The sequence below is a fragment of the Ambystoma mexicanum genome, chromosome 1p (genome assembly GCF_040938575.1).
Source record: "Ambystoma mexicanum isolate Mex_15411 chromosome 1p, UKY_AmexF1_1, whole genome shotgun sequence".
NCBI classification, from domain to species: Eukaryota; Metazoa; Chordata; class Amphibia; order Caudata; family Ambystomatidae; genus Ambystoma; species Ambystoma mexicanum.
Genome location: NC_090921.1, coordinates 173,187,400 through 174,175,899, shown reverse-complemented (window position 1 = coordinate 174,175,899; position 988,500 = coordinate 173,187,400). Strand labels below are relative to the sequence as shown.

General features: G+C 47.5%; 1 protein-coding gene across 2 annotated transcripts; it reads right to left on the bottom strand.

Annotated features, from left to right (window-relative positions):
- Positions 1-140,811: 140,811 nt before the first annotated feature.
- PLOD3 (procollagen-lysine,2-oxoglutarate 5-dioxygenase 3) lies at positions 140,812-937,419 on the bottom strand. 2 transcript variants are annotated; one of them, XM_069646170.1, is made up of 19 exons: positions 937,219-937,419; positions 789,869-789,960; positions 713,613-713,749; positions 610,682-610,845; positions 609,910-610,022; positions 534,375-534,438; positions 499,874-499,971; positions 447,723-447,824; positions 446,062-446,193; positions 413,164-413,285; positions 382,444-382,548; positions 337,767-337,892; positions 325,118-325,259; positions 262,556-262,669; positions 261,000-261,065; positions 258,964-259,068; positions 232,234-232,380; positions 222,788-222,913; positions 140,812-148,561 (listed from the first exon to the last, which is right to left on the bottom strand). In XM_069646170.1, exons 1-19 carry the CDS (start codon positions 937,349-937,351, stop codon positions 148,406-148,408), a joined length of 2,244 nt encoding a protein of 747 aa, XP_069502271.1. In that variant the 5' UTR covers positions 937,352-937,419; the 3' UTR covers positions 140,812-148,405. The 2 variants fall into 2 exon arrangements, with proteins under 2 accessions (XP_069502271.1, XP_069502274.1); XM_069646173.1 differs by lacking the exon at positions 140,812-148,561 and adding an exon at positions 180,699-180,940.
- Positions 937,420-988,500: the final 51,081 nt, after the last annotated feature.

Genomic DNA, 988,500 nt, shown 5'->3' with positions numbered 1-988,500 from the left:
TTTCTAACAGTCGTTGGGTTGGGGCCCTCTGCTGACCCATTGGTTACTATGGGTCACCAATATTCCAGTGCTATAATTAAACCTGGCCTGTAACTCTGTCCCAGTAGGTGTTATGATCCCTGAAGGGAGAGTTAAAGGCCAGAGCACCACAGGGGCTTTTAATTAGGTTACTGGGCTCATAGCGACCAGTACAGCCTGAGGGTGTGGTCTATAAAGCCATTATAACCTGCGTCGCTCTTGCTCTTCTATAGCCTGGTTAATCATTATGTGTGACACTAGATGTTTTGGACGTCCACTCCCATGACCTCTAGCCAGTATATTCAATGGTGAAGTCATGGGATTTGTATTTCAAAACATCTGGAGGGCCACTTAATTAGTAAGTGTTTGTGTATATACAACATGCAAGTGAAGAGAAGTTATTGGCATATAAATCCGCCTGGGCAGCAGAGAAATTTTTAAGGGTAAGGTTTCTTTTTAGATGTATTCTAGCTGCACTAGGGAGTATGGGGGCCGCCTGCAGCACTCTCGAAGATCAGAATGCAGGCTTGTATGAGTGAATACAGCCCGCGTTCTGAGTTTCCTAATTAGCTATTGCCCCCTGGCAAGGGTGCTTATGATCATTAAGTCGGTTATTATGGGTAATACTATGAATTAACCAATTTAAAAAGCACATCTTTTGAGGCCATAGTTTGCAACTTCACGCTAAATTGTCCTAAGGAAGGTATTCTTGTAAGTTAAAACCCCCAGAATTCGGAGTTACTGGCCAATGATCCGCTTAATGTTCTCGGCCTTGAAACGTCTGGGTTATAAAGCCCTAATCAAATCCAGTGCTTCTCCCGAATGGATGCCCACCAGTAAGAATGGTCCTTCCCACAGCCTTGAAGACTATCCTCTCCTTCATTGAGCTGACCTGGAGCTGCTTAGCCCCCCCTCTTCGGTGTGTAAGAGGATCAAGTGAAAGTATTTTTATTTTTTTTATTGCATGCCACCCATATCATATTTCTTAATTGGAATTGTCCTTGGAAGAATTACCACTGTGGTTTCCAGGACCTGGGATAGGCAATGGGTGGAAGGGGGCGGGACCCAGGAGCCTTGAATAGTAGAAAAGTGGCGTGATCCGGCCCAGGGTCTGCAGATGGCTGGTAGGTGGGTGTGCTGAAAGGTTACATATGGCTGGGTGCTTGGTCGGTCAGGGATTGTCTGTGGGTGGGTGGGTGAAGCTTGCGATTGCAGAATACTGGGTTTAAACGCTGCCATTTGGCAGGGCCAGGGATGTGCTGTGGCTACGGTTGAGTCCACTGTGAAACGCATCTCCTCATACACTCTTTACGCCATGGGTTTGTCGTTCAGTGTTCTTTGCTTGAGGTGAGAAGATTTTGGCTAAGTTGCACAGAACCGTGATCTCGACTGATCATGTTCTACTGTGGTCATGCTTTTGATCTGCATTATGTGGTGGGGCACGGGAACGTGGACATGCGGACGCTTCTTTCAGAGCCAAGCCATAGCATGATCCCCTTCCCAAACCTGATTAAATCATGGGTCTGTCTCATGTGATGCTTTCTTTTAAATGCCCGCTTTGTTTCCAGATATGCAACTCCTGCTCTCTGAGGTTGTTGCGTAGGGAATTGTCCAAATCATGTGGGTCGGTTAGAGGGACAGACCAGACATTGCTAACTTTGAGAACCTGTCATCAAAAGCCTAAACAAACATATACAAGTGGCACATATATAATTACTCCATATACAAAGGAAACCAATGTTCCCTACCTTGCTGCCAAAGGCTTGATCTTGTGTTGGATCTCCCACCTCCGTTGTATCCTCTTAGTGCAAGCAGGTTTTACAAGGGGTCAGACAGATGGATCATTATATCCTCCTCAAGGGATGTCCACATAGGTGGCAGGCTGACCGTGCAGCCCTTCAGTTAGGTGAGGGCGGTGGCGGGGAAGGAGATTGCTATTGCTGGAAGGGTTCAGTGCAGTTGAAAGGTCGGTGGTTTAATGGGACAGGTGTAACCCTTTGTTTGGCATAATTGTCACTAGAGGTGTCACCTGATTTTAAATGGGACTAAAGCAGCCTGTAAATGGAATAGCTGGAGTACTGTTCTTGGATCAGGGGCCGGGTTTAGAGGGAGTGGTACCACCAGGTCAAATGTGATTGTCGTGTCTCCTCTAGGAGTGATGTTTGGCGGTATAGTCCCAGATTCCCTAGCTGTAATGGGACAATGAGAAGCCATTCCAATATGTGGACTAATTCATACACTTGAGATCTCTAAAAGACAAGTTCCACACACAGGTATATTTTAAATCCCCTCAGGGTGAACATTGAAGTATGTATATGCATCAATAAATACCCCCACCTGTGTTGCAAAAAATAGGTAATAATAACAATTAAGTTAAATAGGATGCAGTTCTTACATCACCTAGAACAATAAATTGGCACCAAATGCACGTCTGGAAATTAAGTAAAGCAGTGTTGGGATAATGAGAAGTCAATTCCAACTTTTGACAACATCAATCTTTTATGTTAGATCTTTTTCTCGGCACGTAAAGTCCTTTCCTTGTTCACTATTCTATGCCAAACCGTTCCTGCACAATGTCACTTTAAAGTGACAGCCATGTGTGTTGACTTGAAACCTACTTTTCAAGGACTCTGCTGATCTCTATCCTTACAAGGCACTTAATAGCTAGTACCTGCAGACTATCAAAAAAGCCATAGAAAATACAAAAAGAAACCTTAGGGTGCCACAAAAATAAAATGGTAAAAAAGAAACACAAACGGGCTTACATTCCTGGACCTCCATACCTGCTCCTGGATGCTGTAATAACCCACTGTGATTACTGTAGGTAGGCAATGCTGAAAGCCAGTATGGCTGGGCTAGGCCACTTTCCTCTTCTGGTGATGTAATCTGGAAAAGGTCTGAAGGGCTGGGTTGCTGACTTCCTGGAAATGAAATGTCCGCCTGTAGCAACTGCTCTCGTGAGTGGGTGATGCTGGAGCTTGGCTCGTACAAGGTCACACTGGGTCTGCGTCCATGCAGTTGCGATAGTTTAAGAGGAGATCATTCCGAGAGTCAGTTTGCTTCCATGTGCATCTTATTATTTTTTTTATTTTGTTGTTTTGGTCAAGATAATCTTGACCTTTCAACACAAACATTTCTATATATAATGCATACAAACATAATATCAAACAATACAATTTCACTAATAAAAAATATTACATGCTAAGATGTTCAACACAGTATTTACGATTGAGACTAGCAGCCATCATAATATACCAAATCATAACCAGTAAAATACTAATCGTAATGTAATTTTAAAAAACATCAGCATTATAAAATATAAACATTTACTCTACTCTTGGTATGTTATCACTACTAGGTCAATATTGCGATTTTTCCAGTCTTTTACACACAAGTATTTCAAAAAATTAACTGTGGCATATCTTATAGATTTTCTGTTGGTATGAAATATTGATACCCACAATTTTTCAGTAGTCATGTCTACATGGTTCTCAAAACAGCTCTTGAAATTAATGCAACTTTGTGCTAGCAAACGAGGAACATTCTGTGAGTAGGTGTCTCAGGGTTTCATTTTTTCCATTACAGAACCTGCACTTTAACTCTTCCTGTGTTAAAATGATCCTTTTATACGAAATTTCTCACGTTGGCCATATGTTTAACCTAAGGCACAGGAAATCATCACAATGGCGCGGATCTGGAGATTTAACTAGATATTTAGCAGGGGAATTGTAGCTTTGTAGAGCAAAAGGCTCCTGTTTAAAATTATCTCGTAACAGTATTTCAGAAATGCCTGCATCATCCATAATTGTCTGCGCTTTAGTATGCCACAAATGAGGAGATGTGTCTAATAGGTAGCCAGACATTATTCTCAAGAGTCTAATTGCTATTTGACCCATAATGCGTTTCCGATAAAGCGAGCACACTTTCCATTTGTAGAAGGCATACAGCGATATTAAACCCAATTCATGCCTAATGATGGGCATTGCTTCAGACATTGGTAAATTCAAAACGTTCTTCCAAAACTGGCCTTCTATTTTAGACCAATATATGTAGGATTTCCAATTTTTTGCTTCCATTCCATACATAATCACAGACGTTCGCTTCTGTTTGTAATAGATAATTAATGGCATTAATGAAAATTTACAAAATGTGGCCTTTATAATACATGCTTGCGATAGGGCTGTTTGCAGCTTTGTGCTTAGTTGGTCTTCAAATGGGGTATCCCCCGTGTGATTGACAAATATACCCAGATAGTAGTAGGATGTAACTGTTTGCAAGCTTGCCTCTTGTATTCGCCACGCCTGGCAAGCTGTCCCCTGTTTGCAGTTCCCAAATTGGATAACTTTTGTTTTCATTGTATTAATCAATATGCAGTTTTTCTGTGCGTATAAGTCAAGGGCTCCTAACATGATCTTTAGGCCTTTTGGATATTAACACCATATCGTCAGCATAGAAAAGCCACTTTATTTGAAATCCATTAAGTCTCGGTGCATCGGTAACCAGATCATTAAAGCAACAGCCTATATCTGCAATAAAGAAGTTAAATAAGGCAGACGCCAGAAAACAACCTTGTTTCAGACACTGGTCAGTCTCTATGGGATTTGACAAAAGACACTCATTACTTAAATTAATTTGGACACTGGTTTCAGTATGTAGCTCGACTATCCATTTAAGTATGTGCCAAGGACAACCCTTCTCCATTAATATTTTTATAGAGCAGCTCCCTTGGAACGGTGTCGAAAGCAGTCTGGAATTCTATGAATGCAACATAGATTGCCTGTTTCCGTTGGTGTTCCCGCTGTATAATACTATTGAGTGTTATTAGATTTATTTCTGTACCTACACCTAGAATGAAACCCGTCTGAAAAGGGTCTCGGAGGTTCATGCTGTTTAACCAACTGTTAAATTCTGCCAAGACCAAACGGGCAAAAATCATCCCGGGCAGTACAGCAAAGCTATGGGTCTGTAAGAGGAGGGGTCTGCCCTATTGCCTTTCTTATACATTGGAAGAATGATTGATGTCTTTTATGAGGCTGGTATGTTGCCTGTATCAAAGATTTTAAAAATCTGGTATAAGATGCGGGCCCATTCTTGCGGATGCTGCTTGAGCATAATGTTATGAAACCCATCGGGCCCCGCAGCCCGAGACTGGCTTAACTTGGATATGTTATATGCTATGTCATCAATCTCTATTTGAAAGACACAATTAGAATTCACGTTATTGAATCCCATGTCCAAATTGGAAAAGGGTGATCGATATATCTCTCCGTAATAAGCCTGCCAAGCTTCTTGAGATATGGGGTTGATTTGCACTGAGAGTTGCATTTTATGTGAGCCTTCATTCAATAATGCCCATATACCGCCTGAAGATTTTTGTATAATTTGTTCCTTCTTTCACCATCTTTCTGCTATTGGAATGATTTTCTCAACCTTTCCCAAGATTTGTGTGTTTTTTTTATTTGTTTCTCTTTAATACATTTTGTCGAAGGATTCTCAAATTTCGCAAATCTTAGTTGTGCCTTCTTATGCTTCAACTCCAGATCAAATGCATGGCAGTGTCTATGACAATGACTACCATCTGACAATTTTATCTGTTTAAACATTTGCATCGCCTGAACATAACAACCTCCCTCCTAATTGTTCGTAGTCTGGAAGTTGTTCCAAAGTGTATTTTCCAGGTGGTTTAGTTTTGCTTTTGTCCAACGTATTCAATTACCTGCATTGTTTACCATGATGTTGGCTGCATATTTATTTATCTGGGTTGGCTCTATTGCAGTCGCGATACTACAGGTGAGGCATAATTAATTATGATCACTTAAATTTGTTGGTGCAGTAATCATAGACTTAAACTTGTTAAAAAATTGCCTGTTTACAAAGATATAAAATATGATTGCCTATTGCTGGTCTCTATGCCACATGGGTTGTGGTGGTATATCACAGAGCCTTTCACCATAACAAAACTTCATTCAATCATTAGAGTATTCCAATGCCTTTCTGCTGTTGCTATTGCATCATTTCCAGCAGGTAACAGGTGAAGATTCAAATCACCTACAATAAGTGTGTGATTTAAGAATCCGTCTATGGTTAGGTTATCTAATATAGATAAAATAAATTGATCAGGAGACAGGAGTTGCTTGCTCCAGTATATGTAAATGATGGTAATAAGCATATCGCCCCTAGCGAGTTTCACAATCTGGAAACAGGGCGATGGAGATGGACATTTTTGACTTATGAAATTCCCTGATATTTTTATTGCAATCAAAAGACTGCCCATTGGACGCCCAGTGCATCTCTTTGTTGCTGGTACCGACAGTATTGTATGCAATTCCCACAGCGGGGTACTTCACAGCCATGTCTCCTGGAAAGCAATAATATCATGAGTGATGTCACACACTGGAGAATTAATAAAATGTCTATGACCTCTTGTATTCCAGGAGATATGATTTTGAGATATATAGAGCCCAATTGAGGCTCTAATCTCATCTCTCAATTCTTGCATAGATGGAGTTTCTATATTAGATTTCATAGCCAGATCGGTTGTTGGGGCCGATGTTTTGCCTATATTTATGATGGGCTTATCAGTCCGGACAATCGCTGGGCAAGGTTGTTTAGTTTTGGTATTTTTGGGATTCTGAACACCAAATTGATATTGGACTGATGGTGTCGCTATAGCTGAGGTTTTAATCGTCTGGCTTTGAACTGGTTCGGCTGCTGATATAGCAGCAGTCAGTTCTACTAAATCATCTAAAGGTTTATAAATCAGAGTCTTGGTCTTGTTACACTTTTCAAAAGACTTTGTCAAAACATTGCCCACACAATCTGCGTTCACACTGCCACTAATGACGGGTGCAGAGGTTGTTATGCTTGTGATCGGGGACATAATCTTCTTATTAGTTACGTATTGTGGTCCCCTAATTTCCTCCTGCCCAAGGCTTCACTTCCCTTCCTCTTGAGTATAAGGTTGTAAAGGTGTTTCACTCATTAGTTCCTGACTTCTCGCTATACAATTCTCTTCATGCGCAGTTCTTGCAAGATTACCTATTTGTTCTTGTAGTTGAACAAGCATTACCGTTTGTTTATTCATTTTTTCATCTAAAACTTCGTACAGTTTAGCAACCGTTAATGATGCTGTGTTCGTTGCACTCAATGGGACTCATTATGAGTTTGGAGGTAGCCATGGTGCTATCATGGTGTACCGGCACCCTTCGTTACGTGAGCGCCAGGGTCGTAATGAGGCCTAATGTGTTAAGGACAGGTGCTTCTGGAAAGGGGAAGTGCTTCTGTTGTTGGTTATGAATGAAATATTCCAGCTGCTCGTTGAATCGCGAGCACCTCGGTGTCGGGGCTATGAAGGATAGGGACTCAGCCACAGATTGTGTTGGAGATTTATCAAACATTATTGGAGATTTAAATATGTCTAGACTGAGCCCTTGAGATCTAGTCATGTTGTTAATAGATGTACTTTCGGCCTGGTTTTCTTCGCCACCACACTATTTGAGGATGGCCCAGCGGCAACGTGCTTGCCTTGGAAGCAAGACGACACGGAGCAACATGGGTTCGATCCCCGGGTCCGCACTTAGAAACCTCTGGGTATTAAGCATGTTATAAATAACATATCATATCATGAAGTTGAATTAAGTCCCCCATATTTGAAAAAATATACATTATATCTTGAGAGCCCAAAACCGATGTATTTGAAGTATTCATGAATTCTAAGGCATCATCATCAATCTCCCCGGCTATGGTTAGCATATCGTGGGCCTGACATAACCTGTTCTGTGCTATGGCTGAGCAGGTCACCGGTGCCATGTCCCCAAGTGCTACGATATTAGATTGTACATTCGCTGCAATCGTATCACTGGGAGCCGAGCCCATAGGCTGTGAATCCCCTGAGAGGCAAACGTTTTTGAGCTTTTCATCAGTGACTTCGCACAAGGATATTTGGGTAACCTGCATGCTGTAATGGCATTAACAAGTCTATTGCTTTTCCATTATCACAATTAATTGGAGCTGGAGGCTCCATAGGTTCGTCAACAGGCGGATTCGGTACCCCGCCCAGTGGGTGAACCATCTGCTACACAAAAGGACTGTATATCAGAAGTGACGGACACCGAGCGTTCGATTTTTCGCGCGCACCACACTCTTTGCAGGTTCCTATTAATAGACACTTTTTGGAGTGCGGACTTGAAGCGCCTACATTTTCCGGCATTATCTTTGTTGGGCGAGTCGATAAAGACGGAATCTGGGGCCTGCCGGTTTTCAATGAATATTTAAGCCCGGCCGTGTTTGTGATTTAAACTGAAGGTTTAAACTTCTATCCACCCACGCCTGGAAAAAGCTTACCAATAGTAGTTTTTTTTCCCCTCGCCTCTCGCTCGCCTGCTAGACTCGCTCACTTGCTCCAAAGGCGCGCGCAGCAGGTCAGGTTGCTGAGGGCTGAGGCGGGGCTATAACGCTGTGGACACAAGTGAGAATACAGGCACAGGGTGAGTATGGGCGACTATCATTAGTCTAACAATGGCACAAAGTCCATTACCAATACGTGCTGCCTGAATTCACCAATGGGGCTGCAATGAGGAAATGAGGGCTCCAGGCAGCAGTGATGAAGAAATCTGAATTTATTCAATCTGTGCGACAGCGGCCTTATAGAGAGCCAAAAGCCAACACGGCTCTCTCCCTGCAGTCTGAGTCATAACATCCCAGTAACATTCTTAGAACCTCATGAGCTCATAGTGCAGCTCATGCTTAACTAGGATTTGACAATACAACATATATATATATATATATTATTATTATTATTATTATTTATTTATTACATTTGTTATACGCCCAGACCCGGGGGTATCACGGCGTAGTTACAGACAACGGGGGAATGCAATCTTAGAGAGTACACAGAGGAAAACACAGGAATAACAGTCAGTAATATACAATAATATGCGAGGCAGTCAAGAATATACAGCAAAATGCAAAGCAGTCAGATATGTACAGTTAATTGGAGCGGATTAGTGCCCAATTCAGTTAGAACTTATTGAAGAGCCAAGTCTTCAGGAAGCTTTTGAATTTAGGGTAGGAGGTTTCGTTCATAATGTGGGTAGGTAGCGCGTTCCAGTGTCTAGGTGCCAGTGTTTTGAAGCTACTACCCCCTGCTTTCTCTCTTTTGTATCTGGGGGTTTCGAGGTATGAGTTTTTGTTGGACCTGAGAAGTCTGGTCTGGGGCTTCATTGTGACTGTATTGTTGAGGTATTTGGGTGCTTTGTTTGTCCTGCATTTGTAGGTGATGCTCAGGGTTTTAAATAGAATTCTGGCTTGGATGGGGAGCCAGTGGTGGTCTCTTCTGGTGTTGGAAATGTGTTCAGATTTTTTGATGCCTAAGGCTGCTCTAAGGGCTTTGTTCTGCATGAGTTGGAGTTTAGCTAAGTTGGTTTTGGACGTGCCCAGGAAGAGGATGTTACAATAGTCTAGCTTAGACAGTATGAGTGCTCTGGCTAGTGTAACACAGTTTTTGGCTGAGAGGAATTTACGGCTAAGGGAGATGAGTTTGGAGGTGTAGGAGGTGGACGAGGCTAATGTGTTTACTTGTTTAGTCATGGATAGTGTTGCGTCTAAGTAGACGCCCAGGGTCTTGACTTGTTGAAGAACAGGGATTGTGGTTCCATCGATGGTGAATGATTTGAAGGCAGGCTCAAGGGTGTTGATTTTGCTGGAAGAGCCTAGTATGAGGAGCTCTGTTTTATCGTCATTGAGACAGAGGCTGTTATTGGCCATCCAGTTTTGGATAAGTGAGTAGATTTGGTTAACCAAAAGGGAGTCTTGTTTGTGATTGCCTGAGAGAGGAATGAGGATTTGGGTGTCATCGGCGAAGTTAGTATAGATGACACCCATGGCATCCAGGGCTGCAAATAATAGCTTGGTGTAGGCATTATACAGTGTGGGGGATAGGCAGGAGCCTTGCGGCACACCTGCTGGGACAGGCATTGGGTCTGCTGATTCTTTGCCGATGGACACTCTGGAGGTCCTATCAGCCAAGAATGATTTGATCCAGTTGGTAGCGCTCTGAGCTAGGTTGAAGTTGTTTGCTAGAGTGTTGCAGAGTTTGTCGTGGTCGACCAAGTCGAAGGCCGCTGAGAGGTCCAGGAGCATCAGCAGACAGAGTTTGCCTGCTTCTTTAGTGGCATCCATTTGGATCTTCAGATCAAGGAGGGCTGTCTCTGTGCTATGGTTGGGGCGGAATCCTGACTGGCGGTCTCCTAATAGTTGATGTTGTTCCAAATGGTTCTGAATTTGGCAATAGGCTATTTTGTCAATTATTTTTAGGAGAAATGGGACCGTTGTAATAGGTCGGTAATTAGTGGGTATTGAGGGGTCCAGGGTTGGTTTTTTTAGGAGAGGTGTCACCCAGGCTTTTTTAATACTGGTGGGGACTGTGTTTGTGAGGAAAGAGGCATTGATGAATTCGGTAATTATGGGTGTGAGGGTGGGGGCACAGAGTTTTACTAGATGGGAGGGGAATTGGTCTTCTTTGCAGTTGGAAGCTTTGAGTTTCATTATGGTGTCAAGTACTTCTTTGTTAGACACTGGTGTAAATTGGAATGGGGGGCCAGTAGTGGCATTTGGTGTAGTCGTTGATATAGTGGGTGGAGTTTTGTCAGCTAGGAGCGTTTTTTTATTATCAATTTTGTTTTGTAGTAGGAGAATTTTAGATGAGAGTGCGCTTTGTATAGTGGTGCACCAGTCTTTGCTAGCGTTAGAAGGTGCTGAAGTTTGACAGGGGTTTTCAAGCTCTCTAAGGATGGTAAACAGTTCTTTGCTGTCGGAGGACGCATTAGTAATGCGGAGGTTGAAAGCATTGGCTTTTTGAGAGATTATAGCTGATTTATATATTTTGTTAGCTTCAGCGAAGGCTAGTGCCGATTCTGGGGTATTGTTTTTCTTATGGAGATGTTCAAGAGATCTTTTAGTGCGTCTTAAGGCTACAAGTTCCTCATTGAACCAAAAACAGGAACGTTTGTCAGGTCTACGGGTTTTGGTGGTGATGGGAGCAAGTAGGTCAATAGTTTGGGTAAGGCATTGTTGGTATTGTTCAGCTAGATAGGAAGGGTTGTTGGTGCCTGAAACCGTAAGGGCAAGGGCAGCACTCAGGACAGGAGTGAGTTTGTCGGAGGAGAGTTTTTTGATATTTCTAGTTTCGAATGCTTCTGGTTTTTTAGGGGTGATGTGCTCTGTACTGTCATTATCTATGGTGAAGTTAATTACATAGTGGTCTGACCAATTGACTGGGATGATGGAGTCAATGGTGATTGGAGAGTTGAGCGTGAGAAGCCAGTCTAGGGTTCTTCCTTTTGAGTGGGTAGGTTTATCTATCAGTTGTGCGAAGTGCATTTCTGACATGGCTGTATAGAATGTAGACGCTTCTGAGTCCAGGGGGTCGTCGTAGCCTAGATTAAAGTCACCGAGGACTATGCATTTAGTTTTAGGCTTGATGAGGGGCGTTAGGAGTAGCGGTATGTCCAAGTCAGGGTGTGTATTTTTGTTGGGTGATCTGTATACCACTAGCAAATTGGTGGTAGTTTTGGGGTTGGAGGTGTACTTCACTAGAAGGAGTTCATAGCCTTGTATCTGTTCTATTGGGCTAGCTCTGATTTCCAGAGTGGTTTTGGCTATTATTGCAACTCCACCTCCTTGGGTGTTTGACCTGTCTGTTCTAAAGATGCTGAATCCAGGGGGAATAGCAAGGGCTAGAGATGGTCCTGCTGCTGGATGGAGCCAGGTTTCAGTGACCACCAGCATGTCAAGGTGTTGGTCCTCAATAAGGTCATGGATGTCTATGGCATGGGCACCTAATGAGCGGGCATTGATGAGTGCGCTTTTGAGGGTGGAGGAGGGGGCAGGGGGTGGTGTGTTGTCTAAGATGGTGGAAGAATCAGTGGTTTTGTTATTGGATGGGTGTTTGAGTGGTGCGTTGTGGAGGCTTTTGTGTTGGAGATTAATGGGCGTGGTGTTTAGTTTGGTAGGTGTATTGGGTATGGTAGTAAGTGGGGTGGGTAGTAGGGGCATTTTAGTTCTAGACATGAGTCTATTGAGTCTTTCATTACCCAAGATGGGTGTGGTCGTATCATGAGTGCTGATAGGTGTGGTGTGATTGTATATGGCCGGGTTCGGGTTAGGACTAAGACACGGGTGGTCTAGGTTTACTCCATTTTTAGTGGAGGTGGGTGTAATGTGGGTCTGAGGGGATGGTATGGGGAAAGGGGGGTGTGTGGGGAGGAAGGGGGTGGGGCAGGGGATGGGGAAGTGGCGTGGACAGCCTAGTCTAACTAGTCCTTCGCCAACCTTGATGAGATGATCTCTTGTGCATGGTGTGGCATTGGGGACTAAACAATAGGGGAACATGATAATGGTAAGGAGCGCCAGCATTATATTCGTAGGGTCTGAGTAGTCAGTGATATGGTTTGATGGATTATTTAGGCACGTGGGCTGGGTACAATAGTCCAGCGCAGGCAGACAAAGCCTGTGTTGCTAGCGGGGTGCATAGGCAGTGGGGCACCTAAATTCGATTTTAGCAGTTAGGCACAAAACCAAAGGTCACAAGCAGGGTGCATAGGCAGTGGGGCACCTAATTTCGATTTTAGCAGTTAGGCACAAAACCAAAGGTCACAAGCAGGGTGCATAGGCAGTGGGGCACCTAAATTCGATTTTAGCAGTTAGGCACAAAACCAAAGGTCACAAGCAGGGTGCATAGGCAGTGGGGCACCTAAATTCGATTTTAGCAGTTAGGCACAAAACCAAAGGTCACAAGCAGGGTGCATAGGCAGTGGGGCACCTAAATTCGATTTTAGCAGTTAGGCACAACACCATAGGTCACAAGCAGGGTGCATAGGCAGTGGGGCACCTAAATTCGATTTTAGCAGTTAGGCACAAAACCAAAGGTCACAAGCAGGGTGCATAGGCAGTGGGGCACCTAATTTCGATTTTAGCAGTTAGGCACAAAACCAAAGGTCACAAGCAGGGTGCATAGGCAGTGGGGCACCTAAATTCGATTTTAGCAGTTAGGCACAAAACCAAAGGTCACAAGCAGGGTGCATAGGCAGTGGGGCACCTAAATTCGATTTTAGCAGTTAGGCACAAAACCAAAGGTCACAAGCAGGGTGCATAGGCAGTGGGGCACCTAAATTCGATTTTAGCAGTTAGGCACAACACCATAGGTCACAAGCAGGGTGCATAGGCAGTGGGGCACCTAAATTCGATTTTAGCAGTTAGGCACAAAACCAAAGGTCACAAGCAGGGTGCATAGGCAGTGGGGCACCTAATTTCGATTTTAGCAGTTAGGCACAAAACCAAAGGTCACAAGCAGGGTGCATAGGCAGTGGGGCACCTAAATTCGATTTTAGCAGTTAGGCACAAAACCAAAGGTCACAAGCAGGGTGCATAGGCAGTGGGGCACCTAAATTCGATTTTAGCAAATAAGTCTACAGGTGACCGGTAAGCAGTAGAGAGGCACATGCTACTTAGGTGGTTTAAGAACCAGTAGCTGGGAGGTAGCCTAGTGTTTATTTTTACTTGTGGTAACAGCATTGAATAGTCTGTTTAAAAGATCATTTGTGAGAACGTATGTGTGGCAAAGTCATGGCTATAGGTACTTAGGTTACCTTGTATGTTGCAGGTGGGCGGTCTGGCTGACGGCAGACACAGGCACAAACAGGAACCAAACAGGTGCTGGCCTTGGTGCATGTGGGCCGGCTTCGCCTGCCGGTGATCAGGGATTGGCTAAGGCGCTAGGCCAGCCAATCCGGTTGCAGGCAGGTCCTTGGTAGGGAGTCAGGCAGTCAAGACGAGGCAAGGGCAGCCATCTTTGAAGAATCGGCTCCTCGTGGGCTGTAATGGTGGCGAGGGAGCGCTGGCAGGCATGGATGGTGCACTGATGCTGCATTCAGTGCATCATGCAATTTAGGCAGCTTCTTCGAAATTGTGAAGAGCGCTCGCGTTGCAGGCGCGATATTTCGGAAAAGCGGGGGGGGGTGCACAGGGAACCCAGCAAGGATGCCTGGGCTTACCTGGTGCACTCCGAGACTTGCTGGGATGAGGCACTGCTCCAGCAGTGCCTCTCCGGATCTGTCGGCTGGCTTCTAAGGCTGTGCTCGAGAGGGGCTCGTCTTCTATGGTGAGCAGGAGGATGTGGGCCGGCTTCGCCTGCCGGTCATCAGGGATTGGCTAAGGCGCTAGGCCAGCCAATCCGGTTGCAGGCAGGTCCTTGGTAGGGAGTCAGGCAGTCAAGACGAGGCAAGGGCAGCCATCTTTGAAGAATCGGCTCCTCGTGGGCTGTAATGGTGGCGAGGGAGCGCTGGCAGGCATGGATGGTGCACTGATGCTGCATTCAGTGCATCATGCAATTTAGGCAGCTTCTTCGAAATTGTGAAGAGCGCTCGCGTTGCAGGCGCGATATTTCGGAAAAGCGGGGGGGGGTGCACAGGGAACCCAGCAAGGATGCCTGGGCTTACCTGGTGCACTCCGAGACTTGCTGGGATGAGGCACTGCTCCAGCAGTGCCTCTCCGGATCTGTCGGCTGGCTTCTATATATATATACATGACAACGTTTTCACTTACATCATAACACATCTCATCCCTTACATGCATGTGGCTGTTTACTCCACATAATAATCTTTAAACCAGCTGGGTTTGTTCTTGACTCTATTTGAATGTGTCTCTGCTTTAGACCCTACACTGTTGTTATTATTAGAACTTTTCTCTATGACATTAGAGCCTCTGACACTGTTATTAATAAGTACACCATTGTCATGTTCATCATGTACATTGTCCTTCATGCATTCTGGACATTTCACAATTCTGGACATTGACCAGCACTCCCCCCCCCTTCTACAATTACTACATTGTTTCTTCCAGCAGATATCTTTTTGGGACCAATGTATTTGCTTTCTACACATTTAGGAGTGAATCTAGGGTTCTTTATAAGAATGCAATCTCCCACTTTCCAGCTGCTACCTTTGACACTCTTGTCCTCATCAAACCTTTCTTTATACACATCCTGTGCTTCTTTGATGAGTCATAATTCTCTCACGATCAATGTTGGAACTCTTAGCTAAGTCCATCCACCCTGGACATAGTTTTGTTCCAGGCTGTCTCCCTTTCAACGACATGAACGGAGATACATTTGTGACTGAGTGTGGTGTGGTACAGTAGTTCCATATCATTTCTCTTACCACACAAAACCATTTTAGATTTGAGGCCATGGCCAATTGCAAACCACCCTTTATGAACCTATTGGCTCTCTCAACGAGGCCGTTGGCTCTCGGATGATATAAGGCAGTTCTTGTATGTTTGATGCAAAACTTCTTCAAGAAAGTTAACATCCTTTCAGAACAGAATTGTACTCCGTTATCGGTGACTAATTCTGTCGGGAAACCCTCCCTGTAAAACACTTCCTCAAAGAATAACACCATCTCTGCAGTGGTTGCCTCACGCAAAGCTTTCCATTCTATCCATTTAGAATGGTAGTCTACTAACACAACAATGTATTTAAACTCATCCCCAAGGTTGTGTAATGGTCCTATCAAATCAACTGCAAGTTTTTGCCACAGCTCACTCGGTACTTTGGCAGGATTTATTGGCACTTCTCTAACCATCTTGGTTTTGTCACTCTTGTCACACTCTCTACAACCTCTGAGACACTTCTCTGCATCGCTGTCAATCCCAGGCCACCAAAAGTATTGCCGCAAATATCTCTTTGTTCCTCCCATGTCCAGGTGACCTTGATGTGCTATATTTACTAAATGAGATCTGACTCCACTGGGGGGTATTATCCTGTTTCCTTTTCTAAGTTTACATCCGTCTTCAGCCAAACTCAACTCATCCTTCACACCAAAATATCTATCAAACTCCTTTCCTACAACATTCTTGTGAGGCCATCCTTCTCTGCTCCAAATCATAACTTGATTCAATATTAAATCCTCCTCACCAGCTCTTATCCACATCTCTTTATCAATGGCATCATGCTCAATTTCTGCAATGCTCACATCTTGAAATTCAGGTGCTCTCTCCAATTCACCATCACACACAGGTAACCTGGATAAACAATCTGGTACTACATTCTCCCTCCCGGGAATGTAACGCACCTTAAAATTATAGCCCAAGAGTTCTACCATCCACCTTGAGACTCTGGGAGATCCTTTGGCCCACTCAGAACTGTTCATCAATTGAACCAAGGGCTTGTGGTCCGATCTGACCAGAAACAGTCGACCCCATAAAAAAAACTTGAAATGCGTGACCGCCCAAAATACAGCTAGTGCCTCTCTTTCAATGACCGAGTCATTTTTTTCCACTCCTCTAAGTGGCCTGGATGCAAATGCAATAGTGTATTCAGTCTTACCCGAGTCAAACTGAGTCAAAACTGCTCCCAAGCCAAGAGTACTAGCATCAACTGAAAGTAACGTTTTCCTGCCAAACATGAATCCACTTAAAGATGGGGCTTTGACTATACAATCTTTGATTTGCAAGAATGCTTCCTGACACTCTTTAGACCATGTGTACTTCACGTTCTTTTTCAGTAACTCCCGCAGTGGAGAAGAGATGGATGCAAAACCATTTCCAAATTTATGGTAATATTCCGCCAGTCCCATGAAAGAACATAGTTGATCCTTGTCTTGGGGCTGAGGAGTATTACTAATACTTTCTATGAGTGACCCTTTTGGAGAAATACCTTCTTTCGAGATTTTATGCCCTAGATACTCCACTTCTTCAACACTTATCTTACATTTGCTTCTTTGAATCGGTAATCCAGCCTCTCTGTCTGCATAATACTGCCCTGAGCACTCTATCATGCTCATACTCATTGTTTGCAAAAATCAGAATGTCATCTTGGAACACGTTTACATTCTCTAAACCTTTCAACACTTCCATCACCTTTTGAAACACAGATGCGGCCGAGGCCAACCCAAATGGCATGCGATTGTATTTATAAGTGCCTTCAGGTGTAATAAAGGCAGTGAGGTGCTGTGACTCACGGGAAAGGGGAACTTGGTGATAGGTGGCAGAGAGATCAATGACTTAGAACAATTTGGGTTCACCAAGGGTGGAGAGTGTCTCCCAAATGTTGGGTAGGGGATGTCTCTCCACCAGAATATTGTGATTAAGTCTGCGTAAATCTACACACAGTCTTAATTTGCCATTGCTTTTGGCTACTAAAACAATGGGGGACAACCACTCTGTGGCCTCAACAGGTTCAATGACACCCTTATCCACCAAGTTGTCGAGCTCACTGCGCAGTTGCGCTCTCATATTTAACGGCACATTTCTCACTTTATGAACAATAGGTTGAGATTCTTTCTTCAGTTTAATGTGGTGTTCAAAGTTTTTGAGTCTGCCCAGATCTTTGGTGAAGACTTCTGGGAATTCTCTTGACCACATATCATCAATCTCGGCAATGGTGACAGGCTCAGCGGCACTGGCTTGCACCCTGACTCTCAACTTCCTTTGTTCTTCCCAACCTAAAAGGGAAGCTCCCTTCCTTGCAACTAAAATGTCACCTATGCATTCTCCACCTCTGTATTTTATACTTGCAGAAAACTGGCCCAGCATCTCAATGGGGGATTCCCCATAACCACAGGGCTGAATTCTTGGTGGATCCAGCATTGATTCGTCCCTCTTTAACACATCTCTATATGTCTCTTTAGAAATAATGGTCCATGGGGAACATGTGTCGACTTTCATGAGCACTTCTTGGCCATCAATGACAAAGACATCTACTGGACCTTTGCTGTCTCCTCCTCCAATGGTCGAAATCTCGATGACATGTCTGGGGGTGTCTTGTGAGGAATATACCTCCTGTATGTTGTAGTTCGAGTGAGCACCTTCCTCTTGGTTGTTTCTGGTTTCTATTAGATTTATTGATGAGCTCTTACATACGTTAGCGAAATGTCCTCTGGTCCTACACTTGAAACATTCAGCATTCCTTGCTGGACATGAAGGGTAATTCGGACCATGCTTGATGCTGCCACATCTGGTACATTTCGCACCCCATGTTCCTTTCCGGCTTACATTGACATTAAGCCTCTTCCTGTGATCAACTGCACATACATCTTGGGTAATCTGTCTGTCAGACTTCAGTTCTTTGACATATTGTGAGGTTTGTTCTACGCTCCTGGCTAGGTCCACTGCTTCATCCAACTTCATGTCCTTCGCCAACAATTTTTCTTGTATCCTAACGTTATTCGTGCACCTCACTAACTGATCTCTGATTAACGAGTCAGATAGGTGTTCGAATTCACAAGAATGGCTTAATGTACTTAAAGAGGCTATGTACGATTCTACAGATTCTGAGGACTGCTGCACACGTTGAAAGAACTTGTGCCTCTCAAATGTAACATTTTTCCTTGGCTCAAAATGTTTCTTGAGTTGTTTAAGTGCAAGGGCGTATTCATCTATGTCCTCTGTCCCACCAGTTTGTGGAACGCTTAATCCATGGAACACTGCACGCCCTTCTATGCCAAGATTATGGAGCAATAATGCCTTTTTGCGAGTTGAGCTGAATCTCTCTCCTCCCATCGCCACCAGGTAATTTACGAACATGTCCTGCCATCTGTCCCATCTAACTTGGGGGCGCCCAGGTTCATTTAAGAATGGCAATGGAGGTGGTATAGACGCTGCCATATTATAAGTGGCAAAGGGTGGCAACAGTGAACTGACAAGATGAAGCCAAAAAAAACTATTAGTGTTCCTTTATGCCCTGTAGAGTGTACAGACTGAATGGAGTCAGTGCTGTGCCACACAGACAAAGGCACTACTCTTGCATGAGTATGATGTCACAATCTTCCTTTTTTTTTTTCTGCTTGCAGTGAAACGTGTTGACTGTCCATTCCAGACTGGGTACACGTCACATGGCCGGCTCTAGAAACCTGTCATACTTGCATAAACAGGTTGCCTGGCAACGCAATGTCACTGAAGGGGAGGACTCGCTCTGTAGCTCGTGCTCGGGCCGGGGAGTCTTGAAAGTAAATACAAAGTAACGCCTCACAGACGCACGCGGCTCCGCGATGGCTTAATAAAAGTAATGATGAAAGGCAAAATCACACCCCCAGGGGACATGCCTGCTGTTACGCTCCTCAAGACCTTCCTGCAGAGCCCGCCGTCGCACAGGAGACGCAGGCAGCGCTGCAGCGGGGCTTCAAACGAGAGCAGAGTCACTGCTGAGAGCCATCCTCGTTGCCAATGAGGAAATAAGGGCTCCAGGCAGCAGTGATGAAGAAATATGAATTTATTCAATCTGTGCGACAGCGGCCTTATAGAGAGCCAAACGCCAACACGGCTCTCTCCCTGCAGTCTGAATCATAACATCCCAGTAACATTCTTAGAACCTCATGAGCTCATAGTGCAGCTCATGCTTAACTAGGATTTGACAATACAACATATATATATGCATGACAACGTTTTCACTTACATCATAACACTGCACGTTGAAAATTATCAGTTCCAATCGTGTTCCACTCGACCAGCAAGCAGAAAACCAAACGCTAACTGTAGTGAGACAGCTAGAACACTTGTCCAACTGCACTTGCTCCAACTGCGCGCACGCGCCAAGGCGCGATCACGCAACAGATAAGGTTGCTGAGGGCGGAGGCGGGACAATGACGCAATACAGGCTGCCTGAATTCACCAATGGGGCTGCACGTTGAAAATTAGCAGTTCCTATCGTGTTCCACTCGACCAGCAAGCAGAAAACCAACCACTGTAACTGTAGCGAGACCGCACCGAGACAGCAACAACACTTGTCCAACTGCACTTGCTCCAAATGCGCTCCTTATTAAAATCATGGATATGCTAGCTTGTGCAGTAGCTGAAGGAGACGGCGGACAGGATGCATGCAGCTTTCTTGGAGAGTTCAAGGCTCCCTTAGATTGATGCGAGTTTCTAGAGTTGCATGTGTTGGTGTTCAGGTCAGTTGACCGAATTTCACTTTTTGATGCATAGATCTGAACCATGTAGCTGCTTTTAAATGGCAGAGACTGACAACAGCTGTAATGTCAGTCTGTGCCCTGAGTTTAAAGGCGGAGGGATGTTGGAGTATGGGCCAATCCCTGGGCGAAAGGAGCCACATCATGCGGTAAGGCACTCTCGCAGGGCTTCATTTATAAATGGTCACTGCCCTTAGAGTGAGGGGGGATTTAGTTCCAGGGGGATTTTGACTCCCTTGATCTCTTTAATGAGGATGTATTCGCTGCTGGCAGAAGTCCTTTATCTTCTTGATATCAATGAAAGGAGCGAGGTTGGCTTTTTTTCAGCCAGTACCCCACCAGGCTGGACGCACCACACGCGCACTCTTAATAATAACGGAACATAAGTGCTCTTTCGTTTTTTTCTTGTATTTTGGGATCTGCCAAACTGCCATGACTCTTTGGCTTTTTTTCTTTTGACTGCACATGATCACGACTACGGAAGCTGGGGATCATGGCATCTGCCATCAGTCAGGCTCCTATCTACGCAGTGCAACCTCCAGCAGTAGAGGTACGCCGTGTGAAAGTCATACAGGTATTTACATATTTGACTTTTTTTTAAAGGACCATTTAAGGAATGGAACAGACCCCTCTGAAACAAAGCATCCTCTTTATTTCCCACTTCGTGTTTTTTGCCTATGCAGCACATGCGGAAAGACGAGTGGAAAAAAGCAGACTGGTGGAGCGTTCCACTTCACCTGGGCCACAGTTGTGCAGCAGGAGCAGCCTGGCGCTTGGGCGAGGAGGCCAACTGGATTGCCTTCAGCGGGCCAGAGACACCAATGTTTCGTTGGGCCTAGGGAGATTGTGTTTGGTTGCGTTTCTTCCTTTACTTCCCCTCTATAGCTTCTGGGTTTTCGAAAACGACCTTAATCTGCCTCTTCGCTTAGGCCCTCAGAGACTGATGGGCTCATGCCTTGGTCTGACAGGCACCTCTTCACCCAGATCATGGTTGAGTGCAGCAGTCTAGCAGGGCTAAGGCCAAGAGCAGGCCCCCGAAGGCTTGAGAGACTGTTAGTCCATCTTCCTCTCTTGAGAGGTGATGGCTGTATCCACATAATTCACCTCGGGGCATGCAAGGTGTCCACACAGCTAGGCCATACCAAGGCCAAACCATTGGGCTGATGGCCAATCTGGTAAGTAATGTCAAGCTTACAAAACGCTGTCTGTTTGCATGCGTTGATCCCAAGGACACAGTTCACAATGAAGCCGGGAATATAATTCAGATAGAATCATGGCCTACAAGAACACTTTACACAGTAAAACTGGGTTTGAAGCACACAAGAATGTATATATATATATATATATATATGTGTAGAGAGAGACACAACGTAACACAATGTGATTTTACAAAAATAAAGGTGTCCATGTAATTCATCATGTGCAATGCGAGCAACAACATACATGTTGACATAAAGTGCTTATAAATTGACAATTCTTTGCAATTGGTGACCCCTGATTTCATGAAGGGTTACACCCTCCCTCTCCATTGGAAATACCTTGTCCTCAAGGTTGTAATCTTCCCACCAGCTGGAACATGATATTGGCGTGAAGCAGGGGCATCTACCACCATGGCATGATGGTTGAGAAATGTCTGGTTGCGTGGGACCGTACATGTGGCTGAACCCAAGGGCATACCCCCTCTGGTCACTTTGCACCGATTCCCAGAAGTTTTGGAGCTCCACATTCTTACTGGCCTGACCTACTGGGTTGGTCTGGTCCAACTTTGTATCCAGAGGCTGGTCTTTTGCAACATTAAAAGTGATTTTAGGGCTATTTTCACAGAATCGACGACTCCAATGTCTGCCACTGAACTCTCTTTCTTTAGTACAAGGGTTTAATGGGCTGTCAGCCACCACAGGACTTATTTTTCCTTTTTAGTTGTAGTTGAAAGATGTGCACTCTTGGGAGCTGGTAGTCGAGGAAGTAAGACTGGGACTCCCAGTGATCACCCAGTTGTTTCACGCTGTTTTTCCTAATCGTCCTTTTAGGATATGGTCACTGGGTTGCCGGACTGAAACTGTAACCTTCTTTTTCCTGTTGTCCTTTGCAGACACTGCTTGTGCCAACTGATGTGTTTTTGTTCAAAGGGTCTTGGACTTAATGTAGTTCTCAGTTCTAGCCCTATCTGAGGAGAGGCCAAAGCCCAGGACTATTGGTAGCCGGGCGTCCCTCCCGATCATGGGCTGCTATGGAGTGAAACCAGGACTGTCATTTTTTGTGCATTTGTATGCATCAACCAAGGTGGCGACGTGTTGGCTCCCGTGAGATTTCTCTTTAGCTGTCAGGCTGCCCATCATATCCAGGAGTGTATAATTAAATTACTTGGCTTCTGTGGCTCCCTGTGAGCGTTATGAGGACATTCCTGTTTTCTTCACCCCGAACATCAACATGAGATCTTTAATTGAGCGTGATTCATAATCCGACCCCTAGTTTCAATCGAGCCAGGAAGGCCAGCCATAGTTAACATTTAAAGTTCTCCCACAGGACCGTGGCAATGGTTGTGGCATTTTGAGTATATGTAGTGAAGTGATTGGCGATTACCAAGATGCTCTGTATCCCGCTCACCAGTTTTATGAACGTGAATTTGAGACAAAGTCCACAGGGCCAGAGCTCTGAAGGTGTTGCAAAGCAGCTGCATGAAGGATGGGTGATGCAGCGGGCACAGTTCCTGCAGTCATTTTCTCCAAACTGGGCCAGTAGAATCTGTCAAGTCCTGTGTGCATTTGACCCCCAGGTGTCCGTGCTGACTGTGAAGCACATGGTGTGCTGCTTGGAGGGGCTGACGAGGGAGCACTAGGTGATGCAATGGGTGTATTAAGTCTGGCTCTCCTTGTGCAGGATGCCCTGCTTGAACACTAAAGTGTTCTATTGCTTGGAATAAGTGTGTTGGTCTGTGCTGTCCCGATGCTCATTGGTCCTTCTGCACCATTCTCCATCGCTTTCATGACTTGAGCAATGGTGGAGCCAGCCAGATGGTCGTGTCGCTGCTCGGTTCATGTGAAAATGATAGCTCTTGCATAATCAGGTTGGAAACCATGCAGTATCCTGAGGGAACCCTGCTCACAGTCGCCCCCCCAAGGTAGTCGATAATTCCAGCTCATGCTGGGCATCTGTGTTCTTAAGCTGCACAGAGTGCCTACACTGCTGCCACTGAAACATCTCCATAGTATTTGGGGTCTTCTACATCAAGGAAATGCGGCCAGTGGCACAGCGCGTCAAGGTGCATGTTGCTGACCCATGGGCGATACACAAGCTGTCAGAGCAGCTAACCAGTGTTGTCCAATGGCATCCACTTCACAGATTTCAAGATGTAGCTAAGCAGGTTATCCATCTACATGGTAAATCCATCTTGCCCCGTAGATGGTCATGGAGTTTTTCAATCGCTGCCCATGTGAGTGCCAGTAAGGTCATCGTGTGCACCAGGTAGATTCTCTGCTGGCAAAGGCAACTGGTAAAGTGGCACCTTAACTCTCCTGGTACAGTACTGCACATAAACTGTTCTGACTGGTATCTTTGCAGAGGATGTAGGGCAATTGCGGGTTGCAGAGGCCCGTAACGGATGCTCGGTAAGTAGCTTCAAGTGTGCAAAAGCTTGTCTGTACTTGGTGGTCCAGCACTGACCATAGGCCTCTCGTGGGTGGCAGAGTGCATTACTGCAGGTCTTTAGCAAGAGGCCTTTCCTCTACAGCACAGGATAGTCTTTGGTGAGGTCAGTCACTGGCTGGGCTATGCCCGTCACTCTATACTTTATTTGGTATAGAACTATAAAGTTACAAACACTGAAAAAGCTTACAAAACCAATATGGGTACCAGCTAAAAACATTCAATTTACATAACGTTCAATAAATGCTAAACATGAGATAAAACAAAACATTGTCATTTCATACTAAGATAAGAGCTTGCTTGCAGCCACAAGGGGCCCCATAGAACAGTCAACAGCACCGCCTTTCTACAGACTCAAACAGGTTTAGGCTTGCTGCCATCATTCTCAGTCATTTCCAATGTTTTCAGTCTAAGCATCCACACCCTATGGATGTAACTGGCTACTGCAAATACTATATGATGCTCAGTTAAACCTCTGCAAAGCTTCAGCAGTGGATTGTAAGCCAACAGACCTTAAATGTGGTCTTAAGTATCGGCATCCGAAGCCTTTCAATTTTACACAGATAAGCAAGAAGAGGGTAATAGTTTCTGTACCTAACCCACAAAGAGGACAAGTGCTGAACCCACCAAAACCCCACAATTTTGTAGAAGAAGCTAATGGTAACGTTCCTATCCTATCCTATACCGGGTATACAATGATCTCTTGTAGGGTGGATGTATATAGTGTAAAGAAGGCGTGGTATCGACAGTAAGACAGACGCAAGTGACCACAGTTCAAGGGTGTTTATTGAACTTCAACAATGATATAATAAACACTCATCTAATCCTAAATCTACAGAGGTGCGCAAGCTACGACTATCAACTATTAATGCAGTCCTAGTTGTGTCTTGTCAAAAAAAGGGCCTATGCTAAATAAATAAACCTATTGCCAATCCTTACCTCTAAATACAAATAGTGTGGGGGTAGTGTTTATGCAAAAGAAAAGTGTTCACAAAAATGGTATGTTGGGATGGTCAGGCCATTGGCCTCTCTTCCCCCATGTTTTCAGCATGGGACAAGACGGTTCACTCGAGTGTAGCACAATCTCTGGCTTCTTCAACAAAAGGATACAGTTCAATCACTTACATCAGGGCCTTCTGTGCCCAAGTCTCTCTACTTATCAAAGGCTCTTGATTCAGAGGGCCTGATGTACCAAAACAAACAGTTATAATTTCAGTGATTCACTCTTCACCCTGGACCCCCCTCAGCCAGGCTCAGATCCCTTTAATACAATGATCGATACTTTGGATCCCCCTCTTCTGGGCTCAGATCCCCTTTTACAATGTTAATAGAATATTCTTACTCAGGTGACTCATGGTTCACCCTGGATCCCTCTCAGCTGGGCTTGGATCCTTCCTCTTATGCAATTAGTCTCCCTCAGTCGGGTTCAGGCCAATTTCATTTAGTATCAACTATCGAAGACTTTCAAATGTGCACAGGGTTTAGCTTGACCCGTTGCAGGACCACTTCAATTTCACAATTTCTTTTTACATTTGCCACCTTTCAGTTGGATATCTAACAGAGACCCTCGATTGAGCACCCACGTGGCGCTGCACCACTCTGCTTACGGTATCTGTCTTGGCTTCAAACATTCAGGCACTCATCTGCTGTTTAATTATTCACATCGCTCGTCGCATACCCTTCACACACTGTTCTCTTCATATATCTCTACAATGTTGCCACTTGCAACCTTGGCTCTAACAACACAGATAGGTCTGGTATCAGTCTCCCCACTCACCGGCTGTGCTGACTTTACTGCTGCTGCTTTGTGGGAGGAGCCAAGGACAGGACCACAGCGGCAAACGCTTCTCCCCACCTTGGCTATCAATGCAGGAGAGCCCTGGGTACCTTCGACACACAATGCAGGTTTCTTCAGCTTTAATTCCAGGTCTTATGTTTCTTATTCTCGAAGGCTCATGAAATTAACGGTCTTAGTCTGAAAAGGTCAAGGGCACTTCCTTCCAACCCTCTTCGGTCTTGCCGTCTTTCTCCTTGTATTAAAGTGCCATCTTGGAACTGCTGCTTCCTTGTGTGCTTTCGTGCTCCGCCTTTTATCTGTGTGGGTAGGGAAGTGTGACGGAAGTCAGGTGTATGTAATGACCAGTAATTGCCTGACCATTGTGTTGGGACATATCTGGTATATGGCTCGGGTGTTAGTCCATTTTCTCTCAGTGAGCTGTCCATGAGAAAGTGTTTGTGTTGGGAAAGGAGGGAGGTTGAGTTCCTAAGTATCCTACCTGGTAGGATGGAGAAATGGTGAAGAGGGATGGGGGAAGTCTACTCCTCCTCCCCCTCCTACTAAATTCATGACAAGGAAGAAGGCCAGAAAGCACCGCAATCACCAATTCTGTTTCGGACGAATTCCCAAGTATGTCGAGAGGTATGCCCTCAGCCAGCCATACCAACCAAAAAACATACAGATCCATCCATGTGTGGATGAAGAGCCACAGACATGATTAAGTACACCTATAGGCACAGTTTGGACTAATCACGAAGGAGCTGTGTTGCTGACGTCGTTGGAGACACCACGACATAGCAGCGTTAGACATGAAGCATACGTGCCGTCCGCACTTCGGGACACAAGCAAGCACTGAAATACATGAAGAGCATGAGCGTACAGTTAGATACTGTCATTTTTTTATTACTGTCATGATTCCTGCCCCTCATGTCCCCAGCCCTCCAAGATGTCAGGCTGGAGCCAAGCCACGATCACCTACATGGCCCTCAAGGGCCTCTCCATCCCTCCAAAGACCAACTTGGAGTCAGACTTGGCGCTTGTAGCACCAGACTCACTCACTCCCATAGGATAACATTGGGGATTGGACTTGTAGTGCATTGATGGGGACAAGATGGATGCCCCCACATATTTCGGTTCCCAGAACTGCATGTGCGGTCTAATCTTTTGGGTGTGGTTCAGCCCAGAGACACCTGGGATACCCAGAGACTATTTTAAACCACACCCAGGCTGAGAAACATGCTTTGCGTTTTCTGCACCTGCAGCGTGACACTCGCCGTGTTCGGATCAGTCTCCAGTAGGCCTGCATCTTTCTTCTGCGCTCAGCTCCTGCAAAAACACCGTTAGGAACAGCCTTACCTTGCGGCGCTACTGCCCATCATTCATCGCTCCTTCTGTTCTGTGGGCATCTTCCGCGGGGTCATTCCCATCCCAGCACACCGCTTCCTAGGCAAAAGGGGAAAAGAACAGAAAAAAGGCATTAGTAAGCATTCTGCAAATCTTCGCTTATTTTTAAATACTGTACAAGCTTCAAACGCTTACCTGAATCCCAGCCGCAATGGGGGAACTCCTGTCTCCGGAACTTCTCATCCATCTGCAAGAGGGAAAGGACACTCCAGGTTAGCGTGGAAACATCTAGAGGCGCCGCATACCGCGCTTACCCACCGCATTTGTTCTTCATAACTGGCATCCACGCTGAAAACGTTGCAGCACCTAAAAGAGACAGAAAAAGAACTCAGTTCAATGCAAATACGAAAGGGGTGCATCGCGCTCTCATTCACCTTCAGCGCTACTCATCTCAGCAGCATGCCGCCATCCCCAGACGCCAGCCGTCCTCTAAGGAAGGAAAGGAACGAAGTAAGAGAACTGTTCAAAAGACTCAATATACTTACCTGTCGGACTCTTGCCAGTGAAGTAACTAGGCAGCAACGAGCTTGCATCAATCAACGCGCCCCTGCACTAAAAGCAGGACGGAGAGCACACTATCCAAGAAAATAAGGTGAGCTGTGGATCAAAGGGAAGGGTTGGACCCCGGGGAAGAAGGGGTTCAAGCACACAGAGACAATAGGGTGTTAAACTCCACCAATCCTGTGTTTCAGGCCGAGTCTCCAGTCGATTAGCCTCCAGGGAAGGGTTCAAGGTCGTAAGAGGTCAGAACAGGCTGAGTGACGTCCCCGTGGACACCAGGTGAGTGTTACAATTACATTGCCATTAGCCAAACACAGCAAGGCAGAAACCACAAGAGACCAGAGATCCTGAGCAGAGCTTGCAGATGCTTACACGCGAATAACCCTGTGGAACTGCAGGAGCACCCATGGGACCTGACCGAGCCAAGTGTGACTAACCTATGGAAATGTAATCTAGCATGGGCACTGTAGAAACCGCATTATAAGGTCTAGGAAAATGACAGCAGGACTCTGGCCTCTGAGCAAGAGACCAGCTGAGCTGATTCAGGCTGGGCAGAGAGAAAGATGTGTGAGACAGAACCCGTAGCCAAGGTTAAGAGACACAGATAACATTCCAATCCCCAGATGACAAAGAGACCAAATGCAGAAAATACTAAAAAACCCTCATAATTCAGAGCTGCACAACTCAAATTCGTGCTCTCTGAACACGTGATGCGGCCGAAGCAGACACTGGAAAGCGATCAGCGGTGGGAAAGGGGAGATGGTCCCAGGCTACGAGACAGACAGCGACTAGCATGCAACAATATGCAACAAGTGTTAAACCGATCAGGAGAGCACTCTCATGAGCTAAGGTAGTACCCACAAGTTACAATACAGACACATAGTCATTCTTATTACTTTGAAGTGGTACACAGTGAGCTGAGAACCTCTCTGGATCCCAGGCTTGGGAACATCAGCTGTAGCAAATCATAGTTTAGTACCCTAGGGGTGGGTAGCAACGGGCAAGAACCAATGGTAAGTCCACAACAATGTTATAGTTGGTGACTTGGGAATGGAACAGGCCAGCCACCTGACATGAGAGGGCCAGTAGAATAACCTCTATAATGTCCACTATAGGTAGTAGAATACTCCATACCCAATCCCTTGATCTGATCGGATTTCTGGAGAAGAGCCCAGGTTGTGACGTCATGCTGATGCCATGTGGAAGTAAAATTGGCCTGTGAGCTGAATAGGAGCGAGATGTGCATGGATATTCTCTGTTCCTGTGCTGATCCCTGTTGGTTTTGCCTGTAATAAACCGCAGTCTGACCTTGCTGTGGACTGAGTCCTCTGTGTATCCTGGGGGAGGGAGTTGGGCCCTCCAAGTCTGCAGACTTCCAGTGTCCCTCTGACATAACTGGGGATCCTCCCCAACAAAGGTGTTACAGGGAAGGGGCAACTATGTCTCGCCGTCCAGTGGCCCACATCCACTCCCTGAAGACCCCTCATTCAGGTGACCCTCCCGCCCTGGTCCACCCCCAGGAACTGGATCCAAAAGCGATGGCCGTGTCCTGGCCACCTGGATGACAGATCCCCAGGGACTAGCAGGTGGGACACCTTCAGGTTTCTCACAATAGTCAAAGTAGCGATCGAGACCAAAATCTATTTTACCCAGAAGATAGTCTGGACCCAACTTGAGCTTATCAGCTTCATCTATCATCGTCTTTCTTGTCCTTACAATTGCTCATTTCTTAATTCTGGGCTATTCTGGCAGAATTGCACATGCACCTCTGATAATTGCAAAAACCGAGTAGATGTGCATCTTTCTCATGGTATGCGTTCTTAGCCAACCATGGCGTCTTGAATTGTGGCAGGATCCACAAAGACACCCTATGCAGATGCCACATGACCAATATATTTCAAACTCCCTCTGCAGAACTGGACACTTTTCCAGTAACACCTTCAGACCCTGGAGGCAGAGTTGATCCAGCACCTTCAGGAGTGTCTGGTTCTGCCTTTCGAGCCTCCCAAAGACCATGACATCATCCAGATAGACTAACACCTCCAGCAGGTTCATATCTTCGCTGTGACCCCATCAGCCTTTGCAAATTTGGCTCAGGGTTCTGAAATTAAAATGCCTTGATAGAACCCAAGCATGCAATCTTCTAGTTTTCGGGGTTCAAGGGAATCTGGCAAAAGCTGCTTCCCAAATCCAACTATCAGGAACCACATCTGGCGCAGTACGCAGCATCCACTGCACCGTGAAGACTCCTGGGTGCCATGCCGCCTGGGCTTGTCACCAATCGTGAACTACAGCTCCCGTGTGAGTGCGCACAAACAGTCATCCCATGTAACGCAAGGACGTCATGTTACATGGCACTTGGCCAATCGAGTGCAACGCAGTCCAGAAGTCTGTGATCTTCGTTTTAAAGCCCTATTTGGAGAAGTTGCAGTGCTTCTTGCGCTTGCTTGTCCCAACATCAAGGTGAGCGTGTAGCATTCTGGCATCATGGCCTTTTGGCCTATGAACCTACTGAATTCTGCTGGTCCCACATGCATTTGGGTGTGCTTGGACTTTTCAGGTCAGATCTATGCACACATACCCTGCACTGTCTTGCAACCAATTTGGCACGGTGACAACAGGCGGTATATGGTCTATGGACTACCCAATCCTCCTGGTAGGAGGAAAAAATGTAAGGCTCCTCCACTAATAAAGACCTTCCCAAAATTAGCTTTTGGGGTATTGTTATTGGTGGGAGGATTTGTGTATCCAGTAGGTTGCTTTCCTAGTTTTTTTGATGTATAAAATTTCAAATATAGAACATGAAGGTCAACAATATACAAGAAGAAAAAAAGATTCGGCCCATCCCATTCCCACCAGCATCCCCCTTCTTCTCACATACATACCAAAGACCAAGTTTCAATTTAAATAATCTATTAAAAATCTCCCCCATATGTCCTCAGTTTACTTTTCTTTGGATTTCAAACGATCACTCTCTCCATTAATGAAAGCTTGTTCTTTTTCTTGTATCTTGCAAAGCTGGACTTAAGACACGTCTGTTCTGCTAAGGTGAGGTTTTATCTCTGACTTGATGAGAATCTGCTTCTCGGTCTTTTGTTTCTCCTGATTCTGTTTCTCCTGATTTTCGCACCTTGAAACATTTGTATATAGGCACGCTATAAATAAAATATATCTTTGGTTTTTATGTTTTTTGTATTGTATGTTGTTGTTGGTGCCACTATGCCCCTGGGCCTGTCTTTGGCGCCTTATAAATAAATAAATCCATATGTTAGGGAGAATGCTAATTTCTGTGCTAATTCCCTTCAACCTTCAGCCTCTGCACGGCCCTGGCTTTTCATTTCATCTCTAAAACCCAGGATATTCTGTCCACCCTCTCATCCTTTCCTCCTCCTCCCTCTATTCTCTCCTCTACCTCCGGCACCCCGTGACCACCTCTCCTCTTTCTATTCCTTTCCTCAGTTCTCCCCTGACAAGGTTTCTTGACAAGTCGATCTATGAAAGTCTCATCAAAACAGGTTCTTCCAAAACCATCAAGGACCACATTGACACCTTCGCTCCTGCCCTGGCTGACTTCTGCAACGACTCCTTTGTCAATGGAGCCTTCCCCTACCCCCTGAGGCACTCTCATGTGCACCCTCTTCTCAAACCCTCAGCCGACCCCCCCCCTGACCGGCTAACTATCACCCGATCTCCATCACTCCTTTCCTGGGCAAACTCCTGGAAAAGCCTGCCATCTCTCAGCTTAATCTTCACACTGAATCTGTTGGTTGTCTCCATGACCATCAGTCTGGCTTCAGAGCAGCCAGTAGCACGGAAACTGCTCATCTGAACATCCGTGAAGACCCGCTCTCTAACCTTGATTCTAATCTCCCTTCTGTCCTCATCTTGCTCTCTCTTCTGCCTTTGACATGGTCAACCATGACATCTTGTTCTGTAGTCCCCGTGATGACCTGGGTATCACTGATCAGGCACTGGCCTGGCTGACCTTGTGTCACTCTATGGCCGGCCTCCCTTGGCCCTCTTCCTGCTCCCACCTGTGAGGCTAAGAACCTCAGGGTTATCTTCGACTCAGCACTCTCCTTTCCTCCTCACATCTCTGACGTCTCTAAGAAGTCAAACTACCAACTGCACCTCTTCAGAGGTATTCTCCTTCCCCAGAAGCTCACTGTCTCTAGAGCTCTTGTTCTCTCTAGGCTGGACTACTGCAACAACCACGTTCTAAATCTGCCTGCTTCTACTCTCTGTCCTCTGCAACTCATCCAGAACAGGACTGCAAGACTTGTCTTTGGCTTGAAGCCCAGGGATCGTATCTCTCCAGCACTGAAATCTCTGTCATTGGCTCCCTTTGGCTGCAAGGTGCGACAAGGCAAGTTCAAGACCCTCTGTATTGTTCACAAGGCCTTCTCGGGCCTGGGTTCTCAATACCTCCAACTCTCTATTTGTAAATACCTTCCAACTCGAGCTCTTCGTTCCTCCACCTCCACCTCCCTCAGGGTCAGTTGCTTCTCCAAGCAACAATTTGGTGGTAGATCTTTCTTCGGCTGTGGTCTCCCTCAGGAACAGCCTCTCTGCCTCTAATTTCAGGCCCAGGTCCCTACCTACCCAGTTGCACCCCACACTGCAACCCTATCTGTAACCCTACAGTCCCCCTACCTGCACTTTTGGACACCTACTGTCTGCACTTACCCTTGCACCTGCCAACTGCTGGCTGCACTTCTTGTTATTGTTTTGATCCCATGTACAGCACTGCTCCTGCCCCTTTCCCCTGGCACTTAACCCCCCCCACCCCTTCTCTGCACTTGCGCGATCTCAATGACACTTGGCCTAGTAAGATCGTTGTCTCTGTCTTCCCTCTGTTTCTCCCTTCCTTGCCTTGTCGCACCTTGAAACACTTGTGTATAGGGGCGTTACAAATGCCATATAATATCATAGAGACCCCCAACCCTTTTGCTTGATTTTAGGACTTTTAAATTTCAACCCTGGAGTGAGAGACCTTTTTCTCACTCTCGTGTGTTTTCACCTGATTTAGAATGTGTGTTTTCACTGTTTTTGGAGTCTGACAAACTCCATAGGCATCTACTTTTTGTATGTGACACACTGCACCTTCTGAGAAATCCTTTAGATTTCTCATAAGGTTTAAATACCTTTTCTTGTGTGAACTCCTGTTCCCAAGAAGAGTAAAGTGAAATGTACTTTACTTACCTTTTCTCTCAATAGGTCCAACACACACTATCTTATGTGGAGTGCTGGGGGTAAACTAGTAGCCTCTTAACCGACATCCTCATGTAGCATTTTTGTTATCCTCACAACTTTAAATGGCTGGTGGCAGTGGTTTAATTTTCCTAACATTGTGCTTTTCTACCGCAGGCCGAACCCTCAGCTCCAGTACAGCACCCATGGGTGGCCATTTTGTCAAAATGGCCCCGGTCGTCTTTCAGCATTTTCTGCTTGTGAGGTCTTTCTTGGGTTTTACTGTGCTTTGAGCCAGGTTTGAGCCCTTTGTTCGTTTTACCTTTGGCAGCCTTCAGGCCGGCCTCTGGCTCCAGTGTGTCTGGAAAGGCAGGATGTGAGGGAGGTTCCCGAACTCCCTTGTCCTTTGTCTCTAGGAGTGCCTGAATGCAACCAATCCTGATTGGCTGGCTTTCCTTTCAGGACAGCCACCCTACTGTGCATGAATGGGAGAAACCTGCTTAAATGGTGACTGTTTTGGGACTAGAGGCAGAGTCGATCACTGGGAGAAATACCAGACAAAGAAACAGTGAACGAAACTTGCTGCATCTTCCTGGACCTTTGAATTGCCTGGTGAAGCCCTGCTGCTGTGCTGAAACTCCTTTTTCAATTCAACAGAGAAGCTCCAGAAGGAACGACTTCTTCCCTTGGGTTAGTGTGACCAACTCACCCCGAGACGAACTCCACTGGACCATCTTCCATGACTGACTGTACTTCTTTGCTGCTGCAAGAACCGAGTGCCAGGTGTCGAGAAATCCACGCAACGTCTGAAATCCAGTCAGAAGCTCCAGGATTCTCCTACGGACTCTCCAGAAGCAGGACGACCAGAGTTTGAGTCCCCTCACCAGAATGCAGGACCCATGAAGTGAAGGAAGCCCAACCGGTATCGAAGATCCATGACGGTGCTGTTTACTAAGCCCTGAAACCGTGTAGTGCCGCTGAACCGAAAAGAGCCCTAACTGCTGACGACCTCCCAACTACTGCCGCAGGAGCCTTCCAGACGTCCTCCCTCTTGTCCCCGTGACTGAGGCTCAGTAACACAGGGTCTGCAACGCTGTAACAGGACAGAATCCAGCAGGACCACTCTTCGTCCAACCCGAGGTACGGTTTAGACTTGGGGTACTTACCTCATCTCAGTTGGGAATTGCAGTGGTTTACTTTTAGTGTTGATTCCAACTCTGTCTCTCACAGGTCTAACGCTTGTGACCCTGCAAGTGTTTTTCTACAAACTCTCAACATTTGTACAAGACTTGTTTTATCTAAGAGGTGCCTCAGCTCCATAGACTTTGTTCCAATTGGTCGTGGCTGTCCTGGCTCCCTGCAGACTCTTCTAGCCCATTGACTTTGGTATTGTGTGTCCCTCATAGGTGAAAACTTGTTTTAGACTGTTACTGCTGGGAAAGGCGTGTCTAGATTTCATTGTAAGATTCAAGTGTCCTCACATATAATGAGAACCTGTTTAACCCTTTTCCTTCCTGAACCATTTCCTTTCTGCAACCTCAGAATCTGCAAAATATAATTAGTGAATTATAAATGCCATTACTGTCCTTGTGAATGAAGTCCCCTCAGGGTGTAGGTAGTGTGTAAGAAGCATTTCCAAAGAATTTCCACTAACATGTTCCGATTCTGGAAAGTATTTTTAAAGTATATTTTTGTTACATGAATTGCCTTTTTAACAAATGCTTATTTAAAACCTGATGTTAAATAAATCATTATTTATAACTGAAACCTTGAGTGTAAGTGTTACTTGGTTACTTGTATTGACAAATTTAATTGCTACAGCTCTACAGCTCACATTTACCCCTATTGAGATAGACCTGGCTGCTCAGTCACACTACCAACCTGTGCAGTACAGACCTATACCAAAAGGTGGGTTACCTAATACCAAGCAGCTAAATGCTGTGTAGTCTCACACAGTGACTACATCAATTCTTACCTAACACCATACATTCACAGATGGATGATTAGTTGATTTCCAATACCTTAAGATTAGCTTCTTAGCCATGAATAACCATTTCTTCTCCAGCACTGGATCTTTCATAGATGCACATGCTGTGAATATTCTCCGTCGTCAGGCTGGGAATCCTCGGTAGCATGGAGCAGTTTAAACCTAAACTGAAAACATTCAGTAATTTGTGTGCTCTATTAATCATTTTGGGTCATACTACCCACAGCCAATAGGAACACCACCCTTAACTCCTTTCTATCCTCAAAAATCATCTCCAACATTTCTACGAATAATGTTGGTTTTTATTTCCCCGAAATTTCTTTCATTTTCAACGTCAACTCGACCGGCATTGGCGGAGACAGTGCTAGCTCCGTAGACCATCCTACCACCAGTAATCTTTGACAAAGCTTCCTCTGTGCAGTTTGGTCTACCTCATGGCTGAATCCACGAGAAAGAGCCTGTTCAAGGCATGTGCCCGATGTGGACTGAAGAATGTCTATGTAGAAGATCATCATTATGAAGGCAGTCGTCGTGATGATCCTCTGCATAGTCATCCAAGACTGCAGAAACAGCCATTTGTTCTCAAACAAGACGCTGATGGATTGACTTTGTCTCGTCGCGTGGCTCGAGGACGCCGGCGGAGCCTCTGACTGGCTTCGGTACGAAGTCATGCTTTGTTACAGCAGAGCAGGACGGCCCAGCAAACCAAGTCTAGTGAGAGGTCCAGATTGCACGTAGTCCAGACCAACCAGCAAGAAGAGACATAAAGACACTTCTGGTGATGAACCCAGATCCTCGCACAAGGTCTGGTCTTCACCAAAGGTGAGTGCACAAGGGGGTCGGCAGGGAACGAGAGCCATGGTCTTTTCCATCGCCCCAAGGAGACGTCTTCATCAAAGTCCACGTTTAAATCTGGTGGCCACTCTTTGCCTTCAACGTTGAAAAAAATGGTTTGTCGCCCAGATCAGCGACTGGTGTCATCGTCGTGTTGCCGACCAAGCCTTCCTCCAGGTTGTCTACACCAAGGCCGTTGACACCGTCTGCCAGTGCCCCAGCAACGACTGACTGCTGCATCATCGCTGAAACTGTCAACTGCCTCCTAGTGAGCGACAAAACCGTCAATAGCCACAAACATAACTGCTGCATCATCGAGAACCTATTCAACGGCATCTACTTCGACGGCTGTGATACCCTTGTCGACTGGAAAAAGAGCATCTTCCCATAAGATTGTTACCACTGCCATTGTAACTAGTGTCTCAGACCAGCAGTGTTTGCATTCATGGCCCGTCCACGGGCCTCATTCCCTAACTTGGGATGATGCAGCTGCTGGGAGGTATGTATTGTATCTAAGCCAAGTCCTATCAGAAGAGGTAGAGGAAGCACATGAGGAGGCCATCATTTCACTGCTGTCACCTCCAGCACGCAGGACATTGCTTCCCAGAAGGCGATCCAGCTCACCGCTGAGTGAAACAAGCCTAATCATAATATCACCATTACCTCCTCTGTATTCATCTGCGGCACAGGACAGTTTGCCTTTAATGCAGCCAGCTCCATTGCTGCCTCCACCGAGAAACCAGTCACTGGACATTTATCCACATAAAACACGCTGGTTGCAACCTTGCAACAGCGGCTGCCTGCCTCAGCCCCAGTTCCAGAGCCTCTTAGGCGACAGCACGCAGATGTCCCTGGGCTCTCCAGGGAGGTAGATGACATCCCTTGCCCTCCCAGAAGAGGAAAACACCTGTCAGTACCACATAGGCTATCCGATACTGGAACGGACACTGATCCCGATCCAGATGAAGGACAAGGTTTTCACTCCTGCTTCCCACACTGACAGTTGACGATTTCATCACTTGTGATGGGGAACCAGATAACATTTCACTCAGGGACTCGCCCCTTGATGAGGTAGTGGCCTTCTACACGCTCATGTCCAGGGTGCCCAAGATGTCCCGCCTTGTGCCGGAGAGGCAGCGCAAGGAGTGTGCTATACAAACTCTGAGAAGAGCGCAGGAAATCTGTCATGTCCATCCCTCTGTTGGAGAAAGACCTGTTTGATTAAAAAGTACAGAGCCCCAGAAAGCACTACCACCTGCCTCTGCAGCCAACCCACACCAGACTCGTCTCTGCTGCTTCCAGAAAAAAATCCGCTAACCCATCGTCATCCTGCTCCGTCCCTCCGGACAAGGAAGGCAAGTGCCTCGACGCCTTCGGTAAAAAGATCATTACCACCGCGACCATGACAAGTTGGCAAATGCAATGCCCAATCTTGCACACTACGATCGCGAGCTGTGGTACACGAAAGGTCCCCTGATAGAGATTCTGCCAGATGACAAAAAACAGGAGGCCATGGACATCTTTCATGAGGGCAAATTGGCATCAAGCCATGCTGTCCCGGTGTCTGGACATAGCCAATACTGGTATTCTCCAGCTTGGAAATGGAGCAGTTGTATGCAGGGCAGGGTTGGCTCAGGGACCCTCAGACTTTAGACCCGATGTCCGGTACATGGTCGTTGATATGTACATTGACGGATCTGCCCTTTTTCAGAAGAAGGTGGATGAAGCCTTACAGTCCATAAACACAGACACAGAAACCGCTTGCTCCTTGGGCATGCTACAGCAAAGGTGCCAGTCCTTTCATTCGGGAAAAGGGCGTTATGGCAGGACTTCGCGAGATAACCACTCCACGTACCAATCTTCCTCACCTTACAAGACCCTGTACTCATCGGGGGACCAGTACAGGAAAAAGTCCCAGTCCTAGAGGGGATCGCAGCAGTGCTGTCGCTCCTCCTAATATAGGGGCCAGTCTGGCAGTCAGTCATGACCAACCCAGGGCCAGGTCCTCACGCTTCAGCACCCCAGGGGGAGGACAACTGTGAAGCTTCTTTGAAGAATGGGCAACCATTCCAACTGACAAATGGGTGCTATGCCTCCTCCAGCAGGGCCCCTTGCTGGAGTTCATGGAGCATCCACCAGACATTCCTCCCGCACACAAACCAGAAAAGTTGCGGCACCTCTTGCTACAGGAAGTACGTGCTCTGTAGCTAAAAGGAGCAGTGGAGAAGGTTCCAAAGGAGAAGCGGGGCAGAGGACTCTACTCAAACGACTTCCTTGTAAGGAAAAACTCACTGCACAACAAGTCAGAGGGTTGAAGGCCCATATTAGATCTAAGGGTGCTCGACAAGTTCCTAAAGGCCCAAACGTTCTGTATGGCCACATTGCAGCAGATGTTTTCCCAGCTACAACAAGGAGACTTCTTTGCGTCCCTTGACTCGAGGACGCCTACTTCGCCACTCACACCGGTGCTACCTACGCTTCGTGGTGGCAGGAGTACATGATCAGTTCAAGTCCCTTCCATTCAGCCTGTAGTCTACTGCGTGGGTGTTTACCAAATGCCTTGCAACAGTGGTGGAGCACCTGTGACAATGGGAGTTCATGTCTACCCGTATCCAGGGGACTGGTTTGTGAGAGCCCCCTCCTATCAGCTGACCGAAACCAACACCGCTGCCACCATTCAGTGTCTACAGCAGCTGGGTTTCTCCATCAAAGCATGACTCGACACTCAGACTTGCACCTCTAGGCCCTTGAACGAAAGGTTGGCGGCTCACCTGGAAAAGGCACTGTCTCAGCGGTGCCCTAGATATGCCAGTCTGCAACTACAAATCCCTGCATCCCGTTGATCACCAACTGTCGGTTACACATGAGGCTGTTGCAGGAATTCCTGGATGCCCGCTGGATCCAAGCCTCAGCCTCCTAGGATGACCGCATTGCACCAACAACGGTTTTCAGGCAGAGCCTTCGCTGATGGTCCGTGAGGGAACATCTGGTGCAAGGCGCCCCGTTCAGGTTGCTACCGTCACAACTGATGCTTGACTGGAGGGATGGGGTGCCCACTGTTGGGACCAACATACCAGAGGCCTTTGGTCAGAGAAGGAAAAGGGCCAGCACATCAACCTGCTGGTGCTCTGGGTGTTTTTATTGGGCCCTGCAGTGCTTCCCCCCCCACCTCCTGAGGGGAAAGGTGGTGCGGATTTCACCAACAACACAACATTGATGTTTTATGTCCGCAAGCAGAGAGGAACAAAGTCCCCACAGCTTTCCAAGGAGGCCCAAGCCCTGTGGCATTGGGCTCTACAGCATGACCTGTATCTCCTTCCCCTTAATCTACCGGGGATTCAGAACACTGTGGCGGACTCCTTTTTATTTTATTATATGATATGATATGGCATTTATAACGCGCCTATACACAAGGGTTGAAAGGCGTGATGAGGCAAGGGAGAGGGAACAGGGGGAAGACATAGACAACGATCCAACTAGGCCAGGTGACATTGAGATCACGCAAGTGCAGGGGAGGAGTTAAGGGGAGGAGGCAGTGCGGTACATAGGATAACAGTAAAATGAATAAAGACTATAGATAAAAGTACGGCCAGCTGGTGGCAAGTGCAAATGGTAAGTGCAGACATCAGGAGTCTGGTGCTAGTAGGGGCTGTAGGAATACAGAACCAGTCCCCAGGTGCAAGGATTGCCAGGGGGCAGTGCAGATGTGCAACTGGCAGGAAGGGTCCTGGGCCTGAGATCAGAGGGTAGCCAGGTAACCAGTGCAGATTCAGATTCAGCCAGGAGATCAGCAGGGGAGAGGGGCAGAGAAAGCAGAAGCAAATAGGAAGGTCTTGAGGTGCTTCCAGAACCAGAAATGGTTCTCCTCAAGTTTCAGGGAGGCAAGGAGGCTGTTCCAGAGGGAGGCCCCAGCAGAAGAAAGAGATCTACCACCAACTTGCTGCTTGGAGAAGCGGCTGACCCTGAGGGAGTTGGAGGTGGATGAGCGAAGAGCTCGAGAGGGAAGATATTTGGGAAGAGAGAGTCAGACCCTCCAGTTTACAGCGATTTTGCGATCCCGCAAAATGCAGCGAAAACAGCCGTTTTGCGCAAAATGCCGCAAAAACTGCCGGTTTGTGCAAAAACAGCATCTTTTAAAAAAAGCCTTTTTTTTAAAAAGTAATCTGCAAAAATTACTCTTTTAAAAAAATAATACTCAGGGTGCCAGGTTCTCAACTTTTTTTTACACAAGAAATGAAATGCGCTAACACATCTCATCACTTGCGCCCCAAAAAAGTGCAGCCCAATCCACAAGGGACACATGAATGGGCACATTTCATATGCGCGCCCATTCAGATGGCCTTTTTCACCTCCTTGATCAAATAGTGGCGTTTCTGTCAATTTAAAAGCGCATCCTTCATTTCCAAGCAAGATGCACTTTTAAATGTGCAGAAATTGTTTGCAACCCTACGCGCTAGGGATGTGGGGCTGCCACTGCATGACGGGGTCTTTCCTGACCCTGTCATGCATTTCTTTTAAGGTATGAACCGCTGCTGTGTAGCTTGCATTTCTGTTCCTCAAACAGGATAAAAACGCATTTTTTGGGTCTCATTTTACAGTGGCAGGCACCTGGAGGGTGGAGAAAATAACAAAAAAGGGACCCTGCGGTTGCAGGGGAGGCAGGCACCTGGAGGGCCTGTCCCTGTGAAAGGCGCTGGGAGCTTGCAGAACACTATCGGGAGAGCGATTCTATTCAAAGTACTGCCCATTTTGATGACAAAAATCTATCAAATGTTACAATTTTACCTATTTCGTCCAGTACTATTCGATCGATTTTAATACATACTGAACGTGTTGCGGGGGTGTCAACCGCTCCCCATGTTCAGTATTTTTGGCCTAGGGTGGTTGCAGAAGTGTTTTCCCATTTTTCCTCAAAAGTGGAGGCGGGGACAGAAAAAAAAGAAAATAACGAAAAAGGGACCCTGCGGAGTTGGATCCGATCCGCGTCAGAGGGACGGATCTGGCACCGCATGGTTGCAGGGGAAGCGGCAGCGACCAAGCAGTTAGGGGAGGGGGCGGGGTGGTGGTGAAAGGTACATTTTGGGTTGTTTGGCTGAAGTGCAAATCAATTTGCAGCGAAATTGACTACGGTTAATTCCGCCGCAAATAATTACACTTCGGTCAAACAACACAGAACACCATTCATGGCAGCTGGCCAGTGCAGAATTTTACTACAGCTCAAGCCTGTGGAAATGCGCCGGTCACCTTTGAGAATAAGGTGACCTGCTCATTTCCAAAATTGGGTTGTCTAAAAATAGCATATCCTGTTTCTTTTTTAAAATGCCCCATTATTTGAGGAACAGATTCAAAATCTACATTTAAAAAAAAATAAAGAAAAGGTTACACTGTGAGAGAGAGGGAGAGTGATGGGTGAGATGTGAAGTGATAGGCAAGAAAGCAAAGGAAGAGCAGTGGGTCAGAGGAGGAAGCACTGCACAAGAAAGCAGAGGAAGCAGTGATGCGGTGGGCCAGAAATCTGAGATCGAGCCGAGGGACAGAAAGTATAGGGAGCTGTAACGCTCACCTGATTCCCGCAGAGGCGCCGGTCTTGACTGGGTGAATGCTGTATCTTCAAAGGTGATGTGTAACACACGGTTGGCTCTTTGGGCTGGACCTCTGTGCACTGTATGTCTGACTCGAAGAGTAAGATGTCTGCAGATAGAAAATATGGGATTAATGAACTGGGGTTATTGGGTGCCTCTCTCCTCTTCCCTTTCTCTTCTCCTGTAGACCCCCAAAGGTTAACGCCCTCACCTTAGGTGTGTGAACGCCGAGCTCTCCATCTGCCTCTGGGCAGGGTGCCGTAACCAGTTTCTTCACTGGATAAGGGTGCAGGCCTCTTGACCTCAGAGGACTGCTGTCCGTCGTTAACTGCACGAACGGTAAGTTCTGGGCACTTCAAATGTCTTAAAAGTCTTTTGTAATGATATCTCTTGTTTTGCAGGGTTCCGGCGATGGCGGATGGCGGGCTGATGAGAGTCGAGGATCGAACCCGCGTGAGGAATAGAAGCGCCTGGAAGCACGTAAGTAAGCGCTTGTAGTCTGCTTCACGATGCGCACTAACTGTCCCTTTTATCTTGCAGGTACAAGTTCGGAGCTTTAGAGAAGCTGAAGGGTGCTGGAATACCCACTGGATTCGGCGTGGGAAGGAGTAATGACACGTGAGTAATAAAGTTGCCCAATGTCTTTAAACGCACCTTCTTTTGTCTTTCAGATGCGGGATGCAGCGCCGAAGGCCTCCGGAGCGTGCGAAGAGCTGGTAAGCTTTTGTCTTTCAGATGCCGGAATGCAGTGCGAAGACCTCCGGAGCATGCGAAGAGTAGGTAAGCCTTTGTCTTTCAGATACCGGAATGCAGCACGAGGCGTTGGTGACAGCCGATGGACCAGGTAAGAGATGCGCTGCCACTGAAGACCGTAGTGCTAACCTGTTCTTTCTTTGTCTTTCAGGTGCTGCTGAAGACTGGATTCCAGGATGGTAAGCCTTTGTTCCCTTAGGCCCAGGATCAGAAGCAGAAGACACGATGAGCGTTCTGCTGCAGAGAATGCAGAATAACGCAAAGCAAGATGCATCCATCGGGTGTGGTTTAAATAGCCTCCTGTAGTGCTTAGGTGTCTCCTTCCACGGCCTCTCCTAGGTAAGAAAAGAGTTCCTGCTTTCCAGAAGAGTTCCAGTGTTCTGAACCTAGGGAGTGGCTCCTGCCCCACCCAACAGGAAAAGTAGTCCCAAACAGAAGAGGATCAGGGGCTCAACTGGCAGGTAAGTAAACAGCATGGTCTGCTGCAGGTAAGTCCACCCAAGCATTATGAGCCCGGCGCTGCCAGCGCTGGGACTGGGCATCTTTATGAGCCTGGTGCCACTGGCGCCAGGACAGGGTCCAAAAGGTCCCAATTGGGACTGGCTGGCACTTGGAACCGGGGTTATGGGTCTGCTTCCAAGGGAGTCGGGCAAGTCCTGATCTTTTGGAAGCAGAGATCATGACAGCACCCCCCCCCTCAAGGCCCCTCCCAAACCGGGCTTCTCCGGGGGTTTGGGCTTGTTAGGAAATGTTCGATGAAATCTTTTGATTAGAAGAGGGGCGTGGACATATTCTGCAGGTTCCCAGGATCTTTCCTGGGAACCGTAGCCTTTCCAGTCAATCAGGTAAAATAGTTTAGATTTGGAGATCTTGGAATCCAGGATGTTTTTGACTTCAAACTCGAGTTCTCCATCAACTAGAATAGGTTTTGGAGATTTAGTTAGTCGGGTTTGAGGTTGCACGGGTTTTAATAGAGAGACGTGGAAGACCGGATGAATCTTCATGTGAGGGGGCAAGTCCAACTTGACCGCTACTGGATTTACTATGGTAGTGATGGAATAGGGACCAAGGTATCTGGGGTTGAATGTGCGTGGTCCTTTTAGAGGTAGATATTTGGTGGATAACCAGACTTGATCTCCTACTTGATATTGGGGGGCTTCCTTCCGATGTTGGTCTGCTCCTTTCTTGTATTGTTCTTTAGCCCTTTGAAGGTGAGAAACGGGGTCCTTAAAGGCTTGGGTGATTGTAGAATGCAGGTGGTCTACTGCTGGCGTTCCAAGATCTTGGAGTGGATCCAACTCCGAGGTTCGAGGGTGACTACCGTATAAAAGAAAAAACGGGGTCTTCCCAGTTCCCGAGTGGACAGAGTTATTGTAGGCATATTCGGCTATCCAAAGGATATCTTTCCAAGTTTTTTCAGTTTGTTGCAGCATGCAGCGCAAATACTGTTCCAGAGTTTGATTGGTCCTCTCGGTTTGTCCGTCGGTTTGAGGGTGATGGCTGGTCGAAAGTCTCACATCAATTTGAGCCGACCGACAGCAACTTCGCCAAAAATGAGAAATAAATTGACTACCTCGATCCGAAATGAGAACTGAAGGAAAACCGTGCAGTCGGGCGATGTTTTCGAGAAATTCTCGGGCCAGAGTTGCTGCTGTTGGTAAGCCTTTGAGTGGAATGAAATGCGCCATCTTGGAGAATAGGTCCACGATTACTAGGATCGTATTGTATCCGGAGCATGGAGGTAGATCGGTGATGAAGTCCATAGAAAGCATATGCCAAGGGCGAGGTGGGATGTCAATAGGGCGTAAGAGGCCGGCTGGTTTTTCCTTTTGACTCTTGTTTTGGGCGCATACTCCACAGGACATTATAAAGTCTCTGATATCTTTTTTCCAAGACGGCCACCAGAAGTAGCGCTTGATCTTTTCCGAGGTCTTGGTCATACCGGGATGTCCTTCCATTAAAGAATCGTGATAACAAGAGATTACCTTTTTCTGTAAGTCTGTGCTGGGCAGGTATAACCGTTCTTGGAAATATAATAGGTTGTCCTTCACCGTAAAGTCCTTTCCCTGCAGATGCCAATTCTGTATGTCTGCTGGAGTTACCAGTAGCCTGGCTTTATCCTTAACTTCCTCTATGGATTGTGTGGCGATTACACCTAGAATTCTTTGTTCGGGAATGATAGGTACAGGTTTAGGATTTATCAAATGTTCTTCCAATCCCATCCAAGAAAGGGCATCAGCTTTACCGTTTTTTTGTACCAGGTCGATAGGTAATTATGAAGTCAAACTCGGCAAAGAATAGTGCCCAACGGAGTTGCCTAGCGGATTGAGCTTTTGCGGTTTTCAAATATTGCAGGTTTCGGTGATCTGTAATCACAGTAACGGTTTGTCGGGCACCCAGAAGATAATGCCGCCAAGCCTTAAAGGCGGACTTCATAGCTAGGAGTTCCTTATCAGTAATAGTGTAATTGATTTCAGGAGGCGAGAATTTGCGGGACCAAAATGCCACGGGATGCAACTGATTGGTTACTGGGTCCTTTTGTGATAGAACTGCCCCCATGGCAAGGCTCGAAGCATCAGTTTCAACGATGTAGGGGAGTTCTGGGCGAGGATGTTTTAAGATCGGTGCAGAGATAAATCTAGTCTTCAAATCCTGGAAAGCTTGTTCCGCCTCGGTAGACCATTCAAAACGTTTGTTTTTCTTTAACAAGGCGGTGATGGGCTGGACTATTCGAGGGAATTCGGGGATAAACCTGCGGTAAAGGTTAGCGAAGCCTAACATGCTTTGAACACCTTTTACGGAGGATGGCGATGGCCATTTGAGAATTGCATCGACCTTCTTTGAATCCATACGCACTCCGCTAGGTGATAATATGAATCCCAAGAATTCAACTTCAGTCACGTTGAAAACACATTTTTCCAACTTAGCGAAAAGTTTGTGTTGACGCAATCTCTCGAGGACCATTTTCACGTGTTTCTGATGTTCAGTTTCCGATGAAGAATAAACGAGGATGTCGTCAATGTAAACAACAACGCACACATCTATGAGCTCTCTGAGGACATCGTTCATAAAATATTGAAAGGCGGCCGGGGCATTGCAAAGTCCGAAGGGCATGACCTGATATTCAAATAGCCCATACTTGGTGCGGAAGGCCGTCTTCCATTCATCGCCCTCTTTTACTCGTACCAGGTGGTAGGCTCCTCTAAGATCCAGCTTTGTATATATGCATGCTTTTCTGACTTGGTCCAGGAGTTCAGGGATCAAAGGTAACGGATATCTATTCTTAACGGTGATCTGGTTAAGGGCGCAATAATCTATACAAGTTCTAAGGTCCCCCTTCTTTTTTTGGAATGAAGAACAAAGCTGAGGAAGCAGGGGACTTGGAAGGACGAATAAACCCATTCGCTAGGTATTGGTTCAGGTAATGTCGGAGGTGAAGATTCTCAGGCTCGGTGAGGGCATAAATTCTACTACAAGGAGGAGTAGATCCAGGTATCAGGTCTATCTGGCAGTCATAAGACCTATGAGGAGGTAGAGAGTTAGCCTGATCCTTCCGAAAACATCTTGGAATTCTAGGTATTCAGGAGGTAACTGGGGAGCCTCCGAGGAAATTGCTGCCAGTGCAACACCAGGTCGAGGGTGACAAGTAGAGACACATTCTGGAAACTGGACCGTTCTTGCTCGCCAATCGATCTGAGGATTGTGCTTCTCTAACCAAGGAATTCCTAGAATAATCTGGAACTGAGGGGCCTTGATCACGTCGAACACGATCTTCTCATGGTGTCCATCTTGACTTACTAACGTCACTTCTTGGGTGGTATGCGTTACTGGTCCGGAGGCTATCTCCGTACCATCCACCGTAGTAATGACGTCCTTTACAGCCTTTGGACAAAGAGTCAGATTCATCCTCAAAACCATTTCATGATCCACATAATTGCCGATGGCACCGCTGTCGACGTAAGCTTCAATCGCATGTAATCGATCCGGATGTTCAGGGCTAATGAGGACCATAGGTATCACGAAATGCGAGGTCACGGAACTGGTCTTAACGCTCGGCAAGAGGACCTCTACTCTTGTCGGGCGAGGTCGTTTCCCTGCTCAGAGTTTGTGACCCTGGTAACTGCAGCTCCTACTGCCTTCTTGGCTGGTTTCACCGGACAGTCTCGAAGAAAGTGCCCTGAGTTTCCGCAATAGAGGCATAATTGCAGCTGTTTTCTCCTTTCCCGCTCCTTTTGTGTTAGTGGTCCTTTCAGGCCCCCTATTTGCATGGGTTCCCCGGAGTCTACTCCTTTGGTAGGAGTTGGTGGTTTGGGAAATACTCGAGCATCAAACTTGGAACGATCGGCCTTCCTGTTCTGCAGTCTGTGGTCAATTTGAACGACTAAGTCAATATAGTCCGAACAGTCTTGCGGGGGATTCACTACTTGGGCTAACACATCTTTGAGCTCTCCACGTAGACCTCTATAAAACAGTGTAATCCTTTTGTCCTCAGGCCATCGAGTTTCCACTATCAGTCTGTTGAAAGACGCAATATAAGCCAAAAGGTCTTGATTACCCTGTCGCAATGAAAGGAGCTCATTGTCCAAGGCCTGCCCCTGTGAATGTCTTGCAAACAGTTTTTCCATACTGAGCTGAAAAGCTTGAAAATCATGGAGAACCGGATCATCTTGATTCACTAGAGGGATCGACCAGTCTGCCGCATTGCCACTAAGGTACGAAAGCTACCTTAGCTTGATCAGTTGGAAAGGCTGCTGGCCGGCATAAGAAGTGCAACCGGCACTGATTAATAAATACTGCAAACCTCTTTGGGTCACCAGAAAATCGTTCGGGCGGAGCCAGAGGTACATTCCCAGGTAGATTGATCTGTACTGGGTTCGTAGAGGATGTTGAAGGAAGATTTGCCCCTGATGCGGGTAACGGAGTTTGTCCGGCTTGTGACTGTAGCAATTGTCTAGCGAGATCGTCTGTTCGCTCCTTGGAAATAATCAGTTCCCTTCTTAGAGCATTCGTTTCCTGACGGGCTGCATGCACTTCTGCTCTTAGTTCCCCAAGTAACTGGGCTAGCTGGTCGGTATCCGAGGTTTCCATAGCGCCTGGGTGGGAGTTTTGCGGTAGGCTTTGCGTTCTGTAACGCTCACCTGACTCCCGCAGAGGCGCCGGTCTTGACTGGGTGAATGCCGTATCTTCAAAGGTGATGTGTAACACACGGTTGGCTCTTTGGGCTGGACCTCTGTGCACTGTATGTCTGACTCGAAGAGTAAGATGTCTGCAGATAGAAAATATGGGATTAATGAACTGGGGTTATTGGGTGCCTCTCTCCTCTTCCCTTCTCCTGTAGACCCCCAAAGATTAACGCCCTCACCTTAGGTAAGTGAACGCCGAGCTCTCCATCTGCCTCGGGGCAGGGTGCCGTAACCAGTTTCTTCACTGGATAAGGGTGCAGGCCTCTTGACCTCAGAGGACTGCTGTCCGTCGTTAACTGCACGAACGGTAAGTTCTGGGCACTTCAAATGTCTTAAAAGTCTTTTGTAATGATATCTCTTGTTTTGCAGGGTTCCGACGATGGCGGATGGCGGGCTGATGGGAGTTGAGGATCGAACTCGCGTGAGGAATAGAAGCGCCTGGAAGCACGTAAGTAAGCGCTTGTAGCCTGCTTCACGATGCGCACTAACTGTCCCTTTTATCTTGCAGGTACAAGTTCGGAGCTTTAGAGAAGCTGAAGGGTGCTGGAATACCCACTGGATTCGGCGTGGGAAGGAGTAATGACACGTGAGTAATAAAGTTGCCCAATGTCTTTAAACGCACTTTCTTTTGTCTTTCAGATGCGGGATGCAGCGCCGAAGGCCTCCGGAGCGTGCGAAGAGCTGGTAAGCTTTTGTCTTTCAGATGCCGGAATGCAGTGCGAAGACCTCCAGAGCATGCGAAGAGTAGGTAAGCCTTTGTCTTTCAGATACCGGAATGCATCGCGAGGCGTTGGTGACAGCCGATGGACCAGGTACGAGATGCGCTGCCACTGAAGACCGTAGTGCTAACCTGTTCTTTCTTTGTCTTTCAGGTGCTGCTGAAGACTGGATTCTAGGATGGTAAGCCTTTGTTCCCTTAGGCCCAGGATCAGAAGCAGAAGACACGATCAGCGTTCTGCTGCAGAGAATGCAGAATAACGCAAAGCAAGATGCATCCATCGGGTGTGGTTTAAATAGCCTCCTGTAGTGCTTAGGTGTCTCCTTCCACGGCCTTGCCTAGGTAAGAAAAGAGTTCCTGCTTTCCAGAAGAGTTCCAGTGTTCTGAACCTAGGGAGTGGCTCCTGCCCCACCCAACAGGAAAAGTAGTCCCAAACAGAAGAGGATCAGGGGCTCAACTGGCAGGTAAGTAAGCAGCATGGTCTGCTGCAGGTAAGTCCACCCAAGCATTATGAGCCCGGCGCTTCCAGCGCTGGGACTGGGCATCTTTATGAGCCTGGTGCCACTGGCGCCAGGGCAGGGTCCAAAAGGTCCCAATTGGGACTGGCTGGCACTTGGAACCGGGGTTATGGGTCTGCTTCCAAGGGAGTCGGGCAAGTCCTGATCTTTTGGAAGCAGAGATCATGACAGGAGCGTGTGGTCAGTGAGCCAGAATGCAGAGAGGAAGCGGTTGGCCAGAAAGAGGCAGTGAGCTGCAGATTGGGAAAAAGGATGAGGGAAGAGTGCGATAGAATGGGAGAAAGGATGCAAGATGCAGAAGCAGCACAAAAGAATGAAGGACTGCATATTGCGGGAGGAATTGCAGAGTGTATGGTGTGAGTTGGGAGTATGATTTGAAGTGTGGCAGGGGCTGGGCAGTGCAAATTGTGACTTGACAGTGTGACATAGCACGTGAGTATTTGTATGACAAAGTGAGAGGTTAAGGAATGTAAGTTGTGATGGAGAGTTGGTGAGATGTGTGTTGGTGAGAGAGGTGTGTGGGTGTTTGGGGGATTGGTGAACATAGAAGGGGAATATTTTCAGCATTACAATTGATAATAATCAATTTAGTTAATACTATTAAATAGGCATGAACATTAAACCAGAAATGTAGCCAAATCAAACACTGTTCTGCCAAGTCAGAGACATTTGGGACTCTTCCTATTAAATTAATACAAAAGATACATAATAATGATACCCTGGCTCTCTTGTAGCCTTGTACTCTGCCTATTTCCTGCAATGTGGCAATCTTACACCCTCCAGTTAATACAAAATGTCCCGCAAAAATGCTGCAATAAATAAAAGTTTGTGCCGCAAAATTTGCCATTTCATGCCGCAAAATCCTGGAAGGTCTGGAAAGTTGAAGATATTGAGGTCCCAGGCCCCAGAAGGCCTTGTGGACAATGCAGAGGGTTTTGAACTTAATCCTCGTCGCCACTGGGAGCCAGTGCCGAGATTTCAGACCTGGAGAGATTTGATCCCTGTGCTTGAGGCGAAGGACAAGTCTTGCAGTCCTGTTTTGGATGAGTTGCAGAGGGCGGAGAGTAGAGGCAGGCAGATTTAGAAAGAGGCTGTTGCAGTAGTCCAGCCTAGAGAGAACCAGGGCTCTGGAGACAGTGAGCTTCTGGGGAAACGAGAGGAAGGTAAGAATACCTTCCTGCAGCTGGTAGTGTGACTTCTTAGAGACATCAGAGATGTGAGGAGAGAAGGAAATTGTGGAGTCGATGACCCGAGGTTTTTAGCCTCACAGGTGGGAGCAGGAAGAGGGACAAGAGAGACCGGCCAGAGAGTGACAGGAAAGAAGGGAGCAGGTGTGCTGCTGAGGAGAATGTTGGTCTTACTGGCATTAAGGCAGAGATCATTGGCGGCACACCACTCCTGGATGGCACAGTTCAAGATGAGAGAAGGAGAAGAGGTGGCGGATGGGATTCGGAAAAGAGTTCTCATCCGCATAGCACTGAAAGTTAGGGCAGAGAGTGGCAATGCTTTTGGCAAGAAGTGCCAGGTATTGGTTGAAAAGCCAGGGAGAGAGGTTAGACCCCTGGGGAACACCACAGGTAGAGATGGAGATAGAGGAGAGGAAGGACCCAAGTTGGGCCACTATGGTGGTATTTGGTGGTGTTTTATAATCCTTGGTAATATATTGTAACTTTTTGGGGTATTTTCTATAGTAGTGAGACAAATTTCAGAATATTGCCTAATAATTGTGTTTACTGCGGTCACGAACAACAAACAAAATACTGGACTTGATACACTCTGGATAGATGGCTCATGCCTTCCTATGGTACCTTATGTACAATACCACACTACGCCTTTTTGACAGAGTTTCAACAATTGTAAAGCATGCAATTGAAATACTGCACATTCATTCAATCTCTCTAGATAAACCGCTTACTGCAGCTACTTTTGAGGTATTTCTTACTGCACATCTGTCTCTTTATGCATATCAAATTAAAGGGACTGAATGCGGAATAAATGTAATGAAGCTAAAAGCTACTTTGGAATCTGTTTTTTATCGTAAAAAAGAAATATGCAATTTACACAGAATGGCACTTATGCTGCCCACATTGTATTTCACAGTGCAATCATTTTTAGCGCTTTATCAATGCCAAGTCTTGCCAACTGTCCTTGGCATCGTGGAACTTGGCAAGAGAAATATACTTTTTTTTAAAACACAGTGAGACTTTGCAAAACATAAACGCAGTATTACATGTACGTTAAAAATAGACGGCACCTAAAATGAAGTGACCTACTTAATCTCGACTACCTGATCTCATTCATAACAGCAGCCCCTCACTTAACTTCATATTTACCTAGATGTGTTGGCTGTATTTCTGATTCAGTTTGGCATGGAGATCTTCCACAATCTTTCCTCCTTCCTCACCCATGGTCAACCCAGATGAGGCCCGCTTCAGCATCCGACAGCCTGCCAGCACTGAATTCCGTCTCTAGCCAGCCCTCTAATCCTTCATCTCCCAGCGCTCGAGGAGAGGAATGAAAGCTACTCCCTCTCAAAACCCTTTTTATCAAATCCCCTTGTCACTCATGGAGGAAACACCTCCCCTTGAGCAGATAATTCCACTCTAATGGCACATGATTTTATTGTTGGTGAGCAAAAGACACATCTCTCCTTGAGCTTCCTGCCCCCTATACAACGCCCCGTTTTCAGTAGAATGGATCTTCACATTTTCACGCAGCGCAGATTCAGCCTGCGCGTTTAATTTCCCATTTCCAGAGCATCATGCCTTTTCCCAGTCTGCATTCAGCTTGTTTCATCATGGTATAATTTGAACTAAATGCTATTGAGGGATTAAGTTACATGTTAACTGGGGTTGGGTTAGTATGCTAAATGTATATTCGTATTGTATTTAGTGCAGCTTAGTTCATTGAAATATCATCCTGAAGCAAAGTGCAATTTCAAGCAAGTGTTCTGTGCACTGGCATCTTTTTAATTCTGCCTGAGACTCACAATCTTGAGTCCAGAAATGAGTTTCACACTGGGCCCCAGTTGCAGTTCAAACTCATGCGAACATGTGCATGCTACAATGCGGAGTCTAACAGGTAAAATTCCCTACTACTACTGCACTCCCTCCTTTTTTTTACTGCTGGGATATAACCCAAAATCACTGCAGGAAAAACAAACCGATGTTCTAAAACACATATGCTGCTCCCCACTGAATCTTCTTACTAGTCACAAATAAATAACACGCAAATGGCAAAATTCACACATGCAAACACATTATGTATACATTTCTAGTCTTGAGCAAAATAATGTCTTGATCAAAAGAAAGCAACTGTATCTTTAAGAAAGAATAAAAGTGTTTTTTCCCTTGATCACCTTTATCTTTTTATCTTTAATTGATCTGTTTTTGAATTTCTTTTGAATTTTTCTTTTGATCACCTTTATCTTTTTTCAATTGGAGATCCTTTTTTTTATCTTCTTTTTTATAAAAGGAAAGCAGTATCATTTTCAGAAAACACACATCCAACAAAACTGTCTCATTGGCTTCAGTCAAATGAAAGAAAATCTGTTTGTGATGAGAATCAATTTGTGATAGTCTGTAATAAAAAAGTCTTTGTAAATAACAGTCTGTAATAAAATAGTTTGTGATAAAAATAATCTGTGATAAAAAGTAATTCACATAGGAAATCGTTCTTGGTGGAGCTCCTCCATTCTGGGACTCCATGGGACTTCTTTTGGGGTCATCATCTCCACATCTTTTGGAATCATCATCTCCCCCCCCCTTCTTCGGTCCAGGGGGCTTTCCAAGGGACTCAATCAAGTGGTATCCTCCAGGGATCCGGTGCTGATGGGGAAAACAATAATTTTTCTAGAGTCAAAAGAAAAGACAACTTAAGTATCAAGCACATCAAACCTTTTACTTTCCTTTCTCACTGCTGGAGCATCTGAAACAAAATTTAGCTATGCACACAAATGCAAATTTTAGATATAACATGCTATGCAGCCAAGACATTTTCCGAATGACTACTGAAAAAATTACATGAAGTAATGACGCTAATATCACAGGGTATTTTAAATAACATTCTCAAACACAACACTCCTTTCTCTTATTTGTCTATTTGTATTTTCTGTGCACTAACTTGAGATAGATATATCTAGATCTATTATTTTTTTTTACCACTTTCAACCGCCTTTTGATATCTTCGCACTATTTACACCTATCCACCTTCTATGGCAATTAAAGTTGTTTTATTTTCCTTTACTCAGTTTCAACTCGCTCTAGTCGTTTCACTTCATGTTTCGGGTGAAAGGGTTTAATTTGATTAACATGGACAAACTGTTCCACTGTTAATTCTCCCTCCTTTTTAGCAATTTTGTAAACCACAGGTGAAACCTTATCTACAATTCTATATGGCCCTTGCCACGCTGCAAGGAATTTAGAGTTTTTATGTTTCCCCCTAACCAAAATAAAACTTGTAAATCTTTTCTCCTATTTCATATTCTCTACAAATGCCTTTCTATAATAATATATCTTTGCACCGCAGCTGCCTTTTCCAAATTTCACTATGCAAATACAAACGCATATTGCAAATGCTTTCTCAGTTCGTCTACATATTCACTGATGGTGGATGCATTTACAAGCACATGTTCATTTTTCTGAAAAGTAAGTGTTGTGGCAGTACCATTGTCCGTCCTGTCAATATTTCATGGGGCTGAGATTTGTTTATTTAGCGAGTGTCGACCTAATAGCCATCAGTACCAATTGAAGCTGCAAATCCCAACTAGATCCTGCTTCAGCTACAAACCTTTTCAACATGTAAACTATCGATCTGTTACACCGTTCCACTCCCCCTGAAAAGGAGGGCCTATAAGAAATGTGTAGTTTCCTCTTCGCACCCAAGATTTGCCATATTTTTGTCATCAATGCACTAGTGAAATGACTTGCACGGTCTGACTCTATTCTTTGAGGTAAACCAAATCTTGAAAAACTATGATTTACAAGTAACGTGGCTGCCGTTTGCAGTGCAGTCTGGAGCTGGAATGTCAGCATGTACCGGTTTCTCCTTGCTGATCTTGTTACGGGCCTGACATAGTGGACTTGTAAATCAGACCATGAGAGTGTCGAGCCCCTTTTAATCAATGGTGCTCTATGAGCTGGTGACGCAGGTTGAAACTGTGCACACAACAAACGCCCTCTGGTGTAGAGCTCAACATCTTGGGACATGTGTGGCCCATAGGCATAATCTTTTAAAATGTCCAAAGTTTCTTGTGAACCTCTGTGTCCTGCAGTTACGGCATTGTGGGCAATATGTAACATCAATCACAGAAATGACAAAGGCACCACCCATTGGAGTTGGTCCGTCACAGATTCTCTAATCATCAGTCCGTCTTGTAATCTAATTTTCTTTTTGTTTTTTATTAACTCTCAATTCCTATTTCCCTTTGCAGTCCTCTTTAGTCAGAGGATTTTGTTCTGCGTCTAACAAAAAGTTATAAAATAGGCCTAGAATAAGGTCTTCCTTTTACGCTGTGATCAGGTTCTGATCTGGAGTATCAAAACTCCATTGTGCCACACGCTGCTCAACTGCTTTTGGAGTGTGTTATCGCATCTACCTTTATTTCACCAAGCAGGTGTTCAATAGGAAATAACTTCCCCATTACAACTCAAATTTTGCCTAATTTATCTGCCTCATCATTTCCCTCCTTATCTTCACCTGGTGTTTTCAAATGACCACGTATTTTCTTCCAATGGATTATCGGCTCATTTTCTGACACAAGCCTGTCTATAGTTTGAATCATCTTTCCATGTTAAGTGGTTACTTGTTATAGGTAAGCATGCCTTTCACTTTCCAGCTATGTAAATACGCTACAAAACTATTTTGCACATAATTGGAATCTGTTACTAGAACTTTTTTTTTAAGCTTCTTTTCTACTGCTGTAGATATTGCCTTACAAATAGAGTCCAGTTCTGCCACTTGACTGCTTCTGGGACCTATCCTCATGCTTATTTTTGTAATGTTGTCAAATTTAAACCATGTGTTTCCTATTCCTACTTCAAGCTCTTTTTCCGTATCATTCTCTACATGGTATGCACATCCATCTACATATACAGTTGGTAAATCCTTACATGTTTCTTCGTTGAATACTTTGTGTGGGGATTGCTCAAATTCATTCAAACCTTTTTCTAGTTCTTTGTCATCAGATGCACATACAGCTGAACAATCGTGCAACTCTGCTAGTCCTTGAGCAACTGGACTCTTTTTATTTTGTCCATATCTCACTTCCACAGAAAATCCCTGAAGTGCTAATGTCCAGGAAGTAATTCTTGACTGGGCCAAATTCCCTGATCTGATTCTCTTACTTTACAAAAATTGCAGAGACTGATTTGTTTCAATAATCACCCGCTCCCCTTGAATTATGGGGCGGAAATGTTGTAACGCCCAGACAGTGGTCAGAAGCACTTTTTCTCATTCACAAAATTTGGTTTCTACATGGTACAATGCTTTGCTAGCATATGCAATGATTTTGTTATTCACATCATGCTTTTGATAGAACACTGCTGACATGCATTGATCTGTAAATCCAATTTCTACAAAGAAATCCTGCTTTTTCCTTGGATATGCCAAACATTGCTTTCATTAGACACTCTTTTAGCCTGGCTACTGTCTCATTTTGTTCTTTTTCCCAATTCCAGGGTACGCCTTGCTTCAGTTACCTTGTTAAAGGTTGTGTAATCTCTGCATAATTCTCAATACATTTCCTGTAGTAAGTAAAGTTAGCGGGATCTTTTAGTTTATGAATCGCCTACACCTTTTTCTTTTGTGGGTTTAATCTATATTCTGTCACTTCATGACCTAGGAAGGTTCCTTTTTTTTCTACACCACTGTGCTTTCTGTAAAGATACTTTTCCTCCAGCCTTCTGTAGCTGACTAAGCGCATGTCTAATCTCATTGAAATGGATTTTCAGATCTTCATTTTTGATTAGCACATGATCCATATAAACTTGTGTACCTCTTTCAACTGCATCCGAGAGTGCCTTGCTCAGGAATATCCCAAACTCTCTCCCACTACTGACATACCCACAAGGTGTCCGGGACCACGCATATTGTGATTTGTCAAAAGAAAATGCAAACACATTTGAATATCTTCAGCTAGTGGCACACAACAGTATTTTGTGCTCTGAAACACTTGTGTATGAGCGCAATACAAATAAAATATCAATATCCAGCTGTAAGGTCTAATGTGGTAAACCTCTTTGACCCGTGAACTTGTGCAAGACCCTGATCAATAAATGGAGGGGGCCACCTTGAAACAGGTATCTTTTTGTCTATTTCCCATAGATCTGCACACGCGCCATTGGCCATTAGGTTTTAGCACACTTAATAAAGGGATAGTTGATGTGCTATGAATAGGCCTAATGATTGCTCTAGATTCTAAATTTTTGATTTATTTCAGCTAGTGATTCCAAACATGCCAGGGGTAACCTATATTGACGCACAAATACTGTCTCCCTACCATGTCCTTCTGGTAGTGTGGCAACATGCAAATCGGTTAACCCACAATCATAGGCATCTTTGGCAAAAACCTGTTTGAGTTCCATAAATATTTTTCTCAATTGGTCTTTTTCATCTTCACTTGTGCAAGCATCTGCAGCTTGAATTTGCGTTTCCATTTAAGAAAACTCTGGGAAGTCCTCCAAGGGAGGAACCTCTGTACTTTGCGCTAATCATGCAGCAGTATCTCTTTGGAGGGTCGCTACTCTAAAATATTTTGGAATATTGACCTCCTAATATGCTGCTTTTCTCTTTTAGATTCACTTAATTCGAATAGAATACAATCATCTTGATGACAGCACACTATTTCACTTGGCTCATAAGGGTACACAGACTGAACTTTAAAGATTCCTTTAGGCTTAGAATCCAAGGATTCTGGTAACTCACCCTGTGCAGTCACATAACTTTCAGGTATGATTTTGTTGAATTTGTTCAGGGATTTAACCCGGAATTGTTGTCACTGCATACCAACAACATTTTTGAGCAATAAGACACACGGAAAAGGATCTGGATTTGCTGCTGTTTTGAACAAACAAACGAGTTACACTCGTGGAGTACCTTTCACTGTTTCTACACTAATGCAATGTATATGGAATCTAAAACTGGGAATTGGAATACAGATTGACTTGCCTTGAGGACGACCCAGTGGGGGTCGAAATACGTGTCGACTGTACAAACTGTGCCAATGGAACAATTAAAACACTTTTGAAGAATGTTACTTTGCTGCTAACCATATTTAATTGGATGATGAACCATATTGATCTATTCACTATAACTTGTTTCTCGGATAACTAACAGGGCAGAGCACTGACATAAAAGACCCAGCTCCTTTCTTTCTTTCTTTCTAACTTTCAGGTATGTTCCCAATCACTGGGTTACTGAAATTGGCAGTGTACTAAGACTTCTGTATTGCCATTCCTACTGCTGAATTTTCTTCCTAATGAATGTCTTGACACCCTTTATCATCCACCAGTATTTGAATGGGTCCATCCCCAATCTCGGTCCATGGTTTATAGTCGCATTGTAACCCTTGCTGCCTTATGGATTCATTCAGGCATACAAATGCATCACCTTTTATCTGTTGTCCCTTTCTGTATTTTAACGCTACTGTAACTTGTCTGGTGAATACGGGAATGGCAACATCCCTTTTCACCTGCAGTTCAACTGCATATGGTGACATTTGGGCGCAATGGTAAGCTTGTCTTTTGTCTTCAAATTCAGGTGCGGCTCCACCCAACCTGGACCAAACCTTTGATTTAGAAAGTTTAATACCATACACATCCTGTGCATGATGTCATTTTTTAGTGTCGCGCTCACGATCCACACATTGCGATGAATACTCTTAGGACCAATTGGAATCTTTAACATGCATCTTCCTACAATTATTTGTCCCGACTCTGCGTCATCTAGGCTGAAAATGTGTTGATTTTTTTTATTCTGAACTTTGGGATCTCCTCCCTGTCAATTATTTGCTATAGTACCTTTCTCATTAATGAAACTCCTTTCATGTTCAAGCGCTAAAGTGGCTTCAATCATTTCAGGATGCCCATTCACATGGATAGGAATCCATGCTGCCCATCTCCCATGTGGATTTCTGAGATACTTGAAATGCGCTTTTCTTTATTAATTTCTGGAGTGACACTTGGTTCGCGTTTTTCTTAATTTAGATGCAGCATGTTTCAATCTATTTCTGTTTGCCATTTTTTCTTAGGGTCCAAATAAATCTCCAAAGACTGCTTCTCTTTTTCTGCTCGCATTTCATCCTGACACATGAGAATAACCAGGTTACTCACCGTAGTGACCACCTTACTCCTAGTCCATAGTCCCCTTTCCTCCATACGTATGGGACATCTCTCCATCCTGTGGAACGGGACCAGAGCACTTTGTTGTAAAAAGCATCCCAATTTTTTTTTGACCATCAGTCCTTTTCTATCGCCAGGTCAGAGACCTATTCGCAATAACAGAGGAACCTTATTAGATGGGGCGGTGGGCGTATGGAGGAAAAGGGACTATGGACTAGGAGTAAGGTGGTCACTGTCTGCATGGTGTCGTGCAGCTCCTCTGTTTGGTACGTTATTAATTTTGACGGGATCTGGGGACTGACTGGTTAGATTACTATCACATCCACATCCAAGCAGCCAAACAGCACAACAGTGCAGTAATCCACAGTTCCGATGCCCTTCGCACGCTCGGGCTTAACGCCGCAGGGTGTCTGGGTAGCTGTTAAATAGGACTTCCTGGAGGGGGCGGTTGAATCAGGGGCTGGGCAGGGTGTGTGGCCAACCAGCGCAACGGCGCGGCTCTCTTCCCTTCGTCCACACCTTCCTGACCTTCGAATTCTCGCGGCTTTCAACCGCTGAAAAAGACAAAAAGAGAAAGGCCTCAGCAGGTGAAGGGGTCGCAGCCACAGCACAACAGTGCAGTAATCCACAGTTCCCATGCCCTTCACGCGCTCGGGCTTAGCGTCAATAGTAATAGGAGCATAGTACCTATCTTCAACCTCTTCTATTACACATACAAAGTGTGAATTTTTGCTGATTTCAGGACTTAGTTTCCTTAGCTCTTTTTTACTCTTTGCTAGGAAAATGGGCATATGAAATGACATATTTTCCTCCTTTTTGTCCACTTCATTTAGAATTAATTTCTTTGTCTATTCTCCTGGGCTCAGAACCCATTGGGAGTGTAGCCCCCTGACTTGAGACCACTAGTGTTCACACTCCAATTTCCTTTTTGTACGTTTCTCATTGTTTGGATTCTCTACATTACAACCTTTTGACTCTGTATTTTCACAAATGTCACTTGACAGCCCGTCAACTTCTGGCGCATGACACTTATTGTGTTTTGCATGAAGCCTGTCATTGCTGTCCTTTGGAATATCTGTGGTTCAAAATACTCCTCAGGTGACTGACCTGCATCCTCCTTTTGAGCTTCTATCTCCTTCGTATGGGTATCAACAATATTATGACTATTAAGTGTGGATCATCTATCTGTTGATCCTAACTCTTCACCTTGTGTTTTATTTTCACACTGGATGCTCTTTTTAAATCTGTTTCTCAGTTCTTTGGGTTTTTCTTGTTCATGTGGTTAAGGCTCACCTTAAAGGGTTGTCTAAGCTTTTTCCTCTGGTGCATAAGCCACACCCAGTTTGGTATCTCAATGTGGTTCTGGCAGCTTTGCAGCGCAAGCCTTTCGAGCCGATGGTCTCTGTGGACATCCGCTTGGTAACACTAAAGACACTTTTTAATGGTAAATCTCACCTCTGTGCGCAGGATTAGTGAGTTGAAGGCGTTGTCTTTGTGCAAGTCCTTCACCACGTTTCACAACGACAAGGTCATCTTGCATACTCGCCCAAACATCTTGCCAAAGGTAGTCTCTCCATTTCATCTTAAACAAGAGATCTGCCTACCAGTGTTCTTCCCGCACCCACAGTCGGAGGCGGAGAGGGCCCTACATTCCTTGGACAGCAAGAGGGTCCTCAAGTTTAACTCTTGGATGAAATCCTTCAGGAAGTCTGAGATATTGGTTGTGACTTTTGGGGGCTCCTCCTCCGGCTGTCAGGCTTCCATTTGCCATTGAACCAGTCCCAGAGGGGATTCACGCCCATGCGGTCAGAGTGAAGGCCACGTCTGTCGTGTTTCAGAGACGTGCTTCTTGGAATGCTATCAGCAAGGCGGCTACTTGGGCCACTCCGTCGACCTTCTGTAAGCACTATTCCCTGGACACCAGCTCCAGGCGCGATGTTGAGTTCGGTCAGGCAGTTCTGAAGAACCCTTTTGCTTCGTCCTAGATCTGAAGCAGGTTGTCACTGCTCCACCCTATGGTCTTGTTCGGTGGAATCGCCCGCAAGGATGGAGGAAAGGGGACGGGATGTATGAGTAATTAAAGTTACTCACCATAGTGACTAGAGTACTCATAATCCATTGTCCCCTTTCCTCCATACGTCTCACCCACCTTCCCTCACTATTGGCCAAAGGCTGTGATAAGCGTATCCATGTATCTAAGCGTCCGATATGTTCAAAAGGGGACTGAGGTGAGGCACAGAAGGGCGGGGCTTTGGCGCAGGGTCCCCATGCCCAAGGTCACACCCCACGCACTATGCTAAATTTAATGAGAAAGCAGAACTTTTCGCTGCCAAAGGTTTCTGGTATCGTCCACGTATTTGGGTACACCACAAGGATGGAGGAAAGGGGACTACGGACTATGAGTACTCTAGTCACTATGATTAACTTTAATGTGTTCTCTCATATACAATGTATGAGCTTATCAATAGTTCCCATGGGTTCATGATCTGTGGACAAAGGGATCCTACCCAAGATATAGTTAATTTCATCTTCAAAGCATCTGATTTCAGGTTCATCACAATCGTCTTCATGTTCTTTCATTATTTGTTCTATATCGCATGTGAGCCATATGCCCAGGTAGTTCATCAGTCACAGGCACCATTTGAATCCATATGGTCGGTCATCTTACAAAACCTCGAAGCCGGCATGGTTTCCGATTTAGATCAGTTTATTTTATAATCTGAGATAATCCCAAAGCAGTCAATTTCTTCCGTAAGGGCTGGCATAGAACCATCTAGATCTTGGGACCAGCAATAAATCATTAGCATGAGATATCGTTTCTGAAAAACAGACCTTGATATTTAACCCCTACAATTCTCATTGTTTGTCATTGCTATAGCAAGTGGTTCTATCGCTAATACAAATAATGGTGAGAGGGTACACCCATGTCGAGTCCGAGTATACAGCAATCTAATCCACCGCAGGAATTGTTCACCAAAATCCATTGCCTCAAGAGCTTTGAAAAGAAAATCCCAATTAATACGGTTGGAGGCTTTGTCTGCATCTACAGCCTCCTCTTCCAGCTTGTTGGCATCAGTAATTGTCTGAATGTGTCTCCTCATATTGGTTGCAGCGTGTTTGCCCTTTGCAAATCCTGTCTGATTTGGGTTCAGCAGCCTCTGCAAAATATTTTCCTTACGTCTCGCTATCGATTTTACCAGAATCTTATCAGTATTGATCAGACTGATAGGTCTGTAGTTTCCAGGAGATATCTGGGTTTTTGTTATGCTCACCTGGTATCAACAGGGACGCCACCCAGCCGGGCTACTCGCTGGTATGCTTCTCAGCTTTGCCCTGATGTGGTCTGCGGGGAAGGTTCTGCCTGAAAATACAGGAGGACTGTGTTCAAGACTGACCGACTGGGGTAAGTATCCTCCCTCCACCCTCGTATGATTTCAGTCCCTCTGGCGCCCTCTCCTCACCTTGTGGTAGAATTAGGCGTGCTCCGTCCTGTCTTCTTTGCAGGGGTGCATTGTCTTTCATGGGCAAGTGCGATCCAGTTACTTCACTGACGCCGGCCCGTTTCATATTGTTCAGGTAGGTCTTATTGCTGTTCTTTAGTTTTGTTGCTATCCTGCATGCCTTTCTTTGTTTAAAATGTCTCTTTTTTTCTCCCTTAGGTATGCGGAGCTTCAGCGCGGCGAACTGGCTTGGTTGAGCCCCGCTGGTAAATGATGGCGCATTAAGAGCGCTATGATGCGGTAAGTAAGCGCTATGCGCAGCGCAGCAAAGTCTTGCCTTTGCTAACCTGTGTTTTCCTTCCTTGTAGGTCGCGGTGTTCTTCAGCGTGAGTGGAATGTCCAGAGTGGTGCCAGCCGAGAGGCGACCAGCCAGGTAAGCCTTTTGAGCAGTTTGTAATTTGTAAATGTCTCTACTGCTTTCTTTAATGTTGCCTCTATCTTCCTCTTTCAGGTCGTTCTGTCCGGGAGGCGTGCAGATTCGAGGAAGCTGTTCTCATTAGCTGCGAGTGTTTAAAGATGAAGACTGCAGGTATGATGCTGCTGCTAATTCCTTTTGTCTCCTTGCAGGTTCTGCTTCTCCGAGGATCGAGGGAATAGCTGGACACGGTGAGCGTCACGTTGCAAGCTGCAAAGTAACGCGAAGCGTGTTGTCTTGCTTGGGTGTGGTTTAAATAGCCCCAACAAAATAGTCCAGGTAAAGTAGTCCCTAGGCTACCACACCCAAAACACTAGACCGCATAGCTTGGTTCTTGGGAACCAAGCTATGTGGATGCCTTCATGTTGGCTGATAATACAATAAAGTAGTACCCAAGCACATTGTTTTTCATGGTGTATGAGCCTGGCGCAATGAGGGCTTTTGAAGAGGATGCCAGGCTCTAGAGGCCAGAGTCCTGACTCCACCTGGCCAATGGGTTTGCCAGAGGGGGCTTTGGGCGAGGGTCGTGACAGTTTTGTCTTTTTTCAGTAGTACCGATATAATGGCATAGCACGTTCATTGAGAAAGAATTCCTTTGCCCTTGAAGGCATTGTACCATTCCCCCATTAACTTACACACTGTCGAGCATTGTTTTTTAAAACTCAATTGGGAGGCCGTCAAGACCGGGGCATTTCCCAGCATTTAAGATGCACACAGCTTTTTTCAGCTGTTTACTCGAAATGTCTTCCTCCAGACGAATTTTCTCCGATTCAGTCAGCCCCAGCAATGCTAGATTGTGAAGAACACTTGACGGATTGCCCTTTATGTCTCCTTCAGAGGAGTAGAACTGATAGAAAGACTAACATTCTTTGTTAATCGCCTTGCGATCGTAAGTTAGTTCACATGGGACCTTTTCTCTCACAGAAATTATCTTTCTGCATGACACACAGAGGATGAGCAAGTAGTCCATCACATTGCTCTCCCTCCTCATAATAAGGACACCTGGTTCTGATTTTGCCTTTTCATAGAGCTGTTTATTCAACTCGTATTTGTTTTGTCATAGTCATCTTTTCTTGTCTTCAGCCTGTGAGATTATGACCATTCTCTCCAGATCCTTAATCTTCAATTCTAGGGATCTGCTTGTTTCATCCTTGATGTGCGTCTTTTACACAAAAGGCTTATCAACAGAGCCCTAAATTTACATTTAAAGGCCTCCAAACTGTTCCTACCGCGCTGTTCATGTTTGTAACTAGGACGAATTGGGCTTCTTGTACAATCCGGTCCACCATCTCGCTTTTCTCCAGTATAGTAGAATTTATCTTCCAGATTGTATTATTCTTGATATTAAAATTCAGAAAAATGTCTACCTCAATAGGGGCATGATCAGAAATATGAATGCTTCCTATCTTGGTCTCAAGGATATTTTAGGTGGCTTTACCAGCTGCCATTATCTGATCTATTCTTGAGCCTATGTCATGTGCCTCAGAGTAGAAGCTATAGACCCAACTGCGCTGTGCAGTGAAAGGGACGTATCTATGAGGGTGACACATGGAAGACTACATTCAAAACCAGATATGTTTTTTTTTTAAATATCTGGTGTTGCCCTTCAGGCCCTTAAATGCCCCAGAGACATTCCAACATTTTATGAATATCTTCAGTCATATGTTGTATCAATATGGCATAAATTATTTGGAAGATCTAGTGGTATACTCAAAATCATATCCATAGCGCACATGGAGTGCACATGAGTGATGCAAAGATGAAAGGATTGGCAATCGCCCACCTCACTGAATCACTTGCAATAATTATTGGACCAATTTCTATAGGCGTTCATAAACTCCTTTTCTTCTATTACAGCTCCCCCTAGCCAGTTTAATGCATCCTTCTGTACCATTCTGTTGCACGGAAGCAAAAGGCTTTTGAGAAGCAAGCAGTCCTCTACATCAACTTTGGTGTTTCAGCACCCAGACCTGCATAAGATGTTCATAGTGGAAGCAGATGTGTCTGCAGTCGCTAATGGGATAATTGTGTCTGAAAAATATCAAACCACCCAACAATTGATTCGACTATTGTTTTTCTCTAGAACATGTACTACGGCTCATTAGAACAATTCCACCATGGAAAGTTAACTACTGTTATACTGGCCGCTTTCAAGAATGGTGTCCCCAGTTCTACGATTTAAACATGGAGTGGTGGCATATACAGACCACTGACATGTATACATACTCGCCTCCCCCAAAGTGTGCCAACACCCTGCAAGCCATATGGGATCTACTCTTTGCCATGTTTGACTTTGCAGTGGGACCTCAGCATGGTAAGGCAGATGCACTTGCATAGCAGGAGATGGTATTAAATGGGCATTATATGACCACATTTTTTATCCTCAGCGAGTCGCACCTCCACTCCTTCGTTGATAGACTAAAGACAGGAGTAGTCTCACGAACACCAGAGTGGAGTGGACACCCTTAATGTGGTTTTACTAGATGGCCTTTCATGTATTGAAGAACACTCTTTTCATCCCCACAGGGTCGGGATGCAGGAATGCGCTACAAATCCAAGCGAGCCGCACATTCTGGTCATCGCAAGATGTTATATCTCTTGTGTCTTTGGAGTTGGTAGCCAGACATGAAAATGGATGTGGTTGGTTATTTACTGGGTTAACTGGTCTGTATCCAATGCAAGATCACAACCCAAAGGCCTGTTGAGCATCTGCATCTTAAGCCAGTACCTCATGAGCCGTGGGACATGATCTCCATGGATTTTATTGTGGAGCTACCATGCGTTGATAGAATGAATACCATTGGGGTGGTCATGGACTTGTTTCCGAAGATGGCCCGCTTTATCGCTGGTTTTTGGCTGCCCATCTGTTATACAGCAGGTGTTCTGCTTGTTCATGTTAAGCTCTATCATCTCGGATAGAAGGACACAGTTCACATCTCTGTTTTGAGATAGACTACCTGCTTTATTATGTTTTCCTCCACTTATAATCCTCAAACTGATGGGCAGAATGAGAGGTTTAACCACATCCTTGAACAATATCTGAGATGCCCGTTCCTTCACCACCAGGACACATACATTTTTTATTACGGCTTGCTGAGTTTGTGTGTAACAACTCCTCATTCATCAATGGGTTTCTCCAGTTCCTAGACTACATAATGCCCTTGATCATTACCAGTGGAAAGACCCAGATCTACTATAGTATCTGCACTGCAGCAAAAGACTGCACACAGGAAGTACATCAAGCAAGTGCTAGACTAGATTATGAATCGTCTACTGGCAGCACATGAGCCTGCCAAGCAATATGCTGACAAACTTCCCTTACCTGTTCCTGTTTACCACCCAGGCGATAGCTATCCACTAAACATCTGCATTTTTCAGCTACTTGTAAACTTCTAATTTGATGTGTAGGCCACTTTTGAGATAATAGAGGGTATCAATCAAGTTAAAGTAAAATTAGAAGTCCCTCTGTATTGGCAATTACATCCCATATTCCAAATTAGCCTTCATACATTGTCATTTAAGTACCTGACTCTCTCAGAAACTGGCTCCTGTCAAAGTGCAAGGTGCCGAGGAATATGGAGTACAGGCTACATTGGATTCTTGTGTTACAAAATGCACCCATTATTGCCTGGTGAATTGGAAAAGGTATGGACCCAAGGAACGCAAATGGGAACCCACAGCAAGCATCCATTCACCCTGATTGCATCAGCACTATCACAAGATGCACCCTGCTATTAAAGAACATAGCAGGGTGGGGGGGGGGCTCGCAAACAAGATGGATGCTGCTTGCTGAGCTCTGAGGGCGAGTGCTGCGAGGAGGAGACCGTACCACCGTAATGCCCGGTGTACCGCTCTACTGATCATGGTATCCTGTGCGGCGGGACCCCGAGCACCTGCAATCCATTGTTGAAGCCACCCGGGTGCCCGATGCAATACATTGAAAGACGCTGTTGTTCGGAAGAGGCAGGCAGGAAAGAGCTGTGATGAGGCGGCAACAACAATCGGGCTGCAACGGGGCCCTGACAGGTAACGGTGGAGTGTGGGCGCAGGGTCGCTGTCAGCCGTGGCCTGAGTGGAGCGGGCAGAGCGGCCCGAGTGTGGATGCCGGTCTTATGTCCGTAATTGGAAGCCCTGTGATCAGCGGGGAGCAAACTAGCCCGTGGTGTTGGGGCTTGTCTTAGAAGTGGGGCAGCTATCCTGGCAGGGAGAGGGCCATATGCTTACTGCATGAGTGGCACTGGATGCCCCATATGATGGCTGGTGCAGGCCAGCCACCCCCCATTGACTTGGCTGCCGGCAGTGTTTTGAAGTCAGTGCTTTCCGGCTCAGGCCTGGACTGTGGTGTTGCTGCACAGGGGTTTGTGCCTGAGTGTTGCAGACCTTTTGGGGGGTGGGGAGTGGTTGTTGCTGGATTGCTGCACAGGGTTGGTTATCTGCTAGCTGCCTGTTCTTGACTCCTGCTGGTGCAGTAGAGGGTGGCTGGGCTCTCTCTCCACAAACACTACGAGGTGCTACATACCCACCAGTGGTCGAAGTGTACGAAAAGAAGTAGTGGAACTATGTTCCCTGCTGGCCTGCACCCACTCCCCACAAACCCCATCATCATGTCCCCTCCCACACACAATAAACACCACCAAACACTTGCACCTGCTGTTTAAGGGAACGGTCAGAGCAGTGCACTGAAAGGGCTAGTTTCAAGTTCTTCCTACACTTTTATTTTAAAACGAAACCATTCCGGAACGGTTTGTTTTTAATATAAAAGTATAGGAGCTGTAAAAGGTAATTTAAAAAAGTAGAGGAGCACCACTCCCGCTCAATTCGACCACTGGTACCCACCCTTTAAAATGGGTGCTAAGGTTGGATGGTAAAGGGGAACAAGAAACGGGGCCACCTGTATTTGTATTCTGTATTTGCATTTATTTTATTTGTATTGCGCACCTGGCCCGAGGGCATCTGGGCGCATTTCTTGGGGAAGGGTGACAAAGGTGGTACATAAGTGGCGGTGAATTTACAATAATGGCAGAGTGCAACAATGAAAGCAAATTTACAATTTTACAGAGAAGCAATGTAACTGAATTGGGTGAACATATTTACAGAGGCAGTTACTAACATGTAATAACATATTTACAAGCGGTAAAGGAGATGATAGTGGAAGTGCAGAAGATTTAAATAATAGATGTAGTGTGGTCCTGCTCGATGAGCCAGGATTTGACTTTATTCTTAAATGCCAGGTAAGATGGTTCGGCTCTCAATGTAGTGGGTAATGTGTTCCAGAGTTTAGGGGCGAGGACTGGGAAGCTGGATCCCCCTGCTTTCTGGAGCTTGAATCTAGGTATTACCAGTGAGTGGACTTGTGCAGATCTTAAGGGTCTGTTAGGAGTATGAGCAGTGAAGCGGTTAGCAAGATAGATAGGTGTCTGGTTGGTTTTGGATTTGTGAGTAAGCACAAGCGTTTTGAGAGATATTCTAGAGTCAATAGGGATCCAGTATAGACTTTGTCCGAAATGTGAGATTTCCTGGGGATGTTAAGGGCCGCCATAATAGCATTGTTCTGGGTTTACTTGGAGCTTGTTGATGTTTCTTTGGCTGGTACCTAAATAGAAGGCATTACAGTAATCAATTTTGCCATAACAAGGGTTTTAGAGAGGATGATGGAATTGGGGGCAGTTAAAACCGGTCTGCATGCTATTATAAGCTTGCAGGTGTTCGGCCGAAGCAGATACAACAGCATTTGTTAGTCTTGTGAGTGACAGAGTGGAATCAAGGTAAATACCTAATGTTTTTGTATCCTTGGAGACGTTAATTGTATTCCTGTCAATGGTAAAGGATTTGAAGGTGGGGTCCAGATTACTGTGTCTGGTGTGAGAACCTAGGATGAGTAGCTTGGATTTCTCATCATTCAGACACAGTCCATGATGTGCCATCCAGGCCTGAATAACTGAATAAACATCATTGAGTGCTTTGGAGTTAATAGCATGGTTGCCCGTGATGGGCAAGAGTATCTGGTGTCATCAGCATAATTGGTATAGGTAACACCCAGATAGTTGAGAATATCAAAAAGGGGCTTTGTAAATACATTGTAAAGTGTTGGGGAGACACGATCCTTGTGGGACTCCACACAGAACTGGTGATGGTTCGGCAGATGCGGTCGGTGAAAAGAGACGCATAGTTGTGTTTCCTAAGAATGATCTGATCCAGGAGGCGGCTTCATCTGAGAAGCGGGCAGCAGTTTTGAGGTGTTGACACAAAATTTGGTGGTTGACCAAATCAAAAGCTGCCGATAGGTCAAGCAATAGAAGTAGAGCCAATTTGCCTTTATCTTTTAAATCCTCAATTTGTGTTTTAAGGTCAATAAGGGCAGTTTCTGTTCCGTGTCTAGGATGGAAGCCCGATTGCCGGAAGCCAAGAAGTATGTTCGATTCAAGGTAAGCCTGAATTTGTAAATAGGCTGCCTGTTCAAAATATTTAGGAGGAAGGGTACCGTGGTAATGGGTCTATAGTTGGCCGGGTTACTTGAATCGAGGGTGGGTTTTTTAACTAAAGGGATAACCCAGACATCCTTGAGGTTGTCGAGTACAATCCCAGATTTAAAGGACGCGTTTATGAGGGCAATGATAAAGGGGGCAAGCTTGTTGGCTGCATCTTTAATAATAGGTTCTGGGCAAGCGCCACCTTGGCAATTGGCGGGTTTGAGCTTTTTAATGATGTTCTCTACTTCCCATGTGGAGAGTGATGAGAAGCTGAATGGTTTAACAGGATTTGTTGACGATGTGGTATTAAATGCTGAGTTGAGTGCAGGAAAGGGGGTTATACTACATTTTTTTATGTTGATTTCTGTTTGTAGAGATGCGACTTTATCAAGGAGAGCTTTTTAAATGTTAGTGCATCAGGAGGAATCTGTGTTGCACTGGTCTAATGGGGCTATGGGTGACTCAAGTTCTTTAAGAATCTTAAAGCGCTCTTTAATATTAGATTCGGCCAACAAGATACGATTTTTATAAGCATCTTTTTTAGCGAGGAATATAGCTTCTTTTTAGATGATGCAGTGATCAGGGAGCTTTTATTGACGTCAGATGGAATACTTTTCCAATGCGCCTCTGTGTTTCTTTTTGCTTTGCGGAGGTCTCCAAGCTGAGGTGTAAACCACGAATTCAGATGAGGGCGTGGTTTTGGTTTACGCAGTTTTAATGGTGAAATGGTGATTAAAGCTTTTAGGGTAGTAAAGTTGTAAGTGTCGACAAGGACTGTAGGGTCGGAATTGGATGATGCCATTTTGTTAAGAAGGGGGGTGATTAGAGGGAGAAGTTTCACCTTAGTAATATCCTTATTATTGCGAGTCTGGATGGCAGGTGCTATGCTTGTTTTGGTACTGAATGGGGAAGCTTTGATGGTGAAGATTATTTTGTGGTGGTCAGGCCATAGGCATGGTGTTACAGACAATAGGTTAATAGTACAGTTCAGTCGAGGGTTCTACCCTTGGTATGAGTGGGCTCCTGGATGTGGTGAGTGAAGCCTAGATCTGTTAGAGAGGTGACAAGGTCAAGGGCAAAGGTGTCATTTGGGTCTTGGAAGCCGAGGTTGAAATCACCAAGTAATATAATTTATGAATTATGTTTTGTATTGGTAGCAACGATAGTGGATATTTCCTCAGTGAATGTGCATTGATGCCTTATGGTTAGGCGAGATAGCTTGTGTGACTGATAGCAGTTCAGCAGAAGGGATTTGCAAATATGGAATGGGTATAAGCCCAAGGGAACTTTAGAAAATTATGGCAATGCCGCCGCCTTTAGATTGATTAGTATTCCTGTCACCTCTGATAATGGCATAGTTGTCTGGTATGGCCAAGACTAGGGCGGGCCAGATGCAGCATGAAGCCATGTTTCCGTAATGACAAGGAAGTCCAGGTCTTTGGTTGTGATGAAGTCGGCAATGTCAAGAGCGTGAGCTGGGAGTGACCTGGCATTGATTAGGGCACCTTTGATTGGTAGAGTTTTGGAGCTTGTAAAGCTACTGTCATGACTCATTGTGAGGATGTTTTGAGCAGGGGTCGTGGTGTTGGTAGCGAAGGCCGCATTGGTAGGGAGATCCTAGTTAGATATTGGTTTGCTATTAGTGCATAGGTGTGAATGGTGGACTTTATGGCAGAATCTAGAGCCTAGTCTATGATTTCTGAGGGGTGTGGCACAGGATTGGTTAAGCGTTGGTTTGGATGCAAAGCGTTGTAAACAAAGGGCTGGTGAGTTCAGGTAAAGGTTGAAGTCCGGCACAGTGATTGTGGTAGTGAACACGAAGTTGTGCAAATACAGCCTAGGTGTGGGAGATGTTAGTGATAGGTGGTGGAGGGAAGATGTAGGGTTGGTGGACAGACCCGAACTATCAAGGTTCTGTTGAGTGAATTGTAGCTGATCAAAGTTGCTTATGAACAGAATGGCTAGGGTAGTGAAGGGAGTAAGCCAGGTGGCGAGTGGTATGTACAGTAACGGGATAAGCATAAGGTATGACCAGGTAAGTTTACGCATTATAATGTGTAGTATGGTCATGTAGGTGCTCTGAAGGAAAGGCGAGAAGGGAGGTAAGGCAGTAAGACAGGTTGATTTCCCACAGAGGGGGTTTATCGGGTAGCTCAATGTAGTCCAGTTCTGAGGTTAGAGAAGTAAGTTAGGCGCTGCAGTTTACTCAGAAGGATGGGCTGGCGCTGTGTAAGGGCACTATGGTGTTATGTCCTGGGTTGCCAGAAGAGAGACTGGCACATCTGGTACATCTGTGGAGGCCTCTAGCTCAGCCCCTGAGCATGGTGTAGTGGTGGCCGAAATGAAAAGTGGTTTCACTTGTCTTAACACCAAGCTGGATGGTATGGAGTATAAAATGGACCGGATGCAGGAACGCATTGAGAAGGAGAGTGGTAGGATCTGGGAGGCAGAAACCCAGAGTGGGGGTACTCAAGGACACTAACAGCATGGTGAGCCCAGCAATTTTCACTTTGCAGCAAGAGGTAACAGATATTCGGGAGCAGAATGAAGATTTGGAGGCTTGCTCCAGCCGTTATAACTTCAGGGTGGTCGTCATCCCAGAATCCATTTCAATGCAGCACATGGAGACATTTATGGAAACTTTTATTAAAGAGGTCCTGGAGGATACCCTGCTCTCATCCCAGTTCCTGATTGCAAGAGCCCATCTTGTGTCGGTGCAGAGCCACTACTTGGGCAGAACCCGCGGCCAGTAATTGCTCAGCTTCTTCACAGTTACCATTTTGCATAAAGCACGCGATATGGGATATTTGCTGTTTAAAGTGGCCAGAGTATCACTATCCAGATTTTACAATAACAGTTCAAAGGGACAGACTGTCCTTTTTGGCTGTGAAACACTTGCTCAGGGAGCAGAGCGGCTTGCAGTACGCTATGTTGAATACTTCCAAGCTGAAAGTCATGCATGAGAATGACACTCATTTCAAGTCTGACCCTTTTGATGTGCTAGTGTTTTGGGAATCCCTGCCTAAGGGTTGATGTGGGGCGCCGCCATGTGAACTTTGTGTGTTTTGGTGCTCTTTGATTCTTCATGATGGGGACATTATGGCAAGCACCTGGACTGCACTGGGATCTGGGTCCTCAGTTTAAGTTGGTCACTGGTATGATAGTTATTTCATTTTTAATGTAACGATGCATATCAGTTGCTTTAGATCCTGTATGTTTACCGGTCTCCTCCTTGGGGGAGGGAGGGCTATTCTTCTAGGCTGAGCTGACAAAGCCGTTGAGGCTCACTGCAGGTTGGGGACGGGCAGTGTTGGAGGGGGCTGGGGATGGACTGTGCTGCGAGGGGATTGGAGGATGGCGAGGATTCAGAGTTGGGGGTGTTTGTACAAAAGGGAGCACATTGCTCTATGCCCTGTTGGGCAGGCTGGATGCTACTCTTGAGTCATGATATGTGGTTACATACCATGGGGGATTGCTAGATTTGCAAGTAGAGCTCTGATGTCTGAATCATGTACCCTCCTTCGTTGGAATTTGTGCGGCCTCAACAACTTTGCTAAGATGCGCAGGATTGTGGCTTATAGGGAACACCATGGGGCTACAATGATTATGCTTCAGGAAAGATGAACAAGGTTGTTGCTAAAACCTGCAGTGACTCTATGTTGTATTCCTCCTAGTCTACGTATTGCCAGGGGGTCCTCACCATTTTTCATCTTCGGGCTTTTGGCCATTGTGCTCTGAATGTGATCTGGATAGAAGGTATGTGATTGTCTCAGGGACACTAAGGCAGCAATTGGTTACTTTCTTTAATGTGCATGGCCCAAATGTTGATGACCCTGGGTTTTACAGCTGGCTCTGTATCAAATGTCAGGCTTTCTCGTGCACACAACTGGTCGTGGTTGAGGATGTCAATACGACATACAGAATTAGACAGGTCGGCTCCTGGGGGGCACTGTCACTGGCTGCTAGAGCAATATGTGGTGGGATGGAGGATTTTGGTCTGCTCGATCTGTAGCTGACCTTACACCCTGGGGATAGGGAATTGTCTTTTTACTCTTCCATCGACATATTGTCATGATCACTGCTTCCAAGGAGCCAGGACCAGCCCAACGTCCTTGGAAGCAGGCCCCTAATCCTAGGCACCAGCCAGTCCCCACGGGGACCTTTTGGACCATGTCCTGGCGCCGGTGGCACCAGGCTCATCAGAATCATCGGTCCCGGCACTGGAAACGGCGGGCTCATAATATGTGTGCAGATGCTTGGGTGGACTTACCTGCAGCAGACCATGCTGCTTACTTACCAGCCTCTTAGAAGTCCTCTGTGAACAGGGACTACTTTCTTACCTGGGTGGGGCAAGCTCCACTCCCTGGATTCAGCACTGGAAAGCTTCTGGAACTGGAACTCTTTTCTTACCTAGGCGGGGCCGTGGAGGAAGACGCCTCATCACTCCAAGGCTATTTAAACCACACCCGATAGACGAAACGTGCTTCGCGTTATTCTGCATCTGCAGCAGAACGCTCACCGAGTCTGTTCCAGCCTTTCTTCTTACGATCCCGAATCTGCAAGAGTCATACTCACCATTCCTGCATCCTGAAGCTGCAAGAAGCATACTCGCCGTTCCTGCATCCAGTCGACAGCAGCACCTGCAGAGACAAGAAACAGCAGGTTAGCAAGGCAGCCTTATCTCGCAGTGCTACTCACCTGATCCATCGGCTGCGGTCATTTTCGGCACGCTGCACCTCCGCCTGCGAAGACAGAAGCATTGTCACTACTTACCGGCACTCCGTGAATTCTGGATTTCTTCACACTGCATCGCCGCCTGCGGAGATAAAAGCATTGTATCTACTTACGGACATTCCGCGGACTCCGGCGCTGCACACCAACTTCTGAAAGACAAAAGAAGAGACATTAAACAGGTATTTACTTACGCCCATCGCGCTCTTCGCAATAGAACGCCTGCTCTTCAGCACGAACTACGCTGCAAGGAAAAGACAGTTAGAGCGCTTGCATTTACTCACGCATTTCCAGGCGCTTCACTCCATCTTCCTCAAGAGTCCTGCAAGACAAAAGGGAGAAAAGCATTATACGAAGTCCTGTTCAATGTTAACGTACCTTGCACCTAAAAACTATAAAGACTAAAAAGGTGTCTGGAAACTCACCGCTCGTGCAGTTAACGACGGTAACGGTCTTCTGAGTCCAAGAGGCCTATGTTCACCAGTGAAGGAACTGGCAACAGCGCCCTGCACCAGACGCAGATGGAGAGCCCAGCATTCACCTATCTAAGGTGAGCACGTTGACCTGGGGGCTCTACGGAGAGGGAGAGAGAGGAAGAGGGACATTGAACAACCCAGACCATTAACCCCCATATTCTTTCACCTGCAGAAACCTCACCCTACGAGTTCGACACACAGTGCGAAGAGGTTAGACCCCAGAAGCCCATCGGGTTCTGCACATCACCTTTCGAGTCACAGACACCTTCCTGCCAAGATCAGCGCCTCCGTGGGAATCAGGTGAGCGTTACACATATAAGGTTGCGCATTGGTTATATTATGGTGGGAAAGGATTGGGTTCATTGCTTGAGCGCCTGCATGATGCTGCCAATAATGTTGTCAGATCACTCCCCAATTCAGTGGTATTTTCAGTTGTCGGATGTGGTGGTCAGTAGGCCGCATAGGTGTTTCAAGGGTCAAGCCCTGCGAGATATTATGTACCGGTGTGAGGCTTATGATGTTATTACTTCCTTTTTTGCTACCAATGTTGGGTCGGTGGCCTCGGTTGGTTCTCTTTGCGAAACCTTTAAGGTGGTCCTGTGGGGGCGTTGTATCTCTCTAGAGAGTGAAGTCCTGAAATCTATCTGGCGGAGCTTGACTAGACTTGAAGAAGAGATGACAGTTCTACAGTCTGGGGGCCCGGACAGGTCACCTAACGAGGGCTTGGGCACAGCGAGGGAAACGCTTGACTGTTTTCAAGAGGAGGTAGAGAAGGAGGTGCGATTTCTGGTGACTCTGCACTTGGCTCTGCGATACGTAGAGGAAGTTGGCCTGGGAGACACTTGAATAGACTGATGAGAGGTGAAGGGGGCCAGACGGATGTGCTGGTACTTAGGTGGGGGGGGGGGGTTTGCTGGTGTCGGAGGCTCTCCTTGATGAATTCAGGGAATTCTATGACCATCAATATGTAGCCCACAGGCGGGCTGGCCCAGTCATTATGCTCTCTTTCGTTGGGGAAGCTCGGTTGGCAGGTCTTGAAGAGAGGGCCCGGGACCTGTTAGGAGCTCTTACTGTTGATGAGGTCCTGAATGCAATTAAAAGGTTACCAACGAGTAAAGCCCTGGATTCAGACGGTATTACATCTGAGTTCTATGTGACATTTGGTCCCCTGGTAGCAGATTACCAGGTTCAAGTATGGCAGGAATTGCCCCCAACCATGCATGAGGGTGTGTTATCTTGAATTCGGGTTACGACCTGTTGGAGTGTGCTTCTTATAGGCCGCTCTCCCTGATTAAAACGTTTTTCTAAAATGTTGGCGGATAGGCTACTCCCTTTTCATTCTTCTGTGGTGCATTTGGATCAATCTGGGTTTATCCCGGGCTGCTGTACAGCACTCAGTTTGCCCAGACTGCTTGCTGTGTTGGCCCAGGTCGATCCATCCGTGCAGGCGGTTGGAGCTCTTCTTGATATGGATAAAGCATTTGACTCGGTTGCGTGGGATTGCTTATTTGTGGTTCTGGAGAAAGTTGGATCTCTGCCCTATTTTTTGCAATGTGTCAGGGTTTGTATTCCGGGGTGACCCTGTGAATTGCCCTCTTCGGTATGGGCTCTGCATCCTTTGATTTAGGGAGGGGGATGCGACACAGGTGTCCGCTATCCCCCCCCCTCCTGTTTGCAATTGCTATGGTGCCTCTTGCAGTCCAGCTGAGATCCTTACACAGGTATCAGGTGTTGGCTCTGGGTGTGATCAGGGAGCTGATTTCACTTTATGCGGACAATGTTCTTTTATATGTGAAGGACCCTGAGAGTAATTCCGATGTCTGAGGTGATTGAGGTATTTGGTTCTGGGTTGCGAGTGAACTGGTGAAAATTCTCCCCCTTCCCCAGGCACAATGTGAGTGAGTGAGTGTAAAAAGTAGACATCCAGGTATGCATGGAAATAGGGGTAGAGCACTAGAATATACAGATCACTGTGATGGTCGGGAGTGGGTCCTGCAGCCTGTGAGAGGTTCTTGGGAGACGGTGCTCTTCCGTCTGTGTGAGTTAGAACAGGGTTTTACCTGGGTGCTGGAATATTGGTTGTGACTTGACAAGCAATAAATGAGGAGTCTTGTCACTTGATTCTGGGGTATAACAGATTTATTACACACTTAAAGCCGACACGTGTTTCGACCTGACATGGGTCTTTTTCAAGGCGTGTGTGTTGTATGTGGTAATGTTGTTGTAGGTGTGAGCTCTTGAGTAAGGGCTCTTGTTGAGTAACCTGGCAGGCTTGGTTACATAGTTTCACATGCTGCTGAATATTCTACATCATCAGGCTGGGAATTCTCTGTACAAAAAACCGAGGTTACAAAGAAATATAAGAAACTGCATTCACTTTAGTGTTCTCTTAGTGTTGTTTTATGTCATTTACCCTTCAGCCATTAGGTAGTGCCTGCCTGAACTCCACCCCTGGAGGCCATCGTCCGATTCTTTACTGCATGTGGGAGTTCTCCACAAAGTTCTAACTTTAGTCAACATTTTCTCTAAGAATCTTCATTACACATGTTTACTTTTGACAGTCAAACTGTGTTGTAACAGCAGGATCTCAATAGCTCCTTGTGACCTGCAAAGCCCAAGTTGCAGCAGCAAGGGTTTTCAAAATAGATGACCTAAAGTTAGTGGCCATAAACCAGGACAAGAAGGGGGCGGGGGGGTGGATGTCCTCCCAGTGAAAGGTAATGGGGTTGGCGAGGGGAACTCAGTAACTAAAATTATGCAAATCTACTCCCAACAGGAGGAGTTGATTTCCAATGCATTAAGTGGGGATTCAGCCAAGGGGACATGGCCTGGGATGTATCCTGCACCACAAAAACAGCCTATCGGTTGGCAATTGATACAGTCTGTACACTTTACAGCTTAAACCTAAGGGCATGTAATGGTCGGCTTTCAAAAGATTAGCTGGCCAATATTACTCTCAAGGGCTGCAATGGGACCTCCCACACTGACTGTCTGTATTACAGGTAAAGAGTGTGCAAGGGTGAGCGACCCTGAGGTATGGGAGAGACCTGAAAGTGATCACAACCCTTTCACTATCAGTGTCTCTGTGTGTAGGCAACAAGCGAGGCCCAAATTACAAACAATGGCCACTATGGATGATGTTAAATGGGCGAGTATTATTGTGCAAGCAACTATGCCAGCTATATACAGCTCAATCCTGGACAATCTGGGTGTCATTTGCGGAGACGCACGTACACAGCCCAACATAGTGAGTTTGGAAAACTGAACAAAAATGTTATCCCATAAATTTCCTCGCCTGCCGCCACAGTAAAGAAGAAAGCATTTACTAAATGTAAAAGAAAAAAACAGTTTCACTACCACTTACAAACTGTATTTCTCCTCTAAACCAATCATTGTCCTCTGGTCATACTTCCCCCATTCAATAACAGACCTCTCCCTAAGACCCTGCTCTGGCAGCCATCTTCAGATTTGGTAAGCACGTAAAGTGGCAGTATGCCCAAGAAGAGCCGCAGAGAGGGTTCGCATGTGAATCCATTCCAGACCCATGCTGAAGAACAATAGTTACAGGTAAGAAACTTGTTCCTTCTCCAGCATGGGGTCTGGCATGGATTCAAATGCTCATGAATAACAAATACATAGCAGCACAACATTACACAACCATGGTAGGTGTCAAGGCTCAACAGAAGTAATGAACTCTTACCTCTAACGAACATGTTGCGTAGCACTGCTTGGCCGACTCTGGACTCCTCCCTGTCGACAAAGTAGAACATCGTGAAGGAGTGCATGGACCACCACGTAGCAGTTCTGCAGATGTCCAACAGGGGCACACCCGACACGAACGCTGTCGTCATAGCGATCGCTCTAATGGAATGGGCTCTCGGATGGCCGGGCAGCGGTTGATTCGCCAACCAATGATGGTGCGTGATGCAGCCAGAGAGCCACCTTGAGATGGAAGCCTGCCCATGGTTCACAGGACCTAAGTTCACAAACAGTTGAGAGGTCTTCCGAAAACACTTTGTTTATGTCATGTAGAACCTCAGGGCTCGAGCAAAGTCCAGCGAGGGCAAGTGCAAGGCCCCTTCAGCCGGAGACTAACAGCCTCATTACGACCCAGGCGGTAAGTTACCGCCTGGGTCATACCCTTACCACCATGGTGTAAACTATGTTTACACCATGGTGGATGGCGGATTTACCGCCCCATTCCAAGGTGAGTGGGGCGGTACACTTTGTTTATGTCATGTAGAACCTCAGGGCACGAGCAAAGTCCAGCGAGGGCAAGTGCAAGGCCCCTTCAGCCGGAGACTAACAGCCTCATTACGACCCAGGCGGTAAGTTACCGCCTGGGTCGTACCCTTACCACCATGGTGTAAACATAGTTTACACCATGGTGGATGGCGGATTTACCGCCCCATTCCAAGGTGAGTGGGGCGGTAAATCCCCATTTCCCATTTTACCCTTCCCCATTCCCATTTTTGCCCCATAGGGCATAATGGGAGTGGGGAAGGCGCTAATTATGTAATTTACGGTGGCGTTATTAGCACCATGGTCCCTTAGCGCCATGGATTTTAACGCCTGCAAAAAGCAGGCGTTAAACTCACCATGGCGCTAAGGGACCTTTTAATCAGGCGTTAAGGGTCGGCGCCGTAAACGGCACCGTTAACCCCTTAACGCCTGACTCGTAATGAGGCCCTAAGGCTTCGGGAAAAACAAAGGTAACACCAAAGGCTTGTTGAGGTGGAATTTCAACGGAACCTTCGGCATGAAAGATGAATGCGTCTGCAGCACCACCCTAGATTCGTGGAAAGTCTGATATGGCTGCTTGCAGGATAGGGCCTGCATCTAACCCACTCTCCTGGCAGAGGTGATGGCACCACATAGCAAAACACGTCCACTTGTGACCGTAGCACTTCAAAGTCGATGACGCCCTGGCCTTGGCAAGGACCTCCCTACAGTCTGCCGGCAATTCATATCTTCCAAACTCTAGGGCTGCAAGAGCCAAGCCCTCAGGTTCAGCGATCCCGGGTCATGGTGTAGGATTGCACCTCCTCTGGTGAGAAGATCCAGAACTACTGAAAGCTTGATCGGAGGCGACGCTGACAGGTTGAGAAGGTCCGGGTACCAAATCTACCTCGGCCACGCCGGGGTGATGAGTTTCATCCTGCATCGGCACTGTCTGAGTGTGTTGATGACTCGTAGCAGGAGAGGCAATGGAGGAAACGTGAACAGAAACAGGCCTTCCCACGGGAAGGAGAACGCGTCTCCCAGACTCCTCGGTTAGTGGAACCTGCTGGCAAATGTCTGGCCTTTGGAGTTCGCCGCTGTCGCAAACAGATCGATCAGGGGCCTTCCCCACTTGACAAAAATGCGGTCCACCTGGTCCTGCCGAAGTTCCCACTCGTGGCACGAGCGCAGTTCCCTGCTGAAGGAGTCTGCAATGGTGTTCTTGACTCCCGCCAGGTGAAGAGGAACGAGAAAGCTCTCTTGTCCAACGGCCCAGTGCCACAAGTCCTGCGCCTCTTTGGAGAGTGCCGGGGACTGAGTGCACCCTGCTTCCTGATGTAGAACATCATGGTGGTATTGTCTGTGAAGATCCTCACCACTTTGCCCTTCAGAGACGGAAGGAACAACTTGAGGGCCCAGAACACTGCCCGTAGCGCCAGGATATTGATGTAGAGATCCTTCTTCTCTGGCAGCCACAGGCCTCTGGTGTGCAGATGTCCGATGTGGGCTCCCCAGCATTCCAGGGAAGTGTCAGTGGTGACCGTTTCCTGGTATGCAGGGTTTTGAAACCCTGTGCCCTGGGTGATGTTGGAGTGGGCGCGCCACCACCTTATCGCCCGATGGAACTCCTCGTTGAGCTGCATATTGTCTGTGAAGCTTTTCAGACACCTGTATCCAGCAAGCATCCAGGAACTTCTGAAGAGGTCACATCCGCAACCTGCAGAGCTGGGGTAAGGTAGATGCAAGACAACATGCCGAGCAGTGACTTGATGTTTCACACTGTGGTAGTCTTTATTGGCAACAGTTGTTGCACCTTACCCCGCATGGCTGCTTCTCTCTCCTCCAAGGGCGGCGCTAGGCAGGAGACCATATTTAGTCTGGCTATGAGGAACAGAACGTTCTGCAATGGTGTCAAGCAGGACTTCGGATAATTGATAGAGAACCCCAGATCCGTCGGCAGCTGGACAGTCTCTTTGTGTCTGACGGCCAACATCGCGAGCTGGCCCGGATGAGCCTGTCGTCGAATATCCCCTGTGGATGCAGATGGGCTGCCACCGGTGCCAGGCACTTTGTAAACACCCTGGGGGTCGACTTTAAGCCCAAAGGAAGGGCTTTGAACTGAGTGCCGTCCCTGCACTACGAAGCATATAAACTTTCAGTGTTTCTTGTGAATGGGGACGTGGAAGTAGGCAACCTCCAGGTCCAGCGACGTCAAGAAGTCTCATTCTTTCAGTTGGGTGGCTGAGCATGTGCTGCAACGGGACCATCCTGAATTTGCGGGATTTGGTGCTTGTTCAGACGTCTCAGGTGTAGAATGGGCCTCCAGCACCCGGTTTGCTTTTTGACTAAAAAGTATCTGGAATAGACTACAGACCCCCAGAGTCATTGGGGAACCAGCTCTATCGCCCCTTTTTGCAGCATGGCCCGTACCTCCTCCAAGAGCTGAGGGATGTGCTGCTTTTTCTGGGCTACCAGAGGGATCCGCAGACACCTGTGCTGAAACTCCAGGGTATGTGTCCTTGGGCAAGAGTGTCCAGCACCCATCTGTCAGTGATCTTCTCCCACTCGCTGATGAATCCTGTCAGCCGGCCGCTCACTGGGGTGCACGGGTGGGGGCCCGACGACCTGGCCTGTTCAGGCCTGCTTTGGCACTCTGCCCTGCGGGCAATGGCGGTGATGGCCTCCTCCACCATAGGCCTGGGAACGGCCTCTGTAGGCTTCTTGAGTTGTGGATCTTGAAGGTTAGCGGTACAACGAGGAGAAACCTTCTGACGACCTGCTCGACTTTCCTCTGGAGATACGAAAGGAAGAGCGGTGCTACTGGAGCGTGCCCAGGGAACGGACCATTTCTGTATCCGCCTCAATGGCCTGCAGGGACTTGTCAACGACCTTCCCAAAAACTGCATGTCCAGTACCCTCGTCTGGACCTCCAGGTGGAAATTTGTGGCCTTCAACCAGCCTTCACGACAAAGGCAAACAGCGTTCTCCATCTGCCAGAACTCTGTGTCGGCAATGCCCAATGCCACTGTGATGGCGTGATCTGAAGAAACCTCTGCCTCCTGGAAGAGGGCGATCACCTCCATTCTCTTGTCGTCGGGAAGGAACTACAGAATCAAGCCCAGTTTGTACCACAGCTCCCTATCATACCAGGCCAGGATCGCCAGTGCGTTGGCCGCCTTGATGGTGGATGCCGCAGAGTATGACCTTCCTTCCCATGGCGTCCATCTTCTTCCCCTTGCTGTCCAGAGGGACTGAGGATGACAATGACAGGTTAGCCAACCGCTTCCTCGCGGCCGCCAATGTTTGGAACCTCAGGCACTTGGGCATGGATCCCGGCACCCGGGACTTCTTCAGCCTATCCCATTTGGCTGGGGCCGTGCAAGGGTTCTTCAAGAGGGCTATGCGCACCACTTACACGTCGTCCAGAAGGGGCACCGCCATGATGGTCTTCCTCTTGGCCTCACTCCTCTGGCACAGGAAACTGTTGTTTCTTTTACCGAGGATTCCCGGACTGACGGGGAATATTCATGAGCATGTGAATTCATCCGAGACCCATGCTGGAGAACTAAGAATTCTCCAGAATTGGATTTTTCATAGATCCACATGCTTGAAAGGCATACCAAGCAGTGAAGCAGCTATGCACATGACAACACAGTTGAGGCTTTATCTCTACATTAGAGGAGCATTTAGACCTTAAGCATGCAAGGTAACCAGTGGAAGGGAAGGAGGGAAACGGGCTGCTCCTACCATACACAAATGGGTGTTGGAGCACGGCCGGTCTGACTGCCGATCCCCTTCTGGTGTCTTCCGCCAAGCAACAATGTTTGGCAAACGTATGAAGCGTGTGCCCGGTGGCCGCTCTACATGTGTCCTTTAAGGCCACACAGGCCTGGAAAGCCACCAACGCTGCACTTCCTCTGGTGGAGTGTACTGTCCGAGTATGGAGTGGGTCGCCTCTTGATTGGTGGTAGTGGGTGATGCAGTTTATTACCGAGCGTGAGAGGGCTGCTTTGAGATACATTGAACTTTTCTGCGACCTGAGAAAACCACAAAGAGTCTTGTAGATGAGCGAAAGTCCTTTGTTCTCTGTATATAGTATTCTTTGAAATGTCCAAGGAATAAAGTGCACATTCAGCTGCGGAGGAATGATTGCTGAAGAATGTAACAGCACTATATGTTCAGACAGCGGCATCTCAGAGACTACTTTGGGAATGAACTTGGGATGCAGTTTTAGAATAACCTGATACTTCTGGAAGACAGTTAAAGGTGATTCTATAGCGTGCAAGCAGCTCCCCAATTCTAATGTCCCACGTAATGGCCACCAGGAAGGCAACCTTCCAGGAAAAGAATCTCAAGTCGCACTTAGGTATAGGTTTGTAGGGTTCCACCATTAATGCTGATAACACTGTTGAGAGACTCCAAGATGGTACAGGTTTTTGCACCTTGGGGGTAAGAGCGCAACAGTCCCTTGAGGAAGACCTTATCCACTGGGTCGTAGACAAATGATATTTGGTGTGGCTTTGTGGTGTACACCGAAATGTAGGAGAGATGTACCTTGATGAATGATTGGGCGAGACAGCTCTTGGCAACGTGAAGAAGGTAGGGCATTACTTGTTCCACTGAAACATCTAGCGGATCTTAACCCATATAGGAATTTTCCTTTCCAATCTATGGAGAACACATTCCCCAGAGATAGGTTGCTGGATACCTGGAGGCGAAGCAGAAGCACTTCTTGTTGTTGCATGTGGTGAACAGATCTATCTCGGGTTTGCCCCACTTGGGGAATAGCCGAATGAGCTCCTGGTCATCCAGCTCTCACTCGTGGGATGAGGAGTACTCTCTGCTGAGCTTGTCCTGCACATTATTGTCTTTCTCTGGTAAGTGATCTGCCCTCCACTGAATCCTGTGCTCGGGGGCCCACTTTTAGAGCATTTGTGCTTCTAGTGATAGGATAATTGACATTGTGCCTCCCTGCTTGTTGATGTAGTTTGTATTGTCTGTTTGCACCATTTCAACTTGGACTGCAAGGACTTGCTGAAAAGACTAACGCCCAACGGATCGCTCTTCATTCAAGTATGTTGATGTGGAGGAGGGAGTCCCTTGTCGACCAGACACCTCTCGCTTGCAGATCCCGCAGATGTGTGCCCCAGCCTGATAGGGATGCATCTGTCCTGAGCAACAAGATATACATGGGTGTCTGGAAAGGCATGCTCTGATTCAGATTGTCTCCCTTGGCCAAACAGCGCAGTGCTTTGTGGAAGGCTGGCGCGAAGTGAACTATGTCCTCCAATGCCCCTTTGACTTGAGCCCATTGATTGTCCAACTCCTCTTGAATGGTTCTCATCCGCAACTTGCAGTTTGGCATTAGGTAGATATAGGAGGACATCATGCCCAGAAGGAATTTGAATCTCTGTACCGTGGAGGATGCATTTTCGAGAAACCAGGCAACCAGCCCCACCATTGCCGTTATCCTCTCTGATGAAGGTCTCACTCTTGGTATGCGCATGTCTAAATCCGCTCCTAAAAAGATGGTGGTCTGGGATGGTATAGGTGATGATTTCAGCCTGTTGATGGTGAAGCTTAGGTCTTGTAGTCTCAGTCTAGAAAAATGGTTACCTCTCAAAAGTGACCGCAAACGTATTGATGGCCGTGGGCCAACCGTCTCATGCACGATATGACAGAATATAGGTTTCTGTGTTTGCCCATGAACGGCCATTTTGATGTAACAAGAATCGCCATTTTTGTTTTCCAACCATTGCTCATTGCTTTCTGTTCTTATTGCTTTGCAGTACATTTTCTTCTTACACTGCTCAACTGTAAAACATTGTTGTCTGCACGTGAAAGGACAAGGCCGCAGGGCCGTGAGGATAACAAGAGTTTGTTGAAACACAACGTAGGCAGCGCCAGGAAGAATGCCCGGCTCCCTCCCGAATGTAGCCGTGAAGCAGAGCTGCAGGGCATTTAATCATTTCGCAGCTGCCAGCCAGTCTCGTTATATGGTAGAATATGTTAGAATAAAGCAGCTAAAGGCTTGAATTATGCTCTTCTTACGGCCCTACTTTGCTGAGCCCCGTTAGAGCGGGTCGGCACCCAGGACACGAATAGCACCTCATAGATAGCAAGGTCTGGAATGCAACTCTCCCCCCGTATGTTGCTCGCTTCCAAGAACAGAAGTGCTGTGTTCTGTTCAACAACTGAAAGATGCCTCCGCACTCACAAATTGCAAATTGTTACTAGAATTGATATTTGAAGGTGTCATAGCTGTCGAAAGTGTCCATCATCACCCCAAGGTCAAAGAAACCCAATAAAGGGGGGGTGTTAAACATGTCATAGCTGATTGTTTGATATGCATTTTGTATATATGTAATTGATGTACGTAATTCACTCTCTTGCATCCCTCGAGGTCTAGAGATACACGTTGCGGGGCGTGAGACCGAGTTGGCCAAGTGAGACTTTTGCTTTGCAATAAACCCTAGCTTTGGGAAAACAACCTCGTGTCTGGCGTATCTAGCGTGTGTGGTGACTCAACTTGTTTCCATAGACGTAAGGGACCTCTAGGGGCCCCTTTCAAGATGGCGCCCAATTAGGGACCCTCCCCCACTTGTTCCATCGCATACATTGTAATTGAGTAAGGCGGAGAACGGCGAGGACGGGACGATCGAGCCGGGACCAAGAGGTGTTTGGGGCGCCCTGTAGAAGTGATGTCAGACTCCTTTGCAGATCTGCACACATCTGATCCCTGATCGACGTGCCTGGCTAGAGAACAAGGAGGCGAGGGTCCCGAAACGAGGCGGAAGCCAAGAAACGCAGACACAACGTCATTTGGTGCGTCAGTATACAGACGACTTGATTTATCAGGTGAGTCATTCCCCGATTCAAAGTAATCCTGATATTGGTTGAGAGTTGACTTTCCAAAATCAAACGACCTAGGTAAGGTTGATTAACCAGGGGGAAGGTTGAAACATGCCTGGGGTATTGTCCACCCTAGCAGGGTTTTTCCGCTTTGGTAGACAATCTTTGGAAGATGGCCAAATTGTACCACCTGGGGGAATGCCGGCATATGAGATGTATGTGAAGTATGGAATGGGTGCGATAATATTCTGCGAGACTTGGCATAGGCAAACCAGAAAGCAACAAGACCATCAGTGGCCGATCAATGGTAGTTTTGAGATAGCGAGAATAGATGACTTGGAAAGGGTGTTGCTAAGAAAGAAAGCGCGTCCTGCAGCATTTGACATCGTTAAGGACTGGAGAAGGGAAGCAATGCTCCGATTTAGAAGTAGAGCGAAGCATGCGCGCAGGCATAAATCGAAAGGTGAAGTAGCGGAAGAGAAAGAAGAGAAGGAGTGGACTGAGAGTCTAAGAAGGGCAGGTAGGCGTGACCAGTTGAATATAGAAAAAATATACCCACAACGAGAATTACACATAGCAGATGAATTGATAGAAAACCTATTGACCATACAAAACAAGGCCCAAGATCAGAAGTGAGGCCAGACATGTCAGTAACTAGTGCCCAAACCCCGCCCGTAGCCCAAGCTCTCCCTCCGGTAGCTCAAGCCCTCCCACAGCCACAGACCGCGCACGTAACACTTCCTATTAGCCAACCAGGCCCACAACAGACACTCCCTGTTCCCATTGTCCCATCCGCACCTCCCGCCTCAGACACAGACTCGGTACCGTCCGTTCCTCCCGGGGTTGAAATTGAAACCACGGGGGCGAGAGGCGGGACTGAACAAGGGGGATGCACGAGGGTAACTCGCAGTGCGATCAGCAAAGAAAGTAAGATGGAATTGCAGCCGCAGGCAGAGATGTATATAGATGGGAATGATGGGACGGCAGCATTGGCTTCGATCTATGACTTCTGAAGAAGCAACGAAAGACAGGTAGTGCTGGAATGCATGGGTGAATATTTGGTGGAGAAATGGAAACAGTTAATTGGGAAATTACCACTGCAGCGATTGTTAGATTTGAATGCATTAGCACACTGTAGGGAGAGGAATGAAGAAGTGAGAGAACATGTATATGGACTTTTTGAACTTAAAGATGAATTAGATAATGATTATGCTGAAATGTTTACTACACCTGGGTACAGGAGTAGGGATATCGGGAGACATCGGAAGGGAATGCAGGGGTCACATAATGAACGGCAGCAGTTACCATCCCCGGGGCAGAAGGAAATGGTGGACGAATTATCATTGTTAAGACAGATGGGGGCAGACTTGAAAGCATGCCTATTGAAAACGCGGGTACTACTGCAGCAAGTAGTGGGACATAATAGAGGGAGAGGGAATGCACAAGGAAGGAGTATTTCAAATATGCATGGGGGAACGGTGGGACCAAATCAGTGTGCGTATTGTAAGGAGGAAGGACACTGGCGAACGCAATGTCCGCATCTGCAGAACAGAAATAGGTCACGTCAGAGGAGACAGCATAGAGGACACCAAATAGTGAATGGACCAAATAGGAATAGTATGCAGCAGCACCACAATAATGGAGGTAATCAAAACCAAGCCCAAAAGCAAAGTGCCCCTAACCAGAGTCAGGGACAGCAAAACCAACAGTATGGAAATCAGAGTGGGGGAAATAGAGGGAAGAGTGGGAACGTTTTCGATACACAGCCAAACACGTATTACAGTAACAGCAATGATTACACATCGGACGATGTGTTATTTCCCCAATAGGACAGCCCAGGACAGGGTTCGGAACCAGTGTCTATTCCCGTGAATCAGAGAGGACCCTACGTAGAAATGAGAGTCGGGAATGAGGAGCACCGCTTTCTTGTAGATACAGGAGCGCAAAGGTGTTCAATAGACCACCACTTGGTTCCGGATATACCACTGTCGGGGCAAAAGAATGTTTCCGTAGGATTCGCAGGTACACCAGTCATAAACCCAGTGTCCCAACCAGTCCCAGTTACTATAGGACCATTCACTGAACATTGTCCTTTCCTTTTAACAGAAAATTGTGGGGAGAACTTGTTGGGATTAAATTTGTTGAAAAAATTAGGTTCCGTTATACATTGCACGGCAGACGGGGTGTTCCTAACGATTTGGCCACAAGATGCCCCTGTGTCAGAATTCATGTCTGAAACTTTACCAGGAGAACTAAGTAAATTGCCAACGTGTATATGGGCAATGCATGACAACGATGTAGGATGCTTGAAAATAGAGCCAGTAAAGATAATTTTGAAAGAAGGTGTTACCCTACCGCAAATTCCCTAATACAAAATTTCGGCTGAAGGTGAGAAAGGATTGAAGAGTATTGTTACAGATTTGGTGAAATTGGGGGTGATTGAAGAAATTACAGGCAGTACATGCAACAGCCCGATTCTTCCAGTATATAAAAAAAGGAGGCAATGAAGTACCATACCGTTTTATAATTGATTTGCGCGCATTAAACAAAGTAGTAGATCCACAATTTCCTTTAGTGCCAGATGTCACTACAATATTGACAATGATACCTGTTTCAGCAGAATATTTTAATGTAGTTGATCTAAAAAATGCGTTCTTCAGCATTCCATTGGACAAGGACAGCAGATATTTGTTCGCGTTCACATTAGGAGGACGATCATTTACATTCACGCGGATCCACAAGGTTACACGGAAAGTCCGAGTATGTACAGTAGAGCATTAAAAGAGCAGCTAGACATGCTAGTCTTACCAGTGGGTTGCGTACTCTTGCAATACATAGACGATCTATTATTAGCTGCTGACACAGAGAAGATTTGTAAAGAAAGCACTGTATTACTACTGTAACACCTAGCGGCACATGGCCCATAAAGCTAGTTTGAAGAAATTTCAATATAATCGAAAGGAGGTGGCCTATTTGGGCTACCTACTTTCGAAAGAAGGGAGAAGGCTAATGCCAGAACGCATAGAAAGTATTTCTTGTATGCCTATTCCAAAGACACAGAAAGGAGTCAGAGCCATAATAGGCATGGCTTCATATTGCCGACAATGGATTGGTAATTTTGCGTTAATTGTGAAACCGATGGTGAATTTGACTAGAAAGGATGTGGCTATGCCTTTACAGTGGGATGAGGAATGTCAGAAAGCATTTGATCAATTGAAAACTGCATTATGTTCGGCTCCAGTTTTGGGCACGCCGAATTATGAGAAGGTTTTTAGACTATTTGTGTGTGAAAGTGAAGGATGTGCATTGGCGGTTTTGACACAGGAACAAGGTGGAAGAAATAGGCCATGCGGCTATTTTTCTTCTGCGTTGGACCCTGTAGCGCGCGCACTACCACGATGTTTGCGATCTGTCACGGCGGCTGCTGCGTCAGTGAAACAAACGAAAGGGATGGGATTGGGGCATACTTTAATTCTGATGGTGGCACATGCCAAAGACGTTCTATTAAATAGGACACAGATGCAACACCTCACCTCTGCTAGATTGACAAGATATGAGATTATCTTGTTGGCGCCCCATATGCAAATTATGAGGTGTAGCGCTTTGAATCCTGCAGAATTAATGCCACTACCCATAAAAGAAATTGGGGAGAATGAATCACCCCTCTCCCCACGATTGCTTAATGGTCACTGAGGAAGAAACCAAGGGGAGAGTTGATTTAAGTGATACCCCACAGAAAGAGCCAGATGGAGAGTTATTTTGTGACGGCTCATGTTTTAAATTACCTGACGGCACGACAACTGCCGCGTACGCTATCACTACCCTAGAGAGCGTTGTAGAAAGCAAAAGAATCCCCTACAATTCGGCACAAGCCGCAGAGATAATAGGATTAACCAGAGCCTGCGAGATTTCTGAAAATTTTAATGTGAATATATATACTGATAGTCAGTATGCTTTTGGGGTGGTTCATAACTTTGGTCGACTCTGGGCTGAGAGAGGGTTTTTGACATCACATGGTGCCAGAATTCAACATGGCCCTTTGATTGTACGATTGCTGTCTGCACTCACGCTTCCAAAACGCCTAGCAATAGTGAAATGCGAGGCACACAAAAAGGGAACATGCAAAGTAGGAGATGGAAACGCGCTTGCAGACAGAATTGCGAAGCAAACTGCCACTGATTTAAATACCAAAATGATGACGGTTCAGACTGAGGAAGTACCTTGTATGATAGAAAATGGAGTTGCCACTGTCAAAGAAATGCAGGCCGAAGCTACGGCCGGTGAAATACAAGGGTGGGCAGAGGGCTCTGCTGAGTTAGTTCTGGAAGGTTGTTGGGTGGACAAGGGAACTAGAAACTGGATGTTGCCAAACTCGTATGTGACTGCAATGGTCACCATGGCCTACAGCCCTACCCACATCTGTGCGAAAAAGATAATACAGCACCTATCCACAGTATGGCAGAATGTAAACCTAAAGAAGAATGCAGAGAGGTTGGTGCAGAACTGTATCACGTGTTTACAACACAATGTAGGAAAGGGAACAGTGACTCCAATAGGCAGTTTTGGCTGTCCTCTATGCCTTTTGAGGTGATCCATTTTGATTTCATAGAGATGGAGGGATGCCAAAATTTGAAATATGTCCTAGTGGTGATTTGTGCATTCAGTAAGTGGGTGGCTGCATATCCCTTAAAGGACTGCACAGCAATGAGTATGGCAAAAGTAATGCTTAAAGAATATTTTTCCTGTTTTGGCTTGCCCCGTGTCTTATGGTCAGATAATGGCCTGCATTTTATGGGTGCAGTGGTGTTACAGATATGTGCGGGTCTTCAGATCGATAAGATTCCATAGTTCAAGGCATCCGAGTTCGGCCGGTCTTGTGGAGAGGCACAACGGGATTCTCAAGTGAAAGATCAGTAAAATATGTGCGGGAAGCAAGTTGAGTTGGGTGGATGCATTACCAATAGCGCTATTATGCATGTGTACGTCTGTACAGGCTAAAACTGGGCTCTCCCCGTACGAAATCGTAATGGGGAGGCCGGCAAATGTTTGGTGCGCACCTCAGCCAAAACGACTTAGAGAGGTAGAACATACTGTGCTTAGTACTTATTGTGGCCTTTTAATGCAGAAATTGCGTTTGATTCATCAGCAGGTGCAGGAGGCATTACCAGTGAGATACACCGGTCCGGGGCACGCGCTGGAGCCAGGAGACTGCGTTCTGCTTAAAAATTTTGAAAGAAAGTCATTGTTAGCACCCAGGTGGCGCGGCCCCTATCAAGTACTCTTGGCAACGCAGACGGCGATTCGGTTGGATGGACGGAAGTCGTGGATCCATGCCACCCATGCCAAAAAGGTTCCAACGTCACTGAAAGACTTGCCTGACCTAGACGACCGGAAAGAGGCAGCGGCCCCAGAAACAGAAGAAACTGTTGCCAGTAAGCAGCCACCAAATCTGCCCAAACGAGAAGTGAAGCTCGAAATAAGCCTGAGACGACTGCCAAAAAAGGGGAAGGGCAAAGAGTGCCCCAACGTTGCCCAGCAGAATCGACTTCACTGTTGGCCGACACGAAATCTGCCTTGCAAATACCAGCAGAAACGAAACGTGTACCCCTTTGGCGCCCACCAGCACTTGCCAGCACGCCAAAGACCGAATCTGCATCACTGGCGCGGCACACACCAGCACCTGCAGTAGTGCCACAGGCTGACTTTGCGCCTGAATCTAGAAGTGCACCGGCACTGTTCACGGATCACACGATACCAGGAGTAAGGCGATACAATTTGCGGCCTCGAAAGACAAAGTGATCTACGGTTCGTTGGCGTTTATATCAACCTCTGGTTCTGCTCATGGACGGAGAAGGAACTAAAGGTGTAGAGGAAAGAAGCGTGAGAATTGTGCAAGTCGGACAATTCAAGACTCGCGGCTCCTCGGTGCGATCATAAAAGTACATGTGTCTGGAACCAGAGCGGACAAGCTGGGCGCACATGGTACTAAGGCAATAAAATAACTGATCAAACGTCCTCTGAGCAGTATGAGAAAGGACAAGTGATCTTGCCAAAAAAATAAATAAGCAAATTCAGGCTATGAAGGACTGGCAGAACTGAACTGTGACAATTCCGTTGAACTTAATGACATCAGAACAAGCACAACGAAGAGAGATATCCACGACGAACTGTAATAAGGAAGAAGAAGGACAATGAGAAACATGTCGGGACCGGTTCCAGCCTTCTCCTGCACCACTGCTGAGAATGAGTCAATTATAAAGACTGTAAGCTTAAGAAAAACGCATGGTAAAAAGAATTGTATGCTGGCACTGACAATAATTATGTGCTTTATGAGCGCGGTAGCACCGATAACGACAGCCCTAATATTATGGTGTGTGGAATCGATACACCCATTAGAAATGTTTTTACCAATAGTTAATATATCCACTACTGAAAGCCCGGTTCAGGTGATTACTTATACCCTGCCCCCAATGGAAGAAAGACACAGGGAAGGTTTTGGGAATAACACCTTGTTATTAATTATGAATATGACACATGCAATTCTGAAGAGAACAAATTGCTGGGTATGTGCCCATTTACCACAGCATGCTGGGAAAGGAATAGGTTGGTATGTACAGCCATTACCATTAAGTTCTGCATGTAGTGCATCTTTAAGTGCAATGTTCTATGGGAAATGGAATGAGAGTAGCACGGATCAATTAGACAGAACCAACATGAATGAGTTTGAGGAAATAATAATGAAGCCTGTGGGTTGTTCCATATTCCATAAAGCACAAGTAATGGCCCCAGAGCCCACGAGGAAAAGTAAGCAAAAGATAACACGACAAAAGAGACGAGATAGATTGTCCCCACCAGAAAAAACATCTGTAATGACGTTTCGTGTAAGAACAGATGGGGCAAAGATGCAATCACCATTTTACATGGTGAATTATAGCCCAAGAACTGTCCCTTTTTGTCTAAAAAAGAAAGGCTCCTATTCAGTCGGAACATATACTGGATGCATGAATACAGTGGTATTGAAATGGGAAATAGAACCAGTATATGTGGGAGATCCACTTTATTTTATATGTGGAGAGAAAGCATATCCTTGGTTGCCCAGAAACTGGGGAGGTACATGTTACCTAGGTCTACTGTTCCCAGGAGTATTCCTCTTAGAAACAGCAGACATGGCCAGACTATCCAGAGCTAGAGTCAAAAGGACTAGCGAGGGTGTTTTGATAGCGACTGACGTAGCAAAATCATTCATTCCATTCTTAGGGCAGATAGTGAACTCCTATAATATAAGGCAGCTGTCCAGAATACTAAAAAATACCATAAACACAACAACAGATATACTATTTAACATGACGTTGGAAGAAAGAGGAATCAGGTTAATGACGCTGCAAAATAGAATAGCTCTCGATGTGATCCTGGTTGATCGTGGGGGAATTTGCAAAATAGTGGGATCAGCTTGTTGTGCATATGTAGATGACTATTCCCCTACGATCTTTGAAGCAATAATGAAAATGCATGTCCTAAGTTCCGAACTACCTACTGGAGAAAGAAGCTGGGGAATAGGGTCTTGGTTTTGGGGAATACTGCGTTCCTGGGGATGGAAGTTGATTTCAATATTGGTAGTGGTGTTTGGAATATTCATAACGTGCTGTTGCATACACTGCCTACCAATAGTTTGTGCTGAGGTAACTGAGGGATGTACGAAGGGATGTATGCATATGATGACAAGAAAAAAACAAACTCATGGTCGAGCTGAGCAAGACACAAATGAGATGAAAACAGTAAAAGAGTTGATGGCTATAGATATTGATGAAGATGATGATGTTTACGATAGCATTCAAAATTCAGACATAAGTATTTAAGACTTATCATCATTAGAGGAGCTTACAATAAATAGATGAGACGTTTGGCATACGGCCAAAGGAGGGTTTGTCAGTCTAGAAAAATGGATACCTATCATATGTGACCGCAAATGTATTCTGATGGCCGTGGGCCAACCGTCTCATGCACAATATGACAGAATATAGGTTTCCGAGTTTGCCAATGAACGGCCATTTTGATGTAACAAGAATCGCCATTTTTGTTTTCTAATCATTGCTCATTGCTTTCTGTTCTTATTGCTTCACAGTACATTTTCTTCTTACGCTGCTCAACTGTAAAACATTGCTGTCTGCACGTGAAAGGACAAGGCCACAGGGCCGCGAGGATAACAAGAGTTTGTTGAAACACAACGTAGGCAGCTCCAGGAAGAATGCCCGGCTCCCTCCCGAATGTAGCCTTGAAGCAGAGCTGCGGGGCATTTAATAATTTCGCAGCTGCCAGCCAGTCTCGTCATATGATAGAATATGTTAGAATAAAGCAGCTAAAGGCTTGAATTATGCTCTTCTTACGGCCCCCCTTTGCTGAGCCCCGTTAGAGCGCGTCGGCTCCCAGGACACGAATAGCACCTCATAGATAGCAAGGTCTGGAATGCAAGTCTCCCCCCGTATGTTGTTCACTTCCAAGAACAGAAGCGCTGTTTTCTGTTCAGCAACTGAAAGATGCCTCCGCACTCGCAAATTGTTACTAGAATTGATATTTCAAGGTGTCATAGCTGTCGAAAGTGTCCATCATCACACCAAGTTCAAAGAAACCCAATAAAGGGGGGTGTTAAACATGTCATAGCGGATTGTTTGATATGCATTTTGTATATATGTAACTGATGTACGTAATTCACTCTCTTGCGTCCCTCGAGGTCTAGAGATACACGTCGCGGGGCGTGAGACCGAGTTGGCCAACTGAGACTTTTGCTTTGCAATAAACCCTAGCTTTGGGAATACAACCTTGTGTCTGGCGTATCTATCGTGTGTGGTGACTCGCCTTGTTTCCATAGACGTAAGGGACCCCCTAGAGGGCCTAGAGGGCCCCTTTCAGTAGCAAGGTCATGGTTTGCACTACTGACGTGGCTGCTGCTTTTGGGGAGTGTCCCTTTATGAGCCAGTCATCTAAATGCGGGAAAGCATCTTCCACTGACAACCTGAGATGAGCTTCCACTGGCTCCAGACACTTCGTGAAAACTCTTGGAGCGGACTTTAGACCAAAGGGAAGCACTCGGAATTGGAAGTGTGCTGCTCCTACCGAGAATCTGAGGTATCACCTGTGCGCTGGATGAATTGGGATATGAAAATAGGCGTCCTCCAGGTCTAGGGTCGGCAAGAACTCCTCCTTGTTCAACCACGGCAGGACCATCTGTAGCAACGTCATCTTGAGCTTTATGGACCTTATTAACTTGTTCAAAGCTCTTAGATCTCAAATTGGTCACCACTGACCATTTTTGTTTCTGATGAGGAAAAAGTGAGAATAGAACCATTTTCCCTGTGCGGGACCCGTTCTACGGCCGCTTTCTGCAGAAGCTTGTCTACTTCCAACCTTAGCTGTTCTAGAAGGGGATCCCTTCATAGTTGTGGTGGTCGGCATGAAGGATGATGTAGAAATTCGATGGTATGTCCCTTTTGCACCAATTGTTGGATGTGATTAGTTATCAATGCTGTAGATGTTGGTTTATCCTCCCTCCCACTGGAGTGCGATGTGGGATGTGCGGCGCTCTGGTCTCAATTCTTCATTTTGCATTTTTAAAGCACTCACACAGGCCGCAGGCATCGAGGCGCTTTTACAGGAATTATTATTTTTTTTTTAGTTGCATAATTGTTTTTTTTAGTTGCGTATTTATAACGTGTTTAAATACCCAGAGGTTTTCCAAGCGTAGACCTGGGGATCGAACCTGTGTTGCTTCGTGTCGTCTTGCTTCCAAGGTGAACACGTTGTTGCTGAACTATCCTCCGTGGACATGTCCTGGCCTGACCCCCTTCTGCCTCTTTGTGATTGGTATTTGGAGGAGGCTTGCTGATATTTATTGCCCGTCTGGTAAGAGCTAGATGGCGATCCCTGCGTGTGACATGGTCTTCCGTATGCCTTGTACCATGTGTTTGAGCCACAAAAGGAATGATATGGGAGCTGGTGGTTCTCGGCATGCCGGTATCCTAAAAAATGCCTTTCAGGTGGCCGTCAATCTTCTTACTGAACAAATCTTGGCCATCGAATGGCCACTCCAATATTTGGGCCTGAACTTCTGGTCTGAAATTTGTGGCTTTCATCCACGCTTGTCTTTGTAGTACTGTGCCGTGAGCCATCTGTCGGAAGTCATATTGAGCCACGTCATGTCACAATCTATGTACCTTTCTATTCCAAAGGTGTGGTGTTCACAGTCCCTACTGCAGATATCAGATAAACAACAAGACAACACTAACCTGGTCATGTAGAAATTCGTAGAGAAGAATGGAAAGCTCACCTCACCTCCTCTCCCCGCGCCGGAGAAACCCAGGTCGAGGAGGGGAAGTCAGGGAAACCCTCGTGGGGGAAAAAACCCTGTTGTACCAGGAACTGAAAAGAAGCGATGGGCGAGTCTTGATTCCCAGGAGTGACTTCGGGAGTTGGACTTGCGATCGCGAACTATCCTGAAGAGAGAAACCAGATGGTGTTTTAGAAAAGGGAGAGGTTGCTGCAGTAGGACTCTGGTGAGCGATATACCTTTAAATCTGGATGTCTGTTGAGGGGGTGTAAGACGGCTTGCACAAAGGTTGTATTCTGTTCAGCGCGTGGTAGAAAGTAACTCCCTGTCCTTGCAGAAGAGACTGAAGAATGGAGAAAGATTAGTTTTGGAATGAATGAAAGTATGTTGTATGCTGGGGGGGGTACGGAACTATACATACTGCAGAGTGTAGAACCAATGCCTTCGGTGTGAGTGTATGGAGAGCTGGTAGGGAAGAGGACCATGGGTAGAGGAGTCTAATAGTGAGAAAAGGGAGAGACGGTTGAAAGATTACAGACAAGCTGAGTATTCGAAGGGTAAAGAGAGCTAGCCTTGAATTACGAACTCACGGAGCGTGGCCTCTGAAAACAGTAGCAACGCGCTGGACCGAAGACGCCGCCGAAGGAAATCCATTCTGCGAGGTTGGGGGCGGAGTCATCCGACACTCTCGGATTCGGAAGGCTGGAGCGCTGCTTTTCCTTGCTACCGCCATGTTGGAGGGGGTAGAGGCGATGCATGAAATTCGTCTCCACCTGTGCCAGAAAGTCCACGTGAGCCGCCCCCTAGAGGGAGCGGACGTGACACGTCAACTGCGGCATCTATTATATGGTCAGATGTGGCTTCCCCATCTGCCACAATGGCCCTCGCTTCCTCTTAAAATTCTGAAGGTAGATGTTTGGTTAATTTGGACATTCTGAGCCAGAGCACTCTGTCAAACCTGGCTGTCATAAGCAGTGCATTGCCCCCTCTAACTGCAAGTGATGCGGAAGAGGCTCCTTTCCTCCCTATCACTTTGAGCTTCCACCCTTCCTTGCCCAGAGTAGCGGTTAGCAGTGTAGCTGGATTTGGTACCTTCTTTCTCGCCACCACTGCCATGACTGTGCCTGTGAGGGCATCTGAAATCCGACTCAGAAGTGCAGAATCCTGTGCCTTCTACTTTTTCTCTGGTCATGTAACCAAAGCCGGAGTGGATTGTGGTGTTGCCAAAATCTTCTCCCCTTCCTCCCATATTGTATCAAGGATCGGTATGGTAATTACTGTGTGCCTTCGCTTGTCCCTATGCTCATAGAGCACAGATTTATTTCTCTTCACTAGCCACCGGCATCTGAAAGAGTTCTGCTGAATTGGCTATAATTGAATGAAAGGACACTGCCATTCGGCGGTGATGCAACCCCAGGGGAGTCATGCTACCTCTGTTTTTCTATTATGTGATTGACCCACTCATCTGTGCTCTGATCAGGTGTATCGCTGGATTGTTCACCCTCCTACGGTTCATCATCCTGCGTGTCTGGGTCAGAGAAATCCCTAAAGGGGATGTCTCTGATGTTCGGATCATACAGGTCTTCCTGCTATTCAGATATTGAAACTGTGCAAGGTGCTCTATAGTCCTGTGTCCTTGGCGATGGTGGGGACTTTGGTGGTGAGGGAGACTGTCCCCGCTTCTGTGGCCTAGTGGCTGGAGACGTGCGCCATGGCGATGTACTGCAGGTAGATCGCTGTTTGTGGTGACTACTCCCCAAAGGCGATCTATGCCGGCGTATTGAAGGTGATCTGCTCCATGAAGTACAGTGCAGGGAGGTATAACGAGTGCCCCGAGGTGATCTGTCCCGACTTGGTGAGCCTTCCCACTCAGTTGCAGGAGATGTGTTCCTATGAGAAGTGGAAACGTCCAATTGTCTTGAAGGTGTCAGGGCTGCCAACTTAGCCCTCTGCCTCCTTTGAAACGGTATCAGGTAATATTATCCCCATATATATGGTCGCCGTAAATAATATCGCCGGGAAAAGGTCCCAGATATTATATTTTTGACCATATATATGGGGACAGGGGCAAAAAAAAAAAAGTTTGGGGGTCACGGGGGTGTTGCCCGCATGTTCTATGCAATAATGTCGCCACAAAAAACAGCCATTTTCCGGCGATATATTTGCATGCCGAGATTTTTGTGGAGACATTATTAACCTTTGAAACACCTAATGATCCTCTGCATCAATTGCATGAGGGTTGGATCAAAAGGATTCGATGCATCTTCCATAGTAGGCTGCCGGTGTGGGCTTTAATCCCTGGGCAGTGCAGGCTGTAACTCTTCCTCGATATCTGAGAATTCCTCCTGAAGGATGAGGTCTGGCAGCTCAACCATCTGTAATTGGAGACAGCTGTGCAGCTATTCCTATGTTGCCCAGATTTGGTGGTCTCTTTTCTCGCCCATCTGACTTTGGTTGTTCACCTGTTGTGGATTTATTGGGCATCCCGTCAACGACCTCTGTGGGGTTCCGACCACTCTTGGATGCATTATGGGCGTGGCAGTGAAGTTTTCATGGATGAATCGTCCTTATGCGTCTTCGTGGATGAGGCATCACAGAGTAGTATAATTGTTCCAATATTTAAAAAAGGGCTCATTGTATGGTCCCCACTGCTATAGGAGAATTGTATTACTGGACATCTCTTGTAAGAGCTATTCCAAATGTCTCTTAGCCAGACTTGAAGAATGGGGTGCAGGTAGCAATATACTGCAGCCAAACCAGGCGGGTTTTTTGTTCGATCTGGTTTTTGCACGTTGTACCACTGTTATATCCTGAGCACAATTATTGACAAATATTGTAGAGTTAAAGGGGACAGCTTATATGCAGCATTCTTAGACCTTGAAAGAGCATTTGATTCTATAGACAGGAATACCTGGCGGTGCAAATTAGCTGCTGTGGGGATGCTGTTGAGGCCGCTAAATTTATTTCAAATATGTTATGTGAACACCATGAGTTCAGTTAAGTATGCTAGGGCGGGCTCTAACACTCCTTGTTTTTCCACTAATAAGGGGGTTAAGCAGGGTTGTCCGCTCGCCCCACATTTTATTTTTGTTGGCATTTCATCCAAGCAAGTCAGGAAAGAAGGTATTTTCTCCTACTGCGAGGAATATCGATTGTGCACACGATAGTCTTCCTAGCTTTAACCCCGGGCGGGGTCGACCAAGGGCTCACCTATGCCTACGAATATTTGGAAAAGCACAAATGAAAGCTAAATTAAAATAAAACTAAATGAATGGTCTTTGGCAAATAGGGGAAACTTTACAGGTGGGACATAAAAGGGAAAAGAATCGAAGTGGTGAACTCCTCCCTGTATTTGGGACCGATGTTCTCTAGGAATGGTCTAGGGAATCCACATATAAAGTTTCAGGCTTGAAGGACACCTTAGGTTTCACTTTCTGTATGGGGCACTTAGACTTGATAAATGCTTGGAAGCATTAAAGATACAAGTGTCCTTTACGATCTCATATTGTTGTGAAATCCAGGGCCATAGTAACTGCAAACCTCTGGAGTTAGCCCAGAATGCATGTTTACGACAATTGCTGGGTCTTCAACCTGGCACTCCAAGCAGTTCCTTGACAACCAAGTTAGGGCTAAAGAATATAGAATCCTTATCCCGGGCTGGACATGTCATTTATTTTACTAGGATAAAATGGAGCCTTTCAGATAACCTCAATACAACAGCAGGGTTTCTAGAGATGGGGGCTTCCGTGTGCAAGAATAACTTTTATTGGTATAGGGGATTCTCCAGCATTTAGGACGATTTTTCTGGCTCCAGTATTGATTATACTACCTTAGGTGCTCTAAATCAAGTTAAAGCAGCCGTTACAGTTTGGGCCAGTAAAAGGGCAATGGAGTCAGATGTACGAATTACCAAGTCTTTACACTTAATGAGAAAAGAAAATGCAGACTAGAAGGAGTATATGCTGAGACCCGGGGCCATTGTCAAGATAAAATGACCGGCCAGTAGGAGGTCACCACTAATGGTACCAGTGAAGCCAACTCCCTCTCAGCTAGCGCACAAGCTGGCTGACTGGCCCATAAAAATGTTCTTGCAATATGGATTACAATGAACACTTTTTATTGATTTGTCCTCATTATCGAAATAAGGAGAAAGGACTAACACCTGACACTGTATCAGGCCATGGGCTGAAGCTGTCTCTAATTAACTATGATGATTTATTGTTTTTATATAGTCTTGCAGTTCATAAACACGGTTTTGTTTTACACCTGAGATCTTAGAAGGGTTAAGCCATTGGTAACCTGGGTTTTACTATGTTTATTAATAAGGCGGTGTGTCTCATAAAACAGAAATGTAGGATACTATAATATTTATATTCTATGTAGAGATGGATTGTCTATGTATTTAGCTTATTGGTGTTTCTTTTTTTAATGTTCTGTTTGTGTTCTAATATTATGGTTAATGGAGGAATCTGAAAGAAGAGTTGAAGCCATTGTCCAGGTAGGGATCGCCATGTACACCTTTGAGACTGAAGATAGCTGCCACGGCCGTCATCAATGTGGGGACCGTTCGGGGAGCCCCATTTCAACCTAATGGGAGGACCCTGTATTGATATTGGTGTTCCCCCCACTGAAAATCAAAGAAAGTTTGGATGATGAGCCAAAATGGGCACATGAAAGCATGTATCCTTCAAATCAACCACATATATCGCAGCGAGTTACCACCTCCATTACTCCCATGGAAAGCAGGGTCTGGATCTCTCTGCATAGAGTTTCACTCTGCATTTGAAGAAGAGGGGACCAAAAGCATTGGAAGATGAAAATCTGTAGTGGGCTGCTGGAATAATATTAATAATAAATCACTGTTCAAGTGACTCTGGTCCAACTTTCACCTCCTCCAACCAAAGCATAGATTCAGAGGCATCACTTGTCAACCTCTCCCAACCAGGCAATGCTAGTTTCAGGACTGCAGATTTGTTCAATTTTACTTTGATGCCTTTCTCCCTGGCCAGACTCTTTGAAGGCTCTCCACTTGTCCAACACCTCCTTGGGATAATCTGGGTAGATAAACAAAGGTTTGACTTAAAAATGATGTGACCCTTCCCTCTCGCTGCATTTAGCACCCTTTCTCTAGATCTCACACTAGTAAGGGCTAAAAGGATCTTTCGTGGTCTGGCAGGTGAAGGCATCCCCATATGCAAAGTCCACATCGGGCAGGGAGAGAATATCTAGACCAAGTGTTTCCGTGAAGATCTTCACCATAAATTAGTCCATGCTGATGTGTTCATCCTTATTTTCATCCAGACCCACCAGCCTCAGGTTTCTGCCATGGACCATTCTGAGGGTTTTCTCCTTCAAATGTTCTACTTTCAGTTCATTGCAAGCCCAGAAACTATCTGTAATCTCCACACCAAGACCATCAGTATTTGCTTCAAGCTTGCAAATGCTGCCTTCAGATGGGTCACTTTCTGTGTCAGTTCAGACAGGCAACTCAACTTCCCCCACATCCTGAGCCACCCTCAGCAGTTAAACATGGATGTCTTGAATTCCTGGCACCTTACCCATGTCTGGGACCTGCTTGGGCTTCTTGGAGGTGGGGTTTCTCTGCGGTATCAATCCTCTTATTCATAACCAATAGAGAAATCTTTCACAGGAGAGGGGCAGGAGCTGCAGGTCTAGGCTGCTGCTTCAATGGCTGACATTCCAGAATCCAAAATATATAATTTTTTATGTTTTTCACTGTTGACACTGAACTATTGGAAACCAATACACCCTCCTCCGATACTGGAGTTTCCAGGACAGTTTAGTCCATGAACTCCATGAGGCTCCAGCCACTCATAAAAAACCTGAACTGCAGCCGGTAAAACCACACTCCTCATGCAGACATGTGTTGTATTATTTGTGGCTATTTCTGCTTTTATTGGATTAATCAAATGCTGTAGCAACGCTTTTCACCGGACTCTCTCCAGGCATCTGACTGTTTGAACTGAAACCCCGCCCCCTTTTTCAGTGACACGTGAAAAAGGGGACTGCGCGTGCACCAAGTGGAAGCACCGGTGAAGCACCGCTTTGCACCAGACTCTCTCCAGGCATCTACTTGACTCCTGCTTCTTTCCATGTCAATTGGATTGAATCTCGTGACTGTTTGAACCGAAGCCCCGCCCACTTTTTCAGTGACATGTGAAAAAGGGGCCTACACATGCACCAGCGTGCACGCACCAAGTGGAAGTACTGGTGACGCATCGCTTTGCCGCGACACCGGTGCCCCACATTTCTGAGATCTTTATCTCGATCCCTTTTTGGTAAGGCGTTATTATTTGTACCAAATTTACACAGGAACAAAGCTCTGAAGGCATGCTCTGCCAGTATCAGTTCTCGTACTGCATAAGAAACAAAATCTATACAAGCTGTGCACAAACATGCCACCACTCTGCCTCGAGCAGGGCTTCGATTGTGGCTCAAAGAGAAAACAAATGGAACTCTCTCGCTCCTGATCTTAAAGCATGCTCCACGCCGAACTTGCGCCCTGTTTCAAAAAAGTCAGCGGCTCAACAATCAAAGGACATTATTACCTCTGACGTACGTTTTTTCTATTCTGATTTTATTGCAAAGAATCTTTCAGTGATAAACTCTTTGGAACCCCATGACACGGGTTTGTGTGTTGTTAGACCTGCTTCTGACACAGAGAAAAATCTTGCTCAAAATACTGTATTTAATGTTCCCTTTTCGGATAGTGCGGTCCTCAGAGGTGACTCGATGGCAGCTTTTGCCAGCGGTTAATATCGGTAATGAGCTGTCATCGACTTAGGCTCTATGAAGACTGATTAGTCTGTCCAAGCACTATTCGAGAAGCTATCCTTTTCACCGAATGTTTTCTGATGTCAGCCCGGCCAAGTCAAACAGACTCTTTTTTGCTCCTACACCGCGGAAAGGTAAAGCAACTGAAGGTCAGCCCATTACTGAGGGTGTAAGCAAAGTGGAGGGATTGACTTTAGAGGCCATGAACACAACCATGATTACAATAGTAAAACGCTTTGAAACATTGAATGACAAAATGAATAACCAAAGTACCCAAATAGCCTCGATTATAGTATGGCAATCCAAACATGAAAATCAGTTCACCAAAAGAGACGGTCCCTATGTGGAACAAACCATCAAAACTCCACGCCTGCTTCGTGTAGATACAGCCACTTCTCTTTTAAGGTTGACTGACTTGCAAGAGTGCTCAAACACCAATCTAGCTAGCGCTGAAATTATTCCATCTCTGCCTCGCATTACTGGAATTATTACTGAAGAAAGTACAAGTAAAGATAGGGTTGTCGCTCTGCAAAAGGATGTAGTACCTAAAACAGGGTCAAAAGCATATACTATTTTTTTCTAAATCAGGAAAGAAAGACACAATAGTTCTTCCAAAAAGTAAAAAGACTAAGAACATAAAAACCTGCAAAGTTACCACGATGTTTATTAAAGCTCTAAAAGCCCCGGTCAAGAACACACAAATGGCCTCTAAGTTATTGAGTCAAACACGTAAATTGCAATCAGTCATACTGCATAGTACTGAGGCAAACATCATACCATATGCCCCTTTCAACGCTCTTGTAGAAGCCGTCCAAAAGCATCAAAATACGATTCCCACCACTCCCACCACTGCTCGACCTTTAGCATCAGATACTAACATTAATAAAGATGAGCAAGCGGGCAAAGGTGACTAGACGACAAGAAATTAGGAAGGAGGTTGACGTATACATGGCCAGGTTTACAAATTTACCTAAAATAGGAGCACCTTTACTTGACCCAGACATGCAAGCCGGTGCTCTCATACCTTCAGACACTTATAAGCAGTGCCCCACTGACACTAATATTCTAGTTAATACTAAACAACTCACTAGGGAGTCCGATGGACATCACTGCTCTGTAAGAGCAACAGAAGATCAGTCTACAGTAAATGGGGCAGAGATTGCACGAATGCTGCAGTCCCTTCTCCCCAAATATCAAACTAAGAATCGGCCTTCTATAGATGCAACCTCACAAAAAGTCAAACTTTCTTTGAAGCAACAAATGAGCACTGTTACTCATGACAAAAATGCTAGTGCTTTGATTCTTGGATGTCGGCCAGCTCCCTTCCCTCTGTATGTCTTAAATTGACGTAGTATCCTAGAGTTATTCTCTGATATCACCGAACTTGAGGACATAAGTTCATCAGATCTTGAGCAAGTTGAGTTTGTTAATGATACAATGTTGAGCACTGTCTGTCTGTGGTTGAGATCACGAGTCATGTGTAACATCATTTGGGAAGCCAAAGACCAGTTATTTGCCATGGGATTCCTACTTATAGTGGGCCCATCTCAGGTAGCAGATGCTTATCAGGGTGGTGGGTCTCGGGTGGAAATGTCTTCCAGGCTGTCAACAAATGCTGTAATACCCAATGAAAATGTCCAGCTTGCCTCAACATGTGTTTGCAATAGTGGGTCCAGAAGATAACTAGAGCAACAGAGCGTGAGCAAAGTCATCACAATGGTATCTTGGAATACATGTGGTCATCGTCATCTACTTAACAACAAGGAGTCTAAATTAGGGAACTTTGATCTGGTCTTATTACATGAAACATGGCTTATAGAAACACCTATTTGGCATGACCATGCAGTACATCTCACGCCGGCCTTAAAAGGCGATAAGGGTCGGCCCATGTCTGGTCTTCTTACTAGCACCAAAATCGGTTCAGGGTCCTCTATAATCTTCTCATATGCCCCAAATGCCTACTCCCAGATTACCATTGTTTCTGTCTACTCAGTTCTGTATGCTCTAGTTAACTTATATTGGAACCCAAAGGGTATTGATGACCCAAAGTTTCTGTATGATGTTTCCAACATGTTGGCCTATATTGCATTAGTCCCTGAAATCTCCCATACTATCTTGGCAGGAGATCTCAATTTACATTGTTTTGAACGTGACCATGTTCAGGAAAAAGGAAAGCCCACACAATGGGAACAGTTAATGAAATCCTGTGCACTATGTATGCTTAATGGAGCCTTTCCTGAGGACAACCCACCTTGTCACACGTGGAAACAGGGCTTTTCAAAAGCCATAATTGATTATATCTACGTGGATCTTAAACTACTTTACAAAATAACCTCCTTTCGTATACATCCAGTAGTAAACAGTGATCATCAAATGCTCACTACACAATGGGTTGTATCCTCCCATCCTACAGCTCATACAAAGTCACTGATGGGAGGGACTTTAATCGTAAATACTCAATTAAATCCTATCAGGTGGACAGACAAATCCTTAGCTCAGTTTGCACACACTCTGACTTCTCTCTTTGTTAATCCTTCAAATAGAGAGCTTGTTACATCCTATTACCGCCGTTGGTCTTTGTGGCATTGCGGTAGGATTTGTCATTCTTTGTTTCTGGCTCCTCCTAAAATGGCCGCTGTTCATTCCTGCTTCATTTCAGCGAAAGGCGCTGCCATCGCACGCACGGACCAGACGCCTGACGATGGTCACGTGACAACATATAGTTGCATTCGTTCCGCTGTCCGGCGCGTTGCTACTCTACAGCAAGATGCTCCGTAAGTTTCCGTTCCTAGCTCTCTTTCTTCTAATCCTTACTTATTACTAACCTTTTACTTGTATTATAGGTCCGTAAATTACCAGAGTTCTTCACGTTCTACATCTACTACCAGGGACCGAGACACATTTCCCAGAACGTCCTTTCACTCAGGGGCAGCTTCTCTTTCCGTTGTCTCTATTTACCCAAACCTATTTTCCCGAGACGTAGCTAAGAGATTCACCCGCTCCGGTTCATCGATCACTTTAACAAGAACCGTCATTAATATACTTTCCTTACCCATAGAGTATCATCCTTTCCTGAACAACCGGTACCAGATTGGATATAAAAAATCTTCATGGCAACTCTTCTCTTTATCGCCAACTACAATGCAGTCCACGTAGGTTCAGGGCTCAACTTTGTCATAATCTGTTCTATTCTATACTCTCCCGGAACCCAACTCAATGGCTTCTTCTTGCAGAAGGAGGACGGATCCTATTGCAGTAAAGAGACTAACAGCTCTCTCTCATGCTATTCAGGTGGGTGGGGTTTTCAGGGTCTCACTTCTTTCTCTTTCGGGTTTCTTCTCTGTAGTAACGTGTTTTCTCCTTTTATCAGAACACTTCCGAAGAGCCTTTTCAGTGACTGTTTCCACTCTCATCCGTCACTGGAATTAAGACATCAACCTAGAATCCGGATACAAAGCCTTCGGTTCATCTAGATGCTGTACCAGCCTCTCCAACATCCATCACAGGGTTTTCTACCCCAGAGGATTTCCCTGGGAGTATTGCCTCCCTCTGTTCCTGGTGATCTCCGGATGGAGGGCGGTAAGATTTTAAGGGGAATTTTCACTTTCTTCAAGCTGTTGTCATCTGACCAGGTTAGTGGGTTCTGCGGATTTGGTACTAAAGTGAATTCAGTATTATAGATGACAGTGTACAATTACAGTCTTACAGTTAAGCGTTACAGAGCTGTTGTGCGACATACGATACTATGATCTTACGCAAAGATTCACGCTAAATAAGTTAAATACAAGAAGCCAAATATCTAGAAAGCACGTATTTGACGTAAAAGTCAAAAACAAGAAAACAGTTTTGTTTACAAAAACGTAGGGCCCTTAAGCTTCCAGTCAATATGAGAACCATTGCTTTAACTAGAGCAAAAACGGTATATAAAAACTGGGTATGATCACATTGTGCGACACTCTTTTAAAGAGATGGGGAACAAATGGTGACTGTAATGCGTGACAAAAATACTGCACAAATTTAGCGGACACTAAATCGGGCTTTAGCAACTCCACAAATGATGTCACAGGTACACATAGTCCCTGAGCTAGTTTGGATAGATAATTTCAAGAAAATATATGAGAAACCAGCCCCATCAGTGGAGACCCAAGAAAATGAGGTAGAAGTTCCTTTCTACCTTGATATAGAGAGCAAACATACTTCATTATATCAATGTTATAAGTCAGTCTAAAGCGCAGGGCCCTGACGGTCTTTTAAATAAGGTTTTCAAACAACATCCTGAAATCTAGTCTGATATTTTATATTACATTGACCAACACATTAATCACTCTCAATGCATACCCTCCTCTTGGAAACACTCTATAATCGTCCCAATTTACAAAAGAGGCGACTGCCGTATGCCGGAAAGCTATCAACCTATTGCATTGTTAGATGCCCCAGGGAAAATCTACAGCCACATCATACTGCAGAAACTTAATGCATGGTCACTTCAAGAGCATAAAAGAGATCCTTTCCAATCTGGTTTTGTTAGCGGGATAGGCACCTCACCAAACATGTTGACACTCAACTTGCTCAAATCCAAATATTTAGCTCAAAATCAACCATTATACATGGCATTCGTGTATTTTCACATAGCTTTCACATTGGCAGTTGCTCTTTGCGAAATTGCAACAATATGAGTGTCCGTCATCGCTTCTTACCATAATTAAAAAACTCCATACTAACACTACTATCCAAGTTAGACTTACTTTGGATGGAACATTATCTGCCAGTATGTCGACGAAAGAGGGCTAAAACAAGGGTGCATATTGGCATCTACTTTGTTCAACTAATTTCTGCTAGACATAGGAATAACCTTTGAGGCTACCATCTCTGATGCTCCCAAACTAGGTCATCAAAAGATCATCTGGCTCCTTTATGCCAATGATCTTGTTTTATTGTCTCAAATGCCCAAAGGACTTCAAAATCTCTTGAACAAATTGGATGATTATGTCTGTGAAAATAACTGGACTATTAACACTGATAAAACCCAAATTGTAATCTGCCAGAGAAAACAGAACAACAAAATCTCAAATCACGTATGGTCTTTGCAAAATAAGAGACTTTCAGTAGTACCATATTACAAGTATTTGGGAATACCATTTACTGGAACTATTAGTGATTACATGCATACAGCGACATTGGATGCCAAAACCAGATCGCTAACATCTCAAGTCAATACACTGTTATATAAATATAGCAAATTTACACTATCTCATATTTTGACTTTATTTCAACAGAAGGTTGTTCCGATTGTCACATATGGATCGGACACAATTGCTCCTAGAACAAGACAGTACTAGGATCAGTACGAGGGTATGTTCTGCAAATCGGTTTTGGGACTTCCAAGGTGCACGCCCTTACCACTACTACGATACGAAATTAGGTACGACTTCCATCTATAGCCAAGTTATTTGGAAAATGTGCAGCCTGTACAGGAAATGTCTAATAGGATCTACGGCTCCGAACATTTCGGGTACAGGGGCTCAGTATGTTCTATCCGCAACTGAAAGGTTTCCTAAAACTTGGTCTAATTGTGTGCATGATGCTCTGTTCGATGCAGGCATTTCAATTGTATGCTTGTTAATGAATCCAACAAAGGCTAAAGTATCTTTATATCGTTTTGACTGGATAAGTACTCATGCACAGTGTAAAAAATATCTAGATTTCAATATGACTCTATTCCCACATAAAAGTATTTGCACTATGGAGAGCTATCTAGTCAAATGTCCTTCAAAGCTTGTTAGATCACAAATGATGAGAATACGACTGAATCTGTGTACCACAAAGCAGATCTTAGCAAGAAGGGGAATGATGGCCAAAAATCAAATTGCATGTCGTTTCTGTAATGACCAGAATCAAACTGAAACTCTTTCACATTTAGTAATTGTTTGCCCTGCATTGAGTACTCTCCGTCAAAAACATTTTAATAACTTGTGTCAATTCTTGTGTTCTCTTCCTGAAGACGATATATGGGGCTTCCTACTATCTAGTACAAGAACTGCAATAAATATCGCACTTGTTCAGTTTGTTAATGCGGTTATACCAAGAGAAATAAACCTGAGCTAGGTCGCTTCATAGGGTAATGAAGCCCTGTATGTTTAGCAAATTGGGGCACACTGAATGCTCATTTTACATCTGTCAGCCTGAATGGCTCTAGTGACTAAACAAAGCTCTTGATTTTTTTCAGGATTGTCTGTAATATATTTTAATGTTTTTATATGTGTTTATTGGTAATAATGATGATATGAAGAATTAAATTTTATAAGTAAAAAGAATGAAAATGTGAAAGGTTGAATCATTCAGCCAAACAAATAAAACCAAATTTAAAAAAACAAATGCTGTATCAAGTATTGCATAAAGGAAACTGCTGAAAGTTTCTATCCTGAACAAAGTCATGATGATGTTTACGAGGAAATTAATCAGAGGAATGTTGCTTATTTAGGTGGAGCATATAGAGTCTCGAATATGCAAGTGTAATGTGTTGAGGACACAGTGGCTTAACAAACGGTTAATGTTCTTGGAGGAATCCGGGGGGATTTAAATAGAAATGTTCTTTTTGATTGCAGCATGGAGTTTGCATGTGGCCTGAAAGGAGCATACCCTTTGCCTTTCAGCCACGTAAATACTAAACGAAACTGTTTCGGCATAATCAGAATCAGTTACCAAGATCATTTCTTTGAATTTATTTTCAACTGCAGTAACAACTGCCTTATAAATGGCAGCTAACTCCACTATTTGGCTACTCTGGTCTCCAATTCTCATCCCTACACTAGGAATGTCTTCACACTTTATCCAGACATTTCCTATCCTTGCCACCAGTTGCTTTTCAGTGTCATTTCCTATATGATACGCGCATCCATCTACATACAGTGTTGGCAGATCTTTGCACACATTAAAAGCTTTATGCAGTGATAGTTTGAATTCATTCACACTGGGCTTTACCTCTATTTCATCAGAGGTACATTCATCTGCACAATCATGCAGATCTGCAATCCCTTGAGCAATTGGCCTCTTTTTATTCTGTCCATATCCTACTTCCACAGGGAATCCCTGCTCAGCCAATGTCCAGGGTTGAGTGATTTCGGCATAATTCTCAATAAACTTCCTGTATATCCTGTCATCCATAGTAAACATTTCAATCCCTTCAGGTTAGTAGGACTTTCAATTTCTATATTGCTTCCACTTTTTTCTTTTGAGGATTCAACCCATGTCCAGTCACTTCATGGCCTAAGAAATGTACTTTCTTTTTGCACCATTGGGCCTTCTTAAAGGATACTTTGGTTCCCAATTTCTGTAATTGGCCAAGCACATATCTAATCTCATCAAAATGACTCCTCAGGCTTTCATTTTTAATCAGAACATCATACATAGACTATGGATCCCCTTTCTGTCGCATCTGGGAGTGCTTTTCTCAAAGATATGCCAAATTCGCTCCCACTATTGACATACTCCAATGGTGTTCTGGACCAAGCATATTGTGTTTTATCAAATGAAAATGCAAATAAATTTTGAATATCTTCACCCAATGGTACGCACCAGTACCCAGATGTAAGGTCTAACGTGTTAAACACTTTTGATCCATGAACCTGTGCAAGGCCTTGATCAATAAATGGGAGTGGCCATCTAGATACTGGTACTCTTTTGTTTAATTCTCTCAAGTCTGCACATAGGCGCCATTCACCATTTGGTTTTAACACGCCCAAATTGGGAGTGTTTGAGGTACTATGATTGGGTCTGATAATTCCTCTGGATTCTACATTTTTTATTATCTCTGCTAGTGACTCCGAGCATGTCAGTGGTAACCGATATTGACGCACAAATACCGGATTTCTACCATATCCCTCTGGTAATGTGGCAACATGCAAATCAGTTAGGCCGCAATCATTTGCGTCCTTGGCAAAAACCTCCTTAAATATTTTTCTCAATTAATTCCTGTCCTCTTCACTACTATACGCATCTGCTGCCAGAATCTGTTCCTGTACCATTTTTGAAAATTCTGGAAAATCCTCCAATGGTGGAACTTCTGTGTTAATTGCTCCTTATTTTCATCCAGTCCCACCAGCCTCAGGTTTCTGCCATGGACCATTCTGAAGGTTTTCCCCTTCAAATGTTCTACTTTCATTTCATTGCAAGCCCAGAAACTACCTGTAATCTCCACACCAAGACCATCAGTATTTGCTTCAAGCTTGGAAATGCTGCCTTCAGATGGGTCACTTTCTGTGTCAGTTCAGACAGGCAACTCAACTTCCCCCACATACTGAGCCACCTTCAGCAGTTAAACATAGATGTGTTGAATTCCTGGTACCTTACCCATGTCTGGGACCTGCTTGGGCTTCTTGGGGGTGGGGTTTCTCTGCGGTATCCATCTTCTTCTTGGTATTCATAACCAACAGAGAAATCTTTCACAGGAGAGGGGCAGGAGCTCCTGGTCTAGGGCTGCTGCTTCAACGGCCGCCATTCCGGAATCCAAAATACATATTTTTTTATGTTTTTCACTGTCTACACTGATCTATTGGAAACCAATACCGATGATAAACACCTTCCTCCGATACTGGAGTTTCCAGGACAGTTTAGTCCATGAACTCCATGAGACTCCAGCCACTCATAAAAAAACCTGAACCGCAGCCGGTAAAACCACACTCCTCATGCAGACATGTGTTGTACTATTTGTGGCTATTTCTGCTTTTATTGGATTAATCAAATGCTGAATCAAGTATTGCAAAAACTAAACTGCTGAAAGTTTCTATCCTTAACAAAGTCATGATGAGCGTTTATGAGGAAATTAATCAGAGAAATGTTGCTTGTTTAGGTGGAGCATATAGAGTCTTGGATATACAAGTGTAATGTGTTGGGGACACAGTGGCTTAACAAATGGTTAATATTCTTGGGGGATTTAAATAGAAATGTTTTTTTTTATTGCAACATGGAGTTTGCATGTGGCCTAAAAGGAGCATACCCTTCGCCTTCCAGCCAGGTAAATACTACACGAAACTGTTTCGGGCATAATCTGAATCAGTTACGAGGATAATTTCTTTGAATTTAATTTTCAAATGCAGTAACAACTGCCTTATAAATGGCAGGTAACTCTGCTATTTAGCTACTCCTGGCTCCAATTCTCATCCCTACACTAGGAATGTCTTCACAGCTCATCCAGACATTTCCCATCCCTGCCACGAGTTGCTTTTCAGTGTCATTTTCTATACGATACGCATATCCATCTACATACATTGTTGGCAGATCTCTGCACACATTTTCATTAAAGGTTTTATGCTGTGATTGTTCGAATTCATTCAAACTGGGCTCTACCTCCATTTCATCAGAGGTACATTCATCTGCACAATGCAGATCTGCAATCCCTTGAGCAATTGGGCTCTTTTTATTCTGTCCATTTCTTACTTCCACAGGGAATCCCTGCTCAGCCAATGTCCAGGAAGTGATTCTGGACTGTGCCAGATTACCTGTTCTAATCCTCTTACTTTGTAAAAATTGCAAAGGTTGGTGATTTGTTTCAATTATCACTTTTTCTTCCTGAATAATGGTACCGAAATGCTGCAATGCCCATACAGTGGTCAGAAGAGCTTTTTCACATTCACTGAATCTAGTTTCAACTTTAGATAACGCCTAGCTTGCATAGGCGATAGTTTTATGATTTAAATCATGTTTTTGAGATAACACAGCCGACATACACTGCTCAGTGAATTCTATTTCTACAAAGAAATCTTCATTCTTTATGGGATAGGCCAAGCATGGCGACTTCATGAGACATTCTTTCAATTTCTCCACTGCCTCAGACTGCTCTTTTTCCCCATTTACAGGGTACATTCTGCTTCAATATTTTAGTTATGGGTTGAGTGATTTTGGCGTAATTCTGAATAAACTTCCTGTTATATCCTGTCATCCCTAGAAAACTTTTCAATCCGTTCAGGTTAGTATGATTTTTCAATTTCTGTATTGCTTCCACCTTTTTCTTTTGTGGATTCAACCTATGTTCAGTCACTTCATCACCTAAGAAATGTACTTTCTTTTTGCACCATTGGGCCTTCTGCAAGGATACTTTGGCTTCCGCTTTCTGTAATTGGCCAAGCACATGTCTAATCTCATCAAAATGACTCCTCAGGCTTCCATTTTTAATCAGATCATCATCTACATAAACTATGGTTCCCCTTTCTATCGCATCTGGGAGTGCTTTTCTCAAAAATATGCCAAATTCGCTCCCACTATTGACATACCCAAATGGTGTTCTGGACCAAGCATATTGTGTTTTATCAAATGGAAATGCAAATAAGTTTTGAATAGCTTCAGTCAATGGCACCCAAATGTAAGGTCTAACGTGGTAAACACTTCCAGTGGTGTGGCTGTATCTCTCTGCAGAGTTGCCACCTTTAAATATTTTGGAACATCAACCTTCATTTCAATAGGCTGATTTCCTGTTTTATTTTCACTTAAATCAAATAATGTGTAATTCTCCTGGTGACAGCACACTCTCATTGGAATCATATGGATGCACAGACTGAATTTTGAATATCCCTTTAGGTTGAGAATCCAGAGACTCTGGCAAGTCACCCTGTGCATTCACATATTTCTTAGGGATGTTCCCAATCACTGTGTTGTTATAATCTGCAGTGTAATGTGATTTTTGTCATTGCCATTCCTAACGTGGAATTCTCTTCCAAATATCTTCACACCCTTTATTATCTACCATGATTTTGATGGGCCCATCCCCAATCTCCACCAATGGTGTATATTCACATTCTAACCATTGCTGCTTCATAGATTCATTTATGCACACAAATGCATCAGAATCCTTCATCTGCTGTCCATTTCTGTGCTTTAGTGTTATAGTGACTTGTCTGGTGAATGCAGGAATGGTAACATGCTTCGTCAGCTGTAGCTCAATTGCATATGGCACCAACTGCGCACAATGATAAGCCTGTCTCTTGTCTTTACATTCAGGTGCAGGTGCTCCTAGCCGGGACCACACTTTCTGGTTAAGAAAATCCAACACCATACACATTCTGTGCATAATGTAATTTCCCAAATAAAATTAATTTTGTGTCCCACTCACTATCCACACATTGTGACAGACAGTTTTTGGGCCAATGGTAATTTTTAGCATGCATCTACCGACAATTATATTCCCTGAGTCCGGCTCATCTAAACCAAGTACGTGTTGGTTTTTAATTCTGAATTTCGGGATCTCCTCCCTTTCCATCATTCACTGGAATAGTTTCTCATTACTAAAACTCCTTCCCTGTTCAAGTGCTAGCGTGGCCTTTATCATTTCAGAATGACTATTTACACCAATATTGATCCATGTCTGCTCATTTCCCATGTGTATTTCAGAAAGAGTTGTAATATGTTTTTCTGTGGTTATCTCACGGATAACATTCTGCTTGGACTCTCTTCTTTTAAGTAAAAGTGCAATGTATTTTCATCTATTTCAGTTTGCCATTTATTCCTAGGATCCAAATAAATCTCCATGGATTGTTTCTCTTTTTCACTTTGAATTTCACCCTGACACATTAGGATAACAGTGACACTAGGCACACAGCCATTTTGAAGATACACCTTCAGTGCATCAATTTATTTAGCATCGGTATGGCATTCATTTACTCCATTGTTTTTGACTTTACTTTCTTAGGCCTTAATGTATTTTTTGTCAGAGACCACAGAACTCCATTTACCCCATCAATGAGGGGCGACAACCTCTTCAGGCAATCTGTTCCCATCAAGAATGGAATTTCACTGATAGATGTGATCAACACTTCCTGTCTCACCCTGTGTTTTCCTACCTTTATGTCAACCTCAGTGACACCTTCGATGGGTATCACCTCACCATTGAAATTATGTACAGGGCCTGCATTCGGTTTCACCTTGATGTGATTTTGTGGGGTTCTCCATTGATACTCTTTACCAACTCTTCGGACATGATCGTGGCCTGTGCACCTGTGTCAATCATTGCCAACTTATTGCACTTCTCTTCCACAATAATGGGGGAATAATACCTGCCCTCAATGTCTTCCAATACACACAGTGTATTGTGAATTTCTGCTGATTTCAGGACTCACTTTTCTCAGGCCCTCCTCAAGCCAAGCACAGGGTCAAGTGAAAGGATATCTTTCTCTCCTTTTTGCCCACTTCACTTTGAGAATCTTTGTCCATCTCCCCATGTTCAGAAGTAATTTGGAGTGTAGCCACTGTTTGCCCATCTATTCAGGGACCATCAGTGTTCACACTGCTGTTCTTTAACTGAACATGCTCATAAACATCACATGGTAACTTGTCATTTTCAGACCCTGAGCACCTATGTGCAGCTGGCATGGTATCAGTCCTTTTAATCTTTTGAAAGATGTGTGGCTCGAAGTACTCTTCAGGATACTGGCCTGTGCCCTTCTTTTGAGTACTAATTTTTTCTGTCTGTGTCTCATCAGCATTTTTACTCTCAAGGGAAGGTATTTTAACAATTAATCCTACCCCATTATCAGGTGGTTTATCATGGCATGTGATATCTTTTTTGAATCTGTCTCTCTGCTCTTTTGGAATTTCTTGTTAATCTTTTCCTTTCTCTTTTTCATTTGCACACACCAAACCAAACTTCCTTTTATGTGTGTTTGCATCCCCTGGCTCATTCTCATTTGTGGTCATCTTCATGTTTAAATCATTAAGCAATTCAGGGCCATTACACAAAACTGGTGCATGGGATTCTGTACTTTTATCATCGCAGGGGCTAGTGTTGAGTCACTTGTTGTAAGAACGCATAAGAACACTTCTTTGACATTCTGCACCCTCACTTTGTGACTGCTTTTGAACTGCACAGAGTTTTCCTATTTGCTCAGACAATATTTTAACTTGGGCCTCAAGACATTGAAATCTGTCTATTTCTCTGGAATCCTCACTTTGTTGCCTAGGCCAGTACTGGTTACTTTAACCCCGGTTCAATCTGTTCTGGCATCTCTCAGGAGATTGATTTCTATTTGTATTGTTTCTGAACTCTTGATTAATGGGAGGTGGGGAGCGTGGTGTGACCATTCTTTGGTTGTGATCCACTGGTAGTGGTGATTGATTATAGTGGCGCAGGGCAAAGTTCATGTTTTGTCTTTCACTTTGTGGGAACTGTCCCCTACGCTGATTTCCATTTTCAATGAACCGATCCACATATCATGACCTGTCCTGATAGCCATATATCATAGTGTTGGGGTCAAATCTGCGCTGTGCCCCCAATGTCTGGTATGGACCATTGTTTCTTTGATCTTGATTTTGTCTTGGATTGTTATTTATACCTGATAAAATCGGGCCGGTATCCCACCCTAGGTCTGTCTCCCATATACCTAGGACTAATGCAACTCTCTCTATTGCTTAGATCATGTGACTGAAACATCAGTGTTTGGGAAGGCAACCTCTGTGGTGCGCTTCACTGATCAGATGTCATATTGTTTCTGACCGGAGTTTGAGCTGATTCAGGTGGCATTTTTGCAGATCTTATCTCCATTAATGTTGGCGAGGAGTCTTTAGATCTTGATTTAGTCTCTGTAATTCTATTTCCCTCTCCGCTCTGACAGTATATGACTTCATATAGTTTAGTGTCTTGTTCTACTATCCATTCCAGTGACTTCTCGCAATCAAACTCACAAATTAACTGTGATATAATGTCTTTTTGCAAGCCATAAAAGTAGGCAGTCTTAAACTCAGTCGAATTAGGACTAAAAGATACATCAAAGCGAGAGAATGCGCTTTTTAATTCTTGGAGAAACTGGCGAGGTGGCACATTTGACTTTGCTGTCATGGTATATGCTGCCTTTTTCGCATCCTGCAATGACTGATATGGTGAAAAATTTTGTCTAACCTCTTTTTCAAATTCTGCCCATGACATACTTTCTTGTTCATTCAAACCCCTGATTATGCTCGCAGTAGCAGCATCAAGAGTTAAATTAAACTACTGCCTATATTGTTCCCTGGGTATTTTTAGGGCTTTAAATATATCATGCCCTGTTTCCAAGTGGTCCTCTATGCAACACTCACCTCCCTTTTTTGAATGGCTTGATCGATTTCATTATTTTGATAGGGCTACTTGGCGCTATATTTGGAGTTGCATTGTTCTGTTGTTCATTCCTTTTCTCAGGTGTATGGGACTGGTGGCAACCACCAGTGGGTGAGTCAAACTCCCCAAATGTGTTACAACCGGGTCCAGCCACCGGTATAGCTACTGGGACATTATTCCCTCGTGTAGAAATGGGGCTAACCTCAATCCCATTGAATGTGGTACCTTGTTATTTCCCCTGAGATTTAAAATTACATATTTGCTGTTCCAAATCTTTGCACTTTTTATGGAGCTGTTCTGCCTCCTGACACAGACCAGTATTTTCATCACCCATTTTATTAATCACACCCAGCATTTCACTTATTTGCATTTGGCATTGATTAAATTCCCTGTCCCTTTTGTCCTTTTCCTGGAACATTTTAGCTATCTCTTGTTCAATATCTTGGAGCTCAGTTTCTTTCTCTATGTTGTCCCTTTGGAGAGTCTGCATCTAACATCCTCTTTATCTTGCCTAATGTCACTTACCAACCCTTTCAGGGGTTTTAGTTCTTGTTCGCTGTCTTCAAATTGTTTCCTTCTCCGAGACAGTTGGGTCTCTAATTCATTGCATTTAGATTGTATTTCTTTCTGACATAACTAATTCCAATTTTCAATTTTTCTCCTGCTCATCAGCTTCATCTAATTTGATTTGTAATCGGCTAATTATCTCAGCATCATTTTCCTGCATCCGTAAAGATAGATTCAGAATGAACCAGATCTTGGCACAGAGCCTTATCAAGCAGACTTTTTCAGCATTTTTGTCAGTAGCTCTAAATAATCTCAAGACATGCCTGAATTCTACTGCCCTCTTCAAATATATTATTAAGTGGTTCTTTTCCACTTCTCCACAAATGCGGTCACGCCGCAGTGTGGCGTTATCTGATGACCACACCCATGCACATATAACTTTGCCTCTAGATTTATTACCAGTTCAGGAAATTTGGCATCAATTTGAGACATAATGATACAGTGTGCAGCACTACACTAATCTCACAGAATGAGTTCCCTTTAAATGCACGAATGGCTGTGTGGAACACACTTGTCACGCCCAGTAGCTGCTTTACAGTCTGTTCCCACAGGGCCAACACACCAAAATTATGTAAGGGGTTTTGTCTTTGGGCTGTTACCTAACTTGGTGGTATTTTAGTATCGTGGTATTCTGGCAGTAAATTGCCACTATCTTATTATGGTGGCAAATTAGTGGTGAGCATATTCATAAAACTGCCCTACATGATAAGACAAACCTTCCCTGTTTTATAACTATGCCCTATACTAGGGATGACTGTAGGCATACACCCAGGCATAGCACATTTAGAAGGAACCCAGTAATGTCATACATGATGTATAAATTGTGCTAATGACTTATCTACGACATTAGCTTGGGCCCAGTTCAGCCCCAGCATGCATGGCTGAACACACTCATACAACACACCAGCTTTCTAGCTTGCCTATATATATTTTCCCTTTTTCTTTCTTACTTTACCACAGTGGTGGAAGCACTAGAGTGCCTCTTGATTATCTTCCCCACCTAAATAGTGACCATGAGACACATGAGAAGGGAAGAAAAAAAAAACTGGCAACACCATCTTTGCTTTTGTTACTGCAATTATTTGTGACCCAAATACATATAAAAAGAAACAAAAACATTACATTTCATGATAACACAGTTATGTGCTCATACCAAAGCCTCGACACTGCCGGGGGTTATCTAAAAGGCAAAAATACACATGCACTGCAGAATATTTCCCTTTGTTAATTCACAGTGTGCCAAATAAAATAACAATGACTCAGTTGAAAATGATGAACTATTCTTGTCTAAATAGTCACAGAAATAATCTACTTTCATTCTAGGATCTCCTCAATTTCACAATCACTTGCATAGGAGTTCGAAGTGTTTGTGTCTTATCTGCGGGGCTCCTTTTCCACTCCTCCCTTTCTGCGAAGAAATGTTACAAGTTCCTGTAGGGGAGGGCAGGTCAATAGGACCCCCCCATAGCCTACATCTCCTACCCAGGTGAAGAGTCATGACTCGTCGGCAGCCCCCGCGACCCTGGGCCCGGGAGGCGAGGTGGCTGCGGATCGACACGTGAGGCTGCACAACCACATATATGGCACAACACAGACAACATTTTGTACTAGACAACTCCATTTTGTCAAAGGCGCTTAAACCTAACACAGGCAGAACAACTTGCACTCATATAAAGCTACAGCCTGACCCTTGCTTGACCGCGTTCACAGAGGCCTGCACTTTCCCCGGCCTCCACCTCATGGTAGATCCGCTGAGAGCTCGTTCTCACGAGCAACCAGACATGAACAAACAACAAAATAAACACAGTATCGTTTAACCTTCCGCAGTACATCATTGCCCCAGTCGTGGCCGAGCTCATTAGGAAGCAACCGAAACCAGCCCAATCCTGCATGCCCTGACCCTGTACCAAGCCCCCAAAGTTGGACTGAGTGGCGCCCCTTACCCCCCCCCCACCCACCCTCGAGGCACCTTGTATTGTATGGTAACCATTTTTGTGATATTTGCCACGTTGACTGTTTGCTGCTATTGTGTAGACGAGTGGCCATATGATATGTGATAGCTTTTTGACAGCCCCTGTACATAATGTAATAATGGATCACTGAAATGCATATAGGCCCATCATGGGACTGGAGTCAGACTGTATCATGGTATAACATGTATTGCCCTCTGTTGCACACCAACCAATCTAACACTACTTCATGTTCGTATGTCAACTGCTGTTATGAAATATTGTGCTAAATGACAAAGTCACCCAGCTTATATTCTTACTAATGTAAATATATGTGCACATCCCAGATGCCCCCAAGTGTTGTCACCCGCCCCTTGCCAATGGTACAATACGCTGCCCTGTGCAGGGAGACAGGCTCAGAGCTGCAAGGTCGTCTCCCCCCTCCTCCATCCCAGGTTCGCCGGGGATAGCTGGTGTTCGAACAGCACAGCTTCGCCTCCCCTACCCCCCTCCCAATCTTGCTGGACCCGCTTTAAGCATCCACCTCCCCCATGTCAGAGGCCGCCACAGCCTGACTCTACGAATTAAGAGCTACCTGGTCCTAAATCCCACCGTCTCCCAGGCACCAGTTACATGCCCCCCACGGCCCATTGGTATCCCTGTTCACCCCAAGTTAATGGCCCTTGAAGGGGGGCGCCCACCCCTGTACCAACAAATCATAATATCATCCCTCACCGACAGGACGATCAAGTAATCCCTCCCGTGTCCTTGACCCCACACATGGACCCATGGGATTAACGTGTTTGAAACTAAGGTGTCCTTACAACAGATGTATTGGGGTACTTCCTATTATATATCAATGTCCCTGTCTCATTCTCGATCTGAGGTCAATGTATTACAAGAGTTACAAGACAACTGAAACTGTATAGCATGATGAATGAATGTGAATGTTTGGCACGAAGGGCAAAGTATCAGTGTCGCCACTTAACATCACTACAAGTCATGTCCGTCCCCGGACTCCACCCAGATGAGCCCAGCTGACCCATCCACCCCGCGTGATTTATTTTAATAATTGTCCCCTTGGCACGTGACGGCCCCGGTCGCAGTGGAGACGCATGGCGCACCCGCTCAACAGAGCCGCCCACCTACAGCAACTGGTATGCAGAGACGTGCGCACGCAGTTAGGGCGAGAGGGTACGGGTCCCGTTTGAAAAAACCCTTAGTACTGCTCGCCGGAGCCGGGTGGGGCCATTGAGTGTGAGGCCGCGCCACTTGGACGGACCAAGTCCGGAGAGTCTTGGATCAAGACGGGCACGTGAGTATTAAGTGCGAGCAATACTAAAAGGGGAAACAATCGAGAGGATAAGGGGAAATAAGTTGGGGACATAGTGGGGACTTTCAATTTCCAATACTTCTCTCTTTCTTGGCAAATGGCCATTAGGATACAAAAGTGAAAAAGGGAACAGAGGACGAGAACCTAACTCTGCAAGGGGTAAAAGGCTGCGCCGTGTAGTACTATCTCGACTAGTGCTGGGAATAAGTAACACAATGGAAAAATAAATTGAGGGTGTCTGCTGGGAATAAGTAACACAATGGAAAAATAAATTGAGGGTGTCTAAGTTAGGAGACACGGTAAATACGTTAGAACTAGCCTTTCTATCTTCTCTTCTTATTTGGGGTAAAACAAAGTTGCGTATAAGGGAACAAAAAATAATAATAATAATAAAAATAAACAAAAGAAGTTGTGTGAGGGTTAGGGGGTGTCGCCGTAGAGAGAGGCGAAGGGCCAGGCAGGGAGGGTAAATGCTATGGGTGTATGCTGAAGTATGATGAATGTCTGTCGTATGTTGTGCACATTGTGTGTTTATGATTTTTTGCAATCGATTGTTTATATATATTACTACTGATTTAAGTGATTTTCAGGTGATGTGGTCAATGTAAGTGTGACCTGGTGACAAAGAAATGTTCTTGTTTGAGTAAAAGTATAAGTTGATCATTAGGAACTGACAGTGAGCAGAGCCCCACATATACAGTTACACACGTATGGTGATAGAAGAGATTGACTCAAGAGAATAGAGTAACACAGGTCTAAGCATGGGGGCGGAGACACCCTTAGCGCACATTTGTAGAAGTTTACCGGGACATGCGGAAAGAATAACTAAGTACCATGACCAGTGGGTCACGGAGCTGAAGGGGGAGGGTCTCCCCCAGGTTTGGCCACAAGGAGGGTCCTTTGATAAGAGCGTTCTGGATATGGTGGCATCCTGCATATTCCTAAAATACAAGGGAAAACATTTTCATAACAGGAGAGAAATACTAGATCTGTGGCGATTATTCAAGGAAATACCCCCACTGAAGAAAATAGACACTACACTCGATCAACCTGCCCTCACTGCCACCCCATCAGCAAGAGCAGAAGGTGGTAAGGACGGCGGGGGGAAACGGGGATTGGTGGAGGTAACCCGATTGTACCCACTCTTGAATAAGCCTGCACCTGCTGAAGGTTATAGTGACCCCACATATGTGCCCACCAGCACCCCTGCCCCCACAGCACGACCAACAGCACCACCACCATATGATTGTCCATGAACAAGTTGGCAGGTGAGTACGCCGTGAGTGAACATATGTAAACTAACAGAAGACTTAGATACATGACTATCAATAGTCAGAGAAGAGCTATCAAGGATACAAAGCATATGTGAACAAAGTGAGCCAGGCACAACAAGATAAGAGCGATTGTCCTGATCACACACCCTAGATAAATCAAATGAGGAGGGGTGGGAAAAAAGGGGGAGATACTATTCAGGATACAGGAGGAGCCCACAAGGATAGCAGAACTGGGAGCACACACCCTTGGAGGGAGTGCAGAGGGGGGGAAGAAGTGGCGGACAAAGGGAGAGAAGAGCTATGGTGTGATATAGAAGAGGACGAGCAAGAAGCTGGGAGATTAGGAATGGCCACAGGGGGTGATTTAGTGGAGTTTGGGGAGACACCATTGGGAAGAACAATGGAACAAGAATTGACAGGAAGATTAAGGAACAGGATGGGAAGGATGGCCCTGGTGGGAAAGAAAGGGTCAAAGGTGAGTATTGGGAGAGGAAGCAGGGGACGCCTACAACTCCCACTGATACATCGGGGGCGGGAAGACCAAATTACATACCCTGGGCACAAATGGATAAGGCTAATATACTAAAGTCATTAACCCCGCTTTCCGGAGGAGCCAATAAGTGGATATATGCCTTCGAGAAGCATACCGCAAGAGTACCCCTGGCCATAGGAGATGTCAAGAGTTTACTTGTGTCAGCAGTAGGTGACCAATCAGACCGGGTGTGGGCAAAAGCAGGTTTCCCGGGAATAACATTGGACAGTGACAGACATGATGGCGCTGCTTTCAATACAGTCGAGTGCGAGTTTGGGACGCGTTGAGTGAAACATTCCCAGACACGCCAGACTTGCAGTCTGTAATGCAATGCACCAAGAATGATGGGGAAGAGGCTATGGATTACATTTTCAGAGTGCAGGAGATGTGGAGAGCTGAAACGGGTACGCCGTATGACCAATCCACATCCTTATTTTACTTCATAATAAAGATTGGGGCTCCCGAAAGAAGTCCAAAAACACTTGACAAAATAGCAGGGATCGAGGCGAAGGGATGGCCAGAAATACAGAGCATAATAGTTCACCATTGCAAAAGAATCAAAGAGAAGGAGGTGGTACAAAAAAGGCTGGCAGATGAAGCTAAACTAATATAAACAAAACTAGTGAAGGTCGCTGCAGCTCTAGCAGCACTCCCCCATGACAGAGACGCAGAGGAGGAGGAGGGACTGGTAGCGATACAGGGGAGGATGGTTACAAATTGGGCAGACAACAGGCAAAGACAGTGGAATGGATAGGAAGACTACGGAGAGCAGCAGTGCAAAGTGCGGCATCCCAGCAACAGGAGAGGTGGGTACAGGGGGCGCCGAGGAGGTGGACAGGGATATGGAGGTAATGGCGGAAGTGGGGGGCCAGGACCCAGAGGGGGGCAAGGAAACTGTTGGAATTGTGGGACGTGGGGACATTTCTCACGCGAGTGTAGAAGCAGACTGAACCCAGCTTACCAAGATGATCAGTATCGCGGGCACCCCCATCCAGGGAGCCCATACGGATTGCCCCGGGACAGGGGGAGAGAACAGCAAGACTACAGAGGGCAAGAGCAATATAGGGAATGACCATATAATGTTCAACACCCACAAAGTAGTGAACACCTCCCCTACACACAAAACAACCCCTTCACCACGACACCGAATGGCGCACCTGGCCCATATGGAGGAGTAGCGGTAGTGTCAGGTAATGTTTTCAGCCAAGGAGGAACGACAAGACACCCAGCATAGGACAGCCCACAGGGAGCACTTGCGTGTCCAATCCTATCGACGACCTTCAATGCAACTGAGGAACCATTGATAGGGACAGAGATAGGGAATAAGCAATTCATCTTGATGGTAGATTCCGGAGCCAAATAGTCATGTATACGTGAAGGCCGGTTTCCGCTATCTAATTGTAAATTGGAGATGCAGGGGTTCTCTGGGGCAGTGGTCGAAGTTCCTTACACAGAAGATTTGGATGTAACAGTGGGGGAGGGTGGAAAACAGTAAGGGCACCCCTATTGTATTATGAGCAATCCCCTGTCAACCTTCTGGGGAGGGATCTCCTCAGCAAGCTTAACATGACTATTTCGTTTACCAAAAGAGAAGGGATTGTTTGCTCATCCCCAGGGATGTGGTCCATGCGTGTAATGCTAGTGATATATTCATGAGCAACATGCCCAGAAGTGCGCGCAATACCGGTGGACCCAGATATATTCCTCCATGGGTTAAAAACATTGGCCCGGGTGGTCCCAGAGTTAAAAAAGCTAGAGTGGAGGGTGCCAGCAGAATTTGTTTTTCGTCCAATAGCCACCCAGATATAGTGCCAGGGACAGTCATGTCACTGGACATACATGCAGTACAAGTCTCGGCCAAGAGAATAGCTGTAATTGCAATAGACATACACGGGTGCGAGTGGCGTACAGTGTTATGCATAAACGCTGACATTGCACTTCAAGATTTGTCAGACGAGGAGCTTTTCACAGACTCAGAGAGTGATGGAGAAATCATAATGGAGATAACCATCCCTTGTGAAATAATGATACAGCAGAGACAGGTGCCAGTACAGCTAATGGCGGTAGTGAGGGCCCCACCATCATTTTTCAATGATGACATGCAATCAGTGCCCTGCCAGTTATGGACAGCAGGTCCACATGACGTAGGGCTACTACACGGGGTCACTCGAGTGAAAATTAACCTTAAGGCTGGAGCCATACTGCCCTGAGTAAAACAATACCCTGTGTCCCGGGAAGCAGAAGAAGGGATAAATGAAACAAACTGCGCACTATTGGCACAGGGGATAATAGTACCCTCAAACTCCCCATGTAACACATGCATTTACCCCATCAAAAAAGCAAAAGGAGGGGCATAGAGGATGATCCAAGATCCACGCCCACTTAATGACATCATTCAGAAAGAGTTCCCTTTGGTCCCAAATCCTGCATCTATTCTATGCAGTATCCCAAAAGATGCATCTCACTTCACTGTGGTGGATTTGAAGAATGCATTCTTTTCAATACCACTCGCAGAAGAGTGTAGATATCTGACACCATTCACCCTAGGGGGGAGGAGGTACGAACACTGCAGATTGCCCCAGGGTTATTGTGAAAGCCCCAGCATATTCAACAGAATATTGCATAAAGATCTTGGAAACATGACAGCAGATAGCACGATAATTCAGTACATGGATGATTTGCTGATATGCAGTAAAAACGAAGCCGGATGTAGAAAAGACTATTGCCCTCTTGACATTACTAGCCCAAAAGGGGTACAAGGTGGACAGAGAAAAGTTGCAATATTGCCAACGTGAAGTGCTGTACCTGGGGCAATTGATTTCAAAAGATGGCAAGAGAATAATTCCAGACAGAGTAGCAGCCATTTCAGCTGTAGGAAGACCAAAAACAGTGAAGGACATGCAAAAATTCCTAGTGATGTGCAACTACTGCCGTGCATGGATTTTAGACTATGCTGCATACACACACCCCTTGCTTCAAGCACTCAAAGAAGCAGAGGGAAAATACAGAAATCCAGTGGGACTCAGAAGTGTGCGACGCATTCACCTCACTCAAAGAACTCATATCAAGTGCACCAGTACTCGCAAACCTAGACTATGAACGCGAGTTCTACCTGTTCTCACACTGCAAAGGAACGCTCATGACAGCAGTCTTAACACAAAAAACATCATTGGGGCACAAGCCTCTGGCATACTACAGTGGAACACTAGATGCAGTAATGCAGGGACACTTCATGTGCGAACAGGCCCTCGAAGTGCCGCGTTCACTATCGAGAAAAGCGCCACAGTAGTAATGGGGTGTTCAGTGACATTGTACGTGAAACATTCCTTGTTTGCTATACTAGAGAGATCAAAAAGCACACTGACCACACAAAGAGCCACCGCAAATGAAGTAATCCTATCTAGCGCCAACATACATGTAGTGAGATGTAAGGTGATCAACCCTGCTAGATTCATTTCAGAACCTTGCACTGTCGAGGACATCCAAGCACATGACTGTGCGACATTCCAAGCAAAGGAAAGTGGGGCAACAATAGTGAGTGAAAACACACTAGCTGAAGTTGAAATATTTTTCATAGACGGGTCAGCCTCCATAAATTGAGAAACAGGAGAAAAACATGTAGGGGTGGCTGTCGTGCAATTGGAAGAAGGTGAGTACAAAGTGCTAATACAGCAGCGCCTGCCCACCCATTTCTCAGCACAAGCGGCAGAGCTCATAGCATTGATTGAAGCGCTGTGTGCTGCAAAGGGGTGTGCAGTCACAATCTACACAGACTCAGCATACATGACCACAACGGTACATGGTGGACTTGCAAGGTGGGGGATAAGGGGATTTAATAGGGCTGATGAGTCCCTGGTGCAACATGCAGAACTCCTGAAAGAACTTATAGAGGCCTTGAAGGACCCCACTGCAGTAGCAATAGTGAAATGCCAAGCCCATACTACCAACAACGATTTTGTCTCTTTGGGAAACGTGGCAGCGGATGCTGCCACCAAAGAAGCATCCTATTTTGTAAAAGAAAGGACAGGTGAGTACTTAGTGAGGAAGGAAACAGTGGAGGACCTCCCAGACGGTTACAACACTATGCCCATATCACAGATATTAGAGCTGCAAGAAGGAGCAACAGAAGAGGAAAAAAGTGGGAAAAGAGGGGATGCAGCCAGTCAGCAATTGATTTATTGTGGCGACAAAACAACACAGGGAAGGTGGTCATGCCCACTAAACTATTAGAAGTGGCATTCCAGAAATTGCATTTTCCTGCACACAATGCAAAACAACACATTGCTGCAGAAATACAAGAACACTGGTTCGTCCCTGGGTTGCAAGAACAACTTTCAAAATTGTCAATGGAATGTACAACGTGCCAGATATACAATTCAGGCATGACTCTAAGAACACTCAGAGGGACAATACCCAAGCCAATACGCCCATTCAGAGAGCTACATATTGACTATGCAGACATGGGGGAAAGGTGCAATGGGGCTAGGTATATGATAGTGGTAGTGTGCCCCTTCTCAAGGTGGGTCGAGGCAGGACCATGTGCACGTCCTGATGCGAAATGCGCTGCAAAGTTTCTGGTGAGAGAAGTGTTCCCCCGCTGGGGAATTTGCGACATAATTCGCTCAGACAATGGCACGCACTTCGTTAATGATCTATTTAAGGAAGTAACATCAATGTTGGGCATAAAACACAAATTGAGCTCGAGTTATCACCCGCAAAGTAACGGCGTGGTGGAAAGAATAAACGGCCTGCTGAAAGGGAGACTCTCAAAGCTTTGCTTCACTCTTAAAATAAATTGGGTGCACTGTCTCCCCTTGGCCCTATTCGAGCTGAGAAATCAGCCCAGCAAGGACCACCATCTGTTAACTCATGAGATTGTGACAGGAAGACAAATGCACACAGCAAACTAGCCCCTTCGCAGCCATTCTGACGCCCACAGGAGCGCAACTGTACTGGAAGACAAATTTAATGAGTATCTGACAAAATTTACAAAAGCAGCCCGCATGATAGCAAGGCAGCTCGCACCACCTATCACAATCGAGGGAAAATCAGACGCATCAGAAAAAAGAAAAAGAAATGCCAACAGGGCAGCTAGAGCCAGGAGACATGGTTTATGTCAGAAGCTTTGTACGTAGGTGGAATACCCCAAGATTTCATGGTCCATACAAGGTGGTGTATTGCACGCCCACGGCTGTAAAGGTAAAGGGCCTGAGGTATTGGATACATTTGACAGACGTCCGAAGGGCTTATGACAGCATCACAAAGGTGAATAGCACAGAAGGTGAAAATGTACTAGAAGCACAAGAGTAGAACAATGACAAAATAGCCACACTGAATGTTTCCACGTGATGTACAAGAATACCGAATGACAATATATGACAAGTATATTTAACGTGCGTTAAAATTTAAAAGGAAAATGTAAATAAGTGAAATCTCTCTCTCACTCCTTCTCTTTTCACTCTTTTTTCTATCTTCCACTCTTTACCTATATTATCAGAAATTGAGAGATGTGAATTTCAATATATCTGTATGCTCAATATGTTTTTATGTCTTAACATGTCGGAGAAACCATGGCAACGAACAGGCAGCCTGCAACGGATAGGGAAATTAGGAATAGAAATGTAACTTTTGATTTGCAGACTTATTCGTATGAATGTGGTTTGACTGTTTGTGCAATTCTATTTTTTACTATCATGTTTGGGCTCGTAATTTACTGGGCCATTGCATTTATCTCCATTGAGATAAATGAGGTGGGAGGTAATGGAACCATTATGGAGAATGCAACAAAACCGTTTGAGGGTAATTATTTGATATGGGCTGGTTTCCAGCTGGTATGGGGGTATGGCCCTCATCCCGACCGGGCTAAGCAGCATAATGATAGCAGTAACAGCCCAACCACACTCCCAAAGCCCCAACTCAATGCACGAAATTTCAGTGTATATGATTTAAATGATCGCAATCCCTCTGCTATATCATGGCTATATGACACCACTGCTACCCTGCCCACCCCAGCAACCAGTCAACCAATAGAAAATGTTTACATCACAGATAGAATAAAAGAAAATGCAGAAATGACTAATAACTTCATGACCCTGTATGACGAGTGGGAAAAGGGGGTGGGGGAAAGGAATACACTACTATGAGCAGCCAGGAATGCAAAAGAATTCCTTAAAAGCAGTAGAAGGAGGAGGGAAGTGGGTAGGAAAAAATATGACAAATACTCCGGCCTGGGGCTGGACACAATAGAAGATCCCAGACACCCACACCAATCAAATAAATGGTATGCAGACATGAGCTCCACAGCTAAGCAAACAACTAACGAGAGTTGCTTTGTGTGCTCATTGATTCCACATGCTTCAGGCACACCTAAGGTCTTGATGCCACAAGAACTGCCTCTCACAAATGCCCAATGTCTCCTTCATCTCACTCTGTGTAGAATTAAGAACACCTTCCAGGTACACACGGTATTGTTCGAAATGATGCAAAATGAGAAGACATGTTGCTCAAGAGCCAAAGGAGTGGTATGCTTGAAAGAACCATTTTTCATCATACAAGGAACCCTGTTCTCTGAAAACAAGTGGAAGGAGGACGTGATAACGTGTAAGGCTGAAGCACTGCGAGGGTTGCCAACCGAAAAACTACAATGGGTCGAGAAAACCTGCACCGCAATCTGGACAGAACACATAGCCAAACTGACGTGGGTAAGTGCCATAGAAAAACCGTTCAAGCTGCAGAAGGAAATCTCAAATGAACTTTGCTTCCTGGGAGAAGGAAAAAATGATCTGGGAAGAAACACAAACTGCAATAAAACACTCATGATACCAGACATGAAAAAGGGGCCAGCTGCCCTGATGGAAACTTACTGGGTCTGTGGCAAACGGTCATACATGCACCTCCCACCATCATGGGGGGGCACGTGTTCCCTGGCAACGCTGCACTCAGCCCTAATGGTGATCCCAGGAGAGCCACATCGGAGAAGGAAGCAGGACAGTGGTCCGATTGGCAGCCAACGCCCCACCCACTGAGGACCCACCGCTGTATGCCCTGTCGGAGGGCCACATCGAAGGGAGGGAGCGTATCCCGGAAACGAAGGTCATCAAACTATATATCAAAAGCCTCCTCAGAACTGTTGGCACAGATCCCAGACAGGTACAGGTTATTCAGTTCAGCAGAGACCTTTTTCGCCTCCCTTGTCCCGAGCATGCAGGCATGAACGAACGCAAAGTGGCTGCAGATCATGCGCTGGGAGTTGATCCAACTGGCAAACGACACTGAAGAAGGGTTCAACGTGATAAAGGTGGAGATAAGGGCTCTGAGACTAATGACAATGCAAAACAGGTATGTCCTAGACCTGTTGACGGCGATGGGTGCAGGTTTTTGCTGAAAAATCGGGACCGCGTGTTGCACATTCGTGCCTTCTGAAGACGCAAATAATGGGACACTATCGCACATTATCACCGCAGTACACAACTTGGGGGAACGTATGACGAAAGAAGGCGGTGCGGAGTCAAGCACATGGTTCGACAACATTCATGGGTGCCTTCCTGGATGGGACTCGCCATCAAAATGCTGATGCCCCTCATCGTGTTTTTTCTCTTTATTTTTTGTGTGTGCCAGCTGGGTCTTCGCTGCCGCGCAGGCGCAGTCCCCAATGGAGCAATGATGATGGTGACAATGGGCCACGCTAGAGGAGTGGCACGACTGCAACAAGAGGTACACGTACAGACTGGTGAGAACTCTGAGCTAAAGTTCAGAATGGTGCCAATATACTATGATGGGGATATAGTAGATATGTTATATCATACAACAATAAAAGAGCCCCTGGAACTAGAATGGTACACAGAAGTATGGGTAGACCTGGAGGGAGATGGGGGGGGTGTATATATATATGACCTGCACGCCAGACGAGTATGCTAGAAGGGGAGAAAGCCTCCGGGGAGTATGTAGAGCGTGGATGCCAATAAAGGGGACGCCAGCATGGGAAGGGAATAGTTTCTTACCTGTAACTCCATTTCTCCAGCATTGGTATCTTTCATGGATTCACATGCTTAGAATATTCCCCGTCGTCAAACTGGGACCCCTCGGTACACATATATAGCCTTTTCCTATAGGAAACCTTCTGACACTTTTGTGTCCTATCTACGTCCTTTTGGGGGCTGCATAAGCATGCCCCGTAGGACGTCGCAGTATAAAAGCCCCGCCCCTGCGGCTCCCTTCAGATTTCGTCCCCTCCAAAGTAGGAAGGGTTAAACCTATCAAGCATATACATTGCATCCTGGGGAGGCTGGCGGGCACATGTGAATCCATGAAAGATACCAATGCTGGAGAAATGGAGTTACAGGTAAGAAACTATTACCTTCTCCAGCATTGGATCTTTCATGGATTCACATGCTTAGAATAGATTGTATAGCAGTAAACTGGAAGACGGCGGTGAGAATGCATTGCAACATACACCCACCAAAAAATACACAATGCATAGGTACACAAGACATAAGTTTACCCATATATCTGTATCTCAATAAAGCATACGGTCACCAATAGGTAGAACAAAACTCTCCACAGTGTAGAGCTTACCTTATTGAAACAGATGGCGCAGGACTGCTCTTCCCATCTGCACCTCGTCCGCATGCTGCCTCGCAAGGCAGTAGTGGCGGGTAAACGTGTGGGGCACCGACCATGCCGCAGCCTGGCATATGTCCGTTAGCGGAATTCCTGCCCATAATGCTGCTGAAGAGGACGTTGATCTTGTAGAATGGGCTCTAGGATGCCCTTGCAGCGGCCTTCCGGCCTTGGAGTGGCAAAACGCAATCGTCGACGAGACCCACCGAGCCAGTCCTTGCTTAGAAATTGCATTTCCTCTCGTCGACTGGCCATACGCGATTAACAGTTGTCGAGTAGACCCGAGTTATTGTGTACGATGTAGGTAAAATTTTAGGGCCCTCTTAACATCCAAGGTATGAAGAGCTTTTTCCGCTGCCGATGATGTGGTTGCGAAGAAAGTAGGGAGGACAATGGATGAGTGTTTGTGATACACTGTAGGAACTTTCGGAACGAAAGTAGGATTAGTTGCCAGAACCACCTTGTCTTTAAAGAATCTTAGGTATGGAGGGTCTATACGACCAACGCTTGCAGTTCCAAAATTCTCCTAGCTGACATGATAGCAATTAAGAACGCCAACTTCCACGATATGAATTTCATGGCTGAAGTGGCCATAGGCTCAAAGGGTGGTTTCATTAAGCCTGCCAGCACTACGTTGAGACTCCATGTTGGTGGAAAACATTTTACTGGGGGAAAAGTTCGAAATAAACCCCTCATGAAGTGTTTCACTAACCTGTCGCTGAATAAAGGAGACGACTGTCTCTTCCTCGTGAACCTAGAGATGGCCGCCAGGTGCACCTTTCTCGATGTGAAAGATAAACCCCCCCTCGGCTAAGTGAAGCAGATAAGGCAGAACTTGCTCCGGAGTCACGTTTAACGGGTGTAGTCCTTGTTGTCCTCGACACCATTCACAGAACCTTCGCCACTTATTTGTTGGTAGAAGAGGCCCGAGCCGCTTGCAGAATTTTCTGGCAATCCTCCGAAACGTCTAAGGTACCAAATTCCGAAAAGTCAGGAGCCAGGCTGTGAGGTTGAGACTGTCCGGGTCGTGATGCCACACCGTACCTTGGTCCGGGAAACGCTATTGGTTGTTCCAGCGACAAGTGGAGCAGGTCGGAAAACCACGGTTGCCTCGGCCAGTACGGTGCCACTAGAATTACCCGGCAACTGTACCTGCGTATCCACTGCACCGTCCTCCGTATGAGGGGGAACGGAGGAAAAGCGTAAAGGAACTTGTCCGTCCATGGGAAGGAGAACGCCCCCCCCCAGGGAACCCTCCTGAGACCATCTGCTTGCGGATTGCTGGCATTTCTTGTTTTCCTTCGTTGCGAAGACGTCCAGTGGGGGGTGACCCCATTTCTCGAAAACTTTCATCAGCTGAGCTGTGTCCATTTCCCATTCGTGTATCTGGGCCATCCTTCTGCTGAGGGAATCCGCTTGCGAGTTCCTCACTCCCGGGAGATGGTGAGCCACGATGGATATCTCGTGCTTTCATGCCCAATGCCACACTTTCTGGGCCTCCATGGAAAGGGTCCTGGATCGCGTCCCCCCTTGTTTTCTCAAATAAAACATGGCCGTCGTATTGTCTGTCAGCACTCGTACTCTCGATCCCTTGATGTGTGGTAGGAATGCCTTCAAGGCCCATCGCACTGCTCTGAGCTCTAACACGTTGATGTGTAGGAGTGACTCCGTTTGAGACCAACGACCTTGCGTTTGAAGAGTGCCCATGTGAGCTCCCCAGCCGGTTAGAGATGCATCCGTGACTATGATTAGCTGGAACTCCGGCTCCTGTAGGTGTACACCGTTGTTCAGGTTGTGGAAACTCTGCCAAAACTGAAGAGTCAGAAGCAGTTTGTCGTCGTCGATGATTATCTTGTCTGACCACGATCCTTGGGCCTGTGTCCACCGGTCCGCCAGGAACTCCTGAACTGGCCTCATGAATAGGCGACAGTTGGCCACCAGATGGATGCAGGATGCCATTGCCCCTAGCACCGAAACATATTTTCTCACTGAAAGCTTGGTGTTTCGTCGTAGTCGACCCGCCAGTCGATTGAGTTTTGAGATTCTGTCGAAGGAAGGCTTCACTAGCCCCGACTGGGTTTCGAACTGTGCCCCCAGGAACACCAACATTCTCGATGGCATCAGCGAGGATTTTTTGAAGTTTAAGGCAAATCCCAGCTGTTGTAGAAGCTGCATGGTGGCTTGCAAACTTTTGTTTGTCGACGCTGGGGAGGATCCCCTTACCAGCCAGTCGTCGAGATATGGGTATACATGGTGGCCTTGCCTTCTTAGCCAGGCCGCTACTGGGGCCAGGCATTTCGTGAACGTTCTGGGGGAGGTTTTGAGCCCAAAGGGAAGCACCGTGAATTGGTAGTGAGTCCACCCTATTACAAACCTCAGGAACTTCCTGTGTTTCCGACGCATTGGAATATGGAAGTAAGCGTCCTGCAAATCCAGGGACGCCAGAAAATCTCCTTCTTGAACGGTTCGGATCACTTCCAGGAGCGTGAGCATTTTGAATTTTAGGCTCTTTAAGGACTTGTTGAGATTGCGTAAGTCTAGAATGGGACGCCATTTTCCGTTTGGCTTTTTCACGACGAAGAATCTTGAGTAAACCCCTTGACCTTTCTGTGATGCTGGAACTAATTCTATCAAACCTTTTGCTAACATGAGCGTTACCTCCTGTTGCAGTACCCTCAGATGGGAATGAGCAACGAACGCAGGTGGAATGTGTGGAGGGCTGCGCTTGAATTGTAGAGAATGTCTGTTCCTTATTCTGTCCAGCACCCATTGGTCTGTCGTTATTCGTTCCCATTCGTCGACATAGGCTGATACTCTTCCCCCCCAGAACCGTGTGTTGCTCGTCATTGCTGATCTTTGCTTTGCTTCTCTCTCGACGACGACGGATAGGATGATCTCTTCCTAGAGGTCTGGAAGTTCTGGCGTCGGTTTGCTGTTTGAGAAGCATGCCTGTATCCCTGGGAGGGGTACGCCGACCTACAGAAGGATCTGTCTGACGCAGAGAATCTGGAATTGCCTGAAGCCCCTCTAAAGGGACGAAAAGACTTGTACCTAATGAACGTGCCGTGTCAGAGTCCTCTTTCATTCCCTTCAGGGCCTCATCTACCTTCTCTCCGAATAGAAGGTCTCCCTCAAAGGGCATATCTAATACTTTGTATTGTACCTCCGGCCTGAAGTAGGTACACTTAAGCCATGACTGTCGTCGTAACACGACCCCATTATTGACTTGCTTGAAGCCCGATTCAGCGAGGTCCACCGCAATGTTTGTTGCGTGATTGGAGGCTTCCTCACCCTCTCGGACTAGTAACATCGCCGCCTTCCTATGCTCTTCCGGGAGATGATCCAGCAACGGAGCCAGCCTGTGCCACATTTCTCTGTCGTATCTGGCTACAATAACCAGAGAGTTTGCAGCCTTCACTGTAGTTGCTCCCACAGATAGCACTTTTTTGCCAAAGGCATCCTGACGTCTTGCCTCGTTTTCAGGCGGAGTCGTGCACTTGTGCTGGGCCTTCGCTTTCCTCGCCGCTGCCGCCGACACCACCGATTCAGGCGTTGGTTGGGAGGATAAGCACTTGGGGGTAGACTCTGGAGCCTTACATTTTTTCTCAAGGCAACCTTTTACCGCCGGTTCCGAAAAGGGGTGACGCATTGTCTGCAAACCCTCCTTCCACACCTGATCTAGTATGGGTATTGAAAACACTGACCTCCTTCTCTTACCCATGTGGTCGAAAAGAAAACAGTCCTTTTTCTGTTCTTCCTGGGACAAACCGAATTCCTTACACGCCTTCTTCATCATATAATGGAATGATGCAATATCATCTGGGGGGGACGGCTGAGCCGGGCTCCTTGTGGTTTCTAACTCCACCTCTGACTCCCAGGCTGGATCCCTGGAGGGGGATGAGGAGATATCCGACATGGCTCCTCTATCAGACTCCGAATCTGGCAGCTCACCTTCCTCTTGGGGTGACTGTGGTGCTGAGACTGGCGTGCGTAAGTGAGTCGGTGGACGGGACGGGCCCGGCTCGTCGACGGGTGACTGTGGCAGGTTTACCTGAGGTAGTCTCTGGTCCAACGACTGTACTAAAGACTGAAGCGTGGACAGAATCTCCAACAACAAAACAGATTGAGGATTGAGAAGAGGGGCAGCCACCGGAATTCCGGATCCCCTCGTCGACGACTTGTCAACCACTCGTAGCCCGAGGTCTGCCGGGCCAGCTATTCCCCCGCTCTCGTCCTCTCCCGAGGACAGCAACGCTGCCTGTTCCTGCAGTAAAGTATCCGGAGGGACCGGATCGAAAACTTCAGGCCTCCAGGCTTCCTGTAGAACCTCCGTCGACGAGGCCACCATCGCAGTCGTAGTCGGTGGGGCGGTAGATACCACATGCGTCAGTGGTAGGGAGGAGGCCGTTGACTGGACCGCCGTTGACGCCGGTGGCTTAGCAGGTGGTTTTGGCGGTCCCGCCTTTTCTGCACTTGGCCTGCTTTTACCCGACTCTCGACTCGTGGTCGATCTATGGTGATCGCCCGAGGAGGATTTCGGCCTTTCCTTGTCATGCTTTTTTGACGAAGATGACAATTTTCTCATCGAAGATTCTTTAGCTGAATGACTCCAAGATGACTCTTTCTCCGCTGGTCGAGATTTCTTCGTCGGTGGTTCCGACGATACAGCACGGTGTGATGTTTTTGCCGATTGTGTGGAGCCTACCTTCGAAGGGGGGTATGCCCCCGCCCCACGATTCAACCATGCCACCAGCTGTCGATTTCGGTCTTTGAGGGTCTTTTGAGAAAAATCCCTTTGCATATGTCACAGTTATCAGCGGAATGATGAGGGTGGAGACAGTATATACAATCCATATGTCCATCCCCCTCGTAAACATTTTTCAAGCCGCACGTCACGCACGGACGGAACAGCGCCTTTCCCGACATGAAGGAAAAATTCACCTAACTCCAACTTCAAGTACACAACCTTGTACAAAATAGTAAGACGACGCGAGGAAATCCCACTACTTTGGAGACGGTTGAAATCTGAAGGGAGCCGCGGGGGCGGGGCATTTATACCGCAACGTCCTACGGGGCATGCATATGCGGCCCCCAAAAGGACGTAGATTGGACACAAAAGTGTCAGAAGTTTTCCTATAGGAAAAGGCTATATATGTGTACCGAGGGGTCCCAGTCTGACGACGGGGAATAGTCGAAGCATGTGAATCCATGGAAGATCCAATGCTGGAGAAGAAGCAGTAATGGATGAAAAAGAACGCGAGCGGCTAGGGGAATTACGGTATTCGTTACTTAAGTAACAAAAGGGGGGAAATGTAGGGGAGGGCAGGTCAATAGGACCCCCCTCTAGCCTGCATCTCCTATCCAGGTGAAGAGTCATGACTTGTCAGCAGCCCCCGCGCCCCAGGGCCCGGGAGGCGAGGTGGCTGCGGATCGACACGTGAGACTGCACGACCACATATATGGCACAACACAGCACCATTTTGTACTAGACAACTCCATTTTGTCAAAGGCGCTAAAACCTAACACAGGCAGAACAACTTGCGCACATAGAAAGCTCCAGCCTGACCCTTGCTTGACCACGTTCACAGAGGCCTGCACTTCCCCCGGAATCCACCTCAGGGTAGATCCGCCGAGAGCTCGTTCTCAGGAGCAACCAGACACGAACAAACAACAAAATAAACACTATTGTTCAACCTTCCGCAGTACATCATTGCCCCAGTCGTGACCGAGCACATTAGGAAGCAACCGAAACCAGCCCAATCCTGCATGCCCTGACCCTGTACCAAGCCCCATAAGTTGGACTGAGTGGCGCCTCTTACCCCCCGCCCACCACCGAGGCACCTTGTATTGTATGGTAACCATTTTTGTGATATTTGCAGCATTGACTAATGTTTGCTGCTATTGTGTAGAAGAGTGGCCATATGATATGTGATAGCTTTTTGACAGCCCCTGTACATAATGTAATAATGAATCGCTGAAATGCATATAGGCCCATCAAGGGACTGGAGTCAGACTGTATCATGGTATAACATGTAATGCCCTCTGTGTCATGACCCGGCGAAATTGCCCCTTCTGGACCTCATGGTCATTGTCATGAAGGGCTTGTACTCCCTGTTCCTCCCAACATGGCCGTACCAAGCTCCATGCTACGCACTAGCTTTCACGTCGTGGCACGTACTATAATTTGGTCACGCCCCTGCGGGTCCGCGCGTCTCAACGCTATCTTCGGTAGTGACCCGACGTGTATTTACTCTCTACATTGGTTTCCTTAGGTCCTCTTACTTCCTTCCTTGCCTTTTACCCTGTTCCTGGATTTCCCCCCTACTTACTCGTTCAGCGCTATCCTGGATACCTTGGAACCACAAACTTCCCGAAACTCTGAACGCGTCCTGCAACCTGACGAGGCTCAGGCGAGCCTATTCAAGACCCGAACCATCCACAGGAAGAGTCCTGCGGCCGAACAAGGGAAATCCCGATCACAGGTTCAGTTCACTATCTGGGATTTGTCCTTAGTTCAGAAGGAATTAGTATGGACCCTTCAAAGGTGAAGGCCATACTGGCTTGGCTCGCCCCAACATCTGTTAAGCAAATACAATCCTTCCTGGGGCTTGCCAACTTCTACCGGAAATTCATTCCCACCTTTTCCGAGATTGTTCAAGCCATTGTTAATCTCCTGAAGAAAGACGTTCCATTTAACTGGTCTATACCACAAGACAAGGCATTCCAACGCTTGAAAGAAGAATTCACTCAGACCCCCATCCTGGCCCAACCTGACATAAGTCGTCCTTTTCTAGTGGAAACTGATGCCTCCAATTACGCCATAGGAGCAGTTTTAAAACAAGAATCCGATGAGAAGTTGGAACATCCCATTGCTTATCTCTCACGGACCCTGAACACCAGCGAGACTCACTACTCAGTTCTGGAGAAGGAGTTATTGGCTATTCGTCATGCCTTCACTGAATGGAGACATCTACTCCTGAGTGCTAAATATCCAGTTCAAGTCCGTACTGATCATCGAAATCTTCAGGTCCTACAATCCATGGAGTGCAGGAACAGTAGACAAGCTCGATGGGCCTACTTCTTTGCTCAATAGCAATTTCAAATTTCACATGTTCCTTGATCACAAAACTTGATTGCCGATGCCCTTTCTCGGCGTCCCGACTACGTTCCCTTGGAGGATAAGATCTATCCTAAAATGTTTCCACCCACAATCTTTGTAGCTCAAGCGATCAACCTCCTGGAAGAAATCAGAGTACAGACTCAATTATCTGAACTCTGGAAAGACATATCGAAGAAAAATCCCTGGCGTCTAACAATCAAGGAAGGATATTTATTCAAGAACAATTCAGTGGTCATTCCGACAAAAGCACTTCAACAGAAGGTAATGAATATATGCCATGATACTCTTCACTCCGGCCATCGAGGAGTAACCAACACCTTCCGTCTTATACAAAGACAGTTCTGGTGGCCAGGGATGAAGTCCAGTGTAGTTCAATACATCAAGACCTGTGCTATTTGTAGTCAGAACAAATACGATAATCAGAGGCCGGCGGGTCTGCTTCTACAACCTACGTTGCCAACCAGACCCTGGGAAGTTATCGCCACCGACTTCATTGTTGAATTACCACCTTCCGGAGGATATACAACCATCATGGTAACCATTGACTTGTTCACTCATCTAGCTCATTTTACACCATTGTATAAACTACCATCTTCCTCAGAACTTGCTGGAATTTTCCTGGAACATATTTTTCGTCTTCATGGCCTTCCTTCCAAGATTATTTCGGATCGGGCACCTCAGTATATTCCACAATTCTGGAAACATCTCTGTCGTGTTCTAGGAATCCAACGTGCCCTTTCTTAAGGCTATCATCCACAAACCACTGGGGCAACGGAACGAGTAAATCAAACCCTGCAACAATATCTTCGTTGTTTTGCCACCAAGGTTCAAGACGATTGGTCTCTCCTTATACCCTTAGCCGAATTCTCCTACAATAACTCAGATCATTCAGCTCTAAAGATCAGCCCTTTCTATTGCAGTCAAGGTTATCACCCGTCTGTTTTACCATCAGTTCTTCCAGAATCTACTCCGGTACCTACCCTTGACTCTTGGATTCAGACGCTGATCGACTTACAAAGAGAGGCCAAGGGTCAGTTAGAACAGGCCCAGACTCAAACCAAAAGATATGCAGACTCTAAGAGAAGACCATCACCTTCCTATTCAATTGGCGATCAAGTCTGGCTAGCCTCGAAACTGTTACCTCAACATCTACGACCAAACAAATTAGCTCCTCGCTATTATGGTCCATTTTCTATAAAGGAGATCATCAATCCTCTCTCCTTCCGACTTAAGCTCCCGGATTCCTGGAAGAAAATACATCCAGTCTTCCATACTTCCCTGTTGAAACCCTACATTAGTTCTACTCGAAAACCCTTCAAACCCACACCTGTTGTTGTGGACGACCAGTTGGAATATGAGGTGTCCAGGATATGTGATTCCAGGTGTAGGAGGGGTCGACTACAATATCTGGTCGAGTGGAAAGGCTACCCCCCTAGCGAGAGAACATGGGAACCAGTTTCTAATTTAAAGACCCCTCGTTTGCTCAGAAGATTCCATCTTATTCACCCAGGCAAGCCTGGAGGAACCAGTCTTCGGAGGGGGCATGCTGTCATGACCCGGCGAAATTGCCCCTTCTGGACCTCATGGTCATTGTCACAAAGGGCTTGTACTCCCTGCTCCTCCCAACATGGGCGTACTAAGCACTAGCTTTCACGTCGTGGCACATACTATAAATTGGTCATGCCCCTACGGGTCAGCGCGTCTCAACGCTATCTTCGGTAGTGACCCGACGTGTGTTTACTCTCTTCATTGGTTTTCTTTTATCCTCTTACTTCCTTCCTTGGCTTTTATCCTGTTCCTGGATTTCCCCCCTACTTACTCGTTCATCGCTATCCTGGATACCACCCTGGAACCACGAACTTCCCGGAACTCTGAACGCGTCCTGCAACCTGATGAGGCTCGGGCGAGCCTATTCAAGACCCGAACCATCCACAGTAAGAGTCCTGCGGCCGAACAAGGAAAATCCCGATCACAGGTGAGACGGGGGGAGATTTACGACACTCTGTTGCACACCAACCAATCTAACACTACCTCATGTTCGTATCTCAACTGCTGTTATGAAATATTGTGCTAAATGACAGTCACCCAGCTTATATTCTTACTAATGTAAATATATGTGCACATCCCAGAAGCCCCCCCCAAGTGTTGTCACCCGCCCCTTGCCAATGGTATGATACACTGCCCTGTGCAGGGAGACAGGCTCAGAGCTGCAAGTCGTCTCCCCCCCCTCCTCCCTCCCAGGCTCGCCGGGGATAGCTGGTGTTCGAACAGCACAGCTTCGCCTCCCCTTCCAATCTTGCTGGACCCACTTCAAGCATCCACCTCCCCCATGTCAGAGGCCGCCACAGCCTGACTCTATGAATTACGAGCTACCTGATCCTAAATCCCACTGTCTACCGGGCACCGGTTACATGCCCCCCATGGCCCATTGGTATCCCCGTTCACCCCAAGTTAATGGCCCTCGAAGGGGGGCGCCCACCCCTGTACCAACAGATCGTAATATCATCCCTCACCGACAGGACGATCAAGTAACCTCTCCTGTGCCCCTGACCCCACACATGGACCCATGGGATTAACGTGTTTGAAACTAAGGTGTCCTTACAACAGATATATTGGGGTACTTCCTATTCTATATCAATGTCCCGGTCTCATTATCGATCTGAGGTCAATGTATTACAAGAGTTACAAGACAACTGAAACTGTATAGCATGATGAATGAATGTGAATGTTTGGCCACAAGGGCAAAGTATCAGTGTCGCCACTTATCATCACTACAATTCATGTCCGGCCCAGCACTCCACCCCGATGAGCCCAGCTGACCCATCCACCCCGCGTGGCACCGCACGGACGTCCACCAATCCTGGAGCAGCAACTGTATACAATGTATACCACCTACCCATCACCACCCAATCCCTAAGACTATGTGCCCCCTATAGCTTGTGTCATGCGTGACGTAGTTTTGTAATAAGTAGGACTGTCTTTGCTATTGTCAGACAGAGCGCTCTCAGAGTTTGCAGAGTCCTTTGCATGCCCTATATTGGTTTAGATAAAAAACCTTTTTGATCTCAACCGTACTTGGTCTTGGTCTCATTCCCTCCTGGGGTGTGTCCGTTATTGCCGCTCACTAAGGGGGGTGAGTTTTTGGGGACGCTTACATTCACCCCGCATGGTCACTGGCACTCTGAAAAGCTGACCTTGGACCCCAGCAGACTTCAATGCCAGGAATGCAGCCTGTGAATCCTCTCGGCAGCCGGCCGCAAGAAGCATCCAGCAGAAGAGCCCCAACCCTTCAGTTCACCGATTTATTTAACCTGCCTGTCAATCAAGACTGAAACTGCCTTCTTTCTGATGTGTCTCAGCAACTTCTAAGCTCCTGATATCACTGTCCAATCACTCATGAGAGCATGTATGTCTATGAACTTATTTCCTGCGCAGACAAAGAAGCCCCAGAATGCAGAAAGACAGCCCATTTTTTTTTTTTTTACAGCGAGAAAAGAGAAAAATAAGACAGAATTTCCATCCGTGTTCACTGACATTGCATTGCAATGTTAATCAGGAGAATTAATTAGTTATTGGGGTATCATTTAATAAGGGTAGTTAATCTGGGTTATTTTCACCAATGCAAGTTTACACAGATGGGAGGATACCTCTAGGAGGAACTGGTTTATACCATAAAGATTGACAATGAGCCACAATTCTCTAGTCTTTTCGGGTAAGAAGTATCTATAATAAAACTCCAGGGATGTCAGAACCTTGGGTGGTGGAGCAAGCAGATCTCCACTTGAGAAGCGAAAACGAATGCCTAGAAACACAGGTGTTGCAGTGCAGAAGTAAATCCAGACCTGCTTGGAGGTCAGAAAATAGGAACTGGGTTGTACCAGTTTGTTACATAAACGGGTATGGTCATCTGGGCCAGCGCACAGGAGGGACTTGTGTGCCCTGTTTGGCTAAACACACTTTCTTAATCCGGTAGCATGTCCTTTGGAGCTGACTCTCCCTGCAAATGCAGGTAATTTCAACCATTTGGAAAAGAGAGAGAGCAGGATAGAAACATATATGCATCTCTTTGCTAGGTCTGATAATGGAGTCCCAGTCGGAGTCACAAAATTGAATAAAATATCCAGGCACAGAGAGGCAGACACAAGAAAGGTTTTGTAAATTCAATCTTTATGTAAAAATGATCTTAGAAGACATTCAGTCACCCAGCTTCACAAATAACTTAATGCATTTTGTACAAAAGCAGCCAACACACTTCCAAAAGGAAATTTCTTTTTTTTTAAAGGTGTCGGGTGATCATAACAAAAAACAGGATACATTGACTGGCCTAAACATTTCTTTAAGCAGACGAGGTTGTATGCATAGTTGCTGCTTTTAACTTCCATTACACATGATACAAGAATACAGGTTTTCACATTACATCTTCTGTACTGCCAACTGCTAAGGATGCAGATATGGAGCTTTGTGCAAATGTATCCTTAATATCTTTTTGACATTCCTACAATTCAAGTGTAATTTCATACATTAACATCATCCTTCTATCATCTCAAGAAAGACAACTGGCAGAGGATAACCCAGCAAGCAAACAAGGCTATTGTTCAGAAGCTGGCTGAACGGGTACACGCAGTAAGTGCCCTAAAATCAGACAATAACTTCTCAAATACACTACTGATGTCAAGGTGTGTATATTTGATGTGGCTCGTTGGAAGAGAGGCTGAACTTAACCAAGACTTCAGGGAGCAGTATGTTTTTGTGTCACAAGTTGTCTGGTGTCCATAAGCATCAGACAAGGATGTTGGCCTCTGTGTACAATCTGTTTGAACGGTATCTTTCTGGGAAGTCTATATACTGGCTCTGGCAATGTGGCAAGCAACATTACTGTACCATAATTCATTCTATAATCTCATCCACAATTATTTCATGCGTTTACAAAAAAGAAATTGGTGATTGGAAGAACAATTGGTTCACCTTTAACCAAAGGTATTTCTGTAATCTGTTTACTGGATGGGCTTTTTAAAATGCACCAGCCTGGTTCATTCTCAGCAACTGTTCGAGTGATTGCCCAAATGCATAAAAACGATAGGCTAAACAAATAATGGGAACCAGAAAGCTTAAATTCAACCCATAATTAAAGCTAATGTCCAAGCTTCTAGAAGTGTCCCCTATGTCTGCACAGAAACATTCCAAATTCACCAGATATACATTTACTAAACCGGTTAGCGTGACAGAGAAACGAGGCTGCTCTGTATTTAGACGGAAGCAGGAAGGCTGTGTGGTACTCTTATCCATAGGAACATTGGAGACAATGTACTCTTACATTACCAAAAAAAGGTTGTTGGCTAAAACCGAACCCCAGCATTTACATGACACAGCTCAAGTGAGCACTGCAAAAACTGGCACCAGGGCAGACCTCCAAACAAAGTGGTGGTTAGCACATGTGCACACATGTACAAGCCCATGTAGCAGATGTACAGATTTCCACCGGAGGAATGTGTATGGCAGAAGTTGTGAGTATTGCCATTATCTCAGTAGAGCAGGCCCTCGCACGAAAATACATTGCAGATAAGCTGGAAATAGTCACTTGAATGTCAGCCTTGCCTTTATCAACAAACGCTACAGGTACATTGCTGTGCACGCCAGTAAGGTTTCTTCCTTCAATTAGTCATTACACAAACATTTCCAAACGTAACCTGAACTGTTTTTACAACTCTGCAGTAAGAAAGCATGGGCAACAACTGGTTGTAAGAAAATAAAAAAAATACAAAAACAGAGACATTAAATGAAACCGGAAGAAATACATTTCAAGTCCACTCAACAGTCTAACATTTCAGACAAAAGTTAAGGAGACCTTCCTAAATGTCTTCTACCAAGAAATTGCACATAAAGTAACCTTAATGGTTTCATGCCCAAGGCCTGACTTCGCTAGGTGCAACTAATACTGGTGTACAAACAGAATTCCCCACAGTCCCGATTCACTAAGCTAGGGACTCCTACACAAAGGCACTTCATAGGCAACTGGTGAAAATGTTTGCTGCTCAATTGAAAGACACATGCTAGTTTAGGAAACAGGGATTGCAATTTAGATCACCTTGTTCTACCATCAGCATAAAACACTAGGCCACATGTACCATAGCCCTCTTCCCATCCCCCGCTCCTTCACACTCCTCTGGTCTTCGGATTATTGCTGTATCCGTTCGGGGGTATGAAAAACATTTTTTAGGAACGTAAATTGTTGATGGCGTTTTCCTGTTAAGCGCAAGCTTATTGTGAGCATGCATCTTCACCCAAGCCTTAAAGCCGCCAGCATGGAGCGGGGCAGATTCACAGAAAACATCCTACTTCCATCCTACAAGAGGGCTGCTTTTCAGGACCCATTCCAAATAACCTCTCAGCAATGCATGCTGCAGCCCTGCAGACACAACTTTTACCCCATAAAATGCACTTCAAATGAAACAAGCTCGAAGCCAGAAGAACCAGCAATCTTCCCTCAGGTGCTGGGTATAGCGTAGGAGCAACAACCTTCTCTTACTTCCTGGTGCATTCTTAGTCTTTGGTTTTTCACAGGCTCCATGATCAATGGCAGCAACGTCCTGTCCAGATTCTGGTTTTCAGACATCAAAGCGCGCATTCAGTGCTCTGAGCCAGGCCCATGCATACTATCATTTCAAAGCAGCATCCATCTTCCCCAAACATTCCCAAATAGCCCTATATTCAGCAGGACATGCAACCGGAAAATGCAGCCATGGTTTTCCTGCCCCTTCTGGTCCTAATTCAAGGTCAAGAACTGGACATTCCTTGGTGCATCTTTCTGTGCTAACATATTCCTAGCTTTTATTTTATGGAAGCCCTGTTCTTCCTATATCTCACAAACATACACAGCTCTGTAGCTGGAGTGATGCCAAACCAGTCATGGTTATCAAGCAGGATTTATGGTATCTACTCCTTCAGCATTTTCATCCTTGGCCTTCTTCAGTCATCACCTGCCCAATCCCTGGGTGGAAGGCACTCACAGGACCAATTGAAGAGTAGGAGAGAATGTCTAGCTCATCATCTCCCCAAAAAGGGAATATGTTAACCTGCCAAACATTGCTGGTAAACAGACTTGGAGTTGCAGAAGCTTTGGTCGTTTACCAAGGAGTGGCCTGCACTTTCCTGAAACCCAGTGCCCTCTGTTCTATAGGTTTCCATTAAAAACATTCCCTAGCCCGCTAGGACACATCCCAGCCCATACACTTCCTGGAGTTCAAAGTCATTGATTACCTTCCACATAGGTTTTCCTCAAATAAAATCGATAGGTTTCAAGTGATTAATGACAATGCCCTGCAATGTTCTACCTGAAAAACGAAGTAGGCAATCATTCTCACTATCTGAACAAGTTGGAAATCAAGACGTGGCTTTGGGCTCTCCAAAATCATCAGACAATCGTAGCAATTGATCTAGCGGCCAAGAGTAAAGTCACTAACGATGCTCAAAGCAGTCTCCATTGTGGTAATTTTAAGTAGACGTTATGCACTTTAATGGCACAGTTGATTTTCAACCTCTATGGTTTTCCTTACATTTACCAGTTTAGCACACATTAGACAGTTCACGTTTTCATGTAAGCATGATAGGTTTGCCAAAGTGTTGCACACCATCTCAAGGTTTAAATTAGCTTAATTTAAAGATGGAGTGAGAATCAGCCAAGAAAGAATGAAGATTTCCCGGTGAACCAAGTGGTGCCACAGAGATCTTTTGTGAAGACTATCAGAGATGCATTTATGGTGAATATTTGAATGCAGCCTACTGAGTCGCAGAGAAATGCAGCATGCATGAATGTGCAAATATGCACCATGGATAGCCACATAATACCTAAAGACATTTAGCTAGAACACATCTGAAAATCAAGCCAAGGGGTCTGGGGTGAGCAACCCTGTTGATGTTATAGCGCGTGGAGTTGGGACAGCCTGTTAAGGCTGTAAAACACTTGTAGAAGTGAGGCAGAGGATTTCATGTATTTGGAGAAGAAGGCGAAGGCCAGGAAGTAGCAATTTTTAAAGATCTTAAGGCACTATGGATCCAGGGTGACAAACATCCACAAGTGAGTGAAAGGAAGACACTCTACTACTCAGGGAAGACTAATACTCACTGATGTAAAGGGGCGCCAATGTCCTAAGCGATTCAGTCACTGGATTACCAAATAAGTGACCTGGAAACAAAACCTTGATCCTCATAATCCGCAAACAGCCCTTGAAGCTGTGTCAAACCAAATCCTAACCGATTTAGTGAATCAGCTTCCTTTTCTTCTGCAAACCAAAAGAAAGACTAGGTCGCCCCACCATAGGCCTTTCAGAAGAACTATGGCTTGATCATGACACAGCATGAAAAGCAACACAAGTTTGTGTGTTTTGGCATCCCAGTAAGAGGCGGTTAGAGCTCCTGGGTTAAGCTCTCCCATCTCACACACTGGCATGCACTCGGCAAGGTCAAATTCCTGCCATTAGCAACTCAGCCATTGATCCTTCAGATGTCAATACATTGAGAGTCATTAAACAGAGTAATAACAGCTATTGCACAACTTAGAAGCAGGACTAATCAAGCATGAAGCGCCATATACAAACATCATACTGCAAGGAAAAGGTACCTACACATTGGTATGAACGAAGTACTTGTCTTTGGCGGCTAAAACCAAATGAGAAGCCAGTCTATCAATCTTAGGAATTAGCAAAAAAGCTATGCAATTGAGAAAAAACCTGTGTTTGCAAATTTGAGTTTAAATTAACAACATTATATGCTACATCTTTATAGACTTGGTAGCAGCAGAACAAAGGCTGCTGTGATGGAACGGGGTGGCGGGTGGGTGGGTTGGGAGGTGGGCGTATAAGGAGGAGGTAAAAACCAAAGGCTGCTGTGGTTAACGGAGGAGGAGGTGGAAAAAAAACAGGCTACTATGGTGGAGAATGGCAGAGTAGGAGGTAAAAACCACAGGCTGTTATGAGGGAGACGGAGGTGCAGGTAATACCAAAAGACTGCCGTCGAGAAGAATGGGAGAGAAAAAGGGGGGGGGAGGTAAAAACCACAGGCTGCTGTGGTGGTGAATGAGGGAGTAGAAGGGGAGGTAACAACCACAGGCTGCAGTGGTGAATAGGGGAGTAGGAGGAGGTAAACATCACAGGCTGCTGTGGTGAAGAACAGGGGAGAACGAGGGGTGGGAATACCTACAGCCTGACGTGGTGAAGAATGGGGGAGGACGAGGGGGGAGGTAAAAACCACAGACTGCTGTGGTGAAGAATGGGTGAGAAGAAAGGGGAGGTCAAACCTACAGGCTGGTGTGGTGGAAGGGGATGCAGATTTACATAAGAGCCCCTAGATGTAGAACACCACTTAAATTTGACACACAAAACAATGGAGGTGATTACAAGATTCTCTTATTGAAGTACTGAATTACTGTTGCAGGGGGCTAGCAGTACTACGATGAGACAAAACCTTGTTCTAGGGATTCAGATATCGAATCACCTCTTAGTGCCGATAGACGCGCAGCTAAAGGAACTGGAACTTCGCTTGATACCAATGGTACCAGGGCATGTCTAGTACCCCCCCCTGCCGACCCCCAAATCGGCCCAATGTCACTCAAAGGTTGTAACCATCACAGCAGAATGGGTACGGCAACTATGGTATCTTCAGGATTATCAGGCAGGCCTAAATGCGAAGTCGGATACTGCAGAAATACCAGAAATACGACCAGGAGTCTTCCCTGCAAGAGGTACTTACGAGCTGCACCATTCTATATAGTGTAAGAAACTTACCACATGGCTTGCAGATTAGTACGTATCCTAGCAAGGAAAACCCAGGTACTTAGCAGATGAAAATGTGAAGGCAGTTCACCCAGTGCGGTCAACACCAGGCAAGCATCCACCTCAACCAATGCAAACGGCATGCAGAAGAGGCAAGCGTAATTGGAATAATTTTGTAATGCCAAATCAAGTACTGAAACGCAATGGAAAAAAACTCCACTACAGGGATAAATATGGAGCAGCATAATCAAGCTTCCTGGAAAAAGGGAGAGACCACATCAAATGCAAATTTCATAAGCAGGCTACTGAGTATGTGTAGGGGAGGATACCATGTGTGGCATCTGGCATCAAACATTCAGGAGGGGGGCATTGCTTTGTTCAATGCATCCCCTGGAGGTATATGGCCAGTGGATGGCTCCCTTTTTAACTTTTAAGTGACCGCGCTTTTTCACTACTGGCCTTCCCAGCCAGCTTGATAAGCTGGAGAACAGAATGGCCGAGGTGGTTTTCAAATGTGGCACCTTAAAAAAAGTGTGCACTTTTCTCAGCCCAGGATAAGGTTTGAATGTGAAATAATTTTACTCATGTCATTTGGAAGTTGTGAAATATTTAAATCTTAATTTGTAGGGTAAAGCATGTTTTTGTTTCAATTACTAATGCAAAGGGCACAGTATTTTGCCTTAAATTCCCATTTCAGCTCAGGCAGCAACAATCATCCTATGTAGCATGGTGCTGATGCCACAGATCGAACAGATTGTCGAACAGTTCTATGTGCAGACTCTGTAGATAACCACCATGCGTTGTTTGCTGTCTAACTGAGCCGTTAAGAATGTGTGTGATCCTAGGGACTAAAATCAGGCTGAAGTCTTGGTATCATCTGCTGGTTATTGAGATATGCCAGTTGGTAAATGGGTATTCATTGCCAGAGTTCGAGAAGGATGGGGGACGGATGATTTCCTATGATTAAAACTTGATACTTTGGTTTTGTTTCAAAGCTGCCCTTTTGACCATGAGTAAAACTCTAGGAGGTGGTACTTTAAATGCGAGTGACTGGAAAAGGTCCTCAACAAAACTTTGTACTGCCATCATTAAGAATAATAGCTAAGTATCTAACAACATCTTGATCAACAGTCTTCTTGATACTTTCAGAAATTCCTTTCAAACTATATTTCTTTGATATTTTCTGGACTTATTTTTGCTACCATTTTGTAAATACAATGAGATTCTTGACAATGTTCCATTCCAGGTTGGATAAGGGGACTGTAGAGGTTGAAAAGTGAGGCGGCTACTGGGAGGTGCCTGCCTAAACAAGGCACCAAGTACAGCTTTGGGCCCAAAGCTCGTAGACATCTTGGTGGCAAAGTTCAACCTTAACGGAGCAAGACAGGAAGAAAATGTGCTTCCTAGGTCAATCCTTGGCTTCAGTTGATGATGAAAAGGAAGCAACAGTGGCTTGTCCGAAGTCATACCAAGTATATGTTGGGACGCAATATGTTCTCAACCATGTAACATGACAATTATGTGAAGTTATGAACCTCTCGCTCCATTGGACAAACAAGAGCTCCGGATGTCAAAAACCATTCAACACATCACATGACTGAATCAGAGCTGAGCTGATAGGTGAAGGGAAAAGGGAAGTGAGGAAGAAGCTCCAATGCATGACCATAAAGAGAGAACTAGAGTCAAGGAAGTCCATGTAAAGAGGCACAAATCACTCTTTTCAGGAAAGTATCCTCATCCGTAATGGTCACAGCTACTGCACCATAAATGGAGATGGTATGGTGACCTGGAGAACCCATTCCTTTTTCGCAATTTAACATTATGGTGGAAACAGGCTGCTTCAACACTATCCACTTCCTTTGCTCGTTGACGAGCTCTCTGGACAAACAGCCATTGTGTTGTGATATCCATGAATTCCAGAGATGTACTCTTCCCCTCCCCCCTTCTTCCAGCCCCTTTCCTCCATGTCCAGATCTGTTAGGGGTCTACGAATGAGACCATGATGTACCGTGTACCACGTGTGGTAGGTAGGCCCTCGTGATAGTGAGTTAGGCGGCCCGGATGCATCAATGACCACCCTTTACGGGGCGACTCCACCTTGCAATCATAGCGAATAAAACGGCATCCACCACCCTGTAAGAAAAAGAAAAACTGTTAGCAGCAGTATAAAGAAAAGATATTAGAAATTCAGGAACAATGTGGTTTAATTCACAGTGCTCATTACACCACAAAGCACAACAAGGCAATTCCACCCATCTTTACATGAACACCTCCAAATGTACCCTGTGTATTACCCACATGCCTAGGCTTGGGCGGGACGATTTTGCGTCTGTACAATGTAGCTTCACTTTCCCAACCTTTCCCTCAAAAAAACGATCAGTCCTAAAGTAAGGATGAATATTATTTGCACCTGGGAAGGGAGTGCTGGTCAATCAGGATGCTCGGAACGCTGACTGTATTGTCTGATACAAGCCCGCGTTCTGAGCAGCCTGGGTGCTGATAGCCAGTGCCCCTTCCCTTCTATTTCCTTTCCCTGCCCCCCCCCTCTTCTCTGTTTCCTGTGCGAGTGCTAACAGTGCTTAATAAAAGTTAAAGAAATAAAATAAAAAAAATACAAATAAAATAAAAGGGTTCCTTGCTGTGTGGCCCGGGGCCTCACTATGGTTTCCCCGAGTCCGTTTTCAATGTTGATGACGTCACAGCGATTAACACTGAAAAGGGACCTGGGAACCACGGAGCAGCACAGGGCCGTAAGAAAAGTTTCTTTTGTAAAAACGAAATAAAAAATATTATAGGAAACTACACGGATGCTAAGGGCGATCTACGCTTCGGCGGTGGGCCGACCCTGCCAGTAATAGAACTGCTGCCCGCGTTAAAGGACCCTCACTTCGATGGGGCCCTTAAGTTGGGCAGCCGCCTCGGTATATATATCGCTCCATTAGCACCATGCAAGGGGGCGCTGGCCAATCAGTATGCTCAGAACACAGGCTTTATTGTCTGGTACAAGCCTGCGTTCCAAGCAGCCTTGATGCTGCTAAACAGCGGTTCTAGGTCATGTCAGAATTTTCTTTTTGGAATGGCTTTTTAACAAATATTTTTCAATGGAAAAAACTCATCGAATTTTAAATGCCCATCCCCTATTGTTTTTTTCCTCTATTTCCGACCCCCCACCATTTATATCCACTTTCCACCCCCCCCCCCGATATTTTTCAATTTGTTTTTTCCGTTGAAAATTGTTTGTTAAAAAAAACCCATCGAAGACAGCGCCCCCTTCCCCACTCCTACCGAACCCCCCCCCCCACCCCACAGAACTCATGCGGGAGCCAAGAGTACCCTAGCAACATGTGGAACGGGCAGCCAGGCGCAAACGGCCTTCACATCAAGGTAAGCTAGTTAAGCCGGTTATGAGTTGACTGCTCTCAATTCAAGAGAAACCAAGTAGATGTGCTACTTGAAGGTATGGTTGGTGCAAAGGAGAGTTGGGGATGCCTAGGTGACTGTCCCACGTATTCAAGATATGAAATTTCACATGGTCAGGATATCTGCTATAAGAGGTTGCTTCAACTGTCCAAAGGCATTGTGGAAGCACCCTGCTCCTGCCTGCAGTAAACTGCATCATTTTTATTTTTAAACACTGAAGTTGGTCAACGACAATAGAATATGCGTACATATGTAATTTAGCCGCAAAGGTACTCCTCCGGGCAGACATTTTAAAATGATTCCTTGACACTCCCCAGTAACTTTTAGAGTAACAAAAATAGATGGATTACTGGAAGTCTAAAATTGTTCTGCTGGGACTACATCCTACGGTGCCTGAAAGGCAATACAGGGTGCACTGTACCATTGCACTATTCAATACAAAATAGGACTGAAAATGAAATGTTTTTCTAACATGGATGGCAACAATGGCCAATCTGCATGTTCATTTGAGACTTACTTATTATAGTCTGTTGCCATTCATCAAGGTTCAGCTGATAATTAATGTAATGATTCTCAATTTTAAACCTGCACAATACCATTCGGTTGAGGTATATTCTAATCATAAAGCAGACAACCATGCCCTTATGCAGCATTGTATGCGAATTTCCATATCTATGCTTCAAGTAAGTGCCTAGTTGTAGACAGTGGACCCATGCAACACTCACTGACCACTAGGCACCAGATTGGTTAGCCAGTGCTTTAGCAACACTGCATATTCCCAACACGCGTATTTGTACAGCAGCATTGGCTGTGAAACACATGTAAAGAGAAAATAAACCAAGCTTCACCTTGGTGCACAGGTGAGTGTGTGGATCTGCGTCCCGTTTTCCCCCCGTTTCTCTGTGCATTTGTAATTGTATTTTAACAACTTTTCAAACATTCTTGGCCTCTTTCCCGCACCAGTGTGCACTCTCCCCTTGCCTCGGCACCAAATTCCTTGTTCCCGCCTCCCACCAGCCCCCGAGCTCCGTGATTGGGCCTGGTAGGCCTCAGTTCTATCTACAAGGGTCTCTTCCCACTGCACCCAAGCGTCTTTAGCTTCAGCTTGATGCACAGGTGAGTGTGTGGGTCTGCGCGCCGTTCTTCCCGTTTGTCTTTGCATTTTTAATAGTATTTTAACTTTTTGACCATTCTTGGTCTACACCTACACCCAAGCGTCCTTAGCGTCCCGTTTTGCCATTTTCTCAGTGCATTTGTAATTGGACAACTTTTTGACCATTCTAAGGCCTCTTTCCTGCAATCGTTTTTGTATTTTGTATTTTTATTGTATTCATAAAGCGCTTTTATCCAAAGCGCTGCACAGTTAAAATAAACGGTGCAGCAAAACGGTAATTCAATAGGTCAAGCAACAACAATACTGAAAACTAACAATCAGAAGCAATGGGGAGATGATTTTTCAAAGAGGCCTGAAAAAGAGAGTAAACTGAGATCGACCGAAGGGAGAGGGGGAGGGCATTCCAATGAAGGGGAGTGAGAAGCTAAAAAACCGAAAGCGAATGAGAGTACAGGGAGGAGGAGGAACGTTCAGCCTAAAGAGAGAAGAATGGCGAAGGGATCCAGAAGGAGTATAAAAGGACACAAGTGCAGCAAGATAGTCAGGAGCTAAACCATGAAGAGATTTAAAGACTAAGCAGAGGAAATGAAATTTAAATTGGTAATGGAAGGGTAACCAGCCAAGTGAGACAAGTGATGCTGCAATAAGAGTCACGAAAGGAGAGTAAACAGAGCACACGGACTGAAGAATGGTAAAAATATTTTAAAGGAGCAAGACGAGATTATGGGAGACCAAATAGTGTAACAGAACAATAGAAGAGCCGCAAGAAAATAAGAGAAGAGATAAGAAGTTTAGTAGCATGGAAAGTAAGAGAAGGACAAACTTTACGAATATTGTAGAGATGAAAACGACAGGAGCGAGACGTGAGAGAAATGTAGTGTAGAGAGGAGAAAGTGTTAGCAGGGAAGAATAAAACCTCTGTCTTCCCAGCATTTAAAGTAAGAAGGTGAGACGCCATCCAAGATTTGAAGGCCGAAAGACAGTTCGTAAGAGTAAGGTGTATTTCTGGAGTAAAAGACAAAAAGGATAGAAAGAGTTGCATGTCGTCGGAGTAAAAGTGATGAGAGAGTCCAAAAGAGAGAGTCCAAAAGTAGAGATAACAGGAGCAAGAAGTGCAGTGTATAATGAGAAAAGGACTCAAGACGGACTCTTGGGGGACACTGTGCTCAAAATGGAAAGACGAGGAGGTTTTACCACCCCAAGAGAAAGAAAAAGTTCTGTTAGACAGATAAGAAGAGACCAGGAGAGAACAGATCCCCCTAATACCAAATGAGAAGAGAGTTTCCAAAAGCAAAGAGTGATCAATGGTGTCGAAAGCTGCATATAGATCAAGAAGAATAAGAAAGGAGGAGTGTTTAGAGTAACAAGCTGAAAGAAGAAAATTATGCACACAAGTCAAAGCAGTTTCGGTTGAGTGACGGGGACGAAACCCTGATTGAAAATGTGGAAGGAGGGATAGATCATTGACAAAAGAAGTCTGTGAGTAGACTAGGCGCTCTAGAAGCTTAGAAACTTTGGGTAAGAGTGAGATAGGTCGGAAGTTAGAGAAAATTTGAGGATTAGCTGAGGTTTTTTTTTTAGAATGGGAATGGTAGTTGCATGTTTGAAAGCTAGAGGAAAGACTGAGGTAGAAAGACCGATATTAAAGAAAGCATCAAGAAATGGAATAAGAGAAGGATAGATTTTAGGAATAAGAACAGATTGGGATAGGATCCGCAGGAGCAGCAGAGGGATGAACCTTCGCCAACTGAAGTGATACAGAGTCAGAGACAGGAGCAAAGTCAGAAAAGAAGGTCAAGGGAGCAGAAGGAGGAGAGAGAGTATTAGAAGAGGTCGAGTTTATAATGTCCTGACGTAAATAGTGGACTTTGGAAGAAAAGAAGAGCGCAAAGTCAGAGTCGAAGAGTGTAGAATTGATTGAAGGATCCGAAGAAGGAGGGGACAGAAGCCGAGTTAAAGTTTGAAAAAGATTGAGTATGGAGAAGATCAGAAAAATAGGAGGATTTAGCAGAATTCAGACAGTTTTCTTAAAGAGAGTGCACGCTATCCCCAGCACAGAAATCGTGGTTCCCACCCCATCCAGCCCTGAGCTCTGTGATTGGGCCTGGTACGCTGTAGTTCTACCCGCAAGGGTCTCTTTCCCCCTGCACCAAAGTGTCCTTAGCTTTTGCTTGGTTCACAGGTGAGTGTGTGGGTCTGCGTACCATTTTCCGTTTCTCTGTGCAGTTTTGAGCCGCCATCCAAGCAGGCGAGTGTGTGCCTCGACCCCATTTCATGGATTTTTCTTTATAAAAGAATGTTGCGCGTTCAGGCACAAGCACCTTTCCAAGTTCCTTCCCACTTCCTGGTCTCTGAAGCGCCCGTCTTCCAGCACACCCCGTCTCCACCCGATCGGCCAGTTTGCCCCTTTTCACACGTCCCCCTGGGGCAGCGCTTCTACCCGGGCAGTACCTGTGGCAAAGGGCCCAAAGGCAAATGGCAGCTCCTACAGAAGCAGCTCCAGAGCGTGTCTGCCGGGGAAGCAGGAAGCCATCAGCCGTCAACAAGCTGCGACTGACAAGGTAGGCGTGGTGCGGACAGGGGGGCAGCAATCACTGCAACCCACTAAACTGTCCCACCTCTCTTATTTCTCTTATCTGACTTCATCGTCAATAAGCCTATGTTCTGACACATGTTCCCACACTTCTATGCCAACCACATCCCTTATATAGACACACAGTGTTAGCTTCCCACACCCAGGCGAACTGTGTGGCTTAGCATGTCTCACATTTAGGTAAACTGTGTTTCTTAGGAAGGGGCAGAAGAAAGGGCGAAGGAAGGGGGGAAAAGGGAGGAAAAAAAAGGGGGGAAAAAACGTTTTATTTTTCTCGATTTGAGCCCCTGGGAGCCTTAAAAGCTATTGCAGAGGAGAAACAAGAGGGTAAATACACTTTTGAGCCAGCATTGTATTGGAAGGGCCATGAAGCTGTGCAGCAACCCGATCCAGGATGATCTTCGAGCTCCAGAATGGGAGGAGCCCAAAACAGCTAGTAGTCCCCTAGCCCGAGGTTCAGAGGGGCCTCTGGAAGCTATCGGGAAGGACTGGTTACCTGGGGTTGGGAATCAGCAGGTCCATGCACAAGTACATGTGGATTCTTCCCTTTCCTCCCTCTCTACACCGGTAGGATCTAGCGGAGGGCAGGAAGTCAAACTCACCTCTGCAGATAATTGGAAACAAGGCCTAGAATTCACAATTACTACAACAAAAATACAGAAAAAAATAGACGAGCATTTCAGAGAAGAAAAGACTGCCGTGTGAAATTGAGGCTTATAGAGACAAGGACGGCTCAGTAAGCCCCATTAAAAGACTCAAAGGGAACAATGAGCCTGTTAGGTCTTCATTGGATTTGGACACAAGCGACCACATGTTGAGCAAGTTGGATCTTTCTGGCACAGGCAAAAATCAAGAGCTGGCTGGTTTTGTGCAGGAAGAAGTACCAATAGAAGTACTAACAGCCCTGGACTTAAGGGACCCTCAGGTTGAAACAGCTGAAGAGAGGGCCCAGCCAAATGAAAATACATTGAGTGCACTCAACTATGTGCTGAATTCGTTAGTCTCCGTCTTTGAACTCCTGAAGGGCGAAGTGCAACTTCAATCTGGCTCCCTATTGGAACTGACGAAGGAGGTAGCCGCGCTAGATGGGTCAATAGTGGGCTGTTGTAATGTCATCAACACAAATGTGCTGTCAAAACTGCAGGAGTTGAAGCTTGAATCAGTCAAACAAGGTCTTGACATCGCAGCGATTCAAAGATCCTTGGCAACTAAAAACAAATCGGAGGAGACAGATAGGGCGCTAAATCAAGCCTTATTGATTCAATTCCAATCCCTGAATCAAAAACAACTGGTGTTGGATCTTAATGAACCAAAAGAGGTGGATAACTTACAGATGGATGACACCCCTCTTTCAGAGTCGGTATTGGAGGGGTTTCAGAGACTGGAAAACGTGGGAGATGGGCTCCAAGATGAGGACACAGTCGAGAAACTCCCTTTGGCTAATTCCCCAGGCCAGATGGAAACACAAGGAGAGGTGGACAAAGAAGTATGTCTGCAAAGTGTCCGTCTAGGTGAAAAAAAAGAGCAAAAGAGGGAAGCCAGAAGGTTGAAAAGACTAAAAGAAAAGGTAGTCCAAAAAAAAGGGGAAAAAAGTCAAAGAATCAAATGAAAGTGAAACATAAGAACTCAGACACCAATTCCTTCTTGAAGAAATTAGTTAACTCACAACCATCTGTGGCAGAGGAGGATCAAGAGATTGTTGAACTTGACTCATTGAACAGCCCCCAGGAGAAAATGGGGGGAGAAAAGAAGAAAGATGAACATGAAAGGGCCTCCCAGTGTGCTGCAGAAGGTGTAAGGAAAGTTGGCTCTAAAAAAAATGAGCTAAAGTCCAGTATGACATCACGAGGCCCCCAAACAGAAAAAGTGTTGAATAAGCAGGAAACGGCCTCAGCCTCGACAAATTTGAAGAAAGGCCTCAAAATAGCCCCATTTTCCTCAAGGCCAGGCTGAAAATTGGGTCAAAGACACTCCCAGTTAAGGTTGTGAGTACTGAAGAATCAAAAACAAACTTAAAGATTGCCCTCATTTTCTTGGAAAAAAGTTTTAGCTCAAGCCCAGAATAAAACCACACCACAGGTGGTGGAAATAAAACTGGGTGAAGGCAAATTTAGGAGTCTGTGACAATCTGGTTCCGCCACAGAAAAGCCTGAAGAGTCGGAAAAAAATGTGACCCCGGCCCCTGAAACTTCACTGACAGTGGAAAAAATGCCTCTGCAAGGTGGCAAAAATACCAATGCGGGTTCCCATTTTGCGATGCCGATTATTTTGTTATCACTAACTGCAAAAATGGCAGAAGTGGGCTGTGCCTCTAGGGAGGCGTTTATGGCAATTGATGAAGCATAACAGGACGTGAAGAAACTGGACTTATTAGTCTCAAAAAACCGGTTGTTGAGCCCGGAGGACGGAAAGCATGTGCAACGACAGGGTGGGGCTTCTAAACATTAATCCCTGACCCCAAAGTCTGCTGGTACCTGTGAACCATCGAGTGTCTCCAACAAGGACAACACCTTAGCCCTATTACCGAGTATCTTAACTGAAGTTTTTCAGAAACTGGGGCTAGGTTCTCAACCTCTTTGAAAATGAAGGGCTAAAAGCTATCTGTTGGAATACACAGGGGCCAAATAACTGCACATCAAGAGCAATGAAGAACTATCTTTTTGAGGTGGTGGATGTGCTAATGTTGCAGGAGACTTAGCTGGACAATCCAATAGTAGTAGAAGGGTACCTTATTAAAGTTCAAGGGGCGGCACAGAAATCAAGAGGGAGGCCTAGTGGGGGGCTGCTCATTGCCTTTAAAAATTCTAAATTTAAGGATGTTGTCTCTGCAGAAGTGAACATACAAGTTCTACAAATATGCAAAGCAACATTCAGAAATAGGGGCCGTGACTGGGTGATCTTCTGCAATATCTGTTGGAATCCCTCAAGTGTGGTGCTCTGTGTATTTTTGGATGAGTTAGCCAAGTCACTAGGGGACATGAAGCTAGCATTCCCAGGTGCCGATATAATCCTGGGGGGCGATTTGAATGCCCAATGTATTGATCTCTTAAGAGATCAAAGAATATCAATTGGAAAAAGAATCACTAAAAATGGTCAGCTGTGGGTGGATTGGTTAAATGACTGGGACTTGAAAATGTCAAACGGGAGTCTGCCGGGAGACATCCCGGCTAATCCTACCAGGAGTTAGGGTACATCTGCCTCGATATTGGACTATCTTTTTTTATCTGGTGGTCTTTTTGAACATAAAGTAAGTCTAAACATAAAAGATGGGGGAGGGTGTGATCATCTTAGGTTGGAACTCTTTCCCAGAAATAACATCAGAAACCCTGCTACTCAACACTCACAGGATCGTAGCCAGGAAGGGCAAAGTTTGCCTATTTAAATATAAGGCAGGGGGAGCAAACCTGAATGAAAGGCCGTTAGCCTTGTCATAAGATTTTCAAAAGGAGAATTGCTCGCCCTGAGGCTTTATTAAATTTATTTGGCAAACTTGCCCCCCGAATTTTAACGGGGGTGGGCTCAAACAAGTCCACTGGCATGTTTATGATGAGGAAACTATGGCAAAGAAAAAAGATCTTATTAGGAGGGTGAGACTCAAAAAAAAGATTCCTCTCGCTTTAAAATTGAACAAGAGGCGAAAATAAGATTGATAAAAATAACTTGCATAAACATTGGTCATTGCCACGGAATATAAAAATATTCCAGTAGGATGGGGAGCACATCATAGATGTACTGGTTAAGAGGGATGCAAAGGGGTTTTGGGACACAATGCATGAGATGGAGGGGGCGAAAACAACTCAGCTATTTAACTTGATATCGGAGAGTGATTGGATTAAGTACCTAAATACAGTCTTTGGAAAGCCAGAATGAACAGTTTGTTATTACAACACAAAGGCTGATTGGTGTCTTGACTTCAATGCCTCCGATATCGAAGATCTTATCCTGAAGGGCTCCTCCTCGAAAGCGGCAGGTCCTAATGGCTTGACCCATCAGGTATTGAAGGGCAGTCCGTCTCTATGGGCCAAATTGCTTAACTGGCACTTTAGGGAAATCCTGACGAAGAAACAGCTGCCGACATCATGGCGTACCGCTACAGTTATCCCACTATTCAAGGGGGGCGATAGGGAGGCAGCGAAAAACTATCGCCCCATCGCCATGTTGGATACTGATAGCAAGATTTTTATGAAAATCTTGCTGGGGGAATTGGAAGCATGGGAAAAAAGAGTTGGAGTGTTGTCCAAGTGTCAAACAGGGTTCAGGAGGGGGCTCTCAACTGCAGTGAATGGCATGGTGCTAAACCTGAGCGAAAAAAAAAACAGGCAAAGGGGGGAGAACAACTGTATGGTGCCTGGGTTGATTTCTCAAGGGCCTTCGACCAAGTGGACAGGGGAAGGCTCTGGTTGGAGTTAAGAGCAAAATGGTATTCCAGAGGGGCTCTTGGCGATGCTCATTGAATTCCACAAAGAAAACGACATCAGAGTGAAACTAGATGCAGAGGGCCACATGTCAGAAACAGGGAGAGTAAATTGGGGGGTGAGGCAGGGTTGTCTAAGGGCCCCTCTATTCTTTAATCTGTATACAGCTGACATGGGGGATTTCTTAGCGCCATTTGCGTTGGCCAGTCCAGCTCTAAATGGAAAGAAAATACACTGGCTGGCCTACGCGGACGACGTGGTGGTCTTGGACAAAACGGTCATCGGCCTGCAACGACTGCTCAATGGCATTCACAAATATGCAGTGGAAAATGGGCTCTCTTTAAACTCAAACAAATCAAGGGTCCTGGTCTTCAGGCAAAAGTCCCAAAAAATGGTATTCCCCAGGTGGTCAATTGAGGGAGGGGGGGGGCGATTACAACGGTGGAGAACTTGGTATACCTGGGGCATAAAATCTATGCCACTCCAGCAATCTGTCGGATCGTGATGCAAAAATAAAACCACTAGCAGCCCAGATGAAAAGAATTCTTTGGAAATATGGTGAATTTTCGATCATACCAGTTCTTAAATTTTACCAGGCTAAAGTTATCCCTGTTTTGTTATATGGTCTTGAAGCTAAACCTCAGCTATGGAACACGTCTTGGCAAAAATGGGAAGGTCTTTTGTGGAAGCATGTCGTGGGTCTTCCAATGAGCTTATCCATGGACAACCTCAGATTCAAACTGGGCCTCAGATCATTAAAATGTCAAGCAGGGTGGAAACTGATGGTATTGCAACATCGTATCACCACAACCCAAGATCACTCATTATATGCAGACATAAGAAAACATCTGGAGGCGGGTAGCTCTCAATATTTGGGTAGGCTAGACTTGCTGGCGAAGGAGCAGCTTCAGAGTGTGGACATAGATAGAAAATTGATGGAGGAAAACCCAACAAAGGCTAAAAAAAAAATGGGAGGAAATGGATTGGATCCAGACCCTTGAAAAAATAAGATCAGGGTCGAATCCAAATCCTCTCCAAATGTCGGAAAAAAAGCTGGGTTTCCTCAGTAAATATTTAATTAAGTTCCCAGACTGGCGACTGAGGAATACATTCCTGAGATTAAGATTAAATATTTTACATACTGGGGAAATCCTAGCGAGAAGAGGGTCGGGGGCCCTAGCATTGAATCTGTGTCAGACATGTGCTAAGCCAGAAAACCAATCCATCAAACATCTGATGGCGTGCGATGGCACACAAAGCTCCAGACAACTGTTCTTCAGCAGGTTTGTCTCTGAATCAACGTATTGGGTACACAACCACTTTTGGGAAAGTTTGATTGATGGCCAATCCCAACAAAAGACAATTGCGGTAGTTAAGATACTGGAGGACTGTAAGTTAGATCTGTAAAATCTTGGCAAGTGCCCGCTTGGGGGTCTGGTGTTTAACATGTTTCCCTTTAGGAAGGCAAAGCTGTGGACAACTTTTCTTTTTGTGGAAGTTCTCCTCTTTCTCCTTTATTTTGCCCTCTTTCCTCTTTTCTTTCTCTTTTTCTTTTTTTTTTTAAAGAGTTGAAGGTTGGAAAATTGGTTTATCTGTATTGGATTTATTTTTAAGCTTTTGGTTCTTTTCATAGTTTTAAATATTTTGTTTTTGAAAGGTTAATTTTGTAACCATATACAATAAAAAAAAAAGAACAGACTATGCCTCGCCAAAGAACCAGGTGGCGCAAGAGAAAGCAGGGTAAACGGACAACCACAAAGGAACCACTTAGAGCCCCCACAAAAGGGAACTACAGAATACCAACAGAAAACACACCCAAAAATAGCACAGAAATAGGAGCAGCTCCAAAACAACGGACTAAAATCACTTTGACACCCTACCTCGCAACAGACCACCAGAAAGATGCCCATACACGCCAGCAGAATACCAATAGCTCATAGAAAAAAGAATGAAACGACTAGAAGACTGAGGAACCACACCCTCAAACACCAAGGTAACCTCAACCATCCAGAACAGGCCATTAACCCAATAGAAACCTAACCAACCTATTCAACGACGAATCTTAGAATAACGAAACACACTCAACCCACAGACGACAGGAAGAATCAGAAACAAAACCTCACAAAAGTGCAAGCCAGAACAAAAAAAAACACCCTTCAAGAGGAAGCAGCACTGCAAGCTAATCAATGACAGATCAATGTCCAAACACACAACCCAGATCCACGACCTACTCTGCGACATGGGAATCTACTTCCTATTCATCACAGAAACTGGGCTAGGTGAAAACTACAAAGTGATCCTAGACAGCTGCTTACAGGACAATTTCAAGTGCAAACAAGCAGGGAAAAGAGGAGGCGTTGTCGCGGTAGCTTACAAAGAACACCTAAAAATAAAAAACAGCCAACGGTTTCAAAATCCCTAACTGCTAATCCCTTGTCCATCAACTCGCCACAGACCCACAATCAAACCTCACATTCATTCTAATCTATAGGCCACCAACCTATGACGCAACCTTCGCAGACACCTTCATAGAAGCAGTCACAAACCTAGCCATACAGCATGAGCATCTGATCATTCTCAGAGACTAAAACATATGTTCGTAGATGAGAACCCCAATTCGCAGAAAGCATTAACCAAGCAACTCAAGACCAACCAAGCAACTCAAGACCATGAATTTCGGACAGATGGTGAAAGGAGCGACACACCACAGGGCACACCATGGACGCAATCTTTGCCAATATAATTCTGATCACATCATCACTGGCCATCCAAATACTATGGAGCGATGACCTCATCATCCCTTTCTTGATCCAAACACCATCAAACCCACCTAAACAACCTGAAAACTACCCACCTATTAGGAAAAGAAACTGGAGAACCATCAAGAGCAGTAACTTAAAAGAGCGACTAGAAATCTCAAATCCAGCAATCACATCATTGGTTGCAAAAGACAGACAGAAAAACAAACCTATTGCAGAAATGGATTGCTGAAACAACGACATCTGCCCAAAAAAAACCGCTTGGTCCCCTCAATCGCTTGGTCCCCTCAAAATAGAAAGCAGTGGCTAGATGGTACAGATCCAACTTAAAAGCAATAAAAAGAATTAACAGAAAACCAGAACAAGAATGGAGGAAAAACCCTGACCAAGGCAAAAGAGTAAAATACCTACTACAAATCCGAAATTCTCAAAGCAAAAAAGAAATACTACAACGACCGGATCGCAAAAACAACAAACACACAAAAAGAACTATTTAACATCATAAATGAGATGAGAAACCTGCCGGGAAGCAACAACTCACTGACACCCTCAAACAAATTATGCGATGATCTGGCAAACCATTTCAAGAACAAAATCACCAGTACACTGAGTCATACAAAGCAGACCAATCGAGCAAACAATCCGCCGGCTACCACGAACCTCGGGATCAACAAACAAAATGCACTGCTTCCAACAGATGTCGAGAGAAAAACTACTACATTTGGTGAAAACCACCATCAAAGCAGGTTTCACCGATGGACCCCTGCCCTCCAGACATCTACAAATCAATCCTTGCAAAGGACACACCATCGGCATATAACCTAAACCTCTTCAATCAATCCCTCTCAACAGGAAAAGTACCAAGAGCTTTCAAAACAGCCTACATCAAGCCTCTACTTAAGGACACAACGGGCAATGTGGAAGACCGCTCTAACTATAGAGCAATCTTAAACATCCCCTACTGGGAAACAATACTAGAGATCTACGTCTACCAACAATTATTGGAGCACGTTGAAAATAACCAACTACTAAAACAGGCGCAAGTAAGATTCAGAACTATGAGAGGAACCGAAACAGCACTAGTCTCAATCTGGGATGACCTAAAGATGAATGCCGACTCCAACACCAAATCAGCACTGATACTACTAGACCTCTCCACTGCCTCCAACACAGTCAACCACAACATCCTGATGAAGACTGGAAGAAATAGGGCACACTGACACAGCACTGGATCAAGTTCTTCCTCGCAGAAAGGACAGAAGCAATCTGGCTAAAGCCTTTCAAATCCACTCCACGGGATTCCTCCTGTGGACTACCCCCAAAGCTCCTCGCTATCCCCACTGCTCTTCAACATCTGCATGACACAGTTTATCAAAATCACCAAAAGACACAGACTAACATGCTACAACTACGCAGACAATACACAAATCTTCAAATTTGTTGCCATACAATGCAGTCCATTGCAGCCGTTACCTGCCATGAGGTTGGCCTCCTCTCTTTGTACGCAAGAGTTAAATGGAACACGCTACAACTCTTCAACAAAATCAGACCTTCCTGTCCGCCACAATTTTCTATTCTGCCATCTAAACCTGGAAGCCATATAGATTGGCCATTAGAGATCTGGTCTCAAACATGTCTTCAGATTTTGACCAATGTCAGTACATCAAAAGAGACTCTGGGTAATAATCCATGCTATGTAAAGAAAATGGTGTGGACTCAGGACTGGCAAGAGACAAACAAAAAGGGGCCTCTCGAAGATCCACACACATACCAAGTCTCTGAAAAGTGCCTACAATCACACTCCTGCCTGCCTGACAAATTTACCAGTGTCAAACACTGACAATTGTTCATGAGATTCCAGCTGAACATTCTTCACAATAACACCACTCTTCATTAGATATGGCCTAAGTCCACACACAAAATGCAGACTTTGCGATTCACAGGAGTCGTCGTTAAAACACTTGACCCTATTCTGCCCAAAACTGAGAAGCTTATGAACCTTGTATCTAATCAATCATCTAGTTCCATTGTCTGACCTAGATGCTGAAGCTTGGTGGGAGGCCCCTTATGCAGGGGATAGGCCTAGATGGACACATGTGTTAACATTTATGGAAACTGTTTTAGAGAAACTATAGTTGGCTTAAAGGTATCAGGAATGTATCATGTAATGTTGTAATATGGTAAAAGTTTATGAAAACTGTAAACCAATAAAAAAAAAAGAATCAACATACAAGAAGAGAACACACCACTAGGAGGGTGCCCTCAAGGAGCTATACCAATGGATGAACATTAAAATCAAAACCAACCCGGACAAAACTGGAATCGTGATTACCCCGAAAGACAGAGGAAATAACCAACACATGCCATGGCCGACAGAACTGGGAAACCCAGCGACAGCATCCAAAAGCTGTAAAAACCTTGTAATCATCCTGGACAACGTGTTAACACTTGAAACCCAAGTCAATGCAATAATAATTGAAAATGCTTCTACCTCCTACAAACAATAAAAAAGATCTTACCATTCCTCTCCTTCACGCACAAAACACTAGCCATCATATCTCTCATTATGACCAGGATTGATATTGCCAACAGCATATACCTCGGAATGCTAGAACACCTGCTGAGTAAACTACAATGAACACAAAATGTGGCAGCCAGACTTATCCTCAAACTCAGCAGAAGAGACCACATCACACCCACTCTCAGGATGTTACACTGGATCCAGGTCAAAAAGAGAATCGCTTTCAAAACCCTCTGCATAATGCACAGAGCAGATTGCGGCCAGTGCGCAGACTTTATCCAAAAGAAATTCTCTGTCTACAAACCAGCCAGAACACAGCCTTGAACCCAAACAATACACAAAGAAAAAACTGGGCAGTTCAGCATTCTGATGGCAAGCTGTGAATCTATGGAACATACAAACCATTGAGGACCATACAAGATTCAGAAAACTGCTGAAAACCTGGCTGTTCAGCTCCGAGCACAACGAAACCGAATGAATGACGCCTGCACACCACGCAACCTAGCAAGCACAGGAAAAAGGACGAGCAACCAGGAAAAATAAAAGATTGGGTTAAGACCAAAGAGAAGTACCCCGCACCACCCCCACCAGAGGCAACCAGAGACCATCTGGGAAAAAAGAAGGTAATAAGCCAGAATCACCAGGGCCAGGGAAGAAGGCCCAGGGAAATCCACGGAGGGAAATGGGGGAAGGGAGGCTCACCACCAGGCACGCAAGCTGAAATTAGACCAAGCACCAACCCTTCTCCTACCAGAATCCTTGTGAACAGAGGATAGCACAGGTGCAACGTGCTGGTCTTGGAAGCAAGACCACGCAGAACAACCGAGGTTCGAATCCCGGATCTGTGCTTGGAAACCGAACTCGGGTACGGTATTAGGAGCGTTATAAAAAATAAATTAAATAATTATGATTAAGGGCAAACAAGCGGAAACTAGATTTAGCACCAACCCCGCCCGTACTAGAAACCTAAATCTCCCCAAGGGAATCCAGTGAAAATCCCTCCCCCCACCCCCACCCAACCAAGGGCCAGAGTACCAGCACCAGGCCAGGATAAGAGCTGGCGATCTGATTTCAAGGGTGCAAATGGACTGGAAATGCAGCATTGGAACCTATCGCCTCAGAGGCGACCTCACTGACACAACTAGAAAGGGCAAACGGAGGATGGATAGGTACTACTAGTCAATGGGAAAAAGCTTAAGATCTGCTACTAACAAAGAATCGAATACTAACACTCACCATCTGCACACACCTCTCGTATACTGCACTAAAGACAACCAGCAGCACAGCAAACCGCACATACTTCCCAACACTGCAACCACAAAACAAAGCACAGACATCCTTGCACAACACCACATAACCTCCCGAATCTTGCGCCAGTCTCAGTGAACAGTCCATCCAAACTGAAGCTGCCAACAGCACATCACAGCTCCCTTGCTGTTTTTCCCGCTCCTCCCACTAACCCTTACCACCTCCTTATTTTCACAGAGCCACCAGAGCGCTGAGAAACCACACAAGTGACACCTGTTTGCGGTATAAAAACCTTTAACATTAACAAAATGAAACAGTGATGTGGATTATGCATTTTAATCAAACTATCTCTACAACTCATCCAAACAGGACTGCGAGACTTGTCCTTGGCCTCAAGCCCAGGGACCGCATCTCTCCAGGACTGAAGTCTCTGCACTGGCTCCCAGTGGCGGCGAGGATTAAGTTCAAAACCCTCTGCATTGTCCACAAGGCCTTCTGGGGCCTGGGACCGCAATACCTTCAACTCCCTCTCCCTAAATATCTTCCTTCTCGAGCACTTCGTTCATCTGCCTCCAACTCCCTCGGTCAGTTGCTTCTCCAAGCAGCGAGCTGGTGGTAGATCCATTTCCTCTGCTGGGGTCTCCCTCTGGAACAGCCTCCATGCCTTTTTGAAACTTGGGGAGAACCATCTCCGGTTCCGGAAGCACCTCAAGACCTTCCTCTTTGCTTCCACTTTCTCTCCCCCTCTCCCTTGCTGATCCCCTGGACGAATCTGAAATTGCACTGGTTTACCTGGATACCCTCTGATCTCCGGGCCAGATCCCCCAACCCCCGCCAGTCGCACAACTGCACTGCCCCCATGGCATCTCTTGCACTCGGGGACTGTTTCTATATCCCTACAGCCCCTACTAGCACTCTGCACCCTATGTCTGCACTTACTCTTGCACTTGCCACCAGCTGGCTGCACTCCTTATCCTATTTATTCTGTCCTCATTAATTCACTGTTCATCTCATGCACTCCCCCCCCCCCCTCAACCGCACTTGCGCGATCTCAATGTCACCTGGCCTAGTAGGAGCGCTGTCTGTCTTTCCTGTTTCCCCTCCCTTGCCTCGTCGCGCCTTGAAACACTTGTGTATAGGCGCGTTATAAATGCCATATCATATCATAACCCTGTTAGATAGATGAGCTGCTAGAAAAGTAGAATGTCAGCTGTGTGAAACTTGCAGGTAGATTGGCACGAACACCAGCGAATTGGGCTAGTTAATGTGACCTCTGCTCCACCCACCTGCTAATAACTCCTAGTACTTTGGTGCCTCTTTTCTGGCACTCTTTCTTAACCTGCCACATTCTTTTCTTACTCAAGCTGCCTTTCAGCCTCTTTTCTTTTGCAGTTGGTCAGCTAGTTAGTACAAGAGGATCTAGGTCATGTGACTGCCGCCCCACCACACATTTAGCTCTGTTCCTTTCCTAACTCTTAGCTGACAGGCCAGACAAAGCCAATTCCTATTTATTCCTTTTAATGTAAGTTAAAAGCTGGGACCCTTGTTTGTTTTATTACTTGTATTGTGCACCAGACCCGTAGGTATCAGGGCGCATTGCATAAGAGCTCACAGCTTAGTTGTACATAGCATAATAAAAATTTACATAATACAATTAATTTTACATCAAAAAAATATATACAGGTCAAATTTACATAATGCAGTTAATTAGGCATCAAAGATAAACATAAGTCAGGTCTTATATATGACATGCATTACTTACCGTAATTGCATTTCTGATGATTGTATCTGCTTAGATTCACATGCTGTGCATATGGTCCGACATCCAGTAGTAACCGCAGAGTATTGCATCTTGTCTTTCGGGGACCGAAAGGGGACGTCGGCATAGGCGTGTCTGTAACACTATCCCCATCGTGACGTGTGTAGTACCCAAAATCCCTCACGCGCCGAGGTCCCTCCGATTGTATTTTACGGTAATTAATGCATGTCTTCTGATGCTGGTTAATCTGCTTAGAATCGCATGCTGTGCATAGACTAGCGAGCAGTACCCGGAGTTGGAGGTGGGTTGTGAGAAGGAACAGTAGAGAAAATATGTCTTAGTACTGCTTGTCCCACCTGAGAATCAGACCTAGAATGAGTGTCTAGGCAATAGTGTTTTGTAAAGGTGTGTACAGAACTCCAGGTTGCCGCTTTGCAAATAGACTCAAGAGGAACATTTGCAATTAATGCTATGGATGCCCCAGTGCCTCAAGTAGAATGTGCTCCAGGCTTGAAGGGCAGTTCTCTCTTTGCAAGAGTGTAACATAGTGTGATGCATTTGACAATCCACCTTGAGATAGCTGATTTAGAGACAGGATCCCCTTCTCTACCAGCTGCCACCGAGACGAAGAATTGTTTAGTCTTTCTTAGTGGTTTAGTTTCTCCAGGTAAAACATGACGGCCCTGCGCACGTCTAGTGTGTGAAGGCTTCTTTTCGGCCATGTTAGTAGAAAGTGGGTAGTTCGATTGACTGGTTCACATGGAACTTCGAAATAAATATAGGCGCAAACCTGGGATGTGTGCGCAGAACTACCTTATCTTTGTGGACTGTAACAAATGGGTCTAAAACAGAAAGAGCCTGTAGTTCGCTAACCCTTCTGATAGAAGTGATAGCCACTAGGAAGGCTGTTTTATAAGTCAGGTCTTTCAGACTTGCTTTATGCATAGGCTCGAAGGGAGCTCCCATGAGCCTGGTTAAAACCACATTCAGATCCCATCCAAGGTCTAGGTGAGAGATGGGACGATAAATCCTCTTAACTCCTTCCATAAAGGCTTTAATCACTGGTATCGTCCACCACAATACCTTTTGCTGTGATGTGGTGTAGGCTGACAAAGCAGCCAGATGAACCTTTAGGGAATTAAAGACTAAACCAGAGTCCAACAGGTGGGTTAGATACAACACAATGTGTGAGGGTGAGCAATCGATAGGATTGACACCCTTGGAATTGCACCAGATGACGAAACGTTTCCACTTGCTAGCGTAGCAATAACATGTATTAGGTTTCCTCGCTTCCCTGAGTATGTCCATGCACCTCTGAGGGAGTTGCAAGTGTCCAAACTCTATGATCTCAGGAGCCAGGCTGCTAAGTTCAGGGTTTGGGGGCACGGGTGTAGGGTTTCCCCCATGTCCTGAGACAACATGTTGTACGGGCAGGGCAGCTTGACTGGTGGGGAGAGGGACATTTCCATCAGGTGAGCGAACCAGGGTTGTCGGGCCGACATGGGGGCCACTAGTATCATGGTAACTGGTTCCTGGTGCATCTTGTGCACTATCGTGTTGAGAAGGGTAGTCGGGGGGGGGGGGAAGCGTAGACAAATTTCCCCGACCAAGTTATCCAGAGACCGTTCCCCTTGGATCGGTTCTGGGGGTACCTGGAGGCGTAGTCTTGGCATTGGGCGTTCTCCTGAGTAGCGAACAGGTCGATCTCTGGGAACCCCCATTCTGTGAAGACGCTGGATACAGGGTCTTCGTGCATTCGCCATTCGTATTCTTCTGGCAGAGGAAAATCTCTGCTGAGTACATCTGCCAGAAGATTGAGTTCCCCTGGAACATGTTGGGACAACAAAAACATCTTGTGTTTGAGAGCCCATATCCAAATGTTTTGGGACAGCTTGGATAGCGCTGGAGAGTGAGTGCCCCCCTGTTTGTTCAGGTAATACATTGCTGTAGTGCTGTCGGTTAAGATCAGCACCGTCTTCCCTTGTAGTTGTACCTGAAAGGCTTTCAATGCTTTGAACACTGCTAATAGCTCCAGTAAGTTTATATGATTGGACACTACTAGAGAGGACCACACTCCGTGTGCTGTCTGCTGAAGCAGGTGAGCCCCCAACCCCGTGAGAGATGCGTCTGTCGTGAGAGTGGCTTCCACCGCAGGGGTGGTGAAGGTTTTGCCCTTCAGGAGGTTTTCCCTCGACCACCGCTGCAGAGAGAGAGAACGAGGGCTGGCGAGACAAATACCAGATCTTCCCATTGTCCGCTGGCCTGACACCAGTGGCTGTTGAGCCACTCTTGCAACGGACGCATGCGCAGCCGCGCGTGGGGAACCAAGTATATACATGACGCCATCATCCCTAGCAACCGCATGGCTTTGCATACCGTCACCTCTCGACTGGCTACATATTGAGGAATCTGAGAGAGCATGTTCTGAACCCTCTCGCTGGAGGGGAAGACAAGACCGTCTTCCGTCCGAATTAGTGCCCCCAGAAATTGTTTTACTTGGCTGGGGACTAGGCTGGACTTCTTTTCGTTGATTGAAAAGCCCAGGCTGAAGAGGAGATCTACTGTTTTTTGTGTGTTCGAAAAACAAGCATCGAACGAGTCTCCCGTAATGAGCCAGTCGTCGAGGTAAGGGTAAACTGGGACTGATAGACTGCGCAGGTGTGCTGCTGCCACTGCCAGGTCTTTGGTAAACACCCTTGGTGCCAAGGCGATGCCGAAGGGGAGTACTTTGAACTGGTAGTGTTTGCCCTGGATCATGAACCTTAGGTATTTTCTGTGCGCTGGCAACATTGAAATATGAAAGTATGCATCTTTCATATCCAATGTTGCCATGAAGTCCCCGTTTCAGCACTGGGATCACTTCTTGTAGTGTTACCATGCGAAACTTCTGGGGTTTTATGAACTTTTTCGCTGGGCGCAGATCTATAACAGGACGCATGCTGAGATCCTTTTTGGGTACAAGGAAGTACACTGAATAAATACCCTTGTTTAGCTGAAGAATAGGGATGGCTTCTATGGTGTCCTTTCCCAGCAGTGCTTCCACCTCTCGAATCAGGATGTTAAGATGGTCCGGTGAAAGGCGCCGTGAGCGCGGCGGTCTGAACTGGAGGTCGGGAGAATTCCACGCAATAACCGTGGCCGACCGTCTTTAAGACCCACTGGTGGGAAGTTATCCCCTCCCATGCCTTGAGGAAAGATGTTAATCGCCCCAGAGCGGGGAGGCATGGGAGGGGACCTGGACTTGGTGGTCATTTCTGACCTGAGGCTGTGGCACCTCTGGGATTGAGGCCTCTGCCTCTACCCTTGCCGCGTTTCTGATCCCTTAAGGGATAGTAAGCGGGGCTTCCAGATGTTTGGTTATTGTTGAAGCTGCCCGTGCCATAGTTGTTTTGACCGGCACAAGCTTGTCCTCGAAAGGACCGCTGAGAGTTATTACCCCTCTGGGAAGAGGGTTTTTGGGCAATTTTGTCTTGTAGGTTTGTGACTTTATTAGTTACAGCTTGCTGTATATTGGAACACCAAGGTTTATCTTTCACAAAGTTGTCTGGCACTGGGTTGGGGGCTTCTAGTTCTTTCAAGATGACGAAAAGTTCCTTCGTGCTTGAGTTGGCTTGTGCTATTCTGTTATAGATTTTGCGTTTGGCCAGGAGTATTTCACGCTTATAGAGTGCAGTTATAGTGCTGAGGTTAGATTTATTTTCCTCCGAAAGTGATAGTCTCCAGGATTCCTCGCATTGTCTCTTTTTAGTGCGTAGTGTTTTCAAGTATGGTGTGTACCAAGAGTTGAGTTGAGTTGAGCTTTGGGCTTACTTTTTCTTATTTTGGACGGCGCAATTAGGTCAAGGGAGGTGGATATAATTTTATTGTATTCGTTCACTAACGTCTCCGGACCCAGGTTTTCTGGCAGAGAGTTGAGTGTAGGGAAGAATCAGAGGGATTGAGTTGTCAGGAGTAATGTTCTTTTTATTCCTAGTTTGTAAGAGTGGGGCCAGCTGGCAAGACATAGTGGCAGGTTTGTTAGTTGCTAAGGGAAATGCCACAAGGTGGTGGTGGTCTGTCCATAGCTGGGGGTAGACTGACGAGATAGAGATGTTACAATTGCAATCTGCCACCCAGTCAAGTGTTCTCCCTTTGATATGGGTTGGGTGGAACACTCTCTGGGTAAACCCGAGTTTGATTAGAGTATTGGTCATGTTAGAGGCATGCATTAAATCCCATTAAATCCCAGGTTAATGTCCCCTAAAAGGATGACTTGTGAGGAATCTTTTAGATTGTTTGACAGGATGGTAGAGATATCCTCCTCGAAGGTAGTACCCCTGGGGCCTGGAGGTCTGTATAGCAAATGGACTGTAAGCGTCAGAGTTATTGATAGATTGCTTGGCTATGAGACTTTTGCAAGATTTGATATCAAGTGTAGGAGCTAGTCTAATTGAGAGATTGGATTTGACGATGTGTGCTATGACTCCACCACGTGCATCAGTTCTATCAGTTCCTAGGATGGTGTATCCATCTGGAATGGCTAACATTAGGGCAGGGCCTGCAGCGGCATGTAACCAGGTTTCCATGATGGCCAGGAGGTCACAGTTTTCAGTTTGGATGAGGTCAGATATCTCAGTGGCATGTGCAACCAAGGATCTGGCGTTTATTAGAGCGCATTTGAGATTAGAGCCACTGGTTGTTGGTATGTATGAGATTTCTGTAGATTGGGTTTTAGGAGAGGTACGGGTGCGTGGCCTATGTACCAACAATGGGCTGCGTAAGTTATTAACACTAATGTTAGAAGCTGCAGTAGAAAGGCTCACTTTCTTGCGATTTGAAGTCGAGAAAGTTCTAGCTAAAGGTTCGAAAATGTTAGCTAATCTTGAGCGCAATGTTTCGTTTCTGGTGGTGGTGTTACATGGTTGGGTGTCCTGGGTGGGAAGATGCTGTGATCTTACATGGTCGTTTAGGTTGATCCATGCTGGGTCTGAGTCAGGCTAGACTGGATTATTATTGGTTTAGGCAATGAGCAGAATTCAGCAACTAAATGAATTATATAATTGCAGACAAAGGCTAATCGTATTGTGAGGGAGAGCAGTAGTCACCCAGGAACTCTTATCTTGAAGTAAGTATAGAAGCAAGATAGTCAAATTCCAGGGCGCAGTTCATCAGGTACCAGATGCAAAGAGCAATTAATCAGAGTTCACAGTAGGGTACATTTCAGTTACATAGGCATCAGGATGGGTTAGGTTAATTTGCAAGGGTAGCAGTGAGTAGGCTAATTCAATATGCAGAGGCAGCAGTGGCGCAGGTACCAGGTGCAGGGACAGTAGATTGGGCTATTTCGAAATGCAAAAGCAACAGTGAATAGGCTGGTCCAATATGAAAAGGCAACAGTGGGTCAAATACCGAATGCAGGAAACAGATTCGGCTATTTCGAAATGCAAAGGCAACAGTGAATAGGCTGGTTCAATATGAAAAGGCACCAGTGGGTCAAGTACCAAATGCAGGAAACAGTAGATCCGGCAATATTTCGAAATGCAGAAAGGTAACAATGCATAGGCTGGTGCAATAAGCCGGCCGCGTTGGGAAAGGTCCCAAGTGTAAGAAAAAGCAGATTTAGCTATTGATGTAGCTTGCTTCAGAGAGAAGCTGCATTCCATCTTTCTCTGCCTGCCATCCACTGCTGACCAGCCCCATTTTGGGCTTCACTTAAGGGACACAAGTAGAATAAGCCGAATCAGCCTCCAGCAACAAATGCAGTGAGAGCAGGTCACGTGACCTCATTCTTCCTGCCATTTACTGATGCGCGCGCCCACCCCGGGCTTCATTCAGGCGGTCTCCTCAGTGGACCGCATCACCGGGCGTAGTCAGCAAAGGACATATAAGACCAGGACACCTGTATGGGCCTGGGAGGAGCCGTATCCTCTGCACCACTCTACTAATAAGACAAAATGATGCATCTCTGACAAACTCAATTTATCCCACACACTCCTAAACCCTCCAACCAAACGCACTCAGGCACACTGCACATCTAACCTGACCAATATTCTCCAAATCCCCCTCATCAGCGCTCACCTTTTTCTCTAACACTGTACAGGCTCTTAGTGCTGATTAACACCAATTCAGCCATCATACAGGCAGCCGACATTTCAGACTTCATCACCGCTAAAAGACTAGATACTACCTTTTTTACCGAAACCTGGCTCACACCTACCTCATACGACATCTTTGATGGTCTCGTTCCTCCCGGCTACAGTACCCAACATGTTGACCGTCAGGGAAAATGGGAAGCAGTCGCAATCATTCAAAAAATGGACTGGCCTTGCACAATCAATTACCATTAGCTTAAATGGAAACTCTCTCTTGCCAATTCCCTATATCACTTAAAGGATAGTTCCGGGACTTTTTTTTTATTGTCCCTACGGGTCGGCCATGTGTTTGTAAGCATAAATCGGTAGATCGTAGGAAACTTTCCTATGGACCTTACCCGACTTTTCGCCCATTATCGCACTCGAAATCAGCCTCCATTTTGTGATAATCCTATCATTCCGCCGCATCGACCTGGCTCACCTGCCTTTGCGGCACTAAATCAAATCCCCCGCCCCTGAAACAGACTTTATCAAAACATTCATATTCCCCGCCTCTATCCGTGACGTGACTGTGCTGCGTAGGCAAACACGCCCAGGCGTCTTCTACGCGACTCCACACAGAACCCGGAAACCAACACAGATCAGCTCACAACACAGCACGCCACAATTCGGAATATGAAACTGTACTTTGAAATCAAACCGCAAGATTGTAAATGTGGTAAAGTACATTTATTGGACATCAAATGTTTTGAGAATATTCAGCGATTTGCATTTTTATTTGCTCATGTTCCAAAAAGTTCGTATTGAGGAACGCGATGGTCTTTTCCTGTACACAGGGTCTTAGAGCATCTCACAATACAGCACCACAATTCGGAATGTGAAACCGTGGTTTAAAAGCAAACGGCAAGATTGTACATTTGGCAAAGTACGTTTATTGGACATCAAATGTTTAGAGAATATTCAGCGATTTGCATTTTTATTTGCTCTCGATCCAAATTAGTTCGTCTTGAGGGAAGCGATGTTCGTGTGCAGTACACAGGGTGTTGGTTTACGATAAAAATAAGCTCTTCGGTCGCACTGATAATCGCATGGCTGTTCCAACAACGAGGCACTAGGCCACCACAACGGTAGGTATGTTGCATCTAACCGTTAGTACCGCGTAAGGGCATACTTGTACTTGGCGATCGTCCCATAAAATGGTCAGGGTGGTAACGTTGTTCACGCGGAGAAGCAACTGGCGGCTGTAGAAGCCGTCCGCCGGTGTCTGGTACTCGTGACACAGACAGTAGTGAATGATGTACCTAAAAACATAAAAAATGAAATTAGTCTCACCATCAGATCCTTATTAAAATCATAGTGAGGACAGCGCTACTGGGTGTACACAAGTGTTTAAAGGCGTGGCGAGGCATGGAGGGGGGGGAGTGGAGTACAAGGTAAGTAGCATAAAATAATAAATAAATAGGGCCAGCTGGTGGCAAGTGCAAGGTAAGTGCAGAACAAGTGCTGGGAAGGGGGGGCTGTAGGATACTGAGACAGTCCCCCAGTGCAGGGGTTGACAGGGAGGCAGTGCAGGTGGAGAGTGGAAGGGCCCAGGACCGAGGTCGCAGACAGTGGACCAGTTGTAGCAGGGGAGAGGGAGAGAGAAAGCAGAAGCAAAGAGGAAGGTTTTGAGGTGCTTCAGTAAAAGCAGATGTTTCTCCTCAAGATAGTGCGCGGTAGAAAACAATATGCCACATAGAACGAACAAGTACAACTGAACCCGTCTTTAAAGCCACTGTATAGTAATGAAATTGCGGTATAAACTCATCAAAAGTTACTTACATTATATTTGCATTTTCCATTGTGTCTCTGTGTAGGGCAGACCCGAAACACCACTCCTTCTTTGCCGACGTTACTTCTTCTAATGAACGTGGCTCATCGTTTCGTTTCTGAAATTTTATTCATTATCTTTTCTTAGTCTTTCAGGATGGTCCCGGCCTGTCAAGGTCAAATCACAATAGAACCTTATATTGGGTCGTGGGCCGTTCCGCCACCCGAGCAAAACATCAAAGCAGCTGACCTTCACTTTGAGCGAGCACACATTTCTAGTTAGCTGCGGTTAGTTTTAGGGACATCTTGTCTGCGTGCCTTTTTTTTTATTGTCCCTATGGGTCGGCCATGTGTTTGTAATACGGAAACATTCTATAATTTTTGTAAAAATGATTTATATTACTGTTTGGTTTAATTGCAATGGGCCTGCAACATGAGGAGACTCGAGAGAACAGAATCAAATTACAATCATTTAAACCGTGATGTGTATTTCTCAATGAGCTCTGCTTTAGGTGGACATGGAACAGAGGCAATGTTGGGTGGCAATGCAGTTGTCCCCTGCATAGGTTCGTTCACCACTCCATGTATGTGCCTATCTAGGACGTCAACGATAAGTTTCTCAATAAACTCATATTGCATATCCTCAAACACTGGTTTGATCACCCATTGTTTACTTCTTTTAGTGAAGGCCTTATTGTAGCGAAGCGTCCCTAAAGTTCCGGTCGTCCTACTTTGTTGACGGCCAACATTATGGTTATGTGCCAAGACCGCTAAAAGAGTCCGATTTATCATGCCCTCCATGCCAAAATGCAATCGTTTTGGCCTGTACTTGAGGCACATATTGTGGAACACCTCCAAATCTCCTGTGTGGCAGAATTCCGTGAGTCCCCTCAAAGCTTTTGTTATAGTTTTATCAAATACAATCTTTTCAATGGCTTTGTGAGTGGGTGATGAAGGAATCAACCACTTCTTCCGTGCCTCCTCTGTGGACAAATGGCCATGTTCACATTTGTGGAAATGTTCATTTGTCGACCATCGATGTACGTTGCTACAGTGCAAAATTACTGACCGCCATTTTTCCAGTAGAATTTCCAACGACCCTTCACATGTTTTTGAGCTCCACCAAAGATGGTTGCTGATTGACTTGGACCACTGTGAAATACCTTGCAATTCCTTTTTTTTACCTGCAGCCGACAATTTTTTATTGATTGATTTTGCAAGATGCCAAACGTCAAATTGGTGATTTATATTTTTGTACTGTTCTCTCATTGTCTTGGCAATTGAAACGTGTCTGTCCGTGGCTATCAGGTCGATCACCATTCCCCGCGATTGTAGTTCTTGCAATGATGCTACAAAGCCAATTTTCTCCATGGCCACTGAGGATGTACTTTGTGACACCTGCACGACCACCGAACTCACAATTTTCTTACTTTCCATGTCCTGAAAGTGGTAGGTGCAGTACTTGGCTGAAAATCCTGGGCTGTCGCACTGTCCATCACCGGCTAGCCTGAAGCGTTTGCCGCGAATGTACTTTCCATTGACATTTTTTCCATTCTCCAAGCTTCGCTGATGGCTGGAAATAGATAATCGGTTTGGTATTTGTAGAACTGACTTTTCGCAATGAAATGGATTCCCACAAACTGAAAGAAATACTGTAACTTTTTAAAACTTGAACCACTAAAAAGTGCGGCCGCTGCACAAAGTAGATTGCCTGCTGGCAGTTGCCCCAGCATGGGTTGTGCAGACCATGCGAACGGATGATATTGTGTACAGGTGGCATGTATTTTAAGGTTAGTGCCTCGAATTGCACGAGTCACATTAATCAATGGCTCCCCACATACTTCCCCACCAACCCAATGCCCACATTTCATCATCATAATAATATCCATCAAACAGCTATCGAATACAATGAATTTGGCCTCTTTCCTTATACTGTCACTCTGCATCCCAGCTGGTTCGGCCTGTAACGTTGAGGACATGTCACTCGCATGGAAGGTACAATCTCTGATATCGTCTTCCGCTATGCTGAGTGATATTGATGGTGTTTCATTGTCGTCCACTTCATTCTCTTCCATTGCAACATCTGTTCCTTGTCCGGAGATGGGAGAAAAAAACAATGTCTTCAACTTTCGCGCGCTCTTATTTTTTGCGGGTGTGGATTCTGTGAATTGATCTCCGACTGCATCCAAACTACCAGGAGGACATTCACTATCAATGGCTGGTGGTGGTATAGCTCCGTTGTCAATCACTTCATATTCTTCCCATTGGCACGATGCATCTCCAGTCTCAAGTCCCTGCCAAAAGGTTTGACAAGCAACATCTCTCGTTCGCTTCACTGTCTGTGTAGATCTAGTTCTTACACCCACTCGCAACTAGAGGACAGATTAGAAAAGGGATGTTCAGTTTAAACACAACTTACAGTATTGAACTATTGACAGTGAAAGACAACATAAAATAGTGAACAGGACACTAACCTTCTTTTGCTTTCTTTTCTTTGAAACTTTCTTGCCTCGAACTTCAACATCTGGACGCTGTTGCTCCGACTCGTGTGTGCATGTCTCCACTTCCTCTCGCGCTGCAACGACTATATTTTCATGATAAGCACATCCATCACTCACTGAGGCTCCATCGACTCCCTGAAACATAGAACTTTCATTAGTATGTATAATAATATTGAAAACACAAAATGTACTTGGGGACCAATACCCATACGTACATCTCAATAGCAAAACACGAATGAACGCATTGTGTAGAACATTCAAACGACAATAGTTCACGCATTGTTGATCTAGTTAGATTGAACTGTCAAGATCCATACCTCGGGCTCCGCATAGACTTCCATTGATGATATTATTGAAGATGACGCTTCAGCAACTCCCTGAAACACAGTAATTGCATTAGTATGGTTTTCTATTTTGTTTAAAAGAACATAAACTTTCTGCAGGCGTCAACGGCTCATCTAAATAGACCTGCACAAATGATCAGTTGTCTAAAATAAATAATGGATATCTAAATATGATTCGATTTGCTCCATCGTTGGAAGTGTCACCACCCAGAGATCTGCATCAACTACTAGGGGTGATGTTCTTGTTGAAGAAGCTCCGTCAGCTCCCTGAAACATAGTACTTGCGTTAATAAAGAAGGAAGTATAGCGGGTGTAATCACGTCATTTGATCTCGCATGATTGATCTGTCAGTATCCATACCTCGAAATGCATAAGAACATCAAGGGACGCTGTAACTGCGGTGCACACTTCTGCAAGCTGTTGCGCCGACCCGTAACTGCATGCTCCCCCTTCTTCTTGGACTAATGCTCCATCGACTCCCTGAAACATAGGACTTTCATTAGTAATGAACACAATATTGAAAAAAGAAGACACATAGGAGGGCGACGACAGAAGGACATACCAATGGCTAAAAACGAAAGAAACATTGTGTGTAACAATCACGCTACAAGAATGCAAGATCTGATGATCTCCATCGATGGAACTGTCCGGAAACGTACCTCGAGCATCTGAGTGACATCTACGGTTGTCGTCAATGCGTTGGACTCCTCAGCATCTCCCTGAAAGACAGTACTTGCATTATTTTGGATAACAATAATTATAACTGAAAACAAAGACTAGAGGACGAGTACTGTGGTGTACCATTAGGTAAAATAATTACACGATCAATTAAAACTATTGATTTACATGCCTAAAACAAGTCAGTGTCAGAGTAGCTAAGTAAGATTACCCGATAGGCGCTTGAAGTGGCTGATGACTGCAATAACGACACGGATGGAGAATCTTCCGCCTTCATATTGAGTGGATACATAAATGGGGAAATTATTGTTAGCTAATGCTACACACTACCGCAAGGCCGAGAGACAAATACGTAAACTTGACTCACCAGTGGAGGGATGTGGACGAATAGAGTGGGAATAGCGGTTGAGAGCAATTTTCGCCTCGCTCGCGGTGTTTTCTTCTTTATTAGCAATGATGTGGAGTACATGTCTGGGCTAAAGTGCCCGCTGCAGATGCGGTATCGATCACCCCTCTTGTCCGCAAAGACTTCTAGGACTCTACTTTCTAGCTCAGAGGCTGGATATCCGCAATATCGGACCCATTCTCTTATCTGATCTATTGTCTTAGGGAAAACATGCATTATAGTATCTTCAGATTTGTTATGGGTCTTCGAAGGGCAACCGCCAATGGAACAGGCAGGCATTATGGAAAGTTCTGAAAAGTAAAGATCAACAATTCTCTATGAATACCAATGTGTTAAAACATTAAATGACACATAAAAGGTTCAATGCAAGGTCCGTTTTGGTTCTTGGAACTATACACGTTATTCACATGCGGATAAGTATTTCAATAACTTTCAAAAAATAGAAAAAGTAATTTGACTAAACTCAGAACATGTGACTAGTTCCTTGCATGTACTGTCGTGAACGAAAAGAAAACATGGATGCAATTTGATGACTACTAGCAAATAGATATAAATTAAAAAATTGGACGCAAAATGATTATGGTACATGGACTTACCTTGACGAACAAACAGTTAGATGCAGGGATCAGAGTAGTTTCTTGTCGTAGAACAGGGAGCAGTTCACAGGTTGCAAACTGACGAGTTTGCTCAAAGTGGTCACGGAAGTTCACAGAGACGAAGAGCAGATAACCAGCACCTTCACGGGTTGACTAGCAAAGCGCAAAGAAGTTCTCATTAGAAATATGAAGTGGGTTATAAAGAATTCGAAACAGGGGTGTGTTTGTGAATGAATGACGTGTATATGTCGTGGCATTATGCGGATTGCAGGGGGGCGTCCAGCGTGAGGGGGGATGCTTGGCAGGAGACACGGGGTCTGGAGGTAGACATGGGAACAACAACCCATGCTCTATAGACCACTTTGAAGTGTACATGGTCTTTGGCACCTCTTGGCCTTTATCGCTCCCTGACAGCTCCACTTGCCAGCAGCGCAAGTACCCCGGTGCGAACTGCCTTTGATAGGGCGGGGGGTGGATCGGGGCGGTGGTCGTGCAGACAAGACACAGGAAGACTTGTGAATGGAGACACACTTATGTGGATTGCAGGGGGGCGTCCAGCGTGAGGGGGGATGCTTGGCAGGAGACACGGGGTCTGGAGGTAGACATGGGAACAACAACCCATGCTCTATAGACCACTTTGAAGTGTACATGGTCTTTGGCACCTCTTGGCCTTTATCGCTCCCTGACAGCTCCACTTGCCAGCAGCGCAAGTACCCCGGTGCGAACTGCCTTTGATAGGGCGGGGGGTGGATCGGGGCGGTGGTCGTGCAGACAAGACACAGGAAGACTTGTGAATGGAGACACACTTATGTGGATTGCAGGGGGGCGTCCAGCGTGAGGGGGGATGCTTGGCAGGAGACACGGGGTCTGGAGGTAGACATGGGAACAACAACCCATGCTCTATAGACCACTTTGAAGTGTACATGGTCTTTGGCACCTCTTGGCCTTTATCGCTCCCTGACAGCTCCACTTGCCAGCAGCGCAAGTACCCCGGTGCGAACTGCCTTTGATAGGGCGGGGGGTGGATCGGGGCGGTGGTCGTGCAGACAAGACACAGGAAGACTTGTGAATGGAGACACACTTATGTGGATTGCAGGGGGGCGTCCATCGTGAGGGGGATGCTTGGCAGGAGACACGGGGTCTGGAGGTAGACATGGGAACAACAACCCATGCTCTATAGACCACTTTGAAGTGTACATGGTCTTTGGCACCTCTTGGCCTTTATCGCTCCCTGACAGCTCCACTTGCCAGCAGCGCAAGTACCCCGGTGCGAACTGCCTTTGATAGGGCGGGGGGTGGATCGGGGCGGTGGTCGTGCAGACAAGACACAGGAAGACTTGTGAATGGAGACACACTTATGTGGATTGCAGGGGGGCGTCCATCGTGAGGGGGATGCTTGGCAGGAGACACGGGGTCTGGAGGTAGACATGGGAACAACAACCCATGCTCTATAGACCACTTTGAAGTGTACATGGTCTTTGGCACCTCTTGGCCTTTATCGCTCCCTGACAGCTCCACTTGCCAGCAGCGCAAGTACCCCGGTGCGAACTGCCTTTGATAGGGCGGGGGGTGGATCGGGGCGGTGGTCGTGCAGACAAGACCCGTTTGCCGCAGGGCCTCACCAAGGAGAGGCCATCTAACTGAATGTAAGAGGATGGCTGCAGGATCTACTACATGGAAGGCAGGGGGGTGAGTTTATAAATACCTCACCCTCCCAGGAGAATATATGGGGGTCATCTCTGTACCCGGTGCCCAAAAAGAGGATTTATTATGATCAACCATATTTATTATTTACCCATAACCATGTTTTGTATCAATAAAATCCAACAGCTTTTTATTGCCAACGCTTGATGCCAACCCACAAAAGAATATATGTATGACTGCTGCATATATGGGTTCAACGGTTATGTGGATTGAAGGTGTGCGGCCAGCGTGAGGGAGGATGCTGGCCGGAGACATGTGGTGTGACAAGACAAGGCACTGGAAGGCTATTCAACGGAGACACACTAGATTCATTTAAAAAATCAAAACAACCATTGTTAAAATATATGTTGTGCTTTATTTTAGATTTTAATTAAACATAAATAATAAACATTACACATTGTAAAGTTGAGGTTGCAGCACATCGAGGGAAAATCCGCGGTATTGTCCACTGTCACTGGGGAAATGTTGTCTAATGGCAAGTACCGCACAGGCAGGTATTACTCTCCGAACGCGGTGTCCGAGCCTCCCGTGAAGCCACCAAGTGAAGCAACGATAGGCCACCAGCCTGTACCACCTGTGAAAAAAAAGATGCAAACTGTATTAAACTGACCAAACTTTCTTATCAATGTCGATTCAGGTAACACATGTCATTTTTCTTAGAAAAAAATTATATCTAGAAAATGCACTATATGGAACCAATTTACATGCGTTCGAATGATATGTAAATGTAATTTTATATGTGGGAGACGACCATGAAATAGTGGTGGCATCACTGACATCACAAACAGAGTATACTTACTCGTTACTCGGATTACGCGGACGAACAGTGCCACGAAGTTCGTGCATAAGCACCATCATCATCCTCAACACTGTCCGTGAGAGGCAGGCTTCCCTGAACTCTGGCAGCTCGGTGATGCATTGCGGACTTTGCTCGCCTTCCTGCAGACTTTGCTCGCTTTCCGAAATGTAGGCCAAGCACCCGGAATTTTCACGGCAGCAGCAGTTCTCCTCCTCAGTTGGCATTAGCTCGCACCGATTGCACGTGCACCAGGTGGAGACGCCGTCCATGCGACATGGTCCAGGCTCTTCATCCGTTGACTGGTCCTCCCAACTGCCGTCCGAATCCCCATCGTTTTCGCGTGCTTGCCTTTCCAGTAGTTCCTCCTCGGTGTACTCGGGCTCGTACATATACGGCATTATTGTGGCCATTGTGCGGTAAAGATAGTAAAATAATTTACAGAGATGGTACAGGTGTTCACACGGGCTACAAGCGGCGAAGGTAGCTGACCAGAGCACTGAAACGAGTCACAGAATACTCAAAGTAACACAGAGAGAGGAATGGAATCGAAAATCTGCTGCTGTGTGTTGTGAAACGGTGTGTTTATACTTATTGGGGAAAGAGGCGTCCTGCCATTTCCATGGCAACACGTCAATAGCTGAGGCGCAGCGATTGTTGACACGAGACGTGCTTGAAATGGGCAGTACGCGTCTGCTGATGTCAGGCTCAGGGGCGGGGGATTTGATTTAGTGCCGCAAAGGCAGGTGAGCCAGGTCGATGCGGCGGAATGATAGGATTATCACAAAATGGAGGCTGATTTCGAGTGCGATAATGGGCGAAAAGTCGGGTAAGGTCCATAGGAAAGTTTCCTACGATCTACCGATTTATGCTTACAAACACATGGCCGACCCGTAGGGACAATAAAAAAAAAGTCCCGGAACTATCCTTTAAGGAGTCGGTCTCATTCCACCTCATCTGTATACCACCTCACAGGTGTGGTAAAGATTTACTTTCCACAGCTTGCATCACTCACAGGACTAGCCTCCCCGGGAGCCAAACAGCAGAGACGCAGTCTCTTCCATGGCAGAATAGCTGCTCAAAAACCAATGTGTACTATCCACAACACACATTAGGGGTAATTCTCTAGCTCCATCTTATCCTCTTCCCTGCTCCCGTTGCATTCAACTGGACAGACCATGCAGCCATCCCTTTTTCTCCTTATCACACTGCCTGACAGCCCACAAGGGCCATTCCTTCAAATACTTTCACGTAAACGCACTGGATAACCGTTTCTCCAACTTCCCTGCATCTGCAAATGTCATCTTGCGGTTAGAAGCTTTTAGCTAAACCTCAAAAGGAGTTGTCAGATACTGTTGCTCTGGAAAACTGAGGCCACGCCAGAACCAAACCGTCCATCCTTAATAAACTAAAGGACTATTAAAGAATCCATTAGAGCTCTTGAGAAATACTGGTGGCAGCCCCATCAAGCAAGAACCTATCTATCGATCAATCAATCAATCAATGCCTTACATTCCAAACGGCAGACCCGAATATCCTACGTCAATGCTACTTATTACACCACCACCATTACGGCAACCTCAAACAGCAGTAAAGCCCTTTCCACAGCAGTCAAACACTACTCAAACCCCACACCAGGCCCACAGGTACCAGAATCCAGGAAGTGTGCAGCTATTAATAAATTCTTTGTCATCAAGCAAGATACCATCAAGCTCCACATCAAGGACTACAAATCTTCTGACCCAACTCCCTAGCTCACCCCACGGACCTTTAAAGCCTAGACCAACTTCTCTCCCCTTTCACCCAGGACCTCTCATAAATACCCATCCATAAAACCTACTTCTTACATCGACATCCTCTCAGCCACCATCCCTAAAATAATGCACCAGTCATATCCTTGCTGCTCTTCTTGGGATAGTCAATGCATCCCATTTGCATTACATTTTTTACATCTAAAACATTTGCATCGAATGCATGTTTTTTGGGGGTAAAGGGTTAATTTATGTTTAGGTTGATTTTTAAGGGTAGAAAACAGGGAGGGGGGAGAACCCCCCACCACAAAAAAACAAGAAACAAAAATGCATTCGATGCACATTTTTTTGATTGAAAAAAAGCGACGCAAAGGCAGCTCGATACAAGGCATTTGATGCAAAGACCATAAACCGATCAGAAGCCTACCATTTACCGGCAAAGTGATTGAGAAGGTAATTGACAATCAACTACTAACAAAAGAAAATAATATAAAACCATTCAAGGAACTATGCTCCAGTATTACCAATCCAGGTTTTGTTTCAAATGAGGCGCTGAAACAGACACCATAATGTGGCAGATGACACTTCAGATTTTAAATAAAGGGGACGGTTAGTTCTCATGGTCCTCTTGGCTATGTTCGACATATGCGGCCACTACACACTACTCACTCTCCTTGCAAACAGGATGGGCTTCTCTGGCACGGTCCTGAAATGGTTCACATCGTACCTATCTGGCAGACACTAAGCTGGACAGAAGGGCTCCCTCAGATCTGAATGCCGCCCAGTCACCTGTGGAGTACCTCAGGGTTCCATTCTTATCCCAATCATCTTTAAACTCTATAAGGAACTACTGGGCTTACTCCTAGACGACGCCAACATTGCGATACACCCTTATTCAGATGATACACAGTTTGCCCGAAAGGTCAAGGACATACAAGATCTTGCTCGCCTTTGCTCATGCCTACTTAAAGCTCAATTCACCAGGCCCAAATTCCTTATCCTGTGCTACCCCTTCAGGCAGTGAACTACTCAAAAGGTGGCGGGACAAAATCTGCTTAGACAGATTAAACCCTATTTTATTTACATTTGTGGGCATCAAATGCCCAACCAAGATACTCTTGGTGTGTCTTACAAGGTTCAATAGGTGGGAGATGAAACGCAAGTTAAAGAAAAAACATTTTTGGGCCAGGCAAGGAAGAATAGGATAGACAGGTAATGGCAGCATGGTGGTGAGGCTGCGCTAGGTGAAAGGTATGTTTTGAGGATTTTTCAGATAGCGGTCATGGTGAATGTGGGCGGATGAGGAGTGGTAGGACGTTTCAGCCTCTGGGTGCCCACTGGGGAATGGGAGGATAGCTCAGGGGCAACGCGCTCGCCTTGGAATCGAGATGACATGGAGCAACACAGGTTCTATCCCCGGGTCCGCAATTAGAAACCTTTAGGTATTAAGTGCAATATAAATAACCAATTACAATGCTTGTTTCTGTGTGCATGTTACTTTGCAAAGTGGGTTACGTAGAATATTTTGGCTAGCTTGTCTGGTGTTTGTGTGGGTGATGTGTTACAGTTTGTTGTGAAGGCAGGATGGGGTTTTAAGGTAGATCGCTTTGTATACAATGCAGAGTCCTTTAAGGAAATGCTCCGAGGTAGGTGGAGCTGTGAGAGAGCTGGAGTGATGAGTGTTTGGGTAGGTAGGCATGAGTCATGCGGCTACATTCTGTGTGGCTTGCAGGGGAGCCAGGGTGCTGTTGTGTAGTCCAGTGAATAGAGTTTCGGCAGTCCATCTTGGATACAGGTCAGTGCTTGGACTGCTGAACTTAAGCCATCAGGAGGAACGGTGCATCTTCTACTGCAGAGGAGGTGTAGCTGAAAGTGGCATGTTTTGGTGGTATCAGCTATGTGGTGTGTAAAGGAAAGTTGGGGGTTGATGTTGAAGACTAAGTATTTGACAGGTGTGGGGAGGGAAGTGTGTGTATGTTGTAGGGGTGTCACGGTATTAGTTATATGGCGGTACGATAACCTTCTTGCCAAATGACGGCATATCATGGTTATCGCGGTATAGCAGGTGGAGTTAACTAATCTTAACAAATATTTTCTTAAAAAGGTCAAATTGTCAGATTTATCCTCACAAACAAAACCAGGCACCCACGGCCAGAATTTGGCTTTTCAACATACTTTCTACTGAAATGCCACCCCTTGCTACCATCAAAACACACACACATGTGTGGAAAGGAGGAGGAGGAGGAGGAGGGGGGACCCTGCTGCGACTGGCAAAGCAAACTTAATAGCTTTTCTTAAGTGGTCATTTAGGCTTTTAACTGCCCCACTCGCTACTGGTGAAGATGAGCATGTTGCCATCTTGATAATCCGCATGCCACAGATCAATGGAGGCTGATGGTAGTATGCGCTTGTGCGCATACACACACACGCACACACTCTCTCTTTACGTTACAGCCTTTAGTTTACTTGCGGGCCAAAAGGTGTTCAGTAATCACGGATATGTTACTCTTTGGTATGGCAGCAGGGAATACCCGCAGAGATGAGTGAATTTCGCGGTTTGACTTATTATATGTAAATTCATTGATAGAACCAGGGAAATCCCCCATTGTCATATGTTTAGAAAACCACCATTATAAATATATAAACCCCAATGCCGCCAACCCAAAGTTAATCCTTTTCCTTCTTGGCACTATATTTATTCTTCCTATTGCTAACATATTGATTTTGTGTCAGGCACGTGTGGTTTACGGAATGGCATTAAAAACTGCTCCAACTGCAACTACGTGTACCAAAAACCCCCCAAAAAAAGGGTCTTTTTTACTTTGCCTTTTTGCAATTGAAGTTCTTTAACTAACCATTAAGTCAATGCTTTTTAGTTAACTTACGAATAGGCAGGCATGATTTTCCAGCTGTAGCAAGGTAGCATTTTGAAATTTGTCTCTGCACATATTTAGCTGATCCTCCAGGAATCTAAGGCGGCTGCAAGATTGGTCTTTCGTGGCGCTCCCTCGTTGATCGCCTTGAATGAAAGAGTGACTCGTGGAAGTGTTCCAATGAACATTTTGAGCAATGAGCTTTCTGCTCAGTCACAGGTCATCGCTTTGAAAATTGGCCTTCGACTTGCATTTTTTTGGAACCACATGGCATGGGCATCATCAACCCTCACTGCGACAAAATGTTTGTTTTGACAACTCTTTATCCCATTAAAGGGAGAAAAGTCACTCATATGCGGTCTGAAAGCCCATGCCATTGTTTTTCTTTTGTCAAAATGTCATAGCCAACACAGACACACCAAAAGGTTGCATAGTGATCTAATCACTATAGCTTGTTTACCATCTTTCTGGTGTATTATGAAAGTCTGATGTATGAGTCACCACTGACCATGTAATCCTAAAGTGACAGCTACCAGTGGGCGCTGTCGAGTTCTTTCTTGATTCTTGCAATACATGTTCATTTACCTTCTTAAAGATAGTGGCAAAAAAAATACTTTGAAAATGACAAAGTTAAAATACATATCGGCACAAATATGGCCTAGACCACCACCTCACCACAGCCTCATCATTACCGTTTTCCTCGGATCTGAGTGCATTAGGACCCTTGTGATGCGAGTTCAGAGGGAGGAATGTTTTCATGGGTGGTGTAAATTGAGAATAGACCCAATAATTATTTCACCCCCATTGCTCTGGATACTTCAAATTGAATGTAGAATCTGCCCTGCCTGCTTGAGTCCAGTGCCATATGCAGAAGGCAGGTAGGTGAAGGATCAAGTGAAACAACAACTCTAGTGCCAATGTGCAAATCTACACAGAGCACAGAGGGGGTGGGGGCAGTTTATTTAAAAGCAGAAAGCACCGATAGGCCCAGTGTTCACACAGTCTACAGCAGGATCGGACTGGGGCATAAAATTGTCTCGGGCAACAACATAAAAGTGGCCCACAGTTGCAAATGGGAATTCATTCCTTTTGGAACACTGTTTGAAAAGTACCCAAGGGGAAGATTTTTGATAAAATGTGATGCAAATTGTACATTTAAAAGAATATTTATTCAGCAACAGCGGTCAGAACTATTAGCCGCATAGTGAAGTCACTCATCAAACTGGCCCACTTTGGCCAAAAAAGTGCCCCCACTTTGACCCAAAAAAACTGGACCACATAAGCTTTTCACGTTTTTGGTCCAGCCATGGGCCTATTGCCCTAAAGGCCAATGCATGCCTGGTCTACAGAGCTAAAGTTTGTGGACATGCATCAGAAGGGCATCCATTTAATTCCCCCCTTTGAATTCTGGGATGTGTAGTTCCCCATCTTTCAAATTGGTGGGAAAACTACAAATCCCAGAATTCTAAGCTAAAACAGAATTGGATGGCTATCCGATCCATGACCATGAGAAACTTAAGTTCCTTGAATCTAAACTTTGGGGAGAGTAATTCGATATGCATGACTTCACTGGCCTTCTTTTTTTAAATTTTCTTTTACATTTTGCCCAGCCAGAGCAAGAGCTGTTCCAATGTGCGTTTGCTCAGTGCAGTAGGACCTTAACTTACTGAACTAATGGCACATGATGCCGGGCCAGGCTGAATGGATACCTTTCTGCTCCTGCTGGCTGAGTAGTTGCTAAGCAAAGTGCTCCTGGCTCCACTGTTTTGCAAGTCACTAAACGTTTTATTAATTTGTTTACATATGAACAAAATGAAAAATAAAATGCTCCCTTTCAGTTCAGGCCCTCAGCTCACCCTCATGATGTCCCTGTGGTCTTGCTAATTGCAAATTAAAAATCGGGACAATCACCATAGAAGATCAGACCTGTAGCGTTTAAAATCTGTATGCTGCCTTTCAAATAAATAATGCATGAAACAAAATAACTTTGTTCTAGTTTGCCCATGAAATCCAGTTCTGGCAGAGTCTATGAACTGGAGTCTCCGGTATGCTTTTAAAGCCAGTCGGTCAGCTCATCTTTACCAGCTTTGCCTGGGGAACACAAAGGTTCAGGCACTGGGCAGCTTTCAACACAATTTGCACAAAGTCGGCTGATCTTTGATCCGACTCTACTGATCAGAGAGCAAGAGCTGTCACAGCAGCAAAGCTGCATTTACTAATGTGGCCTCACTTTCCCTATGCTCTTGTCTGCCAAACAAGGCCCCCTTGGCAGACGGCACATCCAACAGTGCAAGACCAAGACTGCATAGCACTTGCTTACGGCAGCCTTTCCAATTCAGATTGAAAAGCACACTTAACGGTATAAACGGTATTCCGGTATAAACAACGTGACGGTAATTATTGTTCAATTAAGTTGTTCACAGTATCTTTACCGTTATACCGTTACATTCCTAGTGTGTTGTACATGGTGAGTCTTTGATCCATGGGGTGAGGGCAGGTTTGTGCCTGGTGGGGGAGGGGTCGGCAGATGAGGAGGTATTCAGTTTTGGAAGGGTAGTGTTTGAGGAAGTGGGGTCACATCCAGGTGGGGATGGTGGAGAGACAGTTTTTGAGGATGTAGAGTTGTGAGGGGGAGGAGATTTGGAAGTATATTTGTGTGTCCATGTATTTGTACAAATAGACGTGATTGCTAAGGGTTGATATATGTAATTTATAAAACGCCTGTACGCAGTGTTTCTAGGCGTGACAAGACAAGGGAGGAAAGACAGAGGGAGGACAAGACAAACTATCTTACTAGGCCTTGTGTCATTCAGATCGTGCAAGTGCTACAACGCAAAGTGCAAGGGGAAGGGAGAGCGGGAAGTACCAGGAAGAGGGAGGAAGAGGGAGGGGGAAGTGCAGCCAGGGCAGCATAGCTCTGGGTAAGTGCAAGAAGGCAGGGGGCTGTAGAGGTTACAGTCTTTAAGTGCGCGGTAGGCCCATAGGCAGTGCATGGGAGACTGATCATGGAGGAGCCTGGCAACCTATGATACTCTGGGGGTACCAAGCAAATAGTCGGCGCAGCAGGCAGGTAGGTAGGTAGGTCAGCATGGGAGGGAGAGAGAGAAAGCAGAGGAGAAAAGGAAGGTCTTGAGCAGCTTCCGGAACTTCAGGTGGTCTGGCTTGAGAGAGGCAGGGAGGCCATTCCAGAGGGAGGCCCTTGCAGAGAGAGAGATCTACCCCCACCCTCTGCCTGGAGAAGCGTCTTACAGCAGAGAGTTGGAGGTAGCTGGGCAAAGGGCTCTTAAAGTAAGGTATTGTGGAAGAGAGAGTTGGATGTAGTGCGGGTCCCGGCCCCAGAAAGCCTTGTGGATGATAGAGGGTCTTGAACTTGATCCTTGCAGCTACCGGAAGACAGTGGAGAGATTTCAGGGCTGGAGAGATACGGTCCCTGGGCTTGTGGCCAAGGATGTCTCGCAGTCCTGTTCTGGATAAGTTACAGAGGGCAGAGAGTAGAGGAAGGCAGATTGAGAAAGAGGCTGTTGCAGTAGTCCAGCCTAGAGAGAACCAGGACTCTGGAGACAGTGGGCTTCTGGGGGAAAGTAAGGAAAGGAAGAATACCTCTGAAGAGGTGCAGCTGGAAGTGGGCCTTCTTTGCAAGGTCCGTGATGTGGGGAGAAGGAGAGAGTGGATTCAAAGAAGACACCAAGGTTTTTGCCTCAAAGGAAGGCGATGCAAGAGGCCCCAAGGAGGGCGGCCAAAGTGAGAGTGGGAAAGCGGGAGCAGGAGTCCCAATGAGAAAGATCTCCGTCTTACTGGCATTAAGGCAGCGATTGTTGGAGGCGCACCAATCCTAGATTGCGGATAGACAGTCCGGAATGAGCGAGAGAGGAGAGGCGGCTGAGGAGAGCCTGAACGAGAGCGGAGTGTCATCCTCATAACACTGAAAGTTAGAGGAGAAGGTAGGGATCAGGTGGGCCAAAGGAGTCAAGTAGACATTGAAGAGCCAGGGTGAGAGGATAGATACCTGGGGAACACCACATGTGGGGAGAGAGGTGGTGGATAGAAAGGACTCAAGTTGGACATGGGTGGGTGGGTCCAGGAGGAAGGAGGTCAACCACTCCAGGGCCCGATCCGTGATGCCCAGGTTCTCACCGAGTCGATTGATCAGGATGCCGTGATTGACCAAGTCGAAAGCAGAGGAAAGGTCAAAGAGGATGAGGACAGAAGGAAGGCTGGTGTCATAATTAGAGAGCAGAGAGTAAGCTGCGAGATGGCCAGCTTTTCCAGGAGTTTGCCCAGGAAAGGGGCGATAAGAGTACGGGTGTTAGTTTGCCGAACAGGTAGGATCGGCAGAAGGCTTTTTAAGGAGGGGGTGAACAAGGCAGTGCTTGAGAGGAGGGGGTTAAAGATCCAGTGGCGAAGGAGTGACTGCAGAAATCGGCCAAGGCTGGAGCAAGGGTGTCAATGTGGTCCTTGATGGTTCTAGGGGACAAGGGGAGCACCTGTTTAGACAACACTTTCATAGATCAGACTAGTCTAGAAAGATCGTCAGGTGCGTCAGCGAGAAGAGGAGAAAGAAGGAGAAGAGGGAGAGGCGGCCAGAGGGGGGCCGAAAGGGGGAGAGGAAGAGGAGAGCAAGGACAGGATGCCCTGACTTCTAGTGGTGAAGTGAGAAGCTAGAGTTGTACAGAGGGCCTGGGAGGGAACAGGAGATGTGGACACTGCAGAAGAATTGGCCAGCTCTTTGCAGATCTTAAAGAGTTCTGCCGTGTTATTAGAGGCTGCAGAGATGCATACTTGGATGTGGGCTCTTTTCTTGGACAGGACAGTGAGTCTGTATTGCCTTTGGAGTAGGCGGCAGGCCAGTTTGACAGGGGATGTGCCCGAAGCACTCCACTTCCTCTCAGCCACCCTGCACTTGCGTTTCAGGGCGGTGAGGTCGGAGTCATACCAAGAGTTGCAATTGGAAGTTGGCTTCAGATGGATTCTCATGACAGAGGCAAGGATGTCCACAATGCTGGGGATAGAATGATGCAGGTTACAGAGGGCTGTGCCAGAGTGCAAGTCTGCCACAGGAGTCGGAGGAGCAGAGAAAATAGAGGCAAAGGTATTTACTGACACACGCTGCATGGGGTGAATGACCGAGACGGTAGGTGGCAATGCTGGAGTGGGCTTTGCCTGAGGGACAGAGTTGCAGATGAGAAGAAAGCAAAGTGGTGAGAGGGGGATGTCTGAGGCAATGAGAACATCCAAGGTGTGTCCGGAAAAATGTGTTAGGAGTAGAGGGTAGTATGGAGAGATAGAGAGAGTCGCAGATGTTGCTCAAGAGCCCAGAGGAGGGATTAGAAGCATCCAGGTGGATGTTGAGGTCCCAGAGGAGAGGTTGAGAGGTAGAAGCAACGAGAGCTCAGCCCATTCTGAGAGGAAGAGGGCAACCTGACCAGGTGACCTGTAGATGGTGGCCACAGTCAGAGAGAAGACATGAGAGATAGAGAGCCTGCACACCAGGCATTCAAAGGAGGAGTAGGCCTGCATAGGAATGACAGAAGCAGAGACCCACTCCGTAAAGATCAGAGCGGAGATTGTCAAAATGCGCGACAGAGCTGGCCGTGAACTATGTCTCAGTGAGAGCGAGGACATCCAGGTCAAGTTCTTCGAGGAGGTGGCAGATGTCAGAAGAGTGTTTGACAGCAGAGCAAGAGTTTAGAGTAGCGACGTGGAGCAGGTTGCCACATCGTAAAAGACTTCCAGGGTGGGCTACAGGCTTGAGGTGTACACAGCAGAAGTGGTAGAGGGGCCCGAGAGTGGGCAGAGGTGGTAGCAGAAGGTGGCATAGAACCCAGAGTGGTGGAGGAAGGTGCCAGAGAGGCAGAAGAAGGAGGAGGAGGTGGCAGAAGAGCCAGCGAGGTGCTAGTAAGAGTAGCAGGAGAAGGCAGGAAGTTGATAAGACACAGGAGACGCCTATCGGAAAGGAGGAGATTGGGCTGAGGGCCTTGGACCAAGACGGTGCCATTCAGATTGACATTAATGATGGTCTTGGAGGAGTGGAAGGAGGCCAGGCCTCCCACCGAGTACCACCATTAATGGGCGAGAAAGAGATAGGAGAGCCAAGACCATATGCGGAGTCCATAGATCTGGACAGGGAATGACAAAGGGGATGATGGTTAGGGTCTTTCTGGAGGAAGCAGTGATGTGGGTATCAGCGATAGGGAGGCCAGGGTTGGAGACCAGGATATCTCTTTTGAACCTTTTCCTACCAGACCAAGTGAGAGGGATAGGATAGAGTAGATGTTCAATCATCTGATCAATGATGAGGAATTTGTGGGAATAAGCAATCCTTAGAAGACCAGCATATTTTACTCCTTAACGTGTTGATGGATTGGTCCTTTCTCCCACTATTCAACCTCCCAATCTACCCCTCATGTTGGCTAGCTTGTTCACATCTTCCTGCTCTGCGGTCCCTCAGCTGCTGAGTGCTAGGAGAAAAGCCATAAGGCCTCATTCCGAGGCTGGCGCTATCCATGGAGTAAATAGCACCATGGTAAGCAACCATGGAGCTATTTACTCCATGGAAATCCGGCATGGTGAATTGAGTAATTACCGGTCCATTCCAAGGTTGGAGGGACCGGTAATTCCCCATTCACCATACCGGTTCTCCATCCCCATTCCTGCCCCCATAGGGCTCAATGGGAATGGGGAAGGAGTAAATTACGGCACCGTAAATTACGGTGCCGTAATTTAATCCAAGGTCCCTTTGCGGGTTGGATTTTTAACGCCTGCTAAAAGCAGGCGTTAAATGCCAACCCGCAAAACGGAACTCGGAATATGGTGGTAAGTGTTAACGGTCACCGTTGCCATTAACGGTGACCGTTAACCCTTACCTCCAGCCTCGGAATGAGGCCCATAGCTATCATGGGCCTCCATATATACTGCCCCCGACATCTTGTTGTCATCAAGGGCGTACAATGGAGTCTATGCAGAGCCGTATAGCTCCCCCTGGTAGCTTAAAAACATTCCAAGAGCAGCTGGTGCTGGAAGATAAATATTTAAGATGAGGAATCTGTGGCAGTAAGAACTAATCCATCAGAATAAAATATGACCCGGACAGAAGTATTTTCTTGGTCTGCAGTAAGGAAAGGAAAAGCAGAGCTATGGGAAACAGAAGAGTAGAAGACAATCAAATTAGGTTGAGAAAAGATCCAGACATATGAGATGGAAGAGTGAGCAAGCGAATCAGGTGGTAACAACTGTAAAAAGGACGGTGCAGTGTTAGGGACAGTTTTCTGAAGTCCAACTAAGGGCTTCATAAAACCATATCTGAGGCAGTACAAATCTCCACTCTTAGTATCAGGCAGCCTGTACCAGTTGGGAGCATATGGTAGCATAGACAGAGCAGATAGGCCTATCTACAAGGGAGTGGGGGCTGTAGCTTAGTACAAAGAAACTGTAGCATACATATGGTCCAAAGAAACACTGAAAAACTATGTATTGTAAAAATACATGGGTTATTTAAATACAAGTAAGCCAAGATAAATCTTGGGTAAGTAAGTACTATAACAAAGCATACATGCATTACTCACCGTAATCAGATGATTATATCTAGATTAGATGCACATGCTGTGCATACAGTCTGACATCTAGTGGTAATCGTGGACTATTGCATCTTTTTTTCTAAGATTGAAAAGGGATGTCGACATGGGCGTGACTGTAATACTATCCCCAACAAGATGTGTAGTGTAGCCCAAACCCTTCACCCGTCAAGGTCCCGCTGGTGGTTTTTATTCTGCCTTGAGGGAGCCTTACAAAAGCATGAGTGAGTACAGAAAAGGAAGGTGTAAGATTTCTATTTCCCTTCTACTCAAGAGGGGAGGAAGAGTTGGCGCGTGTGAATATAGGTGATACAATCATCAGAAATACATTTACGTATGTCTTCTGATGCTTCGAATCACATGCTGTGCATAGACTAGCAAGCAGTACCAGGAGATGGTGGTGGGATGTGTGAAGCAACAGAAGCAAAGATGTCTTAGCACCACTTGTCCCACCTGAGAATCAGACTTCGAGTGTGTGTCTAAGCAGCAGTGTTGGGTGAATGTATGAACAGAACTCCAAGTTGGTGCTTTGCAAATAGAATCTAGAGGAACATTTGCAATGAATGTTAGGGTAGCCCCTGTGCCGCGAGTAGAGTGAGCTCTAGGCGTAAAGGGCAAGTCTCTCTTGGCCAGAGAGTAACAGTGTGATGCATTTAACAATCCATTTGGAAATAGAGGTTTTAGAGACAGGGCCTCCTTCTCTACTAGCTGCCACAAGACAAATAATGGTTTTGCTTTACTCAGAGGTTTAAACTTTTCAAGGTAGTACACGACTGCCCTTCTAACATCTAGTGTATGGAGGCTTCTTTCAGCTGAGTTTGTGGGGTTCTGAAAGAAAGTAGTTCGATAGATTGGTTCACATGGAACATTGAGATGAATTTAGGTGGAAAATGAGGGTGTGTGCAAAACCACCTTATCTTTGTGAATAGTCACAAATGGGTCTTGAACTCAGAGTGCCTGCAGTTCGCCAACTCTCTTTATAGGAGGTAATGGCCACCAGGAAGGCAGTCTTATAGGTAAAGGCCTTAAGACTAGCCTTATGCATTGTTTCAAAAGGAAGTCCCATTAATCTTTTGAGAACAATAGTCAAGTCCCATCTGGGAGTTGGGTTGGAAATAGTAAGATGAAGTCTCTTTACCGCTTCCATTAAGGCCTTAATCCAGGAATCTTCCATCATGAAACCTCGCTCTGAGATGTGGTATACGCAGAGAGGGCAGCAAGGTGGACCTTTAGGGAATTGAAAACAAGTCCTCAGTCTAAAAGGTGCGTTAGATTAAGGACTACGGGGGTCATCACAAGTTGGGTGGTATCCCGGCAATAAATCTGCCGGTTCCATGTGTTAATATCCCTGCAAAAATATCACCATACAAAAATATCGTCATATTTCTGCAGCAATATTAAGGCATGGACAGCCATGCAACCCTTGCTCCCAAAAACCCCCAAAATGACCCCACCCCCCCAACAAATATCGCCTATTGCCGTTCCAGACGACCATATATACGCCGATATTTTTGCTGGGGATAATATGTAGTGATACCAATCTGCCGGCCAAACGCAAATAGCGTTACCGCAACTCAGTCCAGCACAATTAATGCCGGATCCAGATTTGCAGCAAGGCTGTAAATACCCATTTTATTGAGAGTCCATTCGACTATATGCAGCACTTTTGGTGCATTTACCACGGCGTATGTAAGGCAAAATAGGCTCAAAGCTGAAGGTGAAGGTGAATCTTCCAACTTTCCGCCCAAACTCCAGATTGCGGCAGTAATTGCGTTACCGCAGCATTTTTACTGCTCCGCCCAACCCGTGATGAGGCCCTACAAGGAACAAGTTACTTACCTGTAACTATTGTTCAGACCCCATGCTGGAGAAGGAACAAGTTACTTGCCTGTAACTATTGTTCTCCAGCATGGGTCTGGCATGGATTCACATGCAAACCATCCGTCCCCTCTGTGGTCCTTCTTGGCCATACTGCCACTTTATGTGCTTACCAAATGTGAATATGGCTGCCAGAGGAGGGGCTTAGGGATAGGGCAGTCATTGGCTGGGGGCAGTAAGACCCCCGAGCTCAGTGATTGGTTTAGAGGAGAAATAAAGTTTGTAAGTGAAAGTGAAACACTTTTTTCTTTTACCGAGGATTCCCAGTCTGACGATGGGGAATATTCATGAGCATGTGAATCCATGCCAGACCCATGCTGGAGAACAATAGTTACAGGCAAGTAACTTTGTTCCTTCTCCAGCATGGGGTCTGGCATGGATTCACATGCTCATGAATAAAGAATAGATAGCAGCATTACACAACCACGGGAGGTGGCAAGGCTCAACAGAAGCAATTATTCTTACCTCCGGAACAGGCTCACCTTCAAGCAAACAGGTTGCGTAGCACTGCTTGACCGACCCTGGACTCCTCTCTGGAATCCCTGGCGATGCAGTAGAATCTTGTGATGGTGTGCGTGGGCCTCCACATATCAGCCCTGCAGATGTCCAGCAGGGGCACACCAGACAGAAATGCCGTCGTAGCAGCGATCGCTCTGGTGGAATGGGCTCTTGGACGGCCAGGCAGTGGTCAGTTTGCCAACCGATGACCGTGTGTGATACAGCCGGAGAGCCACCTGGAGATGGAAGCCTTGGACAAGGCCTTTCCAGGGTTCACAGGACCAAAGTTCACGAATAGTTGAGACGTCTTCCAGAAACTCTTCATACGTGCCACGTAGAACTTCAGAACACGAGCCACATCCAGCGGCAAAGTTTTCGGAAAGAACACATGCAACACAAAAGGCTTGTTGAGGTGGAATTCCAACTGAACCTTTGTTATGAAGGAGGGGTGCGCCGCAGCACAACCCTTGAGTCGTGAAAAGTCAGATACGGCTGTTTGCAGGATTGTGCCTGGATCTCACCCACCCTCCTGGCAGATGTGATGGCCACGAGTAAAGCCCTTTCCCATGAGAAGGACTTGAGAGGGGCCTGATGCAAAGGCTTGAAGGGGGCCCCCCCATGAGCCTTGTCATTACCACGTTGAGTTCCCATGCCAGGGAAGGCGCCTTCACCGGCAAGAACGATTGAAACAGTCCTTTAGGAACTCCCTGATGAGATGGTGGAACCAAAGAGAAGATCATCCTGGAGACCTGGTGTAGCGGGAGATAGCCGCCAGATGCAACTTGATCGAGGCGTGCGCCAGCCCCGCCTTGGCCAAGGACAACAAGTACGGAAGAATCTGCGGGGCCGTGACCCTCAGAGGATTGATCTTCTGCGCCTGGCACTACATAGTGAAATGCTTCCACTTGTGCCCATAGCACTTAAGAGTCGATAACGCTCTGGCCCTTGCAAGGACCTCCTTGCAGTCCGCCAGCAACTCATACCTTCCGAGCTCCAAGGCTGCAGGAGCCAAGCCCTTAGGTTCAGCGACCCTGGGTCGTAATTTAGGATTGTGTCGCCTTCTGGTGAGCAGATCCGTGACCACTGGCAACTTGACTGTAGGTGACGTTGACAGGCTGAGAAGATCCAGGTATCAAATCTGCCTCTGCCACGCCAGGGCGACGAGGATCATCCTGCATCAGCGCGGTTTGATTTGATTGATGACTCGCAGCAGGAGAGGCAACAGAGGAAACGCGTACAGGAACAGGCCTTCCCATCTGGAAGAAAAACGTGTCCCCCCTTGCTCCTCGGCTGGAGGAACCTTCTGGAGAATTTCTGGCATTTGAAATTCATCGCTGTCACAAACAGATCCATCTGGGGTTTGCCCCACTTGCGGAAGAGGAGGTCCACCTGATCCTGCCGAAGTTCCCACTGAGGAAGTCGGCGATGGTGTTCCTGACTCCCGCCAGGTGAAAGGGAATGAGGAACATCCCTTGGGCGACGGCCCAGTGCCACAAGTCCTGCGCCACTCTTGAGAGCGCTGGGGATGATGTAGAACATCATGGTGGTATTGTCCGTGAAGACCATCACCACTTTGCCCTTGAGAGATGGAAGGAAAGACTTGAGGGCCCAGAACAGTGCCCGCAGCTCCAGCATATTGATGTGGAGAAACCTCTCCTCTGGCAGCCACAGGCCTCTGGCATGGAGACGTCCGGTGTGGACTCCCCAGCCCTCCAGGGAAGCGCCCGTGGTGACCGTCTCCTGGCACGGGGAGCTCTGAAATCCTGTGCCCCCAGCGATATTCGAGCGCTGGCCCCACCACCTTATCGCTCGATGGAACTCCTCGTCGAGAGCAAACTTGTATGCAAAGCTTCCGGACACCCGGATTCAGCGAGCATCCAGGAACTCAGGAAGGGTTCGCATCTGCAACCCGCAGAGCAGGATCAGGTAGATGCAAGATAACATCATGCCGAGCAGCGAGTTGATGGTCTGCAACGCGGCTCTCCAGTGCCAACAGCCACTGCAACTTGCCCTTCCGAGGGCACCAATAGGCAGGAGACTGTGTTGAGCCTGGCCCCCATAAACAGCATGTTCTGCGGTTGTATCAAGCAGGACTTTGGATAGTTGACAGAGAATCCCAGATCCGCCAGCAGGTGGATGGTCCTCTCCGTGTGCTCGATGGCTACTTCCCTTGACTTGACCCAGAAGAGACAGTCGTTGAGGTACGGGTACATGTGTATCCCCTGTAGACACAGATGGGCCACCACTGTTGCTGGGCACTTCATAAACACCCTGGGCGCCGATGTCAGTCCAAAGTGAAGGGCCCTAAATTGGTAGTGCTTTCCCTGTACGACAAAGCGCAGGAACTTTCGATGCTTCTCGTGAATGGGAACATGGAATTTTACGTTCTCCAGATCCAGCAACATCACGAAGTCTACTTCCTACAGTTTGCCGAGCATGTGCTGCAACGTGACCATCCTGAATTTTTGGGACATGAGATATTTGTTGAGACGCCGCTGGTCTAGAATGGGCCTCCAGCCCCGTCTTCTTTACCATGAAGTATTTGGGGTAGACTCCGGAGCCCCACAGTCGCTTTGGAACCAGCTCCATCACCCCTTTTCTTATTCTTATCAAGGCCTGTACTTCCTGCAGAAACTGAGGGATGTGCTGCTCCTGCCAGGCCACTGGAGGTATCCGCGGACACTTCTGCTGGAACTCTAGAGTGTGTCCGTGAGCGAGAGCATCCAGTACCAATCTGTTGGTGGAGATCTTCCACTCGTTGACGAAACCCGCCAGCCGGCCTCCCACCAAGGTGCAATGGTGATAGCCCGACATCCTGGCCGGCCAATCTTGCTTCGCGGCCTGCGTGGCACCTTCGGAGCGACGTTAGCTACCTCCACCGAAAGCCTTGGAACGGCCTCTTCAGCCTTCCTAGGTAGTGGACCGGGAGGGTTGACGGTACGAAGAGGAACCTCTGCGGAAATCTTTCCACGATCTGCCAGACTTCCAGCCGGAGTCACGAAAGGAAGGGCGGTGTTTAAGAGTGCCCAGGGCAGAGGCCTTCTCTGTATCAGTCTTAATGGCCTGCAACGACTCGTCGACGGCCTTCCCAAATCTGTTGTCCCTGTTGGATGGCATGTCCAGCACCCTCGCCTGGACCGCCTGACGGAAGTTGGTGGCTTTCAGCCAGTCATGACGAGGCAGGCAGACACTGTTCCCCATCTGTCGGAACCCTGTGTCCGCGATGTCCTGGGTCACTGTGATTGCATGGTCCGATGCCACCCCCTTCCTGGAGGATGGAAAGTGCATCAACACACTTGTCATCGGGTAGGAACCCCAACAGCAGGGCAATTTTATACCACAGCTCCCTGTCGTACCTGGCCAGGATTGCAAGTGCGTTGGCCGTCTTGACTGTCGATGCCGCAGTGTAGATCACCTTTCTTCCCATAGCATCCAACTTCTTCCCCGCGCTATCCGGAGGAACGGATGATGAAGATGAGGGGCTAGATGACTTTTTTCTCGCTGCCACCACAACCACAGAGTACGGGAAAGGCTGTGAACATAGGCAATTGGGTGTGGACTCTGGCACCCAGAACTTTTTCTCCAGCCTATCCGTCTTGGTCAGGGACAGATTTCTCATCAAAGCTAGGCCCTCCTCCCAAACGTCGCCCAGGAGAGGCACCGCCAAGATGGTCTTCCTCTTGGCCTTGCGCTGTTGGTATAGGAAAACTTCCTTCTTGGTCTCTTCTGGCATCAGTTGGAAGAGTTTGAACGCTCTGGCGACCATGACATGGAACAACCCCACCTCGTCCTGTATAGAAGCCCTTGGCTGCGGCGAACCGCCTGCCGTGGCCATGTTGTTGTGCGTAGTCCACGTGTCTGTCACTGTGTCCTGGGGGGGGGGGGAGGGCACGTGTGGACGTTTATGCGGCAGCGTAGGGTGGAATGCGGGCAGAATAATTTTCTGATTTAAATGGAAATCAGACACAACTTTAGGCAAAAATGAGGGTTTAACCCTCAATACCACTGTCCCTGTGGAACACCATATAGGGTGGCCCAGAAGACAGTGCCTGCAATTCGCTCACTCTTCTTGCAGCTGTTAAAGCAATCAGGAAAGCTGTTTTCAATGTTAACAACCTTAATGGACAAGTGTGCAAGGGTTGAAAAGGGGCACACATTAAAAGCTTTAAAACCAGGTTAATGTCACAGACTGGGACTTGGAAAGGGTAAGGAGGGAACACATTAATGAGTCCCTTTAAGAATTGTGTTATCAAAGGAATTTTAAAGTAGGAACATTCTTCTGAAGAGCGCTTGAAAATGGAAAGCGCTGCAAGATAACCTTTAATGGTCCCAACATTTAGGCCTCTATGTGCCAGGGACAAGAGAAAGGACAAGACTTCTGCGATAGAACATAGAAAAGGATCAACATTCTTTTCTCTGCACCAGTTGCAAAACATTTTCCAATGGCAACGGTATAGAGATTTTGTTGCCCGCCTTCTTGCCGAAAGCAACACCTCCATGACGTCATCTGGAAGGTCCCAATCCTTGTATCTCACCCTTTCAGATACCAAGCATGAAGGTTGAGAGTCTTGACCTCTGGATGGAGAACCTGGCCCTTCATTTGTCATTTGTGAGAGAAGGTCCTCTCTCTGAGGAAGACGTAACGGAGGACAGATGGACATGTCTAGAAGGTCCGGGTACCACATTCTCCTGGCCCAATCCGGGGCAATTAGGATCATGCGGTTTCCGAACCATCTCAATCTCCTGATGACCTGAGGAATGACGGGAATTGGAGGGAACGCATATAGTAGTGGGAAGTTCCACTCCACCACAAACGCGTCTCCTAGGGCTCCTCATAGGGGAAATGCCCTTGAGCAATACCTTTCGCACTTCCGGTTGATTCCGGTCGCAAACAGGTCTGCTTCAGGGGTTCCCCAAAGGGCAAAGATCGCTTGGAGGACTTACTGAGCCATTTCCCACTCGTGGGACACTGTGCTCTGCCTGCTCATAGCATCCCCCGTCATATTCTCCTCCCCTCCGTTAAGGAGATTCCTTCTTGAATTGCCCAATACCAGAGCCGCATTGTCTCTCTGCACAGAGGAAGTGACCCTACACCTCCTCATTTGTTTAGATAATGCATGGCCACCGTGTTGTCCGTCATTATCAGGGCATTTTCCCCTCTGACAGATGGCAGAAAAGTCTTCAGCGCTAGTCTGATTGCTCTCAGCTCTAAAAGGTTGATGTGTAGTTTGGACTCCGATGGAGACCAACGACTGTTGATTGTCAGATCGTTGGCATGAGCTTCCCACCCCATGAGTGAGGCATCCGTCACTACTGTAATCTCCGGCCATGGTTGCCAAAAATGTTCTCCTTTTAGGATGTTCTCTGTGCAAGTCCACCACAGAAGATCCTGCCGAACCTTGTTCGGAATCTGAAGAAGGTCTGTCATTTGACCTGAGAACTGGGACCGTTGAGTCTTTAGAGCCCATTGAAGGGATCTCATCCTCAGGCGTACCTCTGGCACTAGAAAGATGCAGGATGCCATGAGGCCAAGCAATCTTAAGAAGTCGTAGGCCTGGAGATTTTGGGCCTTTTGGAATTTGGAAACCATCTGAAGAATGTCTTGAGTCCTCGACTTGGGAGGCAAGCTCTTTCCCAAGGATGTGTCTAATACAGCCCCTATGTACTGGAGCTGTTGGGAAGGTGTCATTTGTGACTTCTTGAAATTGAGGGAGAAGACCAGTCTGTGGAGGAAGTGGCAAGTGACATTCAGATGATCCAAGGCCTGTTCGGCAGAACGTGCCCTGATCAATCAATTGTCTAGGTAGGGGTAGATGTGAATCCCCCCCTCTCCTGAGGTGTGCTGCCACCACTACCATTAATTTGGTGAAGACCCTCGGGCGGAGGTGAACTGATAGTGTGAGTCGCCAACCAAGAACCTCAGGTATTTTCTGTGCTTGAGATGAATTGGCACATGAAAATAAGCATCCTGGAGGTCCAATGACACCAACCAATCCTGATGTTGAAGGGCCTGAAGGATCTGAGAAAGAGTGACCATCTTGAACTTGTCCTTCCTGATGAGCTTGTTCAAACCTCTGAAGTCCAAGATGGGTCTCAGTCCTCCGTCCTTTTTGGGAATCAAAAAATATGGGGAGTACCATCCCTTGTGCCTCTCTGCTACAGGTACTGGTTCTATAGCACCTTTCTCGAGTAGGGTTAAGACTTCCTGCTGTAGGAGCGGGTCTGGAAACTTCAAAGAGCATCTCCCTGGTGGATTGCTCTGAGGCTGCGTTAGAAAAGGAAGGCAGTAACCGCGGCCTATTATTTCTAGAGCCCAAACATCTGAAGTAATGGCTCGCCATTCTTGCAGATTCTGTGACAGCCTGCCTCTCACAGGCGTCTTGTGATGCAAGTCCTCAAAGTGGTTTTGTGGCGGTCGCTGCGGCCGCTGATGGTAAAGAGGCTGCAGCTGGGGCTGGCTTTGCATGTTTTCCTCGTCCACCACGAGTGGCCTTTTTCTGGCCTCTTTGACTGATGCCTGAAAAGGCTGAGGTTGCCTAATAGCAACTCCTAAAGACTTGGCAGCCGCTTTTGAGGTCTACAACCTCTCAAGGCTCTCGTCAGCCTTTTTGCCAAAAAGGTGAGACCCGTCAAAGGGCATGTTCAGAAGACTGTTTTGCAAGTCTGGTGCGAAACCAGACTTCCGTAACGACGCATATCTGCGCATTACTGTGCTAGTGCCCATGGACCTGCTAACACTATCTGCAGTGTCCTATCCAGACTGAAGGGATTCCTGCATGGCCTCCTTTCCATCTTTAACAATGGCTAGGAATCCTTTCCCTTTCATCCCCTTCTGGTATGTGCTCCGCCGCCATTGCAATGCACTCCCACAGAGTGTACGACAATTTTGCCAAGGCACATGTGGAGTTGACTGATTTTAACGCCAATCTTCCAGCTGAAAATACCTTGCGTGCCCAACCATCCACACGCTTGTCGTCCCTATCCGGAGGTATAGAAGGGTACGCCACCTTACTTGAAGCTGTGGCTGCCTGGACCTCTCGGGAGTAGGGTGCTTAGACAGATAGCCGGGGTCGCTACTTGAAGGGCGGTATTTCGAAGTGAGGGACTTATTCACCAGAGGAATCTGGGGTCTCCCAATTTTTGGCCACCCTATTTTGCAAGGCTACATGGAAGGGTAAAATCGGATCTTCGGTGGGACCATGATCCAATATATCGGTCAGATCATCCTGGATGAAATGAGTTGGTGGTCTAGCCCATTCTAAGTATTTGACCACCTTTGTCATTAGTTGTCTGTATGAGGGACTGGCATGTTCCCCTGGTTCTGTCCTGCCAAAATCAGTTTCAGGTGAAGTATCAATTCCACTTGCATTATGCAAGGTTTCCACCAGATCCCTCATCCTGCCTTCCTCAGAAATCAGGCATTCTGGGACATTTGGGGTGCCATATTCCAGTCCAAAAGGAACATTTCCTCATCAGACCTCTCCCGTTCTTCCAAAATTGAAGTTAAGGATTTGAAAAATTCTTTCCTTGGAAGAGGTTTAAAACCTTTTCTGGGGACTTCCAAGATGGCCACCGGCAGTGGAAGTCGCGTCTGAGCCGCGCTCCCCCCGGGCCGCCAACAATAAAGTACCATAAATGGAGAATTCCGAGCGTTTCAGCACCGGACATCCACCCGGAGCCCCCGGGTAGCAGCGGGCACAGAAGCAACGGGAAATCCTCCCTGCAGGACCCCACGGAGGAGACATTGCCGCTGAGAGAAGCGAGTGCCCCTCTCCCACCGAGGGAGAACACGGCAGACAACCAGTAGAGGCCGCGTGGGGGCAGAGCCAGAGGATAGGAGCGTACAGTGGTCCATGGGGCGAGCGTGTGGCCGTCTATTCCCCCTCGCGGGAGAAGTAAAAGTCACTCCGACGCCTGGGGGTTCCACGCGCCAGCCTCGGAAACACATCCCAGGGAGCAGAGCGGATGAGCGCGCACTGCCGAGGCTGGCCGCGAGTGGCACCTCACCCCACGAAAGGGCCGTGGAAACTCAGCACACGGACAAGCGGAGAGGTGCTGGGGGCCAGGCGGGCCCGAGCGGATCCCCATGGGATCTCCGACACAGGGGACACCAGCGCACGCAGGAAGGCTTGAAGATCCCACCTGTGCAGCTACCGGCAGGCTCCAGCGCGGCACACAGGGCTTCGGCGCACTAGGGAGACCGGTGGGAGGAGGAGGCACCATCCACAGACACAACAAGAGGATGCACCAGTCGCGGAAGAAAGGAGACCCGGAGCCTAAGGTGAGCGCGCCACCAAGAGCACTACCCCTGTCCCCACTTCACAAGGGCCCAGACGGGTGCTCACTAGCAAAGCACCGCTCCCTGGACAGAGGCGCGGCACCCCACCTTCCCTCATCTTCATCAATATAACAAAGCACCGAGGGGGGCCGCGGCTCCTTTGGAGGGTGGAATGGGACTCCATCACAATAACGGGTATGCAGCATAGCCAAGGAGGGAACGGGAGAGACACAATACTCACCCCACACTAACGCAGACCCACGCCCAGCGGCCCCTGTCACAAGTACACAGTGGGAGTTGAAAATAAAACCCTATACATCGGAGAGACACCACATCTGCCCCACCACAGGCCCCCTGGAGACATCCAGAGACACTACAGAACTCCCATAACCAGAGAACGATGTCAAGGGCGAAAGGGGGGCGCATCTCAAGCCGCGTTGCAACCTCCCAGACAGGACTCAAATCTGCTCCATATGTGGTCTTCAGATGCCTCGGCAATCTCAAAGGACAGGGCTGGTGAAGAAGCCACAATGAACACCACCCCCCCAAACCAGCGCACCCTTCCCCTGACAAAGAACAACATGCATGCCTGGTTTGTGGAGCTGCAGGACAAGTTCATGTCCACAGTACAGGACCAATTTACCTCAATGAGGAACAAAATGAAGCAGGCAGTCCAAGAGTTGAAAATAGATGTGGCCAAGCTGGAGGAAATGACAGACACCATAGAGAGAATTGTGCAAAATGTAGAAGAGGAAGCAAAACAGAACAGTGAAACGCAGGAACACCTGGTTCGGTTAACCCATAACCTAGAAATTCAGTGTGAAGACTTGGAAAACCGTTCCCGCAGATCCAATATCCGCATCAAGTATATGCCCGAGTCGGTGTCAGACAAAGACCTCAAGAGTGCGGTACAAGAAGTATTCAGAGATATAATCGAGGCGCAAGAAGCAGAGAGCATCGGGATCAACAGAGTCCATAGGGTGGGCCCAAAAAGAACAGGCGCCCAGGGGAAAGACCAAGGGATGTATTAGTGGCCCTCTCATCATATCCACAAAAAGAGCAGATCCTAAGGAGAGCGAGGCAATTAGACCACATAAGGATGAATGGCGTGGAAATACAGTTATAGCAGGATCTGGCTTCGGCGACACTCTTAAAAAGGAGGGAGATGGCCCCACTGTTGAGGGAGCTGGTGGCGAAAGCAATAAAATACAAATGGACGTTCCCATTTGGTCTGCTGTTTGAGTGGGAAGGCAAACAGAGAGGAGTGACCACCAGTGAGGAAGGACTTCATGTAATGGACCTGCAAACTGAGGAGGTAGACACGAGAGGCGTCAAGACCAAGGGGGAACCGCACGAGAGGCCGAGAGGATGGGAAGTAGTGAGGCAAAAAAAGAAACAAAACGGCTGGGGGAACACCGGGGAGCCTGCAGGGGAGTAGAAGAAAAACCCAGACAAAACTCGACTGTTCAATCTTCCGATTGGAGAAGGCGGGAGAAGAAAAACCTGAGGAACCTCGGAACATCAGATATTCTGCGGCCCGGCAGGGGACCAGGAAGGGACACTATCCAGGTCTGAGGATGATACAGGGTTTAGGACCCCCCGCAAAGTTTATCCCGAGTCATGTGAGGGCAAAGAGCGATAGGCGCAATGCCCTAGCAACCTTAGGTGCCTGGGCCCTCCTCAGGATCAAAGTTGAGTTAAGGTTAATAGTTTGGGGGGAGTTGGGGAGGAAATTTGGAGGGGGGACACCGGAAGAGAGAAGGGATCACAACAGGCGGGATCGATAGCAGCTGCAGCAGACTAGACAAGATGGGGAAGTTCAGAATCTTTTCACGTAATGTGAGAGGGTTGAATTCACCGACAAAGAGGAAAAAAGTGGAGGCCCTGCTAAGAAGGGAGAAGCGGGCATTCTGCTCCTCCAGGAGACGCATATAAAAGCCCAGGATAGAAAGAAGGTAAACCTCAGAGGGTACACGGTTTGGGCGCAGGCGAATGCCGGGGAAAAAAGAGCGGGAGATTGGTGGCAACCCTCATAGATACACAGGTAGACAGGCAAGGGAGGTTTTCATTTGCAAATGTCTCAATAGAGGTTCTCCGGCTTACCCTAGCAGCAATATATTCACCAAACTCTGGGCAGGACGGTTCCTCCGAGACACCCTAGGGAAACTAGAGGGATTTGCGAAGAGTGAGGTAATACTGGGAGGAGATCTGAACATGGCCTGGCAACCAAGGTTGGATAGGAGTGCGGGAGGAACTCATGGCCAGGGGGCCAGTCCAAACAGCTCAAGCAAAGGATGGAGCAGTTGGCATTGCGCGATGCCTGGAGGTAATTGAAGGGACAAGCTAGTGGATTTACGTATTACTCGCACGTGCATAACACTATGTCGAGGATAGATTACTTCTGGGTGTCGGTGGGACTGATTGGGAAGATACAAGGAATAGAAATGGGCTCTATAGCTCTATCAGACCATGACCCGCTATGGCTGGACATCCAGACGCCAGAAAGGGGAAGAGCCCTCTGGAGGTGGAGGTTGCCATCTAATATTCTTACAGACCAGGTGTTGGGGGGAGAAGCAGTAGGGGACAAAATCAAAGAATTTTTCAAACTAAATTACAATGGGGAGGTTCCTCTAGGGACCATTTGGGAAGCTTTCAAGGCAGTGATCCGGGGACATACGATAGCACTGAAGGCCACCAAAGACAAGCAGAAGCATGATTGTGAAAGAACATTGGAAAAGAAAATAACAGACATTCAAGGGGAACTAGTAGTTCATTCCACTAGAAGCCTCAAGAAGGCATTGAAACGTGCAAGGACTCGATATGCTCCGCAACAAAAAAGCAGAGAAATCCCTCCTCTATCTAAAACAAAGATACTATATCAAGGCCAACAAGGCGGACAAATACCTTGCAAGACAACTCAGAGAAAAACAGAAACCAATGACTATTTTGAAGGTCAAAGATGCGCATGGAAAGACACGCACCAAGAACATAGGGGAGGCCTTTAAGGCTTTCCATCAAGAGCTCTATGCGACAGAGCACCCGGATGAAGAGAAACAAGATAGGTTCCTACAATCTCTCCCCATTCCAACAATTTCCAAGGAGGACAAGTGGTGCTGGAATCTCGGATTACAGAAGAAGAAGTCCAGAGGGCAATAGCGGACCTCCCAAATTCAAAGGCACCAGGTCCAGATGGCTTTACAGTGGCCTTCTACAAAAAATATGCAGACATTCTCATTTCAGTTCGGACAAGGCTACTGAACATATTCAAGGACAGCGGAAACGTAACTCCTTCCATGAACGAGGCGAAAATCCTAGTGTTTCAGAAAACAGGTAAAGACCCCACCCTCCCCGGCTCGTATTGCCCCATTGCCCTGATAAGATCTATACCAGGGTACTGGCCACTAGACTATCACCCCTCCTTCCGATCCTAATAAACACAGATCAATCTGGCTTAATTCCCGGCAGGCAAACACATGACAATTTAAGAAGAATAATTCACCTGGTAGAAGAACAATTTACTCCTTAACTGGTAATGTTTTTTTCGATGGGATGTTCCTCCAACGTATTGCTTATCTTTGATAATTCGTCTCCAGCTTGCTGGCCTCAGAAATTATTTTCAGCAGAGGGCGCTGCGCATCGACGTCCGTCGAGTTGGTGTCCCTCGACAGCCACCGTATCGGCGCCGACGTCACCATGCCCATAAATAGCCACGCGCAGCGTCCGTTGCTCAGTTCCGTTTTGTAGCATAAGATAAGTCATGCCTGAATTGGTTATTGACCTTGAAGGAGCGTAAGCTGCAACCACAGGGGAAGTATTACTGCAGGGATGGATGGGAGGGGCGATAAGGAATACGTCGGAGGAACATCCCATCGAAAGAACGTTACCACGTAAAAAGTAACTTGTTCTTCGAAGGGATTGTGTCTTCCGACGTATTCCTTATCTTTGATAGACTCCCATAGCAGTGTTGTGTAATTGGAGGTGGGAGTAAAAACGCCATTTTTCCTTTTAGGAATGAACAGAATGTAATACTGCGTTGCCAAACCTAGTCTCTTGACTAGAGGAGGAATCCAGGTTGTAAAATCTTGTGAAGGTATGTGCGGACGACCATGTGGCAGCCGCACATATATCTTGAACCGGAACCCCTCTTTGGAGGGCCGAAGAGGCTGCGATACCCCTGGTTGAATGAGCCCTAAGATTTTGAGGAGGCTCTTTCCCTGCTAGTTTGTAACATTCCAGAATGGCCAAAATAATCCATCTGGAAATGGTCTGTTTTGTTATCGGTAGTCCCAATTTGTGCCCTGAGTAACCTACGAACAGTTGGTCTGCTTGCCTAATCCTAGCAAGTCTGCCGATGTAAAAGCTTAAAGCCCGCCTTGGGTCCAGCCTGTGTAGCCTTTCTTCCTCTTTCCCCAGATGGGGAGGAGGATAGAATGAAGGTAATGTAATTTTCTGAGTGATGTGGAATTCAGAAACCACCTTTGGGAGGAAATTAGGCTTCACCTGTAGGACAACTTTGTCTTTATGAAAAATTGTATGAGGGGGTTTACAAGATAGAGCTTGTAATTCGCTCACCCTTCTAGCAGATGTTAGTGCCACTAATAAGACAGTTTTAAGGGTGAGAAATCTTAGCGAACAAGAGTGGAGTGGTTCGAAAGGAGTACCCATCAGGAAATTTAAGACTAAATTTAAGTCCCATAAGGGAACTTGGAATGGTCTTGGAGGATAGATATTAGTTAATCCCTTTAGAAATTGTATTACTAAGGGTAATTTGAAATACAATGGCTCCTCTGCAGTGCGCTTGAAGATCTCTAGCGCTGCGAGATAGCCCTTGATAGTGCCAACTTGAAGGCCTGAATTTGTCAAATAGAGTAGAAAGGATAACACCGTTGGTGTACCACATGAAAAGGGGTCAATATTCTCTTCTCTACACCAGCTGCAAAATTTGTTCCAACGGCAGCGGTATAAAGACTTTGTTGCTGGCCTTCTGGCCGAAAGCAACACCTTCATAACATCATCAGCAGGAAGGTCCCAATCCTTGTATCTCAACCTTTCAGAAGCCAAGCGTGAAGGTTGAGGGTTCTGATGTCTGGATGGAGAACCTGACCTCCCTTCTGTGAGAGAAGATTCTCCTTGAGTGGAAGGCGAATTGGAGGGCAGATGGACATAGCCTGAAGGTCCGGGTACCACGTTCACCTGGCCCAGTCTGGGGCAATTAGGATCATGGTCCTCCTGAATCTTCTCAACCTCCTGATCATTTGAGAAAAGACAGGGACTGGTGGAAATGCGTACAGGAGTGGAAACTCCCAGTCCACTACGAACGCGTCCCCTAGAGCTCCTCTCGGGGAAAATTCCCTTGAACAAAAAAGATCGCACTTCATGTTGATATTGGTGGCGAACAGATCCACTTGAGGGGTTCCCCAAAGGGCGAACATCTCTTGAAGGACTTCCTGAGCTAGCTCCCACTTGTGGGAGACTGTGCTCTGCCTGCTCAGAGCGTCCGCTGTCAAGTTCTTCTCTCCGGCTAGGTGGACTGCCGATAGAGAGATTCCTTCCTGAATTGCCCAAAACCAGAGCTGCATTGCCTCTCTGCACAGTGGCAATGATCCTACGCCTCCTCTTTTGTTGAGGTAGTGCATGGCCACTGTGTTGTCCGTCATTATCAGAACATTCTTTCCCTGTACTGATGGCAGGAAAGCTTTCAGCGCTAGTCTGATCGCTCTCAGCTCCAATAGGTTGATGTGTAGTCTGGTCTCTGATGGAGACCAACGACCGCTGATGGTCAAGTCGTTGGCATGGGCTCCCCACCCAGTGAATGAGGCGTCCGTGACTACTGTTATCTCCGGCCATGGTTGCCAAAAAAGTTCTCCTTTCAAGATGTTCTCTGGCTAGGCCCACCATTGAAGGTCGCGGGCTACCTTGTCCGGAATCCGGAGGAGATTTGTCATTCTCCCTGAGAATTGCGATCACTGAGTTCTCAGTGCCCACTGAAGGGGTCTCATTCTCAGGTGAGCCTCTGGCACAAGGAAGATGCAGGATGCCATGAGGCCTAGCAACCTCAAAAAGTCGAAGGCTGGGAGACGTTGGGCATTTTGAAACTTGTTGACCATCTGCAGAATATCTTGAGCCCTCACCTCTGGTGGCGAGGCTTTTCCCAGGGAAGTGTCCAGGACCGCTCCGATGAACTGGAGTCTCTGTGATGGTATCATCTGTGACTTCTTTAAATTGAGGGAGAAGCCCAGTTTGTGAAGGAAGTGGCAGACATAATCTAGCTAGATCTGAGCTTGTTCCGAAGATACAGCCCTGATCAGCCAATCGTCCAGGTAGGGGTAGACGTGGATCCCTTCCCTCCTTAGACTCGCAGCCACTACCAACATTAGCTTGGTGAAGACCCTCAGGGCGGAGGTCAGCCCAAATGGCAGAACTCGAAATTGATAATGAGAGTTGCCAATTGCGAACCTCAGGTATTTCCTGTGTTTGAGATGGATAGGCACATGGAAATAAGCATCCTGAAGGTCCAGGGATACCAGCCAGTCCTGGAGCTGGAGGGCCTGAAGGATCTGAGAGAGAGTTACCATCTTGAACTTGTCCTTCCTGAGGAACTTGTTCAATTCTCGTAAGTCCAGGATGGCTCTCAGTCCTCCGTCCTTCTTTGGTATGAGAAAGTAGGGGGGGGTATCAGCCCTTGTTCCTGTCCGCTACAGGTAACGGTTTTATGGCACCTTTCTCTGGTAGGTCTATAATTTCCTGCAAAAGGAGCGGATCTGGAACTTTTAGAGAGCTGTGCCCCGGTGGATGACTCTGAGGGACGTGTAGAAAGGGTAGGCAGTAACCCTGGGCAACTGTCTCCAATGCCCAAGCATCTGACGTTATAGCCTGCCATTCCGTCAGTTAACCTGCCCCCTACAGGTGTCTTGTGTGGAAAGACTCAGAGTGGTTTGGGGGAAGCTGATGCAGATGCCGAGGGTAATGAGGCACCTGCTGATGCTGCGGCCTTAGTGCTTTTGACCCGTCCACCTCGGGTGGATCTCCTTTGGCCTCTTTGAGCCGGCTGTCCTCTTCCTTTCCCGAATGCGGAATAATAGCGAAAGGACTTTCCTCTTCCAGAGGTTCCTGAGGGGCGAAAAGGAGTTTGGCGGATTGCAGCTCCTAACGATTTTGCCGCTGCTTTAGATGTTTGCAACTTTTCCAGACTGTCATCAGCCTTCTTTCCGAATAATGAAGAGGCGTCAAAGGGAATATTGAAAAGTCTGGCCTGTACATCTGGAGCAAAGCCAGACTTTTGCAACCACGCATGCCTGCGTATTGTTGTACTTGCAGCCATGGCCCTGCTGATACTGTCAGCGGAATCGATGCCAGTTTGAAGTGACTGCACATGGCATCTTTGCCATCTTTAATAATGTTAAGAAAGGCTTCCATTTCCTCTCCTTCGGGTATGCAGTCAGCCGCTGATGAAGCACACTCCCACAGTGTGTGACAGAACCTGGCGAGCGTACAGGTGGTGTTGATAGAGTTCAACGCCATACTACAAGCAGAGAAGACTTTCTTCGCCATAGAATCGTACCTCTTGTCATCTCTATCCTGTGGGACAGTAGGGTAAGTGGTCCTACTGCTAGATGAAGTTGACGCTTGGACCACCAGGCTCTCTGGAGTCGGGTGTTTTGATAAGTTTTCAGGGTCAGCAGCAGCTACCCTATACTTGGCTGACAATCTTTTATTGACCGCAGGGATAACTTCAGGAGTTTCCCCAATTAGATGTAATTTTCCTTTGTAAAGCTGCATGGAAGGGGACCACAGGATCCTCCTGTGGACCTTTGTCTAATATGTCTGTAAGGTCATCCTGTTGAAAAACAGGTGAAGGCGCAGACCAACCCATACATTCAATAATTCTTGCCATAAGGGTTCTATAAGGTGTTTCGGCATGTTCCCCTGGGTCTGGCTTAACAAATTCCACTTCTGGGGAAGTGTCCAGCCCACTTGCCTCATGTAGTGACTCCTGTAGGTCCTTCAACCTTCTTTCCTCAGAGGTGAAATCCTCTGAAACAGGCAGTGTGGTCCTCTGCAACCCAAAGGTTTCCTGGTCAAAATCTTCCCCCTCTTCATAAATTGAAGATAGTCCAGGGAACTATGACCTCTGAAATGGTGTAAAACCCATTTCTAAGGCAGAAGGAGCCAAACTCGTCATTATTGGGCGAGAAACCGTCGATGTCGTCGACGCCGATGTGACAGGCTTCGAAGGCGTCGAGAACGGCGTCGAGAAAACTGTAAGAGGTCTCGAAGAACTCGAGAGGATCGGGATCCTACTCAAGGATGTCGATGGTCTTGGCGTCGTGCCGGAGGCCCTTGGAATCACCGTTGGCTGTGGAGTAGCCTTGGTCTTTTCTTTCATCAGCGTCGATGTCGGCATCGACGATGGCGTCGAGTCGATTAACCGATGTGTTGAAGAACCCTTCGACAACGGCGTCAATGACGCCGATCCATGCGCCGAAGGAATCTTCGACGACTGCATCGAAGATGGTGCCTTCTTACCCGATGGCTCATGGCGCTCTCGGGTGGAATGTTTCACCGGGTGCAGCGACTCGCAGCGTTTTGATTTTTTGGGTTTTTCACCCGGGGTATCACCCTCAGCTGTCTTCGAGGGAGTCCAGGCCGCTTTCTCGAAGACGCTTAACATTTTCTTTCTGAATTCCTCCCACTCAGCCTGAGAGTTGTGTTTTGTGGGACAGGAGACCCTTTCTGGGGAAACAGAAGACGAGGAAGGGGATCTTCGTCGTCTCTTCTTTGAGTGTCTTGATCTCGACGAATGGTGGGAGCTACTTCGAGATCTAGAATGGGAATGTTTGACGGCGAGGAGACGAATGCCTCGACTCAGCCGAATAAACCTTCGAGGTGGTTTTGACTGACTTACCTCTCTGGAGCTTCCCCTTGCGCTCCTTCAAGGCTTTCGCCGTCATGGACATGCAGTCCTCACACTCTGAACAATGGTGCTCGGCTCCCAAGCACCACAAGCAGATCCTGTGTGGATCCGTTATCGACATTTTTTTACCGCAGTCTCAACATTTTTTGAAGCCGGATCGCGGCGTCGTCGTTTCCGATGAAGATGCCATCGAGAACGAGATGGTATTTATTCGAGTAGATATAGAGGGTTATTCTGACTGAACTGAGCAAAGGACGCCGCGCGCTGCAATTTATGGGCATGGTGACGTCGGCGCCGATACGGTGGCCGTCGAGGGACATCGACTCGGCGGACGTCGACGCACGGCGCCCTCTACTGGAAAAAATTTCTGAGGCCAGAAAGCTGGAGACGAATTATCAAAGATAAGGAATACGTCAGAGGACACAATCCCTTCGAATGGTCCATTCTATTCAAAACACTGAAACACATGGGATTTGAAGACCAATTCATAAACATGGTAAAAGCCAATTACAATTCCCCATCCATAAGAATAGCAATAAATGGGGAAGTCACGGATAGGGTGGAGATATCAAGAGGTACCAAACAGGGATGCCCCCTCTCCTCTCTCCTATATGCCATATTCCTGGAGCCCATACTAATTAAAATTAGGGAATCGGCAGGGGTAAGGGGGAATCGAGATGGCGGACAGACAAAGTCATAGCTTACGCAGACGATATGTTACTGGCCCTGGAGGACCCTGGGAAATCCCTACCACAAACCTTAAAAGAACTGGAGGAATTCGGGGAGATCTCTGGCTTAAAAATAAACAGGAAAAAAATCAGAGATCCTGTTCCTAGCCGGGTACAAGGGGACACTGGAAAAAGCGGCCGGCTCGCTAGGTCTAAAAACAGCAGAGGAGGGTATCAAGTACCTAGGGGTGACACTCACACATAGGGTGGACAGGATATATAAGAGCAATTACCCACAGCTCTTGGCCAGAGTGAAGAAGGACTTAGATAGACGGTGCCCGCTAAGGGTCTCATGGTGGGGCAGAATTCATTCAGTGAAAATGAACATACTCCCCCGGGTGCTGTACTACTTCCACGCCCTCCCAATAACAGTCCCAAACTCCTTCTTTAAAGCACTGTCAAAAGCCATCTCGTCCTACGTGTGGAACAGGAAACCCCCAAGGGTTGCCAGAGCCATCCTCACGGCACCAACCAGGGCAGGGGGAATGTCACTCCCACATTTTAGAAAATACTATCAAGCAGCACAACTCTGGGTCCTGAAGGAATGACTGGGGGATGACCAACAAACAATTTGGGTTACACAAGATAGGGCGGTCACCAGGACCCCCTTGGAGGACCTACTGTGGAAATACAAACAACATAGACACCCGAATCTTTGCATTAACAATGTCATGAAAACCACCTTAGATGCCTGGGACGACCAAACCAAGAGGGGTATTATGACCACCCCACTGGCCCCCTTCACGCCCATATGCCGAAATCCACAGTTCCCACCAGGACAAGAAACTGGGGCCTTTGAAAAATGGAAAGCCGCAGGGTGCAGAAAAATTGGGGAAATGATCCAAGACAATGATATAAGAACATTTGGAGAATGTAAAAAAAATGTGGAACCTAAAAGAGGCGGATAGGTATAAATATGAGCAAATCAAACATTGACTTACCACACAAGAGGTCTTATAGGGTGCCACAAGGGACCTAACATCATTCGAAAAATTCCTAATAACCAACCCAGGCGATAAGAAACTGGTGTCAACACTATTGCTCTTTATCAATACACAAGAAGAAAAAATTGAATGGACATACATGAGGAGATGGGAAGGCACGCTGGGGGAAGAGATAACCAGACAGCAATGGGAGGAATTATGGGCAGGTATCCCAAAACTCACCCGGGCAGTCCAAACCAGAGAAATGTGGCTTAAAATAATCACTCAATGGCACTACACTCCAGAGAGGCTCAAATCAATGTATCCGGAAATGTCGGATCACTGCTGGAGGGGATGCCCGGAATCAGGCACGTGGAGGCATATTTGGTGGAACTGCCAGGGGGTAAAGGGCTTCTGGAGGGAAGTGCAAACGGAAATAACAAAGATGTTCCCAGAGGCAGACCAAATGGGGGGAGCGGGTGTGGCTGTGCGGATTCAAGGACCCACAGGCCAAGAGACTCCACAAAGCACAATGGAGGAGCTTCATGGGCCTAGTCATTGCGGCATGGGCAACAATTGCCCAAAACTGGAAAAAACAAGACCCGCCACTGGTATTCACCTGGCTGCAGAAGGTGTGGTCGCAAATGACCATGGAAAAGATCATGCACCACCTTCAGGACCAGAAGAACTCTTTCCCGAAGGAATGGGGGCAGTGTTGGAGTATTTGCAGTCGGGCTATATGGAACAATGGTGCCCGCATAACATCAAAGTATCAGACATATACTGCACATAAACTTTCCCGAAGCAAAACTGAATGGGGCCCTAATCTTCCGGGTGCGAGTGGGGGAGGTGGTGAGAGGGCGGGCGGGGGGGTTAGATTTGTGGGATTAATGTGTTGATGGTTTTGTACATGAAAAACTATAAAAATATGGTTTAAAAAAAACCTTTTTTGGGAGTGGTGGGAGAGTTGTATCATGTGGAACCTGAAGGCATTACAGCCTTTGCAGCCTTCTCTTTTGCTGTTACTTGACAGCTTCTGGCTGAGTTGGCCGAGTTGGAGCCTTTGGAATATTTGGCGCCAAGGGCTTTGGGGTCGATGTCGACAAAGGTGTCAATGGCGCTGACAAAATAGTGGTCGTCGATGGAGCTGGCTTCGAGGGCATCGAGGCGCTCTTCGAAGACTTACCTTTCGAGGTGTGTTGGGTTCCGGGCGGCATCGGTGACCTCGAACGGTCGACTCGACTCGAGCGGTCTTTTTCGCTCTGCGTCCTGGAGGGTTTCCGATCCTTTCTCCTTCGATCACCCGGGCTCGAGGGCGCGCGAGTGTCGGAACGGTAACACTCCGGCCGGCTTCCGAAGAAGGCGCGGACCGAGGCTTAGCCTTTTCAAACACCTCAATCATTTTTATTCTAAATTCTTCCCATTCTTCGGAAGTAGAATGTTTTGTGGGGCATTTCATTCTTCTAGGGGATTGGTCAGAGGACGAGGTAAAGGGGACCTTTGGCATCTTTTCTTGGACTTTTTCGTCAAAGACGAAGAACGGTGAGAACCACTTCGGGACCTAGACCGATGCTTTTGCCTTTCGCGTCAAGAAGATCTCCTCACAGGACCTCGACTCAACGCTAGAGGCTTTTCGGTTGGGTTTTCGACCTACCTGCAGTTTTCCCTTCCTCTCTCGCAAGGCCTTCCCCGTCATTGCCTGACACTTCGTACAGGCCTCCATGTCGTAGCCTTCACCGAGGCACCACAGACATTCTCGGTGCCGGTCCGTGATGGACATTTTTCGAACCGCAGGAATTACCCTTTTTGAATCCCGAACGCGGGGTCATAGTTGGGGTCGACGACGAGGACATATCAAATATCTTCAGTAACTGCGTCACAGAACTACTCCAGGCACTCCGAGTCTCTGAAGCAACAGGTACTGCGGAAAAACAGAACTGAGGCCAACGGGCGCGGCGCGTGCTACTTGTATACCCGATGACGTCTCCCTCGACAGAGGCCTCAGAGGTACCTCGATGACATCTACGCACGGCGCCCTCTGCCGAGGGAAAATATTTTTCGAAGCAGCTGAAGCTGGATGGAATACATCTAAGATGAGGAATACGTTGGAGGACACAATCCATTCGAACAATTATAAAAACCAACGCAATACCTATGGTCTACAAACCTAGGTATAACCTTATTTAGATTACAATCAGCAGTCAGGGTGAGTCAAACCTAGAACACATTCCGAATGGCATTAAGCTGTTTTTGGGAGTAAAACCAGGTTAGGTATACTTTCAAAATACAATAAGTAATGCAACGGTAGTAAGCCCTATTGGGCCCACTATACTGTGTTATTCTGGTATAGACACACTTAATTAGACCAACACTGTTACAAGCATCTCTTGCAACATATGTAACGTTCTTCTTTCAAGAATGGATACAGATACATACCAATGTTACCTTTTAGAACACAGATCAGAGGCAGTAACTTAACTTGTATACTACCTAGAGGCCTTAAGCTACTCAAGGATAAGTATGAACATAGTGTAACTATTTCAGAGGTGCCCTAAAGCAATTCAGGGAAAGCGCAACCTAACAGGTGGGTAATGTACCATGTACTCTTCCAATTACACAAAGTGACTTCAGTTAGGAAGGTAAGATCACTTAATTGAATTAACTCAGAAGTATTACAAGTTTAAGAAGAGCAACAGCTATTCAAGGACAGTAAGTCCTCTATTATACTTTTCAGAGGGGCTACAAGCAACTCAAAGACAAGTATCAACTCGAAGACTGTTTTAGAAATGCACTAAAGCAGATCGGGGAAAGCAAAACCCAATAACACACAGCTAATCACGGTGGGTAAGTCCTATTGGAAGGCTTTTACACTCTTTTACTTTAGAAATGTTAAAGGTATTTGTACCGTGCACCATCACCAACGGAATTGGTCCCCAGGCGCTCTGGCGGATCTGTAAACGATAAGGTGGGATGGGTTAGTAAGGTGAAGAGGGAGTAGGATAGTGAGAGGAGTGGTGTTCTGTGGGCAGCTTCAGCTCGGTATACACCAGATACTGAGCTTTGGTGCAGGTCTTGGATCGGTGTCAGTCCACGTGTGCTGTTGCTCCGGCTTATGTGTTGTTGCAGTGTTGTGAAGTGCCTGCGGCTTGTGGTGCGAGAGATGGTTGTGTGAGTTTTTGAGTGAGATAAGTATGCAGAGTTTGAGGTTATATTGTTTAGTGGGTGACCTGACCTTTAGCATGCTAACATTCACAGTTTTCTCTAAGTGTTGCACTTGTTGGCCTTCACAATCCTATCTAGAAGCGGCGCAGGCCAATGTTCAGAGTTCTATCTAGGTGTGGGCATGCTAACATTCAAAATTTTATCTAGGAGCGGCGCAGGCTGGTGTTCACAGTTCTATGTGTGGCACATGTTAACCTTCAAGTTTCATCTGGGCGCGGAGCATGCTATCCATCAATCAAAGGCCTATCTAGATGCGACGCAGGCTAAAGTTCCCATTGTATCCACATGCGACGCAGGCTAATGTTCACAAATCTATCTAAGTGTGGACATGCTAATATTTACAATTCTATCTAAGTGTGGACATGCTAACATTCACAATTCCATCTAGATGCGACGCAGGCTAATGTTCACAATTCTATCTAAGTGTGGACATGCTAACATTCACAATTCCATCTAGATGCTACACAGGCTAATGTTCACAATTCTATCTAAGTGTGGACATGCTAACATTCACAATTCCATCTAGATGCAACGCAGGCTAATATTTACAATTCTATCTAAGTGTGGACATGCTATCATTCACAATTCCATCTAGATGCGACGCTGGCAAATGTTCACAATTCTATCTAAGTGTGGACATGCTAACATTCACAATTCCATCTAGATGCGACGCAGGCTAATGTTCACAATTCTATCTAAGTGTGGACATGCTAATATTTACAATTCTATCTAAGTGTGGACATGCTAACATTCACAATTCCATCTAGATGCGACGCAGGCTAATGTTCACAATTCTATCTAAGTGTGGACATGCTAATATTTACAATTCCATCTAGATGCGACGCAGGCTAATGTTCACAATTCTATCTAAGTGTGGACATGCTAACATTCACAATTCTATCTAAGTGTGGACATGCTATTATGGCACTCTATGTTATTGGGAGGTAAGATAAAGTGGCAGTGGTTTTCTGGAGTAGAGTAATTGTTCTGCTCCCCACCCATGCCTCACTCACACAGTCATTGTTGGTGTCTGTTAGCGGCTGGCTTCCTTGGCGTCCCCTGCATAATACTTTCAAATATATCCACAGAGATTTAAAGTTTTGTCACCAACGAGGTACTGACCAAAGCCGATTCTGTCCCTGTTCCTTTACTGCCATGCCGGGTGAGGCAGAGGGTCCCTGTGCTCTTCTCAACCACTCTCAGCAACCAACATTAATACAGTTCGGGTAGTTGATGGGCCCGGGCTACAACGTCATGTGCAGTTGGGGAGGGTCTGGAGCTTTTACATCTGATCTCATCTATGTACAAACATGCCGGTCTCCATGGTGATAAAAAGATCAAACTCTACCAACTCTATTACTTTTTAGAAGTGTGAACCACATGTCAAATCTAGTAAAGTAACTTCTATACCATATAAATTAGCAGCAAACAACGTAAAGCCAAGTATCAACTTTTAGACACTTTGTAACCTATTGTATTGCAGAGATACAGTTACCACACAATTTACAAGTAGGTACTTTTACACGTGTTATCATTTCAAGACATAAGCTTTATCAAAGTCATTCCCTAGTCATGAGTTTTCTCAGAGGCGGAAGAGAGACCCTCGTAGTCTAGGAGCCAGATGTCAGAAGGTCAGGATAGGTTTCAGGTACAGGAAAGTGATAGTTCCGGAGGATATCTTCTTAAACAAGTAAGCATTAGTTTCAGAGTTAGTTACAAGTGTCAGGGTTCTTCACAGAAGACTCCCGATATGCGTTCCAGCATTAGGCCGGGGCGAATGGTATGGGTAAACTCCCAACCACATAAATCACCCACTCAGCCTCACAGGATTCACACAAGACTTAAGGTAAGTATTGCCCAAGCCAACACAGCGCCTCAGCAGAAAAAAAGAGCTGCTGGGTGTATGCCTTCAGGATGCAGCAGCACAGGATCCGGTCCTTGGGTTCTTGGTCTGGAGACTAAAGAAATGGACACTGAATGAAAACTGGTGTCAGTCATCGACGGGGAGGTGTTCAACAAAGAATTCTTTGCAGCTTCTCGTGGCTCTATGGATTTGGCGCCCTTTTACAGGTACCTGATGAAAAACGAATATCGTCAGTCAGGGGACTTAACAGATTCAAATCGTGTCTCTGGAGGTCCAGCAGGAGTCGGACAAAATCAAACTTCAGAAGACCATGCACTGCACTCAGGCTCGAGGTCTCTTGGTATTGGCGTTTTGCAGCCCGTCAAGGGGACAGCTGTAAGGAACTCATGGTGGCAAGAGTAAAGACAAACACAAGTAATCACAGTTCACTGTATAATGTGTGAGAAACGCCTAATCGAAACCTAAATCTAGGATGGGAGCAAGCTACGACCATCAAATAATAATAAGGCAGTCCTCCCACCTAAATTACAAAGTAGTGTGGGATAATGCTCACAAGAAAAGAAAGAAGTGTTCACCAAATGAGAAGTCAGGATGGTAGGGCTGGGGTCTCCCTTCCCCACGTTTTTAGAACAGGATAAGGCAGGACCTTTGAGCACAGCACACCCCTGGGCTTCGCCAGCACAAGGTTACAGTTCCTTTCAACAATGCCAGGACCAAGTCTATTTTATGCAAAGTCTCTTGCCTTAGAAAGCCGGCTGAACCATAAACAATAAAACAAACAAAAGTTCCTTTTGTAATCCTTCATGTTGGGCGATTGCTCTTCGTCCCTTGGATCTCCTTCAGTCAGGCTCTGATCCTTCTTGTAAAGTTAGCCTCCCTCAATCGGGTTCACTGTGGCCTTTCACTCAAAACGCATCATTCAACAAGTTTCAATGTACTTTTGAACAACTAGTTATTGTGGACATCCCTCAGCCGGGTTCACACTTGTAGTCATGATGTTCATGAGTAAATCCCGGTTTACCCTCAATTCGAAGGCATCCCTCCGTTGGGTTCACATTTGCCCGTTTCAACTATTCATTGTGGGCATCCCTCAGCCGGGTTCAAAATTGTCACCACACTGTTCATAGGTTTGTTACCACTATGCAGAATTCACTTCCCTTGAACTGTGTGACAACTAAAGTGGTAGGTAATCCATTTTGGTTTACCAAACAGTGTATATTTTGCATTGCTTATTTTATAATGTTTTTACTTAAATTCAAGCATATTATTAATAAACAATATATTTTATATGCATCCGCATGGACATTTTACTTAAACGTTTATACAGCGCTGGCCGTGAAACTGAGGATCTCTGAGCACTCTGCAAAGCAATTACATTCTAATATTTGTCAATTACATTATAATATTTGTCAATCTATTGGTTTTAACTAAAAATCTAAACCTTAGGCAACCCATTAATAGTTTAGTTGGACCAAAGTGTGAAAAACCCCTGGAGGTCTATTAGGTTTGATTCCCCCTCATCACCTTTGTTGGTTCTGAAAAACGCTCGTAAGAGCGGGTCACAAAACCCATGAGTGATCTGGCTAAGACATCTGTGGAAAGGAGAATGAGGATCTGTGTATGGGAGAAAAATACAGCTGGCCACACGATTTGCATTAGAAAAATCTGACGGCATCGGCAGGAAATAAGTGCAAGTAAAGTAACAGCATGAAAAAGGAAACAATCTTGACTGAAAAATAATGTAGAAAGCTGTACATCTGTATCTGTCCAAGAGGAGAAACGGCCTGGGAAGTGAGGAGGAATGTAGATGGGTGCAAGTACAGTCCTGATTGTGCGACCTTGCTTCGCATAGGTTTCTGAAAGATTATTGCTTGTCAATTGTCCTGTGCCATTCCCAGGAGTTAACAATCCCCAACGTATTGAGAAAAAAGGAACTACAACGTTAGGGTTTTTTTTCTGAGGTCCTCTGGTGAAGGGTTCAGGAACACCAACTTATAGTATGTGTGCAGGGCTTCCACCAAATTAATGTAATAATCACAATAGTAATCTGACAGGGCAGGCTGGCCTCGCTCTAGGCAGCTGAGCATGTCCCACGACGAGGAGCAGCTGCTCTAGGGAGGAGCGTTGGGATGCCCCATGACTGAGCAATAGTTTTGGTGCAGATCGAAGGGTCTTTTTACCTCTGGTCCAATTAAAACTATGGAGACAAGGAATATATACCAGTGTAAGAATCCTTCGAGTTACCCCACACAGCAAATCTCGGGAATATGCTGGGGACACAGACACACTCACACACTCACTCCTCTCCCCCTGAAAAGAGTCGACCTATGTAGAAAATCCATTTCCTCAAGTCCAAATAAAGACCACAAAAAAAGCCCATGATGTAACATTTTTTAAAATGCCTTGGTTTTATAATATCTATCAGACCATATAAGGGAGCAGTAAAAAAGATACAACGGGTAATGCCAAAAATAAAATATGTAGCCAACAGCATTGCTGGGTGAGAAAGTTCAACCAGAAAAACTGGGGTGCACCTCATACCAGGTACTAATATGTTCTGAGGACAGCACCCCACAAGCGAGTTGCAGCTGCAGAGGGAGTCCAACTGAAGTCCCTCTAACAGCCTAAAAAAAATGTAGAAACTCAAAGAGCTGGTAAAAATGTTTAGGAGACTCCTCACATAAACCAAAGGAAACTAATAGAATTATGACTACCAGAAACCTGGGATAAATACAGACAATGCGCCATAGTGACAGTAGTACTTTCATCTCACAATGAGGTAGCATTTGCTCAGACAAAGCAGGAGAAAGAACTTGGTTGTGTTTACAGAGGCATGTGCCTAAGTAACAGCGCAAAGATGATGATGATTCTGTGGGAGGAATGTATTCATTATATTCATAAGAATTACACTTTTCTCTTCCGTGGCAACATAATACAATATATACAAAGACAATTTTGAGAAGGTACTAAAAAATATATTTTATGATTATGAATCTGTGAAGCGATCTTGTAACATTCTTAAAGGGACCTTTCATTATATAGCCATATGCACTAAAAGATAGTAGCCACCACCTTGGGTCAGACGCATGGTCAATAAGTGCTTTAAAAAAAGGGCGGGTACTCACTTCATAGTCATTATCCTTGCTGTTCAGCGCTATGTTTATTGTAAATGTAGAGGAATCGTGATGCGGCCGCAGAAAGGGCTGTTCATCGGGCCGATAACGGACCACAAAGTTCAGAACCGCTTGAGCCTGGGGAGACATGGTGCGCCAGAAGAACAGAGAGCATAAGATTTATTGATGCGTCATAATACCTTAATTCAAGCATTGACTGTACAACTAATCATATCATGTAAAAGACTTGTAATAAAATCACAGCTCTTTTGATAAGTACAGAAGCACCCTCTACCCTGCTTCATGTTAATGAAAGAAAAAAGCATCAATGCATTTTGTTATATTTTGGTTGGAGTGGGAAAATGGAGAGGGGAATATTATTTTTTTTGGTGGTGTAAACAAATCCCCTTTGTGAAATTTGAAGGTACCGAACCAGTACCACATCGCATTCACCACCTCCTTGTAATGTGGCCCAGCGACAGCTTGCACAATCCGGGCCTACAGTTGCTTTAGAAATAATGCTCTTTGTGGTAAGTGTTAGGAGGTTTTTCTACAGAACCTCTAATGAGAATTTGTGAAGACCAACCTGTAGTGTTAAGCACTGTTTCCACCAAGTTAGTCCTGACTCAGAATGGTTGTGTAATAAAGTACCACTTCCACACAAAAGGGAAGGTGCACACAGTATATGAAAATGACATGCATTACTTACCGTAAAAGCATTTCTGACGATTGTATCTGCTTAGATTCACATGCTGTGCATATGGTCCGACATCCAGTGGTAACCGCGGAGTATTGCATATTGTCTTTCGGGGGACCGAAAGGGGACGTTGGCATAGGCGTGTCTGAAACACTATCCCTATCGTGACGTGTGTAGTACCCAAAATCCCTCACGCGCCGAGGTCCCTCCGATTGTATTTTTTCTGCCATGAGGGAGCCCAAGGCTATAGTGAGTGAGTACATGAAGAGAGAAAGCAGTAAGAAGTCTATGTTCCTTCCACCCCAAGCGGGGAGGCAGGGAGGGCACATGTGAATCTTAGCAGATACAATCATCAGAAATGCTTTTACGGTAAGTAATGCATGTCTTCTGGTGCTTGTTAATCTGCTTAGAATCACATGCTGTGCATAGACTAGCGAGCAGTACCCGGAGTTGGAGGTGGGTTGTGAGAAGGAACAGTAGAAAAAAGATGTCTTAGTACTGCCTGTCCCACCTGAGAATCAGACCTAGAATGAGTGTCTAGGGAATAGTGTTTTGTAAAGGTGTGTACAGAACTCCAGGTTGCCGCTTTGCAAATGGACTCTAGGGGAACATTTGCAATGAATGCTAAGGATGCCCCGGTGCCTTGAGTAGAATGTGCTCTAGGCTTGAAGGGCAGTTCTCTCTTTGCAAGAGTGTAACATAGTGTGATGCATTTGACAATCCACCTTGACATTGCTGATTTAGAGACAGGGCCCCCTTCTCTACCAGCTGCCACTGAAACAAAGAATTGTTTAGTTTTCCTCAGTAGTTTAGTTCTATCCATGTAGAACATGACTGCCCTGCGCACATCTAGTGTGTGAAAGCTTCTTTCGGCCATGTTAGTAGGTCTCTGGAAGAACGTGGGTAGTTCGATTGATTGGTTCACATGGAACTTCGAAGCAAATCTGGGATGTGTGCGCAGAACTATGTTATCTTTATGGACTGTAACAAAGGGGTCCAAAACCGAGAGGGCCTGTAATTCGCTAACTCTTCTGATAGAAGTGATAGCTACTAGAAAGGCTGTCTTGTAAGTCAGGTCTTTCAGACTAGCTTTATGCATAGGCTCAAAAGGGGGTCCCATGAGCCTAGTTAAAACAGCATTTAGATCCCACCGAGGGGCTGGGTGAGTGATGGGGGGATAAATTATTTTAACCCCTTGCATAAAGGCTTTAATCACAGGTATTTTCCACCACAACACCTTCTGGTGTGATGTGGTGTAGGCTGACCACCCCGCTAGGTGAACCTTTAAGGAATTGAAGACTAACCCAGAGTCCAACAGATGGGTTAGATATAACACAATGTGTGAAGGCGAGCAATCAGTGGGATTGACGCCTTTGGAACTGCACCAGATGACAAAATGTTTCCATTTGCTGGCATAGCAATAACGTGTGTTAGGCTTTCTTGCCTCCCTCAGTATGTCCATGTATCTTTGAGGGAGTGGCAGATGTCCAAACTCTATGACCTCAGGAGCCAGGCTGCTAAATTCAGAGTTTGTGGGCATGGGTGCAGAGTCTCCCCCCTGTCCTGAGACAACATGTTGTATGGGCAGGGCAGCTTGACTGGTGGGGAGAGGGACATTTCCATCAGGTGCGCGAACCAGGGTTGGCGGGCCCACATGGGAGCCACCAGAATCATGGTGACTGGTTCCTGGTGCATCTTGTGTACTATCTTGTTCAGAAGGGGAGTCGGGGGGGGGGGGAAGGGGGGGTTGAAGCGTATACAAATTTTCCCGACCACGTTATCCAGAGACCGTTCCCCTTGGATGGGTTCTGGGGGTACCTGGAGGCGTAATCTTGGCATTGGGCGTTCTCCCGAGTAGCGAACAGGTCGATCTCTGGAAACCCCCATTCTGCGAAGACGTTGGATACAATGTCTTCGTACAGTCGCCATTCGTACTCTTCTGGCAGAGGAAAATCTCTGCTGAGTACGTCTGCCAGAAGATTGAGTTTTCCTGGAACATGTTGGGATATCAGGAACATCTTGTGTTTGAGAGCCCATATCCAGATGTTTTGGGACAGTTTGGATAGCCCTGGAGAGTGAGTGCCCCCCCTGTTTGTTCAGGTAATACATTGCTGTTGTGCTGTCGGTTAGGACCAGCACTGTCTTCTCTTGCAGTTGCTCCTGAAAGGCTTTCAATGCTTTGAAAACTGCTAGTAGCTCCAGTAGGTTTATATGGTTGGACGCTACCCGAGGGGACCACACTCCGTGCGCTGTCTGTTGAAGCAGGTGAGCCCCCACCCCGTGAGAGATGCATCTGTCGTGAGAGTGGCTTCCACTGCAGGGGTGGTGAAGGTTTTCCCCTTCAAGAGGTTCTCCCTCTACCACCACTGCATAGAGAGAACGAGGGCTGGCGAGACAACTAACAGATCTTCCCATTGTCCGCTGGCTGTTGAGCCACTCTTGAATGGGACGCATGCGCAGCCGCGCGTGGGGAACCAAGTATAAGCATGATGCCATCATGCCTAGCAAACGCATAGCTTTGCGTACCGTCACCTCTCGACTGGCTACATACTGAGGAACCTGAGAGAGCATGTTCTGAACCCTCTTGTTGGAAGGGAAGACTAGACCGTCTTCCGTACGAATTAGAGCCCCCAGGAACTGTTTTACTTGGCTAGGGACTAAGCTGGATTTCTTTTCGTTGATAGAAAATCCAAGGCTGAACAGTAGGTCCACTGTTTTTTGGGTTTTTGAAAAACAAACGTCGAACGAGTCCCCCGTGATGAGCCAATCGTCGAGGTAAGGGTAAACTGGAACTGAAAGTCTGCGCAGGTGTGCCGCTGCCACTGCCAGGACCTTGGTAAACACCCTTGGCGCCGAGGCTATGCCGAAGGGGAGTACCTTGAACTGGTAGTGTTTGTCCTGAATCACGAACCTTAGGAATTTTCTGTGCGCTGGCAGCAGCAGCATTGAAATATGAAAGTATGCATCTTTCATATCCAATGTTGTCATGAAGTCCCCGTTTTAGCAATGGAATCACCTCTTGCAGTGTTACCATGCGAAACGTCTGGGGCTTTATGAACTTGTTTGCTGGGCGCAGGTCTAGAACAGGACGCATGGCGAGATCCTTTTTGGGTACAAGGAAGTACACTGAATAGATAAGAATCGGGACGGCTTCTATGGCGTCCTTTCCCAGCAGCGCTTCCACCTCTTGGATCACGATCTGCAGATGTTCCACTGAAAGGCATCAATGTTTCGGCAGTCTGAACTGTGGAGGTCAGGCGAATTCCATGCAGTAACCGTGGGCGACCGTCTTTAAGACCCACTAGTCTGAAGTTATCCCCTCCCATGCCTTGAGGAAGGATGTTAATCACCCCCCGACCGGGGAGACATGGGAGGGGACCTGGACTTGGTGGTCATTTCTGACCAGCAGTTGACGCTCCTCTGGAATTGGAGCCTCTGCCTCTATTCTTTCCACGCTTCCGACCCCTCTGGGGGTAGTAAGTGAGATGAAGTTGCCTGTGCCGAAGTTGTTCCTCGAAAGGACCGCCAAGAATGACTGCCCCTCTGTGAAGAGGGTTTCTGGGAAATCTGGTGCAGCGACTTAATAGTCTCATGCTCCTTGTTGGCTGTCTCCAACGCATCGTCTACCGCCTTCCCGAAATGGTTGGCCTCTTCGATGGGTTTGTTGATAATGGATGCCTGGGTCTCAGGCCTGAAGACCGACGTGCGCAGCCACGCGTGCCTCTTAGGAGAGTACCCTGTGCGAGAGACCTGCCTGCTGTCTCTGCGGTGTCCAGGGTATTCTTTACCACATTCTGATTGGCAAGTTTGCCCTCCGAGACAATGGCGACAAGCTTGGCTCTGGTTGGTTCCGGAACCTCTTGAAGGCCTTCCTGGAGTAGGTTCCATTGCGCGTCGACATAGCTTGCTAGTAACATCATGTTATTGGCAATCCGGACGGTATAGGCTGCCGCTGATGTAACCCGTTTACCTAAGGCATACAACTTTTTGGACTCCTTGTCCGGGGGTGACTCTCCCGTGGCAAGGGGAACCCCTGCTCTCTTGCGAGTGTTGGTCACTACCAGCGAGTCTGGGATTGCATGTCCTTTAACATAAAGCGGGTCGGTGGGGGAGGGTCGGAAATGTATTTTCGACCCTTGGGTTCACAGCCCTAGTCTGAGCGGGTGTGAGTAAGGAAGGGGCCAGCCATCTCTTTACAGAGCTCAAGAGAGGGATAGACTGGCTTGCCAGAGGCTTTTCATTAATAATGTCCTCTGCAAAATCTTGTTCGGGCAAGGCTTAAAGCGTGGCAATTTTAAAGAATTCCACTGCTTTTTTCAACAAGTTGTTGAAAGCCATTTGATCATAAACGGGGAAGCTTGTCGAATCGAGGTGAATGGGGGAGAGTCGAGGCAAACGATAGAGTTGTGATCGTCCTGCTGGGTGTCCTCCCAGTTGTCCGTTGCTCCTTGATCTTCCCCATAGTTGTCCAGAAAAGAAGACTCCTCTTCTTCTGTATAGATGTCTCTATATGTGTCCATCTGGACATCTTCTTGATAGTCAACTTGGTGTTGGACATCTAGGTGTTGGACATCTTGTATTTGAGGGTTAAGGTCTACCCGAGCTTTTTTCGGCGGAGGTTGATCAGAAGCCCTGAAAAACTGCTCCAGCCGATCCATAAACCCCTCGAATTGCTCCGTGGTCCACTTGGATGACCCAAATGGACCTAGCTGAGTAGGAACCGTGTTCACCGTCCTAAGGCGTTGAGAGGGTCTCCTCAGGGTGCTTGAGAGGGGTACCTGGCTTTCTTCGTAAGAGTCTACGGGATCGTCTTCCCAATCCGTGGAAAAAGTTTTGGCGGATTGGCCCATAACTGTGGGCGGGACCGGTACTAGGCCCACCGCCGTAGCAATCCTATTGATGCTCTTACGGATAGTCACCGAATCTTCGGGAGACACCACCTCCGATGATGTGTCAGCAGTGAAAATGTCTTCCGCGGCTCCAGAAGGGCCAGCGGATGGCTTCTCGGGTAGAGGCCTACTTGTAGTTTTCAGGCCGGTACAGGCCTTGGAAACCTTGGAATCCGTCAAAGTTTCTTGTTCTGAAACTTCGGCGCGTGTAGTTTGGGGAGTAGCGCCCTTGTTATGTTTTTTATGCCCAGTCGTCATGCGCTGCTGCGGATGCGGGGAAGGCTTCGGATCAGACCGATCCGTGGTTGCCGCCGAAGTTTCCGGCGGACCCGTTGGCGCTTTGGCCTTCTTCGACGAAGTCGTCTAGGAGGGCGCTTGGGTTGTGTGCTTTGTACGGTGCGATTGTACGCCCCTGTCACCGGGTGTGGTCCCTGTAGCAAGACCAGAGTAGAGTGTGGAAGGGTCGGGGACGGGCGTGGCGGCCCTAGAATAGTCCGCCTCAAGCTCTATAACGTCCGCGTTGGACGTTTGGTCATCCGATGTACCCCCGTCACTTTCGGCTGGTGTCGCGGCAGGGGAGGGAGGCTCCACGCGTGACATTCCGTACGCGGCTCACCGCTTCAACCGGCACTCCTTAAGGGTTTTAGGTTTAAGGAGTTTACACGGCAAACACCGCTTTTCGTCATGCTCTAGGGGGAGACAAGCGTTATACAACGTGTGCTCGTCTTTCCACGGATATCTGACCCTACACACAGTGCAGAATCTAAATGGAGTCCTTTCCATAGCAGAAGGGAAGGGTGACCTGACCAAAAAGGAAAGCAGTGGAAAAGAGGAAAGACATAATAACAGCATGGCAAACCCCGAGCCCACTCTCGCTACTGTGTAGGCCGGCCAGAAGGCCCGACCACGTGGAAGTTCGAACGCCGGATCTTAGGCGCGGAACCCACAGCCGTAGATGATTCCCCCTTAGTCTTTGTCGAAGATTTTCTTGAAGGGCGAAGTGACTTAACGGGGAATAAACCGAATATTTGGTAAAATAAACAATGCCTCATGAAGATCTCCGCTATAGGGCGACCAGTTATCTGGGCGGAAAAAAACAATCTGAGGGACCTCGGCGCGTGAGGGTTTTGGGTACTACACACGTCACGATAGGGATAGTGTTTCAGACATGCCTATGCCGACGTCCCCTTTCGGTCCCCCGAAAGACACGATGCAATACTCTGCGGTTACCACTGGATGTCGGACCATATGCACAGCATGTGATTCTAAGCAGATTAACAAGCATCAGAAATATTGTTTATTTAAAGCAGAGCATCAAGAAATACCCACATTTACAAGCAAGTACCTTAAAAATATAAAACCAGCATATAAAATACAACGCATACAAAAATGATAAACTTTCTTCACACAATTAGAAAACAAGCAATTGTTAGCATAGTTTAAAGGGAGCTGCCGAAAGATGCAACCTCATGCTGGAGACTCTGAAGAATATTACAGGAAGAGATCTGGACCCTGGTTGGGCAATCCGAGGCACTTGGAAGGATTGCAAAGTCGGGATGAGCCCTGTTGCAGTGAATGCATCGCTTAGGTGGGGAAGAGGATTGATAAAGGGCTTGGAGAAACACTGCAGTTGAAGCCTCAAGATCCAACTGAAAAGGACCAACATTGGAATGCAAGTCTGAAAACCCCAGGCTACACCACACCCACAAATTGAGGTGTCTAGGAGACCACATCAAACCTAAATTACACTGCATCCAACCGGAGAAGGCTTCGTGAGCTCTGAGACAAGTGATCACTATCTTACAATATGGTGCTGGAAAGGTTACCTAGTATCCCCTTTGTCTAGTTTCTCATGTAACATTTTTATGTTACCCCTTCTATAATTAATGGCAGGTGGCAGTGGTTTACTTTTTCCTACCATTGTGTGTTTTTACTACGGGCTGCGTTTGCAGCTGTAGTAAGGCACCCATTTTGTCATAATGGCCTGTCTTCTTTTTTCGCCATTTCCTGTTAGAAAGGTCCTTTTTGAGATTTACTCTGCGCACCATACCAGGTTTGGTCCCTTTGTTCGTTTTGTCTTTAGCGGGATTCACTGTGAAGCCTGCATCTGGCTCCAACCTGTCTGGCAGGGGCAGGAAGTGAGGGAGGTGCCCGAAACTCCCTGTGCTTACTCAACTTGGTTACAGCAATGCACCCAAAGGTGCGATTGATAGCTAGGCTGCGAATGAATGGGAGAAACCTGCATAAAACCTGCATAAAAGGCGAGGCTTTTTGCTTGGAAGGCAGAGTCGACCACTGGACGAAGAAATCCGCAGAGGAACTTGGAAGAGATGCCTGCTGCAACTCCTGGAACGTTGGTTTGCCCGGTGAAACCCTGCTGCAGTGCTGAAGCTCATTCGAGTGCTATTTACGAGGGTCGCAAGAAGCTGAAACCGTGAAGATTTGCTGATCTGAAGTTTGCCCATTGCTGCCGCCGACCTTCCATTCGTAGTCCAGGAGTCCTCAGATGTCCTCCCTTTTGTCCCCACGACTGAGGTCCAGGAACAACAGGATCTGCAGACCTACAAAAGAACAGAAGCCATCTGGAACCAATTTCTTAAAACCAAAAGGTACAGTAAACGAAGGGGACTTAACTTTTGTTGTGTAGCCTTACTAGCTCTCAGTTGAGACTGGTCTTGGTTGCTTTTGCAGAATTGCTTGCAGCTTTGCGCCTCACAAGCCTCCCAGCTTGTGGCCCTACAGTGATTTCATTTTCTACAAAGAATTCTAAAAACTTTGGGCAAGACTTTTTACTTACCTGAAAGAAGTGCTTCAGCTCACCTAGACTTTTTGTTAATTAACATTATCTGTCCTGGCTCCCTGAAAGACTCTTAACTCTGACTTTATGCTTTACCTTTCTCCCAGGAAAGGGTTAATTTACTTTGCATTGGAGGGTTCAAACGTACTTACCTGCTTAAGAATATTTGTTAACCTTTGTTTTATTCCCTAAAACCTTTTCTTTGACACCAAACTCAGTATTGCTCTAAACGTGCCAGTGACATATTAATGTCCATAGTGTCCTAGTTACTTAAGTCACCTGAGGGTGTAGGAAGTGTGTGTCACCCCGATGGGCATCTACTAATTTACTGAAACTGAGAGTGTGTATTTTGAAGTATATTTTTGTGTTACATATATTTGCTCGCTTCTAAAGAAGGCTTATTCAACTGACTGTTAAATTAATAAATCATTGTTTAATCAAGAAACCTTGAGTGTAAGTGTTTATTTGGATACTTGTCACTATGAATCTCTGTGTAAAAACCCTACAGCTCACAATGACCCCTCTTGAGATAAGCCTGGCTGCTCAGGCACACTACCAACCTGCGTAGCACAGACTTACACCAGACTTTGGGTTACCTATTGTCTGAAAGTGTCTGTGTAGGGAAGGGTAAAGTTCCCAGGTATCCTACCTGGTAGGATGGGGTGAAGATGTTGCAGGGGGAGGTGGAGGAGGAGGATACTGCATCTCGCGATCAGGTCTCCCACTCCCCAAAGACCTCTCACCCAGGTGATCGCCCCGCATTGGTCTACCCCAGGGTCTGGGTCCAAAGGCGATGGTTGTGCCCTGGCAACCTAAGCGAGAAATCCCCGGGGACTAGCGGGTGAGACACCATCTGGTTTCTCACACTACTAAGGGCAGCACATAATAACTTAGTTACAGCTTTCAGGGAGGCTATGTGAAAAGGTGCAGAAATAGGTACAGGACACCAGAGTGCCATCAAAAGGAGTGGGTGCGGTGGGGGGAAAAGAGGGAGGCTTTGTAAATTAGCCAAGGAACCACAAAAGTGGATTTGTGAACAAACACTGAAATCAGTTAACCATACAAAAAGACTTACCTTCGTATAGTATCCAGGGTACAGCTTTTCTGTGACAGGAGCAATGTAGTCCAAGAGGAACTTGAGCCACTCGCTCTGGAACTCTACTTGGTTCATATGGATGTCGACAGTTGGCACATTTTCATACCCGCCAGCAAGACGCTTGTCCTAGAATCAGAACAAATTAACCCAGTTACCAACTCATGGTCGGAAGTGAGAGTGAAAATCAACAGATCAATACAAGCCATCACTACAGTTTCATTGGCATTTCTGGCTAATTGTGTATCATGTGTACAAACAATATATCTGGATCTATGTGGTTAAAACAACCCTCATAATGTGGTTTTACATTTGGTCAACTCGTTTTGTGCAACCCTGGACAACCTTGTATTTATTTGTTACATATTATCTTAAGACCACACGTGAAGGGTTCAGGAAGACCATCCAGTATTAGTTAAGCAAGCATTCCGCCAAGTTAGCCAACGTGGTAGAGTAGTCTGGCTTCATTCTTAGGAAGGATAAGGATTAGTACAAGGTACAGTAACTAGTCTTTTTACTGCACATGTTTCACTGTTGTAATGTTTTACCGCTGACCCTTGACCACATTTCTTGCCACAAAAATATAGGAGGGTTGTTTGGGCAGGGCAATATGGAGTGGAGGGTGGCTGGGGTCGAGGGATGCGGGTATCTCCTGTATTTTGCAGAAAAAAGGGCACACTCAAAAAAGCAAAATATTTGCGGTTAAAAACAAATAGAACCAAAATGTACAGATAATCTCAGAGCAGCATTCAACAAAGATAAAGACACAAAGTATATTTACTGAAAAAAATATACTCTTTATTATAACTTCATTGTCAGGACAGAATTCCATTTTTAGCTAACTTTGATGTACCCCCTCCATTTTATGCTGGATTCCTTGATTTTCTCACTCCCTTTTTCCTCCTAACCAGGCTTAATCTAAAGCTTGAGAGTGTGTGGTTCTATTTTTATGTGTTCTACCTTATGGGTCCAGTGGTATCCCAGATGTACCCCACAGAGTCAAAGAGAGCACCTCTCTCTATTATTCATGTGGCTAGGCCTGGCTGGTTCCTTTCCGATTCCCTCCTCCAAGTCACCAAATGGAGGTTGTGTTTGTTTGCCTCGAATACCGGAGAGGAGGGCCACATGACTATGACTTGCCCCTTTGTGTGTCTGAGAGGTGGTGTCAGCTTTGGCCACTGGATGCCTGCAGCCCAGGACTGGGGGCTGTAGTCAGCCTAAAGCTAGTTTTCACTGGTCTAAGGCTGAAAGCCGCCTTTCCTACCACATTTGCAGCCCCCTACACATTTTTATGGCATTTCTGGGGTTGTGACTTGTTATTCTCTCAAACAAGCTTCATCTCAAGCCCAACAGAGCTTGGCTCAGTGTGTTGTGCCCTGCCTTAAGAGCCCCATGACTCCAAAGGAACGGGTATCCCCTTAGTCCCTCAGGTGAATGTATCCACTCTACGTTGTCATGTGTCTAGGCTGGTGGTGGTTTGTACATCTGCATATAATGGCACCACTGGGTGGACTCCATTTAATCCGGCTGTGCCGTTTTTGACTCTCTGCTCCATTCATCAAAATGGAGGTTGTAATTTGTTTCCTTGAAGATCTGAGGGGTAACGTGACTATCACTTGTTCCTTCTGTCTGTGTGCAAGGAGGTGGACATCTTTGGTGTGCATGTGTGTGCCTGTCTGTCTGTGTGCTTCCCAGGACACAGGGCTGTAGCCAGCCAGAAACAATTTCTGACTGGCATCATCAGGTCTCCGCCTGAGGCAACATGCATTAATTCCTTTGTTTGAGAGACCTTTCCAGAATGAATGGGTGTGCTTGGAGACATGGGGCCTCATTACAAATCAGGCGGTCCGGAAATAACGGTGGCGGTAAACCCGCCGCCACCGTTGTTTCCGGACCACCTGATCCCGACTCCTGCAGGCGGGAGGTGATGTTCCTGCCAGGTTTGACCTGCCGGGTTTAACACGGCCCGCCTGCAGGCGGACGAGGAAACACCGGCAGCATTACGAGATGCTGCCGGTGTTTCCATGATCCGCATTGAGTCCCATAGGACTCAATGGGAATGGGGATTAACACCATTCCGCCTCCGTGATTCCCGGAAAACCGGGGTTGTAATGCCCCGGTGATACCGGGAATCACGGAGGCGGAATGGTAATACGAGTCCGGTGGTAACCAGGCAGTTTTACCGCCTCGGTTACCGCCAGACTCGTAATGAGGCCCATAGTCTGCTGTTGGGGAACCACCCCTCTGTTTGAATTATGCTTGGTTTGTGATTGGGTGCAGTGTTCACACACTGTTTCCCAAGGGGGATAAACGTGGACCCCTTGCCCACTCACCTAGGCTACAGCTGGATTTCTGATCCTGCATTCTGGAAGGACTGCTGCTTAAGAAAGGATGAAGTATTGGACCAGCCCTTGATGTCCTGAACTATTTGACAGTGAGACTCTGCCTTTCCAAAGAAGACTAGAAGGCAAACGATGTTGCCCATCTGGCAGAACCCCACGTCTGCGATGTCCGTGGCCACCGTGATGGTGTGGTCCGACGCCACCTCGCCTTCCTGCAGAATTTCCAACGTCTCCGACATCGGTATCCAGTCAATATGTCGAATTTTTTTTTTAGAAATGCCAAAATGGCGAACAAAAAGTGTAGAATTCTTTTTTTTAAATGTATTGTTTTTTATTTTGTTTAGTTAGCAAAAAAACCATGTTTTTTTAAAAAAAAAAAACGGGCGTTAGGGGGGATCCCCCCAAAAAAATATATATTTTAAAAAAAGCCATTTGAAAAAAAATAATTCCGCCACTTTTGGTTCGACATTTTGGTATTTCGAAATAGTGACTGTCGGAAAAGTCACTATAAACCTCTGACATCTTATCATTGGGGAGGAAGTCCAGGATGGGAACTATCTTGAACCACAGCTCTCGGTCGTAGCACACTACAATGGTGAGGGCGTTGGCGGCCTTGATGGTAGTGGTCGCAGAGTAGATAACCCGTTGCCCCATGGCATCTAATTTAACCTCACTTTCCAGAGGGGTGGACGCTACCGAGGAAGAAGCGCCTGATGACATTCTTGGCCGCTGCCGATACCACAGAGTCCGGCGATGGTTGGGCCCGCAAGCACTTGGGCGCTGAGTCCGGCACCCTGCAATTCTCCTCAAGACGATCCCTCTTCGCCGGGGCCGTAGAAGGGTTCTTCATGAGAGCCAAACATTTGTCCCAAATGTCATCCAGGAGTGGGACTGAGAGGATGGTCTTTCTCTTCGCCTCATAGTGCTGGTACAGGAAGCCCTCCTTCTCCTCTGAAGCGAGCTGGAAGAGCTCCGAAGATCTGGAGATCATCACATGAAACAACCCTATCTCGTTCGGCGGAGAGGGTCTGTGCCCGACGTCATTGTTGTGCCCGTGTCAGGGTCCGTCTCATCCCTCTGGGGTGGGTGGGGGCATCAGGGAGAGGGAGGCGAGGGGTGGCAAGGAGGCGGAGGGTGCCTCTTCCTCTTCTTGGCCAGCTGTTCCTCCGTCGCCAGAGAGTCAGCCGTTCCCGGCGTCGCGGGAGGGACCGCCGGCGCAATAGGCATCCCTGTCTGTATCTCAGAGACCAGAGTATACAGTGCAGAGAGAATATCCATTGAGAGGTCTCTAGGTGGCAGCTGAGGCAGAGGTGGCAGCTGAGGCGGAATAGGAAGATGGGGCTGGCGGCCCAGGCCCTCGTTGCCCTGCGTCCCTCCGTCGCCTTCCTTGCTGGTATCCTTGTTGTCTTCATTGTCGCCTTCGTCAGCACCCTCGTCGTAGGGCTTGCTTCCGATGTTCTCCTCCTCCTGGATGGTTTGAAGGTAGACGAGCCCCTCCTCTGAGGAGATATCCGTGCCCTGGAGGACCTCCGTCCCCCCCACCTCCCTTCTTCGCATCCAGAGGGGATGGTCTCGGGGAGATATCGGCATCTTCTTCTCTGGTGTATTCTCTATGGATCGGAACGCAGCCTCCCTCTTGGGAGGAAGGGCCACTCTGGCCTTTGGTGTTGCGCCCTGTGGATCCGCCTCAGCCGCCTTTGCGAGAGACGCCACCACCATCTCGATGGAAGGCTGAGCCTTTGCTGGGCGTACCTGGTCCTTCACAGTCAGGACCGGTCCCTTGTCCTGTTTGGCTTTGGGCATCCCGGACACCTTGTCCTGCTTGGCCTTCTCCTTAGGGAGAGGGTCATCGCCCGATCCCCCTTGGCCTTCTCCGGCAGGTCAGTCTTGGGCTTCTCCTTTAGGTTGGCTGGAAGGTCCAACGTCCTCTTGGATGAAGATCCTGAGTGCTGACTGAAGTCGCTGGAGACGTTGGATGCACCCTGGTCGCCAAGGAGCCCGCCACAACGGCGCTCCCGGTGGTAATTGACTTGTGGTGCTTATCCTTCTGTTGGACCCCCGCGGGAGGGGCGCCTTAAAGGTCTTAGAAGCCAGCTCAGCTTTCTTGGAACCAGGAGAGGCATGCTCCTGGGACCCACCCAGAGCAGGGGCCTTGGCCTGTAGCCACTCTTTCAGCCGCCATGCCGACCCTTCAGCGTGCGAGCTGTCTTCTCCTGGCAAAAAGCACAATCTTCCTCCTTGTGCGTCAGGTACAGGTAATAAAGGCACTGGGAATGCTTGTCCGAGAAGACATTTGGTAAGCTGCAGTCGGAGCAAAGCTTGAAAAGAGGGGTTGTATCCTTCTCCGACATCCACGAGGCACAGGCCTGAAGAATCTTCTGGGAGCCACCATGAAGAATCTCGACGAAATCTGCCCTTGAGGGGTCGCTGAAGAATCTGAACCTCCCTCCCTCTGAAAAATATAGTAAAACTTCCAAAAAGCGAAAAAAAGCAGTAAAAGTTCAAGAGCTAAACACGAGTACTCCGAACACTTGAACATGCGGTAAAAGTCGGAAGATGGCTGCCAGAGGAGGGGCTTAGTTAGAGGGCAGTCATTGGCTGGGGGCAGTATGACCCAGAGCTCAGTGATTGGTTGTTAGGAGAAAGACAGTTCAGAAATGAAAATGAAACTGATTTTTTCTTTACTGAGGATTCCCAGCCTGACAAGGAATATTCATAAGCATGTGAATCCATGCCAGACCCCATGCTGGAGAACTTAAAAGATTGGAGTATGAGAAGGTGAAGTTAGCTTCGATAGCTAGGTTTGGGGAAACTCCTTCCCAGGATCTTAAGAGGTTTAGGACCCTCAAAAAGACTGATGGTATCCCTTGGGCTACCTGGGTGTGTGAATGTTTGAAAAATCTAGATGGTTGGGTAAAGGGTTACAGAGTGAACACCTTTGAAGGAATGAGACATCTGTTTTTGTTGGAATCTATTTTTGATGCCTGCTCTCTTGCGCTGAGACAGCACTTGGCTGACTCTAAAGAGATTGATCCCAAGATGCTAGCAAAGGCTGCTGACTGGTGGGTTGCAAACAGACCTACTCACAAGGATTCTCTCTCAGCAGGAGGGGGCAGTATTGCACCGGAACCAGAGGGGCAAGACCTGGCAGCCTGGCTCCCTTTCAGTTGAAACTGCAATCTTTCTAAAGACAATCTCAGGGCTATTCAGGCTGTGCGCAAAAGCTCGACCAGGTCCCAGTACCATAGCAAATGCACCAGATTTTGCTTCTGGGAAAAGGACAAACAACTAGATCCGCTAACATGCACTCTAGATGATGTGGTACATTCTGGTGTGCAGGTGGACACCTGCAGCACATACCTAGCGGCCATCAGAGTTTACAAGAATTCATCAGGGTACACCTTAACAGCGGCTAATCCGGTGGTGAAAAGCTTTCTTAAAGGGTTGTCGTGGCTGTTTCCGCCAGTGCACAGGCCAGATCTAGTTCTTGCAGCATTGGCTCATAAGTCGTTCAAATCTACGGCATCGGTGGACATCAAAAGGGTCACTCTTAAAACCATCCTTCTTGGCCTTCCGTCGGCCAGGTAGGTTAGCGAGATCCAGGTGCTCTGGGCGGCTGAACCATTCACCATCTTTCATAGGGATTAGGTTGTCCTCAGCACAGACCTCAAATTCCTTCCAAAGGTGGAGTCATTCCATCTCAAGTGGCCCTCCTACAACGCCCAGAATAGAACTGTTCCCAGTGGAATATGTGAACATGCTGTCAGGGCAACCGCCACTGCGGTTGCTTTTCAAAGACACACCTCATGGGACGTCATCAGCAAAGCAGCTAATTGGGCCACACCATCAGCTTTTTGCAAGTACTACTCACTGGATAGCAGCTCTAGAGATCGGATGCACATTTCGGACAGACAGTGCTAAGGAATCGGTTTGCCTCATCCTATGGTGGTTCATGTCCACCTCCCAATTTGAGGTGTACATTGTAATCGCCCATCCAGGATGGAGAAAAGGGGACGGGACGTAGGAGTAATTGAATGCAACTCACCATAGTGACTCAAAATACTCCTAGTCCCAAGTCCCCTTTTCTCCATACTACCCACCTCCATCCCCCTTGAATAACATTTTTCTGGCCATATACTGTGCTAAACGAGCCCGGCGTGCAAAGGGACTGTGGTGAGGCGGCAGAGGGCAGGCCTAGTAGGCGTGCACACGCCCGCGGCTGCACTCCATCATAAATTTAAAGGGGAAGCTCATTTTTTCACTGATAAAGGTTCTGGTACCGTCCACGCTCCAGGGACGCCCAATCAGGATGGAAGAACGGGGACCTAGGACTATTATAGTCACTATTGTAACATTCAATAAACAGGATTTCAGTTGCCAACACCATCACAGTATTTCTAGACCTGTAGTACATAGTATTTGAAAATGTAAATGTGCATCTCAGACAGTGTAGTGCATAGAGGGTGAGCGGGTAGGGCTAGAAAGAATTCTTACACACACTTAAGATAGCACCAAACATTTCTCCCCAAGAGAAGAATGGATACGCTGACACTAGAAGTGGTATAATTGTAATCGGGTCGTTCACATTAAGTGGGCAACACCAATTTAAACAAATTAAATTGCAGGTTCAAGTTAGAATTCTAGTCTTTGGTCTGAAAGTCTTTGGACTGGTTAGGGAGAATTCTCAGAAATTCCCTCTACCTTAGAGACCCCTAGCAACTTTGCTGGATTTTGAGGACTTGATTTTTTCGGAGAGAGTGAGACCCTTTTTTCCCACTCTCTCATGTATTTTAATGTGACTTTGTACTTGTTTCTTGTGGTTGTGGAGTCTGACAAACGCCACAGGCATAATCTTTTACATTAAGTCACACAGCACCTTGAGTGCAGTGACCCAGGGGAGTCTTTCAGATTTCCCAAAGGTTTAAATACCTTCTCTGGGATAAACTACTGTTTCCCAGAGCAGTAAAGTGAAATTGACTTTACTTACATTTTGTAACTTTCTAGACCCAGCACACACCATCTTACAATGGGGTGCTGGACGGGTTACTTATTATCCCCTTTGTCTAGCTTCTCATGTAACATTTTTATGTGATCCTTTCCTCACTGAATGGCTGGTGGCAGTGGTTTACGTTTTACTATCATTATGGGATTTTACCACATTTGCAGCCAAGGTAAAACACCCATGGGTGCCATTTTTGTCAAAATGGCCCTGGTCTTCTTTTTTCGCCATTTCTTTATGGAAATTTCCTTCTTGAGATTTACTCTGTGCGCCAAACCACGTTTGGTCCCTTTGTTCGTTGTGTCTTTGGCAGGCTTCACGAGTGAAACCCGCCTCTGGATCCATGGTATCTGGCAGGGGCAGGAAGTGAGGGAGGTTGTCAGCCTTAAAGACCTTCCAGAGAGGGGTACAAATCAGAGGTACGCCCTGTGGAGGAGTGGAGGTAGCCTGAAGTGGGGCAGAGGAGGAGGGAGGAGTGGGCAAGGTAACCAAGGAATGAGGAGGGGACAGCCGGAGATCAAAGGAAGTTGATGAGGTGAGGGAACCGCCTATCAAGGAGGAGGAGATTGGCATGAGGACCTTGGACCATGACAGTGCCATTAAGGTAGACATCAAGGATGACCCTGGAGGAGTCAAAGGAATCCATGAGGACTTCCCAGCGAGTGCCACCATTAATGGAAGAGGAGAAGACAGGACAGAGCACAGATATCATATGCGGGGTCCATAGATCTGGCGAAGGAACAATGAAGAGGGTGTCAGTGAGGGTCTGTCTGGAAGAGGCGCTGCAATAGGTATCAGCGATAGGGAGACATGGGTTGGAGGCCAAATTATTCTTTTTAAGCTTCTTCTTTCCAAACCTGGTGAGAAGGGAAGGATAGAGAAGCAGTTGGAATAGATGGGAGAAACAAAGTGCCATGGGGGGGAAAAGAGGAGGCAGAGGGAGGAGTATGGAAATACAGCAGTATGGAACAGTCACTGGGCTAGCAGGTTACAATCAATGGGCAAGGTTAAATGCAAAATACACCCAAGTTTGACCTTCAAGTTAAATGTAAGGCCCTGTTAAGGAAATGAAGTGGGAATCAGATGGTAAAGGTGAGTACAGAAATGACTTATTTTTGTACACAACAGGGAGAGCTGAGAGTACAGGGCAGTCAGGAGGAGGAAACTAACCCATGCATAGTGAGGTAAGAGTCATGGTAGTCCAGTAGTCCAGGGATAGCAACCTCAAGGAGGGTTGGGCTGTGGTAGACGTCTCATGCAGCGGCCTGTCAGCGGACAGGGAAGCAGACAGGGGCCTTAGAAGTGGGCCTTTGGAGTGGGCCGGCTGCGCCTGCCGGTCCCCGGTTGGCCAGATGCAGTCAGGCACCAACCATTGGCAGAGCGGGGCAGGCCAAGGCAGCTAACTCCCACTGCCTCACACACAGCAAACCCCCAAGCGGCTATCTTGAAGGCACAGCATAGTGGGACCTTAAATGCAGGCAAGTCAAAAAGAGCTCAATTTAACCAAGCAGCAGGTAACAAAGTCAAGACAAAAGCACTGCGGGAAAGCGCGGTGAAATGCGCTGCAATTTAGTTTGTTTTGCCCAAAATAAAACGATTTTACTTTTCTTCCGCATTCCTCTCTGAAATGTTTCGGATGTCCCCAAAGAGAACCGTGCAAACGGGCAATGCAATGCAACCTACCTCTAGTAGAGGCTGCAGTTTAGTGCGTGAACGCCCAAGAAGAATTGTAATTGTAGACCAACGACCGCTGACTTTCAGATCTTTGGTGTGGTCTCCCCTCCCAGTGAGTGAGGCGTTGGTCACTACTGTTATCGCTGGCCATGGTTGCCAAAAAGGGTTCTCCCTTCAGAATGTTATCCTCGCAGGCCCACCAGAGAAGATCCAGTGCAATTTAGAGCCCATTGAAGGGATCCCATTCTCCGGCGGGCCTCTGGCACCAGAAAAATGCAGGATGCAATAAGGCTGTGCAATTGCAACCAAAAAAAAAAAAAAAAAAAAGAATAGAAGGCTGAGAGACACTGGGCACCTCGGGTGGCGAGCTCTTTCCCAAGGATGTATCCAGAACAGCTCAGATGAATTGGAGTTTCTGCAAAGGTGTCATATGGGACTTATTGTAATTGAGGGAGAAGCCCAGTCTGTGAAGGGAGTGGCATGTGCGTTGAGATGATCCAGGCCTCATTCGGGAGAACACGCCCTGATCCGTCAATCATCCAGGTAGGGGTAGACGTGAAAACCCCCCTCCCAAGACTCGCTGCCACTACCGCAATCAGTTTGGTGAAAACCCTCAGGCGGAGGTCAGCCCGAATGGCAGAACTCGAAATTGATAATGAGAACCGCCAACTGCGAACCTGAGCTATTTTCTGTGCTTGAGATGGATTCACACATGAAAATAAGCATCCTATTGGTCCAATGACACCATCCAATCCTGGAGTTGGAGGGCCTGAAGGATATGAGAAAGTGTGACCATCTTGAACTTGTCCTTCCTGAAGAACTTGCTCAAGTATCTCAAGTTCAAGATGGGTCTCAGTCCTCCGTTCTTCTTGGGTGTTAGGAAATATGGGTAATACCACCCCTTGTTCCTCTCCGCTACAGGCACTGGTTCTATAGCGCTTCTCTCTAGCAGGGTTAAAATCTCCTGCACAAGGAGCAGCTCTGGAATCCTCAAAGAGTGGTTCCCCGGTGGATTGTCCCGAGGTCTCTGTATAAAAGGAAAGCAGTACCTGTGGGCTACAGTTTCCAAAGCTCAAGCATCCGAAGTAATATCTCGCCATTCTTCTAGATGCTCAGTCTGCCACCCACTGGTGAATTGTGACTCAAGACCTCAGAGAGGTTTTGAGGTGGCTGGTGCAGCGGCAGATGGTAAAGATGCACTTGTTCGAGCTGGCTTTGCATCCCTTCCTCGTCCACCACGAGGAAATCTTCTTTGGCCCCCTTGACTGGCCATTCCTCTCACCCTTCCAACTGAGTAGTAGCGAAAAGATCTACCACTCCAAGGATGTCCACGGGGTCGAAAAGGCTGAGGTTGCCCAATAGCAGTGCCAAAATATTTTTCTGCTGCCTTGAAGGTCTGCAACTTCTCAAGACTTATCAGCTTTGTTGCCAAAAAGGTGAGACCCGCATGTTGAGAAGTCTGGATTGCACATCCGGTGCAAACCACAACGTCCGCAACCACGCAAACCTGTGCATAAATGTGCTAGTGGCCATGGCTCTGCTGATGCTATCAGCAGACCTGACTGAACAGAACTGCACATGGCTTCTTTGCCGTCTCCAACTATGGCTAAGAACCGGTCTCTTTCACCCCCTTCGGGAATGTGCTCTGCTGCCATGGAAATGCAGTCCCATAGAGTGAACGTAAATTTTGCAAGGGCACATGTGGATTTGGCAGAGGAGTGCCATGCTCCCAGCGGAAAATACCTGGCTTGCCCATCGATCTACTCTTTTGTTGTCTCTATCTGGACTCATGGTAGGGTAAGCCGCTTGCTTAGATGTTGCAGCAGCTGTCTGCACCACCCGACTCTCTGGAGTGGGGTGTTTCGGCAGCTAGTCAGGGTCACTACTGGAAGGGCAGTACTTCTTGGTCAAGTTTTTATTTACAGCTGGATTGGTTTCCGGTGTTTCCCAATTCCTAGCCACCCTTTTCTGCAAAGCAATGTGAAACGGTAATATGGGATCTGACTGAGGACACTTATCTAAAATGTCTGTTAGATCCTCCTGTTCGAATGGCAATGGAGGCCTACTCCAACCCATGTAGTCCACTACCTTGGACATGGAGTTGTCTGTAGGACGCATCTGCATGCTCCCCAGCATCTGTCTCCCAAACTCCAACTCAGGTGAGGTCTGTAGGCCGTGGTGGAAACAGTCATCTGTACCGATGGAGGGCCACACAGAGAGCTCTTCTATTCTAACTCAAAGGTGGCAGAACCCCACACCCAGGGTGTTCCGGATGGGTGAGTGAACTTAGTCATTATCACTGGAAATGCTATGTTAAAGCAAGAGATTCATACTCTTTGACGCATAGTAACACGCAGTCACTAGCCTGAATTTAGGAAGGCGCCAAAAAACGGGTAATTTTAACCCCTTTTTTCTGTGTATTGTAGACCCCGTGGCAGTTGGTGGATACAGACAAGGATGACCACGCAACATTAATTTGGAACTTGAGATGTCACCTGGAGTGGCAGAAATCACGATATAGCAGAAGATTGATTTTTTAACAGTGTAATTGTAGTAGACCTGTAATAGCAATGTGGTTATTGTATGCAGTGTTCCCCTGAAGAAACTCCCATAATAACTATTTTGTATGAGAAAGAGAAGGAGCGAAACATGTCGGGATCTATAGGAAATGAATGAGTGAATAAGGTCATTAGAGGATGAAAAATAACTTTTTAATTGTAATTAGAAGATCAAGTGGAGAGCTAATTGGAAACTACCGTTTTTTGTAGCCACTACTACTTTGTCTACTAGCTGTTTATAAACACAAATGTTCTACAAAACTGAACTGCACAAATGAAATGATGGAATAAATTCTTTTTTATTGATAAAAAAAGTAGAATTGGTTTGCTGTCTGTAATAGAAATGTATCGAGTACAGGTGTCAGTACGCTTAATGATAAACGGCTGTACACTACTGGATGTTACAATGACAACACTGGTTATGACACTAAACTACACAGGGTTCTACAATGCATGACCCAAAGGAATATTTTGTTTTTTGTTGAGGTCTGTAGGCTGTCAGAGGTCTCTCACACTTAACTACTCTGTAGTAAAACTCTCTGGTACATTTGGCGTACCAAATTGGAGGCCAAATGGAGCCTCTTCATCTGAGGGTTCATTCTCCTCATATATGGAAGTAAAAGACTTCAAATAGTCTTCGGTAGTGGCACATATTCTCAGGTATGAGAAGTTTTGTAAATAATGGGTTAGATGCTGGAGGAGCCATTAAAACTTTCTTCATTGGCGCCATAGTTTTTACCGGGGCGCTCAGCGTTGATGGCACAACTGGCAATGATGGTGCAGTTGGCGGCGAAGTTGAGGGTTTTGGCTGGCGCCGCGAAGGCGTCGATGACCTCGACTTATGCTTTTGGCTCGACTGATCCTTCGATGTTACTTAATCGGATTGAGGCCTAGAAGGCTCTCAATGTGGATCAGGCCTTCGTCCCGGGCTTGAGGGCGCGCAGGATTTAGGTCGAGCCCTTTCCTTCCCAGCTTCTTTCGAAGACGCGGTAGGAGCCTGGCTTGGAGGCTTCTGTTTTTCAAATATTTTGAGCATCTCTGCTCTGAAGGCCTTCCACTCAGCCGGAGTGCATTTTTTAGTTGGGCAAGAAACCCTCTCAGGGAAAGCGTCTGACGATGAAGTCGACAAAGCTGACCTATGGTGCCTTCTCTTAGGCTTCTCCGAGGACGAAGAAGAGTGGTGGGAACCACTCCTCGATCTCGACCGCTTGGCCTTCTTCCTCCGAGAAGAGTCGCCTCTCGACTCGTCGGTCGAAGGTTTCTTGGGCAGGTAGGGATTCGATCTACCTTCAATTTCCCCTTCCATTCCTTCAAGGCCTTTCCAGTCATCGACTGGTACTTGGAGCAGTCTGAGGTGTTATGGTCTGCCCGAGGCACCACAAACATATACGATGGGGATCGGTCAAAGACATTTTTGACCCACAATCATGACACCTTTTGAACCCGGTCTTTGATTCTCTATCGAAATAACAAAGTCGTCACGAAAGCGAGGACAGCGCTGTATTTCTCGAAGCAAAAGCTGTTGCGGAAAAACAGAACTGTAGCCAACGGGCGCTGTGCGTGCTATATATGCCCTCGATGACATCCTCGAGACAGCGGCCTTCGAGGGACATCGAAACGACACCATAGAAGCACAGCGCCCACTACCAAAATAAAATTCCGAAGCAGCTGAAGCTGAATATCGAATATCAAAGATGAGTAATACGTGGGAGGACACAATCCACTCGAATGTGCGTGTTCTCCTACTTGCAGTTGAGAGGGGTACTTACGGCTACACATTGGAGGGGAATGGTGGACAGCAGGCTAACTCCCCTGGAAAAGGTCCTGGACTCGAACTCGGAAATGAAGGGTCTAATGTCCTCCTTATACAGTGCCCTGGTGGAAGTAGGTAGGGGGATGACTGAAAGGCTTCGGACCAGGTGGGAGAGGCACTTGGGTCAGGAATTAGATGCTCGACTGTGGCAGGACCTTCAGGGTTTCAATAGCATGCCAGTACACACTTCATGCGATTAAACTGCTGCATAGATGGCAGTACTACCCGGTTGGTCTTTCCAGGATGTTTCCAGATGTGACACCCCTTTGCAGGCATGGGTGCGGGGAAGGGCTGACTACTGGCACATGTGGTGGGGATGCAACAGGGCACAAGTTTACTGGGACGAGGTTCTTGGGTGGATCAAGGAGTTAGACGGGATACACCGAGAAGAGACGCCATTATTGGTGCTGTTTGGCGTGGAAGATAGAGAAGGGGAATACAAAAAGTCTCCCACTTTTGCCTCACTCCTTGTTTTTAGTGGGAAGGGCATGCTTAACGATGCACTATAAGAGACGACTGCTCCCATGCAGGAAAGAATGGATAAATGTGGGTAGGAACATTTATGCTATGGAAAAGATTACAGCTGCGATACACAAGAAAGGAGGGAATCTTGAATCGGAGTGGGCTGCGTTTGGAGCCAAGTAATTGCCTGCGGGGTTTGGCCAGGGACCGGGGACAGTGATCTATACGGGGGAGGATGGTAGTATACAGCGTGCAGAGGGGAAGACAATTTACGATGAAGGAGTTTGTGAAGATAATCTGATATTCATGTGCTCTCAACAAGACAGACCTTGACATTTCCCGCTTGGCCGGAACAAAGGGTGCAATTATAACGTTTAGGGGGTGGAGGGTACTGTAGGTGAGGACATTGCTAAGTGGTTCGTCAAGGCTTGCTCTATGTTCAATTATCTGGCCATATTATGTAATGTTTTTGCTCTTGAACATTTCAATAAAGTTGAATTTAAAAAAGCTAAAACGAAGAAAAAAAACTGAGTGGTGAAGCAGAAGGAACAAGTTACTTACCTGTAACTGTTGTTCTCCAGCAAGGGTCTGGCATGGATTCACATGCTCATGAATATTCCCCGTCGTCAGGCTGGGAATCCTCGGTAAAGAAAAAAATCAGTATCAGTTTCGTTTCTGATCCGTCTTTCTTAGTAGTAACCAATCACTGATCTCTGGGTCATACTGCCCCCAGCCAATGACTGCCCTCTCCCTACGCCCCGCCTCTGGCAGCCATCCTCAGATTTGGTAGCATGCCAAGTGGCAGTATGACCAAGTGAAGAGCCGCAGAGGGGTAGGTGGGAGGGTTTGCATGTGAATCCAAGCCAGACCCATGCTGGAGAACAACAGTTACAGGTAAGTAACTTGTTCCTTCTCCAGCATGGGGTCGGGCATGGATTCACATACTCATGAATAAAAGAATACATAGCAGTATACACATGTACAGGCAACAGGCTCAACATTAAGCAATACAACAACTCAACATTAAGCATCTCTTACCTCCTCACCAGGCTCACCTTAAGCGAACTGGTTGCGCAGCACTGTTTGGCCGACCCTGCACTCCTTCCTGGAGTCCCGATCGACGCAGTAGAATCTTGTGAAGGTGTGCGTCGACCTCCATATAGCAGCCCTGCAGATGTCCAGCAGGGGCACACCAGACAGTAACGCCGTGGTAGCAGCGATTGCTCTGGTCGAATGGGCTCTCGGATGGCCAGGCAGCGGTCGGTTTGCCAACCGGTGACAATGCATGATGCAGCCGTAGAGCCATCTGGAAATGGAAGTCTTCGAGAGAGACTTCCCTTGATTCACAGACCCAAAGTTCACAAACAGTTGTGACGTCTTCCGAAAACTCTTCATGCGGTCCACGTAGAACTTCAGCGCTCTAGCTACATCCAGAGAGTGCAAAGACCTCTCGGCCGGCGTCGAAGGTGACAGAAAGAAAACTGGTAACACCAAGGGCTCGTTGAGGTGGAAGTCCGACGGCACCTTGGGCATGTAGGAGGGGTGCGTCCTCAGCACCATCCTCGTATCATGAAAAGTGAAGTATGGAAGCTTGCAAGATAGGGCCTGAATCTCTCCCACTCGTCGTGTAGAGGTGATGGCCACGAGGAACGCTGTCTTCCATGACAGGAACTTCAAAGGCGCCGAATGCATAGGCTCGAATGGGGCCCCCATGAGCCTGGTCAGCACCACATTAAGCTCCCACGCCGGGGCAGGAGCCTTCACCGGCGGGAATGATCGGAATAGCCCCTTCATAAATTCCGTCACCAGGCGATGAGACCACAAGGACGCCCGTCCCGTCATCCTGGTATATCGGGAGATGGCAGCCAGATGTATTTTTATGGAGGCGTGAGCCAGTCCAGCCTTGGCCAGCGACAACAGGTACGGCAGCACTTGAGGGGCCATAATTCGCAGAGGGTTAATCTTCTGTGCACGGCACCAGACAGAGAACCTCTTCCATTTAAGACCGTAACACTTGAGAGTTGAGGACGCCCTGGCCTTTGCAAGAACCTCTCTGCAATCAGCCGGGATATCGTACCTTCCAAACTCTAGTGCTGCAGGAGCCAGGCCTGCAAGTTCAGCGACTGTGGGTCGTGGTGGAGAATGGCGCCTCCTTCTCTGAAGAGAAGATCAGCGTCTGCCGGCAGCCTGACTGGCGGGGACGTTGACAAGTCCAGAAGGTCCGGGAACCAGACCTGCCTCGGCCACGCCGGTGCGACGAGGATCATCCTGCACCTGGACTTCTTGAGCCGATTGATGAGGCGGAGCAGCAACGGCTATGGCGGGAACGCGTATAGAAACAGGTCGTTACAAGGGAACGAGAAAGCATCGCCCATGCTCCTCGGCTGTGGGAACCTGCTGGCGAACCTCTGGCATTTGGAGTTCGTCGCCATCACGAACAGGTCGATCTTGGGTTTGCCCCATCATTGGAAGAGTCGATCCACTTGATCCTGGCGCAGTTCCCACATGTGGCACGAACACAGCTCCCCGCTGAGTGAGTCGGCAAAGGTGTTTTTTATTCCTGCCAGGTGTAAGGGAACCGGAAACATCCCCTGGGCGACGGCCCAGTGCCACAGATCCTGGGCCTCCTTGGATAGGGCTGGGGATCTGGTGCCCTCCTGCTTCCGTATGTAGAACATTGTGGTGGTGTTGTCTGTGAAGATCCTCACCACTTTGTCCTTGAGGGACGGGAGGAACGACTTGAGCGCCCAGAACACTGCTCGGAGCTCCAGGATGTTGATGTGAAGAGACCTCTCCTCCGGGAGCCAAAGGCCTCTTGCGTGGAGATCTCCGGTGTGGGCCCCCCAAACCTCCAGAGAGGCGTCCGTAGTCACCGTCTCTTGAAACGCCGGGGTTGGAAAGTTCGTGCCCGTCGTGAGGTGAGCCCGGGTGCCCCACCATAGGATCGCCCAACGGAACTCCACGTCGAGGGGGATCCTGTCCTCGCAGCAGCCCCTCGCCTGAAACCAGCGGGCGTCGAGGAACTCCTGTAGCGGTCAAATCCGAAATCTGCACAGGGGCACACGGTAGATGCATGAGGACATCATCCCGAGAAGGGACTTGATGGACCTCACCCTGACCACGTCAGTGGCTAACAGGCGCCGCACCTTGCCCAGGATGGTCTTGGTCCTCTCCTCTGAAGGGGTGGCCAATTGCTCCACTGTATCGAGCTTCGCCCCCAAAAACGGTGCTACTTGCGATGGAACCAGGTGGGATTTGGGGTAGGTGATGGCGAACCCCAGCTCCGTGAGCAACCGGACGGTCCTCGGCGTATGATCGACGGCGAGTTCCCTTGACCTTGCCCGGATTAGCCAGTCGTCCAGGTAGGGGTAGACGTGGATCCCCTGCAGGCGCAGCCGCGCCGCCACTGGTGCCAAGCACTTGGTGAAAACCCTGGGTGTCGACTTTAATCCGAACGGTAGGGCTCTGAATTGGTAGTGGCGTCCCTGAACCACGAACCTGAGGAACTTCCTGTGCCTTTTTAGAATGGGGATGTGGAAGTAAGCATCCTCCAGGTCCAACGACGATAGGAAGTTGCCCTCCTCCAGCTGTCCCAGCACGTGCTAGAGGGTGACCATCCTGAATTTCTGCGCCTTGATGTATTTGTTTAACCGACGCAGGTCCAGGATGGGGCGCCAACCGCCTGTCTTCTTTCTGACGAGGAAGTACCTTGAGTACACTTGGGAGCCCCGGAGCCTCCTGGGGTTGAGCTCGATGGCACCTTTCTTGAGCATCGCCTTTACTTCCAACAGCAGTTGAGGGATGTGATTCTCCTTCCTGGCCACGGGAGGAATGCAAGGGCACTTCTTTTGGAATTCCAGCGAGTGCCCGTTGGCCAGGGTGTCCAGCACCCAACGGTCGGTGGAGATGGACTCCCACACGCTGACGAACTTCATCAGCCGGCCTCCCACCGGGGTGCACGGCCGGGTCAGTCTTGTTTGGAGGAGGCCTTGCCGCCTTGGCCTCCTTGACGATGACGGCAGGATCCCCCTTGCTTGCCGCGACCTCTGTAGGCCTCCTGGGAAGAGGAGCAGGCCGCCTGGCGGTAAGCGGAAGAGCCACCGCTGGATCCTTTGGAGGCACCCTGTCTGCCTCCGGGGGTCTCCGAAAGGGCCGTCGCTGCTGAAGCACCCCAAGGGCCCAGGCCGTCTTCGAGTCGGTCTTGATGGCCTGTAGAGACTCATCCACCGCCTTACCAAAGAGGTTGTTGCCATCGAACGCCAAGTCCAACACTCTGGTCTGGACGCCCTGGCGAAAGTCTGTCGCCTTGAGCCATCCCCATCGTCGGAGGCAAACTCTGTTGCCCTGTTGGCGAAATCCGGTATCGGCGATGTCCGTCGCCACCGTTATGGCGTGATCCGACGCCACCTCGCCCTCCTGCAGAATTTCTAGTGCCTCCGCCCTTTTGTCATCAGGCAGGAAATCTAGCAGGGGAGCTATCTTGAACCAGAGCTCCCTGTCGTAGCGGGCCACGATCGCTAAGGCATTGTCTGCCTTAATCGTCGTCGCCGCCGAGATGACTCATCGTCCCATACAGTCCAACTTCTTGCCCTCGCTGTCCGGCGGGGAAGTGGAAGTTGAAGCCGCCGTGCCAGCTGCCTTCTTCTTAGCTGCTGCCGAGACGACCGAGTCCGGCGTGGGCTGGGCCCTGAGGCACAAGGGGGGGGGACATCGGGGACTCGGTACTTCTTCTCGTACCTGTCCCTCTTGGCTGGTGTCGTGGCAGGGTTCTTGAGGACAGCAAGCTCCTCGTCCCAGATGTCGTCGAGTAAAGGCACCGCGAGGACCGTCTTCCTCTTAGCCTCTCGTCGTTGGTGCAGAAACTCCTCCTTTTTGTTCAGGGCAGAGATGGAAGAGCTCGGATGCCCTGGTTATCATGGTGTGGAAAGAGCCAACCTCGTCGGCTGGGGAGGCCCGCGGGGTGGGTGACGACGGGATGTCTGCTGTGTCATCGCCGCCGTCATCGTCCGTCCCCGTCACCGCATCCGTCGCCATATCCTCTCCCGGCGAGGAGGATGAGGAGTCCACCGGTCTCGCAGGCACGAAGGGCGGAGCGGGGTGGACTCTCCTCCGCTTGTTCGGAGGGCTTCCCGACGGGCCTGGTTCTGGCTCCTCCGTCGGGGTGCGTGGTAATCTCGTCCTTATCTCGGTAGATAAGGATTGGATTGCCAACAAAATGGCCGCCGCGCTATCCTGGGGCTCGGGCAATGGCTGCGACGGACGGGATGGCCGCTCCATTGGGCCCTGTTCGTCGTCGCTATCTTCGATCACGTCAGCAGGAACCGCCCCCTGGGATCGAACCTTCTCGAACCTCTCGTTGAGATTTCTGAACCTCTCGTTGAGGCCTATGGACCTTTCGTTGAGGCCCTTCTCGGTCTCCACCAGTTCCACCTCAGAGGCTGATTCCGAGTCTGTAATGGCCACCGGCCGCCCTCCCCCCCTCTTTCAGCCGGGGGCTTCACGAGGGTCTTAGCGATGGGCTGGAAAGAGTATCCGCGGCAGCAGGGATACTCTGGACCCAGAGGCCGTTTCCATTCGCGTAGTCTCAGCCGGCTCCGCCAGGGTCGCAGCGACCACTACGGTAGAGGCCTTAGCCGGGTGGATCAGAGCCCTCACCACCTTAGGTGCGTCCTGGGCCTTCGCCTTGGGGGGAGGGTCAGCGCCTCACTCCCCCTTCGAGATCGACCGGGTCTGCTCCAGCAGCCTACCCGGGTTCTCGGACTTCCTCTTCCCCGAACCAGAGCGCTGGCTCGTGGTCGAACTTGCTGGGGAAGTAGCGCCCTGCTTGGCAACCGAAGAGCCCGACCTTTCGGCGCTCCGGGAGCCCGTGGACTCGCGGTGCTTGGCCTTCTGTTGGGCCCCCGTTGCCGGGGTGCCCTCAAAGGACTTAGAAGCCCGCTCAGACTTATTCTTCGCCTTCTCACTTGCTGTGCCCTTCTCCAGCCAGGTCACGAGGTGGGAACAACGATCTTGTTTGGTCCATTCCGAAAGGTTCTTGCAGAACGCACAGTCCTTCTCCACGTGCGTCTTGTCCCCATGGAGGCAGTAGAGGCATCACGAATGCTCGTCCTCCTTGAAAACGTTATATAATCTGCATCCAGGGCAGTTCCTGAACAGCTTGGATCCGGGCGTCGAGCTCCCCTTGTCCTGGGCCATGTCCGTTGAGGTAGGCCGCAGATCTTCCGGAATCCTCCAAGAAGGAGGATTCCGGAAGAAAACTTCACCCTTGAGGGCGTAGAAGAATTCCAAAACGGGTCCCCGTTATCGGAAGTAGAAACGGTGGAGCTTGAGGCTCGATTAAACCGAAAAAATGAGAAATTCTCCTGAAAAAGCATGAAAACGCAGTAAAAAACTCGAGAGCTAAACACGAGGACTCTCAACACTTGAGCGTGCGGTAAAAATCTGAGGATGGCTGCCAGAGGCGGGGCTTAGGGAGAGGGCAGTCATTGGCTGGGGGCAGTATGACCCAGAGATCAGTGATTGGTTACTACTAAGAAAGACAGATCAGAAACGAAACTGATACTGATTTTTTCTTTACCGAGGATTCCCAGCCTGACGACGGGGAATATTCATGAGCATGTGAATCCATGCCAGACTCCATGCTGGAGAAGTTACATAATGTTTTCAGGATATGATAGACAAGTGGAAACAGGGGAAATGGAGAGCAAGGTTGCGTGGGGACAGTGGTAAGTTTTGAGGCTCTTTCTGAAAGTGGTGATGCAGGATGCACTACGGATGTGAAGAGGATGTTCAATGCCTGGGTAAATACTTGCTTTTTTTCGCATGTTAGTTTGCAGAGTGGAAGGTGTAGGAGATGCTGCCTTGTTTTTCTGGGGTTTGTGTGGGTAATGGATTTTAATTTGTCGTGAAGGTAAGATGGGTTTTGTGTTTGATGGCTTTGGGAACAACAGTTGTTTGAAGGCAGCTCTTTGGAGTACGGGAAGCTGGATGAGAGCAGGGGTGATGTGTTTGTAGAATGTAGCTACAGGGGTCATAGAGAATTTTCCATACTTTGGATGAATTATTTTTGCTTGTCGGGCTAGGGACAAGGTTTTTTCTTTGAGGTGTGCCGCCCATTCTTCTTCTGTTGTTGATTGGGATATCCATAATCCAAGGTATTTTATGGTTTTTACGGTTTCCATTTTTTCCTTGCCTATATAGAAGGGGTGGAGCTGGCGATTGCTGTTTTCTTTTTTTAGAGTCATGATTTTTGTTATTTTCGTATTTATTTTCAGTTTGTTCTTTGTCATGTATGTTTCTAATTTTCCAAGTGCAATCTGTAATCCTCTCAGAGTTTTAGCCAGAAGCACTATGTCGTCAGCGTATATAATGCAAGGTATCGCTGTGTTGTTAATTTTTGGTGGGTTTGTTTGAGGTGTGTAGATGTTTAATTCAAGGTCTGCCATATAGAGATGAAATAGAGTGGCTGCTAATGGGCATCCTTGTTTTAGTCCATTCCATGTTCTGATTTGTTCCGTGAGTGCGCCTTCTTTCGATAGTCTAACTCTAACACTGGTGTCCTCGTATAAGAGTTTTATCGGTTCGATGATGTCAGTTGGGCACTTCCATGCGGTCAGTTTTTCCCAAAGAATGTCTCTGTTGACAGAGTCGAAAGCTAGCCGTAAGTCTACGAATGCGGCATAGATTTGGATTTTGTTTCTTATGGCTTCATGTTTCAGTATGTTTAGTATAAATAGGTTGATGTTGGTACCCAGTGTTTTAATGAAACCAGTTTGTCTTGTTGCATATTTCTTTTCTTTTTTTGCCCATCTGTCTAGTTTTTCTAGTAGGATTTTTGCAAAAATGTTACCCAACGGGTCTAGGAGCGCGAGAGGTTGGTAGTTTCGTGGGTTTTTTTGTCTCCCTGCTTGAATATGGGTATTATGGTAGTTTGTTTCCATGTGTTTGGGATTTGTTTTGTGTTTTGTATCAGCTTGAAGATGCTTTCGCATATCTCTGTCCACACTGCTGCATTCTGCTTGATTATCGTGTTGGAAAGGCCGTTCGGGCCTGGGGCTCTGGAGGTGTTTAGGGTATTGATCGCCTTTTTTATGTCTTCGTGGTCCCATTCCCATATTTATTGTTGTGTATTGTTTGGTTCTTTCGTTGTGTGTTTGCTCCCGTAGATCTCTGGGAAATATTCCGTCCATCTTGCTTCTGGTACGTCAGTGACCATGCTATTTTGTGCATGGGTTTGGTCATGTAGTAGCGCCCATAGTTGTTTCGTATTTCTGTTCTTTAGTGTCAGGAGCATCTTCTCCTCATCCTCTTGTATTATCATGGCTTTGTTGTTCTTATCCAATTTCTTTAGTGTTGTTTTGCTGTTTTGATTTCCTTATATTTGTCCGGTAAGTTTTGTTTCATTAGTAGTTTTGTTTTTGTTCTCAATTCTCTTTCCTTAATTGTTATTTTGTTGTTGTATGCATGAGTGTGTTTCTTTGTTATTAACTTTCCATTTTGTATATTATTGCATCTGTATGGTAAAAGTAGCCATCCATAGTTAATTTTTTCTAATTCGTCTAGTGTTGAGTTATTCATTATTTTTGGCAATTCTTCCATTCTTTTTCCCCCAATTCTTAATCTGTTGTTTCTGCTGTTTATTTCAATTTTTGTTGAGTCAGCTATGTTGTTCACCGTTTTTCCAGTGTTCAACGTTCTTTCCAGTATGTAATGGTCACTTTCTTCTGTTTTGATGTTTCTGGATTCCCTCAAATCTTCGTGTATATTTTCGGTCATGTATATGTAATCGATTATGGCAGTGGACTTGCCTCTTGCCCAAGTTTCCTTTTGCCTTCCAGTAGTTGTGTCAATGCTATCTGATCTCCTAATATTCCTGCATTGTAATTCTTTGATCCAGCATTAGGCTCGGGGTGACAAGTTAGATTTTTCTAGTTCTTCTCCATTATCATTGAATATATGGATGTTTAGATCGCTGCATAATATAAATTCTATCTCGTTGTATTTTCCTTTGGTGTTATCTATTGCTGAGGTTACTGTGTCTATAAATGTCTCATCTGTTATTCCTGCTGGATTCCAATATAGGTTCATTAGAGCCATAAACGTTCTTTCTTGTGATTCTCATATGTAGCTTCTTTCTCTTTTTGTTATCCGTTTGGTGCTTAAGTATTGTAATTTGTGTCCATGGATTTAAGTTTTCGTGTTCTAGTATGTCGATGTTTTGTCCATTTTTGATTAAAGTTAAGAGGCCGGCAGACGGTCTGCCTTTTTGCTTTTGGATTGCGGGATTCATTAGTATGGTGTATCCATCTGCTATCGGTTGTTGCGTTATCCATGATTCTTGGATGCAGATTATATCAGCCATTATGAGATTTGGATTTGTTGTGTTAAATAGATGACTGTGTCCCCGCGTGTTCCATGAGCATAGCCTGGTGGGGTGCAGACTTTCTTCTTTTAGTTGTTATCTTCTTTGGTTATATCTTTCTTCTGTATTTACGGGTGAATTCTCTTGTTGCCTCCATATTCCGTATATCTGCAAAGGTCATGACGGCTTTGATAATCTTTATTGTCATTTGCTCTGTTCTCATACATGTCGCTTTCGCTCTTGTGTTCTGGTGATGTATTCTCATATACGTCATCCAGTTCACATTTGCTTTGGTTCATCTCAGGCTGGCTCCAGCTTGCCGTTTTTTGTTTTTTCCTCCTCTCTGTATTTTGTATTTCTTCTACCAGGGTCACTTCAAAGCCTAGCTGCTTGCAGATTTTTTTGTTGTCTATCATTTTGTTCAGCGTTTTTTCAGAATCAAAGGTAATTTTCACTTGGTCCGTTGTTATTTCATCGCAGAATTCTACTGTTCTTATATATTTTTTTGTTGTGATTTCTTTCATGTTGGGGATGGCTTGTATCAATCTTAAGACATTGGAACGGTTCATGATTAGATTGTCATTTTTTGTTGTTATTCTTGTTAATTTTATTTTCTTGTCTATTATTTCCGTCTGCTGTTTTTGTTGAAGCACGAAAATTGGTAGTTTTATTACTTTTTCTATTTGTCCCTCGGTTGTTTTATCATCATCGTTGTTGCTTTGGAGTTCCCTTGTCGGTGTGAGATGGTTGTTCAAATCCGATGTTGTTTCATTGTCATCTTCCCATTCTATTTTGGATTTTTCGTCAAGTGACATTTCATATCCTAGTTCTTCGTGGATTTGGTCTTCTTCTGGCTTCTCTTCTTCATATTCATCTACCGTAATCAACGATGCCTCTGCAATTTCAATTTGGGCTTCTTCAGATTGATCAATTTCATCTTCCGTGTAAGTTGATAAGTTGATTAGTTCATCTATTTCTGTGTCTACTTCATTGTGGTCTGGGCTTTCCTTTTCTCTTTGGGTTCAAGGTTTTTTTGTTTGTTCTGCTGTGTTACTTTGTTCATTTTGGGATGTATTTCTTTTGGAGGATTTGTTAGATTTCTTACGAATGTTTGTGCGCCTCTTTGCTTTTTTTTTTTGTCTTGCTCTCTGTTAGGTTGTGTCTTGTTTCCTTTGGAGAACATTTCATACGTTTCTTTCCCTTTCGAATGGGGTATAAATCTCTCATCATCAGTTGGTTTGTTAGTCTCTTTTTCTTTGTCTGTATCTGTATGGTTGTTTGTCTTCATTTCCTTGAAGGGTTCTCCGGTAAGGTCGATTAGGTTTATTTCTACGGAAGTGAGTTTTCCTTCATGTCTTTCCGGTAAATATGAGGGTTCACTGTTCTCTGTCCCTTCTTGCTGTGTTTTCATATTACTTGGGCTTTGGTGGTTTGAATAAGGCATCTGCGTTGATTTCGCTTGATTAGCGGCTGTCATCATTTTAATTAGCGCGTGAGTCATGTCTGTTTTTCCAGCTCTGTCGCTGCGTGCGATATCAAATAGCCTGCTTTGCCATAGGTGGCTATTTTGTGCTTCGATGTCTAGTCGCTCCAGTATTTTATTCATGCGTTGCTCTAGATAACTTTGTTTTGAATGTATCAAAACCATGAGTGTTGTTTGATCTTTTATTGAGTCTACTAGTGCCTCTTGTAGCTTCATGTACGGTAATAAAGATTGTGTTGTAGTTATCAACATATTTTGTAGATCTAGCATTGAAGTTGGTATTGATGCTAACTCGTGGTCAGCGCGTTGGTCGCAACTGCATTTATCTGGTATTTCTAGATTTGGATTTCATATTTCTTCACATTCTACTTTCAGATTATTTGTGTCTTGTGATCTTTTATCTCTGCTGTAGAATTCTTGCTCTTTTGGTGTTGGTACTTTTCCTTTTTGTAGCTTTTGTGACCATGGACCTGTGTCTATTTTCTTTGCGAGTGATGGTGGGTTAGCAAAGACCTCTTTTCTTCTTTCATGATTCTTCATTAGGTTTTCGAATTCTGTTATGTCAAGTTATAATCTTGCAGCTTTAGGGTTTGTTTGCTCATTTTTCTTTGGGTCGATTTGTTGTGAGTGTCTGCGACTTTCATACAGGGCCTGCCATTTCTTTTGTGCTTTGGCAGCTTTTTCCTGCTGGGTTATGGGTTTTCTTTCTTTTTCTTTTTTTCCTTCTTGTATTGTCAGTGGATTAGGTGTCTTCTCATTTTCCTTTATCCCTTCCTCCAAGTTTGTTTTTGTCTTGTCTTGTCTTTTGGACTGGGGGTAGTTCTGTTGCATTGTTCCACCTTTATGGCCTCTATTTTTTCAGATATCGAGTCTCCTGTGGCAAGCTTCACCTTTGGTTATGGTGTTTTTAATGACTCTTTGGTTAAGGACTTCTCTTTTATGTCTTCTTTCGTGTTTGGAGATGAGAATTCGCTGGTGTTTCCCGCATTTTCATTTGGTGTAGCATCTGTTTGGTTTCTTTCTGTTTCTCCACTTTTTTTGGTGTCACTTTCCATAGTGGTCGGTAGGTCTTCGATGTTGGATTCCCTTAGAATGGTATTTCTGTTAAGTGCGCCTGATTTGGTTGTTGCGTGTTGTATTTCAGGCGTCTCCATTGACTTTCCTCTAAGGTTCATGTGCGGGGGGTTAATTCGGCGGTTTTCCCGCACTTTGTTGTGCGAGTCAGTCAGGAGTTATTTTCTTGGGTTCCAATCACAGGACCTTTGTCTGGATGTGTCTCTCAGACCGTTGTTTCTTGCAGTGGATCAAAGGCTATATGCCTGCAGTCTCCACTGTCAATTTTACCTAATCCCTCTTTACTTTGTAAGGATTATGTGCGGCGGGATCTGTGTTGATTTCAGCTTCCTTGCACCATCGCCGCCAAACGGCCGCACAACAGCCGACGCCCTTTTTCCTGACGGGCTTAACACTGTAAGGGTGCCTCACGGCTTCTAAAATAGTCGCTCAGAGTCACGTGATCCGTCACGTGACACGGACAAAGTCCCGCCTCCTCCAGGAAGCGGGTGAGGTAACGGCAAGAGCTGCACACGCTCGCAATGCCGTAGGATGGTGCTGGCAAGACAGTCAGCGTTCAGGGTGCAAGTCCAAGCTTTTCCTTGAGGTAAAACAACCGCCGCTCGGGCGCCTCACGGCTTCTAAAATAGTCGCTCAGAGTCACGTGATCCGTCACGTGACACGGACAAAGTCCCGCCTCCTCCAGGAAGCGGGTGAGGTAACGGCAAGAGCTGCAGTAGGATGGTGCTGGCAACACAGTCAGCGTTCAGGGTGCAAGTCCAAGCTTTTCCTTGAGGTAAAAATATATGGCCATTATAGATCAACCACTAGATGGTGGCAAATGAAAAGCTTTCAAGTCAATCACTGACAGAAGTCTGCCACAAAACGTGGATGCAACCTATTTTAGTGAAGCCATAATTGAGAAATGTGCTAAAAAAAAGTAAGTGGTCATTCAGATAGTACTTGCCTCATTCCTGCCCCCAGACCACTGTCCAAAGTGTTCCATTTCTTCCACCATTTCATCACACATCTTCTCAGTGAACACTGGAAACCAGTAAACATCTGGGCATGGCTAATAGAATGGAAACAGAAGGACACAAGGGACACAAGGGTCAGAATACTGCAAAATATAAACCAGCAATGCAGATAAGAAGGACTAGTTAGACAGTACATTCCCTGGCAGTTGGGCGACTACCGGTGGCTGCAAAGCACAGTAACGGTTACATTGTGACTCCTTTATTGCTAGTTCTTCAGCCAGCCTGTCAATTTGTGGATGGCCTCCAATTTGGCAAACCCAGTGCAGATGCCCAAGTAGTGCAGATACCCAAGTAGAACTGTGAGCACAAAACCAACATGAGAAAAAGGCTGTGCCCCATCCTCATCCAACCATCCTTAAACAACTACCATTTGAAAAAGACACTTCTGCCATCCTTAGGAAGTGTTGCTTAAAAGAGACAATTTTGCTATTCTTAGGAATTGGCTGCATGAAAGACATTTTTGCTATCCTAAAGGAGTCATTATTTGAAAGAGACACTTTCGCCATTGTACCCGAGATATCCAGGGGAAGGGAACCACTCTCTGGATCCAAAGATTGTTTTTCTGAATTTATTTACTTGTTTTAATACACTTTTTGCCAAGACTGATTCAGAGACGTTCTCCTTACATACTTATATTTTAGTGTGAGGGTCAGATTCATGTTTTGGACACAATGACAGTTTATCTAATTTTGATGACAAGATACAGACTGATCTTTAGTTTTAGTTACCTATGTAGGGAAACTCTTTCAGATAGGGACAGAAAGGCCTTTATCCAACCCTTTTATTTTAATAAAGATGTCTGATGTTGAAAACACTACCACTTTGTGTCTGCCTCTCCTTTCTGACTCCTCACACAATTCAATACCAGTTTCTTGCCTCAAACATGGATAGTCACCATGTATGTAAGGGTCAGCCTCACATGTACAGGTGCTGCTAACAGTCAAAGGAAGCCACAAATTCTTCAGAAATGCCATCCAGTGCCAGTTAGGTTCTCATTTGCCTGATACAGTCAATTTCTACAACTGACCACAGTCTGGTTTGCCAATTGGCAGAGGCACAATATCTGGACCAGCATCAGCGCTATAAAAGCGATGTGACCATAATGGGTAACGTATAAAGGTTTGTAACATAACAAATACTGTTGTACAGCCTTACATGTGCAAGTGCTGCCATCATAGGACAGGTACACTTTCAAATGCCCCAATAATGCCTTTTAATGGAAATGAAAATGAAAAGTACAGTTTCATGTGTGGGTCCCGCATCTCAGCTTTTGGTGTAAGGTCACAAGTCCACAGCTCTAATAATGCCGGCAACTTTGTCTCCCGGCTCTGGCCCATTACAGATGACGCGCCCTTCTGCAGCATCTTATCACCACATTGACAACATCCTGATGCAGGTACGAGGTGGGAAACCCTTGTCCATCACCTAGTCCCTATGCAGCCATTAGCATCTGTTGAGTAAACTCTGCTTTGAAGAGAATCGTTTCATTTTGTTTTACAGTGTCACCCATGCGATCCCTGTATCAGGCAAAACAAGAGCAGCAAGGGTGTCAATAAGTGTAGCACTTGGTACCTCTGGCGACGACCACATTATGCTAATCACATACATAACTATGGAGAGGGGGATGTGTGCTTAGGCTTTGAAGTTCAATATTGATTTAATAGGACTGAAAGGGCCTGGATGCAATAACATATTTGATTACCGGCAGTGTTTAATATAGATAGAAACAACTGGGAAAATGTTAGTGGCATTGGAGTAGAAAAAGTTACATTAATTTGAATCTTCTAAAAGCCACTGGCGTTTCTTGCAAAATCTGACTAAATTTAAATTTAGCAATAAAATGCGTTATACACAATTTCAAGTGGAAAAGTAGGACAAGCCATAAGCTGGCACCAAAACAGCACTCATCATTTTCACAGCAAATTCACTGGAATACCCCAGAGAAACATACCAGCTTAGTATTTACCTGTTCAAAGTAATCGCTCTCAAATATCTTTGAGTAGTTCTCATGAATATATTTCTCTTTCCAGTCCTGGTGAGATGAAAAAAAATAAACTGAAAAACATTTCATCCCAATCTGTACATTAAACAGATGTCTGAAAGAAAGCAATCTCTGGCCCATCTTATCCCCATCCACTCATACCTACGAAGACCCAACCCCTCTCCAGCTCATCATTTGACATTGCCTCTTCCTGCTTCCAACCACAGTCCTACTAAAACTAATCCATGCCGCTCCCACACTGGCCCTGCCATCACACTTCCACTCAAACCAGACCCATTGAAAACCTAACCAGAAACCACTCACGCCAAGCACACTCTGCTCTTTTTCATCCCACTTTCCAGGGCATGACCAATTATTCCTTCTCTTTCTAAGTAGAGCACTCAGATTCTGTGTGTCCGTTTCTCGCAATATGTGGATTTTTTCGCACCCTGGTTTGCCTCATATGCCCTCTGTCCTTCATCACTGACCCTGCCTCTACTCAGGTAAAAAAATATCCTGGATCTGTTCTTCAACTTTGTCTGCCTCGTACCTTGTACCTTCCAGTGGTCATCTACGATAACTACCACAGTACTGTCTCGCCAACACAATAAAGGGCAGCACTTCATGGATCTCCCATTGTATCTTTAAACCCAACCAATCCCCAAACCCTCCAAGTATATTCTCTCCCCCAACTAATGGAGGACCCATTCCCGATCTCGCCTTGAAACCATCTAATCCTCAACCAAGACTTCTCTTTCTGATCTTTTTGCCCTCGCTGTGCCCGTCTGTATTTGCATTATTACTGCCCTTTCCTCGTAATAATATTATTTTCTCACTATGCCATCCAATTCCAGATCTTTATATATTCTTTCTGATCCAATACCAACAAAACCTAACTTTACTGATCCCTCGTTGAATCTTCTAACTTCCAAACCATCGTCACCATGGATCTTGCTACGTTCAACCAAGACATTTCCTTTTAGTCTTGTCTCTGGATCTATTCCCATATGGCCTTGTGCTCATAATTGTTACTCTGCTATATACAGCTCTTATTTACCTTTTCATCCTCAACTAATGTTCCTCCCCATTTCAGATGTCTGTGCCTACTTTTTATACCTCAAAAGGTGACCTACCATTCTTTATAACTCCTTGCATCTTTCAAACCGAGAACCAGGAATGTCATATACTGGCCCTATATCACTTCCCCCAACCCCTTCTAGGGCGTGCAATAAAAGGCACAACACTTTCTGAATCTTCATGCACTTCCCATTCCTCATCTCCTATTGTACCTTATCTAGGCAGGATATAGATTTTTGATCTTCGTTTACTAATCATTAACCAAGACACAGCCTGCCCAGAACTGCTCCTGTACCTTCACTTCCTCTTCCAAGAGAATGCTCAATCAATGATTTGGCTACCTCCTAGTACTCGCGTAATAGGCCTCATTCCGATCTGTCCTAACTTCTCGTTCACAATCTGGCGCATTGTCCATTCTTGCCTTCTGGAATGTTTAGCACTACTGCTCTGTGTCCAGTACTCACTGTGGGGTTTTCAAATATTTGCCATAAGTCGTTGTGCAGGCGGGAGATATTATACCGTGCAGTTGATACAAGCCTTCCAAATTCCTCTTTGTTGCTGATGTACATAAAGAGTCCCTGGAAATGAGAGAAAGAATACATGTCTTGTGTTGGATTCTAGAGCATTCAACAGGAGGGACTATACAGTCTCTGAATAAAGATCAAAAAGGACATGTACATCTATTACAGTAGATATTCACTTTTGCAGAAAAAATACTGGCTTCCCAAAAACAGTGCACAGAAAATCAATGGCTCAAGAACTAGCCTTTTTGTCTTGCAGCCGCCCTTTGTGGTTAAGAAACCGAACAGAAAGAAACTAGAGATAGGCCTTTTATAGGTATAACAAGAGAGCAGAATTGCAAATTTCATTTGCAAGTGAACAATGGCATCGTCAATGCGTCTGACCTCTGCACCTCCATCCATTCTTTAGGATTCAGGGGAAATTAACGCAAAGGACACATTTACTGCTTTTTTACAATCAGTAAAATGAAAACTAAAGGTTATCGTCAAACCTATGAGGTAAAATTTGAGCCGTATAAGACTTTCAATAACATACAATCAAGAAAAGGTTTTCAGACGATCAACTAAAACTATGCAAACTATTGACTACGAGCTGGTCTTCCTAGTATTGATTAATGCAAGATCAAATGACTAAACTGGCAGAATGAAAAACCTATTCAACAGTTTGTCTTAAAAGCTGTACTTTGAGCATTAACCACCGTAAATGGCCCCAGTGTGCCACATCCTGTGGGGCTGAAACAGTCTAACAGATTATGTGCTTTCCATCCATTTCCTGGTAGGTGAGCGCAGCAGAAGAAAGGAACATGCTCTTCCCTGCATATTCTGCCCTCAATTAACTTGCATCTATCTCCCCAAATTTAGTGGTGTGGGACACTTTGCACAGATACAGTATTTTTCCCCCAAAGTGAAAGTAAAAGCACAAATTTAATGTTGGGTAAGAAGTAGTGTCCTCATCCTCAATCCACATCTTTTAAAGACAGCAGAGGATCTAATGGGCTGCTGTAAAATTAAGCAAGTGCACACAAACATTTAAATCCCACAGTGAATTAACAAGCCACCTGAGGTAAACGATGTCCGAATGGAGGGCTGCACTATGTATACACTCCTTTGCCAAGGTAGAAGGTGCAGGAAAACAAAGTCTAAAATCTATTTGTCCATTAAGATATTTCTATTTTACCACTTTAAAGTTGGGTCAGAAATGTGAACATACAACTCGATTGAGGGCACGCCTGTTGGAAGGAAACATTTACGTAGAATGGTTGGTGAATTCATAATCAGATTCAAACCACAAACTAATTCACTTGGAGCACTGCTGGGCTGTCTGGTTCACATATACTGGCTACAATAACAAGATTGCCAATGCAAATGCGCAGATGGGCCCAATATGACAATAACTTGAGAGTATGGAAAAACAAGCACCCCATGCTTCTGCAGAAGTGCGCAGCCGACTAGGGAACTGGGCCCACATGCTTTACTTAACCCTGTAATCCCTAAAGTCTTAAGATTCTCTCGATCACCACCTTGTAATCCCTAAAGTCTTAAGATTCTCTCGATCACCACCTTGTGGAAGCAGCTACTGCCTCACGGGATCACATTAAAAAGTGCTTCTAAAAATATCAAAAGGGAAAATTAAAAGGAACATGTAGCCATGTAGTCTTCAAATAAGAGTCCTGCTTCATCCCAATTACAGAACCCACGCTTCCTGCTTAGTTTTTGCTTCAGAGCGCCTTTTGGTTACTACAATTGCCAATATTAGTAAAGATGTTTCTTTTTGCAGATTTTCTACTCCTTTCAATGAGAAACTCAGCATATCTGCAGAATATTTCAAGACCCTTTGTAGCCTCACTCCCTTGCTTTATTAATTTCATATTACGGCACTGGAGAGTCTTTGAAGGCGAACAGTGCTGGGTGCCGAGTCACCCATGTAAGTCAAAGGTGCATGCAGGAGTGCAGGACATTTTAATTTCCTCTTTCTCTACCTGTACGGCATTTGCAGCAATACTCCACATGCTTCTGGCAGTGGTATCTTTATTTTACACTTTCTGGGTGCACACCTGTTAACATTCAACGTTTGAATGCATGGCAGCATTGTGTTCTTTGCAGTGCTCACAATGGGTAGGCATGTTGTTTAAGCTCCATCTTTGTACTTCACTGTCCTTTTTTCAACCTTGCTCCTGCCTTGGTGTAGACAATGATGTGTAGAAAAACAGAGTGTAGGTGCACTCATTCAATTCTAGTTACATTAGAAAAAAACACTTCTAATTTATTAAGTGTCATTTGGGTGCAGAGGAGGTAACAGACCATGACACAATGTTGGGAATGCAAGTTATACAAGAAAGAGCATCCAAACGTATTGGATACTCCCATCCCCTGCACACCTTGGAGCTGAAAATTCAGCCAATATAATTATAAACCGTTTAAATTATTTCATATTTTCGCATTACATTAATTGGTTTAATTTTTAAAAAGAAAACAAACGAATGACAATGATTCAGTCCACAATAGTCCAATAGGTTAAACATTCTTTGTTTGATATCATCACAATGCGTTTCGGGATTCGGTTTCCCTTCATCAGGTGCAGTTCAAAAGCTAACAATACAATATGACATAACAATCCGTCAGTATAATATTTAACTATATTAGAAAGTTCGGAATAGATAAGAAAATCTCTTCAATATTTCACTAAAGAAAATGTATGCTCCAATCGACCGTGTTTGATAACCATTAAGTCGAGTATCTGCAAGCACCAGTGATATATGCCCAAGATAAATAAAAGTTACTCATTGTAGTAACTAAAGTACTCATAGTCCATTTCCTCCATCGGTCGTAAATCTCCCCCCGTCTCACCTTCGATCGCTTCTTGCTCTGTTCGCGGGAGGATTCCTCTTGTGGACGGATCAGGTCTTGTGTAGGCTCGCTCGAGTCTCGTCCGGCTCCAGATCTCGGAAAAGGTAGAAATGAACTTCCGGTAGAAGTTGGCAAGCCCCAGGAAGGATTGAACTTGTTTCACAGATGTGGGAGCGGGCCAAGCCAGTATGGCTTTTACCTTTGAAGGGTCCATACCAATTCCTTCTGGGCTAAGGATGAAACCTAGGTAGTGAACAGAAGTAACGTGAAACAAGCATTTTTCGGGTTTGGCTAAAAGTTTGTGTTCACAGAGTCGTCGTAATACTGGCTGTACATGCTCTTCATGCTTTAGAGGATCCTTGGAAAAGATCAATATGTCATCCAGATAGACAATGACGAAGAGGAATAACATGTCAGAAAACACCCTATCCATAAAACGTTGAAAGACTGTGGGAGCATTAGCTAGTCCAAAGGGCATGACTAGATATTCATAGTGACCAAAGGGTGTTCTAAAGGCTGTTTTCCATTCGTCTCCTTCCCGGACACGGATTAAATGGAAGGCCCCCCCGGAGATCCAACTTTGTGAATATTACGGCACCTCTCACAGCTTCCAGGATATCCGAGATCAGGGGCAGTGGGTACCAATCTTTGAGGGTGCATTGATTTATGCCACGATAGTCGAGGCAAGGTCTGAGTTCCTTGGTGTCCTTCTTGGGAACGAAGAACGACGAAGCACCCGCTGGAGATTTTGAGGGTCTTATGGTGCCGTTTTCAAGATTGGTGTCCAGGTATTCTCGAAGGGCCTTTTTCTCAGGTTCGGAAAGAATGAACATTCTGCCGAAGGGAATCACTGCTGAGGGATCTGTATCTATGGCACAGTCTTCAGGTCTGTGAGGGGGTAAGGCCTAGACTATGGCAGTTGAAAATACATCAGCATATCCCGGATAGGCCTCTGGGACTTGTATGATATTGGAAACCATGAGTGGTGTTTTTTGGTCTCTTAGTGATTCTTTAGGAGGTGTCAAGGAGGGATCCAGGGATAGACAGTGGGACATACAAAACTCTGAGCCCAGGAATAGTGATCCTGCTGTCCAATTGATATACGGATTGTGCTTTTGTAACCAGGGCATACCCAATACCATGGCGTAATGGGCTGACTTAATGAAGTCGAATGTAATCTGCTCTTGGTGATGATTTATGGAAAGTTGGATCTCTTTTGTCTGCAGGCTTATGGGTCCTGAAGAGAGAGGTCTTCCGTCGATTGCTTCCACCGGCTGCATGGTGCTTCGTGTTTCGTACGGAATATGATGACTAACAACCCAGTCTTGATCAATGAAAATTCCCATAGCTCCGCAGTCCACCAAGGCCAGAATGGGATAGGTCTCATTCTTGGAGGGCGACAGGAAGGCCTGTAGTATCACCAAATTGTTTTGTCCTGGAGAGTTTAAGGATGGAATTGATGTAGAGCAAACATCTCTCTCCCGACACCTTGCTCCATCTAGGACCGGGAGCTGGCGTTTCCCGAACGCCGTGGAGGGGCTAGAGGACATTCTCTAACAAGGTGTTTATCCGAGGCACAATACATGCACAGGCCTGTGTGGATCCTTCTCATCCTTTCTTGTGGGGAAATAGGTCCACGGATGGCTCCTATTTGCATGGGTTACGGATCTATGTCAGGGGTTGGGGCAGGATCGGTTTTTACAGAAGTCTCAAGGGAGTTCTTTTGAAAGGGTATCTTGGTCTTTCTTCTTTCAGCCTTTCTTTCCTGGATTCGGAAGTCTATTTGCATGGCTAGATCCATAAGAGCCTGGAATGAGCTAGGACGAGCCACTCTGGCTAATTCATCCTTTATATCCTCATTTAGACCCCTGCGAAATAGAGTGAAACTTGCTTCTGAGGACCAATCTGCTTCCTTGGCAAGTTGTTTGAATCTAGTAACATACGTTAGCATATCCTGGGATCCCTGTCGGAAATCAAGTAACCGTTCCTGAGCACTATCAACCTGTTCTGGGCGGTCGAACATAGTATTGAGTGCCTGAATAAATCCATCATAATCATCCAGGAGGGCATCTCCAGAGTTGATTAGGGGAGTGGTCCAGGTCAAGGCGTTCCCTGTGAGGTGCGAGATTATGAAGCCCACCTTCGCCCTGGAAGTTGAAAAATAGTAGGGCTTAAAAGTAAAATGCACCAAGCAGGAATCCACGTAAGGACTTTGCCGTACCATCATATTTGTCTACCACTCCACCCAGTAACACACTCTCCTTGTTAGCGGAGTCGCGAGACAAAACAAGTTGCTTTAACGCAGAATTCTCCGCTTTTAAGTTCTGCACTTCAGTTGTTAGTTCTTGCATGCCACGCATGAGGTCCTGGACTGCTTTCTCCATAGCAGTATCAGTGTCGGTCGTTTGGCGTCTCAAACTGTCGTAAATCTCCCCCCGTCTCACCTGGGATCGCTTCTTGCTCTGTTCCGTGGGAGGATTCCTCTTGTGGACGGATCGGGTCTTGTATAGGCTCGCTCGAGTCTCCTCCGGCTCCAGAGCGCATTCAGAGTTCCAGGAAGGTCGCAGTTCCAGCATGTCCAGGAAGAAAGTAGCGGTTGCTAGGGTTAAGGATTCCGGGAGCAGATGGAAAAGATGGAAGGAAGGAAGAAGGGACCAGGAAACTAGGAATAGTGGATTCTCCGAACAGCACACGCACGTCTAGTCACTACCTAAGGATAGCGTTGAGACGCGCGGGCCGCGGGGGTGTGGCCAATTTATAGAACGTTACGTGTCCGACGTAAAGGCTGGTGCGAGGCAAGTCACTTGGCACGGCCATGTTGGGAGTAACAAGGAATACAAGCCCCGTCGCGATAAGGACCAGGAAGTCCACAAAGGGCAAGTTCTATGGGTCATGACACCATCCTTGTGGGCGTTCCCAAACTTGGGGACGGTACTGGAACCTTTTGCAGGGAAACATTGAGCTTCCCCTTTAAATTTAGTATAGGGTGCAGGGTGCGGTCTCAGACGTGGGAATGCCCCACTGAGGCCCCGCCCTCCGGTGTCTCCCCTCAGTCCCTTAACACATATCGGACGCTTAGATACCTGGCTACACTTATTACCTATAAGCCAGTGGCATACTAGCGGGGGAAGGTGGGTGGGACGTATGGAGAAGAGGGGACTATGGACTATGAGTAATCTAGTCACTACGGTGAGTAACTTTAATTACTCATACATCCTGTCCCCTTTCCTCCATCCTTGTGGGTGATTCCACCGAACAAGAACCTAGGGTGGAGCGGTCACAACCTGCCTCATATCTAGGATGAAGCAAAAAGGTTCTTCGGAACCGCCTGACCAAACTCTGCATAGTGCTTGGAGCTAGTGTCCAGCAAGTAGTGCTTACAGAAGGCCGACGGAGTGGCCCAAGTAGCCGCCTTGCTGGTCTCTGAAACACCATGACTGTGGCCATAACTCTGACCGCATGCACATGAAACCCCTCAGGAACAGGTTTGCCCATGGCCGTGTACGCTGCCAAAATGACCTGAACCATCCATTGGGCAATGGAAGCCTGAGAACCAGGGCCGGTGCCCTCAAAAGTCATAAACAATGCCTCAGACCGCCTGAAGGATTACGTCCGAGAGAGATAAAACTTGAGATCCCTCTTGAGGACCAAGGAATGTAGGGCCTTCTCAGCCTTCGACTGTGGGTTCGGGAAGAACACCGGCAGGCAAATCTCTTGGTTCCGATGGAACAGAGAGACCAACTTGGGCAGAAAAGTTTGGCCGAGTGTGTAAGATGACCTGGTTGTTGTGAAACGCGGTGAAGGTCTTGCGTGAAGACACCCCCTGCAACTCTTTAACCCGGAGGTGAAAGCCACCAATAAAACAGTCTTTAGCGTCACTAAGCGGATGTCCACAGAGGCCATCAGCTCGAAAAGCTTGCATTGCAAGGCTGCAAGAACCACATTAAGGCCCCAGACCGGATGCGGCCAATGCATCAGAGGATAAAGCATGGACAACCCCTTAAGGCGGGCCTTAACCACCTGGTTGGCCACTGGAAACATGTTTAGGGGAATTCTTGTAAGCCTCAATGGCCGCCAAATACGTGCAGCAAATATCCACCTGAACTCCCAAACGAGCTAGGTGGGCTGAAAAGGCCAGTACGTCATCTGGAGGATGGTAGAGGCAAGGGAACAGGAAGACAAACCCGTGGACACTACGGATAGGATCCACGGGTTGCTGAAAAGATGCTTACAGGTGTCCTGAACAGAGCCAAACGGCTCCCCACAGGCGAGCTGTGTTCGAGGACTTTGATGTCACTGCTTCTTGGTGTCAGGGGTGGGGAAGCGGTAAAATCCACGCAACGTGCTCTGCTGCTTCCTTCTGCTGTCACTGGGAGACCTGTAAGGCCTCCGTGTACAGCGGTCCTGGAACCCCTTGAAGCCAGAGAAAGTGTGGGGCTTGAACTCACTCATGCCCTGGGACAGAGGGAAGGTTTTCTGACCTGGTTTTGTCAGGATGGCCAAGGACTTAGCGAATTGAGTGGATGTTTTCTTCTTTATCAAATCATCATCGGTCGACGAATGATGCAGGATCCCTGCACTTCAGATGAAAACTTTGTGGCGTGCATCCACGCTGTCCTTTTCATCTCGACCCCAAGGCACAACCCTCTGCTGGCTGTGTCGATGTGGGAGACCGAAGACTCCATGAGATCCTGAGAAATGGTCTGTGCATCTGCCAGACCGGCCTTGAAGGAGGCCTCCCTGTCCGAAGACAGCTCGGGGAGAAATTCCAGAGCTCCTGCCACAGCTTCTGGTTAGCCGCAGCCAAGAGGGCGTCCGCGTTGGCTTGCCACAGATGCAGCCCTGAGATGGAGTAACAGCGAAGAGGCAACTGGAGGTGGCTCCCGTGGAGGAAGACGACAAAGACAATGGTTTAGAATATGAGGCTGCAGCCACCACAAGGGCATGGGGCTGTGGGTGAGACACAAGGAGGATTGGCTCCCCGTCCATCAGCCTAAACCTGCTATCTAACTTCTTATTCATCTGGGCAGTGGCCCTGTGGAGGGGGCTGCTACATGGAGCACGGCTCCCCAGATGGTTGGTGTGAGGACGGTGGAGAAGGATGGAAGATCTCCCTCCACTGTAACAAACGATTCTTCAATGCCCTGTGACTGAGAGGGCTGCAGGCTGAACATGAGTCCCAGCGGTGGTAGGGCCCCAAACACTCAAGACAGTGAGCATAGAGGTCCGAGGCCGGGAACGAGCAGTCGCATGAGGCGTATGTCGTGAATCCTCCTGCACCGAAGAGAAGTGAAATAATTATTGAAAAAACAAATGGGTGCAAGCAGAAAGCTAAAAAAAAGTCTACGTGCTGGCTGTCAGGTCTCTACACAGTCCGTGCGGAAAAAGGGACTGAGGTGAGGAGCCGGAGGGTGGGGCCTTGGCACAGCGTTACCACGTCTGAGGCCACTTCCCGTGTGCTATACTAAATTTAAAGGGGAAGCTAAATTTTTCGCTGCCAAAGGTTCCAGTACCGTCCCCATGCTGGGGGACGCCCACAAGGATGGAGGAAAGGGGACAGGATGTATGAGTATTTTCATGCAGTGGAGAGCACAAAATGTTTAAAACATTCTTCGCGGAATTGGTGTCCTTTCGGTGCGTGTGGTCAGATGTGCACAACATGCATAAAGAAGGTTACATTAGGTAAATGTTTCAAAAGTAGAGAAGCACAGTGTGTGAAAATAATAGAAAAAATGATTTTAATTACCTATTGCATCCCCTGAGGTTGGAGATCGTGTGTAAATGGAGAGAACTTTTGGCAGCTGGAAAAGAATGGGAAACATAGTGCCCATTCAGGGTTTAGTGTAGCATTAAAGGAAAACAAATTAAGAGAACAAGGAGACATGTTACTATCTGTGCTCAGAGCAAACGCATTCAAAATGAATCCTCGTAGGCAAATGGGAGACTGTGTTGCACCACTTGTATGTATTAGGTTGCCATGGCACTGGGGTGCGACATGGTAGAAGAACTAGTCTATTAAGGGCTTCCATGTTAGTATCACTGCCATGGTAACGGCCGTAAAAATAAAGAATTGACTAATCCGTATATACATTAGGCAATGTGTGGCTTGGAGAAAATAGTGCAATACCATAATTCAGGCATTAAAATGTGTCCTGAATAGGCTGAAACTCTGGAGATATGGGGATTGCAAAAAGGGTAAAAGGAAGTAATATGTGATGATAAAATGGCCGCCATTGGCGATGTATGAATAAGGAACTACCGGTGTGGTAGGGAATTTTAGTCCTAAAGACCTATGGACAGGATCGCTCGGCAGAGTGTAGCTAGTGTCTGAGTACGTAGTGCAGTACCAGGGAGAGCTCCAGATGAATCATATGAGAAGGAAAGATCTGAATGCTTAATATGGCATTGTGTAGCCAATATAACATTAAAGAATAAATGGAGAATATATATATAACACGCATGCGCAATAATGTGCATCTTTTATATAAATTGTACACTTAAGTGTAGATGATGCAATTTTCCTACAAGAACGCTAACATACTAAGAAAACTCACAAAGTCTGTCCTGACTTATGTCAGTTTTTATATGTATATAGTATGTATACGAGATATAAATTGTGCACATATACAAAATGTAAACGCCTATCCGCCTCATATGTATTGAAGACTCACATTAAAGTAAAGCCTCAAGGAGTAAACAAGGTTTCCCTTTTCCTTGGACTGTCTGGGTGGGCACAGATGGCACCTTTATTGTACCCTTTCCAGCGCACTCCTGTGCATCTTTTGTTACTAAATGGCAGCCTTCTGTCCACTACAGTGGTAAAAAAAAAAGACTTGTTACGTTGTATAAGTCCTGCCTTTGTGCTTGACTGTCCTTCTGGCCACCTTCCTCCCGAGTAGGTGAAAGAAATGACAATATACAGTTATTCTTCACTGGCTCTGGCCTGTGTAGAATAACTGGCTCAGTTGCCCTGGAAAGCTGTGGGCCTGTAGTAGGCACACATCAGGACTGACATCAAGCTCAACATATTCAAGCCTCAACTCTCATTAAGTGCAAAATCTCTTTCTGGTTCATCATCGACTGAGATCTCCCATTCAAGACTTATTTCCAGGTAGACCCAAGCAGGATGGTACTAGCTTATGCCTCTTTAAAGAGTCAAACACCTCATCCCTCACCAAGTTTCAGAAAAATTGTCAAAGCCCTGGTCAACTTCTACCGGGACAGTGGCAATGCCACTCTTGCAGGAGTCCCAGATTCCACATTGGCACCTCTGAACACCGTCCACCATGCCTCCCTAAAGGACCATTAACATTGTGTCATATCACTTCCATTCTTAAGGAACTGCACGGACTAGCCTTCCAAGCATGCATCATGTTTGAGACAACCTGCATCAATGACAAAATCAGTCACAACAAAACACCACTCTACTTATAAGAGAAACTGACCAACCTGGAGGCCAGCAGACCAACAGAAACCCCATCATCACCAGAATGCACAAAAAAAAAGAAATTGCATTGGCTAAAAAGAGCAGGAACATAAGCATTTTCCTGCTAATCACTCACCCTCTATCTCACGCTGCAAGGCGGAACATCTCATTGATCAATCAACTTAACCCTAACTTCTCCAATGCTTTGCGGTTAGGTTTGAACTTTGTGCAGCCTGGTACTGTGAAACCTGTACTGCACACTCGATGCTTTACCTAGGCATTATAGATTTGCTGATGGTCTATACCAAGAAGCAGAGGTTTGTTAGAGCCTCAGGTTCGACTGAACTTTTTAGGGTCCCCTAAACATTTTCCTTTTCCCCCTTCATTATATTTGAGATGTTGTCCTCTTTTTGTGGGCAGAGTGACTTCTACTGAAGTCCCCCTGCCGCTTCAACCTTTTTACGCATATGGTCCTCAGCAGCCCATAAGGCTCCTAGCCCAGGAGTGGCCTTTTGTGCACCCCTTTTGCTATAGGGTGGTTTTGCAGAATAGACTGGCGGCAGCTGCAATTTAGGTTTGTCTTCACAGAGGTGGAAGCATATTTACTGCCTTGGTAGCCAAATGTACCTTTTTGGTAGCCATGGTGATGCTAATGTATTTTTCAAGTCCTGCCCTAAGCGATTTTGTTTCCTGGGATTTCTTGGTTCAGGGAAAGTGCGAGTCAAGCTGAAAATAGTCTATCTGCAGACATAGGCTCACTTTGAGCTCAGTCATGCACTCTCCATAGGGGTTGCAACTGGCTGAGACAAGTGCCCTGCCCTGGCTTGTCGTGGGAGTTTGTTTTTTGGGCCAATCTGACTGGCTGGCCTCCAAAAATCTTTGTGTGATTGTGTAAGTGTAGTCTCAGCCAGCTTTCCTGCCTTAGACATCTGTAGGACACCCTTTATTTTTGCTTTGTTTAGTGTGACGATTCACTAGGTGTCGTCACTTCTATGAGGCTAGGGAGGTGAGGTCGCTACCTAATAGTGTCCCCTAGGGGTGGTTTAATGCGAGAGAGCTCATGGGGAGGGACTCCCCTCTCTGGGGACAAGGACAACCACCTGGGGTACAGCCTGTTGAACATCACCTGATCATTCTCTAGCCCCCACCCTCCATTCCAAACCACTTCCTTGAAAGTAGACCAATGTATTCCTGTAGTACATGGGATACAACCAAAATAGCAAGTACTCGGACGGAGAAGAGCACAGACGACATGAAGATTATGGGTATCAGTAGGAAAGATCAAAAATAACATTCTCAATGGTAGATTTGTTTGAATTTCGGCTGTATGAACATTACTTGCAGCTGAAAAATTACGAACACATCTACCATTCAGTGAGATTACAGTGAACAAGGAGCGTGGGTTCCCTGACCCTTGTTCACCTGTGTCGCAAAGGGATGGCAGAGGCACACATTGAAGTGTGCCGCCTGAAGGTGAGGGGGTGGGGACTGGGGGAGAGGGTTGTCGGAAATGTCAGCGGGAGACAAAACCGAAAGTTATTTTCTCCTTCGGACACTTCGGGTTCGAACAATTCATCGATAACCAGATTATGGACTGTGCTTGTAATGGTATCAGGTGGTCCCGGGGAGGTACAAAGATCAAGGTGTCAAAAGAAACCAAGGACTTTCACAATCCACCAGAGAGGGAATGACAACAATGTATAAAAAGAGACGATGGACTAAAGAAGTTGTCAAGCCCAGCCAGGAAAGCCAACAGGTGTGGAAACCATCCAGAGCGGGAGTTTCAAATCCTGTTGGCAGACCGGAAGCATAAAAGAGTGGAGGACGCCGGCGGTTCGCTGAGGGAGTTTTCCATGGGTCCAGCTGGAGTGGATTCGAGCACGAAGCAGCAAAATCGAACCGAGCAGTACAGCAGAGCACAGAGCCGTCGCAGTGCTGCAGGGCCAGATGAGAAAAGCCCGCAGAGTCGGAGAGATGTACCCCAGTCCCAGAAAGCCTCTGTGGCATACGGTAGTCCCAAAGAAAGTAACAGGAGGTACGAGAGACCTGGAGGGTACGCAGGGATGGAAGAGAGGCAGGCTGGATCGGCTCTCCCTTGGCCGTCATAACAACCAAACTATTGGGAAGAGTGGAGTGAGCATCCGAGGAGAACATTCTCATTGCAGTGGCAGCAATAAGCCAACTGACCCCACCAGAGATGGGTCGGGGACCCTAGAAGTATCAAATCAACAGTGGCAGTCATAAGCCCGCTGACCCAACAGAAGCCAAAAAGTACAACAAAGGAAGGTTTCTTCATTACAGTAGCAGGCATAAGACAACTGACCCAAGATGGAAGACAGAGTACCACAGTGAAGGAACAAGTTACTTACCTGTAACTGTTGTTCTCCAGCATGGGTCTGGCATGGATTCACATGCTCATGAATATTCCCCGTCAGGCTGGGAATCCTCTGTAAAGAAAAAATCAGTATCAGTTTCGTTTCTGATCCGTCTTTCTTAGTAGTAACCAATCACTGATCTCTGGGTCATACTGCCCCCAGCCAATGACTGCCCTCTCCCTAAGCCCCGTCTCTGGCAGCCATCCTCAGATTTGGTAGCACGCAAAGTGGCAGTATGACCAAGTGAAGAGCCGCAGAGGGGTAGGCGGGAGGGTTCGCATGTGAATCCATGCCAGACCCATGCTGGAGAACAACATTTACAGGTAAGTAACTTGTTCCTTCTCCAGCATGGTGTCTGGCATGGATTCACATGCTCATGAATAAAAGAATACATAGCAGTACACACATGCACAACCACGGGAGGTGGCAAAGGCTCAACATTAAGCATTACATCCAAAACTCAACATTAAGCAATTCTTACCTCCTCACCAGGCTCACCTTAGGCGAACAGGTTGCGCAGCACTGCTTGACTGACCCTGGACTCCTCCCTGGAGTCCCGATCGACGCAGTAGAATCTTGTGAAGGTGTGCGTCGACCTCCACTTAGCAGCCCTGCAGATGTCCAGCAGGGCCACACCAGACAGGAACGCCGTGGTAGCAGCGATCACTCTGGTCGAAAGGGCTCTCGGACGGCCGGGCATCGGTCGGTTTGCCAACCGGTGACAGTGCATGATGCAGCCGGAGAACCATCTGGAAATGGAAGTCTTCGAGAGAGCCTTCCCTTGATTCACAGACCCAAAGTTCACAAACAGCTGTGACGTCTTCCGAAAACTGTTCGTGCGGTCCACATAGAACTTCAGCGCTCTAGCTACATCCAGCGAGTGCAGAGTCCTCTCGGCCGGTGTCGAAGGCTACGGGAAGAAAACTGGTAACACCAAGGGCTCGTTGAGGTGGAAGTCCGACGGCACCTTGGGCATGAAGGAGGGGTGCGTTCTCAGCACCACCCTTGTCTCATGAAAAGTCAAGTTTGGAGGCTTGCAAGATAGGGCCTGGATCTCTCCTACCCGTCGTGCGGAGATGATGGCCACAAGGAACGCCGTCTTCCATGACAGGAACTTCAAAGGCGCCGAATGCATAGGCTCGATTGTGGCCCCCATGAGCCTGGTCAGCACCACATTAAGCTCCCATGCCGGGGCAGAAGCCTTCACCGGCGGGAACGATCGGAATAGTCCCTTCATAAATTCCTTCTCCAGACGATGAGACCACAAGGACACCCGTCCCGTAGTCCTGGTATATCGGGAGATGGCAGCCAGATGTATTTTGATGGAGGCGTGAGCCAGTCCAGCTTTGGCCAGCGACAGTAGGTACGGCAGTACTTGAGGGGCCGTAATCCGCAGAGGGTTAATCTTCTGTGCATGGCACCAGACAGAGAACCTCTTCCACTTATGACCGTAACACTTGAGAGTTGAGGCCGCCCTGGCTTTTGCAAGAACCTCTCTGCAGTCAGCCAGATATCGTACCCTCCAAACTCTAGCGCTGCAGGAGCCAGGCCTGCAAGTTCAGCGACTCCGGGTCGTGATGAAGAATGGCGCCTCCTTCTCCGGAGAGAAGAGCCGCGTCGGCCGGCAGCTTGACTGGTGGGGACGTTGACAAGTCCAGAAGGTCCAGGAAACAGATCTGCCTCGGCCACGCAAGTGCAACGAGGATCATTCTGCACCTGGACTTCTTGAGCTGGTTGATGAGGCAGAGCAGCAACGGCAACGGAGGGAACGTGTATAGAAACAGGCCATCCCAAGGGAACGAGAAAGCATCGCCCATGCTCCTCGGCTGCGGGAACTGCTGGCGCGCCTCTGGCACTTGGAGTTCGTCGCCGTCGCGAAAAGGTCAATCCGGGGTTTGCCCCATCGTCGAAAGAGCCGATCCACCAGGTCCTGACGTAGGTCCCACTCGTGGCACGAGCGCAGCTCCCTGCTGAGTGAGTCGGCGATGGTGTTTTTTATTCTTGCCAAGTGGAAGGGAACCAGAAACACCCTCTGGACGACGGCCCAGTGCCACAGATCCTGGGCCTCCTTGGATAGGGCTGGGGATCGGGTGCCTCCCTGCTTCCGTATGTAGAACACTGTGGGTGTTGTCGGTAAAGTTCCTCACCACCTTGTCCTTGAGGGATGGAAGGAACGACTTGAGCGCCCAGAACTCTGCTCAGAGCACCAGAATGTTGATGTGGAGAGACCTCTCCTCTGGGAGAAAAAGACCTCTTGCATGGAGATCTCTGGTGTGGGGCCCCCCAACCCTCCAGAGAGGCGTCCGTCGTCACCGTCTCCTGAAACGCTGGGGTCTGAAGGCCGTGCCTGTAGTGAGGTGCGCATAGGTACCCCACCATAGGATCGCCCGACGGAACTCCTCGTCGAGAGGGATCCCGTCTTCGAAGCAGCCCGTTGCCTAAAATCAGCAGGCGTCGAGGAACTCCTGTAGCGGACGCATCTGAAGTCTGCAAAGGGGCACAAGATAGATGCATGAGGACATCATCCCGAGGAAGGACTTGATGGACCTCACCCTGGCCACGTCGGTGGCTAGCAGGCGCTGCACCCTGCCCAGAATGGCCTTCGTCCTCTCTTCTGACGGGGAGGCCAATTGCCCCACTGTATCGAACTTTGCTCCCAGAAACAGTGCTACTTGCGACGGAACCAGGTGGGATTTGGGGTAGTTGATGGCGAATCCCAGTTCCGTGAGCAGCCGGACGGTCCTCGCTGTGTGTCTGTGTGTTCGACGGCGAGTTCTCTTGTCCTTGCCCGGATTAGCCAGTCGTCCAGGTAGGGGTAGACGTGGATCCCCTGCAGGCGCAGCCGCGCCACCACTGGTGCCTGGCACTTGGTAAATACCCTGGGTGCAGACTTCAATCCGAACGGCAGGGCTCTGAATTGGTAGTGGTGTCCCTGAACCACGAAACTGAGGAACATTCTGTGTCCTTTTAGAATGGGGATGTGGAAGTAAGCATCTTCCAGGTCCAACGACGATAGGAAGTCACCCTCCTCCAGCTGTCTCAGCACGTGCTGGAGGGTGACCATCCTGAATTTCTGCGCCTTGATGTATTTGTTTAACCGACGCAGGTCCAGGATGGGGCGCCAACCGCCTGTCTTCTTTCTGACGAAGTACCTTGAGTACACTCCGGAGCCCCGGAGCCTCCTGGGCACGAGCTCGATGGCACCTTTCTTGAGCATCGCCCTTACCTCCAACAGCAGTTGAGGGACGTGATTCTCCTTCCTGGCCACGGGAGGAATGCGAGGGCACTTCTTTTGGAATTCCAGCGAGTGCCCGTTGGTCAGGGTGTCCAGCACCCAACGGTCGGTGGAGATGGACTCCCACACGCTGACGAACTTCCACCGGGGTGCTTTGGTGGTGGTCCGACGACACGGCCGGGGCAGTCTTGTTTGGAGGAGGCATTGCCGCCTTGGCCTCCTTGACGACGACGGCGGGATCCCCCTTGCTTGCCGCAACCTCTGTAGGCCTCCTGGGAAGAGGAGCGGGCCGCCTGGCGGTATGTAGAAGAGCCACCGCTCTTCTACATATCCCTTGGAGGCCCCCTGTCTGCCTCCGGAGCTCTGAAAGGGCCGTCGTTGTTGAAGTACCCCTAGGGCCCGGGCCGTCTCCGAGTCGGTCTTGATGGCTTGGAACGACTCGTCCACCGCCTTACCAAAAAGGTTGTTGCTGTCGAACGGCATATCCAACACTCTGGTCTGGACGTCCTGGCAAAAGTCTGTTGCCTTGAGCCATCCTCGTCGTCGGAGGCAAACTCTGTTGCCCAGTTGGCGAAAACCGGTGTCGCCAATGTCCGTTGCCACCGTTATGGCGTGATCTAACGCCACCTTGCCTTCCTAGAGAATTTGTAGGGCCTCCGCCCTCTTGTCATCCGGTAGGAAGTCTAGCAGGGGAGCTATTTGAACCAAAGCTCCCTGTCGTAGCGGTTAACGATTGTAATGGCATTGGCCGCCTTAATCGTTGTCGCCGCCGACGAGATGACTCGTCCCATGGAGTCCAACCTCTTGCCCTCGCTGTCCGGCGGGGAAGTGGAAGTTGAAGCCGCCGCACCCGCTGCTTTCTTCTTGGCCGCTGCCGAGACGGCAGAGTCCGGCGTGGGCTGGGCCCTGAGGCACAAGGGGGCGGCATCGGGAACTCGGTACTTCTTCTCGTACCTGTCCCTCTTGGCGGGTGTCATGGAAGGGTTCTTGAGGATAGCATGCCCCTCGTCCCAGATGTCGTCGAGCAACGGCACCGCGAGGACCGTCTTCCTCTTGGCCTCTCGTCGCTGGTAAAGAAACCCTTCCTTTTTTTGTTCTTCAGGGCAGAGCTGGAAGAGCTCGGATGCCCTGGTTATGATGGCATGAAAAGAGCCAATTTCGTCGGCTGGAGAAGCCCGAGCGGGGGGGTATGGGGGCGATGACGGGATGTCCATTGTGTCATCGCCGCCATCGTCATCTGTCCCCGTCGCTGTATCCTCTCTAGGGTCCGGCGAGAGGGATGAGGGGTCAACAGGCCTCGCAGGCACGAAGGGAGGCGAGGGGTGGACTGTCCTCCGCTTGTGCGGAGGGCTTCCCGACAGGCCTGGTTCCGGATCCTCCGTCGGGGTCCGTGGTAATCTCGTCCTTATCTCAGTACACAAGGATTGGATCGCCAACAAAATGGCCGCCAAGCTATCCTGGGGCTCAGGTAATGGCTGCGACGGACGGGATGGCTGCTCCACTGGGCCCTCTTCGTCGCCATCGTTGCTATCTTCAAACACATCAGGGGGGACCGTCCCCTGGGATCGAACCTTCTCGAACCTCTCGTTGAGGCCTATGAACCTCTCGTTGAGGCCCTTCTCGGTTTCCACCAGATCCTCCTCAGAGGCTGATTCCGAGTCTGTAATGGCCACCGCCCCCCCCCCCCCTCTTTTTCCACCGGGGACTTCACGGGGGTCTTAACGATGGGCTGGAAAGAGGATTCCCTCCGCGGTGGCAGGGATACTCTGGGCCCAGAGGCCGTTTCCACTGGCGTAGTCTCAGCCAGCTTTGCCAGGGTCCGCAGCGACCACTTCGATAGAGGCCTTTGCCGGCTGGATCAAAGCCCTCACCACCTTAGGTGCATCCTGGGCCTTCGCCTTGGGGGGAGGGTCAATGCCTCGCTCCCCCTTCGAGATCGACTGGGTCCGCTCCAGCAGCTTACCCGGGTTCTTGGACTTCCTCTTCCCAGAACCAGAGCGCTGGCTCGTGGTTGAACGTGCCGGGAAGTAGCGCCCTGCCTGGAAGCCGAAGAGCCTGACCTTTTGGCGCTCCCGGTGCCCGCGGACTCGCGGTGCTTGGCCTTCTGTTGGGCCCCTGTCGCCAGGGCGCCCTCACAGGACTTAGAAGCCCGCTCAGACTTTTTCTTCGCCTTCTCACCTGCTGTGCCCTTCTCCAGGCAGGCGGCGAGGCGGGAAAGACTATTTTGTTTGGTCCGTTCCAAAAGGTTCTTGCAGAACGCACAGTCCTTCTCCACGTGCATCTTGTCCTCATGAAGGCAGTAGAGACATTGCGAATGCTCGTCCTCCTTGAAAACGTTTTGCAATCTGCATCCAGGGCAGCACCTGAACAGCTTGGATCCGGGCGTCGAGCTTCCCTTGTCCTGGGCCATGTCCGTTGAGGTAGGCCGCAGATCTTCCGGAATCCTCCAAGAAGTGTAAACTCGACGAAAACTTCACCCTTGAGGGGCGTAGAAGAATTCCGAAACGGGTCCCCGTTATCGGAAGTAGAAACGGTGGAGCTTGCGGCTCGATTAAACCGAAAAAATGTGAAAATCTCCTGAAAAAGTGCAAAAGCGTAGCAAAAACTCGAGCGCTAAAGCACGAGGACTCCCAACACTTGAGCGTGCGGTAAAAATCTGAGGATGGCTGCCAGAGGCAGGGCTTAGGGAGAGGGCAGTCATTGGCTGGGGGCAGTATGACCCAGAGATCAGTGATTGGTTACTACTAAGAAAGACAGATCAGAAACGAAACTGATACTGATTTTTTCTTTAGCAAGGATTCCCAGCCGGACGACAGGGAATATTCATGAGCATGTGAATCCATGCCAGACCCCATGCTGGAGAAATGTTTCTTCACAACAACGGACGTCCTAAAGCCACTTAACAAAACGCCAAACAGGAGTATACAAAACAGAGGATTATCTCCCCTTCGCAGTGTGTGATGAATCCTACAGATCTCTCCCTAAAATCCTGCCTAAAGTCTCCTCCCAGGTGGCCAGAGAAAGGCAGACGCTTTCTGTTCCTGACCTTGGGGGTGGTGTACTGTGGAAGGATCACTTGGGAGATCAGGCCCAGGGTGGTGAGAAGATCCTGTGCGATGAGACACAGTATTTATGCTTGAAAGGGAAGAACCTATTGAATATACCAAGTTATGTAATGGCTTATTGTTGTTAAGATATTGTCATGCTGCCTACTCCCGGGAAGCCAGTTCAGGCCCAGCGTCCCCGAAAGCAGACATGTCCCCAGGGAGGGACCCAGCAACCCCTTATAGGGGCCCTTTGGACATTGTCCTGGCGCCTTTGGCGCCAGGCTCATAGAAGGCATCAGTCCTGGCACCATAGGCGCCAGGCTCATTATGGGAGTGCTTGGATGGACTTACCTGATGCAGACCATGCTGCCGGATCCAGACCTCCTTGAGGTCTGAAAGGGACTATTTTACCTATGGGACTATTTTACCACTCGGGCGTGGCTGAGGAAGAATACTTACCTGGAACTACTTTGGGGGCTATTTAAACCACACCCAGACAGCAGCTCACGCTTCGCGTTGTTCTGCATCTAGCAGCTGGACGCTCACCGTGTCTGCTCCTGCATCCTGGCTCCAGCCACGCCCACCTGCAACCTGGAGCACCTGAAAAGGAAGGAAAGGAGAGAAAGGTGAATAATTGAACTTTACCTACCTCCATCCGGAGTCCGGAACCATCACTCTGACGATCCTGAGAAAAGACATTATTTTTAGAAGTGCATCGCATCGCTCGCTGCAGCGCCGCGTTCCACTCACCTTCAGCGACCATTGGCACCATCCGTCGCCTTTCAGCGCCTAAGGAGAAAAAGAGACAAAACAAAGGTGAGCGAAGGAACAGATTGAGGAAGGCCTGATTCTTCCACCTTAAGACTTACCTGATTATTGTTGGGACAATCTTTCCTCACCTCGGGTCGGCGCCGCTTCTTTGGCACTTCCGTACCCCGGCCCCTAAGGGGAAAAAGACACACGCATTAGTGGGTGAAAGCAAGATCACTAAGGGAACCATCCATCAAAAAGACTCACCAGAGTTTACCTTCGGCAAATCCATTCCTCTACGCGGATTCTTCATCCTGCATCTGAAATAGAGAAAAGGACAACGGACAATTAAGGCTTGAACTTTTGCAACTGAATACTTACGGCCTCATATCGGAAAAGTCAAGCGGAGTTGAATACTCACCAAACCCGAGATCCAGTGAAGTAACTGGAAATCAACGCGCCCCTGCATCGGAAGCAGGATGGAGAGCTCGTCCTTTCAGACTCTAAGGTGAGACTCTACGGGGAATCGCGGAGGAGGTTCGAGGAGTGTGAGAGGGCGAAGGGGGGGGGAATCCGACACATTATCCAGCAGACAGTTAATCCCCTTTTCCATCTACAGAAGGATTCTTCTACGGGCCAGACAGGCGAGGTTTGGGGGTCCGGTCCAGTCCGTCTTCCGAGTCCTGCGCATCACCTTAGAAGAGGTCATAGCAGTCCAGAACAGGTCGGCGCCTCCGTGGGAATCAGGTGAGCGTTACAGATATATTTAAACCACATATCAAGTGTGTTGACGTGGGTAAAGTTGGTGTAACGTTTTAAAAGATCCCAAGGAAGGAAAGACGATTTAAGACGTCTAAGGTTAAAAATGCCACTCAGTCCCAGAGGTACAGTGAAAGGGAACCTATAAATAATAACATGAACAAACTGCCTAACTCTGTTCAAATAAATGCTTGTGATTCTTTAAATACATTTAAGGAAAATAGATCTGAATAAAAAAATATAAAACCAACCATAAAACCTAATTTTGTTGTCAGGGACTACAAGTCCCATAGTCCCATAAGTACTGGGATGGGGAAGAGGACTAAAGAGCAGTGTTGCAGCAGTGGTAAGGCAATTAAGCCTCATAGCCCACACCTGAAGGGAGCTGAGAGACTAAAAAGACCCCCTCAGGAGCAGGCCATTAGGTGGAGACAAAGCAGTGGCTGGCGTGTAAGCAGTAGCAGAAGCAAGAAGAAGAGAACACAGTGTTGGCAATTCAGGCAGTAGTCGGAGAACCGAAGGGGTGCCAGGACTTTGATCCAGAAGCTTTCAACTGCCTGTCCTGCGAGGGTCCTGTTCCCTCAAACTCTGAAGTGCAGAGGTTGCGCAGCGGAAGGCATGAAGGAAAACTGCTTTTCCTCATGTGAAACTAATTGCAGAGATTGCGCAGCAGGAAGCGTGCCGGAGACCGTGGTCAGAAGGTGCTGGGAAACTGTGGGTCTCGGGAACGAGAGGGGCTCCTTAACTGCATGGCCGGACCGAAGACACCATCAAGTAAGGCGGTGGGTCTAACCGAAGCCAGAAGTCGCAGAAGTCCTGCAACCCACCAACGAAGGAATACAGAAGCCGGTGAGTCTTAACGTGCGTTCTGACCCCTTGCGCGAACACTGCCTGCAACAGTATCCAAATACAATCACTTGCATATGAGTAACGCGATGTGAGATTGACCATTGATTGTCAAACAATGGAGTACTTGAAATGTAGCACTCGCGTAATAAGCGAACACTATTTCTTTCACTTGCGTAAGAAAGAAACGCAGTGGATCTTCTTCATTGAACATTAAGCTTGTTGAAAATAGATAAAGTAGAGGTTGCAGGTGCTTAATAATGGTTCTGAGTTTAAGGGTAATCTCTGAAGCTATACTAAAGCAGTTGAACCACTATAACAATAAAAGCTGTGTCTGAAGACTAGCAAGTTGTTGTAAGGTTGTAAAGCGTAAGCATTGCCCAAGCAAAGAGTGAACAAAGTGTTTATGCAATCAGTAGTGAAACCAGCCTTTGCCAAAGCCAAAGAATGGTATAAGCATTGCCATAAGCTTAGGAGAACACCAGCATTGCCCAAGCCAAGAGTGTGCAAGCATTAGCTGAATCCATGAGAGACTGACAGCAAAGCTCCTGGGTAAACTATACTGGCTGACAGATTGGTATGTGGCATAATTGTTCGCGGCAGAATTAACCATACTCAATTTTGCCTTCAATCCCATTTCATCATACAAATACATCACCCCTCCTTCCCCCAATACATCCCCACCTCCCCCTTACCACAATTACCTTTCACCATCCGCTTTTAGTCTGACCCTGCGGCATCAGTTCCGTCCCTGCCAGTTCCATCCCTGCAACGCGGGTCAGAACTGATGCCCCAGGGTCCCTTTCTCGTTTTTTTTTTTTTTTTTTTTTTTTAAAGTCCCCCGCTTCCAATGTCCCAGAAGCGGGGAACACCCCTGCAACCCCCATTCCCATTATATTGAGCAAGGTGAGCGGGGGACACCCCCGCAACCCCTGTTCCCCGTCTTCGCTATAACGGAACCATATGGCCCTTTGACCACATTTTTGGTTGTACAATAATTTCGTACAGCCTACATTCGGTCAAATTGGCCATATAGTAAAAAATATTAGGTAAATTTGGCCAATACATGGCTGGCAGAATACAGAGGTAAAGGCAAGGTTGGGGAAAGGGAAGCTTGCTGCTTGTAATTATTCTTTAGACGTTGATACAGCCTATATTGCCAAAGCCAATAGGAATAAGAGAGAAGTGTATCCTAAGGGGCAATTTTGGATTATCATTGTTGCAGAGAGAGAATAGTGCCCCGCTGGAAAAAGAATATTCAGAGGATGAGTTCCTTGCTTGCTTCAAGGTGGGAGTGCCCTAAAGTGAATCCCGTCATATCTGAAAAACTGTTTGAAGTCAAAGTACTGAAGCTGTGGAGGTGTTTTGATTTTCAGTAGATTTGATACTTCAGTAGCACAATTGGAGCTGGAATACTATGAGGTAGAGCAACAGATCCTTATGGTGAAATCGTGCAGCGGTTACTCGAAGTTGAGAGTTGCTTAGATGAAACCATAAGTGCTGTGAAGTCATCCTGGCAACAACACACACTGATTTCTAACCTTCTAAATGATGTACCTGTAGTTGTGTCTATTTAAATCTAATAGGGAACTGTGGTGTTTCTTTCCTGGACAATTGGAAGTTGTGGCAAAGCATTTTGGCTGGAAAGAACAATGATGATATTTAACGAAGTGGAAAATCTTTATTCCAGCAAAAAGAGGAATTTTCAGTTAACAAAACATTTTTTTGATTCATTGAAGGAGCCAATTACTGAACTGAGTCTTTATTATAAACCCACATTTTCTTGTTTCTTTGTTAAACATTGGAACAGAAATTATCTTGAAACTGGGGAAGGAGAGTACACCCAGGGTACTATGAGGAACCTGAGGGTTTCCGCACATTATTCTCCCCGATATCCTCTGCTGAGGTGGCCATGGAAGGGCCCTCACTCTTGGATCCCGACCCTTGGGGTTGATATGCGAGAGAAGATCACCTGGGTAGGGGAGACTTGGGGAATGGTAGGGAAATATACTTGGCTGAGACGCAGTACCCTCCATTTCCATTCCATGATTAACCTTCAGTCCCAGTTGCATTTTGTTAGGATATTGTTACCCTTTTCATTCTGGCCAGGATAACACCAGAAGACATCAATCTAGGAACACTAGGAAGAGGGTAACGAACAGGAGGTCCACAGGCAGGACATGGTGTCCCCTTTTCCAATTGAGAAGCAACATCACCCTACCCCTGCCTTTATAGGCTATTGTACATTCTCTCCCCACAATTCCTCTCATGCAATCCACTGTAGTACTAGGACTAAGAAGAGGCAACTAAGAGGAATGCACACTACTAGATCCTTTCACCATTCTAGTACTGAGACGAGGAAGAGGCCAACAGACTGTAAGGTTCAGGCATGTCCAGAATGCTGCACTAATGGTGGTCAGGCAATGGAGCCTAAAGACTCACACCAGTTGCAGGCGTATAAAGGTAGAGTCGGAAAAAACATGGGGAGACTAGCAGGAAAGCGTGCAGACTGAGAAATCCTCCGTAGTACGAGGCATTCGAGGGTGGTCCTGTCGGGAAAGCAGGACGCCAGCTGAACTGGGAAGAAGCTGTGGTGCCAGGAAGGGCAATGCGAAAGCCACAGCACTGGGAGCCTCGCTGTTTGTTGCCGGCCTCAGGGGTTGCTGGCTGAAGAAGAGATCCAATCATCATAAGTCACCGACAGCATCTGTGGGATGCGAGAAGAGCTGCCGGCGACCCACACAGAAAGAGAGCAGCAAACAGAGTGGGGCTCGTGGTCCATGAAGGACGTGTACATGGAGCAGGAGGTGACAGGTGCCCAGAGAGGATGCCAAAGACCATTGAGTGAGGCAAAGGGTTTATGCGAACCGGGGCACTCCTGGGGCTGTAGCGTGGCAAAAAGGGAATGCCGAATGAAAAGAAAAGTTAAAGGTACAGTGAACCAAAGAAATAGTTTGTGATGATTACTGCAAAGTGTGAGCAAACATGAACTGGAAACTATTGAATACTGAATTGATTGAAAGCTTTTGGGGACAATATGTAAGCTTTTAATAAACCAATGTGCAAACAACAAGATGGTGTAAAAAGCGAATACCAGATATTGCAAATTAAAAACGAAGCTAATGAAAAACAGTATAAAGCAAGAATGGAACATTGCTTAAGAGTGTGTGAGCAACGTGGTAAAGGGAAAAGAGCACAACAAAGTGAACTGTACAACTGAGCTCATGGTGGCAGAGCCAAGAGACTGGCAAAGAGCCAAATGATTGTGAATCAAAACACAGGTACTGCTACAAAAGAACCTGTGTGGTCAAGCAAACCTACGGTGACCGGTTGTGTGACCTGTAATGGCTGGACCGTATGGCCCAACAACTGTGCCTAGACCGGCTGTACCCGAACAGAAGAAAGCAATCTGTATGAACTACCCATAACTAGAAGGAGTATAAATTGACCTTGAATTGGTGTTTAATATTGAGAGACTGACTAAGTACAAGCAAGCTGGTGTCTTGGGAGAGTATTTGGAACTGGCCTTTTCTTGGGGAAGGGACCCCCGAGATCTAATCTTGGAACCGTGTTGTCTTCATGTGGAAGGGAACCCAGAGATAACTTTCAAGACTTTGTGGACTTTTGTTTGAACTTGGAGAAGGGTAGCTTGAAAGTAAGCCCAGAACTTTATTTGGAACACCATTTCTTTTATTGCTGACATTCCTACACAGTATTTAGCTTCAGTTGTGAGGGCAAGTATAGAATTTCGTCACAGACAGACTTAAGTTGAACTTCCTGACTCAGACCATCCTTAGTTTCTTTAGGTAGGGAAATCCCACCTTAGCATATGACAAGTTAGGCCTTCAACCATCCTGATATTAATAAACCATTTTCATTTGAACTTTGAATCGGTTGTCTGTGTCTTGCTTCATGATGCCTTCACAGTACCAAGAAAGACTGAATACCATTGTTGATGTTATTGTGAATTGCCATATTTCTTTTTGTATTTGATGTTTAGGTTTGAGTGCCAGATATCCTGTGTTAGAGTGCTTTTCTTTAGTTTTGGTAGGCAGGGTAATCAGAGTAGGGATAGTGAGGTGTTTGAGGACACTCATACTTTAACAAAATGGCAAAGCTTATTAAATCCAAGTTTTCCATCTCACATTTCTGACCCTTCGCAAGTGGTAGTCAAAAGACCACTTGCCAAATCTCAAGAGAACCGTTCATAGGGAATAATATCCCTTACAAATGGGGCATTGGTAGAAGAGGCCAGACCAAGGAAGCCTTTGTGGGCCTAGTGAAGAAAGCTCATTAGGATCTACCAGAGGTACGGAGACAGCTCTTTCATAAGGGGAGAAAACCAGGAGCAGGGAGGCATTATCCCGGCGGGAGGCCTTTTCTTTTGCTTTGAACTTTCGGAGCGTGCCAGGAGAAGATAGGCATTCTTTTGAACTTTTACCTTACTGGATACCAGGAGAATGGAGGCATTCTCCTGGCGGAACACCTTTAAGTTGCTTAGAACTTGTTAGGTTTAAGTGTAAGGGATAGATGCAGGATTTTGGACAAGGACGGATTATCATTTGACAGATATTCTGACATTATCTTATTTTCCTAGGTTGACGCAGGGAAACCCCTCAGAGACAGGAATAATTAGGTTTGGTGGTTTTAAAATCAAAGTCTATAACCCAAACATGACATCTCCTTGTCGGACTCTTCTTCGACAACCTTACATAAGACTTGTCCTGATTTGTTCGAGCTAAGTAAAGCCTTACGCTTTCCTTCCCTTGCCATTGCCCTTTAGCTCATTCTTATGGGGAAACTGATCCGTCGATAAGACTAGGCACAAGCTCCCACACCACCTTAGGGTTGGACTCATTAAGTGCTAAGGGAGCTCTTCTGTGGTTATTCGAAGTATATGTTCAAATTCTAATGCATCAGATTACCTGTGCTACATTGTTCATTGCATCTAATGCTTTTCTATATCTCCCAAGGGTGAATGTAAACATCAGTTTTATAGTTGAGATGTATTTCTAAAGTCAGCCCCTGGGGGGGGGAATTTTAAGAGGCCACCCAATTTATGATCAACAGGGAAGACATTGAGCGGTTAGACAAAACACGAATAAGGAAGGTGGATGAGCAGTCAAGGCTTCATCTCAGGAAGAGTGTGAGAGTGGTAAATGGTTACAAATGACTCGACACAGAACACCAATTATTCAAGTTAGTAAGTATACGAAAATACTATTTATTAGGCCATTCTGAACACATAAAACCATATATCACATGTATATACATTCTCTTTTAGAGATATTTACTAGTAGCCATCAAGTAAGTAATGAAAAGGTAAGAAAAACAGTTAGATAGAATTATCACAATGCAGTTCCCTGTGTTTTATGAAGCCCAGTCCTAATCTCTATGTGGCCTTGTATCCAAAAGCCAAAAAATCCACTAAGGGTTTCTCCAGGGAAGGTATTTCACTCCCGATACAGTGGGCTGTGGTGATAATTGAAAGGTTCCTTAAGAAGAACAAGTTACTTACCAACTGTAACGTTCTTTCGACTGGATGTTCCTCCCACGTATTCCTTATCTTTGATAAATCCACTTTCAGCTTGCTGGCCTCGGAAACATTTTTCCACAGTAGAGGGCGCTCCTTGAAGGAGCGTAGGCTTGAACTACAAGGGAAGTTTTACTGCGGGAATAGATGGGAGGGGCGATAAGGAATACGTGGGAGGAACATCCAGTTGAAAGAACGTTACAGTTGGTAAGTAACTTGTTCTTCGAATGGATTGTGTCCTACCACGTATTCCTTATCTTTGATAGACTCACAATGCAGTAATGTGTATAGGAGGCGGGAGTAAAAACAATTATTTTTTAAAAATGCACAGAGTTCAACAAAGCTTTCCCAAATTTAGTCTCCTGGCTAGTGGAGGAATCTAGACTGTAGAATGTGGTGAACGTATGTGCAGACGACCATTTGGCATCCGCACATATGTCTTTAATTGGAACTCCTCTTTGGAGAGCTGAAGAAGCTGTGATACCCCTGGTTGAATGAGTCCTGAGGTGTTGAGGAGGATCCTTTCCTCCCATTTTATAGCACTCTATGATAGTTAGTATTATCCATCATGAGATGGTTTGTTTCGTGATAGGTAAACCTAGTTTATGTCCTGCATACCCCACAAACAACTGATCTGCTTGTCTAATCCTTGCAAGTCTGTTAATGTAAAAACTCAAGGCATGCCTTGGATCCAGACTGCAATCTCTCTTCCTCTTTCCCTGGATGAGGAGGAGGGTAAAATGAAGGCACAGTTACTTTTTGTGTGATATGGAATTCGGAGACCACCTTTGGAAGGAAATTTGGCTTCACTTGATGAACTACCTTATCTTTGTGAAAGATTGTATGAAGAGGTTTGCAAGATAAAGTGTGTAATCGGCTCACTCTTCTAGCAGAAGTTAAAGCCACTAGAAAGACTATTTTTAGATTGAGAAACCTTAATGGACAGGAATGAAGAGGTTCAATTGATGTACCAATTAGACATTTTAAGACTAGATTTAAATCCCACAGGGGAACTTGAAAAGGAGTTGGGGGAAAGGTATTAATCAATCGTTTCAGAAATTGAATGACTATGGGCAACTTGAAATATGAAGGCTCCTCGACCGTGTGCTTAAAGATTGACAACGCAGGGAGGTAATCCTTGATTGTGCCAACTTGAAGGCCTGAATTTGCCAAATGTAGTAAGAAAGATAACACCATCGGTGTACTACATGAAATAGGGTCAATATTCTTATCTCTACAAAAGCTGTAAAATTTGTTCCAACGGCAGCGGTATAAAGATTTAGTTGCTGGCCTCCTGGCTGAAAGCAACACCTTCATTACGTCATCCGGGAGGTCCCAATCCTTGTATCTCAACCTTTCAGAAACCAAGCGTGAAGGTTGAGTCCTGATATCCAGATGGAGAACCTGACCTCCCTCTTACGAGAGAAGATCCTCTCTCTTTGTGGAAGACGAATCGGAGGACAGATGGACATGTCTAGAAGATGCAGGTACCACGTTCTCCTGGCCCAATCCTGGGAAATTAGGATCATGGGTTTCCGGAATCTCCTCAACCTCCTGATCACTTGAGGAATGACAGGGACTGGAGGAAGCGCGCACAGAAGTGGAAACTCCCAGTCCACCACGAACGCGTCCCCTAGAACGCCTCTTGAGGGAAATTCCCTTGAGCAATACTGATCGCACTTCAGGTTGATACTGGTGGCGAACAGATCCACCTGAGAGGTTCCCCAAAGGGTGAAGATCTCTTAAAGGACTTGCTGAGCTAGTTCCTAATCATGGGAGACTGTTCTGCCTGCTCAGAGCGTCCGCCGTCGTTTTCTTCTCCCCGGCTAGGTGAACTTCTTGAACTCCAATGGAGACCCACGACCGCTGATGGTCAAGGGAATCTGTTCAATTCTCGCAAGTCCAAGATGGGTCTCAATCCTCCGTCCTTCTTTGATATTAGAAAGTAGGGGGAATACCAACCCTTGTTCCTCTCCGCTACAGGTACCGGTTATATGGCACTTTTCTCTAGCAGGTCTGAAATATCCTGCATAAGGAGCAGGTCTGGAAACTTCAAAGAGTTGCTCCCCAGTGGATGACTGAGTAGTGTGTAGGAAAGGCAGGCAGTAACCTTGGGCATCTGTTTCTAATGCCCAAGCATCTGACGTAATAGCCTGCCATTCGGTCAGATGTTGAGTAACCTGCCTCCTACTGGTGGTTTGTGTGGGGAGATCTCAGAGAGGTTTAGAAGCAGCTGACGCAGATGTTGAGGGTAAAGCAGCACTTGCTGATGCGGACTTGGTACCTTTGACCCGTCCACCACGGGTGAATCGTTTCTGGCCCCTTTGAGCTGGCTGCCCTCTGCCTTTTCCAAATGCGGAGTAAAAACAAAAGGGCTTCCCCCTCCAGGACGTACCTGTGGGGCGATTTGGAGTTTGATGAATTGCAGCCCCAAGGGATTTTGTTGCCGCCTTTGAGGTTTGCAATTTCTCCAGACTGTCATCAGCTTTCTTGCCAAATAATGAGGTAACGTCAAAGGGCATATTCAGAAGCCTGGCTTGAACATCAGGAGCAAAACCAGATTTCTGCAACCACGCAAATCTGCGGATAGTGGTACTCGCCGCCATTGCTCTGCTGATGCGGTCAGCAGAGTCGAGACCTGTTTGGAGGGACTCACACATTGCATCCTTCCCATCCTTGACGATTTTCAAGAATGCGTCTCGTTCTGCCCCTTCTGGGAGATGGTCAGCCGCCGATGAAGCGCACTCCCAAAGAGTGTGACTGAATCTCGCTAGCATGCAAGTTGCGTTAGACTTAAGTGCCATGCTGCTTGCTGAAAAGATCTTTTTAGACCTGTCATCAAATCTTTTGTCGTCTCCATCTTGTGGTATAGTGGGGTATGCCGATTTACTACTTGACGACGTCGCAGCCTGCACTACTAAATTCCCTGGGGTTGGGTGTTTACTTAAATATACAGGGTCTGAGGCCGACACTCTGTACTTCGCCAAGTGTTATTTTATTTACTGCAGGGATAACCTCCAGTGTTTCCCAATTTGCAGTTCTTTTTCTGCATGAAAAGGAACTGTAGGGTCTTCTTGAGGCCCTTTACCTAAGATGTCTGTAAAATCATCTTGTTGGAAAGAGGGTGCAGGTGTTGTCCACCCCATAAACTCCATAATTCTTGCTGTAAGGGCTCTGTAAGACATTTCTGCATGCTACCAAGTTCTGGTCTGGCAAATTCTGCCTCTGGAGAAGTATCTATGCCACTGGCATCTTGTAAAGATTCTTGAAGATCTCTTAATTGAACTTCCCCAGATATTAGCTCCTCCGGAATAGGAACTCTTGTAGTCTGTAAACCAAAAAGGTCTCATTATCAGAGTCCTCTCCTTCCTCATAGATAGAGGATAAAGCTCTAAAGTAGTCAGAGCGTGGATAAGGTGTAAAACCCATTTCAAGAGAAGAGGGTGCCAAATTGGTAGACACTGCTTGGGATAAAGTTGTAGTTGTCGATGTAGACGTCATAGGTCTCGACAAACCTACAAACGGCGTCGAAAAACTCGAAAATGGCTTTGATATCTTCGAAAGAATCGGAATTCTAGTCAGTGTCATCGATATTGTCGAGGCCACTTTCAACGCCTTGGACGGGACCTTCGACACATCTAGTGCCGATGGTGCAGTTAGGGCCTGAGGCTTCGAGGACCTCTCTTTCGTCAGGGTCGACAACGGTGTCGACGACGGCATTGATGACACAGACTTGTGCATCGAAGGCACCTTCGGCGATGGCGTCGATGACGCTGTCTTATTCGAAGAATTCTTGTCTTTACTCGAGGGTTCATGGCGCTCTCGAGGGTTTTTGTTTGCCGTATTCGAATGACTCACAGAGTTTGTTTTCCGGATCTTTCACCCGGGGTATCACCACTAGGTATCTCCGAGGGTGACAATGCCATGTTTTCATATACCCTAAGCATTTTTTTGCGAAATTCCTCCCACTGAGCTGGAGAGCTTTGTTTAGTGGGGCAGGTGACCCTTTCTGGGGAATTAGAGGATGAATAGGAAGGAGATCTATGACGCTTCTTCTTAGAATGTCTCGATCTAGATGAGTGGTGAGAACCATCTCGAGACCTCGAGCTGGAATGTTTGATGGTGAGGAGGCGAATGTCTTGACTCAGCCGAGGACAATTTCGAATCCTTTTTCTAGCTTCCTCCTACGCTCCTTCAAGGCTTTCGCCGTCATGAACATACAGTCCTCACATTCCGAACACTGGTGCTCTGATCCCAGGCACCACAAACAGATCCTGTGAGGATCTGTTAATGACATCTTTTTCTTCCACAATCTCGACATTTTTTTAAGCCGGATCGCAGCGTCGATGAAGCGGACAAAGATGCCATCGTAGGATGAAGATTTTAGAAGTTTTTCGAAGAGTTTACTGAAGAACCGAGTGTTGCGAAGCGAGAAAAAACAGAACTGAGCAATGGACGCTGCGCAAGACTTTTTATACTGTTGGGTGTCCTGACCCACGTTTAAGCTATCCTGCTACAACATTTGGTGCTGTGGGCTTAGGAAATTCAAGATGGCGGAAAACCCACATATGCGCTGAAATCCAGGAAAGCTGCGCAGTTTGTGCGCCCACCAAAATGGTTGCCTCACTTGCCACCCACCAGTGCGAGAATGAAAGGCCGGGTTGCCATGAGGGAAATGGGTTGCCAAAGGAAAAACAGTAGCGCCGGTTAGCTTCAAAGCGCTTTAAAACCACCATTGGACTACCCGCACAGTAGTCTGAAACCATTGGGAATGGCAATGCTGATTGCCAAATGCAACCTAGAATTGTGGGGAATTCATTTCTTAAATCCCAAAAATGGGTGCAGTACCAGTACTCACCACTATCCAAAAGCCGGCGTTTTAAAACCACTCTGTGTGTTTTTCTGAAGGCAAGCAAAATGCCTATTTCAAACCTTGCAACATGTGCAAAATATTCACTGAACACCAGCAGACATTTGGCAGAATGGAGTTTTGTGTGCCTACAAAATCTGGGAAATGAAGAGCCCAAAAACAATGCTTATAACAAAAATGCTATGGAGTCAGCAGCTTAAGCCTAACTACAACTGGATTTAAAACCACCAAAATCGAAAATGTTAAATTAAATGAGTGACCTATGTTTGGTGTCACATGCCTTTGTAACTGTTGAAATGTCATAGTTTTGCGCTTAGAATCAGCATTCTAGCTGCATGTGTAAAATTACAAGTTATTTTAAAAGCAACAAAAAGTTAGCTGAAAGTCTGGCTTAAGGAACTTGATTCTGCCTGGCAACTACCCCATCAGCAGTGAAACTTGAGTCACCACTGTGTTCCCAGGCCAACCTTCCTTTTGCTGCCCCCACTAAGGATATGCCATCTATCTGATAATTGAATTTCCTGTGCTCTGCCAGAGAGTGAACAAAGCCCTCTCCACTCAGGCAAAGGTTTTTTATTACAGACGTCGTAAAAAGTGGCTTCCTCCTGGAGAAGCTGGGAGGAGCACTGCCTGTGAGAAGCAAGCTGGCTTGGCAGAAATTGGAAAGACTGGTTTCTGTACCATGTGACCTGAAAAGACACACCCCTGCAGCAAGGATATGGTTTTATAAAAAGGGGGATAATTCATAGAGCGGACATGTGAAAATTTTATAAATGATACCATAATTCTTGTGATTTTTCTGCCCACAGTTTAAGACGTGGTAGGAACCGGTGGTATGTTCAGGGGGGTTTTAGCGGAAAAGTGGATATTACTCTAAATGTGTGCATGTTAAAAATCTGAAACTTCATCAGTTAATGTCCCTACCCCCTGCACACATGTATGTAAAGTTGGGTCCATGTCGGAATTTGGAAAAGCAGTTAAAAAGTCAATTATGTACACTCTTTGAATGCAAGCTCCGAGAATGAGCAGATTTGGACATAGACATGGCTAAATTCAGCCACACCATGTATATGTAATTTTAAACAAATGTGTACCTGTGCAAATATGTTTTTAGGTCAGATATAGATTGTGTGTAAAGTTGACAGGGGTGGGTTCTCTGTATCATAAACAGACCTCATCATGATGACACTTCATTTCATTCCCCCAATCAAGTAAGGGATGAAAGTTTGACCAATTAGAAGCTGAGAGAGAGGTAGGGTCAGTGATGCTAGAACACACCCACATTCTAAACACATAAAAGCAGACAGACAGGACAGATAGAGACCTTCAAAATCCATCTGCCGCTGGAAGCCCTGCCGGAAAAATCCATACTTACCTCCATCAAACTCCAGAAAGCCAAACTAGAGACTTCAATCTATCCAGACCAGAGAGAAAGCAGTGCTGTGCCCAGCTGAGACCAGACTAGAGAGAAAGCAGTGCTGTGCCTAGCAGAGACCAGACCAGGCGCTGTGAGCAGAATCCGGAAAGACCTGACCAGACTGAAGTCCGTGACCAAGTCGCTTTCCTGTTCAAAATCTCTTGTGAGTACTTAGCAAAACTCAGAACACATCTCTTAGTTTAAATTCATCTAATTCAATCTATTTAACCTAAGTAGAACTGCCTCCTAGCTGTCACCTGTCATTCTAGCTGCAAAAATTTGTCACTTGTCATTTTGAAAAAGTGTGCGTTTAAAATTTACAAAACCAAAAACGACCTTTACTAAATCGCTCATATCTCCGCGACCGTTTGAGCTAGAGACTTGCAATAACTTTTATCTGATAGCATCCGCGAATTTTACCGCGATTTGCAATTTCTTCACTTGTAAAAACTGCTGCTGTTTGCCTGATTTCATTTGCCAGAAATTCGTTTAACCTGCTAACTATCCCTGCATCATTGCTAGTGTGAGCCTGGACTAATATTAACTAGATACCACTCACCCTGAACCTCTATAAGGGAATTAAAAGCAAGTTTAGCATATTTCTCATTCATTGCCAGCACATATCCAAGCATTGCCTGTGTTTTCAAACTCCTATCTGTGTTTTCAAAACTCCTATCTGTTTTCTGTTGTCTAAGCTTGCTGGATTGAACTGATTACGTTGATTGCATTTCTGAGAACTGTGTGTTTTCCTTCCATTTCCTTGCATTGCATAAAGAGGGGGGGAGTGAATAGCCAGAGAAAAGTGATTACATTGTTTGGTTGAAATCATATTGCGTATTTTCTGTACTGCATTCATTGAATATTGCATCCACCTGAGCTACATAAAGCATCCTCTACCACATTATACTTTTGTTCCTATTTACCAGTGTGCTACCTTATCCATTTCAGGTCAACTCATTAGTCATTATAAAGAAGTGTGCTAGTGCCAGATTCTCCGTTGTTAATATTTACCATATCAGATTAAGTGTGATATTCAATTATTAATTTATTATAAAGTGTGATATATATATTTTAATTTATCAAATAAACCTTTTAAACTTGCAAAACAGAACTACTTCTTGGCTCAGTGGGGTCAGGGGGATTCCAAGAGAGGGGTGTCATACAAGGGTAGTCATCCAGAACGCATGAACTGGACCTAAAGATATATCAATAAGGGTTTTCATTCAGTATTATAGACTAGGTGTTAATTTGGCTGTAGTGCTGAATTGAATCCTCTTACAAAGTGGGGGCTCGTATCCGGGATTCTGGGTTAGAATACCACTTGTGCAGCTTAATACAGTGTGCTAACTGACGGGATACATACATCCAGTCGGATCACCACGCTGCATTACGCTGTGAAGCATTCCTCAAAAGGGACACTCCAAGAAAAGTTCTGTTCTGCAAAAATAAAATACAAACTTCTGTAAGTCAGGACAGAGACCAATCTCTAGAATGACGACCTTAGTAGACATGAAAATAGCCAGAGAGCACCTCTTGCATAAGCTATTTGTGAGAGGTGAATGGACCGAACAGGGCCAGGATGTGTGGTTGCAGGCCATCACACAACAGGTCACTGAAACAGGGTCAGATATATATAGAGATCAGGGTCCCTTACATGTGGCCCTGAGTGAACTATATATGGCTCCTAAAGCCAAAGAGGAACACAATAAGATCGCCAGGATAGCAGCATACCTGTACCTATATATGGGAGACATGCAGGATAGATGTGCTGAAAGCCAAAATCTGGCAAATAGGCAACAGATGGCATTACAGAAGGTCCAATCTGATCTGGACTCTTCTGAGCAGAGGCTGCAGAGGAGCCAGGAGTCAGAAAATGACAGCAGACTGTACATCACTAAAATGAAGGAGGATATGGATGTGCTGCAAAAGGAAAAGTCAGAACAGGATACCAGATTTCTGGCCCTGCAGAAGGAGCACCAAGACAGTTTGGACTCCTTACTGCAGAGCCAGAAAAAGCTGGAGCAACAATTAGACTTTAACAGGGCATGCACGGAGCAGGTAGCCACCCTGCAAAGTCATCTAGATAGAGTGAAGGTAGAGAGCAACAAGCTGATCTTGAAAGACCTGGATACCCAGGCAGAGTTTGACCAGGAGCGCCAGAAAGCTGGTGCCCTTCAACGGCAGAGGGACGACCTGGCGGCACAAATGCAGGCTCTTAGTCAGGAAAGAGACGCCTTAGGCCAGGAAGTCTGCCATTTAAAAAGGAAAATGGAAGATAATAACCTGGCCCACCAGGGGCTGGGTGACCTCCAAAAAGAAAACCAGAACTTGGTAGAGCACACCAGAAGGGTGGAGGATGCTCTAGCAAGAAAGGAGCAGGCCAATAGGGACACAGCTCAGGAGGTAACCCTCCTGCAGCAAAGACTGGCCCAGTTCTCCAGGACCAACCAGGAAGCACAGAGGGAAAATGAGGCCCTCTGTCAACACAATGATAGGCTCCAGCAACAGGTAGCGATGCAGGAGAAACTGATAGAGTCGAGTAAGGCCTTAACAGAGGAACTGAAAGCACAAATGCAGGCTCTTGCATTGCAACAGGGAGCAGGGGCGGATAGAGATGAGGTCCGCTGGGAAAGAGAGACTCCTGACCATAACCGCAGGAGCCCTAACACCAGGGGCCTTCATCTTCCCCAGTCCCTGGACTCTACCACCCCCGTGTCCCCTGGCGCACATGAGCACAGGGCCACAGGGATGGCAGATTACTATCCAGCTAAGAGTATGGGGCTCATAGGCCAGTACCATCCAGGAATGGAGGGGTGGGCATCCGGGTATGGGCACCCAAGTACAATACAGTTCAGTGGGGAACCCCAGGAGAGTAGGCCCATTAAGGGCATCCTGAAAACCTCTGCCCAGTTAGGTCAGTGGAGGGGGTACCCATCAAATCCTGACAGCAAGGAGGAATCTGAAGACTCCTCTGAACTGCGCAGGACACAGGAGACCAGGTCCCCACATTCTGCCAGCCATTCCCAGGCTCGCAGAATCCGGGAAAACCTGGAAGAACAGACGGGAACCTCTGGGAGCAGTGCCTCTGAGTCCGACGAAGAATGGACAAGGGTTACCCGAACCAAAAAGGCCAATAAGGCAAAAAGGGCCTTGCTCAAGGACCCCTTAAAGCAGATTAAGGCGATCAGGAGCGTCATCACGCCTTACCATAAGAACGCTAAGTATTCTGTTTGGGAGCACTTAGAGTTGTTTGAACAAATGATGGAGACTTTCCATTTGAAGGACAGCCAAAGCTGCATTCAATATGTAAAGTGGACCTTCTCCCCGGAATACTCCAGTTTCTTTGCGGGGCTGGAGGACCAAAATCATTTAAGATGGTCCACCTATAAGGCGGCCATCCTGAAACATTTTTCTGTTCACAGAAATCCTCAAGAGGCTCGCAAGGCAGCCTACAATTTGCAATGTGGGGAGGATCAGGCCCCACAAGAATTTGTGCAGGAGTTAAAGCGGGCTTTTGCACAGACCACAAGAAGGGTGCGCACGGATAGCCGTGAATTTATAAACACGTTTTTCCATGCCTTGCCCAAATATATCATGACCCAGCTCGTGAGGGATTTTCACGAGAAAAGATCTTTAGACTGGGTCATTGAACAGGCTACCCGCATCTATGAGGTGCAGAAGCCCATAGAAAATAAAAGCAATGCCCAGAAAAACCCCAAAGCCAACAGCACCCCTGCTGCTGCCAAGGTGGCAGAGGTAAAGGTCACCCCCGTTTTGGATTTGGAGATGGGGGGGCCTAAAAACCTACCTGCACCTAATAATGCTAGGCCCAGAAGGTCCTCGGGCCAGTCGCAGACAGGGAGCCAGGGAGGCAGCCCCACAAATGGGGTCCCTCGCTCTCCTGACTATGTAAGTCCTCGCTACAAAGGTAATCGACCCATCCTGGGTTATGTGTGGACTCCTCCAGCCCAAGGGGGGGGATCCAGACAAGCACCTAACCCAGGGAACTTCCCTCCAAACTTCCCACAGGAGGGCAGAAATTTACCAAACCCTGGGCAGAACTTTTTCCCCAGATATCCACCCGACTTCCAACCCCAAAATCATCCATCCTTCTTTCCTCAATTCCCTGAGCCCAGACCACTGAATCCGGGAGAGGGGAGGCCAAGGGTGGAGGGGTACCAAAATCTTCCCAACCAGGGGTACTACCAGAGGAGGGACAGCTACCCTTCCCGGGATCAGCCCAGGGGAGAAAACAGGGCCCCGTATCAGCCTGAGCGGGTTTCCCAGTTAGAGCGCCAGGTTCAAAACATGGCGCGGGATATGGGTCATATACTGAGGGCACAGCAGAACCCTCAGATCAGCATGCCGGCGCAGAACGCACCCAACTCTGGACCTGGTGCTCCAGAACAATGACGGGGGCAGCACCCCGATAAATCACCGGTTCCCAGGGAGGAGGCACAAAGCGAAGGGGGGTGTAAAGCCTTGGAGGTAGCTTCCTTCCTCACTTGTAAACAGCCCCTGGAAACCCAGGAACCGGAAACAAAATCTCTTGCCCCTGAAAGTCTGCCTCCTAAGGAGCAGAGGGGGGGTAGGAGAAACAAAAGACCCAAACAGACTCAGTTTGAGGAGGAGGTACAGATCTTCCAATTTGAGGGAGAGGGATCCTCAGAGGATCCTGGGAAAAGGATCTTCTCCTTCAGAGAGGGGGGAACTCCTCCCAAAGAAAAATGGGTCCCTAGGGATGCAAATCCAGACTGGGGAGATGTGGAGACTGAGCTACCGCCGCCCACCATCTCATCCCAGAACCAACAGCAAGAAAATCCCCTGGTTCAAACCCATCCTGGCGACTGCCTCCAAAAAGGGGGGGGCGGCCCAGAAACGGAGCCAGGGGAACCCACAATGGCTCTGATCTCCAGTTGCAAAATTTTTCTTTCAGATTCCCAAGACTCTCCACAGAATTCTGCCCAAATCTCCTCGCTAGCGATGTCCAAAACCAGAAAGTTAGCCCACCAGTTGTCCAAAAATGTACATTATCTGTGCCCCCTTGAGGAGAAGGAGGGAAGATATTATGCACCGGTACAAGTACAGGGGCAGGGTACAATCTCGGCACTGGTGGACACTGGATCTCAAGCTACCCTTCTGTCCAGAAGGGCCTTTGACGAACTGAATGCAGGAAGGGGAGAGAATTACCAAATTCCTCTCACCTCTCTTCCTGGACAACTGCAGAACTTTGACGGGAAGGAAATTCCCGTTGAGGGGACTGCAGACTTGGACATTAAGATCGGGCGACATAAGTTGAAACACCCGGTCATAGTTGTGACCCCAGAGGGCACCCCTTGTTTACTAGGGAATGACCTCCTGAGAAGGTTGTCACCCCTAATAGATTGTGTAAACAAGGTCCTCTGGACCCAGACTAGCCGACCAATAAAATTAAAACAGAGTGTCAACCATGTTAGTTTAAACGGCACATGCCACATGGTTGAACAAAAATCTGACCAAGTAGAATTTCACTTCCAGAATAACCAGATTCCAGACGTGACAGTAATAGCAGTAGGACAACAGACTGGTGATGGGGGGTCCTCTCTATTTCTGAAAATCAACCTTCCTTCCAGTCTAAAGTGGTATTCCACGCTGGAAGGAAACACTCTGAAATTCTATACTAATCCACAATCTGAAACTCCCACTCCGATAGTCCAGAAAGATGTGAAATCAGCTCAAAGCCTGGCTGATATTCAGCAAATTGGAGAGCAGTTGTTCATCCCTGTTCAGTTAAATGATGGGAAGGACTCTGTTCTCGCTCGAGTGTGTGTGAACAACGGGAAGAGCTTCATCAGCGAAGCCATGTTTCGCCAACTCCCAAAAGAACCAGCCATTCCCACCTTCAAACTGATAGACAAATGGGAAATGGACCTGGAAGTACCTAATTCCAAACATCTCCTGCCAAGCAGGTGTATTCTCAAAATCTCCATTGGCAACAAGAGCATAGTCCATAATTGTTGGGTCGTGCGAGACGTCCCTGCCGCCTTTTACTTAGGCAGTGACATTCTCAATCGCTTTGCCATTAGTTTGGACCTAATAAACTTCAAAGCTTGGTCCCGATTAGCGGATAATCCCATGGGCTTTGATGATCCAGAAAAAGCATTTAGGTCAGCTCAATTGCTACCTTATGCAGTTGAAATTCAGGTTAAAGAGGAAGTCACCATCCCAGAAAGGACCCGACAATTCTCCCTGGAAGTGAAAGTTAAAAGGGGACAAGAGTTGAAAAACCCTGATGCTTACATACATCTAAATGCTTCTCTCCAACAGCAAGGGTTGGGGGTAAACCCGACTCCATTAGTCAACATAGAACATGACCCCATTCTAATAGAGGTGGATAACAGCGACTTAAAGAGTATTACTCTAGCCGCAGGCACCATTATTGGAATGGCGGTTGATGACCGACATTTCTCCATTGATCTTGTAAATGAACTGTTAGGACCCATCCCCAAGGACTGTTTTGACAGTGACAGTGATGACAACGCAACACCAGACAGGATTTTTACCCGGCATGGGGGGAACTTCCTGGTGTACACTTCCTGCCCCTATGGTAAGGAAGATGTGACCTGTGACTTCAGGAGGGATGAGGTGATTTTCCAGGTCCATGAGGGCTGCCTTTCCCACCTGAAGCCTCCGGTCCAAATCAGCACTCTGACCAGGGACTTCTCCACCCAGCTGGAGGAGGCCGCGGAGATAGCCAAACCAGAAGTCTTTCCAGGCTTCAGGCAGATGGTGGAAGAGAGAGTCAACCTAGCTGATGCCTGCGTGACTCTGGAACAAAAGCAAAAGTTGAAACAAGTTTTCTTGGATTTCCAAGATCTCTTTGCGGTAGACTCATATGACTGTGGTCGCACCGACATCCACACCACAACAATCCCCACGGACCCTGGCATGACTCCAGTGTTTGTGAAGCAATATCGCTTGCCTCTCGCATCAATGGAGTCCCTTACTGAAATAATTAAGAACCTTGAGTCCCGGGGAATAATCCGTCCCGTCCACAGCACTTTCAATAATCCGGTGCTGGGAATATTGAAGCCAAACGGCCAGTGGAGACTCTGTGCCGACCTCAGGGAGCTCAACAAACGGGTCCACACTTCCCGATGGCCTCTGCCCTACATTGACCAAGGGCTGGCCCAGATCCAGGGGTCACAGGTATTCACTGCAATAGACCTGACCAATGGATACTGGACCGTGCCTGTCAGTAGGGAGGACCAATACAAGCTGGCTTTTACCTTTGGGGGCCAGCAGTACACATGGACCCGGACTCCCTTCGGATACCTTAACTCCGGTAATGAGTTCAATATTTTCCTACATAAGGCCATGCCCGACCTGGGTACGAGGGGTAACCTGGCTTATGTAGATGATGTCCTCATCAAAAGTTCATCTGTGGAGGAACACATAGCGGAGATCCGTTATGTTCTGACACAGTTGAGGGCCGCCGGAGCAAAACTTTCCTTTCAAAAAGCACAGTGGTGTAGAACCCGTGTTAATTTCTTGGGGCATGAGATTACTCCTCAGGGTCTCTGTCCCCAGGAAAAGAAAGTGGAAGCACTTCAGAAACTGAAAGACCCCACAACTCTGCGGGAACTAAGGAGCCTCCTTGGACTGACTAATTACAGCAGAAAGTTCATTGAGGGCTACGCAGAGATCACCAGACCCCTGATTCATCTCCTGAAGGGGGGGGTCAAGTGGGAATGGGGTCCAGAACAAGCCGAGGCGGTAAAACAACTCAAAAGAAGCCTCTCACAAGCGCCTTGCCTAGCTTACCCTGTCAGAAACAAGGAGTTCTTCCTGGAGACGGGGTTCTCTGATACGTGCTTGACGGCAGTATTATACCAAAAGCATGACAAGGTCAATAAAGTAATCTCCTATGCGAGCAAAACTTTATCCTCTGTGGAGGAAAAATTCAACGATTGTGAGAAGGCACTCCTGGCAACGGTGTGGGCATTGAAGAATTACCGCCCGTTTATCCAGGGGGAGCACATCATAGTGGAGACTCCACACCAGCCTCTGCAATATCTCCAAAGTGACAGAATCCGGGCCGGAAATGTGAGTAATTCCCGAATTACTTCCTGGATTCTGTCAATGCAAGGCTTTCCTGTGGAGGTCAGATATGGCCAAAACAAGAAGAGTCCACTCGCGCAAGGTCTGGCTGACTTGCATGATTGTGCCAGAGAAAACTGTCTCGAGGACGAAAGTCTAAAAATAAAGGACAACATGGAGGCATACCTTAATTCCCCCCACAAAGTCTTTGAAGAAGACAAGTGTGAGGGAATGCCCACTGTCTATGTGGATGGATGCTCTTACCATGTCGACAACAACGGGGAGAAAGAACTGGTGGCCGGCGTAGGGAATGCATGGGTGAATGAGTCCCCAGAACCCTCCGCTGGATACAAAATTGGTCCCCGAAGTAGTCAGGTGGCAGAATTGATGGCTGTGCATCAGGCCATCCTCACTGCTGTCCAGCATCAACTCCGCGAACTGGTCATAATCACAGATTCGGATTATGTACGGAACGGGTTCGTGGAGCACCTGGTTAATTGGAAAACCAGAGGCATGTTATGTGCTAACAACAAACCCTTGAAACATGGGAAGTTGATCCAAAACATTGATGATCTGGTCAACTCGAATGAGATGACCATCTATTGGAAAAAGATCAAGGGTCATTCCAAAGTAGAGGGACCAGACAAAACTGGAAATGACTTAGCTGATCAGCTGGCCAAAACCGGGGCCATCCAAGGGGATCTAATTGAGATTGAGTCCCTGTTGGGGGAAATCCAGGTCACTGCCATCACTAGGTCCCAGACAAATGCTCACAACGACCTCTCAATTGCACAATGGAGTAAGGAGACCCCTGATGCTGATTTGATTACTGCTCAGAAGGGGGATCCAATAATTGGTAAATTTTACCAGCACCTTGAGGACCCTGAGAACTTTCCCCTGACGGATACCGATTACATTGGGAAAGAGGACCTAAGAGTGTTGATGAAATGTCCCAAAATGTTCCGGATCCAAGACGGTTTGTTGGTAAGGAAATCCAAAGCTGGCCACGATCAGTGGGTGGTTCCTACCTCATTCCGAAGCCTGATGTTAAGTCACGCCCATGATGCGGCCACTGCCGGTCATAGGGGGTTTCACACAACATTGGAAATCTTAAGAGAGGTTGCATACTGGCCACACATGGGGCAGGACCTCGACCAGTACCTGAAGGGTTGCCTTGTGTGTGCACAATTTCAGCCATCATCCCTCACACACCGGGCGCCTTTACAAAAGAGGGGAATGACACTGCCATGGTCAGATTTACAAATCGACTTTGTAGGCCCTGTGATTCGCTCGGCTAGGGGGAATAAGTACATGTTGACCGTGACATGCTTGTTTACCAAGTGGGTGGAATGTCTCCCAGCCCCAAATTGCAAGGCAGAAACTGCAGCTGCCTTGATGATTAACCACATCTTTTCCCGTTTTGGTCTACCTCAAAGGATTGAGTCAGACAGAGGTAGCCACTTCACCAGTGAAGTAATGACAAAGATGTGGGAGATACTGGGGGTCAAAAGGAAGTTGCATATTGCTTATCGGCCAGCTTCTTCTGGGGCAGTAGAGAGATATAACCGGACAATTGTGAGCATATTAAAGAAGTTTGTGGCAGATTCTGGGCCAAGTTGGGATATCCGATTACCTCTGGTCCTAATGGCCATCAGATCTACCCCTTCATCTGCAACCAAAATGTCACCATTTGAGTTGATGACTGGGCGCAAGATGGTGCTTCCTCAGCATTTGCTCTACAGGACCCAAGAGCAGACACTGATAAATGCCTCCACTACTCATGAGTATGTAGAGAATTTAAGGAAACACCTCCAACATGCTTTTGCTTATGCTCAGCGGAATCTAGAAAGATCGGCTGATAGCATGAAGACCTATTATGACCTGAAAACTTCCAGGAAGGAATATCAGGTGGGAGACCGGGTCTATCTATACAACTTCCAAAGGAACCAGGCCAAGCAGCGCAAATTTTTGCCTACATGGAAGGGACCCTTTGAGATCGTCGATAAGATCTCCCCTGTGGCCTACAAGATCCGCATCCCCAAAGGCGGTTCGGCAGAGGGGGAAGACAAGTGGGTCCACATAAACCAGTTGAAATGTTGCCATCCCAGGCACACTCTGCAACAACTGGAGGAATCCTCTGGAATCCTAGCGGGTATTGTATCAGACTAATTCAGTTCCAATCATAAAACCTACCACATCTAGTCTCTAAAATATTGTGATTTACATGAAACTGTCTCTAGTGATGCTGTTTTTTTTTTTTCAAAATAAGAATGTAATATTTCGTTACGATGAAATGCATATGCTGCCCCACTATCTCAACAGTGGTGGAAAAAAAAAATCGTCTATGAGTAGATATTGCCGCTCTTCCTTTATCATCCTAGGAGAGATGAAACCATGAAGGATGACCAAGAAGGACGATCCGGAGACCGGGAGCAAAGACACAACGGGCTCGGGGTACCGCCCAATCTTCCCATCAGGACCGGCGAGGAGAACTGATCGATCAGTACCGGATGGAGAAGAAGATGCTGAACTGTGCCATCTACAGAAGAGGAAGAAGATTATGCGGACAGACCGGTGCATGGGCCAAAACCCTTGTGCACGCGACTCCCCATCGACTCAAATTCAAAGTGCAGTCGCGTGGGGGGGACTTGTTGGGTGTCCTGACCCACGTTTAAGCTATCCTGCTACAACATTTGGTGCTGTGGGCTTAGGAAATTCAAGATGGCGGAAAACCCACATATGCGCTGAAATCCAGGAAAGCTGCGCAGTTTGTGCGCCCACCAAAATGGTTGCCTCACTTGCCACCCACCAGTGCGAGAATGAAAGGCCGGGTTGCCATGAGGGAAATGGGTTGCCAAAGGAAAAACAGTAGCGCCGGTTAGCTTCAAAGCGCTTTAAAACCACCATTGGACTACCCGCACAGTAGTCTGAAACCATTGGGAATGGCAATGCTGATTGCCAAATGCAACCTAGAATTGTGGGGAATTCATTTCTTAAATCCCAAAAATGGGTGCAGTACCAGTACTCACCACTATCCAAAAGCCGGCGTTTTAAAACCACTCTGTGTGTTTTTCTGAAGGCAAGCAAAATGCCTATTTCAAACCTTGCAACATGTGCAAAATATTCACTGAACACCAGCAGACATTTGGCAGAATGGAGTTTTGTGTGCCTACAAAATCTGGGAAATGAAGAGCCCAAAAACAATGCTTATAACAAAAATGCTATGGAGTCAGCAGCTTAAGCCTAACTACAACTGGATTTAAAACCACCAAAATCGAAAATGTTAAATTAAATGAGTGACCTATGTTTGGTGTCACATGCCTTTGTAACTGTTGAAATGTCATAGTTTTGCGCTTAGAATCAGCATTCTAGCTGCATGTGTAAAATTACAAGTTATTTTAAAAGCAACAAAAAGTTAGCTGAAAGTCTGGCTTAAGGAACTTGATTCTGCCTGGCAACTACCCCATCAGCAGTGAAACTTGAGTCACCACTGTGTTCCCAGGCCAACCTTCCTTTTGCTGCCCCCACTAAGGATATGCCATCTATCTGATAATTGAATTTCCTGTGCTCTGCCAGAGAGTGAACAAAGCCCTCTCCACTCAGGCAAAGGTTTTTTATTACAGACGTCGTAAAAAGTGGCTTCCTCCTGGAGAAGCTGGGAGGAGCACTGCCTGTGAGAAGCAAGCTGGCTTGGCAGAAATTGGAAAGACTGGTTTCTGTACCATGTGACCTGAAAAGACACACCCCTGCAGCAAGGATATGGTTTTATAAAAAGGGGGATAATTCATAGAGCGGACATGTGAAAATTTTATAAATGATACCATAATTCTTGTGATTTTTCTGCCCACAGTTTAAGACGTGGTAGGAACCGGTGGTATGTTCAGGGGGGTTTTAGCGGAAAAGTGGATATTACTCTAAATGTGTGCATGTTAAAAATCTGAAACTTCATCAGTTAATGTCCCTACCCCCTGCACACATGTATGTAAAGTTGGGTCCATGTCGGAATTTGGAAAAGCAGTTAAAAAGTCAATTATGTACACTCTTTGAATGCAAGCTCCGAGAATGAGCAGATTTGGACATAGACATGGCTAAATTCAGCCACACCATGTATATGTAATTTTAAACAAATGTGTACCTGTGCAAATATGTTTTTAGGTCAGATATAGATTGTGTGTAAAGTTGACAGGGGTGGGTTCTCTGTATCATAAACAGACCTCATCCTGATGACACTTCATTTCATTCCCCCAATCAAGTAAGGGATGAAAGTTTGACCAATTAGAAGCTGAGAGAGAGGTAGGGTCAGTGATGCTAGAACACACCCACATTCTAAACACATAAAAGCAGACAGACAGGACAGATAGAGACCTTCAAAATCCATCTGCCGCTGGAAGCCCTGCCGGAAAAATCCATACTTACCTCCATCAATCTCCAGAAAGCCAAACTAGAGACTTCAATCTATCCAGACCAGAGAGAAAGCAGTGCTGTGCCCAGCTGAGACCAGACTAGAGAGAAAGCAGTGCTGTGCCTAGCAGAGACCAGACCAGGCGCTGTGAGCAGAATCCGGAAAGACCTGACCAGACTGAAGTCCGTGACCAAGTCGCTTTCCTGTTCAAAATCTCTTGTGAGTACTTAGCAAAACTCAGAACACATCTCTTAGTTTAAATTCATCTAATTCAATCTATTTAACCTAAGTAGAACTGCCTCCTAGCTGTCACCTGTCATTCTAGCTGCAAAAATTTGTCACTTGTCATTTTGAAAAAGTGTGCGTTTAAAATTTACAAAACCAAAAACGACCTTTACTAAATCGCTCATATCTCCGCGACCGTTTGAGCTAGAGACTTGCAATAACTTTTATCTGATAGCTTAGAATCGTAGCTTTGAATCGCACCAAGAACCGCATTCCTACCCCTTATAGTTTTACCGCAATCGCGGAACACGCATCCGCGAATTTTACCGCGATTTGCAATTTCTTCACTTGTAAAAACTGCTGCTGTTTGCCTGATTTCATTTGCCAGAAATTCGTTTAACCTGCTAATTATCCCTGCATCATTGCTAGTGTGAGCCTGGACTAATATTAACTAGATACCACTCACCCTGAACCTCTATAAGGGAATTAAAAGCAAGTTTAGCATATTTCTCATTCATTGCCAGCACATATCCAAGCATTGCCTGTGTTTTCAAACTCCTATCTGTGTTTTCAAAACTCCTATCTGTTTTCTGTTGTCTAAGCTTGCTGGATTGAACTGATTACGTTGATTGCATTTCTGAGAACTGTGTGTTTTCCTTCCATTTCCTTGCATTGCATAAAGAGGGGGGGAGTGAATAGCCAGAGAAAAGTGATTACATTGTTTGGTTGAAATCATATTGCGTATTTTCTGTACTGCATTCATTGAATATTGCATCCACCTGAGCTACATAAAGCATCCTCTACCACATTATACTTTTGTTCCTATTTACCAGTGTGCTACCTTATCCATTTCAGGTCAACTCATTAGTCATTATAAAGAAGTGTGCTAGTGCCAGATTCTCCGTTGTTAATATTTACCATATCAGATTAAGTGTGATATTCAATTATTAATTTATTATAAAGTGTGATATATATATTTTAATTTATCAAATAAACCTTTTAAACTTGCAAAACAGAACTACTTCTTGGCTCAGTGGGGTCAGGGGGATTCCAAGAGAGGGGTGTCATACAAGGGTAGTCATCCAGAACGCATGAACTGGACCTAAAGATATATCAATAAGGGTTTTCATTCAGTATTATAGACTAGGTGTTAATTTGGCTGTAGTGCTGAATTGAATCCTCTTACAATACCTATGGTGATGTCGGCACCGATACAGAGGCCTTCGAGGGACGTCGACGTGCAGTGCCCCCTACTGTGGAAAATGTTTTCCGAGGCCAGCAAGCTGGAAGTGGATTTATCAAAGATAAGGAATACGTGGGAGGACACAATCCATTTGAAATGTATTTATTCCAAATAAGGTACATACCCCACTATCCCCTTACAAAGGTGACCCAGGATCAATGACCGAAGGCCAAGCCAGAGGGAGTTTAGGGACAAGGGTTCTCCACCCAATGTTACCCTAAGGGAGATGGGGGGGGACAGGTATGTTAACTTACCCCATCCCCTCACCCTCCCCAACTCAGATTCTTCCAGGTGACAGTGCAAGTCTTATGAAATTTGCTAGACCTCCAATCTTCTGTCCTTGGTTCAGGTGAAGGGAGCCCAGGATTTGTCGGTGCAGAGGTAATTTTTCATGTCAGGAGATGGTGGCTGTTCTCACCAGATGATTCCAGGCAACTACATGAGGAAGACCTCCCCCAAACAATGAAAAGATGCAGGCCTTAGCGGTACAGACCCTTCAGGATAACTCACGGGATTGCAGAAGAATGGTTCCAGCAGAGGTCACCACGTTCAAGCATTGACAAGTGATCTTCCATCGGTGAACACAGTTTCCCTTGTCTTGAAGAGTCTAATTGCGAAGACATGAAACTTATGGCATAAGCTGAAGATCCTGCGAGTTCCAAGGCTCAGCTCTGAACGGCAACGGCTGTAGCACGGTAGCCCAAGGGGGGTATGTCAGTCCACCAGGTGGTCCAGGGACATTTCCGAAGGATTCCAAGGCATGCATCTGCAGGCAGGGGTCAAGACTGGTTGTTCCCACCAGTCCAAGGGTGGAAGCACCAACAAGGATCTTTTGAGATCAGAGGAGCAGGTTTTCACCATGCCAATTACCGGAGTGAATGCTGGTCAACTAGAGGCGTCGTTACCGTGTTGCTCTTCGTAGAAGTGTTATTTCCAACGATGATCTGTCCAATAGCTGAAGGAGCCATTCTTTTAGCCAAGATTCAGGCAGGGAGCTAGCCCATTCCCATTAGTGGTAAGGATCTGCTACAATTAAAACAGACCAGGTTTGTCCAATCCTGGAAAACTACTTGTCATCACATCTGTCCACCAGCATACTTTCGGGCACCAGAGGATGTGGACTGGGACCAAACAGTCCCAGCCCCTTCTATGGCTCACACATACACAAAGCAAGCACACTTGCCAATGAAAGCACCATTTTTCACGGGAAAGGGGTTACTATATAGGGCATTTCCTGACATGAGAAGGCTGGAAGAAGGCCAAAGAGCAAGTGGACATCTTGTGGCACAGCCATTTTAGGGTGCTAGGCACCTTTAGTAGATGCATGCAGTAATGCAAAAGAGCACAAGAAAAATATCACCAAAATGGTGAAAATCACACAGCTGCCACCAGCTTGTCTTAGGATACAAATGTATGAGGATACAAATTATCCAAACTGCACTTCACTGGAAGGTGATGTGTACAAATGCAAGCATTCCAAAAGTGAGACAAAGTCTCTGAGACAAAGTCTCTCAGTACTGACTGTCTTAGGCATTAATCAGTTTCCCCCCCAACAATGAGCAAACAGGCAAGTGAAGTAGAGTAGAAGATTTACTGACATCTCAAAAAGTCATGATAGTGTTAAATAAAATGAACACAAATCCTGGGGTCCCATAGGACTCTATGGAGGGAAAGGTGCAAAAGGAAAATCTTTCCTAACACTCGCCCTTCCCTCCCGACAAGGAACAGGGGAATCTAATCCACCACTGGATGTGTTTCCTGTTCCAGTTGGTTATGCATCCAGTATAACAGCCCATCAACATTACTATGAGGAGTACCTGGCCTGTGCTCAATAGATAAGTCAAAATCTGGAAGGCTTATGGACCACCTGAGCAGTTTAGGATTCTCTCCCTTCATGTTTATCAGCCACTTTAAGGGCTTATGGTCGGTCTGTACAGTGAAGTGAGTCCCAAAGAGGTAGGGTCTTAAGCTTCCTAAGGGCCCATGCTATGGAAAAACACTCCTTTTCCACTATGGCCCACCTTAACTCTGTCCTTAAGCTGGCAACCGATGAAACATATAGGATGTTCCCATCCTTTGTCTCCTAGCTGAGAGAGGACAGATCCTATTCCAATGTCAGAGGCATCAGTTTGTACTAGAAGGTTTCTGGTAGTCGGGTGTCCTGAGAACAGGTTCTTGGCAAAGGGAATCCTTCAAGCCATCTCACATTCCACTTACCAAGTAACCATTTTAGGTTTCTTTGGAGTGGTGAGTGCAGTCAAAGGGGTAGCTATGGTTCTATAATCTGCCATGAAATTCCTCTATTACTCAGTGAGGCCTAGAAAAGCTATCACCTCGGTTTGGGTTGTGGGAGCAGCCAAGTCCTGTACAGCTTGTACTTTACTGGTTAGAGGTTGAACCTTTGCCCTCAACATCCTCATGCCCAAGGCAAGTCACTGAGCCTTGACCAATCTGACATTTGGTAGTGCTTATGGTATAGTGGGCCTGCTGAAGAGCCTGCAACACAATCCCAGGTGTTTCACATGTTCTTCCTAAGTAGGGCTGAAGACTGCAATATCATCTAAATGTGCAATGCAGAGTTCATATAACCCATTCAGAACATGGTTAATCAACCTTTGGAAAGTGGCAGGTGCATTCTTTAAGCCAAAGGGCATTACCCTGAACTGGTAAAGTCCCTTAGGTGTTCAGGATGTGGTCTTCTACTTGGCATTTTCTGTCAGGGATATTTCCCAATACCCTACAGTAAGGAAGGTCAAAAGGTACTGAGATACTTTGCAGCACCCAGTTTGTCCACAAATTCTTCACAATTCATGGGAGGGGATGAGCATCTGTCTTGGTGACTGCATTAAGAGTGTTATAGTCCACACAGAACCTCAAATCTGTGGTGCCTGCTTTTGGTACCAATACCACCGAACTGAATTATTGGACTGTTAGAGGGCTCTATCACCCCTAGATGCAACATCTTATTGACCCAAGACTTGATATGTGATCTAATCTTGTCTGGACATAGGTGGAGTAAATGCCTGTGCTCCTCTTGAAGTGGGACTATTCCTATGGCCCTCCTTATGTAGCAAAGCTGCTACTTCAGCTTCTTGCAACGCCCGATATTTGAGTCTTTTCTGATCTTATTGTATACAGGTATTTGAAAATCCTCACAATACCCCTCTCCTACTGTACCTATTATTCACTTGTCTGCTGCCCTAATGTGTGAGGGAAGTTTATCTGTCCAGCTACTGGGGTAGCACAAGAAGAAAGGGTATACTGGCAGTCAGTGTTTTCATGCAGTTCTGCTGTTGGGGGAGGTACCTGGGCAAGGACCGTATCCACTTTGTTGTACCTGTGTTTCGAGTACTACGGGTACTGAACACCTTGATTGAAACTAGTAGAAAAGTCTCACGCGTTGATAGTTCTTAAAATCTAAGTGTTTCCTGACCCTTTAGTGTTTTCCAGGCTTTGGGTTTACTGATCAATGTCAGGTTGGATTTAGACTTAAATCTTGTTAAGCGCAGTCAGGAGTACTGTTTTGAGACTGCTGCTTTGGCTGCCTGTTTGGCTATTTCTGCCATGTCTAGTCTGCTCTTAAGTGCATATGAGGCCTAATCTCCTACAATTATGACATGCACCTTTATATGTATGACCTCTGACACAACTTTAAGACGTTCCTGTATTGCATCCGACTGGGAGCAGCCATAACTATCCATTAGGGTGGTTGCATTTGCTTTGTACATTGTAGGCTGCTGTAGATGCCATCTCCTTCCACGTGAAATAAAGCGTCTTCCTTTCTTTATACGAGTCGCTAGCTTAAATTGGTGTATCAAAGTGTTTCCTGGAAGTTGTCAAAACAATGTCAACCATAAACGGCCCAGAATCATGAGTGGGTCAGAATGGGACAGATCATACTTTACCTCTACATTCACCGCTTAAGTAGTAGTTGCTTTTTCAATGACTGCATCAGTGCAATATATTGGGCCACTGGCGTATTGACTCCTCAAGTGCATCCTCAATGAACTCTTTTCCTAGGCCTCTTGCTGTACATCTATATTGAAATGTGTGGCCACCCTCTTGACTGGTGGATTAATCCTCTTTTAGGGACGTTGATGCCAGAGGCTTTGATAATCTTGATGTGCTTAGTCATATCTGCAATAGGATCATTTATGGGCTAGTTATAGGTAGTCTCCTGTACTCTTTGAATTGTCATGAAGTATCCAGACCCACGTGACTTATCCTTTTTCCTTCTCACCCTTTCTTCTCTTTATAGTATGAATAGGTTAATGTTGGCTAAAACATGGATGAAATCCTGCTCATTCTATGAAAGTGTTTCATCATTAAGGTTAGGACATCTGTGTTAAAATGGATTTAAGGAAACTGGTCTGGTGGACAGATTTTAGGAGGCCACCCTAACTATGTTGAAGGAGCTCTGAATGGTTAGCTAAAACCCATCAAGTTACATGGATAAGAAGTCAAGTCTAAGTCTCAGGGTAGTGTGAGTGAGTCAGGGGCTCTCAATTAGTCCACAAGTTATGACACACAATCGAATTCAGACAGTGAAATTTAAGAATACAGTTATTTATTATAGGCCGTCTGAACACACTGGAAAATGAACCCAACCAGTAGTATTATCACAAAACACTCTTTGGTTCAAATATACATCAAATAACTTAGCAAAGCAAGTAAGTATTTTAGATGCAGTCAATGATGGAACCAGATCACAAGACAATAACCTAACTTAAAAAGTCCAAACCCTAACATGAATGGGGCCTTGTGCCCAAAGGTCACAGAGCCACAATGTTTCTCAACAGGATGATGTCTCTGTAGGTTTTAATAGGCTTGTGTTGGTGATAGTTTTAAAGATCTACAACAATTTTACTAGAGGTAAGTGTTTTCCTTTCTTCCAGACCCAAGGCTAAACCAGGGGCAGGATATCCGACACAGGTGTGATGACCAAAGGGTAGTGGAATGGGATAAGGAAACAAAAGGGACTTGTTCCCAATGTATCCAGATGAGGACAGGTGCAATGCGTTTAGTTACCCTTCCTGACTCACTCTGATTTTCCCAGATGATTTCCTATGATCGTCCGAGAGTCGCCGAGGGCTCGATCTTCTGCTGTTTGTTCCAGTGAGAGGTGCCCAGGGGTTGCAGGTTCCAGGATTCTTCCGGTTAAATGGAAAAGCACGATGCAACCATTTTCAGAGAAGAAATGCAGAATCCACTCATGTAGACTCCTTCAGGACATTTCACAGGTTGGAGGAAAGTGAGTTCCAGCAACACTCATCCCACACAGTGCTTCGAGGCGTGGTCACAGCAGCTGCTCCAGGACAGGTTCACTTGAAGGTGGAAACCTGAAATTCGGGTAGTAGGCTACTAGTGGCACAAGCTGGCGACCACCAAAGTTCCGGATTCGAAAGAAGAACGACAACGCTTCTGGTGAGGTAGCCCAGGAGAGAGTCAGTCCACCAGGCAGTCCAGGCATACGTCCGAAGGCCAGGATCCTCAAGAAGGTGTAGATAGCAGTTGGTCACATTAGACCAATGTCTGAAGCTCCGCACAGGGTCTTTAGAGATCAGGCAGAGGAACAGGCCTGCACCCGACCGGCTACTGAAAAGGATACTGTTCCACTCCAGGAGTCATCGGCTCTTCAGCAGGCTGCTCTTCTTTGAGGGATTCTTGGATCCAATAATGATCTGAATAAATGGCTGTAGAGGTTCTCTTATCCAATATCTGAGCTGGAAACAAGCCCAAGACCACCAATTGCAAGTATCTGCACCATTCAAAGAGCTAAATACTGGTTTCACATTTGTCCCACACCCAGACTTTCAGGCACCAGGGATGTGGATTGGAACTAGACAGTTTCAACCCCCTTACTGGGACGGACGGACGCAGACACACCTTTTTTGGGCAAGTGCATGACCTTATAAGGACTTCTTTCCCCGAGAAGGCAGGAAGAAGGCCAAACTACAATATGGCCAAAGAACAAGCAACAATCTCATGGCACAGCCATTTTAGAGCACTATTCAGTAGCCATACGTTGTAAAGACGAATGTGCATGACAAAAATAATTCAAATACAGTACACATTTAACTGCTGCCACCAGCTTGTCTTTAGGCACATATAAAAGTAACCACAAATCATATGTGTAAAAAGCTATTGCAATGCACTGTAAGTTGCCAGTTGCAATGTTAAAACGTAGAAGAATTAAAACGGGAAAAGAACTGATAGTGTGAAGAACAGATCAGCGTCACCATAACAATTATCAAAAGCTAAGGGAAGTGAAGCTGAAGGCGTTACTTTCCTACAAAAAGTCAGGACAGGATAAAAACAGGGCTCCATAAGAAAATATGGAGGGAAAGTTCGCAAAAGGAAAATCTTTCCCAATACTCTGTGCAGTATTCTCCAACCTTTCCACTACAGTCCTCTGCCCAGCACTGTTTGGTGTAGTGAGAGGAACATCCAGTCGACTGAACGTTACCAGGGGAATTCCTCATCTTATGATAGACTCCCAAAGCAATATTAAGTTCTTTTGGAGAAAAAAGTAAGAATTTGAGAGAGTCAATATTTGTCAAGAAAGGAGCATAGAACCGCCTTCCCAAATCTTCCCTTATTGTTAGAGGTGTCGGGTGTCTAAACAACAATGTTGTTATCGCTACTAACAAAATAGTTTTGTAAGTTTGCAACCTTAATGGGCAGGACTGGAGTGGCCCGAAAGGGGCACACGGCATCTTTAAAACCAAATTAAGGTCCAAGTTGGAAAGTTGTAGGAGGAAACACATTTTTGAGTCCTTTAAGAAATTGAGTTATTGAGGGTATTTTGAAGTAGGGTGCATCCTCGGGGGTGTGCTTTAATATGGAATGCGCTGCTAGATAACTCTTGACTGCTCCAATCTGAAGCCCCATATTTGCCAAATGCTGCAAAAATGATAACAACGTAGGTCTATCGCATTGAAAAGGGTCCACATCTTTCTCCCTATACCAGCTGCAGCGCTTGTTCCAACAGCACCGTTATAAGGATGGCTTCTGGCCGAAAGCAAAATCTCCATTACGTCATCTGGGGGGTCCCAATCCTTGTACCTCAGCCTCTCAGAAACCATGCGCGAAGGCTGAGTGTCTTGACCTTTGGATGGAGAACCTGGTCCTCCTCTCGAAGGAGAAGGTCCTGCCTTTGTGGAAGACATAGTGGAGGGCAGATGGACACGTCGAGAAGTTCTAGGTACCACATCTTCCTGGCCCAATCCTGGGCAATCAGGATCATGGATTTCCCAAACTTTCTCAACCTCCTGATCACATGAGGAATGATAGGGACGGGAGGAAAATGCATACAGGAGTGGAAACTCCCAGTCCAATACGAACGCATCTCCTAGAGCTCCTCGTGGGGAAATTCCCTGGAGCAGAACAGATCCACTTTGGGGGGTTCCCAAAAGGGTGAAGATATCTTGAAGGACTTCCCGATCTAGTTTCCCACTCGTGGCCTTCTTGAATTGCAGAGAACCAGAGCTGCATTGCCTCTCTGCACAGTGGTAGTGACCCTACGACTCCTCTCTTGTTGAGGTAGTACATGGCCACTGTGTTGTCTGTCATTATCAGAACATTCTTTCCCCGTACAGAGGCCAGAAAGGCCTTCAGCGCCAGCCTGATTGCCCCTGGCTCCAAATGGTTGATGGTGTGCTCTCCACCCTGTGAGTGAGGCGTCCGCTACTACTGTTATGTACGGCCATGGTTGCCAAAAATGTTCCCCCCCTTCAGAATGTTGTCTTCGCAGGCCCACCACAGAAGATCCTGTGCGATCCTGCTCGGAACCTGAAGTAGATCCGACATCTTGCCTGAGAACTGAGACCACTGTATCCTGAGAGCCCATTGAAGGGATCTCATTCTCAGGCGAGCCTCTGGCACCAGGAAAATGCAGGATGCCATGAGGCCCAGCAACCTCAAAAAGGCGAAGGCCGGAAGATGCTGGGCATTCTGGAATTCGGTTACCATCTGCAAAATGTGTTGATCCCTCAACTCTGATGGTGAGGCTTTTCCCAGGGATGCATCCAGGACTGCTCCAATGAACTGGAGTCTTTGAGATGGTATCATGTGGAACTTCTTGCAATTGAGGGAAAATCCCAGTCTGTGTAGGGAGGGGCAGTTTACGCTGAGATATTCCAGTGCTGGTTCAGGTGAACGTGCCCTGATCAACCAATTGTCCAGGTAGGGGTAGACGTGAATCCTCCCCAAACTTGAGACTCGCTGCCACCACCGTGATCAGCTTGGTGAAAACTCTCAGGTGGAGGTCAACCCGAATGGCAGAACTCGAAACTGATCATGAGAACTGCCAACGGCAAACCTCAGGTACTTTGTGTGCTTGTGATCAATTGCCACATGAAAGTAAGTATCCTGAAGTCCAATGACACCATCCAATCCTGGAATTGGAGGGCCTGAAGGATCTGAGAAAGTTTGACCGTCTTGAACTTGTCCTTCCTGATAAACTTGTTCAAGTATCTCAAGTCCAAGATAGGTCCAAGTCCATTGTCGTTCTTGGGGATTAGGAAATAGGGAGAATACCACCCTTTGTTCCTCTCCATCACAGGTACTGTTATATAGCACCTTTCTCGAGCAGGAATGGATCTGGATCATTTAGCAAATGGCTTCCCGGTGGATGATCCTGATGTCTCTGTATGAAGTTGAAGCAGTAACCTTGGGCTACTGTTTCCAGTACTCATGCATCCGAAGTAATACCTCGCCATTCTTTCAGATGCTGTGACAGTCTGCCTCCCACCGAGGTATTGCGAGTCAAGACCTCAAAGAGTTTTTGTGGCAGCTGAAGCAGCAGTTGATGGTAAAGGCGCCGCTGCTTGGGCGGGCTTTTTGCCCCGCTCCCTCGTCCACCCCGAGGGAATCTTCTTTGTCTCCTTTGACAAGCCTGTCCTCTCGCTCTTCCAACTGAGTAGTAGCGAAAGGATCTACCCCTCCAAGTTGATTTGCTGGGGTGAAAAGGCTGTGGCTCCCTGATAGCAGCACCTAGGGACTTGGCTGCCGCCTTTGAGGTCTGCAGCTTTTCAAGACGGGTCAGCCTTATTACCAAATAAGTGCGAGCCGTCAAAGGGCATGTTGAGGAGTCTAGATTGTACATCTGGGGTAAACACCACACAAATCGGCGTACAACAGTGCTTGCCGCCGTGGTCCTGCTGATGCAGTCAGCAGTGTCCAGACCGGATTGCAGTGACTCACACATGGCCTCCTTACCATCCTTTATCAGGTTCAAAAAGCAGTCCCTGTCCTCACCTTCAGGGATGTGATCAGCCGCCATCGTTATGCAGACCAACAGGGTGAATGTTAGTTTTTCAAGAGCACATCTAGAGTTACCAGACTTTAAAGCCATGCTGCTAGCAGAAAAGATTTCTTTGCCCATGCGTCAACACGTTTATCATCCCTATCAAAGAGGTATAGTTGGATACGCAGCTTGCTTAGAGGCAGATGTAGCTGCTTGCACTACTAGACTTTCCGGAGTCTGATGTATTGACAGATAGCCAGGGTCACTACTGGAGGACCTGTACTTTTTTGTGAGATTTTTCTTTACTGCAGCGCTGGAGTCTGGAGCCTCTCAGTTTGCCACAACCCTTTTTTTTGAAGTGCCACATGAAATGGCAGTATAGGGTCATATTGAGGACCTTTGTTGAATATGTCTATAAGGTCGTCTTGCTCAAATGAAGGAGCTGGCCTACTCCATCCTAGGAACTCTGCAACTCTGGACATTATGTATCTGTATGATGCACCCGCATGATCAGCCGGGTCCAGTTTCCCAAAATCTAGCTCGGGAGAGGTGTGTACGCCACTGGCTGTCTGTAGGCTTTACATGTAGCTCCCTAACACTGGTCTCTTCTGAAATGAGGCATTCAGGGACATTAGTAACCAATTGAAAACCACATGGAGGGGTTTCATCTGAAGTTTCATAGCCCTCATATACTGAGGTTAAGGATCTGCAAAAATTCTTTTTAGGTAGAGGTTTAAAAACCTTTTATTTTTTCTGACTTTTTTGAGGTAAAGCATTGATGAATGCACAGTCGGCGTCAATGTTTTTTGCATCCGCGTCATCGACTATGTCAACGTCCGTGGCCTCTATGGTATCGACGTTTTGTACTTGGACTTGTTCGTCGAGGGACTCGACCCTCAACTCAAGCTTTCTTGTTGATTTCTCATCTTGTTGAGTACTCAAAGACTTGAGAAGTCTTAGGCTTATGTCCCTGGGCTCGAGGCGTGCAGGGTTTTTGCCTTGGCCTTATGCTCTTCATCGACCATAGTATGGCTACCTTTCTTGTCTTTCGGGGACGGGGACTGTTCCTTGAATCTTTTAAACATATATTTTTCTAAAGAGTTCCCACTCATCTTTGGAGGAGGATTTAGTCGGGCAGACTACGCTCCTTTCCTCTGAGGAAGGAAAAGAAGGAGAGGGTGATGTGTGCCTTCTCTTAGTTTTTTTTTTTTATGACGAAGAGGAGTGTGTGCTCCTCAAGTGGGATGGTTTATTTGACCTTTTTTAATGAGTAGATTAATCCTTCGACTCGTGGGATGACAGTATAGCTTTTCGTTTTTTTAAGCCCTTACCGGTCATTGACTGACAGGACCAACAGTCGGCGGTCTTTCGCTCGACTTCCCAGGCACCAGGTGTATATTCTATGCGGAACCGTGATAGACATTTTGACGCCGCAATCTATGCACTTTTTGAAGCCGTCTTCAGAGTAGTAGGAGTCAAAGATGAGGCCATCTCGAAACGTTTTTGGGGAAACTGAAGCACACTGTAATTCTCGACGAAGCAATCGTATTCGTGGAAAAACGGAACTGAAGCCAAAATGCTGTGTGTGGTATATGTACTCAACGAAGACGTCAACCGAGATGGAAGCCCTCGAGGGACATCGTCTCGACGCACAGCTTCCTCTCCTGAGAAGAAATTTTTTTTCCAAAGCAGCTGAATCTGGAAACAAAGAAATCATAAGATGAGGAATAAGTCAGAGGACACAATTCATTCGAAAGAACCTGAATAAAACCTAAAAAAAAAAAATAAAAAAATAAAAAGTGTTGGGACAATATCCCTGTGTTTGGATGATTAAACCATGGCGGCATGCTGTGGGGTTATACAAAAACATTTGGGAGTCGTGTTTTGTTTTAGTTTTTAGCCATTGAAGCAGACTTTTCAGAAACTGGTTTTTCAGCTCCAGATTTTTCGACTCCTGACCTGTTTAGATGCAATGTTTATGTGCCCATTCAGTGCCAGGTTTAGAAACGTTTTTGCACCATGTTGCCTTTTGGCTGTACCGTCCTTCTAGGCAGCGTGCTTATGTAGGAGCCATATCCCATGATTTTTCAAAGCCATATACCTGTGTGTCCGAGGCAACAGTGCTTTTGACTGCTGACACCAACTGGCCTTTTTTCGCAATTCTTTTGGATGTATTCTTTACGCTATGACTCTCGTCTTGTCACTCTGGATTTTATCCCCATCCAACCACATGGAGACCATGGGATGCGCCCTTTTTAAAAATCTTTGCTTTAAACCTCTTGTTTCAGCCTTATCACTAGTCATTCATTACATACCTTATAGGAATAAAGCCAGGGAAACATCTTCATGCACTGTGGAAAAAACAGAAAGATATTCTCTCCATGGGACCTATTGGTGCCGGGAGAGTGAGGCCCACAAGATAAAATAAACAGGTAAATCGCTGAGTGATATGACCTGGCCACAGCCTACCGTCCTTTGTCCCGGGAATGATTTCGGACTCTGCTACGTTGTTCCCTGAATCATTGCGCCATTTTCTAGTGTTTTGGCGCTCAGCAACTGAGAAAATCCTTTTTTGTCCCGTGCCACACACGGCGACGCTTGATAACTCTTCTGCTTTCCAACTCCTGTGACAGACCCAAGATGTCTACGGGTTTACGCTCTAAGGGCAGTATGGCTACCTGAATAAGTAGGGTAGGGAGAGTTTAACAGGAACACCCCTTTCAAGACTAACTTTTACTTTGGAAGTAGACAACTTGTAGCACTCCAGAACAACCACTAGCTTGGCAGAATCTGCACAGCATATGAATATAAACAGAGCCACAAGTCCCAGCAATATATTTAGTGCAACTCATCTTGTAGTTTAACATAAGGAACAATATGCTTGTTAAATAAGTACCCATATGTATATTACCAATATCTATCGTTGGATTACATTTTGCTTGGTGTACCTTGTGAGTAACATGTACACTCTACCAGTGTTCACCCTTCCTGGAAGTTAGGCCTAGCTACTCATTCACACTACTATTAAGAGTAGGTAGAACCTTTGCTCAGACCCTGCAGGTACACTAGAGGGCTATCTCTCGAAACCTCACACCAGTGGTTACACAGAAAAATCCTTTCGAAGACCATGCCCAAGCTGTTTCTTGAACAAGTAGCTTCCAAGCTTCATAGCAGAAATATATAGGAGGATGTGAAGCAGAAAGAGGAGAAAAAGGCGATGCCCCAAAGTAAAAAGGACAAACACATCAACTAACGATGTAAGTATTACTCCTGGTTCTGTTCTAGCTCTAGTAGCGACATAGAAGCTCAAGAGGCGTGAAGCGGGCATGCCTTACAGATGGGGCCATACACAAGTGCTTAATAACAGGAAAGAGGACATTCTCAGGCTACTTACTAGCCTGTGAGCATTGGACATGTAAAAAGTACGGTCTCCGAAGTATTTCTAATGTGTCAATTCGATGACGAGAAGGCTAGAAGTGGCTGAACGGAATGGTACGATGGTATGCTTGGCAAGGTTTAGAGCGTTAGGATGGTATCCAGGTATATAGGCATTTATGCAACAGCAAACATCTTAAATTGAGGGTATCCCTCCCCTCTGCCCCCAACTCAGCGAAGCCGTTCCAGTATTTTACAGTATTTCCCACAGCATTATGGGGTTAAAAGGTCAGGGGGGTTGGAGTATAGGGCTAGAGGAGCAAGAGAGGGTGTAGAACAGGTGGTCTGAGGGCTGTACTCCCATAAAAATGCCACACTCTTAACAGTCCAATGTGGAAGAGTCAATACGTGAAAAATAAAGTATATATTATACCCCAGACCGACCAGCAGATGGCAGACTATGCAAAGCAATTAAATGTAAAACATTTTCTTCAGCTTCACAAATGGCACATTGCCAATAAAGGATCAGAACGTTTTTTGTGGTCAACACATTTTGAGTGACATAAACAGGAGGTCATGATCAAACAGTATCCTACGTTTTCGAGCCTCCTGTACCAGCTTGGGAGGGGGTCAGAGTGAATCTGGCCAGGAGCATTAAAATACTCGGTAGGTTATGGCAACTGTACTGCCAGCATGTATGTTATGGATTTAGACTCGGACTGTTTTTGTGGGGGAGCGAGATTGTTCTGTACTCATTATGTTGGGCTGTACCAGGCAGTTCTTCTGGTTCTCAGTGCAGGGAGAGCATCAACCATTTCTTTTTACCTTTGTTCTAGTGTAGCGCTGCCGGCCTTACTTGAAGGGTTGCGGGGACACTGTCCCTTTTTTACTTCTAGGTAACACCCGTTAATCTACGGACAGAACAGGCTAGTGCAGTGAACCATTACAACCGTGCACCAGTGATTTTACCACAATTAAAGGCTCTCTGAGTTTCATGTACTGAAAAGTGTTGCCCAAATCCCTGTTCTACATGCCATCTTGTGTTTTGGCCGTCTGCTTGCTCTTTCAAATCAGAAATGGCCATGCTTGGTAATCCATTTTCACAGGGTCCAGCTAAGGACGCTGTGCCATTGCTTTGTGTGTCTAAAATGCTCTGGAACTAGGCTTTGTGACTATGGAGCCCCAAAGCACTCTTACAGCCAGGGTATATGTCTACTGATGGATACGGGTATCGGCTGTACATGTCTGAAAAGCCTCTTACTGTTTGAATGCGGCAATCCTTACAAGAGGAGAGCCGATAGAAGGAGAGGCGCTAGAGCCATTCTGGATGTGTCACATTGGAACCAAGAGTCAAAGACAGTATGCATGAATGCCGGAATACCGCAGCGGACTAGCATTCCCATAACCACCCACCAGGGAGTCGACCCTCACCAGGCGCCTTCTTCCCTTAGACTGGTCCTACACAGCTGCCCTGCGCGCTCTGCAGCATTGCTGTAACTGCCCAGAGCCTTTAGCATCCTGAGAGAAGGCCCACCGCTCTTGCCTGGAGACGTGATGGTGCGCATATCCCTCAGTTCTGCTGCATACAACCATGAAAAGGGGCTTATGTTCTACTGGCCTGCGACTTCGAGCCTGCCTGTCCCTGTGCTGGGTCACTAAATAACTCACCATGCCTGAAGTGTCCTGGGGGATGTGACAATGTCGTAGGAGTTTAAAGAATGGGGGCCTGAGATGTCAGTGCTCTCCAGCTGGTTGGTCACTGGAACAGTCTATCTTGCAAGAGACCAGAACCGCTTATAGTCTTACCCCAAACCAGAAACTGAAAATAAACACTGCACCTTCAACCCCTGGACCTCCAGAAACCAGACCCAAAGAAAGTATTTTAAGGTGTGTTTTATTCAATTCAGAGTTTTGGGACTAAGAATACACACCACTACTGAAACCCTCTGGTCTTCATAGTGATTGAACAGGTGTAGCGTCATATCCCTACACCCTTACCTGGCTCAAATGTGGGAGATGGAGTTCTGGTCTAGGATTCCTATCTGGGAACCCCTGTGTGCAGGGCTTGGGAGTTGCACCATCCCTTTGTGGGAAACACTTTGTTTGAAACTTGAGTGTCATTATCTAAATAACTCACATATTGGCGTTGTGAGTGCCTTTAACCCTTATACAGGTTCCTACCTTTGAAATGGGCTAACTGGAACTAATGTGACTAAACTGGGTCGGTTGTGAAGGACTTAAGTTATCTAGGTGCTACCTTATGATTCCAAGGTACACAGTATTGACAGCGTAACGATTTTGATGCGTGTTCCCTCCCACCTTAGCTTGAATAGTGCCGATTTTGCTTTGGTATGCTCCGCACTTTAGTATATATCCACTGTATGTATAGATTTTGATTCTGTCTTTGTCTATTGAGTAGCAGTGTTGACTTGAAATGTATGCATGCTCCTTAATAAACAGTATGCTTTTATGTCTGTAAGGACATTTGAATACTGGTCAGCTTTATTTGATGTTCATTGTGCCTACCACTAAAGTACAGATCTCCTATGTGTGGGCCTTAGTGCTCATCAACCAAGTGAGAGTTTGGTTAGATCTAATTTTGGGAAGCCCTTGCAGCGCACCTCTAGATTGGGTCCAGTGTTAAGTGTTGGTTCAGAAAAACCCTCCGAAAAGCTATTGGGTCTTGACCCAGGCACAGTTCCTCCATATCCAGAGAGACTTGTTCACTGGGGACTTCAGCAGGACCTATTATATTACTTTATAAACCTCTGTGCAAGCAGAACATGGTTCCTGTTTGACCAGTTACTAAACCTGCCATTTGACACCAACCTTTTCTCGCACATTCTTGCAAAAAGCCATGTCAGGGTCCATCAGGTCAACGGTGAACATTTTCTTCTCCTGCAGCTCATGGCGTAGAGTCTCTCCTCTAATCAAGTACACCTGGGTTATGTAGGGCACATTCCACACACCACTAGGGTCAAAAGAAAGAGTGGATAATGAACAGATCATGTGTTTCACTGGTCCACGCTAGAGACAACTCAAATGCAACAAAATATAGTGACGAGATGAACAAGTTACTTTCTTACCTGGTAACGTTCTTTCGATGGGATGTTCCGACGACGTATTCCACATCTATGACAGGTAATCACCACAGCTGTGCTGCTTTGGAAAATTTTCTGCGTCCTGCGTCGAGGACGTCGATACGCTGTCGTCGAGGGCCTCCGTCGAACCGACGTCACCGGATGTTATAAGTAGGATGCACGATGCCCATAGCCTCAGTTGTAGATTTTTCCCCGAACGTGTGGCACCAATCTTCTGCCAGAATGACTACAGAAAGCCTTGCGGAAACGAAAGCTTCAATCGCATAAGAAATTCTGTAGAGGGGCAGGTAGGGAGGGAGCAATGTGGAATAAGTCGTCGGAAAATCCCATCGAAAGTACGTTACCAGGTAAGAGTAACTTGTTCTTCAAAGGGATTGGTTTCTCCGACGTATTCCACATCTATGACAGACTCCCAAAGCAGAACCAACGTAAGGAGGTGGGAAAGAATTTAGAATTTTAGAATGCCCAATTAAATTGCAGAATAAAGGACCGCCTTGCCAAAGGCCAGATCTTGCGCATGGACAGAATCCAAGGAGTAGTGTTTGACAAAAGTATGGACAGAGGCCCATGTGGCTGCTTCACAAATGTTACGAATGGGAACACCCCTCTGCAGGGCAGTAGAGGCAGCCACACCCATAGTAGAATGGGCCCGTAAGCCTACCGGAGGGTCCTTACCCGCCAAGCGGTAGCATCCAGAAATTGTCAAGATAATCCAGCTAGACAAAGTCTGTTTAGTAACAGCTTGTCCCAAACGCCTTCCAGCGTATCCAATAAAGAGCTGATCGTCCACTCTGACCCGGGACATGCGTGAGATGTAGAAACTTAAAGCTCTCCTAGAATCCAACCTATGGAGCCTCTCCTCTTCCTTACCAGGATGCGGAGAAGGATAGAACGCCGGAAGAACAACCTTCTGGCTTAAATGAAATTCCGACACAACTTTTCAGAAGGACGAACCCTAAGGACAACCCTGTCCTTGTGGTAAACCGTGAAGGGTGGCTTAACGGAAAGTGCCTGCAACTCACTCACTCTGCGAGCAGAAGTGACTGCAACTAAAAATACAGTTTTCAAGGTCAACAGTCTCAAAGGGTAAGAATGTAAAGGCTCAAACGGAGCTCCCATGAGGAATTTTAGAACCAGGTTCAAATCCCAACCGGGCACCTAGAAAGGTGACGGTGGAAACACATTAGTGACTCCTTTGAGAAACTGGGAAATCAAAGGAATCTTAAAATAAGAACACTTCTCAGACAAGCGCTTAAATATGGACAGCGCCGCCAGATAACCCTTAATGGTACCCACTTGCAGGCCCTTGTGGACTAAAGAAAGCAAAAAAGACAGAACCACAGGAATGGCACATGAAAAAGAATCCACATTCTTAACCCTGCACCAGTCGCAGAACTTTCTCCAACAGCAACGGTACAGGGACTTTGTTGCACGCCTTCTGGCCGAAAGCAACACCTCCATCACGTCTTCAGGAAGGTCCCAATCCTTATACCTCAATCTTTCAGAAGACCAGCATGAAGGTTGAGGGACATGACTCTGGATGGAGAACTTGACCCCACCCTCCCTTGAGAGAAGATCGTTTTGGTAGGGTAGATGGCGTGGAGGGCAGATGGACATGTCGAGAAGGTCCGGGTATCACATTCTCCGGGCCCATGCTGGAGCAATGAAGACCATCTGGGAACGGAACCTCCGTAACCTCCGCATCACTTGAGGAATGATGGGGACTGGAGCAAACGCGTACAGCAGTAGGAAGGACCACTCCACTACGAACACGTCCCCCAAGGCTCCTCTTGGAGAAAATTCCCACAAGCAGAATCTTTCGCACTTCCGGTTGGCACTGGTGGCAAAGAGATCCACTTGTGGGGTCTCCCAAAGGGCAAAGATCTCCAGGAGAATCTCCTGAGCCAGCTCCCACTCGTGAGAGTCCGTGCTCTGCCTGCTCAGAGCGTCCGCCGCCACGTTTTCATCTCCGGCCAGATGAACTGCGAGATCGAAATTTCCTGCTGGATGGCCCAGAACCAGAGCTGCATCGCCTCTCTGCACACAGGGAGAGACCCTGCCCCCACCCTTTTTGTTGAGGTAGTGCATGGCCACTGTGCTGTCTGTCAGAATCAGGACATTCTTCCCCCGCACAGACGGCAGAAGAGCCTTCAGGGCTAGCCTGATGGCTCTCAGCTCCAAGAGATTGATATGGAGTCTGGACTCCGACGGAGACGAATGACCGCTGACTGTCAACTCGTTTGCTTGAGCTCCCCATCCCGTGAGGGACGCATCCATCACGATCGTTACCTCCGGCCAGGGTAACCAAAATGGAGACCCCTTCATCAGACTGCCTTCGACGGCCCACCACAGAAGATCTGAGCGACCGAGGGTGGCACCTGAATGGGGTCCGACATCCTGCCGGAGGACTGCGACCACTGGAGCTTGAGAGCCCATTACAGAGATCTCATCCACAACCTGGCCTCTGGCACCAGAAGAATGCAGGATGCCATGAGGCCGAGCAAGGAACAAGTTACTTACCTGTAACTGTTGTTCTCCAGCATGGGTCTGGCATGGATTCACATGCTCATGAATATTCCCCGTCGTCAGGCCGGGAATCCTCGGTATAGAAAAAAAATCAGTATCAGTTTCGTTTCTGATCTGTCTTTCTCAGTAGTAACCAATCACTGGTCTCTGGGTCATACTGCCCCCAGCCAATGACTGCCCTCTCCCTAAGCCCTGCCCCTGGCAGCCATCCTCAGATTTGGTAGCACGTGAAGTGGCAGTATGACCAAGTGAAGAGCCGCAGAGGGGTAGGCGGGAGGGTTCGCATGTGAATCCATGTCAGACCCATGCTGGAGAACAACAGTTACAGGTAAGTAACTTGTTCCTTCTCCAGCATGGGGTCTGGCATGGATTCACATGCTCATGAATATAAGAATACATAGCAGTATACACATGCACAACCACGGGAGGTGGCAAAAGGCTCAATATCAAGCAATGCAACAACTCAACATTAAGCAACTCTTACCTCCTCACCAGGCTCACCTTAGGCAAACAGGTTACGCAGCACTGCCTGGCCGACTCTGGACTCCTCCCTGGAATCCCGGTCGACGCAGTAGAATCTCGTGAAGGTGTGCATCGACTTCCAAGTAGCAGCCCTGCAGATGTCGGGCAGGGCCACACCAGACAGGAACGCCTTAGTAGCAGCGATCGCTCTGGTCGAATGGGCCCTCGGACGGCCTGGCAACGGTCGGTTTGCCAATGCATGATGCAGCCGGAGAGCCATCTGGAAATGGAAGTCTTCGAGAGAGCCTTCCCTTGATTCACAGGTCCAAAGTTCACAAACAGCTGTGATGTCTTCCGAAAACTCTTCGTGCGGTCCACGTAGTCCTCTCAGCGGGCGACGGGAAGAAAACTGGCAACACCAAGGACTTGTTGAGGTGGAAGTCCGACGGCACCTTGGGCATGAAGGAGGGGTGCGTCCTCAGCACCACCCTAGTGTCGTGAAAAGTCAAGTATGGAGGCTTGCAAGACAGGGCCTGGATCCCTCCCACTCGTCGTGCAGAGGTGATTGCCACGAGGAATGCTGTCTTCCACGACAGAAACTTCAACGGCACTGAATGCATAGGCTCGAATGGGGCCCCCATGAGCCTAGTTAGCACCACGTTAAGCTCCCACGACGGCGCAGGGGCCTTCAACGGCGGGAATGATCGGAACAGTCCTTTCATAAATTCCTTCACCAGTCGATGAGACCACAAGGACGCCCGTCCTGTAGTTCTGGTGTTATGTGAGACGGCAGCCAGATGTACCTTGATGGAAGCGTGATATAGGCCAGCCTTGGCCAAAGACAATAGGTAAGGCAATACTTGAGGGGCCATAATCCGCAGAGGGTTAATCTTCTGTGCACGGCACCAGACAGAGAACCTTTTCCATTTGTGTCCCTAGCACTTGAGAGTTGAGATGCCCTGGCCATCCAAATAACCTCTCTGCAGTCGGCCGGGATGTCGTATCCTCCAAACTCTAGTGCTGCAGGAGCCAGGCCTGCAGGTTCACGACTCTGGTTCGTGATGAAGAATGGCGCCTCCTTCTCTGGGGAGAAGATCCGCGTCCGTCGGCAGCTTGACTGGTGTGGACGCTGACAGTCCAGAAGGTCCGGGAACCAGATCTGCCTCGGCCACGCCGGTGCGACGAGGATCATCCTGCACCGGGACCTCTTGAGCTGGTTGACGAGCCGGAGTAGCAACGGCAACGTCCCAGGGGAACGAGAAAGCATCGCCCATGCTCTTCGGTTGGGGAAACCTGCTGGCGAACCTCTGGCACTTGGGAGTTCGCCGCCGCGCGAAGAGATCGATCTGGGGGTCGGAAGAGTCGGTCCACTTGATCCTGGCGCAGCTCTCTGCTGAGTGAGTCGGCGATGGTGTTTTTTTTTTTATTTTTATTTTTTTATCCCTGCCAGATGAAAGGGTACCAGAAACATCCCTTGGGCGACGGCCCAATGCCACAGATCCTGGGCTTCCTTGGATAGGGCAGGGGATCTGGTTCCGCCCTGCTTCCGAATGTAAAATATCGTGGTGGTGTTGTCGGTGAAGATCCTCACCACCTTGCCCTTGAGGGACGGAAGGAAGGACCTGAGGGCCCAGAACACTGCACGGAGCTCCAAGATGTTGATGTGGAGTGTCTTCTCCTCCGGGAGCCAAAGGCCTCTCGCGTGGAGACCCCCGGTGTGCGCTCCCCAAACTTCCAGGGAGGCATCCGTCGTCACCGTCACCTGGTGGGCCGGGGCTAGGAAACCTGTTCCCGCTGTCAGATGTGAGCGGATACCCCACCATCGTATCGCCTGACGGAACGCTTCGTCGAGCGGGATCCTGTCCTCGAAGCTGCCCGTCGGCTGGATCCCGTGGGCGTCGAGGAATTCTTGCAAGGGCCTAATCCGAAGTCTGCAGTGGTGCACCAGATAAATGCAGGAGGACATCATTCCGAGGAGGGACTTGATAGACCTCACTCTGGCCACGTCCGTGGGCAACAGACGTTGCACCTTTCCCAGGATGGTCCTTATCCTTTCCTCCGACGGTGAGGCCCGCTGCGCCACTGTGTTGAGCTGTGCTCCCAAAAACAGGGCGACTTGCGACGGGACCAGGTGGGATTTTGGAAAGTTGATGGAGAACTGCAGGTCCGTGAGCATTTGGACGGTCTTCGCAGTGTGTTCCACCGCGAGCTCCCTTGTCCTTGCCCGTAAGTGCCAGTCGTCCAGGTAGGGGTAGACGTGGATCCCCTGCAGTGCAGCCGCGCCGCCACCGGTGCTAGGCACTTGGTGAACACCCTGGGTGCCGATTTTAATCCAAACGGGAGGGCCTTGAACTGGTAGTGCCGCCCTTTGACCACGAACCTGAGGAACTTTCGGTGTCTCTTTAGAATAGGGATGTGGAAGTATGCATCCTCCAAGTCCAACGACGACAGGAAATCGCCCTACTCCACCTGTCCCAGCACGTGCTGGAGGGTGACCATCCGGAACTTCTGTGCCTTGATGTATTTGTTCAGTCGTCGCAGGTCCAGGATGGGACGCCATCCTCCTGTCTTCTTCTTTACGAGGAAGTATCTTGAGTAAACTCCGGAGCCCCGAAGCCTCTTTGGAACGAGCTCGATGGCACCTTTCCTGAGCATCCCCCTTACTTCCAACAGCAGTTGAGGGACGTGATTTTCCTTCCTGGCCACGGGAGGAATGCGGGGGCACTTCTTCTGGAACTCGAGGGCGTGCCCCAGGGCCAGGGCGTCCAGCACCCAACGGTCGGTGGAGATGGATTCCCACACGCCGACGAACTTCGTCAGCCGGCCTCCCACTGGGGTGCTTTGACGGGGGCCCGACCCGAAGGTCGGTTCAATCTTGCTTGGAGGCTGCTTTGCCTCCTTGACCACCTTGGCGACGACGGCGGGATCCACCTGACTTGCCGCGTCCCCTGTAGGCCTCCTGCGACGAAGATCTTGCCGCTTGACGGTACGTAGAGGAGCTGCTGCCGGCTCCCTTGGAGGCACCCTGTCTGCCTCTGGAGATCCGAAAGGACGGCCGTCGCTGTTGGAGCACACCCAGTGCACGGGCCGTCTCTGTGTCCGTCTTGATCGCTTGAAGGGACTCATCAACCGGCTTGCCAAAAAGGTTGTTCCCATCGAAGGGCTTGTCCAAAACCTTGGTCTGTACGTCCTAGCGGAAATCCGTCGCCTTGAGCCATCCTCATCGTCTCAGGCAAACACTGTTGCCCAACTGACGGAAACCGGTGTCCGCGATGTCCGTAGCCACGGTAATGGCATGGTCCGAGGCAATCTCACCTTCCTGTAAGATTTCCAGGGCCTCAGCCCTCTTGGCGTCCGGAAGGAAGTCCAACAGAGGGGCGATCTTGAACCACAACTCCCTGTCGTAGCGGGCTACGATGGCCAGTGCGTTGGCCGCCTTGATGGTCGTCGCTGCAGATGAGATGACCCGTCGTCCCATCGCATCCAGCTTCCTACCCTCGCCGTCCGGCGGGGAGGTTGAAGTCGAGGCTGATGCCCCCCCCCCCGCTTTCTTCTTGGCCGCCGCCGAAATGACTGAATCCGGGGTAGGTTGCGCCCTAAGGCACAAGGGGGCAGCGTCGGGGACCCGGTACTACTTCTCGTACCAGTCCCTCTGCGCAAGAGCCGTGGCAGGGTTCTTGAGGAGGGCCAGCCCCTCATCCCAGATGTCATCAAGAAGCGATATGGCGAGGACCGTCTTCCTTTTAGCCTCGCGCCGTTGGTAAAGGAACCCTTCCTTCTTTTCTTCGGGGCAGAGCTGGAAGAGCTTGGATGCCTTGGAAATCAAAGCATGGAAGGATCCAATCTCGTCGGGCGGGGACGCCCGGGCAGGGGGTGACGGGGGACACGTCCCGTGGTCGCCTCCGTCGTCATCCATACCCGTCATAGTCGTGTCCATGCCTGTATCATCCCTGTGGGTAGTGGACCGGGCGGAAGGCAGAGAAGGCCGCAGAGGCGGGAGAGGAGGTCTAGGTTGCGTCCACCTCCTCTTAAGTGGTGGGCTCTCCGAAGGTCCTGGCTCCGGTTCCCCCGTCGGGTCTGACTCGGGTAGCTCCATCGGGAAAAGGGGCAACCTAGTCCTTATCTCCGAGCATAAGGACTGGATGGCTGACAAAATGGCTGCCGAGGTGTCCTGCGGCACTGGAAACGACGGGAGCGAGGGCTCTTGAGGAGCCTCGTCTGCGACGTCGTCGCCCTCGACGGGATCCCTCCCGATGGGCTGGGCCTCTTCCACGACTTGGACGAGCTCCTCTTCAGAGGTCGTGTCCGTATCCACGATGGCCACCGGCCCCTCCCCCACCCCCACCCTTTCCAACAAGGACTTTGTGGGGGTCTTCTCGATGGGCCTGAAAGACGACTCCCTCCGCGGTGGCAGGGAGACTTGGTACCTGAGGGGGCCTCCACTGGTGTAGCCTCCACAGGCTGAGCCAGGGCCGCAGCGACATCCTCAATCAAGGTCTTAGCAGGGTGAATTAAGGCCAACGTCACCTTCTGTACGCCTGGGGCCTTGACCTTGGGGGGAGGGTCCGAGCCTTGCTCCCCCTCTGCCGGAATCTTCGAGATCGACCGGGGCCTCTCCAGAAGCTTTGCCGGGTTCTCGGACTTCCTCTTACCCGAGCCAGAGCGTTGGCTCGTGGTTGATGGCGCCGGGGAGGATGCGCCCTGCCTGACAGCCAAGGAGCCCGACCGTTCGGCGCTCCCGGTGCCCGCGGACTCGCGGTGCTTAGCCTTTTGTTGGGCCCCCGTCGCCGGGGCACCCTCACAGGACTTAGAAGACCGCTCTGACTTCTTTTTCTTCTTCTCGCCTGGCGGGCTCTTACCTTCCAGCTAGTTGGCGAGACGGAGGTGGCGATCCTTCATGGTCCGCTCCGACATGTTCCCACAAAACGCGCAGTCCTTTTCCTTGTGCGTCTTGTCCTCATGGAGACAGTAGAGGCGTAACTCGACGAAATCTTCACCCTTGAGGGGTGTAGAAACTCTGAAACGGATCCCTGTTGATCGGATGTAGACACGGTGGAGCTTGAGGCTCTATTTAACCGAAAAAATGAGAAAATCTCCTGAAAAAAGCACGAAAACGCAGCAAAAGCTCGAGAGCTACAGCACGAGGACTCCCAACACTTGAACGTGCGGTAAAAATCTGAGGATGGCTGCCAGGGGCGGGGCTTAGGGAGAGGGCAGTCATTGGCTGGGGGCAGTATGACCCAGAGACCAGTGATTGGTTACTATTGAGAAAGACAGATCAGAAACAAAACTGATACTGATTTTTTTTCTATACCGAGGATTCCCGGCCTGACGACGGGGAATATTCATGAGCATGTGAATCCATGCCAGACCCCATGCTGGAGAACCTCAAGAACTTGAACGTCGGGAGACTCTGGGCATGTTGAAACTTGTGCACCATCTGCAGAATGTGATGAGCCCTCAACTGGGGAGGCGAACACTGCCCCAGGGATGTGTCGAGCACTGCTCCGATGTACTGTAGCCTCTGGGTAGATGCCAAGTGGGACTTCAAGTTGAGGGAAAATACCAGCTTGCGAAGGGAATGGCAGGTGACTGACAGATGATCCAGGACTTGCTCGGGAGAGCGTGCACTGATCAACCAATCGTCCAGGTAGGGGTAGACGCGAATCCCCTCTTTCCTCAGATACGCTGCCACCACCACCATGAGCTTGGTGAAGACCCTCGGGCGGAGGTCAATCCAAACAGCAGGAACCAAAACTGAAAATGCGAGTCGCCAACCACGAACCTCAGGTACAAGTGCTTGGGATGAATCGGCACATGAAAGTAAGCGTCGGTGAGGTGGAGAGACACCAACCAGTCCTGAAGTTGAAGGGCCTGGAGGACTTGAGAAAGAGTAACCATCTTGAACTTGTCCTTCCTGAGGAGCTTGTTCAAACCACGCAAGTCCATGATGGGTCTCAATCACCTGTCTTTTTTCGGGATCAAAAAATATGGGGAATACCAACCCTTGTTCCTCTCTGCTACAGGCACCAGTTCTATGGCGCCTTTCTCCAGCAAGGATTTGATTTCCTGCGCAAGGAGCGGATCCGGACTCTTCAAATAGAGATTCCCTGGTGGATTGTCGTGAGGCCTCTGCCAGAAAGGAAGACAGTAGCCATGGGCTATGATCTCCAGAACCCACACATCTGAAGTAATGGCACGCCATTCTACAAGATGCTGCACCAGCCTTCCCTCAACCGGAGAACCATGGGACATGGCCTCATGATTGAGCTGAAGCGGTTGCGGCAGTGCCGGAGGGCAAAGAGGCAACTGTCCGAGCGGCCTTGGCACCTCGAGTACCTTGTTTTCCACCTCTGCCACTCCTACGGTGGCCCTTTGACTTGCAGCTCTCCTCGATCTACCAAAGGAAGAGTAGTATCGAAAGGAGCCTCTCCTCCATTGCTGTCCCCTAGGACGAAAAGACGGAGGTTGGCGAACTGCAGCGCTCAATGACTTTTCTGCAGTTTTGGAGGTCTGCAACCTCTCAAGGCTCTCGTCAGCCTTGCTGCCAAAACGATGTTCACCATCAAAGGGCATGTTGAGAAGCCGGGCTTGTACGTCAGGAGCAAACCACGACTTCCGCAACCACGCAAATCTGCGCATTACGGTGCTCGCCGCCATGGACCGGCTGGCACAATCTGCCATGTCCAGACCCGACTGAACGGATTCACACATGGCATCCTTGCCATCCTGAACGAGAGCAAGAAAACCATCCCGTTCCTCCCCTTTGGGAATATGTTCAGCCGCCAAAGACACACAATTCCACAGAGTGTGAGTGAAACGTGCAAAGGCACACACAGAGTTGGCTGCCTGTAAAGCCATACCCCCTGAAGAAAACACTTTCTTCGCTCATCCATCAAAACGCTGGTCGTCCCTATCAGGAGGGATGGTAGGGTACGATGCCGGCTTTGCTGGGGCTGTAGCCGGCTGCACCACCAAACTCTCCAGGGTGGGGTGCATAGTCAAGTAGCAGGGGTCGCTACTGGCTGGAAGGTATTTTTTCGGCAAAGACTTGCTCAATACCGGGAGACTCTCCAGAGCAGTCCAAGCCGCCGCCACCCTTCTCTGTAAAGCCATATGAAATGGCAGCACCGGGCCAGTGGGTGGACCTTGGTCAAGGATATCCGTCAGGTCATCCTGCAGAAAATCCACTGGTTGTGTAGACCACCCCAAGTACTCCGTCACCCTCGACATGAGTCGCCTGTACGAAGATTCAGCATACGTACCAGGCTCAGGCCTGCCAAACTCAACCTCCGGGGAGGTATCGAGACCACTGGCGTTGTGCAAAGACGGACGCAGGTCTTCCAACTGGCTATGAACAGATAACGGGTCATCAGCAATCCTCATCAGGAACCTCACCAGGAACCAAACCTTCCTCAGACCCTTCCTCCGCCTCAGAAATATAATCCAGAGGCTGGAACAAATCCCTGGGAGAGGGCACAGAAAAGGCTCAAATACAGGCCTTACCGACTTCTTCAGGGCCTTCCTGAGAGTTTCCACCGACACACGGGGTACCTCTGGTAAAACCTCCACAAAAGGCATTGACGGATTCGGCGTTGATGTTGAGCGTGGCGCTGATGGCTTCGACACAGGCCTCGAGGGCGGAGCCTCAAGCGCGTCCTTTGACGGCCTCGGCGCTGATGACTTCCTCGGAGGCAGAGCCTCGAGAGAGTCCCTCGACGGACATGGCGCTGATGGTGTTGATGTCGTCTTAGAAGACCTCACATGGGCATGGCTAGAGGGATCCACCTTGTCCGATCGGGACCTCGAAGACTCCCGATGATCGCGCCGACCGGCCGAGCCCGAAGGCGTGCGAGTGGAGGCCCTAGCATGTTCCCTACCGGCTTCCTTCGAAGGCACAGACGGAACGGAGCCCTGCGATTGGAAAATCGTCATCATCTCTGTACGAAATGCATCCCATTCCGCAGGAGAAGAATGCTTGTTGGGACAAGCAACCCGCCAACGGGCGGAATCCTTGAACGAGGAAGGCGACCGATGACGGTGCTTCCGCGAGTGCCTAGAAGAGGTAGAGGAATGGGGGGACCCTCTCCGGGACCGTGACTCCCTGGACTTACGCCGATGAAGCAGAGAGTTGCCTCTAGAATCGTCGGTCGAAAGGCCAGCAGATTTCGACTTTCGGCGCTTGGACACCCTACCGACAGAAAGCTTTTTCTTCTGCTCCTGCAAGGCCTTCGATGTTACGACTGGCAATCGTCAATCATCTGTGGCGTGGTCCCCACCGAGGCACCAGAGGCAGGTGTCGTGCAGGTCCGTCAGTGACATCTTGGAACCGCAGTCCCGACACTTCTTGAAACCCGGCCACGGGGTAGACAAAGACATGATATCTTCACAAACAAACAAGTTCGAAGAACCGATAGAAGTACTCAGAAGAACCGAGGCGCGCCGAGATCTTCGAAGCGAAAATGTTCACGGAAAAAACAGAACCGAGGATACGAGCGTTGTGTGTCCTACTTATAACATGTGGTGACGTCGGCTCGATGGAGGCTCTCGACAACAGCGTATTGACGTCATCGAAGCAGGACGCAGACGCCGAAAATTTTCCAAAGCAGCATAGCTGTGGTGATTACCGCTCATAGATGTGGAATACGTCGGAGGAAGCAATCCCTTCGAAATTACTTTCTACATTTTACTCTTCACATTCCAGAACTTGCAATTTAATAATTTTAAGTAAAAGTCTGGGTACAGCAAAATAGTGGAAGAAATCTGTCCATCGCTGGTAGTGATCAATCAATCATCTGAGGACAATAACAGCTATTGAAAAGACACAGGCATCCCCTTCAGAAGTAGCTAGTATGATCGCTCAGCAAGTTAAGTGCTTGCTTTAGAAATCTGAGTATGTACTTTTGTCACAGGACCAAAATACAGAAAAGCAAACTAAGCCCTTTGTCCTACCGAGCTTGATAAATCCAGATCCATTACATTGGCTAATAATGTCAGCTAGAAATAAAACATGCAGCTGCATATAAAACGGTAATACTAGTATCATATGTTAGCAGTTGACACTGTTTCATGCTTAAATCCTCTCAATACTGCAAGCAAGCTGTGCAAAATGGCAGCAAGCTGTGCAAAATGGCCTTTTCTTAAGCACATCTCCGGATTAAATAAAAATGATAAAACTTAGAGAACTGCTCATTATCTTGTCCACAGGGTTGTTTTTTTTCACTTAGGTGACATGTTCTCCTTTTAGCAAGAACCCACACAACTCAATCGGGCTAGTACAGGGAGCACAATTGCCAGCTTCTTTCTCCCTTACTTTATATACCAGAACTAGAATTGTAAGGGCTTTGGAGAAAGAGAAAAAGAGTAACTAGGAAGGCAAACAGACATACCTGCGCTTGCCTTGCACGATTTCCACATAATCTTCAGAGCGAGCATAATATCCCTCAGGACTCAGAGCTCCCCAGAAGTTAGACCATAGCTTTCCATGTCGTGAGATCATTGGAGCAATAACTTTTCTGTAAGGCAGTGAGAAAGTGCAAAAGGAAAACACAAAGGTTTTAGCTGTGTGCTTTAAAAGGTCATCTGTGATGTCACCACACCCTTGATTCACATCACCCACAGGGTGCCCACCCAGCAACCTCTGGCCACTCAGACCTGCATTTAGTCAGGCAGCCAACCTGTAAGCAAGCAGTGGCCGATCTCCAGTTTAGAAACATTGGTGCTCACAAGATCACTAAGAGAGACTTGAGCAGACTAGAACATCCACCAACTACTCAAGAGGAAGAAAAAAACAGCCAAGACAATTAACAGTGACAACTAGATCAGAAAATAGAAGTATGGAGAACAGTGATGACTACAACAATCAAACAGGGTTTGTCAGCCTTTCAGTGGAGATGTTGGACCCTGTTGCGCCGGCAGAATTTGGGGGGCCAAGAGGGATTGAAGACTGCTGGGATTTTTGGGAGGAATATGGCAAATTGCTGTCTCAAAATAGTTGCTTCCTTCTGCCCTGAGCTCTCTCAACACCAACAGAGTGCAGTTAGAATGTACTGTTGCTACAGCCATGAGATCCTGTCGCTGTGGAATAATTCTGTCATTAAAGGAAACAATAACTCATGAATGGATCAGACAGTTACCTAAGACACCACTTGTAAGGACGGAGTCTCTAAACCGTGTGTGTTGAGAGGACGGGGCGGAGGGGGATTTACTGAACCACAGTTAGGCACCAGGTTTCCATTAAGCCTTCCGTGGCTCACCTAGCAGGGCAGTTCAAGATACAGTAAAACAAATACTATTCAATAAGTGAATGTCCATGCAGAGACGTTATGAAAATAATACTTTAGCTTCTATGAATGCAAGTAAAATGTTGCGCGAGATTACAACCAAGTAAACCTTTCAAGACAGTGGGCCTCATTACGAGGCCAGCGGTAACTGAGCCAGAAAAACCAGCAGGTTACCGCCGGACTCGTATTACCATTCCGCCTCCATGATTCCCGGAATCACCGGGGCATTACGACCCCGGTGAGACACAATTCTGCCTCCGGAATTCCTGGAAGTCCCCATTCCCATGGAGCCACATAGGACTCCATGGGGATGGGGGACAATGGAAACACTTGTTCCGTCTATGACAGAGCCGGTGTTTCTATGTCCGCCTGCAGCCGGGTGGTAAACCCGCCAGGTCAGACCTGGCGGAAGTGACACCTCCCGCCTGCAGGAATCTTAATCAGCCGGTCTGGAAAGAACGGTGGCAGCGGTTTTACCACCACCGTTCTTTCCGGACCGGCAGGGTCGTAATGAGGCCCAGTATATTTTCAGTGTTCACAGATTGTGACCCTGCTAGTTCGGGCCACCGGAAAGCTCCAAACTCTTGAGATCATCTGAGCTCAGGGTCTTGGTGACAAATCACCAGGGGCACATCAGGATTTGTAGCTCCTTAGCCATGAGTAGTCTCCCATAGGAATGATAAGGAGAGACTGGCTGGCATCTGACTGGCTGAGGTAGCTATGTGCCCTAATGCTACCCCCAATGTTCATTATATTCCCAATGTTAAAGACGCTGTCCCAAGGAAAAGGTCAACAGTGAAAGCCTCAGTGTCTGGCTGGGAAGCAGCAGTTCTGGTGGCGACAAGAGGTTCTGCAGGCAAGCAGACAGACAGAAAACCCACTGAAGAAGGCGCTAATCTGAAAAGATGACAAACTGCTCCAACAGGGCTAAAGTGCAGATGTGCTGTTTGCTACCCTTTTGGGCCCAATAAAGTCCATGTTCTGCACTCTCAGTTCAGCGGAGTGTTGGGAATGATTTTTGTATTGCTGCTTTCCTCCCATAGACCTCTATGGGACACCCTGTCTGTTTGCTTTGTTAATTTGAACCCTGTTCTGACTGGGGAGGTAAAGTCTTCTGGCTTTAATTCCTTGCCTGTGTTGCTCATTCTTGCAAGGGAAATGGACTAGTCTTTAAGACCATTAGTATTGAGAGACCGTCTTTCTTGCAAATTCTTGTATTGTTACAATTGCACAAATCACCTTACAGTGAAATGCAGTCTTCATAATTTGTGCCCTAATCTTTTTATAGAATGGCCTTTTGGTTACTTTTACAATGTGCCTAAGACAAGCTGGTGGCAGCAGTGATATTTTTACAGTTTGTCATTTGTTACTTGTGCACTTTTGAATTTACCGTGAATGGCTACTGAAGGTGGCTAGCACCCGAAAACTGCCATGCCACGAGACATTTTGCTTTCTTTGGCCATATTGTTCTTTGGCCATCTTCCCGCCTTCTCAGGTCCGAAAATGTCTTGTATGGAAAGATGTTGCTATTCCCAACCCACATCCCTGGTGTCTGAATGTCTGTTGCTGGGCAGATGTTGTGGCCAGCGTCTAACCATGATTAGGTAGCCGCTGCCAACATGAATAGTGCAGATCCTTACAGTTAGGAAAGATTGCCCTTTTTGAAAATTTCCCTCAAAAGTTTATATGGACCCCCATTCTTTTTGCTCTGTTTTTAAACGTGTTCAGACTTTTTGAAGGAATGTAAAGCTTTCAGCTTCACCCCTCTTGCCTTTGGCTCATTGCTATGGGGAAACAGAGCAGTCCTTTAGACTATCAGTATTGAGAAACACTGGGCCTCATTACGAGTCCGGCGGTAACCGTGGCGGTAAAACCGCCTTGTTACCGCCGGACTCGTATTACCATTCCGCCTCTGTGACTCCTGGAATTACCAGGGCATTACAGCCCCGGTGTCCCGGGAGTCACGGAGGCGGAATGGTGTTAATCTCCATTCCCATTGAGTCCTATAGGATTCAAAGGGAATGGGGAAGTGGAAACACCAGCACCATCTCGTGATGGTGCTGATGTTTCCACGTCCGCCTTCAGGCGGGAGGTGTTCAACCCGCCAGGTCGGACCTGGCGGGAAGATCACCTCCCGCTTACAGGACTCAGGATCGGGTGGTCCGGAATTAACAGTGGCGGCGGATTTACCGCCACTGTTAATTCCGGACTGCCCGACCCGTAATGAGGCCCACTGTTTCCCTTTTAAATTCTTGTACTTAACATTGTGCACAGCACCTTAGTGGGCAGTCAAGCGGGGATACTTTTGTATCACACTATCTTTTTCCACATGGGATTTTTTGTTACTTTTATATATGCCTAGAGACAAGATGGTGGCAGCAGATACATTTTTGCCCTTTTTGGATTAGTTTTAGTGTGCACATTTACGTTTACCACGTATATGCCACAAGATGATTTGCTTGTTCTTTGGCCATATTGTTGTTTGCCCTTCTTCCTACCTTGCCAGGTCAGGAAATCCCTTATAATGTTATGCACTTGCCCAGGAAAGCTGCTGCTTTCGCAGGCTAGTGCTGCCTTTGTGGCCCAGGAAGGGGGTGGAACGGTCTAGTACCACTCCACATCCTTGGTGCCAATCTGGGTGTGGGGCAATTGTGAAACCAGTAGTTGCCCCCGACTGGACAACTACTGGCTGTTTGAATGGTGCAGACCAGCCTTACAATTGGTGGGCTTGGACTTTCTTCCAGCCCAGGTTTTTGATAAAACAAGGGCCTCTGCAGCCATTTTGGCAAATCATCACTGGAGCCAAGAATCCCTTGAAGAAGAGCAGCCAAAAACAAAGACTACTCCTGAAGTGGCACAGCATCCCTTCCATTAGCCAACCCAGTGAAGCCCTGCTCCTCTGCCTCATCTCCAAAGACCCTGGGCTTGGCTCTAGTGGGACCAACTAGTCTTGATGCTTTCTTGAGGATCTTGCCATACAAAGCCGTTCGCAGTTGTCCCGTGACTGCCCGGCGTGCTGACTAGCTCTCTCGTGGGCAACCTTGACAGAAGCGTCACCATTCTGTGTTCGAGTTCGGAGCGGTGGTTGTGTCACAAGTTACCTTCTCCAGGAATTTCAGCGTCCCAGCAGCAAGCAATCCCATCCTGGAGCAGTTTGTCATCGCAACTGGAAGGACGTCTGTAGTCGCCTTCGTGAGAGACTGTTGCTAGAACCGGTGAAGTGTCCTGAAGAGGCCTGCATCGGTGGGTCTTGCATTTCTTCCTCGACAGAGGTTGAATCTTGCAGCTACACCAAAACAGAAGAATCCTTGAACCCGCAACTCCTGGGCACTTCTCACCAGAACCAACGTCGGAAGCTCAATTTCCAGACGATCGACAGTCATCTGGGAAAATCAGAGTCAAGGTGGTAAGTAAATGAAGTGTAATTGTCCCACCCTGTCCTCCATAGGATAACCCACTCCACGTCGAACCTGGGTTGAGTATCCGGCCTCTGGGTTAGCCATGGGTCTGAAATAAAAGAAAACGCATACCTACCTCATGAAACATTTTTGTGGAACTTTTAAACGATCACCAACACAAGCTCATTGAACTTAACTACAGAGACTCCATTCTGGTGAGAAACATTACGGCTCCTGTGACTTTGAACTATTAGGGTTTGGCCTTCTTAAGATATGTTACTGTCTGTCTTGTGATCTGGTTCCATCATTGACTGCATCGCAAATACTTACCTACCTTTGCTAACAAGGTTATGTGATGTATGTTTGAACATATGGTGACTGTATATATTAATATCAGAGTTTTGTGCGATAATACTATCTGTTAGATTAATTTGCAGTGTGTTCAGAAGGCGTATGATAAATAATAGTATCTTTATACTTGACTGTCTGAATTGAATTATAGTGTGCCATACCGTGTGCAGTCATTGAAGGCCCATGTCCACAGTCACACGATGAGAATAAGCTTTGACTGCTCTCCATTGCTACCTTGTTTTGGTTTTGCTTATCCACAAGGGTGCCCCCCTTAAATCTGTCCAAAAGGTCATATTCTAGAAATTCATCTTAACACTTACCATTGGTGGACAAGCTTACAGTCCAAATCGTAAATAATAGGACTTCTGCAGCCATCGTTCAGATTATAGTTGGAGCCAAGAACCCAACAAAGTGCAGCCCATTGATGACCCGAGGATGACCACTGCAGCTGACCAGCTTTACCTCCAGCCAAGTCCCAGTGAAGCCCTGCACCTTTGTCTTAATCTCAAGAAGGCCCTTCTCAGTACTCCGAAACCTAAACTAGTGGGAACAACCAGTCTTGACCACTGCTAGAGGATCTGCTGAGCCATCAAAGGTTTACCTGGACCAACCAGTGGACTGACCAGGTCTCTCGTGGGCTACCACGCTGTAGCCATCACTGCTTCGAGTGGATACTTGGAGGATCTTCAGTTTATGGAATAAGACGCCTGTTCCTGCATTTACAGCCTTCCCGCATGAACAGAAGCTGTGCTGGGCCTGCTGCTGTGTTCATCTCGTGAAGATTGCCCGTCGATGCCCAAGTGCGGGGACTCACGTTGCAACACTCCCTTCAATCCGTAGCTGTGTCCTGAGGTGTACTGCCCCACAGAAGTCTTGGTTTTTCCTCATTTGGTTGTTCTACTGGAAGCTGTCTGGAACGACTCCTAAGCACCACAGCTGACAAACAAAATCCTGCCTCCGAAAGTGACCTCAGCACCCACCACCTCTTGGCTTCTCGCGAACAGATCAAGCACAGAAGTACGTCTCCTTTAACTTTCAGTGTTATGCGGATGATACTCAGCTTTCCTTCAGGCTCCCCTCAGCCTTCTGTCCTCTCTCACTCATTCCCGACTGTCTGTCCATGATTCAGGATTGGTGCGTCTCCAACAATCTCTGTCTTAATTCCAGTAAGACAGAGATCCCACACATCGGGAACCCTGTCCCTGCTTACCCTCTCTCACTCTGGCCGCCCGCCTTGGGCCCTCTTCCTTCGCCTTTCTGCGAGACAAAAAACCTTGATGTCAGCTTTGACTCCACTCTCTTTCTCTCCTCACATCACGGACGTCGTGATGTCCCACTACCAGCTGTACCTCCTCAAAGGGACTGTTCCCTTTCTCACTTTCCCCCAGAAGCTCACTGTCTCCAGAGCCCTGGTTCACTCTTGGCTGGACTACTGCAACAGCCTTTTTCTCAATCTGCCTTCCTCTACTCTCCACCCTCTGCAACTAATCCAGAATAGGACTGCAAGACTTATCCTTGGCCTCAAGCACAAGGACCGGATCTCTCCAGCCCTGAAATCTCTCCACTGGCTCCTGGTGGCTGCAAAGGTCAAGTTCCTTGACCTTTTGCATTGTGCACAAGGCTTTCTGGGGCCAGAGCCTGCACTACATCCAATGCTCTCTTCCAAAATACCTTCCTTCTTTAGCCCTTTGCTCAGCTACCTCCAACTTTCTAAGGGTTAGACGCTTCTCCAGGCAGAGGCTGGGTAGATCTCTCTGCTCTGCAGGTGCCTCCCTCTGGAATGGGCTCCCTGCCCCTCTCAGACTTGAGCCGGACCACCTAAAGTTTCAGAAGCAGCTCAAAATGTTCCTCTTCCCCTCTGCTTGGCTACCCTCAGTCTCCCTGTGTAGCAGGCTCTTTCTTGATCAGTCACCCTTGCACTGCCTCTAGGCCTACCATGCACCTAAGGGCTGTAACTGTAACCCTACAGTCCCTTATTCTCCTTGCACTACCAAGAGCTGCACTGCCCTGGCTGCACTTACTCAGCAATTCTGCCCCGTTTACCCCATCCCTCTTCCTTGCACTTCCCCCTCTCCCTTTCCGTTTGTACTTCTCGTTCTCGCACGTGCACAATCTGAATGACACAAGGCCTAGTAAGATAGTTTGTCTTGTCCTCCCTAGTCTTGTCGTGCCTAGACACACTTGTGTACAGGAGTGTTATAAATGACATATCATATATATATGAGTAGTTACTCACCGTAGTGACTAATGTACTCTTAGTCCATAGTCCCCTTTCCTCCATACTGCATGGGCGTCCCTCGCTAGGGACAGGAACCAGAAAAAAACACCTTCCCCTTTAAATTTAGAGGCACGTAGGGGCGCGGCCCTGGGAGCACTTGTTGCCCTGACTCCGCCCACCGGCGCCACGCCTCACTCCCCATTGACGTGTCGACAATATTGAGATTGCCTAATTACACCATTATTATTAGGGGGAGAATGGTGGGATGTATGGAGGAAAGGGAACTATTGACTATGAGTACGTTAGTCAATACAGTGAGTAACTTAATTGCTCTTACGTCGCGTCCCTTTTCCTCCATACTGCATGGGCGATTACAACTGAATGTAGCGACCTGGTGGAGAGGTGACCCTCTTAAAGAAAACAAGTTCCTTAGAACCGCCTGCCAGCAAGTGGCGTCTGACTTAGAGCCGGCGTCCAAACAGTAGTGCTTGCAGAAAGCCAATGGGGTGGCCCAGGTAGCTGCCCTGCTGAAGACCTGCCATGGAACCTGTCTCTGGAATGCAACGCCCATGACCTTGGCTATGACAGTGTGGGCATGCATGTTAGCTGGAAGTGGTTTGTGCTGCCCCTCATAGCCCTCCTTGATGGCCGCAACCATCCACTTTGCTATAGAGGCCTTGGATGCCTGATACCCAGGCCTGGACCGCCCGAAGGTGACAAATAGAGCGTCCAACTTGCGGAAGCTCTTGGTCTTGTCCAGATAAAATTTCAGAGCGTGTCTGACATCAAGACAGTGCAAGACCCTTTGAGCATCGTCCTTAGGATCGGCAGAAAACGTAGGTAACACTATCTCCTCATTTAGATGGAAGGCAGAGACTACTTCCGGTAGGAACGCGGTGTGCATTCTCAGGACCACCTCGTCCTTGGGAAAGGTAGTATAGGGTTCTGATGCCACCAGTGCCTGAATCTCGCTGACTCTACGAGCAGAGGTGAGACTCACCAACAAAGCTGTTTTAATGGTGACCAGTCTGCGGACACCATTGGCTCAAAAGGCACCCAACACTATATTGAGATACCACACAAGTTGTGGATTGTTGATGGGTGGGCAGAGCCTGATGAGGCCCACCAGATGTCGTTTTACCACCAGTTTGGAAGAGAAGACCTCCTCTTCCAAATTCCTGTAGGCGCCTAAGGCTGCCACATAGGTGTGGCATGTGTCCACTTGCACCCCAGAGTGAGTGAGGTGTGCAGAGAAGGAGAGCACATTGTCCAATGTGCACGTAAGGGGGTCAATCTCCTTAGAATCCACCTAGTGACAGAACCTAGTCCATTTACTCTTGTACTGGCTCCTAGTAGCCTTGCTCCTAGCGCCCTGAATGTCTAGGTTAGCCTGCGACAGGCTCAGATGTGTCAGTGTTACCTGCTCAGGAACCACGCTGCTAGGGCTAATTTCTGTGGAGCAAGCTGGAGGTCCCCTACCCCCCTGCTGCGCAAGATGATGAGCTGGGACCAGCAGCAGGTGAATCGGAGGTCTGTTCGAGAGGATGAGGGGCTCAGAGAACCACAGTCTCACCGAACACCATGGCGCTATCAGAATGATGCAGAGGTGACGTAACTCTTATCTTGCAAATCACCCTGTGTACCATGACTGGGCGAGGGAAGGCATATACTGTCATGCCATCCCACTGTATCTGAAATGCGTCGTCAATGGAGCCGGGCCCCTGCTCCTGCCAGGACGCAAACTGCTGGCACTTCTTGTTGGCCGAGGAGGCCCAAAGATCCCCCTGCAGAAACCCCATCTGCTGAAGATCCCGAGCAGGACCTGATTGTTCAATTGCCATTCGTAACTGTCCGCTCTCGGTCTGCTGAGCCTATCTGCTTCCAGGTGGGACTCCCCTGGGAGGTGGACGGCTGTCAGGTAGATGTTCTCCAGGGCCCATGCCCACATGCTGATAGCGAGGCTGCACAGCAGAGGGTACCTGGTACTGCCCTGCTTGTTGACATAGTACATGCTGGTGGAGTTGTCCGTCTGGATAAGGACGACCTTCCGCCAATGAGCAGAAGGAAAGCTTTGAGAGCTAGCCAGATGGCCTTCAGCTCCAGCCAGTTGATACAAGACTCCTGCTCCTAAAGGATCCAGACTCCATGGACGCTGTGGTTGTCCAGAGTGGCCCTCCAGCCTTCCTGGGAGGGATCCGTGGTGATGGTGATCTGTGGTGGCGGCTGCCAGAACGGCTTGCCCGTCCACAGGTTGCAGTTCCTGGACCACAATGGGAGGTCCGGGTGGAGAGAAGGAGGAATTCTGACAAGCTCCACTTGGGAGCCCTGCTCTTGATTCCATGAGGCTGCAAAGTGCAGCTGTAATCTCCTCATCTTGAGTCTCGTGTGGGGTACGGCCAGTAGAACCGCTGCCAGGATACAGAATAGATGTTGTTACCACCTGCGTTGGTACCACCAGGCCGAGGTCATGTCACGGGTGAGGAAGTGAATAGTGGCCCTCTTGATGGTCATGATCTTGTCCTCTCTCGAAGCTTGTGTCCCATATGAGGCCCAAAAAGGTCAGCCTCTGTGTAGGCTGCAGCTGAGACTTATTGAGGTTGATCGAAAATCCCAGCTCGTGGAGTGTGATCAGAAGGGCTGAAGAAGTGTGAAAGTGTGATGAACCACCTCTGGAGATCTCGCCCTGACGAGTCAGTCGTCCAGTTACGGGTAGACGTGGTGACCCTGGGCCCTGAGGAGGGCTGCCACTACATTCATCAGTATGGTAAATACCCTGGGGGCTGTCATGATCTCTGCTTCCAAAAGGTCAGGGTTTTCCCAACTCCCTTGGAAGCAGATCCATAGCCCAGGTTCCGAGTGCCAACCAGTCCCAATTGGGACCTTTTGGACCCAGTCCTGGCGCCAGTGGCACCAGGCTCATAAATATGCCCAGTCCCAGCGCTGGAAGCGCCGGGCTCATAATGCTTGGGTGGACTTACCTGCAGCAGACCATGCTGCTTACTTGCCTGTCAGTTGAGCCTCTGATCCTCTTCTGTTTGGAACTACTTTTCCTGTTGGGTGGGGCAGGAGCCACTCCCTAGATTCAGAACACTGGAACTCTTCTGGAAAGCAGGAACTCTTTTCTTACCTAGGCGTGGCTGTGGAAGGAGACACCTAAGCACTACAGGAGGCTATTTAAACCACACCCGATGGATGAATCTTGCTTTGCGTTATTCTGCATCCTCTGCAGCAGAACGCTCATCGTGTCTTCTGCATCTGATCCTGGGCCTAAGGAAAAAGGCTTACCATCCTGAATCCAGTCTTCAGCAACACCTATAAAGACAAGAAAGAACAGGTTAGCATTACGGTCTTCAGTGACAGCTCTTCACTTACCTGGTCCATCGGCTGTCACCAACGCCTCGCGCTGCATTCCGGCATCTGAAAGACAAAGGCTTACCTACTCTTCGTGCGCTCCGGAGGTCTTCACACTGCATTCCGGCATCTGAAAGACAAAAGCTTACCAACTCTTCGCACGCTCCGGAGACCTTCGGCGCTGCATCCCGCATCTGAAAGACAAAACAAGGTGCGTTTAAAGACATTGGGGAACTTTAATACTCACGTGCCATTACTCCTTTCCACATCTAACCCAGTGGGTATTCCGGCACCCTGCAGCCGCTCCGAACTTGTACCTGCAAAATAAAAAGACAGTTAGAGCGCATCGTGAAGCAGGCAACAAGCGCTTACTTACGTGCTTCCAGGCGCTTCTATTCATCACACGGGCTCCATCTTCAACTCACTTCAGCCCGTCATCCGCCATCGCCGGAACCCTGCAAAACAAGAAACATCATTACTAAAGACTTTAAAGACATTAGAATTACTCGAAACTTACCGTTCGTGCAGTAAACGACGGACAGCAGTCCTCTGAAGTCAAGAGGCCTGCTCCCCTTATCCAGTGAAGAAACTGGTTACAGCACCCTGCCCCGAGGCAGATGGAGAGCACGGCGTTCACTTACCTAAGGTGAGAGCGTTAACCTTTGGGGTTCTACAGGAGAAGAGAAAGGGAAGAAGAGAGAGACATTCAATAACCCAGTTCCTTAATCCCATATTTTCTATCTGCAGACATCTTACCCTTCGAGTCAGACATACAGTGCACAGAGGTCCAGCCCAAAGAGCCAGCCGTGTGTTACACATCACCTTTGAAGATACGGTATACGCCCAGTCAAGACCGGCGCCTCTACGGGAATCAGGTGAGCGTTACAGGGCTGAGTTGAGGCCGAAGAGCCATGATTCTGATCTGAAGAAAGGAGCGATGAGGCTGCCAAATCAGGACGTGTAGATGAGCGTCCTTCAGATCCAGGGAGCACATACAGTCTCCCCTGCACAATGTTTCCGCAATGAGTGCTGGCGTAACCATCTTGAATTTTTGAAGAGGAAGGGAGAGGTTGGGGTGGAGAGGTCCAACACAACTCTCAAGCCAGCCTGGTTCTTTTTTTGTATTGTGAAAATCCTGGAGTAGAAGCCCAAGCCTCATTGGGAGGCTGGAACTTCCACTGCCTGGCTCTCGATGAGTGACAGAATTTCCACCAGCACAGTTGCTGTACCAATCTGTCGTAGAGGAGAGGAGGAGGAAGGACAGGGAGGAATCGGAAGGCGGTACCTGGTGGATACTACGTAAGAGATCCAGGGGTCATCAAACTTCGGACGCCTAAACTGTGCATGAAGGGCAAGCCTGCCCCCCACCTGGAGACACGTGGACCCGAAGGGGGGCGTCATGCCAGCTTTCCCTCTGAGGCGGTTGCAGAGGAGGGAGACTGAAAAAAAGCCATTGCTCCCGCCGTTTTGTTGTTTGTGCTAGTGCTGACTCGGAGAACGGTCAGGGTGTCAAGACCTACCTTCTTGGAAGCCCCGGAACCCGCCGAACACCCACCCCTTGTCAGAGCGTTGATGCGACAGGGTGTACGCTTTGGGCGTGGCATTCGTAAGGATAAAGACTTCGCTGTTAGTGAGACGTTTTTCTTTTTATCTAGCTCCTCATCGGTGGTGGAGTGAAAGAGGTCAACCCCCTCGAATGGAAGGTCCAATATGCGTTCCTGGACGTCAGTGTTGAATGTAGTAGCCCGAAGCTAGGCAGTCCTTCTCATGTCCGTGGCAATGCAAATGGCCCGGCCAGAGGTGTCGATGTGGGCCACAGTGAACTCCATGATGTCCTGCGCCATCAGTTTGGCCTCCCCCAGTCCCGCCTTGAAATGTGCCTGGCTATGCACCAGAGGTTCCAGAAGGAAATCGGCTAGTTCCCTCCAAAGCCTCTGGTTAACGGCTGCCAGCATGGCACCCACGTTGGATTGACGAAGATGGAGTGTTAGGGAGAATTATTAAAATGTGCCAATTCCTCCCACCTTAGAGCCCTCCAGTTCTTTTGCTAAAACTTTGAGACTTTGAGCTTTACAATTCAATGTGTTTTCTGTATTTGTTTTCTTTGATTATTGAGTTTTAGATAACTCCATAGGCATCATCTTTTCATGTGTGTCACACAGCACCCTCAGTGCAGTGACACAGGGAAGCCTTTTAGGCTGTCCCAAGATTTAAATATCTTCTCTGGGATAAACTACTGTTTCCCAGAGAAAGTAAAGTGAAATTGACTTCACTAGTCTTTCCAAATTCCTAGACCCAGCACACCCAATCTTACAATAGAGTGCTGGAGGGGTTACTTAGTATCCCCCAATGTCTAGAAACTCATGTAGCAGTCAAATGCTACCTTTTCCTCTCGAAATGGCTGGTGGCAGTGGTTTTACAACGAACTACCATGATTTTTCCCAACCGCCAACACCGATAGTGTTAAATCGCGGGAGCCATGTTTTTCAAGGTGGCGTCTGAGCCTCCTTTGTTTAAACATGTCCCGGTCTTCTTTTTTCGCCATTTGTTTTTGGAAAGGTCCTTCTAGAGTTTGTCTCTGCGTGCAAACCAGGTTTGGTCCCTTTGTTCCTACGCCTTTGGCGGGCTTCAGGACTGAAGACCGCCTCTGGTGCCCGAGTGTCTGTGGTGGGCAGGGAGGTGCCCAAAACTCCCTGCGCTTAGTCTCCTAGGTGACCCAAATGCACTCTGGCGTGACAGCCACCCTGCTGGGTGAGTGACAGCTAAGCTGGAATTAATTGGAGGAAACTGGATAAAAGGCGAGTCTCTTGGCTTGGAAGGCAGAGTCGACCACTGGAACGAAAGAACCGAAGATGAGCTGGAAGAGGACAGCTGCTGCAACTCCTGGACCGTTGGTTTGCCCAGTGAAGCCTTGCTGCAGGTCTGAATCGCCAAGTTCATCTCGACAGAGAAGCCCTTCAAGGATGACTTCTCCCTTTGAGGTGGTGGGACCAATCAACTCGTAAGCCACCTGAATACCATTCTTGGAGCTGGTTGTATTTTCCTCAGAGTGTTGCAGGAAACCGAATAGCCAGGAAGAAGGACAACAGTTTATGTGCTTGACTACAGCTACCGGAATTGAAGATTTGCCTTTGCCAGCTTTTTGACCAGTCCCAGTGCAGTGCAGGAGTCCCCCGCCGTCCTCCCTTTTGTCCCCACAGCTGAGGCTCAGGAACAACAAGATCTGTAGGAACTGCCAGGAACAGACGTCTTCAGTTGCATCTTTTTCTTCATTGTAAGCTACTGTGAAAATCCGACCGAGAGAACTTACCTCTCACTGCAAAAGTGCTTGAAACTTTGGCAACTTGCAGGCCTAGTCAGCTTGTGACCCAACATATGAATGTTTCTTTTATGAACTACTTCTGAGAGCTGTGGCAAAGACATTTCCGTTTAACTTCCAGAATTACTTTATCCTATGCAAGACTTTAGCCCATTGAATTTGACCGGATATAGATTGCCTCCTTCTAGTGAATGTTTTATAACGGACTGTGAAATATATTAATAAGTGTTTTAGCAAGAAACCTTGAGTATAAGAGTCTATTTGAATACTTGCATTTATAGACCTCTGTGTAACATCCTTACAGCTCACATTCCCCTCTTGAGATAAGCATGGCTGCACAGCAACGCTACCACAAAACTGTGTAGTACAGTTTTGCTTACACCTCTTGTCCTAGTTGTGTGTAGTGATCCCACAAGGGTACTGCATACAAACTTTGCCTAACATGCAGCGAGGCGTTGGAATAAAGCTTCTTCCTATACGCCTCCAAGGTCTTCTAGTCCTTGCCTAGCAGCGACGAGGACGAGGTGGCCGAGGACGACCAAGTCTTTGTGTAGAGTGATGCTGCAGTGATCACCGAAGAGTGCGGTTGAGGGTGTGCCGACAGCAAGAGTGTATCCCTCTCAATTTGCCTATACTTGGCATCAAGATAACAATTGACAGGCTGGGCCGTGTGGGGCTTGAGCCACCCGTTTTTGGCCAAGGCGACAACGTCCTTCTGCATCGGGATCTCTGTTCTAGCCACAGTGCATAGAACGAGGACCTCTGCAAGGACCCCCGCCTCCAGTTGCTCGACCTCGGGTTGAGGAAGGCCCAAGTACTCTGCCAGACCTGCGAACCGTTCTTGGAAGGCCTTGGCTGACGATGGCACGTCAGGTTCTTCATCTTCATCCGTGTCCAGCAGGGCATCCAGCTGGTATGGAGCGGGTGGAGGAGTGCTGGCCGCTGAGGACTGCAGTGTATATACTGGAGCCAGAGACTGCAGCGGAAGCAGGGGAGCCAGAATTGAAGGAGCCGGCAAGGGCAGCAGAGGCTGCGCCGGGGCCTGCAGCGCTGAAGCCACAGGAGGAATGACTATAGGCGCAGGAGGGAGCATGTCCCTGATCACATCCCGGAGGATGGCCCTCATCTGGGGAGATCTCTTGAGAATGAGGAACTTTTCAAAGAACCTGTACTCACAATCCGGTGGGGTGGCAGGTGATGTTGACGGGGTAGTAGGCGGATGCTGGGGCCGGTGCATACTCTGTTTAGCTGACTGTGAGGTAAACATTTCCTGCGATGCAGATGGATAAGCTGTAGGCCACGTACCTGGTTCACACTAGTCCCATCTTGCAGCACGCTCTCCTACCTGCTCCGTTCCCAAGGGCGGCATCGGGCGAGCTGCCATTTTGTCTGCCATGGTGGCCATCTTGTTGTGCCACGTGCCGAAGTCGTGGTGCTTAGCTCTATGGGCATGGCCTCCTTCAGGACTCTTAGCGATGGAGCATGAGACCAACCCTGCACCTCAGGACGGGGCCTGGTAGGCGTGTTGCCCTCGGCAGTATTGCTGGTAGTGCCGTGTGCAGGTGCCCCCTCGGACATCTGGCCGGTATTAAGGCGTAGCCCCTCGGTGTACATCCAGTAAAAAAACTTGCGGTTCCTCAGCACTGTCTCCGTAAGGATCTAATGACCCCCTCGGCCTGGCGGCCGGTAGCCAGGCCGAGGGGTCATTAGCTGAACTAGACTCGGTACCAGTGCTGGGGCGAGAAGCTGAAATGTTCCTCCCGCTCTGGCATTTCCTTGGGAGTCGCCCTTGCGGGGTGCGATGTAAAAGAGCAGCCCTACCTTGGGCCGTGACGTGATGTTTTGACAAAGTCCATTAAGTCCTCTGGAGGAGACTTCTCGAAGAGCTCCCTTCACCAAGCTAGCCTGTTCTTCAGAGCACGCAGTGTAAGCACGTTGCACGTGGAACAACCTTCCCAGCCGTGGTGGGGGCCAAGGCAGAGGAGGCAAAGAGCATGGGGATCAGACGTAGGGAAGAACCCCTCACAGGCGAGACACCTGCTGAAGCCCGCTGAAGTTGACATGCGCCGGGGAGGAGCGTGGCATCAGAGGATCGAGTACCTGATTGATAAAAGAAGACAAAAAGACAGAAGAAAGTATCCCTGGAAGAGCACGTGGTATTCTATGGCTAAAGCCAAACCTAAGAGCGCTGGTGAAATCGGCCCGCACCCGACGCGGAAAAGGTGACTGAGGTGTGGTGCCGGTAGGCGGAATCAGGGGAGCGCATGCTCCCAGGGCCATGCCCTGCACCCCTCTACATTTAAAAGGGGAAGTTTTCTTTCTGGTGAAAAAGGTTACATCTCCCGTCCCTAGTGAGGGACACCCATGCAGTATGGAGGAAAGGGGACAGGACGCAAGAGTAATATTATATATATATATATATATATATATATATATATATATATATATATATATATATATATATATGATACATTACTCACGGTAATCGTATTTCTGATGCTTGTATCTGCTTAGATTCACATGCTGTGCATAGGCCGACATCTAGTGGAAGCTGCGGAGTATTACAGTTTGTTTTTCAAACTCGAAAATGGGCGTCGACACAGGGCGTGCCAGTAATACTATCCCTAGTGTGACGTCCGCTGTACCCAAGATCCCTCACGCGTCTAGGATCCTCAGATTGTATTTTTTCTGACATGAGGTAGCATGAGGAGTAGCGCGAGTACAGATAATCCAAGCAGATAGACAGAAAGGTAAGACTACAAGCAATCATGCGCCTTCTCTCGGAGGGGAGGAAGGGTGGGTTGCATGTGAATCTAAGCAGATACAAGCATCAGAAATACGATTACGGTGAGTAATGTATCCCTTCTGAGGCTTGTGGAATCTGCTTAGATCACATGCTGTGCATAGATTAGCGAGCAGTACCAGAAGAAGGAGGTGGGATGTGAGAAGGGTCATGAGCAAATAAGTGTCTTAGAACCGCTTGTCCCACTTGTGTATCTGCCTTGGAATGGGTGTCAATGCAGTAATGCTGAGTACAAGTGTGAATAGAGCTCCAAGTAGCTGCTTTGCAAATGGTGTCAAGGGGTACATTTGCAATGAAAGCCAGAGTGGCCCCAATGCCTCTAGTAGAGTGGGCCCTTGGCGTAAAAGGCAGAGTCTTTTCAGAGAGTGAGTAACACAGCTGGATACAGTTAATAATCCACTTCGAGATGGCACCTTTAGAGACGCGATCCCCCTCTCTGCCTGTAGCTACGGAGACAAACAGTTGATCTGTTTTCCTTAGCGGTCTGGTCTTGTTTACATAGTAGAGGACCGCCCTACGCACATCTAGGGTGTGTAGTTTCACCTCAGCCGAGCTTTGCGGGTTCTGGAAGAAAGCCGGAAGCTCGATGGACTGGTTTACATGGAATTTTGATATAAATTTAGGCGAGAACCTAGGGTGTGTGCGTAAAACCAGTTTGTCTTTATGGACAGTAAAGAAGGGATCCTGCACTGACAGAGCCTGAATTTCACTGACCCTTCTTATAGAAGTAATAGCTACTAAGAAGGCGGTTTTATAAGTCAGGTGTTTGAGACTGCTTTTATGCATGGGCTCGAAAGGGGGGCCCATGAGCTTGGCTAGCACCACATTAAGGTCCCATCCTGGTGGTGGGTTTGAAATAGGAGGGTGAAGTCTGTCATGATCTCTGCTTCCAAAAGATCAGGACTTGCCCGACTCCCGTGTAAGCAGAGCCATAACCCCGGTTCCGAGTGCCAGCCAGTCCCAATTGGGACCTTTTGGACCCTGTCCTGGCACCAGTGGCACCAGGCTCATAAAGATGCCCAGTCCCAGCGCTGGAAGCGCCGGGCTCATAATGCTTGGGTGGACTTACCTGCAGCAGACCATGCTGCTTACTTACCCGCCAGTTGAACCCCTGATCCTCTTCTGTTTGGGACTACTTTTCCTGTTGGGTGGGGCAGGAGCCACTCCCTAGGTTCAGAACACTGGAACTCTTCTGGAAAGCAGGAACTCTTTTCTTACCTAGGCGTGGCTGTGGAAGGAGACACCTAAGCACTACAGGAGGCTATTTAAACCACACCCGATGGATGAATCTTGCTTTGCGTTATTCTGCATTCTCTGCAGCAGAACGCTCATCGTGTCTTCTGCTTTTGATCCTGGGCCTAAGGGAACAAAGGCTTACCATCCTGGAATCCAGTCTTCAGCAGCACCTGTAAAGACAGTCTTCAGCAGCACCTGTAAAGACAAAGAAAGAACAGGTTAGCACTACGGTCTTCAGTGGCAGCGCATCTCTTACCTGGTCCATCGGCTGTCACCAACGCCTCGCGCTGCATTCCGGCATCTGAAAGACAAAGGCTTACCTTCTCTTCGCATGCTCCAGAGGTCTTCGCACTGCATTCCGGCATCTGAAAGACAAAAGCTTACCAGCTCTTCGCACGCTCCGGAGGCCTTCGGCGCTGCATCCCGCATCTGAAAGACAAAAGAAGGTGCGTTTAAAGACATTGGGCAACTTTATTACTCACGTGCCATTACTCCTTCCGACGCCGAATCCAGTGGGTACTCCAGCACCCTTCAGCTTCTCTAAAGCTCCGAACTTGTACCTGCAAGATAAAAGGGACAGTTAGTGCGCATCGTGAAGCAGGCTACAAGCGCTTACTTACGTGCTTCCAGGCGCTTCTATTCCTCACGCGGGTTCGATCCTCAACTCTCATCAGCCCGCCATCCGCCATCGCCGGAACCCTGCAAAACAAGAGATATCATTACAAAAGACTTTTAAGACATTTGAAGTGCCCAGAACTTACCGTTCGTGCAGTTAACGACGGACAGCAGTCCTCTGAGGTCAAGAGGCCTGCACCCTTATCCAGTGAAGAAACTGGTTACGGCACCCTGCCCCGAGGCAGATGGAGAGCTCGGTGTTCACTTACCTAAGGTGAGGGTGTTAACCTTTGGGGTTCTACAAGAGAAAGGGAAGAGGAGAGAGGCACCCAATAACCCCAGTTCATTAATCCCATATTTTCAATCTGCAGACATCTTACTCTTCGAGTCAGACATACACTGCACAGAGGTCCAGCCCAAAGAGCCAACCGTGTGTTACACATCACCTTTGAAGATACGGCATTCACCCAGTCAAGACCGGCGCCTCTGCGGGAATCAGGTGAGCGTTACAGAACGCAAAGCCTATCGCAAAACTCCCACCCAGGCGCTATGGAAACCTCGGATACCGACCAGCTAGCCCAGTTACTTGGGGAACTAAGAGCAGAAGTGCATGCAGCCCGTCAGGAAACGAATGCTCTAAGAAGGGAACTGATTATTTCCAAGGAGCGAACAGACGATCTCGCTAGACAATTGCTACAGTCACAAGCCGGACAAACTCCGTTACCCGCATCAGGGGCAAATCTTCCTTCAACATCCTCTACGAACCCAGTGCAGATCAACCTACCTGGGAATGTACCTCTGGCTCCACCCGAACGATTTTCTGGTGACCCAAAGAGGTTTGCAGTATTTATTAATCAGTGCCGGTTTCACTTCTTATGCCGGCCAGCAGCCTTTCCAACTGATCAAGCTAAGGTAGCTTTCGTGCTTTCGTAACTTAGCGGCAATGCGGCAGACTGGTCGACCCCTCTAGTTAATCAAGATGATCCGGTTCTCCATGATTTTCAAGCTTTTCAGCTCAGTATGGAAAAACTGTTTGCAAGACATTCACAGGGGCAGGCCTTGGACAATGAGCTCCTTTCATTGCGACAGGGTAATCAAGACCTTTTGGCTTATATTGCGTCTTTCAACAGACTGATAGTGGAAACTCGATGGCCTGAGGACAAAAGTATTACGCTGTTTTATAGAGGTCTACGTGGAGAGCTCAAAGATGTGTTAGCCCAAGTAGTGAATCCCCCGCAAGACTGTTCGGACTATATTGACTTAGTCGTTCAAATTGACCACAGACTGCAGAACAGGAAGGCCGATCGTTCCAAGTTTGATGCTCGAGTATTTTCCAAACCACCAACTCCTACCAAAGGAGTAGACTCCGGGGGAATCCATGCAAATAGGGGGCCTGAAAGGACCACTAACACAAAAGGAGCGGGAAAGGAGAAAACAGCTGCAATTATGCCTCTATTCCGGAAACTCGGGGCACTTTCTTCGAGACTGTCCGGTGAAACCAGCCAAGAAGGCAGTAGGAGCTGCAGTTACCAGGGTCACAAACTCTGAGCAGGGAAACGACCTTGCCCGACAAGAATAGAGGTCCTCTTGCCGAGCGTTAAAACCAGTTCCGTGACCTCGCATTTCGTGATACCTATGGTCCTCATTAGCCCTGAACATCCGGATCGATTACATGCGATTGAAGCTTACGTCGACAGCGGTGCCATCGGTAATTATGTGGATCATGAAATGGTTTTGAGGATGAATGTCCAAAGGCTATAAAGGACGTCATTACTACGGTGGATGGTACAGAGATAGCCTCCGGACCAGTAACGCATACCACCCAAGAAGTGACGCTAGTAAGTCAAGATGGACACCATGAGAAGATCGTGTTCGATGTGATCAAGGCCCCTCAGTTCCAGATTATTCTAGGAATTCCGTGGTTAGAGAAGCACAATCCTCAGATCGATTGGCGAGCAAGAACGGTTCAGTTTCCAGAATGTGTCTCTACTTGTCACCCTCGACCTGGTGTTGCACTGGCAGCAATTTCCTCGGAGGCTCCCCAGTTACCTCCTGAATACCTAGAATTCCAAGATGTTTTCCGGAAGGATCAGGCTAACTCTCTACCTCCTCATAGGTCTTATGACTGCCAGATAGACCTGATACCTGGATCTACTCCTCCTTGTAGTAGAATTTATGCCCTCACCGAGCCTGAGAATCTTCACCTCCGACAATACCTGGATCAATACCTAGCGAATGGGTTTATTCGTCCTTCCAAGTCCCCTGCTTCCTCAGCTTTGTTCTTCGTTCCAAAAAAAGAAGGGGACCTTAGAACTTGTATAGATTATCGCGCCCTGAACCAGATCACCGTTAAGAATAGATATACGTTACCTTTGATCCCTGAACACCTGGACCAAGTCAGAAAAGCATGCATATATACAAAGCTGGATCTTAGAGGAGCATACCACTTGGTACGAGTAAAAGAGGGCGATGAATGGAAGACGGCCTTCCGCACCAAGTATGGGCTATTTGAATATCAGGTCATGCCCTTCGGACTTTACAATGCCCCGGCCGCCTTTCAATATTTTATGAACGATGTCCTCAGAGAGCTCATAGATGTGTGTGTTGTTGTTTACATTGACAACATCCTCGTTTATTCTTCATCGGAAACTGAACATCGGAAACACGTGAAAATGGTCCTCGAGAGATTGCGTCAACACAAACTTTTCGCTAAGTTGGAAAAATGAGTTTTCAACGTGACTGAAGTTGAATTCTTGGGATTCATATTATCACCTAGCGGAGTGCGTATGGATTCAAAGAAGGTCGATGCAATTCTCAAATGGCCATCGCCATCCTCCGTAAAAGGTGTTCAAAGCATGTTAGGCTTCGCTAACTTTTACCGCAGGTTTATCCCCAAATTCTCTCTAATAGTCCAGCCCATCACCGCCTTGGTAAAGAAAAACAAACGTTTTGAATGGTCTACCGAGGCGGAACAAGCTTTCCAGAATTTGAAGACTAGATTTATCTCTGCACCGATCTTAAAACATCCTCGCCCAGAACTCCCCTACATCGTTGAAACTGATGCTTCGAGCCTTGCCAAGGGGGCAGTTCTATCACAAAAGGATCCAGTAACCAATCAGTTGCATCCCGTGGCATTTTGGTCCCGCAAATTCTCGCCTCCTGAAATCAATTACACTATTACTGATAAGGAACTTCTAGCTATCAAGTCCGCCTTTAAGGCTTGGCGGCATTATCTTCTGGGGGCCCGACACACAGTTACTGTGATTACAGATCACCGAAACCTGCAATATTTGAAAACCGCAAAAGCTCAATCCTCTAGGCAACTCCTTTGGGCACTATTCTTTGCCGAGTTTGACTTCATAATTACCTATCGACCTGGTACAAAAAACGGTAAAGCTGATGCCCTTTCTCGGATGGGAGTGGAAGAACATTTGATCAATCCTAAACCTGTACCTATCATTCCCGAACAAAGAATTCTAGGTGTAATCGCCACACAATCCATAGAGGAAGTTAAGGATAAAGCCAGGCTACTGGTAACTCCAGCAGACATACAGAATTGGCATCTGCAGAGAAAGGACTTTACGGTGAAGGACAACCTATTATATTTCCAAGAACGGTTATACCTGCCCCGCACAGATTTACAGAAAAAGGTAATCTCTTGTTATCACGATTCTTTAATGGAAGGACATCCCGGTATGACCAAGACCTCGGAAAAGATCAAGCGCTACTTCTGGTGGCCGTCTTGGAAAAAAGATATCAGAGACTTTATAATGTCATGTGGAGTATGCGCCCAAAACAAGAGTCAAAAGGAAAAACCAGCCGGCCTCTTACGCCCTATTGACATCCCGCCTCGCCCTTGGCATACGCTTTCTATGGACTTCATCACCGATCTACCTCCATGCTCCGGATACAATACGATCCTAGTAATCGTGAACCTATTCTCCAAGATGGCGCATTTCATTCCACTCAAAGGCTTACCAACAGCAGCAACTCTGGCCCGAGAATTTCTCGAAAACATCGTCCGACTGCACGGTTTTCCTTCAGTTCTAATTTCGGATCGAGGTAGTCAATTTATTTCTCATTTTTGGCGAAGTTGCTGTGGGTCGGCTCAAATTGATGTGAGACTTTCGACCAGCCACCACCCTCAAACCAACGGACAAACCGAGAGGACCAATCAAACTCTGGAACAGTATTTGCGCTGCATGCTACAACACACTGAAAAAACTTGGAAAGATATCCTTTGGATAGCCGAATTTGCCTACAATAACTCTGTCCACTCGGGAACTGGGAAGACCCCGTTTTTTCTTTTATACGGTAGTCACCCTCGAACCTCGGAGTTGGATCCACTCCAAGATCTTGGAACACCAGCAGTAGACCACCTGCATTCTACAATCACCCAAGCCTTTAAGGAAGCCGTTTCTCACCTTCAAAGGGCTAAAGAACAATACAAGAAAGGAGCAGACCAACATCGGAAGGAAGCCCCCCAATATCAAGTAGGAGATCAAGTCTGGTTATCCACCAAATATCTACCTCTAAAAGGACCACGCACATTCAACCCAAGATACCTTGGTCCCTATTCCATCACTACCATAGTAAATCCAGTAGCGGTCAAGTTGGACTTGCCCCCTCACATGAAGATACATCCGGTCTTCCACGTCTCTCTATTAAAACCCGTGCAACCTCAAACCTGACTAACTACATCTCCAAAACCTATTCTAGTTGATGGAGAACTCGAGTTTGAAGTCAAAAGCATCCTGGATTCCAAGATCTCCAAATCTAAACTATTTTACCTGATTGACTGGAAAGGCTACGGTCCCCAAGAAAGATCCTGGGACCCTGCAGAATATGTCCACGCGCCTCGTCTAATCAAAAGATTTCATCGAACATTTCCTAACAAGCCCAAACCCTCGGAGAAGCCTGGTTTGGGAGGGGCCTTGAGGGGGGGGTGCTGTCATGATCTCTGCTTCCAAAAGATCAGGACTTGCCCGACTCCCGTGGAAGCAGACCCATAACCCCGGTTCCGAGTGCCAGCCAGTCCCAATTGGGACTTTTTGGACCCTGTCCTGGCGCCAGTGGCACCAGGCTCATAAAGATGCCCAGTCCCAGCGCTGGAAGCGCCGGGCTCATAATGCTTGGGTGGACTTACCTGCAGCAGACCATGCTGCTTACCTACCTGCCAGTTGAACCCCTGATCCTCTTCTGTTTGGGACTACTTTTCCTGTTGGGTGGGGCAGGAGCCACTCCCTAGGTCAGAACACTGGAACTCTTCTGGAAAGCAGGAACTCTTTTCTTACCTAGGCGTGGCTGTGGAAGGAGACACCTAAGCACTACAGGAGGCTATTTAAACCACACCCGATGGATGAATCTTGCTTTGCGTTATTCTGCATTCTCTGCAGCAGAACGCTCATCGTGTCTTCTGCTTCTGATCCTGGGCCTAAGGGAACAAAGGCTTACCATCCTGGAATCCAGTCTTCAGCAGCACCTGTAAAGACAGTCTTCAGCAGCACCTGTAAAGACAAAGAAAGAACAGGTTAGCACTACGGTCTGCAGTGGCAGCGCATCTCTTACCTGGTCCATCGGCTGTCACCAACGCCTCGCGCTGCATTCCGGCATCTGACAGACAAAGGCTTACCTACTCTTCGCATGCTCCGGCGGTCTTCGCACTGCATTCCGGCATCTGAAAGACAAAAGCTTACCAGCTCTTCGCACGCTCCGGAGGCCTTCGGCGCTGCATCCCGCATCTGAAAGACAAAAGAAGGTGCGTTTAAAGACATTGGGCAACTTTATTACTCACGTGCCATTACTCCTTCCCACGCCGAATCCAGTGGGTATTCCAGCACCCTTCAGCTTCTCTAAAGCTCCGAACTTGTACCTGCAAGATAAAAGGGACAGTTAGTGCGCATCGTGAAGCAGGCTATAAGCGCTTACTTACGTGCTTCCAGGCGCTTCTATTCCTCACGCGGGTTCGATCCTCAACTCTCATCAGCCCGCCATCGCCGGAACCCTGCAAAACAAGAGATATCATTACAAAAGACTTTTAAGACATTTGAAGTGCCCAGAACTTACCGTTGGTGCAGTTAACGACGGACAGCAGTCCTCTGAGGTCAAGAGGCCTGCACCCTTATCCAGTGAAGAAACTGGTTACGGCACCCTGCCCCGAGGCAGATGGAGAGCTCGGCGTTCACTTACCTAAGGTGAGGGTGTTAACCTTTGGGGTTCTACAGGAGAAGAGAAAGGGAAGAGGAGAGAGGCACCCAATAACCCCAGTTCATTAATCCCATATTTTCTATCTGCAGACATCTTACTCTTCGAGTCAGACATACAGCGCACAGAGGTCCAGCCCAAAGAGCCAACCGTGTGTTACACATCACCTTTGAAGATACGGCATTCACCCAGTCAAGACCGGCGCCTCTGCGGGAATCAGGTGAGCGTTACAAAGTCTCTTTACTCCTTCCATGAAGGCTTTACTACTGGTACTTTCCACCACGAAACCTTGTTATGGGAAGTGGTGTAAGCCGAGAGGGCTGCCAGGTGTACTTTCAGTGAGTTAAAAACCAATCCTGCATCTAGCAGGTGGAGCATGTATGTAACAATAGTGGAAGGAGTGCAATCAACTGGGTTGATTTGTCTACTCTGGCACCAGATAACGGACCTCTTCCACTTGTCAAAGTAACAGTGCCTTGTGTTTGGTTTCCTAGATTCCTTTAGGATGTCCATACACCTCTGTGGTAAATTGAGGTGTCCAAACTCTATGACCTCAGGAGCCATGCTGCCAGGTTCATTGAGTTGGGTTGCTGGTGCACTGTTTGACCTTGGTGCTGGGACAGAAGGTTGTACCAGGCTGGAAGTTTGATGGGCTCGCAAACCGCCATCCTGCGTAGGTGTGGGAACCACGGTTGTCTTGCCCACATGGGAGCAACTAGGACGAGCGTCATCGACTCCCTGTTCATCTTGTTCACCACTTTCCTGATGCGAGGATTTGATGGAAAAGCGTACGCAAACATCCCTGACCAGTTCATCCACAGGGCGTTCCCCTGGGAGTCTGGTTGGGGGAACCTGGATGCAAATCCTGGACATTGTCTGTTTTCGCTTGTGGCGAATAAGTCTATAGTGGGGAAACCCCACTGAGAGAAGAGATCTTCTACGACCTCTCTGTGAAGAACCCATTCGTGTTCCTCTGGGAGGGAGTCTCTGCTCAGAGCATCCGCTAGGGAATTGAGCTCCCCTGGAACATGTTGTGATGACAGGAAGATGTTCCGTCTGAGTGCCCATATCCAGATTTTCTGGGCAAGCTTGGACAGATTTGGCGAGCGAGTCCCTCCTTGCTTGTTCAGGTAGAACATGGTTGTAGTGCTGTCCGTCCGGATTTGCACTGACAGGTTTAGTAGGTGGGGCTCGAACGCCTGAAGCGCTCTGAATACTGCCAGAAGCTCTAGCAGGTTGATGTGGTTCTTGGCCACTGAGTGAGACCAGAGACCCTGAGCTGTGTGGTGGAGATGGTGAGCTCCCCACCCCGTCAGACATGCATCTGTAGTGACTACTGCCTGTACTTCGGGATCGTAAAAGGGTTTCCCCTGTGCGATATTTTCTCTTGTCCACCAGTGAAGGCTTTGTACCAGTGTTGGCGAAACGACCACTAGATCGTCCCACTGACCCCTTGCCTGAGACCACTGTTTCGCCAACCATTCTTGCATGGGACGCATGTGCAGGTGCGCGTGGGGGACCAGGTAAATGCATGATGCCATCATGCCCAGTAAACGCATTGCTTTGCGTACCGTTATTTGTTGACCGGACTGATAATGCGGAATTTGCAGTAGTATTTTCCGAATTGTTTCTTCTGAGGGAAAGGTCAACCCCTCCTGGGTATCCAGGATTGCTCCTAGGAATTGTTTTGAGGTGCTTGGCACCAGGCTTGACTTCTTCTCGTTGATTGAGAAGCCTAACTCGTGGAGGAGGTCGATAGTCCTTTCAATGTTTGTCCTGCAAATTCCTGGGGTTTCCCCCGTTATGAGCCAGTCGTCCAGATAAGGGTACACTGGGATTGCCTCCCTGTGTAGGTGTGCAGCCGCCACCGCCAGTACCTTGGTGAATACCCTTGGTCCAGAAGCTATCCCGAAGGGCAGTACCTTGAATTGGTAGTGCTGACTGTCCACCTTGAAGCGCAAGTACTCTGTGCGCTGGGAACATGGAAATATGAAAATAAGCATCTTTCATATCCAAGGTTGCCATGTAATCCCCTTTTTTAGGAGGGGGATTACCTCTTGTAGCGTGGTCATACGAAATTTTTGGGGCTTGACATACTTGTTGGCAGGCCGCATGTCCAATACTGGGCGCATTGTCAGGTCTTTCTTTGGCACAAGGAAGTAAGTTGAATAAATACCCTTGTTTATCTGGTTGCCCGGGACGAGTTCTATCGCGTCCTTTTGTAGAAGAATGGCGATCTCCTCGAGGAGAATCTTTTGGTGGTCCAAGGAATGTATTTTTTGTCGTGGAGGGTGGTTTCGGGGGCGCTCGAGCAGTTCGATGCAGTATCCTGCAGACACTGTGGACAGCACCCATCTGTCTGATGTGATCCCTTCCCATGCTTGGGTGAAGTTGGAAATGCGCCCCCTTACTAGGGATGCGTGAGAAGGGACCCTGAGCGGAACGTCACTGCTTTGCGGGAGGCGTACCGATTCTGTTGGGGCTGCTTCTACCTCTCCAACGGCTCCTCTTGTTTCCTCTGCCGTACCTCTGCTGGTTGTTAGCCAATGATGTACCCTGTCCCTGTGTATAAACGAGCCCCTTTGGGAATTTTGGCCGCGTGGGTGACGAAAATTACTATTCCCTCTTTGATTAGGGGGCTTATTTGTCAATTGTCCCAGGGACTTCAGAGTATCATACTCGTCTTCGGCAGTTTTTAATGCGTCCTCTACCGCTTTGCCAAACAGAAGATTAGGTTCCACCGGCATGTCAATTAGGAATGCCTGGGTCTCGGGTTTAAACCCTAACTGTCTTAACCAAGCATGCCTCTTAATGACAGTGCTCTCTGCTATGAGCCGGCCAGCGTTATCTGCGGCGTCAAAGGTTGCCTCAAGGATGCAACCGGACACGACTCTTACCTCCGACGCGATCTGGGCCAACTGACCGTTTAGTGGTTCTGGTGCAGAGTCAATGAGGGCAGCTACCTGCTCCCACTGGTGGCAATTGTAACTTGCCAGCATAGTGGTGGTGTTGGTAATCCTTGCTTGGTACGGAGAAGTGGAGGCTACCTTCCTCCCCAACCCGTAAACTCTCTTGCTCTCCTTGTCTGGGGGGGGGGGCTCAGATGATGATAGAGGAGTCCCCACTCTCTTTCTGGTGTTTGTAATTACCAAGGAGTCGGGCTTCAGTTGACCCCTTATGTAAAGAGGGTCTGACTGGGCATCCCTGAACAATCTCTATTCTGGGGTTTACAGCCCTGGTGAGATTAGGAGTGAGAAGGGAAGGATCAATTCTCTGTTGTATGGACTTGAGAATTGGGAAGGCTTGAGCAATGGGTCTTTTTTCTCCTACTAGTTCTTCTGCAAAGTCCCTCTCTTCCTGCGCCCCCCGAGTGTCTATGTGGAAGTGCTCTGCAGCTCTAGACAAGACCTCATTTAGGAGGGGCTGGTTATCCACTGGAGAGTCGGTAACCTGAGGTTCTTTGCGAACAGGAGAGTGCGGCGTCTTCCTCCTCCCCATCCTGACCATCGTCATCTCCATAATAATCCACCCCCGTTTAGTCGTCCAACATTACTAAATCTGGATCCTCATCATACGGTTGAGGATCTTCACCATGCTGTTGGTAGGGTTGTATGAAGAAAGGGTCTGAAACTAGGCCCCGAGTTAGAGTCTCAAACCGAGGTTTCTTACTAGGGGGCTGAGGGTCCTGCATCCTGAAGGAGTAGCTTTATCTGGGGTATAGTGGAGGAAATGTTCTGAGTCTTTAGAGTAGAAGTCAGCCAGGGAAGATATTCTCCTCATAACCCTGTCTATGTCTTCACTGCTCCATTCTCTGGAGCTGGGAATGACGACTTCCTGAGAAGTTCTCTCTATAATGGTTTTGGATTTAGGGGCAGAAACAGGGGTCTTGGATTTTTGTTTATCTGAAGACTCCTGTTTTTCCCTATGTGTCGGTGGTGCATAAGTAGGTTGAGAAGACTTTTTCTGCTGTTTACCCCAATCCCCTTGAGAAGAAGTGTTTCCCTGATATTTTCACCTTCTCTGAGCTTTTCGATGCCTGGCATCGAGATTCGGGGGTACTCTCTCTCACTACCGATTGTGTACGTCAGGACTCAGAGGCAGACGCCACGCAGGCTGCCGGAGCAGACTCTTGATGTGTGGCCTGGGGGTGGAGGTCCGTGACTTGGGGAAGCGAGGCACTCTTGGCAACTGTGGATGGTTGCCTTGTGTCATACGGCGATCTCTACCTGGAACGCCCAAGACACCGATTCGGTGTACTGCTCTCTTTGTGCCTCTTTCCGAGAACTCGACACGCATGTCGAATCTCGGTTGGACTTAAGGGGTAGCGCTCGTGTCGACGGGTGTGTTCCCCATAACTGCCCTGCCGGACAATCTTCAATTTGGTCGAGCGGTCCTTTAGTGTTTACGCCTTGAACAGGCTACACGTTCTGCAGTTCGCTTTTGGGTGATCCCTCGGTAAGCAGAGGTTACAGGTGGCGTGTTTGTCAACCCAAGGATACTTGCGGTTGCACTTGGGGCAACATTTAAATGTAGTGCTCTCCATATGCACCTATGGCAGCAGGCTGGTGTGTGTAGGAAATAATAATAAGAGTGTAGAGTATGTTTCCACCTCCCACTCTCCCTACTTGCCGAGGCCTTCCAAGGCCCAAAGTCCGTTGTGCAGCTCTTGACGGTTGTTTGTTCTTCGGACCAGCGTCGATCTTCGAACGGGGAAATTAATATTGATTTTTTGCAAAATGGCTGAAAGCCAGGGAACTCGGCGCAATGCTTCCGACCAGTATGGCGGAAAAAAACAATCTGAGGGTCCTACACGCATGAGGGATCATGGGTACAGTGGACGTCACACTAGGGATAGTATTACTGGCACGCCCTGTGTCAACGCCCATTTTCGAGTTTCGAAAAACAAACTGTAATACTCTGCAGTTTCCACTAGATGTCGGCCTATGCACAGCATGTGATCTAAGCAGATTCCACAAGCCTCAGAAATATATATATAAAAAATAAAAAATTGTCAAAAAGCTTAACAGAACCATGTGTGTAGGCGTTGTATAAGCAGGACTATAATAAATCCCCAGCACAAGATCTCATAGCAAAAAGAATCTTCAATTTTTTTCAAACACAATTGCAAAAAACATTAAAACTCATTATACAGATATCACCTTTTTGATTGTATTAATATTTCGAACAACGTTTGCCATTGATGTTGTCTTGATTGCTGAATCTGGGTTATGAATAAACATGCACTTGCACTTTATTCTAATTATTGAGGCTTATAGTTATTATGAGAGCTGATGGAATTTCAGCAGAATAATACGGAGCTGTTTAACCTCATGTGGCACATAGATTTGCACTTTGTTTGCACTAAGTATATTGCAAAGCACATATTTTTAAATGTGTCACATGACCATTTTACTTTGATCTATGTATTAGGGATTCAATATCTGATTGTCATGTATTTTTATTGACATTAACCTAAATTCAGCACACTTGTTATCTTATGTCCCAAAGACAATGCAATATGGCCGCTTAATTTTAATCGGTTTTGGATGCATTTAAATGTATGAAGGATGAGGATGCAAAAAAATCACGTGTAATGTGCAAACATAAAAGAAATCCCTTACAAACAGTATACAAACCTAACAAAGCCCCTGCAGAGGTGCGGAACACATGGTTTGACTTCCTGTTACAAGAGTCACAGGGACTCGTATGTCAACGAGTTAATGTTTTTTGCAATTGTGTTTGAATAAGATTCTTTTTGCTATGAGATCGTGTGCTGGGGTTTTATTATAGTCCTGCTTATACAACACCTACAAACATGGTGTTAAGCTTTTTGACTATTTGTTCTACGATTAGCCCCAAGATAAAACCTGCCTGGTAGGCCGAGTGCTGCGTGAGAAGAACAGTTTGTGACACATCCATGTATATATTTATTACCAATTCTATGGTAGCGACCCGGTAGTTATGGGCAAGTTGCTCAACCCATACGAAGAGCAGTTTTTGGGAGGCTTATATCTTCGGTGCCTGTTTGACAAATCCTCACAAAACTTTGCAAAACAAGTATACACCCAACTCAATTATTTTGCAACATTTTGTGCAATTTCGTCAAGGTGTTTCGTTGAAGAGGGGTGGGTGGCATTGGAATTTCCCAAAACCTTTGAAATCTGGATAGACATGAATGGAGAAAAAGCTTCGCTCGTGGCTAGAGCCCAAACCACTGGATGCATTTGCACCAAACTTGTGCAAGGTGTGGCAGCCTAGTCAAAAGTTGTGCTTTTGCAAATTCGGTGTGAATTCATACAGTAGAAATGTTTTAAATGCCCAAAAAGTTGGTCTAAGAAATTAGTGTTATCTCCATCCGTTCTACAGACGCACTTCCTGATTCAGTGCCCGCAGACACCTCTTGGACAATCAGGGTGCGGACATCATACATATCCAGTGAATCTGGCCGCTGGGGTTGATGTGGGCATGGCCACCAGGGACTGACTATGTGGTAACTTATATGAAATTGGGAAAGGCTTGAATGGAAAAATAAATTCTGCTTGTGGCTACAGCCCGAAGGGCTTGACAGGTTTGAAGTAAACCTGCGTGAGGAGCCACAGCAAGGACCTGAACGTATTATTTTGCAGATCTGTCCTGTGTTTTATTTTTTCCAAAGTGTCAAAAAGTATGTACAATTGTCATAACTTTGGTGCCTGGCCCTCGGCAAGGACAAATGTCTACTCATTTGCTTATTGGGGCCTGCATCATGGCCGAAGCTCAGGCCCCATGGATTGTGGACACTGGCCATGTCTGCAAGTCATGAGCACTGGCCATTGATCCAAGGACTCCTTTGTTCATCATCATCGACCGCTTTCGTCCTGCCGGAGAAAGTCAAGGCCGCCGACGACCAAGGAGAATCCGCCGGTGGGTTCTCTGCCACCTGAAGACTTCAAAGACACCGACAAAGCTACTGAAGCCAGCAGTGGTCACGTCCCGTTCGGCCACGCCAGACGCCGATGACTCGATGCCCTTGCTGGGCCAAAGTTCTTTACTAACTCTTTGCAGCAACTAACCCTCGTCGTCGAGGTGCAACGCATGCCTCCCCTGTTGCAGGACATTTTTTGATCACTCGTCAACGAGCACCGCAAGGACCGAAGCTGCTGCCTCAACGACAACATTCACCCTTTCTTCATCTCAGAAGTTCGATGACCTGTGGTTCCTGCTTGAAAGGGAGTGCACTCAAGAGGGGCCCGTCGATTCCCCGATGAAGAACTCTACAACACAAGGTACAGTGGGGTTGCAGAACTATAGAAGAAGATAAGACTCTAATAGACAATATCTGGACTGGGCTTGTAGTGCATCTTCATTTACAGGTTGACCAGGTGGGGGAATCCTCATAACTACATAACTGTGCCTGATGGTAGGGGCACAGTATTCTGCCAATTGTCTAACCAACTTGTCTTCCTCCTAAATCTATGGTTGATATCGTTTTGCTGTGTTGATTCGTATGCTACTTGAACTAAGTACAGTTGATACATTTTAATGGAATCAGAGTAATCGTGGTACCACCTAGACCTGTATTTATCCATCATTTTAGAATTGTGGAGCACAAAGTGTTTTATCATGATAGTGTATATATAACATTGAACCTTATTTATATAAAGACTGTTTTAACTAATACAGTGTGTGGACATTCCTTTGTGGGTGCTTGGGGACTACACTGTACTAAAGAACCAGCCCGCATCACCTCGTGAAAAGCTAGGTCTTGATTGCTCGCCCATTGCTGCCACAATCGAGAATATTGGCTGGGGTCCTCTGTGCCTCTCCTCTGCCGTACAGAGAGCAGGAGCACAGACACCCCCCACCAGTGCGGGTTGTTTTACAGACGTTATGTTTAAGTTGCATTATAAAAACCTATGAAATTCATTGAACAAACTTTATTAAAGGGACGTTTTGGTTCCAAGGTAAAATCGAAAAACCAGAGAAATTTGCCAGTTTGGGTAAGCTATAACTCGGAACACTGCCATGCACTGCTAAGGCTAACAGCCAGGACATCAAAGATCACATCACACATTTTTGTGTGAAAGTTTTCCTTAGTGGCTTAGTTTTGTTTATGTAGTACAAGACCACCCTCCTTATATCTAGGGTATGGAAGCTTTTTTCTGATGAACTTGAAGGATGTTGGAAAAAAGAAGGAAGTTCGATAGATTAATATGGAACTTTGAAATTAATTTTGGTGAAAATCTAGGATGCGTCTAAGAACCACCCTGTCTTTATGGATGATTTATGAAAGGTCCTTGTACTGAAAGTGCTTGTAGCTCACATACTCGTCTTATGAAAGTGATAGCTACTAGTAAAACAGTCTTGTAAGTTAAATGCTTTAGATTGGCTTTGTGCATAGGTTCACTATGACTAACTTGCTCCTAGTTGATAGTCCCTGATCCTCCATTCTGTATGGGCTTCAACCCACGCGAGGGACAGGAACGGAACCTCTTTTCCACCAGAAAAAGACATTTCCCCCTTTAAATTTGCTGGCACACGTGGGCGTGACCTCAAGATCACAGGCTCCCTAAACCGTGCCCACAAGCCCCACATGTCAGTCCCCTTTTGAAGTGCCGGCTGTATTAGAGTCCAACAACCTCACTGGTCTTATTATAGGGAGATGAATGGTAGGACGAATGGAGGAAAGGGAACTATGGACTATGAGCATTATGTTAGTCACTCTGGTAAGTAACACTTAATTACTCCTACGTCCCGTCCCCTTTCCTCCATCCTGTATGGGCATTTATAACGGACACAATCGCCTGGGGAGGAGAGCCTGACCTTCTAGGCAAATAGATAAGGTAGCACTGCTTGGCTGAACGCTACATCAGCCTTGGCACCGGTATCCAAGCAGTAGTGCTTACAAAAAGCCAAAGGAGTGGGCTGCTGATGACCTGCCAGGGAACGGGGCGCTGGAACGCATTGCCCTGTGGCGGGTCCTTGCGCTGCACCTTGTATGCCTCCTGCTTATCTGCCGCCATCCATCATGCTATGGATGCCTTGGAGCCCTGCCGCCCAGGTCTAGAGCCTCCAAATGTCACAAACACAGTCCGTCTTGCCGATCCCTTTCGTCCTGTCTAGATAGAATTTCAGTGCCCTCCTGACTTCCAGGCAGTGGAGCGTCTTTTCGGCATCCTCCTAGGGGTCCAGGAAGAATGTGGGGAGCACAATCCCTTCGTTGATATGGAAGGATGATAAAACCTTTGAGAGAAACATGGGGTGCGGGCAGAGCAGAACCTTGTCCTTGTGAAATCTAGTGTATGGTTCTGAGGTGACTAGCGCCTGGATCTCTCTCACTCTGTGGGCAGATGTAAGCCCAACCAGAAGGGCTGTCTTTAGAGTGACCAACCTGATGTCTGCCATGGGTTCAAATTATTTGTGCCCAATAGCGCTTAGGACTACATTAAGGTCCCAAACAGGATGATGGCGCCTGACACGCGGTACAGCCTGGTTAGGCCCGCCAGGTGTCTCCTTACAATGGGATTTGTTGAAGACAGGGTAAGAGAGTCGGAGTTCTTGTATGCACCGATAGCGGCCAGGTACGTTCCGAAGGTATACAACTTGACGCCAGACCTGGCGAGATAGGCCGAGAATGATAAAACCTGGTTGAGGGTGCATGTCAACGGGTTCACCCAGTGTTCCTTAGCCCAAAAGCACAATCTTGTCCATTTACTTTTGTACTGCTTGCGCGTAGCCTGGCTCCTAGCATTTTGGACGATCTCCAGATTCAGGACAGCTGAAGGTGCTGGAGCGTCAGTTGCTCCGGAACAAGGCCGCTAGGCTGAAGTGACATCTGCTGTGGGTCCGAGAAACAGGGCTGCGCTGGCCAGCGAGACACCACGACGAGGACTGAGGTTCTTGGAGCTCCTGATTTTGCTCACTACCTTGTGGACGAGAGGTGTGGGCGGGAATGCATGTGCCCACATCCCGTCCCATCCCAGGGTATCTAGAGTGTCCCTCCGAGAGATTTGCATTCTCTTGCTCCCCAGGGCGCTAACTGCTGGCATGTTCGATTGTGAGCTGTCGCAAACAGGTCTGTTGTTGGGTGACCCCATCTGCTGAACACTTCATGGAGAATTCTCCCGTTCAGCTGCCATTCGTAATTGTCGGCGGCAAGGCGGCTGAGCCTGTCCACTTCCAGATTGGACTCCACCGGAAGGTGGACTGATAAGAGCCACACTCCCTGGCTGATCTCCCATTCCCACACAGTTGCGGGGATCTGGTACTTCGTTTGTTGATATAGAACATGCAGGTCGAATTGTCCCTATGGATGCACACCAACCTGCCCTTGATGGACGGTTGAAAGGACCGGAGTGTCAACTATATAGCCATAGGCTCCAGCCAATTGATGTGATTCTGCGGGTTGGTTGGGGTCCAGAGACCGTGCACAGAGTGCGTTTCCAGGGGGGCTCTCCAGCCGCGGAGTCAGGAATCCGTGGAAATGGTGTACTCGATGGGGGTGGACAGAAGGGTCTGCACACCACAATATTCTCTTCCTGTTGCCACCATCTGAGGTTGTGGTCCAGGTGTTGTGGAATGGCCCAATTCCTGATCCCAGTAATCTGCGAAATGTAGCTGGAGCCTCCTCATGCGGAGCCTGGTGTAACGGATTGCCAGGAAACATGCTGCCAGCACTCCCACAAGGTGTTGATACTATCAGGCTGTGGTGATTGATCTGCTGTGGAAATGGGAGACTGCTGATCAGATCGCCATCACCTTGTCCCCTGTGGGAAAAACCCTCTGCTGCTGTGTGTCCCACAACAGGCCCAGAAAGATCAGCGTCTGAGTAGGGATGAGCTGAGATTTCTGGTAGTTGATCGAAAACCCCAGTTCGAATAGGGTAGAGATGAGTCTGTCCGCTGAGTCGAGAACCTGCTCCGGGGAGGTACCCCTGACTAGCCAGTCGTCGAGGTACGGGTAGACGTGCAACCCCATTGATTGGAAGTGCAGACCCATGACCTGGATCCTGAGGAAGGCCCGGTGAGACTGCACAATGGGAACATGGAGATACGCATCCTTAGGGTACAGGGAACACGTCCAGTCTCCCCCACACAGTGTCTTGGCAATAAGCGCTGGCATCACCATCTTGAACTTCTGCAAGGGTAGGTAAAGATACAGGGAAGATAGATACAACACCACTCACAGGCACCTCTTGTTTCTTCTTCTGGATATCAAAGATGCAGAAGTAAAAGCCCTGCCCCCTACTATGAGGGGGGACCTGCTCTACCGCTTCGCTCTCGACAAGGGAGCGAATCTTCGCTAAGAGTGATGGTGTGCCGATCTGTGGAAGGGGAGGGGCACTCTGAGGAGGAGAGGGAAGAGTTAGCTGGAAGACCCGGGACACTACTGTGAGGACCGAGGTGTCTGCAAACCTCGCCCGCCAAGGCTGACTATGCAGGGCCAGCCTGCCCCCAACTGGGGTGCTGTGGACCTCAAGCAGAACATCATTGTTTCTTCTAGTTAGAGGCTGAGGCAGAGGAGAGGGACTGGAAGAACCCCTTATGAGCGGTTCTGTGGTGCTTTCTCTGGTGCTGACTGGGAGACCTGTCTGGCTTTGCGGTCCTGGAACCAACGGCAGTGCGACTGGGACAGAAAGAAAAGTTTAGTCGCCGTTTTGGTAAGTATGGCCAGAGACTTTGCTGTCTGGGAGCTGCTCTTCTTTTTATCAAGTTCCTCATCAGTTGAGGCATGGAAGAGATCCCCCACCCCCCTCAAATGGAAGATCAAGGATTGTGTTCTGCACATCCTGGTTGAACCTAGTGGCTTTCAACCAGGCAGTGCCTCATGTCTGTTGCCAGACAGATAGCTCTATTAGCCATATCGATGTGGCCCACAGAGGCCTCCATAATATCCTGAGCCACGATTTCTGCCTCCGACCGACCCGCCTTGAATGAGGCTTGCTTGTCCTTGGGGATATCAGGCAGATAGTCTGATCTCCCTCCACAGGAGTGGATTAGCTGCAGCGAGGTTAGAATCTGTGTTGGCATGCCTGAGGTGTAGCTCGGCATTTGAATAGATTTTCTTGCCATATGAATCGAGGGTCTTTTCTTCCTTGGTGAGGAGGGCTGTTGTGGCGGTACTAGACGAGGAAGCCTGTGGTTTTGGCATACATGGATGCAGCAGCGATTACTGATGACAGGGGCTGCGGGTGTGTAGAGAGTAGTATGCTATCCCCCTCAGTTCACCTGAACCTAGCATCGAGCTTCTTGTTGACAGGTTGTGTAGAGTGGGGCTTGAGCCAGCCCTTTTTGGCCAACGCTTCCACATCTTTTTGTAGGAGGGTGCCTGATCAAACCTCAGCCTTGAGGATCAGGACCTCCACCAGAACTCCAGCTTCAGGGAGCTCCTTTTGTGGCTGGGGGATACCCAGGTATTCTGACAAGCCGGCAATCCTATCATGAAAAGGCTTTTGCTGAGGAGGGCGTATTCTTCTCCTCCTCGTCTTTGTCCTGCTGTTCCACTGTCCACTGGGCTGGCACCAACGAGCCTCAAGAGTTCCTCCGAGTTGGGGGTCTGGGACCGCACCAGTGTTGCTGGAGCCTCTGTACTGGGCTGCTGCAGCAGTGGAGCCTGAGGAGGCGGCATGAGGTGCATTTGCGGTCGGCTGCGCCGGGGAGTCATCAGTGACGTAAGTTACAAAAGTTAAGAATCCAAATGGCTGGTTGGCGTGACCCTATACATAAGCTACCTGCTCCATAAGGGATGCCAGGCCATCAGTCCCAGCACCTTCTGTCCATCTTCTTTCACATGGGTTCCTTCTTGCACGTCAGCGGCCATGAAGCTAGAGCTAATTGCCAATTAGAAATAAAAACAATACACTATCTCGGACCTAGTGTGCACCTAGTATTGCAGAGAAGGGCTAAGAGGATACTCTCGAGGTAACTAACTCACAAACCCTGGCTCGATTCCAGACACGTTGGCGCCCTTCCAAAGCTCTCCACTGTCGTTTTAGATTTGTTGTTTCACCCGTCCCGTCACCTCACAGCACAAATCATGTGAACTAATGGTAAAGGCAGTCTGCCCCTGCTTTCTTATCTTTTCTGATCAATTGGGGGTCTAACAGTTTTATGGTTGATGGTATGGGACTGGCCGGTACCAGGGAAAACTGGGGTCTTGGGACGACGGCATCGGGGCGCTATTACTTAGAGCTGTGGACTGGGGAAGGCTTGTGCCCTCCTTCTCGTGGGATAGATTTTCGCAGGGAGCTCTCAGTCCCTTCATGGCCTTGCAGGCCACATTCCTCCTGGGATATGAATACTGGCAACATGAGGCAATGAAAGGTCTATGAATCTCTGGCCTTTCTCACTGGTGCCCATGATGCAACTTTTTCCCCACATGCATACACTTATTTCCACCTTCATGGCCCGTGGATGCTGTCCTAGTTGCAGCGCAAAGTCAGGCCTTGATTTCAATATGGCTGCTACTTTCGAAGATGGCGTTTAACTCCCAGTGTACTCTGTATCCAAGGCATGCACCAACCTCCCCAAACTGTGGGCCCTGTGAACACCCCTCCCCCTGTACCTTCCCTGCACCCCTACAGCACACTTCCAGGCCTCTCCCTCATTCGAAACCACGTGGGGGTCTGGGACAATGGCCCCCCCCCTCCCAACACTGGCAACATTGAAATATGAAAGTATGCATCTTTCATATCTAATGTTGCCATGAAATACCCCTTTTTCAACAGACGGATTACCTCCTGCAGCATTGTCATACAAAACTTTTAAGGTTTGACCTATGTGTTTGCTGGACGCAAGTCTAGTACAGGGCTCATAGTTAAGTCTTTCTTTGGAACAAGGAAGTTCATTGAATAGATCCCCTTGCTTACCTGGTTTGCTGCGACTATCTTGATTGAGACTTTTTGTAGCGGGGTCTTTATTTCCTCTTGAAAAATTGACTTCTCTTGTGCCAACATCTTCTGGTGTTTTGGAGGATGGTTTTCAGGTCTTTCTAGGAACTGCAGCATCCCCCACGAGCCCCCCCACCTTGGATAACACCCAATGGTTGGATGCGATTCCCCTCTTGTGAGTGGGTGAATTGGCAAATATGGTCTCCAACTGGAGATGCATGGGAGGGAACCTGTATCGGGTGTCATTGCTTAGAGGGAGGCGAGCCTCTGGTGGTGGAGGCTGTACTTCTAGTTCTTCTATACCCTCCTTAAAAATTGGGCTGGTAACCGGTCGTCTGACCCTGTGTGTTGCCCCAGGATGAGGATCGGCCTTGGTAATAACCCAGAGATCGTGGGTAACCTTGCCCACGAATGGAGCGTTTGTTGTTCAACTGCCCTTGTTGGGCAAAGGGCCTGTTTATCTGGCGTAAAGACTTTAAAGTTTCTATTGCCAAATAGTATGTTAGGTTCTATTGGCAAATTTAAAATTGTGGCCTGCGTCTCTAGCTTGAAACCCGACTGTCGTAGTCAGGTATGCCTTTCGATCAAGGTGCCTTCGGCTATAATGGACCTGCATTAACAGTGACATCTATATTATTTTTTAGGATGCAGCTGGCAACCTGTTTTCCCTCTGAGGTAGTTTTAATGAGCTAAGATTTTAAGGGCCCAGGTACAGTGTCAATTTGCTGTTGTATTGTATGCCAGACATGGCAGTTATAACTGTCAAGAGGGCGGTGTTATTGGCAATCCTGGTTTGGTATACTGCAGAGGAGGCTACCTTCGTGCCCAGAGTCTTGATCTTTTTACTCTCCTGTCTGGAGGCGCATACATGGAAGCCAGTGGTGTGCCTGCACCTCTGTTCTGGTTGTTGTTACTAAATAAAGAGGGGCAGATGGGGGAAATTAAAATATTTATTCAATGCAGGAGTTGGGGGTTCAACTGCTCTTGGTAAGGTGGGTAAGTAGAGATGGCTGAATGAGTCTCTGAATTGACTGGATAATTGGGATAAACTGTTAGGCAAGATCTGGAGCTGTACCCTTGGGGTGCACTACAACAACGTTGACCTGCTGGCAATAGGAACCCAACCTTATGCGAATTAACATTGTGAGTGGTTAAAATTCCCTCTTTCATTTGGACTCTGGCGGATGGAACTTGTTTCATTTTGATGTTTCTGTATTTCAGTGGCACCTCCTAATCTGTCTACTTCTCCACTGAATAGTCTCTTTTTGCTGACTGCAGGATTTCTCATTAGTATTGTTTACATTTTCTCTTCATACTTTTTCTATTTTCCCTTTATTTTTTATCTTTTATCAATTTTATTATTTATTCCACATATACTTTCACTCCTCTTGACACATTGTGGTTCACCTCGGCAGGCTCACCCGATGACTTCTTACTCCATTCTAAGATGGCCGATCCTTTAGGTGACTGCTTTAGTCCCTTCTCTATCTTCACATTCGCCAACCTTTTTCTTCCACATTGCGCGCCGTTCCCATAGCTGCTAGGACACATTGACCGGCGGCAGCTGTCTTTGCGATTGGTCTCCTATTGTGCAGGTAAGCGCACGTTACCAGGCATTGTCTATCCCATTGAGATTTCTAGTTTAAGTACTTTCTTAAACTCGATCCGGGTTAATTCTCCGTTACACTTTTTCACAGATCATCATCTGCGCATTGAGACTCGTAGTGCACAAGTGCACTGTATTTGTTTTGCCTGAGTTCCTATCCTTACAAACTGCCCACTGAAGAAAGCGCATTGCCAGCACGCTGTGCCTGACAGCTCGCGCACCATAACTGCTAAGCGTATACCACAAGGTATTTTTTTCATCAGCTAACACTTTAGTTGTGGATAGTATTGTATCAATATATGTTGTTTTAGTATTCCTCTCAAGCTCACACTTATATCGTATTCTCTAGAGTGCTTTGCTGACTCTTGATGAACATTGAACAGAAGTTACACAGTGTTTAACGTGAATTAACCCTGAATATATCAGGCTTCCACGCCGTTCGAATATTTTCTCCAGCACTTGCCAGTCCTCTTGTACACTCCACAGGTACTACATTTCTTCTAGTGCCTAGAGTTGAATTTACCTTTCATCATAGTTTGATCTCTACTCACTAGCTCCTCATTTTTGTTGCAGCTGTGTCTTCCTCTTGACTACAGCAAACTATATTTCCCGTGGAGGATCTACACATCGCTTGATTCACCACCAAGGATCTCTATCTGCACCCGATGCCCTCGAACACTTTGCTTACTGGTAATTATACTTTCTTATATCTTGTCCTATATGGCTCCTTTACCTACCTACATTCTTTCTAAACACTTTTGAACGACGACTTCTCTTGCACTGGACTAGAAACGTCTCTCTGAACCTCTTCTCCTCCCCTCACCCTGAATTTAACTGGGAATGAATGTGCCCTTGTGGTACTAGATTAATTACAATTTCTCTGACAATGTAGTCTGTTCTGGCTCACAGATGAGACTGAAATGTACAGCATGAGTTTAATGAATTACCTCAAGTTATAAAAAACGTGTACAAACGTTCTCCCTTTTGTTTTTTTCCTTTTGTATGAAGAATTCAATTTTGGCCATATGAAGAAGAGGAAAGTATCCTCGAAACGCGTCGCCACATGAATTGGATTCCACCATTGTTTCAAATTTATTGTGACCTACTATTGCACTGCTTTGCTTCTTGAATTTGTAAATGTTTCTCCTTTTGAAATATTGTGTATTTGACACTTTAGATATAAACTTTTGCTATAAAAACACACAACTGAACTCTTTGGTTTATATGTTTTTTGTATTAATATGAGAAAACAGTAGTGGACTTAGTCCAAACATCCTAAAGTGTGCAGGGGACGGGAGGGTTCCCTTGTTGAATCCTCATTCCAATTGTCTCAGAAGGTTTCTTTTTGTGGTGTGAAGCCTCTGATAATGTGTCCTGAGGGGTGTGTAGACTTTTTTAAATTTGTGTACCATATGTGGTTAAAGCGTCAGAATACTAGAGGTTTGACATTCTGCCCTTAAGCAGCATCTTTGGGACATGTTTTGGGATAAGTTGCTGCATTTTCGATGTGCTTGAAGAGTGTGTCAAAGATTTATCTTCCAACGTAAACTCTTCGGCACGCAAAAGGAGCGCCTTTTTAGGCCCAGTGTCGGAAACAGTTCTATCCAGTGCCTGTTTTGGAGACTTGTGCGTCGAGGATAGCGGGCGTTGAGATTTTTCCTTCTCCTTCGACACTGTGTGGCCGTGTTTGGACGAAGGTGTGGTTGGCGTTTCGGCTCAGAGCTGTGTGTTTGGTGCGTTTCTGAGAGTGTGTGCATTTGTCGCCGGGTGTCTTCTCCATGACAGGACCGCCAGTCTGCTTATTGGAGACGGGGGGCTAGCACTTGGGGTTCCGTCAAAACCGTGATCGTCCCCTGCGCTACTATGATTGCTGTCACTGCCTTCGTCGGATTCACCGTCACTTCGATTGAGGCATTGGTCTGCATGGCATGGTCAGACCAAAGTTTTGTGCATCGATATTTTAGAACCTTGGGCTTGAAAAGCATGCAACATTTGCAATGCTTTTCATCGTGATACTGTGGAAGACAATGGTGGTACACGTGGTATGTGTCCTTCCAGGGATATTTTTGACCGCAAGCAGTGCAACATTTAAAAAGGAATTTTTTCCATGATAGTAGTGAAAGGCAGCACAAAGATGAACATGAAGGGATGTGAGGAAAATAGGCATTCTTTGAATAAAGAGCATATGTCCTCCCCCCACTCTCCCTACTGTAAAGGGCCAAAGCCCGGCGACGGCCTGAGTAGGCTACAGTCACTGTCCATGTCTCATTGTAGCCCTAGACCATCTCTCACACCCCTCCTAAGCTTAACCTTTCAGCTACCTAACTTGATTGGGTTTGGCTAAACTTCAGCGTCTTTCCTTTTCTCCACAATAGTTTGGCCCCCAAAATGCACCCCAGGGTTGATCACATTCACAATTGTGGTGCCGTCAGGATCGCCGTGCCAGGTGAAGTTATACATATCAATCCCTGAATAACTCTTTAAATGGATAGTGTTTAACAGCTATGCCAAAAGACCCCGTCTTTTAAGGGCAGTTCACTAAGAACAGTCTAAAACAATGGATACAAAAATTACATGCATTTTCTCAATGTGAGGATTCCTCTTGTCCTTTTCTCTGTGCATTGATGTATCCACTTATCTTTGCCATAGAAATATTATGGGCCGAACAGGCTGGTATAGACACTGTGCTGAAACTTGGTATCAAAATAAACTGAGTGTTTCACCAGCACCCAGTTGGTTAAAAGGCAAACTAGCAAAAATACACGATGGTTCCTCTACATGATGTAACAAAGGTGTTTGCTTCTTGAAAAGCAGTAAAGTGCTATTATTTAGCTTTTCCTCCAAATTATTGAAGCAAGCATTCAAAATCCGAATTAGCAAAAATTGGAAAAGTTGCCAAATCTAGGCCCATAAACAGAAATAAAGTGAAGACTAATGAATTAAATGCTTGCGTTCTCTTAAACAAATAGTCAAATCTTGTGGAAATTGATTTTCCCCAAATCCTGTACTCATCTGGCTTTTTTAGTTAACTGGACTCTGGATGCTTCTGAAATCATTGTTGCCTGTTGTCTTGTGAGGCTGCTAACAAAGTCATAACCTCCTACCTTCTTCAGGCTCATCTGAACCTCCCTCTTTTCTTTGCCAATCAACCCCCCACCCCCCATTGGGCATCTTTAATTTAATCTGTGGTTTCAATCTGTTGATACTAAATGAAAGGTCCACAGCCCATTGAAAAATTAAAGATCTGAAAAATGTTTACATAAAAATGCGTCCAACATCTTGTAAACTCCTCCCATGAACAGTGAGGCCCATTTACAACTGGTATCGTCTGTCCTTGGGAGTTGGGCCTAAATATAAGGTGCACAGCCCACTGAAACACAGCCGGTGAAAAATGTTTATATTTCAAAATTAAAATTAAAAAGCTTACACCCATGATAATTGCTTCTGCTTAGTAGACACTGAATGATTAAGCATGTTTTCTTTCACTACAAGATTTACAATTAAATGGATATTAAAATGAGAATGATTAAACTGTCCATATTACAATTTAAAAAGACGTTCTGAAGGAGAATGAAAATTCACTTTTCTTACAGTGAATCCTTTTGAAATAACACATTGGGCCGTATTACGGGCCCGGTGGTAACTCTGCCAGTAAAACCAGCGGTAGCCACCGAACCCGGAAAATTAATTACCGCTGCCCGACTTCCCAGTGCCACCGGACTATTCTGAGTCCGGTGGCCGGGAAGTCAGGCGCCAGTAATTTTGTTAGTGCCCATTTCCATGGAGTCCTAGTGGACTCCATGGGAATGGGGACATGGGAGCACCGTTAACAGTGCCCGTGCTTCCGTGAGAACTCTGCCATCGGGTGCCATCCCGCCGCGCATGTCTGACCCTGGCAGGCAAGACGGCACCCGCACGCTGAGTTGTACTGTACCAGTCCAGAAACAATGGTGCCAATAGGCTTACCGGCCCCGTTGTTTCTTGACCGACACAGATGTAATGAGGCCCATTGTTTTTAAATGAACCACTTAACAATGTTTTGAATCATTGCAATCTTTGTTTCATAATAAAATGAGGATAGCTGGTACCATTTGTGACCTGTGCATTCATTTTTGCACTGAGTACTAAGCCATGTTTTCACAGAGTGATGTGATTGCAATAAAAGGTAGCAATGAACCCTTTTGTATTTCAACCTCTGTGTAGCTTGATTAGAAAAAAACTATGTTTTTACCCTACCAGTGCTTTCCCGGCTTTAAGTCTGACCATCCAATATCACTTACAGTGGACACTTGTTTTACTTAACCAGCGTAAAATGTGAATGAAAAGGTTTAAAAACACTTTGTGTGCATTACCTGTGCTTGCAAGGAAGATATATCAAAACCAATAGGTCTGGGTGCACAGCTGTGAATATGCATCTTATGTGTTTGCTGAAACCTGTCAAAGTCAAATCAGCAGTTTTGCTAACGGGTTCCAGGCATATATAGTTTGCCTTGGATTGTAAACAATTCAACGCCCAGGTATGTTTTTGCAATAAGTGACAAAATTAATTAGCCTATTCCCCACACTGCATTAAAGTAAGTCGCTGTTTTCCTCCCTTTTCTAATTACTTTTGGATCTGATTAAACCTTCCCCCTCCTCACAATTCTCTTGAATCCAAAACAGAAATGTTCAAATACAAAATGTTTCAACACCAGATGTAGTTGACCTTGGCTCGGTTGTCTAAAAAAGCAAGCTTCTGCATAGTAGCACTACCAGCACCAAGTTGAGTTTCCTACTGCAATGCAACAGCTTTATGACAGCAACAGTGCCACTTACCGGTTCTCCCCGATCAGAACCTTCAATATATCACGGTTTATGATGACAACCTCTGCATCTACACTGAAGTAGAAATCGCACGTGGTGTCCTGGCGACAGACGTCCCTGCAAAGGAGAGCAAAGCCTTGTTAGAAAACCTGTGGAACCTAGCAAAAACATTCTTATGCAATACAACAGGCTAGGAAATGTGAACAGTGTGTAGGCTTCGTTCAAATCAAAATACCTTACAGCGAATACAAATATATACAGAACTGGATACAAACTAGCAAGGAAAGCACTCTGGCCTTCAAATTGGATCTGATGGCCCTTGATAAAACCAGAGTTGCTGGAGTCTTGAGGAGACAGTGTTTCGACAAACAGCTAAAAAACTAGGAAATTCAATCTGCTGAAGCCAAAGAAAGGGTGGAAGGATTTTGTGAAACTTTCAGAGGAAGACCAGGATGGACTTACATCTTTTATATATTTGGTTTTGGACACAGACGTAATATATAAAATCAACAGCTGGACCTCCTTGTGGTTCTTGGCATGGTGCCAAATACAATGCTTTTGAGAAGCTGTCAGCTATGAATTTAAGGGAGGTGCCCAGCCTTTCCTATGTAAAACCTGACTGTTCAGACACAGGGCCTCATCACGAGTTGGGCGGCTAATAGCCCTACCGCCAAACCCCCCAGCGCTATTAGCGCCGGATCACGGGTTTGGCGGAAGGGTTATTGCCCATTCCCCATTGGGCCCAATGGGGAAAATTTGCGCTATTACCGCCGGCGGATTTCCCGCCGGTGGTAATCGCGCAAAAAAAAAAATCGGCAAATTTGCCGCAGATTTCCCCCCAGCTTAGAGCTGGGGGGAAATCCGCCAAAGCCATGATCTGGCGGACCCTTAAATGCGGTGGTAATAGCACTACCCCCGCATTTAAGGGTTACCGCCAGACTCGTGATGAGGCCCACAGTGTTTTAAAACGGTAACCTTAATTTGCACTTCACTTCAAACTGTAAAATAGAAATACTATCGATTCTTAAAAAAAAACAAAAAATATATATATCAGCTTTTTTTGATTAAGGACAAACCTCCCACTAGCACCTTAATGTCAGGAAGATTTAATTACTTTCACAGGAATTATAAGTTACTCACCGTAGTGACTAACATACTCTTAGTCCATATTCCCCTTTCCTCCATACTGCATGGGCGTCCCTCGCGAGGGACGGGAGACGGAACTTTTTTCACCAGAAAAATCTACTTCCCTCTAAATTTAGAGGCACGCAGAGGCGTGGCCCTGGGAGCATGCGCGCCCTGACTCCACCCTCCGGCGCCACACCTCAGTCCCCAAGACGCTTCCACAATAGAATTACCATTGCCTAATGACACCAGATTATTAGGGGGAGGATGATGGGATGTATGGAGGAAAGGGGACTATGGACTAAGAGTACGTTAGTCACTACAGCGAGTAATTTATAATTACTCTTACGTCCCGTCCCCTTTCCTCCATACTGCATGGGCGAATACAACTGACTGTAGCCCCAGGGTGGAGAGGAGACCCTCCTTAAGCAAACAGGTTCCGGAGAACCGCCTGTCCGAAAGCCGCATCTGATCTGGAGCCGTCATCCAAACAGTAATGCTTGCAGAAAGCCAAGGGAGAGGCCCACGTGGCCGCCCTGCTAATGACCTGCCAGGGGACATGGCGCTGAAAGGGGATGGCTGTTTCCTTGGCCCTGACCGCGTGTGCATGCATGTTCGCCGGAATGGGTCTATGCTGGCCCTCGTATGCTTCCTTGATGGCAGAGACCGTCCAGCGGGAGATGGAGGCTTTGGAGGCCTGATAGCCCGGTATGGTGCCTCCAAAGGTGATAAATAGGGCATCTGACTTGCGAAAGCCCTTGGTCCTGTCCAGGTAGAATTTCAGGGCACGCCCGACAGCCACGCAGTGCAGAATTCTCTGAGGCTCGTCCTTCGGGTCAGCAAAGAATGTAGAAAGGACAATCTCCTCTAAGTGAAAGGCTGATGGCACCTTAGGTAAAAATGCCGGATGGGTCCGCAGGACCACCTTGTCCTTGTGAAAGGTGGTGCACGGCTCTGAGGCGACTAGGGCCTGTATCTCGCTGACCCTGCGCGCCGATGTGAGGCCGACTAACAGGGCCGTCTTGATGGTGACCTGCCTGAGATCTGCCGTAACCATATGCTCAAAAGACTTGTGCGCGAGGGCACCCAAAACCAGATTCAAATCCCACACAGGGTGTGGCTTCCTGATGGGCGGGTAGAGCCTAGCGAGCCCGACCAAATGCCTCCCGACGATCGGGTTGGAGGAGGAGAAGACCCCTTCCTCCAAGTTCCTACAGGCCCCAATGGCTGAGAGGTGTGTGCGGCAGGTGTCCACCTGCACGCCGGTGCTGGGGAGGTGCGCTGAGAATGACAGCACGTCGTCCAATGAGCAAGCCAGCGGGTCGATGTCCGGAGTGAGCCCAGTGGGAGAACCTGGTCCATTTACTCTTATACTGAGCCCTGGCAGCCCTGCTCCAAGTCCCCTGTAAGATTTCCAGGTTGGCTTGGGGTAGGTTGAGGTGGCTGAGCGTCACCTGCTCAGGAACCACGCTGTGAGGGCCAGCTTCTGGGGGGCGGGTTGGACGGCCCTGCCCCCCTGCTGTGTCAGAAGGTGTGCTGGGCCTGTCGGCAGGTGTATTGGCGGGACCGCCGAAAGGCTGAGCAGCTCCGAGAACCATGGCTGTGCTGGCCACCACGGAGCTATCAGAATGAGGTTGAGCTGGCGGGACTCTTTGAACTTGCAAAGTACTCTGTGAATCAGTGGAGTGGGCGGGAAGGCGTATGCTGACATGCCGTTACATTGGATCCATAAGGCGTTGCCCTGCGAGCCTAGGCCCTGCCCCTGCTAGGAGGCGAACTGGGGGCACTTCTTGTTGTGCCTGATGGCAAAGAGATCCACCTGGGGGGAAGCCCCAACAGTGGAAGATCTCCCGTGCAACGAGGTCGTTCAGCTGCCACTTGTAGTGGTCTGCTCCCAACCTGCTGAGCCTGTCCACTTCCAGGTTGAAGGTAGATGTCGTTCTCCAAGGCCCATTCCCACATGCTGATCGCCAGTCTGCACAGTGAAGGGACTTGTTCCCCCCCCCCCCCCCCTGCTTGTTGATGTAGTACATACTGGTCGAGTTGTCTTTCTGGATGAGGACCACGCTTCCCTTGATACGTGGGAGGAAGGCTCTGAGCACTAACCAGACGGCGTTCAGTTCCAGCCAATTGATGTGGTATCCTTGTTCTTGCTAGGTCCACGTGCCATGGAGCGATAGGTCCTCTAGGGTGGACCCCTCAACACTCTAGGGAGGAGTCTGTGGTAATCGTCACCTGAGGGACAGGGGGCGGGAAGGGCTTGCCCGTCCGCAGGTTGCAGTCCCTGAACCACCATGTGAGGTCAGGGTGGAGAGAGAGATGGGGATCCTGATCATTTCTGCCTGAGAGCCCCTCGCCTGGTTCCACGATGCTGCTAAGTGTAGCTGAATCCTCATCATCATGAGTCTTGTGTGGGGGACGGCCAACAGTACCGCTGCAAAGAGGCCCAGCGGATGCTAGTACCACCACGCCGAAGTAGAGCCCTGGCTGAGGAAGTGGGACGTGGCCCTCCTGATGGCCGAGATTTTGTCCTCCGAGGGGAAGACCCTCTCGGAGCATGTGTCCCAGATGAGCCCCAGGAAGGTCAACGACTGTGTGGGTTGCAGTTGTGACTTCTTGAGATTGTGCGAAAAGCCCAAGTCGCGTAGTGTGTTCATCAGTGCATGGGAGGAGTGATGAACTGCTTCCTGAGATGTAGCCCTGACGAGCCAGCCGTCTAGGTAGAGGTATATATGAAGGCCCTGAGCCCAGAGGAGGGCTGCCACCGCATTCAAGAGTCTGGTAAAGATCCTGGGGCCGAGTTGAGGCCAAAAGGAAGGACCTTGTACTGAAAATGGCATCCCATGATCCTGAACCGAAGGAAAGACAGATGGGGTTGCCAGATCGGGAAGTGCAGATAGGCGTCCTTCAGATCCAGGGAGCACATCCAGTCTCCCTTGCATAGTGATTCTGCAATAAAAGCAGGCGTCACCATCTTGAACCTCTGGAGAGGTAAGGAGAGGTTGAGGGTGGAACGGTCCAGTACAACTCTCAGGCCAGCCTGGTTCTTTTTCTGAATGGCAAAGATCCTGGAGTAGAAGCCTGATCGCCACTCTGAGGCTGGGACTTCCTCTATGGCCTGGCTCAGGATGAGCGACCGAATCTCCGCCAAAAGAGTTGCTGTCCCAACTTGCGGAAGAGGGGGAGAGGAGTGAGGAGAGGCAGGAATAGGTAGGTCGTCCCCAGAGGATACTACTGACAGGATCCAGGGGTCCACAAAGTTCTGCTCCCCCCACTGGCAACACGTGGACCCGAGTGGGTCTGCCATGACTTTTTACCCTTGGAGGCAGAGGAGGGGGAGGGGAACTGGAAAAAGCCCTTGCTCCCCACCCCCTTTTTGATGCTTGCGCCGACTAGGGGTCGGCGAGCGTTCCGGCTGCTTAGACATCTGTTCCTGGAAGCCGCGGAAGCCCCCAGATAAGCGTTGCTGAGACTGGGAGTACGCTTTGGGCATGGCCTTTGTCAGAATGGATAAAGACTTAGCCGTCTGAGAGCTATTCTTCTTCTTGTGCAGCTCTTCGTCTGTGCTGGAGTGGAAGAGGTCAGTGCCCTCGAAGGGCAGAGCTAGAATACGTTCTTGGACCTCCGGGTTGAACTTGGTTGCCCGGAGCCAGGCCATCCTTCTCATGTCCGTGGCAATACAGATGGCACATCCAGAGGTAGCGATGTGTGCCAGTGTGGACTCCATGATATCCTGCGCCACGAGCTTGGCCTCGGCTAGCCCCGCCTTGAAACGCGATTGGCTGTGGGTGGGGAGTTCTGGGAGGAAGTCCGCAATTTCCCGCCATAATCTCTGGCTAGCGGCTGCCAGCATGGCGCCTGCATTGGCCTGTCGCAGATGCTAGGAAGCATTGGAATACAGCTTCTTACCGTATGCCTCCAAGGTTTTCTCCTCCTTGCCTAACAGCGCTGTCTAAGACTAGGACGACTGAGGTTTGGAGTACAGTGATGCTGCAGCGATCACCGAGGAGTGTGGCTGAGGATGGGAGGAGAGCAAGAGTGTATCCCCCTCCATCTGCCTGTACTTGGCGTCCAGGCGGCGGTTGACTGGCTGGACAGAGTGTGGTTTGAGCCAACCTTTCTTGGCGAGGGAGACTACATCGGTTTGCAGTGGAATTCCCGTTCTGGCAGAAGGGCGCCTGGTGAGGACTTCAGCGAGGATGCCTTCTGCCGGCTGTTCGACCTGGGGCTGTGGGAGGCCCAGGTATTCCTCCAGGCCCACGATACGTTCGTGGAAGGCCCTGGCCGATGATGGTGTGTCAGGATCCTCCTCCTCATCATCATCAGTATCCTGAGGGTCTGCGGGATCTTGTGGAGGTGGAGTATCCGGAGGTGGAGTATCCGGAGTCGGAGGCTGGGGCACGGGGACGACCGCCAGAGGCTGAGGAAAAGGCAGAGGCTGGTATGGAACCGCCTGTGGAGTAGGCTGAGGAGCCGGCTGCACCAGAGATGTTGGCGGAGGTGTCTGTGGTGCCGCTAGCATAGCGGGAAGGACTTCCCTGACTGCGTCCTTGTTGATAGCCCCCATATCTGGAGACTTCATGAGGCCGAGGAACCTCTCAAAGATCCGGTACTCGCTGGCCAAAGAGGAGGAGGAGGAGGAGGAGGAGGGCACTGAGGGGGTTATTAGAGGCAACTGAGGCCGCTGCCGACCCTGTACATACAGACGCAAAGGAAAACAGTCTTCCGCATAAGAAGGGTAGGCCGTAGGCCACGTACTTGGTTGATGCTAGTCCCACCTTGATACTCGTTCTTCGCAGAAGTCATGCAGAGGCGTCTAACGGGTGTCCTTCTCTGGTACGTCAGCCATTTTATTGAGCTGCCTACCACGTGGCTGTGATGTGTTGCTCGGCTCGCTTGGGCCAGCCTCTGTCAAGTCTCTTATGTGTGAGGTGTGCGACATGCCCCGCTCCTCGGGCACATGCCCGGTAGGTGTACCAACCTCAACCCGGGGGTCGTTAGAGCTGCGTTCAGGCGCCCCCTCGGAAGTACTGCCGATAACAGGGCATAGCTCCTCGGCCATGATGCCGGTACAAGGGCTGAGCCCCTCGGGCGCAAGCCCAGTAATGGAGCCTAGAGGCCCTTCAAGCCTGGCACCGGGAGGATCCGAGGACCCCTCAGCCCAAAGGCCGGTAGCTGTGACAGCCTTGGTGCGCAAGTTGGTAAAAGGACCTGCGTAGGAGGAGAGTCCCTGGGAAGGGGTCTCCTTTGCGAGGTGCGGATGGAAATTTAGGCTCTACCTCTGGCCTCGAACGTCTCACGAAACTCTTGAGGTACTCAGAAGGAGACCGCTGAAAGAGCTCCCTCCACCTGGCTAGTCTGTCCTTTATAGCTTTTGCGGACAGCGAGCCGCACGCCGAACAGGCTTGTCAACCGTGGTCTAGGCCAAGGCAACCTAGGGAGAGGGCGTGGGAGTCTGAAGTTGGAAAAGGCCTGTTGCAGGATGGGCACCTTCTGAACCCTGTCGAAGTCGACATGCGCCAGGGAGGAGCTGTGGCGTCTGAGGACCAAGTACCTATTGAACAAAAAGACAAAAAAAGACAGAGGAAAAATGTACGTGTGGAATTACATGGCAGAAGACCAAACCCAGGAGCGCTGATGAATTCGGCCCGTTCCCGACAGCGTGGAAAACGGGACTGAGGTGTGGTGCCTGAGGGCAGAGTCAGGGCAGCGCATGCTCCCAGGGCCTCGCCTCTTCACGCCTCTAAATTTAGAGGGAAGTAGATTTTTCTGGTGAAAAAGGTTCCGTCTCCCGTCCCTCACGAGGGACACGCATGCAGTATGGAGGAAAGGGGACGGGACCTAAGGGTATGTATATGGGATTGAGAGATACTAGAGTGAAGGGCTTCTCCTATTTACAATGCAGCAGCCAGGTTTATCCACCAAGACCAGACTGCAACAGACCACACAAAACCTTCAATTCCAGGTCACCTTTAACACCTGCCAGTATGTCAAAGCATAACGATTAAGTGCCCCAATGAGATGCCTCAATTGTGGCTAACTCTAGAGTAGAATTAGTCCCACTGCATATCATAGGGAACTTACTTGCTCAGGCACTTGCCCAACACCACTATTTAGGCTTTAACCATGTGAATGACAGTCTGGAGGTAAGATAAATCTCTCACTGTCGTGCTTTAAGACGTCCTATAAATGCAATATCCTTTGGCAACAAAACAAATGAAGTTGGCAACTTGGGCAGGCATTTCCTCATCTATTCTTCTACGTTCTGAACATCAGTGAAGCAGAAGTCAAAAATGTTTGATACAAAGTGCTCAGACTAATTCGGAGACATCTAGTGCAGGGAATGGATTCCTCTTTCAGCAAGTAGATGGGGCAGGTTGGGGTGGAATCCCCTGGTCCCCCTCAGCCCCCAGTATAAAAAACAGGTGTCATTACATGAAGACATTTGAAGATTGACAGGTCCTACACTTAATGTGCTGAAACAAAAAAGAACTTGTGATTCAATGATTCCCCTGTCCCCACGGAGACACTATGGGCCAGATTTTCAAAATGTAATTTAAGGAAAGGAGCGCAGAGAATGCGCTCATTTATTTGCACTATTACTCTTCTGAAAGGTGACCCAAGCACACCAAGAGGCACAGAGTTGAGCTGACCAACCCCCTTGCATGCCTTCGTGTCAGAGCGGCTCCCGACTCTAGTGTACGACAGTCTCCCAGCAACCACGTGGTAACTGGGAGCGCATTCACCCAGACATAAAGGACCCATCTCAGTGAAATGCTTGAGAAAAGAAAATCCAACCCCGTTTAGGAGATGGAAATGCAAGTGTGACAGCCACGTTTCAAACCATGGCTTTCACACATAAAAATAAATCATAACAAGGTCAAAAATTACTGTGTCATGATGTGCATCTCTGCCTGTGCCGGTTTCAAAAGGCACAGGGGGATGGCCCTCCTTGATCTGCATTTAAAAACGCATCCCATTTGTGAATTCAGAATGCGCTTTTAAATGCCCCGAAACACCACTTTATTTTCAAAATGTGCAATGGGTGGGCTATCTGAATGAAAGCATCAAGATGTGCTCATTCAGATGCCCTTTGAATTGGGCTACTACTATTTGGGAGTAAGTCAGGAGATACACTAAAAAATCTTTGAGAATCTGGCCCTATGTATTAAGTAAGCAGATCATTGAGGGGTTGTGCCTTTTAAGGGAATGGAGCTCTCAGGCCCAAGGAAAACTTGTAGCAAAGGAATTAAGGTTCCTTCAATACGGGTAGTAGGCATCACTTGCGCATCAGAAATACCCTGCAAATTCCTACAGCACTCACACTGCAAGTGTACAAAGACATCATAAGCACACCACACTTTCCTATGGCACTCACACAGCAAGGCAGCTTAAGAAACTCTCTTTTGCTCAGTACTGCAGGGAAACTGTCAAATCCAAAAGTGCATATACTTTGCCCACCATCCTTTAAGACCCCTGATGCAAGCATGATCTCTATGGCACATGCAGGCAGAGGGAATGCTGTGGACGGCCTGGGCTGCAGCATCATCATAGCTGATGAGTAGAAAGCAAAAGGGCGGCTAAGCCCATTTAAGGCTTAATCAAGCCTCTTAAGCGGAAAGCCCATTTTCTACCACATGTGGTAGCCCCATATTCTTTTACATGACTTTTGGTTTCCAAGCCAGACTTAATCCAGAGTCCAACAGACTGTTTGTGCTCTGCATTAAGGGCCCTTATGGCTCATAATGCAGTGGTATCCCAAGGCACCCTTTAGTCTCTCAGTAAGAATTCCCTCTCTCCGACAGCCTGTATAAAATGGTTGAACTAGGAGGACTTTGTTTTATCTGACAAGGTCCTTTTTTGGCCCCTGTCCCCACTCCCTTCCATTCATCAAAATGGAGGTTGTACTTGCCGCCTCAAAGATGTGGGGGTGAGGGGCTACATATTACTATCCCTTGTCCCCATTGTATGCAAGGCGGTGGGCATCCTGGGCTACCGGACCTCCAAGATTGGGGGCTGTAGTCAGCCTGAAACTACCCCTATCTGGCATATGCAGATGCCTGTCTGGGAGAGAATGGATCCCTTCCTTTGTGAGAGAGACCCTTACAGAATGCTTGGGTATGAGTGGAGGGATGGTACGCCTTTGGCAGACCACTCACTATTGGAATGATTCTTGGTGTACTGTGTTCACTGGCTTCCTACCGGGGTAATCAAAGCAGTACCCCCACCCTGACCACCCCCCCAATTCACTCACCTGCTGGATCTCTGTATCTGGATTCCTGGATGCCCTGCTGCTCAAAGGCCCAAAGCTCTGCACCAGCATATGTTGACACTCCACCAAATTACACAACTAAGCTCGGTCTCTCCAAAAGACCTGAAGAGCATATGGCACTGCCCAGTCTCCCAATCTGGTGGGGTAACGAACACAGCTCCTGCTCCAAAGGCCTAGTCTCTCTGAAGCTCCCAACTGTCCCTGCATTGACGGACCCAGTGGCAGGTGCCTCTGTTGTCAGAACACTGCAGAATTTCTGCGCTGAACTAACCAGACTCTTCACCCGAGGATGCCAGGTAAGTGCCCTGGTTCAATCTCCCAAGTCTGAGAAATTCTACAGGGCTGTGCTGCTCCATATCCTTCAAGTGCACCACCAAACTTGCCACCTGGTCCTTCTTCAGTGGGTGTCACTTGGCAAGTCTTCCTTGAGCCGACCTCATCCTCGGAAGCCAAATCAACTGCCAGAGGAGGACGTGGGAACCTTGCTTCACCGCCTTCTGTCAACGGTGGGGTCTCAGTCTTACAACTCAGTCTTACCTCTTCTCTGGCTCAGCCCCTCCAACAGTGAAACAACAAATGGGCAATAATCGCCTTTCGCCAAACAACATGCACAGGAACTGTGTGCAGAACTGCTGCTTCAGTCCATTGATATTGCTCATCTGATTCACTAGCTTTGCTGGTGAGCACCGTCATCATTTCTTTCGCATTCCTGGTCCCCTCTTCATCAAGGGTCATCTGTGGATATCACTGCACATACACCACAAACTACTTTTGGGGCCTCTTTGGGAGAAGTATCTCTCTACTGCCAAAGACTTTCCCAAATCAGAACCAATTGTGCCAGTTTGTCTCTTTTTAAGGTGTTGCTTACCTGTTACTGCGTATTTCCTTATAAAAATGCACCTGCAGGTTTAGTGATATTTTCTCCTGCCTTTTCTTATATAAAGATATTGTTATACAATTAAAGTGTGAGGACATTCTCTCAATTGACATTAATAGCACCTGTGAACAACCCCAATCTACCTCCTCTGGCCTGGGCTGCACAGATACACTACCTTTTGGAGAGCCTAATGTGCTTGAGAGTATCAATAACAGTACCTAAGTCAAGGAGATACACCTGAAGACGCAGACTACAGGGCTTTAGGATAATGGCCCTAACATTGCTCACAGATACACACCTAGAGGGGACAACCATGGAAAAAAGATTGTGAGAAGAGTTTGTCAGTGCAGTTGCTGAACAAAGAGAAGCACAGGCTTATAGAGCTTCCCACAAGAGGTGTGATTGGACCAGGTCACTTGCATGATGTCCATGGATGAAGACGTTTGTATCCAAATGGTTCAGTGTACCTTTTCGGTAAGAGTAGGGCATGGGCTCCCACGTGTGGATCCAGCAAATGCAGCCATGGTCCATAGCTTCAGATAGACAAGGATTTTGAGCAGGTGAGGTGATCCACTTGTCTTCACAGGATCAGGGGGGGGGGGGAGGAGTGCTGCAGTCAATTCCTTCCAATCAAACTTTGCTGTACATCAGTGGAGCATCAGGTGGAGCATCAGAGGTGCTAGGGGGTAGCTTCAGCCCTTCTCCGTGGCCGCAGGCCTTCCAGGAGTGCAGGCAGAGGGTTGCAGCAGTAGACAAGATGAGTCGGGCAGATCTGCTTATATCCCCTGTAGAAAACAGCCAGTGTAAACAGCAGCCAATCACACACCATGCAAAATTCAAACAAAGAGGCTGTCAGCCAACAGCTGACCATAGCTCCAAAGACATAGAAAGAGAATCCACATTATCCCAAACTAGCACCTGAAAAGGTCAGTAAGAACTGGATTCAGATCGGTACTGTGCCAAAATAACTACTTCTCTGCATGAGTAGTGGCAAACCCGCAGCAAAGGCCAAAAGGTAGGCTGTATCACGAGGACGGGTATGAGTCAAAAACATCAGCAACCCCCAAGCAGCGTAGGTACAATGGACCCAAAATAAAAAAACATCCCTCCAAGATTTTATAAAAAATAGGAACTTTATTTTAAAAAAAATCAATGCATACAAAGTAATTAAAAACTTTAACAACCCAACCCTGTAAAAGAAACTCGGAGCATGCAGAGCTTTCACGTGAAAGGGTAATCTTTGTTGATAGGCTGGGGTGTTTAGGCAAGATACTTCGCAGCAATATCAATTGTTAAGGAATATGTAGACTGCAGTTATAGAAGGGGGATTTTCAATAGTCAATATGGTCCTTTAAAATGGATCAGTTGACAGGGCTTATTCACAAGTTCTCGTCTTTGGGTGGACAACAGCAGCGAGCCATGCTTCTAGGTGCTTTTACAGCTATTGAGTCGTTGTCGAGATGTTCGCGTGTAGTCCCTGGGTAGTAGATCTCCAGGTGGTTCAATGTGCAGCCTCCCACTGGGTCGAGACAGCATTCAAGGCATGCAAGTCGATGGATTCGAACAGTTCAAGGCCGCAGTCGATTTGGCCGGTGAAACAATGCTTCTACTGGGTCAAGCCGGTGTCCAGAGACAATGAGTCGATGATTTCCAGCAGGCGAAGTCTATGTGCGAATCAGTTGTGCCTACGGAGTCGAGTCAGCAATCATGTGGAGTAATTCAGTCTGCTGCAATGATCCGAGCCGGCATATGAATGGCTTGAAATGCAGGTAAGCAGTTTGAAGACACGTAAAGTGCCAAATAAAAGAGCACAACAGACCCTGAAGCGGCTCGAAGTGCATCTGTCAGGCTGGCCCGCAGATTTCCCCGTCCGATTAAGGGTTTGAGAGGATTCTGGGTTGCTGGAAGGCCAATTCCAGGGTCTACAGGGATAAGGTGAGTCCTCTTGTGGCTCTTACAGGAGTTCCTTTGAATCCATTGAATAGGATCCTGGCTCCAATGCACAGCCAGCAGAGAGGCCTTACTCCAAAAACAGTGTTAAGTCCACTATTCCCTGGGGATGGTTAGGAAGCAGAGCTCTCCTTTCCTGTGGATGCTTCGGTCTTCACCGATATGGCAGAGGACTGCTGGAATAGACTGTATCCCAAGAGAGTTCCAGGTGAATTATTTTCGGTCTTCTATGAGAGCAGAGATGAAACAAATAAGGCTTGCGTTTCTTCTCCTCATAAAAGCAAAATGTTGCATCAAATTGGTGTAAAGCCAGCCAGCAATAAGGGCTCCAATCCAGGCTGTCTGTTGCTTTTACACTTCTCAAGCTTTCATCCACACCTTAAGAATAACTTACCTTACAGTCAATTCCCAAGACTAAGGCGAATAATCTCTGACAATGACACATATAAAAGAATGTGAAATTAGGAGTGACCTTTTCCTTTCAAGAGGCTATCCATATATAGTTAATGACGGTCCCCAAAAGGCATCTTGTGAAATACATGAATTGTTGATTCCCAAACAGAAGACAAGTCCTTTCCATGTTGACGCACCATTAAATATTCCAGCCAAAGCCACAATATATCAAAGGTTATTAAGAAAAACTGGGATAGAATACGATTGGACAGAAGATCCAAATGCAGGACTAGGCTACCTGTAGTTCACGTAATATTGTTTATGCAATTAGTTGTCCTCGTGGCTGGTATTATGTGGGCAGAGCACCTGCAAGGCATGAGAGCATTGGACGGAACATAAATCCAACATCCACAGTAGTAACCTAAAATCTCCAGTAGCGTGCCACGTTAATGACTATAAACATACTGTAGCACAATTAAGATGCATGGTGTTGCAAACCGTACACCAACTGCCCAGGGTTGTCCCAAAAAAACAAAAAAAAACAAGCTTAACAGGAACTTTTTTTAGATTGGAAAACCTGACTCAATGTATCCCATTATTATTAAGTATTTAATGTAGGAGTCAACATCGAATTGCTCCTTCAGCACCATTTACCTTAGAGCATTTTTATTGTACTTGTCTAAAGGACCATGTAAAACGACAATTGAGAGCTATCTAGATGTCAACACCATACATGAAATACTATTAAGACTTTGATATCTCTTTTCAAACTCTTCACAATGTCATTGAAGTTATTATGTTGGCTATTACTGTTAACTATTTACCTGATCTTTTGGATATATTGTCATATGTACGGCTGTACGCCATCATGCCTCATATGATAGATGGCTTTTCCCCCACCTCAAAAGGGATTTTTTCAATTTTACTCATTCATGGAGATTTATAGTATGCATCAGTCATTCCTCGCTGTAAGTAGAAGATATTAACTTTATTGTGACAGTCTCCTGGAATAACTGACTGTTTAGCATTATTTACAATCTACTTGACTATGAAGTTCTCTCCATCACACGTACTGCATTACATGCAAGTTGTGACATCATTACACCAGGTACGTTATGGCACAGTTATAAATGCGGCCATTTTAAGATTGGCTTTACACTTGTGTTCTAAACTAAGACACACACGTAAATAGGAGTATCCTAAGTTATTAATTTATTTCTATAGAATGTAACCCTAGACTATTGTTTCTCTTGTCCTCTAAGGTACTCATTGCATAAATCAATTCAATATCCCCAATAAAGGTGTATTCCTTTACCTTGTAGATACGATTTTTGAAATTTTCTTTATATGTACATGGTCGCACTTCTACTTTTGTAATGTGTGTCTTGCATTTAACAGATTGTTAATGTTATGCCCCTGGTCAAGGGATCTTGCCACGAAACACGTTGATAAAGTCTTGGACATCTGAATTTTGTTGAACGAAATATTGTTTTATTGAAATACAATTGTCCAAAAACTAAAACTTTGACTAAGTATTCCTTTACTCCTGAATCTCAGTATGAAGGTGGATACCTGAAAAATACTAAATACATCAATCATTTTATTACCTATGGACTATTTTCAGCAAATAGGTTTGCAGAGGATGGGAGTATCCTTACATTTAGGATAACTTATTCTTCTCATTGATTTAGCATCATTTTAAATTCCAATCACCCTGAATTTCAGAATCTTGCTACTCCTCGTTACTTTACTTTAGTGTTTAAACTATTGGTATGCTCAGAAGTACCGGTTAGCTCTGCTGCCTGACATCATGCCCTGAGTGCATTGTCCTGAAGGCGATGAGAGAGTCAGGAGGGGGGTGTTGTAGAGGGCCCTAGCAGAAGCCAAGATGGTGAAACCCTCTCTCAGCCTACCTCTCTCCTCTAGCTACTCTAACTGCACTATCTTCCCATGTCTACTGACTTCAAAGGACTCCAGTGACCAGCACCCTAGTGCTAGTGTGGCTTTGGAATGTGAGGGCTGACTATGAAGGTTCCATGGAGACCTCCTGGGGAGAGTTCCTGGCCCATGGGAGGAAGGTGTTTGCCTTCCTGCAAGAGGATCAAAAAGGCATCTTCCTTGTATTTGTCCCACGTGGCAGTTGCAGAGACTTCCAGGCCAGATGTCAAAAACACATCACCCCTGTCATAGCTGAACCCCTGTTCACAGAGGTGTCACAGAGGTAACACTCATATTTATTTATTTTAATTTTGTACCGTGCCACATGCCAGCAGGCCTCAGGGCACACATCATATTGCCGTGTCTGTATAACCAGGTTACTCACCGTAGTGACCACCTTACTCCTAGTCCATAGTCCCCTTTCCTCCATACTTATGGGACATCTCTCCGTCCTGTGGGACGGGACCGGAGCACTTTGTAAAAAGCATCCACATTTTTTTTAAGAAAATGTGTCCTTCCTCTCTTTCTTGCACCATCAGTCCTTTCCTATCGCCAGGTCAGAGACCTATTAGCAAAAACAGAGGAACCTTATTAGAGGGGACGGCGGGCGGGCGTTTGGAGGAAAGGGGACTATGGACGAGGAATAAGGTGGTCACTACGGTGAGTAACCTGGTTATACTCCTACATCCCGTCCCCTTTCCTCCATACTTATGGGAGATTCCCAAGCACTCCTAACAAGAACTACGGGTGGATGGAAATACCCCTTACTGAAAAAGGTTCTTCAGCAGAGCCTGACCAAACTGAGCATCAGATCTTGAGCTCATGTCAAGACAATAATGCTTACAAAAGGCAGATGGGGAGGCCCAAGTAGCTGCCCTAGTGATGGACTCCCAGGGGACATATTTCTGAAAAGCAACCGCAGCTGCCTTGCCCCACACCAGGTGTGCATGAATACCCGTAGGAGGTTTCAGCCCTTGGACGGTGAAAGACTCCATAATGCAGGCGGCGATCCACTGAGAAGTAGTTGCCTTAGAAGCCTGCTTACCCTGAGGGTTACCAAAAGTCACAAACAGTTGAGAAGAACTCCTAAGCTCGGAAGTTCTGTCCAGATAGAACGTAAGAGTCTTTCTGACATTGAGACAATGCAGAACCCTTTCTGCCTCTGAGGTAGGGTTCGGAAAAAAAGACCGGCAGGGAGATCGACTGATTCAGATTGAATTCAGTTACCTCATTTGGCAGGAAAGCAGGATTCGTCCGTAGGACTACCTTATCCTTGTGAAAGACCAAAAAGGGATGCTCCACCAACAAGGCCTGGAGCTCACTCACCCGCCTCGCTGACGTATCGGCGACCAAAAAGGACACTTTCCAGGATAGGTACTTGAGGTCCACCGTGGCCATTGGTTCAAAAGGCTTATGGCACAATGCCTTCAGGACTATATTTAGATCCAAGGGCGGGAACGGACTACGAATTGGAGGGTAGAGGCGTGTCAAGCCTGCAAAATGCCTCTTAACCACTGGATTACACAGAGTAAGAACATTGGTCCGTAGAAAGATAAGCAGAGACTTCTGAAACATAAGTTCTGCATGACAGAACGTGAACACCCGACTCTGCTAGGAAGGATACGAAGGACAGCACCGTGTCAATCGTAGCTCCCCTTGGGTCCAACTGTCAAACACCAATGGCAGAACCTGAGCCATTTACTTCTGTATTGGGATCTAGTCGAGAGTTTCCTGGCTGCCTGGATAATACGCATGTTATCCGCAGACAAGTTAAGATGTTCTAAAGACTTGAACTCAGGCACCATGCCGCCAAGCTGAGTGATTGTGGGGAGGGGTGCCACATCTGCTGTTCCCCCTGATGAAGAAGATCGGGGGTCACTGGTAACCTGATCGGCGGATACAACGACAGGTGTTGAAGTTCTGAGAACCAAAACCTGGCCGGCCACCACGGGGCTATGAGTAGAAGGGAACAGTTCAACGAGTTCTTCAGCTTCCAAATTGCTCGATGGACTAGAGGCAGAGGCCGGAAGGCGTAAAGCTCTCATGTTGTGCCATGGCACCTCAAGAGCATCCCCCAGAAAGGCTCCCAGCCCCCCTCTGGAGGCATACAGAGGAAGCTTCTTGTTTACCTCCGTAGCGAAGAGGTCCACCTCCGGTGTGCCCCAATGCAAGAAAATCCATGAGAGGACCTCTGCCTTCAACTCCCACTCGTAGCTGACCACTGTCCGCCGACTGAGGGCATCCGGTGTGACATTCAGCTGGCCCGGGATGTGCACTGCAAACAGCCAAACACCATGAAGCACAGCCCACTCCTAAATCTGGATGGACAGGTCCACGAGAGGGGGAGACCCTTGCTTGTTGATGTAATACATCGACACCACATTGTTTGTGCATATGTGGACCACCTTGTTGGCTATGATCGGTCTGAACGCCCTGAGCGCTAGGAAGATCGCCAGAAGCTCTAAATGATTTATGTGGAGGAGCTTGTCCTGAGGCGACCAGAGATCCGAGACCTGAAGAGGATCTAACGTCGCACCACACCCCAGTAGGGAGGAGTCCGTCGTGATCATCACCATAGGGGCTGGGTCCTGAAACCCTGCACCCACCGACAAGTTGCTGAGAGATGACCACCCTTCCAGGTCCACTCTCATGGAAGCCGGAATCATTATCAACTTGGAATCCGGGTCCACAGCCTGACGCCAAGAACTCCGAAGAGCCATCTGGGTCCGCCTCATCTTGAGACTAGCAAGAGGAAGGGCCAACACGCACGAGGCCATGAGGCCCAGAAGCCATGCTCTCCGACTGCGCAAACATCTGACACGTGGCTAACAGATCCGCCATCCTGTCCCCGGTCAGGTACACTCCTGCAGTCGATCGTGTTCCAGCGAAAACCCAAGAAAATCAAGTCCTGCTAAATCATCATGGAAGCTATCTGCCAGTTCACCGACAGCTCAAGATGGAACAGGAGCTGAAGGAGAGACTGAAGATTGCCCGCTGTTTTCGACGGACAAGAGCTGCATAAGAGCCAGTCGTCCAAATACGGATACACATAGATACCCTGCAGACGAAGATAGGCCGCAATCACCAACATCATCTTCGTGAAGACACGCAGGGCGAGCTGAGGCCAAAAGGAAGCACTCGAAACTGGAAGTGCTCCTCTCCCAAAGAGAAACGGAGATATTTCTTGTGTGGATTCCAAATCAGAATATGCATGTACGCATCCTGAAGATCCACCACACTGAGCCGATCGCCCATCTGCAAGGAGGACCGTATCTGGCTGGGCGTGATCATCTTGAATTTCTCTTGGGGTAGGAAAAGATTGAACTGGGAAAGGTCTAGGATGGTGCGCAGGCCAGCCTGGTTGGGTTTGGGCACCGTAAACAGCTGGAAGTAGAAGCCCTCCCCTCGTTCCCCGAGGGGAACGGGTTCCACAGCTCCGAGGTCCACAGGTTTCTGAACCTCGGCTTTGAGGGGGGGCAAGCCAGAGAGCTGAAAAGGAGGGCTGAAGGGTAGGGGCAAGCAGAAGCCCGCCCGAGCGACTGACAAGACCCATCTGTCTTCGGTGATGGTCTGCCACGCCTCCCAATAAGACGCAATGCGTCCTCCCACCGGGGTCTCGTGCGAGCGCAGTGAACCCTCATTTTGTAGGTTTTTACGGTGGTGAACACCTGAACCTGAGGAGGAGGCTGAGGAGCGGGAGAAAAACCGAATCCGTTGTTGCCTACGGCGGTTATTCCCCAAAGGGGTATCCACTCTGCAGGATTAAGCCCCTAAAGCCAGAGGAGGGTCGGCTTTGTGACAACGGTCTCTGGGTTTTGAAAGGGGTCTTAACAAGGACCAACAAGGACTTAGCTGTCTGAGTGCTATCCTTCATCTTGGTGAGCTCTACATCTGTTGTAGAATGAAAGCGCTCCTTACCATCGAACGGAAGTTCCAACACCTTGTCTTGCACTTCTTTTGAGAATTCAGTGGCATGCAGCCACGCCTGCCGTGAGGTATCAACCCCCAGCATAAGGCCCCGAGCCGAGGTGTCTACGTGATGAGCCGCAGCCTCCCGGAGATCCTGGGCCAAGACCCTGGCTTTGGATAATCCCGCTTTAAAGTCTTCCAGCTTCTCGACCGGGATGAAGTCCTCAAACTCCGACAGACCTTTCCACATCCGCATATTAGCCCCCGCTAACACCAGTTCGGCATTGGCCTGCCTGAGCTGCAAGGCCGAGTTGGCAAACATTTTTCTCCCAAGGAAGTCAAGGAGCTTATCCTCCTTTCCCAGAACCTGAGTAGCCGTCGTGGAAGAGGATGCTGCAGGCCTGGACTGCAAAGTTGCCACAGCCACCACTGTGGAGGAGGGGGCCGGACAAGACGACAGGGCTACCTCTTCCCTCTTCCGAAGAATGCAGCCTGTATCGCGCGTCAAATTTCTTATTGACGAAAAGTCCAGAGTGTGGCTTTTCCCAGACCCTGCGGACCTCGGCCAGAATGTCCTTTGCAAGAATAGGCCGGTACGCTCCAAAGGAGACTGGGTGAACGCCCCAGAAAGCACGCCCTCCTGCGGGGCGGGTGCCTCGGGCACCAGAACATGTAAGAAGCACATCATGTCCAGTACCCGGTCATGAAAAGCTCTAATAGAGCAGAGCAGGTCCTCGTTGTCCTGATCGCCTTGCGCGTCATCCGACAGGTCAGGATCCTGCTGAGCAGTGTCGGGCGCTGCCTTGTCCACAGGGGACAATGGGGACAAAGGCGGAAGAGTCAGGGAAGGCACCATAGTCAAGGGAGGAGCCAGCGGAACCACCGGAGGAATCGGTGGAGCCGGAGGCGCAGGCGGACATATCTCCCTAAAAAGCCCTTTGAAATATTCCCTCATGGGGTCGGTACGCATGAGCGTTTGAAATTTACCAAAAAAGGTGTCCTCGGAGGACTGCTTTGGAACGTGAGGAGGCCTCTCATGAGGAGGATAATTCCAGGGACGTAACAGGGAAAGGTGCCACACCGGCCCTTCCACATCAATCAAAGGTGCGACCCCACAGGCAACGAAACATTGTGCGACCGGGGCAGCCGGGCGTTCCAATCAAACTGGCCGATAAGGATGCGCACAAGGAACTCTATGTTCACCCAAGGAACCAAGCCCTACACCTGAGGCCGATGGCGTAGTTGTAGGGGTATGTACCGATCACCTGGTATCCACGGGGACGTCACTCAGTCTATTCTGACCTCTTACGACCTCGAACCCTTCCCTGGAGTCCACTCGACTGGATTCTGGGCCTGAAACACTACTGAAACACTGAAACTCCCTATTGTCTGTGTGCTTGAAACCCTTCTTCCCCGGGGTCCAACCCTTCCCTTTGATCCACAGCTCACCTTTTTTTCTTGGAAAGTGTGCTCTCCGTCCTGCTTTCAGCGCAGGGGTGAGTTGATTGATGCGGGCTCGTTGTTGCCTAGTTACTTCACTGGCAAGAGTCTGACAGGTAAGTATAATGAGTCTTTTGAACAGTTCTCCAACTTTGTTCCTATCCTTCCTTCGATGATGGCTGGCGTTTGGGGATGGCGACGTGCTGCTGAGATGAGTAGCACTGAAGGTGAGTGAGAGCGCGGTGCGCGATGCGACCCTTTCGTATTTGTATTGAACAGAGTTCTTTTTCTGTGTCTATTAGGTGCCGCGACGTTTTCAGCGTGGATGCCGGTTATGAAGAAGAAATGCGGTGAGTAAGCGCTGTATGCGGCGCCTATAGATGTTTCCACGCTAACCTGGAGTGTCTTTTCCCTCTTGCAGATGGATGAGAAGTTCCGGAGACAGAGTTCCCCCAGAGCGGCTGGGATTCAGGTAAGCGTTTGAAGCTTGTACGGTCTTTAAAAATAAGCAAAGATTTGCTGAATGCTTACTAATGCCTTTTTTCTGTTCTTTTCCCTTTTCCTTAGGAAGCGGCGTGCCAGGATGGGGATGACACCGCCGAAGATGCCCGCAGAACAGAAGGAGCGATGAATGATGGGCAGAAGCGCCGCAAGGTAAGGCTATTCCTAACAGTGTTCTTGCAGGAGCTGAGCGCAGAAGTAAGATGCAGGCCTACTGGAGACCGATCCGAACACGGCAAGTGTCACGCTGCAGGTGCATAAATCGCAAAGCATGTTTCTCAGCCTGGGCGTGGCTTAAATAGTCTGTGTATCCCAGGTGTCTCTGGGCTGAACCACACCCAAAAGACTAGACTGCACATGCAGTTCTGGGAACCGAAATATGTGGGCGCATCCATCTTGTCCCCTCAATGCACTACAAGTCCAATCCCCAATGTTATCCTATGGGAGTGAGTGAGTCTGGTGCCACAAGCGCCAAGTCTGACTCCAAGTGGGTCTTTGGAGGGATGGAGAGGCCCTTGAGGGCCATGTAGGTGATCGTGGCTTGGCTTCAGCCTGACATCTTGGAGGGCTGGGGACATGGGGCAGGAATCATGACAGGGTAGCACCCAAAATGGCCACCGCGGTCTTGGCGGGAACGGGCGCCATTTTATCATTGCCTGAAGGGAACTACAGCACGTGAGGAAGTGAGGCAGGGGTCCCCGTCGATGGATCAGGGGTCTTAACTTTAGCCTTACCATAAGGAACCTCGGCAGAGCTGGTACTATGAGGCCCGGAATGTTTCTTTGACATACCAACGCCAAATTAGCCTTCCCAGGAAGGACCTCGGCACTGCCGGTAAAAGAAGAATTTTCCTTCTTTGCCCCCTCAACAGGTCTGGTGTTGCCGCAAGAGCGGGAACGGTGAGAAACAGCCTTCGACGATAAGGCCTTGTCAGGCCTCTCAGAAATGTTGGTAGCTTTAGCCTCTGTACGAGGGACCTCAGACCCAGGTCCGGTAAGAGACTTATCCGCGCGGGCCTCGAACATCCGATCAGTGACACCAAGCCCAACCAAGGCCTTGGGGCGCATCCCGGTCTTATTCTTGAGGGAAGCCGATAGAGAGGCCTCAGAGCGAGCTACGGTACCCCACGACTCAGTAGAACTGGGTCTACAAACAGCCCCCACAGGAGGGGCCTCGGAGCGTGCTCCGGTATCCACAGGCCCCTTACGGAGACCCTCGGAGAAAACTCTGGTACAATTATTAGGCCCAACGGGCACCGGAGGGCAATCCCCGGTGACAGAACGATCAAGCTCCTCCCGGCCCGGGAGGAACCAGGTAAGGTATCCTCCGGCCGGGGGGCTCTGAAAAGTAAAGAACTTACCGGGCGTTTCTTCTTTTCGTCGAATGCCTGAAAATGCGAAGCAGGAGTTCGTCGGTACACCTCCTCCCACCGCTCCAGCCAACGTTGAAGTGCCCGGACCGAAAGGGAGTCGCAGTAAAAACAGGAGTCCCAACTGTGATCCGGACCCAAACACTCTAAACAAAGAGGATGGGGATCCGCCCATTGCAAAGCGTCGGTGACAGGATGATCTGGAAAGTCTAGTTTGAACGGCATAGATAGACACACTAGTTTACGATCGCTAGCGAGAGCCAGAGAGGAAAAAAGGGAAGAAAATCTTCCGAGGGTGCAAGTCTGAACGAGCGGAGAAAAGGACTGATGGGCGATGCGCGGGTGGAGCCAAAGTTGGCGGGGTTACGGCCGCGGGCCGGGCCCCGCGCAAGAAAGAGAGGAAGGACACATTTTTGGATGCTTTTTACAAAGTGCTCCGGTCCCGTCCCACAGGACGGAGAGATGTCCCATAAGTATGGAGGAAAGGGGACGGGACGTAGGAGTATAATTGCGACACCTTAGTAGCCACCATGTCACAAACTTGTTTAATTATTAACATGCCACCGGGCTGACTAAGGCACACTAATGTTTTGTATCAGTGTATTAGAGATGTAGAAGCTTGAAAAGCCATCTCTGCTTACAGGAACTGTGTTACAGCAGCTGTCGGGAATGCACAGGACCTTTGAAACTGCCCTGTGCCACTACACTAAGGGTGTTGTGATACTTTATCTGCAAAGGCACATGATTGTCAGTCCTCCCTTTCAGAAATGAAATTACCTGCATTATTTTATTGACTAATAATTAAAAAAACAGACTGTCCCACCATCATCGGATGGCATTTTGTCACAGGAATAGCCACCAGCCCCGGGATATAGGAACCCTCGGTCCAAATATGGGCACTTCCTCTCATACGATAGCACACCTCTGACCAAATAGGGACACAACACAACCACCACCGCCCCCAACCCCCTCAAATTCTCAAGGCAAACAACGACTTCCTCTGTTTTGTGAATGGATGAGTGTGACAAAAAAAAAGCTCAGGCAGGTAAAATGGTTAAATGGGACACTATAGGGTGCTTCAACCATAGGAGTTATAATCAGGCTTTGGCTTAATCCTGGCTGAGAGGAAAAATAATGTCCAAAATCCAAAAATGCTGGCAAAACAGAGAGAGCTAGCACATCAAGTAAAAAACCAGGTGTATTTCTTCGTGCCTTTGTATGGGACTAAATTCCTTCTGAGTTCTCAAGGTTCCCAGTTCCATGTGTGAAAAAAACATGCCATCCCATTTTTTTCTTAGAATCCTGGGACTTGTAGTTTTAACCTTTACATTTTAAATTTTGGACTACAAATGCCAGAATTACAATAAATAAAATGGGACTGGATGGCTCCCTAGCATGGAACTGGGGAACTTGGCAGCTCCATTGTATTTTGTAACTGGCCCACTGCTTCTTGAAGTAAAGAGTAACTGTTCTGCCACTACAAAATTAAAGGATTTGTTCTTGCTTTACAGACACCCTGTTCTCCACATAGGCTAAGCATTTCTACACCCCTCACATGAATTAGGTGGAAAACATTTCCAACACCACCAGGAGGAGGTTGCAGCTAAACATCAGGAGGTGATTGGTTTGAGACAGCAGGAGGTGGAGACAGCAAGAGGAGGGGGTGGAGTGAAGAGTTAGTAGACAGAGGCTACGAGGTGGTAGCTAGCAAGGTCAGGAAGTAACTAGAGGCAATTCTTGGCCAAAGGAAGTGGGTAGGGCTGAAACCAAGATCTGGAGGGACAAAGCCTATGGTGAGAGGAGGAACAGGCACATGGTTTTACGTCAAGGAGAAACAGGACAAGAGCAGAAGCTGAAGGTTGTGGAAAAGGAATCAGGACCCCTTGATAATGAGGCTACAATCCCTTTCAAGCTCACCTGTGGAAACTGAGGAAGGCAAATACAGTTTGTTCTGTCTAAAGAAGGTTGAAGAAACTTGTCTTTGAGATACAGTAATGTCCACAGGAGTGACAAGGAGGACCAGGGGGTGGTCATAGCCCAACATCAACAGGAGAGCAGCAGAAAATAACCCAGAGAGACACTGAATGACAGGGGAGGGGTAACCAAACCTTTGTAAACTGTATACAGAAATTATTGCCCTGTTGAAAAGAGACTGTCCTGACACTGTTTTGAGATTGACCAAGGACAGAACCTTTTAAAATAAAATGACAACTTCAGATTGTGGACCACATTTGGCTATGATACTTTCCAAATTATCCTAGTAATAAACTAGTTTTGCACAAGTTGCAGCAATATATTTACATATAAATGCTTTTGTGTGGTGCTGCACTGTGCCGCATTTCATGTCTGCAATAATGCCACGATAGAACCTGCAATAATAGGGGGAAAATTTGACTACTGTAATAGTCTCTTTGTAGGACTAACAAAGCAGTCTATTAGACTACTATAGATGTTACATAATGCTGCCGCCATTGCGGTTACAAATTGTATTGATCAAATACATGTGTTCCAGTTCTGAGAAGGCTACAGTGGCTTCCCACTGCAGCCCGAATTCAGTTCAAACTTCTGACCCTCATCCATTAAAAAACCTTTTATGGTAAATCCCCCGAATATTTGAAAGAGATTTGTCTGGTGTATTGCTACTAGGCCACTTAGATCTTCAATGCGGTGTTCTTTGTTACTTCCAAGATATAAGAAATTAAGGACATACGGATGCTCCAGTACCATTATTGCTATCAAACCGTGGAAACGTCTCCGCTTTTTTTGTCTTCCGTCTGTTCTATGACAGTTGAGCGATGTGAAACCCCACGGTAGTAGCGTTAGTATAACTCGAACAAACAATACACGTGTTCTTTATAGTATCTAAATACAACGAAAAGCAGTTTGTCAGCAGCTAGGGAGACACAAACACGAGTTGAGATAAGTGCCCATTGTTGTCAAGGTGTCTTAGTTCTTTAGTCTGGAAAACGTTGGCAATATCAGAGGCCTCAGGTTTCCCCTTGGCATGTGTGAAAAAAATCATCCTGTCATGATTTTTGGGGGAATTGTAATTTTCATCAAACTATTTTCGGAAAGACATTCCATAAAAGTAAACAACATCAAAAGTTAATCTGAATGACACAGAAAATTATTACTAGGTTAAAAATCCCAGTTATAAAATGTACAGAAAAAAAAGAATCCTACCATACTAGGTTTTTGCACATTTCTCAACACACTGGGCCTCATTACGAGGTTGGAGGTTGCCTCCAAAACCCTACCGACTCCGCCCCGGTGAATGGAGCTATTACCGGTCCATTCCAAGGTTGGCGGGACTGGTAATTCCCCATTCACCAGGGCCCTTCCCCATTCCAATTTGAGCCCCCATAGGGCTCAATGGGAATGTGGAAGGCGCTAATAACGGTACCGCAAATTGCGATACCGTTATTAGCTCCAGAGTCCCTTTGCGGGTCCCGTCCTTAACGCCTGGAAAAACCAGGTGTTAAGGGAGGACCCGCAAAGGGAACTCGTATTAGGGCGGTAAGGGATTACCGGCACCGGTGCCCTTACCGGTGCTGCTAATCCCTTACCGTCCTCCTCGTAATGAGGCCCACTGTTTTCTTTCAAGCACATACCAAATAGATTGAAACAGCAAATATAACATCAATACATTCTGCATGTTTGCACATATATTCAGCCGCAATCATCATCATCATCATCATGCTCCCCCCACCACCGATTGTTCATACATAGTTTCACATTTCTTTTCCTTATGGCATCATGAATGGGGCAGGTGAAGAGAAAGTGTTGCAAAACTTCTTTTACAGTTGGACGGAAAGGGCACACAGGGGAAGATCCAGAAAACCAACTAGCTTTAACATAAGCAAGTGGTAAATTACCAAGATGCATTTTTTCATACAGGGATTGTTTTGCTGGATCACCTATCCAAAATAAATACTCCTCCATCCTATACGTGTCTTTGCACATCAGATACTGGTAACCCATGGCCATATTTAGACACTTCGAGGCATATTCACCCCGGACTTGCTGGGAGTGAATGTCCATAATGGTCCCCATGTCTGATACTCTTAATAGGCTCTTGTAAGAACCATAGTGCGTCCAGCCCAAGCTTAATGGCATGAGCCTTTATATGTCTGATCCAACCACACAAATATTATTGTATCACAACAAATACTTGACAAAACATTACAGAATGTAATATGGCCATCACCCGATCATATGCAGACCCATACAGCGGTTTGCAGGCAATCAAATCTTGGACCCAAAACAAACCCAGTTCCATGTGAACAGGAACATTAGGGGAGTACCTAGGAGACGAAGCAGCCTTTTCAAAATGTTATTTTCTGTTGTTGCAAGAGTCTTATATTTAATATAGCCCCACAGTTCTGCTTCATATAGGGACCCCGCCAAGACTTGTGCACTGTAAATTACAACAGCGGGAACCACTGAATTGTATTTTGCTTTAGTTGCAAATTGAATAAGGTTAGTGCATTTTCTCACCATATCAACTTTGGCCATCTCCATATGTTTCACCCATTTCTCATCACTGAAGATTCTTATGCCCCAGATAGTCGAAGTGGTCAACTTCTTCGATAATCTCCCCCTTAATATCAAATAATAAATTAAAGTGACAACCCCTTTCTTTATTACATCTCAAACTTCTTATTGGAGACATTCACCTCCAACTCTCTTGCATCACAAAGGTTTACAAAATGGCCGACTTGCTTCCTCAAGCCTATTGGAGAGCTTGAAATAAGTTCTAATATCATCCACAAAGAATAAAATACCAATTTTCTCACCAGCTAATAAGGGAGAAGCTGATACTTCCACGGGGAAATCCTCCAATACCCCATCAAAGAACAAGTTAAAGAGTAAGGGGGCAAGAGTACAACTTTGTTTTACCCCCTTTTTCAAAACATTAGTGGTCTTGCACCCAAAACCCCATCTTGCTCTTGTGGAGGAATCAGAATATAATTCGATGACTGCTCTCAGCACATTAACCGGAAACCCTCTGGCAAAAAGAGGCTCCTACAATGCTGCCCTTGGTATGATGTCAAAGGCAGCCTTCAGATCAACAAATATTAAGTATAGGCTGCCTTTCTTTATCATACTATACTTGTCATAGATTAATCTTAACACTTGGTCAACAGTGCTCAATCTCCTGCTAAAAAGTGGCTGAGAGCTTCCTGATCCCATCTTTCTAATCTAGTTTGGAGAATTTTCCCAAACATTTTACTGCAGATACAAAAGAAAAATTGGCCTATAATTACTGGTGTTCCCACAATCCCCCTTCTTGAATAAGGGCGTCTTCCGCTAAGTTCCAAATAGGAGGTTTTAAACCAGTCTGCAAAATGGTGTTAAAATAGTTTAAGTAGGTAAGGAACCTATACTTCTAAATTACTCTTGTAAAGGTCTGCTGGCATGTGATCAGGGCCAGAGGCTTTCCCAGAGATTTGGCACCTCACTGCCCGTGCTACTTCACTCAAGCTCAATAGAAGTTGAGATGTTCCCATGGGCTGTATCCAACCCAACCAGGAATATCTGATTGAGTTTCAAAAATAGGTCAGGATTCTTGATAACGTTTTGAAAAAACGATCAAGCCATGTCCTTTCTGTGATTGCTACTTCTACTGTATTCAAGTACTCACAATTTCCCCTGGTAACAATCTTCCAAATTTATTTCACATCTTACTTTATTGTCTAAAGACATTTTTAGAGACTCCCATATGCCCATTTAAAATTCTTTCCTAAAGGATCATCTTTCCTAATCATGGGATCTCTATTGTTTGAAACGCCCAATAGTCTTTATTTCGCTGCTCTGCCCTGCTGATCATACAAGCTCTCTTTCTGCAATTGGCGACCTGTTATTCCCCTCGCTGGCTTTGTCAGATATTTACTAAAAATAGGCGAGATCTTAGAGGCAGACTCACGTCATGTCAGGGGTGGTGTCACAAACCTTATAGAGTACTGGCATCACCAATTCGTATGCCTCTGCCAAATTTGCTGCAAGAGCAGACTCATCCCATTTTAGCCTGTGTCTTATTTGATAAGTAAACTTTTTGGGCTGCATTAGATTTAACCCTACAATAATGAGAAGAAGGAAGAATTAGAAAAAGTATATTGTGGTCACTGTTCATTCTTTCCTGGATTTCAAAGGATTTGATCGCACCCAGAAGAGGTGGTCACCCAAAGCACAGTCAATATGACTACGCATATCCCCATAATTCAGCTGCTTGGACAGCATATTTTTGGCCAGATTGCCTAGTCGGAAATACCAAAGCAGGAATTCCCCAAATAGCATCCCCATCCTCTATGAGTTCCACTAGATCCACACATGGTGCTTATTGTAGATTTAGGTCACCCTTCACTATCATTTTCAGGTGTAACCCATACTTTTGTTCTAAATTCACCTTCAATCCCTCCAATCTATTTAAGGTATCCATACCATTGGCAATAAAGATACAAAGTCTCAGATCAGAACTAACCGTGACCATTAAACATTGCAAATCCAGGGATTGGGTTTCCACTACCATAACTTGAATAAACATTGAGGGCGGTATTAACCCAAACCCTCAAACCACCGCTGGGACGCCCTACCCCACTTCTGTATTTAGAAACTGGAACAGTGAATATAGAATATCGATTCACTGTATATTGCTCGTGACTTATGCCTCCTAGAAACAAAGGATGTCGTAGTCCAAGGTAATTTTGCCAGCTCAAGTCAACCATATGTTGTAGAACACCTGCAATATTCCAGGATACCATTTTCACATTATGTAAAGTTGAAATATTTTCGGTTACATCATTACATATATACATATCACATTGTGGGGAAGGTGAAGCATATCAAGTAGAGGCAGAGTGTAGCAGGGGAACCACCGGGGTCACTAAAGATGGATTAAATGTGGCATTTGATACCTCTCCCCTTTGTTGTATTCTAAGGGGGTATCCTCCCTCTCAATTCAATTTTCTAATCAGCTGGCTGCAGTGTCATGTCCTGGAATCTATTGACAGAAGACCTGATGTTAAATGGTTGTTCACCAGGGTTCATTTTGATATGATCCAGGCCCCTATTGGGGTCTGGGAAAAGCGCCATACATCCACTATATCTGATCTTACCACGGATAATCAATGTTTATGTCTTATCCAGCGGATTAATTTATTCACAAGGCCATCCTTGCTCTCCCATGCGATTATGTAATATTTGTTGAATAGCTCCTAGTCACTAATGGAGAGGAAATCAGAGCAATTAAATCCCCACCAGATGCATGAACATTATTGTTCACCTTCCTAACCACCTCCATCAAAGCTACAGGCCCCTGAGGGATTGAGTGGACTTCAATTGGAAACGTGAAGTACCCCCAGCCTACTGGTGGTCTGATCACAGACTGGCCACCCGATCACAATCATAGAACGTTACCTTCGTCCCTCGTCTACCACTAGTTTAGTATTAAGCTTAGAGGTCAAAACGGAAGCTTGCTTGGAGATAATTCCCATTTGGATTTCCCTTAGCTATCAGGGGCCGTCCTCCGTTTCCCTTAGTTCTATCTTTGCCAGTTGTGGATGGGCCATGGCAACAGTCACTTTGATAGATATCGCCCATCAATGCTTCGATCTGTTCGATCAAGAGATTAACTTTATTAATTGGGGTCACTACCCATGCACTTGGGATCTTGGGCCGGAAGTGCTTGGGAGGTTGCTTCCAGCGTGGTCACCTCAGCACGATCAAAGAAAATGTGTACAATTAACAGTACTATGTCAATTAGTGAAAAGAATAGCGGAGTGGGACATTTCAATTAAAGTGCAAGTACAGTTGAACAATTCTATCAAAATACGTATATAAACACAATTAAGAAAACAAAATCAAAAGCAACTAAGACACATCCTAAAACCGTGGTAAAAAGGAAAAAGAAAATTTGTTAACACAATAAAAATGTTAAAATGTTTAAAATACTAAATTGCTAAGTTATAAGACCCCTCAGTCAATAAAAAAACGAACAGCAGCCAAAATCGTAATATAGTGTAAGTTGACTCTTCCACTCTCCACTTCCCCTCTTGGGGCAAGAGGGGAGGCAAAATACAAAGTTTTGCAGTGAGTACTAGAGAGTGTGCAGCGAATACTAGAGAGTGCCAGAGGAATATCCGACCGACTTAAGGAGAAGCAAAATGAGAAAACACATCAAGCACCTTTCTGATGGTCCAGTACTATGCCTGCAGGACATCCCTTTGCCATCCTTCACTGCAGCCTTTCCGTTCACAGCGCTTTGAAGCAAGGAACAGGTGTGGGGAAATCAGCCCCACCTCCAGCGCGCTCGCACCTTAATGTTCTAATTTAAATTTAAAACTACAAATCTCTCTGGCATGGGGAAGTTGGAGAGCACTGGATATGCACAAAAAAGTATCATGTATGACTAACCTGGAAACAAAATTCTACCACACTCAATTTGGCTTAATATCACACTCCTTTCCTCATCAGGCTCTAAATATTCCTGCAGGTTATGGCACTTAGCATATCTTGGCCCTCTTGTGAAACTGCAGTGTCGTATGACACTGCTTGTCTCAGCATCATTCCATAGGGCCCAATGGGCACAACCACTCTCCATATGGCACTCCCAGAAATGTCTTTCTTCAAAACTAAACCACTTCTAGATGTATCCTCTCTTGCAGAGCAAGGCCTCTGGTTGCTTTTTCCACAGTCGCAGAGGCCATTTGAGTGCATGGCCTCCCATCAATTCCGAAAATACATTCAGATCAGCAATTCTATACTCACGACTGTGATATGTGTTTATATGTAGGATTGGTGTGACCTCTCACCCTGAATTTTCTTTTTTTGTTCACTAAAGTATGCCCACCTGGGCTGTTCAGGGTTCTGCCAGGTGCCCTTATACTGAGTCTCTCCCATCAATTCCTCCACCATACATGGTACAAGTTGTCTTCCCACCCGGATTCTAGGCATACTTACATGGCCATGTCCCTGGCCTCTCCCTGAGTCAATGCCTCCTCCGGCCCAACTATTTTAATGCTGGCAAATTTATGCTTGTGATTTTCCCAGAAAGCCTGGATGTGAGGCTCGTGGTATACCTCCTAAAATGAGAAGAACAAATAAACATGACATAAGCACAATACGTACCAGAACACAAGACAAAGCAAACTACTTGAGCAACAAAAGGCAAACAAGTCAAGCAACCATTAAAAGAGAAAGGATAAGAGAGCACTATTGTCAGTCACCAGTGATCCTACCAGTGATGGAAAAAGGTTGTGCCAAAAAGGAATGCATGGAAATTACATTGTTAAGTGGAGAAGGGCAAAACAAGCGCTGAAATCATGATCTGGACTGAGGCCTATATGTCTGCAAAGCTCCCTGCTTGATGCACTGCACATCTGCTCTGGATGCTAGTCAGCTGCAGGTCTCAGACTAGGTCCATTACTCATGGGTCTCAATGTAGACAAAGGAGGAAGATGGTAACCCTGTTAGTAGCGCGCTGGACTCAAAATATCTTCATCAGTTGAGGTAGTGCGTCAGGCGCAAGTGTATGACGAGTCTTACTTCTTTGGTTTGAATGCAGTGTTGATTCATTGGCATAAGGTTGCCACAATCATAGCTGTTGTAATGCCAATCACTTGAAGAGTGTCGACACGTGTTTCGACCAAAGGGTCTTTGTCAAGGAGGGTTGGGTAATGCGGACATATATTTCTGTTTAAGGAGTGCTTGATGGCCACTGTAAGGCCTCTAGAAAGGAGATGTGCGGTCACAGTGATCTTTCGAAAGACAATATAGCTACACTCTTATTCCACTCACTCACACACAGAAATTAACTCTAGCTCAGAACTCTCAAGTGGAGCGCCACAACCCCCTTAGGACAGTACAACTAGACTACCCAAAAATCAAGAAACAATTGACATCAGGACAGGAAAATAATGAAAATAATGAGACGCCACATAATAGCGGCTAGCACTTCAGGTCTCAAAACTGAGAGCATACACTACAAATGCCAAACCTACAAGAGTCTACTATTGTTTAGATCAAACTACAATGTATAAACATTCAGAATCATCCAAGTCCTAGAACATAACGAAGTTAGGGATTATTAAAATATAATCTTACAGAGAAAGAGGAACATTGACATTTCAAAATCTTTAATTCACACCATTTGTTTAAAATATAGAACCCAAGTGCTAATAAGAAAGCATTTGATAGTAAGAAGAGCTTGTTCTAAATTATAAGCATGGACTATGCATCAGTTAGATCTCCTATTTACATGCTAACAAAAAAAAAAAAACAGAAAAAAAGAGGACAATGATTGACCAGCATAGGGGAAAGCAGCATGAGCATCATGCAGACCATCATGCTGAAAAAGTTATAGAGCAAGGCTTGAGCAAACTGATCATACAATTGAAAGCTTATGGCCAAAGTAAAATGCTTGCACTTATAGGTGCAATAGCTCACACGCATGCCTTGCAGATTACTTTTTAATAGATACATACCACTGTCACATTGGTCCTGACAACACACAATGTATACCTTTAGGAAGTGGATTAACGGTTCTATGTAATTCTCCCATTTTCTGAAGGTCTTTTTTGATTTTTTTTCGGTCAATTTTGTCCAACCCCCATAAAACAGGAAAGGGACATCTCCAAAGTTTCTTTTTTTAAATTCCGTCCCTCGTGTGCAGCGCAGGGGTTGACAGTTCGATTTAGGAAGACCGTTCTGTGCATCACTCTCATGTATTTTTAATGTGATTTGAACTCTGTGTTTCTCTGTTGAGTATGGAGTCTGACAAAATCCATAGGCATCACCTTTACATTGTGTCACACAGCACCTTCAGTGGCACAGGGAAGTCTTTTAGATTTCCCAAAGGTTTAAATACCTTCTCTTGGATAAACTACTGTTTGGAGCAGTGAAGTGAAATTGACTTTGCTTACACTTAACTTTTTAGACCCAGCACACACTATCTTACTATAGGGTGGTGGAGGGGTTACTTCACTTTTGTCTAGATTCTCATGTACATTTTTTATGTTACCCTTTCCTCAATGAATAGCTGGTGGCAGTGGTTTACTTTTAACTACTGTAGTTTGTTTTTACCGCAGGCTGCCTTCTCAGCTGCAGTAAAGCACCCAAAGGTGTAATTTTTGTCAAAATGGCCCCAGTCTTCTTTTTTCGCCATTTCTTTGTGGAAAGGTCCTTGAGATTTACTCTGCGCGCCAAACTAGGTTTGGTCCCTTTGTTCGTTTTGCCTTTGGCGGGATTCATGAGTGAAGCCCACCTCTGGCTCCAGGGTGTCTGGCGGGGGAAGGAAGCGACAGAGGTGCCCAAAACTTACTCTGCTTAGTCTCCTAGGAGACCGGAATGCACTCCTAGGTGATTGGCCGTCTGGCTGTCTGGCAAGGACAGCCACCCTGCTGTTCGACTGGCAGCTAGGCTGGAATGAATGGGAGAAACCTGCATAAAAAGGTGAAGCTTTTTGGCTTGGAAGGCAGAGTCGACCACTGGACGAAGGAATCCAAAGAAGAACTTGTAAGAGATGCCTGCTGTAACTACTGGACCGTTGGTTTGCCCGGTGAAGCTCTGCTGCTGTGCTGAAGCTCCGAAATCGCCTCGACTAGAGAAGCCCTGCAAGTACGACTTCTCCCCTTGAGTTGGTGGGACCAATCAACTCCAAAGTAAGCCACCTCGACATCCTCCAGAAGCTGGTTGTATTTCCACAGCAGTTGCCGGCCGTCCCATTGCAGTGCAGGAGTCCTCTAGACGACCTCCCTCTTGTCCCCATGACTGTGGCTCAGGAACACAGGATCTGCAGAGCTTCACAGGAACAGAAGCCAGCTGGAACCGTTTTTCTTCTAACCAAAGGTACTGTAAATTCTAAGAGAGTTTACCACTTGTTGTGTAACCTTACTTGATCTCAGTGGAGACTTGTCTTGGTTGCTTCTGTAGAGTTGTTAACAGCTTCTTTACCTCACAAGTCCAATCAGCTTGTGGCCTACGTTGATTTCTTCCTTTCTACAAAGACCTCTAAAACATTGTGCAAGACTTTTACTTGCCTGCAAGAATTGCATCAGCTCACCTAAACTTTTGCCCAATTGACTTTGGCCTGGCCCGGCTCCCTGAATGACTCTTCTACCCTCTGACATTGTGTTCCCTCTTCCTTCCAGGAAGGGGTTAACTTACTTTGTATTATGGGTTACCAAAAGTACTTACCTGCTTGTGAATATTTGCGACACCTCTTGTTTTATTCTAATAAAATTTTTCTTTGGCATACTCATAAGTATTGCCCTAAATGCAACAGTGATATATTAATGTCCAGTGTCCTAGCTATTTAAGCCACCTGAGGGTGTAGGAAGTGTCTGTGTGCCATCCCAAATGGGTACTTACCGATTTAGTTAAACTAATAGTGTGCATTTTGGAGTGCATTTGTGTGTTACTATTATATTGCCCACTTCTGAAGAAGGCTTACTCGAACTGACTGTTAAATAAATTAATAATTCAAGAGAAAAATCTTGTGTGTAAGAGTTTATTTGAATACTTGTCACTGTGAATCTCTGTGTAACTCCCCTACAGCTCACAACGACACCTCTTGAGATGAGCCTGGCTGCTCAACACAATACCAACCTGTGTAGTACAGACTTATACCAGAGGTTGGGTTCCTATTGCCAGTAGTTCAGGGTTGTTGTAGTGCACCCAAAGGGTACGGCATACAATCTTGGGTAACAGAAGGCCTTGTGAGACGGAGACAAGGAGGAGCCAGAGAATGAGCTAGAGAGAAGCTTGCAAGTCTGCAGAGACAAGACACACAGGACGGCCGATCCCCCTTGGAGGCAGACCGCCATCCCACGCAGACAGCGAGGAGCACCAGTGCGCAAGGAAGCCTATGGAGCGCGCTCCCTACGTCCAGGGCAAGAGCTGGAGGAGCTCAACCCTGCAGAACCGAAAAGACGTGGCTGACCACAGCTTAAGGGAACCAATGCTGTAATCCTCCCTAGAACAGACAGGAAGAACTTAAGTTCACGCACTGATGCGGAAGACCATGGAGAAGCAGAAGCAGCTCACCCCCAAGGAGCCTCCCAGCCGCAAAGCAGGTAAGTGGTACACACAGTGAACCAGGAGGGGAGCTGACGGGCCCAAAGAAACCGCAAGCAGAGGTGAGAGAATGAAAGGCCCAAAAGGTGCCAGCCCACCATACAGCCAGAGACAGGGCGATAATCCATATACCCCAAGAATGGGTAAGCGAACGAAAGGCCTAGGGGGGCCAAGCCACCATACACCCTGAGACAGGCAATAATCTGCATACCAAAGGTGTGATACCTAGGCCCATGAGGGACTAGGGTACCTAACAGCCCAAAACGGCCAAAACCTAAACACCCTATCCTGGGGCAAGAAACTAGAAACAATGAAAGGGGCTGAGAGCCCAAAATGCCCAAGAGAGGCAGAGAAGGCAAACATCCCAAGCAGGGCAGAGAGACTGGAGACCCCACAAAGGTGTATAAAACCTGAGATTATAGGGAGGGGCAGGAACTAAAGAAGTTACAGACCAAGCCGGGAAAGGCCCGGCCACCCAGGGCACTTGAAAGGAGACTTTGCTTGAAACAGAATTTAACCACATGCCCAATGGCCTAGAGACATTTGTTTTCCTTATACCACAGGCAGGAGCCCTTGGGAAAAGAATGGCCTGATTGTGGTTAATTACATTGCAGCCAGTCTTCTTTGCTTACTGGTGCTGTGCTGAAGTGGTCAGCTCTTTGCAAGGATGTTCTGCTGGACTGCCTGAACAAGGTACTGCAACTAACTAAAACTAAATCCCACGTAATACAGTGTCCTCTGCAACTGATACCCTTGGGCCTACTTCTACAGGACAAAGCAAAGAAGAGCGTGTATCCAATGGAATACGGAACCTCGGCAGTGGTATCTGGAGGAATCAGAGTAAGGGGGGTAAATTAAGAAACCAGTTTCTTTCCCCCCCATCTTCCATAGGATTACATGGGCATGAAGGCCTGCCCCCATACCTCTTTCATGTCTTAGACTGGTGGTGATCTAAGTCAAGTATCCGTATCCCCTCCTGGGCCGACCCTAGTGTAGTGGGATTGAGAGAGCTACTTACCTGAACTTTAATTAACTTATTGGAACTCGGATTCACATCCACTGGCATTTTATCACATAATAAATCTACCATAAAAGTATATATTTTGGAACAGAGGACTTTAGGGCACTAGGCCCTAAACCATCTCTAGGCTGGACTTACTAAGTAATAGGGAACTGTTTTAGTGCTGCTGGAAAACATTTCTACTTTGTTTACTGCATCTGATTACTTACTTGTATTGCACTGGTATTGGATGATATGCTTTTCTATATTCTCACAAGAGTGAATGTATATGTGAATTTTATAATAAGTGTATGACAAGACCTGCCTAGAGGTTTCATTGCTTAGGGTGCATTTTAAAAGGCAGAATAAATCATTCATGTTTGTACTTGCCTGTCTAACTGTAAATATCGTGTTTCTCTGTGTGGACTCACTGCACCCCTAGACCGCTCTCTCCCATCCATCCATCCATCCATCCATCCATCCATCCATCCATCCATCCATCCATCCATCCATCCATCCATCCATCCATCCATCCATCCAGGTCTTGCCACTCTGCTACATACCTTGAATGGGTATGACTTTTAATGTCTTTCCTATTCACTATAAAAAGTTGGCATCCCAAAATCCACCCTGTGGTTGATTTTGGATATCCATCTTAACAGTAAGTATGCCAATTTTCGGCATATCTGAAAAGAGGCGAGGACAGAAAAAAAGCATAATTTGGTCATGCGGGTAAACCACAACTGAGTTGCATTAAAATAGCTTTCAGCAGGATGAAGTATGCAAATACTAGGCGTAACAGAGGTGATGGCACTGCACTGTTTGACACACTACTTCCTGTAGGTTATAAGATCCTCACAGAGTGGGGAAGCCAGACTAGTTTGATTATGGACATGTTCCTTGTGGATTTTGGGCACATCTCCCCTTTGGGTACCACCCCTAGACACACTGAATTTGACTACAATGGAGCCGGAACACATTTTGCCCTGGAAGATCCATCAGGGGAGACCAGACTGGTTTGAGCGTTTGGCTGAAATTGAGAGTCTGCCAGGCTTCACCATCTGAGTGAGAATAGTGCATTGAGTGTCTCCCAAGAAGAGTAGTTTCTCGGCAAACTGTAATGGGTCAGCATACAACTATTTAGTCGAGGGCTGAGGTGTGGCGTAGAATACCCCTTTGCGTCATTTAACCAAGATTTATTGCGACAGTTCCCGGAGAAAGGGGAACTGTGGCAATAAAGGTATGTGGAGAGAATGTAATGAATATGCTGCCTCCTATGAGACTACATACCACTGCAAAGGAGTAGGTGGAAGTGGCTGAAAAATGACAGGTAACTTGAAGGAGCAAGAGCAACTGGGCCCTTGGATCGGAGCCCCAGAACAAAGCCTCACCTTTGCATCCTGAAATGGGGCCTTCTGACAATAGAAGAAATACTGAATTGAAAACAACATACCACAACAATGCAGCATGATCATGGAGAAGTATGGCTGCTAGAGGCAAATATGAATTAGGGGTGTGGAATGTGGCACCATCCACCTGGGAATTATTCGACGGAAGAAACTCATCCTTGGCAAGCTGAAGAGAATCCCGCTGGAGGTTTTCAGAGTGACAGGGAGCGAGATAGGTGACGGATCGGTCCCCATGGACTAGGAGGAGCTGGGTGGAGTGCTTTGGGAGGTAGAGATAGTAGAGGTATTAAATGTGGATTCCTCCTGGGTATCTATCGCCCCAGGCTTCACTCAGCTTACACCGATTCCACCCATGAGAAAAATAAGGACATCCGTGATGCGATTTCTTGGAGGGATACGGAAGATGTACCCCAGTTGATGTGCTGGCTGCTCCTGGTTCTCTGAAGCCTGTGAAACATGGGCAGGTAATAAGACACCAAGGCTGGTTATTAGGAGGGGCACATCCGTGGTGGGTATTTTATGGATTGATGCACTTTAAAGACTGCATGCTGTGGGCCTTTAGCATTGGTTTAAGTTATTTACCTTTAACTATTGTTCTCCAGCATGGGTCTGGCATGGATTTACATGCTCATGAATATTCCCCGTCAGGCTGGGAATCCTTGGTAGAAGAAAAAATACTTCACTTTAAAACTGTATTTCTCCTCTAAACCAATCACTGTCCTCTGGGTCCCCATCCAATAACAGTCCTCCCTGTAAGCCCCTCCTCTGGAAGCCATCTTCAGATCAGGTAAGCACGTTAAGTGGCAGTATAACCAAGAAGAGCCGCAGAAGGGACAGAGGGAGGGTTCACATGTGAATGCATGCCAGATTCATGCTGGAGAACAATAGTTACGGGTAAGTTACTTAAACCTTCTCCTGCATGGAGTCCAGTGGTCGAAGTGCACAGAAAGAAGTAGTGGAACTATGCTCCCTACTGGCTTGCACTGCTCCCCACAAACCCCATCACCACGCACAATACAAACCCCAAAAAACAAACATTCTACTGCTGTTTAGGGGAACACTCAGTGCATTGCACTGAAAAACAAGTTACTTACCAACTGTAACGTTCTTTCGATTGGATGTTCCTCCCACGTATTCCTCATCTTAGATATATCCTTACCTTCAGCTTTGCTGCTTCGGATATTTTTTCTCTCTCCACCATAGGGCGCTCCACTCGAAGCGACGGCGTCGATGTCCCTCGGCGGCCTCCAATACAATACTGCTTTGGGAGTCTATCTAAGATGAGGAATACGTGGGAGGACACAATCCATTCGAAGAACAAGTTACTTACCAACTGTAACGTTCTTTCGATTGGATGTTCCTCCCACGTATTCCTCATCGACCCTCCCATCCTACCCCACAGTACAGTTTACATGGTTTACACTCTAAATTCTTTCAAGGCTTGGATCAATAAGAGGCACGCCTTTGTTTATAATACATGGGCTCTGATACGAAAAAACAGAACTGAGGCCAACGGGCGCTCTCGAGGCATTTATACTACGGATGACGCCGACACCGCTGTCGCTTCGAGTGGAGCGCCCTATGGTGGAGAGAGAAAAAATTTCCAAAGCAGCAAAGCTGAAGGTAAGGATATATCTAAGATGAGGAATACGTGGGAGGACACAATCCATTTGAAAGTGAAAGTTTTAACTTCCTACACTTTTGTTTTAAAACGAAACCGTTCCGGAACGGTTTCTTCTTAAAATGAAAGTATAGGAACTGTAAAAAAGAAGTAGAGAAGCACCGCTACCCCCCACTTCGACCACTGATGGGTTCTGGCATGGATTCACATGCTCATGAATAACAAATACATAGCAGTACATTACACAACCACAGGAGGTGGCAAGGCTGAACAGAAGCAATTCATTATTACCTCTGGAACAATCTCACCTCAAGCAGAAAGGTTGTGTAGCACTGCATGGCAGACTCTGGGCTTCTCCCTGGAATCCCTGTCGACACAGAAGAACTTCGTGAAGGTGTGCGTAAACTTCCACGTAGCAGCACTGCAGATGTCCAGAAGGGGTACACCAGACAAGAATGCCGTGGTAGTAGCGATCGCTCTGGTCGAATGGGCTCTCGGACGGCCGGGCCACGGTCGGTTTGCCAACCGGTGATGGTTCATGATGCAGCCGGAGAACCATTTGGAAATGGAAGCCTTCGCGAGGGCCTTCCCTTGCTTCACAGGTCCAAAGTTCACAAACAGTTGTGATGTCTTCTGAAAACTATTTGTGCGGTCCATGTAGAACTTCAGCGCTCTAGCTACATCCAGTAAGTGCAAAGTCCTCTCGGCCCGCGACGGGAAGAAAACTGGTAACACCAAGGGCTCGTTGAGATGGAAGTCCGATGGCACCTTGGGCATGAAGGAAGGGTGCGTCCTCAGCACCACCATCGTCTCGTGAAGAGTCAATTATGGAGGCTTGCAGGGTAGGGCCTGGATCTCTCCCACTCGTCTTGCGGAGGTGATGGCCATAAGAAATGCTGTTTTCCACGACAGGAACTTCAACGGTGCCGAATGCAGAGGCTCGAAATGCGCCCCCATGACCCTGGTCAGCACCACAATGAGCTCCCACGTCGGGGCCGGAGCCTTCACCGGCGGGAATGAACGGAACAGTGCCTTCATAAACTCCTTCACTAGGCAATGAGACCACAGAGATGATCGTCCCGTAGTTCTGGTGTAGCGGGAGATCGCGGCTAGAAGTATTTTTTTATTTTTTCTTGGTTCCATTACAACATAGCATTAGATGTAGCACTAGATGTATTTTGATGGAGGCATGAGCCAGCCCCGCCTTGACAGCAGGTACGGCAGCATTTGAGGGGCCGTAATTCGCAGAGGGTTAATCTTCTGTGCACGGCACCAGACAGAGAACCTCTTCCATTTGTGTCCATAGCACTTGAAAGTAGAGGACGCCCTGGCCTTTGCAAGCATCTCCTTGCAGTCCGCCGGGATATCGTACCCTCCAAACTCTAGGCCTGCAAGTTCAGAGACCCCGGGTCGTGATGGAGGCTGGCGCCTCCTTCTCTCGAGAGAAGATCTGCGTCTGTCGATAGTTTGACTGGGGGGGGGGACGCTGCCAAGTCCAGAAGGTCCGGGAACCAGATCTGTCTCGGCCACGCCGGTGCGACGAGGATCATCCTGCGCCGGTACCTCTTGAGTTGGTTGACGAGTCGCAGTAGTAACGGCAACGGGGGAACGCATACAGGAACAGGCCGTCCCAGGGGAAGGAGAAAGCATTGCCCATGCTCCTCGGCTGGGGAAACCTGTGTCATGATGCCCGCTCCCGGGGAGCCGGTTCAAGCCCGGCACCCCCGAAAGCGGACATCCAGTCCCCAAGGAAAGACCCAGCAACCCCATATAGGGGCCCTTTAGACAGTGCCCTGGCCCCTATGGCGCCAGGCTCATAAAAGACATCAATCCTGGCGCCATAGGCGCCAGGCTCATTATAGGAGTGCTTGGGTGCACTTACCTGATGCAGACCATGCTGCAGCATCCCGGCCTCCTTGAGGCCTGAAAGGAACTACTTGACCTGTGGGACTAATTTACCATCCGGGCGTGGTCGGGGAAGGATACATACCTGGAACTTCTTCCAAGGCTATTTAAACCCCACCCGAACAGCCACACGTGCTTTGCGTTGTTCTGCATCTAGCAGCTGGACGCTTACCATGTCTGCTCCTGCATCCTGACTTCTGCCACGCCTGCCAGCATTCTGGATCACCTGCAAAGGAAGAGAAGAAGAGAACAGAAAAGTCCTTACCTGCTAAATCCGCATCCCGGAGACATCTCGCCGACAATCCTGAAAAGGAAGACTTTAATTTAAAAGCTCATCGCGTCGATCGCTGCAGCGCCGCATTCCACTTGCCTTTACAGGGCGCCTCCATGTTCAGCAGCGATCATCCGGATTTGCAGTCACGCCCCAGCGCCTAGGGAGAAAAAGACCAGAACAAAAGGTGAGAGAGACCCTCTTCATTTCGGGTCCGCGCCGCATCCTGGCAATTCCAGACCCCGGCCCCTAAGGGGAAAAAGAGACATCAGCGTTAATGAGCGAATGAAAAGACATTACCAAAAAACGCTCATTAAAGACTTACCTGATTTCTACAAGGATTTCACCTCTCATCTCGGGTCGGTGCCTGTTCCCCGGCATTCCGTACCCTGGCCCCTATGGGGAAAAAGACACTAGCATTAGTACATTAATGCGTGGACACAAGGGGAACCTCTTATCAAAAAACTTACCTGGAAGCCAAGCAAGTTTGGTTCTCACCAATCCGAAAATCCAGTGAAGTAACTGGATACCAAAGCGCCCCTGCTTCAGAAGCAGGATGGAGAGCTCGTCCTTCCAGACCCTAAGGTGAGACGCTACGAGAAATCACAGAAGGGTTTCGAGGAGGGTGAGAGGGGAAAGTGGGAGGCCGATTGCATTAGCCCGCAGACAGTTAATCCCCTATTTTCGCCTACAGAAGGATACTTCTGCGAGCCAGGCAAGCCAGATTTGGGGGCCCGGTCCAGTCCGTCTTCCGAACCCTGCGCATCACCTTAGAAGAGATCACAGCAGCGCGAACCAGGCCAGCGCCTCCGTGGGAGTCAGGTGAGCGTAATAACCTGCTGGCGAATCTCTGGCACTTGGAGTTCACCGCCGTCGCGAAAATGGTTGATCTAGGATTTGCCCCATCGTCTGAAAAGTCGATCCACTTGGTCCTGACGCAGTTCCCACTCGTGGCACGAGCGCAGCTCCCTGCTGAGTGAGTCAGCGATGGTGTTGTTTATCCCTGCTAGATGGAAGGGCACCAGAAACATCCCCTGGACAACGGCCCAATGCCACAGATCCTGGGCCTCCTAGGATAGGGCCGGGGACCTGGTTCCTCCCTGCTTCCGAATGTAGAACATCGTGGTGGTGTTTGTTAGGGAGAATTCTCATTTATGGCTAATTTCCCTCACCTAGTGAGTCCCCAGCAGCTTTTCCGGACTTCTGGAGTTTATTTTTTTTCCACTTGGTAAGAATGAGAGCTTTTCCCCCACTCTTACCTATGTTTTGTCATGTGTATTTCTCTGTTTTTGTGATTGTGGACTCTGAAGTACACCACTTCAGTAGCCCCCTTCTTTTTGTGTGTCACACAGCACCTTCAGTGCCGTGGCACAGGGTTGACTTTGAGACTTCTCCCGACTCCATTTCTGAGGCGACTACCGTCCCCCAGAAAAGGGTAAAGTTACCATTAACTTTACTTAGTCAATCTACCACAGATCCAGTACACCCCATCTTCCATGGAGTACTGGAAAGGGTTAATTTGTATCCCTTTTTATCTGTACGTCCTAGAGCATGGTTTTGCTCTTTTAACATTTAGACTTGGCTGGTGGCAGTGGTATCGAACCTAACCTTTCTACCGCGATTATACTAGATAAACATGGTATTGTTCTTGGCTATTATATTAGCCTCGAACATAAACCCGCTTGACCAAATCGTCTTTCTTTTGGCTCCGGTTGGGTTTATTCGCCATTTCTTTTTTTTAAAGTCCTTCTTGTGTTTTACTTTGCGCAGCAAACTAAGTTCGCCTTCTTTTTTCACTGTCTTTTGGCGGGCTTCTGCTCAGAAACCCTCCTCAAGGCGCCTGGGTGTCTAGGTGGGCTGAACGTGAGGGAGGGTTGTAGTCACCCCCTGCACAGGGTATCCTAGGAAACCCAAGTCGCACTTTGTCATGATTGGCCAGGGTAGTTGTCCGGGCTGGACAAGCCCACTCCTGGGTGATTGACAGCCAGGCTGTGTGAATGGGGGATTTTCGCATAAAAGGCAGGTCTCTTGGGCTAGAAGTCAGAGTCGCCACTGGAACTACAAGGAACCGAAGAGAAGCGGAGAGAACGACGGCTGCAGCAACTACCCCGTCCCGGTGAAGCCCTGCTGCAGTCCTGAGCTAACTTACCTTCAACGACTAAGAGGAGATCTAGTCCGGAGTCTTCTTCCCCTAGTGGGGATAACCAGCTCATCTTCCACAGCCAGAGGATCCTCATCCTTGGTCGAAATCGCTGCACACTGCTGTAGTGGTCCGGATAGCAACCTGAAGAGCCTCTCCTGTTTTTAAGGAGCGCACCTTTTATTCCTCGCCACTGCTGCCGGCTTCATCCCTGTGTGGTGCAGACCCCCTTCAGACGTTCTCCTTCACAACGAAGCTCCAGGAATCGTCAGTCTGCGGGAAACCAACAGGAACAACTGCCAGGGCACCAGCTGCACCATTTGAACAAGGTACTGTGTTCTGCTTGAGGAAACTGGGTGAATTCTTTTTCTTCATTTCCAAGGCTTGCCCTTGTCTTCCCTCCTTCTTCTAACTTTTGCTTCGGAACATTGACAATATCAAAGTACTTTTGGCTACGTTGAATCGTGAACTGTCTGATCATCGGCCCCAGGCCCCCGGTGTCATTCCACCCTGGCTCCGGCCCTTTGACTTTTGAACTCCTGTCTCTGAGCGTTTCTCGATTCCGTCTACCTAACCAAAATATTGCCTGTGATTTTTGTCTCCAACTCCCTCTGGGTATCTCAGGTGCTAAGTGTGTTTTTGCCCCGGTAGTATTTCATGTCACGGATACGCGTTTATTTAGTAGACCGAACTGTCAAAAAGTGATCGCAATTGTAGTCGCGGTAACGTGTTTTGTTCGTAATACCGGTTCATTCAAACACAGGGTACTTACCTTGAGACATACTGTACAAAGTGAATTGGTTAGTTGTAGTATATTTAACGTGTGGTTTTTGTTTCAATTTAATAGAAGTGTTGTGTTTATAACGAATGGTTTGAAAATAAATGTACTTCTATTTTTCTACCTGAAACCTTGAGTCAGTGTTTGCTTGAGTCACAGCAGTTGTGGTCCCTTTGTGTAATCTCTGCTACTGCGCATATACTCTTGAGATAAGCCTGGCTGCTCCACCACTGCTACCACTCTGGCATAGCGGTACAGGCTTGTACCAAAGGTAAAACTTGTATGGCCACTTGTAGTCTTAATTGTGTGTAGTGGTCCCTAAGGGCACTGCACAGGATTCTGCCTAACACCTGGCGGAAATCTGTTGCCTTGAGCCATCCCCACCGTCGAAGGCAAACACTGTTGCCCAACTGGTGCAACCCGGTGTCCGCGATATCCGTGGCCACCGTTATGGCGTGGTCCGACGCCACCTCACCTTCCTGTAGGATCTCCAGGGCCTCCGCACGCTTGTCTTCCGGTAGGAAGTCCAGCAGGGGAGCGATCTTGTACCACAACTCCCTGTCGTAGCGGGCCACAATCGTTAGGGCGTTGGCCGCCTTAATTGTCACCGCAGACGAGATGACTCGTCGTCCCATGGCGTCCAGTTTCTTTCCCTCGCCGTCAGGTGGGGAGATTGAAGTTGAAGCCGTCGCCCCCGCCGCTTTTTTTTGGCCGCCGCCGAGACAACCAAATCCGGGGTCGGCTGTGACCTAAGGCACAAAGGAGCGGAATCGGGGACCCGGTACTTCTTCTTGTACCGATCCCTCTTGGCAGGCGTCGTGGACGGTTCTTCAAGGAGAGCAAGTCCCTTGTCCCAGATGTCATCAAGCAGCAACACCGCGAGGACCGTCTTCCTCTTGGCCTTGCGCTGTTGATAGAGGAAGCCTTCCTTCTTCTGTTCTTCGGGGCAGAGCTGGAAACGCTCAGATGCTCTGGCAATCATGGCGTGGAAGGAGCCAATTTCGTCAGGCGGAGAGGCCCGAGGGGGTGGTGATGGAAGGCCCATCCCGTCGTCGCCACTGTCGTAATCCGTCCCCGTCGTGGCCGTATCTGTTCCTGTGTCAACCCTAGGATCAGGGGAAGGAGATGAAGGCTGAGCGGGCCGCAAGGGCTGGAAGGGCGGGGTGGTGGGGGGGGTATGAACTCTCCTCTGCTTGTTTGGAGGGCTTTTCAGGCCCGGTTCTGCTGGGTCGTCCGTTGGGGATAGAGGCAACCTCGTCCTTATCTCCATGCATAAGGTTTGGACTGCCATCAAAATGGCCACCGAGTTGTCCTGAGGCTCGGGCACTGCCTGCGACGGGCGTGATGGTTGCTCCTCCTCCACGGGAGCCTCGTCGGCGCCACCGTCGCTCTCTTCGTCCGCATCCCTGGGATTCCTCTCGTGGGACCGGACCTCCTCAAACCTCTTGAGGCCCTTCACGACTTCAACCAGCTCCTCCTCAGAGGCTGTATCCATGTCCGTAACGGTCACCGCCCCGCCCCCTCTTTTTCCACTGGGGTCTTCACGGGGGTTTTATGGGCTGAAAAGAGGATTCCCTCTGCGGTGGCAGGGAAACTTTGGGCCCCGAGGTCGCCTCCACTGGGGTAGCCTCCACAGGCTTCACCAGGGCCGCCACGACTCGCTCGATAGAGGCCTCAGATGGGTGAATCAGGGCCTTCACGACTTTTGGCGCGCTTGAGGCCTTCACCTTGGGGGGAGGGTCACCGCCTTGCTTCCAATCGGCTGCTTCCATCGGGATGGACCGGGGCTTCTCCAGAAACTTAGCCGGGTTCTCCGACTTTCTCTTCCCCGAGCCGGAACGTTGGCTCGTGGTTGATGGCGTCAGTGAAAGTGTGCCCTGCCTGGCAGCCGAGGAGCCCGACCATTCGGCGCTCCCGGTGCCCGCGGACTCGCGGTGCTTAGCCTTCTGTTGGGTCCCCATCGCCGGAGCGCCCTCAAAGGACTTAGAAGACCACTCGGACCTCTTCTTCTCACCTACCACTGGGCTCTTCCCTTCCAGCCAGTTGGTGAGGCGGATCCGCCGATCCCTCATGGTCCGTTCCGACATGTTCTTGCAAAACGCACAGTCCTTCTCCACGTGCATTTTGTCTTCGTGAAGGCAGTAGAGGCATCTAGAATGCTCGTCCTCCTTGAACACATTCTGCAATCTGCATCCAGGGCAGTTCCTGAACAGCTTGGATCCAGGCGTCGAGCTTCCTTTGTCCTGGGCCATGTCCACGGGGTAGGCCTCAAGGTCTTCTGGAATCCTCCAAGAAGCGTACTTGACGAAAACTTCGCCCTTGAGTGGCGTAGAAAATTCCGACACGGGTCCCTGCTGATCGGAAGTAGAAACGGTGGAGCTTGAGGCTCGATTGACCGGAAAAATTAGATTAAACTCTTTGAAAATCGCAACACTTGAACGTGCGGTAAAAATCTGAGGATGGCTGCCAGGGGTGGGGCTTAGGGAGAGGGCAGTCATTGACTGGGGGCAGTATGACCCAGAGTCCAGTGATTGGTTACTACGAAGAAAGACAGATCAGAAACGAAACTGATACTGATTTTTTCTTTACCGAGGATTCCCAGCCGGACGACGGGAAATATTCATGAGCATGTGAATCCATGCCAGACCCAATGCTGGAGAAGATCTGTAACCACTGGCAGCTTGACCGGAGGCGCCGCTGACAGGCTAAGAAGGTCTGGATACCAAATCTGCCTCGGCCACTCCGGGGCGAGGAATATAATCTTGCAAGGACACTGTGTGTGTTGATGACTCATAGCAGGAGGGGGAACGGAGGAAACGTATACAGAAACAGGACTTCCCACAGGAAGGAGAACGGGTCCCCCAGGTGCCTCAGCTGGTGGAATCTGCTGGCAAACTTCTGCCACTTGGAGTTTGCTGCCGTCACAAACAAATCTATCTGGTGCCTGCCCCATTTGACAAATGGGTGGTCCACCTGACCCTGACTAAACTCCCACTTGTTGCAGGAGCGCAGTTCCCTGAAGGGAAATTCCAGAAGGGGGTGGCATTTGCAGCCTGCAGAGCCCGATGAGGTAGATGCAGGACGACATCATGCCTAGTAACGATTTGATGGCCCACACCGTGGCTGTCTTCGCCGAATACAGTCGTTGCACCTTTCCTTGAATGGCTGCTACCCTGTCCTCTGAGGGCGACGTCAGGCAAGACACTGTATTGAGACTGGTGACCAGGAACAATGCGTTCTGTGCTGGTGTTAAGCAGGACTTTGGATAGTTTATAGAATCACAGATCCGTCAGTAGCAGGACGGTCGTCTTTGTGGGTCCGTCAGCCAGCTCCCGCGAGGGGCCGCAATTCAGCCAGTCATCCAGGTACGGGTATACGTTTATGCCCTGTAGACGCAGATAGGCCACCACTGGTGCCAGCCATTTCATCAACACTCTGGAGGACGACTGGAAACTGAGAGGTAGAGCCTTGAATTGGTAGTCCTGCCGCTGCACCACGAAGCGTAGAATGGGGACGTGGAAGTAGGAGTCCTCCAGGTCCAACAACGTCCTTTTTCCTGTTGGCCGAGCACGTGTTGCAACGTGACCATCCTGAACTTTTGTGGCTTTAGGAATTTGTTCATATGCCGTAGGTATAAGATGGGCCTCTTGTCTTCTTTCTGACTAGAACGTATCTGGAATAGACTCCGGAGCCGTTGGGGAACTAGCTCTATAGCACCTTTTTTCAGCATGGCCTCTACCTCTTCCAAGAGCTGAGGGATGTGCTGCTCCTGATGGGTAATGGGAGAGATCCGTGGACACCTGCGTTGAAACTCTAGGGTGTGTCCTTGGGTGACAGCGTCCAGCACCCATCTGTCAGTGGTGATCTTTTTCCACTTGCTGACTAACTTCATCAGCAGACTTCCCACCAGGGTGTACGATGGGAGCCCGACGTCCGGGTCGGTTCAGGCTTGTTTCGGTGCCGGTGACCTGCCCTGCGGGCGACGCTGTCCTCCGCTACTGTAGGCCTGGGGACGGCCTCTGTAGGCTTACTGGGTTGTGGATCTGGATGGCTGAAGGTACGATGTGGAGAAACCTTTTGAAGACCTGCTTGACTTTCCTCTGGATCAGCTAAAAGAAGAGTGGTGCTGTTGTAGAGCGCCCAGGGAACAGGCCATCTCTGTATCCGCTTTAATGGCCTGGAGGAACTCATCGACGACTTTCCCAAATAGATTCTCTCCATCGAAGGGCATGTCCAGCCCCTTCGATTGGATCTCCTGATGAAAATGTGTGGCCTTCATCCAGCCTTGTCGACGAAGGCAGATATCGTTCCCCATTTGCCGGAACCATGTGTCTGCAACGTCTCATGCCACTGTGATGGCGTCAGATGCGCCCTCCACTTCCTGGAAGAGACTCCATCTTCTTATCATCAGAGAGGAACTCCAGAATAGGCCCCAGCTTGTACCACAACTCCCTGTCATACTTGGCTAGGATCGCCAGTACATTGATCGCCTTGATTGTGGACGTCACAGTGTAAATCACTGTCCTTCCCATGGCGTCCATCCTCTTCCCCTAACTGTCCGGAGGGACCAAAGATGAGGACGGGTTGGGTCCCCACTGTCGGCAGGCACATAGAAGCACACAGGCTTCTATGAAACAAAAATAGAACTTTTTTCCAAAACACAAAGAAATGTACAAATATCTCAGAGCGCAAACTTGAGGACTCCCAACACTGAAGTGTGCGATAGAAATCTGAAAATGGCTGCCAGAGTGTCAGGTTCCCATTTAGCATCTCATACAGAAGGAGGTGTGGGGTTACGCAGATGTGCGGGAATAGGCAGAACAGTTTTTGGGGCAAGAGGGTTGAGAGTTTTTAGTTATTGGTTTATAAAGGAATCCAGGGGCAAGAACATTCTTTCCTTAACTTTCTTTTTCAGGAAACTTGAGTGGTCCCAATTCAAGATGGTGAGCATGCTGTAGTACAATTATTGGCTGTGAGTAGTCTCCGAGGTAGTTTGGAATCTTAGCAAGAATCTAAACTGCCTTTCATTCAAGTCATGTCCAAGTAAGGTCACAGTAATTAGAGGCTCCAGAGAGAAACTTAAGAGTTACACCAATTTACAGCCATCAGAAACAAGAAGAAAACCTTTGCCTGAGATATTCAGTGAAAGAAGATTCAGGTAAGTCACGTTTGAATTTGGAGAAACGTAAGGTTTAAAATCCACGCTATTGAAAAAAGAAACTGAATGTGTTCACTTTAAAAGAATAGCCCTTGGAAAAGAAATTGATTTAGAACTGTTTTTAGTAAACTTCTCCAGTGGGAAATATTAAAAGTTTATTTCTGAAATAAATGTGAGGCGAAACGGGCACATGATTGATTACATCCGTGTAAGTCAGAACATAGTGCGCGCGATCATCAGTGCGAAAATTCGTTTTTGTTAATAGAGGCTTTGGGTGCTGGCGGTTTCAGACCTAAAGTAACGCGGATGAGTCTTCAGCATTGTTTTTGGGAGATAGCATAGGTTGTAAACATTTGTTCAGCTCAGCTGTGCAGCACAAAACTATTGAGGCGAGGAGTGGTGTTGGTTTCCTGACGTCGGAGAACTCAGTTGCAAGTTTTTTTCATTCGATTTGTTAGTAAGGCGCGCAGCACAAGGAATGAAATGAAAAGACAATGTACTGCGTTGTAAAAGTATGCCTCAGGAGTTGCAGTAAGCACACAAGAGTTAAATGTTAGTGATATAGAGTTCAACCTGTGTATACTTAGATCAGGAACTAGTTCAGTTAAGTTAGCAAGTTATGAGTTTCCTTAGTAGAACAACAGTATTAATTTATAATTGAGATCCATTTGACATTGAACAATTCAGAGACCTAAAATTAAACTCATCTGTAAAAATTGTTATAAGCACAATAAGTAAAGTCAGAGTTTATTCAACAAGGTTATAAATCTGGTTATCAGTTAAGGAATCAAAACACTCAGAAGCACACAACAAGCCACAGAAGAGCTGTTAGTCATAACTGATTACACTCATTCCCAGAGAATACCTACTAGCTAGGGGCGAAGGTAGTGAAGTAACCATGGAATTTTGGTGATAAAATAAACTGGGAAAGTTAATGGTGAATGTGAAAATGATTAAATCAATAGATGTATCTATTTGCAGGTTTCCGGAAGGCGCAAAGTCCTTTTGTTATCCTACCCATTTCCCCTTTTCCCCCCAACCTGGTCTCTTCAGTAGTTGTACTTAAAAAACTGCTGGTTGGACCAGATTAAGGGGTCTGGAGGACTTATCGTCTGTGCCTGCAGGATTCTGAGCTGGGAGCTTATACAGAGAAGGGTATTAGGAGGGAGGCCTATCATTGGATGAGGACAGTATGACCCAGAAGACAGTGATTGGTTTAAAGGAGGAATACAGTTTTTAAGTGAAAGTGAAAATGTTTTTTCTTTTACCAATTATTCCCAGTCTGACGACAGAGAATTTCCATGAGTATGTGAATCCATGCCAGACCCCATGCTGGAGAAGTTAGGGCTACCACACCATGGGACGGAGGGGGTGGTATATCTCAGAGGATTCAATTATTTATTATTCTGTTACTTTTTAAGAGAGTGGTATTTTATCGATTTGGAATGTTAGAGATTGTTTTCACAGAGCACTGCTGAGGAGAGTAAAAAGAGACGTATCCTGAAGAGTAGGGTGTCGGTCAAGTAAGATAATAACTTGGTCAATTAGTAATTTCCGTCTCAGGAGGGAATTATCTGGATCAAAGGACAATTATTCCCATTCACAAGTACAATAAAATACACCACACAATATATTGTAAAATATACACACACAAACACACATTTAGTTTAAAGATGTGGAAAAATAAGTACTTTAAAAAGATACCAACACAGCAGGTTTATAACAAATAAAAATCAGTAAAGAAGTAGGGCATTGATTCTACTTCACTTGAGGGCATAAAATACAGCAGTCCAACTAAATAGGTGAGCACTAGGCTGACACAAGTTGATATAAATTATGGGGTTGGGGGTGACGGTTTATAGAAAAGAGCCGGGGCTTACCTTATTGGAATAGGTGTCGAAGCACCGCCTGTCCCATCCGGGTATCTTCGGCATGTTGCTGCGACAGGCAGTAATGGCGGGTAAAGGTGTGTGTAGTCGCCCAGGTAGCCGCCATGCAGATGTCCCCCAGAGGGACTCCGGCCCACAATGCCGTCGACGATGCCGCTGCCCTAGTTGAGTGAGCTCTTGGCCGTCGTAGAAGAGGTTTCCCTGCCCTGGAATGGCAGTACGAAATGGTAGATGACACCCATCTTGACAGTCCTTGCTTCGAAATGGCTTTTCCTTTAGCACCCAAACCATAGGCCACGAACAGCTGTCTCGTTTCTCTGAACGGTTGCGTACGATGAAGATAAAACTTGAGAGCCCTTTTTACATCCAATGTGTGTAGCATGCGCTCCGCTCCCGAGCATGGCTCCGGAAAAAACGTAGGCAACACAATAGAGGAGTGTTTATGGAACACCGAAGGAGCTTTTGGTATGAACTGCGGGTTAGTGGCTAGGACTACCTTGTTCTTGAAAAATCGTAAGCATGGTGGGTCTACCATTAGAGCCTGAACTTCTGAAATACGTCGGGCTGAAGTGATGGCCACCAGGAAGGCCAATTTCCACGACAAAAACTTTAGAGACGATGATGACATTGGCTCAAAAGGAGGCTTCATAAGAGACGTTAAGACCAGATTGAGGCTCCACTCCGGCGGAAATTTCTTCTCTGGAGGGAAACTCCGAAAGAGGCCTTTAAGGAAGTGCTTAATCAGGCGGTCGCTGAACAATGGTGCCGAATGCCGTCGACGAGTAAACCTGGAAATGGCTGCTAGGTGTACTTTTATTGACGATACCGACAAGCCCTTTTGAGCTAAGAACAGCAAGTATGGAAGGAGCTGTTCCGGCTTAATCGATTGCGGGGCCAAACCTGGTTGATCCTCACACCATTGACAGAAACTCCTCCATTTGTACGCGTATGAGGCGTTTGTGGAAGGTGCTCTTGCCGCTTGCAGGATACGCCGACAGTCCTCCGGAATCGTTAGCTGACCAAATTCGGCGAAGTCAGGAGCCAGGCCGTCAACTTGAGGCTGTCCGGGTCGTGATGCCAAACGACACCCTCCTGTCGAGACAGAAGGTCGGGGGTTTTCTGGAATCTCATCGGTTCCGCCACCGCTAAGTGTAGTAGGTCTGAAAACCACACTTGTCTGGCCCAGTACGGGGCCACCAGAATTACCCGACATGGGTACCTGAGGATCCATTGCAACGTCCTCTGTACAAGGGGAAATGGAGGGAATGCGTACAGGAATTTGTTCGTCCATGGGAAGGAGAACGCATCCCCCAGTGAGCCCTGCTGAGGCCATCTGCTTGCGTACTGATGGCATTTCCTGTTGTTCTTCGTCGCAAACAAGTCTATGGAAGGGTGTCCCCATTTCTTGAATACTTGTTGTAGATGTTGGTCGTTCAGCACCCATTCGTGAACTTCGTTCATTTCTCTGCTGAGGGCATCAGCTTCCACGTTTCTCACGCCTGGTAGGTGGAACGCTAAGATTTGCATGTTGTGTTGCAGGGCCCAATGCCAGATTTTCTGTGCCTCCTTCGATAGGGACCTGGAACGTGTCCCTCCTTGTTTCCTCAAGTAGAACATCGTAGTGGTGTTGTCCGTCATGACACGCACCACCGAGTCCCTCAGTTGAGGAAGAAAAGATTTCAGAGCCCATCGCACTGCTCTCAGTTCTAGCAGGTTGATATGCAGGGAGGACTCCTGCAACGACCACTGGCCTTGTACCTGTAACGTATCCAGATGAGCTCCCCATCCGCTTAGCGATGCATCCGTCACCACCGTCTTTTGGAACTCTGGTTCCAGTAGAGGCATTCCTTTTGTTAGATGAGTAGACACTCTCCACCAGCAGAGTGCTTGAACTAGTTGTTTGTCGACGACCAGTCTGTCGGACCAGCGACCTCGGCTCTGCGCCCAACGGTCCGCTAGAAATTCCTGGCAAGGTCTCATAAACAGACGGCAGTTGTTTATCAACGGAATGCAGGACGACATGGTCCCTAGCAGGGACATGTACTTGCGCACTGAAACCTTGGTACCGCCTCTCCATTCCGACGCCTTGCTTTGAAGTTTCTGAATTCTTTCGCTGGATGGTCTCACCAGGCTTGTGTGTGTATGAAACTCTGCTCCTAGAAAGACCAAGGTCCTCGAAGGCTCTGCGGAGGACTTGAAGTTTATTGCGAAGCCCAGTTCCTGTAAGAGGGACATTGTGGCCCTTAGACTGTCTCGTGTTTGTTCCTTGGACGAACCTCTGACCAGCCAGTCGTCTAGATATGGATAGACATGGTGACCATCCTTTCTTAAATGGGCCGCTATAGGGGCCAAGCACTTGGTGAACGTCCTGGAGGAGGACTTGAGCCCAAACGGGAGGACCTTGAACTGAAAATGCTTTCTCCCGACGACGAACCTTAAATATCTCCTGTGTCGTGGGCGTATTGGGATGTGAAAATAAGCATCTTGAAGGTCTAGTGATGATAGATAATCCATGGGTTGCACCGACCTGATAACCTCTTGGAGCTTTAGCATTTTGAATTTTAGGCTCTTTAGCCACTTGTTGAGTACCCTCAGGTCGAGAATGGGCCTCCATTTGCCGTTTGGCTTCTTGACAACGAAGAACCTGGAATAAACTCCTTGTCCTTCCTGTGCCACAGGAACTCTCTCTACCACCCCTTTTCGCAACATAAGCGCCGCCTCTTGTCGTAGGATTCGGAGGTGGGGCTGTGTCGAGAATAAAGGAGGAAGACGCGGAGGCTTGTCTTTGAATTGTAGCGCATGACCCATGCGAATCGTGTCTAGAACCCATCGATCTGCGGTGATGCATTTCCATCGGTCGAAGTGATGAGAGACTCGACCCCCCAGGACGTTCCGAAGGCCGTCATTGGTTGCTGGTTTGTTTGTTCTTCGTTGACGACGGACCCGAGCCTCGCCGCCTGGAGGCTTGATAGTCCCTGCTTCTACGTGCCGACTGGGACGCTCGTCTGAAACCTTGTGAAGAGTACGAGGGCCTGTTAAATCCACGGTCCCTCGAGGCTCCAAAGCGGGAGTTTCCAGAAGCACCCCTGAAGGGGCGAAAAGAGCGAAAGTTTCTACCCGTTTGAAGGGCGCTGAGGGACCTAGCAGTATCCGTGTCTTCTTTCATCCCTTTCAACGCTTCATCAACCTTTCGCCAAACAGGTGTTCCCCTTCGCATGGCATGTCAAGGACTTTGTACTGGACTTCAGGACGGAAAGTAGTACATTTGAGCCACGCTTGTCGACGAAGCACTACTCCATGGTTGATTTGTTTGAAACCAGACTCTGCTAGGTCAACTGCGATATTAATAGCGTGGTTTGAGGCCTCTTCGCCATCCCGCACCAGTAACATAGCTGCTTTTCGGTGTTCGTCTGGCAGGTGTTCTAGGATAGGGGCTAGTTTGTGCCACATTTCTCTATCATATCGTGACACGATCGCTAAGGAATTGGCTGCTCTTACTGTCGTCGCTCCGACGGAGAGCACCTTTTTTCCAAAGGCGTCCTGCCTCCTAGCCTCGCTTTCCGGTGGCGTTGAACATTTTTGCTGTACCCTGGCCTTCCTAGCCGCTGCCGCCGACACCACCGAGTCAGACAGAGGCTGTGATGTTAGACATTTCGGAGTGGACTCCGGAGCTTTAAACTTTTTCTCGATCCGTCCCTTTATGGCTGGCTCCGAGAACGGATGGCGCATCGTCTTGAGACCTTCTTGCCACACGTGGTCCAGGATTGGGATGGCAAATACCGATTTTCTCCTTTGACCCATGTGGTCAAAAAGGAAACAGTCTTTCTTCTGCTCCTCAGGAATCAAGCCGAACTCGGAACAAGCTTTTCCCATCATTGCATGGAAAGCTCCCACATCATCCGGGGGAGATGGTTGTGTCTGGCTCCTCGTAGACTCTAACTCTACATCCGAATTCCATGTTGGGTCCCTCGACGGTGACAGGGAGATGTCTGACCCCGAGTCACCCGGTATAGTCAGATTCCGACAACTCACCCTCCTCCTGAGCTCGAGGACGATCTTTTACCACCTGGGGAGCCGATGGGTGTTTAGTCGTCGAGCGAGCCGTACAAATTTGCTCGTCGACGGAAGGTACAGAAAAAAGTGACGATGACGTCCCAGGTTGAGGGAACTGCGTATCCAGCCGTTGCAGGAGCTTCTGAAGAGTATTAAGCACATCCAGAGACAGAACCGTCTGGGGGGTCAGTAGCGTGGATGATATAGGTACCGTACCCCCGCTCGCACTCATCGTCGTCGCCGACGTGGAAGGCCGTAAGCCTAAATCCGCTGGCTGCAGAACCGTGTCGCCTTCTCCTTCCGCCGAGCAGGCCGTGTCTGGCTGCAGTAAGACCTCAGGGGGGGATCGGGTCATAGACCTCTGGCAGCCAAGCCATAGACTGAGTCTCCGTCGACGAAGGAATCCCAACCGCTGCTGCCTGAACGGTAATAGGCATCGTCAATGACACCGAGGTCGACGAGCACGTCGTCGTCGTCGAGCCCTTAGACTTCGTCGTCGATTTCAATGCCGACTTCCCGGCTGAAGCAGCTCGACTCATGGAAGACCTGGAACGGTCCCCTGAGGAGGATTTTGACAGCGCTAGCCTCTCCGTCTTAGATGATGAGGAGGAGGAGGGCTTTTTATGTGATGAGGAAGATCCAGCATGCTTCCCCTTATGCTTGTCCTTAGTGCGAATTTCCGCTGGCCGTACCTTTTTCGATGGAGGCTCCGACTTGCTCCTGGAGGCCGTGGAGCCAACTTCCGAAGCCGGGTAGGCACCCGCTCCGTCATTAAGCCAGTCGACCAGCCTTCTTTTACGGTCCTTAAGGGTTTTTTGAGAGAAACCCTGGCATATCTCACATGTATCCGCCGTGTGGTGCGGGTGGAGACAGTAGATACAGTCCATGTGGCCGTCTCCTTCATAAACTTTTTTGAGGCCACATGTTGCACACGGGCGAAATAACGCTTTTCCAGACATAATTCTCCAGAATTTGAACTTCGCCGAAGCGAAACAGAAAAAACAACCTAGTTTTCACTAGTAGTAAACACGAGGATCCCACTACTTTGAAAGACGGTTGAAATCTGAGGGAGCGCGGGGGCGGGGCCTGTATTTGTATCATGACGTCCTGACGGTGCGGGCACGCATGATACAAAACGAGGTGGATAGGACGCATAAGCGTCGAAAAAGTTTTCCTACGGGAAAGGGTCTATATAATGTACCGGGGATTCCCAGCCTGACGACGGGGAATATTCTAAGCATGTGAATCCATGAAAGATCCAATGCTGGAGAAGTGTCGTTTACTGTGCCCATGGGGCCTACGCGCATTGCGGTTCCTCAGATTGTTTTGTTCCAGAAGTGTAAAAGATAGAAGCATCTATGCACTTCCAAACTCCAGGAGGGTAGGAAGGGAGGGTACATGTAAATGTAAGCAGATGAAAGCATCAGAAATACAATTACAATTGCTTACCCGCATTTTCTCTAATTATATGTACTACAAAATGCATTGGTGCAAAGTCGGCCCGCGCATATTAGGTGCAGTCCCTAACTCTCTCCTACTTACCATGAACTACCTCACCTAAGATTGCAGCCTCCTGTGAGCCACCATGTGACCAGGACCCAACCCGTTGTACCTTCAGTGCAGTGGCACAGGGAAGTCTTTCAGATTTCCCAAAGGTTTAAATACCTTCACTTGGATAAACTACTATTTCCAAGAGCAGTGAAGTGAGATTGACTACTTGGCATTGTAACTTTCTAGACCCAGCACACAATCTTACAGTAGGGTGCTGCAGGGGCTACTAAGTATCCCCTTTGCCTAGTTTCTCATGTAACATTTTTATGTTACCCTTTCCTCAATTAATGGCTAGTGGCAGGGGTTTACTTTTAATTACTGTGGTGTGCTTTTAGCGTGGGCTGCGTTCACATCTGGAGTAAAGCACCGAAAGGTACAATTTTTGTCAAAATTGCCCTGGTCATCTTTTTTCGCCATTTCTTTACAGGAAAGGTCCTTCTTGAGACTTACTCTGCATGCCAAACTGGGTTTGGTCCCTTTGTTTGTTTTGTCTTTGGCAGGATTCAAGAGTATGTCTGGCGGGGGCAGGAAATGATGGAGGTGCCCGAAACTCCCTGTGCTTAATCCCCTTGGTTAAAGGAATGCACCCAAAGATGATTGGCCTGCAGGCTGTCCAGCAAGACAGCCACCCTGCTGTTTGACTGGCAGCTAGGCTGAAAGGAATGGGAGAAACCTGCATTAAAAGCCAAGGCTTTTTGGCTTGGAAGGCAGTGGACCACTGGACGAAGGAATCCGAAGAAGAACTTGGAGGAGACGCCTGCTGCAACTCCTGGACCGTTGGTTTGCCTGGTGAAGCCCTGCTGAAGCTCCTAATTCACCACGACTAGAGAAGCCCTTCAAGGACGACTTCTCCCCTTGAGTTGGTGGGACCAATCAACTCCAAAGTAAGCACCTGGACATCCTCTCGAAGCTGGTTGTATTTCCACTGCAGTTGTTGCAGGAAGCGAAGAGCCTGGGTGAGGCACACCAGTTTGTTTGTTGCTTATAAGTTGGCTGAACTTGCAGGACGCAGGACTGACTGAGCCTGAGCCACCTCAACAGAGTGCTGGACCCCAGATGCAAGGAAAGCCCATCTCAACAGCCAAGAGGCCGCGGGTGGTGCTATTTGCTGAGACATGAGGACCTGAAACCACAAAGTGCCACTGAATCGAAGTTGGTCCTTTTCTATCGGCGACCGTCCCGTTGCAGTGCATGTGTCCTCCAGACGTCCTCCCTCTTGTCCCCAAGACTGAGGCCCAGGAACACAGGATCTGCAAAGCTGCACAGGAACAGAAGCCAACTAGAACAATTTCTTCTAACCAAAGGTACTGTAAAGTCGAAGAGAACTTACCTCTTGTTGTGTAGCCTCACTTTATCTCAGTGGAAACGGTCTTGGTTGCTTCTGTAGAGTTGCTAACAGTTTCTTTACCTCACAGGCCTAATCAGCTTATGGCCCTACTTTGATTTCTTCTTTTCTTCAAAGAATTCTAAAAATTGTACAAGACTTTTAACTACCTGCAAGAATTGCTTCAGCTCACCTAGACTTTTGTCCAATTGGCTTTGGCCTGGCCTGGATCCCTGAATGACTCTTCTCCGCTCTGGCTTTGTGTTTTGTCTTCCTTCCAGGAAGGGGTTAACTTACTTAGCATTGGGGGTTACCAAAAGTACTTGCCTGCTTCAGAATATTTGTGTGATCTCTTGTTGTGTTCTAATAACCCTTTTCTTTGACATATTTCAAGTACTCCTCTAAATGCAACAGTAGTATATTAATGTCCAGTGGCCTAGCTATGCAAGTCACCTAAGGGTGTAGGAAGTGTCTGTTTGCTATCCCAAATGGGTACTTACTGATTTAGAGAAACTAACAGTGTGTATTCTGGTGTGTATTTGTGTGTTACCATTATATTGCCCCTTCTCAAGAAGGCTTACTCAAACTGACTGTTAAATAAATTAATAATTGTTCATAAAGAAACCTTGTGTGTAAGGGTGTATTTGAATACTTGTCACTGTGAATCTCTGTGCAACTTCCCTACTGTTCAGATCGACCCCTCTTGAGATAAGCCGGACTGCTCATCACACTACCAACCTGTGTAGTACAGACATATACCAAAGGTTGGGTTCCTATTGCTTTGCAGTCAGGGTTTTTTTAGGCAAGATTTGTACTGGATACAATCTTGCCTAACAGGTGCGCTGCTACTACTGCTAATACCTTCGTGAACACCCTTGACACTGATGAATTGCCAAAGGGAAGGACTTTGAACTCTTAGTGATTGTTTATAATCTTGAAGCGCAGATATTTTCTGTGCATTGGCAACAATGAAATATGAAAGTATGCATCTTTCATTTCCAATGTTGTCATGAAATCCTCTATTGTAACAGAGGGATCACTTTCTGCTACATTCTTATGCAAATCTTTTCAGGTTTAACATATGTGTTTGCTGGACGCAGGTCTAGTATAGGACGCATAGTTCCGTTTTTCTTGGCACATGGAAGTATATTGAATAGATGCCCTTATTTACCTGGTCTGCTGGGACTAGTTCGATTGTGCCTTTCTGCAGCAGGGACATTATTTTTTTCAGAAGAATTAGCTTCTCTTGTGGCGACATATTCCGGTGTTTTGGAGGAGTTTTTCTAGAAATTCTATGCAGTAGCCCCTTGCTACGGTGGATTACACCTCCTGCTCAGATGTGATCCCCTCCCATGCGTGGGTGAATTGTCAAATGAAGCCTCCGACTGGAGTTGCATGGGAGGTAACCTGTATTGGGCGGCATTGTTTAGACGCAGGGGAGGCTGTGGTGGTGGAGACTACCTCGACTTCTTGTTCTTTTATACCCTCTTTGAAATGTGAGTTGGTAACCGGTGGACTGAGCCTGTGTGTTGCCCCAGGAAGATAATTAGCCTAGATTATATCCACAAATCGTGGTATTTAACACCCCTCCCTGTTGAACAAACGGCTTGTTTGTTATCTGGCCCAATGATTTTAAAGTTTCATGCTCTTCCTTTGCACTTTTTAGTGCATTGTCGACTGCCTTGCCAAATAGGTTCTATTTGCATATTTAAAAGGGTGGCATGGGTTTCCAGTTTGAAACCTGACTGTTGCAGCCAACTGTGCTGTTTAATCATGGTGCTTTCTGTTATAATACGTCCAGCATTGGCTGCTGCATCTAACTTATTTTATAGAATGCAGCTGGCAACCCGTTTGCCTTCTGAGATGGTCTTGATGAGCTGAGATTGTAATGGCTGAGGGACTGTATCAATGTGTTGTACTGTATCCCAGACATGGCAGTTATAACTGGCAAGTAGTGTTATTGGCAAAACAGGTTTGGTATGCAGCAGAAGACGTACCTTACTGCCTAGTGTATATACATGTTAACTCTCCTTGTCTGGAGGTGCTTCCACAAAAGCTACCAGTGTGCCTGCCCTCTTTCTTGTGGTAGTTACCACTAATGAGTCAGGTTTTAGCTGACCTCTGATATAAAGGGTGTCAGTTGGAGGAGAATTAACGACTTATTCAATGCTGGGGTTAACAGCTCTTGGAAGGCTGATGTAACTAGAAATGGCTGAATGAGTCTTTGTATTGACTGGAGAAGATGAATAAACTGGGTAACAGAGTTTGTTTCCCCTAGCATGTCGTCCATAAAGTCTGTCTCGTTGTGTCTCCTGAGTATCTATTTTAAAGTGTTGGGCAGCTTTAATGAGTAGCTCATTGTATTGGAGTTGGTTGTCAATAGGGGAGTCAGCAATGGGCTGATCTTGGTCTTCTGGGGACGGCATTATGTAGATGTCTGGATCGTCATCATAGAACTGATCACAATTAAATTGGTCAACCTGTGAGATTTGATCTCCTTGATGGGAAGGGTCAACAATGTACAGGTCATCTGAAATTTCCTAACAGAGTAGTACAGGGGCGGTGTGTTGAAGTACTTGGCTGTGAGCTGTACAGTTTCTGTACCTTTGCAGATGGTTCCCACTTGTCCCCACACTACCTTATGCAGTACCCTGAGGGTGCGAGAACTCTTCTGGATGCTGGTTCATATAGTCGACAAAGCATGAAATACTTCTCATTACTTTTTCAAATGTTTCAGTGGTCTACTCAGTGGACTTTTGGGAAAGGGTTTGGCCCTGAGGAAGAGGGTTCTGGGTCAGATGTGGGTGTAAAGATATTTTTGACCGCAAGCAGGGCAACATTTAAACGGTGTGTTTTCCATAACGGAAGAGAAAAGCAGCACAACGATAAACAGGAAGTAATATGAGGGAAACTGGCATTCTATAAAGATGGAGAGCAGATGTGCCCCCCCCCCCACTACTCCCACTGTGATGGCCGAAGACGGTGAAGGCCTGTGTAGGCCGAAGTCAATGTTCGTCGAACGAGGAGCTCTCTTCGACCCAGGTAACCAGAGACATCCCGTCGAGCGTCACCAAAGGTTGCTTGAAAGCAGCAGGCAACTAAGGGATGGACCGGCAAATATAATATGAAACTTTGTGATAATAAAAGGCGAGCCAGGAATCTCTGCAACACTTGACCGACTATGATGGCGGAAAAAAACATGTGGAGGACCATGGGTACAGTAGACGTCACACTAGGAATAGTATTACAAACACACGCAGTCGAGGTCCCTCTTCGAGTATCCAAAACAAGTCATGCAATACTCAGCGACTGTGCAGGGCAAATGGATGGGTTTGGTCAGATTTCACCATCGCCAGTACACCCCAGACTAGTATGTCGACCTTGTGTCCTAAATTCCTATTTCAGGAAACATCGCAAAATTGTCAGTCTCCATAAATCGCCTATACTGGTAGCACAGGGCCGGGACCCGCCCTGCGCAGTGCAAATGGGTGGGGTTAGTCAAATTTCACTATCCCCCAGTACACCCCAGACTGGTATGCCGACCTTGGGCCAACATTTCTAGCCCACGGGCCACCTCTCCGGTGGTTGAGTGGGGTGGCTCAAAGAAACAGCAACACCAAACGAAAGAGAGTGCACACACTAAGTTTAGAAAAATATAATAATTATAAGAAAAAAAATCAAAGGAAAAAATACACTTGCAGGTATGGTATTTCTGTAAAACCAAAGAAGCAACAACGCATTAGGTAAATATACAGTTTTAGATAGGAGTTCTAAAAGAAAAAAAAAAGAAAATGAATTTTAAAAAAGTGTACTTCCTTAAAAAGGAATAGCAGTAATAAGTAAGTTAAACGACTTAGGTCCTAGGCAGGCAAGTTCAGGAGAGTCCAAGAAAGCACAGTAATGCGAATGAGGCCGTCTTTGGCGGGAAAGAGTTAGCTTAGTGTGAAAGCAGCACTTCCTGGAGCTCAGTTGGAGGGAAGCCCTCAAATGTCACTAGAAGAAGGGGTTCAGGGATGAAGAAAAGAACAAAGTAATGATGCGCCAAAAGTGCCAGAGGATCAGTAGAGCAATACCATGGGCCTGAAAAGCAGTTCTGCAGCCGGTGGTCTTTGCATTCTAGGTGCGGTTGCAATGAGCTTTGTTCAGTGACCCCCCTAAGGGATCCAGCAATTAATCACTGGTGCAGAAGAAGCACTTGCGTATAGGGATTATTCTCAATCCAGTGATTCCCATGTCGGAGTCAAGGAGCTGAAGTTCGAACAGGTTAAGAGCAAGATGCGGTTGGGGTAGTCCTCAGTGCAAGGTTTCCAGGTCATCCAAGGGCTCAGGATTCAGCTTCTGAGGCTGGAATCATTAATAGTGTACCAAAGGGAAGAACAATTACTCATGTTAGCTTGAAGAGTTGCACTGAGGAGGGCAGAGCCATGGAATAAAGGCTGGGAATGCGAGTGTGGATTCAGTTGTAGGACTCAAGACAAAACAGACGGAGTGCTTCGGAGTCGAGGGGAGTGGAACCAGGGAGCTTGCCAGATGTCCTGGGATGAAGATTCTCTGGTCAAATCAGCATAGAGAGTCTTCAGGGTCCAGGATATCAAGGGAAAGGTGTGCAACTGTGGGTTGCTTCTGGCCGTCCTGGTGAGGGAAAGCTTCCCCTTCCGATTATTCATTGTGTCAAACGATCCTGGTTCAGAGATTCGGTCATTCTTCGAGCAGAGTAAAGGCTCAGAGATTTAGCTGGTGAGAGAGAAAGGGCTCAGCTTTTTTTCTCCTTTGAGAGTCATTGAGTGACCATAGCACACGATCAGATCACATAACAAGTACCTTTTAAACAATGGTAGGTCAATATCTCCTTGCACACAGGAATGGCTCACACAAAGGAGGGTATCCACTCTGTCCCAGACAGGCAGCTGCAAATGCCAGTCAGAAATGGTTTCAGTGTGGCTATATCCTCAGACCTGGGGCACACAAATCCAGGGGCAAAGGATGATCATCTCTTCCATATACCAAGAGACACACAGGTTAGTCGTGTGACCTCTCAGGTCTTCATAGCAAACGACAAACTCAAATTTGATCCATAAACAGAAAATCATAACCTGACTATTACTTGAGTGATATCACTAGAAAGATGCCCGCTAGATTTTTGTGTGAACAATATGGTTATGTATCTGTGGGCACCATAAGCTGTACTGTTTTGCTCAAATATGTTATAAATTGTCGGCATCAAGCATATTCATGCAACAGCTTCCTGCGAACAATTTAAAGGATGCTTACAATGATTATTTGTTGTATGACCTGTGCATTAGATTGCATTCTAAATTGAGCAGCCTGCCACAGCTCTATTATAAAAGATGATTTAGTGGAGATTGTGGAATACATACAACAGTTACCTTTTTGTGTGTGGATTTACTGGTGAGTTATTTGGTGGAAGAGTGGTGCAGATGGACTTTTGAATGACTATAGCTATGTAGTATCACTCCGGCAGCAGGTAGAGACTTTACACAAAGGCTTGGTATTATCTTCCCATTCCCCTCCAACCCCTTCCATTAACCTTCATTCATTCATTTCATGCGAATTGCATAGTGCAGAAAGCCCATCTTTCTTACATGGCTTGAATTCTCACAGTTTCCAAGTGTTCACTACCCTTTGAACCTGAGGTTAAAGGGTTGAATTGATGCTGGATACTTACACTGTTGTGAATGAAGAGCCTCAGCTTGCTTAGTGGGTAGTCCAGTGTAATGAGCCTTTCCAGGAATTCTGGCACAAAGGGAGTAGGCTGCTCGATGAAGACCCCCAAGAGCACCTGTGGGAGCATGTCCTCCTGTAACAAGAGGATGGTTAGAGCCTGCACAAAAGGCTAAAAAAGAAATTCAACCCACCCGCAGCATGCCAGCTACTAACACCACTCTCCTTTCTCATCGCCACCTTCTCCAGCCCATAAGGTCACTGAACACCGAAAACACAGCTGGGACACCTACCATCAATACGATACAGCAGCCCTGTGAGCATCTATGGGGCAGGGAAGTGGCTTTCCTATCATATGGTATGCAGGGGCGGACTTGGACAAAGAAGTAGGCCCGGGAATTAATATAAACATGCCCCACGGTGGTAAATCACTTTTCTGTTTTTTTCGTTGCTAAAAACTGAATTGTACCTAGGGACATACTTTTGAGAAAAGTGGGTGGCAAATGATGCATGGGATAAGAACTTTGGTCAAAGCTATTAGATTCACAATGCATCGAATGAAGCTGGCACACACTGTTCCACTAAAGCAGCCCACAGCAGCCCAAAGGGCTGGCATTGTGCTATTGCCCTATAGGTGTCCATCAACCAGAAAGGTATAGGGCTGTCAATCATCCACTGAGAGCGGTATGGTAATCACTGAAGATGCAGTAGGTTGATGGCAATAACAAACAGTGAGGGGGAGCCCACAAACAGAGAAGGTGCTGGTAATAGTAGACAGGGCATACGTTGGCCACTGGAAAAGGGCTGTGGATTACTTGTGTGGCAGGAGCTGTTGATAATGGACATGGGCTGTGTATTAATTGCAAAGCCTAAGCTGTTAATTGTCAACTGTGAGGTGAAAGGTGAAAGCTAAGAGAACAGATGCATGTTTGGTTTAAGAAAGCACATTTTCATAGCAAATGGTTGGTCATTGCATTTGATTGAAATAGCCACACAGGTAAAAATATGGATGCCAATTGATAACTACAGGTGTTTGCAGTGGTATGCAGTTAGATCAAATGGTTACGATGAAGGAAATAGGCAGATTAGTTGAAAAGGTACAGCATAGAGGTGTGTGTATAGAAGAAACCATTCCCTGAGGTGGATATGTGCATGCTGGTTTAGAGGGGGCACACTTTAGAAGAAGTCACATACAAACGTTTCCAGCTTTAAAAAGGTAGCAGCATTAGAGAGGCTAGCTCATGTGGCAGTCGGTAGGTGGCAATGGTTTCATGTGGCAGCTGGAAAAACAAGACTAATGCGTTTGCCACAGACTACCATCTTGTTCAGGAGAAAGTTTTGTTTACACAAATTGGTGAGACAAATCCATGTGCTTAGTACAAGGAAAAACCATCCTATTGGGGTAGGAGAATGATGTACGAGTACAGCATGGGTTAGGTGGAGGTAAGGCATGAATAAGAGATGAATAACTGTTCATCTGATCAGAGTTTACACCCGTTTGCAGAGTATTGTGTAGAAAAGCATGGTGAAAGCAGGTTCACATCTGGGTAGAAAACGTCACACAGTCTTGCCTTAGGATGCAGAGTGGACATGAAGGGTATCAGTGTAGGGATAAGTGCTCAGTGGTTTCAAGGCTCAGAAAACAGAATTCAGGTCCACGCTTACCTTCAGCTCTGACATATTGAGTAATCCATCATTGCATATCTCACAGCCACCTTCATACGTCCAGGCGTTTGGCACATAGTTGCCCAGGTAGTTCAATTGTAGCTGCGGGAAGACAAGCATACACATTTTTCCAATTTACAGCTACACAATCCAGTTACAGGATAGTCCCTACTGTCAAACTGCTTTAGTGGCCACCTCTCCCTAGCAGAAATATGAGTAATTTAGACTCACAATGGCTTGATCATTTGTTTTCAAATTCGGGAAAAACTGCAAACATTTTACAAAAATACTTCCTTAAATAGGGTCTATGGATTAAACACATGCTTACATTTCTTTTTAAACTATTTATCTTTTGTGTTTTCTTAGGACCCCTTCAAGACTCTAGAGTTGGTGCAGGGAGTAGGGTAATGACATTCAGCAGGGCTCATAACATGAAACAAAAACAAAGATTTTAGGACCACAGTGTAGAAAGATTCAATGTGTATTGGCCACAGAAGCCTGCTCTGGTGTGTGTTAAAGGAAAATGTAACCACTTTATATATTGTGACGAATCGCAGGATTCTGTCAGTACGTACTGCCCAAGGAGGAGCCTTTCCTTTTGAGACTAGGCAGGCGAGCTTGGTATGCAACACCATCTCAAGGGGTAGCGGCAAGGAGGACCTCACCGGGACAGACTCCTCCTTTGGGGACATGGACACCTGTTCCTGTGAGAAACTCCCTAAACCTAATATCACTACAAATTAAAGTTTTACTGTACCATTAATGTCCATGAGAGAAAAGTAAGAAAAACTGGAACGAAGAAGATTATGCCGATCGGATTGAATGAGAGGCTGAAATTTAAGAAGGAATACAAGGGAAGGCCCATGACAACATCATAAATTAGGAAGGTAGGGCCCTGGAAGGAGAGAGAGAGACTGCAAGTTACAAATCAGCTGGTGCTGCCCAGTTTATGAAGCCCTGGACGCATGGTGTCCAATGCAAAAATAAGAGTCGGGTGAAAACCTCAGTGAGATTTTCGAAAAGGGGGAAGGCTCGAAAAGCTGAAACCAGGTGACAGCGTACAGACTGGGAGAAGGTACCACGACCGGTCGCCAACACACAGCATTGGCAAGAAGAGACAGAACTCTAAAGGGTAGACATGATGTGCCGTGAGAAGCCCTGACCGCGAAAGGAAGAAGAGTGGTGGAGTGACCGTAGGCGAGAAGCGGTGGTCCGGTGGGTCCAAAAACGACGCTGACATCACGATTGAAGAGTTGACGGGAAAGGAAGTGAATGGAAGACCAACGAAGCAACCGTCTCATACATTGCTGAAAAGGCCGGACATCATTCAGACACTGAGCGAAGCAGGTCCCAGTCCACATAGTACCCTGGTTAAGTTGCGCCTACAAAACTCAGGTAACGGGGAAAACGGGAGACCCAGGAGAGGGACAGAAGAAAGATGATCATTACTGGAAAGATCATACTCGTCCCAGTCAGAGGAAGGATTGGAAATGGAGAGAGGACTAATCACTACTGGAACACTCATACTCATCCCAGTGAAATGGGAGCATTGAAACGATCAAGTGAGAGTAATAACAATTGCTGGAACATTTATATTCGTCCCTGTATAGGCGAGTTAATAAAAGGAAGTGAGAACGAATATTGGGTATTTACAACCTGTGGTCATCACGATGAAAGATACATAATAAAAGACTGGAAGAACTTTTGTGAAAGTAAAGAGAAAAGTGTTGAGGCAGGGAACACACAGATTAGTGAGAGTTGGGGTTTTTCACCTTTTTGTTAAATAAAACTACACTGAAATGGTACATCAGACTCTGTGTCCTTCTGACCCGCCACAATAGGCACTTCTATAATCTTAGCGCCAAGCTTCCCCAATTCAAACTATGTCAGACCTTTGCCACCTACTGCAATGCTTTGAAACTGTACCACAACTATAGAATAACGAAGACAAAGATACATGCAGCGTCCTTCAATTAGTTCTTTCCCACCCCCAGCAACCTGCTAGGTGTGCCCTATCTTTATGGTGATAGTGATTCCCTAATTTTAAGATCTTTCCAAGTCCCAGATTGTGGGGTCACAAGTCCATCATAATCGGACTTCCAAATAGCTTCCACGTCATCTGTAGCAGTTCCTTGGTTGGGCAGTGGGCGCGGACAAACCCCCAGAGAAAGGGAAAGATCAGACAAAGCAGAGTGGCAGTGGAAAGTTCTTGTTATATGCTTCCACTAGAACCTCACACCTATGACTAAGTCACAAGTGCTTAGAGAAAAGCCACATTGAAAGCGTGGGGAACTTGGAACAGCACAAGGAGCAAAGTGTTGTCCCTTGAAATCCCTCGGTTTCACTTCAAGATGGCCGCCGTGGAGGGAGGACGTGTGTAAGCCGAGCTCCGTCTCCCCTCCCGCGCCTCAGCTTGCTTAACACGAGCCCTTGAAGCACTTGCCGGGACTCCACCGTGACAGGAGTGGAACGACACCCCAAGCACATCACCCCGAAGGCAGTCAAACCGCGCCGCGGGAGGTCTTCCCGCTGATCACAACAGTCGGCGTAACCGCCAAGGAGCAGCGACCAGACCAAAGGAGAGTCCACCCCCTCCAACTTCCCCTCCGCCGGAGAATTTCTTTGGGGCCGCGGCGCTAAGACCACACGTCGGGCCCGAGAGCAGCGACAGTCCCAGTCAAGACCGGGAGTCGAAGGTGAGCTCCGCCCGTCCGGGAGAAGGGAAGCGGGACGGTGACAGCGCCCTCCCAGAACAGAGGAACGGACTCGGGGCTCTGGGAGCGCCTTTAGCTCGGGCCGGACGGCGGATTCGCGCGGGTTCACGAGCCGCATTAGTGGATCTACGGGTGGTCGGGGCCCGCGAGCACGACTGCTCCGGTCAGCCCCCCTCACCCCAGGCAAAAGGAGAGTCCCCTTCCTCGGATCGGCAACCCCGACCGGGGAAGCCTCCCCGGGAAGGAGGAGCGGATTAAGGGCCCTGGGAGCGCCTTCACCTCAGGCGAGTTCACGCGCCGCCCAAAAGGATCAACTGGTATTTGGGGCCCGTGGGCACGACGGCTCTGGTCCACCCCGACACCACCCCCCGCCCCCGCCTGTCCATATCATCAGGAGAGCAGCAGCAAAACCAGAGCAACGACGGGAGAATCCGCATGTAAAGGAGAAGGGGGGAGTGCTCTCCCTAACAGAGTGTTAAGATGCACCCCCAGGGGTGAAACGAGAACTTGTGAGGCCCCTGGCACTATCTCGTCGGCCTCATTCACTAGGGGGCAGGCGGTCAGGGAATCCAATTTGGGCAGGTCATCAAGCGCGTGGGACAGACACGCATGTAGAAGTCCCGGAGAGGTGGGAGTCGAAATAGCACGAGGCAGCCTTCATATGGTATAAACTCGCTCAGGCCCAGATGTCCAGGCCAAGAGGGAAGCAAGGACAGACAAACCCATTGTCCCAAACTCAGAAACAAGACCAGAACTTGGTCCACCACTGGGGGGGTGACAAAGGGAATCCAGATAAAGCAGGAGCGCATAAAGCTTCAAAAGCCAGCCAGGTAGTAGATATTCCCCACGGCGAGATGGCCACGAAGGAAGATCTAAAAACGTGGTTTGGGGTGTTCCAGTTGCATCTAGATGCCATGAAGAACGAATCTAAATCAGCGCTCCAGGAATTAAAAACAGAAGTCGCAGGACTGGGGGAAAGAACAGATACCCTGGAGAAAGTTGTACAGAACTTGGAGGAAGAATCGCAACAAGTGGCAGAAACGCAGGAACAACTGGCCCGACTAACGCATAATCTGGAGATCCAATGCGAAAATTTGGAAAACAGATCGCAAAGGTCAAACATCAGGATCAAAAACATGCCAGAGACGGTCGAAGACAAAGACCTCAAATCGGCTGTGCAACAAGTTTTCCTAGATATCCTCGACCTGCAGGAGGAAGAATAAATACTGATCGATCGAATACACAGGGTGGGCCCGAGGAGAACGAAGACCCAAGGTGACCACCCGAGGGACGTGCTGGTGGCCCTCACGAGGTACGCACAAAAGGAGCAGATCCTAAGGAAGGCCCGGGCAATGGACCATATCCGAATGAATGGAGAGGAGGTACAATTTTATCAGGATATTGCATTATCAACGCTCCAGAAAAGAAGAGACATGGCCCAAATAAAAAAAGGAACTCACTTTGCGTCAAATTAGATACAAGTGGACGTTTCCATTTGGACTATTATTTACTTGGGATGGAGTGCAAAAAAGTATAACCACTAGAGAAGAAGGTCAGACAATATTAAATCTACAGGAACAGGACGACGACTCCCCACAAGCAAGCGGCACGGTCCCCTCCGCGAGGAAGAGCGGGGGGGAATGGAAAACAATAAACAGAAGGGTGAGGCGCCCTAGCAAAAGTAAATAAAGACCAGCAGAGGGCAGCGAATGGAGGAGCAGAAGCACGATAAGGCGGAGCGCAAGGAGACTCGAAAACGACAGCAGAAATAGAGAGTCTGATGTAAAAGGTGCTGGGAGGGGGAGGGGCGTGAGGACCCGGGGGTCTCTGAAGTCATCTGGAAGGGTTTAGGAATCCCTTCAAAGTTATCCCTGAGAGTGTTGGAGGGTATGAAGCACACGGCGACACGCCTGAGCGATAATAGAGAATCATGACATCCTCAGGGCAGTTGGGGGAGGGAAGAGGGAACGCGCCAGTTGGGGGTTGCACACTTTTTTTGGGGGGGTGGGGGAGGGAGTTGGGGACAGGGGAAGACCGAGCATAACTCAATAGCAGAGAATGGGAGAAACGAACATAAGACATGCCTAATAGCCCGTAAAAACCAATGGGGATAAAGATCCTGACACACAATGTCAGAAGCCTCAATTACCCCATCAAACGAAAAAAAGTTGAACACTCCATTAGGCAGGGCACATATGACATCGTAATGCTTCAGGAGACACACAGAGACCAGGATAAGCAGAAGGTGCGTCTCAAGGGTTTCAATCAAATACTCCAGGCAAACGCACAAGATAAAAAAGCAGGAGTTCTTATATACACGCACAGGTAAAGTCTATATGGAGAGACAAACAGGGAGGATGCCTAATAGTAACTCACAATCGAAGGTAGGCCCCTCACACTGGCCACAGTATACGCCCCAACACAGGTCAGGAGGGCTTCTTAAGAGATATCCTGAATAAAATTGAACAGCAAGTCACAGGGGACATTATATTAGGGGGGGACTTCAACATGGCGTGGGACCCATCCCTAGATAGATCCGGACCCAGACAACGAGATCAGGGCACCCTGTCCAAAAACTTAAAGAAGAAGTTCACGCACCTAGGGCTGACAGATGCATGGCGGAACAGCAATCCCAAACAGAAAACCTTCTCTTATTATTCACACGTACATAATACTGCCTCGAGAATAGACTACCTATGGGTCTCAGTGGGGCTTCTTGGTAGGATAAAACAGATTGAGATTGAACCCATTATACTCTCTGACCATGGCCCGCTGTGGGCAGATATTAACTGGTCAAAACACCACAACCGGTTATGGAACTGGCGCCTCCCAGAGGACATCATTAGGGATCCAGTGATGAGCCAGGCGCTAAGAGAACACATCCTAGAATACACTCCAACAATGATCTCCCCGGAATTAACAAAGATACATTATGGGACGCCCATAAGGCGGTCATGAGGGGACATCTCATAGCGCCTAAAGCACAGAAAGAGAAAGCGCATCGCCAATGGGAAAATTAATTAGAAGGGAAAATAAGGGCAATACAAGCAGAACTGATTCAGACGCCACCAGGAAACTCATGCGAACAATGAGACATGTACAGGGGCAGTTGGAAACACTCAGAATGAAAAAAGCAGAAAAGGCACTACTATACAAAAAACATTGGTATTATGTGAAGGCAAACAAAGCCGACAAACTGCTAGCAAGACAGCTAAGAGGGAAACAGCAGGCCCAGACAATACGAGGTCTAAAAGATGAGTCAGGCCAACTGTTACGCTCACCTGGCTCCCACAGAGGCGTCGATCTGGACTGGACTGCGTCTCCACCAATGTGACACGTAGGACCGAGATGACGGACTGGACTGGCCCACCTAGCTTCGTTTGCTTGGCCCGTAGGAATATTCTTCTGCAAATGGAGAAAGGGAATTAACCACCCGTGGAGTTGAGCGTAAACCCCCCCCACCCCGCTGTTCTCCCCACTGATCACCTTGGATGTCCCTTCTTATAGTGTCACCTGATGACTTGAAAAGATGAGCTCTCCATCCTGCATTGAGCGAAGGGGCGCGTAGATAACCAGTTGCTTCACTGGCTCGAAGGAATTGGGGAGTTCCAGGACAATATTGACTCCGATATTCCCGGCAAGACGCCGTAAGTATGTAGTTCGTAAGAGTTCAAATGCCTGACTTTCACTCTTGTCCGATTCCTTGCAGGTTGCAGCTTGACCCTACTGAAGAGTTCCTCGTGGCAACCGGTAATATTCTGGTAAGGATTTGTATTATCCAACACAGTTCGATAAAATAATGTCCATATGTAACCTGTTGCTTTCTCCCTTATTTAGGCGCTGAGAGAAAGTAAGAAGTCTCGGGGAATAATGCCTCTGGCGGTAAGATCAAATAAGTCTTTTGTGGTGAAGAGGGTTCCCCTTGTTAGTCCCTTTGTTTCACCTTGCTGTCCTTTTGTTTCCCCTTAGGGGCCGGGGTTCGGCTAGGATGCAGTGGAATCTGCGCCGACCCGTGAAGAGGAATAGTACCCCCGGTGGTAAAATCAGGTAAGTCTATGGGGGGGGGGGTATTCCTCTGTGTATTCTCTTGGCTCACCTTGCTGTTCTTGTCTTCTGCTTAGGTGCCGGAGTGCGGCGGGAACGCAGGAGGATGTGGTGAAAGGTGAAGATGCTGCGAAGGCCGGTGAGTTCAGCGCGGCGCTGCAGCAGGCGAGGCAACGCGCGTAAAATAACTTCTTTATTCCAGCTCGAAGGTGCGATGGCTCGGGAATTCAGGTAAGGATCAAAGGTATTGCTCTTGTTTTAACCTTTTCTCCTTCTTTCTCCCTTTTTCTAGGAGCTCCAAACTCGAGGCGGACGTGGCAGAAGACTGGATGCAGACTTGCAGGCACGGTGAGCGTTACGCTGCTGGATGCAGAATAACGCGAAGCGTGTGCTTCTCCTCATGCGTGGTTTATATAGCCTCCAAAGTAGTCCCAGGTAAGTATTCCTCCCCAGCCCCACCCGAGTAAAAAAATAGTCCTTAGGTAAAATAGTCCCTTCCAAGCCTCTTTTGGCTTGGAGCTCTTGCAGCATGGTCTGCATCAGGTAAGTTTTAATCTACTCTCCATATGAGCCTGGCGCCATAGGTGCCAGGACTGCACCCAAATAGCCCCTAGCAGGAGTTGTTGGGCTTGCTTGGGGTAACGTGATGCCTGCTTCCGGGGTTGCTGGACCTGGTCTGGGTCCCCGGGGGTAGGCATCATGACAGCACTCCCACCGCCAGGCCCGTCCTGAATTTGTTCTTCCCAGTGGTTTCAGTTTGTCTGGGAAATTTCGGTAGAATTTTTTCACCAATCGGGGTGCATGAACATGGTCACTAGGTTCCCATGACCTTTCCTGTGGTCAGTAACCTTTCCAGTCGATTAAATAAAGTTTTGACTTTATAAGCTTGGAGTCCAGGATGTTCTTAACTTCAAATTCGGGTTCTCCGTCTACAAGGATGGGTTCTGGTGGCTTGGTTAGTCTTGTCCCTGGTTGTACTGGCTTTAAAAGTGATATGAAAGACGGGATGAATTTGCATATTAGCAGGTAAGTCCGACTTGACAGCCACCGGGTTGATAATGGCCTTAATAGAGTAAGGTCCCAAATATCTGGGGTTAAAGGTCCGTGTTCCCTTTAGAGGTATATGTTTTGTGGCTAACCATACTTGATCCCCTATTTGGTATTGTGGGGAATCACTTCTATGCCGATCAGCATCTTTCTTGTATTTTTCTTTCACCTGTTTTAAATGTGTAGTTGCTTCCTTAAAGGCTTGTGTAATCGTAGCGTGCAGATGGTCCACTGCGGGCATTTCTAAGTGTTGGGGTGAGTCAAGGTCTGAGGTTCGAGGATGGTGCCCATATAAGGTATAAAAGGGGCTTAGTCCAGTTCCAGAGTGTACTGAATCATTGTATGCATATTCGGCGATCCAAAGAATGTCTTTCCAATTACTCTCCATCTGATGTAACATACAACGCAGGTATTGTTCGAGAGTCTGGTTGGTCCACTCCGCTTGACCATCGGTCTGGCGGTGGTGACTGGTCGATGACCTCACATCGATTTGCGCCAATTGACAGCATTTTTTCCAAAAATGTGAAATTAATTGACTCCCCGGTCAGAGACCAATACGGACGGAAATCCGTGTATGCGAACAATGTTCGAGGAACTCCTTGGCCAGGATTGAAGCAGAAGGTAATCCCTTTAAAGGAATAAAGGAATAAAGGAATAAAGTACCTGCGAGTACTGTTGGCTGTGGACTGGACTGCTCTCCCCTTTGGATCATCGATACAGCGCTGTCTCTGTTCTGCGCTGCACCACGTTACTTTTTGTGTTGCAGTTGATACGGCTGGGAACATTTCGAAGGCTGGAGGACGTCTTTCTGTGGAACTCACAGTTCGCCTGGCCTTCGTTCGTGGGTTAGAGGAGGTGACTTTTTTTCCACACTCGTACTGTTCCTAGGGAAGGGAACTCCCCTTCTCTCATTCTGTTGCTACTTTAAAAGCTAACATCCGTTTGGAGGTGTGCCTAACTACTTGCTTCGTGTGCTCTCCCTCCCCTTAGGTTTCCTCTGTATAGGAGGCCCCCCCCCCTGCGCTGCGTGATGCTCAGGAAGCCTCTACAAGGACCTGCCTCCTCGAGCACCAGCCAAGTACCTGCAAGTACTGTTGGCTGTTCGCGGTTCGCGTGGAGCACGGAGGTGGCTGCGAGGTTCCTCTCGCCTAGCTTGTGCTTTATAGCTTTTGTCTTTTTGGTGTCCCTGATCGCACCTTAGCCCATTCTTACCCACAAATTCTTGACATCTGCATTGTAAAGGGCGGTGAGTGCGTCCCCAGAGTGGAGCCCTTCCTCTCTACGTGCTTCAGGTTGGTTATAACTTTTTTGTTTTGAAGTGCCACTGGTGATACCAACTAACCAGTTGGGCATTTCTATCGCAAATGCTAGCATATTTTCATTTGTTATAGTGTTGTTTATTCCTATCACATGCCATGCGCATGCGAATGAACATTGGCACTATTCTATTCTGTACATTTTGTTTGCAGATTTCAAGTATAGCCTCTGGTGTAACACTGTTTTTGGGGAAGATAGGGGGGTTGTTTTGGGCTTGCTACATCGGTGGAGCAGGGTTGTGTCCTCCTCGTCCCTTTGCCCCTTTGGTATTGCAACTGTCTATATATAAGAAGCCCGCGGGGAAAGGGCGCGGGGTGTTTGCGTCCCGCAGGGGGACTTTGTCTGGCCCAGGAGGGCCTTCGTTCTTTGGCCACGCCCCCCCCCACCTTAAAGGCACGGACATTCAAGCCCGCCGGGTGAAGCCCGCGGGGAAAGGGCGCGGGGTGTTTGCGTCCCGCAGGGGGACTTTGTCTGGCCCAGGAGGGCCTTCGTTCTTTGGCCACGCCCCCCCCACCTTAAAGGCACGGACATTCAAGCCCGCCGGGTGAAGCCCGCGGGGAAAGGGCGCGGGGTGTTTGCGTCCCGCAGGGGGACTTTGTCTGGCCCAGGAGGGCCTTCGTTCTTTGGCCACGCCCCCCCCACCTTAAAGGCACGGACATTCAAGCCCGCCGGGTGAAGCCCGCGGGGAAAGGGCGCGGGGTGTTTGCGTCCCGCAGGGGGACTTTGTCTGGCCCAGGAGGGCCTTCGTTCTTTGGCCACGCCCCCCCCACCTTAAAGGCACGGACATTCAAGCCCGCCGGGTGAAGCCCGCGGGGAAAGGGCGCGGGGTGTTTGCGTCCCGCAGGGGGACTTTGTCTGGTCCAGGAGGGCCTTCGTTCTTTGGCCACGCCCCCCCCACCTTAAAGGCACGGACATTCAAGCCCGCCGGGTGAAGCCCGCGGGGAAAGGGCGCGGGGTGTTTGCGTCCCGCAGGGGTGTTCGCGGACCGCTGAGGGGGAGCGTTGCACTCCATGTTTGCTTGCTGAGATATTACTCCAACACTGAACAGAGGGAGGTTGGAGTTTGAAGCCGGTGCTCACCGCCGCTCATCGTACGGAAGCTGTTGCCGTCTGCTGTTTGTAAAGGAGGTAACCTAGGTGTCAATTCCTTACTGGCGCCTTTTTTGCCCTATTTTTGAATCAATTGTCTGGGCCCTTATGCCGGATCACCTTGCCCAACCCACTGGGGGGACCCCAACCCTTGCACCCCTTGTGTTTTTTGGACCTGAGCTCGGCCCGGGCCCCCCTACCGGAGCCAAGAGGAAATTCAGACAGCTAAAGAGGTCTCGGATAGCGGGTCCCTTAGCTGCCTCGATGACACATTGCGCACCAGGAACCACCCATGAGGCCACAGCACCCGCAATCCTTGGGGATACCCACTTCCTGCTCAATGAGATCCGTCATCTTCTGGATAGTCCAAGGGTAGAGTCCTCCCTCTTACCTGCACGGAATCGGGTTGTTTTACCCTCTGGGCCCAGGCTGGACTCTCCTATTTCATCTGTTTTGGCTGCGGGGGACAGACTGACACTAACTGCCCAAACTGTCCAAAGGGGCAATTCCTCCTCAAGCTCCCACAATAGCTCCCACAATAGTTCGTGGAGCGATATACTTTCATCTACTAGTTTAGGGGGTTGCTCCGCCCTTGGTGTATCCCCTTCACGGTCGGTCGAGGTCCCCATCCAAAACAACACATTTGCTGAGAGTAACCATGAGCCCAAATTGACCTCTGACCATCCTACCGAGGAAGCGCCCTTGCAAAGGGGGTGTGGGTGTACCCAAGTACTGGTGGAACTGGCCATCATTAAGGACCTGTTATACACTTTGCTAGAGGCTCAAAAGAAGGGAGATGGAACTGTTCAAGTGGAGGAGCCCAGGATCAACACCCCAGCTGACGAAAGGCACACGACCCCACTCCTGGAATGTCCCCCAGTTTGTCTTCCTGTAGAGGTCCCTTTGGTTTTGTCCACCCCCAACGGGACTGCCATTGACCGAATACAGGCACAGGGCTCTGCCCCCATGGTCTCCGAATGTATCGAACCCAAAGTCCAGGGTCCAAGGAAATCGGGGGCTCAATTAAAGTTGCTGGAATCAGGAAGTTCCAATCATACAATAGTCTTTCTTCAGGGGGTGCCCAAACTGGCAGCAGACAAGCCAGAGCCAAGGGACGCTTTACTTAACAAATGCCTGTTCTGGCTAAATACCACTGGAGGCTGCCCGTTTGTACGAAGAGAGGCTTTGGCAGGGTGCAGCAGAATTACCAGCATGGGCAAAAACTCCCTGGACAGCATTAAATTGACTTTTTGGGACCATCGTATAGCATACAGGGTTTGGGGAGGTTGTGGTCGGGCTGGCAAGTTATTGAAGAGTGGGATTTCAATCAGTATGCCCCCTTTCCTCAGCCCTGTCACCCCGGTTAGATCGGCCATAGTAAAGACCGGGGTCTTCCCTAGTAACAGCCTCCTTTCTGGTGCTAATTTGACTGTCTTGGGCCCGAGGCGCCATGGGTGTTGGAGGAGGCATGGGGATGGTGGGACCTGATTTTGGCCCTAAAGATCTGCTTATGGTCTCCATTGGAGGGGGTGGATTGCTCGTACTGCCCTGTTCTTTTCTTTGTGGCTGATTCTATGCAACGCTGTATCAGAACTGCATTTTTTATTTTTTATTTTTATTTTATTTTTATTTATTTTTTTAGTAATGTTTTTGTAGGATGTACTTTGATGGTCATTTTTCTTTGGCCGAATAAAGTTGTTTGACTGACTATATATAAAGGGGGCTGCTTTACCCTTTGTTTCTGTGGTGTGTATAGCTGTTGAGCATGAGTCCAATCCTAAGAAGTGGTTGTAAAACTGGTTCCTCACCGAAGGAATCCGCGCCACAGTTAGTCACTAATACCCAAAGCCCTACCCTCCTTTTGCCTCTTTCCACCAAAAAGTCTTGACTATCTATGCCTAGTTCATCAGAGGAGAGGGTTGTTGAGTCGGTTCAAGATGGGAACCTTGAGTCTGCCATAATGGTAGCTCCATCTTCTGTTAAGCCTCTATCCTCACCTGGTCCTCCGCCTACCTTGGTATTGTCAACTTTCTCAGTCCAGGAAGCTAATGACAACGTTGGGGAGGCGGGTGATGTAGATGTCCACAGACATGTTCTCAATAGTTCCCCTGTGTATGACTATCGTGGCCTTCCCTGCATTTCAGACACCTCAATGCTGGCACCCACTATTGTTAGCGAATTAAGCAGAAGAGTGCGGCTCTCATTGGGCCCCTCGTCTCCAGCGTCGTCTTCTTTCCCCCTTCGTGAACAAGTTCACTTCCACCTCCCCACAGAAAGCAGCTGCAAAAAATCTGGCGGCCATGGGAGCCCCCCGTTGGTCTCCCCCTGCAGGGTTTTGGAAGGGGGCGCTGTCTCTCTCTTTGACAATATCCATGTTGATGAGGGATTGCCATCAGGATCCCTTCTTCCAGGCGGTGTGGACCCCTTTTCTCTGGGGAATGAAGAGGTCGATATATCTGCCCCAAAGGGGGAGGTCAGATCGGCTTCCACCCCCGAAGATTTTTCCTCTACTACTCAGCCCAACGAACCCATCAATTTTCCTGTAATCTCGCGCATTCTTAATTTGCTGGATAAAGGACCTAGCTAACACATTATTCCATAAGGGAGATGCAGGCTTCACTTTCCCTTATGAAAGATAAGATGGCTAGACTGGAAGGCTTTATCTTAGCAGAAGAACAATCTAGACCCTTCTATCTGGCCCAATTTGAAAAAATGCTGGCGAACGCTCCAGCTATTAAAACACAGTCTCCGTGTACCAACTTGACCTGCTCACAAGGCTCTCAAACTGAAACTGGGTTTTGCTCTATAGATCCCTTTCGGAGATCTTACTCCCAGGTACTGCAAGGGGATAAGTGGGTCAAATTGGAGCATGACAATTCGGAGGCTATTAATTTGGTGGAGGTTCACAAAAAAAAGCATGATCGTCTTTTACAGGTGGTACATCTTTTATACAAGATTGCTGCCACCCAGCAACATTTGGAACCGACAGATCGCTTAGGCGAGGGAATTGGAGTTGTTGAGGGGGATTGTCGTCTCTCCAGACAGCCCCTCGTCCTTGACTGACATCATCGATGCCCAGTCTAGTCCACCATCGGTGGTTGCTGTTTTGCCCTCGGATCCTGAGGAAGGTTCTGTAGTGCATGAAGGAAGGCACTTTGTTTCTCGTAAAGCAAGGAAGTCCTTCCTAAGAGCCCAAAAACGTCTAAATCAGACAAAGGCTAGCCAGAAGAAAGTTGCCTGCAAAGCACTAATAGCTAAATGTGCGCAGCTACCGTCTGAGCCTAACTCAAATCCTATTAACGGTACCAGCCATGACGAGCTTGGTTTGGACTTATGTGACCTCGATGAAGAAAGCAGGAAACATTTACAGATTGCAGCTTCGAAAAGCAGTAATATCCAGCCTGCCCCTCATGTCCCTCTAAGGACCCCCACGGTCAAGCTGCAATCTCAGCTTCATTGTTTCTTCCCTAATATTGAATCCAAAAAAGTGTGTACACGGCTTCCAGCTGATGTAACAGTGGCACCTGTTGTGAGCCCACGAAGCGTTGCACCACCTATGGAAGTGTCGTCTGGTGGTATGGTAGCAGATTCTGTTCCCCCAGCACTTGTCGTTGGGGTAGCCGATGACCGGGTGATCCCTGCTTTCCAACCAGAAGTCGCACTGGCTCCTTCGATTCCGGTGCGGCCTCCCTGTGTGGAGGAAGGGCCCTCCCTTCAAACATCACCTGGAGTGTTTACTTCAGATGCCTTGTCCTTTTCGCAAATGCCCAAGGACATGAAATTAATTCTTGGTTGGACGAGTAACCCGGAGATAAATGGTTCAGCTCGAATAAATAGGTCATTCTTGATTAATTCCTTTTTTCAGATCCCTGCCTTAAGGAATCTCTCATCTAAGGACCTTGACTGGGTCAAATTAGCGGCTCACAATAACCACAGAGTGCTTTGTAGAGTACAATCGCAGATTATATCCAAACTTCTATTGGAATTTGCTGATGACTTTCACACTATTGGTCTTATACCTAGCTTGTTTCTGGATATGGAAAGTGCTTGGGCTTTTCTTGACTGGGTTCCTTCCCCCCCGCCCGTATGTTCGGTAGGTCCAGCCATGGATCTCCCCGACTCCCAGGTTAACCAACTATCTATTCAACTGGCCTCGCTTACGCAAGCACTTAGTGGGCTATCCTGGCTGGAACCCCTTTTAAAAGTGGCCACCGCTATCAAAGGGCCTACTCCTGGTTCATAACTGACTAGTTGGACCATTGCCTCTTGGAACTGCTGTGGCTTAGGCAACCTTGCAGTATGGCATAAACGGGTTGAGCCTGACAAGAAACCAGACATTTTATTCCTTCAGGAAATGATGGCTTTAAACGATATTATACTAGGTGGTTATGCCTGTTTTTCTGTGCCGGCTCGTCGTATCCTTGCAGGCCGCCCTTCTGGGGGTATTGCTGTCCTCATTAATATTGGCCTACAAGTAGTGGCCTCAATATTGGACACTTCGGACTCCTGCATTTTGGTGGAGTTGTCGTGCCAACACTCCAAGGTCCTGTCTTTGCTCCTATTGTCCATGTATACGAATCCTAAGGCAGTTTCTCTGAACTTGATCTTAGAGGACTTGGATCGGATTTCGGGCCATACTTCTGTTTCTTGCCCTAATCACGAAATTGTGATTGGAGGCGACCTGAATTCATATCTGCAACTTTGTAATGTTTTATGTCCCTCCTCTCTTTCCTCCTTATATGCACAACAAGCTTATCATAGAGGGCGGCAACTGGTAAGCTTCTTTGAAACATGGGTCATCTACCCAATTCAATTGGCGCCGCATTCCATCCATACCTCTTGGAGTCGTGGCACAGCTTCCTCCCTTATTGACTACTTACTTGCATCTAGAGTGTGTTCTGGTTTGCTTGACCCAATTCTAATTTTAGACTTGGGTCTGAGCGACCACCACATGCTGTTTTCCCGTCTTCATATGGGGTGTGATGCCTATATAGCCTCGGCACCAGCTTGTTTGACTGAATGTGACAGGAATACTATCTCTGTCAAATGGCATCCTGCAGTTTGTAGGAAACTGGTGTTCCTGGTGAATAGGGATCTCCTAGTGTGTCAGGATGATTCTCTCTCGCTGGGTAATGAGGAAAAAATCAACGAAATTAACATCAAAATGATTCACACACATCTGTTATTTTTAGCGAAGGACTCCTTGGGTAAGGGTAACCCCTTGGATGTCCATCTAAATCAGAATCAGATAGCGACCTTAAAAAAGCAAAGAAATTGTGATCTCCACATCTTAAGAAACAAGTCTACCAGTTTGCCTAATTACCATAGAGAAAAAAATTACATTTCTGCCCGTTTTAAGCAGCAATTAAATTATCTTTGCCAGGCTGCCTTTACCTTAGCCAATCAACACATGATCGGCTTGCTGTGTAAAAAAAAAAACTCGGGAGATATGGGCTATTTTAAGAAATCCGTCTGGCAAGGCAGACACTCCTTCGGTGGCTACCATTCTAGGCCCGGAATGGGTGAAGTTTTTTGGTCAAAAATATGCCTTGCCAACCATCCATTCTAAATCAGAAAGCATTAACATGCAGTTGTCCTTTCCAAGGGTTTGTCCATGTGAATTAAAAGACATAATATGGGCAATTTCCCAACTGAAATTTTCAAAAGCAGCAGGTCCAGATGGGTTGCTCCCCTGTGTCTTTAAGGACGACCCCCATTTTTGGGCCAGGTACCTTCTGCCACGTTATCAGTTGATCTATCAAACTGGCACTATTCCGAAATCATGGTTAATGGCTATAATCATCCCTATACACAAAAAGGGTGCCCTAAATAATCCTTTAAACTTTAGGCCTATTGCCCTTATAGATACAGCTGCAAGCATTTTAGCACAACTGATTTTGTCCGAGTTGGAGGCTTATATAAGCCCAAAAAATTCTTGCAAAAGCTCAGGTCGGTTTTCGCAGGAAAATGGGCACCCAGCTAAACGCTTCGATCTTAGCCCATCTACTTCGGACTGCAGACTCCAACTCTAATGTCACCATATATATGGCAGCATTAGACCTTTTAGCTGCATTTGATAATGTACTTCGCACTCGTCTTTGGCAGAAGATGTTGTCTTATGGTATCCCTTCTACCCTGGTAGCTTTAATTGCAGCATTACACCAACAAACTTCTTACTGGGTTCGTATCAACTCTGAAGGGCTTCTATCTAACATCATCCCCACGTGTGTAGGTGTAAAACAGGGCTGCAATTTGGCTGCGGTATTATTCAATCTTTACCTTGCCGATATTGACAAAATCTGGCAGGGCTCAAATTCTTTTCGGGCAACATTGGGTACTATGCGGCTCCACTGGTTGGCATTTGCGGATGACGTCATTTTATTTGATAGAGTGCCATTTGGACTCCAAAACAAATTAAACTTATTTCACGAATATTGTATGTTGAACAACATGACCATTAACCCAGCTAAATCACACATAATGGTCTTTACAGCAAAAAAAAACTACTTAAATTTAATTTTACTATTAATGCCCAACCGATTTTGAGGAAAGAAGAGATTACCTATTTGGGCTATCATCTATCAAATGGGATGTCTATTGGCACATGGCGGCCAGTGTTGAACGCAAAGCTTAACCCACTGATTGCCCAAATGAGAATTATCTTCAAAAAATACTGTAGATATTCTATCCTGCCTCTTATACAATACTACACCATGAAAGTGGAGCCTATCCTCCTTTATGTGGTGGAGATGTGCCTTCTGAAGTTGGGGCCTCTTAAACCTTTTACAAGGCAATCTTTGGAAGAGCATTTTAGGGCTACCGGGATATCTACCCAACGCCATTATTTTACATGAATTAGGCTTATATCCTTTAGCGGATAAATATCTCTGGCGGATGGTAAATGCCTTTTCTAAAATGATCTCTCCGCCTCCAAATTCACTCTATGAGGACTTTCAGGCAATGCTTACCCATAATTGTCCTTTGTCGATCTCTGAAGTGAAAGTTCTCATAAATTCCACCTTAACATCATTGAATATGTCGCAGGAGGATTTGATTAATACTCCAATTAAAGTCAAAAGCCGTTTCTTTAATAACTCCTGGGCACGTAACTCGGATCAGATTGGAGGTTACGCCTCTTTCACGACTTATGCCACTTTCAGGCATGCAGTTACACCTCGGCTGCCTTATTTACTATGCTTCCCTGACAAAGATGCAAGACGGTCCTACATGCGATTCCGTTTGGATCTTATCCACACAGGCGCTCGGATCAGGAATCGGTCCCTCTATAGGGATCTGGCGAAGTGGGAGGGCTGCAGATTTTGCTTAAATATCTCTGAGAGCGAGACACTGGAACATCTGTTTATGTATTGTAACTTCTTTCTCAATCATAGGCGACGTTGCTTGAATGCTTTTTTGACCTCTTACTCTTTGCTTGAATGTCACCTAGTCTGGCTTAGATGCATGCAGGGAAATACCAATTCCATCATCTTAGCAACTGTTAGACTTGTTGTAATGATTGAGGAGCAGTTGCTGCCACTTAACAGGGCCATCTTAAGTGGGCAGTTTTTAGCCGCTTCTGTTTCTAAATAATTTGTTATGGTGTAATAAGTTTACTATTTGTTTGTTTTTGATTGCTTGTCCTTGCATGTTGCTTTTTACAGATTCTCTAGCTATTTGTGATTTTTTTACATGATTCTGTGTTGATTGATTTCATTAGGTATATTTTTTTTGTACATATTTTTGTGGGATTATAGAAAGTTGGTGGAGGGTAGTTCTGATAAATGCTTTCCTCTATGGCTCGGCAATATGTAAGTGTTTTACCATGTCTTATCTGCTCAAGTAATTACCAATTTTGATGAAATTTTATATGAATTCTTATATGATGTATAATTTGTAAAGGTGTAACTTAATTTTTGCTACCAAAACAAATAATAAAAAAAATAAAAAAGTGGGCCATTTTGGAAAAAAGATCCACAATAACTAGAATGGTGTTAAATCCATTGCATGGGGGTAGATCAGTAATAAAGTCTAACGATAAGGTGTGCCATGGTGTAGGCGGAATGTCTGAAGGTTGTAAGAGTCCAGCTGGTTTTTTCTTTTGACTTTAGTTTTGAGTGCAAATGCCACAAAACATCACAAATTATTTAATATCCTTTCGCCAGGTGGGCCACCAGAATTGTCTTTTAATTTTAGCTTCAGTTTTTGCAATACCTGGGTGCCCCTCCATTAGGGTATCATGATAACGGGAAATGACTAGCTCTTGTAGTTCCTTGTGTGGCAGAAATAGCCGCCCTTGGTAATAAGGCAGATCATTGGTGACAGAGTAGTCCGGGCCTTTCTTTACCCAGTCCTCCAAGGCTGTAGGATCAAAGAGTTGCTGGATCTTTACCTGAATGTCCTCTAGAGTCTTTAGCTTAGTCATGCCAAGAATCCTTTGTTCGGGAATTATAGGTACTGGTTCAGGGTTCACTTCTGCCTCTCCCATCCCTATTCGGGCTAAGGCATCTGCTTTACCATTCTTAAAACCTGGTCGATAGGTTATCACGAAATCGAACTCGGCAAAGAACAATGCCCATCGGAGTTGACGTGACGATTGGGCCTTAGCTGTCTTTAAATACTGTAAGTTCCGGTGATCGGTGATCACAGTAATGGTATGCCTGGCACCGAGAAGATAGTGCCGCCAAGCCTTGAAGGTGGATTTAATGGCTAATAACTCCTTATCGGTAACCGCATAGGTTAACTCAGGTGCCGAGAACCTTCTGGACCAAAACGCTACTGGGTGAAGCTGGCCAGTTTCAGGGTCCTTTTGAGACAGGACAGCTCCCATGGCTAGACTGGAGGCATCAGTTTCCACTATGTATGGAAGTTCAGTGCGCGGGTGCTTTAATACAGGTGCAGACGTGAATTTCGGTTTCAGCTCTTGGAAGGCATTTTCAGCTTCTTCAGTCCACATAAAGCGTTAATTTTTTCGCAAGAGTGCTGTGATGGGATGCACAACATGTGAAAAATCCGGGATGAATCTGCGGTAGAAATTGGCAAAGCCGAGCATACTTTGTACTCCTTTAACTGAACTGGGTGATGGCCACTTAAGGATTGCGTCCACCTTTCGTGAGTCCATTCGGACTCCCTTTGGGGTCAGGATAAACCCAATGAATTCAACTTCTGTGGCATGAAAAACGCATTTTTCCAGTTTTGCATATAGTTTGTGCTGGCACAATTTCTCAAGGACTGCTCGGACGTGCTTCACATGGTCAGATTCTGAAGAGGAGTATACTAGAATATCATCGATATATACGACAACACAAACGTCAATGAAAGATATCACCTGGTATTCGAATAACCCATACTTAGTGCGGAAAGCAGTCTTCCATTTGTCGCCCTCATTTACACATACCAGATGGTATGCCCCCCAGAGATCTAATTTAGTGCATATGCAAGTGTCCTTCACTTGGTCTAGTAGTTCAGGGATCAAAGGCAATGGGTATCGGTTCTTAACAGTTATCTGGTTCAATGCGCGGTAGTCTATGCATGTTCTGAGGTCACCTTCCTTTTTGGGCACGAAGAACAAAGCTGAAGATGCAGGGGACTTAGATGGGCGAATAAAGCCATTGGCAAGGTACTGGTCTAAGTATTGTCGTAGGTGAAGGTTTGCAGGTTCCGTAAGGGCATAGATCCTGCTACAAGGGGGTTGTGCACCGGTTATGAGATCGATTTGGCAATCGTACGATCTGTGAGGAGGTAAGGTTTTTGCCTGTTCTTTTTGGAAGACATCCTGGAATTCTTGGTATTCAGGAGGTAGTTGCATGACTGCTGTGGTTACTGTGGCCAGGCCTGCGCTCAGATTTTTCTTTGGGTAACAGGTTTGCGCACAATATGGAAGGTTATTCTCTTCTCTCGCCAATCAATACAAGGATTATGTGTTTCCAACCAAGGTATCCCCAGTATTATTTGGAACTATGGGGCCTTGATTAGATCAAACACAATAGCCTCTCGATGCCCATCCGGACCCAATAATGTCATCTCTGCGGTGGAATGAGTTACAGGCCCAGAGGCAATTTCAGTTCCATCAACTGTGGTGATGACATCTGAGGTGGTTTTTCGGCAGAGAGGCACATTCATCCTGGAAGCCAATTCGTAGTCCACATAGTTTCCTATGGCCCCGCTGTCAATGTATGCCCTTACTGTATGCATACGCAATGGCTGCCCTGGATCTATGAGGACCGTTAGTATGATGAAATGCGAGGTCTGAGTATCCTTCTTCAAGCTCGGCAAGCAGACCTCTACGCTTGTCGGGCGTGGTAGTTTCCCAAATCAGACTCCATATGGCTTTTATCAGCAGCTCCTACCACCTTCTTGGGTGGTTTTACAGGGCAATCCCGTAGAAAATGCCCAGATGTTCCACAATATAGACACAATTGCATTTGCTGTCGCCTTTCTCTTTCCTTCTGGGTTAAAGGTCCTTTAACCCCTCCGATTTGCATGGGTTCTGAAGCATCTGCTCCTTTGGGGTTAGCGTGGGTTTTGACCAACACCCCGTTCTCAATCTTAGCTCGATCAGCCTTTCTGTTCTGAAGTCTGATCTAACTGGACTACTAAGTCTATATATTCAGCACAGTCTTGAGGTGGTTCTCCTCGAAGCCCTCAATGAAATAACGTGATTCGTTTTACCTCAGGCCATCCAGTTTCCACTATCAACCTATTAAAGGTCACGATGTAAGATAGAAGGTCCCGATTACCCTGTCATAGGGACAAAAGTCGTTATCCAGGGCCTGTCCTTGGGAGTGCCGGGCAAATAGTCTTTCCATGCTAGTTTGAAAGCCCTGAAAATCCAGAAGATATGGGTCATCCTGAGTAACTAGTGGAATTGACCAATCAGCTGTACTGCCACTGAGATATGACAATACAAAGGCTACCTTGGCATGATCGTTTGGGAAGGCTCCAGGTCTGCATAAAAAGTGCAAGCGGCCTTGGTTCATAAACACGGCGAACCTTTTGGGATCTCCAGCAAAGCGTTCGGGTGGAGCTAATGGAATATTTCCAGGTAGGTTTATTTGCACAGGGTTACTTGATAACACAGGAGCTGGATTTCCCCCGGAACCAGGTAGGGGTGCTTGTCCAGCCTGGCTTTGCAATAGTTGCCTAGCAAGGTCATCAGTTTGCTCCTTTGACAAAATCAGTTCTCTCCTAAGGGCATTGGTTTCTTGACAGGCGGAATGCACTGTAGCCCTCAGTTCCCCTAGTAATTGGGCCAATTGGTCACTCTCTGAGGTATCCATAACGCCCGGGTGGGAATTTGTAGGTAGGCTTCGCGTTCTGTTACGCTCACCTGGCTCCCACAGAGGTGTCGATCTGGACTGGACTGCTGCGGTCTCCACCAATGTGATGCGTAGGGCCGAGATGACGGACTGGACTGACCCACCTAGCTTCGTTTGCTTGGCCCGTAGGAATATTCTTCTGCAAATGGAGAAAGGGAATTAACCACCCGTGGAGTTGAACGTAAATCCCCCCACCCCGCTGTTCTCCCCACTGATCACCTTGCATGTCCCCTCTTATAGTCTCACCTTATGATTTGAAAAGCTGAGCTCTCCATCCTGCATTGAGCGCAGGGGCGCGTAGATAACCAGTTGCTTCACTGGCTCCAAGGAATTGGCGAGTTCCAGGACAATATTGACTCCGATATTCCAGGCAAGACGCCGTAAGTATGTAGTTCGTAAGAGTTCAAATGCCTGACTTTCACTCTTGTCCGATTCCTTGCAGGTTGCAGCTTGACCCTACTGAAGGTAAGGATTTGTATTATCCAACACAGTTCGATAAAACAATGTCCATATATAACCTGTTGCTTTCTCCCTTATTCAGGCGCTGAGAGAAAGTAAGAAGTCTCGGGGAATAATGCCTCCGGCGGTAAGTCTTTTGTGGTGAGGAGGGTTCCCCTTGTTAGTCCCTTTGTTTCACCTTGCTGTCCTTTTGTTTCGCCTTAGGGGCCGGGGTTCGGCTAGGATGCAGTGGAAGCTGCGCAGACCCGTGAAGAGGAATAGTACCCCCGGTGGTAAAATCAGGTAAGTCTATGGGGGGTTTCCTCTGTGCATTCCCTTGGCTCACCTTGCTGTTCTCGTCTTCTTAGGTGCCAGAGTGCGGCGGGAACGCAGGAGGATGCGGTGAAAGGTGAAGATGCTGTGAAGGCCGGTGAGTTCAGTGCGGCGCTGCAGCAGGCGAGGCGACGCGCGTAAAATAACTTCTTTATTCCAGCTCGAAGGCGCGATGGCTCGGGAATTCAGGTAAGGATCAAAGGTATTGCTCTTGTTCTAACCTTTTCTCCTTCTTTCTCCCTTTTTCTAGGAGCTCCAAACTGGAGGTGGGCGTGGCAGAAGACTGGATGCAGACTTGCAGGCACGGTGAGCGTTATGCTGCAGGATGCAGAATAACGCGAAGAGTGTGCTGCTCTTCAGGCGTGGTTTAAATAGCCTCCAAAGTAGTCCCAGGTAAGTATTCCTCCCCAGCCCGACCCGAGTAAAAATAGTCCCTAAGTAAAATAGTCCCTTCCAAGCCTCTTTTGGCTTGGAGCATGGTCTGCATCAGGTAAGTTTGCAGCAAGGTCTGCATCAGGTGAGTTTTAATCTATGAGCCTGGCGCCTATGGCGCCAGGACTGACTCTCCATATGAGCCTGGCGCCATAGGCACCAGGACTGCACCCAAATAGCCCCTTGCAGGGGTTGTTGGGCTTGCTTGGGGTAACTTGATGCCTGCTTCCGGGGTTGCTGGACTTGGTCTGGGTCCCCGGGGGTAGGCATCATGACACCAACTTAGAACACAGACTATAGCGATAGGAAGGATTCTAGGTAGATTTTTACCAAAAACTGTACTCCACGGACCATCCAGAAGAGGAGCTGCAAGAAGCCTTTTTGGCTGGGGTTCACCTCCCCGGATTGACAGAAGAAGATAAACAGGCCTTTGACGGGGACATCACCATAGAAGAAGTTTATGCAGCAATACAGTCCCTCCCGAATAACAAAACCCCGGGTCCGGATGGGTATACCGCCATTTACTATAAGACATATAAGGATATCCTTGCCCCGATACTTACATCCCTGTATTACACATTTGGGGAGAAGGGAGATGTGACACAGACAATGAACGAGGCAAAAGTGCTGGTTTTTCATAAAAAGGGGGAAGAAGAACAACTCCCCACCGCTAACCGCCCAATAGCCTTAATTAATCTGAATGCTAAAATGTACACAAAGATTCTAGCAACAAGACTGGGCCCAATCCTCCCCAGGTTAATCCACCAAGACCAGTCAGGATTTGTTCCAAACCGCCAGACTCACGATAACATTAGAAGGGTCCTTCACCTGGTCGAAAAGATAGGCATTAAACAAACCCCAGCAGCACTGGTAGCCCTAGACGCTGAGAAAGCGTTTGATCGAGTAGAATGGTCTTACCTTTTTCAGGTTCTTCAGAAAATGGGAATGGGCAAAGGCTTTATAGATAAGGTTAGGGCCAACTACAACTCTCCGTCCATAAGGATACCTGTAAATGGTGGGTTATCGGACAGGGTATACCTAGAAAGAGGGACGAAGCAAGCGTGCCCGCTTTCCCTCCTTTTATATGCCATATACTTGGAACCACTCTTGGCAAGAATAAGGGATCTACCGGAGGTGAAGGGTATAGAGATGGCAGGGCAGACTCAAAGCGGTGGCCTATGCAGATGATATGCTGGTGGCTATAGGGGATCCAGCAGAGAAGTCCCTCCCACACTTAATGGGAATCACAGAAAGATTTGGAGATATATCTGGGCTGAAAATAAATAGGCAGAAATCGGAGATGTTGATTCTGGCGGGGAACAGAGAGGAAATCAGCACAACGGCCACAGATTGCCAACTGAAAATAGCCACCACGGGCATCAGATATCTAGGAATTACTCTCACTGAGCAAATAGACAAATTGTATACCCATAACTACCCTCAAATCCTAGAAAAAGTCAAAAATGACCTGCTAAAATGGACCCCGTTAACGATTTCCTGGTGGGGAGAATCACGGCAGTGAAAATGGCAATTCTCCCCAAGCTAATGTATTTGGTTCAGGTGCTCCCGATTAAGCCAGCCCCCCCCCCAGGTTTTTTTCAAAGCACTCAGGAAGGCAGACTCCAAATACGTCTGGCAGAACAAAACCCCAAGAATTTCAAATGCGGTATTGACAGCACATAGAAGGGAGGGGGGGGTGTGCCATGCCTCACTTCAAGAAATACTATGAAGCGGCCCAGCTTTGGGTCTTGAGGGAATGGATCTCGGAACAGGGGGAGAAAATTTGGGAGAGGCAGGATAGGGCCCTGGCAACAAAATCCACCAGGCACCTCCTATGGATCAATAAACGATTCCGACATGCTGACACCAACATTAGCGAGATAATGAAGACGGCAATGGGGGTGTGGGACGCCGCCATGAAAAATGAAACCCTGACCAAGGATCCCGGCCCGTTCATGCCAATGTTTGGAAATCCTGAATTCCCTCCTGGAATGGAAAAGGGATCTTTTCGCAAGTGGGAAAAAGGGGGGTGCAAGATGGTGGGAGATATGCAACAAGACCAACAGATCAGGTCCTTCGAGAACTGCAAAACACTTTTGAACTTAACAACAAAAGACAGATATAAATATGAACAGATACATCACTGGTTGAGCACTCCACGTATAAAGGAAGCATTAACTAGGGAATGGACCCCCTTTGAGAATTATATCATGACGCATACTGGCTCCCGCAAATTTGTCTCCAACACTTACAAATTTATAAATGCACTAAAGGAACATTCCGCATGGCAATATATGAGGAAATGGGAGAAAAGCCTGGGCTACGTACTTTCCAAAGAAAGGTGGGAATACATATGGGGTCTAATGCCAAAAATGACAAGAGCCAACCAAACGAGAGAGATGTGGGTGAAGATGATGGTGCAATGGCACTATACCCCGGAGAGACTGAACTCGATGTTTGCTAACTCCCCGAACAAATGTTGGAGAGATTGTGGTGGGAAGGGAGACTGGAGACATCTGGTGGGATTGCCCGAAGATAAGCCCATACTGGGGAGAGATCAAAAACCAAATGCTTGGAATGTTCCCGGGGACAGAACACCTGGGAGAGGAAATATGGTTAGGGGGCTTTTGGGACCCAAAGGACAAAACGCTAACTATTCCACAGAAAAGAAATTGTATGGCCCTCCTAATAGGAGCGTGGTTGGAAATCGCTAGCAACTGGAAACACAAATCCCCACCACTGGTAGTGGATTGGACCCAAAGGTTTTGGTCACATTTGGCACTGGAACTAATAACTTATAACATTCAAGGGGATCATGGGAGATTCAGAAATGACTGGGGAGGGGTACTGGAATTTCTTCAAAAGGACTATAAAGAACAATGGTGCCCACACAATATAAGGCTATTGGACTTAATCACGTGAAAGAGGAAAAGAACTTCTTAGAGAAGAACGTACTGAGTTATGCAGGCTCAGGGGGGAGGGGAGAAAGGTTTTTTTTTTCTCTTGTTTTATAAGTGAAGTATTCTTTGTATAGAATGACACCGAGCTAATTGAAACCAAATAAAAATATCTTTAAAAAAAAGAAATCCCTAGACAGTATCCAGCAGAGGCAGTTCAGGAAGGAGATGGAATCCACAGAGTCCTGATATTACTAAAGTGTTCCTTTGGGTTTAGTGGAGTTCTTGTACTTCTGGTCACAAATGCAGGCCTCAGACTATATTGGCTGCTATCGACCTGTGTCCGGTGTATCAGTCTTTACGTTAGGTTCAAGCAGATTTTCTCCTGGGAGAAGGTGACCCTTGAGGGTTTGCAAATCAGCTGTTCCTGTTGAGTCAAAAGAAGGAAATCTCTGGTACCTCAGGTCCCTTTAGTCAGTAAAAGTAAGGGGATCACCATCATGAACAGGTAGAAAAGGGCAGCTTCCTCACAGCTCCTTTTCAGATAGACTTCTCATTTTATACATGCATATTCACCCAGAGGTTCCACAAAGTAAGGATGTAGGCCGTCAGATTTTAGAGCAGATTGAGGGCAGAGCTCAACTCAACTACCTGCCAATAATTAGTGGCTGGTGCATTCCACTTTCATGAGGTTCTTTCAAGACTCTCTCTCAGGTGTGGAGTCCGACATCAAATTGCAGACACTATTTAGAAACTGTTCCTAACTGATTTTGGCAATTATAGCCCTCATTCCTGCAACATCTCTGTCCCTACTGTGTATTTTCATGTTAAGTCCAGAGCCAAGTCCAAGTGCCGGACATTGTTCCCAAGAAATAGGGAACAAGATACAGATGTGGCTAAATATGATCATGGCGTTCACTCACATAGAAAAGCTAGGGCTACAGTTGCCAAGACAAGATATGACCAGATTATGAATGTGATCGAGATTCAAACACGAATCCACACAAGAGAGAAATTACAGAAAGGAACCCAGGACAGCAAACTCTGGTGGTCCCCAGTGATTGGGTTGGGTGGCTCTTATAACGTTTGAATAGAGGCAATCCTGTGATTGGCATCTTGGTTTCTGCCCAGTTCTAACTCCCCATAAAAGTGGAGGGACTTATCTTTTTTCTTGAAGCACTTGAGAACAAGTCTCGAAGCGCTGAAATAGGTACAAAAAAAGATACAAGATGGCCTAGCCAAAACCATTCCCTTTGACAACCTCTTTTCTAGTACAGCCATCCAGCTACAAGAGGCTAGACCTGTTGTTCTCTTACCCCTAAATTAGTCAGGACCATCCACGTTCAATGAACTTTGTTACACCCATGCACAACCAAGGCAATAAAAATTGTATAAGACCTGCAGTTGTTAACGACCCGAGGAACTACAACTTACTGCAGTGAAGAACACCATACTAAACCGTGACATTAGGAAGATGGGGTCTCATATCTGAAGTACCAATGCTGGACTAGATCAGCACCTTCAATTACTGGAGGTGTGCCCCCAATTAACTGGACAGCAGTGCTTCACCTCAGTTTTGACACACACTATTCGTATCTGAGGTCTCTGCATCTTCATTGGCTCTATAGCCATCCTGTCTGGTCGAACAATATCCAGAATTCGATCTTAGCATCACCACTTAAGATAACGAACATAGAACAGATGCCCCCCACCACTCACTTTCACTGACCCAAATATTGGAAAGGGTGGAGTCAGCAAATGCTGTACATATAAGAAAACACATTTCTCACACCACAATTCCCTTCCGAAAGGTGCAGAGCCACCCTGAGGCAAGGTCCTATCTTAATGCTAGCAAAACACGCGGCAGTGGCAGTGATAGTGTATCGTTAGGCACAGTATGCCACTTTGCCAAGCTCAATAACCCGCTCAGCCAAGCAGAATCTACCTTTATTTTCTACGGGAGATAAACAGTCTGATTGCAAAGAATCGATGTATACACAATACACAATATCGGCACGTGAGACCCAACGCATTGCAATCAGCCATGTTAATCTGGTTGATACCAGCTACAACACATAGAACGCTGTGAAACCCCCTCCTTTGGCCACGTCTGAACCACGATCTTACTTGCATAGATGTAAATGACTATGCTCCGTCTCCCGATTAAATCACATGCGGATGCTTGCGATTTACAGATGTCATCAGGCAGCGGCGTCATAGCGGAAAATCGGCCAACAATCTTCATATGATCTCCGTATGTAGTGTCTCATTGCACACCCGCACCCTTGACCCCGGGAGCATGTCAAGACCAAACATAGTGCGGAAAAACGTAGCTGGTGTAGGAACGTCTTCGGATTAAATGGCACTGTGCTGCTTTAGTTTCAAGTGTTTTACCCAGGGAGAAGTCTATCGCCTGTCTGATCCGCGCCCGTGCAGGTTCAAGACCCAGACAACGGGCCTTTTCTTTTAGGAAAGGCGAAGATTCGTTTTACACATGAGCCGTCAGCATGACCAGAACGGCGCCTCAGCTTTGAAAATCAGCCCAGACCGCCGCCGGTTACAGCACCGCGATTAAGCGCCGAGGTTCGCCGCCACCAGCGAGTAGAGAACCCAGCAGAAGAGATTGCGTGCACTAAATTACGATGCACGGAAAATTCCACCAATGATGTCAAAGGATTAACGCGAGTGGTGTGTGAGATTAATTTCCCAGAGCAAACCGCCATGCTAAGGGCATCGACACTCTATGGGGTACCTGATGCACGTTAGAACTGCGCGCAGATATAAAAAGGGGCACCGGGGAAGGCGGTCTCGAGGTGGAGGCTGACAAACTATGGCAAGGAATGCGCAAGGTGTGCCAACGCTCCCGTGAATCTGGCGCCCTAGGGGAGACTGGGAGCTGCTCCTGGTTCTTAATGCAGCAAGCACTAGCCACTGCCCCAGCGCCTCCTTCTTCGAACGCACATCTGGAAAGCATTGGCAGATCGTCCCTCTTGCACTTCCATCTATCATAACAGCTGGAAACGCTCTCTTGGAAACGTCTGTATGCAACTTTTATTTCTGTCACTAGGGTCTGGTTCCTCAGACCTGGATCGGTAGGGGCCGCCTCTTCTCCAGCCCATCCTTAAAAACAGGGCGATAATACCAACACAATAATAAGAAACACAGATGTGTCGCAACAATCGTGCAACGATAGATTAATATTGGCCTTACAAGCCTTGTAAAGCGCATAGACATTCCGAAAAGGTACCTGGTGTTACAAAAAAAGTATTGGCAATGGTAACAGTTTGGGCTTTTGAGTAGGCATGGGAAGGGGTAATTTATAGGGAATGGGAATGTACAGCCACAACATGAGAAAGTGAAAGCCATCCTAGATACACCTACACCCAAAACTAAGATCTCAGAGCCTTCCTATGGTTAATAGGATATTACCGTAGGTTTATCCCAAAATTCTCAGTCAAAGCAGGTAGGCTGACCGATAAACTCAAGAATTCCGAGCTCCAGATACTCCATTGGACTGACGCAGATGATATATGTTATTAACACCTTAAAACAAACCCTGCCAAAACCCGATCCTAAAGGTAGTAGATTTCTCTAAAAATGTCATATTGCAAACGGACGCCTTCCCATTCAGGGTTAGGGGCAGTCCTATCACAAGTTTGCGATGGACTAGAACATCCCATCTCATTTACAAGTCGCAAACCTTTCCCATGAAGAACAAAAAAAAAATGACTCTGTGCTGGAAATGGAGTCCCTGGCCATCAAGTGGGCCATTATCCATCTTAGATACTACCTCCTAGGAAGAAAGTTTACACACTGACCATTCTCCACTAGTTTGGATTAGCCAGACGAAAGGAATCCAACCCTTGTGTCATGCGATGGTTCTTAGACCTGCAACCCGACTGTTTCACTGTGGAACAACGATGAGGTAAAAACCAGAGGAATGTAGATTTCCTTTCCCAGTTCCCCTGTGAAAGGGGTGCGGCTACATCGCATGGTTGGAGGGTATGTGAGAGACCTGACGGTGCCTCACTCGCTAGTCCCCAGGGATCTGTCATCCTAGAGGCCAGGACACAGCTATAATTATTGGATCTAGTTCCTGAGGGTGGACCAGTGCGGGTGGATCACTTGGATGAGGGGTCTTTGGGGAGTGGAAGTGGGACACCGAAGGGTGAGACGCGGTACCCCCGGCCTTATGACAGCTTTTTCCCATACTACCCCATAGGATATCTAGAAACCCATACACCCCTTTCTTGACACAAACACTTTCTCACAGACTGATTACCATGAAACACAACAGACTAACACCAGAGCCGTATACCTAACATGCCCCAACACAAGTGTCAGGCAGAGTCAGGCAATTGCAGATAATTACACACACCTGACTTCCCTTTCCCCATAGGGATAAAAGGTGGAGCACGAAAGCGCACTCTGAGCAGGGCCAAACGCATGAGGAAACTGCTATTCCAGGAAGGAGGTTCAAACGGAGGAGAAAGGCGGCAAGACCTGAAAGGACGAGGAGGGAATTGCCCTTGCGCTTGTCAACCCAGACCCACAGAGACTCTGAGAAGGGAAACCTAAGACCGGGAATTGCAGCTGGTGAATGGTGCAAAGGATATCAGCGGTGCACGGGTGCACGGGATACTCCCGCACTGATAACCAGGGTGGGGAGAAGCGGTTACCATTGTGGTACCGTCCTGGACTCCAGAAGCAAGAGACGCCAACAGAGTCTGAAAGAGCTGATAATAGACTGAACTGTAAGAAGTCTTTTAAGACTAAAATTGGCAGCAGTGTTAGAATGGTCCAGAGTCACGTGGGTACTCATTCGAAGGACTCAAACTGCTGCCACGCGGACTACGTGCTCCTCTACCTAGGTGAGCTGGAACATAACCTTCCATTTGGACCTTGAGGTCCTAGAGAACTTTGCAGGCATTTCTGGCATCAGGTTCGCTAGAGATAAATCCTGTATATTCCCTCTGGGCCACTTACAGAGGCTGGACTGCCGAGACCTAACAGACATGGTAATCCGATGGGAGACCCGGAAGTTTCGATACTTGGGAATACTTATTCGTCACTCGGCTGAAGAGATGCATGTCCGATATACTGTCAGGGCCTTTGATGGAGTGATGTGCTCTATGGGTTTTTGGTCCCGGTTGGCATTGTCTGTGATGGGGTGGTTTGCCATTGTCAAAATGATTGTGCTACCTCATCTGCTCTACCACTTTGGGAATGTGCACTTCTTTATACCTGCAAGTTTTCTTATCAAATGGCTGGAGCAACTATTAAGACATTTTCTCTGGGGGAAGGGCCGTCATCGGATAGCAATGTCCACGCTTTGCCGAGGCTAGGAAGATGGTGGCGTGCGGCTCCCTTGGTTAAAGCTATACTACTTGGCTACACAGTTCATATTTGTGGCAAGGCGGCTGGTGGATGATCCCCCCCCCATTCCCCCGTCCCCGAGTGATGCAGACTTATGGCGGAAGCCATTAAGCCTGCTAACCTGAAGGAAGCAGTGTGGATTAATTACAAGTGTGTTGGTAATATACCATATATGTTGCGGTCAGGTAGACAAATATGGCCCAGGACTGTTTGCTTGTTGAGACTAGGCAGAACATACTCACCCTGTATGCTGATATATGTCGAGATGAGAGAGACCTTTTAGCTGCTAGGAAGCGGGAGAAGGCAGTTGTGTGGGGAGACATGTTTGAGGGTGGGAATTTTAGAAGCATGGAAGGCCCGATAGCTGATACTGGGCTTCATAAGGGTCGATTCCTCCGATACTTGAGGGTAGAGACTATGGCTAAGAAGAAATGGGCGGGATGGGTAGCTGAACCAGAAGTTTGTAAAATATTGTTTCTTTTGTATGATGTTGAAGATGCCTGGAGACCGGTGTTGCATCTATGCAACAGACTTCTGTCCGTTGAAAGCATTGGCGAACTGAAGGTTAGAGCGGATTGGAGAATAGTTTTGGTGATAGAGCAGGGTCATTAGCAGTGGGTACGTGCACTGCTGTTCAACAAATGGGTATCTAGGAATATGCGCTTCCATCTGATACAACTTAATGTGCTACACCAGCGGACATATTGCATATGCTATGGAATTGTGTGAGAGCGTGGACCCTGTGGGGTTCGGTACAACAAATTCTTGAATGCGCTGTGGTGACTAGATTTGAGTGGTTACCGGCTGAATGTTTGCTGGGGATATGCAGTAGACCTCAGAATGAGGCATTTAACCAAACCTATGGATATGGCCTGTGTCCTTGAGAAAAGAATTGCGCTTTCATGGAAACTAGCAAGTGGCCCTAGTCGCGTGCTGTGGTTGAAAGACATGCAGCAGTGGTGTGGAATGAAGCCCTGCGCGTTGGTTTGATAGAGCACACCTCCAATATTGAAGCCTGGAGAGCACTCCTTATATCAATGGTCAGACCTTCTAATGATAAACCCCGTGAATGTGACGCCCCACCCCCTTCTTGGATGCTATATAATGGCTGGATATATTTGAATGCCTCTCTTGTGCCACAAAACCTCCTACCGAATGGAGTCGCCTCCCACTCAACCCTTAGGTCTAATCCACCCCTTGGACACACAATGGAAATGACTGACGTTTTGTCGATTAACTAGATGACCCCACCAGTCCCTCTTATACAGTAATGCGTTGATACTATCTTCTGAGGAGATGCCTGGTTTGTTTAGATTTTGTTGCGGTTTGTATCTGAATTTGGACAATATGCTAATTTGCTATTTTTCTGTATTATATCCTGCAGATATGCCAATAAACAGATTATGAAATAAAAAACAATTTATAACCTTGGAGGGAAGGTGGGGTAAGTCGTTACTATGACAGAGGGGATACCGTGCCTCGCCCAAGCGCCCCCAAACCCCAAGTACTCTCCACTCAGGTGATCCTCCCTCCCTTGTCCACCCCCCAGGGTTGGGATCCAAAAAGCGATGGCCCTTCCCTGGTCACCTGAGAAATGGATCCCCGGCCAGAGGCGAAAACACCCTTAGGTTTTTTCAGAAAAAAAAAATAATAAGTTTGGAGTTCTGTAAAATAGTCTTTCCTAGAAGGGAACATGTATTAGCAGGTAGACAAAATGCTTTTATTATTTAGGCCCGAAAGTTTCAAAGCAACTAAGGGAACCAGTTTTGTGTATTTGTAGCTTGGCGAGAAACTTTCCTACTGCAAAAGTGTCCAAAGTAGCAGTTTCCAGAGTTCTAGTGGACTGAATCCCAAGGAAAACCCTTGATAATGAAGCAGGATCAAGAAATAAATGAAGAGGCTGGCCAGCAACACCGGTGAGTCAAGTGAACAATACCATGGGACCGAAAACAAAGTAGCTTGAAGTAGCAATTTGGCTATTTCCAGATGCGATGTTGTGCATGTTTGGCAACCACCTTAATTTCCAGCAATGACAAACGGGGAAGTAGGACTCCCACTGTCCCCCCACGCCCGTGCGCTCACCCTGCTGCCTCTCTCACCCCCTCAAGACCGTTTGAGGAGGATTACTGAAGTTTCAGTGATTCCCAAGTCGAAAGTCTAAACCAGGGGAGATAAAAAGCAAAGATGATGCAGTAAGGCGGTAGTTGTCGACGTACGGTTCCAATGTTGTCCTCAGCTACAGTATTAAGCTTTTGAAGATGAGTTCAGCTTGAGAAGAGGCCAATGAAGAATGAATATTGAAGAAATGCTAGCAAAGTCACACCAGTGAGGAGCCAGCCATGGGAGAATGACTGGGAGGAGAGTTTGGTGGTGCAGTTGAAGAATCGAAGGCAGCACTGGCCCCTAGCGCTTCCCAGACAGGGAGATAGAATCAGAGGCACTTGCATGATATGATGGGATAGTGTCTCTGGTTGGTTTGTCAAGAAGATTCTCCAGAATCCTGACTACAATAGAGCACCTGCTTCTGGATTCGGAGAGGAGATTGAGAGAGACTAGGCCTTGGAGCAGAAGCTATGATCAAGTTGCTCCCACTGTTAGTAACTCAGCCCTCCAACCCCATTTTTCCCAACACAAACGCTTTCTCCTGGACAGCTCAATATGAGAGAAAACGGACTAATACCGAGCCGTATGCCTGACATGTCCCAATACAATGATCAGGCAGGGTCAGGCAATCCCTGATCATTACACACACCCGACTTCCATCACTCTTCACAACACAGATAAAAGGCAGAGCACAAAAGCAAACTCCGAGGAAGGCGAAGCACATGAGGAATCTGTATTTACAACAAAACAAGATCCTGGTGTATCAAAGGTTGGCCCTGGGGTATAAATGAATTAAAGTTATTCATCCGGTCCACAACCTTTATATCTAGTATAATTCATAGATATTGCATGCGGTCAGAAAGTAAAGTCATTCCTTCAAAATAAGACAAACATTATGGAAATTGCAAAGTAAAAGCTTTATAGCAAGGAAACACAAATTACATACATAAATGAGGTCTAGCATGTAAAATCATATAAAATCAGTGATTTAAATGCTACATACAATTATTAGGTGTAGAATCATTAAGGAAATGAGAACACTTAATGAAGAAAGTTGACATAAATTTGTTCTTAGTCACAGTTGGTTTACAAATGAACTCTTAACAAGTGAAAGTATGGAATTGAAGAAACAATTGTATTAATGCTAAACTGTGACCTTACTAGGAGATCATAAGGAAAACAAGTGCCCCTTGTTGTGGGACAATTGTAAAGAAACAAATAAATTAGTTATTTTTACATATTTTTACACATCCCAAAATCGAGAATTATTATATATTATTATATATTGGGATTATAAGCAGCAGTTCCAAGATGGTAGTTTAATACAAGGAGAAGGACTTGCTAGACCGAAGAGGTTTGCAAGGAAGGAAGTGCCAATGACCTTCTCAGAGGAAGAACATTACTTTCTGGAGCCTTCAAGAATAAGAAACGCAAGACACGGAATCATTGAAGAAACATGCATTGTGTGTCGAAGGTAACCAGGGTTTTCCAAAGTAGATAGCCAAGGCGGGAAGGATCGTTTGCCACCATAGTACTGTCCTTGGCTCCTATAAAAAGGCAGCGTTAGTAAAGTCAGCACAGCCACTCAGTTGGGGAGACTGATATCAGACCGGTCTGTGCTGAAGCCATGGTTGCATGGGGCAAAATTGTATAAAGAAATCTGAAGAGAACAGTGAAGTGAAGCGTATGTGACAAGCGATGCACATATAATTAAAAAAGCAGATGAGAGGGGGTGCTGTTGAACAGCCGAGTTTGAGGGCTGCCTGAATGTGTGGTTCCGACCCCATCAACAATCCTTAGGCAAATAAATCTGTGGCTGAGCATACATAGATGCTTAAAATATAGGCCTCTGAAGATATGTGAGGAACTGTTGCAACTGCAAGGCCACCAGCAGCCTGCGGAAGAGGTGGATCCGATTCCCGCTGAGACCAGCGAGTTAGTAACTGGGAAGCCGTACCTGAAACGACTTTGTACCCCCGTATGCTCAGAGGAATACTACACTGTTGGAGCAGCGTGAGTCCGAGGGGGCTGGTGTCCTGTGTGGACTCAGCGGTCCTGCTGCAGCGAGGTGATCCCTTGTGGAAGAGCCGACCTGCAGAGTGCCCGGAGTGTCCAGCATGGTGCATCACCACCACGAGGTGCATGAGACAAAGTGGTGAGGTGCCTGAAAGCCCACATGTGGAACCTTGAGCCGGTGAGTGGGCTGCTGCGACCCGATCCCCACCCGCTATAACGCAGAAGACCGGGCGAAAAAATGTCCCCCACCGGACGACGAATGCTGTGCATGCGGCAGAGACGTAAACATTATTGTGAGCCCTGCTTAGCTATAAACTGGAACATTGCTCCCGTGTGACACAAAATACCGAATATACACACAAGTCGGCCATAGCTCCTCCAAGCTGGGGAACCAGTACCCGTGAGAGGCCGCAAACTGTCCCCAGGTAGGAAACTGCCATATTGTGGCACAGCCCGGCTCCCCAGGGACACTGCTAATAACTGATCATTTTCTAGCCGCGTTTTATATCAGGAGATGAACAAGTTACTCTCTTACCTGGTAACGTTCTTTTGATGGGATGGTCCGTCGACGTATTCCATATCTATGACAGGTAATCACCACAGCTGTACTGCTTCAGAACATTTTCGGCATCTGCGTCCTGCGTCGATGACGTCGATATGCTGTCCTCGAAGGACTCCGTCGAGCCGACGTCACCGGATGTTATAAGTAGGGCGCACGACGCCCGTAACCTCAGTTGTAGTTTTTTCCCCCCAGAAGTGTCCAGCATGGTGCATCACCACCACGAGGTGCATGAGACAAAGTGGTGAGGTGCCTGAAAGCCCACATGTGGAACCTTGAGCCGGTGAGTGGGCTGCTGCGACCCGATCCCCACCCGCTATAACGCAGAAGACCGGGCGAAAAAATGTCCCCCACCGGACGACGAATGCTGTGCATGCGGCAGAGACGTAAACATTATTGTGAGCCCTGCTTAGCTATAAACTGGAACATTGCTCCCGTGTGACACAAAATACCGAATATACACACAAGTCGGCCATAGCTCCTCCAAGCTGGGGAAACAGTACCCGTGAGAGGCCGCAAACTGTCCCCAGGTAGGAAACTGCCATATTGTGGCACAGCCCGGCTCCCCAGGGACACTGCTAATAACTGATCATTTTCTAGCCGCGTTTTATATCAGGAGATGAACAAGTTACTCTCTTACCTGGTAACGTTCTTTTGATGGGATGGTCCGTCGACGTATTCCAAATCTATGACAGGTAATCACCACAGCTGTACTGCTTCAGAACATTTTCGGCATCTGCGTCCTGCGTCGATGACGTCGATATGCTGTCCTCGAAGGACTCCGTCGAGCCGACGTCACCGGATGTTATAAGTAGGGCGCACGACGCCCGTAACCCCAGTTGTAGTTTTTTCCCCCAGAACGTATGGCACCAATCTTCTGCCAGTATGACCACAGAAAGCCTTGCGGAAACGTAAGCTGCAATCGCATAAGAAATTCTGTAGCGGGGCAGGTAGGAAGGGAGCGATATGGAATAGATCGTCGGACCATCCCATCGAAAGAACGTTACCAGGTAAGAGTAACTTGTTCTTCAACGGGATTGGGTCCTCCGACCTATTCTATATCTATGACAGACTCCCAAAGCAGTACCAACGTATGGAGGAGGGAAAAGAATTTAGAATATAGGCATTTAGAATGCCCAATTAAATTGCAGAGTAAAGGACCACCTTGCCAAAAGCCAGATCCTGCCCATGGATAGAATCTAGGGAGTAGTGTCGTACAAAAGTATGGACCGAATCCCAAGTGGCTGCTTCACAGTTGTTACAAATAGGAACACCCCTCTACAGGGCACTAGAGGCAGCCATAACCCTAGTAGAATGGGCCCGTAAACCTACCGAAGGGTCCTTACCCGCCAAGCGGTAACATTCAGAAATTGTCAAGATAATCCATCTAGACAAAGTCTGCTTAGTAACAGCTTGTCCCTAACACCTTCCAGCTTAACCTATAAAGAGCTGATCGTCCACTCTGACTCGGGACATGCGTGAAATGTAGAAACTTAAAGCTCTCCTAGGATCTAACCTACAGAGCCTCTCCTCTTCCTTACCAGGATGCAGAGGAGGATAAAATGCCGGAAGAATGATCTTATGGCTTAAATGAAATTCCGACACCACTTTCGGAAGAAAGGAAGGATGAACCCCAAGGACAACCCTGTCCTTATGAAACACTGTGAAGGGTGGTTTAACAGAAAGTGCCTGCAACTCACTCTGCGAGCTGAAGTAACCGCAAATAAAAATACAGTTTTAAGGGTTAACAGTCTCAAAGGACAAGAATGTAAAGGCTTAAATGGAGCACCCATTAGGAATTTTAGAGCAAGGTTCAAATCCCAACCGGGTACCTGGAAAGGTGACGGTGAAAACACATTAGTGACCCCTTAAGAAATTGAGAAATTAAAGGAATTTTGAAATAAGAACACTCCTCAGACGAGCGCTTAAATATGGACAGCGCCGCCAGGTATCCTTTAACAGTACCCACTTGCAGGCCCTTGTGGGCTAACGAAAGCAAAAAAGACAGAACCGCAGGAATGTTATATGAAAAAGGATCCACATTCTTAACCCTGCACCAGTCGCAGAACTTTCTCCAACGGCAACGGTACAGGGACTTTGTTGCCGGCCATCTGGCCGAAAGAACACCTCCATCACGTCTTCAGGGAGGTCCCAATCCTTACACCTCAACCTTTCAGAAGCCAAGAGTGAAGGTTGAGGGATCTGACCTCTGGATGGAGAACCTGACCCCCCTCCCGTGAGAGCAGTTCGTGTCGGTAGGGGAAACGGCATGGAGGGCAGATGGTAAAGTCGAGAAGGTCTGGGTACCACGTTCTCCGGGCCCATGCCGGAGCAATGAGGATTATCCGGGAACCGAACCTCCGTAACCTCTGCAGCACTTGCGGGATGACGGGGCCTGGAGGAAACACGTACAGCAGTGGGAAGGACCACTCCACCACGAACGCTTCCCCCAAGGCTCCTCTTGGAGAAAATTCCCGCGAGCAGAACCTTTCGCACTTCCGGTTGACACTGGAGGCAAAGAGATCCACTTGTGGGGTCCCCCAAAGGGCGAAGATCTCCAGGAAAATCTCCTGAGCCAGCTCCCACTCGTGAGAGATCGAGTTCTGCCTGCTCAGAGCGTCCACCGTCTCATTTTCGTCTCCGGCCAGATGAACTGCCGAGAACGAAATTTCCTGCTGGATGGCCCAGAACCAGAGCTACATCGCCTCCCTGCACAGAGGAAGTGACCCTGCCCCCCCCCTTTTTGTTGAGGTAGTGCATGGCCACTGTGTTGTCCGTCAGAATCAGGACATTCTTCCCTCGCACAGTTGGCAGAAAAGCCTTCAGGGCAAGCCTGATGGCCCTCAGCTCCAACAGATTGATATGGAGTCTGGACTCCGACGGAGGCCAACGATCCCTGACTGTCAACTCGTTGGCATGAGCTCCCCATCCCGTGAGGGATGCGTCCGTCACGATCGTCACCTTCGGCCAGGGCAGCCAAAATGGAGCCCCCCCTCATCAGATTGCCTTCAACGGCCCACCACAGAAGGTCCTGGGCGACCGAGGGCGGCACCTGAACGGGGTCCGACATCCTGCCGGAGGACTGTGACCACTGCATCTTGAAAGCTCATTGCAGAGATCTGATCCGAAACCTGGCCTCTGGCACCAGAAGAATGCAGGATGCCATGAGGCCGAGCAACCTCAAGAACTCGAACGCCAGGAGGCTCTGGGCATGTCGAAACTTGTGCACCATCTGCTGAATGTGATGAGCCCTCACCTGGGGTGGGAAACACTGCCCCAGGGACGTGTCGAGCACTGCTCCGATGAACTGGAGCCGCTGAGTTGGCATCAAGTGGGACTTCTTTAAGTTGAGGGAGAAGCCCAGCTTGTGAAGGGAGTGGCAGGTGACTGACAGATGATCCAGGACTTGCTCAGGAGAGCGTGCCCTGATCAACCAATCGTCCAGGTAGGGGTAGGTGTGAATCCCAACTTTCCTGAGATACGCTGCCACCACCACCATGAGCTTGGTGAAAACCCTTGGGGCGGAGTTCAATCCGAATGGCAGGACCCGAAACTGAAAGTGCGAGTCGCCAACCGCGAACCTCAGGTACTTCTTGTGCTTGGGATGGATCGGCACATGAAAGTAAGCGTCCTTGAGGTCAAGAGACACCAACCAGTCCTGAAGTTGAAGGGCCTGGAGGACTTGAGAGAGAGAGTAACCATCTTGAACTTGTCCTTCCCGAGGAGCTTATTCAAACCGCACGAGTCCATGATGGGCCTCAATCCTCCGTCTTTCTTCAAAATCAAAAAATAAGGGGAATACCATCCCTTGTTCCTCTCCACTACAGGCACCAGTTCTATGGCGCCTTTCTCCAGCAGGGATTGGATTTCCTGCGCAAGGAGCGGATCCGGACTCTTCAAAGAGAGATTCCCTGGTGGATTGTTGTGAGGCCTCTGCCAGAAAGGAAGACAGTAGCCGTGGGCTATGATCTCCAGAACCCACACATCTGAAGTAATGGCACACCATTCTAAAAGATGCTGCGCCAGCCTTCCCTCAATCGGCGAACCAAGGCACATGGCCTCATGACTGAGCTGAAGCGGCTGCGGCATTGCCTGAGGGTAAAAAGGCAACTGCCCGAGCATCCTTGGCACCTCGATTACCTTGTTTTCCACATCTGGTACTCCTACGGTGGCCCCTTTGATTTGCAGCTCCTCTCGATCTACCAAAGGATGAGTAATATCAAAAGGAACCTCCCCTCCATTGCTGTCCCCTAGGACGAAAAAGGCAGAGGTTGGCGAACTGCAACACTCAACGACTTCGCTGCAGCTTTGGAGGTCTGCAACCTCTCAAGGCTCTCGTCAGCCTTGTTGCCAAAAAAGATGTTCACCATCAAAGGACATGTTGAGAAGCCAGGCTTGTACATCAGGAGCAAACCCTGACATCCGCAACCACGCAAACCTGCACATTACGGTGCTCGCCGTCATGGACCGGCTGGCGCAATCTGCCATGTCCAGACCCGACTGAACGGATTCCCACATGGCATCCTTGCCATCCTGAACAAGAGCAAGAAAGCCATCCTGTTCCTCCCCTTCGGGAATATGTTCAGCCGCCAAAGAAACACAATTCCACAGAGTGTGAGTGAAACGTGCTAAGGCACACACAGAGTTGGCTGCCTGTAAAGCCATACCCCCTGAAGAAACCACTTTCTTCGCCCAGCCATCAAAACGTTTGTCGTCCCTATCAGGAGGGATGGTAGGGTGTGATACCTGTTTTGCCGGGGCCGTAGCCACCTGCACCACCAAACTCTCCGGAGTGGGGTGCGTAGTCAAGTAGCTGGGGTCGCTACTGGCTGGACGGTATTTTTCTTCCGGCAAAGACTTGCTCACTGCCAGGAGACTCTCCGGAGCAGTCCAAGCCGCTGCCACCCTTCTTTGCAAGGCCATATGGAATGGCAGTACCGGGTCAGTTGGAAGTCCTTGGTCAAGGATATCCGTCAGGTCGTCCTGCATAAAATCCACTGGTGTCGCAGACCACCCCAAGTATTCCGTCACCCTCGACATAAGGCGCCGGTACGAGGACTCGGCAAGCGTGCCAGGCTCAGGCCTACCGAACTCAACCTCCGGAGAGGTGTCCAGACCACTGGCGTCGTGCAAGGACTGACGCAGGTCTTCTAGCTGGCTATGACCAGACATGAGTTTGTCAGGAACCTCCTCAGGAACCATACCTTCATCAGACCCTTCATCCACCTCAGAGATGTAATCCAGAGGCTGGAATAAATCCCTGGATGAGGGCACAGAAAAAGGCTCGAATACCGGCCTTACTGACTTCTGCAGGGCCTTTCTCGGAGTTTCCACCGGTCAACAGGGCACCTCCGATAAAGCCTTCTCAAAGGGCGTCGAGGGCATCGACAGAATCGACATCGAGCGTGGTGCTGATGGCTTCGACACAGGCCTCGAGGGCGGAGCCCCGAGCGTGTCCTTCGACAGCCTCGGTGCTGATGGCTTCCTCGGAGGCAGAGCCTCGAGAGAGTCCTTCAACGGTCTCGGCACCAAAGGCGGCGACGTCTTCTTTGAAGACCTCACAGGCTCTGACGGTCTCGAGGACCGGGACCTCGAGCGGGCATGGCTATAGCGATCCACCTTGTCCGACCGGGACCTCGAAGGTTCCCGGTGATCGCGACGACCGCTCGAGCCTGAAGGCGTGCAAACAGTGTCTCTAGCATGTTCCCTGCCGGCGTCTTTCGACGGCGCGGACGGAACGGAGCCCTGTGACTGAAAAAAATCTCCATCATCAACTTACGAAATGAATCCCATTCCGCAGGAGTGGAATACTTGTTGGGTCAAGCAACCCGACGACGGGCAGAGCCCTCGGACGAGGACGGGGAAGGCGACTGGTGACGGTGCTTCTGGGAGTGCCTCGAAGAGGCAGAGGAATGGCGGAACCCACTCCGGGACCGAGACCCCCTGGACTTACGCCAATGATGTAGAGAGTCACCCCTCGAATCGTCAGTCGAAAGCCCAGTGGATTTCGACTTCCGGGGCTTGGCCACCTTACCGACAGAAAGCTTCTTCTTACGCTCCCGCAAGGCCTTCGATGTTAACGACTGGCACTCGTCACAATCGTCCGTGACATGGTCCTCACCGAGGCACCAGAGGCAGGCGTTGTGCGGGTCCGTCAGCGACATCTTGGAACCGCAGTCCCGACACTTCTTGAAACCCGGTCGCAGTCGCAGGGTAGAAGAAGACGAAGACATCATGGAAATCGTCACAAACGAACAGGTTCGAAGAACCGAAAGAATAGAACTCTGAAGAGATCTCCGAAGCGAACACGTTTGCGGAAAAAACGGAACTGAGGCTACGGGCGTCGTGCGTCCTACTTATAACATCCGGTGACGTTCGACGGAGGCCCTCGAGGACAGCGTATCGACACAGAAAATGTTCCGAAGCAGAAGAGCTATGGTACCTGTCATAGATATGGAATACGTCAGGGACCCAATCCCCTCGAAATTGTATTAGCGGACGGAACACACATGGGATGAATATAACCAAACAGGCTGAAACAAATATACAGCGTGGTCGGGTGAGCCCGTGTGGAAGAGATAAAACTTGTCACCCGACAACACGTTTCTTTGGAGGCTCGCACAGCTACCAGGCACAGAGTGGCACTTCCCAAGCATTAACCCTAAAGCTCTGGGAAAGTGGGAGGCAAGTCCAACCCAACAGAGTGCAAAGCTCACTCAGAATACGCACACCACCCGATTACAGACCTAGAACTAGGCAAAGATAACCTGGGAAGATCTCCAACACATGCAAAGTGCAGATAACTGAACCATATCACCAGTGACGGTGCAACAGTAAAAGGGACAGTAACAACCCTATGCTGGAGATATCCTGTGACTAAGGTGAAAACTAAGCAGTCAGCATTGCAGTTCCACTGGAGCAATAGTGAAACATCTACAAGTAACGGATGAGAGTTAATGATAGCCCATAGCGAAGAAGGAGGCCAGGACATAACCTCAAATTGAAAGTAACCCAGAAAGGATTCCAGTCCATTTAGCCAACACTTGCTCTTTGTGAAAAGCTGCAATAATACAGCTGGGACACCTGCAATATCCACCATGGACACTGCAATAACATATACTGCAAAAGATCCACGACTGTACAGTATAGGGTTCACTTTGCGCACTCCACTTACTCACAAATTATTGCGACTGAAAAGGGAGCTGAAAGAGTGGATTGACATAAAACACCGCCCCAGCTATATCACCGAAGGACAAATCCTGTAAGTGCGGCCCATTGTGACCTCGGAACAGACGTCGGATACTAGCAGCGGCCCTGCACAGCTGACCTAGGTCATAGCTCACTCTGAACCATGATGAAAGGAGCTTATAAGAAAAAGTGCCCCCATGGACTCGTTCACCAGTCCTCGTCCCTCAACCCCAGAAACAACCAGCCTTCCCAATACAAATCCGGTGGAAGTCAGAAGGTAGCTTTCGTGACGATCATCTACTGCAAACAATGCAAAGAGAGTTTATATCAATTAATGTTAAATTAGAGGACATTGTCACCGCCATAGGATCTCTGAAAGCGAAAATTGAGAGAGAGAGCAGTCGCATCAACGAGATGCGAACAAGGGTCAGTACGGCGGAATATACTCTGGACCTTCACGACTGAGATTTAACATCCATCAAACAGAACTCAGTAAGATGAAGTGTAAGTGTGATGACCTAGAATCAAGGTCCAGACCTAACATCTGAGTGATGGGAGTACCCGAAGCGGTGTGTAAGGGCCCAATGGAGCCTTTTGTAGAGAACCTCCTTAAAACACTGTTTGATCCTGCAAAGCTTTCCTCTCGTTTACTGGTGGAAAGAGCTCACTGTACGCTTTACCCCCCCCCCGCGGCGCCCGGGTGCAACTCCACGCACAATAATTGCAAGGTTATTGAACTACAGAGACAGAGATGCAATGCTTCGACTTTCGGGAGAATTAGGGACACTGCGCTTTGAATCAAGCAACATCCACATTTACCCAGACTTCGCTGCCGGGGTGCAAGCACAAAGGAAGACATACTACTCAGTGAAGCACCTCCTTAGAGCATGTAGAGTACCATACTCTCTGACCTTTCCTGCTAAGATGAGGATTCAATATGGAGATAGGGCTCATTTTTTTTTAAAGCCCAGCTGAGGCGCTAACCACCGTAGAGGCCTCTATACCTGCTCCCCCACCTCATCAGAATAGAGAACCGGATGGACCACCGAGAGACAAGGTGGACCACGGCGATGAGAATGACTGAACTGACCAATAAATCAGATGTATATCCAGTGGAACAGCATAGAAACCAGGTATACAGGCAAGGAATAATAGAACTTGATGAGGCATGTTTGGGCCGAGCCAGGAGGCCATGATGATCAATGTAGCGCCACAGGGTATTTCCAAAGTTTCCCAGGACAATGCATCCGCCACCCTCACCATCTCCAGTTGGGGGAGATGGTGAGGGTGGCGGATGGACGGGGGGGGGTACAACTAGACACAATGTTATTGGGTAATGGAGCAAGGGGAGCCCTAGAGGCTCAACAGTTGTGGGTAAAAAGTTGTAATGAAAAGTTGCATGTGGGTAATGGGACTGATCAGACAAATTATGAAATATAGGATGTACAGTCATTATTGAAGGAATGAAATTCACAACAGACAGGCATGGCTGTCTGCTTGAAACTGATCTCATGGAACGTACGCAGTCTAAATAACCCGATAAAAGTCAGAAAGATTTGGGCATATCTGGAACGACATTCGCCCAACATAGTTATGCTGCAAGAGACACATGCACTAGATGCAAGGCACAGACAAATAGCACCAAGATGGGGGGAAAAACAGATTCTATACTGGTTACTCATCATGGGCAAGAGGAGTAATCACATTAATACATAAGTACGTTAACTTCAAAGCTGGGTCCACTCACATAGACCCAGGCGGCAGATATGTCATAGTGACAGGGGACATAAGTAATGAAGCAATAATATTAGTAAACACATACGGCCTGAATATTGTTGACCCCACATTCTATATTAAAGTGGCCACGTTGATTGGGCAAGCCCTCGATGTCCCAGTACTATGGGGAGGTGATTGCAACACAATTCTTGACCACACCAACGATAGATCTAGCACCAGAAACCGCAGCATCACGAAAGCAGCCCAGATGATACGTCAGATTATGGCTCAGTACACCCAGACAATGGAGAATTTACATACTATTCCACCCTGCATGATGCACTATCTAGAATTGACTTCTGGTTGATTACCGACACATAGCTAGATAAAATCTGCAATTCCACCATACTACTGCAAACCTAGTCGGACCACTCGCCAGTGGTACTCCAGGTGAAGCTGGTACCAGAGACCAGGCCCTGAACCCTGTGGAGAATACCCCGTCTGCTCTGCGCTCACGGACACGTCGCTGGCGGAGACACAGAATAGATATTTAAACCTTCTTCGAAAATAACAAAGGATCAGTGGTGAGATACGCCGATGTATGCGAATCATTTAAAGTATTGTTCTGTGGTATGATGATAGCCTCAACGTCAGGCATACTAAAAACCATGCGTAAGGAGTTAGGGCGTAAGTAGTTGGGTAAGACAGAAGAAGTCTTGAAAGGATTAGAGAATGAATATGGTGAAACAGGAGATAGGGCACTCCTGGGAGTGATTAAGGGAATCCTACTCAAGTTTTGTGACATGGCTGAACGTTTTAACTAAAATTTACATGATGCAATTTCAGAGACGAGAATGGAAGTTAATTGTAAAAGGAAGGTTATACCTGTTGCACTAAGGTGTGTAACCAAATCTCTTCAAACTGTGAAAGTTACCCACAATAGTATTTAGTCCTCCCTGCCTCCAAGATCATGGAATGGCCATGCTGTAAAGCGCTTAAGAGCACAGAGGGCAAATCAGTACAGCAGGAGCCCTTCGGGGAGGAAACAGAAGACATGGGGAAAGGCAACAGGATACTGGTTGAGGGATTCAGAAAGGCAGTGGGGTTGCGGGGGAGGTAAGAACTATGGCGTTCTCCCCTGCAAAAATAAAATAAAAAAATAAATAAAAGAAACACTATCAAAACCAGCAGGTTGGCCAACTGGACACCTGTTGACATGGCAGCATGGGAATTTGAGACACAGTAAGCGCAGGGCTGCAAGAAAGGAATGAAGCAGTGCAGATTTGAAAATGAGTACAGAATAGTTACGCTGAGAGGGCAAATGGGGAGCCTGCTGGTTATGGCAGAATTACAAGAGATGCATATTGTGAAAGAGGAGGGGCATGAATCGACTTTATGGGCAGCAGAGTTACAAAAGGGGAGGAGGTGTTTGGATAAGAGCGGTACAGGGTCTCCCCGTAAAGAAACAATCATGAGCTGAGCACACTGGAAGGGATGAAGCAAAGAGGAAAAGTTCCCACAAAAAGGGAACTCCCGTCCCCTGCACACTGTCAACGGCTGAAGACAGACAAATATTCTAGGAACAAGTATGAAATAATTCAATAGTAGTACCAGAGAGTAGGGATAAGTATAAGAAGAGGTAATTTCATTACTTTACAACATAATAGAACATGGTAAATCATATCACAATGTATGTTTAAGAAAAGAGTGTATGTCCACGAGGTGCTGTGGTTTTCACAGTTCCTCTTTTAATCAGATGCCCAACGCGTTTCGAGCAAAAATACTCATCAGGGGTACATATTTATGATGTATAGCTCAAACACAGAAAGGAAACATAGTACAAGTCTCATGATTTGTCTAAAGTCTAAAAAATGTTATATGGTATTCTGAGCTTGATAAATCACATTGGGGCAACAGGGTTCCAGGTTTGTATAATATCAAAAGGTAAGTCTTGTAAAACTCCATGACGTGACTGCAAGAGAAAATGGAAAGGACTGAACACTGTAATGAAGATAAATGGGACTGGCTATGTGAAACTGCTGGTGTGTGAACAGCTGTATGTGCTATCTCACCTCGTAAGGGTTAACAAAGAGTCAACGTATACGGTCTCTGATTCCATGTGTGGAAAGGTGCCAGTGTGTCTCCTGGGATCATTCATCTGTGAAGTAGATGCAAAGATGGGTGTTCGAGTGCAAGGGCCACTCCCATGTGAAAGAGAAAATTCAGCAATGTTAAATTGAGTGAAGTAAAGCTAAAAGTACTTCCATAATGGATGATGTAAAGGATGCGCTGCAAGCCGCTCTGAAATGATCGCGCCGTGAGCGAAATCACTCGCGATCCATTTTCGAAAGTATCTGTCAAATCGAAAGTAGTGTAAGTGCTGCGCATAGCATTAGAGATGTAAGAGAATGCCCAACAGTTAGGACAATTCTAACTCACAAGAAAAAACAATATTGTGCAAGCTTAAAATGGTCTTGCACACTGCAAAGCCATGTGTAAGGGAACAAGACGCGTTGCTAGGGTAGGTAGTTGATAGCAACGGGTGGAGCGCTGGACATGATGATGTCGATGCGTGTTGCTCAAGCTCCCAAGCCTGATTGGCCAGTTATGTCTATGTGGCCGGGTTGTCATGGGGAGTAGTAGTTAGTTGAAGGAAAAGTACATCCAGCGTGGAATTAAATATGTCATGCACACAACTGTCTAGTAAAAAATAAAATGCATGAACTTGTGGCTCTATCAGGAAATGAGTGGCAACTGTTAAACATATGTTAAAAAAATAAAATAAGGGGGAGACAGGAGCAAGCAAACGTCAAAGCGGAAAATATTGACGTCATGATAGTGGTGAGTTAATGAGGAAGATGGATCAAGTTCGGAGTTATGTGCATGTAACATGTAGTCACGTCAGATCGGCCATGAAAACTCATAGGAGTCTATAATAGATAAATTACGAGAGGTGCAGAAATATCCGATGACCTCCGCTGATTAACTTATGGTTAAAGGGACAAAGAAAATAGTGCAAAAAAAGTTAAATGGATACTCTGGAGTCTATAATCAACACAGTTGAAGAAAGATGGTATCTGGTTATGAACCTGCAGGAATTTACACTGAATTTACACTGCCACATGAGAGCGGACCTTCCACTAAACGCCCATCTTTGCATCTACATCACAGATGAATGATCCCAGGAGACACCAGCACCTTGCCACACGTGGAATCAGATACCATTTACATTGACTCTTCGTCAACCCTTATGAGGTGAAATAGCACATACAGCTGTTCACACACCAGCAGTTTCACACAGCCAAGCCCATTCATCTTCATTACAGTGTTCCGCCTTTTCCATTTTCTCTTGCAATCACGTGATTGAGTTTTACGAGACTTACCTTTGATGTTATACAAACCTGGAACCCTGTTGCCCCAAGGTGATTTATCAAGCTCAGAGTACCATTATATACCATTACTTAAACTCTAGACAAACCATGAGACTTATACTATGTTTACTTTCTGTTGCGCTTCAGCTATACATCATAAATAGAGAATTTTTGCTCGCAATGTGTGGGGCATATGATTAAAAGAAGAACTTGTGAAAACCACAGCACCTCGTGGACATAGACTCTTTTCTTAAACATACATTGTGATATGATTTACCATGTTCTATTACGTTGTAGAGTAATGAAATTGCCTCTTATACTCGTCTTTACTCTCTTGTACTACTATTGAATAATTGCACACTTGTTCCTAGAATATTTGGATGTCTTCAACCGTTGACAGTGTGCAAGGGACAGGAGTTCCCCTATTGGGTAAACTTTTCCTCTTTGCACATTTTTGAGGATCTATGTGGCAGGATCTTTTTTTCTCCCCTGCACCTTTTTTTTAACCCTGTTCCTTTTTTTTTCATACCTTCCTCATCACTCTAGTTTACGCACCATTCACAAACGTGTGCGGTGTACGCTACCTATTTATTCACTTTGGAAGGCATGAAATAGCTGGCACTGATGGTTGTTGATTTACTTGATTATTGGAGCCGTTTAATTATACAATAAATGCTGCTGTGCTTTAGCATCTTGAAGCATTCGTTGTGCTAGATGGAATTACCAAGAAAATACTTCGGATTTAATAACCGGACAGACTCATAGGAGATGGTAAAATACTGCTTCAATCTCAAAATATAAAGCAGGGCGAATAAACACTCATCAATTTTACCCATGCAGATCACACTATCTTTTCATTTAGTTCTAGCTTTTATACAACTAGATGCGTCTTCTACAACATCATTCTACATGGCAAACTTCAAAAACCTAGTGAAGGGTGGGATTGGATAAGGGGATCATCGCTACATACAGAAAATGCGTGCGTTAGTCCCTCATTGGTGGGATCTTTTCTGTGAGACAAACCCTGAGCTACTTCTAATCACATGGTATAAGGTAATCGTCACAGCAAAAAATGTGGCAGCGGACTAATATTTTGCAACAGTGTATGAAAAAGTGCATAGCAGGCTATTCCAATTGGTTGTCAACTCAAATCCAAACCTGGACATTCGGCTTGTTAGCAGCACGTACATATAAATGACACCCAGGTGGTTGGTGATACGTCAGCTCTTCCTTTGTTTCGCAATTAGGCCACCCTCTCTCATCGGTAGGCCTCATGCCAGTGTCTTCTGTTTGAAGGTTGACCTTGCAAGTCTGCACAATCTCGGGACATCCGAGGGAGACTAGGTGCACCGCTATCTTAGCTCCAGGCCTAATGAATAGCCCTTGTTTACGCGCGCTTCATCACGTGTTGCAAGACCTTGAATTTATCCATATCGATGGTACTTTTAACCTTATTTAAAATCAGCTTTTGCTGAATGCAGTTCTCCGATTGATCTTTAGAGACTTGCTCACTCCATCACATATGGACTTTATGACTTTTAATCATCCAATATTTGGCATCAGTGAATGTTCGCGTTCCTCCTAATCTTTGGAAAATGTGTCCTTGCGCATGGTCTGCTCGTAGACTCCCATTGTGCTTTTTCTTCATCTCTCTAAAAGGCATCCTAGGTTCAAAGCCAATGTACTTCCCCTATTTCGCAAGGAAAACAGCTTCTTCATCGTCTTTCCATATTAAACTCTGGGATCGCGTTTTGAGGTAACCGGTTTGATTGACATGAGCCATCATCCATCTTGTTCTGATGGTAGTCCTAAACGTTGAATGTATTGCGCAGTGATACCTCCCGGTTCTGGGCGCTATCAACAAAATCGATTAATAAATAAACCTCTCATAAACAAGCTTCTATGTATTCTTTCTACCTTGCGTTTCAGCGTATTTACAGTTATTGACCAGGGGGTATCTTCATTCTTTGCATTCGTAAATACTGCTTCATGTAGTATATGTTTCTCTTACTGTTTTAGTTACATCGTCATTCTTAAGTATTTTCATATCATTTCAGAATAGGGTTATATATCTTCTTTACGAGATTCTTTTGTTGTTATATGACTTTGTTTAACGTACATTGATGTTGTGCACCATTTTATTCATTCCTGCTTTATGACAACTCGGCAAGGGACATCCTTCTTGGTAGGTTTCCTCCACTGTTTCAAAATGAGTATCTTCGGAATGGCTGTCTGAGTGCATATCGTTTTTCATACAATCGACATGGTATGGACATGTCTCATAAACTCGTACATGGGATCTCAATTGTAGCTCCTCGTCCGTTACTCCAATAGGGTGGGGTTTAAGGGGGCATTGACTAGGGAGAATGTGTCCACTTGCTCCTCTACACTGTCAAAGGAGAGTCAGTGTTTTAAGCATGGATGACAAAAAACAGTCCTTTTTCGGAAAGGAATATCTCAGCAAACGTTTTCACATACAAACATGTTGAGAGCGGAAATTACAATACTCAAAAACTTAGCACTGAGGCACTAAGTCAAGGAATAATCAGATGTCAGAAGTTAAGATGCATGTTTCCAGAGCCAGTCAAAAGTAATCTGAAAAAGAACTGTAGACTCACATCTGTGACCCAATCGTTATACAAACACAGAATGTTTATTCTGACAAGTGAAAAAACAACCAGAAACATTTTGTATGTTGAGAGTTGTGATTCACAAACACCTAGACTAAACAATACAGCCGCTGACAGGTAAGAGGAACCTCTTTCTTCAGCTCTCGCCTCAAAAGGAAGTGGCTCTAACGGTTATTTGAAAACGAAATACAAAGGCAATGGCATGGCATTACGGACATGTGAGAGCAAGGACTTAAGCGAATGACTGAAAAGACTATTACAAACCCATGAGAAAGGTTGAGCAAGGGGTCCGACTGATACAGAAACCATAGAGCATCGATACCATTTTAGCATTTTTCTAATTTTCGAAATCAAGTTAGAGGTTCTTATTGGTAAAACATCAAATGTATTATAATACCAGCTGTGCACCCATTTATCAGCCAACCGCACAACAGGACACAATGCAAATGGCCCTACTAATCCCTGCCCAGTAATTAGGAACACACTGGGTACAACCAATCCATGCCCTCAAATCCGTAGGGGAAGTCAGCCTCCATGCTTGGAGAGGAGGTGGGGCTGGTCAACGGACCACAATCAAGAACGTGGGAAGGTACCATGAAGCAGCAACCGCAGAGGCACTGCCAAACTAACCGATGTAATAACCAACTTCCTCCCTCCACCCCCTTCCTGCTCAACGCCACTATACACGACCAGGGGCTAGCGACACTACACATACACACTGTGAATTAAGCTAATACTCGCACTCAACCAACTTTCTGAGACTCAGGAAGTAACCTTAGAGGGAACATACCCTTGCACATAGTTCATAAATCCATCAACAATACACAAATGCACACCAATACAATACAATACAATAAAACACCTAACAGTCATCGGCTACTCTGGATCCCCTTATGGATACAACTAACCAGTGCGCATGACCCCAACCCCACTCTAACCTCATATGACCCACACACCCAACACAACCACTAGCACACATCCGAGGCACTGAGTCCTACCCACACAGTTACAACAAGCAGGGGACTCTCAAACCAACTTGTACATACAAGACAACGCACACAGGTGCCAGTTCCTCCTTGTTATGAACCTACCCTATCCCCACTAATACACCATTCATTCTTCTCTTGCAGAGCCACTTGAGCGCCTGGAGACTACCCTCGGGTGGTAGCGGTGCACAGTATAAATCAACATAACATACTGCTCATCTCCGACGAGTACAAGTCTATACAGGGTTGTAGCATTGTTTATCCCCACCACACATTTACTGAATGCTCTCCCGGTGCCCTTGCACTTTGCGGGCACTGCCAAACTATGCCACATTGGGGTAGAATTTTATCTTGCTTTGGTTCCTGCCATGATTAGTCCCTAAATCACTCATTCTGACAATATCCAATAGTCTTTTGATCTGGATAGCACTTGGTCACCAGTCATACGTCAACGCACAGTGAATCTTTAGATCCAATATCCTGAATCGTTTGTGCATCTTACAATGGATGCATGTTTCCAAATTACAAAATATTACATCCTCAGTATCTTGCTCTAAAAGTCTGTAATGTGACAAACTTACCTTTGTTGGCCCATTGCCGTGGATGATGACAGGGAGTGTGTCGTAGGCCACATTTTTCGCTCTGGCACGTGATTTTTCAAATTTCAAGACCACTTCATCTGAAAGAACGAGCAGGATTCACATGAAAAACAAAAATAATGCACGTACAGAGAACTAAAAGACATAAAACGCACCGTCTAAACAGGGCCTAAGGGATTTGAGAAGGTGAGTGTTGCAACAGCTTTTAGCTGTGGGTGATTGATTCAACTAGAACTCTGGTCACTGTAGGCAGGAACTCAAGGCAGCTGCTGTCCAACCCCAATTGACAACATTTGCAGTTACACACTACTTTTACAGAACAGTTGGCATATTAAGCAGTGGAAAAGGAACAAAGAGTATCAATGATGGGGCAAACATCAGACTTCAAAAATGTTGTCCCTGCACAGGAGGATTCTTCAGGACGACTGGGTATTATATGGAATCTCCGACCTCATCCTGTGCCCGTGAATTCATGAATTTGGGCATACTCTTGTGAACCAAAGCCACACAACAAAACAAGGTGCCACGTCTATGGCAACATATTCACATTCCATACCATCACAGAGTAAAGTGGTGCCCTTGAGTGTTAACAACCACTTGGCCTCTAGAGGTTATAGAATGGTTGTAATATATGCTGACTAACCCACCTTCACTCAATCACAATTGTGAGAAACCTGAAGGTGACTCCATGACTAGTCCCCGGGGATCTGTCATCCAGGTGGGCAGGACATGGCCATTGCTATTGGATCCAGTTCCTGGGGGTGGACCATTGCAGGAGGATCACCTGGATGGGGGTGGAGGGGTCCTCGGGGAGTGGCAGTGGGACACCGACGGGTGAGATGCGGTACCCCCCTTCCTTCTAACACCTTTTCCCCATCCTACCTACCCGCTAGGATATTTGGAAGTTCCCCATTTTCCAACAAGAACACTTTCTTACACTGTAACAGTCAGCGGACTAACACCAGAGCTGTTTACCTGTAATGTTCCAACACAAGGGTCACGCAGAGTCAGGCAATTGACAATCCCACACACCCGACAGCCCTTTACCTTCCCCACAGGGATAAAAGGCGTGACACACGAGAAACAGCTACACCAAACCGGCAGTTCAAACGGAGGAGAGAGGCGATGAGACCTGGAAGGACGGCGACGAGACCTGGAAGGACGACGAAGGGGGATCTGCCCTTGCCGTTTTCAACTCCAACACACGAAGCCTCCAAAAATGGAATTACAAGACCAGGAAGTACAGCTGACGTGTGGAGTGACCGATGTCAACAGTGCACAGGGGCCTCACGCATTGATAACACAGGCAGGGAGGCACACTGACTACCGTGGTACCGTCCTTGACTCCAGAGGCAAGCCAAGCCGGTTGTATACGAATTTACCTTTTTACAATTGACCTTTTCACAATTGACTGAACTGACAATTGACCTAATTTAAAAAGGTCAATTTGGACATCTACGCGGAGGGAAACCCCACCCCGCAACTCCCTACCCAATCCAAACCCCCCGCAATCCCCCACCCAATCCCCTTATATGATTATAAACCAAAACCAACCCTATATATATATATATATATAACTAAACGATCAATTGTACAGAAGATCAATTAGGACCACTGTAATTCAGGTCAAAAGGTCAATTGTGATCGGTGAATTCGGGTAATACCAGCCAAGCCAGGGGCCCCAACACAATTGGTGAGTCAGAGAAAGCTGATAGAGAACCGAATAGTATTGAGCCCAAGGTTGCAAGCGGCAACATTAGATGAACTCTAGAACTTGAGAAAAAAGAACTTGTGTGTGTTTAAAATTTTGGGAGAAGCCCAGAGAAGGGCTAGCTTCAGAGTGGTCAGGCGCCATAGGGGTGCTCATTCGAAGGACTCGCACTGGCTCCTTTTATGTTGAAACTACAAGTACCAGAAGCCCCTAGGAAAGGCAGAGTGGTCCTACAATGGTCACGTCAAATCCCTTATACACTCGAAAGTCTCGGACCCATTGCCAAGAGAAAGCTAAGGGTAGTGAATCCCACATCGTGAAAAAACTAAGTGAACTCTGAAATTGGCAAATGTGAACCCAGTCGAAGGATGCCTGCTATTTGGGCAGAAGAGTAATATACCTGCGAATGTTGTGTAGATACGAGTGAGCCCAGCCGAGGGTTGTCAACAGTGGGAAGTGGTTGAAGAGATTTAAGACTCTTTAATATTACAAGCTGCATTTGAAAGGCTCCTCAATGTTGCATGCTTCCTAGTAAAGAACAAGTTACTACTGTACCTTGTAACGTTCTTTCGACGGGATGTTCCTCCGACGTATTCCTCATCTTAGATATAGCTCCTTCCAACTCTGCTGGCCTCGGAAAAAATTTTCTCTAGAGGGCGCTGCGCGTCGACGTCCTCCGAGTCGATGTCCCTCGACAGCCGCCGTATCGACGTCGACGTCATCCTGCCCATAAAGGCCACGCGCAGCGTCCGTTGCTCAGTTCCATTTTGTAGCCCACAATAATACTTTCTGGACTAGACTAATCACCCTGAAGGAGCGTAAGGTGCAAAAGCAAGGGAAGTAGAACTGCGGGGATGGATGGGAGGGTCGATGAGGAATACGTCAGAGGAACATCCCGTCGAAAGAACGTTACAAGGTAAGAAGTAACTTGTTCTTCGAAGGGATTGTGTCCTCCGACGTATTCCTCATCTTAGATAGGCTCCCATAGCATTATTCTATTATTGGAGGAGGGAGTACTGACTTCACGCTGTCTTCTATTGATGAATAGAATGCAGTACAGCCCTTCCAAACCTAGTCTCTTGACTGGAGGAGGAATCCAAATTGTAAAATCGTGTAAAGGTATGGACAGACGACCATGTAGCGGCCGCACAGATGTCTTTAACCGGCACGCCTCTTTTGAGGGCCGATGAAGCTGCAATACCTCTGGTCGAATGAGCCCTAAGGTTTTGAGGGGGCTCTTTCCCTGCCAGTTTATAACATTCCAGAATGGCTAGAATGATCCATCTGGAAATGGTCTGCTTAGTTATTGGTAACCCCAGCTTGTGACCTGTGTAACCTACAAACAGCTGGTCTGCCTGTCTTATCCTGGCTAGTCTACTGATGTAAAAACTTAAAGCCCTTCTAGGGTCTTGCCTGTGTAACCTCTCTTCCTCTTTCCCCGGATGAGGAGGAGGATAGAAAGATGGTAGGGTAATCTTCTGAGTGATATGGAATTCAGAAACCACCTTTGGGAGGAAATTAGTCTTCACTTGCAGGACAACTTTGTCTTTGTGAAATATTGTGTGAGGGGGGTTTACAAGAAAGAGCTTGTAATTTGCTCACCCTTCTAGCAGACGTAAGTGCTATTAATAAAACAGTTTTAAGGGTAAGGAATCTTAACGAACAAGAATGGAGTGGTTCGAAAGGTGTGCCCATCAGGAAAGTTAGTACTAAGTTTAAATCCCATAGGGGAACTTGGAATGGTCTTGGGGGATAAACATTGGTTAATCCCTTTAGAAACTGTATTACCAAGGGTAACTTGAAATAGGATGGTTCTTCCGCAGGGCGCTTAAAGATGGATAGCGCTGCGAGATAGCCCTTAATGGTGCCAACTTGAAGGCCTGAATTCGCCAAATATAGAAGGAAGGACAAAACCATTGGTGTACCACATGAAAAAGGGTCGATATTCTGTTCTCTACACCAGCTGCAAAATCTGTTCCAACGGCAGCGGTATAAAGACTTTGTTGCTGGCCTCCTTGCCGAAAGCAACACCTCCATAACATCATCAGGAAGGTCCCAATCCTTGTACTTCAACCTTTCAGAAGCCAAGCGTGAAGGTTGAGGGTTTTGATGGCTGGATGGAGAACCTGACCTCCCTTCTGTGAGAGTAGGTTCTCTCTGAGTGGAAGTCGAATTGGAGGGCAGATGGACAAGTCTAGAAGGTCCGGGTACCACGTTCTCCTGGCCCAATCCGGGGCAATTAGGATCATGGTTCTCCGGAATCTTCTCAACCTCCTGATCATTTGAGGAATGACAGGGACCGGTGGGAACGCGTACAGAAGCGGAAACTCCCAGTCCACTATGAATGCATCTCCCAGAGCTCCTCTCGGGGGAAATTCCCTTGAGCAGAACAGATCGCATTTCCTGTTGACGCTGGTGGAGAACAGATCCACCTGAGGGGTTCCGCAAAGGGCGAAGATCTCTTGAAGGACTTCCAGAGCTAGTTCCCACTCGTGGGAGACTGTGCTCTGCCTGCTCAGAGCGTCTGCTGTCAAGTTCTTCTCTCCGGCTAGGTGAACTGCCGATAGAGAGATTCCTTCTTGGATTGCCCAAAACCAGAGCTGCATCGCCTCTCTGCACAAGGGTAGTGATCCTACGCCTCCTCTTTTGTTGAGGTAATGCATGGCCACTGTTGTCCGTCATTATCAGGACGTTTTTCCCCTTGTACAGCTGGCAGGAACGCCTTCAGCGCAAGTCTGATGGCTCTCAGCTCTAACAGGTTGATATGTAGTCTGGACTCCGATGGAGACCAACGACCGCTGATGGTCAAGTCGTTGGCGTGGGCTCCCCACCCCGTGAGTGAGGCATCCGTGACTACTGTTATCTCCGGCCAGGGTTGCCAAAACTGTTCTCCTTTCAGAATGTTCTCCTGACAGGCCCACCACTGAAGGTCTCGAGCCACCCTGTCGGGAACCTGAAGAAGATCTGTCATTCTCCCTGAGAATTGTGACCACTGAGTCCTCAGTGCCCACTGGAGGGATCTCATTCTCAGGCGAGCCTCTGGCACTAGGAAAATGCAGGATGCCATGAGGCCTAGCAACCTCAAAAAGTCGAAGGCTGGGAGACGTTGGGCATCTTGGAACCTGGTAACCATCTGTAGAATATCTTTAGCCCTCACCTCTGGTGGCAAGGCTTTTCCCAGGGAAGTGTCCAGGATCGCTCCTATGAACTGGAGTCTCTGTGATGGTATAATTTGTGACTTCTTTAAATTGAGGGAGAAGCACAGTTTGTGAAGAGAGTGGCACACGTGATTTAGCTGGATCTGAGCTTGTTCCGAAGAGACAGCCCTGATCAACCAATCGTCCAGGTAGGGGTAGACGTGAATCCCTTCCCTCCTTAGACTTGCCGCCACTACCGACATTAACTTGGTGAAGACCCTCGGGGCGGAGGTCAGCCCAAATGGCAGCACTCAAAATTGATAGTGAGAGTTGCCAATTGCGAACCTCAGGTATTTCCTGTGTTTGAGATGGATAGGCACATGGAAATAAGCATCCTGAAGGTCCAGAGATACCAACCAGTCCTGGAACTGAAGGGCCTGTAGGATCTGAGAAAGAGTGACCATCTTGAATTTGTCTTTCCTGAGGAATTTGTTCAATTCTCGCAAGTCCAAGATGGGTCTCAGTCCTCCGTCTTTCTTTGGAATGAGAAAATAAGGGGAGTACCAGCCCTTGTTCCTCTCCGCTACAGGTACCGGTTCTATGGCACCTTTCTCTAGCAGGTCGAACATTTCCTGCAAGAGGAGCGGATCTGGAGCTTTCTGAGAGCTGATCCCCGGTGGATGACTGAGGTATGCGTAGGAGAGGCAGGCAGTAACCTTGGGCAACTGTTTCCAATGCCCAAGCATCTGACGTGATAGCCTGCCATTCCGCCAGATGTTGAGTCAACCTGCCTCCTACAGGTGTCCTGTGAGGGAAGTCCTCAGAGTGGTTTTGGGGCGGCTGATGCGGATGCTGATGGTAAAGAGGCACCTGCTGTTGCTGCGGCTTTTGAATATCTACCCAGTCCACCTCGGGTAGTTCTTCTTTGTCCCCTTTGAGCCGGACGTCCTCTGCCTCTTCCGAATTAGGAGTAGAAGCGAAAGGACTTGCCCCTCGCAGAGGTTCCTGTGGGACGAAAAGGTGTCTGACTGATTGCAGCGCCTAGGGATTTTGCTGCTGCTTTTGAAGTTTGCAGTTTCTCTAAACTGTCATCCGCCTTTTTTCCGAACAAAGAAGAGCCATCGAATGCCATGTTCAAGAGCCTGGCTTGCACATCAGGGGCAAAACCAGACTTTCTCAACCAAGCGAATCTCCTGGTTGTTGTACTTGCTGCCATTGCTCTGCTGATACTGTCAGCCGAATCAATGCCCGTCTGGAGGGATTCGCACATAGCGTCTTTACCGTCCTATATGATATTCAGAAACGCCTCCCTTTCTTCTCCCTCCGCGATGCAGTCAGCCGCTGTAGAAGCACATTCCCAAAGTGTATGGCTGAATCTAGCAAGGGTGCAAGTAGCATTAACAGATTTTAACGCCATGCTACATGCCGAAAAAACTTTCTTTGCCATAGCATCATATTTTTTATCGTCCCTGTCCTGTGGGACGGTAGGATAAGCCGTCTTGACATCGGTAGAAGATGCTGCCTGTACCACCAGACTTTCTGGGGATGGGTGTTTTGACAAAAACTCTGGGTCTGTAGAGGATACCCTATATTTTATAGACAGTTTCTTATTTACTGCCGCGACGACATCTGGGGTTTCCCAGTTCGTCATAATCTTCCTCTGAAGAGCTTTATGAAAAGGCACCACAGGATCCTCCTGTGGGCCTTTGTCAAGAATATCCGTGAGGTCATCTTGTTGGAAAGATTGTGAAGGTGCAGACCATCCCATAAACTCTGTGATCCTGGCCATTAAGACTCTATAGGGGGTTTCAGCATGCTCCCCCGGGTCTGGCCTAGCAAACTCCACCTCAGGGGAAGTGTCTAACCCACTTGCCTCATGTAAGGAATCATGAAGATCCTTTAACCTGCGTTCTTCAGAGGAAAATTCCTCTCTAATTGGGGTTACAGGTCCCTGCAACTCAAATGTGTCTTCCTGTTCAGACAATTCACCCTCTTCCATAATTGAGGACATAGTTCTCAATTGTTCTGAACTCATAAAGGGTGTAAATCCCATTTCCAAGGCAGAGGGTGCCGAACTTGTCATAATCGGCCTCGAAAACGTCGATGTCGTTGACGCCGACGTCGAAGGCTTCGAGCGTGGCGTCGAAAACAAAAGCGGAGGCCTCGATGACCTCGACAGAATTGGGATTCTACTCGACAATCTCGAAGCCATCACTCATCGAGGACCTGGGCATAGTCACTGGGTGTGTCGTGACCGTGACTTTTCTTGGCGTCGACGCCGGTGTCGAAGCTGGCGTCGAGTCGACAGACCTGTGTGTCGAAGGTCCCTTCGACAACGGCATCGAAGACACCGACCTCGGTGTCGACGGAACCTTCGTCGACGGCGTCGACGGAACCTTCGAGGAAGGTTTGGAGGTCATAGTCCTACTCGAGGGTTCGAGACGCGCTCGAGAGGTTTCCTTCGCCGGGTACTGCGACTCGCGGCGTTTTTGACCTTCGGGTCTTTCGGCCAGAGCATCGCTCTCGGCAGTCTTCGAGGGGGTCGAGGCCGCTTTTCCGAAGACGCTCATCATATTTTTGCAGAATTCCTCCCATTCAGCCCGGGAACTATGTTTCGTGGGGCAAGGGATTCTTTTAGGCGAAACAGAGGAAGAGGAAGACGGAGAAGGGGATCTTCGACATCTCCTCTTCGAGTGCTTCGATCTCGAGGAGTGATGGGACCCACTCCGAGACCTGGAGCGCGAATGGTGACGAGGAGACGAATGTCTCGACTTCGTCGACGAAGAAGAAGCTTTAAAAGTCTTACCTTTCTCCAGCTTCCCCCTACGCTCCTTCAGGGCCTTAGCTGTCATGGACATACAGTCCTCGCACTCCGAACAATGGTGTTCAGCTCCCAAACACCACAGACAAACTCCGTGAGTGTCAGTCAGCGACATCTTTTTCCCACAATCTCGGCATTTTTTGAAGCCGGATCGAGGATTTGTTGGTTCCGACTAAGAAGCCATCGAGTACGGATCGAATAACTCGAGGTAAATAGATTTAACCTGACAAAAACTGAGCAACGGTATTCTGAGGCACTGAGTAAGCGCAGAAAAACGGAACTGAGCAACGGACGCTGCGCGCGGCCTTTATAGGCAGGATGACGTCGACGTCGATACGGCGGCTGTCGAGGGACATCGACTCGGAGGACGTCGACGCGCAGCGCCCTCTAGAGAAAAAATTTTCCGAGGCCAGCAGAGCTGGAAGGAGATATATCTAAGATGAGGAATACGTTGGAGGACACAATCCCTTCGAAATGTGTAATTTGAGAAGTTGGTATTGAGAGACATAGCATTATTACGACAAAAGTTAAAATATTGATCTAATAATTTAAGATCTGGTGAAATAAAATCTTTACAAACATTGAGAATGGGCCCCAAACTGATTATAAGAATGCAGATAAACTAGAGTGTACCAACGCCATCAAAACTGGTCAATAAGAAGGTATGGTCTTTGATGTTTTAAAAATGGAAAGTCAATATATAAAAACTGACCATAGATCCCACATACAAGATATAAATGTTAATTGATGAAGTTGTAACTCTCGATTGAGAAAGGAATTGGATCCCAAAATTGGAATATCTAAATCCTATCCAAAATCCACAAAAATATAAAACCAAATTTAGATCACATTAGATCAATTGTACATTTGTGTACAATTTGTGCACGACTCTTAAGTCAGAAGACCAATATATATCTTAAAGACACTACTGAGGTCATAAGAGCTATTAGGAACCTACTTATTGACAACCACACAGAATTTTGTATTTTTTTATTTTTATTATATGGTTGAAACACAAATAAATTCAACTTTCAATAAGTTACATTCCAAATAACACAATCTAAAATTTACATTAAAGTCATTACTGTGGTACATTCCGTAACCATCAGTAGATTTAATATAACCATCAATAGAATTCATAAAACCAACATATCACTAGCAAGCACATACATATGATTAAAACATAAAACATACGGGATATATCATCTGAATTTCCCAAGTGTGCTAATAAGATTAAAAAAACAATACAATCAAACAAAATAAAAACAGATCCAAAATCGCTAAAGAGTCCACCACCCTTTACTCCAATAAAAAAGTCCTCCAATTTCAGGGCTAAAACAGCAGTTGCTATTGAGGTGGTTCTCCCAGCAAGACACAATGACCATATTTGACCAGTTCCTTAAAGTACAACAACCAATGTTTAACTGGCTCCGGAACTAAACTACAAAATAGACAAAGGTCATGGGCCACATTGATCCTATCAAACCGAGCCAATACTTGCTTTGAGGCAAGCAGATTCCAACGGAATCGAAGAAAAGTTAATAGTACAAATCTATCAGGATCTATCTTGCACTCTGTGATTCTCTCTCTCTCTCTTTCTCTCTCTATTCTTCCCTCTGGCCCGACTCACACTGCAGGGCACACCTTGGATTCTCAGACCTGTCCTTCTCTAACCCTCTCACCACTCCTCTCTTGGAGTGATCACTTTCTCCTTTCTTCCCACCTCTCTCTTTCTTCCCTGCAGGTTAAGCCGACTCCAGCACTGCACCTACCTTATCGGCCATCCGACCCATGAAGCGTGTGTCAGTTGAGGCTTTTGCTGCTTCTTTCTCTCCGCCTTCTGCAACTTTGGCTGACTCACACCTTGACACAGCCCTCTCTAACCTTCATCTCTCTATCGCTGACACTCTGGATTTCCTTGCCCTGGTCATGAGGAGCCACTTGAAGCCCAAATCCAAGTGCAACTCTTGGTACGATTCTGACCTCGCCACCCTTAAACGCAAGTGTAGGGAGGAGGAGTGGAAGTGGAGGGCCTTGGGCGCACCCCCTGACAAACTGGCCTGCCGCCTGTTTTAAAGTACAGACTCTCTGTCCTCTCTAAGAAGAGAGCCCACATCCAAGCCCGAATATCTGTGGTATCCAACAACTTGACCAAACTTTTCAAAATCTGCAAGGAGCTGGCCAATCCTGCTGCAGTCTCTACCTCTTGTGATCCCAGGCCCTCTGCACGACCTTGGCCTCTAATTTCACTACTAAAACTCAGACATCCTGTCCACCCTCCCTTCCTCTACCACTCCTGGCCCGTCTGAGGCCATCTCTCCTCCTCCTTTCCCCTGTTCACCCCTAACAATGTTCTAGACAAGTCTGATCTATGAAAGTCTCATCAAAGCAAGTTCTCCCCTGCTCATCCAGAACTATCAAAGACCACATCAACACCCTTGCTCCAGCTTTAGACGATTTCTGCAATCACTCCTTTGCCACTGGAACTTTCCCATCCCCCCTAAGCACTCTTGTGCACACCCTTCTAAAGAAGCCCTCGGCCGATCCTTCCTCTCCAGCTAACTATCGCCCGATCCCATCACTCCTTTCCTAGGCAAACTCTTGGAAAAAATGGCCCTCTGCCAGCTTAATCTACATACTAAATCTGTTGGTTGCCTCCATGGCCACCAGTTTGGCTTCAGAGCTTCCAGAAGCATGGAAACTGCTCTCCAGAACCGCTGTGAAGACTTGCTCTCCAATCTAAACTCTCCCTTCTGTCCTCATTCTCCTTGATCTATCCTCTTCTTATGACACGGACAACCATGCCATCCTGCTCAATCGTCTCCGGGACAACCTTGGTATTATTGATCATGCCCTGGCTTGGTTGACCTCCTTTCTCACAGACTGGCCCTCTCAGGTCCAACTGGGGTCTTTCCTCATGTCTATCTCTCTAATTGTGGTGTTCCCCAGGGGTCTAACCTATCTCCCTGGCTCTTCAACCACTACCTGGCACCTCTTGCCGACAGTCTTGCTACTTTCGGATCCAATTTTCAATGTTATGCGGATGACACTTTGCTCTCTTTCAGGCTCCCCTTAGCCACTGCTGCTTCTTCTCTCACACGAAACTGTCTGGTCGCAATTCAGGAAAGGTGTGCCACCAATGATCTCTGCCTTAATGCCAGTAAGACTGAGATCCTCCTCATTGTGGCACCTGCTCCCTCCTTTCCCATCTCTCTGGCCACCCACTCTGGGCCCTCTTCCTGCTCCATTCCTGTGAGGCTAAGAACCCTGGTGTCATCCTCGGCTCCACCCTCTTTCTCTCCTCACATCTCTGAGGTCTCTAAGAAGTCAAATTATCAACTACACCTTCGCAGAGGCATCTTCCTTTTCTCACTTTCTCCCAGAAGCTCACTGTCTCCAGAGCTCTAGTCCTCTCTAGGATGGACTATTGCAACAGTCTCTTTATAAATCTTCCTGCCTCTACTCTTCGACCTTTACAATTTATCAAGAACAGGACTGCAAGACTTGTCCTTGGCCACAAGCCCAGGGATTGCATCTCTCCAGATCTGAAATCTATTCTATGGCTCTCTGTGGCTGCAAGGATCAAGTTCAAAACCATCTCCATCGTCCACAAGGCTTTCTGGGGCCTGTGACCGCTCTACCTCCAATTTTCTCTTCCAAAACATCTTCCTTCTCGAGCTCTACGCTCATCCACCTCCAACTCTCTTAGGGTCAGACGCTTCTCAAAGCTGAGAGTTGGGGGCATATCTATCTCTTCGGCTGGGGCCTCCCTCTGGAACAGCCTCCCTTCCTCTCTCAAACTTGAGCAGAACCACCTCTGGTTCCGGGAGCAACTCAAGACGTTCCTTTTCGCTTCCGCTTTCTCTCTTCCTCTTCTCTGCTGATGCACCGGACTGCACTGCGCACTAGTCACCTTCTGAACTCGGGCCCAGGCTCATGCATGTCCAGTTGCCCTTGCACTGCATCTGGGCTCCCCAGCACTTAAGAGTCTGTATCTGCAGCCTTACAGTCCCTTCTTTTGAGCCACCCGCTGGCTGCACTTGTGAGTTAACTGCACTTCCCCCTTCGACTCCCCCCTGCCACTTGTCCTCCTTCCTTCTTCCTTGCACTTGCACAATCTGAATGACACATGGCCTAGTAAAATAGTTATTTTGAGAAATGAAATCTTGTTAATCCAATCATACCTATACAGAATCAATTTTACTCCCGGGAGCTTGAATCAATTCAATTATGGAGCTCCCAAAGCTCGACAGCATCAACATACATAAAGCCTAGATATCTTTTATTCTTGGGCATCCCTGGGCCGGATAGATAAGTCTACATATAAAGAATTCTTACCAGGACATAAAATCTTTCTCAATAATGATAGAATCCGCCAGTGTGCTCTTGCTTTAAGTTAAACTTTTCCCAAATCATATCTTATTACGTGTATAGGAAAAGAGGTCAGAATTTTCAGAGTCCGTTTCCATATTTTCCCTTCCAAAAAGGGGGAAAAAATTATGCGCGAATAGGTCTCTATATCATACAGCAATTTCGGAAACATTTTTGTTTCGTAGTATCGAATTGCTGGCTTCAGAGAAAATGTACCAAATGTGGTAACTACCCTTGCTAGTTGGCTAGCCATGTCAACTGAACTGGTTTTAGACCACTGATGAAGGTTCGCCCTACACGGGCATGCGTTAATCAGAAAACCTAAATAACTAATTTATTGCAGCATAGAGATTCTGGCCTTCCCAAAAAACCAACTATACTTTGCTTTTTTCCTAGATTTAGTTAGATGCATAACTTCCATCTTTTCTGGGTTGACCCTCGGCGATAGATCTTCCACAAATTTCACAACTGCATTGATCAGTCGCTGAAGGCCGACCACAGTAGCATCAAACAAGAGATAATCGTCGGCATAGGCGAGCCAACTAAAGTGCACATTTGCTTTCTTAGGTGATAACAAGGCTGTGGGTGACAGGTGTTGAGCAATGCCAGCCAAGTAAAAGTTGAACAGGCAGGGGGCTAAAATGCACCCCAGGATAACGCCCCTCACAACCTTGATTTTTCTTGATAGACCCCCAACATGATTCAAACACACTTGCATATGCGTGTCTGTGTGCAAAGCAATTAGTAGCCTTAGCAGGCCGGGTGAAAATACCCCACGCCTGCAATTTACTCCAAAGCCTCCCCCTATCGACCGCATCAAATGCAGCGGATAGGTCCAATGAGGCTACCTATATTCCTTCATACATACCATGCCACTTGCTGCAGACAATTCATCGGCAACCCATTCAATGATGTACCCATTTTTCGACGGAAGCCCGTTTGCCATTTCTCAATCAGCCCATCAACTCCACCCACGACTCTAGATGAGACAGCAATACAGATGCAAACACCATGCTGTCTGCATCCAGAATCAAGAAAGGTGGATAACTCAACGGGCTTGAGCGGTTTCCTTTTTTTTTTATAGATCGGGACTACATATGCCAATGTCCAAGTGGCAGGATATAATCCTGCTTGGAGGATGGCCCCAAAAAGGGATGATAAAACTTCTGCTAACTCACCAAATTCCCTTTGTATAGGTAGATTTATTGGCCGTTGGGTCCCGGTGCTCTAGAGACACTATTTCTGCGTAGTACCCCGTGAACAATCTCAAAACTAAAATCCTCTCTAGAAAGCTTGTGACCGTTTACCTGGAATGGCTGATAAAACCTTTCCACTGGGAACTCTGCAAAAACGTACCCAAAATGTGTTACCCAATTTGCTTCCCTAACACCATTTATCTGAGCGGCAGGCTTGGAGGAATTAACAGCATTAATTAGTTGCCAAAAGGTTCTTGAATCTTTGTCTTTTAAACAGTGCAACATGGCCTCTGCGTCTTCATGAGCACTTCTGGCTTTTGATTGCTGTAACCATTTGACCAGAGTCTTTCTTCATTGACCATCATTTCTTGAGGCATACCTTTCTTTTGCTTACCTGCTTTCACCTTACAAAAGCTGTTCCAAGTGCAGAGTGTGGTTTGCCATGGTGTGTAAAGTGTCGACCGGAGTCTTTCTTCATTGACCATTATTTCTGGAGGTGAACCTTTCTTTTGCTTACCTGCTTTCACCTTACAAAACGATACTATATGGCCGGAAAAAATAAACCAGCTAACTCGCCTAAATCAATATTCAAACCGCAGCAGTTGGATTGCTACCGTTTCAATCCCCCTGAAAGTAATTTTGCTGTGGATGAGCAGATCCCCACAGGTTCGGGAATGAGGGCAAATGGTATAGCTGTAGCTACAGTCTCAACTCCCAACCATTTGGATCCCACTAAGGCTCCAACAATGAACATAGAATACATTGTTAGAGCTTCTATTCTTAAAAACACAATATCAGAATTTTTTCCAATAAGACGGTCTCGCAGTCTAAACAACATTCCACAAGCTTCCCGGCTCTGGAAGGAGGAAAATAACGCAAACATTGCATATCGACCCGAGTCGCATGCACAGAGCACAGAGGGAATGCAACTTAGACTACCATACTCAATTGGACTCGCCCTTTGAATTAAATGCCATTCCATGTATGAGACAAGCTATACATGGAAATCACAATTTAAACAAATCATGGGAGAAAGAACCGGAAAACTAACTCCACCAAGGACACCCAGGGGGCTAATGCAAACACGAAATCAACCCCAACATTATCCGCCTTGAATTTTGTATTGCACTCTCTGGTAAAAGTCTTTGAAGCGTTCAGAGGCGAAGTCCAACAACATACAGGCATCCAATTGGAAATTACCAAAGACATGGGCGAGAATGAAAGTACGCTGGTGTGCCTAAAGTCAGCAATAAACCTAACACTCTGGGAGTCCCTGTCGCAGATTAAAATTGAGAAGCTGCAATCGGAAAAACTGTGTACTCTGCAGGTGCAACGGGAGGGAGTGAACGCCAATTTGTCCTCAATTAATGAGATACTCAGAACCCAGGGAGACCCATGTCCGTGTCTTAACAGGGGCTTGCGGGACAATATTTGTCCTTCTCAGGAAGCCTCTGTGAATCCTTTGGACGATACACCGCTGTCAGTATCAACAATGGAGTAATTTGTTCGTCTGGCCCAACTTGTAGTAGAAGGTCACAAAGAAAATCCAAAGGTTTGCTGAAAGGTGTCTAAAGAGCAAGATTTGGTAAAAATACCCAAACCAAATGGAAAAACAAGGAAAAAGCAGAAAAGACAGCAGAAGCATTCGTCGGGGGAGATGGTTAATTCACAGCCATGGGGACAAAAAAAATCCAGACACCAAAGCAAAATCAAAACTAAGAAATCTGAAGTAACGCATTTCATCCATAAAATAAAATCAGCTCAGTCCAGCAAAAAAGATTCTACTCTAAAGAAAAAAGGGAAGTGAATGTGCTGGTGTTGTAGAAAACTTAGAAGGGGGGCAAGAAAAGGGTAAAGAAGCAAATGAGATCCAAACAGATGGTGCTAGAACCAGAAACTATGGTAACTACTGTTGGGATTCAAACAGACACACCATGCGAACCAAGAAAAATTGCTCCAATTTTCCTGCAATGGAAAGTGGGGATTAAATTTACAAAGGTAGAACAAATCTCCCCCTCCCCCCTGGTTATCTGGTCCAAGTTCTAAAAGAACCGGTTGTTAATATCTCTATGGGTAATACTTGCCAATTGGAGAATGGACCCTTAACAACAGGCAGTCCGTCCAATCGGCACGATTTCCTTGGACCAAGAGAAGAACAAGGTTCTCATCTCCTCAGGTTTCCGCGTCAGCATCCAAGCAAATTTGTACCAACTGCAATTGTCTCACCAATTGGTTTATGCAGCACATCACTGATTCAGAAAGAAGGCCTTGAGGTCCTCAACACTGATCGGTGCCCAAACTGTTTATGCAATGTGTGGCAGAAGCAAGAACTAGACGGAAGCCATTAAATAGGAGCACGATCCTGTCTATATTTAAAGGAGTACCTGATTGAAGTATATTCGAGTCCCACATGCCTAATGCAGGGACATTGTTAAAATTGGTGTGAAATCAAGGTTGGGTGTCAGTGCAATTTTGGATGCAAGTAAGGAATTGATGGACCTAGACTATAAAGTCTCTTTTGAGATGCTCTTTCAAGTTGAAAGTAAACCCATTTTTAGAGTGAATTCAGAGGATCATACCACTAAAGACACTATTGCCAAAGAATATAACACAAAGGCATCTGTCTTATTGAAACCCGGTGTAAATAAGAATTTACTGGATTTAATGCCAGCAATCTTGACCCAGGGCTTCCCAAAAATTGGGCTTTTTGAGAAATCTCTCTAGCCAGATAGGCTATACAATGATTAGAGTGAATATGAGGGGCTCCTGCTTTTTTAGTAACAAATTGAAGAAAGAATATATTTTCAATCAGTTTGATTTGGTCATCTTTCAGGAAATATGGTTGAAAACTAGCTTTAAGATGGATGGATTCTCTGTTCATCATGAGTTGGCAACTGGAGTGGGGGTAGGGAGACCATCAGGAAGGCTATTGGTAGCTTGTAGAAATTCTATCTTTGGGGACACAGTGATGCTATCTAATTCCACAAAAGGCATCCTTGTGGTCAAATTGGAAATGGGGTCAGGCACCTCCTACAGAATTTGGACAACGGTTAACATCTATTAGAACCCCTTTTGCTCCGTGCAAACTGATTTCTTGCAGTCACTCTCAGATATTTTATTGAATATATCAGTCTGTTTTTCCTCGTATAGTCTCATTGTCATGAATACCAGGCTCAGGGTTTTTTTTTTTTTTTTTTAGCAAGGAACCATCAATGAATGGGATGATTTGGTGTAATTTCATGTCAGAGTGGAATTTACTGATGGCCAATAAGGAACATTGAGGGGGATGTTCCACCGACACCGACATGGAAGAGAGATGATTGCAGTTCTACAATTGACAATCTTTTCCTATTTGAGGACTTGTTTAAAAAATGTATGCACTTCTCTGTGAACGGTCGCTTTCCTAAGAATCACAACATTTTAGAAGGTTCTTTTGACATGCCCCTCAAGATTAAGGAGGATTTCTATCCACATGCTCTTATGTTAATAGTGGGAAGAATGGAGTGGTGATCTTTCCGAGAAGGTGAAGGGTTCTGATTAAGTCACTCAATTATATAATTTCCCCAATGAAGGAGTATGGCCTAAAAAAAAAAAATGTATTCCAGACAAATTTGTAGAGTTTCTCTGGGATGTTAATTCCCTGGTTGGGCCCGGCAAATATGTCATTGTTAAATATACTCATCGATTGATGAAAAAACTGGGGCCAAAAATAGGGAGCTGAGAAAAGCTTTGAGGAAGCTGAAGACCAATGGAATGCATGTGCCCGATTATTTGAGGGAAGTCAAAAATCTAAGAAAGAACTAGGGAAATAATGTTGAGAGCACTGGCTGAGAAGAAGTCCCTCAATTTCTGGTGAATAATGAAACCCACGGATGCTGCACAATGTACTCTTCAGACTGGGGTTATACAGGAAAAGTTTTGGGTGGCCCGCTTTCGCAAACTCTATGGGGCAGTGGACCCTGCGAAAGCTGGTTCTTCTGAAAGAGTAGCATCGGAGCTTAATATCTCGCAAGAAGAGATATGCAACCTAATAAAAAGAATCATTAGTCTCCCGGGGATGCCGACCTAAATGGCTATGCAATCAGATCTTAAAATCTGATCCCTCCTTCTTGTCTCGAGTATTGGCCTCACTCTTTGGGTATATAGTAACCAGCAGGCACCTTTCAGACACATGGAGGAGGGCAATCATTAGTCCTATTTACAAATGGGGGGATCATTTAGATCCCTCAAATTATGCTCCAATTTCACTGCTGGATGAAGATGGTAAAAGTTTTGCCAGTCGCCAGTCTAGACTTGAAGAAGCTGGAGAATTGGGTACCATCAAGGGGCATTTTGTCTAAACATCAAATTGGTTTTTGTAGTGGACTTATGACCACGCTGAATGGCTTGGTGTTAAGTACAGTTTGTAGCAAGAAATTTCGAAAAAGTGGTCCTTTGCTGTTCAGTGCCTGGATAGACTTATCCCAGGCCTTTGACAATGAATAGAGAACGTTTATGGTGTAAATTGAGGCGTTGGGGTCCATCGGAAAATGTGCTGGCAATACTAGTGGAAATGCACAAGGACTCAATATGACTGGATAAAACAGGGAACTTGTCAGGTGAAAACTGGAATAGAGAGGGGGGTACAACAGGGGTGTTTTGTTGCCACTTTCCTCTTTAACTTCTACTTTGCAGATCTCGCAAAGTGGCTGGAAGAGTCGACATTGGCAAGTGCCAAGATTGGCATGGCTAAAATAAACTGGATTGCAAATGCTGATGACAGTTCTACTAGATTATACCCAGATTGGTCCGCAGCGACTTCTGAAGGCCCTTGGAAATTATGCAACATCTAATGACTTGAGAATTACCACTCTCAAGACAAAAATTCTTATTTTTCGAGAGACCGCTCAAGTTCAGCAAACACTTTTCCTGGTGCCTTGCTGAACAAGCAATCCTGATTGCCTGAGAAGTAAAGTATTTAGGCTCTGTGGTTTGTTCCTATCCCACAAAAGTGCATCTGACATCTCTCTTGGAGAGTAAAATTCTTCAATTGGGTGCTCAAATGAAGAAATAGTTTAACACATTATGTAAATTGTCCCTCCTACCGGTTATAAAATATTATATTGGGAAAGCTATTCCTGCATTATTTGGCATAGAAGCTAATCCCCAGTCGCACAATATAGATTGGAATAGACTGGAAGGTCGCCTGTGGAAGAGTGTTACATCTTCCAAACTGTGTACCAATTGCCAGTTTAAGATACAAACTGGGCCGCCAGTCCATTAAAGCATGGTTGGAATGGAAATGGATCTCCCTATATAGATTGATCTTGATCCGACCCCCCACCACCTGCCCTGTGTCAGACCAAGGGCGCACTTGAAATGGAGCGACTTGCCTCGTCGTGTAGATGACAAAGTCTTCCAAATAATGTACCTGTCTGGCTATTAGAAATAACAACCAGAATGGTCTATTACTGGAAAGACAGGAGACCGATGACCCAGGCACCGTAGAAGTGTAGACACGGTATACAGGAGGACACACCACCAGCTGAAAACAAGGCAAGTAGCAGACTTTGCATAGACAATAAGGCCAATACAAAACAGCATACACGGAATACCACTAACCTGCTAACTCGGGTAAGAAAGTTAACCGGCTGGTAATGCTGACACCTGCAGTCTAAGCGAAGAATACGGCAATGAGTCACTTATCAATAAGCATCAACAGAATAACTAGGAGTCCCTAATTACTCTCATAGTCTTACCGTGTTGGACTGTCCAGTGGTAACAAGGGTCCGGAGGGGCAGAGGAAGTTCGTAGCAAACCTCAGTCGCGAGGCAGAAGACAAGCAAACACCCCACAACGTACACCTATGGAAGTCTCTAGTCCGTGTACTTGTGAGGGATGAAAGCAAGGAAGTTCAAAAACCAAAACGAAGCCAAAATCTTTCAAGGTGAGGTAGCAGCGTGGAAGCAATCCAAGGCAAAGTCCAATAACAATCCATCTCGTGCAGGGAGTGAGCAAAGCAGACCAAATCAGAATCCAAGGCAATATCCAATGTCAGGCCAATGTGGAGCAGGGAGCGGGCAGTGCAGACCAATTCAGAATCCAAGGCAAAACCTGGGACAGTCCGTGGTCAAGAGGAGGAAGGCAACCAGATCAAAGGCAAATCCCAAAGAGCAACCAAAGCAGTCCGAAGTCAAAACAGGGAGGACCAGGAAAAACTATGATCAGGAAACAGGAATCAAATCCGAAACGCCACCGAAGAAAGTTCAGAAGCGCCGGTGATTGTACAGGGAGGAGCTTATGAAGACTGTATCACGTGACTTGGTTTGCGTGATACCGTCACAGCAGGACGAGTGCTCCTGTAGTGTAGAGGACGCCAGCGTTGCCAGGCTACCTTCCAGGCACTGCGCTGCATCCGAGGTAAGTGAAGTACTTGACTGCTAGGATACACCTTAGTTTTGCGCTGAAGTCTTTGATCGCGGATGCGCCGGTGAGCAACTGGCGACGCCGTGCTTCTTTTCCCAGCTAGCAGACTAGAAGGGCAGAGATATCCAACACCCTGCCCCAAGTTATCACTGTATGAGGATGTTTTGCTTTCTCTGGAGGGCAACTCAAATTACTTCCTAAATAATTTCAAGTCTTTGGCATCGGGAATTCTTACAGCCTTCGAAAGCACAGAGGCGGTCCTGATTGAGAATCCTCAGAAAGTTAAAGAGCGCATAAAAAAGGGCCGACTGGATTAGAACGACAGCAGCCATGCGCTCTTCCAGTGTTTCTCCTTCCCTTACATGGTTGGATGAACAATGAGCATGGTTTCCTGCTTATTTAAAGAGACCTATGGATCCGGTAAATAGATCACACTTTTTGAGATTTCGTCTTAATCTCCTAACCACTCGTGAAATACTCTTCATCAGAAAGAAAGAGGAGTTGGTGGATAACACCTGCCCCTTATGTATGGACTTGAGACCACAGACTCATAGTCATCCTATTAGTAGCTGCACAGGGACACTTGAGAAGAGGGTGAGTAGGTTGTCACAATTTGTACATAAAGAGTGGTGGTTAGGAACTGTTTGCTTCTGGGAAAGGCTATTCTCGGGTAATGAGACACTACTGACAACTGAGTAGTGAATCTGCTGAAAGATTAAAACTTAGTTGGATCAACTGATTGTCAATGACTGTAGGTTGAGGGAAATGGTAATTTACTATTCTCCTGGGAATTCCTCCTGTTATACTTTAATGCTTTTCTCTTGTTTTTTGTGTTTACTTTATATTTATTTTTTCTCTCATTTCTTTTAACATTATCATTATTTCTTGTGATTGTTTTTTAAGAATGTTTAATTTTTAGAATGCCTTTTAAACAAAGATTTTGTAAATTGCATTGTTATTATTATGTTTGTAAAAAGTATTTTTTTGGACTATTACAAAATAAAAAAATATAATGCAAGTAACCAATTTTTATACTGCTGACGCACATGCTTTATCCCAACCAATCTATCTTCAAATGAGACTGAAGATAACTTCTTCATATAGTAAACCAATAAACTGGTCAAAATACGAAGGGGTGAAGGTCACATATTTCCGTTCATCGATCGATCTTAAATAGGAAGCCAGGCATGCATTGACCCTCGCTCCCTCCCCACCCCTGGATTCCAAGAGATACAGTTTCCCGCGCCACTGGAGACCAAGCCTCTTGAGCAGCCCCATTGCGGTGCACTCACCCCACCGTCATATCAAAGAAGTCTTTCAATATCGCAAGGTTACTGTAGGAGGTGAAATTAGTAGCAAAGTGTATACCTTTCACAAAAGTCCACTCATCTGTAAAAATGTAATAAATGGTAGTTCTTAAGCGCTCATTCATCTATGTAGCTGATGGATTGGGTGGCGCAATACGATGATCATTTAAGCATGAAAGCCCCAATTGAGGTCTCCCGTTAAGATCACGTAGCCTGCAGGAATATGGCTAGCAGGAATATCGACAATCCATGACACCACCGCGTCCTCAATACAATTTAACAGGGAGCCTAAGAACCCCAAACCTCCAGTAGTGGTAGACATCGAAGCCATAGACTTTAAACTATCTCTCTTCTTTAGAATAGCCTTGAAGATGAACCTTGAGTCAAACGAAACTAGAGCGCATTCCGTATGAGCCCGATCAATGCAATCAACTCTCTGTATGTCAGCTGATGAAATTCCTGCTAAGCTAGACAAGAGATTCAGTATCATTTATAGTCTCAAAATTACCGATTTATTCTCTGGGAGAACACTTTCTACAAGCAATATATGCGAGCATGTCTTAATAGCCACAATTGACTTAGTACTCTTTTTTGCATGGATTTAAAAGATACCCTACTTACTCCTGGGTCTTTATTACCGTTCCTTAGCCCCGGTCCAAGTGGTTTATTGTCCGAGTGGGGTTTGCAATTAAGTAAATCCCTTTCGGTCTTGACAATCCTATCAATAGTTCGTCTACATTCGGGACTTAGTATACTCAAGGAGTGAGCCGAGTGATTTTTCTGATTATAGTCCCGTTTATTCACCCTCAGAGAGGCCACCTTTGGCTGAGATCTCTTAATCCAGTCGTGCTCCATGAACCAAATATATTCACACACTTATATAGTGAGGGAATCAAAAAGGCGACCTCACCCACCCTGGTTAAGAGACAAAGTGTTTCTCACCAGCCATTTACTCGGCACCTCGCCACCCGTTGCACTTTTTCCCCTTCCCACCCCCAAGTGCATATCACATGTATCTCTAGGCGGGTTAATCCACTCCCCTACTTGCGACCCACCCAGCATACAAGATGCAACTCCTCCACGTCTGCAGGGCCAGAAATAGCAGTGGGGATAGTGCCTTGCTTATCCAGGGATATTTTTCCATGGGGGGGTCCCCTTTTTCCAACCGAACACCCTTAGCCAAAACCTCCCTCACAATAAGTTGTTTCAACAAAACATCCATAAATTGTTTTGAAGTACCACTCTTAATCTTATAATCAATACAGTTCTTAGATTTCTTAGTATTCAGAGCTCAATTTTGTTTACTGTTTTCTTCCTTTTTCTGGAGGTGTGAGTTACAAATGGAGGTAACAGGCAGTTCTTAAATTCAAAACATGACACCCCCACCTCTGAGTCAATCTCTATGAGACTCATCAACAAAAGAGAATCCAAAGTCATTTGAGTTGGTGCACACCCCTCTTCAACCTGCATTTCCTTCACACCAACTTCATGAGAGTCTCCTAATCCTAGGCCAACCTTCTTAATGGGTCCGTTTTCAAAGTTACAATTTTTTACTGATCTGGATGTAGGTAACTGATCTGGATGTAGGTAATGGTAAATGTGCGGGTATTACCCAAATCGTTTGTTTGCAAACGATTCTATAGTAAATCTGCCCGATTTCGGCCAGTACCATTCGATCATTTGTAAAATATCATTTTGGGCAATCACTACCAAACATGGGGAGCGGGGTTCCGGGCTGTGTCCCCCAGCTGCCCATGTTTGGTACTAACGGCTTTTGGAGGTAGTGAGGGTGTCCCCTTTTTCCAGAGAGTGTGGAGGCGGGGGGCGGGAAGAAAAAAAAAAAGAAAAAGAAAAGTGGAGCCTGCGGCGTCTGATCCGACCCGCGTAGGAGGGACAGATCTGGAAGATGAGCGGACGGAAAACATTTAAGTAGGGGGTTTGTGGGAGTGGGTCTGGGTTTTTAGTTTGGGCAAATTTGGCCTCAGCAAAATTGGCTTTGCGGCCGAATTGACCACGGTCAATTTGGCTGCAAACAATTTTGCCACAGCCAAACCGTATACATCCAAGGAGCGTTTTTACGTTCCTTAACCGTTTCCGTGGTCCTAGTTATGTCAATGGTTGGGGGTACAATAGGCCCAAAGGGTGCCTTACTGTTCACATTATCATACACGGCTTCCTTCATACACCGTCAATACTTTCCATTTTGAAAAGAAGGGATTCTAAGGTAACAGTTATTTTTGAATTCCACTTTTAGACTCTCAGAGTAACCATGATGCAAAGGATCCGGTTGATTTCAACCAGTGTCATCAGTCGGAGCTTTCCAGCAGAAGTTGGTTCCCGGGGTGCGTGATATGAGCCAGTGATTCTAGGGGCCGGGGGGGTATCAAACAACGAGGGCTCCATCCCATTTCCAAATTCCTCCACCTCCCCAACTGAAGAATCCTTGTCGCTGATAACTTCCCGCTTCTCCATATTGGGCAATGTTTTTAAAGTACTTTGCTCCATCTCAGATCCGGCCTCAAGAAAGACTTGCACTGGGTAAGCCATTGCACCCATTAATTCCTTCTCTAAAACACTATCCAAGTTCATGACATTTGTGATGAGACTTTTTAGGAAAGTAAGAAGTGATTTCCCTGTTGTGCGTCAATCTCGGGGGGTGTCACTTGCAAACCTGCCAACTGATGGCACTCCATTATTAAGTCATTCGTAATAGAGAATGGGCACTCATTCCTTCCCTCAGAGGACCTGGGTGGCTTTCCATTGAAGAAAATAATGGTCGATTTATGGCATTAAGCATCTCAGCGTCCGTGATATAGTGTAAACCGTTTTTCAAACCCGGCTTGGGTAATTGGTGAGTAGGGGTGCTGAAAGGCACTTAATGCCCGCAGACACCCCAATACTTAATCTGATCACAATAGAATAAGTCAAAGTGAGAGTATTACCTCACCGTCCAGATTCTTGTCGTCCTCCGCTTTCCACTGTCTTGCTTAACCTTGAAAAGAGGCGGTACAGGAAAATCAGCATGAGCTGTCCCCGACCAGCCGCCCACCGAACACCAAACACTTGTCTCACTCTGCATCTCCTGGAGCTTTTGTAAGCGGGTGGCCGAGTAGTAGAGAGCGAAGACAGACACTGAACTCGAACACCTCCTTCAGTCCGGGAAATCCAACAGAAGCTACAGCAAACACTTGGCTCACTCTCACAGAATATTTAGTAACCATGGATATACAAGATGTAAAACAAAATATCCCTCAAAACGAGGCAATTGTATGTATCAGTAGAATTATGAATAACAGACATTCCTAGTGACACCCACAGTAATTTATATTTTACCTTAGTTCTATAGCATCAGAAACATTTTCTATTTAATAACTCATTCTATCAACAAATTAAGGGAACAGCAATGGACATTCTTTACATATCTGAACATGAGAAGAAACTCTATTAACCTCAACAAATCAATTTGGAAGCTTCATATTGATGCTCTCGTCTTGATTTGGAGGGGAAAACATTACTCACTGGAGTCCTTTTAACAGTGACTTAATACAATTTATGTAAAGACAACAATTCACCAAGAAAGCCACTCTTGCATTGGGCGCATGCGCAGGCGCGCGTGAGGTACCAAGTAAATACACAACGCTATCATTCCTAGCAAGCGCATCGCTTTGCGCACCGTCACCTCTCGACCTGCCACATATTGGGGGATCTGAAACAGCATGTTTTGGACCCTCTCGTTGGAGGGGAAGACAAGGCCGTCCTTTGTTCGAATTAGAGCCCCTAGGAATTGTTTGACTTGGCTGGGGTCTAAGCTGGACTTCTTCTCGTTGATGGAGAAGCCCAGTTGGAACAAAAGGTCTACAGTCTTTTGGGTGTTTGAGAAGCATGTCTCGTAAGAATCCCCTGTTATGAGCCAGTCGTCGAGGTAAGGGTATACTGGGATGGATAACCTGCGCAGGTGGGCCGCTGCCACTGCCAGTACTTTCGTGAAAACCCTTGGTGCAGATGCTATGCCGAAGGGTAGCACTCTGAACTGGTAGTGTTTGCCCTCTATCATGAACCTGAGGTATTTTCTGTGCGCTGGCAACATGAAAATATGAAAGTATGCATCTTTCATGTCCAGTGTTGTCATGTAATCTCCCTGTGATAGCAGTGGGATCACTTCCTGTAAGGTCACCATACAAAACTTTTGGGGTTTGACAAACTTGTTCGCTGGGCGCAGATCTAATACAGGGCGCATGGTTAGATCCTTTTTGGGTACAAGGAAGTACACTGAATAAATACCTTCCATTACCTGAGATAGAGGCACGACCTCTATGGCTCCTTTTTCCAGCAGTTGGTCCACTTCTTGGAGAAGGATGGCGAGGTGTTCTGGAGTCATGCGGCGTCCCCTCGGGGGTCTGTATGTTGGGGAACTGTTGAACTCTATACAGTAGCCGCGGGCTACGGTGGAAAGTTCCCAGCAGTCTGATGATATTCCCTCCCATGCTGGAAGAAAGGATGTTAACCGGCCCCCGACCGGCGTTGCATGGGAGGGGACGCGAATCTTCACGACACTTGGTGGTGTTGGTGGCTTGGGAGCCTCTGGGGGTGGAACCCCGGCCTCTTCCTTTGCCACGGCGTTGACCCCTCTGATTGTACTGGCCGCTATTACCCTGGTAGTTGCTGGCAGAATACTGTTGTTGGTTTTGTTGCTGGCGTTGTCCACGAAAAAAGCGCTTATTACCAAATCCCCGCCTGTTAGTTTGTTTTGAAATTTGGTCTAAGGTCTTTATTGTGTCAAATTCTTTCTTCGCGTTCTCCAGCGCGTCATCCACTGCTCTCCCAAAGAGGTTAGACTCCTCTATGGGTTTATTAATAAGGGACGCGTGTGTTTCCGCCTTAAATCCGGAATTGCGAAGCCAGATGTGACGCTTCAGTAAAATTCCTTGTACCAAAGTGCGGCCAGCCATCTCTGGTGCATCGAGGGTATTCTTGACGATGCTTTGATTGACCAGAGAGCCCTCGTTAACTGTAGCCAGTAAACGAGTCCTTAGGGGTTCGGGAACTTCTTCGATGTCCTGTTTGAGCTTAGCCCATTGAGCATCGGCATAGCTTGCCAATAGGGTATTATTATTGGCAATTCTGGTAGAGAATGCTGCAGAGGTGGTGATTCTCTTGGCCAGGGCATACAGCTTCTTCCCCTCTTTATCTGGGGGTGCCTCGCTGGTAGATAGTGGGACTCCTGCCCTTTTCCTGGTGTTTGTCACGACCAGGGAGTCCGGGATTGAGTGACCCTTAATATATAATGGGTCTGATTGAGAGGGAGAGAACAGTTTCTCAATCCTCGGATTGACCCCTCTCACCAATGCAGGAGTGGAAAGAGAAGGTGTAATACGTCTCTTAACTGAGGCGAGGATGGGTATAATTTGGCTAGTGGGGGGTTTTTCCTTGATAATCCTCTCCACAAAATCGGTGTCTGGGGTGACTTCCCCAGTTTCAATTTCGAAATGTGCTGCTGCCTTCTTCAGCAGTGCATTGAAGGTGGGCTGATCATCGACAGGCGAAGGGTTCCTGACTGGTGTAGTTTCAGTAGACCTGATGACTATACTGCTACTGCCTGTGTCAGACGACCTCGCCGGTGACTGCCAGGGATTTGGGTCGCCCTCGCCTGTGTCTTCCTGGAATCCCTCCTCACATAGGTTAGTTTCCTCGTGAAAACCTTCCTCTTCTTGTTGGTCTTCAACATAGGTGAACTCATCTTCCTCCTGGAAGAAGGTGTCTTCCTCAGTGGGATTGTAAGAGTATATGTCCTCCTGTATGGGGTTATAAAACTTCTGGTATTTAGCCCTTGGACTCTCCAGGGGTGCCTCCCTTGGTCTCTTGGGTGCCCTGTCTTCTGGGATGGACATGAACCTGTCTAGTTTGTCCATACAGGTCTGGAACCTTTCAAAGGTCCACTGAGGTCGGCCAGGACGGTCTGGGAAAGAAAAAGGAGTTTCTTCCTCCTTTAATTGTCTCGTTCTGTCCCATTAAGTCCAAGAAAGAGAGCCTTCGCCTTCTGAGTAGCCTTCTCGCTGTCTAGGACCTTCTGTCGGCATCGGGAACTGGCCTGATCTGTTTTCCGGCGCTTTCGGCATATCTTTGGCCTTGTGCTCGATTTTCGGCGTCTCACTCGCCTTATGTCTCTGGCCGTCCTTAGATACTATGCGCGCCAGGCTTTCAGCGATCATTCTCTCAGTCGAGGGATCGGTCGCCGTCGTGCTATGTAACGTCGAGCCTTTGCTCGTGGAGTCCTTGCCCGTCGAGTCCTTGCCCGTCGAGTCCTTGCCCGCAACGTTAGCGCTTTTGCGATGCGCGTCGCCGGAGGTTTTGGTGTTAGCGCCCTTATTTTTAGAATACCCAGTCACCTGTCGCGGATGCGGTGGTGGGGAGGGCTGACAACCCTTGCGGTCGGCGGAAGACGCCAGTGGGCCCGGCGTCCTCGTTGGCGCTATGGCTGCCTTCGTCTTCGCCGAATGCGTGCCGGGGGGTATGTGCTTTGGTGTTTTTCCGTGTGCGTCCTTATCGCCGGGGTGTTCATCCCCATAAGCTGGGCGAGAGCCGGGCTTGTCGGGGACGGAGACAGACGATGAGGAGCGTGAACGCTCATTTGAGAGGTCTACAGCCTCCGTTACGGGGGCCGTGTAGTCACTGTCCTCGTCACACTCGGCGGCGGCAGCTGGCGAGGAGTCAGGCCTAGACAAGGCATAGGCCGCCCACCTTTTGACCCTGCGGTCTTTTAGAGTTTTGGGCTTTAGTAATTTACAGGCCGCACAGCCGTCCTCCTGGTGATCGAGGGGTAAGCAACGGTTGCACCGTTTGTGCTTATCCTTCCAGGTATATTTACCCTTGCAAAGCGGGCAAAACCTAAATGGCGTCCTCTCCATAGCTGAGGGTAATAAGTGTGACTACGACCTCGAAAGAGAGGGATGGGAAAGAGAAAGGCATTCTTAAAGAGAAGAAAGAAAGACCACAAAACCCCACTCTCCCTACTGTGTATGGCCGGCGAGGCCAGGCCACGTGTTCGGCAGCGCCGAAGGATCCCCTCCGCTCATCCTTCCGTCGAAGATCTTGCTCGGCGGAGAAACAGCTCTGCGTCGAGGGAGGGATCTACGTTATTGATATTAATAACAAACTACCAAAGGTCGAAGAAACTATTTGGCAATGTCTCTCGAGGAGCTCCGCATAAAGGCGACCAGTAGCTGGGCAGAAAAAAACAATCTGAGAGACCTCGACGCGTGAGGGATTGTGGGTACAACGCACGTCACTATAGGGATAGTGTTACAGACACGCCTTGTCGACGTCCCCTTTTCGACTACGAAAAACAAAATGCAATACTCTGCAGTGACCACTGGATGTCGGACCTATGCACAGCATGTGATTCTAATCAGATTAACAAACATCAGAAATATACTTATTAAGCACCACAATAGGCCATTGTGAAGGTAAGACTATCCTACTGTTTATATAGAACTGAGATGGCCAGAAATGCCCTAATACATTAGAACAGTTACCCATCCAAGAGCTCTTCTGGAAACACTGCCCTATGGTCAATACCGGCACATTCTCAGAAATGTGTTCCTCGCTTCTAGACTATATCCAACAAGCAGAAATTTCAGATAAGTGCTTGGAAGAATGAGGACACCCAGAGAAATAGATACAGAATTCAAATTAATGTACACAATATACACTGCACGAAATATTGTCCAACAATTGTCATCAAATGAAACCACCAGTCGGTGACAAAATCGTATGAGTCATCACTGTAAAAAAAAAACAAGGCACAACCTAGTCCCTGGGGATCCCGTACTAATGCGGCCAAGGTTTTGGATTCCAACCCTGGGGGTGGACAAGCAAGAGAGAAATACCTGGATAGGGGTCCTCGGGGAGTGGGGAAGAAGCATCTGATGGTGAGACATGGTATCCCCTTTTCCCACGGCCTATCTAACCCCTGTCCCTACCTATTTTGTGGGCAACTACAGCTCCCATAATTCCTCCCACTTTACACTGACAACACTAATGAGCTGTGGAAGTTGAGGAATGGGGCCAGGAAGATTACCTCTAATGAACTGGAATGGCTCTGTCCCTTTAACGAGAACAGGCAGAGTCAGGAGCGTAATCCTATCTACACACACCTGCCACTTATTAACACTCTTCGTTAGGATAAAAGGTGGCGCGCACAGGCACACTGTATACGAGGCTGGGTATGAGAAGGAGCAGCTCTTCCGGGTCTGATGCGAACCATGCTATCGAAGTTGGAAGGCCAAAGGGCTGATCGGCACTTGCAGAGAACGAGAGAGAGCCAGGCGAGAATTTCATATTTTTGGAAAGCCGCAAGCGTTCCAATACTAAAAGAGATTCAGAAAAAAGGATACACCTTCAAAGTGCTTCAAGGTGGACCGCTCTCCTCCTGGGTGAACAACAAAGTGGGGGAGGAGTAGAGAAGGTATTGGTAATGGCCTTGGCTGCTACACGAAAGGCATTGAAGAAAGAAACCTAATTAACACGACCAGTGAGCTATCGAAAGCAATAAAGGCCCGGTGTTAAAAGCAAATGAAACTAACATGAGTTGAAGATTGCGCGTGTGCCGATAAACGCATAATGGAAAAGAATTGCTAAACTGTGATGAGAGTACACAAAGTAACAGAGTGGTCCTGCAAGCCGGAACCGCGCATTCGAAAGACTCTGAAATGTTAGATGTTGTGATAAAGCGGGAAAGGAAGGCCAGAAAAAAACTGCGATTCTGAATTCAAGTTGATGGAGTTCAAAACCGGACTATACGAACTTTAAATACGCCAAGAATGTAAAGTAAAGAAATTATAATACCAGTCTGGCTTTTAGCACACCAAGAAGACAAAGTAAATAAATGATTATTCTATGGAACTACAAGTACCAAAAAGTATTGGTGTTGAGTTGATGAAGATTGTCAAGTTGTCTAAAGAGGTTGAAGGGGCCATGCGGAGGTCTATGTAAATTCCTTGCAGTTTCGAAAGTCTTTGACAGTCAAAAGTAAAGTACGATACAAGTTGTATGAAACGAAACGTGGGGAAGGGAACCCCATAAAGTGAAAAGAAAGACAGGCTCGAGCCCGGCAGATGGAAGCCTGTGGTGAATTGTGGTAAAGTGTTGAGAATTGAATTGTGCATTGTTGGCAAGGCGGACAAAGCCTAAAGAATTTGTTGAACTGTCAAAAGCTTGAGCCAAAGCCTGAACTGTTGAACTGCACTTGTAAGCCAAAGTGTACCAGATTGATAGACCTATGCCAATCACCTATCCTTCTAAGAAACTCTCGAGACCCTCTGCTTCTGAACCTGGGGAAGGGGAATGTTACCTAAACCATTCTGGCATTTTCTTTTGAGACACTATTTTACCTTTTGATATCCCCTTTACACATTTGTCATTTGAGAAGGAGGGCAAGGTTAGGTTATTTAGGCCTTTTATTTTGACTAGGCTGACTTGGACATGTTTGTTATTTGTTTAATGGTCGAGATTACTCCTATTGTAGAGTAGGCCCAGTTAGGAATTCTCCCAAACTTACCAAATACAAAAAAAGGTTTTTGAAACTTGCAGTTATTGTGTCTGTCTGCTGTTGATACCATGCCTTCCTTGCACCACATAGTCCCAATACAGCAAACATTAGAAAGATTATTATTAAGCATTGGTCTTTGGTCTAATTAAATTTAGCACAGGAGAATGTGCCCACCTTTGCCCATAAAAGCAACACGTTTTTAATTGGGCGCCACCTATTGTCCGTCACGCTTGTTGTGTGTTTGCTTTGTGTAAAAACACAAAGAAAGGGTCTAGTTTCCAAATAGGCGATTACACCTGGAATTCACAATATATGACGCACTGCAAGAGTAAAGGAGTTGTATACTTCATTGAATACCCCTGTGACTTAAGATAAGTCAGACTATAGCTGTGGTCAATTTCAGAACTGCCAAACACAGTTTGTTCCAAACATCTCGAAGCCCCATTGGTCAGACAGTACATTGAAAAAACAAATACAGCAGATGGGTTTTGTTGGTGGATCGTAGATTTAGCTTTCACTAGACCAAAAATAGAAATTAACCTTATATTCAAGCATAAATGGATTTACTGAACATAATCACATATGGAGGGCCTCAATGAGGAATTGGATGGGTTATCCCTTATGTATGATTAACCATATTATATATACATACATTAACAAGTATTAAAACCTTTATATAAAATAATGTAATAATTATAATATTGTCACATTTCCCGATTCATTTTAATTCATTATTATTGCTTAAATGCACTGAAAGTATTTCATTTATTCAGCACATGACTTTTGGAACGCCATATGTTTATGATAGATGACGTCCGCGGCCTTTCAAAAGCGATCTCACGCTGTATAGTGACGTGTGCGCATAAATACTTCAAAATGGCAACCACCAGATGTCGATGCCATACAGGAGAAAGGATTTTGCACTGGGACCAATTAGTGACCTTCGAAGGAAACCCCGTGAGCGTGCACAGGTGGCTGTGGCTTCACCCATCAGGAACCTGGGGCAAAACAGCCAGAGAACTTTTCGCCATCTAGTGCACGTGGGTGTGTAAGCACTGCAGCTTCACAATCACGGGAGAAGGCGCTGAGGAGGGAATGCAGAGCTATTCCTTTATGCGCTGCCCAATCCACGTTCTATACAGCACCCCAGAAGCTGCCACGCACAAGGGGCATGCCTGACCATGGGGGGGAGGGGGTGCACCGTAGTCTGGCAAGAGGTGGAGGATGAGCCAAGCATGTGCAGCCACCTCACAACCCCCACCCGTGATCTTTGTGTCTGGCACCATCACCGCTCATCAAAATGTCAGGGAAAGCATGCTTCTACCGGCAGGGCCGAACAAGACGGTATGGAAGGTGCCAGAGCACTTCACCAGCCTCACCTCAGCAACAGCGCTGCTGGGCCAAGATGAGAGAACTGCACTGCTCAATTTCTATTACATGTGACTAAATATCATTCACTGTGCACGTACAATGCACATTGCACTTCACCCTATAGCACAGAACGGAGTCCCATGAAGAATTCCAGCTGTCAAATAGTCCTTACTGTATACATGTAAATTATAGCAGTGCCTTCAACTGTACACAGTTGCTTTAAGGATTCATGCACGTCATTTCCACTACTTTATGCTTTTATCCCAGCACCCCATAGCTTTACAACCGAGTCCCAAAAAAATTATTTGGTCCAGCTATCAGACTCGATCATCTTCAATACACTCTTTGCATTTCCACTCTTCGTATTCAAATGTCTCCACACTAGACATTTCTGCTTCATGTACAGTACCTAAAGTACCAATTCTATTGCATGCATTGCATTGCTTCTCTCTCTCATCTTTTCAGACCAAAGTCTGCTGAAATGTCATGCTTCCGACACCGCTTCAACGCCATTACACATGGAAGGCGGCTCTATACAAATACAAGATAACACAACAAAACCTATATGAATTGCAACTGAAGTGGAAAGCAGTCAATTTCTCCTTACATTTATCCTCCTAGATAGAAGGATAGTGAGTCCACATTGATCCATATAATCTTTGAATAGAGTCCACATCTATTTCTCTGTAAAGTGGCTTTGATGAATCAATCTTATAAAGTTATTGACTTGGATAAGCGTGCCCCACCCTCTGTTGCCCGAATCACAGTGCATTTGAAGTTTGGTTTTGCATTAGAACAGGGGAATCTGGTTTCTTTAATCAAGTCCTGCCGTAGGATTTGAGTTTGGTTGAATCAATATTACGTTGTTATTACATAAATGGCACGTGTTAATAAAGACAAACAGATCCATCATGAATTTACTTTAATTTCAAATTAAAGTGACCTTTGAAAACCACTTTCCTCTATTATTTATGCAGATTTTTACAATTAAAATGTTCAATATTGAATAGTAAAACCACGTGGTATTTAGCTCATACGTACCACTGTACCCTAATTGAGAAAAATGTAAAAATAAGTAAGATATACCCTAATTGGACCTCAGCCCTTAAGTGATTTGGGTCAGATGTCTTCTTACAAAGTGATGTAGCATAAAAAGTTAATAATTATACCAAGAGTCTAATGAATTATATATTTGTATATTTAGGGTATGTAACTTCTTGAAAACAATATAATTCTTAAATGATCATCATGTTTGGATCACAAAAAAGATTCTGTACTCAATGCGATCCTGAAGGCGTGGCAACTTTCTGACGCCAAAACACTTGCCTATCTACCTGCTCTAAACAGCTAGACAAATGCATGATTGTTTAGCTTCCATTATGGAATATTGACAATTTTTAGCATTCAGACATTGTGCTGTGTTTATTAGTCTAGTTGACATCAATTTGTCAGTTCTTTGCATTGTTATATTTTCTCAATTTTTTGTGGGTTTGATATCCTATATGTGTAATTTGACACACCATTGCAATGCATTTTTCTTGAAAATATTTTTGTATTGTCAAGTGCATCCAAAAGCTTTTTTTTTATTCTGCATATTCTTTCTAATACAGTTGAATATATCAAATCATATGCATGTGTAGGTGTTAATGGTTTATAAAATTAAAATGCTTCCTTCAGTAATTCTTCCTAGATTAAAATCTTTGTTTCCAAACATTGCAAGCAACAATATATTAAAAATGCATACTTCACTATTAAGGAAACACGACAGGATGAGTAAGTTACAAATTATTGAAGTAATTGCAAATATACTCAGATTCATTTGCCATGGCCAAAGGAAGACATCAACATGCCAAAGGTCAATCTCAAAGGTCAACTCTCTAATTATTTCAATTTAAATAGTTAAACGTAGACCCATTTAGTTCAACACACTTTCCTTTTCTTGGGCAAGGGTGGTCCCTCTGTTATTTTCCCCCTTCCACTAGCCAATTAAGCAAAATTATTCTCTTTGACAATACTCTTTGCTAGGCAGCCTTATTGTTCAACGTTACTCTTACCCTTACTCACACCTTCATTTTTTGTGTCAAATCCTGGACCCAACATTATTTGTCAAGTTGGCTTTTGGACTGGTTGACCATTAACAGCCACTCTTTAGTTGCCTAAAGCATGGATGTAGAATTGTGATATTCACTCCAGTCTGTTCCAGGCCAAAATTATGCTCACAAACTGCTATTGTTCTGGAAGGGATAGGAGAGGCCACAGAAGGACAGAAGAGGATAAGGAAGGGGAAAGAGTTGTGAGAAGCACAGGTGGAGATTGACTTGTCATGTGCAGACATGAATTGAAGGTAGAGACAAGCTGTAAAAAAGGAACCTTAATAGATAATAAAGGCAAGCTGCAGCCCTACCCCTTCCTCTGACAGCATTAAATATAAGAGAGGGCCACAAAGAAACCTTAAGTAGCAGAAGCTTAATTTTGGAAACATATTTTAAATACATGGAGATTAAAAGTTTTTTACAATCAGACCCATTGACATTAACATCTACTTTGTTTTTAACAAGTGCTGTGTGACAAGAAAGGTGATTGAATTATTCTTTTTGTGATGCATCTGTATACTAACCAATTGCTCCATTCAAGTTCTGAAAGATTTTTGCTCTGTGATCCAAAGTAATGCTGTATTTTTCCTGAAACGATATACAAAAATAAAGATATCAGAATGCAGGTATTTCAGACAGAAAAACTCATCTTTCACGTTTCAAATTTGACTACTCCCTAAAAGCCTGTTCAATTCAAAACAAATGTAGGGGGTAACACATATACACAATTCTCCTTCTGGCCATTCCTTGCAAGCTAGCCTCACCTTCTATAGATTTACACCAGTTGCTTACCAGGCCAATGCAATATGCAGAGAGAGACGATGCAAAGGTTGGAACTTGTAGCGGGAGGTAGTCCAAGCACCAGAGAACTAGTCATGGTAAAGGAATGTTTCCTTACTCTCCCTGTCTCACTCCTGTGCCTGGCCATGAGAACAAACAATCAAGCAGACAATGCATGTGCTAGGATGACATAAAAAGAGCCAAGATGGGCTTTGCGCAAAGGTTTTGCAAAGAAGAGTGTTGCTTTCTCTGAATCAAGCCTTTAAGATAATGCTTAGTTAAGTGATGCAGAATTGAGCCATGACAATCGCAGAACTGCACTAAAAAGGACAGATACAAATAGCCTTAGTTCTGGGGCAATATGCATGAATACTGTGTTGAAGCATGCCATAGCACAGATCGCTCTCCATTTTGTAGTCCAGTGGGAAGGAATAACTCTGTGCAGATACCTTTTTGGTTTCCGGTTCAAAATCCATCTATACAGAATAAGAACACCCAATACGAGACTAAAAAGTCAACCTGTTCAAATGTTAAATGTCTAAATTTATAAAACCTTAAACTCAATGTTGGCACAATTAAAAGTAGACGTTAGGTTTAGGATCATGGACATGAAAAGTGTTAATAATATGGGTTATAGGTTGGTAAAAGATGAATGTAACATTAACTTAAAAACTGTATGGGATACATTACTCACCGTAATCGTATTTCTGGTGCTGTGCTTGTGCATTATGAAGAAAGGGTCTTGTACGGACAAAGCATGTAGCTCAATGACTCATTTTATAGAGATGGCTACTAGGAATGCTATTTTGTAAGTCAGGTGTTTCAGGCACGCCTTGTGCATAGGCTCAAAGGTTGGACCCTTGAGTTTGGAGAGCACAACATTAAGATCCCAACCCAGAGGAGGGTTGGAAATTGGAGGGTTATCGCCTCTACTCTATGACGAGCAGGGGGCGCCAAGCATCGGAAGCCTGATCCGTCGTCTCCCTCCCTCAGGCTGAATCCTACCTCCCGAGAGCAGTATATTTAACAATTTATACTACTTCCCTGCAATTTATCACCTTCTAAACATCTTGTGCACGACTCGGCTGCATTCGCTCGCTATTACTCAGCTCCTTTCTACCTGTTTTGCCCCTCTGCTTTCATCCCGCCTTGTGGACAACAACATGGCGTCCTGGTCCTTTATCCCAATGGCTACTTCAAAGATCTGCAAGCCCTACTGGCGTTCCTTAGGCGTTCCTCCATCTTACTTGCACGGACCGGTGGCCCCAGTGGTCGGCTCTACTACCTACCGCTCCTGGGACCAGCTCTTTACTGCATACGGCGGCTTCTACACTCTCGGCCTGCAACGGCCCCCGCAGCTCCCGAGTACCTGGTCTCCCACAGCCAGCTCCACACTGCATACTCCTGCCTAAAACAAGACCTTCTGGGGCATGCTCTTCACTGCTTACGGCGGCTGCACACACTCGGCCTGCAACAGCCCCCGCAGCTCTGGAGTACCCGGTCTTCCGCAGCCAGCTCCATACTGCGGCTCTCACGACCTCGGCCTGCAGCAGCTCCCGCTGTTCCTGTGCGCCCTGACCCTGCAACCTCCTCCACACGGCTGCTCTCAGCCTCTGCCTGCAACGGCCCCTTCAGCTCCTGGGCACCCAGGCCTCCGCAGCCAGCTCCACACGGCTGCTCTTTCCGCCACAGCCTGCAACGGCCACTTCTGCTCCTGAGCACCCAGGCCCCCGCAGCCAGCTCCATACATCGGCACCCACAACCTCTGCCTGCCACGGCCCCCGCAGCTCCTAGACACACAGTCCTTTCAGCCAGCTCATCATACCACATAACCCAGCCTGCAAAACCTCGACCTGCAACAGCTCCTGGTCCCTTCTGCCAGCTCATCACACTGCATATGGCGGCTCACTCTAGCTCCCACTGCTCCCACGTGCATTACTGTGTCCTCCACAGCCCGTCCTGACAGCTCCACAGTCGCGCTTGGTCTCCTTCCTGCTTCACGCCTGGGGGCTACTTCATCCACCTTCCTTCTCCTTCCTCAGATGACAACCGCAGTCCGCTTCTGACTCAGCATACTGCCGCCCCCTCTGCACCATTCTGCCACGGCCTCCGCAGCTCCAGTGTCCACTGTGTGACTCCGAAGCCCAGCACTGCCCTAATCTCCCTGGACATATTGTGCTTCTCCCTCCCTCTCCTACTGGGTGCACCTCTTCCTTCACCGCTACAGCCTCCTCCGCCTAATAGACTACTCCATCAACGGCACGTCCACATCTGTCTACCTTCTCCGCCCTCCGCTGCCTTCATCAACAACTTCCCACCACGGCTCCTGGAGACCCCTGGATGCACCTCTTCCCTTACCACTTAAGCCTCCTCTGCTTCCTTGATTGCTCCATCTATGGCATCTGCCACATCTGACTGCCATCACAGCCACAGCAGCCTCTACTGCTCCATCACCCGTACAGCCATCGCAGCCCTGCTGCTCCTTGGCTCGCTTCATCAGCTATCTCCTCCGCAAACACTGTGCTGCAACCCGCGCCTCAACTATCTCCACCTTAGCCACCACTGCCTCTGCTGCTTCTGTTACCTTTACCACCACTGTCTCGTTACTCCATCCACCCTTCCTAAAGCGTCCTCCCCAGCTTTAGGCATCAGCCCCAATCCTCTTGCTCTCCTGAGCATCCTGGACTACACTTTACCCAACAACCCTCCCCACCTATTACCAGCCTTTACTCTGGTACTCCAGTCCTTCCTCACCTGACCTCTGCTTTAATTATTGCTCCTTGTTATGCGCAACTCTCCCTTTCTGTCCCGCCCCCCCTCCTCTGTTCCCCCTCCTCTCTCCCCCCTCAAGGTTCTCTACCTCATCACCATGGCCATTTCCTCTCTCAATCTCCCCTCCTTAAACCCACTCAATCCCACTCCCTAACCACTCACTCAGGCACTGCAACCTTATCTACCCACTAATCTCCCATACCCCCAACACCTTTGAAGTTGCCCTCTGGAATACCCGCTCGATCTGCAATAAAACTAATGCAGTTCTTGACCTATTCTTGCATCTCAACCTCGAATTTCTCTGTCACTGAAACATGGATCCCACCTCATAACACCTGTGTTCCCTCATCACTCACCTCTTCTTCATCCTCTCTCGAGCACGTCCCTCGACCCTCTGGTCGTGGAGGCGGCCTAGGCCTTCTCTTCCATCCTCACTTTACCTCCTCTCCCTCTCCTCCTTCTCTTCCCACTCTCCCTTCCTTCGAATACATGTATAAAATCTTTAATCCCCCCCCCCACGCTATAACTTTCCTTATTATATACCGCCCTCCTGGCCCCCCTGGCTCATTCTACGAAGACATCGACCATCTTCTCAGCCTTCTCTCCCCAGCCCTCCCCTCTAATCGTACTTGGTGACTTCAATCTCAATATTTCCACTAACTCCCCTTCCTCTCCTCTCCTGTCAATCCTCGATTCCTACCTCCTTTCCCCTCTCCCTTCCCTCCTACTCCTCAATCTGGCTCTACCATTGACCTAATCTTCACCTCTTCTTTCTGTCTCTCCCATCTCCTCTCTACCCAACTACCTCTCTGACCACTCTCCTTCTCCCTCACCCCATCCCCTGCAGCCCCCTCCCCCCTTCTTCCACCCTTCTTCCGCCGTGACCTACGTAACTTCAATCCTTCTCTCTTCCTTACTTCCTGCTCCTCCTTCCTCCCCCCTCTCACACTTCTCCACTCCTTCAGCCACTGAAGCGTCCTCCACCCTAACCTCCTCCCTCACCTCTGCTCTAGATCATCTTTACCCTCTCTCCTCGTTTCACCCTTCCCGCCGTACTGCTCAACCTTGGCTTTCTCCCCATCTCTCCTCCATGCGCCTCCTTCCTAGGCGCTTTGAACGTTCTTGGCTCAAACACTCCACCCCCTCCAACAAATCTGCATACTTCGACCATCACTCTCTCTATGACTCCTGTCTCAACTCTGCTAAGCGTACTTACGTCTCCGACCTTCTTCACTCACAGTCCTCCCATCCACGCCGCATCTTTCAAACCTTAACCCGATTCCTTTCTCCTCCCACCCCTGATGATTCCATTGCCTCTCCTCTCTCTGCCTCTGACCTTGCCTCCTTTTCCAACAAAGTCCTCAACCTCCGACAATCTATTCTCTCTTCCCCTTCCTATGCTCTCCCACCACCCCCCTTCTCCCCCTCCCTTCTCCATGTCCTCATTCACCCCTATCACTCAACCTGAAGTCACCCTCCTCCTTTCCAAAACTCATCCAACTGCTTCTCATGCAGACCCCATTCCTACCTCCCTTATCCCTAAAATCTACCCTCTCTTAATACCTTATCTCACCTGCTTCTTCAACACCTGTCTCTCTACATCCACCTTCCCCTCTCCTTTCAAGCATGCTACCATCATCCCAATCCTCAAAAAACCCCCGGCTAACCCCCATCTCGCATCCAATTACCGCCATATCTCCCTTCTTCCCTTCCTCTCCAAACTTCTAGAACGTATTGTCTATTCTCAACTCTCTACCTTCATCTCCACCCACTCCCCCCCCCCACCCAATCTGGATTCCGCCCTCTTCACTCCACTGAAACTGCTGTCACCTCCGTTCTCAACTCTCTCCTATCTGCTCACTACTGTAAGCACTCTTCTATTCTTATCTTACTTGATTTCTCAGCTGCCTTCGATACTGTTGACCACCCTCTTCTCTTCAACTCTCTCTCATCATTTGGCCTCAAAGACTCCATCCTCGACTGGTTCTCCTCCTATCTCTCTAATCCCACATTTTCAGTCTCCTGGGGTGGTCATTCCTCACCTGTCTTTCCTCTCAACCACGTTGTCCCCCAAGGTTCTGTCCTTGGCCCCTTTCTCTTCTCACTCTATACCTCCTTCCTTGCCCCCATTATATCCTCCTTTGGTGTATCACACCATTTCTATGCTGATGACACCCAGCTCTTCCTTTCCTTCTCCTCCTTCACACACGACATCCACCTTAAGCTCTCTTCTTGCCTCTCCGCCATTAAATCCTGGATGTCCTCTCACTTCCTTTCTCTCAACTCTGGAAAAAACTGAGCTCCTCTTTTTCCTGCCAGTACTATTCCTCCTCCCTCTCCTCCTCCCCTCATTTCCTCCCCCCCCGAACTCCCCTTCTCCCCTCATGCCCAAAACCTTGGTCTCCACATCGATCCCCACCTCTCTTTCTCACCACATCTCTCTCACTGCCAGATCTTGCTGCTTCCACCTCTTCAATATCTGTAAAATTCGTCCTCTCATAACCTTTCACGCTACTAAACTCCTAATCTCCTCCCTCATCTTCTCCAGACTCTTCTACTGCTCCACTCTCTTCTTTGGACTCCCCTTCTTCCACCTCTCGCCCCTCAAATCCATCTACCACTCTGCTATCCGCTCCCACTGCCTTCTCTCACCTCACGACTCTATCTCCTCTTCCCTCGACTCACTATGATGGCTCCCTTTTCACTCCCAGCTTAAATGCAACTTCCTCTGTCTTGTCTTCAAAGCCCTCTATTGTCTTGCCCCTCCCTACCTATCCTCCCTCCTCACTTTCTACACCCCTCCTCGCTCTCTCCGTTCTTCAGATCTCTTCCTTCTTTCTCCCCCTCCTCCATCCTGTGCCCCTTCCCGCTTCCGCTCCTTCCAACTTCTTGCTCCTTACCATTGGAACCGCCTTCCCCTCCCAATCCGCTCTACTACCACCTACCCCCCTCATTTCGCACCTCTCTAAAATCCTACCTCTTCCATTCACCCCCCTAGCTCTCTCCGCTTCCTCCTTCACCTTCTAACCCTCCTCTCTCACTTAGTCCCCCCGCATATGCACTTAACCTCAACAATAATGTAAATTGTTCCCTGTATGGTTTTCTGGTTTGATTCAATGTTATGTATTGCTTGTTGTAATTGCTTGTTCCTCATGTAAAGCGCTTTGGCTTAAAGCGCTATATAAATCTAAATAAATACAAATACAAATACTCCTTCCATGAATGCTTTAATGACAGGAACTTTCCACCAGGACACTCTGTTTTGTGAAGTGGTGTAAGCCGACAGAGCCGCCAGATGCCCTATGATGGAGAGGAATACTAGACCGGAGTCTAGTAGGTAAAGCATGTAATGTAGAATGTTAGCTAGGGAACATTCTGTTGGGTCTAGTGTTTCTGACCTGCACCATATCACAAATCTCTTCCACTTATTGAAATAGCAGTGTCTGGTTTTGGGCTTTTGTGTCGCTTTTAGGATATCCACACACCTTTGCAGAGGACTCAAGTGGCCAAATTCTATGACTTCAGGAGCCAAGCTGCCAAGTTCATAGATTGAGGGCGCGGATGGAGAGATGCTCCCGTGTGTTGTGTTAGCATGTTGTACAGGTATGGGAGCATGATTGGGTTGCACATCGCCATTTTGAGCAGATGTGGGAACCAAGGTTGTCTCGACCACAAAGGAGCAACCAGGATTAGAGTTACTTGTTCCTGATGCATCTTGTGCACTATTTTGCTCATGAGTGGTGTTGGGGGAAAGCGTAAGCACATTTCCCTGACCAGTTCATCCACAGGGCATTCGCCTTGGACCCTGGTTAGGGAAACCTGGACGCAAAATCTGGGCATTGTGCATTTGGGGTTGTGGCAAACATGTCTAATGGGGGTGACCCCATTGTGGGAATATTCTGTCTAGGATTGAGTTGCCACTCGTGTTCTTCTGGTAGAGGGTATCTGCTTAGAGTGTCTGCCAGTGAATGGAGTTCCCCTGGAACATGTTGAAAGGTTAGGAAAAAGTTCTGCTTGAGTGCCCACTTTTATTTTTTGGGATATCTTGGACAGACTGAGTGTGTGTACCTATTGCTTGTTCAGGTAGAACATGGCAGTGGTGCTGCCTGCGAGGACTTGCACTGCTTAACCTGTAAGATGTTTCTGAAAGGCCTGAAAAGCCTTGAGGACTGCCAAGAGTTCTAAGAAGTTGATATGTCTTTGGCAGTAGAATGTGTCCATTGGCCGTGGGTTGTGTGGTAAAGGAAGTGAGACCCCATTCAGCGAATCAGGCATCTGTAGTTCAGTTTGCCTATGCTGGTGGAACGCGGAAGGGTTTTCCTCTTAACAGGTTGTCCCTGGACCACCATTGAAGAGCCTGTACCCGGGTTAGCTAAACACCCCCTAGATCATCCAACTGACTGCTTGTCTGAGACCTTGTAGTGAGGTAATTGCAACAGCATGTTTTGTACTCTCTCTTTGAGGGGAAAGCCAGCTCCTCCTTTGTCTTTAGAATAGCCCCTAGAAATTGTTTTATTTGGCTGGGTACTAGGCTTGATTTCTTTTCGTTGATGGAGAAGCGCAGATTGAAAAGAAGGTCTATTGACTTCTGAGTACTTTGTTTGCAAATTTGAGGAGATTCCCTGGTAATTAGCCAGTCGTCCAGATAAGGGTATACTGGGATGGACGTTCTGCGCAGTTGTGCTGCCACTACTCCGATCACCTTTGTGAATACTCTTGATGCTGAGGCGATGCTGAAGGAGAGTACCTTGAACTGGTAATGGACTCCACTATCTTAAAACGCAGATATTTTCTGTGCACAGTGAGCATTGAAATATGAAAGTATGCATCTTTCATATCCAATGTTGCCATGTAGTCCCCCCGTTTTAGGAGTGAGATTACTACTTGGAGCATGGTCATGCTAAACATTTGGGGTTTGACATATTTGTTCGCAGGGCGCAGATCTAGTATTAGCCGCATGAAAAGGTCTTTCTTTGACACAAGGAAGTACGTTGAATAACTACCCTTGTTTACCTGATTTGCTGGGACGATCTCTACAGTGTCCTTTTCCAGCAGTGCCTTTACTTCTTCCAACAATATGCGTTGTTCTTTTGACATTTTCCTCCGTCTTGGCGGGCGGTAGGGTGGTTTTGGTAACAACTCGATACAATAACCGCCTGCCACTATTGACAACACGCACTTGTCCGACGTCATCCCCTCCCATGCGTGGGTGAAGTGTGAAAATCGGCTTCCTACTCGACTGGCATGGGAGTGGACCTGTAGCTGTGCGTCATTGTTTGGGAGGGGTGGAGCCTCTCCCAGGTGAGGTTCTGCCTCTTCCTCTGCCCCTTTTATTTCCTCTTTGAAAACAGGAAGAGGAAGTTTCTCCTTGCAATTGCCCCCAAGATGAGGACTGTCCGCCCGAGTATAGCCCGAGGAACATTGAGCACCCTGACCCCGAAAACTTCTAGAGTTTGAGGAGCCCCGTTATACATAGGGCTTGTTTGTTAACTGGCCAAGGGACTGAGAGTGCCGTATTCCTCCTTAGCACTCTTAAAGGCATCTTCGACAGCCTTCCCAATAAATACATTAGGCTCCAACGGCATGTTTAGGAGGGTGGTCTGAGTTTCTAACTTAAACCCTGATTGTCTGAGCCAGGTGTGGCACTGGGTGAGCATGCCCTCTGCAATGATGCATCCTGCATTATCTGCTGCATCAAGATTATTTATTTCGCCCTCTGCAATAGTATTCAACAATTGAGACTTTAGGGGTTCCGGGACGGCTTCGATTGGCGTTCCAGGTCATCCCAATTGTGGCAGCTGTAACTAGCGAGCTAGCAAGAAGCTTTGTGTTGTTGACGTTTCTGGTTTGGTATGCGGAGGCAACCTTCCTCCGGAAAGTATATATTTTCTTGCTTTCCTTGTCTGGTGGGGCCTCGGCTGACGCCAGGGAAGTGGTAACCACAAATTTCGTTTAAATTCTTTTTTTATTGTGCATTAGCCAAAACTTTGACTTTCAACACATTTTACAAACATAGTATCATAAAATCAGTTACATCCTTTAGCATTATACACTATTAAATCTTTTACAATTCTGACCACTTCTAAAGTCAGAAATCTTTCATTTCCGGATGACAACCTATCCCAAAAATCATCACTATCTAACCAATGAGCAGACCACCTAGATAACAAATATTTACTAGTCTGATGTTATCACAGAGATCATTGATGGCTCCTTCTTTATCCCTGGGAGATAACATTTCCAGGGTATGGAGTACATTTAATCTAAATCTTAAAAAAAAGAGCCCTTGCACGTGGATCTGGGGATTTGTTCAGATAGGTGGGTAAGACCGACCTTCGTTTGCCCAACATAGAAAATGACACTGACAACTTGGCCTTCCTCATTTTTAACATGTTCCTATTCAATCCCAACGTTTCAGCCGTTCTTTTACTTTGGTTGGATTTTGGATAAAGAGATCTAACGTGCAATCAGAGCTCAAGGCATAAAATAAGCAGTGTTGCATAGCAATTTGCTATGCAATTCTGTAGCTTTGCTAATCAAATTGACACTTGTGTGGCAAAACTAGCCATTTAAGTTGCCATGTTCAAGCAAAGCACAGTTAGCCGTGCATTCCTCTTTTGCCCTCTGCGCTCTCTTCACCCTTTCTTCTCTGTTCACTTCAAGTGCTAATGGAGAGAAAGTGCAGCAGTAATGTTCTCCTCCACTCTTAAGGGCCAAAGACCTGTGTGGGAGTGCTAGGCAAGAATTGCATTTGTCTTTAAAATAATTGCAAACTAGAAGTAAATCAGGATGATACTTTTATTGAAACGTATTAACTACATTCTGTCTAGCAAAGACCAATATGTGTTAACTTTATCTATTTTTTTTTAAAGACAGTCATGCAATTCCATTCCTAAAAATGTAAGTTATTTCAAAATGCATAATTACAGTATTGACACTGTAAAACACTGCATTATCTCCATGCTTTACAGTCAAGTATAGGCCTTTGCATCTAAATCTCATAGTGTCAACTATATTTAATTTTGTTGATGAAGATGCATCATAGTGATGAGTCAACACTTCTGAAAATGTCACACAATCAAATGCCTTTGATGCCAAAACTAGTTCTGTAACTTTCTGGTTGCATATATCTGTGCAATTGGTGCTCAACCCATGCACTGATCCCATACTCATTGATATTTAATTTAATCACCCTGTTGCTTTATACCAGCTAACCTGAAAACTACAATATTCTACCTTGTTTGCCCAGTACTCTGCTTGCTATGCCATTCACTCTTCATAGTTTTACTCTTTTCCATTACATAATGAATACACAAAGCTAACTAAAGTAGTGATCAATAGTTAAATCCAGTTAGTACATCTACAGATCTACTGTAATACCATACACTGTAGTTAGCTTCCAGAGCTCGCTTTGCTTTATAATTATGATCGTATTATATATTAGCATCTGCAGGAGACAGCTGGACAAACTGTTTTCAAAGCCTTTTTGGCATATCTATTTGTTTCCATTTATGCAGCTACCCTTTTACATTTTACAGACACTCATCCACAGCTCAAAGTATTTTCGCCCACTTGCATAGTCGAATAGATTTTATGAAGGGCATGTACCATTTGAAAGGGATGTTTGAAACATTTATTTAACATTTACTTTGCAGTAAATATCAAATAAAAGTTTCACTGTGCATGGCTGGCCTCTGGGTGGCAGCAGTGTGCCAATCAAAGCGGGTTTGTAGTGACATGCACCATGTCACAGAAATCACATTTAAATTTGTCGTCATGCATTGCTATGGGTTGAATGCATTTCTCTTAGATCGACTAGCTAAATAAACTGTTACCTGACCTGCAGTTCTAGCTGAATTTCAAGCCCTAGCTTTCTCATTAATGTCTTATTTCTGCAGTATGGAAAAATTCTGTTTTGTTGCCCATTTTATGTCTTCAGTACAAATAACTTCTGGTGACATTAACAATACCAATACAACATTGCTAATCAAATGGGTCTGTTTGCTAATCAGTACAATTTTAATTAACAAACTCTGCTAATCAATTTTTGAAAACTAATTTATGCCTTGGAGCTAATCAGTATCTCAGAGCATTTTGATTTTAACTTTTCAAGGAACAGGTTATCAGAACACTGCATTAGAAGGGACAAATCCTCATACAGGGAGCTCTTCGGGGATCCAAGAGTAGCCTGTATAATGGAATCCACTTCCACTCCATCCATGATCTCAGAGAGGAGAGGCCAAGTTCATACCTAAGACATACAATAGGAACACAATTAGGGAGGATCAGAGTTTTTTTTCCAAAGCTTTGCCTCTGTTATGTCCCAGTTCACATCCATAGAGATTGGATTTATATCCAATCCAAACAGGATAATTGGGACCACCTTTCCCAAATAGAATTTCACCAATGGTAATATGGAAAATTTGCAAAGCCTGGATCTAATCCTTTTCCTCTGAGCCCCCATTTTAATGACTATTAGGTTGATGGTTTCAAGGAGGCAAGTTTTCGTTGTAGTTCCCAAGTTAGTCAGCTCGGATACAATTTCTATTGGGCGGTGATCCAATTCCCAAGAATAATTCTTGGTTCTCCTATTCGTATGTTTAAATATCAAGATCTTGGACTCGTTAGGATTAATCGTTGGATCATTATTTCGGGCATAGGCCTCTAGAGCAGATAAACGCTGAAGTCCAACCTGAGAATGGTCCAATATCACACCATCGTCAGCATATGCTAACCAGCTGATTTTAGTATTACTGATTCGCGTTGATATTAGACCCATCTCGTTTAGATATTGATCCAGGTCAGCCAAGAAGAGAATAAAAAGCAGAGGCGCTATTAAACATCCCTGACGGATTCCTCTATCGATCTTAATAGGTCTAGATAGTGAACCTGCTCTGGACAATCTAACTCTCATCGATATGTTAAGATGCAATTCAATCAAGCTAGACAATAGATTAGGAGGGAGCCCCCCACGCGTGCAATTTCTTCCACAGGAGATCCCTGCTAACAGTATAGAACGCTTGGGAAAGGTCAAACCAAGCCCCAAATAGGGGAGTACCACCCTAAAGAACAGAGTCCGCACTCAACCCTCTAAGAAATAAGCCCTTCAGGGAGGTGGATAGTCCCTTCCTGAAACCTGTTTGCTGCTTTGGTACGATTCCTTTTAATTTGGCCAATTTCTCCATCTCCCCCAGTATTAGTCCGACAAAGATTTTACTATCGGCATCTAACAACGAGATTGGGCGATAGTTTCATGCTAATAATCTTTTTGTAAATCGGATCATGACCGAATGTTTCCACGACTCTGGCAGTTCTTTTGACAGGATTATATTGTCAAATAACCTTTTAATTACTCGCACCCACATGACTGGGTTCATTTTGAAGATCAAGTTACCAAGGCCATTTGGTCCCACCGCCCTAGAGAAGGAGGAATTCTTTATTAGGGATTCTATGTCAGTACTGGTGTAGGTTAAGGACCACTGAGCAGTCACTTCTACCTCTGGAACCAGAGTATCTAAAGACCCATAAACCTGAGCGAGATAGTCAACCCGGTCTGTTCCTGTATGATGATCTCTGGATTGTTAATGTTAGAGTCATGATTGGGTCCAACAATGGACCAGAAATTTCTGGAATTCCTCTAACTTAATGAACAGAGCATTATTTCTCTGTCATGTTGCAGAATGGTATAACTGTGTGATAGTATCCAGTTTCTGTACTTGGTATTGAGGACTCTTAGGGCTGTTTCATAGGTAGGTTTGTATATCAAGTTCAGTTTTTTTTAGAGTGGCTTTTTGTTGTCTTATACTTTTTTCTGTTCGAGAATTTGAGTATTAAATGTGTGTTTATGCAAACTATGGGGTTTCTGAGGACTAGTCTTTAGGGGATTCAAATTGAACAGAAAGAGTTGAGAGTTTGTGGGGGTCACAGCATCCTGAGATTTATTCATCAGATAGTTGGTTAACCATATCATTCAGTCTGTCAGTCTGCGCTCTACCACCTCTATCAAACTTCATAATACAGTTACCTGCGGAATTGGATATTAATTTGTGGGTGTAAAAAGAGACTTGATTCATAATTAGCACTCAATGACAGTTTGATCATTGCATGATCATCAGCATTTATTTCTTCAACCTGAAATTTTATGCAGCTTTCCAATTTTTTTTCTAGATTCAAAGAAATAATCAATTGTTGAAAAGAAAACGCCCCTTCGCCAAGTTGGGGCACTCGGGATGCCCCCCCACATTTCCATTAAACATCTGTAAGTCCCAATCCTTCATGAAATTTAGCCATACTGATCCATTATTTGTTTGATACCGGATCTTTCCTGAACATTGATCTTCTGTCGTGATACATTGTGAGTTCAAGTCTCCAGCTAGAATTATTTCATCTGATGGATACTGAGACGATAGTTCAAATAAATGGTCAGAGAGTTTTTGCAGAAACTCATGCAAAGACAGCACCCAGGGATTCCAATACAAGTTTACAATAGTCCAGCTCAGACCAGATTTGATACCCTTTCTCTCTGCTCTTACTATCAGGATACCTTGGCTTTCATTAGATACCATATTAGAGACACAGGAGGTATCATTTTTGCAAGCAATCAGCAGACCCTCAGACTGTCTACCTCCTTTCGACCCCAAAGTAAGTTGTTGGAATGTGGAGGATTCATCAACCCCCAGTACACAAGTGAGCCAAGTGTCTTGAAACAAAATCAAGTCAAATGTAAGTTTTTCTCGGCTCCTGGGAGAAAGAGGTATAGCCTCTGGTGTTCCACGAAAGTACTCCGACCTGGTTATCTACTAAAGCTTCTGTTGTTGGATGCCCATTTTAAGGAAGACTTGGGAAATTATCTCAGGAACCATTTTCCAGACAGCCGTTGGTGGCTGAGCACCGCCGGTTTTACTGCATGCGGTTTGATTACACTCCTGGTTCAGGGGAAACGATGATTATGTATTTACAGGAGCAGGGCAAAATTTGGAGATCTTAAACCCTCTCTTGTCCCTGGCCTCAATCTCCCACATGATTGACTCCAATCCAAGGCTTGATTTTAATAATGGTGTCTGTGGTGAAGGGAAAGTTGACTACCTCAATATCAGCAGAAGAGAAATATTTTAAAGCCAGGATTAGCTTCATATCAGAGAGAATCTTTGAACGGTTGAGTTGGGAACCAACTTGACTGATGGGGAATTTCCTTGATATAAAGACTTTCAATTCCATTGGCTGTTTAGAAGAGTTACATTTTTGGTGGGAACCTCCAAATTTAAGTTAGGTGGTAATTAAGAGTGGGGTAGGTCATTTAAACAATTCCTATTCACAGCTAAAGCAGGGATCTGTTGCCGTCCTTGTTTTTCCTTGCTTGTTGGACATGGCTTGACCTCCTGACTGACTGAATTCACCTACTATGCATGGTCCCACTCCAGCAACGGTCATTGGTCTTTTTCCCCCTATTTCAACATCTAGACCTTTTTTGGCTTTTAAAAAGATGGGAGCCATTTTTATCGCAGGCTTCAGGGATTTGCCTTTTTGTTTTTCCAACAAGAAAAATGGGGCAATTTTCTTTGGTGGTTCAATTAAATCTGTTTGGCTGCCCACTGTGATTTTCGCTATTTCTGCCATTCCCATAGAATTAGTCTCTTTAGGATCAGGATCCTAATAGGATGCAATAGGATCAGGTGCTCTAGAGTTCTTCTTTCTTTTTGTAAGTTTTCCTTTTTTGAATGCCCTTTCTTTTGACCCTCTTTCCTCTACAGTCTAGCTGATCCAGATTTCATATCCACCAAAACTTTGAGAGGTGCACAGATTGTGTCTGGAGGGCTGGGCTGACCTCTGTTGACTACAGGTTCTGATATAGCTGCAAGAGCATACCACCACATAAAAATCCTTCCTGGAAGCTGCCCGCCTACTCCCGAGCCTCCTGAATGTGAAGCTCTGACCATCTCCAATCAGAGCAAACATGCTACAAGCGATTCCTCCATTTGACCTATAGTACCAATTGGATCATCCATTGCTGAAGCCTCCTGGTGCTTCCCTGAAGATTCTTTGACCAGTGTTCATCACAGGAGCTGAAGTGGTAGTCCCTGCTGGAACCAGAGTGTTGGTGCTGTTGCTGTTCAAAAATACCTGCTCCTTCCTGGTATATCCGGACATGTCCTGCTGCACCGACAATGGACAATCCTAAAGCCAGTTTGTCTACACAGTAGCATCCACTCGCATGCTTTCAATTATCAATATTGTGGTTCAGTGCCGCTGCTCCATCTAGTTAGCAGGTCGCCTGATGGGAGGGTGGAGAAAAGGGGTGTTGAGGGCAGTAGCCATCCAACGTTGCATAGAGTTTTCATGGATCTATGAGGTTTCCCTGCAGGCCGTTTTCAATGAAGCATGGTTGCCTGAGCCAATTTCGGTACTGCAGCAAAATATAAATCCGTTGAGAACTCCCTTCCCTAGCTTTCTCCTAATACAAGGGACAACCTTGCAATCCTTGTTCTCTCCCCACCCCTTGGCCTGGCGTTTGTTCAGCGGGGGCAAAGCCCACCACGCCCGAACTCCTGACCCCGCCATGCCCTCCCTTTTCCAACGTATGTATACACACACACACACGTGCATCCCTCTCTCTCCCTCTACCTCCCTCAAACTTTCCCACTGTTCCCCTCTCCCCCTCCAAACCCCGTTTTACCTCTCTGGCCGCCGCTTCCTCCTCCGGCATGCGCAGTAAGCGTAAGCAGTTCTCCCCGACAGGCCGCCGTTCAGTGAAGGTAGCATATCAGGGAAATCTATGCAACGAAAGGGGTCACCTTAGTTTTCACCATCCAGAAAATTCAAGGGGCTCTGCTTCAATGGCAAAACAACGGAAGTCAGGTCTGACACACGACTCCTGAGCTTCTTGGCAGCATCCATCTGCCTGGGTCACATGGCTTTTCATCTCAAATCCATCACGGTTTCCTTTCCCTAGAGTCTGGTGACACCATGTGCAATCCCTTCCACTAGCCCCACCCCCCACTTGGACATTGTCATACTCTACAATGTCGCTTGGCTGCAACTCATTCTAGGGGCCTTCGGTCATCAAGCCATTGTCTGAAACTCCTCTGGTAGAGTCTGCTAGCCTCAACAGAACAAAGGTTTCCTACTTTGAAGCTCAAACAAATACAAACAACTCCAAATGAGGCAAAACAAATATGTGGGTTTGCAGTTGGTACTCTTGCTCTGAAGAGGTTTGCAGGTATATCAAGCTGTAATGCCATTATGAATGATATGCAAAATATGAGAAAACAGGTATGCTTCCAGCAGATATGACTGACAACTAAAGAGTGACAGAGGATCTCCAGGGCAAAAGACTCATTATTAGTAGGGGATATTTCAATGTTGGCTGCACAACCTTCAACCCAGTATCAAAATGCATATGTCCCAAGAAATGTACACCAATCAAGATGTCCCAAGAAATGGAAACAAATCTAAAGACTGAAGTGTATTTTTTTAATTGGAAGTTGTTTTGTCCAGTTCTGTCCCTACCCCAGTCTCAAAGCACCTTACAAGGTACACCATTTCAGAAGGTGGAAGTGAAACAAAAGTTACTTTTTCCCGTATAGGCACAAAGACTAGACAGGCAATGCCGGGGAAGTTGGTGTGGCTAGATTAGGTGTGGGGTTGGGGGGGGGGGGGGCGGAGGGGGTGTTATTGAGACATTTTCAAAAAGTGCTGATGAAGGGTGTGCATGATAGTTTGCAGAGTGGCAGGAGCATGCAATGTTGGCTAGCTTGTATGGTGTTTGTGCTGGTGATAGGCTTCAGTTTGTTGTGGAGGAAGGATGGTGTTTAAGGTGGATGGCTCTGTAGACAATGCAGAGTCTTTTCAAAGCAATTCTCTGAGGTATGGCGTATGGAGAGACAATGGAGTTGGGAGGCAGCAGGGGTAATATAGGAGTGTTTCAGTATTTGCAGGATGAGTCTTGCTGTTGTATTCTGTATGGGTTTCAGGGCAGCAAAAGTGATTTTTTATTGTATTGTGTTAGTTGAATGTAATCAACCTTTCAATATTAATACAAAACAATATTGAAACAATTAAAAACCAATACAACATAATAAGTTAAAATACCCAACTATAAAGCAAGAAATTAACTCTCAATAAAACCAGTATCATTAAAACAAAGTAAACACCTTGATGATGCAACAACAGAATAAAACAAAAAAGCAACAAAGTGTTATTATACAACTCATTTAGACAATACAATTCACAACCAAATAAGTTTCCAATTGTAAACTTTCCAAGGAAATCACCGTGGCTATTTAAAAGGGTAAATATGAACCCTGCAGAATCACCTCTCAACAATCATGCCATTCTAATTGACCCAAGTATTTACAATGTCTACCGTAATGCATTTGTCTAGGAGCCATCAATTTAGTGCATTGAGTAACCACAAGTTCTAAGGTTTCTTTGACGCCAGCGATGTGACAAAAGCGGCAGATCTTATCTTGAGGCTGCAATAACTTAAAAGTTATTTTGTGGAGTCCAGTGAAGAGTGTCCCACCGTAGTCCTATTTGGGCAGAACTAGTGCATGGACTACAGTGTGGGAGTCGTAAGGAGGAGGTGACGGGGAAGAGGATGCATCTTATCTTGTGATTGTGGTGTATGAGGGGGGAAGGATGCATTTTATCTTGTGTATGTGGTGTAGTTGTAGCTTGCATGATTTAGTGCCTGCAGCTATATGATCTGTAAAAGTGAGGTGGGGTGGGCCGATGGAAAAGCATAGAGATTTGACCGTGTGAATAGGGATATTGGTTGGTTGTCCAAGGCAGGTTCTTTGATCCAGGGTATGAGGTCAGGTTTGTGCCTGTGGGGGCAGATGAGGAGGTATTCCATATTGGAAGGATTAGTTTGGTAAGTGGGAGGGCATTCAGGTGAAGAGAACGCTTTAGAGTGGAGTTGCGAGAGGGAGATTTATAAGTATACTAGTATGTCGTCTGCGTATTGGTGGAAATTAACGTTGTGGTTGCTAAGGGGCTGTCCAAGGGATTCAACACATAGGTTGATGAGGAGGGGAGACCATAAGGGTCCTTCGGGAATCCGGTAGTTGACTGGGGTGGGATCGGATCAATAAGGGGGCATGGAGGCAGAGTGTTCTGTCAGTCAGGTAGGAGGTGAAGCAGTCTAGCACAGTACCTGAGAGTTCCATCCTCTGGTATAGGATCTTTAGGAGAATGGTATGGCAAATGGTGTTGAAGGCTATGTAGAGTGCAAGGAACTCATGGTGGCAACAGTAAAGACATATTGACCACACTAAGTTGACACAATGCACACCAATTTATGATTTAGTGAGGAAATTACCCAAAAAAGGTTTTTAAATAAACTCATGTGCTTTTATAACGAGATACTCAATGTGTTTCAGGTGCGGGGGAGACAAGTCACAACCTAGGCATGTAGGTTGTTTAAGTAACAGTGAAAAAGAAAAAAAAATCCCTATTGAGGAACTCACGTCCCCTGCTCACTATCTGGTAACCTAAGTTAGGCAAGTAGTTAATAGTAAGTGGCAAGTGGTTCCTAATGAGGAACCAAAATTACTACTTATTGATTTGATAAAGTACAGTCAATTAATATGCAACATTTATGAGGTTAAGGAATAAAATGCTTAAACAATCTTCAAATAACCATTCAGTAGTCAATTCATGAATTTAATGAACAAATTGCCCATTATACTCTTCATCAGGGGCTACTAATCATAAGATTTCTACAAAGAAATATAAACAAAGATAAAACAGGTTTTAAAAATCAATTTGTAACAAATATATAACATATTCACAGCGGTAATATATCTCGAATTCAAGAATAAACAAGTTAAACACTTAATCAGCAGCTTGCTTCTTTCGTTCAACACAGTTCGTTTTCTTATCGGCTCTCCCTTCGACTAACCGGCTGTGATGAACCGCTTGGCTTTCCTGGTCTCTGGAATCAAGGCTGGTACCATGGGGCCAAGCGTCTCCCCCCTGCTTGGTTGTCAGCGGAGAAGGACCATATGTACCGTTGACATCTGCTGCAGCACATGCTGGCTATTGTTGGAGTTCTTACGATTCCTACTGCAGAGGTTTCACAGATCTTGGTCGGGAGGGGAAGTTCACTTCTCTCCTTGGCACCCTCTCAATTTCTCCTCCTCTTGAACTGCTGTGCTCGGTTAGCTCTCTCGTCGTGCGGTCTGCCTTGCTCGTTATTGTGCTCTCAAGCTCCACCTTTTATCCCTGTGGGGTAAAAGGAAGGGTCGTCTGGTGTGTGTGGTTTTGATTAATTGCCTGACTCTGCCTGACCCTTGTGTCGGGACATGTCAGGTGAACAGTTTTAGTACTATTTCATTTTTTTTCACAATGTAAAAAAGTGTTTGTGTTGGAAAATTGAGGGGGGTTAGAAAACTGAAAAGGGTGAGATTGGCAGGATTTCTGAAACAAATAACTGATTATTATTGTGAAACGAACCGGGGGGATATGGCAATGTTAGTGTTCTGCCAATTTAGACTGGGTGTTCGGAAAAGAATAATCAAAGTGACATGGAGAAGAATGATTGGGAGTACTCGGGTAGAAAAGAGATTCAGGGAATTTTGGTTTTCGAATGTACCAGGGTTTGGGTACCTAGCGGATTTACCAGATATGGAGGGGTGGTTGGATTAAGATAGGGGAGATACTTTAGGTAGAAGGGAGGTTGAGGTGGTGCAGCCCACAAAAGCCTCAGAGAACTCACCCTCTTCACCTTCGTCCCCGGTATAGTACCGTGTCTCACCTGGCGTATTCCCCCCAGCATAACCCTGGGCCCTCCTACTCAGGTGATCCTCCCTCGCTTGTCCACCCCCAGGGTTGGGATCTGAGAGCGTCAGCACTTCCTTGTCTACCCGAATAAAGGATTCTCGAGGTCTACTTGGGAGAATACCCTCAGGTTTCTCACAAGAGATCGAAGAGTGCAAGAAGGGATGTGTATACTTTGTTGTGGAGCTCCTCCAGGCTGTGATGTGTAGGATTCTCAGTGCTGTGGGGCCTGGTGGACGCCAGATTGGAATTGGTTGAGAAGGTAGTTTATGGTGATGGGTTTGTTTCGGCTTGTGAAGAAGCATTCCATGATTTTGGCAAGGTATGGCATATGTGGCAGAACAGAACAAGGAGTCTGACTCGAAAATTACCTTTCAATTATGTTTTATTGAACTCAAAAGGAAAAATGCCTACCTAGCCATATTGCTAAGAGGGATTTCCCTAACTACTAAACAGAGGGTGCTTATCAGTTGTCCAAATCATAAATAGTTCTCGGTCCAAACCTATATACTACCTCACCCTACCACTATAGAAAAAATACAAAATACGCCAGACAACTAGCATCTCAATTGAGGCTTGCCCAGCCAATCTTCGAAGGGTCTCTCTTGAGGCAGTAGTTCATAGTGCAAAGACAGAAAGCAGCTCAGAAAATAAATGGTCCCAGGTTACCCTTTCAAAACTCTACATAAGAATGTGCATGTTTTTTCTGTAAATTAAATGTACCAAGTTCTGTACTTGCAGAAATGATTTCCTTTTTCTTTGTCCACCACTTTAGCCACTTTCTACTCTTTGGTTTTCCATCCTGAGCACATTGGTGAAACCTTACAGGTTCCCTCCTATGTATGGTTTCCCAAATGTCTATTATTTCTCCAGGGCTCTCTACGCCCCCTCTGGCTTTCTGGTTTCTTTAACCTTAGTACTGGTTTCAAAGTTTAATGAAATATTGAATGCTCTGGTATCTAGGGCTCCCGTAACCACCAGTGCGTCTTTCTCTTTCTTCAATTTTGCTCGCCCACTCTGCCCTGGGAAACCCTGGTACCTTCTCTGCCTACGGGTGTGTTCCAGCAGGTTGGCATTCCAGCAGGGATGTAGTCGCTCGTCCCTCCCCTCGGTGTCGCCGGCTCGTGAGCATCTGCTCTTCTGATTTGGTTTGTCTCTGCCATCTTCACGGTCCTTGTGTTGCAAGCAGAGGATTTGTTCCTCTGCTCGATCCCGGTCTCGTTTCTCGGGTCCCCACTCTACCACGGCTGTAGCGTGGCCACGCCACCAAGTACATGTTTTTTCCTTCTCTTTCTCTGTTAAGGCTGTATCACCTCTCCCAGTGTTGGCCTTCCGACGTCTGTTTCTTCCCGGTCTCTGTCCACGCTACAGCTCGTTCTGTGGGGTAGCATGGCTCTGCCACTCCAGGAAGTCTGGACGTCAGAGGCTCGCCTCTGCGTAGGATTCGTTCTTCTTCTCACAAGGATCCTCATCTCCATTTCCAATGCCATCTTCCCAAGGGGCATGTAGTTTATATTTGGTTGTGGAGTTCAGGCAGAATCCAGCATTAAAGTCAAAGAAGTATAAGCAATGTCACTATTCATTGGCTGTAGAATAGGATTAACACCATTCTTTTCTACTCCCATATTAACAGTGTATTCTTCTTATGGAATTCCTTACAGGTATGGGGGTCCTTGCCCCCCTCTCCCCAACAGGGGAGTCACTCCCAGTGAGGTCTCACTTTCCCACACCCCTTGGCAGGGTCTTGTTTAGTGGGCTCACCTTCCTAGGCTCAAAGTGGGTGGCTCCTGCACGGGTTGAAGGAATGGGTTTTCCAGATCCATCACACGATAGAGAAGTGGCTGTAGTATTCATGGAGTGTAGGGTCGAACAATGGCTTCCTGAGGGGGAGATTTGCCCCATTCTGAGTGTGGATTGGAGTGTGGCATGCGTAAAACCAGAGTTGATGATGCTGAGGCAATTTGGAGCCAGGGTAGTGATGCAGTTAGACGTGACTTGGGATGGGCAGGAAGTGTGTTGGTTTTGTCTTTGTGATGGTGATGAGGGTGTCATGGTCAATGGGGTGGAATGTGTCCCATAAGAGTGGTGTGCTGAGGCAGGGCATGGGTTCTTTTGCCAGGTTATTTTCAAGGCACCTGGTTTCATCTTTGACAGAGAGGACGGAATGGTTGAAACAGGATTTGTGGTGGAGATTTTGATTTTTGAGGCCGAACATTTGAATGCTTGGGTCATGGTGTTGTAATTGTTGAGGAGGTTGGAGGGACATGTATTAAGGGTGGAGGAGGAGGGGCCAAGGCTGTGTCTGTAATGTGTTCAATTTGGCAGATTCACTGTTGGGGAGATGTCTGGGAGGTCGGGGGGATTTGTAGCAGAGTGGGTGTGATGGAGATTGTAGTGGAGACCACGATACACAGATTCCGTTTTGCCCAAAGATGTGATTTTTGCAAGAAATCAGAAGATAAAAGGTGTTGCCAGTTATGTTTCTGATGTAGGTGATGTGCTGGCCGACGTCAGAGGGCAAGTGGAGTGAGGATACTGTTCAGTATCGGGTTTCTGTCTTTATGGGAACTACCTGGGTTAAAACTGCAAATGTAGATGCTAGTGCAGTGGTAGCAGCGATTGTCATTAGTGAATTCAGACCATACAGCGCAGAAGAAAGGTTAGGGAAAGTTTGATAGTGGAGGAGAGGGAGAGCGCAAGAGTGCTTTGCTGTTCTGTTAGCTTAATTTCGGAAAACACAATCACTGTATGGGTTTGCATCTAGGTGGTATGGGTCAGCAGGCGTATGGGAGATCTTGTGCGACTGTGGCCTTGGGTGGATTGGGTGAGTGAGTTATTGGTGGAGGCACCGAAAAGTGACCCATGAACCTGTGACCCCCTCGTCCTTCCTAGACTGGACCAAGCACAGAAGAGAGTGCCCACCCAATGGATTCCAGAACCTCAATAATGGCCTCTGCAGAAATCAGAGTCAGGGGTGGGGGGGCAAGTTAACATACCTGTTTCTTTACCCGCCGGTTCTCCATAGGGTTGCATGGGCGTAAAGTCCTGTTCCTAAACTATTCTTTCCTGACTTTGGACAGTGGAGGCCTGGACAAGGATCCCTTCCTATGCCTATCCTAGTGACTTGGGCTGTGTTAGTCTACTTACCTTTTTAACTTTGTGATCATTACCACTGGCTTCTCCCAAATCTCATATTAAACTTGCCTGTGAAGTATAACTTTGGAACTGGTGGCTTTAGGGCAAAAGGTCCCAAACCATTTTAGGGTTGGACTCATTAAGTATTAGGGGAGCTCTTCTGTGGTTATTATATGTGTCTTCACCACATTTCATGCATACAAGTACTTACTTTGGTTCTCTGGTTATTGAAATGTATGCTTTCTTTCTTCTCCTAATGTTAGGTTATGCTATTGGGAATTTGAAGAGTGCCTTTTTAACATTGGTATGATCTCAAAGCTCTGTGGGTTGAACACCCTCTGGGACCATAGTCCAGGACATTGGAGTGAGTAGGTTAGTAAATAGTGCTTGGGTGCACTGAGTACGTGTGCAGCCAGGCCGAAATATTCGAGGTCCGTAGCTGCATGCTCATGCTAGACATGGTGTAGAGGTTGTGTGAGAACAGTAGAATGTGTGCAGCAAGGCCGATTTGACTTGGGGGTAACTGCATTCCGGCAGAAGTGGTGATTGTATATGAGATTATGTGAGCAGCTAGGCCGATTTTGTGTGGGGGATAGCTGCGTTCTAAAGACTGTTAAGGTGTTCATGGAGATGTATAAGTATGTGTGCACCTAGACCGCATTAATCGAGGGGTATAACTGTATTCTATTGTCTGTTGGTGCAGAAAAGAGAGTTAGCATATATGTATTCCTGAGTATCTGTGCGATCGGAAGAAGTCCCCTGTTCCGGATTACCTTCCAGTGCCTGTCAAGGTGACCTTCACCCCATTTTAAAGGTTCAGTGCTTTAGCTCTCCGGGAGACATTCTCGGTCTAGTGAGGAGTATTTTCTGTTAACCAAGGGTGGCCATATCTTTCCCGGCATGACAGTATCGTCCGTGTTGAGTTGGCCGATTACAAACCTTTACTGGGCTAAACGATTGCAGGTCTATGGTCATCTCTGTCTCATATTTAGTCTGCAATTGCTTATCGGGTAACACCGTCTCAGTGTGCAGTTACATCCATGCAACAACAAGCCGTGTTGTTGGTGCTGTGCCTGTCTGAGATCATTACGTGCAACGTAAATTTGAGTGTTCCTAGTCTAATGTATGGTTTGAATATAGATAACAAATGCCAGAACATTGTTGTTACTTGCAGGACCTTGCCATGCCAAATTCCTCAACCGATTTAAGATGGTTGAACAAAACCAGTCAATTTCTAATGCTATAGCCTAAGTGCTAATGGGCCCATTTTTCACGGCCCCAGGTATTTGATATGATAGTTTATTTATATAGCGCCTTTACACAATGTGTTTCGAAGCGCTTCAAGGCAAGGGAGGGAGCAATGGAAAATACAATGACCTTCTTACAGGCCATGAATATTAAGGGTGTGAAATTAACTATCGTACTCGCCCTGATGACATTTCAGATAGCGCAAGAGCTAAGACATAGATAAGGAAGGGAAGGGGAGAGTGGGAAGCAAATGGAAACAGACAGGCGACTACTGTACTAGGCCTGACGACATTTCTGGTAGAGCCAGAGAAAACAAAATGTGAGGGACAGGGGTGCTGAAAGGGTAGGGAGAAACAAAACAAGTGACTATTGTACTAGGCCTGACAACATTTCAGATAGTGCTGGAGGGGGGCAGCGAGGAGGGAAAAAGCAAGTAAGGGGAGGGGAGGGGGGAGAAGACAGACAAGGTTGCTATCATACTAGGTCCAGGGACAATTCTGATAAGAGTAAGTGCATAGAAGAAAGTAAGGGGAGGAGGGGAGGAGAGATGAAAAGGGAGAAAGGGAGAGGAGGAGAGAACAGAGAGTAAGCAGTCAAAGAGTGGAGAAGCAAGAGGGGAGAGCAAATACAATTGCAGAAGTCAGTAGTAACACATAATGTTACAAGCCTGGATACAAGATGAAGATGGGAACAGCATGATTCCGGGCCACAATGAGAAAAGGTGACGCACTGTAAATCACTAAAGTCCATAATAGTCAAATCCAGCATTGGCCACAAGACAGTGATGGTGAAACCAGAATTTTATCAGGACAGACTCCTGCAGCAGTAGGCTGGAGGGGTGCGAGGGGGAGCAGAATAGACGAATCAAGCAAAACAAGCAACACCTGTGTGCGAGAAGGGGAGGGCACAAGGAAACAGCACAGGGTGGACCAGAGGGGTGGGGATGGCTTGTGGGGACAGAGCGAGTAAACACATGTTGGGGCATGCTTAACTGCTGTCTGAGCAGAGGTTCGGGCCATGGATACTCCTGGTTGAAACAGAAATTGGCCTTTTCTTCGACTGCCCTTCGCTTTGGACGCCCGGGCGAGAGATGCCCTTGATCTAAGAGTTAAGAGCAGGAAAGAAGAGGCAGTGCTAAGAAGGTGGGCGGTGCTTAGGCCAGGTGACCTAGATCCACTTGCACCTGATCCCCATCTGCAGAGGAAAAGAGGCTGGAGGGCTCCTTAAGTAGGGGAAAAGAGCGGCAACCAGGAAGGCACTAGGTGGCCAGGGCATGCTAAGTGGGGGGAAAATAGTGGCAACCAGGAAGGCACCAGGTGGCCGGGGCTTGCTAAGGGCTATTTACAGCGAGTGGTTGGATATTCCCGTCCTAGTTCATGGTTTGAGTTGTGAAATTACACCGCCTCATTGTCCCTTGCGAGAGCTGAATGGGCTAGAGACCTCATCAGTTTGTAGTGCCTATTGGATAGAGATAAAGAGCAGGCCCAATCAGTTTCAGAACATAGATGATACTAGGCCCCGTGTATTAGAGTTAAGGGCATCAATTTTCAGACAAATCAGGGTAAGCATCACCTGATCAGAGAGCACAGTGCATACCTGGTGAACGACAAGATCAGGCCTAAATAATATTGTTTGACCATAAGTACTACTAGACACTGAGTTTGGAGTTCTGCACATTCGTTTCCAGATAAAGAAGGATAAACATCAGCTGGTCTGAAAGAGTAGTGCATACTTGCTGGAAGACAATGATTAAGACCAGTCATAGCGTTATAACATATGTGCTACTAGGCCTTGGGTTTGGAGTCCTGGACAATAATTTCAAGGCAAGTTTAGGGTAAACACAATCAACGTGCTGGTGCACAAGAGCAACTAGGCGTGCATTGCCAAAACATGTAAGGGGCCAGCAGGTTCAAAGCGTTGAACTTAAATGTTAGTGGCAACCAGGTTCCGTGCCCCCGTCATTCTTTCCTGCTCGTAGTTATTGGTTCCAAGCCATTACTTGGAGGAGGGTGGTTGGTTGAGAGGGCTGATTTCGTGAGGGATTAAAGGCCAAAAACGGTCCTTGAATGTATATATCTGCTTTATAGTAATTGTGTGACAATATTTGACTAGAGGTTTTACTTGCTGGGTGTGTATTTTAAAGTCATAATAAATCATAGTATAGGTTTATGCTTACCCATCAAACTGCAATGATGGTGTTGTGTTTGGACTCATTGTATCTCTAGACCACTCGGCTCTCCTGAGACGAAGCTTGCCACTCTGCTATCTTACTTTGATTGGGTTTGGCTAGGCCTCAGTGTCTCCCTAGTCACCATAATAAAGTGGCCTTCCAAAATCCACCACCAGGATCGATTTTTGAAATCCGTCATAACAAATAGTTTTGATATCAGTGATTTGACAAAGTTGGTTTTCTCCTCTTAAAACCAGTTGTTTAAGTCTCCTAGTATGATCAGACAGTCTTCTATAGCAGTGCTGGCATCTACAAATGTCTCTTTGAAGGTCAGGTTGTATGTGGGTGGTCTGTAGATGAAAAGGAAGGAAAGATTGGTTTGATGGTCCAGAGTTAGGTGGAGGAAGAGTATTTCACAATCTGCGATATTCAATAATGGGTGTCCTTGTGGTTTTTAGGGCGATCTTTGTATTCAACAGTTAGGCCACCTCCTTTGCTTGTCCGTTGGCCTGCCAGAGTTTGAAATTCTTCGGGAAGGATTTGTCTGCATTGACCTTCAAGTCCTCCATTAGCAAAGTTTCTGTGAGGAAAAAGATGTCTGTTCCACATTCACAGAGGAGCGTCTGTGTCTCTGTACTGTGCTTTGATATTGATTTTTCGTTCACAGGGTTGCAATGAATATTTTTGTTTTCCGTATTTGTTTGTTGTTCGGGCCGGGTCAATAAGGCAGTTTGGTGTTAGTTCCTACTGTCTTTTGATCCTGTGGTTGGCCTTGGTGTGCGGGTTGTGGTGTGAACCTTTGCTGTTTCAGGTTCTTCATTGATGAGTTTGAGTGGTTGCGTGTTGGGTTGACGTTGTTCGAGGGTGATTGTGAGTTTGTACTGTGGAGTTCAGATGTCATCAGTTCCCGATGACAAACCGTGCATTAAGGTGGGTTGGTTCTTTTCTAGTTTTTCGATTCTGGTTTAGTCCATCTGTGGTGTTTGCACCTCTCTCTGCATGATTGAGGTTTCTTTAAGTTGCTGGTTTAGAGGGTTTGTAGGTGGATAGGTATCGCAAGTTAGAGCAATGTTTATTGAGATGTAGCCGAAGGGCTCTTTTCCTTCAAGCGGTATTGTGCAGATTTCCCAGTGTATTTAGGTTCCACAAAGTATTTGGTTGCTTCGTTTGGTTTTCTCCACTGGTACCTTCACCACTTACTGGTAGTTCTTGTCCAGCAGTCCTTCTGTGATAAAGGCATTTTCGGTAAGATACGGTCACTTGGTTTCTGAGGGTAGTGATCTGATACTGGCTGTTTATCTCTGAATTTCATTTTCGAAAATTTATAAAGGGCTTTTTGCCAAAAGCGCTGTACAGAATATATTAAAAAAAGGCAGTACAATGACATGATAATGCAATACAAATAAAACAGAAGAGAGGAAAAGCCAAGGAAATAAGTAGAACGAGAAGACAAAAGATGAGCTTTCAGATTAGATTGAAAAATACACAGAGCTGTAGCAGAACGAAGAGAAAGGGGAAGAGAATTCCAATGCTTAGGAGCTAGAAGGAACAAAGGAACGAAAACGAGAAGAGGCTTTTATGAACAGTAAGAAGAATCCGATTCTGAGATCTAAGAGAGCAGGAGGAAACATAGAACAAGACTAACAAAGAAAGATAAGGAGGGGCTAGAAAGACAAATGAAAGAAAATGCTATAGAAGTGATTCAAAAGAGAACAACGTAATAGAAAGTAAAGAAGATATAATAGAAGAGCAGGAAGATGGAGAAAAAAAGACAAATCGAAGAATTATAGAGGGAAGGGGAAGCAGAAGAGATGAACAGTAGTCAATACAAGAAAATACCAAAGAAAAAAAAAGTTTTACAGAATGAAAAAAAAGATAGGGGCAAGCACGCTGAATATTAAGAGTGTGCGCAACAGGGTTTATAGTGATAATGTCGAAAAAAAAAGTCAAACTTTTTTTTTGAATGTCTATTTTTGTTTGTTTTTTGTTCGAAATGGGGTGGGTTCCCCCCGGTTGGATGTTCCCCCCCAAACACCCTTTTTTGTAATTTATTTTTAGTTTTACCCCTTTTTTTTACTTGCGGAAGCCAAAAAAAATGTTAATAAAAAAATAAACACATCAGAGAAAAAAAATTGACAATTTTTTTTCTTCGACATTATGACTTTCGACATAACGTTTTCGACTTTTTCACTGCACACTGTGATAAGTAGATATGTGAGGTAGAAAAAGCAAAGGATCAAAAATAACGCCCAAGTTATGAGCAGATGATAAAAAAGGCAAAGAAAAGGTGGGGGGAGACGGAGGAGGAAGAGTAGGAGGAATAGTTTAGGCTGGAAAGAAACTCAGTCTTAGAGCGGTTAAGATGGAGAAAATGAGGACATCACAGCGAAAAGACAGTTTGAGACAATGGACTGCAAAGCAGAGTCAAAAGGAGAAAAAGATTAGAATATCATCCGCATACAGATGAAAGGAAAGGTTGAATGAGAAAATAAGTGCAGAAAGGGGGCAGTATAGAGAGAGAAGAGAAGAGGACCGAGTACAGAGTCTTGAGGAACACCATATAGAAGAGGACAATAAGGAGAGGAGTGACCGGCCCAGGTAACAGAATAGGACCGTTGGGAAAGATAGGAGTGGTACCATTCAAGAAAAGACCCAGAAATGCCCAAAGTAGAACGAGAAGATAGAAGAGAGTGATTCACAGTGTTGAATGCTGCAGAAAGATCAAGAACAATGAGAATAGAAGACATCTTAGAATGACGAGCAGACAGAAGTGAGTTAGAGACATGTAAGAGAGCAGTCTCTTTAGAGTGAGAAGGACGAAAGCCAGATTGAGAGGTGGGAAAAGAGTGATGATCTAGAAAGCGAGTTACCTGAGCATAATCAGGATTTTAGAAAATGGCAGAAGCGAAATAGGCTGAATCTTTCCAGGAATAGATGGGTCGAGAGTTTTTTTATTTTAGAAAGGAAAGAATAAGTGCATGCTTAAAATCAGCCTGAAGGCCAGAATTTGCAAAAGAAGAATGAATAAGAACAGTAAACTAAGGATGGAGATGAGGAGGACCTATGGGACGAGAGAGGAAGGAAGACTAGGAGCGGCAGCAAAATGAGCATGAGCAAGAAGAGCAGAAGTATCAGAGTCAGCAAGAGGAGAGAATGAGGAAAAAGAATGAGGGCGAACAAGGAGAAGATAAGGACGAGGAAACAGGAAATGAAACGTGAATGGAGATTTGCCACTTTAGATATAAAGTCGTTGACAAAATTGGAAGAAGAAAGATGAGAAAGCAGATGGATCAGGAGGGTTGGAAGATAAAATATTGTGAAGAAGTTGATAGATCCGACGAGGGTGACGAGAATGGGACAAGTAAAGCAGAGTCAAAACAGAGTCATTTTGCTCTCTGCTTCCTGCCTCGCGCCCAACACGGGCATTTTGGTAAACATAAATCAGCTGTTTTCCACAAATCCTCCCGCTCCCCGCTGCCGGCGTGCACATTTTAATTGGTTTCAGCTGTTTGTCGTGAGTCTACTGCCTTCTCCCTCGCCGCAGGCATTTGTATCCTGATCAGCTGTTTTTGCAGGTGGTTTCTGGACCTCGCGCTCGCAGCGCGTGTTCACTTTGGATGTGGGTCTGATCCTGAAGATCCTTCTTTGTTCGTGCAGAGAGCCAGGCATTGCAAGGTAAGCCCTGTGGCAATCACTATTACCTCAGGCCCTGTATGTGTGTCAACGTGTGCAATGTTAAACCTGGCGAAATGAAGAAAAAGGAAGAATAACTTGTTTTACTTTGCACATTTTGAAACGCAGCCGCTTGCACATGAAAAGCATGTGTGTTGAAACGCATGTTTTTTTGCCCAATCAATCGCTGCATGTGCCTCTGAATCTGCTGGTCTTCTGATCCTTTGACCATCAATACAGCATTTTCATCAAGCAACTCCAAGATGGCTGCTGGCTTTTATCAGGCTGTGTCTGTAGCCTTACCTCGCCCCCTGACCATTGACTAATCTTCTATTCATCTCCCAATTGATCGGACCGTGGGGCGGGAGCCGGCCCTTTTGTTAAAGGTCCATTTCTAAGGCCCCTGTCTGCTCCCTGTCTGCTATCAGGACGCTACATGATTCTACTACCACACCCTGACCCACCGTGGGGCTGCTAAATTCACTCTGCTATGAAACTGAACTACCAACTACCTACTCTTACTTCCCTCCTTATGGGTTAGTTCCCTCCTTCTGCTTACCCTTTCATTTTTCACTTCTCTGACCTTCACTCTCCCCTCTGCCTGCTCCAATCTTTCTCCCTGTATGCTCCCTAACACTTCTTGTTTCAGCACTCTCCTTTAAATCTTACCTTAGTTCTTTTACCTATGGTGCCTAAGCATTTGCTTCTGATATTCTAATTTGAGTGTGTTTTGTAAAGTCAAATTTGGGTGACCTGCTAGCCCACTGACTGTCCCACACCACTGTACTTGCTTTTTCTCCCACTGCTTCCTCTCTCTACCTGCCCATGGGCTTTCCATTTCTCCTATCTACTCCAACTGCTTCTCGATCAACTATCCTTCCCTTCTCACTAAGGGCCTAATCACGAGTTGGGCGCCAATCCCTGCGGTATTACCGCTGGGGGCTATTAGCCCTACCGACAAACCCCCCGGCGCTAGTAGCGCCGGATCATCGGCTTGGCGGAACGGTAAGACGCCATTCCCCATTGGGCCCATTCGGGAATTCCCCATTCCCATTTGTCCCAATGGGGAATGTTTGGCGGTATTACCGCCAGCGGTGATAGCGCCGAAAATCGGCAAAATCGCGGCAGATTTGGCCCCAGCTCAGAGCTGGGGGGTAAATCTGCCAAGCCCGTCATTTGGCGGACCCTTAAATGTGGCAGTAATAGCATTACTGCCGCCTTTAAGGGTTACCGCCAAACTCGTGATGAGGCTGTAAGTCTGGTAATAAGACATTTTAAAACGATATCTTAGCCTCCAAAGTTCCTTCGTCAGATCTCTGGACCCCTCACATGATCTCTGTGCTCTTTCCTGTCTCCTCCTCTTCCATTAATGGTGGCACAATCTGGGAAGAGCTCATGGATTTCTTTGACTCATTAATGTCTACCTAAATGGCACTGTCATGGTGCAAGGCCCTCAGGCTAATCTCCTCCTCTTTGATATGATAGGCAGATCCCTCACCTTATCAACTTCCTCTCATCTCCAGTTGTCCCCTACTCTCCTCCTCTGGCTACCTTGCCCTCTTCTCCTTCCTCCTCTGCCCCTTTCACACCTCTGCAGGGTGTACCTCTGATATGTACCCCTCCCCGAAAGGTCTTTAAGGCTGGCAACCTTCTTCATCTTGCCACTCTCAACTCTCACTCTGCTGTCAAACACTCCTCTGACAACTGCCACCTCCTGGAAGAACTTGACCTTGATGTCCTTGGTCTTACCGAGACATGGCTCACGGCAAGCTCTGTCACAGGTTTTCACACTCTCCTCCCTGACGGCTACAAAATATTCTCCACCCCCAGATCCACCCGGCCAGGAGGGGGTGTAGCCCTGATCTTCCCTGAGTGGATTCCTGCATCCATCATCCCTACTCAGACTTACTCCTCTTTCAAATGCCTTCTCTGGAGGTGCTCGCTCTCTCTCTCCTAGCCACTCTCTCACTGTTGCTACTCTCTACTGGCCCCCTGGTCCAATCACATCTTTTCTCTCTGAGTGGGCTGACCTCTCCTCCTCCCTCCTGGCCTCAACCACTCAACTCCTCCTCGGTGACCTCAAATATCCATCTTGATTCTCCCTGCTCCTCATCTAGCTCTTTTGCGACCTCTGCGGTTCACTCTCCCTCTCTATCCTCCCCTCCGGCCCGACTCACTCTGCTGGGCACACACTGGATGTCTGGATCTCCTCTAGCATCCCGTCTCTGCTTCCCTTGCCACTACTCTCTCCTGGTGTGATCACTGCCTCCTGTCCTCTCATCTTTCCATCTCCTAACCTCAAGACAAGCTTTCCCCAAGATTTCCACCCACCTTCTCAGACATACGGTCCATGATGCGTGTGTCAGTTGAGGCTTTCGCTGCCACCTTCTCCCCAACTGCTCTACTCCACTATTTCTGCTACTCTTGCCCATGTCATGAGGTTCCGCTTGAAGTCCAAAGCCAAGTTCAATTATTGGTAGGACTCCGACCTAGCTACACTTAAACATTAAGTGTCGGGCGGCCAAGAGGAAATGGAGGGCTTCTTGCTCATCCTCTGACAAACTGGCCTGCCGCCTGCTCCAAAGGCAATACTGACTCTCCGTCCGCACCAAGAAGAGAGTCCACATTCAAGCCTGCGTCTCTGCGGCAACTAACAACTCAGCCAAACTTTTTAAAATCTGCAAGGAGCTGCCCAACCCTGCTGTAGCCTCCATCCTTCCTCTCGCCTAAGATCTGGGGGGTGATGGCTATGGAGAAAATATGTGCCCTGAAAGCGGGACAGTATCTGAAGTTCCTGGCAGTATCAAAGCCCTTCACGTAAAAGACAGAGAAAACTGCTTTCACAAACCAACGGTACTCTAAAATGCTCATGTCTGTTGAGCTACAAGAAAAGTGAGCAAAGGACCATTCTCGAGAGAAAGGGCCGGGTGACTCTAAAACCGGAGGAGAAAGATGTAACCATACAAGTTGGGGTAGGGCGGGATAGGGGTGGGGTGGGGGGGGTGGGGTTTAAAAGGGCATGACTATCTGTTGGGGTGGTATTGTTGAAAACCTCAGGAGCACAATGGTGGCTTGGCTAGATAATTTAGTAAGGGCACACAGTAACTGACATGAAATGTTTTTTTCGATAAGACTGCTATGGTTGTAACCATGTTATGCTCTTCACCTGAATAAATAAAATGTGTTAAAAAAAACATTACAACAATATTCAAGTTATTTTCAGACAATACTAGAAAAACATAGTTAAAGAGACAGCATGGTGTTCAGCGTCTTTCAGCGAGATGTTATCCTCTTTCACGCGCACACAGACCGACGAACCCTCTTGCAGAATTAATACTATGTACGTTTTCGCAATGCGCCCGCGCACACAAGTGTGCACATATCTTGTGAGGACTGCTAGATGGGAGTACTTTGCAGTGAAATGACAGGCACCCTCACTATCTGATCAGGAAAGCCAAATGAGCAGATTATGTTCCGCGCACTATCCTTAACATATTATCTTTATTTTTTCCTAAGATCATGTTCAATATAGAAGCATGGCAAAAGCCGGACAAATAATTTAGTGGCAAAACAAAATTAAGTAATATGCAGGTGAAGCACAAGTGAGACTTGCCTATGTCAACCACTATGGCGAAGGTAACAAATTTGTGAAAAAGGTAGAAACATATGCAAAATATAGATGCTTGTTTGTTTTATTTGCTTATATAGCGCCCTAAACCCAAAGGTATCTGTGCGCTTTCCTTAGGTACATAGTTACAGTAATATACAAGGTCAGAGAAATAACGATAACAGAAAATACAGTAATATACAAAGTCCGGAAATAATATATGCATAAATACAGTGTAGATACAACATGTACAAAAAGAAAAATATACAAAGGAACAGTAAATGTACAGGAATTGCAGGTTCAAAGCATAGTTGAGGTAGTAAGTAGTGCTACGTCTTCGTCCAGTGGACGAAGCATACCTAAACAGTGCACATTTAAATGTGTAGGTGGCTGCCTGGGTGAGTGAATGGTGAACGGGTGCACACAAATTTATGGGTGGTTGTGTTTGCATGTAGGTGAAAGGGTGCACACATAAATGTATGGGTCGGTGGCTGTTTGGGTAGGTGGGGCATGGGTAGGTGGCTGCCTGGGTGAGTATGGTGAAAGGGTGCACACAAATGTATGGGTGGCTGGGTGTACTTTCTAATTAAACACTGTAAAGAGGAACGTTGTTGTCACGTTGACATACAAACTGCTGTAATCTCTGCGCTGGAATATCAGATAGTCCATATTGGAACATAGAATCTTAGAAGGTATTGTGAAGGGTGTGCGGCATAGAAATGCCATTACCGAATTATATATGTTATACGTTTTCACCATTAAGCCCTCCCTGACATTCCACAGGCGAAGCCTCTGCTTTCCCAACAATGACATCCATACATTTATTTAAGTGTTGCTAAAATTGATCAGGCAGCTGCACAAATGAAGCACTGGGAATGATACTGTCCATTCATTATTCTAATAACTGGTGCTAGGGAAATGGTTTAGTAGTCCGTGCCCCTTTGCGTTTGTTTTAGGATTGTAATATGCAACTACAAGTGCTTTTTCAACATGAATTATTTCAGTCGCATTTCCTCTTAGCAATTTGCCAACATGTCATAACTACAAAATAAAATACTGCCAACTCCAGCAAGCTTAGCCACCATCATTTCCACCGAAAACCCATCTGAAAAGTCACTCCGGGATTGTGCACTGGTCAGATGATCGCTGAATCCCAGGAAAATGATTTCATGCTCTCTCCCATTTTAACACCCACTTGTGCTCTATTGTACTCTTTCCTCTCTTCTGCAATGTTTGGTTTGTTCATATCTAGACCCCAATATATCAAGCAATTTAAATACATCTGCTACCAGGGTTGCAAACATTCAACGCAATCTCCTAGTGCAGTTTGGAAATGTGTACGCTTCAATAATACAATCGTGTGAATGGCCACATATGATTTCCAACATTTGCATGAGGGAAGACGCTCATGAAAATGAGGACATTTCTCTTTTTATTAGTTTGGACATTTAAGCCAAAACTATTGTCATTAAAATAAAAGCATTAACATAAGAGCTTCAAATATGGGCTTTGAATGCGGGTCTGTAGTGCTTTTCAATGGAGGTGACATTTGAGGAGGGATAAACAGTTGGTTATTGATCCGTCCCATTCCCTGCCCCTAGCCATGCTAATCCCTATGGCTAATCACACCCATTCCTGCCCATCTCTGAACTCTTTGAGCTCTTCATTAGAGGAAGCTACATTGGATGACTTCTTATACCACACTTCATGCAGGAGTATATCCAGGTCACTCACCGTAGTGAACACCTTACTCCTAGTCCATAGTCCCCTTTCCTCCATACTTATGGGCCATCTCTCCGTCCTGTGGGACGGGACCGGAGCACTTTGTAAATACCATCCAAAAACAGTTTTCAAAAATGTGCCCTTCCTCTTTCTGCGCGGGGCACGGCACGCGGCCGTAACCCCGCCCACCTTGGCTCCGCCCCACGCATCGCCCATCAGTCCTTTTCTATCGCAGGTCAGAGACCTATTAGCAATAACAGAGGAACCTTATTAGAGGTGACGGCGGGCGGGCGTATGGAGGAAAGGGGACTATGGACTAGGAGTAAGGTGGTCACTACGGTGAGTAACCTGGTTATACTCCTACGTCCCGTCCCCTTTCCTCCATACTTATGGGAGATTCCAAAGCAGTCCTAACTGGAACTATGGGTGGATGGAAATACCCCTTACTGAAAAAGGTTCTTCAGCACAGCCTGACCAAACTGAGCATCAGTTCTCGAGCTCATGTCAAGACAATAATGCTTACAAAAAGCAGATGGGGAGGCCCAAGTAGCTGCCCTAGCGATGGACTCCCAGGGGACATACTTCTGAAAAGCAACCGCAGCTGCCTTGCCCCGCACCAGGTGTGCATGAATATGGTGAAAGACTCCATAATGCAGGCGGCGATCCACCGAGAAATAGTCGCCTTAGACGCCTGCTTACCCTGAGGGTTACCGAAAGTCACAAAAAGCTGAGAAGAACTCCTAAGCTCGGAAGTCCTGTCAAGGTAGAACTTAAGAGCCCTTCTGACATCAAGACAGTGCAGAAATCTTTCTGTCTCTGAGGTAGGGTTCGGAAAACAGATCAGCAGGGAGACTGACTGATTCAGATGGAATTCAGTTACCACCGTCGGTAGAAAGGCAGGGTTTGTCCGTAGGACCACCTTGTCCTTGTGAAAAACCAAGAAGGGATGCTCCACTGACAAGGCCTGGAGCTCACTCACTCGCCTTGCTGAGGTAACGCTGACCAGAAAGGACACTTTCCATGATAGGTACTTGAGGTCCACCGTGGCCATGGGTTCAAAAGGCTTATGGCACAGTGCCGTCAGGACTACATTTAGGTCCCACGGCGGGTGCGGACTACAAACCGGAGGGTAGAGGCGTGTCAAGCCTGCAAAATGCCTCTTGACGACTGAGTTACTCAGAGAGTAGGGACATTGGTCTGTAGAAAGATAAGCAGAGACCACTGAAAGGTAGGTTCTGCAGGACAGAATGTGAACACACAACTAGGGAGGACACGAAGGACAGCACAGTGTCAATCGTAGCCACCCTCGGGTCCAACTGTTTTTCCAAACACCAATGACAGAACCTGAGCCATTTACTCCTGTATTGGGATCTGGTCGAGGTTTCCTGGCTGCCTGGATAATACGCATGTTATCCGTAGACAAGTTAAGATGTTATAAGACCTGAACTCAGGCACCATGCCGCCAAGCTGAGCGATTGTGGGGAGGGGTGCCACATCTGCTGCTCCCCCTGATGAAGATCAGGGGTCACTGGTAGCCTGATCGGCGGATACACCGACAGGTGTTGAAGTTCTGAGAACCAGAACCTGGCCTGCCACCAGGGGGCTATGAGTAGAAGGGAGCAGTTCACCGAGTTCTTCAGCTTCCAAATTGCTCGATGGACTAGAGGCAGCGGCGGGAAGGCATAACCTCTAACGTTGTGCCATGGAATCTAAAGCGCATCCCCCAGAGAGGAAGCTCCCCGCCCCCTTCTGGAAGCATACCGAAGAAGCTTCCTGTGCACCGCCGTAGCGAAGAGATCCACCTCCGGTGTGCCCCAACGCGAGCAGATCCATGAGAGGAACTCTGCCTTCAACTCCCACTGGTAGCTGACCACTGTCCGCGGCTGAGGGCATCCTCTGTGACATTCAGCTGGCCCGGAATGTGTACTACAAGCAGCAAGACACCATGAAGCACGGCCCACTCCCAAATCTGGATGGACAGTTCCACGAGGGGGCGGGGGAGGACTTTGTTCCCCCTTGCTTGTTGATGTAATACATTGACACCACATTGTCCGTGCATATGCGGACCACCTTGTTGGCAATGACCGATCTGAAAGACTTGAGCGCAAGAAAAATCGCCAGAAGCTCCAAATGATTTATGTGCAGGAGCTTGTCCTGGGGCGACCAGAGGTCCGATACTTGTAGAAGATCCAACGTCGCACCTCACCCCAGGAGGGAGGAGTCCGTTGTGATCGTCACCATAGGAGCCGGGTCCTGAAAATCCACACCCACCGACAGGTTGCTGAGAGATGAGCACCATTCCAGGTGCACTCTCATGGAATCCGGAATTATTATCAGCTTGGAATCCGGGTGCACCGCCTGACGCCAGGAACTCCGAAGAGCCATGTGGGTCCGTCTCATCTTGAGACGAGCAAGAGGAAGAGCCAGCGCACACACAAGGCCATGAAGCCCAAAGCCTCTGGAACCACCAGGCCGACATGCTCTCCGACTGCGCAAGCATCGGACACGTGGCTAACAGATCCATTCTGTCACTGGTCAGGTAGACTATGCAGTCGATCGTGTTCCAGCGAAAACCCAGGAAAATCAGGTCCTGAGAGACCGTCATGGAAGATTTCCGCCAGTTCACCGACAGCCCAAGATGGAACAGGAGCTGAAGGAGAGACTGGAGATTGCCCGCTGCTACCAGCAGACAAGGGCTGCGTAAGAGCTAGTCGTCCAAATATGGATACACATGAATAACCTGGAGACGAAGATGGGCCGCAATCACCGACGACATCTTTGTGAAGACACGCGGCGCCGAGCTGAGGCCAAAAGGAAGCACTCGAAACTGGAAGTGCTCCTCTCCCAAAGAGGAGCAGAGATATCTCCTGTGTGGGTTCCAAATCAGGATATGCATGTACGCATCCTGAAGATCCACCACGCTGAGCCAATCGCCCATCTGAAAGGAGGAGCATATCTGGCTGAACGTGATCATCTTGAATTTCTCTTGGGGAAGGAAAATATTGAACTGGGAAAGTTCTAGGATGCCAGGCCAGCCTGGTTGGGTTTGGGCACTGTAAACAGCCGGGAGTAGAAGCCCTCCCCTTGCTCCCCAAGGGGAACGGGTTCCACAGCTCTGAGGTGCAGAAGTTTCTGAATCTCTGCCTTGAGGGAGGGCGAGCCCGACAGCTGAAAGGAGGGTTGAGGGGTGCGGTAGGGGTTATAGCTAAGCGGAAGCCCGCCCGAGCGACTGACAAGACCCATCTGTCTTCTGTGATGGTCTGCCACGCCTCCCAATGAGACGCAATGCGTCCTCCCACCGGGGTCTCGTGTGAGCGCGGAAAACCCTCATTTAGTAGGTTTATCAGTGGCGGTGCCACCTGAACCTGCGGTGGAGGCTGAGGAGCGGGAGAAAAACTACGTCCATTGTTGCCTACGGCGGTTGTTCCCCGCAGGGGTATGTACTCTGTGAGATTTTCATTCGAGGAAGCCCCTAAAGCCAGAGGAAGGAAGGTCGAATTTGTGACAACGGTCTCTGGGTTTTGAAAGGAGCCTTAACCAGGACAGACAAGGACTTAGCTGTCCGAGTGCTATCCTTCGTCTTGGTGAGGTCTACATCTGTTGTAGAGTGAAAGAGCTCCTTCCCATCGAACGGAAGGTCCAACACCTTGTCCTGCACTTCCTTTGAGAATTTAGTTGCATGCAGCCACGCCTGCCGTGAGGTATCAACCCCCAGCATAAGGCCCCGAACCGAGGTGTCTACGTGATGAGCCGCAGCTTCCAGGAGATCCTGGGCCAAGACCCTGGCGTCGGATAGGCCTCCTTTAAATTCTTCCATCTTCTCGACCGGGATAAACTCCTCAAACTCCGACAGACCTTTCCACATCCGCATGTTAGCTCGTGCTAATATCAATTCAGCGTTGGCCTGCCTGAGCTGCAAGGCCGAGTTGGCGAAGATTTTCCTCCCGAGGGAGTCGAGGAGTTTGTCCTCCTTTCCCAGAACCTGAGTAGCCGTCGTGGAAGAGGATGCTGCAGGCCTGAACTACAAAGTGGCCGCAGCCACTACTGTGGAGGAAGGGGCGGACAAGACGAAAGGGCCACCTCTTCCGAAGAATGCAGCCTGTATCTCGCGTCAATTTTCTTATTGACAAAAAGTCCAGAGTGTGGCTTTTCCCAAACTCTGCGGACCTCGGCCAGAACGTCCTTCTGCAAGAACAGGCCGGTATGCTCCAAGGGAGACAGGGTGAACGCCCTAGAAAGCATGCCCTCCTGCGGAGCAGGTGCCTCAGGCACTGGAACATCTAAGAAGTTCATCATGTCCAGTACCCGGTCATGAAAAGCTCTGATAGAGTGGGGAAGGTCCTCGCTGTCCTGATCGCCTTGCGCGTCATCTGACAGGTCAGGATCCGGCTGAGCCGTGTCAGGCGCTGCCTTGTCCACAAGGCGGAAGAGTCGAGGAAGGCACCGTAGACAAGGGAGGCTCGAGCGGAACCACCGGAGGAACGGGTGGGGCCAGAGGCGCGGGCGAACATATCTCCCTAAAAGGCCCTTTGAAATACTCCCTCATGGGGTCGGTACGCATGAGCGTCTGAAATTTACTGAAAAAAGTGTCCTACGGGGACTGTTTCGGACAGTGAGGAGGCCTCTCATGAGGTGGACAAATCCAGGGACGTAACGGGGAAGGCTGCCACACTGGCCCCTCCACCGCCGTATCCACATAAATCAAAGGTGCCGACCCTACAGACAGTGAAACATTGTACGAAAGAGGCATCCGAGCGTTCCAGTCGTAAACTGGCCGATAAGGATGCGCACAAGGGACTCTATGTTCACCCAAGGGACCAAGCCCTACACCTGAGGCCGATGGCGTAGTTGTAGGGGTAGCACCCAAAATGGCCGTCGCGTCGTGGCGGGAACGGGCACCATTTTGTCCTCATCTGAGGGGAACTGTGGCACGTGAGGAAGTGAGGCAGGGGTCCCAGTCAATGGATCAGGGGTATTAACTTTAGCCTTAACATAAGGGACCTCGGCAGAGCCGGTACTGTGAGGCCTGGAATGTTTTTGTAACATACCAACCGCGAAATTAGCCTTCGAAAGAAGGACCTCGGCACTGCCGGTAAAAGAAGAACTTTGCTTCTTTGCCCCCTCAACAGGTCTGGTGTCGCTGCAAGAGCGGGAACGGTGAGAAACAACTTTCACCGACAAGGCCTTGCCAGGCCTCTCAGAACTGTTGGTAGCTTTAGACTCTGGACGAGGGACCTCGGACCCGGGTCTGGTAAAAGCCTTATCTGCGCGGGCCTCGAACATCCATTTGGTGACAGCAAGCCCACCCAAGGCCTCGGGCGCACCACGGTCTTATTTTAGAGGGAAGCCGATAGAGAGGCCTCAGAGCTAGCTCTGGTACCCCACGACTCAGTAGAACTGGGTCCACAAACAGCCCCCACAGGAGGGGCCTCGGAGCGTGCTCCGGTATCCACAGGCCCCTTACGGAGACCCTCTGAGAAAACTCTGGTACAATTATTAGGCCCAACGGGCACCTCAGTGCGAACCCCGGTGGCAGGGCGATGAACGCCCCTCCCGGCCCGAGAGGATCCCGGAAAGGTATCCCCTGGCCGGGGTGCTCTGAAAAGTAATGAACTTACTGGGCGTTTTTTTTTCTCGTCGATGAACGCCTGAAAATGTGAAGGAGGAGTTCGTCGGAACACCTCCTCCCACCTCTCCAACCGACGTTGAAGTGCCCGGACCGAAAGGGAGTCGCAGTAAAAACAGGAGTCCCAACGGTGATCCGGACTCAAGCACTCTAAACAAAGAGGATGGGGATCCGCCCTCGCAAAATGACGGTGACACGATGAACAATCTTGAAAGTCTAGTTTGAACGACATAGACAGACTAGTACACGATCGCTAGCGAGAGCCAGAGAGGAAAAAAGGGAAGAAAATATTCTGAGGATGCAAGTGCGTCCAGTCTCGAACGAACGGAGAAAAGGACTGATGGGCGATGCGCGGGGCAGAGCCAAGGTGGGTGGGGTTACGGCCGCATGCCGGGCCCCGGCAGAAATAGAGGAAGGACACATTTTTGAAAAAAAATGTTTGGGATGCTTTTTACAAAGTGCTCCGGTCCCGTCCCACAGGACGAAGAGATGTCCCATAAGTATGGAGGAAAGGGGACGGGACGTAGGAGTACAGCCTCCGAGTGCAAAACCAGGTTTCGAACCTGTGCTGCACAAGCGCGTTGCCCCAGGGCTATTCTCTCATCACAGTGCTTAGCATTTGGTGGAATCCAGCATTAAGTGCTATAAAAATTGCGACACTTATCATTACTGTGCGAGTACCTCTTATCTGAAACAAAATAGGGGAGACGTGGTTCTGCCCTTTGATGATGAAACGCAAATGATCATGGTAGCAGGCGATACAACTAAAGCAAATTACATTCAATATGCATTTTTTAAAAAGGAAGATCAGTGTTAACAACTCCATAGCCATTAGACAAATTACCAACACAAACACACTATTACGTTTTGTTATTGACAGAGGAGAATTCTCAGTTGTGTTATAAATATACCCTGTGACCCTGTAGGTATTGATCTTCATAAAACCCTGTGGTTTTTAAAGCAGTCTTCTGTGAGGTAATGGCTTAATTTAAGTTCTAAACCCACCACTGTTGTAATAAAAATGTCTTACCAGGTCTGCTTTCAGCCACTGGATTTACAAGCATTATGGGTGTCCTTCACTTAAGTCCTGTAAAAACAAACATTGGCAAAGCCAACAGCTATGACTTGTGCAGTGAAGTGAAATATGTTAAGGCATGCATTATTCGAGCGGGTGTGCATGTTTTCCCAAAGCATGCTACAGTGAACTATTGCCACCCACATTGTGTAAATATGTAAATCACTGGAGTTGCTGGGGGGAGGGTGTTTGTGTGTGTGTGTGTGTAATATATATATACATGTATATATATATATATGATACAATACTCACCGTAATCGTATTTCTGATGCTTGTATCTGCTTAGATTCACATGCTGTGCATAGGCCGACATCTAGTGGAAGCTGCGGAGTATTACAGTTTGTTTTTCGAAACTCGAAAATGGGCGTCGACACTGGCCGTGCCAGTAATACTATCCCTAGTGTGACGTCCACTGTACCCAAGATCCCTCACGCGTCTAGGATCCTCAGATTGCATTTTTTCTGACATGAGGTAGCATGAGGAGTAGCGTGAGTACAGATAATCCAAGCAGATAGATAGAAAGGTAAGACTACAAGCAACCATGCGCCTTCTCTCAGAGGGGAGGAAGGGTGGGTCGCATGTGAATCTAAGCAGATACATGCATCAGAAATACGATTACGGTGAGTAATGTATCCCTTCTGAGGCTTGTGGAATCTGCTTAGATCACATGCTGTGCATAGATTAGCGAGCAGTACCTGAAGAAGGAGGTGGGATGTGAGAAGGGTCATGAGCAAATAAGTGTCTTAGAACCGCTTGTCCCACTTGTGTATCTGCCTTGGAATGGGTGTCAATGCAGTAATGCTGAGTAAAAGTGTGAATAGAGCTCCAAGTAGCTGCTTTGCAAATGGTGTCAAGGGGTACATTTGCAATGAAACCCAGAGTGGCCCCAATGCCTCTTGTAGAGTGGGCTCTTGGCGTGAAAGGCAGAGTCTTTTCAGAGAGTGAGTAACACAGCTGGTTACAGTTAATAATCCACTTCGAGATGACACCTTTAGAGACGCGATCCCCCTCTCTGCCTGTAGCTACAGAGACAAATAGCTGATCTGTTTTCCTTAGCGGTCTGGTTTTATTTACATAGTAAAAGACCGCCCTACGCACATCTAGGGTGTGTAGTTTCACCTCAGCCGAGCTTTGCGGGTTCAGGAAGAAAGCCGGAAGCTCGATGGACTGGTTTACGTAGAATTTAGATATAAACTTAGGTGAGAACCTAGGGTGTGTGCGTAAAACCAGTTTGTCTTTATGGACAGTAAAGAAGGGATCCTGCACTGACAGAGCCTGAATTTCACTGATCCTTCTTATAGAAGTAATAGCTACTAAGAAGGCCGTTTTATAAGTCAGGTGTTTGAGACTGCTTTTATGCATGGGCTCGAAAGGGGGGCCCATGAGCTTAGATAGCACCACATTAAGGTCCCACCCTGGTGGTGGGTTTGAATATGAGGGTGAAGTCTCTTTACTCCTTCCATGAAGGCTTTAACTACTGGTACTTTCCACCACGAAACCTTGTTATGGGAAGTGGTGTATGCCGACAGGGCTGCCAGGTGTACTTTCAGTGAGTTAAAAACCAGTCCTGCATCCAGCAGGTGGAGCATGTATGTAACAATAGTGGAAGGAGTGCAATCAACTGGGTTGATTTGTTTATTCTGGCACCAGATAACTAATCTCTTCCACTTGTCAAAGTAGCAGTGCCTTGTGTTTGGTTTCCTAGATTCTTTTAGGATGTCCATACACCTCTGTGGTAAATTGAGATGTCCAAACTCTATGACCTCAGGAGCCATGCTGCCAGGTTCATTGAGTTGGGTTGCTGATGCACTGTTTGACCTTGGTGCTGGGACAGTAGGTTGTACCAGGCTGGAAGTTTGATGGGCTCGCACACCGCCATCCTGCGCAAGTGTGGGAACCACGGTTGTCTTGCCCACATGGGAGCAACCCGGACGAGCGTCATCGACTCTCTGTTCATCTTGTTGACCACCTTCCTGATGAGAGGAGTTGGTGGAAAAGCGTACGCAAACATCCCTGACCAGTTCATCCACAGGGCGTTCCCCTGGGAGTCTGGTTGGGGGAACCTGGATGCAAATCCTGGGCATTGTCTGTTTTCGCTTGTGGCGAATAAGTCTATAGTGGGGAAACCCCACTGAGAGAAGATATCTTCTACGACCTCTCTGTGTAGAACCCATTCGTGTTCCTCTGGGAGGGAGTCTCTGCTCAGAGCATCCGCTAGGGAATTGAGCTCCCCTGGAACATGTTGTGATGACAGGAAGATGTTCCGTCTGAGTGCACATATCCAGATTCTCTGGGCAAGCTTGGACAGATTTGGCGAACGAGTCCCTCCTTGCTTGTTCAGGTAGAACATGGCTGTCGTGCTGTCCGTCCGGATTTGCACTGACAGGTTTAGTAGGTAGGGCTCGAACGCTTGAAGCGCTCTGAATACTGCCAGAAGCTCTAGCAGGTTGATGTGGTTCTAGGCCACTGAGGGAGACCATAGACCCTGAGCTGTGTGGTGGAGATGGTGAGCTCCCCACCTCGTCAGGCATGCATCGGTAGTGACTACTGCCTTTACTTCGGGATCGTAAAAGGGTTTCCCCTGTGCAAGATTCTCTCTTGTCCACCAGTGAAGGCTTTGTACCAGTGTTGGCGAAACGACCACTAGATCGTCCCACTGACCACTTGCCTGAGACCACTGTTTCGCCAACCATTCCTGCATGGGACGCATGCGCAGGCGCGCGTGGGGGACCAGGTAAATACATGACGCCATCATGCCCAGCAAACGCATTGCTTTGCGTACCGTTATTTGGTGACCGGACTGATATTGCGGAATTTGCAGTAGTATATTCCGAATTCTTTCCTCTGAAGGAAATGTCAACCCCTCTTGAGTGTCTAGGATTGCTCCTAGGAACTGTTTGGAGGTGCTTGGCACCAGGCTTGATTTTTTCTCGTTGATTGAGAAGCCTAATTCGTGGAGGAGTCCGATATTCCTTTGAATGTTTGTCCTGCAAATTACTGGGGTTTCCCCCGTTATGACCCAGTCGTCCAAATAAGGGTACACAGGGATTGCCTCCCTGCGTAGGTGTGCAGCCACCACCAGTACCTTGGTGAATACCCTTGGTGCCGAAGCTATCCCGAAGGGCAGTACCTTGAACTGGTAGTGCCGACTGTCCACCTTGAAGTGCAAGTACCTTCTGTGCGCTGGGAACATGGAAATATGAAAATAGGCATCTTTCATATCCAAGGTTGCCATGTAATCCCCCTTTTTTAGGAGGGGGATTATCTCTTGTAGCGTAGTCATTCGAAACTTTTGGGGCTTGACATACTTGTTGGCAGGCCGTAAGTCCAATACTGGGCGCATTGTTAAATCTTTTTGTGGCACAAGGAAGTAAGTTGAATAAATACCCTTGTTTACCTGGTGTCCCGGGACGAGTTGTATCGCGTCCTTTGCTAGCAGATTGGCGATTTCCTCGAGGAGAATCTTCTGATGTTCTAAAGAGTGTACTCTTTGTCGTGGAGGATGGTTCCGGGGACGCTGCAGTAGTTCTATACAGTACCCTGCAGATACTGTTGACAGCACCCATCTGTCTGATGTGATCCCTTCCCAAGCCTGGGTGAAGTTGGAAATGCGTCCCCCTACTGGGGTTGCGTGAGAAGGGACCCTGAACTGAGCGTCACTGCTTTGGTGGAGGCGTGCCGCCTCCTCTATTGGGGCTGCCTCTGCCTTTACCACGTCCTCTCCTATTACCCCTGCCGTAACCCTGGGTAGACTGTTGGCTGGTGTTCCACTGTGTACCCTGCCCCAGGGAATAGTTTGATCCTCTCTGGGAATTTTGGCAGCGTGGGCGATGAAAATTTCCCTTCCCTCTCTGGTTAGGGGGTTTATTGGTTAGTTGGCCAATGGACTTGAGTGTCTCATATTCGTCCTTGGCATTCTTCAGCGCGTCCTCGACCGCCTTACCAACCAACAGATCGGCTTCCACCGGTTTGTCCAACAATGATGCCTGGGTTTCTGCCTTAAAACCAGACTGCCGTAACCACGCATGTCTCTTGATAACAGTACCTTCTGCTATCAATCTGCCTGCGTTGTCCGTGGCGTCAAAAGTTGCTTTTAAAATGCAACCAGACACGGCTCTACCCTCTGTTGAAATTCGTGCTAACTGGCCCTTTAAGGGTTCTGGTGCAGAGGCTATGAGTGCCGCGACTTCTTCCCACTGATAGCAGTTGTAGCTGGCCAACAGGGTGGTGGAGTTTGCAATCCTTGCCTGATAGGTGGACGTTGAGGCTACTTTCCTGCCGAAACCATATAGTTTTTTGCTCTCTTTGTCTGGAGGAGCTTCGGACGATGACAAGGGTGTTCCAGCCCTCTTACGAGTGTTAGTGACAACCAGGGAGTCAGGCTTCAGATGTCCTCTTATATAGAGAGGTTCAGACTGGGCTGCCCTGAAAGGTTTTTCAACTCTGGGATTGACTGCTCTGGTGAGGTTCGGGTTCACCAGGGACGGTCTATTCTTCACTGAATAGACTTAAGGATAGGGATGGTCTGGGCAACAGGCCTCCTTTCTCCCACTAACTCCTCGGCGAAGTCCCTCTCCTCCTGGACACCGTGGGTGTCAATAAGGAAATGTTCTGCTGCTCGTGCGAGAACCTCGTTCAGGAGGGGTTGGTTATCGACAGGGGAGTTGGTAACCGGGACTTCCTTCTCTACCGGGGAATCTACTCTGTAGGTTTCAGGGTCTTCCTCTTCCTCTTCTTGGTCCTCATCATCCCCATAGTAGCCCGTCCCGGTTTGCTCTTCTACCATGCCAAATTATTGGTCCTCACCAAAGGAAGTCTCTACTTGATACTGTGAGTATGGCCGTGAGTATGGTTGTACATCGATGGGGTCCGAAGACCTCATAGGTGTCTCAAACCGGGGCTCCTTACTCGGGGGGAGGGGGAATAGGATCATTAGAGCCTGAGGGTGTAGACCCTTGTGGATTATATGAAAGGAAATGGGCTGAATTTTTATCATAAAAGTCTGCCAAAGAAGACATCCTTGACATGACCCTATCTATGTCATCACTCGACCATTCTTTGGAACTGGGAATGACTCTCTCAGAAAGTCTAGGAGACTTATCCTGAGTAGACTTGCTGGTTTTAGAAATAGCAGCAGACTTGGGCTTTTCTATCTGTTTAAGAGGAGTGGAGTGTTTTACAGGTGTGGAAGAGTGCAGTGGCTGCTTCTTCTGCTGTTTTCCCCCCTTCCCCGTGAGTGGAAGAGTGTTTTCCCTGTCCCTTTGTGGTTCCGGAGGTTTTCGACGCCTGGCGTCGAGGATCGGGGGTAGAGTCCCTGTCCTTCGAACGTGGGGCCGCGCTGATCTTGTCTGCAGGCTCCGACTCCTGGAGAGCGGCCCGGGGGTGGAAGTCGTCTTCGTCCTCCGACGATCGAACTTCCGTTAGCTTAGGGAGCGAGGCACTCTTGGCAAGAGTGGATGATTGCCTGGAGTCATGCGGCGATCTCGATGGAGAACGCCCAGAGGACACCGATTCGGACCGTTCTCTATGTGCCTCTTTCTGAGAACTCAACGTCGTTGAGTCACGGTGGACTTCGTGTGTTTTGTGTGAGTGGTGTGTGAAGCGATTGTGTCGCCGGGGGTCTTCCCCATAGCCGCCCTGTCGAATGACTTTCTGAGGTCGGGGACTTGCGCTCGGCTGTCTTTAGATGCCGTAATGCCCTCGCCGTCCGAAAGCACGGCGTCGCTGCCATCGCTGAAGGCGCCCTCCGCCGCCATGGCCGCCTGCCTGGCGTGGTGGGCCCGACGCTTCGTCGAACGGTCCTTAAGTGTCTTAGGTTTAAACCTACTACACGCTCTGCAGTTCGCCTCGGGGTGGTCCCTCGGCAAGCAGAGATTGCAGGTGGCGTGCCTGTCGACCCAAGGGCATTTGCGATAGCACTTGGGGCAGAATTGGAAAGGGGTACCCTCCATACGTACCTTCAGGCAGCGGGCTGGTAAGTGTAGGAAATGTATAAGATGTACCTATATACAAAGAGTGTAGAGTATGTACAACCCCCCACTCTCCCTACTTAGCAAAAGTATGGCTAAGGCCAGGGGACTCCGCAAAATGCTTCCGACCAGTATGGCGGAAAAAAACAATCTGAGGATCCTTGACACGTGAGGGATCTTGGGTACAGTGGACATCACACTAGGGATAGTATTACTGGCACGCCCTGTGTCGACGCCCATTTTTGAGTTTCAAAAAACAAACTGTAATACTCTGCAGCTTCCACTAGATGTCGGCCTATGCACAGCATGTGATCTAAGCAGATTCCACAAGCCTCAGAAATATATATATATATGAGAATGCATTACTTACCGTAAAAGCATTTCTGATGGTTGTATCTGCTTAGATTCACATGCTGTGCATAGGTCCGACATCCAGTGGTCACTGCGGAGTATTGCATTTTGTTTTTCGTAGTCGAAAAGGGGACGTCGACAAGGCGTGTCTGAAACACTATCCCTATAGTGACGTGCGTTGTACCCACAATCCCTCACGCGTCGAGGTCCCTCTGTTTGTATTTTTCTGCCCTGAGGGAGCCTTCTAGACGTGAGCGAGTACAGAAAAGAGAGATATATAAAGGAAGTCTATGTTCCTTCCATCCGAGCGGGGAGGAAGGGCGGGCGCATGTGAATCTAAGCAGATACAACCATCAGAAATGCTTTTACGGTAAGTAATGCATTCTCTTCTGATGTTTGTTAATCTGCTTAGAATCACATGCTGTGCATAGACTAGCGAGCAGTACCCGGAGTTGGCGGTGGGTTATGAGAAGGAACAGTAGAGAAAAGGTGTCTTAATACTGCCTGTCCCACCTGGGAGTCAGATCTAGAGTGTGTATCTAGACAGTAGTGTTTTGTAAAGGTGTGCACAGAACTCCAGGTAGCCGCTTTGCAGATGGACTCAAGGGGAACATTTGCAATGAATGCTATGGATGCCCCCGTGCCTCGAGTAGAGTGTGCTCTTGGCCTAAAGGGCAGTTCTCTCTTAGCAAGAGTATAGCAGAGAGTGATGCATTGAACAATCCATCTAGAAATAGTGGATTTTGAAACTGCATCTCCTTCTCTTCCTGCTGCCACCGAGACGAAGAACTGATTAGTCTTCCTCAGTGGTCTGGTTCTTTCCATGTAGAACATGACCGCTCTGCGTACATCTAGTGTGTGCAGAGTCCTTTCTCCCAAATTGGAAGGGTTTTGAAAGAACGTTGGTAGTTCTATAGACTGGTTTACGTGGAATTTAGAAATAAATTTCGGAGCAAACCTAGGGTGAGTGCGTAGAACCACTTTATCTTTGTGAACTGTAACGAAGGGGTCTAGAATAGAAAGCGCCTGAAGTTCACTTACTCTCCTGATGGAGGTGATAGCTATTAAAAAAGCAGTCTTAAGCGTGAGGTGTTTAAGAGATGCTTTGTGCATGGGTTCGAATGGAGAGCCCATGAGTCTGGTGAGTACCACATTAAGGTCCCATCCGGGAGCTGGGTCAGCTATCGGGGGGTGTATTCTCTTTACTCCCTCCATGAAGGCCTTTATAACAGGGATTCTCCACCACGACACTTTGAGTTGGGAAGTGGTGTATGCAGAAAGTGCAGCTAGGTGGACTTTAATGGAGTTAAACACTAGACCTGAATCTAATAGGTGGGTGAGGTATAGGACCACATGTGTGGGAGAGCAGTCAATAGGGTTGATGCTTTTACCCCTGCACCAGATGACAAATCTTTTCCACTTGCTAGAATAGCAGTGGCGAGTGTTCGGTTTTCGGGCTTCCCTGAGGATGTCCATGCATCTTTGCGGGAGTTGTAGATGTCCGAACTCTATGATCTCAGGAGCCAAGCTGCTAAGTTCATGTTCTGGGGGCATGGATGCAGCGTCCTGCCTTTGTCCTGAGACAGCATGTTGTACGGGCAGGGGAGTTTTATTGGGGGGGATAGGGACATCTCCATCAAGTGAGCGAACCATGGTTGTCGTGCCCACATTGGGGCCACTAGTATCATGGTCACTTGTTCCTGGTGCATCTTGTGCACCACTTTGTTGAGAAGGGGAGTCGGGGGAAAAGCGTAAACAAATTTCCCTGACCATTGCATCGACAGACCGTTCCCCTTGGATTGGTTCTGGGGGTACCTGGAGGCGTAACTTAGGCATTGTGAGTTTTCCAGGGTTGCGAACAGGTCTATTTCTGGGAATCCCCAATGTGTGAAGACGTCGAAGACGATGTCTTCGTGCAGGCGCCATTCGTACTCTTTGGGCAGGGGGAAATCTCTGCTGAGGCTGTCTGCTAGCAGATTGAGTTCCCCGGGTACATGTAGTGATAGTAGGAACATGTTCTGTTTGAGAGCCCACTTCCATATATTCTGGGCCAGCTTGGACAGGCCTGGAGAGTGGGTGCCCCCTTGCTTGTTGATGTAGTACATGGCTGTGGTGCTGTCTGTAAGGACCATTACTGTTTTGCCTTGTAGGTGTTCCTGGAAGGCTTTTAGCGCCTTGAACACAGCTAGTAGCTCCAGTAGATTTATGTGTTTGGATGCTACGTTCGGAGTCCACACTCCGTGAGCAGTCTGATGGGATAGGTGCGCCCCCCATCCTGTGAGGGATGCGTCTGTGGTTAGAGTGGCTTCCGCCGCGGGTGTGGCAAAGGGTTTCCCTTTTTCCATGTTTCCCTTTGTCCACCACCGTAGCGAGAGAACTAAGGCCTGCGAGACCACAACTAGATCCTCCCATAGTCCGCTGGCCTGACACCACTGGCTGTTGAGCCACTCTTGCATTGGGCGCATGCGCAGGCGCGCGTGAGGTACCAAATAAATACACGACGCCATCATTCCTAGCAAGCGCATTGCTTTGCGTACCGTCACCTCTCGACCGGTTACATATTGAGGGATTTGAAACAGCATGTTTTGGACCCTCTCTCTGGAGGGGAAGACGAGGCCGTCCTTTGTTTGAATTAGAGCCCCTAGGAATTGCTTGATTTGACTGGGGTCTAAACTGGACTGCTTTTCGTTGATGGAGAAGCCCAACTGGAACAAAAGGTCTACTGTCTTTTGGGTATTGGAGAAGCATGTTTCGTAAGAATCCCCTGTTATGAGCCAGTCGTCGAGGTAAGGGTAAACTGGGATGGACAACCTGCGCAGGTGGGCCGCTGCCACTGCCAGCACCTTCGTGAATACCCTTGGTGCTGATGCTATGCCGAAGGGTAGCACTTTGAACTGGTAGTGTTTGCCCTCTATCATGAACCTGAGGTATTTTCTGTGCGCTGGCAACATTAAAATATGAAAGTATACATCTTTCATGTCCAATGTTGTCATGTAATCTCCCTGAGAAAGCAGCGGGATTACTTCCTGTAAGGTTACCATACGAAACTTTTGGGGTTTGATAAAGTTGTTCGCTGGGCGCAGATCTAATACAGGGCGCATGGTTAGATCCTTTTTGGGTACAAGGAAGTACACTGAATAAATACCTTCCGTTACCTGAGATAGAGGCACGACCTCTATGGCTCCTTTTTCCAGTAGTTGTTGTACTTCTTGGAGAAGGATGGCAAGATGTTCCGGTGTCATGCGACGTCCCCTCGGGGGTCTGTAGGATGGGGAACTGTTGAATTCGATACAGTATCCGTGGGCTACAGTGGACAGTACCCAACGGTCTGACGTTATCTCCTCCCATGCAGGAAGAAAGGATGTTAACCGGCCCCCGACCGGTGTTGCATGGGAGGGGACGCGAATCTTCGCGTCACTTGGAGTTGTTGGGGGCTTGGGAGCCTCTGGGGGTGGATCCCCGACCCCTCCCTTTGCCCCGGCGTTGGCCTCTTTGGCTGTACTGCCCACTATTGGTTTGGTAATTGGTGGCAGGGTATTGCTGATGTTGATTTTGTTGTTGGTGTTGGCGTTGGCCACGAAAAAAGCGTTTGTTGCCATAGCCGCGCCTGGTAGTGGGCTTAGAGATCTGGTCGAGAGTCTTGATAGTGTCGAACTCTTTTTTAGCCATCTCTAGGGCTTCATCTACCGCTTTCCCGAAGAGGTTAGCGTCCTCGACAGGTTTATTTATCAAAGACGCCTGTGTCTCTGGTTTAAAGCCTGAGTTGCGCAGCCATACATGGCGCTTTAGGAGTATTCCTTGTACCAAGGAACGTCCTGCTGTTTCTGCCGCGTCCAGAGAGTTTTTAACAATGCTCTGGTTCACTTGGGTTCCTTCGCCAATAGTTGACAGTAGGCGCGTACGTAAAGGCTCCGGTGCTTCCTCTGCGTCTTTTCGCAGTTTGGCCCATTGCGCGTCTGCGTAGCTTGCAAGCAAGGAATTGTTGTTGGCAATTCTTGCTGAGAAGGCAGCCGAGGAAGTAACTCTTTTTGCAAGGGCATATAGCCTCTTGCCCTCCTTGTCAGGGGGTGCCTCACTGGTGGAAAGTGGTACCCCTGCCCTCTTTCTAGTATTAGAAACCACTAGGGAATCAGGAATGGAATGTCCCCTAATGTAGAGGGGGTCTGAGGGTGAAGGAGTGAAAAGTTTTTCAATCCGTGGATTGACCCCTCTGATCATAGCGGGAGTGGACAGCGAAGGTATGATCCTTCTCTTCACTGAAGCGAGGAGTGGAATGGTCTGGCTGACCGGGGGTTTTTCCTTAATCACTCTTTCTACAAAGTCCAATTCTGGAGAGAGTTCCCCGGTGTCGAGTTCGAAATGCGCTGCTGCTCTGCGCAACAGTGCATTGAACGTTGGCTGATCGTCAATTGGAGACGTGTTCCTAACTGGAGAATTGTCCGGAGGAGTTAGGTTTAGGACATCAGTGTCGGAATACACTGATGGTGATTGCCAGGGGTGTGAAGGTCCCTAGTCCCTGCTTCCCTTCGGGCTTTTTCGGCGTATCCTTTAACTTATGCGTCACGCTCGACGAAATCTTCGGCGTACGCTTTTGGGCGTCGGCTACAGCGATCCTTGCTAAGCTATCGGCGACTCGCTTGTCGGCGACTCGTTTGTCGGCGGAAGCTTGAGTTTTCGACGCTATGGGTATCGAACGCTCTACGGCGGTCTGCGCTTTCTGTTGATGCGCACCGGCCGATGGTTTGGTGGTAGCGCCCTTGTTTGCCGAAAGCCCAGTCGCAGGTCGCGGCTGCGGTTGCGAGAGGGGCTTCGAACCCGAACGGTCCGAGGAGGCCGCCGGTGGAACCTGCGTCTCCTTGGGCGCCGAAGGTCTTTTCGACTTTGTCGACGAAGAGCCGTGGGTTGTGTGTTTATGTGGATCTTTGTGTGCGTCTGTGTCGCCGGGGTGTTCATCCCCATAAGCAGGGCGTGAGCCAAGCCCGTCGGGGCCGGGGACAGACGACGAAGCGCGTAAGCGTTCCTTAGAGGGGGTTTCGACTTCCGTAGCGGAGGTCGTGGTATCGCGTTCCTCGTCACTGTCGGTGGTAGCAGCGGCGGGTGAACCTTCGGCCTTCGACATCGCGTAGGCCGCCCACCTTTTAACCCTTCGGTCTTTTAGAGTTTTAGGCTTAAGAAGCCGACACGCCGCGCACCTTTCCTCCTTGTGATCGAGGGGCAAGCAGCGGTTACACCGTGAGTGCTTGTCCTTCCAAGTGAATTTGCCTTTACAAAGTGGGCAAAACCTAAACGGTGTCCTCTCCATAGCCGAGGCAATAAATCGCGATACACACCCCAAGGGAAAGGAAGGGGAAAGGGGAATGCATTCTCAGAAAAGACCCAAAGATGTCCCACGACCCCACTCTCCCTACTGTATATGGCCTGCGAGGCCAGGCCACGTGTTCGGCAGCGCCGAAGGATTTCTTCCGCTCGACCCTCCGTCGAAGATTCTTTTCGGCGGAGAACAGCTTACAACTGCGTCGAGGGAGGGATTATAAATATTAGAGAAAATACGACCAGAGGTCGAGGAGTTGCAATGTCTCTCGAGGAGCTCCGCGTGAAGGCGACCAGAAGCTGGGCGGAAAAAAACAATCTGAGGGACCTCGACGCGTGAGGGATTGTGGGTACAACGCACGTCACTATAGGGATAGTGTTTCAGACACGCCTTGTCGACGTCCCCTTTTCGACTACGAAAAACAAAATGCAATACTCCGCAGTGACCACTGGATGTCGGACCTATGCACAGCATGTGATTCTAAGCAGATTAACAAACATCAGAAATATATATATGCTTTAAGATAGGTAATCTGTGTGTGTACATGGTCATACTAATTCAGCGACATGTTAACTTCGCCAAGGCACTGTCCGTGGGGGGAAATTACTAGCGTGGCAGGAAATATATCCCTGCCTAGTGAACAATCAATATGTACTGGGGCTTTTACTTAGCTCTTGCAAGTGGGCCTCTGGTGCTTTTAAAAGCATGATCAGGTTTGCTGACATGCCCTATTGACTGTTTGTCGACCACAAAGCGGACGACAAGGTGCTGTTGCAGAGCCCACCCTCTCCGCACTCATAAAGGGGCTTGTCTTGACAGAGCAACCGTCGGGGACGGTGTCAGGGCCTTTCACCTTTTTCAAATGAAAGGGTCCTCGAGTCTCGGGGGGACCGCAACAACTGCCCCCATGTTGCCAGACAGTGATTTAGCTTTGGATTTCAGGGCGACTGCCTTGTAGATGACGCAAACGGATTTGAAGATGATACAGGCTTGCAGTAGGAGCCTGCGCTGCCCGATTACAGTCAGGGTGATGTGGCCAAATTAGTACAGAACTTGAGTCTTGCAGCAGCATGCAGGGGACATCTCAGGGGTGCCAGAGTAATCGCCTCTTCAAGACTGTTCCACTGGTTATCGTCTTAGGCACACAGTCCGCAGTATCTAGACCGGATTGGAGGATCGGACATGAAGACTTCTTGCCATGTTTCACAAGGTCCTTAAAACCCCTTGTGTCACCTGCACACATGTGCTTTGCCGCCTCCAAAATCCCAGACTGAAGAACAAAAGAAAACTTCGTCATGGCACAGGAGGGGTTGATGGATCTCCTTCCTAGGCTGTCGAACTAAAAACACTTCTTTCCCAGGCATTCAATCTTTTGCTCTCACAGACAGGGAGCAAACAGGGTACAGGTTTGCCTTCGGCCGCTCTGACAACTAAACTCTATGGGGAGGCATGAGTAGACAGGAATAGCTGATCAGAAGGGGCTGCCCGATGCTTCTTGGCCAGATCCTAGTCTACAGTTGTTAGGGAGAAATCTCATAAATGTGCCAATTCCTCCCATCTTACAGCCCTCGAGCAATTTTGCTAAACTTTGGGACTTTGAACTTTTTAATTCTGTTTGTTCAGTGGTTATTTTCTTTGGTTATGGAGTTTTAGACAACTCCATAGGCATCATCTTTTCATGTGCGTCACACAGCACCCTCAGTGCAGTGACACAGGGAAGCCTTTTTTAGGTTGTCCCAAGATTTAAATACTTTCTCTGGGATAAACTACTGTTTCCCCAGAGAAAGTAAAGTGAAATTGATTGTACTAGTCTTTTCAAAATCCTAGACCCAACACATCCTATCTTACAATAGAGTGCTGGCAGGGTTACCTAGTATCCCCTATGTCTAGGAACTCATGTAGCAGTCAAATGCTACCCTTTCCTCTCGAAATGGCTGGTGCCAGTGGTTTTACAACAAACTACCATGATTTTTCCCGACCGCGAACACCGTTGGTGTTAAATCACGGGAGCCATGTTTTTTCAAGATGGCGCCTGAGCCCCTTTGTTTGAACAGGTCCCGGTCTTCTTTCTGTGCCATATCTTTGTGGAAAGGTCGTTCTAGAGTTTTGCTCTGCGTGCCAAAACAGGTTTGGTCCCTTTGTTCATTCGCCTTTGGCGGGCTTCAGGACTGAAGACCGTCTCTGGCGCCCGAGTGACTGGGGTGGGCAGGAAGTGAGGGAGGTACCCGAAACTCCCTGTGCTTAGTCTCCTAGGAGACCCAAAAGCACTCTGGTATGATTGGGTGGCTGAGTGTCCGGCAAGGACAGCCACCCTGCTGGGTGAGTGGCAGCTAGGCTGAAATGAATGGGAGAGAACTGTATAAAAGGCGAGTCTCTTGGCTTGGAAGGCAGAGTCGACCACTGGAACGAAAGAACCGAAGACTAGCTTGAAGAGGAAGGCTGCTGCTACTCCTGGACCGTTGGTTTTCCCGGTGAAACCCTGCTGCAGGTCCGAATCGCCAAGTTCATCTTGACAGAGAAGCCCTGCAAGGACGTCTTCTCTCTTTGAGTTAGTGACCAATCAACTCGACCATTAAGCCACCTGGATACCATTCTCTGAGCTGGTTGTATTTTCCTCAGAGTGCTGCAGGAAACCGAATAACCAGGGTGAGGGACACCAGTTTGTGTGCTTGTCTACAGCTACCGGAACTGAAGATTTGTCTTTGCCATCTTTTTGACCAATCCCAGTGGAGGAGTCCTCCAACGTCCTTCTTGTCCCCACGACTGAGGCTCAGGAACAGCGAGATCTGCAGGAACTAGTCTTCAGCTGCATCTTTTTCTTCATTGTAAGGTACTGTGAAAACCCGACCCAGAGAATTCACCTCTCACTGCAAAAGTGCTTGAAACTTTGGCAACTTGCAGGACTAGTCAGCTTGTGACCCAACATATGAACCTTTCTTTTACAAACTACTTTTGAGAACTTTGGCAAAGACTTTTCCGTTTAACTACCAGAACTGCTTTATCCGATACAAGACTTTAGCCCATTGACTTTGGCCTACCCTATTGCATTCAATTGCCTCCGCTAGTGATCTCAAACTATTTGCATTGTATAAGAGTAACTGTAATATTCTTTTTATTAACCTATGCCATTTTGCTCCTCCTTCAAAGTAGTTTAAATGCCTCAGACCCATACCGTGTAAAGTACTGAAGTATATGTGTGTGTGATATAGATTGCCTCCTTCTAGTGAATGTTTTATAACTGACTGAAATAAATTAATACATGTTTTACCAAGAAACCTTGAGAATAAGAGTCTATTTGAATACTTGTGATTGTAGACCTCTGTGTACCATCATGACAGCTCACTTTCCCCTCAAGATAAGCCTGGCTGCTCAGCAACGCTACCAAATCTGTAGTACAGACCTTGTACCAAAGGTTAGTTTTGCTTACACCTGTAGTCCTAGTTGTTTGTAGTGGTCCAAAAGGGTACTGCATACAAACTCTGACTAACAGTTGAGACTGAGGCCAGTTTCAACCAGAATTGCAAAACTGTTGCTTGAACTGCCACATTGAAAGGCAGTAGGATCGTTCTCTCTCTGGACCTTCATCTATTTTTTAAATTATTATTATGGTATTTATTGAGCGCAGACCTAGCTTCGAGAAGCAACATAGCGCTTTACAGAAGTATACAACAATAACTATATATAGAATATCTATCAGCTCCTGCCGAATCCTGGATCTAGAATAGGCAGATAACCCTAAGGTATCAGATACCTTAGCTTTCGGGCATTAAGAACCGGCCTGAGGTTTACCCGGAGTAGGAACAGAGGAGCCTGTCGAATTCTGTTGAGGTGACCAGAACGTTTGCCTCTTACCATCAGCTGCAAGATCCAACAATTCTACTTCGGCTCCATGAAAGTCCTCTGGAATATCCCTAACATCGTGAGGCACAGTGGTTCCAACCAAAAGGGGATGGGATCACTCTCCTCGTCATAAAAGTCTCCCATAGGAGACATAACTACACCCCTAGGGAGCGGAGCATACTTCTAAGGAACTTAGGCTACGCCAGCACTGGGACCGCCACAAAGAAGGGCCGGGAACAACATCGGAAGACCGAGTGGTGTGACCTTGAGATGGATTATTTTCAGTGATCAAGCACAAGGCGCACTGCCGTGTGATTTAGCAGTGTCTCAGCCAGATCGTCCGAGCACAGTAGGTTCTGATGGCACCGGCAAGCACCAGGCTGAAACTGCTGGGACTGGGGCGCCTTTAGCCGAAAGGCCTCCCATTCTTCAAGGGTACCGGATTAGAAAGCCAACTGTGGTGCCTGCTACTCAGGAGTCACTGGAGTGGTGACTCCTTTTCCTCAAGGAGGAAGAAGAGTGATGTTTATAAGACCCACTGGGAGAACAAGACGTCTTGCAGTGTTTTTTCTTTTTGTCCTCGAGGACCAGAGACTATACTGTTCTTCGGATTGACATTCTGTGACGGATGACTTCGAGCAAGTCAGTTTGTCACCTTTCTCAATGTGGAGAAAAGTGTAGTTTCACTGCCTGCTCACAGAGGGCCTTGGGGTGCATTGACTGGTATACCCACAGTGCTGCATGCCGTGCACCTCTTTGAAGCAATGTAGACGGATCCTGTGAGGATCGGAGATTGCCATCCGAAACCTGAAGTCGACCCAGAGGACTTGGATGTATTCGACATGATGCAAAATAAGAAGAGCACTTCAAATTGAAGCAGTATTCGTGAAGCAAGTAAAGTGCGTGGAAAAAAGGAAAGGGGGGGGGGGGTCACAGAGCACGGCTCATTAATATATACTAGCACTGACATCGTGTCTGGCGTAAAGCATGTAGAAGTGCTGAGAGTGTTTCTAGAGAGCAGCTGCGCTGGGATATCGACATCAAAGAGGAGGGATGCGTGGGAGGAAATAATCAGTTAAAACAGGAAATGTTCAATGGCACAGGTATTGAACTTGCACTTGTGGGCACAATGCTCGATATCAAAATGGTATCTATTGCTAGTGCTTAGAACATCACAGTCAACGGTTAGATCGAAATGTGAAAGCTTTGTGTTAACTAAACAAGTGATTTTGGGATCATGATTACATGTTGAGATATTGTGGTTCCGCATGGGCGATCGCCTCAGCCAAAGATTGTGCTCCTTAATTGTGATTCTATACTCATCTGTGATCAGACTGAATATGCGAGCTGGTGTGGCCAAATTGTAGCTATAAGAATTATGGGTGTGATGCTCTTCCACATACAAGAACAAGTTACTTACCCCTGGCAACATTCCTTGGACTGGATGTTCCTCCCACGTATTCATCATCTTTGGTATCCAATATCCAGCTTCACCTGCTTCAGAAATTCGTTTTCGGCAGCGGGCGATGTGCGTCGATGCAGTCAACTCGATGTCCATCGAGGATGATGTCAGCACGTGCGGCGCCCATTGGCTTCAGTTCCGTTTTTCTTACAGTAGAAACTACCCGCATAATCACGGGTTTGACCGTGCTAAACTTTGAAGGGGCAATAGTTGTAATAGCATGGAAAATTCTACTGTGGGGTAGGGTGGGAGGGCGATGAGGAATACGTGGAAGGAACATCCAGTTGAAAGAACATTACCAGGGATAAGCAACTTGTTCTTCAAATGGATTGTGTCCTCCCAAGTATTCCTCATCTTTGACAGACTCCCAAAGCTGTGTTTGATTTGGTGGAGGAGGTAAGAATTTAGTTTTCAATGGTTTCCATGAACCAAATGGAGGTCAGCTTTTCCAAAGCTTCCACCCTGACCGAGGGAAGACTCAAAAGCAGTAATGTTTTGTGAACGTGTGACTAGTAGACCACGTAGCTGCCTCACAAATATTTTTTGATCGGTACACCCCTTTGCAGGGCTGTAGAGGTAGCCATGCCCCTGGCAGAATGGGCCCTTAATCCTTCCAGAGGATTCTTCCCTGCTAGTCTGTAGCATTCCTAAATTGCCAGAATGATCCACCAGGATAAGATCTGTTTTGTCACAGTGTGACCCAGTTTGTGATCTGTATATCCTATTAAAAGCGGATTGTCAATGCGAAGTTTGGATAGCCTGAAGTTTGGATAACATAGATATGTAGGTATTTTCTGTGCTTGAGATGGTTTGGCACATGAAAATAAGCATCCTGAAGGTCAAATGACACCATCCAATTCTGGGGTTGGAGAGCCTGAAGAAAGTGTGACCTTCTTGAACTTGTTCTTCCTGAGGAACCTGTTCAAGATGGGTCTCAGTCCTCTGTCCTTCTTGGGTATTAGGAAATATGGAGAGTACCATCCCTTGTTCCTCTCCGCTACACACATTGGTTCTATAGCACTTTTCTCTAGCCGGGTCAAAAATTCCTGCAAAAGGAGCGGATCTGGATCCCTCAAAGAGTGGCTCCACGGTGGAGGGCTCCGAGGTCTTTGAATGAAAGGAAGGCAGTAACCATGGGCTATGGTTTCCAATGCCCAGGCATCCAAAGTAACGTCTCACCATTCTTTCAGATGCTGAGACAGTCTGCCTCCCACTGGTGTTTTGTGCCTCAAGGCCTCAGAGAGGTTTTGAGGGGGCTGATGCAGTGGCTGTTGGTAAGGATGCCCCTTCTTGAGCGGGCTTAGCATCTCTCCCTAGTCTACCATGAGGGAATCTTCTTTGGCCTCTTTGACAAGCCCTCCCTCCAATCTTCGAACTGAGGAGTGAGTGGTAGCAAAAAGATCTACCCCTCCAAGACGGTCCACCGATGCAAAAAGGGTGAGGCTGCCCAATAGCGGCACCTGAAGATTTGGCCGCCTCCTTTGAGGTCTACAACTTCTCAAGGCTTTCGTCCGCCTTGTTGCCAAAAAGGTGAGACCCGTCAAAAGGCATGTTGAGAAGAAGTCTGGATTGCACATCCGGCAAAAATCCAGACTTCCTCAACCACGCAAATGTGTGTATTACGGTGCCAGTTGCCATGGTTCTGCTGATGCCATCAGCAGCATCCAGACCCGATTGAAGAGACTCACACATGTCTTCCTTGCCATCTCCAACAATAGCCAAGAACCTGTCTCTTTCCTCTCCCCCGGGAATGTGCAGTACCGCCATGGAAATGCAGTCCCATAGAGTGAAAGGGAATTTTGCAAGGGCACATGTGGAGTTGGCTGATTTAAGAGCCATGCTCCCTGCAGAAAATACGTTTCTTGCCCATCCATCTACTCTCTTGTAATCCCTATCTGGAGGGATAGTTGGATAAGCCGCCTGCTTGGAAGTTGCAGTAGATGCCTGTACCACGAGACTCTCTGGAGTGGGGTGTTTAGACAGGTAGTCAGGGTCACTACTGGAAGGGCGGTATTTTATGGTCAGATTCTGGTTTACTGCCTGATTAGTCTCTGACGTCTCCCAATTTGCTGCCACCCTTTTCTGGAGAACAATATGAAATGTTAAAACAGAATCCATTTGCTGACCCTTTTCAAGGATGTCCGTCAGATCATCCTATTCAAATGGGGGGGATAGGCCTACTCCACCCCATATAATCTCCAACTTAAGACATTAGCTGTCTATATGAAGCATCTGCGTCCTCACAAGCTTCAGGTCTACCAAAATCCAGCTCTGGTGAGGGGTCTACCCCAATGGCCGTTTGTAGATTATCATAAAGATCTTTTAATCGACTCTTCTAAAATAAAACTCTAAGGCACATTTGGTGTACCAAATTGAAGACCAAAAGGAGCATCATTGTCTGATGGCTCATTTTCCTCATGAATTAAGGTGAGAGATTTGAAATAATCTTTCCTTGGCAAAGGATAGGCATCCAAGGCTTAATAAATTGTGAACTCTACGCTCCAGGAGTCGAATTATTTTTTGGCTTCGATTGCGACATTGGTTTAGATGGCACGGTTGGTGTCGACGGTACGGCTGGCGTCGAGAGTGCTGCCAGCTTCAATGGTGCAGCTGCCGTCGATGTCGAGGGCTTAGCTGGCGTTGACACCACAGCTGGTGTTGATGGTGAAGGTGTCGACGACCTCGACCTATGCTTGGACTTACGGCTCAAAGTATCCTTCGATGACTTGTTATCGCATCGAGGCCTCAACGGCTCTCGATGAGGATCTGGCCTTCGTCCCGGGATCAAGGGCAGGCAGGATTTGGCTCGAGCCCTTTCCTTACCGGCTTCTTTGGAAGGCGCGGTAGGAGCACGGGTTGCTGGGGGCTTTTGGTTTTGAAATATTTTTAGCATTTCCAATCTAAATTCTTCCCATTCGGCAGGTGTGGAGCTTTTTGTTGGACAATATACCCTCTGAGGGGAGGAGTCTGACGACGAAGTCGAAGAAGGCAACCTGTGGTGCCTCTTTTTCGACGACGAGTGGTGGGAGCCACTCCTCAATCTTTTTCTGTTAACCTTCTTCCTTCAAGGACAGTCGCCTCTCGGCTCGTCGGACAAAGGTTTCTTCGACGGGGTAGTCAGTGGGGATTTTTTGGGGTTTTGACCTACCGCCAATTTGCCCTTTCACTCCTTCAAAGCCTTTCCGGTTCATTAACTGCCACTTGGAGCAGGCCGAGGTCTTATGCTCCACCGCCAGACACCAGAGACAAACCCTGGGCTCTGAGGCATTTTAACTGCTGAGTTAGGTGGAGTATGGTTGAGTTCACAGTATTTCCTTAACATCATGTTAGACCGCTGCTGTTCTCCCAGTCCAGGATGGTCAACTTCCTGCTCAGCAATAATTGGCTACAGACTACTGTGATGCAGTTTGGAACCTCTGGAGAGGTTCTAAACTGCCTTTCATTCAAGACCTGTAAGGAAGTGGTCACAGCGCACAGGAGCGCCAGAGAAGACAAAGAAACTAAAGAAAAGAAACCACACTATCAGGAGAAAGACTTCAGAAAGAACCAGAGACAGCCAGAGACAGGATTCAGATAAGTGTCTGTAAATAACCTAGAGAAGAAAAAAAAGGTTAAATCAAATGAAATTGCAAGTTCAGAATTGTTGTGGAGATCAGTTTATTGAAAGTCAGAAGAAGAGCATTTGTATTCCATTATGAAACTTCAGGCTTCTTTTGGAATTTGTAAATAGTTAAATATATATAGAAAATGGACAATTGAACGCGTGCGAGCGCACGTTTAAAATTAGAAGACCGTGTTCGATAGCGCGTGAGTTTCATAAGCATCATATTAGTTAACGGACATTTGAGCGCACACTAGCATTTGTTTTAATTTGAAGACCCAGTTCGGGTTGCGTGTGAGTTTCCAGTGCATTGCAATGCTATTCTGTTGCGTGTCGTATATGCTGCGTTAGAGGAAGGGACCTAGTGGCGTGGCCCAACGTGTCCTTCAAACCAGGAACTAAGCGCGTACCCGACTCTTTGTCAGCTGTGTTACGCAGTATTATTTACAATGGAGGTGACCGGAGAAAGGTTTGCAGGGTGCGCGTGTCGTTTCCAGTTCGTTCTTCTGCGAAAGCGCGGCAGGTCAGATGTTCATGCGCGCGTTCCGTAGTAACGGATTGAAAGCAAGGAGAGATGTCAGCTGTTCATTTTCGCACGCCGTTGTAACGGATCAAGCAAGGAGTGCGTAGAAGTCTTTCTGAATGAGGCAGTAAAACTTTGTTAAAAAAGGTGAAATCCATAAAGTTTTGCTCTTTTAAGATGTGAGCAAGATGGAACTTTAAAGGAAAGTGCTCAGCAAAGGAAAGAGAGACTGTTAGCAACTAAGCAATCATTCAAACAATTACACAACAGACTATTATAGAAGTAAAGTAGTAGAGTTAAGTTAGCAAGCACAAGAGAAGTAGAGTCAGTCAAGTTTGCAAACATGTCTAGGAGTAAGTAAGCAATGTATTGCTAAAGATTTAGTTTTTATTGAAGAGAACCTCATTTGCAAGTTGGCAAGCAAAGTTTAAAGAACTACTGCATTCTCAAAGATTGCCTCTTGGCATATAGCATAGGCAGAAAGGTAAAGGTGGGATTGGCAGTAAGGTATAGATTATACTCCAAGCAAAAGAGTGTAGAGTCTAATGTAAATTTACACTGTTATTTTCAGGGTTTCCTGTGTTCCGAGTCGTCAAGAAAGTTAAAGGGAACCAGAAGAACCATGTCCGTTTTTTTTTCCTCCACTTCCCCTTTTACCCCGGTCTGGTCAATTCAGCAGTTGTTCCACTTGACTGTTGTGTGAAGTGGTTTGGGGGATCTGGTGGGCTATTCGTCTGCTTCTGCAGGATTTCGGCGCTGGGACCCGATAGTGGGTTGGTTAACGACATCTTAGAATCACAATCTCGACACTTCTTGAACCCGGTCTTCGGGGTAGTAGTTGTCGAAGAAGAAGAAGAAGAAATTATCACAAAGGAAGTGCACCATAGTATTCACGAAGCAATAGCTTACGCTGAAAAACAACTGTAGCCAATGGGCGCTGAGCGTGCCATATATGCCGTCGATGAAATTATCCCCAAGACGGAGGCCCTCGAGGGACATCGAGTTGACTGCATCGACGCACAGCACCCTCTGCTGATTTTTTTTCCCGGAAGCAGCAGAAGCTGTATATGGATCAAAGATGAATCCATTAAAAAACTCTGCATCAAGAATAGTTAAGTAAAGACAAGTATGAACTTCCATAGGAAGTTCGTAAGCACACCATCACCTAGGGGTCATGACCCGGTCTATTCTGGAATGAAAACTGAGACGTTTGGCATCATCAATGGTAGCAAAGCGCAACCTGTTCCTTAAGGAAAACACTTTTCTTATGCATGTGTACCCTTTTTGTTCAGTTTCTCGCTATCCTGTGTGACAAATCTTTGGATGTCGTGCCTTCTACCTAGATGCCCCTTCCCATGAGGCCAGGGAGATGAGCCCGCTACCCGATAGTCTCTCTCTCTCTCCCCCCCCCCACGGATATGGCACTCAGCGGGTGGATCTCATGGGGAGGGATCCCCCCCCATGGGATTAGGTATGACTGTCTGGGAAGAACACAATATTCACCAATTGCACAACACCCTCCCTCACCTTCCTGTCCAGAACACCCTAGTGTCTCATACTTCCATTTATTTGAGAAAGGTACACCACACAACCCTTGTTAAAAGTGTTGAGACGAGGAAGAATGAGGCTGACTCCACTAGAGGTCCATTGCAACATATTCTGACGAAGATCAGGGATGACTACAATGAACAACTCTTGCAACCTACCGAGACGAGGAGGAGGTTCAGAGCCATTGTGAATCCTTATGAGAAGCCAATTGAACGTTTTCATTTCCAAATGACAAGTTCTTCAAAAAATGGAAGAAGGACCGACGGGTTTGTCAGTCCATCAGTGAAGGCATCGCCAGGGAAGCACCCGTTCCGTGGCCACAAAGTTAGGAGCTACTGACCAAGATGTGTCCAGTGAGGGGATGACGTCCCTAATGGGTCTGCCATAACCCCGGCCGATTGAATCTAAGACCCACGATAGGTGAGCCATGCAAGGTCACAAAACCACGCGGCTGGTGGGAGACGTACACCCCAGCTACACCGAGGTGCAGAGGAGACTGAGTGCAGCCAGAAAGAAGGAAACTGCTCGGGTGTCTCGAGTAAGACAGACTCAAGGCTGGGAGCGCTCTGGGAAGGTACAGGGTCAGTCAGGGGAATTGCAGAAAGCTCGAGCAAGAGGGTTCTGGGACCTGCAGAAATTATTTAAGAGTTTGAGGAGAAATAATTAGGGGGGTGTGGGACCACACAAGAGAGAATAAGACATGTTGGGACATTACTAAGAGGGTCTTGGACCAAAATAGAAGAAAGAGGAAGAAGTGGGAAGAAGCCTATAGCTGGCAGGATAGTGAGCCAGGTATAGGGGAAACCCAGAAAAAGGAAAGAAACTTACTCCCAGATGCACCCTTCTCGTGGCAGTACCTGGCACGAGAGTACACCAGGTCTGCCCAGCACAAGTCCGTGGAGCCAGCTTAAAACACAAATTAAGCCTAGGAAACGTCAGGGAAAGCGAGCCATTGTCCCGCCTGGTGCATGTGAACATTGTGAAAAATCTAAGAAAGGTCAGGAGAGGGGAGTCATTCCCCTGGCATTTGTGAACATTATGAGAAAAGCCAAGGGAAGGGAGTTATTCTCTTGGCATTACAAGAGGTCTGAGCGAGGCCAGTGGAAGAAGCATACTCCCTGACATTCTGAACTGTACAGCTGGAGAAAGGCAAGGGGACAGAAGTAATTCCCCTGGCGTCATGAATTGTGTATACAGGAGAAAGACCAGGAGGGGACACGTGTACCCCCTTGTGTTTGTGAAACCTTGCGAGAAGCCCAGGAAAGTCCAGGTGAAGGGAGTCATCCCTCTTGTGGTTATGAACTTTATGACACTGCCATAAAAGCCAAGGGAATGGAGTCATTCTATTGGTACTGCAAATAGCCTAAGAAAGGTCCAAAGAAGGGAGTCATTCCCCCTTGTAATTGTGAACTTTGTGAAAAACCTGGGAACGACCAAGGGAAGGGAGTCATCCCCCAGGCATCAAGCTTTTGCATTGGAACACTGCTTTGTTTTGTGAACATAAGAAGGCAGAGTAATACTAAGGGAATGGAGTTATTTTCTTGGTACTAAGGTTTTTTATTTGAAAATGTGACTCACGTTGAACAGATACCTTGACAATCACTCTCTCAGAGAATAGCACGTTCTACTACTGGCCTGGTTTTCCGGCCAACAAAAGAAGGGAGCTATTCTTCATTACCCTTTTAGCTTAGTTAAAAGTGTAAGGGAAGGAAATAGGTTTTGCACAGGATGGTGGACCTTCTTGATTTCACATAAAATAAAGTCTTTGATAACTATCATGCCCCCTGTGTGCCATTTAATTTCCAAATGTATAGACCGCAGTTATGACCCGAGTGCATCTTGGAGGTAGAGAACCCACTCTCCCAGCGGGGAGACAATCAAGGTACATCTAAGAAAGAAAGTGGAACTATTAGATAGTTTACTTGAATACAAAGGTTTTTAAGGCCTTTCTAAAGACAAGATAGCCCATGATCGCCCGAAGCAAGAACAGAAGTGAGTTCTACAACTGGGAGGTGGCCACTGAGAAGGTTCTGCCCCAGATAGGCACTCTAGAAAAACAGGGAGCCGTCAACTATAAGTTAGCATAGTGTAGATTGCTAGACGGGATATACTTGGTAAATGTATCAAAGATAAAGAGCACCTTCCCCATAATACACTGATGGACGATGCACAAGAATTTGAACTTAATTCTCACATTCACAGGAAGCCAGTGGAGGCTCCGAAGCACCGGAGATACATGGGAGAATCTGGGAAAGCCAGTACCTCAACGTGCTGCAGAGTTCTGCAGTACTTGAAGGAGATAGATCAGTAATTAAGGATGGGAAAGCAGTGTTGCATTGCAGCAGTCTAGGGTCCCTGAGATGGTAGACAAGACAACTAGACTGCAAATTCACTGGAATAAAACTAGTGATTTTCCTCAAGATCTTCATTTTAAGATGGGCTGAAATACACATGGCAGCGACTTGCGGGTGCGCCAAGAGGAAAGACGCAATCTTAATGCCCAAATTCTTAACCGACAACGGCAAAAGGCAGAGTGAAGAGAGCCAATACTCGGTAGTCCACATTGCCTGAGCAGCTGATGATCGCCCGAGGACCATGACCTCAGTCTTTCCAGCATTGAGGCTGAACCAACTGAATTCATCCAATTGCCTATATCATCTAGACAGTTCCACAGTATCAAAGATGGAAAGACCTGCTCACGGTAAATTCTCAGGATCAGCTGTGTGTCATCCACATAGGAATGAAACTGACAACCATGTGAATGAATACGTTTGGCAAAGAACATAATTATTAAAAAGCAAAGGTGAGATCTCAGACCGCTGAGGGACTCCACAAGTTAAACAGGATGGGGCAGAAACAAGAGCGGGAAGAGAAAGTACTTGTGTCTGATGATAGAGGAAACCCCTACACCAGGAGAGGGCTGGCCCTCCAATCCCGATCTCCTCCAGGCGGCAGGCATAGAAGGAACAAGTTACTTACCTGTAACTGTTGTTCTCCAGCATGGGTCTGGCATGGATTCACATGCTCATGAATATTCCCCGTCGTCAGGCTGGGAATCCTCGGTAAAGAAAAATCAGTATCAGTTTTGTTTCTGATCTGTCTTTCGTAGTAGTAACCAATCACTGATCTCTGCGTCATACTGATCACAGCCAATGACTACCCTCTACCTAAGCCCCGCCTCTGGCAGCCATCTTCAGATTTGGTAGCACGTGAAGTGGCAGTATGACCAAGTGAAGAGCCGCAGAGGGGTAGGCGGGAGGGTTCGCATGTGAATCCATGCCAGACCCATGCTGGAGAACAACAGTTACAGGTAAGTAACTTGTTCCTTCTCCAGCATGGGGTCTGGCATGGATTCACATGCTCATGAAAATAAGAGTAAATAGCAGTACAGACATGCACAACCACGGGGGGTGGCAAAAGGCTCAACATTAAGCAATACAAAAAAACTCAATATTAAGCATCTCTTATCTCCTCACCAGGCTCACCTTAAGCGAACAGGTTGCGCAGCACTGCTTGGCCTACCCTGGACTCCTCCCTGGAATCCCGATCGACGCAGTAGAATCTCGTGAAGGTGTGCGTCAACCTCCACGTAGCAGCCTTGCAGATGTCCAGCAGGGGCACACCAGATAAGAACGCCGTAGTAGCAGTGATCGCTCTGGTCGAATGGGCTCTCGGACGGCCTGGCAGCGGTCGGTTAGCCAACCGGTGGCAGTGCATGATGCAGCCGGAGAGCCATCTGGAAATAGAAGACTTCGAGAGAGCCTTCCCTTGATTCACAGGTCCAAAGTTCACGAATAGCTGTGATGTCCTCCGAAAACTCTTTGTGCGGTCCACGTAGAACTTCAGCGCTCTAGCCACATCCAGCGAGTGCAAAGTCCTCTCGGCCAGCGACGAAGGAGACGGGAAGAAAACAGGTAACACCAAGGGCTCGTTAAGATGGAAGTCCGACTGCACCTTGGGCATAAAGGAGGGGTGCGTCCTAAGTACCACCCTCGAGGCATGGAAAGTCAAGTACGGTGCTTTGCAGGACAGGGCCTGGATCTCTCCCACTCGTCGTGCGGAGGTAATGGCCACCAGGAATGCAGTCTTCCACGACACAAACTTCATTGGTGCGGAGTGCATCGGCTTGAATGGGGGCCCCATGAGCCTGGTCATCACCACGTTAAGTTCCCACGCCGGGGCCGGGGCCTTCACCGGCGGGAACGACCGGAACAGTCCTTTCATAAACTCTTTTACCAGTCGATGGGACCACAGGGACGTCCGTCCTGTGGTTCTGGTATATCTGGTGATCGGCGCCAGATGAATCTTAATAGAGGCCTTTGCCAGCGGTACCAGGTACGGCAGCACTTGAGGGGCCTTAATCCGTAGGGGGTTGATCTTCTGTGCTCCGCACCAGATAGAGAACCTCTTCCACTTATGACCGTAGCATTTGAGAGTCGAGGACGCCCTGGCCTTTGCAAGAACCTCTCTGCAATCGGCCGGTATATCGTAGCCTCCAAACTCTAGCGCTGCAGGAGCCAAGCCTGCAGGTTCAGCGACGCCGGGTCGTGGTGGAAGATGGCGCCTCCTTCTCTGGAGAGAAGGTCCGCGTCCGCCGACAGCTTGATGGGAGGGGACATTGACAAGTCCAGAAGGTCCGGGAACCAGATCTGCCTCGGCCACGCCGGTGCGACGAGGATCATCCTACACCGGGACCTCTTGAGCTGGTTGATGAGTCGAAGCAGCAACTGCAACGGAGGGAACGCATACAGGTATAGGCCGTCCCAGGGGAACGAGAACGCATCGCCCATGCTTCTCGGCTGGGGAAACCTGCTGGCGAACCTCTTGCACTTAGAGTTCGTCGCTGTTGCGAACAGGTCGATTTGGGGTTTGCCCCATCGTCGGAAGAGTTGTTCCACCTGATCCTGGCGCAGTTCCCACTCGTGACACGCGCGCAGCTCCCTTTCTCCTGCCAGGTGGAAGGGAACCAGGAACATCCCCTGGGCGACCGCCTAGTGCCACAGATCCTGTGCCTCCTTGGATAGGGCTGGGCATCTGGTGCCTCCCTGCTTCCGTATGTAAAACATTGTCGTGGTGTTGTCCGTGAAGATCCGCACCACCTTGCCCTTGAGCGACGGGAGGAACGATTTGAGAGCCCAGAACACGGCTCGGAGTTCCAGGACGTTGATGTGCAGGAGCCTCTCCTCCAGGAGCCAGAGGCCTCTTGCGTGGAGATCTCCGGTGTGGGCGCCCCAACCTTCCAGGGAGGCGTCCGTCATCACCGTCTCCTGGTACGCCGGCGTCTGAAAGTCCTTGCCCGCCGTGAGGTTCGCTCGAACGCCCCACCACTGAATCGCCCGCCGGAACACCTCGGTGAGGGGAACCCTGTCTTCGAAGGTGCCCGTTGCCTGCATCCAACGGACGTCGAGAAATTCTTGAAGAGGGAGCATCTGTAGTCTGCAGGGGCGCACCAGGTAGATGCAAGAGGACATCATCCCCAGGGGGGACTTGATGGACCACACCCTGGCCACGTCCGTGGCTAGCAGGCGCTGCACCTTGCCTAGAATGGTCTTCGTCTGTTCTTCCGACGGTGCCGCCAGGCGCCTCACTGTATCGAGCTTCGCTCCCAGAAACAGGGCCACCTGCGACTGCACCAGGTGGGACTTTGGGTAATTTATGGCGAATCCCAGGTCTGTGAGTAGCTGGACGGTCCTCGCAGTGTGTTCGACGGCGAGTTCCCTCGTCCTTGAGCGGATTAGCCAGTCGTCCAGGTAGGGGTAGATGTGAATCCCCTGCAGGCGCAGCCACGCTGCCACAGGCGCTAGGCACTTGGTAAAGACCCTGGGGCGCGACTTCAATCCGAACGGCAGTGCTCTGAATTGGAAGTGGCGTCCCTGGACGACGAACCTGAGGAACTTTCAGTGACTTTTGGGGATGGGAACGTGGAAGTATGCATCCTCCAGGTCCAACGACGATAGAAAGTCGCCTTCCTCCAGCTGTCCCAGTACGTGCTGGAGGGTGACCATCCTGAACTTTTGTGACCTGATGTATTTGTTCAAACGACGAAGGTCCAGTATGGGGCACCAGCCGCCCGTCTTCTTCCTGACGAGGAAGTACCTTGAGTACACCCCGGAGCCCCGGAGTCTCTTCGGGACAAGCTCGATGGCGCCTTTCCTGAGCATCGCCCGTACTTCAAACAGCAGTTGCGGGACGTGACTTTCCTTCCTGGCCACAGGTGGAACGTGAGGGCACTTCTTCAGGAATTCGATAGAGTGTCCTCTTGCCAGGGTATCCAGCACCCAACGGTCGGTGGAGATGGACTTCCACACGCTGACTAACTTCGTCAGCCAGCCTCCCACCGGGGTGCTTCGGTGGGGGCCCGAGACCACGGCCGGTTCAGTCCTGCTTGGAGGTGGTGGCCTTGCCGCCCTGGCCACCTTGCCGACGGCATCGAGGCGCTCCCTGCTTGCCGCGACCCCTGTAGGCCTCCTGAGACGAGGAGCGTGCCGCCTGGCGGTAGGACGACGAGCCACCGCTGGATCCCTTGGAGGCACCCTGTCTGCCTCCGGAGCTCCGAAAGGGCCGTCATTGCTGAAGGGCTCCTAGGGCGCGGGCCGTCTCCGTGTCCGTCTTTATGGCTTGGAGGGATTCGTCCACCGCCTTCCCGAACAAGTTTCTGCCGTCGAACGGCATGTCCAACACCCTGGTCTGGACGTCCTGACGAAGTCGGTCCCCCGGAGCCAACCCCGTCGTCGTAGGCAAACACCGTTGCCCAGCTGACAGAACTTGGTATCGGCAATATCGGTTGCCACCGTTATGGCGTGGTCCGACGCCACCTCGCCTTCCTGAAGTATTTCCAGGGCCTCGGACCTCTTGTCGTCCGGTAGGAAGTCCAATATGGGGGCCAGCTTAAACCAGAGCTCCCTGTCGTAACGGGCCACGATTGCCAGGGCGTTGGCCGCTTTGATCGTCGTCGCCCGCCGACGAAATGACCCGCCGCCCCATGGCGTCCAACTTCTTTCCCTCGCCGTCCGGCGGGGAATTCGACGTCGAGGCTACTGACCCCGCCGCTTTCTTCTTCGCCGCCGCCGAGACGACCGAGTCTGGTGTTGGCTGGGCCCTGAGGCACAGGGGAGCGGTTTCGGGGACCTGGTACTTCTTCTCGTACCGGTCCCGTTTGGCTGGTGCCGTGGAGGGGTTCTTGAGAACCGACAGGCCCTCCTCCCAGATGTCATCGATTAGAGGCACCGCGATGACAGTCTTCCTCTTGGCCTCCCGGCGCTGATAGAGGAAACCTTCCTTTTTCTGCTCCTCCGGGCAGAGCTGGAACAATTCAGACGCCCTGGCGATCATGGCGTGGAATGAGCCAATCTCGTCGGGCGGCGAGGCCCGTGCGACGGGAGACGGGAGACCCGTTCCGTCGCCCTCAGAACCCGTCGTCGAGCCCATCGCACCGTCATCTCCCGACTCGTGGGAGGATGAGGAGGGAACTGCAGGCCTTATGGGGGCGAGTGGAGGAGAGGGTTGGGTCCTCCGTCGTTTGTTCGGAGGACTTCCCGACGGGCCAGGTTGCGGGTCCTCTGGCCTGGGCCGTGGTAATCTCGTATTTATCTCAGTGCATAAGGACTGGATCGCAGACAAAATGGCCGCCGAGATAACCTAAGGCCTAGGTTCCGGCTGCGCCGGAAGGGAAGGCTGCTCTTCCTCGCCATCGTCGTCTTCCTCGGTTATCTCCAGAGGATCTTCCTTACGGGATCGAACCGTCTCGAATTGGACTTCGAGATTCCTCACGGCCTCGGTCATTTCCTCCTCCGAGGCTGACTCCGAGCTCGAGGAGGCTACCGTGCCCCCCCTCGCTTCTTCCATCATGGTGGCCATGACGATGGACTGAAAAGAGGATTCCCTCCTTGGCGGCAGGGAAACTCTAGTCCCGGAGGCAGTCTCTGCTGGCGGGGTCTCTGCCGGCTTGGCCAGAGTCGCCGCGATCGCCTCGATAGAGGCCTTTGCCTGCTGGGTAGGGGCCTTCACCACCTTAGGTGCGTCCCGGGCCTTCTCCTTAGGGGGAGGGGCGACGCCTCGCTCTCCCTCTTCCGAGATCGGACGGGGCTTCTCCCGAAGCTTACCGGGGGTCTCGGACTTCCTCTTCCACAAACCGGAGCGCTGGCTCGTGGTTGACGGTGCCGGGGAAGGTGCGCCCTGCCTGGCGACCGAAGAGCCCGACCTTTCGGCGCTCCCGGAGCCAGCGGACTCGCGGCGCTTGGCCTGGTGTTGGGCCCCCGTCGCCGGGGCGCCCGCACAGGACTTAGAAGCCCGCTCGGACCCTTTCTTCTTCTTCTCACCCGTTGAGCCCTTCTCCAACCAGCTGGCGAGACGGGATCGACGGTCCCTCATGGTCCGCTCCGACAAGTTCTTGCAGAACTGGCAGTCCTTCTCTACATGAGTCTTGTCCCCATGAAGACAGTAGAGGCATTGCGAATGTTCGTCTTCCTTAAACACATTCTGCAGCCCGCATCCATGGCAGCTGCGAAACAGCTTGGGTCCGGGTGACGAACTCGCGTCCTGGGCCATCTCGAAGTAGGTCGCAAATCTTCTGGAATCCTCCAAGAAGTTGATTCGACGAAATCTTCCCCCTTGAGGGGCGTAGGAAAATCCCGTAACGGGTAGCCATTAACAGGAGTAGAAACGGTGGAGCTTGAGGCTCGATTAACCGAAAAAATGTGAAAATTCACCTGAAAAAGCGTGAAACACGCAGTAAAAGCTCGAGAGCTAAGCACGAGGACTCCCAACACTTGAACGTGCGGAAAAAATCTGAAGATGGCTGCCAGAGGCGGGGCTTAGGTAGAGGGCAGTCATTGGCTATGGTCAGTATGACGCAGAGATCAGTGATTGGTTACTACTACGAAAGACAGATCAGAAACGAAACTGATACTGATTTTTCTTTACAGAGGATTCCCAGCCTGACGACGGGGAATATTCATGAGCATGTGAATCCATGCCAGACCCCATGCTGGAGAATAAGATGGTCAACAATGTTGAAAGCCGCCTAGAGTTCAAGCAGGACCAGAAGGCACACCCCGCCCAATCCAAGATCGTAGTCAGATCATCAATAACGGAGACAAGCATTGATGGCCTAAAACCAGACTGGAATAGATCAAGAACATTCTGCTGCTCAAGAAAGTCTCCCAGCTGAGGTGTGGCAATCGCTTACAATGCCTTCATCAAGAACATCAGGAGAGAGATTGGACAAAAGTTGTCCAGGCCCGCTTGGTCCAGCATTGCTTTTTTCCGGATGGGAGATACTACTGCCTGTTTAAGGACTGCTGGAAAAGAGCCAGTCTTTAAGGAATAATTCAACACTACATTCAAAACTGGCATCAACTCAGCAGCCAGCTTCTTAATCACTTTGAGCTGGGTGGGGTCTAGGGGAGAAGAGGACCTCATTAATGATAATTCTAAAAACCTGCTCCTCTGTTGCCGGGAAGAACACAAGAAAGGGGCCATCTACCACAGCCACCACCTCTTCTTAAGGAAGGAAACAGGTGGATTGATCTTGGACGGCTGAGGCAATAGAGTCTTGAATCTTAATAATTTTATCACCAAAAAAGTGTGAGAGCGAGTCGCATAAAGCTCGAGAGGCTGGAATGGTTTGCCTTGCGGCCGCTGGGACTGACAGTTCCCGTACTACGGCAAAGAGTTCCCCAGACTGATTTTTTGCTGCCACAATGGAGAGAGAAAATGGTGTTTGAAAAATAAGCGGTCTTAGCCTCCTTAATTGCTTTACTGCTCTGTCCCCCACCATGATAAGCTTGACGCCACTGGCATTCTGCCTGCTTGTATATGGCATAAACAACAGTGCTGATAGTCTAGTGGGCTTTCTCTGATTATTTTTAGGCGCTTAGTCGTCCGCTGCTGCACCAAAGGTAGACTGCAAAGATAGAAGCAGGTCCGCATCTGGAGCAGTCATGACACACCCACAGTGGTGTTGTATTGTAGCTAAGCGTTTACTGGGATCAACCCTATTCCAAACACGAGAGGAGAAATATGTGGGTCTCTGATTACCAAAGATCGTGGGAATAAGACAAGAAAAAGGGATCAGGTTGTGGTCTGTCAGTCTCCTCCTTCCAAACCCAGACACCAGACATTGAGCATTGCACCTAGAAAACAGTTGGGGGATGTACAAAAGGTGCAATTGCAACCTACAGTTTAGACAATAAGTTTTTTCTCTATTCTGAAGTTGCAGAGATTTGTATCCCACATTATTACATAGGTTTGGGCTGGTTGCAACAACTTTGTTTTTGCCAAAGTGATAAGATTCAGGAGAACTTCCTGCCCTGAGGCCGACAGCTGTACCATGAAAACTCAAACCCGGCCCTGGACCTATCCTATACTCCAAGATCCTTACAATCTGCTCCAATTAATTCAGGAGGTCAGTGAGTACTTAATAACTAAATAAAAAAGGTGGTTATGCGCATATGATGTGAATGTAAGGACTAAGAGTACCAGATTAATATTATTTGAGTAAAAAAGCCAAGCTTCAGACAAGGTTTGTGTGGTCCAAATTCTGAAACAGAGAAATGAGAACTTAAAATGTCAACTTGCTCTTAAATTAGACAGTCCCAACACAAACCAAAAAGCATGTCAAGTCAATGAAAAGTGGTTAACAAAAACAGTATCCACCGAATTTCTGAAAGAAAGTTCTATCACCAGGAGTAAAGTAACTTACACAAACCACTGGACCAAGAGTTTCCACAACTCTCTAGGATCTTACAATGGTAGGACATGAAGCAAGAGTAGAGCAGACAGAGCAAGAAAGGAAAAAAATACAATACGGTAACAATATTGCCATGTAAAACACTCAATCCCCAGATTTATAGTGCTCAGTTACTCACCCTCAAGGCAGGATCGAGGTAGATTTTGGTATAAAAGAGCTGATCGTCATCATCATCCTTATACTTCCACTGCTGAACAATGCTACTTATGTAGGGAGCGTAACCAATAAACCCTAAGACAAAAGAATATTAAAAATCACAGGACTGTAAAACGGACAGGCAGATTAATTGGTTATTGTACATTGGGGGCTTGCTCATGGGTACCATGTTTTTCTTATAAATGTTTAACAAGTTATGGCAAAAGCCTCAAACACAAGCACATGTGATGTGTGTCTACTTAAGCAGAAGTGCCATTAATAGAATTGCACACCTAAAGATACTTTGGTCTGATTGGGCTACAAAGAGATGCCCTGGTAACTCATATCCCCTACCCTGGACAATCTGTAAAAGGTATATATTCTGCCAGTTGGGTTCAGCTATACTCTTTTCGTGCTGTGTCCCCCCCCCCTGTATCAGGGAGTGTTAGTATACTCGGCTGAATAATTCCCATTTGTGCATCTACTTTTCTTGCTCTCAAGTAACCAGCACATTTTTTTAATAAAAGCCCATCCCGTCCTATCCATTAATGGAGCCTTTCCCTGCCGACCACATTTCCCTTCACTTTACAGATGTGCAACTGCCTCCGGTCATAGTACAACCACACCTCATATACGTCATTGCACTGACAATGACCTAAACCTTACAACAATTGACCAACAGCCAGTGAATTAAGTAATGCAAAATGAAGGAATTTAGGATGCCAGCTCCGCAAGAATATGTGGAAGGAACCTACCTCCAGAGTTCAGAAAGCGCTTTCCAAAGTTGATGGGTGGATATTTCTCTGCAAGCGACCACTCTGGCCAGCAGAAGCCCTCTGCGGAGAAGATCACCTTTTGATTGAACTGGAGGAACTTCCACAGAAGTTCTGTAGGGCTTGCAGCAAAGATGACATCATAACTAGGGAAAATAACAAGAATCAATGGATCTTGGTAGGTCTAATCAAAATGGTAAAATACTTGAACAAAATAGCATGCTGAGAAGACCGCAGCTACAGCTTCTTGCCCCACCTCTCCTCAATAACTAGAGTGCATAATGGCACACCACGGCTTAGGCAGCAAAGCACTAATTCTGCGATGAGACCAGGAAGGCGAGTACTAGGATTTACTTTAAACTTTTAGCAGAAAACATTTTTACAACAAAACTATATATCCAACAAACACTGGTATATCCTGTTGTTTTAGATTAACCCTTGAACTCTGGAACTTTGTACTTAAACACCTCTTCCCTTTTTTCCTCAAGGTGCAAATAACTCCACAGGTCCCTACAGGTATTGGATTACACCATTCTTCTTGCTGCTGTTGGGCCCCCAGTTCCCTGACACCCATCATTGGGAGGGAGCCCGAGGTGGGCTTTCCTTACCACATCATTGCAGACCACTCTGGTAGGTGTCATTTAGTCCCTTATACTAGAGAGTTGTTTACCGTTATAGTTGTGCAATATTCTTACTCGATTGCCTGTTCCTTTGCAGCTGTCTGGTTACCTGAGCTACCTGAGTTCCTGCTTTTTGCACCTGTGGCCTCAATAACTGGCCAGGGATTGTCTTTGCTTACTCTCTGGCCAGTGCTTGGGGACGGAGGTATACATAGTCATCGCGGTACCTCATCTGAAGATTTTGACAGACTGAGAAGCCTCATACCGTTTTGGCTATGGATACCGCCGCTGGGGATCCAGTTGCTGCTCTGGTACAGGTACAGGTACAGGTGCTGAGAGCTGATATGTCGGCCGCAACGGCTGATATTCATCAGCGGCGAGACACGATGAGCGCCATGCCCTACCTGCTGATCCAGAGTTTGGAGATTCCCCTCCCCTGGCAAATCCTCCCAATCCTGCCCCGACACCGGCACCCGTGTTTGTTTCCACTCCATTCTCTTTGGCATCTCCCAAAAAGATCCAGGGTGACCCCCGCAAGTTCCGCACATTCCTGAATCAGTGCGAGCTTCATTTTTTGTGTCGCCCACAGGCCTTTCCTGACTCCACAGCGAAGGCCGCATTCACACCGTCACACTTGGGGGGTATAACGGCGGCTTGGGCGAACCCTTTACTAGAGAATGACAATCCCATTTTGTATGACTTCGATTTACTCATAACAGAAATGACCAGGGTGTTCGACACTAGGCACAAGGCCCAGGCACGGGACTTAGAGTTGTTGGAATTAAGTCAGGGGAAGACAACGTTGGTTGAGTACATCACCCAGTTTAAATCAGCTGTCGGTAGAAACATCCTGGCCAGAGAACAAAAAGGCAGTGGTATTTTACTGAGGGCTTAACAATGCCATGCTCGAAGGGCGGAGAGGAGACAGGAACTTGGAAAATCAGTGCCTTTCTCTTCCGTCCCCTCTTCCAGTGATTCCGCAGGGGAACCCATGCAAATAGGGGGGTCTGCAGCCCAATTACAGTCACGGAAAGGGAACGACGACGCTCCTCGAATGCTTGCTTTTATTGTGTGCTCAATGAACATTATGTGAGGGAATGCCCCAGGCGTCCGAAGCCCAAGTCAACGGTTTTTCAGAACCACCGTCCCAAGACGAGGGGGAGGAGGTCGGACAGGCCCACCCTTAGTTTAGTTTATTCATTTGTATTGCGCACCAGACCCGAGGGTATGAGGGCGCAGGAGCAACAAGGTTATTCGCAGCTTGGTTACATGTTACAATGCAGTACAGTAATTACAATGGTTTTATGGATGCAATGCAGTAAATACAATGGATAATAGATGATTGAAGCAGTCATGAAAAGGCAAAAGTTTACGGATTTACAAATATACATATTTACAGGTAGGTAGCGGTGAGGTGGGATGAAAGGAATTAGCGGTCATTGTTCTTTATCCAGTGTATGTATTTATGTCTCAAGTGTGTGTAGGTTTGGGGTGTTCTTAAGAGAAGGTGGTAGGGAGTTCCAGTGTTGTGCTGCTTTTACCTGGAAGCTGCTGCCACCCATTTTGGTGCGTTTGAATCTGGGAACTGTGAGAAGATTAGAGTTGGAGGTTCTAGTAGGTCTGTTGGAGGTGTGTTTACTTATTCTATCGACTAAGTAGCGGGGGCAGCGTTGTTGAGGCATTTGTGTGTTAGTGAGGCTACTTTGAGCAGGATTTTATCTGTTGTGTTGAGCCAGTTATGGGCTCTCCTAATGTTGGAGATGTGTTCTCTCTTGGGGATGCTGAGCGCTGCTCTGAGAGCGTTATTTTGTAGCGTCTGTATTTTGTTAGTAACTTTTTGCTAGGTCCCACGTAGAGAGCATTGCAATAGTCCAGTTTTGATAATACAAGGGCTCTGGCTAGAGTAATGCAGCTCTGGATGGATAAGAAGGGTTTGGCTGCTCTTATAAACTTACATATGTAGGCCGTGGAGGATGCCATAGAGCTAACCTGTTTATGTAAGGAGAGGAGGAGTCAATGTATATTCCTAAGGTTTTCACTTCCTTAGCTACTTTGATCGTGTTCCCGTCTATAATGAAGCTGGTGTAGTTGTGGTCCAATTTGGTTAGGTTTGCGGTGGAACCAAGTATAATGAGTTCAGTCTTGTCATCATTCAGGCATAGACTGTGAGACGCCATCCATGCCTGGATGATTAGGTACATCCTGTTCACCAAGGCCAAATCATGGTTGTAATCTCCCGTCAGCGGGATGAGGATCTGGGTATCATCTGCATAATTAGTGTAGGTGATACCCAGACCATCTAGATCATCAAACAGGGACTTCGTGAACACGTTGTACAGTGTAGGGGAGACGCATGAGCCCTGGGGGACTCCGCATGTGATGGGGATGGGGATGGGGTCGGCGGCGGCTGTGGTGGAGAAGACACGCATGCATCTGTTGCTGAGGAATCACTCGATCCAACCGATGGCTTCTTGGGAAAAGTGGGCAGCTGAATCCAGGTGATTGCATAAGATTTTGTGATCAACTAGATCAAATGCCGCAGAGAGGTCAAGGAGAAGCAGTAAAGCCGTTTTCCTGTTGTCTCTAAGAGTGTCAATTTGAGCCTTCAGGTCGATAAGGGCTGTTTCTGTCCCGTGTTAGGGTCTAAAGCCTGATTGTCGGATACCAAGGAGAGGGTTCAGTTCAAGGTATTTTTGGATTTGTTGGTAGGGTGTCTTGTCTAAGATCTTGAGCAGGAAGGGGACGGTGGTAATAGGTCTGAAATTGGTGGGAATGGAGGGGTCCGGAGAAGGCTTTTTGAGAAGTGGGAGGACCCAGGACTCTGAGGTTGCTGGGGACGGTGCCTGAGGAGAGGGAGGCGTTGATGAGTCTTGTGATGAATGGCGAGAGGTCTCTTGCCGCATATTTAATAATTTGTGGGGGCAAAGGTCGCCCTGACAGTTAGATGGTTTTAGGCTGAGAATGATTTTTTCCACTTCGAGAGTGGAGACTTTGGAGAAGCTAAAGCGGGAGGGCTTGGGCAGAGGGTGTTGGGGCGTGGGGCGCGGGGTCGTGTTAGTAGGGTTGGTTGGTTTGGCTAAGGAGTCTTTCTTATTTTTGATTTTAGTTTGAAGGCTTGTGACTTTGTTGTTGAGGGCATTTTGGACACTGGTGCACCATTGTTTGTCCTTCACACAGGTGTCTGGGGTTAGCACAGGTTTTTCCAGTTCTTTAATGATCGTAAACAACTCTTTGGTGTTGGAGTTGGATTGGGCGATTCTCAGGTTGTACGACTTTTCTTTTGCGGCTATGATTTCTTTTTTGTAGTTGAACGTTATTTTATTGAGCAATATTTTGTTGTGGTCTGTGGGAGAATGTCTCCAAGCTTGTTCCATTTTGCGTTTTTCTAATCTAAGGGTTTTGAGGTGATTGGAGAACCAGTGGTTGAGATGCTTTTTCGGTTTACATTTTCTTAGTTTTAATGGTGCAATGGAGACTAGGGCAGTGCGCATAGTTTTGTTATAGCCTTCTACAAGGTTGTGAGGGTTGGAAGAAGCAGGGAGTTGGTTAAGAGCAGGGAGGATGAGAGGTATCAGCTTTTCCACTGTGATATTTTTTTTACTTCTCGTGGGGATGGCTGAGGCTAGCACATTGTTGGTGATGGGGCTCGAGGCTTCGAGGGTAAAGGAGAGGAGATGGTGACCGGACCATGATTGAGGAGAGTTATCGGTGATGGAGGCTGCGCAGTTGTAGTCTGCTACCCAGTCGAGGGTTCTCCCTTTGTTGTGGGTGGGGCCAGATACTTTTTGGGTAAAGCCTAATTCAGAAAGAGTATTATTGATGAGGGTAGCCTGGTGATCTTTGGGGTCTTTAAAGCCTAGGCTGAAGTCCCCTAGGAGGAGGCTCTGGGAGGTGTTTTTCAGGTTATTGGTGAGGATGGCGCCAAGGTCTTCCTCAAAGGATCCAAAGGGTCCGGGAGGTCTGTAGAGTAAGTGAATGGATATCATTTGGGAGTTAGTAGTAGGCAGCTTAGCAGTGAGAGTTTCACAAGATGGGAGGTGGGTAGAGGAGTCAAGTCTAATGTTGAGGTGGGTTTTGGCAATTACGGCCAGGCCACCGCCTCTAGATTCGGTTCTATCCGCTCGGAGGATGATGTAGTCATTGGGGATGGCTAGTGAGAGGGCTGGTCCTGCGGCTGCGTGGAGCCAGGACTCGGTTACGGCTAAGAAATCTACATCTTCTGCTAGAATGAGGTCCGCTATATCTGTAGCATGGGCTATTATTGAACGTGCGTTGATGAGGGCACCTTTTATGAGTGCGGCAGTGGTTTTGGTGGGGGTGGGGATGGTGGCTGTGTTTTAGGTTTTGTGTTTGGGTGTAGTATTAGGTGGGCTGGTCTTAGGTCTTTCCAATGTGAGGTTGGCGCAGGTGCTAATGGTAATAGAACGGTTATTCAGTTTGGACTGGATAGAGTCCCTGACTCGAGGCTTGTACAGTTTAGGTAATCTGGACCATAATCTGGTATTTCTTTCTGGGAGGCTGCATGGTAGGGAGAATTGTAACAGCGTGGTTGTGGGGTGGGGCTCTACGGAAGGTGGTGGAATGGTGCCTACGGTGGCCAAGCTTAGGGTGGAACTAGGCAGACAAGAGGAATTAATGAGGTGGAGAATAGTTCTCAGCAGCATTGTGAAGATGCCTGGTAGGAACATTTTGTTGGTGGTGGGTGGCCTGGTTGGTGGTTGGCAATAAGCAGATGCTGCATATGTGGCTGGGATGTGCACGGAAGGCTTTTTAAAGAGAGCTGACACGATGCCTAGATTTGGAATACAACGTAAACTGACACAATGCCTAGGTTTGGAATACAAAGTAAGCTGACACAATGCCTAGATTCAAATTTTTAGGGTAAGCTGACACAATGCCTAGATTTGGAGTACAAAGTGAGCTCACAATGCCTAGATTTGGAGTACAGAGTAGGCTGACACAATGCCTAGATTCAATTTTTAGAGTAAGCTGACACAATGCCTAGATTTGGAATACAGCTTAAACTGACACAATGCCTAGATTTGGAATACAGAGTAAGCTGACACAATGCCTAGATTTGGAGTACAGAGTAAGCTGACACAATGCCTAGATTTGGAATACAGAGTAAGCTGACACAATGCCTAGATTTGGAGTACAGAGTAAGCTGACACAATGCTTAGATTTGGAGTGCAACGTAATCTGACACAATGCCTAGATTCAATTTTGAGGGTAAGCTGACACAATGGAACAGGTAAAACACCTCAACATCGACGAGGAGGCAAGGCACAGCATGAAGAGTTATACATACAATGCGCAGCATATGATGGGCAAGTTAGCATGACCAAAGCGTGAAATGTCATTTAGATCCGTGCACGATAGCATAGGGTACCTTTGAAATACCGGGCGTTAGTGGAGCAGGGGATAGAGTTTCGCTTTGCATGCATGCATGGGGTTGATGAGGGAGGAGTTTTTCCCTTATCCTTCCCAGGGGAACCAGGTATCATGTGACCCAAGCACATTCAAGCCCTTCTGGTTTCCGTAGACCAGTCACAAGGTAAAACTAGTCATCGATTCAGGAGCAACGGGGAACTATGTGGATATAGCTTTGGCAGCATCCCTCAATCTACCCCTCCAGAACAAGCGTACACCAGAACCAGTCCAGGCCGGCGATGGTTAGGCTCTTGTATCTGGTCCAAACAGCAAACAGCACCTCTCACACTTATTATTCAGGAGGTAGATAGCGAGACCCTGTCCTTTGATCTGATCTCCACTCCACAGTTTGCTCTTATTCTGGGTCTCCCTTGGTTATGCACCCATAATCCTGTTATCGATTGGTATCGTGGAGGTTTGTTCTTCAAATCGACCACTGCCAGAGCCATTGTCTCACGCTCTCAGGCAAAGTCACATCTCCTTCACAAGTCTTGGGCGCTCTAACACAGTTACAGATTAGTGATAAACAGAATATGGACTGCGATCCACCAGGCCATGTTGTGGAGGCTACGGTTTCAACTATCCCGGCAGAATACAGTGACTTTTCTGACGTCTTTGATAAAAAGTGTGCCGAACATTTACCACCACATCGGTCATACGACTGTCCCATCGATCTGATCCCTGGAACGTCTGTACCATGCGGACGGATTTATTCCTCGTCACCCACAGAAGATTTAGCCCTGAAAGAATATATCCAGACAGCATTAAGGATAGGTCACATCCGTCCTTCCCAGTCTCCGGTTGCTAGCCTGATCTTTTATGTGCCCAAAAGAGAAGGCGACTTGCGTCCCTGTGTGGACTACCGTCGTCTTAACTAGATAACGATCAAGAATAGGTACCCCATTCCCCTAATAAAACCACTCCTTGACAATCTTACTCATGCCACTATTTTCACTAAACTGGATCTTAGAGGGGCATACAATCTGGTTCGTATAAAACAGGGTGACAAGTGGAAGACCGCTTTCTGTACTAGGCATGGTCTATATGAGTACACCGTGATGCCCTTTGGTCTATGTAACGCCCGCAACGTTCCAGAGGTTTATGAATGATGTATTCCATGACATCATAGATACATATGTCATCATGCATCTAGACGACATCTTGATATTTTCTCCGACTCTTCCATCCCATATAAGCCATGTCCGAGAAGTACTACACAGACTCCGAACCCACGCAATATTTGCAAAACCCGAAAAGTGTCTATTTCACACCACAGAAGTGGATTTCTTGGGTTATCACATCAACTCTAAAGGACTCTCTATGAACTCAGTCAAGGTCGACACTGTTTTGAATTGGCCTGTTCCCACCACTGTTAAGGCTTTACAGTCCTTCCTCGGATTTGCAAACTTTTATAGAAGATTTATCGCAGAGTTCTCTTCTATAGCAGCCCCCTTAACCCATCTGACCAGTCCGCAGGTACCCATGTTTGGGCCCCAGAACAAGTTGAGGCGTTTAATACATTAAAGACGGCCTTTACATTGGCCCCTATACTGCAATATCCAAACGCCGAGTTGCCTTTCGTGGTAGAGGCCGATGCTTCTTCGTTTGCCATAGGTGCAGTTCTTTCCCAGGCTTGTCCGGCCACGGGGCTCCTCCACCCCGTCACTTTCCATTCCCGCAAGTTTACACCAACAGAACAACACTATACTGTCACAGAAAAGGAACTTCTGGCTGTTAAGGACGCATTTCAGACTTAGAGACACCATCTGTTAGGGGCCCGGCACCAGATAACGGTCTACTCCGATGATCGTAATTTACAAGATCTGGCCAACCTGAAGTGCCTTAACAGTCGGCAAGTACATTGGCACCGGTTCTTTTCCGCCTACGATTTCATTATATGTCACCGTCCAGGTATAGGTCACGGCAAAGCAGATGCTTTGTCACGGCTGCCAGGGGGGTATTCCCTTCCCATATTCCCAGAGACTCTATTGGACAAGAAGCATGTTATCTGCATATGTACCCCACCAGTAGATCTGCTTGACTCTATACGTCAGTGGTTCTCTGTACATCCCAACGATGCTGAAGAGTGGGCTCCAGTATTCCATGACAGTTTACCATTCGTACAGAGCCTGTTATATCTTCCCACTCAGGACACCCGTACTCGAGCGTTGGAGTGGTCTCATGACACCCCAATAAATGGCCAGCCAGGGCAGGGTCGGACCCATAAGTTGTTACAAAGATGGTGTTGGTGGCCTAACATACGCAAAGATGTGAACAATTATGTGTCTAACTGTTCAATAAGTGCCCAATGTAAATACAGGAAAGGTCGGCCTTTAGGTCTGCTTCAACCCCTACCCATTCAACCACACCCCTAGCACACGGTTACCATGGACTTTATTACTGACCAGCCAAAGATTCAAGGACACAACACTGTATGGGTTGTTGTAGATCCATTCAGCAAGATGGCTCGCTTTGTCCCATGTGTTGGCATCCCTTCAGCTCTGACTTTAGCCAAACTGTTCTTTCATTCGGTTTTCTGTCTCTTTGGGTTGCCTTGTGTCATAATTTCCGATAGGGGTTCCCAGTTCACTTCCCGATTTTGGCGTTCTCTCACGAAATTACGAGGAATTGATGCCCGGTTCTCCTCCTCTTACCACCCTGAAACTGATGGCCAGACGGAGCGCATCAACCAGTCCCTCGAGCAGTTTCTCCGCTGCCTATCCTTACAACATCAACAGACATGGTACCAAGTTCTACATATAGCACAATTCGCCTACAGCAATGCCCCACACTCTGCCACTGGGATTTCCCTGTTCTATTCACTCTATGGTCAACACCCCCGAATCCTGCCAATACCCGATTTTCAGAATGCCCTAAATCCCGCTGCTGTTGCCTGTCTTAGGGATCTAGGTAGCATTCATGCTCAGACTATTGCCCATCTTAGGGAAGCCCAGGCTACCATGTGCTCCGCAGCAAATAAACGTTCTCCTGCTCCATGTTACAACATTGGTGACAAGGTATGGCTGTCCACTCGACATCTACATATACCTGGTTGTCGTAAACTGCTCCCTCGTTTTGTGTGTCCCTACCGTGTTACAAGAGTCATTAATCCTGTTGCATACCGCTTGTCCTTGCCTCCTGTATGGCGCATACATCCTGTGTTCCAAACGTCCTTATTAAAACCTTTCTTGCCCGGCACTAGAGCCATTCTGCCCCTGTCCCCGTTGATTGATGACTCTGCAATAGAATACGAGGTCAATGATATCTTGGGGTCGCACGTCAGTACGGGGGTGCTTTACTATCTCATAGATTGGGTTGGCTTTGGTCCGGAGGAGAGATCATGGGAGCTCGCTGCCAATGTCCATGCTCCACGCTTCGTTTCTAGGTTCCATAGGCTCAACCCTGCCTGCCCACGTGGTCGTGGGTCCTTGGGGAGGAGGGGAGAAATCAACGACTGTCACGCCTACCCTTCCCCGTCCCTCAGCACCCACGCTCCTCCCTTCAGTTCCCTTCCCGCTCACGCCCCACTCAACTCCCCGGACCATCCCAATACCTGTGTCCCTTCCCAACAGCAGCGGGATGTCATGGGAGGCGATGGAAGGCGGCGACCATGGAGTCTCTGGTCCCGCTGGCACTGGGGAACGCCGGCTATCAACAGTCATGGCCAATGCAGACCGCCACACTTCCTGGTTGGTTCTTCCCGGTCACGTGATTGCAAGCAACGTCGCTCGTCTAGGCTCGTGACGTTGCAGATGCAATCACGTGACCTGTCACGTGACCGATTAAGGAAGTAACCAGTATAAAAAGCTACCGGCATCGCAGCTCCACGCTTCTCAGCTGTTGCTTTCAGCATTTGAGTGGCGCTACGTTTTCTGGTGCATTTTTGGGATTTTGGACTCTGCTTACAGATTTTGGATTGTTTTTTGATTACCCTCCTGGATTTGGCGCTTTGGACTTCTGGCTACCTGGTTTATGAACTACTGTCTTGTCCCATGGATTGTTTTGGATTAAACCTTGAACTCTGGAACTTTATACTTTCACTTGAGAAGTTAAACCCCTCTTCCCTTTTTTCCTCAAGGTACAAATAACTACACAGGTCCCTACAGGTATTGGATTACACCATTCTTCTTGCTGCTGTTGGGCCCCCAGTTCCCTGACCCCCATCATTGGGAGGGAGCACGAGGTGTGCTTTCCTTACCACATCATTGCAGACCACTCTGGTAGGTGTCATTTAGTCCCTTATACTAGAGAGTTGTTTACCGTCATAGTAGTGCAATATTCTTACTTGATTGCGTTTTCTTTTGCAGCTGCCTGGTTACCTAAGCCACCAGAGTTCCTGCTTTTTGCACCTGTGGCCTCAATAACTGGCCAGGGATTGTCTTTGCTTACTCTCTGGCCGGTGCTTGGGGACGGAGGTATACATAGTCCTCGCGCTGCCTCATCTGAAGATGAGGACACCCAGCCAATGACTGCCCTCTACCTAAGCCCCTCCTCTGGCAGTCATCTTCAGATTTGGTAGCACGTAAAGTGGCATTAGGACCAAGAGAAGAGCCGCAGAGCGGTTGGAGGGAGAGTTCGCATGTGAATCCATGCCAGACTCATGCTGGAGAACAACAGTTACAGGTAAGTAACTTGTTCCTTCTCCAGCATGGGGTCTGGCATGGATGCACATGCTCATGAATACTTAGCAGTACACACATACACAACCACGGGAGGTGGCAAGGCTCAACATTAAGCATTTCAACAACTCAACATTAAGCATTTCTTACCTCCTCACCAGGCTCACCTTCAAGCGAACAGGTTGCGCAGCACTGCCTGGCCGACTAAAGTGCGTCGACTTCCACGTAGCAGCCCTGCAGATGTCTAGCAGGGGCACACCAGACAAGAATGCCGTGGTAGCAGCGATCATTCTGGTTGAATGGGCTCTCGGACGGCTGGGCAACGGTCGGTTTGCCAACTGGTGACAGTGCATGATGCAACCGGAGAGCCATCTGGAAATAGAGGCCTTCGAGAGAGCCTTCCCTCGGTTCACAGGTCCAAAGTTTACAAACAGCTGTGATATCTTCCGAAGACTCTTTGTGCGGTCCACGTAGAACTTCAGCGCTCTAGCTACATCCAGCGAGTGCAAAGTCCTCTCAGCCGGCGACGGGAAGAAAACAGGTAACACCAAGTGCTCGTTGAGATGGAAGTTCGTCGGCACCTTGGACATGAAGGAGGGGTGCGTCCTCAGCACTACCCTCGTCTCGTGGAATGTCAGGTATGGAGGTTTACAGGAGAGGGCCTGGTTTTCTCCCACTCGTCGTGGGGAGGTGATGGCTACAAGAAACGCTGTCTTCCACGACAGGAACTTCAACGGCGCCGAATACAGAGGCTCGAATGGAGGCCCCATGAGCCTGGTCAGCACCACATTGAACTCCCACGCCGAGGCCAGAGCATTCACTGGCAGGAACGATCAGAACAGTCCTTTCATGAACTCCTTCACAAGGTGATGAGACCACAGAGATGACCGCCCGGAGTTCTGGTGTAGCGGGAGATAGCCGCCAGATGGGGCCCTGCCTTGGCCAGGGATAGCAAGTATGGCAGCACTTGAGGGGCAGTAATCCGCAGAGGGTTAATCTTCTGTGCACTGCACCAGACAGAGAACCTCTTCCATTTGTGTCCATAGCACTTGAGAGTCAAGGACTCCCTGGCCTTTGCAAGCACCTCCTTGCAGTCTGCCTGGATATCGTACCTTCCGAACTCTAGTGCTGCAGGAGCCAGGCCTGCAGGTTCAGCAATCCTGGGTCATGATGGAGGATGGTGCCTCCCTCCCTGGCGAGAAGATTCACGTCCGTCGGTAGCCGGACCGGAGGGGACGCTGACATGTCCAGAAGGTCCGGGAACCAGATCTGCCTCGACCACGCCGGTGCGACGAGGATAATCCTGCACCGGGACCCTCCGAGTTGACTGATGAGTCGCAACGGCAACGGGGGGGGGGAACGCATACAGGAACAGGCCGTCCAAGGGGAATGAAACGGCATCGTCCATGCTCCCTGGCTGGGGGATCCTGATGGCGAACCTCCGGCACTTGGCGTTCATCGCCGTCATGAATAGGTCGATCTGGGGATTTCCCCATCGTCTTAATAGGAGATACACTTGATCCTGCCGAAGTTCCCACTTGTTGCACGAGCGCAGCTCCCTGCTGAGTGAGTCGGCGATGGTGTGCTTTATTCCTGCCAGATGGAAGGGTACCAGGAACATCCCTTGGGCAACGGCCCAGTACCCCCCTGCTTCCTGATGTAGAACATCATGGTGGTGTTGTCGGTGAAGACCCTTACCTTTTTGCCCTTGAGGGACGGAAGGAACAACCAGAAGGCCCAGAACACGGATCGGAGCTCCAGGACGTTGATGTGTAGTGACCTCTCCTCCGGGAGCCAAAGGCCTCTTGTGTGGAGATCTCCGGTGTGCGCTCCCCATCCTTCCAGGGAGGTGTCCGTCATCACCGTTTCCTGATGTGCCGGGGTCTGGAAGTACATGCCCGCTGCTAGATGTGCGCGGGTGCCCCACCACCGGATCACTTGGCAAAAAGTCTTGTTTCGTTAAGTGAGATGCTGTCTTCAAAGCTGCCCGCCGCTTGCATCCAACGGGGGTCGAGGAACTCCTGCAGCGGTCGCATCCGCAACCTGCAAATGTGCACGAGGTAGATGCACAAGGACATCATGCCGAGTAGTGACTTGATGGACCTCACCCTGGCCACGTCCATGGTCAACTTGACGAAAAGTCTTGTTTGTACCTTGCCCAGGATGGCCTTCGTCCTTTCCTCCGACAGCAAAGCCAATCGTGCCACTGTGTCGAGTCTGGCTCCCAGGAACAGGGCATGTTGCGACGGTACGAAGTGGGATTTCGCGAAGTTGATCGAGACTCCCAGATCCATGAGCAGTTGGACGGTCTTCGCTGTGTGATTGATGGCGAGTTCCCTTGACTTTGTTCGTATGAATAAATCGTCCAGGTAGTGGTAAACGTGGATCCCTTGTAAACGCAGCCGCCACTGGTACCAGGCACTTGGTGAAGACCCTGGGCGCCGATTTCAATCCGAAGGGAAATGATAGTGTTGCCCTTGGACACGAATCGTAGGAACTTTCAATGTCCTTTGAGAATGGGGATGTGGAAGTAGGCCTCCTCCAAGTCCAGCGACGATCGGAAGTCGCCTTCCTCCAGTTGTCCCAGCACGTGCTGGAGGGCGACCATCCGGAATTTCTGGGACTTGATCTATTTGTTTAGACGACGAAAGTCCAGGATGGGTTGCCAATCGTCTTTCAGACGAGGATGTACAGCGAGTACACTCAGGAGCCTCTTCGCGACGAGTTCTATCGTGCCCTTTTTCAGCATTGCTCGTACCTCCAGAAGTAGCTATGGGACGTAGGTTTCCTTCCTGGCCAAAGGTGGTAGACGGGGGCACTTTCTTTGGAATTCCAGAGTGTGCCCTTGGGCCAGTGCGTCCAACACCCAACGATTGGTGGAGATGGACTCCCACACGCTGAGGAATTTTGCCATCCGGCCTCCTACTGGGGTGCTTTGGTCGGGGCCCGACGCCGCAACCGGTTCAATCCTGCTTCCCCGAGGCCTTGGCCTCCTTGGCCAGGACGTCCTCTGGCCTTGCTGCAGCCTCTGTAGGCCTCTTGCGACAATGAACGGGCTGCTTGGCAGTATGACGAGGAACCGCCACCAAATCCTTTGGAGGCATCTTGAGACTTGCCTCGGAGGTCCAAAGGGGTGGCCGTCGTCGGTGGAGAGAACCCAAGGCCCAGGCTGTCTCGGTGTCCGCCTTGATGGCCTGCAGTGACTCGTCCACTGCCTTGCCTAACAGGTTGTTCCCGTCGAAGGGCATGTCCAGTACCCTGGTCTGCCCGTCCTGACAGAAATCGGTGGCCTTAAGCCAACTGCGCCAGCACAAGCAAACGCTGTTGCCCATCTGCCAAAAGCCGGTGTCGGCGCTGTCTGTGGCCACTGTGATGGCGTGGTCCAAAGCCACCTCACCTTCCTGCAAGATTTCAAGGGCTTCCGCCCTCTTGTCTGGGAGGAAGTCCAGGAGGGGAGCGATCTTGAACCACAGCTCCCTGTCGTAGCGTGCCACGATAGCGAAGGCTTTGGCTGCTTTGATGGTCGTCACTGCCGACGAGATGACTCGTCGCCCCATGGCGTCCAGCTTCTCCCCCTCGCCGTCCGGTGGGGAATTGGATGTTTATCCTGTCGCCCCTGCCGATTTCTTCTTGGCCACTGCAGAGACCACAAATCCGGGGACGGCTGAGCTCTGAGGCACATTGGGGTGGAATCTGGGACCCCCCGGTACTTCTTCTCATACCGGTCCCTCTTCGCAGGAGCCATAGAGAGGTTCTTGAGTAGCGACAGTCCTTCGTCCCAGATGTCGTCTAGTAACGGTACTTAGAGGACGGTCTTCCTCTTGGCCTCCCGTCGCTGGTAGAGGAAACCCTCTTTCTGTTCTTTGGGACAAAGTTGGAAGAGCTCCGAAGCCCTGGTGATCATGGCGTGGAAAGAGACAATTTCGTCGGGAGGGGAGGCCTGGGCAGGAGGTGATGGAAGATCCGTCCCATTATCACCACCGTCGTCATCGTCGTCGGTCCCCGTCGTTGCCGTCTCCTTTCCCGTCTCATCCCTCGGTGGAGGGGAAGGAGGTGAATGCTGGAAAGGAGGGAGAGGATGGATTCGCCTCCACTTGTTCGGTGGGCTTTCCGACGGTCCAGGCGCCGCTGGATCGTCGGCTGGGGTTAAGGGCAACCTTGTCCTTATCTCCGTACACAGGGCCTGGATAGCCATCAGGATTGCTCCTGAGTTGTCCTGTGGCATAGGCATCGGTTGTGAAGCTGGGGAGTAGGGTCCTCCGTCTCCTCCACAATCCACGGCTCCTTGTCGGCTCCACTGTCGCTTTCAACGTCCGCCTCGTCGGAATACCTCCCGTAGGACCGGACTTCCTCAAACTTCTTGTCCAGGATCTTTGCGACAGAGCCAGCGCATCTTCAGAGGTGGCATCTGTGTCCGTTATGGCTACCGTGCCCCCGCCGCCCCCTCTTTCTCCACCCGGGGTTTCATCGGAATCTTATCGATGGGCTGAAAAGAGGATTCCCTCCGGGGTGGCAGAGAAACTCTAGGCCCGTAAGTCATCTCCACTGTGGTAGCCTCCACAGGCTTCACCAGGGCTGCCACGACTCCTTTGATCGAGGCCTTAGCTGGGTGAATCAGGGCCTTTGCGACTTTGGGCACGCCTGAGGCCTTCACCTTGGAGGGAGGGTCGCTGCCTCGCTCCTCCTCGGCTGCTGCCGTCAGGTTCGACCGGGGCGTCTCCCGAAGCTTACCCGGGTTCCCCGACTTCCTCTTCACCGAGCCAGAGAGTTGGCTAGTAGTTGATGGCGTCAGTGACATCGCGCCCTGCCTGGCAGCCAAAGAGCCCGAACCGTCGACGCTCCTGGTGCCCGCGGACCCAGAGTGCTTTACCTTTTGCTGGGCCCCCGTCCCCAGAGCGCCCTCAAAGGTCTTAGAAGACCGCTTGGACTTCCTCTTCTTCTCACCTGTTGCTGAGCTTTTCCCCTCCAGCCAGTTGGTGAGTCGGGTACAACGATCCCTCATTGTCCGCTTGGACATGTTCTTACAAAATGCACAGTCCTTCTCAATGTACGATTTGTTGTTGTGAAGGCAGTAGAGGCACCGAGAGTGCTCGTCTTCCTTGAAGACATTCTGTAATCCGCATACAGGGCAGCTCCTGAATAGCTTGGATCCAGGCGTCGTGTTTCCTTTGTCCTGAGCCATGTCCACGCGGGGTAGGCCTCTAAGATCTTCAGGAATCCTCCAAGAAGTAAACGAAAATTTGCCCTTGAGGGTCCCCGTTGATCGAAAGTAAAATCGGTGGGGCTTGAGGCTCGATTGACTGGAAAAATAAGAGTAAACTCTTTGAAAAATCGCAAAATGCAGTAAAAGCTCGAGAGCTATAGCACGAGCACTCCCAACACTTGAACGTGTGGTAAAAATCTGAAGATGGCTGCCAGAGGAGGGGCTTAGGTAGAGGGCAGTCATTGGCTGGGGGCAGTATGACCCAAGAGACCAGTGATTGGTTACTAGTGGAAAGACAGTTCAGAAACAAAACAGAAACTGATAAACCTCCATACCTGACATGAAAAAACCTGAGTGTTTATTCCAGGATTTGCCAACTGGTTCAATGCTGAATTTGGGTGTTCTCTAGGCTTTGGGTTTTGGGTGCTAGAACTGCGACTCTCTGGCTCCACTTACACAGCCTTTCCCTCCTCCTTAGCCCAGGCTTCCTCATCATGGATGTTGGTGCTTGCCAACGGTAACACCTAACTGTCGGTTATCTTTCTAAGGCTTATAGTGGTATCTCTAATTCGATGGCTAAGTGACTCCTTAGGGCCTTTTAGTGTTTCCCTGACCTAGCCTGCTTAGTGTTGTAAGGTAGTCGCCTGGGATAATGCCTTCTTTCACCCAGGGCCACTCTCTTGTCTCGCACGCACTGTCCTACCGGTTTCTTCACTACACAGATCTTAAGATGTTCCACTCCCACCTCCCTACCGTCCCTTATCTCCCGCACCGTCTTTCCACCTCCACCCCTTGATATGACATATCCTCTCACTTCTCAACTATCACTTCTTACTGTCGCTGCCTCCCGTTACCTGCATTGTTATACTTTCAGCCCCGCTACCACCAACGCTACCTCCTTGATCCTACTATTACTCTGCTTCTGCCTCTCATTTCGTACCACCACTCCTATTCCTCTACTCTCTCTCGATACTACCACTTTGCTAATACCACTATTATCTCCCCCTACCGCTGCTGTCTTTACTGCAAGTACCACTCACTAACACCTACTACCGTTTGCTACTACCAACTACTACTTACTCTACTACCCTACTACCCCCACTTACTACTACCACCACCACCAGCCTGCTACTCCTATACTATCTCCACTCCTCACACACTCCTCTCTCACACACAAATACTCCACATACCCCCTCTCTCCAACAGCTTCTACACTCCGGCTGCTCTCGCCTCCTCTGGTCTCTCGGACGCCCGTCACCCCCTCATGTCCTCGCCCAACTAACCCACACCACACCAAGCGTACTTTTAAATACCCCAACCCCTTCCCAGTATAGGCCAACTTACTTTACCAATCCCTTACCTTCCTTGAGAAGGTGTGAAAGGGGGAAGCTTTATAAGGGCTTGTTAGCCTTGCCTCTTTCTTTGCTGCACTTCTAACATGGAGTCTGCATGGACGCAGTGCTTTCCGAGGACTCCTTGCAGGCATTTAACAAAATTATTTTAGGAATCCATGGCGGTTTAGTGGTGGCTTCTCTGTATGTGCCACCTCCAGTAGCAGCCCATTGCTGGAGCCGCGCTCCTTTCCCCCCCCTGCTGTGGCCGGTGGTGTTCCAGCCGCTGCATCCTTGTGGTTCACCACCACAGCCCTGGCTCGGATTGTATAATGACATTTGAGACCTCCCACGAGGTTGATTGGTAGTTTCTCGCAGGCATCCGAATGCGGCTTCTCCCTGCCAGCATTCTCCTGTGGCACAGACACCGCCATCAACACAGTTAAGGTGGGGCAGGGAGGGTGCCGGACCATACTCACGTGGGTTCCGCAGGTTGTTTGCGGTGGGCTTCTTCCCTCCCCTGACAGGGCAGTGACAGCAATTATAACGCTCAGATTCCATACTGACTTAACTGGCATTGTACAAGGCCCAGAACATTGTGGCCAAAAATAATCGCTCATTCACGGTTGCATTTAAGATATTTGTGCCATTTGTGCTGAACATTGCAGAGGCATCCCAAAAAGATCTAATATCAGAAAAATTGGCATCTGCAGTAGTCAGGTCATAGCCCAATGGTTCCCTTTTCAGTGCAACTTTTTCAAAAGAGTATCTCAAGTTTGCCAACACCTACAAGGCTTGCATATTGATCCGCAGGGTTTTCCCTTCGCAGGTTTCTGTGCTGGCCAACCTTGGTTAGGAGCTGGTTGGCTACCCATTTCCACCAGTATCCTTTCAGGCTCTAAGGTTATAGAGGCGCTGCCTCTTACTGCGATTCCTCACAGGTTGTCTCTTTCCTATACAAACCAAGAGGCAGTTGCAGTCCAAGACGGTGGAACTTTTGGCCACTAGCCATTACCTGAGGTCAGTGTTCCACGCCCATTCCCATTTCCATCCACTCCAGTAAAGGGTTGATTACATTTTTTATTCACAATTAGAATTGTCTATTCCTGGGCATTACCCCTGGCTGTTTGGATCCACCTACAACTAATCAGGATCCCAATAGAGTACTCTTCCTCCTCCGTGAAAAGTTTCCCGCAAGCAGTTCCGGCAGGTCTTGAAGCCAGACCGCGCAGTCGGAGGGGTTGAAGAAAAAGACATCTCAACAATGAACACACAAGGTGCACCGAGTTGCGCGCAACAACACGTTCGCGGAAAAAACGGAACTGAGGCTGTGGGCACCGTGCGTCCTATTTATAACATCCGGTGACATTGTGTCATGTTCTGTACGGCAGATCCTTATCCTGGGAGGTACTTCAACATGGCCGCCGTATCTGGCGATTATAGCACACACAACAGTCTAGATGTTCTTTCCCAGAACACATTGCAGCTCACTGATGTCACATCCTCCCAAGCAGCTTATCAACAGGATCCTCCAAGAGTCCAGTGCGTTGCTACTCTCTTAGGAGTATACAAGCGCTACGTGAGTTAGTTTGTTACAGTTTACCTCTCCTTGTTTCCTTATTCCTGACTTCATCTGACACTCTCTCACCTCGCTATTTTCCCTTCTATTCTTGATCTGCAGACCGCGACAGCAGTACGGGAAAAGACATTACCAGACTTCGGACGAGTTAAACCACGCCCCTTTGGAGCGCGGTCCCAGCCCAGTCTCTCTTTAGTTCGGAATACAGATCCTCGCCCTCCACGAGGTATTCCGTACGCTTATATTTATCCTTCTTCCATCGGCAGTCTAGGGAGTTCCGTAATCGGTTGTTCCCTTTTCATGTTTTCATTCTAGCGCGGTTACCTACCTCAACATCCCAGGTCCACTGCCAAACCTCCGTGAGCAGTCTCCGGGAGGCTTCCTTTGTTTACAAACTGGTAGGCTTTATATTTTGTGTTTTTTCTACTATTGTGTAGTGATCATTAGCTATTTCTCTCTCTACCCTTTCTTTTCTTTTCTACTGTTTTCCTTAGCCCATCGATTCAGTACTTCTGGGAACTCCAGGTCACCTCTCCCTTCCTTCACATCGATTTCTCAGGGTGCCTCTCTTCCTACTAACTGGGGGTAAGATATAGAACAGAAGATACAAAGGGGTTCTGGCAAACTGATAGACAAGGAAATCATATTCTAATCTAAACCCTGTCTTCTTCACCAGAACTTAGTCTCAATTGCTAAGAAGCTCCCAAACTCAGAAGGCGGAATTCCATCCCGCGCTGGAACATCTCGGGGAGACAACGCTCTCTAGAAGCTCTCTGCAGGGTTTTTTCCCCCCGTGAGGGTTTCCCTGGGAACCTCCCGGGGATCAAGCCTTTGAGCAGGACTCAGGAGAGGTTTTCAGGGGAATTCCTAATTTCTACAGGGAGAGTCAGAGAGATCCATTCCAGGCACTCACCGGGCCACAGGACATTTCTCTTCGTTCATCCAGCCCAGGTAGGTGATTTTCTGTTTTCCTTCTCTATTCACCTGGAGCAATTGATATTTATATCTAACATTGTATATTCGATGACACTTCGCCCATGACGGTGGGCTTCGAGGGACATCGACCCGAATCGACGCAGGACGTCCTCTGCTGAAAAAGTTTCCAAAGTGCACAGCTATGGACATTACATGTCAAAGATGTGGAATACGTTGGAGGACACAATCCATTCAAAATGGTATTTATGGAGGCGGTGTCATGAACCACCAAATTGCCCTTTTTGGACTCCATGGTCCATGATGCACCGCGGCATGAATTCAGTGATCCTTCCAACATGACCGACGGGCCTGAAACGCTGCGCTCTAGCCTTTGCGCGCAATGCTCGACTTCCTAGAAAACAGACAAGCCCCCGCGGCTCTGCGTGTCTCAACGCAACTGCTTGGAGTTGCTAGACGTGTGTTTCGAGTCCGCTTCCCGTGCTTTCTCCAGTTACTTACCTTTCCTTGTTTTCTTTCCCTTGTTTTCTGGAATTCTGTCCAATTCTCTCCTTACCCGCTAGCCTGTATCCTCTTTCCAGATTCGTCTTGTGCTCAGTCCTGCAGGGTCCCGGACACTCTCCGACCGTGGGACTCTTACCTCCTTCCTGGATTCACGACTACATTTCCTGGATACTGAACGCCATCCAGCTGAGGACAACGGGTTTCCTCACGCTGGAACCCGAAGACTCGCGCCGGCCTGTACAAGTCTCGGACAGTAAGAGAAAAGGAAGTCGCACCCAAAAAGGTCACAAGCAAGGAAAAACAGGTGAGAAAGAGAAACTTGTGACAGATTGAGACGCCTCATACCGGATACAGAAACAGATATGGAAGCCGCAGTTAAAGACCTCATGAGAGGTATGCAAGAATTAACCACAGATGCTCAAAACCTCAAGGCCGAGAATGCAGCATTAAAGCAGCTTGTCTTGTCCCGAGATTCTGCGGTCAAAGAAAGCGCCCTGGTAGGGGGGGGTAGTAGACAAGTATGATGGATCCTCCAAGTCCCTGCGTTCCTTCCTTGATTCCTGCCTAGTACATTTCACCTTCACACCCTACTATTTTTTCCACTCCACGAGCAAAAGTCTGATTCATGATATCCCACCTCACGGGCAATGCCTTAACCTGGGCGACTCCCTTAGTCAATTTGGAAGACCCGCTTTTGGATAATTACGATGGGTTTGTAGAAGCCCTCAAGACCATGTTTGATCGGCCAGAACTTGTCTAAAGTGCACAAGAAAGACTTCTCGAATTCCAGCAAGGGAGTCAGGATATTCTCACTTATGTGGCTCACTTCAAACAGCTAGCTAAAGAAGCCGATTGGTCTCAAGAAGTCCGGTTCACTCTCTTCCGAAGAGGTTGAAATGATGAGATAAAGGACGAACTAGCCAGAGTAGCTCATCCAAGTTCCTTCCAGGCTCTCATGGACCTTTCCCTACAGATAGATTTTCGGATCCAGGAGAGAAAGGCAGAGAAAAGGAAGACTAAGACAACATCCCCAAAAGCAACCGCAGATTACCCTTGTCCAAAAGAATCATGCGCTCCACGTGCCTCAGATCCAGAACCTATGCAATTGGGTGCCTTCCGTGGACCAATTTCTCCACAAGAAAGGATCCGTCGGATTAATACCGGACTTTGCATGTACTGTGCCTCTGATAAACATCTTGTGAGAGAATGCCCTATAGCACCACCCCGGCGTTCGGGAAACGCCAGCTCCCGATCCTAAGCGGAGCACAGCTTCGGGAGAAAGATGCCTGCTCCGCATCCATTCCTTACTTTAACACTCCAGGACAGAACACTTTAGTGATTATTCAGACATTGTCACCTACCAAAAAAGAATCTTACCCCATCCTGGCCCTAGTGGATTGCGGTGCCATGGGTATTTTCATAGATCACGACTGGGCCGCCAGTCAACACATTCCTCGGGAACCCAAAGAGGTAATACAACCCGTCGAAGGTACCGACGGTAGACCATTGTCTTCAGGACCCATTACTCACCAAACCAAGGAATTACAACTATCGATTAAACAATCATCAGGAAAAGCTCCGATTTGACATCATAAAGGCTGCTCATTACCCCATGGTTCTAGGTATGCCCTGGCTTCAGAAGCACAATCCTTACATCAACTGGGCAGCAAGATCCCTGTTTCTAGGTTCTGAATTTTGCATGTCCCACTGTTTGTCTCAAGCCGCATCACAAGACCCTCCAGTGACCTCCCAGAACCACAGGCAATCATCCTTAAGTGTATCCAACAGTATCCAAGTACCTGAGATCTATCAAACGTGCTCAGGTGTGTTTTCAACAGCCATTGTACAAGCTCTTCCACCCCATAGACCAGAGGATTGTGCCATTGACACAGATGCTTCAGTGGTGATTCCATTCAGGAGGATGTTCATACTATCCGAACCCGAAAACAAGGCTCTACGAGAATACCTGGATACCAACCTGGAAAATGGTACTATCCGGCCTTCAAAATCTCCAGCCGGTGCTTCCCTATTCTTCGTTCCTAAGAAAGACACTAAAGAACTTCGGCCTTGTTTGGATTAGCGTGGTCTCAACCAATGTACCCTCAAAGACCGCTATCCACTACCACTTATTTCTGACATCCTGGAGGCAGTACAAGGTGTCGTCATCTTTCCTAAACTCGATCTCAGGGGTGCTTACCATCTCATCCGAATAAGGGAAGGAGATGAATGGAAGACGGCCTTCAGAACTCCCTTTGGCCACTGAGTATCTGGTAATGCCCTTCAGTCTCACCAACGCCCCCCGCGGTTTTTCACGCTTCATGGATAGAGTTTTCTCTGATATGCTGTTCCTTTTCGTCATTGTGTACCTGGATGATATACCGATTTACTCCAATGACCCCCAGATCCATCAAGAACACGTAAAGGCAGTCTTGCAATGTTTACGAGAACACAATATCCTGGCCAAGCCAGAAAAATGGCTCTTTCATGTCCCAACCGTTCATTATCTTGTATTTGTGCTTAGCTCCAAAGGAATCGGAATGGATCCTTCTAAAGGTCGACTCCATACTTTCTTGGCCAGCACCCACCACTGTGAAACAGATTCAATCCTTCCTGGGACTTGCACATTTTTACAAAAAATTCATTCCCGCATTTTCTGACATAGTGCATGTAACACTCTTAAAGAAGGATACTCCATTTAAATGGTCTGCTGCTCAACAGATGGCTTTTCAGCAACTGAAACAAGAATTTACTCAAGCCCCAATCCTGGCCCAGCCCGACATAAACCGGCCTTTTTTGGTGGAAAGAGACGCTTCAGACTACATCATTGGTGCAGTCTTAAAACAAGAATTTGAAGATAAAAATGGAACATCCTATTGCATATCTATCTCGCACTTTGACTCCCAGTGAGAGCCACTATTCCATCCTGGAGAAGGAGTTACTGGCCATCCGACAAGCCTTCACCGACTGGCGCCACCTACTCTTGGGTGCTAAACACCCAGTGCAGGTACGAACAGATCATCGAAACTTGTAAGTCCTGCAGTCCCTGGAATGCAGAAACAGCCGTCAAGCCCGTTGGGCCTTCTTTTTTGCTCAGTACCAATTCCAAATTAATCACTTTCCTGGAACGAATAACATTATCGCAGATGCCTTATCTAGGCGTCCTGATTACGAGTCCATCGAAGCCCGGACCTTTCCGAAGATGTTCCCTGAAACCGTGTTAGTGGCACAAGCCATTTCTCTCCTGGAAGACATCCATGCAAGAACACCTTCTGATCTCTGGAAGGAATACATCAGGAATAATCAGCGGAATTTAGTAACAAAAGACGGCTATCTCTTCAAGGAAAAACGGCTGGCAATACCTACACAAAAACTGAGGGAGAAAATCATGAATCTCTGCCACAACACCTTCCATTCGGGACATCGAGGCATCACTACCACCCTCCGTTTTATACAGAGGCAATTCTGGTGGCCGAAGATGTTAGCTGACATAAGAACCTACACCCAATCCTGCGCAGTGTGCAAATAGAATAAACATGATAACAGAAATCCAGCAAGTCTCCTACATCAACCCGCACTACCAACACAAGCTTGGGAAATCATCGCCACAGATTTTATCGTGGAATTACCCCCGTCCAGAGGATATACAACCATAATGGTTACCATTGATCTGTTTACCCATATGACTCACTTCAAACCTTTGTTCAAACTACCATCCTTGTTTGAATTGGCTGGAATATTCCTAAAACACATCTCTAGACTTCATGGATTGCCTTCCAAGATCATCTCCGACAGAGGACGCCAGTACATGTCCCAGTTCTGGAAACAACTATGCCAAATATTAGGCATCCAGCATGCATTATCTTTGGGATATCATCCACAGACTAATGGGGCAACTGAGCGAGTCAATCAGACCCTAGAACAATATCTCTGCTGTTTCGCAACCAAGGTCCAGGATGACTGGTCGCTTTTGATTCCTGTGGCTGAATTCGCTTACAATTCTGATCATTCGGCTATCAAGACAAGTCCATTCTTTTGCAGTCAGGGATTTCATCCTTCAGTTCTACCATCTGTCTTACCACATCCTACCCCGGTCCCTACAGTTGATTCCTGGATTGAAACACTGGTAAACGTACACAGAGATGCTAAAGAATGGCTGCAAAAGGCCAGGATAGAAGTCAAACGATATGCAGATACCAAGCGGTGACCAAGCCCTTCATATGCAGTCGGGGATAAGGTTTGGCTATCCTCAAAACTTCTTCCTCGACATCTGCGGCCAAATAAACTGGCTCCCAAGTATTATGGACCCTTCTCCATTAAGGAAATCATTAATCCAGTGGCCTTCCGGCTCCAGCTTCCAGAATCCTGGAAAAGGATTAATCCGGTCTTCCACGGTTCCTTATTGAAACCATATGTACAGTCCACCAGAACTACTCCTAGACCTAACCCTGTAATCAATGACCAGATTGAATTCGAAGTCTCCAGGATATGTGATTCCAGATACAGACGGGGTCAGCTTCAATATTTGGTAGAATGGAAAGGGCACCCCCCCCCCAAGTGAGCACACGTGGGAACCTGTCTCAAACATGAATACCCCCTGTCTAATACAAAGATTTCATCCGAGTCCACCCAGGCAAACCAGGTGGTGCCGGCTTTAGGAGGATGCATACTGTCATGAACCACCGAATTCGCCATTTTTGGACTTCATGGTCCATGATGCACCGTGGCATGAACTCAGTGATCCTTCCAACATGGCCGACGGGCCTGAAACGCTGCGCTCTAGCCTTTGCGCGCAATACTCAACTTCCTAGAAAACAGACACGACCCCGTGGCTCTGCGAGTCTAAACGCAACTGCTTGGAGTTGCTAGACGTGTGTTTCAAGTCCGCTTCCCATGCTTTCTCCAGTTCCTTACCTTTCCTTTTTTTCTTTCCCTTGTTTCCTGGAATTCCATCCAATTCTCTCCTTACCCGCTAGCCCGTATCCTCTTTCCGGATTAGTCTTGTGCTCGGTCCTGCGGGGTCCCGGACACTCTCTGAGCATGGGACTGTTACCTCCTTCCTGGATTCACGACTACATTTCCTGGATACTGAACGCCATCTGGCTAAGGACAGCTGGCTACCTCACGCTGGAACCCGAAGACTCACGCTCCGGCCTGTACAAGTCTCGGACAGTAAGAAAAAAGGAAGTCGCACCCAAGAAGGTCACAAGCAGGGAAAAACAGGTGAGAAAGAGAAACTTGTGACAAGCGGAGGTGAGGGAGATAGTTTAGAAGAGTCAGAATTACTGTCTTTACACACTCCAATTATTCATTTGAAAGAATTCAACAACTGGGTCATTTGATATCACTTCAAGATGGGAATCATCCATATGCTGAGGGACAGCTTGCTGAGACGAGACTGTTCATTCAGTTCACCTCAATCTCAAGGATACATTCCACACATGCAGTTCCTTCAATTTTGTTGGAAAGGGGTGCTCAGGGAATTTGAGGCCCTTTTGGGTTGTCATCAGGCCCCTGGTGTTTCACAAAGCTCATAAAACTATTCTGGGGAAGCCTCCAGAAGCCAAGGCAGTTGTACAACCATCTACTTGGAAAACACGATTTTCATTATGCAAAATGACAGTCTATTATCATAGCATGTCCAAGTGCAATATCCCTATTAAAGAGCTCAGCTGGATAAGAACATCTCACATACACAACAGTAGGTGTTCTGGGTCGTTTCGCATAAATATTGTTTCTGCATCTTTACTCTTGCGTGCTCACAAGTTGAGAGACATCAAGAGAGGGAAATGTGCTCCATCAGGAGAAAGGTCTGTATCAATTGGAGTACTAGTCTGAGTAGTTGGCCTATTGGAGACATCTGTCAAAGGCATATTTCCGAGCACTGGGCTCTACTGCGCCCTTAAGCAACTGAACATGGGGCACCTGCACAAGTGCTTTCTTATTCTAAGACAGTATCAGATGTGGAGGGTGTGACCGAGCTTCAATGGCGGCTTGATCATATAGATGCTGGTTATAGACAAGTCATATTTGAGCTACACCGGACCAGATCACAGAAACAGGCATGAACAGGCCCGGTGCAGGGATATCTCAAAAGGGAGACTTGAGCTAAGTGTACTAATAGTCCCCTAACCATTCGTTACATGTAAACCGTTGTGAACGGAGGATAGGATGGGGGCAACACACTGGTATTGGAAGCAAGATCACACAGAGCAACAAAGGTTTGAATCCCGGGTCTGCGCTTATAAACAGAACTCAAGTACGGTATTAGGCGCGTTATAAAAAAACAATTCAATGAAACTCCCTTCTAAATCATATCCTTGAGCGGCACACAGTCCCTTCCATTTTGCTCACGATTAACAATATCTCAGTTGTTCATAACATTACCACCTGTGCCGCACAAGAGCCAGATTCCTGGCAGAAACAACCAAAGACTTCTGACACCATTGCCTGCAAAGGAGAATCTCTGGAATTGCAAATTATCTAGCAGGACTCTCCAAAGTAGTCATGGGCTAGTCCTCCAGATACCTCACAGATCTCAGCAACGGGAGATTGGATCTGCTGACCTTTGCAAGACTAAGAAATGAGAGGTCCATTGCAGATAAATCGGTTTCCATCACGGCTCAATTGGCACCATTCTTCAGCTGGAGGCCGGGCACTTTTGCTTTGGCGACAGACTTCTTTCTTCACCCATGGGATCAGGAGTGGGTACGCTTCTCCCCTACTTCGCCATAATAGCAAAGCTATTAGCCAAGGTGTGTCTGGAGGGTGCAGTCCTGTTTATTATAACTCCTTGGTGAACAACCCAGGCTTGGTTGTCAAATCTTCTCTCTACAGATTTTCAGATCTTGCTTCCACAGAATCAGAACATTGACCGGTCTGGCAGGAAAGTATCACCTGCGAGTGCTGGACATATTTCTGAACATAATGGCATAGTTGATTTCAGGGTGTGCTGGCACCTCCTACGCCAATGCGGCTGGTGGCCTCATTAGACACTCTAAGCCCCGTCCATAATTTAAGAGTCAGCCAGGTTATCTTGGTGCCGCTGGTGTGTAGCGAATGATTGCTGTACCGATGAAGCACTTTTAGTGCTAGCTTTGAACCTGCTATACAATGGAAGAGCTTTCTTTACTACAGACACCTACCTGTTTGTATTCTCATTCAGGTGCCACCTTAAGGATGTCAAGCCCATTAGGCAACATCTGGCATCTCCTGAGAGGTGCTAAGTTTCTCAGGCCCCAGGAGTCCAAATATTCCTCCTCCTCCTCCTCCTCCTCCTCACCCCTCTATCTTGCTCAGACCACACTCTTCTCTCATCCCACCTGGATCCCTATGGCCTTGTGACCTCTCCTGCAAAAGCCCTGCCAACCTCGTTCAAGAACATCCACCCAATGAAACTAGCGTCAGCTGCTGCCTTTACTTACACCTTTATGCCCCCTTTTGCCCTCCCAACTCAGACTCTACAGCCGACAATAAACTTCCACCTGTCCATCACGAACACCCTTCACATACTTGCCCCAGTCATGAGGATCCGCTTGAAACCCGCATCTAAGCGTCTCACCTGGTATGACGCCGAACTTGTAGCCCTGAAACCAAAGTGCAGAGCTGCGGAACCGAAGTGGAAAACCTCAGGCTGACACTTTGACAAACTGGCCTGCCGCCTGCTCTAAAGGCAATATGGACTCTCTATCCGTGCCAAGAAAAGGGTCCATATTGAGGCACAGGTATCTGCCACATCCAACAACATGGCTGAACTTTTCAAAATCTGCAGGGAACTAGCCAACCCTTCCACAGTATCCTTCTCCCCTAATTCTTCTCAGGCCCTCTGCAACACGCCCGCCACTCACTTCACCACCAATATGGGACATCCTCAGGACATCCTGAACAGCCTTGTCACTACCTCTCCCAACCCATCCCTCATCCCCTCACCTCCCTTGGCCACTAATCCTCCTTCGACCCTTGTCTCACCGGAAGAAGTCACGAGAGTTGTCCGTTCTATGTAGGTCTCTTCAAAACAGGTTTCCCCTTGCTCACCCAGAACCATCAAGGACAACATTGGCTCTCTTGTCCCTGCACTCGCTGATTTCTGTAACCACTCCTTTGCTACTGGTTCTTTCACCTCCTCCCTCGAGCACTCCCTTGTGCGTTCCCTCCTTAAAAAACTATCAGCAGACCCTACCTGTCCAACAAACTACTGCCCTATCCCCATCACACCCTTGCTGGAGAAGTTGGCTCTGTACCAACTCAACTCTAACACTGAACATGTCGGTGGTCTCCATGACCATCAATCTGGATTCCGAGCATCTAGAGGCATGGAAATTGCTCTTGTGAACACCTGTGAAGAACTGCTCGCATCCGTGGATTCCAACTCCCCTGCGGTCCTCATCCTTCTCGATCTCTTCTCTGAATTTGACACGGTCAACCACTCCCATCTTCACACAAAGGCTCCACGACACCCTTGGTATCTCAGAGCGGGAATTGGACTGGCGGACTTCCTTCCTAGCTTGCTGCTCCTCCAAAGTCATCCTGGGCACCTTCTCTCCTACTTTCCTCTCCACCTGGGTGTCCCCCAGGGATCGATTCTCTAGCCATGGCTCTTTAACATCTACCTTACTCAGCTAGCACTCCTCATCTCCTCCTTCTCCCCCAACTTCCAGTGCTATGCTGACGACACACAACTTCTTCAAACTTCCTGCTGACCCTCTTGCACCTTCCATCATCCCCAACTGCTTTTTTGACATCCAGGCCTGGTGCACTATCAATTATCTCTACCTCAATGCCAGGAAAAACAGATCCTTCCCATTGGGACGCCTGCTCCTGACTTCTTCCCTTCACTCTGGCCTTCTTCCATGGACTCTCCCCCAGCTCCCTCATCTGAAGACAGAAACCTTGGAGTCATCTTCGACTCCTCTCTCCTTCCCTCACACTCATGGCATTGCCCAGTAGTCCCACTTTCAGCTCTTTCTTCTCAAACAAATTCTACCTTTTCTCACCTTCCCCCAGAAGCTCTGGTTCTCCCTATCATAGACTATTGCAATTACCTCCTCCTGAATCTACCTTCTTCCACTATGCGACCCCTCCAGCTAATCCAGAATAGGGCAGTGAGACTTATCCTTGACCTCAAGCCCAGGGACTGTATCTCTCCTACCCTAAAAAGTCTTCACTGGCTACCGGTTGCTTCACGGATTAAATGCAACTCCCTCTGTATCATCCATAAGGCTGTCTGGGGCCTGGGCCCACACTATCTGCAACTCTCCCTTACTAAATATTCCCCCTCTAGACATCTGTGCTCGTATGGCACCAACTCGTTGTGTGTAAAGCATTTTGCCACCCAGAGGGCAGAAGGTAGATTGCTTTCCTCAACTTGCTCCCTTCTTTAGAACAGCCTCCACCTCCGTCTTGAGCAGGACTTTCTTAAATTCTTGAAGCTCCTCAGGCAGGTGTTCATGGCCCTTATGCTTCCCCGGCGTCCTGACCTCCTACGCCGAATCAACCCCACCTTCTGTCTATCTTCAGCACTTGCCCCGGCTCACCCTCCACCCTGCAGGCTTGCACTTACCTTACATTGTACTTCACCTGTTGCTCACCTATGAGCACACCAGCACCTATCCAATTCCCCCACCCTTCTGCACTTGTACCATCTGAACACTCATAAGACATAGTAAGTTCGTCATTCCCATCCACCCCCTCACTGTAATTAATATTTGTTTTATGTATTTAAACCATTTCTCATCCCCTGGTCCACTCCCTGGTGCCCTGTGGGCGCTTTTAAACAGAATCTACTTCCTGTATAAGCGCCTAACAAGTGAACAATAAAATAAATACAATATTATGTTACTGTGTTAACCCCACAGCCACCTCCCCAAATCGGCTATGCACATTGTAGACACTTGTGTACTTCGGTTTGTAGTGGGGCTTCAAAAATCAAATTGACCAAGCCTTCTGCCCAGTAAGTTGATAAAGCTGAAGGAACAATTAGCTCTGCACAAAACCTTGTATTTAATAAAATGTCTGAAGTAGAAAGAAGTATGTTTTTAAAATTAGTTGTGAAACTTATACCAGGATGTCAGACATGTTTCGCTGTGCCCCAACCCAACTGCCATTTCAGTTGTGAAGCTATGCCTCAGCCCTACCTGTCATTCATAGATTAAACTGACATGCCTAAACCCCACCAGCCTTCTAAAAGGCACTAGGTTGTTCAAATCTCCAGCAGTTAGACTAATAAACAATACTAAGTACTTTTTGACATCTATATCACATATGACCAAAGTAAACCGGTGTACCACAGAATGTGCTAACATTAAACAATGTCTTTTCAGCTTCCTTGGCAATGCTACATACCCCTACGGCCAACTGTTTATTATAAGAAGGTGCAGGCATTGAGATGGTAATTAGGTCAATCTTTATTTATTAATTGGATGACCTTTGGCGCTTTGTCCCATACAAACACATTCATAGTGGTAAGAATGTGCATGTGTTATATGTTCAAATTATAAGATTGTGTGGCCAAGACTGCACCCTTACCATGACAGAATTGTTGTCAAAGATGGCACGATAGCACCAACTAGGGGACACTGGGTAAGTACAGTTTTTGCGGAGCGATATTTGTTTGGGAACGAGGGACAGTGTGACGAATCAACTTCCGGGTCACCAGTGGCCCAGGGATGAATATCGGTTTGTAAGCCATCAATCAAATCAATAGACCTCACACCCCTACTACACCAGAAGGGATCCGAACAGATTGGAATACAAGCAAATTATAAGACATCCTTGTCCAATTTTGGTAACGTGGACAGAACGGCAGGCTTATCTCAGCAAGGTCTTGGATCGTTTATCAGTTGCATCACAGTGAAAATACATTTATTACCCAATGATAAAAGGGACTGTCCAGTCAAGGTTGTATAAAAATATATACTTTATTATTACTACAACAGACAGTTCTAGCACACTAAAATTGCAACCCTCACTGTAAAGGAACACAGAGGACAGAGTTTCACAAAGGAAAGGGATTCACTCTGGATACTGTCAGGAGGGTAGTTGGTAAAGTAATCAGTCTTATAGTTGAAGATTATTTTGTTTCAGCACCAAAGGGGCAAAGTGTTGTAACGGTCTCTAGGGGCCTACGGAGAAGGACAAGGGAGGCAGAACCACAATGTAGCTGGTGCTGAAGATGTTCTTGGTGCTCAACAGCGTCAAGGTGGTTCAAGGGTGCTTTGCAACCCATGAGACAGAGTTAGTGATGGGGACAGCTGTGGGTATCAGGCGACAGGCAGTTCGGCCAGCAGCGACGTCTGCAGGTTGTCCAGTGCGGCAGCTCAGGGCCATGAATAGTTGTCTCTGTGCTGGTTGGTGGATCTGGAATGCTGGTCGAGGCGTCTCGGGCGGCTCTGGTGACTGCAGCGTGACAACAGTCAGCGGTCCAGCCGGATGCGGTTCGGGGACTCGACTGTCTTGGAATTGTCCGTAAAAAGATTGACGCTGGATGATGCATGTGTGGCACTCCTCGGAGCATCTTCGCAGTGCTTGTGTCCTTTCAAGGCGGATGGCCCAAAGCTCAGGAGGGTGTAAGCAGGGAACGGTCTTGTCCTTAGTTCAGATACTCTCTGGCACTTCCCACCTAGGAAGCAGAACCTAGCAGGGCACGCGGTGAGCTGGCTGGGTACCGGTTCTGGAGCTGCTGGACGGGTCCACTGAGTCCGGTATCTCCCTCGGTTCCCTGGGAGATGTTTAGGGGAAGGATCTTGCTTCCCTCTTGGAACTCCTGGCTTTCCTTCACTGGAGGAAGTTGTAAGGTAGACTGTACCTTCAGCTCGGTCAGAATTAGTCCTTCTAATGGGCCCCAGTGATTGGTGTAGGCTAAGCCCACATTAATGAACCAATCTTGGGTCCCCACCAACAATCTTCAGTGATGCATAAGGTCAGAACCAGGGCTCTTGGCAACAGACAGGGGGAGGATGACAACATGTACTTCTAAGTCCCACCCATCTTCCTGTCTGCTGTACATCAAAGTGTCTCCCTAACTAACTGAGACCTATGCGGCGCTTGATCATAATACATGGACCTCTTTTGAAGTACGGGGTTGCATGCAGACTTTCGACTCCTACAATTCACATACTTCCCTGATCCGAAAGGAGTGGTTCCAGACAGGACATTCAATGCCCTTTCATACGAAGGTGGGGATGTTAATACCAAGTTGACACATTGCATTACAAAGAGGTGCTGGCATTTGGTCTCCATTGTCACTCCCTGCACCAAGGCCTTCCCCGATGCCTGCTAATCAACAAATGATTATAAGTAGTGGGTTCGATATAGTTAATTGGAGACCTAGGAGTCGTATTGAACCAAATTGATCGAGATACTGATTTACCAATACTAGGACCAGTCATTCCTCCAGGTGCTTTGCAAATTTGACTTCCATTTAATGACGTTTGATGGTTTTAATTAGTCATCCTCAAGTAAATGATTTCCATGGACTTTTGTGACCATGATTTTAGGTGACGGATTCACACATTTCAACAATAGGGTAAGCAAAACCATTTTTTGAGCATTGACTCAACTTTTTCTCTTTTTAATAGATATAAAATATATACAATTGGTATTTGATGATCACGTGTCAATATACTAAATTGATTCACCATGCTTATACACTACTTTTAATTTGGCATTTTCTCTCAAAAAGTTGAACATCCCGTTGCAAATCCCTGCTTCCAACCTCGAATGTGGTATGTTGGTTTGTTTTAATGCTTTTGTTGTATATTCATTCTGTATATTTGATGGTCTATGTTCCAATGCACACTTTGGGCATACAAAAAACATTTGATTTTGGACACATTTTCTTTGTTTTGAATAATGGCATTTCACAGCCTTGAAAACGACCAGAGGGTCGAAACGCGTGCCGGCTGTACACTACATGGAATAAATCTGGCTAGCATAGCCGAACTATGTTTTTTGTATTTCTCATGTATTCACCCAAATACACATCTCAGATATTAACCTAATATAGAAACAATTTGTTGAACTTATTGTTTTCGGAGCGCGAGTTACGGCCTCAAATCCCAATCAATCTGATAATTAACATTCTTCAGTATTTACCGCCACCAGTAAGGTTTCACAATGGAGATGCAAATCCATGGGGCCTTGTAATTCTAATCAGGCTGCCCGTGGTCAAAGGCTTTTGATGTACAGATGGCTGTCATGTGTCAGCTACACATGACAGGGGAGGGTGGCACTGGTAAACTGTGTCCTCCAGAGTGCATGACTATTTTTCTGCTGTACGGTGAGCATGGAAAATGTGCGCTGGAATGGACCCATCATTATTATTTTTTTTTAAACAAACAAAAAAAGCCCTGGCGGGTGCACTATTCCCATGCAGATTGCTGAATTCCTCAGACAGTATCTTTGTTATGCAGACAATATTTGTCTAGGGACACCGTTGAGGCTCTACAGAATCATAAGAACAAATACAGAGCTCCAAGTGTCCTACCATGGTCACACAATGGGGCGCATTACAAGGCCGGCGGTAGTCTTGCTGGCAAAATCGGCAGAGTGCGAATGGACTCATGCATTTTTCCAGCGCCTTGCTCCACGGAAACACCGGGGGATTACGACCCTGGTGTTCCTGGAAGTCAGGCGCCGGAAAAATGGAAATCCCCATTCCCATTGAATCCCATAGGACTCAATGGGAATGTGAATGAGGGAAGCATCGGCACAGTTAATAACGGTGCTGGTGCTTCCCGGAAAGTCTGCAAGGAGGTGCCGTCCTGCCTGCCAGGTCGGACCTGGTGGGAGGGACGGCACCCGCCCGCAGACTCGTAGTGTGCCAGTCCGGTAACAACGTAATGAGGCCCAATGTCTGAAAGGGCTGAAATATGCGCAAGCTCAAAGAGTGTTATAAAATGGGCAGAATAGTGCAGAGCTTGACTCCCTTTATATACAAAAGTATAGCCCTGTACGAACGTACATTAGGGCACTGCCTATTGTGAGGGGTCAGTAATGCGAGGCGGACAACTGCTTGTGGGTTTACCAAAATATGTTATTTTTTCAAGAAAAGGAGTATGCCGTTTACCTACAACTCCTGTTCTCCAGCATTGGTATCTTTCATGGATTTACATGCTTTTGCTATTCCCCGCAGACAGGTTGGGAATCCTCAGTAACCTTAGTATTAAAGCTTATAATAAAGTTTTTCAAGTTCACTTAGTAGCCTATCTACGTTCTTTTAGGTGCATTCTCGCCCAAACCAATGGGACGTAGTATTTAGCCCCACCCAGCAGGCCATCGTCGTATTCTAACCCCAGAGAGGTAAGAGCCAGTGCAGTATAGCCTTGGTCCCTATGGGGTGGTTGGTGGGCACATTTGAATCCATTAAAGAAACAAATGCTGCAGAACAGGTGTTAGATGTAGTCAACATACTCCTTCTCTCGGATTGGATATTTCATGGATTCACATGCTTTGAATAGAGTGCACAGCAGTTCACATTTCTTCAAAGGTGATGGTAAGGGAGAAAAGGCATAGCTTATTGAAATAAGCATTGTAGGACAGCTCTTTCAGATCCTCGCTTATATCTCTCCTTGCCTCTCCATACAGTAGTGTTGCATAAAGGTGTGCGGCACTGCCCAGGTTGCCGCTCTGCAAATGCCTGACAGGGGAATCCCTGCCCAGAACACCACTGACAAACCCACTGCTCTAGTGGAGGAAGCCCGGATGGGTCCCTGCAAGGGTCTATTGGCTTCTGCGTGTGCTGCTGCGATTGAAGCAATTCCTTGCTTTGAAATAGGTTGACCCTTGTTAGAGGCCCCAAAAGCCACAAACAGTTGTGATGTGCATCGAAAATCTTTGGTCCCTTCCAAGTAGAATTTTAGAACCCTTCAAAGGTCTAATGAATGCAGAGCTTGCTCTGCTGGGGTAGTCGAATAATACCAGCAAGGTTACTCCTGCTTTTAGATGGAATTCTGACAGTACTTTCGGGATGATGGTAGGATTTGGTTTTAGGGCGACTTTATTCTTGTGCAAGAGCAGATACAGAGGTTTAACGGATAGTGCACGTATTTCGAATACTCGCCGAAAAGACGTGACGTGCAACTAAAAACAACTATCTTCCAGGAAACACATTTTATGTCTGTAGACGCCATTGCCTCAAACTGCGGTTTCATTAGGGCTGGTAGGACCATATTTAGGCTCCATTGCAATGGCATTTTCCTTTGCGGGGGTAAGTGCGGAATAGGCCCCTCATGAAGTGTTTCATTATGTGAGCCCCGAATAGGGGTGCTTTACCCTTCTCTTCTAGAAACCGCCGCTAGATGTACTTCAATGAACAAGTGTGATAAACCATCCTTGGCCAATTTTAGCAAGTATGGAAGAATATCATGAGGTTCTATATTTAATGGGTCCAGTTGTAATTGGGAGCACCATTTGCAGAAACGATCCCACTTATATTCATAGGATCTGTTTGTGGATTCTGCCCTGACCGATTTGAGAATGTTTTTGCATTCTTCTGTGAGTGGGAACTGTCCAAATTTGCTGAAGTCAGGAGCCAGGCCTTTAAACTGAGGGACCCCGGGTCGTGGTGTAGCACCTGCTTGTTGGACATGGAAAGCATGTCGGGATCCTGCCCTAGGGGGAATAGGATGGTCCTGAGATGGATGAATAAGGTCCGAGAACCACAGCTGTCCTGCCCATGCAGGTGCTACTAGAATGATTGTGCACTTGTAAGTTATGACCATTTGCAGGACCTTGTGCATCCCCAGGGTCGTGGGTGAAGATCCCCTCGCATGATATTGCAAACGCCTCTCCTAGGGACCAGTGATGTGGGTACCTGCTTGCAAACAGGGTACATTTTTTGTTCTCACACGTGGTGACTAGATATATTGCTGGTTTTCCCAATTGTTCAAAGTTCTGTTTGAGTTTCCTGTCCACCAGTTGCCACTCGTGCGACTGGTTGTTGGCCCTGCTGAGTTGATCTGCTGCTTTGTTTTCCTTCCCTGGCAGGAGAAATGCTTGTAGTTGTAAGTTGTTTTTCATGGCTCAGTGCCATAGCCGCTGTACCCATTACATGCAGCCATTAGCTACTCCCCAACTTCGTTAACATATATATATATATATATATATATATATATATATATATATATATATATATATATATATGGCATCATTGGAGAAGTACAATGTTGAAGATGTTTCAACATTTTTACCCACTGCAATATAAGCATTTGTATATAATTTCATGACGATGATAGGTAACATTTTATCTAATCCTAACCAAACGAGAATGGACCACAAATGTGTGACCGTCCTCGCCCCAAAGAACTGGTCTATTGTTAGCGAAGGATTCAAGCACTGCTCCATTGTCCTGAGAAAGTATCAAAAACCAATTTGAATGTCTGAGAGAAATTGTGTAATTGTTCTACCCAATCCTCGAGGTGGTTTAGAATACTTACCCATAATTTTCAGGAAGATGTGGAATCGGTCCATTGTATTTCAGGTTATCTCTCCCTTCTTTTTTTAAGATAGGTACATTAACCATGTTCATGGGATAGCTTTATAAAAATCAAAACAAGTTTAATAAATGTGGGGCCACATGTCTGGGCCCATATGACAAATCACTGGGGGTACCATCAATGTCTGGAGCCTAAAGGGGACTAAGACTGCAGAGGATACATTTGAGCTCCAATAATTTGGTCCACCAAAAGCGCCACACTCAGAATATAGGTCATTGAGCCGCAATCACTGTGTTCATGGCCCTAATAGATTACCTAGAAGTGGTTGAACAAATTCTGCTCTGAAATGATGCCACCCAATGAGTCTTCTATATCCCACATCGCCATCACTCATATGGCACAAGCAAGTTTGTTTGCCGGCGGTGCGGGCTCTGATCTTTAAGGCCCTTAAGCAGTTTAATTTTGATAGTATAACAAAACCCAAAAGGACAAGAAAATCTCAGATTTTATTTAGGTTTTTTTATTAACAGGAACCTTTAAGAAGGAATACCAAAAAGAAAAATAGTTGTGGTTTCTCCTAAAGTGCTGCGGCCTCTCACTCAACACAATCTTCTCTCTTTACCTTTTATCTTTATAGTTCAGGGTGGCATTAAGTATTAGTGTCTCAGGGGTGTGGCTGGCCCAGTGTGAAGATGACCATGTATGAGGGCTCCACTTCTCAGTCCATGACTTCTCCTGTTCTTCACTGGTAGATGGGGGTGAATCAATGAACTATCTAAAAGATAAGCAAGGTTTGACACAGAGTACCCTGGTGTCCGTGTGAGCATGGCAGAGACACACCCGAGCTGTATCTTAGCACCAGTGGCAACAGCTTTGCTTTTCCAGATTGGGCCTCGCCAGCCTCCGTTCTGACTGCACTAACTGGCCTAGACATGTGGGGGACCTGGATTGGCCACCGCTGCGCACAGGCGATCAGTCATCAGAGATGGTGCCACCAAGGAAAGACCCAGCCACCTTTACAAACTTAGGCAGTGCTGACCAATACTGAAATATTGATAAATACGAGCCCAGGACCATGAGAGGAAAAGCAGATTAATATTTCTGGCTGGTGCTGGAGTCCGATAGGAATACGTGTTATGTAACTATTTGAAGAGTGGTTGATTTGGATCAGCTTTGAAACCTACATTGATATGTGATGGTTATCTGTGATTTGCCTAAACTATCCACAGAAAGTTCACTATTTACTTTCTATTCACTATGGCAACAGAGAGAGTGGTACTTTTCACACTAAGTGGCATCTAATTGAGAAGGTTGATAGTTACTCAGTATTAGCAGCTGGTCTAATTTCATACAACTCAGTGGTGTTTCACACCAGGCCTCCAAGACCGTTATTAAGAGTTCTGACCCAGAATAGAAATGGAAAGGAAAATGTATGTGAGCCAAGAGACAATAAATCTCCTTCAGATCAACAGATGCCATTGTTGGGATGAAACTCATACAATTTCCATATTTTTAGCAAAGTATTGATCACATTGCTTTTTATCAACATGGGGTCCCACTCATGTACAAACCTCGAATTCAATACTCTTTGAGCATAAAGTTTGTAAAGACTCTGGGCTCATCCCCCAAGAGATAAAAGAGCATGACGTTGGTTGATGCTTCTGAAAAAGAAACTGTATCACAATCGAACGATAAACCTTCCAGAGCAAAAAATGCAAAGGCCAAACATCCGAGTCCCCGTTCCCCCCATCTAGGAAAAACCATACAACTACTATGCTAAGAAAATTTGTAATGAAAGAAATGAACTCCATCCAGGAACTCATTCAGTCCATCGGGAAATAGAGGGGGTAAGGAAGGATCTACAAAACATGAGCTTAAGAATCAATGAAACTGAAGCACGAATCAGTAATTTAGAAGACAGATCAAAAAAGCATTCAGAAACGACGGCGTCCACCGCTGAGACATTTTGCAAAACCTCAAAACATTGCACTGAATTGGGAAACAGAAATTGGAGAGGGAAGTTAAGAATGTTTAGTCTACCTGAAAAAAGCGAGTATAAAGCAAGATTGTCTGAATTGTTCCTGTAAGGATGAATATGACATATTTTAAAACTAAAATGAGAATTGTAAATCGAAAGGGTATACTGCAAAATGCTAGATTCCCCCGACCTAGCATACAGAAGCCCTTGGGAAACCAACTGTGATGAATCGAAGGTCATTGATCCTTTCCCAGCGGTAGCCTATTCCCATGTGACTAGGGGACGGCAGCCACTACTTGATGCCGACACTGAGGATGGCTATATGAAGGAGGATCACATGGGGGCGGGGGCGGTGCAACCCTTCCTCCACCCATGTCTTAAAGGGCATATTGTCATGACCGCCTTCATCCACTCATGGAAGCTAATGAGACTACCTTCCTGTGTGCTATACATAAGTTACTAAGAACCGACTACCCTTTCCATGCATGTGAAAGTACTGCGATGAGAAAGCTGAATGGAGTAATGAGGATCAGCGAAGGCGAGAAGCACAAGACGCGCATAATAGGTGCAGGGACATTTAAAAACGCTTACCAGCTGATGGCGGAGAGATGCTGCTTGGGGAAGCTTCTCCCTCTCAGTATTGACAGAGGAACCGCCATGCCAAGAAGGAAGTGGGGGCAGCAGCCATAGGGAGAAGGCAGAAGACTGAGGACTGCGAGAGACGGTCTGCCATGTGCAGACGGCAGGAGGAAGGAAAGAAGAGACTTCCTTGCAGCCACAGGAATCTGGGAGCAGCCTCAACTGCGCCCGAAGACGGATTGGCTCAGGAGGCAAGCGGGTGCTACGAAGAACGTGGATGCCACCGGGCAATGCCGCTGCACCTGCAAGGTGGAGACGGGACACCACGCCGTTTACCGCAGAGAAACCATAGATTGCCACAAAAAGACATTGAGTCCTGCAGTGGGGAACTGGGTGCTTCGGCAACGCTGCCAAAAAAGGATAAAAGAAACTAGACCAAATGAGAGAGATTATGAAACCCAATATTATCAGAAAACGACTAATAGAATGAATGCGAGAAATATACCAGTTTGAAAACGTGTAATGTCCTGGCAGGAGAGTATACCAGGCACACACAAGTTTGTAAGCATGTTAAATTGAACCACATAAGAAAGCCCAAGCAGGACTGTTTACCATGCAAAGTCAAGTTTGCAAGTGTGCAAAGTGAATCACATGAGGAAGTCCTGGTAGGAGAAAGCACCTGGCAGAGCCAAGGTTGTAAGAAAAGGTTCCATTAAAGAGGAGAAGAAACTTGGCAGTGGCAGGTATTCTATGAAATTGGGAGTAACTGCCAAGTTGTGATATATACAAGTTGGTTTGTTGATAAGAAAATTCTAAGGAAGACTCTGACCCTTAGGAGTTTTAAGTATCGTAAAGAGAAAACCTGGGGAAGGGAGCAATCCCCTAGAACTGTAAACTATATCCATTGGGAAGCTTTGTAGTGGAATTACATTTTTCATTTTTGAAGCTTTGTCCACTTTCAAGGCCAAAGACATTACCCTTTTCACTGCAGAATTATTTTTAGAATTTGAGGGCCTGTATAGCATTTCGGACACAGGACATTTTTGGGCTCTTGACATTGGACAGACCCTTAGTTTTGTTTAGGGTAGGGAAATGTCTCTTAGAACAGGGACAGCGAGACATTTTCCAACCCCCTTTTATTTAAACAAAAGTCTATAGATACAAATATAAAACTCTGTGTCCGTGTCTCATTCCTGGCTCCTCACACAGCATAGACTAGCAATTCTACAAGCTACAAAAACACACACACTTAAACTATGCACAAGAGACTGTTAAATAAGGAAATCATTTTCCGCACTGAGAGCTCATCTCAAAGCTCTGAACAGACTGAATGGCTTTATAGGGGTAAATTGAATGCTACACTTTAAAGGCAATCATGTTTTTGAAGATCCCATTGCCCTTGAAGTACATAAAAATAACGGAAACTATTACAAAACACAGGTCCATGCAAGTCCTAATTTACGTCGTCAGTTGTTAGGCAAAGTTTCTATGCAGTACCCTTGGGACCACTACACACAACTCTGACTACAGGTATAGGCAAACCAACCTTTGGTATAAGCTTGTACTACACTGTTTTGGTAGCGTGTTGAGCAGCCAGGCTTATCTCAAAAGGGGTAAATGTGAGCTGTAGTGGAGGTACACAGAGATTAACAGTTACAGGTATTCAAATAAACGCTTATACTCAAGGTTTCTTGCATACATAATTATTAATTTATCAGTAAGTTAGAAATCCTTCTTCAGAAGGGAGCAATATAATAGTAACACACAAATACACTTCAATGCTGTACACTCTGAGTTTCTAAATCAGTAAGGACTCTTTTGGGAGGGCCCACAGACACAACCTACACCCACAGGTGACTTTAATAACTAGGGTGCTGGGGACATTAATATCTTACTGTTGGCATTTAGAATACTTTTTGGAATTGGTAAAAGGCAAAGGTTATTAGAACAGAAATTACCAAAAATATTCCTAAGCAGGCAAATACTTTTGGATCCTCCAAGAAGAGTCATACAATTCAATAGGCTAAGCCAAAGTCAACAGGCAAAATTCTTGTATAGGATGAAGCACTTCTGATAAGTAAATGGAAAAGTCTTTGCACAAGTTCTTAGGAGTCTTTGATGAAAAGAAGAATCAAATGTAGGGCCACAAGCTGATTAGGCTTGTGAGTTGTAGAAGTTTCAAGCAACTCTACAGTAAGGGGAAGTTATTTTAGACTTGTTTTACAGTGCCCTAGAAATGAAGAAAAGATGCAGCTGAGGACTTCCGTTCCTGTGCAGCTCTGCATATCTCACTGTTCCTGGGCCTCAGTTGTAGGGACAAGAGGGAGGATGTCGGGGGACTCCTGCAATGCACTGGGACGGTCAAAACTTGCAACCGCAAATTTCACTTTTAGTGGCTGTTTAGTGTTTCAGCTCCTCCAAAACTTGCAACTGGCAAACTTCACTTTTAGTGGCTGTTTAGTGTTTCAGCTCCTCGCGTCTACCGCAAATAGCAACACTGCGGTTCCTGGCTGTCGAGATGGACTTTCCTTGCTTCTGGGGTCCCGCACTCTGTTTAGGGGGCTCAGGCTTGGTCAGTCCTGCCTCCTCGGAGTTCGGAGGACCTTCCAAAAGCTCTAGGCCAGCTTAAAAGCAACACACACAATCTGGTGTTCCTCTCCCTGGATATACGGTTTCCAGTAGCATCTCTGTGGAAATTCAGCCAGCTCCGAGATGGATATCCAGGTGGCTTACTTTGGAGTTGATAGGTCCTACCAACTCAAAGGGAGAAGTCGTCCTTGCAGGGGCTTCTCTGTCGATGTGAACTTGGCGTTTCGGCACTGCAGCAGGGCTTCACCGGGCAAACCAACGGTCCAGGAGTTGCAACAGGCATCCTTTTCAAGCTCTTCTTTGGTTCCTTCGTCCAGTGGTCGACTCTCCTTCCAAGCCTAAGGACGCGCCTTTTAATCAGTTCTCTCCCATTCATTCAAGCCTAGCTGTCAATCACCCAGCAGGGTGGCTGTCCTTGCCGGGCAGTTAGCCGGCCAATCACCACAGAGTGCATTTGGGTCTCCTAGGAGTCTAAGCACAGGGAGTTTCGGGCACCTCCCTCACTTCCTGCCCACCACTCGTGAAGCCCGCCAAAGGCAAAATGAACAAAGAGACCAAACCTCGTTTGGGGCGCAGAGTAAATCTCAAGAATGACCTTTTCACAAAGAAATGGCGAAAAAAGAAGACCTGGCCCATTTTGACAAAGATGTCACCTGTGATTGCTTTAGCAGCTGTGAACGCATCCCGCCGTAAATGCACACCATTGTAGTATAAACAAAACTACTGCCACCAGCCATTCAATGAGAAAGGGGTAACATAAAACATGTTACATGAGAAGCTAGACAAAGGGGATACTAGGTAACCCCTACAGCACTGTATTGTAAGATAGTGTGTGCTGGGTCTAGAAAGTTACAATGGTAAGTAAAGTCAATTTCACTTTACTGCTCTGGGAAACAGTAGTTTATCCCAGAGAAGGTAGTTAAACCTTTGCGAAATCTGGAAGACTTCCCTGGGTTACTGCACTGAAGGTGCTGTGTGACACAATGTAAAAGATGATGCCTATGGAGTTTGTCAGACTCCACAACCAAAAGAAACAGAGGTAAAATTCACATTAAAATGCATGATAGAATGGGGAAAAGGGTCTCATTCCCTCCAGGTTAAAAAGCCCTCAAAATTCAGCAAAGTTGCTGGGGGTCTTTAAGGTGGAGGGAATTAGCACATTTCTGAGAACTGTGCCTTACACAGGTAAACTTCTTGCAAACCAGTTTTATATCCCTTTTACTTATTACTCTGACTTAGACATTGCTTTCTTATCTAGGGACTAAAGCATCACAGTGATGCCTAAAGGAATAGTGCGCTCAAAAATATTATTGTCCCGAGCGTTCGGGCATATGGTTTTAAGCATACATTGATTGATTGTAAAAACATTTCCTATGCACTGTACTTTATTTTTCTTCACTTTTACACATGCAAAATCAGGCAGCCGGGTGCGTCCATCTTGTGCCAATCTTATCCGTTGCCACATCGCCTTAAGGTGAACTGCCATTGCAGCACTAAATCATATCCCCTGCCCCTGAAGCTGACATTCCTCGACGCGTACAGCCCATTTCACAATGCGAATGCACGTCTCGTGTCAACGTTCTCTGTGCGCCAGCTAATGACGTGTCCCCATGGAAATGGCAAGATGCCTCTTTCCTCAATAAGTATAAACAGACAGCTCCTCATCAGACGAAATCAGAGTTGCTTTTTCAATTGTTTCACTGTCTTTTTTTGTGTATCCTGTGGCTTGTTTCTGCTGTTTAGCTTTCTTCGTTGCTCGTAGCCTCTGCGAACAGATACTAGTACTAACATTACTATCTATTTTAATTTTGTCATATAATGGCAACAATACAGCCCTACCGGTACGAGCCGGAGTATTCCGAGGCAGAATTAGAAAAAAGAGAAAGATGGGGAAACGATGGGGCTTCGGACGACAGTTGGGAGGATGAATCACCTGGATCAAGAGCCTGAGCCTAGTCGCGTGGAAGACGTTTCCACCTGGTGTACCTGCAATCGGTGCAAGGTCATGCCAACCTAGGAGGAGAACTGCTGCTGTAGAGAAAACTGTGGATGCTTTTCCTACATATCGGAAGAAAAGCCACCGCTGCAGGGTCGCCTACCTCACAAGGTCCATGTTGAGGATTATGATAGTGCTTATGCACAAACTTCGCACAACAGTTCACCCTCACAATCCAAGTAACAAGTAAGTATACTCTAAAAGTGATGTCACTTAGGCCACTAACATTTCATGTTTGTCTCCTATATTGTCGTAACTTTGATCTATCACTGCCAAAAGAATATAGTCTTGCAATTCTATACATCACTCGCGATGTGGGGAAATCATAGTGGTCATCTTATGTACTGGCAACTAAACCATAGGATACAAGATTGCATTTTCAAATAAGGTTTGTACACTTATCATGTTCACTTAAATACAGTTTGTATGTTTCTCTTTCACAGGTGGTACCGGCTGGTGGCCTATCGTGCGTTTACATGGTGGCTTCATGGGAGGCTTGGGTACCACATTCAACGAGTAATACACGCCTGTGCCGTTGGTGCTATTCGAGCCGAATTCCCCAATGACAGCGGTCAGTACAGTGGATTTTCCCACACTGTGCTGCAACCACAAGTATACAATGTGTAGTACATTTGTGTTGTCAACATCAGCAGCAAAATAAAATACAACAGAACTTTTCTGAATAATTGTTTCAAATTTTCAGTGAATCATGGTAATGCTCACTTGTCCTGGCAGGGCTGACTGGCACCTCTGCCATACCCATCCAAACACCATGTACATTTCAAAGGCATGCTCCCCTGAAGCAGTCCACGCCCCTGCAATCCACATAAGCGTTTCTCCATTCAGCAGTGTTCCAGCCCTTTTCTGCATGCCCCATGCCCATCCATCCACCCTCCACTATCAATGGCAGTTTGCACCGGTGACTGTGCCCTCCCAAGGGGGCTGGCAGGATGGGAACAGCCAAGGAGCCAAACACCATGTACACTTCGAATGTACCTTTCGCGAAGGGGCCATTGTACACATGGCCTCCCCCAGACTCAGTGTCTCCTGGCATGCACCCCTGAAGCAGGCCGTGCCCCTGCAATCCACATAAGACAACTCCGTGAAGATGTCACTCATTCACATACACACCCACTTTTCTAATTCTTTATAAACCCCTTGATATTTATCCTGAGAACATCTGTGAGCACTGCAAGCAAGCTCGTGATCATGCTACCTGTGAACATCTGTAAGCACCGGAGGTCAACTCGTGATCGTACTACCTCAGAACATCTGTGAGCAATGGAAGTCAACTCTTGATCGTGCTTCCTGTTCTCCTGCTACTAACTACACTGCTTGCTGAATCTAATTGTTTCTTAGTCAAGGTAACGGCAGGTCACCTAATCATCTCTTTTTGATTTCTAATTTTATATCTATTTCAAACTAATGTATCCAGTAGTGTAATGTTCATTCATCTCATTGCTATTAACATTGTCTTCTGTTTAATTTGTTCTGTTCTCGATATATAGCAAATGTCATCAGTGTCAATTGGGATAGAATTGCATCCTTCGTGGACCATGTCTAAAAGCATGTTTCCTTTTGATGCATGAAAGTACATTCAACGGACTAGTAACAAGTTATTATTTACGTCACATCAATCAATTCTGTATGAAAGTTATCCTAGTGTATATTCGACTACGCTACACAGTTTTTGCTTCTGTGACCAAAACAAACATAGCATAGAAAAATTTCACATAATTCATCTTTCTCACGCATTCATGTAAAATATGTTTTTACTATGTTTACTTTCATTTTTTTAACAGATTTTACAAGAATCCCTGCTTGTATGGTTTATGGTTGCTGTTCTAAGACCCACGCCAAACCTGAGGGCACAATAATGCATACATTCCCGAGGAATATAGATCTAATAAGAGAAATGGTCAGATATTGTGGATTTCCGGTGGATAAGCTTGAAAGTAGACCCCGGGATGTGTTGGGAGACTTGAGGGCCAATCGATCCAGCATCTGCAGCCTGCACTTTACCCCGGATATGTACGACCAATCGCAGTACACAAAAAAGCATCGACTCGAACGTCTCGTAAATTGCTTCCAAATGCAATTCCAACTCTATTCATGCACACGCTGGACCAGGTGAGTCCCGGATGATGAATTAGCTGTAGGCTTTGGGGTACTGAACAGGTAACTACATGAACGGATTGGTGCTTTCGGTGTAAATGTTTCATACACAACTTTGCATATTTAATCAGATTGTATTACTTTATAACTAGATCACATTTTGCTAGACATCTGTCCCTGGTTTTAGGGGCATCATAGAAATATGACCATAGAAAACGATGCCATAGTGCCCTTCGAAATAAGCATAATCTTTTTGTAATCGGTTGCTTCACGTGTCAATTGTTTTAGGGGAGCGACAAAAAGCAGAGACCCTCACTAGTGACAACACCGACACGTTCAGTATACCAATGGTGAGCCATACAGACTTGCAGAAGAAGTTCCTATTATTGAGAGTTGGATCTTCCCACATATCTAATGCAAAACTAATTTTCCCTTTTACCACTTCGTGACAATGCACTGAAAAGGAAGGAGCAAGATTCTGCATCCATTTCTTTTCCGGAGTCAACAACTTTAAGCGCCTATCAGGTAGTTTTATTTTGCTTTTCTATTACGCGAATGAATTATGCATGGAATTTGAAATGAGGTGAAATAGTTTACATATCCTGTCGTTTGTTTACATAATGTTTCATTTATGGGTTTCTATTTATATGTAGCATTGTCTGCATCCTATTGTGTCTGTTCAATTTCACGGTTTTCATCAATACTAAAACAAGTACTGTGTTACAGGGGGATGCTGGTACTTTGACTACTATTCTATCACCCTTTGGAGCTGGTCCAGAGTTTGAGGAATGCGTACTGACAGTTCCCTTAAATGAAAGGAAGTAAATCCTACATCGGATAGTATTAGACAGTAACATTCATATAAACGTGCAGTGTTTCAAACTCCTATCATTTCAGTTCTAACGTTACAATTTCTACCCTTATGCAGAATACAATGCAAAATGCTTGCGTGCAACATTACAATCAGTAGGTTTTGCACAGTGATCTCTGATCGAGTAGACTTGCCATCAATCAGGTGAAATGAAATTCAAAACGTAGGGTATGTATGTAAGCGATGTGTGCGATGAAAGACTTTGATTTCAAATATGATTGAGTTGTCTTTTTAATGAATATTCTATTCATGGAATGTATACAAGGTCAGGAACTAGGAGAGGAGGCACATGGTTCAGAGGTGGTGGACCAGCTTGCTGGTGCGTGTAACGCTCACCTGACTCCCACGGAGGCGCTGGCCTGGTTTGCGCTGTTGTGACCTCGTCTAAGGTGATGCGCAGGGGTCGGGAGACGGACTGGACCGGGCCCCAAATCTGGCTTGTCTGACTCGCAGAAGTATCCTTCTGTAGGTGAAAATAGGGGGTTAACTGTCTGCGGGGTAATGCAATCGGCCTCCCACTTACCCCTCTCACCCTCCTCAAAACCCTTCTGTGCTTCCCCGTAGCGTCTCACCTTAGGGTCTGGAAGGACGAGCTCTCCATCCTGCTTCTGATGCAGGGGCGCGTTGGTATCCAGTTACTTCACTGGATTTTCGGATTGGTGAGAACCAAACTTGCTTGGCTTCCAGGTAAGTTTTTGATAAGTGGTTCCCCTTGTGTCCATGCATTAATGTTCTAATGCTAGTGTCTTTTTCCACATAGGGGCCGGGGTACGGAATGCCGGGGAACAGGCACCGACCCGAGATGAGAGGTGAAATCCTTGTGGAAATCAGGTAAGTCTTTAATGAGCGTCTTGGTAATGTCTTTTCATTCGCTCATTAACGCTGATGTCTTTTTCCCCTTAGGGGCCGGGGTCCGAAAATTCCTGGATGAGGCGCGGACCAGAAACGAAAAGGGAATGACCCAGCAGGTAAGTCTTAACATGGAGATTTAGCTTCCCTTTTCCCTTCTTTCTCTCACCTTTGTTATTGTCTTTTTCTCCCTAGGCGCTGGGGCGCGACTGTGAATCCGGATGGTCGCTGCAGAACATGGAAGCGCCCTGTAAGATGAGTAGAATGAGGCGCTGCAGCGATCGATGTGATGTGCTTTTAAAAATAAATGTCTTCCTTTTCAGGATCGTCGGCGAAATGTCTCCGGGATGCAGATTTAGCAGGTAAGGCCTTTTCCTTCTTCTGTTCTCTTGTTCCCTTCCTTTGCAGGTGATTCAGGATGCTGGCAGGCGTGGCAGAAGTCAGGATGCAGGAGCAGACACAGTGAGCGTCCAGCTGCTAGATGCAGAACAACGCGAAGCACGTGTGGCTGATCGGGTGTGGTTTAAATAGCCTTGGAAGAAGTTCCTAGAATGTGTCCTTCCTCCAATCAGGTATGTATCCTTCCCCGACCACGCCCGGGTGGTAAATGAGTCCCACAGGTAAAGTAGTTCCTTTCAGGCCTCAAGGAGGCCGGGGTTCTGCAGCATGGTCTGCATCAGGTAAGTGCACCCAAACACTTTCATAATGGGCCTGGCGCCTATGGCGCCAGGACTGATGTTTTCTATGAGCCTGGCGCCATAGGCGCCAGGACACTGTCCAAAGGGCCCCTATAAGGGGTTGCTGGGACCTTCCCCGGGGACTTGATGTCCGCTTTCGGGGACGCAGGGCCTGAGCCGGCTCCCCAGGAGCGGGCATCGTGACAGTGCGGTCGTTACAGTGGAGAACACGTTTTCACAGAAAATCGAGAACACAAGGGTAACTTACAAACAATTTTGTTTAATAAAAGTGTTTTGGCCTGGTACTGTCTTCGAAACATGATTTTTTATCTAAAGTACTATATACTGTATGTTGGATTTACATTGAACATGTTTTTACAACCCATCTCCTAGAGACCCAGAAGGAAAAGAAGTATAAAAATACAGACAACAATTGAAACCAAAGATGCTGCTTGCCAAAGAGATTTCACCATGCAGCAACTATTATTTGAGGCGCAGCGTGGTCCAGTCTATAAGCAGAATAAAGATGCTTATGCCCAATGGCCAGAAAATTAATTGAATGTGACTGATGAAGCAAGCAAAGTGTTCTTGGACCATTGCTACAATGTGAGAACTCGACAAGATGAAGATGAAACTAATATAAGGAAGATGCTTTTGAATTACTCACTGACCACTTGTCAGATGAGAACAAAGGCAGTGAGTACGGCAAGGAAAATGTGCACAAGATCACACAGTGAATAGCTTTGAGTCAAACAACATGCACACAGGAACCAAGACACATGTATACTAAAACCCAGGAGTGCAAATAGAGTGTGACAACAATATAAATATATGAAAAGGGATGTGGGGTAAGCACTTGGAAGCTCCTTATGATTACAAGGAAAGTCGGCAAGCTCCTTACCCACAATTGCTGTTACAGGTACTGACAGCGCTAAGCCCACGTACAGGGCAAGGAACGACAGGATCTGTGAGCTAACACTCTTGCTGGTATTGAATAAGGTAACTTAAAAACAGTACTCACAAGGACAAGAAATACCACTTGAATGTCAGCAAAGCCCACAAACCCTGTTGATCAAACAGGGACCCAGAAAGGCTATAACAGCAATGGGAGGATAACTAAATACATAAGACTCAAGACAAGGTGCAAGTAGGAATAGTGATTAAAGAATAGTGAGGAAAACATAGGCACAGGAGTTAGCTACAACAGCACAACACACCTAATAATCAATAGGAAATAAATGCAGAAGTGCAAAGGAAAACCTGGAATGGATTCCAAGTGAAAGTAAAGGAACAGGAGCAGAGAAAACAAAATTACAAAGACAAACCTCCTCCACCCATCCAAGGAAAAGGCAGGAAGCTAAATCTATAAAGAGGAAAGACTAAAGCATCAAGGTTTACAGCAGCAAAGGGCAACGTCAAAGATATATAGAACACAGGCAAACTGGGCTGCACCAAAAAGGAAAGCACTGACAAATGCTGCCTGCAAACAGAGGAAGACAGAAAGGGAATCTCGGAAGTAGAAATCACAACTAAGCACATTAAATTCTAAATACAGGGATAAGGAACAAGAAATAGAAACTAGGAACTAGGCACAAAGCTAAGACCCAGGAACAAGGGACCAGTCACAAACAGGAACACTGCATAAATGATCAGCGCTGGACTGAAGCAAACTGAGGCTTTTAAAGCTGCTTAACGAGCACACGCCTCAGGTGTGCTGCTTGCTGCACCTGCAGCCAAAGGTTTTGCCTACCCTTCACCCAACCTTGTCCTGCAAGGGTGGAGATGAAGCAGTGGGCCAGGCCTTCTGGGAAGCATAGTCATTTGATTAAAGCAGCATGTTGGCTGCCAAAAACCTGGAAAGGATCCGGAAGGGAAGCAGCTTGGAAAATAAGAATTTAGCGCTCCCAATTCATCACAGCACTGTAGCATAAGGTTCGAAAGGAAAGTCCAGTAGGGAATGAACCCCAAATCATGCCCTCAAGGGTGGGAGCGAAGGGAGCGAATCGTGACAGCACCTCACACGTAAAAAAAGGGCCACACAATAAACAATCAACATTGACGGTTTCTCCAATACGTGGGCAAATAACGCAAGCGGAACTAACACAGACCGAGGTTTCTACGCAATTGACCGAGGAACTTGCCAAAGATCTCTACTTCAGTGTGTCCAATTTGGCCGATTTGTCCACATCAGTTGAATCACAAACCACATTCATGCAGGACAAAAGTCTAATAAAGGAGCGCAAATACATTGTATTCGATAGCTGCCTGGTAGAGATTATACGGATGCTGATGCTGAAATGTGTCCATCCGGTGAGGGAGAACATTTGCGGGGAGCCATTGGTGAATGTGACTCGTGTATTACAAGGCACTAACCTGAAACTCCAAGCCACCTGTGCCCAGCTCCATGGTACATTTTCATGGTCCGCTCAACCGATGCTGGGCAAAGTGCCAGCTGGAAATCTAATGTGTGCAGCAGCTTTACTTTTCAGTGGCTCTACTTTTAGTAAGTTGTCCAGTTTCTATCAATTTGTTGGACTTCAGTTCCTTTCTCAAACAGAATACTACAAATCTCAAAGCAAATGTTTATTCCCTGCTATTAGTCAAGCCTGGAAAATTTAACAAATGTCTATTAAAAAGACATTCTCTGACTTCCAAGATGGCCGCCGGGGCAGGGAGACGTATGTGGGTCTCGCTCCTGCCGGGCCTCTCAGCAGCACCATCATAAGCCACGAACCGGAGGGTTCCAACTCATGCATCGAGCACCCGTCCGCTCCTAAAGACATCGGACCGGCCAGGGAAGCGTTTTCCCGGAGCGCAGCACCATAACGGAGCGGCTGAAGCGGAGCGCCCCTCCCCCACCGCGGCATCGGTTCCCCCGAGGCAGCGCAGCGGCCAGGGCAGCAGCACATCGTGACCCACTGGGCCATCCAGCAAGGGAAGTGAGCCGGGACAGCACACTGACAACGAGGACAATTTAGCCCCCCACGCCTCCCCTGAAGAGGATCGACGGAGCACGCAAGGGCAGAGGCAAAGGGAACTCCAGGCGGGGAGGCCGGCGCAGCGGAACCCAGCTGGAGGAGACAGACTTCGGCGGCGACGGGGGACAGCCAGGGCGGCCCTCGGAGCTCACGGAGGAAGCAGAAAGTTAACAGAGCTTCACGGAGTGCCACGACATGGCGCAGGCACAGCGAGGCAGGGGACAGCCGCGGCAGCCGCCTTCATAACAGGTGAGAGGTCTCCCCGCTCCTTCCCTCACCCCTGTGGCCCCAGTGGAACTCCGAAGGAACCCAGTGATCATAGCGATCACAAGCTGGGGGGAGCATCTTCAAGCCCCATTAAACAGTAAAATGGGGCAAAACAGACCGGACCCGTTGTAGGAAGACCACTCCCCCCGCCGCCCACCAGCACCCGCTGCACAGACACACGGAAAGGGAAAGGGCAGCCCCCCGCTCCCATAAAAATCAGAGAGGCATCCACGAAGATTGCCACGCGATGGCAGAGGCAGAGGGGACACCCCCTAATCCAGAAGAAGACTCCTGGAGGCGCTCCATTACGGGTCGCAGCACAGTCCTACGCAGCCGCCCTGTAAGACCACGGGGCAAACAATAGAGGGGGCAGAGTGATACAGACGTGCCAATGAGCAAAGGGGAAAGGGGGGGGGGGCAGCAGAACCCACAGCACCCCGCCAAGCAAGATCCCAGCCTACTACAGATGTGGGCAACAGATACCCCGGTGGCAACAAGAGGCAGATCACAGGAGGACTCTACTGCACATACCACAGACCAGAGTAATGCCTCCTCGGGCGCCCAGCCCCCGTCAAAAGACGATATGCATGCCTGGTTTGTAGAACTGCAGGACAAGCTCATGTCGACAGTACAGGACCAATTTGCTGCCATCAAAAATGACATGAAGCAGGCAATACAGGACGTAAAGCAAGATATAGCCAGCCTCGAAGAAAGGACGGACACTCTCGAGAAAATTCTCCAGAATGTAGAAGACGAGGCCCTGCTTATATAATAGCGAAACACAAGAGCACTTAGTGCGCTTGACCCACAATCTGGAAATCCAATGTGAGGACCTATAAAACAGGTCCCGCAGATCGAACATCCGCATTAAAAATATGCCGGAATCGATATTGGACAAGGACCTGAAGAGATCAATGCAGAAAGTCTTCAGGGATATCATAGACACACGTGAACCAGAAGACATAGGAATAGATCGTATTCACAGAGTGGGGCCTAAACGCACCGGGGGAAAGACCCAGAGATGTACTTGCAGCTATATCTTCGTACCCGCAAAAAGAACTCATCTTACGGAAAGCAAGGCAGCTAGATCAAATTAGGATGAACGGGGTAGACATCCAGCTATACCAAGACCTATCAGCTGTAACACTCCTGAAGAGAAGGGAAATGGCCCCACTGATACGGGAACTGGTCGCGAAAGAAATTAAATACAAATGGACATTCCATTCGGGCTGGTGTTCGACTGGGAAGGAAAGCAAAGGAGCAAAAGCAAAGCAAAGCATGTGTAGCCCTTCCTGGGAGGAAGGGCTACACATTATGGACATTCATGCGGAGGATGCACCGATTGGGGCCGAAAAGATAAAAGGGGACCAACTAAAGACGCCAAGGGGGTGGGAAATGGTCCGCCAGAAAAAGAAAAGGAACGGGAGAGGGACTCACTTGCCAACCACAAAAGAATAGAGTCTCCAATTTTGGAACATACGGAAGGGGCTCGATCTTTATCTGTAACAAATGGAATGGGACCCAAGGAGGGGATTGTGATCATAGGACCAAATAGGCCCGATGAGGACCTAGAGTGACTCGTATCATGGCCTGAGGAAGGTGCGGGGTTTAGGACCCCCCGCAATGTTAGCCTCGAGAGTACAGGCCCTCCTCGGGTGCAATGTTAAATGGTTTTTGGTTGGGGAAAGTTGGGGAGTTCATAGGGAAAGGGGGGAAGGGGATTATCCGGAAGAGGATGGGAGCCAATGCTCCCGAACTATTAGGACAGCTCACAGGCACCGGCTGACATGGGGAAGATAAGATTTCTGACTCTGAATGTTAGGGGCCTGAATTCACCAGTGAAAAGGAAAAAGGTAGAGAATATGCTCAGGAAGGAAAAGGCGGACATGCTCCTGCTCCAGGAAACGCACATTAGAGCGCAGGATAGGGGGAAGATCCATCTCAGAGGGTACAATGTACTGGCGCAGTCGAACGCGAATGAGAGACGAGCGGGGTGATGATTGCGACAAAAGGGGGAATTGAGGCATGTCTGATTGACAAGCAGACTGACAAAGAGGGAAGATACACGTTTGCCAATATCAAAATACACAATGCCACGCTAACTCTGGAATCAATATATGCACCAAACACGGGCCACGACGGCTTCCTACGGGATACAATGGGAAAGCTGGAGGGGTATGCAAAAGGAGAACTACTAATAGGGGGGGATTTTAATATGGCCTGGCATCCTTTGATAGACAGGAGTGCGGGGGGAGCCCACTACCATGGTGCCCCCTCTGAACGCCTCAAAAAAATCATGGATGGTATGGCACTCTGTGATGCATGGAGGGAACAAAACGGCCAAAACAAGGGATTTACGTACTACTCACACGTACACAATACGATGTCAAGAATTGACTATTTTTGGGTGTCGGTGGGAATCTTGGGTAAGATACGAGGGATAGAGCTGGGTGCCATATCACTATCAGATCACGCACCACTATGGCTGGAGCTAACAACCCAAGGGGCAGGGGGAGGCCTTTGGCGATGGAAGCTGCCGCAAGAGCTAATATTAGACCCAGTGATGGGAGAGACCATAAGGGATAAAATTACAGAATTCTTTGAACTTAATGACACAGGGGATGTACCCCTGGGCACACTGTGGGAAGCGTTCAAGGCGGTCATCAGGGGTCATATCATTGCCCTGAAAGCTACAAGGGACAAACAAAGGCTTCAATGGGAACGAGAGTTGGAGAAGAAGTTGTCGGAAATCCGTAATGAACTTGTGACTACCCCCTCCAGACACCTAAGAAGGGCACTGAAACACACGCAACTTGAACTTCTTCGCAACAAAAAAGCAGAACAATCTGTGTTATATCTTAAGCAGAGATATTATATTAAAGCCAACAAGGCAGATCGATATTTAGCGAGGCAACTCTCCATGAAGCAAAAGACTGTGACCATCAAGAACATCAAAAACGCACAAGGGGATACACATTAACGCATACCAAAGATATAGGAGACACATTTAGGACATTCTACCAGAAACTTTACGCAACAGAGCATCCACAAGAGGCCGATCAGGAACGCTTCCTGGAATCAATCCCCATTCCAAAAATATCGGAAGAAGCCAAAAAGGCACTTGATGCCCATATAATGGAGCACGAAGTAAAGAAGGCTATTAAAGACCTCCCGCTCAACAAAGCACCAGGCCCGGATGGCTTCACAGCCTCATTCTACAAAAAATATGAAGACATCCTTACCCCAATCCTTACCAGACTGCTAAACTCTTTCAAAGTTAGTGGGAGTGTGACCCCATCCATGAACGAGGCGAAGGTATTAGTATTTCATTAACAGGGGAAAGACCCATCCCTCCCAGGCTCATACAGACCTATAGCCCTAATAAATTTAGACTCAAAAATCTATACTAGAATATTGGCAGCCAGACTCTCTCCGCTTCTTCCCTCCCTAATTAGCCCGGATCAATCAGGATTCATCCCGGGGAGGCAGACCCATGATAACCTAAGGAGGCTAATACACCTGATAGAAAAAATAAACTTCTCCCACACCCCGGCAGTCCTATTATCACTGGATGCCGAAAAGGCTTTTGACCGGGTGGAATGGTCTATCCTTTTTAAAACCTTGGAACACATGGGGTTTGGGAAACAATATATAGACATGGTCAAGGCCAATTATACCTCCCCTACGATCAGGATAGCGGTTAACGGGGAAATCACGGAAAGGGTAGAGATCACTAGGGGAACGAAATAGGGCTGCCCGCTCTCTGCACTCCTTTATGCACTATTTCTGGAACCGCTTCTAATCAAGATTAGGGAAACTAACCAAATTAGGGGATTGAGATGGCGGGCAGACAACACAAGGTGATAGCCTATGCAGACGATATGCTCCTGGCACTGGAGGATCCGGCACGCACCTTGCCCTGTGCAATAAAACTGCTAGAATCATTTGGGGCCATCTCAGGTCTAAAAATTAATAAGAATAAATCAGAAATTCTACATTTAGCTCGGAACAGAGACATAATAAACAGGGTGGCGGGACAATCGGGCCTAAAAATAGCAGAGGACAGCATTAAATATCTGGGTATAACAATAACACAAAGTAGAAGCCCTGTACAAAAGGAACTACCCCCCTTTACTAACCAAACTGAAAAAAGACCTGGAACGGTGGTCCCCGCTAAATATCTCATAGTGGGGAAGAATCCAGTCGGTGAAAATGAACGCTCTCCCAAAACTACTGTATTACGTCCAGGCCCTCCCGATAATAATCCCGACCTCCTTCTTCAAATCACAGGGAAAAGCAATCTCCATATTCATTTGGAAAGGGAAACCCCCAAGACTTTCCAGATCAGTCCTCACATCTCACATCAGAGAGGGGGGATTAGCACTTCCGCACTTTAGAAACTACTATCATGCAGCGCAACTAAGGATTCTGAAAGAATGGCTGGGGGACATCAGCGTACGATCTGGGTATCACAGGATAGGGCGGTTGCAAGAACTCCTTTGGAGGATCTCTTATGGAAATCTAAGCACCAAAGGCACCCAAACTTGCGCATCAGCGAGATCATGAAAGCCACATTAGGCGCATGGGACAAACAGACCCGGAAAGGAAAGTTAACCACAGCTATTGCCCCCTTCACTCCTATTTGCAGGAACACACAATTTCCGCCAGGACAAGAACACAGCGCTTTCGAGAAATGGGAAGAGGCAGGATGTAGGAAAATAGGGGAAATGTTTGTGAACAAGGAAGTGAGATCATTCGCTGAATGCAAGACACTATGGAACCTCACAAACGCAGACAGTTACAAATACGAACAGCTTCGACACTGGCTAGCGACACCTGAAATAACACAAGCGGCAACAAGGGAACTGACTGTCTTTGAAAGATTCCTTCTCTCTAACTCAGGAGACAAGAAACTAGTCTCCGCTCTTTACAACTTCATAAACACGCAGGATGCGGATCTAAAATGGGCATACATGAAAAAATGGAAAAAGACATTGGAAGAAGATATCCCGATCCAACAGTGGCAGTCACTATGGGCTGACATCCCCAAATTGACAAGAGCAGCCCAGACAAGGGAAATGTGGATTAAGATAGTCACTCAATGGCACTACACACCAGAAAGGCTCAACAGTATGTACCCGCAAACATCAAACACCTGCTGGAGAGGCTGCACAGACCCCGGCACATGGAGACACATTTGGTGGGATTGCCAAGGAGTCAAAGGCTTTTGGACAGAAGTGATCGCGGGAATTAAAAACATTTTCCCAAAAGCGGACCAATTTGAGGCCAAAGTCTGGCTCTGCAGATTGAAAGGGCAACTTCCCAGAAAGTATACTAAGCCACAATGGAGAAGCCTTAGGGGCCTGGTAATCGCGGCTTGGGCCACAATAGCGCAGAGCTGGAAGAAAAAAGACCCACCGCTACCATTCACATGGTTACAAAAAGTTTGGTCACACTTGACCATGGAGAAGATCACGCATAATCTACAAGGAACCATGGGCTCCTTCATGAAGGAATGGGGGGGGGGGGTGGTAGAATACCTTCAATCAGATTATATGGAACAATGGTGCCCACACAACATCAGAGTTACAGACATTTTCACCTCTTAGTCGATCAAGAGAACAATGACACACACAGAACTCTTCCGATGGGGGTGGGAGGGGGGGGGAAGACATTCTCTGGGAAACGGTTCAGGCTAGCTGGTGATGGACAGTGTGACAGCCCCGGATTTTCAGCCAAGTACTGCACAAAAATAAATAATTATTCCAAAAGCACACGAGTCATTTGTTCGCTCCACTTTCAGGACATGGAAACTAAAATAATTATGAGTTCTGTGGTCGTGCAGGTGTCCCAATGTAAATCCTCAGTGGCCATGGAGAAACAAAGTTTTATACAATCCCTGGAAGAGCTCCAATTGAGGGGAACGCAAATAGACCTCACAGCCACCGACAGACATGTTTCAATAGCCAAGGCCATGCGAGAGCAGTTTCCAAACATTCACCATCAATTTGATGTATGGCACGTAGCCAAATCAATCAATACATTTATTTTTTTTTTAAAAAATCAAAGCTGCTGGTAAAAAAAAAATGGTTCTGAAAATATTTGACAGTGGTCCCTGTCTTTCAGCAACCATCTTTGGTGGAGCTCCAAAACTTGTGATAGATTTGTGAAAATTCTACTTTCAAAATGGCGCTCATTGATGTACCACTGTTCTAACGTTCCCTCATGGACAGAAAACCTACATTTTCACCAATGTGCAAATGGACCTTCATCGGAGGAACAGGAACGCAAGAAGGGGTTCGTTCCATCTTCACCTCCACACAAAGCTCTTGAGAAAATCGTGTTTGATAAAACTCTTTCAAGAGATCTGAAGGGACTCACAGAATTCTGTCACACCGGAGAGTTGGAGGTGTTCAACAATATGTGCCTAACCGGCCCAAGAGATTGCATTTCGGCATAGATGGGGTGCAATATCGAACATTACTAGTGGCATTAGCGCATAACGAGAACATAGGGAGACAACAATCGAGAACTGTAGGAAACTTTGGTATGCTTCGTTATACAAAGGTCTTTGCAAAAAGAAGCAAAAAATGGGTGGTCAAGCCAATATACCAGGAAATGGAATTCAATTTTGTGAAACATCTCACTTTGACCGTTTTGGACATGCATACTCATGGAATCGCTCATGATTTTGTTTCTAGGACACATACATTGCCACAGAACATTGCAAACGTGCCCTGTCCACCGAAAGCAGACCTCGTGGAACAGTTCACTTCCCGGTTCAAATGATTAGCAGCTATTTATATGTTCAACAATGTTTATACATTGTACATGACCAATGAAAATCTATTTAACTTGAATTTCAAAGCTATTAAAAGTAAAAATTGTCCAAATAAAGTGTTCAAATTGTCTTTTCAATGTATCCTCTTTGTCCATTTCTTTGTTGTTGCAATAAGTGCCTGTTAGAGGATACCATACAGTAACACTGTGCTTTCACACTTCCTGCAAGCTCTTATGGGTCATTCACTGATCGGGGGAGGGTCAGATGAATATCGGCATGAAAGCAAATGTGGGGTCTGCAGTTGCCTTAGCAAGCACGTGTCCAAATAGCTGAATAAATACACGTCCCACTAAGGATTGAGACCTAGGATAGATAACAAACTTGGCATGCAAGAACTACTGACTGTAAGCAAAACAACGCATGAAAGGGTGCTGTTGGTGTGAAATAGGTGCATTCTGACCTATATTTTTATGGGGGCATGTGTTAGGGGTTGTTTCTATCAGATGCCTTATCAAAAGGGCTGATCTTTGATTTGCGGCCTTTGGAGTCTTACGATTTCAATCACAGCAGGGATAGGTGTTTGTGTTATCAAAATATATGACCACTCCTGATTAGGTATATGGGAGGTGAATTTCAGGTGGTTCGTGAGTAGAGTCTGGGGACCAGATATGTTCAAAGGGAACAGGGGTCATGGGTTCAGGGGACCATAGCATGGCAGGAGGCGGTTGGAGATATGATATGATAGTTTATTTATAAAGCGCCTATGCACAATGTGTTTCAAAGCGCTTCAAGGCAAGGGAGCGAACAAGAGAAAATACAATGACATTCTTACAGGCCATGAACAGTAAGGATGTGAAATTAAACATTGTACTCGGCCTAACGACATTTCAGATAGTGCAAGAGCTAAGACAGATATGGAAGGGAGGGGGAGAGAGGGAATGGCATGAGTTAGTCAGCAGAGGCGGATTGTGCACTAAGGTTGGAGCAGGTCTTGGTCTGACATTCTCGTACAAGCTAATTTTGTCAGGGCTCGAGACTCGCTACTTGCAAAAATGAATAGCTGCATTGCCGTGAGAACAGGAGACAGGCTGAGCTGACAGGTGGTGGGGCCTGGCTGGGCGCGGTGCTGGGAGAGTGAGCAGTTCGCCAGAGGGGCAGAGGGACTCTAAAATTAAGGCATTTGGAAGTAAATCAAATGAGGTTCAAAGCATACACATAAGCACAGTGTTAATACACTTTTATGAAACATGGGTGATGCAAACTGGTACAGAGGGATGGAGGCGTCTCCCACCTTCGCTTAGACGTCATTTTACCGGTACAAGAATGGTTCAGGGGGAGCGGGATATACCGTCTCTCCTCCAACATTTGTTAGTGTTGGGCAAAGTTCAGTGGAGATGGAAGGGCACTTGTATTTATGACTTGCGAGTGTCTCACGTTATCCGCAGAGCACATTCCTCCTCGAAAACAGGGCGCACGCAGTTGTGACAATGGGGAGGACACTAACTGAATAACTGGTACTGTTTTCATAAAATAAGTAAATCACTATAAATTTTGCGCGGCATTGGTCAGCAAACTATTTGTTTGCTTTTCAAAAATATTTCAAATGCCACATTGGCCTGCAGGGCTAATCGCTCCCATGGGAGTGAAGGTCACCGCATTTGATTTTTGCTTGTGATCTGTGCACACCCACGCATCCTACACAGTATGCTTTTGATTTGTGGCTTTCCTTCACAAAAAGCAATCTTAGCATAGGCACATCTAAAAAGGTTTGATTGTTTTTCGTCCTTGGAAGAAAGGGAGAATTCGGAATGAAATGAATGAAGGGATGTGTGTAATACTGTCAAATATGATACGGTTCACTGGACAAAGGGACATGTAATTTCATTTTATGAAAATTGGTTGATCTGAACGGACACTCTGAGTTACGCCGAGAGAATAGAAATGCCAAATATTATGTAAGTTTTACTGTAGACGAGTTTATAGCTGATTGAGTCAAGGTTATAATTTATGACCGGTATTGCTGGATAACATTGTAATGGGTTGTTGTTTGTGGCATTTTGCAACGACACGCAAAAACAACCTGTGTGTAAATTGTCTTTGTTATGTCATATACAAAAAGAAGTTCCAATGTATCAAAAAGTGTCTGTGGGTATCCTCCTAATCAAATCCAATAATACTCTATTTATGTTTCTATTTTACAAAAAGTATCAATTTTATTAGTTACACGAACATCATGTTTCTTAAAAACAATCATAAAATGATCATATAACAAAACAAATTACAAAAACTTAAAACACCACAAGTGAAACCAACATAAGTAGGTCCTAATAAAGTATTTTTTAAGGGTCACGACGTTTAACTAATACACACTAGGATCCCTGAGCCTCAATACTTTTGGCTATTTCCTGTTCTTCTTAGTACATTTATTGATTCCCGACTTGTACAAGTTTCTGTCCATTCAAAACATCAGTTACGGACATTCATCAGGGATTTGTGATATCTTGTGTCGATTCCTAAAATCTTCTAACAACGTAGGGATACCCTCCCTTGCTCAAAGGGTTTAATAGCCTGGAGTTTTTTGTAACCTCAACTGCTTTAACTACGCAGATTCCAATTTCCTGAAGGAATTCTTGCCTTCTTACCTCTATTCTCATGATATTGCGAGTCCCAATAATGGACTACCTTGTGGGAGATAACCAAACGACCACACCTATATGTTTTTCCAAATTAGTATGAAATGGTTCTTCTCTATCTCAACGATTTAAGTAGAACCTTGAATCTCTACTGAGGATTCTTGCCTTAATAGTATTATCTAAGTGATACTGTGAGACACCAAGGGAGGGGAAAAAAAACAAATAAAAAAAAAGAAAATCAGAGAATACTTGAATACCACGACTTAGTTGCCCATTGGAGTTGGGTTTTTGCGAGTTGTGAAATCTGGACAATACAATTAAGACTAGAATCCTCACTAATGAACCCAATAGCAATTTGAACTAGCCAATCAGAAATTCAAGAAACAATGACGCTCTAGAGAGGAAATGCCTTGCCTAAACCAATCAGAAGGCAGAATGATCAAGCATGTGTAGATAAGGCTTAATAGCCAATCAGTTCGTTTTTCATCTCCCTGGGATTTTTAGTCCGAGTCCCACAGGGGGAATTTGCTATGTTAATACCTAGTCTGCCTGGTGATGTGTATCCTTTGTTATGGGATCTGAATTTCCAAACCTCAAATTTGGTGATCTGAAGTCCACAAGGGGGGGGATTGCTTGGTGTCCTTTTGATTCAATTAATTAGGCTGTGTTGATGCCAAATCTACTTATTGGTCTCCCAATGGGGGTTGCTTGGAGTCCTGGTAGTTCAATTAATTAGGCTGAGTTCATGCCAAGTCTCCTTGTTTGTGAAGGTCCTCTGCTTATGAGATCTGAAGTCTGAACCTTGACACATGTTTCCCCACTCAAGGTGTTGGGTGGTTCTTCAGGAGGTGGATGGGTCTCTAGGAGGTGGATTGATCTCTTTGCTCCAATTAAATTAGTGATGCTGAATTATTGGTGATCCCACTTTAGATTTCAATGTTTGTGAGATAAGATTTAAATTTAGCTAGTCTGGAAAATAAAGTTACAATAAATGGTCTACGTGCACGCTCTTGGTGACATAAAAAGTGGTTCAATAAGTAGAGTGTAAGTACTCACATGGGTATGTGCCCTTATTGTCTCGAATGAGGAAATGACATGTTGATCCGAGTGCGTTGTCTCCTTTAGGTCGCAATATTTCAAAATAAAAGGAGCAATAGATTCCTATTGCTTATCTCATATGTGAGAAGTCGTTATGGTCAACAGAATCAATAATGTATACAAAATAGCTTTGCTCTGATTCGCTACAATGGCTAGTGCATGGGCATGTTAATTATAGATATGTGCAATGCATAACATTTCTGGTCTTTATAGCAATTGCTAATGCATATACAAGTTAATTGGAGATTTGTGCATTGCGTGGCATTACAGTTAAACAAGTGAAAAAATTGTTGTATCAGCTGCCTGCTGTTGTAATGGCCAAGAGATGGTCATTCTGACTGTGGTTTAAAGTAGCTCACATTGTAGAAAGGTCTTACCTTTAGGATATTCTGCTGCTTTTACTGGGTCCCACTCGATGGTCTGATTGTCATGATACAAGTGGAAAAATGGCTGCTTTTAGTAGTGCACAATTGCGTCGTCACACCAGCGCGATGATGTCATGCGCCCGCGTTTGGCGGCCATCTTGTAGATGGTTGTTGCCAACGCTATATTTTAAGAGTCTGATATCAGTGTGTAATGTTCACAATCACCTCTATTTGTGAAAAATGTATTCACTATTTGAAGTGGGTTTACTATTTAGAAATAGTTTTATATTAGTTTTCAACTTGTTGTTGATCAGGTTTTTGTTCATTTCTGCTATGTTGGATTGAGATCATTGAATTAATGTTCAGTTGTGATGATATGCTATGAATAATAAATCTCTGTCACTGGAGTGTTCCAAGAATGCATAACAGAAATAGCGATGAAATACTTTATGATGTGTAGGATATGTTATGTGGTTTGTCTAATTTTTAAGTCTAAAGGGAATAGACTGGGTGCAGTTTAAAAAAGGGAAGAGGAGGAAAAAGCTAGTCATGTTGATCAATCGGTGAAGAGCTGAGAGTGGAGTGTTGGTATAGGTGGGTGTTAAGCATAGGATATGCCTATAGGAAGTGAAAAATCTCTTGGTCTGTGTTTAATCCACTGTCGCACGTGTCCATTAGACAAATCCAGTGGGCTTCTTGTTTTCTTAAGAGGAGTTCAGTGTTGCCTCCTCTCAGTGGTGGTTGTAGTTTCACAATTCCAAAAAATCTTAGATCCTTGACTTGCGAATTTCATGAAAATTAGTGGCTAAGGGGGGGGGGATCTCATGTCCTGGGTTTTTATTGCTCTGATGTGTTCGCTTATCCTGATTTTCAGTTGTCGTATAGTGCTTCCTATGTAGAAGCCATTACACAGGCAGTTTATGCCATATACTACATATCTGCTATTGCAATTGATTAGTTGTTGAATAGTGTATTTTGAACCGTTGGGTCTTATGATGGTTTTTGCATTGTCTGAGTATTGAAAAACAGAGCATTGTCCACATTTGTAATTCCCCTGGAGTGGTTTTTGTAGCCACATGGTGTTATATCTCGGCCTGGTTTTGTTTACTCAATTTGAAAATGCGAGGGACTTAATTGTTTTTCCAGGTTTCTTGCTTTTCTAAATGTTATGGTGGGTCGGGTTTCTAATACTGGAAGTAGGTCTAAGTCTGCTCTTAGAATATTCCAGTTCCTGTTCAGAATTATTTTTTATTTCTTTGTTGTTGGAGCTGTAAGTCGTGACAGTTGGTTTTTCATTCCATGTCTAATGTATTTTTATTCTTGTTCGTTCTCACTTGTAAAAGTGCCTGTCTGGGTCTTGTAAATGTTTTTCGATAGCTTTTGTTAACTAGATCTGTGTGGTAGCCTCTATCTTTGAAATTAGCAATTGTTCGAGTTACTTGCTTAGTAAACTTGATCCTGTGTGCAGTTCCTCTTAACTCAACATTTCATCAAATGGGATGTTCCGAATTACATGTTGTGGATGATTGTTTGAAGCGTGAAGCAGGCTATTGACTGAGGTTGGTATGGTGTAAAGTGTTGTGTGTATCATGTTGTTGATGTATAATGTGACATCCAAACAATTGATGCTTGTTTGGCTGTATTCCGTTGTGAGTTTAAGGTTGTAGGTATTGTTGTTAAGGTATCTGAAGTATTCCTGAAATGATTGTATTGTTTCGTTCCATATTAGAAAGATGTCATCAATATAACGGGCCCAAAAGACGATGCTATTGAGATGGGTGAAGGATGGATGTTGCCAAGCGGGTTCAAGTTCATAGTGGCACATATATAGGTTGGCATACAATGGGGCATATTTTGCGCCCATGGCCGTCCCCTGGATTTGTCGATATAATTGTTGATTACACATTTAAACATTGTTTTGAAGAGTGAATTGTAGCATTTCAAGAATCATGTGGTTGTGGTCACTAAATGAAACTGATCTGGTTTTCAGAAAATATTCAGTTGTGGCGAGTCCTTAGTCATGTAGTATGCTGGTATATAGTGCTGCAACGTCCATTGTGATCAACCAGTATTTCTTGTCCCATGGTATGGTTTGTTTGCTGTATGATGTGGGTGGTATCTCTGATGTATGAGGACAGTGATGTGGCCAATGGTTGTAGCCGATGGTCAATGTACTCGGAGCTATGTTCTGTTATGGATCCAATTCCGATAGTTATAGGCCTGCTGGATGGTAGATTAATGAATTGTTTATGCATCTTCTGTAAAAAGTATATGGTTGGGTTGATGGGATGTGATGTGTTCATATATTGGTAATCCTCTTCTGTGAGGAGTGACTGATCTCTCCAAAGCTGCTCATGGATCTCCATTCCTCGCCCAATTTAGTCAATGGATTGGTAGTGAGTAATTCATAGCACTCTGAATCATTAAGGTGTTGCAATGCTATTTTTATGTAGTCACTTGTTTTCAGGAGCACAATGTTGCCTCCTTTGTCAGATGACTTTACGGTTATGTTTTTGTTATCTCTTAGTTCATTGAGCGCCTTTGTTTGTTCAATCGTTAAGTTGAATTGGTAACTGCCTTTTCTGTTGGCTTTATTTTCATTAAGATAGCTGTCTCTCAATTCTTTTTGTACTACTTTATCAAATGTATTGATTATATTTTCTATAGATAATGGTGGTATGAAGGTTGATTTAGCTTTCAATTTTGTGTTGATGACTAGACCCATTTTGATGTTCTGTTGATCAATGAACCTCTCAATAGTAAACTGATACTTTTCATCTGTTATGTTGAGGAGATCTACTGTGTTCTCTACATGTTGGACAGAAAGGTCAGAGGGTACAGTTTGAGTGTCAGATTGTTTTTTCTGTAAATCAATGTTTGCAAAAAATGTCTTGAGTTTATGTTTCCTGCAGACTAAGTATAGATCTACTGTTGTCGAGAAGTAATCATAATTCTTGTGGGAGAGAAGTTGAGTCCCATATTTAATGTCTGGGCTAGCGGAGTTGAAAGTTCTTCACCCGAAAGGTTAATTACTAGGTTTTGCCTGGAGGTAGTGGATTTTGTGAGCGAGTTTGCACTCCTGTTTTTCCTTGGTTGTTTGAGTCTCCCCCCTCTCTTGCCTCGCTTTGTCCTGGAGGAAGTAGCAAAGTAGGGTTTCTGGTATTTGCTGATCTCATTCATTTCTGTTGATGGAACTGTTCTAAAAAAGGAGCATTTCTTTGTGGCTTGTTTTTCCGTACTTGAGGTTTGGCTGTCTCTAGCCGGTTGTGCTGGTTGTTCGAGGTTTCTGTCTTCAAGTTCGTCATCGCAGACAGTATCTGTATCTGATGTGGTTGGCGTTGTTGACGGTTTGCTAGGTGTTTTTAATTTGGGCCCTTGTCCTCTTTTTTGAGCTGTTGGTCTTTTGTTGAATGTGTAGACTCTTTTGAATTTATAGTCCAGCTCGTCTCCTACAAATTGTCTGTTTTTTCATTTTTATTTCTGAAGAATATTTATCAATTATCTCATTCAAAATCTCATAGTTCTAAAATGTTTTCTCCGGGATGTTTAATTTCTCTATGTCTTCTTTGACTTTAGTTATTGCTTGAATTAGTTTCATGTGTTTAATTTTTGCATAGTTGATGAGTCTATGGATCATTTCGTTTGAAGTGGTGGTAAGTAATTGTTCCCAATATTTCTTCTGTGTCATTATCTTCAAACGGAGGGAAAATATAGATTCTAAGTCTGTGCGTTATGCGTCCAATTTGCAGATATTTATCCAGTGATTTGATTTCCCACCAGCAAGATAATTCTTGTTTCAATAATCTCTCGAGTCTGAAAAAGTTTTCTCAATGAATGATTGTGTTCACCTTGGGCTGCTATTGGATTTTGAGCCAGTCCTGAAAAAATGAATTCTGCTTCTTCATCTCTCTGTGCAAAAATTCTTAACATTCTTAGGTCTTGTTGATGGCTAAATTCGTAAATGTGAATTGCAGTACTGGGGCTGCCCACTGTTTGTTACTGAAATCTAATATAAATTGTTCAGCCTTCTGGACAGTGATGGCATCACGCTGGCGTGACAACGCAATTGCGTGCTACTAAAAGCAGCCATTTGCCACTTGTATCATGGCAATCAGACCATCGAGTGGGACCCAGTAAAAGCAGCAGAATATCCTAAAGGTAAGACCTTTCTACTATGAGAGCTACTTCAAACCACAGTCAGAATGACTATTTCTTGGCCAGTACAACAGCAGGCAGCTGATAGAACAAATTTTTCACTCGTTTAACTGTAATGTCATGCAATGCACAAATCTCCAATCAACTTGTATATGCATTAACAATTGCTATAAAGACCAGAAATGCTATGCATTGCACATATCTATAATAAACATGCCCTTGCACTAGCCATTGTAGCGAATCAAAGCAAAGCTATTTTGGATACATTATTGATTCTGTTGACCATAATGACTTCTCACATAGGAGATAAGCAATTGTAGGAATCTATTGCTCCTGCTATTTTGAAATGTTGCGACTTAAAAAGGTGACAACGCACTCGAATCACCATGCGATATCATCATTCGAGACAATAAAGGCACATACCCATGTGAATACTTACACTCTACTTATTGAACCATTTGGTCTACTTGCACACTCTTGGTGACAGAGCATTTATTGTAACTTTATTTTCCAGACTAGCTAAATTTAAATATTATCATCTCACAAACATGGAAATCTAAAGTGGGATCACCAATAATTCAGCATCACACATTTATTTGGAGCAAAGAGATCAATCCACCTCCTAGAGACCCATCCACCTCCTGAAGAACCTCCCAACACCTTGAGTGGGGAAACAGGTGTCAAGGTTCAGACTTCAGATCTCATAAGCAGAGGACCTTCACAAACAAGGAGACTTGGCATGAACTCATCCTAATTAATTGAACTACAAGGACTCCAAGCAACCCCCTTTTGGAGACCAATAAGGAGATATGGCATCAACACAGCCTAATCAATTGAATCACAAAGACTCCAAGCAACCCCGCTTGGGGACTTCAAATCACCAAATTTGAGGTTCGGAAATTCAGATCCCATAACACAGGATGCACATCACCAGGGAGACTAAGTATTAACATAAGGACTCCAAGCAAATTCCCCCTGTGGGACTCAGACTAAAAATCCCAGGGAGATGAAAAACGAACTGACTGGCTATTAAGCCTTATCTACCTACACATGCTTGATCAACCTCTGCATTTAATTTTCTTCATAGTGAAATCAACTAGACTCAGTTGTCTATTTATTTGTATACCTAACAACTTTTTATGTTACATATTAAATATGATCTATTTTGAAAACTCTAATTTGAATCAGTCGCTTCATTTAGCGGAAAAGCGCAACTCTGGGATTAAACCATTTTGATTTTTCATAGCTCAGGTCAGCCTCTGAGGAGACCCTAAGTTGCAGTATTTCCCTTGGCAGGAACCAATCTGTTTTTTCTGTTTAAAATATAGCAACTAAAGCGGCCGCCATCACTGTCCAAAAGGCTGAACAATTTGTATTAGAAGGCATAATGAAGAGAAAGGCAAAGTATAAAAAGGCAGCTTTCTTCTTTTCCAGGCTGTCACAGTCAGGGTGAGCATCCCTGAAGGCTACAAATAGAGCGGCTGCTGGAGAAGGGAATCTATGCAACAAAGAGGAAAAGCCTGTCTAGAAGGGTGGCTACTTGCCTGGGAGAGGCCAAACTCTCCCAAAGACGATACTCGGATGTGCATGAGAGTAAATAGCGCACAGGACATCATTCGTCTCTGCGATTACCTAGTGATTATCCAATCCTGCATGTCGACTGCCTACCTCAAACTAGACTGAATTCGCCCTCATCATTCCACCCAGTCAAAAACAACGCGTCTGCAAAATCCTTAGGCTTCACCATTGACAGCAGCCTCTCTTTCCAGAAACAGATAGCCAAGAAGGCCCAAATAGCCTGGCTCAGAAGCTTAGAATCTCTACCCTTTGAAAAATCAAACCCTTCATCCTGCCACAGGGCTTCCAGACCGGACAGCAGGCCCTTATGTTCTTGCACATAGATGGGGAAATGCTCTCCAAGCTGCTCACTTGACTCCACTAAAAGCAGTCCACCACGCTGCAGCACATCTTATTACAGGAGCACAGCAATTTGATCAAATTACCCCCATCTTATGTGATCTACATTGGCTTTGACTCCAAGCTAGGATACTGTGCAAGACTACATGTATCATCTACAAAGCAGTCACGAGTGGTACACGTATCTGGTGGTACACGCTCCTCGCGCAGCAACTCGGCTTGAATCACAACTCGTCTGCAAAGAGGACGTGCACACAATCCATCTCTTGTCATGCACCAACCCTCTGGAACTCGATCCCGGTGTCAGCTCGGAATGCTCTCACAATTCTCCAATTTCGCCAATCTCTCAAAATAGGGCTATTTCAACACCACCCAACCAAGGACTAATTCCAATGGATGCACATACTGATGCAGACCTCAAGTACTGCGCTGTTAAAAGATGCAGGTCAACCACACTCTGTACAGCAGTCTACTGCTCGAGAGCTAGGTCTGCGTTTTAAATAAAAATAAAAAATTAAACTTGGAAGCAACCATGTTGTGCCCAGACTGCTCCCAGGAGATGCAGAATTGAAGTACCCCCTGCAAGCTAGAGAGGCCAGGTGATCCAGGGACTATATCAGGAGGAAGATAGCCAAGAGGGTGACTACAGGTTCAGCATCGCAGAGGTGGCCGATCCCATCCTCCTTCGTAGTGCCCGAGATAGTCAACCGAAAAAGTGGGGTGGAAGAAGGAGAGTGAACATATTCCAAAAAAGGGAGAGTGTAAAGAGAACATCCCAAGTGGAGATGAGACAAGAAGGTTTAAGTTACTTACCTGGAACTATTGTTCTCCAGCATGGGTCTGGCATCGATTGACATGCTCATGAATATTCTGTCACCAGGCTGGGAATCCTTGGTAAAAGAACAAACAGTTTAACTTTCACTTAAAAAACTGTACATCTCCTCTAAACAAATCACTGTCCTCTGGGTCATACTGCCCCCATCCAATGACAGTCCTCTCCCTATGCCCCTCCTCTGGCAGACATCTTCAGATTTGGTAACTACGTTAATTGGCAGTATGTCCAAGAAGAGCTGCAGAGGTGGCAGAGGGAGGGTTTGCATGCAAATCCATGCCAGACCCATGCTGGAGAAGAACTAGTTACTCTTACCTTGTAACGTTCTTTCGATGGGATGTTCCTCCGACGTATTCCTTATCTTAGATATAAATCCTTCAGCTTTGCTGGCCTCGGAAAATTTTTTCGCCAGAGGGCGCTGCGCGTCGATGATCGCCGAGTCGATGACCCTCGACGGCCTCCGTGCCGACGTCGACGTCATCCTGCCTATAAAGGCCGCGCGCAGCGTCCGTTGCTCAGTTCCGTTTTGTAGTCCCCAGTAATGTTTTTGGATTAGACTAATCACCTTGAAGGAGCATAGGCTGCAAACCCACAGGAAGTCATACTGCGGGGATGGATGGGAGGGTCGATAAGGAATACGTCGGAGGAACATCCCATCGAAAGAACGTTACAAGGTAAGAGTAACTAGTTCTTCGAAGGGATTGTGTCCTCCGACGTATTCCTTATCTTAGATAGACTCCCATAGCAGTGGTATTGTGACTGGAGGCGGGAGTAATAAAAGTTATGTTACCCTTCCAGAATGGACAGAGTGTAACACAGCCTTGCCGAATCTAGTTTCTTGACTAGAGGAGGAATCCAGGCTATAGAATTTGGTAAATGTATGTGCGGACGACCATGTGGCAGCCGCACATATATCTCGAATTGGCACCCCTCTTTGAAGGGCTGAGGATGTTGCGATACCCCTGGTAGAATGAGCCCTTAGATTTTGAGGAGGCTCCTTTCCTGCCAATTTGTAGCATTCCAGAATGGCTAAAATAATCCATCTGGAGATGGTTTGTTTTGTTATTGGAAGGCCCAACTTATGTCCTGCATAACCTACAAAGAGTTGGTCTGCTTGTCTGATCTTAGCCAATCTGCTGATATAGAAGCTCAAGGCTCGCTTAGGGTCCAGCCTGTGCAGTCTCTCTTCCTCCTTCCCCGGATGAGGAGGAGGGTAGAAAGAAGGTAATATAATCTTCTGAGTGATGTGAAACTCCGAGACTACCTTCGGGAGGAAGTTAGGCTTCACCTGAAGAACAACTTTGTCCTTGTAAAAGATTGTATGTGGAGGTTTACACGATAAGGCTTGCAACTCGCTAACCCTTCTAGCAGATGTCAATGCTATTAGCAAAACAGTTTTGAGGGTGAGAAGCTTCAATGAACAAGAGTGTAGTGGTTCAAAAGGGGCACCCTTTAGGAAGTTTAAAATTAGGTTTAAATCCCATAAGGGAACTTGAAAAGGTTTCGGGGGATAAACATTAGTTAATCCTTTTAGGTATTGTATTACCAATGGAATTTTGAAGTATGAAGGCTCCTCTGCAGTGCGCTTAAAGATTGATAGCGCTGCGAGATAGCCCTTAATTGTGCCAACCTGTAGGCCTGAATTAGCCAGGTAAAGTAAGAATGACAACACCATAGGTGTACCACAAGAAAAGGGTTCAATATTCTTTTCTCTGCACCAGCTGCAAAATTTGTTCCAACGGCAGCGGTATAGAGTTTTAGTTGCCGGCCTTCTGGCCGAAAGCAACACCTCCATAACATCATCCGGAAGGTCCCAATCCTTGTACCTCAACCTTTCAGACACCAAGCGTGAAGGTTGAGGGTCTTGATGGCTGGATGGAGAACCTGACCTTCCTTCTGCGAGAGAAGATCCTCTCTGTATGGCAGTCGAATTGGAGGGCAGATGGACATGTCTAGAAGGTCCGGGTACCACGTTCTCCTGGCCCAATCCGGGGCAATTAGGATCATGGTCTTCCGAAACCTTCTCAACCTCCTGATCATTTGAGGAATGACAGGGACCGGAGGGAACGCGTACAGAAGTGGGAACTCCCAGTCCACTACGAACGCATCTCCTAGAGCTCCTCTCGGGGGAAATTCCCTTGAGCAAAATCTGTCGCACTTCCTGTTGATACTGGTGGCGAACAGATCCACTTGAGGGGTTCCCCAAAGGGCGAAGATCTCTTGAAGGACTTCCTGAGCTATCTCCCACTCGTGAGAGACTGTGCTCTGCCTGCTCAGAGCGTCCGCTGTCAAGTTCTTCTCTCCGGCTAGGTGAATTGCCGATAGAGAGATTCCTTCCTGAATTGCCCAAAACCAGAGCTGCATCGCCTCTCTGCACAGTGGTAGTGAGCCTACGCCTCCTCTTTTGTTGAGGTAGTGCATGGCCACTGTATTGTCCGTCATTATTAGGACGTTTCTTCCCCGTACAGACGGCAGAAAAGCCTTCAGCGCTAGTCTGATGGCTCTCAGCTCCAACAGGTTGATATGTAGTCTGGACTCCGATGGAGACCAACGACCGCTGATGGTCAAGTCGTTGGCGTGAGCTCCCCACCCCGTGAGTGAGGCATCCGTGACTACTGTTATCTCCGGCCATGGTTGCCAAAACATTTCTCCTTTCAGGATGTTCTCCCGACAGGCCCACCACTGAAGGTCTCGGGCTACTTTGACCGGGATCCGAAGGAGATCTGTCATCCTTCCTGAGAACTGTGACCACTGAGTTCTCAGTGCCCACTGGAGGGATCTCATTCTCAGGCGAGCCTCCGGCACGAGGAATATGCAGGATGCCATGAGGCCTAGCAACCTCAGAAAGTCGTAGGCTGGGAGATATTGGGCATTCTGAAATCTGATGACCATCTGCAGAATATCTCGAGCCCTCACCTCTGGTGGCAAGGCTTTTCCCAGGGAAGTGTCCAGGACTGCTCCAATGAATTGGAGTCTCTGTGATGGTATCATCTGTGACTTCTTTAAATTGAGGGAGAAGCCCAGCTTGTGAAGGAAGTGGCAAACATAATCTAGTTGTCTCTGAGCCTGTTCCGAAGATACAGCTCTGATCAACCAATCGTCTAGGTAAGGGTAGACATGAATCCCTTCCCTCCTTAGACTTGCAGCCACAACCGACATTAGCTTGGTAAAGACCCTCGGGGCGGAGGTTAGCCCAAATGGCAGAACTCGAAATTGATAATGAGAGCTGCCAATTGCGAACCTCAGGTATCTCCTGTGCCTGGGATGGATCGGCACATGGAAATAAGCGTCCTGGAGGTCTAGAGATACCAACCAGTCCTGAAGCTGGAGGGCCTGAAGGATCTGAGAGAGAGTCACCATCTTGAACTTGTCCTTTCGGAGGAATTTGTTCAATTCCCGTAAGTCTAAGATGGGTCTCAGTCCTCCGTCCTTCTTCGGTATTATGAAGTAGGGGGAGTACCAACCCTTGTTCCTTTCCGCTACAGGTACCAGTTCTATGGCACCTTTCTCTAGCAGGTCTAAAACCTCCTGCAAGAGGAGCGGATCTGGAAGCTTCAAAGGGTTGTTCCCCGGTGGATGACTCTGAGGGATATGTAGGAAGGGCAGGCAGTAACCTTGGGCTACTGTCTCCAGAGCCCAAGCATCTGACGTAATAGCCTGCCATTCCGTCAGATGGTGAGTTAACCTGCCCCCTACTGGTGTTCTGTGAGGGGAGACCTCAGAGTGGTTTTGAAGCGGCTGATGCAGTTGCCGAAGGTAAAGTGGCTCCTGCTCCTGCGGGTGCGGCTTTCTTTCCCCTACCCCGTCCACCACGGGTAAATCTTCCTTGGCCTCTTTGAGCCGGTCGTCCCCTGCCCCTTCCATATGAGGAATAGTAACGAAAGGACCGTCCTCTCCACGATGATCCCGAAGGACGAAAGGTATTCTGACGGATAGCAGCTCCCAATGACTTGGCTGCTGCCTTGGACGTTTGCAGTTTCTCCAAACTGTCATCCGCCTTCTTTCCAAAGAGGGTAGAACCGTCAAAGGGCATATTCAAAAGCCTGGTCTGCACGTCAGAGGCAAAACCAGACTTCCTCAACCACGCATGCCTGCGGATTGTGGTACTTGCCGCCATGGCCCTGCTGATACTGTCAGCAGAATCTAGGCCAGTTTGTAGGGTCTCGCACATCGCATCTTTACCATCCCTGATGATGTTTAAAAATGCGTCCCTTTCCTCTCCTTCTTGGAGGCAGTCAGCCGCTGATGAAGCGCACTCCCAAAGGGTGTGGCTGAACCTAGCGAGCGTACAGGTCGCGTTAATAGACTTTAACGCCATGCTACAGGCAGAAAAAACCTTCTTAGCCATGGCATCATATTTTTTGTCATCCCTATCCTGCGGAGCAGTGGGGTATGCAGATGTGCTGCCTGATGAGGTTGCAGCCTGTACAACCAAGCTCTCAGGAGTAGGGTGTTTTGACAAATATTCAGGGTCAGAACTAGCCACCCTGTATTTTGTTGACAGTTTTTTATTTACTGCCGGGATAATTTCTGGCGTTTCCCAGTTTGTCAAAATCCTTCTCTGTAGAGCAGAGTGAAATGGAACCACAGGATCCTCCTGTGGGCCCTTGTCCAGTATGTCAGTGAGATCATCCTGCTGAAAGGCAGGAGAAGGTGCAGACCAACCCATAAATTCTATGATTCTAGACATCAGAGCTCTATATGGAGTCTCCGCATGTTCTCCTGGGTCTGGTTTGATAAATTCTGCTTCAGGAGAAGTGTCCAAGCCACTAGCTTCCTGAAGTGCATCCTGAAGATTTTTTAATCTTCCTTCCTCAGAGGCGAAAGTCTCTGGCTCTGGTGATGTGGTCCTCTGTAAATCAATATCTTGGTCTGAATCCTCCCTTTCCTCAAAAATCGAGGTTAAAGGGGGATACATTGGTTTTTGGAATGGTATAAACCCCATTTCCAATGCAGAAGGAGCCATCATCACAGGCCTTGAAAACGTCGATGTCGTCGACACCGACGTGAAAGTACTCGAAGGCGCCGTGAAAAGCGTCGAGAAATGTGTACTAGGCCTCGAAGAACTCGAAAGGATCGGAGTCTTGCTCGAGAACGACGTCGACGTTCTCGGCGTCGAGTCGGAGGTCTTTTGTCTAACCGTTGGCTGTGGAGTAGCCGTGGTTCTTTCCTTCACCGGCGTCGATATCGGCGTCGACGTCGGCGTCGACTCGATCGACTGATGCGCCGATGAATCCTTCGACAACGGCGTCGATGGCGCCGACCTCTGTTTCGAAGGAGTTTTCGACGATGGCGTCGATGATGCTTTATCTCCCGATGGCTCGAGGCGCTTTCGGGTTGACTTTTCCGCCGGGTACTGCGACTCGCGGCGTTTAGATTTTTTGGGTTTTTTACCCGGGGTATCACCCTCAGCTGTCTTCGAGGGGGACGAGGCCGCTTTCTCGAAGACGCTTAGCATCTTTTTCCTGAATTCCTCCCACTCAGCTTGCGAGCTGCGTTTTGTGGGGCAATGAACTCTCTCAGGAGAACTCGACGAAGATGACGAAGGGGATCTCCTACGTCTCTTCTTCGAGTGTCTCGATGTCGACGAGTGGTGGGAGCCACTTCGTGATCTAGATCGAGAGTGTTTTTTATGGTGAGGAGACGAACGTCTCGACTCTACCGAAGAAGCTTTCGAGGAAGTTAAAGTTGACCTACCTCTCTCGAGCTTCCCCCTACGCTCCTTCAAGGCTTTCGCCGTCATGGAAAGGCATTCCTCACACTCCGAACTCTGGTGCGTGATTCCCAGACACCACAAACAGACCCTGTGAGGGTCCGTCAACGACATTTTCTTCCCGCAGTCTCGGCACTTTTTGAAACCGGACCGAGGGGTCGTCGGGTCGGAGGAGGATGCCATCGATATCGAGGTAAATAGTAGTTATTATATACGTTATCTTGACGAGAACTGAGCAACGGTGTTCCGAGGCACAACGAAGCGCGGAAAAACGGAACTGAGCAACGGACGCTGCGCGCGGCCTTTATAGGCAGGATGACGTCGACGTCGGCACGGAGGCCGTCGAGGGTCATCGACTCGGCGATCATCGACGCGCAGCGCCCTCTGGCGAAAAAATTTTCCGAGGCCAGCAAAGCTGAAGGATTTATATCTAAGATAAGGAATACGTCGGAGGACACAATCCCTTCGAAGTCTTAGTTACTTACCTGTAACTGTATTTCTCCAGCATTGGTATCTTTCATAGATTCACATGCTTGAATATTCCCCGTCGTCAGACTGGGAATCCTCGGTGATAAATTAAATAATAATAATAATAATAATAACATTTTTTTTTTAAATATATATATATATATACATATATATATATATAAATATACACACTGCCACCTAGCAGTGCATGTACATAGCCCATTATAGCCTATGAGCCACTTCATTGTGTAGTCCCTCCACCTCACTTTGGTCCTTTATGGCCCCAGCAAATGAGGTGGCAGGGCTTAAGCTCCGCCCCCGGCAGCCATCTTCAGATTTTGAACCGTAGAGATTACAGTATGATGGATGCCGAGCATAGGAGCAGCCTCTCAGGGGAGGCGGGCGGGCGCATGTGAATCTATGAAAGATACCAATGCTGGAGAAATACAGTTACAGGTAAGTAACTAAGACTTCTCCAGCATTGGATCTTTCATAGATTCAGATGCTTGAATAGAATACCAAGCAGTTAAAACATGCCACCATAATAAACAGATATGCATAATTACAGAAAAAACATATTTCTGATCAAACCTTTACCATGCAGCAACACAACGGTTACATACTTCAGGAAAGGTGGGAAAGGAGGCTGGTCCTACCTTACACAAAGAGATGGCGGAGCACTGCCTGTCCAACTGCAGTTTCTTTGTTGGTATCTTCAGTCAGGCAGTAGTGTTTCACGAAAGTATGTAGAGTGCTCCACGTGGCAGCTCTGCATATGTCTTTCAAGGCCACCCCTGCGTGGAATGCTGTTGACGCCGCCCTTCCTCTGGTGGAGTGAGCAGACGGCGGTCTAGTTAAAGGGTCGCCTTTCAACTGATGGCAGTGGGTGATGCAGGACGATACCCAGCGTGCCAGACCTTGTTTGGATATATGTTGGCCCTTGGTACGGCCAGAGAAGGAAATGAATAGCCGGTTTGAGGAGCGGAACTCCTTGGTTCTTTGCAAGTAAAACTTCAACACCCTAGAAACGTCTAGAGTGTGTAATGTCCTTTCCGCTTCCGAAGCGTGATTCTGGAAGAAGGTTGGTAACGCAATGCGCTCAGTGAAGGACATCTCCGAAAGTACCTTGGGAAGGAACTTCGGGTGAGGCCTTAAGATGACGCGGTCCTTCTGGAACAAGGTAAATGGAGGTTCTGAAGACAAAGCTTGCAACTCACTGATCCTTCTGGCCGATGTGATGGCTACCAGGAAGGATGTCTTCCAGGACAAGAATTTCATATCGCATCTATGTATGGGCTCGAAGGGAGGTTGCATGAGGGCCGTTAAGACGGTGTTGAGGCTCCAGTCCGGAACTGGTGTAGGTGTAGGCGGATAAGTACGCATCAGTCCTTTCAGGAAGATCTTGATCGCTGGTAAGGAGAGTAAGGCTTGCGTCTCCGCGGTTACTGTGTAGGCCGCTATGGCTGACAGATGGACCTTGATAGAGGACAGTGAGAGCCCTGATTTAGCCAGGTGCAACAAGTAAGGCAGAATTTGATCAACCGAGGCCGTGAGGGGATCGATCGCAGAGGTCTCGCACCATTTGGAAAACCTGGTCCATTTTCTGGTGTAGGTGAGTTGCGTGGACGGGGCTCTAGCGGCCCTGATGATATCCCAGCATTCTGATGGTAACTTTAGGTGCAATAGATTACGCTGCTCAGGAACCATGCCTTGAGGGACAGGCTCCTCGGGTCGTGGTGGAGGACCTTGCGGTTCTGTTGTGTCAGTAGATATTGATGTGATCTGAGACGAATCAGGGATTTGCAGGATAGCTGTCTCAGCGTCGGGTACCAGACTTGCCGTGCCCAATCGGGTGCAATAAGAATCAAGGAACAATCCTGTTCTTTCACCCTGCGAAGTACCCTCGACATGAGGGGAATGGGTGGGAAGGCGTAGAGGAGCTTCCCCGACCAATCCACTGAGAACGCGTCTCCCAGCGATTGTTGCTCGGGGTATCTTGAAGCAAATCTCTTGCATTTTTTGTTGTTCCTGGTGGCGAAAAGGTCGATCTGCGGATGGCCCCATAAGGCAAAGATCCGTTGGGTTTCTTTTTCGTCCAGCTCCCACTCGTGTGACGCTGTGTATTCTCTGCTTAATCTGTCCGCTAGGACATTGTCCACTCCTGGAAGGTGCTCTGCCCTGATCTGTATCCCGTAGCGCAAAGCCCATGCCCATAGCTGTTGGGCTTCTTGCGACAGAATCTAAGACCTCGTGCCTCCCTGCTTGTTTGTATAGTGCATGGAGGTCGTGTTGTCTGTCTGGACTGTAAGAACTTGACCAGCTATAACCGGTAGGAAGGCTTTCAGCGCCAACCTTACGGCCCTGAGCTCCAACACGTTGATGTGGAGTTGGGACTCTTGTGCCGACCAAGATGCCTTGGTTTGGAGGTCCGCAAGATGAGCGCCCCAGCCTGATAAGGAAGCGTCCGTCCGCAGCAGGAGGGTCGATGTCGGTGCTTGAAACGGCATTCCCTGTAGAAGATTCCTCGGAGCGTTCCACCATCGAAGGGCCTTGTGCAAAGTCGATGGAATCTGGACAATGTCTTCCCAGCATCCGAAAGCTTGTTTCCATTGGTGGTCCAGAGTTTCCTGAACCGGCCTCATGCGAAGCCTGCAGTTCGGTATGAGGAATATGCATGATGACATCATGCCCAATAGGGATTTGTAAGAGCGCACAGATGTTGTAGGAAGTTCGAAGTTAAGCGTAGAATCGCTGCTATTCTCTCTGTGGATGGTCTCACTCTGGGAATGCTGGAGTCTAGCTCGGCTCCCAGGAAGAGAGCTACCTTGCTTGGGACGAGGCAGGACTTCGTCTGGTTGATGGAGAAACCTAACTCTTTTAGGAGGTTGACCGTCCTTGACACTGCCGAACGAGCCTTTGCAGCTGAACTTGCCTTTATCAGCCAATCGTCCAGGTATGGAAAAACGTCCGTTCCTGCTCTCCTGAGACTTGCCGCTACCGGTGCCAGGCATTTCGTGAAAACTCTTGGCGCCGATTTTAGGCCGAACGGAAGTACTTGAAACTGAAAATGGAGCCCTCCCACTGCGAACCTGAGGAACTGCCTGTGTGCTGGATGGATCGGGATGTGGAAATAAGCATCCTCCAAGTCTAAAGTGGCCAAGAAGTCGTGCTTGTTTAACCAAGGTAGCACCCCTTGTAGCGCCACCATCTTGAAAGTTATGCGCTTGATGAACTTGTTGAGCGCCCTCAGGTCCAAGATGGGTCTCCATTGACCGTTTTTCTTTCTGACGAGGAAGAATCGGGAGTAAAAACCTTTTCCTCTCTGAGAATAAGGAACTGGTTCTACTGCTGCCTTCTGGAGCAGTTTTTGCACTTCGGACATGACCTGTTTTAGCATATGCACTCTGCGAGATGTTGGAGGCAGGGAAGGAGGTTGGTCCAGAAATTCTAAGGTGTGACCCTTTCGGATCACCTGTAACACCCATTTGTCCGATGTAATTGACCGCCAGCGCTGGAAAAACTGGCTCACCCTTCCCCCCACCGGGGCGTGGCGAAGGGGGGGGGGGAGATTGGTCGTCAGTTCTGCTTGCCTTGCGACTTCCCTTGGGCGGAGCCACGTCTGCCTCTAGGGGCGTATCTGTTGGGTGACTGATATTTATTGCCTTGGTACGTGCCGCCTTGTGCTTTTTGACCATAGGAGGAGGAACGACTGTATCCCCTGAATTTGGAAGATGAACCTCTAAAGGGACGAAAAGACCGATGGTCCTTACTTTTGTCCTTTAAAGAACTGATGGCTCTGGCTGTGTCAGTGTCTGTCTTGATTGCTTTCAAATGGTCGTCTATCTTTTTCCCAAAAAGATCTTGACCGTCAAATGGCATGTCCAGAATCTGCGCCTGAACTTCAGGTCTAAAGTTAGTAGCCTTCATCCAGGCCTGCCTTCTGAGCACTGTACCGTGCGCCATCTGCCTGAAGCCTGATTCGGCCACATCAACTGCCGCGTCGATCATGTGATCCGATGTTGCTTCACCATCCGCGATAATGGATTTTGCCTCCTCCTGGAGCTCCGGTGGTAATTGTTTCGCCAAGTTAGACATGCGGAGCCAAAGCTCGCGATCGAATCGTGCGGTCATGGCCAGTGCATTACCCGCTCTGATTGTAAGTGATGCAGAAGATGAAACTTTCCTGCCCATGGCTTCCAATTTGCGTCCGTCCTTATCCGGTGGTGCCGACAAAGGTGAGGAGGGGTTGGCGAGTTTCTTTCTGGCCGCCACTGTAATAACTGAGTCCGGTTTCGTATGACCCCTTAAACAAAGCGGTGCCGAATCCGGAGCTTTATATTTCTTTTCTGGCCTGGACACCAACGCCGGAGTCGATAAGGGCGTAGATAGGATCTTGGTTCCGGAATCCCAGATGGTATCGAGGAGGGGAATTGTGGTCACTGTCCTCCTTCGTTTGTCCCTGTGCTCATAGAGCACTGATTGCCTTTCCTCCGAAGAAACCCGAATTTTAAACAGTTCTGCGGCTTTACCTATTATGGTGTGGAAAGAAACAAGATCATCCGGTGGTGAGGCCTTGCCCGGCGAGTCTCTCCTCCTGGGCTTCTCGACGACGTAGTCATCCCAATCACTGTGTGCGTCTGGCTCCTGAGTTATTTCTCCTTCTTCTGGTTCCGAAAATTCACCAAAAGGATCCTCCTGCCAGTCTGATACCGAGATGGTGGACGGTACCATGGTGGGATCTACGTCCGGAGATCGCGGTCTGTGCGATGACTGTGGTGACGGGACTCTTGTAGGTGAAGCACTGAGGGTGCTGCTCCTCGGTCTTCGAGCAGGGGATCTCATCCGTTTTTGCGGTCTACTCCTGTAAGGAGAGCAACCCGACGTGCCTGGAATCGGGGATGACTCTCTAGGAATGGGATTAATCGGAACTTGCTTCTCCCTTTGCCGTTTGTAAAATTCTTCTACAATCCTCTGCACGGATAACATGAGCACCGGGTCATGAGGATATTCGGATTCTCCCGTGGACGGGTGCCAAGGAGGGCTGTATTGTTTCGGTAAGGGACCGATGGACTCTTCCAACACTTCCGCATCGGAGAATTCTTCCTGAAGAATTATATCCGGAAGTTCTGCCATGTGCCCCAAAGGTGAAAATTGCTGCACCAGAGGTTCAGTTACAGTATTCTTCTCAATGATATTGCTTGTAATGACAGGAGCTTCAAGAGTAAGAGGCAGTAATTCCTCTGTAACTGCCAAAATTTGCGGTGCCTCTGAAGGCGTTATGGATGGTGTTATTCTCGTCGACGACTGAGATTTTCCCGTCGACGAGGGCTTCGCCGACGGCTGAGATTTTCCCGTCGACGAGGGCTTCGCTGTCGACGACTGACATTTTCCCGTCGACGAGGGCTTCGTTGACGAATGTGGAGTGTGCTCCGTGGACGACTGCGTCATGGATGAATACTTCGTGGACGAGTGGAGTTTCTTGCTCGTCGACGATTGCCTCGTGGTCGACATGTCCGATGACGATGATCTAACTGTCGACGATGTCTTAAGCGTCGTCGTCGTCGATGCTGGTTTCGTCGACGGTATGCCCGATGACGGGCCTTTACCTTTCCCTTCATTCGTGGGCGGTTTACCCGCAGACGACTGCCCCCCCCCCCCCGTTTTTTGCAAACTCCTCCTTACCTCTGGAGGCAGATTTTGCTGACTTTTTCTGGCTTGATAGGTCAACTGGAGGCAGAAAGGGTATCAATTCCAGCTTCCTCTTTTTGGATTTGGGAGAGGAACTCCTTTCCACTGAAGAGGCCCTTCTCTTTGAAGTTTGCCTCTCAGATGGAATGCTGGATTGGACAGGAGCTGTTCTGACAGACTCTTCGTCCGAAGATTGATCCCTGGATTCCAGGTATGAAAGGAGTCTTCTATGCCTGTCATGAAGGGTCTTGGTGGAAAAGGTTTTACAAATCTCGCATTTTTTAATGTCATGCGGGTACAGACAATAAATGCAATGCTCGTGAGGGTCCTTGTAGTAAACCAATTTCTTCTTGCACCTCGTGCAGTCCCTGAACAGGGAAGGCTTCCTGACAGCCGGAGGTGCCTCCATTTCTGAAGAGAAGTTCAGTCGACGATTTTGAGAGGAAAACAACAAGTTTTGCCACCAAGGTTAATTGGAAAGAAAGCCCCTAAGAAGGGGAACAAGATGGAATATATTTTACAAATATATTCCACACAAAAGTAGAAAGAATTTGAGAAAGCTCAGAGAGCTTGAGGATTCCCTGTGTCTGATAGACTGCGGTGAAAAATCTGAAGATGGCTGCCGGGGGCGGAGCTTAAGCCCTGCCACCTCATTGGCTGGGGCCATAAAGGACCAAAGAGAGGTGGAGGGACTACACAATGAAGTGGCTCATAGGCTATAATGGGCTATGTACATGCACTGCTAGGTGGCAGTGTGTATATGTATATGTATATATATATATATATATTTAAAAAAAAAATGTATTATTATTATTATTATTATTTCATTTATCACAGAGGATTCCCAGTCTGACGACGGGGAATATTCAAGCATCTGAATCTATGAAAGATCCAATGCTGGAGAACAAAAGTTACAGGTAAGTAACTTAGCCCTTCTCCAGCATGGGGTCTGGCATGGATACATATGCTCATGAATAATGAATGCATAGCCGTAAAACATTACACAACCACAGGAGATGGCAAGGCTCAACAGAAGCAATTAATTCTTACCTCCGGAACAGCCTCACCTCAAGCCAACAGGTTTGCGTAGCACTGCTTAGCCGACTCTAGACTCCTCCCGGGAATCCTTGTCGACGCAGTAGAACTTTGTGAAGGTGTGCGTGAACCTCCATGCAGCAGCCCTGCAGATGTCAGGCACGCCAGACAGGAACGCTGTTGTTGCAGCGATCACTCTGGTGGAGTGGGCTCTCGGACAGCCGGGCAACGGTTAGTTCACCAACTGATGACAGTGTGTGATGCAGCCGGAGGTCCACCTTGGACAAGGCCTTCCCATGGTTCACAGGACCAAAGTTCACAAACAGTTGTGAGGTCTTCCGAAAACTCTTCATGCGTGTCACGTAGAACTTCAGGGCACAAGCAACGTCCACCGAATGCAAGGCCCTTTCCGCTGGCAGGAAGGTTTCGGGAAAAAAAAAACGCTAACACCAAAGGCTCTTTAAGGTCGAATTCCGACAGAACCTTCGGCATGAAAGAAGGGTGCGTTTGCAGCACCACCCTCAATTTGTGGAAAGACAGGTATGATTGCTTGCAGGATAGGGCCTGGATCTCACCTACCCTTGTGGCAGAGGTGATGGCAACAAGGAAAGCCGTTTTCCACAAGAGGAACTTGAGAGAGGCATGATGCATAGGTTCAAAGGGGGCCCCCACCCCATGAGCCTCAGCAGAACCATGTTGAGTTCCCATGCCGGGGCAGGAGCCTTCACCGGTGGGAAAGATCGAAAAAGTCCTTTGAGAAATGCCTTGACAAGTCGATGGGACCAAAGTGAAGATCTTCCCAAAGACCTGGTGTAGCGGGAGATAGCCGCCAGATGTGCCTTGATAGAGGCGTGCGCCAGTCTGGCCTTGGCCAAGGATAGCAAGTATGGAAGGATCAACTGGGCCATGACGCTCAGAGCAGTAGTAACCTTCTGAGACCGGCACCACATAGAGAAGCGCTTCCACTTGTGAGCATAGCACTTCAAAGTTGACAATGTCTGGCCTTGGCGAGGACCTCCCTGCAGTTCACAGGCAACTCATATCCTCCAAACTCTTGGGCTGCAGGAGCCAAGCCCCCAGGTTCAACGATCCTGGCTCGTGACAATAGATTGCACCACCTGGTGCGAAGATCCAGAACCACTGGCAGCTTGACCTCAGGCGACGCCAACAGACTGACAAGGTCCGGATATCAAATCGGCCTCAGCCACGCCAGGGTGACAAGTATAATTTTGCATGGAGACAGAGTGTGTTGATGACTCGTAGAAGGAGAGGGAACAGAGGAAACATGTACAGGCCTTCTGGCACTTGGAGTTCGCTGCTGTCGCAAATAGATCGATCTGGGGCCTGCCCCATTTGACGAATAGGTGGTCCACCTGATCCTGACTCAATTCCCTGCTGAGGGAGTCTGCAATGGTGTTCTAGACTACCGCCATGTGGAGAGGGATGACGAACATCCCCTGTTGACAGCTCATCGCCACAAGTCCTGCGCTTCTTTGGAGAGGGCCAGTGATTGACTGCCCCCTGCTTCCTGATGTAGAACATGGTGGTAGTGGTGTTCATGAAGATCCTCACAACCTTCACCTTCAGAAAACGGTAGGAGCGACTTGAGTGGCCAGAACACTGCCTGTAGCTCCAGGATGTAGATATGAAGATCCTGCTCCTCCAGCAGCCACAGGCCTCTGTCATGTAGACGTCCTGTGTGCGCTCTGTGGCCCTCCAGGGAGGCGTCTGTGGTGACTGTCTCCTGGTATGGGAGGTTTTGAAATCCCGTGCCTTGGGCGATGTTGGAATGGATGCCCCACTGTCCTATCACCCGACCAAACTCGTTGTTGAGAGATTTTGTCCGTGAAGCTTTCGGACACCTGTATCCAGCGGGTGTCCTGGAATTCCTGTAGGGGCTGCATTTGCAACCTGCAGAGCCGGGCGAGGTATATGCAGGACGACATCATGCCCAGTAACTACTTGATGGCCCGCATCATGGCCGTCTTCGTCGACGACAGCTGCTGCAACTTTCCTTGAATGGCTGCTATCTTCTCTCCCAAGGGCGACGCCAGGCAAGACACCATATTGAGTCTGGTGCCTAGGAACAGGGTGGTCTGTGTTGGCGTTAAGCAGGCCATTAGCTGGACGGTCGTCTTCGTGTGCCCGTCAGCCAGCTCCCGTGAGCGGACGCGAATCAACCACTCGTCCCGGTATGGGTATACGTGTATGCCCTGTAGACAGATGGGCCGTAAATGGTGCCAGGCATTTCGTGAACACTCTGGGGGCTGACTTCAAGCCGAAAGCTAGAGCCTTCAACTGGTAGTGCTGTCCCTGCACCACGAAACGTAGACACTTTTGATGTTTCTTGTGAACAGGGACGTGGAAGTAGGCATCCTCCAGGTCCATCAAGGTCTCCTTTTTCCAGGTGGCCGAGCAAGTGTTGCAATGTGACCATCCTGAAATTTTGGGTATTTGTTCAGACGTCGTAGGTCCAGAAAGTATCTGGAATAGATTCCGGAGCACCGGAGCTGTTGGGGAACTAGCTCTATTGTCTCTTTTCGCAGCATGGCCTGTACCTCTTCCAGGAGCCGAGGGATGTGCTGTTTCTGCCGCGGAGGGATCTGTGACACCTGCGTTGAAACTCCAGACTGTGTCCTTGGGCAAGAACGTCCAGCACCAATCTGTTGGAGGGGATCTTTCTCCAGTCGCCGACTAATTCAGTCAGCCGGTCTCCCATCGGTGTGCACGAGTGGGGGCCCGACATCCCGGTCGGTTAAGGCTTGCTTCAGCGCTGGTGTCCTGCCCTGAGGGCAACTGCGACTTTGTCCTCCGCTACCGTAGTCCTAGGAACGGCCTATGTAGGCTTCCTGTGTTGAAGATCTGGAAGGCTATCGGTACAACGTGGAGAAACCTTTTGAAGACCTTCTCGACCTTCCACCTGGAGGAGTCAAAAGACGAGCAGTGCTGCTGGAGAGTGCCCAGGGAACAGGCTGTCTCTGCATCTGTTTTGATGGCCTGGAGGGACTCGTCGATGACCTTCCCAAACAGATTTGCTCTGTCAAAGGGCATGTCCAGCACCTTAGTTTCGGCCTCCTAAGAGAAATTTGTGGCTTTCATCCATCCTTGGTGACAAAGGCTGACACCATTTGCCAGAACCCTGTGTCGGTGACGTCCAATGCACTGTGATGTCATGATCCGATGCCACTTCCCCTTCCTGGAGGAGAGCGATTGCCACCATCTTCTTATCATTGGGAAGGAATTCCAGAATCGGCCCAGGCTTGTACCACAGCTCCCCGTCATACCTGGCCAGGATCGCCAGTGTGTTGGCTAGCTGGATAGTGGACGCTGCGGCGTAAATCACCTCCTTTCTCTTGGCACTGTTCCTTTTCCCCCTCGCTGTCCAGAGGGACCGAAGACGACGAGTAAGTGTTAGCCGACCGTTTCTTCGCAGCCCCCGATACCACAAAGTCCAGCGATGGCTGCAACCTCAGGCACTTGGGTGCAGAGTCGGCACCATATATTTATTCTCCAGTCTATCCCGCTTGGCTGGAGCCATGCAAACTTTCTTCGTGAGGGCCAGGCCCTCCTCCCCAACATCGTCCAGAAAGGGCACCATGATGATCATTTACCTCTTGGTCGCATGCTTTTGATACAATCATGCAGTGGAACAATCCCACCTCATCTGGTGGGGACACCCTGTGTGGAGCATCCAAATGTGGCAATTCACTGTCCGCTGTGATGTGCCTCAATCATTATCCGTCATTATGGCTGTATCCGTTTCCATACCAGTTTCTGGGTCTGCTGGGGGAGAAGGAACCGGAGGTGGAGCAGGGGGTTGAAATGGGGGCAGCGGATGACACTTCCTCTTCGCTGGAGGCTGATCGGGGTCCTGGGGGACCACAGGTTCCTGGTGCCAAAGGCATCCTAATCTGGATCTCGACAGAATATCCAAGGAAATGTCCCTCGGCTGAGAAGGCAGAACAGAAAAACTTGGGCCTGCGCCGTCATCCTCCTCTTCAACGTCCTTGTGGACCGTATCTTGGTCATCCATGGACCAGATCTCCATGGTTCTCGAACTGGGGCCGGAGCCGGTTTGACCCCTTCTGGCGTGCCTGCAGACTTTGGCAAAGTCACTGCGGCAGTGTCGCATGTTGGGGGTAGGAACACATTGAGCCATGGTAGCTACCCTTGCAGGATCAGCGCCCTTAGCTGTCGTGGAAGAAGCAGTTGCTGACGAGGTCTTAGCCTGTGCCGGTTGAACCCGCTTGGGCTGTTCAGCCTTGTTCTCCTCCGTACGCAGCATCTCAGATTTCTGCCATAGTTTAGCCGGGGTAGATGACTTCCTCTTTGAAGAGGAGCTTGATGGTAAGCTGGCAATGGAAGCGGAAGGTGATGCTGATCGCGGCCTATCCACTTTGGGACCCGCTTCCGCAGCGAACCTGGTGGACCCCCAGGGATGAGGCGCCCTCAAAGGACTTAAAAGACGGCTCCTCAGACTGGCCGGTTCTGGGTGTGGCATGACCCTGTTCGGAGTATGGTTCAGAGGCGTTGGCGTTAATCCATGCCACCAGCCTACTACGCCTGTCGTCCATTGTTTTCTTGGAGAAACCGAGGCATATCTACCTCCTTGTGGTCCGGGTGCAGGCAGTAGAGGCATTGCAGGTGCTTGTCCTCCACAAACACATTCTGTAGCCCACATTTGATGCAGAGCCTGAATAGAGACCGTTCCCTCCTTCTCCTGGTCGGAGGGCGCGAAGTAGGCCCAAAGGCCTTGTAGAATCTTTGACAATCTTCGCCCTTGAGGGGCATGGAACTTCAATGACAACGGATACCCACTGTCAGCAGATGAAGAAAAGAGCACATAGGCTTTGAAACAGAAATAAAACTTTTTCCATCAAAAACACGAAACTTACAAATAGCTCAGAGAGCAAACTCGAGGACTCCCAACACTGAAGAGTGCAGTAAAATTCTGAAGATGGCTGCCAGAGGAGGGTCTTAGGGAGAGGAATGTCATTGGATGGGGGCACTATGATCCATAGGACAGTGATTTGTTTAGAAGAGAACTACAGTTTAAGTGAAACTGTTTCTTTCTTTTACTGAGGAATCCCAGCCTGTTGACTGGGAATATTCATGAGCATATGAATCCATGCTAGACCCCATGCTGGAGAATTACCAGGTTACTCACCGTAGTGACCACCTTACTCCTAGTCCATAGTTCCTTTTCCTCCATACTTGTGGGGACATCTCTCCGTCCTGTGGGACGGGACCGGAGCACTTTGTAAAAAGCATCCAAATGTTTTTCAAAAATGTGTCCCTCCTCTCTTTCCTGCGTGGGGCCCGGCATGCGGCCGTAACCCCGCCCACCTTGGCTCCGCCCCGCGCATCGCCCATCAGTCCTTTTCTATCGCCGGGTCAAAGACCCATTAGCAATAACAGAGGAACCTTATTAGAGGGGACGGCGGGCGGGCATATGGAGGAAAGGGGACTATGGACTAGGAGTAAGGTGGTCACGTCCCGTCCCCTTTCCTCCATACTTATGGGAGATTCCCATGCACTCCTTACAGGAACTACGGGTGGATGGAAATACCCGTTACTGAAACAGGTTCTTCAGCACAGCCAGACCAAACTGAGCGTCAGCTCTAGAGCTCATGTTGAGACAGTAATGCTTACAGAAAGCAGTTGGGGAGGCCCAAGTAGCTTCCCAGGGAACGTATTTCTGAAAAGCAACCGCGGCTGCCTTGCCCCGCACCAGGCGTGCATAGATACCTTTAGGAGGTTTCAGCCTTTGGACGGTGAAAGACTCCGTGATGCAGGCGGGAATTCACCTGGAAATAGATGCCTTAGACATCGGCTTGCCCTGAGGGTTACCGAAGGTCACAAAAAGTTGAGAAGAACTTCTTAGCGCGGAAGTCCTGTCCAGGTAGAACTTAAGAGCTCTTCGGACATCAAGACAGTGTAGAACTCTTTCAGCCTCTTAGGCAGGGTTCGGAAAAAAGACCGGATGGGAGATCGACTGATTCAGATGGAATTCGGTCACAACCTTCGGTAGGAGCCGGGTTTGTCCGAAGGACTACCTTGTCCTTGTGCAAGACCAAGAAAGGATGCTCCACCGACAATGCCTGGAGCTCACTCACTCTCAGTTGCTGACGTAACGGCGACCAGAAAGAACACTTTCCAAAACAAGTACTTGAGGTCTACCGTAGCCATTGGTTAAAAGGGTTTATGGCACAGCGCCGTCAGGACTACATTTAGGTCCCATGGCGGGTGTGGATTACGAACCGTAGGGTAGAGGCGTATTAAACCAGCAAAATGCCTCTTCACCACTGGATTAGTTAGAGAATAAGAACACAGGTCTGTAGAAAGGTAAGCGGAAACCGCTGAGAGATATGTCCTGCATGACAGAACATGAACCCCTGACTCTGCTAGGGAGGACACGAAGGACAGCACCGTGTCAATCGTGGCCACCCTCGGATCCAACTTCTTCTCCAAACACCAATGACAGAACCTGAGCCATTTACTCCTGTATTGAGATCTGGTCGAGTGTTTCCTGGCTGCCTAGATAATGCGCATGTTATCCGCAGACAAACTCAGATGCTCTAAAGACTTGAACTCAGGCACCATGCCGCCAAGATGAGCGATTGTGGGGAGGGGTGCCACATCTGTTGTTCCCCTTGGTGAAGAAGATCGGGAGTTAGTGGTAACCTGATCGGCGGATACACCGACAGGTGTTGAAGTTCTGAGAACCAAAACCTGGCCAGCCACCACGGGGCTATCAGTAGAAGGGAACAGTTCACAGAGATCTTCAACTTCCAAATTGCTCGATGAACTAGAGGCAGAGGTGGGAAAGCGTAAGCTCTCATGTTGTGCCATGGAATCTCGAGAGCATCCCCCAGAGAGGAGGCTCCCAGCCCCCCTCTGGAGGCATACTGAGGAAGCTTCTTGTTTACCGACGTGGCGAAGAAGTCCTCCTCCAGTGTGCCCCAAAGCGAGAAAATCCATGAGAGGACCTACGCCTTCAACTCCCACTCGTAGCCGACCACCGTCCGGCAGCTGAGGGCATCTGCTGTGACATTCAGCTGGCCTGGGATGTGCACTGCAAGCAGCCAGACACCATGAAGCACGGCCCACCCCCAAATCTGGATGGACAGGTCCACGAGGAGGGGAGACTTCGTTCCCCCTTGCTTGTTTATGTAATACATTGATACCACATTGTCCGTTCTTATTTGGACCACCTTGTTGACAATGAGCGGTCTGAACGCCCTGAGCGCTAGGAAGATCGCCAGAAGCTCCAAATGATTTATGTGCAGGAGCTTGTCCTGAGGCGACCAGAGGTCAGAGACCTGAAGAAGATCTAATGTCGCACCCCACCAGAGGAGGGAGGAGTCCGTCGTGATCGCCACCGTAGGGACCAGGTCCTGAAACCCTGTGCCCCCAGACAGATTGCTGAGAGATGACCACCAATCCAGGTCCACTCTCATGGAATCCGGAATCATTATCCGCATGGAATCCGGATCCACTGCCTGACACCATGAATTCCGAAGGGCCATCTGGGCTCATCTAATTTTGAGACGAGCAAGAGGCAGAGCCAGTACACACGAGGCCACGAGGCCCAGAAGCCTCTGGAACCACCAGGCCGACATGCTCTCCGACTGCGCAAACATCTGACACGTGGCCAACAGATCCGCCATTCTGTCCCCGGTCAGATACACTCTGCAGTCGATCGTGTTCCAACGAAAACCCACAAAGATCAGGTCCGGTGAGACCGTCATGGAGGATTTCCGCCAGTTCACCGACAGCCCAAGATGGAACAGGAGCTGAAGGAGAGACTGGAGGTTGCCCGCCACTGCCAATGGACAAAGGCTGCGTAAGAGCCAATCGTCCAAATAAGGATACACATGGATACCCTGGAGACGAAGATAGGCCGCAATCACCAACATCATCTTTGTGAAGACATGCAGCGCCGAGCTTTGGCCAAAAGGAAGCACCCGAAACTGGAAGTGCTCCTCTCCCAAAGAGAAGCGGAGGTATCTCCTGTGTGGATTTCAAATCAGGATATGCATGTACGCATCCTGAAGATCCACAACGCTGAGCCAATCGTCCATCTACAGAGGAGCGTATCTGGCTGGGCGTGATCATCTTGAATTTCTCTTAGGGTAGGAAAAGATTGAACTGGGAAAGGTCTAGGATGGTGTGCAGGCCAGCCTGGTTGGGCTTGGGCACCGTAAACAGCCGGGAGTAGTAGCCCTCCCCTCGCTCACCAAGGGGAACGGGTTCCACAGGTCTGAGGTTCAGAAGTTTCTGAACCTCAGCCTTGAGGGAGGGTGAGCCCGACAGCTGAAAAGGAGGGTTGAGGGGTGGGGTAGGGTGTAAAGGTAAGCGGAAACCCGCTCTAGCGACTGACAAGACCCATCTGTCTTCTGTGATGGTCTGCCACGCCTCCCAATGAGACGCAATGTGTCCTCCCACCGGGGTCTCGTGCGAGCGTGGAAAACCCTCATTTGGCAGGTTTATTGGTGCCGGTGCCACCTGAACCCGAGGAGGAGGCTGAGGAGCGGGAGAAAAACCGCGTACACTGTTGTCTACGGCGGTTATTCCCCGCAGGAGTATCAACTCTGCGAGATTTGCGGTTGAGGAAGCCCCTAAAACCAGAGGAAGGTCGACTTTGCGACAACGTTCTCTGGGATTTGAAAGGAGCTTTAACCAGAACAGAGACTTATTTAGCCGTCTGAGTGCTATCCTTGGTTTTGGTGAGCTCTACATCAGTAGAAGAATGAAAAAGCTCCTTACCATCGAATGGAAGGTCCAACACCTTGTCTTGCACTTCCTTAGAAAATTTAGTGGCATGCAGCCACGCCTGCCGCGAGGTATCAACCCCAAGCATCAGGCCCCGAGCCGAGGTGTCTACGTGATGAGCCGCAGCCTCCAGGAGATCCTGGGCCAAGACCCTGGCACCGGAAAGGCCTCCTTTGAAATCTTCCAGCTTCTCGACCGGGATGTGCTCCTCAAGCTCCAACAGACCTCTCCACATCCGTATGTCAGCTCCCGCCAATATCAATTCGGTGTTGGCCTGCCTGAGCTGCAAGGCCGAGTTGGCGAAGATTTTCCTCCCGAGGGAGTCGAGGAGCTTGTCCTCCTTTCCCAGAACCTGAGTAGCCGTCATGGAAGAGGATGTTGCAGGCCTGGATTGCAAAGTGGCCTCAGCCACCACTGTGGAGGAGGGAGGCGGACAAGACGACAGGGCCACCTCTTCCGAAGAATGCAGCCTGTACCTCGCATCAATCTTTTTATTGACAAAAAGTCCCGAGTGTGGCTTTTCCCAGACTCTTCTGACCTCGGCCAGAACGTCCTTCTGCAGGAACAGGCCGGTACGCTCCAAGGGAGACAGGGTGAACGCCCCAGAAAGCACGCCTTCCTGCGGAGCGGGTGCCTTGGGCACCGGAACATCGAAGAAACTCATCATGTCCAGTACCCGGTCATGAAAGGCTCCGATAGAGCGGGGAAGGTCCTTGTTGTCCTGATCGCCTTGAGGGTCATCTGACAGGTCAGGATCCTGCTGAGCCGTGTCAGGCACTGCCTTGTCCACTGGGGACAATGGAGGCAAAGGCGGGAGAGAAGGGGGGGCACCACAGGCAAGGGAGGCGCCGGCGGAACCACCGGAGGAACGGGTGGAGCCGGAGGCGCCTGTGGACATATCTCCTTGAAAAGCCCTTTGAAATATTCCCTCATGGGTCGGTGCGCATAAGCGCTTGAAATTTACTGAAAAAAGCATCCTCAGGAGATTGTTTCAGGACCTGAGGAGGCCTCTCATGTGGTGGACAAGTCCAGGGATGTAACGGGGAAGGGTGCCACACCGGCCCCTCCACCGACGTATCCACATAAATCAAAGGAACCGCCCCCGCGGGCAACGAAACATTGTGCGGAAGAGGCATCCGGGCATTCCAATCATAAACCGGCCGGTAAGGATGCGCACAAGAGACCTTAGGTTCACCCAAGAGACCGAGCCCTACACCAGAAGCCGATGGCGTAGTTGTAAGGGTAGCACCTAAAATGGCCGCCGTGGTCGTGGCGGGAACGGGCGCCATTTTGTCCTCATCTGAGAAACCTCGGCCGAGCCGGTACTATGAGGCCTGGAATGTTTTTGTGACATACCAGCCGCCAACCGAGCCTTCGAAGGAAGGACCTCAGCACTGCCGGTAAGAGAAGATCTTTGCTTCTTTGCCCCCTCAACAGATCTGGTGTCACCACAAGAGCGGGAACTGTGCGCTTTCACCGACAAAGCGTTGACCGGCCCCTCAGAACTGTTGGTAGCTTTAGCCTCTGTACGAGGGACCTCGGACCAAGGCCCGGTAACAGCCTTTTCTGCGCTGGCCTCGAACATCCGTTCGGTAACTACAAGCCCATCCAAGGCCTCGGGGCGCACCCCGGTTTTGTTTTTGAGGGAAGCCGACAGAGAGGCCTCAGAGCAAACTCCGGTACCCCACGACTCAGTAGAACTGGGTCTACAAACATCCCCTCAGGAGGGGCCTCGGAGCGTACTCCGGTGTTCACAGGCCCCTTACGGAGACCCTCGGAGAAAACTCTGGTAGGATTATTAGGCCCAACGGGCACCTCAGAGCGAACCCCGGTAACAGAGCGATCAACGCCCCTCCCGGACCGAGAGGAACCCAGGAAGGTATCCCCCGGTCGGGGTGCTCTGAAAAGTAAAGAACATACCGGGCGTTTTTTCTTCTCTCCGATGAACGCCTGAATATGCAAAGGAGGAGTTCGTCGGAACACCTCCTCCCACCGTTCCAACCGACATTGAAGTGCCCGGACCGAAAGGGAGTCACAGTAAAAGCAGGACTCCCAACGGTGTTCCGGACCCAAACGCTCTAAACAAAGAGGATGGTGATCCGCCCTCGCGAAGCGACAGTGACACGATGAACAATCTGGAAAGTCTAATTTGAAAGATATAGACAGACTAGTAAACGTACGCTAGCGAGAGCCAGAGAGGAAAAAAGGGAAGAAAATCTTCCGAGGATGCAAGTGCGTCCAGCCCCGATCGAGCAGAGAAAAGGACTGATGGGCGATGCGCGGGGCGGAGCCAAGGTGGGCGGGGTTATGGCCGGGAGCCGGGCCCCGCGCAGGTAAGAGAGGAGGGACACATTTTTGAAAATAATTTGGATGCTTTTTACAAAGTGCTCTGGTCCCTCCCACAGGACGGAGAGATGTCCCCACAACTATGGAGGAAAGGGGACGGGACATAGGAGTACATCAAAAACGTGGGGTGAAAGCTAAGACACCCCAAAGAAGGGCAAGAGCCGAGAAGCCAGAAGGCAGGGTGCACCCAAAGAAATTCCAACCCAACGTGAGAGCAGAGAAGCCTGAAGGCGGGGGGAACCTAAAGAAACAACAAGGCGGGCTTTGACACGAGTTGATCAATTCTATTTTAATCTGAAAATGTGGCATTTAAACAAATTACTTTGCTGATAACTATGAAGAAAATATGCTGAAATATACATTTTGATTGGCATATGCACCCTGCATAAGAGGAACAATTTTCAACATCATGTCATAAAAACAAACTTTTTCGAGTTACCAAGCTTACATAGGACAAAAAGATAAATGGCATCCTGATAATACTAAAGACATTTAAAAAAATGTTCTGTTTAAGAGAGGTTTCTGAAGCCAATTGATCGGGGAGGGTCTTTGGGTGTGCATTCCTCACTTAGGTACTATTAGCGATTCCCTGAAGCTCACCTGGCTCTTTTAGTTGTAGTGTGGAAGTGCAAACCAGGCCTCACTCCAAGGTGGGGCAGTCAGAATGAGAAATGTCCAAACGCTATACATTTTATAAACTGCTATACTTAAAGGTAAGGCAACTCGAACACATGCGTAAAACAGTTTAACTAAGAGGTTGCACAGTTCAGTAAAGAGCTTTTCCTAGAAGGGAAAAAGCAAAACAGGTAAGCAACATACATTTCCTATTTGGGCCAGAAATGAAGAACCAGAGGGAGATTACTCGTGTGGATTTTTTGGTAGGGAAGATCCCTTTTGCAAAGGTTTCCCAAAGTAGCAGTTTCTGAAGTTTCCGTAGCCTGGGTACCCACAGAAGACCGTTGATGAAGAGGGCAAGGGAAAAGGAATAAGCAAAAAAAGGTCTTCCCCGCTTTGCTGAAGAGTCAGGGGACCAGGACACTGCTCCACAAAAGCAGGACTGACCATCAGAAATGTTTACAACAAACTTTATGCAAACTCAACATTTTCTACCCATAGAGAACATTATGTATAGTTTTTCCTTGAGAAAAATACAGATGTGACCCATGAAACATTAAATACCCTATTTATCAAAGCAGAGGTAAGCAACGCTATGAAGGGATTCGAGCTCCGTATGGTCCCAGATCCCAAAGGATTATCCACCAATTTTTTATAAAACTGGGAACTGCTGACTCCTATACACTTTAAATTATTTCATTTCATCTCAAAGAAGGGACAAATACGAGGATTTATTGAAGGGGCCATAATTGTAATACACCCTTAACTAGACAGGCAAACAAATTCCAGGTAATTAAAGACCTCCTTCTCTTTTAAATTTAGACTAGTTTCACTACAAGACTTGAGTTCTCCACAAAATCATACATCCTTCGTAAATTGACTTTGTGCGTAAAAGATTATCAGTTTACAGCCATAGGTTTTTCTCTCAAATTATACTCAATGCCAAAGCATCAGCTTGTCCCTCTGTGTCTACAGCTTTAGACGCAGACAAGGCATTGGCAAGGTGTCATGGACCTTTTTAAAAGGTACTGTGAAAAAGCTTGTTGTTGAAGACTTGTTTATTTCTGTAATCATGGCTTTAAACTCTTACCCTAAGGCACATGGACAATGAACCAGACAAGGCTGCCCTCATTGGTAATTGGGCATGAACCCCTTTATTACTCCATAAGGAATAATGAAAATAAAGGGATTAATATCAGCCAGGCACCCAGAAATTCTCATACAGAACGTTTTCTCCCAGACACTGAGAAATCGCTTCCCAACTTTTAGATACCATTAAATTGCACCTGAAGGTGGCCGGCAATACACAAAATGCCACAAATCCAGAAATAAACCACGATAAGCAAACTGTATGAAATACATCAGGTAGGCCAGCCTAAATGGAAACATGGATTACTGAAACATCTTGGTATTCTCTTTCAAGACAATATTATTCAAACTAGAGAAATCAATGAAAAACGAACCATCAACCCGGTGGAGGAGATCACACAAAAACAGTCACCGAAAATGGTACAGCAGAGCTATAGCTAATAATCATATGCTATATATGCATCTTTGAAAGACCAACATTTTTTTTCAAACATCAATAATTGGCAACTTCCTGTGGGCAGGAAAGAAGAACAAGTTACTTGCACCCGGTAACGTTCTTTCGACTGGATGTGCCTCCCACCTATTCCTCATCTTTAATATCTCATATATCCAGTTTCAACTGCGTTGGATAGTTTTTTTGGCAGAGGGCAATGTGCATCGTTTTGGTCGACTCAATGTCCTTCAGGGGTCTCCGTCTCGAGGAGGACGTCATCAAAAAGGTATATATGGAACGTGCAGCGCCCATTGGCTACAGTGCTGTTTTTTTCCTGTTTTGCTTACAGTAGAACTATCAGAATTAATGTGGTTTAGACCGTACCAGACTCTGAAGGAGCGTAAAGTGTAATTCACAGAAATTCTACAGTGGGGTTGGCTGGGGTGGCTGGGACGGGCGACGAGGAATCCGTGGGAGGAACATCCAGTCCAAAGAACATTACCGGTGGTAAGTAACTTGTTCTTCAAATGGTTTGTGTCCTCCCACATATTCCTCATTTATTATAGACTTGCAAAAGCCGTATTAGTTTTGGTGGAGGGAGTAAGAATTTTGTAATCAAGGGTTGTTATGAACCAAATGAAGGATTGCTTTTCCAAAGCTTCCATTCTGGCTTAAAGGTGGAATCAAGGCAGTAATGCTTTGTAAAAGTGTGAATGGTAAGTGGCTGCTTCACAAATACCTTTTATTGAAATTCCTCTTTGCAGAGCAGAAGTAACCATGCCCCTAATGGAAGGTGCTCTCAAGCCTTCTGGGGGATCTTTCCTGGCCAGTCTATAGCATTCAGTCATATCTAATATAATCCATCTGGACATGGTTTGTTTAGTTACAGCCTGTCCCAGTCTATGACCAGTATATCCTCAAATATATGTTCTTATATAAACTTTGACATTCTTGAAATGTGGAAACTCAGATCCCTTCTTGGGTCAAGACTGTGTAACCTTTCCTCTTCCTTGATGAGGTGGTAGGTAATATTAACTTTTGTCCCAGATGAAAATCTTTTATAATCTTAGGTAGGAATGAAGGTTTGATCTTAAGGACGACCTTGTCCTTCTAAAAAACCGTAAGGTGGTTTAGAAGATAGAAGATAGTGTTGGCAACTTACCCATCCTACGGGCTGATATTAACACTACTAACAAGATGGTTCTGAATGTTAGTAGTCTTAAAGGACATGAATAGAGTGGTTCAAATGATGCATACAAAACAAGATTTAAGGTCCAATATAAGAACTTGAAAAGGAGATGGAGGGAAAATGTTAGTGAGTCCCTTTAGAAGTTGGACTACTAAAGATATTTTACGATATGACGCTTACACAATCGAGAGCTTTAAGATGGAAATCGCCGCCAAACAAACTTTAATGGTTTCAACCTGGAGCCCCAGATTGGCCAAATGCCTCAGAAAAGATAACACCTCTAGTGTTTTGCATAGAAAATAATCCACATTCTTATCCAAACATCAGCTACAGACTTTGCTCCAACAGCAGCGGTACAAAGACTTGGTTGCTGGCCTCTGGCCGAAAGCAAGTTATCCATTACGTCATCCAGGAGGGCACAATCCTTGCATCTCAACCTCTCAGAACCATGCGTGAAGGTTGACCGTGTTGACCTCTGGATGGAGCACACAACCTTTCTCTCGCAAGAGGGTCCTCTCTTTGTGGAAGATGTTTTGGAGAGCAGATGGATATGTCCAGAAAGTCTGGGTACCACGTCCTCCTAGCCCAATTTGGAGCATTCAGGATCATGGATTTCCCAAACTTTCTCAGCCTCCTGATCATGTGAGGAATGACAGGGACTGGAGGAAACATGTATAGAAGTGGAAACTCCCAGTCCACTACAACCACGTCCCCTAGAGTTCCTTGGGGGAAATTCCCGGGAGCAGAACAGTTTGCGATTCCGGTGGACACTGGTGGCAAACAGATTCACTTAAGGTGTTTCCAAAGGGTGAAGATCTCCTGAAGGGCTTCCTGAGCTAGTTCCGACTTGTGCGATAAGGAGATTCCTTCTTGTATTGCCCAGAACCGGAGCTGCATTGCCACTCTGCACCGTAGTGGTCCTACGCCTCCTCGCTTGTTGAGGTAGTACATGGCCACTGTGTTGTCCGACATTATAAGGACATTATTTCCCTGTACAGAGGGCATAAACGCCTTCAGCGCAAGTCTGATGGCTCTCAGCTCCAAAATTGTGATATGTAGTTTGGACTCCGATGGAGACCAACGACCACCGATTGTCAGATTATTGACGTGGGCTCCTCACCCCGTGAATCTGTCCAAGGTTGCCAAAAAGGTTCTCCCTTCAGAATGTTGTCCTTGCATGCCCACCACAGGAGATCCTGTGCGATCCTGTTTGGAACGTGAAGTAGGTCTGACATGTTGCCAGAGAATTGAGCCCATTGACGGGATCTCATTCCCATGCCAGCCTCTGGCACCAGGAAAATGAGATACCATGAGGCCGAGCAACCTCAAGAAGTCGAAGGCTGGGAGACGCTGAGCACTCTGAAATGTGGTGATCATCTGCAGAATGTTTTGAGCCCTCAACCTTGGGTGGCGAGGTTTTTCTCCCTAAGGATGTATCCAGTACAGCACTGATGAATTGGAGCTTTTGAGATGGTATCATATGACACTTCTTGTGTTTGAGGTAGAAGCCCAGTTTGTGGAGAAAGTGGCAGGTTACGCTGAGTTGATCCAGGACTTGTTCAAGAACGTGCCCTGATCAGCCAATCGTCCAGGTAGGGGTACATGTGAAGCCCCTTCTCCCGAGACTCGCTGCCACCACCGCCATCAGTTTGGTCAATACCCTTGAGGTGGATGTCAGCCTAAATGGTAGAACTTGAAACTGATAATGAGAACTGCCAACGGCGAACCTCAGGTACTTTCTGTGCTTTAGATGGATTGGCACATGATAATAAACATCCTGACGGTCCAATGACACCATCAAATCCTGAAGCTGGAGTACCTGACGTATCTGAGAAATAGTGACTATCTTGAACTTGTCCTTCCTGAGGAACTTGTTCAAGTATCTCAAGTCCAAGATGGGTCTCAGTCCCCCGTCCTTCTTGGGGATTAGAAATATGTAGAATACCATTCTTTACTTCTCCATTACAGGTACTGGGTCTACTGCATCTTTCTCTAGCGGGCTAAACATTTCCTGTAAAAGGAATGCATCTGGAACCTTTAAAGAATGGTTTCCCGGTGGATGATTGAGGTCTCTGAATGAAGGGGAGGTAGTAACCCTGGGCTATGGCTTCTAATGCCCAAGCATCCGAAGTAATGACTCGCCATTCCTTCAGATGCTGAGACAGCCTGCCTGCCACTGCTTGGGCAGGCTTTGCACCTCTCCCTCGTCCACCACGAGGGAATCTTCTTTGGCCTCTTTGACCAGCCATTCTTCTAGCTCTTCCAACAGAGTAGAAGCTAAAGAATCTACCCCTCCAAGAAGGTCCATTGGGGTGAAAAGGCTGAGGCTGCCAGATTGCGGCACCTAGAGACATGGCTGCTGCCTTCGAGGTCTGCAGCTTCGCAAGGCTTTCGTCAGCCTTGCTGCCAAAAAGAGGAGACCCGTCAAAAGGCATATTAAGGAGTATAGAACTGCACGTCTTGTTTAAATCCTGAGTTCCTTAACCACGCAAACCTGCCTATCACGGTGCTTGCTACCATGGCTCTGCTGATACTGTCAGCAGAATCCAAACCTGACTGTAGAGACTCGCACATGGCCTCTTTCCCATCTTTTACAATGGCCAGGAAGCTGTCTCTTTCTTCCCCTTCGGGAATATGTTCAGCTTCCATGGACACAGTCCCATAGGGTGACTGTACATTTTATAAGGGCACATGTAGAGTTGGCAGACTCGAGAGCCATGCTCCCGGCAGAAAAGACTTTCTTTGACCAGGCGTCTATACGCGTATCTTCCCGATCTGGTAAAATGGTCGGATAGGCACCTTGTTCGGAGGTAGAGGTTGAGGCTTGCACCACCAGGCTTTCTGGGGTAGGGTGTTTAGACAAATAGCTGCGGTCACTACTTGACTGTCTATATTTTTCAGTCAAATTGTTCAAATTTGTATTGACTCCCGGGCCAGATTCTGGTGCTTCCCAGTTTGCACTTCATCTTTTTTGTAAAGGAGCATGAAATGGTAGGATTGGATCACTTTGAGGAACTTTGTCCAGGATATCCGAAAGGTCATCATGTTCGAATGAGAGGACAGGCCTGCTACATCCCAGAAAATCAATGATCTTGGCTTTTAATTGCCTGTAAGAGGCATCTGTGTGATCTGCCGGGTCTGGCTTGCCAAAATCCATTTCTGAGAGTTGTCCACCCCACTGGCTGATTGTAAATTATCAAACATGTCCTGCATCCTAGATTCCTCCTTATATAAAACTATCAAGAACATTAGTGTGCCATATTGTAACCTAAAAGGACGATTGTCGTCTGAAGGCTCACAGTCTTCATAAATCGACATGAGAGATTTTAAAAAAATCCTTTTTGGGGATGGTTTAAGGAATTTTTGAGTGTCCGGTAAATGCCTTGATGGCTTCGAGCCATATGCCGATGGAGTAGTCGCCAAACTTCATTTTGACGTCGATTAAGTTGGTGTCTTGGAAGCAGATGGTTGCAACATCAACTTGTCCATGGACTTTGCCCGTGATGGACTTCGACAGTCTTTGATGATTTTTCATCGACTTGAGGCCTCGACGGCTCTCAATGAAAATCTGGCCTTTGTTCCGGGCTCGAGAGCGAGCAGGATTTGGCTGTAGCTCTTTCCTTACTGGCTTCAGGAGGCGCAGTAGGAGCATGGCCTACTTGCTTCGAGGGAGCCTGTCTCTGGAAAATGTTAATAATTTCCTGCCTGAATGATTCCCTTTCAGCCGGAGTAGAGGCCTTAGTCGGACAAGGAAGACGAAGTAGGCAATTTGTGATGCCTTTTCTTCAATTTTCTTGTCGACGACGAAGAGTGGCGAGAGCCACTCTGTGACCTAGACCTTTTAGTTTTCTTCCGTTGAGGAGAGTCGTCTCTCGAAACATCAAGGAATGTTTTTGACAGGGTAGTCGAAAGGGATTTTTTGGGGAGTCTACCCACCACCAATGTCCTTTTCTGCTCCTTCAGAGCTTTACCTGTCATCAATTGACACGACTGGACTTGTGCTCCAAACCAAGGCATCACAAACACACCCGATGTGGGACTGTCAGAGACATTACAGTGTCGTAGTCTTGGCATTTCTTAAATCCGGTTTTTGAGGTTGCCAAAGACAAAGACATTTTCACAACCTCGAAGTAACAATATGCAGCGATAGCTTACTCGGAAAAACGGAACTGAAGCCAGCCAACAGGCACTACATGTTCCATATATACCTTCGATTACATCCTCTTGACTGAGGCCCTCGAGGGACATGGAGTCGACCGCATTGACGCAGAGCACCTTCTGCAAAAGAATGTTTCCGAAGCAGCTGAAGCTGGATATAGGAGATATAGATGAGGAATACATGGGAGGACAAAATCCATTTGAAACCTTGAATAGCACGTCAAACTTCTAAACTCCAAAACGGATGGCAAAATAAGCTCCAACTTTTTCCAAATACCAAACTGCCCTTTTGGCTACCAAAAGGTTAAGTAGTTAACAAAAGAAAATTCCTCATGGACTCACACCGTTCTGGCTCCCGGCTGAATGTGATTCAATTCATCCAAATTCTCTTCCACGTACCAGGGAAAGGGGAAAAAAGGTTAAATGCGGGGAGGAGAGGCAAGGCCTACCAATGTAAGAGAATCAAAACATATATTTGGGGATGTGTGGGTGGGTGCAGGGAGAATGCTCCTGTGTATATTTTCTATTGTTTGGTTCAGAGGATTTTCAATCCCTATTTTTTAGGTTGTGGACTCTTTGTGGAATCTTTGGCTCAAAAAAAAAAATAAGTGGCCAGTACGTCAATTAAATTTAGGGCTGGTCGGTAGCAACTAAATAACAAATAGGTTGGTTGCCATCAACAGTGCAAAGCAATAGACTGGAAGCAACCTAAACAAGGAAGCCTGCTCCATCACGTTTCTAGTCAGCTAAACAAGTCTCTGGCTGCACTTGTCATTTCACAATTGGTATAATAATGGATTAACACTTACCATGAGTAGTCAAATTATTGTATCCATGATCATAGATTACTCCATGCACTACGTAGATATGCATTCAAGGAGGCTAGGGTTAATTGCGAAACTTTTACTCTGTTGCCAAAGCACGACAGTCCAGTTCCTCTCAATTCTATGGGACACAGAGCAACAATCACATAGACTAAGCCATGGCCACCAATGAGTGAGTGATGGTTTAAGCAATAAACTAGGAGAGACAGGGGGATATTGCTGGCCGGTAATGGCCTTAGAATGAAGCTAAAGATATGAGTGACGTAAGAGCCTTCAACACGTCCCCCAGAGCTATTGCCGAGAGCACATTTCTGCAGGAGGGCCACAGGACAAAAGAAGTGTCTTTCTCTTTTTCCAAAGAACAAGCGACCACTGAGAGGAAGACTCAAGTAGGGCCATCATACAGGCTAATGACACACTCGAAGAAGTCTGTCATGAGAGGTGGTCAGCGGTTTTGAAAGTCTTTGACCAGGGTAGAGAGTAGAGGAACATAAGTCAGTGGGTCCCAGAAGGAGGCAAGTGAAGCAGAAAGGGAAGGGGTCAGAGGGCGAGGAAACTGAGAATGATGGCCTCAGAAAAGACAGACTTCACAGGAGGCTTGAGAACCTAGAAGCCATACCATCAAGTAAAGCTCTGGGACTAGCCAGTGAAAGGATGCCCTTACTCAGATTCGGGTACCATTTAAGCAAATACAACATTCTGAGAGCAGTTGCAATGGGACTTTACAACCTTGTAACCAACTACTCGAGGAATGGGAATTATTGCTATTAGCATCCGGGGTGCCACTGAGATGCTATGGGCAATGTTATATTAAATACACTTTTGAAAAACAAGTGTAGCTGCCATGTAAATGGAACAAATGATTCAGAGTTGAGCCCCTCTTCTAGTGTGACCCAAGTGTTAACAGAATGAGGAAGGGTGCCAGCAGAGCATGGACATGGGAGACAACATGATAGGTGCTCACAGGGATCAAATTGGGAGGAAAAAGGGAGCAGGGAAGGGGGATGTTATTAATGGCTAATGCCAGAGCTCCATAGCAGCTGATTGGAAATTAGCAGCTGGGGAACCACATGAAACTGCAATGACCCGATGGGAGTGTACCTGTGAACATTTATAAAGTGAGGCTTAAACGAAATTAATTCATTTATGCTAAACAAGTTTACAATGCTGCCTCATTAATGTCAACCAACCGAACGTGGTCAATGTTACAACAATGGAGAGAAAGAAAACGGCAACAGTGCAGCAACTCACCTGTCCACAAACAGTATTACAAGATCTTCCTGGTCCACATACTTCTTCAGCTCCTGCTTCAACCAGCGCACCTTCTGGCCGCCACCAACTGTGCGGGCCACGTCTCCTCCTTTCCATTCTTCTCCCAGGCCCAGAGTCTGCAAGGAACAAAAGTACTCTAATATGACAACTATCAAAGGAGGCTCAACAAAATAAAAAACAGACTCATTTAGTGCAGCTGGAGACAGAAGACAAAAAAAGATAAAGATTGCAGAAGGGACCATGTAAAAAGGAAAATATATATACAAACGAGATGTAAATTCCTAAATTACAGACTTCGCAATAGATGTTCACCCATTTATTCTTAGTTTACTTTCATTGGGTTTTCATGCAACAGACACAGCCACGGTTTAAACCATAAAGAAGAAATATGATGGAATAAACAATGTGAGAGAACACCCAAGCCATCGCAGAAATTGAAATGCCACTGCCGACATACCCATGTTAATATGTATGGATTCCTCTTGGCATTTGCTTTGTATCTTACCCATCTACTGATCCCTTTGTAAATGAAGGAGTAATGGGATCAACTGGATGGCTCACATGGGGCCGGTCAGCTTAAATGGGAACCTACTGCTTTTCTGGTATTTGGTCTTTTTCCTATGGTATCCTTATGCATTTATAAAGTATCAATATAACCTGCAAGGTATAAAAGTGGACAGTTGGCAGAGTAAATGATTTTGTTTAGTCATGTACAATGTACACCTTTTTAATGTAGTGGCAAATGACCCAAATGACAGATTGCCCGTATCCGAAGGGAACTCAGAGGAACCAGGGGTCACGTATGCAGATATTTCTCCTGAAAAATATGGGTGCAAAGTGCGGTCATAGAACGAGAACTCGCAAAAAGCTGCAATGCAACATCACAGCATGATTTGTCGAGGGGGGAAATTCCAATCAATGCCCTTTCGTTAAGATGCATATATCTTGCCAAACCCTGGCACAAAATGTCACATCAGTGAGAACATAATGGGAACAAAGTTGCTTGCAGAGCAGTAGATTTACTAACTCTAAACGGTATGTTATTATCATAAACAAAGGTTGGTGATTTTTATTTTAACTTTCTGAAGAACTTTAAATCTACATCTGGGTGGACTGCAAATCCTAAAGTATTGGTGCTACTTCATGTAATGCTTCCTTTTTCCTGCGCAATGTTATTAAAATGAGTTTTCACTGAAAATGAATACAGTGTCACGTTTGATTTCTTAAAGGCAGGCTGCCACTCTAACTCGGGTCTCGCCTCTGCGAAGAACTCCAACTTATCCTCTATCCTAATTCTTCTTGACTGGTCTGCTTCCTTCGACACTGTCGATCACTCGGATATCCTTAATACTCTTTCTTCTTGGGATTTGCAATCAAGCCCTTGTCTGGATTGAATCCTACCTTGCACCGAGCCATTTCTGGGTCTCCTGGAGCAACACCAACTCTCAACTCACTCCTCCAACTGTTGCTGATCCACAAGGCTCTATCTTGAGGCCACTCCTCTTTACACTCTACAGCTCTGCACTTAGGGCATTAATCTCCTCAGTTGGGTTTGGGTACAAACTCTTTGCAGACGATAAACAGCAATAACCAGCACCCAGATGCCTCAGGGTTAGTGTGCTCTACAAATACCTAAATAAATAAATAAATAAATAAATAAATAAACCAACCAATTCATCTCGTCTTTTTCCTGAACTCTCCTCTGATCTCTCTATCAAAATTTCAAACAGTCACTCTGCCACTCTCCGATGTTAAACTTGTTTAATGTGGGTTTTCATTTTAGCAATGTATTGGGGGACTTTCATGTTTCCCAAATGTATATTCCACCTTGCGATGAATAGGAATGTATATTCAGCGCACAGTTAGTGCTCAATGTTTATTTTTGACAAGTGCTTGCATGTTAACTGGTGTGTGCCATTGGGTTTAGTCCACTATGTCCCCTGCAGCTGTGGTATGTGGGGGGTTTGTGGAATTCCTCCAGCCCTGGGCAAGGACTCCAAAGAAAACCAGCTAACCCTGTCGTTAAACTTGTTCCCCGCCCAGCTACCTGAATTCCAGAGCCAGCAATCTGCCCTGACCTTTTTCCCCACTTGTCCCACCCTGTAATATCCATCACCACTTTGACCTGTCCTCTATGAGCCCTGCAAACCAGTTCCACTTGTGTCCATCATGGATGAGGGGCTCTGGAAAGCCAATTGTCCCACACACGACAATTTCCTCCCCTTGGTGCCCCAACTGCTTTGCACTCTATAATTTCATCTCCACATACCCTACAATTAAGCTCCCCCCTTGGCTCCACCTGCCAACTCCACTGTCCTGGAAATCACACAGAATATCTGAAAGCCTGTGACCCGCTCTGCCTCCCATCTCTGATTGAAGATGCCCCTGGAATGGGTGGAGCCACAGCCTTATACAGGCCCGTGGGGAGAGGATTTTGACAGACGCGCGCACACGCGCACACACACACACACACACACACACACACAAAGTGGACACTGCACACATTTTCAACAGAAAACAGTTATAGCAATATTGCACAACATGTAGACTGTTGCAGTGAAAAGCGCTCAGGAAAACAATGTAGGGATAAAAGGTTTTGCATATCCTATAAATTATTAGGGGTCACATGTGTACAGGAGTCTTCGAATATGAATAATGAGAAGAGTGACTGAAGCTTCCAAAGGCTACATAAACACTTTTTTGGAGCTGGGAATAACATTCTAATCTTTTTAACAAGTTATTAAATCATATAGAACTCTTGAGCCCAAGGCACCTGCTTACCTCTTCCCAAAAACTATTTCTCTAGCTCTCAGTCCCAACTTCATCCGTGCCTACCCTAAAACCTCTGCCAAATCAAACACCCCTTCTCCGCTAGTCTCACTTCCAGAAAGCTCACTCCCTGCAACTCTCCATTCTCTAAACTCCCTTTCCCTTCCATCATTCCTGCCCTGGGCATATAGGGCTCTTCTACACACCGGGACTCCTTCCATCAGGCACATTTTTTTCAGTCTGTAGTGAGTGTATGCGCTCAGCCTCCAGGGTGCTTCAGCAGTCCCACCACAGCCCGCACTGTAAGGTCAAAGTCTTTAGGAAAGCAGGCCAACACTTTGGATCCACAGTAGTGTGCAAGCCGTAAGATGCAGTGACTTCAAATGATCTTCCTTCTGTTCCTTTGTTCACAGCCTTGGGTAAGGAAGCCTCAAACTGTGAATGAAGAGAGCAGCAGCTGATGCAGAGAGAAAGCGTTGCAGACGCATGAGCGAGGTGCTCAGCTGTGTGGCAGCAGACGTGTAGTGAGAGGTAACCTGTGAGTTTCAAACTTGCTCAGAAGGGCAAAAAGGGATGCCGAACTTGCAGCGTGCCCAAACGCTGAAGAAGCAGCAGGACAGTAGCTCAAGAAGAGGTTGTGGCGAGACCACGGGGGACTATCAGTGGTGGACAGCCGGCCCGAAGAACTTCGTCAATACCACAAGCAACAAGTGGTTTCACAACATCCAGGCGTGCAGTCGAGCACCAGGATCTCCAGAGAGGAGGGAGAAACCAGAGCCAAACACCCAAGAACAGACAGTGTCCATGGTGCCTAAAAAGACTGAATCCCTGAGGGAGAAATCCTCCAAAAGCATCCTCTTGCAAGACCGAAGGTAAATCAGTAGAACAGGAGGTACAGGAGCATTCAGAGCAATTATTATCTCAACCAACTAATTTGTTACAGTATGGAATGTGAAAGTTAATTTTGAAGCCAAATTACTACGTTGCGAGTCAAGAGACAATTATTCCATACAGTTAACTCGGCGCAGTAAACAATATGAAACAGAGTTAACTTCAAAACAAAGTAGATATGAAGACTGCGAATCCAGAGACATTTATTTTGTAAACTTTACTCATCACAGTGAAAAACATAAAACAGAATTAATGTTGAAATCAGAGAGATACCAAGCTGGTACTAGCAGTAACCTTAGGAGTAGGGAGTCATTCTCCTGATCCAAGTTAGTTATCTCTTAACGGTTGACCCCTGTGTGGGATTCAAATGTTGGTTTGCTGAAAAGAAACAAAGCCAGACGCAGTGCGTCTGTTTAAAAAAAAAAAGTGGATATGTTGAGGGGCTGGCACATTAGTGAAGCGGAAGGGTGTGCAAGCTTTGAGCATACGACATGCATTACTCACCGTAATAGCATTTCTGATGATTGTATCTGCTTAGATTCACATGCTGTGCATATAGTCTGACATGTAGTGGTAATCGCGGAGTATTGCATCTTTTCTTTCGAGGATCGAAAGGGGGCATCGACATGGGCGTGCTTGAAACACTATCCCTAACGTGACATGTAGTGTACCCAAAATCCCTCACGCATCGAGGTCCCTCTGGTTGTGTTTTTTCTGCCGTGTGGGAGCCTTATGACTATCGTGAGTGAGTACAGAAAGAGAAAGGAGTAAGATGTCCATGTTCCTTCTACTTCAAGAGGTGGGGAAGGGTGGGAGCATGTGAATTTAAGCAGATACAATCATCAGAAATGCTATTACAGTAAGTAATGCATGTGTTCTGATGCTTGTGAATCTGCTTAGCATCAAATGCTGTGCATAGACTAGCGAGCAGTACCCAGAGAGGGTGGTGGGATGTGTGAAGGAAAAGTAGTAAAGAGCTGTCTTAGTACCGCTTGTCCCACCTGAGAATCAGACCTAGAGTGTGTATCCAGGCAATAGAGTTTTGTAAATGTGTGTACAGAACTCTGGGTTGCTTACGTACAAATGGACTAAGAGGAACAATGTATGCTATGGAGGCACCAGTGCCCCGAGTAAAGTGTGCTCTAGGCTTGAAAGGCAGATCTCTCTTGGCAAGAGTGTAACACAGTGTGATGCAGATTACAATCCACTTTGAAATCAGTGATTTAGAGACGGGATCCCCTTCACTACCAGCTGCCAGTGAAACGAAAAACTGGTTTGTCTTTCTAAGTGGTGTTGTCTTTTCCAGAAGTAGATGACTGCTCTCCTTACATCAAGCATGTGGACACTTCTTTCCGCCACGTTAGTGGGGTTCTGGAAAAAGGTGGGTAGTTCTATTGATTGGTTGACATGGAACTTTGAAATAAATTTAGTCGGAAATCGTGGGCAAGTGAGCATGACCATCTTTTCTTTGTGAATCGTGACAAATGGGTCTAGGACTGAAAGAGCCGGCAGTTCACCAACTCTTCTTATTAAAGTGACTGCCACCAGGAAGGCGGTTTTGTAAGCGAGAGCCTTAAGGCCCGACTTGTGCATAGGTTCAAATGGAGATCCATTAGTCTGGTTAATACAACATTCAGGTCCCATCCGGGAGCTGTGTTGGAAATGGGGGGGGGTGAAGTCCCTTCCATAAAAACCTTGATTACTGGGATTTTCCACCATAAAACCTTTTTATGGGACGTAGTGGAAGCTGAAAGTGCAGCCAAGTGGACCTTCAGGGAATTAAAAACTAGACCTGAGTCTAGTAGGTGAGTCGAGTACAGGACAATATGTGTCGGTGAGCAGTCTATGGGATTGATACTCTTGGAATTGCACCAGATGACGAAGCCCTTCCATTTGTTGGAGTAGCAATGTCTGGTGTTGGGCTTTCTTGCTTCTTCAAGTATGTCCATGCATTTTTGAGAAAGTTGGAGGTGTCCTAACTCTATGACCTCTGTAAGAAAGCCGCTAAGTTGAGAGTTTGCGGTCATGGTTGGAGTGTTTCTGACTTGTCTTGTGATAGCATGTTGTACGGGCATGGTAGCTTCCTCACAGGGGACACCGACATGGACATCAGATGAGAACCAGGGTTGGCAGACCCACATAGAGGCCACCAGAAGCATTGTGACTGGTTCCTGGTGCATCTTGTGCATTATCTTGTTGAGTACTGGAAGAGTCGGGGGGGGAGCGTAAACACATTTCCTGACCATATTATCCAGAGACCGTTCCCCTTAGAGCGGTTCTGCAGATACCTGGAGATGTAATCTGGGCATTGTGTGTTCTCCAGAGTTGCGAACAAGTCGATCTCTGGGAAGCCCCAGTCTCCGAAGACGGTGAGAACAATGTCTTGGTACAATCACCACTCGTACTCTACGGGTAGTGGGATGTCTCTGCTGAGCACGTCCACCAGAAGATAGAGTTCCCCTGGAACGTGTTGTGACAGGAGGAACATCTTGTGTTTCAGAGCCCATTTCCATGATATGGTATATGATAGGTCATTTATAATGCGCCTATACAATTGTTTCATATGTTCCAAGACAGTTTGGATAGCCCTGGAGAGTGAGTGTCCCTTTGCTTGTTCAGGTAATACATGGCCCTGGTAAACACTGTTGGGGCTGAGGCAATGCCGAAGGGAAGGACCTTAAACTGATAGTGCTTGTCCTCCATCATGAACCTTACCTTACGTTTTCTGTGAAAGTATACATCTTTCATGTCCAATGTTGCCATGTAATCCCCCTCTGTTAGCAGTAGGATTACTTCTATGTCATTCTGAACTGCTGTGGCTTGACAAACTTGACAAACTTGTTCGTTGGGCGCAAGTCTAAGACAGGGTGCATGGTGAGATCCTTCTTGGGTACAAGGAAGTACACTGAATAAATACCCTTGTTTACCTGTCGAAAGAGGATGACTTCTATGGAGCCCTTTTCTTGAACGATCTCCGCCTCTTGTAGCAGAATTTTCAGGTGTTCTGGCAAAAGGCATCTGGATGGTGGTGGACGGTATCGAGGTGGCCGGTGGAACTCGATACAATAACCGTGGGCGACGGTGTTGAGCACCCACTGGTCTGAAGTGACCGCCTCACATGCGTGAAGGAATGATGTTATTCGTCCCCCCGATCGGGGAGGCATTGGAGGGGACCCGGACTGGCGAGTCATTTTTGAGCGGAGGCCGGGGAGCCTCTCGGATTTCCTACCCCTGTCTTTGTCTCTTCGCCGACCTCTCGGTTGGTATTGACCTGTGGCAGTTGCGCCCTGTCTGGAAGACCATGGAGCACTCCCTTGTCCCATACTGGTTGTGGGGGAAACTTGAGAAGGATTGCTCACGAAAGGAAGGGCGATAGCTACCTCCTCGCTGTTGATAGGGTCTTGCTGTAATTTGATTCAGATACTTTCGAGTCTCATGCTCCTTCTTTGCTGTTTCTAAGGCATAGTCTACTGCCTTCCCAAACATTAGTCTCCTCCACTGGTTTGTTTATAAGAGAGGCCTGTATCTAAGGCTTAAAGCCAGAATTGTTCTATGAATTTTAGCATTTTTTTGGATACTGTGATAACTGATATTTGAAAGGTTGATTTTATTAACCATATAAATAAAAAAATAAAAAAAAAAAAAAAGCCAGAATTTCTGAGCCAGGCGTGCCTTTTGAGAAGGTACCCTGGGCCAGGGCCCACCCTGCTGTTTCACCAGCATCCAAGGTGTTCTTTAGGATATTTTGGTTGACCCGTCTCCCTTCTGAGACAACTGCCAGCAGGCGTGATCGTACCGGTTCCGGGACTTCTTGTAGGCCATCCTGAAGTAAGTTCCATTGTACGTCACTTTAACTTGCCAGCAGTGTCGTTTTATTGGCAATTCAAGTGGAATATGCTGCTGACGTAGTGATGCGCTTTCCGAGGCCGTACAACTTTTTACAGTCCTTGTCTGGTGGTACCTCTGCCGTAGACAAGGGCACTCCGGCTCTCTTCCTTGTAATAGTGACTACCAGGGAGTCGGGAGTGGCATGGCCCCGGATATACAGTGGGTCAGTAGGGGAGGGGCAAAAAAGCTTTTCTACTCAAGGAGTGACAGTTCTTGTAAGAGATGGGGACAACAAGGAGGGAGCAAGGTGCTTTTTGATAGAGTTAAGCAGTGGTATCGCCTGCTTGTGGGGGGTTTCTCTTTTAGGATATCTTCCACAAAGTCTGTGTCCTGTATTGCCTCTTGTGTGGCAATTTGAAACTGTTCAGCAGCCTTCTTTAGGATTAAGTTGAAGGCCATTTGATCGTCAATGGGTGAGGCTTGCTTCTGAGGAGGCGAGGAGGGAGGGTCGCGACAAAGGGTGTCTGGATCTGGAGTTGTAGTGGGGGAAAGCCATGGTGATTCCTCTACCGGCTGTTCATCACCCCGGTCTGGTGTCTCCTCAAAAGGATTTTCTTCCTGACTATAGGGGCCCTCAGAGGCTGCTTCAGGTTCTGAGGATTGTAAAACATCCTCCTGTGGAAATTGACTGGAATGTTTTTGGACTTTTGAAAGATTAGGGCAGGACTCCTCCGCCCTAGGTCTTTTTGGGGTAATACATTTCTCAGAGAAGTCAACAAACTTTGAAAGTTTGTCCATGTGATGTTCAAACCTGACTCTGGTCCATAGGGATGAACCAGAGGGGCTGGGGGTGGGGGGAGGGCTCTTCTGGAGGACGGGAGTCCTTAAGAGGTTGAGATTTAACACCCATAGCCTTAGAGAGGGGTAGAAACCCTTCTGAATACTCCTCTCAACGTTGGGAAGAGTCTTTAGGTTTATTTGCCACTGAAACAATGGCTGCAAGACTCTTGCGTAGCTCCAGCGGATCAGGGAGTGTTTTCGACATGCCTGTAGGCTTTGTCGAGGTTTCCGGTGCTGCCGAAACCTATAGGGCTGACGCGTGCTTAGAAGGCGCGTCTGCATCTGTTGCTTCAACAATTCCATCGAGTAAGCTCGTGGGGTTATGTGCTTTTCTTTTTGTGGTGCGGGTGTGCCCCTGTTGCCGGGATGTCTCCCCATAGCAGCACCGGCGATTTGCCTGTTGGTGGCAGGCACTTGGGAATCTGGTGGTTCCGCAGGAGAGGGGGGGGGCTTGTGTCGATGGTCGCCCCATCAGAGCCATGGCTGCGGCTTGAATCCCTGTCACTCGAGGCACATGCGCCGACAGTGGATCCCTCTCGGCTTGAATGGTGTAGGCCGCCCACCGATTCGTCCGCTAAACTTTTAGCGTCTTTGGATGAAAAAGTTGCCAAGACTTGCAGGATCGCTCGTCAGAGTCCTCTAAATAGTTGAGGTAAAGGACGACAGCAAGACCAGAAGGGAACAGAGGTGGGAAAAGGAAAGGTATTCTAAACAGAATCAAACCCCGGAGCCCCACTCTCCCTACTGTATAGGCCTGGCCGGAGGGCCGAGGCCACGCGGTCCACTGCATCGACCAAAGCACCAGTCGCCAAAATCTGTAGTCTTTGGCGTAGGGTCCAGAAGTAGTCATCTAAGAAACATCGAAGTCTAAACGACCAGCGGTCATGGATAATGAAGTAATAACTTTGCAATGTACGAGCGTGAGGTATTTTGGGTACACTACACGCCACGTTGGGGATAGTGTTACAAGCACGCCCATGTCAACGTCCCCCTTCAACCCTCGAAAGACAAGATGCAATACTCTGCGATTCCCACTATATATGTCGGACTGTATACACAGCATGTGATTCTAAGCAGATTCACAAGCATTATAAACAGAGTTTTCTGTGATGTCAGAGAAGACTGATGATGGCAAAATGAGTATCAGGCACTCCATCATGCCATCATTCCAGCAGGTGGGCATGATGGGTGAGAGCGAGAGGGGTCCACTGCAGAAAATCCGGTCCAGAGAGAAGCTAGACTACAGAAGGTGATGCATATCCAGTCAACCACCTTTGCTGTGTAGAGGAGGTCCCAAATAAAGCCTGCATTACAATCGCCCATTTTGAAGTACCAGAAACATTCACACCAAGATATGTGATGTATGATGAGCAAATAAAGGAAAAGTAAAGGGGAAGTCCTGCACTTATATCCCTGATCCTTCAGGTGTAGTGTACTTCTATCCAAGATTGGATCAGTAGAATGGGATGACACTCTTTTAATACATATTCAAATTTTATTCAATAAATTCATCACACGGAAAAAATCATCTAGCTACCATAAAAATTGATAAAAAACACAATTTCATACCAACAATCATAACCACATACAAAACTCATTCAAACATTCACACAGTAAGAACACCCACGGTGTTTCATACATCAATAGGTATTTGAAGAAATAATATTTCCCTTAATTTACTACATTATACAATGACCCAGTCCCTAATATTAGGTATCGTGGTTTATCCGATGCCGAATTGAGGACATTTGTGATGTCATCTTTGATGTCCTGGGTGTTAGTGTTAACAGTGCACAGTGGCGCGAGTTATGGTTGCTTATCGTACCATAACTGCCGAATTTCAGGGGGTTTTCGGTTTTACTTAGAACCATAACGTCCCTTTAACAAAGTTTTTTCACTGAATTTCATAGGTTTTTAGTAGCACAACTTAACCATAACGTTCCTTTAACACATTTTTCTTTTCTGAATTTCAGTTTTTTATTAGTGCAACGTAACCATAACGTCCTTTTCAATGGAGGAAGACCACTAGCATCCTAGGTTCTCAAAGTGGGAACCCGGGGTGGTAAAAAAAAGATTTTTCTTCCCAAACCAGGACACCGCAGGCAGGCGTCCCTGTGTAGGAAGGAAAATCTTTTACCAAGATGCACACCAGGCAAAGGGAAGGCAGGGTGTATAAAGAGAACACAACAGGGCATCGGCAGGGGGTCGGGAAGACCAGGAGAGAGACACGGGGCATGAGTGGGGCGTAACACGAGGGAGACATAGGGCATGAGCAGGGGGTGGAAAGAAGGGAGACACGGGGCATGAGCGGGAAAGAAGGGAGACACAGGGCATGAGCAGGGGGTGGGGGTGAACAGTGGAGACACGGGCCATGAGCGGGGGAAAATGAGGGACACAGACACAGAGCATGAGCGGGGGTGAATAGGAGAGACATGGGGCATGAGCGGGGGTAGGGCAAGATGGGGCCCCCACTCCCGCTTATGCCCCGTGTCTGCCCTGTTCCAACAGTGCAGACACGGGGCATGAGCGAGGGGTGGGGGGGGGAGAAGGGAGACACGGGGCATGAGCGGGGAGGGAAGACAGGGCATAAGCAGGGGGTGGGGGTGGGAAGAAGGGAGACACGGGGCATGAGCGGGGGTTGGGGGAAACAAGAGGTCAACAAGGGGCATCATAGGAGGTGGTGACAAGAGGAAGACACGGGGCATGACCAGGGGGTGGGGGGCAACAGGAGAGAGACACGGGGCATGAGCGGGGGGTGGGGAGAACAGGAGACAGACACGGGGCATGAGCAGGGGGTGGGGGGAACAGGAGACAGACACGGGGCATGAGCGGGGGGTGGGGGGAACAGGGGACAGACACTGGGCATGAGCAGGGGGGTGGGGGGCAACAGGAGAGAGACACGGGGCATGAGCGGGTGGTGGAGGGGTACAGGAGACAGACACGGGGCATGAGCAGGATGGGTGGGGGGGAAACAGGAGACAGACACGGGGCATGAGCGGGTGGGGGGAAACAGGAGACAGACACGGGGCATGAGCGGGGGGTGGGCGGTGGGAGGGATAGAGACATGGGGCATGAGCGGGGGGTGGGCGGCGGGAGGGATAGAGACATGGGGCATGAGCGGCGGGAGGGATAGAGACACTGGGCATGAGCGGTGGGAGGGATAAACACACGGGGCATGAGCGGGGGGTGGGCGGCGGGAGGGATAGACAGACGAGGCATGAGTGGGGGGGATAGACACACGGGGCATGAGCGGGGTGGTGGGCGCCGGGAGGGATAGACACATGGGGCATGAGCGGGGGGTGGGCGATGGGAGGGATAGACACACGGGGCATGAGCGGGGGGTGGGCGTCGGGAGGGATAGAGACACGGGGCATGAGCGGTGGGAGGGATAGACACACGGGGCATGAGCGGGGGGTAGGTGGTGGGGAGAGACGCGGCATGAGCGGGGGGTAGGTGGTGGGGAGAGACGCGGGGCATGAGCGGGGGGTGGGCGGCGGGAGGGATAGAGACACGGAGCATGAGCGGGGGTGGGCGGCGGGAGGGATAGAGACACGGGGCATGGGCGGCAGGAGGGATAGAGACACGGGGCATGAGCGGTGGGAGGGATAGACACACGGGGCATGAGCGGGGGTGGGCGGCGGGAGGGATAGACACACGGGGCATGAGCGAGGGGTCGGCGGTGGGAGGGATAGACACGTGGGGGTGGATGGCGGGAGGGATAGACACACGGGGCATGAGCGGGGGGTGGGCGGGAGTGATAGACACACGGGGCATGAGCGGGGGGTGGGCGGCGGGAGGGATAGACACACGGGGCATGAGCGGGGGTGCGCGGCGGGAGGGATAGACACACGGGGCATGAGCGGGGGGTCACTGGGGGGGAGGGGAGAGACACACGGGGCATGAGCGGGGGGTGGGCGGCGGGAGGGCTAGAGACACGGGGCACGAGCGGGGGGTGGGCGGCGGGAGGAATAGAGACACGGGTCATGAGCGGGGGGCTGGGCGGCGGGAGGAATAGAGACACGGGGCATGAGCGGCGGGAGGGATAGAGACATGGGGCATGAGAGGGGGGTGGGCGGCGGGAGGGATAGAGACGCGTGGGGTGGGCGGCGTGAGGGATAGAGACACAGGGCGTGGGCGGGATAGAGACACGGGGCATGAGCGGGGGGTTGGCGGCGGGAGGGATAGACACACGGGGCATGAGCGGGGGGTGGGCGGCGGGAGGGATAGACACGGGGCATGAGAGCGGGGGGGTGGGCGGCGGGAGGGATAGACACGGGGCATGAGCGGGGGGTGGGTGGCAGGAGGGATAGACACGGGGCATGAGCGGGGAGTGAGCGGCGGGAGGGATAGACACACGGGCATGAGCGGGGGGTCGGTGGTGGGGAGAGACACGGGGCGTGAGCGGGGTGGGGGGAGGGGAGACACAGGGCATGAGCGGGGGGTGGGCGGCGGGAGGGATAGAGACACGGGGCATGAGCGGGGGGTGGGCGCAAGGTGGGCGGCGGGAGGGATAGAGACACGGGGCGTGGGCGGCGGGAGGGATAGAGACACGGGGCATGAGCGGTGGGAGGGATAGACACGAGGCATGAGCGGGAGGTGGGCGGGGGTTCAGGGATAGACACACAGGGCATGAGCGCGGGGGGTGGGCGGCAGGAGGGATAGACACACGGGGCATGAGCGGGGGATGGGCGGCGAGAGGGATCGACACACGGGGCATGAGCGGGGGGGCGTCGGGAGGGATAGAGACACGGGGCATGAGCGGGGAGTGAGCGGCGGGAGGGACAGACACACGGGGCATGAGCGGGGGGGTAGGTGGTGGGGAGAGACACACGTGGCATGAGCGGGGGAGGGGAGAGACACGGGGCATGAGCGGGGGGAGGGGAGAGACACGGGGCATGAGCGAGGGGTGGGCGGCGGGAGGGTTAGAGACACGGGGCGTGGGCAGCAGGAGGGATAGAGACACGGGGCATGAGCGTTGGGAGGGATAGACACACGGGGCATGAGCGGGGGGTGGGCGGCGGGAGGGATAGACACGCGGGGGGTGGGTGTCGGGAGGGATAGTCACGCGGGGCATGAGCGGGGGGTGGGCAGGCGGGATAGACACATCAGGCATGAGCGGGGGGTGGGCGGGCGGGATAGACACACGGGGCATGTTCGGGTGGTGGGCGGGCGGGATAGACACACGGGGCATGAGCGGGTTATAGACACACGGGGCAAGAGCGGGGGCTGGGCGGGCGGGTTAGACACACGGGGCATGAGCGGGGGGTGGGCGGGCGGGATAGACACACGGGGCATGAGCGGGGGGTGGGCGGGCATCATAGACACACGGGGCATGAGCGGGGGGTGGGCGGGCGGGATAGACACACGGGGCATGAGCGGGGGGTGGGCGGGCGGGATAGACACACGGGGCATGAGCGGGGGGTGGGCGGCGGGAGGGATAGACACATGTGGCATGAGCGGGGGGGGTCTCTGGGGGGGCGGGGAGAGACACACGGGGCATGAGCAGGGGTGGGCGGCGGCAGGGATAGACACACGGGGCATGAGCAGGGGGTCAGGGGAAGGTGGTGAGGGGAGAGTCACACGGGGCATGAGCGGGGGGATAGACATACAGGGGCATGAGCGGGGGGTGAGCGGGAGGGGGAGAGACACACTGGGCATGAGCGGGGGTGGGCGGGAGGGGGAGAGACACGGGGTGGGGGTGGGGGGAAGGGGAGAGACACAGGGCATGAGCGGGGGTGGGCGAGACACACGGGGCATGAGCGGGGGGTGGGCAGGAGGGGGAGAGAAACACGGGGCATGAGCAGGGGGTGGGCAGGAGGGGGAGAGACACACGGGGCATGAGCGGGGGTGGGGGGGAGTGAGAGAGACACACGGGGCATGAGCGGGGGTGGGGGGAGTGAGAGAGACACACGGGGCATGAGTGGGGGGTGGGCGGGAGGGGGAGAGAAACACGGGGCATGAGCGGCGGTGGGGGGGGGGGAGAGAGGCACATGGCGTTCATGTGCAGGCGGCAGATCCTGCTCCTCGGCCCTCCACTGGCCACCGTGTGCCGATGGCGTGAGCGGGGGGCTGGAGGAACAGGGGAGACACGGAGCATGAGTGGGAGTGGGGGGGACAAGAAGGACACACGAGGCATGAGCGGGGGTGGGAGGAACAGGAGACAGACACGGGCGGACTTACTGTGCAGGCGGCAGATCCCGCTCCTGCTGACAAAGCCTCTCATGCGAGGAACAAAGATGGCGGGCGTCTCTGAAGCCAGACGCACTGCACGCTTTCACCGCATCCAATGAGAGAGCACGTCAGATGTCCGCGGACATCACGCAAGCTGCTTGCCCAATCACCGTCCTGTCCGCGGAGCGAACAGGGAAGTGTGTCCGCGAAGCGAACACAGATATCCCTATTTTTTTTCACTTACATTTTTGTCATTTTTAAAAAAACTACTGGACGGATTTACACCAAATAAAGCAAAGCACGCTTTCGGGACCAAAGCGCAGCTCCAGCCGCAAATTTGGTGTAAATCCGTCCAGCGGTTTGGGCTGTAGGCGTGAGCAAAGTTTTTCCCCATTATGCCTATGGGAAAAAACAAAAAAGTTTTGGGACCCCCCTATAACTTCCCCCCCCGGACGAATCCTCACCAAACTTTGCAAAAAAAATCAGAGTGGGCCTTATACTTTTTTTGCAAAGTTTGGTGAGGATTCGTCCAGGGGGAGCGAAGTTATAAGCCGCCCAAAAAGTGCTCTTACTATGGAAACAGCAACTTAACCTACTACATGGCCACAAGCATGGCCAAGTAATATATAAAAATTAAGAAGACAAAGGGAAGATACCGGGAGGACACCCGAGAAAAGAGAGGGTACCGGGGAAGACACCCGAGAAAAGAGAGGATCTGCCTTATTCCTACGCTTTTCATACAAGCGACTAGAAGAAACTTGTATCCAGAGTCCCAAATAAAGGGGAACGAATAGGCCACCACAGCGATTAAAGACGGCATGAAAGGGATAGGTTTAAACTCCATGTCGGGGTAATTTAGAGGCAGAGATGCATGTGACCAGCTGGAGTTTGTCTAGTCTTAACGTCTGCCTTATGTGCTGATTGTTATGGCGTCATAGGACAGAATGTTTTCCTTCGAGGAACTAGCATAGAAACTGTGTGATTAGATATTTGGCAGGTTGTAGAAGGTAACCTGATGTTTATTGAGTAAAATAGAAGAGAACATTTTGTAGAAAAATCGGGATTGGAGCTTGCGGTGATTGGTGCTCACTCATATTGTTGAAATTGTTTAAGTCACGTGAAGCTTTGACTAGTGTTATATAAGGGGAAAGGGGAAAGGGAACAGATTTGAACATGGAGGACATAACTCCATTAGCACACCTGTGCAAACAGTTACCGAAACATGCACCTAAATGGAAAAAATATAGTGCTGAGTGGGTTAAGGGAACCCTCCACAAAATGTTTATACCTTGGCCACAGGGCGGGTCATTATCTGAAGCAGTTTTGCAACATATGACGACATACTTGCAAGCCACATACACGGGAAAAAAGTTAGACAATTGCCTTGTTAGTCTAGAATTGTGGAAAATATATCAACAAGACAAGGAAGAGGAACTGCCATCAGACTAGATACTTAATGTATGCACAGAGGGGGGTGAAACGCCCACAGCGCCACCCGCCCAGTGTGAAATGGAAATTGAAAACAATAAAGAAGAAGGGTTATACCCGCTCAGGGAACTTAAAGCAGCTACAGGGTATAACAACCCAGCGTATGAGTCACCTACGCAAAGTAGTGACGAGAATCAAGATAAGGATAGAGATAATATCACCTCCAAAGTCCCAAGGGACAAGGAGAGACGCAATGACGAGAGAAGAGACCAGGCAAGTACATCTCTCGACAAGGAGAGAGAAGGTAAAAGATGGAAAAGAAGTGAGGATAGAACTGATGAGATAGCACTCGCACAAGACGGATGGATGGGGGCGCAGATTTTATTGAAACTTGATGGCAAAGGCATTGATGACGCAAAACGAAAGGAGAGATTAGATGATGTACAGAGGACGGAGAAGGAAAAAGAATTAAGAGACAAGAGAATAAGGAAAAAAGATAGACAGACGAGAACAGTTATATCGTGAAGAGCAAGAAAAGCATCTCGATCGTAAACATAGAGCAGCCAATGATCAAGACAGACAGGAGCAGCAAAGATTAGAGGAAGAACAAAGAATAAAGAGACGAAGGGATGAGGAAATCCTAAGGGCAAATGAACGAAGAGACGCAAATAAAGAGGAAGAAGATAGGGTCACAGAAGAGGCGAGGAAGCGCAGAGAATTTGATGACGATGTAGAACGTAAGCGAAGACCGGGATCACGCGATCTTGAATATCTGGAAAGAGAGGTTAAAAAACCTGAGCCAGTAGTAGTTTGGGAAAATATAGAAGAATTCTTTCCCCGAGTACGATTCAGTACCAGGTACATCTAGGGCGAATATTGAGAATGACTTCGACACCAGAAGCATCAGAGAAACGATACATAGAATATATGACGAAATGGGGCTAGAACAAGTACCCCAAGGGGAGGGCTAAGAGGAGCGTCTGCAGAGCACTCAGCTTTACGACCCTGAAGATGTCTCCCAAAGTAGTGGGAATAGAGAACTGTTACGCTCACCTGGTACCCACAGGGATGCCACCCAGCCGGGTTACTCGCTGGTAGGTTTCTCAGCTTTGCCCTGATGTGGTCTGCGGGGAAGGTTCTGCTTGAAAATACAGGAGGACTGTGTTCAAGACTGACCAACTGGGGCAAGTATCCTCCCTCCACCCCATATGATTTCAGTCCCTCTGGTGCCCTCTCCTCACCTTGTGGTAGAATTAGGCGTGCTCTCCGTCCTTCTTTCTGTTGTCTTTCTTGGGCGAGTGCGGTCCAGTTACTTCTGACGCCGGCCCGTTTAATATTGTTCAGGTAGGTCTTATTGCTATTCTTTAGTTTTGTTGCTATCCTGCATGCCTTTCTTTGTTTAAAAATGTCTTTTTTCTCCCTTAGGTATGCGGAACTTCAGCACGGCGAACTGGCTTGGTTGAGCCCCGCTGGTAAATGATGGCGCATTAAGAGGGCTATGATGCGGTAAGTAAGCGTTATGCGCAGCGCTGCGAAGTCTTGCCTTTGCTAACCTGTCTTTTCCTTCCTTGTAGGTCGCGGTGTTCTTCAGCGCGAGTGGAATGTCCGGAGTGGTGCCAGCCGAGAGGCAACCAGCCAGGTAAGCCTTTTGAGCAGTTCGTAATTTGTAAATGTCTCTACTGCTTTCTTTAATGTTGCCTCCATCTTCCTCTTTCAGGTCATTCTGTCCAGGAGGCGTGCAGATTCGAGGAAGCTGTTCTCAGTAGCTGCGAGTGTTTAAAGATGAAGACTGCAGGTAAGATGCTGCTGCTAATGATGTTCCTTTTGTCTCCTTGCAGGTTCTGCTTCTCCGAGGTTGGAGGGAATAGCTGGACACAGTGAGCGTCACGTTGCAAGCTGCAAAGTAACGCAAAGCATGTTGTCTTGCTCGGGTGTGGTTTAAATAGCCCCAACAAAATAGTCCAGGTAAAGTAGTCCCTAGGCTACCACACCCAAAACACGATAAACCGCATAGCTTGGTTCTTAAGAACCAAGCTATGTGGATGCTCCATGTTGGCTGACAATACAATAAAGTAGCTCCCAAGCACATTGTTTTTCATGGTGTATGAGCCTGGTGCCATAGGCGCCAGAACTGGCCCCGTGAGGGCTTTTGAAGAGGATGCCAGGCTCTAGAGGCCCGAGTCCTGACTCCATCGGTCCAATGGGTTTGCCAGAGGGGGTTTTGGACGAGGGTCGTGACAAGAACTGTCCCTAGATATACTGGAAAGAAGCAAGAACAAAGAGGACGCAAGAAGTTGCAGGAGTTGGGGGCAGACAATGTCTGACACCGAAAGGGAAGAGCGTGAGGAAAAGGAGGAAGAGAGGAAATGCGGAAGACGATTCCCAGGAGGGAAAGAGATATGATGGTCAGATTCTAGTGGGTCTGCACTGAGGGCATCAGAATCAGCCGCACAGTCAGACCGACACGAAGAAGTATCTCACGGTCAGAGGGGGGGTGTCACCACCACCCTATGTGAGCCGGCTTAGGACATTGCCAGGCAGCCGGCGATGCAGAAATATTACCCCTGCGATAGACAGGGGAACAATGAGAGAAGAGACAGAGGGCTATGCATCCCAATTCCTGTTGCTCAAGAAAGGAGGGGCGAGACCACAGTATATTCCATTGCCACACATGGATCGAGAAAACTTGAAAAACAAGCTTCCAATGTTGACATCGGGAGCTGGAAAATGGATACACGAGCTAGAAAAAATGACGGGTGGGAACACGTTAGCTAGCACAGACAGCTCGAGCATTCAACAAGGCAATAATCCACCGCAGAATACTGAGGGCAAAACTGGGTTTTACCCCAGGGGAAGAGGATTTAGAGGAAGAGGCTGGCAGAGTAATCAGGGACGTTTTCAAAATATGCAAACACTGATAATGGGAGAAATCCATCATCACGAGGTGGGGCAAACAGGTGGGGCAAACCTATATATGGAATAGGACAGCTCACTGGGAACCCTGATGTGTTCTATCCTATCAGTGACACCAGACCCTCACCGTGAACCAAGGGTGGATGTCGTTATAGGGGAAAAAAAATATTCCTTCCTCGGTGACATGGGTGCAACACGTTCGTGTATACGTGAAGGCATGTTTTGCTTGCCCGGCAATGCCATAAGGAACAAATTACTTACCTGTAACTGTTGTTCTCCAGCATGGGTCTGGCATGGATTCACATGCTCATGAATATTCCCCGTCAGGCTGGGAATCCTCGGTAAAGAAAAAATCAGTTTCAGTTTAGTTTCTGAACTGTCTTTCTCCTAATAACCAATCACTGGTCTTTGGGTCATACTGCCACCAGCCAATGACTGACCTCTACCTAAGCCCCTCCTCTGGCAGCCATCTTCAGATTTGGTAGCCCGTAAAGTGGCAGTAGGACGAAGAGAAAAGCCACAGAGGGGTAGGTGGGAGGGTTTGCATGTGAATCCATGCCAGACCCATGCTGGAAAACAACAGTTACAGGTAAGTAACTTGTTCCTTCTCCAGCATGGGGTCTGGCATGGATTCACATGCTCATGAATACAAGAATACATAGCAGTACACACATGCACAACCATGGGAGGTGGTGTCAGGCTCACCTGGTCTCCTCGGGGGCGTCGCTCGAAGATGCAGGAATGATGTCTGCCCTGGCGTTACACGGCTGGATGAGGAGACTTGCACGTGACTTCTCCTTCCCTGTCAATTCTCCGAATGCTTTTGCCTACAAGGTCGAAATAGGATGTTAGCATATAGGTTCCCACCTCCCGTAACCTCCTAATGCCCCCTTCTCTGCTTCAGCCTCACCTTGGTTTGTTTAGTGGTGGACTCTCCGTCAAGCGGTCTCTTGCAGGGGCGCAATATGACAGTCTCTCCCTGGATCTAGTTCCTTCACTGATCCTGTGGGGGTGTAGTGGAGTCTTGAATTGCTTGACCCGGCAGGTAAGTCTTTATACCAATAGATGCTTGGAATAGCTGCTTAAATGTCTTTATTACCCAGGTTTTAACCTTGTATTCACCTTTCTTTCAGGCGCGGTCTTCAGCAGTTTTGTAATGAAGATTTGACTCGTCCTTCAACGCTGAGTAGGTTCTATGCGGGAAGTTTAGCGTTCGCGAGTGGTGCTGAATGTCTCTATAATGGTTTCTTTCCGTGCGCAACTAACCTGCTGTGTTCTTTTCTTTCCTGCAAACAGGTGCAGCGTGGCTCCGGTGCGGCGATCGGATGAACCGCTGCAGTGAAATCCCAAGGGAAGCGGTCTCTGTGTGAGTATCAGCTGTTCTAGCAGATGCTTTCTTTTCTGCAGGTGCGGCGAACTGAAGGGCAGCTGAAGGAGCGGCCGCTCGGATGGAATTCTTCAGCTAAGGATGAAAACTCTGTATTAATTTCTGTTTCTTTCTTTTCTTCTTCTGTTCTCAGGTTCCGATGGATGGAAGTTCCAGGACGGGTGTGGCTGCTGGCGTTCAGGTACTGGAGCTAAGCAGTCATGGTGAGCGTAACACTGCAGGAGTGCAGAATGTGTCTTAAATAGCCCTGTAAGTAGTTCCAATAAAATAGTCCCTCCAGACTCATTCTGTAATCACAGGTAAAGTAGTCCCACAGCCACACCCAAGATAAGCCAGATGATTCAGCTTCCTTTGACTGGGCTGCATGTAGTCCCATGTAGTGCATTACCAGATGGAAAATTACCCTTCAGGGTTTTATAAGCCCTGATGGATGTCAGTGACTGGGAAAGGCCTGCCAGCTCCAAGTGTTTTGGAGCATGCACCATGACAGGTGGTAAGGCTCAACATTAAGCATTACATCAACTCAACATTAAGCATCTCTTACCTCCTCAACAGGCGCAACTTAAGCGAACAGGTTGCGCAGTACTGCTTGGCCGACTCTGGACTCCTCCCTGGAATCCCGGTCGACGCAGTAAAATCTCGTGAAGGTGTGCGTAGACCTCCACGTAGCAGCCCTGCAGATGTCGAGCAGGTGCACACCAGACAGGAACGCTGTGGTAGCAGTGATCGCTCTGGTTGAATGGGCTCCCGGACAGCCGGGCAACTGTCGGTTTGCCAACTGGTGACAGTGCATGATACAGCCGGAGAGCCATCTGCAAATGGAAGCCTTCGAGAGGGCCTTCCCGTGGTTCACAGGTCCAAAGTTCACAAGCAACTATGATGTCATCCGAAAACTCTTTGTGTGGTCCATGTAGAACTTCAGCGCTCTAGCTACATCCAGCGAGTGCAAAGTCCTCTCAGCCGGCAACAAAGGTAACAGGAAGAAAACAGGTAACACCAAGGGTACGTTCAGATGGAAGTCCAACCGCACCTTGGGCATGAAGGAGGCGTGCGTCCTCAGCACTACCCTCGTCTCGTGGAACGTCAGGTATGGAGGCTTACAGGAGAGGGCCTGGATCTCTCCCACTTGTCGTGCGGAGGGGATGGCCACAAGAAACGCTGTCTTCCACGATAGGAACTTCAACGGTGCCCAATGCAGAGGCTCGAATGGCGGCCCCATGAGCCTGTTCAGCACCACGTTGAGCTCTCACGAGGGGGCTGGCGCCTTCACCGGCAGGAATGATCGGAACAGTCCCTTCATAAACTCCTTCACCAGGCGATGAGACCACAGAGATGATCGCCCCTGAGTTCTGGTGTAGCGGGAAATCGCTCTAGATGTATCTTGATGGAGGCATGAGCTAGCAATGCCTTGGCCAGCGACAGTAGGTACGGAAGCACTTGAGGAGTCGTAATCCGCAGAGGGTTAATCTTCTGTGTGTGGCACCAAACAGAGAGCCTCTTCCATTTGTGTCCGTAGCACTTGAAAGTTGAGGACGCCCTAGCCTTTGCAAGCACCTCCTTGGAGTCCGCAGGGATATCGTACCATCCAAACTCAACTGCTGCAGGAGCCAGGCTTGCAAGTTCAGTGACCCCGGGTCGTGGTGGAGGATGGCACCTCCTTCTCTGGTGAGGAGGTCTGCGTCCATCGGCAGTTTGACTGGGGGGACGACGCTGACATGTCCAGAAGTTCCGGGAATCAGATCTGCCTCGGCCATGCCGGTGCGATGAGGATCATCCTGCACCAGGACCATCTGAGTTAGTTGATGAGTTGCAGCAGCAACGGTGAGAACGCATACAGGAACAGGCCATACCAGGGGAAAGAGAAGGCATCGCCCATGCTCCCCAGCTGGGGAAACCTGCTGGCGAACATCCGGCACTTGATGTTCGTCGCCGTCACACCTTTTGGTACTTGGCGTCTGTGGAACCGTTGGAAACGGCGTCCTCCATTACAGTTGCCATCACGTTCTGTACAACGCATAGTGCCGGTCTAGTCTTTTGTTGCAGCACGTCCGACGCCGGTAGTTTTCTTTCTGCACTTCCGGTTGTCGGTGAAGATCCTTACCACTTTGCCCTTGAGGGACAGGAGTAACAACCTGAGGGCCCAGAACACGGCTCGGAGCTCCAGAACATTGATGTGTAGTGACCTCTCCTCCAGGAGTCAAAGGCCTCTTGCGTGGTGATCTCTGGTGTGCGCTCCCCATCCCTCCAGGGAGGCGTCGGTCATCACCGTCTCCTGATGTGCCGGAGTCTGGAAGTATACCCGCCGCCAGATGCGCGCGGGTGCCCCACCACCGGATCGCTTGGCAGAAAGTCCCATTGAGCGAGATCCTGTCTTCGAAGCTGCCCACCGCCTGCATGCAACGGGCGTCGAGGAACTCTTGCAGTGGACGCATCCGCAACCTGCACAGGCACAAGAGGTAGATGCACGAGGACATCATGCCAAGCAGGGACTTGACGGACCTCAACCTGGCCACGCCCATGGTCGACAGCCGCTGCACCTTGCCTAGGATGGACTTCGTCCTTTCCTCCGACTGAGAAGCCAATCGCACCACTGTGTCGAGCCTGGCCCCCAGGACAGGGCGACTTGCAACAGCACCAAGTGGGATTTTGCAAAGTTGATTGAGAATCCCAGATCCTTGAGCAGTTGGACGGTCTTCGCTGTGTGCACAACGGCGAGCTCTCTTGTCCTTGCCCAGATAAGCCAATTGTCCAGGTAGGGGTAGACGTGGATCCCCTGCAGGCGCAGCCGTGCCGCCCCTGGTGCTAGGCACTTGGTGAATACCCTGGGTGCCGACTTCAATCCGAAGGGAAGGGCCTTGAACGGATAGTGTCGCCCTTGGACTACGAATCTCAGGCACTTTCGATGTCCTTTTAGGATAGGGATGTGGAAGTAGGCATCCTCCAAGTCCAGCGACGATAGAAGTCACCTTCATCCAGCTGTCCAAGAACGTGCTGGAGGGTGACCATCTGGAACTTCTGGGACTTGATGTACTTGTTTAGACGACGAAGGTCCAGGATGGGTCGCCAGCCGCCGGTCTTCTTTCTTATGAGAAAGTATCGCGAGTACAACCCGGAGCCTCTTTGGGACGAGCTCGATGGCTCCTTTCTTCAGCATCGTCCTTACTTCCAGCAGCAGTTGAGGGACGCGATTTTCCTTCCTGGCCACGGGTGGAATGCGGGGGCACTTCTTTAGAAACTCGAGAGTGTGTCCGCGGGCCAGGGCATCCAGCACCCATCGGTAGGTGGAGATGGACTCCCACATGCTGACGAACTTCGCCAGCCGGCCTCCCACCAGGGTACTCGGGTGGGGGCCCGACGCTATGGCCGGTTCAGTCCCGCCTTGGCCTCCTTGGCGACAACAATGAGGTCCTCCCGACTTGCCGCGTCCTCTGTAGGCCTCCTGCGACGAGGAGCGTGCTGCCTGGTGGTACATCAAGGAGCCACCGCTGTATCCTTTGGAGGCACCTTGCTTGCCTCCGGAGTTCCAAAAGGGTGGCTGTAGTTGTTGCAGAACACCAAAAGGCCCGAGCCGTCTCCGTGTCGGCCTTGATGGCCTGCACTTACTCGTCCACTGTCTTGCCAAACAGATTGTTCCCGTTGAAAGGCATGTCCAGAACTTTGGTCTGTACGTCTTCGCGGAAATTGGTTGCCTTGAGCCAACCACGCCGGCAGAGGCAAATGCTGTTGCCCATCTAGCAAAAACCGGTGTCAGCAATGTCCATGGCCACCGTTATGGCGTGGTCCGATGCCTCTTCACCTTCCTGAAGGATCTCCAGGGCTTCAGCCCTCTTGTCGTCCGGGAGGAAGTCCAGCAGGGGAGCAATCTTAAACCATAGCTCCCTGTCGTAGCAGGCCACAATCGCAAGGGCGTTTGCCGCTTTAATCATCGTCGTCAACGACGAGATGACCCGCCGCCCTATGGTGTCCACTTTCTTTCCCTCGCTGTCAGGCAGGGAGGTCGAAGTTGAAGCCGTCGCCCCTGCAGCTTTCTTCTTGGCTGCCGCGGAGATGACCAAATCTGGGGTCGGCTGCGCCCTAAGGCACATAGGGACGGAATCTGGGACCCGGTACTTCTTCTCGTACCGGTCTCTCATGGCAGGAGCCGTGGACGGGTTGTTCAGGAGCGAAAGCTCCTCGTCCCGGATGTCATCAAGTAAAGGAATTGAGAGGACTGTCTTCCTCTTGGCCTCACGCCGTTGATAGAGGAAACCTTCCTTCTTCTGTTCCTCGGGGCAGAGCTGGAAGAGCTTGGATGCCCTGGCGATCATGGCGTGGAATGAGCCAATTTCGTCGGGTGGGGAGGCCTGAGGAGGTGGTGATGGGAGGGTCATCCCGTCGTCGCCACCGTCGTCATCCGTTCCCGTCGTCGCCATCTCCGTTCCTGTGTCATTCCTCGGATCCGGGGAAAGAGAAGAAGGCTGAGAAGGCCGAGAAGGTTGGAAGGGTGGGGGGATGGGCGGGTGAACTCTTCTCCGCTTGATTGGAGGGCTTCCCGACGGTCCAGGCTCCGCTGGATCGTCAGTTGGGGGCAAGGGCATCCTTGTCCTGATCTCCGTACAAAAGGCCTGGATCGCCATCAAGATTGCTCCCGAGTTATCTTGTGGCCCAGGTACCGGTTGGGGAGTTGAGTCCTCCGCCTCCACGGGCTCCTAGTCAACACCACTGTCGCTCTCTTCGTCCGACTCTTCGGGATTCCTTCCGTGGGACTGGACCTCCTTGAACATCTTGTTCAGGATCTTCGCGACTCCAGCCAGCACCTCTTCAGAGTCTGTATCTGTGTCCGTAATGGCCACTGCCCCCCCCCCTCTTTTTCCACCTGGGGCATCACGGGGGTCTTATCGATGGGCTGAAAAGAGGATTCCCTCCGTGGTAGCAGGGAAACTCTAGGCCCCGAGGTCGCCTCCACTGGGATAGCCTCCACAGGCTTCGCCAGGCCCGCCGCGACTCCCTTGATAGAGGCCTTAGCTGGGTGAATTAAGGCCTTCACTACCATAGGTGTGCCTGAGGCTTCCATCTTATGGGGAGGGTCACCGCCTCGCTCCCCCTCGGCTTTCTCAGTCGGAATAGACCGGGGCTTCTCTCGAAGCTTACCCGGGTTATCCGATTTCCTCTTCCCCGATCCAGAGCTTTGGCTCGTGGTTGATGGCGTCGGTGAAAGTGCACCCTGCCTGGCAGCCGAGGCGCCCGACCGATCGGTGCTCCCGGTGCACTCAGACTCGCGGTGCTTTGCCTTTTGTTTGGGCCCTGTGGCCGGAGCACCCTGAAAGGTCTTAGAAGACTGCTCAGACTTCTTCTCACCTGCTGCTGGGCTCTTCTCTTCAAGCCAATTGGTGAGGCGGGTACGCCGATCCTTCATAGTCCGTTCCGACATGTTCTTGCAAAACGCACAGTCCTTCTCGACGTGCGTTTTGTCTTTGTGAAGGCAGTAGAGACATCTGGAATGCTCATCCTCCTTGAAGACCTTCTGCAATCCGCATGCAGGGCAGCTCCTGAACAGCTTGGATCCGGGGGTCGTGTTTCCTTTGTCTTGGGCCGTGGCCACGCGGTGTAGGCCTCAAAGATCTTCTGGAATCCTCCAAGAAGCGAAACCCGACGAAAACTTTGCCCTTGAGGGGTGTAGAAAATTCCGAAAAGGGTCTCCGTTGATCGTAAGTAGAAACGGTGGAGCTGGAGGCTCGCTTAGAATAAACTCTTTGAAAAAAAAAAAAAGAAAAAAAAAAAAGAAAAATCGCAAAATGCAGTAAAAGCGGGGGGCGTGGCTTGGAAGCCATGTGAGAGGACGCGCTCTTGGGAGAGCTCCCGGAGATCCTACATTTATCCTGTGCAATAGTGCATTGGCACTAACTCCCGCGGGCCAGAAACGAGAGTACCTGTCCATGAATATGAGCTGCACAACTATGGAAGAGCTGAAACCTCCACAAGCCCGGCAACGGTAGATAAATGCCATCGAAGTTCCTGGAGTCGCGGACCGGACGGAGTGAAAATGGCGGCCACACCGGACAATGGAGGGGACACAAACGCGCTGAAAGGAACACCCTTGCGGTGATCGGCGGCGACGTGGGCGGTGCAGGCCGTGAAGATACAGATAAGCCTTTGGGAGAGCGTCAGCGCGTCTCTGTGGGCACCGATGACCTAACGCGGGCCTGGGAAACGGTCGGCGACGGTCGGCGGTCGGCACTAGGACCCGCCTGAGCTGACTGGTGCAACGGACTACGTGCTTTGGCCCTGACCTTTGAGGGATACTCGGATAGTGGCTGATCCTACGACGGGGTCGCGTGTACGGGCCCACGGCTTACAGCGGCTGTGGAATGGCGAACAAGGCCGTCAGACAGAGAGCAAAACAGCCCACATTGGACGAGTTTACCAAGACACCGACGGGCCCAGAGAGTGCTCGGACCAAGGAGAAACCACCCATGGCCGCGGCTAGCCCAAATCAGGACGTGCTGGCTGCTCTTGCTGAACTGAAGACGGACTTGAAAAGCGCTTGGGAGGCCAAGCTTGAAATGGTGGTGGCGGACCTGAAAACTGCGCTCGACCTCAAAGTCGGAGAAGTTCGGGAGGAGGTGAACCTACTTCGACAGGATGTGAAGGCCCTTTCGGAGCGCACAGAGAGTCTAGAAAAGGAGGGCAGCGCCAATACGGCAGATTGCGCCTCACACAAGGCCGATCTGCATATTTTGGAACAGAAAGTACGCAACTTGGAGAACAGGGCCGAAGAAGCGGAGGGGCGCGCCCGAAGGAACAATATCCGTGTTGTGGGCATCCCGGAAGGATTGGAGGGTCATAACCCCACAGACTTCATTGAAAATATGTTGCTCCAAGAGATCACCGGGGGTGCGCTGTCGCAGGGTTTTGCGGTGGAGCGAGCACATAGAGCATTGGCTAGGAGGCCTCCACCGGGCGGTCCGCCCAGGCCAATCATAGCCAAAATCCTTAACTACCGTGACCGGGAAAGGATCTTAGAGCATTTTCGTAAAGGAGGAACCATCAAAAGGGGGGAGGCCACTATAACGGCCTACCCAGACTATACCATGATGGTGCAGAGGAGTCGGATGAACTTCGGGGCGGTCAAGAGAAGATTGAGAGAGGCAGGGAAGAAATATATGCTCCTCTACCCGGCCAAATTAAAGGTGATCCACAATAATAGATCCCTGTTTTTTGAGTCACCGGAGGAAGCCATGGGTTGGCTGGACATGCAGGGCAGCCCCCAGGAGTCGGAGGTCCGGGCGGATGAAGGTGGCAATGAGAGATAAGTGCTCTACGACGAGAGAGGGTGTTGCCGGAGACTATGGGACTTGATTATAGTTATTCCTATGGCCTGGGGAGGTCGGGCCTGGAACTGGATGTTAAATGCACTGTTTGCACTGTAATTGTTGTCGTACATGGGAGCCTTTCGGGGCTGGTCCATTCACCCCCGTTTAGTATTTCTTAGTTAAGTGGCCGCTAGGGCGACTTTACCCTACTGGGCTCTGTGTGTAACAGCCGGAACTAGATGTGGGGGGGCCTGAGTTCCCGGGATGGAGCTGGGCAACAGTTGGGGAGGGAGTTGGGGGGGAGGGGATGGGCAGGGGGAAGGGGGGGTGTGGGGGCAGTTGGGGTGTACATAGTGTTGGGAGGTTTGAATGGGATCGCGAGCCCCGAGGGAAGATTTTGGATGAGACTTCTGGATAGCATGAACGAACAGGGATGGTCGGGGGGGAGAGTGCAAGATATCAGTACATCATGGGGGAGCTTAAATTGTTAACATGGAACGTCAGGGGCCTCAATAGCTACCTTAAACGGAACAAAGTTATGTTGTACTTGAGGCGACAAAAGATAGACGTCGCATTACTGCAAGAGACGCATTTGACCCGAGACAAATTAGAGCTGGTGAAGAAAAAGTGGGGGGGAACGGTGGTAGGATCCGCGTACTCAGCTTATGCTAGAGGCGTGCTGATCTGGGTGGCGCCACATGTCCCGTTTCAACTGCAGCAGGAACGTGTGGATACTGAGGGTCGTCTGGCTATGGTGAGAGGAGTAGTCGAGAACAGAGAGATGTGTGTAGTGAACACGTATGCCCCGAACCAGGGCACGGCAGAGTACTTCCGGACCATGAGTGCCAACTTGAGTTGGTGTGTGGGGAGTGCGGTGTTCTGGGGAGGGGATTTTAACTGTGTGTTGGACCCGGGGATGGATAGATCCGACGATAAGGTGATTAGGCCCGCCCCGGCAGCCCGGGTGCTGCGGACACTGCTGCGGGACTTTGAGCTCGATGACGTGTGGAGGACTAAGCACCCCACTGAGAGACAGTACTCGCATTACTCGGCCCCGCAGCGGTTGCACACTAGGCTAGACTATATTTTTGCCACGTCGGACGTCTTGGGGGATGTGTCTAGTGCGGAATATAGAGCGAGGGTCCTCTCGGACCACTCGCCTATGGTGGTGGGATGGCAATATGGCCGCCCCAGAGCGCGGATCCCGACGTGGCGCCTGCGCGCAGAGGCGCTTAAAGACCAGGCCTTTAGGGAAGACATGCGGGAGGAAATAGTTAGCTATTTCGATACCAACACTGGCAGCGTTGACTCGGCGGGAACTCTGTGGGAGGCCTTTAAGGTTGTGGTACGCGGGGTGGCGATTGCTAAATCGAAAGGTTTGCAGAATGGGGCCCTGGTCGATTTACAGAAGGCGGAGAGAGAGCTGGAAAAGGTGCTGAAGAGCGAGCATATAGATGACGAACTGGTGCTTAAACTGCAGCAGCAGTGTACAGAACATTGGGGGAGGCTCTGTAATCTAAATTACAAAAAGTATATTGAAAGGCAACATGCGGGAGGAGATAAAACGGGTCGTCTTTTGGCATGGTTATATAAAAGAGAAACCCCGAGGCCCCCGATTAGGACAATAATTAGAGAGGATGGGGAGCAGATAGATACCCAGGAGGGTGTCAATGAAGAATTCGTAAATTACTACAAAGCATTGTACGGGGATCCGGGTGGCGGCGACCGGGAGGAAATGTTGGAGACCCTGCAAGATATCGGGCTGCCCAGGTTGAGCACGGAGGAGAGAGAGGAACTAGATGCCCCAATAACACTAGAGGAGTTGGAGGCGGTCGTCCGGCAGCTACCCACTAGCAAGACCCCAGGAACGGACGGCCTGCCCAGTGAATTTTATAAAACTTTTGGAGCGGAAGTACTCCCCCCGATGCTTGATATGCTTAATGAGGCGTTCGAGAGGGGGAGGTTGCCGGAATCGCTCAGGGAAGCGACTATTATACCGCTCCCTAAGCCTAATAAACCCGGGCATAGTTGTGGGTCGTACAGACCAATATCTATGCTGAATCAGGACAGCAAAATACTAACGGCTGTCCTGGCCAACAGACTGCGAAGGGTGATAGGCAAACTGGTACACCCAGACCAAACGGGATATGTCCCGGGGAGAAACATTGCCCAAAACCATAGACGACTCCACCGGGTGATTGAAATGGGATCCGACAGTGATGGGGAAATGGCGATAGTGTCGTTGGACGCTGTTAAAGCCTTCGACTCGGTTAATTGGAAGTGGCTGCTGGCGGCCTTGAGAGAATACGGACTGGGACCAGGATATATTAGATGGGCGGAGCTGCTGTACAGCGCTCCGCTGGCTAGAGTGCGGACGGGCATGATTATATCCGAGAGATGGCAGCTTAGTAGAGGCACTAGACAGGGGTGTCCTTGGTCCCCGATGTTGTACATCCTGGCCCTGGAGCCTCTGGCACTGTACTTGCGGCAGCAGTATGATATCGTGGGCATTGAGGTGGGGGGAGAAAACCAGCTGATATCCCTGTATGCGGACGACTTGTTATTGTACTTGAGTCATCCGGAGGAGAATTTACAATATATCCTGGACGTGATGGGGAGATATGCGAGGTTGTCGGGCATAGCGGTCAACCCCCAGAAATCGTACATCTTCCCGCTGGGCTGTTATAGGGGTGTTCCCACGGAGCGGTTGCCGGTGCTCCAGGTGCCCTGGTCAGTCAATACATTCCGTTACCTGGGAATAGATATCTACCACACGGTTGAGGAAGAATACAAGCATAATACAGAGATGGCTGTTGAGAAGATACGCACATGTATGAGCTTTTGGCAGAAGTTGCCCCTAGCGATGATGGGGCGTGGGGCGATGATCAAGATGGTAGTTCTGCCTAGGCTGCTACATTACTTTAGCAACATCCCATACATGATCCCTAAGGGTTTTTTCGCTAAAATAAATGGGGTTTGCAGAGAGTTTCTGTGGCATGGTACTCGTAATAGAGTAGCGCTCTGGAAGTTACAGAACTTTCATGAAAAAGGGGGAGTCAAACTCCCAAACTTTGAGGCGTATTACATAGCGAGCCAACTACAGTTTGTGTCTAAATGGCTGTCCGACGAAGAGACCCCAGAACTCAGACTATTCGGGCAAGATTGTGCCCCATTTTTCTTGAAGGAGGTCATTTGGTTGCCCGAGGCTGTCACGAGAAGGTACCCGGCGATGGTGAAGCTGGGGTGGAAGGTGTGGAGACGGGCATGTACAATGATGGGTGACCCACTTCCGTGTTCTCCGCAAATTCCACTGGTTGCCCTGGCGGGGGTGGATGGACAGCTGAGGGAGATTATTAGGACTTACTGGGAATCGGTGGGGTTGGTGACATTGGGCGATGTGTGGCAGGAGGGTGCTATTAAGGGGTTTGTGGAACTTAGCGAGGAGATTGGATTGCACGAAGGCCAATATGTTACATACCACAGATTGGGGAAGAAAATTCGGGAACTGTGGCCTGAGAATATCATGGCAGATGAATCGGAGGTTACGATGGCGGGGATATATGATACAACGGAAGGGGGACATGAAATTTCTAGGCTGTATGAGATGGTGATGTTGAAAGTTGGGAAGGAACTGACATGCTTACGATTGGAATGGGAGAGTGAGGTGGGGATCGAAATGGGAGATGGGATGTGGGAACGGGCTTTGGGGTACCACAGGAAAGTGTCTCGAAATGCCAGACTGCAGCAAATACAACTGTACATCACGCATAGAGCGTACATGACCCCTCTGAGGATATCCAAATTTCGGAATGCAGGCAGACAGGCGTGCCCCAAATGCGGCGAGGAAAATGCGGACATGACGCATATGTTTTGGGCGTGCCCAGTGATTGAGGGGTTCTGGAGGGAGGCGGCGCGCAAGCTGAGAGAGAGAGGGGTCACGTTTGCCATAGACACCGCCTGGGCATGCCTTCTGGGTGGGTTTCCCAGACCTCGGCAGCAGAAACATGTAAGCAAACTGAAAGACTTAGCGTATGTGCTGGCCAAACGACGAATAGCCATGGGCTGGAAAAAATGTAGCAAGCCACGGGTTGAGGTGTGGTGGAATGACCTACAGAAATGGGCGGAGGCTGAGACAGCGGTGTGGCAAGAGGCGAGTTGTATGTCTTGGGAGGAGGAACTGGGCTCTTTGATGGCATGGAAGACATTGATATCCTGCATATTCGGGACAGGGGTTTTGGGAGATCCAGATGATGACGACGCTCGCTCATGTGCTACAGAAGCGGAACAAGACATGGAAAATGGCTCGCGAGGGGGGAGGGATCAGGGGAGTAGTGCGCACTAATGGTTAAATGTTTATTGGAATATTGTTTATTGCACTGCTGTTTGGTTTGTATCGTTGTTTGTGGTGAAAAATCAATAAAAATCTATTTAAAAAAAAAAAAAAATGCAGTAAAAGCTCTGATATAGCACGAGGACTCCCAACACTTGAAGGTGTTGTAAAAATCTGAAGATGGCTGCCAGAGGAGGGGCTTAGGTACAGGGCAGTCATTGGCTAGGGGCAGTATGACCCAGAGACCAGTGATTTGTTATTAGGAGAAAGCCAGTTCAGAAACGAAACTGAAATAGATTTTTTCTTTACCGAGGATTCCCAGCCTGACGACGGGGAATATTCATGAGCATGTGAATCCATGCCAGACCCCATGCTGGAGAAATACTCAGAGCTTCACAGGAGCTACAAGTCGTGCTCCCTTTACAAACGCCCTTCCAGTCTCTATAGGAGAATGTGAAATGAATGTGCCTCTATTATATTCACGAGAAACCCCAGTAAACATTTTGGGTCGAGATCTAATGACGAACTTAAATATGACAAGCTCGTTCACGGAGGAGGGCATAGTATGTTCAACTCCAGGAATACACTATTCAAACGTATGCGAAATGACTGGAGCATACAGACGACACACAGCCATGAGTGCTGTACAATTAGAGCCGAAATATTTGCATACGGAATACGTGTGCTAATGGTAGGGCTGCCAGGCCTTACAGACAAAATCATGAGGACTCCAGTTGAGTTTCTATTCAGGCCAAAAATACCTAGGCACGAGGAAAAGGGACAAGTATTTCCCTTGGTGATACACACATCTGCAGTATGAGGGGAAAATGGCTTTGATTGATGGTCATGACACTGAAGGCTGACAATGGTGTAGAGTAATAACCATTGAAGGATACCGATTGACTCACGTCACTGATGACTATCTGTTTGATGAGCAAACAGATATGGGAGAGACAGTAGTTGAAGTGAGCCTCACCTTTTGGGTGAGAACGATCAAAAGAGAAGTGAAGTGCCTCAGAGAATGATGTTCGCACGGAACCGTCCCGAATATTTTGACGACGAAATGGCCCAGGTGCCTGTCTCAGTATGGACTACAGGCCCCTATGACGTATGCTTATTGAAAGGAGTCGGAGGGGTGAAAATCAAACTGAAGCCAGGAGAAATTTTATCAAAAGCACGGCAATGCCTCATGTCCAGGGAGGCCGATGAAGGGATTTTGAAGACAATTTCGGCTATGATGGAGCAGGGCATCTTAGCGACATCAGAATCGTCATGGAACACTGCAGTTTACCCTATCAAAAAATCAAAGGGAGGGTCTTGGCGTTTAATTCAGGATTTACGCCCAATAAATGATATTGTTGAGGCCGAGTTCCCTTTAGTCCCTAACCCGGCTACAATTCTACGCAATATACCCGTTGATGCAGAATATTTCACAGTGATTGACTTGAAAAATGAATTTTTCTCAATCCCATTGCACCGTGACTCACAAGATCTGACGTCATTCACGTTCACACAGATGCGTCTGAAAAGCATGAGGCTACCCCAGGGCTACTGTGAGTCTCCTATCTTTAACAGAGTCCTGCAGATGGACCTATGCAATATTGCATTAGAAAGCGTTGTCTTACAATATGTGGATGACATCTTAATTTGCAGCACGACAGAGGAGAGATGCAGACACGATTCTGTTCAGCTATTGACTATACTGGCTGAGAAAGGATATAAGGTTCACAAAGAAAAGCTACAATATTGTCAGCAAGAAGGGCTATACATAGGTCAGCTGATCTCGCACGAGGGGAAAAAAGTTACCCCGGAAAGCGCTGAAGCCATATTAAACACAGCAAAGCCACACACGGTAAAACAAATGGAGTTTCTTAGGCCTGTGCAATGATGTCCGGGCATGGGTCTTCGACTACAGCTCTTACACCAGGCCGTTGCTTCAGGCCTTAAAGAAGGCACAAGTGACAAAGGAAAAGATTGAATGATCTGAGACCATGGAGGAAGGATTTGCTGAACTCAAAAAAGCAATGTGCACAGCACCAGTTTTAGGAATCCCCAATTATGCCGAGGAATTTTACCTGTCCTCGCACACAAATGGCAGCCTTATGACAGCAGTGCTCACACAGAGAACCACATTGGGGTAGAAGCCCCTGTCATATTATAGTGGAAATTTGGACCCAGTGTTGAGAGGCCATTTCCTGTGCACATAAAGCTTAGCTGCCGCAGCGTTTGCCATTAAAAAGGCTACTACGATTGTAATGGGATGCTCCATGACTTTGTACGTCAAGCACTCGCTATTTGCTATTCTAGAGAAACCATTGACATCTCAGAGAGCTTCTGCTTATGAAGTGATCATAACAAATCCATCGATTAAAATCGTCTGATGTAAGATAGTGAACCCTGCTATGTTCATAGCAGAGGCAGTCACTGAAGGCGAACCAATACATGACTGCGCAAATTATGAAGAATTCTATAATGAAATTCCCAGAGTGAATGAAAATGCATTGGCAGAAGGAGAAAGTGTCATCATTGACGGTTCTTCGAGAATCGATCAAAGTGATGGGTAAAGATACACAGGCGTCGCTGTATTGAAACACACCGCAAATGGAGAATTTCAAGTACTCCTTAGTGCACGAATACCATCTCATTATTCAGCACAGGCTGCAGAATTATTAGCATTGATACTCGCCATTGGGAATCATGCAGACCAGGAAGTAACTGTGTACAGTGACTCTGCCCATGTGACGTCGACAGTGCACGCAGGGCTAGCGCGCTGGAAAAGGAGGGGCTACCTCCGAGCAGACGGCACGCCAGTGCAACACGCAGCCTTATTGGACAGGCTGATCAAGGCACTACAGCTCCCAGTGGGCATAGCGGTCATGAAATGCGCCACCCATACGAAAGGGACATATTTGATCTCACGCGGAAATCAAGCAGCAGACACGGAAGCCAAATATATGGCATCCAAGAGTGAGACGATCATGGAAGTGGAAGTCACCCACACAAATGAGAAAATGATGGTTACACGGGTTGCACCTGAACGCTATACTAATCCGGGACAAACACAGTTGATGGAACTCCAAGGGGAGGTACCACATGAGGAAAAACACTTATGAATACAGCAAGGGTGTTCTTTAAACCCCTCCGAAAGCTTGTGGCGACAAGACAGCACTAGTAAACCAGTAATGCATATAGCCCTGTTTAAATTAGCGCTGGAACAATTACACTATCCTGCACACATGTCAAAAGAGAATCTAGCGGCAACATTCGCGGAAGACTGGTTCATACCAAACTTACCAAGCATGTTGCATTTTTTATAGTGAACTGTTTCATCTGTCAACAATTTACAGCTGGGCACACATTAAAAGTAATGAGATGAGTCATCCCAAGGCCAAATGGGCCTTTTCAGCACTTGCATGTCGATTACGTCAACATGATTCAAGTATGTAACGGGTACAGATACCCAATTGTTGTGGTGTGTTCGTTCTCTAGATTGATAGAGGCAGGTCCATGTACATACCCAGACTCTACCTGTGCAGGCACATTTTTAGTAAGAGAGGTATTTCCCAGGTGGGGGGTATGTGAAGTCATGATATCAGATAACAGGACCCACAATTTGTAAACAAGGTTTTCGAACAGATTAGCTTGCTGCTTGGTATAAAGCACAAGTTTGCGTCGGCATACCACCCACAAGGTAACGGATATGTGAGAAGCTCAATGGCATATTAAAGGAGAGGATAGCCAAGTTGAAGCTTTCTCTAAGAAAGGGATGGTTGCACTCCCTTCCTTTGGCACTGTTGCATTCAGGAATCAACCAATTCAGACCATCATCTTACGCCACACGAAATAGCTACAGGAAGAAGAATGCGCACTCCTCTGACCCCTGAGACATAGCTAGATGTGATGCCCAGTCAACAGGAGAAATCTTAGGGTCTGAAATGCAAAATTACCTAAATTGCATGAAATCCTGCCTTACTGTAATTTCAGACCAGCTGCAGCGACGGAACACAGAAGGAGACACTACTTCAGGTACAGCTGACGGACTTTGTGTTCCATCCGTTTTTCCTGGAGATACCGTCCTGGTAAAGAATCATATGAGAAAAAGGTGGGACGAACCAAGGTTTAACGGTACCTTTACAGTGGAAGACTGCACCCCCTCTGCAGTGAAACTACAAGGAAGGAGAGCTTGGATCTTCCTGGGTGACATCAAACCATATATCGGAGAAGGCCCCCTGTCTGCACCCCAGCGCGAGGAGACTACGAACGACGGGGAAGAACCACAGCATGTGCAGACGAGATCCATGACGAATCGGGACACATGAGCAGCAGCAAACTAAAGACTAAGAGCTTTTGTGAGATAGTTGTGGTTTCATTTTGGACATTCCTCTGGGCAAAAAAGAGGATAAGGACAGATAAACTGGACACTCAGTGCATCCTAGTTGCAGGGTGAAGAAGAAAACTGCATTTATAAACCACAACATAGTCTGTTAGCTTTGAACTTTGGACTGAGGCACGCTGAAGCCTTGACTAGAAAATATGCCAAATGTTGATCGAGGACACATACATTGGAAGAAAATACAGTACCCCGATTTCTTCCACACAAGAGACTTTGTTTGGAATCAATTATGGTGTCCCGCAGTAGCAACATCACCAAAGACGTACTACTAAGATCGTACCCGTCACTGGTGGGGAGGCTCACAGGTGTCACTGACTTTCTTCAAGATCCTGAAAACGATAAGATTATAAAGAGATTGCTTACTGTGATTGCCGAGCAGTTCTTCCTACTTCCGGAGTACAGCAAGGAAAAGCCAAATGTCCCAAGCAGAGAGGGAAGTAAATGAGCTCATCAACGTATTGTTCTTTCGCCTAATCGAAGACTGTCCAAATCTTGTCAGGAGAACGACAGATGTACTACCTTTTCTTCGAGATCCAGCAAATACAGAACGTCTGAGCATAATCCTCAACAGTATTGTGATCTTAGTTGCAAGCCATGCAAACGGAAAGTGCAAACACTGTTCACAGTAAAGTGAAAGCTCACAGTCCTGGACCTCAGCAAGATAGGACAAATGTCCCTGTCACCAGAAGACAGTAGGTTGGCCAGCAATGTCTTCTTCCTGGAAAATCTGTGATTAACCGAGCTAGTGGGGAGGCCTGTAGATGTTGATGTCCTCACATTCATCAGAGACCCAGCGAATTCTACACAGATGGGCATGCTCTTGCATGGAATAGTGATGCAAGTCAAACTTTCTAACCATCAACAGAACTATTTGAGAAGATTTTAGACTTTCCGCCGAGGGACAGATCGAGAGAGCATTGCCAGAGATTGCATTTCTTATTTTATATTGACAAGGACACAACATGTCTTCGGGAATGAAGCAGATCAGAGGCATAGGCTGGGAGTTGACATATTTTGAACATGCACAGTAAATAGACTTGCTGAATTATTGCTTGTTTTTGACACTCCCCATAGCCTATTAAGAGAACTGTATCCCCAGATAATAGACAATTCATTATTCAAACGAAGGGGGACAATTGTGTAATACCTGCAACTCACACACAGAATCCGAAAGACAATATTGCTTAAAGGATTATAGTAAAAGTTAACAATTTTGGCGAATGATCGAGGTGGGGGTCCAGAGCAGCAACCTCGTCCTCCCGCAGGAGGAAAGATGTCTACATTTTTCTGGAAGTAAATGCTGCCGCCTGACCTACAGAGGCATAATGTATTTATGTATTATATTCATCATTGTTTTACTATCATTGACAATCAGAACTGCATTTTTTTTTGTTGGTGCACAAATAATTCCGATTCCAGTCTACCCACCTAATGACGCATGCAGGTAATCCACTAAAGTACCCAGACCCTATATAGACATTCCAGTGCATAGAGGATCTGATGGTGGAATGAATGAACTTGAGATGGATGTGATTAGCAATGACACACACACACACTTGTGGTAACAAGCAAATCGAAAGCCAGAGACAGGGTCGGCAAAATATGAATGTCTAAAGGTTACCGAAAACCACACGCATGCAAACATTGAATGCACATACACCAGGCCTAGTGTCAATGACTGCAGAACCACAATACAAAGCATGGGAGAAGAAAAGACTGCCTACTATGAGAAATCCCACTGCAAGAGAAGTGAAAAGACAAATGGAAGAAGCTGAACCCTTGAAGAGACAAGGAGTTAGAGAATCGACCAGCAGAGGCAGCATGGACAAACACATATGTTCCAGTGAAAGGGACAAGTACAAGCTTCACAATACAACCATATACAGGACCAACACCAGCGTGGATATGGGCATTTCTAACCAGAAAGAAAAAGATATATGAGGACAAGGAAAGAGTTGCCAGACATTTGTCTACTCAAATAGCGCAGATGAGAAGGCCTGCACCATGGACCGGGATACCTGAGAATCTTCCAGCACGAAGGAACCATACAGATGCATTCAGGGATGTAGTCATAGTGAACTACATGAAAACCTTAAGAATCAAGAGAAGCATGCACAGAGACGACAACGAACTAAACGATTACTTGGACAGCACAGCTCATTTGGGAAACAACATTTGGTACCAGCATATGAAATAAGTTGGAAGACGAAGTTCAGAAGGGGAATGCTTTGTTTGTGCACTCCTACCATACAGCATGGGGAAGTCCAAGAGCTTCGTAGCTGTAGAAATTGATGTCCAGACAGCACACTGTCTTTAGCATGTAGCAATGTGCAAGACCAGAGGCCAGTTCATGGTTAGTGACACCTCACTGAAATGGGCAACTGAAGCAACCAATCCAAATGTAGACGATTATGTCCAGGACATAAAGACAAGAAACAATGGAAAAACAAAACACATTGTGATCAGATCCGAGAAGCCTGGGGTTAAAGGAGCAGAAATCAGAAGAGAAGCGAATCAGAAACTAAATGTCCAAGGAAAACCCCAGAAGAGGCTCGAAGTTGGAAGAACAGAGGCCAAATGCAGATTTGGGGAACAGTGCTTTCACCAGACGGATGGGAGAAAGGAGTAGTGATATGCAGAGCATGGATGGTTATAGGTCAATACGAGCCTACCATCAACATAGTGTGAAATGGATGGAAGCCATTATGGCCAAAGCTTGCAAAACTGCTGACATGGGCCGAGGACAGAGGAGAACCCTTGCAGATTGTGCCACTGGAAAGCCCAAAATTCTGCTTCAGGAATAATGGCACAAGAAAAATGGGAGAGAATCAGAACTGTGGACGTGTTTTTGATGCTCCAAGAATGGTGCATGGAACTGCAGTAATTATGGATCATTGTTGTTACTCTCACCTCGTCTCCACAGGGCGCCGAACAAAGCTGAGTGGCGACTGTCACCACCAGCGTCACACGAAGCGGGGTGGGGAATGGCTGCACGTGCCCTCTCTGTTTTACCCTTCTGTCACAAATGAAGACTTGTCTGAAATGTTGAAACGAAATATTAACGAACCATAAGGAGGAGGACTGGCTCCCACCTCCCATGACCTCCTTGTGCACTCTACTATGTCTCACGTTAGAGTTATGAATGGCAGACTCTCCATCCTGCGACTTTATGCAGGGGTGCGTTGCTGTTCAAAGGATCTAGTTACTTCACTGATCCTGCGCGTTACTGTAGAGTCCTGAACAACTGTGGCTCTGTAGGTAAGTCCTCATGCCAATAATTCTTGGTATGATTGCTTAGAGTTCAAGTTGCCCAAATGCTCATTACTGTACTTGTTTCTTTGCAGATGCGTTTTTCGATGCACCCGACGAAGTGTCTTCTCTCCACAAATGATGAGCAGAATTCCAGAGTTGAGTTTCAACTCTAGTGTGAAGTGACAATGTCTAAAATATGGTATTTGTCCCCTCTGCGCGGCTAACCTGCTGATCCTTTTCTGTTCAGCAGGTGCGGTAGCTCCGGAGCGGCAATCGCGTGATGGTGTCTCAATGGATCGCAAGAGTGAGCAGTCTTCAGGTGAGTATTAGCGCTGCGTAGCATTGAAATGTCTTTAATGTAGCCTTTTACTCTGCGTGACAAACCTGATGTTTCTTTACTGTTCGGCAGATGCGACAGCTCCAGAATGACGGAAGATGGAGCGTCAGGTAAGAACTTAACTGCTGTCTTTTTCTTGTTTTCTCTCTCTCTCTCCCTTTCTTTCTCCACAGGCAATGGTTTGTGAAGACCAGGACAGGTTGACTGAAGCTAGCAGACAGTGAGCGTTACGCTGCAGGAGTGCAGAATAACGCGAAGCATGTTCTGTTCTTAGGGTGTGGTTTATATAGCCTCATACAAGTAGTCCCAAGTGAAGTAGTTCCTCCAACCACACCCTACACAAGTAGTCCCAGATAAAGTAGTCCAACCAGCATGCCTCAGCCTGGGCTGAATGCGATTCCTCTTCCCCTGCAACCTGCCTTACTTGAAAGAGCATTATGAGCATGGCACCGACAGAGTCCAGGAAGTCTTTAGGCAACTTTTTGGGGCCTTAAAGGCCCCCATAGATGCCGATATGTGGGGCAGGCAGGTCTGCTCCTTGTGTCTGGGGGCAAGCACCGTGACAGCACCCCGCCCAGTCCCTCCTAAGGCCCCTGCCAAGGTGGTTTGCCTCGCTGGTCCAGGCTTGGGTGGATGGTTTCGATGGAACCGGTTTACTAAACGTGGCGCATGAATGTAGTCACTTGGCTCCCATGTTCTTTCTTGTGGTCCATAGCCTTTCCAGTCAATTAGATAGAATAGTTTCGATTTGACAAGTTTGGAGTCCAGAATTTCTTTAACCTCGAATTCTGGTTCACCGTCTACCAAAATTGGTTTTGGTGGTTTCATTAACCGAGTTCCAGGTTGCACTGGTTTCAAAAGAGACGTGAAACACGGGACGGACTTGCACGTTCGGAGGTTACTCCAATTTTACTGCCACTGGATTAATGATGGCCTTAATGGTGTATGGTCCCAAATATCTGGGATTAAATATGTGGGTTCCTTTTATTGGTTTGTGTTTTGAGGCTAGCCAGACCTCACACTCCTATGTTGATCTGCGGATCTCTTGTATTTTTCCTTAGCTTTTTAAAAATGTTTTGTCGCACTCTTGAAGGCTTATGTAATGGTAGTGTGTAGACTGGCATTTCTAAATGTTGAGGTGGATCGAGCTTAGAGGTTCGTGGATGCATTCCATATATTGTATAGAACGGACCCTGCCCAGTGCTGGAGTGTAAAGAGTTGTTATAGGCATACTCGGTTATCCATAAAATGTCCTTCCAGCTGCTTTCTGTTTGGTGTAGCATGCATCTCAGGTACTGTTCCAGTGTTTGGTTGGTTCTCTTGGTTTGACCATCCGTTTGAGGATGGTGGCTGGTGGAAAGCCTTACATCGATTTGGGCTAACTGGCAACATTTTCTCCAAAACTGTGAGATAAACTGGCTGCCCCGATCTGAAACTAGAACGGAGGGGAATCTGTGTATCCGGACAATCTGTTCTAGGAACTCTGTCGCCAGAATCGAAGCTGAGGGTAGACCTTTTAGCGGAATGAAGTGGGCCATTTTGGAAAACAAGTCTACCACCACTAAAATGGTGTTAAAGCCATTACAAGGGGGAAGATCAGTGATAAAATCAAGAGACAGTGTATGCCATGGTGTAGGTGGAACATCCAGAGGTTGAAGTAGACCAGACGGTTTCTTTTTCTGGGCTTTGTTTTGTGCACAAATGCCACATGATAGCACAAATTGTTTAATGTCTTTAAGCCACATTAGCCACCAGAAATGTCTCTTGGCCTTGGCTTTGGTTTTTGTAATTCCAGGATGACCTTCTACCAATGACTCATGGTAATTTGAGATGACCTTTAATAAAGGCGCCCTTGAAAATAGGGCAAATGATCTGTGACTGAATGATATTTGCTTATAGTCAACCAATCTTGTAAAGCCTTGGTGTCGAGGAGATGCGAAATTTCCTTGTGGATGTCATCCAGGGTCAGCGATGTAGTGATTCCCAGGATCCTTCCCGCCAGGATTATGGCCACTGGGTCTGGACTGGAGTACGCGTCTTCTATCCCTATGGACAGATCATCCGCTTTTCCGTTTCGGCAACCAGGTCGGTAAGTAATCACAAAATCATATTCAGCAAAAAATAACGCCCATCGGAGCTGGCGAGAGGACTGGGCCATGGCCGTCTTTAGGTATTGTAAGTTACGATCAGTGATCACTCTAACGGTGTGTCTGGCTCCAAGGAGATAATGTCGCCAAGCCTTGAATGCTGCCTTGATGGCTAGAAGTTCCTTGTCTGTTACGGCATAATTCAAATCAGGTGCTGTGAACTTTCGTGACCAAAAGGCCACTGGGTGAAGTTGACCTATCTCGGGATCTTTTTGAGAAAGGACAGCCCCCATTGCCAGACTGGAAGCATCAGTTTCTACCACGTACGGGAGGTCTGGGCGAGGATGTTTTAGAACTGGGGCTGAGGTGAATTTCTTTTTTAGGTCTTGGAAGGCCTTTTCCGCTTCATCTCTCCACTGAAATCACTTATTCTTTCATAATAGGGATCTGATGGGATGCACCAATTGTGAAAAGCCTGGAATAAATCGACGATAGAAGTTTGAAAATCCAAGCATGCTCTGGACCCCATTGATTGAAGTTGGAGAGGGCCACTTGAGGATGGCGTCTACCTTCTGTGAATCCATACGAACACCATGAGGGGTCAGCATAAACCCAAGAAACTCGACCTCATTAACATGGAAGAAGCATTTTTCTAATTTAGCATACAGCTTATGTTGCCGAAGTTTTTCAAGTACAGCACGGACATGTTTCACATGGCCCTGCTCGGAAGAGGAGTACACCAGGATATCGTCAATATATACGACGACACAGACATCAATTAGCTCTCGAAGGACGGAGTTCATAAAATATTGAACCACTGCCGGGCGTTACAAAGCTCAAAGGGCATCACCTGATATTCGAATAGCCCATACTTGGTGCAGAAGGCGGTCTTCCATTCGTCCTCCTTTTTAACTTGTACGAGGTGGTAGGCCCCTCTGAGCTCCAATTTAGTGTAAATTTGAGTGTCCTTCACTTGGTCCAGCAGTTCTGGGATTAGAGGCAAGGGCTACCGTTTTTTTTTTTTTTTTAAATCATTTTTATTGTTTTTCTTTTTTCAACGAGTACCAAATATTACATTACATTTTTCACTCTCACTTGTCTCTTAGAATGCTCGTGAAATCCACGAGCTAGAACAAGAAAATAATCAGACCGTGTGGAGATTGCAAGTAAATGAATCAACAATTGCTACCCGTACCCCTACCCCCACCCCCACCCCTTCCCCCCCCCCGCCCACCCCTGGGGAGGCGCTACAATAGTCAATTATATAAGTCCTGACAAACAGATAACGAGGTACTTTTTCCACTTTTATAGAAAATTTTGCGTGCTAGGCTTAAAGCCCTGGGTCATATTTGCTAGCTTTCTTATGAGGGGCACGCTAGCTGGCGAGGGTAGTCTTCTGCATGTGATTTGTTGGTCACAATGGCGTGTATCTATTACTTCGTTTCCCAGTGTCCCAGTACGTTGAATAAAATTCTAGGAAGGGCAGCCATATCGCGTTTACATTTGGGCTACCGTTTTTTTACAGTGACTTCGTTTAATGCGCAGTAGTCGGTACAAGTTCTTAGATCTCCTTCCTTTTTAGGGACATAGAATAAGGGCGATGCCGCCGGGGACTTGGACGGGCAAATTAAGCTGTTATGCAGGTATTGATTTAAATATTGTTTTAGATGAAGATTCTCAGGTTCCGTGAGGGCGTAGATCCGACTGCATGGAATCTGGGCACCAGGTATAAGATCAATCTGGCAATCATATGGTCTATGAGGCGGCAAAGTATTGGCTTGGTCCTTCTGGAAGACATCCTGGAAATCCTGGTATTCCTAAGGTAGCAGATTTGTCGGACTCATGACTGTTGCAATTTCTTTGGTCTGGGATTCTTCTGCTCGATAACAAGTATGAGCACATTCTGAGAAGGTCAACCTCTTATCACGCCAGTCTATGCAAGGATTGTGTGTTTCTAACCACGGCATTCCCAGAACTATTTGGAATTGTGGATCCTTGATTAAGTCGAACACAATGGTTTCTCGATGCCCGTCTTGGCACAACAGTGTCATCTCTCTCGTAGAGTGCGTTACTGGACCAGAAGAAATCTCTGTTCCGTCGACAGTGGTGACCAAATCAGTTGTTGCCTTTTCGCAAAGAGGAAGACTCATCCTTGAAGCCAATTCTCGATCCATGTAGTTAACTATGGCTCCGCTGTCGATCTAAGCTCTGGCCGCATGCATACGAGATGGTTGCTGGTGACTAATGAGGATCATTGGTAAGGCTAGGTGCGAGGTCTGAGAGTCCTTCTTGCTTGACAAGCGGACCTCAACGCTTGTCGGGCGGGGTAGTTTTCCGGCTCTGGTTCAGCACTGACCTTGTCGGCGGCCCCGACTGCCTTCTTGGGTGGTTTCACTGGACAGTCTCGAAGAAAATGGCCGGCTGTCCCGCAATATAAACACAATTGTTGTTGCCTTCTCTTGTCCCTTTCTGCTTTGGATAGCGGTCCCCGTACTCCTCCAATTTGCATGGGTTCAGACATGTCGGTGGTTTTGGAGGCGTTGTCTCTCGGACGCATAAACACCCGATTCTCCAATCTAGCTCGGTCAGCTTTTCGGTTCTGTAGTCTGTGGTCCACCTGTACCACCAAATCAATATATTCCGCACAGTCTCTTGGTGGGTTGACCATTTGAGCCAAAGCGTCTTAACTCGCCTCTCAAGCCACGATGAAACAACGTAGTTCTTTTGTCTTCTGGCCAACTGGTTTCCATCGCCAGTCTATTGAAGGTTGCAATATATGTTAACCGATCTTGGTTCCCTTGACGTAGAGACAGAAGTTCGTTATCTAATGCTTGGCCTTGGGAATATCGGGCGAACAGCTTCTCCATATTCTGCTGGAACCCCTGGAAATCTCAGAGAAGGTGATCGTCTTGATTAACTAGTCGGACCGACCAGTCCGCGGCACTACCACTGAGGTATGAAAGTACAAAGGCCACTTTTCATTGATCGTTCGGAAAGGCTCCAGGCCTACATAGGAAATGTAGGCGGCACTGGTTCATAAAAAACGCTAACCGTTTTGGGTCTCCCGCAAAGCATTCTGGTGGAGCCAAAGGTATAGCTCCCGGAAGGACCACCTGCACTGAGTTGCTTGACTGAGTTGGGACTGATGCCCCCATTCCAGGTAACAGTGTGTGGCCAGCCTGGGATTGGAGTAAGTTTACAGGAGCTTCGACAAGAATAGAGGTGTACGGGTGTAGGGGCTTGTAGAGGTTTGGACACATGGGTATACTAGTAGAGAGAAGGAGAGCACATGGTGGTCCGACCATGGGGAGTTATTTTTCACAGAGATGTGGCAATTAGCGTCAGCGAGCCAGTCTAGCGTTCGTCCTTTGATATGCGTGGGGTCACAGATACGTTGGTCGAAACCAAGATTGGTCAAGGCAGTGGCTAGTGATGTGGTTTAGGAGTCAAGAGGGTCGTTGAGGCCTAGGTTGATGTCCCCCCAGGAACATTACCCGAGATGTGGGCTTAAGGTTGTTTATTAGAAGCAGAATTAGGTCCTCTTCGAAAGTGAGGGTGGGCCCTGGCGGGCGATAGATAAGGCGAATGGTGACCATGTTGGTAGTGGAAGTGGACCATTTGATTGAGGAATGAAAAGGGGTCACACATCTGTGAACTAAAAACAACAAAATGATTATTTAAAAATGGTGGTAAAAGGGTGGGCGCTCCTATGCAATCCTCACAGCAGATCTCCAACTGACGCCTGATTAAACAGACCCACGAGACTACACTCCATCATCGCACCTTCGGGCAGCTGGGTGATTAACAAAGAAGCAATTGCCTCCTACAGCTTTATTTTTGTATTGGTTATTTATAATGCACCGATACACAAGTGTTCCAAGGCGCAACAAGACAAGAGGGTGGGGAGCAGGGAGAGCAAACAGTAACAATCATACTAGGCCATGTGACATTCAGATCATGCAAGTGCAGTAACGAGATGAGCAGGGGCGGGGGAAGGGAGGAAAGGACCCATAAGAAGGTAAGGGCCAGGGGAGGCCAGGTGGACAGAGCCAGTGGAAATCTGATAAGGCTGGGAAAGGGGGTCCACGAACTAAGTGTGAGGTAAGGGGCTGGAAGGGCTAAAGGGTGAAGACCCAGCCACGCTAGTGCGGTGGGAGAGGCCCAGAAGGGCAAGAGCAGAATGAGGGAGTGGGAGGGGCAGGGGGGTCAGGGGAGACCAAGTGCAGGGGTAGTCTGGACTAGGAGGGTCTGGTTTCCTGTAAAACTCTGAAGGAGCCAGGCAGCCGGTTTAAGTTCTTAGTTGAATTAGCAGGGGAGGGGAAGGAAGAAGAAAAAAGGGCAGTCTTGAGGAGCTTCCGGAACTAGAGGCGGTTCGGCTCAAGTCTGAGGGGGACAGGGAGGCCATTCCAGAGGGAGGCACCCGCAGAGGAAAGATCTACCCCTGATTCCCTGCTTGGAAAAAAGTCTGATGTCTGATCCGCAGACAGTTAGAGGTAGACAACCGCAGGGGTCTAGAAAGGAGATATTTAGGGAGACAGAGTTGGATGTAGCGGGGTCCCAGGATCCAGAAAGTCTTGTGGATGATGCAGAGGGTCTTGAACTTTATCGTCGCAGCAACCGGGAGACAGTTGAGAGATTTAGGGGCTGAAGAGATATGGCCCCTGGGATCGAGGCCAAGGATAAATCTTGCAGATCTGTTCTGGATTAGTTGAAGGGGGCGAAGGGAGAGGTTAGGCAGATTGAGGAAGAGGCTGTCGCAGTAGTCCAGCCTGGAGAGAACCAGAGCACTGGACACGTTGAGTTTCTGGGAGGAGGTGAGGAAAGGGAGAATGCCTCTGAGGAGGTACAGCAGAATGTGGGCCTTCTTGGCCAGGACCCTGATGTGAGGTGAGAAGGAGAGATAGGAGTCAAAGATGAACCCAGAAGGCTTTTTGGGAAAACGGTGCACAAGGGAATGCTTGAGGGGTGATGGGGAAGGATCTAGTGGCAAAGGAGTGATTGCAGAAATCGGCCAGGGCTGGAGCAAGGGAGACAATGTTGACCTTGATAGTTCTGGAGGAGCAGGAGGAGCACCTGTTTGGATGAGAATTTCATATAACGGACTTCTCTAGAAACCTCATTGGGTGTTATGGGACAAAAAGAGGAGTGTAGGAGGCGAGGGGTGCCAAGGGAGGCCTGAGAACAGGTGAGGGAGAGGGGTGTGGGGTAGACGAGAGCGAGTAGAGGATGCCCTGGGTTTTAGAAATTAAGTGAGGCTGGAGAAGTGCAGAGGGCCGGGGAAGGATGAGGAGAAGTGGAACTGCAGGAGGGTTGGCGAATTCCTTGCAAATTTTGAAAAGTTTGGCCGTGTTGTTAAAGGCCGCAGAGATGCGGGCTTGGATATGGACCCTATTCTTTGAGCAGATAGAGTCTGTATTGCCTTTGGAGCAGGTGGCAGGCCAGTTTGGCAGAGGGTGTGCTCGAAGACTGCCACTTCCGCTTGGCTACTCTGCACTTGCGTTTCAGAGCAGCCAGATTGGAGTCCTACCAGGAGTTGCACTTGGAAGGAAGGGTTCAAGCGGATCCTCATGACAGGGGCAAGGATTTCCAGTGTGTTGGAGATAGAGAGTTGAAGGTTAGTAAGGACTGTATCGAAATGAGGATCAGCGGCAGGAGTAGGAGGGGGAGTGAAGGTAGCGGCAACTGACACTCGCTTCATAGGTCGAATGACAAAGAAGGAGGCTGGCAGTGAGGGGTGGGGCTTAGCCGGGCGACCAAGGAGGTCCAATTGAGAGGAAAGTAAAGCATGATCAGACCAGGAGAGAGGAGTAATGAGAAGGTTGGAGATGGGGATGTCTTAAGAGATGAGAGTGGCCAAGGTGTGTCAGGCTGAGTGCGTCAGACCGGAGGAAAGAATGGAGGGAAAGCGAGTCACAGAGGTTGTGGAAGAGCCCAGAGGCCACATCAGGGTGGTTGAAATCAATATTGAAGTCTCTGAGAAGGAGCCGCTTGGAAGAGGTGGTGAGGAAAGAGGAGGTGAGATCAGCCCACTCAGGGAGGAAGTGAAATGCCTGGCCAGGGGGCCTGTAGATGGTGGCCAGAGTGAGAAGCCAGGAGAGACACCAATCCTGCAGACAAGGCATTTGAATGCGGAGTAGGCCTAAGTGGCTATGATGGCAGCAGGGACCCACTCAGTGAAGATTAGGGCCACTCCACCACAGACCGGTTTGTAGAGAATCTTGTAACCCTCCGGCAAGAGAGAGTGTCCAAACTTGTGACAGAGCTAGTCGAGAACCACGTTTCAGTGAGAGCGAAGACATCTAGGTCAAGGTCCTCAAGGAGGTGGCAGATGACAGAGCAGTGTTTCACGGAAGTGCGAGAGTTGAGGGTAGCTAAGTGGAGCAGGTTACCACTTTTGAAGGTCTTGCGAGGAGGGGTACAGGAGTGTGGTACACCTGTCGGAGGCGACAGAAGGGCCAAAGAGATGACAGAAGGAGGAGTGGCAGGAGAGGGTAGGAAGTTGATGAGAGACAGAAGACACCCATCAAGAAGGAGGAGGTTTGGCCGAGAGCCCTGGAACATGACCGTGCCATTTAGGTAGACATTAATCATGACCCTAGAGGACAGGAAGGATGCCAAGAGTACCTTCCAGCGGGTGCCACCATTAATGGGAGAGGAAGAGAAATGGGAGAGCGGAGAGACCATATGGGGAATCCAAAGGTCTGGAGAAGGAACGACAGAAGAGTATGTTGTTGAAAGTCTGCCTCGAAGAAGGGTGTGCAGTCAAAATATCAAATGAATAATGTCGAAAGTCATAATATAGAAAACAATGTCGAAAAAAAAATCTTTTTATTTATATATTTTTTGGGGGGGGTTGCATTTAAAAAAAAGGGTAAAAAAAGGGGGGGTTGCGGGGGAACCCCCCCCCATTTCAAATAAACGTAATTTTAAAAAAATGCGACTTTTTTGTTTGACATTTTTTTTCTTCTATATTAGGACTTTCGACATTATGGTTTTCGATTTTATCACTATAAACCTGGAAGAAGCGTTGACATAGGTGTCAGCGAAGGGCAGGCCTGGGTTGGACACCAGGAGATCCTTCCTGAACGTTTTCCATAGGATAGGTGATGTAATAGCAATTAGAGAAGATAGGAGCGATTGAGAGCACCATTTTGTGAGAATGTGGAGAGAAGGAAAGGGGGAGAGAAGAAAGGAGGGTGTAGATCCAACTACAACCACACAGCAATGCAACGATCAAGCCAGGTGTGAAGGGATAAGGCCTAGGTTACAACAAAAACAGCAAAAAGCACGACAACTAGAGACATGTTATAGGACAGGAAGAAGCTGGAGAGAGGGAGAGGCCTAATGTCTAGACACAGCATCAATTGTGAAGCCAAATTTCAAATACAGCCATCAATTGCCAAAGAAAACAGATTATACTTTCCTAAAAAAAAATGTAAAAACAAAAAGAAAAAAAAAAAGGAGGGAAATGCCCAATTTCTAAACACAGCATCATTTGCAAAAAACACACAGATTCGAATATGCTGGCTTCAGTGATAAGTTACAGACTGAGATATGGAAGGTGAAAGGTGAATGACTAGCGAGGTAGAAGAAACCAACAATTAGGGTAGAAAGTCTATAATTGACATTGCAGGCCAGTATACACAAACCATAGAAGATGCAGTGAGCAGCAATAAAGTCAATGCAGGCCAGTGTGAATGAGCGTCAACAATGCAGGCGCGAGGTTAGGCAAACAATGATGCAACATAGTATGTGTAGATCCAAGCAATAGCGGTTGGGAGACCAGGGGCAGATAGGGAAACCTCTGCAGGCAACAGCCAGAAACGTTAACAGGTAGAGTTGAAGAAATTGCCTGGGACACGGCTGCAAAGCAGAGGACATGAGAGGTTGCATGGGGGGGGGCGGTGCTTTCCAGGGAATTCAGGAAGAAACGTCAAAGGGGGCCCTGTATCAACGCTCACAGGTGACAAGGAGTGGGTGAGAATGAACGAAGAGAGAAGGGAGAAGGAGGGTCTTACCCGTTATGTGTGGCATGTAGGAATCAGACAAGTAAAAAGCTATAGATGAGAGCAATGACCAGAAGGCAGGTGCCCCTCCAAGCCTGGACAGGTGCAAAGAGGGGCAACAAAGGCCCTTCTAGGTTCCCTTTGAAGGGGTCAACGTTGCCTGCCGGCTCCCAGGCCATCAAGTGAATATCAGTGAGTCCACAGCCAATCAGGCGGACCCCCAGGTCACTAATGGTGAGGATCAGCTACCTGGTCAAAGAAAATACAGCGGCCATGCTGGAAAAGGCCGCCGACCCATCTCAGATGCTCCTCCACGCAGGCACAGGGCTCTGGGGCTGGATGTTGGCGGCAAGATGAGGACTCAATGTTAATAATGCCTACTTCCGAATGTATGATCTCATTAGTTGTAAACTGGAAGGCCCCCAGTAAGCGGCAGGCAGTTTCTGTGACAGAAGGCATCATCGAAAACACAACCCCGTCCCCATATCCCTAAGTATAGGACTGCGCCGCAAGATTTGGCTTTATAGATAACTGGAGGCAGCCGGACAACTGCACCGCCTAGCCTTTTGTTAAAGGAAGTCCGCATCTCTCCAGTTACACATACTATGGATACTTTACAGTATTGATAGGTTTCCTGCATCATAGGTTATTACCAAATGGTGCACCCAGAGTCTGTAGGGAAGGTCTGATAAGCATTAACTAGCAAATTAAGGGATTTGCAGTTTTAACATGTAACCGTTTGACCGCCCTTGGGGCCTAGACTGTTGCAGCAAAAACAGATATATTTTACTTGTTGTCCCAAGGACATGGGGTTGGGGAGAAACAAAGATCAACCGTCACCCACAATCAAGTACATTTATACGCATCCTAGAGACATAATGAAACCATTTGTTCTGACAATTATTCAAGGGAAGTCAAAGGGTTGAGACTGCATTGACACAAAAAGCAGTAACTGGCATCTCCGACTGCAGATGTCTGAGACTTATTTTTGATGGATAATATTACACAGGTCGTTGATGTAGCCAATGAAAAGCAGAGGCATTGGTACATAACTCAAGCACACTCCTATCAGTTGGAAAAAGACTTGTCACACCACAATCTTTATCACTGGATACAAATAGGATTTGGTAAAGTGATTTAACTAGGATCCCCCAAATGTGGTCATAAGGGAAGCATGCAGCAGAAGCCAGGTCTCTTGGTTGCTAAGACTGGAATTTAGCTACTAGACACATTGCTTTTCAGGTGAGACCTCTATAGCAAACAAGGCTTTCAAAAGATCAGTTCCTGTTGAAAAAAGAAAAGCACACACTCACCCACCAGCAGAGCCCCATAGCAGTGGGGTATGTGGACTACTTAATTAGATGTTAACAGAGAAGCCTGTGATCTCTTTATACCCTCTGTCATCTCCCATTTCAAACTCTCAAGTGATCAGACAATTGCACATTAATGCTTTGATAGCCACCCTCAGTCTCAAATTGTAAAGTGGGCACAGGCACACCCAGTTAGTGTCTCAGTCAGCAACAGTCCCTCCGTGAGAGAGGAACCGCGTCCGGCTCCCATCAAGCATGTCTACTGTAATCAATTGTCTGCTTGGAAAATAGGCACACTGGGTCAGGCTATTGATTCCAATGGACAAAGCTTAGGTTTCAAACACCAAGCAGAATTACACCCATGAAAAGAAACAGAGCATGTGAATGATGCCCCACTATAAAAAACAGCAGCTTGTGTTAGGGTTGGCCCCTCCATCATGTCCTGTCAATTCAAATTATTATCAAAAGTTAAACATAATTTCCAGAGTCGGTTTTTTCCCCCATAGTCCTTGGGATGAATATGAAACCCAATTCCATCTGGTGGCAGATGACATCAAAACGTTCCCTTACTCTAGACCCTGGGCAGAAACACACTGGCCTGTGGCTTCCAGATCAGCGAGAGGGTAAAGCAAAACTATGGTTGCTGTGAAGCACAGGAAACGAAATTAAAAATATTGGTTTCCTTCCATCGGTCTTTATCTGCAGCGTCCTCCCAAATTCCCAATTATTACTTCAATTCCATTCTTTCTTCCTGCACTACCCATCAGTACTAAAAATGCCCTCCCTGCCTCCCTGTAGCATTGGTATTTGGGTTTAAATAGTGCCTACCTAGGGAGGAAGCAACTGAGTTGCTACACAAATATTTTGGGGTTCACAGTTGCCAGGAGGGCGAGACAAGTTAGAATAGCTTAGATTTCCCATACTACAGGGGTCAAATGACCCCCTAGGTACTACCTGAAGAGGGTAGTGAGTTTCATACCAAAATGGAGGACGGCCACGATTGCGACTGCGATTGTGTTCCAGTTGGCTGGGATGTTGTAAGAGATGGCCCTTTCCTTGTCCTCTTTGCGCGTCAGTTTAGTCTCAGGCCTAGCATTGGCCTGGCTCCTAAGGGAGCCAGGGCCACCCGAGTCTGCGAGTTTTGCGTCTAGGTAGGCTGGCGTTAAGGCTGTATATGTGATGTCGGCAGTTTTGAAGACTAACAAGGTTTGAATGGTTAGCCAGTGTCATTTTCCTAGGATCCGGGAAGGTGTGGTCACATTTATGAAGCGTAGAGTGGCGTCTCTAAGGGGGAACCAAGTGTGTGGATAGGACCCCGGTGAGGAGGGCATTCCCTCCATTGGGGTGCAATTACAAAGGCCTGGACTGCGGTTTTGAAATACTCAGGTTGGAGGAAGTGTTTTATCTTCCAGGGGAGTGCTGGTTGACAACGGGCACTTTGGGCTTTTTAGTGGACATGTTACTAGAAGGCGAAATTGAGGTTAACAGTAAACCAGAGTGATTTCGCACATGGCACCAACTGAGATGAATCCATCGAGGTGCAAAACATACAGCTAACCTTGGGTGGCCACGTGCTTGGCCAGATAATATTGTAGGATGAATTCTGTTTTGGAGGGATTGAGTTTCAGGTAGGTGCTAGTCATCTAAGCCTGGATGGAGGGTTGTCATTTCCAACCCGTGACATGTGACACCACACTGCAGGGATGCGCAATGCAGCGTTGCAGCATTATTATGCCTGCAGATGCTGGTAAGGGATAGACGTCAATGTGTTTCACTAAGTTAGATGATCTCTTCATGCACTACTATGGCATAGCCTAAGTCACCAAATCGTACAATTATGCAAAGCCAGATCACGGTCCACAGTGAAACAGGAACATGGACCAGCACTCTGAATGCTTTGAGCCAATACAAATGGAAGTGGAGCGTAACAATAACAGTATTTAAAGATTATTATTAGGGTATTCATTGAGCACCGACCTAGCTTTAGGACGCAACATAGGCTTTGCACCGCTCACTGGGTCCGTTCCCCTAGGACTTGTAGAGATGCAAGGGAGTGGGGAACTAACAACCAGAAAGGGGGCGGCGGGCAATTTGGTAGTAAGGGTTCGACAAGTATTGATCTACATACAATACAAGATCAGCATTATGAAACCAAACATGTCAGACGAGTGTGTGGGCAAATAATTTGCATGTGCACAAGTACTAGTGTTCTTTCAAAAATTAAAAAAAGCAGCTACATAGCATTGACAAAATGTGCATCCTATTGTGACAGGTTTGGGAGCTTGCTCCATTTCCAAACTCAGTCCTCAATTTTCTTGTAGAATGATTCTTTCGATTCATTTACCTACAGATTTCAAATACCCGGCGCCCTGTTGTAGAATGCTTGTGCATACTCAGAGGGCCAAGAGCGGATGGAGGATTGAGAACATTGGGAGCCATCAAGGCTATGATTTGTTAGCTTTCCAAACCCCTAGCAAGTCTACTGCTGCATCCCAGTACATCTTTCTAGCCGAACCTTGTTCCAGTGGAGTCTTCACCATAAACCCTTTGCTCTGTTTTGTTTTTATGGCACTCTGCTCCCTCTCATCTTGCATTATGCCCTACTTCAAAGGTACCAGAATTGCCACTGCCGTCACAATGCGGCCAAATGAGTGAAATCCCCATCTTCCAGTGTGAGGGGCAAAGTAGCTAGGGACTAGGTTACCCCGGCTATAACCTGGTGCGTCTCCCTGCACAATCACGCAAAGGACTAGCATTCATTGAGCCCCAGAGAACATAGCCGGTAAGAACTTGCAAAGAAAAGCAGCCCCTAGAAATAGACGAGCTGAGCGAAACACTAAGATGATATGAAGCTCATTCACGGTGCCTAACACTGAGCATTCAAGAAAGTCCCAACGCAGAAGCACAGAAGGTCACAGACACAGAACAGACTCACCGTTCAGACAGAGTGGTTCACTTGTGACCCTATTCGGACACTCCAGAACCCTGCAGAGACACAAACTCAAACCCCAGTAATGCCAAAATGGTGGCGACAGTCCCTTGCCAAGAAACCCTCGGGCCCAATCAGAGAATCTAATTTGAAACTATCACATCCTCAAAAATGCTAAAAGACCTATTGATAAATCAACAAGGCCTTTGGTCGATTCTCTTTAGAATTTTCAATCACAAGAACCAACAATGCCCGCTAAGGTGTAAAATCACGCATCAGCTCAAGACTGGAAGACGATGTGGGAAACACTCAAAATGGCGAACACTGGAACGAGGAAGATGCGCTGAATCACACTCCTTGTCACAATTTGGTAAACCATGGTTAGCTTTTTAAATCTAATGTATAGGAAACGGTCAGTCCCACGGCAGAAGCTACATCAGCAGGGTTCCTAGAAAGAGCATGCCACCTAGGGCCTTTTTCCCTCCTAGAAAAACCCTGGCAGGAAGGTACATCAACTGCCTGAAAAGGATCCTAAATGAAGGAAGGATGGAGAAACACCCATTGTGCAGAGGATCACAAGGCCTGTGAGAGACCGCAACCGACTGCTGAGAACCAGCTTGTGGAAAGACTAAACCAAGCGAAAGTGGATAATGCATGCACGGGTTGAAGACTGCTAGAATGAGGTAGCGCCGGAGTTGATAACCTAAGGAGCCTGAAACGTCATGCAAGCTGGAAGACCCAAGAACGGTCTGGACTGATTTACCCAGGAAGAACCTTTCCAGGAAATCATTTGGGTTTTGTTATGCTAGATTGAGATCCGACATTTGATAATTAGATTTGTGAAACTTTTTGTTGGTCTTCCCTCGGATCTTGTGTTACAGGTTAAGGCAGCCAGGAGGTGCAAGACTTACTAAGATTATGGTTGGAATGTTATGTGTTGGCCACATCTTTGAAATTTTGCCTTGTAGAGCAGGGAAACCCTTGGGGGATGAAGACTATTAAGAATAGGTTATGAACTGATCGATTTGGACAATTATCCTTGAATGTGTTGGGCACCTAGGGAATGATCCCACTTTGTTCTGTCACACAGTTCGCCATAGAAACATCATTAGTTCCAGCTACATCTCTAGTTCCGAGAGGCATCAAATCCAACCCCTTTCCTAGAAATCACTGACCGAACACGATCTATTGAACCGCAAACATCTGATATCAAGCACGCCATTGCTAGGTTTTACTGCACAGGCCCAGACAGCAACACCAGAGCCCTGCTTCAGACAAATCAGGTAGTCATCATGACGACGCATACCTTGACAGGCAGCAGAGGCAGTCGGAGAAGGTACCTCCACTCAAGATATCTCAGGGTGGTCGGGGGGGGGGGGTTGTCACAGGATAGACTGGGGCATGGACATGTAGAAAATACATGTGGACATGAAGAGAACACGAGGCGAGTCACCGGCAGGACCGGGGAGGGAACTACGGTTGATGGAATTCCAGGCAGCCATCATAGTCAATGTATAAAATCGGGGCCTAAACCAGCGTGACAGGCCCTGTATCCTGGGGATTTGGAGAATCTACACCACGGAATTGCAGCTCTTAGCTGAAGTTGGGCACCAGGCCTGCTTTTCAGATTATTTCGGTAGAAGCACACTTTATGAGATGCTCCGCTCTATCACTGACAATACTCTTGTGACTGATGGAAGGTTAAAAAAGGGGACGTTTATTTTGAAACAATGACATATGTGGACACGTTCTTGGCTGCACCATAGTGCTTTCTCTTTCGCTAATGTAGTGCCTATCTTTAAAAAGGGAGAGAGGACTGTCCCAAAAAATGATCGTCCCACCCCCTTTTAGACTTAATAGGGAAACTATTTGCAACGATCCTGTTGATGGATATGAGAATATGGGCTGAGAAAAGAGGTAACCTAGACCCGAGACAAACTTGGTTTGTTAAGGGGATGGGGACCTCTTTAAATCTCTTTATAAAAAATATACTGAAAGAGAAAGCATTGGAAACAGACACCAGCCTATACTTAGCTTTTGTCGATCTAAAAACAGGCGTTCGATGGCGTCATAAGGGAGAAATTATGGGCCAAATTAAGAGCATGGAACTGTCCTAAAGACTTGGTAGAAGCTATAGAGGACATATATACCAACACCTCAGTGAAAATTAGACTCTCGGATAAAGGCAAACTATCAAATAAAATATATACCCACATCCACATCACCACGTTCAGAAAGGAATCCCACTGGCTCCCCATCCGCGATAGAATTTGTTTGTATATTTATTTATAGTGCGCACCAGACCCAAGGGTATCAGGGCACAAAAGGCAACAAGAGGATTGTTCAGCTTTGGTTACATTGCTGTGCACGGTCAGACATGGAATAACACATGGCAAAATTTACAAATGTTTACAAATGTGAGGCGCAGATTACATAATAGAGAGACATCCTAGTTAACAGGAGTAAGAGTAATATACATATGTACAGAACATGCAGTGTTAACGGTAGTCAGAGTGGGAACGTGTCATTGGTCGTTTTCCTTGAGCCACTGGATGACATTGGACCTGAAGCGTAAGTAGGGTGCGTCTTCCCTCAGAGGGGGAGGAAGAATTAAACTCTGGGCGCTAGTCATCACACACAAATGCCTATACTTGACAGCCCTACGGTACCTTTCAGACAAATTCACGAGACAGAACGATCAGACCAACCAGATCACCCTATCTTCACCACCTCAACATATCAAAGTTCAACCTGAAAACTCCTGGGGTAGCAAGCTTCCCGGTATTGGCAGCTAAATACTGTAACACACTTCCTATGACGATTAGAGCAGACACCTCATTTTGGTTGTTTAGAGCCAAAGTCAAGGAACTGGTCTTCACCCAACAATAGAATGAATATATGTTATAACTGTGGCAAGCAAACTGTAACTTGGTCATGTCAGGACCCGCTGTATCTCACCTTGGACCATTCTGTAACAAGGTCCATTGTACCATTCACTTTAATGCTGTATATTCTGTATGTGCAACAATATGTAACCACTGTTGATGCAAAAGATTTTTAGCGCCCAGTTACCAGAGGGTTTGGCTCCGCTTTACAAATAAACAAACTAAACTAAACTATACCCACTGAGGTTTAAAACAAGGGTGCGCTCTAACTCCGTTCCTGTTCTGTTCATATATTGCTGACTTGGCAGAGGCACAGATAGGGGTAAACGCTTTCCCCTTGAAGATAAATGGCATACCAGTACCGTGGATACTTTTTGCGGATGACCTAGTCTTTTTAGACTTAACAGCTATTGGTCTACAACGCAGAATTCAGGCATTCAATATTTAGCTAAGGGAGACCGGCATGAAGATGAATGTAATAAAATCTAAGATGCTGGTAATGAAATCAGCTTACAAAAAAAGGCAGATAAATATGCCTGGAAAGTAGAGACTGAGGCCCTGGATGTGGTCAAAACAATGACCTATTTGGGAATAGTGATAAATAGGAGCATTAGCGATCAGGGACACTGAACTCATCTGAAATTCGAATTAACCACCCTAATAAATCAAGGAAGAATCTTTCATAGAAAGTTTAGGAGATTCACACTGATTACCATCTTGTCTTTCTATAAGCAAAAAATGGTACAAATATTAGTATGGATCCGAGGCTATATTGCATCTGCCCTGGGAAACATGGGAAAAATTAGAGGGTCAGTTTTGGTGAACTTTATTGAGACTTCCATATGCGGTCCCGGCGCAATTAGGCAAGAACTAAAGCTGCAATCCTCGGAATCTATGGTTCTATGGAAATCGGTAGCACTATATCATTCCTTTTGCAATCTTTGATCTAATTAAAAATGGGTAAGAAATATATTACCCAGTGGAAGGCAAAGATAGAAAGGATTTAACAGATAGATATCAATTTGAATGTTTTAGTGGCCAATCCTGCAAAAGTGAAGCAAAAATTACAAGAAGGGGATTGGATAAGCACTTTAGAAGGTTGTGGTCAAATGAAACTAAGTTGTTTAACATCAATAGAAAGAAAGGGCCTAAACTCACTCCCAAGCTACTAGAGAAATTCCCATCGCAGCACTATCGCGACATGTTTCTCAGATGCAGACTAAGAGGGTAATTCATAGAAATTCGCACAAAAGTGGCGCACGCGGCTGGCGCACAGTGTCCCCGTGCGATGCACTGCGCCAGCCGCGTGCGAAAAAATCCTTTTCATCGCGCAGCGAATTCATGGATTTTAGCCTCCGAAACCAGCCGTGGCGCAGCGACCCTGCAGCAGCGCCAGTTACGCTCCCAAGAACGACCTCGCGCAAGGAAAAGCCTTCAAAATTCCCAAATCATCGCAAAGGGCTGCGCGAACCCTGGACCAGTTCACAGGGCTGCCAAACAGCAAACGCCAAGCGGGGAACGTGTATTTCAGTGGTTCTCGGGAAGTTTCACACACAATTGTCCTGGGTACCTGTACATCAGGGGTGCATGGGAAGTAATACGCGATTCCATCAGGGCACGTGTATTCCAGGGGTGCGCGGGAAGTAACACGCGATTCCATCAGGGCACGTGTATTCCATGGGTGCGCGGGAAGTATCACACGCAAAAACAGCAGGGTACGTGCATTTCAGGGGTGCGCGGGAAGTATCACACGCAAAAGCAGCAGGGTACGTGTATTTCAGGGGTGCGCGGGAAGTATCACACGTGATTCCATTATGGTACGTGTATTCCAGGGGTGCGCGGGGAGCACCACACGTAAATTGCACCTACACTGTACCCTCTACACCCTCCACGGCCCCTGCAGGCGGCCCAAACCACAGGGGCCTACCCTGCACATGTCCCGCAGGCAGCCCATCCACCATGCCCATGCCCCCCAGCGAACCCACATCTCACCTTGAACTACTGCCCACCAACGCATGCCCCCTGCACTCCCAGCATCCAGGGGCACCCTCCACCAGGCCTCCACTCATGTCTCCCACCACCCCCACACCCCAGCAGTGCAAGGGCACCCTCCACCAGGCCCCCACTCATATCTTCCATCACCCCCACCCCCCAGCAGTGCAGGGGCACCCTCCACCAGGCCTCCACTCATGTCTCCCACCACCCCCACCCCCCAGCAGTGCAAGGGCACCCTCCACCAGGCCCCCACTCATATCTTCCATCACCCCCACCCCCCAGCAGTGCAGGGGCACCCTCCACCAGGCCCCCACTCATTTCTCCCATCACCCCCACCCCCCAGCAGTGCAGGGCACCCTCCACCAGGCCCCCACTCATGTCTCCCATCACCCCCACCCCCCCAGCAGTGCAGGGCACCCTCCACCAGGCCCCCACTCATGTCCAACTCATGTCTCCCATCACCCCCACCCCCCAGCATCCAGGGAGACCCTCCACCAGGCCCCCACTCAGGTCTCCCATCACCCCCACCCCCCAGCATCCAGGGGTCCCTCCACCAGGCCCCCATTTATGTCTCCCACCACCCCCACCCCCCAGCAGTGCAGGGCACCCTCCACCAGGCCCCCACACATGTCCAACTCATGTCTCCCACCACCCCCAGCCCCCAGCATCCAGGGGCACCCTCCACCAGGCCCCCACTCATTTCTCCCTGCACCCCCACCCCCCACCAGTCAGGGGCACCCTCCACCAGGCCCCCACTCATGTCTCCCACCACCCCCGCCCCCCAGCATCCAGGGGCACCCTCCACCAGGCACCCACTCATGTCTCCCACCACCCCCACCCCCCAGCAGTGCAGGGCACCCTCCACCAGGCCCCCACTCATGTACAACTCATGTCTCCCACCACCCCCACCCCCCAGGAGTGCAGGGCACCCTCCACCAGGCCCCCACTCATGTCTCCCTGCACCCCCACCCCCAGCAGTGCAGGGCACCCTCCACCAGGCCCCCACTCATGTCCAACTCATGTCTCCCACCACCCCCACCCCCCAGCATCCAGGAGCACCCTCCACCAGGCCCCCACTCATGTCTCCCACCACCCCCACCCCCCAGCAGTGCAGGGGCACCCTCCACCAGGCCCCCACTCATGTCTCCCTGCACCCCCACCCCCCAGTAGTGCAGGGCACCCTCCACCAGGCCCCCGCTCATGTCTCCCTGCACCCCCACACCCCACCAGTCAGGGGCACCCTCCAGCAGGCCCCCACTCATGTCTCCCATCACCCCCACTCCCACCCCCCAGCAGTACAGGGCACCCTCCACCAGGCCCCCACTCATGTCTCCCAGCACCCCCACCCCCCAGCAGTGCAGGGCACCCTCCACCAGGCCCCCACTCATGTCCCCCAGCCAACATGTCATCACAATCTAGATCCCTGGCCCTTATGGGCAGCCTCCAAATGCCAAACACCCACCCGAGTATTGCATCCACCCACTTAGAAATGGCAATAACATGATAGAACCCCAATTGCAAGTTTGGAAATAAACACATGTCCCTCACATACACCCAATGGGTGTCAGTGAATGTCAAAACCCATATCATGATATGCATGAAACCAATGAGATGATACTACACATTGAAGTATGAAGAAAAAATATGTATTAAAAGCAACATAAATTGAATCAAAAATAAACAAACAATAATGGAAATTTAAAAAAAATAAACCAGCATGTCCGTGAAATAATGCAAAACCACAATTCATAATCCAAAGGAAAGGTGTCCAAAGTCACAGTCCACAAAAGTAAATCCAATGAAAAATTAAATTCGAAAACCATTGCTCCATGGGTAAATAATAAAAAAAATGAAAATCCAAAAGTCAACTATGTACAGATAAACAATCCAGGGTCCATGATCCCAACAGAAGAAATGAAACCTATCTAATAACACTACCTAAAAAAAAAAAAACTATATACAAAAATGTGGCCCATTGTCCAAAAGGTCCAAAAAAAAATGCAAAACCAAAGGAAGCCTAACACTAACTACAGAACTATTTACAAGGGCAGCGGGCTAGTCCGACGGCTCACTTCGGGATGTTCCGGGCCATGGCATCATCGAACTCCTGCTCAATGTCCTGGAGGCGGTCCTCCTCCATGGCCCCGAGGGTCCGCAGGGCCGTCGACATGTTCACCCCCAACTCCCTGCGGATTGCCTCGAGGCACTCGGCCCACCTCAGGGCCCTCCGCATGGAGTTCTCCGCCCTGACCATTGTGAGCCGTGTCTCTTCCGCCCGCTGCCGCTCCGCATCTATGGAGTGGCCCAACCGCTGCCACACGGAAGACACTTCCCGTCCTGGGTCCTCCTGCCCTCCGGCCGATGCCTGCCCCTCCAATGTCGAAGGCCCCAAGCCATCATGGCTCCCACCACGTTGCTGCTGCTGCTGTGCCTCTGCCCGTGCACTGCCTCCTGCACATCCTCCGCTGGCTGGGGTGCAGTCGTTGATGTGGCCACCCCTGCTGGACATCCGACTCCCGACTGTGGCAGGGATGCCTCCTCCACCAGCCTGGCCACAACGTCAGAGGCAGCTCCACAGGGCACCCAGGTGACTAATGGGTGGGAAGATGGCACGGAGGACGACTGGCGCATAGGGGGTTCAGTTGAGGAGGGGGTCTGAGCAAGCCCCATCAAATGGAGGAATCCGGCCTGGGTGACCTGTCCCAGTAGGCCGACGCGGTCAACGAGCCATTAGAGATGGCGTGCAGTCTCCTCATGAAAAGACTGCAGGTCACCTTGCATGGCCGTTGACGCAACACCACACCAGTCAGTACAGGCTCAACCCGGACCCGGATAGCCACGTCCGCAAGCAGAGGAAGGCCAGTTGTCGTGAGCTCATCCCCGGCCTGAAAATGGGTCTGGACGTAGGCATCCCTGCTGGTGCAAGATGATGCAGTGACAGGATCAGAGACAGGATTGCACACAGGCACCTCCGCGGCGACCTGTGCTGCCTCCTGTCCCTGGTCCTGCACTGCACCACTAGCACCAGTGGAATCCCCACCTCCAGACCCCGTCTCTGTTGCTTGCACGGCCTCCTCCTCCACCAAACCCCCCCCCATCAACCTGGATGACTCTGTGCCATCTTCCCCCGTTGGGCCCTGTGGGGTCCCAGCTGCCCCTTCTGCTGCCGCCTGGGACACTGCACCGGACTCCTCACTCCCCGACGAAATCACAACCTGGGAGGGGAGCCGGGCCTTGCGTCTCCAGCTGGCGGTGCGATCCCCGCCGCTGTGCTCCACAGCACCTTCGCCGCCCTCTTCATCAGTTGACGCTGCAGACAGGGAGAAATAAAACACAGGCATCAGATTTACTTGTACAGATGCACAAAGTCAGTATATTCAGTCACATTATGTGCTAAGAATGCAGTGGAAAAAATGTATGTGTAGATTCACCTTACCTCTATGATGCGTTTTCACTACCCTAAACAGTGATGGAACTATGGAAGGGACTGGGGAAACCAGCTGAACAAGCTAACAGGAGGCACCCTTTGCTGCTGGCCTTTTTCTGGCTGCCTGGGCAGTGGCTGCCCTAGGAACCGTGCTTAAGAAATGGTGAGTGTGAGGGGAAAAGAAAAAGACCAGAAACAGACAAAGGACTTGCCCGCAAGCACAGAACACTCTATGAGCAGTCCATATCACAAAATGGGCTGGAAATCACAGTCAAAACAGATATATCCCTCCAAAAAGACACCAAATACACCCTAAACTCCTTACCAAGTGAATGTTGTACAGGATGCCTACAGATTACAAGCAGGAAAGCAGGGGAGAGCACTAAGAGAGGGCTGCAAATAAAAGGACAGGGACACCTGACTGTCACAGCCAATTGCTATGGGGATGAGAGGGGAAAGGAATTAAGCCTTATACAAACAAAAGACTAGTCCACAAGCACATTGAACTCTAGGAGCAGTCCAGATCAAAACAATGGGGTATAAATCACAGTAAAAACACAGACAAGTCAGTCCAAAAAGCTACCAAACACAACCTAAATACCTTACCAAGTGGTTGTTGTGCAGGATGGCTAACGATTACAAGCAGGAAAGCAGGGGAGAGCAGTAAGAGAGGGCTGCAAATAAAAGGCCAGGGACCCCTGAGTGTCTTGGCCAATTGCTTTTTTGGGGTGCCTGTGCATTGCGTGACCCGTCATCTTTCCCCAGGTGTGACATACAGCCTTGCTAGAGCACTAGGGTACGATTACCATCTGGTAGCCAACCCCTTTGACCCCCAATTGCCCAGGACAATAGTTCACAGCGACTCCCATACGCACAATAACATCAGTGCCATGGCTGGGAGGCGAACAAGCCATAAGGGTGGCAAAGGTGGCCGAGCCCCAAGTGGTGGCCGTGGTGGATCCGGTAGGGGACGTGGCTGTGACTTGCAGGGTGCCCCTAGCCCCCCCATGTGTGTAGGAGCAGTCAGGGACACCCATGCCCCCCCCTGGTTGAGGGTAACGTGGCTGACACCATCCATGCTCAGCCCTTGTTGGACCAGCCCACTGTGGAACCAGACCTGGCACAGGGTGACTCCATGGCTGACTTCCAGGTCAGCAGGTCTAGGCCACGGGCGCCGGTGCACGTTGGTGTCATCAGGCCACGTGGATCAGGGGCAGCTAGGTCATCTGCTGCCCCGCGTAGGCAGGCTGGGGAGGCTGCAGGGGCAACTGCGGCTCCATCCACCCCACCTCTCACACACCCAGCCAGGACAGTGTCGGTCCAAGTCCATCCTGCTGACATTCCCCCTGACACCATCACACTTGAGCTAATGCCTGCACCAACTCCCATGCTGAGTGTGCAATCCCACACTCCTAGTACAGAGTCCACCGGGGCTCCTGCCCCTAGTGTCCAGAATGGCGTAGGACACTCAAGATCCCCACCACCTTCCAAGCGGAAGAGGAAGAGTGCTCGTCCAGTACAGGCTGATGCCCCAGACACGGCTACACAGTCCGGCCCGTCAAGGAAGCCCAGCTTCAATGAGGCCGAACTGAATGCACTTGTAGAGTATGTGTCTGCAAATGTCCGCGAAATGGTGATTGTTGCAGGATCCAAGACCACACCTGCACAACGTCTGGCACACTGGCAGACCATCGCGGACATCATAAGTGCCCTTGGAATCGTGAGGCACACAGCTAATGAATGCTACAAGCGCTGGAATGACCTGAAGCGCAGGGCAAATAATAAGCTGGCCTCAAGTCATGCCGCTACTTTAGTGACTGGAGGTGGGTCTCCAGCAGAGGACATAGAACTCACTCCACATGAGCATGTTGCTGGGACCTACGTCACGGAGGAATAGATCCAAGGCGTGGGAGAACTGGCAGATTACGAGGCATTGTCCGGTGAGTGCACATGCATGTGTGTGTCATCCATGTGCATGGTGTGTGTGTGAGGGCTTCTGTTTGGGTGCCAGGGTGTGTGTGCCCGAGTGGTTTGGGTCACCCATGTGCCTCATCCAATACATTCTACGCACCAGCATTTGGGTATAGCAGTATCCCTTCTGCCAACATTAGACATCTAGCCCAACACCACGCCAGTTGCCCTTGAAGTGTCCTCTTGCCACAACATTGTTGCTTATTTTCCTCTGTTTATTCAGGCAGATTGTTTGCATACCACCACTTTTACTAGGCATTTCGCAGTCCTATTGTCACATGTCTGACATGGCTATGGTACAGTGGACTGGCTTTGTTTCCTGGATATGATTTGTTTAGACATGTCCCTGTGCTATAGGGCCATTTTGGACTGGCAGCTCCAGGTTAAACATTTGAACCATTTCATTGAAAAAAAATCAATTTCATGAGCAAACTAGACTGAATGATCAATTGGTGCCCTCCTCTCCCTCTTCACTTCATGGCTAGGGTACATGCCATCTGTGTGATGGCATGTGTATTTGACCTGCCAATCACAGGCCAATGTGTGATGCCACTGCTAGGCAGCATGCAGCAAATGTGTTCATCTTCCATCTTGGTGTCATCAATGTGTGCCATCTGCCTCCCCTTCACACGCAGTGACGGTGCATGCATGGGAGGGTTTTAGTCATGTAGGACATGTGTCAATCAAGTACTGTTTCTGTAGCTTCTCAGCCCTAATTGTTTGCCATAGGGCTAATGCCTGTTTCCATTTGTTTTCTTTTATGTCTTTGCAGGGGATGACGCACTTGATACTGCTGGGGTTGTGGAGATGGTGCAGACCCAGGAGGGGTCTCAGGCCCGACCGACCACCAGTGAGGGACGTGTGGTGGTGGTGGGTGAGAACCCACAACTGCTGCAGGTCGTGCTCTCAAGGGGTCTCTCTGGCTGCACTTCCCCCGAGCTGTATTCAGGTGTCTATTCGGATGATGAGACCTATGTGCCGTCGCAGGCGAGTGTTCCTGGGAGGGATTCTGTTCTGTCCGACCCACCTGCACCAGGGTTAGAACCCTCAATGGGGATGTCAGTGTTGGCAAGAACGCCTTTGGTGGTTACGGATGCAGGGTCACACTCCCCAACATCTGATCCTGTTCCTGGGCCAGCAGATCAGAGGGGGAATGCAGTCCTGCAGCCTCAGGCAGTGCCGGCACAGCAAGGCGCAGTTCGCCTTGCCCCAGACAGGTGTGGTGCCCGAGGACGTGGTGGCCGTACGCCACCTGGCAATACCGCATGGGAGCAATCCATATACGGTATGGCAACCCAAAAGGCAGCATCATCAGAGATGATGGCTCAGGCCATGGATAGGGTGGCCACTTCCATTGTCCCCCCCGAAAGGCTGATGGAGCGACTACAGCAGGCAACAGACTTCATCTGCCAGTCAGACAGGGAGGACATGTTGGCGTCCGACAGGGACAAGCGGGCGGCACTGGCGACTCTGCGGGAAGCCATTTCCAAAGAGTCCCAGGGCCACAGGGAAGCCCTGAGGGTGGAACTCCTTCACCTCAGGACGACTCTTGTTGAGCTTGAGGCTTCAACAAACAGACGGACAGAACAGCAGCTGGTGCTTCTCACCTACGCTCTCAGCTGAGATGGAGGCAACTAGGGCGGAGGTCCGGGCATCACGTGAGTTGTTGCATGGGGACCTACACACAATTATCCTCCAGAACGAGACCTTCCACACCCGCATGCTTGCTGCCATGGAGGACCAAACTAGGGCTTTGCGTGGGCTGCCTCCCATAGTGCCACCACCTCCTGATGCAGCTGCAGAGGGTGAGGAGAGCGACAGCAGTGATTCTCTCACAATAGGGTAGCCGTGCAGGCCCTGAGCCCATGGAGGTGTTTTTTTTCGCAAGATCCACACAGGTGGGTTTTGGTGTGCACACTGTCCTCGGACCTCCTGGGTGGCCTCCCCCCCCCCCCCCGGGCCCATTAATGGGCATTTTTGATTTTTCTTTTTGGGCAGTGTGTTGCCTTGTGTGGCTCCCATGGGCATACGCTGTATTGTGGCTGGGCACATGCAGGCTTGTCATGAATTTGGTTCAGATGCTTGGGTTTTTGTCACACACACCCTCCTGCTTCCCGTTTCCATGGGTTTGCAAAGGGTGTGCCCAAGTGACATTGACGTACATGGTGACGTGGAACTCCCATTTGATGTGTGGGCAGTCTGTAGTCAATACTGTGTATACATTCATAGTGCATATTGTTGTTGTATTGTACACTGCATGATGTATTGATATGTGCCTCTGCATCCATCTCAGCCTCCTAATTTGCAGGTCCATTTCTCATGTCTTCACAAGGCGGTCTACCTTGGAACTGGAGTCCATGTTGTAAGCAGTGCACCTACACTCTTGCGTGGCGCTAACACTGTATACTTGGAAGTGTTCGAAGTGCTGGCATTATCAGGTAGTGAGGCTACCAAATTTTTAAGTCTGTAATGTCATGTTTAAGGTAAGTTGGAGGCTGTGTAGGTGATTGGTATTCTTGGTAAGTATTTGGTAATGTGTGTTGTAGGTCCTGCATTACTGTGAGCATTTCATGTGTGGCCAGTTTCCATTAGGGACACTGTAGTTGGTGACACTTGGGGCATGTTGTGGGGATTAATTTGTTTGTTCTCACATTGCATGACATGCCATGGTGTGTTGTGTGGCCGTGCCGGGGAGGGGTTGGGTGACATGGCACTGTTCTCATGTAGTATTTTGCAAGTGGGTATTCATTTCTGCAGCATGGAAGTGTGTCTTTTAATGACACTGCATTGGTGGTGTTTGTGTAGGAAGGGATGCACACATTGTGACACTTCCACATGAACAATCTCCGGCTGCTATGGTTCTGACAGTTGACTGTCCCTTTGTTCGTCATAATTGTCAGGTCGAGTCATCATTGCTTATCAGATGGTATGTGCCAGGGCTGTGTGCACTCCACAGGGGTACGATTTCTATGTGAAGTAATTAGCCACCAGCTGCATACGGGCTGCCTCACCCCGTGCCCTTTCCCCACCCATGTGCAGCGGGCGTGCATGTGGTTGGGGATGTGGGGGCACCACCATGTCCACAGCCAGGCCTCGGCGTTTTGCAACATTGTGCAGGACACATGCTGCCACTATGATCCTGCACACTACTGGGGGCGCATTTAACAGCTGCCCGCCAGAACGGTCAAGGGAGCGAAAGCGTGACTTGAGCACTCCGAATGTGCGCTCCACTATGCTCCGGGTTGCAATATGGGCTGTGTTGTATCTTACCTCGGAAGGCGTGATGGGGTTCCGAAATTGGCGTCATCATGTGGGTGCTCAGAGGGTAGGCACTGTCCCCTGGTGAGGAGGTGATGGGTATCATTAGTGGGGTAGTGACATTACTCTGCATCTGACATGCATGCATGTGCAGTGGCATTCATACTCACCAAGCAGCCATGTATCGCCATGCCGCCCAGCTTCTAGGTCCCGGTTTAGGGTAGACATTCGGTAAATGAAGCTGTCGTGGGTGGACCCTGGATAGTTGGCATATACTGAGGTGATGATCCCCTTGGCATTACATACTACCTGCATGTTGATGGAATGCCAGTGCTTGCGGTTCCTATAGATGTGCTCAGATGCCCTGGGGGGACGTAGTGCCACATGGGTGCAGTCAATTGCACCTAGCACTTTGGGGAATTGTGCCACACCGTAGAAATCCAGGGCGGCAGCCTGCCTTTCTGCAGGTGTCCTGGGCAGGTATATGTGCCTGCGGACTGATGGGCGTGCAGTGATGATGTTCAAGACCTGGTGTCGGCAGCGTGACTGCATGGCCTGTAACACCCCACCCACTATGGCACTTGTCCGCTGAAATGATCCAGTGGCCAAGAAGTGCAGTACATTAAGGACCTTCTCCAGGGGGCCGAGTGCTTGGGAGCACAGGGTGGGTGATGTGAGGTCATCCTCTCACTCACTGACCAGGTCCAGTATTATGTGTGGTGGAAACCTGTACCTCCCATACACCTGGTCATCAGGCATCCCAAAAAGGCTGGTTCTGGGAGTGAAAATTCAGGCCCTCACTATCCTCCTCCTCCTCCTCCTCCTTTGGTAATCCACGGCCACTGCTGCTAGGAACGGTATATTCATCCTGGCGTCTGAGCTTGTCTGTTGCTTGCGCGCACTTTTATGCTGCGCGGGTCGACGTACGCCTGATTCATGCTGGCGTATGTGTTTCAGGATTGGACCATTTATTTTTCGGCCCACCCCTGGAATACACGTACCCCACTTTCACAGGCCCAGTCCCGTGTGGAACTTCACGCGCACACCGAAATACACGTTCCCAGGGCAATCGCGTGTGGAACTTCCCGCGAACCCCGTAATACACGTAGCCCGCGTGTGGAAGTTCACGCGGACCCATAATACACATACCCTGATGGTATCGCATGTGAGATTACCCGCGCACCCCAGGAATACACGTACCCAGGCAAATCGCACGACTGGGGGGTGGGGGTGCTGGGAGACATGAGTGGGGGCCTGGTGGAGGGTGCCCTGCACTGCTGGGGGGTGGGGGTGCAGGGGGACATGAGTGGGGGCCTGGTGGAGGGTGCCCTTGCACTGCTGGGGGTGGGAGACATGAGTTGGACATGAGTGGGGGCCTGGTGGAGGGTGCCTTGCACTGCTGGGGGGTGGGGGTGATGGGAGACATGAGTGGGGGCCTGGTGGAGGGTGCCCCTGGATGCTGGGGGGTGGGGGTGCAGGGGGACATGAGTGGGGGCCTGGTGGAGGTTGCCCTGCACTGCTGGGGGGTGGGGGTGATGGGAGACATGAGTGGGGGCCTGGTGGAGGGTGCCCCTGGATGCTGGGGGGTGGGGGTGCAGGGGGACATAAGTGGGGGCCTGGTGGAGGGTGCCCTGCACTGCTGGGGGTGGGGGTGATGGGAGTCATGAGTGGGGGCCTGGTGGAGGGTGCCCCTGGATGCTGAGGGGTGGGGGTGCAGGGGGACATGAGTGGGGGCCTGGTGGAGGGTGCCCCTGGATGCTGGTGGGTGGGGGTGCAGGGGGACATGAGTGGGGGCCTGGTGGAGTGTGCCCTGCACTGCTGGGGGGTGGAGGTGATGGGAGACATGAGTGGGGGCCTGGTGGAGGGTGCCCCTGGATGCTGGGGGGTGGGGGTGCAGGGGAACATGAGTGGGGGCCTGGTGGAGGGTGCCCCTGGATGCTGGGGGGTGGGGGTGCAGGGGGACATGAGTGGGGGCCTGGTGGAGGGTGCCCTGCACTGCGGTGGGTGGGGGTGATGGGAGACATGAGTGGGGGCCTGGTGGAGGGTGCCCTGCACTGCTGGGGGGTGGGGGTGATGGGAGACATGAGTGGGAGCCTGGTGGAGGGTGCACCTGACTGCTGTGGGGTGGGGGTGATGGGAGACATGAGTTGGACATGAGTGGGGGCCTGGTGGAGGGTGCCCTGCACTGCTGGTTTGGTGGGGGTGGTGGTAGACATGAGTTCGACAAGAGTGGGGGCCTTGTGGAGGGTGCCCTGCACTGCTGGGGGTGGGTGTGATGGGAGACGCGAGTGGGGGCCTGGTGGAGGGTGCCGCTGACTGGTGGGGGTGCAGGGAGACATGAGTGGGGGCCTGGTGGACGGTGCCCCTGCACTGCTGGGGGGTGGGGTGATGGGAGAAATGAGTGGGGGCCTGGTGGAGGGTGCCCCTGTACTGCTGGGGAGTGGGGTGCAGGGGGACATGCGTGGGAGCCTGGTGGAGGGTGCCCTGCACTGCTGGGGGGTGGGGGTGATGGGAAACATGAGTGGGGGCCTGGTGGAGGGTGCCCCTGGATGCTGTTGGGTGGGGGTGCAGGGGGGCATGAGTGGGGGCCTGGTAGAGGGTGCCCCTGGATGCTGGGGGTGGTGGGAGACATGAGTGGGGGCCTGGTTGTCATGATCTCTACTTCCAAAAGGTCAGGGTTTTCCCAACTCCCTTGGAAGCAGACCCATAACCCCGGTTCCGAGTGCCAGCCAGTCCCAATTGGGACCTTTTGGATCCTGTCCTGGCGCCAGTGGCACCAGGCTCATAAAGATGCCCAGTCCCAGCGCTGGAAGCGCCGGGCTCATAATGCTTGGTTGGACTTACCTGCAGCAGAGCATGCTGCTTACTTACCTGCCAGTTGAACCCCTGATCCTCTTCTGTTTGGGACTACTTTTCCTGTTGGGTGGGGCAGGAGCCACTCCCTAGGTTCAGAACACTGGAACTCTTCTGGAAAGCAGGAACTCTTTTCTTACCTAGGCGTGGCTGTGGAAGGAGACACCTAAGCACTACAGGAGGCTATTTAAACCACACCCGATGGATGAATCTTGCTTTGCGTTATTCTGCATCCTCTGCAGCAGAACGCTCATCGTGTCTTCTGCATCTGATCCTGGGCCTAAGGAAAAAGGCTTACCATCCTGAATCCAGTCTTCAGCAACACCTATAAAGACAAGAAAGAACAGGTTAGCATTACGGTCTTCAGTGACAGCTCTTCACTTACCTGGTCCATCGGCTGTCACCAACGCCTCGCGGTGCATTCCGGCATCTGAAGGACAAAGGCTTACCTACTCTTCGTGCGCTCCGGAGGCCTTCGGCGCTGCATCCCGCATCTGAAAGACAAAACAAGGTGCGTTTAAAGACATTGGGGAACTTTAATACTCACGTGCCATTACTCCTTTCCACATCTAACCCAGTGGGTATTCCGGCACCCGGCAGCCGCTCCGAACTTGTACCTGCAAAATAAAAAGACTGTTAGAGCGCATCGTGAAGCAGGCAACAAGCGCTTACTTACGTGCTTCCAGGCGCTTCTATTCATCACACGGGCTCCATCTTCAACTCACTTCAGCCCGTCATCTGCCATCGCCGGAACCCTGCAAAACAAGAAACATCATTACTAAAGACTTTAAAGACATTAGAGTTACGCGAAACTTACCGTTCGTGCAGTAAACGACGGACAGCAGTCCTCTGAAGTCAAGAGGCCTGCTCCCCTTATCCAGTGAAGAAACTGGTTACAGCACCCTGCCCCGAGGCAGATGGAGAGCACGGCGTTCACTTACCTAAGGTGAGAGCGTTAACCTTTGGGGTTCTACAGGAGAAGAGAAAGTGAAGAAGAGAGAGACATTCAATAACCCAGTTACTTAATCCCATATTTTCTATCTGCAGACATCTCACCCTTCAAGTCAGACATACAGTGCACAGAGGTCCAGCCCAAAGAGCCAGCCGTGTGTTGCACATCACCTTTGAAGATACGGTATACGCCCAGTCAAGACCGGCGCCTCTGCGGGAATCAGGTGAGCGTTACACTGGTGGAGGGTGCCCCTGCACTGCTGGGGGGTGGGGGTGGTGGGAGACATGAGTTGGACATGAGTGGGGGCCTGGTGGAGGGTGCCCTGCACTGCTGGGGGTGGGGGTGATGGGAGACATGAGTGGGGCCCTGGTGGAGGGTGCCCCCGGATGCTGGGGGTGCTGGGAGACATGTGTTGGTGATCAGAAGTGCAAGGCGACATGTGGGTTGGCTGGGGGGCATGGCCATGGTGGATGGGTTGCCTGTGGGACATGAGCAGGGGTGCAGGGTAGTCCCCTGTGGTGTGGGCTGCCTGCAGGGGCCGTGGAGGGTGTAGAGGGAACACCTGGGAGGACCCACAAGGCCAAATCACGTGTAGCATTCCCCGGCACCACTGAAATACACGTACCCTGCTGGAATTGCGTGTGAATCTTCCCGCGCACCTCGGAATACACGTACCCTGCTGAAATTGCGTGTGGGACTTCCCGAGCACCCAGAAGTACACGTACCCAGGCCAATCGCGTGTGGAACTTCCCGCGCATCCCGAAACACACGTACCCAGGCTAATCGTGTGTGGAACTTCCCGCGCACCCCGAAGTACACGTACCCAGGCTAATCGCGTGTGGAACTTCCCGCACACCCAGAAACACACGCACACGCTATTTTTCACACAGAGGGTGTCCGTGTTTGTCGGTACCCCTTTGCACCTCATCTGTCCTAGAGGGCCACTGTATGGACCATTCATCATGGCTGTATATGGGTGCTTTTTGTTAGCGCACATTTTGGCGCACTTTTGTTTCAGGCGCAGGGACGCTACCGCCTGCTTTCTTGTGGCGTACTTGTTTGGACCTGTGCACGTCTTTCACCCTGCGCTGGTTTGCCCTATTCGATTCCATGAATACGGGTTGTAGGCGAGCGTGTGGGCGTTCCGCGCACTTGCCTCCTGTACTTCCCCCCGTGACGCCCATATTTTCACGCGTTGTTCCCCATTCCGAGTGTTACGCCCCGTGTTCCGCCTACTTTTGTGATGTGCGCCGCGCTATGTGCGATTTCGCAGTGCCCGTGGCGCACGCTGTTGGATGACCTGTGCGCCAGCGTGCGCGGCGCACTTTTTCAGCGCACATCCAATGTTTTTCTCACGCACGGACTTCCATGAATCGATGTGCGCTGGTTTCCCTGCGATTTTCGCACTTGCACTGCGATTCGCACGTTTTGGCACCTCTGCGCGGGAATTTTCGGCGCACATTAATTCCATGAATCGACACCTAAATAGTTTGGCGACTGGAGAAGTGTTGTGGGCTTGAAAGATGCCAGGCGTAGAAAATGATTTGTGCAGCTTCTGTAAGGAGAAGGATGTGGTGGAAACCCTTTGCCATAGGGTAACTGTTTGTGAGGCACTGAAAGATACGAGACAAATCTACCTGGCACAGTACAATATGAGTGAAAGTATTTTAAGCCCAAATGAGTGGTGGAATTGGGTTATTATGGGAGAAAAGACTGGTTTAATAATTGTGGTCTTGAAATCTATTGAAAGAGTGTTAAAGTTGAAGATGGAACTAAACAGGGAAGAGAGGGGCTAATCTCTCAGATTGTTTGGGGTTTTTGGAGAAAATTGTTTCCTGGAAAAAAATGATGGATGCTATATCATTTGGTTGTAGCTCTTTTGTTCTTTTTATCTGTCTGAAGAGAAAGCATAGGCTAAAGGACTTTTCATTGGATATATCCTGTTCTTATTTGTTTTTTGATGTGGATGTAATAATGTTAAAGGTTTTTTTTATTTTCCTGAAACCAATAAAACATAAAAAATAAATTAAATAAAAAGCTTTCTCCAAGCATATCGAAAAACAAGCCCTGAAAAGTCACTTGAAAGGGGCATTTTGCAAGCACACAACTTGGACACAAGTTAATTAGAAGGGTTGGAAAATGTAGGCTTTGTCACCTTTGCGTTTTTTGAGTGAGGCTTGCCAGTGCTTGGGTTTAGGAAGGTTTATATATGTCCTTAGGTTTGCAGAACGGGAGCAGTATGAGTTCAGGGACTAACATACATTCCCACGAAGCAATTCTAGAATAAGGCATGTTTTTTTTTGGGGTTTTTTTTCTTTTTAATTTGTTTGGTTGATACAATCAACCTTTCAAATATTCACAACATACAAAATTACAATACAATAAAAGTGACCTTAAAATTATCTTTCGTAAGTAAAAAAAAGTAAAAATAAAAGTAAAAAAAAGGACTATAATGGATTTTACAAATAAAATTAAGCGAGAAAACAAAGAACACAATTAATGGCCTCAGCAATGTACAATTGGATTTAACTTTGACAAAACTCTTCAGATAACAACAGTTCTTAAATCTGGTTAGTAACACTTATCAGGAAACAAAGCATCCAAAAATTGTACAGTGGCTATCTTTATGGATAGCTAAGATGTTGAGAAAATGCATTGCCACATGTCCTTTTGTATGTACATATTTTGTTCTTCAAAAAAGTGCTTACAATGCATCTTGCGAATAGCTTTCAGTTGAGGACAAACCACACAATGTTCCAATGTCTCTTTTTGATCAAGTACTTTACAAAATCAACAATAATTGTCAATCTTTGGAATTAGGTTTCTGCGGGATAAAACGTCTAAAGTTGGCCATAGGTTAACATGCTCCTTTCATGACTATGTTACCCTGGCCAATGCTCCTTGTCAGGTCAGTTTGTTTGAAACACGTTCCCACGCTTTAATACGCATTCGAACGACTCCAGCTGCGGGCTCCTAGGAAGCACGTTGTCAGTTTAAGGTTAAGCTCCCCCACAAGTGCTGGATCTTGTGATTAACTGCATTGTGTCATTTAAGGTCTCCATCAACAGAAGAACACTTCAACCAGCATTTGTTTGGAGTTCTGCTGGATGACTAATACCGAACCAGGCCTCGCAAATTCTTAAAATACCATTGGTCCTGTCTGTGGCACTAACTAGCTACTTAGTTTACATACTAGATCGAATAAATAAAATACATAAATAAAGTAGTCGGCCCATTGTAAGGCAAAAAGTCCCACAATTCAAAAAAAAAACAGTTTGCTTTAAATTTGATGCCCAATAGAAAATGCTATGCCAGAGTCCGAAAAAGTAACCAAGTTGGCTGCAGCAACGGAAGCCAGTCTAGCCACGCAACTCCACTTAACATGTTTGCATGAGAAGTGCGGTTATGTAGCTGGACTGGACTGAGTTGCTGCAGCCAGACTGGTTACGCTTTAGACCTCTGGCATGGCATTTTGTACTGGGCATCATGGTGAAAGGAAACACAATGTCATGTTTTCTAAGACATTGATGCCCAGTATAAAATGCCAAATGTAACCAGACTGGATGAAGCAATGCAGTCCAGGCTCGCCATATCACAGAGGCCTCTCATGAACATGGTGTGCAGCGCTCACTATGCTGGTAAGTGCGTTCCTGATTTATGTGGGCCCACTCACTGTGCTGATTTGCGGGATAGGGGGCAGGCGGTACATTGTTCACGCATTCATACACATTCACTCATGCACCCAAACACATAGTAACAGCATTCCTAACTCTTTCAGCCATATATGCTCTCATTCACACATGTCATTTATGTGCGCACACAATCATACACATATTTTGTTCTTGCCTGCAGCCCCGGTCCAGAATCTGCTCTGCCGCTTTTCTGGAGGCTCCAGATTCCGTGCAACATGAAGAGGAAGCAGAGAGCGCTTGGAAGCATCCCCTGGAAGCTCTGAATGAGGGCGAGGCACAGGGACGCCACCCCCTACGCGCACTCAGAGCTGCAGTATCCCCAGTCTTTACCCCCAATGGGCCATGCAAGACTAGGAAAGCAAAACACCCTCGGCCTTCCATGGCCCATTAAGCATACGCGAGTATGACATTATCCTTTGAAGGTTCAAGCCAGGCAAGGAGCACTCCCTCAGCTGCTTGTTGCAGTTGAGGGAGTGCTTAGTGCGAACACTGGGCTGGCGTCAGGGTATTTGCTATATACTGAAAAGAACATTTCTTGTCAATAAATAGCAAATTGCTCGCCATGACAATGGAAAATTGTCCTCGAACCGTCCTAAAATCTCTTCTACTATGCAAGTGGGAGAGGGCATCCATGGGATTTTGATCCATTTCGGTAGACGGTGTCCGTTTCATGTATAAACCCTCCTTAATGACCAGTTCTTTTTTCTTGTACTGTTTCATTCGAGGTCCATGGAAACATACCAGGATTGGCCCAATCTTGGCCTTCAGAACCCTCACTGACCCATACTATAGTCCCCTCTCTCCACCAGAACTACCCATGTTTCACACTGGACAGCCTGTTCGATCCCCACATATTTTCAAATTGCTATAGAGCTGGTCCGTTCTAAGCTCTGTGTGTAGTCACAAAATATTGCTAGTAATGGACCAAACGAATTTCCACTGAAAAAAGAAATGGTTTCTTCGCTCCTATTTGCGATCATACAGCTAGAAAGCGAAACTTCAGGAGTAGAAATGCGGCAATAAACAAATGTGCACGCACCTTCACTGTGTAGTTAAAATACTTTGCTGTCCTCTGAAAGCGCTGGTAACCTTCCGTCTCCTCTGTGGCGGCTGTGAGCACAAGAAGCTTCTCTGAAAGAAAGAGAAACACCAGGTTAAGGAAGACTGACTTGGGGAAGGCGGGCATGAACATGTTATGGAATGCTACGGAGTCTACTGAAGGCCAGCAAAGACCCACGTGCTTGGAAAACATCTTAATGGTATTTGGACATAGATTGCTTAGGTTATATAGGTGTGAAGAATGCGGACGAGGCACTATTCTGTTAATACCGCGTAAGTAGTAGCTGTCCATGTAGTGCATACACAGAGTAATCCAAGGATGGGAGCATGTGAAACTTTCAGGAAAAGAGTGAAAAGCAAAAACAAGAAGGAAAATGGCCATCATGGCAGAAACCTTAGTCGAAAAACACAATTGAACAGTGTTGTTCTTCAGCGAGCAAGCAGTATCAAATCCCAGGTTCAAAAGGTACATGTCCTCAACTGATCCTAGGGAGAGGCAGGGACTTGCGATATAAAATCGTAACAATACATTCTCTCTTGCACTCACACCGATCTCCCTGACTGGTGCCACATTACAGGGATCCCAGTAGGAGAGTGGCAAAACTTCCCTATACCCTGCACAAGATTAAACAAATGTATACATGCAAAACACTGTATCCATCAAGGTTTGCTCCGTTTTTTTTTTATTTTATTTAATATTTATATTGCGCCGGTAGCTCTCGAGCCTCGGGGCGCAAAAACAAGGACACGAGAACGGACGGAACAGATAGTGATTAGACAGAGCAGACGGGACAGTCACATAGAATTAAGCTAACTGAGGCATATGCCGTGATGGCCGTTTATTTGAAGATATGGGTTTTTACCTGTTTGCGAAAACGCGAGTAGTTGGTTTCCAGTCTAAGGTGGTCTGGTAGGTTGTTCCAAAGGTTGGCTGCAAGGGTTGGAAAGGCTCTACCTAAGCCACTTTTGAGTTTGTGAGGTGACGTAGCAATTTTAACAAGTTGGGATGATCTCAGTGTTCTATTAGGAACGTATGGTTTGATCCTAGTTTTTAAGTAGGTTGGTGCCTTTCCGTAGATGCATCTGTGAACGATGGTTAAGGTTTTGAAATGCACCCTATCTTCGATTTTCAGCCAATGAAGCTCTCTTCTGGAGTTGCTGATATGTTCTGTTTTAGTTTTGAGCTTGACAATTCTTACCGCGTTGTTCTGTACAATTTGGTAGCTTTGTAGGCATTGCTTGGAGGCACCCAGGACTAGAGCGTTGCCATAGTCAAGGCGCGATAAGATGGTGGCTCTTGCTATGGTCGCACAATTTTCCTCGGATATGAAAGGTCTGATGGCTTCTTTTATTCGGAGGTGGTAGGCACAGTTTTTTTTGATGAACTGTACTTGGGCATCCGCACCCAACGATGCTTCTAGCAGCATACCTAGGGTTTTAACCTTGCTTAGGACCGGAATGGGGGTATCTTTAATGTGGAAGGATGTGTAGGATGCGGGTAGCTTAGCACGAGCAGAGGATGAGCCGAAAATCATGAGTTCCGTTTTTTTTCCGTTTAGGCACTTCCAATTGGTGTCCATCCATTGCTCCACGTGGTTGTATATCGTGGTAAGTTGCTCGCTATCTTTCTGATAATTGCCACTTAGTTCGAATACAAGCTGTGTGTCGTCAGCATAGTTAGTGAAATAGGTATTTATGTGGTCTAGAACAAGGCATAGGTATTTTAAGTAAAGAATGAACAGTAGGGGTGACATACTGGCTCCTTGGGGAACTCCACAGAGGATTTCTTTTTCAAGGGAGAACTTGTCCCCCCAGTGCACTCTGGATATTCTGTTTTTTAGAAAGGACATTATCCATCTGATGGCTTCATCAGAGCAGTTGGTGGTCTTTTTTAGCGCGTTCTGGAGTAGGTTATGGTCGAGGAGATCAAATGCGGCGCTGAGGTCGAGTAGAACGAGGAGGCCTGTCTTACCCTTGTCAATAATACCGAGCATTTTGGTCTGCAGATCTAACATGGCCGTCTCGGTACTGTGTGCGGGGCGAAAACCAGACTGCTGTGGGTGGAGGGAATTAGATTCCTCTACGTGTGCCTGGAGCTGCATGGTGGCGATCTTATCCATGATTTTGAGGATGAAGTTGCAGTTTGTTATGGGTCTGAGATTATTCGGATCGCGTTGGTCGAGATTGGGTTTTTTTACCAGAGGGGTTACTGTGACTTTTTTGATGTCATTAGGGACTTCCTGATCTCTAAAAGAGGCATTAATGATCTTTGTCAGGATGGGGGCGAAAATGTCTATGTTGTCCAATATTATCTTAGGTGGAATGATATTCTCTGCACAGGTAGTGGGTTTCATGGTCGCCAGTACTTTGATCATTTCGCTGTTGTTGATCTCTGTGAACTTGAAAGTTCCAATACCTGCTGTTGCAGTCTCAGCTGGCAGAGTAACTGTCGTTTTTTTGTTGGTCAGGGAATATATGATGGCGTCCCTGGCTTTTGAAATTTTGTTGAAGAAGGCGATCTGGGTGGCATCGCATTCTTCTTGAGAGGGTAGGAAAGGAGGGGTAATGGCTTTGGGTTTTTCTATGGATTTGAGGATATTGAATAGTTTGCTGGTGGAATTGGTGGCTGTAGAAATCTGTTCGTTATAGAAGTTTTTTTTGGCCTCGGTTATCATATGTTTATATATTATTTCGCTTTCCTTCCAGCGGGCTTTATTGGCTGATGAAGGATTTTTTAGCCATACATTTTCTCTGTTTCGTTTGTCCTTTTTTTGTTCTGCAAGTTCTTTGGAGAACCATTGTGGTTTTTTTTGGGTGGGTCTAGTTGATTTAGTTTGAAGGGGGGCAATTTGGTCCGTGAGTTTCTCGAGGTGACTAAGTAGATTTGCTAACGTTGTTTCGCAGGAGTCATTCTCGGTTTGGTTTTTATCCACCTCAGCTAGGCATTGTATGAGGTGGTTCCTATCAATGTTTTTGTAGTTACGGTGTGTCGAGAGGGTCGGGCAGTTAGGGGTTTTGGGTTTGGGAAGAGGCAGGGTGATGTGGAAGGATATGCTATGATGGTCTGACCAAATGCAGGGTTCAGTCTTAAACTCTCGGGTTTCGAGGTTGTTAGAGACGACCCAGTCAAGAAGATGGCCGTTGTCCATTGTGGGCTCTTGGTTGTTGATCTCAAAGTCAATGTTGTTTAGGGATCTTTGAAGTTTACTAGCTTCTTTGTCTTTTGTATCGCCAAACCAGCGGTTAAAGTCGCCCATGACTAGTGTGGCTGTGTTGGGTCCTTTAAGCATATTGAGTTGATGCGTTATTTCGTCGTTGAATTCTGGGGTGGACGTTGGGGGCCTGTATAGGACAATCAAGTTTAAACTACTGTTAGCCGTGGGGGTGTGTTTGAGGTGCAGTATTTCACAGCCTGTACATGCTATGCTGCTGGGAAACATATGTATAGAGTCTCTTGCGATGACTGCTACACCACCCCCCTGGCCTTCTTCTCTGTTTGAGTAGAAGATGGAGTAGCCTTCCGGGACTGCGATGTCGCAGGTGGGGCCGATAGGGTCCTTGAGCCAGGTTTCAGTTATGCAGAAGGAACAAGTTACTTACCTGTAACTGTTGTTCTCCAGCATGGGTCTGGCATGGATTCATATGCTCATGAATATTCCCCATCGTCAGGCTGGGAATCCTCGGTAAAGAAAAAACCAGTATCAGTTTCGTTTCTGATCTGTCTTTCGTAGTAATAACCAATCACTGGTCTCTGCGTCATACTGACCACAGCCAATGACTGCCCTCTACCTAAGCACCGCCTCCGGCAGCCATCTTCAGATATTTGGAAGCACGTGAAGTGGCAGTATGACCAAGTGAAGAGCCGCAGAGGGGTAGGCGGGAGGGATCGCATGTGAATCCATGCCAGACCCATGCTGGAGAACAACAGTTACAGGTAAGTAACTTGTTCCTTCTCCAGCATGGGGTCTGGCATGGATTCACATGCTCATGAATAAAGAATACATAGCAGTACACACATGCACAACCACGGGAGGTGGCAAAGGCTCAACATTAAGCATCACATCAACTCAACATTAAGCATCTTACCTCCTCACCAGGCTCACCTCAGGCGAACAGGTTGCGCAGCACTGCTTGGCCGACCCTGGACTCCTCCCTGGAATCCCGGTCGACGCAGTAGAATTTCGTGAAGGTGTGCGTCGACCTCCACGTAGCAGCCCTGCATATGTCCAGCAGGGGCACACCAGATAGGAACGCCGTGGTAGCTGCGATCGCTCTGGTGGAATGGGCTCTCGGACGGCCAGGCAGCGGTCGGTTTGCCAACCGGTGACAGTACATGATACAGCCGGAGAGCCATCTGGAGATGGAAGCCTTCGAGAGAGCCTTCCCCTGATTGACAGGTCCAAAGTTCACAAAGAGTTGTGACGTCTTCCGAAAACCCTTCGTGCGGTCCACGTAGAACTTCAGCGCTCTAGCTACATCCAGCGAGTGCAAAGTCCTCTCAGCCGGCGACGAAGGCGACGGGAAGAACACAGGTAACACCAAGGGTTCGTTGAGATGGAAGTCTGACGGTACCTTGGGCATGAAGGAGGGGTGCGTCCTGAGCACTACCCTCGTGTCGTGGAAAGTCAAGTACGGGGCCTTGCAGGAAAGGGCCTGGATCTCTCCCACTCGTCGTGTGGAGGTGATGGCCACAAGAAAAGCTGTTTTCCACGATAGAAACTTCAACGGGGCCGAGTGCAGACGCTCGAACGGAGGTCCCATGAGCTTGGTCAGCACCACGTTGAGCTCCCACGCCGGGGCCGGAGCCTTCACCGGCGGGAACGATCTGAACAGTCCCTTCATGAACTCTTTCACCAGACGATGAGACCACAAGGACGTCCGCCCCGTGGTTCTGGTGTATCGGGAGATCGCAGCAAGATGAATCTTGATGGACGCGTGTGCCAGACCAGCCTTGGCCAGCGTCAGCAGGTACGGCAGTACCTGGGGAGCCGTAATCCGTAGAGGGTTAATCTTCTGTGCGTGGCACCAGACAGAGAACCTCTTCCATTTGTGTCCGTAGCATTTAAGAGTCGAGGACGCCCTGGCCTTTGCAAGAACCTCTCTGCAATCGGCCGGTATGTCGTATCCTCCAAACTCTAGCGCTGCAGGAGCCAGGCCTGCAAGTTCAGCGACTTCGGGTCGTGGTGGAGGATGGCGCCTCCTACCCTGGAGAGTAGATCCGCGTCCGCCGGCAGCTTGATCGGCGGGGACGCTGACAAGTCCAGAAGGTCCGGGAACCATATCTGCCTCGGCCACGCAGGTGCGACGAGGATCATCCTGCACCGTGACCTCTTGAGCTGGTTGACGAGCCGGATTAGCAGAGGCAATGGAGGGAACGCGTAGAGGAACAGGCCCTCCCAGGGGAACGAGAAAGCATCGCCCATGCTCCTCGTCTGGGGAAACCTGCTGGCGAACCTCCGGCACTTGGTGTTCGTCGCCGTCGCGAACAGGTCGATCTGGGGTGTGCCCCACCGTCGGAAGAGGCGATCCACCAGATCCTGCCGTAGTTCCCACTCGTGGCACGAGCGCAGCTCCCTGCTGAGTGAGTCGGCGATGGTGTTTTTTATCCCTGCCAGATGAAACGGCACCAGAAACATCCCTTGGGCGACGGCCCAATGCCACAGGTCCTGCGCCTCCTTGGACAGCGCTGGGGACCTGGTTCCGCCCTGTTTCCTGATGTAAAACATGGTGGTGGTGTTGTCGGTGAAGATCCTCACCACCTTGCCCTTGAGGGACGGAAGGAAGGACCTGAGGGCCCAAAACACTGCACGGAGCTCCAGGACGTTGATATGCAGGGACTTCTCCGTCGGGAGCCAGAGTCCCCTTGCGTGCAGATTTTCGGTGTGCGCTCCCCACCCTTCCAGGGAGGCATCCGTGGTCACAGTCTCCTGGTGGTCTGGGGTCTGGAAGTCCATGCCCGCCGTCAGATGCGCGCGGGTGCCCCACCACCGTATCGCTCGTCGGAAACTCTCGTCGAGCTTGATCCTTTCCTCGAAGCTGCCCGTCGTCTGGATCCAGCGCGCATCCAGGAATTCTTGCAACGGGCGCATCCGGAGCCTGCACATGGGAATGAGGTAGATGCAGGAAGACATCATCCCGAGGAGGGACTTGATGGACCTCACTTTGGCCGCGTCGGCCACCAACATCCGTTGCACCTTGCCCAAGATGGTCCTGGTCCTCTCCTCCGACGGGGAGGCCAGAAGAGACACTGTGTCGAGCCTCGCTCCCAGAAACAGTGCGACTTGCGCGGGCACCAGGTGGGATTTGGCGTAGTTCACGGAGAATCCCAGGTCCGTGAGGAGTTGGACGGTCCTTGCCGTGTGGACCACGGCGAGCTCCCTCGTCTTGGCGCGGATGAGCCAGTCGTCCAGGTAGGGGTAGACGTGGATCCCCTCGCGGCGCAGCTGCGCCGCCACCGGTGCGAGGCACTTGGTGAATACCCTGGGTGCCGACCGTAGTCCGAAGGGAAGGGCTTTGAACTGGTAATGACGCCCTTGGACCACGAATCTGAGGAATTCTCGGTGCCCCTTTAGGATGGGAATGTGGAAGTAGGCATCCTCCAAATCCAACGACGATAGGAAGTCTCCTTCCTCCAGCTGACCCAGGACGTGCTGGAGGGTGACCATCCGGAACTTCTGCGCCTTGATGAACTTGTTCAGACGACGCAGGTCTAGAATGGGGCGCCATCCTCCCGTCTTCTTCTTCACGAGGAAGTATCTCGAGTAGACTCCGGAGCCCCGAAGCCTCTTTGGGACGAGTTCGATGGCGCCCTTTCTGAGCATCGCCTTTACCTCCAGGAGAAGTTGAGGGACGTGAAGTTCCTTCCTGGCCACGGGGGGGACGCGCGGGCACCTTCTTAGAAACTCGAGCGCGTGGCCCCGGGCCAGGGCGTCCAGCACCCAACGGTCGGTGGAGATGGACTCCCACACGCTGACGAAGCCCGCCAGCCGGCCTCCCACCGGGGTGCTTCGGTGGGGGCCCGACCCCACGGCCGGTTCAATCCTGCTTGGACGCGGCCTTGCCGCCTTGACCTCCTTGGCGACGACGGCGGGGTCCGCTAGACTTGCCTCGTCCTCTGTAGGCCTCTTGCGACGACGAGCGGGCCGCTTGACGGTAGGAAGCGAAACCGCCGCCGGAACCTTTGGAGGCGCCCTTGCCTCCGCCGCTCCGAAAGGGCGTCCGTCGTTGCTGCAGGACTCCAAGGGCCCGGGCCGTCTCAGTATCCGCCTTGATGGCCTGAAGGGAATCGTCCACTGTCTTGCCAAACAGGTTGTTCCCGTCGAAGGGCATGTCCAGGACTCTGGTCTGGACGTCCTGCCGGAAGTCCGTAGCTTTGAGCCATCCACGACGTCGAAGGCAAACGCCGTTGCCCAGCTGGCGGAACCCAGTGTCGGCGATGTCCGTCGCCACGGTGATGGCGTGGTCCGAGGCCACCTCACCTTCCTGCAGGATCTCCAGGGCCTCCGCCCTCTTGTCGTCCGGCAGAAAATCCAGCAGGGGAGCTATCTTGTACCAGAGCTCCCTGTCGTAGCGGGCCACGATAGCCAAGGCGTTGGCCGCTTTAATCGTCGTCGCTGCCGACGAGATGACTCTACGTCCCATAGCATCCAATTTCTTTCCCTCGCCGTCCGGCGGGGAAGTCGATGTGGAGGCCGCACCCCCCCCCCGCTTTCTTCCTGGCTGCCGCGGAGACGACGGAATCCGGGGTAGGCTGCGCCCGGAGGCATAGGGGGGCCGTGTCAGGGACCCGGTACTTCTTCTCGTACCGGTCTCTTCTAGCTGGCGTCGTGGAAGGGTTCTTGAGGAGGGAAAGGCCCTCATCCCAAATGTCGTCCAACAGAGGCACTGCGAGGACCGTCTTCCTCGCGCCGCTGATAAAGGAAGCCTTCCTTTTTCTTCTCCTCAGGGCAGAGTTGGAAAAGCTCGGAAGCCCTGGAGATCATGGAGTGGAAAGATCCGATCTCGTCGGGCGGAGAAGCCCTGGTGGGAGGCGACGACGGAATATCCTCGTCGTATGCCTCGTCGTCCGTACCCGTCGCTGCCGTGTCAGTCCCCGTATCATCCCCTCGGGTGGACGGGGAGGAGGGCTGGACGGGGCGCGACGGTTGAAAAGGAGGTGGTGGATGGATCCTTCTTTTCTTGGTAGGGGGAACACCAGAAGGTCCCGGTTCTGGATCCCCCGACGGGAGAGGTTCCTCCGTCGGTAACGGTAGCCTCGTCCTTATCTCGGAGCATAAGGACTGTATGGCCAACAAAATGGCCGCCGAGTTGTCTTGCGGCGCTGGCAGAGGGGAATCCGACGGGCGAGCAGGGGCCCCGTCGGTATCCTCGACGATGTCGTCGTCGTCACCTGCGTCGGGGTCCATTCCGACGGGCTGGCCTTGTTCCACGCCTAGGCCGTGGCTTAAGACCTCGATCAGCTCCTCTTCTGAGGTTGAGGCCGAATCTACGACGACGCCCTGCCCCCCCTTCTTTTTCCCCACGGAGGGTTTCACGGGGGTCCTATCGATGGGCACAAAAGAAGACTCCCTCCGAGGAGGCAGGGAGATTCTGGGCCCTGTAGTCGCCACCACTGGTGCAGCCTCCACACGCTGAGCCAGGGCCGCCGCGACCGTTCCGATAGAGGGCTTGGTCGGATTGATCAAGGCCTTCACCACCTTAGGTGCGCTCACCGCCTTATCCTTGAGGGAGGGGGCACTGCCACGCTCCTCCTCTGCCTTAGAGCTCGACCGGGGCCTCTCTAGGAGCTTCGCCGGGTGCTCGGCCTTCCTCTTACCCGACCCAGAGCGTTGGCTCGTGGTTGATGGTGCCGGGGAGGGTGCGCCCTGCCTGGCGCCCGTAGAGCCCGACCGTTCGGCGCTCCCGGTGCCAGCGGACTCGCGGTGCTTGGCCTTATGTTGGGCCCCCGTCGCCGGGGCGCCCTCAAAGGTCTTAGAAGACCGCTCGGATTTCTTCTTCTTCTCGCCAGACGGGCTCTTACCCTCCAGCCAGTTGGCGAGACGTTGATGACGGTCCTTCATGGTCCGTTCCGACATGTTGCCGCAAAACGCACAGTCCTTCTCCACGTGCGTTTTGTCCTCATGACGGCAGTAAAGGCAGAAAGAGTGTTCGTCTACCTTAAAGACGTTCTGCAGCTGGCATCCAGGGCAGACCCTGAACAGTTTTCCGGGCGTCGAGCTTCCCTTCTCCTGGGCCATCTCCGAGACCGGGCCTGAGAAGCTTCTGGAGTCCTCCGAAGTGTAGCTCGACGAAATCTTCACCCTTGAGGGGCACAGACGAATCCGACACGGGTCCCCGTTGATCGGATGTAGGATCGGTGGAGCTTGAGGCTCTTTTGACCGAAAGAATCGAAGTTTTTTGTGAAAAAGCGCGAAAAAATAGCACTAACGCTCGAGAGCAATAGCACGAGGATCCCAACACATGAACGTGCGGTAAAAATCTGAAGATGGCTGCCGGAGGCGGTGCTTAGGTAGAGGGCAGTCATTGGCTGTGGTCAGTATGACGCAGAGACCAGTGATTGGTTATTACTACGAAAGACAGATCAGAAACGAAACTGATACTGGTTTTTTCTTTACCGAGGATTCCCAGCCTGACGACGGGGAATATTCATGAGCATGTGAATCCATGCCAGACCCCATGCTGGAGAAGATGTCTATTTGTTCATTGACAATCCTGTCATGAACACATTGTGCATGTTTATTGAGAGAACGCGTGTTAAGCAAGCATATTTTTAGGTCTAGCTTATTTGAGGGGTGAAACTCGGGACTGTTCCGGGGGGGAACGGTCAATTTTTCTTTCTTGGGGTGCCTTTTGATGGCTGCTTTTTCCTTTGAGTCCTGACTGACTCGGTTAAGGGCAGTTTCTACCGCTTTTTGGACCAGGTTAATGCGCGCAAGCTTACTGAGATCTAACGCGAGCTTGTCGAGGGGGAGCAAACCCATGATTACCTGTGAGGATGTTACACCGGTCTATGGGGAGACGGGCAGCACTTTCCGCCCTGAACGCCGCGGACGGCGAGGACCGGCGCAGACCGGCTTGCCCCTGAAAGCGCCGGCGCTGAAAGCGCCTGACGTATCCAAAAATAGGCAGCAAGTGCTCTTGGGAGCTGTAGTTCCCAGAGCCTGTAGTTCAAAAATAAATGCAGCAGGAAGACAAAATACGAGTGCTTGCTCGTTGCAGAAATGTCAGAAAATACTTTTAAACACACAAAGGTAAATCTAAGTTACAAAGTATTTCTAAAGCTATACGAAATGATTCCCAAAATGTGATTCAGAGTAAATGGCAGCAGGTTTAGAAAAATGGACAGTGCTTCTCTCCCTCCCACAAAATACCCTTAGCTTTCTCCTGGGCCACGAGTGCCTTAGGGATAGATAAAGGAGGCCGGCGGGACCGGCGCAGACCAGCTTGCCCCTGAAAGCGCCGGTGCTGAAAGCGCTTGACGTATCCAAAAATAGGCAGCAAGTGCTCTTGGGAGCTGTAGTTCCCAGAGCCTGTAGTTCAAAAATAAATGCAGCAGGAAGACAAAATACGAGTGCTTGCTCGTTGCAGAAATGTCAGAAAATACTTCTAAACACACAAAGGTAAATCTAAGTTACAAAGTATTTCTAAAGCTATACGAAATGATTCCCAAAATGTGATTCAGAGTAAATGGCAGCAGGTTTAGAAAAATGGACAGTGCTTCTCTCCCTCCCACAAAATACCCTTAGCTTTCTCCTGGGCCACGAGTGCCTTAGGGATAGATAAAGGAGGCCGGCGGGACCGGCGCAGACCAGCTTGCCCCTGAAAGCGCCGGCGCTGAAAGCGCCTGACGTATCCAAAAATAGGCAGCAAGTGCTCTTGGGAGCTGTAGTTCCCAGAGCCTGTAGTTCAAAAATAAATGCAGCAGGAAGACAAAATACGAGTGCTTGCTCGTTGCAGAAATGTCAGAAAATACTTTTAAACATTTACATGTACATTTCTTTTAGGCGTTTGATTATTATTAGTGTGAACATTCAACTTGTGTGCTATTTTATGTGCGTCGAAGCTACTTTTTGTGGTTTTGGTTGCTTAAGAAATACATTTCATTCATATAAGTCAAGGCACGGGTTAGAAGAAGGCTGCAACATTTGGTAGGCATATCATACCATTTGTGACATGTTCGGTAAGCTAGCCTGTCACGAGGGGATAGGCACGCCTCTCAGCTTAGAGTGGGAGGCCTACCTAGGTGGAAGCTAGAGCCAGTCCTAACTCCCAGAAGGGGGAAGGTGGCAGTTGAGAGGGACCCAATTCCTGTCCCTTCAAGTGCCTGTTTATATATGGGCAGCACCCATTTTTATCTCCCCCACACCCCCATGTCTCAAAACAAATGCTCGCCAAGTGTTTTCTTTTTGGCCTAAATCTACAAACAACGTTTCAATCTAACAAAGAGGTCGAAGAAAATACAACCCATTGTTTCTGCATGCCATCTGCGTTCTAGCAGCAGAGCGGCAAAACGAGAGGAAGACAGCATCCGATACGGCTTATGCGGCAATGTAGCATTCAGGGCATCAATTCCCCAGTGCCACCCCTTCTCTAGACGCCCAGGGAATGAAACAAGAAATACCAACAAAGAAAGACCTCCCACCCCCCAACACGAACTTGCACAATGTGCAGCGAGGGCCATCATTGCAGCTTCACAGCTACCCTGCCCAGAGATAAGGGCAGGGCTTAGCCTGCTATTTGAAAGGTTTGCCTCAATGTAAAACCTCAAAGATGGGGTGGATAGGGCCAGATTTACCAGTGTATGGCGAAGGGCGATAAGAGACCCCGGGAAACAGGAAGTTGTGGGCTGCTCGTTTGTGGTTGGAGGAAGAGGTGGTAGACCAAGAGACCAACAGGCAGAAGGATAGTGTAGAAGAGCATGAGGTGAATTGAATTGCAAATGGTAGTGCGTTTTGAGTGTGCGTGTGACCCTACTGATTATTAGGAGTGCAGCCAGGGGATGTTGTGAAGTGGTGCAAGAGGAAAACGTGTGTATGTGTGTGGGAGACTGAGGACAAGGAGTGGTAGTTGCAGTGAGGATGAGGGAGTCGAAACATCGAAGCGTGGAGGCAGTAGTAGAAAAAGGGAAAACATTGGAAGGGCAGAGGAGGAAGACGCAGAGAGAAGGTGAGTGGAGTAGGACAAAGAGCCAGGGAAAGGAACATCAGGGCGTGAGAGGAAGGAGACTAAGTCGGACAGTGTGACTGAAAGGCACAAACCCAGATCCTCTGGTAGATCCAAACAAATAGTGTAGGGCTAGCTTAGAAAGTACTGCCTTTAACTTCTCTCCATCAGCTAGAAAAGAGATTAGGTGAGGTCCATATTGACAAGATACTAATCAGGGACAGCCGAGTTAGGGTGGAAAATGCTATTCTAGACAAGTGAGAGATGGAAGCTGCTGAAGCCCTTAACAAAAACCCTTGAACCACCTTTGGGTGTTGAAGTATCCTTTGACACACTTCGCTATCGCCATATTACGAGGACTGTTCAATAGATTGAGCTCTCTGCGAAAGGCTCAGGCTTTCCTTCCAATCAGAGTTCGTTAAAGTAATTGGTGAGAACCATCAAGATCTCCGAAGTAATTGCTGCATCCCTTAAGACGGGGACATATAGTTTCCAAGTTCGTTTCTGGGACCAGGCATGTTACATACTCCAATATGGGCACTCACAGTAGCATAGTCAGATGATGCGTGGGGTAACGTATACCTCCCCAAGGCATGCGAATAGTGAGCCCTAAATGTCTGTACTTTTTACTGAAAGCAACAAAAACATTGCATCGGTTCAAAAGTCAGCCATGCTATCTTGTTTCCACAAAGTGAAACACAATTTTCACAAGGGTTACCATCCAAGATGGAAAGGAATTCACTCCATCTAGCATGCTACCACAAAACTCCAGGAGTGACTAAAAGAGCGGGATGAGGTACAGTACTGCTTAGTATGATGTAAGGCGCCAGAGATAGTCATTCCACTACACATGCAGCATTCCCTTAGCATGTCATGCAATAGCACCGGTCCCACATTCTGTACTTTCCGTCACTTACAATGACAGTCTGCACAGGTATCCGGAGCAGGTCCCAGAGGAGTAGCCATGCCACAAAAGAGAGCAAGAAAGGGTTGAATAGTTTAGCTCCATCTGGTGTGCCTCTCCAAGGTGTCGGCCTCAAAGATCAATGGTTTCAAAAGAAGCGCGCTCTTTGAAAGCCTTATATTGTTAACTCTGAATGAAGGGCATTGCAAGGGAGTCAGCTCACTAGTGTATAGGGAATTGTAAAGGTCAGTCACCTTAATGGCATCTAAGTACTGAGGGGACCAACACCAAACAATGATGATAAACTTGGTGCAGGCCCTAGTGTGGCAATTTGCATATCATAGATGGGTGGCCATTTTCCAACATTGCCACACGTAAATTATTTTTACTGTGACAGCAACCACCATAGAAATCGCTGGTTCAGAGGCTTGTCCAGAGTAGGTATTGGGCCCTTACCTGGGATAAAAGGCCTGTGTCTGTGGTGGTGAAAGGAAAATGGGGGTGAAAGAGAGAAGGGGTTGTGGGGAGAAAGTAGGCGGTGGTAGTATCAGCAGGGTAATTGTGTAGATGCAGAAGATGGGTTACAATGCCTCGGATTGTAAACTTGGGGTCTTGCAGGCAGAGCACTGAGTGCGTTTCCTAGTTTGATGATGACCTGATCAAAATAAAGTGATTTCCCCTTACCAGGTGTTAGGTACAAAGCACTCCTTTTAGCCTACTAAGGCAGCCCACTGAACTATTTTCGAGCTTCTTTGTGTGCTGGACTTACTTCCACTCCTAGACTAGGACTCCTAAAGCAGGGGGGTAACCCCAAAGACACTCCATAGTGTCTCAGAGAAGATAACACTTCCCTGTTAGTCATGTGGCTAGCCTGGTGGTAGTTATGTCACCTTTTCAATACAGTTCCACTGCATAGAATCCATTTTACCTGGCCGAGTCCCGTTTTACCCCTTCCTCCATTCACCAAAATGGAAGTTGAATTTGTTTTCCTAGAAGACCAGAGGGGTCACAGGACTATTCCTTATCCAACTGTGCGGGAGGAGATATCGAGGTGGCCAATAGATTGCTGTATCCCAGTTCTAAAACCAGATCCGACAAGCGTATGCAGAATCCTGTTTGGGACAGCGTCAATTCACTACTTTGTTTGAGAGACCTTTATGGGTGTACTTTGAGGGATGTCTGGCCATTGTCTGACCACCCCACAGTGTAAATTATGCTCAGTGAGGAATTGGGTTCTGTGCTCACTCAGTGCCTCCCGATGGTGACAAAAGCAGAGTTCCTCCACCCCCCAAATGACAAGCCCAAAGAAGGATTGAAACTCTGCAAGAGCATCATTTGACACTCAACCAAACTCCATGATAAAGCTCTGCATCCCCAGGAAGCCCAGAAGGAACAGACTTCAGTGCTTCTTCCCCCGATCTAGGGGGAGGGAGAGGACAACTGGATAACAGATCCTGTTCAAAGTCCTCATCTCCATGAAGCTCCTGATCGTGCCTGCAGCATTGACCCAGAACTGTTGCTCCTTTGCTGCCAGGACTTTGAGCCGAATCAATCCGAAATTTCAACCCAGGACATAAGGCAAGTCCATTTGTCCTTACTGGGAAGATTCAGAGGCCTGTGCGGTTCCTTGTCCGGCAACTGCACAGCGAAACTCACTTTCCCGTCTTCCTTCCATGGCTGGCTTCTCGCATATGTGTCTTTGCAAGCTTTTCTACAATACTCGTTCTTGCTTATGGGTCCGAGGGTCTCTTCAAACCACATGTGCCCCAGGATGAAGTGGTAATCTTGCATTATTGACAGTCAGCTCTTCTGACTTAGACCCTCAACCTAAGAATCAGCAAATTATGAATCCTCCTCCTTCCCAAGATTCTTGTGGACCGATGCGCCAATGTTGCAACCTAAGGTGCTCACCAAACAACATGCTAACTGACCCCCTCTGGAAACCTCCAGCTGCAGAACTGCTTTTTCAGTCCCAGGGTGGTGCGCTCCTAACTCTTGTGCGCTTCTGGTGAGACTTTGGTTTATTTCTTAATCCCTGGGCCCTCTCAATCAGGAGGGGTCTCTGGTGAGTCTACCCTTTCCGGATCTCGTGGAGCTTCTCCTTGGGGCACCTCTGCAGAAAATAACTCTTTCCCACCAAACACTGCCACAAATCCACACAACTGGTCTCCCTTTGTCTCTTCTTAACTTTCTGGCTTAGAAAGGAAAAAGGGGTGTTGCTTCCCGGTGATTATTTTTTTCCCCACTTCTAGGAAAGATTCTTTACGGATTTAACTCTCGCCTTTTCTTAAATAAACAGTTTACTTTTTAAAAATCAAATACTGTGTGTGCATTGTTTTGCAACTTTCCCTCCATAGTTTACCATGGACCCCCATTGTTTTTGCTCGGTTTTCTTAACCTGTCCTGACTTTTTTGAAGGGCAATAAAGCCTTTAGATCCATTCCTCCTGCCTTTTGCTCACTGTTATGGGGAAGCTGATCAGTTCTTTAAATTATCAGTACTGTACTAGGAAACTATGTTTACATTCTTGTAGTTTTTAACATTGCACAATACCTTACAGTGCAGTGCAACGGGGATACTTTTGTATCACCATAGCATTTTACACATTTTTGTTTACTTTTATATGTGCCTGAAGACAAGCTGACGGCAGCAAATACATTTGACAATTTTTGCATTATTTTTAGTGTGCACATTCTTGTTTATCGCGTATGGCCACTAAACGTGGCTAGTGCCCTAAAATGGCTGTGCCACAAGATTTTCGCTTGCTCCTTTGGCCATATTCAGGAAGGCCCTCAAAACATGACTCTTCCCAATACTCTCCTAAGCCACTGCAGCCCGTGGATACTGCACTAATAAACTCCATTGCTTTCAATCGTAACTCAGGGGCCGGCAGCTCTTGCAGCGGTTTCACCCGACAACACCACATACCGCTCAACAACACTGCCTGCCGACTAGCACTCCAGGTAAGCCAGCAGCTTACTTATTCTCGCTTAGAGTTACACATTTGGATGCATTTAACAATCCATCTACAGATTGCCGACTTAGGCACAGGGTCCCCTTCTCTACCAGCAGCAACATAGCCAAAGAATTGATCTGTCGTTCATAGTGGTTTTGCCTTATCAAGGTAATGCACCACTGCTCTCCTAACATGTGTTAGTGGGATGCTGAAAGAAAGTTGGAAGTTCAATGGACTGGTTTACATGGAACATGGAAATTAATTTAGCTGCAAAGCGTGGGTGTGTGCGTAAAACCACTTTGTCCTAGTGAATAGCAACAAATGGGTCTTGAATTGAGAGAGCCTGCAGTTCTAAAACTCTCCTAATGGAAAACAATTACCACCAGTAAAGCCATTTTACAGGTGAGAGCCTTAAGACTAGCTTTGTGCATTGGCGCAAAAGGAGGGTCCATAAATTTAATAAGGACCACATTCAAGTCCCATCCTGGAGTTGGATTAGAAATAAGTGGGCGATTTCTTTTCACCCCTTCCATAAAAGCCTGGATTACTGGGACTTTCGACCAGGAAATCTTGATTTGAGAAGTGGAGTAAGCAGAGAGGGTAGCAAGGTGGTTAAAAACGAGTCCTGAATCTAAAAAGGCAAGTTAAATAAAGGACTGTGTGTAGGTGAACAATCAGTTAGGTTGATCTTAAGAGTACTGCATCAAATGGCAAAGCGTTTCCACTTACTCGAATAACAGTGTCTGGTATAGGTGTCCATGCCTCTTTAGAATGTTCATACGCCTTTGAGGCAGCTGGCGATGCCCAAACTCTATGACCTCAGGAGCCATGCTGCCAAGTTGAGTGTGACGGTGCAGGGTTGTTCCCGGATCTTGGAACAGCGTGTTTAAGGGCCAAGGTAACTACACTGGAGGGGAAAGTGACATTCTCATGAGATGCAAGAAACACAGCCGACGAGCCCGCATTGGTGCTATCAGGATTAGTGTAACTAGTTCCTGGTGCATCTTGTGAATGATCCTGTTGAGCAGAGGAGTTGGGGTTAAAGAGTAGGCTAATCTCCCCGACCATGTGATCAAGAGACCATTCACTGGGTATTGTGCATTCTCCAGTATTGCAAAGACGTCGATGTCTGGATGTCTGCATTCTGCTAAAAGGTTCTGCAAAATGTGTTCGTGCAAGCGCCACTTGTGTTCTATAGGTAGCTGCATGTCTCTGCTGAGCACGTCTGCAAGAACATTGTGTTCCCCTGGAATGTGTTGCGACAGGAAGAACATACGTTTGAGTGCCCATTTCCAAATGCTCTGTGATAGTTTGGACAGCCCTGGAGATTGAGTACCTCCCTGTTTAAGTACTACATAGCTGTGGTGCTGTCTGTAAGGACTGGAACAGCCTTCCCTTGCAGTTGTGTCTGAAAGGCATTCAGGGCTTTGAATACAACAAATCGCTCTAACAGGTAGATAGCTTTGTTCGCTACCAATTATGTCAATGTGCCGAGCGGTAGAGGGTAAGCTCCCCACCCTGACAGGAATGCATGCATGGTGAGAAGAACAAGTTACTTACCACTGGTAACGTACTTTCGACTGGATGTTCCTCCAATGTATTCCTCATCTTATGATATCTTCGTTTCTAGCTATTGCTGCTTTGGAAAAAATGTTCTTCTCAGCAGAGGGTGCTGTGTATCAAGACGGTCGACCTGATGTCCCTCGAGGGCCGCCATCACGGTTGACTTCATCCTCGGGTACATACACCACGCGCAGCGGCCACTAGCTTGTTCTGTTTTTTGCCACCCATATGCAGAATTACTGCCATTGACAAGTGCCTTTAATTTGTCAGACCTTAAGAACGTAAAGTCTAAAGCTCAGAAATTCAGGTCTGATCATTTATCAGACCTTAAGAACGTAAAGAACGTAAAGTCTAAAGCTCAGAAATTCTACAGTGGGGTAGGTTGGGAGGGTGAAGAGGAATACGTGTGAGGAACATTGTTGAAAGAACGTTACCAGGGATAAGTAACTTATTCTTCATATGGATTGTGTCCTACCACATATTCCTCATTTATGATAAACTCCCAAAGCAGTATTAAGTTCTTTTGGAGGAGGGAGTAAGAATTTGAGAGTTAATGTTTGTCAAGAATGGAGCATAGAGCTGCCTTCCCAAAGGCCTGCAAATCACTCAACCTGTGGGCTAATGTTATCGCTACTAACAAAATAGTTTTGTAAACTGACAACCTTAAAAGACGGGAATGGAGTGCCTCGAAAGAAGCACATGTTAAAAACCTTAAAAGCAAATTAAGGACCCAAGATGGGATTTGGAAAAATGTAGGAGGAAACCCATTTGTGAGTCCTTAAACAAATTGAGTTATTAAGGGTATATTGGAGTAGGATGCCTCCTCCGAGATGCGCTTGAATATAGAATGCACAGCTAGATAACTCTTGATTGTTCCAGTCTGGAGCCCCAGATTAGCAAAAGGCAGCAGAAACGCTAACACTGTATGTGTATCGCATTGAAAAGGGTCCAAAGCTTTCTCCCTACACCTGCTGCAGAACTTGTTCCAATGGCAGCGGTGTAAGGATTTTGTTTCTGGCTGCCTGGCCAAAAACAAAAAACTCCATTACATCATCTGAGAGGTACCAAACCTTGTATCGGAGCCTCTCAGTAACCATGAGTGAAGGCCAAGTGTATTGGATGGAGAACTCGACCCTCCTCTCGCGAAAGAAGGTCCTCTTTTTGTGGAAGATTTATTGGAAGGCAGATGGACATGTCCAGAAGGTCCAGGTACCACGTCCTCCTGGCCCAATCCGTGGAAATTAGGATAATGGATTTTTCAAACTTTCTCAACCTCCCGATCATGTGAGGAATGGCAGGGACAGTGGGAAACTCCTGCATAAGTGGAAACTCCCAGTCCACTACGAACACGTCTCCTCGAGCTCCTTCTGGGGAAAATTCCCTTGAGCAGAACAGTTCGCACTTCCGGTTGACACTGGTCGCGAACATACCCGCGAGGGGTTACACAAAGGGTGAACATCTCTTGAAGGTCTTCCTGAGCTACTTCCCACTCGTGGGAAACTGCTCTGCCTGCTCAGAGCATCCGCTGTTGTATTCTCCTCCCCGGCTAGGTGAACTGCTGATAGGGAGATTCCTTCTTGAATTGCCCAGAACCAGAGCTGCATTGCCTCTTTGCACAGTGGTAGTGGCCCTACACCTCCTATCTTGTTGAGGTAGTACATGGCCACCGTGTTGTCCATCATTATCAGGACATGCTTTCCCTGTAGAGTGTAGAAAGCCATTAAGCGCTAGTTTGATTGGCAATGGGGACCAACGACCAGTGATTGTCAGATTGTTGGCATGGGCGCCCTACCCAGTGAGTGAGGTGTCTGTAACTACTGTTATCTTTGGCCATGGTTGCCAAAAAGGTTCTCCCTTCAGGATGCTGTCCTTGTAGGCCCACCACAGGAGATCCTGTGCTACTCGGCCTGGAACCTGTAGAAGGTCGGACACCGTGCCTAAAAATTGCGACCATTGAGATCCGAAGGCCCATTAAAAGGGATCTCATTCTCAGGCAAGCCACAGGCACAAGGAAAATGCAGGATGCCATGTGGCCACGCAACAAAGGCCAGAAGACGCTGGGCACTCTGAAACTTGGCGACCATCTGCAAAATGTGCTGAGCCCTCACCTCGGGTGGTGAGGCTTTTCCCAAGGATGCATCCAGGACCGCTCCAATGAACTTGAGTCTCTGAAATGGTATCATGTGGGACTTATTGTAATTGAGGAAGAAGCCCAGTCTGTGGAGAGTGGCAGGTTATGCTGTGATGTTTCCATACCTGTTCGGTGAACGTGTCCTCATCAGCCAATCATCTAGGTAGGGGTAGACGTGGATCCCCCTCTTCTGAAACCCACTGCCGCCACCACCACCATTAACTTGGTGAAAACCTTCGGGGCAGAACTAAAAAATGATAATGAGAACCGCCAATGGCAACCCTCAGTTACTTCCTGTGCTTGTGATGGATTGGCACATGAAAATAAGCATCCTGAAGGTCTAATGATCCCATCCAATCCTCGAGCTGGAGGGACTGAAGGATCTGAGAAAGTGTGGCCATATTGAACTTGTCCTTCATGAGGAACTTGTTCAAGTATCTCAAGTCCAAGAGAGGGCTCAGTCCTCTGTCCTTCTTGGGGGTTAGGAAATATGAAGAATACTATCCTTTGTTCCTCTCCATCATTGCAGATTGCAGAGTTTTACAGATGGCCTACTTGCCATCCCTTATCAGGCTCAAGAAGACATCTCTTTCCTCACCTTAAGGGATATGATCAACCGCCATAGCTTCACAGTCCCACAGGGTGAATGTGAATTTTGCAACACTACATGTAGAATTAGCAGACTTTAAAGCCTTGCTGCAAGCAGAAAAGAGTTTCTTTGCCCATGAGTCGAGTTTATCATCCCTATCAGGTGGTACGATTGAATACACAGCTTGCTGAGAGGCAGATATAGCTGCTCGCACTACCAGACTTTCCGGAGTCAGATACTTTGACAGGTGGCCAGGGTCGCTACTGGATGGCCTGTATTTTTTGGTGAGATTTTTATTTACTGCAGGGCTGGACTCTGGAGCCTCCCAGTTTGCCACAACCCTTTTTTGGAGTGCCACATCAAATGTTAGTATAAGGTCAGATTGAGGACCTTTGTCTCAGTAAGGTTGTCTTGCTTAAATGGTGTCGATGTCCATGGGGTCGAGAATGTTTCTTCATCAATTTCTCATCTCGTGAAGTACTTGAAGACTCTCGAGAAGTCTTAGGCTTATAATGCGGGCACGAGGGCGCGCTGGGGTTTGCTTTGGCCTTATGCTTGTCATTGACCGTAGCATGGCCACTATTCTTATGTTTAGAGCAGGACAGGGCCTATTCCTTGAAGATTAAGATTTTAAAAATTTTCTTTCTAAAGAGGTGCCACTCATCTTTGGAGGAGGATTTAGTCAGGGGGGGTAGGGGGGGCGGGGGTGAGAAGAAGAAGAGTGTGTTTGAGTGGGATTGTTTTTCAACCTTTTCTTTGGTGAGGAGAATTTGAAGGAGTGGGCAAGGATTTGGGGGCAATCCTACCCACTTACAGTTTAGCTTTTCACTCTTTTAAGGCCTTATCTGTCATCAACCAACAGGATCGACAGACATTTTGGCGCCACATTTAAGTCACTTTCAAACCCGTCCAAGAAGAGGACATCCCAAAACGTGTTAGGGGAAAACGGAAGCGCGCCATAATTCTTTGAAGCAATCGCATTCGCGTAAAACCAGAAATGCAGCAAGTGGCATATGTACTCATCGATGACGTCCACCGAGATGGAGGCCGTCGAGGGACATCTGGTCGACCCGTCTCGACGCACAGCACCCTCTGCCGAGAAGAACATTTTTTCCAAAGCAGCTGAAGCTGGAAACGAATATATAATATGAGGAATACCTGGGAGGACTTCAACTGTGGGGGTGGCGAATGATTTTCCCTTCAGATGGTTGTCCTTCAACCACAGGGACAGAATGAGGGCCTTCGAGACAACCACTAGATCGTCCCACTGACCGCTTGCTTGACACCACTGCTTCAAGCGCCACTCCTGCATACGATGCATGCGCAAACGGGCGTGTGGAACCAGGAAAATGCAGGATGCCATCACTCCTAATAGCTGCATGGCTTTCCGTACGGTTATCGGATGACCAGCTACATACTGAGGGATCTGGAACAACAGGTTTTGGACCCCTTCGTTGGAGGAGGAAGACAAGTCCATCCTCTGTCCGAATCAGGGCCCCCAGAAATGGTGTTATCTTGAACCTCCTGTGTGTTGGAAACATTTAAATATGAAATTATGCATCTTTCATATCGAAGGTGGCCAGGTAATTCCCTTGCTTCAGCAGCGGAATTGCCTCCTGCAGAGAGGTCATCCTGAACCTGAGGCTTGACATACTTGTTTGCAGGGCACAAGTCTAAGAAAGGGTGCATGGTTAGATTCTTTTTGGGTACAAGGAAGTATATTGAATAAATACCCTTGTTTACCTGATGATCTGGGATCAGGTTTGATAGTTCCCTTTTGCAGCAGGGCCTCCACATCTTCTTGAAGGATGAGGAGATGTTTGGAGACAGTCTGTTCTTTGGCGGGTGGTATCGAGGTGTTCAAAGAAACTTAATGCAATAGCCCTCGCCTACAGTCTTGAGCACCCACTGGTGTCAAGTGAGCCTCTCCCATCAGAGGGTGGTGCAGGTTATCCAACCTACTAGAGATGCATTGGAGGGGACCCAAATTTGAGTCATTTGCGGGCACGGACAGGGCAGCCTCTGGCTGCTGCATTTCTAGCCCCTTCTTTGCCATGCCAAAATCCCAGCTGTTAAGGGGTTTGATCAGCGATGGAGTACCAGGGTGATCCGCTTGTACCATAGGAACCCTGAGCAGTGCGGGAGAAGGATTGCCCACAAAAGGAGCGGCAGGTATTAAATAGCCTGCGTGGTACATACGGCCTACTAGAGATTTGGTTGAGAGATTTCAAGGTCTCATGCTCTTTCTTTGCTGTTTCAAGTGCTTAATCCAGTGCTTTGCCAAAGAGAGCCGACTCCTCAATGGGCTTATTGATGAGTGAGGCCTGGATCTCGCATTTAAACCCAGAGTTATTAAGGCAAGCATGGCGTTTAAAAAAAAAAAAAAGAAGAGTTCCCTCTACTAACACTATGCCAGTCGTCTCTGCAGCACAAAGCGTTTTTTTAAAAGATATTTTGGGTGACCTGGCGTCCTTCTTGCACGATCGCAAGTAGTTGCTACTTAGTTGGTTCAGGAAAATGTTCAGACTGTACCAGGCCCCACTGGACCTCACTGAAGCTGGCAAGCAGCGTGGTATTATTGGCAATGCAGGTACTGTAGGCCGCAGAAGAAGTGATTCTCCTGCCCAAGGTGTAAAGTTTCTTAGTCTTTATCAGGAGGAGACTCTGATGAAGACAGGGGGAACGCCTTCGTATTTTCTAGTCGTGGTGACTACCAGTGACTCCAGGATGGAGTGTCCCCGCATAAAGTGTGGTTCAGAGGACACGGGTTGAAAAGCAGAGGGGGCAATGCGCTTCTTAATGGAAATGAGAAGTGGGATAGCCTGGCTGACCAAGACTTTTTGCTTGAGGATATCTTCCATAAAGTCTTGAGACAGGCACCACCTCCTGATTGACCATTTTAAAATTGTCAGCTGCCTTCCGAAGAATGTTACTGAAAAGCAGCTGGTCATCAATAGGGCGAGGCCTCCCTGTTTTGGGATACAGGAGGGGCGTCCAAAAAGATATCAGGCTCTACCTCTTGAGCAGAAGTAGTAACACAGTTTCCCTGGTCATCCGTAGTGAGCCATGCGCCTGGTTCGTGAGAAATAGGGTTCTGGGATCCATCATCATGATCCAGAACATAGAAGACGTCATTACCCTGATCATCCTGAAACATGTCTTCAGAGGGATCAACGAGCTTAAGTCAAGGAGAGGCAGGGTGGGCAACAGGGCACTGAGGTTTAAAGACTTGCAGGGCTTAGGGCCCTCATCGAAGGAATAAGCCCTTTTAAGAATCATCAAATTTAGTTGAACTCAATAAATTCAGATACTGTGTCCATACATTCTTCAAACCTTTCCCTAGTTCAGGAGGTAGTGGCTGGAGTTTCTGGAAGAAAAGCTAACTCTGCCTGAACAGGGACCCTGTAAGGACTGGGGCAATGGAGAGGGGGCCTGTATATAACCTGGCGGCACAGAAGGGGGTTTCCGGGGGCCAGAACCACGTGAAGGGGCCTTAGCGTGCTTTCGCCTTAATTTCGGGTGCATTTTGCTTAAAGAAGCGCGTTTAGACGTGTCTTTCGACGCATCGGAAACAGGGGTCAAAGGTTTAGGGGAGGCACCCTGGGTAGCGGAAGACTTGGTACCATGCGCCACATGCAACGGCAGAAGCGCAGCAGCCCCTGAACCCTCCGACTGACCAGCCCCACCGAAACTTGACAGACCTGTGGGTGCCAAAGGCCTTCGACAAGACCGTAGAAGGAGGCTGAGGGGTTGTGTGTTTAGCCTTGGTATGAGAACATTTGCCCTTGTTGCAAGGGGGTGGTTTCCCCGTAGCAGTGCGTTCGGCATGCCTAGTGAAGCAGGGGGACGGGCACGTGGGAGTCCGCCGACTCCACAACAATGTCTTTGGCCTCAGAACTAGAGCCGTGGCTGCTAGAGGAATCCTGGTCTGAGGAACCGGCGGGAGAATGAGGCTCGGCCTGCCGACGTCAGCCGCCTACAACTTTGTGCACCTTTAACCGTTTTGGGCCTAAAGAGTCACCAGGCTTTGCAACTCCGCTGGTCGTGGTGACGAGGTAAGCAGTTACCACACTTCCTAGGAGTGTCCTTCCACAGAAACTTCCTGCTACAGGAAGGGCAAAATTTAAATGGAGTTCTCTCCATCATAAAGAGGAAAAAGAGCAGCCAGACAAGTGAAAGAAGAGGAGGGAAAGGAAAGAAAAGGCATTCTCCAAAGAGAAATGTTGAAAATAAGGGTCCCCACTCTCCTTACTGTAAAGACCAAAGCCTGAAGGTAAAGGCCATCGGCAACCGTTAAAATGGATTTCTAAACTCTGGCCTGGGGGACCGATGTTAAGGGGCCACCCTTGTTAGATGAACAGGGGACAGTTCTGGGAAGGTAACCAGTTCAAATTCATGGTAGCTTGGAGTATGTCCAGGCTAAATCTCAGGAGGAGTGAGGGTGATCAGGGGTCTCAAATGGCACACACATTGAAACACCAAGAATTACAATTGGACAGTAGTCTACAAAAATATAACATTTATTATAGGCCCAATAAAAGCACACAGAATAATGAAACGCTCTAGTAAAATACCACTCAAACTACACAGCTGCTACTGCAGGATGTGTAATAATATGACAATGCATTACTTACTGTAAAAGCATTTCTGATGGATGTATCTGCTTAGATTCACATGCTGTGCATAGTCCGACATCCAGTGGTCACTGCAGAGTATTGCATTTTGTTTTTCGTAGTCAAAAAGGGGACGTCGACATAGGCGTGTCCGTAATACAATCCCTATAGTGACGTGCAGTGTACCCAAAATCCCTCACGCGTCGAGGTCCCCCTGTTTGTATTTCTTCTGCCCTGAGGGAGCCTACTAGACATGAGTGAGTACAGAAAATAGAGAGAGTAATAGGATGTCTATGTTCCTTCCATCCGAGCGGGGAGGAAGGGTGGGCGCATGTGAATCTAAGCAGATACAACCATCAGAAATGCTTTTACAGTAAGTAATGCATTGTCTTCTGATGTTTGTTAATCTGCTTAGAATCACATGCTGTGCATAGACTAGCGAGCAGTACCCGGAGTTGGAGGTGGGTTGTGAGAAGGAACAGTAGAGAAAAGATGTCTTAATACTGCTTGTCCCACCTTAGAATCAGATCTAGAGTAGGCATCTAGACAGTGTTTTGTATAGGTGTGTAAAGAACTCCAGATTGCCGCTTTGCAAATGGACTCCAGAGGGACATTTGCAATGAAGGCTATGGAAGCCCCAGTGCCTCGAGTGGAATGTGCTCTTGGTTTGAAGGGTAGTTCTCTCTTAGTAAGAGTGTAACAGAGAGTGATGCATTGGACAATCCATCTAGAAATAGTGGATTTTGAGACAGCATCTCCTTCTCTTCCTGCTGCCACAGAGACAAAGAACTGATTAGTCTTTCTCAATGGTTTAGTTCTTTCCATATAAAACATGACCGCTCTGCGTACATCCAGTGTGTGTAGACTTTTCTCCCAAGCTTGATGGGTTCTGAAAGAACGTTGCTAGTTCTATAGACTGGTTGACATGGAATTTAGAAATGAATTTCGGTGCAATCCTAGGATGTGTGCGTAGAACTACTTTATCTTTGTGAACTGTTACAAAAGGGGTCTAGTATGTAGCGAGAGCTTGTAGTTCACTTACCCTCCTAATGAAGGTGATAGCTATTAAGAAAGCAGTTTTAAGAGTGATGTTCTTAAGGGTTGCTTTGTGCATGGGTTCGAAGGGTGAGCCCATAAGCCTAGTTAGTACCACATTTAGGTCCCATCCGGGAGCTGGGTTAGAAATAGGAGGGTGGATTCTTTTTATTCCCTCCATGAAGGCTTTAATAACTGGAACTTTCCACCAAGATACTTTATGTTGAGACATAGTGTATGCGGAAAGTGCTGTTAGGTGAACTTTAATAGAGTTAAAGACTAAACCTGAATCTAATAAGTGAGTTAGGTAGAGAACATTATGCATGGGAGAGCAGTGAACAGGGTTGATGCTTCTAGCCCTACAACATATGACGAACCTCTTCCACTTGCTGGAGTAGCAATAACGAGTATTCAGTTTTCTTGCCTCTTAAGGATGTCCGTGCATCTCTGAGGGAGCTGTAATTGGCCAAATTCTATGACCTCAGGAGCCAGGCTGCTAAGTTCAGGGTCTGCGGGCATGGGTGCAGCGTTCTGCCCCTGTCCTGGGACAGCATGTTGTATGGGCAGGGTAGTTTCACCGGTGGAGACAGACATCTCCATTAGGTGAGCGAACCAGGGTTGTCGGGCCCACATAGGGGCCACTAGTACACTAGTATCATGGTAACTGGTTCCTGGTGTATTTTGTGCACTATTTTGTTGAGAAGGGGAGTCGGGGGGGCTGGGGGGGTCTGAGGGGGGTGGAAGTGTAAACAAATTTCCCTGACCAAGTTATCCAGAGACCGTTCCCCTTGGAGCGGTTCTGGGGATACCTCGAGGCGTAATCTAGGCATTGTGTGTTTTCCAGAGTTGCGAACAGATCCATTTCTGGGAAGCCCCATTGAGTGAAAACGTTGAAGACGATGTCTTCTTGTAATCGCCATTCGTACTCTGCGGGCAGAGGGAAGTCTCTGCTGAGTTTGTCTGCTAGCAGATTGAGTTCCCCTGGTACATGTGATAACAGGAACATGTGTTTGAGAGCCCACTTCCAGATATTCTGGGACTGCTTGGACAGTCCTGGAGAGCGAGTGCCCCCTTGCTTGTTCAGGTAGTACATGGCTGTGGTGCTGTCTGTGAGGACCAGCACTGTCTTCCCTTGCAAGTGTGTCTGGAAAGCCTTCAGTGCTTTGAAGACCGCTAGTAGTTCCAGCAAGTTTATGTGTTTGGGCGCTACACTCAGAGTCCAAACACCGTGTGCAGTCTGATGGGATAGGTGAGCACCCCCATCCTGTGAGGGATGAGTCTGTGGTTAGAGTGGCTTCCACTGCGGGGGTGACGAATGGTTTCCTATTACGAGGTTTTCCTTTGACCACCACTGCAGCGAGAGAACCAAGGCCTACGAAACCACCACTAGATCGTCCCATTGTCCGCTGGCCTGACACCCCTGGCTGTTGAGCCACTCTTGCATTGGGCGCATGTGCAGCCGCGTGTGGGGAACCAAGTATATACATAACGCCATCATTCCTAGCAAACGCATTGCTTTGCGTACCGTCACCTCTCGACCGGCTACATAGTGAAGGATCTGAAACAGCATATTTTGGACCCTCTCGTTGGAGGGGAAGACGAGGCCGTCCTTTGTTCGAATTAGAGCCCCTAGCAATTGCTTGACCTGGCTGGAGTCTAGGCTGGACTTCTAGTTGATGGAGAAGCCCAGTTGGAACAAAAGGTCCACAGTCTTTTGGGTATTTGAGAAGCATGTCTCATAAGAATCCCCGGTTATGAGCCAATCGTCGAGGTAAGGGTATACAGGGATGGACAACCTGCGCAGGTGGGCTGCTGCCACTGCCAGTACTTCCGTGAATACCCTCGGCGCTGACGCTATGCCGAAGGGTAGCACCTTGAACTGGTAGTGTTTGGCCTTTATCATGAACCGGAGGGATTTTCTGTGCGCTGGCAACATTAAAATATGAAAGTATACATCTTTCATGTCCAGTGTGGTCATGTAGTCTCCCTGTGAAAGCAGGGGGATTACTTCCTGTAGGGTCACCATGCAAAATTTATGAGGTTTTACAAATTTGTTCGCTGGGCGCAGATCTAGTACAGGGCGCATGGTTAAGTCCTTTTTGGGTACAAGGAAGTACACTGAATAAATACCCTCCGTTACCTGTGATAGAGGCATGACCTCTATTGCTCCTCTTTCTAGTAGCAGCTGGACTTCTTGCAGGATGTCGAGGTGCTCTGGTGATAGGCACCTTCCCCTTGGGGGTCTGTAAGAAGGGGACCGATTGAATTCTATGCAGTAACCGTGGGCTATAGTTGACAATACCCATCGGTCTGTTGTTATACCCTCCCATGCTGGTAGAAAAGATGTTAACCGGCCCCCGACCGGAGATGCATGGGAGGGAACCCGAACTTTCGGGTCATTTGGTGTTGGTAGCCGGGGAGCCTCTAGGATTAGGGCCCCGACCTCTCCCCTTGCCACGACGTTGTCCTCTCCGATTGTATTGACCGCTGGTTCCTTGAGTAGAGGACCAGTTGCTTGCAGAGGAGTATTGTTGTTGCTGTCGTTGGCCTCGAAAAAAACGTCGGTTGCCATAACCTCTTCTATTTGGCGGCCTTGAGATCTGGTCTACAGTCTTAAGGGTGTCGAAATCCTTTTTAGCAGTCTCTAGCGCGTCATCCGCTGATTTACCAAACAGGTTGGAATCCTCGATTGGTTTATTGATGAGTGACGACTGGGTCTCTGGTTTAAACCCTGAATTCCGGGGGCCAGACGTGATGTTTTAGAAGTATCCCTTGAACTAAAGAGCGGCCCGCTCTCTCTGCGGCATCTAGTGTGTTTTTGATGATGCTCTGGTTAACCAGGGTACCTTCCTTTACGGTGGCTAGCAAGCGAGTTCAAAGGGGCTAAGGGACTTCGAGGTCTTGCCTTAACTTACCCCATTGGGCATCAGCATAGCTTGCCAATAAGGTATTGTTATTGGCAATTCTGGTTGAAAAAGCTGCAGAGGCTGTAATCCTCTTTCCCAGGGCGTACAGCTTCTTTCCTTCTTTGTCTGGGGGTGCTTTGCTGGTAGACAGCGGAACCCCTGCCCTTTTCCTTGTGGTTGTTACGACTAATGAATCAGGTATTGAATGACCTTTAATGTATAATGGGTCAGAGGGAGAGGGGCTAAACAGTTTTTCAATTCTAGGGTTGACCCCTCTGACTAAAGCAGGGGTTGACAATGATGGAATGAGTCGCCTTTTGACTGAGGCGAGAAGGGGAATGGCCTGGCTTGTGGGTGGTTTCCCCTTTATGATTTTTTCTACAAAATCTATCTCAGGAGTAATTTCCCCTGTATCAATCTCAAAATGTGCTGCTGCTTTCCGTAGTAGCGCATTGAAAGTATGTTGGTCATCTATGGGTGACGGATTTGACGGATGACTGGTATGGTTTGAGGAGACAGCAGGCTTAGAAGTCAGGTTCTGTTGACGCCCCTGGGGATTGCCAGGGCTGTGAGTCCTCTCCATCTGGGTCTTCTTCGAAGCCCCCACCACCAAAGGCTCGGTCCTCCTCAAAACCTTCTTCTTCTAGGTTTTGTTGCTCTTCAGCAATTAGGAACTCCTCATCCTCTTGGAAGTGAGAGTCTTCTTCAGTGAGGTCATAAGTATTAGTCCCCTCTTGAAGTGGGTTAAATAGTCTAGGGTATTTAGCCTTATGATCCTCAAGAAGTACTTCTCTAAATCTTGTGTGTTGCAGGTGCAGGGGTGGACATTAATCTATCCAGTTTGTCCATACATGATTGGAACCTGTCAAAAGTCCATTGGGGTAACCCAGAAGGGTCTGGCGGCGAGAATGGAAGCTCTTCTGCCTGTAGTCATCTAGCTCTTTCAAACAGCATTGAGGATAAACTCCCTTCACCCTCTGAGAAGCCTTCTCGTGGGCTAGGTCTCTCCTTCGACGTAGGATGTTGTTCCTGCCTGCCTTCCAATTGTCTCGACGTCTCCCTGGCCTTGTGGACGGGGCTCGGCGAATCTTTCGCCGCCCGTCTCTGAGAGTCATTGGAGACTATACGTGCTAAACTCTCGATGACTAAAGTCGTCGAGGGCTCAACTGGTATCAGGTTTGGAGGTGCCGAGACCTTGTCGCCGACGGGCGTTCTTATGAGGCGCGTCGTCGGTTGTTTTGGTGGTAGCGCCCTTATCAGTATGTGCCCAGTCTCAGGTCGCGTAAGCGGTTGTGGTGAGGGCTTGCGACCCTTACAGTCGGCGGAGGACGCCGGTGGGTTCGGTGTTTCCGTTGGCGCTAGGGCTTTCTTCGTCTTTGACAAAGAAGTGCCGTGGGTTGTGTGCTTGTGTTTATGTTTGTGTGCATCAGTGTCGCCGGGGTGTTCATCCCCACAAGTAGGGCGCGAGCCGGACTTTTCGGCACCGGGGACAGGCGCTGAGAAGCGCAAACGCTCCCTAGGGAGGTCTAAAACCTCTGATTCGGAGGTAGGGTTATCCCTGTCCTCGTCACACTCGGAGGCGGCAGGTGAGGAATCAGCTCTAGACATAGCGTAGGTGTTGCGAAGTGACTTGCAGGCTTAACTTAGGTTATATATTAGGTTTATTCAAGACACTTCAGTTACAGTTACATGGAAGTAAATACAGGAGTATGGAGTGTTGTCAGCACTGGCCCCATCACCCAGGCAGGAGAGCTCTAACTGCCTGCCTCAGTACGGAACCCTCAGATCAGCATTCCATCATTCACCCAACAACATTCCATATGACATTACACACTCACATATGGCAGATCAACACAGACAGTCACTATATAACACATCTCCCTCCTTTTCCAAAGCCACACACACACATGAAGTCACAACGTAACATCTCCTTCCTTTACCAGACCACACATGTACAAATCAGACACAACAAGATATTTCTCTAAACCCGTCTCAAACACGCATCTAATACCAAACCGAAACAGACACATTCACAGCGACACAACACCACTCACCCATTCAAACATCAAATATACTCAGCCTGTTGGGTGTGACCTACTTAGCCAATACATTCAAATACTGCAGAAGAAGCTGAGACACTGGCCAGGCATCCCAAACCCATCTGCGTACCCGGTGAATGACAACAGTCAACCCAATGCAGAATTGATCGAAACTGACATGCCACACCCCACTAATTTGGATGAAACACAGGCTTTGACACAACTACACAAGAAAATATCACTACAGAGGGGCTACCTCCTTTAAACAATTGCGGGAACAATATGACATGGTACTCATCCACTGAGGTACCTGTCCTACTCTACACGGGCTGAGGCGCTACCTCACGCACATCACTATGTTCCACAAACCTGAGGCGCTATTTCCCTTATATACACTTGTGTCCATGCACATCAGAGGCGCTTTTCTTGCTAACACTAATAGAGACACCTACCGGAGGTGCTACCTCCCTTATATGCACTTACGTCCATGCACATCAGAGGCGCTACCTCTCTCTAATACTATACTTCGCATAAACCTGGAGGCGCTACCTCCCTAACAAACCCTAGTGACACTCACCTCAGAGGCGCTACCTCTCAAAGTAAACTTATTGTCACTCTAACTGGAGGCGCTACCTCCTTAAAATACTCATTGAGCCACACTCATCAGAGGCGCTACCCCCATCAAACGTGACCCAGATATCAGAGGCGCTACCTCTAAGTACTACCACAGTGTCATTCACCTAAGAGGCGCTACCCCTACTAAAACTGATGGTGACACATACAAATCAGAGTCGCTACCTCTCATTCCTTACACAAAGCCATTCACATCAGAAGCGCTACTTCTTACTACTACCTCAGTGTCACCCCACAGCAGAGGCACTACCTCTGCAGTGACAACCTGACTCATACTATATCTCATAACAGTCCTTGGTCCTTGTGCATCCAATTCACATCCAACCTCAATAGAGTCAGGCACATTTACATATTTGCATTTACACAGCAAACATAGCAATGTTATGGCTGCAGTATACTAAAACATCTTATAATTTCGTCCTAAAAGTCCATGGTCATCTTTTGACCCTATGACATAACTTTGTTCCTAAAAGTCCATGTTGCAATAGCAACTAAACTCCTGAAAAGCCTCAAAAGATTATGCTAGCCCATTCTTCCGTTAGCACTTCCTTTATTTCAACACATGCAACCCACAAACACCTCACTCATTACTTTTAGAAAAGCACATCTGATTTCTGAAAGTAAACATAACTTTTCTAAAATTCCATGGCTGGCATGCAACTTTATTCTGCAAAATGCGCCATCATAATATATCAACATCGTAGTGCTTTACCTTGTATTAACCAACCACCTCATCAACAAAAAGGATACATTATCCGTCCTTTGTATAGACCGGACCGGACCATCTCCGTATCATCTCTTCTTTAACTTCAACACCTGAATGTACTCTTCGATCCATTCACAAACGGCCGGTCTTTTAATTCGCTTTCTATTGATGATGCAGTCATTACGTGACCGTGTACTGGGTGAGACGCCTTAGCGTGGCTTTACACTGCTCTGGCCTGCAGGGCTGCTATTTCACCTGTTGACCACTACTGGACGTCCGTAACGGTGAAGCAGAGTGGCTTCCTTCCTCCCTTAGAATATGTCAAGCCACTATTATACACAACAGTGTCTAATTGCTAAACTCCCCTTCGCATCGGTTTCATTTCCGATGCCTTCCGAACGCCGTCACTGCAAAACTTCTTTTCTCCTTCGCATCTATTACAAAGCTTCCTATTGTACCCTTCCGGACGTGGTCGCATGACACCGTTACGTCGTGAAGCATCTATCTCTCTTCTTTTATCGCTTTAACTCTAACGGCTTCCGATTGCTATCACGTGAGGCAGTCACGTATTTTTCTCCATGGAACAAGTCCTTTACTTTACAGCTGCCTTGCTTCCTGTCTCACACTCAACTTGCCACGTACCAACCGCTTGAGAACTTCAGAGTCTTGGAAAAAAAAATAAGCTATGCCTGTCACAACTTTACACGGAACGTTGGTATCCTTCCATTCTGTTTCTCCGCCAGCTCCCCCTGTAGGTAGTGTGACGTCACTAGTCACAACTTGACAACAGAGCAAGTCTGAGCTCCTGCTAACCAACGGTCATTTTATCAGAGAGAATCTCAGTCACAGCGCCGTAACATTTCACAAATTCAAACTTTCCCATTGTTATGACTCTGTAAGGTTGAACTTCCCAGTTCCACTTCCGTTTATTTTCCCTTTCATTATGAAGGCAGGTTTCCTTTTCATCTCCTTAAGGGAACATACAGCAATGGGAGGCGTACCCAGCTCTTCTTTGCCACTTGACAAACTTGACTCTCCTCCCTGCCATAGGGCTGCTTCACTTTGGTGACTTAGCTCCCTTCCTGGGCTTCCCTCCTAGATCCTACCTCTTTCTTTAACCCCTTGTGTCCAGTCCACCTTCCCTCGCTGCCTGTGGACTGCTGCGGTTCAAGGCACTGGGGCATTCTTACTCCTCCCTTCCTTAACCCTGGGTGATGGGTGTTGTCTTACTTGTATCCCATCCTCGTCGCCAATGTTGCGAAGTGACTTGCAGGCTTAACTTAGGTTACATATTAGGTTTATTCAAGACACTTCAGTTACAGTTACATGGAAGTAAATACAGGAGTATGGAGTGTTGTCAGCACTGGCCCCATCACCCAGGCAGGAGAGCTCTAACTGCCTGCCTCAGTACGGAACCCTCAGATCAGCATTCCATCATTCACCCAACAACATTCCATATGACATCACACACTCACATATGGCAGATCAACACAGACAGTCACTATATAACAGTAGGCTGCCCATCTTTTGACCCTGCGGTCCTTTAGAGTTTTTGTGAGAAGAAGTTTACAGGCCGCATAGCTGTCCTCGTTGTGGTGAAGGGGTAAGCAGCGGTTACACCGCTTATGCTTATCCTTCCATGTGAATTTGCTCTTGCAGTGCGGGCAAAATCTAAAAGGAGTCCTCTCCATAGCTGAGGATACAGTTAAATGTGATAACGACTCCGAAGGAAAGGGGGGTGAAAAAGAAAGGCATTCTTAGAAAGAATCAGAAGTGTCCCACAACCCCCACTCTCCCTACTGTATAGGCTGGAGAGGCCGGGCCACGTGTTTGGCAGCGCTGAAGGATCGCCTCTGTCTAAATAACCCCCGTCGAAGTTCTTAATCGGCGGTGAAACAGCTTCGCTGTCGAAGGAGGGATCGGTTAACCGTAAATCTAAAGGAAATAATGGCAAAATGGTCGAATAAATGGTATTTGAAATTTCTCTCTAACGAGCTCCGCGTTAGGCAACCACTTACTGGACTGGAAAATAACAATCTGAGGGACCTCGACACGTGAGGGATTTTGAGTACAATGCACGTCACTATAGGGATAGTATTACAGACACGCCTATGTCGACGGCGGCTTATAACTTTGCTCCCCCTGGACGAATCCTCACCAAAATAAGTATATGGCGTACTCTGAATATTTTTTGCAAAGTTTGGTGAGGTTTGTTCTGGGGAGGGGCAAACTTATAGGGGTGTCCCAAAATGTATTTTTTTCCCTTCGACTGAAGGGAGAAAAAAATGTCTGACGCGCCTAAAGCCCAAAGCGCTGGACAGATGCACCAAATTTGCGGCAGGAGCGGCAGCTTGGTCCCGAAAGCGTGCTTTTGTAAATTTGGTGAAAATCTGTCCAGTAGTATTTTTTTTTAAACTACCAAAAAGTAGGTCTAAAAAAATTAGCGATATCTAAGTTCGCTCCGCGGACAGGACACCGATTGGATAATCTGCTTGCGTCATGTGCATGGACAGGTGACGTGCTCTCCGATTGGCTGGGATGAGGCGGGATGTGCGAACATGTGCTGGAAGTGAGCATCAATCCAATTTTGGGGAGTGAGTTGGTGTGTATGAGTGCTTGAAGAGGGTGGGGAAGTAAGAGATCAAATGCTGCATTTGTTTAGGTGGGAGAAGGCCGTGATGTGTCCGCCATGTCCGCGGTCACCGCGGTTATCTGCGGACACACTAAACACTGGGCGCACTACTGGCTATTTTAGTTTAGTATGATGCTGGGTCATTAGAAGAGCATTGGGTGAAGACGGTATGTATTGAAGAGTTTGTACGTTGGTTGTAATTATTTTTTACAATGTTAATTGAAGTGCACAGTTTTGAGGTGGATATATTATGTTTTTGAGTTGTCGTCATTTGGTAGGTGTTTGTTTCTATGGGTGTGTTATGCTGCAGTGGTCGTGGCCAGGAGTCTTGGGGGCATGGCCAAAGGCATTAGGCCGTAGGCCATGCAGCCAAGACTCTAGGCCCTGGCCCCAACCACTGCAGCAAAACTTTACAATGCTACGAAACATTTTGATTGTGGTATGTGGGCTGCTTAGGGGAAATGTTTTTAAAAATGTGAGTACGGATTGGTAGTAGTGTAATAGTGTTTATAGAATAGTGAGATGATGTGTGGATTGGTGAGGGGAAGCACTTACTTTTTTGGATGGAAAGAGTAGGTTTCTTCTGAGTTCTCGTTCGTACTTCAGACGCTGTTAATGTAGACATGGATTTCTTTGTTTTTGCAGTAGTACTGTGCATAGCATGCACATGCACTTTTCTTTGCCTATGTGTATTCTGCATATTATATTTAGAATCTGTTAGTTGAATGTGCTTTAGAAATTAGTACAATAGTAAACGCATAGAGCAAACCTACCTTCTTAAGGCAGTGTTATTGGATGTTAGGAGATAGAAGAAATAATCGTATGCTTTGTTTGCTATTTGTACAGGGTAAATGGCAGGTACTGTATGGAAAAATATGCAATGTACGTATTTGTGAAGGTGTGGGAAATAAATCAGAAGGATTTAATGGGGTCAGCAGCTTAATACTCAATAGGTGATTACTAAAGTACTGGATGATTCTGTGGTGCTTGGAGATGGGAGTGTCTGAAATAAAGTAACGGTTGCAAGCAAGGACCTGGTGCTTGTGTTGCAGACTGAAGGGAAGGGAGGAGATGTTATATGTCTTGCTTTACAACACTGTACATAGTTGTGGATGATGTGATAGATATGACTGCACCTGTGCATAGTTGAATGCTGTAGTGAAATCTAGAACGGAATGGACAACCACCTGGAATGAGAGAGCTGTGTAGATTGGAAGAACAGTTGTAGAGGCAGTGGTGTTGTTTCAGCTGGGAGCCTTTCAAATGATATTGGCTGTGTGCATAAAGATGCATGTACTCATCCTGGCTGCGTGTAATTTTATAACACACTAGAAAGCCTTTTTCCATAATTATACTGTTATTTCTCCCATCTTTTAACATGAAATTACACTTTGTTAGATAGCTGTGTGTGTTGTGTCTGATTACTAATATAGTCATTTGAAAGGAAGTTGAAATGATAGAATGTATGTGAAATATGCAGAATGTATAGAAAGGAAATTTTATGTACATCTTATTATCTATAATGCATTAAATGCTATCATGGTTGAAATGTGGTTAAATATGTGGTAGTGGTTACAGAAATGATCGAATGAATGAAGAAAATAAGAGTTTCCACATTGCAGTTAATAATATGGGTAAATAAAATTTGGAGAGCAGCCATCTTTGCAAGTAACACTTGATCATAGTAGATGGGAGAAATGTAAGATTGTTTTATAGGTTACACAGGGTAAGTAGCAGTTACGCTGTTTATATGCATTTATACAAGAGATGTACATGTACCATACATGCCAATCCTCCCGATTTCGGCGGGAGACTCGCTTTTTCCGTGAAAAATATTTTTCACATTCTCCCGTCGAAAATATATCTTTGCCCAATGCATTCTTATGAGACAAATGTTGTCTCCTGATTTTTCGGGGGAAATGTCCCTCCCAGGTGGGTTGGAATGTTGGCATGTATGATGTAATGTGCAAAAAATATTCATACCTGTACTTTGTGTTCATGCATGTGGATGTGCATGAATCTGCAAGTAGAATTGTTGGAGAGTTTACTAGTAGTTGCTGTAGGTGCTTTGGAGTCACAGCGCAATTGTACTCGGAGTGATCAACAGTACATCTAAAGTTCTGATTTGTGATGGAGTTCGATGTGGAGGTCTTGCATGTGATTGGTGGATGGTTGTGTGACTGCTTAACAGTAGCCAATGAGGGAATGGTGCAGAGAGTGAAGTGGAAAGGGTAGAAGGACTGTCCTAGTGTTACTTACGCGCTCCGCGGACAGCGCGGCTGTTCGCAGACAGGGCATGCCACATCCGGGGCTTCCAAGCCTGAAATGGGAGTGTATTTTGAGGATTAGCCAATGAGGTCTTGAGGTTCTGCTTCGTATTGAGAGAGGCTGTGTGTAGTGAAGATGGCAGAGGTGGAGAAGGTCAGGGTGGTGGTACTTAGAGATATGTTTGTGAATGGTTTGGAGCAGTACGCTAGATCTAGGAATGTGGCTAACCATTTTGACAAAAAAGGAGTGGAAGTGGTGTGGTGCACTATGCCTGGTTTTAATTTGCAGGCAATGCTAGAAGTTTGTCAGGATATGGCTTGGTATTATAGATCATATGTGGTTGTTCTGCACTGTGGTGCTTTGCATTTGGGCTATGTCAGTGCCCCTACTTTGTTGCAAGATCGGCAAAACTTGGTTCAGGCAGTCATAAAAATTCTTCCAAATGTGAAAGTTATTTTTTCTGCGTTGGTACCTAGGGCAGTATGGGACAATAGTTCTGCTTTTTGTCCTCAGAAAAATGTTGGTAGGTGCTTAATCAACTGAGGCATGTTTGCATTTATGACTAGAGCTGGCATGTTCTTTTGCAACAATCAGAACATTGACTCTGGTAATGTTGATTACTTTAAAGAAGATGGCATGTGTTTCTCTTTTATGGGAAATGCCATTCTGTTTTAGAACATAAAGGCTGCTTTGGAGAAGCTAATTCGAAGATTTCTGGAGGAAAATAAGAAAAAAAAAATGGATACAAAATAAACAAAAAAAAGGCTCTTTTCAGAGCCAACCTCAAAGGGGAAATAGGGAACACATTTTAAATTTTCATTCCTCATGCTCAGATTTTTCTATTTGTCCACGGACACTGCGGTTGTCCGCAGACAGCGCATATTACATACGGGGAATTTGAGGCTGAGAGGCATGCAAATGAGACTGTGCAGAGCAAGGGATTGGTCAATACAGTTTACTGGGTGTGATGTGTGAGCAGAGAGTTTATCAGAAAGTCTTTTTCCTGAGAGGAGAGGAGAGGAGAGGAGATAGCTCAGTGGCAACGTGCCTGTCTTGGAAGCAAGATGACATAGAGCAACATAGGTTCGATCCCCGGGTCCGCGCTTAGAAAACTCTGGGTATTAAGCACGTAATAAATAACCAATTACAATTACAAAAGCTATGGCTGTGTGTTTCAGAAAGCAGATTGTCTGGATTTTGGGATACTTGTGGATAAATTGGTTGGAGGTGCATGCAGATCGCTGTGAAGTGGCTGCACATCTTGGATTCCCTCATGTGGAAGTGCACTGGCATGGAGTGCGTGGAATGAAGTGGCTGGATTTGGTACCTCTTTGTGCTACTTTGGTGGCACAGTGTCATCCAGACATTATGATGATTATTCATTGTGGAGGGAACAGTTTAGGACACGTCTCTGGAATCTCTTTGCAATTTGCAATGAAAGAAGGACTGAAAGTCCAGAGTAATCTTTTCTCGTATTGCTCAGAGACAAATGTGGCTGTGTTCTGGAGAAAGCAAGGCGGAACGTCAACAAGGTTGTTTGTGCCTTTTTGAGAGATGTTGGCATGACCTCTTTTCACTATGAAAAAATTATGTTTCGTAGTACAGACATTCTTTGCAGATATGGAGTACATCTTACTTATTGCTGGCAATCAGATTTTTCTGCAAAATATCTAAAATGCATTGCGACCCTTTTTGGTATTATAGCAATCCATTTTGCAGTAGGTGTTAACCATTTGAACTTTTCGGGAAAAAAAAAAAAAAACACACACACACACAAAAAGGCTCTTTGCAGAGCCAACACTTATTCCCAGAGAAAAGTGCAATGGTTGTTACAGGGCAGCACCTCACAGATTTTGAACTGTGAAAGGCGGCTCTGAAAAGAGCCTTTTTTATTTTTGGTTTTTGTTGTTTTATATTTTTTTTATTTTTTTAAACAGGACACACAAGGAAAGGAAGGGAAAGGAGGGTAAGGCAGGTGTACCAATCACGGGGATAAGAAAGGGCAGGTGGAGAGAGGAAGATGTAGAGTGGGCCTTTTTCAGGTAGGTAGCAGTTCTTCTGATGCTCCTTGACCACAGTCTCTAAAGCACTTCAAAGGTTCTCCCCCCTGCAGAGTACTACATCACAGTACATGCACATTACTGTGCCCCTCGGAAGGTAAGGATCAAAAGCATCATGTATTTGTGAGGTCATCTTTGATGTCCTGGGTGTTAGTCTTAGCAGTGCACGGTGGTGGCGCGAGTTATGATTGCTTAGCTTAGCATAACTGGCGAATTTCAGGGGTTTTTCAGTTTTACTTGGAACCATAACGTCCCTTTAACAAAGTTTGTTTTACTGAATTTCATAGGTTTTTAGTAGCGCAACTTAACCATAAAGTCTACGAACATCTGACTTCATTGCAGTCCTTCCAGACAGTGCCACATGACCATAAACTGGCGCACGTCATGATGACGTGTCCGAGAACCCATACGCACTTCACGATAAGATCTGTGCTTTCAACTTCAAAATTTCCCTTGCACAGCTCCAACACCTATTCCTACTCATCCATTAACAATCTAGAACACAATACATACTTTTAGCAAAACTGTTATTTATCTTTAAATAGCATCAGCCAAAGCCCTCCCTCCTCCCCAAGAGACACCACCACTGCTGTAATCAAGGAGCATGAGAAATACTGCCCTGTACCTTAGAAATAACATACTCGCAACATTTTCCCCTGTCCACCTGCCCTCCATATTAGCGTTTGGTGCTTCTTACCTCATTTCCCTCCCCACCCTTCGTTCTTATCTCTCCTGCCAACAAAAAAAAAAATACATCCAATAACAACAAAAGAAATGTTCCTTTCGGAACCACCTTTCACAGTCAAAAAATAGAACTAAAAAAAAACAAACATATAGACTCCATCTACTTTATAGTTCTCATTAAAGTACATAGACTCAGTAAGATGTTCCAACATTTCCATTTGCATTTGCATTTTGTGTTATACCAAAGGCAGTATTGGGGCGTTCATCCTCTGTTCCAGGGACTGGAATGATGGATACCAGACCAGCAGCCCAAGCGAAGCGAGGGTGGATAACGAGGTCTCTGGACCATTATCCCCCCCATTCCAGCTCCTGAAATGGGGGATGAAGACCATTAGCAGCCTAGGTTCCCAAAGCAGGAACCCGTGGTACTAAAAAAGAAGATTTTAATCCTTTTCTAAGATGGCCACCGTGTAAAGGGAAGGCAGGGTTCCGTACAGGGCCCCTCTTCGCTTTCCATGGCAGCCTGCAGAAGCCAACAAGAAAACCCTATGACCATATTACCACGAGCACATTTTTCTTCCCTTTCAAATCTATCCTTATTTCGAATAACTTTACCACAAAGCCAGTCCCAGGTGGACATGACCACTTTAATCCTATGTTTTGTCCCTTCTGGTCATGGCCAGTCGCCAGATTGTCCGGATCACGACCTTATATCATGAACCGGGCATTCTGGCCACAGGCTACCCCTCAGTCACTAAAGCTATACCGCTATTTTTCCTTAACTACATTATGACACTTGTCAAATAAGAAAACACTGTCACATTTGCAAAACCATGCTTGTAGATCCTTGCCAATGCGCCTTACGCAAGTTAGGGGGCGCCAGTCTGACGCCATTATTACTTTTTTATATACACACACACACACACACACACACACTTTTTGTTTCCCGTGCTCTGGTTGTACCACCAGCACATCAATTTATGAACATCAAGCATTTTAATTAAGAGTGTAAAATAACCCGAAATTGCTTCTTTTTAATATTAATAAATATTCAGCAACCAAAATAAACAATGTGCAGTAACGGGCATTTGGAATGTAGTATTACTTTAATACCACAAAATAAAGTTGGGGTTGCAGACTACAGGAGCAACAATCTATATTTACAAGTCCACAATTCCATTATTATACATCTCCATCCCTTGAATGCCAAAATGCAATCTCTTTCGCCTGAACTTTAGACACATTATATTGTGGAACACCTCCAAATATACCGTGCGACTTTCATGTAAAAAAAACACCAGTTTTTTTGCTTCTTACAGCCATATCCCATCCTAATCAACCCTCACCTCCCCAGAGATTATTTGATAAATTGAACATGTGCAATGTTGTGTTTTTTAATATGTTTTTGCTGCAATGTCTGCATAGATATCAGTAATTTTTTTTAGACCTACTTTTTGATTGTTTAAAATAAAACCACTGGACGGATGTTCACCAAATTTACAAAAGCACGCTTTTGGGACCAAGCCACTGCTCCTGCCACAAATGGGTGAAAATCCATCCAGTGGTTTGGGCTGTAGGCGTGCGCAAAGTTTTTTCCCCCATTCACTCTATGGGAAAAAAATAAATTTTGGGACCACCCCTATAACTTTACAGAGTGTGCCATATACTGTTTTTGCAAAGTTTGGTGAGGATTCGTCCAGGGGGTATGAAGTTATAAGCCGTCCAAAAAGTGTTACTTACTTACTCATATACATATACACATACACATACACATACACATACACAAATTAACAACTCTGCCAATGCCTGCAAATGAAGAAGGTGAGTAACTTTTATAGCCCCAACAGACTTCAGACACGACAATACTAACTTTACAAGTCCAACCCTAAAATGAGATGAGCCTTGTGCTCAATGTTCAATGTGTAAGGTTCACAACGGGAAAAAGTTAGAAGAATTCTGAAGGGGTGAAACTGGTTCCAAGAGTCGGGTAAGGATCTGCTACAACAAACAAATCTGTTACCGACTTTCAAAGAGCTCTAGGCAGCAGGTACCACCTAAGCCAACAGGAAGGCCAACTGTTAGCCCTCAATTAATGAACGTGTTTAGATGAACAAAAGGCCACTTGTACGTGTTTGGATGAACGAAGGGCCACTGGTAAGTGACTTCACTAACCACCCTTCGTTTGGTTTTGGTCCAGAGGTGGTCACCAGAGGTACAATTTCCCACCCTCCGTTCGGCTTCCAAATACTCAGGCACTGCGAGTCCAGGTACAGGTCCGGTGTGGCACAGGAGCTGCAACTCTTGATTCCAACAAGAAAAGAAGAAAGCAGTGATGCAGCAAGTTGCAGGGCACTGGAGCGATCATCACTGCGGCACAGTGACGCAAGGGGACCCATCTTTCGCGATATGACACAGCCTTCTATCTCGCAGGCCAAAGGTGCTGGGACGAAATTCGGCAGAAGGAGACCTTGTTGGACAAGCTAGGATTCCCCAGTCATGGGTGAAAACTAGAAAGAGCTAAGCTCCTGCACAGTAACCTAGGTTCAAGCTGGACTGTCCACTGGATGGCCCAGGGACACTTACCATCCGTCTCACCTGCAGGGTTACCAGGAGTCGTCGAAAGTGGTTGTCCCAAATGTTTTTGGTCGCACCACTAAGGGTTTGAAGCACCTTTGCAGGTCTTCGGAGATCAGACGCAAAGCAGGGCTTCACTAGGACAGCAGCGGGATTCAGGTGCCAGACCTCAAGCGTGTCTCAGGATTGTCCTTTGTCCTACTACGCTCCTCAGGATACTTGGCTCCTTCTTCAGATCTGGTGAACAAACGCAGGACTCCTCTTCTTATAGAGTCAGGCGAGGGCTCGCGCCCAGCCCACCAACAGCAGGATCTGCTCCATGCATGCACACCAGCAGTGGTCCAATCAGGGGCCACTGCTGTCCTCATGCTCTCATGCACACCAGACACGCTGGCACCAGTAGTGTGGACTGGGACCAGACAGTGCTTCCCACTCCCTGCACACTTGACCTGCAGAGGCCTGTGAAAGAAGCGGCTTTTGCAGGCAAATGCAGGGAGAAGGCAAAGGGACAAAATGGCCAAAGGAACACATAATCGACCTCGTGTCATGGCCATGTAAGACACTAGCCACAATCTGGAGCCACACGCGGTAAATGCGGTAAGCCTTGAAAAAGATTTTAACAAATAAACACACAATCTACTGCTGCCACCAGTTTGTCCTGAAGCACATTGTACAGTAACCAAAAACTCCTTAGAGGGTGTCTAGGGTCATACAACACAAAACTACTCTAAGGATGATGAAATGCGCACCCATAAGTGGCAAAAAAATGAAAAGACTAAGAGAAACAATGTTTCTCGGTACCGACAGCCTGAAAGGACGTGTCCGTTTCCCCATAACAATGAGCAAAAGCCCAGGTGAGCGAAGCTGAAGGCTGCAGTTCACTCTAAAATGTCAGATCAGAATACAAAAACAAATGCAAAATGTTTGGGTTCCATGGAGGAAAAGTTGCTGATACTTGTTTTGTTCTTTTTTAGGGGAACTAGGCTTTGCGCAATTCATGCTTCCTTTAAAAATAAACACATGTCTTCAATTGGAAATAATTATTGCCAGGACCTGAAGGTGGGCCAGGATGTGTGCAAGTGAGTAGGCACGTGGGGAAGGTCGAGGTGAGAAACTCCAGTAGAGACACGGCCTGGAGCACTACATCCAAGGACAGGGTGAAGGCTGGGCAAAGGTGCAGTTGGACCAGCATGAAATGCGGGTGGCTACTAGTGGATTCCACCTGCGTTCCAGGCCTCCGGATTGGCTAGCGCTCTCCCGCAGGTGCAAATATATAATGCAATCATAAGCATAGAGCAAAGCTAACTCTAGATGGTAACTAAAGTGTAAGGTATTGAAATAGGGCTGAAGACATACAGATTAGATGGAGCTATTGACCACTTCTTTGCGTAAACATCTAATTAGCTTGGTGTATTCATAATGTAAGAGGAAAGAAAGTAAGAGACTAAGCAGAGTGGATGGCGGAGCAAACAGAGAACTTGGCAAACTAAGTGGAATATTTTAGTTCGCGGACATTTCACTTTCAGGGTAGCTGGTAGAAAGCAACAGGGTGATGAGATAGAATGTCAAGGAGTTTGGGATATATAGTTGCAGATATATACAACCGGCAGGTCACAGAACAAAGTTGTCCATCAAAAGCATTTGGCCAGCTGATCATGTACATTTTCAAAATTATTCACCTGGCAATATGATGCACCTTCCCTTAACAAATGAAATATGACAAACTGGAACAGGCCACCAGGAGGTGCACAAAAGGAGCCTTCCCTCCGTGTGAGCTCCCCCTTACAGGTCTGTGAGGTGGCTTGAGCCCCCACTTCTGGACCCCCCCGCCCAACCACGGTATTTGGTGCAGAGCTGTATGGACATCCCCCTCCCCTGCTTGCAGAAACCCGGGAAAAAACGGTGGGGATTTCATGATTAAAAAGACAGATGCTGCTGCGCCACGAACCGGCGAAAGTGAAAACATGTGATTCCTGGGAAGAACCTTGATGGGCAACAGAGGCTACGTGATACGCAGGAGGCCTGCTAGCCGATCCCGGCCTGGGCACAAGCTACGGCGTCTGGACCAGCGACGCTTGCATGCAAGCACCTAGCTAAAGCAGTTTCCAAAACCAGCAACTTGCAAAAGCACCGGCGAGCAAGAGGTTAGCCCTGCGCCCCCCTTCCCTGAGAGGCGCCTCGATCGTCCTCCCTGAGGTCAGCCACCATAGATGTGCCCAAATTTGCAGAGATTCCCCAAGGACGCCCGCGGGCTAACATTCTGCTACACCTGCGGCAGTGAAACCGAGCCCTCCGTGATTGCCACAAAGGGTGCACGCACGAGGGAGGGCTTTCCCTCCCGCAGACCATAGAAGAGTATATCAACGGATAGCCCTGGCTTCCGCTTGAGCCCCCGATGGCCCCCAACGGACACTCAGGGCTTTTTAGACTGTTTCCAAAGATCCCCATGACGGTGCATACGCGAGGAGTAACGTGTCCAGGTGCCTTAATACGCAGTGGTCAATGAGACAAGCCATTGTCATATGAGGGCATAACTGCACATTGAGTCACGAGCTGGTACTCCCAAAACAGTGAAGGACGCAACACACAATAAAAGGAGAGAGATTCACTTCAGTGCCTGAATCAAAGACAAAGTGTGACGTGATCCTAGAGGTGATAAGCGTTCTCCAAAGATGGCAGAGGGGACCTCCCACATCAAGCCCACCATCAGGGGCCGAGCCCCTTCACAAAGAGCATACTAGATAAAAGATCCCACCAAAACCTCTGTACAATTGATCCTGGGGGGAAAGGTCCCTATATAGGTTGCAGAACTCTGGGATCTTGCTGCGGACGAAATGAATGGGAATCGCCACCTACGCAGGTCATATACGCTATTCTCTGTCCCCCCTCTCATGGATGTACTCTGGAGGCCCCGGCATGAATGACAGTGGAGGAGAACTTTGAATGGAGATACTGAACCGTTTTGGGGCACATCCGGCCTGGTATTGGTCCTTTGGACAACTGATAGCACCTGTCCACTGAGGTCATTATCCCAGGTCGTAGGTCAGCATAATGCGTTCTAAGTAAAGGCTACAGCCTTGAACCAGAACGAAGAGCAGTAAAACCAGTGAATTATACAGGTGCAAATGGACTCCTGGAATCATTCTGAAGTTGTCCGACTCACAATACCATAATCCGTGCAGGGCCGTGATAGCGGAACGAAAGTCCATTCCTTCAAATTACTATTGGTTGACAGAAACCTGCGCAAAAGAATTGCAACCAAAGATCCGAACAACCAGTGGGTCAACTCCTCCTCGGCCTTGGAATTGCAGAGGGGAGATACTCAGACTGGAATTGGACGGTCCGACTAAAATACCACAGGAGATCAGCATATAGCAAGCATCATCCCATCCCGATGAAGTAGGTGCGCCGGAAACCTTGCTGCACATACACTTGCCACCTACGTATGGAAAGAGTGATCTCTCTTCTTCACAGAAGGGTTGTGCCCTCCTTCAGCCGATGGACAGTACTGGGGTCTGCCTGCTCTCCCCTATCTGTGACTACCTACCCGATGAGGAGGGGGTGGGGGGGGTCACAAAGCAGGTTGACTTATATGGACATTAAATAGAGATTAGCCAAGTATGCCTACTCTTCACCCCCTTTATGATTGAGAGTGCAGTACACCAACTAGTAACAGACCTTAGTAACAGAAGCGGCAGCGACTAAAGGAGACATTGCTGCTCTCCTGAGTGAAATTAGGAACATGGGAGGCAACAGAGGGGGAAAGATAGACAAGATCACGCAGCAAATGGATAAGTTTGAAGAAAGGCTTGACGGCGTAGAAAACAATCAAGCCTCAATAGACACCCTCGAAACCCAAATGGACCTTCAAATAAAAGGAGATAGAGCAAACAGAGGAGCAAACAGAGGAGGAGTTTTGACTTAAAATGGACGACTTTTTTTTGGCATCCCGGAACACGATGGGGAGGCAGAGGAGGGGGCCTTAGGAAGACGATCCACTATATCAAACTACTGGTCACGGATGAAGAGATTGGCGAACCCAAAACGGAGAAGATACATGGGGCTGGTGGCTCAACAGGGGACCATGGTCAGTCCTCGCCCATTTCCATAGATACCAAAATAAGGTCAGAATCCTGGAGATGGCCAAGAACAGTGGATCAATTACCCTAGGGGGAGCACAGGTCACTATCTTCCAAGATCTTTCTTCCCTGACCTTATGTGTGGCCCCCTCACCAAGTGGATTAGAGGACGCGGAACCCGATATAGATGGGGCTATCCCTGCTCCCTCTCTTTCGAACATGAAGGCAAGAAAGTGCGACTGAGTTCCGAAAGAGAGATCCGTAACTGCACCTCTGAACTTTTGGAGACGCGCGAGGATGCAGGAGACCAAGAGGAAGCTGGACAGAGTGGAAGACAATGGGAACTACAAGGGCAAAGAAGGAAACAGGTTAAAGGGTCCAGAAAATACAGAAGAGGGAAGGACACGCCCAAAGGAGAGAAAAGAACCTGAAAGACAGCTAAGTGGTCCTTTTGGAGTTTGTCACCTCGATCTGATAGTGGATGGCTCGATGGATCCCCTGTACTCTGAGCCACTACACACTTGGGCTTGGAGGATTCTCTAACTACCCAAATGCTTCTCATGGCAGGGAGTGTGAGTGCACTACTGAGGATGGACGATGACGCCCAACGAGTTACTTTTTTTTTCTCCTTTTTTGGATGTTATTGTACAGTTTAAGTTTGGATTTGAGAGGGAGGGTAAAGGGGGCTCAAACGTTATTGAGAATGTTCATGGAACAAGGACCGTAAGGTAACGGTCTCCACTGATGGTCCAACATCAGATCAACGTTTCCAACTGACCTTGTTTGGACGCCAACAACTAGGGATGAGGGAGGTGGAGTGGAGGGAAGGGCGGGAGGGAGGAGGGAGAGAGACCGGGAACAGAATCCTCGCTATTGCTCGATTTGGAGCATGCATGTTTATATGATATCTGGTTAGGTTGTCAACCTTTGCTAAGGGCTTGTTTAAAGCATGCGATTATTGATGGCGGTTGAAACAGGCCAACAGATGAGAGATCGCCTCAGGGTAGGAACTTTAAATGTCAAGGGCCTCAACTCTCCAACCAAGAGATCTTTAGTATATCGAGAATTCCACAGGGCATAACTAGATGTCCTCCTTTTACAGGAAACGAAATACGCCAGAGGGGAGGAGCAAAGACTCATAGGGGTACGGACGGGATTGGAATTTTGAGGTTCTGGACCCCTGAGAAAGGGGGGAGTGGGAATACTCATTAGAAAAGGGATAGGCTTCACGGCCACCAAGACGTGGGCTGATGTCGACATCACCTTTGCGGCCATATACTCCAATACAGGGCAATCTAGATTCCTGGCTAAGACAGTTCCCAAAATCATGCTGGAGGCCACGGGCCATGTCCTCCTTGGAGGTGATTTTAATTTGTGGGCAGACCCCAATTTGGATAGAAAAGCAGTTAATCCTGACACCAAGGAGCCAGTAGGGAGAGGGCGAAACGAGATCGCAAATATGCTTAGTCTATATGGCCTGAGAGACGTTTGGCGCCAACTTCAACCGGACGAACATGGATACACCTTCTACTCCGCCCCCCATAATACCTTTACTAGGATTGAATATATTTATTTATCAGAGGAGATAAATACTGCCACCACAAAATCTGAAATCGTTCCGGTCACCTGGTCTGATCATGATATGGTCACAGCTGACATCAATTGGGATACTTTACTTAGGAAGGGGAGTCGATGACTATGCAACAAAACTCTCTGGAAAGACACGGCCTTCAGGGCAAAGATGGAGAATGGGATCATTGAATATATTAAAGATGAATAACACTGGGGAGGTTTCTAAATTAACAGTGTGGGAAGCAGGGAAAGCAACTTGGCGTGGAGTCTTGATTAGGGAGGGCGCGAGGAGTATGAGGGAAAGGCATTTGATTGAAAACAAACTTAGAAATGAAATCTGTCTAGATGCAGCGGCTAGGACGGACGAGAGTGGAAGAGCAGATAGGATATTGGAGACGAAGAAGAAGAAGAAGAAGAAGAGAGAGGAACTCAGCCTTCTGGAACACGGACTGATAGTCCGCAAACTACAGCCTTTGAAACAAATGTTCTATGAGAAGGGCGATAAGATCGGACGCCCTATTGGCAGCCAGACTGCGAGACGAACGAACGTAGAGAAAGTCCTGGAAAGAGAGAATTGAGAAATCTCCCATGTTGCAACTAATGCAGACGTTCCTGAAGCCTTCGCCTCATTCTATGAGGCCCTATATAGATCGGAGGCTCAACCTGGTGAATTGAGGATTGATGAATATTTGTCTTCAGCAGCTTCAGTGTTTTTACCGAGGGACAAATCCCACTTTTTAGAAGGTCCAATAACTGAAGAAGTAAAAAAATGAGATTAGGAGATTTACATTAGGCAAGGCCCCTGGAGAAGACGGCTACATCGTCGGATTCTACAAGAGCTTCCTCTCCCCCCACCTCCCTTGTCTGCTGGAACTCTTCAATGAGATTCACAACACTGGAAACGCCCCAGACTCTTTTGTTCAAGCCTTAGACTCTGTGATCCCCAAAGAGTGACTTGACACGAAGCAATGCGGTTCATATCGCCCCATATCTCTGTTAAATGTGGATGCCAAAAGCTATACTAGGATCCTTGCTGCCCGACTAGAGACACTCATGCCACAGCTGATACACCCGGATCAGGTTGGTTTTATACTCGGTAGACAGGGAGCAGACACAATGAGGAAGACCCTACACTTAATTCATGCATCCCAGACAATGATCAACGACCCTGCCCTCCTCTCTGTCAACACAGAGAAATCCTTTGATGGGGTTAAATGGGGCTTTCTAATGTCTGTCCTCTGCAAAGTGTGAATAGGTCCGAAATTTAGAGCTGGAATTCAGGCAGTATATACAACACCTAAAGCCTATGTCTTTGTGAACGGGGACTACTCCTGCTGCTCAATTCGGTAGGGGAATGAGACAGGGATGCCCGCTCTCTGTGATTTTTTGCTTTTTCCCTAGAACCCTTAGCTCAGAAATTAAGAGACCACCTGGTCGAGAGACTGCGGCTTGGGACTACTGAGTATAAGGTGGCCCTGTACGCAGACAACCTCCTCTTGCACATTTCGAACCCTGCATCCTCCATGCCCAGAGCAATCCATCTAATTAAGGAATACGGCTGTCTCTCAGGTTTCAAAATCAATGAGGCCAAATCAATCTTGTTTCCCCTACATGAGACCACACAGGCAGATGTGGATACTCTCTCCGCTGGGCCTTATTTTGGAAAAGGTTAAAATTAAGTACTTAGGGATAGAGATCACGAGGGACATTAATAGACTATGAAGCCAACTTCCCACCCCATCTGGCCAAATGGGAAAAACTGACTATATTGTGGTTAGGTAGGCTCACCGTGATCAAAATGGTATGTCTCTCCCGCTTTTTCTACCACTTTCAGATGCTCCCAATACAGATGCTGAAGCTTTTCTTTGACAAGGTTAAAAGGGTGATTGTAAGGTTTATCTGGCAGGGAAAAAGAGCGAGGGTGGCCTACGACACCCTGGCATTACCTAAAGAGAAGGGAGGGGTGGGTCTCCCAGACCTGCAGAAGTATTATTAGGCTGCCCAGCTACGAATCCTGATCCCCCACCTTCGAAATCATAAAGAACCTCAGTGGGTTGCCATGGACAATCACCATTTGGCCCCAGCAACGGTTTCCGAGTGGTTATGGGTATCTAGGCACAAATTACTGCGGAGGCTAAGGGACCACCCAATACTGCGGACCATTTGGGAAATATGGAGGGAGAAAAGTGACATGCGGAAGGTTACTACATGGCCGTCCCCCTTGAGGCATCTATGGGCCCCCGGAGTCAGGGAATACATTCCCAACTTGGATAGGTTCCAACCTTGGTTCGAAGGTGGATTGGAGAGGGTGGGTCAGCTCTGGAAGAATGGGTCTTTCATAACGATTTCAGAACTTGAGGAGAACCTCAGGTTGGGCTCTGTGTCTGGTTTTCAGTTTCTGCAGGTCAAGGGGGTTCTGACAAAGGATAAATGGAAAGACAATGCAAGTAGAGACCTTACCCCCTTTGAGAACCTCTTGAACTCCAGAACAGAAATGAAAGGATTGATATCCGCCATCTATAGGGAATTGATGGAAGCGGGAAAGGGTTCCACCTTACCACTGAATAGTAGATGGGAGAAGGATTTGGGCGAAGAGATCTATTCGACCAAGTGGAGTAGATTATGCAGAGCCGCCCCCAAGTTCTCCATATCTAGCCAATACAAACTGCTACACAGGTGGCAGTATGACCCCCTCAGACTTTCCAGAATGTTTCAGTCATTGAGTCCACTCTGCTGGCGTAAATGTGGTGGAGTAGCAGATTTCGGGCATATGTGATGGGGCTGCCCCAGGATCAGGGTGTATTGGGAAGAGGTCCTAGGATGGATCAGAGATCTTGATGGCATCCTGAGGTCTGCAGACCCCTTTACGATTCTCTTTGGGTTTGAGCAATGTGAAGATTAAAGAAATAGGATCAAAAGTCTGGAAGCTCACCTCCTGTTAGCAGCCCAAGCTACTCTAATTATGAAATGGAAATCTGAGAACATACCAAGCAAGGGCGAATTGATTAATGTAGCATTGAATATCTGTTTTATGGCAGAAAATTACCTCCAACCTGCACGTGAAATCTGCACAATGGAACATACTTTGGGGTGATTTTGTTTTTAAGTATATGCCAGGAACCAATTATTAGAATGTGAATTCAATTTGAAGGTTGCATCTATCCCCTTGATTGGAGTATTCTGATCTGCTACAATGGAAGGACTTATTTGTTGGCCCAGAGGACCTCACACAGAGACAACCCATCATAACTCGATTACTATGCAAGTTACATTGCGCACCAGTCAAGTAATTTCTTGTACAAGCGCACCAGCTATGGTACAAAGAGTGTTCCGGAGGGGGTGGCGTGAGAAAAACTTAGTTTGGATAAGGATATTGTTACTTACTTTTGTTCGAAAAGAGGAATGCTTTGACTGTACGTATTATATTCTTTGTGCTCCTGAACACTGTTTTGTGATGCGTATTTATTTATTTTTTTTTTTACTTAAACAGTTGTTTTGGTCGCGAAAAAATTCGAGACCTTTCAACTTAAACCATACAAAATTAAATAATACAATACAGTACATACAATAAATAAATTTTTACATCTGAAATTAAGACATAGCTCATTCGAAAAATGTAAACAAGGATTTACAACAAACTCAAAGCAATCATCGTTTTGGCACTGTATACTTTGGGATTCTTAGATGATGCAAGTAATTTACAACAGCATATCATACTGCTTTTCTTTTAGTATGGAATAAGAGGTCCCATAGTTCTTTGGGGTCAAGACCTGTTGGTCAGTAAATAAAGGTTTGAAATGAATACAACGGGCAGCTAGCAATTTATCACATTCTGAACATAAGTGCTCAAGCGTTTCAGCCTGTAGCTTACAGAACCGACAAGGCAGAGAAATATCAATATTGCTACGTCTGTTCACCACATCGTTTGTTAACCACAGATTTAGCCTGAATCTCATGAAGCCATTTCGATGGCTAGGGCTGGGGGACCTCACCATATATTCAGCCACAGTGTTGTAACACTTAGGTCCAAATGGATAAGCCTCAAAGTTTTTATAATTGGCACATGCAAGACGTATATGGATCCAGTCTGTTTCCCAGATTTTTACTTTTGCTTTATTTGGATTCTCCATTAACAAGGTTGAATCTATCTGGGCTTTTTCTAGAATGGACTGGATTTTTGAGCGCCATACTTTCGGAAAGGTATCCATAGAACTCATTAAGTATGTGGAAATGATATTGGCGATCTCTTTGGTAATTGGTTCAGTAAGCATTTGTGGTATAATGCACACAATTTCCATTTGTAGACCGCATAGACTGAGATTAGGCCCAACTCATATCTTAAAAGTAGTAACGGTTGTGAGTTTGGCAAATTTAAAACTTGCCTCCAAAATCGCCCTTCCCTGAGAGCCTAGTAGGAGTATGACATTATTTTCTGGGTCTCAGCACCATAAAGAATAACAGGCACCACTTTTAATTTGAAGTGAGTATTGGTAAAAAGGAGAATTTACAATATCTCGCTTTGATGATGCGAGCTTGTGAGATGGACATTTGTAATTTGTGAAGCCCTTTTTCGTTGTACTGGTCAGGGGCACACTGGTTGGAAATAATCATACCCAAGTACACATAAGAATTGGTAACAGTAATCTTGCAGTTTTGGAGAGGCCAATGGAGATGGGCAAGACTTTGTTTCCTAGTACCAAATTGAATGACATTTGACTTTGCAATATTGATGGTTATGCCATTGTCTTTGGTATACATGTCCAGGGCACCTAAGAGATGTCGCAAACCTCTTGGGGTATGCGACATTAGGACCATGTCATCGGCATATAATAACCACTGTATCTGAACCCCCATGATTTTCGGAGAGTCAGATATCAGTTTGGCAAAGGTTTGATTAATGTCGGAGACAAAGAAGTTAAATAAGGCTGAAGCTAATAAGCAACCTTGTTTCAGACCTCTGGCGGGTACAATCGGAGGTGTTAATAATCCACCATTGGTTAATCTGACCTGGATCGATGTATTAGTGTGCAATTGAATGATCCATTTCAGAATGTTCCAAAAGCAGTTAGCATCAGCCAATTTCTTGTACAAAAGCGCTCTTGGAACAGTATCAAAAGCCATTTGAAAATCAATAAAAGCGAGTACAGGGGCTGTTTCCATTGATAGGCTCTCTGAGTGAGGCTTGACAATGTGATGATGTTTAGTCCAGTGCCTATACCCTGCAAGAACCCTGTTTGAAAAGAGTCTCGAAGGTTTTTATCCTGTAACCAAGTATTACATTTCTTTAGAAGCAGTCTGGCAAATAATTTACCCGGGAAGTCCAATAACGCTATTGGTCTGTAAGACCTTGGATTCTCAGGATTACCTTTTTTAAAGATTGGAAGGATAATGGATTTTTTCCAGGTCTCTGGAATAAGGCCAGATTTAAAAAACTTGGATAAAGATACGATTGAGAATACCCGCCCACTCATTTATATGCATTTTCAACATAACGCTATGCAGGCCGTCAGGACCTATTGCACGAGAGGAGCTCAGTTTTGTGATACAGAGTTTAATGTCATCAATGTCAAATGGGAATTCTCCAGGTTCCGTAATCAAATGGAAACATAATCGCATATCAGAAAAGGGAGAGAGATATAGTTTGTGAAAATACATCTGCCATGTCTCAGATGATATCGAGTGTATCTGGGCAACGAGTTGAGGAGTGTCGGATGTGTAATTGAGTAGGGCCCATATACCGGCAATAGATTTCGATACAAGTTGCTTCAGAATGGATGCCCCCTCCTGTTCATTAATCTTAGCTCTTCTTATTTTGAGCCATTTTTTGTATGTCTGCTTTGCCGATCTAACTTTTTTGGCAGTGTCCATTTCATTCGACTTTAATAGCTGTCGAATTTCATGTCTTAGTTCCGCTTTTTGATATTTTATTTCCGAATCATAGACACGAGTATGTCGTCGTGTAATCCTCCCGTTACCATTATCAACTCGGCTAAACATCTGCATGGCAATTGTATAATCTTTAGCCAGGTAACCATGGCTCTGATACAATTCCTTTAGATTGTAATCTAGGTGCCTTAATTTCTCTCTGTCCCAATTCAGTCTGTTTCGCCCATTATTCACTATAACATCTGTTATGTTTGTATTCGTCCACTGTATCATTTGAGTTTGGCCAATCTGCAATGACAATTTTAGTTTGTGGTGATCGCTTAGATCTGTCTGAGTAACCTCCAGCTTTTCAACACAATTAAAAACCTTTGCATTAATATGAATGTAGTCAGCATCAGAAAGTTGCGCTCTGCCATAATTGAAGACCATTTCATCTCATCTCTTGTTAGTGCAGGATCTCCCTCTGTAATAAGATGCAAATTAAGATCGCCTAATATTAAAATATACATTAGTCCAACCTCAAGGGCCAATGCATCTAATATTGCCACAAATTGGTTGAAGAAATCCTCTGATTTCAGCGTATTAGAGCACCAATATATATTAACAATTGCTATTTTTTGATGAATGTTAGAAAGTTTTACCACTTGAAATGTTGAAGATGGAGACTTACAAGTGGTCAATTCCAGCCCACATTTCTTTTTCACTGCTATTATTAGCCCGCCTTTCGGTCTACCAAAGGCACCTTTTTGTGCTGGTGTACACAATATGATGTGTGAGTCCCAAATTGGCGGCAATAGGAGCCAGGTTTCCTGGAGGGCAACAACATCAAAATCAACCAGATCCCCAATAGTGGTGGAATTAAGGTGGCTGTGCCCTCGGGTGTTCCAGGAGACCACACTTAAGGTTTAGTTATGCAGGCCTAGCATGATCTGCCAACTCTTGGTGGCGAGTACTGTTGCAAGCGGATGTAAAAATTCGAGACATATGACCCTGTAAAGTGGAGGGACCGGGCAGGATATCTTGTGTTAAACTAAACCCTAGATCAAACAGAACCATTCTGACCTGCCACAGGGTCTCAGCCACCACGGATGATCGAATGTATAATCGAGCTATAGACAGATCAGTGTGATTTATAAACTCGATCTGCTCAATATCCAATGATGATATGGCGGATAGAGCAGGAATTTCTGCACAGATGTTCAAAATGCTAGACCGGTTGAGCTCACAGGACTTAAATGGTGAGTCTCGACATTTAATAATAAAGCGGTGGTGAGAATGCTCTTGTTTAGCCTTAGTCAGGGCGGCTCGTTCTCTTATGGGCATTGATGACCTTGACGGGGAGCGAGCCCGCCTTTCTTGGTAGGTGGAAGTGGATACTTGGGGCCCCTTTAATAAGGGCTTGAGTGAAGGAAACTCTTTTCTGTCATTGTGTATTGATTAGGCTCATTTGACTGCTGGGTGAAGGCTTCAATGGATACTTTAATTTCATCCCGGATCTCTTGTCGGGAGGCTAGGGCCAAATGAGACGGTGGGGCCGGAAGAGGAGACGGTAATGATTGTGCATGTTTCGCCTGGGGATGTGCACTGGAATTCCGTGCCAGGTACGCCTCAACTGAGGCCCTAATTTCATCCTGTAATGTATTTGTGGGGAAATCACCTTTTATAAGGGTGTCAGTGGACACTGAACTCTGAACTGTATGGACCGGCACTTGGGGCCCTTGTGATGAATTGGATTGTAAAAGCTGTACATCAGCTTGCCCACCCACAGTCATTGATTGATGAATGTCACATTGTTCCTTCCCTTCCTTCCTTCCTTCCTTCCCGTCTTCGGGGACTTATTTGGTAGGAGCTTCAAGTATGAATCAATAGATTTCTGTATCTGTGTCTGAATTGCAACCAGGATAGGTACGCTCTGAGCAGTAGGGATCCGATTCTGAGACTCAATTAAAGGTATTGTAGCGATTGTAGAACACACTGTGGAAGGAGTTTCTATGGCTTTCAAATGCGGGACTCGTTGTTCATTACTGGATTCTACCATCTGCACTATATCGTCCAATGGTTTATGCGGCACTATTGTCACCGCCATTGGAACTGCATCCGGGACATGAGGACCAGGGTCAGACAAAAATACATGTGCCTGATCCAAGGACGAGTCTATTCGATTTTTCCGTTTTGACCCTACTGTTCGTTTCGGAGTCGGTATTTTGGATTTCCAATATTGCACTTTCCTTTTTTTACTTGGACGTGATGTACTGGATTTAGCACCTGACGTGCTAAATACTTCAAATACATTTTTTGGGTCTAGCATTTGAGAGAGCTGATTTTTCTTCAAATTGGTAGCCACTTCAGAAAAGGCTGCAGCGGTGGACCTAGCTGGGGCGACCACAGCGGCAGTAACCATGTCCTCAGGGGTCTTTGAAACGTTAATAGTAGAACTGATTTCCCCCATGGCGGTGGGAGATAAATCTCTCACCGACACACTAGCTAAGTTGGTTTGTGTAATCAACTGTTCAACAACGATGGCAGAGGGGTCAGTTTCAGATGTTTGCGTATTTGCTGTTTGTGTGAGTTTGGGGGTCAGAAGTTCACTGACTTGAGAGGATGGTGTCAGTTGGACCTTAATTTTTGCATGCAATAATAGCAATTGTTCTAGACAGGCAGTCTGTTTAGAAACTTTCGAGTCCAAACTTTCGTATAATTAAGCCACAGCTAGCAAGGCTGTGTTCATTGCAGCCAACGTATTGTTCAGGGCCGGGGCTTCTGGAAAGGAACATCTCTCCTTATAAGCTGTATTCAAGAAGAAATCGGAGACTCGCGCACCCTGATCAAATCGTGGTTGCCTCGGAGTAGGCGCTATGAATGAAACGGATTCATCAATAGATTCGATTGGAGGGTTTGCATCCTTTATAGGGGAAGCTAGTGGGTCCACATCAGGTGTTTCAATGTGGGGCAACACAGGTGACAGAGTTTCACAGTTTGCGCCACAGTGGGTTTTATTACCTGGTTCAAGCTGTATTAAATCACCAGTGTTAGAGCAGATGTATAAGACTTCATTGGAAAGCTCCTCAGTTCGGTTAGTAAGGTTCATAAATTCAATATCTTCCTTCTCAATTTCTCCAATCATTGTAAGATGAGCATGAGCTTGTCTTAGTTTTTGTTGGGCCAAGACAGACCATAGGACAGGTTGTGGCATTTTATCCCCTGGTGCGAGGGCTAGAGCCGGCCTTAAATTGCCAGCAAGACAGGCCTCTATTAGCGTAGTATCGGTGGGGGCACCATGCAAGCTACTTTCATGTGTGGAGTCATGGGCTAATTTATTGCCCGTATCCTGGATCAAGGGGCCAGACGCTTGGTTTACTGGGCAAGCCTCCCCAACAACAATTTGGGCCGTGGGGAGTGATAGACCAATATTGCCCACGCCCTCAGATGTCAAGCCCTCACATGGGCACAATCGAATATTGTCGGAGACTGAGCGTGAGCGATGGCTTTTCTCAACGCGTGATCGCATCCTAAATCACTCAATTTTGCTCGGGTCTCCAGAATAGGTGGCATGCTGGTGGTCAGAGTATAGGGGAGCATAAATTAAATAAATAAAATAAACATATATAAATAAATATAAATAATAATGAAAGATTCTCCCAATGCATTTAAAAGGTAATGAAACTAAATAAATAAATTTGAACAAGGTCACTTCAGAGAAAAACAAAAAACAAAACAAGTACCTAGGACCCGGCGACCCAGCCACCCAGCGACCCAGCGACCCACGAACAGCAAACAGCAATTGTAGTACCTGCCGGGTGCGCTGTGACGTGGAGATGTGTAAAGCCAATCCAAGGCGTGCTCGCTGAGAGGCGGAGCCAAGGCTATGGCAAACCCTTTGAGTAAATACAGAGAAAAACTACATTAATATGCAGCTGATATAAAGGCTGTGGTAAACACAAGCACTACGGTAGCTATCTGGTGTACACAACAGGCACAACGTGCACTCTAAGTGGGAGTGCACAACGTGCACGAGGACAGTCACCTTTTTCTGTTTCTTATTGTCCAGGCAAAGCAGGTGTTACAGCATCAGACGTCCTCCCGAAGGACACACCGCACAGCAGGCAGGGAAATCCGAACAAAGTGAAAACGCTTCAGGAAAAATGCAGAATCGACCCGATCCAAGCCCTTGCACGCGCAGCCTACCGGCACAGAAAACAGTACTTGTGGTACTTGCCGAGTGCGCTGTGACGTGGAGATTTGTAAAGCCAATCCAAGGCGTGCTCGCTGAGAGGCGGAGCCAAGGCTATGGCAAACCCTTTTTCTGTTTCTTATTGTCCAGGCAAAGCAGGTGTTACAGCATCAGATGAACACACCGCACAGCAGGCAGGGAAATCCGAACGAAGTGAAAACGCTTCAGGAAAAATGCAGAATCGACCCGATCCAAGTCCTTGCATGCACGCAATGCTTATTTCTATAACTTTAATAAATTCAAATAAAAAAAATATGAAATATAGTTGATATTACGTGATTTAGATAAACGTACCAAAACTTTACTGAAAGCCATGAAGACAATGGTGTTTTACAGTAGCAATACTTGTGCATTATGTAACAACATTTTTAGGAATGGAATTGCAGGACTCATTAAAAAAAATTAAGTTAACACATACTGGTCTTTGGCAGATAGAATATAGCTAGCTTAATAAACATAATATCCCGATTACATCTGGTTTGCTATTATTTAAAAAAAAGAAATAACTTTTCTTGTCTAGCGCTCCCACACAGGCCTTTGGCACTTTTTGGAATGGGGGGGAGACTATTACTGCTGCACTCACTCTTCATTAGCCCCTTTGAACATGCAGCAAACAGAGAAAATAGGGTGGAGCCCTGTGAGCAAGAGAGAAATGCAAGATGAGCTGTGCTTTCATAGCAAATGGTTGTTTTAATCACCAGCTGTGCGACACAAGTGCCAGTTTAATCAGCAAACAGAATTACATAGCAAATTGCTATGCAACACTGATTATTTTATGTGTTGATGGCATAGGACTATAAAAAAAATCCAAGATTTCCAAAGAGACCAGAACCAGCTGTTGATCTAATCTTCAGTCTCTCTACCCATAATGATATCATGCTTCCTTAACAAGGTACACAAAGTCCTGATAAAAAGGGGATCAAATGGCAAAGCTCTAAGCCTACTTTACCAGAATGACTGCACCCCTGGTTACCAAGCAACGATTACCCAGTCTTGCCAGACATCACAGTTCAATCTCCTTGCAAGAGTTTGTCATTCACCCTGCCAGACGCTTCCTATATACTCTTCTTGCACTGTTTAAGACAGTCAGATCTGTACGACTGGTCCAATACACATCATTCAAATGCACGGTGTTGGGGTTGGTGTGCTCCCCCGCCACAAGTATCTGCCATCTAAATCATCATAACCAAAGTGGTCATAGATCGTGTTGACCAGATTTTCCAAGAATGTTTCGGTTTGTTGTACTTCGATGCTGACCGTATTCAATTCATAAAATGTATATCCTGGGCTTAAGAGAGGTGGTTAAGTGTCCACACACACACACGTTATGTTGTGGGGAGGAGGGGCAGGTAGGAAGGTGGCTAGGTATAGGAGGGAGGGAGGGGACAGCAAGTAGGGGTCTTGTGGTGAAGGAAGGTAGGAGGTGGACAGGGCGCCAAATAGGGATTGAGAAGAGCGTGCAGCATGCCAAGGGGGCTTCTGCTTTATGTGGGATGGGGGCACTTCAAAGTGCAATCCATTCAGGTCCCCAAACTCTGCTGGTTTTTCAAATATTCCTGCAATGTATCTGCTACAAAAGGGCTCCACCCCCTGGGCGCTCGGTAACGTTCCCAGATGCTCATCATTCCTCATATTCCACATGGACCGTACTACCTACAACAACATGCACATCACGCCACTCAACTTCATATTTGCAATTGGGACTATACTGAATAGCTTGGGGATATGGAGGGGTTTTCAAATCTGTCTAAACTCATCAACAGCAATAAAGCAATTTGAACAACACTGCAGAGGACCATTTGGAAAACCTAGGCTTACTTTGAAGCTTTGCCCCACATGCACTGGCATTTTTTCTGCAAGATTTTATCAACAAAGAAATGGCTCAAGAGCCCAGAAAGCAGGCAAGGCTGGTAAGCAGGCAAGCACCAGCACTTAATCAGTACAACCTTCATATGAAAGTGTTCTGCAAATCATCCTAATGAAATGAAGAACACGCTACTATTAGCCTTTACATTTTCTCTACAAATGCAAGGGAGACAAGCCAAGCACTCCAAGTACTGTGTGTTAAAATGCTGTGTCAAGTGGCTGAAGCCACTCTTGGTTCTGCAAGGTTTACTACATCCGGAGCAGTTAATAGCAGCAATTAACGTACTACCTTACAGACCAAGGGGGTAATTCACAGAATTCAGCGCACAAGTGGCGCATGCGGCTGGCGCACAGTGTGCGCGTGTGAATCCCTGCGCCAGCCGCGTACGCCAAAATCCATTTCCGCCCACAGCGTATTCATGGATTCCAGCCACCAAAACCAGCCGTGGCGCACAGTGGCGCAGCGACCCTGCAGCAGCACCAGTTGCGCCCCCAAGAACGCCTCTCGTGCAGGGAAAAGCCATCAACATACCCAATCCAGCGCAAAGGGCTGCGCTAACCCTGCACCAGCACAGCAAGCGGGCTACGTGTATCACTGGGGTGCGCGGGAAGTACCTCACGCGATTGGCCCCATGCGAGCAGGGTACGCGTATTTCAGGGGTGCGCGGGAAGTTCCACACGCGATTTCATCATGGTACGTGTATTTCAGGGGTGCGCAGGAATTACCACACGCGATTGGGCCCGTGCGAGCAGGGTACGCGTATCTCAGGGGTGCGCGGGAAGTTCCACACGCGATTCCATCAGGGTACGTGTATTTCGGGGTGCGCGTGAAGTTCCACATGCGATATCAGCAGGGTACGTGTATTTCAGGGTGCAGGGGAAGTTACACACGCGATTCCAGCAGGGTACGTGTATTTCAGGGGTGCGCGGGAATTTCCACACGCGATTGGGCCCGTGAGAGCAGGGTACGCGTATCTCAGCGGTGCGCGGGAAGTTCCACACGCGATTCCATCAGGGTACGTGTATTTCGGGGTGCGGGGGAAGTTTCACACGCGAAATCAGCAGGGTACGTGTATTCCAGGGGTGCGCGGGAAGTTCCACACGCGATTCCATCAGGGTACGTGTATTTCAGGGTGCAGGGGAAGTTACACACGCGATTCCAGCAGGGTACGTGTATTTCAGGGTGCAGGGGAAGTTACACACGTGAAATCAGTAGGATATGTGTATTCCAGGGGTGCGCGGGAAGTTCCACACGCGATTCCATCAAGGTACGTGTATTTCGGGGTGCGGGGGAAGTTCGACACGTGATTCCATCAGGGTACGTGTATTACAGGGGTGCGCGGGGAGCACCACACGTGAATTGCACGTGTGGGCCCTCCCAGGTGTTCCCTCTACACCCTCCACGGCCCCTGCAGGTTGCTCACACCACAGGGGCCTACCCTGCACATGTCCTGCAGGCACCCCATCCACCATGGCCATGCCCCCCAGCCAACCCACATGTCAACTTGCACTACTGCCCACCAACGCATGTCCCCCTGCACCCCCAGCCACCAGGGGCACCCTCCACAGGCCCCCACCCATGTCTCCCAACTCTCCCCAGCGTGCAGGGGCACCCTCCACCAGGCCCCCACCCATGTCTCCCACCACCCCCACCCCCCAGCCGCCAGGGGCTGCCTCCACCAGGCCCCCACCCATGTCTCCCACTACCCCCACCCCCCAGCAGTGCAGGGGCCCCCACCCATGTCTCCCACCACCCCCACCCCCCAGCCACCAGGGGCAGCCTCCACCAGGCCCCCACCCATGTCTCCCAGCGCCCCCCACCCCCCAGCACTGTGGGGCACCTGCCAGCAGGCCCCACCCATGTGCAACTCATGTAACGCTGCACCCCCATCCCCCAGCACTGTGGGGCACCTGCCAGCAGGTCCCCACCCATGTCTCCCACCATCCCCACCCCCAGCAGTGCAGGGGCACCCTCAACCAGGCCCTCGCCCATGTCCCATCCATGCCCCCCTGCACTTGGGTCCCACCAATCCCCAATCATGTCCGTAATGGCCATCCTCCCCTGCCAAAAGGCCCAACCAACTATCACATCCACCCACATATCAAAGGCAATTACATGTTACACACCCAATGTAAATAATGCAAATGAACACATGTCTGTCACACACAATGGCTGCAAGTGAATGTTAAAACACCCAACATGACATGCATGAAAGCAATGAGATGATACGACACATGGAAGGATGAAAATATAAATGTATTTAAAATCAACTTGAATGGAAATGAAATGAGAAAAACCACAAAGCAAAACAACCAAAAGAAGATGAATGTCCATGAAAAAAATCAAAAACACACAATCAAAATAAATGGTGTCCAAAGTCACAGTCAGAAAAGAAATCCAAGGGTAAATGATAAACAAAAACCATTGCTCCATGGCGATGAAAAAACTCCATAAAAAAGAAAAATCCATTGAAGAACTATTTACAAGATAATCCCGGGTCCATGAGCCCAACCAAATGAAACCTAACTATGACAACTAACTAAAAACTGAACTACATACAAAAACGTGGCGCATTGTCCAATCGCAACCAAATAAAAAAAAAAATAAAGGAAACCTAACACTAACTATATAACTATATACAAAGGCGGCGGGCAAGTCCAGCGGCTCACTCCGTGGTGTTCTGGGCCAGGGCATCATCGAACTCCTGTTCGATGTCCCGGAGGCGGTCCTGTTCCATGGCCCCGAGGGTCCGCAGGGATGACGCCGTCTCCTCCTCCAACCCCCTGCGGATTGCCTCGAGGCACTCGGCCCGCCTCAGGGCCCTCCGCATGGAGTTCTCCGCCCTGACCATTGTGAGCCGCGCCTCTTCCGCCCGCCGCCTGCCTCTGGGTTTGTAATGTCGGGGTGTTTGCCCCGACATGACAACCCCAGAGGCAGGAGTGGGTGGGCAACTGGGTCCTGGAGCTGGGCTGTGGAGCGATGGAATCCCAGTCGGGAGTCTTCGGTTCCAGCAGGGGTGGCCACATCAACAACTGCACCCCAGCCGGCGGAGGATGTGCAGGCAGCAGGAGGCAGTGCACGGGCAGAGGCACAGCAGCAGCAGCAACGTGGTGGGAGCCATGAAGGCTCGGGGCCTTCGACATCGGAGGGGCAGGCATCGGCCGGAGGGCAGGAGGACCCAGGACAGAGAGTGTCTTCCGTGTGGCAGCGGTTGGGCCACGCCATAGATGCGGAGCGGCAGCGGGCGGAAGAGGCATGGCTCACAATGGGGTCAGGGCGGAGAACTCCATGCGGAGGGCCCTGAGGCGGGCCGAGTGCCTCGAGGCAATCCGCAGGGGTTTGGAGGTGGAGACGTTGGCGGCCCTGCGGACCCTCTGGGGCCATGGAGGAGGACCGCCTCCGGGACATTGAGGAGGAGTTCGATGATGCCCTAGCCCGGAACATCCACAAGTGAGCCGTGAAACTAGCCTGCTGCCCTTGTACATAGTTTCTAGGTAGTGTTAGGTTTCATTTTTGTTTTTATTTTATTTGGACCTTTTCGGACATTGGCCACATTTTTGTATATAGTTTATTTTATTAGTTAGTGTAGTTAGATAGGTTTCCTTTATTTTGTTGGGATAATGGACCCTGGATTATTCCCATGTACATAGTTGACAGTTGGATTGTATTTTTTTTTCTATTTTTAACCATGGAGCAATGGCTTTCTTTTTTATTTCCCATTGGATTTTGTTTTGTGGACATTGACTTTGGACATTACTTTGGATTTTTATTTTTGGTTTTGCTTTTTTTGACGGACATGCTTCTTTTCATTTTTGTACATTCACATTTCTGTTTCTTCATTTTTTATTCTATTGATGTTTCCTTTAATACATATTTTTGGTGAACTTCAATGTGTGGTATCTCATTGGTTTCATGCATTTCATGATATGTGTTTTGAGATTCACTGACACCCATTGGGTGTATGTGAGGGAAATGTGTTTGTTTTTCGGAACTTTCAATTGGTGTTCTGTGATGTAATTGCAAATTATGAGTGGGTGGATGCAATACTCGGGTGGGTGTTTTGCATTTGGAGGCTGACCATAGGGACCAGGGATCTAGATTGTGATGACATATTGGCTGGGGAACATGAGTTGCACATGGGTGGGGGCCTGCTGGCAGGTGCCCCACAGTGCTGGGGGGTGGGGGTGGTGTGAGACATGGGTGGGGGCCTGGTGGAGGCTGCCCCTGCACTGCTGGAGGGTGGGGGTGGTGGGAGACATGGGTGGGGGCCTGGTGGAGGCTGCCCCTGCACTGCTGGGGGTGGGGGTGATGAAAGACATGAGTTGGACATGAGTGGGGGCCTGGTGGAGGCTACCCCTGCACTGCTGGGGGGTGGGGGTGCAGGGAGACATGAGTGGGGGCCTGGTGGAGGCTGCCCCTGCACTCCTCGGGGGTGGGGGTGCAGGGAGACATGGGTGGGGGCCTGGTGGAGGCTGCCCCTGGTGGCTGGGGGGTGGGGGTGGTGGGAGACATGGGTGGGGGCCTGGTGGAGGCTGCCCCTGCACTTCTGGGGGGTGGGGGTGATGGGAGACATGAGTGGGGGCCTGGTGGAGGCTGTCCCTGCACTGCTGGGGGGTGGGGGTGGTGGGAGACATGGGTGGGGGCCTGGTGGAGGCTGCCCCTGCACTCCTCGGGGGTGGTGGGAGACATGGGTGGGGGCCTGGTGGAGGCTGCCCCTGCACTTCTGGGGGGTGGGGGTGATGGGAGACATGAGTGGGGGCCTGGTGGAGGCTGCCCCTGCACTGCTGGGGGGTGGGGGTGGTGGGAGACATGGGTGGGGGCCTGGTGGAGGCTGCCCCTGCACTCCTCGGGGGTGGGGGTGCAGGGAGACATGAGTGGGGGCCTGGTGGAGGCTGCCCCTGCACTGCTGGGGGGTGGGGGTGATGGGAGACATGAGTGGGGGCCTGGTGGAGGCTGCCCCTGCACTGCTGGGGGGTGGGGGTGGTGGGAGACATGGGTGGGGGCCTGGTGGAGGCTGCCCCTGCACTGCTGGGGGGTGGTGGGAGACATGGGTGGGGGCCTGGTGGAGGCTGCCCCTGGTGGCTGGGGGTGGGGGGAGACATGGGTGGGGCCTGCTGGCAGGTGCCCCACAGTGCTGGGGGGTGGGGGTGGTGGGGAACATTGTTGGACATGGGTGGGGGCCTGCTGGCAGGTGACCCACAGTGCTGGGGGGTGGGGGTGGTGGGAGACATGGGTGGGGACCTGGTGGAGGCTGCCCCTGGTGACTGGGGCGGGGTGGGGGTGGTGGGAGACATGGGTGGGGGCCTGGTGGAGGCTGCCACTGCACTGCTGGGGGTGGGAGTGAGGGGAGACATGAGTGGGGGCCTGGTGGAGGCTGCCCCTGCACAGCTGTGGGGTGGGGGTGGTGGGAGACATGGGTGGGGGCCTGGTGGAGTCTGCCCCTGGTGGCTGGGGGTGGTGGGAGACATGGGTGGGGCCTGCGGGCAGGTGCCCCACAGTGCTGGGGGGTGGGGGTGGTGGGGAACATGGTTGGACATGGGTGGGGGCCTGCTGGCAGGTGACCCACAGTGCTGGGGGGTGGGGATGGTGGGAGACATGGGTGGGGGCCTGGTGGAGGCTGCCCCTGCACTACTGGGGGTGGGGGTGATGGGAGACAGGAGTTGGACATGAGTGGGGGCCTTGTGGAGGCTTCCCCTGCACTGCTGGGGGTGGGGGTGGTGGGAGACATGAGTTGGACTTGAGTGGGGGCCTGGTGGAGGCTGCCCCTGGTGGCTGGGGGTGATAGGGGAAATGAGTGGGGGCCTGGTGGAGGATGCCCCTGGTGGCTGGGGGGTGGGGGTGATGGTAGACATGAGTGGGGGCCTGGTGGAGGCTGCCCCTGCACTCCTCGGGGGTGGGGGTGCAGGGAGACATGAGTGGGGGCCTGGTGGAGGCTGCCCCTGCACTGCTGGGGGGTGGGGTGGTGGGAGACATGTGTGGGGGCCTGGTGGAGGCTGCCCCTGGTGACTGGGGGGGTGGGGGTGGTGAGAGACATGGGTGGGGGCCTGGTGGAGGGTGGCCCTGGTGGCTGGGGGTGCAGGGGATCATGCGTTGGTGGGCAGTAGTGCAAGTTGACATGTGGGTTGGCTGGTGGGCATGGCCATGGTGGATGGGGTGCCTTTATGACATGTGCTGGGTAGGCCCCTGTGGTGTGAGCCACCTGCAGGGGCCGTGGAGGGTGTAGAGGGAACACCTGGGAGGACCCACACGTGCAATTCACGTGTGCTGCTCCCCGCGCACCCCTGTAATACACGTACCCTGATGGAATTGTGTGTGGAACTTCCCGCGCACCCCTGGAATACACGTACCCTGCTGATGTTGCGTGGGATACTTCCCCCGCACCCCTGTAATACACGTACCCTGATGGAATTGTGTGTGTGACTTCCCACGCACCCCAGAAATACACGTACCCCGCTCAATCGCGTGTGTAACTACCCGCGCACCCCCGATATACACGTACCCCGCTCAATCGCGTGTGTGACTTCCCGCGCACCCCTGAAATACACGTACCCCGCTCAATCGCGTGTGTAACTACCCGCGCACCCCCGATATACACGTACCCCGCTCAATCACGTGTGTAACTTCCCACGCACCCCCGAAATACACGTACCCCGCTCAATCGCGTGTGTCACTTCCCGCGCGCCCCCGAAATACACGTACCCCGCTCGATCGCGTGTGTTGCTTCCCGCGCACCGCCGCAATACACGTGCCCCGCTCGCACAGGCCCAATTGCTTTATGTTGCCACTTTTGTGATGCGCTGGGACTCTACCGCCTGCCTTGGTGTGGCGGACGTGTTTCAGCTTGTGCGTTTCTTTGGCTGTGCGTGGCTTTGCCCTATTCGATTCCATGAATACGTGTGGTTCAAGTGCGTGTGGGCTTTCCGTCTGCTTCCCTGCAGTACATCCCCAGTTCCGCCCTTATTTTCGCGCGTTGTTCCCCATTCTGCGCGTTACGCCCCGTGTCCCGCCCACTTTCTGGTGTATGCGCCGAGGTTGTGCGCTTTCACTGTGCGCGTCGCGCACGCCTTTCGGGATGTTGCAGTGACTTGTGCGCCATGCACGGGTTTGGCGCACATCCCGAGGTGAACACGCACAGGGGCTTCCATGAATCGCACGCGTGCGCCTGTTTCTTTGCTATTGCGCCTGCTTGCGCAACGATTTTCGCGCTCATTTGATCCATATATCGGCCCCCAAGGCTTTGCAGGCACAAATGTCCGTTTTAAATCGCCTCACTAGGATGCGGATTTAGATTATGCACAGTTTACTAACTGCAATTAGCCAATTACCTTTTTGACAGCTGTATTGCAGACTGAAAAGGCCGTTATAAATCACACTCATGCGACAATGATTTTGAAAGCACAGAATGTGCCACTAGTTCAGTCTCTGATATATATGTATCATGTACTATGTGACAGAAAATAATTGTCAAAACAACAAATACTTTCTTTACAAATAGTTTTCTTCTCATACAATGAGCTAGAACCACATCTATAAGGCAAAAAAGACTAATAGAAAGGTCATTACTCAAGTATACTGTGTAGTTCCATCATAACCCAATATATTAGATTTCCAATTAAACCCCTAGCCACTGTGGTGGGTTGTGTTAGCACCAAACATCTTTACCGTGTGCGCACACAAAGAAAAAATAACAAGGATTGTCATCAGGACAGAACCCCCCAGGTTCTGGACTTTAGTCACACCAGAAACCTTAAAACAGTGTTATCAATACTAAGGTCTAGTCCCGAACACTGATGCAGCCGCTGCTGCCAACCACACGCTGTGGAAATTCCAGAACCAAACAACAGAGGCTGCCAGCGAGCTGGATTCCAAGCACAAACCGTTGCGCTCCTTCATACGGGTGTCACAAACCACACTGGCCCACATTGTAGACCTCCCTCAAGTTCAGAGGCCTGCCCTAATTATTGATTTCGAAAAATGTGATCTGCCTGTTAACAGTGAGGAGTTGTAATGCCGAAATCCTGTTAAGAGAGCTCCCTGTTCCTACAGTTGGTAGCCAGCAAAGTTTCGTCAGACAGGCTATGCCTCAGCTTACTTGGCTCACCTAGTGGTAGCACTGGTCGAATGATCAAGTTCAACACACACATCCCCACGTTACTAACCCGCATGGTCACAAAGTACATTAACAGACACTTTAAACAGTATAGGGGATGAGGAGACAATACGGAGTAACACAGAATTGCTTTGAAAAAAGACAGATCCACACAAAGATAAAATGTTATACATGCAGTTTGCAAGTTGTAAATACTATGCAGGAGTGTTTCTGTTACAAATATTAATTTCTAATATATGAAGGGGCGGGAAGATAGCTCAGGGGCAACGCACTAGTCTTGTAAACAAGATAATACTGGGCTGGAATCCTGCATATAAACAAAAACATGTTTTTTAGTAACAGTTAAGGTTTTAGAATTTAAAAAGTCTTAAGTCTCTGAGGGAGCATTCTTTAGTAGTTAGTCTATTATGTGGGGTCAACCCCAAGGGCAAAGGTCATCTGGAGCCTTAGTGTGAGAGGTTTATCATAGGGGGCCTGATGGATGCAGCAGATCAGTAGCTTGGTCTCCAATAGGAAATAGTGGAAGGGATGGATGGTCTTTTAATTGGCTGAGAGAGACACTGGGGTTGATGCAGATTGCCACCTCCTCTTCTCCCTCCAATGGTAAGTACAGGCCCAATGTTAAAGCAGTATTCAGGATCAGGCAGGAACCTTTCCAAACTGGAGCCAAGTGGATGGTACTGAACAGTTGGGTATCACCAGCTTTCGACCGCAGTCAATGCACTGGTCCAATAGAGCTTGGTGGTCCATGGTGGCAGTTCCTGCTCAGTTATTCGAGTCCAAAGCAACTGACAGACTCTACAATTACGGACAGCTGTGAGGGTGGATCTGGGATGCAGTGCAAGCCGCGGCAACTGGTGGATAGTCAGATGACAATAATTCAAGTAAAAGAAACACCTCGGAGTCCCCTCTGTTCCCTTTAGTTTCTGTGCAGTTAGTTACTCGCAGTTGTCTTTTGAAGGTACAGGTGAGCTCCAAGTCTTTGCGTCAGGACGATAGATTGAGGTTCTAGCTCTGCATTCGGGTTCTCGAGTTCGGCACTACTGTAAACGCGCGAACATGTTTTTTTTTGTACTGGATGCCGACAATTCGAGCTTTGTTCTGCTCCGCATTTACATCTGAATTCAAGTTTGTTAGTAGGTTGCTGCTCTCGAAGGCACTCACAATCTGCAATGGCAATCAGAATGCCGTGTGAATCTTTAGTCCGGTTGAACAGGCCTTGGAATACTAAACCGCAGTCATGGGTCGTAAATTAAACTTTAATGGTCAATGGAAAGAACGTAACAGGACGCTCCACCCCCAGGCAGGCATTTGCTTTTCGAGCTTCACAAATTAGCCCACAAGCAAATTCCAGATGGCAGCTCCTTCGGCTGGCTGTCACATTCCTGAGCTTCCCAGTCAGGGCATGCAGCCGGACCCCCACCTACCACAAGGAGAGCGAGTTCAACTGCAGATGCGAAGACCGACCGATCCACCGCACTAGAGCACAGCTCTCATTTAGGACAGCGCCTCCTTGGTTGTTCGGGGAGCATTTGTTTCAGTGTTTTTCTTATCCCCCTGTAAATTAGGCACAAAATAAAAAACAGTTGGATTTTTGGAAGGTGGTGGTGTTACCTACACCAGATATTTTTAGTTTAGCTATTACGCCACCTATAAGCCGAAACTATATCATTAGAGCACAGATGGAGAAAAATGGCATATACCGAGGGACACAAAGCTTGAATGTGTTTGGTAATTTGTCCACCCATTGACGGCCCATGGCCATGCGAATACTGATGGCTATTCCCACCTAGTGCCCGCCCTTCCCCGCCCAAAATCTCGTCATGACAACTCCTTCAGCGTGCTTTAAATCAAGCCTCAATATCAAACTTAGCATTTGAAGGGCCTGCCGGTGTTTTTTTTAAAGCAGCCTTCTGTGAGTTAATAACCAATTGGGGTTTTAAACCCATTACTAGTGTAATAAAAATGTCTAAATTCGGTCTGCCTTCAGCCACTCGATTTATAAACACGATGCTGTCCTTCCCTGAAGTCTTGTTAAAACAAGCACTGGGAAAGACAACCGTTTTAGGTTGTGTAAAAGCAATAGGCATTTGCCAGGCACTGCCATTAGATGCCCATCTAGTCACACCATGTTGCACTTGTTACTATCAATGGCCAGTTAATACCACTACGGCAATGCCTTTGCATGTGAATGCAATGTAATAACTCGGGGCAATAATATGGAGTCACATTGTAAAAGAGAATCAAATTAAACGCTGTTCAACAGCACTGCTGATTAAATATGAAATTAGGGCCAAAAGGTTTGCATAATGGAGAGAAAAAGTGGCTAAGATGCTTTGTTCCTATGCGAAACCTCAATGGAGCAACTTGAAGAATTCACAACAGGTAGAGGAGATAAATCGGGATGAGGTCGTCCGGTATATGTCAGGCAGAGTGGCATGCCTCCGACTAAGAGGACTTTGAAATTGTGAAATCTCTCTAGTTCCTTAGTGGAACTGACTGCCAGAAAAGGGAAAAGATATAGGTTTATCTTTGCATCAAAGCTTGAGAGAATTAAACATTGGACATTGACTAACTGATCTATTGAAATTTAAGATAACACAAGGAGAAAGCCTACACTTCACTGATCATGAGGGACCTCAACAGGTTTTGCAAGAGTAGCACAAATGATGCTGGTAGGCCATCTAAAAGTCCCTTCTCTAAACATAAAATAATGAAATCACTCAATTAACGTAGTTGGATTAATTACATTGACTCTTATGGAGCAACAAGAAAAATAAGCAGAGTGTAACTCTAGTATTACTAATTGCAAACCTCACATTAGTAAATCATAAACAAGACAAGGAGGAAAGATGGTTGCTGTGTCAATTATGTGATGGAGACAGAAATGTTCATGTAATAAACATCAGTGCAACACATGTAGGCTTCCCCACCTTTTGGGAATCAATAAGTAAAAGCTTACACCCTATGCCATCGAACAATATGCTATATGCTGATGATGCCCACAGGCTTTGGTGCATTAGAAATAGATAAATAATAATATTGATTGGTGGCAACGTCAATATGCCAGGAGACCAGAGTTAAGACAGACATTTCTCCTTTAAATATATTACAAAATTGCACAGAATGTTTCATAACATTTTTTCGGAGTTGGTCAAGAATGTACCTTTTTCCCTCATCCATAACAACCATTTTCACACATTGACTATATTCTGATCAACAAATAATTCCTTTCCACCAACTCCATGATCGAGCCAATTTTCATTTTAGACCATAAAGTATACGTGTTAAACTAACTGGCCTAAACCCTCCGAGTTGGCAGAAGCAACAGAGGTTAACAGTTCTGCAATCTACTGCGTATATAAACAAGATTAAAAGTGATATGGAATCCTACTTTACTAACAGCCCCACAATTGGAGACAAAGACCCACTATTGTGGGACGACAGGAAAGCTATCATCAGAGGATCTTTAGTTAGAAACTCCTGCATTTCAACAAAATACTTAAAGAAGAATTACTGAAATTCGCAATCAAATATCAAAAAACTAGAAAATCGCTCGAACATTTAAAACTCTCCCCAACTATTTGATCAAATAACATTGAAAGTAAAATTACTAAAATATGACTACCAGAATTATCAGCATCAGAGCTCATACATGGATTCAAAACAACAAGAGCAACAAACTCTGCCTGAATAGCAAGTCTGGCCTCCGAATTAGAAGTTGCCTCAAAACAAAATTGATTTTTAAATTAATAGCTTTGAATAAAAGAGAGGACAAGTATCACAACCAGAAATTAGGAAATTGTTAACAGTCCCCCCTCACCCCTCCAAGAAGAAATGAGACAACATTTTAATTACTTACAGGACCTACAATCCCCAGCCATCTATCAGAGAAGGTATACTTAGATTCTCAAATTGAAGTAAAAGGGAATTCTTATTGCAAGAGCCACATTTACTACCAGCTTGTATACAATATTTGCCCACAACCTATCGCCTCATCTTCTAGATTTCACCACTTTGCAAACACGAGCTAAATAGATGGAACTGCAGCAGAGGTGTAAATAATTGTAATCCCAAACGAGAATAAAGTTACCAGCATCCAAACAACTATAGAACTATTTTACGCCTCAATCTAGATTGCAAACTATAGACAAAGATTATGGCCAGTAGATTTACGTAATACACATCATATAAACCCTTTACAATTGGAATTCATTCATAGGCTATTAGCTAATGACAACACTATACTGCTTTGTTATATGTTACATCAGGCCCGCAAAATTGCTTCTCCCGCAGCAATAGTGATCATAGACGCTGCAAAAGCTTTTGATAATTCATCATAGAAATCATGGCTCTGCACAGGAACCCGAAAGCCATTGTTCGTGTCAATGGATCAAATTCTACTTTTTCTTTTTTACATGAAACAAAGTAACAGACAAAGTCTACCTCTTTTCAGTTTATTATTTTCATCGCCTCAAAACCACTTCTACATTCAAAACAGATATAACCCTTGTAAGGAAAGCATGGTATCAAACAGTGAACAAAGACACAAGTGATCACAGCTCAAGGGTGTTTATTTAACTTCAATGGGTTGGAAGAACTTCTATTGAAACCTAAATGTAAGGATGGTGAAGAGGGAAAATCGAGACCAAACCCATGCCCCCCCACCCCAGGCGCATATAAAGAAGAACAGCAGGAAGAACAAGGAGCGCACTTATCATTTGAACCAGGCCCCAGCGCACCCATGGGTTACAAATATGCTGAAACACACCCACTTCACCAACAGTGCAACTTCCATGCTACATTAGAATCAATGCTGCAATATCAGAATCTACAAACACAAAAATCCCTGTTTAAAGGCTTGCAAATGCCTATATGAATTAACATGGTCTAATTGCACAGTGTAAAGCCATGTTTCATGAAAATTACAGCCAAGTTAATTTCTCTCACTGAACACTGGCTGCGGGAGCCTTCAGCAATGTTCCTCGCAAAACCTCCAACCTACCAAGGCCGCACATTCAAGATAAGATTGCTTTCTGCAGACAGACATTTTTTAATTATCCACAAATGCGAATAAATCACGGCAACCCAGTGTGCTTTTTTTTCTTTCTGGGAAAGAAAGACACTTTCTCAAGTACTCGCACAACATTTGAAACATAAATTGTAACAAGAATGGCGCAGCCCAGCGCCCAGAGCCAGGTGCGAACTGCTTGTTCAGCTAAAAAGTTATGGGAACAAGGTCATATTGCAACAAGTTAGGATTAGGTAAGGGGGGCTGGCACAGCTAAATCAACCCACTGACGCAAAAAGGTTAATATCCAATTATCAGGTTCTCTATAAGGGCTACATAGGTAACCTACCACTTAGCAGCCAATAGCAGGAGGAGATAGGTTTCTGGGAGCTGATCCAATTCTGGGAGGTCAGCCTGCAGTGTGATTACAAAGCTGGCTTGCAAGCCAGCCCCGGGGGAGACGGCACCTGAACTCTCGATGTGCACGATGCTCTGCGTGTTTTTTTCTTTTTTTGCTGCCCAGAAATAAACGCAGTTTGGAACATGCTGCTGCCTGCTTTGGACTCTGTTGCATTTCTGGGGGCCATATGGGAGGTGTTGGGGTCTCCCATAGCTGGTGAGGGTATGGCTGCTGGCCCCCACTGCCCTGGTGGGGGTCCAGCTTCTCCCCAACAATGGGAGCAAGTTACTGTAACACTCACCAGATTCCCACGGAGGCGCTGATCCCGGCTGGGCTGCTATCATTTCTTCAATTGAGAAGCGTAGATCTCGGACGACTCTCAGGACTGGGCTTCCTCTTATCGAATGTCTGACTTGCAGGGTAAGTTTTCTGCAGGTGGAAGAAAAAGGGTTAATCACTGTTTGATGGGATTTCTTCTCCCACCAATCGCCAGTTTCTCCCACAGCCTAGCTTTCTACTTGTCTCGGCGAGCTCTCACCTTAGGCGTAGAAATGCTGAGCTCTCCATCCTGCGTCTGGTGCAGGGGTGTGTGGATTCCAGTTACGTCACTGGATGAGTTCAGTGTTGAGGCTCAAGTCTTTTGCGGCCTTAGTTGTGGCACTGGTGCTGGGATGCCGAAGAGCGATGCCGCCGTTACTGCACGAGCGGATGCCTGTAAGTATACTGTAGTCTTTAGGCTTTAAAAGCTGGGCACCTCAATAATGTCCCTTTTCCTTTGTTTCAGGCCTCGGGATGCTGTGGGCGTAGTTTTCCGTTGCCGCTGCACGTGCCGATGCACGTAAGTATAATGCTCGTTGGCCGCTTTTAATGGCACCTCTAATAATGTCTTTTTTCTAGTTTTCAGGTGCCGGGATGCTGCGGTTGATGCGGCCGCTTCTGCGCGTGCAAAAACTGGTAAGTTAAGATGAATGCGACCGCCTTCACCCTAACCCCTTTTTAATTATGTCCTTTGCCTTTTAGGTGCAGAGAAGCTGCCGAAGAGAAGGCCGCGGTTAGCTCCGTTGCAATCATGGATGGATCAGGTAAGCGGGCGCGGCTGCGAGCGAGTTGCACTTTTCTAACCTTATGTTTATTCTTTGCAGGTTTTGCCGGTGACTGGATTCCGGGATCTGGTAAGTATTGTTCTGAGTCTTTCTTCATCCACAGGTTGCTGCGCAGAAGCTGAAGATGACTCTGGACCTGGAATGCAGGAGCCGACTCGGTGAGCGTCCTACTGCTGCTGCAGAATAATGCAGTCGCTTCCTTAAAAGCTTGGGTAATAACGGTGTGCAATTGATCCACGGCGGGTGTTCCAAGATCTTGAGGTGGATCAAGGTTGGAGGTTCAAGGATGAATCCCATACAAGATGTAGAAGGGACTCTTCCCGGTACCTGAATGAACTGAATTGTTGTAAGCATATTCAGCTATCCAAAAGATGTCCTTCCAGTTACTCTCTGACTGTTGTAGCATGCATCGTAAATATTGCTCGAGAGTCTGGCTTGTTCTCTCGGTTTGCCCGTCGGTCTGGGGATGGCTGGTCGAAAGTCTTACATCGATTTGAGCTAATCGACAACAGCTACGCCAAAAGTGGGAAATAAACTGGCTCCCCCTATCTGAGATTAGTACCGACGAGAAGCCGTGTAGCCGGACGATGTGTTCAAGAAATACTTTGGCTAGGACTGATGCTGAAGGTAAGCCTTTTAGCGGAATGAAGTGGGCCATTTTAGAAAACAGGTCCACAAGAATGGTGTTGTACCCGGAACAGGAGGGTCAAGTCTGTGATGAAGTCCATGGAAAGAGTATGCCAGGGACACGGTGGGATGTCTAATGGTTGCAGAAGACCAGCCAGCCTCTTCTTCTGACCCTTGTTTTGAGCGCACACACCGCAGGACATCGCAAATTCCTTTATGTATTTTCTCCACGAAGGCCACCAGAAGTGTCTCTTCACCTTTTCTGTGGTTTTGGCAATGCCAGGGTGACCCTCAATTAATGAATCATGATAGCAGGAGATTACCTGTCATTGTAAATCGGCGTGTGGTAGGAACAATCGTCCTTGGAAATAAGGCAAGTCATTGCTTATGGTGAAATCTTTTCCTTTTTGTAACCAGTTCAGTAAGTCTGGTGAGGTTACAAGTTGTTTAGTTTTTTCTTCAATATCCTCAATGGATTGTGAAGAAATCAGATCCACGATCCTTTGTTCAGGAATTATTGGTACAGGTTCTGGATTGGCAACGTTATCTCCCATTCCAATTGGGGAAAGAGCATCCGCTTTGCCGTTCTTGTTGCCGGGGCGATAAGTGATCACAAAGTCAAATTCGGCAAAGAATAGAGCCTAGCGAAGCTGTCTGGATGATTGAGCCTTGGCGGTTTTCAGATACTGCAGATTTTGATGATCGGTGATCACTGTGACGGTGTGTCTGGCCCCGAGGAGATAATGCCGCCAAACCTTAAAGGCTGATTTAATCGCTAGAAGCTCTTTGTCTGTGATGGTGTAGTTGATCTCAGGCGCCGAGAACTTCCGAGACCAGAATGCCACAGGATGCAGTTGGTTAGTCTCTGGATCTCTTTTTGATAGGACTGCTCCCATTGCTAAGCTGGAGGCGTCGGTTTCAACGATGTAAGGGAGGTCCGTGGGTGTTTCAGTATCGGCGCCGAGGTGAATTTTGCCTTTAGCTCTTGTAAGGATTCTTCTGCTTCTGCGGACCATTCAAAGCGTTTATTTTTTTCTTAAGAGGGCGGTTATGGGTTGTACCACTCGTGAAAACTCTGGAATAAACCTACGGTAAAAATTGGCAAAGCCTAGCATGCTTTGAACGCCTTTCACGGAAGTAGGAGACGGCCATTTGAGGATAGCGTCTACTTTTCTCGAGTCCATGTGGACTCCTTTGGGTGTCAGAATAAATCCCGAAAATTCGACCTCAGTGACATGAAAAACACATTTTTCGAGCTTGGCAAAAAGTTTATGTTGACAAAGTTTTTCAAGGACCGCCCTAACATGATTTCGATGGTCAGCTTCTGAAGATGAGTACACAAGAATGTCATCTATGTAGACGACAACGCAGACATCAATGAGCTCTCTGAGGACATCATTCATAAAATATTGGAAGGCGGCCGGTGCATTGCATAGTCCAAAGGGCATCACTTGGTATTCAAATAGCCCATACTTAGTGCGAAAGGCCGTCTTCCATTCATCTCCTTCCTTGACCCGTACCAAGTGATAAGCTCCCCGGAGATCAAGCTTAGTATAAATACAGGCGTTTTTTACCTGGTCAAGGAGTTCCGGGATCAGAGGTAAGGGGTACCGGTTTTTTACTGTTATCTGGTTCAGAGCATGATAATCTATACAGGTTCTGAGGTCACCTTCTTTTTTTGGTACGAAGAACAGAGCCGAGGATGCAGGGGACTTCGACGGACGGATAAAGCCATTGGCCAGGTACTGGTCTAAATACTGTCGCAGATGAAGGTTCTCAGGCTCGGTAAGGGCGCAAATCCTACTGCAAGGGGGGAGTTGCACCGGGTAGCAAATCTATCTGACAATCGTATGATCTGTGGGGTGGCAAGGTGTTAGCCTGTTCCTTTTGAAAAACATCTTGGAACTCTTGATACTCTAGAGGTAATTGTGGACCGTCAGCCGTCACTGACGCTAGGCCAATGTTGGGTCGTGGATAACAAGTTGGTGTGCACTCTGGGAACTTTATCGTCTTTGCTCGCCAATCAATCTGAGGATTGTGTTTCTCCAACCAAGGAATCCCTAGAATTACTTGGAATTGAGGAGCCTTGATCACGTCGAACACAATTACCTCCTGATGCCCGTCTTGGCCTAGTATCGTCACTTCAATAGTGGTATGGGTCACTGGTCCGGAGGCGATTTCCGTCCCATCCACCGTGGTAATGACGTCTTTAACCACCTTTGGACAAAGAGGTAAGTTCATCCTGGAAGCCAATTCGCGGTCCACATAATTTCCAACTGCTCCGCTATCAATGTATGCCTTAATTGCATGCAAACGATCCGGTTGCTCTGGGTTTACGAGGACCATTGGCATTATGAAGTGCAAGCTCAAAGAACTGGTTTTTACGCTCGGCAAGCGGAACTCTACACTTGTCGGGCGAGGTCGTTTCCCGGCTTAGGCTTTTCAGAACTCTTATCAGAAGCTCCCATTGTCTTCTTAGGTGGTTTCACCGGGAAATCTCGAAGAAAATGTCCTGAATTTCCACAATAGAGACATAGTTGCATTTGTCGTCTCCTGTTGCCTTCTTTCTGGGTTAGGGGACCCTTTACAACCCCAATTTGCATAGGTTCGACGGCTTCAACTACTTTGGTGTGACTTTGAGGCTTAGGGAATACTCGTGTTTCAAACCTGGATCGATCTGCCTTTCTGTTTTGTAGTCTGTGATCCAATTGGACCACCAAATCAATGTACTCTGAACAATCCTGAGGAGGATTCTCCCACCAATCGCCAGTTTCTCTCACAGCCTAGCTTTCTACTTGTCTCGGCGAGCTCTCACCTTAGGCGTATAAATGCTGAGCTCTCCATCCTGCGTCTGGTGCAGGGGTGCGTGGATTCCAGTTACGTCACTGGATGAGTTCAGTGTTGAGGCTCAAGTCTTTTGCGGCCTTAGTTGTGGCACTGGTGCTGGGATGCCAAAGAGCGATGCCGCCGTTACTGCACGAGCGGATGCCTGTAAGTATACTGTAGTCTTTAGGCTTTAAAAGATGGGCACCTCAATAATGTCCCTTTTCCTTTGTTTCAGGCCTGGGGATGCTGTGGGCGTAGTTTTCCGTTGTCGCTGCACGTGCCGATGCACGTAAGTATAATGTTCGTTGGCCGCTTTTAATGGCACCTCTAATAATGTCCTTTTTCTAGTTTTCAGGTGCCGGGATGCTGCGGTTGATGCGGCCGCTTCTGCACGTGCAAAAACTGGTAAGTTAAGATGAATGCGACCGCCTTCACCCAAACCCCTTTTTAATTATGTCCTTTGCCTTTCAGGTGCAGAGAAGCTGCCGAAGAGAAGGCCGCGGTTAGCTCCGTTGCAATCACGGATGGATCAGGTAAGCGGGCGCGGCTGCGAGCGAGTTGCACTTTTCTAACCTTATGTTTATTCTTTGCAGGTTTTGCCGGTGACTGGATTCCGGGATCTGGTAAGTATTGTTCTGTGTCTTTCTTCATCCACAGGTTGCTGTGCGGAAGATGACTCTGGACCTAGAATGCAGGAGCCGACTCGGTGAGCGTCCTACTGCTGCTGCAGAATAATGCGAAGCACGTGTTTTCCATCGGGCGTGGTTTAAATAGCAGAGAAGTGCTTCCAGTGTGTGTTCTTCCACCGGTTCCACCCAGGTAAGAAAAGAGTTCCAGAATGGAGGGAATAGTTCCTCCCAGCCCTGATGGCTGGGGACTTCAACCAGACTGGATTGTTCTGGGTAAATATGCAGCATGGTCTGCCTCAGGTAAGTCCACCCAAGCATTATTACACTGTTTATCAATATGAGCCCGGCGCCTATGGCGCCGGGACTGAAACCCTTCATGAGCCTGGCGCCAAAGGCGCCAGGACACGGTCCAAAGGGCCCCTGTAGGGGTCTGCTGGGTCCGGAGTAGTGGAAGACGGGTCTGCTTCCGAGGGCGCTGGGCCAGTCCTGGCCCCTCGGGAGTAGCGCCCATGACAGTTACAACGATGAAATAATAACGTAGTGGAGTCTTTGCCAAAATAAAAGGGCCTATACTAATAAAACTATTGCCATTCCCCACTTCTATGCAAAGGAGTGTTCGACAATTGTGTATGCAAAACGGAAAATGTTCAAGAAATAATATGTTGGGATAGTGAGCAGTTGGGCTTCCCTACTCCACATTTAGAGCAAGGGACAAGGCGGCATGTGGCGCTTCACATGCTCTGGCTTCTTAGCCACGAGGAAACCGTTCAGGGCCTGTAAGTCTCAGGGCCTTCTACCTAAGCCTCTTTTTTATTAACAGTCTGTTACTGCAGAGGGCCTGTCGTAACAAACACCGAAGTTCCATTCTTCTCAGGATATTCACATATACAAGTTCTCGCTTTCAACGGCGGGATACCTTACAAAGACCTTCGATTGAGCACCGGACCATTCAGTCAGCGGTATGCAGTATCGTGTCTTTCCTTCTCAAGTTCGAGAGTCATTAATAGCTTAGCTTTACTCGTGTTTTTCATCACACCCATTTGACAATGTTTGTTCCTGTGCTCGTTATACAGTGTTGCCGCTTGCAATCTTGATTTTGACACAGACCGGTCTTGCATCTGTCTCCCCAACTCACCAGCTGTGTTCATCGCTCTGGTGCTACTTTCTTCTTGGAGCCAAGGATGATACCACAGCGGCTGCTGCTCCTCCCCACCTTGGTCAGTTACGCAGGAGTGCCTCAGATATCTCCGACACACAATGCAGCATTATCCAGTATGGTTTTCTGGCCTTACGCTTTCACTGTCAAAGGGTTCTTGAGAGTAGCGGTTTCTTGCCGAAAAAGTCAAGGGTATTTCCCTCCTTGCAAACCCTTAGTCGTTTGCCGTCTTTCTCCCCTCGTTCAGGTGCCGATACAAAACTGCGGTTTCTTTCTGTGCTTTGTCTCGGTCAAAGTGTGCTTTCGTGCTCCACCTTTTACCTGTGTGGGGAAGCTTAAAGTAAGTCAGTATGAGTAATCGCCAGTAATTGCCCGACCTCACCTGACCATTGTAGTGGGACATGTCAGATATACTGCTCGGTTGGTAGTCTCTTTTCTCCCAGAGCGGGTTGTCGGTGTGAAATGGTTTGTGTAGGGTTGGGAAGAGATTAGAGTTCCCATGTATCCTCCCCGGTAGGATGTGAAAAAAGGTATTACAAGGGTAGGGATACTGTGTCTCGCCATCCCGTCTCCCACTCCCCTAAGACCTCTCACCCAGATGACTCTCCCGCACTGGTCCAGTCCCAGGGTCTGGATCCAAAGGCAATGGCCGTGCCCTGGCCACCTGAGGGCGAGATCCACGGGAACTAGCAGATGACACCTTTGGTGTCTCACACCCATTAAGAGAAGGCATTACATTAGCTACATCAACTTTCAAAATGGTAGCATATGCAGATGACCATGTTCTCATCAAACACGGATTCCTACCTATATCATAAGCTTGAAAAACGATAGATGAAAACTCCCAGTTCTCTGGTTATATTTTAAATGGATCTAAATCAGATGCAAAACCAATCAATATTCACTGTACAAGATCCTTGATAGGAAAACCAGATCTTAAATGGCAGCCCAAACAATTAAAAAGGAACAAGTTACTTACCTGTAACTGTTGTTCTCCAGCATGGGTCTGGCATGGATTCACATGCTCATGAATATTCCCCGTCGTCAGGCTGGGAATCCTCGGTAAAGAAAAATCAGTATCAGTTTCGTTTCTGATCTGTCTTTCGTAGTAGTAACCAATCACTGATCTCTGCGTCATACTGACCACAGCCAATGGCTGCCATCTCCCTAAGCCCCGCCTCTGGCAGCCATCTTCAGATTTGGTAGCACGTGAAGTGGCAGTATGACCAAGTGAAGGGCCGCAGAGGGGTAGGCGGGAGGGTTTGCATGTGAATCCAGCCAGACCCATGCTGGAGAACAACAGTTACAGGTAAGTAACTTGTTCCTTCTCCAGCATGGGGTCTGGCATGGATTCACATGCACATGAATAAAAGAATACATAGCAGTACACACATGCACAACCACTGGAGTTGGCAAAGGCTCAACATTAAGCATTACATCCAAAACTCAACATTAAGCAATTCTTACCTCCTCACCAGGCTCACCTTAGGCGAACAGGTTGCGCAGCACTGCTTGGCCGACCCTGGACTCCTCCCTGGAATCCCGATCGACGCAGTAGAATTTAGTGAAGGTGTGCGTCGACCTCCACGTAGCAGCCCTGCAGATGTCCAGCAAGGGCACACCAGATAGGAACGCTGTGGTAGCTGCAATCGCTCTGGTGGAATGGGCTCTCGGACGGCCAGGCAGCGGTCGATTTGCCAACCGATGACAGAACATGATAAAGCCAGAGAGCCATCTGGAAATGGAAGCCTTCGAGAGAGCCTTCCCCTGATTGACAGGTCCAAAGTTCACAAAAAGTTGTGATGTCTTCCGAAAACTCTTCGTGCGGTCCACGTAGAACTTCAGCGCTCTAGCCACATCCAGCGAGTGCAAAGTCCTTTCAGCCGGCGACGAAGGCGATGGGAAGAAAACAGGCAACACCAAGGGTTCGTTGAGGTGGAAGTCCGACGGCACCTTGGGCATGAAGGAGGGGTGCGTCCTGAGCACTACCCTTGTGCCGTGAAAAGTCAAGTACGGGGGCTTGCAGGAAAGGGCCTGGATCTCTCCCACCCGTCGTGCGGAGGTGATGGCCACAAGAAACGCTGTTTTCCACGGCAAGAACTTCAACGGAGCTGAGTGCAGAGGCTCGAACGGAGGTCCCAAGAGCTTGGTCAGCACCACGATGAGCTCCCACGCCGGGGCCGGTGTCTTCACCGGCGGGAACGATCTGAACAGTCCCTTCATGAATTCTTTCACCAGACGATGAGACCACAAAGACGTCCGTCCCGTGGTTCTGGTGTATCGGGAGATCGCAGCAAGATGAATCTTGATGGAAGCGTGCGCCAGTCCAGCCTAGGCCAGCGTCAGCAGGTACAGCAGTACTTGAGAAGCCCTAATCCGTAGAGGGTTAATCTTCTGTGCGTGGCACCAGACAGAGAACCTCTTCCATTTGTGTCCGTAGCATTTAAGAGTTGAGGACGCCCTGGCCTTTGCAAGAACCTCTCTGCAGTCGGCCGGTATGTCGTAACCTCCAAACTCTAACGCTGCAGGAGCCAGGCCTGCAAGTTCTGCGACTTCGGGTTGTGATGGAGGATGGCGCCTTCTTCCCTGGAGAGAAGATCCGCGTCCACTGGCAGCTTGATTGACGGGGACGCTGGCAAGTCCAGAAGGTCCGGGAACCATATCTGCCTCGGCCACGCAGGTACGACGAGGATCATCCTGCACCGTGACCTCTTGAGCTGGTTGATGAGCCGGATCAGCAGCGGCAATGGAGGGAACGCATATAGGAACAGGCCCTCCCAGGGGAACGAGAAAGCATCGCCCATGCTCCTCGGCTGGGGAAACCTACTGGCAAACCTGCGGCACTTGGAGTTCGTCGCCGTCGCGAACAGATCGATCTGGGATGTGCCCCACCGTCGGAAGAGGCGGTCCACTAGATCCTGTCGTAGTTCCCACTCATGGCACGAGCGTAGCTCTCTGCTGAGTGAGTCGGTGATGGTGTTTTTTATCCCTGCCAGATGAAATGGCACCAGAAACATCCCTTGTGCGACGGCCCAATGCAACAGATCTTGAGCCTCCTTGGACAGGGCTGGGGAACTGGTACCGCCCTGCTTCCTGATGTAGAACATGGTGGTGGTGTTGTCGGTGAAGATCCTCACCACCTTGCCCTTGAGGGACGGAAGAAAGGACCTGAGGGCTCAAAAAACTGCATGGAGTTCCCGGACGTTGATATTGATGGACTTCTACGTCGGCAGCCAAAGGCCCCTCGCATGCAGATTTTCGGTGTGCGCTCCCCACCCTTCCAGGGAGGCATCCGTGGTCACTGTCTTCTGGTGGCCCGGGGTCTGGAAGTCCATGCCCGCCGTCAGATGCGCGCGGGTGCCCCACCACCGGATTGCTCGTCGGAAGCTCTTGTCGAGTGTGATCCTGTCCTCGAAGCTGCCCGTCGTCGTCTGGATCCAGCGAGCGTCCAGGAACTCCTGCAACGGGCGCATCCGAAGCCTGCACAGGCGGATGAGATAAATCCAAGAAGACATCATTCCGAGGAGGGATTTGAAGGACCTCACCCTGGCCGCGTCCACAACCAGCATCCGCTGCACCTTGCCCAAGATGGCCCTCGTCCTTTCCTCCGACGGAGAGGCCAGAAGCGCCACTGTGTCGAGCTTCGCTCCCAGAAACAGTGCGTCTTGCGCGGGCACCAGGTGGGACTTGGCGTAGTTTATGGAGAATCCCAGGTCCGTGAGTAGTTGGACGGTCCTCGCCGTGTGCAACGCGGTGAGCTCCTTTGTCTTTGCTCGGATGAGCCAGTAGTCCAGGTAGAGGTAGACATGGATCCCCTCCAGGCGCAGCCGCGCCGTCACCGGTGCGAGGCACTTGGTGAACACCCTGGGTGCCGACCTCAATCCGAAGGGAAGGGCTCTGAACTGGTAGTGACGCCCTTGGACCACGAATCTGAGAAACTTTCGGTGTGCCTTTAGGATGGTGATATGGAAGTAGGCATCCTCCAAATCCAACAGACAGGAAATCGCCCTCCTCCAGTTGACCCAGGACGTGCTGGAGGGTGACCATCCGGAACTTCTGTGCCTTGATTAATTTGTTCAGTCGTCGTAGGTCCAGGATGGGACGCCATCCTCCCGTCTTCTTCACGAGGAAGTATCTTGAGTAAACTCCGGAGCCCCGAAGCCTCTTTGGGACGAGCTCGATGGCGCCTTTCTTGAACATCGCCTTTACCTCCAAGAGAAGTTGAGGGACGTGATGTTCCTTCCTTGCCACGGGGGGGACGTGTGGGCACTTCTTTAGAAACTCGAGCGCGTGACCGTGGCCCAGGGCGTCCAGCACCCAACGGTCGGTGGAGATGGACTCCCACACACTGACGAAGTTCGCCAGCCGGCCTCCCACCGGGGTGCTTCGGTGGGGGCCCGACCCCACGGCCGGTTCAGTCCTGCTTCAACGAGGCTTTGCCGTCTTGTCCTCCTTGGCGACGACGGCGGGGTCTGCCCGACTTGCCTCGTCCCCTGTAGGCTTCCTGTGAGGACGAACGGGCCGCTTGACGATAGGTGGAAAATCCGCCGCCGGAACCTTTGGAGGCACCCTGCTTGCCTCCGCCGCTCCGAAAGGGCGGCCGTCGTTGGAGGACAACACCAAGAGCCCGGGCCGTCTCCGTGTCAGTCTTGATGGCTTGTAGGGAATCGTCCACTGTTTTCCCAAACAGGTTGCTCCCGTCGAAAGGCATGTCCAAGACTCTGGTCTGCATGTCCTGATGGAAGTCAGTTGCCTTGAGCCATCCACGCCGACTAAGGCACACGCCGTTGCCCAACTGGCTAAATCCAATGACAGCGATGTCCGTCGCTATCGTAATGGTGTGGTCCGACGCAACTTCTCCTTCCTGCAAGATCTCTAGGGCCTCTGCCCTCTTGTCATCTAGTAAGAAATCCAGCAGGGGGGCGATTTTGTACCACAACTCCCTGTCGTAGCGGGCTACGATAGCTAAGGCGTTAGCAGCCTTAATCGTCGTCGCTGCCGATGAGATGACTCTGCGTCCCATCGTGTCCAATTTCTTTCCCTCGCCGTCCGGCAGGGAGGTTGACGTAGAGGTCGAGGACCCCCCCGCTTTCTTCCTGGCCGCCGCAGAGATGACTGAGTTCGGGGTCGGCTGAGCCGAAGCCACAAGGGGGCCGCGTCCGGGACCCGATACTTCTTCTCGTACCGATCCCTTCTCGCAGGCGTTGTGGATGGGTTCTTGAGGAGGGCGAGACCCTCATCCCAGATATCATCCAGTAGAGGTACAGCGAGGACCGTCTTCCTCTTGGTCTCGCGCCGTTGATAAAGGAAACCTTCCTTCTTCTCTTCCGGGCAGAGCTGGAAAAGCCTGGCGATCATGGCATGAAACGATCCAATCTCGTCGGGCGGGGAAGCCCGGGGAGGAGACGACGACGGGAGATCCTCGTCATAAACCTTGTTGTCTGTGCCCGTCGCGGCCGTGTCAGTCCCCGTATCATCCCCACGGGTCATGGACGTGGAGGAGGGCTGAGCAGGGCGCGATGGTTGAAAAGGAGGTGGAGGATGAATAATCCTTCTCTTAGGAGGAGGGCTCCCAGAAGGGCCTGGCTCCGGGTCCCCCGTTGGGAGAGGTTCCTCCGTTGGTGGTAACGTCAATCTCGTTCTTATCTCCGAGCATAAGGACTGTATGGCCAATAAAATGGCCGCCGAGTTGTCTTGCGGCACTGGTTGAGGGGAGTCCGACGGGCGGTCAGGAGCCCCGTCGGCACCCTCAACGTTCTCGTCGTCTCCTACGTCGGGGTCCCTCCCGACGGGCTGGTCTTCTTCCATGCCGACGCCGTGGCTTAAGACTTCGGTCAGCTCCTCCTCAGAGGTTGAGGCCGAATCCACGACAACCTCCTGCCCCCTCTTTTTCTTCTCCGTCGGAGGTTTCACGGGGGTCCTGTCGATGGGCATGAAAGAGGACTCCCTCTGCGGTGGCAGGGAGACTCTGGGCCCCGAGGTCGCCACCACTGGTGTAGCCTCCACAGGCTGAGCCAGGGCCGCCGCGACTGTCTCGATAGAGGCCTTGGCCGGATGGATTAAGGCTTTCACCACCTTAGGTGCGCTCACCGTCTTCTGCTTGGGGGGATGGTCACCGCCTCGCTCCCCCTCCGATGGGTCCTTCGAGCTTGACCGGGGTCTCTCCAGGAGCTTCGCCAGGTGCTCGGCCTTCCTCTTACCCGAGCCAGAGCGTTGGCTGGTGGTTGATGGCGCCGGGGAGGATGCGCCCTGCCTGGTGCCCGTAGAGCCTGACCGTTCGGCGCTCCCGGTGCCAGCGGACTCGCGGTGCTTGGCCTTCTGTTGGACCCCCGTCGCCGGGGCGCCCTCAAAGGTCTTAGAAGACCGCTCGGACTTCTTCTTCTCGCCTGACGGGCTCTTCCCTTCCCGCCAGTTGGCGAGACGCAGATGGCAGTCCTTCATGGTCCGCTCCGACATATTGCCGCAAAACGCACAGTCCTTCTCCACGTGCGTCTTGTCCTCATGCAGGCAGTAGAGGCAAAGGGAGTGTTCGTCCTAATTAAAGACATTCTGAAGCTGGCATCCAGGGCAGACCCTGAACAGCTTTCCGGGCGTCGAGCTTCCCTTCTCCTGGGCCATGATCGAGATGGGCCTGAGAAACTTCTGGAGTCCTCCGAAAGCGTGGCTCGACGAAATCTTCACCCTTGAGGGGCGTAGAAGAATCCGACACGGGTCCCCGTTGATCGGATAAAGAAACGGTGGAGCTTGAGGCTCTTTTGACCGAAAAAGAGAAAATTTTCATAAGAAAAAGCGCGAAAAAAAGCACTAAAGCTCGAGAGCAATAGCACGAGGATCCCAACACTTGAACGTGCGGTAAAAATCTGAAGATGGCTGCCAGAGTCGGGGCTTAGGGAGATGGCAGTCATTGGCTGTGGTCAGTATGACGCAGAGATCAGTGATTGGTTACTACTACGAAAGACAGATCAGAAACGAAACTGATACTGATTTTTCTTTACCGAGGATTCCCAGCCTGACGGATAATATTCATGAGCATGTGAATCCATGCCAGACCCCATGCTGGAGAAATGTAGTTGTACTCCTCAGAGATATACAATCTACCATAGGCCAACATAAAATATCTGGACAGAATCAGAGTAAGATCGAACAGTTGATTATTACTACAATTATCAAAGAGCCTTCCTGGATGCACAAGGAACAAAATGGCCATCCCTGATTATGAATCGTCAATAGACCCCGGAAAATGAGCAATAAGTCCCCCAGAACCCACCGTATCTAGAACAAATGTTTCATGCTTGCAAGCTTCCGACATCCTCCCTAATTGCGCCTCTTACTGTCCCAGTCTTCTCGTTGGACTCCCTCTAACACATTAGTTCTCTTAGTTCCATCTTTAATTCATCTATCCGCCACCTATTCTCTCTCGCCTCATGGCTCCATTTCCAATTGCTTCCTCATCCCTTCAACGGCTTCCTTTTTACTCTCGTCTTTGATTCAATTTCCTTAGTCCTGAAGTCTCTTCACAACCTTTCCCCTCATATGTCCTCTCTTGTGCCTTTCTACTCTCCTGCTTGTTCTCTTTGTTCCCAATCTCCATTTCTCTTGGCTGTGCCTCGTCCTCCCTGTGCCCTAGTGGATTGATTATTCATAATTGGAGGTAGCTTTTGCTCCTTTTCCCTCTTGCCCCAATACATTGGAATGTGCACCCCATCCACTCTGTCTTTGCTGTATTTTCTCTTACCCTCTTTCCCATGCTTGTCTAAAATACGGTCTCCTTTCCTCTTAAATTGGTTTATTTTGGCATTTTCACTTGATGTACAGTTTTTATTGTGTAGTTTTTGTTCCCAAATAAAATACAAGAATAGAAGTGCGAGTAAAGAAGCGGATAACCGAGTCTTTGTTAATGCAACCACAGCGTTACATTTAACAGAGCAAAAATTATATTTTAAACTTAAGGTCTATTTATACACCACCATGGCAAAACAAAACTATTAAGATAGACAACGACACAGTCAATTGGAATGAATGGAAACAATCATGTATAAATGTAGTAAAAGACATATTGGACTAAGGACATTTAAGGTAATTCGCTCAGCTTCAAATGAAACAGCCTCTTAAGGGTATAGATAAAGGTTTATAAAATATCTACAAATAAGGGGCTTTCCTTTAGAAAAATGCTCTTGAGAAAGGCTTCACCAAACATAATAGCACTACAAAATTGACCAAAAGGTCATACCGCCTCCAAAATATTTAAACTATTGTCATCAAAAGTTTAAGAAAGCCCCTGAAAATAGAAAAAAAGTGGAACGATGAACTGATAAAGCTGGTATTAAGAGAAAAAAAAATCATTGTTCAGAAGATATAGGTGACTTAGTTCACGTGTTATTTTTTTATTAAAGAAGTTACATGCTTTCTGGAAGGCGATTGAAAGAGCAAGAAGAACAAGTTATTTAACCTTGCTAACGTTCCTTCGACTGGATGTTCCTCCAACGTATTCCTCATCTTTGACATGTAATGTCAAGCTTCAGCTGCTTTGGAAAATATGCGGGCAGAGGGCACATTGCGTCGAGTCGACGTCCCTCAAAGGCCTCCGTCGAGGCTGACGTCATCAGATGTTATAAGTAGTACGCACGGCGCCCGTTGGCCTCTGTTTTGTCTCCCCCCCCACTTCATGTGTCAGAATTGCCCAGAAGCATGGGAGGACAGTACACAGCCTTGTGGGAACGAAAGCTGTAATAGCATGGGAAATTCAAAAGAGGGGTAGGTCGGGAGGGCGATGAGGAATAAATTGGAGTAACATCCAGGTGAAAGAACGTTACCAGGGTAAGTAACTTGTTCTTCGAATGGATTGTGTCCTCCAACAAATTCCTCATCTTTGACAGACTCCCAAAGCAGTATCCATGACAAGAGGAGGGTGAGAATTTAGACAGGCAGAATTTTCAAAGGGCAGAATAAAGGACTTCCTTGCCAAAAGCGACATCCTGAGTGTGGGAAGTATCCAAAGAGTAATGCTTGGTAAACGTGTGTATGGATGACGATGTTGCAGCATCACAGATGTTCTTAATAGGGACTCCTCTCTGCAGGGCAGATGGAGTGGCCATGTCTCTGGTGGAATGAGCATGTAAACCCTCAGGAGGGTCCTTACCTGCCAGCCTGTAACATTCAGAAATAGGTAGGATGATCCACCTAGGCAAGGTCTGTTTGGAAATAGCCGGGCCTAGTCTGTGGCCTGTATACCCTACAAAGAATTGGTTTCCCACTCTCAATTTGGACATCCTCGACACAAGGCTCAACGCCCTCCTAGGGTCCAACCGATGTAGTGTTTCCTCTTCCTTACTAGGGTTTGGAGGAGGATAGAATCCTAGTAGCACAATTTTCTGCCATAACTGAAAATTGTAAACAATATTATCCTCAATACAATCCTGACCTTGTGGAGTATTGTAAAAGGTGGCTTGGAAGAAAGTGCTTGCAACTCGCTCACTCTTCTTGCAGATGTAAGAGCAACCACCATGATGGTATTAAAAGTCAACAACCTTAAAGGACATGAGTGCAATGGTTCAAAAGGAGCACCAATTAGGAATTTTAAAACCAAGTTGAGTTCCCATACCGGTACCTGGAATGTAGAAGGTGGGAACACATTTTGTGAGCCCTTTCAAAAACTGAGTGACCAAAGGGATCTTAAAATAGGAACATTCCTCTGATGAGCGCTTAAAAATGGATAGCGCTGCCAGGTATCCCTGAATGGTACCAACCTGCAAACCTTTATGTGCCAAGGAAAGCAGAAAGGATAGAACATCCGGTGTTGTACATTGAAAAGGATCAACATTCCGGTCTCTGCACCAATCACAATACTTATTCCAACGGCAACGGTACAGGGACTTTGTTAAAGCAACACCTCCATCACGTCATCTGGATGGTCCCAAGCATATTACCTCAACCTGAGGGGTTCCCCAAAGGACGTACATCTCTTGAAGGACTTCCTGAGCTCGTTCCCACTCGTGGGAAACTGTGCCTGCTCAGAGCATCCGCTGCTGTGTTCTCTTCCCCGGCTAGATTAACCGCCGATAGGGAGTTTCCTTCTTGAATAGCCTATTACCAGAGCTACATTGCCTCTATGCACAGTTATAGTGACCCTACGCCTCTCCTTTCATTGAGGTAGTGCATGGCCACTGTATTGTCCATCATTATCAGGACATTCTTTCCCCTTACAGATGGCAGAAAAGTCTTCAGTGCAAGTCCGATTGCTCTCAGCTCCAAAAGATTGATGTGTAGTTTGGACTCCGATGGAGACCAACGACCGCTGACAGTCAAGCCGTTGGCGTGAGCTCCCCACCCTGTGAGTGAGGCGTCCGTCACTACAGTGATCTCTGGCCATGGTTGCCAAAAGTGTTCGCCTTTCAGAACATTTTCCTCGCAGTCCCACCACAACAGATCCTGTGAGACACTGGTTGGAATCTGGAGGCGGTCCGACATCTGTCCTGAGAATTGGGACCATTGCAATCGGAGAGCCCATTGAAGGGATCTCATCCTCAAGCGGGCCTCTGGCACGAGGAAAATTCAGGATGCCATGAGGCCGAGCAAACTCAAGAACTCCAAAGCCGGAAGATTATGGGTTTGCTGGAATTTCGTAACCATCTGGAGAATCTCTTGAGCCCTCAACTTGGGAGGCAAGCACTTTCTCAAGGAAGTGTCTAAAGCAGCCCTGATGTACTGGAGCTGTTGGAAATCTGTCATATGGGACATCTTGAAATTGAGGGAGAAGCCCAGTCTGTTAAGGGAGTGGCGTGTAACGTGGAGATGATCCTGAGCTTGTTCGGGAGAACGTGCCTTGATCAGCCAATCGTCCAGGTAGGGGTAGACGTGAATCCCCCCCTTTCCTGAGATGCGCTGCCACCACCACCATCAGCTTGGTGAACAACCTCAGAGCAGAGTTCAACCCGAATGGCAGGACTCAAAACTGATAGTGAGTACCGGCAATGGCGAACCTCGGGTATTTCCTGTGCTCGAGATGGTTTGGCACATGAAAATAAACATCCGGAAGGTCCAATGACACCAACCAATCCTGAAGATGGAGGGCCTGAAGGATCTGAGACATAGTGACCATCTTGAATTTGTCTCTCCTGAGGAACTTGTTCGAATATCTCAAATCTAAGATGGGTCTCAGTCCCCAGTCCATTTTGGGAATAAAAAAATATGGGGAATACCAACCCTTGTTCCTCTCTGCTACAGGCACTGGTCCTACAGCGCCTTTCTCTATTAGGGTTAAAATTTCCTGCACAAGGAGCGGATCCGGACTCCTCAAAGAGTGTGGTGGATTGGTCTGAGGCTTCTTGATAAAGGAGAAGGCAGTAGCCATGGGCTATTGTTTCCAGAGCCCACGCATCTGAAGTAATGGCTCACCATTCTTCGAGATGCTGAGACAGCATGCCCTCCACTGGTGAATGAAGCGGCTGTTGCAGAGGCCAATGGCACAGAAGCTGCTGCTGCAGCTGACTTGTCACCTCTACCTCGTCCGCCACGAGGGAACTTACGTTGGCCTCTTTGACTGGCCATTCCTCTCGCCTTTCCAAATGAGGAGTAATAACAAAAGGATCTACCCCTCCATGGTTGTCTAATAGGACAAAAAGGCGGAGGTTGCCTAACGGCGGCACCTAAAGACTTGGAAGCCGCCTTAGAGGTCTGCAACTTCTCAAGGCTCTTGTCAGCCGTGCTGCCATAAAGATGAGACCCGTCAAATTGCAGGTTGAGAAGCCGAGCCTGCACATCTGGTGCAAAACCCGATTTCCGCAACCACGCAAACCTGCATATCATGGTCATGGCCATGTATCTGCTAGCACTAGCCGCAGAATCCGATCCAGACTGGAGGGACTCACACATGGCCTCCTTGCCGTTCTTAATAATAGCCAGGAAAGGGGGGGGTGGCTTGAGGCGCCGGCAATGCAGTCGCCTCTTTGAGAGCTCCGTGGGACGCCCAAGAACTCACCACTACACACATACTTTAACATCTGAGAACTGGCACAGAGATAGCCTGGAGTTTGCAGAAACCCCCGTGGACCAGCTGGCCAGATCCGTGGGGTAATTCGGAGGGGGATAGCTGCAGATTTCTGAAGACAAGGAAATCGCTGGTGAGGCTCGCCGAAAGCAAGATGGCAGCGGCCTGTGCACGCTCAGAGAGAGGGGGAAGGAGCTGTCCACTCCCCCTCTGACATACCATCTACTTGAAGGCAGCGGAGCCGAGCCGCGAGTGACCTGGCCGTACAGCCAGCACTGGGAGATGGGGCCCTGTTAAGGAGGCCCTGCAGCCGCGGCACGGGAGGTGGTGTGCCCCAGCCAGCATCAGCGCCGCCTGGAAGATCGAAGGCGGCGCAAACAATAGGCAGTGTGCCCACTCTGGGGTGCGGACGGCTTCCCACATCACGCAGCACAGGCCGGAACCAGGTCGGGAGCCAGGTCGGGAGCCAGCGTAAGCTTCGGGGAGAAGGAGGACCTAGCCACATTGGGAGGGGACTCGCCCCCCACACAACGGCACCCCTGGTCGAGGTGGCTGTGGTGGGCAGAGAGAGGGAACCAACCCTCCGTCAGCACCTTGCAGCCACCAGCAGCAGAAACGGTAGGGTGCCCTCCCCCAAAAGCAGACTCTAGTCACGGCCAAACTTCATCGCCAGAGAGATTGCCAGGCCAATGGGCCACAAAAGAAGATATACAAGCCCTCTTAGCGGATATCAAGTCAGAGTTTCACAACTGGATGACAGAGGTAGCCACTAAAATAGATGGCCTGGAAAACCAGGGTTGGCGAAACCGAGGACCAGCTCCTTGACCATTCGACACAAATTGAGGCCCTGCAACTGAGAATCCAGAGCCTGGAGGAGGATGGCGAGGGCATGAAACACAAACAGGAGGTTTTGGAAAAAAGACCCTGCAAGAACAATATCCGGATCAGAGGGACTCCTACCTCAATATTGGACCAGGCCCTGACGACTTATATCAGGGACCTCTTCAAAATGCTCCTCCCTGAGTGCGACAAATCGTTAATCCTACTGGACTGGATGCATAGAGTGCAAGGCCTCAGAGGCTCTCCAACAACGGGCATACCTGAAGAAATTACAAGGGTCCACTTCTTTTCCACAATGCAAGAAAAAATGTTGGCGAGTCACATACAGGGGGACCTGACATATCAAGGGGCCTCCCTTTAGATCTTCTAGGGCCTAGCGTCCACCACAGTTCAGAGGTGCAGAGCACTCAGCCCACTGGCAACCTTCCTCCAGGACCATAAAATCAAATACTGGTGGCTCTTCCAGGCAGCGCTGTAATTCTCATTTGAAGGCCAGACTCGCATAACCCACTCACTGGATGAGGCAGGTGGGATCATGGGAGGGGAACCAGCGACCCTAGAGGAATATTCAATGCATCCGTCCTCAGAGAAGGACCAAGGAGAGATCCCGAAGTCGCAAAGGAACCGCCGGATGAAAGTTCCCAGGGGGGTAAAGCCACCTCCTACCAAACACGGCTCTAGTCCACCGACCCCACAAGAGGGGAGAGGACCGTGTAGTAACTGCTACTCCATGCCCGACAACACTCTCAGCGCTCGGGCATCCCACGATATGCCCCAGCCGAGTGGATGGACACACACTCTGGCCCCAGGCCCACCGGCCCCAGTTTGGTTTGGACTATATTTTTGTTTTGGTTCTCTGTTGGTTCACTTGGTTCCCGGGTCACGTTCGGACCCAGTTTAGAAACTATAAAACCCTGGTCACAGCAGGACAAGACTGGCAGCCCTACACTAGCAGGCAGACCTTTGCAGTCAACATCCCCCCCTCTCTTCCCACATCCTGATTGGTGAGGGGGCACCACACAAGGCCCCCCTCTTCCCACACCTGAAACTGCACTATGTCTCGTGGAACATTAGGGGCCTGACCCCCGGAGAAACGAAAATCTACCTGCAAGCGCCTAATGGACCTGCATAGTTTGGTGATATTCCTCCAAGTGACACGCCAGCTCCCAGGAGACTTCACGTCACAGAGCCTTCCCAAAACAATACCTGGCATCAGGAAATAGCAAAAGGGGTAGCACAGCGATCCTTCTAGCCAAAGGGATACCATTTAGAGAACGAGAGGTCCTGCAATGCCTATAAGGCAGATTCATTGCCCTAAAAGGGTTTCTTTATGACCAGCTGCACACCTTAATCGCAATCTACGCCCGAACAAGTGCCAGGATACCTTTTACGTGGAACTGGAAACAAAGCTTTTCACCATCCTCATAGGACAAATGGTCATCGGTGGCGACTTCAACGGCGTCCCTAACCCCCTGACAGACAAATCAGGTCCCCCCTCAGCGAAGGACTTTAAGATCGCCCTGAGTCTCTGGCACCCATTTAAATCCCGGGGTGGTTGTGGATACTTGAAGGATCATCCATCCGCAGGCCTCAGACTTCTCGTTTTTTAACCACGTTCACCACTCCTCCTCACGGATAGACCCAATACTGGCCAGCCCCCAACTACTCTCGTTTATGGATAAGGTGGAAATATGCACAAGGATCCGATCGGACCACGCTCCAATACTGCTAACAGCCTGGGTCTTCGACCCCGAGCCCCCCCCACGAGACACCGCTGGACACTCTTCGAACCAATGCTACACGGCATGGCAGTTCGGGACGACGCAACCAAGGCAATTCAGAACTACCTTAAAGAGAAGCTTCCGGATCTCACCTCTACAGCAACTAGATGGGAGGCTCTGAAAGCAGTGATCAGAGGGGAACTCATCGCCCAGGCTGCGGCATATAGGGAAAGAGCAGCTGGAAGGGGAGGTTGAAGCAGCAGAGAAAATCCACTAGATGGGATGGTCACCATAGGCAGTCAAACTCTTGGGACGTGCCCGCAGTAACCTAGAGGCCCACTACGCAGAAGACACAGCCCAGGCTCTGATCAGAACGAAGCAAAGCTACTATGAAAACAGCAATAAAAGGCCAACAGATTTTTACAGCCCTTAGGAGTCCGGAGGGCACGACCCTATCTGTGGAAGAGGCAAAACTGCAGCTAGCAACCTCCCACCTTGCCAACACATTGACGGCCACTCCTCAGTCACAACCTCAACAGGAGCAATTCATAACGCAAGCCAGGCTCCCTCACATCTCGGAAGCTGACGGTGCCGCTTTGGAATGCCCAATCACAGCCAAAGAAGGGATGAAAGCCTTGAAACTAAGGGCCCCTGACGTGATGGATATCCGCCAAAATTCTTCAAACTCCTTCGACCTCTCTTACTGGGCCCGATTACGAAACCTTTCATCTCATTCCGAGAGACAGGCACGATCACCCCCTCTATGCAAGAGTCCACCACGATTATGCTCCTGAAACCTGGAAAGGTGTTACGCTTACCTGGTATCCACAGGGATGCCACCCAGCCTGGTTACTCGCTGGTATACTTCTCAGCTTTGCCCTGATGTGGTCTGCAGGGAAGGTTCTGCCTTGTGGTAGAATTAGGCGTGCTATCCGTCCTGCCTTCTTTGCAGGGGCGCGTTATCTTTCATGGGCGAGGGCGGTCCAGTAACTTCACTGACGCCGGCCCATTTGATATTGTTCAGGTAGGTCTTATTGCTGTTCTTTAGTTTTGTTGCTATCCTGCAGGCCTGTCTTTGTTTAAAATGTCTTATTTCTCCCTTAGGTGTGCAGAGCTTCAGCTCAGCGCAGAGAACTGGCTTGGTTGAGCCCCGCTGGGAAATGATGGCGCATTAAGAGCGCTATGATGCGGTAAGTAAGCGCTATGCGCAGCGCTGCGAAGTCTTGCCTTTGCTAACCTGTGTTTTCCTTCCTTGTAGGACGTGGTGTTCTTCAGCGTGAGTGGAATGTCCGGAGTGGTGCCAGCCGAGAGGCGACCAGCCAGGTAAGCCTTTTGAGCAGTTCGTAATTTGTAAATGTCTCTACTGCTTTCTTTAATGTTGCCTCTATCTTCCTCTTTCAGGTTGTTCATGTCCGGAAGGCGTGCAGATTCGAGGAAGCTGTTCTCAGTAGCTGCGAGTGTTTAAAGATGAAGACTGCAGTTAAGATACTGCTGCTAATGATGTTCCTTTTGTCTCCTTGCAGGTTCTGCTTCTTCGAAGTTTGAGGGAATAGCTGGACACGGTGAGCGTCACGTTGCAAGCTGCAAAGTAACACAAAGCGTGTTGTCTTGCTCGGGTGTGGTTTAAATAGCCCCAACAAAATAGTCCAGGTAAAGTAGTCCCTAGGCTACCACACCCAAAAAACTAGACTGCATAGCTTGGTTCTTAGGAACCAAGCTATGTGGATGCCTCCATGTTGGCTGACAATACAATAAAGGAGATCCCAAGCACATTGTTTTTCATGGTGTATGAGCCTGGCACCATAGGCGGCAGGACTGGCCTCATGAGGGTTTTTGAAGAGGATGCCAGGCTCTAGAGGCCCGAGTCCTGACTCCACCTGGCCAATGGGTTTGCCAGAGGGGGTTTTGCGCGAGGGTCGTGACCAAAGGACCCCAAGAATTGCGCATCATATACGCTCATATCCCTACTCAACGTAGATGCAAACATTTACTCTAAAGTCCTGGCAAAAAGACTGGCTCTGGCATTGCCAACTATTATAGACCTGGACCAGACGGGATTCATCAGAGGGAGGAACACAGGAGACATCTGGCAGGCCCTCAACCTCATCCAAGAGGCCGCCCGAGATCAGCAGCAGCTAGCAGTACTAACCTTGGACGCCACAAAGTCCTTTGACAGGGTGTACTGGGCCTTCATGCGACTCACCTTGGAGGCCTTCTGGTTCGGCCCTATGTTCCGAAAGATGCTCTTGGCCAACTACCACGCCACAAAGACATCCCTTAAGATGTATCAAAAGCTTTCGGCTCCAATCGCTTTCTCATGTGAGACGAGACAGGGCTGCCCGCTCCCCCCCACTGATCTTCACCCTAATGATGGAACCATTTGCCCAGAGAATCCGCCTGAACAAGAAGGTAATAAAAATGGACATACAAGGGGAACAATTTAAGATATCACCAACTGCCAACCCTCCCTCCTAGCGGAACTGGAAGCTTTTGACTAGGTGGCCGGGTTTATGGTTAACTACACCAAATCGGAGGCGCTCGGGGTAAACATGACAAAAGACTTCATAAAGAACCTCCGAAAGGCTTGCCCACTGAAATGGAGCACCACATCCACGCCTTACCTAGGGATACACATAGTAGCCGACCCCAAACAATTATAAACAGCGAATTTCCCGCCCTTATTCAAGGAACTGGAGGCTGACCTGAAGAGATGGGAGGGCCAGGAAATCTCCCTGCTGGGTAGAGTCACAGCATGTAAGATGAACCTTTTGCCTAGATTCCTATATCTATGCTCAACTGTACCCATTCAGCTACCTAAACAACCCATGCTGCACTTACAGAAACAGCTTTTGAAATTCGTCTGGAAAGGATGTAGAGCGAGAATTCCACTGAAAGGAATGGCGGGAGTGGTCAGATGGGGTGGTATGGGCTTACCGAACCATTCCAACTACTGCATAGCGGCTCAACTAACGGCTGCCGCGGCCCGGGCCAAGCAGGCACACCCCCCCTAAATGGACACGAATCTAACAAGCAAAAAGCCCCCCCTTGTTGCTAAACTCACTGCTCCACATATTGGGCATGACACGCCGCCTATGACTGTCAATCTTATCATCTACCAGGACTACGCCAAGCATTTGGGCCAAGGCGTTGCGAATGAAGAAGCTCCCCAAGGGATTAGGCCCTCTCCCCGATCTTCCGTAATCCAGATTTCTCACCGGGCATGAATGGAGCAAACCTTTGCCTATGGGGTCTCAAAAACCTCACTGAGAGGTTCTCCTACTCCCAGATCAGGCATTGGATCTCGCAGCCAGTGCTTCGGCAGGGGGCCACAAGAGACCTTCACTCCCGGGAACATGCGTTAAAGGAAGGCCCGTGCCGGGGGCTGATCTCCAAGCTCTACAAACTGCTACAAGAGGACATGCTAACAATTAAACCAATGTATATGGCCAGATGGGAAACAGATCTGGGGCACCCAATAGAAGATCAAACATGGCTGGACATTTGGACCAGGATCAACTCCGCTTCAAGATGCATCACCAACAAGGAATGCACATTAAAACACCTTCACCGTTGGTATTACCCCCCTCCCCACCCCCCACCACAGTGTTTTATACCACTTTCAGAAGTCCATAGTGTCGAACTGTTTGGAGGCAATGTGGTGCCCACGGACCCTTCCGCCACATGTGGTGGGAATGTCCATAGGCGTTGACCTTCTGGGAGGAGGTCATACAGATCACTGAAACTAGAACCCAATGCAGATTGCCCATGAACCCAGAGGTGATCCTGCTGGGGGTGCCATGGCTGGAGTGCTAGCCAAAAGCTGGTTGCACTGCTAAACTGCTCAAGCGGCTGCTTCCGGCTGCTAATATAACCCTGGCCCATAAATGGAAAACTCAGGAGAGCCCCTTAAATACCCTATGGTGGATGAAGGTTTGGAAGATCCTAGTGGATGAAAATGTTACGGCGGCAAAGGAAGGTGCATTGCATCGCTTTAGAGACTGTTGGGCTCCGGTCCTGGAATACAATAGCCAGTTTCCGGTGCGGACATTCCATCTGCAACTGGCGAAACGCTTCCTAAGAACATAAAGTCCCCCCACCCACCATTATACGGCCAGAGGAGATAGATAGACTTAACTTGTACATGCTGTAACCGGATATAAATAAAGTTTTTTAAAAGAAAAGCAATAGCCAGGATGCCGTCCCTCTCATCCCCTTCTGGAATGTGCTCCGCCACCATGGAGATTCACTCCCACAGAGTGTACGAAAATGTTGTAAGCACACAGGTGGAGTTGGCTGATTTCAATGCCATACTCCCAGCCGAAAATACCTTCCGTTCCCATCCATTTTATCGTCCCTATCAAGAGGGATAGCAGGGCACGTGGTCTGCTTCGAGGTAGCCGTAGCTTACTGGACCACCAGACTCTCGGGAGTGGGGTGTTGTGACAGATAGCCGGGGTCGCCGGATTAGTTTCCGGGGTCTCCCAATTCCTGGCCACCCTTTTTTGCAGAGCCACATGGAAAGGTAACACAGGATCCGTAGGCGAACCCTTTTCCAAAATATCTGTAAGATCATCCTGCTCATAAGGCGCTGTCGGTCTGGACCAGCCCAAGTACTCCACCACCTTAGACATAAGGTGCCTATATGATGGGTCTGCATGCTCCCTAGGGTCTGGCTTGCAAACTCCAGCTGAGGAGGTATCAATCCCACTTGCGTTATGTAAAGTGTCACACAAGTCCTTGAAGGCGTCGTCTGAGACTTATCCAAAGCCTTTCTAGGAGGGTCAATGGGTTGAGCCGGTAAACTAGGCCCCACCGGCATCGACGGCTTCGGCAACTGCACCAATGACCTAACAGGCATCCAAGATGCAACCAAAGCGCGAAGGCGTGGATGGCTTCAAAGGCCTCGACGAAGTCAGAGACCATGACCTCTCTCTCCGCTTAGAGTGTTCCTTGGACCTCTTGTCTCGAGGGTTCTCGGTGGGAATCACGCCGAGTACCCAGTTCAAGGGCGCGCAAGTATCTGGTCAAGACCGCTCCTTGCCGGCTTCTACAGAAGGCGCGGATGGAGCCTTGCCCTGTCTCTCAAAAATCTTAAGCATCTCCAGAAAGAAAGAACGAAGACAACGACGAGGAAGGCGACCGGCGGTGCTTTCCCTTCGAACGCTTCAATGAGGAGGAAGAGTGACGGCAACCACTGCGAGACCGTTTATCGCTTGGACTTCTTCCAACACGGAGAATCACCCCTCGATTCGTCGGTCGAAGCCACAACTGGTTGAGATTTACGGGGCTTGGACACCTTGCCTACCTGCAATTTTCCCTTTCGTTCCAGCAAGTCCTTCCCTGTCATGGCCTGACATTTGGAACAAATATACGTCTTGTGGCCCTCGCCCAGGCACCACAGACAAACTTGATGCAGGTCCGTTATCGTCATCTTGGAGCCGCACTCCTTACACTTTTTAAACCTGGACCCCCTTTAGTAATCCAGTACCCTCAAGGTCGAGAGGGCAGGAGCCCCCACCACCCTACCCAGGAAGCTTTCACCACCATTACCATGACTACGTCACATCTGCATCGAGATCGCTGAGCTGCTGGGCATTAGGGTGAGGCTGCCTTCCACCAGAGCCCCCTGACCCATCTGTGAAGCGCACTTTTCTTCATTTTGGTCGTTTGGCTCCAGCGAGCGAAGCTGTGCGCATGTAAGGTTGTTTCCGGCCTGACCCCAAGATCTCAGGCGCGACGCAGCGCCAGGATGAGGCTGGCTTCTCCCTGTTGCCCAGCAACATAAGATGTTATTAACTACCAAGTTCCACCAGCAGGCGGAAACGTCGGCCATAGCAGAAGGCCTGCAAAAGGCCCTGTTAGCCCCTAGACCCCTTCAGTAATCCAGTACCCTTGAGGTGGAGAGGGCAGGAGCACCCACCACCCTACCCAGGACGCTCTCACCGCCATTACCACAACTGTGTCGCATCTGCATCGAGATCACTGCTGCTCACCAAGATCGCCGAACTGCTGTGCATTAGGGTGAGGCTACCTTCCACCAGAGCCCCCTGACCGATCTGTGAAGTGTACTTTTCTACAATTTTGCACATTTGGCTCCAGTGAGTGGAGCTATGCGCACCTCTGTTTTCGGCCTGACCCCAACATGTTGGGCGTGAAAGCAGGATGAGGCTGGCTTCGCCCCATTGCCCAGCAGCATAAGATTTTAACTACCAAGTTCCGCTGGTAAGCGTAAACACCGGCCATAGCAGAAGGCCTGCAAAAGGCCCCGTTAGCCCCTTCGCCTCGGGCCGTTGAGTGCCACAGAAGCTGGCCCTACTTACCCCTGCCACCTACTTGACCTATATACTTATTGCTGTGAGATGATCAACTCCCCCATCATCACTCCATGAAACTCACAGAGACCTCCATCCTACATGCGGGACCGACGCCACTGTCCTCAGACCTAGCTAAGTACTTTTTAACACTATCGCATTCATAGTACGCAAATCACTGGCCGCTCCTCAGCCTTTCTTCATTTAACCAAAAACCTTTGCCCACATCGTGGTTGATGCCGTCACTACCACCTGTAATAGTAAGTCACCATTGAAGTTCCGTTTAACACCTATCTTGCGTTCTCCCCCATGCCTTCTTGATTTGTAACTGATTATTTTGCAGTGTCGCTAATCTCCTTAGACTATGGTGTGCCTCATTACCTGGCTTTCTTATACAATATTTGCATTATAGTTTTACTGTACTGTGCCTGTGCATTTAACAATTGCATGATATCCAGTCTAGACTACAGCGGGTCACATTACCTGGTTACTTTATATCATATTTGTATCATATTCGTGCTCTACTGTGCCTGGTCACCTGAACAATGTACTTTATCCAGCTCACCTGTACAGAATGACTTGTAACCCAGCCTAGCAACCTACTCTACCATAATAGTGCCGCACCTAGCCTGCCACACCTTATACTAATTCATCGCCTAGTGAATATACATATGCCCCCCACACACGTGGTGACTCGCAGGAAATCCCAACATACTCACGGATTTGCGGCTCCCTTGTGGCTCCTAGCCCTGCTGTATGTGTCCATCACCTTACTTTCAACTACATACTAGACCTTCATGACCCTACCAGTTCAATCAAACTCAGGTAGCCCACCCTCTAAACTGTGCGGTCACCCATTGCTGAACTACTGCCACATCTTGCCCGACACGTATAACAGTGCCAAGGCACCGTGCATAACCTCCCTTAGAAATGAGAGACTTGGCGTTCGGACAAAAACAGGACCTTATGCCCAATCTAAGTCACCTAAGCCTACTTTGACAAATACCTCTGCCATTCCATTTTCCTTCACCACACCGGCACATAAGTCTGTAACTCCGACTCCTCGTACTGAAGCCGCCATTATAAAAAGGGAGCTCGTATCAACGCAAGATCCTTAATTGCCCATGCGTTAGACATCTTGGACTTGATCAGATCCAACAAACTAGACTCCTGGCGATTACAGAAACCTGGTTACACCCAGCTGCCAGCCCCGCGCTGATGCTAGCAGTCCCTGATAAGTACACTATCTTCAGGGCAGATAAAACTACCAAGAAAGGTGGAGGGGTTGCCATTGTTGCTAAAAACACCCTAGCAATTAGAGAATGCGCCAGCACCCAGTTCACTTCTGGTGAACTCCCTTCAGTGAAACTCCCACTCTCAGCAGAACGAACGCTTCTCATCCACACCATCTACAGACCACCCAGCACACTTCCCTCCTTTGAAGATGACATAACTGGCCTCCTCTCTCAAGATACAAACCCCAACTCACAAATCTTACTTCTAGGTGATTTTAATTTAGGCTTGCACTACAATCTAGATTCTAATGCTCTGGCCATACAAAATACCATTGTAGAACTAGGTTTCTCACTGAAGATTTCAGACCTCACACACTGCAAAGGCAGAACCTTGGATTGGGTTGCAGACCTCAATTGCAAAACCAAAATATTAGCCAATACACCATGTGCTTGGTCTGACCATAATGTCATCTCCTTCCAAATCTCTGATTCCAAAACACCCTCACCTAAGGATAACCAATCCCCCCCTCCCCCAACACTAACCAGGAACAACCGCCTAGTCACTCTAGAAGCATTCTACCGCTAATTCAACCTATTACTCAGGACAAACTTCCTCCAAACTTAGACCTTGCAGAAATGGTAGAGATATACAACCAAAATGTATTAGCTGCTCTAGACCAACTTGCCCCAAACTAAGGAAAGCCAAAACGGCGGCACACCTCAACAAATGGTACACCCCCGAGTTAAAATTACTTCACAAAACTCAAAGAAGCAGAAGCATTTTGGAGAAGAAAAACCTTCAGCTCAAAACAAGGATAAATTTACAATTGCCTCCACTTCCTATAAAACTGCTATCCTAGAAATTAAAAAGGAGAGCTAGAACAAAAGAATCTCCAACGCCAGTTCTAACACGAAGGAGCTTTTCAACATCCTTAAAGAATTGGAATCTCCTATCACACCAGCCGACTAAGTTATCAAAGATTCCCTCTGGTGTACGAACATCCAAAAGGCGCTACTTAAGAAAATCACAACGCCCAAACAAAAATTGAAGCGAAAAGACAACAGCCAAATCTAGCTCCCCTATTCCTATGCCATCTAATACAAACCCCCCCCCAATCAACCTCACCTACTAGCCCAAACGTGGCCTTTAAATTCACTCTGTTCACTGCCTTAGAGATGGAATCCACCATAGGAAGCCTTAAACCATCTAGATAGATGTCAAGGCGACATATGTTCTGCTTCCATCATAAAAGAAGGCACCAAAGAATTTGACGCATTTATCACCTCCTTCATAAAAGCCTCCTTTGCCTCCTGCACCATCCCACAAAACTTGAAAGATGCGTAGGCTATGCCGCTCATCAAAAAACCAAACTTCGACCCCAGTATTACAACCAATTTCAGATCTATTACCACCGTGCCTTTCCTTCTAAAAATATTAGACAAGGCTGCAAAACTACCTTGAATCTAACAACCTCCTAGGCCTTAGACAATCTGGTTTCAGACCCAGACACGGGACTCAAACAGCCCTTTTGGATCTGAAAATCCAAATGGACGAGGCTAGAGATAACGGCAAACCTGCTCTACTGCTCTTACTGGATTTATCGGCCACATTTGACCTGGTTGACCATAACATCTTAACTAACCATCTAACTACAGCCACCTCATTCTCCAGCCAAGCCGCTGCTCGGGTCAAATCCTTTCTAGCAGACAGATCTACAAGGGTCTTCTCACCTATCGCCTCAGCCAATCCAGTCCCCATCACATTGCGGAGTACTTCAAGGCTCCTGTGTATCATCCACCCTCTATAACATATACACTAAGCTACTTTTTGACCATCTAGATGAGTTAGGCATATCATATATGAATTATGCAGACGATACACAAATTCTCATCACTTTATCAGGCAATTACCAATCGGACACCAGACTCCTAAACAAAATATACAGCAAAATACAAGGGTGGATGGCCAATCAAGGCCTTTGTCTCAATGATGATAACACTGAGATCCTCCTCATTGGCTCCAAGTTAAAACTCAGTAAATTAGGTCCCAAATTCTCATTTATCATAGACAGTAACCACATCAAAGTTGACAAAGTAGCAAAAACCCTAGGTTTCTACCTAGATTCTGCTTTAGACAAATTAATGCCACTGCCTCTTCTACGGCGTACACATTAAAACTGATAAATGCATGGCGTCCCTTTCTGAATGCTAACAGCTGTCTCACCCTGACTAGAGATCTCATGATGTCCAAAATGGACTACTGTAATACCCTCTACCTGGGAACCAGCCAAAGGAATCTGCACAAACTACAAATCATGCAAAACAATGCTGTCGGAGCTGCCCTTAACATCCCTCGTTCCAGCCACATTACACACATCAGACAATCGGTTAATTGGCTCCCGATACCTGATGAACAAATTCTCCATAAAAGAATCCTCCAGACCTACCAGATCCCCATACGCCCATTGCCTAAACATCCCAACCTTCAAACTAAACAAAGCTGGAGGCTCAAGCTTCCCAGTGTTAGCAGCTAAAACCTGGAATAAACTTCCTCTTGCATTAGGAATGGACCCATTGTTCCTCTCATTCAGGAACAAAACAAAAGGCTGGTTATTCAATCAAGCCAACTAAATACACCTTGCACCACCGTGATTGCCTGATCTCTGCAACTCTCATGACCTATGCCTGCTCCTTGGCAGGGATACTGCCTTGGCCTATTTTGCTAGGAGCAATCCTATCCAAAAGCCAGTTATGACCTTGCTTCATGTATATTCTGAATATTCTGTAAAATTCCATAACTGTATATATGCTATGCTTACTGCAATACTATGAACCTGCCCTGTGTATATTATTGTACTTACGTAATGAGTACGTCTAAACTGTAAAATTCACATATGTTCCATATAACCATGTACCTAGGAAAAACGCCCAGATACCTTCGGGCTTGGTGCGCTATACAAGCAAATAAAACAAACAAGTAGTTGTCCGGGTGGAAGACGAAGACATTGTCGAAGATTAAGCAAATAACAGTACTTCAGAAGTACGACGCGCGCCGAGTTTCACAAAGCAAACACGTTTGTGGAAAAAAACGGAACTGATGCCAACGGACGCCGTGTGTACTACTTATAACATCTGATGACGTCACCCTCGACCGAGGCCTTTGGGGGGCATCGACTCAATGCCATCGACGCAGGGTGCCCTCGGCTGAAAGAAAAATCTGTAGCAGCCGCAACTGGACTTTACATGTCAAAGAGGAGGTGTACGTTGGAGGACACAATCCATTCGAAATATATTTAAATTGTGAGGGGAAAAAAATCATGCATGAACTGGCTTGTTTAGGTACGTTCGCCACAGAGAATAATAACGAACTTAATGATCACAAAGATCTTCTCTTACTTAGCTTTTTGTTGATATTAGTGCATGAAACTAATTGAGTTACTGGACCAATCTATCCAAACTTCACCATACATGGGCTTGCCACTCATGCAACTGTATTGAAATTGCCTTAAAAAAGAAAAGAAAACGGGTCAAAAGGGGATCATTTTACTACATACTAGATAACTACTTGGTCAATTCCTTGGCCTGCACCAGTATCAATGCTTAAGTTTCAATCAAACAATCTCAGGTTGGCTCCATAATACATGAATTTCATCAATAACCAAAAGATGACAAATCTAGAGGCCTCCTTTTAATCTATGAAAGCACCCCACTTTTTGGATCAACAAAGTATTATCTTACACTCTGCACAAAACGGCTGCTCATCTTATTCCATCTTATCTACTACTCCCATCAGATCCCTACTGCTTTCACTGCATCGCTAATCTTCCCACTTCCTGTATGTACCATATTACATATCAAATGTTTAACTTGAGATATTGTTGTTCAGAGATTTGTGATTTCATAATCTGTTATATCAGAACCAAATAAATACATTTGTAAAAATCACTTTATTTAAGACCCAGCCGATCTGTAGGTGAATGTTGTGGTGGGGGGGTGGGTTAAGAGGAAGACTTCCAACAGTTGGGCTGCCCCATCTAGGAAAGTATGGCTGTGGACGAGTCAGTTACATGTCAGCTAGTGCAATATGCGGCTACCAGTTCACAACGCATACTGGCCTCTTAAACATTCTGTTTGGGAAATCTCTCAAAAAACAATAAAGCCTACTGTGCCCAATCAAGAAAAAAGCGCGAGATCGGAGCAAATTCTCGGTGTGGTCAGGGAAAGATGGGTGCACACTACCTGCTATTGTTGTGCAGCGGAGGGTTGGAGAGTGAGAGTCAAAGAAAAAAGCCACATAGCCCTGCATCATCTTGTGTGGTGGAAATCTAGTGCGGTGGGAAAGAGGTGGGGTAAGTGGACGTGGATTGAGATTTGGTGGAACTGAGCAAATGACCAACAGACAAGTGCCTTATTAGAACTTGTAGGGTACATACATTGACATGTCGCTTTCCAAACTTTACCTCATCCACATTTCACTTATAGGGGAGGGAGACTGCTCTTTAAAAATAGTAGGAAGATTGAATCCACTCACCTTACATGCACTCTCAACGTGTGCACTGAATGGGCCAGCTGAGCCAGCAGAAACCCTTCATGCATTGATGTTTGAGTTGCACGAAAGGTAAAATCAATTTGCATATAATGTGCATTGCAACTCGTAAGAGATTGAAATGTGCAGGGTTCAAAACTGCCAGAATCTCTCGAGTTATTTATTTATCTCTTGCTTGTAGCCCAAAGGGACTGGTTAGCTTGACAGGGACAGCCACTAGGTGCTCCATAGAAGCATACCTATGCGATGGTAACTGAGTTTTTGGGAGCATATCCACAGAAACATAAGGACCCATTTAGAAGAACTTAACTATGCCTAATGGGCAAAAAGGTTATAGTTGGCCTCTCGTGCGGATGTTATAGTTGCAACTTGCTATGTAAAAGCCCCTCTTTCCCCAGAGATGGATCCTGCTTCGTGGCCGATGCCGGATACCCTTGAGCTGCTTTTAGGTCCTGCTCAACAAATCTTTACTTCGATCCTGGAATGAGTGTGATCTTGCATTGGGAATTGCAAAATCCATTGTGTTCACTGCAACCTAGCACTTTGCATTTGTGATGCCTGGCACTTTGGCATCCTTCCCTACATTTCGTCCCTGTTTTTTTAATAGTATTGTGAGAAACCTGAGGGCAGTCCTCACATCTACTCTGCATGGGTCCTCTTCTCAGGTGGCCAGGGAAAGCCCATCGCTATTGGAGCCTGATCCTGGGGGTGGAGAAGCGAGGGAGGATCTCCTGGGTGGAGGGTACTTAGGGGTTGGGAAGAGAATGTCCCTGGGGAAGACATGGTACTCCCCTTTCCCTTCCATGACAAACCCATACTCCCAGGTACATTTATGGGTTACTTTTACCCCTTTTCCTCTATCCAGGATGACATCAGAAGAGATTCTCAATTTTGAGACCACAGAAAGAGGATGGAAAAGAGGGGAATTAATAGTGGGACATGGTATCCTCGTTTCCCTTATGAAAACCAATCTAACCCTCCCCCGGCCTTTGTGGGCTATTGCCAAACATCTCCGTTCATTCAACCTACTATAGTACTGGCACGAGGAAAAGCCGACTAGGAGCAATGAACACTAGTCAGCCATTTCACCACTCTGATATTGAGACATGGAAAAAGCCTGCAGATAGTTGCAAAGGTCAAGCATGTCACAACATCTCCTCTAATTGCAACCAGGCAATTACAATTTACAACTCACACCTGCAACCTGTCAAATGGTTGCAGGTGTATAAGAAGGAAGGAGAGCAACAGCAGCGAGACCAGCAGGGAATCCTGATAATGAGAAGGCAGCCATGGTGGCTCCTGCAAGAAAGCTAGGACACCGGCAGATGACCCCAAAGAACCATGGAGACCAGGGCCAAGCGGGTCGCTAGGAGACCGCAGTTGTGGGAGCCTCCATAGTCGGAAAGACGCAGCTGAATCTGCAGCCATGGAAAAGGGCAAAGTGACCGACAGCGTCTGCGTCAAAAAAGCACAGCAGCCGGCGAGATCAGAAAAGAATCTGAAGTTTGAACAGGGCTCGCGTGTGAAGCCAGGAGAAAGACCGAAGAGCAAGCAGGGTCCGCAAGTGTAGAAAAGCCAGCTTGCGGAGCTGAGAAGCGATATACAGATACCTGGAGGGAAGGCCTGGAGCCAGTGAGTGAAGAAGGGAATGTCACTCGAACCAGAGTTCTCTTGGGGGCTGTGCGAAGGCAAGGCGAAATCTGAATGAATGAAACAGAATGCGCAATATGAAATAAACCCATAGATACAGGTTAGAAGCCAAGTAAGGATAACACTATGCAAGTGGCACAGACCAATGCAAGCAGCAAAGTGAACAACTGCAAATATTGAATGCTGAACTGAATAAGAACCTTTTGATAAAGGTATGAATTAATGAAAAATGAATGTGAAGTTCGAATATTGCCTAAAGTGAAAGCAAAGTATGAAACAAGAAAGCCAGTCTGAAAGATTACGAGAAAGCAAGACAGCAAGGTGGTGAAGGAGCAGAACTACCACAAGCTGAGATATATGCATGAATACAGTGGGGCACACCCAAAGAACTGGCCAAAAGGTACTAGACACGTTGTGGCAAAGTCAAGAGACTGACGAGGAGAATTCAAGTAAAGGTGAATATTCTCACAGGGACAGATCCAGAAGAACCTGTGTGGGCTAGACAGCCTAGGGTTTCTGGTTGCGCAACCTGTAATGTGTGGTCTGACAACTGTGCCTGGACCAGGGAACCCTCAATTGTGAAAGCCAAAGACATTGCTAAAGTGAATTTAGAAGAAGTAATCTGCTTGAATTGTTGAGCCAATCCAGAAGGAGTATAAAGTTGATCTGGAGTGGTTTTACAAGCAGATGTTCTTGAACTTGGGGGAAGTGAACCCTGAAGGGTTGTGAAACTGTATTAACACTGGAGAAGGGCATCCTGAGGATCTGTGTAACTATCTTGAACTTGGGAGAGGTAACCCTGAGACTTTTGAGGAACTTTCTTGAATGGGAGGAAGAGGATGTGAAAAGTAAGCCGAGAGCTGGAAAAGCTCAGAACCTTTGTTTAGATCACTACTTTTGTTGTTGCTGACATCCATACACATTGTTTAGATTTAGTTGTGAGGGCTACAATAGGTTTTGGAGACAGACTTTTAAGTTGGGCTTATTGACTCAGACTTTCCTTAATTTCTTTGAGTAGGGAAATCTCACATTAGTATAGAGCAAGTTAGGCCTTCATCCATCTTGACATTTAATGTGATAAAATAATACATTTGGAATTTTGCATCTGTTGCCTGTGTCTTGCTTCATGATTCCTTCATAGTATGTGTTGATTAAAATAAAGAGAACCAGGCGAAACATGGCGACACGTTTAAAAGGAACACATTTAAAATAGTGCTTTACTTTTATAAAGTGATTTTCTTTTTTAGGGTGAAACATGATGTATCAAATAATAAAAAAGCTATTTAGCTTCATATTCTGCCAAATAATGGTGAGCTATTCAGTAATAACAAATATGCTAGTCAATACACTACGGGCACGCACACATTTCAAATCTTGTTGACACTACTAGTACAATGCATTCAAACACGCATGCCACCACTGCGCATACAAACACTTTTCTTTGCGGCATCTCAACGAAGGCTGCGTCGGTGGTCGCAAAGTACCGGCCACACAATAACAGCTATGTGGCATACTGCTACGGAACTAGCCGGCCCGAGCAGGCAGGCGGGCTCTAGATTGCTAAGCAGCCATTGAAATCATGCTGCGTCAATGCTGCAAAGCTGGCGCACAGCTCAATGTTTTTTACGTCAGAGTACTGAGCGGGGGCGCCGTGTACGCAGGTGCTCCAGGGCCCGGGCACCCCCCCGGCAGAATGATGTCGGGGCTAAACCCCCCACCCCCCGGGCCGGAGAGAAGAGACTCAGTATGGATAGCACTTTGTTCCATCCATACTGGATCTCTCTCTGTTGGCCCGGGTGAAAGACGAGTAAAAAACAATGTTTAAAAATTGAGGGACGGATGCAAAGCCAGGGGCTCTTGTTTTGCATCTGTCCCTCAATTTCTAAAAATCGTTTTGGTTTGGGTATACTTCTACATCTGTGCACCCGGGTGCACGGATGTAGAGGTACACCCAACCCAAAGCGATTTTTAGAAATGGAGGCACAGATGCAAAGCAAGTCTCACACCCAACCCAAAACGATTTTTGGAAATTGGGGGAATTTGTACATCTGTGCACCCCTCTTGCCAAGAGGGGTGCACAGATGAAGAGGTACACACAACCCAAAACGATTTTTAGAAATGGGAGGCACAGATGCAAATCAAGTCTGTCCCTCAATTTCTAAAAATCGTCTTTGGTTGGATGTATTTGTACATCTGTGCACCCCTCTTGGCAACAGGGCTTCTATAATTGTAATACTATGCTTTTGTTGAGGCAATGCTAGTTCATCTTAGTGGGACAACATCAGCACTTCTCAGTTGAGCTGCTACACTCTTATTGACAAGGCCCCAGCACTTCTCAGCAGATTTCATTTTTATTTTAATTGGTTATATATAATGCACGTAATAATCTGAGGTTTCTAAGCGCGGACCGAGGGATCTGACCTGTGTTGCGCGAACCGAGGGATCGAACCTGTGTTGCTCCATGTCGTCCTGCTTCGAAGGGGAGCACATTGCCCTGAGCTATCCTCCCGAGACTCTGAAGATCTGAAGTATATTTAATGATAGAGAACCAGAACTATTGAGCAAGTCTGATATCATATTCATCATCATCTGAATAACTCAACACTGTTGTGGTTATACAAGAGTGAATATATTTAAAAGGGTGGAACTACTCACAATGTAGCAGCATTATTCAATAATCCAGAGTGCTTAAGCATAGTTAATGTGAAAATACTACACTTCTCACCGTTGGGACAGTACTGCCACTTTTCAGAGGCTTCTACACCTTTTATGGGGCAGCACTGATCCAGCCTACTGGACAGCTTCACTTTTAATGGCACTTCTTAATAGGGCTGCTATACTTCAATACGAAATGACCAACACTACCCCACAGGGAATTGCATAATCTTGATGCCACCGAAGCAGCACTTCCACCCACCACAGCTGCTTTATTTTTAATGGCACAGTGGGTGTACTTCTCAGCCACTCTGCTTTACATTTAAACAGACCGAATTGTCATTTCTCAGAAGGACTGCAACACTATACCATTGTGTTCTGTATGCGGAGTGCTTCTTCACCACCAATGTGGGTTCATGGCACTCTCCCAGTGTCTAAACAGTAGATCTGGCTACATTCAATTGGCAACAGGCATGTCACGAGCTGCCTGCTGTACCTAAGCTGCCGCTCAGAATGTTGGAAGCCGTGATGGGGCAAGTAATAGAAGGCTCGAGCCTGTAGGATAGCAGAATCAGCAGGGTCTTAAAACCTGCTCACTCATTCTGGAGTGAGGGGCCATGGGGCAGAATGAGCCGGATCCCACATAATGGGGATTGTTACCCCTTTTTCTCTCCTGAATGAAAGAATGAGCTCTCTCAGACACAAGTTATCACCCCTGCACACACAATGAAGGAGTATGGTATAGATCTATATATAGATCGAGAAAACTGGGGTGAGGATTCAGAGTGTTTTAACAGAAATATAATTGTCTTCCCAGATGGGAGACTGTCTTCATTAATATACATGGGGTCACTGAGATGACCAAGAGTGAAACTGTATGTTCAGTTGTGAGATTACCAGCAACAAGTATACTATGTTCCAAGGAGTGAGGTGCCCACTCAATATATCACACTGTTTAAAGTTGTGAGAACCATCCTGAATGCTTGCCCAAAGAGCTTTGGCCTGAGTTTCACACTGAAGAAGTGAGCATGTGATCTGAGGGTCTGCAGCCCACACACACGCATGGGATTCCCATTCACCCACTTGCGTGATTTGCACCAAATTAGTGAGATTGTGCTCCAAGGTAGGAGGCACACGCACAGTCTTTGCTCTGAGGTTTGACACACTCACAGGATGGGATGGAATTTCGTTCTCCCATCCTAGTTGTGTTGCTCTGCCTTTTGAGGGCTTCTACAACCTGGATGATTATAGAGGGGTGGAGTAGGGGCAGTGTTGGCCTACTGGAATGCAACTGGAAGGTTTAAACCTCCTTCTTACTTGACTTTATTATATGCAGTACATGCTAGCCAATGTTTCCCCTGTTCAGCGCCCCCCCCCCACAAAGCTGGCGACTATGTGCAAATGCGGCCATATAAACACTGGTGATGTCACTTCCTATATTTGGCCCCCCCTCCCTGAAATTCATAAGTCGGCTCATCTGGTACTGAGGAGGGCCACAGAACATGTGACCACCATGCCCTGCAGTGGGCCCCACTAAATCAATGCTTTAAGCACATGCAGAGCCAGCCTTAGGCCCGGGCAAACGGGGTGGTCGCATGGGACGCTCAGTTTACATACTTTTGATAGGGCGCCAGGGCGCTGGTACACCTGAACAGGGTGATTGCGTTTCGTTTCTTTGGTTATTGTAATCACAGGCGTTATGGTACTTGGTGGCACAGAGGGTGCCACAACGCCACACCACTTGATGCGCCTAGAACGGCAGCACTGAAGGGGGAGAGGTACAGGGTTTATTGACGGCTAGTGTCTGCCGGGCTTTGCTCCATTCGCAAAAAAGAAAATATATGGACATGAAAGGAGAACGTCCCGTCCTCCTAATCCCAGTTAAACACACACTATGGCGCAGGCCGATTGCCATTGTCACGTGATGCAAAACCCAGCGTCCTTACAGGGCTGCCTGCAGCCCTTTCGACCTGCAAGTCCTCATTTATTTCATCTCCAGCACGCAAACAGTTTTGTCATGATGAAAAAAAGGGTTGCGTTATATGGATAGGCAAAAGCATAACCGCATGCAGGAACTTTTACAGTGGTGTAAAAGAAAAGGGGGCTTTTTTTCAGGCTTGTGGTTTTTTGCACTCTGTGACTTTTAAGTTTTCGATTCAGGGCGCGGAAAATAAAGATACAATATTATTTTGGCTCAACATCTTTCTCCGAGGATTTACATATTGTAAGTTTGCTTTAATATCAGAGATGTGCATTTTGCACGTAAACAATCGAAGCTCTGAAATGTCCTGTGGGCAAGCAGTCCTGTGTTTTCACTTTGGATTCTGGGACTTATTTCACAAAATGTAAATATGTGTGCCAAGTGGAGTTTGGGATGTAGGTATTCCAAGAGCTTAAACTGTAGCATGGGGTAAAACTCCAAGCTTCAAGTTTATAACCAAATTGCGTTTTCCTGGGCCAGTAATAGAATCTCTTCTTGTAGAGAGGACAGACCTAAGCAGAGCCAACATTCATTTCCTCCCCTATGCCCGCCAGTCACCAGTGTCAGCCATCAAAGAGTACTATCCCACAGGAGAATGAGCGACACTCAATGCTATGCCCCTTATGCTAGGTCTTGTATAGCACACAGCCCACCATGTTCACTGTTTCTTGGAATTTCAAGATCTGCAAGAGGTGTGGTACAGGGATAACTTAAGAGAAGAACAAGGTTGCTTTGTTACAGTGTTAAAGTGTTCATATATGAGAAGATGGGGCTCCCTTTGTTTAGTAGGTTCTTTTTTGAGAGTTCTCTGGAGCAGTAGCGAAAGAGTACTTCAGGTTGATGATGCAAAGTGTTTGTGTGATCATAGTGTCTACCAGGGTGCTGTCTGAGGAGTGTTTAGTATCGAGTTTGTGCATCTGTGGTGTGCTAGTGTACCATTTAGGAAAGTTTTGCGTGAAACGACTTCTGGTGGTATGCATTCCATGTATAACCTGAATTTTTTCTTTGGGGACTTTGTGTTGTTGGTTGAGGTGGGATAGCTTTATGTCACCATATCTTGCATAACAGACCACCTAATAACTGGGAACAACCATTTTCACATTGGCAACATCACAGTTGGTCACATGTATTTGCTTACATCAATGCCTTGTTATGCAATATGCCATGGGCTCCTGTACATGACAGACAAACCATAGAAGAGGCCATTCGTAAACTCAAAACATCAAGAGCCCCAGGCCCAGACAGGATAACAAATGTTGACTTTAAAAAAATCACTCGTCAGAATGGGCAACATTTATAAAGTAGGTCTTTAAAAGGTGCACTGCATTTAAGTCTATACCTCCATCTTGGACTTCATCGATAGTGGTTCCTATCTTCAAGAAGGGGAGCAAGGCAGACCCTTCTAACTATCACCCGATTACATTACTTGATATAATCGGGAAGGTCTTCGGCTCCCTTCTGCTTGCCCGATTCCGACTGTGGGCCAAGAATTCTGACTGTGCAGATCCCTTCCAAACCGGATTCATGAAAAACATGGGAACCTCGGCTAACATTATGCTCCTGTCTGCCATAAAAAGTAAGATCATGGAAGGAAGTCCTAGGGTCTTTCTCGCCTTTATCGACCTGGCTCAAGCATTTGACCAGGTCAATCGAAACAAACTTTGGGACAAACTTACGTCATGGAGCTGTCCGGCGGACATCTTAAATCCAATAAAAGCCCTCTACTCAGATTCAAAAATGAGAGTTTGAGTCAACAGGGTGTACTCTCCGAGGAGATACCCGTCGCAAGAGGAGTAAAACAAGGATGCCCTTGGCGACTTCAAAGACACAGAGAAGAGTGCGAGATAATTTCCGCCAAATATTGGTCAAACTACAATATCCCGATTGCTGTATGCGTCGACATGATCTTGTTAGAACACACAGGAATCGGTTTATAGAGTCAACTTGACAATCTCTCCAACTTTGCACTGACCTACGGCACTGGAGCAATGCCAACGAGTCCAAGGAAATATGGTTAAAACCGGAAGGGTACTTTGGAGAGAACTGTTTTAGATCTACCTAAATCAACTCCAATGGCATCAATCAGACGAGAACGGACCTTACCATCATTAAAAATAACGACTGAATGTAACAGCATGATGCTGAATCGGAAAACACTGCTTCCGGTTCCCCCCTTAAAATACAACTTGATAAAGTTGGAATCCACAGGAGGCCCTTGTAAAAGCATTCAATGCATGGATATAGGAAAATAAAGAGAAGCTGGTGACGATACAAAGCTCAGAAGATCAACTGATTCAAAATCCTACAAAGGTAAAAAGAAAAATGGAAGAGCTGTATTAGATCCATACTTTAGAAACAGAGGCAAAAAACAAGTTGATCGTACAACTCCCGATGAATACACAAAAACTAAACCAAACACAGGATTACTTGAAGAAATTTCCAAACGGAGCACTCAGAAATTATTTTTTAAGGGCTTGTCTAAACCTGTTGGAATCCAACGAAACTCGGATGGTGAGAGGTCTTTCAAACACAACTACTTGCAGACTTTGCAAGATTCACGATCAGACGGAAAAAATAAGACATCTGTTAACGTCATGTCCAGGAACAATAAAAATAAGAAGGTTATATCTAAAACACCTTCTTTCTCCACTTTTGCTTTGTGAGGAAACTTCCGGGTGGCCGCGCCTCATCAACGTAGGGAAGACCTCATGGGTAATAGCTACAACTACAATTCTTCAAAAGGCCTTTGAAATGATTGAACTCAGGGAGATTGTGGCGTAACCATCGATGTTTAAACATTTTTTTTATTTAAACATTCAAATGTTCACCTCTCTTTTTTTCTCCAGTTCTTCTTGCTTTTCTTCTTCTACTATTCTATGATGTTATAACACGAATAACAGTTACTTCTTGTAAAAATTGCTGAATTGATTTAATCAAGTAATAAAAAAATAAAAAATAAAATAGGTAATTTTAGCCGGTTTCTAGTCAGTTTCCCAGGACCTTCCTTGTGACTGCCCACCAAATCCTCAGACACTCCAATTGTTGCACTGCATACATGCCAAAATGCTCCACTCAAAGAAAACGAGTCCAGTCTAGGTTTTATCTTTGTATTCTGATACTTTAAATCCGGAACTATAATCTGGAATCCTAGGACTGCAAGTCCCACATTGCAAAATTAAAATTAGCACTGAATTAGCACCTGCCAAACGGAATGAGGCATTTTGGCAAATACAGAAGCGCTCAGTCTTACATGGGATAATGGTATAATGCAAATGAATTTGGACCAACTGACAATGGTTTAATATCCCAGGTTTACTGTTAAGCCAAACTGTGTGTTCCTGGACAAATAATGTCTTCTCTTTTACTATAGAGCGCTGGCCTCAGCAGAGCCAACATTCCCATTGCTCCCCTTTGCTGCCAGTCACCAAAGTGGCATGGTTGGTCGGTCCAGAGTACTACATCACAAGAGAATGAGTGAAACTCTTTCCTATGTCCGGTTACACTATGCGATTGAGTCTTGTATAGCACAACCTATAATTTTCACAGTTTCTTGGAGTTCCAGGATCTGCCATAGGCAGGCTATGGGACTAATTTCAGAGTACGACAAAATTGTAATACGTATGTGTACATCTCGAAAGATAGAGTGCTCAAAAGGTGCGTACGTTTTATATATTTTGTGAATTAATTTGAGCGGTAGTTTATGTGTGCTCCATGTTGGTAACATAAATTGGTGTGTGGAGAGTTGTGTTGGTTTACGAATTGTGATCTGCGGTGCTGTTTAGGGAAATGTAATACAGACAAGAGTCTTTGGATGGCGTGCACGCCATTATGTAACCTTTGTCATTTCAGTGGGGGCGGGGGAAACTGTGTATAGAGATGTTTTCACGTCCTTGGAGTTTTATTTTACCCACTGTAAAGCCAGGTCTACCAGTACAGAATGCAAAGTGAGGTGAGTCAAAAAATGCCAGGACAGGCCTAGCATCTCAAAACTGAGATGAGAAAGCCTGGAATCGCTCCTAACCATCCTTTTTGCAAAATTAATTTTCTCATTTCGTTTCGGTTCGTACATGTATGTAGCTCGTCGTTATAAATGGTATGAATACCTTTAAATGCCAAACAAATAATCAAGCAATGGCAAATCCACTAGTTTGGGCGTTTACATTTATATTTCATTGCAATTTTCATTTACTGGCCTCAGGTAGCAAAGAGAGCGCAAAGATGAAAAGGAAGTTGTAAGAAGGATACAGGGGTGTGAGAGAGTGGGAACAGAGTGATGGCACTGGCACAGAAAGATGCCAGTGGGTGACGATGCCATCAAAAGGTGTGCAAGATGAGTGACCAAGAGAGTAAGAAAGTGGGAGAGTAAAACCAAGTGGGAGGATGTGATAGATGAAAGACACATTAAGAGGCACAAGTGAAGTGAAAGCCAGAGGCAATGTGTTCATGGTGCACAAGGGGCTGCTTGCAAAGATGTCTGGCATAGTGGGTAAGCAAGACAGAGTGGAAACAAGAGAGAGTGTGGGTGCTTTGAGAGACGGAAAAGAAGGAGTAAGTATGAGAATTCCAAAAGGTGGTAGGTCACTAACAGTACAGAGTATAATTTTGCATCAGATTTTCGGGCCCTTTTGTTCAGTAGAAAACAAATTTTAGGACTACTGTGCCCAACTATATTCCAGTGGTGTCACTTTAAAACCTTTTTTGTGGTGGCTGTGCCCAATATTTTAAGCATGAACAAGAACATTTTCGTGCTGCCCGTACAGTATTGGCACTATAACAACGGCTCATGCTGGCTGATCTTGACATATGCCACTATCAGCAGTATAAACATGTTCATGCTTGCTGTGCAAGTATATGTCTATATTGACACTGTAAGAATACATTTTCATGCTTGCTACAGATCTCAATATATGCCAATAGTGGCCCTGTATAAACACACGTTCATGCTGGTTGCCACCTGTGTACAATGTATGGTAGTACACAATGAAAAATATTTAGACCGACTGTGCCCAATTCACCCTAGTATGCCACTATAAAATAAAACTATGCTGTCGACACACACACACACACACACACACACCCCCCCCCCACCACGCCCCCCCGCGGATACATAATCGGTCTCACACAAACACACACACCAGCATTGACAATAACCACCGTTTTCTTTTTTAACCGTAACGTTGCATGCTGCGACAGGCGAGAGAAAGAGATATTTGTTTTAAGTGCAGTGGCGGGGACCACATTTTTTTTCGCCAAGGGCCAAGGCCAGACCTTAGCAAATGAGGTTACCAGGCAGAGCACAGGTTAGATTTGCTTACTGGGAATACACAATGTGGCCAGCGTGGGAAACTAGTTGTGCAAACATCGAACAACAAGGCTATATACTTAAGTTTTTAACAGTGACCGGTTCGTTTACCACAATTGTACACGGAGGCACAGATCAACCGGCCTCCCATTTTTATTTAAAAACCCCGTCGCAGTTTTGGCCAAATGAAGGGTCTGCAACAACTATAAAGAACATTCATGATTCAAAATGCTGTCACAGTAGGTTTGGCTCGAACCCCCCCGCTCCCCCCCCCCCCCCCGAGAACACAGGCCTTTGGCATGTGCATTAACCGATTGTGCCACAGAGACCAATTGGTAAATACATTAACTACAAGACCTGTAATATGCAACAGAGCAAAATATATTTTTAGTAATATGCTTATATCAACCGTCAAACCGTCCAATTTATATGCAGCAACAGTGCTGGAAAGACTGTGGGTTGGAGGGGGGGTGGTTTGAGAGGTGGTTGGGTGTGCAGGGTTGGGGACAGGCTCCGAGAGGTCAGTCCTTTTATGTTGTTGGCCGTCCCAGTTTTAAGTCATGAAAATCTGGTCACCCTACTACCCCTCTTCCATTTCAAACATACATATTCGTCCGACCTAACGAGCGCTGAAGTGTTCAAGCAGAAGAGCTCAGTGTCCATGAGAAAATGTGTACAGGAAGTCTGCAGCACGTGATGCTTTCTCTGCCAAAAAAAAACGCTTACTTGCACCAACACGCTCTGACGAAATGCAGAGCTGCAGAACTGTCAACGCCAGCAGCATACTAGAGCAAACTAGTGTACAAGACACTTTTTGTGTGGCGGCACCCATGGGCGGCGTGAAGGGCCGAGATGGGACATCTTGTTAACATGTTGCGACTTCTCCTTTACATTTCGGTGCACACACTTAACTGTTGACACCTAGACTAACTGCTACATCACTGTGTATGGATTGCTTGCCCTAGGTTCAATGGTGAACCATCTGCATTTTGCTCCTCGACATCCTAGATTAATCGATACCCCAACTAGATTTAACTGGGGGCCTAGACTAATTGCCCGCCCTTTTGCTCGCTGGCCTTCTTATTTAACGGTCGCCCTAGTTTAAATATGGTCAGCTGTACGCTCCATAGGAACTAGGCAAGTCGAGGTAGCCCCTGATACTTTGCTCCATGGCTGTGAAGGCGACTGGTGCCATATTGCGTTTTATTCCCTGGCACACTGGATGGATTCCAGAGGATGCCAACAACATCCCTCCCCTTGCTCCAACAAGCTCCCTCCCAACAGACATCAAGCAGTACTCCACAGCTCTACAACCAACGCAGCCAATGCCTTCTGCCACCACAGGCACACACTGTCTGGACACTGCCCCTTACTGTGCGACCCTCACACTGCACGCACCAACATAACATCAAAGTTCCATAGCGTGACACCTCCTCCTCGCACCAACTTAACCAACTTCTTCAGTTTTGCCAGAGCACCACCTGGGGTGATGCACGGTGCACATTCACGGTGGGAAATGTGACTGTCTACTCTAGCCGCGGCACTCATCCAGGCCCAGGCCTCACTAGTCACTACTGGATGCGTTCTGCTTAACCCCCGCTGAGGTCGTCCCACTCCCAGAGTCCACCACATGTCCCTCAGGAGGATAGGGGCCAGAGGCATGCCTTCAGCAGGATCCGACCAACGAAGAGACGCCAAAATCCATACGCCCCGCACACTGAGGGTACTGTTTCGAGCCCCTCTCAGTGTCTGGGCCGGGGGACGAGCACAGGGTGCCCATACAACATGCCAAATATTTTACACGTATTTAACACTGCCCGCGCTCTTCACTGACTGCGCCCATTCACTCGCTCTGCCCGAGCGTCGGAAAGGGCCTTCCGAGGCCGGCCCATCACCACGCCCGGTAATGGGGCCCACAACCAGATATAAATCACCACGTTGCACAGCTGTAGTAGACGGATTCCATTCAGACCGCAAAGACTGGGGGTCCCCACGTGTGTTTACTGCGCAACGCTTTGCCTTCTAGTTACACAACGTAGCTTGACTTTGACGCATTTCATTTGCTAAACGGATGCTTTGCTTTCCCCTCTGCTGACCTTATTTGGACGCATCTCTAACATAACTGGGTCTCCCGCGTCCTCATCCTATTAGCCGACGGTGCCTTCTTTTACTCCTCATATGTAAACATGGTTTTCTTTTATGAGCACTAAAAGGCGGCCCTCCCCGTTCCTACAACCAATTGCCACCTCCCTTAGCATTACGATTTCAAGTTGATGATCCCCCAAACGACCCTGTGCTTTACACACGATCCCGTCGTTGCTACCTTTTGAGAAATGCCATTTCCAGGCCTAGGCTATAATGTTGGCTGCGGCAGCACGGCTTCGTGCGATCGACTACCCGACTTAAATGTATTTGGCATAGGTACACATTGGATCCTGGTGCCGCAAATAAGAGGGCACAGAACATCTGGCTAAGTAAGGGTAGGATGGCACGCGCTCCACAGAACCCCATTTCCTTAGTGCACCCTGGTCTTACCTTCTACTGCGTGACAATTCTAGAAGGTGTAGCAAGGATTTACACACACTAGACTAACACGACATGATACAATTGTTTGTTGATAGTGCAGCCTTTTCCTACTGCTTGGGGTATTTCCTGTCAAGTGTGAACCCTACAGCAGCCATATGGATGTGCAGAGAAGATTACCTCCTGGGAACAGCAAGCTGTGAAAACGTAAGCCCAATACACAGGGACCATCCTTACCAGCTGCCCTGAAGTTGTAAATGGGGTAGTACTAGAGAGTACCTGCTGTGGTTTGTGCAAACTTTCAAAAGCGGTCACATCACACACTGTATCAACCCACTACCCAACCCTGCCACCATTGAAAAATCCACCGCATTCATCGACAAAATCAGCAAGATTCACCAGAAAATAGACACCAGATCTGTATCTGCAGACCAACCTCATGTCCCTCCTTGTAAAATCTCCACACCCTGGACAACATTCAAGACACTCTCGACAGACGACCTAGTAGAAACCTTGGCCGCCCTCAAAGCCACATCCTCCCAACATCCATCCTCAAGACCCTCCCCGCAGATGCTCTCCTTCCCAACCTGGAGATCATCAACAGCTCCCTAACTCAAGGCACCTTTCCACTGAAAAAAAAGGACAAATCCTCACTTTACTAAAGAAACCCACTCTGGATCCCGACAACCTAGGTAACCAACACCCCAGCACCCCTCTTACCTTCCTAGGTAAGATCATCGAGAAAGCGATAGCCACACAACTGCAGCAACACATCGACACCAGGAATCTCCTCCAAACCTACCAATCCGGGTTCAGATGCAGCACGGAGACAATAACCATACAGGTGGTCGACGATGCCCTCAACATCCTGGATGACAGCCCCGTGCCTCCTGGTTCTACTCTACCTCTCGGGTGCTTTCAACGCAGTAGACCACCAGGCGCATACAGACACCCTACATGGGCGCATGGCGATCAGCAACCTTGTCCTACGCTGGTTCAAGACCTACCTTGCCAACCGCCAGCAGTTTGTTCAGATGGACTCCTCCTGATCGCCAATGTGCCCCCATTCCCCTGTGTCCTTCTGTGTGCCCCCATGCCCATGTCCTTTGTGCCCCCATGTCCTTCTGTGTGCCCCATGCCCCTGAGTCCTTCTGTGTGCCCCATTCCCCAGAGTCCTTCTGTGTGCCCCCATTCCCCAGAGTCCTTCTGTGTGCCTTCCATGCCCCCTGAGCCCTTCTGTGTGCCTCCCATACACCATGTCCATCTGTGTTCCCCCGAGTCTGTCTGCGCACCCCGCTCCCCCTCACCTCCCCGCTAATTTGCTCTCTCTCCCTCCCACCCGATGCCTTTCCGTGTGGATCTCTTTGCCCCCTGTGATGGTCTCTTTCCCCCTCCTTCACCCCTTGCTTGCCCTACCATCCTGTGCCCCACCTCTTTCTCCTCCCCCACCCTTCCTTCCTTCCTTGCTACCCCGATTGCCGTCTGTCACAGTAATTGTAGTCGCCTGTCCTTTGCAGCCACCTGCCCTCTGCTCCTTTCTCTCCCTCCCCTTGTCCTGTGAAAAGTTTCGGCACTGCCTCAATTGCCGTCCAGGCATAGTAATTATTAGCTGCCCTCCTTTCTGCAGCCATCACGCCCTTCCCTTCCCCCCTTTCACCTTTCATTTATCTTAGCACTTACTCCCATCATTGTCCCTTGGTCTTTGATAACAGCTGGTCTGTCCCCCCCCCTTTTCCTCTTTTGTCTTCTCCTCCCACTTCCTCCCCAGAACTACCTTGATATCAGTCGCCGACCCTTTAAGATAGAAATTTGTTTTGTTCCTCTCCTTTTACCCTCTATCACCCCCCCACTCCCCCTCTCCTCCCCCTCCTCTTGTCACCCTTGCAATGCAATTGTCGTCAGGGATAGTAATGTTACTTCTAGTATAGTCTCCTTTTTTTCCTCCCTCGCCTCTCCCTTACTGTTCCATGCACTTGTACTGTTATGAGATGAGTTATTTTCACATTCTGATTTGTTTCAAGGACCTTTTAGAATGTAACTGTTTTCTCCCATGATCCCTCCCTCCTTGAAGCACTTTGAAACACATTATGTATAGGCGCTAAACAAATTAACAAATCAATGCTACCCATATCCTGTGGAGAGCCTCAGCATTCCATTCTCGAACCAGTGATCTTCAATCTATGCATGGAGTTGCTGGGAGCCCTCCTAGCCACACTCAACATCCTCATACACCAAGACACAGGCACGCAGGTATACCTCAAGATAGACTCCATCAAGGACATCCATGGGCTCAAAACCTGCCTCTCGCTGATGCAGTCTTGGATGTTAAGTACATACTTGAAGCTTTATCCCTCGAAGACTGAATTCCTACTCCTCACCAACAACACCGAACACCCAGACATACAGACCTGGTTATCAACCATGAACTCTGAGGGCTTCTCACACAAGCTCACCTCCTGCGCCAAGTGCCTCAGATTGCACATCAACAAACCCCTCTCCTTCAAGACACACATAGCTAAGAAAACTCAGACAGCTTGGAATCAGCTCTCCTTCCTGTGTAAAGTCGACCACTTCCACCATCCGGACAGTTTTAGATCCACCATTCAAGCACTGGTCCTATCCCACCTGGATTGGGGCAATGCACTCCTCGAAGGCTTCCTGTCGTCCTCCCATGGGCACCTGAGAAGCATCCATCAAGGGTCTACGCAGATACAACCACATCACCCCGGCCCTCATCAACCATCACTAGCCCTCACTGCACGCACAAATCACCTTCAAGTCTTGCTACATCATCTATAGGGAAGTCGTCCTCAAGTCACGCAGCTATGTCACAGAGAAATTCAGCATCTCCAGCAGACAGCACACCACCAGGAGCCAGGACACATGCAGACTTGAAATCCGCTGCTGCAAGAAGTACAGAACCAGAAAACACGCCTTCTCTGACTACACCCCAAGACTATGGAACCTCCTCCCAGTAAGCATCGGACTCGCCCCCACGTCCCTACAATTAAAAAAAGAACTCAAGACCCACCTCTTCAAGAAATCACTCCTCCTCAACACCTAGGCCATCACGTCGCCCCCTGCCCCATCTGTCTTGCTAGACTCTGCCCGCCCCTCTGCTCCCCACCACCTGGTACAGCTGTACCCCCTCTGTATCATACCCCGCTGTATATCGGTCCTGTTGTTACCTTGGAAAAGCACCCAGTTATGCATCTGTAATGTTGTATACCTCTGTAAAACGTGCCGCTATATATCTGTATTGTTGTATACCTCTGTAAAGCTCTCTGTTGCTTCTCGAAGCTAGGTCGGCACTCAGTAAATACCATAATAATAAAATATATAGCATATGAGAAAGATCTATATAAAAGAGGCAAGGAAATGTAAGGAGAGTGGAAGGGAACGGTTAAATACACATGGACGTATTGTATGATTACCGAGTTAAACTTAATAGGGAGTGGGGCAAGTAAACCAGGCGGAAAAAAGAGCCGTTTAATCAAATTCAATTAAATTGTGTTATAGTCTAGTTATTTGGCTTTACTCATTCACTGCAATACCAAATCATTTAACCAAATGATTCTTTGAAAAGATCGGTCTTCAACTTTCAGATGGAAAGATAATTGGACTGTTCGGTCTGGTCGGATTCACTAATGGAAATGAAAAAAATTAAAACAGAATGTTTTGGGGGACCCATATCCATGTTTTACAGAGACGACTTAAAATACGGCACAAATCGCAGAATAACCCAACTTGACAATATATTATACTAGCATGTGGAGTACAGTATGATTACAGCTGTATTTTATCCATCCTGATGAGAAGCCTGCAATTAAAACGCAACATTATATAAGCTTTTCTAAATCCAGAAATTAGTCTGCAGGAGCTGGGTACAGCTGATACTGCCGACACGGTGTTAGATGGTGGCTTTGTTTTTGCCCGATTTTGGCCCAATTTCTGCAGCAGTCGGTTATGGAACATCCTCATTTTTTGGACCATGTATGCCTGGGGGTTCAGATGCTTTAGAAATAGGTGGTCTATTTGAATATACAGATATTTCTGGCTGAATGGTTACAATTATTCCACACAACACAGACAGCTAATGAAAACATGATAATCTGACGTAATCCCATTTTTGGATGGGGGTTGGGGGGCTACTAGGTGGCAGTGCCAATTATACATCGAAACTTTTGCATTAGAGTACGATAGGGGAAAATGCCATATGAGGAGGGACACAAAACTTGATGCTGTGGTTTGGTTCTTTGCACACTCATTGATTGACTGCCCATCGCCATGCAAATCCCTGTGGCCATTCCCACCCAGTTCCCCCACCTCTCTTCCCACAACACCTCCTTATTTCAGCTCGCTTTTTAATCAATCCCTGCCATCAAACTATGCACTCAGAGGTAGTCTTCTGACAGTTAATGACTTCATTGGAACTCTAAAAACGCTTTTGGATGTAAGACACATGATTTATAAGCATCATGCATGCCCTTTACTGAAGTCCTGTTAAAAACAAGCAATGACATAGCCAACAGTTCTGGCTTTTGCATAAGTATTAGGAAGTTGCCAGACACGGTTATTAGATTCCCAGGTCACGCACCAATTTGCAACTTCTACCATCAATGGCCAGTTAATACCACTACGGCTGTACCTGGCAAGTGCCTTTGCCATGCCTACACAAAAGCCCAAACTATTGGCATTACCATTGATTGTTCAGTGTAGGAGTTAATCTAGCCAATTGAGTTTGGAGCCTCTGCAAACTCTTTTGGATTGAGAAAAGTACACCGCACTGCAGTAGACTAAAGGTGCCATTGCTAAGAATGCGTAAAGTTAGACTTGTTTGGCAATGATGGGTGTGGGGGGAGGGGAGGAGAGGATTGGGGGAAGAGGGCTGGAGCACATTTTTATGATGTGAGCAGGAGGTAGACATTGCCTTTGCAGTTTGATGGTTTGAGGTGCTGGATGATAGTTTAGATTTGTGTGGGTATGACTGGGCAGAAGTGGAAGGGGGGTAGTTTAGCTGGTGCAGGAAATGCATCTTTCACACTGAGAAGGAACTACTTGAAGATGGTTTTGTTTTTGCACATGATAGTTTTGTTGGTCAGAGCATTTGGGACAGATGCACCCCGGGCTTTGTCCTGTGAGAAGCTGACAATGGGAGGTGCTGGAGATTCAAGTTTTTTTAAGGATTTTGAAGAGCTCTCTGGTGTTCGAGATGGCTTGCTTAATTCTGGGATTATATTAGGTGTGATGGCAATAATGGCAGTTTTGTAGGCCTTGGCTGCGGAGAGGAGGGATTCCTTGTTGGTAGAGGAGAGATTTTCTCCAGAAGTGTTCTTCTGCGCGTTTGAGTTCGCGTAAAAGTAATTCGTTTGTCCGTGAAACAGTTGTGGAGGGTGGTCTTTTTCTGAGATGTGGTTCAGTCATGCTTCAGTGGTGGCATGTCCAGTGCTTTCCTAGTAGGAGGTCATGAACATCTAGCACGTACGCGCAAAGGGAGCATGGTTTAATGAGGGCGCAGGTGAGAGGTTGGGGGCGGGGGCACAGAGTACACGGCTGCTCCCGGGCTCGGGAACACCCGGGAAAGGCCAGCTTCGTAAAAGCTCCTACACTCTAAATGGGACTTTTTATTTTTACGGGCATCGGCACCCCCTGTGGAAACATTTAGTCGGTGCCCCTGGTTGGGGGTAACAGGGAGAGGATAGGAGTGAGCTGACGCGGTGTCCTGGTGGATGTGTGGAGATTTGGTGTGAATGGTGGGCCCAGAGTGGGGGCCTGTTGGTGGTGGGGCAGGCGCCTAGTCGCTTGTTTCTGGCTAGGCTGGTGCAGGGTAGGCGGGTTTGGGTAGACATGCAAGCACAAAGTCTTAGGAGTGTCTCCGACTGTAATGTAGCTCAAACACTTCCCTAGTCTAATATTCTCATAGCTACCGATGATCAAACACTTCTGAAGTATTTTTGTAACTGCTATATGTGTATTCAAACTGTGTTAAAAAATGTAGAGCAATGCCAAATCTAGAGCTTGTGTCAATAAGCTCATAGATATAGAGCTATTGTTAAATCCTGCTACAATGTGCAATTATTGAAAGGGTCTTTGTTGTCCATTTCCAGCACTGGCAGGATTCCGATTAAGAGCAGGGGCGGACTGGCCTATAGGGAACTCCGGAGATTTCCCGGTAGGCCTCTGCACCCTGGGCCTCTTGTGTAGTATTTCCAAATTTTCTCATAGGAAAAGCATGGGGCTTGCTCAAAATGTGTCATATGGGGCCACTTTGAACATTATTTCCAGGGCCTCTTTTGGACCCCAGTATTTATTTCCAGGGCCTCTTTCAGTTCCCAGTCCACCCCTGATTAAGAGTGTGCAGTAGCTGATGCAGTGTTCATTTTCAGTGACATAATATTGGAGGTCTTAATGATCATGGGGGCCAAGACAGGAGAAGCAGCCTAGACTGCGGATTCCTGGCATACTAGATGAATGGGCAGGGGCCGGGATACAGACAGGAAAAAATATGCTAGAAAGAAGGGGGAATGAAAATGAAGGCAACAGCCGGATGATATGCCAGCAGAGAGAAACAGCTGGAAAGATCTGTGCAGCATCAAGATCTCACGCATTCCGCTAAACGGGGTTCAAGCCTGGCAAAATCTCACCAGGCCCCTTCAGCAACCCTCGCAGCTATTGGCCCGAGCAAAGGTATATAGCCGTTTCTGCCACCCAGTTTACCTGAAAAGCAGACCTCAAGTTCACTGGCTGGAGTCCAGGTCACACACAGACTGGAATGCAAGGTCCAAGATTCCAAAGCACAGACCAGAAACCCGGAGTGGAATTTCAGAATGGGTTGAAAACACACAGTGCCCACCACCCCACCAACCCGCACAATTAAACGCACTTCGGTCGCAGTTTGCAATATGCCACACACATTGCAATTGAAGACCTTTCCCAATGCATACCAAACATCACTCAGGTTAAGGATCTTTCAAATACAGCCACTAGCTTTCCTACATCCGTCCCTTCTTTGGCACAGTGTGAATCTTTAAATCATCTTTTCCTATACAACATCTAAAATATACATTTAAATAAACTAAATCCCTGCCCTGCTTTTTCTGCTTCGAGTCCCAGCTTTGTTATTAAAACAACTTCTTAGGCTACGTTTGAATCTTTGATCAAGCAGCTCAAACCAACCATTCTCAATACAGATCCCATTCCAATCCGGTTGGTATTACATCCAGCATTATTGGCTTCATACATCTCGCTCATGAATAATCAAAGGTTTCCTACCTGGATTGGTGCCAGATTTCTTGGTTTTTAGTATGCTTTTGCTGAAGATACCAGCACTACTCCCTCCTATCCCGGCTAATTTTCACCCCATCAGCACCTTACCGGCCATTACCAAAATAATTGTTAAAGAGGGGGTGGAACAGCCCCAATCTTGTCTGGATGTACTTAGTCTTCTCGATCCTATACAATCTGGGCACAGAACAGAACCCGCTCTAGTGGATTTTCGGGATGACATACTTTTCACTGTGGAACACAGTAAAGCACTATTAGTTATCTTGGATCTTTCGGTCACGTTTATTACTATGGATTATAGCACTCTGCTTGACACCTTGGGAGCAGTCCATCATGCTGTAAAGAATTGATTGGTTCCAATCTTTTCTCACTGGTAGATTGGAGAGTTCAGTTGGGGTGCTCCTCCACTACAACAAGTATCTCTTATGGGGTACCCCAGGACATCCCCTCTGTCGCCAGCTCTTTTTAAATCTATACCTAATCCCAACATTCTAAATTCCTCTCCGTTGCTTATTCAATCTTATTCTGACAACACCAAAGCTTATTTCAATGGTTGGCAAGTGACAATGAACTGCTCCCACTGTTCTCCTACCCTAACATCAGTGAATCCTGCACCAGAGATCATCAGCTTCAGCTTAGTGGTGCCAAGACCGAATTGATCCTCTTTAGCACACCAAGTAGAATAATAACTGCAGGAAATATCGATCCCTCCAGTATTAGGCCACCAGTTGCCCCTGGGCCCAGAAGTAAAACAGCTGGGCTATTGGTTAGACTCGTGTACAACTACAGAGCCCCATGTCAATGGGGTCATAAGGATGGATCGGTTTTGTACAACTAATTGTGTGTGATGGAAAAACAGTACTTGAAGTATACTATGAGCATTTAGGCACTTGTCGTAAAAGCACAAGGCCCCATTGAGATTGACTCCATCTTGGCACAATGACTGTTAAAGAGGAACTAAAATATAAATATAATCTGTCTGCTGACTGAGCATTTTACCTGGAATGGGACACACAATGTTATATTCTTACTTGATGTGACCATAGAAACATCCACTGTGTATTATAAATTCAGGATTCTTTTCAGGATTCTCAAATTTAGGTGTGTAATATGCACAGTCTCAGCATTTAAAATGGCGTTGTGAAACCTAGGCCTTTCTCCCTCTTTTCAGGAATCTCAAATGTAGGTGTTTTTTTCCTCTCCTGTCTTAAATGTGCATTCTGTAAACTCCTTTAATCCCGACTGTCGTCATCTTGTCCTATTGTGCAACTTGCTTGCCTCTCACTGTCTTGCTAGCCTACTCTAGTGTCCTTCGCTAGTACCTCCCCCTCTCCCTTCCACCTCTCTCCTCTCCCACCTACTCTATGGTGCTCTCTGTATCTCCTATCTTTTCTAACTGCTTCTCTATTGACTATCCTGCTCTCCTCACTAAATCTGGTAGGAAGAAGTTTAAAAAGGACACCCAGGTCTCTAACCCAGGCCTCCCCATCGCCGACACCTACACCAGTGCCTCCTCCAAGGAATCTCTCACCAACATCCTCTTTGTCGTTCCTACGCCAGAACAATGGACCCTTCATATGGTCTCTGTGCCCTTTCCTTTCTCCTCTTCTCCCATTAATGGTGGCACCCGGTGGAACGCACTTCTGGCCTCGTTCCATTCCTCTAAGGTCATCATTAATGTTTACTTGAATGGGACAGTCTTGGTCCAAGGCCCTCAGGCCAACCTTCACCTCTTTGATCGACGCTTCCCGCGCCTCATCAATTTCCTGTCTTCTCCTGCTGTCCCCTCCCCCCTTTCTGTGGCTACCTCGCCTCCCTCTTCTGCCTCCTCCTTGGCGACCTTGCCTTCACCTTCCCTCTCTGCCCCCTCTCGGGCTCCCTCTACACCTCCGAAGGGCGCACCTCTAGTCTGTACCCCTCCCCGGAAGTCCTTCAAGGATGGCAGCCTTCTCCATATTGCCACTCTAAACTCTCGCTCTGCTGTCAAACACTCCTCTGATATCTGCCGCCTCCTGGAAGAACTTGACCTTGATGTCCTCGGTCTCACTGAGGCATGGTTCACGGCCACACACTCCTACTTAACGGCTACAAGATCCTCTCCGCGCCTAGTCCCAACCGCTCCGGAGGAGGTGTAGCTCTGATCTTCCCCAAGTGGATTACTGCCTCTGTCACTCCCACGCAGGCCTACTCCTCCTTTGAATGCCTTGTCTGCAGACTCTCTCTCTCCCCTAGCCATTCCCTTACTGTGGCTACTATCTACCGGCCACCTAGTCAGATCTCCTCCTTCCGCTCTGAGTGGGAGAGTCGACTGCTCCTCCTCACTCCTGGCCTCAACCACTCAACTCCTCTTTCTTGGAGACTTCAACATCCACCTGGATGCCTCCTGTCCTCCCTCTGGACTCTTTCGCGACCTGTGCGACTCTCACTCACTATTCTCCCCTCTGGCCCAGCTCACTCTGCAGGGCACACTCTGGATGTCCTGATCTCCTCAGAACTTCCCCTCTCTGTCCCTCTCTCCACTCCTCTCTCCTGGAGTGATCACTTTCTCCTCTTCACCTCACCCTCCCTACCCCCTAGGCCAAGCCATCTCTAGCACTGCCACCCACCTTCTCGGTCATCCAACCCATGAAGCGCGTGTCCGTTGAGGCTTTCGCCACCACCTTCCCACCCCTTCCTCCTATGGCTGACTCTCATCCTGACACAGCCCTCTCCAGGCTCCACTCTGCTATATCTGATGCTCTTGATATCCTTGCCCCGTCATGAGAATCCGCCTGAAGCCCAAAGCCAAGTGCAACTCATGGCACGACTCGGACCTCGTCACCCTAAAACACAAGTGCAGGGTGGCCGAGAGGAAATGGCGTGCTTCTTGTACATCCTCCGACAAACTGGCCTGCCACCTGCTCCAAAGGCAATACCGGCTCTCTGTCCTAACCAAGAAAAGAGCCCATATCCAAGCCTGCGTCTCTGCGGCATCAAACAACTCGGCTGAAATCTTTAAAATCTGCAAGGAACTGGACAATCCTGCCGCAGTCTCTACCTCCCCTATCTTTTCCCAGGCGCCCTGCACGGCACTGGCTTCAAACTTAATTTCAAAAACTCAGGACATCCTGTCCTCACTATCCTCCTATCGCCTCCCTCCCTCTATTCCCTGCTCTTCCTCTGGCCCTTCTGCAGCCCCCCGCCCCTCTCTCCTTCTCTGCCTTTCCCCTTTTCTCTGCCGACAATGTTTCTAGACAAGTCCGATATATGAAAGTTTCGTCAAAACATGTTCACCGCTGTTCCTCCAAAACTATCAACTCCCTGGCTCCTGCCCTGGCTGATTTCTGCAATCACTCCTTCGCCACTGGAGTCTTCCCATCCCTCCCTTCCTGGGCAAGCTCCTTGAGAAACTTGCCATCTCCCAGCTCAATCTCCACACTGAATCTGTTGGTTGTCTTCATGACCATCAGTCTGGCTTCAGAGCTGCCAGAAGCACGGAAACTGCTCTCCTGAACATCCGTGAAGACCTGCTCTCCAACCCTGACGCTAACACCCTGTGTGTTGTCATCTTGCTTGATCTCTCTTCTGCCTTTGACACTGTCATCCATGTCAACCGTCTCCGTGATAACCTGGGTATCACTGGTCAGGCTCTGACATGGCTGACTTCTTTCCTCTCCGACCAAACCTCCCAGGTCCAACTTGGGCTATTCCTCTCTGATATCTTTGTCTCTACCTGTGGTGTCCCCCAGGGATCTAACCTCTCTCCCTGGCTGTTCAACCAATACCTGGCACTCCTTTCCCACCGCATCGCTGCTCTCTGCCCCAATTTTCAGTGCTATGCGGATAATACCCAGCTCATTTTCAGGCTACCCTCAGCCTCCTCCTCTCCTTCCCTCATCTCCGATTGTCAGCCTGCCATCCAGGAGTGGTGTGCCGCCAATGACCTCTGCCTTAATGCCATTAAGACTGAGATTCTACTCATTGGCACACCCACTCCCTCCTTCCCTGCAGCTCTCTGGCTGGCCTCTCTTAGCCTTCTTCCCGCTCCCACCTGCAAGGCCAAAAACCTCAGGGACATCTTCAACTCCACACTCTCCTCTCCTCACATCTCTGATGTCTCTAAGAAGTCACACTACCAGCTGCACCTCCTCACATGTATTCTTCCTTTGCTCTCCTTCCCCCAGAAGCTCACTGTCTCCAGAGCTTTGGTTCTCTCTAGGCTGGACTATTGTAAGAGCCTCTATCTAAATCTGCCTGCCTCTACTCTCCGCCCCCTGCAACTTATCCAGAACAGGACTGAGTCTTGTCCTTGGCCTCAAGCCCAGGGATCGTATCTCTCCAGGACTGAAATCTCTGCACTGGCTCCCAGTGGCTGCGAGGATTAAGTTCAAAACCCTCTGCATTGTCCACAAGGCCTTCTGGGGCCTGGGGCCGCAATACCTTCAACTCTCTCTTCCTACATATCTTCCTTCTCAAGCTCTTCGCTCATTCGCCTCCAACTCCCTCCGGGTCAGTCTCTTCACCAAGCAATGAGTTGGTGGTGGATCTCTCACTTCGGCAGGGGCCTCCCTCTGGAACAGACTTCCTGCCTCCCTGAAACTTGAGGAGAACCATCTCCGGTTCTGGAAGCACCTCAAAACCTTCCTCTTTGCTTCTGCTTTCTCTCCCCCTCTCTCCTGTTGACTTTCCTGATAGAAACTGCGCTGGTTACCTGGCCACCCTTTCCGATCTCGGGCACAGGCACGCCAGTTGCCCACCTTAACTGCCTCCCTAGCAGCCCCTGCATCTGGGGACTGTTTTCTGTATCCTTACAGTCCCCCTACCAGCACTTTTGTCTGCACTTACCTTACACTTGCCACCAGCTGGCCGTTTTTATTTATCTTATTTATTCTACTATCCCTTGTACTGCACTTCCCCCCTCTCCCTTCCCCCACGCACTTTTCCCTTTCCCCTTTCCCATGCACTTGCGCAATCTGACAGACAGCTGGCCTAGTAGGATCGTTGTCTGTCTTCCCTTTGTTCCCCCTCCACTGCCTCGTCGCGCCTTGAAACACTTGTGTATAGGCGCGTTATAAATGCCATATCATATCATAAATGATATGGCCAATGATAAATGCTTGCTGAATCCTGGGCGCGGGGGCTTACCCATTGCCGTTAAAGGTGTATCCATTCCTGTGTGGAGTTTACCTCCTGCAGCGCCTTGGAATAAATATTTCTTGAGCTGTTGTGGTTTCTTAATTACATTTCGAGATGTGTGTGTTGATCGTGGATTTAGCTTTTCTGAGACGGCATCAGCTGCAAGAAGTGTTGACGGTCTAATTGTGATTAGGGTCACGACGTTACCACAGGAAGCAGTAGGACGTCAGGGGGACGAAGCCACGCCCACGGAAGAAGATCCGATAATAGAAAGGAGAGCAGATTTCACGTCGCGTCACTACTCGATTAGAGGTTGTCAGACGCTCCGCGAGTGCGCTACAGGATCTTTTTGTATCTTTCTTTGTGCTTCTATTTTCCCTTTGGATCCTTGCAAACTTGCATCACCGTTTACCTTTTCTCCCATATTTCGCTAGGAACTCAGCTTTGGAACCTCTTTCGATCCTCCTTCTGTTTAAACTCATTGCCTTCCTTCATAATCCCAGTTACACAGTGTTCGGGTAGGCATAATTTGACATTAGTAGTTTGTTCTTGTGTTGACAGTTGGCGGAGGGTTTGATAGGTTTATATTGTTGGTTCATTTTTATTTTCATTTATGAAGCCGCATTGGTTTTGAGAGCCACTCTCTCTTTCGAGAACTATGACTCCCAGAATCCTTTTTGTCATCTTGTGTGCACTCCCTATTCTACGGACGAGGTCGCGCAGCCTTCATCTCTTGCAGGTGGAGAAACCCTTTCTTCCCTTACTTATTTCTATCTGATATCTCCTGGGGCAACTGTTACTATTTACGCTTCTTCTTTCATTTCCTCATAGTATTTGAAGCCTCCAGGAACACAGGCTCTTTGCTCTACCTTCATCATTAAATTACCATTCGGTTTTAGTACTTTGGTAAGAGCAGAGGAACTTTTCTGTAATCTTTATTTTCCTTTTTCTGTTCCATTCTTTAGCTAATATTGTTCTTAAATTCATCTACAGCTGGGCTAATTAGTACAAGCTTTCAACACTGGTAACCGGAAAGCAGGAATCCAAACATTCCGGAGGGAAGGAGAACGTTTATCCACGCTCCCCAGCAGCTCAGCTCAGGGTTTTTTCCCCCCCTCGAGGCTTTCCCAGGAATTCCCTTCAGGGGGGTGGGGGTGGGGGGGGGTCTTTGTAGTGCTGACCGCGTAGGGGGTTGCAGGTGGATCCTTTATTTCATCAGGATCAGCGCAGCCCCCATCGTGCACCTGTCTTCATTAAGACAAGGTAGGAACTATTCTCAGACTGCCTCATTTGTTTGTTTGTTGTTGTTTATTAAGAAAGACCTTTTCAGGCTTTCTATAAACTGGGTTGGTTTAGTAATTCACGGAGGTTGAGGTTACAGCTGTTCTAATCCAAACCGAACTCCACGTTAGGTTTCCTCTAAAATCATCCCTTTACTCTCAGTTTAACATTGGGCCTAGATTGTGAGTGCAGCATTCGATACCAGTCTCATTTATTCCTGCGCCCTTTCTGCGTTTTGCCTTCCTACTTGATTGATAGACTCCACCTTAAGCAAACTGAGTGAAACGACTTCTGATCCAGTCTTGAGGGGCCTTTAAACGTCTACACAACTCATCCCCGGCCTACTTAAACAACAGAACACAAAATCATTGGTCTGGCATTTCTTGTCAAGGTCTGGTGTCAGTCCCGCATCTTCAGCCGTCATCATTTGCTGATATGGCTGCTATCTCAGAGCGGGAACTGAATGGCTGACTTCTTTCCTTACTGACTGCTTTTTCCATATGATCCTGGGAACCTTCTCCTCTCCTACTTCCTTCTCCACCTGTGGTGTCCCGCAGGAATCTATATTATCCCCCTGGCTCTTTAATATCTACCTAGCTCAGCTGGCATGCCTCATCTCCTTCTCCCCCAACTTCCAGTGTTATGCAGATGACAACTCTTTTTCAGACTTCCTGCTGACTCACTCGCACCTTCCTTCATCCCCGACTGCCTGTCGGCCATCCGGGCTTGGTGCTCTTCCAATGATCTCTGCCTCAATGCCAGAAAAACTGGCCCCTGCTCCCTCCTACTTCCCCTCTCTCTGGCCTCCCAACTTGGGCTCTCCCCTTGCTCCTCCTTCTGAAGCCAGAACCATTGGAGTCATCTTGGACTCCACTTTATCCTTCCTCGCTCACACGTATGACATTGCCAAGAAGTCCCACTTCCAACTCTTCCTTCTCAAAAGGAATTCTCCCATTTCTCACTTTCCCCCAGAAGCTCAATGTTTCCAGAGCCCTGGTTCTCTCTAGGCTTGACTATTGCAACAGCCTACTCCTCAATCTACCTTCTTCCACTCTGCGACCCCTTCAGCTAATCCAGAATAGACCAGCAAGACTTATCCTTGGCTTTAAGCCCAGGGACCGCATCTCTCCTACCCAAAAAAGCCTCCACTGGCTCCCAGTTGCTGCACGGATCAAATGCAAATCCCTCTGCATCATCCACAAGGTTGTCTGGAGCCGGGTGCCACACTATCCGCAAATCTCTTACCAAATACGCTCCTTCTAGACCTCTATGCTCCTCTGGCACCAACTCTGTGTGTAAAGCGTTTCGCTAAACAGAGAGCAGGAGGCTGCTTGCTCCCTGTGCATCTTGAGCAGGACCTTCTGAAGTTCCGAAAGCACCTTAAGACTATCCTCTTTCCCCCCCCTCCTCCCTTCTTCCTTCCTCTGCTAATCCCACAATTGCTGTGATTGGTGTCTTGGAACCTTATGCATCCTCTGGGCCCCTGACCCTTCACACCCAATCTGCCCAGCATGTCTTCCTCAGCACTTGCCTAGGCGCACCATCCACACTGGAGATTCACACTTTGCACCCAACGCGGCTCCTGGCCGCATAGCGCTTACCATACTTTACACTTTATCTGCAGCTCATTCTTTGAGCACGGACACCACTGCACGTATGCCACTGCCCTCTTCCTTCCTGCACTTGCACGTTCTGAATACTCACAAGACATAGTAGGTTCGGCCGTCCCTTCCCTGCCTGTATTTTCTTTTTGTATTTAACTGTACTGCTATCCATTGTTCCCTCCCTGTGGGCGCTTTGAAACATAAATGGCCTGATTCATGGAAGCATTTTATAATGGCGCAATCCCATAGGAATATGCTCCTTGAATCAGGCCGAATGCATTTCATGTATAAGCGCCTAAGAAGCAAACAATAAATCAAAACAACTCCTGGAATGCTCTCTGAGCTGAGCTCCAAATTTTAGTTCTCTCTCAACCTTTAGAAGCCATCTTAAAACTCTTCTAGTCCAGTAGCCGTTCAATGCCCACCGCCTAGAAACCAGTCACTGTGGTAGCGTGTTATACAAACGTACCAAGTCAATTAGAATGCTACATCACTACAACAAACGTACATAACGAAACAAGGCCCATCATATCCTAGCACCATGGGCGTACAAAACTGCCTGCAGCATCCATGCTTGCAAAACAGAACACGTAGAAACCAATCTGCATGCTGTTCACAGGGTACTTCTGTTCTTTGCGCATGAACGCAAAGGAAAAGTGATCTTACATGTTCTGTTCCTTATCACTAACCACACCCACGATCCCACCCAATTTTTCGGTCCCGCCAGTGCGTGAAGAGATCATGCAAACCAGCATTCATCATTTGCATGTATACGTTGGAGCATGAAAGCCCTTTTCATGGACTGAATTCCATAATGACTTATTTATTATGGCGCTTATGAGAATTTCTACATGTGCCCTTGCAACTTCCATTGCGATTATATTCTGCTATTTAAGTAATTTGGCCCCCCAAAAAAAAAACATTTGAGGACCAGCATAATCCGGGCAGTCTAATCTGATCTCCAGGTGGAACAAGCACTGGAAAAGCTGAGCTTTGGTTTCATTAAAAAAACTCCTTTACCCACATTGTCCTCCTTCCGGTCCCCACACAGAGTGAGTGGGGAGGAGACCGGCATAGCTGAAAGAGTATTAGTGAAAAAAGAAGTCGGGCTGAAAAGCTTTTATAATGGCCCCATCACCACCGTAATGGTGATATTGTGCTCCTGCCTGGAGTGAAGACCATAGATTTGATCAAACTAATGTTGATGATAAAGAAGGAAGTTAACCCGTCTGTGTTGTTGAGCAATTTTCCGTGCCGTTTCTAGAACAGTAATATAAGAGTGCTAGAATTTGTCAGCACATGGTTGTTTGACGGACTAGAGAGGTGCTTGAGCGTGCATTGAAGTTTGGAGGCTTCTTCATCAGACATGTACAGGGGTTAAGTTTGAGGTAGGCAGTTCACATCCTGGACTGGATGATAGCTAGTAATCACAGATGGCAGATGTCCTGTGGCTCCTAACTCTCACATAAAACTGAAGATTGTGCACGTATTTGTGGAAGGATACAGTGGTCGCTTGTGTCAAAAGCATGCCCGAGAGGTCAAGGAGGATGAGGAGGCACGAGTTACCCGTATTCATGAATCCCCCAGCTTGATGCTCCACTTAATGTGCAACCCTGAGTTATAGTCATTTGGGCAGTGTAGTTGTTCGATTCTGACAAGTAGTAGAGTAGAGATGACTTTTCCCCAAGATTTTGCTAATAAAACAGGAAATTCATAAAAGGGCCCATAGTTGACCAGGGCCATCTGGGTCTACAGTATTTTTTTTCAAAAGAGATCGTCTTACGGATGTTGGAAAGATCCTTCAGTGAGGGGGCATTAATGATGCCGAGAAGTGCGTCGAGCACCAGGACCATCCATTGTTTAATGATGGAGACTGGGATCACATAGTACGAGGTAGGGTTGTGGGAGCCTTTCTAGCAGGTTTGGTGAAGGAAGAGGTGAGAATTCAGTCCAGATGGGCAAAGTGTGTACTCGAGGGGTGGGGGAGACGGGCTAACGTGGGGTCGGGTGAGGGTTTGGTACAGTTCTTTACTACTTGATTTTCACCAGTTACATGTTACCGCAATGTTGGTAGAGTAGTAAGCAGCTTTGGCCTCATCAGAATCCTACAGTTGGTACAGAAAGAGTTGAGGCTGGTGTGCTCTCCAGAGTGACAATGTTACCGCCACTGTTTCTCTAGGGCTATGATTGAGCATTTGTTGGAGACAAGTTCTGGAGGTTTACCAAGGGCTGAATGGTTTGGTCTTAGCACGGCTGGGTTTTAGGTGGCTATGAGCATCAAAGCAGAGTTGATAAATAATTCTAGGAGGACAGATGAATTCACTGTGCGAATTAAGTTGTGAAGTTTGCTTATAGCTCCTTCACCTGGAAGGTTTTGATTGAGCAGCGCCGAGTGAGGGGCATTTAGCCTGACCTTTGTGGGCCATGGTCGAAAGGGTGATCAAAAGAGGGATGGTCAGATTAGTCGAACAGGATAGGGTCTGCACAGGCGACGGGCGGGTATAAATACTAGGTCTTGAGTATTGCCTTTGTTGTGTGGGGGCACAATTTGCTTAAGGTCCATGGATCTGGTCACTGGGAAAAGAGAGCTTGGAGTGTGGTTGTCAGCTTGAGACTTAGGGGACAATAAATTCTCAGAGAAAGACATTGTTGGTGTGTTCTAGTTTGGCAGAGTAGAGCAGGTTGGAGAGGTCATCAATGAAAGTCACTCCAGTGAGGTGGAAGGCGATGGATTCCTTGTGAGATAAAGGAAAGAAGGCAAGCGATTCGAATGAGCTTGTTCTTGGGGAGGGGATGATGGAGCATGGCCAATGTCTCATGTGGAGAATTGCCACTTTGCCTCCTGCCCGGTGAGCATGTTGAATGCAGTGGGGGGTGTCAAAGACATGGAGGGGGACATGGGGTAAACCATATTTCGGTAATAAAGAGGCAAATCAAGGTTGCTGTACCAGATGAGGCTGGCCTCTGCAGTGTGAGCAACTGTTCCTCAAGCATTGATATGCATGATGGGGCACAGGGTTGTGGATGCATGGTCGATATTGATGAGGTTCGCAAGGGTAGGTTACTGGGGCTGCTCAAGGTGCTTATCGAGGATGGGCTGTAGAGGGAGAAGACCTATAGGGTCTTTTGGCGAGTTTTTGAGTAGGGACTACTTTGTAGGTAAAATGAAGGAAAGCGGGTCTGGTCCTTTGCCCTATCAAGTACAAACAAACAGGTGAGGTCCTTGTCTTTGTCTGTACTTTGCTGAGGAACCCAGCGATGAGGACTGGTGAAATAGGAGCAGCCGATGTCATGGCCTGGTTATGTGCCTTTAAGCTGCCCCCTGGAAGGCGGAAAAACCTGGTGGTGGGCAGAGTGGCAGGGCACACCTCCTCATTGCTCTTTGATGTAAAACCTCTACATCGTAGTTTTACCTAGCAAGACAAATTCCAAAATGTTTGGTACCAGAGCACCAAAACTTAAAAGGGGTCACGTGCCTGCTTTTCTATCCAACTTGTTTTGCTAGTTTTGTAGGCTTCCGTGCAGTGCCCCATGTTGTTATAGATACATGCTGTGTGTGGGAGTGCGGGGGGGGGGGGGGGGTGAGGGGGTACCAGAACCACAAAGTGCACCAGTTTCTCGACCCACGGTAGCAACCAGGGCATAAAGACACCAAATGAGAAAAAGCCCAACAGGAGAGAACTGCTAAAGCGACGAGATGGCATTCATTAGGTTATTTCTGGGCGTTCACAAATGGCCCCACGCGCTTCTAATTGTAAGTCAGTTTACACACAACTTCCGACGGAAACCACAGAGGCTCGGCTTCATAATCCTGCCGCTGGACCTCAGAAGGAAATCTCTGAGTTACACTGGTTAACATGGGACTCAACTTCTGAGTTCTGAAGCCAACCTCCCCCTGCAGAGTCACAGATGCTTGGCTCGCATGCTCACACACAGGAAACGTTCACTTTGTCGAGCAGACAGACTGGTTTCATTTGCTTGATACATTTTAGGCACATCGATGGTGTTCTGAATGACAACGGCCAGACCCAGTAAACAGACACGAAGTGTATGTACATTGTCGCAGCCTTCTAATTCCGTGGGCACTGGGGCGATGCTCAGTAAGTTCATGTGCACACTGCAGATAGCTGGTAGTGTGAAGGTGTCATGCTTGAATAGCAATAAGTTAACTCGGGGGCCATACACCTGCTGCTGTGGCGTTCACGTTAGCTAATCGATTTAAAGCAGTACCCATTGTTTATACCTTACAGAACTACACTATGTCTTCATTCTAAAAACACGCATATGAGAATGGGGCGTTTAGGGAATGATTACAGGCGTAGAGTGGCTCATGAAGGTGTTTCACGTGTTAGGAAAGGTTTTTGAGGCAGATGGAATGTTTGGAATGTGGGTGGGGGTCTGGGATTACGTTAAAGGGGTAAAAAAAAAAGTGTATGTTGGCCCTTTCACTATTAGCCAATAGACTATAATAGAAGCTCTTTCTATGAGCAGTCAAAACACGGATCTGAACACCAATTCATGCCACATGTTTTCCTCTCTGCTCTGGTGAAGGGTGGTGTACCTTATGATCGTGTAGCCTAACTTATTCCGCTTTGCTGAAGAGTTTAATATTTTTATACAGCACGAAATACTAAATGTATTGTATGTGGGCGTTTAAATGGATGTTATTACCCAGCGGTCCTTTCTATGAAAATTGAGAAATATTAACCATTTTACGAAAGCGAAATATGTTAGGGAGAAGCGCTTTAAAAAAGTACACGCAACCACTACAGCAAAAAGACAAAAAAAACGGGACCTGCATTTCAAGATGTTAACAGTTTTGCACTGTTTCGGTAGGAGGTAATGGGGCTGTTCATAGAATGCGAGCGGCGCCCACCCTCAGACAGTTTCACTGGTGTATGGGGGCACACGTGATGCGTGCACATCCCGCCTCGAGGGCAGGCCCACCTGGCTACAGAATACGGCCCTGCAGGTGAAGATTAAGCTAGACCTGCTACTTCATCCAAACTGTTCTCTCAACAGACCCGAGGGGCACAATATGAAAATGCATACAGCACGGAAGTTAGCAAAGCACATACAGTGTGTGTGTGGTTTATTCTAACATGCATTACCAGCAGGAGTTCCTAAAGAACACTTGGGCAGTCAGCAGACAGTACACATGGCCCACATGTTATGCAATGGCCGATGGCTTTAGGAAGAATGTACCAACTCCTCGAACTTTAAAATAACGAATGCACTGCACTGCCCAAACAGACGTTTGCCAAAACAACACCTGCCAATGCTCACCAACAAAGCTGCCATCCGATTGCCCTATTCAGCTATGTTGGCATTCATTCACCCAGGTACAAGTTGAAAAACAAAAACACTAGTCTGGAGTGCCCAATGGTTAGTCAGCACATTTACATGTATAAGATAGGTGACTTCATTATTCACGAACTGCACTATACATATTAATACATTGCATTGACAATTATGCAGTCATATAATTGCACAATGTCGTGCTTAGTCTATTTTGGACTCCTGTTTCAATCTGTACGAGCCATTGATACGATGTGGTGTTTATAACGTGCCTATACACAAGTGTTTCAAGGCGCAATGAGGCAAGGGAGGGGGAAACAGAGGGAAGACAGCCAACGATCCTACTCGGCCAGGTGTCATTCAGATCGTGCAGGTGCATGGGAAGGGGAAAGTGCCGAAGGGTAAGGGGACAGGGCAATACATGGGATAATAGAACAAATAACAAAATAAAGTACGGCCCGCAGCTGGCAAGTGCAAGGGAGAAGGGTAAGTGCAGGCATCAGGTGTCAACAGCTCATAGTAGCACTGTAGGGAATACAGAGAACAGTCCCCAAGTGTAGGGGTTTCCGGGAGGGCAGTGCTGGTGTGCGCGACTGGCAGAGGGGGGGGACCTGGGCCCGAGGTCAGAGGGTAGCCAGGTAAACCAGTGCAGTTTCAGTATAAGCCAGGAAAATCAGCAGGGGAGAGATGGAGAGAAAGCAGAAGCAAAGAGAAAGATTTTGGAGGTGCTTCCGGAACCAGAGATTGTTCTCCTCAAGTTTCAGGGGGGCAGGGAGGCTGTTCCAGAGGGAGGCCCCGGCCGAAGAAAGTGATCTACCACCAACTTGCAACTGACTGAAGGAGTAGGAGGTGGACATGCACAGAGGATATACCCAACATGTTTCAGAAATGCCAGTTATTAAACCCTTTCAGCGGGCCGCTTTGGTTCAGGTTGTGTGGGCTGCTAAATCAGTAGTTTCCCATGTTGTGTCCCATCTATCAATGAGGAGGGTGGGTAGGGAACTTGTGTGTGCCTCCAATGCTACACCTCTTGGGAATGGTGTAAGTGCATGTTAGGATCAAAGCGCCAGATGTATCCTATCAAGCTCTCAGCATCCTCGCTTATGAGCCATCAACCAAGTCTCAGCAAGCCACCAATGTTTGCCTAATAAACAATCTGACATTCAATTGCTCTCTTCCAACAATGAAACCAGCATCCATTGACCATCATGCATGCCTTGAGTCAAGGTGCCATCCACTAACTGCATTACCTTGGTCCATCAACAACATAGCTATCCATTCATCTCTATAAGTCCGGCAAGCCACCACCCAATCACAGGCCAAGTAAACTATATGATAGCCCTCTCATCAGCTGGCCTGCACTAACACTAGCAAACATGTCACTTTAGTTGTCATCTGCATAACCCGATAGCAACAAAGCTGGCACCTTCTCGTAAGCCAACGGACCAACTGGCATCTACTCAGCTGAGCCATTCGACAAGCTGGAATTAACTCGCTGTGGCGATCAACCACGATGGATGTCTTATAGTTATGCTATTCGATGACCAAGTTGAGAAGCAAATGCTTGTGTCCTTCAAGAGGAAATCCATTCAATTTGCCCAGAGACCACACTGGCCCAACAAAAGGATCCACTTGCCCTTGACAAAACAGCAATCTCACAAGCTGTACATAGACCTCAGTGCGCACAAGCAGACGGACACCTGCTCATCCAGAAAAGCAAACCAGACCACACAACACAGAAAAAAGAAGTGTCATAACATGTAAGTATTGACGAAAATGTTCATATCTAAGTAAAATACAAAATCCACTGCCCACGAAATATCAGGCCACCCGAAAGTCACTGGAAAAACAGAATATTATTTTTTTAAAGGTAATAATACACAGAAAATGTACCAACTATTACTCCTGTCACGCAGTTATTGATGAACGCAAACAAGGAAGAGAATGCTGCACAGCTAATATGGATTAACACTAAATGGACCGAGAAGCAAAGCTGCTCTAGGTGCAAAACTTTATTCCAGCAGCTGAAACGTGTATGTTTTTTTTAATAGGTGCAAGCGTCAGGAAAGCTTTAAAAAGCTGTTACACAAACTGCCAGTTTTATTGCAAAAAAGAAAGCGACTTTTCTTCCCATTTATAAATATAACCAGAAGAATAGTATACTCTTGTCCCTCGTTTACAATTAGTAGTAAAAAAACACACTTAGGGCACACTCCTCCTGAGTCCTCACTCTCTCCAAGAACAGTGGCGCTGCGCTCAAGGGCCGCTGCCTAAGGGAGCCTACCACATTGCATACACGTTTCCACTGCGCTCAAACATTTTGGAATGTTGTATTCCCATATCCTTGATAGATCATTATCATTTGTATTTTACTCGTTTATGAAGTTACAACGTGCTACTTAATGGCAGCTTTGGAGCTCTCCAGCAGTTACCAGGGATCGATATGAATGGGGCCCACTTGGCCATTTCTTAAAGTTCAAAAGAACCGGGTTGGCTTAACACAGACCGCTGCTATGCCTTTCAGCTCCTGCTTAGCTCTTTATGGAGATCCCTGATTACACAATGCAGAACATAAACATTAATCAGTCCGCGCACTGTTAACATACAGAAACAAATATTAGTTTAACTTTTCAGGACAAAGGCACAGTGTGCCCACTCTGCAGGCAAACATGAACAAAAGAGTGAAAGAGGGCAGATGTCTGTATACGCCATCAGAGGTTTCCATGTTCTTGATGAGGCCAGTCTACAATTCTAAAGTGATCTATACCATGCCCTTCGAGAAAAGACAGTTTTGCAGCAGCGGAGGGTAACTATTATTTTTAAAGGCAAATGGTGTGGTTGCGCCCCTCCAAACAGCTGGAGGGTCTCCTCTGCGGCCTTTAAAACAAACAGTGCCCTCCAGGATCACGGTGCACTGCTATCTAAACAACAACCAACACACAAGCTGCAAAAAGAGGACGACAAATGTCAAGGACTGAAAATGTCACTAACAAAAATAAGGAGCATTCCTAATTAAGACGTACATATTAGTCTTGGCGCATTTGATGGCATCTGGAGTATTTGAGAACTCGACAGGACACCAAGAGTGCGATGACTGCGTGCTGGCTTCACGGAGGTCTGTGTGAGTTCAGCTGTCATGACGTTGACTGGGGGCGCGGGGCGCAGGGAGAAAGGATGGGGCACCTGCCCCAAGGCACATAAGGGACATGGCCTGGAATACGGAACGGAAAAAGCAGGATATAAACTTCCTGCCGTAGGCGTTACCTCCTTCCTCGAAAGAGAATATGGAAGGATCAGTGAAGCTCATGGGTGTTGGGGCTCAGCATTCAGTGATGGTTCCTCTTTCCATACCCTCCTCCTAGATCTCCCTCGCATTGCTCTTCCATGGTGAAGCGACTTGAAGTACTAGAACACATGCTAAACCCGCCTACTTGGCATTTTATATGAACTAAAGTGCCACATAGCGCCCAGCCATATTTATTTCCGTCCTCAGGTCATAAGCGCTGGCTCAACGGTAAGTCATTAAGTGTCCAAGGATGGTTGCAGCACTATGTAAAAACAACAAATAAAATACTGAAGAGTACATCCAGGAGTGTGTGTATCCATCAGAAAGTGACAGGCGCGATTTGTACTGCGAGGCTGCCACAGCACCTTTGTACACAGCATGGCCAATTTCTTGACCGATGATTGGTTTCCCGTTGTCGGGTGGCCTGTTCAAAACGATCTTGGCTCATATCCACCTTCTGGCTTTTTATTCAGGCCCTGGACTTTGGCATTTGCTGCTGCTCTTCCCCATCTTGGTTTCTGTATGCCCCCCTTCTGGATTCTTCGTCTGGCAGTATGTCATTCTCCGGAAAAATACAGGCTCAATCCTTATTAGCTCGCTTTATCCGTGCTATATTTCATACATGTAGCGTTGTATGCACCCTCTTCTGATTTAGGTGAAATCCTATGTACATGTTTAGAACTTCTATTTGAGACACCCCAACCTGCTTCCCATGTTTATAACGTACCATGTTTTTCTTTTCCCCTTACCCACCAAGGCCAGTGGCAAAAAAACCTATGAGGCACCAGAAAGAACTGAAAGTTTACCTATTCTTAACTGCATATGGACCAGGCGATTTCTACATAGCGTCAAACCATACCATCCAGTAAAATAATCCAGACAACTCAGTAAATGCCCCCATCACAAGGAAAAGTGTTCTGTAGAATAGTATAGCACACGTGGAAACTTGAACAGTGTAAAACCAACAAATAAAAACATTACACTAATCTTCTGCTTCTCTCTTAACATGTGGATCTGCCTCAATCTCTCCAGGTACCCTCTCACCAGGACAGTGGTCCAAGAAAGGTTTTGAGACCCAGGAAATCTATGGGCGCTAGATGGGCGAGTGTCTATGGGGAAAGGGTGGTAGGGTCTGGATATGTAGATTGTACGGAGCATGGCAGGGTATATTTTGTGCGTGAAAGACATATGTCTCTTATGCAGGCCCAACCCCACAAGTAAGCTAGTCAGAAGGCTCAAGTTACTCAACCGTCCCTTGGTGCTGGTTGCCTAATTGCAGAGGGCCTCTAGATTTTCAGGCTCCTCCCCAGGTATGATGGAACTGTGGTGTAGGGGTGCACCCAGGGTAATTTGTTCATAAATTTAATTTTAGATTATTTTAGTTTTTAGTATTAAAACTTAGGTGCTCCTGTGTGGGTCTCGGCCACAAGACCTATATAAAATATGCAAAACAGAATGGTCCACCTTAGGAAAAGGTGGGCTAACACAGGACACACTTTTGTCTGACTAATGTCAGTCGTAACCATTCAATAATTCACCACAGTACAGAAGTAGTGTTAATTACATTAAATGGCATTTTTATTAACACTGCTTCTGTACGGTGGAGAATTATTGAACGGTTATGTCTGACGTTAGTCAGACAAAAGTGTGCCCTTTGTTAGCCCACCTTTTCCTCCCCAGGTATGGCCATCTAGCTGTGTGATCATTGTAAAGATAGTGGGCCAGCCGGGCAGACGCCCTGTCCGTTCCATACACTGCGCAGGGGGGCACCTGTACGACGCTGTATGACAAATTTGGACCCACACACACCACCTGGTCTCTTCGGTTAGGAAGTGGGCACGTTGGTTCTCCTCCCACATCTTATCGTGCCTTCAGCGGTGGCTCTTGATTTGTCACAACCAGAAAAGCACAGGGGCAGCACCAGCACTTAGATCGAACTGAAGGGTAATGGCGACTTGAAGAGTTGGCCAACTCTCTCTGGTGGTTCAGTTTGTGGGCTGGGAGTGTGCCAAAAGATAAAGGGTCGGGTAACGCCAAAACAATACAAGACCTGTGTTATACCACAGATATGGGCTACATATAGCAAGACATGCTGGTAAGCGAGCCTAACTTTTGTAGGGTTTTCCGGCCTGTTTTAATATACGAGGTTTGTAGTCTATTTGAAATCCCAGAAGAGTTGTAGAGTCTTTATTGCTCAAGTTGTTTTGGACAACCAGGCAGGGTCGGCTGGAACCACAGACTCCCTTCCCGTTTGGAGGATGCAAACGGATGGTGTTGACACCCTCATCCAACTTCAGTAGGTTTGCCATTGATTAGTGCTCCTTTGGCTCAGCCATACGATAGTGTCCCGTTAAACTGGTCTTCACTCTTAAATATTCCGTTCAAGAAACGCACATACACAATCAGGGCTTCCTATTCAGACGGTGCCCCTTTTCAATATTAGGGCTACAGATTACCCTTTTTCTCAATGTCCTCCCTACGAGAGGTCGGCCTTTAAGTGCCCCCTCAGTCGGTTACTCCCGCTGGCCGGTCACTGATCCCGTTCTCCCACTTTACATGGAGTCTGTAAAATCAGTATCAAGACGTGTAAGTCGTTCCAGTAGCCCCGGACGTATACCGTAAAGGCCCCTCCATCAGTTCCCTCTTTTAGCACCGTACCACCACCCACTTTAGATTCCCACGGACTCCTATTGATGTGCCCCCCTGGAGAAGCCACTGGACCATCAGGTCCCATTTGTCAGAAATGTGACCCCTTCTTACCCGGATGTAAAGCCTCTGGTTCCGAGCCACCACCCCGTACTGTCCCTAGAAGCAACAGTAGGAGCAGCGAGTGCACAGCGGGAGCGGAACACGCCATAATCACCGACGTGAGGAAGCCCGAAAGCGGACACATGAAGGAATAAACAGCGGCGACTCTGGACCAGAGACAAGCCCGCAGCAGTGTCAACCCACTGACAGGGAGAGACACGCCCCACAGCCAATCGTCGCAAGCCATCTCAACACCTTCACCAACCAGGGCGGGTCAAAGGCGGGACTAATGCAAACCCAGCCTGGCGGAAACGGATGACACGCCCATTCTTCGAGGGTCACGTCTCTGTCGCGCTGTCACTCATACAAAGGAGCTGGATGGGGCAGGATGACACGCCCAGAATAGGCGGCACTGATCGGCCTTTTCACCGACACGATAAAGCCCCTTAAACTTCACCACGGGTCGAAAGGTTGGTCAACGCCGGTATAATACACCCATGCTAACGTAGAAAGACAGACGTATCACCCAATAGAAGCGTCTCGTGGCACCTTATTATAACAAGATGTAACGGTAAAGTATATTCTTGTTTCACGCCTCCATATACCGACCCCCATTCACCACAGAGAGGGCGTAGTTAATCCCCACCCACAGTCGTGTGGTCAACGGAGTTCTCGTAAACCAATCCGGTTCCTCTGTCGAAAGTTCGGGATTAGAGAAGTTTTTCCGAGGCGGAAGAGTGCGCGTCGGCGTCCCGAGGCTCTGGGGCATTCTGGAATTTTCAGGAGGGCAACTGCCACGTCTACAGTGAGTGGCCGAGCGCGTTGCTTTCGGTGAGGGGGCGTGAGGCCGTCACGAAAATATTCCCTTTCGGAATCGTATAGCTGCCTGCAGCGTGAAAAGCAGCCAGTTCTGTTCCTGTCTTTCGAGAAGTACTGTGCGCTGTGCATTGATGTTCAGAATGATTTTTCCAACAGAAAAGACGCACAATTTCACAGCATTACATATTAAAAGGACAACAAAAACGGATCAAATAACAGTCCAGAATGACCAAACCCACAGAATAATGGTTTATCAAAATTCTCATTTCGGCCAAGTTTATGGTATGTTTTGGTTATTGTAATTACTTCAGGAGCACTTAAGACTTGAAACTATTCCAGTGAGTTTTCGATCTTTTTTTTTTAAAAAAGAGCGCTGGGGAGCCCCAATGTGAGGGATTACTTGCCGGTAATCTTCATTGCACCTAGCTCTCTTCTTCCTCGCCACAGTAAATATAATCTTTGAGGATCCTGCCTATGACCAGGACACTTTCTATTTTCTTCTTTTTTCCTTTGCCCTGCCTCTCTGCTTACCTCACATATAATATCGAGATACCCAAGGCTCCATTCCATTTCCATGCACAATTTAATTAGGGAGCCAGACATCGCTGGTAGGGTTGGTCACAAATACTCTGATGAGGAAGAACATAATGTGTGTAGTAAAAAGATGCACAGGAGGGGTAGGGGTTTCTGGTTGAACTCCTTTATTGTAGGTCAAACATCAGCTTCCTGTGCAGATAGCACACTATCTCTTAACTGGGGGCAACAGGCCCTACAACATTAACTTGCTGCAGACAAGGGGATGAAGTCTTTAAGCATGGATTACTGTCAGTCTTAAAGGGGAACACCGGGAGCTGACCCTGCTCCGTGCCCTCTGCTTCTGGCGCTTCGCGCTCGCGGGAGCTTTCACTTGCGCTCCTATGCGAGATATTGCGAGACTTCGGATCCTGCAATATCTCTACACCCCTCCCCTTGACAATGCAGAACAGTTTATTGCATGACATAGTCATTGTATCTCATCGGTCTTCTGTGTTCCCTTTTCGGCCAGTCTTCTCTCTTGCTGCTGGTGTTCGGTATTCGATCGGTTTCCTGGACGACCTCTGGTGCGTCTTCTACAACATCTTCTTCCGCAAACTCCTTCCTTCCTGCTTCCGGCTCTAGTACTCTCACAGTCTCTCTGTCAGGTCCTACATAGGTTTTAGGTCCCTCTTGTAGCTTTTCTCCTTCACAATTCTTTTCGAACATGACTACTCTCTCCATGTTCCATGTGCGACCATCCTCAGTGCGGACATGGTTGGTTCCTCTATGAATCACTCTTATGGGTTTACTGAACTTTGAGCCAGTCATTTGGTCCTTGGTTGGTAGACGTACTTCAATCCAATCCCCTTCCTTTACTTCACACCCTTGAGTTGTCTTTCTTCTGTCGCTCAACCTTTTCATGCAAGGTTTGCTGTTCTCCATACCACTTCCAACATGTCTACTTCGTCGTCCTCTCTTACCCTGGCCAACCATGGTGGCACTAGTGTGGATGCTGCTCTCCTCCCCCCTCAACATGCGAAATGGTGTGATTTGGGTGATGCCGTTTGGTGTTACCTTGTGAGCTGCAATGGCCTCTTTGGCCGTCTTGAGGGGATCCATCCCTGAGGCGGTCGCTAGTTGAATGGCTCCTTTAATGAACCTGTTGACTCTCTCTACGAGTCCATTTGCTTGGGGATGATACAGCGCTGCTTTCCTTTGACAAATGTGTTTCTGCAGGAACGACTCCATGTCCCTCGATACTAACTGTACACTGTTGTCTGTACTAACTCGCTGGGGAGCCCTTCTCTCTGAAAGATTGCTGACTTCTATCACGGTGTCAGTCGTGATATTGGGAACAAATTCCGCTTCCACCCAATTCGACAGGTAGTCCACCATTACTATGCCGTACCGATGTTCGGGCGTCATCGCCTCTAGTGGTCCGATAGAGTCCAGTCCTACTTTTGACCATACCGCTTCAGGGATCTCGGTGGGCATCATGGGGGCTTGTCTGATCTTCAAGCGTTTATCACTGTTGAGACACTCGTGGCATCTCTCGATCATTGTGCGAATCTCCTGATCGATGGAAGGCCACCAGTATGCTTATCTCACCCTTCGCGTCATGGTGTTGCCTAGATGCTTTGCGTGGGCTCTGCACAGAATAATTTGCCTCATCCCCGTAGGTGGTATCACTTGATCATATTTCATGATTAGCCCTTCAGTTTCTGAAATCTCCTCTGCCACTTTCCAGTACGGCCTTGTTCCTTCTGGCACTGACCTTTTATCTGGCCATCCATTTCTGATCCATTCCCTGATTCTCACCTTGATGGGGTCTTTCCCATCTTCTTCGATCCAATGTCTTTCGCTGAGCTCCAGATAGTCTGGGGCCTTGAGGTCTAAGATAGACGCTACTATGCATTCCTCTTGCAGGAAGGTGGTGGCTTTGACTTTGGCTTCAGGTAATCTTGACATGCAGTTTGCCTACGAATTCTTCCACCCTGATATGTGATGTATCTCTAAGGGTTATTCCTGCAGCTTGGCTGCTTTGCGTGCCAACCTGGGTGTTGACACTTTCGTACCTCCCGGTCTGAGCATGTGAATGAGGGGCTTGTGGTCGGTGACCAATTTAAATTTTGTGCCCCCTATGTACGTCCTGAAGTGTTCCACGGCCTATGCATAGGCCAACATCTCTTTCTCGTCTGTGGAGTAATTTTGTTCAGCCGTGAATAGGGCGTTTGAGGCGAATACCACTACGTTTTCTGTGTCCCCTTTCCTTTGGATGAGAACAGTTCCTAGCCCTCACGCACTGGCATCCGTGGTGATGACTGTGCACCAGTCTGGATTGAACGGTTGTAGGCACAGTGCTTCCACTATGTGATGTTTGATACTTTCAACCGCTTTCTTCTGGGCTTCTTGCCATGTGAATTCTGACCCTTTTTTAACTAGCTCTCTCAGCGGCGTTGAAGTTTCTGAAAACTTGGGGATGAATTTAGCATAATATTCGGCTAGTCCCAGGAATGACATCACTTCATCCTTGTTCGTTGGCTCGGGAGCTTTGATTATTGCTCGCAGCAGGTTCTGTTTGGGGCTTATGCCTTGTGACGATATCTTGTACCCCAGATATTCGACTTCACATGCTTTCAATATACATTTCTCATATCTTAACTTCAAACCGGCATCTTGCAGCTTAGTGAGAACCTTCTTCAAAGTGGCATCATGTGTTTGCTCGTCTGCAGCGTACACCAGGATATCATCCTGTGAATGGGATACATTCTTTACGTCTCAAAGTAGCACGTCCATCATGCGTTGAAACGCTGAGGCCGCCGATGATAGGCCGAAAGGCATCTTCGTGAACTGGTAGGTGCCAAATAGGGTGATGAATGCGGTCAATGGCTTGGAGTCTTTGTGCAGCTGTATTTCATGATACGCATCCCTCATGTCTAACTTTGAGAACACTCTGGCTTCTTTCATCATGAAAATTAGCTTGTCGTTGCTTGGAAGGGGGTAGCTTTCTGCAGTTACTCCCAGGTTCAGACTGCGGAGATCAATGCATACTCTTAGATCTTGTGAATTTAGTTTTTTTATAAGAACGTCTGGGCTCAACCACTCTGATGCCTCTATTTCTTCGATGGTGCCTTCCTTCACCATTCTGTCAAGTTGGTTCCTAAGCGTGTCTCTAGCGGTCGCTGGAACTGACCTTACTTTGTTTTTGACGGGGACATCGTTGCCTTGTGTAATATTTTATGAACAAAGCCTTTGATTTGTCCGGGACCTTCCTAGAACAGTTTTGGATAATCTTTTCTGACAACTGGTGCTCCTCTTGTACTGACTGACAATACCTGGTCCTCTGTGCTGGGGTCAAGCTTGATTGTGAGTTTTGCCTCATCGTCCTAACCTAAAACTGCTGGGCCTTCCTGACTGAAGTATATTCTGGTGGTGGTCTCTCTCCCTTTAAACTCCACTTTCCCTTTAATGTAACCCAGTAGGTCGATGGATGCACCTCCGAACACTGTGGGCTTGTGCCGGGTGCTGAGTACTTGGACTGTTTCTGTGCCCATCATCTCTTTATATGTGCGCAGGGGCAAGATAGTTAAGTCTGAGCCTGAGTCCGCCATTACTCTCCTTTCCAGTCCGTTTAATTTGATGGCGCAGTGAGGCTTTTCTCTCCTGGCACATGGGCTGTTAACTATTATTACAGTGGGCCTCCCTTCTTCGTCGAAGGAGGATTCCCTCTCTGCGTTGTGTTCGGCATTGACATTGCTGACTTTTATGTTCTGCCACACAATTGAAAAATTTGCTATCTTCTTGCACACTGAGCATTTTTTGTCCCTTGCTGGGCATTCTTTGACAAAGGCTAAGTGTTTGGTGCTAGCGCATCTGTGGCACTTCAATGGTTCTTTCCTTCCCCACTTCACGTCTCTCGTGTCAACGACTGGTCTCTCATTTTTGGGTCGGAAAGCTATCCCTTGTACTTCTGCGGGGCTGTGTCTGCCTGCATATTCTTTCCTTCTTCCTGCGGTCTCTTCTACTGCCCTCGCAATCTCAACAGCCTTTTCCAGCTGTAACTCCTTTTCCAGAATGAATATGTCTTGCACTTTCCTGCTGTTGGTATGTACAGTTAGTATGTCGCAGATCAGTCCTTCTGCGTTGCTACCAAAATAGCACAGTGCAGCTAATTCGCAAAGTTTGGTCACATAGTCGTCCACTGGTTCGGACGCTTCTTGTTTGCGGCTGTAGAACCTTATCCTGTGCCCGACAGTATTCTCCTTGCTGGCAAATCGTTTGACGATTCTCCTCACCGCCTCCTTGAACACACCGGCATTGTCGCCGGCCACTGGTTCAGGCGTATGGCTTTCAAACACCCGTTGGCCTTCAACTCCTAAGGCATTCAGTAACATGGCTCTGCGTCTCGCCGCTGTGTAGCCTGTGCCCCCTAAAGCTTCCAGGTATGTCGTGAATAGGGGTTGCCATTGTGGCCATGGGATGGCAGGCCTACCTGGTGTTTGAAGAAACGGCGGTGGCGGGGTGGCTCCCTGCATGGCGCCGCGTGAGTTCAAATCCCGGTCCTCATTGCTAATTATGTAGTAAAATGATGCACAGGAGGTGTAGGGGTTTCTGGTTGAACTCCTTTATTGTAGTTCCAACATCAGCTTCCTGTGCAGATGACACGCTATCTCTTAACTGGGGGCAACAGGCCCTACAACATTAACTTGCTGCAGATAAGGGGATGAAGTCCTTAAGCATGGATTACTGTCAGTCTTAAAGGGGAGCACTGGGAGCGGACCTTGCTCCATGCCCTCTGCGCCTGGCCCTTCGCGGGAGCTTTCACTTCTGCTCCCGCAATATCTCTACAATGTGTAATGAAGATTGCTGGTAAGTAACCCCACATTACCCCTCATCAGTGTCCTTCCTCGTCCCAGTACTTACTCTTTGAAGCATACTGATGGCTGGAGCAATAAGCAAACAACAACTTTACTGCATTGCCCCACATACCTATGCCTCAAATGCCATGGATTCATGTGCGTGAATGTTGATATTGATATTTTATTTGTATCATGCTCGTACACAAGTATTTCAGAGTGCGACAGGGCAAGGGAGAACAAAAACAACGATTTTCCTAGGCCTAGTGACATTGAGAACGCGTAAGTGCATGGGAGAGGGAAAGGGGAAAAGTGCATGGAAGGATGGAGTGGAAAGTGCTGGGTAAAGAAGAAAAACATAATAATAAAAAGCAACAGTGTTAGTGCAGCCAACAAGGGACAAGTGCTGGGTTTAAGGCAACAGACAGGGTATGTCTGTAAGTGCAGGAAAAAAGGGGGGGGCACTATGGTTGCAGATACAGACCCCAGTGCAAGGGATTACCATGAAGCAGTAAGGGTGGGTGGCAGGGTGAGCAGGTACCTGGGCCCGGAAGTCAGATGGTAGCCTGTTGCACGGTGCAGAGAGAGAACAGATCAGGAAAGGAGAGGCGAAGGCAGAAGCAAAGAGGAAGGTCTTGAGGTGCTTCCAGAACCGGGGATGGTTCTGAAGTTTCAGAGTGGCAGCGAGGCTGTTCCAGGGGGAGGCCCCAGCCGAAGACAGAGATCTACCCGCAACTCGTTTCTTAGATAAACAACTGACCCTGAGGGAGTTAGAGGAGCGAAGAGCTCGAGAGGGGAGGTATTTACGAAGGGACAGCTGAAGGTGTTTTGGACACAGGCCCCAGAAAGCCTTCAGGCAGACTGTTGAACAAATGAGTTTGGGACAGTGCATGCAGAATCCCGATTAAAGACTGGTATAGATACTCCAGCTTCAGCCCACGAACCTGTCATTCCTCATTCACCCTCATATTTATTTATTTCATTTGTAGAGCGAGTATACAGGCATCGAGGCGCTGTTACAGGTACATGTTATTACAGTGGCTTTGTCATACAATACATTAAGGTAACATGCCCTGTTACCTGTATCTCCCCAGGTAACGGAGCCCTTGATACCTTAACGATTCAGTGATGGTGTCCTTAATCCATTGATTAATCAGAGCCACAGATGCCTTCTTGCCGTAGCTCTTCCTCAAAAGTTAACAAACCAGCTATCTGTCTTTCCGCTTGAATCGGGGTTCGTTCATTTCCGGTATTATTGGGTCCAGAGCTGCCCCCAATACCAACATCAGTTTTCTGGCAAACTATTCAGAGAGGAATCAGGACCTTCTTGGCCACACTGGGCCCACCAGCTCAATTATGAGGCCCTGATCCGCATCCAGACTTTTGGGTAACCAAGCCAATGGGATAACGGCATACACCATTCCCTACCTGAACCTTAAGATCCCAATGATCCAATAGGTAAGAGAATAGGGGTTGTTGGTGGAGTCACTGCTTCTGCACCCCAAAGACACATGCTGCAGTCGTGAGCTCCGACACGTCAATATAGTCTTCTAGTATGGAGGCAGAGAAAACTTGCGAACCAGCAGCCCTGTCTTCTGGAAGTAGCCCATTGGTGCTTCACTGTCAGAAACTAGCTCCAATAAAGTCATCCTGTTAAGGAAGTAGATACAGTCACCACCAGTTGACTAGCAGTCTCTGCCTTTGTAGACCTTTGCTCAGGTACACTACCTGTACTGCCTGCAATATCTCCATAGGGGGTTCTAATTAGCCAGTCGCCCAGGAAGGGGGATAGCTCATTCTCACGACTGCAGATAAGCCACCACCAATTCATGACCTCTGTGAACACCAATGGCGACACTTTTTAGGCCTGTAGCTCTAGAACAGCCAATATTGTGCCTTTTTTGCAGGACTTCCATACTGACATTTTTGTATGATAAAAAATAGTTCAGACTTATTAGGTCCAAAACCAGTCGAAATGTTCACATTGACATGGGTACTTGGAATGTTATGCAATAAAGTTGATTACGTTATCTGCAAGGGGAACCCAGGATATGGCCATGGTCATTTTCCTGAGCAACTCCCTAGTCCCTTCTATCAGGTCTTCCTGGTGTGCTCTCAACATGGGCTGCAGGCTTCTTCCACTGTCTCTGATAACATTGACCCATCCATTTTACAAAGTCTTCAGCCATTATTTGTGGAACCACCATAGTGGCGTCTGGAGGGCTGTTGTCCAACTGTTGGTCTGTTTTTCCACAGTACAAGTTTTGTAGGGTCTAGTAGACTGCCAAAAGCCTGTTATCGTCTCTCCGTTATCACATGCTTCTTTTGGCTCTCTTAGGCGAACATCCAGAGTCTAAAATATCTCACAACTTGTCTGCATGTTTGTCGGCTTTCAATGCTCTAAGGACCTTATCCTCCAGCGATGGGCCAACCGCAGCTTTATTTCAATGGAATTCTGTTGTCTTTAGATGTGTATCGTTGCGCCAATCTCATAGATGCAGTCACCTCCTTTCTCCAGCTACTGCTCCACCTACCATGCCTGATGCCAGTACCTTATCCAATGCCGACAAAGCAATTGGCATGTGCTTATCCTGTTGCATGGGAGTGCAGTCCAAACCTCTCCTACGCCGCTGTGAAAAACAGACCAGTGCTATTTTCTTCCGTATAAGACATCTAGACACATGATCACACCGTAAGATGTGCCTTGGTAATTGCCTTCCTTCTGGAGGAATCGAGGGGAAGTACACTCAGAAATTGTCTTGGCCCAATCGATCGGGTATGTATTTTTGAGCGTAAATCGATTGATCATAAAAATGTCTAATGCATCTTACCTTCGTTCTTCCCACATTTACACATGCAAAACTGGCAGGTTGGGTACTGTTTGATGAATCCAACAGAGTCTTCAACTATTCCCTGACGGTGACCTCCTCCCAAGTGGCCAGGGGACGGCATACGCTACCTTATCCTGACTCTGGGGGTGGTTATATGAGGGAGAATGACATGGGAGGAGACGACCACCGGGGGGGGGGATCATGGCTTCATTGAATGAGACCTATTATTCCCCCATTTGCCCAAAGAAAAGACCCCCTGATACCTAATGGCCTATTGCCATGCATTTGTTCCCCCTTTTAGGGAAAATAGAGACACCTTTTCCCAACACCCTTTAGGCCAAACTCCCATCTTGGTCTAAAAAGTAAAAGCTCCAAGAATATCCAATTCCCCATCATGTAGAACTGGTTTTTCAAATGGAACTATTGAGAGAGATTTTCCAAGTATTATGCATCAGTTGACATCAATGGGCTCCAATTCCCACAACCACCTAAGTACTGGTTAAATCGTAGTGGATTGATACTTTGTCCTGTGCGCTATTCACCGGCCTATTCAGATATTTTATAATTGACAATTGTATATCATCCAGCTGCGGGAGTCTCACAAACTGAGAGTCCTCCACAAGAGATTCATCCTGCAATGACAATGATTAGTAGAATGTTGCAAGACTATCACTGCGCTTGAAACTAATATTCCTCATCCATAGTACTCTATTCAGTAGCAAGTCATCATGTTATTCAATTCAAAGCAATAAAGTCCACACATTGAAATCCAAGTGATGTTTTCTTTATATTCTTGTCGTGCAGTACAATAATGATATAGCCGACACGTGTTTTGACCAGTACGGTTATCCTCAAGGCCTTGTCCTGTGTTTAAACTTCAATATCTCATATTCAAACTATTGAGAGCCGCTGTTCAGGAGAAGATGTTGCATCTCCCTCTGAGGCGTGTGGAAGCTGGAGGGGTGAGCCGGTGTGGTGGAGCAAAGAGACTTGCCAGCAGAGAGGGAAAGTAGCGTTGCGTGAGTAGGACGTGCCACAGAGATTTCGGGAACCACAGGACGATTTCTGGGTGTTCCGCAGCTGGTGGAAGCAGCGTTATGTTCACCGGGACCTTAAGGAAAGCAGGCGTGCAGGAGCAGAGCTGTGAGAGAAGCCAGAGAGATGCCAAAGTAGTCCAGCGTGTAAAGCAAGCGGCAAAGCTATGCTGCATAGCGTGAATGGGACTGAAGATGCCACACAGAGCTGGTGAGTCAGCCCTACCTGAGTTGGGACCCTGGGACGTTTTGGTGACCGCGCCAAACAGTTTGAACATTGTAAAGCTGCAGAGACAGAAACAATAAGAGCAGAGTACAAAGCCGACCCCTAATAATATTTGAGTGCATGGAATATAGATATGGGGAAAACCTCAAGCGAGAAAGAACCATGGTTGATGAGCAAAGAATTGTCAGACCAAGAGTCCTTGATATTGGAGAAGAATCCAGGTGAAGGGAGTAAACCTCTGAAACCAAGGCTTGCTACTCTTGATGAATTTAGTATTAAGAAAGAAACTTCTGAAAAAGAAATTAGGAGGCTAAGCAGCTTTGCACGTAACAAGATTGTTGTGGGCCAAGAAAAGACACAAAGAACTGTTCTGTTAGACCAAGAAACCTTGCCATACCATTGAAGAATCCAGGGGTAGGGAATCGCTCTCTGGAACCAAGTTTGTTACCTTGAAGAACATTTATGTTGGAGCTGTTCTATTTTCATTTATGTCTGGAATAGGGGTTGGTGGGCACCGCTTGTTTTCCTTGTCTTCTTTGTTATTTGATTAAATTGGTGTTACGCTCACCTGGTTCCCACAGAGGCGTCGATCGGACCCGGACAGCTGCGGTCTCCACCAACGTGATGCGTAGTGAAGAGATGACAGTCTGGACTGGCCCACCTAATCTTGTCTGCTGGACTCGTAGAAGTATTCTCCTGCAAGTGGAGAAAGGGATTTAGCCACCCGTGGACTTTAGTGATGGCCCCCCCCCAACAGTTCTCGTTCTCCCCACTAATCACCTCCGATATCCCCTTTTGGTAATCTCACCTTATGTTTTTAAATGATGAGCTCTCCATCCTGCATGGCATGCAGGGGCGCGTAGATACCAGTTACTTCACTGGGTTGAAGGTACTGGAGGAGTTCTGGAGGAATATTAACTCCAGTGTCTATAAAGTTTAGAGTTCAATATGTCCGATGTTCACTCTTGTTCCATTCCCTCATTAGGTTGTAGCTGGGTCTAAAAGAATATTGCCTGGAGGCAGCTGATGGCGTTCAGGTAAGAGTCTGTATTACCAAACACTGTCCGGTAAAAGTTGCATGAGTTTAACTTGCTGTTTTCTCTCCCTTTATAGGTGCGGCATAGGAAGATGCAGCGAATTAAAGAATAATACCTCCGGTGGTAAAGCAGGTAAGCCAATGGTGGCAAAGAGATTGTCTTTGTCGGTTTTCTCGGCTCACCTTGTTATTCCTTTTGTTTTCCCCCCAGGTGCTGGATTTCGACGAAGAAAATGATGGAGGCAGCGCCGAGTCGAAAGATGCGGTGGACTGGTGAGTAGAATGCGGCGCTGCTGCTGGCGAAGCGACGCGTGCTGAAATAATGTCCTTTCCAGGCTCGGAGATGTGCTGGGTCCGGAATCAGGTAAGGAATCAAATAATGTCCATGATCTAACATCTTCTCCTTTCTTTTCCTTTTGTCTAGGAGCTCCGGATTCGAGGCGGGCGTGGCAGAAGACTGGATGCTGACTTGCAGACACGGTGAGCGTCACGCTGCTGGATGCAGAATAACGCGAAGCATGGGCTACTGTTTGGGCGTGGTTTAAATAGCCTGCAAAGTAGTCCCAGGTAAGAAGTTCCCCAGAACCACACCCGAGTGAAAAATAGTCCCTGTAATAAAATAGTCCCATCCAGGCCTCAAGTTGGCTTGGACTCATTTGTAGCATGGTCTGCATAAGGTAAGTAAAGTCTATGAGCCTGGCGCCGACTGTTTTCTATGATGAGCCTGGCACCTAAGGCGCCAGGACTGAATCCAAACAGCCCCCAGCCGGGGCTGTTGGGGTTTTAATGAGTATCTGGATGTCTGCTCCCGGGGCTGATGGACACGATCCGGATGCCCGGGGGTAGGCATCATGACAGCACCCCCCCACCCCCCACCCTGTCCTCCCCCCACCACCCCCCAAGGCCCCTCCTAAAGTTGTTCTTCCCCTTGGCCCTGGCTTGTCTGGGAAGTCCCGATGCAATTTTTTCACCAATCGAGGAGCATGAACGTGGTCACTAGGTTCCCATGACCTTTCTTGTGGTCCGTAACCCTTCCAGTCGATTAAACAAAAAAGTCTTGATTTAACCATTTTAGAGTCCAGGATGTTTTTTACCTCGAATTCAGGTTCTCTATCTATTAGGATGGGGTCAGGTGGTTTAGTTAATCTTGTCCCGGGTTGAACTGGTTTTAGAAGTGAAACATGAAAGACAGGATGAATCCGCATATTAGAGGGTAGTTCTAATTTGACGGCCATCGGGTTGATAATGGCCTTAATGGTGTAAGGTCCCAAATATCTAGGATTAAAAGTCCGAGTTCCTTTCAGAGGTGGTATATGTCTTGTAGCCAGCCAAACTTGATCTCCAATTCGATATGGTGGGTTCTCACTTCTATGTTGATCAGCATTTTTCTTGTATTTCTCTTTTGCTTGTTTCAAATGTTTTGTTGCCTCTTTAAAGGCTTGTTTAATAGTAGAATGCAGATGAGTTACTGCCGGCATTTCTAAATGCTGGGGCGAATCGAGTTCTGAGGTTCGCGGATGATGTCCATATATGGTATAAAAGGGGCGGTTCCTGAATGTACAGAGTTGTTGTATGCGTATTCAGAAATCCATAAAATGTCCTTCCAATTACTTTCGGTTTGGTGGAGCATACAACGTAGGTGTTGTTCAAGAGTCTGGTTGGTTCTCTCCGTCTGACCATCGGTTTGGGGATGGTGACTGGTTGATAACCTTATGTCGATTTGTGCCAATTGACAACACTTCTGCCAAAATTGCGAAATGAACTGACTACCTCGGTCAGAGATCAATACGGAAGGAAACCCATGTATTCGAACAATATTTTCGAGAAATTCCTTGGCCAGGATTGAAGCAGAAGGTAATCCTTTTAAAGGAATGATGTGGGCCATCTTGGAAAAAAGATCCACAATAACTAGAATGGTGTTGAATCCATTAAATGGCGGTAGATATGTAATAAAGTCTAAAGACAAAGTGTGCCATGGTGCGGATGGAATATCTAAAGGTTGTAAAAGACCAGCTGGTTTCTTCTTTTGACTTTTGTTCTGGGCGCAGATGCCACAAGACAGTACAAATTACTTTACATCTTTTCGCCAGGTGGGCCATCAGAATTGTCTTTTAATTTTAGCTTCAGTTTTTGCAATACCTGGGTGCCCTTCCATCAGAGCTTCATGGTAATTGGAGATGACTTGTTCTTGTAGTTCCTTGTGTGGTAGAAATAGACGCCCTTGATAGTAAGGCAGGTTATTGACAATTGAATAATCTTGGCCCTTTTTAACCCAGTCCTGCAGGGCTGCTGAATCGAAAAGTTGTTGGATCTTTAAATGAATATCTTCTAAGGTCTGTAGAGTAGTTATCCCAAGAATTCTTTGTTCAGCAATTATAGGCACCGGTTCTGGGTTTGAATATGCTTCTCCCATCCTGATTCGGGACAAAGCGTCTGCCTTACCATTCTTACAACCTGGTCGATAAGTGATCACGAATTTGAATTCGGCAAGGAATAAGGCTCATCGAAGTTGACGCGATGATTGGGCCTTGGCTGTTTTTAAATACTGCAAGTTCCTGTGATCGGTGATTACAGTAATGGTATGCCTGGCACCGAGAAGATAATGCCGCCAAGCCTTGAAGGCAGATTTTAATGGCTAACAACTCTTTATCGGTAACCGCGTAGTTTAATTCGGGGGCTGAGAATTTTCTGGACCAAAATGCTACTGGATGAAGTTGACCGGTTTCTGGATCCTTCTGGGACAGGACAGCCCCCATGGCTAAACTGGATGCATCGGTTTCAACTATGTATGGGAGCTCGGGGCGTGGATGCTTTAAGACAGGTGCTGACGTGAATTTCAATTTCAGTTCTTGGAAGGCTTTTTCAGCCTCTTCGGTCCTCCAAAAAGCATTTGTTTTTTCGCAAAAGTGCAGTGATGGGGTGTACAACATATGAGAAGTCAGGAATAAATCTGCGGTAGAAATTAGCAAACCCAAGCATGCTTTGCACCCCTTTAACTGAACTGGGTGATGGCCACTTGAGAATTGCGTCCACCTTTCGAGAGTCCATTCGGACTCCTTTTGGAGTCAGGATAAATCCAAGGAATTCAACTTCTGTAGCATGAAAAACACATTTTTCCAATTTTGCATATAACTTGTACTGGCGTAGTTGCTCAAGGACTGCACGAACGTGCTTAACATGGTCTGATTCTGAGGAGGAGTACACTAGAATATCGTCTATGTATACGACAACACAGACGTCAATGAGTTCACGAAGGACATCGTTCATAAAATACTGGAAGGCTGCTGGTGCATTGCACAACCCGAAGGGCATCACCTGATATTCAAATAATCCGTACTTGGTGCGAAAAGTCGTCTTCCATTCGTCGCCCTTCTTTACACGTACCAGATGATATGCCCCTTGGAGATCTAATTTAGTGTAGATGCAAGCATCCTTTACTTGGTCTAGTAGTTCGGGGATCAGAGGCAATGGATATCGGTTCTTCACCGTGATCTAGTTTAATGCGCGGTAGTCTATGCACGTTCTGAGGTCACCTTCCTTTTTGGGCACGAAGAATAAAGCTGAAGATGCAGGGGACTTAGATGGACGAATGAAGCCATTAGCAAGGTATTGGTCCAAGTATTGTCGTAGGTGACAGTTTTTGGGTTTCGTAAGGTCGAAGATTCTACTGCATGGAGGTTGTGCAGCGGGTATGAGGTTGATTTGACAATCGTATGATCTATGAGGTGGTAAGGTGATTGCCTGTTCTTTTTGGAAAACAACCTGGAATTCTTGATATTCCTTAGGTAACTGCATGACTGGATTAGCGACTGTGGCCAGGCTTTTGTTCAAGGTTATTTCCGGATAACAGGTGTGTGCACACTCCGGGAAGGTTACTCTCTTCTCTCGCCAATCAATACAAGGATTATGTGTTTCCAACCAAGGTATCCCCAGTATTATTTGGAACTGCGGGGCTTTGATTAAGTCAAGCACAATAGTCTCTCGATGCCCATCTTGACCCAACAGTGTCATCTCTGTGGTGGAATGAGTTACAGGCCCAGAGGCAATTTCAGTTCCATCTACTGTGGTGAGAACATCCGAAGTGGTCTTTTTGCAGAGAGGTAGATTCATCCTAGAAGCCAATTCGTGGTCCACATAGTTTCCTACGGCCCCGCTATCAATGTATGCCCTAACTGCGTGCACACGTGATGGCTGCCTTGGATCAATAAGGACCATTGGTATGATTAGGTGCGAGGTCTGAGTGTCCTTCTTTAAGCTCGGCAAGCGGGCCTCTACGCTTGTCGGGCGTGGTTGTTTCCCGAATCAGGCTCTGTTTGATTTCTATCAGCAACTCCGACTACTTTCTTGGATGGTTTTATAGGGCAATCCCGTAGAAAATGTCCTGAGGCCCCACAGTACAGACACAACTGCATCTGTCGGCTCCTATCTCTTTCTTTTTGAGTTAAGGGTCCCTTAACCCCACCCATCTGCATTGGTTCTGATGCATCTGTTCCTTTGGTGGTAACATTGGGTTTAACCAATACCCGATTCTCGAACTTAGCTTGATCAGCTTTTCTATTCTGAAGTCGGTGGTCTAGCTGGACCACTAAGTCTATATATTCTGCGCAATCCTGAGGTGGGTTCACAACTTGGGCCAAAACATCTTTGAGTTCACCCCGAAGTCCACGATGAAATAATGTAATTCGCTTTACCTCTGGCCATCCGGTTTCCACCACCAACCTATTGAAGGTTGCGATATAAGTTGGCAGGTCCTGGTTTCCTTGTCGTAGGGATAGAAGTTCGTCATCCAGGGCCTGTCCCTGTGAATGTCTGGCGAATAATCTTTCCATGCTCAATTGAAAACCCTGAAAATCCCGAAGAAGACGGTCATCCTGGTTGACTAATGGAATTGACCAATCCGCTGCGCTGCCACTAAGGTATGACAGTACAAAGGCTGCTTTGGCTTGGTCGTTTGGAAAAGCTCCTGGTCTGCATAAAAAGTGCAAGCGGCATTGGTTCATGAACACGGCAAACCTTTTTGGGTCCCCAGCAAAGCGTTCCTGTGGAGCTAAAGGAATGCTCCCTGGTAGAACCACTTGCACAGGGCTGCTCGATGAAACGGGGGTTGAATTCCCCCCAAGTCCAGGTAGTGGTGTTTGCCCGGCTTGGTTTTGCAGCAGTTGTCTGGCAAGATCATCAGTGCGCTCCTTTGACACAATCAGTTCTCTCCTGAGGGCATTGGTTTCTTGGCACGCGGAGTGCACTTCTGCCCTAAGTTCTCCTAACAATCGGGCTAGTTGGTCAGTTTCTGAGGTCTCCATTACGCCTGGGTGGGGATTTGTAGATAGGCTTCGCGTTCTGATATGCTCACCTGGTTCCCACAGGGGTGTCGATCGGACCCCGACAGCTGCGGTCTCCACCAACGTGATGCGTAGTGAAGAGATGACAGTCTGGACTGGCCTGCCTAATCTTGTCTGCTGGACTCGTAGAAGTATTCTCCTGCAAGTGGAGAAAGGGATTTAGCCACCCGTGGACTTTAGTGATGGCCCCCCCAACAGTTCTCGTTCTCCCCACTAATCACCTCCGATATCCCCTTTTGGTAATCTCACCATATGTTTTTAAATGATGAGCTCTCCATCCTGCATGGCATGCAGGGGCACGTAGATACCAGTTACTTCACTGGGTTGAAGGTACTGGAGGAGTTCCGGAGGAATATTAACTCCAGTGTTTATAAAGTTCAAAGAGTTCAATATGTCCGATGTTCACTCTTGTTCCATTCCATCTGGATGCCGAATAACGCGAAGCATGGGCTGCTGTTCGGGCGTGGTTTAAGTAGCCTGCAAAGTAGTCCCAGGTAAGAAGTTCCCCAGAACCACACACGAATTAAAAATAGTCCCTGTAATAAAATAGTCCCATCCAGGCCTCACGTTGGCTTGGACTCATTTGTAGCATGGTCTGCATAAGGTAAGTAAAGTCTATGAGCCTGGCGCCGACTGTTTTCTATGATGAGCCTAGCACCTAAGGCGCCAGGACTGAATCCAAACAGCCCCCAGCCGGGGCTGTTGGGGTTTTAATGAGTATCTGGATGTCTGCTCCTGGGGCTGATGGACACGATCCGGATGCCCGGGGGTAGGCATCATGACTATTGGTTATTTGGTCTTGCTGCCCGATTCCTCCCGTTTTGCACAATGGGGTGGTTCAAAATAACAACAAGAGTAAGACTGGGTTGATTGCCCCAGCCGGCTGGAAGGACCTGTGTGGTATTCAACTGCAGTTATTTTGTGTACTCCATTCAATTTTTCATACTAATTTCTTAATGATACTCCAAACAACTAATATGCTTTTCTCAATGGTTGTCTTTATATGTAAATGCTGCTTTAGGCCTGTTGCAATGACTATTCTTTGTCCTATGCATTTCGGTATTTATTTGACCTTCATCAGGGACTGTTATAAAGAGACCAGGAAGTGCCCCGTAAGTCTCTTGGCTGTTGGGCTGCGTTGGACCTCCTCCATTCAGCGTTCCAACTACTCGCCAGAGCGTTGTCCAAGAGGCCTCTGTGCGTGGAAACTTCGCAGTGCAGCTGATTTACCTGGACTGCCTTTTGCATTATACTAATCCCGCCCACCCTGTGGCAGCCTCTCTACTTCTATGGGTCTCGTGCGCACCCGGAAGTGTCTTTGCTGTTGGGCTGCATTGGACCTCCTCCATGCCTGCATCCAGTATTCCAACTACTTGCTAGAGCGTCGTCTGCAAGAGGAAGACCTCTGTGTGTGGAAACTTCTATAAGCAAATCAATGCTAGCTCTCCAACCGTTGAGGCTGCATCTTTAATCTTAGAGCCGCTTCCTTTGCACTCCCCAGTTGATTTAACCAGCTCTACTTCACAAAATGCTATGGGGACTTCATTTCATCCACCCCATTCTAATCTTCAATTTTACCCTTGGAAGACTCGTTAATCGACTTTAATGAGCATGAATTGCAAAACTTTCCAGTGCTTACTCACATACTAAACCTGTTGGATAGGGGGCATGAACACACGTAACAATCCATCAATGCGCTCAACTCATCCACATCCGATATTCTCATCAAATTAAGCAGAATTGAGGGTTTACTTCTAGCATGCGAAAATCTTCAAGCATCATCATTACATCAATTCTGCAAACATGCACATGGCATTCAACACAACCAGGTTGCTCCTATAAAAAGTGACAAGGCACAAGAATCACAAACCTGCATTGAACTGGAACACATGGCCATGAAAACTGTTTGCAGAAGTAGTGAAACCGCCAAACTCTGGACTTTCTAACGATGAGGCTTTGCCGCCTATCGACTACATGATGGTGGCAAAGCTGCAGCATGACAGAATTGTAGTCATTGAAAATATTCTTTTATAAGCCAAGCTAGGCCCTAGTGATCCACATCATGAAGTATATTCGACACATGACATCAATCTACCATCTGAGGTAGTCTCCTCCTCACCAGACAGTCCATCAGCGTTAACAGCAATTTTAGATGCTGATGAGATAAACTCTGCTGATCTCAGCTTGCTAAATGATGACACAAATAATCAGAAAGAAAATCAATAAAATGTACAATTCATGTCGCATAAAGTAAAAAAATCATACCTAAGAGCGATCAAAAGGAGAACAGCCTTGGCTCAAGCCAATATAGATGCAAATACCGAAGGCATGGCAGATTGCAAATCTAAGAACCTGCCATTGAAAAAAATAAAGGGACACAACTCAGCTGTCAAAATTCTTGGCAATTTGGCTCATGAGGATGCCATTATTGATCTGAATCAACTCGATGTTGAAAGTAAACTGCATCTCGACCTAAATAATCATGAAACGGCTCTGTTATCCAAGGCGAGTTCAAACAAAACTACTGTCCCCACATCGTCTGTCATAAATCTAGACAGCAGTGGGATTTTGGCTTTGATTACGTCCAAGGACTCATTGCCTAAAACAACTAGTACAAACACGGCTTTAACTCAACTGCAGAAGCTCAACTATTTTCAGGCAACTGAAAACAAGAAAACATCTGGTTCTACTCAGGGTGATCCTACTACTTCTAGCACCAAATCTCCTCCTAAAAAGGAGTTACAGACTGAAACAAACCATGGCCTACCAGTCGTCACAGGAAGCTCTGTGTCCAAGGATAACCACACACTAAACACGGAACCATTGCCTTCTAAAGGGACACTCTCCGCGCTTCACGCTTTGAATGGGAATGCTCAAGTTCACCACGCCTCCGTAAATCAATCTGCGATGACTGACAGGGGGGCGTGGAAACAGGCCCACATATTCAGACTGGACCATACGTACCAGTCATGAGGATCGAAGATGTCTCCCCCCGAGATAAAACTACTGCTGGGCTGGTATTCTAATCCTGTCACAAAAGGGCCAGCTAGTCTCAATTGTTCAGCATTAATAAAACTCTTCCATCTAATTCCATCTCTTCCATCTCTCCGTAGCTTGATTTCAGAAGATGTGGCATGGATAAAACTGCCTTTCTTAAAGAACAATTGCATGCTATGTAAATTATAAACACACATAATAGCAAAATTAATATGGGATCATGAGGCAGATTTGGTGGCACTTGGTCATCAATTGTTCGTTTTAAAATCTGTAGAAGAAACTGTTACCTTCATTGAGCATCAACCACCTATCGCTTCGTTGTCCATGCAGGCAATTGTCCCTGATCATCAAGCTCAGGTAATGACGCCCTAAAGGATCAACTTGACTCATTCTCCAACATCATAAAGGGTCTTGCATGGCTTGAACCGCTGATCAAAACGCTAACAAGTACTAATGTCCAGGCAACCACTTCATAAAATGTAGATTTTTCCATTTATTTGTGGAATTGTTGTGGTTTTAATAATTATTTTGCATGGTTTAAGGCCTTAAGTGCGGCAGACTACCCATCAATCATTATCTTACAAGAAACAATGGCCTTGAAAGATATGGTATCAGATGGTTACACAGCTTATTCCCATCGTGCCGAAAGAGGACGCTTGGGGAGACCGTTTGGTGGGATTGCCGTCTTAATTCTAAACAGAATCCAAGTTTCTTCCCAAGTGATTTTATTCATCGACACAATTCCTAATTATTGAACTGTCCCTGTCTTTTAGCACAGAGCTCAATATTCTTGGCCATAAAGCATAGTTCCGTCTTGGCAGTTGAACCTGTCGTGTAGTAGACAAGTTCTTTCTGCCAATATACCTGTCAGAGGAGTCAGGAAATACCCCCTGACAGATCTATTAACCAAAAGATGGATGGACGCCACAGGAACCGCCAGCCTGCAAAGGAAGTCACAATTAATACCAGCAAAACGTTAATAACAACCAATATAAGGCAGCAAGAGTAGAACACAATACCTGAATGACTCGCAGGAAGTTGTTATAATAATACAGGTACTTGAGGCGTCTAACCTAGAAGAACACCAGAGCCGTTAGACTCTAATAAATTATCTAACTAATTTACTTAATGAAGACTCAACATAGAATGCTCTTACCACATGCAGTATTACTTGCAGGTCCGTGAAGAAGATGAAACTAGGAGACCACAGGTAAGTCCAGGAGACCACCTATCACCGCTGGCACGAGGACGCCTAATAGGCCCAATTCACAGTTCCCGTTTATGAAAAAGAGTCCAGGGATCCACCTACCAACCGCCGGTACTTGAGTCTGCGGAAAGAAGGAACTCTGCTCTGTCATGGATGAAGCACACATCTAAGGCAAGTCAAAGAAGCGGTCCGGGTCAGTAACAATGCAGGTAATACAGAGACGAAGGGCTTGAGCAGTAGCAGGTAGGGGACAATTCCAAGGGTCAAAAACAGCAAGAGCAAACAGGAGCCAAATTGTAAAGCAGGGAGAGGTCGAGTAGCTTTCAGAGGTCGTAGAAATCTGGAATACACAAAGACAAGAAGGGTAAACCAAGAGTTCCAAGAAACAGGGCGGGGTCAAGAATTCCAAGGGTCTAGAATGTTATAAAAGGCACTAGGCTATAGAATACAAATTCAGAAGCGCAGCGCCAAGTTCAAACGGGGCGTAAATAAAAGGAACGCCGGTCACGTGATCTGAAAAACTGAGCTCAACGTAAGAAGACACGTGACCTTAGAAACGCAGAGCGTCTGCGTTTCCAGGGCAACCCCCAGCGCTGTCGGAAGGAATAGCAGTGTACCGAATGATCACGGGTACGATCGCTGTGGGAATGTGTCCGTATTCCATTAGGTGAATGAAGGCTTTGTGTGGGAACAGAGGGTGGAACAGGTGCTGTTTCTGGACACCGATCTCTGGATCTAATAGAATACTTGAGTATCTATAGCGGTACCGGAGTAGCTGCATTGTAGCAGTCTCTGCAGTCATCCCTACTGTCCCTGTTGCAAGTGTTTCTTCTGCTGATCCTGTTTTGCCAGTCTGTCTACCAGCTCCTTGCTGAGAGGGCTGGACTTGTTTAAAACCCCTCTCCTGCCACGGAGCGGCCGCGGAATAGCTACAGAGTAGCAGTCTCTGCAGTCTATGGCAGCACGGGCAGCTCCTGCTCGAAGTGGTAGTGAAAGTGACCTACGGCCCTGTCCTCCTTTGTTTGGAAGCCCTCCTCCTAAGGCCGAAGGCCGCTGGCTTCAGAGCTCGAGTAAGATTAAGGTAAAATCAATGGCTCTCTGCCCTGGCCGAGAGGCAGGGAGCCCTTGTGCGCTGGATTCACCGCGCTCAGAAGACTCCCAAACTGGATTATCTTCTGACCCGCCTCCAGCGGACGACGTCTCTGGAGACCTGCTCGCCCACTCCAGCTTCCACCCCCCAAGTAAACCCTCCGCTGCCGCCGGCAAGTCTGGCGGTGCTCCTCGGAGGAGGGAAGCCACCAGCTGAACCAGGTAAGGAGGCAGGAGTGGGTGGGGCGCGGGGTGGTTTGGAGCCGGCCGCCGTTCTCCCGCATCCACCTGCGGGGAAATCCAGAGAAGCTGCGCCCCCTCGACATTGCTTGACAGTCCTGAGGCGGCTGGGGGTGAGGGTGCTGCGCCTCTGCACCGGGACCCCACTCAGCCGCCTCCTCTAAACCAAATAGAGGTTCATATTCAGCTCCACGCCCCCCCCCGCCCTCAAGTGGGTCGCAGGAGACCCTGGGTGAATTGGGGGGCCTGCACTCATCCTCTCTGGTTCAGCGGGAGGTCGTTGAGGAGTGGGAACCTCTGGGGCACGCTCGCCTGGACACTTTACAAAACGGCCATGAGCATTCTCGCCTAACGAAACTATTCTACTCATCCACAAATCGGCAAATGCAGAAACTAAAGAAAGTGCCTGCCCGAAGAAAGCAATGTGCCCAACTTCGCCAAATGTCAGGCAAAAAAAGCACTGCCTACTTCACGCTTGAAACCTACCAACTCCCCTCTAAGTCCCACGAAAGGAGAGACAAGACCCCACGTATCGGCTTTGCCCGTAAAAAACTTTTTTGCCAAATTTCAAAAAAGTAAAGGCGCGGTATCTGAAGAAATCTCTGACGCCGAAATCTTGAGTGCCGTTGTTGACCAGGCACTACCTTCCAAAGCCCCCGCAAACCCTCTGCATTTAGTGGGGGGAAAATGTCAGCCGTGGCAGGAAGCCGCGAGGTCGCGGCCCCCCACTTGTCTTCAGATAGGTGGCACTTTGGGTCGCCAGGTCCGTCTACAAACCAAGCGCTGCGTTTGCTTAAACCTACTCCACAGGTGTTGTAATGTAGTGGGATCCTGGCAAGTCCCGGTACCAGACCACCCCAACCGCACGAAAGCTACAGCTCCTGCTTCAGTGCCCTCAGCCTCTCCACTGTATATAGTCGCCCCTCGACTGTCTCCACCCCCTCCAGCTGCTCCCAGTCTGGATTCAGAGGAGACCTCACTACAGACTGGGGGTGGGCGGAACAGTGATTCTGTATGGCCGCTTACACCTTTGCCTCAGTCCCCAGTCCACACCAAGGGAAAAAACAGTCTTCGCCCTCCATCCGACTCGTGCAAGGAGAGTGGCAGTGGTGATGCACAGTTGGGTGTGAACCCTGGGCGGGTGCATCAACAGGAACCGCCCACGACTTGTGCGGCTCCGAGTTTAAGGGCGCCTTTAGGAACAAACGCCCCCCTCCAGCCAGAGACATGACGGGTTTGGGACTGCCCCCCGTTCTAGAAACACCGAGAGGTCCTCGCATTCAGCCATCTAATACCCCCAAAGACTCTCCAGGTAAGAAGCCGGACCTTATGTCGGTAATGTCAGCAGTCACCATTGCTCTTGCACCCTTTTGTAAACTGTACGAGTCCATCAATGAAACCCTAAAAGACCACACATCCATCACAGCTATCATGAACAGTAGACTGATTTTCCTCGGCTCGAAGGCTACATCAACCCACTAAACAACCGAGTGGAAAAAGGGTCTTGTAACACCTTTTTAAAAGAGCATCCTCATGCTGGTTCAGAGGATTCTTCTTCTTCTTCTTCTTCCGCTGTCAAGTCTACAATAACTGCTGAAATCAGCACACAGACTCTCCTGCCTACGACAAGTCGTAAACCTGAGGTTTACACTCCTAAGGTGAAAAACAGTATCAAAGGCACTGTGACCACAATCAACAAGAGTAAGCCCAGGGGTTCACGCTCTAATGGTGCTATCAACAACGAGGCGATTCTCATCTTACCCGTTTTGGAAGATTCTGCAACGATTGACCCGCCACCAAAAGAACCTTCAAACAAAGACTTTGCAATTTTCGACGGCTCGAAGGTTAAGGACCAATCAGCTAACACGCAGCAACCGCCTCAAGCTGAGGACCTCGTACATAACAAGGGGGGCCCTCTATCTGGATACCACAACCAAAGCCCCAAGAAAAAAAGCTCTGGTGGAAAACCCAGTGCAACTTGAGGTCAGACGACTGTTAGGGAGAATTCTCTTATAAGGCTAATTTCCCCAACCTAGTGAGTCCCTCAGCAGCTTTGCCGGATTTATGGGGTTTGTTTTTTTCTCCTGTTAAGATTGAGACTCTTTTCTTCCCACTCTTAGGCATGATTTGAGGTATGTCTTTGACTTGGTATGTGCTTATGGGCTATGGGGTCTTTTACTCCATAGAGTATCATCTGTTTTGGTAGATGCGTTACACAGCACCCTCAGTGCAGTAACAGCAGGTTGTCATAGTGACCCCCAAACATAGACTCCATACCCTGGGACTTACTACTGTCTCCCAGGGCATGTAAAGTCACCATTGCCTTTATTAGTCCAAAATTGTGAACGGAACCAGTACAAACCATCATATTGTGGAAGTACTGGAAGGGGTTAATTAGATTACCCTTGGGTTTGTTTCCAAGGGGGCACTGTCCAGTGCCCCCTTGTCGAGTTTCTGGCTGGTGGCAGTGGTTACCACGCAAAATATTTCACCGGAATATTTCCTATGGGATTTTCCCATTAATTTTAAACGCACCACTTTTTTTGGTGCATTGTAAAGATACTGCTGGTTTATTTAATTAATATAAAATCACCGGTTTCGCAAAATGGTGTACGTGTCCGTCTCTAACTCCAACCAAGGTCGGGCCCTCTGTTCCACTTTTTGGCGGGCTTCTCCACAGAAGCCCTCCAACTGGTGCCACTCTGTCTGGGATTCACAGGATGTGTGGGTGGGGGAATTGGCACCCTGGACTGTGTTGCCTTAGCAACCCAAGTCACGCTCTGTCTTGATTGGCCCAGTGGTGAGCCGCCCGGCTCACCACTTAGCATGTATGAGTGACAGCTAGGCTGTTGAATGGGGGTTTTTCTACATAAAAGCAAGGATTTTGGAACTGGAACTTCAGAAGTCGCCACAGGACCTAAGAAATCCGAAAAGGGGAGAAGCTGAGCCATCTGCAACGACGACACCACCGGTGGAGCCCTGCTGCAACAACCTCACCACTTTCCCGACGACAAGAGAAGATCTTCAGCTGCAAGAGTCTTCTCCCTCTGAGCTGGTGGGGACAACCAGTTTGACATTCACCTTCCAGGACACCCCTTGGTCAACTCGCCAGTGCCAAGCACCCCAGAGGCCGGATAGCCAAGCTTCAGTCCACTGGGACCGCGAATAAAAGGAGCGCACCTTTTAACCGAACAAACTCCGCGGCTGGTTTCATGACTCCAAGTTTCCTTGTCGTCGAGATCTTCTCTTCCCCTGGTCGAAACCACGAACTGCACCCACTGCCAGGAACAACTGCCACCGCTGGAGCTTCCTTACTTTTAAAGGTACAGTGTTCCACCTGGCCTCCCTTTCTTCGGATCGCTAAAGGTGACCCTTAAATCCTTGGCTTTCCAACTGGGTTGGCCCCCAGACCTCCTAACTTTATCTTTCGCATTAAACCAACCTCTTTTGAACATTTTTGCAAAGTCTTGAGTGCATTTTTAAACTGTGTGATCTTGGGCACATTTCGCCTTGCTCCATTTAAAGTGGCCCTGGCCTATGAACTTTGGCTCTACAGTAGACTCTGCCTTCACTAACTTGCTGTGGTCTTAGAAAAGTGTTGGGAACTGTTTATTTTTATAACCTGTCTTTTTCTCTCCCTCTAACTTAATTATTGGAGTGCCATCTAAGTTAAGCGCTCGCAGCTGTTTTTACAACTAGTGGTGTTTTAACCTAGACTTGTCTAATAATTATTAAGGGAGGTGTGTATACTTTATCTGACTGTGTTTGAACTTGCTTTGATTTAGAGTGCTTAGTGTATTTCCTAAAGTGTGTTTTAAATAAATAATTATATACTTTTGATACCAAGCTCTGGTCAGTGTTTGTTTGCTCCACTGTGTTTTTGGCCCTATCGTGTATGCTCTGTATACTGCCCTACTCATCTTGAGAGAAGTCTGACTGCTCAGCCACAGCTACCAGGTAAATCTGGGTGGTGCAGACTGCTACCAATTGGGTTTACTGCTTACTCTTGTAGTATTAATCTTTTTGCAGTGTTCCCCAAGGGAACTGCACAGGATTCTGCCTAATAACGACCAACCCTAGGCATGAAGGCGACGATATCTCCTCTCGCCAACCACTTTCAAAATTGACGGAGGAACCTGCTGCAGTCGACGATTTGATGAACCTAAGTGTCTACTCGGTTTCAGAGCATGAAGATGAAAACCCTTCTCCCGGTACTCCCCGAGCCGAAGGAATCGGTGAACCCTTGGGTTCAGTTAAGTCACTGACTCGCCCCCAAACGGGGTCACAGCCCAGAAGAACCTCCATTTCAGATTCTGGAGAATCACTGCAAGAAACGAATTGCTAAACCTACCTGGGGCCCAGCAGAAAGGAGGTGGTCCGCTTGTGACTTATCACGACGGGCCAAACAAGCAGACCGCGTTCAGTCTCTGAGATAAGCTCTGCCAGGCAACAGCAGGAGGAGGTGAGTCGCCGCTCCCCGTTGTATGACTTCAAAACCGGCAAGAAACGGGGTGCACATTCCATCAGTACCCGCCTGTTTCCAAAGCCGCAGAGACATCAGCAGAGCTCCCACTCTGCAAAAATCAGTCCAAAACGGCCAAGACTCTACTCAAAGTCTGGAAACCGAAAATCCTCCTTATGAGCAAAGACCAACTGCATGTAAGTTAGAACAACTCCTCGATAACAAGAAATATATTCTCCTAAATCGAGGCTACGTGCTCAACCTATTTCAATGTATTCCAACCTTGCAGCTTCTGTGAACCGACAACATTCTATTGGTTGAGCCAATTCATTAAGGCACAAAAGCTACTGCATATCTTCATGTATCTTCCTCTCCGGTAAAGTCCATGATCCTGGATGCTGCTCAAAATTTTCTGAAACTGGGCTTCAATCTCCTAGAACTAGCAGATAATGGTCCATTTTCGTCTACGAGGGTGCTCCATGAGGACGTTAGGAATACAAACACCAAAAGCTCTGTTTATTTTGAGTCTCCCACCTCTAAGCCATTGGCGCAGAAGATCGATGCACCTACAAACATAGATAAACGGACGAAAGAAATAGCAATTACCTTTCCATGCGAACCGACAGCCAGTTCACGAAAGAGTCTGCGCTCTGTTCATCATAAACAACCCTCTGAGCATGGAACGTCCTCAGACAAAACAAACTACAAAGATCCACTGGGCATAGGGCGATTCCCGCATGGTCCCCTGGACAAATTCCAGCTAACCATCTCGCAAGTTCCAAAGCCTGACAATAACTCGTCCCAACCCAAAGCAGGCCCCATTTCGCAACGTTGGTCCTGGATCCCGAAGGCGCTAACGATTGGAAGCAATAGCAATGAGCCAGTCTCCTTAGGCCCCCATCGGATCCTTCAACCAATTGACCACTTCTTGTAAAAGGGGCGCTAGCTTTGGGGTCTTGGAACACTCTGGGGTTCCGCCATTTGACTAAGGAGGGGGGCCTAAACTTAGGCCTTCTTGACATACTTTACATCCAGGAATCCTGGATGATGGCTAAACCAACAATGGACGGATATGACATAGCGTTCGTACCAGCAAAAAAAAGGGCCCAGGGTCGGCTGTTTTCAGGCATTATAACTGCGATATGCTCAGGTAGCGGGCTGCATTTCCAGAAAACGCTGATTACAACTATGTACTTACTTGTCACGTTACTTCAATGGGACCAACGTATAGGAGAAAACACAATGACCTTGTCAACACCGCTGATCGTTATGAACACTTATTGGAACCCACAGGCCATGGACGACAAGACTTTTCTTTTGATGATCGAACAAGCTATCGACGAAGCCCTTGTAGAGTACCAGGACGCAAACGTGATAATATGTGGCGACCTCAACGCCATATGTCACCCGTAAGATGACACGTCTGCTCAACAGACGTTCTCATCGCACAGAGAAGGAAGAGGTAACAAGTGGATCACCCTAATGTCTTCAAGAGATCTCCTGAATGCAGGCGACCTATTCCCGAGGCTAAACCGAGCGCCCACCTGGATGAGAGACAGCTCTTATGCCGATATCGACCACATCTTCTTAAATAGATCATTAGCCGCACAAGCTGTGTCATTTGAAGTACTGAAATCCACTGCCAGTGACCACAACTTACTGGCCTTCACGTGGAAATCACACCCAGCACAAAAACATTTCATGCAAAATCAACTTGAGTGCAACCTACAAAGAAATCATCTAAAACTGTCTGTCAGATCACTAACGATTATAACAACACATTATCTAAAGAGATTCGAAGTACGCCGTTCAAACGTCGTGCCATCAGCCTCTCTTGGTCCCGTACTTATCTGCCTTCAAAAAGACCAAAATCCTCCCGAACTCACATAACCATGTATATTGCAAGACTTTTGCTGGGAAACATCGAGAGCTGAGGAAATTGAAGCGGTTTGTCCGGACACATCTGTCTCCAGCCAACTCTGAACAATTACGCACAGCTGAAATATTCTATAAGTCCTAGGTCAGACACCATCGCCTAAATCTCTATCAACAGGATGCGGAAGAAATGTTGAGGCACGTTTGTGGTCACAACCCCCATGAATTCTGGGCACTACTTAGATCTGTTGACCCAAACGTGGGGGGCGCTCCGTTTAACAACATCGGCGAGGAGACTTGGACAAACTTTTTCAAACTTCTTTTTCAACAAACCTCATCATCACCAACTCTAGAGGAAAAACCCCAATCGGAACATTGTGTTGACTTGAGCCCCATAGAAGATATAATAGAGGTTATACGCAGACTGAAACCATCTAGAGCCCCTGGCCCAGATGGCATTACTAACATGGACCTCAAAAAGCACCCAGAGGAATGGGTGACGCTCAATAGTGCGATCTTCAAAAGATGCTCGGAAGCAAAGTCAATTCCATCATCTTGGACCACATCTATTGTGGTACCTATATTCAAGAAGGGATGTAAAGAGGAGGTATTACCCAAATTGTTCGTTTACAATTGTTCGAATGAACAATTGACCGAATTTAAAGGGTCACCAAAGAGGAGCCAAGTAACTATCGCCCCATCGCGCTACTTGACATGATTGGTAAGGTCTTTGGAGCCCTCTTACTAAAACGCTTCCAGCTATGGGCAAAAAATGCCCCCTGTGCAGATCCTTTCCAAACTGGATTCACTAAAAACATCGGGACAATGGCGAACATTATGTTCATGAGCGCACCAGAGAGCAAAATCATCGATGGGGCTCCTCGAGCCTTCATGTCCTTCATTGATCTGGCTCAAGCATTTGACCAGGTCAATAGTGAGACTCTGTGGAAGAAACTAAGAGAGTGGAATTGCCCTCCTGACATCCTCCAACCAATTTGCACTCTCCACGAGAACACCAGAGTGAGATTAAATCAAGCTGGTCGTTATCTGACGAAATCTTGGCTGAACGAGGAGTCAAGCAGGGCTGCCCACTAACCCCGGCCCTTTTCATAGCATACATGGGCGACTTCAAGGACTCAGAGTCTGCTATTAGATCTTTTCCACCTACCATGGGCCTGACCAAAACCACGCGCCTGTTGTACGCTGATGATCTGATTTTAATGGACCACACCCCAATTGGCCTTCAATGCCAACTTGACAACCTGGCTGCTTATATTCACAGAAACGACCTGCAAATCAACGTTGCAAAAACAAAGGTCCTAATTCTGGAAAAATCGCAAAAGCGAAAGGAACATCTGAACTGGTTCCTTGAAGGCTCGGTACTCGAAAAGGTACAATACTTCAAATTCCTTGGTGTGACCCTTGATTGCTCAAGAACAAATACAGCAATGCAACAAACTCTTCTGGAAAAATCAAGAAAACACTCTTCCCAACCTCGGCCTCTCGACAAGAAATACGGCTGGTTCTCATTGAACCCTGTGATAAGATTTTATCGATCTAAGGTGGTGCCATCCTTAACTTACGCCGTGGAGGCCCTGCCCCAAATACCTGGAAAGCTATGGATCAGGTTGGAAGGCTACTTCTGGCGCACCGTTTTGGGTTTCCCCAAATCCACATCAATGATTCTAATCAGACGGGAACTAGGCCTCCTCTAACTAGAAGCGAACATTGAAAAAAACAGCATGATGCTTTACAGGAAAACCTTGCTGCCCAATTGTCCAAACATTTTAAACATGATCAGAGAAGAAACAGTTGGACTCCGATGTCGCATGCTGAAAACATGGGAAAAAACCTGTAAAGCAAAGTTGGATGAAATCCAATCATCTGAGTCCGAGTTAATACAAAATCTGATGAAGATAAAAAGGAAGATGGAGGAACTCGACTGGATAAATACTCCGGACAGTGCTGCCGAGTATAAATCGACCAGTCATCTCCCTCCACAGTTGAGGAAACTAAACTCTGTTCCGAACTATCTGAAAAAATTCCCCAGCAAATCAGTAAGGAACACCTTTATGAGGGCCCGTCTAAATCTCCTTGAAACCCACGAGATCTTGGCAGTAAGAGGCCTGACTAATTCAAATAAATGTTTTTGTCAAAAAGACGATGAAATTGAAACAATATGGCACCTGCTCCTCAACTGCCCGGGATCCAAGGTTATAGGTTCGAAATATCTGTTGGGACACTTGTCTGCCACCTATACCCAAGACTAACAGGTGTGGTGGGAGGGACTAATCAGCAGTGAAAGAACTTCCGGGACAATCTCCACCACACAGACATTGAACCAGATCCTCGGATCTTTAAATCAGCAAGCGATTCCAGCTGTGCATCAGAATTAGAAAATTAGAGAAAGCGTTTTACTGTGTTTAAAAACTTCTCTTCCCTTTTGTCTTCCCTTTCTTCGTTCTTCTTTTTGTAAAAAACCATTAGTTAAATCAAGTAAAAAAAAAAAAAATAGAATACCTGGTTCGCCTTTGCTTCCTGACACTTTTGATTATTTCACTGTACTGAAATCCAGTTTCCTCTCCCATTGAGACCATAATCTTTAATCTCAATACAGTACTAATTGATGCTTTACTCTGCAACGTCAAACTAGAAATCATCATTGGTGGTGATTTCAATTTGTCTCTTAACATACCTTCTAACTTTCCAAATCAGAATTCACAGTTTCCCAATCACATGAAAGAGGACTCTCATGGGCCCACTTTCTTGAGGATTGGGACTTTCAGATAATTCTCCCAGAGCAACAAGCTTCCCCTTTCACCTGGCAGAGAGGTTCACACACATCCTACATTGACTATCTTGCATTATTAACCGGCCTAGCCATGAAAGCAGGTCCACTTTGGGACCAATGATCATCTTTTGTTAAATTGTACATTGCTCATCCCCTGTTCATCATACATGGCTGACTGCCTTCTCACACTACCAGTCATTGATAGACAATTGCTATTTGTTAGATGGCATCAAACAACTTGTAGGAAGTTAAACAGAGTGGTCAGTCGTGACCTATGGACATCAAAAGATTCTTCTAGGGGGGCGTGGCCTACAGGCGGGCGATGTAGACATGTACCCTCATCGCTCCCGGGCCGGCAGCTAAATCCTGTCTCTTATCCTGCAAATTGGCATTACACTGCGAGAGAAACAGCAGCTACAGGCGGCGGAACCCTCATACAGCGGGTCGCTGCGATATCAGCCTGAACCGGATTGAGGATCATGCCTTACATGCTGCCGAAAGCGGGAACAGCCAACGCCGGAGATTGAACACAAGATGGCCACCAGGGCCGAGAGATGAGGAGACACACACGGCGTAACGAACATTCTGCAGAAGCCGTGGTGAATATCGGAGTGCTGCACGCCACTGACCTGGACCTGTGGCGGTGGAAGAACATCGGCCCACACGGTGCAGCGGGGGCCGGACGCGACCCGGTCTGTGGGTCCCGGAGTGAGCCTCCTGCCGGCACGAAGGTGCGTGAGCGAACTGTGGGCCACTCAGCCGTGCACACCGCTGAGCATTCTGGTGTGCCCCTGAGGGCTGTTGGTGCTGGACAGGCGGCAGCGGTCTGGGTCCCACGGGGCACTGCCTGCGCGAGACCTGAGTGGCGGTAGTTGGTCCGATCTGCGGCCCGCGCTGCCGCGGGGACTTGGGCTCCGCGGTGTGAACCGGCTGGTGGAGGCGGGACAGGACGATAGCGAAAGCGGACCCGCTCCTGCATAGATTTGGCCACCAGGGCCGACGCAGCCTAACGGCCGCATCACGAACTTCTGAAAGGGTATACTACGCGAGCTGCAGCATACGTGGAACGCAGAGGCAGCTAAATGAAGGGTGGCAACGCGTGAGTCCCTGCCATATGGAATTGGTGTATATTCCCTCCCACAGTTGGTGGAAAAGACACTGAATGGTCCGTGCTTGAGGAAAAGAAGGGCGCAGCCAACACACACGCCCGACAAAAGCAGGAACCAAGCCTATCAACAGCAGCGGAACGCAGAGGGAAGGGAGATAGCCCCTACTTGCTAGAAACAGTCGGCGCCTGAGAGGTGCACTAATAGAAGCGCACCAGAACACACCGGCCCCAAAGACCTCGCTGTGAGCGCAAACATGGACCTCCATCCACATGTTAGAGACACCTGGGACATAAAAAAAGAGTGTGCAGGGAGCGGCAGAACCTGCCCTGTACCAGTTCTGGGGGCTAACGGACACATCCTGACGCGAGCCGCCGGGCTCCCATGGGCAGCAGCGCGCGTCTATCTGGTGAGTGCAGTGCTGCATCAGTAAAATAAGACCCCAGAGACCATTCCCCGCCCCAGGTGACACTGATACAAGCCACTTGCTTCGAGGAGGGGGAGAAGCCTCCCGCAGCCCGGCGAATGCTGATTGACCCAAGAAGCGGGCTGGGGACAGCTGCTGCGCGATGCCTGTGCGAGACAGTACAATTCACAGTAGTGGCCGCACAATGCCAGAAACGTGAGGTGCCAACCAGTGCACACTGCGAGAGCAGCGACTGGAGTGCCTGCAAACCCGGGGATAACTGGAGATAGGCGCCCAAGAACACACTGCAGACTAAATAATCAGCAGCGCCGTAACTCTAGGCTAAAAGAGACAACCAAGCAGACATTTCTGTAACATATGTGTAGAGTGCTCGTGACAACTGTAAGCAAAGCGAAAAAATCGAAAGCAACAGGACCAACAAAAGGGGACATTCTTCAAACACACGACCCAGCCCACCCATCAATCGTTGGGTGCCAACATATCCTAGCAGTTCCAGAAAAGGGTACCGCACTTACCTGCCCTTTACATCGTACCTGTGAGTACTGGGGGACGCTGAGCAACCCCCCCCCCATTGAGCGTGCAACCACTACACGCACCACAGGGTTTAAAACCCTATAAGCAACGACTGAGTGGGGCGGCCCTGCCACAGACCACTATCCATTGTCTAACATGGGGAAAGATAAGGCAAGAGCTACGACAACGCAGAGCAAGATGGAACAATATACGACCCCGACCCAAGCCCCCCCACCAGAACAAACCAAAACGGGCGAAACACCAGATGAAGAGGAGAACATTTCGCTGAAGGATGTCATGAATGCCATAGCAAACTCGAGAACCTCTATGGAAAAGAAAATGGATGGCATTGGCGCAGAGGTGTCATTATTACGCCATGACCTCCAAAAACTCACAGCCTGTACTGGAGAAGCCGAAGGTCGAATATCCGAAACAGAAGACAATTTAAGGTCTGTGAACCAGCAAATGTCAGGAGCCTTAGCCCTCCTTAAAGCATTGGAAGAAAGGGTGGAAGAGGGGGAGGGCAGGGCAAGACGAAACAATATTCGGATCCTCGGTCTGCCGGAAAAAACGGATGGAACAAGCATGGAACTGTTCCTAGAAAAATGGCTCGCAGATCTCTTTGCTCCCAAGACCTTGTCAAACTTTTTCTCAATTGAACGCGCCCACCGAATGCCAACTGGCAGGCAAACTTCGGGCGCCCCACCCCGCACAGTGATTGCGAAACTCCTGAACTATAGAGACCAGGATGCAATACTCCAAATGGCCAGAACCAAGGGCACTATAACATTCAACGGCTCCAAGATAGGTTTTTTCCCAGACTTTACCAGGGAGGTGCAAAAAGCTAGACAATCCTTTGGCCCTCTTAAAAAACATCTCCAAACCCTCAACGTAAAATACGGACTCCTATTCCCAGCTCAGTTGAAAATATACGTTAACGGAACAACTGTGCACTTCACGGACCCAGCTGAAGCATGGAATTGGGCAGAAAATCACCTGGAGGGCGACTGGAGGCCGGATGGGAGACAAGGTAATGTCAGGAATCGCCCGAGACGAGAGAGAGCACCTACAACAACAACCTCAAGCACAGCCAAACAGGGACAATGACTGAAAAGAAGAATAAGTTATCCACTCACAAATTACGCATTAAGAGTCGGCATCACGCTGTGATATTATGTTAAGAGCAAACTAACTGTGAACTCGATGCCTGTATAACTGGCGGCCCGGACCGCGTAACCCCCCACTGTTGGAACAAGACAACCTAAGACTAAGTATAACGGTACTACTTGGGTAATAGTTATTAGTTAACGACTTGACTGTCCTTTGACAGTGTGTTGTATTTGTATGTGCGGGCGACAGGTACTTCAAGTTGGGGTGGAGTATAGGGAGGGGGAAGAAAGGGAACGTTTTTATGTTGTTTTGTTAGTTCGGATCTATAGCATGTCCAAACACCGACCCAAACACAACCCTCTACACATTATACCCTGCTGCACCAGGTATCGGTACCCTATCCCCGACAGACACACCAAGGGGAGGCAGCTCTCCCGATCAAAGCATCCTTCATGCCCTCCAACAGGAAGTCTTAGATGACACACTCACAAGCACACCTACCACTGCCTGACCTCCCCAGGTCCCTTAAGCTGCTCGCCTGGAACGTGAACGGAATGGACTCTGGGATTAAGAGACGTCTTATTAAGCAATTGTTGAATAGACACTCTCCCGATCTGCCCCTTCTATCAGAAACGCATCTAGCGGGAACACACTGCACCCTTTTCCAGAGAACAAACTACCGGGCCGCATTCCACGCGGGGTACACAATGGGATCCAGGGGCACCCTTATCCTTATACACAAGAGGCTCCCGTTCTCCCCACAAGTCGTGGAATTGGACCCATGGGGTCGCTATGTACTCATCCTGGGTTCGCTCTGGGGAGAAACACTGGCCATTGTGTCAATATATTCCCCACCCTGACTGGGCCAGGGCTTACTGGACGATATCACCACTCTCCTAGGGAAACACCACCCAGATCGATGGATCCTAGGGGGAGACTTTAATGACGTTATGTGCAACACCATGGAACGTGCCCACCTTAGAGGGCGTAACCCGGATGCTCCCACAAAACTCTTTAACTTTGTGTCCGCCCTGGGCCTCCGAGATGTGTGGAGGGAGTTGCACCCTCAAAGCACTCGACTACCTCCTTGTCCCAAACACAGACCTACATAGGGTGATATCCGCAGAATTCCTCCCTCGTGGAATCTCGGACCACTCCCCCTTAATAATAGAAATACGAACGCATGCCACGACCCCCCCCCCTAGAGCATGGGGACTAAACAACTACCACCTTGGATTGCCAGAATTAGTGGACCACCTCACGGAGGTGTCCGATGAATACTTCGATATAAACGAACTAGCGTCGGATGACCCAGTAGTGGTGTGGGAGGCTTATAAAACGGTGCTGCGTGGGGAAATAATCTCCTGGGTAGCGAACAAATAGAGGGAGAGACTCCAAAAAATAGTGGAGGCGGAGACTGAAATGATCCCGGCCAAAAACACGCATGTTCTTGACCCTACCCCGCAGACTCAAAGGTCCCTCAAATTAACCACGGAGACCCTCAGAAATATTATGCTGGATGATGCCAAGCAAGCCCATTGGGACACCAGAGCGAGGATATACGGACTGGGGGACAAGGCAGGCAAAATGCTAGCCTGGCTTGAGAGGAGGGAGGAGGGGAGACGTCATGTCTGTGAAATTGTTGCCCCGAATGGTGTCAGGTACCAGACGGATGCTGAAATAGCAGAGGCCTTCGCCCAGTTCTATGCAGAACTCTACCGAGCCCCGATAACACCATTCGACCCGACCCTACTGGACGAAGTAATACTCCCAGCACTGACGGCACAACAACGTGAGGAGCTGGACTCAGATCTCTCTGAATCTGAAATAGCCGAAGCCCTGGCGCAACTTCAAGCAGGGAAAAGACCAGGTCCTAATGGATTCCCGGCCGAGACCTGGCAAAAGCTTGGAGGGAATAAAATAGCAACTCCCCTCTACAGGATGCTCCTCGGCGCCCGCGACCAAGGCACCCTCCCACCTGACCTATGTAAAGCCACCATTGTGTTCATTCCCAAACCCGATAAACCCCCGGAATTGTGCGCCTCTTAATTAACAGTGAAGCCAAGGTTCTTGCCAAGCTCCTTGCCAACCGACTGCAGTCAGTAGTCCACACCTTGATCCAACCGGATCAATGTGGCTTTATGCCACACAAATCAACTCATATGAACCTGCATCGGCTCCACTTGGCACTAGAGCGGGCCCCGGTCATTGATACCCCTCTCGCTCTATTGGCAATAGATTTCGAAAAGGCCTTCGACTAGGTCAGGTGGGACTGCCTCTGGGAGGTCATGAAGCGTATGGGGTTCGGCGACAGCTTCTTGGGATGGGTGAAATTACTCTACACTAACATTCAAGCGGAGGTCAGGGTGAATGGTTGGCCATCCCGGTCCTTCCCACTGGGAAAAGGCACGAGACAGGGTTGTCCCCTTTCTCCCCTTCTCTTTGCCCTGGCAATTGAACCTCTTGCCCTTTGGCTCCGCCAAAATGCTGCATGGACAGGGTTCAGATGGCCTGAAGGACATGAGGACCGCATCTCCTTGTACGCAGACGATCTCCTGATCTACCTGGGGGACCCAGCTCGATCCTGCCCCAGGGTGACACAGATGCTTACCCGCTTCGGAGAACCTAGTGGGCTTAAAATTAACTGGAGAAAATCAGTTCTCTTCCCGGTGAAAGGCAATGTGCGGTTCGACCCCCAGGAATGCCCGTACCGAATGGAACCGCAAGGTTTTCGATATTTAGGGATCTGGGTGACTACAAACCTGACTGAATACACAATACACAATTTCCAACGAGTCCTTGATCGTTTTGTCAACGACGTCCACCACTGGAGGCTTCTCCCTCTTACGCCCATGGGAAGAGCCTCACTCTTTAAGATGATGACGCTCCCAAGATTTCTCTATGTCTTACAGTAAAGATCCCAGACTCTGACTTTAAACGGGTTGAATCCCTCTTTTGACCACGCTCCAAAGATCGATCTGGGAGGGTGGGATAGGGGCTCCCCCGCCTCCAAACTTATTATTGGGCTGCACAGTTAGCAGTGGTCAATGACCTGCTCCATGGAGATAGGGAACTCCCCCACATCAAGGCTGAGGTTGCGGCCATGCACGGTACCGACCCATGGCAACTGCTATACCAAACTCTCCCGAGACCCCTCCCACCAATGACCACGACTCATATTACTGCTGTTTGGAAGCAGGCGCACAGATTTGTAGGGTGGGAACATAACGTAACTAAGGCACAACCCCTGTGGAGAAATTGCAACCTGCCCGAGATAAAAAAACTTCAACCATGGTCCCGATGGGTAAGGGCCGGGATTCTGAGGGTCGGGGATATTATTGAGGAGGGGGATGTAGCCTCGTTTGAAATCATCCAGCAAAAATTCCAACTCCCGGACACTGAGCGATACCACTATGTACAGATGGCCCACGCCCTAAGAAACCGCATACCTGTAGGCACTAACGTCCCGGACTATACACCAATAGAGCGCAATATACTGCCAGCCTTCATTCCCACCAAATGCACCTCCATCCTATATAATGCTATTACATCCTTTGCTACGCCCGAACTTATGACCCTTAAAGCCAAATGGGAGGTGGATGTAGGGGTAATAGATCCAGAAGACTGAATCCAAGTGTTAATGCACCCAAGGGAAGTGGCTATCTTCGGCTGGTCCAATTAAAGTTCCTCGAGAGGGTCTACTACCCCAGGACGATACTATATAGGTGGGAGAGAGCCTCGAACCCGAACTGTCTCCGATGCAGAGAAGAAGAGGGGACTTTCTTTCACATCCTTTGGGCATGCCCCCGAATCCGTACCTTCTGGAATGAATGCTGTACTGAACTTAGCAATGTCTTGGCGTGCCGTATACCACTGGACCCAAAGATTCTCATTCTGGGTGTTCCGGGCGAGATTGCACTTAATAAATATGATATGATATGGCATTTGTAACGCGCCTATACACAAGGACAGACTGCTCTTGAACACGGCAGCGGGACTGATGAAGCGCAACATAGGGCACAAATGGGGAGCCCCAGAGTCTCCAACGATGGAGCAATGGGCATCGGAGACATGAACATTTGTGCAAGTATAGAACACAGAGTATATACTGCCAGAGGCTGCCCTGCCAAAGCGGATAAGATATGGGGGAGGTGGGAAGAAGATGGACCTTAGATCCTCTTAGATCCTGTTGAGGGCAGTGAGGGGATACGGTTTAATCGCACTAAAGACCCGGGGTAATGTCATGGGTGATTGATAATTGACCTGTTCATGATCGATTTTTTTAAAGGGACATGCTAGTCCACACATGTTGTTGTTGTGTTGATGAGAATGTAAAACAATAAAAAATGTTTTATCAACAAAAAAAAAAAAAGATTCTTCTAAGGGGGGCTCCATTGACATGGAAATCGACACCTGGAATTTAAACATGATTCGTAAACATCTTTTGGATCTAGCGTGCGCCGATGTGCCTAACACTTCGGATACTCATGCAAATCCTTACAATAATTCCATGAGTGCATTGAAAAATCACAAAAACTGTGCAATAAGACATCTGAACGCCTCTAGAACTACTGCTATTAATTACTCTGCTTAAAAAAAACAATTCTCTTAATCAAAATATGATCAATAGGATTTGTAAAAAAACACAAGAGAAATTTGGGCATTGATTAGAAATCCTAAACCGGTTTTTCAAGCAACATTTTCGGGTGCTACATGGTCACAATATTATAGAGCCAAATATACTCTTCCTCGCAGCTTTTGTGAATTCAATGCACAGGAATACTCTAAGTTTATGTTACCTGCATGTCCATGGGAAATAAAAGATATTCTTGACGTCCTATCCAGGCTTAAATACTCCTGGACGGCAGGTCCTGACAGCCTGCCACCACGTATCCTGATGGACGATCCCTACTTTTGGGCTCCATTACTGAAAAGGCGCTATGCAGTGCTCCAGATAAGATTTTGGGGTGGGAGTATTTTATGCATGATTTTTCAAATTAGAGACTAAATACAATTTCAAGAGAGTAAAAATGAGTTTTCTCCTCTGCAAGAAAGTAAAACTTATCCAACACATACACCCAATGCATACGCAAAAACAGACCCGTAGACCAAAGGAGTCGAAGATCAAAGTTGTCTGGCTTGCGCAGAGCCCTTCACGCCACATGCAAACGGCACATCCCGTTTGAGCACATAGTAACAGCCCATCACTCCACTTGTATGGCCATATATCCTCGCCAAACATGCTAGCTACACATCTCCACTTGACACATACTAACGGGTGCGACACATACTCTGTGCATATGGTAAAGGCACATCATCTTTCAGCATTTTCAGAGATGTGCTGTTAGCATTTTCAGAGCAAATTTGTGTCATTTGCATGTGTAAATTGCACCATTACACCGTACCGTACGCATGCTAATGGCACATCTCTATGCATATGCTAATGTTAGACATTGTTTTCACGCATTGATAGAACACGTTCTGTTTAGCAAGCCTGATATTTGCACACGTGGACAGGACATATCTCTACCCATAGTGACCTCAAATCTCTTCTCTGCACATGCTATTGGCACATCTCTTCTCGTCTGCTAATGGCTCATCTTCTCTGCGCATATTCTAGTGGGACAGCTGTCTGTACATGCATGCTTACTGCGCGCATATGCACAGAGGAGATATGCATGCTAACAACATGCTAACAACATGCCTTCTCTATGCACATGCTAATGGGACATACCCATCCCATCCCTGCACTTATTAACTGAACATCCTTTGCAGCAATGGGATGTGCAGTTAGCATGTGCAAACTCCACATCCTGTCTCTGCACATGCTAATAGCACATCTCGGCTCTGTACGCTAATTGCACTTCTGTCATACTAATGGCACATCTCTTCTTGGCACATGCAAATGACACATCTTTACAAAGTAAGTACTATAGGGACATTTCTTCTCTGCAAATGCTAACGTAGCATCTCCTCTGCCCATGCTCTAATGGCACATCTCCTCTCTGCCAGCCTTAACGGCAGGGCTCCCTTCTGCACAGGCTAATGTTGGCAAAGCAAATGCTAATTTTGCATCCAAAGAGAGGGTGGAAATCTACCGGGCAGGAGGGCGGCCGGCACTTCCCAAGTTCCAATTACGTGGAGGGCTGACGCAGCCTTGATGGGTGTGGCGCAGAGGGAAGACCGCAGAGGAGTTGCTTCTTTCTTACAAAAATGCAATAATGAAGAATTACCATTCACACAAGTTACTATCAGTGCTGGAAATGCACAAAATATACTTGGGCCAAGAGTACCCGATTTTCCCCCTCCCCTTTCCTTATTGAATCTGACTCGAACACGTCCTTGCCAGCCCCCACCACAATGCCCAACAGTGCTCCCCTGGCATTCTGCTCGGTTTTGTTGTAATAAATCAAGTACCATTCAAAATGGGATAATAACTGTTACCACAGTGCTTAAAAGCACTATGTAAGAACACATACTCCCTCTCCACATGTACATAGCCTCCGTACACATGCAGCAGCACATCTCCTCTCTGCACATGCTAACTGAGCATCTCTTTTCTGCATGTGCCAGTGGCACATGGCCTCCCTGCATGTGCTAATGGGAAATATATACAGTTCCTGGCAGAGGCGTTGCTAAAGGGGGGGGCTAAGGGGTCTATAGCCCCTGGTCTTTTGATTGTAGCCCCTGATAGAATCTCAGGAGCTACAACCAAAATGCTAGCTAGCCCCCAGTTCTGACAGTTCCGACATCAGCTTAGCCCCGGGTGTTTTCCAGACCTAGCAACACCCCTGGTTCCCGGGCTGCCCCGCATCTCTCATGCAGGCTAATGGAACCATTCATCACTGCATGGGGTAACGCCACTCCCTCGTGGTATAGTCCAACAGCAAGCGCATGTCTTACTACAGTCAGCATAACTTTATAAATTATACATTACAGAGCAGGTTTGCAACAGCCCATGGTGCAGCAAGTAAAGGAATAATTGCAGATGTGTTGGCTCCGCCCCTTTATTTCAGCACTGTGAGGGGAGAGGTGGGGGTGGCTGGTGGCTTGTGAGAGTGAGCCGACATACCAAGCAGGGGCGCAACAAAACCTACATTTCAGGGCGGGGGAGAATTAAGTCGTGATGGGATGGGCCACTTCAGAAAAAAAGGCAGGACAAAGTTGGAGGCTATCGAATAGTATATTTTAATGTGCAACATGCAGAGAGGTAATGGAGGACTTTCTTGAAAGTAACAGCTTTAAAGTTTTACTGCATTTGTTAAAGTACATTTTTCTGAACAAACACAGTAAAACTTTAACACTGCCAGTTTCAGGGAAAGGCTTCCCTCACCTCTCTGCCAATGCAAGTGCGCACATCCAGGGGTGCACCTAGGCTAAAATGTAGGCGTGGGCTAACCCTTCAAATGTTGGGAGAGGCACTAACTTCAGAGACTGTGGAGGAGTGGCACACTTACTTGTGTAGGGGCATCTAACTTCCTTAACCATTGTAATAAGACTATTCTAGTGCAGCTTCAATGTTACAATCAGTTAACTGCTCTCTCCTTTGAGTCTGAAACACCCACTTCTTGCAGATCCTGAAGGTCCTAGAAAGTGTGAAAATGGCAGATGGTGTGCAATGAAAGACTCAATATCACAGCAAAACAGGACATTGCAGAGTGTGGGGCAGTACTCTGGACTGTTGGTTCTACCATAGTCCGCTATAGTGCACTGACTGGCTGGTGAGACTATGCCTGCATGTCAAATCCAGTGTTACAAGACTGGGGAGGGCCAATGCAACAATAATGAAATTCTATGCAGCGGTATTGGAGCCACTAGCAGAGGAGCACCAGGATACACCAATGTGCCCATACACTTATTAAAACGGGCCTATTGTAAGGGTGTAAACTTAATCATTTATAAGCATTCCAATTTTTGGAATTGAAGTCAGGGTGAGATTACATTATTTGCCCAGGATCACACTTACGCTAAACAGCAAAGCTGGGATTTGACCTACTCTTTCAGTTTGGGCACAGCCACCTTCTTCCACGTTTTACTTGGAACAAAAATGTAGGTTTTGGGTGTCAAGACCTACAATAATACTGTACTATAGGGTTTACTTGCAAAATAAACAAATTGCATACTAAAGCATCATGACAATATGTAAATCCTTATAGCAGCATGTTGGGCTGAAATAATATCACTGTACTTTTATTTTCCACATCCTGAATGCAAAAGGCAAACATCCTGATTTTACCTACTTTATTTTCAGCGCTTTAAAAACACACACAAAAACAAGTTCTGCCATAAACTCACTTAGGTTTGGAGATTGTCACAAACGTCCACCATGTTGTCATCTATGGTTAAAGAACATTCAACTAAGGACATCGAAGCAAACTTTACTTTTTAGCATATCAAGCTATAAGACGTGGCGGCCAGTTCGGCGCACCCTTTTTGGCTCTGCCGATTTGGCGCAAGGGACATTTGGACGTGGCTGACATTGCAGCCACGTCTTAACGCCCTCTCGCCAAATGGAAATGGGGTACTTGCAGAGCTATGTGAGGGGGGCTGGTGTTCAACAAAGCAACATACATGGCGTGCAATAAAGGAGAGAGCACGGAAATGGGACTTCACCCATCAATTAGATCGCTATTAGCAGCCAATGCAGGCCTCGCCACAGGGAATGTCACAACACGGCATGAGCAGGGCCCCTGGTCGTCCACCTGCAGCCTGCAAATTAAACAATTCTTCACGCCGCCAAGTTTGCTCGAAACAAATCTTTTGGAATTTTGGCCTTTATTTTTATCTTCACAGCACCTGCTTGCCAGAAAGAAAAGCAATCGCCAAAAAAGAAGCACGCCACGCGTGTGGTTTGGAGGAGGGGGGGGGTGCTTGGGCCATCACCTGCAAGAAACTTCAATGCGGCAGAAACCCGGCCTGCCCCAACTGTATAAATATGAAATGGCGTATTATGGCCAGACAACAAGCATCCAGTTAAAGGTCATTAACAGAACAATGGCACACTTCAATAGATGCGGATATGCATTTCAGTTCCAGTCTACCCATTCATCATCTGCCAAGGACCCCCGAGATGATGGAGGCCCCTCTTCTTCCATCTATGCCTTGGGTTAAGGGTGGGACTCTTGGCTAAGTTGTCATTTAGTGGAACTGGTGGCATGCCCCAGGCACTGGCGCGTTCCTCTGTGCTGCTCGTAGTTGCTTTGGAAATAAGCATGCTTTCTAATTGATAGCTGACAGCGGAGCTAAAACTAACCGTTCTCAGTCCATATTCTACAAACATGAAAGCACAAGAGTTCATCTGATTTCTAGTGGGACAACCTCTTCGAATGCGTGATCTCATGTGTCTTGATGAAAGAGGAGAGGGTGTTTCAGATTTGGAATTTGTTTCTGCTTCGCCACCATCCTGCTAAAGAAATCATCATCACCAGGGAAGGGATCAAAGGGAAGCAATTGTGTATAGAAACAATCGATTAATTAAATAACACTTTGGTGTTTAAATGGATATGAAATGTGTTGAACCGCCTAGGCTATGCTGCTGGTGACAAAAGAAATGCTTCAGTGCCATCTAGTGGTGGAAAGTATTTTAAATGAATAAATACTGCGTACATGTTACGCAGTAAAACATGAAATCCTCCTTATTGGCTATAATAACATGCGTAAAACTGCACAATACGCACCTTATCTAGAGGGCTGGCGCTATGATATCATTTTTTAAACTAGAGTTATCCCCAGCTCATGGCTAACGTCCATTATTATTCCACTGTATAAAAAAGGGTCAATGGATCTGCCTTCCAACTATCGACCCATTGCTATAATAGACGCTGCCGCTAAAATCTTTGCCTTACTAATACTTCAAGACTTAAATCATTACATTACCACGCACAGAATTCTTTCACGATTTCAGACTGGCTTTAGGAAATCAACGGGCACGCAATTAAATGTAACCATCTTAGCTCATATGTTGACATCTTCCCATCAATCGCTTAATGGACCCATATAGATGGCATTTCTAGATCTATTGTCAGGTTTCAATATTGTTATCAGAAGAGTGCTCTGGGCCAAAATGTAAAAATATAGTATTCCGCCACAACTCATAGCCATAATCGCACTGCTACATCACAATACAAATTATCAAATCAGAATTGACCAGACTGGTTCACTAACTGATACAATTCCCACAGAAATAGGAGTTAAGCAAGGTTGCAATTTGGCGTCTGTCTTGTTCATCCTTTATCTGGCGGACGTTGACGCTTTATGGCTCAATCGGGACACCCATCCAGCCAAATTAGTATTATTACGTTTAAACTGGCTCGCATTCGCAGATGATGTGATCCTATTTGATCGAACACTGTATGGTCTTCAGAAAAAAATTGACCTCTTTGCTGTGTTCTGTATCCAACATAACATGATCAACAATGCTGAGAAATCTAAAATCTTTGTATTCTCAAATAAAAAAAAGAGGCGTAGTTTATAACTGGACCTTAGGGGATAGTTCAATTAAATACAAGAAGGCCTTAACCTATCTAGGTTACAATTTACCTATCACTTACTCATTGACGACTTGGTATAACCTCTTAACCATCAAAGCAGCTCCGCTAATAGCACAAATGAGAATCATCTTCACCAAGTTCTGCAAATTTTCTTTGATTCCTTTGATAGACTTTTACTTACTCAAAGTAGAGTCCATTCTCTTGTATGGATTAGATCTTTGTCTATTGAATATAGGCGATCACTTAAACAAGATACAAGGTCTAATCTGGATAACAATATTACATCTTCCCAAAAGTTTGCCTAATGTTTGCATTACTCATGAACTAGGACTTTCGTCACTAGCGATGAGGTTTCAATGGCATAGACTTAGCAATCTTGGCAAAATGCTACAAGCACCATCAAATTCTCTTTATGAGGATATGGCCAATATGATGACTAGGGATTCTCCTATTCCAATGGCATGATTCAAAGCACAAATGTTCGCTGAGCTTACAAGGCTGGGCATGGTAGAATACGATCTCGTTTCACGTCCAGGAATTGTGAAGAAAAAACTCTTCCAGCTAGATTGTGCGTGTTTTTCTGATCAGTTAGCAAAATACGCTCAACTAGTGGAATATGCTAAATTTAGGCACAAACAAACCCCACGTCTATCCTATCTCAAACTCTGTCCGAGTGATCAGGTTAGACAACTGTTTATGAGATTAAGATTTAATCTCTTTTACACCAAGAAACGAACTGAGAATTGGAAAAGTCTATATCCAACTTTAGCTGACAAATCATGCTTTTTTTATCACAGCTCGAACAAAAATAGAAACTCTAAAACACCTAACTATTTATTGTCAGTCTTTTGAAAATCAACGTTTGTGTGCAATGGGACAGTCTATGGTGCACAGTTCATATTTTTTCATGAAATTATTGTGGATATCTTGTAAGTGGGGGGGAGAACAAATAATTGCTGCTTGTACTAACACGTCTTTTATTGTGTATTCAAACAAGACTAGTAGAAGGGGAATAACATCCTTGGAAAATGCATATATATGTGTTAATGCGCAATGCTATGTTTAAACTTTTCAACCAACGAGTGTGTTAAAAAAATGTAACTAATTGCTTCAAATTAGGAAATAGTGTATGCAAAAACAGTCCCTTTCTTGAAACTAGGACTGTTGGTTCTATAAGTGTCAAGTTTTTTGTTCGATCTTACAATTATTGTCCTGTCATGCACATTATTCCTTTAGCTAAACCATAACTCCTGCACCAAGAGATACATGGTCAAGTTTTTAAATGTTTAAGTGATCATTATTTGGCATCTTTTTTGTTTTTTTCGTTTATTACTGAATTCTGATGTTACTCGTTTTAGGATCTCTTGATTGACTGGTCATAGTCTAGTGGAATTTATTTAATAACTATGGGCATTAAGTATTGTTTTCTACTACTAAGTGATCAAATCAAGATTGTTATTTTATTGTGAAGGTGTTTTGCATCAAACACAATTTTAAATAAAAAAAAAGAGATAAACCATATATTTCATGTCATATGTTCCAAACATATCACAATTCACCATAGTCACACACAACCATATTCAAAATAATTAATTTATCTTTGATTTACCTTTGCTTTATAGCCTCTCTCTTATGTTCATTATATTGGCAGGTAATGCCAAATGTTAATCCACTCTGAGTCTGTGTCATGCATACAGCAAAACATAGGGTCACACTACACTCACCCCCAACGCACCAGGATACTTCTTTGCCCCAACGTTCTATCCAGCAGCAGCATGGTAGCCGAGCAAGACAACGCTGTAGTCTCCTTTAGACTAAAGGAGCACCGCCAGTTCGTATACGACGTTCATGGTAACTATGGCCGCATCGGCAGTGGTGGATACCATGGAGGATAAGAGAAACACTCACTACGCATCAGGCTGCGCCGTTCCGATCACGGGATCACACAGCACCATCATCACACTCCAGTTCACGTGATCAAACGAGAACACCAACGGAATAAAAGAACGCAGGTCATGCTACTTAAACGCTTCTCAGCTGTTCTACTTGGCTAGTGGCGCACGTTTTTTGTGAAGGACTGATACTCTGGAATTTGGATCTTGTTTTCATCTCACTAACTCCTCTTGCCTCATCCTCCTGCTACAACGCATTTCGGCCGCTTGACTTCACAGTAACTGACAGCCTGGCAACGCTAAACAGACTTTCTTTCACATTCTGTAGCGGCGCACATTGCTACTACTTTTTTTGACCTCGGACCACACACCTGAACTGTTCTTGGAACTTCTCTTCACGTACCATGTTTGCCACAATCTCGTTTTCTTTTGGGTCTGTTTCTTGGACAAATGCAAACCTACACGTGGGACTATCAACCACAGGCCCATATTGTTTTCTCCATCTTGTGCCAACCTACAGCTGCTGGATACATCATACTAAACACCTAGCACCACCTTGGGGAGGGAACTACAAGGGTCCCGGCTTTCCTCTCCTTTTACCATCATCCCCAGCAGAACCATTGCTACCTGGGGTTCCGGTTCCTTTAACAAGCCACCTGTGGCCTCAATAGCTGGTCAGCGAGTGTAGTCCTTCTTCTCTAACCGGTGCTTGGGGACAGAAGTATACCTAGTCTACGCGGATCTGCATTCCTGACTGACTGATACCGTTTATATCTGTGTAATGGTAGATAAACACATATTCTTGTTTGTGTTGCTAATTTATCTGATACCAAAGTTGTTTCATCACTATGCTCAAAGACCTAATATGCAAAAATGGTGTAATTCATACCTTATCTCATATGTCAGATTAGTTCTCCTCTGGTCTTGTTGCTCCATATAGCCTGTATGTCAAAGTATAAATCACATTCTAACAAATATTTTCCATTGTCCAATTATAAATATAGGTGGTTCAAGATCAAAGTTTCTTCTCCCAAAAGCAGCGCTGGTCATTGGGCTGGCTCTCGCCAGATCCGAGATCCGGCACCAGATGTGCAGCTGGATCTCAGGATCTGGCCAGAGTTAGCCGCCCCAAACCCCTGCTCTGCGCTGGGGAGAAGAAAAAACACAAAATTAAATTAACAAAAAAGCACCCGTGAGCAAACTGTTACTTCCTCTGGTGACCCCATGCAAGAGGTCACAAGAGGAAGTTACAGTCCTCAGCCACAAACCGGTTTATTTATTTATGCAATGTTTGTCGGATACATGGACCCGGATTATTTATGCAGTGTTTGACGGATACCTGTAGCCGACAAATATCGCATAAATAAATAAATATACAGGTATCCGACAAAGATTGCATGAATGAATACCCCTATTAACATCACACATGATGCAGCCACCCAACTGCTTTCAGAGGGGAGCTGCAGAAGCTGTGCTGGGTGTGGTTCAAGTAAAGGAAAATATTGCTTATGGCGAACAGAAATCACCGTGTTTGAATAGTACCCAAGGGGAAGTTTTTTCAAAATAAAATGGAATGCAAATTGTGCATTTTAAAGAATATGTACTCGGCAACACTGGTCAAAACTATTATCCGCATAGTGAAGTAACTCATCACCAATGCCATGGAAGTAGTTTAAAGTGGAATTGATATATAGTTTGGAAAAGAAGCAGCATGAAAGAAATAGTGCCATTTTAAACTATTATTTTGGACATTTCCTTTGATCGGAGGTCAACTGCCAGCTCCGCCCCTTAATCCCGCCCCCCTCACCCCTGCAAACTTCGCCCCCAACCAGGCCCTTGTGGGATCCCCCACCAATTGTTTTCCATTTCCACCACTGCCCAGAAGGGAGATTCTTACCTGTTTCAGCTGAAATTTAGGGCAGCAGGGCACCAGGCTCGCATGTGTGCATGCTGCTGGTTTGCCTGCTTGTGTATATACTTTTAAAATGGCGCCATCACACGCTGGTGGCCATTTTGTTTCGTTTATCAGTTTCAATATGGATGTTGTTTTCTTGTTTCATATAATTAAAACCACCAACTGTTTACAATATGATATTAGTTGTTGTGCTGCTTGAGTAGTTTCAACAAATCTACCGGTAGATTAACAAACATTTTTTAAATATATTTTATATTTTCTTTTTTTGTTAATCTACCGGTAGATTTGTATAAACTACTCAAGAAGCACAACTAATATCTATTTTCATTTATGAACACTTTTTACAAACACCAGGTTAAAGACATTTCCCTTCTCACTTTGTTGTTTGGTTTATAGTGTGAGGGTCAGGATAGAATGTTTGGACACAAGGACGGTTTTATTTTATGATATCCTGACACAGACAGATCCTTAGTTTTTGGTTTTAGGTATGGAAATTCTTCTTAGAGCAGGGTCAGAGAGGCATTTCTCAACCCGTTTGTTAATAAATGTTTTCAACCAAAAACATGACAACTTTGTGTCCAGCTTTCCTTTCTGACCCCTCACAAATGCCATCTGGTCTATACCCAACTGTTGATCCATCGCAGAAGTAATTCAGATCACCTGCCCCTCAAGCTGACATCACTAGACGCTTACACCCCTTTTCACAACGCCAATGCACGTCTCATGTCACGTCCTCTGTGCGCAAACTATTGGTGTGTCTCCATGGAAATGTCAAGACGCCTCTTTCCTCGACAAGTATGAACAAGCCCTTTCTGATAAGACAACATTGGAGTTTCTTTTTCATTTGTGTCAGTCTATTTCATTACCAAACCTCCCTGACATAGTTTTGCTCTGTACAGCTATCTATCAAGTACGACGTACTGATGACAGGTACTTACACTACCCAAAATGAATGAACTCCAATCGCTTTTTATTTAAACATTTTTTATATTATGTACAAATGTCTTTACCAAACCACATTAAAATTCTATGTTTACATGGTTTATTTTTCACATGTCGATGCGAAATGTAAAAGTTTGTGCCTATTCTTGTCTTTGCACTATGGGGTTTTGTAACATGGCTGTTCCTTCTCTTTTTTTTTCTTACATTGCATTTTCTCACTTATGATTTTATTCTTCAATATTTAGGAACTATGGCAACTATTCAGCCCTATCTGTAAGAGCCTGAATATTCAGAAGAGGAAATGTTTGAAAGAGAAACAAGTCGAAATGATGGGGAATCAGATGAAAGACGTGACGATCAACAACCGGAGCCTGATGCCAGTTGCATGGAAGACGTTGCCACCTAATCTACCTGCCATCGTTGTGAGGTTATGCCAACATTGGTGGAGTACTGCTGTTACAGAGAAAACTCTGGCTGCTTGGCCTACATAGCCGCCGAAGGAAACGCAACAACACTATGCGTTACCCAGCTGCAGGACTTTAGGGCAGCCTCCCTTACAAGATCTGTGTTGCAAATGATAATGGTCTTAATGCACGAACCTCGAGCAACAGAGAGTGTTCGAAAAGCAGAGCCAGTTGAGCGAAGGAAAGAAACCTTCAAGGTGCCAGGAAACAGCCTGCAACCCTCTCGGGTGAACTGTGGAGTTGGGGAGGAGCAGAGGAGGCAATGGTAACAGCCTTGAGCTGCGAGGAAAAGATGAAAGACATTCATTTAACACAACCAGTGAGTTATCGAGGGCAACAAAAGTCTGGTTATTAAAGGGAAAGTGACTGTAATTTGAAAGTTGAATGTGGGGTGTGTGCCAATAAAATGCGAATGAATAGAGCACTTATTAAAAGAAAAGGGATACAGAGTAGCTGAGTTGTCCTTTGAGAGTAAGTCACACATTCGAAAGTCTGTGAAATGTTATGAACTTTTGTATGAACTTTTGAACGATTACAAGCGGAGATCAAACGAAATAAAATAAAATAAGAGGACAATTAAATATGTGAATTGTGAAATATGCCACAAGTAAAAAGAGGCATTGGTGCTGCAAGGGAAGATGTGAATTGTGAAAGATGCCAAGAGGGCAAAAGTAAAAATATAAGAACTACTAGTACCTTGAAGCATTGCTGGGAAATACCAAGAAGTATTGGTGTTGAATATGAACTTTGGAAAAGACAAAAGAGAATAAGAACTACAAGTGCCAAGAGGCATTGGAGGGAAAAGAAATACTAAGAGGTATTGGTGGTTCACATGAACCTTTGAACAGGCCAAGAGGACAGACTGAAGAGAGCGAGAATTATAAGTACCAAGAAGTATTAGTGTCACAAGATGAATATGGACTGTGAATTGAAGGAATATTGAAAGAGAGGCCGAAGTTGTAATGCAGAAGTCTATAAAAATTCCTTGCAGTTTTGAAAGTCTTCGGCAGTGAAATATCTTAGATAAAACATGGGTAAGGAACCTCCACGAAGAACAAGAGCAGCGCATGCCGCGCATAGGGAAGCCTGTGCAGACCGGTGAGATTCGTGACAAGGC

Bases quoted from the DNA above. Each gene is read 5' to 3' on its own strand.
- PLOD3 (XM_069646170.1), bottom strand. From the start codon at position 937,351: ATGTGTCCGCTTTCGGGCTTCCTCACGTCGGTGATTATGGCGTGTTCC. The intron at 713,750-789,868 runs GTGCGTGCACAT...TGTTCCTTGCAG, and splicing joins ATTTTAACTACACAGTGAAG to ACTCTGGGCCTGGGAGAAGA. The intron at 446,194-447,722 runs GTAAGCGTGGAC...CTCTTGTTACAG, and splicing joins TCAATATGTCAGAGCTGAAG to GAGGACATGCTCCCACAGGT.